This window comes from Diuraphis noxia, unplaced genomic scaffold (assembly GCF_037042655.1).
Source record: "Diuraphis noxia isolate RWA-SAM2 unplaced genomic scaffold, SU_Dnox_SAM2 contig0004, whole genome shotgun sequence".
NCBI lineage: Eukaryota > Metazoa > Arthropoda > Insecta > Hemiptera > Aphididae > Diuraphis > Diuraphis noxia.
Genome location: NW_028301714.1, coordinates 4,674,699 through 5,828,131, shown reverse-complemented (window position 1 = coordinate 5,828,131; position 1,153,433 = coordinate 4,674,699). Strand labels below are relative to the sequence as shown.

The 1,153,433-nt window shown below is 28.8% G+C and overlaps 31 protein-coding genes, 1 long non-coding RNA gene and 3 pseudogenes across 69 annotated transcripts; 18 read left to right on the top strand and 17 right to left on the bottom strand.

Annotated features, from left to right (window-relative positions):
* Positions 1–7,120: 7,120 nt before the first annotated feature.
* Positions 7,121–10,159, bottom strand: LOC149055550 (uncharacterized). The gene is made up of 6 exons (XM_089227347.1): positions 10,019–10,159; positions 9,845–9,947; positions 8,007–8,170; positions 7,594–7,781; positions 7,334–7,490; positions 7,121–7,252 (listed from the first exon to the last, which is right to left on the bottom strand). The coding sequence occupies exons 1-6, from the start codon at positions 10,157–10,159 to the stop codon at positions 7,121–7,123; spliced, it is 885 nt and encodes a 294-aa protein (XP_089083473.1).
* Positions 10,160–11,419: 1,260 nt separating this feature from the next.
* Positions 11,420–14,384, bottom strand: LOC107167896 (uncharacterized). The gene is made up of 9 exons (XM_089225733.1): positions 14,317–14,384; positions 13,612–13,783; positions 13,291–13,467; positions 13,098–13,223; positions 12,892–13,017; positions 12,656–12,790; positions 12,434–12,568; positions 12,232–12,366; positions 11,420–11,479 (listed from the first exon to the last, which is right to left on the bottom strand). Exons 1-9 carry the CDS (start codon positions 14,382–14,384, stop codon positions 11,420–11,422), a joined length of 1,134 nt encoding a protein of 377 aa, XP_089081859.1.
* Positions 14,385–15,972: 1,588 nt separating this feature from the next.
* Positions 15,973–16,437, top strand: LOC107171161 (uncharacterized). The gene has a single exon (XM_015521396.1). The coding sequence runs from the start codon at positions 15,973–15,975 to the stop codon at positions 16,435–16,437; it is 465 nt and encodes a 154-aa protein (XP_015376882.1).
* Positions 16,438–18,496: 2,059 nt separating this feature from the next.
* Positions 18,497–19,190, top strand: LOC149055549 (histone H1-like). The gene has a single exon (XM_089227348.1). The coding sequence runs from the start codon at positions 18,535–18,537 to the stop codon at positions 19,150–19,152; it is 618 nt and encodes a 205-aa protein (XP_089083474.1). The 5' UTR covers positions 18,497–18,534; the 3' UTR covers positions 19,153–19,190.
* A 7,178-nt stretch (positions 19,191–26,368) lies between these two features.
* On the top strand, positions 26,369–26,785 carry LOC107167895 (histone H2B-like; annotated as a pseudogene).
* Positions 26,786–29,043: 2,258 nt separating this feature from the next.
* On the bottom strand, positions 29,044–29,727 carry LOC107171162 (histone H4-like). The gene has a single exon (XM_089227382.1). It carries the CDS (start codon positions 29,446–29,448, stop codon positions 29,137–29,139), a length of 312 nt encoding a protein of 103 aa, XP_089083508.1. The 5' UTR covers positions 29,449–29,727; the 3' UTR covers positions 29,044–29,136.
* LOC107171163 (histone H3-like) lies at positions 29,665–30,390 on the top strand. The gene has a single exon (XM_015521398.2). It carries the CDS (start codon positions 29,726–29,728, stop codon positions 30,134–30,136), a length of 411 nt encoding a protein of 136 aa, XP_015376884.1. The 5' UTR covers positions 29,665–29,725; the 3' UTR covers positions 30,137–30,390.
* Positions 30,391–39,043: 8,653 nt separating this feature from the next.
* Positions 39,044–48,478, top strand: LOC107167903 (uncharacterized). Of its 4 annotated transcripts, none has more exons than XM_089225370.1 (8): positions 39,044–39,148; positions 40,249–40,370; positions 42,073–42,151; positions 42,243–42,298; positions 42,442–42,477; positions 45,159–45,273; positions 45,634–45,701; positions 48,265–48,478. In XM_089225370.1, exons 1-8 carry the CDS (start codon positions 39,118–39,120, stop codon positions 48,286–48,288), a joined length of 531 nt encoding a protein of 176 aa, XP_089081496.1. In that variant the 5' UTR covers positions 39,044–39,117; the 3' UTR covers positions 48,289–48,478. The 4 variants fall into 4 exon arrangements, with proteins under 4 accessions (XP_089081496.1, XP_089081497.1, XP_015372601.1 ...); XM_089225371.1 differs by lacking the exon at positions 40,249–40,370 and adding an exon at positions 40,764–40,888 and having other exon boundaries at positions 39,058–39,148; XM_015517115.2 differs by lacking the exon at positions 39,044–39,148 and having other exon boundaries at positions 40,249–40,374.
* A 218-nt stretch (positions 48,479–48,696) lies between these two features.
* On the top strand, positions 48,697–63,963 carry LOC107172047 (uncharacterized). The gene is made up of 7 exons (XM_089225373.1): positions 48,697–48,899; positions 51,042–51,099; positions 60,639–60,691; positions 61,761–61,796; positions 61,888–62,002; positions 63,188–63,290; positions 63,592–63,963. The coding sequence occupies exons 1-6, from the start codon at positions 48,834–48,836 to the stop codon at positions 63,283–63,285; spliced, it is 426 nt and encodes a 141-aa protein (XP_089081499.1). The 5' UTR covers positions 48,697–48,833; the 3' UTR covers positions 63,286–63,290; positions 63,592–63,963.
* A 135-nt stretch (positions 63,964–64,098) lies between these two features.
* On the top strand, positions 64,099–70,027 carry LOC107167904 (general odorant-binding protein 28a-like). The gene is made up of 7 exons (XM_089225372.1): positions 64,099–64,371; positions 65,411–65,492; positions 67,609–67,661; positions 67,751–67,786; positions 67,901–68,018; positions 69,065–69,135; positions 69,812–70,027. Exons 1-7 carry the CDS (start codon positions 64,321–64,323, stop codon positions 69,884–69,886), a joined length of 486 nt encoding a protein of 161 aa, XP_089081498.1. The 5' UTR covers positions 64,099–64,320; the 3' UTR covers positions 69,887–70,027.
* A 20,678-nt stretch (positions 70,028–90,705) lies between these two features.
* pdgy (acyl-CoA synthetase family member pudgy) lies at positions 90,706–149,109 on the bottom strand. 2 transcript variants are annotated; one of them, XM_015517112.2, is made up of 9 exons: positions 148,753–149,109; positions 108,971–109,245; positions 105,350–105,557; positions 100,658–101,023; positions 94,526–94,680; positions 94,279–94,456; positions 93,017–93,195; positions 92,747–92,902; positions 90,706–91,408 (listed from the first exon to the last, which is right to left on the bottom strand). In XM_015517112.2, the coding sequence occupies exons 2-9, from the start codon at positions 109,190–109,192 to the stop codon at positions 91,109–91,111; spliced, it is 1,764 nt and encodes a 587-aa protein (XP_015372598.1). In that variant the 5' UTR covers positions 109,193–109,245; positions 148,753–149,109; the 3' UTR covers positions 90,706–91,108. The 2 variants fall into 2 exon arrangements, with proteins under 2 accessions (XP_015372598.1, XP_089082009.1); XM_089225883.1 differs by lacking the exon at positions 148,753–149,109 and adding an exon at positions 114,093–114,318.
* LOC149055548 (zinc finger MYM-type protein 1-like) lies at positions 124,590–126,813 on the top strand. Its single transcript, XM_089225730.1, has 3 exons — positions 124,590–125,352; positions 125,432–126,080; positions 126,210–126,813. Exons 1-3 carry the CDS (start codon positions 124,590–124,592, stop codon positions 126,811–126,813), a joined length of 2,016 nt encoding a protein of 671 aa, XP_089081856.1.
* Positions 149,110–198,996: 49,887 nt separating the features above from the next.
* eag (potassium voltage-gated channel protein ether a go-go) lies at positions 198,997–426,020 on the top strand. 8 transcript variants are annotated; one of them, XM_089227726.1, is made up of 17 exons: positions 198,997–199,506; positions 217,986–218,031; positions 258,874–258,932; positions 299,814–299,911; positions 336,886–338,176; positions 368,201–368,298; positions 368,545–368,677; positions 379,986–379,997; positions 383,331–383,462; positions 392,781–392,920; positions 402,698–403,093; positions 415,838–416,006; positions 417,026–417,280; positions 418,641–418,840; positions 420,171–420,423; positions 420,519–420,715; positions 420,806–426,020. In XM_089227726.1, the coding sequence occupies exons 5-17, from the start codon at positions 338,098–338,100 to the stop codon at positions 422,000–422,002; spliced, it is 3,261 nt and encodes a 1,086-aa protein (XP_089083852.1). In that variant the 5' UTR covers positions 198,997–199,506; positions 217,986–218,031; positions 258,874–258,932; positions 299,814–299,911; positions 336,886–338,097; the 3' UTR covers positions 422,003–426,020. The 8 variants fall into 8 exon arrangements, with proteins under 8 accessions (XP_089083852.1, XP_089083857.1, XP_089083854.1 ...); XM_089227731.1 differs by having other exon boundaries at positions 198,998–199,506; positions 368,198–368,298; positions 392,796–392,920; positions 402,731–403,093; XM_089227728.1 differs by having other exon boundaries at positions 198,998–199,506; positions 368,198–368,298; positions 392,796–392,920.
* LOC149055547 (uncharacterized) lies at positions 212,391–215,206 on the top strand. The gene is made up of 2 exons (XM_089227732.1): positions 212,391–212,530; positions 214,317–215,206. The coding sequence occupies exon 2, from the start codon at positions 214,442–214,444 to the stop codon at positions 215,081–215,083; it is 642 nt and encodes a 213-aa protein (XP_089083858.1). The 5' UTR covers positions 212,391–212,530; positions 214,317–214,441; the 3' UTR covers positions 215,084–215,206.
* On the bottom strand, positions 293,956–300,105 carry LOC107170400 (uncharacterized). The gene is made up of 2 exons (XM_015520503.2): positions 299,969–300,105; positions 293,956–296,692 (listed from the first exon to the last, which is right to left on the bottom strand). The coding sequence occupies exons 1-2, from the start codon at positions 299,981–299,983 to the stop codon at positions 294,080–294,082; spliced, it is 2,628 nt and encodes an 875-aa protein (XP_015375989.2). The 5' UTR covers positions 299,984–300,105; the 3' UTR covers positions 293,956–294,079.
* Positions 426,021–436,330: 10,310 nt separating the features above from the next.
* On the top strand, positions 436,331–911,895 carry LOC107165232 (limbic system-associated membrane protein-like). Of its 10 annotated transcripts, none has more exons than XM_089227115.1 (11): positions 436,331–436,864; positions 508,579–508,609; positions 515,313–515,402; positions 574,658–574,708; positions 621,517–621,633; positions 759,080–759,201; positions 802,974–803,158; positions 835,935–836,148; positions 846,935–847,118; positions 852,045–852,184; positions 908,690–911,895. In XM_089227115.1, the coding sequence occupies exons 6-11, from the start codon at positions 759,117–759,119 to the stop codon at positions 908,791–908,793; spliced, it is 912 nt and encodes a 303-aa protein (XP_089083241.1). In that variant the 5' UTR covers positions 436,331–436,864; positions 508,579–508,609; positions 515,313–515,402; positions 574,658–574,708; positions 621,517–621,633; positions 759,080–759,116; the 3' UTR covers positions 908,794–911,895. The 10 variants fall into 10 exon arrangements, with proteins under 10 accessions (XP_089083241.1, XP_089083242.1, XP_089083237.1 ...); XM_089227116.1 differs by lacking the exon at positions 621,517–621,633 and adding an exon at positions 459,745–459,815; XM_089227111.1 differs by lacking the exon at positions 515,313–515,402.
* LOC149055546 (uncharacterized) lies at positions 701,748–703,476 on the bottom strand. Its single transcript, XM_089225728.1, has 2 exons — positions 703,404–703,476; positions 701,748–702,417 (listed from the first exon to the last, which is right to left on the bottom strand). The coding sequence occupies exon 2, from the start codon at positions 702,339–702,341 to the stop codon at positions 701,748–701,750; it is 594 nt and encodes a 197-aa protein (XP_089081854.1). The 5' UTR covers positions 702,342–702,417; positions 703,404–703,476.
* On the bottom strand, positions 824,538–827,310 carry LOC149055545 (KRAB domain-containing protein 2-like). The gene is made up of 4 exons (XM_089226500.1): positions 825,994–827,310; positions 825,466–825,705; positions 825,178–825,399; positions 824,538–825,080 (listed from the first exon to the last, which is right to left on the bottom strand). Exons 1-4 carry the CDS (start codon positions 826,907–826,909, stop codon positions 824,800–824,802), a joined length of 1,659 nt encoding a protein of 552 aa, XP_089082626.1. The 5' UTR covers positions 826,910–827,310; the 3' UTR covers positions 824,538–824,799.
* A 3,601-nt stretch (positions 911,896–915,496) lies between the features above and the next one.
* On the bottom strand, positions 915,497–921,683 carry U2af38 (U2 small nuclear riboprotein auxiliary factor 38). 2 transcript variants are annotated; one of them, XM_015513390.2, is made up of 8 exons: positions 921,476–921,683; positions 921,250–921,337; positions 920,266–920,332; positions 917,673–917,755; positions 916,705–916,776; positions 916,408–916,541; positions 915,930–916,164; positions 915,497–915,649 (listed from the first exon to the last, which is right to left on the bottom strand). In XM_015513390.2, the coding sequence occupies exons 1-7, from the start codon at positions 921,517–921,519 to the stop codon at positions 915,930–915,932; spliced, it is 723 nt and encodes a 240-aa protein (XP_015368876.1). In that variant the 5' UTR covers positions 921,520–921,683; the 3' UTR covers positions 915,497–915,649. The 2 variants fall into 2 exon arrangements, with proteins under 2 accessions (XP_015368876.1, XP_015368875.1); XM_015513389.2 differs by lacking the exon at positions 915,497–915,649 and having other exon boundaries at positions 915,846–916,164.
* Positions 921,684–921,871: 188 nt separating this feature from the next.
* Positions 921,872–931,390, top strand: mRNA-cap (RNA guanylyltransferase and 5'-phosphatase mRNA capping enzyme). Its single transcript, XM_089225862.1, has 14 exons — positions 921,872–922,147; positions 922,246–922,457; positions 923,356–923,548; positions 923,612–923,723; positions 924,522–924,622; positions 924,715–924,817; positions 925,524–925,664; positions 926,217–926,318; positions 929,078–929,213; positions 929,299–929,424; positions 930,414–930,596; positions 930,673–930,773; positions 930,839–931,029; positions 931,092–931,390. Exons 1-14 carry the CDS (start codon positions 922,141–922,143, stop codon positions 931,166–931,168), a joined length of 1,785 nt encoding a protein of 594 aa, XP_089081988.1. The 5' UTR covers positions 921,872–922,140; the 3' UTR covers positions 931,169–931,390.
* Positions 931,391–936,145: 4,755 nt separating this feature from the next.
* On the top strand, positions 936,146–938,076 carry mRpL41 (mitochondrial ribosomal protein L41). The gene is made up of 4 exons (XM_015513385.2): positions 936,146–936,312; positions 936,408–936,578; positions 937,593–937,693; positions 937,771–938,076. Exons 2-4 carry the CDS (start codon positions 936,422–936,424, stop codon positions 937,999–938,001), a joined length of 489 nt encoding a protein of 162 aa, XP_015368871.1. The 5' UTR covers positions 936,146–936,312; positions 936,408–936,421; the 3' UTR covers positions 938,002–938,076.
* Positions 938,077–941,018: 2,942 nt separating this feature from the next.
* On the bottom strand, positions 941,019–977,498 carry LOC107165233 (uncharacterized). 2 transcript variants are annotated; one of them, XM_015513387.2, is made up of 10 exons: positions 976,969–977,497; positions 963,979–964,095; positions 961,912–961,975; positions 953,373–953,488; positions 953,135–953,305; positions 952,786–952,909; positions 950,992–951,194; positions 948,534–950,243; positions 943,571–943,720; positions 941,019–941,287 (listed from the first exon to the last, which is right to left on the bottom strand). In XM_015513387.2, the coding sequence occupies exons 1-9, from the start codon at positions 977,074–977,076 to the stop codon at positions 943,586–943,588; spliced, it is 2,748 nt and encodes a 915-aa protein (XP_015368873.2). In that variant the 5' UTR covers positions 977,077–977,497; the 3' UTR covers positions 941,019–941,287; positions 943,571–943,585. The 2 variants fall into 2 exon arrangements, with proteins under 2 accessions (XP_015368873.2, XP_089083414.1); XM_089227288.1 differs by lacking the exons at positions 952,786–952,909; positions 953,135–953,305; positions 953,373–953,488 and having other exon boundaries at positions 976,969–977,498.
* Positions 977,499–985,794: 8,296 nt separating this feature from the next.
* On the bottom strand, positions 985,795–1,009,393 carry LOC107165228 (uncharacterized). 5 transcript variants are annotated; one of them, XM_089227283.1, is made up of 9 exons: positions 1,008,934–1,009,393; positions 1,007,625–1,007,747; positions 996,663–997,160; positions 993,892–993,982; positions 992,467–992,670; positions 988,956–988,993; positions 988,189–988,257; positions 987,000–988,122; positions 985,795–986,522 (listed from the first exon to the last, which is right to left on the bottom strand). In XM_089227283.1, exons 1-9 carry the CDS (start codon positions 1,009,042–1,009,044, stop codon positions 986,431–986,433), a joined length of 2,349 nt encoding a protein of 782 aa, XP_089083409.1. In that variant the 5' UTR covers positions 1,009,045–1,009,393; the 3' UTR covers positions 985,795–986,430. The 5 variants fall into 5 exon arrangements, with proteins under 5 accessions (XP_089083409.1, XP_089083410.1, XP_089083411.1 ...); XM_089227284.1 differs by having other exon boundaries at positions 996,663–997,148; positions 1,008,934–1,009,391; XM_089227285.1 differs by lacking the exon at positions 1,008,934–1,009,393 and adding an exon at positions 1,008,102–1,008,260.
* A 133-nt stretch (positions 1,009,394–1,009,526) lies between these two features.
* Positions 1,009,527–1,010,634, top strand: LOC149055544 (uncharacterized). Its single transcript, XR_016191637.1, has 2 exons — positions 1,009,527–1,010,261; positions 1,010,359–1,010,634. It is a non-coding gene; the product is annotated as an uncharacterized LOC149055544 (long non-coding RNA).
* A 10,142-nt stretch (positions 1,010,635–1,020,776) lies between these two features.
* Positions 1,020,777–1,025,063, bottom strand: Miro (mitochondrial Rho GTPase). Of its 3 annotated transcripts, none has more exons than XM_015513381.2 (14): positions 1,024,178–1,025,063; positions 1,023,839–1,024,049; positions 1,023,548–1,023,759; positions 1,023,406–1,023,456; positions 1,023,238–1,023,339; positions 1,023,129–1,023,170; positions 1,022,899–1,023,067; positions 1,022,567–1,022,687; positions 1,022,316–1,022,505; positions 1,022,115–1,022,247; positions 1,021,897–1,022,030; positions 1,021,635–1,021,835; positions 1,021,386–1,021,579; positions 1,020,777–1,021,281 (listed from the first exon to the last, which is right to left on the bottom strand). In XM_015513381.2, exons 2-14 carry the CDS (start codon positions 1,024,041–1,024,043, stop codon positions 1,021,125–1,021,127), a joined length of 1,911 nt encoding a protein of 636 aa, XP_015368867.2. In that variant the 5' UTR covers positions 1,024,044–1,024,049; positions 1,024,178–1,025,063; the 3' UTR covers positions 1,020,777–1,021,124. The 3 variants fall into 3 exon arrangements, with proteins under 3 accessions (XP_015368867.2, XP_015368869.2, XP_015368870.2); XM_015513383.2 differs by having other exon boundaries at positions 1,023,839–1,024,033; positions 1,024,093–1,025,062; XM_015513384.2 differs by having other exon boundaries at positions 1,023,839–1,024,033; positions 1,024,178–1,025,062.
* A 1,350-nt stretch (positions 1,025,064–1,026,413) lies between these two features.
* LOC149055543 (uncharacterized) lies at positions 1,026,414–1,028,390 on the bottom strand. Of its 2 annotated transcripts, none has more exons than XM_089226317.1 (2): positions 1,027,544–1,028,384; positions 1,026,414–1,026,819 (listed from the first exon to the last, which is right to left on the bottom strand). In XM_089226317.1, exons 1-2 carry the CDS (start codon positions 1,027,817–1,027,819, stop codon positions 1,026,442–1,026,444), a joined length of 654 nt encoding a protein of 217 aa, XP_089082443.1. In that variant the 5' UTR covers positions 1,027,820–1,028,384; the 3' UTR covers positions 1,026,414–1,026,441. The 2 variants fall into 2 exon arrangements, with proteins under 2 accessions (XP_089082443.1, XP_089082444.1); XM_089226318.1 differs by having other exon boundaries at positions 1,026,676–1,027,337; positions 1,027,544–1,028,390.
* A 3,858-nt stretch (positions 1,028,391–1,032,248) lies between these two features.
* LOC149055542 (uncharacterized) lies at positions 1,032,249–1,033,001 on the top strand (annotated as a pseudogene).
* A 3,858-nt stretch (positions 1,033,002–1,036,859) lies between these two features.
* HPS4 (Hermansky-Pudlak syndrome 4 protein) lies at positions 1,036,860–1,043,707 on the bottom strand. 2 transcript variants are annotated; one of them, XM_089226487.1, is made up of 12 exons: positions 1,043,270–1,043,707; positions 1,040,964–1,041,198; positions 1,040,566–1,040,781; positions 1,040,404–1,040,498; positions 1,040,271–1,040,340; positions 1,039,501–1,039,659; positions 1,039,186–1,039,454; positions 1,038,917–1,039,125; positions 1,038,779–1,038,844; positions 1,038,472–1,038,716; positions 1,038,177–1,038,418; positions 1,036,860–1,038,117 (listed from the first exon to the last, which is right to left on the bottom strand). In XM_089226487.1, the coding sequence occupies exons 1-12, from the start codon at positions 1,043,275–1,043,277 to the stop codon at positions 1,037,949–1,037,951; spliced, it is 1,983 nt and encodes a 660-aa protein (XP_089082613.1). In that variant the 5' UTR covers positions 1,043,278–1,043,707; the 3' UTR covers positions 1,036,860–1,037,948. The 2 variants fall into 2 exon arrangements, with proteins under 2 accessions (XP_089082613.1, XP_089082614.1); XM_089226488.1 differs by having other exon boundaries at positions 1,039,186–1,039,430; positions 1,043,270–1,043,706.
* Positions 1,043,708–1,049,712: 6,005 nt separating this feature from the next.
* Positions 1,049,713–1,050,763, bottom strand: LOC107171933 (uncharacterized). Its single transcript, XM_089226109.1, has 4 exons — positions 1,050,583–1,050,763; positions 1,050,343–1,050,505; positions 1,050,213–1,050,278; positions 1,049,713–1,050,151 (listed from the first exon to the last, which is right to left on the bottom strand). The coding sequence occupies exons 1-4, from the start codon at positions 1,050,761–1,050,763 to the stop codon at positions 1,049,893–1,049,895; spliced, it is 669 nt and encodes a 222-aa protein (XP_089082235.1). The 3' UTR covers positions 1,049,713–1,049,892.
* A 13,162-nt stretch (positions 1,050,764–1,063,925) lies between these two features.
* Positions 1,063,926–1,098,330, top strand: sdk (sidekick cell adhesion molecule). 4 transcript variants are annotated; one of them, XM_015519484.2, is made up of 33 exons: positions 1,063,926–1,064,704; positions 1,064,787–1,064,882; positions 1,076,217–1,076,396; positions 1,080,387–1,080,606; positions 1,080,856–1,081,244; positions 1,081,321–1,081,465; positions 1,081,548–1,081,675; positions 1,084,581–1,084,661; positions 1,085,422–1,085,541; positions 1,085,611–1,085,763; positions 1,085,930–1,086,056; positions 1,086,119–1,086,399; positions 1,086,472–1,086,663; positions 1,086,725–1,086,903; positions 1,087,027–1,087,153; positions 1,087,313–1,087,444; positions 1,087,571–1,087,750; positions 1,088,008–1,088,414; positions 1,088,496–1,088,750; positions 1,088,822–1,089,050; positions 1,089,119–1,089,234; positions 1,089,317–1,089,509; positions 1,089,597–1,089,777; positions 1,089,897–1,090,309; positions 1,090,389–1,090,825; positions 1,090,893–1,091,084; positions 1,091,166–1,091,307; positions 1,091,386–1,091,664; positions 1,091,787–1,091,807; positions 1,094,308–1,094,465; positions 1,094,541–1,094,703; positions 1,094,774–1,095,087; positions 1,095,158–1,098,330. In XM_015519484.2, exons 1-33 carry the CDS (start codon positions 1,064,599–1,064,601, stop codon positions 1,095,398–1,095,400), a joined length of 6,579 nt encoding a protein of 2,192 aa, XP_015374970.2. In that variant the 5' UTR covers positions 1,063,926–1,064,598; the 3' UTR covers positions 1,095,401–1,098,330. The 4 variants fall into 4 exon arrangements, with proteins under 4 accessions (XP_015374970.2, XP_015374972.2, XP_015374971.2 ...); XM_015519486.2 differs by lacking the exon at positions 1,084,581–1,084,661 and having other exon boundaries at positions 1,063,927–1,064,704; XM_015519485.2 differs by lacking the exon at positions 1,091,787–1,091,807 and having other exon boundaries at positions 1,063,928–1,064,704.
* Positions 1,098,331–1,099,903: 1,573 nt separating this feature from the next.
* On the bottom strand, positions 1,099,904–1,102,456 carry AIMP2 (aaRS-interacting multifunctional protein 2). Of its 2 annotated transcripts, none has more exons than XM_015519483.2 (4): positions 1,102,169–1,102,456; positions 1,101,140–1,101,292; positions 1,100,333–1,100,546; positions 1,099,904–1,100,271 (listed from the first exon to the last, which is right to left on the bottom strand). In XM_015519483.2, the coding sequence occupies exons 1-4, from the start codon at positions 1,102,292–1,102,294 to the stop codon at positions 1,099,943–1,099,945; spliced, it is 822 nt and encodes a 273-aa protein (XP_015374969.1). In that variant the 5' UTR covers positions 1,102,295–1,102,456; the 3' UTR covers positions 1,099,904–1,099,942. The 2 variants fall into 2 exon arrangements, with proteins under 2 accessions (XP_015374969.1, XP_015374968.1); XM_015519482.2 differs by having other exon boundaries at positions 1,101,047–1,101,292; positions 1,102,169–1,102,452.
* Positions 1,102,457–1,103,069: 613 nt separating this feature from the next.
* Positions 1,103,070–1,117,963, top strand: E(bx) (nucleosome-remodeling factor subunit NURF301 E(bx)). 4 transcript variants are annotated; one of them, XM_015519480.2, is made up of 36 exons: positions 1,103,070–1,104,346; positions 1,104,417–1,104,798; positions 1,104,865–1,105,150; positions 1,105,224–1,105,435; positions 1,106,644–1,106,808; positions 1,106,883–1,106,963; positions 1,107,034–1,107,378; positions 1,107,439–1,107,660; positions 1,107,744–1,107,895; positions 1,107,955–1,108,099; positions 1,108,258–1,108,395; positions 1,108,456–1,108,676; positions 1,110,326–1,110,629; positions 1,110,691–1,110,946; positions 1,110,986–1,111,115; positions 1,111,200–1,111,394; positions 1,111,454–1,111,763; positions 1,111,820–1,111,955; positions 1,112,029–1,112,336; positions 1,112,598–1,112,741; positions 1,112,825–1,112,938; positions 1,113,015–1,113,092; positions 1,113,156–1,113,292; positions 1,113,416–1,113,478; positions 1,113,637–1,113,766; positions 1,114,219–1,114,352; positions 1,114,411–1,114,645; positions 1,114,712–1,114,929; positions 1,114,991–1,115,087; positions 1,115,144–1,115,351; positions 1,115,482–1,115,575; positions 1,115,906–1,116,270; positions 1,116,333–1,116,500; positions 1,116,587–1,116,782; positions 1,116,855–1,116,939; positions 1,117,017–1,117,963. In XM_015519480.2, exons 1-36 carry the CDS (start codon positions 1,103,675–1,103,677, stop codon positions 1,117,226–1,117,228), a joined length of 7,338 nt encoding a protein of 2,445 aa, XP_015374966.1. In that variant the 5' UTR covers positions 1,103,070–1,103,674; the 3' UTR covers positions 1,117,229–1,117,963. The 4 variants fall into 4 exon arrangements, with proteins under 4 accessions (XP_015374966.1, XP_015374964.1, XP_089081236.1 ...); XM_015519478.2 differs by having other exon boundaries at positions 1,115,482–1,115,665; XM_015519479.2 differs by having other exon boundaries at positions 1,103,097–1,104,346; positions 1,111,004–1,111,115; positions 1,115,482–1,115,665.
* Positions 1,117,964–1,123,067: 5,104 nt separating this feature from the next.
* Positions 1,123,068–1,123,551, bottom strand: LOC149055541 (52 kDa repressor of the inhibitor of the protein kinase-like; annotated as a pseudogene).
* A 955-nt stretch (positions 1,123,552–1,124,506) lies between these two features.
* Positions 1,124,507–1,151,785, top strand: Gabat (4-aminobutyrate aminotransferase). Its single transcript, XM_015519488.2, has 10 exons — positions 1,124,507–1,124,681; positions 1,124,878–1,124,976; positions 1,129,625–1,129,734; positions 1,130,784–1,130,951; positions 1,132,329–1,132,409; positions 1,135,490–1,135,861; positions 1,148,575–1,148,712; positions 1,149,543–1,149,700; positions 1,149,792–1,150,060; positions 1,151,264–1,151,785. Exons 2-10 carry the CDS (start codon positions 1,124,910–1,124,912, stop codon positions 1,151,383–1,151,385), a joined length of 1,485 nt encoding a protein of 494 aa, XP_015374974.1. The 5' UTR covers positions 1,124,507–1,124,681; positions 1,124,878–1,124,909; the 3' UTR covers positions 1,151,386–1,151,785.
* On the bottom strand, positions 1,143,280–1,144,419 carry LOC149055540 (uncharacterized). The gene has a single exon (XM_089227965.1). The coding sequence runs from the start codon at positions 1,144,402–1,144,404 to the stop codon at positions 1,143,280–1,143,282; it is 1,125 nt and encodes a 374-aa protein (XP_089084091.1). The 5' UTR covers positions 1,144,405–1,144,419.
* Positions 1,151,786–1,153,433: the final 1,648 nt, after the last annotated feature.

Here is a 1,153,433-nt window from a genome sequence, read left to right as displayed (position 1 = left end):
ATTATAAGAAGTGGAAAAGCCAAAAAGTGGATGTGTGGAGTCGAAGAGAGTAGTAAAAGAAAATTACAAAGAGAGAATATAACCACTATTACTAAAAATTAAATACAGAGCAATTAAGTATATGCCACATTCCGAATAATGAAAACATTTGTTTCAAGGTTGTTAGTAAGGCTTTATACAGTCGAGTTGCGATAACTCGAAAAACTTGACAACTTGATTTTTTTTTTATTCCCCTAGAACCTCGTTTACCCTTAATTCGGGATGTTAAATCAGTTGCAAGTCGCAAGTGTACGAATAACGATTGTAAAGCCGCGTACACACTTGTAACATTTTCTGTTACGCTGTAACGCCGTAACACCGTTCCACAAGTTGTCGGTAAATTGAGTCGCATCAAAGGATGTTACGCGCTAATGTTACAAGTTGTCTTCCCAATAATGGATGATATTTTTTTGAATGGAAAATAGGTTTAATTTAATTAAAAATAGTATTTTGATTTAAATACGAGTATAATTTTTTTCCGTGCAAAATATTTAAGGCCAATACATTTTTTGTTTCTTAAATTATTGGTAGCTATACTTTATTTCTCCGTGTGACTTTTTAATATTATATTTATGGTGCTACCCAAACCCAACCATTTGTTATGACTTTTGATAGTCATATTTTCATGTATTAGATCATTTAAAGAAAGAAAAAAATCAGTCCCTCCTGAAGTACTATTTAAAATTTTTCAGTGCACACGCATATTACGCTAACTCCCGTGTCGCGTAGAACAAGTTTCAAATCCTAACGGATTTTCTCCGTGTTTCTATCTACTCACACAAAATCGCAGTTACAAAAATGACGACTGAATCGTAGCTGCTGCCACTGTCAAACTTTTGCTTATTACCGTCGCTACGGTGACCTTTGGACTCTAATTAATTAACAAACTTAAATGAACCATGCTCAGACCACTCCCCCGTTCTGCTGACAATTGACACGTTACTCCCCACTAAACCTCTCCCTCCGTCCCTCACGAATGGCCATATGGATTGGGAAAACTTCCAACTTACTCTAGATAAACAAATAAATCTAAAAACTCGTCTTAAATCTCCATCTGATATTGATGATGCAATTCACTCGTTTACCACTTCCATCCAAACAGCCGCCTGGTCGTCGTCTACTCCAACCCTTGCAAAATCCACAAATCAAAACCTTCCTACCTACGTTAGACTTAATTGCTATCAAGCGTCGTGCCAGAGCTATATGGCAAAGAACTCAGTATCCCTCTGACAAACGCCACTATAATAATCTAACGCAAAAACTAAAACGCACCCTCTCTGAAATCCGAACAGAGAGTTTTAATAAACATCTCTCCTCTCTTACTACATAAGACAACTCGATATGGAAAGCTACGAAAAATATATTAAGAACCCCACAACAAATTTATGTCCTTAAAAATCCAGACGGTACCTGGAAAACAAGCGATGAAGAGAAGGCAGAAATTTTCCGCGAACATCTTTCATCGACTTTTAAACCACACTACGCATTACTCAGCCCCATCAAAGTTGATGAAATAAACACATCCCTTGACTCTCCTTTGCCTATGACAATGCCACCCAAACATATATCTCCTCATGAAGTTGCATACCAAGTTAATAAATCACAGAAACACAAATCTCCTGGGTACGATTTAATCACATCTGAAGTTGCAATTAATCTCCCAAAAAAAGCGTTACTGTTCCTCACTTTTATTTACAATTCTATGATAAGGCTCACCTACTTTCCTTTACTCTGGAAATATTCAATAATAATAATGATCCATAAGCCAGGAAAACCAGCAGAAATGCCTCAATCGTTCAGACCAATCAGCCTCCTACCCTACTTCTTAAAAATTTTCGAAAAACTGATTCTTAAACGCCTCCTACCAGTTATAGAAAAAAAACCTTCCCAATACTCAATTCGGGTTTAGGCATAATCATTCCACAATACATCAGATCCACCGTCTTGTAGATAAGATCTCATTTTCTCTTGAAGAAAAGCTCATATGCACAGGAGTGTTCCTGGACGTTGAACAGGCATTCGATCGTGTTTGACACCAAGGGCTCCTCCACAAAATTAAAGAATTTTTCCCTGTATACTTGTATTTACTTATTAAGTCATATCTTAGCGATCGCCACTTCTCTGTGCGCTCTGGAACAATTCTTTCAAATATTTCTAAAATAGAAGCTGGTGTCCCGCAAGGTGCAGTTATTGCACCACTCCTTTTTAACATCTACACCGCGGATCAACCCACTACTCAAAACACAATAGTAGCCGACTTTGCGGACGATAAAGTACTACTTGCATGCCACTCTGACCCAGACATAGCAACTTCCTTTATGCAAACCCATCTTGATCTACTAGCCTCGTGGTATACAGAATGGGGCCTAAAATTAAACCAAACAAAATCGCTTCACTCTACCTTTACACTACGCCCCAGAGAATGTCCACAACTATTCCTCAATAATCAACCTTTACCCTACTCTCAAAACGTCAAATATCTTGGACTAACCCTAGACCGCCGGCTCACATGGGCTCCTCATATACGCTCCAAACGGTTAACGCTCAATGATCGTAGCCGCCAACTAAGATACCTACTGACCTCCAAACATATTCATCTGAATAACAAGCTCCTTATTTACAAAATGCTATACTTAAACCAATATGGGTCTATGGTATACAGCTCTGGGGATCAGCAAAACCTACCAACATCAATAGAATTCAAACATATCAATCCAAAACTCTAAGACAAATCACTAAAGCACCATACTACGTTTCCAATCACACACTCCATCACGATCTTTCCATACCCTTTGTAGCAGACGTGGCTAAAACACACTACAAAAGATTCCATAACCGTCTTTTAAATCATAGAAACCCACTCATGCACGACATCTCTTCCTTGACTATCCCAGGTAATCCTCCCAAACGGCTAAAACGCAAATGGTGTAGAAACCTACTGAATAATTAAATTTTAATACTAATGTCTTTTTTTTTCTTTTTTTGATAATGTAGTACCTCCACTGGGAGGCTTCTACGCTCTGTTATATACTTATATCTAGATTGTTATTTTATTTTTTTTCTTCTACTTTCCAATTTCATCAATTGTTCTTATTGTTCTTTTTGTAACAGATTGAATAAAACATTTATAAAAAAAAAAAAAAAATAGTATAAGTTTATATCTTGTCTATATAAATTAGATATAAAACCTAGTTTTTAAATTCACTTTTTTTTCATTATTAAATTATCAAAATGAAACAATAGAACATGTTAGTTTATTGTACCAGCTAATTGTATGTATTTATAATTTGTTTTATGAGATTTTATTATTTTTATTAGCTATTTTAATTATAATGCATATTCAAATACCTACAAAGATATTCAAATTTTTAGCGGTGTAATAATTGATTATCGATAGATTATATTATTACCTGTTCTTGTTTAATTGAAATTTAATGTACACGTTTAATTAATATATTCTTTTGATAGTTATTAAATAAACCAAACTATTAACAAATAATGTAAAAATATGTAAGACTGCAATTATAATTATATTATATTTTTGTATTTAGTATTGTTTATGCACAAATTAAGAAATATGTCATCATAGGGTTAAATTTTAAAGGTATATAGTACATTAATAGAAGGCTGCTTATATATAATAACAAATCAGTTTTAAATTATGATTACTTTTAAATTTTATTTTAATTCAGATTGTTGAAATAATATCTGTATATATATATATAACAGTAAGCTGACTGATTATGATAATAATAAAATTGTAACTAATAAGTAACTAAATAATAAAAATAAATAACTAAATAAACTAATAAACTAGTAAACTAATAAATAACTAATAATTATCAAACTAATAACTAAATAAGTTACTAATTAATATGTATAAAATATTATATTTCAACAATCAGCTAGTTTTATACATATTAATTTAGTTTTTAAGATAATAACGATCATCATAACCTATTCTATAAGTTATAGCTTTTGGCGGCCGTAGCTTTGTTCACGATAAATTTTAGCAGTGAAGGTTCAAAATAAAATATGTTTTACTAATAGTTTTTCAAAATGTAGTCTACAAAACTTCTTTGTAGACAATGCTTTTCGCTGATCTATTAGTAGGCGACAAAATCACCAAGCTACTGGGTGAGCTTATGCGTGAGCAAGCTACGTAGAACTGCCCATGTGAAAAACAATTTTCTCGAAAATCTATTCCTGCAAATTTGAGAGTTTGGGCTTGAGACTTGTTTATAGTCATTGCAAAACAGACTTTGAAGGGAAACTTTAATCGTTTAAATTCGAACGGAAGATCATTCGGAATTAAAGGGATTCGTGGTACAAACACAGTTTCCTCTTTCGCACATCCAGTTAAAATTGTGGCTTCTACTGTTCTACTATATTGCGATGTAAGGCTTTGACTTTAAGCCTGGTCCCGTTGCACAGTTTAGGTGGTTTCAAATTTCGTAACAACATAATAGGTGTGCCCACACGCAGAATAAGCTTATGATATGGCATACCGGTGGTTTCAATGAATTTAAAAATTCAACCGAATAATAATTAGTTGCATCGTCTATGTTGACCACCGTATCTATTGAAGTATATACTTTTTCTTCCCCTTCAAAAGACATCAGCAGTGTATCATTGATAGCCGCCGCTTGGTTATTTTTTGGAGTGAGTATAGCACGTTCACACAACCATTCCATAGGCTTATCATGAATATGAGCAATATCTGGATACATTTTTGATATTAAATCCTGTAGTTACAACTGTGCTCAAACTTTCTGGGATAGTTATCATTTAATCAAACGATGGATAATCACCATTGCCAATTTCAAGTAAAAGATCTGCAAATCTACCAGCAAATTTTTCCTCTCCCAAGTATATCCTCATATTTTTTGACAGTTTGAGTATATTAATCTATCTGATGCCATAAAGTAGATCTTTTAAGACATGACTTGATTTCATCAGTTCTGGTCCCTTTTGGTACTACTGGTAGAGTCTGTCTAAAGTATCCAGCCAGTAAAACCGTTACACCACCCATTAACCTATTATTTTTTAGATGGAAACCCTCTGGCCGCTGTGCCGTACCGTATTTCCCGTAATCGGTCAAATGCTATTTTTATTATTATATGAATATAGATATACAAATTACATGTAAAAATTTTTTTTACCAATTTAAACCCTTTAAATTCAAAATTTTGAAAAATCCTTTCTTAGCGGATGCCTACGCCATAATAGCTATTTGTATGCCAAATTTCAGTCCAATCCGTCCATTGGTATGAGCTGTGCGTTGATAGCAGTCAATCAGCTTACTGTTTTATATATACAGATAATTCAATTTTATCATAAAATAGAAATAATAATAAAATGATTATGATTAAAAATCAAGTATAAAATACATAATATTATAATATTATAATATTAAATTCAAAACATGTTATTGCTAAAAGTCAAAATGTTCACAAATGAAGCATATTAACTAGATCATGTTTACGACGCGTCTTAAATTAAAAACACTTAATATTATTCTAAACAGCTTATAGAAAACGCTTGAAAACAAAATGTTTGTCTAAGTACTTTTTATACTTACTTTATACAGTTTCTAAAAAATAAATAATTTGAAATTAACATTAACATATTAATTATTTATACACAATATTCTCAATGATGATAATAAGAGGCATACATTGACATGCAAAATTGTTGCTACCCATGCTTGTAAAATTCACTTCTTTGTACCAGTTACGCTACATTACGTTGAGGAAAATTGGTTGATGGTAACTATAGTACATGATTTAAATGTCGAAACAATCGATGAAGGCAACTCGTTCCATCCCATCACTCGCCTTCCTGCACTCACTAATAACAACTCACCCGACTGTTCAAAAAAAGATGTTAATTCCCTAAACACTTCATATACTTGGATTTGAACTTTTATAGTATTTTTTACACTTGAAAACTAAATTAGATATTTTAATAAAAATTCACAAATACTAATTTTCTCGAAAACAATTTTTTCACATTCTGTACATAATGTTATATATTCCATGATTTTAGGTTTTTAAAAACAAAAATATAATTATATTGAAAAATAGATGTTTTTAAATATAATTTATAGGAAAATAAATATTTCAAAACCTTAAATCATGGAATATATGTATAACATTATATACAGAATATAAAAAAATTGTTTTCGAGAAAATTAGTATTTGTGAATTTTTATAAAAATATCTAAATTAGTTTTCAAGTGTAAAAAATACTATACAAGTTCAAATCCAACTATATGAAATGTGTGGGGAATTAACATATTTTTTGAACAGTTGGGGGGGGGGGTTGTTATTAGTGAGTGCAGTAAGGTGAGTGATGGGATGGAACGAGTTGCCTTCATCAACTGTTTCGACATTTAAATCATGTACTATAGTTGTTACCATTAACCAATTTTCCTCAACGTAATGTAGCGTAACTAGCACAAAGAAGTGAATTTCACAAGCATGGACAGCAACAATTTTGCATTATTATCATCATTGAGAATATTATGTATTAATTAATATGTTAGTGTTGATTTCAAATTATTTATTTTTTAGAAGCTGTATAAAGTGAGTATAAAAAGTACTTAGACAAACATTTTGTTTTCAAGTGTTTTTTATAAGCTGTTTAGAATAATATTAAGTGTTTTTAATTTAAGACGTGTCATAAAAATGATCTAGTTATGCATCATTTGTGATTATTTTGACTTTTAGCAATAACATGTTTTGAATTAAATATTATAATATTATGTATTTTATACTTGATTTTTAATCATAATCATTTTATGATAAAATTGAATTATTTAAATAAAATGTAAAATTAAATAAAATAAGTCAATTAATATTTGGTAAATAAAAAAAAAATTTTAAATACTATTACATCTTTTTTTGGAGAAGTTTAAATTAATAATTTATTAAAGATTATTTTTTAAATAGCTCATACATAAATAGATAAAATATCACTGTTTTATAATTTTGTTAAAATATTTATAAAACCAATTATTTTACCACCATTAGACCTACTACATTACAGGTAGTCTGCTTTGATAAAATCTTACTTGTACCTAAATACTTTTACCTTTATACTTTTGATTCTTTGTCAGATTTGATTCATTCAATTTAGTACGACATTTTATAATAGAATTAACTAATACATCGTTTACTTTCTTGTTCTTATTCATTTCAGGACATACCATCTGTAACATAATATAGGATTAGTATTAAATTTAAATCAAAGAATAGATATTTTTTTTCCATTTTAAATATGTATTATTGACCTCGAGCACTCTTGTGCTTAAAACACGGTGCGCCGTTTTATTGTTTAATTTTGATAAATTATTTTGCATGTATTTCAATCTGTTTTCATGATCTTTCGTTTTAGATTTTATTAAATTATTTTCTTCCTTCAATTTCTCCAAAATATTGTCTTTTATCCTATAAATTAATTTAAAATTAATTATTGATATATTATTCTATTATATATTATACTAATTATAGTTTATAGGTTTATTAATTATTATTAAATATGTATAAATACATTAATTCTTTAGGTAAACATTTCAGCCTCCGGATTTCACTTAGTGCGTCGTTTAAATTTTTTACGTTTGCTTTATGATTTATCTCATTTTGATCTTTTAAATTTTTAAATTGAGTTAAGAGATCAGAGTACTTTGATTTTTCCACATTGAGCTGATCTTGCAATCTATAGTTTTTTTTCTGCAACGACTAAAATTAAAGTATAAATACAAATTATACATTTTTTACCAAATACACTTTCAATAATAATAACAATAGGAACATCATATATTAGAAGAAATAGTAGTTGTACATTTTTTTTTTTTTTTGATACTGAATACCTACTACGTTTGTAATGTACTTACGTATAGGTATTATGAAGTTAATCATTGTTTGGTTAGTAAATAATGGTTTCATTTAAGAATATTGTCTTACTTCTTCGATGGAATATGCCCTTGGTTGTTTATAATTGCTCTTTACTATCGTTTTATTTATCATTTCGAAATTTTCTACACTTTTCTTTAAATTCTGGTTTTCGTGTGTAAATCTTGTAACAGTTGATTTTAATTTATTTATTTCTTGTCTTGATTCAATTGATTCTGGAACAATGAAAATTAATTATTGTACACAGAAAAAACAATTTAGTAATAGTAAATAGTTAAATATTTTATATTTTAACTATTTTATATGACTATGTACCGTAATTAGTAGTTTCGTTGCTACCACTACAATTTATAGCTGTGTGTACTTGTTATGAATAGTTGAATAATGCTAGTAAAATTAACTAAATGTTACAGTTATGTATAAATTTAACTATTCAGTTTGGTTTGTACAACTATTATTTATAGTATAATATTGTCCAACCATGGGTTAATTCTGCTGTATAAATAGGTAAATAGGTTGTATTTTAATCATATTATTGAGTTGGATTAAAAATAATGGGATTTCCTATTAATTCGTTGTGGTATATCATAGTTATAATATAAAATAATTAAAGTCCCCTCCATGATTAATACGTATTGTTGGCTGCGTGGTGAGACAATAATGACAATACCGACTACAAAATATCGGAAACTTGTGTCGTATATTGTCGTGTCTCAGTCATTCCTCTGTATTTTATACTAAAACTAAACAGTATAGTATCAAATCCTACAAATGATAATACAAGAAAGTTAATGGTAATCAGCAGGACATACGGAGCCCTCAGTTGTACTGTTTTTGCCTATATCCTAGGCATAATTCATATAATAAATAGGTACATCCAAAATGTTAAGTGGCTGTAAACAAAAATGGCTATTTTTTCGTATAAAGATCAATATTTGTTTTGTATAATATAAAAACTTATGAAAAATAAAAATATGTTCTAAAAAGTCATGGTTAACAAAATATTGTTACAATACAGGGAAATTAAATTCAAATTTAGCTTTTCATAGATTTCCATCTAATGAAGAATTATTGTAAGTTTTTTTTTTGTAAACGAAACCCGCGGCAACATAAACCATTGGGATGGTAGGGTAGGGGTTATTTTTTTGTGTATTTTTTGTTTGTAGTTTTTTAAATTGGGTAGGGTTGTAACACGTGTTTGTGTATGTGTGGCAAGGATATGTTGCTAAAAAATACCAGGTGATCACCCATCCAAGAGCTAGCCACTGCGGCCGGTACGTACGCTCAGTGCGTTTCCGCAGATTGAGCATACGATTGCGTCTCATCAAGCCATGCAGGTACTTATATACTTGCTTCTACCTACATTTTCTACATAGGTATCTCCTAATATTATCAATTTATTTAGTTCAACTACCTACCTATAATTTTCCTACACAGATTATACAAATACAATGGATGAATATACTGTGTTAAAATTGAAAGAATGTGATCTGCATACATTGTATGATGTTTTTGAAGGTACCTAAATGATTTAAGTATTAATGTGTAGTCAACACTAGTCAAGTATTGGGTAAGATAATAATTGGAAAGTTATAAAATTACGTCCCTCGTTACATTAAACCTTATATTAAATATTTTAATTTAAATCATATTGGCATTACCAGACAATATTTTTATCACATAACATTACATTTTCATTCAAAATTAAGGACTTTACAAGCTTACAAATAATGTTACCTTCAAGTCTATGACGGCTAATAAGTAGATATCTATAGATACCTACCTAACATTGTATGTTAGAGTCTAACATATTTTAAAAATAGTAAAGAACAATAAAGTTAGACATAATATGTAATATGTTAATAAAATATTTAAAATATATAATATACCTCTTTTATTTGCTTCCATTATATTTTGTAAATATTTAACTTTATTGCCAAAAACTGTGGATTGTATTCCAAGTTCATTTTTATCATTGTTATTGATTATTGTCTATAAGAAAAAACATTAAATTATTTTATCATAAGGCTTTTTATTATATTGTAACTGTTTTATGTTCTTACACTTTGTATTCGAAGTTGCTTGTCTAAAGTCGAAATCGTTGCATCTCTATTAGCTAGTTGAATTTTAAATGGATTGGTTACTTTTTTTAATTCTTTAATTGTTGCTTCAGCCTTTTTACGATCGTACGAACACTGATTCATAGCTCTCTGGTATTGTAATCTATCTTTATTTTTTAAAGCCTCTATTTGTTCATATAATCTATTAAACATAAAGATTTAGCATGTTATAAGGGTTACTTGTAATTTATGGCGTATCTAGTAATAAAATGTGTAGGTACGTTTTTATCTTGAGTTCTAAAACATGTATTCTACTTATATAATGTTTTTCATTCAATACATCTGTAAAAATAATTTTTAAAACACGTTCAGTTCAAAAATCACGATATTTATTTATTAAGTCTCAATAACAGTACAGAAAGAGATATAGTTAACAATACCAGAATATATAATAATGGTGATGAGTTTAAATTATAATTATAAAGTATCAATTAAATTAAATAAAAATAAATGGTATTGCTTATGGAAAAGATAATTACAGCATATTAAGCGAGGAGGCTTAGCATTATTAACTAAACTTACGATGTCATAACAATTGGTAATTTATAGTATATATAGAGCATGGGTTGGTTTCAAATAATATTGTGAAACACTTTAAAATTACAAGTTGGTAACATTTTGTGAATTTGTTCTTTACAAAATATACAATGCCTCATTTTAGTTTTTAAATTAGTGTGCCAAAATTGAAAACAAAACAATTTTTCTTCGTTATAGTACCTATATACTCTATATACATGTATTTTGTGTACATACGTTTAGCACATGCATGATGGTTGAAAGTTTATAATATTAAAATATACCCATTTTGATGAGTTCAAAATTTAAAGCTGGATGTTGGATAATATAGACTTTGTCATGCAGCCCATGTAGGTTAGGTATACCAATAATATACATATACAATATACATAGATGGATATATAATAAATAATAATTATCTATACGGATTTTGATTTTGATTATATTATATTTTAACATTATATTGTTTACATTAGTCATACACTATCAGCCCGTTTGGAAATTGTATAGCAACTATAGAAGGCCAATAAGACTAAAAAAAAAATTGGTACCTAAGTACACCTTGAAAAATCTATCGCTCAAATGGGACCTTTTTTTATCCATAGTATGAATATTAAAAAAAATTTAAAAAACCTATAACAAGAGTATTAGTATTTAATAACTAAATCAAAGAAAAACAATTTAAAAAAATAAGAGAAATTAAATTTATGTGATGAAAATATGAAATATAATGTTATTACAGGTAATCATAATATAAAATATGTTTGTACAGATCCCATTCTTAATGATCTAAGTATAATGGTATATAGAGTTAAGTTAAAAATGAGGTTAACATTTACCGCATATTGACTCATTGGGTACGTCGTTTTTACCGTATTTTGATTGAAACTGCGAAGTAAAATAAATAATAATATTTGCATTAGTAAACATAAATATATAACATTTTAATATTATATAACTTGTACATTTATAAAATTAACTAACTTTAAAAAAAATTTTAACTGTCACTGAAATATGGGTGTAGAATATAAAATATGTATCTATTATACATAAATTCTATCATTAATTATTTATCTGCTTATTATAAATTTCTTGCAATATGTTGGATCTAATTGGTACATTTTGTGGGCGTAGAGTGAAAACAAGATGAAAACTAAGCGGGGGATGACATTTTAGAGCTAATTATACAAAGAATATTTAAATTATTTAATCCTAATAAAAACAACTACTAATACAGGCGATCGCATTTGACGGGTTGTGTGATACACTGAAATTAAAACTTTTGAAATCGGTCACCGAACATTCTTTACTTAGGTATATTATCATTTAAAACATTAATTTTAAATAAAACGTATCAATCGTATTATGGATTCGACATATTATTAATTAATTTTTACGTTTTAATAATATTTAATAATAATAATACAATTTTAAGTAGAAACAACTGATAGGTATAGTGGTGCCAAGGGAGTTTGAGGATAGAGCTTGTAGGTGATTGATTCTACATAATTAAGGTACTCTGAACTTAAAGCTAGAAGTCTTCACTTATAATGTTATACTTTATTATTATGTATGTTATTTTATTTATTAATATTTATTGTAATTTAAAAATGTATATTTATAACAATAATGCAGCTTACGAAAGGACAATCAAGATTATCAAATTGTAACCTCAAATCTGTATATTTATCCTTCCATTGTTGTATTTCTTTTTTATATTCAGTAATGTCTTTCCCGGTATAAATATATCTAACTTTTAGTCTCTCAACTTCTGCCTAAAATACAAAAATGTTTAATAAGATATAATATGAAATCAACTTCAGTTATTCATATTTTAGTTACAATTTTGTTTTGTTGGCTTAGAATTTGTAATTCTTGTCTTCGCACCAAAGATTCCACTTTTCTTAATTGTCTTATAGTATTCCGATGTCTCGATTTCAATGATTGAATTTCTTCTATAAATGCTGTGTTTGTCACCTATAAAAAATATCATCCAGTTTTTAATATCTTAACACAATAGGTACCTAAAAATTATTAATGTAATAAAATAAAAAAAAAACGCACAATCTCTCCTTTTAGACGCAAGTTTTCTTTCTGTAGGCCTGCATATTCATTTATCGATTTTCGACATTTTCTTTGAGTATCAAAATATTTTTTATTGGTAACAGCAACATATTTTTGATGTTTCTTATTTTCCTCCTTTTAATCAGTACACAGTAATAATAAGTATGTTTAATTTATTTTTCAAACATTATAGTAGGTATATTAATATTAGGTATGACATGTAATAAATTATTCACCAGATATTGTTTGATATTAGTATCTTTTATTTTATTATCCAAAATTAGTCTACTACAAATTATATCTTTGGCTTGTAACTGTTCATTATGCAATGATATTTGTGACTTGTACGCTAAGATTTCGATCTAAAATAAATTATGTATTATATTTTATATATTAGGTTGTATTATTATTAATTTTTAATACTAAATTGCTTTAAAATCACTTTGAGATCGTTAATTATAGCCTTTGTCTTTTCATTTTCCGATTTTAAAATATCTTTATCCTTAATATTTTTCAATTTTCCATCTTCACAAGCTTTTTTTTCTTGTAACAATTTTTTGTTGTTCATCTAAAATAATTTAATTTGTATACTCATTATCATTGACATTCAATTAACTTTTTTTCTGTAAAATTACCCTTAAAGTAAAATTTTCATGTATAGCGTCTTTTAGTTGTTGATCAACTCCATTACGTTTTGATTTATAGTTATCTATGTTCATTTCTAGTTCTTTTTTTTCCGATTTTAATTCTTTGTTCATTTTATTCAATTCTACGATTTTTAGTCTATAGTTGGGTATTTGTGCAGTATTTTTCTAAAATTAAAAATAATCATTAAGCTTAGTTATGGTAACAATTATAAAATATAATATATTATTAAGAAATTCTTAAGCAATTCCTTAGGTTATTTTTGCTCAGAATCGACACATCCGTTTGTTTTATAACTAACTCCAACTTACTTCACATAAAGTTTCTAATTTTAACTTCTCCTCTTTCATTGCTTTTAACTCAGTTTCCATCGATTCACAATAATTTTTAAGCTCCAAGTGCTCATAATTTAATTCATTATATTTTTTTTTAATACTTTCTAACTTCTTCTCGAGTTCTATTGTTGGAGAGTACGAATCGTTACTGTAAAATTATAATTATAATATAGATAAATTATTGGTATTTCTATATCACACTTATGTTAAAATAATGTATTGATCATTCGGTCAAAAATAACAATAAGTATGTATTATATTTGGTGCTTAGATAGAACGCGTTCGTGAATGATCGTTTATTGCGTTCACGAGATGAGATATTGGGATGGTAAATTAGGAGAGTTAATTTTTTCATTGAGTACATTTTGATGAAACATTTTGTTAGTTACATTTTACATGTCTACTACTGGTCAGCTATAGAAAGTAAGTTTAAATGTACCATAAAAGGAAAGAAATCATAAAGTTAGATTCCTCAAACTTTTATCAATGTTTAAGAGGTAGCTAGCGAACCTCAATATATCCAATGAACCTTTTCCAAATGACAAGACTGGTATTATGATATCAAAACCAGATATCAAAATTGTACTCAACAATAGGTTTAATGCACAGTATAATGTCTTCAGTGGTGTTAACAATTGGACTAACTGATTAAATTATTATGTAGCTGTAAAAAGTACTTACTCGTCTATCCATACAGGTTTTAAATTTGGGTAAGACTTAGTATCTTCATTGGAAATATCTGAATTCATCATATTTGATATTTAATATAAAACAGATTAAAATACGATAAAATAAATAATTATAAAACAAATTGAAGTATGGTAAAATAATTAATTATAAAACAAATTAACATTTGATAAAATATTACTTTATAACCGAAAATAGTTTAGTAATAGAAATGACTTATTTCCTGATGATTTCAACAACACTCGTTTCTAGGGAAATGTGTAGTTACATAACAACTACAGTTTGTATATAAACAAACAAATATTATTAATAAACTAATGTCACTATCTAATATCTATTATAGTTTAAATTTTATTTTAGTTAAATTCAGAAAACTTATGAGGAATCTTATATTATTGTTACAAGTTGGTTGACCGTAGCCTCGTACTTGTAGAGTTTGAATTTAAGTTAGATACTTTTAAATAAATAAACAAGCTCTAATAAGTATCAGTAGTTTGTATTAATTGGACATATACAATGTACACGTTCCATTCCTGCAACTACCTTCCATTATCATAATTCTTCCTTATATCTACAACAAATAGGACAATCCCTCCTATATAAAAAAGTGCTTTACCGCAGTTTCAGAATAGTACTTTTTTTATACTAATTTACAATACCTAACTAATTTCTTACCTAATACTAAATGTTTTACAATGACTATATTTCACAGTTGTTGTTTAATAACTACAACATCCGTTCCTATTACAAATGTTATTAATACTTAATCATAACATTATATTTTAAAGGTTTTTGACTAAGCAAAAACATTAATTATCGACAATAATTGTAAAATAACTCTGACACATTGAAATTTTTTCATAGCAATAGGTACATAGTTCATAATAAGGGTCAAAACATTTTTACAATAATCATGACGTACATAAAACCATTTGTTGGAATATCAATGTATCTACAGTTATTGAACTTTTGATTTAGACCAGCAAAACTTAATCGATTTCGTTAAAAATTGATTTTACAACATAACTGATTTTTTCGTTTTACTCAACACAATTGAAAATATGAAATTAGAAATTTTAGAGACCTCACAAATGCATCTCTTATATTTCCCCATTTTTGAATAATTAATTCACCTTCAAATATAATTTTAAAATTTAATTAAATAATTTTAATTCTTTCATAATTAATATTATTATATATTAAAATATATTAGATACATCATAATATTATAAATTAATAAATTATATTACATTAATGTTATAGGTATATATTAATATACCTACTATATTATTATTTATTATATACAATTATAACATTGTTTTAAAATATTTTTTGCAGATATTTAGCAACTGGTAATACATTTACAGAACGTTATTATTACTATCGACTAGGTATTTCAACAATACGAAAAATTGTGAAAGATGTTTGCTCTCAATTGCCTATGAAGGATATTTAAAGAAGAATATTTACCAAAGCCTTGTGAAAGAAAATGGAGAGAAATAGCAAATGAATTTGAAAAGTCAGCACATTTTCCTCGCTGTCTCGGAGCAGTAGACGGTAAACATATTATAGGTACGTGTAAAAAAATGTTCTAATAGTGGATCTATGAATCCTAATTATTATTATAAACATTATTTTTCTATCGTTCTCATGGCTGTAGTAGATTCTAACTATCAATTTATTTACGTAGACATATTAGGTGTATTTGGTAAAGATTGTGATTCATCTGTTTTTAAAGAAACTGTTTTTTGGAAATTGTTAAACGAACAAAACTTAAATATTCCAACATCAGAACCATTAAATAATTTTTTTAATGAAAATTTACCTTATGTGTTAGTTGGCGATGAAGCTTTTGCACTTTCTAATAATCTATTAAGACCATATGGAAGGCATCAATTAAATATAACTAAACTTATTTTTAATTATCGTTTGACACGTACCCGCAGATATGAAAAATGTACTTTTGTAATCCTTTCAAACAAATGGCAGATTTTACATAAGACTTTAAATGTTTCTAAACCATTCGCCAAAGATATTGTTAAAGCGTGTGTAATTTTACACAATGTGGTACGCAAGAAAGATGTTATTAATTGGGCGAGCAAATTGAAAATTTAGATATTCCTTCAAATGGATTTACAAGTATTCAACGTGTTCCTACAAATAGAGGTGGACGAACTGCTAATGAAATTAGAGATTATTTTGCTAACTATTTTATAAGTCCTAGTTCTCTACCATGGCAAATGTCAAGCATTTAATTACGTATTTTTCAAATATTGATATCGTTCATTTTTTTTTATTAATTATACTATTATAATACTATGACGTGTAATGTGAACCAACTTTTATAATGTATTTTTTTAAATAGTTATGTAATTTGAATTATTTTACCTAATAATAATTGACAATATTGTATACTGATACCTACTATACATAGTTACAAATATTATTATTACTATAATTTTTCACATAGCAATTGTGTACTTCGTAATAAACTAATAAACTATTATTTGAACTATAAACATACCAATTTTATGTTGATCTTCATTACTCATTTCTCCAAAATGATTTTATAGAAATGAAAATACTTCTCTCCGCTCATGTTTTTTTAAAATTCTATCTTTATAATCATCAGTGAACTTATCCCACAATGTTGGAGGTTGCTCTACTAGTTCGATCAATGTTATAATGTCGTACTTAAATGCCATGTTAAATAAATTATGTGAGTTAAAATCTGGTTGAAATATAGGTAAGTAATAATGACACACCTGGAAACGTACTTATCAAAAGTTTCTAAGTGACTACAGTATATAATATTTTAAAATATAAATCGACAACGATTTCATCGTTGTGTGGAAAACCATCCACCCTAAATCAATCAGTAAAATCCAAAGAAATGATTTTAGGTGAATAGTATTATACTTTTTAATTATATCTACGTAGTCTTTGTGGGAGAAAACAATATTAAGTGTTGCATTGAAATTGTTTTAAATTATAACATTGCAATTTAAGTTAAAACTACTTGGGAATTGAAGTTATGGAATTTATCAATTGTTAGATACTATCATCAAGATCTAAGGGGGATTGTAAATTTCACTGATATTCATTTAGTCGATTTTAGATTTGGATTTATAACATGTAAACTTCACAAGTAAGTTTATTTATTAACTTGAAAAAAATGTGAATTCCACTGGTATGTTTTATAATGAAATAAAATTAAAAGTACGACAAAAAAAATTAATGTTGTTTTTATTTATTTAGCAGAATTGGTATTAACAAATAAATAAAAATATATAATATAATAATATACAATGATACATAAAAATATTTATAATGATCAATAATAATAGGTTTATCTACATATTATAGTTAGATATTTATATATTTTTCACATTTATTTATACATAGGGTTGGACCCCTACCAGAACCCCCCATCAACGGTCTTGACCTAGAATATATGTTAGTTATACATAAAAATCAATTCAACAGAAATTAAATATAAAATAAAAGATCGAAATTTTTTTCAGTCACGAAACAAAATAGACGATGCAAAATAGAGTTATGCCTATTTTGTTCATTTAAAATTGAGTTCCGGCTAAAACCCTTGAATAATATATTTTTTAAATTATTTTTCAAAATAATTATGTTAAACACGATTAACATTAGGTTTATTGGTAAAGTTAGGTTCGTAAAAATGACAGTGGTAAAAACGTCGTTGACACTGAGCCACACCAGAAACCCAAAATCGTCATTTTCGGAAAGCCATTATTCATCGGGAAATTGGCCAATCGACAATCTGTAAATTCTACGGTCTTGGGAAACTCGTGTAGAATGTGTGGAGAACTATTTTGTTAATTTTTAACAGGTTTTAGTCATACGACCACCCTTTGAACACGGTTTACAAAATCGCGATGAAAAGTACAGGAATAACGACTCGTGGTTGATTTGTTATACCGATAGGCATCATATTAATCATTGATAATCGTTTAGAATTTAGTTGACTTTCCAAAAAGTTTAAAACCAGATTCGTACTACTATTTACTGCTAATAAATCGTAAAAAACGTTTGTACAATCATGACTCGGAGGACGACGTGAATTACAATAGTTTACTAGTCGGTACGGCGCACTGTATATAGTTGGTCATTTTGTGACCGCCCGGCATCGTCGCAGTCAACGTTGAAGTATTTTTCGTTACAAGCAATTTCGATTCCAACATGACAGACACAGTTGTCACAACCCCGACTCCAGTCGTGGCATCGCCGACCTCGAAGAAATCTCCTGCAAAAAAGAAGACTGCTGCTTCTAAAGCATCGAAGTCTACTGCACTGCATCCGAGTACGGCCGTGATGGTCACCAAAGCCATCAAAGAACTCAATGAGAAAAAAGGTTCGTCGTTGCCGGCCATCAAAAAATACTTGGCTGCCAACTACAAAGTTGACCCCGCCAAGTTGGCTCCGTTCATCAGAAAATTTCTGAAAGCGGCCGTAGCCAACGGTTCCGTGGTGCAGACCAAAGGCACTGGTGCATCGGGACATTTCAAGTTACCCGTAGTGGAGGCAAAACCGAAGAAGGTCGCAGCGAAAAAGAAGAAATCGCTTGTCAAGAAAGTGAAAGCCGTTGGAACTCCGAAGAAGAAGTTACCGGCTACGAAGAAACCCACGACCGGCGAACCAGCAGCCAAAAAAGCAAAGAAAGCTGTTGTTGCGCCCAAAAAAACAAAGACTGCGGTAAAACCGAAGAAGTCTCCGGCCAAAACTAAAAAGCCTGCTGTTGTCAAACCGAAGTCGAAAAAGTCTCCGACTAAAAAAACCACTGCCCCCAAGAAGAAGTAAAATTTAAGTTTATTCCCTTTAAAACGGTCCTTTTCAGGACCACCAATTTATATTTTATATTGCGAAACCTCCCCTCCTCATGGATTATATGTAATTTTTGTTGAATAAATAGGTACATCATAGTCAATTATAGATGTATGCTGTTAGATTGTATAATAATTGTATTTAGCTGTATAAATGTATAATTAATATTTATAACACCAACAAATCTATTTTATTATCTACCATTAAAGTATAAAATGCGAAATATTAAGTTTTCGAAATGTTGGCTATTAAAGAAAACGACGTGATATTGCTTAGTATGGTGTGCACGTGAAAATTTGTTTCAAAATATACACTCTATTTGGGGACATCCGATAAATATGTGTAATGTGTAATGTTTTATAGTTGAGTATATCGAGACCCAAATAAATTCAAGGATTAAAGTATTTTTTATAATTTAGAATTAATAGTCATAAATTACCAAAAATGACTCATAATATACTTGGGCCAAATATATAAACTTCAGGATTGCTGTACCAGTAGAATAAAGAATTTTAATTACATTTCAAAACTAAATTTATTATTAGAGAAAGCGATTACTATATCATATCGCTATCGTACAGTTGGTTTTGGTTACTGTAGTCTGTAATGGATGGTATTAAATTTAAATTATATATCATTGTATACAAAAAACATTACTGAATGGAGACGGTTTGACAGTTTAGGGTATGTTAATTAAGTCACTTGTAAATTTTCAATTTTATAAATTTTGTCAAACTTTAACTTAAAACATTAATAAAAAAGAATCGTGTTAATGTATTTTTAATATCTTCCAATTTTTATATATCATATCGAAATAAATTTAGGAACCGTATGTTAAATGGTTCCAGCTTTTGGACAAAACGAATAAATAATTAATAAATAAATAAAATATTTCATTGACATTTATAGAATAAAAACTCGAAGAATATTGAAGACTGAGTGTCAATAAATAACTTTATAAGATTTGAAATACTTATGCAGCAAATGCTAATAAATACATTTGTTAAAATTTCATGATCATTAAGTTTCATTAATTTGTTTTAGAGTTCACCAAAATTCAAAATCGAATTTACGCACATGTTCCAGTTTTTCCTACATTTACGTTTGCGTTTATATCCTCTTAAATTTGATAGCCAGTGTGAAGCTCCCTATAATTTAATATTATTACATTTTATATTTCGAGATCTCGAATTGCCTCTTTTTTAAAATTGTAATAGTGCAGGTGCTAATCGACATATCACTGATTATTACCATTTGAAATGATAGCAAATCACCACTTGTTTTACATTATTCAGTTATTGTGAATTTTATAATCCGTTAATAACCTATCCGTGTGTTGTGTGTGTGCAATTATTACCATTTATCAGATGGTGGATCAGCTGGCCAGACTGGGCTCCACTATAATATTATATTATTCATGTTCATCATATTGTTAGGTTATATTCATCAATGTGGGAACTGACGGTGATAATAATAATAATCAATTCCTTAAATTATGAATTGATAATACGCAGGTGCCTAATTATAACTAACTATATCTACATAATATTATGTAGATATAGTTTAAAAACCGTTATTTTTGTGTCAGGGATAGGTTATTTAATTTTATAATGACGAACTATTATTCGAAAGAAAGACAATTTCAATAACTTTTATATTGTAAATCTAATTAAATTTAGATTATTTATATTTATTCATTTCATTTATTTTAAATTGTTTTCATAATTCTTTAGCTCCGTCAATTAAATTACATTTAAGACCTCTTAAAATTCTAAGGATATTTGTCAACATGTATAACCTTTAATTTGACATTAAAAATTATTAAATAATTCATCTTAAACAAGAAGCAAAATTTCAAAACACAATTTCAACATAAAAAAAAAAAGCGGGTAAGTCGTGTATGTCGCTCTGCTGTACAGTGGGTTACTGTAATGGATGGAATTAAATTTGAATCCAATGATATTATATCATTGTATACAAAAAACGATTCTGAGCGAAGACGGTTTATCTGTCTAGGATATATTATAGATTATTAAAAATTTTCAAATCTTAGATTTAAAAAGAAAAATTTTTATGAATTTCTAGTTTGAAATAATTTGCGAATTTTCGTGATTTTCACATATGTTGTCAAAATTCAAACTTTGAATGCTCGTAAAAAAAAAATTGTGACTACGCATTTCTTTTATTTTTCAATTTTTATTGTAAAAATATGTTAGGAGCCTTGTATTAAATTTTCAAATATTAGAATTAAAAAGGAAAACTTTTATGAATTTCTATCTAAGATAATTTGAACATTGCCGTAATTTTTACGTATTTAGTCAAAATTTGAACTTTAAATGCTTATAAAAAAAAATTGCGACTATATATTTATTTTATTTTTCAATAGCTTTTGTAAAAATAAATAATGAGCCTTGTATTAAATTTTCAAATCTTAGATATAAAAGGAAACATTTTTATGAATTTCTAGCATAAAATAATTTACGAATTTTCGTGATCTTTACATAATATGTTGTAAAAATTCAAACTTTGAATGCTTATAAAAAAAATTGTGACTATGTATTTCTTTTATTTTTCAACTTCTATTGTAAAAATATGTTAGGAGCCTTGTATTAAATTTTCAAATCTTAGAATTAAAAAGAAAACTTTTATGAATTTCTATCTAAGATAATTTGAACATTGCAGTAATTTTTACGTATTTAGTCAAAATTTGAACTTTAAATGCTTATAAAAAAAAATCGTGCCTACGAATTTTTAATATTTTTTAACTTCTATTGTTATAATGTGTTAGTAGCCTTGTATTAAATTTTCAAGCTTTTCTACCTAACAAATAAATTTTTATCGATATTTATAGAAAAAAAAACTAAAAAAGTTGAAAAATTAAAATGTCAGTAAACAGCTCAAAACAAATCTAAATATTTTGAAAATTTTATCAAATATATAAAACGCCTATATAAACATTCAGTCAAAATATCAAGTATCTGCGGTAATTTGTTTTAGAGTTACACCAAAATAAGGAAATCGCTAAAAGTGAAAATCCAATGTTGTAAAAATTTAAATTTCAAATGCTCATAAAAATTTAATTTGAATTTCCGGTGGAATTTTTATTTGTGATAAAGATTGAAAAACTTGTAAGGAATCTTGTATTAAATTTTTAAATCTTAGATTTAAAAAGAAATTTTTTTATGAATTTCTAGCTTAAAATAATTTGTGAATTTTCGTGATTTTTACGTATTTTGTCAAAATTCAAACTTTGAATGCTTATAAAAAAAAATTGTGACTATGAATTTCTTTTATTTTTCAACTGCTATTGTAACAATATGTTAAGAGCCTTGTATTAAATTTTCAAGCTTTTCTGCCTAACAAATAAATTTTTATCGATATTAATTAAAAAAAAACTAATAATGATCAAAAATTTGAAATGCCTATGAATAGTTCAACTTAAGTCGAAATTTTTTGAAAATTGCATGGTGGATAGAATATACTTATATAAACATTAGATGAAAATTTCATGTATCTATGGTCATTTGTTTTAAAGTTACATCAAAAACCAAAATCGATTTTATCGAAAAATGAGTGTGCGTAAAATTTCCCATTTTTCCCTTAATTTTTAGTTTGTTTTTCTCAATTATTTAGAAAAGCATTAAGAATTTTTTACTTTTGACCCCCCCAAGTACCAACTAGATTTACTTTCTGATCGAACGAGGTACTGAAGTCAAAAATCGAAGCATTTTTACTGCCCCAAAACGTGATGACAGACACAAAAAAAAAAAAAAAAAAAAAAAAAAAACACACATCATGGTAAAATCAATACATTCATCGTTCAGAATCTGATAGATTAATTAAAATTCTTAATAAAGATGATTTTTTTTTTTAAGCATTTTAATGTTTTAATGTTTAATTTATTAATTAGTTTAAAATAAAAAATATTTTTGTTTAATATTTTGATAAAGAAAATACAAACAACTTTTTTAAATATAATAATAATAAAAAAAATACAAATAATTATTTTTTTAAAGAAAATATGACATCTTCGTCTCAAAAAGTTTATGTTCGATAATTTAAAAATCATTTAATTATCATTACAATCATTCTATAATAAGCAATTCATTTAAAAATTTCGAGTTTATCTTTTTAGATTAAATCTACTGTTTATATAAATTTATTAATCAATAAAGTATAAATACAAATTATACCATAACTCCATAAAGGTTTTTTTTTGTTACGAGTTCTCACAAAAATAAATATTGAATGAAAATTAGTAGAGATGTGTAGTTCATGAGCTATTCGATTCAACGAGTTGACTCTGAAATTAAATATTACATAGTAGGTAGTTAGTACCACATTACTTAGAGTTACCAGGTTAATAACTTTATTTATAACATAAATAGATTAATCGCCCCTTTTCAGGGCCACCATATATGTTATATATTTCATTTTTATATACATCCAAACATTAATCTTCAAGATAATGATATGAAAACCATATTATTTTATGAATCCTGAATAGTTGTAACTTATTAAGTAAATGTTTAATCATTGTATATACTTTTATATATTTTTACTCATAGACATATATAAACAACTAGATAGCCGACTATCCCTAAACACTGTACAGAAAGTATTCCATGACAGCGGCCAAATACACGGGTGCTCCAGCTCCGACACGTTCAGCGTAATTTCCTTTTCTTAGTAGACGATGGATACGACCGACCGGGAATTGGAGTCCGGCACGGGACGACCTGGTCTTGGATTTGCCTCATTTTGCTTTTCCTGCTTTACCGCGTCCGCTCATGATTGAATTGATTTAACTTACTGTTGCAAAACTTTGCTTGGGGGGGTGGCTATGCCGTTAACTATTCCAGGGTTATGCCTCTACTAGTGGGTGGAAGTTTAGTTTCTTTTATTGATTTACCCAGGTGAATGGGTAGGGTTTGATTATGCGTTTGGTAGTTGGAGAAGTGTGAGTTTTGCTTAGAAGTCAGATGTGCTTGAGGAAGAGTTTTTGTAGAACATTGAATTGGTTTGGGAACGAATAGAATTTTGAATAGATTTGAAATGAGTGGATTTTAGAAGAACCGAGTTTTTAACGAAGGAAGGCAAACCCGTTATAGTACGTATGCCGATGTTTTGGACGGATTCAATGCGTTTCCATTGTGAAATGTGAGGGACCTATGAAGGGAGCCCACGAAGAGTCAGCGTGCGTTAGGATTGGAGTGACGTAAAGTTTAAGAATAGTTAGTTTTGTTGTCCTTGGGACGGGGCTAGTGCGGTTTAGTATTGGGTAAAGCATACCTCGGGTGCGGGTGGCCTTTTTAGTGTTGTTAAGGATGAGTTTGCCGAAGGTGAGTCTGTGCCCTATGGTAACGCCGTGATATTTCGCTTGGTTGGACCAGCTAATGGCCCCATTACTAATGGGGTGGTTGTCGAGTAGTAATGGTGGTACATGTGTGGTATTTGAACGTCCGAAAATGATACCTACAGTTTTGGTTGCGTTTATTTTAATTCGCCACCTGTGAAAACCAAGTGACACCAAGTGGGGTGACAACTTTGCTTTGCTTTGAGGGGGGTGGCTATGCCGTTAACTATACCAGTCTTATGTGGGGTGACAACTTTACTTACTTACTTACTTGGTAGCACGGCTTTCGCCTATATACTATTCCAGGCTTTTTTGCCTTTGCTAGTAGCTGAAGTTGGAGATGGATTTTTTTTTTTTTAAATTTTACTTTAACAACTTGTTGCCCAACGCCTTATTCTCGGACGCTGTTTATGTCGATTGTGTGCAGAAGCACCGAGTTCCTTACAAAGGTCGGCTGACCTAAAATAATCCTGATGCCTGTAGTCTGAACCGCCTCAATTTTCTTCCAAGTGGATGAGCTGACAAAGGGCGCCCATGCTTCTCCGGCGTAAGTTAGGATAGGGATGATGTACATTTGGAACAGGTGTAGGGGGTGACAACTCACTGTTCCATTTATTATATAGTCGAATACAAGACAATTATTCTATGATTGGTTAAAAAAAATACGTTACGACGGACAAAAATGACATCGTTTAGTTAACAATACTGAATAAATCATGCTATTTTCAATCAACATTATCATAAAATATAGGTGTTGAAATAATACTGTACTCAATTATTATGAACCGATAAACAATCATATTTATACTGTCATCATCACCGTATTTTCACCAATATTTAAACGGCATATCGCAACCTAATTCACCGTACAATAAAATCTGTGGTAAATCCATCCCCCAAAGCAAATTTGTGGTAATTTTGTGCCCCTTTCATCTGTCCCTCATATTTGAAATGTATCGAATCCGTCCAAAACATCGGTATGCATATAATGACCGGTATGCCCACTATCGTCAAAAATTTGATTTTGTTTCTGCAAACTTCAAATCCACCTAAACGTACCTATATTACTCTATTCAGTACTGATCTAAATCAATATTCTATAAAAGCTCCTTCTCAGATATGAGATAGATGATGACCACATCCGACTTTGAAGTGAAAATCATACTCCAGTACTCCACCAACTACCAAAAAAAAACAAAAAAAAAAAAAAAACAGCCCAAACCTTACTCATTTGCATGGCTTAACCGATAAACAAGCTTAACCATCTTCAGACTTCCATCCAATAGTATAGGCGCAAGCCTAGAATAGTTAACGGTAAAGCCAACCAACAACGCAAAGCAAACACTTTTTTTTTTTAAGAGGACGCCAAACCCGCATGTGTTGTCTCCGTCGTACAAGTGCGTAGCATAGCAAATTTTACGCTCAGCAGATCACGTTTATCTCCGTTATTTTAAAATTTAGAGTGAATTGACCTATTATAAAAATTAAAGGCAAGATTATTACCGAGTGCATATCATAGGCTTTTTATTATATTTTAATTTTAAGCCGATTTATGAGTATTTTTAGATATAAAAATTATTTACAATTTTAAAATACTCATTACTCGCTTTAAAATTAAAATATAATAAAAAGCCTATGAGATGCACTCGGTAATATTCTTGCCTTTAATTTTTATAATAGGTCAATTCACTCGTAAATTTTAAAATAACGGAGATAAACGTGATCTGCTGAGCGTAAAATTTTCTATGCTACGCACTTGTACGACGAAGACAACACATGCGGGTGTGGCGTCCTCTTAACATTCAATCGTCCACTAGTGAACATATATTATTCAAAATGGCTTCAGGAGGAAAATCCGCGGTAAAGCATTGAAGAAGTCGTCCGGCAAGGCGCAAAAGAATATCGTCAAGTCCGACAAAAAGCCCAAGCTCAAGATTAAAGAGTCGTACGCCATCTACATTATTTTATAAAGTGTTGAAACAAGTACATCCCGATATCTGTGCTTCGTTCAAGGCCATGAGCATCATTCGTCAACGATTTGTTCGAACGCATCGCCACCAAGTCAATTCGTTTTGCCCACTGCAACAAAGTTTGACCATAACCATTCGGGAAATCCAAACCACCGTCCGACTCTTATTGCCCGGTGAGTTGGCCAAACACTTTATCAGTGAAGGGACAAAAGCTGTCACCAATATTAGTACATCAGCTTCAAAAATAGATCAATCCTCGTTATTCTCTGTCGACGAATCATAAACCTTAAACGGCCTTTTCCAGGGCCAACAATCACGATATAAATTCTGTTATAATTTCTTATTTTTTTTTTTTTAACTTTTATGAAGTCACTCGTAAAACACTTTCCACACCTAAAATGAATACTGAATTGAAAATAATTTTATTATTTACACAGATTGCTGTCACAAACGATTTATTTATTAAAATTGTATTGAATGAATACTAACGGCAGAACAATGAGTTTACTCGTGTGCGGGACAAGGAGTTCTTAGGTGCAATATATTATTTACAGTGTATACTTTTTATTACATTTAATTTTGAATTAATATTATAGTATGATGTTATGAAATATTTCATAAAAATGAGAAACATTGAAATTTTTTTCTAATACAGATATTAATGATGAATATTTTATAATATAAATAACCTAACCAAAAATTATTATCATTATACAATAGACAATTATATTTAAAAATACATATGTAAATTATAGAACTGAAATGTTTCACAATAATAAATTTCTTAACATTTTCAAACCCAAATTATATATTATGACAAACACTTGATTAAAGTATATTATTTTATGATATAAATTACACAACAAAAATACATTTAAATAAGATGAACAAGAAAAGTCAAATAAGTACACTAGAACGAGAATTGAATTTTGATATATACATATTATACAACTGAAAAATAGAAGCGAATTGCAATCATTAATGCATATTATATTATATTTTATAAAGTTTAACAATTTATAATTTCTTTACTGTATTATTTTAATTTAATAACCTCGGTGAAATTATATTGGTAAATAATTCAAGTAAGAGATTTATAATAACGTCTGGTAACCCAATAAAGAGGAGCACAGAATAATTTATATTTAATGATAAAATATATTTATTGCAAATAATTATAGCGACAAATATTAATTGATCAACGCTTGTGGTTGATGACTTTAGCGCCTTCTACACCAGACGTCGTTTTTAACTCCACAATTATTATTTTAATTCAGTCAGTCAGAACATTCAGAACCACTGCTCAATTCTTCACTAGATGACGTTGCTGTATACGATTTTTGTTATTTATTTAATTTAATATTTAGATACGGATTATAACACAACGACTCCTATATGGACATTAAAAACAATATGACAGTATAGTCTTGATTGCATTTTTGAATATATGAATATTAATATCTATTATTAATTTTATTTTATTATTAAAATTTAATTTATATTTATATATTTTTTATACCTACCAACTTATTTTGTGGCAAAATTGAAACTAAAAATAATTAATGAATAATAATGGATGAAATAAGCATTAATAGTTCGACTAATATAGTATCTACTTATGGGATTGCAGTATTTTTTTTTTTTTTTTTGGGGGGGGGGAGAGATGTTCAGTTATGTACGGTGCCCATATAAAGCTAGTTATCTTCTTATTATATAGATATATTGATTGCTCCAATATATTATTATAACTACTGATATTAACTACTAGTATTGTATTCAAGGCCGTAGTCAGGGCCCCTGCTGACTCAGGGGAGGGTGTTATGGACTGAACCCTAAACCAAAATCAAGAGAAAACGATTTACTCTGTTACCTAGAATGCTTGATATTGTAAAATTTGTTAATGTTACCTAGTATTCGGAAGTTGAATATCATAGAACAATAAATCTATTTTGAATAGATCGGTATTCATGGTTAACTTACCCAGATTTGTTAAAATAAATGGCATTTTGTGCAATCACTGTGTAGTTTTCGCTAAAGAATTTAAATGGAGATAAAACCACATAAATGTTAGGGAATCTAGCCTTTAGTCAGTTTTTCAAAATAAAAAAATGCGCTGGAAATTTTTCAATTACATTCAATTAATTTGTACCCCCAAAAATCCGTAGAATCGACTGAACGCTTTTTATTCGTACAAAGAGGTATTGCAAACAAATTTTTTCAACAATTTAATGTAAGTTTAAACAATCCAAATAAAAAATAAATAAATTTCAACCAATAGTTAATTGATTAATTGAATAATGATGTGTAGGCGAGAAATGCCATCTCGGGTACCTCGGGTTTTGGACTATTAAAGCAAAAATATATTGAACCTATCATGAATGAATAACATTTTTGTGTATTTTTAAATTTTTACGAATACGCGTTAAATTTGGAGAGATTCAAATTTAAATAATAATATTGAAACTGCTCTATGTAGTATGCAATGTACTTTATACTAGCCTAATAGCCCGGAAAATATACAAAATTATAGGTTTTATTGGATTTACTGGCCCTGAAAAGGACCATTTTAATGAACAAATTGTTTTTAAACAGTTAAATAATTGTAATGAAGTAAATTATTAATCGATCGTTGGTTTATCCACCAAATCCGTAGAGTGTGCGGCCTTGACGTTTGAGAGCGTAGACGACATCCATAGCTGTGACGGTCTTCCTCTTTGCGTGTTCGGTATAAGTGACGGCGTCACGGATCACGTTTTCAAGAAAAACCTTCAACACTCCACGTGTCTCTTCGTAGATTAATCCGGAAATCCGTTTCACTCCTCCTCGCCGAGCCAAACGACGGATGGCAGGCTTAGTACTTCCTTGAATGTTGTCCCTGAGCACTTTGCGATGCCGTTTTGCACCTCCTTTTCCCAAACCTTTTCCTCCTTTGCCACGTCCGGTCATGATGACTTATTGCTGAAAATTGTGCTTGTGATCTAGACGAGATGAATGATAACTTATCGGTTGGTGACGTGGTATTTATGTCGTCGATCCCACAGACCGTTCACCGAGGGGTGCACGAGGCCACACCCCTCTGGCCCAATGAAACGTCTGCTCGCCCTCAGAAAACCATATAAGTAAGGGACGTTCGACTCTGCAGATATCATTGTGTGTCGATCTCATCAACAAATAAGACGTATTCAAAATCCTTTTCGTTTCAACATAATATAGTATAGACAATATGGCTCGTACAAATCAAACTGCCCGCAAGTCTACTGGAGGAAAGGCGCCCAGGAAGCAGCTGGCCACCAAAGCCGCACGTAAGAGCGCACCTGCCACCGGTGGAGTTAAGAAGCCACATCGTTACCGTCCGGGAACCGTTGCTCTCCGTGAAATCCGTCGATACCAAAAGAGCACTGAACTGTTGATCCGCAAACTGCCATTCCAACGCCTGGTACGTGAGATCGCTCAAGACTTTAAGACCGACTTACGTTTCCAGAGCTCCGCCGTCATGGCCCTACAGGAAGCCAGCGAAGCATACTTGGTTGGTCTCTTTGAAGACACCAACTTATGCGCCATTCATGCTAAACGTGTGACCATCATGCCCAAGGATATCCAATTGGCCCGCCGTATCCGTGGAGAACGTGCTTAAATCTATAAACATAACGATTCTATCTTTCTTAAAATGGCTCTTTTCAGGGCCTCCAATTAATTATTATTAAACTAAACTGTCAACGAATACCTAACAAACGTATGCATAAGAATAATTTTATTTCAAATCAATATAAATAATGCATAGTTCATATTGTATAGATTTTAAATGAATAAATCCAAAATTGCTTCAGGTAAATTGGTACCTCTTAATTATTATTATTTTTAAATATTAGTCATTGTAATTAAAAGATTTTGGTGTTATAATAGGTAGTTGGGGCTATGCGTTTTTTTTTTCAATAAAATCCATAGAATGATTAAATGATCACTTCCAGACTACAATTTTGTTTCAACGGACAACCTAATAAATAGATATTATACCACTGCAGGCGAAAAAGGTGCATTGGGAATATAATCACATCACTTGTGAAATAATAGGGCCTTCGATTTTATGGATATAAAATTGTGATAAATGGAATACCATATAAAGTGTAGACTAGGAGTGGCTAACTTGCGGTTCTTGTCATAGTTGTATACGGCTCGTGTCTTATTTAAAAAAACCAATATTTACTTATCAACGATAAAATTATAAAATGTATTTATCAACATTTTGGTTCTTGATATCATTGTTTTCATCCATATGCCAACCTTAGTACAGACTATAGGTAGGTACCGTATAATGAGTAATGAACTAATGACTGAATTTATATTCAAAAGATTATTTAATTCATTGATGCTGAAGGTATTAAAAATATAATATAATATTATGTTGGACAGCTAAAAATGTAATAAATTACAATAACATTGTGATAAAGACATTTGTATAATATACCATAAAAAGTGATAAGTCTATTTTTGTCAGAGCTTAACGACAACCGACACTGACAACGATTCAAAATATTATGTTATTTTTATATTTATATATATATATATTTTTCTTAAATTTCAAAGTGATCGTGATTTTTGTTGTTTATCGTTGATTCTATTATAACTTATAACTTAATTTATACATTGTACGTCGATGGTCTCTTTGATTATGGATCTAATACAGCTGTATTATTTCAAAATACCTATTATAGTTTCATTTTTTATTTAATTACATGCTTTCGATTATTAACGTAATGAGATAGGTACTTTTTACGTTTTGATAAGTAAACAACTACACAATATACCGGAAAACATGTGAATAAATCAGAGATGTTGCATGGGTAATTATATTTTGTTACACAAGGACAAATTAAAATTTTTTTTAAATATTATTTCATTAATTTAAACATTTACATTTTAATATACTTAGCAGGAATCGGATAATAATTAGGTATAGAAGTTACCTATGGTGGAAATATAAAGCATTGTCAGCCGTAATAATATATTTAGGTATCTAACTATAATATAGGCACTTAATAACTGGGTAGTATACTACATAACCTAGTATATACCTATAGGTATTATTTTATAAAATTATGTAGGTACCAAAAAAAACTTGTAACCAACATCATACTATAAGTATTATGTAAGTAGGTATTTATTTTCATTTTTTTGTACTAACGCGATTAACCAAAACTGCATAATAAATATTTGATGTCTCTGAAAAGACCATTTTTAAGTGTGAACCTATCTAAATAGATTACCTATATAGAATAAACGTATTTTTCATTTGAGCTAGTTTATCTGGCCTTTGTGCCTTCGCTGACTGCGTGCTTGGCCAATTCACCGGACAATATAAATTTAAAATGAGCGGCCGTTTGGATTTCCCGACTGGTGATGGTCGAACACTTGTTATTGTAGTGCACCGTGCATCGCTCGAAAAGGCCGTTGACGAAACTGTTAGTTGTTGAGGCTCATTGGCTTTGAATCAGTTTTGTAAATGATATTCGTCAAAAGTATTCAATAGATATAGATACAGATACAATAATACCCAGTGGCGTATTTTGGGGGGATGTCCTCCATGTCTTGATACCCCCCGAAATTTAAAAAAAAGTCCTAATATATTGGACATTAGTGTTGTCACTTATTTTATAGTATACTATTTTTATCAAATGTAAAACTTCTTGTCAATTCCTAACATATTAATTTGTTAAAAAATTAATTTAATGTATTTTTACATTAGTAAATAACACTAAAAATTTTGTTTTTGAGGTTCAATAAATGTTGACACCCCCCGAGAAATCAACCAAAATACGCCACTGATAATACCTCTCTATAACGGACCTCCTATTAAACGGAATCCTCCTTATAACGGAAAATTTCAATAATCCCAGTGCAAAAAATATATGCAATTTCTTCCTTTCTATGATGGAAAATTCTTTATAACGGAAAAATGTTTGGTCCCGTGCGATTCTATTACAGAGAGGTTTCACTGTACTTATTTTTAAAATAATTAAAAACACGCATTTGAATACTTAAGAAAAACAGTATTTGAGTACGAATACGCAAATGCTTAAAAAAAGATTTTCAATTTTTTTTATAAATATATTTTTTAACCTTATAGTTAATAATTATAAGTTGATTTTTATGTGTTGTGTTTTGATTTTATAGAGCATTTTGGTCATTTTGCATCATATTATCATTTGGTGTAGTGTAACTATCAAAATATACACATCTGATTTGTAATGAAGTATTAGGATTTTCAGGTAATATAACTAGCAGTAAAAAAAAAAATTAATATTATTTGTCTTTTTTTTGTTTTGATACATATAATCATTTTGTAATGGATTTGCTTTAATTATTTTATAATAAAATTAAAAAAAAAAATTTATATATATTTATTTATTTTATTTTTTCATGTGATTAAAATTAAAATTAAAATTAAAATAGAAAATATATTATAAGAAAATAAATGTTTGACATATATTAATATTTTTTAAGAAATTATTTAAAATACTTTCTTCAAGTACCTTTTTAAAAAGTATTTATAATACGTATTTGAGTACCTAAAAAATATTCGAATAATTTTACTAAGTACTTTATAAGAATGCTTCAAAGAGATATCGATCTCGGAATTATGGGCTTACTAATTGAGAGAGGCAAATGGTGTCCGTGTCTTCCATAAATTCACTGAGATTATTAACCTCTCTTACTAATTAAATGTTATATTTCTATCAAACACATGTATGTTTTTAGTTGGTAAAAAATAATGCCATTATTTTGAGATAGAAAAATATATGAGTTATAACTTAAAATTATGCATAATTTAAACTTTTTGTTTGTGCCGATGTGTATGCGTGTTATTATTTCTCTGCACATTTTGAAATAAAAATGATAGAATATTAAACAAATTTACTTTAATATTTATAATTTATGAATTATTTTAATCATTACAATGTAATCCAATGTAAACACAGTTATTTGCATAATTCGTATAAACATTATAACAGAGCTCAACATATTTCGTTATTGGTTTTTAAATAATTGATATTGTTTATTGAATAAATCATAAGCTGAATATGATAAAACTAATAACTTGTTAGGTTGCTCGTCTATCCTAAGGTTAGATAAGGTAAAATTTGCTTATCCTATAATCCTCTAAGGAAGAAAAGAAGGGGTAATTAAAGTAAATATTTTTAATTCTAAATAGTAGATTCATTATGTACCTACTTTAGTGTTTTAATCTAAGATACTGTATTCAAGAAATAAGATTACTCGCTGATATTGTAAATTCTAATTTCACTAACATTCTTAATATATTGCGTTAGTAAAACGCGTAAAAAAATATAAAAACTCGTTATAGATGTGGAACGCAGCAGCAAATTAAGTACAGCGTTGTATAGCTTATGAGTACAGCGTCAGTATAGACTCACCGACCCACCGTGTTTGGTTTGTGATTTTTTAAATAAATAAAATAATATTAAATTAATTGTTTATTCTTCAAATGTAGAACAAGGTGATATCCGGGTATATTTTTAGTCACAGATGGATTGCTAATTTTTGTCGAATTAATTATCAAAGCGAGATACACCTATGTAGATTTTCCCGTGAAATGTAGAGTTATCTAGTTGGTAGTTTGGTTCACTATAAAAATGAGATGCAGTGATATAGGTAGTGCAGTATTTTATGTTCCATTATTATTTTCCTGGTAAAGTCAGGTTAGTAAAAATAGTACCAGCAACCAGATAACAATTATATTTAAGTTAGAAAAAATGAAACAATAACATATTTTTTCAAAAAATCAAAACGCTATGTAAAACTGAAATCGATTTTCATAGATACATAATATATCATAATCTCGTAATTATCCAACAATCAATAAAATGGTACCGACATGGAATAATATGGAACATTTTATATTAAGTTACTAACAACAAAATAAAATTATACATACATAATGATAACGAAACTAAAATTACAATTTATGACGATTAAAATTTAATTTTCCTTATCTGCATTAAATTGTCCTATATCAAACTCCTTAAGCAGGGTTTGGTCATCTTAAATCTTAAGTATAGGCTTTAGTAATAATATTAAGATGATGTCTAATCTGCATGACGCATTATCTCCGCAAATCACAAACGTTTATACCATAGAAAATTTGAGCTCGTCAAAACCAATTCTCTGTCAGTTTTAATATTAGCTGAGTGAATAAAATTGATATATCATCAAACATAAAAATTTAGAACTAAGAATAATATACTTATTTGTGTTTATATTATATTGTAATTTTATAATATTTCAATTTTTAAACGAGATACGATTAATAATTAATAATATTTAAATTTATAAACTGTGATTCTCATAACTTAGTAACTTACTCATTAATCCTCCAATATCTTCTTAAGCTCTCTATTATTTTTGTTAAATCATACAATATTATATAGGTATGTTATGATTTTTTCCTCTGAAAATAATTTTAACCTACGACGTCAACTGAAATCGCATGTCACTGGCCGTTTAAGTTATTCACATTTTAAACAAAAACTGACCTTAGTAATATAATAATATGTAATGTAGATGTTAAGCTGTATTTCTGCTAGTTAATAGATTATAATATATTATTAAAACGGATCTTTTCAAGATACCACCTTTGCCAAAAACACAAACTAATTTTACTCACGATAAATGAAGTTTAGTTAGATAATATCTTATAATTAATGATTCACCGAGTACTATATTGTTGCTTTCGTGTAAATTAATTTACACTAAATTAACTTTTTTGAACCTTTCTATGTATATAGAAATAAAGACATTTAGCTTATAATGATTTATTAAGATTTAGGAAGAAAAAGAAAACTTTTATTTAAATTGTTTACATAAATTATTATATTATAGTATTAGTATTTAGTGTATACATTCATTTTTTTATACATATAGTTATTTTCTAGACAAGATTTTTTATAAGTAGGGCATGGATTAAATGTATATTTGTGTATAATTTTGGATTGTCTAACAGGATAGGTATCAACATTTTTTATCATTTAAAATGTAAATAAACCATAATTTAAATTTATATTTTGCGTTTTCGTATTACATATTCTACACTTTAAGTCGACATAACTAATGTATTAACAATAAACTTGGATTATTTTTTATTTTATTATTTTTTATTAATAGGTAACTTTCACGATAAATAATAATAATTTAATAATGAATTATTAATAAAAAAAAAGCAGTATAATATTGTGTTGTCTGTTTCTCATAGTTTATAAAGTGTAGTCACGCAGATCAACAATACTGAATGTAAATTATGCGTGTAATAATTTTTATTGTCGCGAAAGGGGGGTGGCCGGGTAAAATATTAAATACCTCATTTTAAAATAGTTATTGATAATGTCCAAATTGACATATTACGGAAGCTCGGTGGCTCTTCACGGGACTGTTATACTATAATACTCTAACCTCACATATTAACAACTACGGCATTAGCCTTATGTTTTTCAGCGGGAAATATGCTAGTCCAGTATGGGGTAGGTAATCATATACTAAAAATGTCGACTCATAACCGGCTGCCTAAAAAATACACTGGTTGAACAACTATACATATTTTCGGGTGTAGTTTCTCCACCAATAAGAAGGTCCACGCAACTGAGAAAAAACGGAAATAACATCAGATCCACGACATCCTATATACGGTATAACTCCACGACTCCTTCGTCTCGAGTCCAGGGAGAGTTTTATGAACTATACAAAAACCATCTCGTCAACACATCCCGAAGCAGGAAGGACGACCAGACGGAGAAATGATAAAAGCAGTACCTACCATCAGCTGAGTGCCGAACGAGTCACTCGAACCTGTTCATAATGAAACATGGCCGGTTTGGCGAGCACTCAGGTTAGATCTCAGGAATCAGGACATGAATAGGACGAACGAAAGAAAATCTAATAAAATGGAGATTGCTAGATAGCGCTGACACCTTGTGCATGTGCGGAGAAGAACAGACCAGGCCTGTATACACATCATCGCATGCACTGCAGCTTGCTCCCAAACCTGCACCCAAGAAGACATCCAAAAAGACACAAGCCGAGGAATTAACGAGACCCGCATTTGGGCCAAAACAATTTAAATCCACCAATAACACGCTGAACCACTCAACAATATTACCATACCTATTACATTAAACATTCATATCTTATTTTTTATTTATTTTTATTTGTGTTACTTTATTACTTATTGAAATTCGATTTTACCTTATTTACTATTATTATGTAATGTTTTATTTGTTTTATTTATGTTATACTATTAATATCATCATTATTATTAGTTATTAGTTATTACTGTTATATTATGCGCCTGACATGAAAAAAAAATTCAAAATGGTATTAAATAGTCGATAAGTTATATTTTAAATCGTGCTGAATATTTGAACTATAATCTATATTGAAAACATACTATATTGTAATCAAAAGTAAATACCTATATTATATGTTTAGCAGAAAACTCTAGGGAGGGAGTAAATATCCCGTAGCCCATCTATAAATACGGCACTGGTTTCAAGTATATATACCTACTAATTAAAAGCATTTTTTCAGTTTTTATTTTTTTTTATTTACACTTTTCTAAGTGTATGATAAAAAAATCGCTTTATAGTTATAAAAATGTTGTTTTTTTTGTACCATAGAATGTCATGAAGTAATGTGGATTTAAAAAATACGTATAGACCGTATAGTACTTATTATAATAATGACTGAATGTAATTTTCTACATTCACGCCGATAGATATTTTTATAAAAAATTATTTAATACATTTTGTCAAACAATACTTTATTATAATAATAAAATATCAAAAATAATTAAAACATTATAATTTTTAGTCCAATTTTTGAAGTTTTTCAGTCCTACATTTTTTTTAAAGTGATTTTTAAATTTGTTGACTTACAAATTAAAGTCTTATATTTAGCTTAATATGCTATTTAAACTATGTAATATTATGTTTGTTATATGGGCAAGATCCTTTGTTTAATTGATTTCAAAATGAATTTCTTAGTGAATCTGTTGTTAATTTTCTTCATATCTACTATTATTATTATATGATTTTGAGTTGCTTCAAATTCACTTCAACTATGAAATTTAGCATAAAATATTTAAGCACTTACCTTCCATTTGCTATTTTGCTCCAACAAATTAACATATAGGATAACTTAAACTATGAAACTATTATAGGTACGAACCATGATAGCTGTGGATATTCGAGTGCCAATTATTTTATTAACTATTGTTCAATAGACAATTATATAATAATAATAGGTACATAATTGTCTAAATTATATAATAAATATTATATAATGTGAACCGTTTAATACAAATATTTATGACTAATCTAAGTACTGCATTTTCTGTCAGCAATTTGAGTTGTTACAATATAAAATTATACCTATTATGAGGCTATAACATATTACGTAAGTTTAATGCTTATAAGACGTCACGTATACATTTTATTTTAAATGGGTTAAAATTCCTCCAGTTTAAATATTTAGAACCCAATGAATGATATTCTTTTTCCCAAATAAATACATTTTTTTTTATAAAATAATTTAATAAATGTATCTATTATCATTATTGATTTAATAGAATTGTGAGATAATCTTTTAACTTTATAACAATAGTAAATAATTGGTAATTATAACACTGATACAACTAATATTTTACAATTTATACATAATATTATGCTGATTGCTAGAAAGAGTTAACCAAACTATAAATCTCATGTTTTAATATAGCATTAAGCGAAAAAAGTACCATAATATTTAATAACTTTAGTAAACTAATATTTGAAAAAGTCCTTTACTACAAACAGCATATAAATTTATTTGATTTTTAACAGACTTACAAAACCTTATAGGTATATTTAATACATTTTTTTTTTGCTAACTCGTAATAGATGTATATATGTACTTGGTCAATATATATTCAATTATTTGTTGCAAAAAGTTAAGTTTTTATGTTTAAAATTCCAAATTTGTTTAATGTTTCGACACTTTTTATTTCATCGTTAGTATTACAATTGCAAATAAGTATGACCTGAAATAAAGAGTACCTAGACATTGTTACTACTAGAATAATATAACAATTTTCATCCCTTTATCGAGTATGATAACATTGTCAAAGTTCAAATATTAAGCATTCCAAATTTGGATCGTGTTGGATCCTAATTGTATTCTTGATATTATTAATCAATATTGACTGATGTGTTTCATGTGTTTGTTTTTTATACTACTTTTTATTTATTATATTATATTATATATCATAGTTAAAAAAAATGTTAAACATTTATTTAAGAATCAAATGTTGTCGCTGAAATATAATATTATTTATCATACGTTTATAAAAATGTGTTTCAATGAACAACATTTAAGAATATAGAAACACGATTAAACGATTATCACTGAACGTAACATATAAATTAAAATGCATTCAAGATAACGATTTTTAAATAATGAGCATCTTCATTAATAGCATTATTGATTTTTTTTTCAGTTATACACGATCAACACAAACGTATTGTCGAACTCAGTTTTGTTCTCAATCATCTAACGAGTTGAATTAAAAATATGTCGGTGATCTGTTTCAATAAACAATTTGGTAAGACAATTATTGCTATATTATAGTCAGAATAGTAATATTAATTATATAGGTACGAATGTAGGTATTCAAGGTATGTACGTTACATCATAAAATTATATAATATACTTAATTACTATTAAATATGTTGTCCAATTGATCCACAATACTAAATATATTATTTTATAAGAATAAAAAAAAGATATATATATATGAAAAGTTATTCTGCTGTATGGCTATTATAATTTATAGATGTCGAGTGTACCTTGCTATTGAGTAAGTCAATGAACGGATTGTTAAATATTGTAATTAATTAATTAATCATTTTAAACGATGTATAAAAACGATTCTGAGCAGAAACTTTTTGTCTGCTTATTAAATTTCTAACGATATTGTATTGCATTATATTATTTAAATCAAAATATTATTACTATTATAGTTAAAACATATTAGGCATAGATTAACGAGTTTATTGAAAAACATAATTTATTTTACCAAAACATATTTCACGTTCATCGGCGAGAATTTTGATAGTAAACGCTTTTAATAAAATTAATCGTACATTAATCTTTAAAAAATTATAATTTAATTGATATTAATTATATTATGAACATAATGGGCAACAAAAATGATATTTTTTTTTAATATAAATGGAAAAATAATTTTAAAAAAAAATCAAAACTAAAATGTCTATAGACTTGAATAATTAATTTTAAATGATCATAACATTTTTAAAATAATTTCATTGATAGTTTAAATATTTGTTGAAAACATCAAGCTTCTACGGTTTTGTTTTTTTAAATATAACAACAAAAAACAATTTAGATTTTGTTGAAAACTGGTGTTATATAAATATTCCAGTTTTCACATTGTTTCTTGATAGTTTACCCATTATAGAGATACTAAACTTGAGTTAGATAGGTATTTAATTTTTTTTTTTATTATAAGACGTATGTACTTAAATTTGTTTGTTATTTAAATTGAAAGATAAACTAGGGGATATAGTTTAGTTCACGGTTTTGCGTGAATAATGATGTGTAATAGGCAAATAACGTCAGATCAGGATGTTGGTATGACCTATCGTTATACTATTAATCTGACTGTATAATTAATATTCACAGATAAATGTATCGAATCCAAGACACATCTTATTGGTGCGCTTGGCTCATATTTTACGTCAGCATCAAAAATGATACCGACGCGTTTTTCGAGCGTATCTATCGATTATGTGACCAGCTATGCAGTTAGTAGGTATATTATTATAATATTAGGTAGTTATATTAATGCATGTTAATATGCCTTACAATGTAAGGCGGGAACTTACCAATAATTATATGCGTATCGTACGGTTGAGTGACAATCAAACCATCTGACATAAAATCACGTGTCACACAACTCGTCATTATATTCGGGTGCTCTGTATAATGTAGTCATTGTTATCGCGCAGTGTATAATATCATTTATTAGTTATTAATAACACAGTACATAGCTCGTAATTTTTGTAATTTTTGTAATAATTGTGTTAGTATTATTAAAATACATTATTTTGTACGAACCGGCGTCGTTGTCTGAAGGTCACGACTATCGAGTATTACTTATAAAGTTCCAATAAACCTCAATAATAGTTTACACGCAGATGAAGTGCAAATAGAAAAGGAACTCAGCTGAAGTATGCAGGATCAGAAAAAAATGAATATGTTACCAACGACGTTGGTTTTGCTCACCATAATAGCGGCGACCATTTTGAATGATTGCGACGCTGTGAGTATTGTTATTTTCACTTTTAAATTTATGTCACTTAGGTAAACTATTTCCACGGAATTTTTAAAAATATTCAAATAGAATACAGATATAATCGTTGAAAAAAAAATACATTGTCGTATATATTATAATCTTCATACGAATTTTAATATTATAATATGCGTTTTTGAAACGTTCCGTTGCACATTTCTGCTCCGTTTATAATAATTACCCTCTGTCAATCCAAGATTTAATAATATATATTATTATAAGATAATATTCAGTATCATATTTTATTTATTTAGATTTGATCTTGGCAACATATTTTACGATGGGCCCTTGATAGTAATTTAACGAAGCTATTATTGCAAAGCGAATGGCTGAAACGTTATTTGATTTCACCGAAAAATATTATGTTTGATAGGACGTGTACCATAGCTTTTGGATCTTTATTTTACTGTTTGACATAGGTAATCAATAAGTGTGGTTTTTAATTCTTATTAAAAAATAATTATATAATAATTCTAGAGTCTAACCAAAAAATTATTATCTTTAACTTCTGAATAAATTAGCAATGATTTAGTATAACATTCGTCATTTAAACTGTACGATGATTCAAAGAAATAAACGTTAACAATACGAATGTTATGGCCACAGGAAAAAAACAATTTCATATTTTGTGTATTGGTTAAAATAATAATACCTATCGTAGGAACAAAATATAATATGGTCGCTCTACCCTATGCACCTGATTATTATTATAGTTCAAGGAACAGGCGTAAGATTGTCAACTAAAAGATAGATATTTAAATTTACCAGGGGTCACCAAATGGCGGCCCGCGGACCAATTTTATCTGGTCCACAGGGCACAGACAAGAATAAAAAGTAAAAATCGATAATATTATACGTTCTGGTGTTATAGTTTATCATTTTTGTTCATTGATTTTTACCAACGTCTTTAATAATGATGGTCCACAAACAATTTTTCAAGATTCCTTATTTGGCCCTTCAAAGATGGTAAATGGTGAGTGGTGACCACATGTATACTATACAGAGTCTTATAATTATATTGTACATTTTTACACCAAAAAATATCATATTATGAGTATAAATCATTACAAATCCTTAAGTTTAAGTATAATACAACTGAATTTATTATTAACAATATTGTACCAATATTATTTTCAACATTTTAACTCTTATAGTACTTGAGTGAAGCAGCCATTAAAAAAACACAACAGATGTTGAAATCCGTATGCTCCAAGAAATATGCAGTTGAAGAGGGTAAAGAATTTATACATAATATTTTTTAAAACGAGCATTTTAATTTATCCATACTGATCTTATGTTACATATGATGGTTAATAAATCACAGACGTATTTTCCAACATCAAGAAAGGAATATTTCCGGAGGACAACAACAACATAAAAGTAACAGCATTTTTAATTTCTCTGACAATTATTAAACGTGCATATTACAAAATGACTCATAATTCGTTATTTTAAAATTTAAATGTATTTCAAATAGTTTTAATTGTAATAATTATATTATATAATGATGATTGTTGTTTTAGTGTTACTTTTCCTGTAATTTCAAAACTATGCAATTGGTAAGTACTTATTTATTATAATATTATGTATTATGCGTACCTATAATATAAGTATATCTAAATAATAAATCGGTATATTGTAATAGGTAACTATTATTATTATTATAATAGCCATTTTCTACTCAAAAAGTATTAAGTATAATGTTTTAGTGTCATATAGTAAGATATAATCGCACATAATATACAACGCATAAATTGGTACAAACTTTTAAGAGCATGCCAGTGATAATATTTTTAAGGGGCTATTAACTACATTAAGGAAACGTATAGATTCATAAGTCATAATGTATAAAACCTATGTGTATATTTATTATATTTTGCATGTGTAAACATTATTTATAAGTATTTTTCATGATTTCTCTGTAGGTACTATACGAAATCTTACAGTCAGTATAAACTTACACATTCACATTGGTCGAATAACGATTCATAATGAATTCAGACTATAAAATTCCCAATGAATAATAAAATTATTGAGTTATCCATTAGCAATATTTCGAGTAGTTGACACATTATTATCAATTTTTTTTATAAATTTAAACAACAAACATTTAAAAAGATTGAATATTATGAAAATAGGATAATATAACATGATGTTATTGATAAAGTTATGCAAGTACCTACTTCAATTTTCGTAATAGCTAATTTTAATATCACATACATGTTCATTTAAAACAATAAAATGATTTTTTGATATTCTGTTTTGATGTACACAAATAATTTAAATTTAACTGACATGCCATTTTATAATATTACTGTAATTATTAATTTATTTTAATTGAATTATGCTACAAATACAACGGATTATTATAAGTTCAATTAGGACAATGTTTGCCTACCTATTTTGCTCATAATATTTTACCCTAAGTACGTTGTAATCTATGAAAACTGTTAACACTGAATAACTTTGTGTGGATTTTGTATAAACATATTTCATTATATAAATAAATATCATTAGATAGGTGAACAATCATCAAATAAACCATATTTTTTTTTTGTTTTTTATTATGCCCTCTTACTTTTCAATACAGATTAGAATAATTTTAATTTCAATGACATTACCTATATTATTATTATCTCATATAAATAACTACTATGTATTAATATACTTTTTTAATATAGATTCACAAATAGCTATGGACCGTGGGCAGTTTTTTTATTGTTTGTTTGATTTCGTCTTGTTGTTATCAAATGTTCTATGTATATATATATATATATAATTCTATAAATAAGAAATTCTTAATCATATTAGATTAGAAAACTTTATATTGTTCGTCCTGTTATGACAATAATATATTTACCTTCCAATAACTGAGTACTTATATTAATAACAAAAAACATAATATAAATTATCATATGTTATTAAAATACTTTATGCAGTAAACTTTCGTAAATTCGAAGTTATTAACTAATACGTAATATAATATCATCTATAGTATTAATATTATTATTATGATAAAATTAAATGTAAGTTATGATGATTAATTAAAACTGTTAATTGGGTAATTTTATTTTTTTAAATATTTTTCCCCTGTTTCCAGTCAAGTGCCACTCATGACGTGTGCTTCTTATTCGAAATTTGCATTTAATTTTTATTCTATTAATAACACATATTATATTTATGATATTTGAAAGTGATGATGATAATATAACAAGACACGAATAACAGTTTAAAAAATTAACCTGTGGTTACATTTTCCCCTCGAATTTTCGCCTATTTATTCTAAACATAATAATATTATTAGATTGTTAAACAGAACAATATTAATATTTAATTTATAATATATAATATATTTAATATAGCATTTGGTCGTTATATTGTTCCAAATAGGAAAAAGAATCAACTTTGTCGTTGTAGTTTTAATTAGTTTATTTTGTATTATATGTATGATGTGCACTTTATTGAGAGTCGCTATCTGCAATAAGAATTAAATAATATAACATCCTCTTGCTTGTGTTTTGAATTCGCAGACTAAGAAAATTCTATAACAATAAAATAAGACAGAGTGATTCACCAATTTTGTTCTGTTAATAATAAATTAATTCAAATCCAAAATATTGAATTTTGTGAATATACTCAAGGATTATGTTATTTAAAAATTGTTTCATACCATCAATGATTTAAAAACTTACAATCATTTTAAAACTCTGAAATATCTATTTAAAATTTTTCTCTGTAGGTAAATTTGTTTTTAAATTTAAAATATAACTAGATTAAATATTTCTGTTTTCTATTTTTGTAAAATATTGCCAGGGACTATACTATCCTTAATATATTTATTTCAATAACTCGTAAACTAGATAAAATTTGAATTTTGATTTAAGTACCTATTTACCTCAACATTTTCAAAAAAAAAAAAAATATATATATATATTTAACAATTTACACGATAAAGGATAATAAGAGATGATTTTCATTTAAAATGAAAATTAGGTATCGCATAAAATACCTACTCCTTAAATTGTATACAAAATCAAATAAATATTCGAAAATATGGATCTTAAATTATATAATTGAAAACTGCAAAACCAGTACATTGCTGAATCATTCCGTGTACAAATTATTAGTTTAACTAAATAATATGGTATTGTATTTTGTTAAATGTGTCAAAAACGTTGATACTCTAATACATAGCTACAATAAAAATAATAACAATAACACCATGTGTAAATACATTTAGATCAATCAAAAAGGATCTCTTGATAAAAAAATATTCAAAGACAAAATGTCAATGATGGCTCCACCGAATGTGTACAGCATTTTTTTACCAGTTATTGAGCAGTGTATCGGAAAAGGTAATCGTATATTATAACAACTCGGCTGTACAATGTCAAAACACAATAAAACCAACATTCATATCAAAAATAACTTTTATACATAATCATTTTTAACAATTCGTTGTGAATCTTTCTGTCCAAATCATCTTTGGAATCACACAATTATTTAAAAAGTGTTCACACTAAGAAAACACAGCAATTACAAAGTCGTTAAGCCTGAAATACTTTATGAAAACAATTATTTTGCAAAATATTAAGAAAAATAGAGATAGGTAGGTACTATTATGGCATTGTACAGCTGAACTGTTTACCTACCTACTTATATTATTATTTCGCTTGATTGACGTTTTGTTTTTATATAAATTTGCTTGGTTTTAGATAATGGTGAAGAACTCTGTCAGGCTTCATATAACTTCATAAAGTGCGCGCATCACGTTGATCCTAAAGTGAGTAAATAACAATTATATAATTGATTTACAAACAATAAATTTGTTTGCTAATGGCACACTATTATATAATATTATTTTGTTTCAATACCTTATCGTTAACTAATAATATGTTTATTGAAAACTCAACTTGATAATGTATTGCCCATAAACATAATATGATAAAGTAACTCAAAAATATCATATAGTTTATTAGTAATATAATATAGAAACAGTGAATAAAATTGTGAAAATTTAAAATTTATTGGCCTCAATATACTTTTAGATGAATAAAATGATTTTATTTATGATCTTTCAGTTTTGAAGTTGGTGATGTTTTCAACCAATCTCCATAATATTTTATTTTTGTGATCAATTACGTATCAATTTTTTATTACAAAAGTCAAAAAACATTCCAATTAAGTGTTTTAATATTACTGCGAATTAAAAATCAAAAACGAAAACTGATATTAAATATTTGATTAATCGTAAATGTATTCTATTTTAAATTCAAATAATGTCTGATTGAAATCAATACTACTAAATTTTACTAATAACATTGATAAGTTATACTTTAAAACAATTAACCAGACGGGTTTAAAGTTCAAATGTTTTCAACATTTCTGTAAAACTGACCGAATCTTACTGGAAAAATTTGATCTTTAATTTGTTAATTTTTCGGATAAACTTTTACCGTTTTACCATTACCATTTTTATGGGTAGAAAAGCAGCTGTGAGGATCGAACATCAAGTCTAAAAATGTTTGTTATAGCTTTTTGGTGAGATAATTTTTAGTTTTCACAATCTGTTGTTATACATTGATAGGCACTGATGGTGGATAATTTAATGAACGAATTAACTTGAATTAAGAAAAAAAATTAATTAAAAAAAATATAAATTTCATTCAGTTAAAAATAGTTCATTATTTTTTGTTTTCAATTATAACTAATTAATGTTTCAGGAAGTTACACGTTTGTTAAATGATTGAAAAAATACCTAATAATTTAGATTTGTTATTTTAACTATTGACGGGCCTTTGATTATGCTACCAGACATAACAATAACGGTTGCTGATAAATCATATGCTTCGTTCATGATCGTATTTTGAACGATGATGATAAATAATATATTCGATTATGAAAACAATTTACGGTTAGGTACTGTGAGTTAAGAAAAAAACGCCCATAATTATTATTAATTACAGTTAAATGTGCGTTATGGTTAATTCTACTTAATTGACACTGACAATTTCGAAATACCTAGTTGATAACTGTTTTTAGGTAGTTAATATTGTAAATCTTGGTAATTTTAGGATAAATTAGTCACGGAAATATAGTTTTCAATGCATTATGATGAAATAATTTAATCACTGGGACAGTTGTATGATTAAAAATCAATTATCGTTTGATTGTTCTTCACAAACGTTCGTTATTATTACCACGAATTATTATAAACGTGTGACCAAGTATTTTAAATGCTCAATATTTTTTTTTAGAATCAAATACTAATGGAATCGGTTTAACAGTACTATTATCGAGTTATAATAGTTAATAGTTTAACGGCGTCCGAAGCCGTAAAATGTTACACTTATAAGATTTTCATTGAAATTATAACGACCGTTTATATTTATAATTACGACTATAATCTGTTGCACGTGTGATTTCGATATCATTTAAATTAATAATTATAATGTATATTGTAGGCATCGTGAATTGTAATAAACCGATACGACGGACGGGGGATTTGCACACGCTTAGTAATATTTATGTAAACCTTATCGATTGCGTTCCACCCATTTATCGCTAAATCGAATTATGATTATTTTGGTATTTTTATTTATACTTAAAAAACATATTTTCAGTTATTAAAATGTTTTTATGTAATTTAATGAATATCCAGGTAAAACTTGTGTTTGGGTTTAAAAAAAAAAAGAGTCCAAAATCAAATTCGGAATTTGAGGTTTGTTTGACTAGATGTTGAGTTATTAAACTTAATAACTTAATGGACTAATGAAAGTAGTAATCCTTAATAATTGTTTTACATAAAATATAAAATATAATACCTACGCAATATTTATTAGTTTTTACTTGTAACATTCGGAAATTTTTACAATCATTATAATCTGCTAATAAATGGGTACCTAGTTATAAAAATACTAATTACTGGCATAATTTTAAATCATCATATCTTTGGATCATTTATCAAGGACCATAATTCATACCATAGTATATAAAATTTACAAGTTTAAAAACAACTCGTACAAATTTTTAATTGTATATATCAACAACTTAAAAAAAATCTACTTAACAGTTTACGATGGTTATTTCCGAAATAATACATTTTTAAGGACACTCTTTGAATGGGATAACATATTTGATATATAATTTTAAGGTTGTTATAAAGTTCTAAAAGTCCAAATTTTATTATATTCGTCATTAAAGAAATTTATGGGAGTCAGCATAGTTAGTGAATTACACTGTTTTAACAAGATTCTCTATGCATTCAATCTACTCAGTTTACCTTCCTCCGCCGTATATATATCATTATTAAAGTGTTAACATAAATATGTTTTATTTGTTTTCAGAGTTTAGAGTATCTACCACTATAGACATCGTCACCTTCAATCAGCAGCTGATAGATCTCGAGCACAAAGGAACATTAGTTTTATAGTCTGAAGTGTTTTTTTTTTTTAATAATGATAATAATATGTGATTTGTATAATAATTGTAGAACATATTGTGTGTAGGTATTAAAAATTCAAATGCACGTTACAATAAATTATCATGTTTTTTTTTTCATTTACAACAATTTATTATTAACAGACGGTACATCGTACATTTTTTTTCGTTCCTTCCAATACCTATATAATATAACAATTGTAATGTATTTTATTTGGTCAGCACACACAGACGAAATTAATGACCCGTAGATAGCTTATTATTAACCTTTGTATGCTATACACGACTCACACAATCGCAAACTCCAAAGTCTGTCTGGACGGTTGTTCAATTTGTACTTATAATATAATGCATACTATTATGATATTGTAATGAAACATCGCGTACAGTTTCTTCCCGACGGGGTGTCACGACAGTGTGGTAATAACGACAATAATTCTCCGTCTCGCACAAACGCAACCAACGTGATTTCAAAATGATTTCGTCGACATTTTACATAACGTTGCTGTTTGGTATTGCGATGATTATTTCAAGCGGCTACGTAAGTATTTATTATTATTTGCAATCATTAAGCCCCGAGTGTAAAAATATTCTTACGATCATAGACTAGAGGGTTTATGGTGCATTCAGCAAAGGACTGTATAGGACGCACTATTCGAAAAAAAAATTTGCCCAAATTTTAGTGTTTGAATAAAATATTTTTTTTTTATTGATAGATTTAAGTTCCACCTCCCTTAAAATGTATTAAAAGTAGGTATATCTATAAACATCAAATTAGGAAATTTTTCTCTTTATCAATCCACGGCTAAAAATGTTTGTTAGGCAATTGCATTTTAAAACGAAAAACTATACTTAGTACGTTTTAAGAAGTAAGAATTTGATACTACATGAGTGCATCATTTAGTTTAATTATTATAATATGTAATAGCCATAACTCATAAACTAACTTGAATATTTTTATTTTTTATTTAGATATTAATATAAAAATATAGATAATTTTGTTAGTTAATAAATAAAAAATGTGAATTTATATTTTCGATATTTTTAACTAATGTAAGAGCAATTTATTTGGAGCCATGCATTAAATCTTCTAAATTGTTGACATATAATAATATAGATTGAAAATTACCCTTCAAGTAGGTAATCACTGTTGTACAGTATAGGTGTCAAGTCTTATGTGCCCAACAAACTTGTCATTGAGTTGGTAAATATAATAGATGTATTTAATTTGAATTGAACGATAAAATATCATTGTTTACAATAAAAAACGATTTTAAGAGGAGAAAGATAACTTTTTGGTTACCATAGTCACCAAAGCACATACTAACCGATTTTCTACCAGAAACTACTTTCTAAATTGATGGCATTTTCTCTACTAGAAAAATGTCTTCAGACACAAAAAAATAAATGAAAAACATATAAGTACATCAGTATATCAATATATTAAATTACATTCTAATTGTAAAATTAATTATCAATACATTAATTGCTCAGCTTATCTAAGGGTAAAATATTTAAATTGTCTATGAAAAGCTAAACAAGTTATAAAATTTTTAGAAATGCTAATACAATTATTTTACGAAAATATAAAGTATAATATTATATGATTAGGATTTGAATTTCCAAAAAAAAAAAATCAATTTGTCTGCTGCTTAAATATTTCAGTTACTAAGGACACATGATTGGTATAAAAGGTTAAATAACTAGTCAACATTTTTATTTAGATGGGTTAACATTTTCAAAATGAGCATTTGATTAAAAATTATTTGTAGTTGAAAGGGATTATCCCCATTTAAATCATTGAATAATATGATGATTTTTAGTACGTTTACTCCAAGAGTATTCTCAAAAATTCTAAGTACCAGAATTTGAATTATAACATTCTTGAAAGATAAATGAGTATCGTCGGAAACCGCCCGGAATTTAATAATGTGTTACATTATATTATAAGAACACTGATACTATTTACAAATTAAATAGTATTTTTGTTGAATTGAATTACTTACTCGATATAATTGTTACGTTGTATCCGTCACATCAACCTGTAGATACATCTTGGATACTCACCTTTGATTATTTTTTTGTAATAGGTACACTCGCCAATTTAGGGCTGTCCCAAGTTTTTTCGCAACCAACCGCAAATTAATGTGGGGGTGGGCTTACAACCACCATACATCGATATGATAAACAAAATAGGTACTCAATGTATTACTTATTCAATAACTGCTTAGGGATGAATTTCCAAATACGAGTAAACTAAAAATACAATTTTTCCATATTTGATAATTATAAATGTTCATACTCACACATACTCTCTCACTACTCATACATATAAAAATATCGTCTGCACCGTTGCCTACTATACCAAATCGAGCTTTGTTATCGCAATCGAGCCGCAATAATATAACATACCTACATTACCTATAAGAGTAGTAGATAAAACACGGTGAACGCTCTTCATTTTTAATTATTATTATATATTTAGACTTTAAGGCAGCCACCTTTTAAATTTTCTGAAAATGGGGCCCGAGACATAATGGTTCCGTGGCCCTTCCCTACCCCTCCCGATCGGCCCAGTGGCGAGGTTTGTTTTAAATTATATTTTTAATAGCATAAATACCTAATATTTTTTCGTTATTGTTGTTATTAATATTTTGTAATGTGTGTATGTTTGTGTATACAGGGGCGATTTACGACAGATCAAATCGATTATTACGGAAAAGCGTGCAATGCCAGCGAAGGTAAAAACCGTTTCGTCGTTGACATTGTTATATTCGATTACTTACGTTCCCGAATGCATTTCCTGTGAGGGAAACAAATCATAATTATATAAGAAAAATAACCTCATATACAAAATCCGAAAATCGGATCCATTTGTCGTTTACGACAATACGATGTTATTATCGTTATTGTAATATAAAATATTTTTATAGATACTTGTGGGTAGTGGGTAATTAGCATATTATTTATTGTATATTATAGTATTATATAGCTGTCTCTGGTCGGCGTTATAAAATCGACCAAACGTCCGGTTAGTCAACTAACGCCAAGACAATATTATACTATGGTGATACACGACACTTACGCGTTGATATCGTAGATATCGGACGTCTTCAGCGGCGTTAATAATAATAATATGCAGGACGTTCATAATAGATATCACTCATCGTCGCGAATCACTATTGATCACTGTGGTTGAGCATGTCTGTGTACAAAGTGGTTTTTTCTTATCAAACATTCATTATCTCGACTCTTGTGCACAATTTAATTTACGTTAGGTAAATCGAAACGATATTGTTAGGTTTGAGTGGTTTGATCTACTGATGTGGTATTTAATGAGAGTCTTGAAGAATAACTAGGTAACACCGAAATTGCTTGTTGAATTCAGGTTATTATTAATCACGATTATAGATTGACAATATTTCCTCGTAATTTTTAACAACCCAGAACAAATGTATACAACGATACTATGAGATTTCAAAAAAATATTTATATTTATGATTCATTATGATGATCTTAGACTCTGATCTTTATAGCATAAGAAAATGTATTTTACATAATATGACAAACGACTGTACAATATATTTTTGGTAACACATTTTATTGATAGTATAATAGACAGACTTTTAAAAGTTCCTTTCGCGAAAAGTGATATGTGACTGCAGCGCTTCCAGTGATTATGATGTATGTTAAGTTATTAAAACAATATTAACATACTTCGTGGACTTATTGACTTATTTTTTAAATACCATCTGTGTCATGATATTTGTAGTAGGAAAAATAAAACTACATGCAAAATACTTGCATTTTACCATTATAAAAATAAATCCTTTCTTTAGTAACAGTTATCGAAAAAATGAGAACCACTGCTTACAGGCGAATAAACTACTGAAAGCTCTGCAGTCACGCACCAATTCTTGTGAACACTACTACTATACAGTGTGATCCATTTAATTGGGTGCATTAATTATCTCGAAAAGCATTAACTTTTTTAAAATTTTTTTCTTAACTTTTAGGTTTATGTTTTTCTAAAATTTTATGATATTTTAATTTTTTCACCCTTATATTTATCGGTGAAACCACTATAAACTTTTGATTTTAAAATGGTAACATAATATAATTAAAATATAATAAATTAATAAAACTATTTTTTTTTCATGAATTTATGTGTTAACATTTTTACTTTTTGTTGATTGGCTTGTGAGATACAGCTCGTTAAAGTATTGGTGGTTCTTAATTTTTTCCAATAATTGTTAAGATCAGGAACTAATGATAAATTCGATATCGATAAATCTTAGGTAACAAAATAAATAATAATTAATTAAAGATTACTGTTGTACTTTGAACACTAATCATTTATTAACTTATCGACTAATTGGACTAATTATATTTATTTTGTTACCTCGTATTTAGTAATATCGAATTTATCACTAGCTCCTGGTCTTTAAAATTATTGGAAAAATATTAAAAACCACCAATACTTTGAGGAGCTATATCTCACAATCTCACAAACCAATCAACAACAAATAAAAATGTTTACACGTAAATTCATGAAAAAATGATTTTATTAATTCATGATTTTTTAAATATATTTTACCATTTTGTATCAACAAAAGTTGATAGTGGTTTCACCAATAAATATAAGGGTAAAAAATTTAAAATTTAATTATACGTTTTTAGAAAAAGATAAATTTAAAAGTTAATGCTTTTCGAAATAATTAATATACTACAATTTTTAAATCCTTGTGGTCCTAGTTAGGTTGTAGCTCGCGAACGAAAATATCTGGCTAAAAAACAAGATATTAATTGTATTATTATTATTATGTATGGACAATTGAATGAGGTTTCATTTTATTTTGTTTCTAATTTTTTTATATTAAGTGAAGATGACGTAATACTACCTACATTGAATTTTGAAAGCCACTGAAAATTTCATGAATTCCTTAATGGCTCTAAATAAATATTAATTGCGTTCCCTGGATTATAATAATACGATATTATCATTATTTAAGCCCATTGCTTTCCGAAGAGTTATTATTCCTTTTGTACCTAACAAATGTTATAATTCGTGTAAACGTAACACAAGGTGAGTCAGTTGATTTGACTATATCGTACCTATATACAATTTGAATTGTAAAAAAATGATTATAAACGTCCATAAAAACTTAAACTATAACATTACATTGACTACATGATGATAGTTCAGACAACTTATGTAATTCATTGGCAATTTTATTTATACCACAGTTTTGAAACTCCCTAGTTCAACAGGTAATTTATGTAGTTACTTCCCAAATTATTATCATTGACAATAACATATTATGTATAAATCGAATTCGGATCATCCATTTAACATAACGTAAGACACTCGTTTTTCAAAAATGATTAAAATAAATAGCCAATATTTAAACTCCATCTTCAAACCTACTCATTGTACAAACAATATGTATACCTAGATTGTAGCTTTATTTCAATAAAATAAAAATAAAATATCCACACGTTAAATAATTTTAACTATTAAACTGGTCGTCAAAAAATTATGAAAATAAAAATAATAATTTTATTCCAATGTTGTTTTGTAACGACTTAAAGTTATGTAGGTAAAAGTAATATTGTCAAAAACGTTAGTGTTTACAGCGTTCAGAACTATAGTAGTAATGAGTATCATATGTTAAACATATAACTCGTAGGTATATTATTATTTATTATTTATTATGTAACATATTATTATATTATATCTATCACATATACCTAGTTTGGATTATTAATGTGTTCATGGAATAAATTCCAAATTTTTTTTTTAAGTTTTCCTAGTGTAGTGCCCTGTTGTTATGTGTATCGGTATATTATTATTTTTATTTATTATCATGCGATTATAATTTATAATAGAAAAATTGTTGCACGCAGTTTAGCGAATTATGTAGCACCATCGAGAAGAGATAAAAAAATGGACCTCACTCGTTAAATAAATACAATAATCATAATAATAATAAAAAAATATATATATTAATTAACAACAACTGACGTCATTTTAATGGTCAGATAATAGATATTATACACGTTTCCGCTCTAGTCACGAGGCGTAGATCAAAGCGATTTTTCCGTGCAATAGAAGGTCCGGTTTTTTTTTGTCATCATGCAATAATTCATTTAGGATGTAGGTAAATATATGAAAAACAAGGTTTTAAAAAAAAAAACTGTTTAACGATCAAAGACGTTTTGAAAAATCTTCATTGAAACGTATATTTCATGGATATAGATGATCTTTATCGGCTGAAATTTAGTGTCCATTATAATAGCTATTATAGACATTTATTTAGATTACGTCTGTGATTATTGTGCAGGGACAACTTCTTCAGAATTTATACAATTACGAGTCATGTTGGTATTTTTGTAAATTATAATTTCTTCTTTCCAACCTTCCAATGGGTCAAAAAAAAAAAAGTTACACGAACGTAACAACAAAAAACGTGAACAGTAAATAAATAAAATTAAGATAAAAATTAGGGGTAACTATTCGCAACTAACAATTTGGCTGTTTAATACAGTCTATCAAATTGTCGCCGATATTATGCAATTTTCAAATAATTATATCACTTAATACTCAGATATAGGTACTTATATTTTAGTTATTTGGTTTTTGCTTCAAGTCGGGGTAATTTAATGATAATTTATAACTCAGTTAAGTTGAATTTAAATATTTAAAAAATGTTTAAATCAATAGTTATTCTATTTTTTTTTCAATTCAGTTGAGTTAAAAGTTGTATGTGGAATCTTACAATTAATTTGTAACCTTAAGTTAAGTTCTTTATTTTTTTTTTTATACATAAATAGCCTGCAGTAATACAATTTAAAATAATAAAACGTAAATGCTTATACAATATGCAACATCAATAACCATAGTATTATATTAATAATTTAATTAGTTTTAAATTAACGGAACTTGGATTTCATTAAAAGTAATTCGTTATTTATGAAATTTATGTAAATAAAATCATTTAAGCTAAAAATTAAAATCAACTTAACTTTGTAGGTAGGTACTTAACTTCAACTTTTTAACTCGCTTATGCCCAGGCTTGCTTTGTTGAATATTCTAGATAAAATTTTTTTGAAATTATTTGTATTTATGGCGTTAAACTGATCAAAATCTATTATAATTTACACTAATCTAAGTAAATGTACATTTCTACTGTTGATTTATTACATTTTACTATTTAGGTTTAAAAAAAATGTACTTGTCACGTGTCGATTTTCTACGAGTGATCAAAACATCGGCGAGATAAAAGTGTGTGTTTACAAATAATACGATTATAAGATTAATTGCCCTAAATAGATATAATAATATGATAACGTGAATATGAGATCGTCGAATAAACCAAGAATAATTTGTAATGCGCTATTTAATTACGGTCTTGAAAACTTTAAACTTTGTTAAAAAAAAATGCATTAACTGCAGTTAGTTTTTTGTTGTAATTAATATAAATATAATATAATATGCGTTGATAATTACCGTTATAATATCGAATTACGTTTATGAGAGAGAAATTTGCAGGTAATAATAATATATTCGATCGTTATTCATAATGACCTTATTCCGATTTATATATTATCTAAATAACTAAACACATTATAATATTATTATGCCTATATCCACAACATTATTATCGATGTAGATAAAATTTTCAACTTTTCAAGTGTTCCTACGTTCTATCGACAGCCAATTATATGGTACGATGTTATATAATATTTTTTTAATGTCGACTGTGTTGTAAAACTCAAATTCAAATTTGTTAAAAATAATTTTCTTTTTGTAACATTTGTATTTTTCGTGGCACTCGCCGTTGGGGTGAATTTTCATACATTTTATTATTTTTTTTGGCCGAGGATTTAAGTTATATTAAGTATTTTAAGTTTAGGCAAGTGGAGTAGTGGACAAACATTTTGCGGGGTAACCCCGTACCACTCCACTCTGCCATTCTAAACTTTAAATACTTATAACTCATAAACTACTCGTTCTAAATTCGATTTTTATGAATCAAAATACTTAAAAAAATATTATGCTTTGGAATATGAAATTAAAACTCTATGTTGCCATTCAAAAAAGTAAAAAACTTAAAAAATGATAAGGATAAAAAATATTTAAAAATATAATTTTTTAATAAAAACGTTGGGTTTTTAACAACTTGAAACTATGTAAAAAAATATTTTGAAAAAAGTCAATACTTTTTAAAATAATGAGTGTTATTTGATAAATCAATCACCTTGTACATAATTCTCTTTCATCACATTTTCTATGAAAAAAGCTACGAAAATGTGTTATATAAATTATTTTTCAATATTTGTTGTTTTCAGTATCAAAATTGAAGAAAAAAATTATATTTACTCTGTACTTGCTACTTGTTTTATTTTTTATTTTTCAAGGGTGTTGAGAGTTCTTATAGAATATTAGTATGATATATATTTATATGGATTCGGGCAAACAATACCTAAAAATTACATATAATTTTGAATGAAATTATTCACAATTATGACTGTCTATGGTGTGCAAAGTACTGTGTTCTAATTAGTTATCTAGGAAGGAATTTTATTTTGAGCACCTGAGTGATGAGGTTCGGCCTTTTAATCTGTTAGTAATTAAAAGCATGCTTATAACGACTTTACAATGTTATAAAAATTACAATATCAAATATTTTTTCAAAGATGTGGACAGCGGCGTAGCCAGGATTTTTTTTCGGGGGGGGGGGAGGGGGCTGATCAATTTTTACACAGCGGTGCAATTAATACCTATTAGCACGGCCAAAGCTATAGAAAACTAACAAAATAAAGATGACAATTTAAAATTAGTAAAATACAATTTAAGACTTTTTGAGTGAATATTGTAGACCATTGAAATAATTTTTAAATTTTATTAACATTTCGGGGGGGGGGGACTGCAGCCGTCTCAGCCCTCCCCCTGGCTACGCCACTGGATGTGGATTAATATTTGGCATTTACACTTATAATATGATCTATATGGCTGTATAAATTATCGAGTGCGAGTTTTTTTCGTATTCATTAATCGTATAATCGATTATCACTTTAAACCATATACCTACGTTTAACTTAATGATATCGATAATATTATAATACATGGTATTTACGACTCGTTCATACCGAACGTGGATTCAAAATATTTTTGTGAGAACAATTTAACGATTTATATTAAATATCGTTTCCAAAACTGTGGTCCGTAGACTTCAAGGAGTCTGCATATATATAGCAAAGTGGATCCGAAAATTATTATTATTTATTATTGTTAGGTTTGGTCATTTTTATTATTGAGTCCACAATAGTTTTTTATATACTTCAAGGGGTTCGGCAAAAGAGAAAGTTTTGAGGAACGCTGTTATAAAAGATTATAATATTATTATTATGGGTAAGATATTTTTGATTATGATTAAATGCACTAAAAAATTGCAAAAAAATCTTTAAATTATAAGAATATTGCTTATAAATGTATTTTTTAGAAGTAGAGCAGTGATAATATACTAAGTAATCACGTGTTATACCATGGTGATATTTTTTCAGGAGACGATTTGAAATCTAATGATACCTCAGTTAGTATATAATATAATAAAAATATATATGAAAATATTTCTAATATTTCCTCTTTATTTTTATTTTTTTTTTTAATGAAAACGGAGGTCACTGTATAATAATAATGAGTGTATACGTACCTACTTTTATAGTCACTATGTGTTTTGACACTGTATAGTGCAAGTACCTAGAATATGGTGGATTTTATTAAAAAAATAAATGATGTTCTAAAAACTTTAAAACATTGAAAAATTGCCTTTAAGTTTAATACCTTGAGAAATTCAAAATAAAAATTGGCACCTAGCTATCCATAAAATAATCAGGATCACAAAAAAACGCATTTTAATCTTTCGTAGCTACGTTGTATAACAACAGTAAAAAAAAATACTGACTTTTCATCTAAATCCCACTCCTACTTAAGACTTAAACAACTCTAAAAAATGTATATGAATAATATCAAAGTATGCCGAAAACAATTTTAAATATGACACATTGTAATTATTAGTTGAATGTAATTATATTATTCATTATCCATTCAAAATATATTTGATTATATTAGATAAATAGTTATATGACTTACAGCTTTTACAATATAAAAATGATCTGCTTTGTATAAAAAAAACTATAGCTAAAAACGACAACAAAAAATTTAAAAAACCTAAAATAAAATGTGATGTACCTGATTCTACGTCAACGGATCTATGATTTGTTCTGCAATGTGCACGATTAAAATTTATTAAAAAAATAAATAAAATGTAAAAGTCATAAAAATTCTAATATTGTAATTATTATTACGATTAAGATAAGTCTGTTTTGGCGCTCATGCGTTATCCGAAGCAAATATAATCATAGTATTATAATCTTCGGTTTGTCTGTTATTCGATCTGTACAATTATAATATGTTCTCGTCAACAATCGATAAACCACCGACTACCATTCGTTAGTAAGATTTACATGTATAAGCGTTGATTGCTATTATTTATGATTGTGTCGCGTGAGCCATGCATGTGTGATAAGATTATACTATTATACTTAGGTGCATTATTAATTTAATCTTATTTAGGCATGTTAAATTAGATAACGTATAGTTTTAAGTAATCTAAGTAATCTATCTGCAAGTCACTCTCTTGATTATCATTCAATAGGTACTCGTATCGTGGGAAATTGTTTAAGCAACATTATATTTGAATAATATTTAGTTTTGCCATTTAGTTGTGACTTACCGAAGCATAATAACCTAATATTATCGCAATATATTAGGTACGTACAAAATCAATTAGTAGTACTATACATATAGTAAACGTTCTAAATTTCGTTGAACAATATCGAAAGTAACGAGTTCGAAAAAAAGAACACACTGGAGCTGCCTTCCTTGACATAGCTAAAGCGTTCGATAAGTTTTGGCATGGCAGACTGCTTTATAAATTAAAATGCCTAAACACACCCACTGTTATCTTTAACATCATCAAATCTTTTCTCTACTCTCGTAGTTTCACCGTTCAAATAGATGGAACTAACTCGGACGTCAAACAAATTAATACAAGGGGTACCGCAAGACTCAAAAACATCTAAAATACTTTTTGACCTTCGCATATCAGATTTTCCTACATCGACGAACATGGAAATAGCCTTATATATCCGGATGATAGTGTCATTTACTCTAGTTCCGTTAAAATCAAAAATGTAACAGAAAACATCCAAACTCGTCTTGACGAAAATGGGCGCAAAAATGGAAAATCATTCTCAATCCGACTAAAAGCACAGAAGTTATTTTCATACTCCGTAGACCCACTAATTTTAATTCCTTAAAAATCAACGGACAAAATATACCATGGTCTCATAACATAAAATATCTCGGAGTTATTTTGGACAAAAAACTTACCTGGAACCCACATATTATATCCTCCAAAATACAACAAAGATACCAACGATTAAAAATTGTTTACCCATTAATAAATTGGCAAATATCATTGAGCTGGAAGTGTTCATTACTACTATACAATAACAAATAATTCGTTTTTTATTACTATGCGCTGTCCCTGTTTGGGATCAATGTGCTTCAACCCACACGAATAAAATCTAAGTACTTCAATCCAAAGTCATCCGTTTGATTTCAAATGCCCCATGGTTTAGGTTAGTTTATTTGAAACTATGCGCTGCACGCCGACTTCAATTTACTAACAATTAAGAACTACATAAAGAATCTATCGGCAAGCTTCTTCATCAGCTGTCATCTACGCAAAGCAAGTGGTCCACAACATTTCGGGTTAATGTCAGCTCTATCAATCGAAGACTAAAACGTGGTCGTCCTCATGAAGATTATCTTCAAGAAAATACTATTGTAGATCTTTCATTGCTTGTAACACTATCTTAAATCTATTAATGCATATCGCTAATTTGTTAACCTAGTTATTTGTTACATATTATGTTAATTTCGTTTTTATAAATAGCTAAAGATTTTGTACATTATACCTAAGTTTAGATGACTTTGTCAGGAAAACTTTATAAATAAAAAAAATATCGAAATTGTATAATAATTTATTGCAGGTATAATACATTCGGCGAAAAACATTATTCGTTGTGATATTAATGATAATATTATTGTTGGAATTTTATCAAAAAAAAAAAACTACATAATACGTTTAGATGCCTTTTTAATGCCGGAAAACTAATCTAAATCATATTTTTATTATTTATTCATCAGATGACCTCGTCGTAGTCAAATCCTACAAGGTACCGTCTACAGAAACTGGAAAGGTAATAATATTGTGAATATTCATCCACTATTAATTGACTATATTAGATAACAGAAGCTCAGACCTGGTATAGTGTTATTAATATTACGTACTTCTGTAAAAACAAGATTGATTTCAATATTTTGTGTAACGTTTCCCGAAGTCAATTATAATATAACATACATTTGTTCGCGAAATAAAACTGCTGTAAAGTTATTAATGTTATTATAAATAAAATTATGTCCCAAACAGAACGAATACAATTTATTATTATACGGTACATATTAATTAAATATAGGTCATAGCTATTAGTTTTAATTCTTATTGAGAGGCTGTAGGTATATACCCATGGAATTCACCAACCTAAATGATTTTATAGATTTTGATTTTGGTTCGTCAGAATTGAAATTTTTTTAATTTTTAATCTAGAAATTTGTACAGTCTGTAAAATAACAATTTACGATGTAGAATTGAAAATTAATGTTAAATTTCTAACAAAATATATTTATGAATAAGAAGCAACCTATACAAATTTGTTTTGAATTTAATATTTTTTAAACTTAATTTAAACATGTTATTAAATGATCATATATGTAGATCATTTTATATAATTATTAATAATCTATATATTATTTAAAAATTCCAAAAATCATATTTGTAATAACTCAATCATTATTGAAGATTAAATAGGTTGTTAGTAATGCTTCGTAATTCACTGTGTATATAAAACAATACCTACAATGACGCTGAGTGCATAGAATTATCTTACAAAAAAAAAAAAAAAAACGATAGTAAATGAAAACGTAAAAAACAACTTAATAAAAACTAATAATAATTAGTATATAGGTACTTACAATTAATTATAAGAAGTTTTACAAATGTAATTTATAATAATATACTATATACCAATTAGTTTCGATCCTGGGTAAGATTCGAAAATCTTTCAATTCAAAACTCGATTTCTGATTAAAAAAAAGTGTTCTGGTTCTATAACGCCATGTTTTCTCTACCACACGAACGTCTAAAAAACAATCTCTTATAATTTTTTATTTTATTTATTTTTTTTTAAATTTATTTTATTTCTTTTTCAGTGTCTGATGAAATGCATGATCACCAAACTAGGACTGGTAATAACTTACGCGTTTAGTGATTCTCTTAAACGTTTACTCTGACTTGACAAAAATTAAAATGTTACTTATATATAATATGTTGTTTCAGTTGAACGACGATGGTTCATATAACAAAACTGGCATGGAAATAGGGTTGAAGAAATACTGGTCGGAATGGTCTACGGAGAAGATCGAGGCTATAAATAACAAGTGTTATGAAGAAGGTGATACTCCCATACTTCGATATCATTTTTTTATACAAAAATAATTGTATATAAGTCGGTGGGATGGACGGGAAAATGTGAAAATGAAACTATATAGGTCTGTGTCTAAGCATCGATGATCTGTGTCGAAAATATAAATAAAAATACCTAATGAGCGTGACCAAAGGTCAGGAAAATCATTTGAACGATCACAAAAGGTATTCTTCTATTTATTTTTTTGGTTAACCTCAAAAGTACTTATGGAAAAAAGCTCACACTAAATGTACATAAACATTAAACATGTTTTCGTTTAGTGATGTTAACTAATTATTTTTTCTTATTCACACAGTATACAATGAATTATTTTAATTTAATGCATTTTTTTAATCTATTGAAAAATAAATTAATAAATATCCAAACACAAAGTTTTATTGTTTAAACTAAACCGTTACAGCTAGTGTGCAATTCATAGAAAAGTTAGTAGGTATCCGCATTTTATTAAATTATTTATTTGATTATACATGCAAGTTGCACAATCACCACATAATATAAGATTAAAAAATAATGAATGAACTTATTTTTAAAACAGTTTAGCTAATATTTTTTTTCTTATCACATTTAACTTTGATAGTACTGTAATTAATATATTGTTTGAAAATTACTAATGTTCTTAACAAAGTTTTTTCCTAACTCGAGTTCATTTTTTCCACGATCACTTTTATGAGTAACTCGTCCATCCAAAAGTTGAAAGTTAACACAAAATATAATAGTTACTTCCAAACCCAAGCCTGGCTTTCAAAATAATAAACGCACAGCTTCTGTCAACGCGCTACACGATAAAACCATACACCATAATGTTACCAATTACCATAATATTATAATAATACACTATAATACGAGTATTATATATCTGCTTGGTTTGCAATGGACGAATAAGTACGGTTTCATAATATTCTCAGTTGCAAACAACTGCACAGAGTTTTTATTTTTCACGCATTTTACTCTTATAATAAAATAGCAGGTAGTTCAATTGAATGGAAAACTACAGATATTGTAAGCGTACCTACACTCGAAAATTCTGTTTACTATCGCCAATATATTATTGTTCTAATAAATAATAACAAACAGAAAATCGTATAACTATTAAAGTTTATCTGCCTGTGACATTTTAATAGATATGTTTAGAATTTATTATATTGTTTACAGCCTTACTTGTGTCGAAGGAAGTTGTAGCGACGTGCAATTACTCGTACACTGTGATGGCATGTTTGAACAAGCAGTTGGATCTCGACAAGTTAACTTGAAACTCGTAAGTGTCATTTTATAAAGTGCCCACCATTACATTATTGCATATTATATTGTTACACTAAAGTTTAATATTTGTATTATACACTTAATATAGTAATAGTGTTGTCAAATTTCAGATATTTCTAAAAGGAGATTTCCAAGAAGATTCGATAAGTTTAATATAATTTCAATACAAAACCTAAACATGTCCATTTTCTACAGAATTTCTCTTGGAAATTTCCCTATAGTACTAACATCACTACCTAGGTATATTATAACATATAAACGGCATATTATTTTAATATTGTTTCCTCTGTTTCCAGTTGAGCATATTGAAGAGTTAACCGAGTGGACCGAAACCAGAGTCAAACGTACCTCCTACATATTATTTTTTCATCTTAAAATCATATTATTTATATTTTAATGATAACTCTAACACTTAAGCACTATTTAATAATATTATACAATAATATAGTATATTGTTTGACATAACAAACATACATAATATTTTATATTAGTTTTTGGTTGTCACACTTTAGGATTTAAATGACATTTTCCGGTTTCCTTGATCCGATGGCGATCACCTTGACACGTTTATGTATCGAATCAAATTGTAAAATAAAACATCGGAAAAACAATAATAATTATATTACATTATTAACGTTTTAATAAAATGCTATAATTCAATTGGTTAATGACGATGACGTGGCGTTTTATTTTGTCGCTAAAACAATTATTGTTCTTGGAAACAATATAATATAGTTATAAAATTATGTATATTCATAATGCCGATATCCGCTTGGAAGTGGAAATTCCGTATATTTAATTGTTATTACTACCTTTTCTCCTTTTTCCTATTTATCATTACTATTTTATTTCGATTTAGCGGTATATAAACACCGAACTAGAGTAAAACGAATTATTCTGTCGTCAAACTCTATACAACTTACTGCGGTCTATGACAAATCGTACCTGTAAAATATTACCACCATAATAATACATCGTTAATTCGTACAACATCGTACCTATACACTTCAATATTAAACGCAAAAATGTTCGCTCTTAAAGTGGCGTGTCTGTGCTTATCCGTCGCCGTCGTTTTCGTAAGTTCAACATTATACCTTTATTATACAACCTTTGTTTATAAAGCATCTGTGTTGTACCTACATACATATTATTATTATTCGGTATTGCATTATTGAACAATAAGTCACACATTATTGCTGGTCGTTGGACTACGCATATTAAAGTATGCCTAATTGTACATAATAAAGTAATATAAAAACAATATTCTCAGAGCTCAGTTTAAATGTATTTGAATCGTTTATTCGAGTCGCCTGAAACGATGAATTCTAAGCCATAAGTATCTATCAGGTGCCATACCAATTAATATACCATTATATTGACGATTTCTGTTGTATTTTTTTTTTCATTTTTGATGTGATTTTTTTAAATCTATTTCTAAGACTAACTTTTACAAAAAATAAACTTATATATCATTATGAGTATAAAAATTAAAAATATTTATTTTTTCTATATTTGTGTGTTAATATCATGTCGTATTCTGGTTTTAAAATAAAATGTCTCGAATTAATCATTGAGAGAACGATCAGTGGTCGATTACATAAAAAAATAAAAAAATGTGTCAACACATTTCTTAAATTAATTAAAAATTTTTATTGAATTCTAAAAAATAGTTAAGTATATACACATAATATTTTTGTTTATGTGAAAAATTTGAAGTTTATAAGACATCAATAATATTTTTTTTAAGGAGATTTTTCATAGAACTGAAATTTAAACACTATAATTATAACAAGACAACTTGAGTAATATTACAGTTTTAGTTGATAAATTAATTGTTACTACGAAATTTGTGTTTGGTTTAAATAATATTTGTTTTTCACATTTTTTTTTCTTATATAAATAATGTTAATGAAATATAAATGATGTATTGGAATCAAACATAAAAACATTAAACGTAATTCATTAGGCACATATTATAATATAAGATGTGAATAGTAGTAGATTATATTCAACACGAGTGCAATAATAATATTATTGAAAACGTAACATGATAATTGTACAATTGGATCGCAATATTATGGTGAATGCAATTGAACAACTTTGGTATGATTTTAGGGTGAAAACAATCAACAAAACTCAAATGATCGGTCTGCCACCATATTCCAGAGTTGCATAGCAGAAACAAAACTGTCCGGCGGTAATGTTAATTAGATAATCATATTTTTAACAATATTATTACAATTAAATATTAATATTTAGTAGCACGAATCACTCTGTCGCCACACTCATTCACGTAAAAAGTGAGCCCACTAATATAAAATAGGGTACAACATAATTTACTTACCATGCTCATTCCTATGTCATTCTAAGATGACTTTTTTAAAATTATAATTTTTGGAATTTTAAAGTACATATATTATACTGTAAAACTATATTTCAAATATTTAGATTTTTAAATAAATTAAGAAATGTCTTGTAGTGTTTTGCAATATCAACTCTTTTTCAAATGAAAATCACGTTTATAATTTTATTTTTAAGAAATATTTTCTTTAATAGTAACTACCTACATACATTTTAATAATGGCAGAACTATTGATTCTATTTTTGATTTAGGTACATCAACGTTTTCAAAATAAAAACATCTTATTTGTAAATTATTATTTAATTAAATACCTGATAGCTGGTTTTCATTTGAAAACAAGTTTGTTTTACCATAATAATAATTACGACATTTCAAAAAATTGAAAATTAGGATTTCAAGGCCATTTTGATTAAAACTTCCAAAAATCTAAATTCGAATAAATCCATTATTAAGGAAAAGACATTTGGGCATACTTATTGAATCACTCTGTATTATTACATAATGATAATTTAATTCAGCTCAATTGAACATCTCGATGCCTGGTGAGTTGACTATGAAAATGTGCTCAGATCTTTTAACTCAGGTGTTTTGGAGTGGGTCCTATTTAGCTAGTTTTTTTTCGATGCCTATTTCAATTTTGCAATCAAATAATAATAAATGAGCATAAAATATTACATTAAATTCAAAAATATATTAAAAGTGTAGGTACCTATACGCTAGGTATGTGTTGTAATTGATATTTAATGCGCACGCTTCACAATTATAGTTATTTCGTAAAAGTAAAATAGTTGATTAATAGGCTTTACATTTGTATGGTGTTTTGTACATTAATAAATAATAATATACAATAATTGATACCGAACAGTGCGTATAATATACATTATGTTTTATGCTTGTAATATTATCCATACAAATCAATCATAGAAATAAATACCGTGCAATTTATTTTCTCAAAAAACTACAGTCCGTATAATAGTAATTATAACACTATTAGAAACTTTTGACTTTTCCCTCCCTGCCTAACCGAATTTTTACTTCTGGGGGTGCACTTGATTTTAGCTAGTATTTGAAGTATGAAATATTTCTTTTTGAAATATTCCTTTACGTGATGAAATATTTCGCAAAAACGTGAAACATTGAAATTTTTCTAATACAATTAATATTGATGATGATAATAATAACCTATAACCAAAGAAAACCATCACTAATAAGTAGTTAGTGATTGTTTTTCTTAATAATATGAAATTTTTAGGGTAATTTATGATAATTATACGTAAAAATAAAACTTATATATATTATATTATTGAAATGTTTCACAATTTTGAAGCTCATGAAATTTTCAGACATTAATAATAGTAGCACGTAAAACTATTATAGAAATATTCTTACTTATGCACGGATGATTCTGCAGTGTATAATTTATTTTATGATATGTATTGTAGAACCACTATATTTGAATATTGTTTTTCTGCATTTATGTTGCTATTTTGCCGGTTTTTACATTTTATTTGTATAATTCATAATTTTTCTCTACCTGTAGCTTGCCAAAATCAGGGTTCTGTTAATCTGTAAAAATATATACCAATCTTATCTAAAGCAGGTACCTAGCTTCTTGTGATTTTTAAAAATCGTCATGAAATATGCAGACATAATTTGGAACACATTCGGAAGTTCTTTCTTTTATGCATATATGTAAACGTAAGTTACTGTCCCCTTAGATAAAAATTCTCAGCGAGAAATAAGCACCCGATTTTCTTTGAATTTTTCATTATTTTATAATTTGAGCATCAACTATTGTATTATGATTTTTGTTACTGATACGAACATATTAATTATAACATCAATGTATTTTAATGATTTCTACTGTTTGAAATCTATATGAAAAAACATAATATAATAATCATATAATACCTAAATCTGCCTAATGTGTTTTGATAATATTGACTTTCAGACGCACTCAAAGGGTTCCGGTCGATGAGTATACCGAAAACACAACCCGAAAAAGTACGTACCTATATAATATTATTATTATTTAACATCGTGAATAATTTAATAAGGTCAGTTGTAATTATTTTTAATTTTGTCCGTTACAGTGTATGATGGGTTGTCTGATGAGAAAAGTCAACGTGGTAAGTGCCTACATAATAATACTGTTAAAAAACAATATTTTTCGTATACGAACAAACGAAAAGCCTCCATAACAACACAACGTAGGTAACGTGAAATTAATTATTTGTGTTAAGATTAACAACGGCAAGTTTTCGGTTGAAGAGGCGACCAAGGTTGCACAAAAATATTACGGGACGAACGAAACGATGATGAAAAAGGCAAAGGACCTCATCGACGTTTGCGCGAAGAAAGGTATGGCTACGAAGCTACGATAATATCATAATAATCGTACTCGAAATATTTTTGTCGAATAATTCATATAAACAGCAGAAATACGCGTATACGACTTCAAAATAAATTAAAAATTAAACATTTAGCATAACAGAACGTCATTATAAATTCCGACCCCTTTTACGGTTAGATTAATAATTATTATTTTTATAATAGTTATAAACATTGAAGTCTAAAGTTTGAATACATAATAATATATAAAATATTTAACGTTTAAATTTAAAACATGCGTATTATGCGTAATGTAAGATGTTTCGGAATTCTAAGTTGGTGGGAAAAAAATAGGTCTGGCTACTTTAATTCGTTTAATTTTGGAGATGCCATTTATAAACTGTGATCATATTAAAATATGTAAATTAAATACACATCTTTGCTTTAGGGTTAATATGATTATGACCTTAAAATCTCTAGAAAATGCATACAAATTTGCATAAAAAATATCAAAGTATGTCCTTAAAACAATCAAATTAGGTACATTATAAAATACATTTAAAAATTATATTATTCGTTATCATTTTTAATAGACTATTAATAGTAACTACGCGTTTCATATTCGAGTGAGCTTTGACGTCTCTAGTTAAATAAACTTAACACGATTTTATTGCGTTAAAGAACACATCAACATAATAATAATATGAACATGGTAAATAAAATAATAAAAATATATACTTTTTTAAAATGTTCTTCGAAATCTGAACTTTAAGAAAAATGACCCACATATTTACATAAAGGACATGTGAAAAATTTCATAGAAAACCGAAAATAAGCATCTTAAAGATAAAATTAAAACATAGAAAGTAATCTGAATACGATTTAAAACAACCTACTGTTTCTACATAATATTACCAATTGAATTTTTTATTAATTTGGTCAAAACCAAAAAAATTCAATACTATTGCATGTAAATAACCAAACCTTTTCCATTATAAATGATAGGTATTATTTTATTTTATTTTCCGACAATAATTTTAATATGTATATTTGTTTTTTTTTGCCTGCAATTTCAGCTCAATCGACGACTGAAGAATGCGCGTTGGCCGGAATCGTGACAACTTGTATCGTGGAGGAAGCTCAAAAAGTAAGTCCGTACAGATATGTTTTGTGATTTAAATATCACCAACAATGACATTGTCAAATGCTCAAACTCACATATTACCAATATGTCGTGTTATGTCACGTCGTAAAAATGGCTAGGATGAAATGTTATTTGGATCTTGAGTGGGCCCATCTGTCAATCTATCTATATAATATTATCATGAAATCAAAGTACCGTTGTTTTATATTTTGAAACGCGCAAGCGAAACGTTTTCCCATAGTCATCATATCAGAAATAATTCAAATAAAATATTAATATTATAGTAAAGATAAAATACCAACCTCTATTATTACCATGTTTAGCTAAGTGGTGATTTCCAATAATTATCCAACATGCCGTGTTCATAACTATTTTATATCTTTAATTTATTTAATTCTTTTTATTATTATGGGTCATATAATTTTTTGAAATATTTACTAATTTGAAAGAATGGGACTCTAAGAATTATGGGATCCCGTGCCCCTTTGATCAACCTTAGTTAGTTAGTTCTGAATCAGTCTGATACAATTTCGTGAATGTGTGTAGGTACCGCGTGCGATTAGTCTGTAAATCGATAAAACGACAGATAAACGGTTCATCGACAACAAAAACGTATTGTTTAGTTAATGACGATTATCATGTTGTAATATTTTGATTAATGTTTTAATTTTTGTTACAGGCGGGCTTAAGTGGTGGACCTGGCGGCCGCCCCAAACGAACCGTTTCACCGAAATTCAGACGCAACGTCATGTAAACTATTCACGTCGTTCCTACGATCATTTAAACGCTGTTCGCCTATTATAACTATAAACTATTATACTAATTAATTTTATACCAAATATCCTTGTACATCGTGTTTACATGGCCGTCAATAAACATTTTATTTAAACCACAACCATTATCCTACATGTCTTGCGTTCGTTGTAGAAACTCATCCCTGCGCACTTACAATAGTTACAATATCACTATTATGTCCTGGTGAGAAGTTATACATGGCATTATATTCCAACTAAAGACGCATATCTATAGTGTCGATCATAGGGAATAGGAGTATGGAGGTGCTATACATATTATATGAAATGTCACGAGCAACTGAGCATTTCAAAAGTTGGACATTGAAAAGGACATTTATTTCATTGAAATTTATTTAAATATTTGTTTAATAATTAGTGAGTAACTGATACCACTTACCAACTTATTTGATGATTATTAGTGTAAAAATACAAATGAAATAGAAAATTCAAATATTTCAAATATTTCAAATAAAAAATAATAAAAAAACTGCTAAGAAATATATTATTTGCATGTTAAATTTTCGTAATAATTAATTCAAATAATTCACATAATATCATCAGTGACCATAAGAGATAATTTTTAATTTGAATTATAACTTTGATATTAGTAAGATCAACTAAAAAATGTACCAGTATACAACAAAATCGTTTTTTATCGATAATTATCGTTTGAAATTAACATTGTAATAATAATAATATAATTATTTTGTGCAGTGAGTTGTAACTTTGTGAGTAACTAAATCTTTTTTATCGTATTTACATAAAGTAAAAATATAATAATAATAATAATAATATGATAATTCGAACACCTATCTATTTCTATATAGGTACATATAGGAAACCACCCCTATTCACTCACTAAATCGCTGGGTCTAGAGACTTGAAGTGTACAGAGGTTCCTTAAGCAATGTAGACATACTAAGAAAAGATTTTTCAAAATTTAACCTCTACTTGGGTTAAAAGAGTTATACAGTATAAGGAAGAAAAACTGTTGGTTATTTGATCGATTTAATCTCTGGAACTATTTAACTGATTTTAGTAAATTAATATTGATTTCTATAATTTTCTAATAAACAAAATACTCTCTACATTTCCCAAACCCATTATTCTTAAAACACAAAGTTGAATAAATCAAAACCTACTATCTACTGAATTCGATTTCGATTCATATACATTGAAATTTAAAACAAGTCATCCATTTAAAAATAATCAGGAAATTAGGGCGATTTTCATTTGAAAACAAAGTTGGTATCGCCACAAAACACTCCTAAAATGGATTTTAAAGCCCAAGTAATTAAAAATATTGTCTTATCTCTCAAGTAAACTTAATAACTGTTTATTGTTCCAGTTTAAATATACCTAACATATTATTAACAGATTTACAAAATTAATAATGTTATTTACGACAATTAATAGCGTTAAAAGGGTACAACATATTGTTTAAATAGTAAAACGTTTTATTTGTTTTATTCTTATAATATGTTAAATTATGATGAATGATTATTTGATTTATATTTTTTAGTGGATATTCTCGAAAAACTGAACCAATTAAACATATCATTACAGGGAAAAAAATAATTTAATAATTGACTCATTTAATCACATCAATGCATTACAGTAGAAATTATTGTTATTTGAATTTCAATCGAACAATAATAACGTTCACAGACAGTTGTGAGAGCTTTTGGATCGATTTACACAATATGTGAATCGTTTTTAGATTCTGAACGAAGTGATGAATGTATTGATTTTACAATGATGTGTGTGTACAGCATAACTAGTCGAAATAATGCTTCAATTTCAAACTTTGGGGTGGTTTCCGATGTAAAATTGAAGATCCTTGGTGCATTATAGAGGCCAAAAGTAAACATTTTCCAACAGTTTTCAAAAAAATCGAGAAAAACAAAAAAAAAAATGACAGAAAAACTGGAATTTTTACGCAAAACCAGTTTTCGACCAAATCGATTTTTTATATGGTTGTAATTCAAAAACTAATCACTGTAAATACTTGAAATTTTCACCAAATGTTTATGTTAATGTTATCTATTTACGGTTTAATTTTGAAAAATTGTTGACTTTTTTGAGTTCTTTATGGACCACTGAAATTTTCGATTTTTATGAGAATTTTATTTAAATGTCGGTAAAAAAATGTTGGATGACCAAAAAACCTTGAAAATTTAGGTCATTCATAAGGTTCATTATGAGTTGTTCTTATTGTAGCTAAAAAAAATTAAAAATCGTAACGCGCAATGCACTACAAAACTACTGAATTGATTTTGATAAGACTCTAATAAATGTTGTCATTGGGTCAACATTAAAAATATAAAATACTTGACATTTTGATAAGTAAAAAGATTAATTTTTGATTTTGATTTATTGAACACTTAAGAAATATTTTTTTGAAATTTATGATAGAAATAAAAAATATTTGCATTTATAGTTACTGCTCATAGATTTTAGTAATATGATAGTATGAGGTATTTGAATCGGTAATATTGCAGAAAGTTTAGGAAAATAATCACGCTCGAAATTCTAATGTTGCTGGCCGATAAGAACGATTACCTATCGTACTCGCTGGCTAGTAACAAACGTTTTCGTCTAGGAGATTTTTAAATTTAAAAGTCTCTGTGTTGAAAGAGACGTTTTTAGTTCATTTGCAATTCTCAATTCGACCAGCGACTACGTACATTCGTATACACACACGCACATTTAAAAAATGGCTGCTTACCATCGCGAAATACAAGACATTCAAGTCCAATTACTCCTGATACTGCATGAAATAGTTGCAGGTATCACAGATGGTTATTATGAGAAAACCGACGATATGCACAACTGGATCATAGCTCTTCTGCTTGCTATCGCTCAAGATACCATGTCAAGAAATGTCGATCTGTCTCAAGAATCGGAACCCATGGATGTTGATGAGGTCTCCGATGACAGAATGTTCGACACAGAAGGTGCCAAAGATACAGACGAACAGTTGTCATTTTCTGTAGCCAGTAGTGCATGGTCGAGTGGCGACGCGCCGTTCTTCGAGTCGGGGCCCGTCGAAACCACTCCGATTCCGAATGACGGACCACTCGACGATGCAGAGAAGACGTGTGAAGCTGAAAACGGAATTGAGCCGGCTCAGGGCATTGAAGAGCCAGACAACGGTGAGGTCGTAGGTAGGCTGGACCCGCCAGCAACAACCGGAAAATCCGACCAGCCACGAAGGTATAAGACCTCGTGCTGGAAAGGCGTCAGGCGGATTTTCCGACGTCTGTGTTGCTGGCGAAGAGAAACCGTCCGCGACCCACGTTAGTCTGGCGGTCCCCTAAGGGCCGATGATGTCGTCAGGAAGACGGCGACGAATAGGAGGGGAGGATACCGGAAAGAGCCCGGAAGGTGCACGGCGGTAAGTCACCCGAACGCGTTTCCCGACCACCCACGTAGCGACGGGTTCACGAGCGTAGCGCGCTCGGTCGTAGTTGACGCGCGAGACCCTCTGGCGGCTCGGCGAGCGCCCGGCAGTTACAGTCGCGTGGATCGATGGACGACGATGTCGACGGCACGGTGGTTAGTTGAGGTAACGGCGTGGGCAACGATTCCGCCCCGACCGTACCTACGATGATGACGACGGCGATGGCGACTCGTTACGATGGCAGTGGCGGACCCTTTGGCTCGAGGTAAGTGGTATAGAGATTTATGTGTTAGGAACACGGATGTCAGCGGCAACGAACCCGAGGAAACTATGAATGTTTCAGGGTCCGGTGGCCTGCGACTTCGTGGTGACGGTCATTGCAGGACAAAGACGCGGCTGAAGGGTCAACGCCAGGGCGAAAATTACCGATTGTCAAGGATCGCGGTACGTCGTTCGTGCGGCGGTCCGATGGCTCTCGCCTTTTCGTCCCGCGGTAAACCCACATCGGCCGGGTCGCTTGTCCGTATAGCGATCACCGTCCATTCTGCGGCATGCACCAAATCTCGATTCTCTCGCTTCGTGTCCAACGGTATCCGCTGCAAGTCTGTCGCTAGAGTCGTCTCACCGTCGACCATCAAAGCGCTAACATCGCGCACTAGCCGCCGTTGCTTGTCGCCGTCAACCATCGATCCCGCGGCCGTCTCGGTCTGGCCTCGTCGGCTGGGCAAGGTCGTCACGCGTCCGAGCAAACTCGCCCGTGACACTCGTCTACCCGTGGGACCAGTCGTGGAACGTTGTGGAGGTGACCAGTGGCCAAAACTGTTACAAATCCGCACCCAATCGCCATCCCGTATCCTCCCCTCCTTGTTTTTGTGTCTCCTGACTGACGTATTTTTTTTTTTAATTTTATAACTTTTTTTTGTGTATATATTGTTCTTTTTTATCTCTTTCTTTAATGTTGTTTGTCTCCCCCCCTTTTTGGCTAAATCTTGTACTGGCAACATTTAAATTATAGTACATTTTTTAATGTTCTCATTTATTTTTAAAAATGTTTCCCCTTTTTGTATTTAAACCATGTGTTTCCCCAAACCCCTTTTTTGACTTTGAAAATCTTTTACTTGTAAAAATGTAATAATTTAGCCATTTTGTGCTAATTATACATATTATTATATCTTCAAAATTGTTTTCCTTATGATAATTGCAACTTTGCTCTATTTTTTTGCCACTTATAAAATATTTTTTCAAAACTTTATGTTCATTTTTTTGATTTGAAACATGTACCTATATAAATGTATACATTTGTAACTGTTCGTTAAATTGTTATAATATGTGAATTTTCAATTTTGTGATTGATTATAAATTTGTTAAAATAATAAAAGATAATTTTTGTATACACAAGCAATTTTAGTTTCTTCTTTTTTCTTATTGTTAAGTGTGTAAATCAAATGTTAATGACTAAAAAATCATTAAAAGGTATATTTTCCACAGAAACCTTGTTTGTTATTTATACAGAGTTTAGAGTTTATAAATCTGTCGAAATTCAGTATAACAGACTAAGGTTATCATTAGTACTCTTTTAAGAGTACATGTACTCAGTGCCGCAACTTGGTACATATTGGTGGGTATGCGACCAAATATATAGGGCCCATGTACAGTGGCGCAGTGAAGAGTGCGGTGAAAAGCATTGAACATATATAATTGGTGAAGACTGAGGAGCAAAGTGGTAGCAGCACATAAAACCATTCATTTTCTTTTTTTTCCCAATTTAAATGCAATAAACATTTAAATTGGGAATCAGCCATCACAACATGACAAAAATAAAAAATTCGAAAATTCGAAAATACTCATGTAGTCACGAGTACGCGATTAAGATTCGTGTAACTGTGGATTCAGGATAACCTATCCTAAGTACCTATAATATAAAATATGTCATTCAGCTTCAGTACTGTAGTAGTCTCCAGAGTTTCAATTATTTCCAGACAAGCTTACTGCATTATAAATTTATAACTATCCTACAGCTGACGTTTCTTCATAACATTAATTTATTATTCGAATACGTATTATAAAATAAACACACACGACACACCTTAAATCATTAAAACGACGATTTTTGTGATTTTCAATCTATCACTTCCGTATGCATCTTTACCATCGTTATTTTAATAATAATTATTATCATTGTATATTATATCTGCTGCTGTATTAATATGTATAAACTACTATGATACTATAACATTTTATGTCAATATTGACACAAGTTTAAACGATGCACTAGAAAAATTATTATAAAACAACTACAATACTGTCAATACTGACATATTATACGATAAATTACAACATCATTATATTAGTTTTCAATTAAAAAAATATATTATATATACAGAAAATTAACGCTGTGCATCAGTCAGAATGTATATAAATTAAATTCACTATGAAAATAAACGTCCATCGATTGGGTTTCGTTTAGGTATTTAATTAAAACTAATCTGTTTGATAACGAATCAATGAACCATGAATCAAAATAATTATTTTATATCAAAAAGAAATCTAAACACGGACCGACCGTGACTAAATATTGAACATCAGACAACTTTAAATTTTATTCTGGTTATATTATTATTTCAATATTGTTTTGAAACAAATACGATATTAGTTCTTATACTATTGTAGGAATAAATCATTTAACACTCATTAGTGCGTATTTTTTTTTAAATTTTAAATTTATTTTAATAAATCGAAAGATAAAAAACGGCCGACGGCAATATTAAAAAAGCGGAAAAGTGGATATCGCTCTGCTGTGCAGTAGGTTACAACTTACAAGTGAGTTACTGTAATGGATGGAATTAAATTTGAATCCAACGATATTATATAATTGTATACGAAAAACGATTCTGAGCGGAGGCGGTTGGTGGACATTTATTTTTATTTTTGATAAAGGTAGACAAACTTATAAGAAATCTTGAATTAAATTTTCAAATCTTTGATTTAAAAATAAAAATTTTTATGAATTTCTATCTAAGATAATTTGAACATTACCGTATTTTTACGTATTCAGTCAAAATTTGAACTTTAAATGCTTATAAAAAAAAATCGTGCCTATATATTTTTAACATTTTCAACTGCTATTGTAACAATGTGTTGGAAGCTTTATATTACATTTTGAAGTTTTTTGATCCAACCACTAAAATGTTATTGGCATTAATAGGAAAAAAAACTAAAAAGTTGAATAATTAAAATGTCAGTAAACAGCTAAAAAAAAATCAAAATATTTTGAAAATCTTATCAAATAAAGAAAAAGCCTATATAAATATTCAGTGAAAATTTCAAGTATCTGCGGTAATTTGTTTTAGAGTTACACCAAAATAAGGAAATCGCTAAAAGTGAAAATCCAATGTTGTAAAAATTTAAATTTCAAACGCTCATAAAAACCTAATTTGACTTTCTGGTGGATATTTATTTTATGATAAAGGTTGAAAAACTTGTAGGAAATATTGTATTAAATTTTGAAATCTTAGATTTAAAAAGAAATTTTTCTATGAATTTCTAGCTTAAAATAATTTGTGAATTTTCGTGATTATTACGTATTTTGTCAAAATCTAAACTTTTAATGCTTATAGAAAAAAAATTGTGACTATGAATTTATTTTATTTTTCAACTGTTATTGTAACAATATGTTAGAAGCCTTGTGTTAAATTCTCAAGCTTTTCAAACCAACAAAAACATTTTTATCGAAATTTAATTTTAAAAAGCTAATAATGATCGAAAATTGCATATGCCTATAAAATATAGTTCAACTTAAGTCGAAATTTCAAATTTTTACCACGAATAGAATATACTTATATAAACATTCGGTGAAAATGTCATGTATCTATTTTTATTTGTTTTAAAGTTACATCAAAAACCAAAATCGATTTTGTCGAACACTGATTTTGCTTAAAATTTCCCATTTTTTCCCTTAATTTTTAGTTTGTTTATCCCATAGACCATAAGTATAGTATAGTATAAGGTATTTTTACTTTTGACGCCTCAAAGTACCAACTAGATTAACTTTCTTATCTAACAAGGTACTAAAGTCGAAAATCGAAGTATTTTTACTGCCCCAAAATGTGATGAAAGACACACAAAAAATGAAATAAAAAACACACACATCATGGTAAAATCAATACATTCCTCACTCCGCTCAGAATCTAAAATGTAAATGAAAATATAAAACAAATTTAAAGGTAATAATAATATGCGAAATTTAATTCATAGAGTTTCATATGACAGACGTTTCGACTTACAAAGCGTTTGTTTTATGTTCGATTTATATAATAATATATCATGCAATCATATTAAATGAGTACATTATTAGTTTTAAATGTATTGTTCGAAATTCAAACCATCTGCACAAGCAGTGCCACGAGTGTATAAAAAATGTTGAATTAAAATCAATTTATCAAAAGATAACCAACAATAATAATAAACTACCTATTATTCCTTTAATAATATTTGTATTTTTTTTTTCATCATAAAATTTAATTTATAATCTTTCGGATACAATTTGTATAAGTTTCCAGAAATATTCCCAACATCAGGAATTTTCTAAGAATATAACACTCTTAAAATATATTGTTCATACTATGTTGTAATGTTTAATTAAACTTATGGTTTGTAAATGATCCAAATGACAAATATTTTACACTTAAAATATTACAAGATAATAGGAAGACTTTTGAAAATCCCAAAAACTTGTCTTATCTGAATTAGATATAAAACTTGATTATGTTATACACTTTGAATTCATTTATTCCCTTTGTCAGTGTTAATAAGTAATGTTTAAATTATAGGTAATAACCTATATCTGTATATCTGTTTAAATTAAATTAATTCTTATCCTAGATAAATAAAATAAAATATAAACCAGATAGTAAATGTTTAAACTTGAATGTACCACACTAACACACTTACAGTAATACAAACATACATTATGGAACTGTGAGTGCTATAGGTATAGGGGCTGTCATTCCAAATTATGGATTTTTCTGGTTTATGAATTCTATGGAATGATAACAATACAAAAAAAAAACCTTAAAATCAAAAACAAATCAAGGACAACTTACTATTGAATAAGACAGGGTTTTCTAACCTTTTTTTTTAATGACGATGCCGCACACATTTACTGCTTTTAGGTCACACAACCCACCCACAATCATGCTAAAAAAAAAAAATGTGATTATGATAATATGATAGCATTATCACTAATCATTTTTACTATTAAATATTGTGTCATTGAATTTTAATATATTACAATAGGTACTGAATAATAAATACATAATGCAGTTAAATATTAAGATTAGTTTAAATTAAAACAATTTAATTATAAATAAATATTGATATCCATTGAAAAATGTATATTGTTCTTTATTATTATATTCTATCATACTAGTTGGACTGAACATTTGACGTATCAAATAAAATATAATTTATAAATTGATGGATACAATAATAAATTCTGTTAAAATTCATAAAGATTTTCAGTTGAACAATTGTATACCAATAGATGGCACTACATGTACCGATTCTGCTAATCAATTATCCAGTAGTTCAGTAAGTTGATCGAAAAAAATTCAAATTCATTAGTACAATTTTAAGACTATAATAGTAGTTTAAATTATATTTAAGAGAGGAATGTATAATCATCAGATCTTAGACAATATATAATTAGTCCTTTTTTTTCAGAACAAATTTGTTATTTACAATCTATATTTACAATGTTATACAATATTAGGAAAATCGGACGAGTTTGAATGACGGGAAGGGGAAGTCACCCACTACTTACACCCTGACACCTGGTAGCGTCAACGTTTTAGGGATAGAGTAGGTCCCAAAACCAGTTCCTTTTAAAGCGTCTCGTCTGGGTGGGTTTCCTGGGATTTGTTTGGATGAAAGGCGAGTGATTACCTATATGATTTGTGTGAGTATTGAAAGTTGTGTGTGTTTTTGTAGGCGAGCGTTGTAAGATTATTTAAAGTTGGAATGCAAACGAGTAGCCCTACATGAATAATTCTGAGCGTTAAACCAAAATAATTGGTATCTAGGGGTGAAACACAATTGCGGACACTCTACCTTTTTTGCAACACGACTGCAGACGACCACTGTATGACAAAAGGTTTTATATTGCACCCAAAAAATGACACGACTCCGGACGAAATTTATTGAAACGTTGCCAAGTTGTGCAACGCAGTCTAACGAGCCCAACGATTATCAATTTAATGATAGGCTTATCGACTATCGTTTGAATGGCTAGTGAGCACCGACTACAACGCGGTTTAAGATATTAGATAATAATTTATATATTATAAATTTTACAAAACCATCATTTCGCTGTCGTCTAAATCGATATTTATTTGTTTTGTGTAGAATTAACTCTTTACCACGTTCTGATAAAATATTTTGACAGTTTTCCATAGTTTGATAAAAACACTATATAATAGAACACTATAACTACGGTCTACGAGTGTGCAGCTATTACTGCAGTACCTATTTAACAGAAATGACTTGTAACTGCAAACTACATTTAATATTTTAATACGCTCAGAATTCCCATATTCCCACATTATCGAAGTATTATTTATAAATTTGGCAACATGTGTCCGCAATCGTGTCATTTTTGGGTGTCCATCATTAAAGTATAATCGTCCGCAATCGTGTTAATATAAAGGTAGCCCTGATAAGATCCGTCCGCAGTCGTGTATCACCGGTATCTAGACGTATCACTGGACGAAACTGCAGGCCTGACCACATCATCACCCTAGCTATAGTGAGGTAGTGAGGATGGTTTAATTTTCATTTTTTCACATCACGTGAGTTATAATCGAATTGATTTTTAATATTCAGAAACTTTTTGATGTTGAACTAAAAAATCAATTTATAATTTTACCATTATTTATAATTTCATTAGTGTTTTATAATTGGATAGACAAAATATATTGAGAATATTGTAAACTTGCAATAGTCAACTGAAATCTGTATTCAAAATTGAAATACATTTCTTGTTTTATTTTTTAAATTTTCCACATAGGTGGAGTAATTTCACATCAAATGTTTATCTATGATAATATATATAATAATACTAATATCTTAGGTATGTTTTTCGTTCATCCTATTTCTGTTTGCAATTTATCTATATAAGCACAACAGTGTTAATCGTAGCTACTTAAACACAATGTCAATAATATAATTAAAATATTTTAATTTAATATTTATCATTTAAGTGTTTATATTTTATGCGGTGACGGGGACTTGGGAAATTTTGGATATTTTACTCTACTGTAATAATATGGTAAAATCAGAGTTAGCATAAAAATGTGTTCGAATTATAAGTATAATTAGTGATGTATAAGTAGGAGCTTTCAAAGAAAAAAATGTTACTATTTGTTTTTATTTACATAAATTGTTGTGTGATAAAACTATAAAAGCAATACTGAAAAATATGTTATACTATCGCGCAAATATATTACATTTTATTATTACCTTTGTTCCTATTAATTACGTATGCTTAAAAACAAAATATTTAAATTAATAACATGTGTACAGTTTATTTTTAATGTTATGAAATATATTTGAAAATTCTATGATTATTTATAATTTTTACACGCCTCAAGTAAAAAGTATGCTTTATTAAAAATATACAGAATTGAGTTTTTAAATAATATAAGGAATTACAAAAATTAGCAAAAATGTCTTGAATATTATATTTCTAGAATTTTACATCACTAAGTACAGTGTTATTAATTCCTGTTTTTATAAACAATGCATGAAATCCATAACGTAGATATGACGTATAATTTACATAATCTATATAATCTACCTATATAGATATTTATATAACCTATATATGATATATATAATCTATATCTTCATCATGGTCGATGTTACAATCGTTACTGTGTGTCTGTGTATTAGCACACGAGTTTTTTTTAATCATACTCCATATATATTTATTTTTTTTTGGATTGTCATTAGTCATTAGTCCGCATACCAACAATTATCTATAATTATAATGTTATATAAACATTAACAAAAAAATCGCAAAAATTTAATTTTTTTATTCAATTTTAAATAATACATTTGATTATACAATATACCTACACATTTATAATATTAAAATAAACACAAATTTTGGTGATTGGTGATAAACAGGAGAGACTGACACAATAATTATTACGATACCTACTATATAGATATATGTTTGTATTTTGTTTTAATATGTATTTATTATAAAATTATTATAATTATATATGGCCTTTCTAAAAAAAGCGGACTTATATGATAATAAAAAAAAAAAAAAAAAAAAACACAGTTGTATGATATAACTTACCTCTCACACTTAACATAATATGTATCTCAATTTTTTCTCCCGTTATTAGTAAGACAAGATGACTATTAATAATATGATGTATACCTATTTATTATGTACAATGCTAAATTATCAAATATCTAATAACCTTTTGTTATTTAAGTTCAATAAAAAACTAAAAAAAATATATATATATTCAGTGCTCGAATTGGGAAAATTAAGTACAGGAGTTGAATCCAACGATTAAAAATGTGCGTTCCAACTTCCAAGTGCACAATTACTTGACACAGATCCATGAAGGCTTTGCTCACACTTCTTGACCCTCACCAATCTTACTTATAGTTTGAATACCACTTTTTGGCTATACAGAATTTAAATTATAATATATTTTGATCACGTATTAGTCCACAGATAATATCTTTACATATTATGTATACAATAAATTATAGGAAAATAATAGTGTGATATTATAATTAAATGATAAGCAAACTATAAAAATAAAAATATAGGACCATAGAGATAATAATAAATTAATAAACTATTATCAAAAATAATTTTGCTTTTAAAAATTATAAAATTTGTTATCGTTATAAAATTAACGGATATTGAAATCCACAGATTAATAAAAATTGTTTTGGACATAAGTTTGTACCATCCTTCTTGTAAAAGAAAATAGAGTTGGGTACGCACAAAAAAAATAGTAACGAAACTCTACCCCCAACGCACCCCCCCCCCCCACCACCGTCACCACAACTAATTCAATCACTGAATATATTTTTATCATAATAATGCTAGTGGAAGACGTGACGATTTCGTACCAATGTCGGCTTAGTTCTTACAAACAATAGATGTGGTAATGGAATGCCACGTCCGGTTTTTATAGAAGTCGCTGACAATAACAACTATACGTTTCCTGCCGATGGACATTTAATAAGGATCTGGTGACGAAGCCATTAGACACTTTTAAGTTTGGTTTAAACATAATATAGTTTTTATTATGTACGGTAACTCACCTCGGGTAGGTATTCCGTAACATAAAACGATTGACTTAACAATGTTGCTTTAAAGGTTTTTACATATTATTTGCGCTGCGGCCTCAAAATAGGTAGGAGGCGTAGCTACCTCATTTTGTGTATGCTAATAAACGGTTAATGTGTAATCTTTTAAATAATAATAATAATAATAATAATAAAAACAAAATAACAATAAAGTTAACCTCGTTTACCGACGCAGCGCTCGCACGTCTAACACAACAATGAGAAAATGCTCGGCCCTCGCTCCTGCCAATTTTCACTACTTGCGCTAAGCACATTTCGTGCAGTGTATAACATAATAATATATAATATACACCGTCGACCTTTGTGGCGGTCTGTTAAAATATTAAGCCGAATGACCCGGAATGGTCTTGACGGAGGTCACGGAAAAAATAAGGGTTTCTTCGTGTTATGCAAGACACGCGATTTTTCGTTTTTAACGCAGTTATAGTATTAAGCAGCACCGCCACCGTAGAGGCACAGAGAGTGAACAGCGCGGTTGGGCAGAATCCCGCGGTCGTTAAAATATTTAGGTGAAATTAGTTCAACAAAATATGATTCATATTGAAACACATATAGTAATAAACATTCGAATTACTTTACCTAATATTTTTGTGTTTTAAGGTTTGGAAAACTATTTAAAACCTGTTTGAACAGTTTTTATTAATTATTTAAAAAAAAAATGATAACATATTTAAGTGGCTATAGTGTAGAAGTATTATTGTTAATTAGGTTCCGTTAAAGTATTATGCACGTGGCATCGACATTCTAAAGACAAATTTTAACATCATGTGTCCTCTCAGACTATTCTTATTATTATTATTATTATGCTGTGCAACGCAGCATTGAATTTTGCACGTAATACCTACGCATTTCAAAACATTTAAATCTCAACGCTTTTTTTGTTGTTGTTGATGCTTTAAATGGCTTTTTGTCCTCGTTTAAGGGTCAACACTATCTAAATGCTAACAAGGGATATAATTAGTCGGTTGAATATACTTGAGAGTCATAAATTTATGAAGATAAACACGCCATATTTTTTTCGTAAATGATGAGTATAATTCAGTATAAGATAACACCATTCTAACAAGTTTTTATAGACCTACAAATCCAATATTTTAGTTATAAATGCTCAGATAATATATGTGAATTAATATAATATATTACATGTCATATAAGAACAAAATATGGAACGTTTTAATACCTCGTGGTATCCGCACAGACCAATTTATGATATCGTCATACAGAAATTTGCTTTATTTTTTTTATAATAATTTTTTGCATTTCAAGAAAATAATACCGTAGAATTTAGTGATCATAATATTATGTCGTCCGCCCATGTCAAACGACAATATATAATAATTTATACTCAAATGCTCAATGTTTATTCTGAGAAAATAAACATGGGATAAGTAATTAGACAATAAGTATACCATCGAAATACCAAATTTATATCAGATGAATAAGGTTTCTATATTTTATTTTACTTAAGCTAAGACAAACATTTTTTTTTGTGTCATTTTATGGAAAAAATCTTACTTCTATTCCTTATGTTCCGTATCACAGTTTCATGGAAACTTGGACGGCAAGCGGCAGACGGGCACTGGATAACTACGTCATATTCCTGCTCCTAGAAATCCTAGGGCATCCTGGACATCAGGAAATCCTGTGAATACGCGCCTCTGGTGATAATATCATCTACTTATGTGATAATACGTATTCGTGTTATATCCCATTGTTGTAATAATTTTAGTGCACCTTTACAATGTTATTTTATTAAAATTCAAAACCGTTTTAGTTAACCGGTATCGTTGTCATAAAATATGACGCACGTACATTATTCAATATTCATAACAATAAGTAACAATAATATAGGTATAGGTAGAATACCTATAACTGCACAACCGAGCGTTATAATGTTTATAACATTATTATATTATATAGTATACGGTGATTGACAGTTGTGATTTTTTTTTGGCTTTAATCAAATTATAATAATTATTAGACTTTCCATTAACGATATACCCACGCTCGCACAATATTACATAATATAATTATGACAATATCTGTAGAAACGAAGCGACGCTGTGATTGACAACTTCGCGAGACGGAACGAAAGCAAAGCGTGTTCGGTTCGGTTGTTTCACACTGTAATGTACAATGGTTGACTCAAGTCGATGCGAATTTAAATAATAACGAAAATTTTCCGTATGCGTCATACCAACATGCCATAATAGGTGTACATATTATGTTAATATTAATAACACGAGCAAAGACATAATAATATTATATTTTAATTATTATAATTTTCGTAATAATGGCATAATGCGCACGTGTCAAGAAACACAATAATAATATTACCCATATATTTTATGCTGAGTTTTAGTTTGTTAAGTTCTTTGTGTTTTTTCTCTTACTTTAATATTACGATTTCCTCATAATTTTTTAAACAATAATATTATTTACTTTTTTTCCAACACATAATATGCTGAGGCGTTGTGTGAAAGGGTTGACGCTTATTATTGTTTGAATAGTTATGTTTTTAACGTATCGAAGGGTCATGGTCCACGATAAAAATGTCCGGAAAAAAATTTCCGTGGTAAAATTGTCCAAAAACAAAAATGTCCATGTTAAAATTGTCCAAAAACAAAAATATACATGGTAAAATTGTCCAAAACTTGTCAAAAAAAATCAGATAATTTATACAAACACATATCATCAAATTAAAATGTATAAACGTCAATGATAAACATTTTAAAGAGTTGTCAATCCTTTTTTCATTATTGTTGTACTCCTTACATACTTTTTTAAATTTTAATCAAAAATAGGATAAAATATGTACAGATAAAATATAATATTATACACAGTATGCCTACATAATGATAGAACTAAATGCGTATTTACAACATTGACTATAATAATATTAAAAAAAAATTTGTTTTCGTTATTGCTGAATATTTAAAAATGCCAAAAAAAAAAATCAAATAATTTACACAAACATAATATTATGTTAACTACGTATAATACGTAGTACCTAACAAAATTGTCTCGATAATCTTATCGTAATAACCGTTACATGATGTCAATCACAAATTAGGTAGGTAGTTATAAAATATCTTAAGGTATTCACAGTCATAATATAGAAAATATACAACCATACAGGGTGGTTTTTTTGACATGGATAACTAATGTGATACAAGGTGTTCCCATTTTAAATTCTTGGTTAGGGACATTTTAACCTCGGACATTTTTACCAAGAACATTCTCGGTTTCAGACATTTTCACCGTGGACATTTTTTCCTCGGATAATTTTGTATAATACCAACCTGTCAGGATTGGTTAAAAAATAAAATAAATAATTTAAATGATTTGAAATTTTAAAGGCATATGATAAATTGATGATATTATATTCACTGGCCTAAGGGTGCTTCAGAAAAGTCAAAAACTCCGAGCTAGTCTATCATATATAATATAATATTATTATTATAATTATGGTGTATCTTTGATATTTTTAATAGCTATTATAACAACTTGTAAAATGCTTCAATTAAACTTACGAGCTTTTTGCTTGAGTAAAAACAGTTTTTATCGATGCGTATAATGTATAGTTTCAGAAAATAAAAACCAATATTTGATATTGTTAAATGTCTATAAATATCTCAAAAAGAGACGAAATATTTTTCAACTCTACCATGTATGAAAAATGCTCATGCAAACATATGGTGAGAATATCAAAATAGGCGTTCGTTGATGAATTACATCATACAGAAAATCGATTTTTCAAAAACATTTTCGTAAAAATTCTTGTTTTATTTTTCCTAATTCTTTAGAAAAAGTGTTGGAATTTTTCACTTTTCACCCTTTAATGTACCGACTAGATAGATTCAGTTTCTTACCAGTAAAGTTGCTGAAGTTGAAACATTTCAACTGCTCCAATGGTTGATAAAATATTATGAAATAAAAACATTTTTATATTCTTAAATGTTTCTTAAGACAAAAATAAGATAACACAATGTCACAATATCATTGCAAAATATATTTAGTATAATATTATACATTCTTCATCTCTCCTCTCAAAATCTAAAATATTAAAACTGTTATTACGATTACAATTTTGTGTTCGTTCTACATAATTTTATGGATTATAACACAATTGTATTACATTGTTGTTTATTCTACTGCGTTATTCATTTGCCGTCTGATAGACAGAGACGAAGAAGAGATGCCTCTTCGACTTCTGACTGTTGAATATCTGTTTAATGTCTTTAACGGTAAGCCATTGTGTTCTTTGCAGTGAACCAAGCAAACGACAAGACTTAAAACCATTTATCGCAGTATTATTTCACTCACCCCGAGCACAATATTCAAAGGTTAATGTTCCGAAACAGAGCCCACGCGTATGGGGCCATTACGGTGTATTCGACTGTTGCTGCAGTGATGAGACAGTTATAAATTAATATACTAAATTATTCATCCGTGATGACCGTCTGAACGCATAAAAAGAATTTGATGCGATTATTTTATAATCGTATATAACTGTGTAATATCGTATGTTAGGTATCTAATTATTCGAGTTGCTCAATTTTAAAATAATTCGTAAAGAATAATAATTATCTACGTGCTGCTTCGACGCAGTGGATTTTTTCTCTGTACGACCATGGCGATTATAGTCTTGACGTCGATATTATAAAGTCCGTACTTGGGCACAATACCTCTGCTCATTAGATAGGTCCACAGTAATTTTCAGTCGGGAGAAGTTAATTATCGTTTGCTTAAGTTTGCTTAGAGTGTCTCCTGGGACGAAATTATTACGTGGAATTTTGTGTCCATCGTACTACATTCCACCTTTTGTCATTTTAACTGCATTAATACCACATCGTTTATTCTTCTCGTAATAATTATTGCTCGTTTTACCTTTATCAACAACTAATGTTTACTTATATTTTCTACTAGTAATGATTGTCCACTAACTTTCTTCTGAACTCAAATAACTATGATCAAAATAGAACGTCGAACGAACATTAAAATATAGCAGCAATCTTATAGGGTACAGCTTTTGATCACTATGGTTTAAAATAAAAATTTAAAATCAAAGTCCAATGCAACCTATAACAATTAGTGTTCTGTTTCCTAAAAAAAAAACGGATCACACGACGAGACGTGAGAGTTTTTCCTTTAAAATATGTTTTTTAGCAAAAAATAGGTCACGTAAATTAGCCCTTTAAAACGATTTTTAGTTTCCAAGCTAGGTGCAGTCTCAATTAATGAGGACAATCGAGGTACTACTGTAGTTCTATTGATGAAAAATCATGGAAAAGAACATTGACAGACTGATAATGACTGACTTTATAGATCACTTATATCGACTTTACACACATTTATACGTGTTCCGTGTATTCAGTTTAGAATATCCAGTAGATTCACCAAGTTTTCTAATCCTCATTTTTTCACTATGAAAAATCTTGGCGAATGATCCTGTTTAACTGATTAATTTAAAGCTGAAAAATTGGACTCATAATATAATAATATTTAGTGGTATTATTGGCACCGTGCAAAACATCGTTTACCTCACAACATAGCACTCGTATTTTATATAATAATTTTTGTACTCACAAAACGTATCGATAGATTTTGGCATAATATTATTAAGTGCGGCTACGACACCGAATGCCTAAATCAAAACGTACATAATTTACATATATTTTACATCTCTATATAGTATAATATTATAATATAACCACTTAAATCACGTACATTTTTTATTGATCCGATGAAAAAAAACAGCAACCGATATCAAACCGACTGAGTATAAAAATATATAAAATACGGCTTGCGCACACAAAAAATCGTGTTGTTAATGGCAATTATTCCGTGTTAGTGACTTCACGCACGGAAAATTATCGTCGTCGTTGTTTGTGTTATTTTATCAAAGTGTTTTCCGTTTATTTTTCACCATTAAACTTACTCATTTTTGCATTAATTCGGGTCTTATGTATACCGACACGCAAACGTAAAACTTATTATTGTTTACGGTTTTCTGTGTCTACGTACGACATATTACTTCTATAGCCATGCAGTCTGATGACCTCACTGTAAACTTTTCGTTAAAAACATTTTATTATTTCAGTGCGGTTTCCCGGTAGAAATCGTCGTGCGTTCGGCACAAGCCGATCAATACGTGCCTGTGAATATTTCATATGACCAGCGTTTATATTACGCCACACTATATAATATTGAGTATATTATTGTACATAAGTGTATATGTGATAGTAAAGTATAACATATATGTATATTTTTTGAGGTGATACATTTTTTTTTTCGGAGGGGGTGTATGGGATTTTTTACTATACTTAGACCACGTTTATATGGCAGTAAATACATATCTAATATATTACGGTTGGTTTATCATACCGAAGGAGTGCAATAAATATAGTTATAAGTTATAATATTATTGAACTATGTCAACGACATACATAATGCATGATGAGTGCACTGCAGGTGATCTGTTTACACGTGATCAGCGCACCCGCATCAATTTCGACCCCTATCGCATTTGGGACGAAGATGAAATTCGTTTTGGATATTATTTTTAGAACAGTAGCGTGATATTGACGCGTCGACGAGCGAATCCAAGTTTTATTTTGTTCAGATGATTTTGGGATTTGTCTGCAATAGCTGTGACTGTAATATTATCAAAATTTTAACGAGATCTCGAGCGCAAAGTTCGAAATATCAAACTCCTCGATGTAAGAGCTTACGCAACAACCACCACACGTGTTTTATCCAACATTATATATATAGATGACATAAAAAATCGTATTCACTCAGCAGAATTAATTTTACGTTGTAACTTGTGAGGTTAATTACATTATATTATACAAATTTTACTTTTATTAAACTTAATGGTAATAGAACATTGTCCATTGGTTTTTTAGGATAATCTAATTTTTAGGCAAATTATGAGCATTTTTAGAATGAAATATTTTAGATTCCCATAATTCGCTAAAAAATTGAAATACTATTATCTTACATAAATAATACACACAGACCTCTAAGAATTTATTCCATAAGAAGATTATTATTGAATTCAGTAAAATAGATAGGTAACCACTAAAATGATATTACGATATCAAAATGTCAACATAATAATGACATTATTTTAGAGTTGTTTTTAAATTATAAGAGTACATTGAAGCCTCTAAATATCGAAGACATCCTGTCGTCAAAATTTCGTCCACTATTTTGATGTGTCCGAGATTAAGAGATGTCCGTTGTGTATTATAGTAGAAGGTACATACATTACGTTTGGTAATGTTGTTTGAGATTTGAATCTTTATAAAAATGAAAAATAACAATATAGTCTTATCACTTATTTTTGCTTTTACCTGTATTTCAGTATTACACCTAACCGATAAAACGGCGTATTGAATAGGCAATTCAAACTATGGCATAATATTATTATAATACTGTAATCGATTTGAACGAAATCTGTTTAGTTAATATTAAGGATAATTGAAGTAATATTGATCGGCTAAATAAATTGATACATTTTAATTTCACTATGTAATACACATTTCCAGATGATGCGATTCTGTTATTAAAAACAAAATGAAATATTTTAATGTGTTTAGTTATTTTGATTCAGTGAACAACTTTAACTATAATTTATTTATCAAAAAAAGCGTGATATTATCTAATGAATAATATTTTACTACAAAAGGTATAACGATATTATTGTCGCATGATCTATAACAGACAAGACGAGTAATCTGAACCTGTCTTATCCCACAACCAGATAGATCTGTTGGAATAACCGTTTTATTAGGAAAATCGGTCGGTTTTGAATCCTTGTGATAATATATCAAATAAATAAAACATCTGCAGGTATGCATTTCGGTTGAAAAACAAATTGAGTTTCGACTGCGTCACGATAGGTAGTTTAAATATTGAACTTTCATACTTATAATTACTCATACAAATATATAAAATAAATAATCATCATTACTTTAAAATAATAAAATATATTAATGCGAAAATATAATATATGATAATAATAATAATATGTGGCGGTAAATAATTATGTTTTAACGGTTGATAAGATGTGTACACAAAAACAACAAGAACAACAGACTACCACTTGTCGGATACTTTTGTCATAAATTCGTACTATAACGATTATAATAACAGTTAAAGTATAATAAGTTATTATTAATTTTAGAAATTCGTAAACCGTACCACTATCGATATGAGTTGGGTACGATAGTTGAGCCAAAGAATTTACGAGTTTCTCTGTCGTCTTTAACCTAACCGTACTCGATTATACCTCGATGACGGTCATATTTTATTTTATAAGCTCGTCGTTACTCTAATCGTTGAAATCATGCGACCGCTCGACTTCCGGCGATCACTTGGTGGCTCCCGTTTTCAGGTACTCGTCCTTGAGCACGCGCCGCAAGATTTTTCCGGCCGCGCTCTTCGGAAGCGATTCGATGAACCGCACGCCAGCTGAGATCTGCTTGTACGGCGCCACCCGTTCCGCCACGAACGCCTTCACGTCTGCCTCGCTGGCAGCTGGCCTGTCCGAGTCGAGCACGACGTACGCCAGCGGTGCCTCGCCTGTCCTGTCATCCGGCACGCCGATGACAGCCGCATCCAGCACGGCCGGGTGGGTCCTCAGAATTCCTTCCAGCTCAGCCGGCGGAACCTGCAGGAAAATCGTGGAAAATCGTTTAAAATCGAACATATATTCCGTACACTAGATGTCGTGAAAATGTGTGGCTTTGATAATGCAAAGTTTACCTTGACGATTTTCATATTATATCTCAACATATCGATGGCAACATTTTAATAGCAGCCTGCAATGGCTATTATTAGAGTCTCCTAACGATTTAATTATACGTATTGTAATCATCGTAACTTAGTTTTGGTTTAAAAATTATGTATAATAAAATCCTTGTGTAAGTCTCTAATAAGTCTGTTTTGATAATTTAATATTTGAAAGACATCTTTTGGCCAACAATTGATTTAAGCAATGAATTAGAAAAGATTTGAGACTTATGAAAGATACGTACAAAATATATTATTTCAAATAAATAAAAGATGATCGGTAGACTTTTGGATGTAACATATTGATGCATTGTGATAAAATAATGAGATGGTCCGAGAGTGTGTGTCTCATCATTATTTATAACGATCTACTGCTGTTCGATTCGTTCATTATTTGGAACAACGTTTTTATTATTACTGTTTTTTTTTTTTTGGGGGGGGGGGGGGATATGGGCAATGAAATACCTCTAGCATTCAGTCGATTATTATCGGCCAGTGTTGTATACATCGATTATTTTCGACATTAAGCGACTTCTCATCGCGGAATATAATATATATGTATATACGTTCGTTTTTCGAAAGATAAAATGTTAAGAGGTTCTTTAGAACTATTATACCTGAATATTTTCTGTTGAAATATTTCATGAAAACAACCTAATGTCTTATACCGAGAACAATAAATTACTAGTGACTAGGTAGTGTACAAAATACTGCCAAATAAAATTTAACTGTAAAAATGTAAAAATTAACGTTTTTGTAATAATAACGTGTCATTGAGTTTAAACTATTTTTCCAAACAGAAGTTTTATATTCTAGGAAACAAATAATTAGCACTAGCATGCTTGTTTGACAGGTATTTGTATTTAAAAATAAATTTAAAGAGATAAAAGTTACAACGAAAGCAAATGTCAAGAAAAAGTCAAAATTCGTCCTGCACAGACTGCTGTGATTGCGCTTTCCTTTAACACTGCAAAGCTAAAAAACGACAATTCACTTTTTGTAGTTGAATAAAATATTATATTAAATTCGTCTAACGAATTAATCTCGTGCAATTTTAAACGATACCTTCTATTTTTGTTTGGTAATAAAAAAGTATTTTCATCACCGATCGGGGGATGTCCTGAGACTACGGTTTGGATAAAATTCACGATCCCTTTACCCCCTCCCCCTCCCATCCACCCATAAATGGTGTTTGAAAAGGTGTTGTTGAATTAACCTGGTATCCTTGGACTTTTATCAACTCCTTAATGCGATCGACTATGAAGAATTCTTTTTGATCGTTATAGTAACCAATGTCACCGGTGCTCAGCCATCCGTCCGGACTTACAGTGTTGGCCGTGGCTTCGGGGTTGTTGTGGTAACCGATCATCACCTATAAAACATATTACACACACAAACTGATTAAGTTTGTTATAAACGATACCAATGTTTATCAGGTCCATAGTTGTTTGTTGAGCCGTTGTTAATGATTGTTATTATCACTCACCTGTGGGCCGTTGACCTGGATTTCTCCGATTTCACCCGGACCGTATTCGACTGTGTTGTCCGTGGGGTCGACGACTTTGGCCATAGTGTTGGATATGGGAGGACCGACGGTTAAATAATCTGCAAATGAGGAATTCCTGGATACGAACACGGCTGGCGATGATTCTGTCATTCCGTACGCTGAGCATGTGCACAAACAATGATTTTTTTTAGTGAATATTTTTTTTTTAATGATAGAAATTTTTCAATTTAAAATTTAATTTTTGATGATATTTGATACAATGATGATTTTAATTCATCGTTAACGGTTGACTTGATATATTACTCATATGTACTCCTATAATCTTTATTTTGTTTTTAATCATACAAAACTAATAGCGAAAGTACTTAAATCTTCAAATAAATGATAAAAAGTGTATAAAATGTTTATATTTTTTTATTACAGATTGTTAATTTTTTTTTATAGTCAATAGAAGTTTGTTAGAAATCTCGACATTATTAATAGCGTTTTAAATTTGGTTTTCGCTTATATTTTATGCTAAATTGATACTTATTAGTTATTTTATTATGTCGTTATTTTTCAATTTGTTGTTTTCATTTTAATATAATTATCAATTTAAGACTTAATACATATTGCATATAAATTATAATAAACATGATATGTTTATATTCTTATAAAATATCTAAGACGCTTAAACTGTTTTACAATACAATATTATATACACCTTGAAAGGATGTCTTATTTCAAATAAATAAATACCTAAGTAGATTTGATCACAATTAAAATGTTTTACCATGGTAACCTAGGTTAGGTTAGGTTAAATTTTGTACCTACGCATATTATAATTCATTTCCAACATAATAATACATATATATTATCTATACAACTATAATGCTAGTACATGATTAAATACATATCATTCTAATTGAGTGGGTATATAATATTTAATGGATGGAAGTCTTTGAAGTTAGATTGAAGTTTTGGTAGCTAAGTAGAACTCTTAGAAGTTTAGGTAGTGTGCAAGAAATCTTGGAAGTTAATTAATTGAAATTTGGGTGTACATCAGACCTTATATAATTTTTTTTTATTGCTTTCTAATATTGATAAAGATCTTTATAATTTTATTATAATGGTTATGTATAATAAACTTTGATGTAAAAAATAAATGTTACTAATACACTTTTTAAAATAACTGTTTAATTACGGTTAACTTGCATGATAAGCATTAAAATTTCATTTTATGAAAAATAAAATTACGTTACCTTGACAAAAACGCACATTTTTGTTTTGGGTTCTGGCCAGTACTTTTTCGGCATCTGCTTCTTTCACGGGACCAGCGCCATTACAAATAGTTTTCAAACTTTGAAAGTGTTCATGTGTGACGTTTTTGTTTTGACCCAACAACAGCACTATTGGTGGTACTACGTATAATACAGTTGCCTAAAATACAATATCATAAAAATAAATTAAAAATGTTCCCGTCACGTACTCGACACAACAAAATCACACCTGTTGGTTTTTAAGTATGTTCAAAAAAAGGTCCGATTCGAGTTTGGGCAATGTTACCAATTTACATCCATAACTCAGCCCTTTCAGAAGAATCATTGTTAGACCGTAAATATGGTAAAAGGGTAAAATAGCCGGCAAAACTTCTTGAAAATTTGCTACAAAAAATAAATAAATAACATTAATAAATATTACTTGGGATTTACAATAATATACAAGAATTCTTGACGTAATCGTCTTTGTAGTGTTAAGCAATTTATTATCCATCACAATTTCTATAATGATGGATGTTTAAAGAATGTTTTTTATAAATTTATTTCAAATGCATTAAATTGGTAGCTTTGTGTTTTGGGTCTGTGACACAACTAGAAATGCACTCGGCGTGCATATAAGTACAACAGACGATTAATCAGTTATGCCGAGTTACACTTTAGCCATTAAAAGTACCGTAATAGAGGTGACCGGTTGTTTTAAACGATTTAAACTTATAGCTTGTCTACGAAACAAATTTTTTTCTGAAAAAATTCTGGGTGAAAACAAACCAGGGCCTGCAAAACAATAATATTAATTTCCCAAATCGTGGGAAATTTCGAAAGTCTTTGCACTCTCGATCCCTCTACGTTTGCTAGTTTTTCTTCAACTCATTCCATCTAGTATTGTTCACGACAATGGCATTTCATCAATGTTATTGTTACTAGTTCTCGACTGCCTCTCCAAAATAATTGAACGGTTGTTATTTTATTTTTATTTTGAACTTCACAAGTCTTTTGATTTCGCGGTAATGTTTATAATCTTTTCGGACCTATAGAGGTATGGAATTTTTTGTTTTACGCTGAAGTTCTAACCATACGAATCAAGTGAACGTATAAACCCGATTTTTGAATTTTAGTGTGATAAGAAAACTATACATGGAATAGTGATCGGTAATAATAAACTATTCATTCACATACCAACACAGCCCGGGTAGGTCTGATTTTCGTGATCGGTTATTATCATTTAATAATAATATTCTATACTATAGGATCTAAAGTGTAAAGGATTGTAATTTATAGGTAGGTAACGAGAAAAATTGAATAGTTTTCTAAAAAAAGTAAAAGTAATATAAAATCATTAATACATTTTTTTAGGTATTTGATTCCATCAGGTTCCAACTATCACTGCAGTATTCATGTGCATGTATAATAATATATTTAAAGTATATATAAATAATCCAACAATTTTAAAATAGGTATAGCAACAGCGATGTTTTTAGGTCGACGATTTAAATATTTTATGGTCTACAAATGTTTAAATATAAAGTGGGTTTTTATTTTTATAAGCAAACATTAGTAGAAAATATGTTTGCATATTATAATATTTATGATAAATTCATGGTTAGTAAAATGATGTAAAAAACCAATAATATTTTCCCTGATATCAAAATAAATTGATAGTTTTTCGTTTTTAAAAAACGTCATTCTGAGAAAATGTTAAAAAAGACATCAACACAATTTCGGGTTCGCTTAAACAGGCTGTACAAATGATACAACACTGAGTCATGAATCATATTATTGTAATACCATTAATATATTATTTCTTAGAATTATAATTATTAAAACATACATTTTTGATTCAACCAATATTGTGTACCAACATTTTCTACCAAATTTGATTTCGTATCGTAAATTGAGAACCATTTTTAAATTAATTTGATACCGTAATCAAAATATTATGTACACTACACCTAACCTACTATTGAAAATAAAAAATAATTATCTCTATTATTTGTGGACATTCTATATTTTACAGTATTTGTGCATGTAAAAATAATTATATGATATACGACGCAATACATTATTATTTGAACAACAATTTCGATATTTTTAATTATTTTTTAATTGATTACCGAAAATCCGAGTGAATTTGTATTTGACATATTATTATATCTTTGATTGATGCGGTCACAAATTGTTCATTCCGAGATTTCCAACATAAAAAAATACATATATAATTTAAATAATATAATAATTGCACGAACCAACATGGGGATGTTCTTATTATTTTTCTATTCATATAATATTATTATATAATGCAGTCGTCGAGTCGAGGTCTCATGGAAAAATGTCAATAACTGTGAAAATGGACGTTAAAATAAAATAATATTGCAGTCAGCATCTTATACATAAAATAACCCAAAAATTACAATATTGTACTAAAATATTATATTTATATGGTCAAATATTAAAATAGTTGCCGGAGCAATTTACGTGTGCAGTACGCACAAACTTGACAAATATTTTATTTCAGATTTGCTTTGATTGCATAATATCTACTCGGAATGCCGATCGTGATCTTAAATGTACACAATTATCGGTTCGTTTACAAATCAAAACACCTAAACATTATGAAATATTTGAAATCGAACAAACGATATTATTACTATATTTTATAAGACATTACTTCACGGATTATAATATTACATGATTAAAATTGTAAGCTGTAGTTGGTCTGTGTAAAAATCGATAGGTTTGAATATGTTTATAAAAATATAGATGAATTGAAATCAGGGCACATAAGTTAAAAAAAATTAAATTATTTGAACTAACTTACAATTATAATAATTGCAATAATTACAAAATATTAATATAGGTAATCATTACAAATATATTGAATATGGAATGACTGATTTTTTTTTAGAAAATAATAATCTAATTAACTTATAAAAATTAAAAATGTATAGGTAGGTACGCTGACCCCGGAACATAATATATCGTTTTAAACTATTACATTGAAATATGGAAAAAATGAAATTTGATTTGAATATTGGTATTTCTGATTTCAGGTGACAGGTTGATAGATATATCAACGATTGTATAGTTATTTCAAATAATTTTTCAGTTTAAGTCAGTAATAAAATGCGATAAATAAAGGAATGTCAACAAAGATGGCATCAAAAGTGGACATCTTATTACGCAAAATTAAACCACATAAAACATAACACTGACAATTGGATATTTCCCTTCGAAATCCATAGAAAATTCGAAGTAATAATAACCAGACTGAGAATAGGACACACAAAAATCTCCCACAGTTTTCTAATGTCCAGGGAAGAACCTCCAATATTCACAAGCTGCGGTGTTCAAGTAACCATTAAATACATCCTCACCGATTGCCGAACATATCTCAGTACCCGTACAAGCTTCAACCTACCCGAATCATCACTTTCAGAAATATTGAACAACAATCCTCAATCCATTACCAACATCATACAATTCATCACAGCCGCCAATCTTCTAACCAAAATTTAGTTTAATTTAGACATAGATACAATTCATGTAATTTTTTTTCTCTTTATATATATTTCTCACTTTAAACCCAATGGCCCATGTTGCCGAGGGTATCATTAATAAAAAAAAAAAAAAAATGCGATAAAAATTGTCTCCAAAAGCCTATGCTAATGGGGGTAGGAAAACAGTTGTTCATATTGTTTTTTAATATTAAATAAACTTGAGTACTTTGTTCTTAATTACAAATATAAAACAAGTGATAACAATGTAGTTCACAAGTCAAATTTAAAAATATAAATAAACTTTTAATAAGGTATTATACGTCATATTTGTAGAGATTATAAGTTATCAATAATAATTAAAACATCATATTATATTATACACACAATGCCTATATATTTATTCACTATTAAATTTATTGCACACAGTATACATTAATCAGTACACCTGCACTACTCAAACAAAATATAAAAATATGTTCATATTATTAATTTTGTTTGTTTAGCGTGAAATTGTGTAAACATCACATAATCTCTATTCCCTACACTAATTGCATTATTATCCTATTATTTGAATTATTGTAATGATTTTTTAATGTACATATTATTATATTTTTGAGCATTATAAAAATTTTTTATAAGTCAAATATTTAAAATTCAAAGGAAGGTTGGGTTAGCACGCAAACAAAATATAATAAAGCATAACAATTATTATTCGTGCAACATAAATACTTAGGTTAGGTTAGGTTGTGTATACAAAAAAGAAAATACAATTAACATGGTTTAAAAATAGCTCTTAAATTTAAAATTGCAAAATAATAAAAAAAAATGTATAAACAAATTACACTGCAAAAGACCTGTGTAATATGAAATAAATTGATTTATTCCATTTTACACAAAGGTAGTTTTTATTTATTGATAATGACTTATTAATTTTCACCCGTATATTACTATATTGAAAACTACTACCAAGACACAAATTTCATTTTCACAGTTAATTTGGACGTATCTGAGTTCCGTCCCAAGAACCTTTTTTTATACCAATTCCGTCCCTGTTAAAAAAAAAGGTATAATATACCAATTCTGTCCCAGTTAAAAAAAGGTATATACTTATTCCGTCCTTAATAATTTTTATAATTTAGTCATAACAATTTGTATAGGTAGTTAAATGCATTAAAAAAGATACCTATAAGCTATAAGTTTTCATATTATTTACATTTTAATAAGTTAATTGTAATAATATATATGTTTAATAAAAAAAAATTCAGTATATACTAAATATAATAAATAATATGTATAAATATAGTCATCATAAAATGCATTCAAAAAATATAAGTCAAACTTTCATATTATTAATAGTCAAAAAACATAAATATTTACAAATTTGTAATTGGATTGAATTTATAGGATATTTTTTTTACAAATTCCAATCGTAATATTTGACCGGAACTGTATCCATACATGTTTTCATTGGTAAAATCTTCTTTTGTTATATAGTACTTCTTAGTTTGATGTAGGAATCTTGTTGAACATAGTTATATCAGTTAGAACTAATATGATATTGATATTTATTCGATTTGACACGGGACGAAATTGGTATATCTATTTAAAAAACCCGGAACGGAACTAGTATATCTTTAAATTATATTTTTATATTTGGGACGGAACTCGAATGCAGATGTTAATTTATAATAAAAAAAATACTTCAAAATAATTTTTATTTAGTAACTATATAGGCAAATATTTTTACCTATTTTTTTTTTTTTTATATATATGTGTTATAAATAAGATTAACATAATACGGATGTAAAATTATTTAATTAAAATGTATTATAACTGTATACGTAAAAATATTCAAAAGGTAACCAATAATAAATAATTATAAATGGTTTTATGTGTTTAATAATGACTTGTAAAAAATGTGTATTTATATACCACTAGCTTGTAAAAAAATTCGATTTATTCCAAAATAACGTGACCGAGAAATTAAGTTTTCCCCAAACTGGTGAACACACGGTATATAATATAACATATTATTAACTAATTAATTGTTTATTTATATAGTTATATAATATAAGTACCTACCTAAGGTGCCTTGGCATGGGACGATGATTATAATGAATAACGAAACGCGATCTGAGGGTAAAAATTAAGCACCGTCTGATGCCACTAGTTCCCAGATGGGTGACCACCCGGGTTCTTAACAGCAATTTCTTACCACATCTACAAACGTGTCCCAAAACCCAACCGTAAATTCCCACAGGATGATGTATTTCCTAAAAACCTTCTAAAGTAGCTAATATGGTAATAGTTTCCCCGCATAAGTTCAATAAAAAAAATATATACGAGTAAGTATAATTGGAGTAATAGATCCGTTGCGATCGCAGCATAAGCGATTCGTAGTGAAATGGTAAAATTCTACTATTATACAACACATGACCGCCTCCCCAAAACAATTATAATTAATATTTTTTATTGTTTTGTCGCTTATAAAATCAAAAAATTATAGTATTATGTGCTGTGTCACATTTATCAGTGTATCAGTTATTTTTTACTTTTACCCCTACCCCTAACCATATTTCTGCTGGAGCCCTTGCGAACAGTATTCAAAAATACGGTTTCATGAAAGTAATAGAATGATGTGATACAATTATTCAAACATGAATACCGTTCGATTACTTTCAAGAACAAACATCCCAGGCATTTTATCGCATTTGAAATATTTACATTACCAGAACGAAAATAATTTTCATATTCGAATTATAATATTTGAATGTTACTGCATGTTTTTTTTTGTGTTACAAACAAAATAATAATCAAACCCTAGCTATTATATTAATAATATTTAAAAACTCAATAATTCATCATACCCGTCGTGTCCGAAAAGTGATTGACTTCCGGATGGTTTGTCTGCGTGATGTTGGCCACCAAGTTCCGGTGCGACAGCGAAACGCCTTTGGACAGACCGGTCGTGCCGCTCGAGTACGGCATGAACGCCACGTCGCTGTTCGATCGGCTCTTTTTCAGAACAGAAGTGTCCACCATCGGATCGAGCATCTCGTCAAAGTCCCAAGCGCCACTGTGTCTCGGGCCATTGCCGTTCACAGATATGACATACAGAGGTCTCACACCAGGTCCGTCCATCAGCTTTTGTGCTTCGAAAACTTTGGGCAACAACTCGGGAATCGTCACCACCCCGACTGCACCGGCGTCTTTAAACTGGTGAGCGATTTCGACTGAAAAAATAAATAAATAACGGTTGCTTTAGCACAAACTTAATATTATGTGACTTGCGGAAATTTCGAATTTAGAAAAACGCCACATTCAACAATATTATTATAGTCACGTTCCATGAGACTTATGATATTTCTTCTTACCGATTTTCCAAATATACAAACGATATTATTGCTACAATTCTGTAGTAAAATCCTAACCTAGCAATAATCAAAGTTATATAACATTAATTGTACGAAACATTTATCAACATTTTAAATTTTATTTAAACAAAGGTTTTATAGCAAACCTGAATATTTTATTACAGTTCTAATCAAATCATTTTTTTTTTTTTAAATTTCCGTACGACGGCATGTCTAAATATAATACTATAAGTAAGTATTTTGTTGAATACGAATTTATTTTATTGATTAAAATATAATACCCCGTAACCAGTTTCTTCTAATTTAAAAGTCAAAAAATGTTACCTGATCGCGTAAATATTATTATATCGCCTATTATTTTTATCATCGTTTGCACCACATAACATATTATATTATCACGTTCCACATAACTTGTGTGGGTCAATATCGACATATTCTACGCATCCAAAATTTCAGATATTTTGTATGCATTTATGTTTACCGTTCGTTAAATTCCGGTCGACTACCGATGTCGTTATACTACCACCGGTTGACTCGCATGTGGTTCGTAATGGTTTTTTGATTACATACCTGAGAGCGATTTCCTTCCCCTCTATATTTTTTTCCAACCACTGTTGTATAATAATTATTTTGCAATCGATTTTGCCGTTTCGGTATTTTGGGGATTTAAATATACCTACACAACTTTTGTTTTTTTTTTCACATCTAGTAGAGTGGTTTTTCAAAATGCTGAAATAAATAATAAAACTGTTGGATGAACACTAACGCCCAAAAAAATGTAAGAAAACGTGAACAATTTCAAACCTAAGACGTATCATCCTCTCGGGAAATATCTATTTATACTCTATATACTTGGGTTTTGGTTTTTTTTTTTTCAGAAAGTATCGATAGTCGATACTAATATCGTGAGGTAACTGTGGCCTTTGAGATTGTCCCTATAACTTTTTAACCAAATAAACCAATCCTGGATCAGTAAATCTTCAAAAATCATAGAAATTTATACACGCTACAAAGATAACCTTTCAGGTAAATCAACTGAAATAAAATTCACTGGAACAAAATATAATGAGCCACGTGAAATAAAACTACCACAAATATAATAATCAGTGTCTGAAGAACGTCTAGATTGCAATATAGTATATAACATAGTGTCATTCTATGTACATTAAATCACGAAATTAGTGATAACTTTGTAAAAACTTCACGGAATCAACTACTATTATTTTAAATATAGCGAGTTAGTTATAGCTTATACATTTACGTACCTACCATATATTATGTTGTATTATTATTTTTGTGTCTTACAAGACTTACTTATCATTATTTATTACATGGAATCGTAGACATTCGCTTTCCCGCTGAGTAGAGAATCTCATCCATCGAACGCACTCCTAAATCAATATTTAACAAAAATCTACCCAAAAGAATTCAATTTATTGTATATTGGACCACCCACTATTCCGAAACCACTTGAAATTGCCCTCATACATAATCAAACGCTTAATTCCACCTTAACCAACCTACGTATACTCAGATGCAACTTTTGTTTGTTCTCTACATAGCGTTTTTACCTACTATTGTAGAATCATTTTCTCCAATATCTCACGAGACTTTCTTTTACTACAAGTTTCAATAATAAAATTTCGATAACACGGCGTATTGAATAGGTAATTTCGTTGCACGTCCCTCGATGGTTCGGTTTTCCTATGTTTTATGTAGGAATATTTTACGAGCGACTGCAATCTGCCAACACATTTCTTAATAATAACAAAACAAACAAAATAGACCAACAAAAATGCAAAAGGCTACGGACAGTATGAGTATCATGACGTTACATTTTAAGTGTGTCACAGCTAACGACTTTATCCATGTTATCAATGCAGTTATTTGCGTATTAATGTAATGTACAAGAAAACCAGTACAATTTTTAATTTTACAATATAATATTGTGTGATTGTTTAAACTGGCGAACAGAACTATCGAAAATATTAATTCATTATATTATTTATCTATCTTGAAAATTGTACGTTCATAATATGGCGTTGAAAGATCTTTTCTCTAACCATTAGTCTAACCAAAACACTAAATTATATATAACCTACATAATTTCATAAAAGAACAACATGAATCAATAAAAAATGTTTATAGTGCTGATGAAATTCACTTGTAATTTGTAAGCTCCTTCCTAACAATAAGTGTATTTTTATTAATTTAATTGTAGATTTTTAAGTTAATACATTTTTCTACGAAGTCAATTCATAAACTCAATAAAGTTAGGCGAACTCTTGAATTGAAATACTTAAAATCTAAATTATAAGGCAATCAAGAAGTAAAAAAAGGCACAAATCACAAATCAAAGTACATATACTCTGTAAACAGAATTGAACAGTAAATACATTTAAGTTGTTGACGATTATTAAAGGTTGTAGGTTTATAATCTAATGAGTAATGAGGTTCACCTCTATCAAGAGAATCGATCTATACACGTATAATAAAATTAATTATCGTTAAAAATATCCTGCTGTATTTAAATATCTGATTCAAAAAAGCAATGGGTACAACGAAAATCCAATTAAAAGATATAGAAAAAATAGAAAAAATAGCCTGTTTTAAGAATAAATACATAATAATTAAGTTATTTGAGTATGATTTCTTTATATATAAAATAATATATTAATATTACAAAAAATAAAAAACTATTTTGGACTTCACTATATTATTATAATTTAATGATTTATTATTGGCACTTGATAATCATTTATAAATGAAATATTTTTTTTATATGTTTTAAACTTGAATAATTTAATTGGTTTTTCATAATTTATAAAAAACTAGCTATCCAACTATGGATGTTACCCGTACCAAATATTTGTATTTTAAATAAATTTATTTATAAGGAAAATGTATTTGCCATATTTTTTCTAACTATTATAGTAATGTAATAAGTTAATATTAAATCACCAATAAAACCAACCATTTATAACAACAAAAAATTTTTTTTTTTATCATAAGTTGAAAACAATTATTGGTGAGCAACTCTTTAGCTACCTACCGAATTGATCAAGTATACTATAAGCACCCTCCAAGTCTCTGGGCTTAATTCACCAAACATGCTCACCTTTTTTTTTTCTTTAATAAAACAGTTATTCAAAATCAGATTTTTGAAGTCCTTAAGTATATTCGAAGACCATATTTCAAATTTTTGAGATTTTTGGTGCCTTTTAAGGAGTGTCCTGTGGCGATACAAAATTTGGTTTTTCAAATGAGAACCCTCCTTTTTTATTTTTTTGAGAATTTTAATGTATTGAAATCAAATTTCTAATGAGTAGTTTTTGAGTTATTTAACTTTGTATTCCAAGTATAAAAGGTCCCTGGTTTAAGTTTAGAAGATATGTGGTTTATGATGGATTTGAAAATATTGGTCATCGATATTAATCTATCAACATTCAATATAAATAATTTTTAAAAACGACTTAAATATCATAAATACTATTTCCCAATAGTAAGTGTATTTACACTTTTTTTTTTTATACTTTCTTAAAATGATTTTTAAGGAATATTATCCTTAGTAAAAACAATTTAATAACTAAGAAGCTACTTATTCAAATTTTTGAGATACATCAAAATTTAAAAAAAAAAAAATTATCTACTAAATAAATTCGGTTTAACCGTTTAAAAAGTGTTAATTTGGGTACAGACGTAAAGAAGAATTTTATTTATATTTCATGTAATATATCATTATTGATATTTAATCGTAATATTAAAATTAATATACAGTAAAACCTCTCTATAACGACTCTATTAAACGGAACCCTCCTCATAACGGAAAATGTCAATAGTCCTGTTGCAAATAATATATGAAATTTCTACTTCTCTGTGACGGAAAACTGTTCATAACGGAAAAACGTTTGTTCCTAAGCTATTCAGTTATGGAGAAGTTTTACTGTATATTATATTACATAAAATATTATCAGACAATTTAAAATTTAGAGAATTTGACTTACGCGTGTTGGGATTTTTTTACCATGTAATTTTTAGCCGTGGGATATTTTAGTACAGCATATATTTTTGTCATTCCATAAATTTCTCCCTATACCGATAACATTATTTATTTTCCGTCTACATAGATGGTTTTTTTTAAAGGTATATAATATTATATTATGTAATTAAGAAACCGTTGCGCACATGGTGTATAGACAGGATTCATCGTGGTTACGACCAGACCGGCTTCAATGGCACCCAACGCGGCCACAGCAAACTCAGGAACGTTTGGCAACAGTAAGGCCAACACTTGGCCCGTCGTTGAGCCTCTCTTCTTTAGGTTGGCCGCAAACCTCTTGCACGCCAATCTCGTCTCGTGGTAAGTCAATTTTCTGTTGGTCATACCGCAAACCTATGTTTCGGACAAAAACAACAACAGTCAAATTAAACGGACGAGAAAAATATGTTAGGTCAACGAGGGGAAAAAAATAATAAGTTAAACGTGTGCACAAAATATAAGGTCTCTCCGAAATTTCGAAATGTTTTTCCTTCAATAATAATATTGTATTATATTATTATCCGCGTAGTTTTATGATAAAATTACACGTCAACGCTCGCATAATGATATGCGTAAAATGAATATGTTAATTATAAATAAATCGAATTTCACCAGTTATTTGTTTATAAAAAAAAACTGCATTTAAATGCGAAGGAAAAAAATATCAGTTCAGTACACACAATTTTAATTAAAAAAGTATGTACTAAAATAACAAGGCTTTCCAAATAATTGCTCCAACAATTGCAAAAAAACATTTAAATTATACCTACCCATAGTTTTAATGAAACATATGTATATAGCAATAAATCCAAGTGCCACTGTAAGTCCTCTTGATAAAAAAAATTTTAAAACAAGCTACAATATTTCTACCGTCTAACAATAATTATTAACAACTAGGTAGGTAACTTAATATAATTTTATGATGATATTTTGAATATTTGAAAAAATAACTAAATTATAGGTAACGATTAATGTTTTTTTAAATTTTAAATTTTCACGAAAAAAAAATTTATACTTGACGTTTCAGCTGTCAGATTTTTTTCTTATCGTTACGATTCAATACTCGCAAGTACTATTATTACTATTACTACTACAGTACTACCATAGTATTATCATGTGTGGTGAAACATTTGGCAATCTCAATTAAACTAGAAAAATATTATATTGTATTTAATTCCATTTTATTAAAATTATTTAGTCAAACATTTGTTTGATCATTTGATTTGTAGGTATTTAAATTAGTTCAAATTAAAAATAAGTTGACATCAACCACGCGTGTTTCACGAATATATAATTTTTCAGTATATTATTGTATATTTTGCATCTTTGCTATGATATATTATTCAGTTATTGTTAAAAAAAAATATGCTTACAACTCGTTGAACATATATTATCGAATTAAAAACCAATGGTTAAATTTATTCACAATTTTAAATTTAACTTGAAAAAAATTTGTACCTGGTATTCGTTCATCCAGAATAATGTTGGAATGTTTATAAACATTTCACATCACAATAGATACATTTTTGCGTATCTGCTCTTGTATGATTCTATTTCCTTGATGAATTGGCGAATGCGTTTTCAACAACTCATTTCAAAAGCTTAATTTTTAATTTTTAGTTTTTACAAATAGTTACCTGCCCTTTTCACATTTCCTCGTTATCAACGCTTAGTGTTGGCTTTAGTCGGCGTAAAATATAATATTATAATAATCGTATTAATTCGTACACACAATAATAATTACAAAATAAAAACATTTTTAACAAGGTCGGAAAAATATGCACACGCGATATTTAAGAGGCTGTCATATTAAAAAAAATATATATACATATTATAATAATAATATTAACTTTAATATAGAATATATTTTAATGATATACTCACTGCACTTGCCTACATATTTTCACATCGGTTGTTTTATTTAAGCGAAATGAGGACATTTCGTTCGTTTGATAAAAAGTAGTTTGTAATTATTATGTAGGTACACGCGAGTGTGTAATCGTGCATACACTGCTGCACTGACGTGCATAATACAGTATAATATTATAACATGTACGAGTAACTTCACTGATCCATTTTAGTTAAGTTTTTGCATATTGTTTAGACGTCCGTACGATGTACCCTCACAATTAATATTCATATACACATCCATACGATATCATTAAAAAATCATCAAGATCATTTTAATGGGGGGGGGGGTTGAGTTCCTAATCCTAGAAGTTTTTTAGTTAATGCATTTCATTTATGAAACTTAATTATTTATAATAATATACGGTAAGTACAAATTATATTGTGTTAGTATTTTTATATACTTTAATACCTTAAACATATGAAAATAATATCGTGAGATTACAAGTTTTGTTGACATTTGATATGTACCGTAAATATGTCACGAACGGTTTACATCGACTTATAACCTCTTCCAAATATTTGGTCCAGCTACGGCTTTGTAAATAATAAAAGATTTTTTTACTAAACTATTGAAGTGCAAACATGCTCATATCACAATTTAACTGTTTAACCAGTTCGATAGTCTCGGAAAAAAAATATTATGTACGACAATGAGTCACTAAAAATTTGCGATAAAGTATAGGTGTGAGAAATTCAATTAATGTTTTTTCCGAAATGTGTATTTTACGCACATGCGTGAGTAACACTGGTTTGGAAAAAAATAATGACAGTAAATAATTAATTCTATTTTCTAATAAAATGTTGCGACTAGTGTAGCTGCATGTTTTTGAAAATTATATACTTGTATACCTAAGTTTTTCATATATTTGCGATGCTTACACGTTTCACTTGATATTTCACAATTCTCTCTCTCTCTCTCTCTGTATTGCGTAAATTATCACATATTATCCTCCAAAACAAAGTACAAATCAAAGGAAAATAATAATCTATTACGTGAACATTTTTTAAGAATAACCTACATAAAATATGTGAGAATTTATTGAAATTCATACTCTCAAAAAATATATTCAAAAATCATACATGTTTCAAAATGTACATTCACAAACATTATGGGACTGTACATTTCGATTAATCTTCAAAATTGATCAACTGAAAAATGCGTAATGCGTTATAGTTTCGAGATTCAGTATTCGAGCCGGTATAATAATATGATGGCAGTGTAGTAGTGTGTTTAAGGAATACATAAAACGAAAAAAGTTATTTATCGAAAAATCGTGGTCCTTGTACCTTCAGTCATAACGTTATAATAAAATAAAAAAATTTGTATTTTAATACCGTAGGAAAATTCAGGTTTGACAAAAAACAAATTGAAGTATTTAATGTTTTGTTTAACATAGAAATAGATATTGTGGCGCGGTGTGGTACCGTATCTTCAGTCACAAAAGCATTCTGAACCAGCGCTATAATTCCCGGATGGGTGAACACTCGAGGGATTTTAGTGACAAAATATTGTCTCACACATACGTGTTCCAAACAGTCCGTACAAATAACTATACAAATAGATACGTAACAGTTAAATATATTATACTATACGAGTATCAGAGACCCAAAAAAGAAAATGTCGTCTATAATAGGTAAATATATTTTTAAAAACGACATTCGGTCATGTATATCTATATGTCCGGTTAAGTCGTTCTCTGACGTTTTATATTCCTCTTTATATCTACCGTAATCGTATCTGCTGAATTCAAAAATCACAGCACAGTTCCGATGTCTGACATTAAACTATATACAGTATTATTGAATCGTCGTTGGGTGACATCAATCGCGATCAAACGATCAAACGATCCACTCACCAGTGCGTCTTTGTCCGGCCATCTCTCCAGGCCGTTCCACACGTATTCGTCTACCAAATGTTCCGGAATTTGGACGTCTGAAAACGGGGAACGGACCACTTTGGACTCGGTGCGATGTCGGACCGGATGACTAGCGACGTTGCAGCTGATTAACGGGAAGCACATCCGCCGCAAGTGGCCACGGCCCAAAATTCGGCTCCACTGCAGTCTTACCGGCATCATGGCGTGACGAGAATATTAAAAACAAGTCGGTGGCGTCGGGCGGAGGTCTTCACCTGAAACAATAACAACAAAAACAATTAGTAAACCGACATAATAACATAAACTATTAAAATTGAAATAATTAAAAATATATACCAATGAGCAACACTACACAAGATTACACTAACGACAGCAGGACCTAAGTAATTTTCAAAAAACGTTTTTTTTTTTTTAGAATATCAGAGTAGATGAGTGTTTAGATCGATAGTGAAAAAATTGAGTAACTTCTATGCTGTACAGTTATATTATTATGAATGGCGAGTGTATATCTCGTAATTGAATTGTGGCTCACTAATACATGACGTATTAAATTCGATTTCAATGACATTACATTATCGAATTATGTATGAAAAACGACGCTGAGCGGAGACCCTCTGTCGTTCTATATTACTATTGTAAGTAGACACATTTCATACAATTCAATTTTTTTTAAATTGCTATTGTACTAATACACACTTATCCGGTAATATGGTGTACACTATTATACACTATTATAGGCAATATCTTAAAATCATTCAATATAATAATCAAATAACTAAAACCGTAATTTTAGATTCTGGTCGGAGCGAGAAATGCATTGGTTTTAGAATAATGATGTTTTTTTCTTTTTCTTTTTTATTATGTATACACTTTTTTCCCCTCTAAACTTGCTCAAAAGTATCAAGTGTAGCATCTTTTCTGAAAGTTAATGTTCTTGAGCAGGTACTTTAGAGAGGTCATTTTTTTTTTCGAAATAAAAACGGTATAAGTTGAAAAAACGTACGATTTCACGATTTTATAATATTAAATAATTACGGACGACATTTTCTACCAGAAATATTGCTTCAAACGAAAAATGACAAGAGATTTTTTTTGTATTTTGGGTTTTGTTCCTTACGGTTTAATGTTCGGAAAATTGTAGTCATTTTTGAGATATTTATAGGCATTTTAATATTGGGAGTTTATTTATTGTAGTTTGGTTAAAATTTTTAACTTATTTTTACTTAACTTAAATTTTTATATTTTAACTTAAAAACATTCGTAAAAATTGAAATTTGGGTTGTTTACTCATATTATTCTTACCTAGACTTGGTAAAATTTTCAGAACATTTGAGCGACTTTTGAGCTTTTTCATTTCTTTTATATTTTTTTTTTCATTTTTACGATATTTCCTAACTATAATTATATAAATTACCTATTTATATAAATCGTTCTTAAGCTGTTATTATAACCCTTTGATTTCACTATAGAAACAAACAGAATTAAATAAAAAAGATTCCCTCGTCCACTCAGAATCGTTTTTTATCGAGTGCAATCATTGCATTCAAATAGAATACAGTAAAATTACACTATCCTGGTTGAGGGCCGAAGAGACGATGGACAAACATCCACCACCGAAATGCTGACCTACTTTTTTGTTTGATATCCAATTTCATAAAAAATGTAGTTTTAAATTTCAATAATGAAAATGTATTTAAACATTTTTAAGATTTTTAGATTTCAGTAAAAATCTTGTATTACATTTTCAAGCATTATTAGGAATACAAATTGAATATTTTATAATTTCCTAACTACATTTTAATTTGGAAATTTTTTCGATTTAAAAAAAGTTATTTATAAAAGTTCCTATAATATGTTAAATATTATCAAAAAAACTTTAAACTATTTGTAGGTATAATACTAATTCATAATATATAATGATTAATGATTAATGATATAATAATAATAATATATACTAATACATACACTATGTATTGTAAGTCATTAAAAATTCTTATACATTTTTACACAATGAAAAAGTTGAATGAATTCAGTTGATGAAAACTGAATTTAGGTAAATATAAAATTTCCCATTTTTATTGTTTTTTCCTTGTATTTTCGGTTATCAGTACTGACAATTTTTCATTATGGAACCCTCAAAGAACAAAATATATCCGATTCACTACCAGAATCCAACCTAAAAGTCGAAAAAACGAATGAAAAAACACATATACACATATACATCATTGTTGTAAAATCAATACATTCTACATTCATTTAAAGACAATCAGAATCTAAAAACATTGAAATATTCTAAAATCGTACATTTTTCAAAAAGTTTATTCGTTTGATGGACGCTTATAAATATATAAATCATTTTATCGTTTACAAATGTATTGATATTTGATATAAGATGATAGTATAATAGTGTACATGATCCAAGCTGGAAATTAAATTAAACTAATGTATAATAAGTGTATACCTACGTCGACGTTACAGTTCCAGCGATTAAATTACATTGAAATGTAATTATGGAGTTAAAAATAATAATAATAATAAAAACTACTGTGATGATGGAAACCCGGCTAATGGGCTTTCAAGTGCACACTCTTTCATGCTTTATCTCGGTCGTCTTACAGAGTTGTTGAATTTTTAAGTTTTAAATAATTAATACCCGCCTCGATTTTAGATTAATTATGAAAAATATATAATTGCCTTTCGGGCTGCGATGTCGTTTCACTTTCTTGCAGTTTTACGGAATTTAATACGAAATAAACAGTGTTGTCGTTTTTGTTAACAATATAATGCAATAACGATGATTTTTTTTTAAATCAATAAAAACTTTATTAAAACTTTTTTCTTTACTAAGCAACTAAAATATTTTATTTTTTTAAATGAGTATGCAAGTTATACATTTTTTGATGTTACAGGATTTACCTACATTGTCGTAATAGTTATTAACATTGGCTTATAAGATAAAATATATCGTCTCCATATATGTCATGTATTTCAATAAAATTTTGAAAATATAATTAATGTATTGAATACAAGAGAATAATAAATATATACAGGGTGATTCATCACACATAATCACTTAAATAATTCAGAATTCAGTGTAAGGAATTATTAAATAAACTTCAAGGCCATATTTTAAATTTTTTGTATTAGGTACATAAAAATGTTTTGTGTCATTACAAACTTCTTTTTTCTTAATGAGGACCCACATAGGTAGCTACTATAAATTATATAGCCTAAAATTTTCCTTAAAATGCTGACGTATATCAATCCTTAATTATTTATTTATTACACTATTAGTACCTAATTCTATCAATGTTTTTAAATTATTTAAATTTATTATTATTTCATATTTCGTAAAATTGATCAGTTTCGTAGTATAAAGTATAATCCCTATAGGACACTAGGTATATAGGTAGTACCTACCTAATGTATATATTTATTAACTGAAAAACAACTTATTCGAATGTAAAATTCAGAACCTACATCAACATGTTCAAAAAGTCATCCACTAAATAATATTCAGTTAAAAAAGGGGAAAGTGAAAAACTTGAAAAACAGAAGCTTGTATAGTAACGGGACGCTCCTTAAGTAGGTAGGCAGTGGAGTTGAGAAGAATTGCATCTAGTTGATTATTCGAAATTTATATATTTATAACTAAATTTCAAAGACAGATATTCGAATAATTTTCGGATATTTTATTTGAGTTGTAAAGTTGATAATCGAATAATTTTTCATAATTATTCGAATAATTTATTTCAAAACTTTCAAAACATAATACTCATACAAATTATCTACTATACTAAAATAATATATAGGTACTTATAATGATTATATTCTTTCAAGTGCAATAGTATTTAGTACGTACTGTCAGTAGTAATTCTGTATCATTATTGAAGACGTTATTTATTTTATAATATTTTTGCATTTATTCCGAATTAAATGAGATTCACAATCATGGAATGCCAGTTATTGTTTTTAATATATATATATATATTTAATTATCAACCATGTTTACTCAAATGAAATAACCAAAATTTTTCAAATAACTCTTTTCTTAATTATCTTTGAAATTTAATCAAGTAATGTAAGAAGTATGATTGTAAATAAATCATCCAAATAAAATACAATCTAAATATTCATCTAGATAAAATTTGATTCAAATGTCGTCCTACTCTGGTAGGTAAAACAAACGATCTCAACAAATTACAACAATTTATTAAAATTTAAAATTTAAAAAATCGACATTTGAGTATACATTTATTTTATTGAACAATGCGGTGAGCATGTTCAATGAATCATTCTGTATATAATTGCTAAATTACACGAACCAATCGTATTATGTAATTTCTTAAGCACTTTGCAGTTAATAGGGAACCTGGATGAAGCAATTGGTATTTGATTGTAATATATTTATATACTATACAAGATTGTAGGCATTTAAATAATAATTAGGACATTGGATATTAGTATATTTACAAAAATAGTATGCAAATCCAGTACAAAATATTATTAAAATAATTTAACTTGGTGTTTCACCTTTTGCTCATTGATAAATAAATGTATAAAGACATTTAAACATGACGTTTGATACATTTAACTATTTTTATATACAAAGTAACAACTAAAACAGAAAAGTTAAGTTCTTCGGTATCAAATATATTTAGTGAAGTTAAAACTGTAAACACTAACGTTTGATTGCTAAATTTCATATTAATAACATAGCTTCAATTATCTACCGGTATAATATATATATTATAAAGTGTTATACGCGTATCATACAGAATGATTAATAATTAAAATATATTTTTGCATTATAACCGTAATTATAATTGGAAATGATAATACCAGATTATAATATTACGTTTGATTGTACTGTAAATAACGCAACGCAATGTAAACACTACTCGAATTAATACCAAGAAGTTTTTATTATTATTATCAGTATTAAAAACAAATTAATAAAAAAACGTATAACAAAAATATTATGTAGTTAAGTAAAAGTTATTTAAAAAATAAATAAATAAATAAATAAGTAAGTAAATAATAATCATAATAATTACAATAATGCAACTTCTAAGTGATTAATCTAAATTATTTCACTTACCCGAATGTGTTAAGTTTCCTCTTATTATACGAGGTCACAAATCATCTTACTTTTATAAGTAGTAAACTATAAAATGTGTACCCCTATATTAGTTCAGTGCACACTAGTTTCATAACTAATTTTTGAAATATTCCTAACATAACTTTGGTAATTTAATAAAAACCGGAGTTCTGCATTAATCAATAGTATTCATTCCCTTGACGATTTTGTCAACACCGACGTCGAAGTGTCGAACAAATACTGAAACGTTTCAGCCCATACAAAATATCATTTTTGTATAGCATTATTTTATGACGTCATTATCAGACACGCGATTGTCATAATATATTGGTTGATTATCACTTAGCTGTGAGTGATACCTTATATCACTTATCGCTGGATGGCACGACATTTAAACAAACATTTATTTATTGGTCGTAATATTCAAACGTTAATTTTTATCTTTCGTTGGACCATTTTTGAATATGGTTAAACAACCCGTAATATTTTGCTTCGTGTTGTATTTTATATAACAGTTTTTCTTTAACAACTAAGACTTGTGATAATAATAATATTGATTGTTAATATTATTAAACACTTATACCTCTTTTATTTTATTAGAAAATTATCCAATTTAATTAAATTAACTGATGTGTAAATTATTTGTAGATTTTCGAGTTTTTATTTGATTCAGTACATATAATATATGTATTATGTCTTCACTAGATTTAATAAAGTAACATTTATTTTAAAAACTTATCAATCAACAAAGTATATTTAATTAATGTATCAAAACTAAACGAATAAATAATAATATACTAAAATAGAGTAACAGCAATATTAGGTAACAATATTAATTACCTAATACCTTAAATAATTTATTGATTGATTTTTACAGTATTATTACATTATATTATAGTTAAAATAATAAAGATAAATATGGTATAAAAGTGACATCATCACTTTTCGTTAACATGATTATATCAGAGCAAATACAATAAATTCAATTGGAACGTTTACATAGCTTAAACAAGAAAATAAATTAAATAAAGTAAGTTATGTACACCTAGCTATAACTAAGTTAGCCAGTAAACCATAAATTTATAATTTGCAGATAAAAGTTTTGACGACCTCTAGAATATTGATAACTAAGCATTTTTACATTTATATAGCTTAAACATAGCAAGTGGTTATACAGATGTTTTTAATATTTTAATCACATTAGGAATTTATATTTAAAATAGTTTTTTGCGTAATAAAATTAGTTGTTCCTATAATTGGCCTTACACTAATAAGTAAATATTTGGCTGGTTTTAAGGTATGAGTATTTATAAATATACGTCAACATTTAGACGTTATTCATTCTCGAAGCTCTAGACCAGCATCAAATACGAAGTGGGGTAGAGGAGGAACCCGTAATCACAAAATCACTGTCCGTAGATTAAAATAAAAAGTGTGTTTGTGTCCAAATAACCTTAGCTCTATATACTGTATTATACAGTATTATATAGAGAAGACTGAAGTCTTCGTATGGTTGTTCTATTGCAAACCTTGTTATTAACTGTTCAATTAATTTCTATTTTCTTGTATCAACTCTTTCTCGATGGACACTTAACATACATAGGCCATTTAATCGGTCTTCGCCCGTCGTAGACCGAAGCCAAGTTTTAACCCTTCGTAAAGTGCTAAATGATCTTACGGCTGCACAACTTGTAGCTGGCAAAGACAGAAAAATTTCTAATGCAATTGTAATGCCAGGGAAAAATATTTTGCTATGTTCTAGTAAATCTATTATGTCCATACTTTGGCAGTCTTTTTTTTGCCATAAACTATACCAACTTTCACTTTCAGCTAACAGATTTTCAATTTTATAAAAATTATAAATATTAGTTATGCTGTCAGTGTACTCTTGTTTTTTCATTTTTATAAATAATGCTGGATGAAGGTGTTGTAGTGAAAAAGCAACACCATTACTTTTTTCACATCTTTCTTTAATACACTGAATTATTGAATCTAGATAAGGTATAAAAATTGATACTCGATAATAGTCTTTGGGAGATTCATAAGAATAATTGTTTCTGTTTGATTGTTTTCCAGTTATTCTGGGACAAGTAATAGTGATTTCAAAATCATCTGCTATAGATTTGGCATCAGTAAACAATAAATCAAAGATTTCATTTGCATTTGTTCTATTGTCTTCTAACATTTTTAACAATTCCTCTACATGTTCCCGAACTTTATAAAGCTCCATTGATACACCTTGTAAAATATTTGTAACCGGTTCTAGGATAGCGCTGTATTTTGCGATTATTTTCATAATAATTATAAATGAAAAATTTGAGGTTGAAGAGTATAGATATAGTGCACGTTGTCTTGTATTTGAATTGATAAGACCATTAATAGACAAAGATTGAAGGCTTTGAATTATAGTAATAAAATTTTCAGAAAATAGCCTAATACTCTTATACTTTGAAGACCAGCGTGTTTCGCAAAAAAGTGGTATATTAGGTATAAGATTTCTTCGAAGGGTACTTTCACGATAAAATTTTATAATTTCTTTTATTGTGCCAATAGTATTACGAATAACCATAATTTTGTTTAGATCGTTAATTACTAAATTTAATCGGTGACTAGCACAATGGAAATATAAAGCTTTATTATATCGGTCACGAATTAATTTAGCAACGCCGCCTACTTTGCCAGCCATTGTAGCACAACCGTCATAACCTTGTCCACAAAATTTACTTAAATTAAGGTCACTATCTTCCATAAATGATAAAATTTTAGTAGCAACTGATTCTGCGTCTAATTTATCTATAATGGTAAAAAGCCAAGGAATTCTTCTCGAATCTTTGACTGTTTGTCTAAAAATCTAATTACAATTGTTAGCTGCTCAACACCAGAAATATCTGCTGATTCGTCAAAATAAAAGTTAACGTTCAATATTCTATTTGAATTCCAAGGGGGGGCAAATGCCCCGTCTTGCCCCCCCCCTCCGGGCGCCCATGACTGTATATTATTTAAATATTATTGTATAATTGTTGAGCTATAATTGTATGTACAAAAAGCTAATAATAAAATAAAAACCTAAGCTTACTCGATATTGTGATTCTAATAGGTCATTTTTTAATTGTTTTAAGACCATCAACTTCCAAGCCCTAGTGATATGTAATATCTGATTCGAAACGGTTTGGAAGTACACACTCGCCACATTTATCATGACGTGTCATGGCGAGTTGCAACAACAGTATTGGTATAGTTATAGACTAAAGAGTCGTCCTTCAAGCAAATCAAAGCATTTCTGTACAAGAATATTATAATATATTGTGAATAACCCAATATTGACGTATACGTGCGTGTCATATTATAATGGTATATGCGTGCAAGGTGCAGTGGTACTATTATGTAACGACTGTACAGAGTATTGTAGTCTGTGTGTATTGACAATTTGCTGAACCTTAAAACTTTAACAGCACACGTTATTGGGAAAATAAAATAACGTGCATGTCAATAATATTATGTTGTTCGGAAAAATATGAACCTATACCAGGTAAAATGTTCGATACATTGTTAAAGTTCAATTTTTTTTGGTCAACTTATAATGGTATTGAAGGTTGTAAAATAATAAATAGGTTAATATACAACATTTTCTTAATCGCTTACCTCAACTGAATATCCAAGGGAATATCCTGTATCACGTTTATTCGTTTTTTGTAATAATATGTATATAGGTAGTAAATACCAAACATCATTGTGTACCATTAAGAGTAAAATTCGTTTTTCATTATAAATGCAGTAATTGATTACGATAAATTTATAGCTAATAACAAATTATATTAATATATACAGCAATATAACCCGACTATGTCTGGGAAGTCCACAATTGACGTACATTTGGCCAGCCCCCCTCCCCCAAAAGAAAATCTATAAACAAACTATACAGATATTTAGCTAAGTTTAATTTAATAATAAATTTCTATCAATATGTATTCTAATAGTTTTTCTATAAATGGATCGACAAACTCTCCTTATTTTAACATAACATCTTATACAGCAAGGTTGTCGCGGGCATATATTTTAATTTTTATGGTTTGAGGATATCAAAGTGGTTGATTGGGTTTTATAGTGTTTTATTTTATACATTAGGATATTTTAAACAACATTTTGATAAGTTAAAATAACTTTCATCGAATATAAATTTGATATTATTTTTTAGTATACAATTATTTATATTGATTGAAGACATGTATTACTGTCTTGTAGATTATAATTTACATGTTATTATGTTATATACGATTGATTTTTATATTTAACATATAATATACTATTAGACATTTTTTTTTTTTTTTTAATTCGTTAAAACAACTTCCATTTAAATGTAACTTGTTTTATATTTTATATAATAAAATATAGGTAATTTTATCTCTTAAATACTTCATGATAACTTTTATGAAGCATTGTAAAATTCAACACTGATATTAATGTAAATTATTATTACCAAATTAAATTAAATTAATTTAAATTTAAAATACATGTTCTTAAATATTCTCGAACTTAGATCGAAATGAGAAGAAAACCAAAGGTGACAGGCTCAATATATTAATAAGGAGATAATAGAATACAAAAATGAAATGATCGATGAAAATAACCAAAGTAAGTACCTACACTTTTTTTGCTTGAATGAGACTTATTTTGTTATAGCTTAAAAATAGTATTAATACTGAATGTTACTAATACAGAAAGAAATACCAACATTAATTTATATTGATTTATAAATAGTTGGCATACATTCGAATATTTGGAAAAAAATTGCATCTGATGTAAGTTTATATCTGCTAGAAAAAGTTACTCCAGCATCCATACCTATCCATGTTGCTCAAAATAAAAGGAATCTCTTACATACATTAGGTATGATGCCGTTAGGCAAACCATGCAGTGAAAAACGACAAAATGATGAACTAGAATTTTTAAATAATATAAATTTTATTGAAAAAATCAATTTAGATTAAAACTGGCGAGTATGAAAAATATATAAATGTAGTTAAAATTATTTTTGCCGGATTTAGATGGTTTAAAAAAAGTTTATATTAGGATTACAAATGTGTACAAATGAAATAACAATCGTTGGTATCATTTTGGAGTCTAAAAGTCAATTGTACAAAAAGTGGGGTGCTGGTTTAACGTTACATTAGCACCACTGCGGATTTTCGGTTTTTTGGGTGATTTTAAGAAGTGTTCAAATGTTTATATTAAGATTACAAATATATACACATGAAATAACAATCGTTGGTATAAATTTTTTTGGATTTTCGAATATGGTGGTGCTGATGTAACGGCTCGAACACTATTTCGTTACTATTTTACATAGATATATTTTCCACCAATGAAATTCAAATCATATTATTATCTATTCCAAAATATGTCAACCATTATAACCTATTGTCATATACAAACATTTAAATAGGTTATGGGTATGTTAATAGGTATGCAATATGTATAATATTAATTCACATAATGCACAAATATGTAAACCTATATTTTACCTACGCGTTTGATTACAAGTACGTACGAGGAAGACTCTTGAACATCAAACGCAAAGCGTTTCAATAACCCTCGATATTATAGTTCTTCAAACTTCAAACTTCAAAGTGATATTTACTCATACACAAACCTTATATTGTATACATTTCATTTCAACAATAGAATATACGTTGTAATCCGTTATTGTTTCCTACCCAGGTATTCGACCTATTTTGACAGAACTATCACTTTAATAATATAATGTATATCATAATATAATTATTTGTACTTATACGGTAAATAGTTTATCAATAATATGCACAACGTAACAATAAACATTAAAAATATATTCATTAATAGAAAGGGCATAAGATTATTTTGTACAAAAAATATATATCTGTCCTATTAAATAACAACAACTGATTATCCAGTACCATTATGAACACGCATGGTAAAAGTATAACGAATGTATATTTTTTATAATTCTATATTCAGTTCTTGGAAATAACTTTCAAGCTAAAAAAAAGATAGGAGAAAGTGAATAATAAAATCATTCGAATTATTAATAAAAATAAGAATTTTTAATGCAATAACAAACCAAATTTTTTGAAGGCTTGAAATAATAATTTTAAGGTCACTTTTCATTTATCAAAAAAAAATGTTTATGGGTGTTTAATCGTATTTTTAAGCCATTTTTCTTTTTCTTTAAATCCGTTCCTTAACAACAACATATTATGTATATTCTGTATTATTTTGTCTTATCAAACAAACTAGAAATAAATACAATTTATAACATTTTGCATTTTATGTTTTTGTATATTAATTTCGTGCCATTTCCATACATTGAGTATAAGAGGTAAATATGCCTAGTGGATTTTGCAGCGTGAATATCACTCGTCTAAAAGTTAAATAGATACCTACCTAGGTAGAGATAAAAATGTATGTCTTATTAATTATTAAAATATTAAAAATAAAATAAACGTGACCTAATAAATGTTTATAATAATACGACACATGTAAGGCATTGAAAACAGTATTCATACTTTAATTATAATCGTTAATATTATAATATACATAATAAGCAGTCCAAGCGTTACTCAACTATAGAAACACTGAACTTTTAATCAGATTTCCTTTGAACTAACTTGAGTAGAAAAAGCTTAAGAAACACGTAAATTCCAAAATTATTCTTTGTTAATTGCACACTGGGCAATATAAAATTGTAATTGAATTCAGTAGTGCAGAAAAATGTATTTCGGAAGCAACATTATTTTTGTCCTCGCGAAACAAAATTATACGTTAAGAAATTACATCTTTTTCGAAATGAAATATTAATTTTAATCGTATCTTATGTCTTTTGAAGCACAATTCGAAGTATAAATAAAAGGTTTTGCAGGTTAGACCATAGAAAATTCACGAGCTGAACATAATTACTTACCAAAATACATAAAACTGCGAAGTAAATAACAATTTGTTCTTATAGAATTTAAAAGAACACACTAATTACGTTTTTATGCCCGTAACTAGGTCAAAACAACCAAAATTTATAAGAATTATATACAGTATACAACCAAGGTATCTTGGGTATAAACTTTAATTTACATAATTACAAACTCAATACATCTGCAGCGGACGTATACCGCGGTATACAATATAATGATGATATATTTATATAATATATATTAGAAGTTTCCGCTTCTATAGATGATAATAATAATTTTTAATTTTTCTAAATTGTAATAAGTATGTCTGTTGCTTGTTGTTTATTCGGGATTTACAGCTCGGTAAATACGAAATGCGGTCCGCGTTTCTCAGAAATTCAAACAAACGGAACAGCAATTAATCGAATATTTCGAAATTATTAAAAAATTATCAAATACATATCCAACAAACTATAATTTTTATTATAATCATTTCTATAGTCGATGAAGATTTTCCCTAACTCAACTCAAGACTCAAAGATAAATAATATTGCATAGTGCCAAAGGCAATACAATTTAGCGTAAAAATATGTTTTACAAACAATAATTTGATCAGAGGAGGATTAGTAGTAAAATCGTTTTCTATGACTCGTGAAAAATTACAAAATGTGGATAAACCTTGTTATTGCACCGGACCATACAATATTGTCTGTTACATAATATTTTATTATTTTAAATACAAACAGTTCGCTAAGACATAATGTTATCACATACGACTCTTATCATAACGTCTCGATTAAAAAGTGCGGCCGATTATTGTGTCATGACTTTAGAGTGATACTAGCACAATTAATACAGCATTAATAGTATACATATAGGGTCATGCGATCAGGTCATCATTTCTAAGCAACTATGTAATTTTTAGTACATTAAACTATTATCAGGTACTCATTATTGTATAATTACACGACTATTGTAGAATATATACATTCATAAATACGAAAATGGTCTCGTATCACACCTTAAATATTATTATTGTTTCAAAATTATTATTATTACTATTTAAGTGTTGGCCACATCATACACACACACACACACACACACACACGCATTAGCGCCAAACGCAAACTTCAGGTAATTCGATTGAACTGCCTTAAAAATTGAGTGGATGATGGGTTAAATAACAGAGTTACCTCCTATAATATTGCTATTTTTATTAAACACAGGAATGTCGTTAACTATATGTAGGTATATGTATATAAATATTTAAACCTACATCTCAGTCGTTTGAAGTGATGGGTGGGTCAATCGAACTATTTGAACTGCCTGCAGTTTCGATTTCATTCGGCGCCACTATACACACTCACACACACACGCGATCACGTACATATTATGACAACGATATCATGGAATACGTTGTAAATTTATTTGAATCGCGATCAATATTGTGATGAAAGAGTCACATTTTCGAACTAGTGGTCAGTGAAAAATAACTGAAAGTAGAAAAACATCTTTGAGAATCGACGAAATCGTGCGTGATTAATTTTCGGCTATGATTAATTAATATCATAAACGTTTGTTGTACGATATTGTGGATATTATTGCATTGTTCGTCTGCGTTTTATCACTTATCGCACTGATTTATTATAGGAACTTTGTGACCCCGTAATATTGTAGAGGCCGAATGATACGAAGTGAAATTTCGTCTATTACCATTTACTATATTATATATATATATACGTCATATATTCTAGTAATATTTTCGTTTACATTTAAACATGTAGGATGACACATTCAGTACATTGTGTACGAAAAAGTGCGGTACGCCTAAATATTATAATCCAAAACCAACCGCTGAGGGCTAATAAACGTTTCTGGGCTAACACAGCTGATTTATGTGAAGCACATGCGTTGCCAGAGATGAGTGGAAAAAATAGAATTAAAAAAAAAATATATACCAAACAAATAAAAAAAAAAACCCCACCACAACGACTACAATTTACATAACACAAATACGCATATTATTATTACCTACATGATGAATTGTATGCAACGTTGTTGAAAAGATTTTGTCAACCATTTATTTTACACACAAGCACACGTCATGTTCGAAAGATTTTGAACCATTAATAAATGTTAATCGTTTTGAATTGGTTAGGACTAGCAAAGTCGTTCTAAAATAATATCCGTATAATATAGAGTATTTATAAATGAGTTGTTAACATAGGCGTGCGCACGAGGGGGGCAGGGTGGGCAGCTGCCCCTCCTGCGGGCTAAATTTTATCTCCCAAATATAGTTTTAAAAAAAAACATTATAATTTAATTTTATATTACAATGAATACATTTTAAGCATTTATGGTGCACGATAATTTTGTGTTGTCAAAAGTCCAACTTTGTTAAAACCACAAGCGATACCGCGTTGATAATGTGTGTTAATAGATACGCGGTAATCACGGTCATGTTTATACCGTGGTGGTCAAGGTTTATAGATAATATTATCTATAAACCTTGCCGAAATCACGCCAATATATTCTATTATCAATTTTAATGTTCATTTGTTTTTAATTACGATAACGTGACTTTTTGATAGTATTAATCCAAGACCGTTGTATTAATATTTGATGTTTGATGAATTGGTGTTTGTCAAATTGTGAAACATGGACATTAGAAAATTTTTAGTTAGTAAGTATATAAATTATTTATTATTATTGAATGGCTTTTATGTCAGCTAATAGTAATTAGTAACATTGTAAAATATACATAGGTAATGCTATAATATGGTATATTATAAATACCTACTTAATACAAATTATATTATATAATAATATAGTTTTGTAAATTATTAAGTTTTAATTTGTTACAAGAACACTCATTAGTTTTTTATGTAAGTTCTGGATAGGTACAATAGGTACATACAATTTTACATTAGCCATTACTCATTAGATCCTTACTAAATTACATTTATTTATGCTTGTATCAGACAAAGCTGTTCCAAATCCAGATGATCTACCAGTTCCATTACATGAGGACAATATATCAAAACATTCAGAATACCCAATGCCTGAGGGAATTTCATCACTGATGAAAAATTCCAATGATTCATTAGGTATTTGTTTTATATTTTAAAATTGTGTGGTTATTTAAATAAATGTGTTGTGTTAACTGATTGGGTTTAATTTTTTATGTTATTTATTTTATTACATTATAAGCAATGTGTCTTACTAATATATAATATAGAAATGTTCACTATATACTTTTTGATTAAACATTCCTAAAAACTTAGGTAAGTATAGAATTTTATAAATATTTCAAATATGTAAGTAAAGTTAATGGACAATGGTGCTTGTAATAAGCTAGCATTTTTTTTTTGTTATGTAGTTAATAGTTATATGTTTTTTTTTGTTTAGTTGCTTAATAGATATTTTTTGTTAGCTTTGTCGTGTTGTCAGATAATCAATATTAAATGTTTAGTTTTGTAAATTTTTTGTTTATTGTTATTATTTATTTATTACATATTAGTACAATTTTTTAAAGATAAAATCTCATTTATACCTATTGCCCATAGGTCATAATAAAATGGTCCCTGATATACATCCTGAAGATCCTAAAAATTCTATTCCTAAAAATCAGATTGAATTTAGACAAAGACTTTTAAAAGGCCCATTTCAACCTGTATTGGACATTTTTCCGAGAACCAGTTTTAGTGGCGTAAAACGTAGTTTTCAGAAGTCATGGTACCAACAGTTTACTTGGTTAGAGTATAGCCCAAAGGATGATTTAGCGTTTTGCTTCCCTTGTCGGATGTTTAGCGGATCAACGGGACTTAATATTGGACAATCAGAATTGGTATATTCAAAAATCGGATTTAAAAATTGGAAAGCCTCTACCTCCAAATTTAGTGCACATGAAAAATCCAAAAATCATTTAAATAGTTCAACATCACTGACAAATTTTTTAAATTCAAAGCCTATTGATGAAGTTATAGATGACCAGAGAAAAAATATTAACAGTGTGAAGGAATTAACTCGACAAAAAAATAGAGAGATTATGAGACGATTAATTGATATCACTGTTTGTTTAGGTATTGGTGGTAAGCCATTCCGAGGACATACAGAAAGTAAAAATGATGTTCATAAAGGTTTATTCTTAGATATAGTATGTCTCTTGCGTAAATATGATCCAATTTTTAATGAACATTTTTTATCAGGACCAAAAAATGCAATATATACAAGCAATCATATACAGAACGATCTAATTTCATCTATTAACCAGGTTATCAAAAGGCAATTAAAAGATGCAATACTTAATGAAAAAGTATCTTTAATAGCAGACGAGACGAGTGACATAGGCCACCACGAGCAATTGTCTATTGTGATTTGTGATACGTTATTTTAACAAACATACAAACTGTACTGTAGAACAATTTATTTGTTTAAAACGAATAACATCAGTAGATGCACAAAGTATTTTTAGTTCATTACATGATATTATTCAAGAATATAGTATTAAATGGGAAAATATAGTTTCCGTTTGTTTCGATGGAGCGTCAACTATGTCAGGGTGTACTAACGGAGTACAAGCAAAATTCAAAGAGAAAAACTCAAACACATTTTTTGTTCATTGCTATGGGCATTGCTTGAACCTCGTTCTAGTCGATTCTGTTGGGAGAAATAATCGAACAACGTTTGATTTTTTTGGAAATATCCAGCTCATTTATAATTTTATTGAAGGCAGCTGCGTTAGACATGCAGTATTGGAGAAAATTGCCAATTCAGTTAACATAAAATTAAAAACGTTGAAGTCAGTTTCTACAACACGATGGGCTTGTCGCTACGAAGCCGTTAGTGCGGTCAAAGTAAATTACTCAGCTCTACTTATTGCCATTAATGAAATTTCAGAATCCACTAGACAAGCTGATATTCGTGCTAAAGGTTTGGGGATTATTTACCAAATGAAAACTTTCGAGTTTGTTTTTGCGTTGGAAATGCTGGAGCCTATATTATGTTCAATATTAAAAGTGAGTTCATATTTGCAAAAATCTGATATTAATTTATTAACAGCAGTTCAGTTAGTTGAATCATTGAAAAAGACACTGAAAACTATGAGAAATACTGAATCTAATTTCAATAATATTTACAAAAAAGTATTTAAATTATGTGAAGAAAATCAAATTGTAATACCACCAGTTAAAAAAAGAAAAGTTTCGAGTAAAGTTGATTGTTTTTCTAATACCCAACATTTCATGGATACTAAAGAGGAAGAAATGAAGATTACAGTTTATAATGCAACATTAGACCAAATGATTAATGGTATTAATTTGAGATTTAGCCAGGAAACTTTGAATATGATAAAGAGTATTTCCAATGTACTAGAATTAAATGTTGACGACAACGATATCACCATTTTAACTGATGCCTTTGGTTTGGAAGCAGAAATGTTAAAAAGTGAAATAAGTCTACTTAAACATACAGATAATGTACCCAAAAATAATATAAAAAATTGTGACACGTGGATAAAATGGTTAACAGAGTTTGGCAGTGGAAGGGAAACTATATTCAATAATATATTAAAAATGCTAAAAATATTTGTTACTATTCCTGTGACTAGTTGTTCTTGTGAAAGGGCATTCTCAAAATTAAGCTTAATTAAAACAAAATTACGTAGTACCATGCATCAAGATCGACTAGATGGACTACTCACCATGTCAATTGAACAGGAATTAGCCTATAATATTAACATTGACGAAGTAATAGAACAATTTAAAATATTAATTCCTTCTGAAAGAAGAATGGTACTCTAAAGAAATAAAGAGGTAAGACTTACTTATTTATATTTCATATTAAATTTGTATACTAATACATTAAAAATAAACTTTGAAGTGTCAATTATTTTATTAAATTTGTAAATAATTAATGATATATAAAATAAAATACTGCCATTTCTAATATTGATTGAACTACCTAACTAATAACCAAAATAATATTCAATTATATATTATATAGTATATAACATACTATATAATTTATTATAGTATAATATTCACTACTGTATAATATAATAATATATAATAATGTGTAATATATTATACATTCTGCCCCCCCTGCCAGCAAGGTCTGCGCACGCCTATGGTTGTTAAGTCACCGACCTAACGGTTTCTTCGCGGCCGATGTGTAAGTTACATTAGGTATTTCAATTAATATATGTACCGAGTGCTGTGCAGAAATGTACAACTAGTAAATCTATACAAAAACCAAAAATAATATTATATTATGAATTATATCATAGCCAATGGTAATTGGTAGGTATCAGTGGCGTATTCAGGGGGTTAGAGCGGCTTGGGCCCCGGGTGGTACATTTTTAGAGACGCTACATTTTGGAGAGCATTTTTAAATAATACGGTACTTAGGTCATTTGGGTGATAAAAACAATTAATGACACTCAGATACTAATAAACTATCGTGTTTTTTTTTTACAATTAACCTATTTCTAAAGAAATTTAGGTTGGAAGGGGTGTTTTTTTTTTACTTGAGGTGAAAAATTCCTAAATACTTCTCTGGTAGTTAGTCGTATACATATTCCATAATTAAGAGACTAATTCGTCTTAAAATTTGGATACATATTTACAACATAAAATAGGTCGTACCAATATCAATTCACTACCGTAAAATAATATTTTTCGTATTCTAATGCGTGAATGGAAAAATAACTCGTTCGCATATTAGTGTGTTGTGTAGGTAAATAGGTACATATTGATTTCCTTAAATTCAAATGTATATAGAACATAAAAAGTCTGTTACTCATTTCTTAAAATATGAGATTTAAATCTATTATATAGCATAATATGCATAATGTTTCAAAATTAAATATGAACATTTTGATTAGATAAAAATTTAAAAAATAATTCAAAAGAGAAAGACGTTACTGTGGGATGGTCATCTCAAATATTAAATTTTATTTTTTCTGTACTTCCAAAAAATAATCGTGATTCAATTATTATAAAATGGTGCTTACTCAAATTTATTTACCAGTCGTTTTTGTACATTTGTATTTACCATTCTTCGATTCTCCCGCGACGACTACTATAGAAATGTGATACCTACTATAAGTACAATGGGTGTCAAGTTTCGAGTCTAAAAAGATGTTGCTGCTTCGTGAGACGGTTGACCCTTTTTTTAGTTCCCGAAAAAGTGTCGGTTGGAAAAGTACAAAAAAAAAAAACATTTTAAACCCATCAAAATATGCATTTAGCCAAATATTCGGTATACAAAATTCGGAAAATTTGTCTGCTGTATAAGTACCTACATATTGTAATATCACGTGAAATACTCGACGAGTATGATCAGATAAATCATTGTTCTATAATTCACGTATCAGAAAAACTGTTCAGCTGTTGGGACAATTCTATTTGTTTTTAACAATTTGCAATATATTTTTAATTACAGTGAAAAATCAAATTGTTTTGCTTAAAATTAATCTCGCAATTATATTACATCGTATAGGTAATATGTGCCTTGTTTATAAAAATACCGTTAGGAAAATATGCTTCGGATAAAAATGACCTCAGTTCAGTGAATCGTTTTATAAGTGTTACGATTTGTCATCGTTGTAAAATTTAAAACGACAATATTATGATAGTTGATAGTTGATATATGATAGTTGTCGAGGTGACCGGCTACCGAAGCACAGGTAACTCGTTTTTGACTCTTTTAACATGTAACTATATTTTTTTAAACAATTTGATATACATCTAAATAATAATCTATAATCTCATTCAGAACTATAAAAGAACACCGTGTCTCAATGCGGACTACATAAAATAGTTGCCAAAAACTTAACAGTTTATCTTCAACAAGACGTATGTTTATAAAAATGTCTACGAACTCAAATAACTTTACACGAACCTTATTATAATATTGGGTATTATTTTTTTTGTTTTATCCGTTTGTTTATGGAGACCTAGCTTTTAAATACCCGACATTTCATACGAAAATAATCAAATAATATTTTTATATTAAGTGTACCTTATTCCCTTTCCTGTATCATAATTTGAGCAATTCTACAAATTACAATGATAAAATATTTTATTGTAAACGTCGTCGGATATAGGTATTAGATAGAAATAAATAACATAAATCAAATTAAACAGGATAACGTGATGTAGTATTTTTGAGTTATTTATTACGAATAAAATTTCATCAATTATTTACTATAGTCTAAGCCACTGATAACCAAACTAATATAGAATTATTCACTGAAATCAATGTAATTTATAATATTGTATTGAATATGTTTTATGATCAATAATTAATATAATAAAATTGGATTAAGTGTATCGTTCTAAATTTAATATTTAAACAAGCTTGCGATACCGTATGTTAGAATAATCAGACCTTCACGCAATCGTTAAAAATTATAATTAATCATGTCGATCAATAGACTGATGAATAAAAATAAAATATATATAAATAAAATATATGAGTACCTATGTACCTACTACGGATGCTATAATAATATTATACAAACTATCATATAATTATGAAAAAAAAAAACTTATCGAGTCGGTTCAGCTACAAACATTGTGCTTCTAGTTATCATTATAATTTTTTAATAGTAAAAACCATAAAAACATTTCATATAAAATTATTTTATACGACGAAGGACACCGCAGATTAAACAACTAAAACCATGTAAGTATTACAAATGATAGATATTGGTACTTTTATTTTATATAAAATTTAGATTTGCAAGGTATTCGAATATTGTATTATGTAATATGTATTATATAATACAATAATATCTATTAAAAAAAACATTTTATTGAAATTTTATTTTAAGTATTTTTTTAAAATTATTATTCTAATGAATAAAATAAATACTTTTTCAATTTGAAAAATAGTTTATGTTATTATAAAAATGAATTTTTCAATTAAAAATCGGACACATTATAAGTTGTGAAGATTGGTTTTTCTCGTTTAATGAAATATTATTCACCTGCGTTAATTACCAACCATTCCTCAAAACTGACAAATATTAGCTAAAAACAAAATCCTCGACAAAATCTAATAGTATTCGAACGAATAACAATATATTCAGAGTATATATTTTTTAATGTATTCGAATACGTATTCCGAGTACAAAATAAAAGTATTCCTCACAAGACTGAATATTATGTACATTTTCAATTGGAACACAGCTATTTATTAAGATAAAATGTCTTTACTCAATATACGTGGAAATAAGGAATTTAATACCATCATGTTCTAAAATTAATAATAATAAACTATGTTTTGAAAAACATGGTGAACTCTGTAACTTAGATATATATATTGTTAAATAGTTGCAAAAAGTTTCAGGCATGTCTTATCAAGAAGTTATTTAACTTGGTGGATAGCCTTCAACGGTTTCACAACGTCATCTAATTCCTGTTATTATTCCTTTCAATAAATAATATTATACATTTAATGTATTTACTACAATCTTTTTTCATTTTCTTTTTATTTAAATATATATATATTTAAATTTGTTTAGTTTTATATATATATAAATATATATAAAATATATGCATATATACATTGTTTTTTCCCTACTAAAACTGTATTTATTTTAAATTTATAATAATCGATCTACCTATCTATCAATAGAAAAATTAAAATTATGAAAAAAAAGAAATCGTAGAATTAACCATTTATCAGTGACATATTTAGGCTCCTCCTTCCCGAAATATCAAAGTTAAGATACCCGGTAATAGTTAATACCCTAGCCCTAGCAGTAAGATATTGAAGCTCTCTCGCCAAAAAATAAATCCAGGCTTCGGTACTATTATTCATTCTTATTTATTGTTATAATTACATACATAGATTATTTATTATTCAAAGATAGTACTTACTTTAGAAATAAGATAATATTGATAAAAATATCATAAATAGTTATAGAGTAATCGACTTAAAATTTTTTTTTTCTATTACTACTGAGTAAATTATACTAAGATACTATTGAAAACAATAAAAGTGTTTTATCTGTACCAACAATAGAAAAATTTAGATATGTATATATTTAATGGCTATTTGAAAATTGCGAAACTGTTTTAACGGAAGTTACATTCGTTATCACCTATAGGTAATACAGCGTCGATCAGAATTTAAAACATCGTAAGTCATAAAATTTTTTTATTCTTTCAATACCAACCTATAATTCTCATTCGAACACTGTACAAAAAAAAAATTCAATACTCTCCTATAATTGGCTATTTAATGGGTTTTCATTCGACTTACTAATATCATAGGTGTTGTATACATTTTGGAACGTTACTGAAGTCGACAGTCGACCCCCAAATCAGCCGTAGAAAATAGCGATGAATATTCGCCGTAAGATATTATTCTCTCGTCTTTATTATCATATTAGGAAATCTAAAATTCAAATGAGCGTAACAGTTTTGTTGTCAAACAAATCTATAATAATTTATACAAAAACATCTAAACAACATTATAATAAAGCTTTCCTGTGGTCAGGTGTCTGGTCTTGTCTTCAATTACAGAACGTGTTCTGAGTCCAAGCACAGGCCGGTGTCACTAGTTCCCGGATGGGTGACCACCCGGGTTTTTAAATGCAAATCTTCGCCATATACGTACACGAGTTCAAACCAACCGACCCTCTCACAAATCGACGACAAATCGCGTACCTATTTTTTTGTCACTGATATTTGTTCCAATAAGATTTTATAAGCAGTCCGCTTTCTTGGGTCCTATATTTATTATTCGTATACATAATATTGTCGGTAATATTTTCCTCGAATTTTCGTTGAACCGCGAGTGCGAACGACCAACATTTATCTGAAAACAATTGTATGTACACAATGTAATATTGTTGTTTGGTCTGTGATTTACTCGAAATTATTATTACAAAGATATGGGTAGGTAGTTGCATACCTGCCTAGTAATTAAACGCTTGTTATAATATTATTATAAAATAATATTAAATGCTCATAGACAAGATCAGAGATCAGGCGTGCGTTATTGTATAATAACCGTATACAATGTTATAATATTATGATGATAATAATTAATAATATAATTAAGTACCTACTTTATAGATAATACGAAACACGCACTGTCTGCAGACCGCATCGTCGGTAACCTATGAAGAAAATTATTAATAATATTCTCGTTCGGCGATAAGTCGGCACGGTTTATAATGTACATGATATCCAAACATACAGTACGCTTTTAGATAGGTATATTATGTTATTTTTTTGTCCAGTTAATAGATAAAATAATATTATCATCGGGATTGTAAAATGCCAATAAAAAAGAAGATTACATGGACCGGAAATGCTCTTATATAGTTATATTTCTATGTTATAATAATATTATACGGTTTTGATTTTTCTTCTCAGGCTAAGAATTATATTATGATGTTATTTAACACGGCCGGGAAGAGCAGCTGTACTTACGAGACAGTGTAAAAGTGTAATAATACCATAGAATATTATAACACGGTTTACTTCGGGCCAAATGTCTACCACCACCACAGTATTCTAATACGTAAATACATTTTAAGGAATGTACCGGCTTTACCATTATATAGTATACAATGGATGATGTACAACGATGAGTCTTCCGAAGTTTCTGACAAATCATAAAACTTTCATGATAATTTCAAGTCAAAAAGTTTACTCGCCATTTTGATATCGCAAAAACTCATGAGCTTCGCCCTCACTATGCACTAACTTGTTGAATTTTTAAGTACCTGCAGAGCTCCCATAACAAGCAATCAGTTCGTTAACAATATATATTTTTAAATTTTTCTTTAATGATGAATTTTAGCGTAAGATTTTGTTTTTTTTTTTTTTTATCAATGTAACATAACTGAGGTCAATAAATTATTATTTTATTATAAATTATTATCGAACAATTTTTCTAGTCCTTAATATTATTAATACCTATAGTATAATAATGACTGATAAAATAATAAATAAAATAAAATTATTTTCTGAATTTATGATGGTAAAAAATAGATTCATAGTGGCGGCATCTTTGATTTTCTTCTAAACTGCATGTTATAGATTAATGATTAACAGATAATAAAAAGTATAAAATTCAGTTTAGATATTTATAACTTTATCAATATATATTCAATTACTCAATTAGCATTTTATATTTCGTAGTATCCAATTTTTAGATCAAAATATTTTAATTCCATTGCTATAGTGGTGCCCACATTGGACTAAACACAACATCACGAGTGAATGCCAATGGAATAAGACAAAGCTTTAACGATGTGAAAAAAAAATAATAATATGAAAGTTCCTTTTTACCTTATGTTTGAAAATATTTAATGAACTACGAGTTACGAATAAAATAAAAAAAAAATCCTAAATGTTATCAATGACAAAAAATAACTACAATATCATGATAGTTACTTATCAGTGCCATCACAAAACACGAAAACTGTAATAAAAAGTTGAAGAATATCAAACGCACTACATCGATAAACTCGTATAGATAATTTGCTTATAATCTGAATGAATTACAAGTAATACAAAACTGCAATAAAACATAATAAAATTGATCAATTTGAAATATACTTTTGATTTTAATTTACTATAAGTCTTAGTCTTAAAATCACTTTTAATTAAAATATTATGCTGTACGCAAGTACCTACATCAACGTATTTGTATGTGAATTTGAATTTTGAAACTTGTTTGATTAAGTTTTATAAAATACATCATTTAAAGATTTCAAATTCAATAATTATAATGAAAATAAGACATTTTCAAAGTATCGAAATATTTCACGATTGTTTGCTATAAATTCAAAAATGTATTCTTTACCCAGTCTTCGGGATATTTTATTTAAAAAAAAAAAAAAAAAAAAAAAAACGATGTAGGTACTGCTGCAGGTACATGTCTTCCCGATCACGGATGGAAAATTGTCAATATTGTTATCCACTTGTAAAAATGTTGGCACCCATCGATGCGTTTCAACTGCTTTGAGTTAAATCAAATATATATAAGGTGTAACAGGACTATTTAACGAATTTCCATTACATATATTACTATATTTGTCAAATAGTACTGTTACACCCTGTACATAGGACTGCAATATTGTATAAACGCGCGAAGGGTGAGAAACACTGATCATAATTTATATCGTGAGCAAACGATTTTTCTTAAACACGTACACCTATTATCATGGTTGAAAAATCTCACAGATTTTTTTTCAACCACACACACACACACATACATCATTGCCAATGTAATTTATGGAACCTTTCTTTCGAAATCTTGGAATAAATCCAAACGATCTTAACGCCAATGTACAATACAAACGCGTATTATAGGTACCTAGTGATGATAGCGTCGTAGTAAGTAATCGTCTAAATTTTCGTCGACAAATTTCGATTAAGCTGGTGCCTATATGACAGAGATTACGAATAAATGGCAAGCGTGTCTTTTTTTAGTGACACGCGCAATAATTGTTCAAAAAGATCATAAAAAAAATAAAAAAACAATGATTAGCTTTAATGACATATAAATAACATGGTATATATTTATCATACTTATGTGTCATTTATAGATATCTTTACCGTTAAATTATATTTTTAGTTCATATATTTCGTATGAATGTGCAAAACAAATTGTTTGAAACACATGGCAAATAAAACCTAATCAAAATTGCACATAAATCAGTAGCAGATCCAGAAATTTAATAATCATCAGTAAAAAATTCTTCTTGATGTTTACCCTCTTCCCCGAGCAATTAAAATGTATCCACTATCAATAAAATAAAAACGGGTAAGTCGTGGATGTCGCTCTGCTTTACAATAGGTTACATGTGGGTTACTGTAATGGATGGAATTAAATTTGAATCTAATAATATTATAGCATTGTATACGAAAAACGATTCTGAGCGGAGACGGTTTATTTGTCTAGGATATTATAGATTATTAAAAATTTTCAAATCTTAGATTTAAAAAGAAAAACTTTTATGAATTTCTATCTAAGATGATTTGAACATTGTAATAATTTTTACGCATGTAGTCAAAATTTGAACTTTAAATGCTTATAAAAAAAAAAATCATGCCTATGTATATTTTTAATATTTTTCAATTGCTATTGTAATAATGTGTTAGGTACCTTTAATTACATTTTCAAGCTTTTCTACCCTACAAATAAATTTTAATCCATATTTATTGAAAAAAAAAAACTAAAAAAGTTGAAAAATTAAAAAGCCAGTAGACAGCTCAAAACAAATCAAAATATTTTGAAAATTTTATCAAAAATAGAAAACGTCTATATAAACATTCATGTGTCTGCGGTCATTTGTTTTAGAGTTACGCCAAAAAAAAAAAATCGTTAAATGAGAAATCTAGTGAAAATCCAATGTCGTAGAAATTTATATTTCAAACACTCATAAAAATTTAATTTGAATTTCTGGTGGACATTTTATTTATGATAAAGATTGACAAACTTGTAAGGAATATTGTATTAAATTTTTTTAATTAGATTTTTTCGTATTTTGTCATAATTCAAACATTGAATGTTTATAAACATTTGTCAATAATAAACAATTGTGACTAAGAATTTATTTTATTTTTCAACTGCTATTGTAACAATATGACAGGAGACTTGTATTAAATTTTCATGCTTTTCTACCCTACAAATAAATTTTTATCGACATCAATTTAAAAAAAATTAATAATGACTGAAAGTTGCATATGCCAATTAAATAGTTCAACTAAGTCGAAATTTTGGTGGATAGAATATACTTATATAAACATTCGGTTAAAATTGTATGTATTTATGGTCGTTTGTTTTAAAGTTACATCAAAAACCAAAATCGATTTTGTCGAAAACTGGTTGTGCGTAAAATTTCCTTTAATTTTTAGTTTGTTTATTCCTATTGTTGAGAAGAATATTGAGAATTTTCTCAAGAATTTTACCAATTTGGATTCACTTTCTGATCTAACAAGGTACTGAAGTCGAAAATTGAAACATTTTTACTGTCCCAAAATGTGATGACAGACACACAAAAAAAACATACACATCATAAAAATAAATACATTCCTCGCTCCGCTCCTGAATCTAAAACTATATAAATCTAATAATACGATTTGTGATAATGATCTCGACCCACTCAAAAAGGGTTTTTACTCGCACTGACTTGCTAGACTGCTAGGTACACACTTAGGTAAAAAAATATTTGTCATACCTGCAATATAATATTATATTTACGAATAATCTGATTTTCCATCAATAATTTATCATTACACTTATATAGTTTTACCTAACACAAACGTTTAAAAATTTACCCAAAAATCATTATAATAGTTAAGAGTTTAGTTTATTTTTGTCATAACAAATTAACATAGATTAAAATAATAGGTATACTATAAAGTATACACTAATAAAATTTGACACCCCCTCCCCTCACAAAAATCAGAGCTTGTTCTTGGGGTGGGTGAGTATTATTTAAATACACAATTAATATTGTACTAATGATCATAGAAATTCAGTTTAAGACAATAAAAAACCTGCGCATTAAATGTGGGCGATCTAGTCACAAATTTCTACCTATATTTTCTATATTAGGTTGATACTTAATCATATATAATAATAATACCTAACTATTAACTATTAACTTCCAATTGACAACGACTATGAGCCACGTAATTTATAATGCCTTATATGTATATTATGGGAAGACTAGACATTAACGAGTTTAAGTTAATAATTAACTTAGAAGTTAAGTTAATTTCAATTTATTGACTTTAACTTAACTCATTCGCATCATGTTATTTGCCAATAGTTAACTAAATATTAACTTATAATTAATTTAATATTCCAAAATTAAGCTGGTTTTGAATTTTCGTGGTATTATTTATCCAGTCAAATATTTTGTCATAATTGCCATTCATAGAATTTGGAAAATATTATACATAAAAAAAAGATGATAAAATATTCACGAAGCATTTTATATATTTTATATTATTATTTATGGACGAAAAATAATTTATCACATTTATTAGTCGTAAAATGAGGGAAACATTAGCCACTTGTATAAAAGATTTATTTATATTTTTATATTCTTTAAACGTGATATATCTATATAAAATATAAGAAAGATAATGTACTACATTAGTTTTAATAAGAGCATAAGAACAAATAAAACTAATCATTTATACTTCTACCAGTTCTCAAAGTTTTGCATTAATTACAACGAACACACAAATTCATACTACCTATTTCTAATTATGTATTAATACAGTTATCGTGAATTTTGGCCGTTAATCAATTTATAACCCTTTAATCATAACATTACTAATATTGGTTATTGAAACTCATACATTTTATAGTTTTTTTTTCATTCCTCACTCATTGCGCTCTAGCAGTATTATTTAGTATTTATTTTCACTATCTACTAAGATACTTGTCAGTTGCACGATCGGTTGCTTATAAACTTCTATTTTTTCATTATTATATTTTATTATATTATATTTATATTTATATTATTTTTATTTATTACATTATGCAAATTGGTATACAGTACTTCCGTCTCATTTGATATAAACACGTATAATATGGTCATCCAAATTTGCCGTGTATTTTTTTTTTTTTAATGAATTTAACTTGTTCATAGATATCAGGAGAAGTTGGAAGTATTTTGAATTTCATTTAATTTTAAACCTAATTTAGTTGATTTTTAACTTACTTGAAAAAAAAATAGTAAACTTTACCGAATTGAGAAACAAAACTTGCATTTGTTTTCCCGGCATTGTAACAAGTAACTACATCGTTATAACTTAAAAAATAAATCGCCATTCGACAAATTTTACCATCACCGTAATGATAAATAATATAAAAGTTGTTACCTATACTTATAGTCAAAGCTGTGAATTGTATGAACTAAAAAGGTGTAAAACTTTGATTTCGTATTCGATCTATAGATAGGTACCACAAGCAAAATTTGACCAATCAGTTGTCTTATACAGTGTGGCGAAAAAAACATAAAAATGAATTAATTAAATCATATTCCTAAATAACATCACCTAATTGACTTGTATCAATGAATTAAAGTATTAATCGACAGCGAAGAAGTTTGCATTTGTGTTTTTCACGAAAACCCTCGAGATTAATAAATGTGACCCACAATTCTTTGAAAAAAATAATATAAGCCACGAACGTTCTTATAAACGTGTAAGCTTTATATGACGATACAACGCTATAGGTAATAGACATTGACGCAGAAGTGTTAAAAATATTCTTTGACATCGGTTCATCGAGTGGCCCTCACCCCATTTTTAGATGCAAATCAAAAGATTTACATAACGCAATATTTAACCATTCGTTTAACATTTAAACGTATAAATTATGACTCACAAAGGGATTCATGCAGCAACCTACAAGCCCCCACCCTCATCAGCATTTAAAAATTATACTGTACGACATATCGTGCCATAGATAAATTAGGCGATCAGCGCAACTCTAGATGATAAGTACCTATTTGATATATATTTTATTTATATTCTATACTCACATTCCTATACCGATCATGTCATTATTATTACAAGCATCAAAAGGTATTAATTTTTTTATAGAAATATAATATTTTTTAGTATATTTTTACAACCAAGTTGAATATTTAGATTTTGTTGGCACACGAGAAAAACCTCGATTGGCGCACCTTTGACGAATAGTATTATACTGAAATTGTACAGGCAGATAACTATATTAAACGTGCGGTATACGCAGCGACAAATCAAAGTCGTCAGTCTGCACGCGGCGAACGTGATTTTAGTGATAGCACGAACTACAAAGGAGTTTTGATTTCGCATGAAAGTAATTTCATGAATATATTATAATAATACATCATACGGAGGATTTATAGTAGTCATAGGCATATTGCGTGTAAGGGTCACGTATTATACCTAATAATTAACATTAAACCGCAGCTATAATATTATATAGTCTCTTAGAGTCGCTAGCATTATTACGGCATGGCGCTCGAGAGGACAATACAATATAGTTCACAAAACTATGACAATACGCAGTATTTATACATCAAAATATATTATTGATTGAATACAAACACAATATTGGGAATTAAAAAAAAGTATAAAACATTATAATTTTTATATATTGTGTGTAACATCATATTTGACGTACATAAAGCATGCCAGAGGTCGGTAGAGATCGATGTAAAGTTCTTAAATAATAAATTATCGGTGAGAATATAAGAAGTTGCAGTATTGTAGTGTTTCAATGTTAGTGGATGCTATAATAATGTTTATAAAGCCATTGTTTTTTTTTTTTTTTTTTTTTTTTTTTTTATGCGTCTATATTATAATTAGTGCTACAGTGTACCAATTTTAATGCATTTTTGAAATTTTTAATTAATATTTTGCATACCAGAATAATTGCTTTGTTTTTTTCAAGTCCATTATTATAATGATAGTAGAAGTATATTGTAGTACAACACCTGATTGGTGTATTCAAAACTATAATAGTACTCTGCCTTGAATGTATTTGAATTGAGAGAATAATGATAAAAGAAGTAGAAATACTATAATAATGATATGTTGTGAGGGGAGGTATATCTTATAATATATTAAATATATTATTATTATTATTATTTTTTTTTTATCATTATTGAAGGTATATAGTTGCAGATGCATCGCGTTAAAATCAGTTGGACATTGGTCCTAAATTCAAAAACTCATTACCTATGTATTCTTTTTCTTATGCGACTTACATACATATATCATGTACGCTATATTTTCCCGTTTGTTTTCTTGCATTTGGCATTAATTTTTCTAGTTTTTAAACAATTACCTAACAGAGAATTTATTGCTGTATGGATACCTAATCTGCTGTATTACATTGTCATCACGGTCAATTCCAAAACAAAAAAAACAAAAAAATATATTAGAAAATTGACTTTAGTATTATATAGTGCTTTAGATACAATACAGAGTGTTTTTAGTCGATAAGAGTTAGTTCAATTTGATTTGTACGTACGATACGACGTGTATATGATTTTGTATACAATATGGTTATAATTATATCCACGACTTACTATCCCGAATAATGTGTTTCATGATTTCATTTAATGTAATAAAGGTTATAAAGGCTTTAGATAGGGACAGTTTGAAAGGAGTTTGTTTTGCAGTCACAAGCTTCGATGCCTCAAAAGCTGGAAGCAGAAGAAAAAGAAGAATATTGTATAGGTTTGGAAAATCCGAGTAAAATAGTCGTGGTGCAGCATACACGCCACATTATGGCCTTTTTGACACCTTATTAGTGGTTATAGTTTAGGTACAGTATATATGACGTGTTAGTCACGTTAATTAACAAACGATAAAGAAAACGCGCCGAAATATTGTAGAATGGGTATGCAGTAGCAGCATACGCACATGATTAATATAATTTATTATACGCCGGTAAATAATATTACGAACAACATACCTACTACGTGGTAGCTGGTTATAGATACATAAGTACCTACCACTAATGTGAGGATCGCGAGTCTCGTCTCGTCGTAAATCATTAGCTCCATAACGTATTAATTATGAATAACACAATTAACACGAGTATACAACATCGCAGCATACTATTATTATTACGTACAATGGTGCGTAATGGTATAACGAATAAATGCATAAAAAGAATTTCAAAAAAAAGGATCGATTAAGTTCCGATGTCTTTATATTTTATTGCTATGTAACTGATATACACGTGTGTAAAAGTATAATACTCAACAATCAGAGTAAATGACTATTATAATACATTGATGTACATAATATAATAAGCGTACAAAATATTATAATAGGTATTATATAAGATCGTGAAGATAACTCTCGGTGCACTCGGTTCAAGGGAAGTAATGCTAATAGCAGTCCCTCTTCCGTTCTCGATACGATGGAAAAAAATTTGACTCGTCGCAGGCAACAACTATTTAGTAACGCATTACCTTAAATATTTCATTAAATTTGAACATTATTTTTTGATTTTAAATTTTAAATTCATAACATAATATAAACTCATACTATATTATTATGTACATTTAAGAAACAACAGACCACTCGTATAATACTATTCATAGGTCTAAGACTTGTTATAAAATAATACGTTCAACTTTCGAGTGAGTTTTATTGATTTATCTCGATAATAATATTATCATCATTATTCATGGCTTTATGATTATATATATATCTGACGTATATTATTAATAATTAATAAATAAATAAATCATCGAACGAATTATAAAAACTTGCCAATCTCCAACAGGATTTTGTCAGGATTTTTTTTTAATATCTAGGTATATATAGTAAACACGCTTAGTGCAGCTAACCTTTTCAAGGACCAGTCCACCTCTGATAACACACTCGCAGTCATGTTATTGTCAAATATAAGTCAAATTTTATTATTGGTAATAGAATGACCTTTTATTGTTCAAACGTTTAATACTAACTAGTTTTAGTATTTTCTCCACTGTATTTAATATTCCTGCTTATGGCACTAATATTTACTGTAGATTATTATTAATACTATACATCTATAATACACTAATGATGCAATTTACGCCTCAAAAAAAAAAATAAATAAAAAAAAAATTATAATATTATAAAATATTAAAATATTTATAATCGATTGTGTCACTGATATTGAATCAGAAAACTGAACTGTTATTTTCAAGGCTTTTAGACTAGAATAATATATAATAATATTAAGGTAACAGGAAATAGCGTCGTCTGCGTCCTAAACGTTTCGTTTTTTTGCGATAAAAACTGTGCGTTATCCATACAGGACATAAATCACAATATTATATAAATTATATCGGTTTTAATGTAGGTACAACATGCAACCGATTCGAATCATCGGTATTCCGTACGAGCAAGCAAAACGCCGAGCTCTAGGACCGAAGATAATGTATTATCAATGCGTAATTTTTTTTATGACTCAAGTCTTTATATTACATACATATTGACCTATACGGGACGAAAAATGTGTGTGCGGTTTTTTTTTTTTATGAGTGATGGGATATCACGATGTTTTTTTTTGTTGATTTTTTTACACTTTACGTCTTGCCAAAAACAGTGACGTTTACGTAAGATAAATGCATCGCTATATACTGCTGCAGCGAAAAACGTCATCGCCGTCTGCTCTTCGGTAGCCGATGGCCATTAAGAATACATTATAATAACAAAAATAATATTATATAGAACAACGCAAAACGCTTGCGACGACAGTCTCTTTGAAACGGCAGTGACAACAACAGCGGGACGAATGAAAAAAGGAAAGATTATAATAGATATTAGATATATACATATTGAAATGTCCTTTTTAATATACGTATTGTACGACATATAAGACAGCTCAAGGCATTTTCTGTTGTGGGCGTTTCGACGGCGAACGGTCTGAAATTGTTATGCGGTATACTATATTATCATGCACTCACGCGGAGTGTCTTATTTTATATAAAACACATAATATACCATGCGTAGTGTGACGACACAATAAGATTGCGAGTATGCACATTATATATATATATATATATATATATATATATATATATATATATATATTATGATATTCAATTATATTATAGGTATGTATAACGTATACTTATGGCTCAGAAAACGACCGGATAGACGTGTAGTATAGGGTACTATTCAGTACTTAAGAGGACCCATGTGTTGTCTCCGTCGTAGAAGTACGTAGCATAGTAAATTTTAAGTTCAGCAGATCACGTTTACCTAGGTTAGTTTAAAATTTAGATGAATTGACCTATCATAAAAATTAAAGGCAAGATTATTATCTCGGGAATCTCATGGGATTTTTTATTGTATTTTAATTTTAAAGAGATATATAAATATTTTAAAATTGTAAATTTTTTGTATGTTTAAAAATACTCATAACTCACTTTAAAAATAAAATATAATAAAAAACCCAAGAGACGCCCTAGATAATAACCATGCCTTTAATTTTTATAATAGGTAAATTCACTCTACGTTTTAAACTAACCGAGATAAACGTGATCTGCTGAGCGAAAAATTGTCTATGCTACGCACTTGTACGACGAAGACAACACATGCGGGTGTGGCGTCCTCTTAACATTATTTATATAACACAGTCTAATATGTGTGCTCTGTACGTTCTAACGTATAATACGTGATATAGATTTTGAATTTTTTTTTTTTTTTTGATTCGATATTCATACGAATATTAAAGGGTTCGAAAAATAAATTGACAAAACTCATTCGTAAGGCGAGTGAAATAAATCAAAAACCATAGGAGTTCAAAAAAAAAACAAAGAGATGAGTACTAAATATAATGTGATAAAACATCATGCATTGTGCATTATGCAGGAATTTCCAATTCAAAGCCTAATAAGGATTTGACCAATTTTATCGATTTTGAAATTAATCGATTTGTTCATAATATAGTGGCCCGAGTTCTACATAATATTATCAATACCTACGTCGATTTTTTTTTTATATATGTAGAAACTAATCATTTGAAATTAAATCGTTTGATAATTAGGTTCCTATACTGTATGTGACACATAGGTTTTATTATTGAAAAGCAGATTAATGATATATTTTACATCATAAACGTAAAAAAAAACAATTATTTTTTAACCTGGATTTTTCTGCTTTCTGATTGGTACTCGTATACTTTGCCATTAAATCTAAATAAAATAATTTATAGGTATTGTATTATATTTATGTGTACACAAAAAAGTTTCCGAATCTCATTAAAGTATTTATGACTTTTGCTTATTGTTTTGTTTTAGTATGAAATTACATCGTATTTTAATTATTGAACGTTGCTGTACTGCGTATACCTACAGTAAGTCAGTAAAGCAAGTACAGCAATGGTTTTTTATTATTTTTAAACCAATACCGATTAAATAGCTGAAGAAAATTCGATGTTTTCTAGAAAAATTAAATTCATTCCTATATACGTCATGTAATAAAAATAGTAACTTCTAAATAAAGTTGCGAAGGCGGGTGTAAATTCAAAATTAAAATACACTAAAATGATAGATTTAATTATATGCGACACAATAATATTATAATATCTGAAACGATCGAATGATGAGTGCTGCTCTCAAAAATATAGTTTTAAAATGTTATTTTATTTATCATCGCATCGTGTTCGGTGTTTGTGTCGTGACACGTGGACTATTCTATACTACACCAGACTTAGGTACCTACTCCAATAACAGCTGTGAAAACTTAACACGTACATACTACAGCATGACTGATATTTATAAATACTACTCGTAATTTGTATTTGACTGCACGGCCATGTGATAATAGTGTTATGTCACAATTATTTTTATTTATCATGACAAAAATAATATGTAAGAGCTAGTAAATTCATTCGCTGATTACAACGACTCTGTATACGCTATTATACAGACAGTCAAAAAAAAAAAAAAATATAAGAATTTATTATTCATAATATAATGTCCTTATTTCGAATTCATTAACCGCTATTACTTATAAATTATCGATGAACTTCAATGGCGATGTGCTAACATTACAATACATTGTAACAATAACAATGCATATGATTACGATTATCAACATTTTCTAATATTTATGATTTTATAACTAGTATTTTGTTTTCCTTTTAAAACACTCTAAATCATAAATTATAATTGTATAATTAATTATTATGTAAGTTACTATGGAGTTATTATACATGATGAATGAAATCAGTAACCTGCAGTAACCTTATTCAAATTATGTAAGCAGAATAACCGTTTGTCTAAATCAACAACCATCAATAATCGTCGAGTGGCTTGGTGAGACGCAGTCGTACGCTCAATCTGCGAAAACGCACTGAGCGTACGTACTGGCCGCAGTTGCTAGCTCCCGGATGGGTGATCATCCGGGATTTTTAGCAACATATTCTTAGCACACATACACTAACACGTGTTATAACCCTATCCACTTAAACTCTACCAACAGATACACAAAAATAACCCCTGCCATACCACCACCGCACACCCAATGGCCATGTTGTCATGGGTTCCTCCTAAAAAAAAAAAAAAATAGTCGTCGAATAACATAATCATAGTACCTACCCATTAGAATCCAAGAGAAACTACTATAATATGTGAATGTAAAAATTACAAATATTCGAAATATTTTGAAATCGGTGGTCTTGAGTCGGCCATGTACTGTGTCGGTTTCAAAATTAGGTCGTCGAACGTCGTTCGCAAGAAATAACTTTCAATATTATGAGATATAAGTAATTTTATTTATAATTTCCAAGGAAGGAAATTTTAACATAATTTCTTGTGTGTAATAAAAACAACATAATTGTAAAAATATGTGATAAATATCGTGACTAAAATAACGGCGCTTTTGTTTCGCTACACAGTTTCGACACACAGTTTGAATAATATTGACGAAATGAATGAATCATGAATGGGAGATTTATGAATGAAAATTCTGTTTCAAATATACGTACTACAAATTACAATCTGCGTTCGATGGGTGACATTGCGATTTTCAGACTTGATATTATGATATAAGGCTACTCGTAAATATAATTACTACACCAGTATAATGAATATTCCGTAATAAAAATATTTCAATATGTTTCATCGTCGAAATTCAACCATTTTTACGTATTCATAAAACTTTGATTTTGATCAGTCACTATAACTATATTAATTTAATATAATTCTTAATTTATATTATCTTTTTTTTTATTATTATTCAATAATAAATTTAAAAATTTTTTTCTGTGACATTACCTATACATATATTTTATATTTATTAGGTAACTGCATTGACATATATTTTTATTTAATATTTAGTTTTCTTAATTAAGTCGAGAACATTAAATAAACTTGAAAGAAACGGATGATTTGAAATAATATTGAAGTGAATCATTCAGTTTTCATGTTTTTTGTCTGTAAGAGCAGTAGCGTAAGCAGGATTTTAGTTCGGTTAGGGTTTTACATGAGTAAATAATTTACAATATTTTTTGTTAAATGGTTTTTATATAATTAGGTATGGAATTAGTTACAAGTGTTAAAACAAATTATAATTAATAACAAAATTAACAATTTATTTTATATCTATTAAAAATTACCAACACATGATCGACTAAAATTGTGGTAAATAAGATTTTTTTGTAAAAGAAAGCTATTTCAAAGGGGAGAGAATCAAAACCCTACTCCTGCGTACACCACTGTAGGTATACATCTAAGCACCTTTTTATTTTTTACAAATACGCACGTGACAGCTAGTGTAGCTGTATAAATCGGTCTTGTCGGCGCTGTATTTTGCGGTATAAACAATATTAAGGTATGAGATTTGGTCTACGCAAACGTCACTCCATTACCCATATTATCGTATTGTCATTAAATTATGTTAACTATACGCTACGGTACGTCACGCACTTACCGGAATTTCTGACCATCAAAAAGTTCCCATCATGTCATGTCGTTTATTTATTACCTCAGTCTATTGACCAACTCATTCAAGTAATCAGGTGTGCTTACTGCTTACTTTTATCAAATTAAAATTTTAAAGAATTTATCGGAATGATGGGACACGGCCAAAAACACGGTGTAAAATACTAAAGTGCACCGCATCTTGGTAGGTACCTACATTAATGGTGGTGTTCATAACACCCCGCGTACGTTACGCCTGTTGCCATTTTAGGGAACGTATATTTTGATGTTGGGATAAAATCTTCACCCTACCAAAATAATAATATATTTTATTATTAGTATGCCTACTCGTCGGTTTACGTACCTATATGCATAATATTATTAATATTACTGGCGATTTCGTCTTACAACATTATATAGTCACCGTAAAACCGGTTCAAATAATAATTTTAACATAACTGGTACAATACACGCGATACCCCTACAGTATAGTTTCACAAAACACAATCCACACTCACACACACACACACACACACACACACATAATATTATAATAATATTGTTTGTATAGAACGGTTGTTCGCTCGACGGTTCTAATTTATAATATTATACAGACACACGGGCATACACTCGCGAGTTATTATCGCTGCACGGCTGCACATTACTCATATACATCACAATATCACATTGGTCGTAAGATAAAACGTACAACGTTTCATTTTTATTCTCGCACGTGTTTGCGGGACGAACAAATAATAATATTATTATGTAAAGACTGAACGCGACCGTTTTCAAGGTCGGAATGATATAATATTAAGAATCGTATAAAAGCCAAAAAAATAAAAAGGAATGAAGTGTGAACAGTATCGAAAGCTAGACATTTTTTTGAAGATATAGAACACTTTGGTTGATCGTGAATTTATTGTAATCACTAATCAATGATAATGTGTATTGTTATTAGTAAGTTATGAAACAATAGGAATAATATAATAGACATCAATTCATTGTGCACTATATTTTACTGTACATTTCATTGCAGATGGAAATTATGATTTATTCTGATCGGAGCGATATTTGTATTGTTTTTAAAGTAATGTTTTTCTTTGTGTGTGTATAGCCTACACGATAAGTAGAAAAAAAAATGATCAGTTATCAATAACGCTAGGAAAAAAAATTAAGAAAAACCAGAAGTTTTTACCTCAAAATTGGTTGTGGTTTTTGGTGGAAAAAATAACCGTGGACACATACGATTTTCACTGAATGTTTATCATACTAGCATTTTCTATACACCAAATAATTGTTTTAATATCGTGAATCATATCGAGCTATTTATAGGCATAAGAAATTTCCATTTTTTTTCTTTTAACTAATGGAGGTAAAAATAAAATACACTCGATCAATAATCTAATTTTTGTGTAGGCTACGTCAATCGCGGTTTTGTGAATTTAATGTTTTTGGATTTTGAATTTGTCCACATATACCTATATAATATTACATAACCAGGGTCATGTTAGTGTACTTATAAAATATGATTAGTGTTAGGCCGGATGACGATGACCAATTTAATGTAAATTGATTGCTAGCAGGTCATTCAACCGTCACATTTATGACATACGCACTGGGTGATTATTATTGTTACGACTATAATTTAGAAAATAAAAAAATCAGAACGAAGGTATATAGTTGTTATGTGCCGAGTTCGTGAAATTACCAATTTGCGGACTAAAACTACTGTCATTATAGGACAAAACAAGAGATTTAGTGTTGTATTTATATCGCAGACGGACGCCGTCCAAATAATTAAAACGCGATTTTAAGGTCGTCCGTCGCACCATTTGGCCAAAAGATTGCTGCAGACTCTTCCGTTTTACATTTTTTCTATTTTATTACAACCCATCTTATTTTTATTATTATTACTGACATTATATTGTATACGATTTCGCCTGCAGAGTCTTCCGCACGAAACGGCTCGGAGACGTGAAAATAATTCGTATACTTAGCGTCGTCGTTCGTCGGTTGACGTTTTTTTTTTTTTTTAACGCTGTCGCGTTCTTGACACATATTTTTACGTTCTATTATCCGATCGTCGGGCAGCGCTTTTCGTTTACATTTCGACAAAGCGGGTCTTGTGTCCGACTTATAGCCAACATCATCGGCCATCGCTGTTATACTTTTAGACATACAGTGCCAAACGACGACGACGACGACGAACTATTGTACCTATGACTTTTAGTTGGGAGAGCGCGTTTCTCGTAAAACTGATGTTAAAATACAGTGCGGGTCACCTATACCTATAATAAATTATAGTATTGTTACGTACACGAGGAGTCCTCTTCAGGCGGTTTTGATTCGGTGAAATTCCACAAATTGGCAGTTCGTCACTCCTTACGGATATTCTCTGGACCACCAACAACTACTATATAATGTGATGATAATAATAATAATAGTGTAAATATATCGCGTTTCGAACAGTAAACAAAAAAAAAACAAAAAACGAAAAATATGAAATCGTTCGTTCGCAGGTTACGACGACCACCACCCGCGCACTTGCAGCGAGAGAATACAAAATGTTATTTTACTTGTATTATTATAATATTATGTTGTAGGTACGTATATATTATTATTTACGATAATTTATTTTATTTCAAATAGTTGTAAGTCGTATTGGACCGAATGCGGCACACCAATTAATGCGCCGGCGCTCGGCAGCCAACAGGTCAATCTCTGCCATAATAATAAATAGTGCCATGACTGCATTGCCGCCTCCTCCTACTTCTCATCCATCCGATCGTTTGAAAAAAAAAAAACAGTCGACAGGGCGGACAACGGAGGTACGTGAAATATCCCGCAGTTTTTGTTTCTCGTTTCCCGTGAACCGATTTAATATGTTAACCCAAGTACACGCCGCCGTCGCGTAACAGTGACACACATTGAGGGCCAAGGGGTTGTGACTTATGGAGGGAGTGCCATACGCCAAAATCGTGAACCCTGTGGCAGCGAAACAACAGTGAATAGTGATAAATGATAATAATATTATGTGGTCTATTAATGAACACCTCCGTGGTTCGGACACAAATAATAATTATGACGGTGTTATTCATAGTCGTTGTCAAAAACGAAATCGGTTTTCCACGTTTGTTAACTGCTCGAGGTGAAAAGTCACGAATTTTGTGTACGACATACCTATACAATGAGCGTTCAGCTTTCGAAAATCGATATTTTTTGCGAAATTCATAATTGGCAAGTTTTTTATATGGATTTTTATGAATAAAGTATATTTTCCGTCATCTAAAATGCAAATCTCTTAAATTCCTCACGAGTTTAACATGTTGTTGTTGTACATTAGCCATATACATATTTTTTCGTGAAGTATAAAACGGTTCACAAGTTTATAAATCATAAATAAATAAAATTAATTAATAATAAGATAACAGTAATTTTTATAATAAATAGGTTTAAAGCTAGTGTATGCCTATAGTTTATAAATCGGAGGTTTATCGTTGAACTCAGTATATGGTCTGAATAAAGTTTATCGTCTATGAATACCAAAAAAATAAAAATAAATTAAATAAATAATTGTTAAACCCGGTCCAAATTGACTATGAATAACACTATTGGTGTTCAAACAACGATTTAAAATTAATAAAAACGTTATTAGGACTGATTGACAATATATTCATAATGACTTCGATTTTATCTATAAACAATAACATTGTTCATAATAAATTATGTCTATGAATCTGACCCCTCATCACTTCAATGAACCATTAGAGTTGTGTGTGCTTAGTGTTTGTTACCGATTAGTATAATATCCATTTCACCGATGCACGAGGAATCTAGGTCAGCCAAAGTCGGTTAACCCGACAAGGCTTTTGAACAAATTAAGAATTATTGTATGCTGTGAGGCATAATAATTATGCTAAGAATTACACCAGCCAGATTTCTGGAGGCTGCACAAAATATACACTAGCCAAGTCACAAGAGTAGTATTAGGATAGTATTAAAATGCAGTCTCTGGTGTTTAGTGGATCGATGTGCTGTATAATAATTGGTTTTTTTGCTCCAATGACTAAAATACTGCATAGGGGCATATCTTACGAAACTTGTATACCCCTATATGACAGCTACGCAATGGAAAACGCACGTTTCATAATATTCATTATGTCAAAACTAATTGCATAATATTACCTATATTGTTTCGTGTTTTTGTTATCAATTTAAAATTTTTTCAAAATACCAAAGAACTATTATTTAAAAAAATGTATCTGTTAGTTTTTTAAAATTCATGAAAATTCAAAACACGTATTTGTGTTTCCCATTTAATATATAGGTACCTATACCTAACAATTTTATTTAATCGACATGTATTTCAATTATTGAAATATTGTAAGGTAAGTTGGTTAATAGAACAAGTAACCTATAAAAGTGCCTATGTTTTTCAACGTCCAAGAGTGTTTCTTTTACTTGAAAAAAAAAAATTTTAATACAAAAATAGTAATTTTGCTTATGTATACTAGTGTACGTTATAGATTTTGAGAAGAACAAGAAATAACCATGTTGTTATTCTCTATTGTGCTTCTGTCAGATTTGGATCAGAAACTTTTGCTGCAATCATCAAATTTTAAGAAGATTTCTAAAAATGTTAATTACTTAGTTGGTATTTTGGTCTTTTGGGTAGCAAAAAGTTGGAAAATTCTTTGTTAATTTCTTAATAATTTGGAAATACGTATCTGTAGACATGAGTATTTACGTAACATCAATTCTCAACATAATAGTTTTGTTGTAATTCAATAAAGATAAAAAATTAAGTGTAAAGACTTTACATTTTCATTAAATATTTATGTCAAATCGATATAATTTTAAAAATATCTCAGCTTATTTTCAGCTATTTTTGACATGCTTTGGTATTTTATTTTTTATATTATTTTAGTTTTTTATTTATTCATGTTAATTTAAATACATTTTCTTGGTCAAAAAGTTTTTCGATTTTCCAAGAAGTAGTAGGATAAAATGTCTAACCAAATTTGTATGTTAAACATAATTCCGCTTACCTGGACGTCGACTTCTGTTATTTAGTCACTATTATAGTCTTCAAAGTCACTGATTGCCAACACATTTGTCCACCAGTAGTTTTTGCATTTCTTCGGCCAACGGTACATTTTATACGTCCAAAACGGGCCATAACTGTTATATACGGTACGAATACGCAGTCAATAGCATCAGCTAACCTAGGATGATAGAATCCTGTGAAATATAATAATAGTATGGAAGACATAAAACCTTTACGCGACGATAAAGTTATCTCTGAATGTCTAATTCGGTAAATTATTATTTTTTATTAACCTCAATCTATTCAGAAACCTTGTTTTTCGACTGACAGAATGGCATAAGTAATAATAGGCAACCGTCTCATACTTATACTAACATATTATATAGCCAATCAGCTCCCATAGAAAAAATAGTAAACTCGATGGGGAAAAATTATTCTTCAAAGTTCAAGTTGTATAATATAGGTCAACTAATATTGAAAAATGAAATTGATCCGTTGTCCGAAAGATCTGCTGTAGTGCTGTCTGCGCATAATATAATGGCCTACTTAAAGTGTTATATATTGTTTTAATTAAAGCGTTCAATTCCTGATTTTTAGAATCGTGACTTATATTACTTATTCTTCATAAAGAATATTATGTTCATTATGTATCGTCTTACAAGACAATTCCATCAAAGTCTCGTTTCGCATCGCATTACAATATTTACATGAATTCTCACTTATATTGAGTTATATACAGTATTAATTATAATAAATATTTATTTGAAATTTGTACAAAAACGTATGAAATAAGTCTAAAGGCGCAGTTTACTGACTCGTACAATAAAAGGAATATTTTACTTAAATACGCAAATATTTTATATTTTATTTTTTGTTATTAAATTTAGACACTTATCATATTATGCCATTCCAGTTAAATGAATTTTACTGAAGTTATTACAATAGAGATTAAACCAAAACTGAAAATTATGTTTCAAGGACTGAAGTCATAAATAACAATTAATGAAACATGATTTAGGCCTAACGATATTTCTTGGATTTTAATGACCGACACCTGCAGACTTGACTTTCCAATATCTATAATTTTAGCTATTCAACAGACGCTGAGTTTAACGACCGCCGCAGCGCCGCACTCAGATCAATGACTATAAATGGAATATAAAGAAATACGAGATTAAGGACAACGCTATTTCCATAACCTGTGTATACTATTATTCTGGAAAGTGTCCGGTTCCTGTTATAGCAACCTTATCGAAAAATGAAATTCCAATCTCTTCACAAATAGCTCCACGCGTTTAGTCACAGTAAATCTCTAGCTTGAATTCGGTTATGTGCTTATCACTTGATACCGAACCGCCGAACTTACAGTCATACAATTACATTCAAGACAGTCGTCGTTTTAATAGGTGGAAATCCTTCCGAATTCTCTGATTTTGGAGTGACAAACGGGAGACAATCCGTCCAGATGAGCACCGGTCGTTGGTCGATCTCTTCGCAGAATATAGTATTATAATATATCACAGATCTGTAAAAGTCATCGAATAAAATCTAGTAAAAATAAAAATAAATATATACACTACTGCAGTAATTACTAATTTCACACCTCCGAACCACTGACCGTGAACAAAAAATACGACCATTCTGTGCTTAATGCAAATACTGAAAATTGCATATAGGCAAAATCATAAAATTATAATAAGATCGTAAATTATTCAAAACTCTGCCAATGCTCCACACTTATGTCCCCAGCTGACATAATTTTGTATCGTTTTGAGTGGTTTTAAACCAGCTAGTGATCACACACATGGGTTAGGTTTAATGTCATACGCACTGACAAGTCTGCACCGAAATAACATTATATCAATTTGCTTTTATTTTTCATGGTTTACTATTGCAGGGAAACATTCTGTGGAAATTCAAGCCAAACGTTGGCAGTACAACGAATAATTTGACGCGTCATACCATGTAATATGACGAACCGGTTAATTTGACGTTATAGTTAGCAGCCCCCGAATAATTAATATCAGATTACGACGGATTTCGTTATTCTTGGATTTATAATTAAATTTAGAGACAACCAGAACGTGTTATTATTATTATTTATAACAACAAAAAGGATGTCAATTAATTTTTAAAAGTTCATGGATTTAAGCATTTTTTTTTTTAAACATTACATGACGTCTACATATTTATTTTAAATTCATATATTGCAAGTCTTAGAACGTTACGTGTTTTTTTACAGATTATGCACAAATCATTTTTTATGAAAAAAATCGTTTAGTTTTTAGTTTATATAAATATTTTATTCAATACAATATTATTATTGTTGAAATACGACGTGTGTATATGAACATGACGTATGAACATTCTATTTCATAATGTAATGATAATTTTTGACAAATTTGTAAAGTATAATAAATAAATTAAATTACAGAGCTTATTAGATTTTTCAATGTATTTTGTATTGTATTAAAACATGTAAGAGAAAAAGGGAAATAATATTTTCTTGTCTGCATGGTAGGTATCATAATAATATGAACGATACAAGCAAAATCATTAATTTTAAACTAATAAATGAACATGGAAAGAATAATATATTATACCAATAACTAAAAAGTTTACGACGAATTTTGTTATTATAATTTATATGTTTTTTTTTTTTACAATTCATTTTCGATAAGCGAAATCAAATGTTATTAAATTTTCAAAACTGATTCAAAAGCCTAAATTATAATTATGTTTACGTTAAAAAGAATATGTACAACGTGTAATTGGTAAAGGATTATATTCTGAGAATGAATAAGAGAGAGATAAATAAAGGCAAACAAATTAATCTTTTGTAAATATATAATGATACTGAACACACGTGGGTGTGGATTAACCTGCAGAACAAATAATATCATCTGTGTGCTTTATTAAAAAATAAATACAAAAATATAAATTTGACAATAAAATATCACCACCTCTTGATAAAAGTATAAAACTTATTAAAATATTGCATACAAAATATATTAATGTTCGTACATCAGAGTGAAAACGTGTCACCTAATCACCTTCAGTGTAGACTTATTAAGTATACCAACTTCAGTGGCCAGTGCATATAAAAAATTTTTTTTTATTTGCAGTATATTAATATTACATGTTTCAATCGATTTTGTTGGGAAATTATCGTATGATGTTTTTCGGTGAATTTACAATTAATTTTTTGATTTTTAAATGAAAAAACATATATATTATGTTGCCAATTTTATGTTGATATCATACCCTAAAAGCAAAATAAAATTTGAGGTTAGACTCTGGATTAAAAATGTATGATTATCTGTCGTTGTATTATAATATGGTCTAGAACAGGGGTGTCCAACCCGCGGACCATTATAGATTTTGATGCGGCCCTCACTTTAATTTAAAAACCATGAATTAATTGTGTATAATATATTAATATTACGAGAACAAATTTATTTTAATTATATATTGTTATATTTATATAATAATATAATATAATGTTAATTATATTAATAATTGTATTGTTGTATTATAGAATATAATTTAATCATTAAATTTAAATGTATTATTATTGAAAAAGAGTATGTGGCCCACAACGACTTTTACCTATATGATGCAGTCCTGTCTTCACAAAAGGTTGGACACCCCTGGTCTAGAACCTCCACTAAAAACATTGAAATTATTTATTTTTTTATCCTACTAACTTATTTATAAATAGCAAATACCTTGTAAATAATGATAAACGTATGTTTTATACTGTGTTGTTATTGTCGAAATATTAAAACGTCTTAATTTTACCTCCCCCCCACTAATCTTAAAAAAATATTAATGAATGTTGTACTGCTTGACATTGTATGATATACACACATTTCAAACATTTTCCGTTTTATTCACTTTACAGTGTACACCGTTACAATTTTCTAGTATGGTGTTCGTTACTCACTATATCCCCTTAATGAAGACAAATCCCCCTCAAGTCTCTTTTTCGGCGTCGTTTCAACCCGTAAAACTGTCAACGTTTTCGAGTTGTATGCAAACTACTCTATAGCACACAAACGATCCAATTATTGTTTCCGCCTTAGGGGAGCGAGTATTATTCCGTGTATACACTTCCAGACACTATTTTAGGAACGAAAACTGTCTCCGCTGTTTATTTCGAACGATACACCACCGTCGTAATACAATATAAATCTGCCGAGAAAAAATATCAACGCTTTTTTTTCACTCGGATATTATAGTTTAATTTAATTAATGGAACGCGAAATAGGAGATGATCTCAACCTGCGTTAAGTTAATCAGGAAAATTGAATCCTCCACCATCTACCCTCAAAATTAACATCATGTATCTATACACTGCTACTAGCTAGTACACACACTCAGACATGTATTTATCGTCCATTTACAAAAACACTCATTTTATTAACCGAAGATGGTGTTTTTGAGTAAATTTACTCACAACATTATTTTTAAAGGATTATTATTTTTTATAGTATCGATCAAAAAGATCAATCCTCGTAGGATAGGTCGAATAAATACAAATGGACTTAGCCGTTGGGACGAAAGGACAAAAAAAAAGACTAAAAAAATATATAAATTAAATAAATAATATAATTATTATTAGAGATCATGAAAATATATTTTTAAAAATGAAAAATAATAGTAAACATGTGAAACTAGAAGAAATATATAAGTTTTTTCTCGACATTGAACAAAATATTTTTCTGTATTAATATAAAATGTTGATAATATTTTAAATATTATAACTCAAGATATAATATAATTTCCCAATATAAATAACTAGTTTTGACACTGAAAATTCTTAGATATTTTATAATATTTTATACTATGGACATATTATATTAGTAGTATATTACATTCAACAACTTATTGGATATTTTATATAGATTTTTAACGTATCATAATAAATATAAATAACTTATTAATTTTATTTACTGATTTATATATACATATACAGGGTGTCCCAAAGAGATCTGACATTCTTACAAATGAAATAACTTTTGTTCTAATCAATATTTTTTAAAAATTTCTTTTAAATATAATCCATAGACACTTGCGCTACATTTTTAGAATATATTTTTGATTTTTTAATACTGAAAATAAAAAACTTAAAAATTGATAAAAAGGCTGATTTTTTAAAATTTTTTTAAATATCAATATTTTCATTAGGTAAATAATAGTAATTTATAGTTTATACATCACATATTATTAAAATAAATATAATAAAAAAATAATTAGATTTTAACATGCACTTATTTAAAAATGTTCTTATAAAATATTTTGAAAAAACTTTATTATTATTTAAAATTACAAGGTTTCTAACATAAACTAGATCGTAATTTACTTAACGAAAATATTGATATTTAAAAAAATTGTAAAAAATCAGCCATTTGACTTAGATAAGTGTTTTTACCATATAAATTTTTCTAAAAATCAGATTTACAAATTGGCTATATTGAATATATCGAAAAATTTTTTTATCAATTTTTAAGTTTTTTATTTTCAGTATTAAAAAATAAAAAATGTATTCTAAAAATGTAGCGCAAGTGTCTATGAATTATATTTAAAAGAAACTTTTTAAAAATATTGATTAGACAAAAGTTATTTTATTTGTCAGAATGTCAGATCTCTGTGGGACACTCTGTATGTATATACCTATATATATATTTATTTTTTTGATGGCCACGTTTAAACAGCTACGTCTTCATTTGTTCTAGATCATAGATTTTAACGTACTATAACTATCACAATATTAGTCACAAATATAAAACGCATTTAACCTACAAATATGCTACAAATTTGCACGAACATTTTTTTTTAATTGGTCATAGGGAAAAAATTTAAAAATGTATACAACTAAATCGTATATGTTTTTAATGATTAAAAATGTATTAATAAATTGGGTAAAAAAATAATTTTAATGACTTAATTAGGTAAGTAATTGATGCCAATTTTTTTTTTCATTTGAGTTGCATTGCGAACTTTTGAAAGAAAAAGTACCAGGGCCGGATTGGTTAGGTGAGCTACCGAGAAAATCTCGGTGGGCCGCTTAAAGTTAGGGCCGGTAGTGTCAGAGTGTGGGTGAAAATAAATACATGTTAGGATAAGTAAATAAGTTCGTAACGATTTTAGACGTAATAAACCAATAAAAAATAATAGAGACCCAAATTTTGGACCAGTGAATATGTAAATGGACCGCTTAGAAGTGAAAATCTCGATGGGCTGATATATACCAATCCGGCCCTGAAAAGTACAGTTCCTGGTAAAAACGATAAAATCGATAAAAGTCTATGAAACAATGATAATATGTTTGTAGATTCGTATTTGAAACGATTAACTATCGAAATGTCCTAACTGGCATAATATTATTCTATAACTTATTAGATTGTTAAAACAGTATATATTTTAATTTTACTTTGATAATATGCAACAATTATTATAATAATATTATATTGTATGTATAAATATGCAAACGAAATTTCTGACATTTACCTTTAAACTATTACAACTGCTCGTAAATATTACTGACAAAAGTTCAAAAATGTAATATAAGAACGATAAAAGCATACAATTTCATGAAAATTCGTGATCTACTCATAAATAATAACAAACTTGCAGCAGCTCTTTCATCTTATTGAAATGCGGTTTTAATTAAACATGATAAATTATAACAGTAACGCATGTTGAACATTGGAGTAGGTACGTTCTATATTACAAACATATCACTGTATGCTTGCTGTATTATCAGCACATCGTTATAATGACGTTGAAAATGAATGGTTCGTTTAAGTTTGTCGACACATCAGTCACAGTTATTTAGTACATATCATATATAGCTCTAAATATTATGCATTTTTTTTATCATAATTTATTATTAAGTACTAAAAATATAAAACCGTTACATTTGTATTAAAATTCAATAAAAAAATAAATTATTTAAATGTGTTGAATAAATGTGTATTATTAGTGTAGTACTAATAAAAAAAAATATGTTAGAATAAATAAGTATTTCCTAGCTTTACAATGAAATAGCTCATTTAGTAAATCGGATGGTAAGTGTTCTTGACACAATTGTTTTTCAATATAAAGCATTACCTGTGAATTTAAACGGAAAGAACTTACTTATATTGAAGACTTCCTATATAGGGTATTCCGGGAGTTTATCAATTACGCTTAAAAAGACTTTTTGATATATCAATTACGCTCATTAAAATTATTAATAATATTTGTAGATTATTCATCTGTACCTAATAATACATTAATACACATACATAATATATGATCAAAATGTAATAAATTACTATCATAATATTATTCTACATTTCACCTATTATATACTTTTATAAAATGTGTATTAATAAAAATATGTCCTAAAATGTAAGCAGCGCAATCGGTATATTGACCTAAAATACAAATTTTGTCTTAGGCACAAAACTGGTCCATGCCCGATATTCCTATTGCATACTAAATTACTAAAATTAATAAAAACAAACTCACCATATGGCCTAATGGTTAATTTGGCACTATCAGTACCCATAATATATATCATACTCTCACGCAGATGGTATGTTGTATACCGGATGAAATATGAATATTAAATAAAAATCAAGAAGGATGTAAAACTGTTAATAAAATATACATAAGATGCACTAATGGCAATTTATTATTAAATATAATCGCACATATCATATAAGCATTGAATTACATTTCACAATTTTCTTTGCCTATGGAGTCTTAATATCAAATATTTTAGCAGTGAGCTTTTTAACTAAAGCTAGCCTATATTTAAGTAGGCATAACCACGCCCCCTGATCCCTATAATTATTTAAATATTTGAGTTTACTGTTTTATTTATCATAATTATTACTTAATGTTCAATAACCATTATTTTAACATAAACATATTAATTATGGCATTCAACTAACCTAACCGAATTCAATAAGTTAAATTAAATATTTGTCTATAATAATATATAAGTTGGCTCACATATATGTACCTGAGAAAGATAAAAGTAGCAAGGTCTGGTGTTATTATAAGGCAGACTAAAACCACCGGCCAGTATTTCCCTGAGGAAAATTATTATATTTTTAAGTCAGTTCCATGACAGTGTCTCACAATATGTAGTATAATTGATTGTTTCACCTTTATATCAGAGCTCTATGCATGAATAGCACTTAACTATATCACTTTCAAAAGATTGTTTGAACATTTTGAAACTGATGTAACGACTGTCTTTTGGATCAAGTGGCGTACACACAATAGTTATTGTATTCTGGCCATAATTGAATCAAACAATGAGGTGATATTCACTAATCCAGTGATGAGAACATACGAAATGTTAAGGTGTGAATGATTTTAGTATCCATCTTGCATTCAACTTTCAGTATCCCAAACTAAAACTTTTCCCTAACGATTTCACCCATACGACTCCAAAAGATGTTGGGCATAAGTCCGTCAGGATTACGATTAAGTACTTGAGGTAACCACTTGTAAACGAGGCTAAATTATAATTTCACAAACCATTTTGATAAAGAGAACCAATATAACAATATGTTCTAGTTATATTTTTCAGTTACTTATTATGACTAATAAATGTATTTCATTTGTGCAGCCAAATCCAGTGAGCGTACTATACACGACGTTACGGTAATCTTTCATAATAAATTTGTAATTATTAATTTTTTTTTTTTAATTTTAAAATTTGATATACACAATCTGTACAACGTAGTACAATAAGTATATATGTGATATTATAATAGTAACATGAATATTTTGAATTAAGAATTCACTCATTGGTGACACTTGGATGGGAATTAACGATATCTAGAATCTATAGAACTTCGTTGCGTTTTTTTTTTTAAATATACATTTATAATAATAATAAAAAATAAATGTATATTATAATATATTATTTTAGATTCACATACGTACATAAATAATAGTTTCATAATATTATAATTTTTTTTTTGTTTCAAACTTAATAAGTTCAAAATTTAATGTATATAGAAACGTCTCTGAAGTGTTGTGCGTGAAATGCAATCAAAACGTATAGTAAATCTGTTTAAGCACGTGTACTTAATTTAGTGCAACAATAATTAATTAAAATCTTATAAACTTGAACTTAAACAGAATAACGTTGCGGCGTAGACACCATTACATAAGACTATACGGGCTTAAATATTCGCAGCGTGTTCAAAACGATGCCGAGCCACCGCGTAACAAACCAAATTATTAGGCATAATATGTCAGGACACTATAACAGCTGTGCAATGTGTTGTAATATTATAGTTAACATTTAAATAATGTAAATAAATATATGTAGCTGTAATTTACTAGTGCACAATGCACGTAGGTAAGCGTAAATTACTCACTTAATTTAAAATATCGTATAGTGTCAGTATAGCGTTAAATGACGGAAATAAAAAAAAAAATCCTCGTATAATGAATTAATAATATAATATAACAGGTAAGTGTACGTTTTGGAGCTGTGTCAAAAATCGTAAATACTCCGTGCCGCGTCAAAATGTAATTTTTAATGCGCAAAAAGAAAAGCGAACTTTGTATGATTGTAGGTTTATACATCAAATCGAATGAGATAAAACTTATTATTAATTTATGGTATTCACTTTGTGGTTTCGACTGATTTACTGTCGATTATTATTGTATAACGCAAAAAAGCGAACGTGGTTTAACACAATAATTATATAATTTTGCAGTACCCAGGATGAAGTGCTTTTGAACTATACTCGAGGTTTTATTGAATATTTTCAAACTCACCATTCATTTCATGTAGTCGGGGATTCGAAATAATATAATAAAACGTTTAAATATTATATAGTAAATGTTCGTGCGTTCACTTATGAGTACTCATGACTGCAGCTGCAGTCTATAAAATATAACGAGAAGTCACGTTTTTTCGTTTCGTTTTTAATTTCGATTAAAAGTTTTGATTAAAATCCAACAATGATAAATCCTGTACACAATTAGCAACTAGTAAATATCGTTCTGATAAAAAAAAAATATGCTGAATTTCAAAGTTTTTGCGTTTCTTAAAACAACGACTGCTATAGTCTGGATATAACGCGCGAGGCCACAGAATTGATATACCTACTCATTCACAGCTGAGCGTTCATTATTTAGTACGGTAACGAACAGCAACGTGTGCGCTTGTCTAGCACAAAGACAAATTTGAGAAATCATTGTGAGTTGATGTTTGAAAGTCGCAAGTGAATGAATAAAATTTCGAAACTGAGAAACTAATATATTTTAATATAATATGATGTAGGTAGGTACCTATTCTATGTAATTGGGATCCCGGGTTTCGCGAAAAACGCGCCACTATCGTCAAAAATCATTTGTTTTCTGTGACAGAAATTTCATTTTTATGTTTTACATTTTTTAACACATAGTATAGAAAAAAAATATTGTGTAAACATTGAATCGGTACAAAATTGATGATTAAAACAGTATATTTTATTCCATAAAATACAAGGAACACGAGGGATTTTTATTTTTGGTTTCCTTATTCGTAAGTGTAATCGATATGTCAAAACAAAAATGCATCATGAAATTTTATTTAAATTAAATAATTATTAAGTATTCAGATATACATATAATTATGAATTGTGTTATTTTTATTTCATCGCACTGTTTGGTAGTTTTTTTTTTCTCACGGTGATGCAACTAGATAAGTGTTAATGGGTTGTGCATTTGAAAAAAAAAATAATTTTCTCGACAGGCATTTGATGATGATGGTTTATTATTAAAATCTATGTCCAGTGTACCTGATAGACCGTACACGAATTACTCGGCGTCATTTAAAGTACAAATGTGTCTTCAGAAATGTCAATAGAAGTTGTGCATGGTAAACTATACCTATGTATATCACGTATAATTCGTGAACAGACCCCAAGCCGACCACAAGTCGCAGAACTGTTATCGTATCATATAAGTAAATATAGCTAAATATTATACATATCTCAAAGCCGACCCAGCATGAGGCACAAATTAATCACGGTTTATATAGACAACAAATACCAGCATGACATAGTTTGTGAACGACCAAACCTTAAGAATATTAACAAAACTCAAATTCACCCAAAACCAAATCATAAAAGCATCAATAAACCTTTTCACCAAAGTGCATAATTCTATAGACACCGGCATCTCCGAAGTCTCTCGGGTTAGCCTTAGTCTCTCGGATAAGCTGAGGCCAAAGCTGAGGAATATTATAAAACCCATCTAAAAATATCCAGTTAATACTTTCTATTCCAAGGAACAGGTCGTACTCAATACTTGAAAAAATAGAAATCTTATCCTGTCATACTATGCAATGGGTATTCTGAAAAATGTGTCTTTATAGAGTTCACTGTTTTGCGTCTTTGGGAGTGTTTTGGAAAAACAACATCACGATTTTCCGGGATTCACTTGTTTTTAAGTAATTTCACCTTTTTCAAAAAGGTTTATGCTTGTAGATATCCGAACTAGTATTAAAAACATTAATTTTAGTTATTTTGTGGTCTCTTAACAAATTCAATGAATGTGACCGTGTACATATTATTATATTATATTCTGACTTAAGAAAACGTCACTCCCGCATTTGTTGTCTCCGTCTTATAATACACGTACTATATAGCAAATTTTTGTTCACTAGTTTCAATAGTGTGCTGTTAGTTTTGATATTAGAGTGAATTTACCCATCATCAAACTTTTAGGTAAGAATATTATCTGTGTTCTCTCGTTGGTTTTTTATGAAATTTAAATTTTTAAATAATTTATGTGCATTTTCAAATATTTATCCTTTACATACTCGTAATCCATTTAAAAATTAAAATTTCGTAAAAACCAAACTGAAACTAGTGAACGAAAATTTGCTATGTAGTAGGTACGTGTCACGTGTGTTATAAGACGGAGACAACAAATTCGAGCGAGACTTCCTCTTAAACGCATAAGGTAAAACTTAAATATAATTTACTAACAGCATAATAATCACAATATTTACGGCTGCAGATATTATGGTGTTTTATCGAACTATTGTTTTTCCCGTGGTAAAATAGATGACAGATCATTACAGTTTTTCGACACGCATCCTCCGCTCTCTACTTCACCAATTTCGTAGTTCTCCAATTCTTATTGGCTGTTAATCATACGCATGATACATAACATAATATATCATACAAAAAAAAAAAAATCGACCAAACAATATTGGATGACTACGAAATTGGCCGGCGCTGAAGGAGATGCGCACACTGAAAAATACTATCTAAGCAGCTTTGATGATACCTATCTATTTGCTCACGGTTTTTCCTACAACATTAAATGCATGATATTATCATGTATCACTTATATAAGAAAAGACAGTTTTTTTTTTACAATTTCTTTGACTCGTATCGCATTTGATTTGATGGTAATATAATACTAATATTATATTTAACTTTGACTTGAATCATTTAATTCTTCGAACATTAAACTAGGTAGATTTTCTAATTTGCATGTATTCAAACTTGGTGATAAAAAGTTTTGAAAAAAAATACACACTAACTATCCGATTTATTACCTCTTTAAGCATTCATAATAGTTCATAATTAGGCACAGAGAGTTTACAAATTTTACACTAAAAATGGGACTAGATTAATAATCTTCACGTCAAGGTTGAACATTGAAACTTGCGATACGATAATCGGAGGGGAGTAACAGTTTGTTTCAATATTTAAATCGATCGAAACATTTATTTTAAACGCGAGATTAAAATTTTATTCACAAATAGTTTATAATACTACGGGCATCGGAATATCCGTTATTAATATTTGGTATTTAATCGTACGCATACAACTACACTAGAGGAATATCGCAATTAGTGAACGCTCGTCGGCTCTCGCGGTATACTTAAGTACGTTGAACGGCGATTACAGGATAACTGCACCGTACCTAAACCGTTCTGCATGTTATTATAATTTATACTTTATAAATATTACTTAACGCGTATATTATGCGCCAATGAAAGATGGACTTTTATAGCGATAACAATACTGCAGTGCAATGCAGAGTTAAATGGATTATTCAGAACGTGAATTTTGCTTGATATATATTATTGTTGTGCGTCTGTACAAGACAATAATGGAAAAATACGGATATAAAGTCATATCAACGATAAAAAATTTCAACTTACTCAATAACTCTATATTATGAACATTCTTTTTTGTCCGTAGTGATATTTTGATTTTATAAAAAACTTACTGTTTTATTATTCTTTAAAGATGTTACCTATAATAACATACCTAAATTTCTCGCATCACTAAAAATGTTGATTAGCATTTTCATACACCGTACTAATCACAGCAAGATATTATGATAAATAAATAAATATCAAATTTAGACCTTCTCAATCCGTTGTTAGATGTATTGGTGTCTGCCTATCGACTAAAAATAAATATGTAAGCCGTTTAAATTATCAAAAAATCGTTAATGATGTTTTAGGTATAAAATTACGAATAATGATTCTCAAAAAAACAATATATTTGAAAAGTTATCGTCAAAACATAATAATAATAATAATAATAATATACACGGTAATTTTTTTTAAGCATGATCGCCTTATTTTTATGATTAAATTATTCATGTATTATTACAATTATAGTTTTTAGATTTTTTAAATACACTTGAACACCATATTATTTTCGAACCCTGGAAATTGTTTTTATCACTTAAGGATGATCCCGTGAGAATACAAAATTAATTTTCTAACAGGAGTCCTCTTTTTTAATTAGTTCATTATTAAACAGATGCTAATTGTTGAAAACTTTTATGTATCTTGATCAAAATTCAAGCGAGTAGTTTTGATTTAAGTATATACCTCGTTGGTTTAAGGATACTATGTGAATTATTCCAATGGGTTAAGTAGATATTAGTTAGAGTGCTTAGACGATTTAAAAAGTTAGTAATTACTATTGATTTATAAATATAAATAATTTGTAAAAATGATTCATGTATGATCAATATTACATATTGTTTATATTTGTATAAAACCATTTTTAAGGATTATTATTTAATACCTTTAGATAGGTATTACCATTTTAATAACTTAAAAACTAATCATTAAAATTATCCACTATATAATTTTCAGTAAAACGAGAACCCCCTTTTGATTTTAATTTGAAAAGTAGAAGTTATCACCATCGAATACTCCTTAAGTAGTTCCTACAAAAATATTAGAAATTTAAAAATATGGTCTTTAGGTATACTAAAAATTTGAAGAACAGAATTTGAATGTATGTACTATTAAATAGAAAAATAAGGGCGATCACGCTTAAAAAATCACACTGTATAGATTACTCGGTAGTACGATAATTATTTTATGTAAGCCTTAACATACACATTTTTGTTAGTGAATTACACATTTAAATATACGAATTTATATTTCAAAATATTATATCATACTCTACATTTACAACCGAATTCATCTATATCAAGTCATGAAAGCAATGAGGTTTTGTAATTTTTTTCTTTTGTGAATGTTGTGGTACAAAAAATTGGGAACCTTTCTTCGCAAAGAGATTTACGTATAGGTATAAAGACGACGCCCTGTAATATCGATATGGGAATATACCTACTCAGCTCTACTCTCTTTTGTATTATTATTCTGGCCGTCTCTTTGCGTTCGTCGAAAATATTTTCTATAGCACTGATTTCAACGAATTTATTGTTATTCAGAAAAAGTTTCTTTTGTGCTTATCGTAAAATTTAGGTTTGAGCAAAGATTTTTCAACGGTTTAATAAAATAACGATTACAATATTTAAGTATTCCCATTTGTTCACTCTTTTGTTCACTTCTTATAGTATTTCGTCGGTTGAATGTTAATATAATTTAAAAGAAAAAAAAACTTTATTATTAATAAACCGATTTATTTAGTACATTATGATACAATATAATAGGTGTAATATTAAAATATGACCTGCAGATACAAAAAGTTAGGACAGTTTGTTTCAATTATTAAAAAAAAAAAAAATAAGATGTACTAATTAAAACCAAACAGAACTGAAAAAAAATTTTACCTACTTAGAATTAATTTGCGAAATTTACATTTTAGTTATTAAGGGATGGACTGTTGTTAAGGAATTCGATTGATGCAATTTTAAAATTATTCTCATTTATATGTACTTTTTTAATTTTTTGCATACCGCCGATCGACTTAATAATGTGACTATATAATAGAAAAGTGATTTGAATTCGTTATAAAATCTACTTGAGGGCAGTCTGTAAACAATTTTAGATTTCTGTTTTAAATTCCACAATTTGGAAATTCAAACTAATTTTTTTGGAAGAAGACGAAATCGGAAAAAGTGGACTGTCCGTTCTCAAGTAGAAATGTAACGAATTTAATTCAATTTTAATAAGTATTATCGGATTATTAAGTCAAGCAGTATGACAGTATTATCTACAAAAGATTGGTATACATATTTTGTATGAAATAACTGTCCTTCCTCCATTGATTCCCTAAAAACCTTAATAAACAGCTAGGTTCTAGTGATAAGACGTATCAGTCGTGTCATTTTTAAAATAAATCTGGTTGTTATTCATTTGGTATCAGTCCTAATCTCCGAACTGTGTCTAAAATAAGTCAATAACACTATTATTAACAGTTAATAATTTTTCTTGAAAAAAAAAAGTGATATACCTATAATATCACTTGACAATATTGTAGCTGTAGGTTAATGAATGAATTTTGATTCAACAAGAATATTTTCAGCGATCTGCATTTTTACTGAACCGACATTTGATATATTAAACTAATGTGTGTGTTATCATCGGAAATCGATTATAAAATATGATAATCAATTGTGTTGTATTATGGTAGACAAATAAAATATATATTTACAGTTTTTGCTTTCATAGATATTTTATTTTGAATGACATAATAATTATTATTATATTAAACATTGATTGGGGGAAAAAAAATATACTTGATAATAAATCACGATCTGTCAAGTCAATGTCCCACTTGTTTTTTCAACTGACATAATACTTTCATATAAGTTGTTTGAAAACAGTCACAAGACCATTATATTGGCCAAGTCTACATTAGCCTAATAGTGGCCATAATATATTGTAACATAATAGTCTTATGCATGTGCGCGTACGCAAGTGTTGAATTGGCACGTGCTCCGATTAAAAATAAACAATTCGTTCTACCTGGTGGCGATACGATTTTCAGACTAATGTCACACATTAATAGCTTTTAATATTTCATTGCATGTCATCGAAGTATCGTTGTATTGATCTTGCCTACATTTTTCTCCTTAAAACACGACAAGTACGCTTAAAAAAAAAAAATCGAAGCGAATCTTATTGGATGAGTCTGTACAGGACTAAATATATAAACGTATTTCCGATGGAAAAAAATAAAAATGGCCGTACAATATAGGTTGGTATTTATATGTATCGGCGCGGCGTGGATGCATAATGCATAGCAGTGGACCATAATTTTCCACACGTGTGATTATTAAACAATGTCATACTACTACACTATAATACTACTCCGTCCGTATTATGTATATAACTATAATATAATAATTATCATATGGACAAACACGTATGAAAATAGAACAGGATTGGTAAGCTGTAACCATATAAGGAATTGAAGCTCACCACAAACCATTATTATAAAAATGCGTAAACTATCATTTATATAATATACTACTATACTCATGCTTAACGTAGGTATGTTTTTCAAATCCATTCATAATAAACAAATACTGACAATATACGAGTATTATTTTTGTTCATAAAACATAATGTTAAGCTGTATTGTTACAACATCGAAATGATATTTATCGGTCGATAAAAGTCCATGGGCGACGGTATTTTTTGTTCTTTTTAACCTTTAAAAGAAGAAAAATTAACAAAAATAATTTTTTTATCAAAGCTGTGTATTTAAGGTATAAGTCAAGCTATGCTTTTAGCGAAGATGAATTAAGACGTTATAGATATAATTATTAGTAAATACATAGGTTTATAAGATTAAATCTAACTCAAAAATAAGGAAAATATATTTTTTTTTTTATTATACATCCAGTGTGTTTATCCGAAGAACATTTTAAAACTTATTTAAAATTAAAAACGCCATAGAAATTGCCTTTAGGTTAAAAATTGTACTCACAAATTGTACGTGATAGGTTATTATTACGTACCACCTGTCTTTTTACATAATTTTGTGTATTATACGTAAACGAGACATTAGCAATTTTTTTTCTGAGATCTATGTTACAAAAATTTAAATATGGGACAAGTAGATAATTAGCCATGACTCAAAAGCATAACATAGGTAATTTAATTATGACATAATATAAGTATTTAAAGTTTGAATGAGCTGGGTGAATTGCATCGAAAAGGTGAAAGTTATTGGTCTATTATTCTCCACTCGTAAATACCAATTGCTAATATTTAAATGAACATTTGAAGTATTATACTGTTAAAATGTATTAAAACTCTTAGAGAAATATGCTCGCTTGGAGTATCGAGTTCAAAAAGTAAAAATTTTAAATTTTATGATCATATTGTAGTATTTAAATAAATATAAATATATATATATATTTTAAATCATGTTTTGTAATAAATTTGAATTATGCAAAAAATATGCAAAAAATATGTTTCCAAAAACGTTAAGACTTTATGAGGTCATCATTATAACATATTAAAACAATAATTGTGTGTACTTAAGTACATATTACAATATATCAACATGTTATTATATCCTATAATCACTTGGGTTGTTTTAAAAATATTTTTGCTGTTTCCTTAATTTTTTTTACAAAATGTGTACTTCGTTATTCACTTGTGTAACAATTATAATTGTATTTATGTTATATTTTACCTATGTATATGTTACTGGCCGATACAATAATTGTAACAAACACACACACGCACACACATACACACAATTTTAAAGCCTATGGACAAGACACACAATTAATGTTTAAGTAAGTTAGTCCACTATGTACCTTAGTTAACAATATATCTACTGTCACTACTGCACTCCGTAGAACTACGATACATTGTCACTATGGTACTTACCTATTTTTAAGTAATATCATAATTTATTAACACAATAAAGCTAAATTATAGTTGAAATAGAATCCTAGTTATTTAAATATATTTAAGATCCTGATATCTGCCCCTCCCCAACTACGGTAAATATATCTATACAGCACTACCACTCTCACTGGATATCTTATATTTAAATGGTCGTTCCCCGACCTGCACAGTGCACGCTAAACCTGTTTTTAAGTTTTCATTTTTGTAGGTTGATTTATTCTGGAAACTAATGCAAATTCATCAAATATTTCAGTAATTGAGAATTAAACACAAAAGGGGTGATACATAATGGACCTGTCCAATTAATTTAGATGTATATAGGTAGGTGGCAGTATTGTGCTAAATAGTTCCCGGTTTCAAGAAGGAAAAAAAAAAGATGTATATAGGTAAAAATATATAACAAATTATAATATTATCGATATTTACAGTGTACAATTTCAAAAGGATGCATATTAAAAACATTAGGTTGATACAAAATATGTCAATTTAAATTGTAAAGGTACTAAAATAGTATAATTAATTATAGCAACAATAACATTGACATCAAATTATGTCTTATATGTCTTACATACCATCATATAATAAGATAATACATGCAATACATGCAAATTAAAACCATAGTTTTGAATATTAGCATGATATCGAGACATGGTATTATTATGAGCAATCTGAAAACGAAATTTTGCTTTTCATTATAATATTATGTTATACATTTTTTTTTCTGATATATAATTTACATAATATTTTAAAATTCGTAATGTCCATTTCTCGCATTTCGAGTGCATTGCATAAATGCTTGCATATTTCATGTTTTTATTAGTGTAATGATTTAATAGTCATCATGGTTATAATATATATAATGAGTGTTAAAGGTCGGCATAATTATTTAGGTACTCGCGAACGAATGATTTATCACCGCAACTCCGAGTTCGGTATTGGCGCAATGATTACTGTTAATAATGAATAGACTATAATACATGGCAGAGTGTATATATATATATATAGGTATATATATATTATGTTATAATTTTAACGAGATCGTGGTGGCCGTTTGTATACAACACACACGTCTCAGCTAGGTACTCGGGTTGCGTCGGGAGTTTATCAATTGCGCTCAAAACATTTTAGGGTCGATATACTAAGTATGTTCTAAAAATGTAAGGGTCGAAATACCAATTGCGCTTTAAAATTTTTAGGGTCGATAGATCAATTATTGAGCTCTATACATTTTACATTACCTGAGGAAAAATTATTAGTTAATCCTAACCGATTTTTTTGCGAGTATTAATGCATAGTACATTGTGAGATTTCTAGTATTTTTCTACCTTTGCACTAGTTACCACCCATGAATCAAGAAGCACTTAACTCATGACCTATAAGCTGCATGTTGACCCTAAGCCCAAGTCGGTGGAACTTATAGCCATTATACAGTTTAATTAATGAAACTAAAATCAAATAATATTAATAATAGTAAGAGAATAGGTGGTTTAATCATAAAGTAATACGATTTTGAGTTTAAGAGGACGTCGCATCCGCATGTGTTGTCTCCGTCTTACACACGTACGACATAGGAAATGTTCGTTCGTCTCTCGTTGGTTTTTTACGATATTTTAATTTTTAAGTGAGTTATGGGTATGTAAATTATGAATATTTTAAAATGTTCATAACTCACTTAAAAATTAAAATATCGTAAAAAACCAACGAGATAACACAGTTAATGTTGCTACCTAAAAGTTTAATTATAGGTGGATTCACTCTAATATCAAAACTAAACTGACAATACCCTATTGAAACTAGCAAACGATAATTTGCTAGGTCGTACGTGTGTAAGACGGAGACGACACATGCGGGTTAGACGTCCTCTTAAGATAATCATAATGTTTGTATTTTGTATGTCTTAATAATAATAATAATTTTTTAAATATTAATTTGATCATGGCATTATAATTTAAAATAATATAATTTGGTTAGTTTACAGAATAATATATTTGTTCTTCACCACGAGGAAAGGAGAATATAATCATAAGTATAACACGGCAATTACAATAAAATAAATAATTTGGTCACCATCACGAGGTATAATAATAACATAGGTATGCTGATTCAAAAAAAATATAATAAAAATAAATGAATAGGGACACTAACCGGTCCCAAGTTTGATCGTCAATTATTCAAAATTAAATTGTAATTTTACTATAAATATAAATAATATAAAATAAATGAATAGGCACACTAATAACCAGTCACATGTCTGATCGTAAATTATTCAAAATTAAATCGTAATAATTATAAACATAACAAAAATATATATAAAGATATAAATGATTTTTCGGGAGTACTTATAGGTACATAATAATATAATTATAATTCATATTTAAACATTTTTACAATAATAATAAAACACAATCTTCAAAAATTCTTTTCTGCTAATTTCGCCAGATTTGTAATTCATGATATAAAAATTGATTGTTAATTTTTTTGTTAAATATGTTCTATTTGAAATATATTAAGTAAAATATAAATAGCGTAATTGGTACACTAACCGTAAAATATAAGAGGCGCCATTAGTATATTGACCCTAAAATACAAATTTTGTTTTAGGCGCAATTGGTCCATGTCCGTGTATTCATTCAATGGGCCGATCCCCAACTTTGATACCGTCGTCCGTCATTTAGGATCAAGCTTATACCTATGTAGTTGTTGTATTGAAGAGAGGAAGTATTTACCACCCACCCCGATCGATCGTTAATTAAATAACATATAATTAAATCCATTAAATAATAATAATACCTATTATACGTGGACGAGCATCGTATTCAGGTTAAAAAATGTGAAGTTTTTATGGTATATTATTATCATTATTATTTTCATGGAAAACGTGGCCCAAAAAACTAAATAAATAAATAGTAAGAAAACAAATAATCAACGTTTTTGTTCGTGACATACATCATAGCGCTATGACACAGTGTTGCAAGTTGGTGGACTCAAACAACTGATCCTAAAAACGATACTATTCTTGACGGTTACTATTATTATTATTTTATATTTCATCGTATACAAAGTGAACTGTTTCACTGGTATGTTTTTCTTTTCTTTTTTCGCATTACAATACACTTATGCAAATGAATCCAACTGTTTACTATATTTTTATCGTTGAGTAAAATTATTAAAGACGTATAGTTATCATATAGATATATCGTTATAGATAGTTGGACCATCACTAAGTTTATTTCAACTCTAAATGTGTTAACAATTAAAAAAAAAATAAAGATATATTTATTCAGCAAAATGCTGTGCATTTTGATTTTTAAAGAGTATTATATTATACCACTGTTGACTATATAAAAATAAAATAAATATATTGCCACGATCAATGACAATTAAAAACCTATGCTAAAAAAAAGATTTATTGTGAAAAATATGTACCTTCTGATTATAATAATTATAATATACACTTCAAATTTTAAATTTTGAAAAACACGACCAAAATTGAGCGTGAGGTGTTTGAAATAATCACCCCTTATACACATTGAGCATAAATATTTAATGTGTTATATAGTACGATAAAATATATTCTAATATACTTTAGTACAAGGTACATACTACATAGTTTTAATATTATTATATATAAGACACGCAACGTTTACGCGTGATTTACGATTATGGAGAGCACTTTTATTGCCAAGAACTTGTTGGGTTTTTTTTTGCTGATATTTCGGCTTTTGTACAAAAAATAAAAAAAACTACCATCGAGTAGGAGGGTGCAGCGTTATGTGTATATTGACTGTAAAAAAAAAAATCATCTCGCGACAGCACTATAATGCGTACACCGTGGTATACGAAGGGACGCGACCGAAGACGAATGCCAACGGTTGTGCTACACTATACCTACCTACCTACCTACTTTTTTTTAAAATTTTTTTTTATTAACGTCATTATCATTGTCATCATTATCATTGTATTTGTCACCATCGTCATCGTTATTCCTGCGCCGCCCTTCGCTCGTCGCATCATGTGGTACCTGCCCTATACATATATTGTGTTATACCCATCTCTTGATCCGGGTCGTTCGCCTATTGTTCTGGTCTCTGTATAAACACGTGCAAACACTACAATATGCGCACGATATATTATGTATATATCATATTGTTATACTCTCTCCGTACATTCAAATTAAGCTCGTGACCGTCGAGCCAAAGTTCCACCCACCCCCCTCTCGATCACCAGCATCAGGACGGCTTGACAATCACTCCGGTCGCGCTTTCCCACACGTCAATGTATGCCGTACCGACCCTAACGTACAATGTTATATTATACTTATACACGCCACCCGCCGAATATACGTTTGGCCATATTTTAGAATTTAGTGAGGTCATTTCTTCTATATCCTCCATCCTTCTGATTTTTTTTTTTGTTAGTTTCCAACCTGCTCCCCAGGACATCGACGTCGGTATCTGATATATTTTTGTTTGTCCGTCGACTCGACGGCTAGTAGGTGAACAATATTCAACAGTTTTCGTATGGTGCTCTCGACAGTCCATCGCTGACGTATAAGGAAGTGGTATTGGTGGTTTGATGTTCGTCCTGCGAGATAAAAAAAACCAGACAAAAATATTCTTGAGTTTTTTTTTTCATTTTTCACGCAATCGAGATTCGAGAACGACACAACTTACACGTAATACCTAATTTGATAACTCAATGTATTTCATTTGTTGTTACTGCAAAATTACTACATCATTCATAACACTATCAATTTTATTTAATTGTATTGCCAGACGAAATTACAAGAAGTACAATATAAACGAAAATGATATTTGCAATAAAAACAATAAAATAAACGTCGTATTATCATAACCGTCATTAGATATTTCCGTTTCGACCGTATTTAAATGATAATAATCTTAATAATATAATGTAAATTAAAAAACATAACCTTTCAAATTCCGTTATAAATCTATGCTGATTTAATTTCAATACAATATGTTATTATAAAATAGACCAGTGTATCTCAAACTTTTTTCCATCATCGTGGCACATTATTATTAGTTATTATAAGTCACATGAGGATACTTTGAATAAACATTATCTAAATATTGATAAAATAATTTTATATTATTTTTTTAATAAAAAAAAAAGTTCAAGTTGTCCTGAAACACATTTTGGGAAACACTGATATAAACGATACCCAAACACGGTACACATTTATTATAGAATCCACGAGAAAAGTAGGGATGATAATACATTATGTTCAAATCATTTTGAGTGGAGGTAGGCTGCTTTTGCTGCATCTGTTAGCATACGAAAACCACAATAAAATCGGATAAATCCATAAACGTTCTTATTTATTTAAATAGACTTTTGAGTTTTATTCCGATCTGCATATAAAACTAAGCGGTTTAAAGTTTCCTATGTACAATGTACGGCTAACAACCTAATGGCTTAGCCTTTCAGAGCTGTAGAAATATTAATATCCACTTGAGAGTAATTGAGAGTTTGATATTGATGATAATTCAACAGTTATTCAGAATTCTATCACAAAACACGATTTATTGATTAATTACTTTGTCAATAATAAATAAATAAATATCAAAACAAACCCACACATCTATAATATATATATATTTCATATATCGTGTCAAAAATGCAAGGCTGGGCATTAACGCGTTAATAAGTTAAAGTTAAGTTAATTTAACTTTTTAACTTAATAAGTTATTTTTTATATTTATTAACTTAATTAATAACTTTAGGAGCTTTTGAATTAAATTTTAATTACCTAACTTGAGTTAATTTTACATTTAAACAAGTCAAGTTAATTTAATTTAATTTTGTGAACTATTGTAGGAATACAAATTGCTGGTAGGTACACATTTTATAAGGTTATAAGTATGCTAACAAACTGTGTACTGTTAGCTTTTGCACACATAAAATAGTAATAGTTCTTTGGTCTAATAACATAAACAATTTTAGATACCAATTATTTTAATTTTACCTATAAGAAAACAAGAAATTTTTTTTAACTTAACTTGAGTTAAAAAGTTAATATAAAATTTACTTAATAATAAACTTACGGAGTATAAAAATTAGAAATATTCATTAAATTTCGAAGTATATTCCATTAAAAATTAGATGGACATATTTTATTAATTATAATATTTAGTTTATTTAATCATAATTATTAATATATTATACAGAGGTAATTTATCAATTTTTAATATTTGCGTGCCAAATAGCATTCGTAGTACTGCTATTTTGTCACAACAAAATTAATCTAAATAAAAAAAAATGTTTTGATTACATCACTTAGAGAAAAACTTAAATTTAGTGATTTGCTTCGATAGGGAACTGTTTATAGTTATTAGTTGTTGACGATATTTTTCTTGTTGTGTTGCGTCTCATAAAATACGAGTACTTAATAAGTGGTTGGGAGGAGTGAGAATTAAATTCCTAATTTGGGGATATTTGAACTCACTGTTTAATGGTTATAACATTTTCAAATATATTCTGCATACATTGAGTGCTGTTTTAACGTAAACTAAAAGATGAAAAACAGGTGCCTATAATACTGCCGTTAGACAGTTGTGTGCAAGTAAATAAGCACATAATTTTTGTTTATTTTAACAAACAAAATGCGATATAATGACTATTGAATTAAATTTAAATAAATAAATAAAATTCAATAGGTAATATAGTCCCAATAGTTGTTATAATACGTACTCGTATCTACTAAAACGGTATAAGTCAACAAAGTTTATTAGATCGAGTCTATATTAGATAGAAATAACGGAACAAACCTATTAATTGCCTATTAATAATTGTGATCAATATTATTGTTCATAGTACCTATATACCTAACCTATTATTTTAATATTTTTTTAGATGCACCGCGATATATGTCATCAGCTTTTCAATATCAATAAAACACTATTGGTATTGAAAATATAATAATTATACTATTCACAAAATATAATGCGATAGACACCCTTACAGGGATCTAGTGACGTTATTAAAATGATATATATATATATATATATATATATATATATAAATAAAATATAATTCGTTATCAACTCATGAATCAAAACACTTTTATTCACTATTCTACACTCTCACTCTCTGGCACGAGTTATCTCTTTCATTCTTGCCGCCTCTTGCTCGTTCTTCCCAAATCGATTTCATAATATTTCACCAGGTGTTTCGGCGAACAACTTACGGGCCATGACCTGTGTGCATTTTATCCTTTGGAGCGTAAACAATGGGCGTTTTCCGTATAATATATAGTTTTGCGATTAACGGCAGACATGATTCAACGAACTTTGTCCAAACTTGTCTGTTAATGCGCTCTTATATATAATGATAATAATAATAATAATAATAATAACCAACGGGAAACAACGACAATGTATGGGACCGGAGGCTTAGAAACCGATTTATTTTTTTATGTTTCTTGTGCGATCGCCAGGATAAAGGTTTGGATTTATGGCAGTCACTACAATACCACGATGTATGGTTTATACCGAGTAAAGATAACTGAAAGATGTTACCGATTATACCACGCGATTTATATGCATCATATATTTATATCGATACCACGAAGTAAGATGCAATCCACAAGAAAAAAAAATATAGCACTTCCAACATATAATAACGATTCAACGACATTATTTACTTACTATATAATTCAATTTCACCTTGGAAAGAATGAACCGATATAATATATCTATATATATTTTATAATTATTTAAAAAGAGTTTGCGACATAAATAGTCATTGGATGAACATTATTTTTAGTAATTAAACAAAATGTTACTATTAATTACATGGGTTATACACAACACAAATTTAATTGATATAAAATAAATTATCAAGTACCTATATTATTAGATTTTGTTGAGCAGTTTAGGGAATAGGGAGTTATCTATCCTGTCAATGTCTACATGTTTTCTTGTAGTGATTTTGAAAAATTGTCGTACAAAGTATCTTTGAAAGTTAAAAAATATTTGTTTCAGGCATTGAAGGTATACCCATTAGATGTATATGTGTATACGAGTAGAAAGTTCTGTTTATTGGTAAGAAATATTTTAAATTAAAATCCATTTGAATGAATAATCAATGATCCCGGAAGTTTACCTTTGTGATTTATTTACATTTGTATTCCTCGCCTCATTATATTATTATGTTAATATTTTTCAAAATTTATCCCTGATTTTAAATAATTTATTTGGGATGTGGGGGTTTAGCAATGCCTTTAAGCACGTCAAGTATTTTTTAATTTGGTAAGAATGAGTAAATATTAGAAATAATTATTCTTTTTTCTGAGTTAATTAGTCTACAAAGTTTTATTTTTGGTTTGTTTATTATAATTGTTTTAGTTTTTTCCATTAAAGCATCTATAGTGTTTTTTGTTTGACAAGAATATGCAAAAATGATTATCGGAGATTTTGAACTTTTATATACGTTTTTTTGTTACCTTTAAAAAGAATCTCAGAAATTATATAAATCGGTTACCTATGTAGCTATAGTTTTTGTGTATATAAACCACAAACACATTCATTTATATACATTTATATTATATAATATGTATAAAAGTCTCTTTATTTCTGTATACAACGGTAACCCTATATAAACATAGGGGCGCATGTAAACTCCCCTAAAATTTCGTAAATTCCCCTAAAAACATTTTGCTACCGTATTACACTCACGTAAACTCCCCTAAAAACCTTTTGCTACTGTATTACACTAATGTAAATTCCCCTTAAAATATTTTAATAGAACCATTTAGCGTAACCCAGAGGACACCACGTGGAGGCGGTTCTATTAATCCTCCAAAAATATTTGTGTTTTGTATTGCATTTATATTATTTTATTCAATTTTATTTTGAAAAATTATTTTTCATTGTCATACTAGATACTATATGTCTAGGTTTATTTAAACTATAATTATTTTTTAAAAGTACAATCTAGATTCTAGATAATATACTGTATTTTCCCATAAACTCACTCTTATCTATCTAATGTATAAATGTATATAAAATAAAATGTAATACGCCTTTGATGCCGTGGATAGTTTATTTAATTTAAAAAAAAAAAAAAAAATAATAATAAATTTGTTATTTAGGGGAGTTTACATAAGTGTAATACAGTAGCAAAATGTTTTTAGGGGAGTTTACATAAGTGTAATACAGTAGCAAAATATTTTTAGAGGAGTTTACGTAAGTGTAATACGGTAGCAAAATGTTTTAGGGGAGTTTACATTTGCCCAAACATAGACCTATAAACAAAAAAATATTAAATTTTTGTGAGTAAACCGAATTCCTTGTGTGAGCCGCCCTATACCAACCTAAATGGGTTGAAAAGCGAAGCTATAAAATAAACTGTTCGAGTGTCAAGGTATATGTGTGTACTAAATTAGTAGTCAATTTGTTCAGTAGATTCCAAGTACATAAGCCCCATCCAAACTTATATTAATTTATATAATAGTTATGTATTTATATCAATAATTTACAATATTTATGTATGTTTAGGCGATACCAAAGCCAAATAAATTGTACTCGTGATTCTGAAATTTGATACTTAGGTAACCGCATATGATGATGTACATCTCAATGCATAATTCTTAAGTTATATAATTTAAAGAAGAGCTCAAGTTGGAATATATTGGCTCACGAAAAAAGAACATTTTTTTTGTTTTGTTTGTGTATAGAGTTGGGAAATTGTTTACAAAAACAAAATAGTTGTTATAATCGTATATTATACTTTTATATTATATCATTTGGTCAAAACCTTCTAAACGATTGAAATAGAAAATATATTTTTAAATTATATTAAATTAAAAACATATGTAACTTACATTTAACGGATTATAATAAGACAGGCCAATAGATTTATTTAATTCGTCACACGCAACGTCATACAGGATCAACTATAAAATAAATATATCAACTTTATACATCTAAGACGTAAAAACGGATGACCCTTATTCATTTGTTTCGTACTGCAGTTTTGGTCGACATATCTATATAGATATCACTACAGCGTTAAGGGTTAATTTTTTTACTTATGTTTATTCTTTTCAACTCATAAACGCAGTCGATTTTCCAACAAACTACAAATTTTTTATTTACATATTGTAACCATTTATCACAGAAAACGAAAATATAGTTTTTATGATTGGATATAATTATTTCAAACCTATATTTTATAATTTGGTCAAAATAACGCTAATGGCACTAATCTTTGTACTTTACATTTAATGGAGTCCAATAAGTGGTCAATCTAAATTGGTGATAGTTAGATTGGAAAATTTTGCATAGACAACGCGGTGCATTGAAAACAGTGTTGAATACAGACAATTTTTCTGGGGAGGCTCACTTTTTTTTGTCATTGGTGAATGGTGATACGTCATTTTAGTATTATGAATTACATCTATTAATAGGTAGTTATTCTTATTACAATTTATAATTTAGACATTTCAAATTTATATAAAACTACAAAACAAATTATTTTTTTTTTTTTTAAATCAATCTAGGTTGTCACATATTATAAATAGTATTACCTATTATTATTATTTATTGCAATTCAGAAATTATAAATATTTAAAAAGTTATAAAACAAATTATTAATTTTTTAATTTTTAAATCAATCTAAGGTCGTCACATATTATAAATTGTATTATTATAATTTATTACAATTCAGAAATTATAAATATTGAAAAATTACAAAATACATATATTAGAAAACCTATTAATTATTTATATTTAAATTAGTATTGTGCATTTAATAAATAAGTACATTTTGTTGAAAGTCAGAAAGTTGTATTCTTCAGGGGGCGAAAGAAATTTCAGGGGAGGCGTTCGCCCCCCCCTGAAGTATACTTGAATTCAAAACTGATTGAAAATAAAACAAAATAAAATCACGATGAAAAAATATTTTACTTAGCACATAATATCATTTATTTACTTTGTATTCAATAATATTCTAAAGGGTAGGTAACTAATTTTACTTAAAATTATACAAAAAATTAAAATGAATATCCCTTTAAATATTAATCGTCGAATTGCCGCATTGGAGTTATTGCAGTCGAGGTGAAAATATAGGTTATATAGGTATTGAAAAGTATTTTCGAACGTTTAACCATATTATATACCTAACATAAAAAGGTTTAATGTAAAAATTATTTTCATGTTATTATTATAATGAATATAAAAAATGTCATCTGAATACATAAGTTGTTGATATTTTGCAAAATATTATAATTATAAGCTGTACCAAGTATACTTATACTACCAAGTCAACCAAGTCAAATGCGTTATTAAAGGTACTTAACTTTTTATCCATAATTTTAATTTGTTACCAAAATCTGTTGCGTATTTGTATGTTGGGTGACTTTTCATCCCATTAATAAACTAGTTAATTTTTTTTGTTATTCATATATCAATTTATAAAAAAAAATTGTAAAAACCACACATTAGACAAAATAATTTGTATTATCGAGCCATTAATGCTGTAGGTAATTTTTAAATATAAATTTTATGTAATTTTAACCGTACTTAATGTATCTATAGTGCAGAGGTGGTTCTTGACAAGTGTGGTTAGGGCAGGGCCTGTGAAAATTATAGGGCTGAGGTATAGATATATGAGAAGTAATTTTATGTGCAATAAATGTTATACCTAATTTAAATATTTAAAATATAATTTTTTTATGTTTTAATGGTTATACTATCTCTGTAATTAGTAAAACAATGTATTTACATATTTAAACAGTAAAATTGGAGGGGATGACCCCCTCTAATCGTACTTAAATATTCGACTCTACTTATTTAGACTTTAAACTTTATATAATTTTAACTTATAAAGAACTCGTTCAGAATTGTCCGATAAAAATAACTGCCGAATTCAGAATATTAAATGTAAATCTTGTTAAAAAAAGTAAAACTTAAAAACTTATCACGATAAATAGTAGAAAAGTATTGTTTAAAACTGTTCTGCCATAAAAAAAAAAAAAAATATGAGATTGATTAAATCATGTTATTTATAGTTTACTACATAACTGTTATTCATACGAAGTCAACAAATAAATTTGTTTTACCTTGGTCGATTTTTTACTCGCATTATTTTATTTTTAAAACTATTCTAGAAATTGTAGGTGTTATCAAGAAAATTGAAACCGTATAACTTCAATAATTTTAATTGCATAAAAAAAAAACTGAACATATGGCATTCAATTGAAAATTCTATATTTAGGTATTACTATGAAAAGAAACTAAATTTAAATATATCGATTTGCCACAAAAGTGATAAAGGGTTTTTGAGGCATACGCTAAACTTCGTAAAAATATCATTTAGAAAATAATGGAATTTCCTAGGTAAAAATGACGTTCAATTCTATTATAATTTTTTTAAAAACTCTTATCGTACAATATTATGTTGTATTACTTATTTAGAATAATAATATAGTCTACGTGTACTTAGCTGTTCATTAATTATTTCTGATCTTACATTTTGGCACTTTACCGTTATTTACTCCGACCCTTCGTTTAATTATATATAGCTGGGCTTAGTAACTCGTTCGGTTTTAGTGAATAAACATATTAAGTCGAGGGGACTTAGCAAATCCCGTGGACTCAAATGTGTACTGCGATATTCAGGACCGGAATGTCGCTACCTTGTAATAAACACATTCAATCGATGACCAACCCTATTTTCTAAACAATATAACTACTGCACATAGTGAATTAAGCTAACCTGTTAAATTGTAAATAACCCTTTCTGGGAAAATCTAATGTTCATCAGCCCGAGTAGAAACTACTATATTTTAAATGTCTTTAGACTTTCGTTCACCTCAAATTATCGCCAAGTCTCAAACAACTACGAACTATTTAATTAGCCAAGTTTGATTGATATTATAAACGATTGTATGTAGGTACCTGATCGTTTTGTAATTAAAGATCTTCAGAATTTGACATTTTTCATTTAAATTCGAAAAATTAAGTTCAATAGGCTATGGGTGTTACATTGAGATATTTTTTTTTTTAAGTGTATTTTAATAATAATTTTAAATCATCATTACTATCAAACGTTCATGATATATTATTTTATATTTACGTAATTATATTTCATTATTTTCAATATGATTATGACGTATATATACGTCTTTATGTTTTATGTTTGTATTATATTTTATTATACATTACACCAAACCAATAAAAATAATATTATAATAATACATAATATATATTCATATTTATATGATATTTTTAGTTACAATATAATTAAAGTCTAGGGTTTGTCCTTTTAACCTTATTTTAAGTATTATACCTTTTTGCACAACGGCTGAGTACAATGTTTTATAGGACTATAAAAAAAAAAACCCCCATAAGAAATATAGATATACAATTTTAAATTACTGTTTTTCTTAGTCATAATTTATGTGCGAACATGCAATCATGCCATTAGGTCATTTATCAAATATATGAATTAAAAAATAACGAAAAAATAAACCTATGATTTCACTGTCAAAAATAATAGAAAATTGTCTGCACTTTCGATTCTAGTTTTTTGGAATTTAAATGCATACTTATTGTTATATAGGTGGATGAAAATAATTTTGATAGGATAATGGACCGCGTGGTATCTACCTATACTAATTCTAAACACATGTAATATTATGTAACACGTGTTACGAGTACATATTGTTATATGAATAGATACAATACACTTATTATAATATTGTATACCTATACACGTACAATTCGGTTTTTGAACAATAAAAGATAATATAAAAGATAGCTATCAATAAAAATATGTTGCCAAATAAAAAAGTTCAAAATATTATGCAAACCGATTTACGCAGAATGTATATTGTACGCTTACAATACAGGTACTATATTACGGCTGAACGTTACGGCTGAGGTGGCTGAGAAGTGGTTTGTATTTGTTTTTATAATACAGCCGAAAATATATAGACGAGTATACCTATCTACGTTATCTATAGACAATTTATCCCCTCCATCAATTATGCCCTATATAAGTAAGAACAAGGTGAAATTTACGAAAGTTGTTTTCATTTCGCCGGAGAATATATACGAATAATATGAGTTTAGGTAATAAAACGAAAACGGAAAATATGGTAGCGATAACACCGGCTCCCAGAAGGTTAAAAACTTCACTTCACATCTGCTAACCTTATTCAGTTTTTGGAAGAGCAAAAAAAGAAATTTAAAATTTTTATAACTGATTTGTTAATCAAATAATTTATGCGTATTGGTGAACGATAATCTAATTATTAAATTATAACCGGTGTCGAGAAAAAATAAAACGAAATTCTAACTACGTTCCTTAAGTCGTGGAATACAAATTTCAGTCGAAATATCGTCAATAATATTATCGTAAGAAAATAAATTCTTGTACAAATATTGCTTATAATCTTCGTATGGTTATTGATCGGCTTGAAATTATGTGAAATTTGTGCACAGACAACCAACGTGTAAAGAACACCAAATTAAAATTATTTTATTGGTTAGATTGTATAACTGAATAAATCAATTCATATTTTCTGCACGCCAAAAATTCTAGTCCAAGAAGAAAACTAAAAATATTTTATAATTAACATTCAAAATATTTGTTTACCGAAATCTGTGTTTTTTTTTTTGTGAATTAATGCCGAATGAAAAAATATAAAAATAAAATAAAACTGTTTGGAATAAATAAAGTAATGTTTCGTCATTTGTATATGTACAATATAATAATAATAATATATTCAGCAGATGTGTTCTATGACCTTTATGAAGTCAACGGTCGTACTACCTATTGCAAACCACAACGACGACATCGCAAAAAATACGTAAAATATAAATATATATTACTATTAGATATTATACATATTTTGTATTTGGTCCATAATAGAAATATTTTAAATTGGTTTTATTTTTTGGCTTGAATTTAAAATGTAATATTTGAATAGGTATTTACGAATAAATTTCAAAAATATTAATAATTTGTATCTTTGATATTATGTTCTTAATCAAAATCACCACCGTCCATAATATTATTATAGTTCTACATTTTGTTTTGTAAAATTTCAAATTTGATTTCTTCTAACAGGAAAAAAAACTATCGAGTATAATATTACGCAGTGGCATAATCGAAAAAGAAAATCCGGGGAAGGGAGCAAAAAAAATGCATATAATATTCCATGTTTATTAATCATTACCATTTTTTTCTTCCGATAAAACCATTTGTTTTTTTAAAATTAATTAGAGAAAACTAGGGAAATTAATATATAATGCATAATATTATGTGTATTATGGTAAAAAAATGCTGGTTCTTTTAAACGAAATATACAAAATGTATATGATAAATTCATTTCGTTGACAATTTACTGTCAGGAATATTACGAAGAGTATTATACTGTCAATAATCTTATATTCTAACTGTAAAGTAACATAATAATATTATTGCTCGTAAAACGATAAATATGATAAAAACATTAAACATTAATGTAATATTATTATTTATAATTAAAATATGTCTGTGGGACAATATAGTTCAATGAAAACAAACGATAAATAATAATTACCCATCCCATTTTAAACGTTGGATTTTTCTTTGTCAGCCTAAACGATAACGCTACTTATTTTGTGCGTACACAAAATAATATAATTTTAATATTCTGCTCACAATATTCTACTGTTTACAAAATAGTATACAATTTCGGTTTGCTTGACATACTATGTGATATTTACATAATGTCAAACTATTTGTAGACTGTTTTTGACCTATCAAGCCTATCCGATGTTGTTTATTACTCGACGGACATTTGAGAACTATTACATTGACACAATGTTTGCAGCCAAAATACGATTCGAACTTTATAAAGTATATATAATATACAAGTAAAAAACGACGATAACACATTATATTTTAATACATATTTTTATATGACAACGCAGATACATTCAGAGTCCACAGGTAGTTTTTTCCACGTTCGTCTTTCGATCGGTTTTTTTTTTGGCCTCCATAGTAAGTTCAAACCTATCGTTAAACTTTTCCGACAGTTATGCTCAACTCTTTCCACATAAAAGTGTACATAGTAGTATTATTTTAAAGATATAATTATCAAGCCTGATTGGTATTATTGTCATAGAATATCGTCGTGGTGTAAATTTACCGTGTTTTATTTATAAATTTTTTTTTATGAACTTCTATTAATACACATTGAAAACTTAGAACGCTCATTAACTGTTCATTGTTCAATGTTAAACGCTTTTTATTATAATCTAGTGTAATCAGTATATTGATTGAGGAAAATTATTCTTCGGGCTCTGACGTGATAAAAAATTTTTCATGTGCTAGCGAAACTACCAACAACGGTTTTTACGCGCGAAAGAATTAAACGTTGACCCGACTTGAGTATAAACCGGATACTGTACGGGTTTTCTGGACATCTTCCGTTAATTCATTACCATCACTTTCTTTTTTTTTTTTTGATTTTTGTGGTTTTTTTTTTGATTATTATATTACTTTGATTCTGAGGGCATAAAGTGTACAATATATTGCAGTATTGTTTCAAATCAATTATTAGGACCGTAACGCTTACGCAACATGTACTCGACCAAGTAACTATTTAGCATTGGTTGGTAGGTAGTTGTAGGTACCCCGCTACTTTTTTATTTTGAAATTTTATTTTGCCCCATGAACATTCAATAGTATTAATGTGAGCCAAAGTATTAGGATCTGCAAAATTAATGGAATGATTCACGGAAATGTGTTGAAAAGTTAGATAAAGCCTTCGGCAAGAACGTCACTCGTCAGTAATTAGTTTCGTGTCTGTAGCAACATGTTGAATAATAATTGGCAACAGTGTACGTGCTGATCTGTCGGGAACAGGAACTAGAAAAGTTTCTTTCCTTTTCCTACAAATACCACCTAAAACCCAATGATTAGGTAACAATCTTCCTCTATTATATTTACGTTTACTGAAACAGCTTTCATCGATCTCCACAGTTGTATTGACACCACCTATTTTAGCACTATTGCTTGTTAAAGTGTATTCACAGACTTCACGCATATACATGTTCCAGTCCACTGTTGTGCTGTGGTTCATGTTTAGTTCGTCCTCACAAAAATTGATTGAAGTATATATAACAATAAATAAACATAACTATTGTTTTTTCGTCGAGACGAGAACCAGCCAGAAAAATATCCGCACGCAATGGCGAGTATTGCCGACACTCACGTTTTGAACAACAGCAACGATCTTGTTGGAAAGTGAGTTGCAAAACCATTTCATGTTTATTTTTACATAATCTCGGATTATGCAAAATGCCATGGGTTTGTGAAAAACTCACTGCAATATTCTTTGTGTCGCATTCACTAGCTAGAGTAAGCAAGTTCGTGGTTACCTACGCAAATCCAACCATTGAATAACCGCTAAATGCGCTGTCCCCCCGTACGTTCTTTCAAAGCGATAAGATAAGGCGATAACATAAGATACAGTTTTAGAATAAACGAAAAACCAAAAAAAATAAAAAAATGGTAGTGATTTAACGGAAAACGTCAGATTTTCTTTTTTGTAGTCATGCGTATTATGACGTACAATAATTACTACAGTAATATCGGATGAAAAATATCACAGGCCATGGTTAAGTATGATTTTATTATTTTTTTGTAGATTATAGTCAAACTTGCCTTTTAAAACTGTACAGACACATTTACACTGCTCATATCGTTGTAGTTCTAATTATCAACTTTTTAAATGAATTTTGATTTATAAAAATCATTTTGGGTGATAGATAATTATTGTACTATGACCCATATTTTTTTATTATATAATTCTTTTAGATATTTTTAATTTTATTAAATGAGTTATAACATAATCAAAACATTTCATTATGTTTAAATATGTAATTTAATCACATTTATAAGGTTCGTGATTTTGCAAGAATAAAATGAAATGGTTAAAATAATTAACTATTTATGCAATATTTTAAAACACGCGATACGTTTATTACACTTTTTTTAATGGAATTAAGTTCAAACTTCAAAGTTTATATGCTTTAAGAAATAACAAAAAATATTTATCAAAGTAAAAATTCGTTTGGTATCAAATGCCAAAAGCCAATTACGATATAGTCATAACTCATAAGTGAATCATCGAAATTAAAAAAAAAAAAATAGAGATGGATGGATACCGGAATAAGTTGTCCTCAGGTTAATTCTTAGAGACAACCATGATTCACATGTTACACATAGATTAATAGTTATACACTTTGGTATTTTACTGAGATATAGATAAACGATATTTTTTACAATAATAATATTTTAAATTTTGTTATATTTTGATTTCAGCTTTTAAGATCTTATTTCGATTTTAATAGGATGTCATGTAAGATAGGTAAATTTAATTTTATTACAAATATACATGTTCAAAACAATTATTTATACAATCATATCAAACTTTAATTTACACTAATATATATATTATATACTTACATGATAAAAAAAATATATATCCGGCGAGTACTAATTTTGAATAATTAGTAAAAAAAAAAAAATAGAAACAAAATTATTGTTGATATCTTTAACGATTAACTTTCCCATAAAATTAATTAATTTATAACTTATACAGTTGCAAACCCATAAAATATTAAAACACCAAATTTATACCTTCGAGCCTAGGGCTTATAGAAAAGGTTTCATACTATATTATACTTTATGTGAATGTAATATTTATGCGGAAACAAAGTCACGCTATAACATTATAAGGGCATTGTACATTATTAGTAATCCTTGCAGGGATTAGTCACTCATTATTTATAAACCACGAAGACTTTTCTAAATTAATAATTTCCTACTTGTAAATCGTTAAAGCATTTACTGAAATTTTACGCGTTACAAACGACGGTCATTTGGTCGAATAACTAGATGTATAGAGTAGATTATTAAATCGCAGTTTTAATATTTTTTAATAAAATTACGTTAGAAGCCAAAAACCAACTAAAATATATATATTAAAATTTATAACATTTTGTAAAAATGTATATAGAAATATATTTTTCAGAAAAAATAAATATGTTATCTTGTATGTACTTTAAATGGTTGTAAATAATACATTTTTCATTTTTACTTGCGGGTTGGATGACGTTTTGAGTGCTTCTCGCACATTTATAAGATTGTAATTCAGTACTCTGCAAGTCAGTTTCATCTTGGAGATAAAAACAAGAAAATAATTATTTCATATCGCTCTAAACTTGCTTGTCTTAGAACAAAAGAAAAGTGTCATAATATTTTATGCAAAAATTTGTTAAAAAGAAAAAAAACATTTAAAATTAAACGGTCCGCTGATGTGTGTGTATTTTTGTTCACCTGTCACACAGTAGAAAATGTGCAACATGCGACTGATAATATTATTGAATATTAAATTATTATGAAATGATGCAATAGTGGTCACCACAAATCTTTTCTTTCTAAAATTTTAATTATTGTAGCTGCGTGCTCAGTTCTGACGTCGTCTAACCCTAACGTATCAACTATTTGAAAATGAAACAAAACCATCTAAGTACTTACGTTATTTTAAAACTCTAAGTCACAAAAAAACAGAATTTTTTTAAGTATTTTTCTTACTTTAAAAAAAATAATACATTTCATTTTGAATATACTCGTATATATTACGAACGCATTCCAATTAATTTACTACCTTCTATTTAATTGTATTATAAAATATTAACTCATCCTTATTCAAATGCAGACTTGGCATACGTTTGACGAACGAAGCAAGAAGAAACAGGCTTCATATTTATTTAATTATAATTTAATATTAAGTAAGGACACAATTATCAGTTAACTATAAATATTTGAAAGAATACATTAATTATTTAAAGACACAAAATATTATACTAGATCAGAGGTGATCAACTTACGGCTCGAGTCTAATAAAAAAAAATAATATTTTCTTAATAACGACAAAATTATAAAATGTATTAATAAACATTTTGTCTCTTGATATTATTGTATTTACCCAATGGCTTTGTGGACGTATTCATGTTGGCCAATCCTTTACTAGATATATATTACATATCATCACACATGATTGCCACATCCGTAGGCATACGACGGAAGAGTGATGTTTCCCCGATCTGGCTGAAGGTTGGTGGTTGTCGTCCCAACCTACGGGACAGTTTATTCAATAAATACAAGACAATATAAAACCACAAAAAATGTCTATATTATAATGTAATTATCTGTGCGACTGACTATACAGTATGAATAGCTTGATATTATATATATTTGAATATTTATATATATAATATAATAAGGAGTTTGACGATGGGATTATTGATAACCAATTAACTGATTGAAATCATGAAGAATGTCTATCATTAAACTGGATTAAAGTATTGTGATGTGTAAAAATTTACTACTGTCGTTTGAACGGTTAGTTAATCAGGCATAATTTATATACAAGTGTTTTAGTATTTGTGTAGTAAACATCACCCGTTAAAGCATTGAATACTTATAACTAATAACTTATAAATAGTTAAATACTCGTATAAAATTCCAATGTACCTATGTTAATTTTTAGAAAATGTTTTTTTTTAAATTTTTTTTTTATGGTTAAGCATCAACAACTATGGTTATTAGCTTATATAAATATTATTTAAACAAAAATAAATACATAGAATTCACTAGATTGAGTTATAGATGTCAATATGTTTGAGATATTAAATTATTCTATAGCTGATGTCGTCAATGGAACACAGAACTTCGAAAAAGGAGCGATATCCTAACACTCATACTTTCGAAATCATGAATTGTAATCACGCGTATTATGTACTTTATTTTGTACAATTTTATACAAATCAGATAAAATTTCGTACAACACTCAACCCCCTCCCCCCAAAAAAAATCCAAATTTAAAGGTACAGTCTAGAACATCTATGTTAATACTTTTTTTAAAACTTTTTTCTTTTTATTTTCTCTTGAATGTCATTCTCTACCTAAACACAGAACTCTTTATTTTATTTTTTTTTATTTTGATTATTGCTCTCCAGATAACCAATATTTTCTCGATTTCCGTTTAACCTCTTATGCCATTAACACAATTGTCAATTTTAATCTAGTTCTATATTTTTGATATCAAATTGCTGTGCTACAATATTTTAAGTAGGTAATGAAGTTAAAAAAAAATCAACTTTATGTTATGTATATTAAAAATTCTACATCTTGTTTATTTCCATAGAGGTTTGTAGCTGTTTCTTTAAGGTCATCATACACTTCCTACCGATCATTGTCTCGATATACCATTGGCTTATATAATGTCCAGTGGATACTCTTAGATCAGAGCGATCTCCACTTACAAACACGATTGCTCTTCTTAAATAGTATTCTTTTATTGTAATAGAATTAAAAATTAATCATTAATAACTATTCCTACCTACAAGGTTGTGCAGTATCATAGATAGAATATTGATACAAGATAATCGATAGCACCTGTAAGATTAAATTGGACTTTTGGGGGTTTGAATTTTTTAACAAAATTTAATTATAAGTGGTTCTCCATTGGTTTGACATAGTGTTGGTACATTTGCAAAAGATGTCTTTTTTTGACTTATGTATCATTCAAAAAAGTGAAAATTAACTTGAGAGATTGACAACAATGGAGGTCAAAATGGAATGCAAACATATTTTCAAAAACGTTGATGCTTATAATTTATTATCATTATACAAATGTTACCTTACTGTCAACATATAATAACTACCTACACTGGTATCGCTACACTGTGTATGACTGATAAATTAACCGGTTTAGTATTTTATGCAGAATTTATTATACTATAAGTCTATTAGCTTCAATTACCAAATATAACGAGTCTAATAATGTAGAACGATGTTTATCAACGATTAACCGTAATACACCTATAGATAATAATTTGAAGTAATAATAAAACCGATTTTATTATATTAACTGTGGTTGTCAAATATACCAAAAATATAAATAACTAAATTTACTTACAATTTTTAATTAGAGCGTAATAACAATTATAATATTTCTTTTTGTATGTTATTTGAAATTCATAATCAAGATATCAAAGCAAAACACGATAAAAAAATTGGTTAATCGAAATCATAGATAATCGCACAGAATAATCTAATTTTATTTATCTATAGATGTGATAAAGACAAAAAATCATAGAAACAATACTATATCCACTCGTATTAAATAATATTGTACGTATATCGTCGTTTGGAAAAACAAGAATAGGTTTTTCATCCGCAGGTGAAGATGGAAAAAAAAAATGGATCGAAAAGAGTCAAAAAGGAGACAATGGTTTATTAAGTAGTAGGTAACGTAATAAAAACAAAAAAATAAATTAAAAAATAACATCCACTGTTGTATGTATGTGGCACTCGTATTCTGAGGACGTGTCTAATGACGAAAACGTACCTAGACGCGTAACATAATATAGAACAAAAATATATACAATGTACACGATTATATTATAATGGGCTCGAAGCGATTTGGTTTTCTCCTGCGTTTCCATAGACAGCATCATACGACAAGTCCTCGAAAAAACTTGGTGGCGTAAAAAAACACACAAACACTCGACTTGAAATATCCTTTCACGTTGCCGTCGTACTACAACACGTCATAATATTATTTTAATACAATAACTCGTTAGACGATGATGATGACAACGACGACGAAAATGATGATGAGAATAATATTAATAATAATAATACGGTGTAACTTCCATTTAACAAAATTGACTGTTTAACAAAATATTGTTTAGAACCACACTAAATTTGTTCACTTCTATTAAATTAATTGATCTATAATACGAATAGCTTTGTTGTTGCCCACGAGACATTTTAATGATTTAGAAGTTTAACTGTAATAATATCATATAGTAATAATAATACTGCTTACATTCCAAGGTGATATTATGAAGTCATGGATAGTCTTCCGAGTTTTGAATATTTAGTCAAAATAGTATACTACCGTATAAAAATGTTATTTTAGATAAATTGAACTCAAAGACGATAAGACTTTGCAAATTGTACAATAAAATAAACGTTTAATGATTGTTTTTTAGTCTAAATTCATATTTAGTTTCGTTTTTTTTTTCGTGATGGGAGATTCGAGAGGCGATAACTTACCCGGCCACACCTCGACTGAACGCAGTCCGAAAATTGATGACCCCTATCTGTAATACCATAATAATATTTAATTATTAATTTTAGTCATAGGTGGAATGCACATTATTATATGAATCGTTTAAAATTGTGATTGATGGCGTGTAGTATCATTAGGTGTGGCATAGACTTTAAATTCACCCATACCCGATTTAATAATGTATCAGCTATTATTGTTGTTATTATTTAACATAATTTTAAATGCCCTCTGGGAATTCGGCATGATATGAGATAAAGTTCATACACCTGATTTTATTGGTATAGTTTGAAGTAGAAACAGCTGTGTTATACTAAATGATTATACAAATGGTAAATTAAAATTACAATAAATAAAACAAACAATTCCGAAATAAATTATTGTTTTGAAATAGATGTCTTAAGTCTCCAAGCTGTTTTTATGATTTTTAATATCTAAAATAGTTCAGTATTAAAAAATTATAAGTTCATATTAATATATTATTATTTGGTCAAAAACAACGAAATCATGGAGTAGTATATTCCAGTAGTGGCTAGTTTGTAGCTTGCGTCATAGTCGTATGCGGCTATTCCGTCTTATTAAAAAAAAAAAAAAAACTAATATTTACTCATTAACGATAAAATTATAAAAATCATAAAATGTATTCATAATCATTTTGGCTCTTGACATCATAGTATTTATCCATGTGGCTCGTGGACGTATTCATGTTAGCCATCTCTCGACTGTATTCAGTATTGTACAATAGAGTACAATATAACATTGTAATATAATAAACATGATATTTTGACAGTGTTAAGCAAATATTTATCTAGTTAACGATCAAAGGTAATTTTTTTATAATTTATCTAAATACGGATAAAAGATTAACACTATTTATTTGAATAAAAAAAAAAGTTTAACATTATAATTTTTAATAACTGAATTATACTTGTTATCTAAACTATACTTTATTTTTTAATTATAGTTATTATTTAGAATATTATATTGTTTTATTCAAATTTTAAGATTGCATTTTATTGTTGTAATTATTTCACATGCGTTTTTATGTTTGTCTTCAAATTGTACAACTCTGAATATTATTTTTGAAGTAAAGTTTACAGTTTATAGATGTTAGAATCATATAACAAGGATCTATTTATTTGATAAATAATTTAAATGTTATTAACAATAAATCATTATTCTATACATTTATATATTATGTTTATATTTATAAGCTCCATTATCACAAGCCATAATCACAATGTTGTCTGATGCTTTTCATATTATAAAGATTATTGATATTAATTATTTACTACTTTAGTGGAATAAGTATTATTTATAAAAAATTATTAACAGTTAAAAATTAGTATGTTTATACCTACGTCAATATATATCACCGTTTGTGTATACCTCATATTTTATTAAAGTTTATTATACATGGGACATATTATTAATATATTGAATATACGTCATCGTGTATACAACTATATATGTACAAGTAGCTAACCGTTTTGGGAAATCAATAAACCCATACATTTCTATTTATGTTAATTATATTAAGAATTTAAAGAATAACATTAATAGACTATGTGAGCCAATCGAATTGTTGTGCGAGCGTGTGTGTGTGTGAATGGTCTATATAACATCATAAATCACAACCTATTTCGATGGGATGTAAATATAGTTACCTGTAAATATTGAATTATTAGAAATTACGTAAATAAAAAAAACTGAAACTTGTATTTTTTTTTTTTTGAGCTTAAGCCCGGCGACTATGGTCATTAGCTGTTGGGGTTATGAACTGTAGTAGGGGTAAGGTTTTGGTACGGTAGGTTGTTTTTACGGTTGTTATGGTTGTTACAGTAGGTAGCAAACACGTGTATGTGTGGCAAGGTTTTCAACTACTATGATCCTGGGTGATCACCCATCCAGGAGCTAGTAGCTGTGGCCGTTATTTACTCTCAGTCGCATCCCGGCGATTGGTAGCAGCCAATTCGTCACGCCAAGCCACAATTTGTATTTTTATTTTAAATTTAATGGCTTATTTTTCTGAAATAAAAATATACCATACTTTAGTTTCTGAAGCTCTAATAAACAAAAACAAAATGTGTGCAGAACTAACTAGATAAAGCTTAACACGGTATTTTGATGACCAAAACTAATAAACAATAATAATGTGATATTTGTGCAGTTTGATAAATGTTAATTTTTCATATTTAAAATTAAAAATAAAACATTTGCAATCTAATACAATATTGTGTAATATTAACCATTCTCGGCTACCTAAAAAATATAAACTCAATAATTAGGCAGCGGTGTACCTAAATAGCCTAACCATATCGCCGTGTGATAATATTTTTTATAGTTTTAATGTGTTAAAAAATATAGTTCATAATTTTATTATAAAATGTTCAAATATGTCTTAGCTTTCACTAATTTTATAATATACATTTTTATAAGTTTTTAATTCGAATACAACATAATGTGTCTAAATTCAGGTTCTTATAGACTATTATTATAAAATATATTTATTTCAAATACATATATTTTTTTTAACTTTATGTACTAGTGAAACATTTACTACCTACTCTCAGTTTTAACAAGAACAAATTCACGATACGTGTCTTATAATTATTTTATATCAAAATGAAAGAACAATAATTTGTTTGGACAATTACGTCTATTCATGCATAAATAATCATAAAAGTAATTGTATTTTTTTATATTTGTTTTATATAGATTGGAGTATAATCATTGTATTATAATTGTTAAAAATGTTGGTCGTTTACTATTAAATATGGATGAAATAATAATCAGAGAAAGGTAAACGATGATTACACACAAATCTCAAAGTTTTTTCTTTATCCATTGCGAACGAGTTTTTGCCGCATGGAATTACGTGGAATTATAGCATACTTTTAAGGTTATGGAAATTTGACTTATAAAAATACAAAATTGTGGCTTAGGTAGTAACTACTGAGGTGGTGGTTTAACGTCCAACTTTACCCCAAATATTAATAAATATTAATTACAAATTATTAATAATAAGTAATAACTCATTAATCACAAATTATAACTAACTCCTAATTTGTTTATTATGTTTTGGTTATGTCGCATAAAAATGAATAATCAATTCATCAATAAATCAATATTAGAGTGCAGAGAGTCAGCTAGAGTGATGTTATATAACAATAGCTTAACTATGTGTCTAATTATCGTACAAAAAAATGAATTTATTTCGATTTACATAACCTACTTTAAAAATCATAAAGTTAATTATTATAAAATAAACCATGCAATTCCAAAATTCAAAATGTTTTGAACTCATATACACGAACATGATAATATAATATAATACTGTTATATATAAGTAGATTATTATACTATATTGTAAAAGCAGATGTAGACATTTTTATTAAATATATTTATTTTATTTTTTTTGAACATATTTTATTTCAGCAGCAAAGGGGCTATTAGTCACACTGAGTATACACAATTTTTTTTTCGATTTTATTATACAGATTGTTTTTTTTTTTTTAAGAATTTGAGAGTCCGTACGATGGTGGTAGCGTCCTGTCTAAGAGCTTCGTCCAACGTGATGGGTACGTTTGAATTTGTTCGTTCATTCGTATATTGGTGGCATTCCGTGATTATGTGGCAAACTGTTAGTTCGATTTAACAAGAAATGCACAGTGGATTTTCTTCATTTTTAATGAGGTATCCATGTGTAAGACGTGTGGCCAATGCAGAGTCTATTTATAATTGTCTTATCCCTTCTATTCGGGGGGAAATTAGGCCAGCTGAAGATTGTGTTTTTTGTTCTTCTTAGTTTAGTGTTTTGATTAAGTTATTAAGATGGCCATTTTAAGAAGTATGCGTTTTTTGATTTGGTCTTTTAAATCTGCATATGTTGTAATATTTAGTTTTTGAACGTCTGAGGATTTTGTTGCTTTCATGGAGTTTTTGTCTGCATTTTAGTTACCTTCAATATTACTGTGACCAAGGATTTAGATGAGGAATATGTTTGAACCTCTGAGTTTCGCTTGAATTATTTTTTCTTGGATGGACTTTGCTATGTGTGATCTGTTTGTTTTATTTTTTAGGCATTGTTTTTAGGTATTTTTTAAAGAATCCGAAAGTATTGTATAGTTTTTCAAGGAAGTTTCCGTGATCGAGTACGAGTTCCACTGATTTTAGGATTTCTATGGCTTCTGCGGTGTAGATTGAACAGCTTTCTGGATATTCAAAAGTCGAGGTGAGGTTTTCGTTTATAATTGTTATTCTTACTCTTTCTTCTGATTTGGAGGTGTCTTAAGGTGTCTGTATAATAAAGGTTGTCGTTTTGGTGTTTTTGTAGAATTTCGTTTAGATGGCTTTTATATATTATTGGTAGAATAGTTTCTTTCTTGAATTTCGTTTGTTTGAGATTGATGTCAAAGTTGGTGTTCCATGGAGGGAAAGTGTATGGTAGGACTTTGATAAGTGAATTTAGATCTATTTTATATTCTTTGAGATACTCTGTGAAATCTCCTATGTGCTTGATTGCTGGGTTGTCTGGGTTTCTCGTAATGATTTTTCTATTTTTCTAAGTTCCAGGGGTGGTTCGGATGCTTCCAATGGGGTTTGAACGAAGGGCTCATAAGGCAAGTCCGATGGTTAAATTGTAGGCAGCGTCTACTTTTTTTTGGGTGATTTGGTTTGGATGAATGGTAGATTGTTGCGCCGTAATTCATTTTAGCTCTAAAGAGATGTCTGTGTATTTTTATGAGAGTGGCTTCGTCAACTCCCCATGTGGTGTGGCTTAGCATTTTCATGATATTGAAATTATTTTATTGTCAATGATATATTTAGGTTTTTAGACGGCGTATCCAGTAATTTTTTGTAAAAATAAACTCCTAATATTTTTATTGTGTTTTTTGTTTGGTATAAGTTTGTCATTTAGTTGGACTTTGATGTGATTTAGGCCTTTTTTGTTGGTGAATATTATGCATTGAGATTTTTGGCTAGAAATTTTAAAACCCATTTGTGTTGGCCATTTTGCTACGATAAAATTGTTTTTAATATTAAATTTAACATATTTAAGATTAATGTGCTTTATCTATGTTTGTATGTTAGTTTATTACGATGTCTTATTTCTAAGCGAGTTATGAGCAATTTTTTAGTTATTTTAAGTTTAAAAACTCATAACCCAAATAAAAGATGAATATCTAAAAAATCAAAATAAAGACTGTATAGATTATGTTCTTGCGTTTAAGTTTTATAAGGTTAATACACTACAATGTCAATTTTCTTAATATAAGAAAATAAAATTAGTTTTGATGTATGTGAATTCGTTTCGTTAAACTTTTAAAGGCGAAGACAATATTATTATGTACGTCATACAACATATTATGTGGGTGTAGTCGTGTAGTGGCTGCTTTACCATAGAAAACTACTTGGAGTATAAGTTACAAATTTATAGAATATTCGTATTTTAGTTTTCATAATTTTCTCAATTAGATCCTTAGTGCCTATCTATTTTTTATTACTTCATTTAGTTATTTATTGGATTTTTATGCTATATTTATATTCCGAGACCACTCAGTTTATTATCATTTGATGTCACATTTGTTTGATTATTGCCCTATAATAATATGTATATATTATTTTATTAATAATATGGTCGAGCTACAATACATGTTCGAGTTGAAAGCAAAATAATAATAAAAAGTGGATAGGTGTATTATTAAATAAAGGTTTAATTTAAATATAAATAGGTTTGTATTATAAGTAGATATGTCGAACTTGACGGTGTGGAGGTGGTGGTTGAGCATTTCACGTTATTTTTTCTTTCGGTTTTTGGATCCAATTTTTCGCGTCTGTTGCGCTCACGCTCTTCCGCCGCCGTCCCACCATCCAACCATCCTCACCACGGAACACCGCAGACGTCGTCGACTCGTCGTGGAGTCGATGGTGGTGAGAGTTCGGTGTGCGGGTGGGTAGAAGAAGTCGCCATCGTTGCAGGCGCTGGCCACGAAGAATTGGTAGGTGGCCATGGGTTGTGCAGGGACCGCATACCGCGGAGTTACGCAGCGGTGCTTGGGTAGGAGGTAACGGACGGGTGACGGGGTGGCCGAGCGGCTGTCGGGCGCACGCGTACGAACTGCTCGCGCATGTCGCCGCCGCCGGCACCGCAACGCAAGGGCCCAGCGCCGTAGCGCACACATGACCGGCGTCCGCGCGCACACAAGTATATCGCGGCGCTGTCGTTATCGGCCGGTATAGGAGGAGGTACCAGAGTCGTACTTACGTAGGTTACCGCAGTCGTGTAGTCGCGCACCACCGCGTTCGTCGCTGTCGCCGTACCGCTCATACCGCGGTCGCAGTCGCAGTCGTCGCAGTCGCCGTCGCGGTCGTCCGGAAGTCCGTGCGAAATCGCTAGTGACCGTGCGAGGTTTTTTTTTCTCGCGCTGCGCCGCGTGTCCACACGGAAATAATTTTATTATTACGCATAAATAAATTACGCGACCAGTGACCATATCTTAATATCGTCGTTGTTGTTAAAATAATATTTTAATTATCCCTGTGCGTTTCTTCGATCGTTCGCGCGGGTTCGTTTCGTCATTTCCTACGGCCCCGTCGTTTTAGTGATCTATAGCAAAGAGCTCTGATCGACATCGCACCAAGAACGCGCAAATATACAATTGCATTGCAGTCGATCTCCTCTCACCTGTTCCGGTGGATACCGGAAAAACCAGCAGACCCGTAACAGGGTTAAGCTAAACCGGTAAGTGTCTATCTATAACGACTATGTCTACGTAATGTTTACGGTAATAACGTTTTAAAGCGGAAATGGTCCATTACCGCCGTGTGGTGCTGTAAACTATAATAATATGATTCATGTAAAGGATTTTATTTTTATTTTCTAAATTACATTAAATCGATTAGATAGAACCGAATTATCGACCCATCGATAACAACATTTAATAACCAATTCTCGTGTACGTGCATAAAAACCCTTTTCGGCGATTGATTGGTATTTACGGTAAGCTTGTGGCACACCAGTGTGCTAATATTTCCTTACCACATGTTAAACCATGTTACCGTGTCGTTGGATCTATAGTTCCGTGTACATAATCGGATATGTTTAAAATCATAATATAGTATATAACCATATTATAATAATAATGATAATAATCCCGAACCAGTATCAGTTTTAATCAATATGAAATGACGTGCATTTTAAGCTAACTTGAATATTCATCATACACAGCACGCGTAAACATGGACGTGCATAATAGGAACGCACCTTAATATATTTTCAACTACTTAGTATATATTATGTTAACTTCAGGTTAATCAGTAATCACTAACCACGTGATTTATGTGAAACACTATAGCAGTAGAGAAACTCCACTTTAATGCCGAGCTTACATGGTGTCGAGTTGAATATTTTGCAAATTTAAATACGAAAACAAAAAAATGCGGGCAACACATTATCTACTAGTTCAATTTATTCAACTTTACAAGACATGATAATAATAATAGTTTGCCATTATACCATTTACCACAATATTATAGTGGTCAATGGGCTAGGTTAGGTTATGGTGACAATATTTTCGAAACAAACTTGGTTGAAAACATTAAGTCAGACAGATAGCCATGCACTTCGTGACTTTTATAACTATAACTTGTGTTATACGGTGTCGTTTATAAAAAAATAATATTAATGCTTATGTAGCTAGTAACTTAAGCGTGCAATTATGAATCTGTGATATTATAATATAATATCAAAACAACAAAATATATTATTGAGGAATAAATTAGGGTATAATGCCATTATTACAAACATTCTAAAAAATAAAAATGATTTTGGGTGGTACACAAATCGTTTCAATAGTCATTTAAGTAGATTTCAATGAGATGACGGCGAGAAACTTTCGATGGAGAGACTTGATTAGGTAAACTAAAATATGTAAACGATGTATACGAATTGAGCCCTGATAAAACCTATATTGGAACGAATTGAGTCCTAAGTCTTTTTAAGTGTATTTATACTACATATTATTTGAGCCTTGAAAAATTAAAAAGAAGAAAATATTTATTAAGTCTATGTTTGAATATTTAGGACTAAGTAAATTTCTGGTTAAACCTTAGACTTTGTAAAGAGAATTCGACAGGTATTTGGTTAAGAATATTCGTTTTTTTTTTTTTTTTTGTAAATATTAGATGAATTTAATAAATATCTATCTTTAATACACTGAATATAATATTACAAAATCGTTTAAAATAATAAATAAATTAAATATCTTGTAAAAATGTAGTGATAATTTTTCTTGTATTCAAATCTTGATATTTATTTTGTTTAAAAACCATTCAAATTGTTTTCTTTAATTCTGTTATATTTTTTGTGATTAGGTTTAGTTAATATACCAATTCAGTAATCAAAAGTCTTAGTAGGTATTCCTACTATTTCAATTACAACTATAGATATGAACATTATGACTAAACAAAAATACTTACAAAGTCAATTGATAGATTTTACTTTTCCCAAGACATGTTGATTCAATTAATATATTTTTCGTTTCTCTATGATTTCGGAATAATTTTTTTCTTTTATACTGGGACTCAATAATTTGTATATTATTCTTTCTTCATTCAGATGTTGCCGTATTGGACATCACATTTAGTACCTACACACTGGTATATTGTATACACATTCATGTTGGGTTATTTAATGTTAACTGGATAATTTCTCGTGAAATATAACATACCTAAACCAACGTTTAAGATCAGATACTGATAATCGTAGAACAAAATAAAATGAAACGTACATGTTTAACATACATGTTAAAAAAAATACATATATTTAAAAATGTCTCGAGTTTCTTACGATATTGACTAGATCGCGATAAAATAATCACCCTGTATGTACATTATTTAGTATTCGTATGTTAGAGTGTGTTTATGATATTTATATATACGTATATAGGCACGATCGACCGACGGCGAAAACTTTTCCTTCCGCCACGCAAGAAGCCCCTATGTGCTCCGCGGGGGCGACACTCGACGTGAAAGTGCATATATTATTATAATGTACGTTTCAAAGAAGACCCATGGAAACGCCGCCACGGCCGCCGACTTTTTCATGATATTTTGTCTGCGACGATTTCAGTACATCATTGCTCATTGTCAATATATTATTGCTATTACTATTGTTATTTTTGAGTTGATATATAAAACTTTCCGATACCTATCCTTCCTGTTACTCTGGAAAAAAATGTTTTTGATTGATCCGTTTGAATTGGACGTTCGTTGCACTCAATATATTATCACGTCGTTCCTCAACAGATTTAATAGTTTACTCATATATGGAACGTAATATATGCAAATATTAATATTATATTATAAATACAATATTATTTTAAAGTAGAAGTAACTAAAACGCGGTAATAGATTTTAATACATTATTCATTTAAACGGCGTCCCATTTTCAATATACACTCGTTATGATTTTTAGCTTTTGTGACGGTTGTTTAAATACAATAATATTTTATAAACGCTTATATATTTATAAATTATAGATTCAGTATAAAAATCCACTTAAGCAAAGACGCGTATTTATAATTTATAAATTAACTAGAATGCATTACTAATTTTTTGTTTGATAAAAACGATATTTTATCAAAAATAGAGTGGGACGATTTGTTTTATTATTTTTTTTGTGTGTTAATTTAACTAAGTAAACGAAAGTCGGGAAGTCGGGTCATTTTTTTAGTGTAACAATAAACTCAACAGTTTACTTTAGTCGCACTTTTGTCAACGGTTAAAAAAAAAAGAACTAATTGTTTTTTCAGACCCTCGATATACTGAGCAGTTGTTTTTAATGCAGACTAAACTCGTACATATTATTATGTATAATTTTACACGTGCGTGTCACACTTATAATATTTATTAAACTCGGTGATTTCTCTCCACAATGAAAATAAAATGTTACTAGGCTCCTTTCAAAAATGTCGGTTTACATTTAATCTTTTACAAAATGCACTTTTTGGTTTTTTTCTAGTTGTATTTTTGTATACAGTCAACTGAAAATAAATACAATCAGAAAATTTCGCTTTTTTTTTTAGTTTTGAAGTTATAATAAAATTCAAGTTAGTCTATGGTTTGTATTATGGCTACGCTAATATTTATAAGTTAGGATAACGATACAATTAAGGATTTTTTCGGGATGGTTTCTGTGTAAGATATAAAATATCATAACAAAGTCATTTTAGCGGAGCAAAGAATGTATTGACTTTACCATGATGTGTTTTGTTTTGTGTCTGTCTGTTATCACGTTTTGGAGCAGTAAAGGTACTTCGATTTTCGACTTCAGTACCTCGTTCGATCAGAAAGTAAATCTAGTTGGTACTTTGGAGGGTCAAAAGTAAAAAATTCTTAATATTTTTCTAAATAATCGGGATAAACAAACTAAAATTTAAGGGAAAAAACGGGAAATTTCACGCACAATTAGTTTTCGACAAAATCAATTTTGGTTTTTGACGAATGTTTATATAAGTATATTCTATCCACCATGCAATTTTAAAAAGTTTTCGACTTAAGTTGAACTATTCATAGGTATTTGCAATTTTCGATAATTATTATTTTTTTTAAAATAAATATCGATAAAAATGTTTTTTTTTTGGGTAGAGAAGCTTGAAATTTTAATACAAGGCTCTTAATATATTGTTACAATAGAAGTTGAAAAAAGAAAGAAATTCATAATCACAATTTTTTTTATAAGCATTCAAATTTGAATTTTGACAAAATACGTAAAAATCACAAAAATTCCCGAATTATTTTAAGCTAGAAATTCATAAAAAAATTTCTTTTTGAATCTAAGATTTGAGAATTTTTAATAATCTATAATATATCCTAACCTGGCCGTCTCCGTTCAGAATCGTTTTTCGTATACAATGATATAATATCATTGGATTCAAATTTAATTCCATCCATTACAGTAACCCACTTGTAACCTACTGTACAGCAGAGCTACATCCATGACTTATCCGTTTTTTTTTTGTGATCGTTAAGAATTGAATTGGACGGATAAGTTGAAAAATAAAAGTAATTTACAAAATACTACTGATAATAGCTATAGACTTCGTTTCTGTTCCATATTATATGAGATACATGAAATAAATCGTTTTCATTATAATAATTGTTAAAATAATTTTTTATGTTTTATATATTATATGTAGTTCTTATGAAACAAAATTTGTCGATCTAAGTGCAATTATTGTTTGTTCATGTCTTATCTTTAAAATGTGTTTTATTATCAACCTTACATTTTCCTCGATTTATACATAATATTATTCTGTAGTTTTTATAAGCAATTGTGAACCAGTGGTAAATAAGTTCCCAGTAAGTATTTTTAACTCTCACACTTTTTATTTTTTTTACGCGTTTGAAAAAAAATAAATATACATTAACTTTATAAAGTCATCTAAAATCGATTTAGATGGCTGTTGTCGTATTGCAATTTAAAAAGTATATTCAATCACGCAATACGTCATTGTTATACAGCATGGTAAATTTTCACCCTGCATTGCATGCAACTTACTGAGCCATTTTACAAAAGTATGACCGAATAACACATATAGTCGATATTAGATGAAAACATTGTCTGCTCGTAAAATATGAGTGTTGTTAATAATTGTAATATAGTTACTTAGAGTCAATGACGTCCACATTTGAATTCCATTCACTGATGTACATTATATATGTTTACGAATTATATAAAATTATCTTATGCTAATGTCGATTTTTAAACTTAAAAAAGCGGTAAGTCGTGGATGTCGCTCTGCTGTACAGTAAGTTACAAGTGGGTTACTGTAGTGGATGGAATTAAATTTGAATCCAATGATATTATATCATTGTATACGAAAAACGATTCTGAGTGGAAACGGTTTATCTGTAAAAAAAAATTGTGACCATGAATTTCTTTGATTTTTCAACTTCTATTGTAAAAATATGTTAAGAGCCTTGTATTAAAATTTCAAGCTTTTCTACCCAACAAATACATTTTTATCGATATTTATTTAAAAAAAATTAATAATAATCGAAAATTGCAAATACCTATGAATAGTTCAACTTACGTCGAAAACTTTTGAAAATTACACGATGTATAGAATGTACTTATATAAACATTCGGTGAAAAATTCGTGTATCTATGGTCATTTTTTAAAGTTAAATCAAAAACAAAAATCGATTTTGTCGAAAACTGATTGTGCGTAAAATTTCCCGTTTTTTCCTTAATTTTAGTTTGTGTATCCCTATTATTTAGCAAAATATTGAGAATTTTTTACTTTGACTCCCCTAAGTACCAACAAGATTTACTTTCTGATCGAACGAGGTACTGAAGTAAAAAATCTAAGCATTTTTTTTACCCCAAAACATGATGACAGACACAAAAAAAAATAAAATAAAAACACACATCATGGTAAAATCAATATACGCTCCGCTCAGAATCTAAAATATATTGATATAACAAATAACAACTAGTATTGAACTATCGATTATTTTCTTCTGTTTTTATCGTTATTTTCTTGTTATGAAACAATTTTAGTTTATTTTCAATGTACCATGTATAGGTCTCACCTGTAGATTACACTAATTGTATTGGGCAACGATGAAAATAACGCATTTTGAAAGTCGATAGAACGTTAAGTCTCACACGTTAACTCTTGTAAACTAAATAAATATAATATATTTTATGTATTGTACACTATTATACTATATACGTATGATTTATAATATGTTACCTACCTAAATGCTCAAATATAGAATACCAATAAATTTCTAATCAAATAAACCAAATTTTTATGTGTTATTTAAAAGTTATAATAGTAATATTGTGTATAAGATATTGTGGGTACCTTTATGTAAAAATTGAGATACATTTTATGACGAAATGGCATTGAGTTCAGAATAGATTTAAAAGTAATGGTGAATATACCTTTAAATATTAAAGTAATTTTTACCGACACTGTCTTAGGTTTAACGAAATTTTGTTATTATAACAACTATTTAATTTAATTTTGTTTTGAGTATGTTATACATTATACAACTTATTTTCTATATATTATTCTCTCATTTCACCCAGTCAACGTTTAGTTGATACTTTTCTGCCTCGTATCATAGGCTTTGCATGTCTTGTATAAGATATTTCTCGGGCGACAAGTGAATCTAAGTCTATTTCAAACATTTATTTGAACTTCACTCACTGCAATCACGCATACATCTCCAAATGTGGTTCTATAACTATCTTACGTTTTCCAAATACTTAATGTTCTCGCACTAGTCAATAATAATAATTATACAGCAGTTTATTGAGTATGCTTATGAACGTAACAAAAATAAATACACTTTCCGTTTGTTTTGTTAATTCGTTTCGAAAGTGATATCGCTAATTTGCTTGGATTGTCAACCAATAAATAAATAGGTATGATTTAATTTAATTATTATTATATATTTTTTTCATTTTAACGTCCAAAGTTTTATTGAATGAATTTCTGCATAGTATTATTGTTATTTCTTCCAACTACTGTTATTTATTTTTAAAAATGTTCACAATTTCCTATGAACGCTTCAAGGCTTAACGTCTGCTGTAAACGACTCAATAAAGTGATGAGGGTTACGCGGCGAGCGGTCTTCCATATTGGATATTGATTGATCCAAATGAGACTATTCTGGTTCAATGGATATAGTGTGATGCCTCCGAAATTGAAGTATAAAAATATTATCCCTCTATTCAATATTGATGCCTGATAGTCCATTTGTAAAACAATGTTGAAATTAATGAACAATAGGGTAGGTAGTCTTAACATGATTTTTTTTATTTGAAAACGTATTTCTCATATTATATAGATGTATTTTATACAAAATTTCGTTTACGAAAAATTTAGTAATGCAGAAGTGTAATATTTATTTATCTATTGTTTTATAAAATTTTGATTTTTAAATTATTGTCTTATTAATGTACAAATACAAAGTAATAATAAAAATCATATTTTTAAGAAATATTAAAAATAAACTATAATACGATATTTTTTTTAATTCGTTGGTAAAATCCAAGATTACACTTGGTCACTTAAGAAACTAGAAAAATCCGATGTTTTCGTCCCTTAAAAGTGAATGGCAATAATTAATAGATGTGTTGTCCTATACTTAACCCAAATGGCAGGCACATACTTTTTTACACCCTCGTACTTTTACATAACATACGATCTTTCAAGGATGCACAATCCAAATGTACATAAATTAATACTGCTCATATACCTAGGTACATCGATGGCACGATGGCAGTACTTATCTAAACGTATTGTGTAATATGATAACTTGTATATTATATTATTATAATACGTTTGATATAAAATAAAATATAAAATGTTTATATTATATATATATATATATTTTTTTTTTTTTTGGCAGTCCCCTTGTATTTATATGTGTGTAAATTTGTCAACCAACTACAAAAGGTTGAACCAACCTGTCACTCAGAATTGATATTAAATATTTTAGGGTCTACAATGAAATATCGATTATTATTTTAATACATACTAGATTTAACAATTCAACACTGCAAATTAATTAATTTGTTGAACAGTATTTTCTCAAGTTTTATTTAAAGAACATTTAATAATCAATGATAAAACGGTATTTGGTATCATCGAGATTTAATGTTATTCTATCTCATTATTATGTTGTTTTTAATTAAAACCTTTTATTAAAATTGTAAGTATATATTTTGTATGTGACCTATCATATTTTGTTGGTTTATCTCAATATTCATTTAGAAATTATAATTCAACAAATCGCAACATAAATAAAACACATTTTTGGAACAAATTATGCAAATTTTGTTAATTTTTATTTTAAACAAAATGCCATTTCTTCAATATGTATATTTTATACATATTAATATGTCATAGTAATATTCTCAAATGAAAATTACATTGAACTGTATTATATTATTATAACTTTACTAAAGATTAAAAAAAAAATAATCATACACATTATTAAAACTTTGTAGATAGTACGATTAGTACGAATAATACAAAACTTAACTAGTTTAATAATATCATAGATATATGATATATAGATATATATTGAAATGTGAGGTAAAAAAAACAATTTGATATTAATATTATCTTTGAGTTTGAACACGAAATATCATAAAATATGTGATATCTGAACGTTAATACTCTAATATTCAACTTATTTACCTATCTTTTGAGCATTGCACTTAAGCTGTTAAATTCTAATTTATAGAAATTACAATTTTTTTTAAAAGTATTATTGTTTTTAAAACTATTTTTGCATTGGGTTATCTCCTGTACTTATAATAAATAATATGGCGTAATTTTAGTATTTGATTGCATGTAGGATCTGGTCATATAATATTTTTTTTTTAAATGTATTCAATAAGATCAATATTTCCGTTATTAATGGACAATGGTTGAAGGTATTGTTTAGTTTACATTTTAACTAAGTATACAAGATTTTGATTTCTGATAAAACAAATAGTCATGTTTACTATTAGTACGTAATTCATTAATTTATATTGTTTCGAATAGATTCAATTTACTGATAATATGAATCTATTATTCCTATTCATATACATTATACATGGTACGGATATACTTAGCATTTTGTTATGTAAACGACCTCAAGTAAGGTTGATTATTTAAAACTTTTAAATTTTAGCAGGTTCCTACTTATAAATTGACTTTATTTGTTTATGTTAAGGATTGTTTATAATATTTAGTTTATGTTATGAGTGGTAGACAATTTTAATAATTTTAATAATAATTAATCTTGGGTATAGTAGTTATTATGTCCATCATACGAAATATTAAGCTAAATTAATATATTGTAAGAATTCTCATATTGTCATTTCGATTATCAATTAAATTCTAACTGTATAATATTAAAAATGTGTTGGTGTATTCACTTATGGTGAATTTATTCATAATCAAATTATTGTTCATATTATACACCTTATATATACAACAATTGAATTTCAATATATAAAATTATCTAATTGTTACCTAACCTAAACGTTATAAACTATGGATTTATATCAAAGAAAAAATAGAAGTTTTTCAACTTCAGATCAATTGAGTTTGTCAGTAGAATTCTTATCTTAAGAAACCATAAGGTTCAACAATATATATATATATATATTTATTCATGGCATATAAATAAAATATCAGTGTAATCATGATAACACTCGTCAAAAATACACTACCAATAATTTATAGCCTGTGATAATACATAATAAACATTATTTCAGTATCATAATCTAAAGACTATAGATATTTCTTACCTATATTTTTCTGTTCAGATTTTTTTCATAATTATTTCCACCAAAAATATTTTTAAGTTTTTCTAGTTATTAATAGTTAATAGTTATGAATCATATTTTATTCAATTTTCGAAATTATACTGTAATTATTGAACTGTTTACTTCTTGTTCAAAAATGATAGTTAATAATTTTACCTAGTGTATTAATTAAGGGTTTATGTTTATCAGATACATGTTGCTATTATACAAAATTGTTAAGTGGGTGTAGCTAAAAAATCAAGGAAATTAACATGTTATTATGTTTCATGACAAAACTCACCCATGCTTACCTATAATATTTTGCTATATTATCATCTTTATCCGAACAATAGAGAATAATAGAATATCTCTTGTATACAAAAATAAGAAACATATTGAATTATTTTGGATTTTATACTCATCAATAAACTGTAAATTATTTGCATTTTATCAATAGCCACAAAACCCTTTTTAGTCAAACAAGTTCCTTTAATGTGCTGACGTTCATTCAACATTTTTAATTATTCATTTATTCTATGCTATATATGTTAGATTTGTGCAACATGGATTATTTTATATGAACAGTTTTAATGAAAACATAGAAGTCAGGCTAAAATATTATATATGCACATGTTCTTTAATTAATTAACAATTCATTTTCGGATAAAATCCATATAAGTTTTTATCATATGTATATAAAACAATACCATTTAAGTATTTTTTTAAATAAATTGAATATATGTTTGCATTAATTTAAAACACGAATAAAAAATTATTATTCAAAAACATAAATAAAACATTTAGATATTATTAATCTACCTGTATACTGGATAATAACTCAGAAAAAACTTTCATTTTTTTTTTTAGTTTATAGTTATATAGTATTTATAATAATATAATTTTAACAGAATATTATAAAAGCTAATTAAAATGTGTTTTATTATAAATAATTTTATTTCAAATACAAGTGTGATGTGGCCCAGTTAGGATTTGCATTTTCATACATTAAATTAATTTGGTTATATTAAAATCTGTATAATAATGTACTATAATAGAATTTAAACTAATGTTTATAAATTAATAGTTAATAATTCATTAGTAAATATTTTAAGACATTGAATTTTTTGATTTTATCTTTCAATAAACGATATTAATCTTTATAAAATAATGTAGGTTAATTTCTGATAATTTTGAATTTTAAAAATGAACCTTCAATTGTGAAAGTTTAGGGAATGAAACAGCGTCAATCCCATATAAATAATGATTTTAAACTTAGAAGGATACAAATAGTAATTTTTACATGCATTGCTGATATTGAAAATAAATTTATAAAAAATATGAAAAAAATCATCATTGAATGTCATAATACATATCATTTAAAAACGGTAATAATTTACAATATTACTTTCCTAGTGTATAACCTTAATGACCTTGGTTAAATATTTGAAATATATATTATTTTTGTTGTTCAGAAGTATGTTTTCAATTGATTTTGGTTACGAAATTTATAGAATGGTACAAGTAAATAAAATACCTAGTAAAATAATAATACTAATTAATCAAAGTAAAATTCAACTTTTGTCTTTCATCTGATCTAATGAACTAATGACATGAACTATTTATAATAATTATTAATAATGAATCATATAATTATCGATCATGCGATTAGGTTAGGTTTTTTTTTAAATTTATTAATATAAATGTTTCAATATACCAAGTATTTTTACAATGCTAGGTTAGGTTACATTTGTCTATAAATCTTAGCTTATAGATGATTCACTTGAAAAATTGTTTTTAATTTGTGTGATACAATTCGTTTATTAATTTATTATGAATTGTTGATAAATTTAATGGTATGCCTTTTAACCGCTCTTGTACAGCAAAAACATAGCATTAACTGCATAATCCTACTATGTACTACGCTATACAAAGATCATTCATGTCCATCGCTTTAATTTAATTTATATGTATTTCAAATACCCAGAAACTTAATTTTATTCAACATAACTCAATTAATTCAACTTTGCTTTTTAATACGGAGTTGGTTCGATATGTCTTAAATAAATTGGATGTAACAATCTGCAGAGTACTTTTTACATTATCCGATATTAGACAATATTATTAACCATGAAGAAAATAAATGAATCATGCTCATGCTTTTCTGATTTTTTACTTATAATCTTTCATTCACTTCATGGTAATAATTCTAGTCATTCAAGTGCTTTGTATACGTTTGCAAGAAACGGGATGTAATATTATTTGAATATACGTTTTATAAAAAGTTTACTTGAAAGAATAACAGTAAAACAAAAAAAAGTATATCAAGTTTATATCCAGATCTCTTACATAGAAAAATGCAACGAATTTCACATGAACCTGCCTAGAAATATAATTTTACACAAAATAGTCAAAATACCATTTATTTAGGTAATACGTGATTGTCATTGATTATTTTTTCAATAATACCTGATTTTTTGTTTGAAGTTTCCTGTTTGCTATCTCATAATTATAATTATTGTAATATACTATTTATTTATTTATTTATGTACTGAAAAATGTTTCAATCACAAAAACAGTCATACATTATAATTGTAACACTATTTGTAAATAAAGTAACAATACGTTAAATATACTATATAAAATAAGCTCAATAAATATATAATTTATTAATGTATACATATCTTATTTGTCGATTCACACAAGATTTTAATTTAAATAAAATAAAATAATATTTTAATAAAAAACAAAATCATGATTAAATCAGAGACATGGATCTACGTTAGGCCGGCCGCACACCAAAAGAGCAAAACTGCTTAAAGCAGACTGAAGCAGCTTTATTATGACTAATTAAAAATAGAACACATGTAATTCAGTGAAACCCGCACACTGATAAGTCATAGTCAAAACAAAACATTTTTGCTCTTCAGTCAATTCTAGTCATGACTAATCGTGTTTTATCGAAATAGAACATGCTCTATTTCGTCAGTCAAAACAAAACAATTTTTATTAGTCAAACCGCCAGTTTGACCGTTATCAGATGGTTAATTATAGTTAGATACCACAGACGTTGCAGAACGATCGTTCATTAATATAATTAATTACAATTCATAATTAATAATAATATATGATTACTGTTTTTATATATTAGGTAATATATAAATTTTAAAATTTTTTTATACGTTATACATTTTGTATACCTATATAAAGGTAATTATAAACATATTCCACATATTAAATAATATATTAACAAATAATAAACATGTGACGTTTTAAATTTTCTACTCAGTCTTAACTATGACCACTGAAAATATAGACCTGGAAACACTCATAACACTTGTTCAACAAAGATCTACCATCTATAATTATAAAGACAAACAACATAGCAACCGAGATGTTCAGGAAAAATTATGGACAGAAATCTCCAGAATACTAAAAGCTCCAGGTACCTCTAATATTTTATAATAATATAATTCTAGGTTTGCAGCTGAGCGCCTTCCTGCTCAAGCCCTTATGTTATTTTGAACTATTTTATGTTTTTATATGAAATCAAAATTTTAACTTATTATTGTACAAAATAATGCGACACGGCCTGCGCATGCATATACTATATTTTATAGTAAGTATACGCCGCTGAGCCGAATATATTATCAAGTATTTTTAGATTTTTTTTTTTTACATTTAATAATTAACTTTTTCAATTTCCATTTTAATGGTATAAAATATGTCTCATACACACTACATAATTAAACAAATAATTTAGTAAAGTAAATAGGACAAAATAAAATTGATCATTGGTCAATATATTTTTATAGAAATAATTAGTAAATTATATTGAATAGTTATAAAATAAAAGTATAGAAAAAATAAAATAAAGCACTTCAAATGTACTAAATAAAACAATATTAAACAATTACATTATATTTTAAAAGTTAGAACTAAAATTATTTTTTTAAACTAAATATCTGTCTTGCCAAGGAACTGAACCATTTTCTGAATTGAAAAAATCCATAAACTTATTACGTTGTTCGATAGCTGCTATAGACGATCTGTTATGATGAACAATATTTGCTTCGTCTCTTAATTCAATTTGATTATGATGATTTTCAATTTCATTATGAATTTCTGTAAGGTTTACTTCCCTTGTCATAATTAAATTATGAAGTACACATATCGCCCGAGTTATTTTAGTAGCTTTCTCGGGACCAACTAACATCTTATTTTCCAATACATTAAATCGTTTTACCATAATTCCAAATGCACACTCTACTATTCTTCTTGCACGGGATAAACGATAATTATAAATACGTTTTTCATTTGTTAACTGCCTGCGAGGGAATGGCCTCATTAGGTTTGGTAAAAGTGGGTAAGCTTCGTCCCCAACAAATACAAAAGGGAAGTCTTCGTTTATATTATGGTCAATTTTTTTTGGTGCAGGCAAATTTAATTTATTATTAATTAATTTTTTACCAAATAAAGATTCTTTGAAAATCCCACTATCACTAGATCGACCATAATCACCAACGTCTATTACAACAAACTTTGCGTGAGCATTGACTACCGCTTGTAGTACAATTGAATGATAGCCCTTATAATTGTAATACTCCGAACCGGCACCTGGAGGACAAATAATAGAAATATGTTTACCATCAATTGCACCAACACAATTTGGAAAATTCCATATTTCATTAAAATCGTTTGCTATTTTTATCCAGTCTTCTTTTTTCGGTGATGGCAAATATATAGGAGATAGTAATTTCCATATCGCGGAGCATACAGAATCAACAATTATTCCAATGGTTGTAGCTCCCAAACGAAAATGGTAGTGCAATCGTTGAAAACGTTCACCAGACGCTAAATAACTGTAACATTATTTACAACATAAATTATGAGGAATAAATTAAAATAAAATAATAATGGATCATTTTTTATACAAATACAAAAGTCTGGAAAAGTGACACACTTGTGCACACTCAACAATATTGTTTTTATTTTTATATACATTTTATTCATAGAAAAATTTGTTTTTTGACATAATTTTCTAATATTACGCAGTAATTTTTTTTTTAAATTAAATTCATTACATTTTTAGTCATTTTGAATTAATATAAAACATGTTTTCTAATTTTTAAACTTACCCATATTGTGTAACTTTTTTATTCATTAAGTACATATTAATGTATTATAGATAAAACATACTATAAGGTCTTCAACTTTTTTTTTCTTTATAGTTTCAGAATGTAAAACCAAATGGACGACTTTACGCAATTCGTTTTCTAGACAATTACGTGAGGAAAAGAAATTTACATCTGGGTCCGGTGCAACGAAAAAAAGAAAATGGTATTTATACGATAACATGGCGTTTTTAAAAGATTATATGTTGCAACATAAAACTATGACAAGTAACCTTACTGCGGATGATTTGGACGAAACAACCTATAAAAATGTTGAAGAATCTGAGGTTACAAATTTTGAGGAAGAACCTGATATAACACTTCAGTTGAACCCAGATGTAAATGTGGATGAAGAAATAGATAGTGAACAAAGTTCAAGTACACACGAGTTTAAGAAACCAAAAAAAATTAAAAAAGTTCTGACAAGTGAGATGATTGCAGAACCAATGATCAGCTATTTAAAATCAAAAACTACTCCAAAAGTCAATCCAATTGAAGATCCACCAGAATTATTATTTTTAAAAAGTTTAGTACCAGATTTTAAAAAGCTCAATAACAAAAACCAGCGTAGATTTAAAAACGCTGTTTTAAGTACATTGGATCAACTTCTTGATGAACAAGAAACTTCATCTTCTGCAACATCGATATATACAAGTAACTTTTCGACATTATATTCAAACAATGTACAGCCAAATCAACAGAATACTATTCAGCCTCAACCAGTAAATCAAAACTCGCCTCAAACTACGCAGTTTCTCTTTTCTCAAAGTCCAGAATTATTGTCTTCTTCAGAAAGTTCAAACTCATATCAAGAACTCATATAAATAATTTTTAAGTGATGTATAAATAATAATTTAAAAATAAAAAAGTTAAATATATTTCATAAGTAATTATATAAAATTATAATTTAGATTATTACATTAAAATAAAGGTGTTATAGGTACCTATATACTATAGTCTACAAAAAAATTCTTTTTCCTCTAAAGCTTGAATTTGATACTAATTAAATTAAATTCTACTTACCACAAAGTGACTAATAATTGTTCATCCGGTTTGATACTCTTTCTGAAGTTAGTATCAGCTTTTTGAATTTCTTCAGAAATTATATTCAAAATGTAATCAAATGTTTCAGGACTTACTCTCGTAAAATTTTTAAATTTTAAATCATCATTACGTAATTCACGTAAAAAACATTTGATTAAATTATTTGTTGTACGTTTTTTATTTAGAGGATGAACCCACATTCTTTTTTGTTTTTCATTCTCTTCGATATTTAACAACAAAGACCACAAAATAGGAACAATAACTTCTTCTTCGTCGGAAGACATGTTGGTGACTGAAATACTATACTACAATTTTACGACTAACTATGAATTACACAGTTTTGCTCTTTTGGTGTGCGACCGACGAAAACAAATTGTTTTTAGTTGTCTTTAGACAAAAATGACTAGCGATGACTAAAACAGTTTTGCTCTTTTGGTGTGCGGCCGGCCTTAGCTACACATTATTAGAGACCCAGTAAAATATTCCGTAGCTCTAGGCCGGGTGACATGTGTAAGGCACCTATCGAATCGCACGGGGTACTTTTGAAAATACTTTTGTTCGATTTAAATTAGGTTTTTCTCGACTTAGTTGTTTTCAAAGTTTATCTATATATAATATATAAGCGTGCATCAGAACACGTATTATCCATGACAAAGCTCAGCAAAAGTTACACACCAGCTATAGACAGTGTAGGCGGTGACTGAACTACCTCGTCATAACGTTTACCGTTGACTGTAAGTCAGCGGGGCGAAACGAAGTTTATCATACATTTTTTATAAAACTATACCACAGCATTTCATAGTACCTGTACTGTGCTCGTATATACATTAAGTATATTTCAAGTATAGTCTTTGACATTGGCTTGTGAAGTATTGTCTGCAGGATTGGGTTGGGGGAAAAGCATGAAATAATAATAAAAAAAAATAATAAATAATGATTGTATAATAAAAAAAAATAAGAATAGGACAAAAAATAAATTCCTCAAAATAAAACTCCGATGGTATGGTGTGTGGAAAAAAAAACGTGCCAGCTACAAAAAAAAAATGAAAAAATATAGGTTATGGATGGCTTTTGGTTGAAATTAATGGTGACTATATTTTTATTAGTTAATACACTGTGCCTTGCGGAGAGAGTGAGAAAGAAAAAACAAAACGAGATTGTGTTTATTTTTCAGTTGATTTCGGAGACAATGCAGCACTGGCATTTAATCCTTAAAAAACTTACTTGAAATCCTGCAGGTTTAATATAACATTATATATATATATATATATATATATATATATATATATATCTATATTGTTTTTTAATACCATTTATATACTTAATTAAGTTACCATGCATCAAGCATTCAAGACCACATAATTTATCAAAATTTACTAGTTTTTATTTTCGAGTTTTGAAATTATACTTATAGAGGATATTATTTTAAACGCTTGGATTTTCATTCAATTTAAGATGATTTTTTTTTTGAAAATATTGTTATATCTATCTAAATAAAAATTTAAAATTTGAAATTTGAATTACTAATTTGTGAGTCCGTGAATTTATTGTAAATGAAACTGGTTGGTTTAAATTTTAAGATAGTGATATAGACTGGGGGGATATAATGATTTAAAAATTGTTGTTTTTAATCTATAGTTTTCAATAATTTTTTTAAATAGTAAGCCCATTGACGTATACAGATATTTTTGATTAGAAACGTTGACAAACTATATAATTATGTATAGATCGAAATATTGTTTTAATTGTATTTATTTTTATATAAATATGTACGTAAAGTAAATAAAAATACCAAGGAGTAAGTTGAACACTCAATTTCCTCTACATCGTATGCCATTGTATATGTGCTTATTATTCTAAGTATTATATCTTTTTTTATTTTATGCAGTACCTTTGCCCTAGTATTTGGGGTTAAGCATCTGCTTGGTGAATCACCCAGTGTACACAAATTTACTGTCATATACACGAGTACTATATTACGCTGACGGAAATCGAGATTTATTACGCGTCGTTATGTCGTGTATGAGCACGTATATATTATATCGGCTAAGCACGCGCAATTTACTTATTGCCATATTGTGAATTCTCTCTCGCTGGAACGCGGCCAATATTCATATTATAATTTTACTCTAGTTAATTATTTACATTATATTCTAAACTTTATTGTGGAAGAGGCGTAGCGTGTCGTATCGTTTGTGTAAATGTAAATATGTAATCGCAATATCGTTTATGTTGGAGTGTATATAAATTATAGATCGACTACAACAACGCTAAGCGTCATGACGTTTAGACGTCAGCAGCAGCTGCACTCATTATTATATCTGTTTATCTTTTAAAATGTAACATTTTGACAAAGTAGTTAAAAAATAAAATAAAACGGGTTAAAATTACACCAAAAACGCTATATTATTATACATTTAAAACTATTGTTACCTAAATGTCACTGCTTCTCAGAAGTCACGACATGTTTTGAGGGATCTTTACAATTTTCAGAACGTAACAGACACGATGTTGAGTGCCAAACACTCAAATACACGTTACACATCAGACAAATTATTATTAAAATTGTTGCTATTATAAAATCTTATTTCCAAGAAAAATTTTAACACGAATAAGTATCTATTAAGCATATAATTTCAATAATTCAGAAATCGTCTAATGTACTTACTAATTTCATTTTAGATTGCATTAAGAACAACAGACTAAATCAAGAAATAAACGAATTTTGGTAAGTCTGAATTATGATAATAATCATTATAATACCTACCTAAAAGCTATTTTTATTTAGACATAATACATTTTAACATTAATCACAGCATTATACATATTTATTTTCATGGATAAATTTTTTTTGTTTATTCCTAATTAATTTCATTATAATATTGTATAATTTGTAAAATCACTGAAATTCAAACATATTAGTGAGAGTGGCAAGGTAAATGTCTATTTCATATATTCCGTATTATTAATAATAATAATAACAACAATAATTGTGGCTTGGCGTGACGCAGTTGCTGCAATCATTCATGCAATGTGATTCAGTGCACGCACCGCTCATTGACACTAATTCCCGGATGGGTGATCACCGGAGTTCTTAGAGGAAATATACCCATACACTTATTCCAAACCAACCGTACCCACTCTCACAGTTAAAAAAAAACCTATTAAAAATAACCACCCAATGTCCTATGTTGTCAATTGTCAAGGGATAATTAATAAAAAAAAAAAAAATAACAATATAATTATTATAATGGATAATGGGAATTATAAATTTTCTTCTTGTTGTTATTTTTTTTAATGTTAAACTTAAATAGTACGAATTATAAATATTTTAACTATTGCTTTTAAATTATGTTAATAACATAAATAATTGACATTAGCCCTATGGCTAAAAAATATTATTATTATTATTATTATGAGCTCTCTGTGACATGCTAGTACTATTTACTAATTTACCTACTTTTAAATAATTATTCAACTATTTAATGCATAGTAATTTTTTTTTCTTTTTCTTTTTATGATATTCTATTAATTTTAAAATAATAAAGAAGTTAATGAACAATATTGTCATGACATGGGTCTTGACGTATTTTGTATAGATGATCAAGTGATTTTGAGTTGTTTATTTTTAGAACATTAGACAAAGCTCTCCACTAAAATGAATGTCATAACAATGTATACTGTTGTTGTTCGCAATAACGTCTGAACGTCAGGCATGTTTTTTTAATTATTGTGAAAATAATATAAGCTTCAAATTAGGAAATGTAGACAGCTGTCTCCTGGACGTATCGTGTTTTGGTTTCTTGATAGATAACTGCTGTAAAGTGTAAATTTAAAGTTTTGAGGATAGCGTATTAATTGAATGCATTGTAACCTCCTCGAGATTTAGGAGTCCGAACGAGCAAAGAATACATTGATTTTTTTCTACTCGACAAACAACTGTAGTAAATTCACGGTTGTTATTAATTTTCCTTGTAAAACACTATTTTCCCATTCGTTGTTTACGACCGTAAAGCTCTAGGGAGCCCAAAATTTGCAAGTCGGGTTCTCTAGTGATTTGTTATATCCATAATATCATAAAATCATTTTATCTCATTATGTTTTTACTTCAAACAGATACAGTACGTAACGGCAACCAGTACAAAGTTCAGGTACAATGGCGACTTGTTTACGACTAGCTTAATGGTTCACATATTATTGTCTTTTTTTTTTTTTTTTTTTTTTTATTAATTAGCTTTCAGTAAAAACTATTATAGCTCGACAATTATATAAGTACAAGATATAGATAAATGACAGTGTGGTGTTACAATAGTATATAATTACAATGGTATAGATAAGAATAGAAAGAAAGAAAAAAAAAATTATATAATTATACATTGAGAAGAGTCTTGATAATTTATATAATATTAATTAATGATATAAAGTAATGAAATAGTATCGTAAATTATAATGAGTGCGTAGTTAATTTGATAAAGATAATATATAGCGAGTTGATTGAGGGAAAAAGAAATTGGATTATGGTGTAAATTGTTTTTGTAGAATAGTGGTGAGGAGGGAAATGAGTGGATTTATAAGAGCGGAGAGTTCTGTGATAAACTTAGCTAACGAATTATCATTTGGGAAATTATTATGTGATAAACTGTTATTGGAATTAGTGATAGAGGCATAGGAAGCTACGGGAAGAAGAGGAGGAATTTGGAGAGGGGGGAGCGTAGGAGCAGTATTCGGATTTAAGTAATTTGATTTTTGTTGATTCGGCTGAGAACGTTTCTTATGTTTGAGAAGTTCATTATATTTTGTTGCTTTGAGGTTGGCTTGGTTTTTAATGATATTTTTGTACACGGGACAGCCCTTGTAGGAGGCTGTGTGTGGACCTGAGCATAATGCACATTTCGCGGGAGTGGTAGGTGGTTTTGAGCATTCGGCGGAGAGGTGATTATCTCCGCATTTGACGCACCGAGGGTTATGGTGACAAAAGTTACTTGTATGAAAGTAAGCCTGGCATGACTTGCATTGAGGAGGAGCACGTTTTTTTTTTGGAAGTTCAATTTTGATTTTGGTGTGTAACAGCGAGTCCAGATTAAGAATGTCGCTATTATTGGTTGCAGGTTTTAGATCGATACGAAAAAGAGGCAGTGCATTTTTGTTGATACGGTGTAAAATGTTGGTGACCTGAATAACTTCATGGCCTTTATCCGTGATAAAGTTTTGTATGTCTTCCACGGGCGTAGACGGGTGGAGGTGTCTGATAAATACACTATACGGTTTTAATGGCTTGGGCAAGTGAGTATGGAATTTGAACTGCTCGTTATCGGCTAGGTATTTAAAAATAGTGTTCCAGGCAACTACGGTGCCAGCGTGGATAATCAAATATTTGGGAGTTGATTTAAATAGAATGTTCGACGATTCAGTTATATCAAATAGAGCGTTTTTGAGCGTGGAAATTTCGTATCCTTCACTTACGTAAAAGGGAGGTGTCTGAACTTTAGTAGGAGAGGATGACTCCATGTTGGCCGGCGGCATATTGAGCTGATCCTGAGATGACAATTTGACGGGTGGAGGGCTGAACACCTCCGGAGGAGAATCAGCATCTTCGGAGAGAGAGGCGTATCTGTTGGGAGTAACAAATATTTTGCTTTTTTGTTCGCTGTCTTTGGTAGACGATGATGATAGATTACGTTTTGGGGTATTACGGGACATATTTTAACTGGGAATAGAACGCCATTAGCGAATAGCGATAACGGACGGTGGTCGTGCACGTCTGCTCACGATAAGCGTTTACGATCGACTGATATTATTGTCTTATGCACAACATCGCCGTTGTATTATGTGTTGACAACCAAAAAATCATACAACCGAAGTCACATTGTCGGTCATTACTATTATTAATTATTCTCAATAAAGGTCGTAATTCTTAATAAGAGAAACCTAACCTAACCTGCATGTAGTGTATTATTCGTATCATCTACCAGCTCACCAAATTACATGTTATCGATCGGACTACCACCGATTCATAGTACCACCGTAGTCGTGTCGAAACACAATCTAATTTTCTATAACTTCTCTGCAACTCGTTCATAATACTATGTCTCACTGATCGTTAATGTTAAATAATATTAAAAACTATTTCAGGCTTTACTCGTTACTCTTGTTTGGTAATATAATATTCATGTTACTTACCTGAAATCTCTAATATAAAATTGTTTGATGAATTATTAATATTACAATACATATTCAATTCTATTTAACTTAGTCCTTCTAGTATAATATTTAACATTATATTATTTCTATTAATAACCAACCTAATTGTGTTCTTAACATATTATTATATTGAAATCCTATTTCTGTTATTACTTAAAATGAATATGTAATATATGTATACTGTAGGATGTGATTAGCTTACATGAGTATTTGTTGATTCCATATAGTTGAAATTGCAAACAAATAAATTTTTTATGTTACATTTTTTCTGTCTTAGAAACTTTTCAGTTCAATGCTAAACATTGATTTTCCATTATTAATTCTATAGGAACTAAATTTCAGATAAGTGAATCGTCAACCTTCCTTAACCTTATTTACTACAATGCCTAATTGTCATCACTCTGAATATATTTTTCCTCGAAACGAATTTTCATTTTTTATTTATCAAAGATATTTATTTTTTATCTTTCACCATTCTCTCCTTGCGTTGCTTAACCTAACCAGTAACAATGTTTTCTTCCTCACCTTTACATGTCCTTAATACTACATATATTTTATATCCAATTTCGTTTAGAATGTATTTTCATATTATTACAAAAAGGAAATAACGAACATTTTACTTGTTTAAATTGGTTTGAATTCTGTCAGATTGGTTCCAATAATTTGGTGTTCACTCTTGCACACGCGGAGTTTTCGCATTCACGCTGTTTGCATAATTCTTCATCGGAGCTTTGTTTTAATAACAATCGTTGTTATTCTGGTCACATTTTTTTTGCTTTAGGCACTGGTAGAATTTGTGTCATTATATAATATGTTCACATATATGTGGCGAAAATGTCATAAGTGACAAATGTACCAAAAATAAAGGTATATACGTTATATTGGTGCTCCATTGAAAAGCATTATTCATTAACAAATCCGCCGCAGATGAACACAACAGCCTTGTGAAAAAAATGCATTATAATTTTACATAATATTATGTATGATAGGCATTCATATGATATGTATGTAAACAAAAACTCCTCGGTTAAGAATATTTATCATTTTATATTGTATGTATAATATTCCTATAAATAAAAATATCTTAAAGCGTCATTTAAATTTTTTTATATTTTAATATACGTACATATGGTACTTAATCACATCGTTATATACTACGAATATAATATCATAGGTACTGTTATTTTTGATGGTTGTAATCAGAATTATGACTTATTTGTTATTATATACTTTTTTTTTGTCCATTTGGTTGTATACCCGTCTAAAATAACTTTATTAATCTATTTGCAGAATGTTTTATAATATAATATAATATACATATATGTACTATTGATAAAGTAGTTAAATAAAAAATAAATAATAGTTAATAGTTGTTTTGTAGCGTCTTTTTTGGCCGTTTTATATTGTTTGATTGAATACTACAGCAATAGATCATTCATCGTTGGCATTTTCGATATTGACGAGTTTCTGGAAATATACCTGCAGCTCTTTTTTTTTTCTTTTGACTAGTCATGATGTTTTACAATAAACATTTAATAACTGCTAACTTGTTAATATCAACTTGATATTTTTATCTGCCAAAAGCCTAGTGTGTGGAAAATCATCTTCAGTGGATTCACTTAATAGTTAATAACGGACGCCATTATGGCACTAAATAGACCCCATATTTAAATATTCTTTATCCGAGCAAGTCAAATACAAAAACATTTCTCTAAATCTAATTTTCCATTATAAAATTGTATTTTGTAGTTTCTAAGATCATAGTTATTTATAATATTTAATACTTACTATAGGTATATAGACAAAGCACACACAATCCTATTTTTTCGCCTGATTTCAATTCAACAAATTAAAAACGTTATACGTTATACCTTTGATGTTTCATTAAGGTCTTATGGAAATTGTAGAATATGTGTTTAATTTAATTTTATCATAAAGAGTATTTTCTTAAAATGTATGTAATATTATAATGTATATCAAATATGTAAATTGTATATACTATCAAAAATTAATTATTCAAAAAAAAACCCACTTACATTTATCACCCATAATGTTTTGTACAACTTTATAGCATGCAATATAGAATATAGAATGTGTACGTAATTTAGTTAACAAGATATTCAGTTTTTCTCTTCTAAAGAATTTCTGAAAAACTTTTACATCATCATTAAGTTATATAGATATCAATAAAAATAGTATGTGATATTTTTATTGACTTGTTTTTTTTGTTTCATTTTTATTTTACAATTTTGGTTCATAATATATACCCAAACAATATCAAACTAATTTGAGTTTTTTTTTCAAGAACTGTAAGAGTCTCTTCCTTCTAGATTTGAAACGATATTGGTACGGGGAAAATATAATTTTTCATGGCTCTGAATCACAGGATGAAATTTTGATCGTTTTACTGTAGAAAATATAATTTTTCAGTTACATGTAGTGGTGGGCATATCCGGATTTCAAAAATCCGAATTATTCATGTCATTATAATTTAGATTTTTCAATTACAATTGCATGGAATTAAAAAAAAAAATAGTTATAATTATTGCTTATAATATTTTTCAAAAATATTTTTTGTTTGTTTTATCGTGGAATTGGAAATAACACGAGTACGAACGAAAGTCTTTCTAAGTTAAAATAATGTATAAAATAACTGGTTGTTAATTAATTTTATATAAAAAATATTATAAATATAACGCATTATTTAGGATGTATACTTACATTGCAATTTCACACAATTGCGTATAGGTAATTTTATAGATAGGTACTTCAAGTATTTTTTTTTTTATTCAGATTTAAAATTTTAATACATATATTCATCACGTGTGTGTTCTACCGTCCACATGTCATTCTATAGTTGAATGTTTGTCTGTAGGATAGGGTTACTAAATCTACTAGGAGTGAAATTCTAGTTGGACATGGATTGACAGAGAGTGTGTTCAATTCAAAATGTCAACATAAATTCCATTGCTACAAACACAGTTGATGTTAATCTATATTATTTTTTGTTATGATAGCGTTGTACTCGTAAGCGTCTTATTCTTTTTAAACACTAAGATAATCGTTAAGTGTTCTCTTCACTCATCTTTCTTCATAAACGTTTATTTATTAAAATAACCTATGCTCTGCGTTTTTTTCTTAATAAATTTATTGAAAAATTCTTCACATATTTTTTTTTTCCTGAACTTTGTCGAGATAATGGTTCGTTATAATATCCCCTACATACCTTTTTAAATTAAAAACTAAAATTGTTGTCTACTTATCGTTGTAACATTTTTATCGTTGTTGTATCACAAAAAAATCAACACGTATAATATTATAATGTACAACGATTGGCCAAAATAAACTTGATAATATAGTCTTTAATATAAATAATAACTTATACCTTTGTTTTTTTATTAAGTCATGTTTTTATTGATTTAACTTTTGTAGGTATGTGCAATTTTTGTTACTGCATTAAAAACTTAAATTGTTCGTGCATTAAGTTTAGAGTTATAACATAAATATTGTTCAACGATTCAAACAAGAATTATATTAACATTTTTTTTTTTAAATTCCATAAAAAATACCTTATACTGGCACCTTGCCCTAATAACAAAGCGCAAATGGGTAAACGCCAAATTGGTAACGAAATTTGTCTTCAGGGAATTTTGGACCCTTGGAATTACCTTATAATACCATCCAAAGGTCAATAGTAACACAAACGTGTAACCATTTATTTTAACACCTAGTTGTTATTTCTTAAATACATAATATTTAAAAGTCTAAATAATTAGTGAGCCGTATATCAGATATTATAAAAAAAGACGGTTAGTTATTGGATATTTGTTTCTCAATTAATTCTAATGGATGCTATGGAATTATATATAGTTATGCATAAGAATAAACAAATTTAAAAAGTAATTATGCCACTAAACAAAATTATAACTACAGTTAATTTAATTATGCAAGTGTTTTAATTTCAATCGTTAAACTTTATTTTTAATAGAAAGACCTAACTGGACTAGTTAAACATGGTTCAAAACAAACTTAGAGATAATTGTATTATTTTAAAATAATTTTTATGATCATCGTTTATAGATTGACTTCATTATTAATTAATAACTTTGACATACCTACCGCTAAGGTCCCTATTTAAAGTTTTTTAATTATCAATAATGATTATGTTATGATTAATCACATAAATTATATCGCATTTAATCTTAGATTTAAAATGATACCTAGGAATGATGGGTAGTACTTAGGTAAATTAATTTTGAATGCCTTTATAATAAACCTTTTATACTAACCTTAGTTATATCGTTTATTCTTTGCATGGTTATGTTGGACGTTTTGAATGAGTAATATCACTAATATTCTTAAAATGTAATTTTGTATTATTTTGTATTATATATTGCCCAAAATATACAATTAAATTTAATATCTTACCGTAGTTCAAAAATTAAGAAAATTACATCTTAAATACCTTTTGAAAAGTTCAATTTTATTATTTGGTCCAATGTAATTATGTTAAATATCTTAGTTAATTTTTATGGGTACAATAAAAGCATAGGTATGTATTAAACTAATTCAATACCTATAATTGCTTGGTTTTTGGTAATTTTAATAGAATTGTAAAAGTGTTCAGTTAAATAAATTTAATTTATGAGTAGGTTAGTACCTACGAGTATCATATGACCTGCATTTTTAAATATTTTTTGTCAGAAGCAATGACATATAACCATGCAATGCAAGAAATACTTGGTTAAAACCAACCTTTCTTTTGGAATTTTCCAATAAAATAATATTATGACTTAATTATTCGACTACACTTCACTCATCACTCTCCAACATCATCAGATGTTTGCCATGGTTCACGTTTACAGTGTAAATATTTTTTGAAGTAAATTACACGGGAGGTCAGTCAACACACAAACTGACCTATCGTCGTTGTTGATTTGTTTTCTATGTGTTGTTCACATACAGTTTAACCCTTTCACTGACATAAATTGATACATTCCTACAGATTTACATGATCACCAATTATATCCTATTTGGCTTGCCTCAATCTCAAAAGTCTGGAATATGTCACAGTTAATTAAATATCGGAAATTTAAACTTTTATATGCCTTCTGTAATAACTATTTAATTGTATTAAACGAGAGCGAATAAATAGCTTAAAGGGTTGTTTTAATATTTATAGATGTGTATATCATGTAATATTATTTTCAGTTTATTAAACCTAAACATTTTAGACCCTTTTGAAATCAGAAAAAATATAACGGTGTATATTATATTATCCGTTATAACATTATGAGCAATAAACGCTTGAACCACGGTAGGTGTATATAATTAATATTATTATATTAGTAGCGATGAGGAGGTACTTTGAAATTTTATTTTATATACGATCTCAAATTAATTTTATACGTCACATATATCAGTGTATACACGATTTGACTAAATTATTATTCTCAACCTTTTTACTGATAATTTTGTGTGAAATTATTATTTACGTAATTGTTTTTAAATATTCTAAATTCTAATGCTTTCCATCCATTGATTTTACTTGAATGTTAATTTGCCATAATATATTATATAAGTTGATATAGTTGATATACTATGAACACTATTATCATCATACATACAATGCTATATTTATACTATATTATCACTGATATCAAAGTAACAAAATTATCGATCAGCTTAATTATATATTGTTGGAAAACTCATAAAATCGGCAACAGCTTACATTGCTGCGTTCATATTAATTTTCGTGTTCAGAAAAATGTTGGTATACGTAGACAGTGGAGTTTGAATACTTTATAACTCTTCGGAATACCATTTTAGGTTTTTGTTTTGGAGTTTTTATTAATACTCATTCGATATTATTTTTATACCCAGAAACTAAAATAAAAAATACTTTAGCTTTGATGAATGTATGTTAAACAAATATTTCCAATTTAAAATCATAAATTTCGTTATTTTGAATACAAATAAAAACATAACAATGATTGCACAAATTTGAAACATTTTACTAGGTATTAATTAAACTATTATTATATATACATGATTTATTTTAAATATTTAGACCGATTTTGAGCTATTTATTCCATGAAACTATTCACACCGCTGTATAATAATGGTACGTCGGTAATGATTTATCAATGCATCACAATAATATAACATTATATCATGTTACAACGACAATTATTATAGAATATATCCGATGTTTTTTGAAAAAAATAGTTCAGATTTCAGTATTAGAATAGAAAAATAAGTTACTTGTAAGTTGTAGTTACATTAATTAAGTATAAAAATATTTATATGGAAACAGAAGCTGTTACACCATCGCATTTCTCCATCACTTTTAGCATACTGTAATAAGTTATAATTATATTAAAATTTAACACAATATCCATTATTCAATTATAAAAATTATGCAATATACTATCATCGGAGCGGAGCATCTTTCTTGATTTTTTTCATTGAAATATTTTATTACGAAGATATTTTAATATTTGTCTACCATAAAATTGTTGTACACAAATAAAAAATTAATTTAAATAAGTTATGTGAAACTGTTATGTGTATTAAAATAAATTTATATTTTGAGTTTTTTAATGTAAGAAAGTAAAAATGTAATGAAAATAATAAACGAAAAATAACATGAGTATGAAGTTCAACCACAATAGATTACAATTCAATTACAATTTTAATTACAAAGATAGTAATAATCAACATTATTTTTCATAATTATTCACTTAAGTTATATAATATTGGAGCTATATAATATTATAGTTTTGAAAAGGGAGTATATGCAAAATCAATTTAAATATTTGGTTTAGCTATATTTTTTGTTAATCTTTAATAAAGAGTAAAATGTTAAAATTAAATTCCAAATAATTTCATCTTGGAAAAAATAGGAATTTTATGGAATGTATAGAGCGAATATTATTTTATATAATTTGCGAACATTTTCATATACAATATTTCTTAGTTCATTTAATTAAAATAATTAAATTAAATTTTTTTATTAACTACAATTGCTAATAGGTACTTACAAAGCTAACAAATTTTTGAATACATATTATTTGAACATCATTACGTATCTATAAATTATGATTTGATTAAAAAAATAAGTTTTTTAACGTATAAAAATATCTGAATCTTTAAAAGTGTACTGTTATGAAGAATAAATAATAATAATAATAATTTACATTTGAACATTATGGCACATGGTAGCTATTTTTTTTTTTTTTTCTAAATAAATTAAAACTATTTTTATACTGTATTTAAATATTTTTTTACTTAATTATAGCATTGAAACCACTTTGAAATACTTACAATATTTTATACAATATTTAAGTTATATAAAACTAAATTGTTATAAAAACAAAATGTTACGCCCATTACTATAAGAAGTATAAATAGTAAATTGAAGATTCTACTATCTGGACTATGACAGTCTGAGCACAGATTATATAATATAATTTTTATATAATATGTGGTCTGAGTAAGACCTCGAGAGATATTAATTAACTATACTGGGTAACTAATAATAATATATTGATAGACCATCATACCGAATGTGTAAATATTTGAATAATTTATTTAGTTGTCATATGTCATGTAAGATGCAATATTTAATAAGTAATTAGCTTTTTTTGTAATATTTCTATATTTATTGATTGACGTTTTCTAAAGCAATGGTCTTTAATATATTTACCTCGGAACATAATTTATAGTAATTACATTCTGAATGTAATAAAATAAAAATATTTGATATTAATTTGTTTCAACACATTTATCTTGTATAATGTTGAATATAAATTTGTATGCAAAGATTTAAATTTAAAAAAATGTAGTGTAGTGTTCAAAAAGTATGATTGTAGATGATTTTGAGTAGGTAGCGACCGTAAATTAATTTCTATACCATGGTAACGAGTATTTATACTATATTATATAAATGTAATAGCATATTACAGATTAATTAATTTAATAATATAGACATATTATACAAATAATTTCAAGTAAATCCAATTATAGATTTAATGAAAGTTTGAATGAATGTTTTTGCTCGTGAATTTAAAATATCAAATATTGATCAGATCAATATTACGGTACAATTTTTTTTTTTTATTGAAAAATGTGATAGGTACTGCTCTTGATTGAATCAATATAATATTTCAGTTTTTATTTATTTGTAATTGGTTAGTTATATCAAAATAGAATGGTTTAACTTAAATAGATTATTCACAGACGGATCTGTTAACCTCTTTCAGCCGGCTTCGGTTTTGTTATTCCGGAATTTCATATTTCTTTCACTTATAATCTTTTTCCCGCAACATCGTCCTATATCGCCGAATGCTATGCAATAATTTAATCTCTGCTTCTCAACTCCACACTAACCACTAACAAATTTCTAATCATAACTAACTCTCTTTCATGTTTACAAGCTCTTGTCTCAAATACTCTCAAAACACCCAACTCCCCACTCATTATTACAATCAGATACCTTTTTCACACGCTCACAGAATTAGACTTTGACGTACAGTTTCTCTGGGTCCTTGGCCATACGGGGATCTCCGGTAACGAGACTGCAGACTCACCGGCTAAATCAACAGCCTCCTTATACTGTCCCCTAACCACCAAAATATCCTGGTCTGACTTTTGCCCAATGATAAAAAATAACGTTGATAAATTATGGCTCAGATACTGGGAAGGTCTTTCCACTCATTTTTCCACTTGGTACAGAGATATTGCGCCATCCATTTCTCGTCTCCCTTGGTTTGATAAATCTAAACTATCTCACAGGAATATTTCCTCTTTCTCTTGCATCCGCTTCGGACACACCTTACTACCTTCGCACTCATTTAAGCTCGGCCTAAATGATTCTTTCCCACATACGTCCCCAATACATCCCCGCCACTTACAATATCACTCACATCATTTTTAACTGGCCATATAACTTCTCTAAACGCATAAGCTTTCTATCCTTAATTAATTCCCTAAATATTCTAGCCAATACTCAATATATTCTTTCCTGCAATTCTCAATCTGTTATTTTATCCACACTTAATTTTTTCAACCAGGCTGGTTTCATAATTTAAATAATAAAAAAAATAATATTTTTCTAATTTATTAGATATTATCTCAGATATTCATATGTTAATTGTAATTGTTGAAACTAATGATTCTCACCAAGTTTCTTAAATAAAAAAAAAAAAAAAAACTTAAATAGATAATTCATAATGTATCTTTCTAGTAATTTCTTTACTTGACAAAAAGTCAAAAACCGTTTATTCTCTTATATTTTTTATTCTCTGCATACCATAATAATTATTATTTCGTTAAATCTAGGTACAATAAATTAAATCATTTTATACTAACTTTAATATAATATTTTGTGTTTATGTCCTAAATTACAGTTATAAATAGTATTTACACCGTTAATAATGAATGTTTATAATGTCATATAATATTATTTAGATATGGTAAAGTAAGAGGTTTTATTATATGTATAGTGTTTACGCATACTTAGTTATCTCCTCTCCACAATAAATATGACTTCCTGGTAGTAAAAAGTAATGTTCATTTTATGTTATTATGTCAATATGCTAAGATTTATATGATTTGAATTCAGCATTATCGAAAACATGAAAAGAATGTAGAATTCCAGAATTTATAGACGTTAATAGAGCTTATTTTTTATATCATTTATTTTTCTAATCCGTATTTTTAACACGAACGCGCACGTTAACAACAGAGTGAATTTGATAGATCAAAAAAATATGTCGTTAACTTCTTGCGACCAACTTAACTGACTGTGATTTCACAGAGTATTGATTCTACGTGCGTACAACTATAAATCAGTGTAATAATAATGACATTAGCCGCTTTTTAGTTAGAACATCAATAAGTCTCTGTTTTTATATTTCTTATACCGCTTCCGTGTACTAAATTATAAATATTTTGTATTGCTAGAAAAATGTTTAAAAGACGACGTAACTTTGTTTTTGATTCATCTCAAATAAAAAGAAGAAAAGAATGACGGCATAGTGAAAAAAAAAAAACTATTTGTTATCTCACGTGAAATAACAAGGTGGTAAAGGAAAACCTCATTGGCTCAGAAAAATATTTTATTTCCACTAACGTCTAAACGTGCTTTTATTAGAATGAAAATTTGTAACAGTAATTTTTTCGTTGCCTGCAAACTTTCAATTTATATTTTTGATGTATTTATAATATATTATGACAATATATAATATAATATAATATTATATTATATTATATAAATTATTGATATAATATAACTTATATGCGTATTTTGATATTATTATGAATAGTATATTGAAAAATATTTGTCAACAATTTAGATTGATCTGAAGATTTATTTTTTATTTTTATTTTTGTTTATTATATTTTCGATAATCATTGAATATAATATTTAAATATTTTCACTTAAAATTGTATTTTTTTTTTTTTTTTTACTCATACTATTTTACGTGAACAAAAATCATTGACCTCCTAATTTCCCCAATCAACATTTTTATTACTGAATTACCTTTAAAAAAAACAATCCTAGGTATTATTAATTAAGTATATTATTATATATAAATAAATATTAAATATGCGAAAAAAATTGTATATATATATTATATAATTCTGTAAACCTCAAAAGCTAATGGCCTATATGTTGCTGAAGCTATAATGTTCATTATATATAAAAAAAAATCTATATTAAAATAAATAATAAGTTAATAATTAATAATTATTAACTTATTATTACTTAATAATTATTTTTTATGATACATGTATTAATAATTAAGTAATATTGTGCATTGCCAGTAAAAGTTTGTTAATAATTTATTAATTTATGCATATAATAGGTATATAATTTGATTGCGAAGGTACTTAGTTAGAAGTTTAAATGAAATGAGTATCAGTATCGTTTGAACCAATTTACACTATGCATATAATAATCTTTGTATCTAATATACTATATGATGTGTGTGCGTTAATTATGATAATATATTATTAGTATCGCAGTATTATAATTATCTATTTTATTATTATTAATATTATTATATAAATTTTTATTTTATTTTTGAGGTATGTTTCATGGCATATTTTGGAGGTGTTTATTTTTCTAAGCTTACGTTTATAGGATATATTTTACTTTATTTTATTTCCATATTATTTTAGTTATTTTGTACCTTATTTTTATTATCTGTGAAAACAGATAGATAATTTTACAAAATATAAAATTTATTGATATACTTGTAACTAGTATCTTCCTAGATCAAATTTGAATGCATTGCATGTCCTATCGATAAGTATATTATGTATAACTGTTTATTGTAGGAATTCACTAAACATTTTTTGCATAATAATCGAAACCAACTGTAAATATAGATCCATAATTTGAAACTTTCCCACAAAATTTATCGAGTACCTAGACGTCCTTGGCTGCGAACAAGTCTATCGGACCCTGCATGGCTAGTGGTTTTTTTTTTTTTTTTGGTTTGCTCATCCCTCCAGCAGAACAAGATACGATATACTGGCCGCAAAACGAGTAATCATTAATATAGCAGCGACCGGATCACCTGGCCATGCAGGTTTCATTTGTCATGAGCCCGCCGTTGACAGATATACGTATAACGTGTGTGGGGCCGTTCATCTTGCGTGTCTGTCACTTTTGTCAGCTAAACAACCGATTCTTAAACTTTTTATTTATCGTTATTAAATCACAGCAGAAACTATTTTTTATATATATTTAAATATTGCAATAGGTTATATTATTAATATTATTATGTTTAGTATATATTCATTAGGTACCTATATAGTATTATGGGTATACCTAAGTACAGTTATTTTTTTCACATCGGTTTTTCGTTTACTATAGTTTTTTTTCACGTGAAACCGGTAAAATGGCAATATTCAAAAATATTAATAGTCAAGCAAATTTACTACAATATCATGCAGTGAATAGTATTCAATCTTAGATAATGGTGGATCGTGGTAATTGTAAGTGCATAATAAATGCTGGCATTGATATTTTAGTTTTTCGTTGTCACGATTCAGGGGAGTAATTTATAAACGATACGTATTATATTTCCGTAGCTCCTAAGTTGACGTGAGATGATAACGTGACGTTATTATCGTGCGTCATTTTCATCTTCCATATCGTAAATGAGACGAAACAGTTTATGAAAGCACGGGACGGTTGTTGGCCCATCGCGGTCATAACGGGTATTCTCGGTTAAATTTCCATTAAATTCATTGCCAAGATGTTGAATAATTAACGAGAAAGCATATTTTGTATTCAAGCATAATCGGTTGCTGAAAATTAATTTGCGGTGGATATTGATAACCTAATTAAAATGACTACTATTTTAAAAACTGAATTCCATGCTTGATTTTCATTGAATGCAAATGAAATTATCTGCAAATCTTGTATTCATAGGTATGCTGTAATCTAAGTACGTATAAGTTGGAGCTATAAATTAATTTATATACAGATGATAAGATTTATCTTCATTGTGGTTAGAGCTAACTAATGTATTGTAATTTATAATTATTGTGTTGTTGAAGTGGCCACAAGAGGGAACCAAATAATAAATAGATAGCACAGGTCGCATAGTTAAGTTTATCATACATTCATACCCCCCAATATAAATAATTTTATTGGGAAATATATTACATTTTTACAGTAGGTACTCATATATTTGAACTCAACTAACCTTTGAACTGAAAAATCGAATTTGCACTAAATTTGTGTCAAGCTAATACAAGATTGGGTTAAAAAAAATGTTTTAAATTGTTGTATGGGGACTCGTTCAAAAACAATAACAACCGACGGTCATTTGACGTTGCCGCAACCGTTTTTGCTAATTTCGGAAAACTTGGTTTTACACAAAATGCACCATTTGGAGTTATTATGTATTGAATAAACAACGTACCCAAACTTGTTTTGACAGGTCGTGAAAGCCAATTAAAAGCGCGGTAGGAATATTCTGTCAGACGTTTATAATATCATAATGGCATATTGTCTCCGAAGCGTTCGATTGTTCTTTATTATGGTATTATGCTATTGTTTCGTTCGGACGCCGAACGAAGTGAGGAATGTGTATTAATTGTTATTACAATAGTTTGGTTTGAGTTTTGTGTGTATCCGTTTTAGAAGGAAGAGTGTTCTAAAGTTATCTTTTGATTGAACACTAGATGTGGTGGTTTTTATTTAACGTTTTGAATCATCTTGAAGTTTTTGGTAAAGGAAATATTGCAAGTCTATTACGTGATAGAGTTTTGAAAATACCCAAACTTATAGAAACAAGATATTTGATAGAATCAATTTTTGTACTTGATGATTAATTATTGAATTAAAATACAGAATAATATAATATAAGCTTATTCGTGATAAAGTTATTGATAAAGGAATAATATAGATAATATAATATGTGATCGTAATTTGTATATAGTCTTGATTTTGTGGCTAGTTCGTGTTTAAAGATTGGAAATTATTTCATAGACCTTTTTTCAATCAATAATTTTTTTCTGTAAAAAGTAAAAAAGATTATGTGTATTATAAATTATAATATATATTATTATAATAATATGTAATTTCTGATTTCATTTAACCTATAATATTATTTATATATATTTTTTCAATTCAACAAACTTTAAAAAATAATATAATTGGTATTTAAATTTAACAACTCCATATAATTAGGTAAACTTTTCAATTTAATATTTTATTTCCGGTAGTCTAACCAAAAAAGCTTCATTTGTTAAAAAAAAATATATATATTTTCATTAACTTTTAAATATATCTTATGATTAATGCTCATCTGTTTACACTTCTCTAGCCTATGAATAGTTAAAATATCACATTCCCTTTCATTGATACTTAAAACAATACTAGAATTAAAAAAAAACATTTTATAATATTATGAAACTATATGAATAACACTCTCATTGTTAGTTGTTTATTATTCTACTCGTATACAAATATACAATTATTGAGTGTACAAAATATAAAAAGACAGCAAGGATAGGGAGATGACTGAGGCATGAACCATTGGCCTCATTCTAAGATCATCGATAATCTATATAGTTTCTTAAATATCAAAGGAAAATTATGTAGGTAGGTACTTCTATAAGTTTGTTATATTTATTTAAGCTTATTTAAACAAATTTTATTTAGATCGCATCAATTAATTATATTTTGTTTGGACAGCGCGTTTAATAGGGTTTTATTAATAATGTTACGTGGAGTCTAACATAGGTTTATTTTGAATTATGTACATTTGCTTTGCACATCTATACCACTGTAAATTAATCGAAACGAGGAACGTTAAACTTCCTATTGGAAAGTCATTAGACAAAAATTCCATTTATACGTCTGGCAAAGCGGATAGGTACGTTGTTGTTTTAATCGGATGAAACGGAAATACGCGTATTTATTGACCGGACATCCACCCAACATCGTGCTCGACGTCTGTTCAAACAAACTAAATATAATAATATTATATATATTTCAATCCCGTTTCCACCATGTTATATTTGTAGGTATACGTTCAATACATAATAATATTTAAAAAATATATACTCGTATACGTCTATAGAATAATATAAACTCCGTATTCGTGGCTGCAACATACGGATCGTTATATGATTATGAATTATGAATATTATGATGTTTTTTGAACGGTAAAACACCATAAAATTATGTTATAATTCTGTGTTCGAGTAAATTCGCCATGCCATGCAAAGTAGCATAACAGCATATTATTGTATACTTAATTTTATTACTGGGACAATTTAATCGAACGAAAAAATAACCATTTTTCTTCGTAGTTTAGTCTAGCAAATTAAACAAAATCAATAAATCATTGTTTTTTAGCTACGTTATCAAAAACAATAAGTGGGTAGATACGAGGAACGATTTTCTTTGTTCAGAGAAGTAAAAAGAATGTTGTGACGCAACGCGAATTTCACTTCGGTAATTGCCAATAAAAATTATTATCACTATTATTTTTTTATTCGAATACTTTTTTCACTTAACCAGGGTAAAAAAACTAAAAAGTTCCACATTAATATTTGTCTGCTGTTAACCAATGAAAAGTATAAAAGTTCGATGAAAAGAAAATCAATAGTTTGCTTCTAAAATTGGAAGTTGAAATATGTTTTTGACAAACTATAAGCTGATTCGAAAACTGGTATTAAAAGAATAAATAGGTATTATAGTCTTGAAATCATAAGAGTAAAGAAGTATTTTGAAAAATTAGGTGCTTATAATTTATGGAAATAAGTATTAAATTCATAGATAAATATTTTACATAGTTTAGAAACCGTATAGTAAACTGTACGGGACATGGATGAAGTAAACATTACATTAACACATCTACTGGGAGACATTTTCACTCCTAAGTTATCCAAACTTTTTTTCATAGTTTTTCAGTTTTTGGACAGAGATGAATCGGAGTATTTCTGTATTTTTTTAAGTTGCAACTTTTTCAAGTTTAATTGATCAGAAAAAGTAATATTTGTAATACTTGCGTAGTATTTGGATATAGTTTTGTTACAAAGTTTTTTTTTTTTGTAATTTCCTTTGCCTAAAACATCACTGAGTGCCAACGTTCTTCAAAACTTGAATGACCCTATTGAAATATCATAGTTTTTTTTTACGCTTTGAGGTTTTAGATATTGGTAGTGAAATCGTTTTCGAGACAAATTAAAATACACTAAGTGAAACAGATACTTGCTGATGTATATACCCTTTAAAAGTTCGAGGGCAGAAAAACAGCAAAGTGTTTTTAAACTGCGTTCGATATTTGAAGTTTATTAAAAATGATTGGCCTTTTAAAAACGGACAAAACCACGAACGCATAAAGAAAGGCGATGCACATTGTGTCATGTTTTTTTACAGAGTTTTTGATGTATAATTAAATACAGAATACAGCTGTCATATAGCTCTGTTCGAAAATGTCGAAAAACTCAAATCGTTAGGTTTAGAGCATGATGATCGACGATCACCGGATCCATTATATGGTCATGTATAGCTGGTATTATAGTTACGTACATATGATTTTGTAACACTATTGCAGCATAACATTATAAAATAGGTATCTATAAGTGAAATAATTTCCGATCAGGCGTCGATATTATATATCTCTCCACGTTGTTGTCGGCGTATACCGCTATAGTGTAATATACATGTATGGAAAGATCTCACCATCAATCATTCGTTCACCCACGACGATAACTATTCGACCACCCCACATCGATGACCCGGTCAACCGATGGATATCCGTTTTCAAGGGTAGAACAACCCCGATCGAACACGTTCGGGTGGACGGACGGGAAACCTTGCATTTCCATACAACGCGCACATCACATAATATATTACTACACCTCACGGCTCACTGAAATATTATCATATTATCATCGTGTACATGCGTCTGAATATTGTCCACGTTAGAGCCGATCTCTATAACCACCGGCCACAAAGTGTGTGACTAGCTAATAAAACTAACGTTACAGTATACTACATCGTATATAGGGTGTGCATACGCTCGGCGTTACAGCAGTCGTAATAATAATATTAAATTACTATAGACTTATTTTCACTTTAACGCTGCACGTGATTACAATTTTTTTTATAGGCGTGCAGGGTCAGAGACGGACACTTTAAATTTTTCCCGGTTCAGGCTCTTGTTCTACTCCTAGTTAAAACTGGATATCTATTGTATTGTTGACACATACGCCTCCATTAAATAATAATGTAAATCAATGTATATTACATGATATGGTACGCCTGATACCTGTATCAAAATAAAATATAAATATAACAAAATATTTAAATCTTGAGGCAGTACTCTTTTCTGCTAGAAAACAATAATTATTACAAAGCCGAATTCGAACAAAATTAATCATTTTTATAATTTATTATAAATACGGAGATGATACAGGTTTTTCATTTAAAAATAAAATACGTTCCAATTATTTGAAAATAATAAATTTGTTGCCAGTAATTTCATATATAAAATATACATATTCGGTCACTCTACGGCCTACGCAACGTTTTAAAATTAAATATAGTAGTGCAGTTCAGAGGAGTTTTCTTTTGTTGGACGACACCGGTTAGTATTTCACGCACACCGACAGTGACACGGATTTTTATTTTATTTTGATTAATAATTTTACTAATTAATTTTTAATATCAAATAAAAAAATACGAATAGGTGTTGATTTTTCCTGGTCGCATACGCAAGCTTCCCATTAAATTCCGGAAGAAACAAAAATATTTTTATTTATCTAATAATCATAACGAATATTATTATAATCCAATAAATATTAGGGACCGGAATTATGCGTGACCTACTTATATTATATTTTCCGGATCGGAAACAAACGTTCGAAAAATTAATCGACTTTGGCCGAGAAAATATTTCATAAAAATGTATACATAATAATATTAGGGAGGTACCTATAATAAAAGTATAATATGTATAATATTGTGGGGATGGGAATAAAAATCCAAATATCTGAATTTTACAGATACCCACGGATTTGATGGAGTTACCGGATTATCCGGGTTAACGTGTTATTTATTCTATTACCCTCCCACCAACGCTAAAAATGAATAACAATACCGACATTTTTATATTATTGTATAGTATCTATCTATGAAATATCGTTTTGTTTATTTATTATTATTATAATAACGTTTTTAGAATTTACTCATATCAAAATGAATTTCCTTACTTTTTTTAAAATGTCGGTGAAAATTGGACATTTTGCATCATTCATTTGTTCCAAACCTAATGATGTTTGATTGTCCCACATTAATCAAATTCTTAAATTTCTAAACTAATTTTTTTTTTTTTTTAATTATAATTAAAATTATTTGATAATTATTCGGACTCATTTATAACATCATTGTCAATAATAATAATATATTTCATACATTAAAACAAAAGTGTTATAAAAAATAAGTATAAAATATGCTTTGAACAATAAAAATTATTATCTTCAAAATTGTATGTGACACAAACTTTTTATAGTAAAATATTAAATAGGTATCGTATTAATTTATATTACAATTATGGCCGAATTTATACTAATTTTTTACCAAATATTCAATAAATAAATGTTGTAGTGGTAGTTTGATTTACCCCCGTCGAATAAAAAGAAACTGGTCCTTTAGACCTTCTAAATTAGGAAATAAAATAAAAATAATAAGAAGTTTTCTAAGGGTTCTGTTAATGAATATGGTATCCTCTCGTGTGATTTATTTTTTTTGCGTATTATATTATGTTGTCATCCTTATTTCTTATTATTTTTTATTGTGAACAGATTTAATATATTTATATTCAATAAAAAGTGTGTTTTTACATGCACCTTAAGTTTAAACATTATGCAATATTAAAATATATGTTACATTTGATATGGTATTGGAATTACCTATACAGTGTTTTTGATGGAATTTGTATTTTGTATACATATTTTTTTATAATATAAGAATTTTTAATTCATTGGTACGCGAAATCAGTAAGTTCACAGCTTTGCAGATTATTATAAACAAATACTTATCATATCGGTTATTTATATACTAGAGCTTAAGCTATCTCTTGTCCGCTACCGTTAACCGTGACGGTAAGCGCTTCGCCAAGTTCGACAACTTACGTTTAAAACCGTCCTCGACCGTGTGACGCCGTGTCCGTAACATATCGACAGGCAAATTCGTGCTATAGATATAATAATAGTCCCGTCTGTGTTTTTGGCTCGGTTCCAACTGTCGTTGGCGTCTCGCGCGACGAGCCTAAACAACGACCGGTGAAAAAAACCAAAATATTTTTTAGGTGCGGATTTCTTCCTCGTCCGGTGAACTGGTGTATGTTTTCCGGACTATTATACAGAGTGCGATGTAAATAATCGATACATTATTTGATTGACTAACTATATTATATATAACGCTATTTTTTTTTTTTTTTAAATAAAGAATCAGTAGTTACGATCAATCATAACAATAATAATTTCGAATTAAATTTAAAAACAAAATTATATTAGAATAAATAAGCCTGTTAAAAAAATTAATCTATTGTTAATTATAATATATCGATTAATATACTCTATATTATAATATAATTTCAACCTATTTGGCTAATTGCTACTTAAGAAGATAACTACACATACATTTATTTAACAATAGGATGGTGATATGAAATATAAACTGAAAGAAAAAGTATTGTAAACAAAAGTGGTGTATATTGTTGAAATAATAAATTATCCTTTTTTAAAATGAACTGTTTTTGTGAAATAAAATGTAATTCTATACATTAGTTGACTTAAAAGTTTAGTGATGTAAGCGAATTATATCATGTATATCAAAAATGTATTTAATTAGAGTTCATAGAAATAATTGACTTCGACATTTCATATTTTGTAAGGGATTTAAAAATGTAATTAATTTTAAATTAAACTTGTCATAGTTTAATATGATATCGTGTTAATTGAATACGATTCGCATATATTTAATCCGTCTTTGATATCATAGATGTACATACAAAAAGTTGTCAAATTGGTTACTTTTAATACTATTTTTATAGTATATACTGTATGGTTTTAATTCTCACGATTTATGGTTCGAGTGACTGTTTGAAAACAAGTCATCACTACTTTATCAGTGCATCTGCGTTGGTAAATTGAATTAATTGTATCATTTTGTGCACCTTATGAATTGAACATAACACAATAAGGTTAAGCTAAAAAAGTATGTACAACTATTTGAATATCTTCAAAAAGTATCCAAATTGTGTTGACTGTTTTTTATTTTTACTAAAACGTTAATAATTTCATAATGCATTCCAATGCACATATGAATATTTTTAATAATCGGTTCTGTAGATGTCCATTATTGAATATACGTATAACAAGTATCTTTTATATCACCCCTTATAGGCACCTCTTTCCCATTGGGAACTTTGGGCACATACCCGCGGCCCCGAGATCAGTGGGGCCCCTAGCTCCTGCCAAATCACCAACCAATAATCGATATTTATTAGCGATAAATAAACTTATTTCGAGAAAAATCAAAGGATAATTGCTAATTGCTACTCATAGTAATAATAATAATAATAATAATAATAATAATACAATAGGCTCGGCCGTCCATTGTAGTGGCCCTATTATAATATCACTACCCACGGCCTCAAAAAGGTTAAAGACGGCACTGATATCACCGGATACATATTATATAAGTACTAATATACTATATATTGTAGATACCTATACACGATAAAATTATTTATTTACTGGTAAAGAGTTCGGTATATAATATGACTTTATCACCAGAAAAAAAAAAAAAAAAACTAGGACGGAGTCAAAACTATTCATCACAGCAATACTGCTGCCACCCGGGCCCGTAACGTTTATTCACCAAATTGAATGATATTACGTAGGTATAATACGCGCCTATAAGTGGGAGTTTCTAACCACCCGGAAAAGCTGGCCTTCGGCCCACAGAATTACGTGGCATAATAATATTACGAATATACCTATATCGGATCTTGCTCGTGCAATTTTTTTTTTCGCGCCCAGAACACCCGCGTGCTGTAGTTTAAATTACGCGATCAGAATTTCATTAAAACCCGCACACGCGATGCCCATTTATTGCGGCGTCGCGTGCAAATTTACGGTCGAATTTTTGCGTTAGTACCTACCTATAATAGTACATTGTACGGTTCTCTTGCTGCACGCGACCGACAACCAACGGATTCTGGTGCGTGCGCGAGTTGGATTTTCGTATATTTATTATTTCTGTGTTGCCGATTGCGCCGGAAGTGCGACCTCCGTTCGTTTCCCGTCCAAGCCCGGGTCATTTGTTGCACGCCCGACATATTACATAGTTATCGCAAAATCTAAAGAAAAAATTAAAGTCCATGTGGTTCGTTTTTTTTTTTTTTTTTGATTATGTCGATGTTTTAGCTAGGTACGCGTTTAAAATTGAAACTTGAACAACGAGTAGTTTCAGAATTATTATGGCGTGGCTAGGTATAAGGTAATTATAATGTAGCCCATTATAATATTGCCAATAGGGCTGCTAATCATATTATTATTATGGACTATGGGTAATATGAACATTTTGACGTTTTGGTAGGTACCTAATGATAATTAATGTATGCGAATTTTATACTGGCGACATTTTTCCGAGCATAATTTATAACACTAGAATATAAATTATAAATTAATATTTTATATTTAATGTACATTTTATTTATTTGAAATATTATCCTTAATATAATAATATCATATATTCTAATATGGTATTAATTATTTGGACACTACTTTTTTCAAATTTTTGTTTGAATGCATCAACGTTTTCATCAAAATAACTAGGTACCAGCTATTATGGTACCATATCATTAGGTATTAGCTTACTGTTTACAAAAATAAATTGTAAGTAAGTATTGTTTGATAATCAATACTAATTTTGTCACAGAATATTAAATACAAGTACTCATTTTATAGTATTATGTTCTTAATTTATTCCAAAAATTGAAATTTTAATATGATTAAGAATAAAAAGTTGGTGAGCATGAATGATGAATCAACTTTTATAGTATATGTATTGCATTTGAAGCGGGTCTGTTATTTTACTGATAATTTTTTGGGCGTTGGACAAAACAAACCATTCATGAATGTCTAAAGTTTATAAGAATTAAATTATATATAAAACAAAACCAATACATTTCAATATTTTATAATGCACAGTAATTTGGTATGATAATAATTTAAAATTAACAAGAACAAAGCATATACCAGAGCGTAGTAAGTATTATGACATGATTTAAAAATTATAATTTATGTTAGGTAAGATAATTTTCTTTATTCTAAATGATACAATATGAACAAGATCACTAATTTTTGTGACGTCAATCACCCACCAAGGGAATTAATTTCGAAATCTAAAATTTACAAAAACATAAAAACATAATCAACATTCCGAGATCCATTATTTTGGCTTGGCTAATACTATTTTAACGAGTGATTGCGTATGCTTAATGCTTATGTTATGCTTTCTCTATTAACTTTTATTCGTTGGGAACTCATACTTTATAGTGATTTGTTTCTAACTTACGCTGTGCAGGACACTACACACATTTTCACAGCATAATATTATTTGATTATTTGATGACGTCACGTGTTTCTTAGTCATGTTATAGTCGATACAGTGGTTGAGAAGATAGGTAATTAACGAACGCTGATACATGTACTTTATAAAATAATTGCAACACTTTTATGCATACAATTAAATCTAATCAAATGGTAGATTTAGTTAATTAATTTAATCAAAAAATAAGCAAAATGATCAAAAACATAAAATAAAACAAAATTTTTATTATTGTAGGCGGCAAACCGAATTCATCACCATCACACGTTATTACCTACGTGGTATCGACGCAGTTATCATGATTTTTATTTTATTTTTTACCGAAAATTCGTTTCCAATTATTATTATTGTGTTCGCGTAATTTTTTTTTCGTCAACAAACAATGAAAAATAATATTTTGAATCTGCCGATTGAAATTGTACGTTTTAAATGCAACCGTTATGTTTACCGATCGTAATAATTGTTTGAACTTAAATCGTTGAGCATTGATAGTGCATATACTATACTTGAATAAAACCGATTTAAATACGGATTGGCCTAAATTAATATTTAGACTTTAGACTGATGGCACAAACGCATGTGGGTTCTGAATAATCGGTCGTTAGTTGTTGTTTGTCCACAAAATATGTAATAAATTAAAATAACTCAAAAAATAAATACGTGAAATGTTATTGGATATCACTGTAATATTGTTATAGAATGACATAGTGACTCGGGCTTGGGACCAACGACAAATAATTTCCGTTCTGCAGTAAATAATAATAATATTATACAAACTTATTATTATGTTGATATATGGGTATTGTGTCTGTAGTTTTTTGTGAAATTAAACGAACTCAGAGATATTGTATTTGGTTTTCTACACATTATTTAAAACAAACAACAAATGCATAAACATCTAAATACTTTAATAATAATGTTATAATATACTTTGTTTCGACGGTACAATAACGTTTCAAAAAATAAATGTATTTCATTGTTAAAAGAAAAAATTGAAAAAACAATGAAAACGTAAAAGTAAAATATTTCGGGTTAAAAACTATGTGCTCAAGATGGATGTATAATAATTTTATTATTGCGAACAACCAGATTATAAGAATGTGCTCTGTAAACAAAAAAAGGTTATAATTAGTTTTTTTCATTACATAAATATTCGGAAATTACATCGACCTATAATATCAGTCCCTGCAGGAGTGAGACTTAGTTTTAAATTTATCTAGACATATAAAACAATAAGTAAACAATTAATAATTTTTAAAGTTTCCGTAGACTTTGACTCGTTAATGAAACTATCTGAGGAGATAAACTGTCCAAATAAAAATGTTAATGATAAAATACGTCATTCATCACTTCGTTCAGAATCTAAAATAACCGCGTGATATAAGGTGTATGATTTTCATGAAATATGACCTGATATTTCTAAAAATACAATTCATAGACATTTCATAACGATAATAATACATTTTTCTATTAGATATATTTCGTGTTTGGGAATAAATTAAAGATGCCATATTTACCAAAAAAAATTGATAAATCTTTTTCAATATATGAGATTTTAGGTACCAAGTTAGTGTGAAATAATTTTTGTAGCATTATAAAATGCAGTCATGTTATACATTTTTTCGTGGCAAAAAAAATAATTTCATTACTTATAGCTAAAGTAAAATTCTGAATAAATTAGTTTAAAAATTTAAAATAATATGGAAGTGTATCACCTTGATATACACGTGAAAATTACAATAATTCAATTGGAACAAGACTGAAGGATCTATAAATAAATTTCGCCCAATACAATGTATTAATACCTTCTTAGCCTTCTTAGGTCTTAAACTAAAATAACAATAAGTAATATATGAACGTAAAAACCATTATTCAACCTCACATTATATTTCATCTACAAAAAAAAATGTATTAGATATACTTGTTGACCAAACATTATTCAAATACTTAATTTATTAATCATTTACTATAATGACGTGTAAACATGACAAATCTATAATAATTTTTCATTTTAAATCTCACAAAATACTTTGTAAATCATATTATTATGCGCTATGCACTCTTAGCGTATCAAAACCCGTCAAATAACTTTCAATACGTTTATTCGCTCTACTATCAATTCTTATTAGGTACTATTACTTATTGCCATATACTACGATAATATATTTTTATTTTATTTTTCCATATAGGTATTAAAAATATTATTAAGGCAAAATATTAGCGTTTGTTTCATCGAAATGATTTCACACCTGTCTTGACATAATTATTATGGTTAATATTTACGTCCGATGAGTAAAATTATTATAATATAATATTATACGGACTGCCATGCTGCAGATAATATTATTATGTTAAAATGTTTTGTCATATTTTATCCATCAGTGGTCTGTTGCTAATTTTTAATGTGACTTTCGCCAAAATTTTGGAGAGGACATCCTGTTAAATAGTGATTTGTCACTTACCTTTGATAATGTTCCCGTTGTCATTATTAATTTATGATTTTTATAACGATGACTTTGATACAAAATAAAATAAGCAGAGCTGTGAATTTAATGCGGGTAAACCCCATGAAATATGTACGTACTTATAAATAGGGAAATATGCCATAAGAACTCTGAAATAGGTGCAATTTTGCAAAATAAACTTCCAACGCCTAAACATTTGCTTAGTTATGTGATTTTAAAGCAGTTATATTTGTTAAATAAAACAAATATAAATAAATGGCACCTAACAGTTATAATACGCAATAACGTCTGAAATAATATGCAAAATACTATTTTGTATTTGGAATACGGTAGGTAACGCATTATTGAATCAAATTTGTGTCTCACTTATTTTGAATTCAGAATGGAATTCATCGATATGCAAAGTCGCTGAATTCGCTGCCCCGATAATAAGCGTATATCTGCGTGTTTTGTATTTCTTCCATTGAATTTATAACGCGATTATTGAATGTAAAATGTGATTAAAATCAACATCGCAAATGAATCTGTATAAATAAAATACACGACATAGCGGTATTCTGGTCACGTCGTTGAAATATATAAGAGTGAATTTTTTGGTCAACTATATAATAAATAAAACGTAAGAACGGGATATATTAATAATAATAATAATAATAATAATAACGACATTTTGATTTTTGACCATCTGAGATGCATATTATTGAATGTTCATTTGGGCATGGCTAATATGCTTCGCAATTGAAATCTTGGAGACCTAACCCTTTGACCAAAGTATTTAGTATCGACAAAAACAGTTTCGTGAATGTATCCGAATCTATGTTATTGTATTAAGTAGATTATTCCTAGGTTAGATACATGGTATTCTAAATAATTATTGGAAGAAAAAATATTCTCGATTGCTATTTTCAGAAATGGAAAAAAAATCTTCTTCCTATCTAAATTGAAGGTAAATATTGCTTACGACTTTCGACTTTTTAAAATGTTTGTTACACTTGTGTTTATCTCCACATCTTACCATTTAAATATAGTATGTTGATTATTGGTCTTCTGTAATCAAACACATTTAGTTATTTTGTTAGTCATCATAATAGTTGTGAGTATTCCGCTGATAATAATTATTATAAAATGTTTATTCTTTATCATAAAAACAATTTTAGACAATGATAATCGTCTATAATGTCTGGATTATGTAACTGCACTGTGCTGTAAAGGGTGAGTCACTCTGAGTGACCATAATATAATATATGTTGTATTATAAAAATTAAAATTTGCCAAACAATTTTAGCATAGAATTACCAAAAACAAAAGTTTGAAAAAGTACGCTATTTGTTATAATGCATAAGTATTTTGAGAACAAATTCCCGGTACACGTCATTGAGCCTGTTTGATGAGATTAGTTCATAATATTACACTGTGTTATAATCCGTCATATTTATGGTTAAATCCACATTGATCGGCAACGATCCTATTAAATTGTTTATAATTTATAACTTGATGAAAATATAAAATTGTAAAAATGTTTTTTTTTTTGTATTCGTTTCGGGTACAGGTATTATTTAGCACCTCTATAACAAGACTGCCATAACTCAAAAACTATAGTTTTGAAAAAGTGATTTGAAATTTAAAACTTATAAAACTATTTTGAATTGTTATTTACCGATACATTAGACATTTAAATGTAAATATATATAAATATACATATATATATATATATAATATTTTATATTATAAAATAGCCCCTTAAACCAAAAAGGTTTGACTTACGGCATTTTATAATAATTTTTGTGTGAATGCAAGACAATCATATTTTGAAACCAATTGTTTAATAAATTTAGGTAGCTATATAATCAGCTCAATATATTATACGAGATTTTTTTTTTTACTTGAAAATAGCACAAATCGAAAAAGGTAGTGTTGAATTTTGATTTCTGTGATAAATTGGTTAAATTAAATATCACATTATAATACATTCATATAATAACTATGTTTTTTAAAAATTATATCAATTTTAATAATTCAATAGGTACTGGTATATATTTTCGGTGGAAAAATAAAAATTATATTAAATGTGGCTTTTTTGTTTTGGAGGTGTGAATTGAATTATACGTACATATTTTTGTAATAAAATGAGACTTAAATTTGTTCCAAGTATAAATAATATATGGTTCCTGTTGACTTCGTACCGATAAAATTTTGTCAGGATAACAAAGAAAGATGAAAAAGGTCGATTTCGAAGGGACATGGGTATGTCACGATCACCCTGCAAATTTTTGAACTCACGTCATTGATTTGTATGTCTCTCGTTCTACGTGCCGAAGTTTTTTAATTTTATTATTACTTGTATCCCAAACTTCTTTGATATAACCAAGCTGCATTAAGTTTAATATTTTAAAATGTATTTTAATATACTGCGTTTAAGATACCTAGCCAAAACTTTTGGTCGTGATTAATAACTTCGCCAATTTTGACGATATTAAAATATCACAAAGTTCGCTAATAGTTTTGTCAGGATATGATTTTGCAACTTTGCGTTTATTGACGGGATAATTTCGGAATAACTAGACAACAGTCAGTATGACGGAGATTTTTGACGTTTAACTATATCCTAATATGTGAATATCATTATATTTAAATTATGCATATCAATCGACATTTTGTTATTAGTATATAATAGTATTATTGAGACGGGTTTCAGTATCCTAATTGTACCTGTTAACATTTGTTTATTGTATAATGTATTTGGCATCTTTTGCATCATATACATACTTTTTCCTTAACTGTATCTTGTATCTTTGTTTGTAAGACCCAAATATATAATACATGTAAATATATTAAATAAACAAAATTAATCAGTCATTTATTTAAATACGTTTATACTATTTCCAAATTGATTGATGGAATCATAAAACTAATCGTAAAATAATTTTTAACTGTCTTAATGTTATGGCATTCAATACAAATAACGTATAATAAATTTGCTCGCAAAATTACCATTATATCATCATTTAATGTAAATGATTGTTGTTTTTAGGCTGTTTAAGGTCAGACAATCTCAAAATTAAAACAACTGACCCACGACGGTATTCAAACTAAACTATAAGTATAACAAAACAATCTAATTTTTGCATCTTTATATTTTTGAGAGGAATCGTTAAGTTATTTTAAGATTCACAATGCTAAACCAAGCATTTCTAACCAAAAACTGTGCTTTAGGCTTCTTGCTTTTTTTCCTTTTAAATCTCTGACGACCTTGATGTGTCAAAAACATAAAAAACTTCTTAATTAAGCGTCTAACCTAACGATCTTATTGAACACAATCATCGTTTCACCAAAACTGTATATTATATAACTGCTGTAGGGAAAAAAAAACTCCAGAAAACCTCGACGAAAAAGTCGTCTTATTATTATGAACGACGTCACGGTGGAAAACATACTCTCACGCGTAGATATATGCGATCTAATAATATTGTACACTCGTAGGTACCTAGCTACTTATATCATACATATATATATGTGTGTGTGTATATATATATATAATAACAAGTAATGATCCAACAATATGGGGGTCTGGTTGCTTTGGGGTGGTATGGCGTACGGTGAGGTGATGGTGGCGGATGGCGAGAGGACAGCGGAACTCGTGCCGCTGTCCTTGATGAGGACGCTAGAAAAGCGCATAAACCTACCTGTATAAGCGGCTTAACCGAGTATAATATACCAGATATATATAGGTAACGCCGTAACGTATATAAACATAAGCCCGTTTTGGCGGCGTGTCCACGACCTTTAACGTATATAGGTACCTACTGCAGCAGCGTTCGAATTTATTTCGTTTTATTTCGTCCGGACGGGTCACATATACAATTATGTATACATTTATATTATATTATATTGCGTATAAAAATTTGATTAATGCACAGAATATGGGTGGGGGGAGAGAGAATTCTCCCGATTTGTGAGTAGGTAGTTAATATATTATTGTAGTAAGCTATTTCGTGAATTACATGAGTGTTTATATCTATTTAACTATAAAATAGGATATATTTATACTATAATAATAGTGTACATGGTAATTTTTCAACATTCTCAACTCACCTCTCCCATTTTCCCTTTAATAGTACATATTTTATTTAAATTCTGATTTTTAAAGTTTTTAAGAAGACTAATTAGTCTATTTTTTCAAATTTCTGATATTTTTTTACTACTTGAGGGATATCCAGTGTCGATTCCAACTATTGTTTTTTAAATGGGAACTCCTATTTTTTATCTTTAATTATTTAGTGGATAATTTATTGTTTTGAGAAGTTTAATGTTTCTAAATCAAAATTCTAACGGGTAGATTCTGCAGAGTTAGTTAAGTGTTTATTCTAAAGACAATAATTTAAAAAAATGATTTTATAAAAAAAACTTTATGTAATCTTAGATGTAGTATTTAAATTACTTAGTAAAAATTATATAAAACAATAAAATATGTAAAAATATAAAATTTTATTTGTTTAGGTATCGAAGGTGTAATACTGTTATGTATAGCATATTATAATTTACAAGTCAAAAAATTAATTTTAAAATTTGCCAGAACGATTACTTAAAAACATATTACGTTTCAAACTCTGAAGTAAAGGTGATTGTAATAATATGGACGAACGAATACTTTAGCTTGTATTTAATATAGACACTTGAAAGTCTCGTATACATTTTGTTTTGTGACATTCAAGTATCAGGAATTGAATTATTTTCGTTTGTTTTAGTAAAATAACGATGTTGTTTATATTATTATATAGAATAATTTTTACTTGTGTTCACATTTTCCATTATATACAAACAAAGTTTCTAATAATATTATTATAATATAAAAATTGACTTTTTAGTAAATGTATCAAATCGATCGGGCAGTACCTATATGTTCGATTTGTCCCGTTTTTTATCGTTTCCATTTAAGTTCTGGCTCTACTACACAAAAGATCGTGCGTATATTATAAGACGTATTTGGTAACCACAATTTGATGCGTAACCTAACCATACACATACCACGTGTGTGTGATACGCGAGTGTTAGTTGGTGCGATAAATCTTTCCGGCAAATATACTCGTGTCTGAGCGTGCGCGTGCGCAAAACAACGGTCGGTCGTGAAATGATATTAGGTGGCGACCGAAGGACTTGGCAGGTGCACGGTAAACATGGTATTTTAGCCACCGCTGACCTACTACTACCACTACTATACCACCACTAAATGTAGTGTGTCGATATGTAAAAAAATATAAACGAAATGAAAAAAAACTACACACCGTCGCCACCGCCACCAGTCCCACCGTATTTATTTATAATAATAGTTCCGTTGAAATACGATTCATGTCTGCAGTATTGTGCGCGTGGCGTCATATTAAATAGATAGCTACCTACCTGACGTCAGCGGCGGTGGACGCGAGACCATAAGTGATTAGTCCGGATAACAACATTTTTATCCAGAAAATAAAATAAAGTTAATTTTCTCACTGATCATCTAGAAAGATGCAGTTAGAGAAAATAGTTACGGTTTGCTAGCAATAATTAATACTAAAAAATAAAGAGTGCATTTTTATATTATATTAAAACTAAAAAAATATTATGCATGATATTATTATACTGTACACGATAAAAATCAATGGACGTTATAAATAAGCTAATTATTCCTGTTTATTAATTAATCGATTAATGTGCATTTGATTTCAAATCATATAATAATTATTAATAATGTTTTTGTACTCAAATATATATATACTGTAATATATATATAATTTTTTTAAATATTATTTTATCTAAACGTCAGTATATCACATAATGCTATTCATAATATTGTTTACATAACTCTAATACCTAACGTGATCACTAGTCACCTACAGTTAATCAGATATCAAAGTCAATAAATAAAAATCAAACTGATCATTTCCTATATTGTCTATAGTTTCTGAATCGATTAGACGTCGGACTTAACCGTCTTGGTTTTTTTCGCCTGTCTGAAATAATTGTGAGTCATCCCTAGGCCTGAGATACTGTGAATCGATTGGCTGAATCGAAAGACTGCACAGTATTTAACCATAGATTAAGTGTGTCTAACCTAACATAACCTAATCATGACTATATAGCTGCACTATGTCTTGAACTCAGGAGTGGAATTTCTCAATTCCAGAGCCCAATAATTTTGGACTGATTATCGATGATCATAAAATCTGGAAATAAGTATATTTTTTTAAATTTATCGTCAATACAGTATCGTAATAAAATAATGATCAGGTGCATTAGCAACGTGTTAACTTTCCTCTCGTTCAAACGGAAAATGTCACGCTTTACAGCATAATATAATAACGTTTTGGGGTGGGTATAATGTGTTTAAAAATTATTTCTCTCAAGCCTCAACTGAAATTCATCGTAAACTCAAATGTTGACTACTCGGCAGCTTAGGGCGGATGGTTGCCCACACCACCCACATACTCCCTTTTATTCATCAACGTACAACGACTGTATATAGTATGACACAATTGAAACATCGCTATACAATCATAATACAGTTGACAGAGTACCCGAGAACAATAAAATAATAATTAAATAACACAGCTAGCGCTCTCGAATATTATTGCACCGCAATAGCGGTACTATCCGCGGTTTTAATATTATCATAGTCGTTTAAAACGTTAACGGCCCGGCAAGCGATAATCAATACGTATAGTAGACCGGCAGAAACGGACGAGTAGGACATATTGTGTCGAAGATATTATCATCGTACCGAGATAAAATATTATAATAGTCACAGTGGTAACTTGGGGGTGGGGAGAGTTTGAAGTCGCTCACCCCCAAATATTGTTTGGATAAATGTGTATATTATTTTATCATTAAGATTTCGAAATACGTTTTAGCCAATGTTGCTCCTATACGGTTATAAAAATATCAAATATGTTACAAAAAAAAACTTTTGCAATCCATATTTTATAAGTTATAATATTAGTTCCATAATTTTTTAAGAAAATATATTATATTTAGCTTAGTATAAAACAGATTTCTCGGTACAATAAGGTACCATATCTAAATCATTTCGAGACCTTTTTGATTTGTCGTTTCCCTTTTACATCATTTTTTCTCTGCATTTTAAAAAATGTCTTTCAATCATATCTTTTCACGCATTATATGCATTTTTATTTGATTTTCTTCGTATATCTATATTTCTATAATATAATTGAAATAATAGTTTAAAATGCTTATATTTTCTTTTCAGTCTACTTTTGTAGATTTTTTTACTTAAGCTTAGATTTTTTAGTTAATTTGTTTAGGATTTAAATTTTATTTTATATTGCTCTTTTAAGATTTTTAATGTATCTATTAGGTTTTTATGAATGAATCCATCACTTTATTAGAATGATCCGACTCAAATCTCTATTTTTTATAAAAAATTTTAGGAGTTTCGAATCGCCTATTCTTATAATAATCACACAGTTATATTTTTGATATTAATTTAAAGACTATAATATATGTGCTTCATATTATTATTGTAATGAACCAACAACAGATGGAAATTTCTTATTATGTAATCAACACGCACCATTTTCTACCACGATTTTAACTGGATCGGGAGTGGATCTGCACAGGTTATATAATATTTAGTAGGTCATAATAATAAAATGTATAAGTTTTTCGAATTTTTTCATTCTGCTCACGCAGTTCGGTTATGAAGTATTCTCCGCCGCGATGAATTTCTCTGAATTTAATACACTATGAAATACCTAGAAATATGCTAGCAATATTGCACTAAAACAATATTGAGAATCATCAAATGTGTATAAAAATTAATTCCAACATATTATATTAACAAAATATAATATACAATTATGTTTCAAGTCTCAAAAAGTACATACGTGATATTTGGAAGGTAGTAAATATTAATTGATGTACTGCAATTATTTTTCTACAAATGTATAATGTAATGAAAATGTATAAAATGTAAAATATTTATCATAAAAAAACAACATATTTATGTGAACATTGCATACATCTATGTTCACCTATTCGTGTTTGAACTAAAATAACAGAACATTTTTTTTTCGACAGTTGGGTCTATAGTTAATATTTGAGTTTTCTCTATTTTTTTCTCGTATAATTAAAAAAAAACGTACTAATAAATTTTCAAATATGTACACTGAGTACTAAAGATTCACTTTCTCAATAGAAAAGATATTGAAGTTGCAGAATGCAACATTTTTATTTCTTCAAGAGAACGTACACATCATTGTAAAATCAACAATAACAATATTATATATTCATCGTTCCAATCAGAACATAAAATAAATTCATAAACAAAAGTTTCTAACTGTAATTTTTCTTCCTTTAACTACAATTGTATATAATATATTATTGATTTTGATAAACAATACTTTTAATGTTATATAAATGCATATATAAGAGTTTAATGGTATCGACTATATATAATTAAGCGCCTTTATTAGGTTCTACTTAGTATTTTTGATCAATATTAGTAACAAATTAGACATTTAGTTCTTAATAATTCTTTGAATGAGCTCGAATTATAATGCATTACTCTGTAACAAATCTATAAGTATAAAAAGTTGATTTAAAAAAAAAAAAATTATCAGTAATTTTCGGTTTTAAACTTCTTTATTTATTCTTTGTAACTTTTTTTATTTTAACTGTTTTTAAACTTTAATATGTAATATAGTTTCAATTTTCTCGTTTAAAACCACAAATTGTTACAACGTCTGACCACTCAGAATTCTGAACTCAAATTGTTGTAAATTTTAGCAATTATAATATAATAATAATAAAAAATAATTTCAAGTATTCAAAATACCTTAGTTATTTATAGACATTTAAAAATTATCAACATCCCAAATTCTATAACACATCATTATTATTATTCAGTATTATTATAGCATTGTGCAGTTGTGGTTACGGTTGTTGCATGTAACATGATATGCGTAGGTACTTATACATAATTTAATTTATGAGAGATGACAAACGGGCAAAACACCTATACGAATTTTACAAAGAAAAAAGTTTTATTCTACTAGCACGAGTGTTGTCCGCCGTTAAGGTTAAATAATATAATATTTTTATAATATATAATATAATATTATCGTTGCTCTTAGTATTCGGGCGTTTTCGGAAATAAAGTCATATTAAAATGTTGTTTGAACAATATTATTACATTTCACCTCCAACAAGAAAAAGAACCTCTACTCGGTCCAATTTATTCTGTTTTTTTTTTCTATGTAAACTACGTAAGAAATATTAGTTTTTGTAAACCGAAAATAATATGACGTATTGATTTCATATTTTTTAGTTAGGTTAAACGTTTTAAACGAAATTGTATTTTTTGTAAATATTACATAGTTGCTGATAATGAGAAAACGAGGATAAATTAACTGAAAAAAAAACGCATAATGTATGGAATTGAGCATATAAAATAGTTATTGAAATCATGAAGAAGTGCACCATGTTTCCTGAAAAAAGAGGCCGAGAAAAGAAAAAAGAATACGTTGATGTGAATACAATTATGGATGATGGGACGTAGAGATAACATTGTGTCTATAGGATTGGACCAAGAGAACCTAGAACTGCCTAGACGTATATATCCTTTCCTGGAAATTTTTGGAGGACAATCAATGTGTGCTCACGAGAAAAATTATGAAAAAAAAGAAATAAGGATCTGTGTACTACAGGATCGTGACATTTAAATGTGAATTATTGGTACACAGACAAAAATATATAATTTCTTTGAGTACATTAACGTTGTAGGTAGGTACAACGTGCCTAAATGAAAACTGGATACACTCTAGACAGGACTCGCACATCATATTTTTGGCCCTGGCACAGAAATAAATCCGGGCCCTTCTTAAATAACAATCATTAATGTTCAAACATTTTTCTAATATATATAATATTTGAGCAATTATTTGCAAGTTCGGGCCCCAGTACTTACGTGTCCTTCAACCCCCCCCCCCCTTGTAGGAGTCCTGACTCTAGAACTCGGTTACATACATTAATCAATATCCTATACAAGAATTCTGTCTGTACGGTTGGACCGAATACATCATTGTTGTATAGTTATGCCTTACGAACAATTATTTACAGTTTTCTTAAATAATTATCTACAGAATTCGCATATAATAACGATAAAATGATATCGCATTAATACAATTTTATCTTCGACTCAGCCACGGATAACGAGGGGTTACTGTACCTAGTCTGGTTTTATGTTCTAAAAATAGAACTCAAATTTGTATGTTACAACGTTTTTGGATGAGAAAAATCTAAAACTTTTACAAAAACTGTTCACACATAGAAAGGTATATAAGTAAATAAAATTTCATTCGACAATTTGACTATGCAGTAGACGAAAATTTCGGTTATCAATCGACAATTTTCGTTTGTTTTGAAAATCAAGAGGGTCATCAATCAATTTTTTTCTGTTTTTGTAAGTGGATCATGACGTGGTCTGTGGGGATTTGAAACCGGATTGGATTGGTATTATATATGAGAAACGAACTGATATAAAGTAATATCATAAAACGAAACGTTTCATCGACCGCGTATCTGAATTCGCATGAGTACAATTATTATATCCGTCATATTACTACCGTGAGGAAAATAAATATTTATAATATATTATTATCATATAACAGTGATGTAGTCTTCGATCACCCGTTGCTCGCGAGGTATTTTCGTCTCGCTTCCACCTATCGTCCGAATGGTTCTCGATCGATTTAGTATGATTATAATTTCATGGGAGAAAGTCTTCCCTTTGCTGACTACTGTTTCACGCGATGGAAATAATATCGCTATTATTATTATTATTGTTATACTCGTAACGGTCGTAATATTATTATTAAGCGTTCGTCGCGTAATGGTATATATATTATTGTGGTATCTGGTTCACCGTTTAATTTAAAAGCGGCTGCTGTCGCGTTGTTAAATTGAAAACGAGTCGAGCGAAATGTCGGGGGACGTTTGGAAAGGTGCAGGGTTAGTGGCACGATGGTGGTGGGTCTGGGGTGGTCGAAAAACATCCCTCTCACAGCCCCCCCCCCCACCGGAGCCACGCCGTCTACGGTTAAACTGTTGGAAGTGGCAGTGGAGGTGGTTAGTTGATGGGGCGGTGGTGGTTGGTTGACGGGGCGGAGAAGTGGCCGTCGAGGCGGCTTCGGTTATTTTTTTCGATTACAGTTTTATTGCACCCATCGTATAATATAATAATGTATATGTATAGGAACGGAGGTACTACGCAGTGGAGGTGGTAGTGCTGCAGGTGGAAGCGGTCGCACAGAATGTACGATAAAATTTTGTTATTTTCCAAAAACGAATTATATATTACATTATTATTATTATTATTATTATTATTATTATTATGGTTGTGTTGTATTTTTTTGCAACTTAAATTCCGGTGCTATACTACGGGGCACGCACATAAATTATTATTCCAATCCAACCGGTGGCATCGATCTCGACCCCGCCGCCATCGTGTATTATTGTGATGGAGCTGCAGGTAGGTATTGGTATTCACATCGACCGTGGTATGCGACCGACTGACCGGACGTTTTGAAGTGTAAATTGAAAGCATGACGTATAATATGAGTATAATATTATATTATATGAGGTGTGTTGTGGCGAACGGATATACGTCTTAACGTCCCGATGTTCATTTATAATCACGTAGTGATCAGTGTGATAGAATTTTGCCTTATTCGGATCCCAAATTTAGAAATCTTTACTAAAGTCATCGTATCAAGATCGTCGATATAGAGATAGATGCGGCTTAAACTATATACGGAGAGTATTTGTTGAGTGATCACAGATCAACGAACCTAACCTAAAAAAGTTGCTCGAAATTGATCACGGTTAACGTCTTGTCTAACATTTAACTAGTCCAGGCTATAATATGAAAAATACCGAATTGGTACTACGATCACCTTGTAATTGACATAATCACAGCATAAGTTTGTGAGGTACAATACGATTTTTTGAAAAGCTCCAAGTCCTTTCATCCTATTATCGGTATACATTATCAATTTTCAACAAATATGGCCACTACTACTAATAATTATACGTCACCGAGCACCCTCTATACACGTATAAATACCACAATGTTATTTAATATTTTATATTATTTCATCGATAAAAAGCTAAATCGCCATTTTATTGAGATTATTAATTGTTTACGAAAATAGGTTACTCACTCTGTCATCAATCAGCATTATACTTAATACAGCACGCAATTTAATTTCGTTATATATGTATAATAGGTATAATTATATTATCTACCTATAATAATTAAAAATACAGCAAATGCATTCATGTAAATGTGTATAGGAATAGGTTAAATAGGTTTTTTTTTTTTAAATAAATTGAATAATCTTAATGAATAACGATATACACATAAGTAAATATTCTATGTGATAATAATATTAAGCGTACATTGATTTTTAATGAAAAATAATTATTTTTGAATTTCTTTTCGTCCTATCATTTTTGAAAAACTAATCGATAAGAATCTTTAGGTCGGAACCGATTCTGAACACTACACTTCAAGCATTTAGTTGAATCAGAAAATGTATAATTAAATAAAATATTTCCAATACTACGCTTTCAACACATTTTTTTTTTTTTCAATAAAATACAACGAGTGAAGGCAGTCACTATTTTTAATAAATTGTTATTTTTGTCATAATATTATTTTGATTAAGTACATTGTTTTCTTTTTTTTCAGAAAGTGAGGATGCTACGTCTTGATCTACTGCCGTAACTGAATAAAAAAAATAAGTACAGGTACGTGAGTTTATCAAAAATAAAAAATAAAAATAAAATAAAATAATGTGACATTTGTAGTAGGTATCTATTTTCTCAATATTTAGTAGATTTATAATATTACTACTTGAATTATAAAATGTACAATGAAATTGAATTTTCGGACGATATCGATTTTAATAAAATAAGAAGTTAATGATATTTAGAGTACCTACCTACCTAGAACGTATAGCTACTTACACAAATATATACATAAGTATGTTATATATACGAAGTATTTTTTTTTTTTTTTTTTACTATGAACGCGATGTTGTAAATTATTGTTATTGAAGGAAATATTGTAGTCGTGAAAAAATTTGTTTTGATCACCGTCTTTTACATAGTCTCTTTTCCAACCTATGAGGATAATAATATATTGTCTACATCTTAAATAGATTAAAATATGAACTTCCTTAATATTGCATTAATCGTAATAAATAATAATAAATCGTTCTAAGATTTTGGCGTTCCCTATCTAACTATAACTGTACCTTATATTTGATATTATTGACGTTTTTGAGCAGAACAAGCGCACTCGATATTATACATAATATTTTAGATATTATAGAACCTGTAATTACAGTTTCTAATAGTTTGATATTGATAGATAATGTATCATCATTCATGTAGCTATATGCGCTTTCATACACTATGGTACATACTACATACAGGGTGTCCCGTGAGGATTTTACCCATTGCGATATCTCCCGAAATAATGGTGATATCGAAATTCTGGTTTTGTAATAAGACTCACAGGGATAAGAACTATAATTATTTCATATTTTAATTTATTAGCGGCAAATAAATGTTACTTTGGACTAGTACCACTACTCAAGTCAAAACTTCTATCATGGAAAACGAAAATAACGTTGTACAAAGTTCTGATTAGACCTGTAGCACTATACGCCTGCGGTGCATGGGCAACAACAATGATGGACGAAAATAGACTAGGTAGCTACGTTTGAACGGAAGGTTCTTAGAAGGATATTTTGACCAAAAAGAAATGCTCTGGGGGACTTCGAATTAAGAACAAACCGAGAAGTAGAAGAACTATATGGTGAAACAAATATAATTGGAGTCCTTAAGAGTAGTAGACTGGGATGGGCTGGTCATGTATGGAGATCCGGAGGCCCCATATGATTGGCCACAGACTGGAAGCCGGACAAAAGCAGGCCGAGAGGACGACCCAGACAGCGGTGGAAAGACAGGATTGCAAAAGATGCATCGAGACTGGGAGTGATTGACGGAAAAGAACTAGCTCAAGATAGAGATAGATGGAGGCAAGTGGTTGTTGCGGCAATGGACCTAAATGGCCCGTAAAAGCAAAAAAAAAAAAATTATTTTAATATTTTGGTGAAAAAGTTAGGAAATATATTTTTTTATTTAATTATTTCCTAAAAAATTAAAGATAGCCATTTTGTAGAGTTTATTTTTCTGAAAATATTAACGTTTCAAAATTTTATTTTCATTAATCTCTCCTGATTTTTAATATTTTTTTTAATATCGAGAAAAATTACGAATTATTTAACACCGTAATGTTATCAAACATGTTACCCACCGCGCCGCACGCATTCCCATACGGCTGGCCGAATACTTCCCGTGTTCTTAATAGTTATACATTTATAATTATAATATTTTATTTCTTCAAAACTAGAAAAAGCGTCAACTAGATTCATTTTCCAACCGGAAAAGCTACTGAAGTTTAAAATTGAAGCATTATTTCGACAACTTATCGTGCACTTAAACACACACAAAAAAAAAAAAAAAAATGATAACACTCAATATTGTAAAATCAATATATTCATTTCTCGCTCAGAATCTGAAATGGAAATAAACATCTTTCTTCTTCCCCCTCCACCATTGATAAAATATAATAGCAGATTTAGCCTTTTGCACTAACAAATCGCTATCAGTACCTGTCGCTTCTTTTACACTATATATTCAAATATCATACTTATATACAATGGTACAATGGGGTATAATCTAAAATAATGGTATTTACGTGTTTTGAGGAATTTACTGTAAGGAACAAGATATTATACGTTTAAAAAATCAAACACAGTAAAAAATAAAAAATGAATCTTGTTTCAAATAATATTCCATATGAGAGGGCACTTCCAATAATATAAATATAGGTAATAATCTAACTTATTCGCGCAAAGGTATAATGTAAAGTGGTTGTGTAAAAATGGGTTGAAAATAATTTTTTAAAATAAAAAGTTGTCGTTTGCACGACGGGGGGTGGGAGTTGTATACAAACTCGATTTGAGTAACAATTGAATTAATTTAAAAACAAGAGTCTTATTATAGTTAAAAAAAAAAATACCAAATATGTTAATAATAAACTCCTTGTGTAAAAAAATGGTGAAATTAACTTAACCTAAACTTTGTTTGTTAATTCTTTGGAATCTCAGGGAATAATTATAGTTTTATGTGTTTGTTAAAAGTTTTTCAACAACAAAAAGTATATTATATTTTACATGGCCAAAAATTATAGTGCTGTGATGCGGGTGACAAAAAAAAAAAAAATTGTAAACGCCTAACTTCAATACTGCAGTAGTATAATATTTTGAATTATGACAAACGGGTTGACTTTTTAGACAAATTTAGTTTTCTTCAGACATTATTCTATTCCACACTATCTATAGTAGGTACATATTTTGATTTTCAATGGACCTTTTTAAATTCTATTAAAAATATTGTTTCATTAAAATCATTAAAATTATATTCTACATTGATTTGTAGATCCAATTTATTTATGTGCAGCAGAAGATCAACTCATAGAGTTAGAGGTTAAAATTCCTGTGAATAAACATTTAATGATTTCAGAACTAGAAATTAAAATAGTTAGAAAATATAATTTATAGTGTCTGCTATTAATATATATATATATATATTGTGTGTGAGATAGAGCTTTAACGTGTACGAAAATAACGAAATGAGAATTTGATTTTATAAAATGTATATTACTATAAGTTTTTCAACACTTATACCACGTAATATTTTTTTATAATATTGTATACAAAGCTAGCTAGGAACACGCGAAAAAGTTTTCCGAGAAAACGTGTGACACGGAAAAGTTACCTTGTGCATAGCATAATATACACTATATGTATGGTATAGCGCATAATATCACGTGTACGCCTTAACATTATTATAATATAATAATTATATGTATAAAATGTATATTATAATTATATGCAGGGCCAAACGATAACAACTCGGCGGCCTTATCGTTGGCTGGCGATCGGTGGGCGTCATCGTCGACCGATTATTATAATATTTCACGCAAATTGCTTTGCTCCGAAATCGTCGAAATAATAGTTTATGTTGTATACAGGTAGGTAAGTGAAGAATGTCTACGCTTTTTTATGTACACGATGGTAAATTTTTCCAAGCCACTCAAAACGAAGTATTATAATAATATAGTTTAAATGTTATTGGCTGATAAAACTTTAGGATTTGGGAAGATTTTAGTTTTAGTATTTTTAATATTTATTTTTACAACAAACAATATTATTGACTAATGTAAAATAGTAAATTTCTAATATTCGGATTTTTGTTTTAATCTTTGAATTGTATAAAAAAAAATAGTAAACATGATTACGGTAGTAATATAGGAAACTTATTAATGATTGAAAGTCTATCTAACCAATACTGTTGTGTTTCATCAGACGATTAATTATGAGTTTTTCTTATTCTATGACTGCAGTACCCTTAAACAATTTTAAATTTTTTTTTATGGTTTTACATCAATTACTTTTATTTTTTATTTAGTTGGAAGTTAATTTTAAAAAAAAAAATAATAATAATTCGAGTCAAGCGAGTGTTTGTACACTCCGTTTCCCTGAGTGATCAGTGTTATAATGTACGGCCGTACGGGTGACAAAATATGTGTTTACGGCGTTATTTTGATACATTTATAAAACTTGCACATTAACCGATTGAATTTATGCAACTGTATTGATCGAAAATTTCAGTTGTAACTAGTTGCTTATTGAATTATAAGATTTATAAAATTAGGTTAAATTACAAGTAATAGCTTCTTTGAAAAAAAAAAAAAACCAAACATTAGTCGACTAAAAAACTTAAAATAAAATTAACATTAAATTTTACCTACCTATTATTTATAATATAATATATTTTTTTATTTTTACGCTTCCTCTGCACTGCATTTGACATTTTATCGGTAAATAAAAATTTAGCAATTCAAATAACAACCCTTTAGAGATATAGTTTTTTACACTAGGGTTTTGTTTTATACATAATTTATTATACAATATTATACATTATATTATCGTTATTATACTTTATTTGATATTTTTTCATCTAAAAAACTACAAAAGTTTCGAGCAACCAATGACCATTATTTTATTATAGCTATCGATTTGCAATCGAGTCAATATAATATTGTACGTATATGCTATAATGTTTTGTATATAATAGTCATCACGTGGTACACTTTAATACAACCATTTTTCCCAGAATTATGGTTTCCCAAGCGCGTCCGAGTGAAAACTATATAACTTTTTAATGACCTCAAATAGGAATCGTTTTCATCCTTAATGTCAATGGACTATGGTCTATAATAATCATCTATATCGTCACATTCCCTTTTACGACGAGACGATTTACTCGCCACAGTTTCCAACTCAAAGTAACCTGAGTGTCGAACATTATATCGAAACCCATAAACTGAGTAATGTCAGTGTATTTTCAAATATTTTTAATTTTTAACAAATAAATATTAAATTATATTTTTAAAAAAACCCTTTTTAATTTCGGAAGGGTTCAGAAAAGTACTTGAAAAATGGTAGATCACTATCATGGGATCATAAAATAATTGCATTGATTCTTGTATAGTGATACGTGGTCTTAACGTATTAATTTCTTGAACATAATAGGTACCTACAACATGTGAAATAATGATTTTTACGTCCGTTAAAAATAAATTCCCTGTATTTGAACAGATTTCCTTGTCACCCAATACTGTGCGTGTCTGTTCTTTGCCTCCTGAGGTCTAGTCGTAGGTATATAATTATTATCTAGTGCAGCGCTCTTACAACAGATAGCTTCTCCCCCTCCCACACACACACACAAATATAAATGTTCACACAAATACATACGGTCGGGTGCTCGTGAAATCGGAAATTTATTACCGGACTCTGTGAATTTCCGGACGGACGGATGTATTTGTACGCGGACAGAGGTACATAATAATATACGGACGCCTTTTCTGGTTCGAAGGACTATCCGTGGCCAATGGCCATCGATCGATCTAATGCGAAGAAGATTTATTATCGTTACGGCAGCGCACCTTTACCGCGAAGATGTATCGTCTGCGTGGCGTCTGCGATCTCGGTGCCTATCCATCTCAGTCTACCCAGGATCCCGTTCTTCACGCACCTACCTGCGTGCAGTATTTTATAACATACGCTTGCGGAATGTTTGGACGATTAAGCATTTGAATAGGTTTTGTGGTGGCAGCGGAAACGTCGGGTGATTATAAGATGGCTATCGAAGGGATTGGTGCAAGTTTATGGAAAAAAGTTAACTCGAGTCTAACGCTTGAGTTATGTCTACAACGTTAAACGAACGTTAAAGTTATAATATCAAACTAATTACAATAGTATAATATTATTCAACAGTCAAAGTTTTAAAGTTAATACCTAGGTATCAGAGAGAAAAATAATAACAGCACAAGGTCTGCAGCACTGTTCAAATTAAATTAATTATTATTTTTTAATTATTATAATCACTTATAAAATAATAACTAAATATTTTGTTCAAAATATATCCAGTTAACCATAACGTCTTTTTCGTACTATTTCAACACGGTCACAGATCAAACAGTAGATTTTTCATTCGTTTTGCATCATACTATATTGAAGTAATGAGTCTGCGGCGGGCGTAATCCTTCCAAAATGAATGATATTAAATATAATAAGTTATAAATATATTAATTATAGTTACACACGCCTTATTCATTTCTGGTTGTAATAAAATATAATTAGCATATTAGCAGTCTATAGAGTATAATCATGTTGGCACATTTATTTATTTTTTTATTAGTATCTGAACGTAAAGAACAACGAATATCCCGTTAAATGCTTTTATATATAAAGAGCGAGTGGTATCTTATTATTATTACCCCGCAAAGTTTAAATTAAATCGAACTTGTGCGTATCCTTGTCACTCTTCTTCTTCTACCCTTCTCTGTACCTCGCTGTCGCTGTCCTCCTCGTTATAATGTTATTTTGAAAACATGTACCCTTTTAGTTAAACGAGCTATAGAAAATTAAAAATTAAATCCATTGCTCCACCGTTACTTGTATTACTTGTAATCATATTATCTTTTTTTTATATATATACATAAATAATATTATATATTATGTGAATAAATAACAAAAAAAACCCATTCCGATTATTGTTTTATAAAATGGCTGTCGCTGCTGTCTATTTCACGTTTATTATATTTACTAGAGAACCACGCAACAATACCATACAGCATAGGTAAATACATTATTACTCCAGTTATTTTGGTTTAGACCGTAATTTATTGCTTATTTCATAAGACCGTCGCTATATACGTGCATTGCGTGGTATCGTGTATTGTACAACAATATAATAACAGGTAGAATATTTCGTGTTTTTCTAATAATATCGTTCATGTGTTACTGCACGCGGTTTCGCGGTTCTGGAAACACTGCACACATCGTCATGGGGATTTAGTAAGATTTAGTTTATTGTCTGCGAACAGTATACAGTATTATATGCCATGTAATATGTATTATAATGGTTGTGGAGGGAGAAATCGTCTTAAAACCAAATTGCCGCCCGTCACAGCGTTCACCGCATCGTACATTATACCTACCTTACCTACCATATAACACGTCAGGTTTTAGCTGGTATACACACCAGCGCCATTTATGTACCAATAAAATAATGTTACTCTTAAAGTTCTCTCGAATTTTTACGTTTATGCACACTTGTATAATCACGTTAAAACATGAAGTTGATAATACAAAAATCGTTTGTATTATCAGATGTGTATAACACAATGCATAACTACTATGTACCTATAGCGATAAATTGCGGTTTTATGTTTATCGGAATGACTTTGCTGGCGTCGATGTAAAACGAAAAACATCAATATGAACAGTGTGAGCCATTTAACTAGTATGTACACTAATGTTGTTTGAGCCAATCGTTGTGTGTCATGTTTTCAAAAAAAAATTATACCGTTTCATTTGTATTATTTTTAAATAGATTATGAATATATTGAAATGGCAAAGGTTAACCCAATATATAATAATATGTGGTAGGCTTCTCGCCGAGCGGAAAGTTCATCTGTGAACTGAAAAAATTGATTCGTTAATAAAATGAAAATTAGTTATTCGATATTCAATAGTCATACCTACTATATAATATATAACATTGAAACCTCAACAATTTTGAAAAAAATATTTTGATAATGAAATAAAAAATTTAACTCTTCATTAGAAAAATAAAACTTCGCTATGATGTACAAAGTATTTATATTTTTTAGATGAAATTGTAGTTATAAAAAGAAATATTACCTATAAAAAAAAAAAACCTTCTACGAAAAATTGACTTTGGATCGTCGAGGCTAGTTTTTAAATTGATCACTCCGTAAAAAGTTTACGAGCAACGGTCAGAATCCTGAGGGTGGTGGGGGAAGTCCGTTCCCCAAACGATTTCCGAGAGTTCCGTCCGTCGCGGAAGATCTCACACCGAGCTCGGTCACGAACTCACGACGCGACGTACTGTGCGGGCACTCTTATGGGTACTTATAAGTTATATTATATTATTACTATTATTATTATACGTTTAAACTCTATACGAATGACGTAAACTCGACGCCACACTGGACCCAATCGCTTCGTATAATGCTAGTCTAGAGATTTTTATCGGCCATAATATTACTCTCGGGACGGGTCCGGTTCATCTCGCGTTAAATAGTCCGTGAAATGACGCCATACGTTTTCCAGAAAGATAACATTATTATGTCACACTATTGTATCGGGTCGAGCACATGCGCTTATCTCGCGCATACATAATATAGGCAATTTTGGATTTTTATCACAAGCCCGTCGTGACTCAAATGCAAGTCTTGCTAAACCCGATTTAATCTCTGTTCAAGATTAGAGATGACAAGATGAGATTAAAAAAATTTTGAAATGTTTATCATAAGTATCTAGGTACGTTTATTTGTTTGTTTATCTTTTATTGGTTCAGGAAATTTTGTCGACATATTTTGTGAAATGCATTAGTGCAGCGCATTTGCATCTTTCAGAATATCTTTGCATATTACAGATTTGTTATTAATATGAACGTTTTTTCATGACAAATAATAGGTACAATTTTTATAGTTTTGAGAATATTGAATAAGTCTCTCAGGTAAACTTGAGAAGGAGCTAAGCAATGAGAATGGAGCTAAGCAATGTGAAATGGAGCTAAGCAATGTGCAAAGGAGCTAAGCAATGTGAAAATGGAGCTAAGCAATGTGAAAAGGAGCTAAGCAATGTGAAAATTGGAGCTAAGCAATGTGAAAACAGTTCGGCTCCCATGTAGTGATTCATAATACGAAAAAAAAAAGGTAAACTTGAGAATTTGATTTAATTCAATTCTTCTTAGCTATAAATTTGTTTATTGCATATTTTAATTCTTTGAATATTAATAACTATATTTAATTAATTAATTAATTAATTTAGTTTTGCTTTATCATTTAAAATTAAAAAAATATATATTAATCATGTTTGCATTATGCATGTCAATATTAGGTTATACCTACGCCCCACTAGTTTTTATTAGTGAAAAACTATAATTTATAAATTATTAACATTTCGCCATGCTTATTAATAATTTGAAAATATGAAAATATATCTAATTTGGTAGCTGTTTTGAATATATTTAACTATTAGTAAATGTTTTTGCATTATATGTACCACTGGGGATATTAAATAACCGTCCAAGTTTAGACGATATTTACACGAACACATGTGATAGGCATTGAAATGGGGTAAACGACCCAGTAATCCCAAGGTCCCTCAGGGTTTTTTTTTTAATTACTTTGATTTTATTCACGCCATACCTGCTCTTTTTGAATATGTAACATACAGTAGCACCAATAGATGCATTGATCTCCTGAAAATCATTAAAAGACATCTAAAACAATACACATAGGATAAACTGATGTGTATAGCAAACTAAATTTTTTTTTTTAGTTTTCAAACAGAATTATTTTATACTTACGAAAAAATCAGGAGACTGAACTCTTCTGAGAATGATGTAAATTTGTATTATATTATAATATATTTACAAATTATACCTCTGAAGACATGGCCAATTTGTATTCTACTGGATAATTATGTGTTGGAACTTTTTTTGGCATTAACGATCTCTATGCCATCATACATATTGCCTTGCGTCCCTCCCAATCAGTTACTCGTGCCTTCAAATCTGTTCCTTCTCTTAGAACTACATAATTCCCCTCTAAATCTTATACATATTTCATACTCGGTATTGCAATGGGTCTTTTTCTTGTTGTATATTTTTTTCAAGTGTTATATTGAGAAATGAGTCTTGGTTTCTCCACGCTTACCTCGGCCATTTTTGCATTTTGTTTTTGATTTTCTCAACGATATTCGTTATTTGTATAGTTATTCAAATTCCCTATTTTCCTAATTTAACATTGATTAGCTACACTGCCCTTTCCAGGTTTGAATAATTCTTATCAGGATACTCCTCTCAAAAACAAAGAGTTTGATCTCGACAGTTTTTCGTGTTTTCCAAATCTCTGTTTCACATGAAACGATTGGTCTCATTAAAGAAGTTTGTTTTTTTAATCTCTTGATAAGGATCTAGCTCTTAACAGATTAGCTAGCCCTTAAAAGAATTTATCATGGCTTGGATTTTCGCTTCTTCTTCTTTCATTGCCGCTCCATAACAGCTGAAAGAATGGTTCCAAAGTACTTTAACTAATCCACCCTACCTAAATCATGTATACATTATACTTAAAAGATGTAATTAATCTTACATCGTTCTGTTTTCGTCGAACCATAAATTTTGTTTTCTCCTCATTGATACGTAAATATATTTTTGCAGATGACTTTTCTAGTTGATTGAATAAATACGTTAGTTCATTAAAGTTAATGTAAAATTACTTAAATTCCATAGGTGTCTAATTGATGGTCTTATAGATTCCCTAGAAATATTAACTCAAATTAATATTAAAATATCATTCGTTAATACCCGTCACATTTATCCATTTTCGTTGCCAACTTTTACCCAAACTATGCAACAAATAAACCATCATACCGAATCCAAGAAAGACCCATCAACTATACCTAAATATGTTGTTCAAACAATATTTATTATATTTATAAATATTGTATCAAATTGGTCACGTCCCGTACTGTTGCGTAATTAAATAAATAAATTAAGGGGTTTTTTCAACACCATACCAGGTCATCTCTTATGTCAATATTTCTAAAGTTTTCCCATATATTAACTCCTTAATATAAGAGTGAAATGATCCTCTATCGAATATTTTTTTTTAAGTTTTCTATGTCTTACGTTTATTTTCTATATTACTTTCAATTGATGATCATTTTGTATGCGATGTTTGTCAATTTATAATTCGTATATTATTTTTGCGGTGAGTAACTACATTATTTTCTAAATGTGGTTTGTATTAAAAGAAAAAAAATGGTGGATTCCAATTTTTTAAATTACCCATATTGTATTTATCTACAATGCTCACGATCACGCTTGTAATCATAAAATTGTATTTATGTGGTTTTTCATATTTTTACCTAGGAGAAATGACTGGTACTTCATTATTCCCTATAATCGTTTGAATGACAAATATATATTTATTTAAATTAATTAAATCTGCAGATTAGAACTATAGGAATTGACAAAACAGCCTAACGATTGACGGCAGTCGCGAATGTCATTTGATGTTAAAAAATTGTTAGCCAAACTACTAACCACTAATTAAAAATTTTCTTGGCATGTTAGAGCTAAAAAACTGGATACTACCCAATTCGCCATCAAGTACCAACAAGTATAGTATTTTGATACGAAACTGACGAAACAAATTAAATGATTATAAAATATATAGTGATATAATTTAATTTGAAACTTAAATTATTCTTACTGGTAGACAAAAAGTTAAACTGAAACTCATAAGCATATTTTATAAATATCATTTTAAATTTATGAATTCATTGAATTTTCTTTAAACAATATTAATTGACAATATAAAGTACAGAATATACATTAGTAGCATTTTTTATAAGCATCTGAAGTTCAAACATTTAAAATTATTTTGTATAATTTCACAACCACTATACTGTAATATTTATAAAAAACACTTATACAAGCAATCCATAACCCATAATATAATTATAATATATTTTTCATACAACGTATTCAATATATTCTTTATCGGAAAATGCAGTAGATATTTTTATAAAACGATAAACAGGTTTTATTATTTTTTTTAATCTGAAAAGGTACTGGCAAAAAATAATAATGCATGGCCTAAATAAATATATAAAAACATATAAAAATAAAATGAGAAAGTGTATACGATTTTGCATTCTGAAGAATATGCATTTGACTACATTTATATCTAGTTCAACGAAAAATATAAAAATAAAATTCTCTGATAACTACAAATGGATGTATTTTTTTAAAACTTTATCTAACTCAAACCACTGATAATAATTTTATGTGTTGTACCGAAGTAACAATATTATAAATTAATATGGACTGAGCTTCCAGTATATATGACTGCACCTGATTAAAGCCATTCCAGTCATATTTACGTATTTTAATTGAAGCTTCGAAACTTCGAAAGTTTGAGTATTAATGTAACTTTCCTGAAGGAATTGTCTTACTACTAATTCTCTCTTTATCACCATTCGAAAAAAAAAGTAATTTACCGGGATCGAGTACCGATTATCTGTATGCATATAAAAAGGCGCTTAGGTATATCATGCATAAAGTGATTTATTTCACACCCACACAATGTAATAATAATATAAGTCAGAGCAGACCGCTACTAGACACCTACATTTATCTCACTGGAATATATGTATAATGATTATTTTATCGTTACGTAATATTATGAAATACGAGAAGTTTTAAAATCTTTTTTTATTCAAATTTCTATGAGCTTTTACTCTTCAGATGATTCGTTAACCCTCTAAAAGTGCATGATATTATATCTGACGAATCAGTGGCCTTTCTCCGGGAAGAAACTAATTCCACCAACAAGGTCAACTACTAGTTCCGCAGGAATAACACTAGTTTTTATAGGAGAACTCTAAGAAATAACTTTCCTGTTACCAAACGGTGATCATATAGTACATTTTTCGGCTACCACCCTGTTGTAATAACGGGAATATTTTTAATTTTTTTTAAATTTTCGATAATTTTCTGACACTGAGATAGGTACTTGATATTTTTCCAAAAAAAAATGTAAGCCCCCCATTACAAATTTATAGATTCACACCTGTATAACTTCAACACAAGCAATAGCAGCTTTGAGCTATGAAAAAAAAAAAAATTAAAAAGTAAAACCAATATGTCTATAAAGTATAAATAAATGAATACTCTTGACATACATACGAGATTTCGATTCTTTTCCACTCTCTGGGTTAGCTATTCATCTATACCAGCTCCCTTTTTACGGGCAAGGGACGAATATAAAGTACGAAACACTAGACCGCAATAGATTTCCAGGGTCAAGTCAATTTATAAGTGTGTGAATTGCGTGTAATGGGTACCTACGTTGTTTCAGCATCAGAATTGTATTGAATAATTTGTACGTTATGTACCACGGTACCTATATACAGTGTGGCCAAAAGAATACAAATTTTAAACAGAAAACTCCACATGGAAATCAATACAATAATAAGGGGTGATATCAAGCCATTATTACCGATTAAAAAAAAAAAAAAATCCATTGCTGATTCAATGTAGCAGCTGACGGTGTCACTAGGATACCTACCAGTGGATTTATGGAAGGAGGACTGAGGGGCTGCAGAATTCGGTATAATTATATTAGATAGTCTCGAGGAATACAGATTCTCTATAATTATAGAGCTAATTAGCGGCACGGAGAGTGATATGTATATTACGGACAAAACATTATTTTTATTCAAAACTAATGGGTAAATCGATAAAAAAAAACCAGTACTCTTCAGTAACTGTATGCACAACATTATATTTGATACTATAACGTTATGACGATAACGCATAGTGAACAACCCAGTATAGTTTTAATCTGATAATGTGAAGTCACCAACAAAAACGAATCCAAGAGTTATAGCCCAGCCATATATGTTTTTATTGTCATTTCGTGCACAATACGATAATTTTGTTCCGTTGTCCACTTTAGCGGACAAACAGACAACTAAAAGTTTCTCTCCACAAAAGTAGTATCTATTCACTTTCGGTTTTCGATCGATCCGCCGTATTTGTTTCCACACATATTACAGTTAAAATATTTAGAGCCGAATAGACGAAATAATACATACTCATAATTATAGTACTATTAATCATACCGTTGTATTTTATATCTAATTATGGCTGTCATCATAAAAATATTGTGTAATTTTTCATGCGTTTTTTACGTACTTCTTTTAAAATCTTATTTCACCTTTGTGTTTAGAAATTATTTTAAATTATTGTATCGCTGGTGTACTAGGTCGACAGAATTTTTATCATACAAAGACGTTCTTTAGTAAAATAAGGATTTAAAAAAAAAAAAAATGAACTCTTGTATAATAAACTAATTGGAAAACGTATAATTTCTATTAAATTGTATACTATTATAATTACCACCGCTAATAATTTTTTCCTTCACTTATACAACCTAGTTGGAATATTATTCATTAACAATCGTCCCGAGGCGAACGTCGTGGTGTGCATATATAATTCTTATGACGGTGTACAGCAAGATGATAATAATAATAATAATAATAATAATAATAATAATAATCATAATAATATGAACAACGGAAGACGATAAAAGCTGAATGCGATGGCAGGTGAATGGAGAATGGTCTGATGTCGGCTGAAAATGGCAGCGCGTCGACTTTCGTATACCTATTATTGTTAACCAGCAATATAAAAATATTATAAATATTGTCAACGAGGTCGGCAACGGATTTAACAATGATGAGTGGTGATTCGGTGACTGGTGCTGTGACGCCATCGCGACAGCTGCAGTTAAACGCCGTAAAGCGGAAAACTTCGTGGCACAAAATAAAGTTAAACAATATAAAATCCATGAAAAAAAATCACTTTCATTTTATTATTTGACTAATAATTAATATGGATGTGAATTGCACAAAGAAATAAGCCAAAATCGAATATCCAGACATGCGAAAAATTCAAAATAAAGGTTTCACCGTTAAAGCACCTTTTTCATGAAACAAATTACGTTTCAGAAAGCATTGTCCTTGATCAACCCCAAAAATATGAACATTGCATTGAAATTAAGGCCTTAATTTTAACTTCGACTTTATATTCGTTGGTATATTAGACAAAGAATCTGTAGACGCATTTTTGTTGATATTATTTAATATGTACGTTTGAATTGGTAATTTGGAGACATTTCTGCGGAGGCTGAATACCAAATTGTTTTGCACCTATGCCAAACCCAAACGCTTTGCTCGCCAACTACTTCATTTCCAAAATCACGCTTGGTATCGTATGGGTACTTATATTTTGTATTGCGCACAAAATACAATATTTAAATATTTCCTTCCAAGTTAAAATGACGTGTATGACTGGGCAGTTTTGTTACATCAAAAATGTGTTTAATTTATTATTGATGAAGTACTTATTAGCAATTTTGAGTTATACTATTATTAACGTGTTTAAGTATAAACAATTTTAAATATAATTTTTATCAGATATTTTTTAAGAAAACATTTTCCAATTAAATTTAAGAGGACATTACGTCATCTTCATGTATTTTTCCGTCTTAAAAAAGTATAACGAAAACTGTTTTGCATGGTATAGAACCTCTCAGGGTTTTAGTCTCTGCTAAACAACCGAATTCTTGCACTATAAAGATTAAAATGTATTTTACAAACTAACATCGTTTTTTTTTTGATAAAAATTGAAAAAATAAAAACGAACTTTACACTAAAGCCTAATTCTATCCCATGAAAAAACAGTTTTTTTTCTATGTTGTACCTTCGTTGGTAAGACTGACGGGTGTGGTTTTCGCTTAACTATATGTACCTATAGGCTAAAATATGTAGCATGTTAACTATTTGAATAATCTAACAGCAAATAATATTAAGTTAATAGTAAGTATAAATTAATGTTATTTTCGTATATTGATTTCGTGTCAAGCTCACTCTAAAAACTATTTTGTAGATTCTAATATTAATAATACGTCATAATAATTTATTATAAATCAGAATTTTTACTGAAAGACTATTCTATGTAAAATAAGTTAGATTCTAAGTAATGCTTGTCAGAGAAAGACCATTGTAATTTATTCCTAGTTACTTGCACACGTTATATCTTAACGTAATATTGTATACACAGTCAGTTCTGTATTTCCTCATAATCACTGTGTATAAACACATGATGAATACAGCAGAGATTTTTTATTGGTGGATATAATATTGTCTAATCCGCCTGTGTGACTAATATAATTTGGTTAGGTATAATATATTATTATAATAACATTTTTCAGTTTGTATTGAAAAAGAAATGTTTAGGGAAAATCTAAGTAAAAACATTCCATATTGTATTTTTTATTTTTTTTTTCAATAATAATAATATAAAAGTGTTAAAAAAGGATCATCCAATGGATGTTTTTTTTCAGTAGTTCCAGTGGCACAATGGATAAACCCATTACTGGGATATTGGCATGATAATATTAGGTGATTCCATTTTCCTCCTAAAACGAGATACCGTTTTCCTTCACATTATTTTCGTTTAAAATTATGTCTATTTTCCTTTAATATTTTAGCCAGTATATAGTAAGGCTAGAATCACATTTTGTGCTTATCGGTTGATAGCAGTTACAAAAAGTAACGTAATTATTCATATTATGTCTATTTTTTTCTTTTCTTTAAACATGTATCCATTTGTTCCTGAAATATCATATAATCATAAAAAATTATAATTTAATAATCAATTTATTTTCTTGGCTATTTATAAATTATTTATACTAATTTTTTTTAATATTCCGTTTATCATTTATTGGAGGAAAACGGCCAAGAATTATTTATATTTTTTAAGGAAAACTGTATTTCGTTGTTGGAGGAAAATGACCAACAGTCATAATATTAACAGGTTGGAATGATGCGTGTTTTTCAAATACACGATATGCATTTCCTAATATGCGACGTAGGTCGTAATAACCGTATAAGGTTTGTTTTAATCACTACGACCAGGTATAAAATAATATTACGTCATAATACTTGAAGCGTTTCGCCGTGTCTCTTTGGAAAACGTAAACGAGGCGCATAATCCCCGTTATCGACGGCATAATACCATAATATCATGGTTTTTGGAGGTGTCACCGAGTGTAATAATTACGCTGTACATTATGCGCAGCGTTCCTCACGCCCGCCCACCCCCCCCCCCCACTTCCCACTAGATGAAATCTGCCGTGATTAATATATATTTTCTGTTCCGAGAAATCCAAATCTTTTGCCGGCGAGGGGATCACTCGCGCCGTGGCGATAACACGCGCTACGATTAACGTCGAGCCATCGTCGTTATATTATACAATCATGCCGATAACGCTGAACACAGCTGCAGCTGGCACGCATTAAATTAATCGTCAATCCGATTAAATTATACGCAATTTTATATAGTGTCACTGTCGTATAATATCGTCGTTAGCTAATGATTTTCCGTATTACAGCGAATTTTTCAGTGTGTATACCTAGCTATACCTGCCAATTGGCACTTCCAATAAGTCCATATAACGTTAATATATATTATTTTAACGAATAAAATGCAACTCTGTTACACGTATTTGCTGGCGTCACGAAAAATGCATTGATAAATGTTTCGTTGAAAACGTATCAGCTCGATTTTTACTGCAGCTGAAAGCGCAATGAAATATTCTCTTTTGATAGTGTTGTCCTCAAGTGCTGCGCTTCCTGACATTTTCGATAATAATATGCTGGCCAATATTAGACCCATTTTTCGACAGTCGATCCATAAAAAAAAAAAAAAAAAAAACGAATCCTATTTGTACCATAAACTTATAAACTCGTGTAATTTAATCTTTTAATATTATAAAATGTTTGCGACTTGGTGCTATTCTAATTTCGTAAAACAGGTAAAGCATCGCATACAATAATTTCATTATATATAATTTACTTGGAATAGGTACTGTTTTTTTTGCAAAATTATTGAAAAGAGATTTTTGCGTATGATTATAGAATATAAATTATATATATTTATGTTATAATATGTCATCGATAATGACCCATATATTTTACAGATATTTTGGTAATTATATTTTGTTAAGCATTATCCTTCTAGAATATTCATTAGATACTTAACATTTGTTTTATTTTGATGATTTTATTTGGCTGTCAAGTTGAAAACACTGTACATATCCTTAGGCCACAAGGTGTGGACAATAAAATATATAAGTCAAACATGTACAAAAAAAAACTACAGACCCGTCCAATGACTAATTCTTCGAAATTGTGTAACATTTCATTATCATAAAATATGTGTGGATGGTTATTAGTAATAACTTATTACAATAAAATAAATTACATCGTAATAGAGAACTCGTGTCAAAATTTCCAATCTATTTGAAGAATTAAGTTTTAAAATGTATTGGTTTTGGCAACCTATGGTTTATCTCTTTTATTTTTATTTCATTTTCAATTATTAACTAGCAAAATAGAATTATTTTATTGGTATCGGTTAAATAACGTTCTCTTCTACAATTCAGTCCATGCATACTATAGAGTAGAAATTTTTTTTGACAAATTTAACCCATAAACAGACCGATTTGTCAATAAAAAGTGAAAGAATTCAACATCAGTAAGAAGAATTTTGACTGTTCGACTACTGGGATTCAAATGTTTTGATCGAGATTTGATACTGAAATTTTGGCAATCTACTGATGCTCATAAAAATCTATCGATAACTGGAATAGGCAATAACGTCGAATTGACTTGACCGGATAATAATATGACCAACAGTATAATAATCTTACACAGATAATCAGATTTATAATGTAATATGACTTATTTTCATGTATTTTACTACATAATTTCTTGTTTCGTTAACATGTCCTTAATTCTAGATTCTTTGAACCTAATAATGTGTAAGGTTGGGTCAGGAGGCTAAGACACCACGGTGACATTTGTAGTCCTCACAAAATATTAACTTTCATTTAAAATATTTTATCTGAAATTATAGTTTTTTTTTTTTGTAATTTTCCTTGAAATTCATCAAAGCTTCAAGTATTATAGCAATGTAATGTTTATTGACAATTATTATCGAGCATAATAATAATATATTAATTTATTTCTATCGTAAATATGTTTCTTTATTATGTTTCTGTATCAATAATTGCACTTTTTATTTTTTACGTATTTTATAATGAAGTGGACAGTTAAAAAAGAGTTAAATATAAATTATTTTTTCTTGAAAATCTTTCCCTTCCCTTTAATTCAAGTTAAACATAAGGAGTTTTGGAATTCATTTTTCTAGTCCTATTATACATATAGCCCCCACAGATAATCAATCCAAACTATTCCCATGCTTAAATACTTATACATGCATACGTACAATTTTAATTTACGCACATTTCAGACCGTAATCAATGGGTATTAATATTGATTCGTGAAATTATCCGTATAGGAGCAAGAAAGCGAATGTATTAAACTATTTTAAAAATATTTCAATTTGGTAATACCATCGATAAGAATATTGTGGGGCGTTAAAATTAAATATAGAAAGTTATGCCATGAAGGAGAGTTTTTTTAAAATCATAATGTCAGGACGTCTGCAAAACACCCCATTAAGCACTTATTTTTGCTGTCCATTATGTAATGTTTAAATGTCAACTTTTGTGTCTCTGACACACTCCAGCTAAACACATGTGTTTTATAAGTGTTTCGATTTTACTTGGCGTTGGGGTACTTAACGACTGTCGGAAGCTGTGTCAAGTTTAACGAGAACAATGCGCTTATATTCAAACTTATTTAAATTACGTCTCTATTATCTTGTCACCATACAACATCGGATTAAAAATACCACACAACAGAAAGTTCATATGAAAATGTTTCTTGAATTTTATAGCTTTTGAGTGTACTATACCTGGAACTCTCCATACATCTTGCAATCCTTTACTATTACTTCTTGCATGAGTCCCGAATCCTTACCTAGAGAAATACAGAATCAGACTTGAATTAAATTTTGTTATAAAAATGGCTTAATTGATCACCCTAACTTTTTGAATCGTAAAATACTCCAAGTTTCCTCAACTCATCTCTAATCAACGTGCATTCCTATTTTCTATCTCAGAATTCCATAATTATTAACTAAACCTATGTTAAAAACTGTGAATGATGTTGATCCGATTTGTTTTCATTCATTAAAAATCATTTTACAAGTTATATAGTTTTACGTACTATATTTGATATAGGTACCTAAAATCTTATTAATTTTCGTTACTTAATCGATTATTTGTATTGAGGTTAAATAAAATATTATATGAATGTTATGTATTTAAATTTGCTCAGGTATAGTATTATTATATTATTTAACCACTTAATAATAAAATAATTCAATAAATAATAACATTTTGTTATTTCATAATCCTCCAATATTAATATTAAGTAAAAACTTATTTTTTTGTAACATATTTATTATTGATACAATGTATAATGCATATAATTTGAGTTCGATCTTTGATTTAAACTCTTTTTAATGCACCATATAATATTATGATATATTAACTTGGTAAAGAACGAAGTAATTTTTTATTGAAATGAAGTAAAGTTTGGCAAGCAATTCTATCAATAATTGAAACCATTAATTAATATATCGTTTTTTTTAGAACGACCACTGCCCTTTATAACAAATAAATTACCCTTAGGTAATTAAAAATATTCTGATCTGAAGTCAAGTTTTTTTTTTTTAATCAACTGATAACCATACCACCGATTCTAACTGAACTAGGTATTTATTTAAAAATAAAAACCTAACTTTTAAACTCATTTTCTTGTAAATATATTCAATAGAGTCAAACATTATACTTTAAGTTAGTGTATTTATGTTTTTATTGTTATCAAATAATAAATTGACCAAGTTTAAATAAATTATTCATTAACTTACTGTATACTTTAATGAATTTTAGTTTCAAAGACCGTTCGTCGAAAAAAAATGTAAATTTATGTATTTAATATTATATATTATATTTTTTTTCCCCACAGTAAATTGTGAACGCTGACAGGCCATTGATAATATATTATACTTAGCTGTTCGTTTTATGTCACTCTAGTATTGTCCTATTTTGACGCACTTATAATGAGTAGATAAAAGTCAACCATAAGCTTTGACTCTTTAGCAAAGTTTCCACAGAAGAAAATTCAAACTTAGCGATGAACGTATTTCTATTTTCTATTTTTATTTTTAAAAACTTAATATATTATCATGCTATATCGGACGGATTAGTTACAACCACAGGCACTTTTTGAAACTAAAGTTTTCGGTCAGAGCAATTAGTATAGTCTAAGTAAAGTTTCTATGAGTTTCAAATGTGACTTAAGTGAGTTGGCCATACTTTATAAATCAGATAATGTAGAAGTTTATAACGGCTCCGTTTATTTTTATAATAATAATAATAATAATAATGATAACTGTTCGGCAGTCGCTAAAACGGAATACAATTGTTTACAGTCATCAGACACATATTATTGTTAAATTCAATGCACCAGAAACCCATTAAATACGCATACACGCATGCATTCAAAATAAGAAAATATAAACTGAAAGTTGTAAAATATTTTTTACATTTTAGAAACTTAATATGACAACAAAAACAAACTCACATTGCATGAATCATTTGTTTGGAATTCGTGCATGGTAAGTACGAACTCCGCTGGAGATGTATATTATGATAAATTGTTAATTTAGTATGGCAATAAAGATAATATGGATGAACGTAAAAAAAAAAAAAAAATTTCGTTTTTGAAAGAAATTATGTAAATCAAACTATTGTCATATTTAAATATCACAATGTAGATAGGTATAGAAATGCGACGATTTATACAGAAAAGCGTCAACAAAAATATGCAAAATAAAATATTACACCAAGAATAGTTATTGTGCTTTGAATACAATATTTGTATTTCACTGGTTTGGAATTCCGAACGAAATTCATCCATGTGCAAAGTGGTATCAAATTCATTAGTCATAATATTTTACTTTTGACGACCGCGTCGATAAATGTGTGACCAGCTTATACCTATTACCATCACACATACCATGTCTGTAATCGTAATTAAATGTATAAATTGTGATATGATCACAGTCAACTGCGGATTTTTGATTGGGATTTTTTTTTTTATATGTTATTAATTCTGTAGTAGCAGCATACTCGCAGCGCTGTTACGTACATTATGGGAATGTTTGTAGTTGGTGTTTAAAATGCGGTTGCCGATACACGACTGAGTAATCAAAAGGGTTATATTTAAACACGGATAATATTATTACGCTGTTCGTAAATGACCATCGTCTGGAAAGTTCTGCGTCCAGACTATGTGTACATTACGATTATTATTATTATTATTATTATTATTATATATATTTATATGTTTTACAACTGCATCTGGTACACGCACGACACTAATGTCAACGACTATAGAAATATTTAAATTGTCACCGCATCGTCGTTCTAAACTGTCGTTAATATTGTTATACGTTCCGATCGCATGATTTCTGTATGTTTCGGGAAATTAGTAGAATTCCATATCATAATTAATTTAAGTCTCGCTCACCTCACAACTACTATTACGTGACATTGCTTCATAATTATATTATTTATCACATAATATCTTACATAAATGCGACGGATTCTTACGTCAATTTTAACAATACCAGTAGATCAATTCACTTGTCCTGGTATGATATCACATATTATTAGTGATAATAACGTAATAATTATTATTATGATGTGGCGTCAATGATCAAAATGTCTATTTCAACATTTTGCACGATGTATATCTATATAACCATGGATGTTCCTACCAATAATCACTATTCGTCCATACCATAAATCACGACACTGTGTATTAAAATAAAAATATGAATATCGTTGTATTGTTTAATTTATAGCTTAATAAAACAAAAAAAAATAAGCAATTGAAGACAACAAAATTATGCGTATATGGTGTATACCATTTACAAAACCAACCAATTCAAAATAATATACAAATCCTGAAAAAATATTTTATATAGTGCGAGTTATTGTTATTTTTTAAATTAAAAAAAAAAAAAATATATACCTAAAATAAAAACAGCAAATTGAATTATATAGTTTAAAGTATAGCTAAATGATAAAACACATGACAATATTTCCATTCAAATAAATATACAATTGCTTTGTTTATTATTTATAAAACTCGATTGTTTAACGCTTCATTATTTTAATTTTATTTGATCAAATTTGATGTTTGAAGGTTTATTTACATCCATTTTTTATAATTCAAATAATGATTAGTCTCTATTCAATTGAGGTCTTTTGAGTACATATTATCATAAAAATTATTGATTTTATTTATGGTTAATCGTTATGGATGTCTAGTAAAATTTGTACAAAAAATACATTCTACAATATCAAATTAATATTTTATTGAAATTCCATTGAATACAGATGGCAGTATAATATCTAAACTCATTGGGAACGCCTTAAAAAATATGTTTGTAAGACGGCGTTTTGTATAGGCAATTATGGTACGTATCATAGTCCTCAATTACGTATTAAAACGTTTGAATAGCAGTCACTAGCGGGTAGGCATTTTACTTTTCACTGCAAGCGACACCATTATAATTTGATATTCATTCGAGTGAAGATCAATTTATTGTTCATTCGATTTCTATAGCATATTATGATCTTTTCACCGGCTTCGTTGTTTCCGGGACAAATAATTGGTGATAAAGTTTGGAAATCGTTCGTCACCGTGAATAATAATTATAATACTTACCTAATATTGGTTTGAAGACTTAAGAGAACGTTATACTGGTATGTGTTGTCTCCGTCTTACGAGTGCGTAACATCGCAATTTTCATCCGAACACGTGTAGCTCTGTTAGTCTAAAATTTAGAGTGAATTTACCTGTTATAAAAATTAAAGGCAACATTATTATAGAGAGCTTCTCGTAGTCTTTTTAATATATTTTATTTTTGAAGTGAGTAATGAATATTTTAAGATATAAAAACAATTTACAATTTTAAAATAATCATAACTCGCTTCAAAATTAAAATATAATAAAAAAAACCTATGGGAAGCCCTCGATAATAATGTTACCTTTAATTTTCTTTTACAGGTCAACTTTCTCTCTAAATTTTAAACTAACAGAGCTACACGTGTTCTGATGAGCGTAAAAATTGCAATGCTACGCACTTTTAAGACGGAGACAAGACATGCGGGTATAACGTCTTCTTAATACAACATATTATTTCATAGCGTGTTTTTCTCACATTAAATTGAAAGTCTTACGATTTTGCTTTCGGTGTAATTATAATATTGTTATGATTAAAAGTTAAAATAACGATTGATTTTAGTTCTAGTTGAATTCAAATCGCATCCATTACATTTACCAACTGTTTAATTCTGAACCACCACAATCAATATACATACTATACACCATACCAGAATACTTTGTGTGATATTAGTGTATTTCATTTATGGTCCCGTAGGCCATCATAACATTATATTGTATTATTATTGTTCTCGAGTTGGTTTAAGTTGTCTGCAGACATTTACTGCACTAAAAAATATCGCAAAGATTTGTATTAGATGTGCATGCAGCAGCTGACAACGCTAGGTATACCTATCTCATTTCCACGTGATTTCCCGCCACCGCTTAATACCGTTTGCGTATATTTACGTGGGTTTCGAACGCCGATAAAGTGATGACGCTGAATAAAGCCAGTCAAGCAGTTGGGAAAATTCGTTAGGTCGTTTAAACGTTCCAAACCGCTGGTACATATTATATTAAACGGTTAATATTTCATATTGCTATTAACGTAGTTACGACCGTCGATGATTAAATTTTAAATATCAATACACTCAAAAAAAAAAAATTAACAAATAATCTAATAAAACTGCATCAAAATGATTGGATACAAAAAATTATTCTTCAAACGTTTTGGTTTTTCATAAGTTTAATTTAATTTTCGTTATATTCATAATATTATGTTACATCTCACTTAGAATTACCAATTTCCAACCCCATTAGGTAACCAAGCCGAAACCATTTCAATTGTCAATATAGTGAATTAAATTTGTGTACAAATCAAAGTATAGAAAACAAATATTGATCTATGAAATCAAGGTTAAGTGATAGAACTAGATTCCATGTATAGAGTAATTATAAAACGATAATGAAGTCACAAATAATGATATAATCAATAATGATTCATAAAAATAGTTCGTTTAGGTGTATACTATTGTTAATTACAATTTTACTGTACTGTGAATTTTTTGACAAACCAAATGTTATATCTGAAATTCGTTTAGGAAAAGTTGAAAAAAAATTATTTGATAAATTTATTGATATGAGTCATGGGATTAGTTCTTACTCGTTATTAATTTAAGTTTTATAAAAACACGAAAAATACATAAACATATTTTTCCTACAGTTATTATGTCAGCTATTATAGGACCTCAGGGTTGGAATTCCAACATAATTCTTAAATAAAGTTTTATATTTTTTCCAGCTACAAATATAGTATATTATATGTGAAATGTGTTTTCAAGGGTCTTATATAAATATTAAAAATATTTCAGTCGGATGAATGCACACAGCCCACCAACACAATAATGGCATACTTTTTTATACCGTCTTATGTCGTGTACAGTGTATTACAAAGACTTTAATATACTTCAATATATTACATGAATAATATAATGCCATAATCATCTAAACATAATCAAAGTATTTACAATTTAATAAACATTTCTAAGAAAAATTATTGTCATGATTTTTTTTTTTTAAATTTAAAACTCTGTTGCTATCAGATAGTGGCTGTCTTTTCATTGACTATGATAACCACGAAGACTCTAATGCATGAATGATAATATAAAGTGTAATTGATTGATTTATCATTTAATGGCTCATTAATTTGTTAAAATTGTCAGAACTTTCTATAATAGCAATAGATGCTGATATCGCAATTAAAAAAAAAAAAAAAAAAAAAAACATTATGGTTATGTATGCCGTCTGATGATCTTGTAAGTATTTATTATTTGATAACTCAAGAACTGTTTATACCAATTTCGATTTTGACATATAATATACATCGTACGTTGACATTTAAAAACGATGAATTTAGTATACAGTAAGAAAATGGTGGTAAGTTTATAACACTCCTAAAACGGTGTCACAGCGATGTAGTTTAATATTCGAAAACGGGAAGGCGCACTCGAAAATATTCCAAAAACATCAAAATTCAAAAAAATAAAAAATAAACGCCCCGCTTTAAAATAGGACTGATAAGCTGTGAGCTTGGCCAAATCGGTTTGTGCGTATACATATATAATATATTATAATAATGTTATGATGGGTCTTTTGATATTGTGTAACGTGGGAGGAGTGGCATTTTACGGAAGAACAAGCAAAATATTAATAATAATAATATATTTTGCGCGTACACGTAACTGACGGTGGATAAAGGTCGCGTCGTCTCCCGAAATGACGTCTGCGGCGGCGATTGTAACGTCGTCTGTTAACCGTACATCAGTTGTTCAGCCACCGGTGGCATTGTGATAATAATAATAATAACAATATACAATAGGAAAATATCTTTCCGGACCTTTTATTCTCCGACTATAAATGTAGGTTATTGCGCGTAGGTATAGTATTCATTTTTTGTTTTTGAAATTATTAATTTCTCAGTTACCACCGTTTTCGTTGTTGTTGTGCCTAACTATTATTGCTGTTCCATACATTATTTCTCTAGCAGAGCAGTGCCGTTAATCGATTGAACAAACGTCTTCTAACTATATCCTCAATATAGGTATAGGCTACAGCATACGATGACATATCAGAGTAGACGCTTGAATTTGTAATTTCCAAAACGGAATAAGGTTAAAAAAAAAAAATTTGAACCAATATTATGTTGTTTAGTATTTTGCGATCATATATTGTACAGGTCAGCAAACCGGACAGTGATGATAGCCATTATTATAGGATTTAATTTATTTTTGCATACGAGCTTCCAGCGATCCAGATGATAGTGGTTTTTGTTTAATAATGGTTGATAGAAAATTGTTAACAATGAACAAACAATGTTAGTTTATTTCTAGAAAATTAAGTATAATTTATAAAATGTTGTTACAATAAGAGTTGATATGAGTGGCGTGAAGGTGCTAAAGTGTTAATGACTATGTGTACACTCTGTCTCTGCTTTCCTCTGAGATTCCTAATAAATCATGTCGAACACTTTGATTTAGACGAGTTGCATGTGTTGTGCATTTCCTTACGAGTTATGAATACTAATATTTGATTTTTGTCAAGCTAATTTGTGACCTGGTTTGAAACAGTTCCATTGCATACAAATCTGTATGATTACAATTTATGAGTTGTGTGAGGTCTAAGCTGTTATGTGATATATTATTCTATTATTCGTTATGATCGATTGTACTAATTCTATGAATTAGTATATAACAAATATTAATATTCTATTTTATTTTATTTTTTGTTACGATCGCTGGATATTAATTCGTAGAGTTCATTGCCTACGACATTATTCTTAAACATGGGATGTTTTTTTTTTTTGTGTTTTGTACCCAAATCTTATACATCACTATTGGTTAGGTTTCGTTCCTAAATTATTATTCTGAAAATTTGTAAGAGATTGCCCAAAAATTTAACACTACTATTATTATTTTTTTGTCGCAGAGTTGGATACCGTTTGACTATTATAATATTTAAAGCGGTTTCATACATCTGTGGTTGAAGGTAGACAATTTCAAGCTTCGGATCTTTCAAAATTATCAATTCCGCGCACTACAACATAGATAAATAAAGCTTGAAAAACTAAACACATTTTGTGTAGGTATATGTGTTATCATAAATAAATCATCGTACACTCCTCTTGTTCAATCTGAAATTTCTGTACAATATGTATTATTTTGTTACATTTGCGTTGCTATTTAATTCTTTTACGTATTTTTGAAATAGTGACTACAATCATTTCTCTATAATTCTGTCATACAATGAAACCAGATGAATTAACACGCATTAAAAAATCGATTGTCAACCTTGTCAACCAAATCATTTTTTTTGATGTAAAACTGCGATTAAAGACTCAATAAGCGGGTCGGGGTGGTTGCATTTGTGTATTAAATTCTGTGAAAGTAAATTGCGTTACACTACGACTCTGTACCGTTCTACTAAAACATAATGATGTATAAATATAGTATGTGTTGCGCTTTAAACGTTTATAAATAATGACGCTAAAATGACAGAGAACGTTTTTTTTTTCTTTTTTAGAAAACCTTTGTGAGTGTGAAAAAGAAGTGCACCACTTGTCTTAATAACAAAATGTTCTAACCAGAAAATGTCGATATTAATAATGTATAATGTATAATTTAATTGTTTTCCGTTCAACAAAACCGAATCGATTGATTGATAATATGTATGTGCATATATGTACCATAATGTTCGGTATATTTATATTACATAGGGTTAAATTACTAAAGCATACAAGACAATTATACAATAACCAAATATTTGAAGAAAATGGCTTTATTTTATTGTTAGATATCGTTTATAAGTATTTTACTTATTGAATACTGTAGGTATACATTTATAGTTTCATATACCAAAACAGAGTATTTTTAGAAAGATATTGTATCGCATAAAATTGTAAGAAACATATTTTTTTCTTTCAAAAACGTTGTTCTGTCGTGACTTTACATCATGTAAAAAAATATATTATGTTTAAACGTTAGTAGGTTTTCGAGAAAGTGTATAGGTACATTAAATAGTCTTAAGTAAACAATAAAATATGTTAATAGACAAAATTTCATGATAACATTATGTTTCTTAACCAAAATAATCATCCCTGTGAATAATATTTTTTTTAGTGGCTCGGTGCAAGTGTAAAGCGGTGTTTGGCTTCAGTTATAGACGTGCTCTAAGTGCCAGCACCGGCCAATGTCTCAAGTACCCAGATAAGTGACCACTCGGACTCTTAATGACAAATCATTGCCACATATACACGTGTATCGAACCAAGCGTTCCCTACCCACAGCAAACATCTGCTAATAACCATATACAATCGATGCCATAAATTAAAAAAAAAAATTTTAATATTATCTAATAAAATTACGACAATCGAACAATGTGCGTTTGACTTAAATAAATGCTTTGCTCTAACAAAATATTTTTCTTCCGTTAAACACGAAACGTGCGTAATAATTATTTTGTGTTTAGCTCGTCAAAGGAATGGCCCGTAAAATGTATGTCGCTGAGTCTTCGTTGTTATTTTAATGATAATTTACGTCTCAGTAGTTAAACGTAAAAAACATAAGCTTAAAATAATAGTAATAAAAGCTAAAATTACTCGTTATAACCCGTTTGACACGAATGCGAAATTAATGTGTTTTTTTTTTCATAGGTCATATCATATTATGTAGGTATTTAAACAATTCCTTTGAAGGTTCATTCTTGACTTGACTTCCCAGACACGTCTGGCAGACAAACGATGTTGCAACCTTACCCGTGGTGGTGATGTAGGTGGGTGGGCTCTTATTATTTTTATAATATAATCGCATACCGTGAATAGAAGCGAGCGATATCGATGACAATATAATAATATGGAGTATCGCGTGTGATCAATACACGTCAAGATGAAAAAGAAAATTCGATATTTTGTACTGTTGTGCTTCGTTCGAAATCCATTCATTCGTCCTTTGTAATTTATCGTACAATTATTATTGAATGGAGTTCATAAAAAAATCATTTCCGATATCGTATAACAACGAACTATTTTTTTTTTCTATTTCAAGATTGACCGGACATAAGCTCGAACAGTGAATGCGGACGATACGACCTTAGGGTATAAATTGCCGAAAAAAAGTATAGAATTCTAAATAAAAGATCTGACGTCAAATGCATCGATTCAAATTAAATATTTTCTCTTTATTGGTCCAGACTTAAATTTTTTTCTACTAGATATGAGAATTTGAAAATACGAGTATACTTCGTAAATTGTAACTTCCTTTACGGTCATTATAATGATAATAATATTATACATTTATTTTTCAAGTTATTATAATTTATATATAGCTAAAATAAGTTAAGACTATAATTTACCTCATCAGTACCATAATATCAGCGTGTTGTTTAAATAACAATTAACTTTAGATTTTTCTATAGATTTAGCTACTCATGTAAATAGAATAAGCGAGAATCGCGATCGAAGATTGGTATCATTGAAATCGATTTCGAAAAAAAGTATTGGAAATAAAAAGAAATAAACTTATTGCAAAATTAATAAAAATACATATTTTATATTAGGTATGCATAATTTAAGTTGCCTATCGTTATGTTTGTATTTATTTGGATGCGACACCGAAATCTTACATAGCATAATATTTTTAACTTATACAATTATTTATATTCTGAACATTTATTTGGAGAACTATTAGTCTGGTTAAAACATTCGCTGTCAAATTTTCATACAAATAATTAGAACACGATAACGATAGAACTATGTACAAATATAATTCGTATTTAAACATTTCGTTTTGTAACAGTGCACAGGTGTAATGAAAATATATTTTCGAAAACGTTAGTGTTTACCGAAGTAAAGACAGTGTCTTGTGTTGGAGTGTTAGACGAATCGTTCCGTATTTTCGGCTGGCTGTTTGTACGTTAGCTATTCGGACCCATTCACATTATGATATTAAAAAAGTACATAATACCTATTGTAACGATGTGTTCCATCAACCGACGTGTGCACGCTCGTTTGTGGGTTTGCGTGTTTCACGTGGGTTTTGATTTAGAAAAAAAAAAACGAGTGTACTTAAAATATGATGTGTCGTGAGTGTTTGGGATTTAAGAATGTAATAGTACTATATCATTGTGCAAACAAACGCCGTCGCTTGTGTATACGTTGGGTGAGTTTTGTTTGGTGCACGTGCTCGGCGAAAAGTTTATCGCACATAGTTATTTGTTTGAACGTTATCTATGTGTAAAAAAGTTTTCGTGGCTAAAACAACAGTGATAAACATCAACAAGAAATACACACACGCGATGAGGACGGTCTCGGTCGGAGCATATTAGTATTATTATTTGCACGTGCTTGTGTTGGCAGTTTATTTTTATTCATAATTATTACTAACATAGTTGTTGTTGACTTGGTCATTGCTTTATTATTAAAAAAAAAAAACCACAAAAACAAAAACAATAATTACTAACTATATAATTATACGTCTAGCAGTATTGCATACGTCATCAAAAGTTGCAATGTCTGTTCTTATAAGTCGTGAAACTCATTGGGAAATCAAAAAGTTTTCCAGTCTTTTTCAGACAATCGTTGGCGCCGACGACGGTATTATCACAATATAGTTACAGTTTAATATATTCAATTTATCCATCGGGATTCAAAAGCGGTTAAACATTACGATAAATCATTTTGTAAACGCGCTATTCCACATCCGTATGCGTTTTTCCCGCACAAACATCACGGATTCCTAGATTTAAATTAAAATATCGGAAAAAAAAACTGAAACCAAATTGTCACAGGCTACACAGGCTAACATCAAAATTGACTGAACCAAATTGTGTAAGTCTGAGCAAAAATTTGCTACGCCACAGTTATTTGTTTGGACGTCTATGTGGCGAAAAAGTGTTTTGGATTAAGACAAAACAACGATAAACATCAATAAGAAATACACATATACACGATGATAATTATGGTTTGAGGTGGAGCATTGTTATTTTTTATTATCCACACGTGCCGTCGTTGTTTTATTTTCATTCATAATAATTATTATCGTTACTGTTATTGTTTTCGTCATTGATGCTGTTTTTGAAAACTCTTTAACAATTAACTACAATACACTGAGAAAAGTATAATATACGTCCCATAATCAAAAAAAAAAAAAAAAAAATGTGATTTCTGTTTGGCTGTTTGGAAATGGTGGGATACTCAAAAAGTTTTTCAGTCTTCTCCGGACGATCATTGGCTCCGATGCCAACGACGGTATTACAATAATGTAATGTCAACAATCTATAAACTGTTAGACATATATGTCTATGATATGTTTATTAGTCTAATAGTCTATATTGAACGTTCGATCTGTACACTGTACTCAAAATCGGTTTACTATTACGATAAACCATCTTGTAAACGCCGTTCCTTAAGAAATTAACGCATCGCTTTAAATAGAAATATCGAGAAAAAAGTAAAAACTTCATCACAGAACAATTTTGAAATTAATGGTACTAAACGTGTGAAAATCTGGCGATCTTGTAAAATTAAGATATCAATATGAATGCGGTCATTATGTTCTTTAAATTAAATAATAAACTCAAGTGTCCAAGTATATTGGAAAACAACCTAAAAATGTCTAAAGGAAACCGTACTAGAACGTCTTTCGAGTGAATTTCCAAACGAAAACTTAAAGGTGCTTAAATGATAGAGGTAGCTTAACGTTAAATTGTGTTTTCGTAACCATTGTACACCCTGCAATGAAGATTAGGTTAGGTTATATATATAGGTTACGCTTATAGCTGGTAATATTTGATCCTCCGTCGGATATAGTTTGAGAAATGATAATACGTATTTAAAATATTTTGGAAGTTTGATTAGATTAATCAATTAGCTCCTTATAGTATCGATAATAAACGGCTTCGCGATTACAATAGTAATAAATATCATACCGAGGTAGTTAAATATAAATGTGCAACTTGCAACTGCAACAAGAATGCATCAGGGATTGAAAAAATATGCAGGATGGAGTTTAGTGAGTAAGTGTATCATCATGTTCTAAGTAATATAATATATTATAATCGAACAACAAAATTCATATCAATATGAATAATATATTATAACGCTTAGAGTTAGACAAAAACAACCGAAAAGCAATCTCTACGTTGCGCGTCATCCAGGTTCTAATTATATACTGATTGTTCTCGATTCGATCCTGATCGTATTGTTGTTAAAATATTATTCAATCGCTTTAGTATTATTATTATCATTGTTGTTTTTGCGTTGTTATTAATATTATTATTATGTATGTATTATTATTTATAACGTTAGTAGAACACGAAAACATTGTGAATATACAACAGGGATGAATAATGCATACGACTTTAATTCAGTATAGCGAGGGCGGTTGTTCACGCAGATGTTGTGTTTGTGGGTACGTATAATAATAATAATATTATGATGGAGCGACGACAACGATGGTGGAGGTGTGTCGATTAGGAAGATAATGTGAAGGTGATGGTGTATAACTTTGTGGCATCCCAAAGGCCGCGAAAACACCGTGGGATGGGTAGCTACAATATGAGACGAGTAAAAAAATCAAAGATACTTCTCATGCTCGGTGCCATACCCTTCGGAAATCGACTACAGAGTACTGCGTCTCATTGTAATACATAATATACACTATACAGTATACTACAGGATTTAGTGGGATGTTTCGTGCAAAAACAATCATCCGTCTAAAATCGTATTTTTTATTATGTGCAGGCATATCAAAATGTGGAGATCAATGTTGTCCGCGTCCAAAGAGAAGGATAACAATAACACTCGTGCTTGTATTTCAATAATGTTAATTGCATGTATCGCCCAACACTTGGCGGAGAGAACATAACACATCTCGTTGAAAGTTCCTTTAAAATATAAAATTGTTTTTTTGAGCATAAACTTAAACTAAGTTCACAAACTCATTAGTACTTTTTGTTTTCGGTGGTTCGAGTTCTTTGCTTTGAGTTTATTAAATCGACTTAAAAGTTGCTTTAATTTTTAAAACATGTACTAGCTTTTCATCGACGAAACGATTGTGTATTAGATATCTTTACTTTTATGCGACACTAACGACAGTAGTTTTTAAAACAAGGGACTACCGTATGTCCATGACCGTATGTTACTTTAAATCAATATATTCTATATCACACTTTTTTATTCTATTTTGGAAAACACTATATACTCACGATTAAATACAGTGTTGTTATGGCCAAGCGTTTAATGAGATTTAAGATAAATTTACATTTTGGATATAAATTATAAGTGATTATTTCATATAATATTTCCGGGAAATCACTTTAGTGTATGTTTTTTATTCTGATATTTATTCTATAATACCTATAGAAATTAAGTATATTACAAGGATTTTAGGTATATTATAGGACCAGATGATGAGATTGTAATATTACCTATACATAACGATTTATAATGTGTGATATATATATGTTTACAATGTATAACATTAATTTTTAACGGACGTCCGTACGGAGAAGCAGTCAGTAAAACAATATTTTTACCATTCCACTGCATAATTCATCACATGTCATTATAAGATACAACGTTCCGAAAATGCCAAACATTGTCTCGGGGGTACTCAATCCTTGTTTTCTTTTAAAAATAATTTATTTTTATACCAGCCGAGAAACGGAAAGAACGTTACATTTATTAGTATATAATATATATATATATACATACATGTAAGCATCGGGGTGGTTAAGAGAGGGACGTATGGGTCAATGTATTATCGAAGAGGTTGCTTGAAATATAAATGATTGCGGAAAACTTCGACCCTCGTCTAACGGATGGAAAGTCAAAATGATCGTAAAATTTAAATTCAGATATTGGTGTATTACCATGATTTTCACTGCGATCCAAACGTCCGCTGCCTCTGCTACCATATCACAAATTCCTCATACATTTAAAATCTATCCGCCGGGATGTATAGGTAGGGGATATTTATTTTCCAGGAAACTAAGATGTTATTACATTCATTTTTTTCTGAAAGAAAAATTTAAATATTACTCACTCGAGTAAAATATTAGTATAATATTAATATAGGTATGTATTATTATTTCACTCGGTTTCGGCAGTGGTACCAAGCAAGAGGTAAAAATATATAACCATATAATATGACGTACACTCTACCAACACGAATCAGAGTCGAATGTTCTACGTTGAGGAAAGTGCGCGCAACGAGTACCGAGACGAAAAAAAGTCTCAACCATAGTCGTTGTCAGTTTATTGATGCCTATTATTCACACCCGAAATTGAATTATTCTAGTCTGAACGATCTGGGTCACAGACATTAGTATACTTAGAAGTTATAATTGTTAGATCACGCAATGTTGTTCAGTTACTACCCTACACCATGATGTCATATCAATTGGACATGTTCTGTTTTCCATGAGACAATATTGTCAATATAACAATTTTTATTTTTTTTTAGCATTTTGAATTCATTACGTTTATCTCTTTGATATGAAAAACAATTTTTACTCTTCTCGATACGTGGTAACAGCCTATTTTATTCTCAAAACATACACATACTGTTGTAAAAGTAATTGCCACAGTAAATACACTTCCGTTTGCATTTCTGTTCACACTAGTATATACCACAAAAAAACAAACACCTTAAAAATTGGTTTCCACGGATCGACGTTGGGGGAGGGGATTATTGACTCGTTATTTTGATGTTTTTTTTTAGACATGTACAACATGATCATCGTATAAATAAACCACTAAATAATTGTATGTTTAAAATATATTATACAGGTAACGTGTTTTATTATAATAATACAACATAATATAAAGTATAGCTTTTATGAAAAGTAAATATAACTTAATCATGTTGAAAAAAATTCAAATATCTATTTTTTGCCAACATCGAGATTTTCGGTCTGCTGGGAATCAGCGGTGGAAGACCCTCCAGCGGAATCAACTTGTTGATTTACTGAATCAAATTTGTATGATTCGTACTGAGGTGAAGACGAAGATTTTGTGTATCCAGTATTCGAAGACGAAACAGGAGTTCTGGATCCGTAAAATGACTGCTGGCCAAAACTGTACGAGCCACTATTCTGGGTTTGGCCTGATTCGGCATTGTTAGATCTTATGTAGTCAGATTCAGCTTTATCAGATGAAGTTTTCCGTGACCCTCCAATGGAAACAACTTGTTCGTTTGATGAATCGATTTTGGATGAATCGAATTGAGGTGAAGACGACGATTCTGTGTATCCAGATTTTGAAGACGGAACAGGAATTTTGGATCCAAAGAACGACTGTTGTCCGAAACTGTAAGAGCCACTATCCTGGGTTAAGCCCAATCCAGCGTAATCTGATCCAGCCTGTCCAGACCCTGCAATGGAAGCGACTTGTTGGGCTATCGAATCAAATTCGGATGATTCATATTGGGGTAAAGACGAAGATGCTGTGTATTCAGCTGTCGTAGATGGAACGGGAGTTGTTGATCCATAGAACGATTGCTGATCGAAACCGTATGATCCGCTATCCTGGATTAAGCCCGATCCGGCGTAATTAGATTTCGTGTAATCAGATCCAGCCTGCCCTGACCCTGAAATGGAAGCAACTTGTTGGGCTATCGAATCAAAGTTGGAAGATTCATATTGGGGTGAAGTCGAGGATACTGTGTATTCAGCTGTCGTAGATGGGACGGGAGTTGAAGACCCGTAGAACGACTTTTGGCCAAAACCATACAATCCATTCTCTTGGACTGCGCCAAAATCAGCGTAGTTAGATTTTGTGTAACCAGATACAGCCTGTCCAGATCCAGACACTAACGAAGAAACAAGGTTATTGTCGGTTGCCGGAGTTGCGGTTGATCCGGAAGTGTATGACTTAAACGATTCTTGTTGCACGACTATTGGTGACTGCTGATAGTAATGGACGGTGGCGAAACGCTGAGCTGGTGTTTGGACGGGTACAGGAACCTTGACCTCATATGGCACAGCGACGGGGTACGGGACCTGCTTTTCAACCGGATACGGGACTGGCCTGTCGACGTTCACGGGCACCTTAACCTGAACAGGAACCGGCACTTTGACTGGCACCTCATACTTGACTGGATACGGAATACGCTTTTCGACTGGATATGGCACTGGCTTTTCGACAGGGTATGGCACAGGCTTCTCGACAGCGTACGGCACCTGGCGTTCGACGGCAACAGGGTAAGGCACAGGCTTCTCTACTGGATACGGACGATCGACATTGACACGTACTGGATAAGGCACCGGTTTTTCAACTGCGTATGGCACTGGTTTCTCATATGGGACGCTCACTGGGTATGGTCGATCGACAGGCACACGAACTTCATACGGCACAGGCTTATCGACTGGATATGGGACACGTTTCTCTACCTCTACCGGATACGGACTCGGAACGGGCACAGCGCGGTCGACGTGCACGCGAACCGCGTATGGAACGTGTTTCTCGACAGTTACCTGGTATGGATGCGGGACATGCACCAGCACTGGATACGGAATGCGCTTCTCGATTTGAACATAATATGGCACTGGTATTTCTCGGTTAATGGTGATCTCGTGAGCTGGAGACGGTGCAGATTGGCTTCCGTACTGGGCGAATGCGCTTCCCTGTGAGTACGAGTATGCGGCAGGGATGGGAAGGGATCCAAATGTGTTAACAGATTTTGCTGAAACCACTGCAGCTTGGCCAGACAATCCATTAAATTCTAACGGTGCTGCTGTGGAATGTGATTCGGCTGCAAATGGAGTAGAAGTAGATTGGGAGTATGATGTGACAATAGACTTGAATGAGTCTTCTGGTGCAAAGGATTGTCCGCTGTATGTTAACGGGGCAGGAGTAGTTTGAAGTATGGAAGATGATGTGCTATATTCGAACGGCGCAGGAGTGGAGGACGAAGTGCTGTATTCAAATGGGGCAGGGGTGTTCTGGGATCCAAACGAACCGTGAGACTTCACTGAAACCACTGCTGAAGATGTTGAATCGCTAAACTCTAATGGTGCAGGAGGGGACTGGGATTCGATTCCAAATGTTGCAGGAGTTGACTGTGAGTAAAACGCAGCAATTGACTTGAATGAGTCCTCTGGTGCAGACGATGGCCCGCTGTATGTTAATGGGGCAGGTGTAGACTGACGTGAATTGAACAGGAACGGTGCTGGAGTGGGTTGAGTACCGTACGAGAACGAACCTGGTGCAGAGGTGAACTGCAATGATTTGAACACGAACGGAGCAGGCGTTGGTTGGGTGCCGTACACAAATGGAGCTGGGGTAGATGAAATACCGAAAGATTTATCGCCGAACGATAACGGGGGTGGATGCGAATAAGCAACGTTTGCATTATATCCAGTTGCGGCCGGAAGGCCGCCATAGTCATTTGGATTTTGAGTTTCTGTTTTATGATGGCATTTTTTGACGTTCTTGAGGTGTACGACATCTGCAAATGCGCCGGATGCAACAAAAAGCCCAAGGACGACTGCTTGAAACTGAAAAAAAAATTAGGTTGGCTTAGTTTAAACAATGAATTAGGCTAACGAGTATAAAGCATATTATTTAATTTATAATAATATGAAAATTTTCAATTTTTACTAATGAATTTTACTAAACAAGTCTAAACTATAAATTAATGTAGGTTTTCAGACTATTTTTTGTAGATTTTTTTTCAAATTCTATGAATCTATACAATTTTAGGAATATTATAAACAATTAAACAACTATAATTTACTAATTAAGATAAAAATAATATGAATTTTATAACTATCAGAATATTTATAACTAGGCACGTTTATTATGTTTGTTTTTATTATGTTTGAATTAAAAAAAAATAAAATACTGTCTTCAAATAGGTATTACCTACCTGCTTTTTCTTAATTATTATTATTCTAAATTCTAATCCTAAATTTATATACTTACAAAATTAAACGCATAAAGTTTATTTAAAACAAATTCAGTATTATTATCATAATGGAGATGAGAAAATTCTGAGATATAATTCTTGAAACAAGTTTTTTTTATACATTTATCATAATAACAAAATTTTCATCAAACTTATAATTTCAAAATTAATAGAATCTCGATATTTTATACATTTTTGACAGAATTAAAAAAAAAACAAAACAAAAATTATTATTAGTTATTTTAGATGCGTATAGAATAGAAATTAATAAATAGTCACATAAAGCGAGTCAATATTAACTAGCTAAATAAAATCAAAGATAAATTAAACATAATAATAGATTCCTTGTTCATATTTTACACTTATATTTTATTCATCGAAAAAAAACTAAAATGTTTACGAAAAAATGAGTTTTGGTAAATTGTCCACATAGATTTTACTTAAGGGTTAAGTTATTTTATTTAATTTAAATGTTTTTTTATATTAAAAAACACCTAAACATATAACTATATAAAAAATTTAATGTCCTAGAAAAACACCAAAAAACTTTTCATATACAATAAACTTAAAATAATGTACTTGTAAAATAATTTGAATTTATTTTATTTTAAGGAAGTTTAGAAGTTTAGAACCAAAAAATATTTTTATTCAATTTAAAAAAAAATATACTAGGCACGTGATTTCAAGTTAAAATGTAGAAATGTAAAATTACATCTGAAAAAACAATTTTAGATTCTCAGTAGATCAAGAAATGTATTGATTTTACCATGATGTGTGTTTTTTAATTTTTATTTATGTGTCTGTCACCACGTTTTTGGGCAGTAAAAGTGCTTCGATTTTCGACTTCAGTACCTCATTCGATCAGAAAGTAAATTTAGTGGGTACATTGTATGGGGGGGGGGGGGGGTCAAAAGTAAAAATATTATCAATAATATTCTAAATTATCGGAATAAACCTATTAAAAATTTAGGGTAAAACTGGAAATTTTACATACAATCAGTTTTCGACAAAATCAATTTTAGTTTTTGATGTAACTTTAAAACAAATGACCATCGATACATGAAATTTTCACAATATTTATATTATCCATTATTATTATTATCCACCATGCAACCATTCAATTTTTAAAAAGTTTCGAATTAAGTTTAACTATTTATAGGCATATACAATTTTCGATCATTATTAGTTTTTTTTAAATTACTATCGATAAAAATGTATTTGTTGGGTAGAAAAACTTGAAAATGTAATAAAAGGCTCCTAACATATTGTTACAATAGCAGTTGAAAAAAAAAATAAATTCATAACCATAATTTCATAGTTAAGTTAGGTTCAAAGTTTGAATTTTGACAAAACGCGTAAAAATCACAAAAATTCGAAAATTATTTTAAGCTAGAAATTCATAAAAAAATTTCTTTTTAAATCTAAGATTTGAAAATTTAATACAAGATTCCTTATAAGCTGCCAATTTTTGTCATAGAAAAAATTTTCATGAGGCTTTGAAATTTAAATTTTTGCAACATTGGATTTTCACCAGATTTCTCATTTAGCGATTTTGTTATTATGGCATAACTCTAAAACAAATGACCGCAGATACTTGAAATTTTCAATGAATTTTTATATAAGTATTTTATATATTTGATAAAATGTTAAAAATATTTTGATTTATTTTGAACTGTTGACTGACATTTTAATTTTTCAACTTTTTAATTTTTTTTTTCTATAAATACGGATTAAAATTTATTTGTAGGGTAGAAAAGCTTGAACGTTTTTTTAAAGACACCTAACATACATTGTTACAATAGAAGTTGAATAATATTAAAAATATAATTTTTTCTTTTTAGATCTAAGATTTTAAAATTTAATACAAGGCTCCTAACATATTTTTACAATAGCAGTTGAAGAATAAAAGAAATACTTAGTCACAATTTTTTTTACAAGTATTCAAATTTTAATTTAAACAACATACGTAAAAATCACGATAATTCGCAAATTATTTTAAGCTAGAAATTCATAAAAATTTTACTTTTTAAATCTAAGATTTCAAAATTTTTAATAATCTATAATATATCCTAGACAGATAAACCGTTCAGAATCGTATTTCGTATACAATGATATTATATCATTGTATTCAAATTAAATTCCATCGATTACAGTACCAACCCACTTGTAACCTATATACTGTACAGCAGAGCGACATCCACGACTAACCCACTTTTTTCTACTTTAATTTTCCGTAGAAACTCATAATCTCTAATTTACATCATTTGGTTTTGTTCGAAAAATTATGATTGATAGTAATAGTAATAGTAATGTTTGATTTGATGTAAGTATTATTAGTGCGTAAAAAAAAAATTTTAAGGATAAATCGTTAAACAAGATTTGATGAAAACTGAAGTTAGGCTTTAGATGCCCTAAAAACACATTAAATAGCTCTGAAATAAAATTAAAATGAAATGAAATGTAAACATTTTTTTTTTAAATACTCTTAACACGTCATTGTTCATTGCGTAGATTAGGAAGACAATGCCAAATGCATCGAAATCTTAGTGCTGTATAATATTACTATTCATATTATTGTGATTAAAAGTAATTCTTTTTTTTTTTTTCAGGAAATATAATTAAAATATACCATAGTATTACATATTATATTCATTTATAAATAATTGTATTTCACACGTTTAATGTAATTTTTTTAATTGTTTTCTTTTCAGATAGAGACGAAACGAGATAGTTTTCGGTCGTTGCCGTTAAATAGTCAGTTTTGTTCACCAGTTTTTGGCGTCGAGTAAAGCGTCAGATTATCAAATTGGTAAATATCACAACCAAAATTATTATAAGCATAATATTATTATGATGTAGTTCTTACCATAATGGTAGCCATCGTGCACTTGGCTGTCACCGTGTTCGTTGGCCGGTTGAGTCGTTGCAATTAACAGCTGCAGCTGTTGCTGGACGATAGTGCACTGTACTCTGTCGATTGTCACATTTTACTGTATATATATAATATATCTACGATGACACCAGCGCATCTTTTCGGATCTTCTCCCGAAAACCAGTAATTCAAGATGATGGGAGAATGTAAATTTTTTTCTTAATTTTCTACAAATCTCGTTGTAGGTTATATTAACACGTTGAGTGCCGCGGTCGACGGGTAGTCGACAACAGTGGCGTTGCCTCTGAGGCCGCTGTCGACGGGTAGTCGACAATTTGTATAGGCATCTTTATGGTCTTATAATTTACTCGGTTATCAGAGCAATTCTTCTATTTTAATACGTGGTTATTCAGTGAAATGTCTACTTTTAAACGGTGTATTCGGTTTTTATTTTGGTTTATTTTTAGAAAAGTAATGTTTATTTTTTTCCAGGAAATTGTCGATGACGGCGACCACGACAATAATTATACATTAATTTATTGTTTTCATCATATACAGACATACATTTGTATAGACTGTATTCTAATTAAATTTTCGTTTATTTTTATAAAAGTAATGTTTATTTTTCGCAGGAAATTGTCGATGACGACCACGACAATTATACATATATTTATTGTTTTTGTGATACACAGCTGTGTTGTTATTTTTATTATATATAATATTCGTATTTCCAAACTTGTTTTATTTTTCTTATAATATCCATATAAATATATATATATATTATAATTTTTAAACGAAAATAATTCTAGGATTTTACATCATTCATTAAATAATAATAGGTAGGTATTGCTCTGGGGGCCGACGTCGACACGTAGTCGACCGACGTAATTGCGCGACCGATTTCGCGCGGGTTCTGGTGCAACGCGCCCCAGTTGATACGAGGCACTCAACGTGTTAATAATAATAACATTACGTAGGTGTATAACTACTATACATATAATAGGTAGGTAATCTTTTATCACCACTTGTTTTCTCAGTGAATTTATTTTTGATTTTGAAAAAATATTTTTTTGTTATATACATTTTTATCAACAAATTACTACAAACGGAGTGTTTCTAAAAGTTATATTTTCAATACGTTATATTGTGTTTATTCCGATGAATAACAATTGAATATATTATAATATATAGTATATATGTGGATTACGTAACAATTAGTTAAAACTGTTAAAAGTGTAATAATAAAAGTATATTTTAATGTTAATCAATCAGAGTAGATAGGTAATAAAGTAAGTTGCGGTGAGGTTGCCCCGCGAAATGTAAATTTAAGTATTTACATAAAACAATATTATTATAACTAATTACTAATTAAATATTGGAAATCTAGTTTTAATATCCAAAACTAATTCAACAAAAAAATTAGGTATCAAATATATTTTTCATAAATGGTTTTTTTCAATAATATTTTGAAATACCAGTGTAAAATAAAAAATGCTTTCAAAAACACATACATTTGCCAAAAATATTCAATAATGAAGATATTCAATCTGTATAGCCACATGTTACCTATGCAATACGTATCATAATTAATACGACAGCACAATCTTATTTCCGTTTGAGAAGGAGAGAGGACGACGACAATGACAAAAAATACAAATGCGGTCGATCCGTTTGTTGTTTGTTCTACATAAATTATTACGATTTTTTTCTCTCAATTTATGTAATTCGTGTTTGTCATTTAAACATTTCGCCGTTCGAGCGATGCGTTTCCGAAAACCGGTTATTCGCACCAAATTATTTTAATTCAGTTACGTCGGGAGTTGTTGCATCGCAACGAAAGTATCTCGTCGACCTTTCGTGGCACCCCGACGTTGTACGACCGTAATATTACAATTATTATTCCACGAATAGTATAACTCGTTATTATTATTACTATACCGATTCAATGATATTAGTAATTATTCGTTTATGCATGTTTAATAATTATACGCTAACGTTGTTATCGTCGTCCTGGCGATTATACTCCACTCGCATCACCTACGCAACGAGTTGCGACAGACAGGAACGAACTTCACATTCCATCCTTCTTATAAACATGATTGATAAAAACGGTAATTTGCGTGAGAATAGGTTTAGATGGCTAGGACATGTTTAAAGAAGAGAAAAAACTGAGACAGTTTCAGTGACAAAGATCACGAGTGTGGATGGAAAAAAAAGGAAGATGATGGCCGAAAAAGAGATTGTTTGAAGTTATTGAGTGTGATATGAGAATGACTATGGTGTTTGTGAAGATGATGCTATGGATCGTATTAAGTAGAAATTGATGACCAGGGTGTTCGACCCCAAATAGTTGGGAGAAAAGGCGAAGGAAAAGAAGGAAAAGAAGAAGAAGAAGATAAAAACGGTAGTCAACGCCCATATTGCGTTATTGCTATAAATGCTGTGTTTAGTGATGGAAGTAGAAAGTTTCCATTTATAAATTTTTGTCTCACAGAAATTGTCAAAAAAAAATGATGAAATAGCGATATTGTGAATGCTATACTACCGCGAAAATATTAAATATTATCATTACCTGTATTATACTATGTTAATTATGATTAAAATCGAAATATTGAAATTAATAAAATTGGTATGGTATGTTTTTGATTTTGTAAAAATATACTTCGAAACTCAATGAATATTTCTACTGTTTGCACTTTTAAGTAAATAAGAGATCTCTATTTAAAATATAATTATCGAATTTCAGATATTCATTGAATAATACATTTCTGAAATTTCACTTCACCATAGTTCTGTTTATTAAATAGGAACGTTTTGTTGTAATTAATATTTATGATAAATTATTCAACTAATTTGGTATGTGCGATTGTGGTCATCCTCCGGTAATGTTTGGTTAGTACTGTGTTTTCCGATACTTATTTTCACCGTTATCGTAAATAGGTCATAATATTTTATTCGCGTTTTGATATCATATTTTTTGTATTATATATTATTTACTATTCCACAAACAAAAATATTGCTTTATTTTGTATAAATACTCGAAGAAATTAAAAAAAACGATATTATTGTTAATAAATTGTTGTTTCTTTAACTTTTTTATTTAATTTTTTCTTATTCTTTTGGGAGAGTCGTGCACTTTATATTTTTGTACGTCGATTACAAAAATTTTTTTTCTCGAAATTTTCAAAAATTCGACACGATGAAATAAAAATAATAACCATATTATATATCTCTTTACAATATTATTATAATATTATCCATATAACAATGTTCTGTTTGACGTCATAATATACACATTGCGCCTATACCATCGATCGTGTGTCTTGCGGTTTTCGCATATTATTCGTTTGTTGCTGTGTCGCAATCCGAATGTGGACGCGCATTTCAACAAAAGATTTTTATCTTTGACTTTTAGAACTCGACTATTTGTGTACCCGCTGCATCACAATATTATGAGTGCACTGTGGAAATTTCGAGATTTTTTAACACTCACTTCATTTTCATATCAATATTTATTATACCGAAAACGTCGCGATTGTATATAGGTATATATATATATATATATATAATTATACATCATGTCGTCTTCTTTTCGACGTGAAACGAGTGACAGTGCCGAACACTGCGTTTTTCACATGATGCGCAAATCACGTGAATGAAAATAAACGTCGTATAAAGAGCCCCCGACGTAGGTTTATAGTCAAAAACTACTTACGTAATATACCAACCTTACGTATCAAACGCCCAAGTTTTTTTTTGTTTTGAAAAAAAGAAAATGCAAACTCTCCGTAACGTGTACGATATATGAGTGACGGAGCGATGCGTATTTCAATTTCGGTTTTTGATTTTGAATATATGCCGGCCATAAATTCGTGGCTTACAAATTCAAAGATTTATAATGTTTGTCAACGTAAAATAATATTTGGTCATCTAAAAATACGTTTAACAATGTTTTTCGGTCGTTTTTTCATGTAAACATTGTAGAGAATCCTTACGCGATATTATACAGCGTGGTAGTTATTGGAAAACGAATAATATTTATTGCCACATACTGCAGTTGATGTAATATTATAGTCAGAGTATTGCTAGTCAGTTTGAACAAAAAATAAAACTTTTTTTACGAAATCGCAGAATATATATTGTTCGCATGTGTAAGTCAGAGATAATAAAGGGACATAAAGTATCCTGTATATTTACCAGTGGCACACAACCAGTAGTAATATTTCATTATTTGTGGGAGAGGGACAATCGATAATCATTTAATTCGCTCACATTTTTTTTTAAACTTTTATTTTCATCATCAACAAATATTTTAAATTACAATTTTTTTTTATGATAAAATTAAGTTCTTTATGCTGAACAACGATTATGAGTATTCCGCCCTTTTCGGCGTGTCACTGACGTTCCACACTATTAAATCGTTTACGAGTAACACAACGATAATAATATAGTAGTCTATAAAGTGTTACTCGGAATCTATAGACACGCGAGGCCTCTTAAAAAGCAATCCTCTCGTGTGATCTGTAAAAATAAAAATGCGATAGATATCCGATCGGTGCGCTACACTCACAGTCCTTTTTTTTTATAATAATAATATACTATTGTCACTGACAGAACTCGATATTATGTATTATTGTACGTCGTTTTTGATTTATTCAGACGCTTTGTGTATTACTTTTATTATTATTATTATAACAGTTTAGTCGAAGTCAGCAAACAATACGAGCGTGGATGAAATACATTTTCCCGGTAAAATGTGCTACATTGCCGGATTTCTTTCCAAGATTACCTTACAACTTTTTAAGTTCTACATTGTTGTCGTACATAACGCAACTCATGTTTTTTTTCATACTAATACGACTAGTGTCGTCCTAGTTTTTTAAAAAAAAACTTAAAAATTTATTACATAATAATATTATACATATTTCTGTGTTGTTACTATTATTATTATTGTCATAGTGGTTAAGAGAACGAAAAAATATAATATTTAAATCGATCATAAAAATTCTTTAAACAGCAGTACCTATTGCGTTTTTTTTTTTTTTTAATGAATGAGAATTATTATGAAAATAATAATAAAATCCAATCATAAATTCCCTAAATAGTTCATTCTTACGCCACCCATGGCATTTGATCATAAGCAATTTTATTCAACATGTAATATTTTAACGATATATAAAATGTTGTAAATCTTTTATATTATCAAAGCCCTAATGGTGGTCAAACTTATTAAATACAATTTTAACTAGGTTTGTATATTCATCTCGCTTCTCAGCTATTTTTTTGTTCAATACCTTTTAAATTTTTGTAATATTTTACATTAATAAACATGTTCCGTCATTTGGTCAGCATTCGAAGTCATCTGTTTTCTGAATTAACAGTGATTATCTAAAACAATTTAATAGACAATGATTTGTAATCATTCAAGGTATCATTTTCGTATTGGAATGCTATATATGTATATTATATAATATATATTATTGAATTGTATAACAATATGCAATTTATTTCAATTTTCCAAATTTTAATGTGAACAGAATAAAAATTTAAGTAATTTCAATTAATGTTATGATTTGTCATTCAGTTCATATCAGTGAAGTTGTCTGGTCGTCAATCGATGTCGGTTTTCTAAAAAAAAATATTTAAGACATAAGATCCATATTATGGTTATCTTCTATCACAATAACATAGTAAAAATATATGTTTATATAATAATAATGTAACATCACTATTATTTTGTTAATCATAATTTCAAATAGTTAGTATAATACACTATTTCCAATGGTTCATGTAGGTATATACATATTAATATTTTTTACGTTATTATTATATTGTTGTCCAATTAGTGTTTTAAGTTTATCAACATATGAAGTCTGAGTATTATTTTTCGTTTTGATTGAAGGTGTATACTAATAAAACTATAGTATAATTTTGGGTGTTAAAAAACTAAGGTATCATTTTCTTCATTAATTCGTTTGTTAGACGACATAATAATTTAACGAACAAGATTATGTCATCTTCAGAATTAAATTTTAAATCATTGGAATTTATTTTTTTATAAATATGTTTTTTTCTGAGTATTTGAAAAACTATCGATATTCTTAACTAGGTCACTCCATATCTTACAGACTATTGTATTTTGATACCCTCATACAAGAACGCACTCTGAGATTGAACCATTCTGCTGTTAAATTTACAATAGTTTTGTGGCAATTGAGGTACTCTAAGGTATGATCGGTGGTGTTTAGCACGTTGTTTTCATTTAATTTCGTGGGAGTTCTTCGTATCATATGTGAACTTATCATTATATTATTTTATTAAATTTATGATTTATACCAAACAATATAATATAATAATTGCTCATGCCTACACAAATAATTCCAAATTATAATAGTTTTATAATTTCGTGGTGATTTTCAGTCAGTAAACCAGTGATTATTAGTGAATCTCAACACTATGTACCTCAAACGATGAGCACACGATAGTCATCATAATATAAATATTATACTATTCGAGTCCATTAGCTAAATCGATATTGGATTTCAATTTTAGATGGCTCATAAATATGCGTGTATTATAGATAATATAAAAATATATAGGTACGTAGTTATGGCATTTAAATTATATAACTAAATAATAATATTTGGTATATTTTCTTAGTTAAAAATCAATTAATTAGTAAACAATCAATGTTTTAGTTTTAAAAATGTTAAGAATTATATTATACCGAAGTAACAGCGATGGAATAGTTTAATAATAGTGTGTAATCATGGATAAAATAAAAAATAAATAAACATTTTTTTTAGCAAAGAAAAATTCAATATTTTAATATTACTTGATTCAATGACGACTATTGTATTTCTCTTTCGACCCAATCAATATAAGTTATTATAGAATATATTATTGTTATATAAGATATGACGAATAAATAACGTTTACATAGAAGTTTCTATACCTATGGCCTAGCTGTATATGTATTTATATTATACAAATTATAATATTTACAAAGCCATATTTCTTGTGTCGATCACGTCTTTTTGGTTATTCGGGACGATCCATTAACATTTAGAAACCAATTATTTTATGTTAATTAATATCATACCATTTCACATAATTATTATTATTATTGCTTCGACGAATTTCTGATAATTTCATTATAAATCATTGTTAAACTATAGTTGGAAAATAAATAAATATTATTATTATTATTATAGACGATTCATTGTCAATAGTAGAAACGAAGAATTTGTTCGCAAGTCGCTTTTTAATTTTCAGTCAAGTAGATTTTTAAACAGTTACGTATTACCACATAATACATAATCTGGTTTCTTGATATCATCGTACACGTTTTAAACACATTTTAAACCTATATATTTATATATATATAGTGACGTAATAACGAATTTAAATCATTATTATTATTGTTTTTATTTTACAACAATGCAGTACAGGTTATTACCTATACACGTCATCTTAGCATCTTGGATCAATTATGACAACTAAGTATTTTACATAATACGTCGAATTATATACATTTAATTTCACGTAGGTTTAAACGCAGGTATATGTCATGATATTAATTGTTCCGATATTCTGACTTATAATACTTATATAGTTACATAACAGTCATATTACGGTCTGCTTCAGTGTCTAGACATTTTTACGTGGTATAGTGACGTTGCCAAATTAAATTATTAACTAACGAAATATAGCTGTTCATCTTATCGTTTATTAGTAATAATGAACATAATTTTTTATCATTTCAACGATAACGGTGATTAAAAAAAAAAAAAAAAAAAACTATGATTTACCAAATAGATTAACCTTATCCTAAAATAGTATTTCCATACATGTGACAATATTCAAATTTCTTAAATAGCTTACTGCGTGTATTTTTCGCGTTTTGGAACTGACATTATTCAATTGAATTCAGGTTAATAATATCGATAATATTAATACAAAAACTTGAAAATAAATTATCTGCCGATTTTGGCATTGGTCATTTTATTACGTACGTTAAAAATCGTGACCAAAAAAAAAAAAAAAATGTTTTTGTAATCATCATTTTAACCATAAAAAACTAGATAATTACCAACTTGGTTCTCATAAACCATAATCATTGTATTCAAGCCAAAAACGTCAAAACAAGACTAAGGTCTTACAATATATACACAGCTGTGTGTTTTGTGCAGAATGAGAACGATTGATATCTATGTGAAGGGTGGGGGGGTGGTGGTGACTTTCGGGGACGACGACAGGACAGATAGTCCGATGGTCGACGACAGAATTATAAGGGTCGGAGTTGTTGAAGTGATAATGTATATAATAACCTGAAATGATTACTATTATAGTATAACCTGTCTGTGGCCTAATGTCGTTAATAAAATGTCATTGTATCCGTCGCGTCCACTTTTAACGGACTGTATTTAGGAAAATGATGAATGCACTTCGACAAAAGTTTCCCGAGTTCGTTTCAAATAAGGTAAGTGTAGGTATTTCCAAAGAAAAAGTTATTTTTTTTTTTACGCACCTAGCCCGATTGCGTCCCAATTTATTCATATATAACATTAAGGTGTGCCCGAGGTTCAAAATAAGTAGATGATATGGATTACCTTCACAATTCAAATATTTTGGATTTGGGTAAGTGGAACTATTTTTTAATAAAATGCTTATCCTTGTAAATCATAAATTTTACTTATTTTAAAGTGAGTGGATATCTAAAATATAATATTCTAGTCAGGTACCTATTCTTTTTGAAAAATCCTAGGAACAAGGTTAAAAAATTTCAAGAACTTCATACATACCGTTCCTCAGTCTTATGAATATTTATGTAAAAAATATACGATATTTCGTTGTATTATGTGTACAAAAATACGAATTCTAATACATTATTTTGAATGGAGGGTCGAGTGTGTGGTTGCCACTGCAGCTATGGCAACGGGTAAACACATCGAGTAAAATTAAGCGTAGGTATTTAGAAGTAGAAAATTGCTGAAAAGAAAATATCTTATTTTGTATAGACAGTGTCCTACAATGTATGATATGACTCTCATGGCTGAAATTTATACCGACGTATTGATGTGTTGATTTTATTTAACTTTAATTTTTTTTTTTTAACGAAAGGCGTTTTGAAATAAATAGATTTTAAATTTCTTTTTTTTATTTTAAATGTTTGGCGTATCGAGTCGATTAATCGGTTTTAAAATCATTTTTTTTATTATTTGATGAAGTTTTTTTTTTTTTAAATCACAAAAACATTTAGCTTATTTGTTTGTGGTTATAGCTAGCTGTTCAGACGCAAATAATTCTTAAACTCTATTATATTACTCGGATGTGACGAAGATATGGCCGCATAGGTTGCAGTTAATATATACATACATTATTATGGAACCGTAATAGTCATGTATCTATTCTATGCTAGTGTGAAGATCATAAATATTGTTGTTATTAAGTCTTATTGTTATTATTCAGACTTGGCGCCCGATAATTCAATACAAAAAAAAAAAAAAAAAAAAAAAAAAAAAAACAAAACAAATAAATATAGGATTTCCGCTTGGCTCGAGAAACGGAAGTGTAGTCCGTAGTTCAACCAACATTGATATTTTTCAATATTATATTATTGTACTGTTTGAACGACAAAAAAAAATATTATGAAACATGTTTTTACATAGAAAAAATCAACAAAAATTACAGTGGGCAGAGCAGTCGTGTGTTGCAAGATTTGTTTTATATACCTAATATTATATGTGCAATATTATGATAATTGTTTTTGAACATGATTGAAAATCATAAATTTCACTGTGACCCTGATGATCAATAGATAGTTTTTTTTTTTTTTTAACAAGATGAAATTAAGATGTTGTATTAATTAATCTATACTATTATTATGAAAAAGTAAAGTTTGCGAGTGTATGAGGTTGTAGTGGGTAAACTCTGGATCTATACTGAACTGATTTAAAAAATGCGTATACCAATAGAAAGCCATAGAATTATTTGTGAGTGTCATAACTCATAGGCTTTATAATATTAACTTTTAAAAATGAAAAGACTTTTTCGTGGTAGTCGGATTTAAACAGTAAATTGGAGAAAAAACTGTCGAACGAAAACGTTTCTTACGAAAGTTGTTTTAACGATGAGAGTTATGTGATTGAATTTTTGAGAAAAGTTCTAAAGTATGATAATGCTCACAAAAAGTCAGCGACAGCATATGTCTAACTTTTATATTTAAGTCACAAAAAGTAGTTTTAAAATACAATTTTTTTTCCCTAAACTCATCTTACGGCCAAACGCTGAAAATTTAAGTGGCACTACTAAAATATATAAATTTTAAATAGTTTATTATTACCTATTATTGTTAGATAGCTTAATGGTACGAACAGATTTTATTTACTCAACTCGAATTCATATATATATATATATATATATATATAAACATTAACAGCATAATAATGGTAATAAAAACGATATGAACAAAAAAGTACTGTTCTTTTTCCGTATATTTTTGTATAATATACCTTATACGTCGTTCCGGTTCCGTTCATTTATGAAACTTTCCTGGGGAAAAAAAAAATTTCTGCTCGTACAATTTGTGAATATACACTTTATCAAACTCGCGTTATTTTTGAGCAGCGTTGCTCACAAGAAATTATCACAAAATGAGAAAATCCGATTTTTTTCTCTTCTCTACGATTTTAGTAGGCACAGCATAAGACGACATAACAGTAATATAATAACTTAATATAATATAATACTATGACGTGAGTGCTATTTTTTTCGCCTTCTTTGTTGTGAAGGAATTCACGTGCCCGCGGGAGATATAATAATATATACATATTTATATATATATACAATACATATACGACCAAGTCGAGTAGGAAAACCAATGAAAAACAGACTTTCCATGCCGAAAACGGAGCCGTCTCGTCGTCGTTGGATCACGGCGCGCGGCGCCGGGTCAGCCAGCTATAGCGCGGTACTCGCTTTCGATCTTGGGCGGACTGACCGGCGCCAAAAACTTCATCCTCCACCCCCATCATCCGTAATACTAACCAACAATCGGTCTGTCACCCGCAGTGGAGAATCGGACCCGAACCGGACGTTAATAATACGTCTTATTAATATAATAATACGACGTGATTGATTTATGAAAAAATGTATCATAACTTATTTTATTTAAATATAATTATATCAACTTTAGAAAAAAAAAAAAAAAAATGTTAAAATGTTTAATTTATATTATACCTTAACTCATTATAGATTCGTACAACGATTTTCACATTTGGGTAATAATTTTAAAACTCAATAATTAACATTTCACTTGGACGTTAGAATGTTGAATATATTGAGTTTTTGTTTATCCAAAATTATTATTAAGGTTACACTCATCATCATGGCAATATAATAATATCGTACGATAATGGTGGTTCATCGATTCAAAATTTTTTTTAATTGATTTAAATAAATTGTAAAATGTATTACGGTTATACGTCTTCTTAATCGTATCAATACACAGCATAAGATATATATGCTACATGGGTAACACAATACGATCGTATATTCTTATTTAAAAAAAAAACTTAAAAAAACTTTTTACACGCTGAATAGTGTCTTATCAATCTAGGTCAAAATGTCCTGTACTGAATTATTCAATTAAGAGTATCCAATCCAAAATAATAACTAATAGATTAAAATTCGATCTTTAGAAAAGCCACCAGATAAGACAAAAAATCCAAAAAATGTATATGAATACTAATCGCCTATAAAAAAAATAGTAAAAATTCGATTTTTAGTATTATTTTCAATTTAATTTTATTAAAAATAAATACTAATGCCTTATTATGTACAATATCACTTCAAATTCGTCGTTATTTGTACTAAGAAATTTTATTGATCGTTTACAAAATTAAATATTTATTTAATACCTAATTTTAAACATAAATTACTTTTTTATAATTATTTATAAAATGTCATTAATACTATCATCGTTAATTTATTTTTTAAAATTCTGATTTGGATTATTTTGATCCTTCTTGATGAATTAAAAAGGTAGCCGAAAAATAGTGTAAAATATCGTTTTCACACTCTTTTAGACTTTTGATGTTTGAAGAAATTCTAAAATTAAAACCGATTTAGCTGGAAAACCCATAAAATTATATTGCTAACAAAAGAGTTGGGACAACGTTTGGCATCTTAGCCGTCGATGTGACATCGAGGAAAAGTAACGTCTCACGGACGACTCTATGTGAATCGTGTTTACGTTGTTCAAACTATATACTGTCTCGCCATCGTATGGCGTCTCTTCGACGGCCACGATTTAGAGATATCTTTTGTTGTAATATAATAATTGTATTATAGGTAATAGCTAGGAATATATTTGATTGTTATTTCGTCAAATCTTAAGAACACGCAGGAGGTTTGTTCGAGGACGACCGCTGCGCCGGACCAAAACCCCATCCCGTGTCAGTCCTGCAGGATTCGGCGCCACGAGAGTGTTCGCGTGTACACAATAACAATACTGTTTTATTATTATTATATTATAATAATGTCGTCGATCGCTACTGTACAATATAACGACGTAAAATCGTTAAGAGTACACGATATGGGCCTTTATTGTATTATAGTTTAAGTAGTATAGCTATATTATGATATAAAAGGTCTAACAGATAAAACTGACTTTTCGGCTAACTTTTTTTCAAATTAATATATTTTTTTCCTGTTCATTAAATGGACCTAGAGCATTACATGTATAATACATTTTTTTATGTTTTTTTTTAGTACTGAAAATAAAAAAAAATTAATTTAGTTTAAAAAATGTTGGATAAATTCAAAATAGCCTATTTGTAATTCTGATTATAAAAACAATTTTAATGGTTAAAAGATTCATCTAAGTCAAGTAGTTTATTTTTTAGAATTCAATATTTTCTTGGTTAAATTAATTTGGAACGTAATAACTTTTAAAAAAATATGATTTTTGAGAATTTTCTGACACGAGCATATTTCTTAAATTATTTATTTATCATATAATATTTTAGTCATACGATGAATTGGTATAATTTTTTTTTTGTCAGGTCTTTCTATTGCATCCTGTATATATATATATATTGCACTTCACGTGTACTGGCACTATATAGAAGTCATTGACGATATCGTATAGATTTATGCTATAATAATATAATAATAACGCAGTAATCCGTCATTCGTCGACACGTAATATTATTATGATAGTCCCCTACCGAGTGCCATCGTCTATTTACAAATATACATAATAGTATAACAATAACAACACAGATGAGTGCGGCTGTTATCGTATTATTATTTTATCGGGTATTGAGATACTATAATAATAAGCGTGGCCGTTATAATAGTATAATTATTTAAGCGCGTACATGGATTTCGCAAAGGAGTAGTCGTCTACGCCAGTTTTGTTTGTTTGACGATTTTTCCCTCCACAAAATTTCCAAGTGCATTTTTTAAGACTCAATCATATCATTTCGTGCACTGAGTCGTATATTTTTAGCTAATTTTCTTGTTTTTTAACAGCATTTAAATCCACGTCCTGTAATCACAAATCAAAGAACTAGTTGTTAGTTAGTATTAGGTCTCAAATGACTTACCGAAACGACTTGGTCGATGAACTTTTAGCTAAAAACATGTTTAAATGCATTTAAATGTATTTATTTATTTTGATGTGTTTTCTACGAATCGAGAGAAAATTTAAAAAAAAAAAACAAATTTTATATACTCTTTTTTTTTTTTATCTTGAACTCTATTCGTATAGTTAAATAAGGCATTTTGTAACACAATTTTTTTCGGGACATTTGTGTGGTTATTTTGGCGGTTATAAACAATCGGACCTCAGACTTATTTAAGAATAAAAATAGAATATAATATTTAATATTACTGCGTTGATCATAAACGATACATATATTTCATTTGTCTGACATAATTTAATATGGTGTTGTAAATGCGTAAGGAAGTATTATAGTATTTTCACATTATTTATAATTATTACACACCTACAGAACAGGCCTGATAATTTATTAACTACCTACGCTTCTATACATAATAGCTATTTCGTAGAATAACGTAGTTACTCGATATTCCAAATGAAACGTACAATACAATTTAACGCACATATTAACCGAAGTGGTACGTTATCGACCCCTCAGGCTCACTATAACTTCGAACCGAAGAGTATAATATTATACCCCGTCTAGTTTCATTTAGAACATCCAGACGGGTTGACTTGACCGGCCGTTATTGTAAGAACCGACGTGCAATTATCTCGACGGTTGCGGATTACTTTTACAGCTCGGTCTCTCTCTCTCTCTCCGGCCATCTCTTTCTGCGGTTTTCCGAATGATTACGCGTTGTTGGAGTTGCAATTTTGACATCGTCCGACGTGCAGTACAATGATAATAAGCACATATACCGACCTCGTGTTATACGTCTGAGCTGAGCATTATAATAAACCCAGGTCGATCGTACTCGCCGGTCCCGACCTCCAGTGTGGCGTGAAAATAAATAATTCTCCGTAATAATATATCCGCAGCTCAGCCCACGGTTGAGGCACGACGTCTCTGCAGCGGTGGCATACTCGTATATTTACGACGCTCTCTCCGGGGGCGACAGCCAAAAAAGTATAAATCTCTCTTTCCTCTGCAATTTGGAACCTATCTGGAACCGCTGCCTTTTTCTAGGATTTCATATTCCATACTGAAAGAGCGAGATCTTATTGCAAGTCTATCGAGTAAAATATATACTTCTATAAAAACCTCTTGAAAACTCCTGTTAAAAAAAAAAAAATTACAGATGTACTCCGTTTATATCGGTAAGTGCATCATAACAATCGTTATGGATATTAAATATATTTTTTTTATCATCTCATTATGTCACCTAAATATATATTTCATTATCAATTATTGCATCCAAAAATTGAATTTTAATATCCTTATTATTTTTTTTTTCATCTAAGTAAAATTAAAAAATATTCAAAATTTTTTTAGGATTTGGATAAAACACAAGGAAGACTTATATTTTCTCGTCGTTATTAGGCCTATCATATTGATTATAATAACTATGAATCAGTTGATACTCAACTTGGGTTGGTTTCGCTGGATGAGCGTAGACGGATCTCGGGCATTGAGTTCCTGAATAGTTTGATACAAGGTAATATTGAGTTTCCCGTTTGGCTTTCCTCAATTTGTTTTAATTGTCCTCAACTTTATTTCCGATCTGTTACTCCTTGTTCCTTACGCTTTTAATTACTTAAAAAATTAAACTATTACACTTGTCTTGTGATGTAAAAAGTCTATATAGTTTACTGTCTAGCTATTAATTTTATTATTAAATCATTAATTGTACAATTAATGTATAACTATATCATAATATGTAAAATGTGTATATATGGTAAAAGGGTTTGTCCCGTGTATTAAATAAAATAATTGTGTTTTAATCGCAGGAAATTGAATAAAAATAAGAGATACATTTTTTTCACCGTATCTTTTTATAGAAGTGTTTGCGAGTTAAGTCATCTACCTATGTGTTCTTGACAACATATTGATAACTTTCGTATAATTACACAGAGAGTATAAAGATTTGTAACACTACTTTCAAATTCAAATAATCCCTGGACGAAACAAGTTTATAACTTTCGACTATTCATAATAATATAATATATTATATTATATTTAAAGAAAAAAAACATTCAATAATGCAGATAATCTGCAGACGGTCGCAAAACCTCGCAACCGATGAAATACCACCAAAACGAGTTTTCAAACAAATCTCGCTGCGATTACGCAACAATATCTAAAGTGGTATACTAACATCGTTTCCATTTTATGTTGTTATGGATTGAATATTTTAATAGCAATCGTTTCAAATTATCATTTCACTTGCGACACCTCGTTTAAATTGGCTATTTTAATACATGCGGATTAAGAACTACGAGTTTTGACCACTAAAAAAAAAATCCAGAAATCGTGTGTTTCGTTCTAGCTGTCGCTAATACGCCCGCCGAGCGAATTACTACAAATTTTTACCGATTTAAGTATAATTTTAAGATATTATACCTGCGCTTAGACTGTGAAATCATTAAAATTTAATTATACTCATATTATGCAAATCAGGGCTGGGAAAATTAGTTTTCGTTTTTAAATCCTTAATTGCATTCTTTTATTGAATTCCTTCGCTTTTCGTTATGCGAAATATACGTGATACAATGGTTTGTGGGCGATTCAAACAAAGTGTATGATAATTAATTTCTGTGAAATGCAGTATGAATAAGCGAGTATAGTTGAGTAAATTGAGTATTATAATATTATGGAGTGCAGCAATAATATTTTTTAATTTTATTATATTAAAAAAATGGGTGGATGGTTGGATAACTTTATTTGGCTACATGCAGTGCTCTCAAAAACATCTGTGTGCCACTAAACATTATATAACATAAAATAAAATGCACACTACAACGTGTACCTATTAAAAGTCTTATGACCTGTCAGTATAAAATATTTTCATGCATATTATATATTTAAATATTTTGTAAAATATGTGTATTACATTTATGCAATCGGAGAAGTGTAGACTAATTGGATACTACAATAATTAGTGTTCGATTAAATTTTAAATATATAACAAATACTTTGAAATACTATATAATATATGCATAGACCACCAATAGTTGCTACAGTAGGTAGGTATCTATTTTATATTCGCATTTCATCGTACAAGCATATAATATATCTACTTGAAATTATTGTTTAGTAGTAACTTGAGCATACTATAAGATAAGCATAGTATAATATGACAAAAAAAGAATTCGAATAAATTTTTCAAAATGTGATAAATCAACGAACGATGGTTAGAATAAGCCTAAACAACCACGATTTTGTGTTAGATACTACGACGTGTTGTGAAGTCACGAGACTGTGAATGAGACTCGGCTTGAGTCGAAACCATAATATAATAATATATTATCGTATTTTTGTCACTGCTGTAGTGTATAAATTATAATGACGTGCGAATTGTAAGTCACTTTATTTTAATAATAAAATAACTATAATGTTCATCGTGCGAACAATACAGTTTTCTGCGGGTACAGTTTTCAAACATTGTTGTTTAGACAATAATATATTATATAATATTATTATTATTATTCGTCTTGTAATATGATATATAATGTGTGTGTGTGTGTGTGTGCCACGATGATTATGTTATTATAAATGGCGTCCGTTTGGCCGCTTAGTGATAAATGGTCTGGTCGCGACGCTAATTGAGATTGTAACACGCGCATGCAGTATCCAGTTATATTATATTATCATTATTATTATTATCATTTACGACGAAGATCCGTCCGTCTTTTGAATTTATAATAAAATTAAGTTAATTATAGACATAGGTACGGTCTTAACACTCGTATAATATATTAATATGTCGCGTGATAATCGCACGTCAACTGCTCGTCGTGACCGATTTAAAAACAAACATCGAAAACTCATATAATAATATTAAAACAATTCGTATCTGAAACAATAATAGTAAAATTAATATGAATAAAATGTCTTTGGAATTTAAAAATGAATAGTTTTCCTTCAGAAATATCTAGAAAAAAACTCGTTAATCCTTCTTATAATACTTATAGGTACATAATGGTTTTTAACATTTTTAGAGCCTATATTGACGTAGTCCAAAAGATACCAAATGGAAATTGGTTCTTTTTAGTCTCCCGAAAATGTTTTATCTAAATTCACTAAAATGTTAGTCGCAGCTTACATTTTCCCACGTCGGGTTTTAAAAACATAGAAAAATCTGTTCACGTCCATAATATTACGAAGAATAAAAATATAATCTTTCCGATTGTAAATCCAAATAGGAACTGAACATTTATTCAAAGATAGTTTGTTTTTCCCGATAATCTATTGCGATTGGCAGTTAGCGTGTGCACCATCAAAATTGTTACGTGTTTATGCACCAAAAATGTGTTATTCATTAATATATTGTGTACAAATAATGTTATGTACCTAAATATGCTGTGCCCACATATAATGCACAAGCCTACAATGGACGTGCACTGAATTTTGTTTCACCCGATCATTTTTTGAATTATTATTGGCTACCTACAGTGTTGTTGTTATTTTTTTTCGTCCAACTGTATATGACTTGTCAAAATTTTTTCCAAACAATAAATATGGATTGACAATTGTCATACGTGATTATATGGTGCGTCTCGTTGGTTCTGAAACGTATCCTGACTCAGAAAGTCTGAGGTCAAGCCGACTTTGGTATAGTTCCTGGATGGGTGACCACTACCCGAGTTTTTGGTGACGAATCCTCGACACGCATATACGCGTGTTCCTCAACAAACCGTAACCCTAAAAAAATACAAATGGCCAAATAATTTCAGATGATTTTAAGATCAATAGAATATATAATATATATATATATATATATTGTACTTTACCTAGGTAATGTTATTACGGTGACCTGAAATAAATATTACCACGTGGATGGACATTCGTGGTGGTTAACGCTCGATCGATTAAAAGTATCATTAAAAGAACCTTTTCGACTGCGAAACATCGATGCTGGTATGATGGTCACGTTGTGAAGAAGTAGTGAGAGGATTTAGAAAAAGTTTGACGATATCCAACGAAGGATTATGTTTGTTTGTTTGAATGTAAGTATGAAATAGACAAATACCTGGCGCTCGTGATCAGAAAGTATTTTTGATTCAGTCAAAACAATAATAATAATACTAGAACAACTGTAGTAATATATAGGTATATTGTTCTAAGTTTTGTCCTAGTGTGCAGGGAGACGATAGAAGGTAAGACAATTTGGAATCATTCTTATCCGACAATGTTAAACTTGATTTTATTTTTAAGCTTGGTAGTTTAATCTTGCACGTCCATACTCGTCTAAAATCAAATAATAACAGTAAAATAATTATTCCCACTTAAATTCCGTAAAACAAAATAATCATGCCAAGTGATGGTGTGACGTGCACTACTAATATGTCGCAAATCGCCGTCGCACGATCTATAAAACATTTAAATAATATTATGTTTTTTTTTTTGTTATTATTTATTTCGAGAATTATTTCGAAATCACTCTGGATCCTAAATATATGGTAAATAATATTACTGTTGCAAAACGATTATGTGGTGTCGTCCAAGTCAAAAGATTATTATTATAACGGTCGATATATCGTAATGCGATGGTTGTGTCATATTAAATAGAGGTAAACAAGTCCATAGTGTAGCCATCACCACATCATGTGTTTATGTAATATAATTATTTATAACCGTTTTGAAAAGTTATATGTATTTTGTATAATACATAATATGTTTACTTAGAGAGTTTTATGTGGTTTATGTAGCGCATTTCACACTGCAACGCGAAAGTTCGACCGAATTTTTTTTTTTATTTACAGAATTAAAACAATACTAAATTGGTATTCGTCAATAGCAACAAACACATTATAAATTGTACATTAAATCACTCTCGTGCAAATCCCTTCTATAATCATTGATGACCTTTTTTTTTCCTGTTCAAAAACCAGGGACGCGTGAGAACTGTTCATCACAATACTGCCACCCGTTTCTGTAGGTGACCTATGACTTACAATATTACAGGAAAATGACAAAATCTCTAGCCTGGTTTAAATACAATAATTTCAAATCATTATCCTAGAAACAATTATAATATCATGTCATTCATATCTAATCACTCACTTCAGTCTGATTCGTTATAAAAAAAAAAAGAAACAGTTGAAGCCATTTAAGGTGATTTGAACTATAATATTATAGTCTGTAAGATAACCAATATTTTTCTTTAACATCGCTGTGACCCAGTGACGTCAAACTCAATTTATTACTAGCGGAAAAAATATATTTTTTCGTTGGTAAACATTTTCGTTGAACTTTTTTTTGATTTTTACTTATTTCTATGAATTATAATGAAAATACAACAAAATAAATAATATTACTAAAGTTATCTTATATTATACTACTAAAGGTATTACAAACAAATATAATATACTGTAACTGCTATAGTTTGGGAACCACTGTTATAACGTGTACAGCATTTACATAAATTCATGATTCATGATGAATTAAATCATAAAATGTACATTACATTACACAAACTCAAAATTTCGAATGGCAAATAATTTTATATTAACAATTATTATTGATTTTTAAATAAATACTAGACTTTATAATAATAAAAAAATTTAATTTAATAATACTAATAAATACTCAAAATGTATGAAAAATTACGAGCCAAATTGATAGGGTGCTCGTCTTATGTGTTTGAGAACACTGCAATAACCAATTGATCCAAAGATTATCAAAAATTAAATTCCTAGTTATTTATACTATTTATATAATTAATAAGTAATATAAGTTTTCCTAGATAAACAGAATAGAATATTTTATAGGTATCTAGATAGAGATACAATCAATTTAAACTTTGTTTAATACGCGTTATACCTACTGTTGATAAAAAAAAATCTCACAACTTTAAAAATTTAAATATTCTATATAAATAGCATTTAATGTAAAGAGTTACTTGGTGAAAAATGCGTTGCTTTCGATTTTAATCCGACTAAAAAGTCCTCTATGAAACAGTAAATATCATGGTTTACTGTTTAACGTAATTTTTGATTAAACTCGAAAAAAGAGGATCGGTTATCGTGCATAGAAATATAATTCATTATATTATAACAACTTCGTGATCACTAATAATTAATAATGCACATGTTTAATATAATATTAAGTTATTGTACGCTATACGAAATAATAGGTATGTAATTTATTTTATACTAATTATAACGTAATAATATTATGTAGTACGATTATGTACAACATATTATATAACGTACCTATTATAGATTAAATTAACATAGGTACGTACACTCTGATTACTAAAAAATAAATAAATAAATAGTTACTCATTTTCTTGAAATGTATTGACGTTTTTGAAAACAATTATTTCTATTATCGGTAATATTATGTTTTAAGTCATATCGCTATTTTGAATGTTTTCATTGGTAGTTAATGATTTAGACCAGACTAAATTATCCTTTAGGAAGGAGGAGAGTTACAATCGGGGGATCCAGATCATAGAATGTATTTAAAACATTACCAGCATGGTCTTATAATTATTGTTTATCCCTTCTTAAAATGTAAGTGACCATCAATTATACAGTCGTCTACAGTTACTACACTTCATAGCGATCCGAGAGGTCGAGACTGGTAAATCTTTTAATATTATTCAGGGCTATAACAAAACTGAACTTATTCTTATATTAATTTATATTCATTATTCATATAAACGTATAAGAAAACAAGTGACGGAATCTCATTATCTTTTGATGTGATTGCAACTTTAGTTTGGAAAGCGAAAATTATATTTTAACGATATTGCAATAACTGCAGTATGAAGTAAAAAACAATTTTTTTTTTCGATATTTAAAGGAGACAGTACGCAATAATATATTGTACGAAATTTATGCATCTGATATTAAAATATGTTTATTATTATACTATAATAGTGAATAACAGTATTTGTAGCTATACATGCATGACGTATTCTATTGTGCTCATGCGTATACAAAGTAATTTATTGTATTACCATGTTATCATATATATATATATATATATATATGATAACCTATTATATATATTATAATATTATAATAGGACGAGAGATGTTTTAAAATTTAATTTTCAACCTCTGGGCCTTAACCGGACCGACGACGACGACGGCTCTCCGTAGCGTGAGCGCGCTTATTTACATTTCGCCGTCGAGCCGCAAGATAAAGCAATAATGTTATGACTCTAGAGGCCACGGCGGTGGGAGCTGTCGCACGGATTGGCGAACGAAGAATGGATGGGGGGAGGGAGGTAAATAACAATAAAATATTCAAAGTCGCGCGCTTTGCGGGAATCGCGTGCCACTTTCCGGCCCTCGGAAATTTCGCACCGGAAATAACCGGAGGTTAGGCTCACTCGCCGTCATCATGTTCTGATGCTGCTGACGCCACCACCAAAGTCTCACGTCTTAACTATATTATTATTATTATTATTATTATATTTTATATTACATTTTATATTATTATAATTTACATAGAATTCTAAAGGGCGGTCCATTGAACTTACTTGGTCGATATTTGTGATTTTGAGTCAAAAGTTATTTCTGAACGACAATGATGGCCAATGGTAAATTATTTGATCTCTTACACATACATTTTTTCATATTTATTTTAAAAATGAAGGTGTGTCTAGATTGTTTTTTTCTTTGTAAAGTCAGAAACTCATATTTTCAGTTGGATTTTCTTAAACAGAATATGGCTATAATTGATATCTGGAGTGTATGACTTTGCGAGGTATGAATAATTGTAAACGTCATTAAATCTTGAAATCTTTTTAAACATATAAAATTGACTTATTTCACATACATTTTTATAACAATATCGACTATATGGGTCATAAAATTATGAATTGTGTTGTTTCGCATAAAAAATTATCAATTTAACGACAAATTAATTTTCATACAATATTATATATTTTTTGGTTTTTTTGTATATATTTTATTCTATTATTCTACTCAAAAAAAAAAAACAAATATGATTTAGTTGTACTTACGAGCTCAAACTGAATATAAAAAAAACTTATATTATCACACAATTATATTCATAAATGTTTTCTGAATACATTCGAATAAAATTGTGTACCTATATCAAAATAATAACCAACTTTCAAAACTTATGCGTATTATACTGTTTTACATTACACATTTTTTTTTTATATTTTTGTTGAGCACATATATGAACAACAGTCTAAACGTTATTATTTTTAGAAAAACAAAATAAACACACAATTATGAGTGCATATTTCATTAGTAAACAATGGTCGTCTCTGTAAATTATTATTATTAGTAATTTAAAAATATAGATATAATGTTGTCACTTATCGTTGGTACTAAAAATCTTCTTAGTGCAAAATTTCGCAATGGTGTCATTTTGGTGCCTCTGAATTCGGAAAAAAAATAAGATCTTATTATGATAGTATCTCCTAGGTATGTGATTAAAAATGTTGTAATAATATATAAGTAATATTTGATCTCATGAAATATTGGGTCCAGGCACATAGGATGATGTATTGTGGCGACGGCGATATTATATAAAGTTTAGCGTTTTTACATATTATTATTATTTAATTTTATAAACATATTTTTAAAATATTATATAGTACAATTTTGAACGACCATTAACTTTTATTTCAACACTGTTTTGAAAAATAATATTTTAGCAGGTTTTAACAACATTTGTAATTGTTCTTTAATAATTTTCATACTTTTTTATCAAAAGCTGAATATTTTTTAAAATGTAAAAAAAAAGTAAAATTATACGTTTTTGCTTTTAATGAAAATGTATACTTTTAGTGTGAACTACTTAACCTTAGGCTCTTACTATTTTACCATAAACTCAAATTATAATAAATTCGAAAATATTTATGTAATATGACAGGTACGTGGTACAAAATAATATGCGCTTTTTTTTTGCATCTTAATGTAATTTGCAGACACATATTTACGTGGAATATTCCACGGATGCTTGTATCTAAAACACCAAAGTCGAAGGATTTTCAAAGACATTTACTGTAGTCCTATATTCTATTCTATTTCACACCAAGTAGAACATTATTTGAATTATTTTTATTTTTCGTTTGATTGTTTAACGATTGTTCAATTTATTGCATTGGACGTTATAGTGTGAATACTATACATTATAACACATTGGTTTTAGTATAAATTTTCTAGATCTAAAAATATAATAAAAGATAAAAGTTTGAATTAAAATATCAACCCATGAGAGACAATCGCATCACAACTATGTATGCTACATTCGCAGAGATTTTTATTATTATATTAATTTGGACGATTGACTGCATTGAACCATATTGTTAGTTTTCATAACGCCTATATTATTGTGGTACGTGCTAAGGAAATGTCATGTTATAATATTATGTCTAAATGATGATGGAATTTTAGTTAAAATTTTCTATGCATGCTATTGTGTACACTAAGTTATTGAGTTTTCGAATTTCAGAGACTACGAGAATCACGCAGGGCTTCTAAATTTATAAATTTTAGACAATGATAATTTTAGAAAAGTGTTATGGCAAAACGTTTGACTTTTATCGATTAACTACAAATAGTCCAGTTGACTATTATTTAGAGGATTATCTATTTAAAAAAAAAAAAAAAAAACGATAATCTACATTGCATTACCAAGAAAGTCATATAAAAGTTATAGCATATTATTATATTATTTGAACATCACATTGTATACCTATTATAATATTATCGTGAAAAACGGCTGTCGCGCAATTAAAATTCGCATGTATAGAGTATAATTGTAAATTTAAAATGTCTTACCTTCATTTTTTACTTTTTTTCAGGAATGGTGATTTACATAAAAAAACATATAACAAACTTTTGGCGAGAGTATCGTGATCAATAAATTAATTATGTGTCAGAAACAAAAGTAGAATCTAGTCAGTTTTGCAAACTAGAATGTAAATTTAAAGTACGAAACGGCCTTTGATATTAATTAAATAACGAACTACTATAAATAAAAAATTTAGTTTTAATTTTCGTGCACAAAAATGCGTACTAATCTTGTGCACTATATTGTACGCCTTCCTTGTTTGACAGATAAGTGACCTTTTTTCTTTGAAAAAATTGTTTTTATATTCAAAATGATTATAATTTATTTCATTTATACATAGTAATTATATTCAACAAGAATGTGTGGAAATTTTGACTGTTTATTTTATATTTTAAACCACTTAAAATTGAAAAAAAAATGGTATGTTAAGATGTGGAGAGGATTGATAATGTGATTACACAGAATTGATTAATGAGCAATATGAGTCTTCTACATAAATATAGCATAATGAAATCATAGAGGTTTTATTTTTGAGGCCAAGGGACCTTCTCTAAATCTAACAACACTCTAATATAAATTGTAATTAAGCTAAATATGTCAAAGCGTTATCAATGGATAGCGTTTTCATTCTGTTCTATCGCCATCTACTATGTAACAGATTGTTGATTTATCTAAAGTAATAATAATAATAATAAAAATATATTTTAGTTTTTTATTCCCGTACTTGGCGTAGGTACATATTTGTGTTTTCGGTATCTTTCATGGGCTATCGAAATATTTATTATTATTTCTTAAAATTTTATGGGAGGGGTGGGATAGGGTTGACTACAGCTCACCAGTACTCCTTGGCTACACCACTGACTCATATATTTTGACAGTTAGTACAGTTTAGTGTCTGAAGAATTTTTTTTCCCAAAAAGTGAGAAAAACATAAAGTTATACAAATAATATTTTAATTTTGTATTTAAAAAAAGTAATCACAAATAAATATTATTTTTATTTTTTTCTGAAATATATATATTTATTTTTGGGTCAGTAATATTTTGATTATGTTTATTGGCCCAAAAATTATCTTATTCCATGCTTAGTCAGCCACTTTCGATGATACTCGATCAGGTTTTTCGAATAATACCAAAACGATTTTAATATTAAATAATATTAGCTACCTACGATAACGGAATATTTAGCGACCCCTGATGATATTTATGAACGTGGAAACTTTTATTGAATATTTCAATTTGAATCAAATTTGCTCTCACTCGATAAAGTTAAAAATTCTAAATATGTATTAAATTTCATGCAATTGTCAATTTACGGCCCTAGGATGGAAAGTTCACAGAAAATTAGACAAAACGTGACACTGCCATCGTGTAGTTGGTTCCTTTACAATATTAATGCATTAACTTCGCGTGTGTTCAAAATTAATTTGAACACGTCGATAACATTACTATAGTGCCAAAAGTGTTTCGATATGATATTAAAATGTTTAACTATATTATATTTTGTCTATAATATAGATTCTATATCATCGTATGAATAATTTACCTTTTTTTTGTCGTAGGATAGCCACTGATGATTCATGGTTTGAATCTAATATGTTCAAATGCATGGTTAATATTATGTTCAACGTGGTTAAATTCACATAAAGTAACAATTGAACTGAACTGGTTTAATAAACAGAGTGATTTGCATTAATGGTGATTACTCTTGTTTTTTTCCTTGAGTTATAATAAATTATTTAAATTCTGAGTTTTGGAATTTTTAAGTATACTTAAGGTCCATCATTTAAATATTTTATACCGTATAAAAAGTATCATAATAAAGTGATGAAAAATATTATTTTTTATCCAAATGACAATGACACTTATTTAAAGAGACGACTTTTTTTGAAAACGTCAATGTATATGACCTCCATTGAAAGTTGAATGAAAAAATACGTTTTTTATAATTACGAATTTATTAACTCAGTACAATTTGTAAAAATGACCAAAAATAATAATTATTACCTACTAAAACTATACTTATATTATCATATAATATATTTGACGGAAGAACATCAGGAACTACTCGTAAAAAATTTAATTGGATAAAACGTATAAAAGCGTTTAACAAAATATATCTGCTTAATATTTTATAAAAAAAAAGCATTCTCATTTGAAGATTCAATAAGTTTATCGTACAACATATAATACTCGTTAATATCATAAACAAATTATATTTAAACGTTTTATGTTTAATTAAATATATAATAAATTATTATATGTACCTACTTAAAAATCGAAAAAGTCAGAATTTGAAAACGTGATTAAACTTGGTGAATCAACCCGCTGTGTTCTGTTTATTATTTTATCGTCGACGGACCATCATGTAATAATATTATACGAAAATGGTATTTTTTTATATATATATATATACGACTGCTGCAGACGTTGGTTATTAGTTCCTACTATTATTGTTGGAGTAAAAAGACGAACGGAATTTGAAAAGATCCTTTTCATTCTTTTCCCACCGATGTTAAATGAGTTGAAAATTCAGTTTTAAATCAGAACAAAAACTCTGTCATTTTTCTCGTACTCATACATTTTGTGCGTTATTGTAGCACGCGTTGCGATTTTAAGATGTTTATGCGAAAAAAAAAAACGAAAAAGAAACAATTATAATTTAAACGTAGACATTTTGTATATATATTTATGCATTATAAAATTATTTGTGTAAAAAAAAAAATATTGTATGTAATTTTCGACTGTTTGATCGATCGGGTTTTTAACGTGACTCAACTACAACCACTGACGAACGAATTTCCCTAATAATAATATTATGTTATATAAATAATAATCATATTATTACATTATATAAGCGAATCGCTTATTTCGATCGGTTGTCAATAACAGAATAATGTTTCGTTCGATTTATGACTTTTTTGGATGTTAAATTAAATTCATTCAGCGGATTATAAAATATAATTTGTTGACATTTCTAAATTTTGCTCTAAAAAAAAATCAATTATAATATAAGAAAGTATATGAAATCAAAAATCTCGTCTCACGGGCGAATAAAATCCTTTCTTTTACGAAATTATGTTCAAATTGATGCGAATCGGCTAAAATGAGGGACTACCATATAGTCTCTTACCGGAAAACTAGTAATTTTTTCTCACATTGGCCGATGTAATATTTATTTTAGTTATTCCTAAATAAATACAATTTCAGTGCGACGAGTGTCTTGACGTTTTTGAGGAGAATTAATGAAATCTCTGTCAAAAAATAATAAAACAAATATCATTTTAACGCCTTTCTCGTCTTGCAGTGGACCCAAAATATTTTTTTTCTCGTTTTTATTATGTTATCAATAACATTATGTAGGTAACATACGATCTGTAGCTGTGATGACGTTCATTCGCTATGATGGACTACGATGACTTCTATCATTCGGACTGTATTTTATACGTTTTTATATCACTGAACGGTGACAGACGTTTCGTTGATTTCTAAGTATATGTTTTAGTGGGAAAATATTTATTATTTTATCTTGTGAAATTTTTAGTATAAGTATAGTAAAATAATGACAGTAATAATGTTATAAATGATACGATGAACCATGATCAATATTATACAATTTTATCCTACCAGAATATCATTCATCGTTTAACATAAATAAAAAGGTAATATGATTATTAGATATTAATGTTTCCTCTAAGAATATAATGCAGAATATAATGTTTTCTAAATTTTTGTTTGGAGTTAGATAAGCATTAGTTATATTTTGGTACGTATCGTGTATAATTAAATCGAAATAGGCCGATACAAAAATTTGATTTGATTATCATTTGAGAGAATATGATAGTTTTTCATTACAATTGCACCCACAAGATTTCATTTTAAATTTCATGGTATTTCGTTAAGCTCTATACTTAAATTGTATGCAATTTATTAACATTTCCATTTGATTTTGGAATCGTATTTACTACAATGTTCAGTATTAAAATGTTTGATTTTTGGATTTTATTCCTATTGAAAATTTGATAACTCGATCTGTTCCTACTTATTTAACCATTCACCGCTCATCCAATATACATAAGTACTATATTGTTAGGAATGCCAAAAAATCGATGAGATACTATATTATTAGTAGGGCAGGGATTTCGATGCACTTTGCATTGTTTTTCAAAGCTTACTGTGCAATGCTCGTCTTGTCACAAATTTGTTTTATGTACATTTGAATGAGAATAAGAAAGTTTATTTTGCATTTTTTTTAATTTTTTAGTTTTTAGGTCATTTTCTTAATTTTTTAGGGCGTTTTAGAGTTTTTGGAGCATTTTTTGAGTTTTTGGAAACCAAGTGTATGAATTTGAAATTTTATTTTAAGATTTTAAGATTTTTACACCAACATGGTTTTTAAATAAACATAACAGATTATAAGTAGGTACCTACTCCTAATTCGTATTATATTATCGGACAAAGTTTGAGTAACTTTTTATTGTAATTTATACTAAAATTATTAAAAATAAAAGAATTTGTAGATTTATTACCCTTTTTTTAGAGCATTTTTCGGAGTTTTTTAGGGCATTATTTAGAGTTTTTAGGTCATAAAAGCATTTTTTTTAGGACATTTTCGGGGTTTTTGAGGGCATTAAATTCCCAGCCCTAATTATTAGTATTATCGACACCTATAAAGGCGGCACTTGCCAATAAAATAATGGAATCGTTTTGCGCACTCTGCCGTAAGTCTACGAATATCACCTCAATACGTAACCACAACTCACCCTCTGTACTAGTGTCGGTAATTATTTGGCGTCGACCACGCAACAGATCGGTTGCCAACGTGGTTACGGTCGCGACCACGGTTCCGAACTTCTGTGATTGTCTGGATAATATTATAATAACACGATTTAGGGTGCAGTGTAACGCCGAACGTGAAACGACACGTACTTAAAAATCTGTGAGATCAAAATGAGTTTTATGAATACCAATCATAATGAACATTGTTTGTTTTTTTTAATCCGTTGTTTTCTCTTTGGTATCAAAACTATATTTTGACATAAAATTATGTTTTAAAACAGTATGTACATTAGTTTATCACTTTGACTTGGTGGTATCGGTGATTATTGAGATATTTTATGTTTTGAAATATTTACATTTAAATAATTCATTCTTGTATATTGTATTATTACGATGACAAAATATACTATCAATCAGAATTATTGAAAACCTGACACTATTATTGGCTCTAAATCCAAACGTATAATGATAAGTTGTATAATATAAGCTATGTAATCGATATTTATGTAATACTTCTGTGGTCGTACATAAAAAAATTACAAAATTTTTAATAATTTTAACATTATCACCAAGAGTTTCAAGTTGTGCGATAAACAGTCGTTGTTTCTGGATGAAAATAATTATCGAGTACATTCTGAGAATAACCTAACCTCCTAAGTCCCGTCGATATTTTCATTGACTACAGAAAGGTCTCTCGACGTGTGGTACACGATAAGCTCATGGGTGGTACGCTAAGGAAATCTATCTTCTTTATAAAACAAAGTGATCCGTTGCCGGATTTCTGGTAGATGTGAAAAATAAAAATTATGTTTTTCTATAGAATATATGCTTGTAGATTGATGGGAAGGTTCGTTAAAAGAAATAAAGGATGGAATAATCAAAAACAAAAATTTTAGATTTTTTTTAAATAAAAATTATCCTCTATTTTAAAGGTGTACTAGATGTTTCGCGATTTTCGTCACGCCAACAGCCAAATTCATACGTTACATTAGGTGTTTCACATGAAAAAAAAAAATAGAATGGATTATTCATAGTAACTATTAATAATTTTTTTTATTTGATATTAGGTATTAATAATGTATTTATTTATTTATTTGGTGTAATTGTGCATGCAATTTTATTTAATTTCTGTATGCTTAATTTAATATCTTTTTGTAGTTCCCAATAAAATTAGATTCAATATACATGTAAAATAACGAAAACTTTTTTTTTAAATAAAAAAAAGTTATTTGGTAATGTGGTTCATAACAATTTTTCAAACTGTGTTGTAGATGGTACGTGGATATAGAAAGTTTGAAAATTACTTTACTAGTCATAAGTTATTAAGATAATCACGTGAAATCCCTTCCTGTAATGCAACACTGCCAACTGCACGTACTTTAGCAGGTACATACCTACCGTACTCTCGTAGTTGACAATTAAACTTTATACTTACTTTTTAAATTACATCTACCTATGCAATTCTTAGGTTTTTTTTCATCGCAGTTTTCTAATATTGTGTAAGTTAAAATGATAATATATTTACAAAAACATTATTTTAATTTTCAAAATAGCCAATTTTCTGACCGTTTCAAATTTAGCTGAACAATCTTTATGTGAATCGATAGTTTTCATTTATTCGAATTTTCGAATTTAAACTAATAACTAGACGGGTGATGAGAGAAAAAAATGTAGATATTGCAGAAAATAAATCGTGTGCAATGCTCTAGTCCAATGGAACTCGGTATCAGATGTCGAATCAACGAGTCGATCGACTAATGTCGGATCCATCAGTACAGCTTTAAATATTCGTTCTCGATATTGCGCACCAGAGTTTATCCGCTCATCAAAGTTATCTCTAAACAGAAAATTTCGAAGAATCTGGTTTCGCTTAACAACGTTATCCTGTCAGGGATAAATGTTTCTGGGAATTTCATGTCGAACATGAAGAAAACAAATTCCAGGTTAATTATACCCCACACGCGTGTGTCCTCGGGCGATTTACCAAGTCGACGGACGGCGATGCTTAAACATTACATTTGTGGTGATGGAGAGGGGGAGGGGTCTACGTTGCTAGCTGCTTGGATAAATGTAGTGGGTATGTTCGAAGGGTACGTATAATGTACAGCTGATATCGCCTGTTACACCGCAGGCGATGCGCGAACGATTCCCATGTCGTCCCGTAGTTAGCGAGCAGAAAAATTACAAGGACGGTGTTACGAGACTCAACGACGACAGAAATAATAATGATAAAAATAATAATAATAATAATAACATATATTATATTATTATTGCGATATTGTGCGCGCGTTTCGTTGGCATTGAGAGTGCGCGGTTATACCGCGCGAGCTAATCAATAATTTAATATGAATGGTAGGTACATATGTATGTTGTTGTGCTATACGCATCAAAATTATTTGTATGCATTCTCGTTCGACAAAATTGTTGTTTTGTTTCATCGGGGAACTCTAAATGTTACACTTGACAATAAACCTATGTTGTATTTTAGGTAATAAGTAATAATATTAAGTTCTACCCGAGTTGTGTTCAGAAAATTATTTATCTTTCCTTTTTATTTTTTTGGTTTTACGTGACGTGCAGAGTACACCCACGAGGTCGTTCCGGTGCGTGATTAGAGTATTTTACGATATTTTTAAATTACAAAAGTGATTTCTTGAATTATTGTTGTTAAACAATGACCATTAATTCAACGAGGATACTCCAACTGGGGCACAAAAACTTAGAATAGAGATGCTGAAAAATGATTTTGATTATGTAAAACATACATGGATAATATTGTTTTTTTTTTTTAATTTAAAAAATTTTCATAATTCTAGTTTTAAAAGTAGTTGAAAATAATGCATATTGAACAAATTATGTCTGGTATATTACTCTGCATGGTTTTTTTTACATTTTTACTGATTTAATAAACTATTTTTTTTAAAGATTTTAAATAAAATATTAACTGTTTAAAATATGAGAAAATATCATCCTAACATCTCTAAAAAGATTATTATAATTTTCAATATCATAATAAACGTTATATAAATAACAATATTTACGTTATTGGAAATAAAAACTTCTTTAAGATTGAATCTTAAATGGTTCTTCGAAGGATAAATATGAGTAAGTAATCTTTAGTAATACTCAAATGTCCCATTAGTCTTATTGATTTTTATTTTACGGACACTTTTACTTTTTACGAAGAGTAAAGGACATTCATTTTGAATTAAAAAAAAAAAATCGGTTTATAATAAAAAAAAAAAATACAATTTATTAATAAAATATATTGTCATAAGAATGTTCTGTTTATTAGAAACTGTTCTGTAAGAAAATTAAAATTGAAAATATCAATCCAATATTTAATTAAGTAAAAGCATATACATACATACAATATACATATATATTATGTTATATAGCCAAGTAAAAAAAAATTAAATCGTTTTAAATTAAATACTCGTAAGACAACAAAAATTTGTTCATGCGTTATGAACCATTCTGAATAAATTTAAATTATGGCTTTTATTTCTTTACTCAGTAGGGTTAAAGTTTGAGGATGTTCTTGTGTAAATCTCTGTCCCTTTTTCGGATTTTCCTGACTATATTATCTGCCTGCTGTACGTGCAGTGATGTACAATGTCGAGAACCTACCTAATATAATAATAAAATAATAATTGTATACACCACTTTGTAAGCGCTTCATACACCATTCGTAGTCTTGCGCTGAACGTACAATATTATCATCCGGAAGTTCCGAGGGTATAATATTTTGAGTGGTTTTGCGAGTGGAATTCCATTCGGGATCACTGCCACGTTTACGGCGTTTTGAAGGTATTGAGTTTCGATGTAATAATACGTCTTACTCGTATATTATACATTGTATATTTTGTATATTTTGTATATTATATTATATTTTTATTGTATTAGAATCGTACGTGGTTCTCTCGTCGGAAATTTAACGAACGGTTCGTATAAGTACCTACACAGTATTTTTGTTGTTGTTATTATTTTTATATACACCTGCACCGGATATAATAATATTGTTATATCGGTCTACAGAGAAATAGCTTCGTTTTGTTTCTATCTACTAGGTTTCAGGTATACCTTACTTTAAGGTTTGGTGTAGTACTCAATTTCGTATATTATATGGGATTGGCTTTTAGGTGATTTTCTCCCATGCCATAAGACGTGAGCTACGTGGAATGTGTTAAATAAATTTATTTCCATTCTATTTCAAAACGAAATAACAATGCGCTAGTCTTTTGACCAGTTATCGTTTAGCAACCTAACCTAACCATGCAGGTGTGAGTTTCAAAAGGTTCGTTGGGTGTGTGACGTAAGTAGGGAAAGTCTAAGCAGGTCGGCACCATTAGTATTTTCAGTAATACTACGTGAAAATTGGGTGTTTTATTTTGTATAAATGATTTGTTTATTATGTATTTCATTCCGAATGGAAATTATTTATTATTATGCAATTTCATACCTGCGTAGGAGTCCTCCTATACTTGTATGGACTGTAATGAATCTACAAATTTCTCACCTCGCATGTCCATGTTTTTAGACACACCACGACCAGATATGTATTGTCTAATATAGTTACCTGCACTCAACATTGAGTAAATTTTAGAATCAAAAAGAAAAACTGGTCAAGCTACGTAGAACGGAAATGTAATTTCAAATTATAAAAGAATCAAAGTATTTTATCTTATATAATATTATTTACATCACAGTAATGCAATTGTGAGATCTTTTTAAATAGATTTATTTAATAATTATTATCGTTTGTAGTTGAGCAAAACATGCATTCGTAAACCATAGTATAGCCGTCAATTAAATAAGTATGGGTAAAATCATTTAACTGTAGAAAGTGATTTAATTAAAACAATGAAAGTATATTTTATTAGGTGACCACCATTTTTACATCTCACACATTTTCATACGTGTGACATATTATTTTTTATTTTCTCTCTACAGTTGCATGATATTTTTTTTATATCAGTATATTAGTTTTTAATATGCGTTCAAACTCACTAATGCAGTCACCAAAACCGATAACTTCGATCGAAAAATTACATGTTTATTGTTTTCCTATTTGTTATAAGTCAACTAATCAACAAAAATAATTGAATACGTTTCAAGAATGAAAATTATTAAGCGTAGAATTTAAAATAATAATACCCTCATAAAATTTCGGTGCAAAATATGACGGAAGGAGGTATAGAACCATGAAGCCCGTCGCCTAAAACTTGCAGCTGCAGGTTGGTTCACTGTGATCGAAATAATAAGAATAATAATTACGTATAGAAAGTTCAACAGCCGTTCATCCACCTTATAACGGCTGCTTGAAGACATTTTCCGCTATCAGTAGAACGCGGAGACTCGGGTAAACGCATATTATTATACCTACACGTAATGTTTTTCTCGCCACGAATTGGGCTTACACACATTAGGTAATGATATTATGTGCATGCGCATTTATATTGGTAACTTTTATCAGCGTTGAGCACACTCACCTCCGCACTCTTCGCGCACCCCACTCTTATAAATGCGGGTGAACTGCACTACCCAACTGGCTTGGTATAGTAAATACATATTATTATTATTAAGCGTCAAGTGTGTGTTCCATTTCATTTATCCCAAAAAGTGAAATGCACACACACACACGCGCGCGCGCGCGATCGCATGCACGGTGTTTTGTCGTTGACTCAAAAATGATTATATGTATAGGTAACCTTTTTTATGTGTTATAAACTATGCTGGTTTTGATAATAATAATAATAATACGCTAGAATGATAACCGATTAGATTTAATATCTTGCACTAAAATGGTATTTTGGTATTTTATTCACACGTGAACGCGTTATAAATGAACTTCACGAGTCCGATGATACACTATAATATCATTAGGACGTCATCATTTAAAAGAGAAATTTATTATACACAATTTTCACTTACATTAGTTTGAAACAAATTTTAATAACATTTACCAAGAATCCAACAATATCTCCAAAGATATAAATAATCAAGTGATGCACAAACATTAATACCTAGGTATATAAAAGAAAACAGTTCACTTCAATATTGAGTACAAAATTTACAATCATCGTTGTCATAATATATTAAACGAGTAGATGTATATAGAGAGTATACAGGGTGATTTTTTTATCGAAGAACACTCATACTCATACACTCATACTTTTTTAAATAATGAGTGTTCTTCGATAAAAAAAATCACCCTGTATATATAAAGGACTAAAAATCGATAATAAACAATTTGATTCATTAAATTAGAAATAATATAAGTATGAGTTTTTTTTTTTTATTATCAGCTTCTAAATAATTTTTAAACGTTTGGCACTTTCGAAAAAAAAATTTGAATTATCAAACATATAATGTTTAAAAACAAATATTTTGATCTAATTTTATACAATGAGTACTTTTTATTTTATTTTTGCACCGTATTGGCCATCATATAAACTACAACCATATTATTATATAATATAATATAATATAATATCCACGTTGATCTGAATAAAATTAAAATATGAAATAATTCTTAAACATGCAATTCAAATTATGTGGTAATCAGGCATGCCAAAAAAAAAACTGAGAAGCGGACGTAAATGTATGAATTGGTCATATTAAATAAATTCATTTCTCTAGTTAACTAAAAATTTTTAAATACAAATATTGTATCATTATTATAATTTATTTTTATTTTTTGGAATATTTTAATAATTTACATTTTTAATTGATTAATTTATCGTTTTCCAAGTGCAGACGGTTTTATCACCTCGCCATTTCAAATTTCTAGCTCTGCTACCACATAATTTTATTATCATGGTGTTGTACATATTTTAGGAGTTTGTATATTGTATTCACGCAGCGTAACATGTCCATCGTTATTTTAACGTGGGAGGGGTATGGGTGTGACCCCCTTTCAATTTTTACGATCGACGAGAAAGCACGTACAACTACGCACTGAAATTAAAAAAAAAAAAAAAAAAACAAATTAAAAGGGTGTTGTTTGAGTGTAGAAAACCATATAAAGGCTATGCGTGTAAACCACATACGTATATACTATTATTATGCGTGTATATGATATGGTGACGACCATCCTTCATTTATCGTTCAACGGTCCAAATTGGAGATAATAATCTGTGTGATATCGTGACAAAAAAGTTTGTCTAAATATTTTAGTCAATATTTTTTTCGTTTATTTTTTTTTCATAATACCTTTAGGTAGGTACCTATCTACAATCGTTTTACAATTTTTTGGTATCACTATTTATTATTATCACGACTGTTTCGTTTGTCGTGTTTTAATTATAAGTCGTTATCAAGTTGTAAATCAAAGGTATTATTCAAATCTTATGTTTATTTATACTTCTTGAAGTATGCAATCACATTTGAAACGACTCTATAGTAAAATACGAAAACTTACTTTGGGCGTGAAATGCGTTTTGTTTAGTTTTCTTTTCACTTACTACTTTTACATAAAATTACTAGTGTAAGAGCATTGATTATTCCTTCGTAAAATCAATGTCAAACCAGCAACATGGTATATTATATTGTTGATCTAGGTATTTATATTCTCTCGTGATTGATCGATCGGTACGTTTACCTATTCTGTGTTGTTTTTATTTTTTCATCTCCAGAGGCTAATCAGATGGGTTTTTTGTTTTTTTTTCCAGGAACTCCTGAGTCAAGAACCCTCGCCCAAATAAGGCTCCTGACCACCCCCCGAGTCCATGCTGTCCGCCATCGCCGCCGTAGTTTTTGCTGCGACCGTCGACGACAACTGTGGACCTCGCGAGGAACTAGACGACACTGTCCGTCGTCAACGCCGTCGCGGGCACTCATCTACCGCCACCCCCTGCCAGTGCTGTCGCCCGACGACGATCCGACCGGACCTGGTAGCCGGGCTCAGATGAAACCGTCATCTGCACCGTTGCAATCGTCGTCTCCACCGTCGCCATCGACAGCCGTCTCCGGCTCAATCGTCGACCGCGACCGGCTCGGGAAACACCTCGTCCAAAAACACAAGGAGTCGTCGCCGTCCTAGTTCACGTCGACCAATCGACGGGGGGGTGGAGGGCTTTCCGATGTACGTGCGATCCACCGATACCGCAGCAGCTGCAGTCGCCGCCTCCAACGCCATCACCACCGACCGCACTGACGACCGGCGTCGATTATGAAGAAACACAAACGCGAACACTTGGATTGCGGCTGACGACGATAACTGAACTGCGGTCCCGAGGACACACACATACACACACAAGATCGCTCGCCAAACACACAAACAAACAAACACACACACACACACACATACACATACCCAGACACACACACACACACACACACCCGACCTATTCACACACCCACACAAACACTAACTTCATATACACCCATGCCACGAGCCCACACACCCGTTACACCAGACGCCATAATCGCTACTACATAGCTGCAGCAGCTGTACGGTACACACAATACGACGATATTGTTATTGTACGACAAGAATCACACGTCATCGCGCCTCTCGCCCCTCGTCCACTCCGATAGTTCGTCGTTCGAAGTGCTCACGCCATCGCGTGTTATCGATACGGAATTGTCTAGATAATATTATATTGTAATATTGTTATAATATACGGTCGATGTGATACTATTATTATTATTATTATTATTATTAGTATTATTATTATTATTGTTTTCGTTCGAGACCGCGACGCGAATATAATTCGTTATCATCCGATACACGGCGATACCGCGGTCACCGTCGTTGTCGTGACAATCGTCCGCGTCGTCGTGCGCCAGTTTCAAATTTTTGTCTGCCAATATGGCCGAAACGACACACTCGAGCAAACATAGCTAACAGCCTACTCCTGGGTAACAAAGGTGCACCCATTATGCCAGGGGGCCGACGAGGTCTGGTCGCCCCTCAAAACACGTTCTTGGAAAACATCATCCGGAGATCGAGCTCCCAACGTAAGTACCTATACACACGTCGTTGGTTTAATTACTAATCTTATCTTATTTTAATAAAATTATATCATAAGTTACGCGTATTGGTAGAAATTTTATAAAAAGTTCGTTAGATAATAATATTACTATCAATCATGCGCACGTTATGATCACAATGTGAATCGTTGTGAATTTCAGTGATTGGTAGGTTAATGAATACAATTTTTTTTAGCTAGATAAATTGATTAACTTATGACTTCTAATAGCTATAGCCAACAATCGATATATTTTAGTCTAAAACATTAAAGTATAGGGTAAAAGGGTAATAAATTAACTCGAATCGGTCAAAAAAAGTTTATTATTATTATTATTATTATTATTATTATTATTATTATTATTATAATCACCTGGGTCATACACGTCATATTATAGTGATTGTGTGGTATTCAAATATTCAATACAACAACTAAACTTTTTAATAAAAAATGCTATTCATATTATTATTTGTACATATCAAATGATTAATTTTATGTTAAGCCGATCAATCCTTTTTGTCATTGTGACTAAGAAATAATCATTAGTTTATTTATGTTAAGATATATAGTTAAACAAGATCACATTAGAAATAAAAACGACAAAATATAAATATAAGTATAAATTAAAAAATTGAAATTTATTTAGATATAAGCACCTACATATTATAAACATGATTTTATGTCATCATTTACGACATCATAATTGTAAAAAGTGAAATTCTTACAATGTATCTAGGTAATTGAGTTAAGAAAGACAATGTCTATTCAACTATTCGTTGCCAATTACTGATAACAAAATTTAGATAATCATGGTACTAACTTGCAATTGATTTAACGATATCGTCGAAAACGATCAATGTTTTTATTCAATTACAATAGTTTCGGTCTATGATATACCTAATACCTATGCATTATAATTTAATGTAGGTATTATAATAATAAATTGAAAACTTAGGGTTAGAAAACATCTCGGGAAGGAAAAAAAATATTTATGTTCCTTTATCACCAAAAACTCAGTCGCTGTATTGCAAAAGCTTTCGATTGAATTGACGTGCGTGTGTTTACTCATAGGCGTTTTCGTGAAGATTTGTATCCGGAAAACGTTTCGATCGCCCGCCCAAAAAAATGATATCATAATATTAACGAATATATACGAAATTCTGACAATTACACTTGACATATCTGTAATTGATGGTGTTAAAAGACTGTTTAATATAGCTTGCGATTATTTTTAACGTTATCCACCATTATATAAGACGTGTTGAGATTTATCTAGACAAATAAATGTTATCCGAGATAAGCATTATCATAGATGACTAGTTATAAAAGTTAAAAAATAATTTAGTTTAAAAATAAAAATATTTAATTAAAAATAAGTTACCTAAATTTGGGCCATACCATGATAAAATTAGTAGTTAATAATAGAAAATAAATAAATTATATAATAAAATAATAATAATGAAGAATAAAAAAATTTGATCAAAAATATTAATTTTTTATAACTTTCAGATGTCGATAAAATCAGCAATAAGTATTGTAATATTATGGTGTATGAGCTGTATACACTTTATAATTTATTCTTTTTAAATGTACTTACATATAATATTACATGAATTAAATTCGAGTAATTTAACATAATATTATAACGAAAACTATAGTTCTGCATGCCACCATGTTATAAGTCTAAAATTATGTTGTAAAATTAACTCATTTATTCGAATACTGCCTAGGTAATAATATAAATAAACAAGAAATTAATAACTAGAACATCGTAAATTGTCTTAAAATGCATGAATATTTGGTGAATACGAATTAGTTTATTACATTTTAATATTATAAAAATATTGTTATTTCCATTAAATAATAATACTTTTGAAAATTAGGAAGAAAAATAGATAATTAAATGTCATAGACTCGTAGATAGTACCGTACCATAATAATTGTATTAAAGTATTGCAGACTAGCATACAATTTCTTTGCGATATCACACAAATTTTAATATTATATTTACTCAGAGTGTTGGGTGTATTTTCTGTTTTTAATTAATTCTGACTGCACCGATATTATGAACATTTTTATAAATTGGGTCAAATGGAAATAAAATGAGGCTCAATTTTTTTTTTCTTAAATAAAAGTCCTAATTTTTTTTAACGTGTTTTTCCTTAAGTGTAATTTTAAAAAAAATGAAGCTCATTTGACACATTTTATGCTTATAATATGTTATTTTTATTAATTGGCTACTTCAATTATTATCTATACTTATCACGTAAACACTGACTAAATTTATGCTTTGTGATATTACATTATCATTAAATAAAATGGCTCGTAATATATGTAGGTAAACTTAATAGACCAATTTCAATTCAATTTCTAGTGAAATAAAAGTATGAGTAATCTGATTGTATTTAATATAATATTATTTATGTATATTTTTTAATTATATATTGAATTTAAACTGCTACATCGGGAGAAAAAAAATTTAAAAAACAGAAGGTACAATTTATTACTGGTCCATTTATCTGCATTACGACACCGTCTACCACAACGCTGCCTTACAGTTTAACAATATTTTGATGGACGACCTGATAAACCGCATAATGATAATAATTCTATAATTATTATACGTTAATATTAGCAGAAAATACTGCAATTTTATACTGTCATGTCGTATCATTTTTATTCGTATAATACAATTTTATTATTTTATTGCGACCAAAACTTGCGTCTCATACCTTCCCCCCTCCCCCCCAAAAAAAAAAAGATAATCTGCTTATGACGGTACAAAGTTAGTATTATTTTATAGTGAAATCATTTGGAACATAAAACTTATTAACAACTAGGTAAAAGCTGTAAACAGTGATTTTCTATACCTAACTTCGTGTTATGGTTTTTATGTTCATTTATTTAGTAAAATTGATACATATCTTACTCTTCAATTGTCATTCAATATTGGTATGTAAACAAATTAACAACCAATAACTGTGAATAAATTAAATTAATGTTTAAAGCATTTGGGATAATAGTATATCACATTTAATAGTTTCTAAGAATGGCGTGTTTGTAGGGAATTTTAAAATATGGTTAGGAATTGTTTATTTAATATTATATTAAATAAATGGTTATTATCTCTCTCGTGGTGAGCTTATGAAATAAAAGCAGCGACTTTACGTGTTTGACTACAAAATGCTTGAAACTTGGGTTTCTGAACCTTAGAAAAATTAGCATTTGGGTTAGGCCCTCGAAAATTAGACGAAGACCACACAAATAATTTTTAATATAAAATTATTTTTTTTATAGGAAACTGGATAACTTAATCGGAAATGAACGTTTTTTTTTTATTCTTAGAAACTTAGGAATATTCCTTATAGCGGTAAAACAGCTGTTAGTTACGTTGTTCATCATGTACTCAGTGTTGGGTATTTTTTTATTTTTTTTTTGGGTGGAGGTAGCTATAGGTGATTTAGCAGTAGTATTAATTTATCTTAATATATTTTATTTATTGTGAAGGTTGTTAAAAAGAATTTAAATAAATTGAAGGATTCGGAACGGTTTCAAAATTTGACACGATTAATCCTAGGGCTGCGCGTGCTGATATTCTAACGGAAACTTTTGTCTCTGTCGAACCTTATCTGTTTTCACGTCTTTGGATTCCTCGTATTCGTCACTCCATGAACATTTGAGTGGCTGTTTGTTTTTTCTCCGTGAGTCCGATAAAAAATTAGCTCCGAGCCCATGTTCTTTCTGTTTTTGAATTCTTAAATATTTAATGTATCTGTATATTGTCCATGTAGTTCCAGTTGGATTGGAATAAGTAGGTACGTAAACGAATCATTGTTGTATGTAAATTTTTAAAAATATAATATAGATATTTCTACATCTCTATCATCATCCACCACTTCGTGAGAGAATAATGTATCAACTACGTTTCATATACAGTAAATACTTACCAATTGTAATAATTTATAAATAAATTAGAACCAATATTTAACACATTCGTTTCGTTTGAATATTGTTTTATATTAATTGCAAAATCGAACGATTATTATTTAATTTTCGAATTGTATAGATAAAAACGATAATATAAATTTATTTTAAAAAACGAGTACGTTACTGTTAAGGGAAAACGAATTTCATCTATTTTTACTAACATCGTATGAGACATTTACCAGAATTATATAATATTTTTATAATTTACAAATTAATAACAATTAATAAAATGTACAATCGATTCAATGAGGAGACATCATCGATATGTTGTTTTATAATATCTAATAATAAAAGGCAATTACCACAAACAATTTTTAAAATAAACATTTATAAAAGCATTAGGAATTTATTTATGTCAGAAAAGGTACAATAAAATAATTTTTTTGGATAGCAATGAAAATTGATTTGATTTTTTTTGCTTAAAAAATCTAAAATATTCGATAAAAATTGACAAAATTCTAAATAATATGCCACACATATTATGCGGAATACACATTAAAAAATAATTGAAACAATATCGGTTTTACTATCTAGTTAATTTCTTGTTCAACCAATAAAAATAATGCGAAAATAATAAATTGCACGTCGTAAATAATATCATAACCACTTGACGAACTCACTTTTAGGCCCAGCATAATAATTCAGTACATAACACAGTTAAATATTGGTCATAAACGCACCTGATGGGTTTAATTTTTGCTAAGGACCAGCGGATGGTTTTAATTAAACCTAGAGTGCGGTCCTGTTTGTACGGTTACCTATATAATATAGTAATATACCACAATAATTATGAGGATGATGGTGATGACTATGGTATCGATATGATGTTGGTATTTACGATTGAAAGAATCCAGAAGAGCGCGGTGACGTAGACCTCGAAATTACACTCCATTTACGATGATAATAGTAGTAATGATAAAAAATAACAATTGCAATTACAACGGTGACGACAAGGGGTGGTGAAACTAACCAAAAATGTTTGTACAGAACCACAATGCGTCTAGTATATTATTTAATTTCAATGAAGACCGCAAGTCCTCGCTCGCAAGTGAACTGGACTTCAAACATGTTTGTGTTTTACTGTACATTATACACGATACAATCCGATACGATCTGATACAAATGATTTATATTATTGATATTATTAGTTAAAAATCCGCAAAGGTTTTCAATATTTTTCTTAGTATAATACTTGAAACTATAAAATATAATCTTCAAAGACATTCGTACTATTAAAATATAACCTTATAAACTTAAATGCTTATTTTTTTAATAATTATTATTTCAAACATTTTTTTTCTTGCATCAAATAAATAATTAAATAATAATACACGCGTTTTTAAGTAGAACTATATTTTTCCTTATATTTCCAACATAAAATTTATTATATTGTTTATTTCATATTTTTACAGAATATAATTCTTTGAATTTCATTAAATAATAATATTTCAAAAAATTACGGTTGTTATTTATATTTAAACTTCAGATGTGTGGAACCTTGTTTCACCTTAGCTATAATTATTATGAGTATGAGTAGTCACTAGTCACTTATTTTGCAAGCACTTCCGTATGTTTTCACAAATCGTACTACCTATGAGATATTGGATAAAAAGCCGACACAGCAGGTGTGTAGCTAAATTGCCTATCTGAAGCGCCGTGTTACCAATGATATTAATTTCAGTGATTGGAATATAGGTATTGAAATAATAACAGTAATAATAAATAATTATTATTGTGACGAGACTGATATTGTTTTGTGTTCTTATTATTTTTTAGTGTGTAGTGTGCAAGTCAAGCATGCCTCATGATAATTATATTATGTGTGGTACGATAAGCACACACAAAAAAAATAAAGTATTACATTTTTTTAAACAAAATGTCTGATAGTTAGTAGTATATCATTAAATTGGTCTTCATTATTAAAACGCATAGATATATTATATAACGAGTATATAATTCAGTATATAACGAAAGTACGTTTGGATAACTAAAAGAAAACAAACCTAATCAAAATGATGTTATATAATATAATAAAGCAGTGTTCATAATATAATAATAGCAACTAACTACCCGATAAGTAACATTAAAATGCAGTTTTATGAGCCGACGTCAAATAATAATATAAAACTGAAGCATCGCGTCATAGTTAAATATAATTATTTTACTAAAACAATTAATGAAAACAATTGTTTTCAAAAAGTCTGTAAATACAATTTGAACAACGCGGTTAATTACTTAATGTAAAATAAATATAATAGTTTTATATTATTAATTTAATACTAGTATTGTGTAACTATATTATTTTATAACTGATAACTATTTACAGTATTTAAAGTATTTTATTTTTTATTTTTACTCAATTTCGTTGTACGAGTTTGTTGGGTGGATCAGAGTTGATGCTATCGTTCTGAAAATAATTATAATTCCAGTCTGCAACTGATCTTGTTTTGTTTTTTTTTCAAATAGCACTTTTTTCTTAAATCAAATTTTTAACGAAAATTTATAGATTTTTACTATAAAAATTATACACTTCAAAAATAAAAATTAATTGATCGTCCACCATAAATCAATGGCAACAAGATATTATTTAATGTAAATTTAACGAATGCAACTATTCTTACGGGCCTAATGTAAAATATATTCACAGACATTCTGGTGATAGTGCCATTACGAGTTTTTCGGAAGGATTCTATGTTATGTTAGTTCATAAAGTGAAATATCGACATCGACGAGATCATTTTTATTTTAAAAGGCTTTGTAGCTCTACATAAAGGAAATATATCGCAGATAGTAGAACTTCGAATAAATTCAACTATTTTTCGTGTACTGAAAATTCGATAAACAAGGAATTTTATTCTAAAACAAGTTCTGCGGAGAATGGTTCGTTTTCTATGATCTTACAATAGGTGTTTTTTTTTTTTTTTTTGAAAAACTTTTGGGAATTGTTTTAAAAATTATTGTGAACCAATAAAAAAGGACAAATTTTAAAACTAAATTAAATTTTCAACTATTTTAAAGCTCTTGGTTATTTCTAATCATATTATACATTTTTAAGTGGAATTCTAAGTTTAACTTTTAAAATATAAAAATCCAATATCAAGCGTAAAGTTTATTTTTATAAGTATTTTAAGTTTAGTAGTTTTTATTAGTTTAGTAGTTTAAATTAGTGGAATATATAGACACAAGAAACAAGTCTTTTGATAATATTACGTATATAATCTCTTCTGTTCAGAAAGGGGTATTAGGGCCTTTTTTTTTATGTCTTTTAATTTAATTTAGTTGAGTCAGTGTGTTTGTTATTTTATTTGGATGAATTATTTATTTATTTTTTTTTTTTTTGTGAAAGTGTAAGTTGTATATTAAGTTTTGATATATCTGTGGGTTTTACTACTTTCTTGACATCTCGATCTTTCTGTTCTCTTAAATACATGGTATTCAAGAACTCAGATTAGATCTTATTACTTTATTAAAAAATTTAAGCACCCGTTGACGTTTTTACGATTTATTTTGACAGAAAAACAAAATAAAAGCTATTTCTAACTTACCTCCAATGGTTTTAATAATTATCGATGATGAGAATTCGTATTAATAAGTACAATATATTCTAAACTTTACCTATTTTGTGAAATCTTCATGTGATAAAATGTTATGCTGTAAAGTTACTTAAGTTACATTCATTTATACTATTAATATTATATGCATATTACATGCACAAAATAAAAAATATTACACTACATACCTACGACTTATAATAAGTTATTTTGAGTTTGTATGAAAAATAAACATATAGTTTTTATCAGAAGTCATCAAGATAAATAAAAAATAATAATAATGTTTTCTTTAATTAAATACTAAACCCTAGTTTTCATTAATATATTAATACAATATTATTATTCCAATCATTTTTTTGTTTATATATATTTTTTTCAACGTATATTAATAATATTATTATAATAAATTGTAGTATAATCTTTGATCATAATATCGTTTTTAATTATCTGAACGTCCATTTCGTGCTTATATACATTCATGATGATTTTCCGCTATCTCTTATTGGACAAGTGCTTTAAGCATCTTTCATAAGCATCATAACTTGAAACCTTTTACAAAAGATAAGTGTATGCCATCAATTGAGATTCAAACGAGAGCTATTATTATTATGTACCTTTGAAAACAACATTTATAAGTGTAGATATGATAATATAATACTGTTGTGGTAGATTAATAAAAAATCATTGTTTACCGCTGGTACGAGCTTATTTGCCATTGTCGAGATCTTATTAATCTTGTTTGAATGTCGATTTGGATTGATTACATAAATATTGTTACACGTGTTACATTAATCACACTCATAATAAAATAAAACACGTTTTTTATAAAATTCTATTATATAATATTATAGCCCGTGTTTCTTTATCGAATTACATCTAAGTTTTTTTTTTCAATACCTACTATTGTATTTTTATGATTCATTGTTAACAATTTTAATTTAATGGAATGTGATTATTTAAAAACAAATTAGAATTTCAAAACTCCGTATTTTATCTTGTATTAATAATAATTAGAAAAAAAAAATAGAATGGAAACATGTATTTACTGTTCAATTGTTAGTATTAAAATGTAATCAAATGTATTAGACACTATTCTGAGAAATAATGACATTATTAATAATGAATATATTATAAATATCGATTTTTTTTCCATTCAATTTTTCAGTGTCAATTGTATAATATATTCTTCTTCTTTGAATATTATTCGTCATAATATGATATCGCATTATTCTATACGTTACACAAAAAAGTATTAAGCACGTGGCCAAAAAATATTTGAATAAATATTTTTTCTAAAATGTGTTTGTTTCGTTTATAGCTACCAAAATCAATTTAAATGTAACATGTGAATGAGGTATTTATAGTTTCACAAAATATTATACTATAAAAATGGACACATAATATTACTCTAACGTTGGTTATCATATGAAATTATGACGTAGTATGATAATAGTGTGTATTATTATCAATGTATTTACAGCACGCATCGTGTTATTGTATTTGCGTTTTGTTAGCGCAATGGTATCAAACTATTATAATTATTTAAGCGTGCAAGAGCACAAAACACACACACACGATATAATATTATTATAGTTTATAAATATTTTTTGCACTCGCGCTTCTTATCTACGAATCAGAGAATTTAATTACGGTTTGACGTGAATGCGTTTTCGCCCGACGATAATTTAGTCGCTTAATGTGGTAACATGCTCGTGTAGCGCTCTCGGGGACCACCGAGATTTTATCGATAGATTCTAACGTTTACGCGAATTATATAATATGTACACAACACGAATTTAGGTTATGTGCGATCGAGTTTAGAGGAGACGAGCGCAGTCGAACGGATAGGCAAAATATGGACGAATATGATTTAAATATAATATTGTAATAAAACATCAGGTCTCCGGCGAATAAAGTTTCCGAAGTGAAAACGAAAAACGAAATTTACTTCTTTCACTTTTAAAAAGGATAATCAGCTCCCGGTGACCGTTGTTGGAGGTGTAAATGGAGTTTAGCTACCCTGTACACTCGACGACCTCGTCGCCGGTGGTCATGGCGATCATATAGGTATATAATACATGATATATAATATATATAGGTCAAGACTGAATTATTACGCGTTTACCACGCGCACGCACTTAAGCGCACCACTGACGTACGCGCACGCATACATCATCGGTGTTACCGTTTTCACGTGAAAGTGAAAGTCACCTCCGGGACCATGTCCCGTTCACCACGTTTCGACCCCACTCTTATGTCGTGTGCGTGCAGCCCACCACGTTTTCGAAACGGTGCTTTTCCAGCAGACTTGTCGTGAGAAATGTCGCCGAGACAGAGTGTGCAGAGAGAAAAACGTGTGTAGAAGGAATCCGGTGAATACAGTTATTGTGAAATGTAAAGGGCCCGGGAGGCGGCGATGTATTCAGAATGGTCATTTCATCGCAAAAAACAGACAACGTCTAGGGAATTTTTTTTTAAAACGCATCGTCTACTCGTATTTGGTGTTCTATTTAGTCAAAATATTGAACATAATAAAATAAGCTAAATCAGTGGTTCCCAAAACTTTTTTTCCCTCGTTGCCATTCTGTGAATACTATTGATGAATAGAAAAAAAATACTCATTAATAACTATTCATTTTTATATATATAAATATATGTAAATAGTTAATAATTGTTGAAAACAAATTCCTTGCATTTATACTTAGACCGCGACGCTCTTAGAATATGCTCGGGATGTCCCTAATGCTCCGCTGTGCAAATTTTAGGAGCCACTGGGCTAAAAAAAATATTAATTACCATTCAGTCGTACACATACCTACCGATCCGATGATGCTATTTAGTTTTAGTTCATATCTCGTGAACTTATAAATGTACGTACATTTTTTTTTATATAATCGTTAAGACATAAAATTTGTATTGGCCGTGTAGTTTCAAATTTGTTTAAAATTTATTTGTATAGGATCATCTTTTGAACGCAGTACGAGAAGCCTTAAGAGGGAGGACGCACGCTTCACCCGCATGTGTTTTATCCGTCTTACGCACGTACGACTAACACGTTTACTCAGTCTCAGTAGGACACACTAAATTTTGGTGCTTGAGTAAAAATACCTATTACAAAATTAAATTGTGATAATATTTTCAAAGACAAGACGGGGGGGGGGGGGTTATTCCTTGATTTCCAATATATTGTTCATTACTTATATCGTTTAATAATAGTGAAAATTTCAAAAATTTTAAATGATTTTTAACTTTTCAAAATTTTAATATTTTTAAAAACACCCCGCTTTGACTGCGGAAATATTATCACAAATCACAATTAACAATTTGGCTGTAGGTATTTTTACACTAGAATCGAAATTGAGAGAGTCTTACTCATACTTCGTAAACGCGTTTAGTGTATGTCGTAAGTGTGTAAGACGGAGAGTGCGGGTGAGGCAACTAGTAACTTTTAAAACCTTTATTGCTCATAATAACTTCAAATCGTCAGATCGATTGTTGAAATCAAAATAGGTCTTTTAAGCAAAGAAAAAACATACCATTTTGAATTCTGCTGCGCTCTCAAACGCTTAATACGAAAATTCGTAGTGTTCCCCACGTAGACATATCAATGTGTCTATGGTTTCCCAAGCAGGCAAACAAAATATCACTTTGTATAAACTCTATTCAAATGCGACCACCAGATCGATCTCGTGCGTTTTGTCGCGTAATGCGTAGTTAAAGAAATTTGTTATTATTTCTCGTGGCGTCTACGGTGTTATACGCAAGGCTGGGCATTAACGAGTTAAAAAGTTAAAGTTAAGTTAAAAAGTTAAGTTACTTTTAACTAAGTTATTTAACGAGTTACTTTTATTTTCAAAAGTAACTTCCAGCTTAACGAGTTTCTTTTTTTTTTAAACAACTTCTAACTTAACGAGTTAATTTATTAATTTGTCCCTAATATAAATTTCATATATTTAAAATTATATTTTGATTTTTATGACTTATTGATATTATATATATAAAAGTAATAATTGTGGGAATAACCAAATACTTTACGATATGAATGTGAGTGTTTTGCATTATTTCTATATTTGAAATTTCAATAGATATTAGAATAACGTGTATAAGTACAACTATCTACCTATATAAAATTTGGGAAACGATTTACGAGTAATAATAATAATATTTTATTTTATTCTGCTTATTCGCAGAAAATATGTATATAATATATTATTATAAAACAAAAATGTTATAGGACCATAATAGGGGTAATCATTATTTTGAGAAAAGAAAAACAAATTATTTAACTTCCTTGTATACAGAGATAATATACTCTTACTAATTTAATAGTTGTTATATTTAATTTCACATAAATTACAAGTACATGGATAACTTGGCCTGCAGAGCAAATAATTAAATTTAAACCCAATGGTCTAATGTATTTAGATACTATAAATAAATGAACAAACTAGCCACATAGTAGGTCGATTATTATTAATATTATTTTATATTTATAAATTGGTAATGATTAATAGTCTACCTGTTAGTACCCATTTATATCCTACAGGCCGTAATAGGTGGAATTCCCAGAATGATTTAAACATATTAACTATTAAGCAACTAATTTGTCGTGTCTTCAAAAATTATTATTTGTTCACAACATTTTGTTAGTATTGCTTCCTGTGACCTGTGGTGCGCATAGTTTAACATGTGCTAATTTTATTATATTTTTACATATAATATTATATCTATTATTGAATCTTTGAGTAAAAATGATTTGTCACATCAAAATGCAACTGACTCGGAGGATGATGATTTTTTGCTTTTTGAAGATGACCTGCATGAATCTCAGAATATTAATGATTCACAAAAAATAGTATCTGATTATTTATTAAGCCCTAACATAATATCTCCGAATGATTTCCCAGCATCATTAAAATCACTATACATTGAGTACAATACTGCAGTACCGTCATCGGCTCACGTTGAACGCCTATTTAGTGCGGGTGGACAGCTTTATAGTAGGAGAAGGGGTTCTATGTCTGATAAGAATTTTGAAATGGCATTATTGTTAAAGTTCAATAACTATTTTATTGAATAATGATAATTATTAATTAACATTATAAATTTATTTGTATCCAATATATATGTGTGATTTATTTAATTAAATCCTAATAACAAATTTAATAGTTACAATTTACAAATTTAATGGGTATTAACAAGAAAAAAAAGTTTTAAGTTAAGCCATCATTTTGGAAAACGTGTAGGTAAAAAAAATACATTGAAATAATTTATTTGTTTTGTTAGATTTTATAATTGATTGAAATATGTAAGTAGTACTTACTAAGTACCTACTGCAATTAATACAATTACATATGTTTATTGAAAATAGTTAGACTTCCATAGTTCCATTATATTGTGTTATTTTTTAAGCTTTGATAAAAATGTATGATAATTTATTGTACATGAAAAAAGAAAATTAACTTATTTTTAACTAAGTAAAGTTACTTTTTTCAAATTAACTCTTAACTTTTAACGAGTTAAATAAATAAGAAAACTAACTTTTAACTTTTAACTTAACTTACATTTTTCTGTATAAACTTAACTTAACGAGTTAAAATAATTAGTTAACTTGCTCAGCCTTGGTTATACGCATTATATTATTATTGTTGTAATATTATTCACGTTTTACCATCACAGTGTAATTAGACGAGTGTATTTGTCAAAAATCACCCGGCCACATCAGATTACGTCACGGTTTTAGTTTCACGGCCGAGCGAACGATTGTAATACGATCGGGCGGTATTAGATATACAGACGACGATTAATCGACATAGGTACGTGAGGTCTGTTCGAACGAAATATGTGATTTATATAATTTGCGATCCGATGGCCAACGGCGTGTTGGGTGATTGGTCGGGCAAATTGTGTTAAATCCTCCAGACGTAGTTGACATCGTGATGTACAATGTTATTTACGTTTGTCTCTTACAGAACTGCAGTATACATTTCAATTGAATTTCAATAGCGTAATAAATTCTTGTCAAAACAATTATATCATTTCCGAAAATGTCAGAAAAAGTGTTTTTTTTGTTACGTTAAAAATAAATTTTACCTGCTAATATTTTAGTACCATAGTACCTATGAAATAAATTATTTCCAAATGTCTTAAATCTTAATATACGTAACAAATTTACAATATTAACTTTTAATTTAACTTGGACCAAATCCAATAACAATAACATACCTATAGTATTATGTGCTATATAGTGTTTGTGATTTAAATTTTGACATTAGCAGTTCAATTGAAAAATATATAATTAAAATCTTCAAGTTTTATCAAAGTAGGTATATGTTTTCAGCATTCGATGGTCATATTATATTTTCTACAAGCGAATAATGATAATATATCGTTGCACACATATTGCGATTATAATTATCTTAAATATAAATTGTACACTATATTTTACTAACTACATAGAAATAGATTTTCGGGAAAATGTTTCAAATATTAAACCATCACGATAATAATACTATTAACAAATATTCAATTTTATAATAATCAAGTTTGTGCGCAAAATAAACGATTTTAAAGTGTGTACAATAAAATATTCTTATTTATCGTATTTTTTTTTTTTTATCACCATAAATAATTATAATTATTTTCGTCACACATTATTTTGTACAGTATAATATTATGTAATTCAGAAACGACCATACAGATAAAATAAAATCTAAAAACCTAATGATCGTGCGATAACGTTTTCCTCAGTGTTTGGCCCTTACCTGACAATGCGCTACCTCCGTCGTTCGTTTCTCGTGTTGAAATAATGTATGCTACATTTTATTATTATAGTACCTATCGTTCTAGATGGTCATTTTTCTTTTCTCACGATAACGGCACCATTCACTTTCACCCAGTCTCTGCCCGAGTCACGTGCTTTTCATTAAACGCCTTTGACGAGATTATAAAAGTTTCACGGATATTTTGCCCATAATCGCATTACTTTAATTTAACTTTTGATTAATTCCATTTAATTAAAAACAATACGTTTGGCGGTCGTGTCGTACAAATACCGTTTACATAAACATTTTTCCTTTTAATGATTAATAGAAGCGGGGAGAAAAGCGAAACGAAACAACAACGACCAGAATCCGTAATTATTGCACGTTTCACAAATCAAATCAATAGAAAATGAAAAGCAATTATAATAATTATGCACCGCGATCTCACCGATTACAATAATATATATACATACACCACAGTGGTTCGATATATCGTCTTATTCGAGCAGTACAAAAATTCTAATTATTGCCTTTCGATCTACCTCGGGGCTTTCGAATTATAATCATTTAACGTTGTACTCGCCTTCACCTTTGCGGTTACAATATTATTTTTCCAGACTTTTGAGATCTGCATTGCATGCTTTGACATTTTACGATCCATTTATTATTCTATTACTATGATTATATCGTTTAAGCAATTTAGTATTTGGATATTATTTTTAGAAAGACCAAATATTTATTTATATGCTATAAATATTTATTTTATTTTCAAACGTTTTAAACCATTAACGCGTGTTGTGTGTAATATTTTAACAATATAATTTAATACATAAAACATTATGCTCTCGTGTATAATAGGTACTTATTATTTATTGTATATTATTACAAACACCTATATACAAACGATTTCACAAAATTGTACGGTTGTATTTCGATCATATTAAATCGTTTTTGTGATATTTATCATTTTTATTTTTAGAAAACGATTAAACATATTTCTATAGACTATTTAGTGTATAACTGTGTAAGCTATTTAAAAAAAAATGAGACAGTAATTTCTTTTCAACCTTTGGCTAAATTTAAGAATTTTAATTTATCATACAATGAAACTAATGGAAATATTGAGTTAGACTGTTCCAGTAAATAATTATGTTATTCATTTGTTTTTGTTTCATAATATTATCTATGTCATGGTTTGTTAAATTATTATTAGTGAATGTGTCAACGCGCTGGCGTTCTATGAGTTTATGTGATTTTTGGAAATTTTGATTAAATTGCATGGACGACTTGGAGGTATATATCGTACGACATACGAATATAGATCGTATACTAAAAAATATTGACATTTTCGCATGAAATTCCAATTCTTTCGTTGGAAAAACTTATCGTATGTACGATTGACTTTTGTAAGTTTATTTTTCGTATGGATCAACCGAACGAAACGAACATATCTTGTCATTTTATTCGTACGGTGAAATTCTTAGTGTAAACGAGTGGTTATAATAATAACTGTGACGTATATGATAGGTACTATAAGCCATAAGGTTGGGATGGAAGTCAGTTTTCGTATAACCTACTATAAAATAAATAACATGGCAATTCCGTTTATAGCTGAGTAATCATTTGTATGACTGCTATTTTTCAAAAACATTGTTATTGTACATTCAGAAATGGGTGATTTTGACTAGTTTGAAAATATTGCTAGCAAGAGACATAAGAAAAAATTCAAAGAAGAACATGTTGCAAAAATATTAGCCTGCAGTGAAAACGAATATACGCTGATGAAACTTTTTTGGAATTAAATTTATAAAATAATACATGTCTTACTTTAAACAGCGATGAAGTAAATATTTTTAAAATAATTCTAGGTATAAATATTTAATTTAATGTTTTAAAAACCATATCATAGAATTTTCAAATAAAATTTTTAATTATTTTAATGAAACATAATTAATATTTTTTAATAAAACACTTTATGAAACGGGTGATTATATAATATTTATTTTCATTCAAATCAGCATGACTTAATTATTACTTAAAAAAAAAAAAAAAAATGTACGCTATGATCGCAGTAATAATTGTGCTGCACTACGTTTTCACTCTAAAAAAATAAAAACAACATTAATTTATTTATGCAACAAGTTGAAATTCCATAGTTTGCTGCATAAAATCATATTTTATGCTTCGTTGAATTTGTTACTTTATATATTTAACCAGGTAGCAATAGCATAAAAAAAGTCTAGGTAACTTTCTATTAATTATATACAACAAGAACTAAATAGTGTATAGGTCTATGTGCATTGTTGTGTAATATTAGATTCAATTTATTTTTACCCTAGCCGGGCTATTTGCCCTAAATATTGGAAAAATAACTTGAGAAAAATTGAGAAAATAACTTCATGAGTAAACTTGTTTGTTCTATTTAACGCAAATATTTTATACTCTACCCATATTATTGTGAGTGGCAACATTTCCACTTGCATTGGCCGCAACAATTTTAAAATTACGCGAAAAACAAAATTTAATAACAATACAATATTTGGTTTTGGTTTTATGTCTGATCATGAGCATAATATCTATTGATATGATTTACGGTAGTTTCGCACTTTTTCGTCGTAGTATAAACAGACTTTTGACACAAATATAATATCACATCTAATCACAAGTTAAACTCAAAAAATATTGAATCGTTGTGGTCGTATTTTAGCAGGACGATAAAATATCGAACAAATATTATACAGTCAATATGGATCCGTTTTCAACGTATAATTTAATGCACCGAAGACTGTACACGACGTGGTCACGAGTGTACGGTCACTTGTGATTATTACTATAGTTATACAATGCAACCGCACTGTTAATATTATAACTAGTGGCATAATATAATAAATTCGTGGAAACCACAGACTGAAATACGTTACAGTAATACTTCGTACGTGTAAGTGTTCACGAGGGCTTTGAACGTGCTGTATTTGTATATTATCATACACAATTGAAAATATCATAATAGGTATGTATGATACGCGTAGGGCTCAACATTTTTTTTTGCACTAGAGGGTTTTTTTTCAACAATTTGTTTGGTTTTTGGTTCATTAGGCTTTATGCTAAGCAATATGACTATATAAATTAGTTCTGTGACTTTACAAAATGTTCGATATCAATACATGTTTTTGCATATTATTTGACGTTTAATACGGACTGCAATATATTATGTAGTTGAATATAGTAATAATATGTTAGAATGAATACATTTTTTATAAGATATTAAACAAAAAACAATATTTGTCACAAACTATAGAGACCAAAGGAGTAGGTCTCTAGTAATATAAAGGTCTCTGTGGAGGTTTTTGTTGGTAACGTATTAAGGGACAGCGGTTATTAGGCGTAGACATATGGATTTGAATGTTTGCAAGGTTTTAATGTTAGATGGTTTTGCTGGCCCTCATAGTTGGATGCCATCAAGCCAAGCCGGACGAATTATTGATTTGTATATTGGAAGTTTGTTGGCTAGAGAAAGTTTTGATATTAATAGAGGTCTCAGAAGAAGCAGTCTAGAGTTCACTAATTTACGTTTTTGTTTAAGATGCTAGCTCCAGTTAAGGCGTTTGTCGAATATTAACCCTAGGTACTTTACTTCGTCTGACGAGGGAATTACTTTGTTGTTAAAAGTGACAGGAGGGCAAACAGATTTATGCATTGTAAAAGTTACATGAGTAGACTTATTTTCATTTATTTTTATTTTCCACCGCTTTGTCCATAGTTTGATCATATTAAGGGTGACTTTTGATCATTCAACAAGCAGTAGCGGAATCCTTGTGTGACGCTGAAATTAGTGTGTTATCGGCATATGTACTAAGGAAAGTGTAGGTCTCGGGACTTATCGGAAATATAGAACGAACATAAACATCTCTATTCGGAAAAATCAAGTCATGTCTAGTTCGGTTCCATTTCAAATATATTAATTAATGAATACGTATTTTTTTAAATTTTTTTTTGTTACATTATGTACTATCAGATTGCCCAGTGGTAAACGATTACAATAATATAATAAAAAAACGTATTTTAAAATAATACAAAGAAAGAAATAAAACACATAAAATAATTCAGTAGGTAGTCACAATATTAAAAATAACATAAAAGAGGTTCTACGTTATTCATTTGCATTATTCTTAGTCTAGATCCTAATAAGAGTTCATTAGTGTCATAGTTAATGGTGTGCACAGAAAAAAATACGTATCCGGTGAATAAAAATAGAATTTTGAAATCTTTAAAAAAAAAAAGAGAGAGACGGATAACCTATTGTACTTGATATATTTTAATAGAGACTAGCAGGCAATACTAAACCCAAAATAAGCTTGAAGTCTCTTTTGAACTAGTAAAGGAAATTGTTTAACTTTTAAGACATAAAAGAACAAGACAATATTCATGAAATAATAGTGATATATATTTGATAGTATATACTTAGAAAAAGACAGTTTACAGCTAACATAACGTATACGGAATTTTCTCAGTACTCTGTTCTATAAAATAATTTTAATTAAAACTATTATGATACCGCAATACACAGACGTATACTACCAAACGTATTTCCTGAATGTTTCGCCTGAGGTTCTACTGATGTCGTATAAAAAAATAGCCATAAAAAATTAGTGATCTAAAGTGTGACATAGAACTGCAATTAAATACATAATGTATAAAAATTGTTTCAATAATATGATACAAGATATTATCTTGGGGTGCGTGTTGATAATCTGTTTGTTTTCGATTTGAAGTCAACCTACTTTTAACGTCACACATCGAAAAGATTACCAGATACAAAGCGGAAAACAAACAAGTACAAAAATATATGCGAGTACAAATATCAACAACAACATAAACAACAAAAAATAAGAAATGAAAATCGTGTGTTTCAAACGAAAATTTTCGACAGGCGATGGTGTACGATTTCCTATAGTATTATAGTTTTGCGCTCACATTCGCGTATTATATAATGTTATACAATCCATGCGATGCGAATATAATTTATTGTTTATGCGATAGTCGTTTAACATAAAACACACATTATCATAGGTCATTTAAGAATATATACGTCATTAGGTTGGGTGAAACTGTCGTTATACGACTGCACTATGACGTCATTGATATGTCTTTGCTCATATTATTACAACGACTTGATCTATAACGCTTATACTGAGAGGTTAGACATTTAGAAATCAAGAAATTAATGATTTGAATCGTATTTGGTATCTTCGAGCAGTGTGCTCGGTATAGAAAATAATGGGGTTGGCCCATTACAAAGCAAATACAGAACGTCAGAGAGTTGAATAACCACATTTTCCGTTGATATCTTCGATATTTTCATTACACATACTTAATCGCAAATCATTATTTATTAGATAATAATATGGTAATCGTGACGTTATAGCTACAACGAATGGTCCTAATCAATATTATTTTCAAACATTTCCCCGTTGCATAATACACCCACTATAGAATCACTTGTGTTGCACATAATGAGTCAACTATACCTTTGTTGTATTGATCTGAAAAAAAAAATGCTTTGGCGGTAATAACGATGATTAATGATGATATCGCCGAAGGACCGCGTAATCTAGAAACCGACGCATCTTTATTGAGCCACTAGAGTCTATCGTTGTATTAATAATATTATGATATTATGGCGACACTTGTATCTGATGAGGCGGGAAACTCTCTGAAATGAATAATAATATATAAACACCGTAGAGTGTGTGGTAAACAACACAATACATCAGCCACATAATATAATAGTATTATTATAATGTCGTATGATAATTTTCGAACAGAATAACAATATAAAATCAGCGACGTTTGGCTGAAAACGGTTTTGCGACGTCCACGACTGTATTCCCGTAAGAGCTCTCAGTCAGTCTTGGCACATTTACACGGTCATGGATAAAACAATAATAATAATAATAATAATGTTAGATTTATTATTGTGATATAAATATTATTATACTGATCGTGGCGGCGTTACTCCACGCATTCGTGCACCTGAATTGCCTACACGTTGCGCCGTGTTACGAGAATCTAATGTGGAATTTATTATTTAATTTCAGTGGTAATTATTATTGTATACCAAATAGAATTAAATATTTTTGAAAATAGTTTTAAAACTAACTTAGCTTGTATAAAGTTTTGAATATTATAACAATTTATTATTTTTTTGACGTTTTCACCATGAAATATGCACTCGTAAGTGGTGGTCCATATTGTAATATACTTGAAACTTTAATCCTCTTGTACAATTTCTGAGTGGTTTTGAAAAATCGTAATATGGTATTATATATAATATATTATCATATATTACATTTTTTAGCACTATCTAAAGACTTGTGTGTTGACATAATATGTGTTTATGAAGTATTGTATTCAAAATATTGCAATCATATTGTATAATAATAAATTAAGTATATTTTAATATTTTTTATTTACACATTAAATTATAAACAATTAGCAGCAAAAAATGTATTGTTTTTTTCGGCCGTAATCCCACTAATAATTCATTACTTAGTCAACCATGTAACAGTTTAAGTGATATCAGTGCGACCATGATAATTAATGATAATAGTATTATGTTGTATAATAATATACGATAACCGTAAGTACGTTATTGGTCATAAATTTCAGTTAGACTAACCGATCTTGTCGTACTAACCGATATTAGGTACGATAAACCAGAGTTTGGTTTCTATATAATAATATGTAGATTTTAGATAGGTACGTGTGAACATAATAACAATATTGTAATTTGTAAACAATGGATGTCTATACGTGTACAGCAATAACATTTGTGGGTACTGCAAAACAACCAAACAATCCCGGGGAAGTACGGCGGCAGTAAATGCCTCCAAAATAATTATAAGAATGATTGATCACGACGGATTTCGGAATATGGAAATGATATCCTCTTCATTTACTACCAAAGCACACAATGGAGAAGTATGATAATAATAATAGATCGGTTGCAGAGCACAATATTATTCCTTGTCCACCGACGTCACTGAAATAAATAATGATAAGGATCTATTGGTAAACGTAAAAAAATCGACGTCATGTAGGTTGTATAACTTAAAAAATACAAAAATTTTTTGTACAAATCATATTGCCTCAGCTAAATTACGTCTTTGACTCTAAAAATAATATTAAAAATTATAGTAAGTTTTAAATAAAAATTCAACTGGACTTCTTTCATATGTAATATTATAATTTAATTGTAATAGCTATACGAACGTTTTCACAGTGAAGTAAACATTTTATCAGAAATTTTGATGGATTTGCTTCATCCACCTCCTACATATTTTTAAATTATTATATGCTATAAATTTTCACTGGAACACATTACCAGAAGTAGTATCTTTTCTGCGAAAAACAATATTCTGTGATAGCAAGGCGCGTATCGACTGAGTAAATAACGACCATATTATGGCAAGACTTTCTATGCAGAAATGGAAAAAATATATGTGTCAACTGTAGTATGATAATAATAATAAATATGCCACAGAGGGCAATATTATGCCTTAGCTGACACCGTCACTGAAGTAAATAATGATAAGAATCGATTTGGCGTACGTATGGAAGTCCACAGCATGTAAAATTCTCACCTTACAAAACATAACAGTTTTTATACAAATCCTATTGTCTGATTTAAATCACGCCATTAGCTTTTAATTTATTATATAGTACATTTGTACTTATTAATTATCTATTTGTAATAGTTCAATATATTCGAGCTTTTTTTTTAAACAAAATAAATATCTACTATTAATGATTTTACTATTAGTCGTTCTTATTCGTGCTGTAAAAATTATTTTATGCAACGAATCATTAATGTATGACATGACGAAAAGACGTTTTTCTTCGATGAAAAACAATGTTATGTGATAGAAAGGCTCGTATCGACCGAATTGTTAACGGACATAACGTGAGACTCTCCAATACTACAGAAAAGAAAAAAAAGTTGGCGAGCGTCACCTGTAACCCACCTGGAATTGATTAATCCACTTAAGTGGCGGAGAATCGTAACTGCAGGCTAACGACCGATAAACTTTTATACGGTACTTAGAAATAACAATTGTTGTTGGAGCTTGTCGCTAGAAGAAAAAAAAGGCATGTTGGAAAATAAGTTGCAGCTTCAATGTTATTATGTATAAGTACCTATAGAAAGTGGCTGCGAAATGAAAAATAATTATTCAGGAAACCATAGCAATGCTCGTCAATCATTATGACGAACTTTAATCCAAAACGGATACAAAATGATTGACAGTTTTTAGAAGTAGATTTTTAATTACCATAAGTTCTTATTTTGGTGTTTTTATTATTTCTCGGTATCATTAAAATAAGATAATTCTCACGATCAGAAATTCGGTATCACATAAAGTAACTATTCTGTGTTATAGATCAAAAATAAATCGGCTTTATTCGTCACATTTATTATTATTATTTCATGTGCACGTAATTTCTACGAACATTTTACTACAGAAAAGAATTGGTCACAATAATATTGTAATATTTCGATAATGAGAAATATTTTGTTTCAAATTAATTGAGACGACTACATCGTGAGTCTTCTAGCGGGTAAAGTTTGTAGATTCTAAAAACGTTTTCGAAACATGTCTGTTCAGCAACAACCAATAATTCGTTAACAATTATTATTAGTTAGTGGAAATGTATTAATTCTTAATCGAACGCAACTATTTTGCTTAAAATGAACAGAATTAAAATTTTAATTTTCGATACAATACTATAATATTATTGTGTTTCAGACATAATAATAGAAACACTTGCGCAAGATATAATTAACACGAGCTTGTGTACATATTTCACCGTTGAATAAATATTTGATGTAAGTTTGAATAATTCATTTTTGCGGTTATAATAAATTCTACGTACTAACAACTGGCGTATTAATAAAAATTCAAACAAACAGACTCGTCGACAAACGGAACTCATCATAATGGGTGGGCTACCGATTACATTAGTGTAAATAATACGCGGTGTTGTTGTCGTTAACGAAAACGCCACAACAATAAATTGTTTTCCGATTAGCGAAAAGAAAAGTTTCTTCTGGGCTCATAATAATATTATAATTAATTGATAATATTCTAATCATATGAATTTTGTGTTTACGGGTCACCGATCACGTCATAACGAGCAGGTACTATGAAATGTTGATGGGAGGTGTAATAATGTAATATTTTACTAATAAAACAATATCATTAACTGTAGAATACTTATGATATTACTATACAGACTGAAGTCAATGTGTACACAGCACACTGTTTTATTTACATTGGTTTCAATTTGTTTACCGACAACCGTTTAATTACTCATATGGCACAATTAATATTCTATGAGTAACAAATTACTATTGAAAAGTCATAATCCAATGCAAATTATAACCACAAAAATCAATAGTAAAATCAGTAATAATTTACTCAATATTTTACTACCTATATGAAGTGGATGTCACGAGAAGTCAAATCGATTTGACAGCAACGATCGTGTTTAAATGATAATCGAAAACAAAATAATATTATTATATATAGTTACTCATAATAATATATCACCACGTAGATAATCTTATGTGCATCAAAAAAAAAAGAATATCATATTTTTAAAAAGATTTTCTGAAAGTATTCTTTTGAAATGATCAAGTTCGGACAAATCGATTCAAGACGTTTAACGATTATAAAAGAATAATGAGACTATGTCATGATACCTACCTTTATATAATGCTACCTTTCGATAGTTTAATTTAAGCGTTTTCCCGCTGACACTGTGCAGACTGAACCATATCGTAATAATAATATCGTCATGACCGACTTAACCGGTTGCATTTGACGGGGGGAAAAAAACATATAAAACGATTAAAAATGACTTATCTTGCTTTCGGTGGGTGGTTGCCGCGGTAATACGCATCACTACGCGGTTCTCAAACCAGGTTAACCCCCCTCTTTTCCACCAACCAAAACGTTTTTTCCACCCCAGCCGTGGCTAAGCCCGGGCATGAGTATGTACCACAGCAGCTGCACGCATCGCGATCATAATATACGCGTCATATACAATATGGATCGACGTCGTCCTCCCATAATAGTAATAATAATAATATATCATGCACCTCAACGGACGGCCACCTGTGTCACGCATACTAGAAAACGCTATACATAATAAATACGATTATCCGTTGGATTTCACGGTGCCAACGATATTACCACCCACCCAGCCATTCATATATATGCATATTATGTAACATAGATCGCGATTGTGAAATATTATTTTGTCGCGGCACTCAGTTTAATACGCACTCGACGGTTCGGGGTCAAAGACTATACAAAAATGAATATTTAATAATAAATTCCCTTTCTCGTGACCAAAACTATATATATTATTATTATCATTGTGCCGTGACGCCGTCGAGGTTTTCCCATTCATGCGTTTTCCGTGAAAATTGATCTGCTGGCACATATATTTAATATACATACAGAACACGCACTGTCACTTACTGCCGCCGCCGCCGCCGCATCGCTGCCGAATCGTAGTCTCAACACGCCGTTCGTTTGAAACAACCTATTAAGTGGTGGCAGCAGGACGTTAAGGGGCGATATTTGAGGGGGTGGTGGTGGTGGCGGCGAAGGGGTGAGTGGGTTTCACGCAGATCAATAGCGCCCGTTACACTCGTGGAGGGGTTGTTACGAGAATGGGGTGGGTGGGGGTGGGCAACACTCGGCCGGGGCGGTGAGAGAGTTTCCGTAAAGTCGTTTAATCCGTCCCGCAGAGTGCGCGCACACGCACCGGAATTTTTCGCGCTCGTACATAGTATATACGTACGAGTATATATATATATATATATGTATATGCGAGTCCTTTGCGGGCACTGTTCACGTGCTTTTCGCCGCGGAGACGGAATTTTTTTTTTTCATTTATCTCGTTCCGTCCAAAAGCGTTTTTCTACGATTATTTTTTTTTCTTTCCTCAAATTTCCCGTTCTTTCGTTTCGTTTCACCGGAGGTCGCGCCACTGCCGTGACCTTTGTAAATAGGAGCGGCGCTCGCTCACCAGTGTGTGCGGCGGCGGCAGCGGCGGTCCACGACGACGGTTATTGACCCACGCGCGTGCCTCCGTGTGACGTCATTCGGATTCTATACGACGTCACGGATCGTACACACGCCTCCACCACCGAGTTCACCCCCCCCCCGCCCCACCTCCACCATTTACTACGCCCGGATCGCTCGCGCAACCCCCTCTCCCGCCCACCACATACTCGCATACAACCCTGTCGCCGCCTCCACCGGTTGTATACGGGGTATGCCCAAAGTCTGTCGCGCCTAGAATCCCGGACCCCCCGGTATTATAGCCACCACTCACGACCGCCCGATGTATATAACGAACATATTATTACGCCGAGTTCCACTGGTGTGGTAGTGCGGTGTAAAACACCCGACCGGAGACGACGATTTCGATTTTTAGCCGAAATTCAACCTCCACCCCCACCCTCCCACACACACACACACACGCACATACACCCATTAACATCGCTCACGATCGCGACCAACGGTTTCTACACGCGCATAGGCCCGAGATCGAGATGCCGACCATCCGCAGTCTTACTTGTGACCCACACACCATCGCCACTGAAACCATCTTGTCGAGTATCGTCGTGCGTGTGTGAATTACCTACTTACTGTTATCTGGTGGCGTTCGTTGAGATAATATTCCACTGTTGACCCCAATTACTTGTCTATTTGTATGTCCAACACACACACACACACACACACACACACCGCTTTGCTGTTCTTTCGGTCCATCGATCGGCGACAAGAGCAGTGCATATATATATAGTAATGAAAACAAATACTCGACGACGCGCTCCTATGCCACTCCGGAAGAGATTATCATATTATTAATATATTATACTCGGCACTGGGCTCAATGTGAACACAATATGGGCACCACATTATATTATATTTTCATAATATCATTTGAAGGAGTTAATTTTATTTATTTTCGTTCTTTAATAATATAATATTGCGAATATGGCCGTGGATCGCGTGAACGAATATCGTTATCGTATTATTTTTTTCTCTGTACGTTTTTCAGATACCATCCATCGACCGTCCATTATAATTAATAATATTATTACGTGTATCAGTAACATCGCGTTTCGGTAGGATCGCGTTTTCAATGGTTATTATTGCAATCGACGAGACTGATTTTAATTAAAATCTGAAATTTTAGTGAGCGAACGATTTCTTTTTTTGTTACAAAATATTAATTTTGTCCTTCATAACAAAAATAATAATTGTTTTAATGTTGACTTTTACCTAGTATATTATATTTTACTTAAATTGTATTTACAAATTTGAAATATTTAGTTTTATTTATAAACACCCAATATTATATTTTAAGAATATTATGTAGAAAAAAATAAATTTAAAAATTCGGTATAACTACCTTTCTCGATTTTATTTCATACAAAATTTAAATATTATGTTTATAAATTTGTTATCACGTTATATTATTTTTACTACGATGGACCACATCATGTGTGCAACTATACTCGCACGTTCGCACGATGCGCACGAACAGACTTCGAAAATATTAATTTTCATATTGAATTCCTTAACAACACGATTGGTATCCAATCACTTTGAGATACTTATTCATATTTATATCATCCGTTGGCTTGTGTGCGTCGCGAAGGAAATTTCCATACTTGATCCAAAAACTGCAGTAGATGGAGAAATAGGTATTTATTATTTAACTAGGGTACGTAATATTATTGTTGTATTGAATCTCCTTAAACCCCGAAACGAGACTTAAATCAAAATTACGAAATCATAGGAGCATTAAGTCTGACTATTAATAATGTAGTATAGTGATTAGTGGTGTGCGATTTCCATCCCTTTCGACAACCACGTCATATTACTGTTTGAAAAATGATAATAATATTATGTATACACGGCATTTTATAATGTCGACAATACACTTATATCGTGTGAAACATTGTTTGCGTGTCTCTCGTTCTGATGTTATAGTAGATACACGCGAACTTGATACAAAATATATACCACATGAGAGATATGTGCCTGTGAATTTCACTTGTTGTGATTACTTTAGAGCGTTAAGTTTTGTACAAGCACCGCGATGATGGTAGATATTAATGATTTACCTAGGTAGTAAATGTGCCAACAGTTCCCACCCGTCCATAGTTTTTGAACTGGAAAAAAAGGTAGTATTATACCTGTATCAACATAATATTCTCTGCATCTTATATTATAATATTAAAAACATGCTCTCAAAATGCTACGATTATAACTGCACACTATAATGTCGTAATAATGTTTATTACACCGAATTATCCTTAAAATCATTATTTGTTGCCTACACGTGTAGACGAAATTGAAGACTGAAAAAAAACGAACTAGAAGAGAATTATATATTTTTCATTTTTAATTTTATTTTTCATTTCAAAAATATTGTTTTTTTATGAACGTTAAACTACATATTAGTGACAACGAAACTAAAAAACTCTAAAAGGAAATTATTTAGCTACCAACATTTCAACATTCAAATATATATTATGCACATATCAAAAATAGTTCTATTATATAATTCTTGTAATAATAGCTATACAGTTGTGTTCATAATCACAATAAATGACATGACATGCATTTATATTAATTTACGGAACACAATGCACTCATTAATATTTAAACATAAAATAAATAAATATGTAACTACTTGAATCATATAATAATGTGGATGCATTTAACTCGAGTATCCAAACAAATAATGCGTATTGAATGTCTACAAACATCATAAATTCATTGTATAAAATTAAAATAATATCATTCGAAGTACAAAACAATGCGTTTCCTACACATACCAACCTAAATGATTAGATATTTATGATTATGAGAACAATAATTTTGTTAAGTATTCGTTGTTTATATTTTATAGTATGACAATAACAATTTTCTTGTTATTTATCTGCTGATGAATTTAAATTAATAAATTTTAAAATTTAAAATTTGTGATGTATCTAATAAATAGGGCTGGGATTTGTATGTAAATACAAATTTTTAGTAAAACATCATAAATTAATTATTGCAAGTGATAAATTCGTTTCACGTGATTTGCAATAAAATAAGACATATTTTATTTTACATATTTCGCCATAAATACATATTTTTACATACTTAGTAAAATTCTCGATTTTTTTTTACATATTTTGTAAATTTTGACAATTTCGGTGATTTAGTAAAGTTTTACATTAATTATATTTCAATAATGGTACTCGGAAAATTATAAGTGTATAATAATAATGTATATAGGAAATAAGTAAGTTAAAATAAATATGAATAACTTGATTTTAGTTTATCTTATCTGTTTCTGTTCGATAACCATACCTTAATGATCTTAGATTATTATTTATTATTTATTTAATTATGTGACAAAATATATTTACGAATTTACATAAGTACCTTATCAGACTACCAGTCTTTGTGTTCACGTGGTTATGAAAACATCTTCACCTACCTACATTTAATTTTGAAAATTTAAAATAATATATAGTTTGTCATTGTTTCACTTTAAATTGATTAAACATCAATTGTATTTCAATTTAACAACATATTTTTTACCACAAATTATTATATTTTTTAAATTAAATTAATTAGACATAAAAAACAATAAATTGTAATTATTCCAAAATTATTTAGAATCGTATTTTAATTTTAAATTTTAACATATTTTTAAAAATTTTCTTAGTAGGTACATATTTTTTATTTTATACTACATATTTTGGCAATTTTAATTACATATATATGTACATATTTTTGGTTTTTTATTACATATAAATCCCAGCCTACTAATAAATATTAAGTTAATTTATTAAGTCAATACCATCAGCTACGTATGAATAGAGTTAACGTAATTTTTGAAAATTTAAAAATTCCTAAATTCTATTCGAAAACTATGATTTATATAATTATATATTATTAGTTCAATATTAAAAATACCAAAATAAGGTTTTTTGAGAAAAAAAAAGTTAAGACGCGCACAATGCGATTTGACATAATTTTGTCTCATATTTGTTATGTATAAATTTCCGGTGATATTTGTCAGTCAGTACATTTTTAGACTGTTATATTATGTGCACTTACACACCCATAGTTATACAAGTTTTTTTTGAAATTCTATGGAGTTTTTTTTATATACATATATAGATAACTATCACTAAATTTAATATTATGCATTTTCAAATTAATTTTTTGTTTGACACCTCAAAAAAAATAACCTATCTAATTAGGTACCATGCACGCTATATTACGTCCAAAATTGCGGAATTAATTAATTAATTAATTATTATTATTATTATTATTATTATTATTACGTCGTTATAATGTTGAATAATTTCAGATTCTTCCATAGTTTTCTCAAAATAACTTTCAAATATCACAATATAATATATTCTACGACCTATTATAATATTTTATTTTTACGACCGAAAAAAAAATATAAAAGTGAATTACTAGTATGCTTAGTACGAAGGTTTAATGTTGAAAATAAAAATAAAACACAAAAAGCATCTTATAAAATAATATAATATTATCAATTCAAAATGTATATAGGTAATGTTTTTAATTATTTTTTTTTGGCTTACAGCAGATAGCAGTTTCCTTTTGGCCAACGCTCAGATTGTTGATTTTCCGATCGTCTACTGCAACGAGTCGTTCTGCAAGATTTCCGGATATAATCGGGCGGAGGTGAGTATAACGATATTATACCTTACACACTATAATTATTCACTCTCGTCGACTGCAGGTGACGATCTAATAATAATTTCAATGGAAGTGGAATTTTCCACGAATCGTACCAATATTATATTCACTTACGATGATGCATACCCACCCACATTGATAAATAATATTTTATTTTTCCTCCTCAAAATAATATACTAACCAATCGATTGGATGGGTTTTGTTTTTTTTCCCACATTGCCACACACATAGGTGATGCAAAAGTCATGCCGATGCTCATTTATGTATGGCGATCTCACGGACAAGGAGACGATATGCAGAATAGACGAAGTGTTGGAGAGCCACTACAACGACCAATTCGAAATCTTACTCTACAAAAAGAACAGTGAGTATCTGCTCCGGCGTGTACCGTTTTTATAGTCTACTTCGGATGCAACCGGCTCGGATCGGTATACCTAACCTTAAACAATGTTCATAATAAAATTATCATAATGTGACACGGCACTACGTCGTTTCTCCGCGATTACCATCCATACCCGCGACCACGACCACTGCGACCGGATTTAAATAAAACTACCGTCGATCGGCGGCTACTGGAAAGATGAAAAAAAATAATAATAAAATGTTTGCGTCATTTAAACGACGGGATGTTAATAATTATATTGGCCGGTGAATTTTCAAAACGCACGTTTTCGATCGTTGACGTTTCACGATATATCATTATGAAACGCGCGTAGTCGGTGATGGTCCGTGGTGATCGCCTTGGTGTGTTTGTTTTGCGATGCCATATTATTATTATTTATTGTACTTTTGGCGTGCAAAATTCAACACAGGCTGATTAATATTATATATATTATATAGGTACAACGTATACACGCATATTATTTTACATAAACACAAAAAATAAATTACATTATTATTCAGAATATTGGTGTAGGCACACGGTGGCGGTCGAAAACGCACCAGCGCTGTTTACGAAGCGCGTTTGTTGGTCGTCGCGACCATTTTTTTCTCCCTCAACACCAACAATATAGCACTGAACTTCGGCTCAAATTACCCACCTCGTTTGGAATACGTAATAACAACAGCGGTACGTAATAGGTACACAATATTGTGTATAATAATATAATATGACATTATTATCTATCGGAAACTACGGCGATATTGTAGTTTTAACACAACGGGTGGTGTAGGTAGGTACAATTATTAACGGTATGAATTTATGCACATTATTAATCACTTTTCGTGCAAGTCAATGGTTTTCGCCATCGTCTGTGCGTAGGTATGATTGATAGGTAAGATTTTCGATTCCGTCACATCTCTATATGTCTGCGTACTACAGGTTTCCCGATGTTTTATATGCATCAATCACTAACTACATATTATTTATACAGAGTGATTCAAATATCACGATTATACACCATCCACCCAATCATTATTTTTTTCCCTTTAATCTTGTATTATTTTCAAATTTTCGATTTTTGAATTCGTATTTTCACTATTATAGGTAGCTATACTTAAATACCATGATATTATTTTCTACCACTTAGGTTTTTTATACCAATTTAACGATAATACTTGCTTCGTTTTTTTCAAAAAATAACCTTATTTTTAAATAGGTAAATTACCTAAGTTAAATTTTAATTATAAGACTTTTGAACATTTTCATGCATACAATATATCTTTAAATCGAATTTTTAAGAAATATTTTCGTAGATATTATATTTTATGTTGTAATAGGATAATAGTTCACCATCATTGGTTAGGTTAGGTTAGGGTATAAATAGGGACTCATTATACTCAAATATTTTTAAATTTAAAAAAATGAATATACATTAATTTAAGTCTGTCATAGACTTATATAGGTAGGTATTTTATATTAGCTTTAACTATTATGATATCCTATTTAATATTTGAGGCGTTGAAATTTTCAAAAACATTATCTTGTACCTAATAGAGTTACAATAAAAAATGTTCTTATTTAGAAAAAAAAAGAAGTTTTTAATCATAAGTTATGACCTAATTATAAGTTGTTTAATTTATTTAAAACTTTTTTAACACTTCATCAATTTATAAGCTAATAATAAACAATAACCTGAAAAAAGATTGTTCATGTTTTACCATTAAACCCAATTAAAAATATTTTCGCTTTTAAAATTTGTAAAGTCTTTCACGATTTTGACTGCATATTATATTTTGATACTTTTTAGTGCATATTATATTTTGATACTTTTTAGTGCATATGAATCCACGTTTTAATCATAACAAAAAATGTATTTTATGACACCACAAATGTATGAGTTTAAGATAATTTTGATATTTGATAGTATGAAAATATTTTATCATTTTATACATTTAAAAATCAAAATTAAAATAAGTTCACCATTTAACGAAAAACGTTGGGTTGAGCGTGATTGGTGAATCACTGAACCACTCAGTAGATTATTATTCAGTGACCATTAATTTAAAATAATTGTTTCATAACAAAGATTAAACATTTTATATAAAATCATCGTTTCATATTCTAATATCTTTACGGAAATCAAATTAAAGCTTAATAATATTATCATAATCGTTGTCGTCAAAAATATAGAGAAGTTTAAATGAATAATAATTTTTATGTTTCATACAAAAAATTAAAATATTCCGTTTTTCAGTAACGTCACTAGTAACAAAACGAATAAATTGTATTACTTATAATTTATATATAGTAATATTATTATCGTGTATGAAACCTCGAGTACTCGCAAACTGCAGTGTTGTCCTAGTGCACCTACTTCGAGTGGTCTAACGTCATATTTATTTTATTTTTTTATTGAAATGCACTCAAACCGTACACGAAATCAACCGTAGTTATTATTGAGACGTTATGATATTCATAACCAAGTATTAATGATTCGTGTGTAACCTTTTGTTTTATGTCCCTTTGATGTGTGCACACAGTCGAGTTTGCTTCAGTCTGTATTGTTGATTTAACTGAGTCAATGCGTCCAATTCATACTATGACTGCTGTATCGATGTAAATTTTGACACAAATTAACACACATTCCTACCGATAGACAACATAATCATATAATATATTGTTTACGTGACCAAACACTTTACAAAGTCTTGAGATTTCGGTTTGACATTTTTTTGTCCGAGGATGTTTACAGCCGTCGACAATACAGTGTTATCAACAACGAATTATTCATTTAAATATTAACAGTTTTATGATTATTGTGTGGTTGCACAATAATAATTATTATCTAACATAAAAAGACGGTTTTGTGATAAATTTATAATAATTGTCCACACACAAACAATATATTTTTTTTATTATTATTCTACATAAAATAAAGCATATAAGATACACAACAAATATATTTTAATACAGTTAATGATTTTCATAGCCAGTGAGATTTATTTTCTCCGCCATTTTAAAAGTATATGTATACATATATATTTTGTATAAACTAACTGTATTCGTGCTTTCAAACTGTCGGAGAATTTTCCGAAAACGCTATAATATAAGTTCGGTATATATTTATATATAATATATGTCTACTCCGTTAACAACTAATATTGTTACGTCTGCTACACAAAAATGTATTTTCATACCAATTCCCAACGGGACCGACTTTCTGCACTGATGAACCGTAAATCAACGAAAATTTAATATCTTGCCAAAACCCTAAAACAAGGTCATCACCGCGTAATAATATGAAATATAAACATTTTTCATCTTATCGCTACGTTTAGTGTCGTATAATTCGTGTTACCTTGAAATAATGTGTATTGTATATTATTATATTGTGTTCGTGTTTCATATACGCTAATAGTCCAATAAAATGAAAAAAAAAAATGAAAACTATTACGACGTGCATAATACCTTCGGTGGTTTAAATATAGTTGTTTTTATCGTTTTAATTCTTGTACATGGAGCGAGGACGACGAAAGACAAATAACATTAATTTTTTACATTCGCGTGTTCATGGCGTACATAACGAACATTATACGTATATATTATTTGAAAAATATTGTTGTACACGCAATACATACTGCTATAACCACCGGCGTACCTATTAACTTTTTTTCGGTTTTATTATCCAGTAAGACAACGGGTTTTACATCGTCTCAGCCAATAAAAAAAAATAAATAAATATCATTCTTTTTTCGAAAATCTCGTCCACATGGTAGAAAAAAAAATAATCACGATTTTAGAGTGTTTATACAATAAAACGAAAATTACGTTATTATATTCGGCAACATATTGCACGGTTGGCCAGCAAAATGTGCGAGTGTTATGCTTTTTGACACAAAGTGCCGAGACTACATAGTAATGATTTGAATAATTTAACAATATATACTAGGTGAGTAATTGAGATACAGTTAGTGGAACGATGACGTTGAGATTAGTTACAGAATATGATAGTAACCATCCATCTAAAACACCTATGACTTTTATGACACCTTTCCGCGGGACTTGAGGAGTCTCGCTACGACCCTTAATATTTGATGGGTGACATTTAGGAAACTTCTGATCTCGTCTTAACTCGGGATCTATGTTAATGATTGATTGTTGGTGTGAGTGTAATATTCAATGCAAGTACCACTCTCGTACGCACATGCTCTTTTCAATAACTATATAACAACATAAAATCCATTGTACGAATTTAACGACAATTTATCTATTGTTTTGAGGTAACTACTGATTTATTGTGAAAAAAATAAATAATTGAATTATTAAGTTTTTACAACATTTTTCATGGCAAATCATGAATATTTCCATATTACAGTATGATACTCATGAAAACAATGCATTATTTTGTTGATACTGCGCTCCCAATTTCTTGCCTAGAAATCAGTACTGGCCTTTTGGTTGTTTCCAAAACTGTAGACGTTTGCAACTATTGTTGACATTAATATGTCCACAAAAGCTCTCAACTTTATCAGTGTAAACAGTTAATAGTGATTGGGGTTTTTGGCGTTGAGGGTGCCGCACCAAAAGAGGTCGGAGAAGTGGCAGGGCCGAAGCAGGTGATGGAATAACTGAGTTAAGTTTTCACCAAAGGGTTTGGTACAAGTCACTTAACCAAATTGAAAAGTTTCTAAACTTATTCGGTGACGAGGACGTTGACTACAGGATAGTGCATGCGCGTGTATATGTGTGTGTGAAAGTTGTGCGTACATACTACATATATATTTTTCGTGAACACCGTCGCTGTCGTTGTCAAGTGGACCTCTTTGTGACGATGCCAAAAATAAATAAATACATATATAAAAGGAAAAGGAGACGATTTTGAAAAGATTCGATTCTTAAATCACACCTCGGTGACCCTATTCGTTCGCACTCCACGGACCTAATTTCTCGGACACACAATGCGAGCGGCGACCTATTGTCGAAACGGATATTATCCTCTTCCGGTCACGGTATCTCGGCATTATCGCCTATGCCCGAATTTAGCGAAAAATAAATATCATCGCCATCAAAACGGGGTTTTTCTTTTTGTTCATGCACTGTTATCTATATCTCTTGTGTGTCGATATTAATTAATTTCGTTGAAGGTTCCAAAATTCCACGATACGTTTGTGAATTTTTCGTGTGAAAAGTTAAATTAACAATAGTAATTGACCGGCAAACATTTTTTATGCGTTATAGAGAGAGAACAATATTGCAGGACTGGTTGCTTATAGTAATACAGTATGATTTTGACCCACTTCCTCATTGGTTGTAAAAAAAAATTCAAAGATAAACAACTAATATTATGTAGTACAAGGCACTACATAGTAACAAGTGAACAATAATGAAATCTATAAAAAAAAAAATGACATTATCAAGTGTGACTTAATAATGGTAATCTTAAATCGTAAATTATATTGATAGTATATAAAAGTGACCATATAGTATAATATACAACAGTGTCAATATTCATTCCCTCCCCCCCCCCCCAAAAAAAAAAAATTAACACACATTATTCTTTCATTGTGTACAATGTATATCAAGAAATTCGTCAATACAAATCAGAGAGAAATAAAATACACCAAAATGTCATATCATTGCTTTGTGGTGTATTTAAGTCATCAAAAAATCATTAAAAATTTAACAGTGCACATTATTATTATTATGACGCTCTATCCCGACGTTATAGGTGCATTTTAATATTCTCTTGAACTTTGCATGTAGCTTTTTGAACAACTGTAAGACATATTATAAACGCTCCGACGCCCGTACATTATAATATTATATTTATAAACAGAGTAATAATTTTCCGAGACGTGTCCTAACCCCCTCTATAATATCATATATCACATTTATAAAAATTCCGCTTTTTGGAATTTTTAAGTAACCAGGTTTGAAAAGTTTGTTTTTCAAACACTTGGATATTTGTTGGCTTATATAAAAATTGAGTGTCCTCTTAGAAAATTTATTATTTGACATGTGGGCTATATTATTCAATATAATAAAATTATGAAGCTTTTTTTATAATACTCACTATTGTGTTATCAGTTTTCATGGTCATATTATCATTCGTTTTTCATCACTATAATAAAAATGATTATTAGGCTAAAAATACATTTTCTAATACACCGTAACCTATAAGACATCTTTAATATCTTATTGCCAAGGTACCAATCATATACCTAGGTTTATGTTTTTTCAATCAAAAAAGCCTTTTTTAAAAATATTTACAGCTACCTTAATCTGAATATGAACGATTAGTTTCATTGTATTGTTATTAAAATTTAAATGTACTTAAATTGATATGCACGTAATTACTTAGGAAAATTAAAAAAAAATAAAATGATTTGAAAATATTATTAAAATAAAATTTCATTTATTGTAGATGTTTTTTTTTTTTATTGTTTAAGTCATTTCAACTTCATAAAATACTAAACTTATTGTGTGTTATAGGTATGTATTTGTGGATAGGTGCCTTTCAAATGTCGTGAAAAAACTTTTATGAAAAAATAAGGTTTATAACCATTTATAAAATTTCAAAAGCCTTTAATTAAATAATTTCAAAGAATGAAATGAGTCTGAGCTTGCTTGGATATTATGGTACCCCTTTACATAAATCATAAATACATAAATAAATGTGCCTAAATAACTATGCGTGTGGTTGAAGTGTATGTACTTATTTGTACAGATGGCAAAAAAACGATTTAGACAAAATACTTATTGTTCTAGACGCAACTATACACGATATTTATATTTGAGATAAATATTTAAATCCCCAATATAAAATATTATTTAATAACATAATATTGTGTACAATAATTTGAGTGGACTTTAATTATTTCACATTGTAATTATCTAACGTTCGTCCGCTGTAAAACACATTAATGCTTCACCGATTTCAGAAATATGCAATCTCTCGATCATTTTCCGATGAAAACTTCGTTTCTGATTTTTGGCAGGCTTTCATAGTGAATTCGAGCCAACAGACATCCTCTATAAGACCATATATTATAATTACTTTGAAGTTGCACAACACAATAGTTTACTCAAACTTTAAGCAACTTTAAATAGCTTTCAAAATCGTTTTTATAGTTTCTTGAGTGACATAAATACTCTGAAAATAATAACACTTGCAAATTTATGGATGCGTTTTGAACAAAAAAATCAAAAAAAAAATCTTTTAAACGAATAAATGTTAGTTCTAACTTAAAAACTATAATAATATCTGGGCTTTTTATATTCTAGACATTAATAATATTTCAGTCTTCACAAATCATTTGCCTAACAAAGTAGTTATTCATGAATTAATCAATAGATTGAATATTTAACTTATTTAAATCATATTATGTTGAAATCGTTAATTTAACTTTGATAAAATGTGTACATATGTTAAAGTTTAGAATTATTTTAAAGCAACTTATATTCCCTTTTCTTCGTCAAATGTCTCTAACGTCAGACTTACCGATTATACTATATTAGTATATTTTGTAAATATATTTTAATTTTTGCAAAATATGTTCTTTCTTTGTAAATTTTTTTAGATCTTATACATAATATTATATATGTGCGGTATTGAGTGTGTTTAAAAATTTGATATTTTCTAAAGCTATCGAGAATTAATATTTTTTAATTTCTGAAAATAATAATAAATGCAATAGTTAGAATAATATATAATTACCAAAGTTTAAGTTTTGACATAATTCATTCTTTTTTTAAATAGATAAAAGTTTCACAAACAAATAGTAATAATTATATTACGTCCTTGCATTAATTATCAATTACTATCTGCATAGTTTGTTTAATTTAAAGCTCGTATTGATGGTATTTAGTTTTTGAGAAATTTCTTAAAAAGTTTTTAAATATGATTATACTGCCCTTAGCATTAACTGGTCGTTTTTTATATGATTTTGAATATTTCAAATTAAAATAATTTTCAATAATTATTAAATACATTTTAAATTTAAATTTTTGTGCTCAAAAACGGATAAAAATTATAGCTTCTCAATTATTGGATTAATAATTATTTTTATATGTAATAATAATAATAATAATACAAATATTTCGACTATATCGTTTGGCAAAAAATCATTCGTATGCATATTACGCACAACACTGCGCTTTAGAGTTAAATATTTATGTAGGCTTATTATTATAACAATAATAATATGTAAATCCAAGCTCGCGTTCGTACTGTTATTTAGTCAGTTTTCAACGGTTTTAATCGTAAAAATATTAAAATATGTACGAGTGCAGCACGCGCGTTTCAGTTTCGGTTGTAATAATTATTTTGTCCAAACGGTCCTCCAGCAAACAAATAGACATAAACGACGCACTATTCCGCTCCCTCTCTCCTGCCATCAAAGCCTGCGTGCGTGTGTGCGTGTGCAAAAGGATTTCAAACAAATTCCGTGCCTTTCTCGTACCAGGACTTTTGCATTATTACCTAGCCGACTCCATCCCTTCGTTTTCACCTCCAAACATTGTATTTTATCTACCGTCAGACAATTATTAAAGCCCATACCGTGTACGTTAATGTATACGCGTTTTCCGCGATCAACGTTTTCTTCGTACACCGAAACTTCTATTATAGTGTACATCAATACGGAGTATGCGTAAGCCACACGCTCGGCACTTATCTAGTGGGTGGTCGGTCGAACCCACTTGAACCTCGGGCTTTGAAAAATTCGATAAAAATTACCAAAATCCAAACTACTCGGACCGCAATCTTGCAAGCAACTCCGTAATGTTCAAACTTACGGCGATAACGACAGTAGATTCGTATCTAAAGACACCCAATGGCGATGGAGACTGTAGTAGAGCGATAACTTCAATTTTTACCGTACCCAAACATTTTATTTTTAATTTAAAAAGTTTGCTCTCGATCTATAATTGTTTCATATGTAACCACAGATTCGTTAATGCCTTTGAATTTATATAGAAAACAAAAATGGATTTCATTACGGTTCGAGGGAACAATAATTATGTTCGAGTTCGGTAAGATTATTGTAGTGTTCGACTACGTGATATCGCAAAAACTTTTAAATTTTAGTTTTTAACTTGATAAACGTTTTGCTCGATCAAAATCAATTTTTCGATCTTCGTAATGCATTATAGGTGTGAAGACACCACATATACACTCATGTGATTTATCGTTTATAAAAATCACGTAGGTATCTTCATTATGATGCAACATGTTTTTCCAGAGACGAAATCTCAGAGAATGGCTGTGAGAGGGACCTCATCTCTAGATAATGGATCCGTGATACTTCATCCCTTAGTTTTTTTTTACATATAACCTACATACTCTCATGGTAATAATATAATTTTTTATAAGTAAATATATAAGGGAATCAACTTCGTACAGTTCGTCTTAATATTTTGTGACCAATATTATGTTTTTATATAAAATTCGAACGCGGAGAGTGTAATAAGTCACACGTGTTCGATGTTTAGAATATATATATATTATCATACCGTTGCTGCGTCATATCTATGTTGTAATTATCCAGACACATTATACCCCGTACGTTGGAAAATTATTAAGGTCCATTATCGAACTCGAACACATAATAATAATAATATCATGTAAATAAATGTATTATTATTATTATATTGCAGGGTTGTATCCCGGCCAGAGTCTACATCCGTGCTTAGTTTCGTATAGAAATTTTTTCCATCGCGCCCCAAATCAATATTCACTACATATCGCGTACCCATCTACCTATATGAAATATATTATTATTATTATTGCACTATATATCATGCATTATAATATTATGTGTGTTTGCCCCTCGTTCGTTATTCGTTTCACGACGACCCGGGACCCTTGCCAGCATCGAATATACTATCAGGTGAAACCACTCTGAGAAGAGTATTTATACCACTCGAGTTTTACTCGACCTCTGAGTAATAATTATTGCTATTACCAATCGCCGATAAGAATATCATTATTCGTACTTGATGTACACTTAAGATATTATCGTTATACGCTTTATGCGTGCAGAGAAAAATTGTTCTACCTGAATCACATAATATTGTGTATTTTTATTTTGTCTTAGAAAACAAAAAAAAAATATAAAGTTGCATCCGGATTATTCGAATATGAAATTTGTTGTAAAAACTCGCGTTGTACATTTATTATAATCTATTCATCGCATCAAAATACAAAATAAAATGTAAGATTTGGTTGATAAATGTACCAGAAACTTTTTTTTTTCAAAAACCACTCATCGTGCACCTATATTATCCATAATGCAACAAAAATTCTACTAACACAGTTAAAAAACTAAAATTTTTTTTGTAATCTTCTAGAACGTTAAATAATTACTATCGTGTCTTTTTGATTTTTTATCCACTAGAAGACAATAACTGTATAATAACACGAAATAATTTTATATAATAACATAATCATGTTAAAATGTTGTAAAAAAAATCACGAAATCATTAAAACAATACGTAGGAAATCGCATCATGCAAATATACTATGAAAAAATTTACCCGCACACAATTTTACTTGTCAACTGTGATTCAATAATTTATAGTTTGTCTCCATCATGCAATTGCCCGTTGAAGATATGTCGCGATAAATATCCAATTATTGTGGATGGCGCCAAACACATTATGTATTATTTCATGTTCGCCTATTGTTTTAACGCAAAAAATATTAACTCCTCTTCTTATTATATTAATATAAGTACATATTTGGTGCGTAAAAATTGCGTATTACAGCCGAATTACGTTTTACTACTCGCTGGCCATTTCAAAAATCCCAAATACGCCACCGGTATGCAGCGCGTATAATATTATGTATGGTTGGTTGCAGAATTTTCGTCGGATTCCCCGCAGTCTAGCATTTTTATTATTTTTTTTTTAATGAAATATTTTATGATTTATAAATATTATAATACTGTTCTATACCTGTACGTCGAAATGGAACAATAATAATAATAATATTTCGTAGTTTTCTCAAATCGTAAACACACGATAGTGTTACATAGAATTAAACATAATAATATCGAATATATCATACGCGCTGTTTAATGTGTTATATAATTATATATGTGTGTGTTACGTTTTGTATCTATATCATAGCGTTATAATAATATTATTATATATTATATTGTTTTTTTTTTTTGTGTCATTGTCGTTGCATTATATTATTATATATTATGATATGAAACGCAACGATTTTCTAGTAACTGCTAAAAAATTAACAGAAGTTATTATTTGTTTTAAATATGTACCAACACAGATCTGCCAGAAGGTATGTTGGCTTAAAGACCAAGCAGGTACCGTAGAATGAACGGTTTAATCATTTCTTTTATTTATTTATTTTGTTTAATTTGATTTTAATTTATTGTTATTATTATTTTAATGTATATACAATATTCCTATACATAATATTTTCTTGCTCAGTATTTGCGATAAGTCCCAGGCGTAATTAATTTAGCCATTTGCCATTATATGTATGGATATATTTATATATATGTATGCACCCACACATATTATATATGTATATAGGTACATATAATATATATTTTTATAGAAACCCGTGAGAATAAAATATTTATTCGCTTTTAATTTAAAAACACTCTCAGAAGCCACAGGCGGACGCCATTTTGAATTACACCTCGTAGTCGATTGTTTTTCTTTACAAAATTGTATGCACGATGACAATATAATGTACATAATATATTCCATATTATTTTTGTTTATTACTATTATTTTTTTTTATTTTAATATCGTATAAAATAATACACAGCGTGATAATTTTATTCAGTGAACTTGAATTTTTTGCCTGGATTAGGTTAGATAACAATGTAATGAAGATTTACACGTTTATGAGGACGTATTTTTATTATTTACTCTCCCAAATTTCGGGTGCACATTTGTTATGTTATATATTTTAAACATCAATATATTCTAATTTCTAAAAAATATATTTTGAGTTGGTCATTTTTATTTAATTTAATTTTAAATTCACAATGAGTAAACGTTCAATCATAAACCTTTTTATAAATTGAAAAAATCATTATATATCATATATTATATAAACGCATTTATAATTAGTTTTTAAAATTATTTTATTCAGTTGGTTTTGCTTTTAGTGCCACGCTAATTTTTGAAATGAAAATTGACTTGAAAATATTGTGATACCTTCTATCGATATGATTAAAAATACAAGTCTTATTGCACATGCTTGTTCTGAGAGAGTTCAATATTTTACATGTCCCTACGTATAAACGTGTATTATATTCTCTAGATTTTATAAGAACCTATTTTCCGATCAAACATAAAATTTGTGCGTCTGACTGAGAAATTCGATATTTCCTGTAAAATTATCACACATCAATATCTAGTATATAATATAATATTTTATGTCATCGTTATATGGCTTACATATTATATTGTCATTAAATTGTTATATAATTATTATTATTTTTTTTTGTTTTTTTGTTTTTTTGTTTTTATTATTTTCGTTCATGTGTACCTGTAAAGCCAAGCACGCCGACAAATGTAATGACAACGTACAATGCGGTCAAACCACGCAATTGTACATAAAAATGTAAATTGTATAACTATTATACGTAGGTCCGTATATACGTTCAAAAAGCTATAGTAGCCTAGGGTCTAAGATCGTATATTAATATTATTATTTTGATTAGGTGGATATTTAAACCATAATTATATATACATACAGAGTAATTCATAAGGCATATCTACCCCATTTTTCATTTTAATAACTAATTTATTCAAATACTGATTTTATGAATTTTTAGTTTACATTAAATGCTAAAATCATATTTTAAAATATTTACATATTTAATTCCATTCAAAAAGTGATATGTGGCTATATTTTTATTATTTTTTTTATTTCTGATTAACAATAATAATACATTCTCAGTAAAAAAAATCGTTATTTACGTTTATAAAAAAAAATTAAAATTCAAAAAATACTCAACAAATGGCATAAATATAAAAATAATTTAAAAAAATTGCTTTAAGCACATTTTATATTCTAAAAATTACAATTTAAAATCATGGATAAAGAATAAAATATGGGGATGATCATGTTTGTTCAAAAAAATTACTCTGTATATATCTTAAAGTGTATATTGCATATCTTTATTATTTATATTGTTATAATTCTGAATTTATTATTTTTTTTTCTGTTATATATTTAGAAAATTTAACAACTAACTGCTTGTATTTGAATGAGTGCGCCGCCGCCAATGGCCGGACGTACGAATTTCGACAATAATAATATTAAAATATTTAATAATAGCTTGACGGTATCTCTTATTATTTTTGATATTATAATCGTTATTATTATTTTCGTTATTGTTATTATTATTATTATTATTACTATTATTATCATTGTTCTTGATTAAAAACCATCACCGTTATAAATTATCGCTTGGTGAGTGGATTATATTATCTCACGTGAAGACCGTAGTTATTCCATTTTAATTATTATTATTATTATATACGAAACAGAATACTTACCTTATAGAGCTTTTAAACCGCTTCTTACACCTCGACAGTTATATATATTAAGTACAAGTGTATGGAGTAACATAATATTATATTATATTAGAAACGCTTTTACGTATGTATAATTATCATTACGTGAGAGTCGTTTGAAAAGTTTCCTCGGATTTGTCAGAGATGACGACGAAAATATTGGAAAACGGTTTCGATCGTTTTTTCTCGCGTATACGATTCACAAGGTGCGACTGAAGTGATGTCGTCTTATTTAATACGACCTAACCTGAAAAACGTAAACCACACTGCGATAATCGATCATGTTGGATACGATTTATTTGCGATATCGATGACAAAGTGACAAATTCGTGGAGATTTTTCAGACACGTGTGTAATGTTGTTATAAATATTATTAATTAACGCGTAACGGTTGGCCGTTATATGAAACAGCCTTCAGACGGCCTAATTTAGGCTGGGTATAATTAGATATATAAGTTGAAATATAAACAATATTATAATAATTAACTTTGCCAATAAGTAGACACTTATTTTACGTCGGTCGGTTACGCACCGTATCCGACATTTTTTCGGTAGTTGTTACCTGTTGAAAATACGTCTTGTTACAATATCAAAAAAATATTGTTGTATAAAGAAAGCAAAAAAAAAAACACGTACGTCGACGCGGCCAAAAGTACTGTTGTTCGTCATTCCGATTTCGAGTTTCGACTGTTGGTCGTACGTACATTACCCCCCCCCCCCACCCCACACACCCTCCACCAATCAGAATTTCGCAATTTTTTTGCATCAATAATTATTAGTATTCCTGATTCCTGTGAATTCCTGATCAGATTTGTACAATTCCTGCTCTGATTGGGGCTGGGGTAATGTACGTGTTGATGACATGGCAATACGCCGTAACGTAGTCTTAAAATGGACAACGACGGTTTGGTAATGACGCAAATCGCAAATCGCAATGCATATATTGCGTTATTACCAAATGCTATACATTTTTGTCGTGGTAGACGTCAAACACGCCGCTTTTGGCCGCACCGAACGTCACCACCGTCTCGACTGCGACCACATATAACCGTTTTTAAATGATATTTGTTAGAGACACCGCTATGGCTGCTGATGCAAATAGCTCCGATCAAGAACGAGAGGGATCTCGTCGTGTTGTTCCTGCTCACGTTCAGGGACATCACGGCACTGAAGCAACCCATCGAGTCGGAGGACTCCAAAGGCGGTAAGTTTCAAAAAAAAAAAAAATAATAATAATAATAATAAAAAAAAAAATAATTATTTTCGTTCGATCGACGACAATACGACACACACACACACACACACACACACACACACACACACACACACACACACACACACACACACACACACACACACACACACACCTCATATCGTCATGAATCATGATATTACAAATATAACACGTTCTCTATTACACTCGACGGCCAAACGAGCGGAACGGACGCGCGAGGTCGGCAAAACACACAAACGTTTGTGCATTTATTTGTATGCGTGGGCGCACCGAGTGTGTAATGTGTATCAAGGGGTGTGCAAAACAATAATAATAATAATAATTATATAATAATATAGTGAAATGTCGGTCGGGTGACAATCAATGCGCATACGCGCGAACCGTTCGCCTGTAATTTAACCGGACGGGATTAAATTACCGACGTTATTGACTTTGCGCCGTGGCTATAGGTTTAGTAAGGTGGTGGAGGTGCCGGGGGTTTGCTTAGGATCAATCATAAAAAATAAAAATAAAACCGAAACGACGACAGCGGGGCAACGAAGAATTCAGTGACGATTCCAAGAGATAGTGGTAATGGTGGTGGTGAAGGTTAGCTGCTCGAAAGGTGAAAAGTTCTAGCCGACTTGATTAAACGTCATTATAACCTCCACCACACACACACACACACACGGTCACCATCAAACCCACCCTCACTCACTTGTCTCTCACAATTAACTGATGGGTGATCTCCACCCCCCTCCCCACTCCTTCCACGGAAAACATCGGACAGGCCAGACGATAATATTATTTTACTACAACGAATACACGATTTGTACATCGATGTCACGCGCGGCTATATACATTCGGTTCGCGATAACCTCCGATCACTCAAAAAACATTACGAGAATCTCGAGTCTGACTTTTTTTATATTCCCTTAGAAATCAATTTTTGATAAATTCGAGTTGCTAAGATATCTCGAAACGTTAATTTTTATGCCCCTCCAATTTCCGAGGCATTGCGAGTAAACTGCTGTGTTGTACAATAATGTGGGCCATATGCGTACCCTAATTAATAATCATTGCAGACCGACCGGCGCAGGCGAGACGCTCGTTTGTGTATTACGCATATGCATAGGTACACGTCCGTACACATGTTACCGCCCATAACAGCACACTATTTTGTTCTTTAATCACTTAAACTTATTCATTTCCGCGTGTTTTACTTGTATTATTTTATTGTTATCTCACTACTATACCGGCTGATCGCCGTCGGAAGGTTTATCGAAAAACCCGTGTAGGCCCTTCCGACCACTCCCTATACACCAATCATATACAGACGTCACTTAATGTACAATATTATTTTTATTACTATTTTAATATGACTTGATGTGTAACACGCAGTACTTCTCTCATCACTCACCCTGGCCCACAGAGTCGTGTGGTTCGTTTCAGTCAAAAACGGAAAGTTTGACTTCAGCGAACCAAACGGATGACACCCTCTATTTTTTTTTCTTTTTTTTTTAATTATTTATTTATCGTATTATTACCCTCATAGTCATTATTGTTATTATACATACATACATTTTTGATAAACAATACAACTATAATACAGTGTGTGTTACGTATGTCGTAGAGTAATGATCATCACACATTATTATTGTAATAATTGTTTAACCTTTTCGATGGACTTATTATATTCAGTACGACAATACTAATATAATAATTATTGATTTGTGCAAGTTGTTTGTATGTTTTATGTGTGTTTGAGTTGCATGGACAATTATAATATTATATTACCTATATACATAACGATATTATTATATGTCGTACATTTTATAACAGTATAGACTTAAGTACCATTATTTACAAACACAGTGTGTTCAACTAATAATAATAATTCTACCTATATATAGTGTAACAGAAAGAAAATACATTTGTATTTTATTAGGTCTAATATTCTTATCTATACTTACTACATTTTTTTTTTTTTTCATAGCGATGAGTTGTACATCACAACTTATTAAACATATTTAAAAAAAAAAAGAAACAAAACATCAATCACAACAAAACTCAGTTACATATTATGCTTAGGTAGTGGATCGATTACATTTGCCGTTTCTTTCTATTGACACTCATAATATCTGTCTGTGTCCATAGGTAGTCGAGTACTTAACTATACCTACCCATCTATCTACCTGGCTGCCTGTACTTTGCCCCCTTTTCGGCCAAAACTTACCGTTCCTTTTTCAGACACTGTCCCTTTTCAGTCAATAGTTTTTTTATTAGATAACATTATTAGCTTTACAACTATGTGAAAAGATAATAAAATAAAACAATTGGTAATAATTTGTTATAACATAACATATTACATTAATCGAATAAAAATTAATATAGTACAATACCTATAAATTTATTGAAAGTTAAGTAATCACGGCACTTTTTTTCATTTACATTGTCAGTACAGAGTCTGACATAAAATCATTGACAAAAATTTCTGATACCATACTAAACTGATTTGTTTCTTGTTTTACATTATATTATATTATCAAACAACTATTAAGGAATAATACTGCTTTAACTATGAACGAAATTACACTTGCATTTAATAGTGTAAACTACAAAAAAAGTAAAATTGTTTCTAAGAAACTAATTGTTAATTTATGCGACTGAGCTAATAATAATATATAATATGTAAAACTGTAGATACTGGCCGAAAATCGACAGCGTCCGAGAAGGGAAGGATAATTTTTGGACGAAAACGGTGACGTCCAACAATACTGTACCTCATACAATATCTTAGTAGATACTGAAACATTATTGCACAAGGGCCGCGAAAAACTAACTACCTGCCCAATAATATAAAGTTATAATATTATTTTAACTAGCGATATTATACCAACTTCTATTTAGATTGATTACTATATACATATATATATATATATCCTATATTTGTACGCAAACAGTACATCTGTAAAATACCTATGCACAAAAAGTTTTAAAAATATCCGAAAAACATACATCACCGATATCGTTGTATAACATTGCATTTTGTTTTATTTATATATACGTACAAATGATATAATACCTACGGATTAAAGTTTTTTGAAAATGTTATATAATATCGTAAGTTATTTTAATTGTTTTTCATGGATTCGTTGTTGAATAATTTCGATTGCAAATTGATAAAAGAAAAAAAAATAAGAGTAGGTATTAAATAATCAGAAAATAATACTTTTATATTCAGCTGATTGCTCGGGTACCTGCTTATTATGACAATTAAGGATATTGAATCAAACATTGAGTTGAATTTAAGTTATATAGCTTATAGTTATATAAAATATACAACTTCCATTCAATTTAAAACTCATATAAATTTTCACTCGGGCGTACGCATATATTAATAATAAATGATAACAGTATCTATGCATGTGTCAAAATATTTTTTAATTTTAATGGTTATAGTCTGTAATAATATTATGATTCATTTACGTAAAAATCTATATTATCTGGATCGATTGATTTTATCGGGCAATATTGATAGGACAATTATAATTTTCCATTCAGGTATTCTGTGTAATACAGGTTACATTGTCCCTTCGAAAAAAAAAATCCTGCAGTAAATAAAATAAAAAAATAAATTAAAAATACTTCAAAAGTCCAATGTGTTTTAAATTATCCTTTATAATTCATTAATTTCTATTAATTCCTTTTAATCCTTGGTTTACTATAAAACGGAAATAATGATAAATCGTTCATTATATTTATAATATGAAACTTAAAATTGTTTTGCTTTTTCACTAGAAAAAAAGATTGTTTATCGACTGTTATAAAATCAAATAATTATCGGTTAGATGTAAATACCTTATAGTTTGGTAGATAATATGTCCATAATTTTAATTTGGTTAACCTTATAATCATTAATTCGATTATGTTCTGTAAATATAATTAGTTAGTGGTTAGTAACAGATTAGCTGGAACTTGAGAATAATTAATGAATGAAATGTTTATTAGCATAGGAAAATGTTTTGTTTTTTAAATATTGTGTGTGTGTGTTGTATATAATGTTGAAAATTGTTTTATTTTTTATTTTTTTAAAGAGAAGGAATTTGCATTTAAAATTTTAAGTACTTTAGACTACACAGTTATTAAATATATACAGAAAGAGCTGGTGTTTTTTTCGACAAATTGGTATCGATATTTTTCTACCTCTGCAAAACCTCCATTATAGTAATTACGAAGGATAAATCTCTTAAAGAATAACTGTATACATTATAATATCCTATAATAATATATTTGTGGTTGTTGTGGTTGTTGTTGATGCACACGCGGGCGTAAATAATAATATATGACTAACATAACTAATTTTTTTAAGGCAAAAAAAATATGACGAATTTCTTGTGTTTCTTTTTTAATGACCATTAGGGAACGGATTTAAGTGATCTAAAAAACAAGAAAAATAACTTGAAAAATATGTTTTAATAAACTCATAACAGAAATTTCACACTAAAAAGAACTACAAAAATACTCTTAAAATAACATCGAACGAATTTTTTTTGTTATTATATGCATTAAATAATAATTATTAATATGATTTTATTATTTGTCTTTTTCTAGCTTATTTTTACCCTGAAAATTGTTTTGGCTAAATAATAAATATAGAATGTACGTCGAGACAAAACAAATAATATTCTATTTCATTCCACTTAGAATTAATTTTAACTATATCTTTATCAAATTGTATCCATTATCATATAAAAGTTACTTAATAACATAAAAGTTCACTAAATATCCATGTCAACAAATAAAAATTAAATTTTTAAAATTTTTTGAAGTATGAAATGAATTTTGTGCTTGGACAGTAATGTTTTCGGTCATAAAGGAAAAAATGCAATTAGCTTTCAAATCCACTCCCTATTAATTATCACACATAAAAAAGTATAAAAATCAAAATATTTTGATAGGTAATAAGAAAAACTATAATATGTAGGCATATTATGCAGTTTTTTTTTCTCTACAAGATACCTTTAATGTAGCGTAGGTAACAATCGGTAAAAGCTGCCAAAAATGCGCTGTCATCTCGGTCCATATCGTATTCTCGTCGTTTCGTCATCGTCAACCTACCGAAATCCCGAGCCCAACACCCTCTAAAATAATATGTCTAGATTTATTCCCCGAGTGGTGCCGCCGTGTTCTCGACTAAGAGGCCAAACGTGACAACTATTATAGTACTATTATCTTATTATTATTAAGCGCCCTGAACACAGTTTCTTCCGATTAGAGATTAGGTTTGGCGTGGTTTTTATTTCACGGGGTGTCCGTCATCCCCTTTTCGGCTCTTCACGCTCGCGTGTTATATTAGTATATTATATACGCATGTTATGCGACCCCTTCTCACATCATACGCGATTATAACAAAATAATAATAAAATTATTACAATATAATTAATGTCGTCGTCGTCGTTGTTGTTACAGCTCGTTGTAAATATTAAAGTGGTCGACCCTTTCCGTGTTTCATGTTCTTGACACTCTGCATGCCGTCCCCTCACCATCATCCGGCTCTGATCGTTTAGAGAGAATCTCCCCGTCACTCGCAGGTGCTATTGTATACGGCCACATAAATGAACGCGTAATTTTTTTTTCAGTTCTGCGTTTATTATTGTCTCGTTTGGTAGTTATATGTACTGGACCCGTTGGTGTTTTAATTCGTAAGCGTGAAATATTTTTTAAACGTTAAAACCTGCACCGTCGCACTCAACTAGGTTATGAACCGGACAAACGTGCATGCGTCCGTGTGACGGGTCTCTGATATAACGCCATGGGGAAGACGACAAAAAAATAACCGCAAGGGACTGAAAAACAATGAATGCCTTTTGTTTTTACGACGTTTTCGAGTTTAGGGTGTCCGCAAACCCTGTTGTCGTGCCTCGCATTAAAATACCAAAATGGATTCACGGTGACAACAAAAACATAATGTTCGGTGCAGTAGGTCACGATTTCGGCTGGGGGCTTAAGGCTATGCTCATCTGAGTGGATTTTTGTCGTGAACGCCTCGCAGACGTTCATCGTTTTGTAATAATAATAATAAAAATAATAATAATAGAGCCACTCATAATATTTTTCGCACTAACATCGAAGCGGACAATAATACGAGTATTAAAATAACAACAGCGCGTCCATAGCTTATAAAATGTTTAAAAATCTGCACGTGTTTTGGAATTTTTTTTAATCTCAAAAATCATTCTGCTGTTTTATAAAATTCCGTTGGGCGATATAATATACCTATCTAGTATCTACCTACTTATCTATTTCTAAGTGGTAAATCGTGTATGGCTCTTAAGTTCTATTCAAATAATAAGCGTTCACTACAACTTTCAACGACGCTTGTTCTCTGTCATTTTTTGACATCACTTTTCATTCAATTGTACTGCTACATAATTCAAAGTCAAAGGTTTAAAAACTATAATTTCAAATTTCAGTACTCGAAACCCACTTACTTTAAGGAAAATATAACAAAATATAAAGTAAATATCGATTGTTCAAAATATAAATTAAATATCAACTTAGAAGTTATCTTCAAAAACTTCTAACTGTAACTGTAGCTATAATTATCTTGATGGGCAATTCCTCAAAATTAGTGCCAATTTATAAATGAAAGCGTGACGCCACGTGAAAAATTTCAAAATTAGTTGTGACACAATTCAAATCTCGTTTTGGAGGAGGAGACAAAAATTCACGTGACGTTGTAAATTTTACAATTCCACTCGCTCGAACGAAATCATTATTTTCAAAGTTTGTGTGGGAAACCCAATGACACCTTGTATATACTATAATATACAATACTACGTATGTGAACTTTGTGGTTATAACCACCGCAGTAACCGGTACGCACCGATTGAACAGTTTCCGTGTTGTTTCACCCATATTGCGAGTGGGAACGTATTATACTATACGTATAAATGATTGTACATAAACTCGATGGTACACCGTCGTAACTTATACTGTGAGGTGAGGGAAAAACCACCAACGACCTCGTCGACGATGACGGTCCACACAAAAACGGTCTTCGTCGACAATTCGATCCCTATAAAAATAACACACGTCATGTGCGTACGTGTGTGTCAGAACTTCTAATTCGATACGGCCCAAATTATCATCATCTCACGTACGTTCGATATCCATCGTCGGTAACGTAGTAATTCGCGTACGATGCGATGTTAAAACTGTTTCACTACGATGCGTCCATATCCATCCAAAATTGCTCAACGATGTATGATTCGCAGCACTCCATTGGAAAGAACCGATAAGTTGACTCAACACGCCCACGTTTTTTTCTTTTGATAAAAAAACATAATCGACAACTAACGAACGAATTCAGAAAATAATAATATGATATTATAATCAAGTGGATTCACTCAAAAGTTGTTTTTTTTTTTACGGGCTTAATGCGAATTAATTTGAAAAAACTGATGATGACGAGAGTGCATTAATGATGATTTGTTGACTTGTTGTCCTTAAATTTAATAACGGCAGATCAGTAATAACATAACTACAATCATAGTTTCAACATAACACCACGTTTTGGCCACTGTCAAGTTTGAAAAAGAGACATGGCGTGCGAAAAACCCGTAACCCGGTGTAGAATATCGTTGTGTTTGGTTACATTGTATAGTTCGTGAAGGCGGTGACATAAGCCACATAACATTCTTCACGTCCGATGTTTCCAGACTCTGTCGAATTAGCGTCTGTTTTGTCACATCGATATAAGTAATATTCTAAAAAACTACTGTTTCCATTAAATCTGATATTGTATTCTCTCGCAGTGGTGTAGAATCGATAGATACGTCAATAACATTATTTCAGTGTTCCAGCTCTGTAGTCGTTTCGGGACAGGTGTCGGTGGGGCGTTTTGAAATGTTCGTTTTTGGTCGGATGTGAATCGACTGAAAAAAAATTAAAAAAAAAAAAAGACGTGTTCTGTATTATATACATTTAACTGGAATATCGATTCCGAAACAGCGTCAAAATGTTAGATGTCATGTCAAAATAAACATTTGCGCGGAAGGCGTATTCCGGTTGAAAATATTCATTTCAGGCGATTCACAGCGAATGTCCGCACAAACGAAACGAAAACCGAAAATACAACATTTACACGCTTGTATCATATAGACATTGTTTTGTTTTCCACATAGGCGAAAATTCTGTATATATTTGGCTATAATATTAATACACTGTGCACGTCATGACCATATCGATATTGTCTGCTCGTATCAAATAATACCCCGTGCAACAAAGGTGTTAGAAATGGGTTCAAAGTTCAAATTGAATAACGTAACTGTAAATAATACCGAATCATCTCGATACAGAAATAATATATTTCGATCCAAAACAGACATTTTCGGACCATGGAGATATTTTAATTATAACGTTAATTTGGATATTCGTATAGGGTCACTTTCCTCCAGAATTCCCGTGTTGTGATGACAACGACGACGGTTTTAGAATCGAGAATCGGAGAATCTCTTATTTTAGGAATCACCTTAAAACCAGTACGTCATAATAATTAGCACAGAAACATAAGCCAAGGAAGGGAACAGTAAAAATCTCTGATGATACAGCACATATTTGTTTCTCTTTTTTTACGAGTGAAAAACGATTAACTGAATTAACCTATTAACTGAAAACATATCCTCTCAGTTCCCTTGCGTGTGCTCTTGATTATAAATTATTTGTTTCCTAGCGTTTATAAACTGAGTTCCGTCCGTCAAAACAATTTCAATAAACAATAATAATAACTATAATATTAAATATTCCAATAAAAATATGTTTTGAGTACTACTGTAAGTAGAAATTTTATATAAATAATTGCATCTATAATTCGTTATTAATTTAGAATAAAGATTATTATTTCTATCGTACAATTATTAAATTCACTATACTTTGGCTAATTTATATTTTTTAGGGGGGCGCAATTATTATGTTCTTCAAACTCTATGATACTTGTAAAACCTAGACATAAGGATTCTGTGTTTTTTTTAAACAAATTATCATACGACTCACTACTACTATGATTATTATCATTAATAATACCAAAACCTATTTCGTTACTTTATATCATTATTTTGATTCTTATAACCATGCCATATCATTATTATTATCACTATTATAGGTATTATGTGTTATTTGATGTCTTGCTTATGGTTTTTCGTTTATGTTTTTTTCTTCGTTTACATTTTTTATATTTTTGACGTGCATGTTGAGTGTGTCTTTTTCCGTTTGTTTTCGTTTTTCCATTGCCTTGCCCAACACCAGGAGATCTGTTAGCAGGCCTGAGCAAGTTCGCCAAGCTGGCCCGATCCGTGACCAGGAGCAAGACGCTGGTGTCGCAGTTCTCGTCGCATCCCGTTTCTATCAAGGACTCTACCAGGCATGTCCAGTCTCATTTAGCGCACGTGAGTACCACGGGATTTAACCGTTTATTTAATCGTCTGATATAATATTATACCTATGTATTATCATCGACGTTGTCGTACGTTGATATATTTTAAACTCAGGGACTGGAACCGAGTCGAAAAGAAGCCCAAAAAACCTTTAATAATTTCAGAACTATATGAACGAAAATAAATATTTTGAAATAACCACCCTTGTCTTAACCCTTGATTTGTATTTTTGAACACTAGAACTACGACCAGAACTTCGTAATGAAATTAATTAGTACTGGAACTGAAATAAAAAAAAACATGAGGTACCAGTTCTTGATTTTTATATATAAATCAGTGGTGATGGAGGTGTGTAACAGGGTGGTTTTAACGTCCAATCGTGTAGGATATGCATCTGCTATCCCCTAGCTTTTCTCTCATACCACCCTGACACATACATATATGATGTGCCACTGATATTATTAAGACTAAGTACGTATATAGTCTAATTTAGTCCAAACTCAAACGAAATGTCGTTTTTGTGTTGGACGAGGAAGGTTGGTGGGGTAAACACAACGCGCGATGGAGGAGATGACTGCTACGACGCGCGTAGGTATTTTCCGTCAAGACCATCATGTCATGGACCAGATTAATATACATTTCACATGGCTTACACAGAGTGTGACAAAAACAAATGACAAATATGATTGCACATCTACGCAATAATAACTTTTGTTTTTAGACTTAATTATTTTCAAAACAAAATCTCGAAAACCCATATGCTACGGCATAATTATTTGACATTTGAATATCAATCTAGACAAATGCTGTTTCATTGTTAGTTATCTAAATAAGTTTATTAGATCTTTCTGTTACAAATATTATTATCTTTGTGACCTTGCCATTAGAATTCATTCATAACCCTTTCGAAAAACTTTGAAAATTACTCTTGTAGCACACATTCTCATACTTAGACAATTTAAAAAAAATTCTAGCAAGTTACAAAGTTATCATCGTCTTGACTAACGATTACATCATACATCTATAAAGTTAATCTGTATAATATAAAAGTAATAATATATAAATTATAATATATTATTTAGTCTATTTAGAGACTTTTGTATTAAAAATAGTAATTGTAATATGATACAATGCTTCAAAAACGACCTTCGTCACAAATATCGAATTGTGTTATAGTTAATTCCAGATGGAAGCTTAATATTAAATATACTTTATTATCATTTCTACAAAATCATTTATTCAATTACAAAATATATATATACAAGTATATATAACAATAACAATATCAGAAAACACATTTTTAATAACGTGACAGGTTTTGATATTAAATTTTGTTTTGCATCATATTATAATGTTAAATAAAGAGAAGCGTAGGAAAGTTCATCAAATATCAACAAAGCAACTATGTGTATTCCACAGTAGTGTATTAAGTTTTGAATAACAATACTATGTAAACTCCGACAAAGATAAGCTTTCTAAAACAAAGAAATGAAAGAAGTTAATAACGATATTATATTATTAATAAGGTAGGTATTGCACTTTTGAGTTGGTTTTTTTATGTGTCGGACGTGATTAAAAACAATAATAATTGTCAACTTAATGGAAAAACCCATAAATCATAAACGAGATATTTCTCGCATAATATTTTGAAATCTTATCATCGGTGTAAAAACAAATCAGAAAGACACAATAGAATTTAAGGATAATTATTGCTGAGATACCAAAAAAGATCCCCTTAAAAATGAAATTAAAAATCGTGTTTTTTTCTCATTTTCGTTTTGCATCAGAACAATTTTCAAACCTTGCAAAATACGGTTCATCATTGTAATCAGCGTTTTAGATTTGATTAAAAATGAACGCGTCTAATTAGAAATCTGAAGATAACTTTTTTTTCTACTCTGTTATATAAACGACGACAAAAAAACCTTATTCACTCACGTTAAATAAATTATAGTCAGCAGCGTTATCAACATAATTTTTATATCATATTTTCTATGTTTTCTTTAAGGATTTAAATTTTATTTTTTTTCATCAATAATTTAAAATAATTATTAGAGTCTTGAATATCTCAAAAATGTAAAATACATCATTCTTGAAGTTTATCTCACTTCATTGTTATGTCTTGATCATACTCGCGTGAGATTTTTATTTTAGCGCACAAATAATATCACTTTTTAGGTATACACCCACTCTCAATGATTTCGCCGATGTTAAATCATTATACTGTACCAGACGTATCGTCAAAATATCGATTTTTAAATCATTATTGGATTAGATACACAAATTAAATAACAGAATCCTTATATAACCATTCCTAACAATGTTTTAAATATGATGTTTAGAGTACTACAGATTGTTAACTACATTTTAATTATTGATAAAAAATAAAAAATAACATTTTAAATGTTATTTTTGAGATGTAAAAATATGTCCAATTTATTATGAATTTGAATGATATAAATATTTAACACTCGTTGTCCACCGTTTTCAATGCATTTTGAAAAAGTTGTACATCATGATTATATTGTAAAAAAACTAATAACTGTTCTCTATTCCCCTGTTTCCACAGCTGAGCGAAACTTGGTTTGAACCGATCATATTTGATTACATTTTATCTGTATAAAAAGATCACATTCTATGGGTTTTTATTTCGTAAATAATATTACTTTTATTTGCTGTGGTAGTTTTTTTAACGATGAAATATATTACGATGACGTTGTGTAGGCACACCAACTGTTATGATATCACGTTGAGACGTAATTTCAAATTGACTTTCAATATATTAACGGAAATCAACGTCAAAACTCTAAAGTTGTGCACTTGGAATGCCTTTGAATTTTTGAATTTTTCCATGGTCACGTTGGATCAATCTATTTTTTCGCATAGACCTCGATAAACGTCTCGCCGTGATCATTATTGCTCTTTGGTGTGTATCGTATATACTCGTATGTGTTTTGCAGAGAGGTGTTCCCGCAACTGGATGATCATTAATTACTCGATCGTCCATTGTTAAACCACCACACCGTGACCTCCGGAAACGAAAACCTCTATGCATTATATCCAGACGGTGGTTGAAGTAGATTGAATGTATATATATATATATATATATATATATATATATATAGTAACTAGGGAAATTCTCTACAAATAAAACGGAATAGGACACACTGTATGGGTATCGTACTATTTCCGAATTTGTTTCTGTCGATTTTTAAAAATTGGCTCATTAAGAATTATATGTTAGATAGGTACTAAATAATAATTATAATGATAGTAATAATAGTTGGTGGAAATTCTGATTGCTCTAAATATTTATGTAGGTATCCAATTTTTTTTTTTGAACGGTAGGTCAAATGTGAAGTTAAAATCGTTTGAAAGAACACGCGTCGAAAATGGCATGTAAACCTCCCGTTACGTTATACTCGTGGCATAGGAAGTTTAATTAATTTTGTCTTATCGTTCTCTCACGTTTCGAAGGCATTGTTATTGAAACTGCCCGTAAAATAATTTTGCATAATTAATAAAATGCTGTTCAATTGTTTTCGGGGGAGTAACGCAAACGACCGTGTTATACTTGATTAATTAAACCAAAAACTCATGTTTAGACCTAAACGATTGACAAAACTGTAGAATTTTACAGGTTAGACACATTTTAATTTCTTATACAGTGTTCTATTCATTACAAGTTCACTGTGTTTTTACCGAAGTCAAAACTGTTTGCTTTGATATAATAGTCTATAGATATTATATGGCTGCGGAATTTCCAATTTGCTAATTAAAGCTCCCTTTTAAAGAGAAAAATAACCGTCGATAAAATTATATTTTCGAAAATTGTAAGAAAATGAACATTATTCCGTGTGTGTATGGATGTGTGTGCGTATACTCGTATTTGTGAGTATAATTTAGAAGACCAATCTCTACTAAGTGTATGCTTTTTAATCGGTAGCACACTTATTTCCGTGATGGAAATATGGCACATGTTACGTGTCAATACGTATATTACGATCTCAATGTATTCAAGACACTCAAAACGATTAAAAACAGATGTTGGCTTGTTATGTGCGTTGGAAATTGTGCACAAAAGTTTTTTGAAATTGAAAACAGATTTTAATTAATTACAAAGATTAAGTCTAATAATATCTTATAACTACGAAAGCAGATGACTTGTGGTAATAAAAAGTCACCAGTTATGATTTAAACACCCAAATTATGCATTTATTTGCTAAATGAAAAATAATATGTGTGTGTATATTTAAAAAAAATCCAGAATATTTTTCCTTTAACTGATTTAAACGTTCACTGAAAGTAAAAAAATACTATATTATATTTAAAAAATTTAAAGTTAATATATGTTTTGGTTCCATTATATAAAATAACAATTTCAATGGAGAAGATATCGATAAAATTGTTTATTTATTAAATTTACCTTGTAAAGTATAAAATTAAAGAAATATGACCTAATAACAAAAAAATGTCAATATATATATACCTATATAATATATATTTATGTTATATACAAAATAACATTTTAAACTAGATAGTAAATGCATCAAAGGTATTTGTTTCGATTTTCTGATATTTTTTATGATTGTACTGCACAAATATCTGAGTGCTAAAATGTATCTATCTTGCCAAAGCTAATTTTTAATCAATTTTTTACAACTTACTGTAATTATAGCAAACTTAAAAATGGCATTAATAGTATTCTTGTGATATTATGACTAGTTTAAGTTCCGGTTATAACCGGATAAAGCACATGTTTACGAATCAAAATGTATTTCCAAAATGAAAATATGCCAAATCAATATCCTGTTTTATGTAGTTTTGTCAGGTCTAAATACCACTTTTTGTTTAACAAATTTACGGCACCCTTTAACGTATAACACGATGCGGCTTATTAATTAAGAAATATGACGTACATTACCCGTCCAACGGACAACGTGAATATTATAAATTATAATAATACTACCTTTTTACTATAACAATATCGATTTAATGTGTTTTCGTGTAATTCCGTTATCCTAATATAATAATAACATAATAATTTTGTAAATAGGGTTCACATTTTAAGCAAAAATATTATAAAGCTAATATTATACCCTTAAAAACCCTTACAAATTTGTATATTATAAATGAGAAAAATATGCAAAAATAATCAATAAACATCAAAATGTGCAAATTAAGAGGAAAAAAAAGAGGAAATAGCTGTGTATAAGATGTCGTGTAACTCGTCGTTGAATAGATCACTGTAATGGACGTGTTACATTTAATCTCAATGATTAATCATTGTATAAAAATACCCTTTCCTAACATAGACGGTCAGTCAGCGAAATGTTCCGAAATAGTATTTGTGAAAAATAATTTACATGTTTTGTGATTTTTTCAAATTTTTAAAACATTGTTTCTTAGCTAGTAAAGAATGACTATATACAAAAAATCAAACTTTATATGTTCAATATTTTTAATTATGATCCAATCCTGATAATATTAGGTATTTTGTATAATATTATGCATAACTAATAAAAAATAGATAAAACGTGTTTTAAGTATCTACTTATATTATAATTACTATTATAAATATTGAAAATAATTTTGTAAATTACTGATAAAAACTTCAATTAGCTACTGATTAATTTTTAAATTAAAATTAACGACATTATAAAATCGAATATGTAAAAACTAATTTTAGATACAATTATTCCCAAAATTTCAACACTGAATTTGTTGAAAAATGTAAATTTCCCTTTCTAAAATACTAACTATATTTAATTTTCAACTTAAGTTCAATTTCTATCCACAATATTTAATGTAATATTATACTGGAAGCGATATAAAGAAATTATATTTTAAAATATCTCAGTTATAAAAAAAAATATGATAAATGATCATAATGATAATGATAATAATTGCAAATTTAAATAAATAATTTTTTTCTCGTAGTCTAAAATATATATACTAAGATATTCTAACGAAACCAATTGATCTCTAACCCATTACACATAATATATAAATAATTCTCAAGTATGCAAAAGATATTTTTTGTTTTTATTCTTCATTTTCACCAAATTTCATACGATCAATGAATATAATTGGTACGTGAAAACATAAAATCTGAACTCTGTCAAACACAATTTAATTTAGGACGTTGGATTTCCACCTCCACTTTCAATGATTCAAAACTGTTTCAATGTCATTATAAGTCAACTGATTTGCATGTTTAAATCACTACTATCACCTCAGGACTTCTCTTTTAATTATATTTAATTGAAAAGCGCTCGTAGGAAAATAAAACAAAAATAAATTGGGTGGACGGGAAGTGAACAATACCTATATACATAATATCATAACATCTATTATGTCGACGAATAAATGTTTTTTTTTTTTTTTATGTTTAAAAATAATCTATGAAACAGAATCATTGGGCAGTTTCTATGAAAATACAATATTTCCTAAACATACAGTTGTACCAATAATATTATTAAATGTATATATATAACTATTATGGCAGGTATTTTGTTCGAATGTATTTTGATTTTTTTTTTTTTTGTATTGTCTAGTGGTATATCATTTTTGGTAAAGACTTTATTAACCATGATCTAGAAAATCTTAGATCGGGAGATATTTCCTATTATTATAATATATAGATCATTGTTAATTTTCTTTCAATGTAGTTATATGGCACACTATTAAAAAACAAAAATCTGATCAATCACACGCACACACACACATCACACAAAACAAATCCATTCGTTTTTACAATAAGCTCCTATTTAAATAGATTTTAATTTTAACTATTAATGAATTTATTTTTTTTGTGTGTCAATTCATCTAGTATTTTTACAATGTTATAAATTTACAATTTTGATTATATGTTTACATAGTATTTACAATTTTTAAGTGAACATTTTTAAACTGTAGCGTTATCCATGCAGAAATGTATGGTAGGCCCGTATCATTGTGGAGTTGTTTGTTTCTCATGAATCATGGGACCAAATATTTTTCTAAACATAATAAAATAAAGCATTAAAAATATTCATGATTCGGCCATCGAATTGTTCAGTAAAATATTATCAACAGCATGATTATATTGAAGAAAATAAACCATTATCAACGTTCAATGTTATTGAGTTGATCCACATCCATTAAAAAACAAAAAAAAAAAAAAAAACATTTGCACACGTCCTAAAGACCCGAGTAGATTATCTTGCATCGTGTTTATGAATTTGAAAAAAAAAAAACAAAATCTTTTGTGAATCGCAATAAACGTAAATTCGAATAAACCATTATATATATTGCATTTTATTGTATACGTTTCATTTGTTGCTGAACTGTACGTTTCGATATCAATTCGGTATTAAACTTATTCTCGTGACGATTTCTTTAAATCCTTTTTCGCGCAAAAAAAATATAACAGTTTATATATAGTATCGTCTTCGCTAATCGAACTGTATTAGTCGTTATTGTCCATAATATACAGTGTTCGATTCGGTCCTCTTCCTTTTCACCGGAGCACGTTCGTTGAACACATATGAGACATTTTTGTATAGAAATATATGTATTATGAAAACGTGACCATCACGATGAAAGGCCTTTGAAAGACGACCTTTTTGAAACTCTACGTTGCGGAACGATGGATCGAAAACTAATGTATTATTTTTAAAACGTTGTGTGTCGAAATTACGTCAACGTCACGAATCATAGCGAGCTGATTAGCTAAAAAACGAGCCAAGTAAAAAAAAAGCAAAAAAAAATCGTTCCGTGTTTGTGTATGAAAATCAATCAAATCTAACTTGTTCGTACACGTAATTCACTGCATGCTTATCGTATCGCGTTTTTATTCATTTGTTCATATCTATTGTTTTAGATCTTATCTAGGGTTTTAAAGTTTCATGAAATTAATTGTTTTGAAATATTTTATGAACAATAATAAAAAGTCATTTTAAATAAATCTGGAGCATAAATTTTATTGAAATATTTTTTACTTACCTAGTACATTATACAAATTACATAAAATTCATATAAACATACTTAAACAAGTTTCAAAACACACAAATTATATATTTAAATTTCATAATTCATTTTTATTTAATATTATATAATTATTTGTTAGATATAGTTATAATCAGAGTCTCTATTATAATAATCTATGAGTTAAAACTTAAAACCATATATATTATTCCTATTTGAATTCAAATAAAATACAAATTTTATATTTATTAAATCCTTAGTATAATCATATCATTATAATTTGTAAACATCAAACAAAAACATAATCGTGAACCGATAATCACTTATTAGCTATGAAATCAGTGTGACTATCTATAAATGGTTTTTTCAAACGTACAAAAATCAAAAAATTCAAAAATTATATTTTTCAATATTTTATTGAAATACTTCAAAGTGAAAAGTTCATGTGAATATTTCATATTCATAACCCTATATAATCTTATCATTACAAAATAAAGATAGCGATGATTTAAATTCGTCGAAACGACGTTTTATACGTGACAAAACCGTATTGAGTGAGAACAGATTTTTATTTACCTTATATAAATTTATATATATGTATATTATATTGAATATCAAGAGGTATTACGTCTATACGTATTAAACGTATCCTAGTGACGGACAGTGTGTCTTAACATTTTTCTTACCTACCTTTAATGCGTCCATAATATTATCACTAATGATTATTTAAAATTTTTAACCATCGTTTTCCTTGAGTACATAAAAGTCTTAAACCAAATAAGTAATATAAAAGTGAAATGATTTAATGTCAGAAAAGTGTTATTATAATTCGAATCTTGACATTTATTTTATTTTTTAAATAGTTGTGTTAACTTTTCGTAATCACATAATATCTCATTCGAGACTGTCTACACTACAGAAAAATAATAAAATAGGAATACATATAGGTAGCGGGTAAAAATAATATTATTTACAAACAAATTAGTTTTTCTTCTACTGGTGAAATATAATGAAAAACGATTGTGAAATTTAAATCTTGGTACTTGATAAAAAAAAAAACAAAAACATTTCAATAAAAGTATTTATTATTAAAATAATTACCTAATTATATGAAAAACATTTTATTTTTAAATACAAGACAATAGTTTGAATATTAGGAAATTTAATTTTTTTTTTTATATACATACAAATTCATTTTCTACATTATACAAATAACACTACTACCTATAATACTAGTGTCGGTTGCATTGTGATTCTGGGGCTGTTATCCAATCTTTTATGAAATTTTATGAAAATAAAAAATATATCTTAATAGTCTATTAAATGTATTGAGAATACAAATTGGAATAGGCGTACAGGAATCAATGATATTTATGATAAAATTCGCTAATACTATATCTATGTTAAACTTATGGGAGACTACAGTTGACCGAACTCTGTGTAAACATGTCAAAATAAAAATAAAATAAAAATCTGGCAACGCTAAGTATAGTATTTAAGTTTGCATTGCATAAACATAATAAAATCTATTGCTATGTTATAATGCCTCTATAACTTATACGATACAACTTCAACACCACTGTCAATAAATTACCTATACAATTATATCATAACGGAAACTTGACATTTGATTATTTTCCTAATAACGATTCAGTTATCGGAAAGAAGAATTTATTGTAAATCGACATTTTACGTGGTTAGTGCTGAAGGACGGTAGGTAAAAAAAAAATCGGTGGTCATCTCCTCCCGGACACACGCGGCCCTTAACGGAGCCGACGGTGTGTCTGTGCGTGCGTGTGTGTATACTTTGGTCTTGTGCAGATGATGAGCCTGAACGCGGACGTAATGCCCCAGTACAGGCAAGAGGCGCCGAAGACGCCGCCACACATCCTGCTGCACTACTGCGCGTTCAAGGCCATTTGGGACTGGGTCATACTGTGCCTGACCTTTTACACGGCCATCATGGTGCCGTACAACGTGGCGTTCAAGAACAAGACCAGCGAGGACGTGTCCCTGCTGGTGGTCGACTCCATCGTCGACGTGATATTCTTCATCGACATCGTGCTCAACTTCCACACTACGTTCGTCGGGCCCGGCGGCGAGGTCGTGTCTGACCCGAAGGTTATCAGGATGAACTACCTCCGGTCGTGGTTCGTCATCGATCTGCTGTCCTGCCTGCCGTACGATGTGTTCAACGCATTCGACCACGACGAAGAGGTGAGTGCTGTTGTTCTTACCTATAATAACGATATCACATACTGTCGAATATTTTAGTTTTCTATATTATGTACATAGTACTATAATATTTAATATCAGGACTCGGACAGTATAATGAGAAACACTATGAATAACCAATCATATAAGCTCCAGTAAAATGAGTGCATTTAACTTGTAAAATAGTACTCATATGATATTATAATAATTTCAAGTGTAAATTAATATCAATCAAAATATTTTTTTTAGTAAACATATAATACCAAATTTTTAGTGAACGGGTTTTCCATTTACATGCGTGCGTAATATTATGATTAATGCATACAATTTTCTTATCAAATAAAAAATTGTCAATTATATCCATACATTAATATAAAACTGTTTTAAAAGTTATATAACATTAAGAAATATCTAATATGCATAATTCAATTACCAACTTGTAACGTTTAAATTGTCTACACATTTCGATATGAATAATTTTGCATCGTGTTAGACATAATTGGAAAGCCCTAATTATGATGTAAGTTATCTGTGAATTAACCTATATTCTTTATTTAATTAATTTTCGAATATAGGAGTTTGAGCACTTTTGAAATAGTTTTATTATTTTTATTTTATCAATAAGAAAATATGTTTTGTCTACAAATCTAAAATTATAATATATTTGTATTGAGTGATTTAATGTCCATTAGAGTATGGTTATAATAAACTGAATATTTGAGTTTATTCCTGTTGTTGGTGGAATGTTGAACTAGTTGCTGTATTATGTAATTGTAGTAATAAATAATGATTTTCAATTTTGTATATTTTATAAGACAGTTGTCTATAATATGGCACGTGTTTCAAATATCACACAAAGCAAATTTACCTTGTTTATTTGGCACTGATGGTTTCATTCAAACATATTCGTTTTTACTATTTATGAGTTAGAAATTTAGAATATTCAGTTGGTTAAGATACCAAAATTATTATCAAGTAGCAGAGTAAGAATAAAATATATGGAATAATTGTGAAAAAATGAGTATCATTTGCATAAAATTATTTTAATTGTTGTCTTATATTAGCAAAATGTAATGTTTAATTTGGTCTTCGCAATACCATTGACCATCCAAGATTAAATAAAAAAAAAAATAAAAAATAAAATTTTATTATGCATTACTACACGTTTCTCTACATACATCTAGTTTATAGTTATATTGAGGTAACGTCAGATCCTCACTTGCAGTCACCTTCAATTTCATTTCAAAGTCAGAGAAGTTCAAAAAAAAAAATATATAAAAACTTTACAAATATGTAAACTAGTCCATAGCCTTAATAACTTTACAAATAAGTACTCGATGGAAACAAAAATCTTTCTATCCCAATGGCTCTGTCACCGGGGGTAAATTTTTGTTAATAATTAAAAAAATTATATTGATGTTTTATACCACAAATAAACTATTTCATGACATGATCAGTAATATCGATTAAAAGCCAAAATTATACATATTATATCTATTATCTCAATAGAATTTTTAAATATTGGTTGTTTGTAAATTTGTTTAATAATAAGGAGAATCCATAATTTTTAAAGTAAAAACTGTACATTTTGACAAGATTTGATTTATTGAAGTATTTCCGGTTGAAATTTTCAAAACTAATGATAAAAAACTTAACTGTGTTAATAGCGATCGAATTATTTATAAAACAATTTAATTCTTTACAGAATTTGTGTTTTGTGTAATTAAATACATACATTAAATAAAACCTTGTCCTAGTTAAAATGACCTAAATGCATATAAAGTAGTTAATAATGTACATAAGTTCGTACCACATAATATTATAATAAAACCGAACGATTGGTGTGAACTTCATAAATTTTCATAAATGCTTCAACTCATTGTTCATCATCGAAAACAAAGAGATATATTTTAATAGGGTATCTTTAGAGCAGCCTTGGAGATGTTTATAACTTCAAACTTATTTGACAGTAGTAAATTTGGCTAATCTCTGTCACTCCTTGGAAATCAAAAAGCACACTTAGCCCACTTCGCTAAACGAGCAAATTAAAAAAGTTGTTCGAGATCACACTCGAGATGGCGTGAAAATTTCTTTCAAACACGTCTGTCAAGTATTTTATTGATAGGTATTTAAATATTTTAATAACGTTAAGATTATATTATAATAAACTACTACCTGTAGGTGAGTACCAACTCAAACTGTGATGTATTTATCAAGTCTTCAACCCTCTAGAGAATCGATCGAAAACTCCACAATGAACAAAAAAAGAAAGTTCTTTAGACATTTTGAATAAACTTTTAAAAAGTGTCAGTGTTAAATAAGGTAAATACGTTTGCCGATTAATATATATATATATATATATACGTTATCTTCTTCCAAAAGTTCCAAACACGATATTGTTGACATTGATGGTACGAAATTCCAGCCACAGACCACATCGAAATGTTCTATATAGTATATACACGTTATAGGCGTGATAATCGTGATCGATTATATTTCAAACATTGTTTGCCACCCGTAATCGGTGTTCCCCTCAATACGACGCCCACCATAAGGGACATAATAATAATACGATATAGTGGTTACTACCAGTGGTAAATATATTGCTTCACAGAGTCTCACCATTTTTTAACCCAAGACAGTGGTGGACTGTGGTGTAGTCATGGTAAAAATCGAATTCGAGTTTCAAGTCCGAATAAAGATCTTTGACGGTATTTCAAATGTAATGCAAAAGAAACCGGCATACAATTCTCGCACACTGACCTGGTAACCGAGACAAATATGTATAGAAAATAATGTCATAAGTCTAATTACTATTACTTACCTATTATTAAAAAAATATAAAAATAAAAATATGCTCAATAAATCTATGTACTCTACGTACAATATAATATACGAGTATATACATATATATTATAATCAATAAATAACGATATCGAAAAAATCACATTATCAGTAGGTACTGGAGAAGCTAATTGGTTTTAATTTAATACATTTAAAATATCCAATTATTTTCTGAATTTATACTTTATGTAATTTTATATCAAACCGGAATTTATCAGCATCAAGGTAGAATTATTTACAGTTTATAAATACTTTCATTGGTATGACGATAAAATATTTTTCTTAAATATGTATTAGGTTGAACAATGTCAATTGGCCGACAGATGCATTACCACATAATTTTGCTTAACGGCGTATACTTGGAAATCTTTGTTGAGCATTTTTTTTTTTAAATAAAACTAAAATAAAACTATTTAAAACACTTATTTTTAAAGCATATTTGAAATGAGAAAAAAATTGCACCTTGTCGATTTTTAATATTAGAAATATTTTTTTGTTATGCATATTATACAAGATACAGGAATTTTTACTTAGAACTTTCAACGAAATATTCACAAAGACACGTCGTTATACAAAATATGTGCTTTGTAACGTGTTTATTATTTGTATGTTTATATATATTGATGGATGTATAAAGTGTTAAAAAAAAAAAGAATAAAATTATAAAATGTAGTCATACAGAGGATCCGATTCGTAGCGTTTTCAGTGACAATATTCAGTACGGCTATGAAATGACGGAACGCAGTCATCTATCACTCGAAAATCCGAGTTTATATTAATATAAATGAGTGTATTATTTACGGTGAGGGTCTCGTAGTGGGTAACAACACACACATTATATAACACAAGTTTAGTATAAAACTATTTATGATATAATGAGTATCTTAACTTTTACGAGACATTATAAAATAAAAATTATATTTGTTTGTTTTTGTTAACCACGAATTTCACGGTCAAAGTTTTCGATCAAATGTAATTTATAATTTTTATGGACAATATCCACAAGTTTCAGAAATCATATATAAATCATAAGAATTTTTTCGGTATTTTTAATACATATTGTATATTAGGATATACATATATTATAGGAACTGTAAATTAAAACCAACGAAAGTAAGTCACTAAAAAATACTTAAAAATATCTGGTTATTATATTTCAGAATGATCACCCCCATTTGCAAGTATACGATCGAGCACATCGTTGGCATATTTTCGACACGTCACATTTAATTTAATTAAAAAAAAAAAAAAAAAAAAAAATGTTTTTCATTAAAATTTTGGTGAATATTTTAATCAATTATATTAAATTGATTGTTTATAGGTAATATAAATGTTCGCATAAGAAAAACAATATAAGCAAACGTTAATCACGCCAACTGTCAAACAAATTTTGGTATTCCCTCGTCCAAAGTTTAAATGGAAGTGGGTACGAAATTAGTTTTGCGCATTTATTTTGAAGAAGATGAAATATTTCAATTTTAACTCTGTGTTAGCAACAAACGGTTATGTATATTTATAACATGTCTCGCGAATAAGCTTACAATTTCCAATTATTTTACACTGCATTGCAGATATCATTTAACTTTTTATTATCAAACGTGATATTACTTATTGTAATAATATCATTATAAACATATCCCTAACTTCGTTAAATTTTGAAATCAACAAATATCTCTGAAATCTAATGATTTTAAAAATAAAAGTTATATTTTTTTTAGTACAGAACTTATTACAATTTCTTGAATTTAAAAATATATAATTGGAACAGCATACACCTCGTATATGGTGCAAATGATGTACCTATATGTATGTATACATACAACTGAGTAACCATTATACATACATGGTATATTAAAATTAATTTCAATATTTTAGAAATCCGTTTGATTTTTTTCTCTCTGAGAAAATGGAAATTTCCCTGTTAGCATCACTTCTTACGTATCCAACGAGACTCTGCATATCAATCTAAACATCGAAACAGTTAGCCAACTAGTTTCTAACTACTACTCTAGATATTCCATTCTAGATTATCTAAATATCCAAACCCGAAAATTTCACCACTCTTAGGCAAAGCTCTTCTTGGGATCCCAATACGTCGTTTGAAATGAAAATGGTGTAGAGACCTATTCAAATAAATCTTTGATGAAATAATATCACGTTGGGTTCTAACGATTGATGATCTACTTTATCATATAATAAAAAATGTCTCACCGGTATATTTTTACATCATATTTAATTGCTGTGATTCACTAGCATAGGTTTTTTATTTCCAATAATAAAAATAATAACCTTTCTACATTATGGCACACACGCCATATTATCTGTTGCTGTAGACGGTGTGAATAGCGAAGTTATTAACGTCATGTGGAGTGTGTATAATTAATAATTTTGTGTACACACTTGTTGTGTCATACCATACATATATTATTATTATAATGAATTATATATTATGCCCGTCCGCACACGGGTGATTGCGGTGCGTTATATGAAAAGGAAAACTGATGACGGTGCGGACAATCCGATGCGAAAACACGAGACATTTTCTCGTTACCGCAAATATACGCCACAAAAGAAGGTATTGTTTTTAATAAGAGTTCTTGTTTACGTATACTTATTATTTACTAAGTAGTTTCGTTATTCTTAAAACAAATTAATTTAATGATTGCTCCTTTAAAATGTAACGCGCGAAGTGTAAATACACTATTTTATAACCTACCTATTTATACTCCTAGTTTTTTTGTCTAATTTTTCGTCGACAAAGAAACCACATTATCAACATGGTATAACTGATGCTTAAAAATATGTCTTGTAACCTTTGTGATACACCTCTTATCTTCGAGTGTGCACATCAATCGTCACATGTTTTTTTTCGCCGTTCGATCGTTTGTTTCTGTTTGAAAACAGATGAACTTGAGTAAAAAATACTATTCAATCCACTTAAACGTTTGACCGGGATTGTTTAGTATGGGTTTAGAACAACCGTAATATCGTTTCTTCAGTAAATAGTTACCCTTGGGGGAAACATTGTCAAGTTAAATCATCTTCTCGGAACGACCATCTGCTACGGTTATCACAAAACGCCGGGTCGTCAGAAATATAACCACTGTGGGTTTCGGTGATTAATCTGGAAATGCCGCTAGCTGACTACACAATATGGGTTAATCCAATATCATCAGAACGGGTATTTAACCGGTCAATTTCTCCACCCAAAGGGTAGTGTGTGTGACACCAAATTCTAAGACGACAAACGGTATTACTAATATTGCAATATAACACTGACGTGCAGGAGTGTGAAAATGTTTTTCTATTCGAGAGGAATACGAGAATATTTATTTTGGTTATCAAAGGATATTGACGAATAAAAATAATTATTAATAAATTATCAAGGAAATTCAAATGGTTTATTCGGTTTATGAACAATAAAAGATAACAAACCGTATTTACAATATTTTTGCAGTCTTCTACAAATGTTACGTTTCCGGAAATGTCATCGGTTTGATAATCACCGTTGATTCCGGTGATTAATCTAGAAATGCTGCTAGCCGATTACTCAATATGATTTTATCTGATATTATCAGAACGGGTATTCCACCGGTCCATCCCTCCAACCGAAGTGTGGTGCGTGTGACACCAAATTCTAAGACGACAGTAAAACGTATAATGATATTAATATTATTACAATGTTACATTGACGTGCAGAAGAGTGTGGAAAAATTTTTCTTTTCAAGAAAAATTCAAGCATTTTTTTTTTTTCTTATCAAAGGTTAGGTTAGGACAAAGAAAATTTATTGCCAAAAGAATTCGAATCAGTTTGTTCGGTCTATGAGCAACGAAATAAAGCAATCCATGTTTGCAATGTCATTGTAGTCTCCTACAAACATCTCGTTTTGGAAATATCAACGGTTTAATAATCATTGTGGGTTCCGGCGATTAATCTGAAAATTTCTCCAATTGAAGCTGCACATGGATTAATCCAATATTATCAGAACGGGTATTCGGCCGGTAAATCCCGAACAATAGTGTAAGGCTGCCAGGTCTCGGGGGAAATCATACTTTACGATTTAATATATTATTATCATACATACAAATAGTACGGCGTCCTAGTATATTTTGGTATTGTTATAATGTTGGTGAAGCTTTTCGCTTAAAATCGACGTATATCCTCCAAGTCACTAGACTAATAAGTGTTTCACGCGCTTTTTCTCTATTTTTGTTGCTCTCGTCATTGTATATTATATACGTATAATAATAGCCACATAGCATAGTGAGCTCGGACTAGAGTGCTATTTTTCAAAATGTTGAGCAGAAAAATTTGGTGTCTAATCAGCGTCCAAGACGATGACGATTATAATAATAATATTATAAATGATAATTACCTCAAAGACTAGAAGAAGCTTATGGAATGCGTTCAATCAAAACCTAATCAAATGAACTCTGTGCATTGTGATCCAAATTCGGGAGGAAATTAAGCCCGCGTTCATTGTTGGTTAAGTTGGATGACATTTATTTTTTCTCGACCCGGTAAGGCTACTAAATGGCTTTTTGCATATTATACGCCTATAGGAGCATAATAAAATATTATAATGTACGACGCTATCAACAAACGGATGGATTGGGGTGGATGAGAAGGGCTAGGAAGATGGTCCTGTTTCCGTTGTGTTGGTAGTTTGGTACTCGGTAGACAAAATGTAGTTTTATTTGTCATTATTTGTACAAAACACACTGTTCGTTTGCAGAAGAGGAATTTTTCAAAAATCAGAAATAATATCAATGTGACATATCGCATGAGATTACTTCACGAATATTGTGAAACAACAGAAAATGCCTTACCAATTAGTATATCCGTCGATATGACAACCTTAAGGATGATGATGCATCCCATACATAAACTACATTTGTTACAGAATATTGAAAATACAATACAAATTTAGTTAAACATATTTTAAGTTTTGAAATAAATTGGTTTTTTTATGGCACATAACTGATAATAAAAGTACCATACGTAGTTAATTACTTATAGGTACGATATCGTTGTCGTGAATTAAATAAGTTTTTTATAGGTTTTATTTATTTATTTCATCTTTACATTATTATTGTCAGGTGTTCCTGCAGTCCCACGTGCAATTTTCTTGCCAAAGCGACATTTGTCAAAATACTTTTTTGCACCACAACACGAACCTGTAACATACGGAATTAATGTCATTAGAACGATAACGTGTCTTGTTAATTAAATTCGCCAAACTTTTTTATGAACGTATGTATTATACGCCGAAACTACAGCCCACGGGTTAATTAATTTCCCACCTGACGTGTGGTACGTGTGACACAAAATTCTAAAACGACAGTAACGTATATTATAACAATTTTAGTAATACCTGTATTGTATTATGTTACTTTGACGTGCAGGAGCGTGTAGGAAAAAAAACTTTCTTCTTTTAAGAAGAATATGAGAAAAAAATGTTTTTTTTTTTTATCAAAGGACATGGACGGACAAAAAAAAGTTCATTGCCGAGAAAATTCGAATTAGTTTGCTCGGTCTATGATCAATGAAAGACAACAAACCGTATTTACTCGGCTGTAGCAATATTATTGTCGTCTCCGAAATCCTTTTTTCTTTTTATTTCCCTTTTTTTTTTTTATTATTGTTGTTGCCGTCGTACAATTTATTTTATTAACGTTTCGCGTTCGTGCTGTTTGTCTGCAGATTCATTTGGAACCCGCAGACACGGGACAAGCAAGGGGAACTCTGTTGCGGACGGGGCGCGTAGTGAAAATAATTGGATCTGGTTTCCTTCATTATGCAATGCTCTTTTATGTATGCCGTATTATTTCCTTATTATAAAAATAGAATAAAAATAAATGATGGAATCCTATAGTAATCGTTTCTGGGCACGAAACACAAGGTACGACCTTTGAGTTCCTAGGAAAATCGTGTCGGAGACACGTTAAAAGTGCTGAAGTTCGGAAGATAACGTGAAGAAAATGAGAGAAAAATAACGTGCAGTTAAAAAAAAATAGTTTCACTTGTCACACTACAAGCTTGTCGGTGTTTGTGCATTTCGGATTTTTTTCTATTTTCGTTAATTTTTGAGATCACTCGATCGCTATGATCGATTTATGCAACAACTACATGAAGGAACAACCACGGCGGTAGTCGGAAGGTCATGGCCTGTTGGGTCGAGATCTATATTTCGATAAGTACCAAAATTAAAATAATCGTACATACATATTTATAATAACTAACTAAATGAATCACAATTTTTTTTTCGAGTTATCATTGACTCTTAGTGTACGATTAAATTTTAAAACAAATATTATAAATACATACGGTACCTATATTACAATACAACGTTCTACAATCAATCTTTTATATTAGTCAAAATAAACCTAAAAAAAATATATACATATATATATATATATAATTGATTAACTTTTTTTTTGACAATTTCAATTATTATAATATGAACTGCACTGCGGTATATATATTACAATAAATAATCATTATCTTACTTCAATAAATTGTAATGTTGATGTTGTGTTCTCTACGTTGGTCTTATAAAAAATCGCATTTTAGTTTTTGCGTGGTGCAAAAACATATTTATTTTATTTTTTTGGTCTTATGTCTATATTTTTAATATTTCACTACGACGACTTGTTAATATGACAGGCACGCATTACCAGACGTGTTGTACTTCATAACGTTATTATAATTCGTCGCGTTCGTAGGACTTGATGCGCAATATGCGATACGTCGACAGATTACGAGTTACGACCGACAATAGTCGCAGACAGGATGGAATAATATACGAAGGATAAAGGATTTCACGCATCGCGCACATAATGTTTTCCAGAGTTATATTATTATGACAGCGCACGACGATATTATAATAAATCGTAATATCACGTATTTCGCGAAATACGTTTATCCTTCTTATATTTTTTGATTTGACGAGTCCTGATGCTTCAGTACTTGTGAGAGGATAAGCCGCAAATCCTGCTTGCACTCGTGGAATTATCATTGTTATCCATGCCGTTCTACTTGCTGCTTTGGTCTTTGATGACGTCGCGTCGTACGTATGATTATAAAGCCACGATATTTTTGATTAAAAAAATAATGTTTTGAAACGCAAACAATAAAAAATCAGCAACGTAGAACGACCCACTTGACTTCATCGTTTATAATCTCGAGGTTTTTTCAATATTTTTTTTTTTTTTTTTGTTATTTTAACTGACTTGAATAATAGTTCAACATACCTATAGTCCCCTTGTAGAAATTTCTACGTTCCCGACATTTTATAGTTAAATAAAAAAATATTGTATTTATTCTGAATATTATTTTATTTTTTTCACATAAATAACTGTCAAATCGCGATCAAAGTATTATCAATAATTATAATATAATATGGATTGCACGTCGAATGGTCATAATATGATATGATGAAAGTTTGTTAATATTCGAATCTCCTGAAAATATCAATCGTTTTTTATGCATTATTATAATAAACACTGAAAGTACTTCATAATTTTCTTAAAACACTGTTTTAGTACAATTGACTATACAAACACATTTCATCCATGTGGTACTCACTGAAATCGCTGAGTCTGAGTGCTATTTCATTTCAGAAATTCAGACATTGACTTATATTATCGAATTCACTGAATCAATATTACAGTTTGATCAAATAAAAACGAATATTCAAAATATTTATTCAGAAGAGTAATAACTACGAATAGTGTGATTATAGATAATGTTATGTACGGAAAAAATTATAATTAAAATTGATGAGGCACGACAACTGCGAAATTCTACTTGTAATCACTTTTTTTGTGATGCGGAAATTGTCAGTTCTCGTTCATAAAAATATTTTGACAATCCAATTTCTGAAAGATGTCTCTCTCAAATTCTGTACCAATGTGGAGTTAAGATAAAATAATACGCACAAAATATAATCTTTTTGTACCCGATATTATACACGTGTTTATTATTTTACTACATGCGTGGTGATAGGAGTACCTATCAATATAACTATAGGTATAAACAATATAAATATAATTATTATTATTGTTGCACGTTAATGTCGAATGCATTATATGGCAACAATTATATGTACTTACTGGGAACTCTATACACCTCTGAATTACGTTTGTGCCACTGCGAGATGTATTCATGTACTATACTCGAATAGTGAAAATCGAGTAGAACTGAGAAAATTAATTTCTATAATGTATTTTATTTAGACGTTTGGCTATACATAATATAGCATTATATATTATATTACTATTTCCACCGGATGAATGCAAAAGCAATGCCTTTAAATTCAGTTTCAGTGTGATATAATATTAAATAAAATCTTTATATTTACTTCTTCAAAATAATGTACATGACCGTGGAGAAAAAATCTGTTAATAATTCATCAAGCATTAAAACTTATTGTGATTGAGTATAAGACAAGGGAAGTTTATTATTATTTCACTTTTTCATGATGTAGCTCAAACAGCCATGATATCACTAATTGGCGGAGCATATTATAATAAAGGAGAGCAGGTGGTTGGATAGTATCAGCGGAAACTTTATGCACGCCAAAACCAATTTTTTTTTACTACGAGTGTTACTCTTTTCATAGTTATTGGTATTATGAACAATGCCAAGAATATTAATTTGGGTGTGAAGCATCTTAAAATTTTAAAATAGCATATTGAGGGACAAATTGATATTTTTTATACATATTGTTGATTCGACTTTGTTGGTACATTAGTTAATAAATCCATTATAATTTAATGATGTAGATTTTAAATTTGTTTGTTCAGAGTTTCGTTCAAATTCTTTTTTTTTGAAGAAACTGATGTTAACAAATTGAAATAATTCTCAGAATATTATGACTTGACGTTTATTAATTTCAATACTTTGATTACAACGAATCACAGCTTATAAAAATATTTATGCAACTATATTATTATGTTAACTAAAAATGGATGATTATTGTCTATATCAGATGATTTTGTAAATAAAAAAAAAATATTCAACATTTTTCAAAAGGACGATAAGAAATTTATTTATATACGTATATTCTATTTATTGATGAGTTTAATTCATAGCTATCATATTTGGAATCGTAATAAACTTTCAAAATATTATTTATTTTGTGTACTATTAATGATATGAATGAATTATTATATTCGTTAAACAAAAAATACACAAATAATTGTATATACATTTAAAATCTATTCAAAATAATTGTATTAAATAATATTAATAATAATAAATATAGTTGACAATGGCACAGAAAATTTCAGACATAAAATAATCTAAAATTTGCAGAAAATATTCAAGTAAATTTTATACAGATCAACACAAAGAGCTTACTATTTCTACTCAGTATTTATTTTCAAATGCATGCAATTTTTATGTTTAAAAATTATGTTTAAGTAAAAAATTAAGTTAAATTTTGGTACATTTTGCCTGTTATCAATAAATGTTTATGACACGTGTGCTCTAGGTATTGGTTTCTATTTCAAACGATGTATTCAAACTTAATACTTATACTAGTTGACTTCTTACCATCTTAAACATCTTATGATATAGGTACATATGCCAGGTCTAGTCTAGTCATTGTAATATTAATAGATAATAATGTTATTATTGACACATTTTCAACGTCAAGTAAATGATATATTGTAAGAATCATAAAGATAATGAATCGATAAAAAAATTACTATTTAAATAAATCCTTCATTTAATCATTTTTTTAATTAAATAATATTATTACTTGTCTACCGAGAGAAAAAAAAAATGATGCATTATTTCGCTATACTTATGAAAGAGTGTTAAAATAACAATATGTTTTTTTTAGTAATACGTATAAACTCATTATTTGTTTAAATGAAAGAATTTTAATTTCACAGGGTATCGGAAGCTTGTTCAGTGCTTTGAAAGTTGTCCGGTTATTGAGACTGGGCAGAGTTGTTCGAAAACTAGACAGGTACTTGGAATACGGTGCTGCAATGTTGATACTACTGCTGTGCTTTTATATGCTAGTGGCGCATTGGTTGGCCTGCATTTGGTATTCCATAGGTAAGCAATCAAATACGACTTGTATAATAATTTATTATGTTTCGATACCTAATTTTTTTCAGTCGAAATAACGATTTACTTTAGATAATGATATTATGCAGTTTTAAAACAAGGCTAAGAATTTAGTTGAAAAAAAAAAACAGAATGTATTTATATTACACTGAAACCTCTATTAATGGACACCTCTTAATAGTGGACGTAGACAATAAAAACTGATACCAAAATTAATAATTACCTCTCATAAATGGACATACATGCACATATCATTGCATAGAGTAGAAAAAATTTACACAAAAAAGGTTAAGTTGTTTTTAATAGTACATAAATATTATGCATTTTTATAAACATTTCTATGTCTACTTTTAAATACATACATACATATTATTGTGTGTACGATAAACAGTAAATTAATATGTACCAAATTCAATGGCTGTATTTGTATATGTACAATCAATTTTTTATAGCGTCTCCCTATAATGGACATTTAGTAATTTCTCGCAAATGTCAACTATATAGAGGTTTTCTCATAATGGACAACACTCTATTGTGGATATTTTTTAATGCCTCATGGCTATCCACTATATAGAGGTTTCACTGTACATTAATTAATTTATAATAGTATCATTAAACAATATTGTATTGAATTTTGTAGGTCTTCATAGATCATCTAATTCCGAGTTTAAAATAATTAAAATATCAACCAAAAACTAAAAAAAAAAAAATTATAAACCAACTTGACTAATAATTAAAGCTGACCATGGTATTGTTATAATTTGTTCATTTTTTATACGATATTGTGTATTTGTGAGTATAATATATTAATTTTAATTCATATGTAATATTAAAATGGGCATACAATTTTATAATAGTTACTAAAAAAAAAAACTACTAAATCGGATATCATCCTTAGCAGTTTACATTTTTAAAAATCATACAATAATTTTTTCACTATATTTCTCACTCTCTCTCACACACACACATACACATCGATATAACTCTTGATTATAATATGTTATCAGGACGGTCCGACGCCGAGAACGGATATCAATACTCGTGGCTGTGGAAGTTGGCAAACATCACGCAGTATCCGTACTCTTACATAATGTCGGAACACGCCAACTCCACGGAACTAGTTCACGGTCCTCCACGAAAGACCATGTACGTGACTGCACTGTACTTCACCATGTCGTGCATGACGAGCGTCGGTTTTGGAAACGTCGCCTCGGAAACCGACAACGAAAAGATTTTCACCATTTGCATGATGGTCATTGCGTGTAAGTGCCTATTAATTAGTGCATGTTGTGATAAGACGAATATCAAATATTTTTGTTAAATACTTTTATACAAAACTCTTTTGAATACTTCAAAAATATGTTCGATACATTTTTTTTACAATACAATATTGTGATAACATATTATGATGTTTGATGGAATGTACGTGACGATAGAGCTGTTTTGTTTCTAATTAAACCTCACCTTCCTATATGTTTTTACTCTTCTTAAGCAATTTTACAGCAGTGACCAATTTTCAAAATTTATTTTTTACAAATATCATTCAATATTTTTTTGCTTGATCAAAAACTTTGAAATTGCGTAATACGACAGAGTTGTATAAGATTATAATTATTTAATAAAAACAAACTAGTTGACTGTAGAACCATAATAAATTTAATTTGAATTTTAGACAGGAGTCATAAAAATCCTGAAATTTTTTCAGCTATAAATACATAAAAAAAACTTTTCGCAGTTCGCATTAGAAGTTTTAACGGGACATTCCCCACAAGTTTTTCCACCTATAACAGAAAAAAAAAGTATAATATAAAGTAACATTCATTATTTATGGGCATTTGAATTTGAAATGTTTACTTGATATGCAGTAGTTAATATTTATTCCCCTTAGATAATCGATTTTTGATATTTTGTTATAATTCAAAAAGCAATAACCGTGAAATAACACTTCAAATTTTCACCCGATGTTTATATTAGAATTTTTTTATACATGATAAAATATTCAAAATATTTTTTCTCGTTTCGGGCTATTTCGTATTTTTTTTTAAACTTCTGTCGATAAAAAAAAATCGACAATGTAATGCAAAGTGTAGAGTAGCTTTTTGGTAACTTCAAAAATATTAAAGAAACTTACCATAATTATTTTTTGACATGCATATTTTTTTAATTATTATGAGTTCAAATCTATAACGCATTTATTACAATTATATGCTCGAAAACTACTCTGTACTGCAGAGTGCTACTCACTTGTCCGCCTTTTTAAACATTATTCCTGCGCTATATTAAAAAAAAAAAAAAAACATATAGTATACATATGTTATTGGTACAACGTTGTTCGTTCATATTTTCTATAGTACCTAGACAATCATAATTATTTAAAATACGCACTACGTCTTGTCTGTCAAATGCATGTTACTTTTCAATTTTAAAATCATGAACTAAATTTGGCAAGAACTAAAAAATGTGTTTGTATTCGAATACTACCTTATACTGGATAGTATTTTTGTCAGTAAAACATAGCACGATATTAATGTTAGCCAATCACAATGAGGCTAAAATAACTTATAATATAGTATAGAATAATATAATAATAATGAACTTAATAAATTAATATTATTCTTGCAGCACTATTGTACGCTACGATTTTCGGTCACGTCACCACAATCATACAGCAAATGACTTCGGCAACGGCTAAGTACCATGACATGTTAAACAATGTCAGAGAATTCATGAAGCTGCACGAAGTGCCGAAAGCGCTGTCCGAGAGGGTCATGGACTATGTGGTGTCCACATGGGCAATGACCCGCGGCTTGGACACGGATAAAGTACGGCTTACGTAAATTATTACTTATGCGCGTTCCCTTTAGGGTAATGGACGGAACCATACTTTGTTTGTGGATACTCAAAGGATTAAATAGAATTAATTACCTACCCTAGTTAAATCACTCCAGAGCAGTAAACGGAATTGATAATATATGATAATAATATTATGATCGCCAGATATTGTATCGGCCGCAACCAGAAATTTTAATATTAAAACATTTAACTAGGTACATAATAATAATATATTTTAGGACTATCTGCGGGCCATATAATATTATCAGCATACCACACTAACATCGAATTATGATTGTATTTGAAAAAATGATTTTCATCAGTCATTAATTTAACTTCTAAAGTGCACTAGTTTATAAGTGTACATTTTACTGAATAATTGAATATGAGAAATTTTTTAATCATGATTTTTTGGAATCCACTTTAGAGAAAATTATAAGTAGATAATTTTAAATATGGTGATTTAGATTTCGATAATTTTATACAACTCTCTATTTTATCTAATTTTTTGTTTGTATTAGTTGCTATGATGCCATAAGTCATTATTGTTATGTGTGGTAAACTAATAAATTATAAGTTATGTAATTTTTTACAATTTTACGTTACCAAAGTACAAAATAATTAAATAAAAACCATTATAGCTTTGAGTATTTTGTTAATACTAAAATAATTTTTGATGAAACATCTGAGGGGGTTGATAATATCTCGGAGTGACGACGTTTATAACGTTTGAGGACGACGCCTCTTAGTATATTATAATCATAATCCTTTCTTAGCATTCATTATAGGTACATACCAAATGTATTTCCCACCAATGGGACATTTTATTTTGACACGCTTCAATATCAATAAATAATTTTAAAACCAAAATTGTTCATTTCAAGCTTTTCATGAAATACTGTATAATAATTGCTTACAAAACTGATACATTTAAATTCGTTCAGGTTGGAATTTTTTATGACATAATTCCTGATTTCAAGTAAAATTATGGTTTCGCTAATATAATTTGAAAATGAACCACTAAACAAACATCAAATATACCTGCTGGTAGTTAGGATATATATTCGCATTGTGGCCGAACAAAGTGGACAGTACCTATTATCGTGGTATTTTATTACCGACGTGGAATGGAGTCCAAGTGGCCCGACGCCCAGATAATTTGGCACCCGAATGACACCGTGGTCGTTTTGTCCCAAGATACCAAATAACAGTGATAAATGATATATTATTATAAACATAATCAATGAAAACAAATCTTGTTCATGGTATTATTATTATTATTATTTTCATGAGTATAACATTTTTGTTGTTTTCTTCAAGGTGTTGAATTATTGTCCGAAAGACATGAAAGCGGACATATGTGTTCATCTAAACCGAAAAGTGTTCAACGAGCATCCGGCGTTCCGGTTGGCCAGCGACGGGTGCTTACGCGCCCTGGCCATGCATTTCACGATGAGTCACTCGGCACCCGGTGACCTGCTCTTCCACACCGGCGAGTCTATCGACTCACTGTGCTTCATCGTCACCGGTTCTCTAGAAGTCATCCAAGACGATGAAGTGGTCGCCATTTTAGGTTAGCTTCACAATAACCATTTTACTATTTTATTAGAAAAAAAAATTAAACAAGACGTATAACTATAATATACATTTAACTATCCTTGGGTTAAGGTAAGGGCGACGTGTTTGGTGATTCGTTTTGGAAGGACACGGCACTAGGTCAATCCGCAGCCAACGTCCGCGCACTGACCTACTGCGACCTACATACCATAAAGCGTGACCGGTTGCTCGAAGTTTTGGATTTCTATCAAGCGTTTGCAAACTCATTTTCAAGAAACCTGATACTGACTTACAACCTCAGGCATAGGGTGCGTATTGGTTTTTTAAGCGAAGCCTCCTACATCGCTGTTGACCATCGATTTCAAATATTTATTACCTATTTGTTTGTGCGATTTCAGTTAATTTTCCGAAAAGTGGCGGATGTTCGCCGGGAAAAGGAGCTGGCCGAGAAGCGGAAAAACGAACCGCAACTAGATGAACAGCGGGACCAACTGGTCAGGAAGATATTCACCAAGTTCCGGAAGGATCGAGCTCCCAGTACGGTCCTCGGGATGCAACAGGGTGCAGGGGCCGCATCGGGAGCAGCTGCAGCGGCGGTGGGTACCGACGAGAGCAAGTCTGAGGTTGGCACCGGTGACGCTTCGGATAGTGTCAGTGGTGCTCGCCCCAAAGTCTTGCCACTCGTACTCAGGCAACAGAGTGAAGACCCACAACAGGCGTCTTGTTCGTCGACGGGCCTGAGAACAGCGGCGGCACCCAAAAAAGTGTCAAAATGGGGTAAAGTTTTGGGTGGTGGTGGGAGTTCCGACTCGGCGGACGTGTCGGTGGTAAGTGCGCAAAGCGCGCCTGCCAAGATCCGCGACTCGCCGAGCCGGTCTGTCGGAAACGGTCATAAAGTGTTTCCGAAATTGCAAAAAGTGCCGACCACCGCTTCCGAGCCGTTTGCCGGCGTAGGCGGAAACCAGCGACAGGAAACGATCGAAGAGACGGACGAACGAACCGGTGTCGGTGGCAGTGGAAGCGGCGGTAGTGGCGGCGATGTCGTCGGTAGTGGAGAACCTGTACAGGAAGAAGAACTTCCGACTCCAGCACCGCCTCACCAGTACCAGGTGACAACGGCGGATGCGCCTTCACCGCCGCCACCACCGTGTCCTACGATGGTCCTGCCACCGCCACCTGACCTCGACGTATTGGCCAAGATCGAGGATCTCCGGTCCGATCTCCGCGACGAGGTGCGGTCCATCAACCAGCGACTGACAGCCATCGAGGACATGATGGTTCGGATCGTCGGCAAGCTGGACGCGCTGACCGTCGCCTCTCCCGCCCCATCGCCGTTGTTGCGGCCACCAGACACACCGGAAGCAGGACGCCGGCCGGGGTGCAGAACGAAGAGCACGGACGACCTGAGCTCGCCGGTCACCCCTAAACTCCCACCGATGGTCCGGCGACGGCGCAGCAAGTCCCGAACGCGGTCCTCGTCGTCCGCCCTGCCGCCTATGCGCCCGTTCAGCCCAAGAGACACGTCACCGCCACCATTTCCCCGGACTGATTCGCTCAAAAAGTCGTGCCCACCCCGACCCAACGACTTCCTGTAAGCACGCTGCACTGTCGAGACACTACCGATCACAGCAAAAATACTATTATCGCCATCACAATAATAATTATTATTATTAGGTATACTATTGTGCGATTAAGATATTATTACTATTAAGACAAATCGATTACGTATGTACAATGATTATAAGAATATAAATATATATAAATATACATAATATTATATATATATATATTATTGCATTATAGTGTTTCAAAATCTTGTACAACGTTAAGTGTTTTTTTTTTTTTTGTAATTGTTATGCGTGTGTTATTTTTTTATTATATATATTTTTCTTGTTTTTTTTTTTTTTTTTTGTATCGTAATATTTTACGAAAAAGTATAACTGGTTAATCATAAAATACGATAATAACAATACGAAAACGAATATTCTCGGGGGAGAGAACTGGGTACCGAGAGTCTCGACAGGAAGCGGAGGATTGACAATTACTCTAAATAGTATATAATCGCCAAAAAGGCGGACAAATTTTGTACGATCGAATAATATTTTATGGTCCATGTCATATCACCGATACGCATAGTCTATCATGTTTTCGTTTCGGTTGGACGGCCTCAACTATATATTATTATTATTATTATTATTATTATTATTATTGTTAGTAATATCGAGCGTACCTTTTCGAATGTCTCGTTTTTTATATCTTCACCATATAAGAATATACTACCGTAACCGTTATCTCTCCTCCCTGAAGTCCCCTATGATGTCACAGCAGCTCTAGTCCTTGTTAAATAAAATTCGAATAAACTAAAATAAAAACAAAAAAACGACCATTTACGATATCGTGACATTTTAATCATACACGTGTTCACTTAATTTTCTAAATGACCATCAACATATTATTGTACTAAAAATAACTAGATAAAAATATAATTTAACATTTTTTATTTTTTTTTACTTTGACCACAGTTCCCATAACGATTTGGGCAATTATTATTTCCTTAGGCTTGATTGGAGTTTCTTTGTGATAACATATATTTTCCAACAATCTTAAGAATATTACAATCAATAACGATAATATTTTCATTAATTGTGAATCTCGACTTATCTCGGACTAGAGCGGTTAGGGAATTTCGTTTTTGAATGTGATGCATTACAATTATTTTATTTTACCTATTTTTATTATGATAATAAAATATTGTAACCCTATACCAAAAGTCTACTACCATTTAATTTAATTTAACGACTTTTATCTTAATCTAGTGCCTTCTTCAGTATAAGATCAGAGAATATTAAACAAATATTTTATAAGTTATTTGATAAACTTCTGAACTTAATGTGTCGTAATGTTGGTAATATAATATAACGATATAAATAATTACTTTAATTGTGTGTAGTTAAAATTTTCAAATTCAAAAGTAAAAGTCATACCAAGTTTGTTATATTTTCAATGATATTGAAAAGGTATATGTTATTTATAAATTTCACATCAAAAATAAACCAAACCAAAAACCAACTTTAAATATTTACATCATAATTATGTAGAATGTTGTAGTAGAAGTTTTGCATCAAAACTCTCTACAGTGCACAATGTTTAAAAATCGAAAATAAATGTTCTTAATAAAATAATATTCTACAGCAACAAACATGATAACCAATTTGCAATTTGCTCGCAATGTCTTTCTGTTTTCTCGACAAGCATGAAATCGGCGTAAACAATATTTCAAATGCATATGATTTTTTTTTTTGTGCTCTGACTATCTAACGTTAGGTAACGGTGTTTTTTTTTGTGTCGTACAAATTAAAAACGAACGACAATTCACAGTTAGTATTTCACACCGACCGAATGCCGATCGTTCGTAAATCAAAAACGAAAACGAAAAAAAAAATAACACAGCAATATTATATTTCTAACTACAGTCAATATTTATGGACTGAGAGTGGTGATGGACTACGTACTCAGGCAGATAGCTTATGAATTATATTTTTATTGATCATTAAATTGTGGGCTGTGCAAATTTTGGTATGTTATATAAGCACCGAATTTTTAGAGGTTAAATAACATTAATTCACAGAATCAAACTATCGTGTAGGGATAATTTGAAAAAGTGCCTTCCGCAGTTGAAAATGAAACAAACAATAAAATAACATATTCTAATTTATACCTAGTAGGCGGAGTATAATAATAATAATAATAATAACGATAAATTAATTTTAGAAGTACAAAAAAAAAATGTTTTCATTAAGACTTTTGTGACTTGCATACCTTACAATTTTGTAGGGTTTTAATAATATTTTAATAATTTATATTTTGAACGTAATTTTCTATCAATTTTTGGCACAAAAAATTCTTTCGTCTGTAAAATGTGACATTTTATTATTAATACAACAATAATAATTGTAAACAATTTTCTTATAGGTAAATTCAACGCACGTGTAACATTTTAATAATGCACTTTTATTTTAGTAAAAAATATTTAAAAAAAATTAAAAAAAAAAATTACAAATCATAAATTTACAAATGTTTTTAAAATTTTGTTTGAACATTGCCTTTTGTTGTTGTTGTTATTGTTGTTTTGACTTCTTTCTTTCTTTTTTTTTTATATAAGCAATAAATTAATTTTAATTATATCAACACGTAATTTAATAACATTTTGTTCTTCTCGATTCATATTGTTTATTTTGCGTATATATTATTATAATAATTGTTTTGTTTACCGATTGTCACTTGTAAGAGTAATACTGTGAAGTTCACGTAATTCATATGTATATAATAATATAGTACCATCAGATTTATAGTTTTTTTTTTACTTTTATTATTTAGTTGTCTTCAACCAAAATTAAATAAAATGAATAATAGTACACAACTACATAATATTATAATAATATAGCTCAAAATAAAATATTTATTGTTCTTTGTTAAATTTAATTATTAATACGGTCACTATATTATATAATTATATTTTATACACATAGTTTTTTTTTTTTTTTTTTTACATTCCTGCACCACGTCGTGCTCAAGATTAGATGATTAATTTCTATTCCAAATCGAATATCGCTGCCTTTTACTGGAGTGTTTTGTTATATTATTATTGTGATATTTATAACGATAATTAAAATGTAGACTGTTTTTTCTTCTTGTTTATGTTTAAAAAGATATTTTGTGACTTCCACATGATGTATGATATTATTATATAGTAATATTATGTTTTTATTAGTAAGTAAGTCGTTGATTTTGTTTTGTTTTATTGCGTTCGTTTCGTTTTTTAATTGTAGCATTGTAGCAAGTGATTTATTCTATTTGATTATATTTATTTTCTATACGATTTTATTTCACTTTGTAAATAATAGGCACGGATTAGCAAAGAAAAAATCAAATGTATTGTAAATTTAGTGCTCGTGTATAAAATGTGATTCAAATTTTCGCTGTGCAAATCAAATCAATTGACATTGTTTCTGAAAAAAAAAAATGTGTACTGGTTTTTACATGTACCCCATCTAATTTTTTTCTTAGAAATTCATAAACCAACACCTACGGATGGCAGTAAAATATAATAGGTTAATACAATAAGAAGTGAATTAGGTTTTAATTAATTACCTACTACAATAAAAGCATTTTCCCCGCAATTATCGACAACCTATAATGTTTACCGAGGTAACTTTTAACCTATTATGATACAAGTGAATCAATAAGCATTTTAATGTAAAATATAAAATTATTGCGTAATGATAATCAAAAACAATTTTAATGTCGATAAAATATTTTTTTGGTTTGTAAAAACACTGAAAACGTAACTTAAAATCAAAATCTAGAAAGTAGTTAACCACTCTGCGGTAGGAGTCAAGAGTACCTCGATATTGACAGTAAGTCACTGTTATTTCACTATGATAAATCATTAAACATAAAAAAAAAAAAACGATTTTGTGTAAATTAAGTCTGTTTATATCATATTATCACAACGTATCTATAATTTACGATAGGTATAATACCTATTTATATTATATATCTATTAAAATATTGTATTTTTTAATTAGTAAAACGGTATGTTGAATTCAGTTATACAGGTTGTACTTTAAAATGACACCGTGTGCGTAATATTATAACAATAACATAGTATTTTAAAAGTTAAAGGTGCTCACATATAATATTTTATGATTAGAACAAAATAACTTGATTTTGTTCGTTTAAATATCTAATTTCGTCCAAATTATTTATAAAAAAAAAAAAAAAGGTGTGTAAGTCGTGGATGTCGCTCTGTTGTACAGTAGGTTACAAGTGGGTTACTGTAATGGATGGAATTAAATTTGAATCCAATGATATTATATCATTGTTTACGAAAAACGATTCTGAGCGAAGACGGTTTATCTGTCTAGGATATATTATAGATTATTAAAAATTTTCAAATTTTAGATTTAAAAAGAAATTTTTTTTATAAATTTCTAGTATGAAATAATTTGCGAATTTTCGTGATTTTCGTGATTTTTACATATGTTTTCAAGATTCAAACTTTGAATGATTGTAAAAAAAATTGTGACTACACATTTCTTTTATTTTTCAATTGCTATTGTAAAAATGTATTAGAAGCCTTGTATTAAATTTTCAAGCTTTTCTACCGAACAAACAATTTTTTATCGATATTTAAAGAAAAAAAAACTAAAAAATTTGAAAACTTAAAATGTCAGTAAACAGCTCAAAACAATCTATAACATTCAGTCAAAATTTCAAGTATCTGCGGTCATTTGTTTTAGAGTTACACCAAAATAAGAAAATCGCTAAAAGTGAAAATCAAATGTTGTAAAAATTTAAATTTCAAGTGCTCATAAAAATTTAATTTGAATTTCCAGTGGACTTTTTATGTGTGATCAAATATTGAAAAACTTGTAAGGAATCTTGTATTAAATTTTTAAATCTAAGATTTAAGATGAAATTTTTTTATGAATTTCTAGCTTAAAATGATTTGTGAATTTTCGTGATTTTTACGTATTTTGTCAAAATTTAAACTTTGAATGCTTATAAAAAAGAATTGTGACTATGAATTTATTTTATTTTTCAACTTCTATTGTAACAATATGCCTTGTATTAAATTTTCAAGCTTTTCTGCCTAACAAATAAATTTTTATCAATATTAATTTAAAAAAAACTAATTATGATCAAAAATTTAAATGAATAGTTCAACTTAAATCGAAAAGTTTTAAAACTACATGGTAGATATAATATACTTATATAAACATTCGGTGAAAATTTCATGTATCTATGGTCATTTGTTTTAAAATTACATCAAAAACCAAAATCAATTTTGTCGAAAAATGAGTGTGCGTAAAATTTCCCGTTTTTCCCTTAGTTTTTAGTTTATTTTTCTCGATTATTTAGAAAAGTGTTAAGAATTTTTCACTTTTGACCCACCAAAACGAGGTACTGAAGTCAAAAATTTAAGCACTTTTACTGCCCCATAACGTGATGACAGACAAAAAAAAAAAAACACTCATCATGGTAAAATTAATACATTCATCGCTCCGCTCAGAATCTAAAAAATAAATGTGATTATATGTTTTTAGATTTTTTTGATCATAATGCGATGTAAACTTGTACAGATCTGTGTATCAAATGATCAATGTTCTTTACAATATGAAAAAATATTTCAATGACATTGACAGCAAAAAATAATTAAAAAATTTAAATATTATTGATAGGGAAGACAACGTAATATATTATTCAAAATTATATTATGTATTGAAGATGCCTATAACATATTATAATCATTAACTTAAAATTGAAAGTAACTATAATAGTATATATTTATTAATACAAAAAAAAATAAATAAACTATGTGAAAAAATGGATGGTATTGCTTAACAATTTGCTTTTTTCCTAATTATTTTATAAATGTAAATTTTCAATTTTGACCAATTAAAAGTAGGAACAATCTGGATCCAAATATCTAAGAGAAACAACCATAAAATTTGAAGGTTACAAAATAGCAATCGGGGGAAATACGTTTGGGCGCATTTACCCAAAACAGAACTCTTAGGGCGTAAATCCATAACACGTTTGGGCGTAATATTTCCCTTTATAAAAGTACGTTTGGGCGTAATATTTCCCTTTATAAAAGTACGTTTGGGCGCATTTATTTCTTTTCATATATTAACATATTTTACTAAATCTGAGCCTATTAGCGTTACCCAGAAGACACCGCGAGGAGGTTGGCTCAATAGTCTTCCAAAAATTAAAAAAACGGCATCCTCGGTATCTGTACTCGTAGATAAATATCTATAGCTTTATTTGATGTGGTATTTTCCAATAGTTTTATGGTCTACAAATCAAACGATTAAGTACTTATTAGATTAGATTAATTTTTAATAGACTTTCGATTACTAGTTGCAATAACCATAGGCGTGCAGGTGGTGCATTCCTGTTTTACAATTTATCACTATACAGTATTCACTACTATTTTTGCCACCATACCAATAAGGCAATAACATACTTGAATAAAAAAATAGTTTTCAAGTTTTCGCAGGTGGGGCATAGGCTGCACCACCCGTGCGCACGACTATGGCAATACCTATTATGCCCAAAGGTGTTTTCATTATATGCGCCCAAACGTGTTAACAATTTTCAGGTAAATTATTTATACTGCGCCAAAACGGGTTCTCCCCATAGCAATCATAGTAATCTCATTTATTTAAATTAAAATAAAAATTACAAAAATAAAATAGTGCATTACTACGATGTAAAAATCCGCCACGACTTTGAATAATATGTTTTTTACCGATACAAAGAGACAGCAAAAAATAATAATAAAGATCACATTTAAATAGAGAAAATATCTATACGATCAGTAATTTTCAAATTTTCAGGAAAATATATTTTTGATTAAATTAATATATTTTGGAATTATTGTTCAGACGACTGTTATTTTTCGAAAAAGTTCGAAATATAAAACAGTAATAATTTGGAATCGTAATATTGTAAAAAAATAGTAAGTACACCTATCATTTTTCGTTTAGTAATTAATTTATTCAAGTTCTGATTTAAATATAATAAAATATCATATTTGTGGATTCTTAAATTTTTTGTGCTACTCAAGGAGTGTCCTGTAGTGATGATACAAACTTCTGTTTTTCAAATAAGAACATAATTTTTTTAATGTAAATTATTTTTTAGTTACTTTTTTAAAATGTTTATGTATCTTATTCAAAATTGTAACGAGTAGTTTCTTAACTGTTTAAATATTTATACTAAGGATATTAGTCCTTAAAAATGGTTTTATAATGATCGTTACATTTTTCATATAAATTATCCACTGAATTATTTTACAATGAAAAAATACCCCCACTATTAATTTCAGGTAGATCGCCTCTCGGTTTCATTTATATGTATTCAGTCCTCAGGCCATTCTGGGTTATATGCAGATAGTTATATTTATTGTATTATTATAATTGTGTAATAATCAATGAAGCCAGATATTCATTATTTGTGATATGATAATATTATAATTTACAATATATAGATAACTAATGTTTTTATATAGCTTAGGTACCTATATAGGAATATTAATATATTATCTTATGAATTATTGACATATTTTTATAGTGTTTTATGAAAGTTTTTTTGGCTTTTTAAAAATATTTTCGATAGGTGGTGGTGATTGCTATGAATAGATACGCTCTCTTGTGGATTATATTGCAACAAATCTAATGAGGTAAACTTTGGTAAATGCGGTGCGTTTGCGATATAAACAGGTTTCCTTCACGACAACTACGATAAATTACATAATCCTTGTCTGGCTGACTTTACGTCAGAAGCGACGGCCACTTCGTGTTCTGATCAGAACAACGTACCCACTCGAACTTAAAGGTTGAAACTTGTCTTTTTTCGATAAACTGTTTATTAAAAAGAAATAAAATAATATTAAATAGAAACATAAACTAATCCATTTACATGAATATCTTTGACCGGTACCCTTAATTTACTAAAAATTCACACAAAAAAATATTGTTATCATTGTATTTTTGTACATAATGTTCTTTGTTTTCATTTTCTTTTTTTATCTCAATTTATTTATTTTTATTATAAAATTTATAATTTATAATTTATATTAAGAAAATATGATGGAAGAATAGCACAGTCCAATCATCATTAAAATAAAATATTTATTGGTTCATTGTTAAGTTATAATATTTTGTTCATAGTTTTCTCTCAACTTTAATACTGTTAAATAATTCCTTGATAATTTTGTAATTGAACTGAAATTCCTGCTGTAGCTAATGGTCCATACAATTGAGACAGTTTACAAAAAAAAAAAAAAAACAATATAGTATTATATTACAGAAACAAAAGCGTACGATTATCAAGTCGAAAACCGATCCTTAGAGATTGCAATGGATTCGAATTGACTTCGGATTGCAAGTTTTGGTACGTTCATATAGAGCGCGGTAGGTAATTTGAACGAGATTCGTCGGTGTCGCGTGAAGGTAAGCCATATCAGTAAAATTAATCTAAAAAATCTCAAAAGTCAAAAACTGTGGAATGCAACTAACGACTAATAATATCTATAATAGTTATTAGCCGTATATCTATTATAATATCTATTGTTTACGTTTTCTTTACATTGAAATATTATCAATTTATTGATTATATTAACATTGATCTATTATTTGTTTGGAATTTAAACCTCAACCATACAGTTTGCCTTTAATTTATAATATCTATGATTCAATTTTAGTATAATTATAATAATAATATTGCTAAATTTTAAAATTTTAAAATTCAATAATAAAAATACCTTTTGATTTTTAATTTAAATAAATAAAAAAAAAAATATTTACGTGAGGAAAAACAAAACATTTAGATTATGTGGCTACCCAACCAGGTGGTGCTGCTGAATGCCTACTCATAAATATTAAATTCTCATGTCATTTACCATTAATTATAAAATTTGCTCATTGTACATTATATGCTGTATATATTGTAAATTGTTTAAGATATAATAATAATAATAAAAATAATTAATGTTGGTTACGCAGCTTTTACAACAATAATAATATATTAATTGAAAAAATAAGGTTTAAACATTCATCGAGTCTCAAGAAATATTATATTAGTAAAATGTATATTATTATATAAAATATATAGCAAAGAAAACAGCTTTTTTTCTCATAATAATTATTACAATTTTTTTTTATCTATTTCAATAAGGAAAAATATGAATGTAAGATAAATTTTCTAAGGTTCTTTTACTTAGTCTCCTCTTAATGGTTCCTGTTTTTATTTTTTATATTCTTTTATTATTATCTTTTTACTTATTGTTTTTATATTGTAAGCTTTATAATATATTGAAAGAAAAAATATATATAAATTTCATGAATATGAATCAATTTTTGCAAAATAAATATGAGAATAATGTACACACACTTTATGCTAATAATCATTGTTAATGAAGCGATCTAATCAATAATAATAAAAAAAAAAAAATATGAGTATTAACACGATTATAAATAATTATTTATTTTAGATATCGTTTTAATAAGCATACTAATATTTTGTTTTAATGTGCAGAAGGTAATGTATTTTAAATCATTTAAATGTTATTAGGTACATAGAACATAAAATTGTTATTTTATTAATTGCTCATAACTTTAAATTTTTGAAAATATTTAAAAGCAATAACTATCAAAAACAAAATTAATTGACAGACACCAAATTACTACTACACGCTAATCATTTCTCATATATATTACAAATAATAATAGGTACGTTTTTAAATTAAGACCAATAAAATAATTCGGAACTGAAAATATTATTAAAAAGATTTTCTTTTAACAAGATCACAGATCTAAGGACACAGTGAATTCGTTTTTATCATTCATGATTGGTGCATAAAGATAACTAAAACTAAAAAATCCTCAACCTACAAAATTAATTAGGTACATGAAAACAATAAAATATGTGTCCATATAAAAAATTTCCAACTAGAGGAATCGCCTCCCATGTATGCACAGAACTCCTTATACACACTCGACGAACTTTCATGCCAAATTTGGAATTTAATTAGATTCTGATTTTTAATTTTTTTATTGTTTGTTAAGTCTTGAGATTTCTCAAATACCTTCAGTCCTTCAAGTATTTAATACCTAATGAAACATCTGTTTAGGTAATATATATTAGTGGACTTGCTGTAGATGATGAGAAATACTGTCATGACGGTAAACAGGTAAAATGGTTTGACTTGAAATCGTCGAGAACTTACAAATTTCGGTGGTTCTAGAAATAATGCAACCACAGATCGTTTTATTTCAAAAACGTCACAAACGGAACACATTCGGAGAGCAGTGGCGATAAATAGTATTCACCGGATTTCTGTAGGCAGGTAACAGCAATATTACAGGATTTGTCATTCGTAGGTTACAGGTCATTCGTTGAAATAACTGTTGTAACATATATGTTAGAATTATTATTCGTACCCACTATCGATGGACATTGTTCTCTACAACCGTTGAGCATTTAGTTATCGGACACAACTTCACGCATCGTCATCAGCCGGAATCGCGTATTTATCATAATACAGTGAAACCTTCTTTAACACCTTAGACACCTCTCAATAGTGGATACCTCCAAATAGCGGATGAAATTTAAGCAACCGAGAGTGTCCGGTATTTAGAGGTTTCACTGTATAATGATTTAAAACTGTTACGAAGTTTCAGCGGAACGTTTATCATTATCACGTATTTTATTCGAGCATCATTATTTCAGGTCCAACAAAATGTGTAGGTACAACCCACGCCTAACCCATTTATCGATGGGTTTTCAAACTCAGGACGATGCGCGTCAAGGTTGCTGACTGATAGCATAACGTTCATACCTATATTATATTATTATTCAAAGGTATTCATTGCAGTAATGGCTGACCATAGGATTCCACACGCTTATAGATGCAGTTATTTGGAATTAATCGTTTCTAAATAATAATAATAACCTAAGCATGTGTGTATTTTAGGTATGTAAATGTGTAGATTAAAAGTTAAACGTTTATGAAAATAGTTTTGTCATTCACTGTCCACGTTTACCTTATAAAACGAATTCAATTACAGCGTTTATATATTAAAATCTAACTTGGTGTGTGTAGAGTTCAGCTGATGTTAATAATTAAACAGTTTTGATCTCGATGGTAAGTTTTTTTTTTTTGATAATCAGTTCGTTTTTGGACATCTATTTATCGAATTGAATAATAATGCCACTCAGTGGCGTACCCAGGATTTTCGAATGGGGGGGGCTAAATCTATATCGGTATTCGGTACCATAATAAACACAACGTTTATGCTTTGCTTATACTAGGTCATTGTTACTAAAGATAATACGTTGTATTCAATACCGTTTTTTAGAAATATCATGGTTTGTACTTTGTCTTTTTTAATATAAAATGTATTCCAAAACATGGCCAATGGGAGGGGCTGAAGCCCCCTAAGCCCCCCCCTGGGTACGCCACTGATGCCACTGCTTGCTTTGAGTTTGTAAAAGTGTAAGATTCAATAATCAGTAATCACACTTTTGATTTAGATCTAACGTAAAAAAAATGTTCAAGCACTTAACAATGACGATGTATTCATGAAATCGAAGATTGTGTATAAGATATTAGCTCTGACGTTTGACCAATTTTTATAATACTAATGATTAGAAGACTGATTTTGATCAATTTATGAACATTCTTACTGTAGCGATAAATGTTTTTATCTTAAAATAATGTGTGTCTAATAACACTTTTATTAGTTATAGACAAAATGCTCTGATTATCGTTTTTGACAGTGGTTCCTGAAAAAATTTAGACATAATTGGTATAGCTATAGTTACTTTGCTAGTATAAAGTTGATAATCCTTATAGTAATTTTCAAAATAATCGAGAAAAACAAAAAAATTGTGTTAGTGGGTATTCGCTCTGTTGTGCGGGTCACTGTTGTAATTGATGTGTTATATTTGAATACAATGACATTAAATAATTTAATGGTACAAAAAACGATAGAAAATGGTCGTTTGTCTATAATATTACCTAGTAAGTAGGTATATTGTAAGTATATTGTCTTTGATTTAATTTAGTTTTTTTTCTATAAATTATGATAAAAAAAATATTCGTTTACTAAATAAGCTTAGAAATTTAATACAATAAGGTTCCAAATAAATTCCATTTAATAAAATTGAAGTAGAATAATTTTTTTAAATGCATATTAAATTTAAATTTTGTCAGAATCACAAACTATTTTTTAGTTAAAAAAAAAAAAATGTCCAATTGTTGTATCTTAACCTTGTCAGTTTAATAAAAAATTCCTCATTAGTGGCTCATAATTTAACCCAATAATTACTGATAATCTAAACATAATATGCAAGTACCTACTTGTTAAAATTTAAGGTGACAATATTAAAAGAAAACAAAATATCCAAGTACCTACTATTGTATCATATTGCAAACTCCACTCAGAATCGTTTTTCGTATAGAATGATATTTTGATAGATATATTAAGTAGTTATTAAATATAACACAGATGTCTTAACTTAATAATTACGTGAATTTTTTATTTTTGTATAATTTTTTCAATGATATTTATAATAACATGTTCATAGTGAAAATCTTATATATAACTCATACCTACATTATTTTTTCGGTTTTTTTGTTTTGTTTTAATATTATCATTATTTTAATATTTTAAATATTCGCGTGACAATCACATAATTAAATAATAAACTGCAGTACATATTATGCTATACTGATTTTCTACGGTTTTCGTTCCACAGATAAAACATTAACTGTAGTAGAAATTTCACCATGTCATACTTAATGAGTTTTACGCCACAGTTAACGATTTATATTCAAACTCGCAGTAATAGTTTTAACAGTGTGAAAAAACAAACAAAAAAAAAACATTAGTCTTACGCTGTGGTTTGGATATTAATTATTTCTACAGCAATATAATACGTATGTTCACTGTGGGGTTAAAAATTCTGTCCGGATAGAAAATTATCACGAAAAGTTTTTAACGCAATTAAATTTTCAACACGACTACGGTTTTGTCCTCGTTTATTAACGACCTCGTCGAACGAGTTCTACATTAAGTATGATATGATGTTGCAATGTAATAGTCACTAGCACGAAAATACAAATAACCGTTTTAGCTTGTATAGACATCGGTCAGATAAGTAGAGTGATCGAATCACTTGTCTCCCACACATATCAAAAATATTTCGTAAAACATTAAACTACGCATGGGCTTAAGATTTCTGACGGTTTTTCTTGATTTCTGCTAAATTTGAAAATTATATTTAATGACGAAATCTGTACTCAATCTCCACTTGATTTTTATGTGTGAATGAGACATACTAACAACTAGAACACCAATACGTGTCTTAACTATTGACCGGGGCTGATGTTACGATTAGTTAATGGATTTCTGGTTTGACACTGGATCGCCATAACACTAAAGTCTATGAAAAGTGACTTGAGTAAAAGTGAGAATCATATTTGCAGTTTTGAAGATTGTACTGTAAAATCAGATATAATTATATTATAATAATATCTCGATATTTTAACCAATCGACGTTTAAATTGTCGACGTCCCACACCAAACCCAGTTGAAACATATTATCTAACCTTAGTCGATCAGAACAAATATAAATATAATAAAGTGAGGGGGGGAGTTGCGAAAAATATTGCATCAGAAAATATAAACGTTAATTATTTTAATAGTCCATCATATTATACCATGTTTTCCCACATTCGAACCCAATTTTTCAAATCTCGATTCGCCCGCAGATAGTATTATACATTATGAGCAGATTTGGACATCATTCGAGTACAAAATTATTCTTCACTGATTCATTCTTAATATTATAGTCATAGGCAGTTTAAAAAAAGTATGTATTATGAGTATTTGTTCAACAATGTAATTACGTTCAATCAACCGTTGCAGATAAAGTATTGCATAAAATATCCGATATCAGCCGTTTTTTGATGACTTGGTACGTAGATATACGATTCAGTGATAGCGCCGATTTAATTTTTCTGATCATCACTTCGAGAAAAAACGTGATGCGATCACAATCCAGTGTTATACTATATACCTACTTCGTCCAGCCGACACGCACTTAAACGCGTTTAATTCGCAGTGAGGTAGGTCATACCGGCCCACCCAGTCCCTTACACAACAATATTATATCATATATATACATATATATATAGGCCAGTCGAAAATCCACGGCGGCGGCGACTCTCGAAACCACGTTCAGATTTCGTTAAGCTCGTCGCGACGCTCTGCCGTCGCCCGACGCCGACGCCGACGACGACGACTACCGCTCCGCCGCCAGCGGTACATCAGTTTCATCGGGACCGTACGCAACTCGGTCGTGCTCGTCGCCGTCACGTTCCTCCTCTTTCTCACCCTAACTCGATCTCAATTGTCTACGATAGTAACAATAATATTATATTCTCTCGCGATCTCTTCCGTCGTCGTGGTCGTCGTCTCTTCATCACTCGACTCGTTTCTCCGAAGTCTGTCGTGTCTGCGGATCACTCGCTCCCCTCCCCCGAGGGTCCCGTCCCCCCGATCTGTACCCGGAAGTATTCGTCGTCAACTCCACTTCCGAAAACTACGCTAGAAATATATGCACTCGTACCCATCACATGGGATCCGTGTCGAGTTGTACGAAAAACATTGGTCCGCGTTGAAATCTCCACGCCGTGAATTCAGAATCCTCTCGTCGGCTTGCCACCTATTAATCCGGCCGTCTTTCCCGTCCCCCCACCAACAATTAAACTATTAATCGGACTCACAAATAGCACATCATTCCCACCGCCGTTGGTCTTGTATAGTGTTGACGAGTGTACCCCGTGTTCCGCGTCATCTGTTTATCCGTACCATCCAGTAAGTATCTATAATAACGACATGTGCAATAAATAATACTATTATTATATGAACGTGTTTCGTTTAATATTATTTTCGATGGTGCAGAATATTATAATTTTATGACCGTCACAGTGATGCTTATCCCGTTTTAAATTTTTGACAAGATAACATATAGACTCGCTCACAGTTCCAATTATAATTATTATTAGGTATTTACCTATAATTATGAGAGAACGGCTGCTTGTCCTTCGAAAAGCGAATGATATAAACCGGAAATCGTTTTGTTGCATTTTTTTTTTAGCATACAATTACTATTATTATTATTCATTTCGTCGATAGTTTCGACATGGGTCGTCGAAGCGATCGACAAGAAACAATGTACTGGACATTACGAAAAATATGTATGCATAAAATACTAAAACATATTTTAAACTGCTAAACGAAATAGGGTCTTCGGGTTACCTATTGAATTTCATCGTGAATAACGTAATGGTATTGTTTTGTACTGTTATCGACAGTATTATAATATCATAAACGAGACCATCAGAATGAATTCAAGAGGTATAATGGATGTTCTTATGGTGTTCGAAAAATCTTCGTCGGTCACTTAAGTTTGGTATCACACCGTGTGGTATATGGTTCTTGTGAAAAAACTATTCAAATAATAAGTTAATTTAATTCGACCAGCTTATATGATGTTTTAAGGGCTACATAAAAAATTTCTTTCCCTAAAACTCGTGTCGCAATAATAATTATAAATGTAAAAAATATATATTTTGTACAACATCAATGACACCATGACAAACAGAAAATTCTAATTTATTTTCATAGAAGCCAGGTTTGGTTATTATGTTTCAACTTCCAATTAAATATAACGTTTTAATATTTTATATGATAAAATATATGATTGGAACTCGTTGTACGCATTGATCAAACAAAATTTCATTAGTTTTGGTGGAGAAAAAATAATACTTTATGAGTTATAGCTATTAAGCTGAACCTTTAAATATTGCTGAAAGTTAAAACTGTATGATATTATGTTTTATTAAGCCCGATAATCTTTTTTGAAAGATAAACATTTTGTTTTAGGTCAGTACTAACTTGATTGCTTAATCTTTTAAACGATTTCATCACTCATTCAGTTTATTGTTGTATTTTATTATGCACAAATCATAGATTTGAAAAAAAAATTAAAACGCTTTAAAAAGTAAAAAAAATAAATGTCCAACATTTCATACATACTAGTATAATATAGTACCTATACCATCGAACAAAATAAAATATTTTGAGAATAAAATATGTAAATAATTATACTAATAATTGTAAATTGCGTTCAAGTTATCGATAGTTGAAAAAAAACGTCGAAATAATTTTTTTTTCATTTAAACGATTTTGTATAATTATATTTGAGTGTTACTCGGTTTTTGAGTACACTAAACATTTTAACAACGGAATTAATTTTTGTTATTATTGTGATTAATAAAATTTCAAAATTTCAAAATTTTATTAAACATGTAGAATAAAGAATTTCACAAAATTATTTAAATTTCCAACGGTTATAATTTTAAATGCGACTTATATCGTGATTTATTCATTAGTTTGATTTTTTTTTTTTTTAAAACGTTGTATATGCACTATGGGCATTGGTTTTTCCGTTCACCTGTGTGGAGGGTGATTTATATACCATGTTATGTGCTCACCTCCATTTGTTCCTTTAATTCTTTATTGAACACCGTTCCGATCGTACTATACACACAGCTGTAACAATTATACGACAACTCGTAACACAAACATTCGATTTTATTAGCTACTACGACCGAGAACAATGTGAGTTATGAATTACGTTCGTATATTGTATACATATATATAGACATGGCCGACTAGTTCAAAATGCTGAGGATACCATTCATCAACGATTATTATTGTTTTCGAAGCGCTAAATCTGAAACTATTATTTCATTAAATTCGCAACGGTTTGGTTTCCGTGAAAACGTTATAGAAGCGTGCGTAGTAATTGTAATTGATAATGATATTTGTAATTGTTATTTTTTTATTATAATCATTATTATTATTATTTCATAAAATGAACGGAGTAGCTAGTATAAATTGTTGCACGCAAAAATTCTGGGCAATCTAACCTAACTTAACGTTTTTTAGAATCATTTCGCAACTAAAATAAAAAAAATATCAGAACTATTAAAACAGTATCACTAATATAATCATCAAGAACTCGTTTAGCGAAATGAGTTAATGGAACTTTTGATGTTCCGATCGTTCGAAAATTTACAAAATTCAATATGTATTTCATGGAAGTTGTCTGTTATTTATGAAAAAATCAAAACGGTTTTCATGATATTGTCGATGATGAATAGACAAAACAAATCGATCAACTACATGCGAGTATAATTTAAATTCATAATAATTAATGGATTATGCATTTCCATTACATTTTGAATTACTTCCAGATTAGCAATATCGTTTTATGAATACGTCCCGATGGTGATTAAATATTTCAAATTGTCCACGCCATTTTAAAACGTCACTATTGGTATGTCACAGTTTACTCGTTCGACTGTAGATTAATAATTATTGTTAAAGGTGACACTAAGTCAGACACGAACAACCGCAGACAGACAGGTTTTAATTTCATAAACGGTCAGTATATACAGTCAAAATGTTATCTTGTGATATATTATCCGCACATATCTCATCGCTATATTATTATATTTCGTTAATTTTCCCGTACGCATTTTTTCGAGTCGAAGATGCGTGCATTGACAGTCAACGCGTTTCTTTGTGGTAGGTAAGTTGGAAAAGGTGTTTTTTACTAGGTTGTTTAAATGGGTTCAATAAACACAAAGAAAAACCACCGTAAACAGTCAAGACAAATGATGAAGGAAAATGTCCGTAATCTCGGCTTTAACAGAATTTCGCTCATAATTGTTTTTTAAGTCCACGTATACCTATCCCATCCGGATTTGATTTTTTTTAGCGTTTTTAAAAGTAAAACGGATAACACATTCTCATTTATTTTATTTCTATTATTATTTCCGAAACTTTTATATGTGCAGTCTTGTAAAATGACTACGATCGCAAGGAATTGTGTTCTCGTTAAAATCGTGATTAAAAAAAAATTAATATAAATTGCGAAAGGTGATTGTGATAAGCAATATAATATATGATATTTTTCAAATTTTCCAAGTAATCTTTTTATTCCATCTACATGCGTTATAACAGTATAATTTATTTAAATCGTCATGATGACCTATTCATTGTCAATCGTAATTTCCCAGACTCAAATGATGTTAAATTTGTGAATACTCAGCTGCCTCCGTGTACGCCTTTTTTTTCTGTACAGCTGACATTTCAACACTGCATAATCATGCATTCTACTATGTCAGTATTAAATTTATGGTAATCCCAAACAGTAACTGAATTATTATTTATTATTTCTATTATTAGGTATTAATAAAACACGACCAAAATATTATCATAACCCGTATAGCTCATCTATCGGGTTCGTTACAAAATGACATGTTCAACCTGTCCTTTTTTTCAGCATGATGATTGCATCAGATGATTTCTGATTAAAAGGTTGACGATTTCCCTTGTTTAAATGATGGCACGCGCATAACGATGGAAGTACCAAGAAATAAACATTGAATCGAATGGTTTACAATTCTTTTTGAACTCTAAAAAAATCAAAACGATAATATTAATAAATTATACACGAAAGATCATTATAACTACTCGCTGTATAGTCGCTGAGTCACCAAGACTTTCATTACGTTATTATAACGATGGATATTCGTGATATCCGTTCATTGATCGAATGGAATATTTTCGTTTGCATATACGGTACAAGATACATAAGTACATTGTATTATATTAAAATTGTATGTCTCAAAAAAAGTTGATTGGATACATCCGCACAAGACTTTTAAAATCGATCCTATAAAAAAAAAAAACTGTGCTTATAAGAGGAAGCCAGATTATTGCTAGCTTATTTTCCAACACCGGTGCAGTCGTGAGATTTTATTGATAACGAATAACATAATATTTTACTTGCAGTCGTGATACTGCCGAGAATAACATCAATCATGGCTTACTTAACCAGGTAATGACGAATAACTAAACTATATAATATCATTGGATAGTTAATAATTATAAAATTTGTAATTACATATATATTTTTTTTTTTTAACGTCGTAATATTGTGATATTCAACAGACTGTTATTTGAAGACTTGACTACGGGTACTTGAATAAAATCAATTTAATATTATTGCAATGAGTCAAAACACGCTAATTGTGCATAATAGCAAGGCATTTAGTTAATCGATGTGAAAAATCGTTCACTACTAATTTCGCATAGAGTTTATTATCAAAATATTAAACAATTTTCATCTGCAGATATAAAAAAAAAGTTTTTTTAGAACCCCACACAAAGCCAATATATATAAAAAAAAATGAATGATAATAATGAACCATTAATAAAATTGTACAAAAACTAAAAAAAAAATAATTAATGCTTTGAACCACCATCACCTCATGTGGAATATAAAAACGAAATTTTTTTTATAGTTTTAAAATTGAATTTTAATTTGTAAAATATCATTCGTAACAGTGGCATTTTAAGAATTTGTCAATATATTTTTTTTTGTGATAAGGGGTCAAATAAATGTTCTTACACTTTCGCCGTGGACTTCATTACCACCATAAGTTATATAACAATGAGGTGCTTATAAGAAAACACCCCTAAAATATTTTTAACAAATAAACCATATTTGATAGAAGATCACTAAAAACTTTTTCTTCAATGATGCGAAAAATAACTTATAACAAATATATTGCATAAAATAGTTATTTTGAATATTTTAAGAGATGATATCAATTAACTAAAAAATGTATTAAAATATAATCACATTTTAATAGGTATGTACCATTGTAAGTATTAATGTAAATTAATGTATTTTATTTTAAGCTACTTACTAATATATAAACTGATTAGAGGGGCGCAGAGAGAAGTTTTACACAGATTAACAAAGAAACAATTTGACCACTACAGTAGGCCATCGTGAGAACCAAAATGGTCACACACTCATTTTCCCCTGAGTCAACACAACTGAGCGTTTATATGCAAGCCTCCATACACACTACGTACATACATGTATACATAATATATATATGTACACACATACATACTTGCCTACATACACACTCACCCATATACAACACAGTAACTTTCCCAAAAAAAAAAAAAACTAAACAAAAAAAAAGTTTTTTATAGTTAAAATAACTTTACAACCTCTAAAAAATTACCATAATAGGAATAGAAATTGATATTATCAAACATTATCGGGGTTTTTTAAATTTGGATACTTATAAACTAGTAAACGAAAAATGTTTACAATATTCATCGTATATTTTGTTATATATTTTAAAAAGCAACTTGACGAAATGTTTATCTCTATCACCACTGTAAATTTTATTTTTTTTGTATTATCTTTCTAAAATGCATGCAAAAATACATTATGATTGTAAATTATTATTAATTGTGGTAACCATGTATATTCTATAATTATTATACAAACATATTTTATTTTATTTTTTTGATCATATACAAGCCAACATTTTGGTTATATAACTGGAGTCAATAGATAAAATCCCGGATCCAAGTAAGTATATACCTCTGACTAGCAACAACAAAGAATTATAGTTACGTAGGTATCATATAATAATACGTAAAACAACAAGTGAACAATTTTGGTAAATATTAAAATGAAAACGATAAAAGTTTTGACCTCTCAGTTCTCAATGACTTTTGACTTTTGACTTTCGCACGTCTTTTAATGGTTTTAATACACGTAAAAACAATATAATAGACATACTTACCAATTGTATTTAAATATAATACCGTTCGGATTATTGAGATTATTATTCCAATTGAGTTGATTATTGACCAATTAATTTCACACCAGACTATGGCAATAAAATAGACATTACCTATTGTTTGCAAACAAAGGTGTGTTTAGATCTCTAACTCCCTAACTACTTTATCCCACAACCTTCAAATATACATAAAGCCTAGTTTATATCTAGCCTATACCCAGTATGTAGACATAGTAGAACCATACTGGGTCTTATCATCACTCATAACTCCCCAAACGGTTACAGCATCCCATTGGTTTGATTTCAACAAGACCTCCATCGCTTTATGAGCCAAAACATACTCCATTCACGTATAGTCACGCCCGCAGATTAAAATCCCGATAAATTTTTAGCATAAAAACATAAGCTAAACTTATGACCATATCTACGTAACCTAAGATATTCAATAAAGTCAACTGCGTTTCCAACATACAGAAAATTCACATATGAAGTAATCCCAACAAGTGATTCAGCCATTAAATTGCTGCAACATTTTTATTTTTCACTATTCTGTTTTTACGCTAGTGTAACTTATGATCCGTGTAATTTTATGTCACTTTCATATAAACGATTTGTTTAACTTCTATGGACGAAAGCCGATACGCAGATTGTGAAATAATAATGTCATCATAATTTTTTTCAAAAATGTTCGGAACGAATAAATGAAATTCCACACGCCGCCATAGGCAATAGTAATAGTCTATATATTCCGTCTCAAACAGCCCACACAGGCTTAATTAGTCATCACTACCCAAAGAAGCAATCGTATCATTAGACATACAGCCATAATACAAATTATGTACTATATTACAAATAATAATTATGTGAAATGAATAAAAAGTTATGTAGGTACCATCACGTTCATATTATGGCAAGTGAATTGTGAAGAACTATCAAATGCAATAAAAAACTCGAGGAAATAAAAACGAATAAAAATAAATGGCGTTATACTAGCTACCACTAATATATTATCTTGTCGAGAAAACATTATTACCACTGGGGTATGAATTGAGGTCATAAGCCTTAGGTACATGTATCTACGTATTGAAACACGTAAAAAATGCCAACTGCAGAAAATTCAACGAACAATAAAACTGTGTTAGTTTTAGATTCTAAACAGAGCGATGGATGCATATTGCTTTTACAGTGATGTGTGGTTTTTTTTTTGAATATTTATTTTTTTGCTTGTGTATCTTGCGACGCATTTTAATTTTTATAGTTTAAAAAATACTTCGATATTCAGCTTTGGGAGAGGTTTAAATTGAATCTATTTACTTTGAAATTCAAAAAGCAGAAATATCTCGGTGTACCTTTTTTAAAAAAATATTATGAAAAATTAAAAAAAAACGAAAAAGTGGGAATATGATTTTACGTTTTTTAAAAAAAAAATTATATTACCATATACCCAATTTAAATTCATCTTTTTTTTTGTATACGAGACTAAAAAACCATATACGCCTAGATAGTTTTTCTCTGCATTCAATAATTATTTACTCATCATCTAATTTAAACTCAACACATCTATTACAGTGACTTACTTAAACTGAGTGATGAGATAATGTATGTACACCAGACATGTCAACCATGTGGCCAGTGTATTTACGTGTGGCTCTCAGCTCATATTTTTTTTATCACCCATGGATGGCAATATTAATGAACAATTATTTAAAAGGAAAAAAATATTATAAAAAAATTATAGACACAATTTTTCATTCGCGTCACTGCTACTTACGTTGGTGATAGGTTACTGTGATTAACATAATTACAGTATCTTCTGCGTCTTATCTTCGAAAATATTATATTTGAAAATGTATTGTAAGTAATAAACCAAATTAAAAATTTGTAAAAAATGTTTTATTTTTTGTATAATATGCGGCATATTAACTATTTAATATATTTGGCACATTTAATACTTTGAGTTTGACAAGTCTAATATATATATATACTATACCTTCTATACGGTTTATATTGTGTTAAGTATAATTGTATTATTATTATTACTAGTATCTTCAAAATTACTATTAATCATTTTCAGTTTTGTATCATTGTGTGGGTTGATTTCGACATAATAATTATTACTATCAAACGAGATACACCTGGCCAGTGGGTGTTTCAACTATTATATTATTCAGTTACCCGTCTACGATTATCAAAAACATACATATTGCGAATATTTATAACAAAAAAATCAGCATAGCATATTATTATTTGTAAAATATTTTTTTATAATTATTTAAGCCGTTAAAGCTTTTCGTGTTTTTTTTTTTTATATATGTAGGTTAGTTTTTTTAATTATTTTGGTAATAATCATTCAATGTTATTAATTAGCATGTCGTATTATTCTACGTTACTTGAGCTTCCTTCAATGAATAAGTCCTATCAGTGATTATAATATGAGTGCATTGAGACGATGTACTGTAATCGAATACGTAATAGTGTAAAAAAACTTTAAAAAAAATCACAGTAACTCTAATATACTGCACCCCTACTTCCGGAAAGAGCTATAAAATTATGACACTTAAGGAAGTCCGGTTGTCAGTTTCCTCGTGCCACATGCTTATATTATATATATATATATATATTCAAGCATTTAAGAATATGAACCACTTTCGTTCGATCATTGAGCTGTCACGATATTATTATCCTCACAATAGCCGACAAGTACCGATGAGATGCTTTACATCAGCTGCCACGAGTGAAAACCGCATGAGAACAAAAAATAAATAATGATCACAACAAAACAAAATAAATACTTGTCACATCGAAAACATTGGCTTAGCAGCAGACATTACGCAACGTCGAGAGCTTATGTGTCTTATCTCGTTGTTGAATATTCTGACCACAATTTTTTATTTCTTTTGGACATTTGGAGTCGAAAAAAATCGTATTTTTAGTATATAATTTTTACTTCAAGCGTTTTTTCGTCGACTTAATACGAAATTAAATCTTCATAATTTAATTTAATCGATTTTTTAATATCTAAAATTAAACGTACCTTTGAGGGCATGGAATTTATTCTTAGCCTTTTCTCCACTACATTATCATTGTAGAAGTATAATTTTAATCTATAACAATATCTATATTAATTATATTAATTATATTAATTATTATACAACGTCAAAACAAATCATAATGAATGGTAAATATAAATTAATGTTTAGGGTTCTAAAATTGTTCGGATTAAGATTATTATAGCAATATGAAATAATAAAAATCGTTTTTGCACGGAATGATAAAGAATGTAGGGATTAATGACATTAAATACATTTTTTATGTTCATGGTTTATTTTTGTTTTTTGTTTTATGTCATAGAAATAATATTTCAGAAAAAAATGTGTGTTTTCATCAATCGTGTTACATTGTGTATCTAAATTGAATAATAAAATATGTGAATATGATGATATCACAAGAAAGAGAGAAAAAGAGATATGATTCACAGAATCAAGAATCATCCCTTTTTCGGTGAACTCATAGACACTTTTAATAATAAATACAAATATTTTCCTTTTATATAGAACCAAAAAGTATTTGTCTAAGCAAATAGGTCACCTTTTGTTTAAAAAAACTCAAAGGTCTTGGGTATGATCGTTATACACATTGGGATCGTGTGGTTTAATCAATTTGATACTATGATGGTTGATAAGAGGAAAATAAAAATGCAATTATAATGTATTTTTTACTCTAGAATGAAATACTCGTATGCATTTTACGTTTGCATTCCAAAGAAATAATTTAAAAAATTAAACTTATAAAAACTAATCATTGCATTGAAACGATAATAATCTCAATTATTTAAGCCTGGAAAATACTTGTATAACATTATAATAAATGGTCATCTGAAGTCATATAGTGGATGACATGCACGTAAAAATCTATACTATATAAAACAGTTTATTGTTAATTACATTTATAAATAAACATTGTACGTTTAAATATGTACCGTTCGTCAAAAACGATTTCGATCACGATTCGATTATTTTGTACCGTACCTATTTTCCTCCCCACATACATATGCCTACATATCCATTCAATTTTTCTCCTAGGCAATACAAAGTTATAATTTCTGTCTATGGACTCTGATTATACCTACAGCGTTCAAAAACTGCATACAATTGTGTGTGATGCACAAGGCCAAAGCCATGGGGGATTCAGAGCCAAGAACTATCCCCTCCATGAAATTAACAAATTAAGTATATTTTAAATTCTTAAGTTTCCTAGTTAAAATCATATTTATACCCTTACCCACTCTTAAGAAAAAAAAAAAATAATATTTTGCTGTCTACGACTTTCCTTGGTGGCGCAGAATGTGTTAAAACCACTGTGCACTACCACTTGGGATAGAAAAATCGAATACTAAAAAAAAAATCCAACAATCTTTACCGCAATTATGTTATGCTCAAATCACGAACATTATGTTATATCCGAACAACCACCACGACCATATTACCCTGACGCGGTGCTATACCAGTGGTGGGAGAGAGAGAACTTTGTGTCGAATGCACACAAGAATGTGTATAGGGTTAGGCCAATCATTTATCATTTGCTGGGAATAATACACGAGACTGAGTCCTTTGATTATATAGCTGTGCGACTGAAATACGCGTGTGTGACGCGTGTGTGTGTGTCGACTACTATTTACGAATTTAAAACAAATTATATGCACTTATACTGAACACCGTGCAAGATATATTATATAAGTTCGTATTTATTTAAAATACTTTAGTTAAAGCTGGTACATACTTTCCATCAAACAATATAATCAAATACCACTATTAATTAAAAATCAACTTACTGTTTCTCGTCAACCGATAGTTTATTATTACATAAAAAGGCCGTTGGTTGCATATAGAATATTTTGAAAACATGAATAGTGATTTGTGTTTAAATTCAAGCGTAACTATACAATACAATTTTATGATATTGGTAATTCTATACAGTCCGGAAACTATATACTTATTCTGTTAGTTATATGTTTGATCTGGGCAATTACTTCTTATCTATGAAATAAGCGATTCGTATTTGAATTTAGAACTATCTTACATTTAGAAATTGATCATATTTATGTATGATATATATTAGATATTTCATAAAGAATCGATATACAGTGAAACTTCCATATAACGAAGTCGAATAAGCAGCAAAAAAAATTCGTTATATAGAGGAATTCGTTAAATAGAATTACGTATATTTTTTCAACTTTTTTTTATTATATTATATATATGTAATTTAATTTTTAACCTTATATATAATTTGTAGTATTTATGTAATTTAAAAGAAATAATCTATTAGTTTTTTTATGTTTAACTGTATATGTTTATTAGTCTGTTATTTTTGTATTTTTGTAGTAGTGTTAAAATAAATTCTATGATAAATAGTTCTAGTATCAATAATTGGATTAAGTTGGTTCATTGAGTTATCAAAAGTAAGAGAGTTCACAAAACACTTTATTAATAATCGAAAAATATTAAGAAAAGGTATGAAAACTGGAATATCATTTTACACAACTCCAATAATTGAAAAAATCAATTTTCTTTTTGTAATATTCATAAACGGATAATTGTAGAGAGTGAAATTTTAAAATGTTTCCGATATTTTGGAGAGATTTATAGATATTTTAAAAATTATTGTTTATCAATATTTTATTCTATACATTTTGATAAAAATTAAACAGCAAAAAAACTTGACAATTTAATACACTTCATAAATATTGATATTAATTTACCTACTAAAATATCAAAAACAAATGTACAACATTTTTATGAATGTTTAAAGTTTTAATTTTGACGAACATATATCACATTTTTATTTAAAAACTTAAGGGTTAGAAATATTGTATATAATAGTTACCATAAGTTGTCCTCACTATAAGTCACACTTATTTTTATACGAATTTTAAGATTCAATTATAGTTATAAGTAATATAGTTGTTTGTGTAACAACATTTCATAATCTAAACTATTTTTATTAATTCATCAGTAGTAATTTATAATCATTCTTATCCTTAGGATGGTCGGAAATGTTTTTTTTTTATATGCAAATGTATAAAATAAAGTTATATTATCTGGACTAAAGAATTATATTGCTCAAGTTATTAAAATATAGACATATTTTCAAGTCATTCATTAAAAATGATAATGACAATAATTGGTGAAATAAATACATAAATATTGAGAAGTGATGTAATGATTCCTTTAAATTTTTAATTATATTACGACATAAATTAGAACATTTAAGATTTATTGATCAATTAAAATTAATTGTAGTTTTGGAACGTTTATAATATTTATGGAACTGGACATAAAATTATTATATATATACTGTTTAAAATGTGATTAACAATTGTACAATATTTTAATTTCGATTTTTAAGTATGTTAAATATTTATTTGAACAGTGATAAATCAAAGTTAAGTTATTAAAGTGGTAAAAAATAAGGTAAAATACCCAACAGACGTTATTACTTTAAAATTATATTAAGGTCACATTAATTTTAATTAATCACAAGATCTCAGCATTGTGATATTTAACGTCATTCCAACTTGAATCAAATTCTATGCACATAGTAGATTTAATATAATTCGTTTGTTGAACTGTCGTAAATATAACTATAATTTAGGCATATATATTATATATTATGTAAGTACGTCACCACCACAGGTACACAATAATAATTTTTGTTTTAGCTATCATTGTGAAATCATTCTAGTCTCTCAGCAAGACATTGCAATGAAAAGCGTACTTTACATTCAAATACTAAACGACCTTCAAAGGAACTTAAAAGTAATTTTTTTTTTAATAATAATAACTCTTTGTTACGCAAAATTGTTGGAAAATTCGTATTCAGAGAACAAACGTTCTGAATAAATCCCATCTACAATGCAACCAGCGAGCGTAAATCGAATTATCTGATAAATATGAGAGTGACATTTTGACATTGAATGATTAGGTAGGTACATAGATCTACATAAAAATTTACCTATCCTTTAGTTTATATAATAGAATTCGAATCCACGACAATTCAATATTATAGAATAAAGAAATTATATTTGTATAAAACATTTTACAGAGCTGGAAATATAAAAATACTGTATCTCCAATCCTTCGACAGATATCTTCTTGGGAAGTTGCATACTGAGAATTTAGTGTACTAAATGTCTAGAATCAACTTTTTGCTAATGTTCATTATGGATCGTAGATCTTCAACCGATGTATAAGTATATTCTATTGAGATGTGTTACATAAAACGTATGATAGTTTTCCGTGTAGAGTACAATATCATTTAAACATTTACTAACGTTTACGTAATTTTGTTCTTTGGCGAGTCGAAATAAAAAAATTTATTTCATAATAAAATTCTATCTAAACAAAAATAACTGTACAATATAATTTATATCATTGGTTTTAATATTTTTTTGTTTTGTTTTCCTAGCCAAATAATGTGGTGTACAAGAGAAATTCGTTATTATATCGTCAAAAAACCTGAGTAGAACGATAATTTTCGGTTGATTATATTATTATACAACAATACGATGAGGTGTATTATCGAATTATTAAGACGCATATATTAGTATATGGTTGTGCATCACGAAATAGCTTCGAATTTGCATTGAAATGTTGTTCGCGAATTCCGACGTATGTATGTATGTATGTATGTATGTAATAATAATATTATGTACCGGAACCGTAGTTGGGATATGTGTGCGTCTCGTGCACCACACACATATTTAGGTATACTACCAATGATGCATGGGTTACGAATTATGCTGGACAATTCAATTTTTTAAATGGACCGGAATATGTAAACGCCCGGCGCTATACGCCATACACGCGCGCACGGTTTGAAGCGACCATTACTCGGGAACGTGAGGGATGGCATAAAATCGGGGTAACAGCTTTTACGGTAAAATCATTTATGAAGAACCCGTCGCTGAGAGTATTATAATGGAGGCGTTTACGGACAATAAAAGTCGTGTATAGACCTTTTTGGTTGTGCGTGGTCCGACTAAAACGTAAAAATGGACGAGATATCTCCCACAGTTTCGAGGACATTTCACGATGTTACTTACCGCCCAATATAAATTCCATAACCTTGCAGGTCAATGATCAGTAGTGAAATTCTATAAATGGATAAAAAAAAAGACTCGTAAAAATGAGTGTTCTGGTATTGTCGTTTCGTACACTCGCGTGTGCTTCAGACGATGTATTACAAAAAAAAAAAATCCACCACTAAGTAAAAGTCTCATAATGGTATCACGGAACATCGAATAATGTTTTAGTATAGGTGATATATTTATCTCCTAAAAACTAAATAAAAACCTATTTCAATCACGTATTTATAATAAAATATTATTATATTTATATTACCAATAATAACGACGATCCAAAATAAATAGTATAATATAATGTTTGGTTAACAATAATAGTGGCTGTGATGTGTAACTGTAATGCAATGCATATTATATGTATATTTTCAAATAAACTTCCAACGTCGTGTTTCAATTTCACTGTTTAACCAAGCTATGGCTGAAAATCTATAACAATTCTTGCACTAATACTTTAAATTGTTTAACCGTGCAAACAGTTGAATTCGATTTAGATCTCTGGCAGATACAATCCGTAGATATTAACAGAACACTAGCTGACGTTAATAGAAAGTGAATCACCTAATTCAATTCCATTTTATAAGTCTGATTCACATACAATTGTATCTATAGCTTTGTGATTGCTCTTTTTATATTTTTTAATGGATAATTAAAAAGAAATATCGTATGCAGGCAGGTACATAATTGCATTACACTAACGAATAGTATTGTAAATATTATAAAATTACATCAGCTTACATATCTACACCTATAATTAATCAAAATTATAATACCAAATCATAATTTCACAACCTGACAACCATATAAATTGTTTTTTGGTAAAACAATAGTTATAATAAAATTATTTATGTTTTGCATTTTCTGGTTAAAAGCTAAAAAGCTGAAAAAACAATTTCAACTCATCCTTAGACAAATCTTAAATGCACAGACTTTCTTTCAAAAATATTTTTTTTAATTCCAAAGAAGACACAAATTGATTTTATTATACGATTAAAAATTTGAAAACAATTTAACTTCATTATATTTTTAGGTCTCAAATAAATTTTAATAAATTTGGAATCCTGTTATAAAATTTTTTTTTTAATTTTACCGTGTATTAACATACAAATATTTAATAGTAAATATAAAGTATACTCTAATAAATAATGGACATTATAGTTTAAGATCTATGAGATGAATAAATAAAAACGTTGGCTGTAGGATCAAACGTTATTATATTACATTATATTATATTAATACGTTATAATTTGTTATCTATTTAAAAATTACATCAATCTATTAATACGAAAATCATTTAGTATGGTACCTATAATGGAAATTGATCAATTTGTCCTGAATAATAAAATATATTCATATATATATATATATATATATATATATATATATATATATATAATATAATATATGTATTAATTTATTTATATATAAATATTTAAAAAAATATTATGCAGCATAAAATCTATTCTAAGTATGGCCTAGTGTACAGAACACCTTTCTAGTGCTTTGTTACGAACACTCTCGACATAATATTCTAAATAATATAATTATGTAGTCGAAGATATTATTTTGTTCTTCGAAACCAGGCAGTATACATAATGATGTCTTGAAATAACATAATTTATTGTCATAAGGTTTCACCTGTTTATTATTTTTATATAATAATATATTGTTGATGACACCAATTGCAATTATAAAATCTATCATGAGTGATTGTCGGCCTGTTCCACGTGGTGGTAGACAGGAATATGAATAAAATGTATTATGTGACTGTAATAATGACTTTGAAACAACTCTTTTTTTTTTTAATTTTAATATTATTTAATTGCAAGACCACTGACGACACTACCGTTTCATAACGCTCTTTACGTAAAAATTTAATAAAACCAACGCACAGGTTAAAATTGTTTTAATTTATATTTCATGTCATTGTTTTTTTTTTTTTTTTTTTTTAATTAGGAATTTTTCTATCTATTCTGTAAGTTTATAATATTTTTAATACAATTCAAATACTGCGGGTAAGTAAAAATAAATAATATAAAGTAAAATGCAATTCAAAATATTATTATTAAAATAATAATGTGGGTTATAAGCATAATTTTATCCGACTCGAGATGACCGCTTATACGATCGAAAATATTGAGTGAACAGAATGAAACGAGTGGTTTTTGTTTTTATTTAAAATATTTGTTAGTTTATTTGTTACACATATTTATGGTTATGAATAGAGAAACTTATATTGTATAAAATGAAAAATGTTAAAAAAGAAATATTTATTTTCTACGGAAACCCGTCCGCTGAGCATCGAAAAATTATATGAATTTTTTGTTTTAGTTTTTGCAAGTGCAGGACATTTTATTTTATAATGATGTGTTTTTATGTATCTGTTATCTATTTTCCGGGTAGATGCAAAATTAGATATAGGTCTTTTGATAAAATATGATGACGAAGCAAAAACTATTGAAAAAAGTTACAACATACGACGCATATTCGTTTTAAAAACAAGAAATTGTTCGATGATGAGTGTCATGCCTTTTATGTTCGGTATTTTATGTGATACCCCTCTATTTGTCTTCTGTAGGCACAGAACTTCATATTTTTACTTTCTCAATTTCCGATATTAGTTGTTCATTCTCCGGTGTGAGTCCACTCTATATTAAGGAACACTAAAGTCAAACATGGCCCTGATAAGAGTCATTTTGGTTGACTTTGGATAGTAAGATTGAACAGAGTTTGATTCATTATTAACCTTATTTGTATCCTTAAAGACATCAATGATGTAAAATATAACAACAATATAAGTTAATTATTGTTTCTTCTATAATCATTTGATGTGATCATTGTGATCGTGTATAAGTTAAATTTAAAATGCAATATTAAAAAAAAAGAAACATCTTTTGTCATAACCTACCAATACAACAAATATTTAGATGCTTAAATAGTTAAAGTTCGTATGATCTACCGTCGTTGTTGGAACACTTATTTATACTTTATGGTTGTATCTACTACAGAAAAAGTGCTGCTTGCCGTCGGAACTACTATAATATAATAATGTCACTGTTATATTTAATATAATCGAATTAAAACTCAGCGAATGTACAATTATTGAATAACAGATTGTTGATAAAATAAATTCTAGTTGATTAAGAACCGATAGTGAAGAATTGACACCAATTCGCACCAGAAAACAACTAGGTACGTTTAAACCAGGGACATGTTATATAGTTGTTTATAACTTATATATTATAAGTTTGATAACTGTAATGGGTCGAATGTTGTCGCTCTAACAAATGCTTTGTTTCACTTACATTATCCCGCTAAAACTATTTTCGAATTGCTATTGATATAAATTAAATTAAAATTGAAAGTTTTCATGTGATATAAGCGGCTCTAAATATATATGAAAAAACATTAGTATTATAACAGATACAAAGCTGAATTAATGCTCTCTACGTTATATTGTCGGCTTATAAATAATAAATTACGGTATCAACGGACAAATTGAATGCACAGAAGCGAATTCAAAAATTGCCTTTTCAATTAAAGCTGTACCTATATTATTATTATTCCGTTTATAATTAATGCGCAAAAATATTCGATGAGCTCTATTACTGATTTTATACTCATTATAGTGTTTGGAAGTTATAGGGGCGAAAAAGGCAAAATATGCATGCAATATGCATAAAAAATGTGAAATATACAAAAAAAAATTATTTATTTATTTAAAGTGTATCACTTATTTATTAATATACATAAAAAAAATTATAAAAATATATATTTAAAAAAATTGTATAATTTAAAATTCTTATACATAAAAAAAATTAAAAATTTAGCGTGTCACCGGTTGGTGTTTGAGATTTCATTGAACTGAAAAAATGCAACATTATTTAAAATAAATTGGTTAAGAATGAAAAAAAATTAATTTTTGTAGAAAATATTAAATATGCGAAAATCAATAAAAATTGATGAAATATGCACTTTTTCTCTAAAATTATCAAAATTTTCAATTTTTAAACTCAACATTGTACAGCTCGGATTTCTAACTTGGTTTGATATAATTCAACTGCATACAGAACAATATGCTACTCCTATAACTTTCTGAACCCTACTCATATAGAATATGTGTGAATATATGTTGCATGTTATATCTTCGTTACGATACATCAGTTATTCTATTTTACACTCTCTGAATCTCTTTGAAATTATATACATCTAAGAAATTAGATAGATTAACGAAATGTTGGCTTACACATTGTAACAATTAAACGTCTTCCAGATGGGTCGTGGATCACGTTGTTTAGTGTACTAATCTTCTCAATCCCATTATATCAGCATAATACTATCATAAAACTTGATTTATAAATTTTTTTTTTTAGAAGAATATATTATACAATATTTATTAGAAATAATAAGTAAAATATGTGGGTTAAGAAAACAATATAATACGAGTAATATAATTTTAGGAATGAAGTCACACAGTGATGACACTATCAGTTTGATTTAGGTCTTGTGTATTTTTATTTTTCGCACTTGAAAATTAAGAATAATAAAAAAAAAACTCAGAAAGTAAAACACATGATGGCACAATGAAAGTTACCTACGCATTATCGTTCGATCATCATCATTGAAAGGTGGAAGTAATCACTAAGAATCACTACGAAAATGGAAGTAACAAAATAATTATAATATTATTATATAGATACGTCATGATGTAACCAACAACAGTCTCTAGTAAGTACGAGCAAAGTTGTTTTAATCTTTCGAGTTTCTCATACAGGAGAGTAAAGTTTGGGTAAATTTTTAGCTTATTTTAAGTAGGTACGTCTTACAACATGACTGAAATTTCATATATTTTTCGAGAAAATTCAAACACCTATAACTTATATAATTGGGTAAAAAACTATGTTTGAAAATAAAAAGATAATTAAGTGTATGAAACCATTAATGACAAATGTCGTATTTTATATTATATACTAATGATTTTATTGTACATAATATACTATATCTAGGGTTATGGTCAGAGCCGGACCAAGGTATTTTGACGCCGCGTACAATTTTTTGAAAGGCACCCTTAATCAAATGCTCCATAATACATTTAACATTTTTTATACTTACCTACATATTTTGTTTAAAAATTTTATATTTATGGATAGGTAAAAGATTGGAAAACTTATTTGGATACAATTTATAGACGTATCGGCTGTAGCCTGTAATACATACTTTTTTGGTTTTCCCGAGTTAATGATTATATTATATCATTGTATATTATTTTGTAATTATTTGTAATATAATAATAAAAACTGGAAAGTGGAGTAAAATCTATGAAAAAAAAATATATATATATATTACAGAATATTCTGTCATAGTTAATTTAGTCATTTAGCTATATTATTGTCAATTTGAATAAATATTACGCTAAAATGTATAAAACATTCGTATATTAAAAGCGCCCCTAAAAAAGTAGCGCCCCAGGTAACCACCCGGTTCACCCGTATCTTGGGCTGGCACTGGTTATGACTGTTGTTGATGAATTATTTTGTTGTGATAAAATAGCAACACTGCGAATGATTTACTACCACACAGACAATTATTAATATTGTCGCTACCTCTGTACTTATTACTAAAATTATTTAAAAAAATATATATTACAATTATTACAATTTCTGAACAGCGTTTTATGTCATGAATTAATATACACTTCAAAACTTAATGGCTAGGTATTTCTGATTTTTACACGCCTTAAATAAAACAACCAGTTTTATTAATAAATAAAATGTAATTTTTAAATTTCAGAATTGTCCGAAAATTCTCCTTAGAAATTTCTCGGTTATTAAATTTCTGAAATTATACATCACTTGTCAAATTGCTTTGTAGCATACATTATTATTATAAGTAATGTTATTTTAACGTTAATTCGTGAGAAAGTTTGAGAGAACGACACACGGCCATTTGCTGTCTCCGTCTTTTAAACGTACGTAGTAAGTTTTACATTCACATCAATACGTTTTGCTCTGTAATTTCTAAAATTAGAGTGAATTCACCTTTTATAAAATGTTAAGGAAACAAAAATATTATCAATGGCGTCTTGGAATATTTTATTGATATTATTATTTTTAAGTAAGTTATGTTCGCTTTAAAATGTACAAAAAAAAAAAATTTTAAAAATGTATTGTCATGACTCACTTAAGAATAATACTATCAATAAAATCTTCCGAGATGCCTTAGATAGTAATATTCTTGCTTAAAACTTTATTGGAGGTAAATTCTCTCTAATTTTAGAAAATACAGATCTAAACGTGTTGATGTGAACGTAAGATTTTCCGTGTTGTACTTACGTTTGTAACGAAAACAATGGTTATGACGACAGGCATGTAAAATATAATCCGTTGCAGCGAGAAAAATATGGTTTTACTTGGGTAATGGTTTTTATTTCGCATGCGCGTATGATTTATATTTCATAATACACCGACGCGTAATTAAGTTATAGAGTTCTATACGAAAAGTTTATAGGTAGTATGTCTAATAAAAACTTGGTTTGAAGTAAATTACAGGATTTGTTTGGCGTGTGCGTTTAAACGATACATGCGTCGCAGTGTCAACACGGCGCTATGCTTTTTCCACGTATATCGTTTGTGCGATGCGAGAAACTGAGCCATACGCTCGGATTAATTTATTTAAAAATTGGTAATTATATTAAAATATTCAATCAGACAGTCTTGTGTTATATTAGAAGTATAACGAAGCATTTTCATCGAAAGCTTGTGGTCTGAACACGTCCTTTATCATTGTTATTCGGGTAAATATTATCGTTCGACGATTTTATTCATAATGTTCATATTTTATTAATCAACGTAACAATAATTATTGTGTTTAAGGGTTTGAATTTCTACAAATCATCTCATTCATATGCGTTTAGGTGCACTTAAAACAATATTATTTTCTGCAACTAAACGATAATATTCTATGTAAGTAAATAAAATATGCGTTCCGATGAAAGTTAGACCGCATCGCCCGTAATTAATTTAACTGTAGGTAATTTAACAAATTTAACAACATTTATATCTATAGTGTTATTGTTGTTCAATGCATTCATGAAACCATCAAAGTAAATCGTTCCAGGGTCGCTTCACAGAAAATAAAAGGATATTATAAGTATTAAGTAAGTAGTGGAAATAGGCTCCCAGAGACGAAATTATATTATTATATATTTGAAAATTTCAATCTGAAAATCCTGAGTTCAGAACAAATCAAGGTTTTTTTTTTTAAATTATATCTTTTTGCAATTTCTTCTAAAATATTTTCCAAAACCAACTCGTCGTAGAACCCATTACGTTATAGGTACTTTCTAAACGTTCCTAACTGTATGTGTAATTAATGATTGTTAAAACGATGTTGCGATGATGACCGAATGACTGATGTCTTCATTTCTACAAACGTTTAGGTTACGTGGGTTGTGGTCGAAATAACTTTTACAAAACTTCACAATGTTTTCGATTCAAGATAAATATATAAATAAATATATATATATATATATATATATAAACAGTGTATCTTACTTTCCGTTAGGGTGTATATTATAGTGGGTGTGAGTTCGCTTTCAATTAATGCACGAAATCACCCACAAAAATGATTCGATAGGTACCGCATGCATTTAACTCACAACAATATTCGTTAAAGTCAATAGCACATCAACATGTACAAGTAAATTATTTTTAATAATATCAATGTAAATATTAATTTTTTCAATAATCATAAATAATTTAAACGATGTCTATCAAACATTTATAACTTAACAAAAATCAAAAATATTTATCACCGCAACCACTGAATGTCTCGATCTTCGGTGTAATTTTTTCAAAAAAGCATAATCATAATCGTGTTACGTAGGTATACATATTAGATTTCTTACAATATTGAATACGTTTAAAATAATTTAACGTCACATGCTAATATCTTGAATGTTATAATAATTATAAAATATAATTCAATAACGTTTATTTGTTTCGAATGTGCGAGAAAAGTAGTGCGCATGGTACTTAGGCTATCGGTTTGATATAGAAATTTGTTCTACTGTTTTGTCACTTGGATATTTTTCAATAAGTCGTCGTCGACCGTGTGTAGCATTATCATTATTAATATTTTCGTTTTTTTATTTTATTGTTTTTTATTGGCGGTGATGTGTAATATCTCCAATATTTGCAAGGTGTTCAGCCATTTTAACGGAAAAAATCATAGTATCTATACACGTTGAATTCCTTTTTACCTCTCAAGCAAAACGCAAAGTTCCATTCACCTTTAAATTATGCCCCTGTTGAATCAGCAGTAGCAGCAGCACACAACAAAAACGTAATATGTGTCCTGAATTTAAGTTTAACGTTACCTATAATATTATTATGATATGATGCACGAGGTTTATTTTATCAAGATTGGTAGGTAGGTATACATAATAAAATATAATAATATAATGATATTATTTTACGTCGGGCCACCTTATTCGTGCAGTCGAACAATGTTATTTTTTATCATTATTATTCTGTTGTATTTTTCAATAGTAATTTGTTTGATGTCACTACGGGCCGTACAGATTTATCTATCTAGGCGTGCGTATAGGTTGCAGACACTTGCGTGAGTAAATAAAAAGAATAATACGAAGCGGTCCGACAGAACGAGAAGGATCGTGTACAACTTACTGAAAGAAAGGAAAGGCCTCCGGAACCGGGTACCGTTTTAAAATATTCAGAAAAATCTTTTGGCACGGCGCCAACGGCACTAATGAATCGAAAAAATAAAGGTTTTTTTTTGACAATAGACGAACAACCCGTAACGTAAATAAATTACCTGGACCTGAGAACGTTTCTTTACTTATCTAGATTGGTGACTTTTCAACGGAGGACGAGAAAAAAACAAAGTGGAAGCAGCGAGGAAAGAAAAATTGAAAAAGGTAAAACGATTTTATATTTCCTTTACTCCGCCACCGCTTCATCAGGAGAACGAGTGATGCGCGACGATCGCCACTGCTGGCCAAATTCGCAGGAAAATAAACCTAGTCACGCATATTTTGGCAACTTTTAATTTTAATATTTTTTGTAGATAGACAGTGTTAAATTGTTACAAGGTCGATCGTCGTCTGAGATAGCGGTTTCGAGTACGAGGTGTATGAACAGACGACGTTATTTTATGAGATCATGAAAAACGTAAACGCTTACGCATTAGTACATTACTCAATTAACGTGTCTTATCATATTTCATGGGAGCTCAATTTCTCGGACGCTAAACTGTCATAAAAAAAATAAACAGTTATTCAAATAATAAAAAATGTAAATACAGTAGGTACTTGCAACACAGATGTTGTTTTCAAAGTAGATAATAATCCTCTTCATCGTTTGGAATCAGGAATTTATTGATGAAAAATAAATATTATATTCTGTATAAATCGTACCTTACAGTGGAAAAACGCTGTTGACATAGGTAATAATTTTATGAATAATGATTACGAAATATAATCAAAAAATATTATAGTATGGTGAGTGAGACAATATTTTGCTGACTGCTTAGAAACATAAGATAAGAACTAAAACTAATTTTCACGACAACTAACTAATGATAAATATCTCCAAATGGTAACTCAGTGAAAAAATTAGCTCTTTTAAAATGTATTAACATTCATAACTAAATGTAAAAAAAACCATTATAAGATGACAGATAATATGGTTAACGCTAAAATTTTAAATTTAATTTAGTGAATAATATTAACTTAACCCATTAAAAGAAAAAATTTGTGATTTTTTTCGATTACGTACCACCTGTGTATGACACTCACACACCAAATACGAGAGTGTCTTTGCTTCGTATTTTCATGATTCAAACAAATTTTTTTTTATAAACGAAATTTTAAATATAAAACACCAATCGTTCGATCATAAGTTAGGTAGTTCATTGAAATATCCGTTGAAAACTAAATAATAGAATTTTCTAGGATAAAAATATTGACTAAATTTTAGTCGATCAATCAAAATCTATGTGGTCTAAATCTTACAGTTTCGCTATACCTGCAACTTCATTTTTTATATTTTTTTAGTTTCTTGCTTTCTGAAGTGATCGTTATGCATTTTTATCTGCTCGTGTATGAGTTTAATGTTGTGATGTCATCTTCCACTGCTGTTGAAAAATGAACAGTTAATTTGATCAGGTAGTTATGATCACTGTCTTCTTACAGATACGTTCAAAATGTAGATATATTGTTATGTTTATCTGTGGCACACCGATAACTGACTAGTCATCAAAATATCGTCACATCTTAGCCTATGATATTTTTCTCCTTGATATGTGCAGGCCAAAAGTGCTGCTCTCTTGACAATAATATATCTAAGTGTTTGTGGGAATGAGAGAAGAAAAAACATTAAATTTTCTGTGTAAACAGTACTTTACAATATTACATTTAGAAGGCTATTTATACCTATACTGTTATACCGGACAAGCGGTATATGGATCATAATATGCATCAAAAACATTTCGTGGGTAAAACGTATAAATTTCACAACATCCTATGTGCTTTACCTACGTTTCACTTTATATATATTTATTTCATACACCTTATTTATTTTCATCTTAAGTCCTGCAGCAGTGATAGTGCAGTTAAGAATAAATAAATAAAACCAAGAACTGGTATTTATCATTTCGTATCCGAAATTTTTTCCAAACAAACGAGTCGTCGCTGTAGCCGTCGTAATAATATGAGACATGTATTTCCGAGTCTTTTTCAATTCCAGACACGGAAAGATAAATTTATGTGTTCAAATCCACATGAACGTACAAAGCTTGATCATCGCATTGTCAAAATTGTAACTAGATTTGATGTGAAATCAATAATATTCGGAAATTCTTAGAAATATTAACTCCACATTGTCAGCAATGAAAATAAAAAGTAACGATGACAGCGTTGGAGCGCTCGTAGCTACCGAAAATACAATTTAAAGACAATGCTATTATATCATATTATTTTCTTTTTGTACGTTTGGCCATCATAAACGGAGTATTTATAGATTTTCCCACACTGTCAATAGAAAAGCACTGATACGATATAACATTATTCAATGCGTTACCCTGTAGAATGTAGCTAGACCGTATATAGTTATATCGCACCACCTGGCACCGGCGTATAGAATGCATTAGGATGTGAAAGCCATTCAATAATTGATATTATTATGCCATGGTAAAACCCTAACACCTCGACTTTGGAATTAAATTACATATTATATAAATTTTTGCAATTTAAACATTTAAAGAAGTCATTTTTCAAACTATCAAAATACCTATCCGCTTTTTATTTGTTCAATCATACAATTGTTGAATCTGCGTAACATTTTTGAAATTAGTGATTTTAAAATGTTTTTAACATTTTTCTAATGAGGGTTATTTTCTTGATTAAAAAAAAAAAATTGTTTAATACATAATATATATTTCAGCAAATAGGCAGTATAGAATATTGAATTAATATATTTATATTTTTTATATAAATATTTGAAATTTATTTACGAGTCTTTTAACTCCTGCACTCATCTAAACTTACATAATACCTGCGCATTCAACATTTTTTCTATTAATATGTTTTAATAGTTTTTCTGTTTCTGCTTATGAAATTCAGCATGATATATTATGTTAGGTATTTTAACAGATGTACAATAAGTAACTATGATAAAACATAATATAACAATTTTATTTATTTATTTATTTTATTTAATGTCATGTTATATACATATGAATACTGGGCCCCACTGAGATGACTCGTGTATATATGCATTTTTTTTTTCAAAACTAAAAATATGGTTATAGCTAATTAATGTATGCAATTAAATTGAATAGTCAACATACGATATTGTATATAAGACCCTCGTGATGTATAAGTTACATAAATTGTAAACTTAAAGTTCACTCTCGCTGTACGGTCGACATGTTTGGTAACAAATAATTCATCTATTTTAAACCTAACTATAATTGTTAACTGTGCGTTATTATTATGTGGTGCTTATTGTATGATAATATTATACTTCACTTAAAATTCGTAGAACGTCGTAATATGTGAAACTATATATAATAATTATTAATATACCTTAGTACCTATCACAAATGTTTCCTATCAGTACTAATTAACTAATTAATATTATTCACATTCAAAAATTGGGACACCCATAAGTATTAACTTTTATCAAACAAACAAAATAATTGTAAGAAAAATTTGCACACAAGAGAAAAGTTATAAAGTTATATACAGGTGACAGTAAGCATAGGTTCAGATTATTAAAGAAAAAAATGGGAGCTGTGGTTGGGAGAAAAAAATAAATTATCAACATTTATATTTTATGATTATAGGGCCGGTGCCATACAATAAAATATAACAGTTATTTGCACCGTAAATGTATGTATTTTTAATCAACCATTTAAAAAGTCAGGTGACGTTGAAAGGAACATTGCATGTTTAAGTAAATAATAAAATCAATTAATATTATTAAACCAGAATTCAGAATAGGAGTGTCATATTAAAAACATATGATCGATTTTGTTTAATGTAAATTAAATAAAAAATGTTAAACATTTAACGATAGATTAAATATTATTTAGTATTGTTACATATAACAGAACGAATTTTTTATTTTTATTTTAAAAATTCCACGAGATTATTCAAGATAAAACATTTAACGATGATTTCGAAAACTATAGAAAAATCTACAAAACAACATAATATTATCATCGAGAACTCAGTAAGCGTGAATTAAGTGAATTTTTTCAGTCTGTACTGTAATAAAAATATAATATATTTTATCTATATTTATTGTGGTATTTCTGAAAAATCGTTTAGTTTTTATGAGAATAGTCCAATAGTTTACGAAGTCATTAAATCAATCTCAACTCAAGACATAAACGGGTAAAATTGGAAATTTATTGATCATTTTTGAAATCATGGTTATGAATGACGTATGACTAACCTAATCTGTAACTATAAAGTGGTAAAAATTGAGAAACTTTTAATAAATCTAGTATATCTATAGAGCTTTAATAATTAATATTATACTGCTATTTTTTATCTTCTATAAATGTTTGCTGTCAGGTTTTTTAAATAACAATAATATTATGTTAGATTGTACTACAATATTATTTTTATGAATCGCTATAGACGGTGTCTAATTTATATGGAATTAACTGAACATTGCTGTTTGTTAGATAACGTTTCTAAATTTAATTCACATTAAGTCAAATCTTTCACGCAGTACTCTTTATCAGCTATTACAACGCATTTTTTGCATTTCATATGATATATTTGTATCTTCATTGATAAGACTCGGAAGGAAAAAATATACTAACGGAATTATGATAAACAGAGTGTTTGCACGTTAAGCGTACAACAATGCTCAAACAAATTTCAATTATATTAAATTGTCCTCTAGGCGAAAAGAATAAAGTTTGCGAGTTTTTTTCGCGGTTTATCTTAATACAGATATAGTGGAGGGACACAACAAATTTCTTTTGATATTATTACACTGGAGTTGTAAAATTATTACATAAAAATACTGTAAAATGTCAAACTGGGGATTTTGCAATAAGACGAGAAAAAAATTATTCGTGGAAAAACTTTTAGACTTATTGCGACTAATTTTTCAGTGGAAAACGCATATAGATACATCTGACTGATCACCTAACATAAAAACGGGCGTTTGAGATGATGTCACGTGCGTTAAGAAAGTATAACTTTTTTTTGGAAATACGTCAACACAATTGTGAATAGATCCTACATGGATATATCCTGTTCGTTCAGATGTTACCAGAAAATCGATTTCGAACACCTTTTGACTGACAAGTGAATTGGAAATAAATAATATTGTTTTTGGCTTGGAACATTCAAAAAATCTTTGAACTGTAGTTTACAACCAAATCAAAACCTTAAGTTGGGTCTCTAACCGAATAGCTTAAAATAAAACGATTTAAAGAATAGAGTGAATACCTGATATTATCTTAAAAAAATTTTATGTCCTATTTTAAATAAGATAATAACCGTTACCGACGATATATTATGTTCCAGGAGTATAGACTTTTTTGTGTTTTATGAATTAAATAATTTTTATAATTATTAATTTATTCTCTGGACATTTTAATATCAATAATTATGACTATCAGCGTTATTTATCAGCATGACTAGTCGTAAATTGGGTCATATTTTCCAAAAATATATTTTAGTAACCAAATTATCAATAACGTTCAATTTTGTGATTATGAAATATATATAAACGCACATAGATGTATACATTAAATATTTTTAATAATAATAATATATAAAAAAAATATTAACACTAACATATTCTTCGTTTATGACCGGCTTTATTGATTTTTATGAGTATCGATAGTTTAGAGAGATAAAACAAATTTTACTCTATTAATGTGCATCACGTTTTACCAAAAATACTTGCATCAAATGCCAAATGGAATGCAACGACTTTACGTTTAAAAATGTTCTCTGGAGCAGTTGAGAATAAAATTACACCTGAAATAAAAAGAAAAAAGAAAAGAAAACTGTTTAATTTTTATAGCCGAAATATCGTAAAAAACCGATTTATTAAAACATCCACCATTATAGGTATAGGTATCATAGTTAAATAGTTCAACCCTGAATGGATTTTTTGAACGACCCGATTTCGAGTTTTTGCTGTATATATACACCCTAAGTGTACAAAAGTTTGTTGGATGAGTGAACACCACTGCAATTCCGAAAGTATTCCAAAAACCCCAATCGATCGAATCGAATTTAAATTCCTAGGGTTGGGTGATGGTTTATATTTTCTCCTCCAACGAAAACTACAGTTTAAGTCGAAGACGACGACGTACATACTCTGTTGAAGAAGTTGGTTCGTATTAACATGTGTAAAAAAAATCATAGGCAGGACCATAAATTCATTATTAAATGTAACAAAAGCGGGTAAGTGGGTATCGCTCTGATGTACATTGGGGGTGGGGTGGACCTCTGACTAGGGTAGGTTAAATTTGAATGCAATTATAGATATCATTGTATACTAAAAACGATTCTGAACCAAGACGGTTTATCTGTCTAGGATATATTATAGATTATTAAAATTTTTCAAATCTTAGATTTAAAAAGAACATTTTTTATGAATTTCTAGCTTAAAATAATTTACGAATTTTCATGATTTTTACGTATGTTGTCAAAATCTAAATTCAAATGCTTATAAAAAAAAATTGTGACTATATATTTTTAATATTTTTCAACTGTTAAATTACAATGCGTTAAGGGCCTTGTATTTAGTTTTCAAATCTTAGATCTAAAAAGAAAAACTTTTATGAATTCCTATCTAAGATAATTTGAAAATTGCCGTAAATTTTTACGTATGAAGTCAATATTTGAACTTCAAATGCTAATAAAAAAAAAAATTGTGCCTATGTATTCTTATAATTTTTCAATCACTAAAAGAATAACTTATGAGAAACTTTGTATTAAATTTTCAAGTATTTTGATTGGGCCAAACAAATTTTACCGACACTTCAAAAAAAAATTTTCAGTTGTCTATAAATACCTCAAAAAAGTCGAAATATTTTGAAAATTAAATCATGTAAATAAAATGTCAATCTAAATAACTGGTAAAATTTTTATGTATCTACGACTTATACTTCTTGAATAATAACAAATGTTTAAAATCGTTTGAGGATAAATCGTTATCGTTACGCTATTTCGTAAAAATTAAAAATATTATAATATAATTAAATTATATATTATAGATTACACTAACATAAACATTTGGTGAAAATTTCAAGTATTTACAGTGATTAGTTTTTGAATTACAACCATATAAAACATCGATTTGGTCGAAAACTGGTTTGGCGTAAAAATTCCCGTTTTTCTATCATTTTTTTTTTTTGTTTTTCTCGATTTTTTTGAAACTATTGGAAAATGTTTACTTTTGACCTCTATAATGCACACAGGATATTCACTTTAACATCGGAAACCACCCCCAAAGTATTGAAGAATTATTTCGACTAGTTATGCTGTACACAGACACAACAACAAACAAACAAAAAACACACATTATTGTAAAATCAATACATTCATCACTTCGTTCAGAATCTAAAAAAAAAAAATAAATACACATCCAACAATATTTCATTACGATGTTCTAAGATTATTTTTCTTAATATCCAAAATTATTTTATGTGAATGATAGTCACCTCTATACCAAGAACTTCCACACTGCACTGTTAATCTTTTTCAAAGTTATATAACTGACCTAGAAAATTATATTTTGCACTGCCTAATACGGAAAATTGTCTTTTGGTAGAGAAGTTACACGTAAAATACATGAAAAATGTTTACATTTGTTTTCGTTTTGATTTTGAACATTTTATAATCTCTAAAACTTTAAGACTTTTTTAGAAAGGTCGCAAGTAGATTGCATTAACAGTTCAAGTATATCAATGAATGTATTTGTTTTTAAAAGTTTTATAAACGTCTTCAATAGACGCTTACATTAATTTGTTTGCACATATTATACGTATACTTTTGATAGTTCAAGTTCATAAAGTGTTCAAATAATATGTTAAAATATCGAATTTTCGAGATTTTTTCATTTTATATATTAAGACAAATAGCATATTAATTTTTAAACTATTTTGATAATTTTTTTTTTTTTTTTAAATAAATTTACAATCTATACCTTAGGCACAATGAGTAAATGTGAAATAGAATATATTATATAAGGTATCAAAACAATTAATATTAATAATAAAAAGAGTTTACAATAAATTATATAGGTAGTACATGTTACATTTGATGAGAGCAGTCACCCATTAATGACACTCTCGCATTTTGATAATTAAAAATATAAATTGATGTGGAAAATATTATATTTTTTAAGAATAAAAATCGGCACCCGCCAAAATTGTCGCACTTGGGAAATATATTGTCTACCGTTCACGTAGGAACGACATCATTTCCAAACCTTAAAAATGACCACTAAATCATAATATTATTATAGTATTATTGTTGTTGTGGTCTAATATCATAACAAAAAATGAATTAAACAATCAATTACTGCATTGGAAAAAAAAAGTCCACAAAAACAAAAGTGATATCGCCAAATCAGTCCTAACTAAATAACTCTGTTGTTGTGGAGAACGACTGTCATTGTGTCGCAAAACGAGAGAAAAAAAATGGAAATAAAATTATGTAGGTATGTTATTATTTTTGCGTTTTTGTTTTGCGGACAGTTAATTTCGTAAAATAACTTCACTGCCTTAGCTGCAGGAGCGTTTATATATTATTGTAATGTGGATTTTATTCACGCTAATGTGGTGCACGCGTATCGCATGGACTTTGACGTTACGGGTTCTCATTTATCATTTCGTGTACTTTGACCGCAGCTTACATTATAGTCGCGAATGTAAAAAAGCGGGTAAGTGGATGTCGCTCTGCTGTACATTAGGTGGTGGGGTGGAACTCTGATTAGGGTAGGTTATATTTGAATGCAATGATAGGTATCATTTTATACGAAAAACGATTCTGAACGGAGATGATTTGTCAGTCTAGGATATATTATATTTAAATATTGTCATATATTCTATTTTGAAACAAATATTTTATTTTTCAATTAAGACGCATTTTGCATAAGACATGGTTAATCAATTAGTGTAGTTATCATGCAGTTATTATAATTCATAATACCCTATATTATCATAGATATACATATAACTGGTTTGAGGATAAATCGTTATCGTTACGCGATTTCATAAAAATATAAAACTCAAACCCTCAAAATATTTTTCCTATAATGACGTTTCAAATTTTCTCTATAGCTATTTGAAGCAAAACTTATGGAAAACTTAGTGTTGAATTTTATAACCTTTAGATATAAATACAAACAATATTATGAATTTTGAACTACAAAATAATTTGCAAATATTCATGGTTTTGACGAATTTTTGTCAAAATTTCAGTGGTCTATAAATATCTCAAAAAAAGTCAAAACATTTTGAAAATTAAACTGTATATAGATAACACTAACATAAACATTTGGTGAACATTTCAAGTATTTACAGTGATTAGTTTTTGAATTATAATCATATAAAAAAATCGATTTTTTTGAAAACTGTTGGAAAATTTTAACTTTTGACCTCTATTATGTACCAAGGATATTCATTTTTACATCGAAAACCACCCCCAAAGTTTGAAATTGAAGCATTATTTTGACTAGTTATGCTGTAAACAGACACAAAAAAAAAACAAGCAATCCCTACCACCGCATACTATTATAATACCGGTATATAATTCGTCGTATGATTATTTGAATCCGTAATAATAAACTAAACGATTTGACCCCCACTGTCCGGAAAAAATCATAATAGTTTTTTTTTCATCAGTATACAATGCAGTGACTTGACCATACAAGATTGTAAGAATATAACATATTATTATTTAATATGATAATCGAAGTTATCCTTTTGATATAGGTGAATTATTAATGTGCCGCCTTGATCGCAAAATTCGTTGGATACTTATTTGCTAAATGCATTTCTTAAACGTCATGTGCATATACGCGCAGTGTGTATGCTCATATCGGATAGGTCGATTTTCGATTTCTTCAATGGGTTTTACTAGTAAAGCAAGCTATTGATGTGCAAAAATGCGAGTGATTGAATATCTCGTAACCTGGGTTCCGTTCAAAACCGGAATTTGAATGCAATGATAATATTATGTATCGCTGCTTTCAAATTGAATATACGACGACCACAATAATAATGCCTGGCCACTATATGTATTGACCTACTGCGTGTGAGAACAGCATCTGACCGACCATCTTTGTGTCGTGATTTTTATTTTATATCCTTTAAATTTTCATTTTGTATTTTTACAGCCACGTGTATCGAACCAGATCGAGAACCATTTAAAATATTTACTGCGAATACATTTTATGATTTATTTTAAACTTTGAATTAATCTAAGTGTATTTATTTACTATGTAAAATATTCATATTTGTATATTATTAAACGTTTTGGACACATTAAAAATTACAAAAATTATTGATAAATAATGATGACAATTTAAACGGAAGATTTTATTAAAAAGTGTGTCTGATTTTATTCAAAACAATAAAAATTTCAGTATGAAGTGATCGTATTAAATAATTTAGATTTTAGTGTCATATCAGTTGAGTCAAAATTACTTTAAAAAAATTAAGACTGCCTAAGTATTGGGTAACCTAATTAAAAGTACTTATACCAAATCTAAATAAACGTAAATAGTTTCCAGAGAGAGTTTCTAAAAACTAATGTTCACGATTGGTAAAACAGTTGTGTTGTGCTCTCAAACTTTTTAAAAAACCATAAAAATGAAATCTAAATCAAACACTAATATTTCGAGGTGAAATTAAGTCTTTTCAATGCTTACGATATATACAATTCTAAAGAGTTATATGTTCATACCGATTCAATTTAATGTAATAACATCAAGCAATATACATTATCTAAGGTAACGATATAATGTACGCTATCCCGATTTAAAAATATTGCTACATTAAATGTAGCTTTTATATTATGTATGTTATAGGTAAATTATAAAACCTTCATTGAACCATATATTGAAGATTTATTGTTATGGTTTCAGCAGAAAATAGTAAAATGATGGATTCCAAACGGCACGTATAATATTATACATAAAATATAACATAGTGTGTTTCGACTTATTTTACAGTAACTTTATTTACGGTTGAATAAGTTAAAAATATTGTGGTAAAATAATAAACCAGTCATATCATATTATTATTATGAGATAAAAATGAAAAAAAAAACAAAACGTATTATACCAATCGCCATAAATTTCAATAATAAACCTATAACAGTTATAATCTATAATGGTTATAATAACATTATTGTGGATGTTTGAAAGTTCGCTGGAGGCACACTGAATCGCATAAAAAAAAAAAAAAATCTAAAAAAGGAAACCTGATATACAACATGTAAAGGAAACCCTCAAATTGGTAACGAAATTATTGTGAATAGCTTTCGTCTTGTGCACTGCAGTTGGTTATGATAAAATGTCGATTTGCAAAAAAACGTTAGACGAAACATAAACTTCATAATTCGTATGGATTTAATCGCTTAATTTACTGAGTTTAGTACAAAACGTATTAACTTCAGACCACGTACGACGCACCCACACATACCTACCTGTCTTGTTGTTGATAGCTGGCGTTAATCTTTGATAGTTTGTATACAGTCTACCCGGGAATTCAAAGGGTGTCATAAACACAATATTTTGAGCCATTACATTCTGTAAACGCTCCAGTGCCAAGTTATAAGCAAAAGGCTGTCGGTGGGGTATCAACTGTGATGTTTGTGACTACTATTGTGATACAATATTATATCATGCGTTTGTCTTACTGCTCTATAGACAGCCGTCGATATGATATTATTTAATTGATCATAATATTCAATAGGTACAGGTGAAAATTTTTTCAACAAATAATTACCATTAAAATAAGTTATACCAGCGGAGCGAGATGTGCTGAGAGTGTGAATATAATTTTGCAATATATCACTGCAGGCGCAGTGAGTCTGTTGTCTTCCAGAAAATCTGTGTAAACGGTACGGAAATCGTTGGTGAAACTCGACGATCATAGTACGAGCAAAATGTTTTTTATTATTGATTAATTCAATTATTCATTATTATGGACGTAATTCTTATGAACTGACAAAGCATTTTATTTGGTCAACCTGGTCTAGTCAACATCTAAATCGATCGTTAAAATTAACTCGGATCTCAGCGAGCCTTGTTAGCTCAGTTGGTAGATTACGAGACTCTTGATCTCCAGAATCGTAAGCCTAAGAAGCGAGATGTGATCAAAATACAGGTTCAGAGAGTCCACTGTCTTCGAGATAATCGGAGAAAATTTTAGGTACGGTGGGCTATATTTTACGAGAGAAGCGACGATCATGGCATTGCTATGGTCCTAGAGATTTTGATTTGGTGATCATATTCTTTTATGATTGTTTCATACCTGAACAATAGTGTTTTTGTCCCGAAAATTGTGTTTGAATATTATTTCAAGTATCTTAGCTACTTTCTTACCTTTTAAACAGGAATGCCGCTATACTAGCCATTATACTAATGTACGTATGACTTAGCTACAGACAATGCAGTGAATTAAAACCGAATAGCGATACGGTAATATTGATAGTCATTTCGATTTTTAAAGTACAGACGTGGGATGGAAAAACACGTAGCCACAATCGTACTTCACCAAAGCCAACAGTGTTAACTTGAATGGTTCTAGAAAGAATCTTTAGCTCAGAGTGTATGAAGGCAGCGTTTAGTATATAACATGTTGTACTGCATTTCACTCTATATGGGTTATATACCACAAAGTGGCACCCAACCTGAGCGTCAAACCAACGATGTATGGTTCAGAACCCTTCCCCACAAATTAACAAATTACATTTATAATTTTAAAATTTGTTGTTCAAGAAATCTATAATATAGGTTAGGATAATATATAAACTGTAACCAATCCTCTCCCCCTAACAAGAAAAAAAAATAAAAATATTTTGCTGGCTAGGAGCTACGGTCTTACCTATGACCTAGAGATCAAGAGTCTCAAGCTCCACCAACTGACCGACCCGGGCTAGATGAGGTTTATAATCATTTGCTATTACAGCTGAATCAGGTTGAGAAAAAAAAGTCCATATGATTGTCAGTTTAAAAGGATTACATCTATAATATTTAAAACTCATACATTTCATACATTTTTTGAATTTTGTACTACCCTTAGAGCATACCAGCAAGGTATATGGGTTGGTCAAATTAAATTTTGATTCGATACAGTTTTTTTTTAGGTTTCGTATATTAATAACATTATATATTGAACAAATGCAATAAGTGTAAAATGTGTGGATGATTCGTTAACATAGAGTTAACAATTTTTTAATATTTAAATCAGGGCTTGGGGATAGTTAGTTTTTCGAGCATACCTACCTAACATTATCATCTTGGAATATTTGGCAAATAATTGTGAGACGATGATACATAAATATATATATACAAATATTTAGTTATTAGAATTTTCAATTATTATTTTAATTTTGAGATCTTCTCTTCCTTTACGCATACATTTCTTTTTTATCATTTACCAATAAAATAATAATAATTTGACTATATGGATCAATGAATTTGTATACTATTTTTTTTTTTTTAAATTTATATTGATATTGATATTCTAATTGTTTGTAACTTTTAAAGATAAAGTATCTTTTTGTCAAAAAAAAGATTGCATAATTATTTTATTGTTCGTTGATTATTTATGAATAAAGCTATATTTTTTCATTTCTTAAGAGAACATTAGTGAAATATTTCAACTTTTTTTCAAACTTATAAGCTTCTGACCCTAATTATAATTAAAAATATATTGTATAGCTAATAAAAATAAAGCTCGATAAGTAAAATTTATCACGGATAATGAGTAAAAATTGAGTGATTTTGACCTGTAGATATCAAACCAAATGAACTGCGTTGATTTTGCGTTTCGCACTCAGATAGGTAGATATTCTTAGTCAAAACTTAAACCTATGCCAACGAAATATGCCTTGAACGAAACTACACATGTATGAGATTTTCGTCGTGCTGACTAACGTTAAATATATTAAGATGTATCTACGACGTTAAAGAAATTATGTGATTTTTCGGGAACCCGAATTAAGGTTAAAAAAAATTAATGTGTTATCTCACCTTCTGTGGTACCAATTTTAGTGTTGGCTGAATGATTTTATTGAAAATCACAATATGTTTGTTCATGTTATATTTTACGTCTTTACAGATGCATATGAGATATGATCGTAATCTCAGTGGTAGACGTCGCATTACTGTAGCGAGACGGTCAAGGGGTTTATTAGTGTTATGTGTGGTTGGTGTTTTAAACAAGATGAAGACAGAAATCCAATATTGTAAATACGCGCAGCTATAGATAAATACACTTTAATACACGATGGCGGTGTGATATAATTTTATTTACTGCAAGAATTGGTACCAGTAATACGAACCAAAAATGGAACAAGGTATTAAAATGTTTTTCCCCTTTATTGTTGTATCCACGGTCTGTACTTCGAAGGTACAATAAGAGTATTAGGTAGCTAAAATATTTTTTTTCTTTATTTGAAAAAAACAAATTTACCTTAGGGACACAATAGTCTTATGTCAGCTATAATATAAGCTAAAAGCATGAATCAATTTGATTAAAAAATGATTGTAATTTATTTTATGTGAAAACAAAATATATGTTTTGATGGTTTTTCCTCTATTTTTAATATTATACACCAGTTTGAAATAGAAACATTTAATTCATTGGGCTCTGCCCAATTCATAGAAATTATATTATAATTATTTAAATTATATTTTAGACGAATCTAGGTAAAAACGTTCGTGCTAAAATTTTCACTCACTTTCAACAGTTCGCAATATTCTTACGGATAACGTATACTTAATGATAACGATAATTTTGATGATAACGATAACGATGATATTAGTAATGATACGACTTCGCACTCTACGAAAACCTTTAGTCTCCTTCCTTAGCGTCGTTCTCGTCGACGACGTTGGCCACACGCCAGTCTGTGAAAATAAGAACGAAAACCGTGGCGCCAGTCGCCCTCACGCCCACACGTCCTCTGACCGCCATTGTCCTGGCGGCATGCGTTTTTATTGTTTCAATTATATGTAATGGAAATTCATTACGGACGGCGCCCCCGAGCTCTGCGCGTATATTTTGTAGTACGATGACCATGCTGCATGATAACCAGACATACGCGGTATATGGTATGGTACAGGAACAGGCGATGGGGATGAGTCAACACGATAATATACGCTTCAGTGACCGCTAAATTTTAAGAACGACTTTTTCGGGGGAAAAAAACAAAATATTCAAAACAGTTCGTCTTGCAGGATTGTTACTATAATATATTATACCGTTATATAAGTGTACCTAATAATGTATAATATGGTTCTCAGAAAGTATTTTAGTCATCTGGCAACCGAGAAAGTTCACTGTTTTTCCATAATCATCTTCCACGACTTAAACACTGTTAAGGTCTTAAGGACATTATTTTTTTAAATTAATATAGCAGATCATAGTAATATACTAACTTCCGTGAATAATTAGAACTTATAATTTATTGTATTTTTTAAAGTTTTCATATTGAATATCATCATAAAATCTGTGTCATACCTTCGTGATATTGAGAATAGTGGATTTCTCGAACATTACCAATATCGGACAAAAATTTACTGAATTAACAAAACTAGTTTGATGGAGGTGGTTTTCAAACAATGCTCTGCCGGTTTTTCTCGACTATTAATAGTCAAGATATTTTGGAAAATGTGATCACATCGCGTCTTAAAACGAGTTTTGATTATATTTTGGAGATTAGACTGAGTACCACTCGATAGTTTTAATAACAGTTAAAGTCGTGTATAATATTGTAAAGTTTATAGTTCAGAAATTTACTTCTTAAATAAAACATGATATCTAAAACTAGGTCATGTTAAATTTTTAACGTGGAAAAACAACAATTGTTCTGTCAGAAACGAACAATTTAAAATAGGTCACAATATAATAGAGTGACGATATTATTATCTAAAACCAAAGAGTGTTCTTCTGTCCAAGTATCGGAGACATTATGCGATTGATTGGCCGAAGAAACGAGTGGATTAATAACCATAGATCGTTAGAATCGTGAAATTTCGTTTGCGATAATCGTTGCGTTATAATTTGTGAACTATAAAAAACCCTATGTAACTATATTATATTATCCTAACCAGAGAGGAACGATGCAGTGTGATCGAGACGAGTCCATCATGTTCTTTGGTGTGTAATTTGCAAATTTTCAGTAGGAAATATATTTTCCTGTTTTCCAATTTTTATGATATTATAATAATCTAAATTTATTTCAGTCAAATCAATTCACTATTACTACAATAAATTATATTAACAATATCAGATACGCCATCTAACTAAGCATAAGCTCGTATCTGGTATGCGAAATATAGTTATTCTGGTGCAAGAATAATTGTAACCATGTACTAGGTGTCTCGAAATTTTGATGTTGGCCTAGGTAAAATCAATCAATATTACGTCAAGATTTAATTGCAGCTAAGAAGTTATTTTTTATTTGAATTATATTTTAAAAAGTCATAACATCTCCATAGGTTACAGTTACAGTATTATACGTAGCTTTATTATTTTTATAAAAATTATTTAATAAGGTCAAAAGGTTGTACATTATGAATCGAATCGTAAAACGTTTGTACACTTGGAAACATAATGTTTTTCCCAGTATAGATTATTCTCTTAACTCTATACAAACAATATCTAAATAGACACATAAATCAAAAAAAAACTTTTCAGCTTTATAACATTAAACGTCTATACCATTATTGTTACGTAAGTCGTACACATTTTCAATACAAATGATTGTGTAGCAATGTCAAATAGATATACAACTCTTTTTTTTTTCGGCGCATCAAGTCTTATTATTCTTATACGATGAGACTCGATGTTATGGAGAATTTATCATCCAAAATTATTAATATTATTTATTAAATGTGATAGGTATAACAGCGAATAAATTGCTAATAAAATTAGTATTAAATACTTAATAATATTCTAATAGTAATGGCTTCATAAATAAATTATAGATAATTTTATAGCTATCGTTATGGGCCATGAAATATACGTACTTGTCTGCCTCAATATTATTATTTTATAAATTTTATATTTTGTAAACTAAAAGCGGAAACTGAAGAACATTGCGAACTATAATATCGACCACATACGATCAAAAATATGCTGTCGTCGGTTTTTTTACGATAACGACCATCAAGTTTTTAATAATATTATATTGGAATTATGTTATATTTTTGGTTGATTAGATTATGAGATAGTAGCAAACCAATTAGGATCAAGACACAATAATTCCGGTCATAAAATTAATATGTGATTTTAAATATCAGCGAAGAATCATCTATCTAGAATATGTCATTTTCGCCAGAGATAAGGCGCTTAACTACAGAAGTAAAATATTTTTGACGATGACTATCTATTCTATGGTGGGTTCTTAATAGGTACCTACATATATAATGTATAAAATTGAATGTCTTGAGTTTGGGCACACGAAAATTCCGCGTCGAAGGATTGGAAAAATAATTCCAACAATTCGAAATCAATGGTGAGAGAACGCGTTTAAATTGAAAACCGCCAGTTGTTGATTGCCTCACTTTGATTTTAGGTTGTGTGTGTGTGTGTGTATTTTGTTCGGGTAGCATGCACACGGTATTGTCGTTAATGAAAACGTTACCGAGAGAATATAATGGCCATCGATCGCCGAAAATTCCAATAAACGTTTCCAAACATTTTCCTTTCAGTCGCAAAAATAAATGTATCGAAAAAGGTAATTGTGTTCTATGGGTGTTTTTCCCCTCGCTTTACCCAAAAACAAGCGCATATACGAGCACACCTCTTACATTTGTCACGGTAAACGGGGTAGGTATTTTTGGCAAAAATGACTTTGGTGGAGCGCGTGTCATTAGAACGGAACGCGAGTTTCTACCGATATGTGTATAATGCCGATTTTTCTGAATATTTTACGCTCGAAGATTCTCAATATTGTGCAATTTGTATAATATAGACAAAGTCACGATACAAGTTTTTTGCAAGTCTACAAAATAGGACAAGTTATGTGTTTATATATATATATAAACTCCATGGTAGGTACTTAAACTTTTTTTGACGTCATGTTCGTTATTATAATGCACGAATAGCCTCCGTTTGTTATGGCTGATTGAAGAATTTCCATCTCAAGAAGGGCAAAGACTTGATGATTTGAGACGAGGATGCAATAATATACCGACTTTAACTCACTTGTACGTTCATATAGTGTTCCTCGAGAAAGGTAGAGACATAAATAAGTAACACTAAAATATTAATAAACGACGCTTAGATTTAGTATCGATTAAACATATTATAATTTATTGAGTGTCACGTCTATTACATTACGATGAAACATTCGTGTGATATAAATACGTTTTGAACAATAATTGGTTCTTCTCAGTTCTCACCAAATTTTACACACTCATTGCGTTTTTTTTCTTAAACTATAAGTACCGGCTATAAATCTGTTTTAGACAACTAATATTTAAATAAATGCATAATATGTAATTGTAAAACCACCGTTAGATGAGAAATATCGACCTAATCACGTATACCACTACTACACCTCATGACGTGTACGACGTAAAATTTAATTTAAATAATTCAATTATTATTATTATTTATCAATCAATATAATTATGACAAATAATGATTATTTATCCAACGAATCGAAAAATTATAATTTGCGTTACGTGTACGATTCAACTGAAACGACGACATGATGGCTATTTTTCCAGCTCAAGTAATCATAAATGCTGTTTTCTATCTAATCGTTCTGCAGTATGATTCCGACTGGACGTACTATTATAATATTATTATCCATCCACTCAGCCACTCTAACTATACCACACCCGCATTCGAGGTTCCTTACTCGTATATAATCGATACTTCAATCTCTTCGTCCGCAAATTACGCGGTCGTGTAATAAAGGAGAAAAAAACGGTGTACGTCGTTTACGACAATTCGAGTTTATTAAATTTTCGATATTTTCGTCTAGTTGTATTATATAGTATGTAACCGACGTTTCGCTGTCGAAATCAATACCCAACGAGAAAACAAAGCTCAAATATTTATATTAATAATATATTTGACTTTATAGTACGTCATATTATGGCGGTGTATTATAAAAAACATAATATAATAAAGTCATAATATTTTTACAACGAACAAAAAAAATCAAACGGTATATTATTATTATTATTATTATTATTGTACTCGTAATAATATAACGGACCGTTTACGTTTGTAAATTTATTTTATTCATAACTTGTTGTACTCGAATGCAAATTTATTATAGGCAAATACCTACAGCCACCAGGTATAATATGATTTGCATATTATTACGTACGGTGGCCTAGTATAATATTAAATATTTTAAAATAAAAATTACAAGTAACCACGACGAGGGACGAAAAAAAATAAAAATCGATATATGGTGGCTTTTTTATTTGTAGTATTTGTATAGGGTTAGGATACTTCTATGTACCGAAGTATAATGTGCCTATGTTTTTCTTTTAAAAATCCAACGAATCTATATAGACAGTATTTTATACAACGTCATCTATTCAGCATAACAAGACAAATATGGCGAGTTGAAGTTTTTGTTATCAGAAAGAATATAAGTGATAAGTCGTTAGTTTACATTTCCAATACTAACATTGTACCTATTGTATTATTATAACTTAATTGTTTAAGAAGTTATCGTCGATTTTTTTTTTCTAATTTACAAATGACGATTCGTTTCCGTTGCGAAGTGATTAATGATGCATTTAACTGTTTGCAATAAATTTAATTCGGTAACGTATTAAGTTTATAAGCTGAATAATTAAGTTACATTTTAGAAGTTCAAAAGTTCTACAAAAGTTATTTAAAATTAAAACCTACATTTAGGTTAATCTAAAATTAACCCAATTTTTAAATTTAAATAACTATAAAAATGTACCTACATACTTAATTTTAAAACATATTATATCTAATATAACGAAATGCACCGCAATATAATGCAATATCTAAATCAAAATCTAAATATCGTATAACAATGCTAATTAATCGTCAAATTTAATAAAAATGCGTAGGTAGGTACTTCCAAAAGAAAATACAGACAGCCGTCTTGAAACGAAACGATACTAAAAAAACTTCCACAAATACTGTTGGGAAACATTAAACTCCATGTATAATATTATTATTATTCTATGACATGTGCGATACAAAAAGCGACAGTGTTTCTGCATCTACGCCACACTTATACATACTGCTTTTTTTGGTAGGAAACAGATACCGTGGTTAAATAATAAATGTTTAATGTCATACTCCGAGAGCTCATTAACCGAATAGACTATTAAAAAAAACAATAAATGATTATTATAGTAGGGGATTTCTCCTCTAAGTAGGACTTTATATCATATACGCAACAAGGAGACTTTCATTATACAGGACAACTGTTTTTTTTTTCCAATGTGTAGTACGTTATACTTTTCGTTTCCTTTGTCATCGGTTTGGTCGATTTTGAGTTATTTTTTTCCACACAATTCGGTGCTCTAATTCTTAATACGTTTATTATAAATATAATTGAATTTTTTTTTTTTTAATCAGTCTTTTTGTGCACAATATTATATACTATTCTTCGAAAAACAGTGTCGTTGATTTGAATGTATTATTGAGAAAAACGTTTTTTTTTTTATTGAAATCTCAATTTAATATCATCTAATATTGAACGTTCTACTGTATATTTTATTTATAAGCATTTAAAGTTTCGATAAAAGAGTAAGATTTCGATTCTTCGGTACTTCTAAACTTTAAATGATTTTAAATAATACATTATTTGTTTTATTTCATATCTATATATTTAACTGAGTGCCTACTTAAAATTATGTAAAAACACTTTTTAGTATTATTATTATTCAGAAACTCATTAATTAACTGATAAAATAAGTGTCGTTTCGCATGAAAAAAAAATTTAAAAATTTAAAAATTATAACGAACTCATCTTTATACTTATGCAAATAGGCGCACGCGACGCTTTTATAAAATAAAGCAACGGTGTAATGATTTACGCGCATAATCAGTAGAAATGTTATAATGCGTTGATGAGACCTTATTCGATCTGCATAAGTTGATTTAATTGGGCTGAGCGTGGAATGGTAGAGATAAACATTGTTTGCTCTCTCATAAAATCACTTTCAAACACAAAACTACTTATTTTACCATCAAGCATCATTTTTTGTTATTTTATCTTTGCGTTAGTCTTAAGAGGTTTGTTTATTTGACCAGCGAATTAAACATATTCACTGATTTTTATTGAAACCCCACGGCGTGTAGATCAAGTTGCTAATTAACTTAACATAATATCGAGAAATTGCGTTTTAAAATCGAAAATGTGTCTACGATCACAGCCGTCACCTACGCAATCGCACGTCAAAAGTATCCAACAATTTACGGAAAGAACTTTATTATATATTGAAAGGCCGAGGATGTGGTATTAAGTTAAAAACCCTGACCATCAATGGTTACATTACTCGTATAAATAATTGTTTAGACCTCGGTGTTATATTATTGTAATATATGAGTTATCCAGAGAGATAAATACTTTTCAGGATTGACAATTTACCCACTATTTGCCTACGATCGAATCCCAAAATTTGCTGAACAAACTTAAAATATTAAAAGGCAAGGTTATATGGTATTAAATTAAACACCCTGACCATCAATGAGATGGTCGATCTACACACTCTTTGCTACTATCATATCCAACAATTCATCAAAAACCCTTCAAATATTTAAAGGCCAAGGATACGGTATTAAATTAAATACTCTGACCATCAATGATTATGTTACCCATATAAATGATTGTTTAGACATCGGTGATATAACATTGTATAATATATGAGCGATCTAGTGAAAAACATATTTTTCGGGATAGAAGATCTACGATCGACACTGTTTGCTACATTCATATTATACAATTTACTACTTAGAATCAAGGCTGGGCATTAACGAGTTAAAAAGTTATAGTTAAGTTAAAAAGTTAAGTTACTTTTAACTAACTTCTTTAACGAGTTACTTTTATTTTCAAAAGTAACTTCCAGCTTAACGAGTTTCTTTTTTTTTTTAAACAACTTCTAACTTAATGAGTTAATTTATTAATTTCTCCTAATATAAACTTCATATACCTATCTAAAATTATATTTTGATTTTTATAACTTATTGATATTATATATACATATATGTATATTATATATATATAAATAATAATTGTGGGAATAACCAAATACTTTAAGATATGAATGTGAGTGTTTTGCATTATTTCTATATTTGAAATTTCAATAGATATTAGAATAACGTGTATAAGTACAACTATCTACCTATATAAAATTTGGGAAACGATTTACGAGTAATAATAATAGTATTAGATAACAATATTTTATTTTATTCTGCTTATTCGCAGAAAATATGTATATATATAATATATTATTATAAAACAAAAATGTTATATATGTGTAATTTGTATAATTAAATCCTAATAACAAATTTAATAATTACAATTTATAAATTTAATGGGTATCGACAAGAAAAAAAATTTTTAAGTTAAGCCATCATTTTGGAAAACGTGTAGGTAAAAAAAATACATTGAAATAATTTATTTGTTTTGTTAGATTTTATAATTGATTGAAGTATGTAAGTAGTACTTACTAAGTACCTACTGTAATTAATACAATTACATATGTTTATTGAAAATAGTTAGACTTCCATTATATTGTGTTATTTGTTAAGCTTTGATAAAAATGTATGATAATTTATTGTACATGAAAAAAGAAAATTAACTTATTTTTAACTAAGTTAAGTTACTTTTTTTTCAAATTAACTTTTAACTTTTAACGAGTTAAATAAATAAGAAAACTAATTTTTAACTTTAAACTTAACTTACATTTTTCTGTATTAACTTAACTTAACGAGTTAAAATAATTAGTTAACTTGCCCAGCCTTGCTTAGAATATCAAAAGATAAACGGATGTAGTATTAAATTAATTACACCCTAGCCATCAGTGGTTACGTCACCCGCATATAACTGATTGTCTAGACAATATAGGTTTTATCTATTTTAATATATGAGTGATAATAATATATAAATAAATAAATACTTTTCCGTGATCTACACACTCTTTGCTCGTATCGTCTATGTGCCACGTCACCACTATGACAATATGCATAATATATATAGAGTATGACATGGAGTCCATTAGCCACGTTACATAATAATATGTGGAAAACGCGTGTTCTGCATGTGTGTTTTGGGTGCCGTTCTTTTTGCTCCGAACAAGACGCGCACCAATATAGCGACTACGTACCGTGTAAAGTTTACACATAAAATGTCAAAATTATTTAATTATGTAATACGCGGATATAAAGCTACACTGTTGCCGTATCAAGACGTTATTGCGATAAAAAATTTAACTAAAATGGCTACGAAAATATAGCTGATGTGGTCGCATCACGCTTTTTGTATTTTTCCAACTCAATAATTGTGCATGGTCTCCGAATTCATTTTTTTCTCACTCATTTAAGTGTGTGGTTCGGACGACTGCAGATAAAATATGCGAACATAACAAAAACTATTTAAAACTATTGTATTGAATGTAAATGTTCTTTAATTGTTTGAAGTTTGCAGGTCATTTATAAACTACAACAGATATCATAAAACGAATTTGAACAATGTATAGTGCCAATATTTTGAAATATATAATTACTTTGTTGACGGTAAGGTAAATTGATGAAACAATTCCATCTCATCAGATATCAAAAATTAATTACAACATTTCAATTAATATTTTTTTCAATATTATTTCTTATAAGTGAACAATCACAAAATACTTATTATAGCGTGTTACAAAAGTATCACGATTAAATAATAATGACTATTTTTTAATTTTTTTTTCTATGAATATTATGCTTTACAACGTTACAATTGAACTACCAGAGTAACCTTAAACCAATGCAATTCAGGTACATCAATCAAAGGCAAAATTCGTTCACTGTGAAACGAAATGGTTGCGATTGAAAAACGCTGCAATCGATGATTTAAATGTGTAAAATAGACATGATCAATGCTATATGTATTCACTATAATATGTGAATTTGACTGGTTGTTGTACCAAATTGTGCTTTTTTTTGTTGATAGAATGTGCAATAAAAACCAAATTTTTTACCAAAACATGGACATTTCTTGTTGTTATTCCATAGCCTTTATTTTACACCTAAACAAATAAACAAATAATAATACAATATTGATAAATATATTAGTTGAAATGTGTCACAATTGATACAAAACGCAAAACATTTTTTTTATTTTTTATTTGAAAATCTAAAATTACATAGTATTATATTAAAATACACCTAATGGAATTTTTAACAGCAATCTACCTTAGTGTATGTATTGTAACGGATATTTAGTTTTGGTGTTTCCGAAAAAAATTAAATATGATATTGTAATGATTATCACTCACATAATACCATTGTAATAAATAAACTTAAACATAATAAATAACATACAAGTAATGTCCATTTGTCGAGCACAGGTCATCCCAAAAATAAAATATGTACAGCAATGACGTAATTCGTATTCATGTTACAATATTATTATAATTTATAGGTAACTTTCAGTTTATATCTGTAAATCCGTTTGAATCTAAACCATATATGACACTAAATGCGATAGTTATAAATTATAATTTTTTTATTGTTTCAGAGGTGGTTAACCATGTTTATCGAGTTTTTTAATCGTGCAGATATACCTAACCAAGAGATATTCCAGCATCAACCTAACGAGTGCGGGTCATAAAATATTCATTAAAAAAGTTGTTGGTTTTTAGTATACATTCTGACAATTTCCATACTTGCTCATGTTTATAGAATCTAAACTCCATGAGAAATAAAACCATCATAAGTTCTAGAACTATAGTTCCTACTTTATTTTTTTCTAAAAAAACTGAAAGTATACTATTGTCAAACAAATTTCCACCTTGTAGTTTTGTATATTTTATATTTAAAACAGATTTTCACCTACTTAATATGACCTAGATTTTTCTATTCTATACATTATTGTTTAAAATCTAACGAATTATTTAGATTATTAAAATATATTGTACAAAAAAATGAATGTTTGAAAATAATAAATAATACAGAATAATGTACTAATATTTGAAAAACATTATTCTATAAATAAATATGCTTTTAACTTAGATACCTATTCATACGCCAGTACGATATGATTTACATATTTAATTGCTTCATAAAATAATTTCTGTTTATCAATTATGCACCAAAGTATAATAATATGTTACGAAAATCGCTTAATATTTTTCATATCATAACGGTATGTGTAATGTAAAAATGACTTAGATATCAAAAAGTGATGTTATTTTTTTTAAATTTATATTCATAAAAACTAAGCTTTCATGTGATATTGTTTGCACATATTGATAATGTAATTTGTGCATAAAATTCGATTTTTTCGTTATAAAAACTAAAATATTATTAATAGGGACTATATGTAGGACTCGATGAGATACCAAATAAAAAATTGAACTATGAATAACAATTCATTCACAAAACTTTATCATTTTCTAAACGTTTCGAGACCACGTGCAGAGTGCAATTGGAAGTAATCACAAAGTTTTGGATTCACTTGTTCTAAAACTTTTTTTGAAATATTCTTTATCTCTCTACGTTTCTTACTTTTGTACAGTATTTTTTCGTCCAACAAATAATTCGGTTTGTATACTGCTTTTATTTTGAAGTTTAAACGTTTAAGATTCGTGGAACCATCGTATAGCGTATACATTCTTCGATCTTTGGGAAATTTGAAATCCAAAACACAGAAGTTTGGATTTAGCATCACTAATTCTGAGATAATGACGTATTATTATGATCATATATTTCGTTATCGAAAAATGACAATGTATTATCAAAATATTTATTTTATAATACCAATCTGTAATATTTTTCATTAAATTTATGTATATTTATTGAAAATATATTATACATATAATATGTATATTATTTTAATCAACATGAATTTAAAATTTTGAATTTTATGATCTAAAAAATTATATTTTTGCAAATGTATACAAAACTATTTATCATTGATTTAGTGATAAGCATCGTGTAAGCATTTTTTATTTTAGCGATTGTTATTAGTCAAGTGGAAACTTTGTATTTTAAAAGATTAATTAAATAGTAAAAATAAATTGTCTCGATTATTTAATTTTTTTCTTCAAATACTTTACACTAGGTAACTAAACTCTAAACTGGTGTTAATAAAATATATTAATATAACATAGTCTATCTAATTATTTATATTGAAATATTGCAAAAATTAAACTTATTAAATATACGAATCCAAAGATAAATTATTTAAACATCGATAAATTATACTTTTAAATAATTGAGACAAATAAATTTTAAGGATATTAACATTTTCAAAATCGTTAAATCCTAGTCCTTAAAATTTACAATACTATTTGAAAAATGGAATCAATAAATTTGGTTCACTCATCCCCTCGATATATCGCTAATATTTTTAAATTTTAACTTAGAATATAAATTAGCATTGGCGTTTAGATATTTATCTGTTTGAATTCTAAATTAGAATTAGTAGCTTTGAATTAAAAATATAAATATCGCAGTTCTTCTTTAAATAAATTACAGATTTTCTTATGTTTACAATGATTAAATTAAATGTGTATAAGATGACAATGCCTGACATAATTCGGTGTGTTTATCGGTATGTATGATGTGATTATCTATAATATTATATACGTAACGTTAAGTGTTTGGAACACCTGACAATTAATTTATCTCAAAATAAAATGAAAATAGTATACAAATACAAATATAATTATTGAAAATAATCAAGTTAATAAATTTTGTATCTATGTAATAATAATAATAAAATATATTATCTACCTTTACATGTTTTATTTTAAATAATTTTAATGTACCCCCAAAATATAATTTTTTTAAGACAAAATGTTGTATTAGATATATATATATATATATATATATATTTTTTTTTTATTGATCAAAATACATCTACAACTAGTCCATTAGTAAAAGAAATATTTTTTTAGGTTACATTTTTAGTATTTTAAGTATTTAAATTGTCTACATTAAATTAAATTGTACAATTCTGTTTTTTTTTAAAGAATAAAATTAAGTTTTTTACATCCTGTGGGTTGGGTCCAAGTGCTTGACAGATTTGTTCGGAGATGTGAAATTGATTTCGATACTGGTTGTATTTTTGACATTTAGTGATGATGTTGTTGACGGTTAAAAGTACGCTGCATGACTCACATAGTGGAGGATCGTCTTTACTCATCAAGTAGCTGTGTGTTAAGTGTGTGTGACCAATTCGGAGGCGGTTTATTATGGTTCCATTATATATATTTTTATAATGATATATTTCATCAAAATTTCAATTCCAATTTGCACTTAACAATACTAAAAATAATTTTAACAAACTGTCCAATACTTTATAATTATAGCGTTTGACCATTATACAAATTGTCTAGATATGTCTAAATACTGGTAACGATATAGGTACGTAATATTATACTATTATTATGTTGTTTTCATTTGATAACATTAGTGTTAATTAGACACGAATAAGTGTCATTACAAACTTTGAAAAACATTGACGTTACATCATAAAAATAAAGTTTTATGTTTACTCAAAGTTTTTTCTCCAAACACTCATTTCGTTTATATAAGTAGTTGTATAACGTACAGTGTGATTCACAAATTACGACCATCCCCATCGGTCTCCTTGAGAATAATGGAGTTGTCAAAATTCTGGATTCTTGGAATTTTTAAGTATATTTAATAACCATCATATATCTCCATATACTAAGATTCCTATACAATTTTGGGTGGACAAAATTAGTTTTTATCTAATAAGAATCACTATTACTTTTATTTAATACTTAAGAACTACGTTGACTGGCTATTGAAGTTAATATTAAATGTTCGTATAAGTAAGAATAATATAGTAACATTCGATCATCCATCAACAAAATGATAACAGCCAATTTATAGTATTTCTAAAGCTAAATCAAAATACTGAGAAAAAAACATAGGTAGTTTGATAATTTCCATAGACGTGAAATAAGTCATGCATTTTGATAATTTATTTTATATAGGTACCTACAATACCAAAATGTTTTTTATCAGTTGCTTTCATCATGGTATTGCGTAGTTCGTTATAAGAACAGAATTATTTTTCATATAATTATTATAGTTATATTCCTTTCCAAATGCCGAGAAACCCTGACTGTACATTTAAAAAGTCCTTAAAATTAATTAGCAAATTAATTTTTATTTTTATCACAAATCAATATTTATTTTTCTTGGGGATTCGTTGAATAGGTTGAAAAAAATTTTAAAACAAATGACTTGGTATGGTAACATTTATTATAAATTGAAAGTGCTATTGACAATGAAAATTTCAAAAAATATATTTTTTAAATGGCCTGTAAATATAATAAGTGTTATACTGAATACATTTCACATATGTTTTCAACACTCGCTGTGTGAGTATTGAGTATGACAATTGTTAAAAAATTTAACTATCCTGAGTAATAATTTGATAGTCAAAATAGAAATTAGATGCATCAATTTATTTTAAAAAAACCTTTGACAACGATTTACAGTAAAAAGGATTTTTTTAGAACTTTAGAATATTTCTTAAATTTAATATTGTATAAATAAGCACAGTATTTGAAAATGCGGTTTCCAATTAAACGTAAAAATATCAAACACTATAATTGAAATAAATGCATTATTACAGAATAAAAGGGGGTCGGACATGTTTGGCGAATCACTTGTAAATCTATACCATTAATAACGAGTATTATATAAAACTGTCCGTCTATAGTGTGATATAATTTGCTCTTGTTTCTGATTTATATTTAAAAAGTAATTAGGTGAAAATGATTAAGCTTTTTTTTTCTCTTCACAGCGCCAACTGTTAAAAATATATTTTTTGAACAATTTTGTTTATGGTTTTTTTTTCCAATTATTAATTCGATAGTTTCTGTAAATGAAAAATGTGTTGGTAATATATACAACTCATGAATAAAGGCAATGCCGATATATTTTACATTTTTTTTTTTAACACCCACTGTCATTATTAACATAATTAATAGGTTATATTTCGCACGAAGGGTCAAACCGAATTGCGCAAATTTTCTGGTAGGTCCCGAACAAGTGGCAATTAATAAAATTCGTGAAAACCACCCACCATAGATAAGGGCATTTTTTATTATTATTATTTTTATTATTTTTATTATTTTTATTATAATCACTATTTTAAACGTCCAGATGAGAAAATTTAATTTTAATGTCCCCACGAAAACGCGGCCACGAACTGGAACTCTTATAATATTATTATTATACCTGCGATGAGCAAAATATATTATAATACTACTTATTATTATTGTGGAGTGTCGTGATCATAAAATATGTCAGCATTAATTGTTATACTGGAACCCTATGCTAGTCCGCAATAATTCGCTGGTTGCCAGCATCCAGGTCAAGCGTCCATCTATGCAATTCATTTTTCCCCCGCTGAGTTATACAATTTTATGATAGTACACGTAATAATAATACCCAGCACCTAATCTACCACGTTTTATGAACTAATCGTATAAAAATACTACTGAGATGTGTCAACGGTGAATTATTAAAAAGGATGATAAAAAGTAAATAAGTAACCTTAAATCAATTTTTTGACAACTTAAATGATTTGAAAAATTTAAACATTAACAGCTCTTCGAATTCAATCATTCAAATAAAAACAAATTTAAATTTTGTTTTTATTGATTCCATTTAAATAGTTTGCAAGTATTCACAATTTACGAGCTGGCAAACATTTCTAAATTCAAACAAGAAAAACTTACTCAATAAATTATTATATCCTACTTCCCTCTGGAGATAAAATTATAAATATATAAGTTAATATTAAATAAGGTTATTTTTAATTTCTTAGTACACACTTATCATATTATATTTATATTATAGTGCTGAGGTCAAATAAAACTGTACAAATTACGTTTGAAATTCTACTTTTGTCAAACTTCACTATAATATTTTTTTAGTGAGAAACGAATTTAAAATATAAAAAAAAAATTAAATATGAGTACATGGCATCAAAATCATGAATAAGTAATAATAAAAAATAATTCGAAAAAATGTCAAGTATAGGTAACAGAATTATTACAAACTCATACATTAATGGAAAAAGTGTTTCATCCTTGAGAAAATCCAACCGGAGTCTGGTGGCGTTTCTATAATATTATATTGACATTTACAGTTAAGTCCAATAAAAAGAGCTTTATAATATAAAAACTACACGTGTCCAGTTTTAAATCAGTAAAGATGATAAAAAAAAATACTTACGTACCTATATACCTGTTATACTAAAAGAACTGTTGGTAGGTATACAAAAAAATAAATATCATATCGTTATGATTTCTCAAAGTTGAGATTCGAAAGGAAATATTCAAACGAGATAACTATATTATGACGATTGGTTTTATAAATGTATAACGATTGTAAGTGTAGATTGAAATGAATTATACATATAACATTTACCCATACAAACTTGTCAGTTGCTGAACATTTACGGAAAAATAAGTTAACATTATAAATATAATATCAAGTTTTGTAAAAACCAAAAACTAATGTAATATTATGTAGTTAGGTATGCGAATTATCGAATCACTCCAAAAAGTTTGAACGTGAGGGTTGGTGGACATTTCTCATTTTGTGTTTCAGTACATTCGATTTTTTTTTCTGATAGTAAATTGTTTAGTTGATCCAGTAATAATGCTTCCAGATTGTTTTTTTTTTATCATCCACTTGCTGAAATTAAAAATTCTCATTTCCTCATTAAACAATGCTAAGGCAAAACTGAAGGATTTATTTGAATTAAACATTTAACAGTTCAACATCGTACATTTATTATTAATAATTTCCAGCCATCGTAGTATTATAACAATACTTGAGTGTATAGATAGGAATGTCAGCTGTGTTGTTATCGACCGCAGAGACACTGATGGTTTTTACCTGTATTTCGTTCTCGAGAGTAATCTCACTGCCCGTCGGTGCTACTGGAGAAAATTATTTTGCGTGCATATATTAAGAAATATTTCCGTTTAATGCGTTGAAATTATTTTTTTATTTTCCTTGAAGTTAACGAATTTTCATAATTTAACATTTGATTTATTAATGAATTTTTACGTTTTCACATTTCTTCATAACGACTTAAATATCGTACAAATGCATTGTTGGAGATTTTTAAGCCAACTAGGTTCACAAAAAGCTTACTTCATACCTCTTCTAAAAATCTGATTACACAATGTTAAATTAATTTGTACATTAAAAAAAAAAAAAAGATCCGAGAAAGAAATTTGGTTTGCTTTAAGTTGATGAAACTTTGTACATTTTTATTTGAAAAAATAATATGTCACCAGCAGAATAATTTTCAACAGAAATATTATTAATAATTATATTTTATAACTATACTGACATATGCCAAAATGTCAGTATCTCTATATATAAAAATGAATCCCGATTTCGCTCAATCTTTTTTTGTTGGGTTCGTAATTATTGCCAAGGATCTTATGGACGAAACAATTGATAATGTTATCGGGTTAGAGAAATATGACGTAGTGGTGATGAAATTAAAGTGGCGACATCTGTCCAAAAAAAAGTTAACTAAATAATAATAATATTTTTTGGTGATCAATGACAACCATTTAAATAAACAAAACACAAAATAAATCATTTATTCAATGTGATTTAGTAAGGTTATTTTTAAAAATGCCAGCAATATTAGACGTACAAACTTAAGTCATGGAACTAGATAAGCTATAATACAAAGACATACAAGAGCATATAAGATTAACAATCAGTAGTAAAAACAAACAAGTAAAGAATAACTAAAGGTGTTCTAAAAGTAAATTAATAAGTCACAAGAGTTAATATTTTTAATGTACAATTAATATGAAAATAAAAATAAATATAAATGGATTTCTGTTTGTTTATTATTTATGTTTTCCAATTTAAATTGGTGGACCAATTGCGACGAAATTTATTATAATTATAATTGCAGTATTTATCCAAACCGGTGCAAACTATTTGCGCCAATCACACTTTTTTTATAACCCACATGCGCCCGAAATTATAACCCATTTGCGCCCAAAATATTTTTAATAAAATTGTGTTAAACCCGTCCGACGTTGCCAAACTGTATTCTGGAATACAAGCAATACTACTTATTACCTTAGTTAAAACTATTGTATATATTATATTTCCCATTTTAACTATTTTTAATTTTTACGTTACACTCTTATCGATATTATCGAATTTTTTATTATGACGTGCGAAAAAAACAACAGTATTAATTTTTATAATAATTGTATGTACTTAACCATATTATATTGTATTTTATATCATTTTATGTGTGATGAATTATGACTACAGTAAATCAAACTTAGTATGAATTAATTAAGTGTTGTTTAACTTAGAATTCTTAAATTTAATCTTAGTTATTGTTATATTAACTATTTTTTTAAGCTAAAAATGTTGAAAAAATTATAAAATTTAAATTATATTATTAAAGACAATTATAATTATTAAAGTACTAATAATTGTCTAAATAATAGATTATAATATAATCTACTAATTTGCTTAATTTAAGTATTTATCAAGATAAATATTATAATCTATAATAATAAGAATCACAACGGCAACGTTGCATACGAAATGGACGCATATGATTGTTATAAATCGGCAGGTAGTACCTTATCTTTCGGGCGCATTTGTCCATATCCCTCGGTGCTCAAATGTACTACTCTGGGGCGCAAATAGGCTGTAGCCATCCAAACATGATTATTGAAAATATATATAAATCAAGCATATATTGTACGTACAGCATTAAAATAAAGGATACACAGACATCATAGATAGGTATATAGATTTAGTTATATAGATAGATAGCTATAAATGTTATAGCTATAGCTATATATATATATATATATATATCTGTTTGTCCTATATAAATTCCTAAACGGCTGGACCAATTGCGGATGGAATTTAGTACAGAGTTTTATTAGACCTAGGGGCAGAAGATGGGAAGAAGTTAGAAAGTGATATGGCTAAATATCATTCAATTGAATATTTGAATTGTCAGAATTATATTGATAAAACGAAGAAGATTACATAATGATATACGAAATGGAATATCATTGTAAGATTATAATATATTTTAACCACTATTTATCTTTATGTATAAAAATATACTGCTAGCATCATCACATGAAACATATTTAACACACAGCATGAAGCATATTAGAGGCAGGATTTTTAATGAGCTACGAAGTGCACAGGTTCAGCTAGTAATAAGATAATAATATATTTACAATTAAGTATTAACACTAATGACTAAAACTTAAAACTAATTAATTTACAATTTTTAAAGACGCTAATTAACTTTTGATCAACCCACATAGTGAATTGTTTTGAAACAGTTAAATCTTTTTTTTAAAGTATATTATGCTAAAAAATATAAAGGTTAAAATAATAAATTAAAAACTACTTTGTAAGTACGACTAAAAAGTATAATATCTTAATAACTTAAAATTAATATATTTAACGTATAAACAATACATTTCACAACGTTGGGTCGATATGTAGATTTGCCATCCTACCCAATTAAATCATATTGTAATTAATAATATCTTTTTGAATTTATTTTTATGACTATTCTATTGTAGCTTTGAGGTTTTACTATCAAATCAATTTACCAGTCCGTAAATATATATGAATATAACAAAATGATTCATACTATCTCGAATGATATTATAAATAAATGGTTAAAAACGAGTAAAGTGAAAAAAGCTATTAATAACTAATAAACTAAATACCATTTAGCCATGGTATATAATGATTTTGTATTGCTTCTTGAAATCGGTACCTGGATACACTATAAAATATAAATATTTAAAAACTTATATTATATATTATCTTTAACAACATTTAAAGGATTTATGCTGTTTTAAATGTGTTTATACATCGTATGGACTGTGTCGGATGAACTGAGATTGTTTAAATTCCATGTAGGCAGATAATCTGAAAAATTGGGAAACGGATAGGAGAAATAATAATCTCACAAAAAAGTCAAACATAATATTACAAAAGTTGTGGTTTTAATTCAATATTTTCGCACCAGTAGGTTATGACGTCTTTTTCTGACCATTCGTTCTCTAAATACTGACCTCTAAAATAGCTGAGGTTTTACGCTAAATATATTATATTAATTTGTAATAAAAAAAACTTAAACGGAAAGCTAAGTGATTTCAAATATTGTGACGGCTGTCGGAAAATAAATAAACTCTACCGTTTTAATTTAGATTATTTATTGTAATTTTTCTTTGATAAGCGGTCTCGGTTAGGTTAGGTTTGTGTGTTTATTATTAATGAGAAGGGTTTTAAGCATGCGTATCCGGGAATTCAGCTGCAACCATTTGGTTTTTAATATAAGGTGTGCCAAAGTGAGACGGCGATCGAGTGTTAATTCGAAATATTTAACCGTAGAGTTCGAGGGAATTTGGAGATCATAGAGAGTTAGAGCCGGACTTGGGATTGTTTGAAGATGAAAGTTGTATGAATTGATTTGGTTTGGTTGACTTAAACCACCATGTTCTATACAAATCCTCCATTTGAGAGAGATGATTTTGAATATAAGTGGAAGCTAACACAGGATCTGCTCTAGTTGGTATTATTTCTTTTGTCGTCTGTATAGTCCGCCACTAAGGTATTAGCCATATTAGGTTGGTCTGAGGTATAAATACTGAACATAATTGGGGAGAAAATTCCTCCTTGTATAATGCCAGCTATGATACTTGCTATACTAGAATATGCCGATCCAGAAAAAAAAAATTATTGTTAAAAAAAATATATCTCGTACTATAATAATATAATATAGGTACAGATTTAATTGCGTGTAATATCTGTACATTTTTGTTCCGTTATGCGGCCTAGCGGCCTACACTTAGCTATTTACTTCAACTGAGTTCTTTATAATGAAAACATTTACTCATCGTTTTATCAGACACGCAACTTAATGGAATCTAAGTCATCGAATTTTAATGTGTATAATTTAAGGGGTAAAAATTTCATTAATGCCTGTTGAGAATTTATAAAACTACATAGTTTGGTCATTTGAGTGAGGAGATCTCGAACACCACTTGATTAGGTATAAAGTAGACGCACCGTTTAGTCTTATTTAATATCCCTGTTTCAAAATTTTTTCATAGGCATTCAAACACTTAAAATAATGTTCTTTTTCAAGCTTTCAGCCGAGTTTAGTTTTTTACTCTTGTTTTACATTATTTTAATATACTATAACACTCTTCATTATTTTGAACTTTGGTACTGATATTATTATTCTTTTTTTTTTACTTGGTAATAAATTTCAGACTTGTAGAAATTGAACTTTCATTTTTTTCATTTTGAATAATATTTCGATAAAAGTATCCGAATAAAGCACCCGAAATAAAAAAATATATATACATGAATATTACCATGGATTGAGTGTTCTTTGTACTAGGTAGGGCATACTATTAAAATTCACCAGTTTTTAATAATTTAGGCACTTACACATAACTAATGAATCTTGTCGTCGCAGCTCAAGACCAAATAAAAATAAATTTACAAAATAATAAAAACATAATTTACCTATTTTATTCTAATGTCCAGCAATAAAAAGGTTAACTAACAAAAGATAACTTTATTACGTCTTAAATTTAAATTCCACAATCGGTTCGATTTTTGTTTTCCTACAATGTATGATATATTTTTTTAAATAATATTTTAGAATATGAGGGGTTGTTATGAAAACGACGGATTGAAAATATCAATTCATTGGAGAATTTAAAATTGTCTCTCAATGGTTCCACAAGTGACCATTTTACATTGATACTATCCATTTTCATGATATAAACCAAATAAGAATCATTAGACTCTTTTTTATATCACATTTGTTGTGTTTGTGCCTTATGGCTACGATGACCAGGTTCCTGGTAACCTACGGGTTATGGTCGAGCACGGCCTCTTACAATTTATTAATGTCAGCTACGTTCACAATTTAATCGTCGTACACGTCGCACTACAATACCAACCCTAATACACCGTATTATACACGCGTGTGTATATATATATATATATATATATATCATAGTTAGAGAAGAAAAACGCATTACGATTTGGGTCCGAAAATTATGATAATAATAATAATAGTAATAATAATAACCGTATACTACAATGAAATCGGGACTCGGGCGTACCCAGTCGCTTTCAAGCCCATTAAACAAACGCACATGATTTCGTTTGGTACACCAACGAAAGTAGTTGAAATAGTAAGTAAAAATGTAGTACACATGCTCTTTATTGTGTGCTTTCTGGTCACACATGCGCATACTACCACCATCGAATGGTAATAATAATAATAATAATATTATATACAAATCGAGATAATAATAATAATAAAAAAAAAACATTAGCATTAGTCTTAGACAGTATTTCGTATTATGTAAATAATTAAATCATCCTTTAACCCGATGGCCCGTGTTTCCAAAGGTTTTTCACCAATAAAAATTTATTATTTATGTATTTTTTTTTCAAATATAATTTATTTCGCTTGGTAGAATTGCGTATTTTACTAAACCACTGACTCTACGTGCATGTGAATAGGGGGAGAGGCTATTATTGTAATTTTTTTTTTTTTAACTGGCATATAATAATAATACAGCCACTTATAAGTATACATAGTTTGTTTTTAACCAACTTCTCGATGGCTATTATGGATAGACAAATTGTTCGTGATTGTACAACAATTGATTACATTTTTCGTTAGCAACACTAATAATAATATGACATGGCGAAACAATGATAAAGGGTGTACAATATATTTTATCACCAAGCAGAGTTAGCGGCAAAGCTAAAACGTAAGGACCCGAAAATCGCGTCGACAAGACGTCCCGTAGTAAAATAATAATAATAATAATAATAATAATAAATAATAATAATATCATTATTATTATATACACGTTTACTATTATTTTTTTCTTTTCTTTTTCATTTTTATGCGGACGTACGAAAACCGACATTGATTAATGGGTTTAACGTTGATTCGAAATTAATTGAATTCACATTTGCCAAAGTTCCAAAACGATGTGTTTCCGCTCGTAATTCAATCTTGGTAAATTAGCCATCATATTGTTGTTATTTTCAAAAATAAAATAGTCTCGTGTCTCTCCTGAAAAATATCAATTAAAATGAAACCCGTTTTATAAAACCACTGCAAAGAAAAATGGACGTTTATTGTTTTCGCGTATTATTATGTGATTTTTACATCAGCTGCAACGAATGTGTTTCAAACGGTAAGGATTGTATTGCTCTATTGTAGCATTAATTAGGAAACACATTTTATTTCAATTGCATGGTAAATAACAAATGGCAATACATGTCGATTATTTCAACAGTGAATACACGTCGTTATCCCAAAGCTTATTATTGTACTCGAGTTGCGTTTATATTATGCAGTTCTCTATATTTTTTTTTTATCGCAAGTTAGTTATCAGAATCGCCGATTTCATCGCATGGAAATATTATAAGAAATCATATCTTCTAATATCAATGGATGAATGAATTCCCGCCGATCCGGTATTCCACAACGATGTCACGAAAGGACCGCAACGTGAATGATAAATTGATAACCTTGAGGTGACCTTGGTGTTAGATTTTCTGGCACAACCCCACAAATATATTATGCTATCATACTCGTACGTCCAAATCGTATCGATGATAGCTAGATACATATTACAGGATGAGCCGTTTGTTTGCCATATTTCGTATGGAATATCAAACGACTAGCCGGTAAAACTAGCGAATTTTTACATAAAATATATTAGAAAATATGAAAATTAAATGTTCATGGTAGGTAAAAAAAAATAAAAAAATAACAGTATACATATTATTATTGTATTAAACAATGTTTCAGGCACCGTTATATTTTCTAAATTTTTACTTTTTTGAATTAAAACATATATTTGTAATTCCCAAACAGAATATTTGTTTGAAAAGTTTATAATTTAACGTCAAGTTTCGAATGAATTGTTTTCAAATGTTAAATAGCTACGATTATACTTCAATTGTTTGACAAGCTGAAAAAGTGAACATAAATTTACAGTATAAGTAATCCACTCCGATAATATTAACTTTGTATGCAATTGCAACTAATTAATAACTAATTTTGAATTCCAAAACTTGTGTGTTGACATTCATATAAAAAAATTAATAATTTTTCGATTGACAATTAATATTACTTTAAGCAAATTTTTGAGGTGTTTAATTTAAATAGTTATATCATAAATTCATAAACATCAAATGTCATTATATTATCTAAATACCGAGTGCCAATATGTTATCTACTGTTAAAGTAATGCACCAATCTGCTCACGCTATTGTATTTATTGATCAGGTATATATAATCTCTAATTATTTAGAATTTATAAACTATTAAAGACAATATTAAAAAAAAAAAAACTTATAGTACGATCGCTGTAAGCAATTCGGTAATTTCATTAAAAACTATTTCAATTTAGATGATTCATATAAAATATATAAAAAATAGAGATTGCGTATTGTGTGACCATTTATAATATTATATTATACTTTGTGATAAGGCTGATAGATATTTTTTGAATGCAATAATCTATAAATTATAACAATGATGAGTTACGTTTTATGATTACCTCCTTGTCCACTTTTTTATATTTAATTGTTAAAATGAATATTATTACGATTAAAATTACAATAGAATTATTATTTATTATATTACAATAATTATATCACTATTTATAATATTTATACTGTTAATAAATTTTTCAAACAATATTTTGGTTTCATTGATGATCTGAGCATAACACGTTGATAATGAACAACTTAAATGCACTGAAAATAATTACGCGTCGTTTTTAAGAGCATATAATAAAATACAGCAATTCGCACTAACTAAAATATATTAAAATCGAAGTGAATGAATATAATTTCTTATAAAAAACCAACACTGCAAAATGTAATGGTGAACAATTTCCAAGAACATAAATATCAGTCCAAAAATACTGTTCATATCTCATATTAATTAATTTCCGTCTGATATTAGAATTCAGTTTTATATTTTACGTTGTTCGTAAATACTGAATAAAAAAAAATAAAAATAGAAAAATGATTTGCACACAGAAAATTCTAGTCACGTTTACGTCGATGTCCCTTGCACTTAACTACATCGTTTCTTCTGTGTATAATAATGAAAATATGAAAAAATAAAATTAAAGTCCAACCGAATGACTAATGTCCTAACTACGTGCTTCAAACTGATGATTATCATTTTATTTAATTTAATTTAATTTAATTAAAAAAACTGTATTCACTTAAATTGCATACCGTTTTCTTTGAGTCGGCAATATTAGTTTTTTCGCTGTGTAGCTGAAATGTAGGTTAAGAATTTCGTGTAGGTCTTCATAATTGAGTGTTATAACTTACGTTTTAATCATTAAGCTCACTAAACGCGTACTGTAATTCGAATGGCAATTTGATTACTCACACGTTTTATTATTGTATGATATATTGGTATAACCAGCATAGTATAATATTATTAAGTACCTATGCAGATATTTGAATTATAAATTAACAAACAAAACGCACTTTAATGGCATGTTTAACGATATCAAAATTAAGTGCATTACCTACAAAATACTAATTAGAGTTCTTAGTAATGGTTATTATGGAAATTGGATTTTGAAAAACGAAAACTTTATATTAAATAGGTAAAGCATTTTTTGAATTTTTTTTACACGGATTAACTTTTCGACAGTTTTACATTTATATATGATGTATAAAAGATAGCTTAAAAATGAAAGTTTACCAAGTGTGTACACATTTCCGTTGAAAGAAGTTTTCGAGGGTATTGGATATTTTGAAAGCGTTATATTGCATAACAATTATTATAGCTGATTGGCTGATAAACTTTAAGTAAAATGTAAACATTTTAATATTAAAGGCTTTTAATCCTTTTTCCGTGTTTAATAAGATTTATAGGTTATCGCATTTCGTTATACCCTCACCACGGAATAATAAATCGTTTAAACTGCAAACCTACACCAAAAATATAATATAATATAATATTTCAGTGATTATTAATCCACAATTAAGGAATACCGAATCGAAAGAAATACTCAACGTCCGTCAGTTCCATTTCGTTTCTGCGCTATATAGTTGTCCCACGGAGATCTGACATTCTGACAAATGAAATAACTTTTGTTCTAATCAATATTTAAAAAAAAAAATTTAATATAATTCATCGACACTTGCGCTGCATTTTTAATAAACATTCTTTTTTTTTAATACTGAAAATAAAAAACTTAATAATTGATAACCAAAATTCCCGAAACATTCAATTAAGCCAATTTGTAAATCTTAGTCTGAAATAAATTTACAAGGTTAAAAAATGTATTAAGTCAGATAGCTGATTTTAACAATTTTTTTTAAATATCAATATTCCCAATATAAGCAAATCTTTATGTCAAAAACATTATTATTTAAAAAAATATTTTACATTAACCTTTTTAAATACCATATACACCTAGGTAAATTGATATTTTTTGAAATTATAATGTTTCTTACATAAACAGTTTGAGGATGTGGGGTTTTTTACGACGCCACAAACCACCCACGGTTCCACGGGGCATTGAAACCGTGACCTGCCAGCCGTACCACGAGGTAAGTCGTGAGACTTACGTCGGTAGAACTGGCAGGTTTTTATACACGCGATGACAAACGAATGTCAAAGATTTATAATATAATATGATATAGGTTACCTTGAATAAAATAATTTAGCATATAGCGTTTGAATTAGTGTAATAAAGAATAATATATTTTAACGTAACACAATGTGAACAATAAAGAGTTTTTTTTTTTAAAACGACAATAAACATTTTGGCAATAATATAGTAAATAATAATTCGTGACAAATAATAATAATTACACAATAATAATATAAGTCGATTTTACCAATAATACAGTTTAACAGTGATGATTTTGGCAATCGTATAATATAATATATGGAACACATGGCGTGTAAAGGTGTGGAACAATAATGATATAATGGTCGGATCAACGAAAAAACAATATTCGCAGTGACGCTAAGCTATAATGTGTCAGGATGTGTCTTTCGATCACATCCGACTAATAATAAAATAATAATATTGACGCAAACTCCTGACATGTTCGCATCAAAGCAAGATGGTCTTGGAACAGGCCATGCCGTCTAAACATGATAATAATTTAATGTGGAGCGCAGATAAGATAAGGTTTTTTATTTAAATAATATTAAGCTTTTTTCAATAATAATTTTATAATAATATGCGTTTGTGACTATTGTTAGTTAGGGAGATGCGAGGGACATGGGGGATAAATAATAAAATACAATACGAGGCCACATGGTCATCATACAGCAGTACGCAAGCCGGTGTCTTCGGCCACTGGGCCCATGGCGGCGTCCTAGCCCATCATGGCGGTTGGAATGCTAAGTTTAATAATATGCAGTCGATCGACGTTGGCGAGTGGTTTAATAATACGAAGTTGATCGACGTGGGCGAGTGGTTGAGTTTGGTCTTTGTAGTGGATAAACACAAGTTCGGTCCTCCGTAGTTGGAAAAAAACAGCGACTTTGGTCTTTCGTGGTTTTGAAAAGACAAACGTCCGAACTGCATCGGCGGCGATCGGCTGTCGGCTCTTGCTGACCAGTGTGAGGGAAGGGGGACTTTTGTTACAATATATAGTTATCGGGTAACAGGTTGTTACTGTCTTTGCTGCTAGCGGCACGGCTGTCTCGACCGACAGTGCAAACCCGGTCACAGCTGTTGTTGCGGGGGACTGAGCCTTGCGGAGTGGAAGAGGTACGGTGTACAGGTGACATAACATTGTAGTCCAGCAGGTTATTTTCGCGCGCGGTGGGCATAATATAATATAATAAATAACAGAGAAAAATGCTGTGACGTTGCTCTAGATTGTAATTTACTTAACGAAAAAAATTATACATTTTGACTTAAATCATTTTTTTGAAAAATGAAAAAAATGAAAAACGTCTAATAAAAATGTAGCACAAGTGTCTATGCATTATATTTAAAAGAAATTTTTTTTTAAATGTTGATTAGAACAAAAGTTATTTCATTTGTCAAATTGTCATCAGATCTCCGTGGGACACTCAGTATATTATGTATATTATATTATTCTGGTCTGTTATTAATATTAATTTGAGCTCTACGATTTAATATGTTGAATTGACAACAACTATTTTAAAATGAATTTGAATACTATGGATCTTATACTGACCTATAACTTATATTAATTTAATTTAGTCAATTTTGATTGCGAAATTTTTTTGAAAATTGAAATAAATTATTCTATGTGATTCGCTTGTTTCACTTTCAAACACTCAATCCATTATGTAAAAATTTCAAATACGTAGAATACTTTCAATATCCTTAAAATCGTATATATATTATCTAAAATATCTAAGGTATATATCGATACCTAAATTATGTTTGGGCTTGAGACGCTCAAACAGTAATTTTGTCGGATGGGGGCGAGAGAGGGAAGAATATAACTATACACAAAGGAAATTTAGGGATCTTAATTATACCCATAGGACACCTGGTGGTTATGAATTAGAAATTTAGATTAATTAGACACTTTTTTTACCTACCAACACTGTCATGGAAACCCTCAAGTGACCGTAATATTATTGTGATGGTTGTGATGGCATCTACAACAGTAAAAACTCAAACAAATTATTGAATTAAAAACGTAATTTATCATTAGTTAAAAATAAAATTAAAACAAATGTTACTCAATAAATATAATTAATAATTTTGGTTTGTCCTACAAATTACTTATGAAGTTATAACATAATTTTAGACTAACCAAATCATTGGATTATTTATTGGATTCTATAATGTAATGCAAATATTAGACAGTACCTATTTTCAATAGTTGAATTTTATATTATGCTATGATATAAATGTTACAGAAAAGCCTTAAGAAGATTTTCAATATGATTATTATATGATAAATATCTGATTACAATAAAGTTCAAATGAACGCGATCAAAAACTTGTAGTGATAAATTGCTAAACCATCACGACAAAAATAATAAACTTATGAAAGCTGATTTTATATAAATCATAAAAATTACTATGATATATATAATATTGTAATATACCTATAATCGTCTCAATATTTCAAGGTTAAAAAAAATAAACTATAATTTTTTTTTTTTTATTAGAGAATATACAATCTATACACAAAGGCATAATAATAATATGTGCCACAATATATTATTAGAAAAACATGAATAGGATGAAGGAAGAAACCATACAATGATCGCACTTCCTTTTGCTTAAATATTTTTGATATATATTTTTTTTTAATTATTATTTATATTTTTTTCGTAAATTGTTAAGAAGATCTCCACACCAATTTATTTTTAGACACCGTAGGGGATTTCCAGGAATCGTATGAGTGACTAGGCTTGTTATTAGAGTGTGAGGGTGGGAATGGAGTATGTTGAAAAAACGTTTATAGTACAAACTATAATATTGTACTAAAAAGCGTTGTTTATTTGGTCGTTTTAAACAATTTATTTATTTTATACTAGCTTGTGAAATTGTTTAGGTTCTTAAATTTTTAGCAATGGAAATAAGATTTTATTTTTTAACATAATCAATGGTTCTCAGACCTCCTGTATAATTGATTATATTGATTATGAAATTATATTTGCAGAGTTCAGTGCAAGCCCTAAAGGAATTTTTAACATTTCAGAATTCAGAAAGTTAAAACGACTATTTTGGTATTGTTTTACAAGGTGTACCTTTTTAATTATTAAAACTTACCTGGATATCCAAGACAATATATAGTTACGAGGCTCAAAATATGTCTAGATGAATTTGAAACGACTGCGTATAAATTATTAATTTGTTGTAAAATTTTGGTAATTTCATTATTATAATTAATATAATTAATATAAATTATATATTTTTCCCTGTTCCGTTAATCTGTAATAATATTTAAAATTTCTGTGCATATTTATTAAAATAATTAGCAATGCACATGTTGTAATCTAATTTTTATGCATTATTATGGAAAAAAAAAATACCTCGTAAACTTTTCCGCATTGTCAATATTTTGTTTTTGATCATTGATTATTGTTTTATATTCAATAGACTGTAAAAGAAATACATTCATCTTTCATAGATATTATATTGTTTCTTTTTCGTAATATTTTATTATTAAAAAAAAAAAAAAAACAAAACAAAACACGTAGAATAAAAAAATATTTCGTGTTAAAAGGTTTTCATTGCGAAAAAAAAATAATATTTATGTATAATATATTGTTATAATATGAATATTATTTCAGTGAGACAAAATAATAACTACTACGTATTAACAACACAAATGACAAACTCTATGAAATTTTAGTTAAAATTGCTTTATATATATACATCGAATTTAATACCTTTTTTTTGACATTTTAGAGCTAGATAAGAGTATAAGACTCTTCGTCTCATATTATTTATAATACAACGTCTATGTATTCGATATTTAACCAATTCATATTTGTTCATGCAACACAATCTCGTTGATTAGATGATATTCTTGTGTTGCAGGACTAAGTTTGAAAACTAAGATTTTGATTAATATGGAATAGACATTTAGACATTTCTGAGATAAAAAAAAAATAAAATAAAATAAAATACCGTCCGTATTTGAAGGTTGTGAAAAATATTCAAAATGTTTCAATCCGTCCAATTTACTTATTTTGTGGTTGAATAGGAAGATATATTTTTTATGTGCTTAAAACAGCAATTTGTTTAAACTGTGTTTTGGTTTTAAAGATAATAATAATTATGAAAATGGCTAAAAACGTTTAAAAAAAAAAAAACAGAAACAGAAACAAAAACTGAATCTTATTTTTTAATATTATCACCAGGGTTGGGATTTTATAGCACTTAATGTTACATAAATATGAGCAATAATATTACCTTAAATATCGCTATATTATATGCGCTAAACATATATAAATAAATAAAAAATGTATTAATTAAATATTTTTTAATTACTAACATTTGACTATACAATGCATTCAACGATCGTTCGTTAATAATCAGCGATTAATAATCACAATAGAAAAAAAAAAATGTGTTATATTAGCAGATAACTTAAATTAGAACCAAGTACCTAATATGAAATTATGGTAATATTATATTATACCTATAATATATTATCAATGTAATTGTACGGCATTGCATCGGCGTAATCGGTCTATTCACTTAATGTATATATTTACAATTTATGGCAGTTCGATTGACAAAACTAAAAAATCACAAAATATGCAAAAAATAGCAAAATTAAAATTGAATTCTCTATATCATGAGATACAACATTTAGTTAATAATAACTGACTAACAGCTGTTTAATATTAAAAGTCATTAGTAGGTATCTAATTGGAGGACTCATAGAATAAATGAAAATATAATTTCTTGACCAATGTCCCAATATTTTTCAGCGGGTTAAAAGTCTGATAGCCTTCACCATGGGCCGTGTGAGTTCCATCGATCATCAATCGAGGACATATGCCTATCATCTTGTCACATACTTATATGAATCGTGTTAGAACGATTGTCATCTTAGTTGACTCGGATTTTTGTACCTAATCAAAAAATACTTTCATTGTGAGATTATAATAAAAAATTCACCAGGAATCAGGATGATTGTCAAATTGTCAAGCATCTGTTTTGGGTAATCTCGTGAGGTAGTGAATTACTATTGTCTGCAGAACTGATTAATATTGGACTGACCTAATTGAAAGTAAAATTTTTGAATTTCTTAGTACATCGAATTACAGCTTTAGCGGACTACACATTTGGAGCGTTATATTTATTCCCGTGCTGACCCGTTTCTAAATATTGTAAAAATATAAATCTTGGATTTTGATTAGTGCGAATTCGGCGATATCGTGAAAAAAATAGAATGATAAAATGTTATAATATAAGCTGAAGGACATTTTGTTGGTAAGATAAAAATAGATACAAAATCTATGTGTAATAAATTAATTTATTAGATGCTGATCGAACTTGGTGCGTTCCTCATCATTTATGGACAAATTTAATGATTTTTACTATGTGTTAGTAATAGACTGACACTTTTCATGAACTTTTTTTTTATGCTTCCACCTAAAATACAGTATAATAGTCCTTTGTAAATACAATATAACCTTTTTATTTTTATGTTTGAGTGTGTGTTTTTTATGGCTTAGTATTTTATAGTTGCCTCTAAATAATTGAAGTGGTATTACAGCGAAATAATATAGTATCTTTCATTTTAGATTCTGAACGAAGTGATGAATGTATTGATTTTATAATGATGTGTGTGTGTTTTTTTTTGTGTGTCTGTGTACAGCATAACTAGTTGAAATAATGCTTCAATTTAAAACTTTGGGGGTGGTTTCCAATATAAAAGTTAATATCCTTGGTGCGTTATATAGGTCAAAAGTACACATTTTTCAACAGTTTTCAAAAAAAAATCGAGAAAACAAAAAAAATATGACAAAAAATGGGCATTTTTACGCAAAACCAGTTTTCGACCAAATCGATTTTTTTATATGGTTGTAATTCAAAAACTAATCACTGCAAATACTTGAAATTTTCACCAAATGTTTATGTTAGTGTTATCTATATAGAGTTTAATTTTAAAAATGTTTTGACTTTTTTGAGATATTTATAGATCACTGAAATTTTCGATTTTTAGGAGAATTTTTTTTTTGAAGTGTCGGTAAAAAAAATTTAGATGATCAAAAAACTTGAAAATTTAATACAAGGTTCCTTATGAGTTTTTCTTATTGTAGCTAAAAAAAATTAAAAATTTTAAGTCACAATTTTTTTTATAAGCGTTTATAGTTCAAATTTTTACGAAATCTGTCAAAAACGCGAAAATTTGCAAGTAATTTTGAAGTTGAAAAATAATAAAAATTTTTGTGTTTATAACTAAGGATTAAAAATACAACACTAAGTTTTCCATAAGTTTTTCTTCAAGTAGCTATAGAGAAAACTCGAAGCGTCATTATAGGAAAAATGTTTTGAGTGTTTGAGTTTTAAATTTTTATGAATTCAGGTATTATAATAACTACATGCAATGTTTTTGGAAAAATTGATTGGTTAATCAACCATGCCTTATGTGAAATGCGTCCTAATTATAATAAATCCTAGACTGACAAATCATCTCCGTTCAGAATCGTTTTTCGTATACAATGATACCTATAATTGCATTCAAATCTAACCTACCCTAGTCAGAGGTCCATCCCACCTTCTAATGTACAGCAGAGCGACATCCACTTATCCGCTCTTTTTTTTATTCATTTTTTTTTCTAAAATATATCTATCTATACTGTATAAATATAAAATTATGATATTGTAAATTTTTACGAATACCTATATTATATTATTTCATATTTATTTTTCTATTACAACACATTTTGGTACCTACCTAAATTTGACAAACAACAGTATGTCTACTAACAAACAAATTTATTTTTCTGGACAGCCTTCATATTATAATATATAATTTTTGGTGTTTTCATATGTATCATACTTCATGTTTATTAGGGTACTTATATTCGATGATATTTTAAGATTTTTTTTATTATGATGAAATAGTTTTTTGGTATTGTAAGGTATATCTGCAGGAGCGTTTCAATTTGGAATTCGGGTAAAGAGGGATGATGCTCAAATTATACTAAAAATATTTGATTATTGTAAATTATCTTCCTAATTTGTTCATACCACGAGGCTATGCTGATGAAAGGGTCCATTATAATGTAATTGTTGATTGTATCATCCCCACTAAAACATTTAGAGCAAAACAAAAATAGTGTATACATATGTTTACGAAAAAGCGCAAACATTGATGTTCGATGAAACAAAAACAAAACAAAAAAAAAAGAAACATTGTTTTAAGAATGTTTGTTTTGCACTGTTTGTTTATAAATTACGTTAAAATTAACTGTCGTTTCACAGTCAACTCGTTTTTCCATTGATCTGATTATGCATCGATAGCAGTGTTATTTTTTAAACAATCGTTTAAATGTTTTTTTTATAGATAGTTAAAGATCCACCCTACATTTGCAGATCAATCCTGCTGGTAAAATTTAATTAATTTATAACGAATTAATGCTGTTAAACTGCATTATGTGTTGTTCGATTAGTTGAAGAATACTAAATAATTAAATAATATTAAAATTATTATTATATCACACCCATACAAGCCATATCATTCTCTTTCTAATTTTCTAATTTTAAAATTTCCAAATATATTTTGTGTATCGTTAAATTATTTAATTCATAACATTTAAAACTCTAAAAGTAATAAATGTATGCGATTTAATATTACAATACTTTTATAATTAATAATTAAAAAGCATTTTTTCCAAACAAAAACCATGAAATATAGCATAATTCACGTGATTTTGAATTATAAACCCAAACATCAATGAATATTAATTGTACTATGGTACAATATATTCAGTTTTATTCAGAAGTTTAAATGAGTTCAGTTGATAAAACATTGAAAATTTAAAGTTTAACTCATTTAACATTTTAACAATTTGTATATTTTACTATTCAAGTGTATGGTTATTGTCAATCAATCGTTGTCATTTATAAACTTTGTACATCATGGAACGTGCAATTAAATAATTTATTGAATATTATGGTTTTATTTTTTAGGGCAATTGAGATGTGAATTCAACACTAGAATGTGAGTATCTAGTTGATTTATAAATATATATATTTTTTTTTATTCATCTTTAAATTTACAATATTTTAAATAAATAAATTTCTGCTTGGACAACACAGGCCACTAGCGTTAAATTTTTAGTAAAATACAATTATATAATAATAAATGTAGTATGTATCTTAAATAATTTTAAAATATTTTAATTGTGACTTACAGTAGGCTTATTATTATTATTATGACGTACGTTATATCAATCACAATCTTCGCATCCGAACTAGAGATGAAACACTATAATAACATATAAGTATAGTGTATGGTTTGTATACGAATCGTGTTTACATCGTAAATAATATTATTTAGTCCTGAGACGTCATGCAGGCGGGTTTTCAGATTTTTTCGTTTGCCATAAATCCTGGCCCCGAAAGCGCAAACTCCATCGTCCGCCACGAGCGTGTCCTCTCGAATCGTCCTGCGAGATCCTGCAACGACGCATAACGCACACATCTGAGATCAATTCGAAAGGAGATCAATCGGAACGAATCAATGCCGATCGAGTTCGCTGTTATCATTTGTTTTACATCTGCCGAAATTTGCTCTACCGAATTCTCCGTCTTCTCCCCCCCCCCCCCCCCCCACCCCATAAACCGTGGTGGTGCACAATGTATATAATATAATATATATAATATATATATATATATACGAGTGTACATAAAAAATACCTCAATCGTAAATCGTTTCCCATTACTGTAGTCCCCGAGTCCCCAGCCCATCCGCTCTATTACGTCATGTACCACTGCTGTAGTAGTACAACTACAATGTCGTTACTGCATAAAACGGACAAAATATATGTTTTGTGACTCCGATACGACAAGCCGTCGTTGAAATGTAAGCTACTGCTATCAGACGTCGAAATCCTATTCATATAAATTATTATTAGTAACTCTGGTTCCGTTTTGAACGACACACGTGCACCACCCCGGCGATAAAACTATGGAAGGATTTTTTTTTTCGTCGTCGTATTTTTACAAAACTGTTTTAGTCGACTGTCTTCCACGAAACACGTGATTGGATTTTACTTTCAACGCGTTTCCAATAATCTTTTTTTTTCGTGGTTTTTGTGGTTATCGTAGATATACATTATTCCTGTCTCAAAAGCGATAACATTGCAGTACGTTATCCCTCGTCAGTTTTTTTTTTCAATATTTTATTTTTAAATCCATAATAATAGTATTTCTGAATATTATAACGATATGTATTGACTTTATAAAAAAACACATAGCGGTTGGTATTTCAATGTGTTGAATTTTTTTTTTTATATTGTTAAAAAAAAAAAACAATAATAATATGCTCTGTTGGTTTTAACTATGTAAAATGTTCGTTTTAGTTTTAATAGAATGAAAAAAAAATACTCGAGTGGTTCAGTTTTGTTTGAAAAGTTCCAGTTTAGTTCATAGTTACTGTCCTATTGAAGAAAATATTTATTTTTTTAGTATGCCACTTTGAGTATACATTATAGGTACCTAGGTACATATAATTTAGTACAGTGTAATTTGGCCTTTAAATTAATAACCAACATGTCGAGTTTCAAGTTTAAAGACGGAGTTTTTTTTATATAATTATTCTAAGTTTGTTTTCATTATCGTGGTGTACACAATGATAATAATATTATGAAAATATGAACACACCGATCGCTAATTATTATAAGTTCACGACCCGTATTAACAATGCAGTAATGTTTTTTTTTTTGCAAAATTAATCACTTAGATTTTTTTAGTAACTAACGTAATTACAGAATATTATGTACAATTATTCAACTCGTACCTACGTAATACAAATTGTATTCATATTGTAATATATTAATTCTGCACATGATTAATCATAATAAAAATTTACTGCATAATATGTACATTATTATTATTATTATTATTATTATGATACAATTCAAAAACATGTTGTCAGTTTACGCGTAGGTATTTAATAATAATTTACGGAGGCAAACTGAACATCTGTCAACTTGTGTTTCAACTCGCTCAAAAACATTTCATTAGTCGTTAACAGAGAATGTATCGTGCCATTTGAATAACATAAACTTGCTGAATTGTGTTGAAAATAACCTTAGAGTCCAACAACGATTCGGTTTCAAAAAAAATAATGTCAAACAAAGTTACATCCTCCGAAATATGTAGTTTGGGTTATAACCGCTGTCAGAAAATACACTTATTGTGCCTACAGTATTATGAAACTGACCACTTCAAGTGAAGCGTATGATAAATCCTTCTTAAATGATGAATGTCTATGAAATAATTCGTTTAATTAATTGCTGATGACTTCATTTAGACAAGACAATGGAAACTCTTATTGTGTTAAATTGAATCTCCGAAATGTAAATATTATTATTCAAACGATATGAAACTGTTTTTGTAATAACCAATAATAGCAATAAAATGTTTACATTTAAATTTAATCATTCGATATTATTTGTCAAATGTTGCTTTTAAGAGAAAATGTTAAAGCATAAAATAAATAAATAGGCACTTGCGAAAACCAACAGAACACTATCAATTGATCTTTTTACTTTCAAAAAAAAAAAAAAATTTACCGTATAGATATGTGCTAAATAAACATGCAGTTGTATGTACTTAAAAAGTTAAATTAATATTTTTTTAAATTATGTACATAATAATATTTATAATTTTTATTTATTTATATTTTTAATTTGCTTTTTTTTTCAAGTAGACAGTTTGCACTGTGTTCACGAATAGACTGATTGTAGAACTACTTATTTTAGCCGAATGACTTTGCATTTAAATGGGATTTTCAGGGAGTAATAAAGAATACCTATATACAATTTTTTAGGCAAATTTAAAGTTTGTAACTCTTTCACTACGCTCTTGAGACATACAACTTACTTTTTTTATAGCAATTCTGATTTTTCTACGGATTCTGGTAGAATATATTTTCCAAACTATTTTAGTACAAAAAATGTTTTACAATAATTTAAGTATTGGAAAAGTTACATTTTGATAACATTTAATATTTATAAATAATTTTCTTTTAATGACATTACAAATGGACAATTATTTCAATCAAAATGTACTAACCTTTTGTCAATCATACCAATGGACTTGATAACGCAACACGATTTCTGAAAACTTTTTTGAATTCTTTGATATGTCCACTTGAGATCGATCAATCCACTTTTTTTTTACAATTTCTTCTTTAACTCCAATTCATTTTATTTGAATATCTATAATTTACGAAAATGTAAATTTGAATTATCTTAAAATTAAACTAAATATCTTAAAATTTTACCTGATCGATCTCAAGTAGACGTAAATAATCAGTTTTCATAAATCTTATCACGTTATGAGGTTGTAATATGAAATTAACCTAAAATAAAATTTCGTTAAAAACAAACTATTTGTTCACATTAAATTTTATCACATTGTAACTATACCAATCTAATAATTAAAAAAATATCCTCTAAAAAAAATATATATATATAATAAATTCATAATATATATTATTATCAAACCATTTATAACAATTAGTATAGTAAATGTAAATTATATACGTAAAAAAAAATATAGATCATAATATATTATTATAGTAAGTATGGTTGTAAATAATGGTGGTAAAGGTAAAGGTTTTATAATTCTTTTGGGGTGAAGAATATATTTTCAATGTTGAAGGGGAGGATTAATAAATATAAAAAGGGTCAATTAATTACTTTGATGTGATGATAATTTTAAACAATTAAATATGAGATTGGAAACATCTCAAACCACGGTGTTGTAACTTGGGCAAGGTTTATAGAAATGAGATGTAAATAAGATGTCAGGAAAAATAAGGCAATATATTTTTCATTATGATAGGTATTCGTTTTAAATTATAATATAAAACATTAATATGGTTTTATCATCTTCAAAATTAAAAAAAAGTACCTCATAAATATGAATTATAATACGATAAAATAAATTCAGCTTTTTTTTAGTATAGCTATTCTCATATTAAATTAATAAATACATTCAATTATCAATTCAATATATCTTTATATTTATTTAACGTACGTTTCTAATTTACACATAACATTTTATTACTGAATAGTTCCAATAATCACCAAATATTATGCAACGTAAGTTACAAAATCGATAAAATGCGTAAGATTAAAACTATTCAAGTAACTTTTACATTCAAATTAAGTGTCTAGATAGGAACCTACTCAGAGAAATCCAGTTAAAGTTTAAAGTATTTTAATAAATCATAAAATAAATTTCCCTACCAATAATTCTTGTAATCTGAAAATAACTGTATACCTGTAACACAGTTTGACTCCTACAGTTATAGACGATATTATGATATATTTTATTTATATATCATTGTGTTTGACTCAGCCAACCACCGCCGTAGTAATAAAATTAAAGTTTGAAATGAAATATTTCGGGAAGATGAGTTTTATTATTGACGAGGGGGGACCTAACCCAACTATTGGTTCCATAAACCACAAAATTCAATTGGAAAAAATCGTTTTAGATATTGTATGGTACAATTGATAGAAATGGGCTAGTTCCAGTTCTCTGTTCTTTAGTTCCATGGGAATAACTATAACTTCCAGCCTGATTATTTATCGTGTTACCGGTTCTTATTTTTGTTTGTATGGTCATAGCGCAGTATCACAATCGTTTGAATAATATATATATGTATATTATCAACAGATCACTAATAAGTAATAACCATTAAGTTTATAGCACGGTTACAATGGATCGAGTCACTGTTTGATGTATATATGTATATTAAGAAATTACTGACGAATGGCATCTACTTATGTACCTATGCTCAAGTCACAGTAGTAGCGTTTTATTTTTTACGACCATATGCTAATATTATTAGATTAAATTTTTGTAGTTTTATCTTTAAATTATAAGTAGTTAAAATAATTTAAGTACCTATAAAAGTTAAATCTATTTGATAATGTACGTAAACTGCAGTAAAAAACGTTTACTCAAAAACTAAAAGAATCATAATAATAATATTATAGTACCTTTACAGATATTTTTTTCAAGAACCGGCCTATTATCAATATTATAAAAAAGTATATAATATTAATAATTGGAATGTATAAAAATATTATAGTCATACAATTTTAAGATGGCTCGGTGCTGATCGGCTAATATTTATTATATTACTAATAATACGCTTATATTTTATTCTTCGTGTCCGTAAAGTGAATGGTGTGGTATGAAATATCATGTAAACGTATTCATTTATTTGAACTCGCTCTTCGGTTTACACGGAATCGATTAGTCCATTATTTTCCATTTTGTCCTCTCATTCAATGAGCTTTTAAAATATAAAAATTGAATACTATACGATTTTAAACCGTGGTTTTAAGTATTTATGGAAAACAATTATCATTAATAATCAAATATTGAAGGGCAGACAATCGATCTCAGGTAATTATTCTCCCACGAAGATCTCTTATCACATTACTCGTTTTTTTTTTGCATGATGGATGTGGGTTTTCGTGAAAAACATTTTTGTCGATAGCATACTACAATATAGTGACATGTGCATGTACGTGCGACAGCACGCCTCCCCTGAATTTGTCTCTCTCTCACACACACATACAAACACATCAACACCTACTATAATGATCACTAAACTATACGCACACACACACGAAACACTCACGCGCTCACTTTGGAAATTACAATAATTATATTATTGCAGACCGTCAAACGGGGCACAGGCATTTAAATATAATAATAGTAATAACCTGACGTTCTACTAGATTATAACATATATTATAATAATATGTAATGGCACGATGAAATGACGAGTGTCGCGCACGGTAGTGTGTTGTGCCCACACTATATACCTCTCCCGTTTCGACTAGGTTCTAAACGTTTTGACAATTACTAAGAGCTTGTTAGCGTGTGTGCAGGTGATCTCTACAATACGCTGCACAGTCGTCCTAGCTGCAGTTGCCCTCTCAAGCGTACACATAGGATACACCAAACACGTATAAATCATATGATGGGAATGATCCATTTAACTGGAAACGCTAAATTATCTAATCAATTTTTGAGTATTCGAGAAGACAAAAAAAAATATGCTTCTGCATGGTCCAAAGTATTTAGAATGCCAACGATAAGTTTTTTTTTTTACCTCTGTGGATTTTTATATGGACTATCTATTAAGAAAATTTTATTTTTAGTATTTTTGTTTCTTAGTAGAGCGATTAATTTATTGATTGTACTAGGTAGGAAGTGAGTGTTATTATTTTGGATTTCATTACTTTTTTTGATTCATGGACACTTCCCCGTCTGCCATTTCCTCGTCACGTGTTTCCCCGTACGACATATCCCCGTTTATTATAAGTATACTCATAAATATAAAATATAAGTAATAAAAATACAAAAAATTTCCATAAAATATTTTAATGTTGTAGTTCTAAATTATGAACGATTCCAATAATTATTAAGTACTCATTTAGATCACGTTCATCATAATATGTAGACACAATATTTTCTATACGTCAACATTTCGCTATTTTATTGTTATATGTTTTCGACTAATATTTTTTGATATCGGTGTAAAATCCAAATGATTCGTCGATAAACTAATATAAATAAACTAAATTTGATAAATTAATGTCTCAACAGTTTTTTCAACTGTTTTTTCAATGAAGAGTTATTAATCCATTTATTTTATTATTTTGAAGAGACTTGGATTGGGAGACCAACCCCGAAGAAATATACGGCGACCTCCAATATTTGATTTGACATTGTGGAACCAATATGATGCTACACAAGTAGGTTTACCAAAAACAAACAATAATATTGAAGGTCGGCATAGAGCATTCTCAACTTATTGAGGTTCTTAAAAAAGAACAACATTTAACTGAAGTAAAAATTAATCAATTTATTGCTGGACAGGAACCTTCAGCAAAAAAGAAAAAATATCAAGATATTGCTAGGCGTATAGAAAATATTACATATGATAAATGTGATCTAGATGAGTTAATTGGAATCGCTCATAATAATTTAGAACTACAACATTAAAATATTTTATGATAATTTTTTTGTATTTTTATTACTTATATTTTATTAATTATATTACACATATTATTATATTTACACGATCTCGGTATAGTTTGAATATTTCAGAAATAAATACAATATGGACGGGGAAATGTCGTACAGGGAAACGTATTGGACGGGGAAATGTCGTACGGGGAAACGTATTGGACGGGAAATATCTTACGGGGAAATGTCAGACGAGGAAGTGACCAGATACCACTTTTTTAGCGTTAAAAACGCTTTGATTTTCAACACTGATGGAAATTTTTTGTTGAAAATCGGGACTAGTCGGTGCTTCGAAAGGTGGTTTCGGCGCTTTTAAAAAACATTTATTTTGTTATAATTCAAAAGAATTATTCTTGAAGACTTAATACTCTTACATAATATTATCATTCTATTTTATACACAAACCATAGAATTTTAAATACATTTAGATTGATTTTAAATAATTGCCATTTATGCGATGAATGTTTCAACATCATTCAATTGGGTTTTTAATCGGTATTAATATTTTAATATTATAATAATATATGATACAAATATGAATGGCATATAAATACTATTAAAACGGTTAAATGTTAATGATGTAATAAGTACGATGTATTGGGAAAAAAGTTTATATTCGAAGAACCGTATTACTTATATTAAAATAAAATAACTTCAATAACAACGTAAATATATATATATATATTATAATACCATAATATCATAATATATATAAATATATACAGTAATGATATAAACTGACAGATCACCATCGCTCAAAATCATCTTTTGTATGTAACGACTTATCATTGAATGGAAATTTAACATTTCCATTAAAGCTACTTATAGTAGTTTTAGTGTTTCAATGACGAGGTAAACACCTTATTCTATTATTAACTCTAACTGCAGATTTTTTTTTTTTATCTTCACCAACGTTTTATACAACAGTTGGAATAAAATATGTAAAAACAAATTATTTGAGTTATAATCATCATACATTTGAACTTTGAAATAATAAATATGGTCCGTGGTTAAAAGTTCTGTAATAATCAAATATAGGTCAGAACGACTATAATATTATTACAGAATAGTACATTTTCGGCTCTACAGTTTTAATCGTTTGTCGGTTCATTTTTATTGTACGTATAATAAGTTATTCGAAATGTTCTTATTTCCTATACTATAAATGACATATAATATTGATATACAGTTCTGGTCAACGAAACATGAAAACCATTTGGGGAAATCGATTCCAAATAATTCTATTTTACAATGAAAACAAGTCATATCTACTTGTACGATCTAAAACCAAACCGAAAATTTATATTTTATTAGTAAGTGTTGTTCTTTTAGCCAGAATATTATATATAATACAGAATATAATATTATTATTATTATCGATGATGATTTTTAGATGAAAATATGTTAGAATTTAAATGAAGGATACATATTATGTATAATATTTCAGAAATATTAAGTCAGTTGTGCTAGTATTATTAGACATTTAGCAAAAAAGAGTTGATACATTATTATCACATCTTATGATATTTTTATGTTTAGAATGTTCGGGAGCAACTTTATTGAGGCATGTCAAAGACAATGCCTCAATACACATTAGAATTCAAATTACAGTCTTTACATGTTTGTAATAACCAAGCCTCTGCAAATCAAAGATAATTTTTAATTGAGCTTATAGTTAAATTGAAAAAAATCATTTAAAAAAGTTTAATATTAAGAGTTATATAATAGATATAATATAAGTTATTAACTCAGATTAGTTAAAAGTTAAGATATGGAAACTTACAGTTAACTTAACTTATCACCCTTAAGTTAAATGTTTTTTTTTTTTTTTTTAATATAACGTAAAATAACATAAAATTAACTTTTTAACAAACTAATATGCTCAGGTAATTATAGCATAAATAATACTATTCTATAAAACTAATTCGATTCAATATAACAATAGCGTAATAATATTATTACGCAAATGTTTTTTGAAATGAAAAAACCTTACATTCAAAAAAGTCTTATTGGATATCAACTTAAAATTAGTGAATGATATACCACACACGACATCATCACTATAATCCATAATATAATCTAACGAAATTTAATATGAAGGTAACTCGTATAATATTGAGTAATATGTAATATTATCGTGTTTAATTCAAATTTTTTAAGACCTGATGAATCAATAATAATAAAATTTGAGTGAAAACTTTCGTATATTATTTTTACGATCTTGACGTGTATATTAAACAAACGGCAGCCGATGTACCAGCTGAATAGCAGTCACAGCAGCATTATACAGCAGTAATTTGATTATCTCGTCATCGTACGCGTGTTTTCTTGGATGACGTTTTTGACGAAAAGAACGTGTCAGGTTGTCTTTAGAGCTTTGTTATATTATTACGTATGTTCATTTTATTCATATGTTATTATTATATCTGTCTGAACATTAAACAGAAATAATAGTTATTTTCAAATCGATGAAAATACAAATAATATTATTGTGATTATTTTTTGTTTTCGGTTATTTTTATGACTGCCGTTATTATTTCCAATACATTACACATCTGCCGCAGACGGACAATGAAAGTATATAAAAAAAAATAATAATAATAAATGTCAAATTCGCAGAAGTTTTACTTCAGCATGTAGCTGTAAATAGTTAACCAACGGTGAACTTGTTTATTTTTAAGGATTCTTTCTGAATGGCGCGTAGTTGTGGTATAAAAATGTAGCCACGAAACGTCTGTGATATCAGATACATATAGCATGCCGATGTTGAAAAACGAATTTATCTTGTTTGTATTTTCATCCTGATGAGTTTATTGAAAATACCTGATAATATTTTCGGTTTAACAAATATTTCAGTAATTGTTTCCAGTTATACTGTTCATCGAGTTTTCTTTTTAAAATGTGAATATATAAAAACAATTTTTTTTTTTAAATTCAATTATTCTAATTTAAGAATATTTGAAAAAAATAGAGGATATGCCTTAGTCGAAGGTTGAAACAAAATAAATTATAAATTGGTTCGAAAGCATAACATATTTTGCAGGTTGCAACTTTTAGCATTAATATTTTTAGCCGATTTTTGGGAGACGTTAATGTTGTTGAGGTAACTGTACGCACACAATATTACAATATTATTCAACTGCAGATGTTATTAAGTCTGAGCGAGTTTTGCTGTTGTTGGTAGAACTATTCTAAATGTGCTATAATATATTATTATAACGACGCGCCTGAGCTACAATATACACTATACCTGTACGTTTTATATAATATATTTTGTGCATCGTAGTTTGGTGTTTAATTGGATGTCACGTGCGAAGTTTTATCGTCAGCCACAGTATACCGTCCAAAGCTGACTATTATTACAGTCCTAGCGAGGGACCTTGGCGAGAACGAAAACCAAAAGGAAACCTTAGAGAAAAAAAAATGTATTGGAAAATTTTCACGACGTCCGACTCCTGCAGAAACCGTACATCGTAATAATAGCGCAATAATAATAAGTATATAATATATCGATATTATATAGTAATGGATGCATTTCCGGGACCGGATGGCTTACACAAATCTCCAATATTACTACACGTCCACACCACCAATCGACTTCAAAACCAGTGGAGAGCGAGTGTTAAGAGGATAGTATTTGTGGTATTCTGCAAAAACCACTTGGTGGAGCTAAATGCGTTATCACCGTGAGCTAAGGCCGAGCTCGTGACGACGTGAACGGTGAAAAATGAGATAATTAACTACAGCAGATAACAACAACAGCAGTAGCAACGTCAACGACACCGATCACAACAACAATAACGGTCTCCTCCGCCTTGGTGTTTTTTATTATAATTTATAAAAAGACATATTTTATTCAACTCCATATTATTTTGTAGCAGCGTAAAAACTTTGGCCGATAAGTTATGTTATTATTACATTATAATTTCGGGACACCAACAGGACAAAAAAAAACTCCAAACATTATTAAAATTCGTCGGCTAATGATATGTTTTCCGAATGACGTAAAGTATAACAAAGCTCGAAACTTTACTCTGGTCGAGTATAAAAATATGAATTGACCGTATTTTATCATCACGACAGTTGGAAAAAATAAAATAAAATGTTACAAGTACCTCGAATTTGGTACGCTTCGTTTTACGTTTTAATTTTCACCTAGTTTACGTAATGTTTTCACTACAGTTGTAGTATTGTTGAACCGATCTGTTTCTTTATCAAATTTTTAGATTAAAAAAAATTCCAGACACACAATAGGTATTTCATGAGATTTCTAAAAAGAATTTAAAATAGAAAATGTATACCGTTAAATAATAATATTTACAAGTGCATGCTAAAATGCTAGCTTAATATCATGATCGGTAATAAATATAACGACAAATGTATTTCTTAGAAAGAAAATTCCCAAAAATCAATTTATTGTCTTTTATCAATAAAATTACATGGTTTATATTTATATTAGTTTAAATTCTGGGAAAATTATTATGCGTGTGTGTGTGTGTGTTTTTTTTTTTTGCCAGAAGTGTGTATTATCGATTAATTGTGGAAAAAAATGCTTCAATTTTAAATTCAAGAGTTTATAACTGGATCTAGTTGGTGTCTTCAACAGTACTTTTAATCAATTATTACATATTTATTATTTTTTTTTTGCAACTAGGAAATGAATATGTTTAGAGACTTACTCAATGAAGAGATGTACTCGACAGTTGACATCTACTAGTGTACAACAGAGTTGTGATATCTGCTTATGCCTTATTTTTTGTTGTCAAATTATTTAAATAAATAAGAACTTCCCATACATGTACGAGATCTAACCCGCAATCCCATTGCATTTGTTTTTAAGATATAGTCCTAGCAATATTCTAGTAGTTAAGTTATATATTATGTAAATATTGAATCTAAGCGCGTTGTTTAAATATAAATATATATTTTATATATCAAATTGTTAATCTGCTAAACTTTTCATGGCCCCTATCCGTGAAAACGCGACGTACAACAATCAGACGAGTTGTGTACCTTTAGCGTTACAGTAGCTTGGAGATTATAAAACCTAACGCACATTTGCAGCCAGGATGGGTGATAGTTCGTTGTTATAAACTTTTGTCTCGGTGTGTAAACTGTATCGACCACAACAATAACGATTGTTTTAATAATGATAACTAAAACTATAATTATTTGAATAGTGTCGCTGTACACGATGATTAAACGATATGTAATGATATAACATATTATTATTATTATATTTATTGCAATCATTTCGGCGTGTTACCATTATTTGCGGCACCCAAAAACTTATAGCCAACGCTGCTAATTGAAATCGTACATTATTATTGTTATTTATCTCATACGTAACGTTTATCGTGGTTTGAACCACGCATCACGTTATGGTAGGTACGGTTAAGCATTGGTATACCACTCATAAATACGCGTCACCTATATATTAAACTAATGAAGAATGTGAATAACTACGTGTACGTAGGCCGTAGAGTTGCAGCAGTGGTAAGGTGATATACATTAAACTTTGTTCACGTTAATACCAGCTTGTGGCCCACGTTTTAGTCCCAAGTGAGAAAAAAAATTGCTGTTCTCAAATTGTTAGCGAGTTTTACGTATTTCGCGTATCAGTCGGCGGCGGGGCGGACGTCCGGACTCTGACGGATCGGACTAATGACCGGCAAGCCAACGCACCGCACCCGTCAGACGAGGTTTTTGCTCTTTTTGAACCGGAGAAAGTGACTCGCAAATCGCTGCACGTCGCCCCGGAAACAATTCCGGTCCCTCGGGGTTGACAAATAGCCCCCCTCCGAGATCCAAGGTCCCCGGGGACCACTTCAGACTTCTGGTGCTCGAAACCTAATTAAAAAGTTTCACGGCTACGCATATTACATGCTGTACACCACCGACCGACAGTGTTTCCCGTCATCCTACAACACCACCTCCAACCCGGACAGACTCTAGTCAATTAAGTATTATATAAAAAAACATTGATAATAGTATTGCATATGTAATAGGTACGAGTATATCCGAACTAACCAGAGATTGATATCAAAATAAAAAATGTTGATTTTAATATAGATTAAAATAATATAATATAAATATTATAGTTCTATGATTTTTATTTTGTTACACGCAATATTGATTTAGTTGTATTATGATTTTTTGATTAGATTTTGTACATAATATTTTTTCTTCTTTTCCATTTAAAATGTTTTACTATGAGAAACCTGTCATCGTTCCCACGGTTGTATAACATAATGTCTAAGAATACGAAATATTTGTTATTTAACACTACCTACACATGCACAGAATTATAGGCCTATCTCTTTCTGTTGAATTGTATATTTAAATAGTTTTTTTTTTTTTTTTGTAAATTTTAAATCGATTTAAATATAATGATAAAACATTTAAAACAATTATTATTTTAGTATGAATTAATGAATTCGATGTTTTTCGGTTTCGATATAAAATTTAAATGTCATTAAAAAAAATATTTGATTTTTATATCACTTGATTTCTTGGATGCATTTTGGAACGATTTTTATAAATATTTAAAATCGATCTAAAGCCCTAGCACTTACACAAATTAATATACACTGCAGTTTTACTATTATCAAAAAACACATTTACAAATATTATATATATATTTATTTTAAACCTAATAATAAGAATAATGATAGTATATTACTACAATAAATTATAGCGATAATAATATTATATATAATAGCCGTATGACTTTAGGTTTTGTATAGTATAGTATGTATTGTTGTTGCCAGTTTACTTCAATTTGCATAAAAAGTCAGAGAAACTTGAATCAATATCTCGCGTGGGTTAGTATATGTTTTTACATTTATCGATGAATTAAAAATTTAAAACTACAATATTTTTTCCTTAGTTAAAATCTCAGATTATACGATTTTTGTAACACGGCGTCTTGAGTAGGCAAAACAGGTACACTGGCGAATTTAACGTTACGCCGGGTATATTAGAATAATGTTAGTAACAGATTTTTTTCTTATTATTTCATTATATGATATTATAATATTATATATGTATATGTTTATTATTGATCAGAACAGAATTCATTACTTAATTGGTACATTTAACTCGTCCATTTTTTCTGTTTCAATTCATTTTATTAACTCGAAATTCATTTACTTTTTTTTGGCATTGTGGCATTGCACCGAGTCGGTCGGAACTAACCGTTCGACGTCGACCACAATCGTAAGACTATAACTGTTTGGGCCAGAGCCATATTATATATTATTATTATTATTATTATATCATGCTATGTACCACATAAACCAACCGTCACCACAGGAAATAAACATTTTTTTCTACGGAAGTATATCAATTAAACCGCCGGAATATGGGGAAATTATTATTATTATTATAATCATTGTGACAAAAAAAAAAAAACTGTGTACCCACGCCCTAAGACCATGAGAGTATGACGTTTGTTTTGAGTTTAATAATAATTAGTGAGAGGAAATGAACAGTTTAGTTGGTATATTTTTAATACAATATTATGAAAATTAATATTAACGATTGCACCAAAATAATTTCCAAGATTTGGAATTTTGTAATGTATGATATTGTTTTCTAAGAATTACCCAATGTATTAACAGCATTCTAAGATATTATTCTCAATATTAATCACTGTACAAAAATTATAGTATTATTATGGTATCATTACCATATTATATTATTTACTAATCCTCAAAAAGTGTATGTTGATTAATAAAACGCATCCAATATTATCATGATGATCTACTCGACATTTTAGTGTTATGACTTTGTATCTTATTTTTTCTCAGGTAATAGCTTGAGTATAAAATATTCTAATGTTATGATATGGACGAGAACTATGTTTATATCAATTTTTTTTTACGATATGACTTATAATAGTTTTTAGTATTTATGATGGTATATTGAACAGACCCTCGATATTTTAATGGAGGCGTTTAAAGTGTTTCGATCCTTGAGTAGTTTTTATGTTTTGAGTACTTAACAGAAATAGTGTTATTTCACGCACTTATATATAATGATATTATGTATTATATTGTAAAAATAATAAAATAAAAATATTTTGTGTATATTCGTAGACTGAATTAAAAATAAAACACTTTAATAATGGATAGCTAAACTGTTCCAAAACTGATGTACGTTCTCTTTTTTCTGTTGAAAAGTTTCGCAAGTAAAGAGCGAAAATATGGAATTAAATTATGTTTAAGAACTTACTAAGACTGGAGTTTATTCTGTGACCTAAATGAAAACAATTCAGAAATTATTTGTATTTTTTAAGTGATTTTCGGTGTTTGTGCAATATATTATATTATTATTTAATTTATTTACAACCAAAATTTACATGCATAACGTTTTCGGACGTTTAGGCAAATAACAGATACATCACCACCCATTACACTGCACTTTAATTCGAACAAATAACAAGTTAGTTTTTCGACTACGTCACGGGCCATATTACTCACATTTCTTATATTGTTGTACGCTTCAGTCATAAAATATTAAATTATAACCAAAGTGTATATAGTCCCACATTAGTTCATAATATATAATATTATTATGTAATACCAAAAATCAATTATACAGAATAAAATGATTGGAGTGTTATGATATCATACTAATCGTTTAGTTTTAAAATTTGTATACTTATATATAATATTATAAATGCAAATACTTATAAACTTGTGCGATCTGAAGTTTTGAAATTACGACTATAATTCACTGCAAATTGTGATTTCACTTGATTATCGATAGAGTTGAAAACTTGTAAGTGGCGTATTTGAGGATTTGAGGAGAGGATGAGATGATCACCCTCCCCCACCCCCATCCATGACTAGAGTAATTATTGGTTTTTACGGAGGAAAAGTACAAGCAAGTTTAAAAATTCTACCCAAAATCTCTTTGAAATCAAATATTTATCATAATGTCTGCTGGAAAAACGTTATCAGACACATAAATAAAAATATTTAATAGTAACATAAAATGGCTAAAATTTAAGCTTGTATAATATGATAATTTTAGGTTCACCACAACCAAGTAAAATACGCCACTGTAACTTATCAGGATATTCTATGAACTTGTTGGATATTACAAATAGAATATTCACGTTTTAAACTCTGATATGGAAAAGCTAAAATCACATGACATTCTCCAAGTCCCAAGTTTTTAAATCAAAAGTGGTTCCAATGTCATACGCATTCATTTCACAAGCAGTCGTCTCTGTAACTTTTCAAAAATTGGACGTGGTAAAAGCCTACCTAATATAAACGTATTGAAAACATTCCACCTGCAAAATCAGAATGGAAATGAATCAAGAAGTTTTGCGTGACTACAATTTTTTTTTTGAAATGTTTGTTTTTTTTTTTTTTGTGATATCGCCATATCGGTCTCAACAAGAATACCGCTAGAGGGAAAACGGGGGATCAGCGCTCCAAAATGGTGTTTTGTCATCTTTATAACAATACTATACTCATAAAAGAGATATTATTATATAACTATTTTTTATGACACAAAGTTTGATATTTAATAAATAAACTATATAGACTACTTTGTTGGTCTACAGAATAAACGACTGTGTCAATATTATTCGCACAAAATGATTCGATCATACGGAACGGTTCGTTTCTGTTTGGTTAAATACGAAATTAGTTCTGTAGATATCGTAACTTTTTAGGAGCATTTTTTGTCCTACGATATCATATGAATCACATTATCACCAATTAAAAACCAAATTAACGTGACTTATATTTTGACAAATATTTAAAAAAAAAATTAGAAACATTTATTTTTTACAAAATTACAAAACGATCGTTATAATTAATACATTGTAAGCGTGTAGTATATTAAAATAATCATTGGACGAAGTTCAGCTACTAAGTGTATAAAATACACATATATAGTGAGTATATGGATACAAAAAGGGTGTGTAGTTTTTGTTTTAGCAAAAAAAATTTGCTGGAAAATAATGCATTTACTGTAAAAATAAAAAGTAATATTTTTAACCGTTAAATTTACACAGTAATTTATCCAAAAAATAATAAAATACGCTGAAATTTGTATATCTACGCTGATAGGTATTTGTTTTAAGTAAAAAAAAAAAAAAAAAGGTTTATACTGTTAAACGATTATAAATTATCGTCAAACCTAAAACTACCTAGTTGACTTAGAAAAAAATAAAAGCGAAAGAATATACGATAACGAATAATAGCATACTGAACCGAAACGAACATTCAATTAATTTTATGAGCTTTAATAAATAATAATATTATCTGGTAGGTATGATAATAATATTTTATTAATTGTAATATTATGTAGAATTGTTCAATTGTTTATATTAATAATGAATATTAAAATGATGGCAGTAGAAATATGTATTAAATTTAAAAATAAAACATTTGAAGCACTCGATGAAACGATTTTAAAATTGAGAAGCGTTATTTTTTTTTAGATTTTATAAGGATGAAAAATATAAGCTCAAAATCGTTTCTCATCCTGCAGGAACAATTCCGTCCTTAATTTCCTGTTTGTATTTAGTATAATGCGTGTTAAGATATCATTGAAATTTACATGCAAATTCAATTCAACGTTGTTATCAGTAAAAAATACGTAAAATACCGTCCGTTCAGTAATTTATTTCGATGGCTGAAATTACTCCATATCAATCAAGATATCAGTCTTTTGTACGAATGTAGAAAAACAATTGTTTCGAAATGAAAATCCAATTTTTTAGTATTGAATAGATAAAACATTATGTAGGTTTGATAATATTTTACTAGAGCTCACAAGTAACTGGTGTACTCAAACCAAAAAAAAAAAAAAAAGAATCAAACTATTTTTAAAATGATATGCAGGTACCACGAATAAAAAGATATTAATTTATAAAAATTTGTTTGTTTTTTTTTTTTTAATTTAAATTAATTGTGTTATTCATATTTTTAATTTATTCGTTTATAAATTGAAATGATAATATTATTATATACAATTTGACTTCATCAAACACTTTTGAAAAGGAAAATATCATGTATTATTCAGAGTACAGGCGTACATTTTTTTCTTTCTAAGCAATATAATGGTATAATAACATAGTTTTGTACGTATCAGGTAATGATTGTTAGAAAGATTGTTGAAGTGAGTATAATATCCTAAAATAAATGTATAATGACAAGTGCTATGCATGCTGTATAGGTCATAATCTTAGAATATCCCTTTAAACATATAAATTTTAATGATATTACTAAGTTTAAATAGATTTTTAGCCAACAAAATATGAGCAATACAAATAAAACAATATTGTTTGGTAAAAAAAAAATCATAAATCTTAAATATGTTTGTTGCTGATTGATTGTTTACATAAATACATTTAAAAGAAAATAATTGTAACACGTAAGCATAATTTTATTGATCTTAAATCACTCGTTTTCACATTTATTTCAAATTAACGAGCAGTACCGGATCTAGGGGGGGGGAGGCGATCCGCGGCCCATGCCCCGGGCGCTTATCATAGAGGGGCGCAAATTTCAAATTTTAAACTCATCATTTTTATGATTTGGTGACTTTTAGGGGCGCTAATATTATGTTGTGCCCCGGGTTGCATAATTTGTAGATCCGGTACTGTTAACGAGTTAATTATTGAAGATCTTTATTAACGATCTATTTAAGGGATCTTCTTTGATTGATACAAATAATACAAACATAAATTAAATACAAATAGTAAAAATTATCCAAATGATTGCATTTTAAAGAAGAAATGAAATAATCGAAAACAGCGTTTATATTTTAATTTAGTCTTTTATATTAATTAAATGGATTTTGTAAGGTACCTATAATATTTTTTTTAGGAATTAGTACCACAAAATGTGATTTTATCAAAACCCTGGTTGTGATGGGTGATGGTTAATGGTGGAAGGGATAAATTATACAGGGTGATTCTTTTATCAAACAACACTTATATGGTGTTCGTGTGTAATACCATCTAACATACAGCTAACACACAAACACCACCCAAAACCATCCAACTTTGGGAGGCTATATCTCGTAAACAAATTAACGAAAATTTAAAATTTAAACGTGAAAATTCATTGAAAAAATAGCCTTTTTAGTTTATGAAATTTTAAGTATAGGTTTTCATTCGAAAATCAAAAGTTGATAATGGTTTACCTTATAAATATAAGGGTGAACATATTTAAAAAAATATATAGTTCTAAAACAAGATGGATTTAAAATTTTGAAAAAAAAAAAAATTGAAAAAAGTCAATAGTTTTTGAAATAATGAGTGTTGTTTGATAAAAGAATCACCCTGTATTCTATGTGGCATCCCTCTAACACATTCCTTGCGGAGTGTGCTTGGCGTGTGTTATAATGGAGCGCTGCGTCTGCGTATAATATAGGTAACGATCATAATAATAATATATAAAATAATTTTGTTTTCTAGTTTTGTAGCGTTTACGAGTATTATATGGTACACATTAAAATATATATCATTGCAACTCGTGCGACCCGCGATATCACCCGTACACCATATAGTTAGGTACCTAGATAAAACAACTGCTCACATATATCATATATAATACTCCTCGTATATTTTATTATACGGTAAGTACTAAGTGTGTCGCCAAATAACTAAGTTTGGCCCGCTTAAGTGTGTGAAATCGTCAGTACACACACACGCGCTCGTGTGCACACACACGCTCTTTCATAATACCTACGTATATCATATTTGTATGTTCCTACCTTAGACTTAAGACTCTTTGATTTTGGCGTTTTACTGAGCTACTTGCAGAATGTCAACACATTCTACATACGTCCTAAGCTCCGTCTCTCTATCTCTTTCTTTCCTTGAAGCAAGCGAGTACAGACACACATACACACATAAAAGATAAAAGATCATGTTGAGAAATGGTTTATACCGTATAATATGTACACGCCACAATAAACAGAGTCATTCACCATGCATGCTCATTTCCGTTTATTTTTATACCACCAATACCCTCCATACCTTATTCACTGTTTACCACAGACCTTTTAATATTAGAAAACAAAATAAAATAACTCTAAAGAAACTCGTACAATATTTGATTCTAATACGTCTTTAATTAATAATTCGATTTGAAAATATGTTTCATGAGCAGGGCCGGATTAAGATTTTTTGCGCCCCGGGGCAAACCTACCTAAAATTAAGAACTACTTTTTAATAATACATAAAAATAACATTGTTTTACTATAATTTGGCATTTATTATATAATATTAGAAATATATTAAAATTATATGAAAACAATCTTTTTAATATTACTATATACCTAAACAATGTAAATACATTTATTAAAATAACAATTTTGTAAACATGATTTAATATTTATTTAATTATTAATTATTATTATGGCGCGGACTCTGTGACTGTAGTTATTATTTGTAATTCAGATATCGGTAAATTCGTGAAAACGTGTATGTGAGTTTGCGCGCCGTGTACACTGTCGTAATCGCTAATAGTTTTTTCACTCTAAATGGTACCCACAATATTTCAAAACTTTGCGCCTTTAAAATCTTGCGCCCGGAGGCAGATGCCCCCTCTTCCCCCCCTTTAATCCGGCCCTGTTCATGAGTATATTTATAAATTTAAAGAATTGGATTTTCAACAACTTTGTTGATGACGAAAAAAAAGAGTGACAAAAGATTTTAAACTGTATGTTTATAAAATGTATTATATTCTCAAAGTATCAAATAAAATATTATAAATTTAAATAAAGCATATTATCTATAATAACGTGATATTATCATTGATCTGACTGATGGTCGTTCAGGCACGCAAAACATAATGATAAAAAAATGTCATGTTATTTGATTGTAAAAGTCATAAATAGTTTTCTATAGTCATAATAGTCATTTTTTATCATTTATAATGTATTTAAAAAAAAAAAAAGCTTACTCGAAATAGTTTTTCTATAATTAATCGTTAATAGGTACTTATGAATTTTTAGTAATATGACAATGTTTTACTGCATAGTTATTAAATAGTTTTAGTGAATTAATATTTAGTTATAGCCAAACTTTAAAACCATTCCAATGATTCACACTGAATAACAAGAATTAACTAGGAAGTAGGTACCTTTTATGTAAACACATACTTGGTTGCTTTCCAAAATCTATGAGGTCACCATTATGTTTAGGGATAAATATGTATAAGACCTGATATTGGATAATATCTTCAATAATAAAAGCCACTTCTATAATATTTTGATTGAAAATCTATATTGTCATTCATTAACTATCGTTTCTTGTAATTATCCGAATTTTCAAGAGTGGTTGCTGGTTTGTTTTCTACTAATTTACATTTTTAAATAAAATATATTAGCGTTCTTCATAGCGTGCTGTCTACATAAGAATAATGTTCATGTCCTTATAACTGAGGTATCATCATATTTGAAACTTTTTGTCTGATCGTTATGTTCTTAATTATGTGTTAGCTGAAAAATATTATGAATAAAATTAGAAGAATAAAAAAGGTCATTGTAAAACTAATACACTCCTGGCTGTACGTAGCAGAATCTAAAACTGAGAAAATAATTGTCCCAAAAAGTATACTTAATTTTAAGTCGATGACGGCCAAGATTTCGTGAATAAAAGCATTTTCTGCTTCACTGCAAAATATTAACAAAATATTCTTACGATAATAGCAAGATAATAATTTGGAACTTCGTAAATATATTGACGTCACTGATGTGAATATCCATTATCGAATGCATTAAATATTCGTAGAGCAAAAAATTATTGCTAGTAACAATTTTCCAATACTAATATTTTCGCATTTCCATTACATCGTTCCGGTACCATAATAATGCTAATAATTGTTTCACAGTAAATATAATTTTAATTCAGAATCACTTTAATGACTAATTAGAGTTAATCAGATTTGATTTTAAATTTTCATTCATCCAGCTTGTCCCGAATAAATTTGATTAGGCCAACATATCATTTTTTTTTTAAATTCCAATATATCTATGAATACATTTTTCAGTAACAGGAATATCGTTAAGGATAAAAAAAAAACTCATTTAACCATTGCACAAAAAATATTCATTCGAACTAAGCAAATAATATAAATAGACAGTGTGGAGCTGTTTTTATTAATATTCATCATTTATTAATAAATAATTTTTTTTTTTTTCATTATAACGAACATTAATAATAAATTTACACCAAAATGCATTTATACATATTTGTTAACCTTTGAGTAAATAACAGTACATAATTTCAAAACTGAAAATAAATTTCAAACCAATTAAAATTAATTATTACCATTCGTGATTATAAAATAATGTTATCCAGAGAAATTCATTAGAGTTCATTTAAAATATTTTAAACTTACTGTAGATTATGATATGTTTTCGCGATAAAAATGAATTATTAAAACGGTATTGTAAAGAAACACTTAATCATGTAAGTGAAATGTTTGTAAAATATTAATTCATAAATTGATTTATACTATAGAATACACAATATGACTATAGAAATATTGAAAGGCGAATATAAATGAATATTTTTAAAAAAATCACAATATATTAATAAATTATGTATACCTACGGAATTCCAAAATGGCCATTTGCAAATAATAAATATTACGAATTTCAATTATTCTGATCCACAAAAGTGATGTATAATACCAAAATAATAAACCCTCCATATCATTCCACCGTACGTACCTATCATTAGTGATGTAAGTTGGAAATTTCCATTTTAGAAATTTGAGAAATTTCAAATAAAAATATTTTATTATTATTATTATTTTTTTTTTTTCATAATAATTTCCATTGTAGTAAAATGTTTATACTATGAATGCTATTATACTCTACGTAAATATTAACTATTATCATTACCTTTGTATTTATTAATTTTGTTTTAAAATAAAATATTTAAATTAATACAATTTCTATACTTAATTTTTAATTTTATGAAATATAAATCAAATTTCAATCTTAATATATTCACGCTTATGTAAAAAATTAAGTTTGAAAATAATGTTTATTTCAGAAATTTCTTCAAAATCGAATATCAGAAATTGTACATAAATATCTATTGTAATGTACCTACTTACGTGTTTTTAAATAACAGCTGTCCATGGGTTGCACCCGAATATTTTAAAAACATATTGGCTTTTAGATTTTCGACGATGAAACGGATTTTTATGTGCAGGTGCTTAGGGAACGACAACAGTGGTTGATGCTCGTTTAGAATTCCGCTTGAAAAAAGTGTACGGGATTCGGCGTGGCAAAAATTAATCGTAGGAAAACCCTTTCAGAGCACTTATCACAATGGTTTATCGGTGCAAGTGTGCTTGAAAATATGGCTCGACGTGGGCAGAAAATATTTACAGGTAAGTCCTTTTCAGCCATTCTCCGCCCACCACTGCTCCCGGAAAATCGAGTGCCGGCGCCGCCGTGTCCGTCCATCGTTATACGAGAGTGGTCTCCTTTTGCGTATACAAACGCATTTATCTTGGTCGGCCGAAAACGGGCTTTTATGTGGCGCAGACAGGGCTTCAGGCCTCCTCCGGTTATTAAATTGAACGTGAAAACTCATCGGAATTTCTCAATTTTTTGGATTATTATACTATACACGAGAGAAGAAAAACGATTTTAGCGCCACGTGCGTATTACTATCGTACGACCTATCGACATCGCTCAGTAGGTATAACACCATAAATGCATTATTCAAAATATGTTTGTATTAAAAATTAACCAAACTGGCTTTTTACGTTTTTTTTCCACCAGTCCGTAATATTACGAACGATTGCATAAACTGTCATAAAGGTCAAAAAATAATTTTTAATACATTTGCAACATTCCACCTACATGCCAGCTAAATTTTCTAAGACCGACAATCGATTGTGTCCAAGACTTAGATAAACGACGTTTTTAGGAAAAAAAATAGATTCCCTAACTTTTTGAAAATCTGTATGTTCTTATTATCATAAACAATGATTTTAACATTTTTACGTATATTTTGTATTTGTAACTTATATCATTATTATTATTATTATTATTATTATTATTAACTATTTTTTAAAGAAACTTAAATGTATATTAGATTTTTTAAAATTTTATTTTTTATTGTATTTTCAAGTTTGACTATAATATTATAGCTCATAGCATCTAAAGACATTAATTTATATTGTTATTATACATGATCGGCTATTTTTAAACGCAACTTAAATGTATATTAAATTTATTTTATGATTATTACTAGACCTGGGAGAGTGTACAGGAATAAACCCGGTAGAGTTTACACGTTTCCGTCAGGTAGTACTGGAGTAGACCCGGGAGAGTTTACCATCAGGAGAGTTTACAATCACACGTTGCTGAAAGTAAAATAGGTAGTTATTATAATTGGATATAATTTTATACATGTATTTTGTATTTGATCAAAACCACCTAACCAACTGTTTTAAAAATATGTGTAGTTTATATTTAACGAAGATTAAAACAGGGTTAATCCACTGGCATAAGTTAATTTGTCACAGATAATGCCGTGTAGGATAAACTTTAATTAATAAATATATCTATTAAATAAAACCAAACGCATAAAACGGATATCTTCTATGCAAATCCACAGTTTGTTTTCGGCCGACTATCATAAAATGTTAGACTTGGCATAAAAATATTTGTTACGATTGGAGATATAATTATAAACCTATGATTTATACTCAATTAACATATATTCATAAAAACTATTTTAAATATCTGCGTAACTTACATTTTATGGAGATTAAGAAGGGGTAAATCCTCGAGGATTTAATTTTTAACAAGTAACACCGCGCAAGGTCAGAGGTCCGTTACCCTAGTACCACCAAAGTAAATATCTAAGTAAAAAAATATCCAATCGATTTTTATTTTATTTTTAACGATTTATAGTCCTAATTTCAACATTTATGCACATTCTGAAATTAGAAAAATCAATGATGTTTTTACGTAACCGTCACACCGTTATTTTTTTTTATACTTATAGAATCGAGTTTTCGATTAGTTCTATAAACAATCACCTAATGATTCTTTCAAGTTCAAAGAACTAAAAATTAAATTAATTATAAAAATTAAATTTTTAATATTTTAGAAAAAATTACAACGAATTGTATGTTTTAAATAGACATACTTGGTACTCGTTTCAAGTAAGAGTCAAAAACTTGTAATGGTTACACCAGTACAGTCATAAAGAAATTCATTTTCCCATATTTAGTTACACATTTTATGATGAGATCAGTATTACAAATCGTTACAAATGAAACATCAATCGATAGGATATTAACTGTCCTTTTATATAGCATCAGACCTCAGTTAAATAGAATAAAAATACAATAGCTTTTATTAGTTTTTCTGAATTCAATTATTTTAATTTTATTGTTATTATAACATTACGAGTAAGCTTTTAAAACAAGTTATGTGGAACGATTTAATACGAATATCGGATTCCTTTGATTAGAAGATTTTTTAAAACCTACTATATATTACATTACAATTGTATGGTTTTTTTGCCTCCTAAGAAGGGGGTAAATAATGTCATTTGAAAGCTAAAAAAAAATCAAGTCCAAAATCCATGTCACATTTTAAAAGGCCTGCATGACTACCATATACGATGGTTGAAGTACATCATTATATTTTTTACTTTATATAATCATTAATTTTTTTTACTATGTAAAATTTCATACTAAAATGCATAAAAAATAAAATATATTTAATTTAAAAAAAAAAATCGAACTGTATTGAACCTGTGACTAAATTAACTTATTAACAATCCAAATTACAAATTCATTTTTTAGTTATGAAAAAGACAATTATTGGACAATTATTTATATTTTGGAAAATTATTCGAATAGATCGTAAAGAAGGGTATTGTGTAGACGTCGAAAAATCATCACAGCAGTTCTGTTATGGCTTTGTGGTGATTCTAATAACACTTTCCCAACTCACGTGTCAAAGCTTAAGTCCTTGAAAAAACTGCGCGAAAACAACTGGTGTTTATTTAAATCAATGTGTTAGTCAACGATCCAAAACATAACGCTTGGTTGGCTAGGAGCGAACAAAATCAGATCTTTTCGAAGATAATATTATAATCTAATAACATAATAATATTCAATAATATTAAAATTCACGTGGCATCAATTCCGTGAATCGCGTGCAAAACGCAAACCACAAATGCTTGAACATTTGACTGAGAAACTGTTTTCGAACATAACTCCATGTACACGGATTGCGCAGTGTATAAAATTATTGCCAAACTTTTAAATCACTTTCCAAACTTAAATAGGTATTTGTAATATATGTATAACCAAAATCTCTCGACGGTGTTTCAACTCGTATGGTCTTTCATAAGAGTGTTTCCGGTTGAGCATTTGTTTTGGGCTTATATAAAAAAAAATTAACTGCTTCACGGTAACCGAAAACACCTATTATGACTGCTGGTCACATAACATTAAAATAATAAACCAACCATTATGTAATTTTATGACGTGTGTTATCATAATAGCAAATGAAATTCCTTTTCTTCGGTATATAGTCAAGACCGAAGTCAATCGCTCGTGATTGCCACATTATTGTGTATAAACATAAAGTCTGCGAAATGATGTGAAATCGAAGCTTTAATAACAGTACGTTTCACTCAAGCAGTTCATAGTTTTGTAAAATACATACACTCGGCAAAATCGATAATAAGTAATGTTTTTAATCAACGTAGAAGCGTAGGTATACCATTAAAACATTCAGTTATGAATAAACCACGATAACATCAAACGGCAAAAGTTTGTCTGAAACGACGACTTGCATACGATGTTTTCCAAAAAACAATATTATCTAGTGGCAGCTGTCCCCGACGGAAGTTTGTTCAGTTTTTGCTATTTGTATTTGAACGGTAAAGTCTGGTCATATTTCGTATATTACCTTATTAATAATCACGGTAAAAGCTCCTCTAGTACGTACTCTTCTATGTATTAGAGACCGAGAGTATTCGGTTTTTAGAGGTTTCACTATACTTACATTGTACTCGAACTAACGATCTCTATAACATTCCAATCCTAGCCTTTGACCAAAAATATCAAATCAAAATCAAATTGATACTATCAATTGACTTCTATATTTCAGATGTTTAAATTGGGTATAATATTTATATTCATAACATTAGTATACACGAATAATATACTGAAGAAAGGTTAATTTTTAAGTTGAAACTTATAAAAATCACTGTCCAAAACCTATTAATTAATTAAGACAACTTAAAAAAAAATAAATATTACTCAACATTCAATGATAAAAAAATAATTTCGTAACAATGTGTGTTTTAATATTTCATTATATTACATACATATCTTTTTGGTAACAATTTAATTTAAAAAATAAATAAAATCATAAAAGCCAGATTTAAATATAATTTTTAAAGTTATTCATGATAATTAATTACTAGGCACGAAAAGAGTAGGTACTTTTGTATTATTAACAAATAACATTTTATGCGTACAAACTCGATCTCATTTAGATTTTATTTTTATTAATAATAAATATGCAAATATAAAAAAAATAAAAGTTTAACATGTTACGGAACAATTTTATTTGTTTATTTACTTATTTATTTATTTTTTTTTTGTGAAAGTTTACGCTTTTAAACAGGCTAGCGATGTCTGTATGTGCTTAAATTATTTATGTTTTAATGTTTTTTATGATTCATAAGAGGGACTCTTTGATTTTATTGGCACACGAGCCTAAGCCAATTAAATTATTATGTTAATGGTATAGTGGTACTTTAAGTGAGTATCCAAAAAAATTATTACCAAAAACTCGTTGTTTATAAATGTTTACAATAACTGACTCTGTAGCGATCGATTTGTCTTTTCAACAGTTTAGCTAGATGACAATATCACAATGGCTGCATCCGAATTGCGTGCGGAAAAAAAGAACTATGTTTGACAACAACCGAATTGCGTGCGCGGTTTCTTCATGACAGAGCTGAATTGCGTGCGCATATTTTATTTAAAGACAACCGGTATCGTAATATCTGTATCTGATATGATAGCTATACTCGTATATGGGTATTATCATATGGTATTATGTACTATGCAGGGAATGGGATTTTTCGGCAATAAGATATAAGCTGATAATTTGATAAATAATATTAAACGATCTATATTCTATATGCATCAATTTCAAAATAAAATGTTAACTCGTTTGGAATTTATTGAAATTTTTTGCTACTCATATAAAATATTTCAATATAATCGTTTTTACGAGATACCTAATAATTTTATTGTATTATCACTTGAATTAATATTGTTTTAATAATTTGTATTCGAAGAATAAATGTATTCTTTAATTATTTAGTGTAAATAAATCTGGCACACTGTGCGGCATCAACACTGTATCTCGCACGCAACTCGGCTCTGTCACAGAAAAACCGCGCACGCAACTCAACCCTGTTATGAAAAAACCACGCACGCAATTCGACCCAGAAAACGATTTTCGCACGCAACTCGGAACCGCCGATCACAATATTATTATTAGTTATTATATTTACGATATTATGGTGTTATGTACATATTAGGCGTTTTCACTGTCATGAAATTGTTTTCGAGGGATAACATAAAACACAAAGATCAGTAAATCGGAGGCATAATAATTTGGCATTATTTTGACGCGAAATTTACAACACGCGCTGGACTGGATACCAAAACAGTCGGAAGCTTACCACGATAGTACACGGTCCGTACTAGATTTGAATGATTAACGGTATTGTAATTATTATTATGTTAACAAAATATTACGCTTTAAAATATTATCCTAAAACTACTATTTATCTTCAATATAATTTGGTTATTTTAACTGTCGTTATACAATATTATCATCGCATAAATAATATAAATTATTTTACTACATCATATTAATTTATTTAATATTTGATTAAAAAAATCTAGCAATATTTTAAATATATTAACACATAATAAATAAATCGAATTACATAAACGAAGAAAAATAATGCAATATAATATTACCAAACATTGAAATTAAAATCAAAATTATAATTTCGTACTGCATAGTATTATCTCTTGGTTGGAAATATATATTAAAATTATTGTTATTAATATTATTATTATTTTTGTTATCGTCATCATGTTTGATTAAAAATTGAATTACGATAAACGACAGTTTCTTTGGCGTTTAACTAATGGTAAATGGTTGGTGGTTTTGTGGTACATGAGTGAGAAACGTAGACAATTGAACGATAATAATATTTTATAACATAGTTAAAGTGAAAATTTTATTTTTATTTTTTTATTTTTAATCTAGAAATTATACAATCTGTACATAAAAAAAAAGTACAATAAGCATAAATTATGGTTTTTTTTTTTTTTTTAATTATAATTAATGAGCTTGAATATCTTGAGGGAAGAACCAACCAGCGAAGGCACTTAGGCGTGAATTTACAATTTATTTATGATTTTATGATTTTATGATTAATAATTTTAATTTATAAGATCTCGAGGCCATTGTCGCTTGAGTCTTCTTGGAGGATTTCCAGGGATGGAGATGGATAGTAATTTTTTAATATGAGGGTTTGTGTGGTTATGGAGGCGGTTTCTGAATTTGGAGTAAAATAACTTGGCTGTTTCAGTGACTTTAGGAATATGGAGATCTGTGTGTAGGGTGTGATTTGAGATATAAGGAGGACAATTGGTAATAAGTCTGAGGATTTTGGATTGGAATACTTGGATTTTTTGAATGTTTGATTTTTTGGCAGTGCCCCAGACCTGTATACCATATAACCATATTGGTTTAAGGAGGAGATTATATATGTGAATTTTGTTCGGAGGGATAGTTTTGAGAATTTACCAAGGATGGGTCTGAGAGCGTAGAGTCGTTTGTTTAATTTAATTTTTGTCGCATGAATGTGTTTAGCCCACGTTAGACGTTTATCGAAAATTAAACCTAGACATTTAGCTATATCGGAGTTTGGTATTGGTTTGTTGTTTATTTGCACTGGAGGAGGTTGGCTAAAGTGAAAATTTAATTGGAAATTATCAAAATGTGCTGCAAAAGTTCAAATATTTTTATTTATTTTATTGTGCACTAACACACGCGTAATTTATGCATTAAATTCATAGACCTTATGCGTATAAGGTCTATGGCAATAATATAAACTGTCACCACGGTGAAGTATAATTTATTGCAAAATACATTAATATAATTTTGATCTTTATAATTTTTCAAGTGTTTTTTTTTTTTTTTTTTTAATGCCCTTTTTAATTTCACGCACATTTTCAGTATAATTCTGTGTGAATCGTTGTATAGATATTAGAATGGAATTCCAAACGAGTATAAACTTAGTTTATTATAGTTATTATAAGTATTTAAAGTTTTGGACTAACAGTTTGTTGAGTGACTTCGCTCCTGTGCCATTCCAAACCACTCATCTAAAATCATAAACTTATTACTGATTATAACTGCCCATTCAAAAATTTGATTTTATATTTCATAATTGCTATAAAAATATTCCGTGAGGTAAAGTGAGGTAAAGTAAATAAATATATATACATTTTTATCAGCGCAAAAACTTTTTAAAAATATTATGTTTTAAGTGTTTGGTTAGACTTTAAGATCATACTGTGTGGAAATTCACAGGTGATTTCATATTTAATATTAAAATCAATATGTGCAGCTGTTTGTTCTTTTTCGAACAACAATAAAATATTATTGTTGACCGATATCGGTAGTTATGTAGTCATCGACTGTGTTCGTGTAAAATGAAAAAAACACGTTTTCTGGCCGAAATATAATGAATTTCCAGTCTTAATAAGATACTAAAAAATATAAATTATTGCGACTTGGTGCGTCACGATCGTACGCTCAACTGCGGAAACGCTCTGAGTGTACGTTCTGGCCGTTGTTGTTAGCTCCCAAATGGGCGACCACCCGGATTTTTAAAAATAAATCCTTGCCAAAAATACAAAACGTGTTCAAACCAACCACTCAACTGTACACAGTACGAGGCTAATGGACTTCATAGGTAGTTGAAGCATTAATTCTAATAATAAATAAATTATTGAAGTTTGATCTTAACAACGAAGTGACATATTAGACTGCACGCAGCATCCGTTTGATGCTAATTTTTTTTTTATAAATGTATGAAAAATCTCATTTAAATATTTAATATTATCTTAGAAAATCATATTATTATTTGATGAATTTGCGAAATAATAAAATACATTGACTCGTAATAAATATATATTTTTTAAACAGAATCAGCTATAATGTTTATACATTTTTTTTAGTTTAAATTATATGTAATTGTTTACAACAACGAATGCAACCATCATATTTTATAATTATGATACACATTAAAGTTATCAAAGAATTGTTTTTTTTCTAATGATGCCTCCCGAAAAAAAAAGTTTTAATAATATAATCTATCTAAAGAAAAACATTACCTACATACCTACAATAAGATATTTTATTTTAATTAAAATTCTTACTACAAATATTAATTTTTATAACTATTTATTTGTTTAATATTATACAAAAGATTAAAACGTGCCATAATTAAAAAAGCTAATAATATCAGTAGTTATTTCATGGTCAAAATATTATTCGAATGCACACACTCGTACTTGAGAAAAATAATATTTTTCAAATAGGTGCATCCAAAATAATAATAATAAACGGTTTCTCATATTGTATTCAGTTTTTTATCTTTTTAACAAGACAGCTGAAAGAATGAATGATCTATACATTCTCGTGCCATTGTACTTAACGAAATGTCAACGGAAATTAGTTTTTTCAATCCAACTAAAAAGTGGACTATTCAAATGTTTTAAAAAAAATATTACAGAGATCTGTGTAAATTTAATTTTTTTTTCATCTTGTGTTTTTGTAAAGTAAAGTAAATTAAAAATAGTAATATCAAATGAAAAATTCAAATTTACCGGTAGAATGTAATTTATAAATATATTTTTGAGAGTATAATTTTTTTTAAATTATATAAGAGTGTACTCTTCTTCATTTTACACGTAGTGCTATATTGTTATAATTACAATTATTATTATAATTATTTTTAGTATTACAATCATAAGTATAATTGTATATTTCCATACATATTATTATTACGGTCATTGAATCCTACGCTTAGAAGGCAAATTTATCAAATTAATAGTAACTATTTTTATATTGTAAACTGTAGTCGTAAGTATTACGAAAGCCGTCATAAACATAGTTTCTAGGCAAATGTATCGATTTTGTTCCATTACTCTGAAATGTAAAAATACGGTAGGTAGGTAGGTACTATACACAACATCTAACGGAAAAAACTATACAAACATTTTAACCTGTATTTTAACGTAAAGTCACCCTCTCTCCACTTCTATTGGACTTAGGTATAGTTTATACTTACTGATTTAAACATACGAAAAAAAATTTTATTTTTCACTTAGGTAAAGAAAACTTGTAAAATTAAAATGAATTTGCTTGTTTGCAAGTCGAGGTCGTTCTTATGCAACTCACCTCGTAATTTTGAACTCTCTTAATTTTTTAACTGATTCTGGTCTTTTGGTACTTATAGTGTCAATTCACACAAATGTGTATGTGTGAGTACTTTTATGATGTACAACTTTAAAGGTCCTTGAAGAATAAGTGTTTAAGATAATTATTGCCTGAGTCTCTTCACTGTTATTCTCCTTACTGTTATTCTACACAGATTCTAAACCACACAATCTATTATCATGCTTTACAAATCTGTATTACTAAATAAAAATCCAATTAAAATTGTCTATTTTTTTGACAGTTAAGTTCTTATTTTTAAATTTCATACTATGTATACACTAGATATGCAGATTCTTTAAAACTCATCAACCGATTTTCTTGCTCTAATCGTTTAAGAGACAAGTTATAAAATAGAGTTTGTTAAAGGCTTAACGAGGCGATGTTTTTGGGCGTATTTTCAAATTATTGTACCACTTAGGCATTATTGCATTAATATATTATTTTGTATGCTAACTTTATATTACTCATTTAATCATTATTGTGGAGTATCATTTTTATTATTTTTATATTTGCTATAAATTATTTAAGCTATTTAATTTCAGATTTTTTTTCATTTCAATTACTATACAGCTTTGATCTCAAAGAAGTAAATTATTTATTTTCAAAATATCTGTCTTTTTATAAAATTTATTGGACAGAGTATATTGTGACAGATGTGATACATGTGTAAATATTTTGCTCAGCCAAAATGGTTTTGAGTTGATTATAATTTAATGATATACATTCAAAAGTTTCAAACTCTAAAAACTAATATCAATTATTTTAAATAAATTCCCCCCAAAAAATTAAAAAATTTCCGTTTTCAAGGACGAATTATCGTTCCCTACTATATCATACACCCTATACAGACCACGATCTACCACTATACCACTATCTACCACTGCTTGGAGGTAAATTTTTTTTTTTAACAAACGTGTATATTACAAAAACAAACTATGAACCAAAGTAAAAAAAAAAATTAGTCTACAGATCAATTGGCATTGGCAAGTGTTTCAATAACACGTTAAGCCAAAATCATCGAAATGTAACTGTTTCCAGACAAAAAATAAAAGACAACGATAGTAAAATATTAAAGTCATCGTGTTCTGAATTTAAATTTTTAAATGTTCTTGGTTGTTTATATTTATTATACTTTGTTGTATTTTTTAAAGAGTTTTTATTTTCAATATATTAGACACCAACATGCTTGCGCTTTGATATGTAATAATGGTTATTACATATTTCATAATCAGTTTTCCTAACCGTTTGATATAAACCTTAGTAGACTTAACTCATATCCACGCTATAAAGCATTATATAAAAGATATATTATATTAATTTATTTCTAATTTTATTTTTTTTAAACAACTTTTAAACTTTTTGACATCAAAAACTTTAAAATAAATAATGTATAGTACAATAATATAGTATACCTAGTTGGTTATATTAAGAATAACTATCACAATATAATTAAGTTTAAAAACTATTTTACCAAAGAAAATATGTTATACCTAATTTGTTGGTCTACTTTTTAAGGTAATTATTGAGAAACTTAGCCAAATATCGTACTACTAACCCTGATCGCTATTATTTTAAAATATTTAAACTTAACTTTTGCTGTAAAACTGTTGGTTAATTTGGACATAATTATATACGTGTTCGTTGTACGCGGGGAAAGCAAAAATTTAATCGGTTGCAGTTATTTATTCAAAACTATTATTTGGCCATTTTCCAACCAAATATAGGTAATTTCTGAAATTATTACAATACTTATCCGCGGTAAACTACGTTCACGAAAGCCTGGTTGCTCTCTGGTTGGCAACGTTTTGCATAATACACTTGTTTATGTGTTGGACGAGATCCAAAATTTCATTCATGTTTTAAAATTTTAAATTACTGCAAACAGAAATACACTTGTAAATAAAACACACATCAACTACAACAATAATAATATTATGTAATGTGTAGTAATACATTTTCGTTTCGATTAAATTTAGGTAAAAAGCTGTAATAATTTGATTTACAACTAGTTTGAGCTAGAGGTTCTTAAAAATGTTTTTTTTTTTTTAACTAAGAATTACTTTTTTAGTATTATTGCGAGCGTACGCACTTTTTTATTTTTATGACATATATTTAGCTTTATAGTATATAAAATTTCAATCCAAATAAATAATATCAAAATAGTAAACACAGGCAAACTTGCAAATAAATTACCATACGATTGAGTATGGTTGTTTGATTCTAATTTTAATTTTAGGAAAATAATATATATAAAGCAATCGTTAAATTAATTATTTATTAATGAATAATATATTTGTATTTTATTTATTTTTTAAATCGTAAACAAGTTAAATCAAAAGTACTTATTACGGTTGATACCGGTTTCACACTAAACCGCTACAAAAGTGGTATTTTGTATAATATTAAATAACCTAAAACGTCCCTAAATGATCCTAAATGATCCTAAACACATAAAAATTTCGCATATTCTACGTAACCCTATAGAACTGCACGTATGACATATGTTATACACACAGCATAAATAAATAAAATAGTATGATTGTCAATTTATATATTCACACAGACACCACATGACCATGTAAAATGGAAAAATACTATTTGATCACAACATCAAGCCATGACGTTTTAGGGCATTCTAGACCAGGGATGGTGAACCTTTTGATAACTGCGTGTTAAATCAAAATGTTTGGTTTGATTTTATTTTATTTGCTTCACGGGTCAGAAACGTTGCAGACCTTTTTTTTTATTAAAAAATAATTAATTAAACATTTACGTTTTATTATTTCATTTTTATTAGTAAAATTTTGAAACAAAATGTTAGACGCCTTTAAAAAAACTTATTTTAAGTATTCTCCGTCAGAAAGTGGCTTACCATGCTGCACAATGCAATACGACACAGAAAAACTAGCGGCTAATAAATTATTATTTTGTTTGAACGCCACTTTAAATTTGTTTGATTGACTTCTAAAAAATTTTACTTTCTGATAAATCAATTCTAATTTTTCTTCAGCCGATAGAGATTACATGTTATTATGAACTGTCTCGAAATGTCTTTTAACATTGAAACTACGGCTTACAACTATTTCGTTACATAAACAACATACAGTACCTAATTATTGTTTCGAATAGGTCGTGACATAGGTTCGCCATCCCTGCTCTAGACGATCAATAGTGAGTTGGACCTATATAGGCACCTAAAATATTTTCTTCTTGTTTGAAAACGACGACGACCACCACTGACTATCAATCGGCGATGGCATAACAGTAAGTTATTGTTGTACATGACCACCGAACAAGACCATTTCCCATGCGCAGGGCCACTCGACGGTTTAATATTCCACCGGAAAATCTTCGGACGAAACGTTTTCTATTTCCTCTACCTCTATTTTTCTTTTTCATATATGGCCTCGCGCAACAGACACTGTGCATTGTGTACTCTCTCGGGTGTGTGCCGTGCGTACAGTGAATTACTTTTTCGACAACGAGTGGCGTCCGAATTCGAACGGACGTCTTGTGTAATAAATAACTCGGGATCGCGGACACACGCTGTAATTCAGCCGGTCCGATCCGCCAAGTCTGCTTAACCCTGCTATTCTCAACTTTCCCCTCCACAACCAAAAAAAAAAAAGAGCGGATTCACACGTGTATAGACACACAAGATGAGCGACTCGGTCGTCGAGACCGGAACATGCCCTCGTGACACCGTCAGCCACCCTTTGGTTTCAGTCACCCTTCATTCGCCCACAACACCAAGATTGGGGGGAAACGACAACAAACGAACATAATATTATATAATATGGTTAGTTCTCGAGGCCCAAAGTCACCGACGTTATACCCGATTCGAAAGGGATACAATTTATGAAATATATGTATTTCAGAGTGGGTACAACGATGCATATAAACAAAAATCAAAAAGTAACTTTTTTGTGGATATAAATATTTATATTTCAATGTGATATTTAATTGATATTTTATAATTACATACAAACGTTCGACACTGAAATAAAATGAAAAATGAAAATTTAATTTGACTAACATTTGGTAATCTTACTTACTTTTTATGCAGGTTATAACCAGATAATACCAGGTATTTAAAAATAAAAATGTCATAAATAACTTTAATAAGATTGATCACCTATGTACTCTTTTAAATCGAGCTTAACCATCACTTCACCTTGATAAGGTATTTTCGAAGACAGTTGTCCAAGTACACTCAATGAAACATACTTACATTTTTATTGTTGTAGATACATATATATTTTTTTTTTTTTATAAAATACAATATCTGTATAAAATGCATAAAATAAGTAGTAAAAATAAATAATATATAAAATGATCTGAGTTAAGAGGGTTCATTGATATAATTTAAAACATTTTTATAGTTTATTTTATTTACATGTAAAGAAATTAAGGGTTTATTTAATAATAAGGTCTCTCGGATATTTATTCAAATTATATAGATCAACAAAGATAAATGAAGAAGAATGGTTGATTATAATAATTGGATTATATTCGTTATTATGAAACTGTTGTAGCTTATAGTATTTGGTCTTGCACTCGAAATATTTCAATTGTTAGATTGGTATGAAAGGATAGTTTTCTTACTAAAGAGCTTTGATGGTGAGATTACTCAGTCATATTTCAATCGATAATATTTAAAAATAATGATATTTCATAATTTACTTATAATCTATAACTTAATACAGTAGGTCGTAATAATTATAAGGATTAGGTATTTATAATGAAAGATATTTTCAGATAGGTACATATATAGACTATTTCGATTTGTGAAGTGACTCACAAAAATAATTTGATTTTAATGTTATTTTTTAAGTTACTATATACAATATATATATACAATATCTGTATTCATATTCAGCTAAGTAATATATGTACATGGTTAAAAATTACCATTGTATATATTATGGTAGCTTTTGGCTCGTGTTATACATATTATTTTAAGATTTTAATCGGATTACTTTTGGACTTGCCAGAATTAAAATAGAAAATAACATGGAATATTTATTATTTTGAGAGAAAACTTCAAGAAATATGGTGTAAACAGTTTGGTTTTATGACATCAAATTTTGTTGTTTTAATTAATTACCTATCATAGTTTTTTCACTTATAACCCGCGAACTAAACTTTTTTTTTTTGCGAAATTAAGCGTACAACTCTTAGATAAATATATATTATATAGGTGCTTATGTGGTATAAACTTGTAAATATAGTTCATTTAAGCATATATAGTGTTACAACGAAAATACATTTACGCGTGGCGTGTACTTTTCGGAATCCCAAATCGCTGTGGTTAACTCATCCTAATATAATAAGTACGTTTTGAACTTTACCCTGTTTAGCAATTGACCAAATTCATTCAGGTGCACTGTACCTGCTCTCCCCGCTTAAATTTAAATTGTTCAACACTCGATGTGTAGGTTGTTTAATGAAAAAACTTCGTTTTAGAGGACATTATTTTACTTGTAATATGGGTGGGCGCAGTGCGTATAGGTTTGATTATTTACTATTTCACACGCGATTTGTTATCGCATACAGTCGACACTACACTTATATTAAAAATAGTCGTCACTGCACTTATTACCTACAAAGAAATGGTAAAATTTCACTAGCATTAAAAAAAAATTAATATGGTCGAATTGCACTCGGGTAAAAAAAAGAGTTAAAATGGAAAAAAGAGGAAAACCTGTTACGATTCGAATAAATCATTTTTATCAACACATTCAAAAATATTTGTATTTATTGATGTCTTAACACAATTACAAATCAATACATATATTTTAACGCAGAACACTGACACAAAAATACTTTTTTGAGCCCAAGTGGTTTTCGACCATTATCTTCTTTAATTCAAAATGCAATTCGGCCATACTCCTTATATTTACCATGATATTCCGGATAAACAGTTCAATCGCTTACCACAACTGTGCATTTGTTAAATAGTTAAAATACAGAGCAAAATCATAAAAAACAATATCTTAATACCAAATTTTATCGTTCTTATTATGCATGTATACTCCAGTTATCTCGACGGATTGTCAATCCAACATTTTTTGACCGTCCAAGCACGTCGAAAATAATTGAAATTAAAAATCCTAGATACCTCAGGTTTAATGCGAACACGTTGTGATCTTAAAATTTAAATACACATATTTTATTGTCATGTGTATTCGTGAGTCACGACTAAATTATATCGTTGTGATACAATAGTGAATCGTATTGTTATATTATTGGAGAAATAATTCTTCATTACACGCGCATTGTGTATATCAAACAGAGACGACGATATAATGTTAATACAATAATATTATATACGATTGTTTTCAAAAGAATATTAACATAAAATTTTTTTTTGAAAATATTTTATACTCGTTTCGAAATAGCTATCCAATGTTGCACAATATTCTGACAAAATTATGTGACTACAAAAGCAATTATCTCATAATTTTCTTTATTACATTCTTAATTCATTACTTCAAGAGATTTTTAAAACTTTACACCCATATATTCCTAAATATTACGTTGTAACATTATATTTTCTCATGAAGTTTTGTTAATACATTTTTAAAACATTCACATAAAGTTTTATCTAAGACAATTATTGGGCTAAAGAAAACCAGAGACCTTCTGTACCCTTCTTGTTGGTCGTCAATTTATTAAATCTATATCCTCTGAAACCAATGAGCTGATTTAAATGAAATTTGAAATATAAAATCGTGATAGTCTGATGAACTGCATGGATTCAATAATAAATAAAGACTTTTCTTAGCCATTTATTATAATTATAATAATTATTTTTTTTTAGTCCACTAATACAACAATATTTATGAATAGAAACAAACAATTCATTAATATTTTAAATGAAAACAATATTCAATACATACTATAATATTATGTAGGTAGGTGTAGGTTTTTTTTTAATCTTAATCAATTTGGAGTATTAGTGTACAATAGTTCTATTTTGAATTAGACATGACTTAAATAAAACAAAGAAGATTTCGGTATAAGTATTCAAGCCTATAGTTAATCAAAAATATTATGAACAAAATCGACAACAACAAATTGTAATTAATCAGACAGCTTATGACGATCTGGTTGAAAACAATCATGATTTATAAGAAAACAACTAATATTATAATATTTAATTATAATCAATGGGGAAAAATTGGGATTCCGCAACAATTAAAAACTCAGTAGACTATTTTAAATTCTACATGAGTATAAAATATTCAAGGGAAATCAAAGTGATTAATTGTTTTGATTTGCGTAAATATTAATGGACAAACACTTAAGTATAAACTTACTACAACAACTAGAACCAATATATAGGTTGTATCTATTGGCCATTGTAATTTTATTTATATTGCACAACATTTAATCGAAAAAATTCAGCTGGTTGTGCGTATATACAGAGTGAAATCAGTAAGTATCTAATACATTATGTCTACAAACGAAAAAATGTCATTATTCAAAACATAAGTGAAATGGTTAAAACGTTTACTCGCTCAATCGGCTCTTAGTACAACAATAGTTGTCGTAGCACTGTCAATTGTAAAGAGTATACGTATATAGGATATTGCTAAAGTTGTTGGCTTGATCAATTTTTAAAATTAACTGAATTACTGCTATGGCCATGTGACGAATTCAGATGCAACGTTTTTCAAAGCAATTATACTTTTATCATAACTCGTAATCAATATAATAATGATTTGACATTAATTAACAACAAACAAAAATAATACATTTTAGTTAGTTAACAATTCAAAATTATTCATAATATTACTACCGTGCTCTTCCCCTCTTTTGTGCATATAACTACTATGACAATATAACTTAAGTGTTTTATAAGTTTTTACTAATTTTTGTAGTATGAAATCATTTACTTTTTATTAAAATAATAGTTATTATTATTTTGAAGTTAACCACTGACTATAGCAATATCTATTTTTCAAATAATTTTAAGGCAGAAATATTCAACTTTCTTCTGTAGTTTATATTTTTTTCTAAATTCTTATTATTTTATCAAACTATAGGATGCGTGTTATTAAATAATTGGAATTATCTTATACAGAAGGGTATTTTGAAGTCTGAGTCGAGGATGTTATTTAAAATGTAGAATGAAGCTTTTGAGATAATGTGGAGGACTAAGAAGATGGTTGGTATGATGAATAATTTTGGATGACCCCCATAACTGATGCCGTAGGACCAAACGAGTCTTAGCATAAGATACTATATATACGTCATGTTATAGCAACCATCTTATATTTTTTGATGTATGTAACAAGTGAAGAAGACGAAGACGGTCATTGAGTGATCGTATAATATTTTTTATGTGAGATGATAAAATAATTCTTCGATCGATGTCGACTCCGGTTTCCGAGGTAACATAAGAATCGGGCACTGGCGTGGGTTTGATTATTGAGGAGAAAGTTCAAAATAATTATTTTCTGAGTGATAATGTACAATGAATGAATTTAATGTCGTTTGTTTTTACTCCCCATTATCTATACCAAGCTTGAAGGAGGTGTAGATGACTTTGAAAAAATAGAAAATATCAGTAGAAACGGCGATATGGGTTAAGACAGTTGTGTCTATAGCAAAGTCACAATCATGAGAATGAATAATCATATATTATATAGCTATACATTTACAAATAGGAGGGCTGTGATTTTAAATTGTGGTACGCGTTCTTGTTAGAATAGAAGCCGTGTACCGAGAGCAGCTGGTCTCTGAGATAGAGTTAAAGATTAATGACTAAGTAGGAATAGCTTTAGTTTGTACAAGACTCTTTCGATGGCCAAGGAGATACCTAGAAAAGTTTCAGTATAATAGAGTTTTCCCCCTAAAATAAAGTGAAGATGTCTACTAATTTGTGCACCTGATGTATATTGTAGTATGATATTATTATATTAACTATCAGTTTTCAAACAATAATGTAATATGTATTTGGTTAAAAAAAAAACTTAACCACACTGACATTTTTCAGATAGATTTGACAAACATCAGATTTAAATATACGCTAGTTGAAAATGTACGCGGTAAAAATCATAACCTAATAATATAATACCCAATACGTTTATTTGCTTTAGGTACTTAAACTTTATTTACGGTTTAAAATTATCGAGTTAACCATCACGACTTGCCTACCCATACCTACTTAACTCTTCAGTTTTTAGGGATTTAATCAGTTATAAAATGTGCCGACATAGTACACCCATGTATTAACTTCACTATCTATAATTTATAATATACATTTCTCTTCAAAACTTCAAAATAAACTTTACATATCAACCATTTTAATACAGATATTGCTATTACTGCGCAACACAAAAGCATATTTCATTTTAGTTTTTTTCTTTTTAATCTATATTAGCATCAGTTCTAAAAATATACGAAATGAAATTTTGTTTTTAAACTTTTTTATCAGATTTTTTATATTAAATAAAATGTTACCTAGTATACAACATACGCATATATAATATAAAAGTACTATTATTATTCATTTTTTTTTTTTTTTTATGCACTTAGTACCTTCTAATTCGCTTTTTGGTAGTCAGGTAAATTACTTATTTTACAGTTGAAAGTCTGTAATATTGAAAACATTATAATTCAAAAAAATGTTATTCCAAAAATATTAAAATCAAATTTTCCATAATATTATATTTACGAGTTTAAATTAACAGCCAGAGCATAATCTTAATACATCTAGGTATCTAGGTATATGATAAATTATTATGTACCTAAACGTGAGCACTTTTCCTAAGAAAAAAAAAATTACTTAAAATAATTTTATAATTTTGTAAACGCATTTAGAAAATTATTGAAATTATAATATGCGTTAAATTATAAGAATTGAAAAAAAAAACACCAAAGAATCATAAATGTATAAATTATAGATATATTTATTTTACTAAACACCAATTTTTGAAAAGGTCTGTAAGGTTTGTAAATCATATAACTTTGACCACTATTCAAAATTAATATGCATTTATCGACTGTATCCATGTGAATTTAATGATAATTGTTAGTAAAAACTAATAAAATTTTTATATATTTTGATTATTTAGATTTAAATTATTGTACGCACATTCTTAATACTGTAATTATAATATCAACACTTTTTTTGTTTTGATTAATTTTTTTCTTTAGTTAATGTAAATTCATTAAAACGAATAGAAGTCTTAATACAATATTATGTTACATTAGGCACCTACAACCATTTATAAAATGGTAAATTGTAGATACATATTTAATACCGGTGTAAGTATAGTGAAGTATAATAAGTTGGTGCAAATCAGTGAATTATGGGAAATCGCTTATTCAACACAATGTAAACTGAAATCCTATTATTTGTTTTCAAACTACTTTTGGTAATTTTGGTGGCTATTTAAAAAAAAAATCCAAGTTTGTTGACTTGAAGTAATACGTGGTTCTTACGATATATGTATACTCATGCCTACACAATATTTTTTCGTGTTATGCAGCATTTATACCGTATAAACACAAAGTTTTTAAATCAAAATGTTCTCTCTGAACAAAATCAAATTTTCTAAGATTTTGTTTTCCACTCCGGTGCATCTTTTGCGGGAACTATTATAATAATAATATAGTTTCGAATACTTTTATTGAAAATTTTGGCAACTATTCATACATGTTACCTTCTTTATGCACATTATAAATACACATACTTTTCAATTTATTTTGCGTTATATTTTTATCAAATACGATCTATAAAAGTTTAAACGCAGCTCGAAGTGTTCATTGACATCATATATAATTCAATAACTTCCACTATAAAAGTTTAAGGTAACCATATTATGATTATTACATTTTATCAAACACAACTAATCATAAAAATTAACATGAAATCATATCCAGACAGGAATTAGTGTCCGTATTTCCGACTGACACTTTTAGTTCAACATTTTCACTTAAATGTACGAATGTCATAAATAAAATAATTGAAATTTGATGTCAAAAGAACACACTATATGTGTAATAATAAATAAGTTGTTTTCACATTAATGAATATAATATTTATAGAAAAACCAAGAATAATACGATAATATTAAGTAAATATTCTTATATTTTACATTTTACATTTACCTAACCTAACCATCAGGTAGTCGTAAATTAAAAATGTGTTTGATGTTCGAGGAAACAATAATGAAACTACTGTTAGTATGACACTCTTGTCTATTTCAGATTATTGGGTAGGTACATTCTCCAGCCCCCCAGATTTCGAATTTTGAATTTTTTTTTGCACCATACGTTTGTAGCCGGTTTGTAATCACATTTTTTTCGTTTGTAGAGGTTTAATTTTTTTTTTAACCAACATTTAGGTGAGGGGGCTGGGGAAATGCGCTAATTTCGAATTTTGAATAATTGTTATTTAGTTGTAGCCAATTATTAGACACTGTTGTTTCACATATTTAACTTCCCTGATATCTCATGTGATATTATATAATTAATCTTTTTTTAAATAAAATATTAGTCAAATTAAATAATAAAAACGTACTATTACTTTGATTTTACCCTTATCAATGATAGAAAATCACCACAGTGTCGTATACGTCGATCACTGGCGTACACAAATAAACGAACAAATTAATTATAAGCACTTTTATTGAACACTTTGACGTCCAGTGGCGATCGAGTCACACGATCACCACCTGGCTCTGACACTGGTGGTCAGTGGTAATCGAGTCACACGACTACCGCCAACTGACCCCTTTTCTGTCATCACATATTCCTTAAATATAAATTTTACAATCGAAACACAACCGGTAATATCGATATTTAATTTAACCTAGTTACATTATACTTACTGACTAAGCTTAAAATTATACTAATTGTTATTGAATTACGCCATTACTTAATTGTTTTGGTATACCAGTTACATATGATTGTTTACTTAACCTAGTTAATAGTTCTAATTGTAAAATTTCTTATATATTATATTATTATGCATGATACAACAACAGGTTTAACTTATATGAGAATTGATAACTTTTAATTTTTTTAATGAATATTATTATTAATGTATATGCAAATTAACGTAGTATTATAATAATTTCTAATATACTTTTGTTTCACACAAACAATTTTTTTTTAAAATGAATGTTCATAGTTTGTATCAAATATGGCTATAAAAACAATATATACATATATGTTTATATGTATATAATCCTACAGTTTAATATTTTTAAAATTCATATTACTTTTTAAATAAAAATTCCAAATTTCATATCAATTACATTTTTTTCAATAAAATAATAAGAACCTAGAACTGTAACATAAAAAAAAAAAATAGAAAAAAATCCATGATATCCATGAATATCCATAATTACTAAAAATTTAAAATTAAATTTTGGTGCATTAGTATCTTCAATTATGGATTCTTAATTATTACATTAAATGAATATACAATCTGTTCAATTTAATATTTTTATATCACTTTTAAATAAATACAATGTTTCAAAATTCAGATATTTAATAAATAAATTATTATAGGGTCAAATGAGGACGAACCGTGAGCATAATATTTGAAAAAAGCGGGTAAGTCGTGTATGTCGCTCTGCTGTACAGTAGGTTACAAGTGGGTTACTGAAATGGATGGAATTAAATTTGAATCCAATGATATTATATCATTGTATACAAAAAACGATTCTGAGCGAAGACGGTTTATCTGTCTAGGATATATTATAAATTATTAAAAATTTTCAAATCTTAGATTTAAAAAGAAAAATTTTTATGAGTTCCTAGTTTGAAATAATTTGCGAATTTTCGTGATTTTTACATATGTTGTCAAAATTCAAACTTTTAATGCTTGTAAAAAAAAAATTGTGACTACGCATTTCTTTTATTTTTCAATTTTTATTGTAAAAATATATTATGAGCCTTGTATTAAATTTTCAAATCTTAGATATAAAAAGAAAATTTTTTATGAATTTCTAGCTTAAAATAATTTCTGTATTTTCGTGTTTTTTACATAATATGTTGTAAAAATTCAAAATAAATTTTTATGGATATTTATAGAAAAAAAAAAACTAAAAAAGTTGAAAAATTAAAATGTCAGTAAACAGCTCAAAACAAATCTAAATATTATTTTGAAAATTTTATCAAATATATAAAATGCCTATATAGTCATTCAGTCAAAATTTCAAGTATCTGCGGTAATTTGTTTTAGAGTTACACCAAAATAAGGAAATCGCTAAAAGTGAAAATCCAATGTTGTAAAAATTTAAATTTCAAATGCTCATAAAAATTTAGTTTGAATTTCCGGTGGAATTTTTATTTGTGATAAAGATTGAAAAACTTGTAAGGAATCTTGTATTACATTTTTAAATCTTAGATTTAAAAAGAAAATTTTTTATGAATTTCTAGCTTAAAATAATTTGTGAATTTTCGTGATTTTTACGTATTTTGTCAAAATTCAAACTTTGAATGCTTATAAAAAAAAATTGTGACAATGAATTTCTTTTATTTTTCAACTGCTATAGTAACAATATGTTAAGAGCCTTGTATTAAATTTTCAAACTTTTCTGCCTAATAAATACATTTTTATCGATATTAATTAAAAAAAAACTAATAATGATCGAAAATTTGAAATGCCTATGAATAGTTCAACTTAAGTCGAAATTTTTTGAAAATTGCATGGTGGATAGAATATACTTATATAAACATTAGGTGAAAATTGCATGTATCTATGGTCATTTGTTTTAAAGTTACATCAAAAACCAAAATCGATTTTGTCGAAAAATGAGTGTGCGTAAATTTTCCCGTTTTTCCCTTAATTTTTAGTTTGTTTTTCTCAATTATATAGAAAAGTATTAAGAATTTTTTACTTTTGACCCCCCAAAGTACCAACTAGATTCACTTTCTGATCGAACGAGGTACTGAAGTCAAAAATCGAAGCATTTTTACTGCCCCAAAACGTGATGACAGACAAAAAAAAAAAAAAACACACAATATCATGGTAAAATCAATACATTCATCGCTCCGCTCAGAATCTAAAATCACTCTGTATATAGCTATAGAGGTTAGGTTAGGTTCATACAATATGAAAATCTAAATTGATAAGCAAAAACATTTTGCATTAAAAATTTAAAAATAAAAAATAAATTTAATATATGATATTGTATATATAATAGAAACATGTCACATAATAATTTATTTATTAAATATCTGAATTTTGAAACATTGTATTTACTTAAAAGTGATATAAAAAATTAAAAATATTAAATTGAACAAATTGTATATTTATTTAATGTATTAGACGTTACGTAGCGGTGTGGACCATAGAAGTAACAATACAAGTACTTACCTGTAGACTGCCGCAAAGTTTTCACAGTGTTTTCGCACGATCTCTGACGACAGTTCTTAACGTGGAGGTCTCTTATTATTGTTTTATTTACTAAATGATTGTGTTTTGTATTTTCGAACCATTAAACTCGATCACTTCGATCGTTACGACTCTATATTGTGTAGCGGTGGGTAGCATTACGAGGTTATTCGATCTGTGGATAAGTGAAAAATAAAAACCTTAAAAGCAGTCAACAGCAGACGTATAGATACATACAACTACAACACGCCAATTACGTATAATACAGTAATAAGTATTTTGTACTCTACGAGTGAACCGATCAATATCTGGGCCTAAGTGAGACTAGATCGGTTGTTCGTACTCCGTGGAACACGATATCGAAAAATTCGGACGGATTTCACTACTATCCATATGTACTGTTGAATATATGACCAATAAAAGAACGCATATTATACGATTTTATAATATGCCTATCATTATGCCGAGTCATCAAAATTTCAATGGCTACTTAAGACGACGGTTACCACGAGAAAGGGGCTTTCGATGTTGGGCAAGGAACCGTGTTTATTCGAAGTGTGTATTGTTTTTAATTTTGGTTTTTTAATATATTTTCCTTTTATTGTAATTATACTTACTGGTTATTGTGTTACTTGTTTTTACTTCTAAATTAATTTGTTTCGAGTGTTCGTACAGAGACGTTTGCGGTAAGAAATATAATACTGTCAAGTAGACTGCAAGACACTGTTATACTTACTTTTTCACCCGTTACTCGTTATCGCGGTCAGTTGATAAATAGTAAAACTTTGTCCATGTAAAAGAGATTTCACATTCAAACATCCAGTACTCGTTATCGTGGTCACTAAAAAGGAGAAATTAAATAAGTTAAACCGCCAATTTACTCGTTCGATGGTTTGAGAATTGGATACAGAAAACATAGGTATCTGTTATATACGCCAATCCTCTGCGTGTAGTATACGACAATATACAATGTGTATGCGTCCCGAGTTTATCAGATTTCATCTTCGAACTTTTGGCACACCAAAATTGGATCACTCCGCAGCCGGCACGATAATATTTTATACGTATACATATATTATTTAGTATCCCTTCGAGGATACGCCACTTTTGTAGTCATTCGGTAGACCGAAATAAGTTAATGCCGATAATGGCCAACCACAGTAATCCGAAAATGGATGGTGCACGGTCGTATTCAAAGACGAAACATCTCGTCGGAATTTCGCCCATCTCCCACCGGGGACGCGTGTGTGCGTATTTTAGTATAATATGATATCCTACTGTCGGCGACGTTTGTTGCCAGCTTTTTGGCGGTCATGAAGGATTTTCACATCCCGTTTTATCTCGATTTTGATTTCCTGCAACACTTACAAGACACCTGCAACGTTCAACCATATGCTCGTTTTTTTTTTCAACATACATTTTTGATTTTTCGCAAGCTGTTTAGAGAAAAAGACAAATACTTAGATAAGTATACGTAACTATATTATAATAGTATAATTTATCGTGAAAAACAAAGGAAGTTGAACGGCTATTTAAAATACGATTTTAAGCGTAGTATAAAATGCATATTTTTAAGATGTAAACAAAGTCTCAATAGCAGAATAATATAAAGTAACTGATTTGAGGGTAAATTACCCAATTACAATTACTTTTCCAATGAATGTGTAATACACATCAGTAACAAACTGTTTTTGATCACCTTATTGAAATGGCACAATATGGGTATGATGTCTCTTGGCATAACTGTAGTAGGACTTAAGAGAAATGGGTTTTTTGCTTTGAAAGCAGATTTTGATTCAAAATTAAAATAACTGTATTTCATTACTTTTTTTTTTAACATAGACATCAATGAATGTAAAAATGTAAAAATTATAAATGTATGTTATCTATTTCTATTAAAACATGAAAAGTTAATTTAACTTTAAATATTAAAAACTGTAGTATCTAAAAACTTTGAAAGCTTGCTAATCGTCTTAAAATCATAATCTATCCAACAAAGTACCAAGAGTCTTATCAATTAATTAATTTAACTGATATTTGTAGAACATTAATCAAATGTTTAAATGTCTATAAACAACTCGAAAAGTCCAAAAATTATAATTGAAAATGTTAGTATGTTTTACGTAAAAATCCCAATATTTCCTTTGTTTTTCTAAATATTTTGAAAAAAAATTCAATTTACACCTCTCAAAAGTACTGACTTATTCAATATTCTATCAGAAACCACCCTCATATTATTTTAAGATTAATACATTTTTAGCTTCGTTAGAATTCTAAAAGCCTGGTAATCAATTACCTGTTTCAGGAAAAATAATAGAACGTTTTTATTTCTACATATTATATTAATTAGATCCATGTATTATAAAATACATTATAGTATATTTTATTTTATTTTAAGTATGTGGAGAAATTCAATATTTCAATTGTATTTTAAATTTGTATTTAAATACGTAAATTTTAAATAATAGTTGTAATCCTCATAACTTGAATCGTCTACAAGTCGTTTTGCTTGACTTAGTTTCCAGTTAAAAACTTGAGCTCTACATCATTAGTGTCACAATGATGGTTTTTTTTTTAAATTTAAATCGAGCGAGACCACCGTTCGATATTATACATCTATCTCACGCACAAAGAGGCAACTCTAGAGCAGCTGGTGAAGAGCGTACATCGTCTCGGTGGATCTATGGTGACGGTGCCGAGGACGTAAATAAAAACGAGACTTCTCGAACGCATAATAAAAGGTGGTCATGAAAAGAAGACAGGGGAGAAAAAAATACTCTAAAAATAACGAGCAAACGACTGCAATAGCAGCAACAGCAGCAGCGTCAAGAGAGAAACAGATACAGAGAAATAAAGTGAGAGCTGACCATAAATCGAACGACTGTCGTCCGAGCTACGGCAAACCACATATGTATATACATTTTTACATGCATTTTGTATTGGTATACGTGGTCATATATATATATATATAATATAATATATAGTGGCTGGTGTATATGTGCGATATAATGGTTGTTGTAGTTCGATAAAATCGGCGTGTCTCATCTCTCCAAGTATGTATAGATCGTCTCCGCGGATCACGTCTTCGCCTTACCCACCCTCTCGCTTGTAATAAAATCAGCACGTACACACCCACACACATACACACACACATACGCATATATCATATAGTATATACATTGTAGGTATATGCAGTAACCACACCGTACAAATAACAATGTATTCGTACGCATCGCCATACTTTTAAAAGTCTCCGGTCTATAATTAATAGGTACACCTAGGCTTATAGATAAATATTTATATATTTTATACTTATTTTGTAACCGTTGAGAAGAATACGTAGGGAGGTGTGGTTCAAAAGTCTTTATGAATACCTTCAGTCGTGGGGATTGTTATTGGTGATTGTTGAAGAATTGTAGTGGGGGGGGGGGGGGTATTTGGGGTTTTGGACGGGTGCCAGGGGGCAGCGCGAGCACGCGGATTTCGCAGCCAAAAGTCCAATTTCATAATCGGATGACTGACTTCCCTAAAGTTTCACGTTATATGTACCTACAGTGCTACGGATATATAACACCTGCAGAGATACACCGATACGAGGACTCGTTATTATCTCTATGTAGATGATATAACCATCTAAAGCTGGAAAAGGTTCACATCTTTTTTCGAATTCAAGTATCAAATAAAAATATTGATTCATTCATTTTGGTCGATTTTGAAACGGTATAATCAAAAATTAAAAAAAAAAAATATTCAACAAAAAAATGATTTCTAAAATGTATACGGCTATAGTCTCACAAAGCAGGTTCTTGCAGTATCTTTTCACTATTAATTTAGACATAAATCTCTCTACCGTAATGCTAAATATTTATATTTCATTGTGGACGAATGAAATAAAAAGCAAAGATCCGTCAATTAAACAAGGAAGTATTGAAAAATTTTATAACTCGTCAAACAATTACCATGGCAAGAAATATTCAATTTTCCTTTGTAAATTGAAAGATAAACGGATAGAGGCGGTTTCAGACAAAGCGTTTCGAATAATTTAAACATCGGAGATATGACAGAAAAATGTAAATATTATAATTCGTATTATTTTATCCAATAAAAATTAAAACGGGATAAATACAAGCATTTGTAGTTATCATTGAAAACTTAAGCTCCCCGAAACATGATGCGTATCCGCAATATAATTTTTTGTGTTTGTGAAAAGTTTTATTGAACGGTAGTAGTTAAATTAATATTAATTTTAGATAAAAATCAGCTTTAACAATTATTTATCTTCACTCGCTTATATTTATGTTCATAATGCTAATAAAAATTGGAATGACGATATTTCGTCTACGGTAATAATTTATGAAATGGCCAAGAGCTATCCGACTTAGGGCTTAGAATCTGAAATCCCAAAATGTGATTTAATTTATATTTAGATGCGATTGAGTGGCTATGACGGATTGTTATGAAATAGCAAAACGCAAAATATTGAATCAAAATCCATAATACGCAGTCCAATTCAATAATTTCTATGACAAGGAATCAGTCCTGATAAGGACAAAGTTTTGAAAAAGAAGTAGTATTATAATTATTATTTGTTGCATGTAAAAAGAATATCGTTAGGTACCAAAAAAAAAAAAAACACGCATCGCATTTCGGGTAGAATAAGACATATTTTATATATCAAGATATTAATAATCTCCTTACGTAAAAATTGCTTATTACCATGCTTGTGATAGAGTAATTAATATTAGTTTCCTGTCATAAGTAATTTCAGTCGAAGCACGAACTGTAAATTCACCACCGCAAATGACACGCATTTGATACATTTTACTGGATTGAAGTTGATCATATATTCATATTATTCAACCATGGTTACACATTTTATTTGGACCTAATGGTAGGTTTGAACCATTGTATTTGGGTTAAAATGTGATTGAGTCTATAACATTGGACCTAACTTCCAAAAACCACGTGTGAACACACCGGATAGGTACCATTAAAAAGTTTTTACTATTCATCACATTGCAATAATCACATATATCAAAACTGACTTTGATTAAATGAATTTGAACTTTATACTTTCATCATGCATATTCGTTATTGACGATATCGAAATGTCATCTACAACGAGCTAAAGGAAATCTCTGAAATTAATTCCCTCCGGGATTACCAGGTCAGAGCGTTTCGCCGAAAATGGACTTCGAGTTTGAAGAACCGACGATAACAATAGTTTCTTACGAAAGCGCAATTTTTCTTTAAGCAAAAATCTGAAAACATCGATCCCAAGCTGTACATTGTTTTTTACAATTATTATTATTATTATATAAAATATAAATGTATTATAATAAATTGCGATCCGAAAATATGGTTTTAGTTGGAGTACCTACATTATTCCTTATGATGGTCATATTATTATATAACAATCGTTTTCGAATACTTACGCAAGACGTACAGCAGATGAATCATAAATACCTACTGAATATAAGCGTCTTTTGTTTAATTTAGGTATATAAAACAAATTAATTCTAACAATGTAATTTTTGTTATCCATTTGTATGATGGTAAATTATTAATCCCGTTAAAGTTACGAGCAGCGGTCGGACGATATTATATTTAGAGAAAAAAATTAACTTCTATAATAGGTAGGTACCGAAAAGTACCATAAAAAAATCTAACCCTATTAAGTTTTTTTTTTTTAATACGGCGCATTCCGTCCATATACATCATATATAAATAGTGGGTTGAATAATATTTTTATTTTTTTACCTCTCTTTCACATGAAAGTTTATCAATTTAAATTTGAAATCGACGTGCATAAACTATAGCACACATCTATAATGTACGTTTTGGTGACATTCCAGACCATTTTTATTTATTTATTCTTCACTATTCTTAGAAACCAATATTTTTTTCCGTGAATAAAGGATAAAAGCAATAAAATGATGTAGGAAAAAAATCATCCGTTTTTTTAGAATTATAATATTGATTTTAATAAAATGTTATGGTAATTATTATTCTCATTACAATATAATATGTTTTAAAATATTGGAAAAAAAATTAAGTAATAAAATATATGCTTTATATTAACTAGTAACTTTCTAAAAACTTTAATTTTGAGACGTGTTTTAATCTCAAATTTCAAATTTTTAATTAATTTTAAAAACGTATTATACGTAATATACCGTTGATAGAAAGGCCAACTGAGGTAACCCTTAATAACCAAATTTTACTAGTGACTTTGTTCCAATTTAATCTTTTTGTGTTATATATACTTATACTATAAGTCTCTATATTTTTTAATTCTATGTATGAAATTAATTTAAAAAAGCGGGTAAGTCGTGGATGTCGCTCTGCTGTACAGTAGGTTACTGTAATGGATGGGATTAAATTTGAATGCGATGATAGGTATCATTGTATACGAAAAACGATTCTGAACGGAGATGATTTGTCAGTCTAGGATATATTATATTTAAATATTGTCATATATTCTATTTTGAAACAAATATTTTATTTTTCAATTAAGACGCATTTTGCATATGGCATGGTTAATCAATTTTTCCAAAAACATTGCATGTAGTTATCATAATTCATAATACCTTATATTATCATAGTCTATGATTCATAGACATACCTGGTTTGAGGATAAATCGTTATGATTACGCGATTTCATAAAAATTTAAAACTCAAACGCTCGAAACATTTTTCCTATAATGACGCTTCAAATTTTCTCAATAGATATTTGAATCAAAACTTTTAAAAAGAAAATTTTTTATGAATTTCTAGCTTATAATAATTTGCGAATTTTCGTGATTTTTACGTATGTTGTCAAAATTTAAATTTAAATGCTTGTAAAAAAAAAAAATGTGACTATACATTTCTTGTATTTTTCAACTGCTATTGTAAAAATATTTTAGGAGCCTTGTATCAAATTTTCAAATCATAGAGATAAAAGGAAAGTTTTTTATGAATTTCTAGAATAAAATAATTTACGAATTTTGTGATTTTTACGTATGTTGTCAAAATTAAAATTTGAATGCTTATAAAAGAAATGTGTGACTATACATTTATTTTATTTTTCAACTGTTATTGTAAAAATATATTATGAGACTTGAATTTAATTCTAAAATCTTAGAATTAAAAAGAAAAACTTTTATGAATTTCGATCTAAGATAATTTGAAAATTGCCATAATTTTTACGTATAAGGTCAATATTTGAACTTCAAATGCTAATAAAAATAAATTGTGCCTATGTATTCTTATAATTTTTTAATCACTATAAGAATAACTTATGAGGAAATTTGTATTAAATTTTCAAGTATTTTGATAGGCCCAAAAAATTTTTATTGACACATCAAAAAAAATTTTTCAGACAAATTGAAAATTTCAGTCGCCCATAAATATCTCAAAAAAAGTCAAAATATTTTGAAAATAAATCATGTAAATAACTGAAAAAATTTTCAAGTATCTACGACTTATACTTTTTGAATAATAACAAATATTTAAAATCGTTTCAGGATAAATCGTTATCGTTACACTATTTCGTAAAAATTTAAAACTCAAACGCACTTAAAAATTTTCCTATAATAATGCTTCGAGTTTTTTCTATAGCTACTTGAAGGAAAACTTATGGAAAACTTAGTGTTGTAGTTTTAATCTTTAGTTCTAAACGCAAAAAATTTTATGATTATTCAACTTCAAAATTACTTGCAAATTTTCGCGTTTTTGACAGATTTCGTAAAATTTTTAACTGTAAACGCTTATTAAAAAAAATTGTGACTTACGATTTTTATTTTTTTTTAGCTACAATAAGAACAACTCATAAGGAACCGTGTATTAAATTTTCAAGTTTTTTTGGTCGTCCAACATTTTTTTACCGACACTTCAAAAAAAAATTCTCAAAACAATTGAGAATTGCAGTTGTCTATAAATAACTCAAAAGGTCAAACAATTTTGAAAATTAAACCGTAAATAGATAACAATAGCAAAAACATTTGGATAAAATTTCAAGTATTTACAGTGATTAGTTCTTGAATTAAAACCATATAAAAAAATCAATTTGGTCGAAAACTGATTTTGCGTAAAAATTCCCGTTTTTCTGTCATTTTTTTTTTTGTTTTTCTCCTTTTTTTTGAAAACTGTTGGAAAATGTTTACTTTTGACCTCATTGATGCACCATAGATATTCAATTTTCCATCGGAAACCACCCCCAAAGTTTGAAATCGAAGCATTATTTCGACTATTTATGCTGTACACAGACACAAAAAAAAAACACACATCATTGTATAATCAATACATTCATCAGTCCGTTCAGAATCTAAAACTACCTATATTTAATGAAATCAATTTTATTATTATTTATTATTTTATAAATCATCATATATTATGTGTTAATATAATATGTGTTTTCATTAAGATAGTGTTTAATATATTTTGATTACTAAGACTTTTCACAAAGTGGTATCTTACTATCTTATTATTTTATCAAAAAATAGAAACTAATGAATACCTTAGAATAATAATAATTATTATTTATTATAATATAAAGCAAAGTCCTAAAACCTAACCAAAATCATATCAAAATAATGAAAATAATAATTTCGAATGACAGGGGGAAGAATTATATCATATTTTCGAATTTTCAAATTTTTTATTTTTGTCATGTTGTGACGGCTGATTCCCAATTTAAATGTTTATTGCATTTAAATTGAGAAAAAAAAAGAAAATGAATGGTTTTATGTGCTGCTACCACTTTGCTCCTCAGTTCTCACCTATTATATATGTTCAATGCTCTTCACCTATCTGTAAGTAGTATAGCAGTGTATATTTTATTAACTACATAACATAATGTATATAGCTAAAAACAACAAGCAATATATTGTATTTAATGACCTATTGGTACATAAACATGGTCTCAACTAGGGTTAAATTTCTGGGGGGGGGGCTGTATAGCACACCTAACAAAACTATTAATTTAAAATAACTTATAAGTGGCTTATATCTAAATAAGGAATATTTTTTGAAGGGGTTTGAATCTTATTCCCGGGAGATTTGCCCCCACCTCCGCCATCCCACATTGTTGCGCCACTGTACATGGGCCCTATATATTTGGTCGCACACCCACCAATATGTACCAAGTTGCAGCACTGAGTACATGTACTCATAAAAGAGTACTAATGGTAACCTTAGTTATACTGAATGTTGAAGGATTTATAAACTCTAAACTCTGTATAAATAACAAACAAGGTTTCTGTTGAAAATATACCTTTTAATGATTTTTTAGTCATTAACATTTGATTTACACACTTAACAATACGAAAAAAGAAGAAACTAAAACTGCTTGTGTATACCAAAATTATCTTTTATTAATTTAACAAATTTATAATCAATTACAAAATTGAAAATTCACATATTATAACAATTGAACGAACAGTTACAAATATATACATTTATATAGGTACATGTTTCAAATAAAAAAATGAACATACAGTTTTGAAAAAAATATTTTACAACTGGCAAAAAGTAGAGCAAAGTTGCAATTATCATAAGGAAAACATTTTTGAAGATATAATAATATGTAAAATTTTTTATGAATTAGCACAAAATGGCTAAATTATTACATTTTTACAAGTAAAAGATTTTCAAAGTCAAAAAAGGGGAAACATTTAAAAAAAAAATGAGAACATTAAAAAAAATTACTATAATTTAAATGTTGCAAATACAAGATTTAGCCAAAAAGGGGGGGGGGGAGACAAACAACATTAAAGAAGGAGATAAACAACAACAATATATACACAAAAAAAAAGTTATAAAATTAAAAAAAAAAAATACGTCAGTCAGGAGACACAAAAACAAGGAGGGGAGGATACGAGATGGCGATTGGGTGCGGATTTGTAACAGTTTTGGCCACTGGTCACCTCCACAACGTTCCACGACTAGTCCCACGGGTAGACGAGTGTCACGGGCGAGTTTGCTCGGACGCGTGACGACCTTGCCCAGCCGGCGAGGCCAGACCGAGACGGCCGCGGGATCGATGGTCGACGGCGACAAGCAACGGCGGCTAGTGCGCGATGTTAGCGCTTTGATGGTCGACGGTGAGACGACTCTAGCGACAGACTTGCAGCGGATACCGTTGGACACGAAGCGAGAGAATCGAGATTTGGTGCATGCCGCAGAATGGACGGTGATCGCTATATACGGACAAGCGACCCGGCCGATGTGGGTTTACCGCGGGACGAAAAGGCGAGAGCCATCGGACCGCCGCACGAACGACGTACCGCGATCCTTGACAATCGGTAATTTTCGCCTTGGCGTTGACCCTTCAGCCGCGTCTTTGTCCTGCAATGACCGTCACCACGAAGTCGCACGCCACCGGACCCTGAAACATTCATAGTTTCCTCGGGTTCGTTGCCGCTGACATCCGTGTTCCTAACACATAAATCTCTATACCACTTACCTCGAGCCAAAGTGTCCACCACTGCCATCGTAACGAGTCGCCATCGCCGTCGTCATCATCGTAGGTACGGTCGGGGCGGAATCGTTGCCCACGCCGTTACCTCAACTAACCACCGTGCCGTCGACATCGTAGTCCATAGATCCACGCGACTGTAACTGCCGGGCGCTCGCCGAGCCGCCAGAGGGTCTCGCGCGTCAACTACGACCGAGCGCGCTACGCTCGTGAACCCGTCGCTACGTGGGTGGTCGGGAAACGCGTTCGGGTGACTTACCGCCGTGCACCTTCCGGGCTCTTTCCCGTATCCTCCCCTCCTATTCGTCGCCGTCTTCCTGACGACATCATCGGCCCTTAGGGGACCGCCAGACTAACGTGGGTCGCGGACGGTTTCTCTTCGCCAGCAACACAGACGTCGGAAAATCCGCCTGACGCCTTTCCAGCACGAGGTCTTATACCTTCGTGGCTGGTCGGATTTTCCGGTTGTTGCTGGCGGGTCCAGCCTACCTACGACCTCACCGTTGTCTGGCTCTTCAATGCCCTGAGCCGGCTCAATTCCGTTTTCAGCTTCACACGTCTTCTCTGCATCGTCGAGTGGGCCGTCATTCGGAATCGGAGTGGTTTCGACGGGCCCCGACTCGAAGAACGGCGCGTCGCCACTCGACCATGCACTACTGGCTACAGAAAATGATAACTGGTCGTCTGTATTTTTTGCACCTTCTGTGTCGAACATTCTGTCATCGGAGACCTCATCCACATCCATGGGTTCCGATTCTTGAGACAGATCGACATTTCTTGACATGGTATCTTGAGCGATAGCAAGCAGAAGAGCTATGATCCAGTTGTGCATATCTTCGTTTTTCTCATAATAACCATCCGTGATACCTGCAACTATTTCATGCAGTATCAGGAGTAATTGGACTTGAATGTCTTGTATTTCGCGATGGTAAGCAGCCATATTTTAAATGTGCGTGTGTGTATGTAGTCGCTGGTCGAATTGAGAATTGCAAATGAACTAAAAACGTCTCTTTCAACACAGAGACTTTTAAATTTAAAAATCTCCTAGACGAAAACGTTTGTTACTAGCCAGCGAGTACGATAGGTAATCGTTCTTACTAGCAACATTAGAATTTCGAGCTCGTTTATTTTCCTAAACTTTCTGCAATATTACCGATTCAAATACCTCATACTATCTCATATTAAAATAATCTATGAGCAGTAACTATAAATTCAAATATTTTTTATTTCTATCATAAATTTCAAAAAAATATTTCTTAAATGTTCATTAATCAAAATCAAAAATTAATCTTTTTACTTATCAAAATGTCAAATATTTTATATTTTTAATGTTGAACCCAATGACAACATTTATTAGAGTCTTATCAAAATCAATTCAGTAGTTTTGTAGTGCATTGCACGTTACGATTTTTAATTTTTTTAGCTACAATAAGAACAACTCATAATGAACCTTATGAATGACCTAAATTTTCAAGGTTTTTTGGTCATCCAACATTTTTTTACCGACATTTAAAAAAAATTCTCATAAAAATCGAAAATTTCAGTGGTCTATAAATAACTAAAAAAAGTCAAAATATTTTGAAAATAAATCATGTAAAGAAAATGCCAATCTAAATAACTGACAAAATTTTCAAGTATCTACGACTTATACTTTTTGAATAATAACAAATATTTAAAATCGTTTCAGGATAAATCGTTATCGTTACACTATTTCGTAAAAATTTAAAATTCAAACGCACTTAAAATTTTTCCTATATGATGCATCGAGTTTTCTCTATAGCTACTTGAAGGAAAATTTATGGAAAACTTAGTGTTGTATTTTTAATCCTTAGTTATAAACGCAAAAAATGTTATGATTTTTCAACTTTAAAATTACTTGCAAATTTTTGCATTTTCGACAGATTTCGTAAATTTTTGAACTATAAACGCTTATTAAAAAAAATTGTGACTTACGATTTTTATTTTTATTTAGCTACAATAAGAACAACTCATAAGGAACCTTGTATAAAATTTTCAAGTTTTTTCGGTCGTTCAACATTTTTTTACCGACACTTCAAAAAAAATTCTCAAAAAAATCGAAAATTTTAGTGGTCTATAAATAACTCAAAAAAAGAGAAAATTAAACTGTATTTAAATAACACTAACATTAACATTTGGTGAAAATTTCAAGTATTTACAGTGATCAGTTTTTGAATGACAACCATATAAAAAAATCGATTTGGTCAAAAACTGATTTTGCGTAAAAATTCCCGTTTTTCTGTCATTTTTTTTTTTTGTTTTTCTCGATTTTTTTGAAAACTGTTGGAAAATGTTTACTTTTGACCTATAATGCACCAAGGATCTTTAATTTTACATCGGAAACCACCCCCAAAGTTTGAAATCGAAGCATTATTTCGACTAGTTATGCTGTACAGACGTACAGTGTACACAAACACAAAAAAAAAAACACACATCATTGTAAAATCAATTCATTCATCACTTCGTTCAGAATCTAAAATGCATAGTGTTTAAAGTATGTTTATAATTGAGTTATTTTTAATTACATCATATTATAGTTGTATAACCACAATAATTACCAGGATTTTTCAAAACATGTATATATTATTATTTTAACGTTATGGGACGTAAATTAAAATTCAGAGTTAGAACAAATTAATAAAATAGAAAGTGTGCGATTTCATCATGAGTATTTTGAAAACATAAAAATTATTTTTTTCTTAATATCAATTTTAAAACAGACTAAAAAATGCATTACAAGATTCTTCATAAAAACAAGAAGTACCACGTGTACACCAAAAAATCTAAAATAGCACAATCACCTTTTATTAATAAAAAAAAAAATGTATATATTAAGTTGAGCCAAAAAAATTAGTCATGTTTTATCGAACCTGCGTGGCTGCGTGTTCTTTAATTTTAATCTGGGTCAAAATTAATTCACATATTATTATTACCTATTACACTGTGGGGCAATACTAAAACCTCAAATCTTAAAAAAATCTATACGGTTCAGAATATTACTTAAAGAAAAATGCGTTTTCATGATCGTCTCAAATCCCACATAAATCCATTAATCAATTAGCATCAAACGAAACTCCTGGTAATTTTAACCGACGATTAAAAAAAAAAAAATGGTGTAGAGAGTAGAGATCTCCTAAACAACTAAAAAATGAATGGTTAAAAAGTAGTTAAAAATTAAAAAAAAAAGTCAAAAGAAGTGTCACTACCGGGTGGCTTCTTCCAACAACTCATGACAATTCATGACACTGTAATATGTGTCGTATAAGCCGATCACTGACGTACACAAATTAATTATAAGCACTTTTATTGAACACTTTGACGTCCAGTAGTGGCGATCGAGTCACACGATCACCACCTGGCTCTGAAACTGTTATTTCTTTATTGAATTATTGTATTAATGGCCATGGTATGAATGTCGTCTTAAATACATAAACAATACACATTAGTCGTTAAATTAAATTTGATTAAATCACCCGATCTCGATTTTTATACACCGATAACAATAATTGATAGGCGTACATAAATTATTGAAAGACACGAACAAAGACTGACAGAAATATATAATTATAAATAATTACCTACATTGTTTTCTATAATGTATGATAATAATATATTATAAAATTTATTTTCGTCATCATTTGTTTTGTGTCACACGAATTAAAAGGGTAAGTACCTACCCACCTCATAATAATTTAAAACAATAAATTACTCAATCTCAACCGGTCTAAATAACTAAAAGTACCTACGCGAATACCTATTTGATTTTGCGCTCACGCGCCGATCGCGATGTCTCTACCGCTTTAGTTACCTATACCATATTTTGTTATGAACAATAAATAATTCAGAAAATATCTTGGTTTGTACAAATCATATAGATCTAATGTACATGATTGAATTAATCGCATACGAACTAAAGAAACACGCTTCATTGTTTTTTGTCTCGGTTAAAATTCACTAACCTATTATTAAACGCAATAAAACTGACGTTAACGGTGCCCAATAAATTAACATGCGAGAAATAGTATAGCAGTTTTATTGTGTTTTCTATATGCTGATGGTAAAACTTTAAAGAAAATTAACTGCTCGAGCAAAGATAATAATAATAATAATATGTTTGTATGATACCGTTGTACAGTTTGAATATTACGTGACAATGATAATTTCATAGTATTATATTTAATAAATTAATAAACACGTTTACAGCGTTGAAACGGTTAATGACAGTTACATTTCAATAGATTACTTTTATAAGTACTATTGAGATCCCCAAAAACGAGAGTAATGTAACGAAGTAAAAACTGTTTTCTAATTATTAATACGTCATTATCACGTCACGGTTATACGATAATTTATTATTGCTCGCTTAATTATTTTACAAAGCTATTAAATTGTTTAGTTCAGAGCATAAATAAATTGAAAAAAAACTGTTCGATTTAAAATATCACTTTTGCGATTTTAATTTTAATTCTACCTTTGAAAAACCTGTCGTAAAACGCCCGTTAAAATGATCATGAGGAAATTAAATGTTGCTTATAACTTGTTAGTTATTACCTCCCAATGAACAATTATTATTATACATCTGCTGGATATATTGTATTGTTAAATTTTGAACTTAATTAATTAGACTTAAGGAAATTCGTTTATAAAAGTTCTAAATTGAATATTGTATTGATAACAATAATAATTATCGACATTCGTTTTGTTTTTGATTTCAATATAAATTTAGAATAATTTAGATTATGTATAAAAACAAATTTGACTTTAATACAAATTTTGATTTCTGGGTAGAAACAATATTTCGGAACCATGATTAACACTTGTTCATACATTTAATCACATTTTTATGAAACGGTAGCGGTTGAACTTTTAAATAACATTACGGTTTTTGGAAAGTCAAATTCTAAAGGGAATCTTTGGAATACATTTTTATGTGATGACGCGTACCTTATTATAAAATAATAATTTTGAAGTAACTCGCAAAAATATAAAACGATTGGACTGCGTCGAACTCGATAAACCTTTGAAATAAATTTGAGCTGTACATATAGATTGTATTAATTTTTAAATGTGTAAAATATCATTATCATACCAATTGGACCCTTTTCAAGTCACCTACGATATTTTAAATGCCATGCCATGCACTAATTCTAAAGTGAAAAATAAAAAAATTAATGATTTTTAAGTGTTTTATATATTTTTTTTCTTTGAAGAAATACAATATAAATTGTGAGTTGGATCGTTCCACGACAAAGTTTACTGTATACACACATTTAGCTTTAAATTAATAAACGAAAAGTTATTCTTAATTATTTATATGTGTGTGTGTTGGGGGGGGGGGGGTAAGTAAATGTACCCACTACTTTGAACAATGGCCATCTATGCGAACGGTACTACAATTTGCGTTTTCGTTTTAAGAGAACGTGATAGAAGATAATATTTTTGTCTCGTAGCGTTTTTATTTGTTTGATATCTTTAATAAAAAAAAATTTTAATACTTTTAAAAATCTGATATTTTTAAGTTTTTCAAACTTCAATAACTGTTGATATATTGGTCTTATCGAAAAAATAAAAACAATGTGACAGTTAAAATTCTCTTTTTTCATGGTGAAAATTTGGTTTCTTAGTTATAACTTATTGGTTCATTCCCACGCGAAACAGTTTTTGCTATGTTACACACTTGTAAGACGGAGACAACACATGTGGGTATCACATCCTCTTAATCGTGTTTGTATAATAGTAAGTTAGTTAGTGCTGTTGTTATTGTTATTATTATTGTTATTTTAGCGAGCTTTCCTTTTTTAGAGTTGATAGTTATCTTTACAATACGTGCAGGTAGGTAAAGACATTTATTTTGCATATTTTTTATAATTTGCATAATATTATTTTACGAAATAATATAAAATGTAGCCGATGTAACATATTAATTTTTTGTATCTCGGTTGACGCATTAATAATCTAATCTAACATATATATACTATACATGATTGTCATCAGGAAAACAATAATTATTGTTTATGTGAAAAAAAATGTATTCAAAATATATTTATATTTAAATCTTAAAGGACGAGACAGTTATCGAATTAACTGGTGATTCACAGCATGGAGGATGTTCAATAATATTCACGTCTGATGCTCTTAATAGTAATATTGTACTGATAATATAACACTCAATTATCCAATTTGAATAAATCAACATTGTCTGTAATATACGACTCCCTCTAATATTAAAACCGACGAAGCTAAACGTGATCCGTTCATCGTAAATTTGTTGTAAATATGTTACGCACTTTTGAAACGATGGGTGTCTTTTTTAGGGTTACTCAAGACTATTCATTGTCCAATATTCAGCGGTCTGTGAATCGCAAAAGTTGTAACTTCATTTTTTTCGATTTTTAAATTATTTGTGATTGAAATTGAGAAGAAAAAAATGCATAGTTCTTTTATTGTCCGATCCATTAAGTTATTTTGGACAAATTTGGAATTCAAACTTTTTACGATACAGAAACGAATTGATCTTATATTCAACAATATTATGGTCGTATAATATACTGTTATTATCATTTGTATGAAAACCTGGTTGAATAAACTCAAAAGATTAATTTTCTCGCTATGGCCAAACGTAGGTTGAAGAAAACTTAGACCATTGTTATCACGTCTATCCGGTAGCAGGTATTGCATCGGTTTCTGACTTTAAAATGTGTTTTTATCGTTATTTCTCCATAGTAATGTTTAGTACACGATTCTGTTTATATTTTTTCGTTTAAATTGGCTCATACAATGTTTTGGTATTGTTTTTATTATTATTTTGCGCGTGCATTCATCCATACAAGAAATAATTGAATGATATAAAGTGAAATTAAATTCGAAACGCATTAAATTAAATATTTTTCACATTTTATTTTAAAGATACGCAAAGAAAATTAAAAATGACAATACCAATACTCATTACGTAGATAGTGTACGGGTTCATATTTTGTTATTATTGATCAAATACTGACAGCGCATAATATATATATATATATTATTCACGTTATGTGTGATGTTTTAACAATACTATAATGGATCGTTTGTCTGATACCCGTCAACAAAGGCGCGTATTATCGTACAATATTCGAATTGCATAAAGGTAAAGATTTCACTAGGCGATTGTTCTACTCATATGGTCCGTGTACACTACAATAACAGAACATGCCAATTCGTACACCGGTCTATTGCATTTTATGAACGAGATGATAATAACGAGTTAGTAATTATTATTTCCCGGAATTTATAATAATATGTACTATTGTATAATATAACTGTGCATGTACGTTTAATCACCAATTACGTTTGTGATATAGGGTAATAATCATTTTAAACATCAAATTTTCAACAAAAGTTCTTTTTGGAAACATTGAGTATTTGATTTTAAAAGAATTCTAATTAAAACTAAATAAAACTGTTTAAAAATATTTGCTGAAGTTTAAAGAAGAATTATTTATATTATATTTCCAAATAAATTTAATAAATAACTATAATATGTTATATACTATCAAAATAGAAATAATTCCATAAGAAACATAATAAGATTGATATCTACCTATTGTTTAATAATATTTCTATTTATTATCATTTGATTTGAACTTGAAAAAGGTAATTAATGGCATGATTTTGCTTTAGATTAATATAATATAGATATATGTTTTGCTGGTAAGTTTTATCAACAAATGATTACCAGTTATCCAAGTCAAGCACGAGAAAAAATAATTCTTATTATTACAATCTAATTTGATAAATACTTTTATTCGGTGAACACTATAAAATACGGAAATATTTGTATAAAAAAATCCTTATCAGTTTTCAAAAAATAACTATTATATACATGAATAACATTGACAAGATATATATATATATAATATAATTATTATAATATTAATATGCTTGATAAAAAAAAACAACGTGAAAATCACAATGTTTTCGCACAATAATAATATATTATTTGGATTTAAATTCGTTGCTGAACTATGTCCTATATATACTAATATGCGAACGCATAAAATACCAATCCCTATAAATCATAATTAAAGCATTTAACAACTATTGCCTTTTGTCTTCGCCTAAACCGCAATCTCAAGGACGACGATCCTATGTACACGGTATGAAATTAATTTATTGTTTTGACTGTAGTATAATTTCTATGGTGCAATTTATTATAAATTATTATTATTATTTGATATTGGACACGTTTGGCGTTAAAAGGGCAAATTCAGTTCAACTTCAAACGTAAACAAACGTTTAAGCATATACGATATATATTGTTTTTCGTGGAAAAAATAGTTTTATTTTAATAAAATTGAGTGAATAAAAGCATTAGATTTTCAAAAAAAAAAAAAAAAAAATACAAAAATACAAAAAATACAAAAAACGTCAACTTTAATTTCCAGTTAATTTGTTCACTTGTTCACTGAGTGCAGAGTATGTGTGTGTGTGTGTGTGTGTATACCTATGTATTGAACCAACTTACTGTCTATATAAAATATATATTATATATCGTGTTTGACGTTTGTTCCATTGTATTTCAGAATGAACAATTAAGCACAGAACAATAGAAAACTCAATAACGACTGAAAAAGGTAATTGTAGTTTTTTATAATAATATTACTGAAATATAAAAATATATATTTGTTCCATTGTAGCACACAATCAACAACATAATACGTATCAATAACATAACGTGTTATATATAATATGATATCCTATATTGCAAAAAAAAAATACTATAATAACACGTATAATCAAATTTATTTATATTTATAACCAAAGTAATTACATAAGGGTAACTTTTAAACGTCAAAGTTTGTAATGAATGTACTGAAAATATATATTGCACCTACAACATTTGTTAAAGTAAAACGCGATCAATTATCACTTAATTTTACCTATAGGTACTTATTTTAGGTATCTGCAAATGCATTTGACGTTAACAATTATTATTGTGCGCACTGAACTGTGTTTGCCTTAACGTAGATATTACTATTGTTATTGTTCAATCGTTTAATTTATTGTCAAATTTCTATCCGTAGAAGTGATAATAGGTATGTGCTGTGCAAATTCGTGTCATTGTACGTATAATGATATGTACATATTTTTATAGTCATTACGTGTGTACATTTTTCGTGCCACCAATAATATGATTTCGATGTTCTCTGTAATATTATAATTATTATTATTATTGGAGCCGAATTTGCAGAATACCATCACTGACCATATTGTCGACGTATTGATCATAATATTGTATACTCTGTTGTGTATCTATTATAATATTGAGACTGGCAGATGCTATGCACGACCATTTCCCCGGAGGACTGGTCTTTGGAGTTATGCCACCATCACCCACAACCCCCGACCACCAAAGTGGGCGTTCTTGGTTTACGGAGCCCTACCGAGGGTTGTACCATTAAAATAATAACAACAACAACAACAACAATAATAATAACAACCACTCGTTCGCCAAAGTATGTTAAATATGTCTTATATAATATCGAAAAGCTATTTTGAATTTCAGTGGACCTAATACTTACTATTAAATTTATACAAATATACTATAAGCATTACCTAACTACTTTTAAAAGTTCATTTCTTTGAGACTTAAAAACTTCTTCACTATACAGTTTAAATGACCCATTAATGGAGCAATCAAGCGTTTTCCCCGTTGAAATTAAAAATAATATAAAAATCTATATGTATTCGATAAGCGTGATTAAAATAAAAAAACTAATCTAATATTATTTTTTTATAACCAAGCTATCAATACCACTCGGTATATTATATTATAATTATATCACTATAATAATATGCATAATTATTTTAAATAAAATAAATCATTACAAATCATTTCACGGTTTGATTGCATAATTATTAATGTGTAATTGTCGTATAAACTTAAAAATCATGTGTTCAAACATTTAGATTCTTTGTTTAAAATTGAATAGTGACATGAAATGACTAAAAAAATTGTTTTCATTTCAAAACGTTTTTTATTTTAAAATGCAATAATTTAAAAACATATAATGTTTTGCTGTTTTTTTTTTTTTTTACAAAATGATACCTTTAAATTTAAATTCGATGAAGTAACGATTTACAAAGATATTAATTGAAAATAATACACTCTGAATTCTAAAATGTATGGACTAAAGGTAATAATCCTTAATAATGGTTCAACATAATATTTATAATGCATGTGACATATATAGTCTTTAGCATAATAAGCAGAAAATGTTTACATGTTATATGATAATATGCTAATATATGAATATTAATAACTATCATTTTCATATAGTTATAGTTTTTAAAATTATTAAACCTCAGTAAGCGACATTAAAAAAGGTAGATAAAGTTTAATAACTTATAAACTATATTTTTTTGGATTTGTATTTGTAATTTACATTAAAAAATGAAGAAAAATAAATAGATTGTCGTTAATATAGAATACTCTTTAAATTATATAAAAATATAAAACGTTTGAAATTATAGTATTACATGGTAGGTAAACTGAAAATTCTTAAAATTCGAACTCCAATAGATTCATTATTAGAATAATGAGTGCTTTATATCTTCACTTTAGTGCATTGTAGTCTGTCCGTCTACCAACGAAAATTTAATATTATGATTCAAGCATGATAAAATATTTATATAGATCACGGTTATCGAATGATCTTCGCCCAATTCATATATAATATGATCGGTACAAAGACATGATAATAATTATATTATGTTTTTGTTTAAATGTCACTATATATTCACTAGTCGCACGATTATCAGGACAATATATAATAATGTTATTATTATTGTTATTATTATTATTATATCGCTACTACGTTTTCATCAGTATTTGTACCTCGATATTTCATATTATTATTAGAAATTCAACGCTGCCGGATTCAAACCACCTCTAGCTATAGTGCCTATAATGTGTTGTTCAGGCGGTCGTGCTAATCCAGATTGGATTGTCTTATTAGCAGTAATGACGGTATACATCGGGCTTGCCGAACAGTTCATTAGGTATGCATAATATCTGCGTTTATATTCGTTAAAACAATTTTCCCGAATTTACGATTATACAATACAATGTCACGATTTACGACTCGTCGGCGTCGTTCGAGTGGCAGTCTCGAGTCACGTGTAGCTGGTATTATTTGTCGAGACATCTCAGTCATCTACTATAGAAAGCGTACCAAAACGTCGTTAATAATTAATTGTATCTACACATGGGGTAATTTTTTAAGCGCAATCTGCCTATTTCTTAAGGTTAAATTATGCATACTTCAAAATTCAGATTTTTGGAATTTTTAAATACACTTGACGACGATTTTTCGAATAATTTACATTTATTGTACCATTTTAAAATGATACCGTGGCATTAAAAACTTCTGTTTTTCAAATAGGAATATTCCTTTTTTATTTTTTATTAATAAGCAGATATTTTGTTCGAGAATTTTGATGTATCTAAATCAAAAGTCATGCTAGTAGTTTTCGAGTTACTTACGTGACTTCGTGTTTTAAAGATAATATGCCTAGTATGCTCATTGAGTAGAGAGTTAAGAGTTAAGAGTTAACAATTACAATTGATTTATCAATTTAAATAAATTATAAAAATGGTCCAAGTATAATAAATACTAATTTTAAGGATTATTATCCTTAGTATAAACATTTTACTAACTCAGAAACTATTCATTATAATTTTGATTTAGATACATCAACATTTAAAAGAAAAAATATCCGCCAAATATTTTTTAGTAAGAAAAGGGTTAGGTTTAGTAAGAAAAGGTTCTCATTTGAAAAATAGAAGTTGGTATCGCAACGGGATATTCCTAAAATAATACAAAAAATATCATAAATTTGAAAATATTATATTTATTTCTCATTAAAAATTCTAAAAATTAGAATTTTAATAAATGCACTGTGGGAGGGAAAAAAGGGGGAGGGTGAGCATGTTATTATTTTTAAATATAATTCATAAACATTTGCGTTACATTTCACATTTTTTTTTTTTTATTTATTAATACTGAAAATAACAACATTAAAATTGAAAAAAAAATTACGAAACATTCAATATAACTAATTTGTAAATCTTATTTTGAGAAAAATGTATATTGTAAAAAAATGTATTTAAGTCAAATAGTTGATTTCATACAATTTTGTTGAATATCAATATTCCCGTTAAGTAAATTATGATCAAGTTTATATTAGACATATTATAATTTTAAAAAATATAAATTTATCTAGGTGCATAATATGGTAATCAAAAATATTTAAAAAAAAAATTTTGTAATTCTTTAAAATAATAATGTTTCTAACATAAATGATCATAATTTACTTATAACGAGAATATTAATATTTAAATTTTTTTTTTTTTAAACAGCTTTTTGACTTAAATACATTTTTTACCATATATATTTTTCTCAAAACAATACTTAAAAATTGGCTATATTGAATGTTTCAGAATTTTTTTTTATCAATTTTTATGTTTTTATTTTCAGTATTAAAAAATAAAAATAAAAAATGTATACCAAAAATGTAGCGCAAATGTTTATGAATTATATTTAAAAAAAATTTCTTTAAGTATGATTTCAACAAAATTTATTTCATTTGTCAGAATGTCAGATCTCCGTGGGATACCCTGCTTATAGTAATAACACGCCGTATGAAGAAACCCCGAAAACGGAGTTCGGTTGTTCTCATCACAGTTGTTATCGCTGCACGACATGCGTCGGTTTTATTACCTTACAACTCCTATTTTTAATTATAATATAAATTTACTCTGACTAGCGTGATAAGCGGTGGTTAGTTCAATAGCAGAAAATAATATACCTCTTTAATTCCTCACTCCCCACCTGACACATGAAACGTGCCGGGCGTAAACAATAATATAGATGGCGTTCAGACAGGATGCGATGTTTGGTATATATCAATTAAACATTCGAATGTCTCGAATGTCTTGTACAACGTATCCAATAGGTCACGCAGTCCTGTGGGACGCCCTAAAGTCCGTCATAATAACGAGGTATGTTGGATCGAATTGTCAAAAGCCAAGGAATCCGATAACCTGCATGATATAATATTATGTGTTAGGTATGAGAACTAGAGACAAAGATTTAAGAGCTCAAAGAAAGTCGATGGAAAACCATCCTATAAAAAGAGGCAGGTGAATGATAAATATTATATAATTTTAATATCGGCCAACCTTTTTTTTTTCTTTCTTCGTAATATCGACGACGCTGACGAAACTGCTTACGTATTATATATTATATAAATATAAGATATGTTAAGTAATGCGAATATTACAATAAACGGAGTATCGGTCAACCTGGATATCGTAGTTAGGTATTTCATAAAGCTCAAAATCATTAAATATTTCACTAGAACAATATTTTTCCAATAACCATCAGCTTTGATCTATCAAAATTTAATTTAAACAAATAATTCAAGTATATATAATAAAAAATAGTATGATTATTTAATAAAATAAATAAATTAATTAACGGACTTTTTTTATTTACTATAAGTTAAGATTACATATAGCGAATCTCTTGAATTTCCAGGCAATGCCTAATATTTATAGTCCGAAGTATTAGGTAAACGATTTTCTTCAAAATTTAAATCATTTTATTTTGATACGGATTAAGTCTGTCTCATTTGGAATATAAATATTGCACAAGCTAATTGTATTGCGCATTAAGTATGATGAAGCTACAGTTTTGAAATTAGTTACAATTGGAATTTCATTAATATTTTGGAATGTCAGTGTCAGATACGAGAATTTTAAATTTACAGTTGGTTGTTGTTTCCATAATGCATGATTTCATGTAAGTTGATTAAAAATAAATAATATTTTCATTATTAATTTAGTCATCGGTAAAGAATATTCAAAATTGATATCCATTTGAATTAATTATTTTCAGTGATCCTAAAAATGTAGGTATTGTTTGTCTCCGAATGTTCAGATTATAGAAAATAAAGACAATTTACAACAAACATTGTCATCTTCGGTATAAAATAAAAATATGTAATATAATTATACCTATCAGTTTGGTTATCATTAAAGAATTAATTTTCTTTTTATTATTACTTTTTTTTAAATTTATAAATTGTTTATATATAATATTTTTTTTTTTGTTCTATTAGATGATTCTAAGAACACTTTCGCCCAATACAATTTTCGCATGAGGAAATTAAATATGTTGGTTATTATAATATGTTATCATTTTTTTTAAAATCATCTTCATGATATAGATAATTACGGATTCACAAATTATATTTATTCAAACGGAACTAAGGCGTGTCGGGGTATCGGGGTAAAAAGGTACTGATTTTTGAATTTATTTACATCCAAGACTTAAGCAGTCGACTTGGTGAAAACAATGGTATCGCAATTACTTGAAAATAAATTGTAAATTTGTTACCGTTCGGAAGATTTTTCTTTTGAAATGATAATAGTCGTACCTACTCTCCTTGAGTCTATATTATTATTATGTGTCGTATGTGAAATTTCAATTATGCGTATTATACTCGCAAATAATGCGATGTGTACTATATTAAAATACTTAAAAACGTAAAACTGGTGTATAGAATAAAGTATTAGAATAAAATTAATAACATATTCCTGAAAGTCTTATAAAATTGTTCACACTGGGAATTCTTTGAGAGTTCTAGAAGTAAATAACAGCGACGCACTGTACTTTGTTTATTTCATATTAAATTTCATATTTTGTCGTCTTGGTAGTTATCCGTTATAGCTAGGTCTAGAGGTAAAAACTCACAGTTCACTTTAATACTTCGTTTGAGGTTCCGAGAAAAACAATTAGTTTTAAAACATCACATTTCGTATTATTGTGGAAGCGCTGAATAATAATAATTTAGAACGGACTAACCTGAGTAAGAATGCATTCCGAGTGCAAAACCGTATAATTAATTGCGATCTGTATTCGTCGAAACGATTTCTTATAGTTTGTCAGTTTGATACTTTTTCCCGCAATCATTTTTTTTTTATTTCTGGAATAAAAGGTTTGTCGAAAAATAATAACGTAAATTCGCTTACATTATTCTAAACGTTTTATACCTAAAAAAAAAAAATGAAAATAAAATAAATTGGTTTTTGATAAGATTTTTTCAAAAAAAAAAAAACATAGGTACAATAATTAAAGAGACACGTCTACATAATGGCACTTGTAGAGTTATGGTTTCACGTATAGTAAAAAATCTATAATAATTTTTATTTTTTGTATTATTATTATATTAATCTTAAGTAGTTCGGAAATCATAGCCATTAACATTTATGTACCTATGCGTATGGCGATGGTTTGTCACTAAAGCTTGGGTGGTCACCCATTCGAGAACTTATAGTGGCATCTATACCAATGCTTGCAATTTTACGACTGAGGACAACCATTTAACCCACCCGGTCACAATCAATATTTTTCGCTGGAAACTTGATGAACGGTATTTTGAGTATTTCGTTGCTCACTCGTTTTACATACTGTAAATAACAATATCTATGTTTCTATATTATGTTACGTTATTTTGTTATAATTATAAGACAAACGGTTTACGTGATGTTTCTACAATATTTGGTGAAACAACACAATTTCGTTGATAATCGAAAAAATATAAACAACAAAAACAAAAACCACGTAATATTTCAACAATGTGCAGGCACATCCGTTGCGTTATAACCACACGATGGAAGAAATGAGATTTTTCGTTAAAATCGGCTCACCAACAAAACTTCTAAGCGAGAGTCGTGAAAAACTATAAACAAATCATCTCAAATATTCATCCTCTGAATACCGGTGCAACTACTTTTCGTGACATATCGTGTTTCCTACGTAATCTCATCAGTAGGTTAAGTCAGTTTTTACATTAAAAAAGAAGCGGTCCATTAGCCACCCCTTAAATTTTAACCATAAAAACAATAACTGTGACAATCACATTACAATAGTTACACATTTTTCATGATATTTCCTTACCACCTACTGCAGTCAACCACATTATTTGTATTATTTTAAAATTTTTACTTACGTCGAATCTACGTCTCTCGCATATCACATATTGTTCTTTCGACTTGACGAGTGGAAACTCAAAGATCTGACAGCCGGATTGACTCAGAGTTTTGCGATGGTTGTAAAATATTAATAGTAATCGTCAGTTTTTGGACCGAATGAAATAAACATAAAAATAAAATTCTAAAAATGAAGTTACAATAATTCTCGAATATTATATTAGAATAACAAATTGATTTGAGAGAAGCAGTGGCGGAACTAAAGGGGATTAGAGGACTTAGCTCACTACAGTCCAATGTGGCAATGTTGATTTAAATGTAGGCTCCCTATGGGTTATCTTAAGTTAATACTTTAATAGTTTTGTTAGAAAGGCTTTAGCCTATTGGAATTTTCACCCTATTTGCGCTTATGTGGAGGAGTCTAACTACCGAAAAGAAATCTCAATTACAAGATGGAGTTATAAAATACATTAAACATTTTGTTAAATAAAAGTAAATCACTAAAACTTTCGTAATGAACTAACAAATATAGTGGCATAAATATTTTGATGTTGAAGAGGGGATCATTTTGAACACGTTTTGCGTCCTTTGTTTTAGAATTTCGATAATACACCGATTTATAATCCGGGACCGATTTATTTGAAAACAAATTAATTGGTACACGCCCATTTTTGTTGACAATTGAAACAGCTAATACTTATAATAATTAATAAATCATATCCACGTCGCTTAAAAAAATTAAAATCAAAATAAATACAATTTTAAAATCAATAATAATTATAGTGTTTTCATTTATAAATCCTGTTTTCTAAATATTGTATGTCACATAATAAAGCATTATATCTACTGAAAAACACTTAACAAAGAACGTATCACTTGTAACAATTGTTTTCCTCTTCATCACCCCATTATATTGTATTGGCCTTACTTGAAATTTAATCATACTATATTATACTATATTAACCACTGAAAAACTTCACTCATACCGCGGAATTCAATGCATATAATATGGTTGCGATGTTTTCAACCTTTCGGTATGGTGAAATCGATATTTTACTGAAATAGATATTTTTTGTTTTTGGTTAAGGAACACTATTTCGTACAATATAGTATTGTGACAAGAAGTCTATTTTTAAGTTCTGGTTTTCGGACTGTAACTACCGTGTTTTACGTGTTCACGAATTGGAAACACAATATAGGTTTGATGTTTTCACGAGCTAAATGCTTTTACGCGAAATAGATATTTAAAATTTTTAAAGCGTATTGTGCAACGCGTTTAGATGTGCATATAATATAGTATACTTTAGAGAGATAAAATTAAATGTGGTCGATCAAAGCAAAAATAACTAGTACATACACTATGAAATTGCATAAAATACATAAAATAAATTTTCTTATCAGTTTAAAATTTAAATTGATTGGTTTAAATATAGAATCTGGCGTATTATAATACATTGCACTATTCAGATTGATTCATTTGGTCGGAAAAATCATAGGTAACTAAGGTCAGACATGGTTACACATATCTATAACTTATGTATTTCAAATTTAAATTGAATTGGTTATTTTTATTTAATTCCACAGTATTATAGAAGTATTTAAATATTTCTTGATTTAATACTTTATTAGATCCGAGCTGGCTGGTATTTTTAGGAGGGAGTGGTTGCAATAGGGCTATACCTATTCGATACCATACAGATGTCTTATACTTTTCACACCGCCGACAAATTTCCCAAAACAAATATTTTTAACAAAATCACTTTATTCAAACCTACATTTTGTTATGACAAATTTAATGAAACATGTATCATTTATTACTACTTTAAGACAATCATTATTTTTTTAGTGAAATATTTATTATTTTATTAGTAGTATACTAATAAAATTATACCTAACCCTTTTTGATAGTATGTTAGTCATAGATGCCTCCAGGTTTTTTAAGTAGCTAGATATGCATATTACGTCAATAATATTCTATGATTCCAGTACCTATATTATCTAAATATCTGATTTTAAAGTTTAAAGTAAAACGTTATTCAATATAATTATAGATTTTGGGATAAAATTTAAATATCATACTTTGATGATTAGAAAAACTAACTTATATTATTATTAGGGTTCATGAAAAACATTTGAGAAGGTTAAGCCAACGCTCTTCCCCCTATACTCTCTATTTATGTTACAATAGTAACAATGACTATTTAAAAAAAAAATTCACCTAAAAATTTCTAATGTGAAAATTTTACTCATTGTCTTCTTCTCACCGCCTAATTTCAATTATTACATTCACATTTACTTGTTTTACTATTTATCGTATAGATTGTAAATTATCATAAATGAACGAAATTTTTATGAAATAAAATAAGAATTAGAATTACATATATTGAAATGTACTATAACACGATTATAAATCAGTATAAAGCATTCAACACATTTCACTTAATAGAGACACTAAAGAAAATAATTAAGACAGCAGCTTAATCAGTACTAATTAATACGAAGAATATGTACCACGCTAAAGCATCAACTACTATATTGAAGTATCATAGGTATATCGCTTTTTTCTACATCCACCTCTCTACTCTTCACCGACGTGTTTGATTAGTCCTGGGTTTAATTTGATAATATATTAAACTATAACAAAATATTTAATTTTTAATCTCGTAATATTTGTTCAAGCTTCAAGCCCACTGTTAATCTGAGTTATCGTGTTTTCGTAAGACAAAATTACGCCAAGTAAGATTGTTAATAATGTAAAGGTTTTACCTTAAGATATAGTTATTGTTGAGATTTTAAGAGATTGAATCGGATACCGATTCCTAAGTCCACAGACCACACTGCAAAGATCCATGATGGGCCAACCGCTAAGTATTGTCATCACGATTGTTTTAAATATTGTACCTACATAAATATCATCCGAGTGGTGAGTGGATGAAAGATATCAATTGCCATTAACAAGCATTATTATAAAATAAATCTACAATTCAATCAAAATGTTACATAAAATATAAACATATTCTAATTTTACATTTAATTATTATAATTATTTATTATTATATACCTGTAAATTATGTAATACTATCCAATCAAATAACGATAAGAGGTTTTTTTTTTAATTTTCTTCATACATAACAATTAGGTACGATTCAGTGTCAATTCTACGACGAATTGTGCCAAATACTCATATTAAATTATAATCATAGTATACATATATACCATTGAACACACATTTTTTTTCACTCTTCTTGTGTACTCCATTTAGGGAATTTGTTTCATTTCACTTTATTGTAGATGCACTACAGCAATCGATTAATAACTGCACTCGAACTACTTGGAGTGCCCTAGAGCCTATACCATTACGAGTATAAATATTTTTTTAACGCAAATGGTCAAGTAAAATATCATTTGAGAACTATCCACCACATCCGTAACCACCATAGGGCAATCTTTGTGAACCTGATATGTGTAAGTCGTATTCATTTATGTGTAAGTGGTTATAAACAGTTCCCCACCCCCGATTTTCAAATTGATCGTACCGTTATCATTAAAGAGATTAAATTTGAGAAAAAGGTTGCAAATTCTGTACTTGATTCACGTCTTGCGTATTGAATTTACAATTCCTTATTATTATTTTTTGATCGGATAATTCGTGTAGTTCTGCCATGTTCTGGCCTGAAGTCAATGTCATCATAATCTGTACGCGACATGCAATAATGACACGTCCGGCGCTGTTCTGTTTCAACGCGTATCAGACCGTTATTAGCGCCAAACTATTGTAAAAAGTTGAAAAACGAGACGGATACGTCGTAGTGATCGACTACAACTAACTGCCGAGAGTGATATTTTCATATATTATTTTATATTGCATAGTATAGGTACTCATCGGAGACGAGAATAAGACTGGCGGACGCGTGCATTAGCCGGTATTATTGTACAAAATTCTGTGGGCCGATCTATGCAAATATAGGTAGTATACAGGTGGGATTGAATCCATGCACAAAATATATAATAATAATATTATAATCTCTGCGTTACACGTAGTTACGACCGGTCGAGGTCGAACAAATTACGTTTGCATACAATATCCATAATACTTATATATGTATACCTACGGCGCACGCGGTGTCTCGATACCGCTTTTGCTACTGTTCGTGAGCCTATAGTTCCAGGTGAATAATGTTATGTTGTTGTGGTATTATAATATACAGAACGATTCATTCGCCAAATGTTTCCTTTATTCATGAATTTATTTTGACCCTGATTTTTAAACTTTGAAGTATTCTCTCACTTCTACGACCATCTTTTTAAATACTTGGAATTTTAAACTAACTATGTAAGAAATTTTTTTTTATGTAAATAAAAAAATAGTAAGACTTATGAATCATTGTTTTGATTTCATTTTGTTTATTTTATATTTGGATGAGATGGATATAATAGTAAGAAAATATAACATAACCATATAATATGTAGAGCAAATTCGTTGACGCGTTCACATGAGTTTAACTTTTTCTTACATATTATTATTAATGTTATTGTTATAACATATAATAATTGTTACTGTGATTGTGATTTTAGTTTGAAAACAGTAGGTACTTAAATGTTTTTAATATTTACGATTAAAGACAAGAATAGGGGTTGGTATAATCCTTTAATTTATTTAAGTTTCTTAATGTTACGAACCTCCATTACTTAGATTTTTTTCGATAATATAGGTCCATAATTATTGATTATTATTTTATTCTCATCTAATTAGTAATGTTTTGTGCATCAGTTTCTTATAGTTCAGAGCCACGAGTGACATTTTATTGGAATCTCTGCAGCAGATGATGGTGAATTAGTGTTCATCGAATCAGTATCTGTAAAAGTAAATTAACCAGCGCATGACATAACACAATATATATTATGTTAGTAACACATTAGTATTTGTTCTCTATTTGTTACTCTTTCAAGATATTTAAAACGTAATTTTTGCTCATTCACTCGTGAAAGTCGTTGAGTATATTCGTGGTTTAAGTAAGTTGCGGGTTGTGCACATACGTCGCGCAGTAACGCGTTGGATTAAGGGATATATGAGGTGACACAAGATACAACTATACAGCGTAAGTGGTGAGAAGAAAACAATAATAATTTTGAGCTGCTTTTAGTATGAGAGCTCAAGAGCACTGAAGAATAGGGGTTGATGTAAATCTGATAAAGAATAATATGTACATATAAGTAGGGTTCGGGTCGTTTGGGAGTTATTGCACACAAATTGGAGAAAATATCCATGCACGTCATATACTCATTTGAACATAAATACCTGAAATAATATGCTGAAAAATATGCAACGAAATATTTTTTTTTAATGGCAATTAAAAAATTTGATTTATTAATTTTAATTTAGACATTTTAATTTAATTTTTAATTTTTGATACAATAAACATTTATTTTACTGTGTATGTTTAGTTTCCCTACATACCCTATCTTGATTCATTCTATGATTAGATATATGGAACGTAGCATGAAAGTTAAAAAAAAAAAAATTATACTTAAAAATACATTTAATTAATAATTAATATAATAAAAATCTTATATGATATAATAGTGTAATGTGTAAGCATAATTTATTATACTAAATTCTCAAATGTAAAATTCATGAGACGAAATAATGTTCCACCTCACTCAAAAACACACACTATTATTATATCTATCGATAAACATTAAAAACAAAGACGAACCCACTATTGGAATGGTTAATTGTGAGTAGCGAACGTCCTATCACAAAATATTATGTTTAATTTGTTATTATAATATAGGTACTTTTTGCGATTTGTTATGTGCAATAAATATGATGTCCAACTCAAATGCATAATATTTTAATGATAGCTACGTTATCGAACATCGAGCTGTAGTTATCTCGCGTAATACCATTGGGAGTGTGCGCACAGGTACAACTAATATACTACGATCACACGTATATTTTGCTGTATTATAAGACATTAGGTAGGTACACTTGCGCACACTATCCCTAGTTTTGACAGGACTTAGGTTTTAATCACTAGATTGTTTGGTAACTACTTAATTATAACATAATCGATCTTTCGTGTTGTGCGTCGAACCTCTGAGGCAATGGATCATTTCAAACTCAAATGGATATCAGCCAGTCTTATCCGCACACAAGTAAGCTAGAAAATAACTGTGTCCATAATAAAAGTGTTAACGTCGTAAATACCTAACTGACACTTTATCGTCAGGTGATAATAACGATTCGGGATGTTTATGGAAATAGAAATTAGAAATTCACTAAAAACTATTAATTCAATACTGATGATAGTTTGATTTCCACGAAAAAATATATAATATATCTCGTTTGTCGTATACTGATAAAACAAGTGGGCAGTGCGATATTAAGTCTGAAAAAGTATTTTTTTCGTTATGAAATTTCACTTAGATACCTAAACTGACTGTCTCACGCTTTCAAATTGATCTCATCATCGGTTCTTTTGAAATTTAATTATGCATGCATTATTTAAAAATGATCAAACGTAACTTTAAAAAAAAATCAAATTAGTGAGATGATAGTTAATATTGAAATTCTAAACTTAATACCTGACGAATTCGCATATTTTTTCATTTTTTTTGATGAATTTTACTCTCGATACGATGGACACGACTCATCAATATAATGGTTTTAGTGAATAATAATTTATTACTCATCAAACACAGATTATTGACATGTTGAGCGTGTGTGTGCTACTTGGCATACATTTTCCCAACATTTGAACTCATTCACATAGATGAAAGTTAATATCGAACTAAATAACTGATATCGACCATCTTAAGCTATATGTACCTAATCGTTTTGAGATTATATAAATAAATTATGTGTCTTATAAATTATAAGTAGTTTCGAAATAATGATGGTACCTATATATAGTATATGTATAACTATATGGAAAATTATGCGATGTGAATCAATATTAAAATTTTTTTCTAGAGAAAATGAGTATGACGAGACTTGAATTTATTTGATGCCATTTTCTGGTTCATGAAAAAGGAGGCTCGCCTAATATTTAGAATTGTATTATCCTGACTTAACATACTTGTCAAAAACGAACAACCCATGTTTTTTTTGTTATAATATTCTTGCTTGAAATAAAACATAGTATTATATAAATTTCAGAATGATATTATACTAGTTTTCCATTTGTACTTTATAATAAAATACGTCCACCAAAAACTATTTTTCAATATGTGGTGTGTTGTAATTAAAAAAAAAAAATAAAAAAAAAAATGTTTTCAGGTTCACAATATATTTACTAACCGAAAACTTATTGTCATATTATTATTATATTATGATAACTAGTAACGCTTTGCAGTATTTTCAATATTTATTAAATTTTTATAACTTTTATCGCCCGAACCGTTTTATCTCATTTTTTTTTTATCTTCTTTAATAAAATAGTATTGTAATAATATTGTGTTATGTTTTTTTTTCTTTGATTTTGAGTATGATTTGTCTTATTCGTTCTACTTCACCAACAATTTGGTTATGATATTCGTTTCAACCGACGTTCATAATTACGTTTAATGCACTTTTAATAATGGTGTAGTTATCCCTCATTAATGCCTATATTTTGAGTTGGATGACGTTGGATGACGATCAGGTTTTTCAAAGGAGACGTTTACAGGTTTTATTAATTACACAACACTAAAAGTTATTATTAAATGTTTATTAAGTTATTAATAAAATTATGTATAAATATGAGGACAGAACGCAAAGTATCTGCCCGAGAAGTTAATAATCTATTCACTAAAATAAATGGGAGGAACTTAGTTTGACGGCTATGTGGAGTGCGCGGACTCTACGACCAGATAAGTTCTACATATGAGGGAGATTGAACTAATTCTAATACTGCTATGGACGAAAACCTGTATTTATGCAGAATTTTCGTGGCTAAAATGATACACGTAAGAGACTAGGAGGTGAATCAAAAGGTACCGACGTTATCGTTGTTATTGCCAAATGTAGTTGAAAGTCGTTCCTATTCACGTATAAATTATAAATTCTAGGAATTGTAATGAGTTGCTTTTACAAGGCTGGGTATACGAGTTGAAGTATTGGTGATTTATTAGTAATTGGTTTTTGATTTTTGATTACTATTGTATAGGTACGATGGATGATTTATATATCGCTAAATTGTAATCATATAATAATATAATATTAAATAATATTAAAATAGTAAATTGACTCTGTTGGTTTACTATAATGGCCTATTTTAGGTAGGTATTAAAGTTACTTGGACAATCCTGGAATATCTCGAGTGTGAGTACAGAAAGCTTTTGTAGACCCAATAACGTCCACGAAAATTAGTTTTTTTGACCGTTTGATGTTTCCCGGTGAAATTTATAATGTTTTAGAGGAAATATTCTATAATGACGTACTGCAGTTGATCCGCATTGCAATCACAGCACCTAAAACGAAAACGGATTGTAAAAAAAAAGAACAAAATGTATTTTGAGAGACTTGTACACAACTCGAACTACACTTAATGATTGGTTTAGTTGGTGTACTACACACACACATAGAATGTACATAGGTATGAGAGAATGGGAAACTGAAGGTCCTTAAATCGGACAATAAAAAAAGACGAGAAAAAAATCCCGAGCCTTTTATTTCGGAAAGTAAACTCAAATAATCTCTTAAGAGTCGTGGAAATGAAAATCGAAAAAAGTTGGCTTCAGGCCCGATGTGAAATAAATGTAATTTCGGTAGACTAAGACGAACGTCTAAACGTTTATCATATATATATATATATATATAATTAATCGATATTTTTTTATTTTTTGGTTGGTAAGGTTCGCTTAGGGCATCATTCGCTAGTACAGATTATTATTTCAGATATTGTTTTTAAATCCACATTTCACCATAAAAAATACGATTATAAACTACGGAATCATGACGATCACAATCATATAACTATGAATAGAATAGAGTTTAATACAATATTGAAAATTAATTTGACATTCCATGGATGATTACATTTTTTGAATAAAATTAGAAATGAGAATATTCTTGCTGACAACGAGTTTACTTTTAAACTTTGTGTCCGTTTAAATAACTTATTATATAATTGTACATTAGTTCAGTAGGATCCAGTACGTTGATCAATGCAGGTTAATTGTTTTAAGTGTCAGTTTTGGCAATAATTACATTCAATCATATTGTTTCGGAAAACTCAGTTCATAATCCATCAATGAAATACGTACCAATCTATTGCCATTATTATATCATTCGACGTTTTTGCTGTAAAGTTTCCAATGTTTTCACTAGGTCACCAAATTTAAAACTATATACCATACACGTCTATAACTTTTGATTTTTCCTTTGTAAATTAAATTATATTTGCGGAACATAACGGTATATACTAAGTGTCCATCTTGTTGATTTCATTATATCATCATAAGCCACGTTTAAGGTTCTGAGAAATTAATTTAACTCTGATATTTTTAATAATAACTAAACTAATATACAATTCAATAAAATGTATTATCTAGGATACCTCTAATGATAATTTTAGTTTTTAAGTAATTTATGAGTACTAACTAAGATAAATATAATATTTCAATATCATACCTTTTTGTATATTTCAATATTAATTTACTATTGCGTTTTTCCATTTTAATTGTTAAGACAAAATAATGTATGTAACTTATAATACATATATAGTTATTATAATAACCATTTCTAACTATGATTACCATGTACAGTTATGTATAAAATAATGTGAATATCAATAAAACGTATCTTATTAAATCAGTTAACCATTAAGTCACGTTCCATACGTCATGTTCAGTGATGTATGACTTAGACTTTTAGGATCATTTTTCAAACAATGTTTATTTTGGAATGATATAGGTCAACATTTCACTGGACTCAGTATACGCTATTAACTCCTTACATAGACATTAAAATATAAATCGTTATCTAAACTCTGTGTACGATGAGCTGACGAAAAACCTTTGGTTTTTTTTTGTTTACATAAAAAACGTATTCACATAACACCTTATGTTACCTATATAGTTACGAAGAGATATTTTTCATTCGATAAATTTTCAATCCAATCAACTGTAGACAATGAAACAACCGTAACCACTCACTAACCGCTACTCATTCTCATTTTTATTTAGAATGATGTATTTCTCCAATGTTTAATTTGCACAATTTTCAAATTAAAATTGAAAAACAATACTTACATTTTTTGTACATGTTAAAAACTCACAATAATTTTATTCAATTATGATTAACCTAAAAGATTGACCCATCCTAGAAAATCTTTGAATTTAAATGTGTATGTTTTATGCAACATGTCTCACAATAGATATATTATGGCAGAATGAATAATACACCAATATTTTTAAAATATTGTTACATGTACTAGAAGTTTCATCAATTTTTTTTTTAAATTTTATAGCTAAGCTTAAAAAACGATAGCCGCTAGCTTTAAAATTATCCATAGAGTATCGATTAACAAAACTACCCACAAATGTGCAAGCATTTTCACTTCGCGATAACCGTTTGTCTTTTTACCGAGATTTGTATCTCAATATTTGTTCAAAGTACCCGAGTTACACAATATAATTAATTTAAAATAATGAACAGAATTCCAAGCTCTGATTGGCCAATGGATGGACATCATGAATGTCACCTCATATAATTATACAAATTATGTGTTAATAATGTTTGCAGAAAATATACTTGTATCAACATTATTATAGTAAATAGTAATAGGTGATAATGATACTACCTGCATGTGCGTGGTCTATAGTCATAAATAACTATGAAAATTAAATCTATTAAAAAATGCAACTTTGACCTAGTCAAAGTTTGAAAATGTAACATATTGTTATTTCTAATAATTATACTCATTTTTAATTTTCCACAAATTTTAAATTAAATTTTCTCTTCCACAAGATTCGGTCTGTCTACAGCCCTGCATTATATGAATGGTGTTAATATTATTATTGTTGTTAACAAGTAGAGTGGTGGTGTTTCTGAAACGCTCTTTGAACGACCAATGGATTAAATAAAAGTTATAAGTTGTATATGTATATATAAGCTGCTTCGTAAATAATATATTTTATCACAACGATTAATCAAACGGGCCACCGACACGACGACTTTCGACACTATTTCTGTGTGGCGGAACATATTATTATAGTTATTATTATTGCTATTATAGCTAGTGTACATTATATTCGTTGTCATTCACCAAGACACGGAGGAGGTATATAATTATTATCATCAGTATTATTATTGCTGTTATTATTAGTATTATATCAATTTAAAAATAACAACATAATTATAACGATAATACGAATAAGCTTAGCTTGTTTTTACAGATAATGATATTTAAATTAAATTGTACAAATCAATATATTTCAAAAATAAAATTATATTTTGGATGGATTCTTCGTCAGAGCCCAGTGCGTCATGAAGGTGGTCCGGTATGTTGAATTTTTGTCTTGCCTCTTTTGTGTCTCTGCATTCGGTAAAAATGTGTTTGATTGTAGTTGTAATTCCACATGTAACGCACATTTTTTGTGTCTATTTTTTCATAAGGTGGCCATGAGTGTGATGCGTATGGCCTATTCTGAGGCGATTAAGTATGACTTCCTCTCTTCTTTTGAGCGACATTGGGTTTTTCCATTTTTCGATAGTTCTTTTTATCTCATTTGATTTGTTATTCATTTTAAATGATTTGAAGTAGAGTATAACAAAATAATTTTTATCCTGAAAAAAAAATATTATTCTGTACCATTGTAGTTTTACATAATATTTGAATCACAAAATGTATACCTACCTATTTTAATTTCATCATTTTGAAAAGATAGAAGTTTTTTATCAGGTTTTTAATAATTTTAATTTATGTAAAAAAATATTTTAAAATGTTTGTTTGAAATAATGATTGCCTTAAATTGATTTAAGTAGTACTATATACTGTTATATTCTTCTATTTATATAGGCACATTTATTTCGTTTGGTCCTCTAAAATCGTACCGTAAAAACGATGTGTTGAACAATTACTGAATTCTTAGCAAATTTGAAAACGTACATCCAGTCGTTAACGAAGAATAAAATAAAAATTATAACCCTTTATAGTACACATCCTATCATATTATCTAAGTTTCTGATGAAATTGTTTGACGGAACAACACAGCTATAAAGACGCACAGGGAATCGTAAAGCTTGGTACGTTAATTCCGTTGTTTGGGATTTATTGCAATAAATTAACTACAGACGCGTTTCATTACACCGACAATAAATTTGAGTAAATTTTTTTTTCCATCCCTGCAAAAATCCAGTTTAAAGGTTGTATTTTTTGCACGTTCGGTGCATTTAATACTTTTTTTTACAACTATATATAGATGAAGTTAAATGAAATAAATGTACTATTATATATTTTAAAAAATGTATGAAAAACATTATTTATATTATTTAATTTGTTCGATTCGACATTTAATCGATAAAATGGTAGGTACATGTTATCTCAAAATGGATGATTTGTTTTCCAATTCCTCGAGCTGTATTCGAAGTAGAGATTACAATTCCGGCCCTATTTTACGATCCTGGGATTTCGGGATATTTAGTTATTGATCCTAGGATCCCGGGGTTATCCCGAAATGTAAAAAAAAAAAAGAATTATGCAAAAATGTTATTTTAATTATTTTATATAAATAAAATATACATAATATTAATACATTATAATAAATTATAAAATAAAAAATATTATTATTATTTTTTATAATATTCTATTTATTTTGAAAATTTTATCTCAGGAATAATAGAGCGTCTAGACTTTCATCTCTTAGTCTACTTCTCAGCTTATTTCCTATATAGGCTGTTGCTGAAAATGCACGTTCTGATTCAATGCTGGTAGGAGGAATAGACATTAAATATTTAAACGCTAGCTATAAATGATGTCCACGTGTTCCTCTATTTTTAAATAAATTTAATAAATATAATTCTTTTATTATTATTTTAACCAAATTTGTTTCTATATGTGTTTTCGGATCGATGGTTCTATTACTTTTGCTTATTTCAAATTCCAATTTTTCTTGTAATTTCAATTGATTGAGTGTAATAGATTGTTGTTGTTGTTCATTATGAGTCCTTTAAATTAATTTTATTATTTGCTTTTTAATAAAATCATTTTTGAGGAGTGAAAATAAATCTTTTAAATATATTATTTGATCGTAGTCATCATGAGGATTCTAAAAATAATTTAATACACCAGATAATTCTGGACGTTGTTGCGTTTTTATATGATCAATCAAGCATGTACTCATTTTATTGGCAATTATTGAATTTTTTTCAAACAATTCCTTGAAAAGAAATTAAAAAGCAGCATTAGTAGTACACAAATAAATTGGCATCACGACGACCGATTGCTTCCACTGTCAATTTAACGGGTGCAAGTACATCAGTTGACTCAGTAATTAAGTTATTATCGGAATCATCTAAACGGACTGGGTGCAGGTTGAGATCTATAAGAGATTTTTGAATGTTAGTTTTTAAAAGAATAAAACGTTCTAACATAGCAAGAAGACTATTCTATCTTGTTTTACATTCTAGGAGTAGTTTTATTTCTTTTCCATATCCTGCTTTAACATATTTTTGTAGTATAGAGTCATTTTTTGTCGAAGATCTTCTAAAATACATTACAATTTTGTGTATTTTTTGTATTACCACAATAATATTATATTTATTTGCTAAATCTGGTATATCTTAAATAAAATCATTTTGCGGAAGTATAATTAAACCTGAAACCAAAAAGTCCAATTCTTCATCGTCATCTTCATCGTTATCTTCATCTCTATTTATATTATTTGGAGTTGATTCATCTCGGACATTTTTTTTCTTATAAAGTACATCACAAACAAATAAATGAATACTATGAGCGAAACATAGCTGGTGTTCAGTGTTAACAAGTTTTCCTACTTTTAACATAACATTTGGTCCATCGGTTACAATCGCGACAATATCATTTCTAATGAAATATAAAATTTAATTAGTAGTTCTTTCAATACATAAATACAGTTTTCAGCTGTCATTGAACCATTAACTCGAATAAGACCTATTATTATAATATTTTTTTTTTGCGAATGGACGTTAAACTTTCAAAAGTTAAACTAAATCTCTCTCCTATACTTTTAATAGTTTCAATTCGTCAATTATTTTATTTCTGATTGTAAAACTAATATTTACTACACTATTTCGAAGTGTTACAGATGATTTTTGGTACATTAGAGTAACCTTTGGATATTAATAACTGTCTTAAATCATTAGATGTTATAAAAACAATAAATGATAAACCATCTAAAGCTGTCATTCGAGCCAAAACATGATCTAGTGTATTACTTTTAATAAAATAATCGACTAACTTTCGTTTAGCTGGTGGCGGTGTTGAATTTTCTACTACTCGCTCTCCGTGGCTTAATGAACAGTGGCCTCCAGAATCCGATACAACTTTTTAATTATGTTTTTATGACAAATTCGTGTGTAAACCTTTTGTTGATCCTCCCAACGTCTTCAATACGGCTAAACATCGTTTACATTGTGCATTTTCCCTATCGTTTGCGATTAGGAAATGACTCCACGCCGACGATGTATCTGTGTCTCTTTTGTGTTTAGTAAAAACAGTATCACGTGACATTTTATTATAAAAGTATGAATACAGTTAAATATTTAAAAAAAGATCTGTGAGATGTTACCGTACATTATGTGTTGAATGTATCACCGAACAGCTACTTATTAGTTACCTAGTACGTAAACCTATCTTTTATAATACTTGTAAATATAATGTCAAAAAAAAAAATATAATTTCAAATAATTATATTATATTATCTTACAAAGACGTTTATCGCCATCGATTAAATTATTGAATCGTTGTTATGGAAATCCCGGTATTTTATAAGACAGGTCCCGGTATTTTCGGTACCAAAAAGTAGTCGGAATCCTGGAATTGTAATCATCAAAAAAAGTTTCTAATCGACTATGACTAAGTTGTGATATTATAATAACATCTTGAATGTTTTCATTTATTTTGATTGGAATTTTCTAAGCCATTTTTGATTGTGTTATAACTTAATAAGTAGGTCTATATTTATTATTATTATACACACTTACTCTAATATTGTAGCATTTTGATATCTGTGTAAACGATAGTCGTAAAGATATTCTCTAACCGTAGGTTCTTAAATAAAATAGCAAAAACAATTATAACCGTATAGTATCTATAGTATTATATCGTCGTTATAACGCCAAGATGAATCGATTGTACCAAGCAGTATGTTGTCAAGTAAATTTCCAGGTACCTTATCGCCTGAAAAACTCTTTCATTATTTTAACGACTATCCTGCACGACGACTAGCCTCCAAGCTAATCCTTTTCAGTTTTCTAGTCCATAGGAGACGCGCACTAATATCAAGTCCGAACAAAATAGTACATCAGTTATCAGCGAAAACGCAAGCCTTTTATTTGATTTATCTTAGTTGGCAACGCGACTATAAATTAGAGACTTAAGTTTAAATAAAATATTCCATTAAATTTTGATTATTTAAATATGTTAAATTTTTTGTTGTTTTTTTTTGGAGGGGGGAGGGTTTAACGATATCTATAGAAAAAAAAGTAAAACAATCAAATATTACCATTGTTTTTATCGCATTATAATTTATAACTATATATTTTAAACTTTCAAACTGTGTAGAAAATTATAATACTATAGTGCAGTGAAAAATATATTCTAATAGCATGCTAAACTTTGTTAGGGGTTTAATGATTAAAGATTATTATAGACCAGGGTTTTTTTTAGTGTGCAGTGAGACACATTTTGTGCAGTGAAAAAAGTAATAATTGTGCAGTGAAAATTGTTACTTTGTGCAGTAACCAGTAGTTACAAAAAATAATTTTAGGGTGATATATTTTATTGTATATTATATTATAAAACAATAATTGAGTTAACTTCATAATAAACAAAAAATGTTTCTATTAAAATTAAAAATTGATTATATTATCCAGTATTATACTATCTTTAAAAAAAAAATTTTTTTTTAAACAAAAAATAAATATCTACCTCTTTTAAGCACATGCTTGTAGTGGTGTTAGAGAGTTATACAATATAATATAAACAATTTAATTATAAATAAGAAAAGCTGACAAGAACTGAATCTATACAATTAGTATACCTACTAATTATAACTAATATTAAATTACAATACATTTTCTTTGTAAAAGCTGTAGTGGTCTAGACGTATTTTGATTCAATAAAAATTATCATTTTGACTATTATTTCATGTAAAAGTATAGTACAACAATTATAAAGACATTGGGTACCTAGTCAATTGATTGTTTTTATTTTTATAAACAATTATTATTATTACAAATTACCTATTTCAAGTAAATATTTCTTAGTAAGTATTATTACTTATATTTACAAACAAAGTTTTAAAATTATTATTTAATTTAATTAGGTATTAAAAATAGTGCATTAGTATAAAATGATTTTTTTGGTATACCATGAGAGAGTCGGGATTTCTATGTTTTTACATATCGTTTCTGAGTACCTGATGCAGTCTTATGAAAGTAAAACATGAAGATAGTATAGCATACAGTAGACAGTATAGGTTAGTAGGTAGTATAGCCAGCACAGTTGACAGGGCCGGCTCCAGAGACATGATTAGGATTTAGGGGGTGATAATTTTCAGAAAATGTTGATGATTTTTTTGGTAATTATTTTGTTTTTAACAGTATAAAATTGTTTGAAAATACAAATTTGGGGGGGGGGGGTGGCTGGAACCACCTCTGACAGTTCAACGGATAACGGTCTGTAGGGTTTGGTCTGCGCAGACAAATTCCATACTATAACGCAAGAGTGGGAATAATTTTGTGCAGTCAGAAAAAATCATTAAAAAAAACTCTGTTATAGACTGATTATTAGGTTTTTAAACATAATATTATTTTGATAAGAACAGTAATTATATCTCCATCGTGTCTGTTCGTCTGTTAGTTATAGAACATAGTTACGATTATTTATTTATTTATTTTCTTAATTCATTCCATTTTATTAAAACTGGGAACTGAGCACCCCCGCAGATGAGCGAGCTCAATAAGATAAGCGTTTCCAAATATTGATTCAAAATAGAATTTTTGACCAATCCAAAAATATAGTTTTATAATATTTACTATCAAAAAATTATATATGCCATTGTAAAACCAATATTACATTCATCACGAAGCTCAAAATTTAAAATATTACTAATAATATAATCATCATTTATATATGAGTAAACATAAATATTTACATTCTACAGTAATTATTATTGATAATTATAATGTCTTAATTTTTTGTAACTTTAGTCTATTAGCTAATACAATAATTGAAACAGTGCCTCGAACTCTATACCTTGATTATAATTCAGAAAAAAAGGTAAAAATACTCTTCAAGGCATGTGCTCGAAGGAATATAAATGAGAAAATTCTTAATTTTTTTTTTCTTCGAATTTTTATAAACACGTCTTGAAAATTTAAAAACTATACTTGTATTCAACTAAACATAATTTTAATAACGTGCACAGGTCGATGCCATCTTAATAATATTAAGAATCCGTATTTCAATGTATTTATAGTTTAATATAATATATCTAAAATAAAATTTTAAAAAAAATGGTTGTGATTCGTGACGTGCGGTCGAAAATAGAATAATTATTAGTTATGTAGTGAAAAAAATATATGTTTTTGGTCACAGAAACATAATTTTTTGTTGACGTGTGAATGTGAGTGCGTTATAGGTATTCATTAATCATCATAAAATACATAATATATTACCAAGTGATCACTGACACAATAATGTGGCCGTCCACTTATGTATAATAAATAAGGTTGCTTATATAAAAGTTACTTATAGAATCTATCATTAACGAGTCTCATTGCAGTAACTAAATGTATAAATTAAAAAAAAAAAATCTCATAAAAAAATAATAAATAGAAATATTTCGTGAAAAGGGTTTTCGCTGAAATATTTCACCTTTTTATATTGCCTTATATTTATTGAACGTTAGTCGAGCATGGCTTCGTATAGTATATAAGTACTTAGAATTTTTTCGAGCACTCCGGATTAATGCGGTAACTCAAGAACCTTACGACGATTCGAAAAAAAAAGAAATCAAACATTCAGAGTGTTTGCTCGGAGGGGAATTTTACTTTCTGCACATCCAGAGCTAAACATATTTAGTTGACTCTTTATAGTAGAGCCAGTTCGCAAAAGCCCCAAATCCGTGTTCCAAACGGAATATTTTGCAACGTAGAATTCGGACCCAAAAATTAGACGTTCAAAACAATATTTGTATAGCAACCCAATCTGTACCTACTCAATTTGTTGAGATCTCAGATTAGGTACCTATTTCAAAAATCGTTATTCCAAACAACATCCACGATTTAGCTATGATTAATAATTAAATAATGATAATAGCCAAAGTATACTCAATCCATTGTTCTTGACCGATAAGCATGTATTATAATAATATGCATTGATAAATGCATTTTGTTGATTTTATCGTTTCAAAAACAATAAAAAAATATTGTGAACCTTGAATTCTTATGCTGGTTACAACACCCAAGAGTTATACTTAATCATAATCACACCCATAACAAAAATAATAAAATGATCCAAAGTCTTTCATAGTATTATAAACAAAACTATATGCATGATACAAGATGCATAGTACATTTTTATCAATCGTATTATTTTAAGTTTATTCGTATTATTTCCGATTGGTCTGTGTTTATAATTTTATTATAAGCGTTGTCTTATTTTCAAATTTTTATATTACTTATAACTATTTAATATATATATATATATATATATATATAGGTATTGAATTTTACCAAATATATCATTTTTCTATGAAATGGCTCTTATAACTAATATTTTATAGCCTTACTGGTTTCGTAACATTCAAAATCGTTAGAAATTTGATTATAACACACTCGTTCCAATAAAGTTAGTGTACACACGCCAAGGTTCATTTTATTTTTAAACTTTTAAGCTATACGTGAAGCCAAATGCAGTTTAAACTTTTGCAAAAGTTTTTATAGAGAGTTAATTAATAGTGGTCCTTGTGTTTCGTTTGAAACGGTACACACACATAAAGACCTTCTCAGAGTCATCTACAAGCAAATACGTCTGAAAGTTTTACTAACAAAATCATCATATTCACAGTAACGTATGCAGTCGATGTACAAAAAAAACCACGAGTATCATTAAACGTATCCAAAGCGGTCTGTTAGCATAAAAAACTGGTGCTTGAAGACATCAATCCCAACCATCACTATACTTGGCAACACAAATTCTTCTTTATGCAAAGCTACACATTTTACTGATGTGTTTTACAAGTCCGACCAAATTGATGAAGAAATATTGATTCTGTGCAATGTATATTTCAGATGACAACATACAATACTCCATACAATGGGTCTAACTTAGTAAGTTACCAGAATTATATTATGATCATGAATCAACCAAAGATCACTAAATGATGATGGCTCTATTTGAGTTTGAACCTCATAATCTGATTGATTCGATAAGCTCTAGGTGACCCGTCTATTACCACCACACGTTTACCTTCCTGAAAACCAAACATTCTGCCGAGTTTTTATAAAAAGCATACTGACTACGTCCCAAAATATGAAATTAAAAACGAACTTTGTCAAATCGACGAAGAAAAAACTTCTAAATCCTTGACGATTGACCTCGTATCACAACCCCAGAACGACATCCTCGACAGGAATAAATGAGCTACTTTTGTTCATATGACTTAATACAATCAATCATTAAAAGTATAAACCCCAAGATGTACGCGGAATTACTCGTATCAGTGCTACGAGTCGTTGAATTACGACTTCTGTGTAAAATTGAGCGGCTCACACTCCTCTAAGGACCACCAATAAACCTCAAAATAAGCGCCATTACGCTATAGGTCAGTAGTCTCAAAACTTTTTTATTCAAAGGTCACAAACAATATCAAATGCTCTTAGCGGGTTAAAGTTTATTAACACATATATTTTTTAATTTTATATCTATATTTTATTTACCGTCCTATGGGTGCTGCAGGCTGGTTTAAACTTGTTCGCGGGCCGTAGTTAGGTGACCCCGGCTATAGGTAACTACGATGAAGCTCAAACCGCCAATTTCGGTGACTGCCCATATTGCTTTTATTTAAATTAAATAAAAAAAACCCATTGAACTCAAAGAGCATCCACTCCGAAACACTCACAACAGTATATCCAGACATCAATCAAATGCGGTGTAGAATTAATGCCATCAAAACCACTAAAAACTCAGTACATAAGCAGTTATGAAAATAAAATTAACATCTCAAGAGTTATAAACTTTCTACAAATCCTGTTACGTGGTTTTTCTTCAAACAAATCCGTTAAATCAATCACGTCACATACAATGAATCTCTTTATCAACATTTTTTCTCATAAACACGACATAAACACATCACTGCATAAATATCTTATAAAATTTAAACGTAAAAATGAGGAGTGAATGTACTTGCGGAGTTACCAGTTAAACAATCAGAATTCTGATTTCAAGTAATTTACGAGGTAAGAACGTATCACTGAGAAGAACGTTTTTTACGTTTTACCTATACCGTCTAGTAAGATAGGATCAAATTTACATTCCTAGCCAATAATTAATTGTATGGCATTATAATATAATACGTCAATAAATCAAAACATCATCAAATTAAATTACATTTAACATAAATGATTTACCAGTGCTATCGATGTGTATAGTTAATTATCGTGTGCTTAGGTCAGAGAACCAACCTACTCTTCTTTGAACCATAATGGGATTCATCTTCACATTGGACGGTAATCGTTTGAACGCCACACCAATCAGATAATCTAAATACTGTAAAAACCATTCAAATTGTCTTTTTTGGCCACACGGATTTTTAAATTGAATTTTCGTCCGGACTATAGGTGCCTGGATGTTTTTCAGCTCCATGGTTTGTATCCATTACATGAATGTCTTCTCATTATAAAGTTTTAGGAAAACTTAACTGTGTTATAACAATTTTGAATATCAAATATATACAGGGATATGCATCTTAGGTACAAAATATGATAAAAAATAGATTCATCATAGTATAAGGATTCAAAAACTTTGAATACTATTGTGACATATACCTGTTGATGTTTTTCTTTAACGTGCTTCATTATAATGTAATTAGTTTGATAAAACAAACTTAATACATATGCATTTCTTAGGAATATTACAAATCTAAAACTTAAAAATTGATAAATTGATCTAACATTTTCTCAGATTTCACTTAGTGTTTCGTGATCTTAGATTAAAAAAAAAAAAAAATAGCACCAAATATTTTGAGACAGGTATTATTAGAAATACCTTTAGCAAGCTTTAGCCGAAAAACATGGTGTATCATTATTATTATTATTTTTTTTTTTTTCATTAAAAACTCCAATATTTACTTTTCAACAAAGAAGCGTTGATTCATCGACCATTTTATGTACCGACTGAGACTCTTTTCCGAAATGGACGAGATAGTAAATTTGTTACTTACTTATTTGTTCGTTATTTTTGGATTAATATATGCTTAGACCAGATGATACTTTGGTATCTAAATTATGTACTTACATTTTTATCGAAATTTGGATTACCTGTTTATGCATTGGCATTTTAAATATAATCGTATCTCGAAATCAATTCAAATTGTTTTCAACAATACCTACAATTAAAATTTAATAACCATTTGGATATGAATACTGTTTACTTATAACTTTAATATATTTTATTAATACTATAAATGTCAATTTCATTATTTCTCAACGCAAGTATAACTAAAAATATAAATATAAAAAAAAGGTTAGGTTAGGTATCTCGGATAATTGATAACGGTCACATAAATGGAAATAAATTATATCTAATAAGACAGTCCACTCACTTTACGTGGCTCATTATTATAATATGTGAGCTGTTGTTAAATAAACACATAATATCATAGTTGCCTCAGAAAAATCAACATGATGAAATGTAAAACAAAATATATTTAGTTTTTTTTTTTTTTTTAACATATAGGGACAACCTATATACAATCGTTTTTTAAATTAAAAATCAATGGATTCGTTGGTCTAATGAGGTTCGAAAGCACTCAGAAACACTAGTTCTTATACGTACTGTTACTTAACCACCAAAATTAGCCATTAAAACGATCCATATTGTCTTTATTTAACAGTTTAAAAGTACATCTAAAGTGTAATGGAATTTAGTTAATTTTTCCATTTTTATAGTTACTCCATTAAAAAATACTATAATTTATTAATATATTTAACAATTAGAGTTGCAAATGTTTAACACAATAAATAATCGAAAAAAAATTTGAAATCACTACAAAGCACAGTCGTTTCGAATACTTACACATACGATATCCACTTTGAATATTCCATTCATGAACAATACTTTAAATTATTTCAAATTTAAGAAAAAAAATAGAATAATACGATAAAATATCGTTTTCTGTGATTTTGAATACAATGCTCAACTAATTTCATTCTTAATATTTAGCTACCTTCTTTATGTCTTCAGACATATATATATATATATATTTTTTTTTTTTTTTTGACTTATGTACAAAGTTGCATCTGAGATTATAGTATACATTTTACTTTATGCTACCTCTTGTGCGTATAATATAATAACAACATAAGCCTCTTTTTATATTATAATGGAATAGAAAATTATTAAGCTCAAAACTATTTCATAAAATATAATATAATAATTTATATTTTATACCATAAAGACTGTACAACACAGAGTACAATATCTAAAAATTTATTTTTCTATGGTTAAAATAAATAATATTCCTTTAAGTTTTAATAAATTAATATATAAAAATTGTAAAATGTTTTTACATTTGATTTTCGTCTTAATTAAATTGCAAATGTATATATTGTCATATTAAATAATTTTTTATAGAAGTTTCGTGTTACTTATTTAAAATAATATTTATTAAATTAGACATTTATATTAAAATTAGTTTGAATTACAAAATCATTAAGAAATAAAATGTACCAATATTTCATTTCATTTCAATGTAAATACACATATAATACGTTTATATTAAAACAATTTCGTTCAAAGCATCTATTTCAGCTGAAAAAAAATATATTGCATATTCAATTTTCAAAGTATATTATTATTATTATTGAAATCGTAAAAATTCAAATAACATCTTTGATGAAACATTACATATTTTTATTTTATACGCTGTCTTCGTAGTTGATTAGGATATAACTTTTTTTATCGTTTGTTTTTAATTGCTTTTAATCTTAAAAGAAACACTAAATACATTTTGTCTGAGCTCTGATAGAGTTTAATTCCCATGGATGCCGATAATTTAAGAAAGTTAACATTTACTTTTTTTTCAGGGTTCATTAATGATACAAACAAGTATATCGCTAAGAACCGAGTTGTATGTTTTAAGAATTTTTTATTACGGCCTATTTGACCGTAATAATTATATACAATTCTAAAAATTTTAAATGGTTCGAAAACTTTTTTTCCTTAAACAGTATAATCATAATATTATAATGTACATTCGATTGCATTGAATAAAAAAATCAATATAAATCACCATGCATTTAGTTGTATTCAACGGTTATAAAAGTATGTTGATTTTATCCCTCCCTCAAAAATAATACTTATAATAGCTTTAATTAATTTTAAGTAAGTATCAGCTGTTTGTAACTATTCACCAATAAAGAATTCGAGTTTATATTACGTCATAATCGTGTACCGATATAGAACTTAATTAACACGATGTTTCTATATCGAACATGTGCTGACCACTGTGGCACGAATGAGGCATTTAGAAAAATGATTATTATTGTTTCAATATTGTGGCAGAGTTACAGTTTTTTTTTTTCGAGCAGTTACTTTTTCGTATCGCTTTAAAAATGTACGAGAGCATTTTTCTTAATATTGATTGTGATTAAACATTACTATTCAACTGATTTAACTTATTCAGATGAATGTCGATATCATAGTTACTACATTGTTGAAAAAAAATCTTAATAGCAAATGATTTAAAATATTAAACTAATAAGAATAAAGATGTTTAAATAAATACAATAATCACGCATTGGAAAAATGAATGACATTAAATATACTCCGCGGTAAATAAAATAAGTAATAATTCAATAATTATTATTCATGATTCTATTTGTTTAGGTCTATTTTTATAAGTCATAAAACGTACGATTTTAAAACATAAAAATTATATTATTTTGGCTTGCTAAGGTAGTGACGGATTCGATAAATGTACTTATAATTCGCATAAAAATATATTCAACGAAATTGATCTTCGAAGTTTTTGGCACACAATTCAGTTGTACTATAACAGATAGTTACCGTTATCCAACAACTAATTAATAATAATCACAACATGCTCTGGTAAAACGTTAAAACAAATCTCATACAGTCATACCGTACCTCTATTATTTATTTATTCGAGGCTGTGTTTTTTCGGATAATTTTAAAGTATTTGACGCTGGAGGATCCCGTGATTCGATCCAATCCTATCGCCGATGATGATCAGTGTGAATAATGAGCTAAATACAATCGTTTTGAACACCTCACATATTATAAAACAAATACTTTATGCTCACACGATTAACTAGCTGAACTAGGTTGATTCGCAGACCAATGTCATGGAACCGAACATATTGAATACAATTTACTAGATAAACACGTGCCCATAGCTATTTTGCTTTTCAAAAGTTTCTGGACGTGCTTGATAAAACTGTATCGTGGACGAAAATAATATATTATGCAATATTTCTAAATAAAATAAGAAACTCGTTTAAAAATCTTCAAAGTTAATCAAACAATTTTAAAGAAACTGAATTTCATAACAATGAATTCAAACATAATTTATTAATATACATAAAAATATTTATTACATGAGACAAAAAAAATAATATTAGGATTCAGAATCAAAGCATTTAATAAGTTTACATACTATTACATTTTTAGTTATTAACCGATGTGATTAATATAAAGAAAACGCAATCATATAATATTTAGCGATCAAAATAAATTAAATTGTATTTTAAACATTTTTTTATTCATTTAAGTTTTTAACTTTTAGCCACAGAGTGACTTAGCAATATTATTACAAACATAAAACTTGACATTGTGATACCAAGAATCATAAAAAATAAATTCCATATTTGTATAGCGTTTTTAAGGATCTGTGGAATAAATTCTATACTGTCCGTTAGATACATTATTTGAAGTTGAGGTAAAAATAATAATCCAAAAAAAATAATCTATATTAAGGATGCGTTCGAATTCCAATGCCTTCGGGTACGTCGTTTTGTACTGAAATTTTATGATGGTGCGATTGTTTTATCGTTGAAAAAAAAAACAAAACGTGTCAAATATTTCAGCGCTTTTTGTTTATTTTATGACTAATAAATTCCATCAGTTAAAATATATTTGTTTAATTTGAATCCGGCGAATATTTAATTAGTTACATATTTTAAGTTTAATGTTCGAGAAGAATGAAATATAAATTGGATTTTATATCATGCCTGCTGAGAAATGCTTTTAACCAAGTATTATTCAATATATTTTTTTCTCAACATCTATTGCAACTTGATTTTATATTTCCTACTGTCTCAAAATAACTAAGTTATTTATATATAAATATATCTATGTCAAAATAACTTTACAAGATATCTCCGTCTATCAACCGATTGGTTCGCTTTAACTGTGGAATCACCAAGAAACTAAAAATTACAAAATTACTGTAACGGAAGATGTCAGTGAATAGGTTCGTTACAAAATTTCACGAAACGGCTGCTGCAGTATAATGTAATAATAATAAACTCCCATCAGTTAGGAATGTTAAGAAAACAATGTTATTAGAAAAGAACGATTCGATGCATATGGCTTGGCGGTGTTGATGACGCCTAACGTCGATAACAGGTACAATTTTCATATAGCCCGAGTTAACATATTTCTTATAATCCGATACTAAAACCCTCCACTATTGGAAAATCGGTGGAATTTATGTAACAACCAGACAGGTTCAATTATGGATATTATACTATATTATACATACAATATTCCGTTATGTGTATAAATAATTACCGTATCGATTTTGTCAGTATTAACATATTAATTATATATTATACTTTCGAGGGTTTTCGACCCTTTTTAGAATATTATAAAAGTGTTACCTAAATACTGATACATCGTTTCAAGTATCAAAAATCCAAAAATATAAATAACTTTTTTTTGCACGCATTTTTTTTTTAAATTCAGTAATATTTAATTATTTAACATAACAAATAACAATAAATAAATTTATTATTCATAACAAAATTGGCACAAAACTAAATAATCTAATATCATCACCTCCATAGTTAAGACTAAAGTGAATGAGTTGAGTTAAAAATGTTTAAATTATGTGCAATACAAATAAATATGACAACGAGTTACAGTTTGCTAAACTAATGGCTCTATGGATATAACGAGAAACGGTTCGTTCCGTTTTCTTGCTGCTCGGGTTGTGTGCTTGTGTATGTATGTAAAATCATATACAACAGTTTTAGTGAAGGTATTGTTATGATGACATAGGGATTTATTCAAAAAATGACAGAAAATTGATTACGTATTCTCAACAGTTATCCAATTTGAGGCACAGTCACCCAGAATTGGGAAGATTCCATAATAGTTGGCTAAATTGTATAAGACAAGTGTTGTTACTATAATATTCTGAGTTATATAATACTAATAATAATAGTTATGCAGTTTTTAAATAATAGTATATAATATTATAATCTGTCAGATTTGGACAAAAATATGCCTCAAAATAGTAAAGTTGGTCATCGATGATACGCTCGTTCAGTAAGAGTTGAATACGTGTGATCGATGACGAGCCCCGGACAGTTCAGAAAGAATAGACATCGCAACATAAGGTGTACATTGTACTATAATAAATCAATGTTATTAATTATAAGTTTATAAATAAAGAAGTACGCCTAATAAATATTAGTCTCCAAGGACCAGTTAATATAAAAGGTTTATGACTCGAGTGCTTTAAACATCATCACTATTTTAAGTGTTAAGAGGTTAAGGGTGGAGATTACACAGCTGTTTGTAGGAGGTAAATAAATATAATAATCGCAGGACCGTTTGTGCGTTAGTAATATTTATTTAAGAAATTTATAATTTCATAAATCGGTCGTATTTTCTTTTATTGGTACACAACCATGAACATATTTAAGGTGGGGGCACATGGGACACGTCGCCCATTTACCGTATTTTATACTTTTTTTATTACTAAGAGTATTAACCATTCACTTACTTATTTGATGTTATTTTTCTTTCAAACACATGCATTTAAGTTATGGCATTATTTGAAAATGGAAAACGTGAACAATAATTTACAACTATATTGTATAATTTAAATTTTTTGTTTGTGTCCCTTAAGATATTGCAAAATGCGCCCCTTGATACATCCACTATAATAAGTGTTAAGAATCGAGTAAATCCGTTCTGAAAAAAAAAAAGAATGACTTGGTTTCGATTATGTTGACATTGTCTGAGGAAACACAGAGGTATATTATTTGTTTTGACGATACTTCGATGCCTATTCAATAATAATAATAATAATAAATAAAAACACGCACCATAACGACGTAATGGAATATTTATTAATGACAAAATAAACCACACTGGTTACCGTGGTATACGAACAAAGACATTAAATTGGTTGTTTTACTGTTGTTTGGGTATCCGGTGCCTATGTGTATACATTTATGTGCTCGCGTATTTGAAAGCCAATAATTCCGCGGCATATTACCTGGGGAAAATTTCTGAACGATAATCTACCGACGATGGAAACAAAATCCCATAATATGCACAAAAATGTGATACTGGAGCGTTCCGTTCTAATGACTCCCCCATTATACACATAAGCCCTTCAATCGAAATCCAATGCAAACCCGTAAGCCCATCGTGTTTGTGGCCCAGGTAATTCAATAAAATTTCTTTCAGAAATTCTCCGCATGCCATTGATTTTGTGTTTGGATGGGAAGTAGTGACGTATCTATACAAGCATAAAGTGCTGTTGCGAATCGTCGCAGTAGGTAGGATGATACATTAATTTGAACTCTTCAGCTGGTTAAAGTTCACGACTACTTTGTGGGCGGGAGTACGCGATACGAGTTTTTATATATTTTGAAAATAGGTTCCAAAAACGTGCACGAAATACGCATTTATCTAAGCGCTTAAAAACAAAATGAAAGAATGAACTTTTTCGTCATTGTTGAATTCATGTAGCTTGTTATTTTAATTTTAAATCTTTTAATTTACGTGTTTCTTTAAAAAAAAATAAAAATATAGCAAATATATATTTTATTATAAATAGTTAACAATCACTATATAATAATGATAATTTACTTTTTATTCACATTCACTACAATTTATTTTTACAATAATGTGTTAAAAAATAAATACTAGTTTTGAAATATAAAATACGCCACTGTCCAGTGTTTTCGATTTCACTACTTAACCGCAAAATCTAAACCTAAAAAAAAATTCCCTTGATTTTTTAATTTACAATATTTTTAATACGCATATATTATTAATATTTACCAGTAAACTATACGTTATTATTAATTATGCATTATGTGATTACAAATCAAAGATCACACATCCTATAAATATGAAAAAAAATATCTAATAGTTATGCAATTTCAGTCCTGAAGTAATTATTATTTCTATGAAACAAAAAAAGAATTTTTAATACAAATAAAACCACGCCAATGCAGCAAGTATTGAGCCTTATAATATTATGTTTTTTTTACCTGTAAGTTTAATTAATTATTAATTATTATACACACGAAAAAATAATATAATTTATCACGTGACTAAAAAATAATATTTGCTTATTTATCAGTTAATAAATGGGTACTATGAGACGTTCCGTTAGTCATGTTTTATCTCATTCGATACTTGAAAAATCTTATGGAATTAATTGAATTTTCGATTTAACACTCAATTCGATTTATATAATCTTCAGTTGTTATTTCGAAATAACTTTTGATATAAAAATGGACAAGGACAGCGTTCAGAATTACACAAGTTCAATCTTATATTTTCTCGGACTTCTCAATACTGTTCATTGGTTTCTAAGTTGAATGGTAAAAGTTAAAACCACAAAAAAAAAATACAGAAAAACATATGAAATTAATGAACTTCAAACATTTCTTATATCACATTTGAAAACTTTTTTAATATAACAAACTAAGTATCTATTTTTCGACATTTCTTGGGGTTTTCCTATATTTATATTAATATTCGATGACATAGATACATCATTTTTGACACAATTCATACACGTGTGATATCTTAACTTTAATAATAATATTATATTGACAATTATTGTTGTCTTTGTTGTTAGTCTCATAATATCATAATAATATTTTTTATGTTTACTACCATATGCAATGTAGTTAAATCGAGTTCCATTTTTTCCTATCGCAAATTAAAGTGCTCGTGTGGATCACCATTTAATTATATAATAATTATATTACTGAAAAACAAGTGCACGTAAACTCAACTTGTACCTAAATTATTTTTGTGGTATAATACGGTTATGAATGTTATTGAACTCCAAATATTATTGTCAAATCAATAATACTACATAGTTAACTCTCATGTCAGCCCCATCAATCGAAGACTAAAACGTGGTCGTCCCCATGATGTCCTAAAGTAGCTTATCTTCAACCTAGTTAATTATTAAATTATATTATGTTAATACCTTTTTTATAAATAGCAAAAAAAAAAAAAAATTTTACTTTATATAACTAAGTTTAGATGATTTTGTCAGGAAAACTGTATAATTAATAAAAAAAAAAAAAACATAGTTAACTCTCACATAATAACAATTATTTAAAAAAAAATAATAATATTGTGAACACGATAAATGGATGTGTCCAATTTCAATATAATATAATATATACTGCAGATAACGATGCAAATGTAAAAATAGGTTCTACGACATTTGAGTGAAAGAAATCGAGCGAACGTGAATGAGCGAATGAAAAAGAACGAATATAAAATGAGTGATTAAAAATATGAGCGAAAACATATAGAGCCAAAAAAATAATATTATATACAAGTTTTCGAAATAATGAGCGTTGTTTGATAAAAGGATCACCCTTTATATATTATTATATACGTTATATCTATTTTCGTCTTTAAAAATTGTATACGAATACTAGCCCTCCGTGCTAGTACGAATATTATAACGATTCAATAAGATAATGTTTACGATCATTTGTCTTATATGAGTCACTATCTTCGTAGTGTAGTACACTCGTACCTAGGTTGAATTTGTCATTTTAGTCGTCCGTCAGAGTTCTTATATTAATGTTGTATTTAACGTGTATAACAATGCAGTATATTCAGTAACAACAAGGAAAACTTCTTCTAAGTTAAATAATTTCTTATATCGGAAAGAAAAAATACATAAAGACGTCTAATATTGGCGATGAATAGATAGACTATAGACAAACTATGTACAGTTGTTTGAATTTAAAATACAAAAAAATTTTTAAAGGCCTTTCCGATCATAATCACGTTGCCAATATAATTATAAAAATCAAGCAAAAGTAGTAGTCGAAAATATTAAAAAGCGTGCCGTTGAAACTCAAGATAATCCTGGAGTTATAATAAGTGAGTCGTAATCTTCTGTAGTTCCAATTATTGTTTTTAGTGCACTTCCATAGATTGCATACTTGAAACGTACAATTCAAAGAACGAGACAAAAAAATTACTTTGCTCCACCTAATCCCCAAATTCTCGATAATTTACACCAATTGCCAATTGAATATAAATTGTCCACTCACTTATTTTAATTATATTATAATATTATATTTTTTTCGTTCTTTTTCTTTCACTCAATTGTCGGGATACCGTAAAAATAATATCATAATATATACAGAGTATTTGGGGTATGAAATATTTCTCTACGTGATGAAATATTTGACGAAAACATGAAACTTTGAATTTTTTTTTAATATAAATAATAATGATGATTATTTATCAATAATCTAACCCAAGAAAACCATCACTAATGAGTGGTTAGTAATTATTAGAGACCGGATTCTCGAATTTATAATTACTAATTATAAACCTAAGTTATGAAAATTATACGTAAAAATAAAACTTATTAAAAATATATATATATATATATATTATAATACTAAAATATTTTACATTTTTAAATTTCATGAAATTTTCAAATAGGTAATATATTACATGCATATTATAGTGTGTAGAAGAGAAACAATTATCTTTAAATTCCGTGTACGTATCACTATTTTGAACGTGATTTCTATCTCAAATTTGCACGAACATTAAAAAAAATCTGTATTAAGAACTAAATTAATATTTTGTAATAATAATATTATTATGCATCTTCTCACAGAGGGATCTAAACGCAGAAATGAGACGTCTACAATCAGTGCAACCACACAACCGGATGGTCGTCAAGTGAATTTTTGTTTAGCCATGAGACTACATAATATTTTTATTATAAAGAGTGATTATCTATTATGCAACTTTTAACTCAGTCTTAATTTTTCATATGTTTGAATTTTTAATGCAATTTAAGAAGTATTCCGTACCATTACGAATTTCTTTTTTTCCAAAAAATCACACTTTTTGATTGTAAATTTCTAAGAAGAAGATTTTTTTTTAACGTTAATATCATATTATATAAATAAATTTGAGGAAATTAATTCTGAAAAATTACTTACGGTTATACGTATGTTTCAAAAAAAAAAAACAAATTATACGATGATAACTGTATAGTGTATATTGAAAATTTATTAAAATTCCATTTTCTATACAGTTAGAATATAAATACCAGACTAAATATTACATATAATTATAGTTTATATCGTATCGTATATAAAATTTCACCGTTTTATTCATTAAACATTTTTTTTTTTTTTTAGGTGTTACAAAGCTAGCACTATAAGTACGAGTTGATAACTCCCTAGTCGGTTATTTTTCCAAACTTTAACGTGTACTTCAACACATTTTTGTTCGAGATATAAATCCAATATATTGTTATACTTTAATATACACGTCAGTGTAATAATATTATTTTGTATAAAATACTACGTGAGAATCGATATCGATCCGGACAAACCAACTCACGAGGCACCGTCAAGAATATTCGTTAATTGGTAATTTTAGAAAATCTAAATGATTTTTTTATTCGGTACTCGTGCTCTTATAAGTTACGCATGTTGTAGAAGTTTCATGTGTGTGTGTGTGTTGTGGAACAAACGACTTGTCATTTCCCAGCCGATATTTTGGTTGAAAATAAAAACAAATGAACGGTAAATTGAAAGTGATATAATACGCCGGAAACGTCAATGTAATACGTAACGTGGTTCAGTGTGCGATAACGACTCCATTGTTTGGACGTATACGGGAGAAAAATGTTTTTTTCACAATCAGAAAATTGAACGAAAAAATAAAATAGAAATATTAAAGACTAATGTGGAAATTGATTGAGTCTGCCTCTTGACGTTTCTACCGGTTAAGTAGAATTGTTTCAAATGTGCTTGCATTGGTAAACCACATTCGAAAAATACCCAAATCAGTATTATTTTATAAATCTATGATACCGACGTTGTTGTTCTCAAGCGATAAAATGTTGACAAACATAACATACTTACTGAGGTTTTAGGATTTTTTGAGATTAAAATCTCCAAAAAATTTTCAAAACTTATGCTTATATTATAGTATGATTATATATATTAATTTGAATCCTAAGTAGAAGCTAATCATTGACAAATTGTAATTTTACTAAACACAATAAATAATAATACCAAACTATTAGTTGATAAAATATTTTAATTTGAAACTATATAGATATTTTATTCGATTTATAAATATAACTATCGGTTTAAAATTGAACAATATAAATAAATCTAAATAATATAAATGGCTTACTTTTTTTAATTTCATATTGAATCAACTCTAAGATTTATAAGGAATAGCATAGGACGTTTAATACGGGGCATACAATTTTTTTTTTTTTAAATTATTGCAAGGATTCCACTCGTACATTAGCTACTAAAAAATACAGTACAGTAACAGTATGTCCGAGTATACTTATACTTAGATACAATTTTTCAAAGAATTCCGATCGTAAATGAAACACAATATTTGCGATACGTCTTTAACACGGTATAATATATAACATAGTTTCATGTGCATAATCATATCGTACTATTTAATTACAAATAAATCCAAAATTGTATTATGAGTTATGGCTATAATAGGTTAGGTAAAACATATACTTTTAAAGAAATATACTAATATAGGGCGAAAGTAATATCCCACACGAAAAAAAATTATACCGAATACAAAGTTCCTTCCCACTTTATTCAGACTTAGGACTGACAACTTAAACGTAGTTGGTGTGGTTAAAATTTGTTTGTTTTTATGTTGCAAAAAAAAAAGTTCAATCAATTTCTAATTGAATCAAGTCTTACTATAAAATGAAAATTAATAATATAATGTGTAGGTATGGTCCACATATTATTTGTGTATAGGTATAAAATAATAAAATATGTGATAGTAGCATTGTTTTTAAAATCAATGATAATAGTAGTAGAAAAAAATTAAATTTTATTTTGCTTATTGCGAAAGCTCAAATACTTTACATAGCTAGTTCTGATACAAGTCTTACTATAAACGCTTGCGAAAATACAAATAATATCTGGGCCATATATCTACACATTATATAATTAATTTTTATTATATATTTTGACAAGATTCAAAAAATTTATTGTACTTTACAAAAGACTTTACTCATACAAAAACAATCAAATTTTAACTACGTTTAAATTGTTAGTCCTAAGCCTAAATTATTTTAATTTTCATGTGGGAACTTACTAAACCCCCTAATATACTCGTAGCAATAATAGAGAGGTCCGGGAACCAACATTTTTAGAAAAAATATTACTCGTTAGTGGTACTAGTGGTACTACTTAGTCCATCTATAACACTAACTTTTATATTACACTTAGATAAGGAACCCGTGTGAACAAATAAAATGTCATGTGTCACCAATTTTTTGTTTTGTTGTCTAATTATTGACATCATGAATGTCAAAATAATGTCTATATGTATATACTATGTTTGGAAAGTATTTCGATAATATATCACCGAAATAGTTTTCAGTATATATATATATTATAATTCACCCACGTTTCAGTTTTTTTTTCTTTTATTATTTTGAATTTATAATTGGTATAACATAGTAATCCATAGCCGTTTATGCAAAGATATGGAGAGACAGAGAGAAGTGAAAAAACAATAAAAAATATTGGAAGTGTATTGAAAACTGCGGAGCTCGTGTAATAATTTCAGATTAAATTTTACATAAATATAACTAATTAGAATGTAATTTTTAATCTTAAGTTTACTTAAAAGATTTACTTAAAAAATAAATTCGGCGAGATGGAACTGCGAAAAAATAAATTCGGCGAAATGGGAGCTGACCTCCTTCTTGTGGTCCTTTCATATTATGCATAGGTATTGGTTACCTGTCCCTAACAATGTTATATTTGTACTGCGAAACCTTTATCAGGATATATGGTCGATTTACCCAATTTACCTTAACGCCCTAATTAACTCCGAGACAAATAAATTACATAATTATATTATCTAAATGTGTATTTTTTTTTTTTTAAATATGAATCCATAATATAAGAAATTACTGCTATACAATTGAAATTTCATACAAAAATTCTATATTAAACATCATTAGGATAGTCATTATGTATTTATTAAGGTTATAACTATTTTAGGATAATATGTTTATTAATAAACACTTTTAAGAAAACTTTGAATTGTGTATTTATAAACCCAATAGAAACATTTTTATTCAATAAACCAAAACTTTAGGCGACAAACACTCAATGTTATGGATAATAAATATACAATTTTCAACATAAAATCAAATTAGTTTTTAGTACAAACAATACTACGTATGACGTTTTCTTTACATATAGTCATTTTAATAGATTGAAAAATACTCTACTAACAATACTTAACTTTTACAAAAAAAATTTTTCTTGAGAATCAAATACTAATTTTGTATTTATATACTTTTAAACTAACTATACAATTAATGAATATAATTTTAATTTATTTCAATTGATAAATAAATGCATTATATAGCCATTTATATCTATGCGTTTGTGTCTTGATTCTAATAATTTTTATCGTCGCTACTTCATTCACGTGTGTCTCATGTCATAATATATATATATACAGAGTGATTGATTTATCATAAAATACTCATTATTTCAAAAAGTAGGTATTGACTTTTTTCAAAATATTTTTTTACATGATTTCAAATTGTTAAAAATCCAACGTTTTTATTAAAAAATTATATTTTAAATATTTTTTAACCTTATCATTTTTTAAGTTTTTTACTTTTTTGAATGACAACATAGAGTTTTAATTTCATATTCCAAAGCAGAATATTTTTCTAAGTATTTTGATACATAGAAATCGAATTTGGGGCTAGTAGTTTATGAGTTATAAGTATTTAAAGTTTAAACAAGCGGAGTAGTTTTTAAAAAGTATTCAAGTACAGATACAGACACTTATTTTCAAAAGTATTTAAAATACGTATTTGAATACTTAGAAAAAAAGTATTCAAGTACAAATTTGAATACTTTTAAAAAGTATTTAAAGATACTTTCAAATACTTTTGTTTTATTGTTTTTTACTTTAACCTTATAAATCATTAGTAAGCTGAATTAATTTTTTATTTTAGCACTATCTAGTTTTACTTAAATTAATTAGAATAAAAATGCAGCACTTTTGGTCCTTGGTGGATGTTGTAAGTACCATCAAATAAGGCCTATAGCTTGGACAAAAATTCCTTTTATACATTATACACTAAGCATTCAGTACTAATTTTATAGATGTGGCAAATTAGTTATTGTTATTTAACCCTTTATAGGTTAGTGGAATAAATAATAACCACTTTGATTTGTATGGTAGATGTGCACAATTACTTTTATGATGAAAATTATAATCTAGACTATGGCATGTGTGGAGGCCAATGTTTACCTATTTTGGGGCACAACTTAGACTTAACTATCGTACTTACAGATTTTTCTTCTTATTATTATTATAACAAATACCTTGGCAGCTATGGGCCATTGGCTACAAAAAAAATAAAATTACATAGTATTTATATACACAATAGATAAGTTACATTAAATATGGTAGGTACATTATATTTATAATATATATTAAATTTCCTATGAAGTTCTGTATCCCTTAGGAATTTGAGAACGTTGGTTGTATCGATGTTGAGGTTTTCAGCAAGATGGTGAGTTAGATTGAATTTTTGACGTTGTAATTTCTTACTTTCTGCAGTCGGTGAGGATGTGTTTAACTACATACTGAATTTATTTGAAAAGTGTATTATAGTTTACGCTACCTAGTGTACAAAAATCCCAATTGCTGCGGCCGCAGTACTGACATGGTATAACACATTTATACACAAACACCACCCCAAAACCATCCAACTTTGGGAACTATAATATATCGTCAACGGATTAACGAAAAATGAAAATTTAAACGTGAAAATTCATTAAAAAAATATCCTTATCAATTTATGATATTTTTAATAAAGGTTGCCATTTAAAAATCAAAAGTCGATAGTGGTTTACCTAATAAATATAAGGGTGAAAAATATTAAAAAATTATATAGTTTTAGAACAGCATAGATTTAAAATTTTGAAAAAAGTAAATAGTTTTTATAAATTGTGAGTGCTTTACGCCTCATGAAACACCATGTATATTACCAATCATCATTCGTTGTTTTATTTTTATATGTACATAATTCGACTAAAGGTATTTCCAATTTTATTAGGAAATCAACGGACTGTATACATAATAAATGTATACATAATATATAGTTTATGCCTCTATAAATATTACAATATAACAATACACAACGGTGATGAACAATATATAAATAAATATGTTGTACAATTTGTATTATTTTTTTTAAATTTGGCGTCCCTGTATGGCTGTACAAAAAGTAAAACCACAGATTTTATGAAAATATTTTATTTTATATTTTCATATACTCTGTGGTAAAACAAAAAAAGTATTTAAAAATAGTATTTGATTTTAAATACAGATACCTACTTTAAAAAATGTATTCAAATACCGTGTCCAAGTACTATTTTCAAATGTATTTAGAATACGTATGTGAGTACTTAAAAAGTATTTGAATACCTTTACTAAAGTACTTTACAAGACTACTAGTGGACAAACATTTTGCGGGGTAATCCCGTTCCACTCCACTCTGCCAATATAAACTTTAAATACTTATAACTCATAAACCACTAGCCCCAAATTCGATTTTTATGTATCAAAATACTTAGAAAAATATTCTGCTTTGGAATATGAAATTAAAACTCTATGTTGTCATTCAAAAAAGTAAAAAACATAAAAAATAATAAGGATAAAAAATATTTAAAAATATAATTTTTTAATAAAAACTTTGGTTTTTTAACAACTTGAAACCATGTAAAAAAATATTTTGAAAAAGTCAATACTTTTTGAAATAATGAGTGTTGTTTGATAAATTAATCACTCTGTATATGCATACAAACTTATTTTATTAATTGAATTACAGATTATTTATTTAAAAAAAAAAGTTTATGTATAGAAAATGTATTTTACGTACCTTAAGGGGGTATAATAAGAATATGAGATAATTTACTGTGAAATTGAAATACTTGTTAGAAGAAGCCATCAAGTAACAATTATGTTTTATCGATTTTATGATTAATGTACGATTTAACCGAATAATTGTTGACATAACTACGTGAAAAATATTTAACAAATTAAGTGTGACTTCCAACAAACTATCAACAATTTTAACCATACCATACTGTTACCATACGTAACATACTTATAGATGGACCAAAAAAAATTACGCAAATGAACGAATTTCTTTACTCTAGATTTATGAATGAGGATAAAAGCACTATTATCATACCGATGCTACTTCAGGTCAGAGACCTTTAATGTCAAACGATATACCTAATTTTTCATTTTAGGTATAGCTGTTTTCAAAAGATTGTTCACCGGGAGAAAAGGTTTTTATTTGTTTTTGTTTTGTTTTATTTTTATTTTTAGTTATTTGCCTTTTTCTCGAAATAGCTCAACCACGTTTTTTAAACTCAAATATTGCAACGGCGAGTGAACAATAAATTAAGTAAACTAGAATGAGTATTGGTTTTCTTTTTTTTCAACGTTTGTGTGCCGATCGAACACTTAATTATGAAATACGAGGTTAGTGCTATGTACAGTATTCTGCAATAGTTTAATAAACAATTGTTTCGTTTTACCATGGTGGTTTTCAAATAGCTCTGTTTCACGTTATGATGTATGCACTGTACGTATTGCATGTAACACGCATAATATATTGACTGTAACTTACTCACCCACTAGTATTGAAACATTCTGAATAAATATAATAGAAATAATAATCATGAAAAAATAACCGAGAAGTCGCTTTACTGTGTAGTGAACTTCAATTTTACTTCTCCATCGAACAGGTCATTGTACGTAAATTATTATTGTACTCTGTCCATTGATAACTTATATGTATATATATATATTAATAATAAGCTATACGTTTAAATTTTTATTTTCTTACGACGTAGTCTGTTCATAAAAATAATTAAAATTTCCTATAACAACCTACGATTTCTTAAATTTTTAATGATAAAAAGTGATTTTAATAGAAATCAAAAATAATAAATAAACTCATTAAATGTATATCCTCTAAAACTATCGTCAAAGTTGCTTACATTGTCAAATGTCGAAATAGTTTTAGTGTAAACGTCGATCTGTGTAATCTTAACATTTCAAGTGAAGACATTCACACGATCGACATGATTTAAAACAAAAACTCACCGTGAATGTCCCACGGGGCCTGTAAGTCAACGAGTATACATTTTCAACTCGAAAAAAAAACATACACACCCAAATAACAAAGTTACTTTTACAACCATTTCCACCACTCAGTGTAATTTTAAACAACGCTAAAATCCGCGTTCATTAATCACCGACCTCTTTTTAAAGTTTTAGTAAATTTGCCAAACTTAAATGAAACGTGAAATTGATGTTCACCAAATATTAACTAATTATTTTAATTTTTTGATTTTAGCTTGTCGAACAAAACAATTTCAAACAGTATTTAAGGATAATATATCAGACCATCGTTTATGTACGGCTAATGCAATATTATTTGTATGAACTATTTATGGAACATAAAAGATTGCAGGTTAACATACATTTATTATTATTATTTTTTTTTTTTACATAATATATAGTTAAATATAAGTGCAGCTTTACTAATCGAAAATAATTTGTCTATATACTGTGACAGTTAACAAAATCAAAGTAAAATAACTCGTCAACGGTCGAAGCAAGCGTAGATCAGGTTAAACTGTGCAGGCGGAGGTGTGGTTTAGCGAATTAAATAGTTATCGACGGAATTAGGAAAGTATATTTTCATTGTTTATAAATCGTTATTAAGAATTTAAGGAGGAGCGGATTATTTAACGACAACAGCAATAGGTAAGTTTTCCCAATAACTCCGTCCCGGCTGTTCCATGGAATCGGATTAAATGTGTCGAGTTTTGAAGTACAAGACACTCGAATTTAAATGCATATTATCATATTGTTATATCGATCAAAATAATTCAGGGTTTGTGGGTTCTGTATGTCTGGAGATATTCTCTCGACTAGCTGCCGACTGCGAGTGAACGAGACACAAATAATAGACGAATCGCTTTTAGTACCATATGTGTCGTTTGCAGTCTGATTTTCCTGTCTACGTGCAGTTGTATTTGGACAGGCGTAAGTATCATAGATAGGGTGTCATAAACTTAACTATAAGTGCACCACGTGTTCGCAAATACGCATTACACCTTGGTCACATTATTGGGGTAGGTGGTGACTGTCGTGACAAGTCCACACTCGACACTCACCTGTGGTCAAATAAAACCAATTCATATTACTGTAAAGATGCTCGTCAACTGATATCGTGTTTGTATTGGTGGATGTATAGAGTACCTCTCGAATAACGAATGGTACGCAGTAAAATGGTCAAACACTGGAATTCGAAGAAATATTATCCAAACGATGGATGATTATATATTATTATATATAACATATTATATACAAAATCATGTCCTGGGAAGTCTGATCAAACAAACCAGGTGATTTGATGACATCGCTTGTACCTTTTCTGCACTTAAATGGCACTGCAGGTTTTCAAATTATGATTTTTGGAATTTTTAAGTATGCCGGAAGACCACATGTGTTCTCAAATACTTACGACTTTTATGATATTTGAAACGGTATTTTGTTTTTCGAATACATTTTTTTTTATTTACTAAATGATTTTTGTTTAAATTTGGTATATAAATAAAGTTTTTTTTTTTTAAACCACTATAATATTAGAGTTTCTATTAGAGTTTCTAAACTTTAAATACTAAAAAGAATACTATTGAATTAACCAGAAAATATTTTATGCCTATAACATTATGATGATTTTATAATTTGTAAATCTCTAAATAATAATCAATTGACTAAGTACCATATCGATGTTATGTACCACGTAAGATTATCAATTAAGGTACCTTACCTATACTCGTATAAGTATATATTACAAACTTAAATGTATTGTATTTAAATATTCAGTAAACTAAATAATCCTTAAAATATATTATTAAATATTAATAATTGTTCAATCAATAAACACCGATATTTTCAAAAAAAATCATCTGCTTGCCAATTTTTGTTAAAAATGCATTATATTTCGAAAAATAAAAATTTATGTCAGCACATTCCAGTCAATATAATATTATGACATAAATATTCTAAACATTTCATTTGGTAGGTGCGCTTAAGAATTTCTAAAATCATAATAATTTGAAGAGATTAATGATTTTAGGTAACGAAGTTTAACCTAATATATCCATGTAGTTTACCACGGTATTTCACTTAGATTAATAAATAAATATTTTATGTAATAATAAACTATTAAAACGGTTTGGGTAGGTCAAATGATTATAACATCATTTGACGAAGGCCCAGGTTCATACAACTGCAACGTAAAGTTAACATTTATGAACTAAAAACTATTATGATGCAAGAGCTATTAACGGAAATACATTTGCTTTTTTAAATTAGCGCAATGTAAAATAATTCTAATTTTTCATATTATTTTTTGTGACAGTTTATTTTTATACGACCAGACTACTTCATTAATTTTGAATTAGTTTTCAACTTATACATCATAAATAATAATATATTCAATATTACAATAATAAAAAACTACACGCTTTTTAATTTGTATCACATAATACGGAACTAATTTCAGTTTTGTTGGCTTTTGAATAAAATATTTATTTTTTGAATTGCAAACATATACTATATTAGTATGAGGTGTTAATGGTGTCATCTGGAATAAAACAGTTAACTTGTTCAAAGACGAATAATAAGTTTGTTGAATTATTTAGATATTTGTTAAAATATATAAAAAAAAAACACAATATTTAAAAATAAAAAATGTATCAAGTCACAACTGTGACGGATCAATTTTACTAAATAAACATTATTCAATTTTTGTAAACACCACATACATGTACTTATATAACGTATACAAACATTTTAAAATCAACCAAAAAATACATTAATAATACGTAGTGTGTAGGTACTTAAAAAAATATTTGAAAAAGTGTTATAACGCTATATAATAATATATTGGCACTTAAGTTTTTTTTTTTTTCAAGACTCATCATCAACCTAAAAACACTATTTTATCCTTTTATTTTACGCTCTTATAATAATATGTATTTTAGTCAAATGTAAATATTTTATTTTATTTATTACTATGAATAAAATATAACACGCGAAAAAAATTGCCTACATATTTATAAAGTATAAACACAGAGTATTATAAAAATATGGATTAGTATCGATAAATCATTATCTGTAAACCTCACATTTTTCCACCACCTTGGGTGAAATAAACATGACTCACGAAGAAAATATACTATTATAAATAATATTTTCGTAATAGGTATTAAAATAATTAATAGTGGACAACCGTTAGCTATGATCCCATTAATAGCAAATTGAATATTACGATATCATTGACACAATTCTATGATACTATCAAAAAAATGTTTAACCCTTTACGTTAATAGCTCTATATTTAAGTATTTATAGTCACACGATGTACCTACCAAATTATGTGACTGAAAATATAGAAGAAACAATTACGTACCACTATTATTTATACTCCTTATCAGTGAGTTATCACTTTGGTTAAAAACCATTCCATCTTAGCACTATAATTTGTAAATATATTATAAATTATTATTAGGATGGTGATGAATGCAGAATGCTTGATAACAATATGACGAATAATGATAAAATATTGCATGTATTTTTTTACAGACAGCATTACTTCGATTGAAACTCGTGGTTGCTAAATCAATGATATTTAATTTAGAAAACAAGCACAATTGTATTAACACTAGCTTGGTTTGTATTAGGTTTTTAATTTTAACGATTTCGGGAATAGAAGGTATTGATGAAGTTATTCAGTTACTTGATTTTTTTTCAAACTATATTTTTCAAATTTAAATTAATTATAACTAAACTTATTTTTCCGAATAACATATAGGGTAACAAAAAATAATTAGTACATTATCCTATGCATTTGTTTACAACAATAGTGTTATTATATACAAAATTAATTTCTTCGTCTAGTTTTTGACTAATAATTAATTAATCAGTATTGATAATTATAAAAATTATAGTGAGCTTTATCTTTTGTTTTTTCGTATTATTACAAACTATGCATAAGTATATTAAAAATGATATATTGCATTTTAAATTATCTATTTTTCTTTAATTAGATGTTTTATTACTAATTAGTTAAATACAAATATTAATTCAATATATTAATAAAAATCCTATATTGATCAAACATTTAAAATAATTCACCAACCAAATGATCATTAAAAAATGACAATATTTGGTAAGAAAGATTTTTTTAGGATTAAGTAATAAAGCAGCTGCATACCAACATTTTAATTAAAAACTTTGATTGTTATTGGTGTATTGTATTTATATAAGTCTTGAATACAAAACAATATTTATTTTTTTATTTTTTCGAGGAAGATTGACAAAAAACCAAAATGTTTATTTATTTATAATTTTGTTTAGAAAATTATATTTTAGCTTTAAACGATAGAATGTATGAATATGTTACGGAAAAAGTCAAAATTTGTCAAACTTCAGAAATGCCAGGGCAAAACGCAAACTGACTACGTTACTGAAACGTTATTGAAACGCTAGTACTGAAATATTTGGTTTCTGACATATAGTGATGACAAAATTCCATTTTTGGTTCCTATTGTATAGAATCCATCGTCAGTAATACTTAATATAACACCTAACACATTATTTGCATTGACTTTTCTTCTATCAACAAAAGTCACTGGAATTTTCACTGTCGTTCCGACTGTTAGAGGTGGAAATTAATTTTCACTCATTGATTTCATTTTTTTTCGCTTTTACCACTAATCCATCAGCAGTCTTTTCCCGTTCCTTTTTTAAAATTTTGTTTTTGTTCAGATTGATTGACTAAAATTTTTTCATTGTAATTTACAACCTCGATTTCATTTTCTATTTCTACAAATTGTAGTTAATTATTTTTGTCATTTACATTGTTCATTACATCGTCGGGTAAAAATGATATTTTTAATCCAAGACTAACTTTTTTTCCAAACATAGCTTCGTATGGGGGTTGTTTGATACCAGCATGATGAGCACTATTTTCAGTAAATTCACAAAATCTCAATCCTTCACTACACATTCTAGACTGATATTCTGCCTTTCAAGCATAAATAAACTTTTATGAGTTCGTTGTATCTTGTATCACATATTAGAGTACTACATACATGTTTTGTAATTTTTTTTTTAAATTCATTTTTAAAAACAGACTCACACATTTTGTTAGCCATTTCTAAATACATACACTCACAAAAATACGAACTACAGTACAATATTGTAACATTTAGATAAGGTGTATTTTGTGTACCTTTAATATAACCAATTGATAAACTACGATAACAACGATAAATTAACAATAAGACACGTGTGATCATTTATAATCGTGATAAAATCTTACGATAAAAATCACTATTTGTATTTAATATTAGCGAACGTATAAAGACACTACAGTTTTTTGCTCTTACGATAAAATTTAGCATATGGTTTTGACCAAATGAGATTGGTTATAACTAGGTTTGCCGGTCAAAATCCAAAATATGACATTTTGCCCAAGGATTGTGGGAAATTCACGTTTTGCCCGGCCATGTCTGAGGTTTGTCCGATCTTGATTTTTGCCCGTTACATATACCATATACAATATGTTGACTTGTTTATTGTTTTGAAACATAGACTGGACCGAAATGGGGAATTACCCGTTTCCGCCAAAATTTGAAATCAGCGATTCCGCCATTGCCCGTTTCCGCCAATTTAAAAAAGATTAGATTCCCGTTTCCGCCAATCTATCTGCTATGGAATAATAATAATTATTATTATTCATAGTTCATAAATTTTAAATGTTTTGGTTCATCGTGGATCGTAAAAATGTTTTAGTTAATTTCAGTTCACTAAAACTACGTACACATGTTGCGGTAGTACATAAGGAAATACTAGATACAATTAATGAGCGATAAGCGATAATTGTACAGATTAATCTATGATAGTCTCAATTTTAAATGCACACATACATACAATATAAATTAGGTATTCATACATGCTGTATTATTATTACTTAAATATGGAATCATCGTATATAAATCGATAAGATTGAAACTACAGTACAGATAAGAATATTTTTTACTCCATAAAACTACTGTATCTATTTATGAATAAGTAACTTTTACTTTATTATTTTACTTATTAAAACTATGACAAAATATTATGTATTTATTATTTATAAATATATTTTCCACTATTTAATGTTATCATATTATATACCACATGCAATTACGTCAAGTTAAAAAAAATACGAATAATACTGCAATTAATACAGAATATTAAAATATAATAAGTATATTATATTAATATATTATTATAATATATATAATTATAATAATTTTAACATAGCAGGTTTATTGGCGGAAACGCGAATCGAACCTTTTTTAAATTGGTGGAAACGGGCGATGGCGGAATCGGTCACTTCAAATTTTGGCGGAAACGGTACATGCCCCCGAAATGCTTTTCGATTGACTTAACCGTCGGCCTTTCACACAAAATGAAATTTTCGTTAAATTTTTACACATAGAAAGGATAAAAAAAAAGATCAGAACAAAATTTAGGTTTAAGAATAACAATTAATGTTGTTAATAATGTCGAAAGCTACTAAGTCGGCGGTGATTCGATTGTTCACAAATTGTATTTTAATTAATGCGCCATCTGTTGACCATATCACAAATAAAATTAAAATATTTTCGATGAATTAAATATTTTAATTCAACAAAATTATACACAATAACAAAATCGATTGGCCTGGAGAATATTTAAAAATGAAGGGTCAAATTTTTATGTTTAAGTGCTTATATACTCAAAAATTTTATCACGTATAATTTTAATGTTTTATTTACTTTACAGAAACATACATTTTGATTATACTCGTATAATATATTATGGTTATTTTAAAAGTTAAATGTATAAATATAAAATTCTTTAACATTTACAAAATACAATTTTCTATGGGAACTTTTGATGATTTAAGACTTTATTTTATTCGTACATGGACTACAGATAGTTGTTTCAAACTTGAAATTAGGTTAATTATTTAGGTTATATCATTACCATAATATCGTATAACCAATTAATAATTATCTGCAAAAGTAAAAACCTCTGAAACACACAAACATCAGCTCTCTATCTTTAAAACTAACCATGGTAAAAGATGGTAAATATTAACATATTTTATTCCGGTATCGCGGTATAGTTTTTAAAAGAAAAAAACTCAAACTACACACTGCAGATATTCAGTCGACTGAAAATTCGCGTTTATCTCTTGTGGTGGAACGTCAAACTCGTTCAGTGAATATTATAATATATTATGTTCTTAAATAATTTCAAAACTTTCGCAATTTGTACGGGAGAATCATCTACACCTTTGTTATAACAATAATAACTATAAGTAAATAATAAAACTAATTAAACTAGACTACACCTTCTAATACATTATCTCTTCGTTTATTGTACAGTAAAATAATATTATATTCTTCTATTTGAAACCCGCAGACGTATTTTAAAAAAGAAAATTATTTTCTTTCCGATTAGGCACCTACCCAAATATGATTAATGTTATTAATCAGAATTATTTGAGGGGACTCAGATAATTCGGGCACGACTCCGTCATGACTTTTTGATTTGTAAGCTTCGGATCCAGGGCGAAAATACCTACCCATATTTTTTTTTAGTGAAATGATAATTTAAATTATGTTTGATAAGTATCTCTGATGTCCAAATACCCGTAAATTCTCGTACGAATAATAATTGTCGTCGCTACAACAGGCGGACAAGTTCTCACGGTAGCATTCACTGTATAGAAATATTAACCAGTAAATCCTTTTTAGCTTAAATACTTGAAATGCTTTCGACGCTTAGAGTTCCTAATATTAAAACACGTCATGTAAAACATTATTCGACGAATTTTTATAAATCGGATTCAATTTAATTTGTGGTTTTTATAAGACTTGCAACATCAAATAAAAGGATGAATTGAGTTCAAACAAATGTCAATTATGAATATTAAACGTATTATTTTTTTTTTTTTTGTCAAAGTAAACGATGTAATGTTTGTATTATTAAAAAATGTTGGAAATTAAAAGCGTTCTGAAATTATTTTAATTTATAAAGCAGGGTAAATGAAATAATAAATTCAGAAAAACGAGCACAACCGTATAAATGCAAATCGTTCATTACTTAAAATTAAATGAAACATATAATTATTATTATTAGTATACCATTATTATTTACTAAAATTAATACGGGTAAAGGTATACTATACAGTGTTTCTGTTTAAAGGTAACACTAAATAATTCTGTCCAGTGATATTGGATTAAGATGGGGTTTTTTTAAAATAGTTAGGGACTATTGAAATACACATTTTTCTCAAATTTTCAACCTTTTTACTGTGCGCATGCACAATACAACTTGCATTTTTTTTAAATGGAAACACCTACTTTCAACAACAGATTTAGATAGACCGAATTTTTTTAAGTCAATTTGATCCTCTTTATCTTAGCTCTAAAATCAAATTTAACTAAACTATAACGAGTTAAAGTTTCGATTAAAATTATAGAATTTTTTTTTTTGTTGGTAAATTAACCAACATTTACGTCTAATTGAGGTTAATTAGTTCCGGAAAATTAAATTCAAATTATTTAATTATGTCTGTAAACCTACGGATACAAAAAAAAAAAACTTGAAATTCCATGATAATTCCTGAGATTCTAGGATGATTGTTGAGAAATTCAATCATTTTAATCGAAACTTTAACTCGTTATAGTCGTAACACAACGATATGAATGATCTCCGTTCAGACATATTTTGCCGAATGAACCTTTTTTATGTTAGCAAAAAATAAAGACACGTCTTTTTATTGAAAATATGCACCTCCAATATCAATAATTCTTACAGTCATAAACGACTATTATTGACTAAAATCATGATTAATATCGATTTTCTAATCGAGACAGATACATAAGTAGAATGTCGTTGATATATTTTTTTTTAATGTTTCGGATAACGGGTGGTCAATCGACGAGAACAACTTGCAGGCAGTAGAAAACTATATTTAAAAGAAATAAAGTCTTCAACATCTTAGAAGTTAGGTTATTAACCTGACATTAAGACAAGTATTACATGCTATTATTTTTTTTTCTTAAAATTAGATGTTACTTACATACAAGTTTTAAAAGTTACAATTTTTTAACAGTATTTATAGTACTTAAAAATACAATCATTTTCGGTATTTGATTTTCGTCGAGCGCTTCTTCTGTGATTTGGAGAATATTGTGAGCAATTTTCTACTATGTGTTTGATGGCCATTGCAGTATGGCAAGATTCACATATTAATTGGAGTTCTTTACTAATTAAATATGAGTTGGTTAGGTTAGGTTAGGTCTGATTCTGGTGTAGGTAATTGTGACGTCTTGGCATCGGTTGAAATTAGAAGTAGTATTCCATTTGTTGATTGTTTAAAAAAAAATGTTTTTTAATTTGTTAGACGATGGTATTGAGTTCCAGTAAATTTGCCAAGATGAAAGAATTTTTAACAACTATATTGTTACCACAAATCTCCAAAGATCCGAACACGCAAATACCCGAATCTGGACGTGTTGTCGACGAAAATTATTTCCGTCAGGCAGAACGACATAAAGACCATATTATCATTTCTAATAATATTGGCTACATTACAGAAGATTATGTCTTGGCCGTATTATTATTATTGTTTTATGGCCCATGGCCACTCTATGTATTTGATAAAACAGTCGGATGTCGTTCTGAGTAGGTTGTCCGGTAGTGGGTAACGAGCAATCGAGTTAAAAGGGATGTCGGGAATGCGTAAAAACAGAAGATTTTCTCTAAAGCGGTGTAATCTAGTTAAGTCGGCAGATAATGGCAGGTCCATATAATGCTGCCGTCGATCCGCTGCTGCAGCCGTTCCGACGCTCCTACAAAAGGTCAGCTGATGATTCCGTGGGTTGTGTTTGGTTAAAATATTACACATTTTTAATCTTTATTAATTTCGGAATTCATTACACACCCGAAAACTTAACGGACGACTTAACAAACAAAGTCCATCGTTGAAACAGCGCCACTTATTTTAACGCTTTTAAAACGCCGTGTGCGTATGAAACGGTATCTACACATTATTATATCTGATATTACTCCGCGAGTTCGTTATTCAGTACACCTTTAATTGATAATTAGTGTGTACAGACAACAATATTGGTATTGTTTTATTACGGGTATTATTAATACTCCGTTGATAAATAATAATTGAGAAAATCTGTTTACAACATAATTGTTCGCAGATGGATAAATTGTAGTGGTAGTTAATATTTATATAATATACAATATACGTAATGTACAGTTTACTGGATGCATCGCAAGAATTATACTCATCCTATCTATTATCTACCATCAAAATAGTAATAATAATAATGGTTACGTCATAATATTTTATCCAAATTAACTGTTTTTTTTCTTGTATCGAAACGAGTATATATATATATATATATATATATTATATATATATATAATTAGAGCCGAATAACTGACTGATGTTACTTTTTTTTTTCAAATGCATAGCTAAAAATTAAAGGGATAAAATTAAGTAAAACAAATAATTATCATTGACATTTGAATTAAGAAAACTTTTGAACAATGATTTTGATGCATTGGACTAAATTTAGTACACGGCGGGTTATCAATGAATTATAAAGTATGAGTCATTCTTGAAATTTTAAAATTTTTTGCAATTTATAATAACCTTAAATATTATTCCAAATGATATTATAATATTAAACGCGTATTACAATATTTTTGAATAATGATTCAGTGACTCTCTCAAACTTTGTCATCAAACTAAATTGAATTTACGCTGAACTCACTATATGTTATTTGTGTCAATAAAATATATTTATTGATATAACGTCAATATGAAAGTTAAATATGCGTAGGTATTAGGTAATAATATTATTTTTGTAATTTATTATGAAATTAATTAAATATGAGCTACTTTAAAGGTATAAAAAGTGGCAAAAGTGTATTTAAATTCATGTAATATCAGCTGCAGGTTATACATTTATTAACAACATAATGATATCTCATTTTTTTTTCTCTGTTAAAGTAACCGTAGGATAATGGCCTAGTTGTTGGAGCCTTATTCTCAATAAAAAAAATAATAATAATAATATCTCAAATATAAAAATATATTACGAATATTATAAAACCAGCTTGTACAAATGTTATAAAATTTCTTCCAAGATTGTTCGCTAGTCGGAATAAAAAAAAACTAGATCGAATACTTGTTATGTTGAAGTAATATTTTGAATATTCGTATTCAGGATGGGTTAGGTTTAATGATTTATAATTAGTAGGTAATATATCTATGACATAAAACAATATATACAAATATATTTAAAGATAATATCATGCATATTATCCTAAAATAAATTGTGTTGTAATGAATACAATTACAAGAGGGTCGAATACAAAAGTGGTATGTGGTGGTCAATTCCCCCCATAGGTCTTTTTATAATTTTATATAACGGTGTTTTCAGTGTTAGGACGTTACAATGAAACATAATAAAAAATGGCTTTAACTTTATTTTTTATATAATATACATAAAATTATGAAATTAATATAAATATTTCACTGATCGGCCGTTGCCACCGCCACCGATAACAACGCCGCGAGAACTATTTCCGCGCTGCTAATAATACATTTTCTTACATAAGAAAACAATCTTGAGGAATAATAATACAATAGATTGAGCGCATTGTATATCTATAAAATACATTAATAATATTCCTGATAATTATTATTATAGTTTTTAAATACAATTTATTAGATCTGTATGTTTTATTAATTATGATTTTTATGATATTTTTTTTCGATTTTTAAGTTTAAGTTATTTTCTAACCTCCATCTCCACCCATAAAAATTATGTGTACACTTCCAAGTTCTAAAAATGATTTCTTTTATGATTTTCTTTCATTGTTCAGGGCCTATGTTTTTACATTAATATTTCATAAAGACAAGTATAGAAAATTATCGATATTGGATTTACGCGAGATTTTAGCCATTCATTGAATCCATTTCCAATTATCCAATTGTTTGTGCTAACATCAAAAATATATCGATAATAATTGTGACAACAAAAAAAATATAGATATGAAAAACTTTTAGAATTTGTGTGGATGTGCTAATATCTAGGGGTGGGGCCTTGGCATTTTTGCGTGTGACTGTGCATATCGGCAGAAATCTTGCTGTTTTATTTTATTTTTTTACCCTCCGCGAACAGCCAACATGCGCATAGACCGAATGGCCAAGCAACAATAGGCATTGTTCTCGGAACAACAATAGTATTATAACAAAAATATCGTCTGCCGCCGTCCAATATAATACATGATAGTTGTTAATACTCGTCGTTACGGTCTAATAACACCGGAAGCCACAGCGGAGTAAAAAAATATGGCAAAAAAAATGCTCACACGTATCTCGCACAGTATCTTGGACTTGTCATCGATTACAGGCTGTACCCCCAATTGGCCTAGAATAACTTCCCGTTTGAGCACGCTCACGCATTTTGATACTGTATAGTCTCGGTTTCGAGCTGCGGCTATTTCGAATTTCGTAAAAGAAATCCCAAGTTTAATAAAGTAATTAAATCGCAGCAGTTACCCTCGTTCTGTGTCGTATAATATCACGTAATATGTGTTCATGTGTTTTATTCACAACAATATAAGGCGTATTATCTCTAATAATATTTATTTTTTCCGTCGACAAAGTTTTCTCGGACTCAAAAGTTAATTATTCGCATTCCCGTTCACCGCTTACCTCCGTTTTTCACCATATATTATATTATTTATAGCACATACACACACTGACATAATTAAATATAAAATGCATAGCATCAAACTATTAGAGAGCCGTTTTTAGGTACTAAAAATATGTCAAGTGTACGACACAAAGGTCCTAGTTTCTTATATTCTAAATTACGCATCTCAAGATTGTTTTATTTTTAAGGAGAGTTCGAAATTATCTAGATGACATCACCACAAATTCTCATTATATTTCAAGAAATGTTTTATTTTTGTCGTCTCATTAAATGTTTTTAGAAATAAATATTCTTAATAGCATTATTTGTTTTATTATAATTTAAATATAAGTAAAAATTACTTGATAATTAATTTGTTTGTTTTTAGATATCAGACCATGATTTTAGATTTCTAAAATATATTCAATAAATTCATGTTTTATTTTTTAATGTTGTTTACTACGTGTATAGCTTGACACAGGTCATGTTTACTGCATATATGTATATAGTTTTATTTACAAACATGATCATGGTTGAATCGATCTTTTTTGATGTTGTAAAATTCACATTTTCACTTTCTAAATGTATTTGTTTTATTCTAACAAAATATTTTGATTAAGTACGTATTATTGTATTAAAATAATGTATATATGCACAGAAATTTGTAACAATACATTAGGTACTTATAAATCTATGAGTTTACGAACCAGTATGTAACAACTTATAAAAATTACTTACGAAATTAAATAATAATCATGACTATAAAACAAATAAAACAGTAATTTTTCATTCAGTCAACAACATTATTGTCTTTAAGGATTAAAACTAGACATAAATTGATTTCACTTTAGAATATACAGATGACTTTCTCCAGAAAAAAATTCGTTGATTGATATAATATAATATAAATTATAGATCATGCACAATTCCCCCTTACTTTATTAAGATTCGAATTAATTAACTATTTTATGGACTTGAATTAACTCATAATATGTTATTAATACAATATTAACTAATCTCAGGAAATTCAGTTTAAGTGAATCTTATCGTTTCGTTAGAAATACGACCATTAGTTGTAATTACACATAGGCAGCTATATTATTTTGAGTGCCTTATTATGTTGAGTGTCTTGTAAGATTGTAATCACTATAATAATAATTACCTAAATTATTTAGTATACCTGTAATATAGTGTTTTAGGTACACTGTTGATTACTCACGTGAAAATTGTACCTATGTACAATAATAATAATAATAATATGTGGTGGGAACTTAATTCATAACCGTACTACATCAAAAAATCAATAAATACCAACACATAATATCAGTACAGTTTAGGAGTTGGTGATAAGGAATCTGTAGTTTCTAATTATAAATATTTTAGAAGTTATAGTAGCTATGGATACACCATCTTTACACTTTATATTAAATTATTAAAGTGATGTTTGGCACTTGTATGCACTCGATCGAAATAATAAAACTCTATTCGCGGCTGCTAAAATAATACCCGCCAGATTCGTAAATCTTACTTTATTTTTATTTAAAATAATTAATTTTGACCAACATCGATCTATCTTTAACTCGTTTTTTAGAAAATATCGATAGTCTTCCGTTTACTAGGTACCTATTTTATTGCATGATACAATATGTTAATATTTCGAGTTTTGGAATCAAAGAACAACGAAATCTACCTTGGATAGATGCCTTCCAACAACAACAACAACAACAATAACGATACAATTTACAGTTATATTTCATCACTTTATAATTATTTCGAATTTCATACATATACCTACATTGAGTGGACAAATTATTTTCATTTTTCTTTTGTTTATTAGGATTTGCAACTATAAGTACTTAAATCATAATAAAAACACTTCAAAATCTCGAAAATTATTGAGCTCTCACAATAAAATTTATAGAAGTTTGCAAATTAAAGTAATTACCATGCATTTTACAGAAAAAACAAAATACCAAGAAATCAGTGACTTGTGAATTCGTTTTGAGTTTATTATTTAAGCAGTTTCAAATCGTATTCCACTCGGTGATTGTTTTTTTAAATAACAATATGTTAATGCTTTGAATTATTGTACTTCTCTGCAACAATTTTCTAACTTTTGATACCAATAAATTTGTTTTAATTAAAATAGTTCACTCGTGTTTGTTCCCTTTTTTCGCGTTCGATCATAAATTTATATGGATGTAATTTATTTTGTTGCGCGTACTCGAGAAACGCTCAAACATAATAAATACTATAATACACATAACGTTTATTATAACGACTTTGATCTTTTTTTTTATATATATTTATAAGCTGCCGAAGGCTTATAAGACAATATTTGAGTTCAGATTTGAGTTTGAATTTTTTTTTTATCTGTATATTATGCCAAACAGAGCTGTGCACTTTAGAGAACGCCACACCCAAATGTGTTGTTTCTGTCTTACAAATGTGTAACATACCAAATTTCACGCTCAGCAGATCAAATTTTCGAATTTAGTTCCATTAGTTTAAAATTTAGAGTGAATTGACTTTTTATAAAAATCAAAGATTACATTATCACCTAGGTTATCATGGCTTTTTATTATATTTTAATTTTAAAACGAGTTATGAGTATTTACAAAAAATGTAAATTGCTTGTATACCTATATTAAAATACTCATAACTTTGTTTAAAATTAAAATATAATAAAAAACTTATGTGATAAAATATTCGCTTTGTACGCACTTGTAAGATGGAGACAACACATGCGGGTGTGTGACAATATGGATCTCCTGCAACTAAAATGTCAACCTCCATTACATAATTTAATTTAATTTTAGTATTAAAATCGTGTGACAATATTTTAATCGGCACCTTTTGATGTAAATTGTAATCTTACTAATCTTAGTAAGTAAAAAAATAATTAACAGGCAAAACGAAATTATTTATCAGAATTATTAATGCGTTCCTGCATAGAATAAACCAAAATCGAAGTTTGATTTTTAGCTGGACAAATTAATATTTTTTTTTTTTTACTTTTATGATGATATTTTTATGTTGTTAATAAATTTTTAAAAGAAAAAATATGTTTCACATAATGTTTGAAATAATTGAAAAGTTTGTATTATTTGTTTTTATATCATAAACCTAATATCATATTACTAACTGTCATCGAATTTTAATTTTTTTTTTAACTATAATAATACTTTCTTAAAAATCACAGTAACGGCCAATATTTATTAAAATAACAAAACAATCGAGAACTTGATGAGAACAATATTCTGAATACCTTTTTAGGATTCTAGACCTTTATTTATTTTTATTTTTTAAACTTTTTTAGTTGTATAGTATATCGATCTATACATGATCCTATTATTACCTATATGGTACTATAATATCATTGCATATACTAGTTATGTCGTAGTCGTAGATACCTACCTTATAGTCGCTAATACATCACGTCTTGGGCTATGGCCGCACCCAGTAGGTAAATAATTTTCTAAAATTCGAGTCCTTTCGTCTATTATCGCGTACGATAATAATCATAATATATTGTTGTCATCAAAATATGACGGTGGTGTGCGACCAAGATAAAACAATATCTTTCCACAACGTTACATAGAATTTATGCACGGCTCGTGATGGACGCGTCTACATTGTCCGCTGAAGCGTGTCCGCTATAAAAGGTTGTATATTAAAGGTATAGATCGTCTAAAGTCTGCCGCCGCCTTGCCGATGCATTATTGAGTAGGCACCTACCTACCCATTTATTATACCTATACGTATATTATACAAAACAAAACCGTCCTAACCTAACCCAAACCGTCAGCTCACTCACTCCGGCGGTGTCGGTGCTGTCGTCGTCGTCGATGCGCCGAAAAGCGGCGGCGGAGCTTTATTTCGGGGTCAGTGATCTGCTAAATGGTTTGTACATTATTTAACCCGTGTGTGGGTGGTGGGGACTGCGGCGGAGGGGATTCGACTTTAACGCATCGCCGCCGAAATCACTGTCGACAGAGATCGCGCGCGCCATGTCTCTGCAGGTCGGACGACGGATTCGCGTTAGGGGATGGGTTCAGATTAATTTGCGACCCTTCATGGTGGTTCATTCTATCCGCTCGAATATTGACTTAATATTTTTTATTCTTCGATTGATAGATCGATTGGCTGTCTATCGGAATAAATCGTGTCACCGCAAAGTTATTGTGTTGATGCATCATGTAATCGATCGAGTGTGATAAAATACGTTCACTTTTTGTATAATATGTAAACCACTAAATGAAAATGCAGTAAAAATAATAGGTTTATACATGAACATCATATATTTTAATAACGAATTTTACGAAACTGAAAATACTTTAATTAAGATGCCCATCCTCACGTGAACTTTAACTACCTACCTACACTCAAAACAAAAAGTCAATTAAGTTTAAATTTAATTTAATTTTTAAATAAATTGTCTTAAATTTAATTTTCATTGACTAAATTTTTAAATCAACTGATTTTTATTAATATAAACTTAATAAACAACAAGGTATTTTTAATCAAATACAACTTATGTTATTTTATAAATTATTAAATAATATAATTATTATTGAATACAATATAAATTATTTATAAATTAGGTACCATCCTAACCCACTTATTCTCGCCATCAACTCCGCAAACATTCCAGGTTATCCACTGAGAAGATTAAAGAGACGCTAGTGTCGTGATTTAGTTAGCTAAATTTGTTACTTACTTCAATAATCAAATAATAACAAGAAAAAAACACATACTTACCTATGTAAAATGTACATAATATAAAATAACCTTAAATATCATGTCGAGTGTTACTGCTGGGTTGCTACTTACCTCACGCACTCATAATCATTGTAATTTCAGCTTATATGCTTATTGTAAATATTATTACATTTTCTAATAAATGTTAAAAAAAAAAAAAAATATAAATTATTGCATACCATATAAACATAATATTTTATTTTTATAATTTTAAATCATATTACTTTTTATATAAATTTAAAAAAAAACACTTTAATTTAAGTTAATTGTTGTAGTTTCCATAATTTAACTTTTAACTTAAACGAGTTAAAAAAAATAAAATAATGGATCGATATTTTTTTTAAATGTTTTCTATCATCTTAACTGAACTCTATTCAAAATATGGGTATAGGTATATTTTACGTTGTAAATGTTGTAAACGTCCCTCCTGTGGCCTCTGTTTTTTCCCTTAATATTTACATAGATTTGTGACATCTAGCATATTATACTAGATTATTTTTAATATATTTGCATTTTAATTAAATAAATAGGCACTAATAATAATTAAGTACTTTATAACATTTTTAATTCAATATTTAACTAAATCAACTGGTATTAATTAGGACAAAGATCTTTAGTAATTGGTTCAGACCTTTTAACGTGCTTCTCCCCCTTACTAACGCTTATGATTATGATGTCAACAACTGTTTATTCGAATGTGTTCCAAGATGACTGTAATCTTCCTCATTATCAATACTTATATTTTCACTTAAAGGACTCAATCGATCCACTACGTAAGCCACGCTATATGTTCTTTGAAAAAAAATATTATTTTTTATTATTTTGTCGTTAAAATTTATACCATGCAAATTAAAAAGTAAAAACTCTTGGAACAGTCATAGCAGCGTTATATTTAATTAATATAAACACAATCACAATTCACCCGCACTTCGGGGATGTAGTAATAATAGTAATAATGATAATAATATATTTACTAGTTATTTTCTCGTTATTATATTATTGTTTTTTCCCCTAGTCTCGCAGCAGTTGTTCAACGTTTATTGCGATCCAACGCTCCATCGAAATTGAATATCGGACAAATTATTTGCTTTTCTTCGGACTTTCTTTTTTCACCTGTACAATAATACCTATATATATATATATATATTCAGAAAACTCTCTCGTCCGGTTGCGACCCTATATCGCTGAAGCACGAAATATAAACTTTTTGCCGTCTGCTGTTTTTTTTTTTTTTTTAATAAAGTTACACACGCCTCTCCGAGTGGCGTCACAGTTGGGCAAGGTTGATAGAAAAACTACCAGCTGGGAACTCGAAGCGTTATTTGAAATTATAACCTGAGCCTGAGGGATGCGGTTGGAAAAAAATGCATGTCATCGAGTCTAAAAGCATTTTCTGCTACGGGTCTTCTCTTCGGGACGTGTTTTTTTTTTCTATCCACCAAAACCCACACCTCCGCTTCTTTCCATAATTTTTTTTCCACCTCACCTTTTTACTCTATCCATCCATCTTTCTACAACTCTCATTCTCGCCAAGTTTTCACCCACGCTGACATTATTATATTAATAACATTTTTAGGGACACTCCAGAAGTTTCTTCGATATTAAACGAGCTTTTTAAATATTCACCAGACCGATTTAATTGGTAATTTTTGTATCTCCGCGTCATATTGTTTATTTTATTATTATAAGTCACGGGGCCGGTCGGCTTATATATAATCACAACTTACTGTTCCGATATCGTTCCCACCGTTTCCGGCACGTCTATCTATTTTATCCGGTAGCTTCGTCGACCAAAGGCCGAAAATTTATCCGCCCGCTCCGATTATCATGGTGAAAACGCACAAGATATTAATATATCTTATGATAAACTTTTTTATTGTTATATATATCATAACCATCACCGCGGCAGACCACTATAAACTTATTACTCAATATTATATATATTTATTTATTTATTTACGTCTCAATTATTATTGTTTTTTAACTCTGGTTTTCTTGCACGTTTTATACGATAAACTTATAATTTCTTGCACGAATAGTTACGGAAATGTAATCAGTCTAAGCTATACACTTTGAATTTTTCAGAAATTATTTCATACTTGTACGACGCTCTTTTGCTAGGGCCTTAAATGTATTTACGATAAATTATCTTCGTCTATATATTAGGCCAAACGACCTTTAATGGCAGATACAAACTATCTGTGCGAAATTCACCACCAAAAACATGTATATATATATTATAAATAATATACAAAACTATAGATCATGACACTTATATTGTTACAAAGAATAAGTCGATAAAATGTTATTGCCTTTATGATCCAGATACGATTGTATCCCGTTCGCGTCATTTAATATGTCTTGGGTTGTCATATAAGTAAAATATATTGTTGGTAAAAAATATTAAGTGCTCTTCTATCTTCGAAACTACTCCAACCATAGACACAAAATAAAAATGGGATGATTTTTATTTTTTATAATAAAAATATGCAAATAATCAAAACACCTAACTACTCATCTAAATTATTATTATTACCATAATATTATGGTTTATATATTATGTCTGTTGATAATTATATTTGAATTCTTAATACAATCTATTTTCGTTCGATGTCAACATTTCTCAAATCTATAATGCTTATAATTAATAATTCGGTAAACATTTTTAATTAAAATTTCTAATTATTGTAATTTAGTATTCAATCAACATGGTGACGATAATATGATAATATTTTTATAAACAAATAAATAATTGAATACGGTGTTTTAATATATAACTACATTAAACGCTATACAATAATTATTATTAGAATCCAAATATATAACAGTTAGTTTTTTTTTTCTTCAAAACTATGTACAGTAGAAACTCAATTAACCATCAATGTCGGTATTAGGACAATGACGGCTAACAGACATTTTTTAATAAACGTGCATATTTTAAACCGTAATTTGCATACAAAAATAATAATAAATAATGAATAATATACTATAATAGTAATATTAAAAATAAAACCATACTCAAAAATACTAAACGAAATAATCCGTTATCTTCTTCTTCTGGTTTTTTTTTTTTTTTTTTTGAGACACAAGCTTTTAAAGTGGCCATGTTTCGTATTTTACGAATAAGTAAAACAAAACCTCCGTTGCATCTGCATTCTCTTGAACTTCTCAACCCAATTATTGTATTTTCATTAAATTACTTCTGCTTGCTGTACCTACCTACTTAAAAAAAAAAAACTCCAATTATTTTGACCGATATTACAATATTTAAACTGCATTCAAATGCATAATTAATTTGTTCACATTGTTATTACGACTAAATTTAAATTGTGATCTGAAAAAATATGGTAGGACACTAGAACACAACAACAACTGTTCTAGGTAAAAACACTTGAAATAATAAATATAGAGCCAAATTTCCATAATATTAAATCAAATTCTAATTTTATATGGTAATCACGTGTGTTTTGAAAATGTGTTACGAAATTTACGTTGGCCAGACTTCTAAAATATCCTAAACTAGATACGTTTAAGCGTCTTAGCAGTAGAAAAACATTATGGGTACTCGTAAATCCTATCAATCATCAAATCCGGACTCGAATTAAAGCTAGTAATTGCATAAATATGAGCTACACTTTTCCTCGGGATCAGCAAACTTAATTTGCTTCAATCAATAATGTATTGATTTAAATTCATCATTTGTTAACCCAAAATGATTTGTTTTAAATTGTATTTTTAATAAGAATTTATCATTTTACATCAATTATTTAGGAACGATGGTAACGGCTAAATCAAGTTATTTTAATATTATAATATTGATCGGAAATTGCTATGGTTATGTAATCGCCACAGGTATGTTAGTATTTTTAGCATGACCTCATATTAATCAATCAGATATCATGAATTCGTTCTTTGTCTTTTAGTGTGATTTAACTGTATTTTAAATGGCAATCAAATTAATGAAATAAAATTACATAAGTGATAATAGATCTTAGACTGCGTGGTTTTATGGTAGTTGTCAATTATTTCGCATATACAAATTTAAGATCTATGATTATCTATATATTTATTGAGAAATCTACACACATGAGTGGTGAAAAACCGTTAACGACAAAACCTCAGAAACCGAGTACATTTTGTAGTTAGATAAACATAATAGCCAGAACTATTCTAATACCCTCTGAAGAGTGTTCTAATAATGCGGTAGAACAGCACAATAATATTAGCGAACCGGACTTAATTTCATACATTTGAATTGTCGCAAAATAGTAGTTATTTGTTTTTTTTTCACCGGTCTTGCGTCGAATTTCCACGAAATCGACACAATAACCCTTAATTAGACATACGTAATTTGATCACTAATTTTCGCGCCTTCGCAGCACAAACGGTCGTCCAAAAGGGTTCGAAAAAGTCCTCAACCCCCGCCGAAAAGAAAACCATTCGGGTACGTGGGCACAGAACACATAATCCGGATCCACGGTACCATAAAATGTAATAATATCGCCGCGGCGATCCTCCTGCAAACGTGCCAAGAGCGTAAATTACGGTAAAACTTTTTGAATCCACGCCGACAAGACTATAAATTCACAATAGCGTACACCTTTATTAAACGAAACACAATAATTGGCAGAAATTAATTCTCCGTTAAAAAGTTAAATGTTTGTATAAACTTTAATCGTAATATATAGGTGACGCTATATTTTCCGGTTTGTATCCTGCGATAATATCATATGATTAATTCGAGGGTTGATATCAAACCGAAAAAAAACCTAATAATATTGGTGTCAAAACTTACCCACAAAAATAATTATTTAATTATTGGTAGATATCTATACCTTCAAAATCATTTCCTGTCCACGAATTTATTAATTTCAGAACACTTATATTATGTATCAAGCAGGTACTCATTAGTGTATTAAAACAATAAAATTATGTAGGTACTTGCTTTTTTACTATTTAATAGTTACGAGAACAATTTTATATATATATATATATATATTACAACATTATATTATTATTATATTACCAAAACAATATTACAATAATTATGTTTCAAAAATATATTTTTAATAATATTATAAATACACAATTAATAATATTATATTTATATAATATTTTAAAATTATATTTATCATAATGTTATGATATAAATGTTAAAATTATGAAATTGTAATGTTTTTAAAATAATATTTTTATTGACATGGAATAATAATACATTAATAACATTATGATTACGGAAATGCTATCTGGGATATTGCACGTACCTAAGTATTTTTATAAATTTATAGATATGGAATTACTCAATTTTATATACAGATAATAGAGAAAAATATGTGTAATATTATGTCTTTCAATTTTAACTACCTTACTGACTACGATTATGTGGTTGATAAATTTGAATTTAAACGTCGAATTTTTGGAATTTTAAGTATACCTACCTACCTACCTATAATTAAACGCTATGTTATTTTTCCAAAAATTAGATTTTAATGGTATTTAAAAGTTTTCATGTATTAGTACAAACTTATTTTATTTATGATAAGCACCATATATTATTTTTTTTTTTACTATATATTATTAAGCATATTATTTTGTTTATTAAAATCGATGTTTATAAACTGAAATTTGAATAATAAAGTTTTTGAATTATTAAAATTTATGTACTAATCCCGTGATAATAGATTTAATGACATGACTAGATTATGAAAAATTGAAAACTATATATTCATTATTTATTAATGTTGATATATTATAGGTATTTCATGCTAGTTAATTAAATTGTTCGAGTATAAATACATTAAATACTAGACTGCATTCTCTGTGGCTAAGGTCTTAATTTATAACATTGTATGCCTTATTAAATATTGCGATTTAATTATGTTATTAAATTTATTTAGAAGAAACGAGAAATCATGTAAATATAATATCTCATACGTTATACTCGTTGAAGTTTTCATATCCATATTTTGTACCTATATAAGTAATAGTAATAGTAATGATATAGGTACTAGTTATAAAATAAACATAACTTAAATACTTAAATATTCACTAGATTTTGGTTATGAACTTATGGGCATTTAGAAACTGTTATTTCAATCAATAATAATATGCAATTTCAGAACTTTAAAAAATATTTTTGTTTTATTGAATTAAATTTATTTTATTATTGCATTCCACTATTCAATATAACAAAAACAATGTGTAAACATATGTCTTGATATTATAAAAGATATTTTTAATTTTTCAAGGAATTTAAAATTGTAAACAAATGGCATATTTATTGTAAAAATATTATAAACATAACCTATTTATTGTATTAATTTTGATATTTCCTGTAACTTTTAAGATTAAGTATTATATAAATGAAATAAACCTGTTAAACTACCAGACGAACTTCACCTTATTAAGAATAATTTCCATTATTTTGAACATTTCTGAACATTTTGTTATCATGTTAACATTGTAAGAACTTCAATTATTACGGAAGATGTTTCAATCAGTAATTTTTTTTTTTAATAATATGTGGTATTCTCAAAAATTTGAATTAAAAAAAAAAATATTTATATATGTATATATTTTTTAATTATCTACTTATTTATAATGATTTTATCATTTGTGATTGTTAAATATCCACATAAATAGTATATCAATGTTATGACACAAATAGCATAAAAGCATTATTTTGATTTTAAAGAGATGTTTATATTCTTTTTTAAATTTTATATTATTTTAAACCATATCAAATGTTTCACATCTATCAATTTATTTAAAAATATAAATATTTGGCTAATCAAAAAAAAAATATAATTTTTAGTGAGTCAAACTTTTTTGATTTGTTTTTGGTGGTACCTTTGTTAAGTTTTCATTTTAATTAAAATATAATAAGAGCGAAAAAAATTGTGTAATGTAATTTTGATAAGAAATCTAAAAAAATACTATTCAATTGGCATTAACATGGTTTAGATTCTGAATTGAATGATGAATGTATCGATTTTATAATGATGTGTGTTTGTCACCACCTATTGGGGCAGTTAATTCTTAGATTTTCAACTTTAATTTATTTTTTTTCTGTAAAGTAAATTTAGTTTGAACTTTGCCGAGGCAAAAGTAAAAATCACCAGTACTTTTATTAATAATAAACTTAGGGAAAATCAAAAAATTATTACAAATAAACCAGTTTTTGAACAGATTGATTTTATATTGTAATCTTACTTATATGTACTTAAGTTAAAAAAAAAAAATGTATTTTTCACACAAATTGTTTACAAAATAAATTTTGAAGGAATAATAAATTATAGCATAACTTCATAAGAATAATATGATAAATAAATATAAAAATATCACGATGATGGAAAATTGACAACCAATGCGAAAACTTAGACAAACATATAACATATAGCATTTATAAAATTATTACTGTGAAAAATAAATTGTCTGCATGTCGTATACAATGTTCATGAGTTTGAATTTTTTTCTGATTGTTTACATAGATTTAAAGCACTCCGGTGGCTCTATCAATAACCTATAAGTGTCAGCAACAATTTATGTTGAAAAGTATATCTACATATACATTTACTCATGTTGTTTACATAATTTAATAGTATTCCGACGAAATAAAAATGTGATACCTTTATGAATTAAATCATAGATCGATATTCATAAATTTTAATTTATTATAAATAATTGTTATAACACAATATTGATGATAGGTATATGCATGTTTATTTTTATCAATGCTTTCAACAAAGATTTAATTGGTTGTACGATTTTATTTTTTCGTGATTGGTAATAATAATGTTGATTTTAATATAATAATATTTTTGATATTAGGAACATAGGAGGCATTACCGTTTATGTGAAAGTTTCAATACCGACAAATAAAACTAAAAGTATTAAATGCTAGTTGTTGACAGAATTAAACACATTTCCTATTGTTGTATATATGTATGCATAATATAATATATATACAAACATTATTAATATTAAAACTATTTACTAGATTAAGTAAACAATCATATGTAACTTTCAAGGCCAAGCTAGGAATTTTCTATGGAGAGGCCCCATACCTCATTCATTCTGCCTCTTAAAATAATTTTTTGGTAACCACATAGTAAAATGCATTTAATGATTGAAATTAATTTGTCTCTATATTGTTTTATTGTTAAAATTCTTAATTCTTATCAATTATTATAATGCACTACAGGCACTATCAATACATCTTAGGCACTAATTTATGCGAGAAAAATTATGTAGATGTAGAGTAGTCTATTATAACTAGGTACTGGGAATTAGAAAGAAATTTCAAATCATTTTAATTAAATAAATATGTTATAACTTATAACTGTTTATTTGAATAGAGTAGCGTGCGAATTTTATTTTTATAATTAGTATGTACATTTTCACGTGAATCCACTTTAAAAATGAAAATTATTATTTCTATTTGTCATTTTATATCTGTCATACTTTACTAGTTTAAGTATTTTACTTGATTCAATAACCGCGAGGTCTGAAACAGTGTAACATCCAGAGTAATCACAAACGCATTAAGCATACTGTACGCGTAATTTATGCTTATAGGTATACTATAAATTTACTATAATATTACATTAAGTATTTAGTAAGTTAAAACAAAAAATGATTTAAAAAATAAACATTTTTAATTTTAGAATATACTATAGTACATGTTCACATTTTCCGATTTGATAAATTGTTAAAGAAGGGAGGGTTTGAACCCCCTAAACCTTCTCCGTATCTACGACCCTGGTAACAATAGTAAAATTCCTAAATAAATTATACAATATTCAATAAGTTAACAGCAACAACGTAGAGACATACATTCCATCAATTTAAGTTAAGGTAACAATTAATACAATTTGACGCATAGCCAAAAAGTACAATATTAAAGTAGATTAAACTTAACATCGTCATTATCGATAATGTTTTGATATACAAATAGATATAGAATGAACGTCTCAATCAATCAGGTACATTATTCGGGCAATTTACTGATATTATTTGAAGTCAGTGTGATTAAAACGTATACCTATTATATTTTTGTGCGTTTGATTATGTTGTATAGAATTTTCAGAAGTTTCAAAAAAAAATTTTTTTGACTTAGTGAAATGTAAAATGTATTTCATTTTAGTGATTAAAAAATAATTGTTGTGCAATATTTTTCATATATAATCAATAGTAATTTCTCCATAATAATTTATTACATACATAATTAATAATATTATAATATGGTAATTATGTTTTTAAAAATAAAATTAGAACTAAAAATTATGGGCCATGATATTTTACGCAGTACTTTTCTTTGTGCAAACATCGATGATAATGTGACTTCTGTAGTCGTAATCGATTCTCCCAAAGAAATTCAGTGTGTCTCTAGTCAACACATTAACAGAAATATTTCCGTTGTTAATCCGAACACAAATTATGTACCGCAGTTTATACGTAGTGTTATTACGAGGGCTTTTTACCATGTTGGTTTTTTTTCATCATTAAGCCCAACATTCACTGTAAAAGACATACGAATAATAATAATCAAACTATACTTTATTGAATTATTAGCAATTTTAAATAATACCGTAAAGTATATTATAAAAAATTGTTAATATATACAATGTTTGTACTCGATGATAATAATATATCATTAATCACAATATCAATAATAATATTGTAATGTTATACACACGCTTAGTATGAGATCAGTGGTTTATACATTAAAACTAGGTACGTTCTTTTTGGAATAATTGTGTCTTTAGTGTTTTTATTTCAAGTTTATTAGACACCGCTAACATTGTTTGGCATTAATTTGAAAATTAATGGTATTAACACAATATAATTAGTATTAATTAGGTTACTTTCAATTGTGTATTCGCCATTATACTTTTTACGACAGATAGAAAACAACGGAAATTGATAAAATATGCTTCACCGATTTTATAACCAAATAAATTTAAATAAGTATTTACAAAGCAAGTAATTTTTTCCTTAACTAATTCATTTTTGGAACTTTTAAGAATCTATTCTGATTATATACATAAAAAACATATTTTTAAATATTTAAGATTGTTTATACAATTTAAAGAGTGTCCTGTAGTATTTATTTTTATCAAATAAGTTTTTATCGAATCGTTCTTTTTTCTGTAATATATAATCAAATGTCCCATTTTTAAATGTTTATGCTTAATCGAAATTAGCACGAATAGTTTATGAGATATATTTTAACATTAATTATTTAGGGTAATAGGCCCCATAGCAATATGTTTGAAAGGTCTGATAGCTATTATAAAGACTGGTAATTAGCGAGTGAAAGAGTTAAACTTAAGTTCAAATCAAGTTCAACCAACAGTTTTTAACTAACTTCCGTAAAGAGTTACTTTTTTCCTAATGACTTTTAACTTGATCAATTAAATAAGTTAAATTTCTATAATTAGATCTTAAGAGTAGCCATGAATGTATTGATTTAAAAATGTTATGTGTTTTGTTTTTTTTTTTGTGCGTCTGTGTACACGTTTTATAGAGAAAAAAATGATTCTGATCTTCAAAAAATATTGAGAATATATTCTGATAGAAAATTTGATTAAATATGTGAGGAGTTCAAGTTGAAAATTCTTAATAATTTTCAAAATTATCTGTAAAATCAAAAAGAAAAATTATTAAAACGAGAATTTTCTTCACTCGAAACTCAAAAGGGAACAATTATTATTTTTACCATCAACACTTTCAAAATACGCTAAAAGGCTGTAGATACATTTTAATCATATTATAATTTAAGTTGTATTATATATCACCACATTTTCACAATATTTTCGTAACAGTAGGTAGTGTCATTTGTCTAATACCTACTAAAAACAAGTAAATTAAAATTAATCGTAACATTGTTCTGTGATCGTAACTAACTTTTGTTATTGCAGATAATGATAATATCAAACCAACATTACCTTTAGGAATTTTTGTTTTCAACATGCAAATTCCTAGTATTGTGTCATAATTCAATTTTTATTGGCTATTTTCACATTACAATTTCAGAATGACAAATGGTTTATTTACAATATTATAATTAAATAATGTAAAATATTATCTTATACTTCAACACAACAATTTGCTTTTTACGTTTGTATTTTCTGTTAAACAAAAATATTTACATTCTTAAAGAAAACAAGAAAATGTAATTTTAACCATTAGCTATTATATACAGTAGAATTTCGGTAATCCATCCGTTCTATAATCCGATACGTTTAGTAATTTAGCTGTATTAACCTATACGTACAAACATGTATTCATATTATATAAATGTACCATCGTAAAGATAAACCGTTACATAAAACTAAGTAATAACAGATTAAATCCAAATAAACCTATTTGATCTTTTGTTTTTATTCAATTAACGTTGAGTTTAATGGAGTAGATGCATGTGATATTTTAGTACTTAAACGACTACACGAAAAATTATTAAAGGCGTCATTTCAGACAAAAAAGTTAATATTTTTTGAAAACTGTCCAATCGTAAAAATATTAATTGCACAGCATGTATGTGTTATTTATATGTTATAATAATAAAATACAATAAGGCTATTACTTTTTTAATATGAGTAAAAATGTAATATTCAATAATTAAAAATGCGTTTTGATGTGTGTGTCCCACTAATTCGGATTTTCCGTTAATCAAGCACTGTAGCGCGGTCAGATATGTCAGATTAACGAGATTCCACTGCATAAAGATTTCTATACATATTTAGATAGGCACACGGTACATATTATATACGAGACTGGTCAGGTTAACTAATTTTAGTTAGATTGCTCGTTAAGTTCAGTTTATATGGGAAAATGTTAGTAATTTTTAGTAAAGTCTAATGTTAAAAGTTAGTGTTACAAGTTAAAAAAGTCACTCAAATTAATTAAGAATCAGTCACGTACCTATTATTAATACCTATGACTATTAACGAATAATAAGTCTAAATTCGTGTATACGGTAGGCACTTAGTAAATAAGTTATACTTTTCTCTTCTCAATAATTGTCACTCATCTAACTGTTATGTTTAATATACATGATCTATAAACTATTAAATTATACTCTGTATAAAACATAAACTATCATAAGCGATATAATATACATTATTTAGTATTTAATAAACTAATAACGTGAATAATACTTTTTAATACACTTGTTAGGTATTTGGTTCATTATGTTGTAATATTGAGTCCAAAAATAGTGTGAATTACTAAAACATTTCTACAATTTAATAGGTTACTATTTCCATTTAAAATACACATATTAGTATTATAATTAAAATTATTATAATAAATATCTCCATTTGATAATTTAAATTTTTATAAAAAAAAATGTATATATATTTTTATTATGCGTGGCTTACAACATTAATCAACTCATAAGTCATCTTATAACATGGGATGACACTTAACTTGTTAAGTAAAAAATTAATTCTAAAAAAAAGCGACTCGTCATATTACATAGTCACAAGTAACTTAACATCAACTTTTTAGCTAATTGTTAATGCCCAGCATTGCTTATATACAATAAGAGCTCGTGCTATTGCTCGTGCAGTATAATGGGTGTTGGGTTGATTGTGAACGAGTGAGAGGCATTGAAAGTACATTTGGTATGGTTAGTTAAATAACTTAAAATTATAATTAAATGCGGTCCGTATAAAAGAGGTATTCAAATTTTTTTGTTCAAAATATTGCATTTAATTTTCACTTATTAAAATGAATATATTGTACAGGTTTAAATTGTCGGCCTAAAATACAGTAAGACATAAGTCCAAAATGGTATTTCAAATGTCTACATTAATAAATATAACATTTAATTACAATATTTTAATAAATATAAAATAATTAAAGCAATCACAATATTTCATTTAAAAAAATAGATAAAAATAACTTATTGTTTCACAAATTTTTAGATCAATTACATTTTTTATAGGGTAGTAGGGTACCTATCTACTTTATATAACAAACATATTATTAGGATTGAATGAATAAACAAAAGAACAACAAATAAAATTTAATGTAATATTTTTAAACCCTAACAATATTATTATTATATTAATTGTGTTATAAATAATTTTGGTAATATCTGTTCATAGTATGGGTAAATATATAACTTCTAAGTAAATATTTTGACATAAAACAACTATTAAAAATATTAACTAAGTCATAGGTATAATCATGAGGTGTTAGGCGACGATGACGTAGTCACCACCTTCCCCTACCCCCCACCACAAAAAAAATCATGAATAACTCCACGATAATTTTTTAGAAATATGTTAACGACTCAAAATACTACTTATCTTAAATTTGATTTTAAAACTTAAACCATTAAACATTTTGGGTGATTATGAGCGTCATCATTCAATCGAGCGCATATAAAACATTATTTAAGAGATAATTGAGAACTTTGTTTGTTGCTGCATCAAAGAGGGTATAGACTTTAAAAAATCAACTTTCTTGATAAAGCATATAATTTTTGCATAAATATTTTGTGATTTTTGCCATTTATTTTGCTAAACAATTCTAAACTATTTAAAATACTAAAAAACATTTTCATTTAAACATCGAAATAATACAAGTGTGGTATATTTATTCGAGTAACACAATTTTATGGCCATATGCATTTAGATTGTTAAATTTTTATGCCTTGGTTTATGTTCCCAATTGTATAATAGTGATGATTCAGTATTTTTAGACTTTGAATATTGATTGAAAGCTTTTATAATCAATTCGTTTTCTTTTTCTTTTTTATTATTTAGTTGCTTGTAATTGTATGAATTTATGCTCAATTAATTTAGGTTTATTCAGAGTTCTTTTTCAAAATTTCACCTTGAATATGGTAACGTAGTATAAAATACACTATTGCTCAATTGTATTGCTAAAAAGCCAAAAACACATAACGGTGGTACTAGTTGCGTCCTTCGTAATATCTCCCAACTTGTGACCTATTTTTTAATTTTTTTTTTATTAATTAAAAATAATTAATAATATAATATATTATGAAAATTCATTTTTTTCCTATTTTTATACATACTGTCTGTAACATTATTACCTAAAGGTTAAAAATATTGTTTCACCTTTTTTTTTTTTTTTTTTTTAATCACAAAACTATAGTTCTTATAAAAGCAATTTTTAGGTATTTATTCATAATTGCTTCTTTGTTACTGTCGTTGTTAAACAGTCAATGATAATATAATGACACATGATAAAATATATGTTATACAATTATGGACAATAATTTATTAATATAATAATAAAGTAATAAACCTGTATTATGGTCGAATGTCGTCAGTCATTTTTACCAGATTACTGCGATAATATTATAAATACGAATGATGGGTACATCTATCAATATGGTAAATTTCATATTAATCGAGTCACGACTCAGATATATTTTTTTTTTAAACTTGGACCACGATCGGACATAACATACAAAAACCAAGACCAGTATTTGGATTAGACTTTTTGTGGTATGGGTACCTACTGATCTTATATTTGAGACATAATTATAGTAATGTGGCCAAAATGTCACTTTTAAAACTCACTTGATATACTTTATTTTCATAATCATCTGTTTAATGCAAATTGTTAAACTGTAAAATGTTTAACGAAATTTACAGAAAAAATCAAATTCATATTTGGAATAGTACCTATACATTGAACTTAAATCAACAAAATCTCTTATTTCCCTAAATATACCACTCCGAAATGAAATACTTTTCGCTTTTTGAAAAATTGTATTATAATACCTATACATATGATATGGACTTAAACTAAAAATAAATTTTTAAATTTACAATTAAATACAAGTATTTTTAATCCAACATCAATAAGTTGGTAGTTAGTTATATTGACCCTTTGTTGACGCGTAGCAGTGCATACACTTAAATAAGTAGGTATGTTTTCACATATTCCGTATTAGAAAAATAATTATTTTTATACATAATAATAACATTTCCTATTTGAAAATACATCTAGATATTATTTATTTAAGCATCTGATGGTACAATATTTTAGTAAAGTCTTTATGAATGAACTATTTTATATTTTTTGATAATATTTATAGATTTTATAACGTTTTTGGAAGTTTTCTAAAGTACCTACTTAAAGTTTATATATAATCTTTAAGCTCGATTTTTCCCTCTTATTGTTCTTAAATTTAAACAACTTTTGATTTTTCACCACCTCCTCAACTTTATTTCTTAGCTTTTTCCACCTTATTTAATATTTATTATTTTTCCTCGTGTATACTAAATAATATGTGTTGTGAAACGCAGTGAGAATTTAAATAGACAAATGCTTTGTCACTTAGCCTATTTTAATTTTATTTGCAATTCATATTGTATTTATACCAATTTAAAAACTATATAAACAATTTATTATTCTTTTAAACAACTAATAAATTCGGAAAAACAAAACAATCAACAACCCACACTTGTTTCTGTTGTCATTAGCATGTCATTCAATACCACACTATTTGTCCTTATATTATTCCTTACACAGTTTTCAAACACTATACTTCCAAGTAGATTGATTGTTAATGGGAAACACAATTTTTTACGATCACACATTAACTCGGTCGAATAGTGATTTACGAGAAAACTTATTGACAGTTCGAATATTTCTGCTGTTAGAAGATATGGATATCCGAACTTAAGTTTCAGAATACATCTATAGAAGTTCGATTGACCTGGCTTGGTGCTAAACGAAAATAATGATAATAAATATTAATATTAATATTAATTGACAATAACGACACCTATGATAGTAATATTAATAAAATCAATGTTTTATCACTCCGGAACGATAAAAATTGAACAGTTTACAATTTTTTACTTGCGTATTTTTCGTATAAATGCTATTTGAATTTAAAAGAATATTTAAAAAATATTACCTTTAGTAAAATTTAATAAAAACATGTAATTGCATAGTTATTTATATGATTCATTTAATAATTTAATATATTATTCAGTAAATTTTGGGTTTGTAATTGCATGGTTGTAGTTAATCAATATGTTACTTTTTAAAAGTAACTTGTATGCAATAAACTTAAATACAATCAATTAAATTATAAAGAAAAGCTGGAAATTGGATTTCGCTCTGATGTACAGTAGGTTACAAGTGTGTTACTGTAATGGATGGAATTAAATTTGAATCCAATGATATTATATAATTGTATACGAAAAAAGATTCTGAGCGATGAAGGTTTATCTGTCTAGGATATATTATAGATTATTAAAAATTTTCAAATCTTAGATTTAAAATAAATTTTTTTTATGAATTTCTAGCTTAAAATAATTTACAAATTTTCATAATTTTTACGTATGTTGTCAAAATTCAAACTTTGAATGCTTATAAAAAAAAAAAATGTGGCTATATATTTCTCTTGTTGTAAAACTTCTATTGTAAAAATATGTTAGGAGCATTGTATTTAATTTTCAAATCTTAGATTTAAAAAGAAAATTTTTTATAAATTTCTATATAAGATAATTTGAAGATTGCAGTAATTTTTACGTATTTAGTCAAAATTTGAAGAACTTTAAATGCTTATAAAAAAATCGTGTATATGCATTTCTAAGATTTTTCAACTGCTATTGTTACAATGTGTTAGAAGCCTTGTATTAAATTTTCAAGCTTTTCTACCCAACAGATATATTTTTATCGATATTTATAGAAAAAAAAACCAAAAAAGTTGAAAAATTAAAATGTCAGTAAACAGCTTAAAACAAATATAAATATTTTGAAAATCATATCAAATATATAAAATACCTATATAAACATTCATTGAAAATTTCAAGAATCTGCGGTCATTTGTTTTAGAGTTACACCAAAATAAGAAAATCGCTAAATGTGAAAATCAAATATTGTAAAAATTTAAATTTCAAATGCTCCTAAAAATTTAATTTGAATTTACGGTGCACATTTTTTTTTTTTTTTTTTGTAAGATTGGAAAACTTGTAAGGAATCTTATATTAAATTTTCAGATTTTAGATTTAAAAAGAAAATTTTTTATGAATTTCTAGCTTAAAATAATTTGCGAATTTTTGTGATTTTACGTATTTTGTCAAAATTCAAACTTTGAATGCTTATAAAAAAGAATCGTGACTATGAATTTATTTTATTTTTCAACTGCTATTGTAACAATATGTTAAGAGTATTGTATTAAATTTTCAAGCTTTTCTACCCCACAAATAAATTTTTATCGATATTTATTTAAAAAAAGTTAATAATGATTGAATATTGCAAATACCTATGAATAGTTCAACTTAAGTCGAAAATTATTGAAAATTGCATAGAGGATAGAATATACCTACTTTATAAACATTCGGTGAAAATTTCATGTACCTATGGTCATTTGCTGTAAAGTTACATCAAAAACCAAAACCGATTTTGTCGAAAACTGATTGTGCGTAAAATTTTCCGTTTTTCCCTTAATTTTTAGTTTGTTTTTCTCGATTATTTAGCAAAGTATTAAGAATTTAATTTAGAAACCTTCGACTATTGAGTAAATTACCGAACAGATTTTATTGAACTAGGGCAATTAGCCATAATATAATTGCATTTTAGCATACATTTTTTGCATACTTTCAGTCACAACTATATTGATGTTGAAAACTAGTTTGCTGTCAAAGCATTTCTTTTATTTATAAAATAAAATGTAATTTTAAGATAATTAAAATTGGTTTGTTTCTATAAAATATAGATTCAATAATTCTATCTAATGTTAATTAAAAATGAAAAAAAATAACAGGTAAGTAGTGAATACTCTGCAGTACATTAGGGAGTCACTGTATATTAACGGTTGTGCTAAGCTTTTATTCAATAATAAAATTTCATTTTGTGTACTTATAAAGTCTCTAAAAGTTCCAAGTACCCACGGTTAAAATTTTAAAATTACAATTATTACACCATTATTCTTGGTTTAATATGTAATTTCGTAAAAATTGGAACTGACAATTATAAGAAAATTACAATGTTTATATTGCTATACATTTTGTATGGGCAATTTATGAGAATTCTTTTTTTAAATTTTCAAGCTTTTTGACTCTAATAAAACATCTGTGTCTCTCGACATAAACTCTCTTGTGGCTTACGTCTAACTATAAGACGCAAAATTATATTATGACATTTTAGAATTTACTTTTAATAAAACAAAACTATATATAGTTTAATTGAATTTTTTACACTGAAATAGATAATTTCTTACACAATTAATCAGGTACGGTATAATTATGTGAAATTTATTTTCATATTTTATGGTTGTTGAGAACATTTTTTATTTTCATTTTGCTCTTGGCTCTTACATATTTCTAATTTTATTGAGTAGTTTTTAAGTCTCTCCTTGATGAGTCCCCCACACCTCTTGTAATAAATTTAATTTACGGAGAAACTTTTGTGTGTACAGAGTCCGCAGAACAAACTAAAAATAAATATTATTGACATCTAGAGACGACTATTAATTTGAATTCCACGATAATTAAAATTTAATTTAATTGGAATATTAATTTCAAATAATTGGTTGCATTTACTAATTAATATAATATGTCTATGCATGTAATGAATACCTACCAATATTATTGGATTAAAACATTTAAAACAGAAATTTAAAATTACATTTTGACCTGTTTATCTGGAGAACCTTAACTAAACCTTAATATTAAAATACATTATCAGGTTAATTATTTTAACCATAAATGCTTAACATCTGAAAAACAGTTTTAACTTGTTTAAAAAATAATATTCAACAAAATAAATGAACACAACAGTTGTGTATATCCAAAAATATTATTTTTAATTTCTACAAACTTTATCGTGATATTATTTTTTAAATATTTTACTTTTTTATGACTCTATAAATAATAATAGTATGTATATTAATACTATACTAAAGCAGAATATTGTTTTCTTTTTGGGCGTTTTGATATACAATAATCTAACATCGAACAAGCATTCAAAGTTTCAGCGATGTGAGGTGAATATCATATTGTATAGTATGGCACTATAGTGGTGCAATGCAAAATTTTGTTCTGCGATTCCGATCATCTAATAAACATCAAAAACTTATAACTCATTAACTTTACTCGTTCAATATTCAACTGTTCCCTACTATCAACATCGATCTGTCGTAGGCACATAGTCAAATCAGGTATTTTACTAAAATAAATGCTTATTTCAAGTCAAACAAACAATAAAAATGAAACATTTTGTTCAAAAATATTTAAATGTTCCAGCAAATGCCACCAAAAAATAACATTTAACAATAAGAAATGACTAAAAATTGGCAAAAATTTGTTTATCATAATCAAATGTTTTATTTATTTATTTATACTGGTACCAATGGACACAAAATTAAAAATATTTCATATAAACGCCTACATATATTATATATAATCATAGATAATACAATTTTTTTAAATAAAATCCCAATAAATAATAATGAATAGAAAATGTAGGTAACTAGTTAAATTTTAAAAATTTTAAGACTTTAAGTTGACTAGGCATTTCACTAAACGTCTAGGTGGATAAGTGCAATTGCATAACAGTTAAATTCTTTGAATATTAACCTAGAAATTTAGTAAAATACCTGATTTGACTATGTGCTTACAATGGATCTATTTATTAATGAATTACGTTTCCTTCATTAAAATCTTTTGATATTATAGATATGTCATGTACATAATAAATTTATATAAATTCCTATGCCCGTGTTCTTCTAAAACATAAAAACTCTTTCAACCGTTATTGTATGCTAAATAATGCAACCAGTTTTTTCCAAATTAAAATAGTTGAAAAAACCGTGATTGGTACAAACAACACGGGGACATAATATGTTCAACGACGATACGACGAAAGAAAGTTTTTCTATCAATCCGAAAACTTTTTTACTCCCTCTTTGTAGATTAACACTTAGATTTTTTATATCCATTGGTAACACATATCAAGTAGGGGTTAAAGAAGAATTAACGTTGAAGGTGAAAAAAGTAAGAGGATATCACGAAAACGCTGAATATTGATTATATATACCATAAATATTCTTAAATCTAATATACTAGTTTGTTTTGTAATAATTTCGAAAAATCTAAAATAAAATGAACCGTTTTTCTTTATATTATAATTTATTCAGAAATTAGATAAAAATGGAATTAATCGTTATACCGTTCAATACCTACTGTATATCATTTTCAACAAACGAAAACTAGTTTATTATAGGTACTAAATCAATAGCGTGTTGCATATACAATTGTAGAACATGATAATGAATCAATAGTAAGGCAATGGTCCCATGTTTGTTCTATTGCATTTTAGTGGACCATTAAATTAATACATTATTTTATGTAGCTAGGAATACGTGTTTACCAATATTAATTAGTTTATTTTGACAAGTTATATTTTTATTGCTTTTAACTAATTATTTTGTTCAGAGAATTTGATAACGATGGATTTATAAAACTGCAGACGGTGTTAAATTTATATTATTACACTTTAAAGCTACATTACAAACTTTGAAGTAATAATTTTAATATTAATATAATTTTAAATCGTAGTTTTGTAATACGATAGTATAGTATAATTGAAACTATACTTGTATGGTTTTTTTTTTTCGAAAATTATTTATTTTTACAAACTACAATGCAATAACTTTATACATGGCATCTAGTAACATGTAAATTAATTTAATAGTGACAATAATAATACTATTGTTACAAATGTGTCATTAACTAGCTGCCATTTAAGTGTAAAATCATGAAATTGATTGCCAAATTAATCGATTAACTAACGAGGAAATGCGTGTATGTCCTCATACATTTAATAAAGTTGGTGTATTATATTTGTTTTCGTACAAATATATTATGCAATACACAAAATATTTTACTATTGTAACGTTGTTTAAAAAAAAAAAAAATTGAATTTTTTAATTATTTTATACGCTGATATAGTTTTATATTATTATAAATGAAATTAATAAAAGTTATAATATCAATACAATTTATAAAATAATTTTTTTTACTGATTTTTTTCAGGTAAGAATTTGTATAAGATTCATTAAAGTTCAAAAGAATACATCAAATACCTATAGGTAAATATTACATTTTTTAATCAAGGTGCATTCATATTCTTGTGACAGGGCATTGAACTTTTTCTTTTATGAAAAGTCCATTACCATTATATTATACCAACACACCTAATATTAATTATTTATTATAATAAAAAAAATTACAAATGTATAAAATTGATCAGGAAATATAATTTTTAGGAATTTTAAATTCGTATATGATTCGAAATATAAGATTAAGGTTACTTTTCTTCTCATCAGTCCTGATCAGTGACTCTAACCATTAACAAAATATGTCCTATACTGAGAGGACTTGCTCTTACAATCAGGTTTGGGCAAAACGGCTACATAAGCTATTTTAAATGTTAAATTAAAAATAGATTGAAAAAAGTTTTGAAAAAATAAATATGTATATTTATCCATACTATATTACTCACCCTCATTTTTGATGAATTAATTTAACTATTTTAACCCTGATTTTTGAAATTATTTTCTTTTATACTACTCAACAAATGTCCTGAAGACAAATTTATGTTTATAATGTAAATTATATAATATATATTATTTAATAATTCCGAAAATGTTGACATACCAAAATTAAAATTTTAACGAGTAATTTTAGAATTGTTATTTTTATAAGTTTACTAGTTTTACTAAATACAGAGACTGTCAGAGAGTAATCCATTTAGGCAAGTATTCAATATTCAAAGTTCCTACTTTTTTGGTTTTTATGACTTTTTTGTTACATAATATTATGATGTAATTTCAAAATAACATATTTTCTGAAAAAAAAAAAATGATAATTTTTATTTTTTATGTTATTATATTATTTTAAGTATATAAGTAAAGTAGAGTGGGAGAGGAGTAGGTACCCCGCAAAATGTTGTCCACTACTAATTGCGCTCATCAAAACTTTAAATGCTTGTAACTAACTAACAACTTGTCCGAAATTTAATCTTAATAGATTGAAATACTGCGAATAATATTCTATGTGGGATGATAAATCAAAATTCAATGGAAAGAAAGGAAAAAAGTAAATAAATATATAAGTAAATTTTTTATTTTTCAGAAATTTAAAATTGTACTCAGAACACATATACTTATTATGAAAACAGGTATAGATTGTATATTTTCAAATAAAGAAAAAAAAATTTCAAAAATGTTGTTTTAAAATAACAATGAATTATAATATAAAAGTAATATTTTTTAAAATCAAAGCTTTTCAAAATAATGAGTTTAGACGTCGTTAGACTATCGGTTTACCTGGTAAACTCTACGATATAGTTACACGAATATTATATATTCAATAAATTAATCATGATCAAGTTGGGTGATTTGTTCGTGATTATTCATATTTATGACAAGAGTAAAAAACCAATATTTTTTTATTTTTTGTTCATAAACGATTCTTTTTGAATTCAAGCACGTATCGTTTGAAGTAGGAAAAGTACGACCATTTAAAGGGAAAAATCCAATTGTTCGAAACAAGCTCCAAAAAAATAAAATCTAATTTAAAAATATCGTCACGAATTTTTTTATTTTTTCAAGTGTTTAATGAAGTATCATACTCACGTTCGTTTCAAAACAAAAATTGGATGTGAAATATGGTTATTTCAAAATAGTTGTGTATTTTATGTCCGTATTTTATTTTGCTGATTCGTTGAAATATCTAACGGAAGAAAAAAATAATACGAAATCACTGTACGCATTTAGTACATTTGCGAACATTAAGGTCCAAAACTGTGTTACATAAAATACCTCACTTAAACCCATTTGTTATAATAATTCATTTTCGTATTCAGAAACAAACAAAACATCTTGACAGAGATTATTTACAATACACTTTATACATTTATAATATTACTCTAGGTACTGGTACAATTATTTCGTACAGAAGGAATGAATACTTTACATTTGTAACACTCTGAAACAACAGTTCAACGTGTTTTATTTTTAAATAAATATCGTTAGAAAAGCCGACCATGATCACAACAATATTTAAAAATGTTAATTGACCTTTGGTTTCCGTAGTATTTTTAAAATATTCACCGTGCTGCAGTTTTTGTTTTTTATCAAATATTATGCATGTGCAACTCATACCAAGTACAAAAATGGATTAAGGAAGACGGAAATATTGTCAATTCATCATAATTTTTTTTTTCGACGACCAAATTTATCATCGTAGATACACTTAATGGTTAGTACCAGAAAATGGAATATTTTACTTTAATAAGCATAACTGAAAAAAAAAAAACAATTGGAAATATTAAAATTACAAATACAAACGTCCAATGGTACATAAGTCAAAACTATTTACAATCAAATTTTAAACAGACCTAACGGTATATAATATGTGCAATAATGTGAAAAATGCATTTTGGCATAAGCGACACTTGGTTCCAATTGTTGGGGAGGCAAAAATCAATTACAATCTACTGACCCATTTATAATTTTAAGAATGGTCTCTCATTATTTTTTTCTGGAGGAAGAGAGCAATTGCCTTTAGTGATCTCTCCCTCCGTAACAAAAAAAAATCACACCTTTGTGCGTAATTAGTATTATCTAATAATAGTAATAATTATTTAAGTATACCTAAAATCACCAATAATTAATGCATTTACTTAATTTTAGAGTTGTATTATAGTTTTGTCGTCTTATGACGTTAAAATAATATGTTACATTTTCGTCTAAATACCGATACAATATTTACACTAAAATACAGGTCTCAAAATCCAAACCTCTAATATTTATCTTTACAATAATACGATCGTATTAAAATGACAAATAATTAATATTAAATATTCGTCTAAATATTATTCCTAAAACGTTTGTATTAGTTACTAAAAATCCAATCAAAAACAGTTGTGTTTCGATTGTTCACCGACCTGTGGGCAGCACATAATAATCTGTAACATCATAATGGAGCTAGTCCTTTGGTTCAGCACGGGAAGATGAATAATGACAAATGTCTCACATGCAACACCAGTTATATAGTTGTACAGTGTATTAGGAACACGAACAATAAGTTTTCATAATTTTTACACACGCAAACAATTAATGCACAAAATGTCGAAAACTATGGTTTTTTTTCCGTGAAAAGATTTAACATCCGTTATTATATTATATTAATATTATTATGTTATTATACGACGCTAAACCGTTGTTGAAGTCTGAGAGTTTTCTCGTAATTTTCAACTTCGAAGAAGTTATTTTTACTCTAGTCATATTCGTCGCCGCTCATCCGCTTCCGTTTGGTGTGATCGTAAATTTAGACGACCCGTCCTCGACAACGGTTTAACGATAATTAATGTGCTCGGACGTTGGACACGCATTAACAGATGGGTTCGCCCCACGACGTCGATTATTATTGTCTCGGCGTTTGAACTTTTCCGTTGACGTCGAATTAATACGTACTATCGTTAAAACTACACCTTTTCGCGGTCGTCTTCTTCTATGTTTTACACTTTTTTTTTTTTTTAATTACACTCTAATAGCGACACGCGTCGCGCCGACCCAAATACGCACTTAAAAATCGTACTGATTGCTTTCATCCTCGTCGATGGTAAATGGTCGAAATGCGGTTTCGTATGATCTATGAGCGGATTCGATAAAGAACGTGTTTTTTTTATTTAAAGTAAAACATATTACACTTATAAGTCGTACCTACGATAAAATAACATGGCCGCCGACCACAAATTTTTGACACGTGTGCGTTTGTCCGCGGGAATATCTGTTATCTATTTTGCACTTTAATGTCCACCACTTTCTGCAGGTTTCCCAAGAAACAAGTCGCTTAAAATAAAAAGTCGTATTTATAAAAGGAGATCGTTGAAAACGTAAAAAAAAAAAACCATCGAAGTTGCTACTGCGAGACGTTCATTATACTTACACAGTATTACGACTGCTCATCGGATACGACTTAATGTCAATAACTATTATTTTATCTAGTTACCCGAAATGGCAATATTTAACAGATGGGTTCCTGACATTTCACACCATCTGATGGGCAGTTAATGCTCTAGTTTGTGCGCTTCTATAGGTATACATATTATACACCACATAATATACAAATGACACGATTTTAAACTTTGTATTAATAAATAATAAGACTATTGTATATTTTCTTGAAATGCTGCGCATACCTAAATCGTAGCTCTGGTATAGAGAGTCAATGCGGAATACAATTTCCTGAAAGTTTAATTTTATTATTCGATAAAATAGCGAATAGACTACGTCCTGTTAAACTTCAAATCCTCAAAAGGGAGTCGTTTCATAGGTAATCTCACTGAGTGAGTCGCGCATACTCGATTTATAAACAAAATAAAAAAAGCTAAGCCATAATAGTCGAACGCGTTTTGCAAGAACATAATTGAATTAGATTTTTTCGGAAAAACATTAAGCCAACAAAATTTCTTCTTCGCACACCTGATTTCTAAGAAGTATTATTATTAGATTTTAACGCAATTTAAGAAATATTTATATATTTATATATGCATTATAAATGCTTAAAATTATATAAATAAAAAATATTGCTTTTAAAATACCATTGTACGCAAACAAACAAATCATTGAACAATATTTAAAACCATTATTCGATATATCTTAAGAACTAACAGTTTGTAGATATACAAAAATTCTAGATCGTTTTACGAGTGAATGTTTTCATTTTTTCAATAATTCTAGTTAGGTAATACTTTCATAACATTATTCTAAACATTTTAATTAAAAGTTAACAATTATTAACAAATTTGTTGTTTAAAATTCGATGACTTAATATATTATAATATCATGGTGTTATGATATTTACACAACAAAAACAGTAGTTAAACAACTAAGGTGTTTTTCTCTGAAGTTTATGATGGTCATTCGGTTATATATAACGTGCCGTGTGGTGTTAGTTCGCACACATTGGATTCTTACACAAGAATTACGCTTAGATATAAGCACTAGTATACAACACACAATTCAAGTAGGTATTCTCTTTTATGGTTTTTTTTTTATACTTTCAAGTTTGCATCAAACCCTATTTTGGTAAAATACTTATATTCATATTTATATTGTGTATGTGATTATATAGGCTTAGATTAATAATTGATGGTTAAAATTAATAAATATTTATAATTATAATTATGCACGTTCGATATTATTTATCAAATGTTATCAAACATGTTATACACAATTATTATCAGTAAAAAGCTTCGGTTGTAATAGTATTATTCTATGGAGGCACGTTTTATTTTATTTGTTTCATGGCACTGAGGTTTAAAATTAAATAGATATTATTGTATTATTTATTTGATATTTGTTTGATTCAATCAAATTTGTATATAATATATAAGTTCAATGACTTATCATCGATAAACCATTGTGCTTTTAGATTTTATATTATTTAAAATTACGTCGAACTCGAATGTTATTTCTATCTTACTCTAACGTAAAAACCAACCAAATTTTACGCATATAAAAGTTCTAATTGTGTGCAGTTACTTTTAATATTAGAGTTCATTGAACTTTTATGAAATTTTAAAAACATTATCCATATTCTCTCTTTAGTTTCTTGCAATATTGTATTATGTTAAGCAAGCCATAAGTATGTCAAATATTAAAATTTAAAAATACTTATAACTTGCTTCAACATTAAAACATTGTAAGCATGTTAATTCAAATTGTCAAATAATTGGTCTTTCGTTTATGTATGAAAATAAGTCAATTCACTTTAATATTAAGCCAACAACACACAATTGGGGTACTTCGAAATGTAAATTTGCTTTGCTGTTTATTAATTGTAAGAATAAGACATTACAACCGGGTGTGACGCGTCCTCTTAAATAGTAATTTCAATATTACCCTAGGTTAATAAATCAATAGCCTGACATAATGGTATAAAACAGAACCTTAGCAATTAAAATGGCAAAAACCAACATATTTTTGAAGGAACTAATTACTTTTATGTGTAGTTATTTTTTTTATATGCAAAGAGAGTATGATTAATTGACCAAACAGAAAATTTGGGTTATTTTAAGGATTTATGAATGTAATTATAATGTATATGCTCGTTAATATATTATGTTTTCATATGACCAACTACAATACCGTAATAAAAATATTAAACATTTATTATGTATATACCTATACATAATATGTACCTGTGGTATCCACCTACCTACATTGTTTACGTATGGTTTTCATTTTATTTTAACGCTATGATTAGAGGTAATTTTATAATACACGCCTGGAAAAAAAAATTATCTATTTTATCATTAAGTATGTGAATTTCACATTATATACCAAGCATTATATTTATAATAATCTATTATGCTATTAACATATAGGTATATAATATTTGTATGATGATGTTTTTCAACTTAGCTGATTTTGGCCATTCTATAAATCTCGAACCAGTTACAATTAATGCATTGTAAAATAATTTGAGGAATAAAATTGTTGCTTATAAAAAAATAAATAAATAAAATACAATTTATAAATTTCAATTTTTGGTATCCATCATACGAGTTTTTTCAAAATTAGTGTTTATCCAGAATTATTGTATAATTCAATAATAGTCTGCACGTGTAGTATTGTATAATAATAAAACTATAACTAAGAACATTTTCTTTATAGGTACACACAAAAATGACAATAAAAATATAATAATATTATTATCGTATTATTGCACTTCTAACTTACAATACACAAATATTTTTAAACCATTAATACAGAGTGAGTGAAATATTTGTTAACTCTAAACAATTTATATAAATTGGATAAAAGTACACCCACTTAACATTAGAAGATATTTATTTATTTTTGTCAATGAAAAACTACAAAATAGCAGCTTTATACGAATTTATTTTACTCCATGCAACTAAGTGACTATATTATTAATTATTATATTATACATTACTAACTACAAATTTCATTTATTTATGCTATCATAGCTATGTTTTTAAATTGTATCTACAACAAGATATTTTTAAATGATGAGAATCCATTATCTTATCGTAATGAAATATTATGTTTCATACGTTGGGAGTTATAATATTTTAAGAGAATTAGGACTTTTAGATATCTCTCAAGTGATGAATATTATGTAGCTTGTATAGAATTATATTACAAAATAAATCGCGTAAAAATATATATTCAGTTTATTTAATAACGTTTCTTAGTAAAAATTCGATGGATACGTTTAAGTAGCTACAGTCAAAAAAAAAAAAAAAATAATAAATAATTTTAGAAAATTAAATATTACTCGAGTTTCCAGGATAAAAATAGTAGTATATTACTCTTAATAAAATCAGTGACTGGATCAGGTACCATCATTACGGGCAGAGGTAACACCATAAATCTAACTGTAGAGTGAATTACAGAAGGTGGTTCAGACAACAATATAATAATATTTTCTAGACAATAATTCTTTCATGTTCCCGCTGATACACTGCAAACATATAAACTGATGAACCAAAGAAAACTTCAGTGTACTATAAAAATATATAGTTTGTGACTGGTATAATAGTAAGTACTGAAGTAGGTACAGATAAATCATATTATTATTAATTTATAGATTGCGGGAACAGTTGAAATACGCATGTGCTTCGATAATTTGATATGCAAATTTTATCTTTCTTAGATTGTAAAACTATAAACTATTGTTTATTATAACTTGTTATTTAAAATAAAAAATAAAAATACGTAACGTTCATTATGGATTTCTTAAAACTTTGTTATGAATATAATTATATGAACATATTGTTATATTCGTTTTTATAAATCCTTCTTCAATTTTATATAATATTCAAAAATGTACATATTTGATTAATATTGCGCAATATGATTTTCTTGGTAGAAAAATCAACAAATCTTGTTTAAATATCTAGAAGTCAGTATTCTATGACTTTTATTAAAAATGAAATAATCAATAATATCATCGAAAATAAATATTATCTAACAATTGATAGAGAATGTGTGTTTTTGGCTTATTTGCCAAACATGTTATTATATTGACCGATTTATATTAATTCGCTGATAGTAAAAATTATTTAAATCATTTTTCTCTTAGTTCATAACTCAATTCAACTTATTTGTATAATGATATGACATGACATTTTGTACATTTAGCATACATTATTTTATAATATTGATAATTATTTTAAATAAATTATAACATGTTGACGGTATTAAATCAATGTTCCATTTTTATTTTATTTTTTGAATAAATTTACAAATCTCCTGCTTTAAGGGTACATATTACGCTTGTATTCTGCGCAGCATTTCAAAAAAGATATTTACATATGTATAATTTGCTGATTGTTCACTTTAATAATTCTATTTACTCAAAAAGTTAACTTTTATACGCTTATAATAATTTAAAATAGTGCATACTCTTGTATAATAATATTTAGGTAAATCAATTTAAAATTTAAAATATTAATGATACTTTTTTTTAAATATTATCTATAAAAAAATTAAACACCAGACTTTAAAATAAAATATGTTAAATAAATTATTACAAATGTTTTGAATTTGTGAAGTGTGAATATTACACAATGCTAACGTTAAAACGGAAGATCATTAGAATAGTTTTTTTTTTTTTTGCTATTTAAAAAAGATTAATGAAAACCTTATATAATATTATAAACATTTTGTCATATAGTATTATGTGAAATAAATTTAGTTATTGTGTAATTACATACCCTATGTGTTATAATTTGAGGTACTAAGATTGTGTAAAAATGTACTTTTAAAAATAATTTTGAAATTTTAACCACATGTTCACATTTAGAGTATGATAATATATTGTAATAAAAAAAAATCGATTAAAATTAAAATTCACTTACAATTGATATATCTTAATGTTTATATTCTACTTAACAACTTAATAACAAATATATCAAAATAGTAAAATATTATACAATCTCACTATATGTATCGTATTAGAAAAATAAATAAAAACAATAAATGTATTATATCTTATTGATTGATTGATACCTCTTTTTGTAGTTGTTTTGGATAATTTGTTTTATAATCCTTGACACTCCTAATAAAAATAGTGTTTAAATTTTCTTTTTCGTTGGTAATTTGTTCTCTCATATTAATTTGACACATCTCTCAGCAGCATAATTTATGACCGATAACTTTGTTACACATTAATTCTTCTGAAATTTTTTTTTTTTTTTCTTCGAAAAATCAAAAAGTTAATTGAAATTCTGAAACACGAAAATATATATTAAGTTTTCTCGAGTGACGTAAAATCTTTATTTTTGTTTTATAAATGATTTTTTGCAGTTGTAAACGTTTTAATGTATTTTTAACATTTATACTATCAATACCTACGAGTATACTACTGAGATGTTGTTGCGATTGAAAATACTATTTTTCTAATATCAATTGTTATTCAAAAATATATGCAGTAATAATATTAATTTACCGTATTTGCAAGTGCAACTTTAAATTGTACTGTTGCTAAATAACTTAAATATGTCAATTATTGAAACACACGACATGACAAACATTTAAATAAATAATACATTACTTATGTTTAATTTCAAAGAAAATTCTAAATGATATTCCGACATATGAGTTTACGTCCGAGTAGGTATATAGTCTAGCAATTATTTTAAAATATATCGCTCCGAAAATGTATGAAGTGAGATGTATTGATTACTAGAACATCAAAAGTATATAGGTAAATTTCGTACCATTATTTCGTGGATAGTATAATAATTGACTATTTTTATCAAAAATATAATAGTGAATTGCTTAAACTCCTATGAGTATAGTCATTTCTTTGTGTTGAATTACAAAAAGTGTGGGAACAGAATTATTTGAAATCAGTTTGATTTTACAGCGATTATTTGCAAAATATAATACCTACCTGCCCTTTATTGAATTTAGTTGAAACACAATACGTCGGAAATACGTAATATGACGCAGGTACTAAGTATCCAATTGTTGAACAACAAAGTAGTATTTGATTTAAATTTTTCAACTAACACAATAAGTTCATCTCAATTCTAAACACTAGTTTCAAAATTATCGCTGAAAATAGGAAAACATAATAGATTACATATTATGAAGTTGCGTATGTCTCGTAATGGTTACACCACGGATTCATTTCAACTATCACACACACACACTTGAAATTCTGGTGTATTTACCCACAGAAATATTGTCAAGATTCGGCGTTCGGAACGATTTCGCTATTCTCCTGGTGAATTATTGCTGGTGGTGAACGACCTACCATCACTTTTTTACGTAACGTATGTATTTTATAGGAGTTTATCTTTTCTATGTTGACACTCCGTCGACATAGTATAAGGAACCATTTTCTAACAAATTCAAATACCGTTTAAGTTTAGCTCTTGTGTGAAATAGCAATTTCCTACACGACACATAACAGTTAAAATGATACATAGCTCTTACAACAGTTATAAGTAAGAGATATAGTTCGTACAAGACATTAAAATTGAAAACGCCAGTTCCTCACAAAATGAGACACAATTCCTTCCCACCTGATTCAAACTCAGAACTGCACAATAAAATCACATGATAGTGATTATATATTTATTTAACCCAATTTACTTGAAAATCTCTTGATCGTACGTTGCGTAGTTTTTGAATTGAAGTGATCAGTGAATTGGCACTATGATTTTTTATAGAAAATATAGAAAATAATTAATAGTTAAAGTTTACAATAAAAGTACGATATGTACAACACAGTCGTTACATTTCATGAACAGACATAAAAGTAGGGGAGGGATCGCAATTGGTGCGAGACATTAACCACCTAATAGTCCCATTCCTCATGTAGTTGGAGGTAGAATTTAGAATTAAGAATGCTACTTTTATCTTAATATTTCGCTGAGGAACTTTAAAACAAAGCAAAGATATAATGACTGACGATACCACTTTATTATTCAGGAGACCTTTTTAATTTATATCTGTTAAACGCCACTATTCTCAATAATCAATGATAATATTACTAATAGAGCAAATCAGAAACGAAAGAATAATCATTTGATTCACATGAGATCTGCAATAAAATACTAGAAAATTTCAAAAAATCTTACTTGTTCCCTTTCAAGCTGCATCGAGCAATTTGCAGAATGAAGATCCCATACAATCTATATACTAATGAAATATTATGTATACATCATTTACCCAATATTGTCTATTCTTATGTTAGAAATTGTTATTTTATGCTCGATTATTATTATCTGTATAATAAATTATAAATAAAATTAATTTAAACATATTAATGCGTTTTCATAGACATATGAATAACTATATAAAAAAAAAAAAAAAAAAACAATAATAACGTAGAATAAAGTGAATGAAATGTTGCATAAGTTTTGGTATTTGTCTGACCGCAGACCTGCAATATAAAAGTTTATATGTGTTTCCATTTCAGCTTTATCAATAATAATTAATGACCTAGTGAGGCAATTCAAATTCTAAAATTAATTCGAATTTTTCAGAAAATTGTGTTTGGAATATGATTATTTTTGGAATATTGAATTTATAAAAAATTATTTGAATTACAATATTTTTATGACTAAAATTTAAATTAATTCGAAAATTAATCTCAACCATAGACTAGACATGGCAAACAATTAAATTCTGTTTTTAGAATCCTTATTTTTTTACTAAAACAAATAGTACATCGGAATTAAAACAAGTCAAAACTCATAATATGATCTCGTTTGTGTAAGAGAAAGATGAAAAATGAAAAATTTTAATTCATCGTTTAATTATAATATTGTATACTACCTACCTAATTATTGTTCTCTAGACAGGGTCCGAGGTCTTGACTCATAGTTATTATTAAATTCGTATACGTCATTTTATCACAAGTTTAAGTTATTTCGTATTCATTTTTTTATTTTTTAGTTAAATTTAATTTCGGTCGTACTACAACATTCAAAAGTGACGATGACAAATGGTTTAAGAACAACAAAATATTTTATTATGTAGTGGATAAATTCATCGCCTTCCAAGACTTTTTTTTCGTTGAATTTTAAAATGAAGTTTCTCATTTTTTAATCATTACATTTTTTGTGTAATTTATAAAAGTTTAAAAATATTAAATTGTTATTGGTAATAAACAATAATCAATAATAACCAAAAAGAAAATAATCGAAAAAAAGTAAATATAATATTAATTTTTTGCGATAAAATAAATACTATTATCTGTAAATGTTATGAATTCATATTGTATATTATTACAGAAAGCAATAGAATAAAAAACAAATAACTGATTAAGAGTTATATATTATTTCATTCCATTAGAATAATTAATTTGTAATCAATTATTATCAGTAAAACAATAGTTTATATAATTATAATGTGATCTTAAAAATAATTTACACGCAACGCTAATTTTAGTTGGCCTGGTCAACAACTGGAAGTCGATATTTAATTAAACATATTATACAAGAAAATGATCAAAATAGAGTCTTATGAAGACTAGAGACTTAGAGACTTAAAGGAACTGAATAATTTCCATTAATCTACCTTTAAAGCTTCCGAAAACATTTTCTAGGCTTTCAAAATTCAGTTTTAAAATATTTTTGTCCTGGGAGACCTTTGAAATTCTCTCAGTAGTATACTAAAAAAACACAGCAATGTGGTCAACTTATTCCACTTCACCACTGACAAGTAAATCCTCGCCAAATGTTGCTGCATCTTGGGTAGACGATCGCATGGGATTTTTAGAAACCAGACTTACCTTCCTTCCCGTCAACGTAATCTTTGTTTAGTAGTGCTGCCATATCATAATATACCATTTATGTGTGTATATATATATATATTAAAAATGGGTATACCGAAATAAAAAAAATCGGACGAGATAATATTATGGTTGGGTTTTGTAGTCAAGTACTGGGAAGAGGTGGATACATGGAAGCTATGTCTCTTAAATTCTACATCGAACAAAAAATTGCCACCACTAATTGGGTTTTTAAATAATTGTTATTTTAATATTATTTGATGAAAATGCAGTAATATCTAACATTAGTTCAAAATCACTCAAGCATTATATAAATACTTTATAACATAAGATTTTATATAAAACAATAATCTAAACGTTTTGTGAATCTTTATAATGTTAATTATAATAATTAGGTAAATTCCTCACCTTACTGAATATAAACGACTAAAGAATTTTACTGACAAAATCTTCACGAAAATCCTATATTTTTTTGTTATCCATTTTTTTGGTTTGTTTCTTTATCAAAACTAAAATTTAAAAAACGATTTTTAGAGTGAACCGACCCTGGTCTGAAAAACGTTCCATGAAGTTGTATTGATTCGGTATTATGGACTATTTTAAGCCATAACATAGTCATAATAAATTGATAATTGCATAAAAAAAAAAACTTTCTCACGTTAATTTCCTTTTGAGGTTATTTTGGTTATATATATATGGTGGTCGCCGCTTACTGTACTCACTTTGGGACCTGCTCATTTGATTCCATAAACTGAATGAGTGAATAAGGCGAATGACCCAAAACACATTTTAAAAATGCTTAAATTTAAAAACTTATTTGCTTTAAAAGTGTGTATTGAGATTCGAGGTATTTATGAAAATAAAAATCTAGCTATACGCAATTAAAAATAAAATATAAAGTAGATGTGCAAAATCTAATTGATGTTTTGAAAAAAATCGATTTAGGGTTGATATAATTTTCCCTTCTTTGAGTCGGTCAACTTCATAATAATATCTTCGTAGGATTTATGTTGCTCGAATACGTCAAAATCGCTTCGTTGATGCTCTACGTAGAATTCTAAGTGCTTCTAGTATTTGTTTAGTTGATGGTGGTTTCTCATCAGGTTCCTCTTCGTCACTATCACCAGCCACATTCTGTTTTATCAGTTTTAAATGTATTTTCACCATAATGTACATATTTTCTTTATTTATCTAATTTTCAAATGACTCTGTTAACCGGTGTGTGAGTTGAATAATGAATAGACGATTTTTTTTACTCTGTGTTAGTAAATGTGCAAACGGGACCAGCCGTTTTGATTCTAATAGGTGAATAAGTCAACCGTGAGTCCAATAAGTGACAATGACCACTGTATAAATATATATATATATATATATTATATATGTACAGTAATCCCTCATTATCCGCGGAGGTTAGGTTCCAGCAAAGTTGCAAAGCGGATAACGAGACCATAAAGCAATGTAAAACGGGAAATTAGGTCTTATTTACATACAATTTTTAATTTTTATTATTTTGTACATATTTTGTATTTAATTTTAAAAATCACAAAAAGGTTAATATGTTTTACAATTATTTGATTATTTATTTTTTTAATATAATTTATTAATTATTTATACATACATAATATATTAGGAAGGATGAAAAAAATTTGTAATTCATGTTTGTTAACTGAACAATTTTAAGATATAACAAATTAACCGTACATATTAAGGTATATACTTTATGTAGCTTATCTGTTATAAGTATGGGTATAATAAAGATACAATTTCATCGTATGTATTAATAAAATGTTATCGCCGACCCAACCACGGATAATCGAAACCACGGATCAAAAATCCACGGGTAACGAGGGATTACTGTACATATTTTATTAAAACATCGTTATTTATTGTCCAAAGTGTTATAGGCAACTGGATCTAATTTTAATTGTTGACAGTTTTTCCATTGCTACAGCTCTTGCAGGATTTTCGTCGCTTTTTAATAATATAATTTTTGACATTTGAGAATTATTACAACAAGTATAGTGAGAAAATCATGTTTTATTTTCTGTTGAATTATAATATAGTATAGCTTCATACCTATTATATTTATATTACATTCTTATTGTCTTGATCTGGTTAAATCACAGCAATTTATCCATTTAGACGGATCGTATTTGTATCATTGATTTTAACGTCATTATCACGAAATGTTAGTCAATTTTTTATCGTAATTGTGTTTTAAATGTTATATGATTATGTTAATAACAATGTGATTAACGTCCCGTCATTATGGACACAGATTTCGTTTGTCATGTCGTTGAAAACAACTGCAGTTAACGACCACTAGCAGCGCAACTACATTTGGTGGGATGAGGGTAATGGGCATATTTTTCTATTATTGATTTTGTTTATTTTTGTGGAAATGAAATTGGCAATTCAAGTAGGTACGTTTATGGTTCGTTTATGGCGGATAATTGTAATTGCATTACAACTTTTATTAATTTTCTGCAGTTACCTAGTTTATGCATTTTTAAATTCCTGTTCGGCCGTATTTATCGTGTGGTACCCCTAATCCAAATATAATGACCCATCCAACGTTACCGTTTCTAAAGAACTGCCAAATACTTTTTGATTGGCATACTTGGCCTTCTGATGAAAATATAACCATTTGGTGATTAGTCGGAGCAGAAATGTATTTCAAATTGAGGAATTTCGATAATCGACCATCATAACAGTTAAGTTGTTAATCAAAACTGTTGACGTATTTCAAAATATAAAGCAGTGATATAATTGTATTCGTTGTTTATGTATAAAATCGAAATATTAAGACGTCATCACAATAATATAGTCATTTTACGTATTTCTTTTTAAATATTATTTACTGTTTTGACACCGTCGGGCTCCTACGGAAACGGCAATCAGCCTAGCGATTCGGGGAACGGGAACATAGAGAATATTGCATAACACCATTAAATCCGATTCTTCATCTATATATAATATATAGACAACGGAAATCGGTTGTGATCAGGTGCCTATGGCACAATAATATATTATCACGTATTAGGTACAAGCTAACGAACAGCTAAAGAACCGGCAGAGACGTACTTCCGTTACGGCGTATAAAAAAAGATTATAATAACAAACGTTCACATGAACTTGATAGAACTATTAATGATAATGGGTCATAGGCGGAAATCTATAGACATTTCTGGGGAGCTAAATTAACTAAAAAAACTATATTTAAATAAAATCACATTTCACATGAAACCTGAGAAAATTTTGTGGGAGATATTACAATACTTGGGGGGCTAAGCCTCCGCCATTTCCTCTTATGACATGGGTAATAAATAGTAATAGTGGCGAACAATACCCGTGACGACGACGGTGGCTGTGCAGAGTGAAGTGCAGGCATCGGCGGCGGTGGCGGCGGCTGCGGTGTCCGTAGAATTGTCAGTGGGAGGCGAGTGACGACAACGACCTTGACCTTGACCTATACCTATTCGATTTGTTCGAGTTGTTCCGGCGGCACGCTATAATGGTCAACAAATCGTGTGACAACAAATGGCACTTTAAGGCAGTACGCGAGTAAGGTCCACACCGACCCGAGTTGAAGCCCATGGCCATATATACACACGTACTCGTCAGTCACCCAACAGTTTGCGAGCGAACATGCCAAAGCGAATGCTGGACAGCACGAAGGCGATACACACTAAAGTTGCGAGCTTGGTCGCTCAATCCACGAAGAACTATACGCGACGGACCGGTTGCGCGTACGAGTAGCTTATTTTAACGGCGGCTAGGTTGTTATTGGCATTTATGCGCCGACGATGCGCTCACCCGGTGTGGCCGTGCACTGGGCCTGCACATAAAGGCACTAAGTTTCGAACATTTACAGTTAATAGTTTTTAGTGACTAATTCTTAAACAATTTTATGTCACAGCTTCATCCAATGTTTAGTTTCCAATAACGGTTGAAGCGTTGGAAAGTGAGCTTCTTCAATCCAGCCGGTGGTGAAGTAGGAATCCCCATAGCGCCGGATGACACAAAAGTACTTGGCGTCTCCCCTGCACAACCAGAAACTGAATTCGAACCACGGTCCTCACAAAAAATAAACTGTTGGTTTCCTTTTATATTCATATTGTAACCTACGGAGGTTAGCCTTGCACGACCACGACTTTCATAAAGTCTAAAAATACTGAAAATTCTGATCCTAGATCAGAAATTAACCAGTGAGTTTTTATTAAAAGGCAGTGGTTTTTTTTCAGTTATTTTTTCCTGGTATTTTCTGGAAATCCTTTGGGAAATGACAAATATAAACTGTATATGTCCTATCATTTCTAATTCTCAAAAACAAAAAAAAAAAACACCATTAGTGTTTTGCTCATAATTGTATATACCTACATTCCGAGTCAAGTGAAAAAAAGACCAAGTTTTTACAAACCTACCTACAAAAGTTTCAAATGCATTATCTAGCTAAACTAAACAATTATTACTTTTAATTAATATTTATAAGGTACATATTATTATTAAAAAGGAAACCGACTTTTTTTGTGACAAATGTAAATTTTTTAACACTCGATAGTATTTGTCATCGATCGTTGACGCTTTGGTACCTACTCCTTATGTTTTGATAAAAATAATTATGTAATTTATTATTATGAGTTATACATTTATTGTTTTTATAAAGAATTGTTGAGTTAATTTACCATAATATCTCCAAAGACCTCCGCATAATTATCACAGTAGTTGTGTTAAAGTCATTCCCTTCATTAAAAATATAATAATTAAATGTTAACATAAAATTCTGGTTTAGTGTGCAGGATAGCTTTTTCTTAAATTCGTTCGGAAAAATGGTCTATTATAGGAATTTCTCCGGACTGCGCATGCCGTATACGCGTAGTTTATTCTATTGTATATACGTTTCCCGACCGGAACCTTATATCCCCTATTAAAAACGGTTCTTTGTTCCACCAGCAGTGCCCCTTTAGTTTGTTTAGTAAAGTCCAGCGAGGGCCAGAGCCTTATCAAATGATAAAACCCTACACTACTTCAGATCGGCTTTATGCCAAACAATATATTATAATAACATATAACATGCATTATAAAGCTATAAATCATTTGTTTGGGAAACAGCATCTATACAATGATGTTGGTATGTAATACGAATTAAACAAAATAATAATAATGTGTACCTAGTTCATATTATTATTAGATAGAATTTCGAAAAAAAATTGTTTATAACTCAGACCACCCGCACAGCCGCGAGACCACCCGCAAGACGAAACTTTGATTTTTTTTTTTTAATAAATGCTGTTTATATAATATTTATTATTTGCACAAAATAATTAACCCAATTGTCGGTTACACGAATCATGATATTATCATCTTTATGCAAATGTGTTTTCGATTCGAGGGGAGTCTAGACAGAAAACTTCATGAGACAAATATTATACGAGATGAATATAAGATTATATTATTATTATACATGAACGTAGTGCATTATAATATTATTATCCGTAAAGTAATATGTTGGTTTTTGCAAAAACAAAAAATAAAAATACTGCGTAGGTATATAAAATACATTTATATAATAAATATATAATATATTGTTTATTGTCCCAAACTCATGTCACGTTATAATCGAATAGGGAACGAAACAATTGTAGGACGTCGTCGAGCGTGTACTGTGTGAACACACTTTTTTACTCTAAAAAGAAATGCATATATGAACGCACTACCAACAATAATTGCTATACAATATAATATATTGTGTATTATCCTCTTGTTTATTATACACATACACGGTAATATGATTTATTTGCTGTCTCGCCAAGTAACTTTTTTTCAATCGATTTTTGTAACTGGCATCCGTTATAGACGCCTATTTCCACATTGATTATGAATTAAGATAATATCATTAATCAACATGTTATTATCTAACTCTGCACGTTAGTTAATTTGATGTTTTACTTTCTTTGTACATTTTTTAACGCTAAAAGAAATCATGAAATGAATGAAGAAAATTTTCTAGGTTTTTCAAAATAATGAGTATATTATGAAATACATATTCACATGGATAATTTGTGGCGTTTTAACACCTGCAAGATGATTAGAAATATTTATGTAGCTGAATTTTAGAGGCACTGAATGTTAATCTGTTTGAATTAACGTCATAATATAGTATCTACAAACTAGAACGATGATAAGTGTTTTGGATAGATTTTTCCTGCATGAAATGATAAGCTAAATAAAAGTCATATCTAGGTCAGGACCTATTATATCATTTTTGCTTTTGACAATAATAGCAGCGAGAAAATGTATTTACTCAGACATTCAACCGACAATTTAATATAATTTTGTACCATGTAATCGGTTTGAAACTTAATAGTGCAGTTTCTAATTGATCTATAATCCAATAAAAAAAAATGAAAAATCACCAAATTGTCTAAGGTATAACGATAAAAATAAATTAAGTACATAAATTAGGCACCTATATACCTATTTTAAATAATAACAAATTTTAATGCATTTAATATTGCTTAAAGTTTATGCACCAAAAAATATTATTCAAAGATGGATACTGAGTAAAACCAGTGAATTATGTATATATATTATGTTATTAAAAAATAATGAGAATTAATATCGATTAAATACAAAATTTTTCTTAAGTTTTTTTTTACATTAGTTAAATAAAATCATAAATGCAATATAATTTTCATAATTTTCTTTTTTATTAGCATTTTTACAAAATTAATCAATATCGCGAAAACGTAAAATTATTTTGAAGCTAAAAAATTACATCCTTTTAGTGTAATACTTAAGACTTGATATAAAATGTTTTTATTACTAAACCATATAAAATGTATCATCATTTCATGGGATGAATAACCCCGTTGTCTGTTATACTCGGATATCTTTTATAAAAACTTAAAATTAAAAGTAAATATGTAATAATAATTTATTGTTAACAATATTAATAGTTACAAAGTTAATAACAGACATTTAATAATTATATTTAAATAAATACAAAAACAAATACGACAGTTTTGTGTTTTTAACAATTTTATTTTTTATTTTAAAAATGATTTGTGTTTGTGTTAAAATATTTTATATAAATAAACAATCAAATAAAATAAATTCCATAACAATAATTTAAAATTAGTTTCAGATAACTACTAAAAATCACTTGAAATTGTAGACAGTAAATTTAGACCTATACAGTAAAGCATCAAGCTGACAACATAATTATATGATTATAATACGACCATACTAAGTATTTTTTCAAATACATAAAAAAGTAATTACTATTTTTCATGAATATATTACATAAAAAAGCTACTTAAACGTACCTAACATTACGAGTTGCGGTGAAATATCTAACTTGACTGTGGAATTTTTAGATTAAGAACAGCAGACGTCATTTCATCTGGTAGAAGAATGATACATTGCGGAGATATTATCAGAAATATATTAGACACAGTTTCATACATAGTATGTAATTTTTCGATGATAATAATGATGAATTTGTATCACATATATTTGATTTGTTAATTTACCATAGTATTATGCTCACTTTTAATTAGTATGTAATGGCACCGAAACACACAAAACTATTCAAAATGTATAACATTATAATTCATAGAATAAAATATACGACTAATATTTTTATTAGATTTCTGAAAAGCGTGGTCAACGGTCGCACATCTCGAGACACTTCGCTGATGTTTTAGGTTTTATGTTTTGTTTTTTTTTTTCATATTCCGCTGTCTCAGCTTATTTCATCATTGATCCATTCTCTATAGTCTTTATATTATATGCACATTGTCAAATTGACACTGCTACTGCGATATATAAGAAATAATAATCAAATAACATAAAATATTTTCTTTGTTTTACTTTGCGCATTCCATTAAATAAAATATGACTCGATCGCCAACCCTTTGGAATTTAAAAATACCTTTCAGAATTATATTTGTCGAACTAAAGATATCGTTCAGGTTGATCTTCAATAATTTTTAAATGTTGAAATTTATTTCTGAAAACTTATTTGTTCAATAACTATCAAATTTTTTGTTAACTTTAATTTATCATCCAAATCTTTACATTTTTATTCAATGTTTGTAGTTTTTTTTTGTTTTCAAAAAATTGCACGTCATATTAATCAAATATCGCAGATACATCGTATAATGAAATTATAAGTATTATCTCAATAACTATCGCTTTGACGATATATCGTTTGTAAATTTAAAATATAAAATTAGGTATGTGTTTCATATAATAATATTATACAATATGTCATGATCAGTGCTAATTTATTGTTATGGAGTTATAATATTATTTATAGTTATAGAAATGTTCAATATCGGCTCATAGTTATTGGCTTTAATCTATCGGTGACAGTTTTCAGTTTATCAGCAAAAAGTCATATCGAATCATATTATAATATAAATAATAAATATAATAGTATAGTATAACATGTGGAACTGAAGCATTTGAAATTTTTGCATATCATCAACAGTATCTATCTATAAAATAGTGTCTACGTTATAATTTTATTTGAGATAAACGTACATTAATGATAACAGCCTTAAAACAATAATAATATCTGATCTTTCAGTTTTTCAACTTCATTATTATATTATTATAATACAAATTATGCATTTTTATTTTCAAAGGGAAGTTTATTTATTCAAATCGTAATAATATATTTTTTTGCGAGTGTCGTTTTTGTAAACCCTTCTTATTATAGTTCCTCGTCCTACTCGTGGTGTTCACCCCCTACAAACTGAGTTCCGCGAAAAACTATACTACGGTCCCGAGAGCTTTACAGTTGCGTTTTCGAGGGTGGCGGATTTAATACGATTTTACAATCAAATACGGCCACGGCGAGGCGAGTTGCGGTTGAAGTGATTTAATTAGTCTGTGGCCTGACCGGGCCAGCGTCTGTTGTTAAACTAAAAATCTATGAGTTAAAAATAACACTATTGCCCATTCAATTAAATATCTTAGGAGACAGCCGCCTCCTTGACCCCTCCCGGACTACACCTCTGATAACACTGTTATCGTTCCAAAAAAGTGTCAGTGATTTTCCGCCCTTTCATTCCGCTGCGGACGATCAGCTAAGGCGGGGTGGGTGACTTGGCGTCGATCATAAACCTACGATAATACATCGTACCTATAGGTTATAGTGGTGAGTATAGGGTATCCAAATTTCGATCTAGGTCACGAACGTTCGAATCCGTATGAATGTGCGGAAAACGTTCGTTGCTGTTCTTTTCCTCAGATGTGTATACGTATAGATGCGTGTGTATGTACACATGATATTATGTAAAAAAGAAAAATGACAAACAACAGCGCAACGCCACGCCAACTGTACAAATCATATAATATAGTAGTCGACACGTAGATCGGGTGGGGGCGGGAGTACATATAGTATATTTTATCAGCATAACAAATTGTTGTCAGTCTTTCCTCTGTTTTTTATTTTTTTTCGGCGCTGTAGCTTTTATATCTTGCACGCGCACACACACACCAAATATAGATGTACATTCACCATATTTGCAGCGCCTGGGGGTTATAGAAAACGAATGATATTTCGAGAGGACATGGTTAGAATATTATTTTTAAAAAAAAACTACAGTAGAGGACAGTCTTGACCGGCTCGTGTACGTATATATGCAAAGTGGTGGCGGGAAATTTAAACAAAAGCTCCTCGACTAGGAAAAAAATAGAGTATTTATGTGAGATATACAATGTTATATAATATCGTAAAGACCATCATCCGAAAACCCGCAAAAAACGTAGGTACCATACCGCACCGTAGCGGCCCGAGTGGATTTTCGTCGAAACATTGTTTAGTCATCTTAGAGGAAAAACTCTGCCCCACTAAATATTGCGTTTATTGCGCGGAGGTTAAGTCCGGTAGCACCGGGTGATCTACCCCCCTCCCCCCACACCGGTCACGGATGTGATGCCCACGTGCCCACGCTATATTGTTGTTATAATATACATGAAGGTACAATACGTATATCGGATATCCGTATCCGGCCGGCATACAAATGCACTGGGAATCATCCCAGCGTGTGTGTGTTATGTATAATATTATGTCCGACCCACGTGTGGGTTTTAGTGAAGTTCGCGATGTTTCAGACAATAAATGACGCGATTTACGACGGTCGTAAAAACGACTGCTGCTACTCCGCGTTATATTATTATTGTTATTATTACACGTACAGGCAGGCGGCGGAGCGGATTGAATTCCGTCCAAGATATATAATATAAAGCCCGGTGGCACGCTTTGCGCATCCATCACGGGTGGGCTCGGATTTGAGATCAAACACGACAAGCGTGTGCGAAACTTTTGGAATTCGAGGCCGATTTGCCAGTACCGATAGGTAACTTTTTCGTCCGTGACAAATTAAACACGTTTTGGGTATAATTATCTTTCTGCACACGGCGTCCTACCCTAATAATGATGTCATACCCAGCTCGTATGATGGTTAGGTTTGGTTAGGTTACTTAACCTAACCTATCTATGTGGCAAGCCCTGTTGTATTGTATAATACCGTATGCGCACGACTCATCTGTTTGTATTTTACGATTGTTTTACTATCCGCATATACCGCAGCGAGACGGGAATGTCGTTTTTTCGTCGACTTGACACAACGAAATCGCCAAAACATCGAAAAATATTTCGTGCAAAAACAACAACAAAAAAGAAAATTTAATTTACAGCTTTAATAAAATATTTTAATTTTGAAGGTTATCTGGGCATGGTACAACGGTATAGATTTCATTCTTATGTGATATGATTTTATTTCTCTGTTAGGTACTGAAATCTAAGCGTGTTAAATCGATTCTTCGTTTTAATTCACGTGTGTATTATGATGTTAAGTTAAAAATAATATATACATATTAAGATGTAGGATATTTACTATAATCATATTATTATATTAAGTGGCTGATTGAAGTCTAAACATTATTTTAAGACCTAATTTGTTTGGATTCGTTTTTTCATACACTATTTACTATGATTTGATATAATTGAATTTAAATTTAATAGATATATTATTACTACCGTGGCCCTTTATCTACACCTCTACTATTGTAGTGGTAACGGTTTTATAAGTGTTTTATTTTAATGTTTTTTATTATTACAAAATATTACGCTTTAAAATAAAGATAAATAGATAGACTATCACTAGTTGAACTTATAAAATGTAACATTAATGTATTACTAAATTATTAACACAAACAATTATAAGAGTTATCTTGTTGTATAATAAAATTGGAGTAAATAATAAATATTATAAATCGCATAATAGTACACCGTATATATATATATATATATTTAACAATTAAAAGAATTTTAACTTTTTTGTAAATCATCATCAACAAAACACCGTTGTGGCGTACCAACATAACAATTATGTTATTTTATTATATGACTATAATAACACCTTTAAGTACAAAACAGTATTGTTTTTAATATATTACTTTTTACGCATTATACTAATGGACGAGAGATTAAAATAGATTGCTTTCTAACTTTGTTGAGTATCAAAGTAGTGAGTAGTAAGTATTTTCAGTGTAATAAATTTTCTGTTGTACAATTAAAATAACACTATTTTTAATTATTCTTAGGTAGATATATTATTATTATTATTTTTATTACCCACCTCAAAACAACAAATGTTCTATAAAATTGTATTTCAGACTACACTTTATTATTCACGGTGTGTACTGTATACTATAAATAACTACTTCTTCATACATTTAATGATATTCGTTGATAAACATGGTGAAGGGATGTCCTGTCACACCTGAAAAATATTATTATTTTATTGCAAAAGCCAGAAAGTATTACTAAGCAAATCGCGAACACACGTCTTTTAAAAATGGGTTATCCTCTCTAAAAAAAAAAATGAATATTTTAACTTAATATCCCAAAGAATACGGACAACTTATAAATAAATACAAATTATTTTACGATGAGTTATGTGTATATTTTTATATTAATCATAAAAAATTGATTTAACATTGTTATAAAAAAATGTTTGGGCGTAACAATAAGTTCTTGTTTTATTATATCTTCTCACAAGTCTACACTGACTTTAATATTATTATTAAACTTAAATTTGAAATTAATAGCTTGGCATCAATAATGGATTGAGAGTAGCATGTAAAACATATTATTGTTATAAACGTTTATAAGTATAATAGTGTACCTACCATTATAAATTAACGCTTTAACCCCAACAAAAATAGTTTGACGTTGGTATAATGTCAAATGGAAGATATTATTTAACCGGGAATTCCAGTGGGATCACGGTGAGAGATATAAGAAAAAAAACATAATAATATAATATTACGCGGTACATAATAATGCGCTATAAAAGCAAGCTGCAGGAAAAACTGTAAATTGTTTATTCAGTGAAAATAAATGGAATACCTACGATAAATCTCAAAGAACTTCTCATCAAAAACCGTTGCGGGTCGCATTAGCCTTCCAATGCGGTATGTCTAGGCACTGCAGTTTTAAACGTTTATCACATAAACCCGCTAAATGCATTGTTCGTTCGTTAAGTCTATCCATTGCCTTATTTTACTTGTTGTCGAATGTGGTTTACATAGTGTGGTTGTTTACGATGCTTGTTTGGAAGAGGAGTGGTGGGGTTGTGGACTGTCCTCCGGCTTATGGAGCTTATCTGAATGGTCCGGAGCGAGTGATGGACTCTTAACGAGCATAATCCTCCCCTTCGTTTTACGTGACAAGGTGTTAAAGGGGATTTGCCTCAATATCATTAACCTCGCTGTACACAACATCCGCGTTCAGGCACCTAATCAATTGATTGTGTCATCGTGATCACAAGTATATTATTATCTCCTATGAATCTGTTTGTAATACCGATCGATTGTATAAATGTATAACAAATAGAGTAATTATTACTATTATTATATACATTTTTGTTGTAAGTTTGAATTCGTGTTATGTTGATAAGATATTCGATATTTCACTCTAGCCAGTGTTTATATAGAATTCTATACGATATATCTGACAGATTTATTTTCACTCCAAAAATTCAATTTACGTTAAAAATAATTGTTGAATATTTTTTTTTTTACTACCTTTAAGTAATAAAATAACTACTATTTTTTTAAATTAAAATCCTCTTTTACAATGTAAACTATTATTCAAACACTTAATCAATAAAAATAAATAATAAATCATCAGCAAAACAGAGTATTTACTGTAAAAAATATACTCCTAAAATAAGTTTGTATCGTTAAAATCACTAATAAAATGTCAAAAAATCTAATTATTTAACAATATGTTTTTAAATTAGAACCTATGCTATAAAATTATAAAAATCATAACTGAAATTAAAATGGGAATGGAATAATGCATAGTTAAACATCCTCAATAATCCATATCCGTAATTTAACTTTACGTATTTGAATTATATTAGAACTGTCGAATTAGTTGATAATTTAAATTATGTGATAAAGACTGAAAGGAAATATAATCAGAGTATCAAAAATGTTCCATGTTTAGGTATAATGTCCTAAATAAATCCAATTATATAGGTATAGCTGCGTGCATCGTATATTATATTGAGAGTTACATTTATATTTAATGAACATCAAATGTGCTAATATGTATTTTAGCATTAGTAAATCTGAATCCTAGACACGACCGACGAGTAAGTCGAATTATGTTCTTTCAAGCAGGACAAGCAGGAATATAATCCCATGGGAAATCTCCACAAAAATATCTGAAAAACATTCAGCGGATTGAAAACCAGCGTAGCTAAAACGAAATCAAATATGACAAAGTGGGTAAATTGACAGAGGTCAGACAATGTCAAAGGATATAATGTTACAGTGGACTACTAAACGACAACGACGAACCAGCTCTATTGTTGATGATAAAGTTATTTACGTATTTTAATATTTTCTCAAACTCTAACATCAAAAAACAAAATATATATATATTGATTAAATAATTTTTAATTTCGGCAATGCCATAATTTGAGAATTTGTATCATAGTAAATTATCATAGTTTTTAATTAACAAGCAAAAAAGTATTGAAAATAAAATATTTTAAAATATCTATTAATGATATAAAATTAGCCAAATAATCTTGAAAATTGAACCGTTCCTAGTGAATGTTTATGAAATAATTGTTGCAATTGTCAATATAATATATCTATAATTATAATTTTTAAGTGACACAAACAAAATAAAAATTATCAGTTTTATAAAATTCTAGATTTGCGTAGGTTCCCGTTTTTTTCCTGGTGGAAGGGGGTGAAGAGTTTTCCTGTGATTTAGAAAAGTATAGTGAATTTTTTTCTTTCAATCCCTAAAAATGTGAGTATAATATCTGATTAGTTTCAGCAAAAACTCTTAAGTACTTGAAGTTCTTTTACTGCTCCGAAAGGCGATTACAGAGTCAATAAAAAATATTCATCGATTTAATGTCATTAGTTGATACATTTTAATAACTTCGTTTGTACTGTAGAGTTTAAAATGTCTAATATGCAGATAACAATGTTTAAATATTGAACAACCCTGATTCTTTTAATAGATAGGTATATAAGTTATAAAGAATAACATATTTTAGCAACATTTTTTTTAATTTACTTTCTTTTGTGTCTGTCATTACATTTTGGGGCTTCGATTTTTGACTTCAATATTTCGTTCGATCAGAAACTGAATCTTGTTGGTACTTTGGGAGGTCAACAGTAAAAAATTTCCAATATTTTTCTTAACAACTGGGTTAAACAAACTAAAATTTAATGGAAAACGAGAATTTTTACGCACAATCAATTTTTGACAAAATCGATTTTGGTTTTTAATGTCACTTTAAAACAAAGACCATCGACACATGAAATTTTCATTGTATATTAATAAAAGTATTGTCTATCCACCATAAAATTTTCAAATAATTTGGATTTAAGTTTAAATATTTATAGTCATATGAAATTTTCGATTATAATTAGTTTTTATTTAAATTAATATCGATAAAAATTTATTTGTAAAATAAGAAAAGCTTGACAATTTAATACAAGGCTCCGAACATACTGTTACAATAGAAATTGAAAAATAATAGAAATATATAGTCACATTTTTTTTTATAAGCATTCAAATTTTTGACAAATTACGTAAAAATCATAAAAATTCGCAAATGATTTTAAGCTAGAAATTCATAAAAAAAATTCGTATACAATGATATAATATCATTGGATTCAAATTTAATTCCATCCATTACAGTAACCCACTACAGAGCGATATCCACTTTCCTGCTATTTTTTTTTTTTTATTGAATGATAATTAATAATTTTTGTCATTCAATAATTGAACCATGGCCCCAGCGCTTCAAGTATTAAAAATTACGATTTCTCCAGGCCAGTAAATCTCTTATTTTCAGTGGCGTTTTGCCAAAGGAGTCTTTGAAACTGTGAATTTATTTCAGTAGAAAAAAAGGAATAAATAATTATATTAAATATTAAAAGCAAAACAAAGTTTTCTTATATTTTTAGGCACGCATTAATCAAATTTCATAACAGTGTATATTTTTTTTAAATAACCAAACAATTATTTTTATCTCTTAATTATTATCCGACGAAAATTAAAATGTTTTTATAGTTGTTTTAGTTTCTGAGAGTTAAGAAAAAGTTATTTTACACTTTGTGTTGGTTATAACTTTTTACTCAATAATATTTTTGTGTTTTAATAAATTTAAATTTATTTATTTTGCCCGTATTATAGTATCTCAATTTAAGCGTGAGACCAACTTGAAGAGAGTTTTACTATTAAAAAGAAACGACGCATGAGTGCGATGTACAAATAAATTATTGAATATTATTATATGGCCATTAGGCCTGGTGTATCGTGGTGGATTTTCTCAATCACAATACGTATCTGGGCGCAAGCACTGGCTGGTGGTGACAACAGACCTAGATGGGTAACCGATTGTGTTTTTAGTGACAATTTCTCGTCGATTATTACACGTGGTCGAACCAATTGTACCCTCCCAATGGAAAAAGAACCAACTTGAAATAACCTTCACCATGTTTCCATTGGTTGATTGATGAAAAAGAAATTACAATTTAGCCATTCAGGTATATTTTTAAGCGTGTAACTTGTTAGGTTTTCATTTGAAAATGCATTTATATCTCTTCATGTAATTCTATGAATTACATAAGACTTTTTGCATCTAAAAATATGATGATATCTTTATGTTAATGGTACACTCATAGGTTTGAAAAATCAGAATATTAGAATAATTGCATAGACTTAAAATAAGTGATTATGGTTGGTGAATCACCCTAAATATCGAATAATTGATGACTGATGACAGTCTGTATGACTGATGATCAGTACAAGAGTACAAATGTTATATTGTGTTTATTGTGAAATACGATTATCAATAATGATGAACGGTTTTATGGATAATTTATATCTTAATACGTGTATATTTCTGATCATGTAATAATATATAATATTTAAATTCAGCTTGTAGAATGTACATAGTAATAATATCTTGCTTTTATTTACTTCCATGCCCACGTCATCAATTTATTGAAAATCTCGTTCTATTCGTTAGCACTGGAATGTACAATGGAGCCAGGAGAAAAATAAATAGAAAACCCGACGACCAATTCACGCATCGACCAAATATATCGAAATATGCCAAATTCACTGCAATATACATCAATAATACCTCATGTGGTGGTTGGCTAGGGATCTGTTAGGACATTAATATAGATATTTTCTTTTTATCAATCAGTGGCAATATATACCTAGGTTATTGGGTGGTTATTTTTGGTAGGTTTTTAATTGTGGGAAAGGATTCTGTTGGTTATATACGTGTTTGTTTGTGGTGTGGTTAACAATCTAGAAACTAGTGCCACCAACTGATGCTTGACTTCAGACCACGTTTTTATGACTGGAGACACTACCACGTCATATCAGGTAACAATAATATTATAATAATATGTTACCCTAATGTTAGGACATCATAACTAACGACATTGACGATAAGACTCCAGCAAGGAGATGATTTGTATGATGTGCTATTTAATTTGGTAGTTGAGAAAGTAATTCGAGAGATGCACGTTTCGAAATGAGTCACTTTAGGCCAGATCACAATAGGAAATTTAACATATGTGGTTGATATTGCTCTCTTTGGAAAGGATATAGATACGAATATACGATAAAAATCATAGGAATTAAACTTATAAATATGACAAAAAAGTGGGCCTTAGCATACTAAAAATAAATACCTAATGGTTAGCCGAAGAAATAAGAACAAGAACAAAAAATGTTCTTAAAAAATGGGTTTTTATACTTTTTCCTCGTTGAAATAAAAGAACATAGCTTCAAAAGAGTCTCACGATTTAAATGTTTGGAGTCGATTGTAACACAAGATTACGAAATTAAGACAGCTGATATTTCGTCCAGAATACATTAAGCAAAAAAGAATTTATTAGGGTTATAAAAAGTTTTGAAATGTAGGAGTGTAGGAGTGTAGAACCTCCCTAAAAAGTTAAAAATAAGAATGTAAATTGCATTAGTAAGTCCTATTATCAAATATGACGCTAAAACACGATGACTGAGAAAAAATAGAATACTGAGACAAGCCATATTCGAAAGATAAGTTCTACTGGTCTTCGATATCCAAACCAATAAAGAACGAAGAAAACTGATTAAGAGGACGTAATGCTGGCATTTATTGTCTCCGTCTTACGAGTGCGTAACATGGCAAACGTACGCTCAGCAGATCACATTTAGCTTCCTTGGCTTATAAAATATCAAAGTGAATCGATCTCTTATGAAACTTGATGGTTAAGTTTATCTGTGTTTGTATACGGATTTTTCTACGATGGTTCTGTTTTAAAGTGAATTTTTATATCATTTAATATATGCACAACTTTCCAAGAAATTGTTCGAATATTATCGTAAAACATTCACATACAAACACAAATAATGTTCTTACCACCATGTTTCATTATGGATCGATTCACTCTAATTTTTACACTAACGAAGCTACACGTGATCTGCTAAACGTAAATTTGGTATGTTACGCATTTGTAAAACGGAAACAAGAAATGCCCATATTATATCCTCTTAATTATGAACTCTTAAGACTTTTCCAGAAATCCAATATAGTTAAAGAAATTTCGAAGAGAAAATCCTTATGAGCAGAACATGCATGGCATAAATAAGGTTAATAGTCAAGAGGATGATTAAAGAATTACCAGTGGAAAGAAGACCTTTATGGAGACCAATGTTTAGATGAAAAGACTATGTGATGAAGGAATTTAAAAAGATAAAACCAAACACTTAGATAGAGAAGCAGTGGAGACGGGTAAGGGTCATACTTAACGGTACAAAGGCCGAGCAAATTCAAGTTACGCGTATCCCGATGATATTGTCATATTTTTGCAAGATGTATATATTTTTTTAGTTTATTTTATTACAAATTGGACAGTACGTACTGAACTTTGACAGCGGTGGCCGATTATTCGATTTTTCTCGGTTCACATGTCAGAGTGATTTATCACCCTTATATCCTTTAATAATGCATTTAACCGAATTATGATGTATTAAAATATTTTACTGAGGCTTGATAATAATAATAATATTCGTAATATGAACATTATAATTTAAAATTTTTCAGCATTTTAAAACAACAATAATATACGTAATATTCTAGTGTTGTGCGTTATATGTTTGTGAGCGGTAATTGACCTATTTATGTAATGCATTTTTGTTTTATTTATTATTTTCTTACAAGTGTACACAATTGTGTACGATACAAAAGTATCTGAAAAAGGGCGACATGCGTTTTGATTATTCAGAACACGTATTTTTCATAGGTCTAATTTAATTATGGTACCTATAAGGTAAGTACTACTGCAGGTTGGATTTTGGACTGTCATGAGTCAAGACTTTTATTTTTATTTTAAATTCCGATCGTACTAAGGAGTGTGTTTAATATTATTATTATTATCACATATTTTTATTTTTGAAAAACTTCGTAAATCAAATATTTTCTCTTGAGCATATTATTTTTGATTATTATTCCTTACATTTGTATCTATACGAAAAGCTGTACTTTTTTGATTATAAAAATAATTTTTTTGAGCTGGATACGATTTTATTCTCTAATTGAGCTTCAAGAGGCTGATTTTCGTAACATTTTGTTTATTACATAGAAGCACAGATCAACAATAAATAAAAACTTAAAATTTATATTAACTATACAATTTCTAACAAATATAGTACCTACCATGCTACTAAATATTTTCCGCTGTAATTTACTCAAAAACAAATCTATGGTTCCTCAATTTTCTTTAAAATGAAATATATCTAGTAGCATACTTCTTACAATAAATAAGAATGACATTTTTTTCTCATCAACTTTATAGTCCATATAGCGGTCAATACCAACTTGGTACTAATCTCGGGTAATTGCTATTTCGGGATCAGATTGCCAGACCGGACCTGAAGTGTCATAAGTCACATAAAACTTATTATTTTGAATTTGACACACACCATTTGATATTATATTAATATTACGCATAAAATATAAATATAATTTATTTTACAACTTTCTGATTAATGAATTAGTATGCACATTATGTTTATCCCATGTGTTACAATACATATATGCTTAACCATCAAGAAGAGAGACTTTGTATTTAATTTATTTCTTAATCAATTACTCTGTGTCGTCTTTGTCTATCGCCTATCATCAAATATTATAAAGCAATGAACTAAATCTAATAAAATAGATTTAATTATTATCAATAATAATATATAAAATGCAATAAAGTATTCGCAATTAAAACCAAATGTTTTATAAATTATTCTATACATGTAATAGTTAAATGTCATTTTCAAATTATTAGTGTGACTCATTTTTTTTTTTTTTTTTTGTTTCATAAAAAAAAGCATATTTGGCCGCAGGATAAGTATGGTTAGTCTTCTGCAACGATTAAGTACATTTTTGAGGCTTTATAAACAGAAAGTGTTAACTGTATGTGCTGGTATTATATTATTGCTGCGTATATCTTATGGTTTCGAGGTTTTATCGATATATTTATATATATATATCATATAAAATACTGTACAAACGTATTTTGAATTTTCCCGAAACTGCTCTAAAGCATCAACTACGGCTAGCTATACGTGTTGACATAGTGACTGATTGAGGTTTTTTAAACCTATTGATTGATACCATGATCATTTAAAATTCGTAGAAGCTATTGAACATGTCTGCAGTATAAACTAAACACTAAGAATTTTCGTCAGAAGTATCACACACGCACAAGTGGTAAAATTAAATAAATAACAAATACATTAAATAAACAAATGAGTAAATAATATTGTTTGTTTTATTATTTATTTAGAAGTAAGCGTATGCAGATATTTCACATACTTCCAAAAGCAAATTTCATTTCCCGATGATGAATACCTAGAAATCTAGTTTTAATTATAATTTATGTAAAATCACCATTGCCGAAATATTAATTAATCTATAAAGTTTATTAAACTCTAGTTTTTCTAAAGTGATTCAATACTGACTGTTATTGATCGAAAGCGCAATGAAAATTCTGAAACGCATTATATTGTTTTTAAATATTTGACTTAAAAATATAGAGATGAAGAATTTTCAAGCAGTGACTTTATGAAAAAATTGGAAAAGCCGAGATGGGTATATATCAAAAAACTGTCACTGGTCAAAAGTAAACTTCATAACGAATTTAAATATATTTTTCAGATATCTTATTACGGAATTAAGGACTTGATTTGTCAGTACATTGTACTAAACATTTTAAATGCCTCATAGAGACATTTTACCATCCAACGTACTCAATGATCGCAGATTAAGTGAGATGTACGAATCATACACAGCAGTTAAATGATCACACTTACTAAGTTCTGTATCAAATCCACTGAAAAAATATATAAATGGTTTTTTTTTTTTTTTTTGGCACAATTGTCAACATCGTTTCCGACTTTCTAATTCGACGAATTTTAGCGATGTCGGTCATTTACTGTATCAGCAGATCGTAGCGGTATTGTAACAATAATTTCGACTTTGATTTCAACTAACTGCAGAAGAACATGACGATAAAAAAAATCTGAAAACAGACACTTATATCAGAACATTAAAAAATAAACATAATTTCAACATTTTTTTAACGCGTTTTACATATTATATTTATAATACATACAGGGTGTAACGGAAAGAACTGACTTGTGCAATAATAATACGAGTATTACTTGTGTTATAATCAATATTCATTTTTTTTTTCTTATCGAATTTCTAAACACTTGTGCTCTATTCGAGCCCGTATTTACAAAAATTACCACCAGAGGCAACATAAAATTTGCCGCCTCCCCCCCCCCCCCCCACCCAAAAAATTAAAATAAAATAAAATTTTTACTTTATTGATATTACACAATTATAGTAGTAAATAGGTACATTAATATAAAATAAAACTCAGTAATAACCAATATACTATTTAAAACATTCTTTAAAATAATAAAACAACTTAAAAAATAAAAATATTCAATTATAAATTCATAACTTTACTTAAACCTTTCTGTGAGATTGTTTTGATGCAAATGATTTAATAATATCATCGCAATCAATCATTTTGGTTATAGATGACTCTATATTTAATAACGAATTATACAAACTAACTACAGTGCTTATATCAATATCAACAGATTGTAATAGAAGACTAGTTTTGTTAAATGTGTGTGAAATATCACTCCAAAATACAGTCATGTATGCTGTTTCTAATTTATTCATTTGTCTAATTACACCTCTGGCTTCAGACCGTACAAATGGTTTTTCATAATCATAATTTATTAGTTCTTCTAATACTTGTTTTATAGAACTCCAGTTTTTTTAAAACTTTAGCTAGCGTCTTCTATTGCTGACCATCGCGTGGTGGATAAACTTTTTACAGTTGAAATAGAATATTGACTTAATTTATGCTTTCGATGTGTGGATGAAGAAAAAAATACAAATACATTTTGAATAAAAAGAAAAAAAATCATTTGCTTCTTTACAGCAATTTGTAGCACACGATCCAACTAAGTTTAAAGAATGTGCCGAACATGGTACAAAATCAGCTAATGGTGAAACTTGCTTTATTCTTGCTTGAACTCCTGAATAAATAGCAGACATGTTTTTAGCAATGTCATAAGATTGACCTCTCAAATAACAAATATCTAAATTATATTTTTCTTAAACTGATAAAACTGATTCTGCTAGATTTTCTAATTTATGTCCAACATTTTCAAAAAAACAATAAATATTTCAATTGGCTCACCAATATAGCCTATATTTAGAATTCATTTTGATTTTCTCAAATTAATTATAACAATTTTATAATTTTAATTTATTTATTTTTTGGAAAATTTAAGCATAGGTAGTCAATTTTTAAATCTATTTTTAAGAACAATTTTTACGAAAAAAACATTTACCCAAGTGGAGTAGTTTGTTTTTTATCATTTTTCTTAAATATCAATATTTTTTATGAAGTAAATTAATGGAATAAACAATGACTTTTTGCAAAATATTACTTTTGGAAATTTCCTGACACGAGTAGGTACATCTCTTGAATTATTTATTATATCCACATCATTTTCTCAATTTTTGTCATACATTTTTAACTAGCACCAATTTTTTTTTCAGATCTTTCTGTTTCACCCTGTATACCTTAAACCCCCATTACGTGAGCAGCTTTTTGACGAGCACTTTTCGCGGTCCACCTGTGAGTGGCTGTGATAATAATAATAATAATAATATATAATATTGTTATAATATACGACACTTGCGTGCACTCACGCAAGTGTATTGTTATAATATTATTGTACTTGCTGTATAGTTAATAGGTGTGAGTGTGGGGTGGATGCCTAAGCCTTTTGTCGGTCGATGAAAGTAAAATTCCCACACCACTTGTGTATATGGGGAGGGGGGGAAGTGCGTTTAGAGGACAAGTGAAACATCCCTGCAGGTCCCGAATCCGGGATTTTCCGGTCCGTTGAATCGACGAACGGTTTGTGCTGAAATTGTCGTGTATAGGTACGTATATAGTAATAATATATCGTGTAAACTCGTTTTTGGCCAACGAATTTTGTTTGTTTTAATTTATTTTCTCCACGACTATAATATATTTCATCCAGATTTTTGACTGGACGCAATGTAAGCATGACAATGATATATTATTATATTGTTCCTATTTACATATTCTCTATATCTGCTATCTACGCATGCGAATAATTAGACATTATGTGGAATGTATAATTACAATTTTTTTACTAAATATTATTAAGTACATAAAATATTATGTAAATTGGTAAATTTAAGTTTATAACAAATTTATGATATTATGCGTATAACCATATCATGGATTAAAACCATAATATATTATTATTACTTTTATAAAAATTAACCTGCTAGTAGAAACATTTAAAATAAAAAAATCACTCTATATATTGGTTTAAACAAACCTCAAAAAAAATAATATAATATTATGTAAGAAGTAAAATATGTAATCATATTAAATCACTCAGAAAAAATACTTTCAGAAATTTCAACACTTTTTGAGATAATATTGTTATGTTAACTATTAATAACACAACCCATCAGTACAACCAATTGAACGTCGTGATTGGTAGGCGCAGAGAGTGTGGTCTCTTAATTATTTGTGTTTACTTTTTATTTAATTAACAATTTTCGTTCCCCAATATTATGAATAATTTTATATTATACGAATAATATAATCATTAAACACCATTTATTTATGAGATTCGTACAAGCCAATTATTGCTGTTTTACCATACCTCCAAAGAGTCTGAATGTGAGCATCAAAAAAAAAAAAATTGTGTTTTTATAATAAACCATATTAAATTATTATTATTAACATTGATATTTGGGAAAAATTATATTTGTACCTATTAAATTAGATAATATACAATTAGTAATCAGAAAGTGTTATTTTCGTACACAAACATAAATTCTTAACCAGAAACTGGCCAAAATAGTCACAATCACTATCAGTAGTGTGACATGGCCAACATATTTTGAAAAGCACCATAAAATGGTACAAAATGAACTCATACTATATTATTATTGGTAACCAACAATATTACCAGAGGTCTCGTGTTCTGTCACATTCAACGTGTTTCGAAAAGAATTCGATTACTAGGAAATTTCATTTATAAAATTTACCTAGCAAAATCGAAATTTTGAGTTTAAGACACATTATTTAGGCAGACCTTATTAAAACTACAATACAAATAGAAACACATGAACAAAAACTGCAAAGATCAAATATAATTTCATCGCAGATCAAAGAATTTTCATTTTATAGTTAGTTGGTGGCAACCGTCGAGGAATAACTCTCGCCCCTAAAATACCATTTTTTAATTTTTTTTCCTTTTATATACATTTTATTTAAAAAAAAATTTAATACTTTATAGTATTTAAAAGTGCCTAAAATACATTGTGAGTTTATAGTTTATCACTTTTTAGAGCTCAGAGTATTTAATTTACATTTTTAAGATTTATTTAATCAAGGGCATCACACATTGTGTCTAATTATTTAACTACCTTTCATCATTCATAACTTCTTCTCTGATTGACTCAATTTAATGGAAATATAATCATTTTTTAAATTTATGAACTCGTTTATAAAATAATTAACCAATTTTGTCGCTGCATCAATAATTAAATAATAAATTGTAAACTAAATTATTTAATTCACTTTACAGAGTTCACTATAGACCTAAACATTTAACAAAATATTTATTTAAATAATTATGTTATGATATTGTTATCAGTATAATATGTGGCTATTATAATATGTTTTTCGAGGTTTTAACTTCCTATATCTAACTTAATGTTACCTAATTAATTATGTTGAATTTAATCATAATAAAAATATAAACGAGAAACGTTTATGAATATTATGAATATAAAATCCGATTTTTTTTATTTTTAAAACCATAAACCTTATCATTTTCCACTTTTTAAATATCACACTCCTACAGAAAAGTTTCTGTTATAAATAAAAAAATATATCGTTGTTCCGATAGTTTTAATACCACTTTAGTATATTATTATGATCATGATTGACGGTATTATAACCAACATAAAAATGATTGCCACAAACAATATAACTCAAATATATTTGATTACTGAGTGTTGATTGGAAAATTACCCGTTTGGATAACCGCGCGGACAAATATAAATATTGAATATTCGATATAAAATTAAATAAACTAAACTGAATCTAATAATAATAACAAAAGTAATAACAATTATTAACTTAATGTCGCGGAAATAAAATCAAAATACATAAAATTTTCATTGATCGTTAAGTTAATAATATTTTACTGATTTCTATACTTTGCAAACGGTGTGGCTTAGGATCCTAAAAAAACTTTACAGTAAATAACGAGTGTCACTGTGAAATTACTTTTGAATTAATCGCGTGCCGACGACGACAAACAGAATTATAATGCAATAAATGCAATTTCGAATCGTCTAAACGTATCGTTATTCTATTTTAATATTATAACGGAATGTTTTAGAATTTTTCCCTCGGTAATTTAATTTTACACGCGAACGCAGATTAGAATTGTAAACACGAAACATGTCGCGCCGCGTTAAAAAGAGTACAACGTGCCTAGTGGTGATCAATGTGACAGTGTGGGTGATTCGGTGATATGATAACATTTAATCATACTATTATAACATTTCACAGTCGAAACGCGATCATAAAAGTATTATTCAACAACCGATCGAGCGTAATATTATAATACACGCAGACGACAAAATTATGTGCTTAAAATTTTTGTTATTGGCCATAGTATAATCAAACAATATTATGTAATAATAAAAACGAGTATTAGTCTAAAATTCATACAATCGATGATTCTGGTGAAACTGCTCTCGTATACGAACTTTGATGCTTTGAGTCACTGATACAATCGATAAGCTGTTTGAATTTCTTGGACTGACATATTGTGCGAATCGTACACATTCGATAGAAAAGTCTTAATACCTACATAATTTTAATATTGTAGCCGTGACGTACCGATTGCCTGACACCCCATTTTAATAACCCCAATTTTCTGCCAAATTATATTTTTTATGAATCATACTTACTGCTGACTAATTATACTGTATCACTTTTTTATTGTTTTTAAATAGGTATTTGTATTAACCACGAACATTATTCAAGTCAACTATTAATACTATAACTTAACCTCATACGCCTTCGTTTTTTCTAAATTAAAATGAAAAATTTTTGCATTCAAGTATTCAAAAATATAAATCGTACCATTTTTTTAATCTAAAATTATAATTTAAAACGTTTGGAAAAAATCTATTATAATCCTATTATAACTCTTTGATTAAAATAAAAATGTTTGGCTTTGGTCTACCAACAGCTTTATTTAATATGCAACCTGTTTGCCATTCTTCAAGGTGAGTTCTTGCTCAATCTGTATTAAAATGATTCTGTATATTTCAATGAAATAGACAAATACTACAAATTATAACATAATATACTTTAATACTATAGTTACTAAAATAAAAATAAATGTTTTTGTAAAACAACTAAAATGAAATATGAATGTATTTATTAGGTATTTAAAATAATATTGTAACCAGTGATTCGATATTTAAAATATTAGTTCATGAGGCAAATCAAAATCAAAATAAATTATTGATAAACTGATAAATATAATATATGATTTATTGAAGTTCAAAGTAAATACTAAATTTCTCAAATTTCTGCGGATGACCTATCGAATGCCACAAGGTTGATTGGAATTGTCGATGATAATAAAAACAGCAGTTTCCGATATTTACTGTGCAATACATATCAGTGTATCGGATGTTGTTGCATTTGCAATTTTTTTCTACTGTTCGGATTCATTGCTAAGTTATAAATTTATTTCAAACGAGTACCAATTAATATATAAAAATTTTAAGTGCAAATTTTTGCAATTTTTGACCTTTTTTCGATTTTATTGCAATTTTGTTGGTTGTCGTCATTTTCAATACAATTTTATATATTTTTTTTGTTAGATTATACAGTGCGATAATTTTTAAGGTAAGGTAAGGTTTTTTTTTTTAAACAAATCAAAAATAGTTTAAATAAAAAGTTTTAAATTTTGATAAAATTATTTGTAGATTTTTAAAAAAATAAGAAGACCACACAATTTACCAGATTTTTAATGACAATCTTTTTTATTATCTACTCGTTTAAAACCTATCTAATAAAACTTTATAATATTACTTAATAAGATGACTTAATTTGTTTCATTAAATAATTTTCCAATATATTTTTTTTAAATTTTTTTGGTACAAAATATTTTTTTATTGCAATTTTTAAGTGCAATTTTGGGTTTTTTTCACAGCAATAATGCAATCAATTTTATAACATTTTTAGTGCAACAACATCCGAGCCCTACATATCAGTAATTAATTATTAATTTAACTTTATATCGTAATTTCATCAAACCACGTTTACTGTAGATAATGAAACGGATAATTTGTTAATGCAGAGACGCAGAGTTTTAGAATTATAATTAATGGATAATTAAATTTACACTTAAACTATTATAATATACATTTTTGGCTTACTCTAGATAAAACCTATACTTACAGTTACGAAGAACCAGATATTATACTGTGATTCCACATTCTTGTCTTGGCGTCGGATAGTTCGAGTGTATACCTGCCAAGTTTGATATTACTTTTTAAAAATCATAAAAAGTTATTCTTATATTCTTATATTTTTTTTTTACCGAACTTAATCTCAACAAAATATATGCGTACATTATCTATTTGTGGTGAGGGGCAATATTTTCCACTCACAATCCGAACAGGTAACGATGTTTATTTTCACCGTCAAATATTCTGAAATTTGTTATCAAGTTGTATTTCATTTAAATTTTATGTTTTTGGTTTATTTGACACTCATTATAGCGATGAAATACATCGATGAGATCGAAAAATTTTCTCTTTAAGCCATACTGATTAGATGAGAAATTACAATGTGGAAGCCACGGTGTACATAAATATTTTGTATTTTACTGTATGTTAAGCAAACGAATAATTTATAGAAAAATATTATCCTCACATAAAATCAATAACCATTATTATGCTTTCCAACCGATCAGGTTTTAAAATTACATCTTATTAATATTTCAAGTCATTATAATATTATAATAATATATTTTTATTTCTAATAATAGTTATGGTTGTAATTATTTAATAAATATAATATACTAATTTAATGAACCACTATTGATTATAATAATTACTATCATAAAAATTAATTCGATTTATATTAATTTGATACACAAATACTATACCTCAGATTACTTAGAAATAAAAAAAATATTTATATGGTTTTTCTAGCTTGCGTGTTAGAAACTTTCAGATGTTATACATAATATATTAGATGTCAAATGAACTATTAAATATTCATCGTACTTATAAACAAACAAAATATTATCTATGCACACATAAAGTTTCTCAAATATTTGTTTAGAGTTGATTGTTATTAAGATTAAAAAGACAAAGACAAACCGTATGTTTACTGAGTTTATTATACGATAAAATCTCTATCGTTTTGTTTAACTGAAAAAAATTGTTGAATAGATTTCACATTAACTGAAGAAGCAATAGAATCGTAAATAATAGCCCAGTCGATTTCCACATTTTACCTGGACAGTATTCCGGAGTTAATGGAATTTTTACAGATTATCTAGGGGTACTCTAGGATGTCTATCCCATGTTTTCGACCTTTAGGACCGTGTGCTAACTTAGGGGGGTGCAAAAATCTCAAAACTAACAGATTTTTCGGTTTTTTTTGCTTATATCTAGTAAACTAACCATATTTTGTGATCCATAAAGCATAACAAAGTTGTAGACCACTAAATTTGCTAAAATTTGGTAAGTTAGACAATTTATTTCGTAAAAAATTAACTGAGATACAGCTGATCAAAGTTATACATAGTTTCTCAAAACATAAAAAAAACAGCTGAAAAATGAAGGTTTTGATTCTATAACTATATTTAATACCATAATTTCCATGTTAATTGTGTCAATCACTCATCAATATCAACATCTAATTTAAAATAATATTTAATACATTAGTGCATCAGGCAATTTGTAAAAATTTTGAATGCATTTTTGGTGATATTCTGCGTTTACTGCTACTAAATCAGTGTTCATACCCTCTAAAATGTCAACACGATCTCCGATTTTTTCCCCCCACTCGTCTTCGCACTGCCTAGCGCACGACGAAACGGCAATTTCTACCACAGGTAGCGTCACTTTGACCATTGGATCGCGCCTTCCAACTGGTAACTTGTTCTGTCTTTGCCTGTACTCTTCAGTAACCGAATCTTCGCAAAAAAAGCACTTGTTATTGAAATCAAATGATAATGAGACTGTACTTGAGCGAGTCGGCTTGGGGCGAAGTGCACGAGTTTCACTTTCACGACGCAAAGTAGCCACAATTAATTTCTCGTTGTTGTATTTTTTTTGGCAAGCTGTGTGGATTGTAATTTCACTCACTCCTTCCAATAAACGTCGATGTTCGCGTTGTCTTCGTTTTCCAGCAGAAGCAAGAAGTGTAACAATTCCTCTCTTTTTTACTACAGACACTTCACCATCTTCTAAACTTTCCTCATAAATAAAACACCGAACCGTCTCTGAAGTCGAAGTAGATGTCATGTCAAATTATAAGTTGTGTACTCAACGGAAAATACTCTATAGCCACAATTGCTCGATATTCTGATTATTCGATTTCCTATGTAAAATAATCGAAATATGAAAGTAATTTGAGTACAATACAATAAAAAAAAACATTGTTCATAATTAAGTTGGGAATTATCTAGATATAATTTATTTAGTTATTTTAACTACATAAAAATAAGTACATTTTCTTATTATCTCTTCTAGATAAATGCAATGGTCATGTATGTTCATTTATTACAAATATTATAATAAAAATAGTAATATTTATGTTTTGAAATACTGTAATAGGTAATAATATATTGAGTACCGACATAATTAATATTGTCATTAATTATTATTATTAGTTAAATTGTAATTATTAATTCATAACCAATGATTTCAATTTTTATTTTTATTTTTTACAATCAGAATATTAAAATGATAATATTATTATACTAGGTATGAGTTTGCTTATCCGTGTACAGGCTGCATTATTATAATGCATATTACAACGAGTAATACTCATATTAATAATTAGTTTTGACTTGACTTAGTGACCAAACTTAAACTAAATTTTTGTATGAATTGGTAATGAAAATATAATATTTATTGAATTTATTTATATTTCTTTTATATTTACTAAATAAATATTGCTATACTGCTATCTTATTCAGATAGTTTTTGCATAATATCACATAATATGACCACGCTTAATGTGGTTGGCGACCAACACGCATTAGTTGTAACACACCCACCTGGCTTATTATATATGTATATAAAAAAAAAAATGGAAAATTATTATGACCACTTAGGTATAATAAATTCGCTAAAAACACGTCTTATTATTTTATTTTGTCACCAATTATATTGAGGTCAAGACAATTTACAAAATGATGCATATTTTTTTATCTCCTCTACGAAATATTTTATATATTAATTTTAATAATTAATACAATAATAAATAAACATAGATTATATATTAGAGTATATTATATAATGCATATAAGTAAAAATAACATGAAAAATACATTCAATATAATATGATAAAATATTACTTACCCAAAAAAGCGATTTCTAAGTTGGATGTTATATTATGAACAGCGTCAAAAGTACAAATAAAACGGTACAATATCTCACAATAGCTGAGAGCTGACTATAACATTATTTATTAAATATCAATATAATGGTATTTGGTTATACACGTGTTATTCTTAATCTTTTATTTTATTTACATTAATATACACCAATCGGATTTTATAACAATATTGATAAAAGTATTTAAAAATAAAATATAGCTACACAAATCGTCGCTATCGCGATAAGTGTAATATTTAATTCACCAGAAATTCCTAAAAATAGATCTATTGACTATCTTCGTTTCTAAATGACAACGCACAATGCTAATAAGTTATAATGGAAATTATGGTACCCAATACTTTATTATAATATATCAATATTTAGTTATAGGGTCGAAACCTTCGTGTATGTTAATAATTTTAAATTATTTCTACGTATGTACATTGTACATAACAACTGCAATTATCTTAATTTTGCTTTTTGGAAATAAATTGATTTACCAACCAAATTTTGGCAAATTTGATGGTCTACAACTTTGTATCACTCTATGGAACACAAAATATGATTAGTTAACTAGATATAAGCAAAAAACTGAAAAAAGACTGAAAGTTTTAAGCTTTTTGCACCCCCTCCCCCCTAAGTTACCACAAGGTCCTCGAGGTCGAAAACTTAGGATAGTCATCCTAGAGTATCCCTAGACAACCAGTAAAAATTCCATTAACTTCGGAATACTTTCCAGCTACCCCCCCCCCCCTATTTTCATTATATCTACTGGACTTTAAGATAAAAACGTTATCACCAAGCCTCTTTCTACGACCAATATAAATTAAAAGTTGTAAGAAAATTTTCTCATACAGATATAATAATATAGTATATTAATGTTTATATTATAAGAGTGAATATTAATAAACTTAAAGCACAGTGATAGATCAATATAGTATTATTATATAATTTTACTATATATGTTTACTTTGTAATATTACACAATACGTATCGATAAGAAAATTTTAAATAAAAAAAAAAAAAAAAAATTAGTGAAACAAATTGTTAGTACTTGAGAATATGGGTTGTTAGAGCAGAAGTGTAGTTTTAAATTTTAAATTTGATTAATTCTGATCAAAATGAACCAATGAATAAATTATTACCAATGTTAAAAAAGTTATTATAGTCTGCACTCTGCATCCAAAACAAAATTAACCCTGGTTCTCAAAATCAATACTTAGCATAAATAAATTTAATTCGACAGCCAATGAAAATAATTATAAGTCTCAATTAAAATAATCAAGGGATAGTAGGTAACCGCACTTTACTAGCTACTGTATATGTGTCGAATAGTTGCTCGTCATTAAGACATCACTCCGATAATATATCATATTATTATATTTAATCAAAATTTAATGATAAATCATTGCAGACGCAAAACTATTATGAACGGAGCCATTTTGCAAGCAAACACATCCATTTATAATTATAATCATCAAAAATCGTCAAAGGTCAAAAATCGGTCAAAAAGTCACTCTCTTTTATTATAGTACTACAATAATATTTTGAGTGTTCCTTGTTATCGACTAATTCTCTGCTGTAATATTATATGTATATTAAATTTATAATCGATCGTTTTTCATGCAATGTATTATCGTTGAATGAAACCTTGAAACTTCCGTTAAAGCGATGACTTGCTGAATGAATTTTTTTATTATTTAAAATATATATGCTATTGTATAAATAATGAGTGATCGCTAAAAAATAAAATACATTAGAAAAATCCACACCTGTTTCGTAGTGAACGACATTATGCTTAAGGTTCCTTTAGTGAATACAATTTTTATAGTCGATATATATGTATATGTATATTTAATATTTTAATAATAAAATTGTATTTATTATTTTTATTATTTAGTTCAATTTAATCTTATATGTGCTGTTGGCCTACGCTTCGTTCGAAAATTTGGTGCTCCAGTTATAAAATGGACCACGTGCCATTTTCGAAATACAATTCAAACCAAAACTATAATTTTCATCCAAATGTCGTTAGAAATTTAGTACAAATATTTTTTGAACGATCTTCTTATATCACGTATCATATTTTATAAATAATTTGTGTACGTCATGTGATCATTTATATGTGAATTCGTTGTTCAAATTTCACCGTGATAAACAATTAATTTCCTCTTCCTAATCAACACCAGGTAATTCACCAACCATGATCATCCCCGTTTTATCTGTTTATAATTGGTTTTAAATGCGTTGAATTAAAGTCATAATTTATATTGGAGATCTTTAAAATATTATAGGTTATTTTTTTCAAATAAGACACGTCCTTTTTGAATAAACATTCTGAAGCAGAGGATTTATTTTTTAATCATGTCAGTGAATTAAACCGAAATTATTATTTAAAAAAGTAGTTTTTGAGTTATAGAAACTTATATTGTACTAAGGATTATAAAAGCCCTATAATAAATTGTTTTACATTAAATATAATTTATAAAATATAAAATGTAATACTGAGTCAAGAGTAATAGGTCGAAATATATCCTAAAAAATAACTTTGTTTGAAATATTTCAGTAAATGTATTCCATGTAAACAAATCCCTAGATAATAATATTATTGTTTATAAAAAATAGCTCTATTCAATATACATCCTTAAATAAAAATCTTAACTTCAAAATAAATTTCATCAAAAATATTTATCTATTTTTTACTATTTCAAAAAAAAAAAATGAGTATACCTACAAAATATATTATTTTATTTTGATAAAGGCGAGTGGTTGATTAAGGTTGGTTTAACAAGTGTAACATTCTATGGCGAGGCTGGTTATAGTCATCCGAGGTGAGATGGGTAGGAATAGAGAAAAGTGAATGGTGTCTCGTAGAATGGGAAGGAACGCGAAATGAAACAGTGGCTACTGAGTCGGGAGAGTCGATAGTACCGTAGAGTAGTGAGTGATGAACATGAGGTCAGCGTGATTACGGCGTGAGTCCAGGATTGAGATATTAAGAGTGGAGCGGATAATGGTAAAGTCGTCAGGTGTGTTCAATTTTCAATAAAAATGTTCAATTAAATTAAAATGTATTGTTATTACATAGATAAAAAAAAATAAATCGGTTACTTACTTATAATCTAGCGAAATATACAAGACATAAATATCATCAAGTGAATATTATGATGTGATAAATCTACTGAAATATTATATTTATAGACATTAACAATATTTTTTATAAGAGATCTTTTAACCGGCCACTGAGTCAACTGTCGAGTACTTATCTTCCTTAGACAATTTATACAAATTTTAAAAATATAATGTTTTCAAATTCAATAATATAATGTCAATTATTAGGTAATAATGTAATATAGTCTTTAAAAGTATCTTACAGCCTCTATTTATTCCAAGCCTATTAACTTGGACCTATTAATTTTAGTCACTAATATTATACTATTCTTTCAAATTTCTAAGTAGATTCATAGCAATTTTCAAAAAAAAATAGTAAAACCTTTAACTGTACACAATAACAAAACAAATAAGTTTCTACCACCAAAATACGCAGTTTAGGAATTTATTTTTATTATACTTACAAATTTCAAAAATTAAATTTCGAACAAATTTACAGTAAAAAAAAAAAGCTGGTAAGCTATGGTTAGGTTAAGAACAGATTCTGTTGTCTGCACGCGCACCCGTGATGCTTATTTTTAATTTAATAACTTATTAATACTTCGTCCCGATTACGTCGATGACGACGATGACGGTGATGATGATGATAATAATAATAATAATAATAATAGAACAGCGTGTCCAAAAATTTAATAACGGGCTTGCACGTATAAATTATTCGTTGACAATATTTTCGGCAAAGCACGTGTGGTTGGACGCGTAAAAATGTTGTGCCCGGTCCTGCGGTGCAGTGATGGTGGCGTTATTTTATTAATTACACTCGGAAGATGCATGATAAATCGTTTTCGGCTCGAGTGTGAGCCTCCGGACCCGGGAATTGATATGGCGGTCGGGGATGCGCGAGGATCGATTAAAAAATAATTAATTAGCATTATTATAATATATATATATATATATATATATATGTGTGTGTGTGTGTATATACGTACCACACTCGTATAGTACCTACACGTAAACGGTATATGTATATTGTGTTATTTATTTATTAAAAGAACGTCACGCTTATAATATATTTTTATTATTATAATACTGAGAGTTTTACCTCGGCGATGGTCAGATCATAACACACACGCACACCATAATGTGTGATACACGTACAACTTTTAATTATCGCCTTTAAAATTTTACCAGTTTAACATTTATTTATTTTTTGAGATTATTGAATGAAATATAAAAAAAAGTGAATATTATACATGATAATATACTCAGCCTGCAACAGGGTTTGTAGGACTACCGAATGCACTTTCGATGAAAACCGCATGACTTTAGGGAGCTCGCGACAAGTGCAAGTGCATAATATTCAGGATGATTGACTGATGTAAAATGAATTTAAAAAAGTGATGTGTTTCCAAATTTACAATCTAGGGCCTATTATTACTCAAAAAATGGTACCACCATGACAATAAATCGAATCACGGCTTTTAGACGTTTTGATCGAGAATCGCGTACTTAACCCGAAAAAAACTGATTACCTGCAGATCATTATCAATAGGTAGTCGCCGCCTTAGACGTTTAGTTTATTTCTCTTCGAAAAACTATACCTTAGTTATATATATAACGTGAACGTAACCTATAACATAATCCCTCCATTGCATCCAATGACCTACATACATCGCGCAGTATCAGATTCGGTCACGTCGGTCGTAGTACACCTTGTATCTCTTACAGCCACAGAATCGGAAATTGCACTTCCGATAAAAGCTCACGCGCCTAACACACACGTGCCGGTAATAATTTCATTTCATTAGAAAATTTTATATAACATTGTATGAAAAACAAACGAACCGGAAACAATAATGATCACGAGTCGCGTTTAAGACTGCAACGCAACTCTATAATATTATTATTATACCCTATCGATGCCAATCGGCAGACACGGTGGCGCGCGTAATGGTGTCGAACCAGTAGCCTCGTATATTATTATACTATTATTAGGTGCTATACTATTTCACTGTACCTACTCGACCCTCCGCGGTCGTTGGACGTAAAAGACGTGAGTGGAAATGCTTGTTACACAAGACCGGCTGCGAACAACCACCCGCGGTATATACCCAACCTCGGGTTATAGTACATCCTGCTGAGGTCGTGCGTGCGGCGTGACGACAAGAACTCAATCATTCATCATTCATCAAACATATATGCTGAAAACACGTATATCTATAATATACACTAGCTGTAGTTTAATGCACATAATATAATAATACCTACGAGACTTTTCGATGTTTTTACCGATATATCATTTTGTTGTAAAGAACTGCTATCCAGTGCCCTCGATTATGCTCCAAAAAATTGTGTGTGTGTGTGTGTGTGTGTGTGTGTGTGTGTGTGTGTGTGTGTGTGTGTGTGTGTGTGTGTGTGTGTGTGTGTGTGTGTGTGTGTGTGTGTGTGTGTGTGTGTGTGTGTGTGTGTGTGTGTGTGTGTGTGTGTGTGTGTGTGTGTGTGTGTGTGTGTGTGTATTGAGAGGATTTAATATAAAAATGTTTAGAGTAAATTATATCTGAAACTTATATAATATATAACTTATATAAACTCTATATAATATAGACACAACTAATAATGAGATGACAAATCTCAACTATTATTTTAATTCGTTATAATGCGGCTATCTAAATTCTCACTGTTATTATTTTCCACTATAGTTTTATTTTAAAATTTAAATATCAAAACGGTTAAAAATAAATACGATATGTTAGACCAACTCGTGTTTTTTAGTGAAAAACATATTTCGTCGACAACAGATTGGTAACACGTGCACTCGCCAATCTATTTTGCACTATATATTTGCACACACATATCTTCATATATGTCAAACAAATAAACATTAGGGAAATAGCTTGTACTGAGCTTTTTAAAAACGGTCATTTTTGAATTTGTTTGATATTGCAACGCATCGATTTAAACAAGATTTCAATCATTAAACGAAAAATGGTATTAACATCTGATAGATTGGCAAAAAAAAAAATATATATATACAGTAAAAGCGTGTCTCTGAAGTAACATAATAATTGTGTGCATTAGGATATGAATGAAGCGGTTTTTAATATCCCAAAAACTGTTTATCATATAAATTAAAATAAAATATTTAAAGAAAAATGATTTTATTTTAGTTCATCGATGTTTCAGTTGAAAAAATAAATACTGAAATTCGTTTAGATAAATATATCATTAACTATTATGGAAACTTGTTGATATTAAAATCCGTCAAGCCCTTGCAATCCCAAATTTCTGTTACTATTGTCATCGTATACTTTCATATTGTTTCGAGAAGCTTGAACAAAGTAGCCATCATAACATGCATTGACTAGTGGTCGTACGTCAGATGTGTATTTCTAATTTCATCGATTAAAAATAAACTGTTAATTTGAAAAGGGCGGCGATAATTTTCACTTAATACTTTGAATCGCGTACAACGGTGATATTTATTAGGTAGCTATGTAACTTGTCAGTTATCACACAAGTTACTAAAATACCATAATATCGATTCTCCTACATTATTAACCTTAAAACACGGTTAAACTACCATACTACCAGATAACTCGGACTGACGCTGGACAAAGTCCCGCTTGAATATTATTTTAATTTCGACGGTCCAGCAATCTTTATGGTCCGCATAACGTTATAATATATTCAACCACGTGATTCACACGGCGTCCGTGTTTTTTCAATCACGACAATGTGTCATTATATTAAGATTTTGAGTTAGTCCACATTTGCTGATGACACGTCTCGGGTCGCTGATCAGACAGATGTCTTGTAACTTGTAAGGTCTCCAGGATCATATAAATATTGCTTCGTACCAATTTGCATCCCAAGTGTTTAAGCTGCAAAAACCAATAAAAAGCTACCGTGCTCATCACATGTTCACGTGGTCTCAGGTACGAAAAAAACAGTCCGGGGGGAGGGGGCCGAGGGGGGGGGGTGGTGTGATCCATACACTCTGTCGTCCCATGCGAAGAAAGTAACGTCGATTCTTGCAAAGTCATAACCGTCTTACGGCAATCCTCATTATTCAATCAAATAAGTGATTGTTAAAACCATTCTGGACAACGTGCAGCACTGCAGCGGAACTATAATAGAGATGTGTTTTTATTCCGTCGCCAGGTCCTCTTTTTATCACAAATTTTTGGGAAAATATAACTATTTTTCTATGTACACCTGTTTGAATTCTCGGACCCAGCCATATCTTACAATTATTGATGTTGAATATTTTTTTTTTTTTATTTTTTTTTTAATTCACTCACTAACCCAAATAGGCGTGTGTTTTGCGTATTCTTCGCATGATATAAACGAAATGTCACCCCTGTTTCAGCTTATATTCTGCTTCCTAGTTCCGGAGCATATAAATTATTATCAAATCAGTAAATCACTCTTTTGAAAAAAATAAATTATATTTATATTTATTATCCGCATCGTATAAATAGTCCGGAAACAAAATAGTAGCTCTCTTATCGGTACATATTTTGTTATGGGTATATTTTTCAGTTTAGTGTATGAACTACCATATATATATATATTATTGCCTTTTTGTGGAACGTCATGTTTTTAACATATTATTGTAAACTAAATAAAAATATATAAATATAGTAGGTAAATCTGTTTTAGTACAAATCAATAATTATTTTAAATTTTACTAATACTATATTATAAACTATAGAAACATTAATTGGATATTTTTGTATAGTTCAAGACATAAACGAGTGTAGATTGACATGGAAAGCCATGATATTCACCACAAATATTGAAAACAACATTTTTTACCGAGCGCAATAAAAAATCTCACAAATACGATTTTTATTTTGTACACGTAATCTTTTTAATACAAAATAAATTAGCTAACTCTGTAAAAAAAAATATATACATAAAAGAATGTACAAAATACATTTTAATCTTTTGACATGGATATACGTACATAACATTACGTATTATCATATACATATATATATTTACAATCAATAATATTATGCATATAAAAATATTAAATCATTTTCCACTCTATATAGCTAACACTTGCATTGATCGAATATTGTTTTGAAACTTTCTAATAAACTGTTCAGTTTTAAAAGTTTAACAAAATATATATTACTATTTTAAATTACAAAAGTATACACGCTTCGACTTGAAACCAATACATTACTTCAATTTCACAATTTTCCTGAAGTTTCTGGACTCTAAATTATTATTACTTTATCATGCTTTTTCATTTATGATGTATTATCTCTTTATTTTTCACATGAAATCATATTTACCCGAGGCAATCGAAATACTCATCGTTTACTCCACCTGGATTTATGTCGTAAAACGCAATTTTTACTTTCTTTTGAAAAAGACGAAATAACGTAAAAAAATTATAACGAAAGGCGTTACTAGGCTGTTTACAATTACTTCATTAAGTACAACTAAAAAATAAATTGTGGAAAGTTTTCAATAGCTACTGAATTCTATAACCTATTTCCTAATAGTAAGCCACTCATTCAGAAAAACGAAAAAACATTGTTTTTTTTCTACCTACGTCGTACATATTATCACAGTGGTGTCACATTATTGTGTTGACAAATATTCTCTATATTCATCTAACTGGCTAATTTCTGCTGTAAATAAAAAGTATAGTGTTTAATAATGTTTATTATATTATCATAAATCATAATACATTTTTACTATAGATATAAAATTTTTACATTATCTCCTTCTCTTGTTGATAAAAACAGTATCTTAAGTTTTATTTTTTTCAGTTCGGTTCCGAATATCGTAATGTGCACAAGTCTGCTCATTAGCAGTATGCTCGCTGCTCTCTTTATCTAATCGTAACCCTCCTTCACTGCTTCGTTATAATAATAATTAAGTTATTGTGTCTCCTCAACCTAGCGTGGTTTCTTCCAAAAATACAAACAAAAGAAATTTCTCTGCTTCTTCCCTCCCACCAAAGTTAGAAGAAAAGAAAACTAAATTATTCAAAAGTCCAAATCGGTTCTCCGTTTCTCTCTAAGTGCGACGACGCCGACGTGAACACATTGAACACATCTACAATCAATGTCCAAATCCGCAACAGCGACGAAAAAATAAAGGTACCGCCTGTTTATATTAAAAATGTGGATAACATATCCGCCTTCATCTCTAGTCTTTTGACCAAACTTGACTCTACAGATTTTATTTGTAAATCCACGCCCTCCTATCTTATCGTCCGCACTAATTTTGTTGAGCATTACAATCAGTTATTAACGCATTTAGAGGAGAATGATTATAGTTATCATTTATATCGGCCACATTCTATGCGCTTGCTACGCGTAGTTATTTGAAATCTCCACCCAACTACTGCACTCGAAGACATCATCGTCGACCTTTCAGAATTGGGCTACCACATCACCAACCTACACAACATTAAGCGATTTTCGGACAAAACGCCCTTGCCACTTTAATTTATTAATATCCAAAAAACCATCAACAATTCGGATGTATTCAAGATTGAGTTTCTTTTTAACTCAAAAATTATTGTTGAAAAATCGCATCCACCAAAAAAACTCTCCACAGTGCTATGCATGACGGTCTTACGGTCATACTCGAAAATATTGTTATCATGATCCACGTTATGTAAAATGTAGAGAAAACTACGACTCGGGTTCCTGTAACAAGCTACGTGACTCTCCAGCCAGATGTGCCTTATGCAATGGCAGCCACATTTCCTACTACAAAGGTTGCCCCGATTACAAAATACATAAACGTGTTACTCCTCCAATTAGGCGTGATCCTCCCATACCTACTCCTTCACCAAAAAACAATACTACCAAACTGCTTTTACTACCAATCAGCATTCTTATGCTCAAGCCACCTACTCGTGTAAAAATTATTCTAAGCTTCCTTCAAGTATTGAAACTTTATTATCCTACTTCACCTTCGAAATTCCTAATATCATTAAACCCCTCCTCTCCCTCCTTATTTCATTTCTAAATAAGTCTCAATTATCAACAATTTAAATATATCAAATCGTGTTAATCACGTTACACCTCTTTGCTTACTATCTGATCATTACCTGTATTTTAAATAACTATCAATTTAATGTTTGTTGTGCTATTTAATACTCTATCTTTGTTTTATTTTCGGCTATAATTGTATTTTATAGTCGTTATATAATTGGTATTGTTGTATAATTGTTGAGCTATAAAAGTTATTCTAGAAGCGTAAAAAAAAAATCTTTAAATCTTTTGTTTTTAATCAAACTCCCATTATTTTAGTTTTAATCGGTTTAACAGCGTTTTACTTTTTTTATAAACAATTATTCTCATTATTTTAATATTGAACATAAAAGTTGATTTTAAATTACTCTCATCGTTCAAAGGCTAGATTGAGAAAAAAAGATTTTTTTTTCCAAAACATTACGTTGATTTTATTCATCAAATTTATTTGTTGAGTTTCATATAATTTACAACTAAATTGACATCCATAAGTAACTTTCACTAGACCAATTTTATTGTATCATTTACATTTAATAAAAATACATGAGTTTATTTCACTTGATATATAGATTAAAAACAATATTATTTATCATAATTTAGATGACCCACTACATACTAATGAGTAATGGCTGTTTCGATCTTGATGTCTCATTGATAGTCAGTCATTTTTGATATAACTTTTAGTGTGACGCCGTTATGATTGTGACACGTCACTCAGTCAGTGAAACATTAATAATATTCGTGAATAATAATAAAACAATATTCAATAACCAGATGAAAACAAATTTGCATTTATACCAAGTTAATAAAAAATGTGTATTACATGTAATGTAACTGAAGTTACTAGGAAAATATTGTATTATAAATTATAATAATAAACTCATATTTAATACATAAAATATAAAATATTATAGAATATTTTCTTTTTTTTTCAGTAAGTGTCCCACTAAGTAATCTAATGCTTAATTATATGCTATATTATAAAAAAAATATATTTCAAAACTTTTTACGACTTACTATTAGATCATTATTGTCCCAAATACCTTGGGAATCATCTCTTAACATCTCTTATTGACCTCCTAACCTGATTCATTAAAACTGATTCATCCTAACCGCTTTTTTGCTAATAACACAAGACCCTTTTATAACAGTTTCTCATTATTAGTTTGTCTGTGACCGACTAAGGATTATATTGTGAAAAATGATTGTATAATATTTTTAATAGTTTGCAAATAACTATGACGTAATAATGAATTTTATTGTATTATAAAATAAAAGCTGATTACAATATTATATGAAAATATGTCACACGTGCCTTCATTTAAATTTGATACCATAGGTAGTTATGTGTAATGAGTTGGTCATTATAATTTAACACAACAACTAGTTTGTTTTAGTAGGAATTAATTATTTTATATCAAAAAACAACCTATTCTTAGTAAAATATACGAGTATAGAATTTATACTATTTATAGTTGAGTTAAATACGGATATAGCTAACCATCAACGACACACACTTTATGCACGATTTTCATAATACTCGATAATCCGAGATTCCCAATCCATGTTTCATTTTGACTGTCTGTTGGAGAGTCAGTTGAATTAATTGTATTTAAACAATAATACTACACTGTGAAGTGGTATTGGTTATTATGTATATAAAACATAATAAATCGCATTCGCCCTAATCAACTATTGCGAGACGTCGTGTTTTTTTCAAATATTGTTTTTATTTTATTTTTAATATTACAAACCCAATGCATTTTAAGTCAGATTACATAATTTGGAATTGCATGAAAAATAACATGCAAGATTTATAACTCGCTTTGCTGACGTGAATTATTCATTTGAGTGAAATATCTGTCCAACTAAAGCAGAATATGCCCAGTGCGCGTTTTGGACGACGTTATTATTATAATTTGATATTTTTTTCATTTTTTTTTAGTTTATTGAAACACTAAAATATAACTAAAATGTTATAATATTTCTTCGTCGACCTGTCTTTGATCAGTATCAAAATTAATTAATTATTTATTTGCATTATATTTTGTTTATATTATACATTTATTATTGTATTATTAAACAAGTTATAGGAAAGCACACTTTGCAAGACGGGTTAGACGAGGTTTCCAAACGTATTTAGTAAAAAATAATAAACTGTAATAATTCCAAATAAAAATATTTAAAAAAAAAATAATTTGATATAGTATATTTTAAATATTATGATTCTAAAATTAAATACTTATACACTAAATATCATCTTAATATCAACAATCGTAGTACAATATCTTAATACGAACAATCGTTACTATTTAGATGAACTACGTACAGTAGGTAAACTCAATAATATCATAATTATTGTAACTATATTATCTACTGATAATATTAACTAACGGATGGAGACTAGAGAATATAAGATGATGCTAACTTATGTTTAGAAACTTGCGATGACATAATGTAAAATGATGGAAAAAGAAATGGTTGTAAAATTAAATCTATTGTTCTTTGATTAAAAAGTCATTTAAAAAAAAAAAATCATTATTGCTCATATAGGTAATAATAATACAATCATATTTATCATATCGTCATAATCTAAACCCAACCTAACCTCGTACATACATACATATATATATATATATATATACAAAATACAAACGGTGAAAATTATGAAATATTTATTTTTGGAGATTTTTGAGACTTAGGCTGGAGCTATAGGTACAAGAAATATCTGTTGAGAGCATTCCGCCAAAACACAATCTGGTTTGCCGCTGCGGATTAAAACGAGACGTATTATATCCGTCGTGTACCTTTATAACAACTACTTCAATATAAAACAATGAGCTTTGAATTCAACGGAAAATGCCGTGTACAGTCTCAGTCTTAATGCTGTTCAATAAGATCAATCATTGTGTACGCATAATAGCCAAATCGAGAGGTTTCTAAACTCCCCTCGAAACGTACGCTTAATAGAAAAATAATGCGAGATAATAGTTAAAACAAAATTAAAGAAATGAATGGGTGGGTGGGTTTGTGCAAATACTTGAAATACTAAGATAATTGACTCCACGGTGTGTGCTCTATCACTCTATCAGTACAGCTGTAACATGTATCGAAATATAGGTACAATTCTCACACAAGTGGTGACTATAGTCTAGAATATCAAAACGTCGCACATCTGACAGTATACTAAACTCACCAACTTACGATAATAATCCTTATTGTTGAGTCCAAACTATATCAACCTCAATGCCCGACTTTGTGTTATTTCAGACCGTTTTTAATATTATTATGCTGAAATAAACGTATGAAAAAAATTTTTAATATTATATGATAATTAAATAATTTAAGAAATATACTCGTGTCAACAAATTCTCAAAAATCGTATTTTTTTAAAAGTTATTATGTTCCATTAATTTAATCACAAAAATATTGAATTTGAAAAAAAAACAAACTGCTTGACTTGAATGAATATACATTCTTAAAATCAAAATTGTTCTTAGATTCAGATTTACAAATAGGCTTTTTTGAATTTATTCAAAACAATTTTTCTCAATTTTTAAGTTTTTTTTTTTCAGTATTAAAAATAAAAACAAAAACATTATTTTAAAAATGTAGCACTAATGTCTATGAATTATATAGAGAAAAAAATTAATATTGAGTACAACAAAAGTTATTCTATATGTCAGATCTTCGTGAAACACTCTGTATATATATATATCATTATACCTAGTCAAATTAAGCGATTTTGTTTCGAGAAAACGGAATTGCGTATTTCCTAATACACACACATATATTTATATATATATCGACTATAAATATTTCATTAATCCAATTAGTAAATAACGTATCAGACCCCCGTTCAACGAGATATATATTTTAAATAGGTCAGCGGATGAGGAAAGGGGGGGAGATTGGCCACGAACGGTCCACGCGTGCTTTCCCGAATAGGTATACCTACACGTCGAGATCCAGTATATGTGGTTTATACAGTAGTTTATTGTTTTAACCAGCCACAACAATATTACTGTATTAGTCTTGTCTAGTGGGGGTTTAAAAGATAACTAGGTATATTGTATGTACTTTGTCTACCTATACCCTGCGGTATACGTTTACTTAAAACAATTCGCGCGGATGATTTAATAAGTCGATTAATGTTTACGCATTTTACCTTCGTTTAACACACGTTTTCGATTTACCAATTTACGCGGTTGTACCGTTATAATAATAGTAATAATACTATGTTATTGTTAAATAAACGCATACGGCTATAATATAAATATAGGTACTCACCCGATATTGTAATATCTTGTCGTGTTGTTCACGCAGCGAATTCCGTTCCTACGTACAACATAATAATAATTAAACGTTTAGAATAGAAAACGACGAAAAAAAAAATCTAATCAAATTTCGTGTAGATAGTTGTTTCGAGCACGTTGAATAATATATTTCACATATCATACATATTATATACATTAACCACGTAAAATCACTGTTGCCGGATCGGCGTGAGATTACCCATGTGACAGCAGGTGGTAAAACACTGAACGCGTGTGATTTATCAAAACATTTCGCTTGCGATGAACGCGTGGAATAACGATCAAGCACCTGAATTGATGTTTCGACTAATAATTTCCACGTTGTCTCGAGAGAGATATAGAATCGTGGAAGAACGCGTTGTGCCCCAAAACACCCTGGGATCCCACAGACACAATGTAAAGATCGATAAAAAAAAAAATTAACGAAAAATTATACAAGAATACATTTGTAAATTTTAAAATTGATTAATCGAATTTGTATAAAAAAATTATTCCTTAAATTTAAAACTGCTAGCAGAAAAAAATTAATGTCCATAAATAATTTCTGCAGTTTCTGAAACATAATTCGACCTTTTCGGACATTTATATTATATGTATAATACTAATATACGGGTTTTTTTTTTTTAATTTATTGATATTAATATATCAAAACAACTGTAAATATTCTAATAGTAAACTTCCCTTAAATAGTTACTTTAGGTATGCTAATGACACTGCTAAAAATCCAATACTTAATTGCCCGAGGCCTTTTATAAAAAGGAAATGGTGAAGAGAACCCCCTTGTAGGCATTTCCATTAAGTATTAATTTATTGGTCAAAAGTTAAGTAATAAATAAGATAAATTTGTACTTTTTAACGGAAAGATTGTATTTTATTTCATACAAATTTTCGATTTTGAAAAAATAACCAAGATGATGTAACTTTAATGTTTAAGACAACAAAAATTAATCAAACTCGGACGTATTTTTCAATATTATTTTTGTTTGCGATGAAAACAAATATACCTAATAATAATAACAATATTAAACAAATAATACTGATGGTTGAGTAAACACGTACTATACATAGACATTATAGCTTCATATTTCTCAAAATGATGAACCCAAACAGCGAAATGTACTTTTTAAACTCACGGAATATGAACGTGAACAAATGGATTTTTCAGAATAAACTTTTTGAGAAATGCGTAAGACAATGGTTGGTCGACTTAGCAATCCGACTGATATTTTCGTCGTTGTCATAATATTATAATATCGTCGTTGAGAGAGATGGCGTTTGTGTGTGTGTGTGTGGGTGTGAATGCCACGGAAATGCTCTAAGTCCTAATGAATGCTCTCGGACTCAGCTGCAAGTATTACGGAGAAAGAGAGAGAAAGAGAGAGAGAAAGTTTTATAATGTATATAAGTTTTGCAACACGATGGCAACAAAAACAATTACACTCGGACCATAATACTTTAACCAGACAACAACGCGCGTGCTGCACACATAATAGTAATTATAATCATAATAATAATAATAACAATATATTTATATTAATAGAATAATAATTGTCGTCGCGGCGAGTGTGTGTAATTAATATCGGCGGGAGGAGTAGCGGACGCGGATGCCGATCCTACACTCGTATCATATAATATAATTTGTGTTATTATTATTATTATTCTTTTAATTATGAAGTATAAACTGCCTGGACCTGCGTGGCTGGTGGCTGCCACCGTATATCCGGGTCTTTTGCAGAGGGTAAAGACTACCTATATACATATAAAGGCTTATATTATTTTATTATTATATTGTTATGTGCGTACGACCAGGGATGGGATGAAGCGCGAGCGTTTCGAAAAGGACGCCCCGCGGAATTATCCACACACCAATCCGTACAATAATATATAATATATATATGTTTGTGTGTGTGTGTGTGTGTGTGCGCGCGATCGGGTCATTATGCACGGCAAATTACGACGCGTTGCACACACCCCCTCTGCGATAACTGTAACCCCGGTAGTGGTACATAATAATAATAATATTATGTACGTTGCCCCATCAGTACTGACTGCACTCCATCGTGGTATATGTGCTCGCGATATATTATAATAATGTTATATTATTTTATTATGTACCTATAGTCGTGTTATATATGGTAATAAGATTAATATACGCATGGCTTTATGCGTTATTATATTAATATTATTATTATTACGTATAATATTACGTGTTATTAGCATTAGTACTATAATATATATATATATTATATATATATATATATATAGGTATCGTCAGTATTGCGCGAGTTGAACCCTCTCCCCCGCGGCGTGGGAGCGAGAATCGTCGGCGGGGGTGTACCCACTCAAACACCTTACAGTGGTCTCTCCGGAACAGAAATCTCCAAAGTTGTTTCGGGATTATAAACACTCTGCTTGCGACCGATATGCGAGCCCAGGTCCAACTTCGGATACCGAAAATATGCGTGTTCGCTGTATATATAGATACTTTCTCACCTAGCATCCCCCACCCCCTCTCATTGCCAAACCAGGGCGCAGCTGAATCCGTAATGAGCTGCTTCCAGACGGATAGAAACTATTAAAACTAAAATCGTTTATGCGCCGTATCCGACCGCTCAATATAATATTTTGTTATAGGATATTATTCTGCCCCCCTCCCCCCACTCGCTCATCGCAGTCACTCGTTCGTTTGGAACGGCCACCAGTTTGTAGGAGCTTGTATAGTACCCAAGTTATTTCTTATATAGATGTAATCACAGCTCAAAACTGCAATGCGTAATATTCCAAGTCTACTTTTATAATAAACCATAATATACAGGGTTTCCCAGAAAGATCCGACAAAACAAATATTTTAATATGCAGAACAAAATGCACAAGTAGTACCTATGCAGTACGCAATACAACAAGTCGTTGGTCGTTGGATTTAATCGTTTGTTTAGCGTCAACGTGGCGAAAACATTCCGAACACATCGCCACGAGTTGGCTCTTAAAAATAAAACACAATTGCTAATTTAAATAAAAAGTGCTGTTTTTTTGGCTATATACTTTTTTTTTTAAATAGCTATGTAATACTTATTATAAATAATAACGTTAACATTGAATTATCTAGATATTAAATTTGAAAAAATATTTAATTTTAAATTGCCTATATATCGTGTCATGATTGTAATTTATAAAATATATCTCATATTATATTGATTTTAATAAAGTAAATTTCTATTTCTATCAAATAGGTAATTGAAAAAAGAGTCGACATTTTGAAAATTGTATCACGTTATGAAAATACATGCATTTTAATATTTATCATCATATTTCTGCTATTATTCCTTTCTTGCATTATAGCAAAATCAATTTTTTTTTGTTAATAATTCTGTTTTCTCTCTGTTTTTCCCAAGATTTTACTAACCACGAATAAAATACTGGGAATTTCTAACTTTTGATTTCCCGAAGAATCAACCAGATCATAATATTGTCTTTCACAAATCACCTTCGATGCACAGATTTGTGCACACTTTCTACTCCAAAAATTCACGATGTTACACAAAAAAAATTAATTTAAAAAACCACAACTATATTAATCCAGTAGGTAGATTCCTCGCTTAGCATAGTATTAATATAAGCAATCATTATCGATATTATTTGAAATTTTAATAAATAATTAAAAATTAAATTCGTTATTAATTAATAAATATCTACTTAGTAGGAACATAATTGTCAATATATTTTGAAAACACTATTGGATTTTAAATAATATAAAACCCAATTATTATTTCAAATAATATTAGATTTTGAGAGTTTTTATTATTCTATATCTAATGTTATATTGTATAGAAATCCTAAATATGTTTTGAAATATTGAATTCGAAAAAATAAGACTTTACTTGTTTTTTTTTTTTTTTTTTTTTTTTTATTTTAGAACCATCAGCTTAAACTATTACAGTTCGACAATTACATAGTACTTAAATTGACATTAACAAGAATAAAAATAACAATAGAGTTGTATATAATATGACAAAGATAATGATAGAATACGTATCGGTAAAAGTTAAGGTACTGATACCGTGACCGGTTGTAAACGATTAAGAACAGAGGACTTTACTTGTTAAGTTTGTTTCTTTTTTATGTTATTAATAACGGCATATTGTATAATTTCGATATCTATGGGTTACTCCTTGTATTGGTATATTTTTATATCGATGAAATTATATCACACTGTCATATCGGTATTTATTCACATAAAAATAAAATACTTTATTGAAATTATGGTAATTTCCAAACGAAATTCAGATAACGATCAAAGCCGTCAAACGGCTGATTGAAATCAATTTCGTAATATATTTTATATTATTCAATCGAATATACTTATTATTTTTCGAATAATTGTACATCAAAAATATAGAACACTTTGTATCTCCAAAGAGCGATGAGTGTCATTCAAACTTAAAAAAAAAAAAAACGATCTTAGAATTATTAAAATAGACATTTATTGCCGAGAAATGAAATTTCTTTTGAAATTATTACAATGTGGTACGACTGAACTCTATAGTATACTTTTGATAAGAGTTAAGTAGGCAGCACTTTATTCTAGTTACTTATCAACCGTTATCTCCGAGCTTGTTCTGTTAGACAAATTATACATTTATGCTTTAATAGATACAAAACTTTAACAGAAAAAAAAACTGCTATTCCAAAATCATTATGTTAACAACTTGAAAATATACACGAGTCTTATAAGTTCAAAATTGACATTTAACGTTATATTTTATTTGTACTAACACAAGTTCTACTGTACACAATGTGTATTCGGTTTCTAAGGGATTGGTAAATTGGTTCCCAAATGACCATAACTCGGGAAATTGAGTCTCGGTAAAAAACAGGTACCTAGTAAGTAGTAGGTAAGTTGAGTCTCAAAAAAAAAGGTGGTAAGTTTCGCCACCCCGGCTACTAATTAAAAAAATGAAAATAAATTGTATTATTATTATATAAATATTATGTACTATATAAAAATAAATTCCTTTATTTTATATTTTTTATATACCTCATTTATATTGATTAAAAATATTACAAATACAAATTAATAATGAATATTAATTTCATTATTATTATTATTATTATTAATATATAGCGGAGCAAATGACCAAATACACCAGTGATGTTACAACCCAGATTCAGTTTATTAAATCAATATTAATTAAGTTTTTACCGAGTACATAATATATTTATATATGACATTTATTTTTTATTAATTTGTACTTGTAATATTTTTAATTAATATAAATTAGGTATAATAGGTACTATAATCTTATGAAATTTGGTTTTTAGTTTTTTAATTAGTAGCTGGAACTTAGAATCATTTTTTTTTTCACGAGACCCAACATACACACTACCGGTTTCATCGCAGGACTTAATTTACTACCTTAAAAATGTATCAAACTTATCTCAAACCCAATTTACCTAGACCTTCCTTAACGGTGAATATTATTATAATTATAGCTGATACCGATTATTAAGTACCTATGACACGTGGTTTTATAATATATGAGTGTGTAATGATAATAATTATTATGAATCGCATGCAGATCTGTTTTTGGAAATTATTTAAATGTTGACTGTTTTAAATTTTTTTTATGCATGATGCAATTAAATATATTTTAGCAAAAAAAATAAATAAATGTGGCAAAAAAAAACAAAAACATAATTTTTATACCATGAGTTAATTGCATAAGTTGTGATGACGAAATAATTCTATTGCAACTATTCTCAGGATTTGTTTTTATAGTAAGTACTTCCAGGTGGATTATATACACTATAGTATTATTGAGTTAATTGAAGTTCTTCATATAACAATCATTCAAGTCACAACATTTCTGAAATTTACTTTTCCATGAAATCGTTTTCAAATATAAACTTGTCTGTTCGTTGCAGTGAGCCTTTAAATTACTCACAGTTGACAGCGTAATTCAATTTAACACACCTCCACCTACACTGTTGATTGGTGATATTATATTGACTAACATGTCAACCTATTTTCAAAATTTCTAGAATAGTATAATATTATAATTTTCCCCAGCAAAATAATATGTTATTCAATAATGTTATAAAACTAATTTTTTATGTAAAGATTTATCGCATTTAATTATAATATTATGCATACAAGTGATCTACCATCCCCAGAAAATTTATCAGATTTCAGGAAACATCTTTAAAATATGCGTAAACGTTTGTCACTTTACTGTCCTGTCCAAAAACCTCGGTGGTTCATAACCTTATCTAAAACACTAGCTATTTAAATTGTAAAGTATTTCCACTGATTCATTCTCCACATAAACAAAAATATATCTTGATAATTATTTGATATTTTAAAAATGATTAAGTTCTCAGACAGTTCTTATATTAGATGACCAATATGTAGAAAATCCAAACTGGCACAGATATCTATATAGAAATGATGTGAATCGAATATTGCATGTATATCTTCACATTACAATTCAATTAAATGTTTTAATTGAAAATGTCGATGTGCCATTTTTTTTTGATTTTAAATCAATTATAATATCATTAACAAGGTGAAATCTTCTTGTTATAATTATTGTTGAAATCCAAAAGAAAAGGATAATATGCGTATCCATGAGTTTGCATTTTGGAACGCACGATTTAAATAAAAACTTTCTACTAATATTATAAATTCGGTAAAAAGATATATTTAAATTGAAATAATTTATATTTTAACCATAAACCCCAAGTCATCGAATAATTCACATTATTTAAATATTATTTTTGGGTTGTTTCAAAAAAAAAAAATACCAGAGTGACCTGGAGTCCATACACAACCACCTAAGAACCCACAGCCTAATCATTTATGCTGTTTTGTCAAATTTAATACAATTCATGCAAAATCAAACTTTATATCAAAAAAATAAAGAACCAAAAAAAAAAAACTAACAAAACTGACAAATCCTCATCTGTATAACCATCATTCTGTTTTTAAACTTTACCTATGTCATTAGTTGAATGGATTATCACTTTAAAATTATATATATATATATATATATATATATATATATATAATATAATATATGATTTAATACATATTATATATTAAATAGGTCATATACACAAATTATTCTTCACATAATATGTTTTTATTTAAACAATTCTGTTAAAAATTGGTTCAATAAATAACAGATTAGTCGTATTCAGGTAAAACCATAAGAGCCGTTAAACACATAAATTATTGAGAATATATATAAATCAAAACATGGTAATAGGAAATCAAATATCTAAGCACATATCTGATTAGTGAATGTTCATTTTCCTGTAATTATTAATGCTGATGGATTACACAAATTATATTTGATTTATGTAACATAACTCAAACTTGATATATATTTACAATAGTATACCTAATTAATATTAATTTCATTTTCAAAACACTACGATTTACATGGAAAATATAATCATGAATATAGCACAAACATAAAATATATTAGTGTTTTTAGTACTTTATCTATAACTTAAGGATTTTATAAATAACTGTAACTACCTAATGGTCTTTGTCGCCAATGTTTATAAGAACAATAAAAAAAAATGTACGATATTTTAAAGTTTATATAATATTATAAACCGTATAACCTATCGAGTAACGTAAAGATTGAAATATCTTTGATGAATGCAATAGAATAAAATATGTTATATTTATTGATAACTGTTTATTGGCGTAGGTATAAAATTAAATTATTATGAAGCTGTCAATAGAAAAAAAATCCATAAATAATTTTTTTTAAATGCAACGATTTTTATAATTAAAGTTATTTATGTTTATTGGTCAATTATTAAAATCTGTTTCATCTTTATGGTGAACTAGAAAAAGTGGAAATACTTATAATATTATAGGTCAGTATTTTTCGTGGAACTCATATTTTTAAAAAGGTTAAAAATTAGTATAAGCTACAATAACATAGTACCAACAACTTGTAAAACTTTCCTTGCTGTACCAAACACCATATTGACATGAAAAATAAACAAACGTGTCTTTTTTTCCTGATTCCCTGGTTTGCATTAGAGATTAACACGAGGCACTTAAGACAATAATATACGAGTTTTAATAAAAAATATTATCATAATATTTTCCCACAAAAATGTACTGCGCTTATTTCGATTAAGTCAGTAATTATAATATAATGTAATATGTTTGTATAGAATTACATTGACCCAGTCATTAGAAGTTTAAAATAATTTAATATTTAGATATATTATCTTCATGACTTTAAGAACATGACTTGAATTATATCTATGTGACTAAAGCTGTGTGAACAGTTGTCCTTCCGTGATAAACCAAATTATGAACAGTTAAGATCAGTGATTCCCGACATGGACCCCCTCGTGGGCTGTTTTAGTTTTGAGTGGGGCGTTTTGATAAGGGGTACGATTCTACTGTGGCTTAGGTAAAGATTTAGCGTGGTTCAATAACTTCTGATGAAATAATGAAATCGATTGGTCATATCTGAAAAAGGTGAGTTAAAACTGGTACTGAAATCCATTTATCAAGGTATCATTTTATTAGCGGGAAAATCATCAAACTCAATGTAGTCTTTATTCCAAAGGAAATTTTTCTGTAGAAATTTAATAGCCATCTTATGTTGTAGATATACAGTTAATATTTCTATTAGATTTATGAATTTAGTATAAAAAAATAAAAATTGTTTAGAGACATCGATATTCGTATAGAGTTCTTAATCGTATATTTTCTGAGTGAAGGATTATTATTGATTTTGAGAAATATTGTATTGATTATAAAGAATATATACTATACATGGTGTAACAGATAGAACTAACTTTTGCAATAGTTTTTGTTCAAATTAATATTTTTTTGAAGTAAAACTTCTTTCTTGAGGTATGGATGGAGAAAAAAATCGTCACGAAAAATTAAACGTCCCAAAAAAATGAAACGGTGTATGAATGCGTGTGTATGACTCCAACAGAAATCGCTTGAATGGTTAAATGTTATATGTCCGAGTGTGATAGCGCGTTTTCGTACTGATTTTTTTCACTCCTTCCCTATCTCACTTATGATTAAACGGACCCAATACTTATGAAAGAAGTTTTACTTCCCCAGAGTGTATTTTCTTTCATTAAGACACCCTAGCGCTACATGTATAATTAATTTCATTATGTTTAAAATTATTTTAGATAAATTCAAAATAGTCTATTTTTGAATAGGGCTATAAGAAAAATTTTGATGGTTAAAAAATGTATGTAAGTCAAATAGTTTATTTTTTAGAATATTTTAATATTCAATATTTTTTTGGTTGAATTAATTTAGAACGTAATAACTATTTTTAAAAATATGATTTTTGAGAATTTGCTAAGATGGGCATATTATTTCATAATTATTTATTTATCATAAAAAAGTAAAAATTTTAATAACATATTTTTTTTTCTGTCGGGTCTTTCTGTTACACACTGTATATAAGGTTTCGTCAAAAAGTTCCAGCTGAATGTGCTGGAATACTCCACGTAGTCGCTAAATTATTTTATTATTATTCTTTATTGACGGAGAGAACTTCATTTACAAAACAATCCGTGTACAAAGGCATTGTGTTGTATAAAAATTAACTTTTAATAAAAAATAACAGAAACAAACAAAAACTGAACTATAGATAGCGATAGTAATAATAATAGTTAAATTATGTTATAATATAACATTTGTGTGGCTTATAATATTCCGATTCCCTCAATATAATATACGTAGTTTGAAAAACGGAAACACGACCGACCGCGACATCCGCAGAAACATTTATAAGTATCGTCAACAACCATATTATAGTTTCAACCAATGAATCAAACGCGTATTTCTTATTCCTATTTGATTTATCGTCGTTTTCAAATATTTAACATCCAAACACAGTTACAACAGCAATTTGCGCATGTGCAGACGTGTGCGCTGTGCAATGAAAATCAATCAAACACTCATGGTTATATGAATCGTTTCTGGAATTTTTTAAGTGAAACTTCTCTAGACGTGTGATCAGACATTGCGACCAAAAAGCGTTACTTTCGTGGCTTACTCGACACTAAGGTTTCTATAGTTATAAATAATAACACATTTATTGTATCTTTGTATAGTAATAATAATGATAATAAATCAATAGACGCAGCACTCGGAACCGACGCAGACATCACCGCAATAAGTTTTTGAAAAACATCAAATTGTACAACCAAATATAGCAACAAAATAATTAACGAATGGCTATCATTGCCGTAGATGTTTATAATAAAGAATAATAATTTAAAAAAAAAAACTAATTAATGAATTTCGATTGTAAATTGAATTTATTTATTTTTAAAATACAAACATTAATCGTTGACCGATAAACATTTTTTATACACTCAATAAAGCCACTTCATCCGACAACACAAGCACACTTTTGTTACTGAAGTTCTACGTGAAATATAAAATATATTGATAGTTAATTAGGATTCATTTTTTTTTTTTTTTTGCTTTTTTCCAATGCCCGTATCCATTTTTTTTATATTGAGAAATGCATATATTTTCAACCGAAAATAGAATGATATTTTAAGAACATTTAGTCGTAGTGTCTATACATTAAAGTATTTCAATAATTATCATCAAAACAATTATGTATTATATTTTCTTATAATATTGATCGTATACAAAATCGTTAGTTCTCGTTCTTTATGTATAGTGTAACGTCTTACATTCAATAATGATAATGGCACTATGGAATAATGTCTCGTTGCAATTAACCTAAAAGCTTGTACGTATACCGAGACATTGCGACATTTGGCTAGTTCCCACGAAAATATACTGAGGATATTTCTATCGAAAAAATGTTTACCAACCAACCATCCGCATAAGTCGTGAGGAGTGAGATACGTACCTACTATTATTTCTCACGATAAATACTCATATTAAGAGGTATGATTTCAACGCTCTAAAAAATTCAAAAAATATTTTTAAAAAACTCAATAAATGCATTAAAATTATATTTATTATAACTTAAAAATTGGAAAGAAAATTAAAATGATACTACAGTTGTTATTGTGTATTTTTTGTTTTTATAGTACCGTACGTTGTTACTTGTTTTGTTCTGTTGTACTTCTGTTTTCTTAACCACTCATTCAATATATAATAAAAATTTTATATTTTAAATTGTTTTTGCTAGTTATTATAACTAGCCTGTAGCCTAGCTATGATAAAATTGCTATCGACGATAACTTTGCTAGTTATATTATTTACTATTTGTACCGCCTGCAGTTTGTGAAAGTATCTTGTTAATCGCAACAACTTTGGTTCATTTTATGAACAAATTGTGAAAATTGCTCTAAAAACTAAGAAAATACACTAAAATCTTTAAAAAATGTATTTAAGGTTTATTTTTTCAAAAAATGCAAAGTAAAAATGTCTTTAATATATAATCAGTATCAACCTAAACAAATTTTATAGCTATTTACGGAACGACGTTTCAAAGCAATAGAAAAAAAAATTACTTTGCATCAAAATCCCGACCCTACTCATAATATTATTTTAACAATATTTACTTACAGACTACAGTATTACACCGTACGCGCTTTCGTGCGGTGACGTGTACGGAAAGTCCGTTGGTCGTTATATTGTTATCGGACGATGGTGTCTGCTGCGTGGAGGTCGTCATCGTCGTCAAAACACCACCCAAGACGTGAAGACGTGGTAATAATTGTAAGCGCGTCGTAAAAGCACAAACGTGGATCGTGACGTGGAGGGTAGTTGACGGTACGGTGGCGGTGGAGGTCATGGTTGTGGTGGCTCCTAGATGATTAATAACGTCCGACCGAAAACGTCATGTGATGTACTCTCGGAGGTATGGCGGTGGAGTCTCGGCAGTGGCGTTAGTGGCAGTGGAGGTGGGTGGGCAGGCGGGCAGTGAAAGTGTGAGGTTGTTATCAATCAAACAGCGCTTTGCGTTGTTTTCCGGACTCCCGGTGCAACTGCAAAAGGGTGAGGGGTGGGTTTTTCATGGAGCATTATTCACGTCGATTGAAATCACTGCGGTTCGCCTCTAATCTACATTTCACCCCCCCCCCCCCCTCCCAACCGGAGGGATTCTGCGTTGGGAACGGCTCGATTATCGTTTTAAAACCAATTATAAAATAAAATACGTTTAACATATTATTATTATTATTATTATTGTTATCGTATAATATCGCTTTAGAAAAAAATAACAATAACAGTAATACGCGGAACACGGATGAACGTTTTGATGACCGCATAAACTTAATTTGTTGTTTTTTTTTTTATATATATATAAATATTTTATTGAAATCGTATTGTACAATATAAAAATAATAATGTACGTCGTTTGTACTCGAATGGTTGTCGAGATAAGATTGAATTATTAGTTTTTTTTTTTAATACTCAGTGTCCAATATTTTTGGCACGGAATACGATACTGCGCTGTGTGTGAAAATGTATGCATATTAATATCGGGGTTTTTTATTTTGCCCTTGGAACTGCGGTCGGCTCAAAATAATAAATTATATATCATAATATTATAATGTAACGCACGTGTATAGTAGAAAAGATATAAATTATGCGAAGTTTGACGCGCGCTTCATGACCTAATCTAACGCTGTACAATATATTATTATATAATATTATTATTATTTAATATTTTACACAATGTATGTACAAAATGTGTATTATTATTATGATAAACCTTTTATGAGCATATTATTAAGAAGATTTTTACGCTCCGAATTAAATTTTTATTAGTGCATTCATTGTGTATTTTAAAAAACGAATAATTTTAAAATTGTTTTCGTTGCTGTTTCATCACTATAGTTCTAAACAATAAAAATCAAATGGTATCAAACATTTTAAGTACCTACCTAGATCATGAATAATTATGTATATAATTTCTGTAGTTAACATATAATAACAATTTAAAGCTGTAGAAGACCTTCAAATCCAAAGTTCACAATATTGATATCTTATTTTCGACAGAACCAGCAAGAGAATCGGATAAAAACATTCGAGTCACCTCAGCACACCCTCCTCCCTACACAGTGGGTCCCAGTCATTGTAGTTCAGTATTTCGTAAGTTGGACAACTATAATCATTATAAATCAATATTGAATCAAAAATGTAACGTCCATTTGAGTATTAAATATACAATTTTATGTTTTTGCGATCGTATTGAACGAAAAGTTACGTACTAATATACGTTAATCTATAACCTAACCTAACCTAAGCTGGTACCTACTTCCAACGATTCTGATACGGTATTGGTATCTAAATATGGTATGTATACAACAATTACAGCTGTTGTCTTTATCCAACTTAACCAAGTCTAACGCATTTAATACAATAATAAACATACTTAACCAGAAAAATCGATTGTGTCTACGGTTATCAAACGCTTGTAGAATAACTTGTAAGACACGTGTTCATATCGAGTCTTACAAAATAATAAAATCAACAACATATTATATTCAAACCATCTTATCGTCTTTTTCGAGAGCCAGTCGTGACCAATTTATTATGATTAAAATATAAATTCGGTTGGGCGCTTTTTGATAATTTTCTGCGGACGTCTTTGAAATTTAATAATATAGTGTTCAAACGATAAACTAAAAATATAAAATAAATGACGATGGCAACCTTATGTGTTACTACTTCGATGAATCAAAATAACTACACATCAATTTTACCGTGAAGCATAATAATAATATGCTAGATCGACAAGGACGTAATACACTGAATTCTGGTATAGACAAGTTGATTGGACTTAATTAAGCATAAAATAATTCATTTTATGGCCGATAATAATTTCAATAAACATTTATGTGTAAATTCTTGTAATATTTCATCGCAAAAATATCCTTAATCAATAATTTACATTTTCGTCTGCTTGGACATGCCTCATTCAATAACCATTCGCTTACCTTGAAACAATATTACTTTCATACGTTATCCATCAAATGAAATATAAATATTTGTAATTTATCCATCGGTGCACATTGTGTATGTTTGAACCTCTAAGTCTATGACAATTTTGTGGTAAAAATAAGCTCTTAAAATAATTTTAGAGGGTCGCTGAAAATACACATATGTATATACTAATCAATATTAAAACGTTCTTTTGTTCTTAGTTTTTTGTGTTTCCTGTGAATTAATTGGTTTTCATATCGAGTCTTGGTGAAGTTTTAGTTGCCATGGTATATTTCCATTTGTTTTTCTATAGGATGAATCACAGAAATTGTTTTAAAAATATTACCAACTAGGTATGATAACTGTTGAATTATTAGTTTTTAATTGTTCAGATGTTCATTAATGATGTGTGTTATATTCAGTAATAGCTAATCAAAAATGTAAAACATGTTCAATGACAAACAATTTATATAATATATTCGTATTCGGTGTTTATAATTAATTTAAAAGGATGCAACTTTAATAATATTATAACCGTTACCTATCGAAAATATTCTTAATATTTTTAGGCAATTTTTATAATGTAAGATATATATCTGATATCTTTGATAATAATCAATATCATATATATATATATATGTATATAATCATATGAACTAGTAATAAACATTAAGCACCTATATTATTTGGATAAGCTCGTCCACGAATTTATTCATTACGTAAAATTGAAAACTTCTGTTATAATTTAAAAAAATGCAGTTAATACTTTTATAATGAAACAATACGTTAGTCATAATATTAATTAACAAAATATAATGTTTAATAATTTACTTTATTTTCGTAAAAAATTAAAGATAATTTTCTTTTAGTTTAATAGCGAAACACAACGACAAAAAATTCTATACGAAAGTAAATAAAAAACTCGTATTTTTTTCTGTTTAAAAATTATTGTTTAATATATCTCAAACTATTTATAAAAAAATGTCACGTTTTCTCCACTAATGGTTATAGTTTTAATTTTTACAAGTGACTGTACAAAGCTGTTTTTTTACGCTCGAGAATAATCTTATAACGCTGTTTTATGGTAAGTATGTAGTGTTTTTGGAACATAACAAATATTTTCTGAGCTCCAAGCTTCCTATTATTTCATATTTTTTGGATAATTTTCATTTACTTCGGATACATAGCCAGAGAAGCCGGGGTTTTTTAACAATGTAATATCATTAACGAACGAAAATTAAAAAACGAATGAAAAACACGTCATATAAAAGCAAATTAACGATATTACAATACCTACGTATATTACGTTATTATATCAGTAATTTAATAACTCTTGAGGTAGTTACAGCGTATGAACTTTATTCGTGGGTCTTCCTATTAACTCAATAAGACAACTCGTCTTTGACTTTGCCATAGATCAGTGTAAGTAGAAAATAATATCGTGCCATGAGTAGCAGTACCACACTGATAAACCGATTTGCATTATGCAGGTATATATAATATATTTTTATTATTATTATTATTATTATTATTTTGTGGGCCATTAGCAGTTATTGGTTCAACTGAGCCTATGTACCAGTCATAAACGATCATCCGGTAACATGCGAGTTTTCTTTCGACAGTAAACGTCTAAATATATTGAATAAAACATTAAAAATCCATTAGTAATTCATATGCATGCAAATTAAGACAAGAAACTATAATATTATCTACACGGCAACTACAAGATAACTTGCTGTAATGTATGCATATAGTTGGCTTGAATATACTTTGATAGACTCCAAAACGGCAAAACTTATTTCGAGATAACTAATATACTCGGAGTGAGTGATATTTACGTTGTGTATATACGTTATGCCGTTTATGGAATATCAGCTGTACATTTTTCAAATCCACTGCACACAGACATTTCCGATGGTTCATAATATTGTTTCTACAGCACTAACTAATTCCATTAAAATTACAAACCAATCGTGTGATATTGATAATTATATCTCTATTTTCCGTCCACTTGTTTCAATCAATTCTGAAATTTATGCTATAGAGATAAACGAGGATTTCGAAAATCAAATTTCTTTCAAATCATACTTTATATTAGGACCAAGTATAATTAATGTTTTCTCTGCATGAAAATAAACAAGTTTATAGGTATCCACGATGAGTGTTATTTTCAAGAATAAAAGCGAGAAAACTTAAGACCTACAGAATTCCAAGAAAATGAAATCAGGTAGTTTTTAGATGAATTTCTGGTTAAATGGCTAATGTCTACGCACCACGGTCGACTAAACAAAGATAAACATTATATTTTATTTACATTCACAAATAACAAGTAATAGGTATACGACGTAAGTTCGTAAAAAAACGATACCCTGAGAAAAATTAATTTTAATTTTTCTAATTTTTCAAATCATTGAGACTTGTCCGGCTATACGTGCAATGGGCTTATAATTCGAATATAATATTTAAATTATAACACCCCAATGATCGATGAAAAAATCAAATTATTTAGTCTCTCAGATGACTAAAAAATGTATTGTGCAACAAACATAATATTATCACTATTGAAGATCATATGTTTTAGGCGATATTTATTTATATCATGTAAAATAGTGACCACATCTGAACGGCCTACGAATATTTTGTCATTAATATTATTAAAAAAACACATACACACACAATCGCTTTATTCAAACAATAATTACTTAAAGTTAAGAAACAAATGACATTCTCAAAAACACAAAACTAATAAAAGTATTTTCATTGCATATTTTATTTAACACTATTAAATTTTTTACACAAAATATATAGTTTATCGACAATATTATTATAAACTGATGAGGATCCAATTTAGATCATTACATTTTCCGTGACCAAAATTTTTTTTTTTTACACAAGAATACATTCTTTAAGAAAAGTTTCAATAGTGTTGTTTGATTGATCTGTCCGTTTGCTTAATTTTTCGAAAATTGCAGATTTTTGTATTTTGTTTATTTTTTATTTTTTGTTTTCGGTTCTTTTTAACAACCTCTATATTCATAAAATTATCAACTCCGATAATTACGATATAACATAATAATATCATATCAAATACAATGTTTACAACTTTTGAAACTTATTATATAGATATATGTATATAAATACAATATCCTCACACCGCTACTCAGAGTCAGGCACGAGTAACATACAAACAATATACTTTTATGATGTTATATTGTTCAAGAAACTTAGTTTTCTGTTACTTCTGCATCACATGTTATTCATTGTAGTACTACCGGAACGTCATCAAGACGTTCTGTCTGGCAACGACGGTCACGGCGTATAAGTCCGCGCTTCTTTCGTTGGATCACAAACAACAACTGGCTCACGCATAATATTATAATAAAAATAATAAAAAATATAATATAATTGTTGTTGTTATTCGTGGGCTATACGGTGGCGGCGGCCGGTGGAAGTGACGTTGAACGCTCGTAATTCAAATCACAAAGACAAAGCGCCCGGCACTCGCTTATGAATATTATCGCCGGTTCAAGATGTTTTCAGCGAAAACATAATGCCAAGGCAAACGGTTTTCCGTCTTTTGTTTTTTCGTGGCCCCAGTCGAAAAACGATAGGGGTGTGTGGGGTACGAAAGTGTAGTCGTCGTCGTCCTCATCGTCGCTAAAACCACGTCCCATGACTTAATGGTTTGGAAAATAAAATAAAGACCGCTGCACCGGAATTTGTCGAAAACATATACACGGCTCTCTCTGCCCCCCCCCCCCATTTCACTCTCACTTTCTCGTCCTTTCTCTTTTATTCAAACTCTATCTTTTGCTCTCTCCAGCTCTATCTGTGTATGTACATAATTTAATATGAGGGTGTATTCATAACATATAGGGACGGAACACAAAAGTCCCCAAACAAAAACAACTGCTGTGAAGTCTACTACTATACATATAATTTATAAATACTATACACGCACTATCTTTGTCATCGTGAAGTACTGCTGTTTGTGCTCTTCGCGATGTGAACAGGAGATTTTCTGTGGTGAGAAAGTAATAGGACGAGAAAGAATAGAGTGAATTCTATGCACGGCGAGAGATTTTGCTGCTAAATAGTGATGTGATGTGATGGTGGTGGTGGTGGCAGAAGTGAATAGCGTGAACAGAAGAATTATTATCGTAATCTCCATTTCCTCAAACATACCAAATGCGACAAGTGTTTTTATGATGATAATTATTATTTTTATATTTTATACTTACATTTCATTACTATTGTTTGAACGTTTTAAATAGAGATATATCCTATACAACATATGACTCGTACCTATTTGTGGTTGTAATGATCGTTTGCATTACGTATTTCCTTTTATTTGGTTGAATCTCTAACGAATAGTTAGAATGCAATATTCCTTCAGTAGTCATTACGTAAAATTCAATGATGATTAATTTTTCACGCGATGAGCTTTATAAAGTTATTGAATGAGGCCTGTTAAACTATGATATACCTGGGTTGGATTATGATGGATTTCTAGAAATGTGTTTCGTTTGCTATTCTGTGTATTTTGTATAAAATTCTATAATATTTTAATGCCGAAACAACGAATATGAAATAATAATATGTTAATTCACGCCGTAGAAGGACAATGAAAACGACGAGGTGATAAAATGCAATAATCACATTATATAATATACATTCAACTACGCCATAAGCGTTTAGGTAAATTTTATTATTATTTTCTACCACGTTTCTAATAAATTGTATGAATTTCGTGGTTGCAGTATTGTTAGAACAAAAGTGTTAATGCATACATGATACGTAACCGCAATAATTGAAAAACACAATAATATAAGAGAAAGCATTAATCAAACCGCGTGAGAGTATTAAAAGTCATAATTCATTTTCATTTTAATATATTTACAACGTGTGGGTATCAAAACAAAACCTTTTCGCACTTTAGTTTCTACGTAGCATTCGAAATCGATTTAAAATCACACAAACTAAAGCGAATACCCGTTATTTTATATACAGGATGATTCACGAAGCATTGGAAATTACTCTTTGGAATTTTGATTTTGTTACATCAACGTTTTCCGTAAAATATCCACTAAAAATGTATGGTAAAAAAGGGAGTTGTCATTTAAATATCAATAGATTAGGAAAATACGGGATAATTCTCAAATAGTTAAAAATCAAGAATTTAATCATATTTTGGACTTTTGGCATATTTAAAAAATCCAAATATCAGATTTTCAATTACTGTAATTATTGAAGAAGAGAAAAATGGGATGAGTAATTTGGTGAAACACTCTGTATAATATATTATATGCTTAATCTGTTGGTGTATAATATATAAATACACACCATGATACGTTTTAAAACAATTCATTGGGCTCGGTACATAGGCTTGCACAATGCACATAATATATAGTTATATAAACGGAAATTATAAATTCCATTATGTTTTACGCTATATCCGCCTTAAATTTATACTTTAAATTCGAATCTTGATTTTTGGTATTATCCCTGTGGAGCAATTCCTAGTATAACGTTATCGTAATATATAAACCATAAAAAGATTTCAAAACTCCTTGTAACACCCAAACTTCAATTTCAAAAGTATATTAACATATTTTTTTTTTTTTTTTTTTTTAACGAACGCAGTTTGATATTTATTTTTTTCCCCTTCACATTCCGAAAGTATCTCATGACCTACGTGTGTTTCATAACATTAAAAAAAAAAATCAAATGTCTTACAAAAGGTATTTTACCTAACTACGTAGTCCTATAACAACTCTTAACTAATAGTAAACATTAAACATACATCCATGTTATTAATTAAACGTGGTGTAGGTAGGTAAGTAGGTATATTTACATAAATTAATATATTATTAACAATTATTATTACCATCATGCAACGACGTCAAACACTCAAAATTTATAATATTAATATCTTAAGCACTGTAGTTATATACTTCCGTTTTAAATAATTATAATTTTTACAAGATTTTTTTTTAAAATTCATATTGCCTACAGCATTTATTTATTTGTTATTGTACCCACTATAATCACTAAATATAAAAATCAAAAATTTTAATTTAATTCGCAATACAAATCAAGATTCTATACAGGATTTACTCAAGTATTTGTCATCAAAACGTCTATTTATACTATACAATCAAAACAATACAAACAGTGGCTTGTATATTTTATAAAATAGGTACTCATTACAAATAAATAAATATCTGACCTGTCATCACTCGAATCGATTGGCGTGGAGTGCGTATACATGTAAAAGTGTTTTGTTATTTTCTGTGTATTTTGTTTTATAAATTTAAAGTCTAAACTTGAGAAAATTGAATTAAAAATGTATGCAATCGTTCAAATAAATTAAAAACTTAAAAATTAGAACCAAAAAATATAGTAAAAAACGTATTTTTCAATGAAATTGTTTTAATAAATTTAAATTGTTAAAAAAAATCATACTACCACCTTAATCATAAAAAACTTTTTCATATAATTATTCTTAACTAGATAAGTATGTTTATTAAGTGTACGTAATTTCAGTACGTGATTAACTCCTACGTCATCGGTATAACGGCAGCGATGATATGACTTAACAGACACGAATGTTGATGGGTGATTTTTTGCTGGCCTGTAAACGACCGTTAAACCGATTCCTGTCCATCGATCTAATAAACATCAGGAGTATTTGATAAAATAGGTTTTAACTAAAAAATAGGTGCGCTTATTAGATACGCTCAATTATTTAAGTGCGGGATCGACACCTATGTCGTCGGTGATCGGCAAATTTTCGATGGCCGCCCGTATACGATCGTTAAATCGATCTCTGCCCATCAGTTTTTTGAATTTCATTGTGACTACGAGCTTTACAATAAATTAATAATGTGTAATAATAGTATAGTATGGTTATCGGGCGAAGTTGGAAAACGTTCAACGACACATAATGCAGTCTTAATTAAACAACAATATACGACAAACCTACTGAAACGTACCTATTATAAAAGACTTCTGCCTCTAATTAATATGTTTTAGCAACAGTGTTATAATATTGCATGATTGCGCCACCACCGTAGTCTATGTATTAATTTTAAAATAATATTATTATCGATAATACTGTTAATTATTAGTTATAGATTATGTTTCCAACCCGAGCGTTGTCTGTCGCTCCTACGCACCGATGTAGCGATATTGCCTACACGATGCGCCGTCCTAACGCAAATATTTATAAATTATAACAATAATATTATTGTTCTAATAATATTATGTTATTATAATATTCTGAAACTCACTGCAGCAGCAGCAGTTAACCGTTAGCATTTTACAATGTATCATAGTTATTTATTACTATTACTGTTATTGGTTATTGTAAATACTGTATTCAGCGTAGTAATATTATGACACAAAATTTGTGCACAAACACTACCGCCGTATCGACGTGAATAATATTTTAAAATCATTCAATAAACCTAATGTAAATTTCAACTAAGGTTCTATTATACCATATAGGTACTCGTTTATGATTATTTAACAACATATTTTTTAACGTCTTTCAGTAGTTTCAGTACTGGTAATGATGAATATATATTATATATTATGCTATATTATTCTTTAAGTTAATATCATTTTTTATTTCTTTATGGTGGCATAATATTTAATATACTTACGCGTATCCTGAGTTCTCGAATATGAATTCGTTTTACATACGCTAGTGTTTGTTTTTTTTTTTTTTTTTAATTTCTTCACTTTCTTTGAGGCAACGACACGCGAAAATTACATTTTTATTCATTTTATATTTTTATTGTAATATATTGTGTATGGAAAATACAAAATGGATTCTATTAAAAAATGTGTAAAAGTATAGTTAGTTGAAAATTTACTTTTTAAGCATACTAAATAAAACGAGATTTATCAATAACCACAGGCTTTATGCAATACAATGCCAAACACGATTTACGTTTATACTTTTAGTTCTCAACTTGAATGGTGATGTGGTCTTTAAAGTTACTCACGTTTCTGAATTCAAAACGAAAATCATCTGTGTATATACCTAGTAAATTTGTGGCTTGATTGAAATCCATTGGAAACTATTCGATTTTTAATTACAACATTGTTTTAGAACAAGACAGTGATTAATTCCAATAGATTACAGTTTTGATGCACCAGACCATGACCTATTGAGATTTATTTATAGTTATTATATGCATTGTATTTCGACTTCTTGCGTATAACAATAATAACTAATATAATTAATGTAATTTTTGTTTCTATTATAATACCATGTTATATAATATTATATTCGTAATACAATAAAATTAGCTTTCGAGTATTAATATTACTGATAACAAAAATAACGTGTTGGTATTTTATACACTCAAACGTTGGTTTTTGTAATTTATTACTCAAATTAAAAATATTTAAATTTATTCTATTTTTAAAACATTTAAAAAAAATTGCAATGCTGCACGGCCAACTGAAATTTCCAGTTTATTTATAAAATATATTTGTATTTCTGTTGTATTTTATCTTATACCGTTTTAACGAAATAACAATAACAATAAAGTATCCATTGCATATTACCAGCAAAGAGAGTATTAAATTTTCAATAATATTTTTATTTTTAGCATTATTATTAGCTTTATTTATAATCAGTTTTTTGTATATTGAACGAGTTCTCAAAAACTTCCAAATGTATTCTTTGTAATTTATATATTTTCCGATGAGAAATCAAGACAAGTCTATTCTGTATGTGTGATTTTAATCATAATATTATTGTTATAATATATTCGTTGGACATTATCTTACATTATCGTATAGGAAACTATAATTAATACACATATATTTACGCAGTACTTACAGGAAACAATTTGATGGGTATAGAATTATCGGCTTCGGTAATAACAATAAATGTGAAAATAATTTTTAATATTTTTCTTGACATTCTGTTGAATTTATCATTAAAATTTAAATAGTATGTGTGACTGATTATATCATTATAATATACCGTTAGTGCGGTATAATTGTAATTCGCTCTGAACTAATATCAATTATTAATATACATAATATGGAATAATTAACATTTTTAATGGACAGACATTCAGAACACACATTTATACCTTAAGCGCACAATAACACTTTTTTTTATAATATACTGAAATTATTAAATGCCCTGTTGAAAATAAATTTTTCCCGACTTGTATACGCACCTTTGTACTTAACTGTTAACGAAGTTGAGTTTATAACATACACACGTGTGTATGTGTGCATATTTGCGTGAATATATATATATTATGCATATAATATATGAGCGTCAAGGGTAAACAATAATAATAATAATAATAACAAAAAAATATATAATTACGTAACGCATTTTTTAAACCTTTATTATACGACGGCTTGTTCTGAACGTTCGAAATTGATTATTCTCACAATTATGTTTTTAGACTCTATATATGGTGAAGCCATAATTTTCGTAAAACGTGATGTCTCTTGACCCGTTATCATCCGTTGTAAATCATTTTTGGTTTATATAAATTATACACTATACAATATACATATTATATGACTATATACCTACACTTAAAGCTTTTTCAGAGCACAAATAAAACAATATTTTAATTTCAAAAATATAATTTTGGTTATAACAAATACACACATATGACATATAGTTAATTTTTATTTGGTCCATATATTACCCACTTTTTCTACTTTACAAATAATTTATTTTGTTCTTAAAAAATATACTACTCGTATATTACAAGCGCTTTTATTAATTAATTATTTACCAATTAATGAATATTATAGAGTTTTAAGCAAATAAATATAAATAGTTCTATAGTAAAATACTTAGTTTATATTACAATATTGATATATCTGCTTGAAATTCATAAATGTTCAATGATCCATTATAACAAATCTTACTGTAAAAACAGAAAACTGAACATTTTATTTAAAATTTTATGACCATTTAACATTGTTTTTATTTTATTTTTGGCAGTTGTGGATGATACTAATTCGACAGCAATTACTGATATAAAGTCGTTTAAAGTAATAAAGCTTATCAGGTTAAATATTTTTTTTTACATATTTTAATAGGGTAAACTATTACAATAAAATAGTCTAATACAAAATTGCTCTTATTGAATATTTTAATGTTGTTCAAAAAATTTCGTGTCGTGTAATAATATCGTGTTATTCATAATTGCAATTTAAATATATTGCTTGGCGCGCGATTAACTAGAATATTATAAACGAACACGATATTTTAGTATAGTAATAATGATAATAGTAATACTTGTAAAATACAACCATGGAAATTTAATCTTAACGAGTATATAAATACGATCAAGTCGTCGTAGATTTTCCTATCATGCGTATGGTAGTACCGCAGCGTCCGTGGCGCCAGTTACTGATAATTGGCGGCTCAGCGGCGGTCTGCAAGAAATTAATGTGTGTTGGCCGTGCAAACGGATTTATTTATTTTTCCGTGAGGTTTTCGTGCTATGGAAAGGTCACGTTTGAAAAATGAAAATAAAAATATCACATTTAAATTATACCATCGACTATGAAACAATCGGTATGAGATGCATATTATTATGATCATATAATGATCTAAGCTGCAGATTAATGATATTATATAGTAATGTCATATTTTTGAAATTTATAAATATAATACAAAAAAACAGTTGGCAAATTGAATGATGTATAATTCTAAGTTCTAACAGATTGATATATCTGTTTATTCATATACATATTCATATTGTACTATTGCTGAACTATAACCATCACGTTTCGATATGGTAATTTGTACGTCCGGAAATCAAGACAAACCGCAACAAAATCTTGTGGTGCAGTGTTTCCGACGAAATCCCAGTTGATATATTATATCATAATAGTTTGAAGGATTTGTGCAGGCTAAGTTTCATCCAAAAACGGTTCGTGGCAGCAGCTATCCCGGTGATCAATCGGTGGTAATCGCGTTTGAGTTTTATCGCGACCCCACGTCTCTCTGAAAAAACTAATCGATTCTTCTTATTATTATTATTTTACGTAGGTACTAACATAATCGCATTAACCGACCGACGGGAAATTAAATTAAAAATTTTCAACACATTGAAAATTTTCGCCACACCTTTTGACGATACAACCCTGCAGTTTATGCGCGACAGAGTCTCATATAATCCTCAAACAAAGTTTACATTAGTTTCCCGCATCACCCCGTATAACGTTAGTGCATTGATAAAATATACAATGTTCGAAGAAGCATCAAAAACCTGATTATTGTTTATACGTAGGTAATATAGACTCTGCGACAGTAATTTATACCGTCCGAACGTGGTAAAAAAATGTACGTCGAGATATATTTGAAGGACGAACAAAGAGTGAATGTAAGTGTTACAATTAATAGCATTAACTAATTTAATCGACAAAATATATTAATTGTTAAATTGATGCAACAGAATTACGTAATGTATAATGATTGTAAATATTAAGACATTTTTTTAAACTATAAATGCTGCCAAGTTGTATTTAAGGTCAATAAAAAATTGTGTGACGACGTAATAATTACCAACGGAGATGTACATAATATAACAATGTATCTCGCGGGAAACGTTTCGCGAAAGTGTGGCGTTAAAAGGGCTTCCTTGGTGGGGGCCATGCTTTACGGAGAGAGAAGTATAGACTTTAAATCGAATAGTTTCGAGATTTTACAAGAAATGAAAATAAGACAACAATGATGTGGTTTTGCGAAAGCGTACGATGGAGGAAAACTGCGAAAAATTAAGTGGCTCGCAAATAGCAGTGCCACACGCGATACCCATAATTTCTGACGATCCGAACGATCAGTACAGGAAACGATGGCCCACGCTCTCTCGGTGAATATATGTATATATACAGTACCTACACGTATATATAAATATATTTCCCAAAAACTTGGACCGCCTCCGGAAACGAATTTCGAGACCGCAGAAACACGACGAGACATTAAGCCGTACTAGTACGTACATTTCGTTTTCGAGAGAAAATCGCAAATCGCTCACAAAAATCTCTCTCTTCACAGTTCGTATAATATTATATTGTATGGTACATAATAATATTATATTAATATTATACTATACAACGTGATTTTTAAACCACTTTATCGACACGTATAAGAAAAGTTCAGCAGAACAAGATTTTTGAAAAATTTAAAATTAAGTGAAACAAACTTTGAAAAAAAATACAAAAATTAAAAAAATAAAAAAAATATATGGATTGAAAAAATAAAAAAGTCTAAGAACATTTATTATTTTTAAGAGAAAAATGGCTGCAGTTTAAATTAATTTAATAGACCTGTATACAATATTTATAATTTATATGATAATATATTGTGTAAATATTTTATAAATTATACGTCACACTATCGATATCGTTTTTACAAGATAAAATGTGTGATTATGAATCTTACAGAAACTTTACTCGACTTTATGATAATGTCTACGTCTAATATTATAATAATAAGAATTGGTACCAGTTAAAAATTATAAATAACTTTTGAATTATTTGAAGATCGATTTCGGTTAAATTAAGAAATTAAGACGATTGTGATTTTGGAATAATTAAATATATTATATTAAACGTCAAAACTATCTAAGTTTTATTATTTCTAAACATTTCATAGCACCCCCCCCCCCCCCGACAAACACATTGATTATTATATTTTATTATTATCTCTCATATTTATAATAAATAAACACTATATTTACCTAGTATTTGAACCTTCTTCAACTAGAAGATGAATAATTCATAAAACATAATATTATAAGTTGACTGTATTAATATAATTCGATAATCATAGTATGTATTATATGATTATATGTTAATTAAAAGTTACGGTCAAGACTACACTAAATTAATAATAAATTTAATTTTTAGAATAAAGAAAAAAAATTTGCTAATTAACAACTAGTAATATTAATTTTAAAATATTGTTCACCCGTTATTCCTGTATTTTTTAAATCAATGTTCGTTTTTTAAATTAGTTTGAAATGATTTAACTTTTCATCTTATTACCATCTACGCATATTGCTTCTACTGAATTTAGTAGAATTAACAAAAATAAATTCTTTTTTTTCCACGTAAAAAAAAAATTATTTCAAACTATTTTCATACTTTTTATAACTTCTATTATATACGCTTAATTTTGTAGTATTAGCCCTTTAAAAATTAGATACTGTAGTTTCTTAGTACGGTACAAATATATAAAATATATAACTTAAACCATCAACATTATACATCACTTACATAGTATTTTTTTTATCGTAATATTTAACTTTTAATGTAAAGAATGTACACTTTTTTTTTAGTTGCATCGAGTAAACATAATATTTTTTATCGAAATCAGGATGGGGGAAAATCGTTTTTAATTATACGATCTAATCAATATGATACGAAACTTAAACTTATTATATTAAAAACAATTTAATTTAATTAATATAGATATAACTACAATGAAATAAAATTCTTTTCATATACCTACATATTATAAACGACACGTCAGGTTTTCTGAATGTATAAAACATCTGTGAACAAGTTATTCCAAAATAAAATAAGTTTTTTTTTGTCATTGCTTATCAATAAATATTAATATACCTTCTTTTGATAGATATTCCAAAATATATTTCCACTTTTGTACAGAAAAATTGTATGTAGGTATATTGGTTTTAGATTTTTTTTTAAAATAATATAATATCTATATCTATCTATATCTATATATCTATATATCATATGAAACTGAAATCAAGCAAAAGAGTAAATCTTTGTTACGGTTTGGCTTCGAAACTTCTTATTGAATCGTCTTGCAATTTTTTTTAAATTAAAGAGGACATCACAGAGAAGGTTTTGGGCATGAAAAATTTGAAAGAGTTACCGGGTTAGAGGAATTCGACGAGGTGATGATGAAATGACAGTTTCGCCATCTGTCCAGCAAAAAATGAGCAAAAAAAAAATACATATAAATATTGTTTACAAAGAAGTATTATAACCTTAATAGAAATATGTACAGAGATAATATACAAATTAAGAAATAAAAAAGGTACAATAAAGAAAATAGTAGTTTTTTCATCCTCATTTTTTTTATATTAAATAGTTGAATACCTCCTGGGCTATTTTTTCCCTGGACAACGCCGGGTAAATCAGCTATCTATTTATATGTATAAAAGTATACTGCTAGCACAATCAAGGATTTTTTACTAATTGATTATATTAATTCACCGTTAGTGGAATTAAGTAAAAACGGAAACTTGGTATAACTTTAATACTTTAGAGTTAAATCATACACTTACGTACAAACAGCACCAAGTCCGCGATCTACCGCAGATAAATTGCCTACCTGATAATATTATACTTCTGCAAATCAAAATTTTTATTCCAGGTAACTGAAAAGTTAAGATAAGTTTTGAAATCCATACACCGATTATTAAATAACGAATTAAACAAAGTTTGAGTCATATAAATTTAGTACATTTAACGGGCAACGAAGTGCACGGGACCAGCTAGTAATATATATATAGTCGATGCAGCCGGTGATATACATATTTAATATTGTATTCATATTTATAATATTTTGTGGTATATACACAAAATATAATATCATTCGAATAGAAACTTGTTATTTATAACCATTTCAAAGTTAAAAGTTTTAAACAGAAGTGAACATTTTTATTCCACGTCACTTGTCTCTCTGAAAATTTCAAATCATTTGTAATAAATAAATAATTGATCGTTAAAAATGTGTTGGCTTAAATATCTTTCATTATTTTTAATAATTTCTATATGAATAAAATAATAAACTAGACATCTCATGAAGAACCAACCACCGTCAGAATGCACCACATGCGGAGTAACCCGCCCAGTAAAACACTTGATGACAGAATGCCGATCAAATGAAGAAGAAAGAGAAAAACTAAATATACCAACCAACTTATACGAATCAATCGGTCCCGACTGTCAACCCGAAAAAATCATGTCATTCCTCAGGACAACCAAAATAGATAAATACATTTAACTATAATAGATATAGTCGACAGCCCTTATTATTGTAATTAAATTGTCACCTAAAACATGTAAATTTTAAGTAATAGTATAATGTAAGTTATGAATAAAGCTAATGGCCCATGTCGCCGAAGCTATAAAGATCAATAAAAAAAAAAATAATAATAATAAACAAATGGTTACTTTAATATTGTATCTATAAATTAAAATAGTTCGGTGATCGTGGTTTAATTTTTTAAATAAAAATAAATACATACGACTCAAGAGAGCAATATCACAAATTGACTCAAAGAAAACCAATGAAATTCTGTTAATACTGACTTACTTACATAACAAAAATAGAAAGCGGCGTTGAATTTTTATTTTAAATTTATTTTGATAGAATAATAATGATAATATTGCAAATTTAGAAAAACTTTATTCGTACCTGAACCGTTCAGCTACGATTAATGATTTTTAGAGCTAATTCCAGAGTCTTTCGTCAAATTAGTTTGGTTTACGCTTAAACACCGTAAACATTCATCTCCTAAAAAAGGAAGAAATGTGATGAGTGATCTAACGTTGATGGATATATTTACTAAGAGAGAAATGTAAAATTCATAGTGTTTAAAAATATTATCACATGCCCAAACCAGCTGGTATCCGAACTATTCGTCAAAAGCGACAATTTGTCAAAAAGAACATTGATAAAAAAGTTTTAGGTAAAATCCATAATTTATAAAAAATACAGATGCCTGGTTAAATATTGAATACATAAGTTCTTTTGGTTTGTTTGGAATTTCACGTTTCGTGTTCACATTCAGTAATAGATAATAATAGAAAATTGTTCCCTATTATCTTCCAACATACTATAAAAATGTATAAGTTGCACGTCATCGTTGTTGTTTTATATAAGAATAAACATTTTGCTAACTACTGTTTTGTATAATATAGTATTATGGTATAAATTTAAAAACATAATTTTTACTTTATTTAAATAAGTGGCTTGACATGTTTGATCATAGAAAACCATTATTGAACTATATAGATTTAAATTTATCATTGTACCTATATAAAAGTTTTGTAAGTCGTTAATTTATATTTAAAGCAATGTTAATCAATCTAAATGTATATATGTATCTATATATATTGTTAGATACTCATACAAACATATTTTAATTTTAATACAATAAATAGGTAAAACATTTTATTCGAAATTAAGTCTACAAAATATTTATATTATTATTGATGAAAAGTACTTTATGAAAAATGTTTTTTTTTTGCCAACTGTCCTAGATCTATAATATCAACTTTGTGTTTTGGATCTTTCCATATTAGAAAATCATTAAAAAAAAATGTGTATACATTTAGGGTTCTTGGAAACGCGAGCACAATACATCTTATAAGATAGCTTCCACGACTAGGAATGTAGCCGTAATATATTACACGAACAAAAACAGTGATCGAAAATCGTTCGAAGGTCACGGGATCGAACCTGTCAGCAATGCCGTCGTCGATCACTGACGCACTGGCAGAACTTCTTCCAGGAAAAACGAACCATCCAACACCATATTGAAGCAGTAGTTTAGGATAGTAAAGATATACGCTTTGAAAATAATATACATAATATACTGTTACAATAATATTGGAGTCGAAGTTTAGTAAAATTCCAAAATAAATCGTTGTCGTCTCGTTCACTTGCGGCACAAACCCGACGACAGAAATCTAAAAAAAAAAAATTAATAATAATAATATTTCAGATTTCTTCTTCACGTAATATGTTCAGTTATCTAGAATGGAGAAGAAATCTGTAGAAAAAAACAGTTCGTTCGTAGGGACATGCGACACAATAATTAACTATACCCGTTAAATACGCAAGACAAGGAAGTCGTGGTAATAAAGTTAAAGAGCACAGTCATGGTTTTAAAACAAAACATATTTTGCAATAATTGCAATCGGATTCAAAAAATAATCATGTCGGCCATTCTGATAATGGTGATTGTGAGGATACAACGGGAACCTTTATGGCTCACACAGACATACTGTCGCGAATCGGAACACAGAGGACGGGTGAACGGTATAACTATTAGGAAGAAAAAAAAATAATTAGACGAACCACGCCTCACCATACTTTATGATCGTACTAGTGTACAACGCTCGTTAATATATTTCTAGTACATATTGTATCGAAACGTCGCGCGTCGTAGCGATTTAATGTTTGTGGGGCGTGCTACGCGTGTGTGCTTTTATTTATTTTCGTGTGTTTTTTTATGATTTCCGTAGTTGTGGTTTTCTGCACTAGATACAGAAATTCACGCGCAACGCTTTACAGCCAACCCCCCCCCCCACAGCAACGATCGTGGGCACGTCTTCCCCGATGTTTATCCCGTTGTTTAAACGATTGTCTTCACGTACATTGTTATCAAGAGAATAATAACCGTTATAATTTTTCGAGTTATAATAATTAATTCGTCCGTATGCGTAGTTAAAATAATCTTAGTGTAAAAATTGCCAGTGACTAGAAAATTTTATCTTTCCAAGGAATTGTAGTTATAAATATAGGTTACTTTAAAAAACCTCCGCGATGGTTATCTACGTGATTACGAGATTACGTTAAAATCCGACCGAAAATAGGTGGTCGTATGAACTACAATAGCCGTTTGTAGACATACCTATTAATTATTGTTCTGAGGTATGTATGTGAAATAAAATTATTTTTTGGCTAAAAAATTATACGTGATATAATTGCAAAAGAGTAACAAAATATATACGCTTTAGTTCACATTCAAGAAGACTCGTTTAGTCAACAATGAACAAATTAGAACAAATCGATATCTCTCGATAAACTGTCGGTATGTTTAATTTTAGAGTCTTTATAACGATAACACAGCAACAGAAAAATAACGAAATATAACAATAGAATCGCTAGTAATTTATCTTTTGTTATACGTAGGTACAAAATTAAATTAATTTCAAGTGGCATGCCTGCGTGCCTTGGAATGTAATCTAATAGCGGCGTGTACATATTATTATTATTATGATATCTGCTAAATAATCGAGTTCAAGTCACGGTACATTGGGTGCGGTTTCGTTTTGATGTGTCGATCGAAAGTCAATCAGTAAACCCGAGAGATGATAACTGTCAGCTGACTTACAGACGAAACTTCTGACAACAAAAACCATTGTCTATCACAATGGTTCATTAGCCGACACAGGGTTAACACGGACGGCATGGCGATGGTTCGTAAGAAATGCGTACCATTGTTTATGCGAGGCCCTATTGATATTATTACGAGTGGTGAATAGGATAGGTCGCCTGTGAGAAACCCCGCAGAAGAAGTTTCGAATAATTAAGAATAAGTGGAGTGGAAAATTATGTAGTGTTTGTCTGAATTCGGGAGGTGAGTGATTGGATTTACGATCTTTTGTGGGACCTTTGATGACACTTTTGCGTCACCTTTACGACTATTCTACAACATTATCCATGCTGAACGAACAAGATCAATAATATATTATGGTCGAAATCGGCCTGTTCGACGATGCGAAATAATTGATTGGTATTCGATTGATTTAGTACACTCGAGATTTCTGTATAGTCGGTCCCGATCGTAAAATCCACTAATTTTTATTTACGAAAAACGTCCAATCTTAGTTGTTACTGGAAAAATCCATTTTGAGATATTTTAAACACGCGTTTCAAAAATAAAATAAAAACATATAATATGAAAATACTGACAATTGTATTGATGCGTAAAATAGCTGATAGTATTATGGTCATTTTAACGTCTAATTATATTGGGATAAAAAACAAGTGAAAAAATTTTAACGTTTGAAGTTTAAAAATGCTTTACAGAAACCTTGAGTTTCACGAGTCTGATTCTAGTGCATGATCTAATAGATAATGAGGAGAAATGAAAGTCCATAAATATTTATTTAAAATAAAATTGTATATTATTTGTGACAAAAAAATGTTTTTTTTTGATTTCACAGAGAAATTAACTTCAATGTACATTTTGTTATGACGTTAGATACATTTTTAAGTTGATTTCTTTAAGAAACTCACTGGCGATTGGTTTTATTTATTTTTTCTATTGATCTCCAATAGAACGTTATTTTTATTTTTCGTTTGATTCATATCGATTTTTTTTCCGTATTTCACGGTCACTCACTAGTATTTTAAAATAAATCGAAGTCACTAGCAGGTGCAAGATCTGAACGAACGTATACAGTAGGTTTGACATAATTTCAAACATCAGAATGACAAATGGTGGTGTGAAAGCGTAGGTTAGTGGAGTACGATACCACGTATACCAAACATCTGAAAATTAATTACACTGTCCTAATGATACGTTCTTGCGGATAAATATTATATTATTTCTTTATATTTATCGTGGTAAATTATTTATTTTCACCATGGTGATGTCATTTCGGTAATTATTCTCAAACCAAATTTGCTGGTTCCCATACTGAAAAGTGAGGATTATTTAGAGTATAGTAAAGACTTTGTTTCCATGACTTAATGTTATTATTTCTAAATTGAAACAAAAAATGTAATCACTAATTTTATTAAATAATGCTTAACTCTTAACTTGGCCAAATCGATAATTTCACATATCTACTACTTTCTTCTCTTATCATAAAAAATAAAAATAAAACACACACACACACACATCACTCAACTTTATAGTGCATTTAGTCATACTCATCGCAAATTTAAAATGTGTCTCATAATTTGGTTTATTTCACATCTGTTAATATAATTACTATGTTATATCTCATATAATTAACTTGAGTTATAATAATATTATCATTGACAATTAAATATAAGACCATTCCAAATAGGTGGTTCTTAGTTGTTACAAGAATTTAAAAATATTGAAAATACGAAGGAATATTTTTTTAGATACAAGTGTAGAAAAATTTAAAAACACTTTTTTTTTGTAAATAGTTACATTAAAAATTAAAATCACAATTTTCATTATTTTTAAGAATTGAATTTTTTTTTCTATTTTTATCTCCATTGTTCTCATCAACAAAAATATGTGAACTTTTATATAATAATGGTATAATTCATGATTATCTCTGAAAATATTTTTTTGTCACGCCTGCACCGAAAGTTTGGTTTTCGACAACGGTTGAAGCGTTCGAAAGCGTCCTTTTTCCGTCCAGTGGGCGGTAAAGTGGAAATCCCCAAAGTGCCGGGCGGAAAAGAGGAAATCCCCAAAAGTGCCGGGTGGAAAAGAGGAAATCCCCAAAAGTGCCGGGCGGAAAAGAGGAAATCCCCAAAAGTGCCGGGCGGAAAAGAAGAAATCCCCAAAAGTGCCGACCGCCGTGCGCGTATCCCCTGCACAACCAGAAATTAAAATGTATACCTACCACGGTTCTTACAAAACATAAACTTTTGGTTACATCTTAAATGTATAGTATAACCTCCTTGCATGACGCATAAACATTTAAACATATTTAATTTGCACTGTTCCTAGATAAGTGCGTCGAACGATGCGTTAGTAAATGTCTTCCATGAAATTGTTTTTGTAGAATAGTCTATAATTGTTGCATAGATCCCTGCATAACGTTTTCCATGAACGCAGGGGCGTGACAAAAAATAGTATGTGTGGCTCACTTCCCGCCCTTGCCACACAATATACTATATTTTTAATAGATTTTTTATTTAATTTATCACCTATACTAACCACATCAATTTTCTTAACGATATAAATAAATAATAATAACAACTTTAATATAATAACCTGTTACATCAAATGTGATTATTTCAAATAGGTAAGTAACAGAATACCTAACTAGGTTAGGCAAATGTTATGCTAATATAATATTTAAAATCCATTCAAGTGAAATAATTTGTTATTTCCTATATAATTGTTCTTCTTTTAAAAAAAATTAAGTCTAATCAGAAATCATTTTTTCTCGCAATTTTTGTTCCCTAATTGTAAAGTAAAACTCCAAATTCTAGTTTTATCAAAAACTGACAAAAGTGAAATTTTTTAACATTTTTTATACTTACCAATTTTAATTGGTTTATATTTTCTTACTCGAGAGAGTACTTTCAGTGTTTAACTTTTGGGTATAAACTTCTCAAACATTTTACGTATACAATTGTGGTTGTATTTACATTCAACCCAATACGATATTAAAATCTTGAAACAATAAATCATTATGGGTATTATTACCATTAGTTTTACGAGCTTTGGAGTTGAACACAAATATTAATTTATTTGAATAATACGCATGAGTATAAACAATATCAATATAAGTATACTTAATGTACATGAATTCAAACGATTTGTCGTAATAACACATAATAAAATTAAATTCCGTCGTAATGATTTCAACAATTCAACTGTAATACATAACCTCACTACAATTATTATACATTATAATAGTATAGTCTGCCATGATCACAAAACTAGCATAATTTATGAAATATTATACCGATATAAAAGTATAGTAATATATGAGTTATAAAATAAGCTTATTTTCTACTATATGTCTGATTTTTTTTTTATAAATATTTAAAATTTAATTTCAAAAACAATTATATCACAATCACCACCTTCGAATTTAGATCACTTGGTGCAGTTTTTGAAAAGACTACGATCGATATTGTATAATATGATTATTCACCAAGAATGCTCAACTACAATTTTTTTCTTTAATTATAAAAACACATTCAAATTATATATTTTTTAAATTTAAGTATCTAACATATTTTTCAAATACATATAAATTGGTTAAATTTAAAAACTGATGTTATTAGTGCATAAAGTAGAATAGGTACTTACCTCGAAACTGCAACTCGTTTTGATTGTGGTACGTCAACATTTTCAAAAAACAACATCATTTATTTAACGTTACTAGTTTTAATTTTCAAATATAGTATATCATTATTTGTACGTGATCAAACCACTGGCCGTGAGCTTTCCGTGAATGAGTTTGCCACAATTTCCTGAACTTCCCAGAACAACCTTTCCTCGGGACTTGTGTATTGATGGCTATATAATCGTGACTGTCAGATACGTAACACTTTTGTGAAGTTTTGTGGTATCTGGTTTTAATAATAATATTATAGTTACATAATTTGAATACGTATTTTATAAATCAAATTAGTGTACTTTTATAATAAACCACGATTGATCGAAACCAGAGAATCGCGTGTATTATACGTTGCACGATAGTAAATATTTTTATAATAATTACAAAACGGACATGGATTCATAACAAAGAGTATAAGTCACAACTACAGTGAGTTTTCGATTACAAAAGTTTTTTCTTTGTTTTAATGATCATTATTATGAGACCGTTAGAGCATCAAAAATCCGACCGCGAAATCACTGTGTCTTCTGAAAATGCTCAAGTTTCTTTATTGAACACCATATTTTCCAAAGAATAATTTTGAATTTTTTTTCTAAAATATAGTGAATTATGAACGTAATACACTTGTAAACATAATCTATATAAGTCATATATTTCAAGATATTAGATGCTAATCAATAGTTTTTTGTAAGACTTTTTTTTTCTTTGGCAAAAAAATGTTTTATGTTTCCATGATCAATGAACCCTAAGTTCTTTGAAAGTATAAAAGTACATTTTCGAAACAGGCAATCATGATGTTACGGATTTCTGATAGTGTATTCATGTGTCATTCAGTCAAAAAATAATAATAAAACTACTGAATATTTTCGTTGATACCGTTTGAAGTTAAAATACAATTTATACTATTTTTTCGATGATGATATCCATATATATATTATATATATAATATTGTAATGTATTACACAATCATCATAATGAAATTCGTGACGGATCAAATACGTATATTATGTTGGATTGTTTTTATCTCGATTTTTTTTTTTTGTTTTTGCTAAGTCACCCAATAAAATATTATTACTTCTATTTTTATTCTGGCATGCTTTGAAGGCATATTATACTAAATCAATTTGTTGAAATATTAAGCCCCAAATAATCGTGACCATACATAAATTTCTAACAAAAATTAAATTTGATTAATTTTCAACAGTAAATTATGTTGCGATGGATATGAAAACAGTATCACTAGGGTTCGTAAGTTATAGGAGTTAGTTCTGTATGCTGTTGAATTAAGACCAAGCTAGAAATCCGAGCAATGGAATGTTGAGTTTAAAAATTGAAAATTAAAAATGCATATTTTGCATATTTCGATAATTTTAGAAAAAAGTGTATATTTCGTCAAAATTCATTGATTTTCGCATACTTGTATGCACATTTAATATTTTCTACATATTTTTTTTTTTTCATTCTTAACCAATTTATTTTAAATAATGTTACATTTTTTCAGTTCAATAAAATCTCAAACGTCGACCGGTAACACGCATATATTTTTCATTTTTTTTTTTATATATAAGAATTTTAAATAATACAATTTTTTTAAATATACAGGGTGATTCTTTTATTAAACAACAATCATAATATGGTGTTTGTGTGTTGATACCACCTAACATACACCTATAACACACAAACACCACTCAAAATCACCCAACTTTGGATGGCTATATCTTGTGAACGGATTAACAAAAAATGAAAATTTAAACGTGAAAATTCATTGAAAAAACAGCCTTTTTAGTTTATGAAATTTTAAGTATAGGTTGTCATTTTAAAACCAAAAATTGATAATGGTTTACCTGATAATTATAAGGGTGAACATATTTTTTTTAAAAGCGGGTAAGTGGATGTCGCTCTGCTGTACATAGGGGGTGGGGGGGGTTGGACCTATGACTAGGGTAAATTAAATTTGAATGCAATGATAGGTATCATTGTATACGAAAAGCGATTCTGAACTGAGATGATTTTTCAGTCTAGGATAATATATTATATTTAAATATTGTCATACATTCTATTTTGAAACAAATATTTTATTTTTCAATTAGGACGCATTTTGCATAAGGCATGGTTAATCAATTTTTCCAAAAACATTGCATGTAGTTATCATAATTCATAATAACTTATATTATCATAGATTATCATATACTTGGTTTGAAAATTACCTTGGTGAATTATTACACGATTTCATAAAAATTTAAAACTCAAATGCTCGAAAAAATTTTCCTATAATGACGCTTCAAATTTCCTCTATAGCTATTTGAAGCAAAACTTATGGAAAACTTAGTGTTGAATTTTATAACCTTAGATATAAACACAAACAGCTAGTATTATGAATTTTGAACTACAAAATAATTTGTAAATATTCATGGTGTTGACAAATTTTTGTCAATATTTGAAATTCAAATGCTAATAAAAATTTAATTTTAATTTCCGGTGGACATTTTTTTTGTGATAAAGATTGACAAATTTGTAAGGAATCTTGTATTAAATTTTCAAATCTTAGATTTAAAAAGAACATTTTTCATGAATTTTTAGTTTAAAACAATTTGCGAATTTTTGTGATTTTTACGTATTTTGTCAAAATTCAAATTTTGAATGCTTATAAAAAAAAATTGTATTAAAGAATTTCTTTTATTATTAAACTGCTATTGTAACAATATGTTGAGAGCCTTGTATTAAATTTTCAAGATTTTCTACTCAAAAAATAAATTTTTATCGATTTTAATTTTTTAAAAAAAACTAATAATTATCGAAAATTTCATATACCTATGAATAGTTCAACTTAAATCAAAAATTTTTGATAACTTCATGGTAGATAGAATATACTTATATAAACATTCGGTGAAAATTTCATGTATCAAAATTGATTTTGTCAAAAACTGATTGTACGTAAAATTTCCTGTTTTCCCTTAACTTTTAGTTTGTTTATCCCGATTATATAGAAAAATATTAAGACTTTCTGATCGAACGAGGTACTCAAAGTCAAAAATCTAAGCACTTTTACTGCCCCAAAACGTGATGACAGACACAAAAAAAATATTCATGGTTTTGACGAATTTTTGTCAATATTTGAGCTTCAAATAATAATTTAAAAAAATTGTATCTATGTATTCTTATAATTTTTAATCATTATAAGAATAACTTATGAGGAACTGTGTATTAAATTTTCAAGTTTTTTAATAGGGCCAAAACAATTTTATCGACACTTCAAAAAAAAATTTCAAGAAAAATTGAAAACTTCAGTTGTCATTAAATATCTAAAAAAATATTTCGGAATTTAATCATGTAAAGAAAATGCCAATCTAAATAACTGGTAAAATTTTCATGTATCTACGACTTATACTTTTTGAATAATAACAAATATTTAAAATCGTTTGAGGATAAATCGTTATCATTACGCTATTTCGTAAAAATTTGAAATTCAAATGCACTTAGAATTTTTCCTATAAGGATGCTTCGAGTTTTCTCCATAGCTACTTGAAGGAAAACTAATGGAAAACTTAGTGTTGTATTTTTAATCCTTAGTTATTAACACAAAAAATTTTATGATTTTTCAACTTTAAAATTACTTGCAAATTTTCGCGTTTTCGACAGATTTCGTAAAAATTTGAAATATAACCGCTTATAAAAAAAAATTGTGCCTATATATTCTTATAATTTTTTAATCACTATAAGACTAACTTATGACAAACTCTGTATTAAATTTTCAAGTATTTTGATAGGGCCAAAAATTTTTTTTCGATACTTCAAAAAAAAAATTTCAGTTGTCTATAAATATCTCAAAAAAAAGTCGAAATATTTTGAAAATTAAACTGTATATAGATATTACTAACATTAACATTTGGTGAAAATTTCAAGTATATAGTTTATAGTGATCAGCTTTTGAATTACAACAATATAAAAAAATCGATTTGGTCGAAAACTGGTTTTGCGTAAAAACTCCCGTTTTTCTGTCATTTTTTTTTTGTTTTTCTAGATTTTTTTGAAAACTGTTGGAAAATGTTTACTTTTGACCTGTATAATGCATCAAAGATATTCACTCTTACATCGGAAACCACCCCCAAAGTTTGAAATTGAAGCATTATTTCGACTAGTTATGCTATACAAGGACACAAAAAAAAAAAAAAAACACACACATCATTTTAAAATCAATACATTCATCACTTCGTTCAGAATCTAAAAATATTATATAGTTCTAGAACAAAATAGATCTAAAATTTTGAAAAAAAAATTCGAAAAAAGTCAATAGTTTTTGAAATAATGAGTATTGTCTGATAAAAGAATCACCCTGTATATTTTATAATTTTTTCTTGCATATTTGCATGCATATTTTGCGTTTTTTTGCTCCTATTACTTCCGAACCCTAGTTAACACTTATTCTTGAAAACAATAATTATATACATTTTTAGTTTTATTCTTTTTTATCTTACGACATTATTATCTTTTCCCCATTGCACGTAAAAGTATTACCGTTTACGATCGAAATCTGTCAAAATATGTACCGAATAACAATTTTGTTCGGTTTCCAAGTAGACTATACTATATTAATATTTAACAATCAAAAAGAGCTCAATACTAATATCTTCATAACATGGTAAACAATGTGTAATTTTTACAGACACAGTGCTCTACATAATAATATTTTATTGAATCTGACATTATTTTAACCCTGCCATTATAGCAGTATGTGGTTTTTATCAATTTATTTAAAAATATTTTATTATATATACACATATATTATATATCTTGATGTTCTTACTGAAATTATGTTATTTCTTTGCAAAACTAAATACAATTTATCATCAGAGTTCAATGAATTTGGATTTTAACAAATGTCTTAGTATTATACATTATTATAATCTGCATTCAGTCATTCTCTATAATATCACTCAATGCATATATTTCATATTATATTTCAATACACTTTTCAAGTTCCGAGATATAAAATCTCGTTTGTTTTTGAATTTCAAAATTTCAAATCATATTAAAGTTCCAAACTTCACTTGGTTAACTGATTAACGGTTATACTAACTAATATGTGTGCACATGGTCATCGCGATACGTTAGCGTTGAAATGTACAGTGTGGGTCGAGGGAATAGGGCCAAAAACGTTTAGTCATATAACACTAATTTCAGCCTTATTCCCGTAACCCACTCTGTATACATTATATACACACGTATTCGTTAAATGTATTCTGTAATATAACACAACGATTATGTTAAATACTTACGTTAAAGTATATAATATATATACACAACATTGCACGCGAACCGTAATCACATTTTGTCCACAGCCATATTATAATAACGTTGTTTTTCTCCAGCCGTGGCCGCCTTGAGCTCTAGCCGCGTGTAATGCAATGCAATCGTTCTAACTTTCGTTTGACGGAGTGAATTGTTTTGTTTCAGGAAAATGACGGGGCCCAAACAAAACTGAAATTGAGGGATGGAAAAAGCGCACTGCACGGTGCACCGTCAGGCGCTATGGATCTTGTGTTTCCACGTCGTTTGCAGTTTGACTTCCGTTGCGGGTATGTATTTAACATCATTTTTGTTTTACATAATCAAATGTCATTATAGTGTATGCGTTACAATATCGTCTACGAAGTAATAAATCACGTTACATTTTTTTCTCGAAAAAACATGCCTAAATCCGTATAGAATTATGTATACATAATATATTATATATACATTATATACATGATGCACGTGTATGCATATATTTTAGCGAGCAGAGACCGGCTTATAACTTAAGTTAACTGACATTGTGTAGTCCACGCAACAATATATTGCACAAGAAACGTCATGTTTATCGGCGTACAGTAAAGACGCATATTACAATAATTTACAAATAATAATAAACTGTAAGAATACTGTCACGGTTACGTCATTATATGTTATAATATTGCAATGTTTAGATTCAAGAGCACTATAAATTATAATTTATTATACATATATATACATTTTTTTTATTGAGTATGGGTTTCAATATTTGAGGTCATTAGCCCGAGTTATTTTTGTAGTAGGTTGATTTCTGTGATTAGAATACGTGTATATGTGGCAAGGACTTGTCACTAAAATCCGGGTGATTACCCATCCGGTACTAATGGCATCGACCTATGCTTGACTTCAGAACACGATAGTGACTTAGGTACCCACCATAAATCTACAATCAATTATTGATTTTTCCTGTATTATGTGTGGCGGTACTAACACAATTGTATCCAAAGTGAGACCAAAAATTATAATATATTCAACACGGTTAAGCTAATCATATAATACCTTAAGAATTCTGGTTTGATTAATTTTCTTCTGTTATGAAAACTAAACTTATTTTTATGATAAGAAGATGAACTGGGTTTGAAGTCACCATACAGAGATACAATCTAGGCTTACTAGAATACTTTTAAAGCAACTAGGTCGTTGTAGTAATTGTATTCCGTCGAATTTATGTGTAAAAGTATTTTGAAGAAATAACTGATTAGATTAGGTAAGTTTTTTAAATTAACGTTTCACATTTAAGTATACTGAAAAGAGAGTCCAGTGGTAAACCATTGTTAGAAATTATTCTATGAGATATGTGATTTCTTATTTTAACTTACAAAAGAACTTAAAATTATCATTGGAAAAAACTTTGTTAAAATCGTATAACTTTGTGACGTCGCTAAATATTATGGAGTCCAAGGGGCAAGGCTTATTTTAAATCATTGTTTTTATAACGATAACGTTTTTTTTCAAATTGTAGTTTCAATAATTTTAATATGACAATTCATTGTTAAGTGATTTATCCTTAAGCTATGTTGACAATGTTGAGATTGTAATGATTAATATTTTTTTCAAAAGCCTTCCTATTCAGCCTATTATATATTATTACATTCTGACATTCACTGAAAATGTACACATGCAGCTTTAATGAACCAACATTGGAAATTAGTATCCTTAAAGGCTTATAAATTTCTTGACTTTTTTTAATGTCTTAATTATGGCTTATTTTTATTTTGGTTGGCGTGGTACTCAAATTCCAAATAAGGCTGAAGATAATTAGTAAAATAAGTTCGCCATTTGAGGGTAGTTTAAAAAAAAATATAAAAAGAATTTTGTGATTTTATTTTATTTGACCTCGGAGGGGTCAAATATAACGTAATTAAATAAAGTAATAGGTTCGGTTAGAATATTATTTAACTATTTATCTTGAAAATTCTAAATTCTGCATATTGAATAATTTACATAATATCATGGCTGAGTATAAACAAAACTCTTATCATCTATAAACAATAAGGAATAGAAAGCTCATTGTTGTCTATCCTTGTTTTACATATAACTGAAAAAATTCCCACATTTCGGGAACTATGAATGAAACAGTTTGGTCATTTTCAGACGCAAACATATTAAACACTTAATAAAAAAAATTTTGAAAAAAAAGCGGGATGTCGTGGATGTCGCTTTGCTGTACAATAGGTTACAAGTGGGTTATTGTAATGGATAGAATTAAATTTGAATCCAATGATATTATATCATTGAATAGGTACAAAAAACGATTCTGAGCGGAGACGGTTTATCTGTCGAGGATATATTATAGATTATTAAAAAATTTCAAATCTTAGATTTAAAAAAGAAAAATTTTTATGAATTTCTAGAATAAAATAATTTATGAATTGTTGTGATTTTTACGTATTTTATCAAAATTTGAATGCTTGTAAAAAAATTTTCAACTTTTTCTTCCTAATAAATACATTTTTTATCGATATTAATTTTAAAAAAACTAATAATGATCGAAAATTGCATATGCCTATAAATAATTCAACTTAAGTCGAAATTTTTCGAAAATTGCATGGTGGATGGAATATACTTATATAAACATTCAGTGAAAATTTATGTATCCATGATCATTTGTTTTAAAGTTACGTAACAAACCAAAATCGATTTTGTCGAAAACTAATTGTGAGTAAAATTTCCCATCTTTCCCTTAAGTTTTAGTTTGTTTTTCCCGATTATTTAGAAAAATATTAAGACTTTCTGATCGAACGAGGTACTGAAGTCTAAAATCGAAGCAATTTTACTGCCCCAAAACGTGATGACAGGCACAACAAAAAAATTAATAACGAAATAAATAAAAAAATAAAAACACACATCATGCTAAAATATATATATATATTATAGCAAGCAAATGTAAAACCAAAAACTAAAACAGACTACATGTATAACAATTATTTTCATAGTATAGTTATTTAAATCTTATCGCTTTAAAATATACACAGAATCATTCGTCAATGATTCCATAATATAATTACAAATTCGCATAGACAGTAAAATTTTAATCTTATAGTTACTAAATTTATAAATTAGGAAAATATTTCTTAGTATAAATCAAATATATTATATATTTTATCATTTATTACTTCATTAGAATTTTTACATTATAATATTATTATTTTCTGATAGAAACTTTATTTTTATATGCATTATATTTACGTATATACTCGTATATATTATGCGTATATTTTAAATTTGTTTACCTATCTCAAACAAAGTTTAACAAAGTTTTTTTTTTATAATACCAATAATATCATTCGACATAATATTTGTTGTATATCAACACTTTTATTTTTATTTAAATGTTCTTGTAATAATTAATATAGTCACAAAAGTCGTGTTTTACAAAAAACAAATAAGCCTAAATCTAATTATGCATTCTAAAATTGAACATGTTGTATGACCAAAGCGAAGAAAAAAAAAATTGAATTGTATTTTTTGTTTTGTTGACGGTTGTTTTCCTGAAAACAGTACAGCTGTATAAATTAGGTTTTCGTTTTTTTTTTTTTTAGATTCCGATATGCACAGAGGTCCATTTTTATGTCACATAATTTAACACTAATAATAATTAACGCATCGTATACCTAAATATATTTATACGATAAAATGACCAGTTTGGTTCTATAATAAAACCACTAACTATATATGAACAAATTATATTTTTAGTGTTTTGTATAATTCATTAATCTCAAACATGTAATAATAATATACGTATATTATATATTTTAAAGTAATTTTTGAAAAATCTCGTAACTTTTAAGAGGTTTCTAAAGTATTTTTACTCGAAAGATAATATTATACCTTCAATGTAACTCAGACAATACAATAATAGTAATTTATTTGTGTAATGGTTTAATAATTATAGTTCACTGTCGAAAAAAGTAAACAATTCGTCTTGATATCGATAGTTTGAAAAGTTGAACCACGAAGCATAAGTCATCTAAAATAGTAACGAATTACTTAACTTTCCGTTCAGTTACTAAGAGACTTTTACACTCGTTCTGATAATAATCGATCTTACTATCTTGACCGTGTACCTAACCGAAGACCATCAGTTATCGTTACCCAACGTCGTCTTGTAGCAAATAGAAACAAAATACAAATGCAATGGTGTGTAATTTATAAGCAATCTCTTAAATATATATATATAAGTAGGTCGATTTCCTTAGCTCCGCTGTATCGGAGTTTTCGACATTTTAATATGACGTGACCGGCCACGGTTAAGTAATAAAGGTTCTATACGAATTTTTCATGAAATATAAATAACAAAAAGTTAAGCTCAATTTCATAAAATAATATTTTAATGAGCATTTTATCAAAATAAAGAGTAAATAACCAAACGATTTTTTATATATTGTATTGTTGACTGTTGTAGTTATAAATATAAAGTTCAATATTTTATTTAAAATTTATGTCATGCAAAAATAATTTTTTTTTTAGAAAAAAAAAGTAGTATGACGAATACGAAACGTATTAAAAACGATAGTGAATATCGTAAATCTACGAATTTTAAAAAGTTTAATAATAAAAAGAGCATACATAAGAAATTATTTATGATATAAAATGTATTATAAAATAATAATTTGTTATTTTCCTGTGTCTTAAAATTAAATCTATGTTCCAGCACAGTCCATTTAACATGCCCCCAGAGTTCAAAATATTATGTTTTACTTGTACTACCGATACAATATGCTCATATTTTTTATGGTTGGTAATTTATACCAATAATCAATATTCAAATAACACGGTGTTTGAACACAAACTATCTCACTATTCAATGTCTACCTTTTTGCAGGAAAAAAATTTAGAGATGCTAAGAACCATAATATTTAAGGTCGAACCGAACCCGAACCGAACTTTTCTTTAAATTAACGAACTCGAACAGATCCGAACCTACGCACTTTTAATCGAACCTGAACCGAACCGAACTCTTCAAATATTTTATCGAACTCGAACCGAACATTAAAAGTTAAATTTGATATTATTTTATTTAATATTTAATATTTATTTATTTATTTATTTATCATTTAGCCACCATACCTCAGAATTATTGAATAAAGATTTTACTATTATTTACTTAAATACTTTAAATGCTTTAATAGTTAATAATTATGCATGAGATTTTTAATTTTTAATTATTAATATGATGATAACTGATGAGAAAAAGCGAAAAACATCAATATTTAAAACAAGCAAACATTAAACAACTAATAACAATCTATTTTTGTATCGAGGGTTTTCATAACGAGGCCCCCCTTGGCCCTTTCCCACCGCACGGAGTATCTATTATCTAGACAATCTCGGATAATGCGCTGAATGGGCATTGGCTATGGGTGGTAGGAAAGGTGTGCGGCGGCCGGTTGAAACACGCAATTAACAATAACAATAGTAATAACTTATAAATAATAAATATTAATTATTAATTATTTAATTATAATTTATAATCTTAGCCGTTACTCCATCGACTTTTATTTTTATTTCTCTGGTTCAATTATCGAACCGAACTATTAGATATTTGATTCGGTTCGAAAATCGAACAGTTCGTAACATCTCTAGAAAATATGCTCATGCCTTAAGTAAACTTCATAGAAAATTTAAATTTATTTTTATACTTCTCATCGTATTACTAGTATTACTACCTGCCGAACCGATGAATAAAAATATGTACATGCATTTAAGTAGACAATATTATTTGCTGAATAAAAATTGGTGACATGTGCATGTGGTTGTACTCTACTCGTACAATTTAAAATTCTAAACACACACACACATACACACTATAACGATAGGTAACTTATTAATAATAAGTGTGCATATTAAGTTATTATGCACACACGTTCATAAAACATGCATGCTAACATTTTTATAGTAAATTGCCTACGTCAAACTCTATTACAAATCGGTCGATAATAATTTCTTAGTCACATATAATAATTACAAAATATCAGTGTTCTCCATCGTACAATTTTAAATACGCAGGAAATCATATATAATATTTTAAATTAATACTAATTTTTTTTTTTTATATTATAATATAACCTTAAGTATTTTCATTAACTTGTGTACAACTTTTTTTTTGTGTTACCATTCAGTTCCCTATACCCTCAAGATATAAATAATTTATCAAATAGACTATCAACGTAAATCTTGACAGTGATGTTGTTTGCAGAAACCCTACGGTTTTACATTATGTTCTATACATAAGAAGATACTGCGTGTAAGTAAAACGTATGAATATATTAAATTTGACTAAAAACACATGTACACAATTAATCATAAATAACGCCGTAATGATTTATCGCCGAAATTTCGTATATTATACGCAACTATTATATATGTAGAACAACTGTTAGAAGATATGGTTAGGTCTATCAACAAAACATAGGGCCCTTTAAATCGAAATAATTTATTTTTGACGAGTGAAAAAAAATTAACCAAAAAACCACTGATCAGTGTGAAGAAAACAAAATAGCGTCTCAACTCGGAATGTGCCTATGCATCGGCGTCAATTATACGTTGAAAATGATAATAATATTAGTTTCTAGTTTTTATTTTAAAATTTGTACTCCGGTAATACCTAATTTCATCTAAACCAGGCACGGCTAAAACATGTTCTGAATAACTATGATGCGTCTCAACAACAATCCACACGACGCACAATCCGAGAAACTTTCCGAAGGGTGGTTGTAACCAGAATAGTATCATCATCTTCGCAAAACTTCAATGAGTTCACTGAATAGTAAATATCTATTTTACATAAAACTGCACCTAACTAAAACTAAATAACATCACGTGATACAGCTTATATAGAAGATTATTATATTAAATGGCTGTGGGTTCCCACTATAGGCTGAAACATTTTCAAAATAATGATATGACCCTTATTTTACCTCTAATTTACTTATACGATTAGTGTTGGTAATTTTAAACTGATAAATCATTTTTCTTCTATTTATATGACAATTTACAAAATAAATTGTACATTTATGCAATATTATTGAATTATTATTGAATATCATAATATTAATAATATCCAACAATTGTAAACTAATTTTCAGCCGAGCGTTGTACAGTTTAATTAAATAATATTTTTACATGAATATTCTTGTGGTAAGAACATCTATTTGAAATGCAAATTTTGATAAATCGTTTCATGATGGACCTTTACATGGTGATAGAACTATAAGGTCTTTGTAATTTACTGTAATTTACTGTATATATTGTAATTAATTTACGCTTAACTACTTAATGATGTTAAAAATTCTTTATTATATCAATAAATTCGATGACCTTGTATGTCAGAAACACTTTAATTTAATAATAAAAAAAAAAAAAGAACTATAAGGTAGGTACCATAACAATTTCTATTTTCTAGCTATCCTAGTTTAGGCTCTACTTTTATCAGTCAATCAACTTGATCATCAGGACACGTTTGAATATAATATATAAATAGATAAAATCACAACAATTATCAAACACATTATAGTACACAATCGAATTAGTAATGCAAATTAAATGTTGTTTAAAAATAATTGAAAATTTCCTTTAAACAAAATATATATGTTTTTAATTATAATTTCAGAAATGAGTTTAAATTTTTAAATGTTTAATAGATATTTGTATTTGTATTGTTATTTTTTATTTTTTTCCTTTAGTAATTGCGTTCAAGATGTTACTAAAAACACTTTTAATGATAAAACTCTTATTTTGCTTATTGTATACTTCACCATTTACTTTTACGTTGGATTTTAATTGAAATTTTTGTTTAAATAAATATATTCAGAATTGGTTATTTTCGTCGAATACTTTGAATTTCGATCTTCGTACCTATTTGTAGTTTTATTTTGAATATTTTAGAAGTATTAAATTGGTATGTCAAATTATTATTAATGAACCAACATAAAACTAATCTGATTTTATATTTTATTATATATTGCATTCAGATTGTATATTTTGGGAGTATTTCAAATATTTTGAAATGTCTAATCAATGATTATATAATAATATGTTCATCAAATTCAAACGAGAAAGTATCTTTAACGGTGATTAGCGAGTAAATTATTTATTATTTATATAGAATTTTTATTTTTATTTAAAAGAAAATATGTTAGCATACTTCTATATGAATAGTTGTTTAAAAATTTAATTTAGAAAATAATATAAATACTATATTCTGGACATCTATTAAGTGCTGATTAAAAAGTTTTACAAAAATATCGAAGCTATAATAATTTTAGTTAAGTATTTTTCAGTCAAATGCATAACATAATTCAATATTATATTGTTCTGACCTACCTGTAATTTTAATGATTTATATTTTTCGAAGTCTTATGGTTCAATTTATATCAACTCGAACTAGATGTTTTTTATCTCTAATGATTGTTTGACGCAGACTGTCAATGTAGGAACTCGAATATTATAATTTGTATGATTATATTATATGATTTGTGTATAATAATGTAAATATTATTATCTAAGATTTTTTGGAAGATTATTGACTACAACACTATTTAAAAAGTAATAGGTAATAGCATAAAACTAATTACCTATTCAAGTTTAGTATTAGAAAATACACTTTCTTTAATATAAAATATGGCACACCTGAGACGAATTTAACGTGTAAAGTAAACAACATTGCTATCCGGGCTCTTATACAAACATCTATATTTTATAAACATTGTTTAACATATTTTCAGATCTAACTATTATTTTTGTTCATTTAAAAGAAAATTCTACTTTTCACGTCATATTATAATGAAATTAATACTATTGTGTAGTAAACGTGTTATATGCTTTAATAATTTTATTTTTAACAATCCATTTTATTTCGAAAATTCCAAAAAATGTTTTTTCAACACATACACACCATCAGTAATTTGTCGGTTATTTTTATGAGGCAAATATTGAAAAAAAATGTTTTTCTATATTTTGGAGTTCGTAAAAAAATCGTTAAAAACGTATTTGATACTAACTAATTATTATATGAATATGTTACCGAACACATTAAATCCATCATTACGGGTACCTATACAAAAAAGTTATTAGTTATTATCCAAGCAATGTTGTCAGATTACATTTTTATTCTTACTCGCCTGAGTAATACTCAGATTTAAACTCAATCTATGCTAATTTTCACATGAAACCAATATCACATGCATCGTATTTGGTAGGTTATTGCATAACAGTAACACCAACACCAATAAAATCTAATGATATATTTTAAAAGTCGAGACCATCGTTTTGAAAACTTTACTAGGTATTGAAAGTTCTGATACTCATACTGCGCATTTAAACATTTTTTTTTTTTAAATAATATTCCACTCTAAATATCACAATAATATTAATTGATACGTAATATTTCACAAGTTGTTCATATAGGTGAATTCTTGTTTATAACTTATTTTACTCAAATTATTGTCATATAATATATAATACACGAAGGTTTCAATCACTGCATGGTTATAGCAAATGAACGCATGAAACGTTATTAAACTCTTTTATCAAAAAGTATTTTGTACATTTTGTTATTAAATATGGTACAGCACAACACAGATTTCTATACTAACTAGATAAGATACTCTTATTATATTATTTACATTGTTAACAGTGAAGCTCGCACGGGGACAACCGACATTTTGTTGGTTGGTAAAGCATTTGTTGGCATATACAAAATGTATAAGGAATAAATGAAATTATGCATTTTTTTAAAGGTGAAATATAATAATAATGACAACATGATCTGTATAAAATATTTTTTTTTTTGTTACAAACAACAAGTCTAGAAATAATAAAACACAATACAACATCAATTAATATTTAGCGTAAATACACATATGATATAGCATAATACTTGTCAACCAAGAAAATAGCGTAACCCGGCTTCATATTATAATTCCCAGAGTTACTTATCTAATTAATATAGAAATCTGTACAGCACAATTTTATTATGTAAATATAATAATAATATTTAAAAATGGCTGGAATTTGTAATATCAAAAACAAAATAAATCTCTCGAGCAATGGTTTTTTCTTCTAATAAGTATAATATTAAATCATTGTATCTCTCTCGTTCGACCTTCGACATGATGCACGTGATCTCCTCCCGTAATACAATACTCGTGTAATATTAATATAAGTTTTGAAACTAACATCACCGTGGAGTACACGGAAGATCAGCGAGTAGTTTATAATATACAAGGTGAACAAATAGAACTGACTTTTGGAATAACTTTTGTTCAAATTAATATTTTTTTTTTTATTAAGTGACCCTGGCGCTATACAATATTATGTATAATAATTTTTTATATGTTTATTTTTTAATATTGAAAATAAAAAACTTTAATAAAAAAAATGTTTTGATTAATTCAAAATAGCTTATTTGTGAATCTGATTGTAAAAACGATTTGATGGTAAAAATATTTATCTAAAGTCAAGTAGCTTATTTTTTAGAATCTTTTTAAAATTTAATATTTGTTTGATTAAATTAATTTGGAATGTAATAACTTTTCAAAAATATGATTTTCGAGAATTTGTCAGTATATTTCTTAATATTTTTACTTATTAGTTATAGTATCATTTTTTCTCTCTCAGGTCTTTCTGTTACACCCTGTATATTGTATACAAAATAGATATTATGGTGATAATAATAATATGATATACCTTTGGTGTTGCTTTCCGCGGTGGTGGTTCGATGATAAGAAGTGCCCTCTGGGTGTGTATGCGGTGTGCCAAAAAAGCCATAGACACTCTCCACGGTGTTCTATTGCCGGAATGATCTATTATGTTCCCACGCAGACGTACTGGGCGACTAATTGTGGTATAACAGACAAGAAAAGCTCCCGGTGTATGTATACCTACAGAAGCTGTGGCCGGGAAGAAGCTATATATGTGTGTGTATATACTATATACTATATATATATATATATACTTACCTAAGCGCGTCTCGCGTTGACCGATAAAAGCGGCAGGGCTTGGGTGTAATAAATTAATGATGAGAGTGCTGTTTCGGCCGTGTATAGCTCTAATGGAAAGAATGAGGGGCATCGCGACGTCCGCCGCCGTTGAAAAATCGTTTATCCGACACTTATCTGAGTCCGTGCCAACGACGTGTTGTCATTATTTGCCGGCCGATGCTGTAAGGATAATTTCCAAAAATTGACAGATATATTCCGCCAAAATATATATTTTTCAGTCCGATAAAAATGAAAAATCCGTTTCGACGATGTTTAAACAATTTATATAACACGCGATTATCGTCCCGATCGAATTATTATCCTCGTCATGATTACAAGATGATTATTACGTGTATTATGTTCATTGTAAGCATATGTAAGACTGTATATAGGTGAAAATCTGGTACAATATTAGTTATTATTTTTTGTCTTGGGGTTAAAGATAAAACCTTAAAATGTGATGAGAAAATATTATATTACAGCTTAAAAAAAAAAAAAAAAAAAAAAAACGCTGTTTCGAATTCATATAATAGATTAGGTCCAAAGTGTTTTATTTATAATTATTATTATTTATAGAAGCCTATTTGAAAATATAAAAATGTGTAAATTATTAAAAGCCACACTAGTATTTTTACTAGAATTAATAATTTAAGTTAAACCAAAAATTAACAAATTTTAATAATTTACTGTAATTTGGAAAATATTAATTAGGCATAGATACTGTAGTCGCTATTACTTATACCTTCGTTTTTATCTAATTTTATTGAGATAACTACTATAATTCTATAATATAGTAATTTTCTGGTCATTGTGGGCAATGTTTAAAAATATAATTATTAAATTTTCATTAATTTTAAGTAGTGGAGTACTTTTCCTCCTTTACTTATGATTAGGGGCCGGATTTATATTCACAAAAAATTCTCAAAATATGCTTCTAAAAATGTTGTAATATGCTATAAAATATATGTATATATTTTAAAATATGTACTTGAATATGCACTTAAAATTGTGTTTAAAATTATGTAAAATTATGTAAAAATAAGTATTAAATAATAAAAAAAGTATAAAAAGCTTTTTTAAAGTATTTTGTCGTCTTCGTCGCCATTTAACATTCTTTATCTTCAATCTATAAAGTATTAGTTCACATTAATAAAAACTGAAAACAACAATTGAATTCATATTTTACCTTATTGCATTGGATGATCAGAAATTCTTTAATGTGTTTAAACGTTAAATTCCTCCGATTATCTGTAAGTACATTTTTATACATTGGAAAACTTCGCTCGACCTCAGCAGTATTTATAGGAGCATACTTCATAAATGCAATATCACTTACATATTGCATTTAAATTTTTAGGTAGTTCATTGTTGCCGTTTATTTCTGCTTCCAAAATCTTAGAAATTGTCTTTATTATTTTATATCCAGGGTTTTTTTTTAGCACAGTTATAAGTTTGGCATTTGTAATGCCACCTGCAACTTTGTGTTTTGATTTTTTTAATGTGGTTTTTGCGTTTTTAATTTTTTTCATGGCTTCTGATAGCAAGTAATCTTTTTATTCTAACATCATTGGAATTATTTCAAAATTTGATTTAATGTAAATTAAATTAGCTTTAAAATTAGGATCTTTTATCAAATCTTGCGATTTTTTAATTTAAATAAAGTCTTCACTGTTCAATTGAAGAACTATTTCTTTAATAATTTCCAAGTTTTCACAATAATAAAAAGCTGCGTTTAGCCATGCACCCCAACGCGTTAATATAGGTTGTGGTGAACGTGCGAGATTAGGGGAAATATTTTGGAAACGTATTGTACGCGATGGTGCTTTTAAAAAAACTTTTTTTATATTAGAAATGAGTTCATCAACTTGAGGGAATTTATTTCTTATATCTTCGGTAACCCTATGTAATCCATGTGCTACCCATTTAATACGAACGACTTTTGGATAATACGTTATTGGCTTTACGTATGTCTGTAAACGACTCCTATTTAATGTTTTTACTTTAGGCACTTTAAAATTCCGAATTAAAATTATATCAAAAATCACTAGATGAGCTCGAACAAAATTTTAAACATAAAACGCACGACATGGACTGTAACCGAATACTTGAATTCCATTATATAAACAACGAATTTATTTATCTATCTATCTATCTATATATATATATATATAGATGTTGCATATGAGATATAAGTATGCAATTTTATCTTTGGAAATAACGATCGGTCGAAATTTTATCGATATTATGTGACTGTGAACATGAAAATCCGACAAAAGACCAATATATGAGCTATAAATAATAATATACACTATAAAACTACAAATATGCATTGAATATGTATTTAATAGGTAAAAACGTTAAAATATGCAAAATAGAATTAGTGTTATTTTAATAAGAATGAACTGAATCGGAGACAATTCTCATTAGATTTCAAAAAGCTTATTCCAATACATATATGCATTTGCAATAAATCCGGTCCCTAATAATTATGATGCATTACGTGCATTGTACCTTCACGATTATATACACATTTTAATTCACTATAAATATTAATTCACTGAATTTCATTGCAATATAACGTCTAATGAGTTATTTTTTAACCATTAATTAATAATTTCAACTCATCGTTTTTTTTTTGCATAAACCACAAGTTTAGTAGTTAATCCAATATTATTATCATAATAGTTAAATTAATAAACAACACAAATATGATTTGTGCGTGGCTACCTGTGGCTATGTATAGAGTTCTTAAGTTAAGAGAGAATACCTCTTTATCGAAAAAAAACTTTTTTAGTTAATTGGTGAGCCGTGAAAAAAATTAACGACTTTTGAAAGTTCCACTTTAAGACGATTACAGACTACATAATAGGCACTATTAACGGCTTATTATAATACGCTATCAGTGTAGATAAACTTTAATATACAAGGGTAAATATTTTTCCACTTAAATGGATTACTCTTATTAGTCTTATTGTATGAACTCTTGAAAATCTTTACTCTGACTGTAATACACAGCCTGGTTCAACAAAGTCGTATTCATCATACAGAGATTCAGCATCCATGATCGACCCTTTAATTTAAAATGATCATATTTCTAAGTCGATTATACTTGGATTTTTTTATGATTTTAGAAGTTTATCCTTTTGTCAAACAAACTTCTTTTTTTCTTCAAATAATCATAATCATATATTATAATTTTATTCTTTTGAAAATTTTACGAAATTGAATTCTTAACGATAATATTATGATTAGTATGATATATTAAACCTAATGAACTAGGGATAGAAGTGTATGCAAAGATACTAAATCTATATCATCAAAACGATGAAAATGTCAAAATATAAATCACGTATGATTTAATTTCAGATTTTGAAAATCCATTTCTGTCTGATAAAAAAGAGATTAAAGAACAGTTTAAATTGAACTTATTGATTTAAAAACAAATAATCATTTAAAAGATTTATATAAAGAGATCACAAATAAAACCACAGTTTAAATACATTTTTATAAGACCTTCGTAGAAGAATTTCCAAAAATAAAAAAATTATCAATAAGTATTATATTCACATTACTTGGTTCTACTTATATTTTCGTACAAACGTTTTAATGCATGAACTACGCGAAAAGTTCATAAAGATCTCGTTTGACTGAAAAATACTTTCTTATGAAGAATTGATATTATACATTTCACTTAGAGTATTGAAAGATTGGTTTTAGAAAAACAAGCACAAATTTCACACAAATGTATTTCTATTAATATTTTAAAATTCAACACATGTTTTTTTTTTTTTTGTTAAATTTGAAAGATATTTTATATTTCTTAAAAGTTTATTAAAATAAAATGTTATATACATTATTATTTTGTAGGAACCTCATCCTAAAAATTATGTTTTGTTCTTATTTTTTACACCTAAACAAATTTAAAATGTTTATAACATGGTCACGAACCAATTGGAATACTTACACGTCTCGAGGATTGGGAATGCCTGATATAGGGTCATAAAAAAATATTAATAAATTTAATCAGATGTTGGTTAATAATATTATGCTCACACAAATTTAATAAATCATAATAATATTATAATAATAGACTAACAATGATTAGCGATTACTTTTAGTTTAAAATCATCATAATAAAAAATAAATACATCGTATACAATATATATATTTATTTTCATTACGTACATAAATAAATAATATTCATATAAAAAATATTTTTTGGTCTTTAAGAATACTAAAAAATTAATAAAATTGTATCTACTAAATAAAGGCATGCTTAGGTAATATCACAGAGTAAAATAAATGTAAGTAATACTTATATCACGCATTATAGTTGTTTCATTAAATTAATTAATAACGAAATTAGCTTGTGCTGTGTATTACCTTCAATCATTCAATACCATATAGTTATAGGGTACTTATACAATCGTGTGGCAACCATCAAAGGAATCGGATTGTTAGAATATGTCATGAATTTCGAATTAATTACGTTATCCATTGTAATTAGCACATTCGGTCGTACTCTAGTAAATTATTTTATAATGATGATGTAATTAATAACAGAGAGTAAATAGCTTGTAGATTAAAAAACAAATAAAACAAATTGCATATTAAAGTTTTGGATGAGTTAATAATATTACTAATATAATATTTGCTTTAGAGTTTTAAGGTAATCATGAAAAAAATCGAATCGGTGTGAGAGTTGAGAACTGAAGATATTTAGTCAGGAAAGTTGCATTTTTAAGGCTTGATTTCGTCTATTTTATGGTGGAAACCGAAGATTGATATTTTTGTTTTCCCACACAATCCCTCTAGAGTGGGAGTAGATACTAGTTTTGAAACTTCGTTATGTTGGAATCGGACGTGACGCGGTGGTAAGAAAAATTGGTTGGTGGAAGTTGAGAATCCTCAGTAGTTTTAAAGCGATGATCTTATGATAATGATTTACTAACAATCATACTGATATCATTCAAACAAAGTTGTTATAATATAATCGATATAAATATTTCCGTTAACGGATAATTTTTGAGATCTTTAATAGTACTTTATTATTAATAGTTATACATTTAAAAAATGTTCGTGAACAACAAAAAGATGATTAGGACAGAAATACCCATCATTTAAGATCACAACCAACAATCTAAGAAATGTTGGACTATACATATTGTCAAATCTTATTCAGTAAAATCCTGACCTGTGTAAATTATTAGTTGGATAACTATTAGCTATATTATTTAGTTTGAATTAACATGGCTATAGTGGTAACAAGCGACTTGTAAATGAATTTATTATACGTATATTAGGTATTAGGTATGTCCAGAGGTGCCATTTAAATATTATCCAAGATAGAGCACAATAGTGACTGGCCCAATAAGTTAAACAGTAACTATTAAGTACATGTTATACATGTTAGAAAAGCTGCTTGCTTGGCTCACTACGTCCCTTAACTACCATTATACTACATTATATCAATACGCACTCAAAGCGTTATATTATTTGTGATTCTTCCTGTGTTGAACAGCTGATTTTTGACGATAAAATGTGCACACATGGCTCTAGAGACCAATAAATTGAGTAGGGTTGTTCGATACTGTTAGTATTATCGCACCACGGTCGATTACCAGGATCCAAGTAGTCACCGCCATACAATCGACCGTGATATCGATAATCCCACCACCAATCACCTGCGCTATTGCACCACCGGCCGCCCATGTGTGTTGTTAACATAAACCTTATACCAGGTACTAGACAATGTGAAGTGTTAAACAACTTCAACCTGCGTTACGGACGGTAGTAAAATAATATCATCTTGCAGTGATGTAGCCCGTTTTGGACGACAAGCGTGCATATTTACGATAATTATTGTGGAGTTTAGTTTCAGATGACTAAACGCATATCGTACGTGTACCTAACCTACAAAATTAGTATGGACAATAAAAATAGACCTATGTTTACGGACGGTACCGTATTACTGCAGTGCTTGCGATTAATCGGAATCACTTTCTTTGTTTTGCTATTTTTCATAAACTCATCACGTCTTGTCCACCATAACTATGGTTTTTGACAATGGTCACGACGCGCGACGGTCACGTCACGTCGCCTTACTGTCGTTCTTCCGCCATTTTTGATACACATATACGGATAACAGATTTTTATTAACAAACCGCGAGTGTAATTGCTTAGTGTCTTTTTAGTCTCCTTGTCGTGTATTTTGCTTTACATAATGATCGGTAGAGTTTTGAAACGTTTGATCACGGCCATTGTTTTTACCACGTCGTAACGAAGAGATTTGGCGGTGTATATATATATATATATATCAGCTGCAGCCGACGTGGATAATTCGGTCGAATCAATTGGTCACCAAGGCTGGATTCGGACGGCGAACGGAAAGGTTTCGGGCCAGGTCAGATTTATCCATTTGTATTTTGTATAGTAATATTATATGTATAAAATATCACATTAGTTAATAAGTTAGTGTATGATATTCTGTTAGAGTCGATCCAATAAGATTTTTACACATAGGATGTTATTTTCCTGCTTCTGATGATATCTTAAATTATGATACTATAAAGTAACAATATTTTCAATATTATAATATAGTGTATTGTTTGTCTCAACGCGCTTTGTAAGATTATACTCGTCTTACTGTAAATTACTGATCAATTATTTTAGATTTATGTACCTATATTTTATTACGGCCCTATGAGAGTAATGATGCTGACACTGGCTGCCAGTAATGCCACAGTATGGCCTCTGTTGTGAACTTCAAATTTAAGATATTGACTTTAAGACCGGCCCATTTGGACCCGGGAAATAACACAAATCTATTTTTAAATCTATAGTTAGGCAAATGCACTCATGACCTCTACAAAAAAATTACGTCCGTGGCGTGCGTCGTTATCACGTTATCGCGTCGACTACACTTCTTAATATTATTTTAATATCAAATATCAAGTTATTTATAATTTTCGAGTACAATGTAAAATCATAGCGATATTGTTAAAATAATTTTAAATTGCTTCGTTCCAGAACACGTTTTTCGCATCGCATCGCTTTAAAAATAAAAATGATTTTTTCGGTCGAGTATCTCATGAGGGGAGACTTCTGCAGTAGTTACGCATATATTAAATTATATGTAATATTATGTAAAAAATGAATCATGTACAATATAATCATAGTTTTAATACTTAAACAAAATAAGTTCAAAGAACAGTTTAAAGGGAAATTATTTTCGTAATAAATATATAATTCAAAAACTCATTAGACCATCATTGGGTGTCCATGCAGTGTCCCAATTACGAAAAAAAAGTTTAAGAACTTTTCAAAAGTATACACGAAAGTATGCATGCCTTATATATACGACTGTACACTTACCGTTTAAAAGTGAGATGTAAATGTCCTCATTCTCAAAAATTTAATCATCAATAGCACGACCAAAATAATATGCTAAGTAAAACAAAACTACCTACGTGATCAGCATTTTACGTTATCAGCCTACACGTAATTCAACAAATAATTATAGCAATTTTTATTCACACGATGCTTTTGCGCCTAAATTTCACCGGATTAGGTCGTAAAATAAATTAGCAAACAAAATAATCCTTTAAACTATTAATGTCATTCCCAAGTGATATTTATGTTATGCTTATATTTTTATAATTATTATACCCTACATATTTATATAATATTAAATTGCTCACGTATCTTACGTCTGTGGACTTAACTAACAATATACAGACCCGATTATTAAAATATTACTACCGACGTAAATTCCTGTTTTCGGGAAATAATGTTCACGATTGTTATTATTAATACATTATGCGTCGATATATTTTACGATGTAAAAAATAAACTAACTTTTATTTTGAAGAGGTTAACAACGTGTGGTACAATTCTGTCGGTAAATAATAAATATGATATTCATAATATACATTCTATTTTACACTTACTGCTCAAGCGTGTAATACCTTATGTGTCGTGGGACACTGGAGTTTACTAAATACAATGACACTACAACTATATTCCAAAATTATGACGTAAATAATTCTTTAATTTACTAATCGTTTTGTATGGGTTTGTCTTATAAAATCTAAAATTTCGAGCATCATTTTATGTAATATCCAGATGATATATACATGGAGCAACGTGCTTGCTTGACAACACCCATTAACGAACTGGACGTCACTTTCTTTGACAGGAAGCAGAAAAAAAATTTTTTAGTATACATTATACACGGCTTGGCAATTTGACGTACTTTGATGAAGCACGACGTGAAAAAAAATAATCTATATTGTGGTTTATTGTATATTTTTTTTTCTATAATACTATTGTAATAGTCTAATCTAGATGATTGTATTTTAAAATTATATTGTGATATTGACGGAATACGTTCATTGTCTTTCGTAATAAATACATCGTGGTAGATACAGGATACCAACAGACTTAGACAGCGGTTTAAGATTTTATTTGATAATATTACGCCTACAATTTATATACACTTAAGAGAAAAAATGTTTTTCACCTACTTATTTGCAAATAAATTCTGCTCCCTTTGTTTACTTATGCTCGTCTCATTTGCGGCAAATGTGTACTTACTCACTTAAGAAAACTCCAAATATTCTAAAACAAGACCTTAAGGACAGTAACAAATGCTTTATAATTTATAAGAGACCAATAAACATATTCACAAAGACTTCAAAATTTCAATACTCCAAACCACATTAAAAATTTTCTGTAACTTGTTTATGGCTATTTAAAAGTCAACAGGATCAATACACTACCCACTCAACATAGGACTACTGCTCCAATGCCACCTTAGACGTAAACATCTTTCAACCTAATTGTTTAAATTAACGCTTATACTTAAGCCACCAAAATAACTTTGTGTGTAACTTTTACAACTCCATTATAATTACGATAAATTTCATTTATCGCTCTTAGCAAAACTAAATATGTACATATTGATATCAGTAGATATAGATAACGCAAGGTACGGATATATTATTATAGTATTGAAAAAAAAATTAAGAAAAAATCAAATTTAGTGGAATTACCTACTACAAACACACTAAACGTGATTATTTTCTTTCTTTTTAAGTGTCTGTAACAATTTATTTTTAGCTTCCTTGAAGGATATTATGGTATATTTCTATAAGTTGACGGTTAAACGGATTTGAAAAACTTGCAAGGTAGAAGTAATAGAGTTTAACAGTAGAAATCGCTACTTCAACACTGTTTAACTCATAATTATTCCTACTCTAGAGTAAGTTAGGTTTAGTTGCGAGAAAAGGTATATTTATATAGTCATATTCGTAAATAAGATATTTATTTATAATTATACTTAATGAAATGTTTGAAAAATTTTCGAGATTAATGTATCTCATCATATTAAATATTTATAAAAATTTTGTACCTATCTGATTAATGAAACCAATCAATTAAATTAAAGCAAAAATGGTTTCCAAACTTCTAGTTCTATAATTTACGTCCCAAAAATATTTCTCAATATATATAAGTTTTAAGCGTGAGCGCATTAATTACTGGCAATGGATAATGATATGATGTTTTATTCTTATATTAAACAAAAAAAAGTGCATTAAGAATTAAGATGTAAATTTTAATAGCACGATCAAATTATGTTCTTTATTATGATAACTCAATAAATCTTTTAAAATTTGTACATTTAATTGAAGATGATAGTATTTTTTTTTTTTTGAAATTCAATAATTTGATAAATATTTGAGTGTTCCAACAAAAATTCCAATTTTTGTTATCAGTGAATAACGTAAAGGAAAGTTAAAACGGACATTACTGAAGAACATATTATGAAAATATAAAAATATTAGTCTTTATTATTACAGATATTTTTTGACTTGCTTTTAATAATACACTTTTATTATATTAAAAGTCTAAAAGTTAATTGAGATTTTTTGATGGTCTATAGTTATAACTTCTCAGTGACTTTGGTATTCTATAAACTTGAAAAACAAGATATTCCTCTGTATCCCAATCAGCTGAACCATGCCCCAATCAATAATTGACTGTGAAAAGAAAAAATATCATTCCGATATCTTGGTCCACGTTCACCTCTATACACACATAATTACTATAATACAATCTACACTTAGTAATAGTACATGAAATTTTATTGTTCAAGGTTTGTTTAAAATGTATAGTTTCGTTATAGTTTGTGTACAACTAACTATAGCTAATTGAGATTCATTACAAACTACACCTCTCTTGTTTTTTCGCTAGTTGATTTACGCATAAATTATTGTAGTTCAGTTTACAAGGCTACTATAATATTTCAAACTTCTAATAATTATTTTTGTCATCTAACATTATTTTAACACTAAAATGTGGTGTGTAACCGTTCGTTTAAAATGTATATAGTTTTCCGTTAAATGAGCAATACGTATGATTATTTTATTATTTATTTATTATTTTATTATTAATTATTTATTTTATTATATATATATATATCATTATTTTATTATCATACTTTATTGAGCTTTTTTCAGACATTAGTTTTAAGAGTGCGCAGTTAAATGAAATAATACTATGACGAATGATTGATGGAAACAAATCAAATTCCATTTTTATTATTCTTGTAATATTATTTCATCATTTTTTTCTCATAAAACTCACGCACACAATTTTATTTCGATTCCCATCAACCACATAATATAGCATATTATAATATTGTAGAACGGTTAGTCGGTGGTTGGTCCAACGCAAATGTTTCATTTCACCACTGCCTTTTTTACATATTTGTTAATTGTTTTGCACTCCAGTGACCCATTGATCTAACACCTTCTGTAGTGATTTTTAATTTTAAATTTTGTGCTGAGCAACGAATGTATTAATGTTCTAATGATAGTGTTTTTTTTTTTTTTTTTTTTTTGTACACAGAGAAACTGTTCATGGTAAAAAAAAATCCTTTTGTAAGTTCGATAAGATAGAAATTTTAATTTATGATTAATTTAGTTGGTAATTTGAGGGTCAGCAGTAAGAAAATTCAGTGTACTCTCCTAAATAATTAATAAAACAAAAATTTGGTAAACGGAAATTTTTACTGTAAAGTAGTTATGGATATTATTTATTATACTGTTGTAATTCAAAAGCGAATAACCAAAAAAATGATATTTCATATTTTAAATATAATATTTTGACTCTTTTGAGCTAACTTTAGATATTTGAAATTTGTATATTTTTCCATAAATCAAGATAAAAAATTTTCCCCCAATCAAAAAGTATGAAAATGTAACACGAAATACTTCAAAGCTATCACTACTTTAATTTAAAAATAAAAAAAGTAAAACTTAGTATGATATAAATATTTTTTATAAGATCAGATAGTTTGAAATTTACATTGTTTTGATTTATTAATTTTTTACATAATATATTGATACATTTTAAATGTTTGACTTTGGCCAAACAGCTTCAAAATGCAATAATACACACAGTATCAAATATTCTTTAAGAATTTAAAAGTATTCAATGTATATTCAAGCAATTTTTTATTACAGCTTTAAAAGTTTAAATTTTGAAAAATCACGAACATTTGATAGTTATCGTATGATTAAAAATGTATAAAATAATCAGTCCTTATAATCATTTTGATTCCACCTCTCTGTCCTCTCCGAGAAAATTTTACCAGAATCTCTACTGATATAGATACACAGAGTGTATTTACCTGATGATGAACTAAAAATTATATTATTCTGACAATAAGTCTTATACATAGTAATATAATATGTTGTTATGTAAAATTGAATTAAATTTTTTAATAGATTTTTCTTAAAATCAGAAATATTCAATTATTTTTTGAAAATAAGTATTTGAAATTTCATACTTACATTACTAATCGTATATGATACGTATATCCTCGTGCATATGGCACATAATGTAATATTTTGTATTGAAGACGAAATCAACACATTAGGCCTACCGCCTGCAGATATTGTCACGACTCACGAACTTCACTCGGTTTGCGCGCCGGTGACAGGGGCTCACTCTGAAACTGGCTCACCTGCTTAGAATGATCGTAGGCTTCGAATGTTTTCTGTACACGTAGTTCGTTGTTAAAATTTAAATGATTACATCAGAATATTCCACCAAAAACGTGCCAATAGTGTAATAAACATCTCCACTAACCTGAGACCAGTTGATTATTACAATCTCCCCAACTTTAAAAAATAAATTCACATTCATTTAAATCTGCATCATCTACATTTAGGTATATAGATAAGTCAAGTTCAGATACCTTAATATTTTATAATAAAATAATAAGAATGTGAAATTAGGTATGTAAACAATAAACATTAAACAATATAATATGGTAAATAAGGATTTTATATTCTGTAAATATGAATTTAGTTGTGCAATTGAATATCCGTGTATCAGTGTGCGTTTCGTATGTAATCATAGAACACAGTTGTCTATAGCATTGTAATAAGTGTATTATACGTAAGAGTGGTAAGACGTATCATCTGTATTTGGATCATAATTTCAGATACTTATTTTAATATCCACCTGAATTCCTTTTTCTGGTACTTCCGGATCATTGATGTGATGAAGTATGTTCCAAATTTTCGGATTATTTGAACATAAAAAGTAGGGGTATATTTATTTAAATCTTTAATGCATATCGAAATCCGGGATCACTTGTTCTATAGGTATAGTACTCTGGATTTAGATGATAAATAACAATCATACCATAATATGATAATAATGTGATAGTGGGTAAAAGAGAGTTAGGTTAGGATCGAGGTAAGCTTAATTTTGTGGGTTGCATACTCAAATATTATCATCAGTCACCGCGATGGTAGTGGCACTTTAAATAGTGCAGTCACAAGAAGGCGATTGCGCTCGTGTCTGGACGTGCATTCACAACTGTCCAAGTAATTGCACATCCTTCCGGTGTCCCGGTGTCCACTTCAAGTTTTCAAAATTTATTAGAAAGCTGGTTATCAACTATTTGCTTCATAAACCACCATGTCTTTGTGTGGGAATAGTATGATTATTTTAACATATATTATTCATATTATACGGAAAACTACCTCTACGGCCATTTTTTTCTTTACGGCAACTTAATAATTATACGTAAGGTACCAAAACGTAAAATTCTCTTTTACTCGTATGTTTGCCGTGAGACAACTGACAAACTTTCCTGTTTTTTAAAGTTGGTATTTATAAATATATACAACCTGAATTAAAATATTTTACATATTAATGTCATAGATTTTTGTATAAATAACATTTATTAATATTTTTTCTTGGGTTTCATATCATGCAACAGTTAAAAATTTACTTAAAATGTATATCACGTAAAAATATATTATTACGAACAATTATGATTTTATCGTATTGTCAATTATAAAACCTTGTCATCAACTCATGAATATGCTGAAATAAATGAAACACATTATATTATTATATGTTTTACATTGAAACAAAATACATTTTTTTTCGGGAGATCATTCGGCTAATTATAAAGGATGACTGACCTAGTACCTTCAAACTGTTCACCTCTACAAGACGACCAAATTAGTAATGAAACCACTGAAGAAAACACAATCTAATTAAACTAAAGTTTCCTTTGAAACTTGAAATCTAATCCTTCTTTGAAGAAAAACTATACGTCAACATTATGGGTATATTCTGAAAGTGAATTGAAATTTCACCTCACCTACTATTTTTGTTCTTTATAACAAAAAAGGTGTCCTAAATTGTTTTCCTATTATCTTAATAACAGAAATATTATATATTATCTTTTCTTTTCTATCCTTATTTAAGGAATTGAATATTTTGTAAATTAAATAATGAGCTGAATAGACATAATAAAATTCTGCCGAAATTATACTTTTACATTTTAAATTAAGACTAACAATTTTAGTTGAGTTTTGTCATTTAAAAAACATTATTAGTAGGTAATTGAAATATTTTAAGTTTATTTTTATACTTTATACACACAATGAAATTTTTGAATGCTGTATTTTTGGTAATAATTAATTAAATTTATTCTTTAAAAGTAAAATAAATTACTTCAATAGTATAAAATCATAAAATAAATATAGTAATATAGAACAACCAGACCGTCTTCGTTCAGAATAGTTTATAGTTTTTCATATATAATTGTTTATCATAAAATTCAAAAACACGTTCAGTGACCCACTTGACACCTACTATACAGTAAAATAATTTTTTAATTTTTTAAATTATAATTTTATAGTACCTATAACATAATTATAATTTTAAACATCTGGGTATGAAGTATGCTATTACTATACTTATGTCATGTTAACTGCTTAGTTACTCCCAAGTGTAAACTACACTATATATATATATTGTAATATATTATACTATATGTATATTCTTTTCATTCGGAATAAACCACCCTTTTGTTGTAATCCAGTATTTGATTGTTGTACACATGCAAATAACCGGATATAAAATATCGATACAAAGGGAATATAAAGTAACTAAGTTAATAAAATGAATGATCATAATTTATGGCTAGATTTTATAAGAAGGTATACGATCATGGAGAAGATTTATCTCAAACAATGTTGAAAAAATAAAGTTTAAAAAGTACATTACCATATTATTAAGTAAATAATTTACACGTCTAAATGAGTAATTTATTATTAAAGTTGGTATAAGTACTAAATAGATATCAGGTGACAGTTATACAATACACATACTTTATCATTTAATTTGAATTCCAATAAGACGAATAGAGGCAATAATATAATTACCTGAACAATTTCGTTATATTTTAGATAGTGGCAATAATTTATAACTTACCGTGAAGTCGTCTTATGTTATAATTAGATAATATTTTTATTATAGATACTATTAAACTCGAAATGTATAATATGAATTGTAGTCCGTAAATTTAACGCTGCTGGGCTTTTTATTCTTTCTTGAAGATCCAATATCTAAGACAAAGCAATATATACTAAGAGTCGTGATTTTTTAATTGTCTTTCTTTCAGCTGATTCATGGTACACGACAAAGTTAAAAACGAGGTTAAAAATGTACAATTTGGCCCAACACCAAAGAAGTTTTCACGTACTTAGTTCCTTATACTTTAACATTTCGAATAGGAATTCCAATAACCAATCCAAATTCAAGTACTCGATATACCGATCACAATCGAAAAGTTTAAGATATTTGGACTTGACCCAGTAGAAATTACGGGACAACAATAACAATTTTGTATTGGAGTATTTACAAACAAGATACTTGGAAGTCTATAAATGTAGTCATATCAAAAAGTTTGAACTCACGTTAAATGTGAGAGATCGCATAATATTGTTGTAACGAATATTTAAATTGTAAATGTGTTTTGTTTTTGAATAGATTATTTTCCATCATAATGCTTGACATCATTGATTTCAAAATTTAAACTAAAACCATAGAAAAAATATGATTAGAAGTTGCTGATGTAAAATTGTCAACTACAAATAAAAAAAATTCGTTGGAAATGTACTCAATATGAATTAGAAATTATTGAAATATGTATAAATATTGTGTATACAGTATATATTTACTGATTCCACGATTATATCATCGAAATTTTATGTCGGTTAATGTAACCGTTAATGTAACAAAAAATGATTAATCTTTGAATAGTTAAATTGGGATAGTCATATTATATGTTTAAAAATATAAGAAAAAAATTGAAATTTTTATTTGATAATTATACTCAACCTTGTTCCCGAAATCGTTAAAGCTTTAATTATCTTTCCTCTTCTATTAATTCTGCAAGACAGTGACATTGATTTTATAATTTACATTTCGGAGAGCACGCCATAAACATGTCAATTTTAATCCCTTATTCCTTTGTCATATTTTATATTAGGACTTAGCGCATATAAAAATGATTGAAAATCGCAAATACAATAGTATTATTATTGCACATGTAAATGAATAAAATCGTGTAATATTCATAAATAATGGTGATTTATCGGTTTAAGGTCCCATAAATTAATAGACATAAAATACAATAAATTATTTGAATATGCTTTTATGAATTAGATAAATTATTTATTATAATAATATTATATATTGATAGGTACTCATGATTTTGTTTTTAAAGCGGGCTCTCTCTTTTTCTCTATCTAAACTATTCACGTTTTTCCTCTGGACCATTGTTGCATATTGGATTATTGGTATACGGTTAAAAACTTTTGACATTCATTCGAATCATGAGGTACCTTTAGTGTTATATTTTATTTTATTAGAATACACGGGCTAAGCCCTTTTATACATAGATAAAACAGGTAATATGGCTTACAAAGCGAGAGAAAAAAAAAATATAAATAATAGTAATAATAGTAATAATAATATATATAGGTATGCAATTAAAGATATAGATACATGAAGATGTTAAAGTGAACAGTAGTTATTAAGTAGCAATGGGATAATACAGTTTATGGGCATTTCAAAAATAATAGATATGACAGAGCTAACTGAAAGAGAAAGTGGGGTCCAAATTGGCATTATGCATCATACGCCTCATAGGCTCATTTAGTAAGTAGTTGGTGGAACAAAAAGGGACATGAAATGTAGTAATGGAGCGGGTGGAGCGTTGGGATACTTTAAAATTAATTAAGGATAGTAAAGTCGGGGAATCAACACTACCATCTAACAGTCCATTCAAGAACTTGGTATCCATAATGCGCCTGCGTTCTGCTAGTGAGGCTAGATTAAGTTGAATAGCAACTGGTGAATAATCATGCGGTGGACATTTGATGCCTAAAAGGAAGCTGGTAAATCCCAAGAACCTACGCTGTACCCTTTCCACCTGGCAAGCGTTGTCGGCCGTGTGGGGATTCCAAATAATGGCACCATATTCAATAATTGGCCGGACTAACGAACAGTATACAACTTTCAATTACGAAGTTAGGTTAAGGTCCTTTGACAATCTCATTATTACACCCAACATTCTTACAGCTTTGCAACAAGCCATTTCAATGTGAAGACCCGGGCCAAGGTTACTTGAGAGTTTGAACCCAAGATCCATCGTAAATTCATCATAGCGAGAAATTATTGGATCATGAATATGGTAGGAGAACGGTAACGGAGAGCGGGTTCTAGTAAACGTCATGACTTTACATTTACCTAGATTCAGTGACAAACCTAATTTAATAAATATTCTGTAGTATTTTAATTCATTTAACCTGTGGCTGCTATTTGAGTTTATAATAATTATTACCCTGCTTCTATTTATATAATACAAACAATAATACAAAAATGAGCAATACTTCGCATTATTTTGACTTATCTTTATATTATGTAGATACAGCTAAATATTTTAAATATCTATATCTTATCTATATCTATATCTTTGCGTAAACATCTAAATATATGAATGTAATAACAACATTATATTATTTTAAATGCGAAAAAACACCTTTTGATCATGTCAATACATCATATCGAAGTATATTTTACTGTGTTTAGTTATCGAACCTAATATTTAATTTAATAGGTCTATTTTACTTTTTTCATATCCATTGTGTAGGTATTTTTTATTTTATTTTTTTATGTAATCACTTGGAACAAACGTGTCAGAAGTATTGCATAGAAACAGGAAATTCTGAAAACACAATTGAGTTATAAATAACATGAAGCATAATAATATCAATGTATGCGCCATTCAGTTTATTCAATTTAACGTATTTTTGTAGTCACTACGAGCGCATTCCGTTCGGTATTCCGAGGGGTGGTGAAAGACTAGTTTGAATTGTCAAGTGCTTACGACTCGAAGTCAAAGGATCTCTGGAATATATTATTATTATTACGTAAGCCCTCGCTTTCTGGTAAGTCTGCTGTAGGGTTGATCTTTCATTCGTTTGATGACCGCACGCATCACTGCTTGGCAGATACAATAATAACGATAATAATGCTAATGCTGATAACACTGATAATAATCATCTTTATTGTCAGCGTTTCGGATGGAAAGCCATTTTATACGTGATGTACGGCTCAACATGTTCTGTTAATTAAACGGCGAGAAGAGACGGTGGCTACGATTCAATAATATTATAACCATTACAACAGTCGATGTTCGCAAAGAAAAACTAGTTCAAATCAATACTGCTTGTACGGTGTTTTGTTTGTTTTTCGTTGACGTATTGAAATTATTTTGGGCAGCGATATTACTTTTTACGAAAATAAGTACAGGACGAAGCTTAATGCGTTTATCTTTGGTGTTTTGTTGAACCAGCTATACTTATATCCATTTCTGTTTATCACATCGAAAAGTTAATTCATTTTTAAAAGTTTAAAGGCATTTAAGTTTATAGAATATATATTTATTGCTTCTAAAAGTGCTTGATTAGTACTTTAAATAGTTTTTCGTACGACCAGTTTATTCCTTCTTTTTTTTCTAAATACCTATTTTGAGTTTTAGAGCAGTAGTATTACCATAATGTTAAATATTGTTTGATCTCCATAGTTTAAGAACAATAAATTAATTTTGTTTATTTTTCTTTAAATCATCATAATGTGAAGAGACCTAGCTCTTAAGTGGTACAATAATAAAAAATAAAATAAAATACTAAATTATCTAATAGCCTCGTTAAAATAACACACTATCATAAGACATTTTAATATATGAATGCAGAGTGTATCTGATATTTGAATGTAGCTCCAGTGTACAATTGTGAATTCGTCAAATACGCTGCCTAAAACATAATATCTGTCGGAGAACTGCACCAACTGAAACGAATCAACAAGTGAATTTTTTTCTTTTCGAAAACGTGAGTTTTTTCTGCTATACAACGCTGTATTTATAACTACGATTTTTGTGACTAGATTCCATAGACGAAATAAAAAACATATTTACTAGAAATATACCGAAGGATAGTGTGCGCAACCGTATTACACGAAAAAGCACGTAAAATCAAATAAATTCCGTTATGTGAGCATCCGAAATATAGAAAATGTGACTCTGTACCTTTCAAAAGAACTATACGCCTTCTATGTATTGAAATATATATTATTCACCATTCGGCGAATGATCCGATGCTGCTGAGTGAAAATTTCCCGGATGACTGCGATCGAAGTGCGTATACAGTGCGTATTCAAACAAGTCGATCGTGAGTCGAAAACGGTTTACTAACACATCCGAATACGCTTTGACAAAAATGTTTATTATTCGAAGTAGAAGTAAGACTTAAAATGCTTTTGAAATAAAAAAAAAAGTGAAAAATATTCAGAATTTGCTCGACAGATCTCGCGGGGAATATTTAACGCGTTTCGTTCAAAATACAAATAGAACTCTTGGGGACAATATACGTTATTTTGGAGAGCGCAATACAGTTTAAAGTTTGATATATTTTGGTTACTCATGAATCAAAATCAAAATTGTACAAAAACCATAGGTACTTATAATGTACACATTTTAACCTGCATTTTATGATCTTGATAAAAACAATATTTAAACGTAGATATACTTTGTAAACATAGAAAAATAAAATAAAAATTTAATTTGCAGTATTTTTATCGATATTTATCGATTGATCTATATCAGTTATTCTTTTCAGTTAAAAGAAACAATTTGTTTTGACGTGGCAAAAAAAACGAAAATAAAACACAAACACTAGACACTCGCGAATACAAAATCGAAATTATTTCTGTCTGTTTTTTCCGAAAAGACTTCGTAACGGACTCACGAAATTCATCCACGTATATAATATTAATAATAATGATGACTGTAGTAAATCATTTTTATAGTAAGCCACTAAAATCTCAAAAATACTTTTTAGATTTATGAGGTCTTGAGGGGGTATAAGACATTTTTAGACCCCTCTACCCACCCATCTGCTATTAGCCAGCATTGTGGCTTGGTGTAAAGCTTATTCTTTTGTTTTAAATTAACTGGATAATGACATAAAGCTGATAGTTAGAAGGAAGGCTATCGAAATGGACGGAGTGTAATCTGGTTTGTATTAAAACGAGGCCCACCAGTATAACGAGTACACATCAATTAGAAATAATACAATATGTATCACAATGTGTTACTCGAGTAGGAATAATTTACGTAATTACGTTCAATAAAGATATGAAACCTCACCAGCCGACGTTCTAATGCAATTACATATTATTTCCTTTTCTAAAATAAAAATCGTTCACTTTTTGAACAGCTGTAATGGTACTGTAATGTCATACATATTATTACTATGTTTGTGTAGGTGCCAGCCAGTGTGTTGAGCGAATAATAACTCAACGATTAACCAATGTCTTAAAAGTTTATAACTTGTGAACATAATACATTTATATTTTGAAACTTTAAATCGCCTTAATTTCTGATCAAAATATACCGTAGATATTTATTTTAACATCAATAATACGTAATCGTCTAAATTCTTTAGTATTTACTGTCATTTATTATAATACCTAAAATACAGTGACAAGCCAGGGGGTGCTGGTGAGTACCCCTCTCCCAAAATTTTAAAAAAATGCAAAAAAATTTCTATAGACTATTACAAATATTTTTGCAAATACAAATTTGTATTTATCCGTACAAGAACTGAAACTCAAAATAAAACTTCAGCATCAGTTTGTTCAATTTATAAACGACCCTAGTTTGAGCGAATCTGTGTAAACATATTATCAACCCTCCCCCCCCCCCCAACAAAGAAAAATCCTGACTACACCAATGCTATGTTAGGTAAATGCATATTTTATTGAAAATCATCAGTTTAAAATGTTCTAGACGTTATCTTTATAAAGTATCACCGTTGGTTAATCAAAGAATGTTTTTTCCTAACACTAGTAGGTACATATTATAACCACTGAGTATACTTTTACGTTATTACCTATATAATCATTAATCAATGATGGGTTAGGTATGTATCATATTATATTCATCTATATTTAGTTTTGTACATAATACAATGTAGCATCTCATCAATTTGTTAATTTGAACAATAGTATAATGATTTAGCATAATAACCTGAAATCTCCATGATGAGCTGTATATTATTTACATTAGCTCTATTAAATAAATTAAAATTATTAATATGTTCAACTTCTCTACAGTATTTACTAATGCTATCATATTCCTGAGTGGTTATAACTTATAACCTCTTGACATTTGTGTAATATATTGCATCGTTAAAAACTGTTTTATCTGTTTACTAAACGGTGTTATTCTTTTAGGGGTAAACACTTATTTATTTAGCTACTCAAAGAATTTCAACGTTTTTGTATTTTTTTTTTTCTTAGATAAATTTAGTTTATTATAAAAACAATATTTTTGTAAAAATATTATTTATCTTACCTTAATCATTTTTACTATTTTGAATAAGGACGTATACATTTTTTATTATAATATTATGCAGTGGATTATTTATCTGGTTATTAAAATATACCCACCTATACAAATATTATTTTTAATCAGTTCAATTAATTATGATTATTTAAACACTTTAAGTTTAGATTAGCGTATTGGAAGAATGATACTCCACAAAATATTGGTCCAGTGTTCCAATCATCTGAACATAAAATACTGCTGTTATTAATTAAATTATTTTCAAAATTTCAAAGTTGATATTTATTCATTGAAATTGTCAGGTAGGTAAACATTCCACCTCGAAGTAAGAGATAAAAAAAAGGAATTTAGTAGTTTAAGACAGTTATAAGATTTTAAAAATTATGGCAACATTCAACATTTAAACTTTTTGAAAAAAAGGGAGTTAATTATTTTTAAAATAATCACCTGCTTGTATTTTATAAAATCGACGCCAACGTGTGGTAAATTTCGTATGTACAATATCTCGTATATATTATATATATATATCATATCTAAATACGTTATATATCTAGGAACAACGATTTGGTGGCTCATGGGAGTCAACTTAAACTTAATTTCAAAACCATGATATGATATTATATTATCCCGATATTACTTTAACTTAGGGTGACAATATATATGTTTTGAAAGATAATTATCTCTATTAAGCATTATTATATCTTTCCCCGGAAAACTTACAACGGGGCTCTTTTTGTACAGTTTTTAGAAAATGGTGGTCACGTATTACTGATATAATCATATTATTATGTGTACGTAAAAGCGAAAAAAAACCACACACGAAACTAACGAAACAATACTTTTATTCAGTCTTATATTGAAACCATAACAATATTTATATAACTATTTTCGTGGGACACACGTTGAGTATTATGATCATTGACCAATTGTCAAGTGTGTTGAATTTATGGGGGGGAAACAGTGGTAATTCCCAATCCCCTTGACCCCTAATAAGGCACTTTTTTTCTTTTGCTTAATACATATTTATTTTAGATTCTGAGCGGAGCGGAACGATGAATGTATCAATTTTACAATGATGTGTTTTTTTGTTTAATAATTTATTTTTGTGTTTGTTATTATCATTTGGAGCACTAAAAATACTTCGATTTTCTTCAATAGTATCTCTTCTAATAGAAAAGTGAATCTATTTGGTACTTTGGAGGGTTCATAATTAAAAATAGTGTAGAAAAATCCAATAGTTTTCAAAATCAGCAGAAAAACAAATAAAACATTTTTTAAAACAAATTTTGACTTAAAAAAATTCCTCAAAATCATGAAAACTGGCAAATTATTCTGAGTTTTAATTCGTAAAAATGTTTCTATTTCTATTTAAGCTTTACAAATTTAATACCAGATTTCACTCAAGTTTTCTCCTACATCCAACAAATAATTAAAAAATGTTTACTGAAAACTCAAATTATTTTTTTATGTGCATTTGAATAACGATATTGAATATTGGCACATAAATTAACATATCCTTATACAATGATTTTCTTATTTTATTGTTAACCTTAATAAGTATTAAACCATAGGTACTTGAAATTTAAATTTTAAATATTTATGGATACATGTATTCTATAATAATATCAATATAATTTTATTTGTTGGATCAAGACACTTGAAAATTAAATACAAGATTTGTAAATTGTTGATATAACAACTGATGAAAAATATTAAACATACAAATGCGTGACTTTTTTTCAAAATATGTATAAGCATTTTAGTTGACATTTTTATCACTTACAAATTACAACCTACTATACAGCAAACCGTTACCTAACCTTATGATGAGTACGAGAAAACATATTGTCCAGTTTTTTTTAAATATAAACCGGCATGTGTCTCCCGACCCCCATTAACCACTCCAACAATACTCCTCGTATAGGACACACGACATCACAAAGTAAATAACTTTAAAATATAAAAACTATTAAAATAATTTGGTGGTTTTTTCACGTAGAGTTTATCTGTATTAATATACACTGTTTTAGATTCGCTAAAAATGTGTTTCTATATCAATATCATAAAATCGTAATCTAACATAACCCAACCTACAGATATACAGGTATGTCATCGTGGTTATAATAGTTTAAATTACATGTAAGAAGGCCAGGAGGAGCCCATGACTTTCATAGCACGTGGAAACTGGCATCGACATAATCGAAAACGGCCAAGGTTTAGTAGTTGCGTGCTCAACAAGTTCAGAACAATCAACACAAATTATAAATTAGCGAGTATCCAAACTTTAGCGTTGTTTGTCGTCGTCAGTTTCGTCTCATATGCCATAATATACGATCGCGTTCAGTTAAACTTTATCATCTGATACATTTATATGCACGTGTTTCACGTGATACGTTCTATAACAAAATTCAATATATTATTGTTATCCCGTGTTTAGTTATCTATACCTATGAACGAATTATAAGTTTGTTGTATTATTTTACTATTTACGAATTATATGTAGTACACGAATTTACTATTTCTAACTAAAATATTATATTGCCAAAATATTTTGCACTGTCAACGCAATTTTCATTAAAACGTTTTTCATATTTTAAGAAAAAAATAATTTTTATATTTCATCATCGTCACATTTATATTTATGAACCATTCAATTTTCATAATGTATTGTGTTTTCTCAATATTATGATAATTTGTTTTGAATAATACAAATGTGAATTATATTCCTTACAACCGTTTCTCTAGTAAATTATAGTATGAGAACATTTTTTTCTCCAAGATATTTTTGAAAATATTTGCCTTACCATTTACTAATAAATATACTTAAGTCACGAGTCAACACTAGGTGCGATGTGAGTGGAATGACCAAAATGTTTAGCTCAGATAGTTTTATAGTCCTGTTCATTAAGTGTGAGTCTTAAGATTGACTTTTGTTCAAAACTCATATAATAGGATAAATTTAGATTTAAGACTAAAATTTATTTATTTATAAAACATCCCAAAATATTTTTGATTAAAAATAAATCTTTAATAACATATTGTTAGTCACCATAACTTCAGCACTGTCGAATGCAATCGAAGTATACATATAAGTAGGTTGGAAGTTTATGAGAAACAATAAATTGCTAAAATATTTTACATAAATCTTGATAAAAGTTGCGTTCATGGGAATCATTAATGGGCTCTTTCGGAGACTTTTCAAAAGTTAGTTACCATAATAATTCTCCAAACAGCAGCCATGCTAAATTCGAGTGCCTATCCACTTGTTATTTTAAATATAAATTAAGGTAAATTATTTCGATTTAAAATGCCTATATAGTTTATTATCAAAAAACAGATAGATCAGATATTAGTTATCACAATGCTATCATTTTTGGTAAATGATTTCAGTATTGTATATCTGCGGAATACGAGTATAAAATTTAATATAAATAAAATACTTAAATCAGTGATATTTAAATACCTAAATCAAAAACACGGTAGTTAATGTTAATAATAGTTTATTTTAAATCAACTTGACGATATTATAAGTTTATCTTTTTCCTCCTCTAAATGTTTTAATTATTCGTGTATTCAAAAATTGAGTAAACAGAAAAAATATAAAAATAACAATGAATATAAAACCAATATTTACTCATTTATATTAATGATATACCTTCACTTGATCAAAAAAATATATATTATATATATATAATATAAATCGACATAAAAAAAAAACCTTAGAGCACAAAATTCGATTGTTTAATTGATAATCTAAAACAGTGATTCCCAACATGGGCGCTACCGCCCCCTTGTGGGCATTTTTTATTTTGAAGGGGGCGCTCATCTATCATTTAAATTTTTTTTTAAATCTAAAAGGGGCGTTGAGTAAACAAAGGTTGGGAAACACTGATCTAAAATGTCCATATTGTTATTGGAAATTGTGCAGTTGACATGAACGTTATTTTCGATATTCACGATACTATTATAGCTGATCACAATGACGTATCTACATAAAGTATACCTGCCGTAAAATTTATTACGAATTATTAATTATTATAAAACCTTTATCTGATGTATGCGGGCGTGTGTGTGTGACAACGGAAATTTGTCTTGAAATCTTGTTTTCACCGAATAAAAAAATAACAGTTAAACAGGTGAGTGGATGTGCCTTCTGTCCAAAAACCTTAAGGCAATTAATGTACTAAATATTACTATTATAATTTCACAGCGAAACTTTGACGAAAATCGCTGAATTTTTTTCCGGTGTGTCGAGTCTTATTGCCATCAAATAAATATTTTGCGTACATCACAAACATATTTATCGCATTTCTCAAATAGCCCTAAAAATACAGCCATCGTTAGTTAAATTTGCTAACCTAGTCTATCATTTCATAATAATAACTACTAAAAGCCGAATAGAAAATAAGAAAACCATACGTATTGATAATAATATTAAATTTTATCTAAACGTATTGTATACGGTCTTAATAATTTTTTCTTGCTAAAAAGTGTCCGTCTATATATTTTGATTCAAGCTGTTGTTCTAAAACATTGATAGTTTTGATTTTAATTAAAGTACCTATTTTATAAATGTTAAAAAAAACTTTTCAGAAGAAACTTCAAGTTGAGTAAATAATTGTTGAACGATGGAAGGTATTTTTTCTTTTTTTTTACATTGTTTTAAGTGCTTAAATTATGGCTAGAAAAATTGAATAGTCTGTAAAAGTAATAATAATATAATATTTAAGTAGCTATAATTCAATGCAAATTTTTAATTTAAATCGAATTTGTTTTGTCTAAATTCGACTTTTTTGTAACCAGCCGAGTTATAAGGCAAAAATAGTTAACCCAAACTAACCTATATTTTTGATTAGTAAGATATTGTAGCTAAATATTAAAGCCACTTAAAATATATATATTGGTTTAATCGTCCTTAGATATACGTAGTAAATCCAGTATAGTGTCTATACTTTGATCATAATTCATAGATTAACAATTATGCGATAACAACGGATATTTATTATCAATGAATTATACTACATCTGATAGAATATTACGTCAAATCTTTTAAACATTTTTTAAGCTTTTGGGCATCGAGACAAAAATTAGTAAAGTAAAGTGGGTAAATGACACAATTTGAGAATCACTGTGGGTCAGTTTATACGAAGGTCGGAATATATACGCTGCACATATAAAAGTAAATATTATATACATTTTGCGCTTGGAAGATGAAAATAATTTTCTAGAAAAGAATGTGTACCGTAGTTTTCCGTCAATTCCTACGCTACAGTGCTGCACAATCAAATTTAGTTAAAAACTACAGCCATTATTCACCTATTCGTTGAGCAATAAATGTTCTGTAAATATCGTTACGGTGCCAAGTATAATTAATAACATTAAGATAATATCATGTAATTTTATATTTTATTTCCCTAAAGAACTTAAGGTTTTCATTTGAGATTCTGAGCGGAGCGAAAGGTTTTACAATACTGTATTTATGGTTTTTTTTTTCTGTAGACTTTTTAGAGTGCAAAAAGTGCTTTGGTCTTTGACTGATTTCTCGTAGAAAATAAAATTTAATTGGCATATAAAAATATTCCATTAACGATCTCTGTAATTTTTAATATTATCGTATAGAAAAAAAGCTAAAAAAACAGGGATAAACTGTAAATTGTTATGAATAATTATTTTTAATATAATTTAATATTAATATAATTTTTAATAATTTTTTTTTATAGTTCAAATTTAGCTGTTATAGAGACTTAAAGGTTAATAACACTAATACATTATGTTATAAATATAAAATGTTATATTAGGTAATAATATAATCAATTCGATGATTTTATTTATCCTGTCGTACCTATTACTGTAAATAATTTAAGTATAATAAATTACTAGTACTTATCCACCGATAAGTATTTTATTAAATTGTTATACGATTTTGATCATATATGAAATATCTGATACGTAGTTAAATCAAACATTCCCTATAATCGTTCCAATACATAATATTATTATTACTAGTAAGTACTCATTAGTCATCGAACACTATAATGCCTACCCAGTGTCAAGAGTGTGTGTAATATTTGTTTAAAACTGTAACTCGTTTCTGAGCCCAATACCTATGCATAATCGTATAAATTAATGTTAAATATATTTTGAGTGAAAATTATTGCATGCGCTGTAATCAATTTTATCCATACAAATCGTTAAATATACAGTTATCATTTCTTTGTATATTAATCATACGATATTTTTATACACTATACATATAATATTAAAAACTAATAATTTTCTATATATTAAATTTTTATTTTTTAAACCATCACTATTATTTATAATCCCAATTATGAACAACTTCGTTAAAACACAATATTTTGATCAGAAAAAAAAATGTAATTATTATGTTTTTAGTTAATAACATCATAGCATATTATTTTTTATTTTTTCGCTAGTTTTAGGTATTATTATAAATTAATAGAATAAAAATTGCATAAAAGCAAAATTATATTAAAGGATTAAATATTAATAGGTTACTCTACCACTTTCTGACTTGTGCCAAAATTTAGTTCTAGGTACGAAATTTGAAAAACACTTAAACTATATTGAATAAAATTAATTGGAAGCAAATAAGTTAATTTTTATTTTTTTTATTGATATTGAGACTGGAACTATTGCTATTAGCTATTTTAGGGGTAACGGAAGGGGCTAGTACGGTTGGTAGAGTAGGTTGGAAACACGTATATGTGTGGCAAGGTTTTTGTCACTGAGAACCCGGGTGGTCACCCATCCGGGAACAATTGGCAGTGGGTGGTGCGTAATTTCAATCACGTTTTGTAACTGATTGCAGAAACTACGCCATGCCAAACCAAATAGGTTAGTTATTAATTAGCTCGAAGACATATCATACTAAATCTCATTGTTTGAAACATAAATGTAAATATTAAAAAGTGTTAGTATAAAGTTATTTCGGTAACACCTAGTTAATTATTATTATTGATAAGATATCGTGATAATCTATAATTACCTCAGTTTTCAAAGTAATTATAACATACTATAATATACTTTGAAGTTTCGTTAATGTTAATCAAAGTGCCTGCATATATATGGTATAATTGAATTAAAATGATTCAACTATACCATATATATGCTAGCACTTTGATAACTATTGGTTTTTTGAATATGGTGATAGTGAATTTTGTTGTTTATGTTCACAAAGGAAAAACTGATAGATATTTCTAAACATTAAATAAAAAACACATACAAGGAATCGAACTTAAAAAATCACTCTATAAATCAAATTTCATAAAAAAATGTATCGAAACCAACCACAACATACATTTTATCATCGAAACAGATATCACAATATTTATAATCGACAGAATAATAAATAGGATACTATTAAAACCGTAACAAAATAACTACACATACACAAAAAAGAAAAAAACACTATTATTATTCAATACCTTAGTTAAATATTATATTTTGAATAATAATTAATATCATCATATCTTATCGATAACTAATTTCCTTACACAAAAAAAAAAAAAAAAAAAAAAAAAAAATAACTAACTTAATTTGAGTACTTTTTTTATGTACCTAATTGTATGTTTACACATCTTTATTTAACTTTTGTTCCACTATAATATTAAGCTTATTAATTTTAGTCTTCTCTCTTCTATTGTATTTACTAAATATATTATGTTTATTTTTAATTTTCATACTACATGAAGATATTGTATACATTTTAATATCTTACACAAATAGTTCGCCGTAGATGTTAATAGATTCCACAAGTTGGGGTAGGGTCTGACTAGTCGGCCAAGGTTATTTTTATGAAATCTCAGAAATTCTGATGGGGGAGAAGGTTTGAGGACGTTGGGGTAAGCATTTTTTTAAGCTTAAACCCCCTCCTTTTTTGTCTATATGACTTACATTCTACTGCGACTAATTTTTAGTTTTTTGATTCAGTCGTTGTCCCAACTATGAACTTTGGATTTTTTTTTTTTTCGTTTTTACAGTTTAGTATTTTGCTTATCACTGTGTACCGTTGTAGAGACGGGTGTATAAGCATGCAAAATGCATTCATGCGGACGATGAGCAAAACCACAATAGTCACTTACAATAATTTACAAATATAATATAAATATAATAATATACACAGAGTAGTGTAACGGTACTATTACACGTATCATCGTGGTAAATGCGTTGTAATAAATGTTTACTGAAATAATTTGCGCTAACGAATTTCCTGACCTAAATCATATATAATATTATAAATGAATAGCATTATGCAGTGGCCTATATAGAAATTAATTTCGGGGAGGGGGGGGGAATTAAAAAAAATTTATCTACCTAATCAATATTATAAACTAACTTTATTTTGATAATTATAGACATTAAATTAAATCATTAAATTGAATTGTAGGGGATGGCCACGATCGTCATCTGTTGTCAGAATGTTTTTTTACAAAAAATCAAATCAAATATTTTAAAAGCATAAATATTAAATATTATATTATAAAAATTCGCCTACGCGTCGGACTAGACGGGGGCTGAATAATAATATAATATCAAAAGTTATTCATCGGCATTGGCGTTGTGATCGACTCACGTCGACAACGATTCAGTATGAAACTATACATAGCATAATAATAAAAAATTATATATAAGCTTATTAAATAAGTGGTTGTCGTCGTGGTCGGCCCGACGCACGGCGAAAACGCAAACAGAGAATATGATACACGATATAATAATAATATGAAAATCACTACAGAATAAAACACATAGGTATATTAAATATTTATATAAGTTAAATTAAAGGACAAAATCTAATTTTCGAGGCAGATTTGCGAATTCATTTTTAACTTCTTGAGTGTCTATTGAAATACTTCGATGAATTGACACGAGGGATAATCCTGTTAGTCGATTTTCGCTTGTACTATTTCTCAAGTATGACTTCAATCTTTTTAACGTTGAAAAGGATCTTTCAGATGACGCTGTCGATACTGGTAAAGTGACTAATATTGACATCAAACACCATATATTTGGAAAAAAATCAACTGATACTTTATTTAAAGTATCAATAGCAGAATTTGGACACTGACTCTCTGGAACATTTTTCCATTTTTCTGTCCATACTTTCAATTCTGGTTCAAATGTATTATAACTGGGTAAAACATTTTTATAAAAGTCTATACATTTTTCAAAATCATTATAACTAGGTTTAAACTTGTTAAGTAAATTTGGAATCAACTTTTGTAAGACGGAAATTATTTCATTATGTTTGGAAAATCGTTCTATTAATTGATTTTTAAAATAATCGATAAATGGTATAAATATCGTTCGCTTATAATACTGTTCTGGTGATTCAGCTGGCACATTACTACGAGACGATTGACGACTAGTTTTCGAGGTATTTCAATACTTTCATTCAATAAACAAATTTTTTTTCGACTTCTAAAAACAAATTTTTAAATTCTTTATCAGCATTATTGCGAATAGAAGATACAACGTTTATACAATTTGCAACATTTTCACAACATTCAGATAAATCACAATACTTATTTTTTGTAATGCATTACATAATGGTAATGTAATTGAAAAAAGTTTTTCTATGACATATAATGCTATAATAAATTGAGACGAGCGATGAGTTTTAGATAACTGAAAAAGTGAAAAGCGAGTTGTGATGTTTCTAAATTATGATTACTTTCGAGATCATTTAATGCATATGCTATAACTTCGTATAAATCTTTAAATCTTAATACACTTTCATGACGGTCTACCCAATGTGTTTCACACATTTGTATAAGATTACTTTGTTGAGTACTTGGAGAATGTTTTTTTTATAAATTTTTTTAAAACCGCAGATCTCATTGGAGATTTTCGAAAGAAATTTATAACTGTGGAGACTAGTGAATACAATTTCGTATTTCAGGAATGGTGCAAGATTTTCCGATTACTAAATTAAGCGAATGAGCCGCGCAGTGAACATAAAGCGCGTGTGGTTTTTTATCTCTAATATGCTTTTGGACACCATATACAACCCACTCATTGCACTCGCCCCATCGTAACCCTGACCGATTAAATTTTCTATTTTAATTCCCAATTTTCCTATTTCTCGTATAATTGTACATGCCATACCTTTTCCACTAACATCATAAATAGGAATAAATGCTAAAAAGTCTTCTTTAAATTTTAATACAACCATTATCAATATATCTTAGGCACAAACACATTTGTTCGATACGAGATATATCACACGTTTCATCTGCCAAAATAGTAAAAAATTTTGCTTGGTTTATTTTAAACACAATTTCTTTTTGAATAATATTTTTATTATTTCATTTTGAATTATAGGACTAATATAAACTGATTTACCCGACGAATTCATTAAATGATTTTTTAGTGTTAAATCACCACTTAAAGCTCGGAATCTTAACAAAGATCGAAAGTTGCCATCATTGTTATCTTTTTCAAAGTTAAAAATTGGCCCACTATCGTCATGACCTCTCATGGCTAACTTTTGACGACCACAAAAAATTATTGTTTCAATTACCTATTGGAATTAATTTTAGACGATTTTCAATAACCTGAGCTTTTCTAAACGAATCTACTTGTGTAGCTACATCAAAAGTTTTATTTTTTATTATTTTAACAAAATCTTCCGCTCTTAACGTTGATAATTTATGAAAATCAGCATTTGAATGCGTTTTAAAATATTCAATTGCATTTTTCCATTTAATAAATGGCTTATTAACTAATAAACCAGCTTTTACAGAGCTACCTTTCTCAAATGTTTCGTTTGCAAGTACACACATTTTACAAAACGCACCTTCTAATTTTTTAGAATATACTAACCAGGAACAACGTGTGATCCAAGATAATATCAATTTCAATTTTCTTTTTGAAATTACCGGAAAGTTGTAGTACGTAAGAGGCTGCCATGGTTTTTTCAATAAACCATATTTCAACTTGTTGTCAGATATTCTTGTATTAATATATAAACCAATATCAAAAATTTCATTTAATTCAGTTAAATCAGTATTACTATCAATTTTGCTATTATTAATAGTATTGGATGAACAAGGATTATCATCAAGTTTCTCATGCTCTGTCACGGCTACCTTTTTATTAAAAAAATTTAATAATGAAGGTTGTGATGCCATATTTAATAATTAATATTTTGTTACACACGCGACACTTACCGAAACAACCGACGTCCGAAAACAAACTAAATTTTGTTTGTCCGGTTCTCCGGTTCTTCATAATAATTAACAACCAAATAATAAGAAATAATAATATCGAAAATTTCGTTTTTAGATTATCATCGTAATGTCGTATATTGAACACAGACTTCTATACTAACTACCTATTATATATATAGAGACCGTCGACGATTCGCAGCGGTCCGTCACGATGCGTTGTTATCTTGTAGTATTTCATAGAAATCCTGACAATATATAATAATAATAATAATAATAATAATAATAATAATATTATGATATAATATGATATAATATTATAAAAATCAAAATCAAGGCCAATACCAACCATACATTTGTGGGGGGGGTTGAACCCCTATCCCCCCTATATACGCCACTGACATTAGAATACAGTAGAATAGCCAATAATACAGCTGATATTAAAACGATATAGTGTTGTGTTCTATAATGTAATAATAGTGTGTAATTTTCTTATTGTTGAATAGCTAATATTATGTTACTGTATTAAACAGACAATTTTTTCTTCGTATTTTTCGCAGAAAACATTTCGACGACAGAAATTACGATGGACGTAAATTTGATCGAAGAAAATCATCATCAACACGAAGTTGGATCGAAATGGTCGCCGTTGTTCGAGGACGGACCCGGGCCCGTCAACGTCACCGCACGTATCGGGTCTACGGTCCAATTGAACTGTAAAATCCAACTACTCTACGATAAAACGGTATGTAAATCCCAAGCATAATTAATTTAACACTCTAATGATAGTCACGCGTAAGCTCTAAAACTATTAAATCATTTCAAGTAATATATCATAACTACTGGATCATATAGCAGGTATATGGATGACAAACATAACCGTTATTAAATCATTTTGGTTTATAATAATATGTTAAATTTCTTCGGCCAGCCAGAATGTTTATTAATTTAATTAATTCTTATTTTTTTTGTAATTTAATATTTAATGAATACCTTTTAGAGCAGTGAAAATGCATTAATTATAAACTTTGATGGTGGTTTTTGGAAAAAGCATGACATTTTTAATATTCATAGGTAACTCATATTTAAAAATATAATACAAGGATATAATTTACTAATAGTTAAATATTTTTATGAGCATCTGGAGTTTACATTTTGACGACATTGGTCATTGGCCATGATCTTGTAAACTAACGGTTTCTCATCAAACGAATTTTGGTATTAAATTTGGACGAAATCATATATTAGGTTAAAATTTATAAAAAAAAATGTATTTTAAAAATAATATATTATATTATAAACATAATAGTATATAATAATACACTATTATAATAATAATAAAATTATATTATAAGTATTGCTTAGTTTTGGTCAACAACTATTCAACATACCATATATTTTAAGTAGTAAAATAAATAATAAAAATCGCAAATATAAATATATATATCATAAAGTACAATTAGGAATATTAGCTAACAGACTAAATTCGCTTAGAGTTATTTTTTGTGTGTACTAATTTATTATTGAATAAAATTTTGCTCTTATGACATATTAATTTATTCAATAACAATAGTCCACACATTCAAAATATTTACTGTCTAGTGTCTATTCTCCCTCACTATATTTAATTTGCAAATAAATAATTAAATAACACACATGAATAAATCTGTAAGTTAAAAAAATATCAAAATTAGTACCAAATTACATTTCATATATTTTCTTGGCATTAAAAATATAAATATTACCTATATAAATAGAACTTGACCAAATTAAATTCTATAACCAGATAGTAATTTATACGCTGGAAGTTGAAGAAATTAAATTAAGTACCGTCTTGGGAATGTATTAGAAATCTCAAAAACTTATAGTATTTCACAATAGACAATAACCATTTATTTTACAGCTGAATTGATTGTTTAACTATTCTCATATTATTTTTCATACTCTCATTAAATATGAGGCTATGCTATTGCAAAACTACTTGACATTTGATTTGGACATAATATAGTGACAAAATATAGGGTTTTTCTAGACGCTGCAAAAAAGTTAAATAACAACAGTTGAAAGTTTTCCAAAGACAAAAACTTTATCAATCACAATGTTGGTGGATAGAACTTATTGTGCGTTCATTATTCGTTAAATACATACATCTATACTAGTCCAACACAAATTACACTGCATATTTTCTACCTGACTGTAATATATTGCCTCACTCAGTATTTAAAGTGATGATTGTAATAATAACTGTATAGTTTTTTTTTCAATTTTCACTCGCTTAATCCCTATTTTTTTTTTTTTATTGATCTTTATATATAACTCAGCAGAAAAGGCCATTAGTTAATCTCTTAAATACTAATCATAATTTTTACAATTTTTTGAGGTTTACATTATGTTACATTATCTTAGCAATTAAAATTAAAATTATATTTTATCTATAAGGTTGGTTAGTTTTAAAAAGGTTATAATTTTCGTGTGTTGATGTGGGTTAGGTCCGAGAATTTAATCTAGTGTTTCTGTCAAGTTTAGTTTTGTACGCTCCTGTTGGTTTATACGACAATTTGTGATGATTGTTTGACTATAATCTGTGTATTGCAGGTTTCACATATGGGGAGTTCGTCGTTTTACATAAGGAACTCGTGAGTTATTCTGTTGTGTCCAATTCTTAGGCGATTTATAGTTATTTTGTCTTTTCGATTTAGGTTAGGATTTTCCCATCTGAATATTGTGCTCTTGATCTGGTTTTTGATTTAGTGGTTTGGCTTTTCCATAGGATTTGCCATTTTTTTTTTAATGCTGGTTGTTCCGTACAGGAATTGTTTGAGTGGACTGTATTGATGCTGGTTCAGTTGTTTAGAGGATTGTTACGGAGTATCTGTACCGTGTGAGTGTTTTATACCGCGCAAGTCTGCCCGTGGTGGGTCTTGCTGCGGCGTAGATGTGTCGTGAGTGTTCTATACCGCGCAAGTCTGCCCGTGGTGGGTCTTGCTACGGCGTAGATGTGTCGTGTCAGAAGGTCCCGAACCGCGCAAGTCTGCCTGGGTAGGTCTTGCTACGGTGAGGTAGGACTGACTACTGACTGATTTTGTGCTCCGCACTCCCTTTTATAATCTTGGTCTCGCCTGCTGCGGCGCTGTGTACTAACATGAACCGCCCATGATTGTCTGTGGTTGGTTATTGCGTACGGTCACGTGACGGCGCTTGCCAATGCATTGGTTGTTGCCACCTTCGAAACCACGCCCACAGCAGTCCGATTATAATGCCGTTGTGTGTATAACGGTGTTGTTGCTGTAGTTGCCTAAATGGTGGTCTGTGGCTGGTTGTTGCTGTCGTAGCCACGCCTACCGTGATCTTGTGATTCGTTAAAGCGCTTGAAGATATGCAAACGCCGGCCTGTGATTCGCTAAGGCGCGCTGGCGCGTCCGTTCCGTTACAGAACACGGGACCGGCCGTTTTGCATGTTGTGGCACCGTAGCCGGCGTGAAGACCCGGGCTCCTGCAGAGCGCGCGGGCCACCGTACGCCCTTTGTTATGGCACCGTAGCCGGCGTGCAGACCCGGGCTCCTTTAGAGCGCGCGGGTTGCCGAACGCTTCGTCTTTGCTCACCGTGAGCCCTCATACTGTTACCAGTGGAATGAGCATTTATGACATTATACATAAATACTTTTCGCAGAATACACACGGGTCACCAAGAATAGTTCGATTGGGCAAGTTTGTAGCTATCGTGTACCTTGTTGCGACCGGTGCTCTGTGGACCAGTCTGACCCGTGCTCTACATAATACATAGATCCGGCCGGTACAGTCGGCGGGAGGTTGGTAGCTCATGTACGCCTCCCGACGTCAAACGTGCCCGCCGTTGCAGCGTTGATTCGCGACGATCGACAGTCAGAGTGCCGACCGACTGTATTCCGAATCTCATGCTATTATGCAATCGTATTTTGGCCCCAACGGCCCCGTACAAATAACATACATATATTTAATAAAAGAAACTATATTTGATAATATTACCTGGGGAACAACACGACCCCGCGTGGCGTGAACACTGGTTTTTGTGGAGTTTTTTAAGTCAACGTGTAGAAGAAGGTCTAGTGCGTTTGTGTCCGTGTCTGAGGCAGTTTTGGCGTATTCATCCGCGGTTTCATTGCCTATAATTCCGGTATGCCCTGGGATCCAAATGAGTGTGATCTGTTTTTTGTTGGTTTTAGCTTATCTAGTTTGTTTCGGACGAGGATTGCTATGTCACTTAAAATGTAAAATATTTAGGTATTACTGTTGATGCTAATCTTAATGGCGAAATCATATTATTAATACAACTAGAAAGATCAGACTTTTGTTCTATAAAATTCTTAGCAACATACTATCTACCCACCACAATGAGAATGGTTTTCATAACTATGGCTCAGTCAATTTATTCATATGGTATTGGGAGTTGAGGTGGTGCCTACAATATACATCTAAATTCACTATAGATTCTCTTATTAAAATATCTTTTAAAAAACCCTATGGGATGAGCACTGTATTGTTACATATATAAAGAATGTAATCTATTAAATTTAACTCAATTATATGCACGACATATATTATCGAATATGTTTTTCCTTGATATTCAAAAATTTAAATTTAAACATAACCATTCTACAAGAGCGAAACAAACCAATATGTATTTAATTCCTATGTGTAGAACGGAATTTGGAAAAGGAAACCCCTTGAATTCTGGAATTAAGATGGCAATGGAATTAAATATTGACGTTGGTTTGTTTAAAAAATTTAGACTATATAAGAAAATGGTAAATTAAAAAATTTAATTACTAACATAGATAATTTCTATTATATCTGTATTCCAGTCAAATTGTTATATTTATTCTGGAATTCTAAAATATTTTAAAATTTATATTTATGATAACCTTATAATCACTAAATCAACTACGATTGACTTATACGGTGTTATATTTAATTATAATAATTATTTTAGTAAATGTAAGAGATATTTTTAAGAACCTTGTCTTCACAACAAGCCTAGCTTATGGAGACAATTATTTATGTATAATGCATGCCATATTATAATAATATTAAGTATAAACATTCGTATTAATTTACGTGTATGTATACATTTCTATTTTCAAATGAAAAAAATAAATAAATAAAACAAATCCATGAGTATTGTCATTTCGCAGGGAAATTCTTACAAAATGCTTGGATGATTCTCCTTCAATCAGACTAAACTATATAACTACATAAGTACCTACTAATATTAGTGTCTTAAGATAGATATTTCATACTATTTACTAAAATAAAAATGAATTGAATATCTGTTATATTTTAAATTGTCCTAATACAGATAAACTTTGTCACCGAATAGCTGTTGTTGACTTTATTAATAGTAAATCGGATGGGTTAACAATTCATAAAATGTACTGTAATAGTATTGGATGCCATTCAATATAAAGGTTATTATTTTATTGATTGTAAATCTGGCAACTATGGCCATTAACTGTTTGTTTGTAGGTCTGTTATTGTGAGGAAGGTACTATTGGTTGGAATTCGTATACATATGTGACGATAATTTATCACTAAAAACTCAGGTGGTCACCTATCTGGGAACTAATGACACCAACCGATACTTACACAAAACACATCGTGACTGAATACAACCACCGCAGCATGCCATGGCCTGCACAATAAATAGTTTAAGTATCACTTCTATGGTATAGTATTTATGCACTCACGTCTTGTCTTACAAGAAAGTCGATAACTGATGGATGTTTGAATAATATTATAGTACTTGAACTTGTCACTATCGAGCAATAACATAAAACAAACATAAAATGAATAAAGAATTGTGAATAAAAAATAATTCGTAATTTTAAAACACGACCATCGTCGCTGGAAATATATTAACTTAAATGTCATGTGCCGATATTCGTACAAAACTATTTGATTGAATTGTTTTGTTTTGTTATTTTAATTACAATTCCGTTACGGTCCACTGGCATTTCTTAACACGTAACCGTAAAAGTGTTGAAAAATAGATTATACAGTGTATTATATTATAATCGTTATTACCAGCCATAACTGTTTTTTGGACGAAATTGTTACGATCGTGGTACGGCCAGTGGTTGGTATTAATGTCACAAGAGATTGGTAAACGAGCCATATCGAGATGAGGGATGAATAATGGTTCCTAACAATTCTGTCGAGGTGACACAAACCCGGTTGTGATAACGACCACGATGAAATTTTAAAAAAAACTTTTTTCGCACACCTAAACATTCCCAATTCTATTCTTAGCCGTTCGCCCACAGATTATACAATAGAAAGTGTACTCGCAACTTTGTGCTAGAACTTTTAACTTTTATTTCCTTTATTGTTTCCGCACAAAGCATCCCGGACGAATAATTGTTGTTTTTTTCACTCCCCACCCTTTATCCTCGGTTTTTTTTATTATTATTATTTTTTTTACTTCAACGTTATGCCTCGACCATTTTAGTCGGTAAAACAATTTTTTTCTCCCAACCCTCGTATTATACCAGACGATAAAAGCTCGTATCAAATTACGCGTGACCCGATAATCACCTTTGGAATGTAAGACGAGGATATTTTTTAATGACTCACGCGGTGTTATTCTATCGTTGTAGTTGTCATCGTATGACTTATTGTCGTAGTAAATATTTTTTTCAAATTTTCAATTTACCGTGGTTTATAATCTTACCTTAATTGAATAAAATGTTGAAACATTAATGCAGTAAGTACAATACAACCATATTGTACTTTGCCTAATAATATTATACTTATATATTATATTAGCTGATATTAATTCAATATTAGTTTCGCCGTAATGCACAGGGCCGGTGCAAGCAAATTTTTAAATGTAGGCAAAGATCAAAATTGCCGCCTCTTGTTTTATTATAACTTTTCTTATATACCGCCTCTATATAAATATTAATTTTGCCGCCGTAGGCTTATGCCTACGCGCCTACGCCTATAAACGGCCCTGGTAATGCATATTATCAGACTTAGCTGCGCTATACTATACATATTATTATTGTATTGATCGTATTATTAATTATAATACTAATATATTCTTATTAACCGAAAATATTATGTGAGTGTATTAATTCAATCCCAAATTAAGATATAAATAAAATATATAATATGATATATATATATATACCTATATATATTAATATAAAATTCAGGATCGCTATACATCAGTTAGTGTTTGATATTGAACCTTCTAAATATTTACTTTTTGTAGAAAAAATAAAAATTTTATCTAATTTTTATGTTTTAGGCGCCAATACATTAATGATTGTAAGGATACGAATAGAAATTGATGTAAAATCTAGCTAAGCATGGCGTACCTATTTGAATATATAATATATAAATATATTGTATCTACAGGAAAACGCATAATATACGACACGAGTTAAGTACTTAAATATAAAATGTAACAGAAATGACTGACAAATATATTTTACTTATGACTTTATTGTATTCTCATTAATAATATATAGCAAACAATACCTAATCATAATTTAATACTATACAATATTTACATTTAAAAAATGTATAAAGTTACCAGTTATTACATAATATAATATAGCTAGTTAAAATACATTTATCAGTTATTTCTATTGCACTCAATATTATGGTAATGTATGTATAGTAAAAATATTTTATTGAAACGTCAAGTTTTCAAGTATGAAAATAAAAATAATTACATTATACATTTGCGTGATGATATTTAAAATTTAACATACATTTTTTTAAATTACGTACACTATATAATTTTAAAAACTAATAAATAATTATTACTATTACCATTACTAACTTTATTTGACTAAAAGAAATAAAAAATGTTGGAGTAAGTTCTATTATAATACCAAGATCTACTCATACTAAACTGTTTTTTTTTTTTAATGTGATTATGCATTGGTGTTTTTAAAATGTAATACTACATTACAACCTTAGAAGCTAACCAAGGTTATTGCGTCGAAATGTTTAACACAATTATCTGATGTTTTTATTCTAATCTAAAATTTTATTTCGATTTTTAATAAAATATATAAGGTGTACAGTAAGTTATATAATATAAATATAAATATTATATTATTTACCTACAATAAAATTAATATATTCAATCTAACAGTCATAATGGTTGTCAAAATAATTTATTATTTTGCCATAGATTTTCTAATCAAAATGCTATGAATACTAAAACTGTTCAATTGATTTTAAGAATAAGATTAATTCAAAATTGTTTTGCTGTTCACCGGCTACGATTTCTTAGGTATGGGCATAGTGGCAATCAAAATATTTATGTTATTATTTCGAGTTTTGAACTATTTAGTGAATTTTAATCGAATTCCCATTGCGTCAAACGCGTGAAAAGTTGCAGCTGTAAAAATATCATATTGTACTCAAATCATTGAAATAATTATAACAATGCCTATTAGCTTTAACATTAAACACATCAATTGTTGTCGTTATTTGTATTTATTTATATTTATTTTTTCAATTGTTATTCCAATCAATCAAAAATTGTTACTTTATTAACGAGACAATTGGGTCAATATCGAAATGAATTTAAATTATAATAAAAATATTTAACCCGGACTTGGAACTCGATAATAAATTGTGAGTCAGGTCGTTTGCTTGTGTGATACTGTAATGTTTGAGTATGCGAGTATGGATCTATTAACCAAAAGAGTTTGTTTGAAAATATGTGCACAATGAACATGTGTAAATACAATGAGTTTCCGTTCGACATTCTATTTCACTGTACGCCATTTCAAAAGAGCGAAAATAAAACACATTAGGTGAACTAAAAACCCAGTTAGCGATTCACGACGAATAAATAATCGTTTGAAACCAAATTCCGACCAAGTCACAAAGACGATCCGTGAGATGTGCATCAATATGCAACAAACTGATACCCTACCGAATCAAATCTAAATGACATATACAGCAGGATTAAATGATTACCTATATTGTTTCTCTGTAACAATATTATTCATTGAAACCTATACAATAGAGAATAAATATATTTAAGAAAATATATTTAAATAAATAATTTATTAATAATATGTATTTAAGTACTTATATTTTTTATTCTTTCCCTCTTTTATTATAAATAAAAGCAAGGCTGAAGATACTCTGTAAAGTCACCATACAAATGCATGTAGAATAATTAGTTATGTTTTTAAAAAAAACCCTAATGTTTTAAGAAAATGGGCGATTAATGACAAAAGGATTATCCTGCACTTACCACACTCGTGTGCGTTCCTCACCGTTCGTTTTTCTTAAACGTCTTTTAGCGCATTCCTCAGGACCCGGTGAATCCGTGCGCACTTTGGTCCCTGGTGCAATTTAATCGGTACGAAATATAAATTCCACCCAGCCTAACCCAGCCCACTTGAAGGACGAAATCACATAAGTACTTTCAAAGTTTGGCTTGAAACTTTCCTACCCTTCTTTGTATGCCCCTCGCGCGCGATTAGTTTAATCTCCAAGTTCGAAATTATTATTACACACAACGATATTACAATATTATAATCGAATCGATGGCACACGTAAACGTTTTTCGTTTAAGTTTACTGTTGTTTTTTTTTCAATCTCTTTGACTATACAATACGATACAATGCAATATCTAACCTATCCAAATATCGTCGTGGTGCCACAGAGTCATTCACGTCAGATTACCTACACGTGTCGCTCGCGTTTTTCGTCGTGAGATTTCAAAGTGTAAAAACATTTTAATTCGCAAAACTGTTCAGTCGGTTTATAAGTATAGCGCTGCCACGGCAGTCGTGACTTCGCCGTTTCTAATGGAGACGTTTGCGTCTGATAACAATATAAGCTAATCGAATTCGCGTTAGGTATTCGATACAATAACCACAGCACGCTCATCTATTGTAATATTAAATTATTGTCTCGGGAAAAATAAAATATTGTTGGTATTGTTAAAACGACACACATTTTTATGGCGTAATCTAGAGACGTTATGGGTGACATGAACTCTATAATCCGAAAAACATAATAGTGTGTTTTATATTGTATTATTAGGTTAGGCTTCGTATGTTGGCTGGTAAAACAAACGTAGATAATATTTTATGATAAACGACTCGGTAGTTCGGTAAAAATCATAAAAATAAATCTAACGGTTTGAAGCATAAAATGTAATATCTTACGGTTTAAAAATATTGCTAATATCGTATTACAACTTTGTACTATAACTGTTATAGTTTCAACTTGAAATTAATTCTGTGCGGGCGGAGACATTTATATCACCAAAAAAGTCATAAAACATCGTGACGAGTAAATCTCATTAAAATTTCACAAATTTATTTATCCAAATGATTTTCATTTCCCGGAATCGCTACGATACCGACTCACGCGATACAATATTTGAATTAAAACTTATAAGTTCTTTTGTTCTTGGTAATGTAAAAATGTTTGAATAATTCCGAGTTATTCGTGTTTGCAGTAATATATTGCATCTCTACGTGTGTTTAAAATACTTAACTTATTCAAATATACCCGGAACTCGTTTTATATCCGCTATTAATTTATTAAATTCTGATTTTCGACTAATTAATAACAGAAAATTTAACTCGAAAGGTACTTTCACTGAATTTATATTTAAATATTTTAAATCAGTAAATAATGGCAAGAAGTATAAAATATATAATATTAACAATTCGATATGAAGTAATAAAAATCTAATAAATACTTTTTTTTATAATGCTTTCGAAGAAAAATAATTTTGAGTACTTGAACTTTGAAGTAATCTTAAAATTTGCATCACTAAAAACTCTAATAATTGTAATTATCATGTAGTACTAACGCACTAATTATACGATCGTAAAAATATAATTGTTTTACTTTACTATTTAATATTTCAAGATGAGCCAATAAACTATAAATATACTAGTCAACTAAATTTCTTAATTAAACGTATTTTTTTAGATAATTAATTTGACTATAGTACTTACAATTGTATAAAACGTGTTTACTCACACAGCATGAGTTTTTGTTTTTATTTATTGAAAAAAAAAAATTCTATTTTAATTTATATATTAATAAATTCCAAATAATGAATAAGTATATTATTATTTATTATAATCGTATCGGTGATAAATTTAAAAAATATATATATATATGAAAATAACGGTTGATATTAAATTTAAATATTTTATTGTAAAATAGTGTAGAATATTTGTCTCGTCTTAACTCAATAATTTGTACAAAAGATCCTTTTACGAGTGTTTTAACTTAATATATATAGTCGAGATTATTAACAATGAATATATATATATTTTTTTTTATAATACAGTTGTAAATAATTCATCTTTCATTATTAAACCAACATCACTTCGGAAGTTTGACAATATAATTATATTATAACGGTTTAGATTTGAATACATTAGCACGAAAACGGCATTCGAGCAACCGTGAGGAGGTGGTTCGTTCGCCCAACGAAATAAATGACACTCTTGTGCGGTGTTTGAATGTCGAAATTGGTTACCGAACCCGATTCAGTGGTTCTCTCATTAGTGATCTTTAATGAACGCTCGCCCACAATTCATTGTAACATAAACCACTTTACCGGCATTCTCTCAGATGTCAATTATACTCGTTCGGTGGTTTGCTCGTACCAGCTATCGTCTATACTCAAACTTTCCGGTATTTCTGTCCATTAGTCCAATAGTACCGATAGTTATCCGTTTGTTTCTGTGAAGACACACACAAAACGTTTATCGACATACATAGTATTATTATTGTTATTTTTTTCGAATTCAATCTACCTATGCCCACTACAAAAAATATAGTTTTTATAGGAGATTTTTTATAAGAGCATTTTTTAGAAATTGATCATTTATATTGATTGTATAAACTATAAACACTTTAAATGCTAAAATATTACGTTTGAGAAACGTACAGTTAAGCTTAAGAATTACATAAGTGATTTTAATAGCACGTGTGTTATTCCTAAAAATTTCTGAAAATAATAATTTTTATTGTTTTGAAACATTTAAAACAGTTATTTGTTGTATTATACATACTCGTATTGTTTTAATAACTGATTTTTTATAATACAACCAATATAATAACTAATATTAATAAAAAAATATTCATAATAGTAAATCAAATTATTTTCAAAAAAATAATATTTTAAAATGGCTATATTCCGATTTTTGTTGTCTCACGAGTTCAATAACTGAATTTATGTCAAAATTTACTAAAAAATACACTTTTTTGGTAGAATCGTTAAAAATTGTGAGAGACCTAAAATACTATTCGATTTAAAATAAGATGAAATCAGAGGAACCTAAATATTCATATTCAATATTTTTGAGTTTTGGCACCTTATTATACTGGCGATGTATAGTATTGTATATATAATATTATGTAAACGCGTTGAAGCTTACGAAAAATTCAAAACATAAACCCATTCGATAAAATAAACTTGCGAGAATATTATTAATACTATTCATATTGCATTGTGCTCTTAAAATTATTCAACATTATAGATATACCATATACTACACACAATGGATATGTTATTATATTTATATTGTTGTAAGATATTTACTTCATTGTTTTGTTAACTTTTTTAGATTTTACTATGTAAGGAGTATTGGACTTTAAATTGTAATTTTTGTATTATTAGCTACAGAATATCAATACAACGATATAATAATATAAAGTTAGAACTTAATTAAAATTATTGTTAATTTAATATACCCAAATGATTATTTATTTTTAATTGCCAACGTTTCCTTTTAAATGATAATCTATGGTACATAATTTTCTTCCGCAATATGCGTACCTACTAATGTTTAGTGTTCACATCGTTCAACTCAAATTGATGGTTAGACACATTCTAGCCTTGTCCAATTGATGCGAATGACCACTGCTCGAACGATATTTTCCTTGCTATTCATCACACTAGACTGACCTAAATTGACGTCTTTCGATGCACCTTATCGTACACAACTATTATAATGTGCATAATTTCACATTCCACGTATTTTATTAGATCGCGAATATTTTTCGTACTCGGACATCGCGAATTATGTATTATATAATATATCAGATTATATTATTTTTAATGATAGTAAAAACATAAATAATTTGACTAACCACTGTTTTGTTGTAGTGTTTGAAAATTTCTACACTCAATAAATTTCTGTTTTATTATTTTCTACAATCGACTATCTATAATAATAATTACAAGCCGATATGTATAAATACCAGCTATTAGTGTATTTTTGAAAATGTTAGTTTTTAAACTTCCTTTATTTGTTTTGTTTACCTTCTATGACTTTTTATAAACAAATTAGTGCACTTGCCACAATGTTCATTTTTAAATTAACAAGTTCTAAATTCTGCTTAAACACTGTGATATAACCACATAATATGTTTTAAATAGTACTCGTATTTCACTTGAAAATAGTCTATAACTACGTTAACTCATTACTAAATATTAAAATCATAATTTTTAAATTAAAAATCAAACATGATATCTTAATTAAATAATATGCTTCATCGCCGTTAAAAACCTAATTAAAATACATTTTTACTATTGGTTTCGTTGTTAAAATTTGAATAAAAATTATCATCTATATACATTATACAAGATGGACGAAGAAACAATAACTCAAACAAATTAGGTGCTAAATACACCACATTATCTCTACATTCTTGAATTAACAAAAATAATGAATGTTCATTCAACTTTATTCTATTATTCACAATAATAAATATAATAGAGACCGTGTGCCAAGTTATCATTAGGCCTTTCTAAAAACAAATTAGCTTTTGCATCGTTCAAAATCAGAGTAGTGCCCACTTATCTATATATTCGAATCAATAAGTACCTAGTACATCTTTTGAAATCACAGTAAAATATGTAAATACGTATATTTCTATATTTTTATACGTGTTTGATCCTTAAAAAAAAAATAATAATTGAAGTATGTTTATTATATATTACATGTATAGTTAATCTACAGTATGTTTGAAATATTGTACAGTTAAAAATCCCATAAAATTTACTGAACAATGCACATTATTATCTAGAGAAATATGTCATCACTCACCTCGTCAAAGTTAAAACTTAATTAAAATTACAGGTAATTTAATATACCCAAATGATTATTTATTTTTAATTTCCGAGTATTCCAACGTTTCCTTCTTAATGGTTATCTATATGGTACTAATTTTCTTCCGTCATATGTGTACCTACTAATGTTTAGTGTTCACATCGTTCAACTCAAATTTACGGTTAGACACTATCTAGCCTTGTCCAATTGATGCAAATGACCATAGCTCTAACGCTATTTTCTTTGCTATTCATTACACTAGACTGAAATTGACGTCTTTCGATGCACCTCATCGTACACAACTATTATTATGTGCATAATTTCACATTCCATATATACTTTCGTAGTTCGTGAATATTTTTCGTACATGGACATCGTGAATTATGATGGCAATTTTAAAAGCCTTTGGATCATTATAATAATAAATTTCCATTCTACTACATGTCTGCAAATATCACAATATTATAGCTCAGTTCTTGTTGTTTTTAAATCATTTTCTCTGTTTAAGCGTTGGTAAATATTTTTTTATTGGAAGGTTTCATTAGCCGACATTATAATATTTTGAAAAGCGTCAACTGTTTATGAATTTTATTCTTGTTAAGTTTTAAGATACATTCAATTCAATCATTTTTTATAACATAATAATATTTGTAAACTTTTAGATTTTGAGCGGAGCGATGAATGTATTGATTTTACCATGATGTGTGTTTTTTTTTTTTTTTTGTGTCTGTCATCACGTTTTGGGGCAGTAAAAATGCTTCGATTTTTGACTTCAGTACCTCGTTCGATCAGAAAGTGAATCTAGTAGGTAATTTGGGGGGGGGGGGGTGTCAAAAGTATAAAATTCTTAATACTTTTCTAAATAATTGAGAAAAACAAACTAAAAATTAAGGGAAAAACGGGAAATTTTACGCACACTCATTTTTCGACAAAATCGATTTTGGTTTTTGATGTAACTTTAAAACAAATGACCATAGATACAAAAAATTTCGACTTAAGTTGAACTATTCATAGGCATTTCAAATTTTCGATCATTATTAGTTTTTTTTAAATTAATATCGATAAAAATTTATTTGTTAGGCAGAAAAGCTTGAAAATTTAATACAAGGCTCTTAACATATTGTTACAATAGCAGTTGAAAAATAAAAGAAATTCATTGTCACAATTTTTTTTTATAAGCATTCAAAGTTTGAATTTTGACAAAATACGTAAAAATCACGAAAATTCACAAATTATTTTAAGCTAGAAATTCATAAAAAATTTTCTTTTGAAATCTAAGATTTGAAAATTTAATACAAGATTCCTTACAAGTTTTTCAATCTTTATCACAAATAAAAATTCCACCGGAAATTCAAATTAAATTTTTATGAGCATTTGAAATTTAAATTTTTACAACATTGGATTTTCACTTTTAGCGATTTCCTTATTTTGGTGTAACTCAAAAACAAATTACTGCAGATACTTGAAATTTTGACTGAATGTTTATATAGGCGTTTTGAGCTGTTTACTGACATTTTAATTTTTCAACTTTTTTAGTTTTTTATTCTATAAATATCGATAAAAATTTATTTGTTCGGTAGAAAAGCTTGAAAATTTAATACAAGGCTTCTAACACATTGTAACAATAGAAGTTAAAAAATATTAAAAATTCGTAGGCACGATTTTTTTTTATAAGCATTTAAAGTTCAAATTTTGACTAAATACGTAAAAATTACGGCAATGTTCAAATTATCTTAGATAGAAATTCATAAAAGTTTTTCTTTTTAATTCTAAGATTTGAAAATTTAATACAAGGCTCCTAACATATTTTTAAAATAGAAGTTGAAAAATAAAAGAAATACATAGTCACAATTTTTTTTTTTAAGCATTCAAAGTTTGAGTTTTGACAATATATGTAAAAATCACGAAAATTCGCAAATTATTTCAAACTAGAAATTCATAAAAATTTTTCTTTTTAAATCTAAGATTTGAAAATTTTTAATAATATATCCTAGACAGATAAACCGTCTTCGCTCAGAATCGTTTTTTGTATACAATGATATAATATCATTGGATTCAAATTTAATTCCATCCATTACAGTAACCTACTGTACAGCAGAGCGACATACACGACTTACCCGCTTTTTTTTTAGTTAACCCATTAGAATTTCGTGACGACGTAGAAATAATTTGATATTAAACGATTGATTAGTCTTAGACTTTGAACGTATTAGAAAATATATTGATTTTACAATGGTGTGTGTGTGTGTCTGTGTGTGTGTGTGATATCGTATCGCGACATCGGAAAAATAACGATATCGATATCGATTTAAATTTTTATATAATAACAACACGTTACATTTTCATATAATTTAGTTTATTAAAAGCATATTAAAAGTATATAATACATATTATATTATAATATTATGAGTGTAAATTAATTATCAATTATAAATTATATTGTACTAATTGAAAAGTATTTAATGAGTATTTATTTTAAATAAATTATATTTAAAATAATTACGAGGTCTCACCGCTAGTTAACATCCGGCACTGAATTTATAGTAAATTGTTCAGTCTTCAGTGTGGTGAACTATTTCTTTGAAATATATTGCAATATAATTTATTATCTAGTAGATAAAAGTAATAAAAGTGAATATCCGTCAACTTTATTGTTCCGAGTCAATACCGCGATATTTTCGATAATTATTTTTGATATCGATATCGAAATTATTCGGAAAATAACCACAATATCGATATCGTATCGAATCGTATCGTTGGTCAACACTAGTAATTACACAATTAGATATTGTCACATTAGCAGCTATTTTGCTAGAGCGAGTTTGTCAAAAAATTGTTTACCATCTTAACATCATACGAATTGTATGAATGACAGGAGCACATGAAAAATGTGAGAGAAATTGAGAGCATAGTGTCACATAATATGTTAAATTCGTTTTTACATTACCTGCAGTAAATTGGAAATTATTCTTAAAAATAGAGTTTGATACTTCGATTTACCCGTAATATTATCGTTTTAGTATACAGTTATTTCTATCTTTGAATTGAAATCGAATACATCCGAACTGTAACCTACACAATTACGAGGTGAGTTAAGTACCAGGTACATATACACTTAAAACGTAACATGATATACTGCAGCTGATGCGTGTTCTCAAGTTACACACTTAATGTTTTTTTCAATTCTTAATACACATAATTAACACTTTTAAATTTTTTTTTTAAATTCAAGTCGATACGCTTTTAGAAATTATGAGTGTGCAATATTAAATAATTAATTGATCCAAAATTAATGTTATCTTCAAATTTATTACAGTTTGTTATTAAATATTATTGATGAATAATACGCTAAACATATGTACCGATGATGTTTCGCTTTTATATTCTAATTATTAGGTATTGTAGCCGTTTTGTTTTTTTTATCAAAATAAAAAGTGCTGTTCAAAAGTCATTACCTACCTATTTAAATATTATTCTGACCCATATTATTGCTATTGTGGTATTATATTTTTATTTTTATTCTCTCCTCATGAAAATGACCTACGAAAATAATTACAAAATCTCATGCGATTTAATTGTTTCCTCTCAAAAAAATTTATAAAATAACCTTCTTATCTACACAAATGATTTTATAGTGGTATTAAAAATTGCTATTTCACTAAATATAATGCTTGCGGAACATGAAAACAAAATAACAAAATGATTTGAGAAAATTTAAATCTTGAATTATTATTTTTCATCATATTTTCGAACACTAAACTATAATATATGATCTCATAAAGAAATATTCAATCTAAGTTTCGTTAATTTGAAAACTTTTACGGTTTGTTTTCGAAATTCGGGTTTAACTAACATGTGAATTATATGTTATATTGTTACTGAAACGTTTAAAATTTAAAACTAAAAAGGTATTATTAATAAAAATAAATCTAATATTTAATATAGCTACCTAGCAGTTTATTCAACGAAACTTTATTTTTTACCGTGCACAATAATTTACACCATGCCGTAAAAATGGATAGAGCAAAAAAAAAATTAAATTCTTAACAAACTGAACGAACGTGATTTGTAAAAATCCTAAATTTAATTTCCCCTTTTTTATATTAATTGTTTAATAAACCTTTTCCCTTCTCTGCTATTTTTTTACTGGTCCTCTAAAAAAATTGTATCCAAAGAATAATCACTTTAATATAAACTTTATATAAATAAGAAACATATAACCGTAGAATGAAGTTAACGTATCAGGTCAATGGGCTCCTATAAAACGTCCAGTTAAATAATTTTTAATGTTATTAAAAACTTTATTGTATGTATTATGAAATTTAATTATTATTAGCCAAGTGTCTTAAGGTTATGCTGTTTTCCATTAAAATACTACTTACCATAATAAACACGTTTTAAAATAATATTTCAACCAATGTACCTCAATATTGTTTGTGGTCGATCGGTTTAAACAGTTGATATTAAAAAAATAGGTGTAAATAACTAGATCTTAAATTATTTATAGATATTAATTATTTTTCACTAATCAAGCTTTTAATTTCCTAATAATTTCAGTGTGAAGTAAACAATAAATAATCTGAAACAATTAATCACCCACTAAATATTAATTATCGATGAATTTTTCACATCGATTTCGTGTTTTAAATTTAAAAATAAAAAATGGCACCACTGATGTCTCATTAACATAATATTATGAGACATTTTCAGTTAAATGTACTAAAACGATTGGAATATTCACACGTATTTCACACAGTAGGCGTAATGAGTTTTGTATATCTCTAGACTCTAAGATATGTGTGTGCACACATACGGGTATGAAAATATGGTGAAGGCAGTGGAATTGTTTTTTCAAAAATTTCAGTTATTCGTATTACGAAATCTTTGATCCTGAGGGTTCAAAGTCTATATATATTTCTTCTAACGGGGGAGGAGATAACTTTTTACCATAACTGATTGAATACATCGATAATTCCTTTGAAAACTAACTGTACGCTTGTGAAATAAGTTGAACACAATTTCAAATCTCTTATCGTAAACCTGCTTTTTATAATTTATAAAAATCCAGGAAATGTATAAATAAATTATATTCATAAAGCTAATTAATATTAGCTATAAATAATGAATAGTGTACAGTAAGGCATTGATCTCATTTTCACGATCAATTATTTTTATGAATAAAAATATGACAATTAAAACCAAAACAAAAAATATTAGATAATGTAGATAAGGCTTGAATAAATTTATTACCGAAATAATTTATAATTTGATAGGATTAGTAATTATTTTTTAAAAAAGCAATTTGTTCTTAAACTACGCTTTTTAAAATACAGCGTTGATATAAAATCATACACAACGTTTTTTTTAATTTTTGTCAATAATATAGTTTACGTCATTGGTGAATGCTAAATTATATTTACATTAACATAAATAATTGACTATTATTCGATTTTGGCCATTGCAGCTTGTCGTTAGTTGTAATTAAAGTGTATTTGAAATAGATGTTTTTAATAATTGATGAACTTCATTACAAATTCACAAAAATAATAGAAATATTAAATAATTTTCAATCGATTTCGACAAACACATTTGAAAGTACTTTTGAAGGAAATTTATTAGTCCTGATGTATAATCAGCGGAAAGGAGAAACATGTCATTAATGGAATGAAAGACGAAAAGAGTGGTGTGACCTCTATTCTAGTAAATGACATTGAGTGACATTTAGATATATTGAATATAGCTAAACCGAGTTTATGGCCTCAATTGACAAATCTGTCCAATCGTTTTGGAAATGACCGTAATCACATAATGATTTGATTTTGTCAAATAGTTTCACGTCGTCTGAAAAACAAAGTAAGCTCGTAAACATATTGTAAAAATAAACAATATTGGAAATGTTGACATACCTAATATTAATAAAAATAATATTTATAATAGATTCGTATATATACTTTCGTTCTAGTATAAGTAGTTTCCGGATTATTCTGAATGATAAAATTATACCATACTAACCTAACCTAACTTCAAGCATTCTCACTTGACATTAGATAAATGTCTAACCTGAGTGGAAAACATTAAACAAATTGTACCCTGTTAAGCTCTAAAAGTAAGTCCTTTTAACGACTTTAGAAAGGAACTCCAAACTTAGTTTAAAAAACAAACTGCTGTACTATACAAAACCCTTCATTAAATGCCAACATGAACATATTATCATCTTATATTACACCAGCCAATTAGGAGTGCTCCAAAGAAATCTAATATTTTAAATAAAAAATAAACTTTCCAATCGATAAGCTAGTAGTTATAGTATAAGAAATTATATTTACTCACATGTAATATGCATGTTGGAAATTGATTAAGGATTATATGATTTTAAATTTATAATAAATGAATAAAAAAAATTATAAATATATTATTAATAATTCTATGCTTAAAGGAATAGGACACAGCATAATAGTATATGTATTACTATTTAATATATTATAATTATATTTTATTTTATAAGGCAGTAAGTCTGCTTAAAGTGGTTGAGTAATTTAATTAAATGAAATATAATGACAAAAAACAGGAGTCTCGCGTCATCGTCATGTGTTTCCATCTTGAAATCATACAAAACATTACAAATTTAAATTTCTCACAACCGATTTTTAGAATCTGAACGAAGTGATGAATGTATTGATTAAGTAAACATTTTCCAACAGTTTTCAAAAAAATCGAGAAAAACAAAAAAAAATGACAGAAAAACAAGAATTTTTACGCAAAACCATTTTTCGAGCAAATCGATTTTTTTATATGGTTATAATTCAAAAACTAATCACTATAAATACTCAAAATTTTCACCAAATGTTAATGTTAGTGTTATTTAAATACAGTTTAATTTTGACTTTTTTTGAGCTATTTATAGACAACTGAAATTTTCGATTTTTTTTTTTAAGTGGCGGTAAAATTTTTTTGGCCCAATGAAAATACTTGAAAATTTGATACAAAGTTCCTCATAAGTTATTCTTAGTGATTAAAACATTAAAAGAATACATAGGCACAATTTTTTTAGCATTTGAAGTTAAAATATTGACGAAAATTCGTCAAAACCATGAATATTTGCAAATTATTTTGTAGTTCAAAATTCATAATATTGTTTGTATTTATATCTTAGGTTATAAAATTCAACACTAAGTTTTCCATAAGTTTTGCTTCAAATAGCTATAGAGAAAATTTGAAGCGTCATTATAGGAAAAATGTTTTGAGGGTTTGAGTTTTATATTTTTATGAAAGCGCGTAACGATAACGATTTATCCTCAAACCAGATATATGTATATCTATGATAATATAAGGTATTATGAATTATAATAACTACATGCAATGCCTTATGCGAAATGCGTCCTAATTGAAAAATAATATATTTTTTTCAAAATAGAATATATGACAATATTTAAATATAATATTATATCCTAGACTGACAAAACATCCCCGTTCATAATAGTTGTTCGTATACAATGATACCTATTATTGCATTCAAATTTAACCTACCCTAGTCAGAGGTCCACCCCACTACCTAATGTACAGCAGAGCGACATCCACTTACCCGTTTTTTTTTTTTTTTATTTAATTTTAGAATTAATTAATGTAATATGGCCAAACTTAAAGGTAAATACATGTCATCTGTATTTTGAAACTGGTTAAAATTCCTTGAAAAATGAAACAAAAACATTAAAAACCCAATTTCAAATAATATTCTTATACCTATAAGCTAAATATTTTAGATAAAAAAATAAAATTGGGTCTGCTGAAGCTGAACGAAACTATCTTAAATTGTACTTTGAACACAGAGTATACATATGTAGATTAGGTAGCCTAACCTAACCTAAGTATGATGTTCGCTTCATTAATTCAAAGTAATTTAATATTATCATTCTGTACACTATAGAACTGTTTTATTTAAAAAAAAGGCCGCTAATTACAATATGTGCTTGCTTTTAACTATTGTACGTCATCGCATATTCGTATAGATGTTACCGGAAAAGATGACATTCAGTCAGTGTTGACAATGACTAGTCAATAACGATAAGGCCTGATTTAGTAAGGAATTAACGTCAATAACTAGTCATTTATGACAATTCCTAATGAAAGAAGGCATTGATGATAATATTAAAAATCGAATAATATATTATATTATTTATGAGCTATTTAGGATAAATCATAATCTTAAATTCTTAATCTTTATAATAATAATAATATATTATAAATTATAATACTTATTAGCTATTTATTATAAATCATAATCTTAATCTTTATTGTTACACGGTAGACTGTTATGACACTTAGAGTTACATAATCTAGTAGATGCACGACAAGCACATCTATTGGTCTTACACTGTGTTTTACAGTGGCATCTCGTAAAACCTTGGGATCCAGAAATGCTGTTAAAGGCAGCTGCTTCACGGAGAGTTATTTCTCCTCCCTCTTTCAATTTACTTACAACCGTTTCAAGATCTAGAAGCTTCTCCTTGCATGGGTTGATTTCTGTCCTGGTATACTTATGTTTCAGAAATCCATTTTCTGTACCTATAAAAATAATAATAATAAATAGTAAAAAAAAATAATATAATAAAATATTAAATTATATTAAGTTGTTTAAAATAATTATACAATTTATGCTTACATAATTTATATAAATTATCTTTCACATCAGTTATAACTGCCAATATATTTCGTGGAGAGCCACGAGCTCGGTCAACATCAGGAATAGAGATACGCACAGATGTTCCTACTTCAAGTTCAGGGTATTTTGAATTAGATGTTTTTACCATTTTTTTCGCTTGTTTCTCTAAACATTTAACAGATAATGCTCGTTCGTGTTGAATTTTCTGCTGTCGTTGATTAACTATAAAATTATTTATATTAAAATAAAATATACACTATAGTAGACATTAATTTTATTGTTTCATACTAAGTTCTGAGTTATTTTCAGTTCCTGGTTCATTTTCTTCAACTTGTGTAGTATGCCATTGTTCAGAGTCCAGTGAATCTGAACCAAGATGGTCATTCTGAGCTTCACAAACTTGTAAAATATTCTCAATATCTTCTTCAGATTGTAAGCAGTCTATTTCATCCATAGGTAAACCTATTGACGCTACGCCTAATCGAGCTGAACATCCAAACATTGCCTCATACGGTGATCTTCCAATACCTAAAAATGTTATCTTATTAAATGTATAAAGGTAATATTATGTTTTTTACGATTGCGCGTGAAATTAGATGCGAAGTTGCCAACTTTTTATTAAAATTTAAAAAAATTATTATCATTGAAAAAATTATAAAAAAATTTGTTATTAATTGTCGTATATGTTGTTATTTTATTTATTTCTAATAACATAATAGACGTGCGTTATACGAAAATTAATCAGTCAAAAATAGTACAAAAAGTTACAAATAGTACAAATATTATAAGAAATATAATTATTTAAATAATTCTTACCTGAATGAAAAGCGCGATTTTTTCGGAACTGTATAAATTTTAATCCAGATGGCCAATCACTACTTTTGTTCTCGGCCATCCATGTAGCCAACATATCCTCCACATCTCGATTGGCGCGTTCGACAGAGCCCTGGCTCTGACTATGTCGAGGTTTCCCATGAACAATTTTTACATCACCCCACATAGCATGAAGTTCGTTTATAGTATTATTAACAAACTCTCTTCCATTGTCTGAGTGCAGTATGGCTGGTGCTCCAAATGTTGTATAAATATCTAGTAAATTATGTGCAACTTCTTCCGCACGTTTTGTTTTTAATGGTTTAAGTACAACGAACTTTGTTAGATGGTCTTGGTAATTCATTATAAATCGGAAATCATTTACGCTCTGTGATTGCATATCTATTAAATCCAGTTGAGCACGTGAGTTGTATGCCGAATGTAAAATAGGTTTTGATACAAGCCCTCTTTTTGGATTTGAAGATTTTTTATGGCAATCAGAACATAGACTTAAATAAACCATTATTGTTTCCTTTGTCACATTCGCGTATTTTAATTTAAGTTCAGCCATCATTCGGTCTCGGCCTCCGTGACCGATTGCTGTATGTGTAGAATGAATTATATCAAACAACTCTTCATTTTTTACATAATAACGCACACCCTCTGACGCATTGGTTATAGTCTTAATAAGACGATCTTTACCGTTGATAATAAGAATATCGTACTTACGAACATTCCTATAGTCTTTCGTACACTTTTTTATTCCAGCCGTAGATAGTGTAATTTTAGATTTTTTTATTTCTTTGATTCGTTCACAATATTCTTCATTATTCAAAAAAAAATTGTTGTCGTTACGTTTCGATTCAATTAATAATAGAATTGCATTATCAAATTTTATGCGCATTTCATTTAAATCCATTTTTAAGGAGATTGTTGAAAAAAATAACAATGTTATTAGTTATTACACGTTACTATTCACTACTTCAATGCACAAACAGTATACTGTACAGTGTACAGTCACTTTGGGGATGTGACCATAACGATACCTACGATAGTTCTGTATAGTCAATTTTATTATAAGTTATAAGCAATAAAAACGATAACATAAAACAGGATAAGTAATAAGTAATAATATAGATAGCTATGTTCCATAATCAGATCGATTACCGATAAAGCGCGGTGTCGATATTTTTTTCTATTCGGATTTATAACATTGCCTAATATAATACGGAAATGTTGATAAAACTACGAAATATCCAACATTGTCTAATCTTTTCAGCCATTGTCAACAATGACTAGGATATGCCGACAATTCCTGAATTTTCATCTATTCCGGTAACATAGATAAACTAATTAACTTTTTATCTAATAAACTAATAAGCAGCTATTCGTTAGGCATACAATGTGACACAAAATGTGTTTTATACATGACCCTTTTTTTATATAACACTGTTATAGGCATTCTTATGCTGCAGCAGTTTAGTGGAACGTAAATATAACAAAGTTTTACATAAAAAATTATATTTTCAAATTTGGAAGTAGTTTTGAAGAATTTCACAAAACATAAAACTATCAGAAACTGTAAAAAAGTGTTTTAAAAATATCTTGACTATTTTCAGATATTTCAACTACCAATAAAATCTTTTCTTAATTTTTTATTTTTTTTTTTTGACGTTACAATAATCAATAAATAATATTTTCAAATTTAAATAAATTAAAAATAGTAAAATATATCACATGTTCACTGATTAGTTTAAGTAATTCAAGTCAACAGATCGAAAACTATAGTAATTCTAAATTATTATTTGAATAATTTAATAATTCTTTATTTAGAATAATAATAAACACTTTTGCTGTAATTTAGCTTAAAAATAAAAAAACGGTTTATAAATATATTTTATCATGAAAAAAGGTTAGTTTAAACTGACTAAAAATATAATTATACTAAATTATTAGCTGTTTTTTTCAGTATCCAGTATTTACTTACATTATTCCATTTTTTTCCATTAAATTCATTTATTTTTTGACACAGTATTTAATGAACAATATTCATTATGTTTTCTTAGCTAGAAAATAATAGTACACAGACCACAGTGGTTGATAATTTGTTACCTAGTTCAAATATGACACGTGATTTTCAATATGTTTAAAGTATTTCATTAATTTTATCGTAAAACATGTTTAATTCAAACCGGTTTTCTTAAACTAAAATTAAATTAAATGGTTCAGTGACAACTAGATTATGTGATTATTTTTAAATCTTTCCCTCAAAAACATGAATTAATTCATTTTAGTATATACTATACATAATACATATATGTATCTAGTTTATAACTCTTTTCCAATCACATCAACATGGTATGCGAACATAATACATTTTAAATTGTTCACTCCTTGCGATGTTCTTATCAATTCATCATTTTTCTCAGAGAAGTTAAGAAGCTTCGGTTATTAACGTTTTTAACCATTGAAATATAAATTTAGAAGCAATTAATTTGTTTTCCTAAATACAATTAGGTAGTAATAACAACTAGGTATAGTATTCAAGTGTATATCATATTTATACACAGTAGTACATTGTTTTTCAATTCTAAGTATTATTGGGTTTAATTACATATTTGTTTCTGCGTGAGAATAGTATTTATTTATTTTTAAGAGAATCTTCACAATACAACTTTTTTTTTATTTTTCGTCGAATGAAAATAACGTTTTAGTATTTTTTCAGAAACGGTCGCGTTCTCGTTAAATGTTAATTAACTAAATTTGTGCGAGAGGTGTATTTAGCAAATTTTACGACTGTAACCTTGATCTTAGGTATATGTTATTAATGTTATTACGATCAAAGAGCAGCGTTAGTATTTGACGACCCGAGGGGGCACTTTCTCTCGAAGAGGAGCAGAATGAGGAAAGGGAAAAGGGTGACAACAATGTTTTAGATTCGAAATTACTTGAAAAACACGCCCGTGGGGTTTTTCGGTTTCCTGATGGCCCTATTGTTTTCAGAGACGTCCCAAAACTACATTCCGATAGAAGCATTTCTTTGTATCCAGTTCAGCCGAGCGACAAGTCACTATCGACGTTTTATTGCTCGTAATAATAATTGTAAACGCATTAATAACCCATCATAACCGATACAACTGTATGTTACGGTTCGTATTACTATTTCAAAATTAGCACCAGTGGCTCGGCGGTGATATCATAAAATCAGCAGCGATTCACACAGTTTCTATTAAACCAATAAAAGTGTTTGTTAAAATTGAAACCAAATACGAGAATCGCATAACACCATTTTGTATTTTCACGTTCAACGCATTTAATAGATACGAATGATGGCTTTGAAAAGCAAAACAAAAAATTTATTTTAAAAACCAATACATTCGTTGCTCCTTCCAGAAGGTTTAAATCTAGAAAACCCCTTCTTTACAGTTATAAACTTGCAGTAGAGAGTTTGGCTTGGTACAGAATACTGAAAACAAAGTCCAGACTTCAGGTCTCCTCAGAATTTCAAACTAGTGACATAAATATTATATAACAATCCAAAAACCAAAAGGACACACGAAATGTATAGCAGCGACGACTGATGAAATATTAGAGGGAACATCGAACATCCCTTCTCCTGTGTTAAATCGATACCGACTCTGAGAGATATCCAACCAAGGATAAACCAGCATTGTCCGATAACGTGAAAAACCAATGAACAAACGTCCACGAAGTCGAAGACTCACCAAAACCATCACGATGCTATACTTGAACAATTCCACGTTGTGTCCAATTACAAGAAATCTAATGATAGAACACATAATAGCAGAGAAGTCAAACTGAACGATACCAAGCAAACCCAGTTGCCTATTCACCAACTCAAAGACGCTATAAACCATAACTATTATCCCTGACATCGATATGGACTACCCAACACACATGTCTCATGAATAATTTTTCTTAAGTCTCGTTCACCGAATTTTCGCAGCAGATTGATGCTACTAATCTATAATAAACATTCCCAAAGTTGTGAATGATGTTAGACCATCTCAGAATTATTTTAACCACATGATTGTCAGTATGATAATAACCAAAATAAAACGTACCACGAAGGCGCATTCAACATTAATTACAAAATACCAAAATGCACAGCGTGTGGCTAATAACCATTTACATGTATTTTTCACAAACCGTTTATCCATTTAGAAAACTATTCGTATATTAAACAAATAGGTATATTTTATATGTCTATAATGTGTATTATACTATTATTCATTTCAATTTCTATGAAAAATAAACGTTTTTGTAATGTTTTTTACCAAACATCCATATTCAAGTTTAGTTACTGTTTTCTATCTAGTTTAATCGACTCGTTAATGTTTTCATTTAATTTTTCCATACATTCTCATAAATATAAATTTTAAAAATATTTATATAAAACATATAATACAGTAATTACCATGTTCAGTAAAATTAAGCCTTAAACCAAAATTTAAAATTTATTCAATTACAAGACAATTTATTAGAATAAAAACGTTATGATTAATTTTTACAAAAATTGCAGCTTCATTTAGGTTCATACAACGTAGTTATTATCTTGAAACATTATATTATAGCGTTTAAGTGCATATTTAATATCGTCTTCTTTTAGTTTTATATTAAATATCCAAGTAGTTTTACGAATTGTTCAATTTTTAATTTTAAAGTTGATAATGCCCAAGAGCTAAGTTCCAAATTATAAAATAAGAATTAATTTTTATGACACAATAAAACTAAGAACGAAAATAAAATTAGTTTGTTTATTAACAATCGTATTAAGCACATTATGGAACCATATAGTTTGAATAAAACTTTCCATTTATTTTTTATTTTGTAAAAAAATCAACTATTGATCCTTTTGTTTGGAATCATTAATCAAACTAATAAAAACAATGTCGATCAACCCACTTCAGTACTAATACGATGATATTTTTAAACTATTTTGTATCGATAGTATGCATGTATGTAAGAATATAACTATATTCAGGAAACACATAAAAACCATATCGTAAAATTCTATATAGTTGATTGTTGTATTTCAAGAGAAAAACAATTTATTTTTCAAATTTTTTTTAGGTACCTATTCAAACCACTCTCCAGCATGTTTCAAATAAATATGCTATTCTTCCTTCGGCGATCGTGAAACTTCCTTATGCGTATTAATAATACAGTCTCTCATTGGACGTCCGAGGCCTATATAGTATTATTATGTATAATTATTTTTGATTTCAAATATTCTATTATTATATTATACAACAATATGACCATAGCGACATTCCCTCTTCCGGCTCACTTATTTTCAACATAATAAGCGAAACAACAACATGACAATATTATTATATGAAAAAAAAAAACAAAAAAAATGCCATTAAAATCCTCTCGTGGTCTCGTCCGCCTGTTTTATGTTCAACGTATACAATAGTGGTTTTTTTTCGCTGTTTCGTTTTTTGATGATATTATTTATTTGTTGCTATTTTAATTATACGAGTCGTCCTTTTCTCTTTTGCGCGTACGACTCGTGTGCGTGTCCACATTATTTGTAGCGCCCTGTCCCCCCCCCTGAACCCACGATTGCCACCACATGTCCCTTCCGTCTGAAAAGTGGTGTGCCCTCCTTCCCACAATCATGGTAGTCACGGGACGTGGTGCGGGGCGTTACTCGTAAAAACGGCCGAAATCTGGAAAATTGGTGAGCCGGGTTGGTCGGTCGGTCGGGTCGGTAGTCCACCACGATTTATGGCCGATTTGAGCATACATCACTCGCTCTCTGCATGACCATAACCGGGGCGTGCAGATGAGTATATACGTAACGTACAGTATATGTGTGTGTATGTGTGTGCGTCGCGTGGATTATTTTTCGAAAACGCCATCAATTCATCGGTGAACGGGTACACCCCCCGCCCCGACACATCCAGCAGAGTAACTGTGCGTGTGCCCCACCCCTCCGGTGGCATTTTGACGAGGCAGCGCAATTCATCAATCCGACAGCTCAGCGTGAGCCACCGCTGCAACAGCGTACTTGTATTTCATTTATGTACTTAATATATCATAATATTATATATTATAGTACAGTGAGGATGACACTCGTTTTCAGAGTCAAATTTTGCGATCTAAAAAAACAAACGTATGTACATATTTTAAAATTTTATGTTTCTGCTTACTCATGTAAATTTCGAATCCGGTATACAGTGCGATATCAAAAACCGATAAGTACCGAATGCGTAGGAGATCACCCGCCACCATATAGGTTCATTATTATGCGGGAGAGTATTCGCGGTGGTCAGCTCTACCACATTTACGTACAACACGCTGTCATTGCCAAATACGTGTAACTGGTGAAGGTCATCGGTGCATTGTTGCGAGCCAAAATCAATCTTTTTCCGTAATATCCGACCATCAATGACACCCCGACCACTAGACAAGTTCGACTCCATGACATCCGACCACCGCTGATAACAGCTACCTTCGTCGAATCACTATATAGTATTGTAAAGGACTATTAAAATAAAGTCATTAATATTAAAACCTACTCGACCGAATGGATTAGAGAAATTCATCGCGATGCCTTATTTCAGTTTTCCTCTACGACTCTCACTTCGTCCTATTCACCCCCACTCCAAAATCTAATGAAAACATTCTCAAATCTGTCTATAATACTATTATTGCGCACGTCATAAATCCACCTCGTTGGCCACTGATAATCATCCTCCAATCTAGATGACACAATGTAATAGATGATAATATTAAAGTGTTCCATTATCACGTACGTTATTCTTTGACTTACCGCTTGTGAAATAGATTTTGTCGGACCATCCGTCCGTGGACAAGTTCATTGAGAATTTATCAGACACTGTTTCACCGTCAGCAAAATGTTTCGACAAATTTATCGGAAAGGGTTAATCTAATGTGCATAACATATTTCACGCGTAAATAATATGATATTTAGTCATGATGGCCACGGTCATATTAAAGTTTTCGAAAGGTGTACCTAATACTATTACATTATGCATAACTTTTTGTGTAATTTATTATATTATGTTGCTTATTCTATATTATCCCAAAGCTGATGACATTTTATTCAAACTTTTATCAGAAACAAAATATAATTATTCTTCACATTGTATTAGATATTTTTATTCGACGTAGTCGGATGAGCTGCGAATTCCAAAACCATTTGCACGATGACTGGCATTAATCTCATAAACAGAACCATTTTTTCAACGTTTTAAATGAAATTTATTCAAAATTATTTAAACATCCGTTAGGATCCATGTATTTTATACCAACCGATTTTTAAAACGTCAACAGTAATACATGGATTTTGTCGTTTACAAAAAATATTTACTATCCTTACAGACGACCAGCTTTAATTTAACTAGTTTTGTAATTATGCTCCTCTGCGTTATTAAAGGTTATTAATTTCACACTTTGCACAACTCAAATTTATATAATATGTTTCAAATGAAATTATATCCGCTTCACCAGTAAGTTCATATTGTTTTGAAATTATACGATACTGTTGAAGTAAGTATAACAAGAACCATGAAAATAACCGTTTATGATCTATACAATATAAACGTGTTTACAAATAATTGTTAAAATATAACATTGATCAATAGCTTTATATTATTATTACATTTTTTGTACAATGATCGCGTAAATAAAAATTTAATTGTTTTCAATAAAATACATTTCAAGACCTGTTGTAACACACAATTTCTCAAAAACCATGTTATATAAATTATGTAAATCCTCATTATTTAATTAAATTTATGAACAGATTTAAACTCTGCAATATCATATATTATAATATTTGAGCATCATTTTCTATCTCGAAAATGTATTATTCCTTTCAAATACGCATATATTATGTTATATATAGTATACAATATACCACTACATACTTCACTGCACTGGCGAAAGTACTTATCTGCACTATGTGTTCAGATTTATTTATTTTCATATTTTTTAAAAATCATAACAAAGTGATAGAATAATCATTGTATGTCTTATTATAAAAATAATCACGAATTAACCAGGAAAACTACATATAAATAAGAAATTGTCTTTGTGGGTAAAAACACTCTCTGTACACCTAATTATGTATGAAATATTAAATTAGAAATTAATATGTTTTTCTAAAATTAAAATCAAAATCGTTATTCATGATACAAAAAAAATTGAGAATGTGAGATAAACAAAAAACATAAATTAGGTGATTCTTTGTACCTACCTATTACAATATAAATTATTACGCTGTTGGTAACATATACCAAACATTCAACGTTCAGGACATTGATAATTGTGTTATAGTTTATAATTTGTTGTATTGTTAAAAAAAGAATGTTGGTTAGTGCATTCAATAAATTCAATTAGTTCATTTTACAAAAACTAATAAAAAATAAAAATCTATATCATCATTGATACTGAGAACTATGCCGGTAGAAAATGTGTTTTGATAGATACTAATTTCAATATAATAATAATTTTAACTTCTATTATTACAATGTAATTTGACACTACCAATGATATAACATAACAGTACATTTAGTTGAAGACATTATCAATGGTTTTTTTTTTAAAAATATTTCGCTCTAAATCAAATGTTTCTTTTTCATTTTACATAAAATTATTCATAATTTATATTTATTGACCGGCGCAAAGTATAGGCAATTTTGGTATACCAGTGAATAGGTAGATTTTGGTTGGTATACAACTTTGTTTTCGATTTGAATAGAATGCATTCGTAAAAAAAAACAAATAATGGTATGCTATGACGAATAAAGATAAATATAGATAATAACTTCATTATAGATTCAATTCATATTTTGAAGATTGTTAATTATTTCTTATGTAAGTGTCGGGTACAAATGGTGATTGATATGTCTCTTCGCCAAAAAATAAAAATAAAACCATGAATCACTGATAATACAGAATATCATTTTTTTTATTAAAATGTATAAGCTTTTAAAATATGTTATTGCATACAATTTTTAGTTTAAAAATAGATTTAACTAACTTTTTATGTTTTTTTAAAATTAATGGGTGTCTATAATAATTTTACTTTACATTGGATAATTATATGATGATTAAGTATTAGTATATTTAATGTGTGTTTTTTTTATTTCTATACAAATTTTTCTCTTACAAAAATGGCAAGTGCAAGCCTGTGTAAACGTAAAACAAATTATTTGTTTAAAACAGTTTTCTCTTAAAAAGTAATATGAAGATTCTGAGCGAAGCGATGAATGTATTGATTTTTTTTTTCTGTGCGTCTAAAAACTCTTTTCAGTAAGAAAAATACTTAAATTTTGAACTTTGGAAGTGGTTTTTGGTAGTGAATTGGATCAATTTAGTACTTAGAAGAGTCAAAAATACAAAAGCATGGTATTTTTTTTTTTTAATATAGAAACGGAAAAACAAAAAGTTATTAATAGACTGGAATTTTCATACAAAAGCAGTTTATGATCAAATCGAATTTGTTTTATTGGTGTTACATAACAGTAATTTACTCAAAAACAAAGTACCTTAGTACTATAGGTAAAAAAGAGTGGTTACGAATTTTAATTTATTTTAATTTTTAAACCCTTAAATAGGTTACTTTCTACGGTCTCTTATAATTCAACCTTAAAAACATATAATATGACTATTGTTAGATTTTCAAATGAAGTCATTTTTATAGTCAAGTTAAATTAGATTTATCATAAATAATAATAAATTAATGTGATATATTAAACTTAATAATATTATTTTAGACAATATTAGAAAAAAACTAAAATCCTAAATTTTAGTGTTAGTGTAAATTAATTATTTAAACCTCAAAAGGTGGCTTAATTGTGTATTTATATTAAACTGCGGGATATATTGTTTTTATCTGAATTACATGTTTAACAATTTTCATATTATTGATAACTTGTTGGTAACAGGTGACATGGGTTCATAGAAAATCAGACGATATCCAATTGCTGACCGTTGGCCGACAGGTGCATAGCTCAGATCAGAGGATATCGTTGAGCTTCAGATATCCTAATAACTGGAGACTTCAAATTGTCTACATAACCGACAGGGACGATGGGGTGTACGAGTGTCAAGTAGCAACACACCCGCCGACCACCAAAAAAACGTACCTTAGAGTCGATGGTATGTCAATTTTAATAAAATAAAATATGTTAATTATATATGTTTACTTAAACTTAAATATGGATATGTGATTAGAAATTTTTTTAAAACGGCTATCATAGAAAACTATGAAAATTTGACGAAATGTATTATTATTTTAGTATGTAAGTCATAATATTATAACGGTTTCGTTAAAATATCTTTTTCTTTGAGCCGCAAAAACAGTATACGATGATAATACTTCAAGAAATTTAAAATGAATATCTGAAAAAAAAAATAAAAAAACTCTTTACACTTTACATTATTGTTTAATATCAGTATTTTTTCAAATTATGCTTCATATCATTTCTTCTAAATAATTTACTGTTTTATCTAACGAATACCTTATAAAGTGAAGCATTATTAAATACCTTTAGCAGTAGGTATGATCGTCGTATTCCCAAGAATTCAAAAATTTTATCCATATATCTACCATTAGAGTATTAATAATATTATTTTTAAATAAAAACGTAGGTCCCTATCAACGTTTAAAATAGTAAGTAATAAAAAAAACACAAAATTTGTACATTGACATACCAACATGTTTTTATAAATATAATTCACCTCATTATCCTATGCAACACTTCTGTTAAGTAAAATACTATTACTAAGTTATTCACAACGTTAAGTTGTAACAGGATCTAATAATTTTGTATATTATATTATCATAAAGGTTTAAAAATAATATTTACTACTTATACTTATACTATATACTACTTTAATTTATATTTTTTAAACTCATCATACAAATGGATAACTATTATATTATTACAACTAAATTACAAATTTACAAACAAATAATTCATTTAAAAATAATTTTACTACGTCCAATCATTTATGTTTTCCCATAATATATACCCTAATAATGTATCTTTTTTTCTCCTTATCCGATATATGATTACCTATGATTACCACATTCATTATTATATCATTATGCCTCGTTACCAAACTATTACTTTCTGCATCTATACAATTGTATTAATATTTTAACCGTTAAACTGTAAAAGTTTGTAAAGAAACTGGAAGTTCTAAAATAAAAATAATAATTTTTAAGAGAAAATATCAGATAGTTGTTTTATAGATATAAAATAAATATAAATATAAATATTATAAAAATACTAATTAAATTAATTTGAAAAGAGTATAATTTAATCATAACTGAATGCTTCAAGTAATAATATTAATTATAATTGTGATTGCTCACATAAATTTCGGTTTTATTATACCTTTTGAAACTGTAATATGTATATAAGTATAAAATATTACAAAAATGTATTTACAATTCTTTCAAATAACATGATTTAAAAAAATAAGATTTATTGATCTTACATTAACATCGGTAGCAACAGCACTATTAGTAAAGTTATTAAATCAATTACGGTTTTTTACTAATCAATAAAATTCCTTAAATTGTATTATTTAAATTAAATTTTAGAATTTAGATTTTTTTCAAAATATTTATACTTGCTTGGTAGTAACATGCGTCCGGTCCGAGTGCTGCGTCTAGAGTGTTACTTATTTTTTTTTTCTAACATAATATAAGTAAATTGTAAACATGTAGGTAGCTTAATATAAAATTTTAATGGAATTACTGTTCAATATAATGTTATCAAATTTTCTGATCATGATTCAAGTTAATTTATTTCTAAAAACAAAAATAGATTTATATTAAAAGTCTTAAAAAAATAATTGCCTTTGGTAAAAACCCGTTTTTTAAATTAAATTGATTTGATATTTATAATCAATTTAAACAAATATTTACTAAGTTTACTTGCAAATATTAATTACATTACGTACCTATTTAAGATGGTATTTAAGACTTTTAATACCTTCGTTCTATTTTTGTTATAATATTTGTTCAATAAATTAAAAATTTTAAAAATTTGATAATATTATAATGCATTGTATTATATATATAAAAACATAATGTCTTATTATGTATGATAATATTTTTAAACGTATTACAATTTTTAACTCTCTCTCTCTCTCTCTCTCTCTGTCTATGTCTATCTCTATGTATATGCATAATTTTACGAAACACATATAATAATGTTATATAATTATAAATCAAATTTTTAATAATTATAATTAAATATTTTTTTAAATGTACAGTTAAAAAAAGCGGGTAAGTAAGTGGATGTCGCTCTGCAGTACAACAGTAGGTTACAAGTAAGTTACTGTAATGGATGGTATGAAATTTTAATTCAATGATGTAATATCATTGTATACGAAAAACGATTCTGAGTGGAAACGGTTTATCAGTCTAGGATATGTTATACTATATTAACAGAGCCGCATTTAACGGGGGGCAAGGAGGGGCAACTGCCCAGGGGCGGAAAATTTTATGGTGTTTGATAGGGTGGAAAATTTTTAAGGATCAAAATAAAATAAAAAATTAAGGGTAGCATATTTCAATTTGCCCCGGGGCGGCAACATAGCTTAACGCAGCACTGTATATTAATTATATTGTTATGATTTCAAAAAAAAAAAAAAAACGACGTCCGTAATTATTTAATATTATAAAATCGTGAAATCGTACATTTTTCTCCTTTAACCGTTTTTATTTCGAGTACCGTTTCGAAAATCGAAAAATGACCTCTCTAAAGTACCAGCTCAAAAAAATTACCTTTCAGGAAAAATGCTACATTTGATACACTTTGAACATGTTTAGAAGGAGAAAAAGTGTATACAGAATAAAAAAGAAAAGGAAATAAACATCATTGTAAAACCAATACATTCCTCGCTCCGCTCAGAATCTAAAATTGTAGGTATAAAATATAATAAACATATTATTTTACTTGCTATATAGGTAGCGAATGAGCGGTTTCTCATAAAATAAATTTCTTATTAAAGGGCTCAAAACTAAATAGTTGAAAAATATATAAATAAATAAATTGCATATCTAATATGCAAATACATTAAGTATATTATTATAAATGAAACATAAAAATCGGTATCGACGGGAATGACACATTTTATTGACAGTTATTATTATGTTGAACGTGATGCGCATTTCATAGAAAAATAACGTTCAAGTGTACCAACAGGAAATTATACAGACATCTGTTTTTATGTATAATCTATATATATTGACAACCTTTTACTTGAAATTAAATTATGCTAAAGGTACTGTTCTTTTGTTTAAACAACATTTCTTTGTCATTTACATTCTCCCATTGAAAAAAAAAAAATGTATTTTATATTTCATATAATATATTATCGAGGTAGAAAGTTAAATTATAAATCCGAATTCGGTGTCTTAGAACTTGTGCACTTCAATTTCATATTTTAAAACTTTGGATTTACTACTTAGGGATTACTTTAAATCCTACGTAGGTATTTAATGAACGCCAAACTTTATTTCACCGTGTCCGCAATCATTACTATCATCGTCTACCTGTAAGTTCCGGCTAATAAACTCTATCAATTTCAATTACGTGAACCCCGACACCGACAAGGCGATAACAATAATGATTCATAGAAATCCGCTAATAAATTATCATTGCATGTTTTATCCGTTAATACCAGTAATACTAGATCATTTTTATGTTCGATTGGAAAGCAATGTTTTTAAATTTTTTTACACAAAAGATACTCGTTTGTTCGAAAGTTTCATGATATTATGTTTGCTCATGGTTGTCAAATTATTGATTATCTACATTTGTTTATAAGCAAAACAAACATTTATGGTCCACGAGAATATTCCATCGATTATTAAAGTCGCATTGGTACTGCGAGTCGATAAAGCGATATTATAGGCACGGGGGGTTAGGTAAATATATTTTTACATTCGGAATTCACAAATATTTTTTTCCAATATAATATGATATTCAAAAACAATAGGTAGATTTGTTTTGTTTGGTTAGCACAACTTAATATGAGTTAATAATTCAATATTTATTTCATTGTGATGAAAATATATATTATATTTTATTATGAATACATTGTACTGTGATTTTAACTATTTATCATACTACACGTGGAGCAAATAATTACCACAAAACCGTTTTTTATTGCAGTACCAATGACGTTGTCGTAAAAATATCTGCGTCATATGCCTTAGTAGGTAGGTATCTACCTATAGTTTATCGACATCAGTCAAATATTTCCAATATTATTTTTCCATTAGTGTGTCCGTGCAAAGCGGTCAAATCGTTTCAGGTCAGAGTCCCGCAATTATTTATCCCAATCCCATGCGCCTGTTTGTAGTCGTGTGCTGGCTTGATAAAATTCAACCTTGAATGCAGTCCAAGGAACAGCCACGATCTGTTATATTACTATATTAACTTTGTGGAATTGAAAAGGATATCAATTATAATTTATCATACACGAATTTCACCTTGTATTAAATATATACCTATTTATTTTTACGTAGAAAATACTAAACTTTTTGGAGATTATCGTTCGTACTAAAAAAAAAAAAATTAGAATTAAACTTAAAACCAATTAATTAGAATTTAAAAAAAAATCGGTGGTAAAAATTCTATCTTACGTCATCGTCAAGACCATTTTACCAGTTTATCGAATTTATGGGAGCTCGATTCGTGTTTAAAAAACGAACATTCACTAAAATATATTTATTTCACATCCCAAACTATAATAATATTTCTGTACCCAATAAAGCTTTATAGATTAATACGATTTATTTTTCTTAGTTTTAATTTAATTGTTATTTATAATGAAGTTATTTTTTTTATTTAAAAATAACTCTTCTTACGATATTATAAGGTTTTCCGATTCACCCACATGCACGATAGATATACATATATACACAGTCCATAAATTTACAGAAATAGGAAGCAAGTCGATCGTAAATTCGTAAAATAATACTGGATCTGTTCATTATTATTAAAAATACCAACGGTAGGAAATCGAAACGTATTTTATTTTCGGACCGTTATTAAATGTATCTAAAAACGAGAACAATAAACCATAAAAACGTATTATTATTTATTATGACACCGTGCGGTTATCAGCTATAAAATATTTATATTTATAGTATTTCGAGATTTTTTGAACGGAACTCGAACCTGTGATTACGACGCGTGTCGACCCGTCTCGTCGATAATACTATTTTATTATTATTTTAATATATTATATCAGATAATATGATAATAGTACCTACCTATTTCATAATATTAATATTATTAGCGGTCGCGCGTCCGTTTCCGAATTTGGTTAGTGTGATTAAATGTTATGACACCTATATAAAACCAGCCGTCGTGCATGTTCAAATATTTTGAATAATATATTCGGCTGACTGGAAAGCACGCAAAGTCATCGTGTTATCCTGCAATAATTATTGTTCCCGCAGTGGCAGTGTAATGGGCAATGGCTGATATTGTATGTATACACACTATACGAAGTACGAAGTGACCGAAAACCTCAATAATACAATTACTGTGTATATTATAGGGCCACTAAAACAGCCGTAAACAAAACGTCCCCCAATCCCTCGACAAAACGTTTACGGCTTTTTATCGTATTAACTACACTCAGCAGTTCGCGACGATCTTTGTCAGATTCAAATATTCTATGATGACACCTTTGAAAGCACATCGTGTTACATAATATCACGGATAATTAATGTGCCAAGGCCTTTCCGCCAAGTGTTTCACATCGGCCGCATTAATCAAAACGTAGGTACAGTATGCATGATGATGTTATGTAAATGTTGACGATTTTTGCACATGTGAAATCGCGTACAAACCATGATGATTATAGCTAACCATTTTTTTTTTCTCCATTACAGTATCTCGCTCTCGCTCTATATATCCATACCGGTTCACCAGAATATATACCACCTAACACCTGCTCCGCCCAATCGTTTTGTATAATAGGACCCCATTAATAATAATTTATTTTATTTTATTATATTATAATCGCACACAGTATGCATTAAATAACGCTCTGCGGCTCTTATATAATATTAATAATTATTATTATTGTTATTATTAATTACATGTGTACACATCGAGATCATTAAAATAACAGCAATAGAGAATAACAATTATACCTAACTGTTTATGTAAAGGTGCTTTAATAAAAATGTAATTTTTTTGTACTTCTTACCGAAAAAATATTTTTAAAAAAAATTGTATAGACCTTTTTTTCACAAGGGGTGCGAAATCTTGTGGCAACCACAAAATGTATATTTATTACATCAATATTTACCAATTGTTTTCCTTTTCTTGAACACGCAATACTCTGTACACGTATGGTTGAAATCTTGAATGTACCCTCTGTAGAAATTAGCGAACTAAAAAATAGTCACCAACGCTGATAGTGATGTATCGTATATGTGGCATTACTTATTTGTGTCTTTATAATAATATAATGACGAATTTCCGTTCATTTTTATAAATATTTTATACTTTGTAAACTACCTAACTAAATCAAAATAACATGCTCGCATTGTGACTGCTCCGGTTTGAGCATCAATGAAGTCAAAATTGTACAAAATTATACAATATCCAGTGCCCAGCTATACCGATCACGCTATCGTGATGTCTCAAGTTCTGAGGACGTTTATTTTCGACGCTAATGAATGCAAAAGTAATAGGCGCAGCGAGCCGGACAATCCGATTCCCATCACAATATGTTCATTGTTTCTCTGACTTACACAATTGAACATTCATAATTGTTATTATTATTATTATTACTAGCTTTACCTACCATTGTCATTCCGACGTTTTATTTTATCTTGTTGTGTTTACCCTGTTTTACTCGTTCTGTAAATACGTGGCGTAGTGACTGTGAATCGTTCACAATGATTTATAACTACCTATATGAAAACCCTATGCAAGCTTTTTATACTATAAAAATTGTATCTGCAACTGTAAGAATTGGTATTTTATACTTGTCAATTATTTTACTATGATATTATTTTTGTTATTATAAAATTATTTATTATTATTATTATTATTTTATACTCATCAATTATTTTACTATGGAATTATTGTAACTTGTAAGAGTGGACATACGTTTAATATAATCCTCCTGAAGAATCGCGATTCCCCTCAGATTTCGTCAACTAATTATTGAAGATCACCACTCGCTAACACTAAACTAAACTCATAAAACCTCAACGTGTAAACAAGAGAAATATTTTTATTTGTTGTTTTTGTTGGAAGATCGTCACTTATAAAGGTTGAGGATCACTGGTCCATACAAACAGATTCTCTCCATAAACTAGGTACAAGCCAAATTAAAATATTAAATAAGATAATATTTTAATATCAGATAGCAATTGTATATTATGAGTATTTTGTGTTATGAGTTAATTTATACTCGTAAAATTGTTTACTTACAACCCGAGTAATCCGTTCGTTCGTATTCGTACAATTCGCGTCAGGTTCTTGTAAGGGTTTTAAGTATTTCAACAATATAATATTATACTGCTGATAGTTTCTTTCAACATAATTTTAATTTTAATTGCCTCACAATACATGTCTATCCTGTTCTTTATACACCAATTGTAATAAATAATATTCGCATGATTTATTGTATTAAAAATGAATTATGCTATACAATATCGTAATTCACACTTTAGAAAAGTTAATTGAAACTCGTTTCGCATATTGTGATTTAAGTAACATATAATTCTATGTATATGCATTAATAATTATAAAAGTGTAGAGTTTTTGTTTGTTTCGTCAACGTTTAATACCAGCAAGTAATTAAAAAAAATCAAAACTAATAATATCTACACACAAGAAAATCAACGATTTTTATATGCCTATTTATGCTTATAAATAAATAAGTTCTTCTGAAATAATATATATATTACTTTTCTTGATAAAAGAAAGAAATCAACTGACTGTAAATAAATTGCACGAAATGTTTCTTATCAAGTATTATTTAACTTATATAATTTTGTTCAAAACGTTCATTGATGAATTATTCATATTGCACCGCTCCTCGTATATACTTTAGCCTTTACTCTCTGATTGACTAAATTGCATTATTATACCAAACTTCATGATTTCATTCTCCTTTAAGTCTATCAAATATGGTACTGTGTTTTAGTGTCGTTTATTTTACAAATATAAACTTTATAAACTTAATGATAAACACTATTTAAAAAAAAAAAAATTAAAACCACTTTTCACACATACAAGTAAAATCAATTAAAAATGCATACTATTACACGATAATATTCTTTTCATTATTAAAAACAACAACGTGATTAATATTTTATTAATATTTAATTTTCTGTTTACATTCGTATAATAAAATGGTGCGAAAAAAAAAGTCAAGTACTTTATATTAAATGTAGTGGGTATAATATTTTATATCCAACGTGAAATTATTTATAAATTATACCAACATAGGTAATAGATTTTCCTTTAAAATTTTAATAAAAAAAAAAAAAACTTAAATATTAAAATACAGTAACAGAAAAGATCTGGTTTGTTAGAAATTAATTATTCTATTTATTGGTAAAAAAAATTACCATTGTATATTTTTATATAAAACTTTTTGAATATCAAATTGTATTATTAAAAGAATGATTCACGAGCTGCTACCGTTTAAATTTTAATGTAAAGGTGTGGATGGTGAGTTAAACTGATGAAGAGTATTATTATTATTTTTACCTTTCGTTAAATTTTGAAAACTTTAAATATATTTATAATATACTGTTAGTTGCCTACTTAACATAATACGAATTATTCATAAAACTCAGTATAAACTATGAAAAATTAAATAGCTTTTTAAAAATTAAAATCTTGTAGATAAGTCAAATAGGTCTTAGAAAATATTTCAACGTGATAATATTTAATCTTTTAATGCCATCGACTGATATGTTTAATTTTTTTTCCTGTTTCAATAAAGAATAATGGAATAAATTATTTTAACCTCCATTAATAGATTTGTTTCATGGCACATAAGTAGATTTTTTTATTTCAACATATTTTTTTCTAGCCATAACTTTTGTAAAAGTAACTTAACATTCATTCTAATAAAATGTCGAATTTCGAATACACCCAATCTATAAATAAATATTAACTCATAAATATATATCAAATAACATTCTTCTCTAATTTTAATAATAACAATGAACTACATTTTTTTATTGAATAATTATATAAATATTTTTTTTAATTGTTGTGTATTTTATTTACATTTATATTATAATACATAACTAAAAATTAAGGCTGATTTTTTTTGTCGTGCTAGATATTATATATACTTCTAAATATCTATAAAAAAATTTTTTACAATTACATTATAAATATTTTAGTATGAAATTCTTTCTTGGTTTACCCTATAAAAAGATAAAACCAAGATATTAGCTTTAATAAAATCAAAAAAAAAATCTATACAGGCGCCTATAAAATTATCATTATTAAGTAATCTTATATGAACATTTTTATATTTATATATGTATATGTTTCCTTAGACTTATTTTTTTATAACTATAACAAATGTAATTATACATACATTTATCTATTTACGTGACATTATACTTATATACTAGTGAACTATATGATCCTCTACTTAACTCAATATCGGAAGCAACTAGTATGAAGATTTTTGGAAGAAACTTATTATATCATAATATTATGAACTACCTGTTCATGGGTTACAGATATTGTAGATATTCAACCATTTTGTATATGACAATAATGATAATTAAATTCGTATATATTTTTGGAGGCAACTATAATATATACCATTTTTTTTTACGTTTAATCAAATATCAATTTTTAAAATACTGTACAGATTGACTTGTTTAAAAGGAAAAAACATTAAATTATCAAGCAATATTTACTGTACATATTTACTCGGAAGTGTAAAATAATTAAGAAAAAATACATAAATATACATTTTAAAATATATCATTTCGTATTTTCAAGTTTATGAGAAAAAGTTTCTAAAACCGGAAATAATTTGTTTAAACATAATATTAATATTTTTGGGTCAGAAATATTTAATCCATTCATAAACAATTGAGAATTTAAAAAACAAACAGCGATGCAAGTGTTATATTCCATAAAATATCATAATGCACCTATACATTGTATACAGTACTTTGTTCACCAGCTAACCCTAACCTAACCTCATAGAGACATATGATTTGTTTTGTATTTTTTTGTTTTTAATTAAAACGTATTTCTTTATGTTCGGTATAGTTACAACGATGGTTACATATTTCAAGGTTATGACAAAAGGTTATGTTGCCTCCAATTGAAACAATATATATATATATATATATATATGTATATAATATATATACACATAATTCTAGAGGCGCGTATTAAATTCGGTCCTTTCGTTTCCCCTAGGGTCTCGTTTGTGCGAGAAACGAGTGACCTCCTATGATATTCCCAAACCAGTCGTTTGGAAACGGTCGCCGCCGCCTCCACCGAGATCCAATAAAAGCTTATTCTCTATACATATACCTATATGATATATACATATGCATAACGTCCACTCGGTATATACCTACCCTTTTCGGTTAACATATGCTGTGCGGACTTAAAGCGTTTCGTCAAACACGATTTTCAAGTTAAACCAGGGTCTCACTATATAGAGTTTACTTCGGATTACTTTTAGTGGCTTATTGACACCATGGTGAAGTACGTGCAAAAGTTACGCATACTTACGTGATTAAAACAACTACAAAAAACTACTGATATCGGTCATGTGTTCCCATCACCTGTCACCTATAATTTGTCTGTCCCACAACCTACGACAATATTACTACCCCTTTATCAGCAGCAGCTGTATTTCATATATTATTTTAAATTTTGTGTGTCCGCAGTGCCTACGGTACGCATGTCAGTAACCGGTACCGGCGATGTTACCGGAGGCGGTAGCGACGTTTTCTACAAGACCGGTAGCACTCTGGAGATCGTGTGCAAAGTTGTGCACGCCGGTAGCAACAACGGATCCAAAGTGTCGTGGTACAGAGGACGACAAACGATTTCAACCGGAATCACCGAGAGGTAAGCCAGTTTCGTAATCATTATTCACTATTTTCAATCTGTGCATGGCAGCTATAGTATTTGGTATGGCTGCGTCGTCAGATCCCAAACGGCTCCCGTCTATTGTTTGCTTATTTCCAAATGGCTCCCATCAAAAAAGGTTTTACGAACAGGTAAATTGTCAATAGGCTCCCGTCGAAAAAAAAAATGTACAAACAAATAAAAACATAAAAATTATATAATTTTATTCCACAATAATTATTGGACATTATGGCAGCTTATTTTTCAAAACAGCCTACATAATAACTGCGCGATGTTATTGTTATTACGCTTCTCGAGATTCTGTTGTTATACCTAGTATATATAGTTCCTGTGCATAATATTTTTAAATTTAAAATTTATTAGACGCAATATCAAAAATATAGGATATATTGATTATATTGAAATCCAATATACAATCTGGAACGCAAATTAAAGCTTGAAGTCATTTTACTACACCAAGATCGAAAAAAAAATAAAAGCTCGTTGAATAAATCATTTACGAGTTTTCATCAAATAAAATAGCACGCACATGGTGTACATAAAATGAGCGTATGTAATTTGCGCCAAATAAAATTAAATAAAAAGGAATTGTGTAATCTGTGCCCCAGAGTACCTACTAAAATTGTAATTTGTGCTTTTTTCCACCTTATTAAAATAGTAATTTGCGCCACTTATATTATAATAATATAAATAACTCAATGTATATTAAATATGTAAATTATCGTTAAGTAATAAAACATATTATAAAAATCAGTCTTATTAAACTCGTAATTATAAATAAATGTATATAAAAAATCAAACTCCATGCATATTAAACATCTAAATTGTCGTTAATTAATGAAACATATAAAAATCAGTCATAATTATAAATAATTCGACGATATTAAGACGATATGTGACACGCGTCGGACGCATCAGAACGTATTATTGTATATCCTATGCGATATCGCTAAATTATTTATCTGCTGGTAAATTCCAACTGCTATTAAAGTTGAAAGAGTGGCGCAAATTACATATTCCATTTTGTTTTCTTTAGTGGCGCAAAATACAAGTTATATTTTTATATTTTGGCGCAAATTACATACGTACTTATATGTACCTATTGGTGGTGCAAATTACAAGTAATAAAAGTGGCACAAAATACCATCTCCCCATAAAATAATTGCGCCTAACAAATTTTCTCGATATGTCTAATTTTTTTTGTATTTTTATGTATAAAAACATTTTTTTACATTTTTTTATATTTTTTCAACGTTAAAAATTTAAAATTTAAATATAAGCTTTTTTTATATTATAATTATAATAATTTACTTAAAGTACTACAAGATATTTTTAACTACACCTCTTTTAAGACAGTCCTAACTGTATAAAGTGAGAAGGAATTTGTGTTATAAAAATACTGGAGCCGTTTAGGAATTAACCTGTTCGTTAGACCATTTTTGAGGAAGCTGTTTGGAAATTGAGCTTTATGTAAAACGGGAGCCGAATCTACCACCGGCTGAGTACGAGTTGATTCCCGGGTGATTAAGAGGTACGAACGAGTTGATTCCCTGGTCATTATATATTTTTTTCAATGTTTAGTACAATATTTAGCCTATTAGCATAACTCAAGAAACACCATCACGAGGAGGTTGGCTCACAGTTTTCTCAAAATGTTGTTTTTTTTTAGTTTTTTCATATTTTGAAAATCATTCAATTTTTATTTATAAATTATTTTTTGTATTATATTATATTATATTTATTATTTATTAAAAAAATTAAGTAATTAGGTAAAAAATACAAAAAAATTCAGTAATTTAGTAAAAAAAATTAGTATTTTGGTAAAAATGTCTATCACATTGTTTTATAAATTGGTATTTACAGTTAATGAAATTATACAATAATAGTGAATCAACTCTTACCTACCTATTAATGACCCGAGAATCAACTCATACATACCTAATAATGACCCAGGAATCAACTACCTAATACATAAAATAGGTCTCGGGAATCAACTCACCTATCGCGTTTGATATTGGGCTCTACGAACCAAACCAAATAATTCGTATGTTGAATTACCTAAACTATATTATATGTGTAATTAATATTAGTTAAATAATTTTATCGTTTCTAAAAATTAATGAAACATGAATAAAGATCTATAATATTACCTCTCAAATCAGAAGTAAAATATGTTATGTTTAATGTATGTATTTAATGTATTTTAACTCTGTTTTGTAAGTATCTCATTGTTGTGACGTGACTATTTTTAAGCAAAATCATGTGTAATAAATAAAACCCCATCCATACCGAGCATTTTTTTAAAAAAAAATTACAGATTCCTTTTGTTTGTTTTAAGTTTTTTTATATAAAAGTTTAGCTTTTTTATTTATCGAATGAGGCTATACGAAGTCGAAAAAATCCCGATTTTCACCTGAGGTGACTTTTGTCCGGGCAACGCCGAGTGGGACAGCTAGTTAATAATATAATGAGCATATTTCATTTCCATTTTTATAATATAAATGTTATATTTTAAATGAAATATTTCTGATTTTCATAGACATTAAAGTAACTCCTAGATAAAAATACGTTCGTGAGAATGAAACCATTATTACAGATTTTAATATTTTACTTGTAATTTTTATTATTAGTTTTTTTTTATTCTTTATTGCATTTAAAATACAACCACTTTATGAAGTTTGTATAAATATATTTATTTTATTTTCAAATTAATCATTTTGTTATTAACATAAAATATGCATCAATTTTAAAGTTAAAAGTATTGTATATTTACAAAATATAAATTTTAATATTTAAATTACTGTACACCCAAGTGTGAGATAAATTCAGAACATCAGAATACAGTCGGCATTTATCTTTATAAAATTTTATTTTTAGTATTTTTTCAATTATTGTTGCATGAAATATATTTTATCACAATAACCGTAGACAAAGGCTTCGATATTTTTAAATAATAAATTAATAAATAACACTTTCATCGATGCACTCAAGTTGTGATCAAACTTATATTTAAGGTAAAATGCATATTATGAAACTTTAATTAATACTTAACACACTGTAGTACTGTACAATCATAAACACATGTTCTATAAATTTCAATAATTTAGGTAAGTGATAAATGATAATCAAAATGATTTAGAATTTCACGAAATCAATAAATGGCTGTATACTATTTGAACTGTTAGTTTAAGCGAAACAAGTGCAAAATAAATATTAATTTTAAAAAAAAATCGTTTAGTAAGAACAAATAATTTTATTATAACGTTGTAAAAAATATAATCGGTTCACAAATAAACGTATAGATTTGAATGCAAAGCAAACTTTAGGAACGTTGTTCAACATGCGTTTATTATTTGTGACAGGTTTGGACAGCACTTACTTCAAATTAAAACTTTAAAAATGTATTGTAACATTAGGTAATTAAAGTTACTGTTTGGATTTAATAGCAACTGGTTTTATTTATAAAGAAGTAGGTGCATTTAATTAAGTAGAAAGTCTAAATCATTATTTTTTTTTTTATTATTATTATTATTTACAAGATATTTACAATCAGCACAAAATAAAAAATTTAAAAAATGAATAAAAGAACAGTAAACGAATTTGATAATAGTAAAATATAACATGACAAGTATGACGGAAGAAGCCACCCAATGATGGCACTATCTATTTCGAGTACCTATTTATATAATAGGTTAGTTCATGCATCCAGTAGATAACGACATCAGTTTCTTTTAAGACGTCTAACAGGATTACCGGGAAAAGTAGGGTCTGCTAGATTTTTTATAAGTGGGTTAGGGTGATTGGTTAACTTAAATCATTAAATTTAAATTTGAATTTTCGATGGTCGTAAAAACAAAGCTCAAACTCGTTGACTGCTGGAACGGCGTTAATCAAACGCTTTATTATGAACGCCTACTATACTAACGACAAGATGAGTCAGTGCAAACGGCTGACTTCCGGTGAGACGTCCGTGTGAGATCTTACGGTTATTTCTGGTTTTTCTTTAATATATACATACGCATTATTTTTCTCTGTCTTTCTCTCTAAGCAATTTGAACGGGAAAAAAATAATACAACTAAGATAATACAAGAAAACCATCCACTTCCGGCAAATTCAATTTTCTAAATGGACCATTTCTTCCTCTTGGAACCACCTCTTTATATTCTTGTGTTCTATAATGAATACTAAAAAGCTGTTGATTTTTGTTTTTTTTTTTAACCTTTAATATAACTGAATAAATAATACATCAAAGATGAGTTTACTAAAATTCATAAATGTGTAATACATATATTGAATCCATATGGTTTCTAACATTACTTGCGTAATAAATTGATACTTCAATAACAATTGAAAATGTTATTATTATTAAGTCCATCAAATTCACCTTAAATAATTAACCATATATTAGCTACCTACTAAAAGAAATGTAATTTGTAATTATTAGGCATAATGCTAGGAAATTCCCTAAGTAGTTTACTATTTATGAATAACTCACTCTTCAATAATAATCGCAAACAATAAAAACCATTCGGATAACTGCTTAAAAAATAAATGATACTGTTCTTTTGTATTTTTTTTTTAATTTACATACTATACAATATAACACTATTATCAGTATTCAAAATAAAATTTATTATGAGAAAATCTCAAACTCATAATATTACGAACGCCTTTAGAAGCTTCAGCGCGCGTCACATTTCCACGTTCGTAATATATTATTATATAGAATATTATATCAATGAAATCATCCGGTCACAATAGTAATATTACATACTAGTGCATTTTATATCTACAATTTGAAATATTCTCTTACCCGCAGACGCTGTGGGTATCTATTTTTTTATTATTACCATTTCACTATGCATATTGTGTTTAATGTTGAGTTTTTTTCCTATCCCACGCAGCACCAGCAACGATTCTAGTTACACCACAATCGTGTCCACTCTGAAAATCAATCATGTACAGAAAACGCATTCGGGAAACTACACGTGCTTGGTTGGATCACCGTCAGCGTCAGCGGCCGTCACAATCCACATACTTAACGGTGAGCAACTTTATACTTAAATATTATTGTTTTCTGCACCGTCGCGCGTCGTCTGTTCATTTGTCATAACTATATTATTACTATTTTTTGTTTTATGCACTATGTAAAATTATTGAATTGAAAAATCTACCTTTACTCATATGACAGACATACCAGGATGAATGAAATATCTGAATTTCGAATTTTATATATTTTATCAGATGATCATCATGGCGTACTCGGAGATTCCCAATTTTTTTTATTATAGGGGTGAGTGGTAAACTGGTTAACTGAACTTTGGTGGTAATATTAAAGACACAAATAAAGAGATTTATGGAACAGTGGAGGAAGAGGGGATATAACCCCTAACCCACCCGTCCTGTAACGCCGCTGCATACAATCGTGATACTCTCTATGTATGTAGGTACCTAGTGTTAGTGTATATTAGTGCATACCTATAGAATTATAATACGTATCAACTCTGTTTTTTAACACATGTGACGTCCAACGCAAACTAACATTATTATAATTCATAATTGTACTAGCAGGTACCGTATGCGCGCGGCATGCGACCGCGAAATAGATAAGGCATACTATCCCGCGCGCCTCAGTCTCCGCCGATCCAATACTTCACCACTTTACCGGCAGTCGCACACACGCTCCCCTCCTAGTACCCACGGCTCAGAGTACCGGCCACTCATGTTAGCAGTAACGTATATGTGACCCCCTCCCTCACCTGTCGTTTTTCCGTGCCACCTAAGATCGCAAAGTACTGACCGACACCAGCAAAAGCCACCACTACCTTTTCTCCCGTCTCAGCTCCCGGTACCATGAGCGAGTAGCACGCGTTTTGCTGGTGCGCCGAAGGGCGGTACAGGACACACACTGGTTACTGGTACGTATTTTGGTACATCTTTTGTTATTATTCTCACCGTGGCCGGTACTGTTAGGGTATTATTATTTATTGCTATGCTATTATATTGTTGTTATTATACTTATGTATTATGATATATTATTGTTGTTCTCCCGCCGGTGAGCCGCTCCGTCGGAGCCGTGTGCTGAGTGGTGTTCATATTTCATTTTTTAAAATGCATTATTAGTTTTATACTTTATTTTGACCGAGTTTTATGCCTTCGGCTTTCTCGGCACCAACTTAAATACTAAATTTGGAAAATATAAATATATATATTTTTCCCCAAATTGAGGTGTTATTATTTCACCGTCGGTCACCTTTCCTATTACTGGTTCAAATGTACCTATTCCCGTTCTTATATATATTAAAAAAGAAAAAATCCACGGCACTCCGGCCTTCGGGTCTCGGTCCGTGGTTGGCGACCGTGAACGTTCTCGAGGCGGCCACATGACTCTCGAAAACATGACAAATATAATCGAGCAGTCACACACACCAAATACAGATTATATATAAATGATGAAAATATACTAAATTTCATAATACGCATTCTAACCATTGTTATCTATATTACTTAAATCAGTAGGTATCAATATTATCAACGTATTATAAGCCAACATTTGAATTCATTATAGTTTATAATAATAAAATAGGTACTTTATATTGTCATTGTGTGGTCCATGGCTTCAAATAATTTCAAGTATTTAATTACAAAAATATGTTAACACTCAAATAATTTGTATTTTAAATTTTTTGCGTGATACTAAAAAAAAATAAACAAATAGAAAATTTCAAATAGAAATACAAACATTAGTTATACTTTTATAAAATATTTTTATTTTTATTTTTATTTTATTTTTCTACGCTATTCTTACGCTTGTGATCACAATATGATGTATGTTACAATGTATAGAACACATCAAATTTATCGATCATCAGATTTGACATTTTTGATATTGATCGTATTTCGATCAAGCAGGATATTTTATTGTACTAATTACATCAAACAAATAAAGATATATAGACGGTTCCAAATACTATACAATTAAATTAAAACTAATTCAAAAACTTTTAGTTTATTTTTATTTTTTATACAATACCTATATATTTTAATTATAATTAAATCTATTAAATCAATTGCAGAATTCGAATATCTAGTACGTCAATAGAGTAGATTTTTCATTACAAAAAAAATCAATAAAAAGTTACAAAAAACATCGGAATCGAGCAAATTAAAAATCTTATTAAATCTTAAATGTAATATTTAGTATTATGATCTCAAGAAAATTAATATTATAATTTATCGATTTAAAATTATGTTAAATTTCAGTAAAATAGCTAATAATTTATGATTATTTATTATTATTTTTTAATTTATCTGTTTTTATAATTATCTCAAATACCTATTCAATTTTTGCATTTTTACTTAAAATTTTTTTCCATTCGATTCTTTGTGCCATAATTTTGTTGTTAGAATTTTCTATTTTATAAATATTATTATTGTGACTCAACAATTAGAACTTAAAAGTTATAAATAAAACAAATAAAAGGATAATAAAATAATACAACACAAATACAATACACAATGCATTTTTACAATAATTTATATTAATATAATATATAAAATACATTACGATCTGATATTAACACACAAAATATATAACTTGTATTAAAAGCATCGTTGGAACCGATGTTTTTTAGTATAAAAATATTTCTAGCAAGAAAAACTGTCACGTTCTGTATAGTAGTCAAATTTCGTTAACTCTTTTATTATTTAAAAGAAGTAAACATTTTTCAGATTGTACTTAACCCTGATTTTCAAAATTATGATTATTGATGCTAAAATATACATTTGAATAATGCACGATATTTGTTCTTTTTCAAACCTATTTCTTTAGAACGAAAATTTTCAAAACTCGATATATCAAAGAACTGAAATAGTTTTTCTTGTAAAGTTATTTTCGTTGTTAAAATACACCTGTCGGCTATCAACCGCCGCGCCGCCACTAAATAAAAATCGAGAAGTAGGTCAGTAAAAAAATATTTTAACTAAAGTAGTTATTAAAATATAAACTATAATTTTCAAATTTTATAGAATTGCAGTAAATTAGAATAATTGGCACAGATGCCCTTAATAAGGTTATAAATTCAACTGCAATATTAAGATATGTATTTCATTATACACTACTAATTATAATATTAAATAACTTAATGAAGTTCGATAAATAGAATGGTTGACTTATCAATTAGTGTGATAAAATGACAAGTATAAAGACGGTAGTTACCAATTAAAATATAAGACTTTGAAATTTATATTTATATTTAATTAATATCATTAATGCATACATATGAAAACACTTACGAATAAAAAGGTGTAAGATTGTCTCATTTAAAGTATGCCCAGGCCCGTCGTAAGACATTTTCCACCCTAAAGCGAATAAAAATAATAGTTAAATTTCTGTATTTTTTGGAAATTTAATGTTACAATTTGCCGCCTCAATTTTTTTAAATGTGATGCCGCCCTAAAGCAACGCATGGCTTGCTTGTACCCTAGCGACGGGCCTGAGTATCGGGTCGATCATTAGCAAGCCCTCATTATCTCAAAAATTATTAACGTTATGAAAATATTTATTTTCAACGATTAAAATTCATTGCAAAACACAAAAATTTTTTGACATATTTTTAAGGGTCTTACCCATGCATTTTCTTATTCTTAAGCTGTTTCTAATTGTTCAGGGCTTTTCTTTGTATAAAATGAAAACGATAATAATTATATTAATAATATTTTCAAACGAGTAATTAATTAATATAAGTAGGTATCTATGTAATATTTAGTTGATAAGAGTATAGTGGAACAGGACTACAGGAGTACTGGAGTAGGTACTCCAAAAACTTTCGGTCTATTACAATTCCACTCTACTGACATTTAAATACATATAAGTCTATCATATAAATAGTCATTTAAAATTTTATGTTTTTAAATCATGAAAATTTAATACTTCAACAATATTTTTTTTACCTACATTTTCTCCTGTAACTATATATATATAATATATATATATATATTTTTTTTTTTATTTATGACAGTTAAAATATTTCAACATACCTATAATTCATGCTATTACAAGTTTTAGATCACAATTTGTTTAATTACGATTAGTTAATATTTTTGGTTTATAACTATGTATGATATTATATTCTATCAACGTAAATCATGACTCAAAGCACGTAATATTTTTTCTGCAAACGCTATAACAACAGCAATAACAACGGCGGGATAATAATGATAATAATACGCATTATAATGATAACACCGAGCAGAACATGTCGGTTTCGTTGAAGGCTGGTGGCGGTGGTGATGTTTTAAAGAGTGTTTAAAGATGAAGAATACAACGTAAAGTGATGTATTTTATTTTTGGGATCATAGCCAAATTTTATAAGGAAAATGCGGGAAAAAGAGTGTGGTGGTAAAAAAAAATGTGGGCTCTTTTATATAATATACTACGAGCGGATATGCTTTTAAATATAAAACTTATCTGGTCTGCATATAGTCGAACGAGCGAGAGACCCAACTTTGCCACCAAAATTTATGTGCGGTGTGGGACCTAAGAGAAGAAAATGAAAAAAAAACTTCTCCGAACAGGAAGTATAACAATAATAAAACGAGAATAAAGATAAGCGAGTTATTGTCAGATAAGGAAAGTGTATATTAAAGCAAACTTCCAAAAAAAAAGACGTAATATAAGCTAACATCTCAAAATATTTCGATAGATTCAATAAACTCGCGCTTATAATAAATTATTATCAAATTTTTGTCCATAATACAATAAAGCATTTGATGAGGTAAACAATTTAGTTAATATTAATACGATTACTACTGCACTAAAAATAAATATATTAATGTTCTTGTTTAAACATGGATAGTTTAATAATAATTATTGAAATTCTTTCAGCCATCATTTTCTGAAATTTATGTTAAACATTAACCATCTTTCACATTATAATACCAAATACCATATTCATAAATAAATTCAATTATATTCAAATACTTCAAGTCTTTTATATTATTTTAGACTTAGAAGCGTTTTGTATTTAAATGTTTTTTAAAAACATTCTAAGCATAAAAGTAGATATTTTAGACGTCATATACTGGTTAATGTGCAAACATCTTAATATAAATAGACTTGTAATTGCAATCCTTATTCTTTAACGCTTATCCCGAAACTTTTCTAAGATACATCCACCTCGCGATAATACTATAGATATCAAATATCAATTTCATCTTTTTTTATTATTAAAATATAATAATTACAATCTATACACATATAATTAGCTACAATAAGTAATTTTGATTTAGGTTACAATACAAAAATAGCGAGATTGACAGATTGGCAGAGCACTTAGTAGTGCCACCTGTCAGATAAAATTAAAAGATCTCTAGGCCAGGTCAGTTTAAAACGTCTCTGGGGGTTATCGAGGATTGTAAAAGAAGATGGGCGTTTAATTAGTGGATTATTGTGGTGAATTAACTTGGAATGAAAAAAGTGAAATTTAGTCAATTTAGAGAGCGATGGAATATTTAGATCTTTGTGGAGTTTGTTATTCGTGATAAACGATGGAGCATAGACAATTCGTTGCAGACAAATTGGCTGGAATGCCCGAATTGTTTTCATATTGGAGAGTTTTTCAAAGCCTCGTATCTGGATTCCGTGGGACCAAACAGATCTGATAATGACTTAGTTTGTTAGAGATTAGTGATAACTGTCTTAGATCAAAGAAGAGGGAAAAACAAGTGGAGTTAACTGTTTTTCTTTTGTTTTTATAATGTTAGGCTAAGGTTAGGCGTCTGTCAAATGTCAAGCCAAGGTATTTTATCATCAGGGTTATGGGAATTAGGTTGTAATGGAGCGATACAGAAGGGTAGACTCTTAATCTTAGGGAGAACGTGATAAAGGATGATTTTGATTCGTTGATTTTTATCTTTCAAAGGTAAATTTATCTTAAAATACAAAGAACGCCGTGACCTCGAAATTCGATATCATTTTAGCTAAAGTGTTCACCAAAAATAAATTCAATCTTCATACCTGCGATTTAATAAAATTAATTATATGTGTCACTTATATTACGGTTTATATTATACTCGTATTTTATGGTTTTCTGAACGTTTGATAAATAAACGTTGACGAATACAAATATGAGTTTTTAAATTCTTAAAGTTTATTTATGCTAAACCAAAAATTCTCGGTGAACAAAGTTTTAGAAAAACGTAAATTGGCAATAAATAATTCACGAGACCTAGCGACAACACCTATCCTACTGCAATGTTTCATTCATATCACGTGCAATGTTTCAACTAAATTTTGTACATTCCGTCATTTTATATGTTTTACGTGGTCTGTCCCAAATAATATGAGGCCTATACTGAACGACTTTTTTTATCGAACCTAAGAATTACGTATAATGAAATTGGCCGTATAATATATCGTTACACGGCTTGACGGATATCACAGAGGATACACACTGTCTCTGAAATGTAAAAAGAGAAATCAATTTATAATAATATGAAAGCGGTTAGCGGTAATCGACGTGGTTTTGCGTTTGTAGGCGTAGATACTTATCTGAACAGTGTCGTGTTTAAGATTTTGTTGAGGGGGAGGGGATATAGGTACGTGAGCAAACATTCAATTTCTCTAAGGGCAGGAGATAGTTCACTTACTATAATATGCATCACAGTGTTATAAATAAGTAACAAATAAGAGACCAAGGATCTATATCGATCTATCCCCCATAAACCATCCATAAATACGCCACTATGTCTGAACATTTCGTATAATTAGTAAGTATATTATTTCAAGCTTAACACCAAATAAAGCCGTATGGTAATAACAAGTGTTTGCGGTTGTCGCATTTATCAGAGTTAGTGAATAATATCATCGACAAACGATGTAGTATACTTTTTATAGTTTTCCACCTAACGCGTGGGCAATTTCAACACACGAATCGATTTGTTGTCAGCGATCTATCATGAAACGCACCGCCATCGATGCTATAACAATGTTGCCGAGTACCTACTATAAAATTATAATAGTAATAATACTGTGATAGATTCACAGTGATGTTATTACTGCGCTATAATATGGAACGTATTAAATTGCATGATGAATCATGTGCGGTGCTGTACGTCAGCCACACAATAAATTCATACTGAACAAAAAAATATTACAATGAACCAGTGCATGTGTATATATTCCAAACAATATTGCATACGAAAATGCACTTAAGTTGACTGCAGTCACTCATGTCTTATAAAGAAAACTAAAGACAAACATCGGACTTGTCACCAATTATTACCAGAGTCTAGTCTGGTTAGTCTTATCAACACCCGGTCGAATGTGAATGATTTATTTTAGAATAATTGGCACGTCATAGTAATACACATGATTTTATTTGTGAAATGTTGATTTGAATATCTGGTAAATATTATTGTTATATACAAAACGCCCGATGTTGTGGTGACCGTACGGTTGGACTGTCTACAGCACAAATTGTGCACGTCTAGATTTGAACTTATTATATACCTACGTCCTACATACTACGTATTATTATTATTATTATTATTACATAGCAAGATGAAAAATCACTGCTGTGACAGAAAAACAGCAGAAAAATGTTCAGAGACAAATAGCCTGCAGTAGCTGAGAGCTTAATAAACAGATCGCCGAGTATACGCCTAATATATTTTGCTATCAAGTTATCGGTGTAGATTACAGCCTCGTCATGACAACGTAGTCAACGAGCTCATTGCTGACGAAATGGCGGTTTTCGCCGCACTATACGGCGTGTGCGCGATTTTCTTTCATATCCGGTCGAGCTTGCAGGTCCGGATTTAGCTCCGAGTCATTTCCCGCGAATTAAACTTCCGCCTCGCATAACGTCCTCGTAATTGAAACGCGCCACTTAACCAATAATACCGTTAAGATATCCATATATGATATCATAATACCTATGTGTGTGTGTGTGTTAATCACGTAGTGAAGTAAATGCTATTTATTTATTTTAGTATGTTAAATGTTGTTGTCGTAGACCTGACGAAAGTGTAAAGTAGGTAGGTAGATAGTATATTACATTATTGTGACGTCCTGGGTGGGCGTTGTTTGGGCATCAAAGTTTTTTTATAATACTTATTTATTCTGAACTTTTGTATGCTTGTTCCCCATTTTTTTTTTTTTTTTTTTTTTTTCGTTAACCTATAATAGACAAGTAAATAATTTAAATATACCTTATAGATTATGAGTTCGTGACAAACTAACGATCTTATACCATAAATCTAAAAGCACATATTTTTAATCAATTATTTGAGATGAGAAAGTCATATTATAACATCTTATAAGCGAATAATCGTAAAGCGAATCCCAACTGGCGTCCTAAAATGAAGTGTAAAGCATTACAATTTAAAATAAAAAAAACTAATTCTGATTCAAATTCTATTTTTCAAATACATTAATTTATTACATAATCTGTTTTTATTGACGTTTCGTGGTTACCTTCATAGACAAAGGACACATTATATATAAACTTTAATGATTTAATAAATATATTTTTGATTCACTGTGTAGGTGTATTCAGTAAAATCATTTAAAACAAAATAAAACCGTTTACCCGCGTCAGTAGGTATACGAAACTAAAATAACATTTCAATTTTACTTTCATCTCTGTATTCTGTTTACTCTATAAAAACCCTCGTGGTAGTAGCCTATAGATATTGATATGATTTTTTTCAAGTTACAGTGGAAGAACTGAATTACTATTTAATCACTTTATATTTTTATCAATTTACTTACATAATATATTATCTACAGTAATCGATCATATTATTATATTATTATGTCTAATTAAAAGCATATTATAAAATCGTATGTAAAATACGTAATTTCGTAATTTCCAACTCAATCCTTTCTGCGAGAAAAATAATGGCCTCTTGAGATTCCAAAATTCACGGCCTGAACTCCCTTTTCAAACTAGCACAAATATTTTTAAATTTATTTTCAAACTCAAATTCTTTCGCGCATAAATTAATCTACATATTTATAATGCTGATTAATTGTAGATACATTGCAGGTTAAAAATTTTTTCCAAAATTAAAACATCAACCGTCATTTATCCTACATTTTTGGTAAGTACCTAGGATATGGTCACGAGAGTTGCTCCTTTGTATTCTGTACGCGTACCTAAGGTATAATAATATGTAGTTATTATTGTTTCTTATTATGTAGCCGGTTTAGCGTAATAATTTTTTTTATTCCACTTACAACAATATAACCATTATTATACGTGCGTAATATTATGTGTAAATGGGTTTACTCGAAATGTATCGTCAGCATGGAACACTGCTCGGGATCTGTTGTGGTTTATGGTCGCCAATACTATATGTATAGCCGCTATACTATAGCGTATACAATATACATATATTATTATAATACAAAGACGAAAGAAGAAAACTTCATACGATGTTGAGTCTCTATCCTCTCGTCACCGACACTAACCACCACCCACCCTGTTACATTTCTTTCACCACACTGCTCCTTCGCATTTTGCATTCTACCTTTTTTAATATAACATCAAACGCATAAGTTTTAATCTCGTTCTAAATAATGTAAATATTTTTCTCTCCCCAGTAGTACACTATTTTGAGGTTTTTTTTTTTTAATATTATATTATACATACATAGGCGCAGACCACTTCCAATCATTAAACAACATATTACATTAAATCCGTGAGCACTTTAACTTATAAAAAAATTAAACAACTGTTAACGTATTATTGTCTTACCCAGAGGCGCAAACTAATTCAAATTATGGGGGGAGGGGGGGGGGGCAAAAAAAAAGTATTCAATACTACCTATAAAAAAAAATTTCACTGTGCTCACTTATATATAAATAATAATATTAAAATGTATCAAATAAAAATATAATGTAATTAAGTGTATTGATGTATGCTTATTGTAATGTCTGAAAATTGACCATCGAGTATCAATAAATTGACCACCTACCTACCAAATGAAGGGGGGCATTTACCCCCCCCCCCGCAACCCTAGATTTGTGCCACTGGTCTTACCACTAAAATACACGAATGCGATTTAAAATAAAATCGTAATCGATAGGTGTAAAATTCTTTTGCTCTATACCTAGTGAATAAATGTTCGGAGAAATAAAAACGAAACAGTTTGAAGTTAAGCTTCTAATGATACATAATTTATTAACTTGACAATATATGTATATATATATACATATAATATCGTTTACACATAAAATCAAACATTTGATTAAACTTATTTTTTATCGTAGATTCGAAAACCTAATGCAAACAGCATACGATCGTGGGGAAAAAATCATTTAGATGAAACGAAAAACCACTTAACCAGTTTCATTAATCCGATGACACCATAGTCATTATTATACGCACAACGAGTGATAATTTAATTATTTATTTCACATTTTTTTAAATATTTTTTTTAATAGGGTTTTGTTTTATTTGATTTAATTGCCTCGTTATTTTTACTATAAGCATAATGGTAAAAAAACCTTTTTTTCTGCTTTTAATATTACCGTTGTGGTGGTTTTAAAGATCGGATGGACAGCTGTAATATTTGAAAACACACTTGAAAGTTTAGGACGCATTTTTTTATTTAATTAAAAAAATTATAATAATATTAATTGGCCAGTCGTCGCTGTCATCGTCGAGGAAATGTCGAGATAGCCTTGAAGTGATTTAATTCATTACTTGTAATGTAATAAATAATTATATTGTAATTATAATCACTGAGTTGGAAGGCGAGCAGATTAAGTAAACGTAAATATTAGAAGTTATATACTAATTGAATGATACATATATACAATATATATAAATAAAAATATAAAAAACCTAAGATTATATTGAACAAATACAATTTAATAAATGAAAAAATAAATAGGAAAAACGTCGGTAAATTTCGAAAAACCCATTCTTTCCCAGAGCACTAGAAAATAGTATGATAGAAAATTTGAGAATATTAAAATAATACATTTCCAAAATAGTAAACAAAGTTTTGGGAAAATTAAAAATGTTTATTTTAGTCGTTACGATAAAAAAATTTAACCATAAAAAAGTCATGATTTAAAAATAAAATTAAAGAAAACTTTTTTTAAACAAAAACAGTTTTGCTATTTTTCTCTATGTGTGCCTAATTAATTAAGCAAAAAAAAATATGATATAATAGTGAGATTTTGGATCAACACGAAGCACGGATTAAAATTAAATTTTTGTTTTTCGTTAACGCTATCGAGAACCGGAGGAGGAACAATGGTGCCAGTACTTCTCCTCCAGCCACCATTGTTTATTGATAATAATTAATAACCAATTACACATTTACGTAGCTGCGACGGGCCAATCTCCGGTTCGATAGCTATTATAATAGGTAGTTGTGTACAATAATTCTCGAGAGCTTGCCTTCGGCTACATTTTTAAGAAACTTAACTACACAATCATTAGTTCGGTGAATCTGGAGGTCTTTCTGCGGCCCGACGACGTCGTTCTCCATCCTCCTTTGCAGTAAGGATTTTTTCCACCATTCAATAAAAAAGTTTAAAAACTTCTTCCACTTCTTTAAGAACCGCATGCTCCTCGGTTGAATCCGGCGGCAGAGTCTTTAACACTGGACCGCAGATCATGTCGGGCACGTCGATGGTGCTCGGACGACGACCTAGTCGGGAGGTTAGTGCTTCCCGGAATCCTTCCCAGTGGACACACTGGAATAACGTGTGTTCGGCGGTGTCCGAGTCATCTGCACACTGCCAGCGACGCGGATTTATGGCGGCCCTGCCCATATGATGGAGGTACAACTGGAAACAACCATGGCCCGTGAATGCCTGTGTCATGTGAAACGTCAGAGGCACCCAAGGGACGGTCGTTCCTAGCCATCTTCCCAAGTCAGGGATGACGCAGAGCGTCCATGCCGCTTTCGGGGTTGCTTGCCATCTAGTCTGCCATGCGCCGATCGCAGCGTTTCTCGCCTCACGTTTTGCGGTTGCTTTGGAAGGCCGTCGTTCGCCGGGCTCCAATACGGTGCGCAGTCGACACCTGATACCGACGCGGTATATCAGCGGAGAGACGCTCTCCAATCCGAGCAGATAGGCGGGTGGCATGCAGCCCAGAATCAGAGTGGTCTGGACCGGATCACCGTCATGGTGGCGATTAAAATAAAATCGATTTGGATTCGAAACTAAAGCTAAGCTATTTATATTATGATTGCACTTTTTCACCTTTCAACATAATAATACCCAATATAGAAAAAAAACATTTTTTTCAGCAAATTCAAATATCTATATATTACGGAAATTTTTTGAAATAAAACTGCAGGTTTCACAAAAAAATTGATCCCTAAAAATAAATCTGTCTGTATTGCATTCCATATAATTATACAACGATAGGTTTCCCCGAATCAAAAATGTTAACTAATTGTACTCATAGACATTTTCAAACGCGGATATTCATAACTCATAATGGGATGGGAAGTCTAAATTTTTTATTTGAACATAATTACGGTAACTAAATTGTACACCACCACCTGGTGATAACAATTTATCATCAAACAGTACCTACACTCACAAAGAAAAAGAATTCGTTGGTAAAAGGGTCCACAAAAGACGGTGCGTACATTTTCGGCTGTACCACTCTCAGGTTGACAGTAGATACTTACACGTATTACACCGAGTTCGGCGACACCCAAACAAAATTGTTAGTTATTTTGCTCCTAAATCGCGTTGTCTGGACTATAATTCAATGTAAATAATATATTATTTTCTTTCCAACAGGTATGTTTTTTTTTTCTTAAGAAATGTATTTTTCGAACAATCTCAACGACGGATTGCATTAAATCGACCTAATTGAATTATAAACAAACAATTTTTTTTTAGATAAAAACAACATGGACGAAAAAAAATAATAGAAAAATCGTTATTTGTTTGAACTCTGAAGTCTTAAAAAATGTAAGATATCTGCATTGCATCTCGCGATTTGATTAAAAATGTATAACATAGAATTGCCGATCAATGAGATTCTAAAAATCATGGCTTCGGTAAAATACTCTCGACAAAAAAAAAAAAAAACATAAGGTTTTCAGTTCGGTTTATATACGTAGGTACGCAATGTAGGTATGGAGAAAAAATCATAAACAATAGCATTAAATAAACATATTTGTTTATTTGAATGGGTGTATAGTGTATAGACTTACACATATACCTATATGTATTATATGTATATGGCATACTTTTAGGATTATTTTTCAACTCTGAAATAACCTTAAAACGACTTCTGGGAACGATATAAAACGAGTGTGTTTGTATGAAGTCGACATGGATCTCTGCGACGCGGGTGCGCTAAATCCAGTATTAATATTAATATCAAATAATATAATTATGTCAAATATAGTAATTTATTCTGAATTTTTTATGACTGTACTCAGATACGTATCATCGTTCGTTTGAAGTGCGTAATCCATGTAATATTACAATATTGGTGAGAATTGCAGGTTGTTTTTTTTTTAATATTCAGGACACGTTTGGTCGACAACGTAGTAGCAGTCGTCGACGAGAAGGACGAGGGGGTGTTAAGTACGTATATAAACGGACTCATACTCACATGCCCACACACATGCAATATATATAAGCGAATAATAAATACCAATATATGTAGTGTATAGAAAACTGTCATTATATCATTCGATTCACCCCGACAGTGGCCGTATATATAATGCGATATAAACGGCGAAACAACGACTTTCGGACTTCCGGCCTTCCATTGCCACGCTCCATATCTGCACGGTCGATTTGACCGCTCATATAGTCAGCTGATAAATCGGTCAGATTTTTCATCCCCCTCGCCCCTTTCCCACTTCCCATATGTCCACGTCGCGGCCGCCGCGCAATGATTTTACCGCACACGCGCGATGCGCTCGACGTTTATCTCGAACCAACCCCCGAAATCCCCAAACCAAAAAAAAACACAATTTCTACCGAAATTATCGGTGACGGGTTGACGACTACCGTAACTATGACTGTATAGGTACGTGGCAAAGGGTGGTGCGTGTTCCCTTTTTATTTTTTTTGGTGTTTACCCATATATAAAATCATATGATATTATTATTATTATTATTATATATGTATATATGTTACAGTTAAACTGTTGAAACAGTTACTTTATGAAATAACTAAAATGTGTAAGTAATGTATTTAATTTAATATACTTTAACTATTTTTTTAATAGTTTTTTTTATACATTTTCTGATATCATTTCGTTAATGTGTCAAGTCGTATACAAAATATTATGATATTGTTCAATATCTTTATTTCACTGTCATCATAGAAATGATAGTGTTACATTAAGAGTTGCAGAAACTGCGCAGTCACCGGGAATTGGTCAAGGTTTTTTTATGTGCACTTTTACCAAAAAATGTGATACAAAGCAGTGTCTTTAGAGAAAAAAAAAGTACTGTGCAACTTTAAATGTCAAAATAGCATTGCGTGCACAAATAAATAATTAATTCAATTTAAAATATAGATAAAATATAATATGTGATGATATATTTTTAATTTTGACGTATTTTATACTTAAACGTATATCTAACTAAAATTGCACAGAATAACTAGATAATCTATGAAATAACTATTTGAAGCATAATGTTCATGCATGATATCATACTTATACTAATTTTCGTAGGTAGGTAATTCATGAACTAACTCTAGTAATTTCATAAAATAACGGAATTCAACACTTTGACTGTACCAGACATTGTAGTATTGTACCAAACGTACCTATAATAGTATTTTTCAGAATAATTGAGGCGTTGACATGGAAAAGGTACTAAGTCATAAAAACCAAATTTTACAGAAGGAAAAAACTGATTTTAGCAAACCACCATGATTTACAACCAGTGCCATCTTGTGTTCAACGTAATTATTAATATTTAAAGAAATTTGAGTTAGTTCTTTTTCCAGGCCATTAGCATATGTATTTAGTACCTTTTCAACGAAAAAACGAAAAATTGATTTTTTTTGACTTAGTACCTTTTCCATGTCAACGCCTCAATTATTTCCACAGAGTGTAGAGGACCACATCACTATTATCAATGTATAGCTATAGCAGGGCCCACGTATTATAAGGTCCAGCTTATTTTATTATGTCATTCCCAAAAAGTTTTCTCGGTGAAAAATACAATACACAATATAAAGAATAATATTTTATGTACGTAATTATTATAATATAGGCGTACCTACGCATTTCACCTATGACCTATATTTTACTTCTGATGACTGGTCAGCCAATATTGCGCTCAATATACACGTCACCCATCGCATAACCAACAGCCATCTCCACCATCCTTCCCTCCTACTGTTTAGAAATAAAAGGGTTTTATTTGTGTGTGCAGTCGATTACATTTCCCGTTGTTCGAAAATGACTATGGATAAAACTACTTGCACATACCAATAGAGGCTCCGGTGATACATTTTGAATGAGGTGATCTATATTTATACAAATTTTACACTGCAATTCTTTTTTTGGGGGCTTTTTTTTAATAACTGCTCTTTCATAAATATATATTCGTATTTAGTGTAATGGAATGTGAACAGTATCTATTGAGCTTAAAAGTTTAAGGAATGATAACAGCCAGCAGTGGGTTTGCTGCCTTTGAGTTAAGCACTTCAGCTGCAGACCGAGATTAAGTTAAGTCGCTAATTTTACTATAATATACATCGACCGTACTACATAATAAATTATAATATTTTGTAATTCGTCTACTTTAGTTAGGTAAATTGTGTTATATGTCTTATGAGTGCGGTATCACTCACATATAGATAATATATTATGTATATATTAGATAATTATGCGGGTAATGTACATATTTATATATTATAATTATATGTATAGATATAAGCACTTTACCTATATGAACGACTTAACATGCTATTTGAAAATATTACATACTCACCTGTTATGAATATTTTTTTTTTTTTTTTAACGGATAAAAACTATCGTAGCACTAAAATAAACTAATAAATCAAAAATAGTTTAAATATTTTTACTGGCTTTAAAATTAATATAATATTTGATGTTTTATGTACAGAGTTTTAGGAATTTTTTTCACCTAATAATAAATACAAAATGTATTAATCTAAATATTTAATAACACGACCCTAATTATTATTTATATAAGCATGTTTCAGTATGACGTTAACAAGCTCCATAATATTATTAATGAATGCAATATTTGTATTGAAAATCGTACTATAACCTTTGTATACCAACTAGAAAAGTATCTAACACTTATTATGTTTTTAACTTGAACGTATGCTATAATTGCTATGCTGCATACATGTGTTGATTATTACAAAATATTTTTTGTTCAACGAATTTTAATCAACAATTTAATGTTTACAAACGCAAAACGAATATTATTATTTCAAAATATTATTTTTTTTTTCATTTTTCAATATTCCATGCCCAAAAGTTCTGGACGAAAATTTCGGCTTTAGAACTTAATCATCTATTAATATTTATTATATCGTTTAATCAGTTTATGATGAAAATATAATATTATATGTACATGACAAGTATGTATTTTTTTTTTACAAATTGTATGCATAACATAATTAAATCGTTAATATTAAAATCAAGTCATAACATAATTATTAGATAGACTAATATAATATATAATAGATAGGTATAGGTACCGACAGAACATTTAAATTCGGCTATATCTCTGAATCAATTTTACGACAAAAACTTGCCAAATTATTTATAGTACTAGGTAACTAATATTATAATATATTTACGGTGATAGCAAAGTGTCGGTAATTCGAATTCACACAATTTCGGTTTTATCATATTATATTATATTATGTATATAATACAAACACACTGTTTTACTCGCCTCTGGAATTGAACAAATCGCAGTATTGATACATAATATTGTAATAAACAGATAAGCTTGTTGAAACAAATCTAAGTCATTCCTCAGAATGAGCACCAACAGTGGGTGTACGACAACATTATTGAAATCAAATAATATTATTATTATATTAACCAAATTCCCGAAAACCAATCAAACCCTATAATACTATAGTACCTTCACCGGATAATGAAATAGCATTATCATTATTCTGAAACGTCTGATAAGTTTAGGTAAACGCTAATGCCTGATGATTATGAAATTCAATATTAATAATGTGTTCTCGTGTCTGTTTACAAAATACCGATGTCTGGTGTAAACGATTTATTATCATTAATCTACAATAGGTCCGCGAAAAGCAATTGTCTTGTGATGATCCGCACACGACGCATGTATATGCGGACGATTGGGAGTACTTTCCAGAGTAATAAGTCTCAAATTAAATGTAATCAAGAAAACCATCTGCGATAATTACACCATTGCTGCGCAGTGACATATTCAAGGTTGAATTCTAGATGAGGGGGAGGGTCTTCACAAAAAAAATACTTCGTATAGTGAGCAAAATAGAAAGAAATATAAACCTTGTTGAAAACCAACTAAGTCTGCGAACCAACGCCCATGTAGGTCATTGCGGCAGAGTAGGCCACTTTTGCTTAAAAATAAGTCATTTATTTTGAAATATTTTCTATATTATAATACATTGGTTTTATAGGAGTTTGCTGGTTTGTGAGACACTCTGTATCTGTGTTATCTATTTATTTATTTTTTTTAACGAAATAATCTAGTGCGAAAAATTACTCATACCACTCTAAACCTGCGTGAAAAGAGTATATAATAGAAATGGAGGACTATAAGTGAAAGTCGATCGATACGTGGATACCCGACAAATAATACTGATACGTGAGCCAGAAAATATATAGCTCACCATTGTTTAACGTGGTGGCGATTTATATTTCACGGGTAAATCGTCGAACATGTAATATTTTATATATATATATATATAGGTACGCAAACGAATAATAATATATATATTATGTTACCTGTTATGTGTGTACACGAACATGCGGAAAAAAAATATTTAAAAAAATAAATTTTGGTTTTTAGCTCTAATGCGTATGATGGAGTCATCCACATAATATAACAATATTTATATGTGCCATGCGTACGAATAACTCATCAGTCATCACGTCGTGCTGTCGCCCCGTAGAGCCATCGGTAATAAAATTTGGTTACCTAGTACCTACACTCTGTGCAACAACAATATTATGTTTTATGAGTGAACCTACAAATAAATAATAGAGACCATAAGTTCCCTGCATAGTAACGACAAAAACATAAAATTTATATGTAAAACATACACTATTATTTCGTGTAAGGATGTTATTTCAGTTTTTTTCTCAAATACTAGTCATACCGGAGTATAAGTAAAAAAAAAACTAAATTACATAAATTCAAAAAACTGCTTCTGTTTTTATTCCCAATACGACTTGTCAATATTTTACTTTCATGAGCAATTACATTATGTATATTATATTATTATTTAAACCAAGAATTTAAAACATTTCAAAATTTTTAATATTAAATATTAAAAAAATAATTTATATTTTTGATTTAATTATAGTTAAGACTCTGAGCGATGAACGTATCAATTTAAAAATGATAAGTGTTTATTAACCTTTGTGTATTTTTGTGTACACAAAAATTAACATAGAAAAATTCTTCGATTTTCAATTTTGAGCTTAGTATTTTAGATTTTTTTTTGGATCAAATTTAATTTTGAAAAGTTAAAATGAAAATTCTCAATATGTTTCAAAAACTTCAACAAAAAATAAGGGAAACTGGAACTTTTATGCAACACATGAAAATCCATTTTGAATTTTAGGGGTAACTCACAAACGTATAATTGTAGATACTTGAAATTTTTATCAAAAATTAATATAAATATTTTCTATAGATAGTATAGTTAAAAAATATTTCTTTCAGCTATTTATAGATTATTTAAAATGTTTTTTCTAAAAATACTGATAAATAATTTTTGATAAGTTGAATAATTTCAAAATATAATTCAAGGTTACTCATAAGTTTTTATAACAGCGCAGCAGTTTACATAGACACGATTTATTTTTATAAGCATTAAAATCAAAATCATGGAAATTCGAAAATTGTTTTATAGTTATAAAATTATATTATGTTCAATTTTTAATTTTTATAGGTAATGATTAAAAAATTAAAAACTAAGCTTATCATAAGTAGTACATATTGTATAAGTACTTATATAGTATTTGAATAAGTTTTTAGTAAGTATTGTGTACCAAAAAAAAAACAATTATTTACAAAAATAATAGACTAACGTTACAAAAATATAGTTTTTTCCCCATAAAAATCACGAAGGACGGACAGGCACATAAAGTACGTTCTATACGCATAGGTATATAAAGTGTTTAATGTTTGAAATATTTCATTCTTTCCATTAAAAGTGTGATATATCGGGTTTTCTTATTTTTTTTTTTTTTTTTGTGTTATAACTAATGAAAAGCCAAGGATCTCGTGTTCATATCTCTCAGACATAAACGAAAACGGCCCAAAACGTTTTGCCCGTATCGCTATATTATAAAAGTATAAAAATCGCAAAAACAAAAACTCGTGGACGGTTTATTAAATTAATCTTGGTTATTTTTTCGCTTTGGAGAAGTCAAAAGCTAGTGAAAAAAAAATGTATACATAAATAAAAATCAGTAAACAACACAGCAGTATTATTTCGAATTACTGCATTGTATGTAATATACCAGTTTCCACGCCCGTTGTTCCGCGACGAACACTCTCGCGACTAAAACACAGCAATTATTCCGGAGACTCCGTCGGAATTATTTCCTATTATAACATTATTATTATTTACTTTGTGCGGTGTTATCGTCGTACACGTCGTCGTTCCATCGCCATTGCTGCCTTATTAAAATAATGTACACTGCATGTACGTCGCACACAATTTATAATTCCGTGTGGAACTGAAATCCCATCGAACAACACAGGACAACAATAATTCATATTATCGTATAGAAGAGCATCACATATACACAGAACCAATCTCCAACCCTTGTTGGTGGGGAGGGGAGTGGAGAGGCATTGTAACGCATTTTTCGGCTCGCGCATTTAACAGTATACAGTATACATGATATGCATAACGAGCGTCTCGCAGGGTATTTTTGATAATTTTCACGCTGGAAAACACGAACATTATTGGTTTGATAAGAAGTGGCAAGGCACTACAGATTAGCTAACTGAAAATTCAAGCCAAAAACCAACATTTTTAAGTTGGTAGAATTGATTTTTAAAGTAAAACAGGAGATGGTGTTATAATATAGTATATTAAATATACTAATATAACGTATACCTAATTTATCTGATGGAAAATCAAAGTGATTAAATCTAAATTCAAACTCAGTTTGTTGAAAATCGATGAGAAATTATTTTGTTATTATTAATAATTGATAGAAAACATTTTTATAATAACATAATATTATTTACTATCAACTTTTTGAATTTTTAGAAAGTTAAGTAAAAGTTTAAGTTCAGAATAAAATTTTAATAGGTCAGTTCAGATTGGAGTAAAATAAAATAGTTCTAATTTTTGTTTGGTCCTGTGACCTATTTTTTTTATCACTTAAAATCGGCCAAGTAACACTGGCAGCTATAAAATATAAATGCTGATTCTTTTGATTGACCTATCACCTGTTTCCAATGACCTACTTATAATATAATATAATAATCTAATGATTTATAATAACCTGTAGTTGTGAATTTAATACTTTTATTATTCCGTTATCTCGTTTTTCGTTCACAGAAATTAAGTATGTAAAGACGTTTAATAATAATTGTCATGCAATAATATTTTCATTGTGTGTAAAATAATTTTAGTTGTGAAACTATTTGTATCTAGAAAACAAATTGAAGATTATTTTAGCTGCACTACCGACCGGAAACGTAGAAATACGTATCGGAAACGAGATAGACGTGTACTTAAAATAATTGCAATACACGGAATCACTTCCTGCGCCGACCTCCAGAAAAATTAAAAATCTCATGTCTCCGTCCTCTTAGCCATGCCCACCGTTGTCACAAAACAGAATTTAACGATCGCGGATATTATAATATAGATACTCTACATGGTGATTCTTTTATTAAGAGGACGCCATACCCACATGTGTTGTCTCCGTCTTACAAACGTATAACATAGCAAAATCTGTTTAGCGCGGGACAACCTTACTCCCTTTGTATTTATAATAGAATTACCAAAATTCCACAACGCATAGGTAAGAACTAGTATCATAGCGTCGTTATTTTTTTGATAACATAAATATAATTAAAGTTATAAGCTTAAGAAAATACATTTATTTTTATTTTTTCATTAAATTACTTAAAATTATTGGTTTGTGCTATCAAAAGAATAACGACGCTATGACACAGATAAAGTTCTTGCCTATGCATTGTGAAGTTTTGAAAATTCTATTATAAATATTGAGGGAGAAAAGTTGTCCCGCGCTAAACAGATTTTGCTACGTTATACGTTTGTAAGACGGAGACAACACATGCGGGTGTGGCATCCTCTTAAACAGCATTCATTATTTCAAAAACTATTGACTTTTTTTCGAAATTTCACATCCATGCTGTTCTATAACTACCTATACAATTTTAAAATATTTTCCACCCCTCATATTTATTAAGTAAACCACTATCAACTTGATTTTCAAATAACAACCTATACTTAAAATTTCATAAACTAAAAAGGCTATTTCTTAATGAATTTTCACGTTTAAATTTAAATTTTAAAATAAAAAGTTGATAGTGATTTACCCAATAAATATAAGGGTGAAAATATAAGAAAAAATTATATGGTTCTAGAGCAGCATGAATCTAAGCTGTTGAACAAAAAAAATGAAAAAGTCAACATAGTTTTTGAAATAATTAGTATTGTTAAATAAAAGAATCGCCCTGTATATCTGACGGAGCGCGAGCATTCTCCATACCGAACTTGGTTCAAAACTCGAAACCGTAGTAAATTGCTAGTATAGTGCTTCAGGTGGTTTTTCAGTTGATGAAAAGAGGCGTGGACACGGGTAAAATGATGGGTATTAATGTATTTCTATATCGTTTTGTTTATTTTAAGCAACCCCAAAAACTGCTGTATTTGTTCACGTACAAAGGGTCATATTTGTACAACACAGCATTCATAAAATCATAATATCATTACTTGCGTAGTCGATTTTTATAAAATTTTAAGTCAGTGCAGGTAAGTATACTATTATAGTATAATATAATACAACATGACAAGACTTTAAAAAAAATAATATTATATCTTCTTATTCAAGTTTTCATAATAAGATAAGTGCAGATGGGATATTTTTATGACCATCATTGTCATTCATATAAACTTCGAAATTGAACAAATTAGGTACCATAAGCAATAAAATAAAAAAGTTTCAAATATGAGATGAAATAAGTGATGTATCACAAAACGGTGGTGCTCATAAAAACTTTAGTATATTTGTTGTGAATTTAAAAAATACGTAGCTTAAGAATAATAGTTATTATGACTGTTTAAAATAAGGAAAACAATTGAATATTTTTCGAAATATAGTATATATAATAATATTATAATTAATATTACGATGTATTATTTCGAATTACATGATAAAAAAAACCAACATTAATTGAACATTTGACCAGATTAAACAAATAAAAATGACGAACGCGTGTTAAATTATCATCCTGTATAAGAAAATTATTATTATGCAATATGCATCATGCGGTTGATTAATAATGCATAATTAATCACAACCGCTGTTACCACATCAGCGTAGTAAAGCTTAGAAGGAGAGGGCAAAAAAACGTACATATATAGATATAATAACGCCACAGCTGGGGGTTAAAAAATTCTTAATTAAATGTTCTCGGTACGATTAACACCGGAAGTGGTCTTTCCGTCTGGCTAATTATTGCGTACACGTGTACGAATTGCAACAATACGGCAAAATACGTTATATCGCCAGAGGTTTTTTGCGAAAAGTTTCTAGTGTGCTATATTTTCTTTGTAGTGCCTTAAAAGCGTTTTTCGGTTCGTTTCAATTAGTTTGGTTTGGTTCTGTATACATATACCTATGATCCGAAATCGTCGAGACCACGTTATTTTTCCAATCCAGTACTCGCAGATCAAAGTTTTATTTTTGAACAACAATCTAATTTTTAACTTCAAACATATTTTGTGAGTGCGTAGCACGTATCCTCATAGGTAGATGTATAAACATAAGCTGACTGTTTTTTTTTTTCATTTTTTACAGTCTACCGTGGTACAATAATATAACCGTAAAATACATGTCTGAAAATTTTAGAAAATAGATTTATACGATATTACCTATATTTTATGTATTTTTTAATTTAATAAATCAATAACATTAAAAGAAATTTGTCTCTGCATTCGCAGCCTCGAAGAGTCGTGTTTTTTGTTATTAGTAATCTATATTACTATGCCACACTGAAGGTCAAACTTAACTTTTATTGATTATATAATTTAATCTTTTTGATACATTTTGCTTCAAGAAATTTAAATTTTCATATCAAATGATTGTTTGTAAGAAACATAACGTCACATAGTTTGGTTAAAGTCATAAATAATAAATTTAAAAACAAAATTATACGAAAATCAAAATAATATTTCCATCCAGTACATTTCCGTACTGTTCAAATATTTCAATACCACAAAATGATTATAATTCGATTGGACGTGTTCAAACAAAACCACATAATAAATTAGATAATTTTTTTTATAGATTTTCGGTTCTAACTTTCAAAGATAAACGTGTTCCATGATAAATTATCATCCGAGTTTTTTTCATATAAATATCTATAACCATGCGCTTGCAGGTATTTCTTTATAGCTTAAATATAGTCATATAGGTAAGTACTTACGTAGTCTTTAATATTATTATTTGCCTTACTCTTCGGAAGCGTCGTTTAGCGTCCTTCTCGCGTGACGTCCAGTCGTTAAAACCGGCAATTGGATTATTCAAGATACATCTTATCCCTCAGCTCACTACTACATAATTCACTATTTAGTTTTCCCCGAGCTCGTGGATTTCAGTTCAACCTGTTATTTCCACAAGCCAATGAAAAACACATTACGTTTTAATATTATAACAGGTAATAAGACTTCGTAATATCACAATCTAATATATGCAGTAAATACCAACTTTCGAATTAATTATTATTAAAAGATAGTCGTATTATTGCTATTCGTTCTCTGTCGATTGAATAATAATTAACATGTGTTTACAGAGTAAAATCTAAGCACCGAACAGCAATTGTCACTGCAGCAGTTGTATACTGCAGTATACGCCATTTTTTCAAAATGTACCTAATTATTTTCTGACCCACAATAAAAATAAAATGATTAATCAATAATCAATATTCGCTTAGGTATATATTATAATATATTATGTATTAATTAAATTACTTTGATTTATTTAATAGCGTAAATTTATTATTTAAATAACCATCATCTACCATTAAAATATATCAATAACTATAAAAACTAAGAATTAATAATTATGTAAGAGATTAAAAATATTTTATCGCGTTTCATTTCACTCGCGTTTAAATTATATGTATTCACTCAAATTGTCTACGTTCAAATAACTTTCCAACCTTAGCGCTCAATTAATACGATGTAAGTGTTTGCACTTATAAATTTCGTACCTACACACATCCTTATTGTTTGAGTTCAAAAACGTTTATTTTATTTTATGTTGATATTCGGTAGACATTATATTAACTCGAAACCGCGTTTTCGTTACACGATATACATAATTGCATTATTATGTTTTACTTGACAAAGAGTGTAATATTATCCGCTTTAAACACATCGAGAAGGTGTCATATTTCGGTTTTGAAAACTCTATGTTTAGAAAAAATCGTAAATTTATTGTTCGTTCTCCGAATTTGGTACATTTAATTTCAGATTGCGGTAACCAACAAGATTATGAATGTACGCGAAGCATGAACGCTTTCATCCTGGGCATTCGATTTATTTTAGATTGTTTTATTCAAAATTTTCCTTTTTCGTCTAAAAACTTCTGCACGCAAAACTGCGTATTATACGTGTTTAACCGATAATTGTACTTGGCTGTAAATCGCGTAGGTACCTATAATATAGAATATAGGAGTATTGAAATATTGTTGAAGAAATAAAATAAAATAAAAGTTTTTAAATTAATTTTTCGAACCGTCTCGAGTCGAGATATAGGGGAAGGTTTTGGGGATCAAGCCCCTCCCCCCCAAAATTCATGGTTGGTACGGGCGTTGATTGAATGGCTATAATTAGAATTTAAATCTGCCCTGAAAATTATATTTATGTGTTTTATTCGATTAATGTTTAATTTCTATAAATATTAAAATAAAGTTAGTTTGTAATATTAATGTTAATTTTTTTTACCTACCCCTGAAATTAATTTCTATATACGCCCCTGGTCTCTAATACATGGCTATACTACGTGGACGTTTACATAACTACTCATTAGTTATGTTTAATTTTTGTTCCTAGTCTATTTTTCGGAGATAACTAGCTTAAAGTCTTATGTAATATGTATATATATCAGTGATTAAATCCGCGACTCCATCTTTACGTCCTGTTTTTTTTTTCATTTGGCGTATATTGATGAAAAATAAAGCCTATTAATCATTAAATTAACATAAAATATAAATAATTTACACGAGCTAATGTAGATAAGAAGTGATATAAAAACAATTTACAAGGCACTAAGAAGTCTGAAAATAGCAAAAATAATGACAGTATATTATTATAATATATTTAAAGGCGAACGTGAGTCTTAGATTGTCAATCCATTGTTGCCTCAGTGAAGGCCCTCTATTCCTCTTTTGTATTTTTTATTTGACGACATCTCTCCACATTGTGCCTTATAGTTTGTGTCTATTCACAGTCACAATGAAATGAGTTCTTATTATTTTCCAATTAATGCGTAGAAGGTTGCACACATTTGCCCTGATCCATACGCGTATTCTGTTTAGATTGGTCCACACGACATAGACCCTGTATTATACTAGTCATGTGCAGCAGCGCCGATCACCCAAAATATATATGACATATTATGTCTTAGTAGATTTTTTAGATAAGGGGACTACCATAAGATACTGTCCTGTACTGCATCCAGAATATAGGTTTAAAATTAAAAATATACGATTAAACATTACATTACTTATTTATAGATGCTTTGCATTGCATCTGATGATTAAATTATAAAAATGGGGGGGGGATAATTGGGGCCCTTTGATGTACGATGTCATAGTACATTTTAAAGACTCCGGTGCCACTATACTCGTGTGTATAAAAATTCTATATTATACGGTCCGATTTCAAATTTGGATCGGTTTTCAGCGACTCAATACCCAAAACAAGTTTGGTTCAATTGACTACACATCGGAAAAGTTCAAAGGCGATTCTTCCGTACGGTTGCATACAAACTCAATATAGAAAATTTTCCGATTATGTTGAACATTGTTGCAGTATAATACATCATGCCTGGAATCTAGACACAGGGATATTGCTTGATCTTTACTTTGTGCATACTTGTAGGACAGAATCTTTCATGGCCGGTTCGGTTTAGGTCATATTATGTTCCAGGAACTATCACAACGAAACGACCCGCGCTGAACCGTCATTTTTGGCAGTACATTTAACTTATATTTATAATGTTTCCCATAATTCGAACAGAGAGTTTTGGTAATATAACAATAATGGTAAATATAGCCAACAACTGCATATTGTCTCTTTTCTCCATGACACAGGAGATTATTAATAATCTATTATTATTAATATACATTGGCAACAATCAGAGTCGTCCAGACTGTAGGTTGGCAAGCAGCTGCAACTGCATACGCTCTCGAGATGATGGGTAGGTAAGAATAATTACTGGTGTCACAGGAAATTTATAAATTTATAATAATATAAACTGCAGTCCATAATAATTAATTACATGAACTATACAGTGATTAATAAGTGAGTATAATTGGGTATAAATTTTGGACTGCATTAGGGGTATTTTTTTTAAATGCAAATAAATAGGGGGAGGGGGAGCTTTTTTTTAGCTGCATGTAATCTCAAAATACCCCTGTGCGCCACTGGTAACATTAATAACATCTTAACCCGGACGTGTCGCACAGAAATTATATTCACATAAAATATCGAATATATACGATGTGCCTACGACAATTCAAATGTTATCGAGCGTTTCTGCTCTTTTTATAATAATTTTGAGGGTCTTGGGCCCTTGGAGTTAGTGTTAAGTATTATTGTACGAAATAGTCGTTATCTCTTCCACGAAAGATCTAAGAATATATCTTAAACTATTAGTACTTAACATTTAGTATAAAGTGTAATTATACGCGTACTATTTACTTAATGTTTAACTCTCTTGTGCTTTCTTATTACCCGAAGGTCGTTTAAATTTATGCACAAAATAAATTGCTTTATTTTAAAACAACGATTAATAACCATAATCCATATTCTAGCCGAAACCTTTCTGTGGAAGTTATAATAACATTTCTTTCATACTTTTAACTAAGTACCTAACCTATAACAGATTTTCAGTGGCTTATGAAATATTTTGTTAAATATTGAATTAAAATATTATAAAATACGTCGTATAAAGTCTTTAAAAATAATTTTCTTCATTAACAAATAATATCTTCATTAAAATGCAAAACCTGCATAGTTATACCGAATAACGACAATATTATAGTTATCTCAATTTTTACTTTGAATTTTTATAAAATATCTTATTAAGATTAGTTATAATTAAAAAATAAACTCCCAGAACATTATATTGTTACTTTTAATTTTAAAAAAAATCGATACTATCATACAGTTATTGAACTCCCGATGATTAATTTTACACTCATCATTTTATGACAGACAAAATATTATAATACACCAATTACATACCGTATCAAATAGTTTTATCTATAATATGTATGAGGACAATAATATTGTCTCATCACTTTAGCAATAGTGACATTCACTTAATTTGGTTATTTTCAATTATTATAATGGACGTAGTGGCGTGGTAAATGATAATTTCAGAGTCAATTGACTCTGATATTTTTCTTAAATAGAAGGATGGGTGGTAAGTCCCGGGTCTATCCCCTAGTTTTAAATATAACTGTCTATATATATATGATATACTCAATAGGTTTTTATATTTTTTGAAAGCTAAACTTTTGCATCTACAGTGGTGGGTGGGTAACTTGGGATATTTTAAACTTACCTCTGAAAAATTTTCAATTCACTTCACCATTCCATTGATGATTTGTATACAACGATTTTTACCTTTTAAAAACAAGAAATAGTCTATTTATAATTTATCAAAGGCAAGCTAATTAAAAAAAAAACTAATTAATATTTATAATATTAAAGGAAAAATCAAAAGTGCTATTCATAACAAAAATTTATCAATATTTTATATTCGTTTTATTACATGCAATAATATAAATTTAGTAAACGACCAGACCATAAATTAGCTAAATTTACAAACAAAGTAGCTAATTCAAATGAATTTTCAAAAACTATAAGAAATTATAATTAAATGATTTATATAAAATGCATTTTCAATAACATAATTCACCCATTACGAAATTATATAAAAAAAACTAAATTAATAAATACAATAGAAAAAAACAAAATAAATTTACTAACCAATTTAAATAACATTATTAATTATTAAAACCATCTTGATATTTTTAGTATTGTATAAATTGTATTAATAATATTTATTTAATTTGTTGAACGATTTTTAAAACTTAAGAAACTTAAGTAGTATAATTTGATATTTTATTTTTCAATTGAAAAATAGTTCATATTGTTCATAATAATGACCTCAACTCGTAAAAAAATATGCGTTTATAATTTAAAAATGCTAATAATATTCCAAACCTCAAAGCTAAACCACATTTGCATAATACTTTTTAGGAAGTAATTTTTTTTTTTTTCATAGAAATTTAAAAGGTTAAGTATAATGTGATTTAGATCCATTTTTACAATAATAACTATTTATAAACATTTACTGATCCTTAAAAATAAATGTTTATTATTTAATGAAATACATTATTATACAATAGTATAAAGAAGTTAAAAAAAACGTAAATTTATCGATTTGGATTGACTTACCGTCGACTCGTGCAACCAACTAATAAAAAAATGGTCTCATGTGTAAAAAAACTTTCTTTTTTTGTTGTTGAATTTTCGAATCGGTGGTGAACTGAAAATCCGTTACTCAATTCAAACCGGTTAAAAACTATGGGTAACTACATATCATTCATATTAATATCAATAGGAAAAGACGAGCTCCGACGCTGCCATAAATCGACTCAACTCAACGGGATCGAAATGATGAGAATTGACAAGACACCACGAAAAAAAGAAATCCAAACCAAAATTATCCATGTAAGACAAGCACATGTGGTCCACGCCTATGCACACATATCTTGTACCTAACCTAACCTAACCTAATGACCTGATGATAATATATAATCTCTACCATTGCTTTAAAACTCCACGTCGTGACCTAGTCTCGGGTAGGATAGGAAACCTGGAAACCCGCTGTTGGAATGGAACATCTTAGATATAAAAGTGAATCCCTGTTTACCTGTAGGTAACTCACACACGTGAACGGCTGCACTGATTTAGCTAATTTTTTGTTTTTGTTTTATTTTTTATTGTCAGGAGAAGGATCTTATAAAAAAAAATTGAGAAAGTCTCGGGCTTAGAGGAATATGTTAGTTTAACATCAATTATAATTATATGATACTTGAAATTATTAATATATTATTGTATATAAATTATTTATTATAATATTCCAAAAATCTTGGGAGGATAGTGGGAACTGAAGCCTCTATTCCTCAACATCCATTTTCTTTAAAAGTAACTCTTTAGAGATTTGTGCTCTAGACAGTATAGGTAGTATTTATTGGTTCTATTCAAGTTTTTAACATTACAGGGAGATTTCAGGAGATTCCTCGCTTATATTGATTAGCATAATATATAAATCTGCAGTATAAACGCTTTAATATATACACACGTATTATAATAAAATGCTAGCTGTGTAGCCCGACTTCGTCCTGGAAAATATGAACAACATTTTTAAATAATATAGCGCTATACAGCTGGTCTTTATCAGTTTTAGTGTATCTCGCAGTCCACAGAAAAATCGTCGATGTAGATAATACTTCGCTTTGTGTATTTTTTGAGTACCTGTACGTACCTAAACTTCAAAAATACAATTTTTTTTTAAAGATATTATACAGTTACTTTAATCGAGGCCATGCAAAAATGCGTCGATTTTATACCATTTTTGTGAATATAATATATTTTATCGATTCGAATTCAGTACCATCAATTACAGTAACTCACTTTTAATGTATAAATTCAGATTCAGACTGAGACTACATTGCATAACTTAGACTACAACTGTACAACAATATATAGGTATAATACGCATTGCTCGTTGGTGTACAAAAAAAACGGCTGACGCGGTCGTATATAGATGACGACAATATTCCGAAGGAACTAAAACGATATGTAAACTACGTCAACAGAAGGTACACGTGGTGGGTCAAATTCAAATGCATCAACTTTGACGCATTCGTGTCGACTTTTCAAAGGGCTAATAATATTACCAACACGTGTAGGTACCTAGAGCATATAAATCTTGAAGACCATACTTTCATATTCTTTGAGAATTTTTATAACATTTAAGGAGTAGCCTTTGGTGCAGACGGAGTTTCTATGATTGGATGAGCTATGGCTATAAAATATAATATAACATAAATCATAGAATAATAATATATTGTAGGCCTGTACATGTATTTTTTATGAATTATAAAATGCTTATAAATTACCTTTTGGTTATAAATTACTATTATAATTTCCAAATCATTGAAGCTACTCTGGATCTGTATCCATTAAACGTGAACTTACGGTTTTCGCTAATCTAACATAAAGCCTATAACGATCGGAACCGCCAGTCCGACGAGTACACACATATATTATACCATTATATTATTATTATTATTATTATTATGCTAACTGCTAAAATTGGTTAAAAGTATAATCGTATAGTATTGTTACGTGACCGCTAGACATCAGTTTTAATCGTATACATAGCTATGTGTTATGTATATAACTTTATATTTATCGAATTATAATACTAAGTATAGGTACATATATACACATGCACAGACGATGACAGCATCTGATGCATTCCGTTGTGAACTTATCACTATATTTTTTATATATATTTTTTTTTTGTTTATCTTATATATATATATATATATATTTGACACGCGGGCGTCACATATTATCAGTATGCATTGAACAATAGTCGGAGAATTACTTTTACTACGCGAATGCCGAGAGGATTAATAATTATTGTGCGTACACAATGTAACTGTCAACCGCACCGGTTGAACAATTTGAAAATACGGCTTGTAAAGGGTTGTACGCGCGGCACGCAAATTGAGTACTTGAGTTGTTTCCGCCGCGTGTGTCCCCAAGTATACTTAATAAGTAGGATTATTTTAATCGGTAACCGAGAATATGAATAATAATAATAATAATAATAATAATAATAACGACAATAATAATAATGGAGTTTACGTACCCCACTAGGTATATGCGTCTTGTGCTCTACCGACGTGCGGCGTTGGGTGTATTATATTATTATTATTGTAGTCAGACGCAGACCGTATGGATGTGGATAAATAATATAGTCGTTTGCGAGTTGTATAATACCGCAGGGCGTAGGCAAATATACGCCTAAAGGATTATTAAACCAGGTGTGCGTTATAAATTTATTTAATCGTTATTTGTATATATGTATAAATAAAGTTATATTATTACCAAGACGTGATTTCGTATAGAGCGGTGCAAAAATCTGATTTGATATTAATTTACAAGTTTAGTTTTGGATTCAGTCGTTCGAAAATGGTCGAGAAATCACTTCGAATCTCTAAATCTCAACAACGTCATCGTGGGCGTGCGTAAATTTTTTTTTCATTCCTGATAATAATATGACCATTAGGTTAGTCCTCATTTTACGATATTGGATTTTTTCCGGTCTTACCCCGTTAATTGATTTCAACATGTATACAAATGAAATGTACAAAATTTCATGTTGTTCGTTTAAGTTTACCTACCCGTGCCTCCTCCCAAATTCTTAAAGTTCAAAAACCTGATATTGTCCAAATAACTGTGATTTTTAAAATTCTGCTACTGCTTCAAGTGCTAAATACCGCAAGTGCCCACATAGTTTTTTTTAAAATTTGATTGAGAAATGTTTATATGTATTTTTCATAATCAATGAGACATTTAAAACATTTTAAGTCTTGAAGTGGAGCTAAAGAGGCAATAGGAGCACAAATAAAAATATTTTATTATACAACCAAATTGTACGAATTGAGTCTTCTCGTAGTTTTAAATTGTTTAGGAAATATAAATATTATGGCCTCAGGCATTCAACTAGTGTGGTGCATCGAGATACCGAAAATACATGCCACGAGTAGGAATATACCACCAAGAAATATTACAGCTAATTCCAATAATTCTCTATAACCGACTGTGCCATTGACTTCTTCTAAATGTCATGGTATAAAATAATAATATATTTATTGCATTTAGAGAATACTCAGTTATACGGGTAATTTTTAATTATAAATTTATAAATTATTTTCCACTCCCTAAGATAATTGCGGAGGAGACAGTAGTTCTTATTTTTAAAGTGAGTTTATACATTTATAAGGTAATTACACTAATACATCCTTTATAAACTATAATTAATTAACGTTTAAACAAATACAAAAAAATAATAATAATTAATAAGGCAAAACAATGTTCGAGTACAGAACAATTCATAAATATGGGTCATTTGCACAAACAAATTTGTATCTTATGCTTAAACAATTTTTATAATGTTCATAATTAGGGCTCGGAAGTTTTAGGAGCTAAAAAAGGTAAAATATGCATGCAAATATGCACGAAAAAATTGCAAAATATGCATTAAAATGTTAAATATGCAAAAATATTATTCTGAATTCCAAAAATATACGCACTTCACCTACTAACAATACGACGTCTAAAACGAAACTGTCACTGTCAAACATCAATCGTGTACAATCGACAGTAACGATAAACGAAGAAACCATCATTATATTTATGATAACTTATCGACGATAAGATAGTACTACAAATAAGTATTTTAGCATACTAGCGTGATAGACTAAATGCGTATGGCATATCACATCAGTACATCACTGTTATTAACTCCGTAATTGACTATGGTGATGACAATAAATACCTTTCGTTGGTCATTTTGAGTTTTATATTCAATATTAGTTGAAATAAACAGGTTAAGAAAGAAAAAAATCAATTATTTTTAGAAAAATATGAAATATGCATAATATGTGTATAAAATTAATGAAATATGCACTTTTTAGCTAAAATTGGCAAAATATGCAACATATGTATTTTCAATTTTCAATTTTTTAACTCGCAATTGTATATTTCAAATTTCTAGCTAGGTCTGCTATAAATTGAGATCATACAGAACAATATGCAATTTCTACAACTTCCGAGCCCTAACCTAACCTGTAATAATTATGAATCATAATTATTACAAAATTATTTAATGGGAGTTTATTGATTTATTTATTGCTTAAATTAATGTATAGCTACATTAAACGGACTTTTTTTTATAAAATTCAGTGAATTGATCTCACTCATTCTATTAATATAATATTATATGCAACTGAACGGAAATTGTAAGCAGAAAAATGTTCCTCGTTGGAGTTGTACAATTTCGATTATCGTGCAAATAAATCCTTCCCAGATCCCAACGTATTAGAAGGGAAAAAAACCACAAAATACCGATTACGCATCATGACAAAAACGCAACACACTGAATTTTGGGTCCATAGATTTTTTTTACTGAAACAAGATGAGTACATAATATATTTAAAAAAAAAAGTAATTCAACCATTATTCCAACGCGACAACGACCCTATTCGTTTGTCTGCGGATGAATGTCATAGGAGACAACTATAGGGACTGAGTCTACTCAAATAAAGTTTTTTAAAAAAAAAACAGTAAAATTGTAAAATGAAAATTTTATGAAAAAAACCGATTTTATTTTGAAAGTTTTTGTATACTTTGTATACTATACAATTGGTAGTTGTATATATTGCGTAATTACTTTTCATTCGTTTAAAAAAATAAATAAATATTTTATTTAAATTTAAAAGAAATAATTGCATCGTACTACAGCTCCGCTATATGGTTTGTTATAGTATTAAACGATACCTACAACTGACTTTCACTATAATACCTGCTTTTTAAGATCCAGCAGTACCTAAATATCTGTATCAAAGCAAAGTGACGTCTTATTTATCAATATTTTTATCAATCGAATATCTTACTATGATGTCAATAAAAATGTTTAAGTAATTACAGGTCTTAAACAAGGAGATGCACTCTCTCCCTTGCTATTCAATATAGCATTAGAAAAGGTGATAAGAAGTGTACAGCACAATGGATATGGATTGGAGATCGGTGCATCGATGTTGGATGTGTTAGGGTTTGCTGACGACCTAAACCTAATTGGCAATAGCAAAGAAAATGTAGTGAACAATGCAACCACATTAATTGACAAAGCTACAACAGTGGGCTTAACAGTAAATAAAGAAAAAAACCAAAGTAATGGAACTATTGGGAAACGACCATGAAATATTTGCAGTGGAAGGATTGGTTTTTGAAAAAGTAAACCAGTTTAAATACCTTGGAGCTATCATCAAGAGTAATAATGACTGGAGCGTAGTAATAGTAAGCCGCATACACAGAGCGGAAAAGGCTTATTATGCACTATTAAAGTTTAAATCCAAACTATTCTCGAGAAGGACGAAATTAAGATTGTATATGGTTGTAGTTAGACCAACGCTGACGTATGGCTGCGAGGTGTGGACGACAACAGCGCAAATGGAGAAAAGGTTGCTCTCCTTCGAGAATAAGGTATTGAGAAGGATTTGTGGTGCGATATATGATGATGAATTGGGGTGCTGGCGAAGAAGGGCAATCGCTGAAATCCGAGAAATTACACAAAGCACGAAGGTAACCAACTACATAAAAGCACAACGACTGCAATGGTTCGGACACGCTATGCGAAGGGATGAATCGGAGGCTGTAAGGGCAGCCATAGAATACCAACCAAGTGGGAAAAGACCTAGGGGTAGACCAAGGAAGCGATGGTTTGACGGGGTAAGACAGGATTTAAGAATACTGGAAGTAGAAGATTGGAAGGATATAGTCCAGGATAGGGAGAGATGGAAGGCTTTGACGGTGGCGGTGAAGACTCTTGGAGAGTCATAAAGTCAAGAAGAAGATGTCAATTAAAAAGGTCTTAGTTATTTGTTTTGTTAAAGGTTAACCTAACCTTAGGATATTTTATGTTGTGGTGATACATTTTTTATTAGGAATTTTTACCCTTTCGATTCGTCCAAGCTTCGATACTAACCGGTACAGTATATCTCGGCCAAACGACTAGCCCGGGAATCACTTTACATTATATTATTGTATAATAATCCTGCGTGTTTTCATTTTTTTTTTTCTGCTTAAAACTTATGAATATTATGTATTGCCTAATTCACATTGGAAATTAATTAATTACTATACTATCCTTCGGCTTTGTACAAAGTATGCTTAGCTGTTGACACGCGTGGTTGGCTTATTTGTTATGTACTCGTTTCAAATTGTCTAGACAGCGTCCGAGTGTCTTAAACAATTTCGCATTTTCGTATAATACTTATATATATATATATAGGTGCCTAGGTATATACCGTGCAAACATTGTTAACTGAACTAACGAAAAATAAATAAATCGCCGTATTTCTATAACCCCAAGAGTACAGCAGCGTGTTTACGGCGTTTGATAATGATAATTTCGAAGCGGTTGCTGAAGTTGGAGGTCCGATGTCACTTAGTGGTGCGTGCGTAGTGCGTACGATATAATAATATAACAATACATTATATTTCCGTTAAACGTCTCGGAAACATCTGCTGGTCACCTAAGCCCACGTGGTCCTTTACCCCGTTCGAAGAACGTGTAGAATCCAACGATTATAATATAACTGCTGTGCATGGCGTCTCCAAGAAAAGGGGCAATACGGGACCGTTGTCCTCCCCTCTAGAATTTTAGATTTGTTTTTCAAAGCGAAAATTCTCGAATAGCGCGTAGTAGTTTAAAGTCCGCGTGGGACGACACCTTAATAGGCATAGATGATTACAGCCACTTTTGAGAGCGAATAAAATATGAATATAATGCATGCCGTCGACGACGGTATTATTACTATTATTAATGGCATCCCGAGTAAAACACAATCTGTGGCTTTGCGGCGCCGACAAATTATTCATCGTCGCGTCCGTGTGTATAATATAATATATTAAGTACATACGTGTTATATTTCCGCGAAACGTCTCCTAGACACCTGCAGATTACCAATGCCAACGTGGTCCTCCACCCCCCCCCCCCCGTTCTCGGAGGACGCGATACCAGTGGACTTTGCACACTGAAACTTTCGAAGATGAATGAAAATATGAATAATTCACGCCTCAGGGCTCAGACAGTATTATTATTATTATTATTATTATTATTATTAATTATTAGATTAGTAGAAGCTGCAAGAAGCCTAAATGGCCCATAAACCAAAAAAAATTAAAATATTATTATCATTTTTATCGCGAATAAAACACGACCTACGCCTCTGCGACCGACAAGTTATTCATCGTCGCGTCCGTATAATATGATATATGTATTATAATATGTACCTACGTGCGTATAGGTAAAACGGTCCGATTTGATTTGTTTTCCTCGTGTTAGGTTTAGTCGCATAGATATCTTCTGCTGTGTTGTACCACGCGAACACTGCGCTGTTAAATTCATGGGCGTGTGCGAAAGACATATATTATCACACCAATATATATATATATATATATGGACTAATATTATATATACGCACAAGGGGCGTTCCTACCTGACACTTGTAACCCCCACCCCAGTGAAGGGGTTGTTTGTAATGTATGCGCAATAATTTCATATATCCGTTGTTGTCGACCCTCGTCGAGTATATACCGATATGTATATATAATATATATATATTATATATTGTAATATAATTGGCGGTGTCTGATGACGATGCGCAACTCAAATATTTGTGTTGGACCGCTAACACGTCCGGGCCCAGGAACTACTGCAGCCTACAGGATGTGCGAACGGGACTTAAACTACACGCGTGTATATATATATATTTATTTATTTACTTATACACAGATAAGTGTATATGTTAATATTATATAAACAAACGTTAAACGTACCTATATATTTATATATGCATATTGTATGTGCGTGGTGAACAATGGCACGAGAACGAGAAGGAAAGCTGCAGATATAATACACATATATGATATATGATATAACTATTATTATTATATAAATTATAAATATATATTTACACATCACAGCCGCTTTTTTCCGGCATCGTACATTATTGTTGTGGTGAAAATCCGCGAGAGGCGAATGAAAGCGGTCGCGATTAAATGAGACAGGCCAGTGATAAAAGGATCACGAAGCCTATTATTTTAATTCACACATAATATAATACCTATATTATTAATTATGACACTATGAACCAGAGTCGTGGACTGTGTAGGTAAAAATATTAATAATGAAACCGAAATTTACTATTGTGCAGCCGCCTGACACGATAATAGTCTTATAATATTATGATACCCAACTATTACTTACGCCAAACGATGTAAGCCAATTTAGGCAAAGCCAATTTCTTGAAATTATGTTTGACGGACTCTTTGATACACTATGCTGTTCTGCGTTGTCAAGTCTATTACACTCATGGTTCAGAAAATTGGTACATGTAGGCATAATCATATTCCTTACACGTGGACCGTACTTTGAAGCTCAAATCTTAAAACTCACTTTATTTTTATTTAAACTTTGTTAACAGTTAATTTCGACAATTAGGTATTAGTGAGAAAAACTTCAAACTGAAAAAAAATAAATAGTAATAAGATAAGTTGTTTACAAAAAAAAAATAAGTACAATTTAAATTAAAGCATCTGTATTTGAAAAAAAAAATTATATATGAGCTATGATATTTTTTGTTGGTCTGAGAGGATATTTTTGGTGTTAAAAAGGATGTTGGAGGAAATTAAAAGGAATAATAGGTGGTCAAGTTGGGGTGATAGACTGAGATAGTCGTATAATGTCACTAAAGGTCATTGTGGAGTATACAGAGGGAGTACCATTCGATGAAAGTTTGAAGGAATGAAAAGAAAATAGGGTGTGACTAAATCGAAGATGGAAAAACGCTTCCATGCTTTGCCTGGAAAAATTTAGGTTGTAAAAACAGGGCAGTGATAAGATGGTTGAGGAAATATTTCAGTACTAAATGGTGAAATGAGGAGAAAGTGACCCTCATGTTTAAGCCATAGGTTGGTAGTGTAAATCTAAAGGTTGGGGATGAAGTTGGAACATGGAAATTTTGAGCTCAGAGGAAATTTGAGAAATTCCGTAAGAAAGTATAAAAATTTTCTAATAGAGATTATAAGAGAAGAAAGATGAGGATTAAAAGCGTTAGAAGAGAATGCTTAAAGGCAAAAATAAGGTGAGTAAGTGGCGATGAGAAATTATTTGGTTATTGGAAAGATATAATATTGATAGAGCTTCGATTATAGCGAAGCATTCGGCGGTAAATGACGATGTAATGGTAAGAAGGTTATTCGAGGAAAAGATGTAAAACTCCGGTATGGAAAATGAATACCCAGTTGAATGAGAAAGAAACGAAGCCATCCGTAAAAATTATGATGAAAAGCGGGAAGGGTAAATTATAAATCCGAGAAAAATATTATTGACATAATTAGGTGGTGCGGATATTAGAAAATTACGTATATGATTTTGGAAGTCTTTGTATGGGTGGATTGAGGGGAAAAGTAATAGATATTGAGAATTAATTTCATATACAGGAAGCTTATTTGTTTTAATAATATATAATTACACGTATTTGCAAGAGAATATTCTGTCAAGCTAATAATAATCAAATAGCAATTACAATATGAGGTATATAATAAAACCACAGAGGAACATCATCGATATCAAAACAGAAGTGAACTGTAAGCATCATGTATTATACTTTTTATTGCCTATGTATGATTATTTACGTACTCATACGATGGTTAACAGTGTATGTAATTCTGTGCCGTATATTATGTTAATAAACGAGTAATATGACTATTGTTGAATAGTTAATTGTTAATAGTTAATTGTCTCCAATTGTTTCGAAATTTTCATTATATTCCGCGTAGGTATAGATTATTGTTATTATGATTATGATTATATATTATATTATGTTATATAATACAGGTATGACTCTGAATATTTGTAATTTTACAGCAGCAACGTCGTCATTTTCGTTTCATGACAGACTTATATATTTTTCTTTTTTTTACCCTGGGGAGGGGAGACCTGAGAGGTAAAAATAAAATTAACTGCAAAACGTTGTAAGCTATTTTCGTGACTAGACACACGATGATAACAAGGCCATCGCGTTATTATTGTAGACAACTTTTCGGGTTACACTGCACATTGTACATAATATTATATTATACAGTGCGGGCGTCGAACGCATTTTGCTCTGTAAAAACCTAAGCTATAAGACGATCAATATTGTTATTAATGGAGGGATCATGTGCGTGACGCGTATTATACTATGTGCATTGTGCAATATTGTGCATACTATATTTTTTTATACCATTAAGTATATATATAATATCCTGTGGCAGTTATTTTATACAGTGCAACGGGGATTTTGAGAAAATCGTATATACCGCCGGTGCATTTCCGGTTATTGCACGGTGTCCGTTTCGACTGCGGAGTATATCTGCGTCAAATGCACCAATGATGGGAAAATTGCAACGCCGATTATCACAAATATTATTATTATTATTGAGCTCGTCAGCCATTATAATCGAACATGCCAAATCGGAAATACGTTATAAATGTATAATACGGTGTACCGGAAGGGATACCGATGACGGTGACGACCCGTCACAAATAATAGTCTCAGCAGGTCGGCCGACAAGCACCCGCAGGCCATAATAATATTATTACTGCAGTCGTCGGCAGAAAAAATGCCACCTCCGTCGGTTTTTAACCCAACAACATCCTTAAATGATACTTAAAATGTCCAAAAAATTGTTTGACTTCTTAAACGTCTATAGGTAAACCATATAAACGAAACAAATAAAATTACACATAACACATGTTTGCAGCGCTTAGCCGACGACGGTGTAAAATTAGAGATGGGTAAAATACTTCGATGTTTTTTTCCGATATAACGATACTCAACATCGATGTTTTTATGTTAATGTATCGACCAATACATCGATGTTTTGTCCCGATGTCCGATGTTTTTTTTTCTTCGAAAACATATTTTTTTTAAATATATTCTTAGATTAAAATTTTTTGTAATATGTAAAACATCGATGTTTTTCCTTTAAATATCGATTTTTTTCTTATAACCATACCAATTTAAAACCATCGATATTTTTACAATAATTATTGATGTTAAAAAACATCAACGTTCAAAATAATTTGCCCATTTCTAGACTAATAATGTGTGAAACGGTGGGTGGTATACAGGAAGGAATGTCTCCTGGGCTACAGATAATAATTAAATTTCAGATTTAACTAAACCATTTCATGTTTATTTCTTTATGTAGATATATCCATTATATTTTACATAACCATACTCCGTGGCCCTGCGTAGTTTTAAAGTCAAAGACTTATAGGTACCTACACTAGCTAAGCTGTTCATTTTTTGATAGTCAATAATATTAATTATTTAACTTATGATTTAAATCGTACCTATATAACCACACCTAAAAACTAGATAGGAGGTTCTTAAAACTTCATCTATTATGTCCTTGCGATATCTCTTTCAGTGCTTGCTACTTTACATTTTTCATCAAACCATTTTTTAGTTTTTCTTCTTACTTCAAATCCCAGGACTTCTGTGGCCACCATTCTAACTGCGTTTTCAATCTCATTCCACATCTTATCTACGCTGTTTGTTCCCTCCATGAGACGAAAGGTTTCTTTTAATTTATTCTTGAACTGTCTTTTGATCTCTTGATTTTCTAGGTCGTCTATGTTGAACCTTTTAATAGTTACGGCTTTCCTTCGCCATTTCACTGACAAACAAAGTTTGAGTTTCGCTCTTACAATAAAATGGTCCAACATTGCGCTGCTACCTCTCAAGCTCCGAAAATCCATGATGCATCTTTTAAATCGTCTATCAGCTATAACAAGTTCTACTTGGTTCTTTATTTGTCCTGATGGCGAAACCCAGGTTTGTTTATGCATATCTTTATGTGGAAATGTTGTGCTACTTACTACCATATTTCTAGTCATTGCAAAATATACTAGTCTTGTACCATTATAAATTGAGAGTTGAGACTCTATGTAAACACCTCCTTCCCAACTGTTGGTCTGTGTATTATTTCCTGTTCTATTTTCGCATTCCGCCAGTAGCATTTTCACTTTGTTGCTCGGTATCAAGTCACACACATTATTCAAGTCTTCAGAGTATATAATTATTATTCTTAACCTCCTTCTCTTTGTCTTCAGTTGGAGCGTACCCATTAATTAATACCACGTTAAACCACCTGCATTCTACTTCAATATAGATGAATCTGCCATTTACTCCCTTAAAATTCTTGACTCTAGGTAATATCTTGCCATTCACAATGAAATCAACACCCAGCTGGTGTTCAGTACCCGCGGTATGGATTAGCTCAGTTTAACAGGCTTAGGATAATTCTGATGCTTTTTTCTAGATTCATACGTTTATCTTCAAAGCGATTTTACATTACAATGTTCTAAGTTTGTTGTAAAATTCTCTTAAATTACTCTTCATGATTATGAGCGTTGGTTACTTTTATTATTTTGTTTAATTTATTAACAATAACAATCGCATGGTATTTTTTATTAGTATATCTAAAATTTGAATATCTACTCATTTAAAACACGATATTTACTTAAATTTATAATTACCGATATTTTACTGAATAACTGAATCATAACTACTGAAACTGTACTAAAAGTAGTTAGGTACGAAAAATCTAAAATGATATAATCTACACCATCGGTTATAAAATAATATTGTTATCAAATATTTGATAGTTTGTATTGTAGTCTGTTGCGATACATTTATACATGTAACATGTATGTGAATCTCTCGTTGTGCGCAAACGAGTGATCTGTTTCAGGTAAACGACAAATTTCGTTGTGCACAAGCGAGCTGTCGATTAGGTAAAAAATTTTGAATGTGCCCATACAAGTCGCAGCGTTATGAAATAATGTGTAAATTCCAGTTTTTAAATATCCTTCTTAAATTACAATAATATCCAGATGATATCGTTCAAGTTCCAACATTTAATATAGCTTTCATCAAAAGTCTAGTGTCCAGACCTGTAGGTATAACATACGCACATTCCAAGTTTCAATCGTAAAATCCTTTAGCTCCACATTTTCATTCTAGGCGTATTATTTAGTTGTTTCGAAACTAAGACTTTTGACACTGTAGGGTAGTTAACCCTACGAGAAAGGTAGAACACGAATTAATGGAGGGCCCAACGGTAATTTGGGACTACAGGTTCGTTAAGCCCTTTACTCTATTCAGAATACCCCTGCGGGGGGCATTCAGATTTAACTGGTACAAACGATGTACAAACGATGTACATAACGTATGAAATCTAGTTGATAATTGAAATCCTCGAATCTAATTACGAATTTCTGTCAAAAACAATAGGCATAATTGATTTTATGTTTAAAGCTAAAGACGATTTTATTTTCCTAGTAAATTAAAATTATACATTTCAAAACGAGTTTGATACGAAAACAATATTTTACCGTAATTAATATATATATTTATATGTCGTTTGTAGTGCGGCTTCAAATAAAACTAACAACACGTTATTAATCATAGTTAAATATAGAAATGTGAGACATGAAAATAAGCATACTCGTAATAATAATTATGAAGTTCAGTATACAAATCAATAATTTTCAGCTCTAAGCCAATCAAAACACACCGACAGTATGAGCAAAATTCAAAAATCAGTAATTAATTTAACTGCTCCACAATAATATATCACGATTTCCACACACATGCTATTTCCAATCACTAAAATTGTTATGCTATTATGACCTCCTAAGTCCTAAATAATACATGTATCACCTCCTGTCCCGTCCCCGTCTTAAAGTCTCGTATACCTAATTAATTATTATTTTTGGAAATTCGCCAAGTATCTATGTAGACTAAAATCTCGCGACGATGTCTCGCGAAGTCGTCTGTAGGTTTTCTTCGGTCAGGAAACGTTTTCCAATGACAATTTAAGAGGGGGTAAATGTTTGCAGTCATCGAATATTAGGTAGGTATTTGCCATTTGGAAGTTATCCATAAATTCTCAATTGTAACCGCAATGACGATATTACATAAAATAATAATATTATCATCGTAAAATGTAACAATCACAATGACAGTCGTTAACAACCAAATATAGAAAGTGGAACAATACCTCACTCGTTTCGGGGTAAATCATTTGATATTGAAAATACAATTGATTTTGCACGTAATAATGTCCACCTATTATAAATAAATATAAAATTATATAATTTATATCACTATAATAGTGCCTGACATGTCTGTGTTATCGAGATCAGAATCATTCCACGCATATTTTTAACACATATTTAAAACTTTAATTTCTGCAAATAGTCAAAACAATGTATTATACATTACTAGTACACCAAGTACAGGGTGGAACATTTCAGTTCATCCCCATAAGCCTGATACGATGGCCTACTCTGTACAGGGATGAACTGTATTTTGTTCTAGGACATTTTGGCTTAAAGCCATATCGACGTGGGTACACAAGCAATAAAATATAATATAATGTTGAAACAACTACACCAAATAAAACCCGGTCGTACCACTTTGTTCGATTTTATTTTCTACCGTACCACTATAATAGTTATCGAGAAACTCAAAAAATAAATTTATGATATTATGTACTCTCAGAAAGTACCTATGTATATACTATATGGTACATAAGTTATCATTTTCCGTATCATCAATTTTTAAAAATGACAAACATCTAAATTCACCAATTCACTTATAGATATTAGTATATAAATTATGTTGCATAAAATTAAAGTTTTAATTTAATGTTTTGATAATACTAATAGATTTGATAGCTAATATTAGCAGCTCTTAACTAGGGTTTAGTTACACCAAAAAAAAATTAAATTTTCAAAACTGATTTTGGATAAAAAATATTAAAAATTCCCGTTTTACTTAATTTTTATTTTTTTGTTATTCTACTATTTTTTACATCATTATTGTAAAATCAATACAGCTCCGCTCAGAATTTAAAAATGTTTTTGATAATAATAATAAAACTTTAATTTATCTTGAAAATGCTGTTTTGTATTAGACTCGTATTACTTATTTAAAACAAATATTTTCAAAACCATCTATAGCTTTCGATATAATGACTATTGACTGATAGAACAATAATCTGATACATAATTTTGAGTGGACTGTCGTGTACGTATAGACCGTTTGTCGCCAGGGGGCGTCTAGACTCTAGACACAACGATAGCTATAATAATATAATATTAATATATATTATGAACTACGTCGTCGAAACGCAACGAAATTTATTACACAACCGAAACGTGAAAAGTCTTCCGACTGTTTAGCTATATTATAATATTTTTATTTTTATACTACCATACCGTTTTTGCAGACCAGTCCAAAATAAAATATATAAAACGCATCCTGGATGTCGAACGTGGCAAAATCACGATGATACGATGTAATATCTTACGAGTTACGACCTTCAGTGTTCCGATCGTGAATTTTTTCTCGTAAATGTATTTATTTTTTTCACATTTTTCGCTTTTTTTCTTCGCCCTTAAACTCACAATAATATTGTAATATTATAATAGCTGGCAAGGATTTTCACATCATATTTTAACAACGAACCTCATCGCTACAGTATAATATATAATTATATTTATCTGCGTCCCCATCGACCAGTCCCGACTAAACCAATATGGCGACATGTCAATAAATTAGAATAATAAAATGGTTTCAATGCAGTTTATTTGCCATTTCTTCGGACGGCGACAATAATGCGACTAGACAGAATTTTTTTTACATACATGGAAAATCTGACAACAAGTTTAAACAAAACCTCTTTAATTATTGATTTTCTTTTTAAAAAAGCATATTACCGATAGGTATATTATGTATTTATGTATATTACATTTAATGGGAACATCACAATGCTCGGCGGATCGATATAGGTACCTACTAATTACTATTTTCGAATCAGGTCAATGTGAAAAAAAAAATCATTTCATTCCGTCAATATTCCACTCGAATATACTTCTATTATAAATTATAATAATAATATATCGGTTCGTTCTTTTCACGTGGCTGATTGATAACATATGCGTTTCGTTTTCAATCACGAGTCCAAGGTATGACGGAACTTTAATACAAATGATTTGGAATTAAAAATAACAATAACAGTGTATTGCAATAATGATTTTTTTCCAATCGACAATTTAGAATAACTCCCATTTTTTCATAATAATTATATACATTCGTATTTTTCTATTCTACCGTCAAAATTAATGAGATGTCATATTTTACTTTTCGTAATAATGTATAATAATATCCTAATTGTAAAGAACGTAATGCGTTTTCTTGGAATTCATTTTCTATCAGTATTTTTATTTTTTGAACGGAAAATGTCATCCAAATTAATGTAAATACCTTAACGAATAATCTTAAGTAATTTCAGTTTAAAAATGTTGCCTAAACCGTTTTTTTTTTAATTTTAAATTTAAAAAAAAAAATTTAATACAGAAAATAATGATAAATAAGAATGGTTCAATCATTATTGACAATAAAAAGCCATTAAGAGTTTGGCGATACCATTATACTCATACCATAAAACTTTACTACAGCACTACACAGTATTTAAATATATTTTCATCTTAAAGAAAAATACTATGCCGACATATTATTTGTGTATTTATTATACTTGCACAGTTACACTGACAATTGCTCCCAAAAAAAGTTGTATTTTATTTAAAAAGTCAAACGGTATTCGTAATTTACAGGTCACTACAAAACTTTGACTTACGCCTTAAATCTATAAGGTAAGAACAACGATGACAATAATAATATTCTGCGTTCATCAAATTTAATTCCTAAAAATGTAAAACAACCGTCTATAAACATGATTAAGTACACCTGAAATTGTGACATTTCGTTTTTGGGCTTAACAATGTATGACTCTATTTTAAACATTTGGTTTCGAGCTAATAAAGCACTTATCTGTGAATAGAGAAAAGCATGACGCCTTTTATTTCACGTTTTTGGAACCATTAACGTCTAATCCAAATAATCCAATACATTTTAACTGTTAATAACCAGTGTCAACTCGTCAATAGAAAATAAGACATATTTCAATAGTGATATAATATTCAATTCAGTCGCGATAACTCGAAGTTAAAAGATGATAATAATTCGATTCGAGATAATATCTAACTAATTAATAGAGGAAGAATTTTCTAGGGGAATGAAAAAAATTCAAGTTTTCATGTTTTTCGAATTATCACGACTCGATTGTATGTTCATAAATAGTCGTATTGTTACTATTATTACTATACTTGTCAGACCTAGGAATCTTACCGAACAACTTATGTTCGAAAAAACTCTTCTGTAATATTCTATTATGTAACCATGTCATGCGTATATAATTTAAATTATTTCATTACCTATACATATAGCTACTAGATGTTATACACCTCTCATCATAAACATATTTTATTGATATGTCTATGATTATATAGGTTAGGTTGATTCGGATATTTTTAATTTGATATTATTATTATTCTAACGCTTCGCACGTTCCTCAGCAACACACTAACACTGAAATGTCATCTCATGTAGGAAACAAAATTATTCTGCTAGAGATGCTATACATAGTATAATATGCCTCATATTATAATGATTTCTGAGAGCAAATTAATATCTATGGTTCTTGAAAAACTTCCAGCACTTAAGTATAGGGGCCTACATATTATCATTCCATCGATCGAGTAAACCGTACCTACTTATATTTTATTATTCACACAATATTTTCTAGAAACAATTATTTGAAAATAAATACGATGAACAACATTTAACAGAGTAATTTTATGCGATAGATTTACAAATTTTTAGCTCAACATAATTGATGTCAATAGTTCATACATAAATCATAACATTTATATATATATATATATATTTTTATGATAAAAATAAAATAATTTGATAATATTATATGTATTACGTATTAAAATAGTACAACATTTTAACGTCAGTGCTTAATATGGTATATTATAAAATTATATATTTTAAGAAAATGCATAAAAAAATTCTTGAATTATCATGTTTGTAAAAACTCTATATAATTTTATATAAGTGGGCAAAAAGTTTAAAACAAAACAAACAATACAAAATAAAAATATATTCCCGCGAGTTGAATCTTATTCAATTACACAGTAAAAATGTGTAAATGATTTTAATTAATTAATTATTTTAAAAGCTAATATTCTTTAAATCGTTTTTTTTTTTTTTAATGAAAACCAGAGTAATTTACTTCCACCTCGGTGATTCATTTTGTAATCAAATAAACTCCTTAAATGTGTGAAACATAATTAAAAGTTTAAACACTATACGTAAAACGCATATCCATCTATTAATTCAGAATCTGTTTTATTTTATATAATTATTTTTATAAATTCCTAGAGTTTTTAAATATAGTTATGTGTTATTTTTTGACAAGTACAGACAATTAATTTAAAATAATTTTGACGATAAATATTTATTCCAGACGCGTTGAACAGATCTATAAAGTTTAAACCATTGCATACGTTTATCCGATATGATCCTTTTTTATAAAAAAATTGTATATGTCCCTTACAGACAATTTGAATTCCATGACATTCAGTAAGTAGTGAGCAATAATAATATCAATTACCTGTACTGTTGATTGGTTCAATGAGCTATTGGTACATCATGCTTTTCTAAATATTATGATATTTATGAGTGCAATCTTGAACATATAGTATTATCCATATCTAAATCTATGACCAATAATCATATAAAATCATACGACTAAGTCCAATTTCCAGCAAATAACATTTTATTCCTTCAAAAATCATAAAAGTTGGTGTGTGTTTTTTTTTATGATATCACATAATAGTAAAACTAATAACTTATCGAATAGTTCAGAGTATAAATTTTAACCAGGTAACTAAATTACACTTCCTATTACATAAATATCGTTGAGTAACAACAAGCATATGTTTTTAATCAGAGTGATTATGACACAGTATTAGACTTAAATTAAACTATATATTAACGGTTAATCAATAATTAATTAAAATTACATTTAAGAATCGATTACTCCTATTAAGGGGGGGGGGGTACATTTTTTTTTTTTTGAACAAAATCAACATAGTCATTTCATGCGGAACAGTAACATAGTTAAAACAATGTATATATATATATAGACAAATATAACAATATAACAATATAACTTCCATATACCTAATGGCAAACGGAAAAATAAAACAAACAAACAAAGAAAATAGATGAACAAGTAAAATACAAAACAATGTATGAAATTGTATTACCAAACCATTAAGGCGGAGAACACAGGTGTCAGTCACGGTCAGGAACAATAATGCCGCATCACCTTGACACTGACTTTCATACATTGTTGCTATACAAGGTACTTAAGAGGATCAGGAATCATTAACAGGAAGGGGAACTACCTTATTCACTACAGGTCTAGTGACGAGGCCCTGAGTAGTCATAATTTTAACCACCCTTACCACCCCATCTGGACCTGGAAGGAGTTCATGAACTCGTCCCAGTTTCCAAACAAGTGGAGAAGAAGATGGGTCTTTGAGTATGACCAATTCTCCCAAATTGATGTTTTCCTGGTCAACTACCCAACGGCCCCGCATCTGTAAGGAGTGCAGATACTCATTAGGCCATCTGCGCCAATAAGCCTGGAATAGCTGATGGAGGAGCTTCCAACGCTGTCTAAGGTTAGTCGAACTGACTGGAACCTCAGCCTCAGGCACAGCGGTTGACCAATCAAATGCCCAGGTGTTAAACATTCCAGATCATTAGGATCACTAGACATAGTTGTAAGTGGCCTAGAATTTAAGGCTGACTCCACCCTACACAAAATTGTCACAAACTCCTCTAAGGTCAAAACCTGGTTACCTACTACCCGGACTAACAAGTGCTTGGTCGAGCGGACCGCGGCCTCCCAAAGACCCCTAAAATGAGGAGCACTAGGCGGGTTGAAGTGCCACGAACAAACCGATGATGAACTGATCTGTTCTCGGTTTTTCGGATCATTAACGAGGTTAGACAATTTTCTAGCTACCCCCACAAAGTTTGTCCCACAGTCTGAATACACAGAGGTGGGTAACCCTCTTCGTGAGACAAACCTGTCGAAAGCTGCTAAAAAGGCATCCGTGGTCAAATCAGTAACCACCTCAAGGTGAACTGCCTTGATGGTCATACATACAAATACAGCAATATAGATCTTATATTGCCGTGCTTTGCGTAGACTAGTTTCTGCCATGGTTAAGGGCCCGGCATAGTCGATTCCTACACAGCTAAAAGGTCGACTCTGTTGCACTCTAATGCAGGCAAATCAGACATGATCGGTTGAGGATTTCGAGCAGATAACTTGGTACATGTTATGCACTGCCATGCAGCATGGCGAATAACTTGGCGGTCCCCAATGATCCAGAATTGTCTGCATATCAGAGCTGACATGAGACGATAACCAGCATGACACGCATACAAATGCCAATGCCTAGCTATGAGCAACGATAAGTATGAATCCTTCGATAATAACATCGGGAACTTGCGTCGATCTGACAGCAGAGAGTGCCGAAGTCGCCCTCCTACACGAATGACACCTTCAGGATCTATGAATGGTGCTAATCGGACCAACAGCCGTGAGGAGGCTACCTGTCCTGATGACAACTCTCGATGCAGCTGCGGAAAAGAGTGCAACTGGCTTGACCGGACAACCATCACGAGAGCTGCGTGATATTGTGTGCTTGAAAAGAATTCTTCAACGGGTAACTTCAGACATCTTTTGATGAAGCGACGCATCCGCATGACTATTCGCAACAGACGGTGAAAGGATGAACACCTGGAAAACCACTCATTAGGCTCCCCCATGAGATCAACAACACAAGACACAACTTCCTTAACTTTCTGGAGCTGTTCCGGAGAAATCAGCGATACTTTAGATGACCAATTCTCACCGAACTGGTGGAGAAAGGAAGGACCTGTCCAATAGAGACTAAAGTGAGCTAATTCACGTGGAAGTAGACCCCGAGAACCACAGTCAGCTGGGTTATATATCTGAGCTAATATGAAACCAACGACATGAAGGGAGCAACTTGTGAATTTGAAAAAGTCGATTCGACACAACCACCTTGTATGCCACCTGAGGGGTGTTTAACCAAGACAGCACCACAGAAGAATCCGACCAAGCAAGGACATTATGGATCTGGATTTGAGCTGACAAGGTGTTGTAGATACGGTTCATCCAGCGAGCAAGCAAGCCTGCATCACACAGTTCCAGACGAGGAATTGTGGTGGATGTTGTAGGTGCTAACTTTGTCTTACAACCCAGTAAGTAGACTGTAACTTGGCGGGATGGGTCCGTGACTCGAAGATAGACAATCGCTGCAAAACCCTTGACGGATGCGTCACAGAAGCCACATAAGTCGAACTGACAACCTGACTGTACTCCTACAAACTGAGGGACACGTATCAAGGATAAATGCTGAAGGTCACTGACAAATTTGGCCCAACACCGCTCAATCTATGGAGGTAACTGATCGTCCCAAGATACACCGGTCTTCCACACACATTGCATCAGATGCTTGGCATAGAATATTACCGGAGCCAACAAACCAAGAGGATCGAAAATCCGAGCTATGGTTGACAACATGCTACGCTTGGATGAAACAAATTTGGCCAAACTGACATCATAGTTGAAGGTGTCTTCCCGAGGATCCCACTTCAACCCCAACACCAGAACCTGCAACGACGCATTATCATTAAAAGGGAGAGGGCCAACTGCCTGATCTTCTGTGGGAACGTTCTTAAAAAATTCAGGTGAGTTGCTGGACCATTTTTTTAACTCCAAGCCGAACTGGCTGAGGAGAGAAATGAGTTCATACTGTGGCGTTAAGGCATTATCAACAGTATCTGCTCCTGTGCAGATGTCATCTACATAGGTCTGCTGCAGGAGAGCTGCCTGGACTCGTGGAAATTGTTGGCCATATGTGAAATGTCGTTTAAAGATCGTGACACTCATAGCCAGAGCAAAAAAATAATTTATAATGTTTATAACTTTATTAAAATGCTGTTGGAGAAAAAAATTTGACACCAGACTTTTACAAAAGTAGCCAAAAAGTCGCTGCTGAAGCTTGTGGCGTTTCATATATAACGCTGAAGCGTATTTGTGTAGAAGCCAAAAAATCTACAGAGCAGAATGTTGAGGAAGGACCATCTTTTAAATCGCCACGAAAATTATATAAGCGTCAAAAGAAATGTTCGGAAATGGATGATTTTGATGCTGACGTAGTTCGTCGAACGGTACATTCGTTTTACGATAAAGGTGAATATCCAACTGCTTTATTAATCTTAAACGAACTTAAAAAAAAAAATGCCAAATTATGAGGGATCCGTTTGGTCAGTCAGAAGGCTTTTAAAAAACTTGAATTCTTCATTTAAAAAATGTAATGATGGTCGAAAAATGCTATTAGAACGAAATGATATTGTTGCTTTACGTTTTAAATTTTTACGTAACATTTGTACACTTCGACAAATGAAAGATTGTCGACCAATGATTTACCTAGATGAAACCTGGGTAAATCAGAATCATTCACGATCTCATATTTGGCAAAATAACGAAGGGACAGAAGGGTTAAAAGTACCAATCGGTAAAGGAGGTCGTCTAATTATTACACACGCTGGGTCATCTCGATACGGGTTCATTGAAGGGTCAAAATTAGTTTTAAAATGTCAAGCGAAAAATTCTACTGACTATCATTCGTCATGTTAAAGCTACTTCCCGAACCATGCGTTATTATTATGGATAACGCATCATATCATTCCACGTATATTAACAACTACCCAAAATGTAATGCACGGAAAGCTGATGTGCCGAATTGGCTGGAAAATCAAAGCATTAATTTTTCATCACTAGAAACATTACCTGAATTGCGTGAACGACTTAAATTGCTAATACCGTCGTTTAAAAGGTACGAGTTAGACGATATCGCGAGTTCGATGGACCATGAAGTAATTCGGCTACCACCGTATCACTGCCAGTATAACCCTATCGAACTCATATGGGCGCAAGTCAAAAGTGAAGTGGCAAAGAAAAATAACACTTTTAAAATGGTGGACGTCGAAAGACTTACAAACGAGGCGTTGGATTCGGTATCAAAAAGTGACTGGGAGAAATGTGTTGAACATGATGAGAAGATTCAAAATGAAGATTACGAAAAGGATATATTGAGAGACAATTTGACGGAGCCAATGATTTTAACATTTGCATCTGATGACAGTGATTTCAGTACTGACGGAGACAGCGAAAACGGCGTTGAAGAACTAGAATAAAAATTATTATTTCATTATTATATTATACTTGTATTTTATTTATTATTAACTGTTAAAAATATTGTACTTTTTTTTACATTATGTACATTATTTATTTGTTCGTATCTTATTAAAAAATGAATTATAACAAAATAACCATGTTATTAAATTCTGATAAATGTATGAAAATATTTCAAAAAAGGCGGGCTTTTAGTTTGCTAATTTGATAACCACTTTGGAAAAACAGCCGCTTGGCGCGTGACGGGCAGCGATCATTTTTCCTGCTGGAGCTTAGGACCGATGAAAATGGCTTCGTTTAACGAGATGTTGGATGACGGTCGATCTGACGCGTCAAACACCACACGCAATTTTATCTTGTCCCCATCCCTCTTGTGTACGGCATGGTGTGGTATGAAGTAGGTACCCGGAGTCTCAGCCACTGACGTATGTCCCAGTGCTTCATAGTCAACCATAAATTGCTTATAAGCCTCGTATAGTGGTTTGTCGCGTATGAGCTTACGCTCCAAACGTTCAAAGCGGGCCACTGCTAGTGGACGAGAGCCTGAAAAGGTATCTACAGTAGGTGGTATACGGAACGGAAGTGGAACAACAAAACGACCCGAACAGTCATGGTAAGATTCCATAGTAAATATCTCCTCACACTTGCCCTCCTCTGTAGCAGACAGTGGAACTTCCTCGGGTTCTTCGACCTGTCAGAATTTCTCAACCAATGACCCAAGAGATGTGGTAAGTAGAGAAGTTACTGATGATTGATGATGTTGGTTAGAGAGTAAATGATGATCAATTGGTCCGAGCAAGATCCATCCAAAAATTGTGTCAAATGCTGTCGGAAGTCCTGGGCCCAATTCTTCACGCTTACTGCGAAGCACCTGGGGAAAGACATCAGCACCCAACAACAGTTCGACCGGAGCGGGAGAATCAAACTGTGGATCGGCCAGAACTAGGTGGGAGCATTGATTCCTAACAGCGAGCGGCAAATAGACTGATGGCATAACACCAGTAATAGTGGGTAATTTCCAAGCATAGAGCTCCAAAATTTGATTTTTTTTAAGAGACTGGATGCCGAGCTGCACCCGGCCATAAATGGACTGGACTAACTGCCCTGCCAAACCAGCAACTGGAATTCTCCAGGGTTCCTGGCGAAGATCTAACCGTCTCACACATGAAATGGTAATGATGCTTATCTGGGAAGCTGGGTCTACCAAAGCCCGAACTGGCTGCAGGCATCCTGCCACATCCTTAACATTGACTGTAGCTGTACTCAAAACAACTGATCTGAAGCTTTGAGTACTGACTAGAGACACTGCAGGTGACTTAGGAGTTTTGGCATGAGAATTATCTCTATGTAACATATGGTTATGACGTCCATGACACATAGAACAAGACGCCTTACACTTGCTGGCCCAGTGGTTACTACGTAATGATACGGAGCTGCAAAGGCGATGATGTGGAGCTGCAACAGGCGTCGATATGGTGCTGAACTGCAAGCGTTGACGGTGATGGTGAGCTGCTACTTGTAGACGGAAGCCAGCAATAATGGTGCTCCCACGACGAGCTGTCAAATGGATTGCCAAGATCACACGTCGAACTCACGCGGAATACAGCCGGTATAGCTTGAGCTGCACGTAGTTGTTAATAAGAAAAACCGAACAAAATAAGAAAGACACCGAACATGTGCTTTTAAGCTGATCATAAAGACATAGTTTTTAATATCACAGAGGAACATGCATATCATGTGACATGTATTGGCAACGGTTATACGAAAAGAGAAATAGCAGCGTCTCTTCAAAACCAATGGAGTGTGATAAGAAATGTGATAAAGCTTATACCAAGGGGAATACCAGGTATCTATCAGTGACACCAACACGAAATAAGTTACGTCAGTGATGCCATGCTAGCGGCACTCGTCGCTACGCTCCTCGGCGCCGTCGCTCCGCTCCGCTGATCGAAAATATCCCTCGACTTGCTGTTCAAAACCACCTCAAGTTGGTCACATGGTAACCACAGGGTAACCGCCGCATAATAACTCTTATCACTCCGGGAGAACTGGGGTATCACCACGACGCCACTAGCGGCGGCGCAGACGACGGCAACAGCTCTGTCAGTGTCGCCAACATTCCGAGCTGGAAGTCGTGGCGAGCGATGGGGCGCGAACAGACATTATATAAATTGTAGTTTATTTTTTAGAGGTTTTTAAAATTAATTGCATGATCATGTAAAACCTTTTTTCTCTAAAATTAATTGGAAAACAAAATTAATTTTTTTAATCCATTTAAAAGAGGTGAAACTAATTTTTAACAATACGTTGATTTTGAATTAAAAACCATGAATATGAATACAATATAAATATATAATATACTGACATGTTTAATACTTACCTTATTGAGATGATGTTATTGTTATTGTTATTGTTATTTATGTGTACCTAATATAATAATATCCTGTGAAATATTATATAAATATGAACCTTAATTGGTAAGTACCTACTTATAACACGCTTTTCCAGATTAATCAAATACTAAAGATACTTGATAACAGAAAATCCAATATTCAATGCATGCATAAATATTTATTGTACTAGGCAAACATAATTTAACACTGTACCGATAATTAAATTGTAATTATTTGTGCATATTAAAATACATTAGGTACAGAAAATGAGTTTAAAAAAGAGAATTAAGAAGTGACTACTGCTCCCATCACTGAAAATAACGATCACGACACTATTAGGTATAAACGAGTTACTATATTGTTGACACCGTACGATATGAAACGGTCGTTTATTTCAAAATAAGTAATAGCAGTTACTTCCACGGCGTGAACTCGAGTCCAAAATTGTATACGATACATATAGGGATGACAATATAAGTACCATTCAAAAAACTATACACGTATCTACCGATAACGCATTTGATTTATAGAAAACATTTTTTTTTTTTACCGTTTCGACTCGAATTTAGTCGATAAAAGTGTATTTGTATATTTTCATGTGTATCTGCGCTTACAATATTATTAAAATTTCGTTTTTTTTTTTTTGTAAATAATTTTATACTTGCTACGTCGCTGTATATCAATTGTTGAACTGCTAAAAAAAAGTACTATAAACATCATTAATATAGATGAGTTTGTTAGTAAAATTTAAAATTAAAATTAAACATTAAACATTAAAATTATACAATGAAACAAAAACAAAATTGTTTTGATACTAAAGAATGGAGTTTATTAATTAAAACTACCTATAGGTATCTCCGTCCATCTAATAAACGGTATTGGAATATAAAAGTATACCAAATCGAAATTGTTAAATAGGTATCTAAGACCTAACTATAACTATTAGAGTATAAATCTCTGCCTCCAACAATCACAACATCGATGATGTACAATATAATACTATTATAACGCAATTATAATATTATATAATATTTGCTATCAATGGCGTGGCAAAGAGTAATTTCAGAGGCAATTGCCTCTGGGATTTTTCAAATATTGGGGGGTGGGTATCAAGGATTGTACTTTTTTACATGCAAATACATGTGGGGTGGGTCATCTATATGGGGGGTTGCCTCTGGAATATTTTTAGTTCACCACGCCACTGTTTGCTATTAGTGTTGTTTTTATTTTCGTTAACTTACGATTTCGTATGTGTTCGCAGGAGAACAACCGGCAGCGGTACACGACGGTAATTCAGGTCCTCTGGTGTGCTGTGTAGCCGGCTGGTGGCTGCTGACCCTTTGCTGTCTGGTGCTGTCCAGCTGATTTCCAGGGCTCGTGTAGACAATGACGGGTCATCGTCTGAAACAACTGCACTGAAGCGATCAAGTCGCATTATTTTTATGCACGTCGATATCCGAACATCAATCATTATCAATATCATATTAGACTGCATTGTGACGAAACGTTTCTGATGCCGATGTGCGACCGACAACTGCACCACCACCACTCGTTTTACAAAAATACGAAACTTTGAAATGTTTTAATATCGTTTTGTTGTGTACATCGTAATAGTACATAACATATATAAATATAAATATTTACGAGCATAATATACTGCAGTGGCGTAGCCAGAGGTAGGGGTGGGTGTTTAACATCCCCTACCCCTGATACCTACATTTATTATTTATACTACAAAATCTTATTATAATTTATACTAATTACCTCCCTCAATCTCATAACCTGGCTACGCCATTGGATATGTGTCAAGAGTGTCTCAATATATATCTGTGTGCAAGAAGTTATACTATATAGGTATTTATCTATATGACGTAGGTATGTTGGTTTGTGCATAATAATGGGGGATGGGAGTAAATTTTTTTTTCACGCCGTCGCACATTTTCGACGGCGACAACGATTACAGTTATTGTATAATATAATGTATATATATATATATATTGTAATAATGTAATATCAACCCCGCAGTCGTTCTGCAATATAGTCACAGTACACATACTCAACACCCTAAACGCCTTCGAGTGTTCGCGCATTGAAAAAAGAAATCAAAATGTAATACCTACACAATATACCTACATATACATACAAATATAATATTATGTATACAATGGTCGAACACAAAAAATTAGAACAACATATTATACGTGTCGACACTTATACACATGACGTGAATTGAAGGGTATTCGTTGGAGTATCGTATTTTATCTACATTTTACTCTAGTCCCCAAAAATATATCACACGTGAAAATTCTTACGACTTTATAATGGAATCTACTAAATATGACATATATATACGACCTATCTATAGTACACGTAAAAAACGCAACGATGATGATGTTTTATCGCCAAATTATCGATTTATCTCGACTCCGTAACTATAGCATAGAACAATAGACTATAGGTACCTATTAAAACTATTCACTCGCAGTTTATCGTTAATTTCAAAGCCTCGTTCTTACATTTGACAGTATAATCTATTATGAAGCTGATAAAGTGATAACATAATCCTCCTGATTCCAATTTGAAAATATTTTTTCTCATGTCATAAAATAGAGGGTTTACATTTTTGTTCTTAAAATAACGATTACAATTTTAAGATTAGGTGAATACTCAATGGTATCTACAAAGTAATCTAGTCATTATATGAAATAAGAATAATTTAGTTATATAATTTTACGTATCATATAGTTTTTAGATCGTTGGATGTCATAATTAAAAAAAATCCATGAAACCCATCGTTTCAACATTTAATAGGTAGGTACATAGATTGTCTACCGTTAGATAAGTACCTATACGAATAGTACAATGCAATAGGATGGTAACTCGTGTAATTTATGTGACCTACGTGATTTTGATATTTTCGTTTTAGGTCTACTTCACAAACAAACAGTGTATCCCATCCCTTTAATGTTGTCATTCTTTGTATCTAGACACACTCTGTATACTCTTTCAAGGGCGCCGCAAGGGGGTGCAATTGCAGCCCCCTGGCTTTAAAAAAAAAAAATGTTATGGTATTGAAAAGATTTTTTTTGCATAATTATCAAATAAAAACTTTGTATCCGATGAAAAAACAAAAATAACTTTAAAAAAAATAATTCTACGTATTTAACTAAAATAATTTAAACATTATATTTACACATCAAAGTATACTATGCATGATGCACAACCCCCCTGTCAAAATTCATGGCGGCGCTTACTCGTTTAATAATATTAGCTGAAGCACCGTATGCTGCAAAGTTTTACGGTACCTATCCCTTATTAGGATTATCAATTTCTGACAAGTAAATGCCTTTCCCGAAGGGTATACCCACTTAATACAAAATCCCAAAAAATATCCAATCACTACCTACCACTTTTTAAGATTCGATATGCTGGAAAAAAAAATTATAAACTAAGTATGAAACAAAAATCGTTTTGACGATTTGTCGTAATTATTATGTATTATATAATACCTAATTAACATTGTAAATACTATAATCGTATTAAAATTGTTTATGTTTATTATTATTTTTAATTATACAAAAATATTGAACACAATCGGCTGTAAAAATGTGCAAACATTATTATATCCTTTCAATTAAATGTGTAAATCTTACCCCATGTGGCCATGTACCTATATAATATATCGCTGTTTAATATTCGGAGTTTGTTTTAATTTACAACAATAATATAGGTATATCTTTAACATTATATTTTTATTACGGTTCTTTGTCAGTAAAATAACGTGTTCGAATAAACTAAAAATAATAATACCTACACTTTACAATTCATCAATACAAGTTAAGATTTACTTATTTATATATATATATATGTATATTTTTTTTACGTTAGTTTTATCAAATTATTCTGTACGAGTATAAATATAATTGAAAATGCCCTGTAGGGGACATTTACCATCGTTTTTTATTTTCCTCTTACATCAATATAAGTGCTATCCACTTGAATGTTAATAATCTTATTCATCTCTTTTGTGTATAAAAAACTAAAGTAGTTGGTTGAAACTAAGTAGAATAACGATATCAAAATATAGTACCCATACGATAGACAGAATATGTACAGACAGACACATGTCTGTCCAGTGTTCGTCCATACAGATACCTACAAAGAGAAAATGTATGCATGCCTACAGTTCATACAAAAATGTTATAACCTTATAAATAATGTATGTTTAATATTGATTTAATATACTATATTTCTAAATATTATTTGTGTAAATAAGCCAATTGTATTTGGTTATAAAGTTGTTATATTATCCTATTTTTTTTTTTTTTTTTTTACTTAAAAATTAATCAAACTTACTAAAACGGTAAAAACGTGGTGAGTTGTTATAAATATTATTACTTTGGAAAAAGAGTTGATTAAAATATTATTGTTATTTAAGTTAAAAAAAATATATATGTAAAATTATGATATTGTATTTAATTTTGTTTATCGAAAACATATTGCATGGTCCTACCTATATACCTAATAGTCCTAATTTACACCTTCCACATAATATTATGAATACAGATTTTTACAGGGCAAGTATATTATATAGTTATAATCTTATAATTTAACAAGCGCCATATTGTTGCTTCTATCATTAATTTTTTAAGTGCAATTTGCACTTAACCCTATTTGTTTAGTAAGTTAGGTATTCTATTATTATGCCATCTAAGCATTGTTCAATGCCAATATAAATTCCTTGTTTTTGAACAAGAATTTTTATCATGCAAATTTTTAAACCGGTTATTTTAGATTCTGAGCGGAGCGATGAATGTATTGATTTTATCATGATGTGTGTATTTTTTTTTTTTTGTATCTGTCATCACGTTTTGGGGCAGTAAAAGTGCTCCGATTTTTGACTTCAGTACCTCGTTCGATCAGAAAGTAAATCTATATAGTTGCTACTTTGGGAGGTCAAAAGTAAAAAATTCTTAATACTTTTCTAAATAATCGTGAAAAACCAACTAAAAATTAAGGGAAAAACGGGAAATTTTACGCACAATCAGTTTTCGACAAAATCGGTTTTGATTTTTGATGTAACTTTACAGCAAATGACCATAGATACATGAAATTTTCACCGAATGTTTATATAAGTAGGTTTATTCTATCCACCATGCAATTTTCGACTTAAGTTGAACTATTCATAGATATTTGCAATTTTCGATCATTATAAGTTTTTTTAAATTAATATCGATAAAAATGTATTTGATAGGCAGAAAAGCTTGAAAATTTAATACAGGGCTCTTAATATATTGTTACCATAGCAGTTGAAAAGTAAAAGAAATTCAGTCACAATTTTTTTTTTATAAGCATTCAAAATTTGAATTTTGACAAAATATGTAAAAAATCACAAAAATTAACTAATTATTTAATTTTTTTTTTATTTTTACAAGAAATAAACAATCTGTAGGTAACACAAATTATATCTAGACACAATAGGAATAATAGGATTATATGGTAAAAATTAACAGGACATGATATATTGTTGAAAGGAGCTACCCATTGATGGAACTTTCTGTTAGCTTGAATAGTTTATTAGTTTAATTTAATAACATAAGTTAATTTAATTTATAAATTTTTTTTTTTTTTAATTAATTTAATTTAATTTAAGAAATCACCACAAATTATTTTATGCTAGAAATTCATAAAAAATTAAATAATACAAGATTCCTTACAAGTTTTTCAATCTTTATCACAAATAAAAAGTCCACCGGAAATTCAAATTAAATTTTTATGAGCATTTGAAATTTAAATTTTTACATTGGATTTTCACTGGATTTCACATTTAGCGATTTTCTTATTTTGGTGTAACTCTAAAACAAATGACCGCAGATACTTGAAATTTTCACCGAATGTTTATATAGGCATTTTATATATTTTATAAAATTTTCAAAATATTTTGATTTGTTTTGAGCTGTTTGCTGACATTTTGATTTTTCAACTTTTTTAGTTTTTTATTCTATAAATATTGATAAAAATTTATTTGTTGGGTAGAAAAGCTTGAAAATTTAATAAAAGGCTTCAAACACATTTTAACAATAGCAGTTAAAAAATATTAAAAATACATAGGCACAATTTTTTTTTATAAGCATTTAAAGTTCAAATTTTGACTAAATACGTAAAAATTACGGCAATGTACAAATTATCTTAGATAGAAATTCATAAAAATGTTTCTTTTTAAATCTAAGATTTGAAAATTTAATACAAGGCTCCTAACATATTTTTACAATAGCAGTTGAAAAATAAAATAAATACATAGTCACATTTTTTTTTACAATCATTCAAATTTTAATTTTAACAACATACGTAAAAATCACGTAAATTCGCAAATTATTTTAAGCTAGAAATTCATAAAAAAAATTCATTTTAAATCTAAGATTTCAAAATTTAATAATATATCCTAGACAGATAAACCGTCTTCGCTCAGAATCGTTTTTCGTATACAATGATATAATATCATTGGATTTAAATTTAATTCCATCCATTACAGTAACCCACTTGTAACCTACTGTACCTACAGCAGAGCGACATCCACTTTCCCGCTTTTCTAATAATAATGATCCACTAGATAGTTACATTTAAAATGTAAACGGTGCATAAAATTGTCCCCGAATACAATAATACTAGGCAAGTTTTTTAAATATGCTTGATCAGTTGGTAATTTGGATTTTTATTCATTTTTATCCAGACATTGACATGGCTTTTACCGCAGGTCTAGATGTTCTACTAGCTGTATTGACGCCGTTAATAAGATTATCGACCAACCATTTGTTCTAAAAATAATAACTTACTTTATCTTCTAAAAAAGCAAAAACTTTTAAATAGCTAGTTGTAATTTGGGAACATTCAAAAATACATAATACCTTGAGTTATTATAACGGGTTCTGGATACTATAAGGTTTTTTTTTTTATATTGATCAAAGGACATCGGCGACAACAGCCATTAGTCGTAAACGTTACATTGATTACATTTTTATAAGAAGTTATAAATAATAATAAACAGCTATTTTCGGGAAAATACTAAAATAGTCATAATTGTTTTCTCCAATAAAAAAGGCGAATTCATTTTTTAGATTTCCTTATACTTCTCGTATTATGATTCCTTACTGGTGTCCACTCTGATTTTTTATCCTGAGATTATAATGGGTCACTTAATCAATAATCCGTTTCATAACCTGTTGAGTATGAGTAATTTGTAAATTATGATCTAAATGTTGCACTGAAGCTTTATAGCGATATTTTACACGGCAATCACAGAATACAGTCGGACGTAGGAGATGTTATTTTCAATCTACAGTCATATCCAGGGTGAAAAAGTCGAGCACAGTTGTGCAGCACCATCATGATCCAGTTAAACTACGTAAATATTTAAATATACCTATTCAGTGAAAAATTGTACATAGAAATAATTAATTTTACTAATATTTACAGTATGTACTTAAAATTATGGTTTACTCACAATATATAATGTATCTACATCATCATACTATTATAAAAATAATCAACAGATTATAAATTAAATTTAAAGATATTCTTGCAAGAATAGATACTTTAATATCATTAAATAATTTTCAAGATATTTTAACTTTCAAGCAATAGCTTAATGCTATTTTAATAATTTAATATTAATTAATATTATAAATGCAATATTTTTGACAATAGTTATATCAATGTACTATAAAATAATAAGTAATAATAAAATAAGTTGCTTTAAAAAAAATACCAAAAATCATGTGAACTATACTTGATATAAGCTCATCTCCACACAGAATCTTTTTACAATAGTAAATTATTGAATTCAAATGTAACACATTCATTGAAAGTGGCCAACAGTGGTACCCAAACCTAGTAATCTTTTTACTAATAAATATGTTTAGTTCAACTTTCAACACTGAAATTACAACTATTAAGGAGCACATTTATTTTAAAACAGTTGACTAAATTGTACTTGTATAAATACCATGTTTCATATATTAGTAGGATAAAATAAATACATTTATATTAGAAGCATTAATCTCAAATATAATTATAAGACTTTAAAGTGCATTTTTATTAAAACACAGATAATATATAATAACTTGGCATGTATATAAATATAATTAAAAATTTAGTTATAATATGGTTTTTCCTTATTGTCAGTATTAATGGTTTACAATTTGAATGGCAATTAATTACTTTTCTGAAAAAAAAAAAATATTAACCACAAGATGTATAAGACTAATCAGAATAAAACAAATTTTTTAGTAAAAACAGCAAGACAAATAACTTGATTTTAATTAATATTAAAATTAAAAGATAGAAATAAACAAACTATTTTAGTTATTCAGTTCTGATATTTTTTTAACTTTACCTTATCTATAAAATTACAACACAAATTACATGAAATTATCAAATTGTTTAATGGTAAATCATTAAACTTCAAGAAAAAAATTATTCGCCAGAATAAAAACTTATTGTACTTAATATCTACGATCTCTACGTCCTCCTCCTCCTCCAGCACCACCGCCTCCACCACCACCACGATGATGGCCATGTCTAGGAGAAGGTGATCTGGTTCTACGTGTTCCAACATGATCACGTGAACGACTACGTGAACGATGTCTGCGTGATCGACGACTATAAAGATATTTACGTAATTCTCGTGATATTGGTTTCAAGTGCATGAAATTACAAAACCCACTACGTGTACACTCTCTAGAAATCAAAAATTATTAATATTTTTTAACAGATATTACCAACATTTACAATAAATTTACAAATTGACATTTGACAATTTAATATAACAACAAAAGTTAAAAGTAAAAAGTCTTTACTTAACTTTTATTACAGTTCTAATAAATTCTAAAAAGTGATGAGTACTAATATATTTTTTGTGAGTTCTATTTGAACATCATCATAAATTAATATTATTATTTTATTTTTGATTTCTATTCTCACCCCATTTCATACTGACGACAACACGCTTCTCTGAAATCAGTTACAGGGCTCAATTCAGCATAAACTGGACGTCCACCAAACCATCTGTTATTTAAATCGTTAACAGCTGCTTCTGCATGTTCTTCTCGACGAAACTAGAATTTTTCAAAAATTAATATAAAATATTACTGAATAATAATAATAAATCATTAACAATGTATGAGTTTAATTTTGTTGTTGTGAAAAAAAAATTTATCGGGATCAAAGCTTAATATAAATAATGATTCTTAATAGGTACATAAGTACAATAAATTTTACCTTGATATAAACATTGCCAACAAGATGATCTCCCAAATTGTCACAAACATTCATTTCTTCAATTTCGCCATACTTAATAAGCAAATAATTAAATGTAATATGATTATTAAAAATAATTACAATAATGCATATTATATTAATACAAGAAGAAGAATTTAAACATATTAAAAAGAAGTACATTCATTTAAGTAAAAACTAGAAACATACAATATGAACATTAACAAGCTTATTATTTTTGGCAACCCTAACTCGAATCTATTATACATTTAATATCCTTAATTTGAGTTTAACTTCTTTAAGAATTTAAACATTTTTTTTTTTAAAGCTATATTTACATTCTATACATAAAGCACAATAACTAAATTGGATAATAATTAGGTAATAAAAAGATTAGTTGATTAGCTTGAGGGAGAAAACCATCTATCACCAGTACCTCCTGTTTGATTTGATTGGTTCATACATGGAAAGACCGTTTATTTAATTTATTTTCATTTTTTGTATTAGACAAATGTGTCTCTTAGCCATTTTCTTTTTCATCTCCTAAGAGGGTTGGTTGCTGGGGACGATTAAAGAGGACATACAAGAAATAAGATGGATTTGGTTCGAATGGAGTTTTTTGTAATGTATGTCTGAGACATATGGTTTCAAAGACTTCTATAGGTCTTATATTAGATGGTTTGGTTTGGCCTCAGATTTGGATAACATAAAACTAGAGAGGTAATAATTGTCTTGTATATTAATACTTTGCTTTTTTAACTCATTGAAGGAGACAGCAACGGACGAAAGAGGTGTAGGCGTGTGTTTGATTGTTTTCTTTTATGTTTAGTGTGTTGGGCCCATGTAAGTCTTTTGACCATATAAACTTCTAGATGTTTAGTTACATTTTGGATAGGAATTGGTACATTATTTGACATTGAGAACAATCGTTAATAAAATGAAACAATAAAAGTTAAAACTAAAATCTTTACCTTATCTTCACATTCTACGAAAACATCTTCAAAGAAATTATCATAATGCTCTTGCATTTCTTCATCAGTTACATTTGAAACCACTAAAAAAAAAAAAAATGAATATTAGTCATAAAATATATTATGTCACATGCATAAAGGCAGACATAAATAATAGTATATATTTTTAATTTAAAAAAGGGCAAATAATCTTCTATACTTCAAAATGTTTTTAATATTGTTTATAGCTTTTAATATTAAATAAAATATTTGGCGAATAATAGCTTAAAAATAACTACACGTTTTTGTTTAATAAGTACACTAAATTACTTATAACACGCTAAATAATTATTATCACTTGTTAGTTTCCAGTTGTCCAGTGAGTTATTATAAGAAATCTGTGATTAAACAATAACTATAATAAGTAAAACTGTTAACAACAAACACACAGAGGATGATGTTTTTATCCAAGTAGGAAAATAACCACCTAATATGGGTTATTCAAATTATATATTCAAAAACGGACAGCAGTCTTAAACCGCAAGCGTTTAATTTCCAAACCAGCAACTATTAAACTGTGTATTTTAAATTGATCTGTTCACATAAGGTGGTTTGATTTGAGATATTTCCAAAGATAAAAAATACCATTTAAATCACCACTGGTGCAAACTAGTAAGAGCTTGGAGGACTCGACTCAGTCTTTTCAATTTAAAATTTAGTACAAAGTAGTAAAGAAATATTATTGAAGAGGGCAGTTATTGTACCTATGGAAATCACTCTTTGAGTGTAAGAACATAAATATACACGGAGAATAAATCATTATTTCATATTTTAATTCATTACTATAAGCTTATAGAACACAATATTATTAAAATTTGAACTTCATTAGCTCGCAAAAAATTTAAATGCCTCCCAATAAATTTTAAATTAACTTAAATGTATTAGTTTCAGTATGAAATACTTATGGATGATCATTTATTAAATGTTCAAACCATAGATGTTAAAATTAAAAAGTGGGTAAATAGGTAACAGCTCTGTTGTACAGTGATAGTTGAATGTTCCTCATCAATGAATAGTAAGTTACTATAATGTAGGTCTTAAATTTACATTTAAGATAAATCATTGCTTATGAAAAACAACTCTTAGTATAAACTACCTTTCAGCTTTTAGTATATTAATTTATAATAAGTACATAAAATAAAATAAATTATTATCATTTATTTTACTATTAGTATTAGTATAGATTAAAAAAATATACAAATATATTTTATCCATGGTAATGCAATAAATAAGCAATAACTTATAAGTAATTAAATAATGAACAGAAATTAATATTAATATAAACATTAGTGAAAATTTCAAACAAATTTGAAAGGCCTGAGCATCATTAGAATTTGAGACCTTGAACTTACAATATTAAACACTAAAATGCTTGGAAATATTTTATTTACACGGTATATTATAATATAGACCCGAGGCCCTGGGCATGTGCCCCATTTACCTTGCCCTTGGGACGGCACTGCCTGAGTACCAAACAGGTTACATTTCCTACCACAAAATATATTGATAAAAATCTAAGCATTTTTGATCCAAAAGGTGATAGCAGACTCGAAAATTACAATATATATGATTCATGTTTTGGTATCATGACATCATAATTGAATATTAAAGCATTATTAATTATAGATTGAAATGATGATTTAAAAATTAAAAATATTTTATAGTAAAGATATGTTAAAGGTGATCAAATGTTGGGCAGATTCTAAATTGAACAAAAAATTTACCATATTATAACTCCATAGGTATTTAAAAAAATATATATATTATCTATCAAATATCTTGAAGGAGTACATTATATTTTGTTTATACTGGTCAAAATTCCATATTGATGCAAACATCCATATTCACTCCTATAACAGACAACCTGGTTTGATTTATTAAAATGCATACATTTTTTCTAATCTTATCTAAAATAAATAATGAACGAAAATAGCTATAAAAAAATTAATTTAAATTTTAAAAACACTGACGAGTCGTAGTCTTCAAGCTAGAGCAGAGTCTTCAAGCTACAAAGAGTACACTCTTTCAAGATATTTGACAACGACTGTAAACATAAAAGTAAAAAATTAAACCTAAAAATAACTTAGTATTTCTAGAAATAGTATTTAATATTAATTGAAAAGTTATTTATTGATATTTTTAAATATTTATAATAGAATGTTATGATTAAAATAACAATAAAAACCTTTTTCACTAGAGGATTTTTTAAATAAATAATTTTTGATAGTAAAATTATTTATAAGTATTAATATCATTTGTCCAGGGAAAAAGTTATAATTTAAACAAATTTATAAATAATCCTACCTAAATAAAAATAATATTTTTAAACCAAAATAATTTTGGAATACAACCATTCAATTTAAAAAATAATATAATATTCAATGATATATATTATAACAAAATTATATTACCGATTAAACAAATTTAAATTCAAAAAATATATATTTTTTTAAGATTGTTTAAAGAAAATACTACACAAATTTACTAAAAAAGCATTTTTATTTTTGCATTCTTACAAAGAAACTATTGCATTCAATTGATTATTATTACTCACAGTGTGATCCGTCAGCAGACTTTGCAGAATTCTGTGGGTTTACATAAAGATTTTGTAGTAGTACAGTCTAAAAAAAAAAAAATGAAATCTACATAAATTAATTATAATTTAAAAAAATGTTTAAAATGAAATCATAAGTTAGGTCTAATAAATAATCATAATAAAAATAAAGATACTTATGAATTTATGATCAAATAACTATATTATACTATATAACAAATAATTTTTTTTTAAACACCGGTTAATTTTTAGAAACACTTAAGCTGTATTACTTGAATTAACTAACCTATGAGTCTACAGGTATTCTAGATCTAATAGTTAGTTTTGCATTGTGCTCAAATAACTATAGATCTGATCCACTATAATATTGTTATATTAATAAAGCTCCTATCAAAAAGGATAACATTTATTTTTTAAATTAAGAAAAGGTGTTTGGTGATTTGTTATAAAACTTTATTAAATACTTATTAGTTTACAGTAAAATATCTGATATTTTTTTATGGGGACTTAACTTTGATGCTTGTAAAAAAACAATAATTTGTGAAATTTAAAATTACAACGCTCACATAAGTTATCCTTTAGGGGTTTAATTCCCATATTTTAAAGATACCTATAGTATACAATATTTTTGTTTAATTAAAATAGTAATATCATACTAATAGTTTATATAATGATCAATCATTTTTATTTTTAACCAACCAATTTGTTAAATTTGTTTGTATAAGTAGAGATATGCTTAATTAAGAAACTATAATGATCTGATTTTTGAGATGTTAACTAACATTTTTAAACAAAAATATGTTTTCATGAACTTATTATAAAACAATCCACATCATTAATTAAATAATTAGCTGACACATTTGTAATTTTAAATCAACACTTGATAACAACAATACACTTATCTTTTAATTTTAATGCTAAAGCAATTTATTTGTAAGATAATAATAATAAAAGAGTATAGAAAATATCTAAATGAAAACTTACCTGACTGAAAGTAGGCTTATTATGTATTCTTGAACAGCGATCGCCATGACGGCAGGCGCCGATTTTAAAATAAAATGAACAGTTGACCCTAGGGGGGAAAAAGGTGAGGATTATAACCATGCATAATGCGTGATTTAATTTTACAATAACAGCATCCAACAATTCACTTCAGATTAATTCTAACTACAACTGAACAAGCCAGTGTATATTTTAACTTAATGCTTACTTATCCTTCTCGGTACCAAATATAGATGCCAGATACTCGGCCATGTCGACGGTTTGATGTCCAAACTATAAAAATGTTTACAAAATAATCATAAGTCATAAATAATTGCATAAAACATTTCAAAACACATGCCTGGTGCCGTGTAACCGATGCCGAATTGCGAAAAATTTATTGAGATTTTTTAACTCAGAAGATTTTAGGAAGTTTGTTGGTACAGAAGTTAGAACCGAAAAACTTACCGTCATAGAAAAGAAGCCATCTTAGCCATCAGTACGTCAGTGCGTCATGGAACAGTAAACAAAACTGTTTGTATCTTCGGAAAAGTAAACAAATATCATAAACGTTATCAATTTATCATCATTGATACTTGATATAGGACAGGTAACGACTAACGAGTCAATAAAAAAACAACTTTTTTCATAAGTATAACTCTTTTTTTATGTGTTCTGACTGTGAAATGTTAAAATAATTTTTTCTTTTATATTATTACTAATTATTAACATAATGCATATCTATTATTATTATGCTCAATGACTACAATATGACTTTTTATATTATTTATTTATAAAATTAAATTATATCATATACCATGAACCTTGATCGAACACAAGTTTTGAATACAAGTTTTAAACTGACCACTAAGAACTGAAAAAAAATTAATAACTATGTCGGGTAACACAATCTGCATATGAAAATACTACATTAGTAGAATATCATACCAAAACATAATTGTTTGTAAACTAAATTTATTATAAGCAAACAATTTGCAGGATCAAAACGTTATGGATCTAGCTCATCATATTCAACACACAGTCCCCCTATTCCTGAACGTTGGATTAAATGCCCTCGTAAATCTTATACAACTATAACTGAAAAATTTGTGGCATTCAAAACACCACTGGATAGTAAATATGATGATCAAATACCTATCGAGAATAGGTTCAATGCAGAAATGTTGTTCTCATCTATGTCTAATATGAAGGTATTGCATTAAACAATATATAAAGTTAACAGTGATTTTTTTCTAATGAAAATAAAAATTGTTTATGTAAATCTTATTTCAGTCTTCAGGTTTTCTTCATTCTTTTTAAGAAAATGTATAAGAAACTCTGACTAAGATTAAATTATAAAGTGGCATTAATAATTATAAGAATTATTTCATTAGTTTGTATTTATTATAACCTACGGAATATAATATATTATTTCTATAGTAGTTATAAGTTTAATATTAATTTTAAATGTTTAAAAACAGCTGATATCTGTTTAATCTCTTTAGAAATAATATAATATATATTATATTCAGTATTATACTATTACTTTTAATTAGAAAAGAATAATTATAATATTCGTTGATCAAAGCTTGACAAGTACTCTTTATTTTCAAAATATTAAGGTATTAAAAAAGAGAATAATTTATGTTTAATTTAAAAATATCCATTACATGAGTCATTAACATTTTGGAACATATTTACTGTTCTGAATTTTCTGGTGAAATGCATACCTAACGTGACCACAATTTTTTTCCTTCAAAGTGGGACACCTGTACATTTTTATAAGAAAACTATATAATTTTGGGTAAAATAACAATTTTTTTTTATTGAATAAAAAACATTAATTGTTTATATGAAAAATGCGAATATTATATTACTCATAATAGTCTCCCAACAATTATGGATTTTAGGTTTTCACAGTTTATATATAATATGTAGGTATACAAGCATACCTATTAAATCAATAGTTCTTACATTCTGCTTAGAATCTAAACATTTTAACATTTTTCAAAATTAAAACTATTATTACCTTCCATAATTGATTAATTTAAATATATTTAAACTCATTAATCAAATTAATATAATATTAAATATTTAAAATTGTTTTAGGTAAGTATAGGTTTATGGATTGATCTGACAAAAACTAGCCGTTTCTATAATAAATCTGAAATCGAAGATTCAAATTGTACTTATGTAAAAATCCCCTGCGCTGGTCATGAACAACCTCCTACACGAGACCAAGCACAACTATTTGTAGATATTTGTACAAAATTTATTGCGAAAAATCCTCTGCTGTCCATTGGTTGGTTGTAATTAATATATTTATTTTACTTTTACAAATAATAATAATTTTTTTGTTATATAGGTGTTCATTGCACTCATGGTTTTAACCGAACAGGATTTATGATAGCTACTTATTTAATAGAAACATTAGATTTTGATGTAACTAGTGCCATAGCTCAATTTGCGGCAGCTAGGTAATAAATTATACTACTTTTTTCTGAAATTGTTGAATTAATTTTAGGCATGCAGGAAAATTCCTAGAAATACAAGAATGTTTTTGCCGCTTAAAAAAAAGTGGTATAATTCAATAACATGTTTGTTGCATTGAATGTATTAAACAATTTTAACATGTTATTGACTCGACATACATAGTATCTATATTTAGTATTTAAATCCATGTAAATGCTCTAATGTTTTTTAATGATATAAAAACTGAACATTGTATTATTACACACCATTCAAGAATATAAATTTTCTAATTTGAATTTATTACTTATCTGAGAAATTTAAATTTTTATCTATAAAATTTTATTTCATTTGTCTTTTTTATTAATTTCCGCTTTTTATGTTTTAAGTAAAATAATTAGGAACTTAATTTGAATAAAATTCATGAACCATGACATGTATTTCTAAATAAAAAGAATACTACATAGACCTATTAATAATATAATAAAATATATTGTATACAATTAAATAACAAAGTGACTCAATCCAAAAAATCAAAAATAGCATATCAATGTATATTTTTAGGTTCAAGCATTTTTTTAGATTTTTTAGAACCACTCTAATCCTATGTCATAAGTCATTACCAATTTGTATTAAACATATCATAACAATGAAGATAGTAAAATTAGTTGTAGAAGGTAGATAAAAGTTATGACTGTTATAAGTGAAAAAAGTCTTTATTTTATATACAAATTAAATAGTACCTAAGTATAACTAGTCATTCTTATATGTTGTTTTTGATCAATTTCAAATTCTATACATTTTAGACCTCCTGGAATTTATAAACAAGATTATATAGTTGAATTATTTCAACGATATTCAGATGAAGAACCTATACTAGCTCCAGAACTTCCAGATTGGTGTATAGGTGCATATTCCTAAACATATAGAATATTTAAATTGTATTAATTATATTTGTTCAATTTGTAAATTAATCAATGTAAATTTTTATAATTTCAGAATCAGAAGAAAATAACCATAATTCAAGTAAATATGAATCCTCTTCACGAAATAAACGTGACTTCAGAGATCAGGACTCTAAAGATAGAAGAGAGCATGAACCGTAATTATTTATTTCAATATTCATTTAATATAACTTAAAAATAGTTAAAATTAATAATTATGCTTTGTGATTCTTCAAGCATTTAGTTATTAAATATTGTTTAATTGCCATTACCACAGAATGTTTGAAATTATTGAAAATTATTCAAATTTATCTCTTAGAGCAGATTGTAATTTTATATAAATATCCTTATTTTTACACTGAAGCAGTGAAGTAAAGCATTATACAATAGAAATAATAGTATTTTCTATACTTTTGTCTAATATATAAATTTGATAAAAATCGTAAGGACAAGTATAAAATGTTCCATCCAATAAATATTTTTGGTATGTTTAGTTCTCATCAATGCACATTTGTGAAGAGAAAATTATAATTAGATTTTCAAAACATTCTATCTAAATAGTTGCCAGTGACGAAATGTCCGTGACTGGTTTTCTTGATGGAGACGAAATGGCAGATGCAAAATGTCCGTTAATCACCATTAAAATGATGTATATTTTTAATGAGGCCATTTTTTATCATTTATCAGACATATAAATTATCCTAATTTTGAGGAAGTTATAAAATTATTGTATTGTTTTACTTTTAAATTGAGATTTAAAAAATAATGATAACACAAAATAGTTTACGTTTCAGACCACTATAATGGTGGTGAGAATGCTTGGAGAATCAATCTGAATAACTATCATATTAATTTTTTTTGTAGTTCTAGTAAACGGTCTAGAAATGAAATAAACAATCGTAACCCAGTATTCATGGAAGGTGTATCTGGTGTTACTGCTATTTTTGATCAACCTAGATTAAGCAATATTCAAAGAAGAACTCAAGACTTATGTAATTGGAAAAGGTAAAAACGCATGTTAAAGATAATATTAAATATTACCAAGAGACAGAATTACATAATAATAAATAATAATTAATATAAATTATAAATAAGAAAATATTTCCTATTATACCTATTTGATTATACAGAGTGTAATAGTACTATTTTACAAATGTAGTAATGTTTGTAATGGAAATTTGTTAAACATTACACCTTATATTTAAACATGTAATAGTGATTAATTCATGTACAGTAGTTATTGATTTATAAGTAAGTTAAAACTTATGAAAAATGTAATTAAAAATACTGAATTCTTATGTTATAATTTTTTATTCGGTAATTAATTTTGACAAATTTAGAAAAAATTTTAATGTGGTCAATGTGGTATACAAATCTGAAATCATAATACAATACTTACATAATTTATTATATGTTGGACAAGCAATTTATCAACAATTTATTTGATAAAAAAGAAATAGGTACTTATATAATTATGTGTAATTCCAATTCTATTGTATAGGTTAATTTTTTTTATGTTGAACTCATTTTTTTTTTTTTTTTTTACAAATTTTATAGATCTGGATTTCCTGGATCTCAACCAGTGTCTATGGATATTCAAAATATGAAGTTATTACATACAAAACCTTACCGTGTTACGTGGAAAGCTGACGGTACTAGGTAATATAATATTTAAAAATATTTATATTTATTTTTTAAACACCTTATTAAATAAAAAGTGGATGTCGCTCTGCTGTACGGGTGGACCTCTGACTAGGGTAGGTTAGATTTGAATGCAATGATAGGTATCATTGTATACGAAAAACGATTCTGAACGGAGATGATTTGTCGGTCTAGGATATATTGTAGATAATTAAAAATTTTCAAATCTTTGATTTAAAACGAAAATTTTGTATAAATTTCTAGCTTAAAATAATTTGCGAATTTTCGTAATTTTTACGTATTTAGTCAATATTTGAACTTCAAATGCTAATAAAAAAAATTGTGCCTACGTATTTTTATAATTTTTTAATTCCTATAAGAATAACTTATGAGGAACTTTGTATTCAATTTTCAAGTATTTTGATTGGGCCGAAAAAATTTTATCAACCCTTCAAAAAAATTTTTCAGAAAAATTGAAAATTTCAGTTGTCAACAAATATCTCAAAAAAGTCAAAATATTTTGAAAAATAAATCATGTAAGGAAAATGCCAATCTAAATAACTGGTAAAATTTTCACGTATCTACGACTTATACTTTTTGAATAATAACAAATATTTAAAATCGTTTCAGGATAAATCGTTATCGTAACGCTAATTCGTAAAAATTTAAAATTTTTCCTATAACGACGCTTCGAGATTTCTCTATAGCTATTTGAAGCAAAACATATGAAAAACTTGGTATTAAATTTTACAACCTTAGACATTAATACAAACGATATTATAAATTTTGAACTACAAAATAATTTGCAAATATTCATGGTTTTGACGAATTTCTGTCAATATTTGAAATTCAAATGCTAATAAAAATTTAATTTGAATTTCTGGTTGAAATATTTTTTGTGATAAAATTTGTGCGTGTGATGGCAAATTTGTAAGGAATCTTGTATTGAATTTTCAAATCATAGATTTAAAAAGAAAATTTTTATGAATTTCTAGCTTATAATAATTTTCGAATTTTCGTGATTTTTACGTATGTTGTAAAATTTAAATTTAAACGCTTGTAAAAAAAAAAAATGTGATTATACATTTATTTTATTTTTCAACTGCTATTGTAAAAATATTTTAGGAGCCTTGTATTAAATTTTCAAATCTTAAGTATAAAAAGAAAATTTTTATGAATTTCTAGCTTATAATAATTTTCGAATTTTCGTGATTTTTACGTATGTTGTAAAATTTAAATTTAAACGTTTGTAAAAAAAAAAAAATGTGACTATACATTTATTTTATTTTTCAACTGCTATTGTAAAAATATTTTAGGAGCCTTGTATTAAATTTTCAAATCTTAGGTATAAAATTTATGAATTTCTAGGATAAAATAATTTATGAATTTTCGTGATTTTTAGGTATGTTAAACATTAAACATTGAAATTAAACATTGAATGCATGTAAAAAAAAATGTGGCTATGTATTTCTTTTATATTTCAACTGCTATTATAAAAATATATTATCAGCCTTGTATTAAATTCTCAAATCTTAGAATTAAAAAGAAAAACTTTTTATGAATTTCGATCTAAGATAATTTGAACATTGCCGTAATTTTTATGTATTTAGTCAAAATTTGAACTTCAAATGCTAATAAAAAAAAATCGTGCCAATGTATTTTTGTAATTTTTTAATCACCATATGAATAACTTATGAGGAACTTTGTATTAAATTTTCAAGTATTTTGATAGGGCCAAAAAAATTTTATCTACACTTCAAAAATAATTTTTCAGAAAAATTGAAAGTTTCAGTTGTCTATGAATACCTCAAAAAAGTCAAAATATTTTTTAAATTAAATCATGTAAATAAAATGCCAATCGCAATAACTTGTAAAATTTTCAAGTATCTACGACTTTTACTTTTTGAATAATTACAAATATTATAAATAGTTATCGTTATGCTATTTCGTAAAAATTTAAAATACAAACGCACCTCAAATTTTTCCTATAACGATGCTTCGAGATTTCTCTATAGCTACTTGAAAGAAAACTTATGGAAAACTTAGTGTTGTATTCTTAATCCTTAGTTATAAAAACAATATATTTTATGATTTTTCGACTTCAAAATTACTTGCAAATTTTCGCGTTTTCGACATATTTCGTAAAAATTTGAACTATAAACGCTTATAAAAAAAAATTGTGACTAACGATTTTTAATTTTTTTTAGCTACAATAAGAACAACTTATAAGGAGCCTCGTATTAAATTTTCAAGTTTTTTTGGTCGTCCAACATTTTTTTACCGACACTTCAAAAAAAAATTCTCAAAAAAATTGAAAATTTCAGTGGTCTATAAATAACTCAAAAAAAGTCAAAACTTTTTGAAAATTAACCTGTATATAGATATCACTAACATAAACATTTGGTGAAAATTTTAAGTATTTCCAGTGATTAGTTTTTGAATTACAACCATATAAAAAAATTGATTTGGTCAAAAACTGGTTTTGCGTAAAAATTCCCAGTTTTCTGTCATTTTTTTTTTTGTTTCTCTCGATTTTTAGAAAACTGTTGGAAAATGTTTACTTTTGACCTGTATAATACACCCAGGATCTTCAATTTTACATCGGAAACCACCCCCAAAGTTTGAAATCGAAGCATTATTTCGACTAGTTATGCTGTACACAGACACAAAAAAAAAAAAAAAACATCATTGTAAAATCAATACGTTCATCACTTCGTTCAGAATCTAAAATAAGATAAATTGTGTTATAATTGTTTTAAATGTATTATAATTTATAGGTACTTAATGTTTATCCAAGGTGAAAATGAGATATATTTTATTGATAGAGACAACAGTGTATTTGAAGTTGAGGGTTTGAAATTTTTACACAGAAAAAATCTAGATCATCATTTGAAAGACACATTATTAGATGGTGTAAATAAACTTTAATCAGAATATTAATTTAATAATTTAATAATATACATCATAAATCTACATCTCTTAAATCTTAATGTTTTAGGAAATGATTATTGATAAAGTTGATGGACAAAATATACCACGCTATTTAGTATATGATGTAGTTGCATTTGAAGGTTTTGATGTTGGTAAACAACCATTTTATCCAAATAGATGTATGCTAATTGAAGTAAGTATGAAATATGCAATTAAGTATCACAAAATATTATTAACCTTTAGTAACATTAAGGAATTTGAAAAATTGATCTAACTATAAACAGTTATAAGTTAATTAAATGTTCTATGAAGATATCATAAAACTAGACAACTTCAAACATTTTTATACGTAATTTTGCTAAAAACTTGGTTGAAATTTTAATTTAAAATTTACCAAAAAATAATATATTATATACTATATAGACATATCTATAATTCTAATAGAGACTTTTCAATCAACATTAATTCAAATTTACAAGTTGGGTAACTCTGGTCATGCAGTAGTTATGGTTTAAAAACGAATTCAGGTGTGTCTGGTGGCTCCAGACAACATTTTAGAATTTTTTAAATAAAAACATTATTTAATTTTTTTAAACTATTAAAACAAAATAAAAACTTAATTTCACCTTTTGAAACAAATAAAATTTAAGAAAAAATTGATATTTTATATTTTTGAATAGTATATTAAGTCAATTTTTTGAAATAAATTTAATGTTATCTACCGATTCTACATCTGTTACATTCAAATCAAAAATATATCTTTTTTAGTATGAACATCCACCTATTTATATATTTTTATTTTACTACTATCTAAAGTCCTATTTTTATTTTTTTGACTCTTAAAAATTGATTGAATATCCAAATAATTCCAATACAATATGACAAACAATTTTATTACAAAAAATGATAATTTGAGGATATATTCTGTAACGTATGCATGTTATAAATTAAGATATAATAAACTGACAAATTAACTGTAATAATATAAATGCAAGTATATACAATTTTATCAATGATAGAATTTTAAGGTTCATATTATTTCGTTTCTTAAACTATCAAAAAGAGTAAATTATGTTGTTTGCAACCATTTAAATGTGTTTCCAAAATGTCAAATTTTGTCCTAAGTGACCCAAATTTATGTTGTATATATTTTAATTTTGTTTTTGTGACATTTGTTTTTAGGTTGATATAATTAAACCCAGACATCAGGCTATCATGTGTGGTCGTTTAGATAAAACTCAAGAACCATTTAGTATTCGTTTGAAACAATTCTATGACATAAATGCTTCTGATAAATTGCTGGGAAATTTTAGTAAAAATTTATCCCATGAACCTGATGGTCTCATATTCCAACCATCAACTGATGTACTGTTATATTTATCACTATACAATTTGGTAGCGATTAATGGATTGCCAATAATTTATATTTAATTTTGCATAGCCTTATGTAGCTGGTACGTGTCCAGAAGTTTTGAAATGGAAACCATTGGAACTGAATTCTGTTGATTTTAAACTAAAAATTGTTACAGAAGGTGGAACTGGGTATAATATGTGCAACCTATAAAAACATAACTTAAAAACATACTAATAGATTATGTATGTTTTAGAATGTTGGAATCAAAAGTTGGGTATTTGTATGTAGGTGGTAAATCTGATCCTTTTGCCAGAATGAAATATACTAAAGAACTTAAAAATATGGATGGAAAAATAATTGAATGCAAATTTGAAAATGGAAATTGGAAATTTATGCGAGAGCGAACTGACAAATCATTTCCAAATGCTCTCAAAACTGCAATAGGTATGTACATTTCAACATAATTAATTCTTTTCAAGAAATTATTTACTTATATATTGTTATAGCCATTTGCCACAGCATCGAAACGCCTGTTACAAAAGAAATTCTCTTAAAGTATATACAACAAGCTCCACGTAGATGATGTATGTATAAATGACAACAAACATAATTGCTTAATATGTTTCATAACAACTTCATTATTTTGTTTTTTTATTTTGTATGGAAAACAATGAATAAGTTATTATAAGATTTTTATTAAGTTTATATTGATAAATATAAAAGCTGTCATAAATTTAAGTATGTGTTAAAAAACTTTTGTCCTTACAATGAATACAATATATTAAATCTATAATCAATTGTAAAATTGTTTTAATCTTTTAAAAGTAAACAACAATAATTAGCTGTGATAAGTTAAGTTAATTATATTAATTAATAAAGAAAAAAATGTATCTCTATAAGTTTAAAATTAATATAAATTTTTTTTTGTGAAGCTACATTCAAATCACAAAGTGCCCTATTATATTGATTTACACAAACTATTAAAAGATGTTTAACACTGTGCAAAATCAGATTATTATGATAAATTATAAGAAAAATCGAAAATAGACAAAGAAACAGTATTTCTGTTGGTTCCACATGATACATAAATAAAACTATGCACTATAATGATAATTAATTATAAAAATTAAAAAGTTAAGTTACGTCAGTAAAAGTGTGAACTGAATAATTTAAAATGTTAAAACAAAAATAATTTATTGACTATACTTAACTTTTTGACAAAGTAATGTCGTATATCTTGTACATCAAGTGACACAACTAGGAGAATTACTATAGTGTAACCTCTCCCTTTCTCACTTAATGTTATAATTCAGTCCATATGGTTTTAAATACTTTTAAAATAACTAAAATTATAGATATATATAGGGATAATATTAGATAATAGATAATAATATTCTTTCTTTAGATTTGATTCAATTTACACTAATATTAAAAATAATGGAGTAAGGCTGGTTCTTTCAATGTCTGTTAATGGTCGACCATCGGTAAGTGGAATTTTTATTGGCAGAATTCCGCTGGTTAAGTGTCTGTTAACTTCTTAAACGGGACATTGTAAGAACGGCCCTAAAATCAATAATTATTCTGAATCATGAATGTAAAATATTTTATGTTAGGTGTAACACAGGTCATATGATATTATGATCTTAAAATCGGTGGTGTTATTAAGAAGAATTTTAGGATATAACACTTGAGAATATGACATCCAATCTCTGAAGTGCCTAATTATAATACATCATAAAATCACATTTTTATATTTATTAAATTTAGGTATAAAGGCTCGAACACACAGAACGCAGTCTGTAGCAGCGATCAGCGAAAATTTCCAGCGGCGGTAAGGCGGTAAAGTTGTGTTACGTAATATCGCATTATTCCCGTCACACAGAAGGCGGTCTGTCGCGGCGGGACAATTCAGATCGCGACATCAGGCGACAAAGTTGTACAAAATTACAGATTACCGCGCGGGCAACTTGCGATCCGTTTTTAATTACCTATAGATAAAATTTATTTTACGGACGAAACTGAGATGCTGATTATTAGAACGATCTTCATGTGATTGGAGTTCAATACAAAGACGATGGTATTCGCCAAATGCTTTTCTTTTCGTCTTTATTTCATGCACCCAACATGGTCTTTTTCTTTTATTTTGAAGGGCAAGTAGAAGAAGAAGTTGCTCTTCGTCTGAATTTGACATATTGAATAAATAATAATATAATGAAAAAAACACTGAATAATATCGTTGATTTGTAACTAAATGACTACAACCGCAGGTGTATATCGCGACTGGCAAATATCATGTTTTTAGACGAGACCGCTTATGAAACAAACGCATGGTGTGTGGCGTCACCAGATCGCTGACCGCCGCGACAGACCGCGTTCTGTGTGCCCGAGCCTTAAGTCCTTGTTTTTCTTTTGTCGTGTTTTTTAAAGTAAATGTTATAAGAGTCTATCGGAAAAAATGAACAAGTAAATACACAATAGTAAAAAGCCCAAGTGAGGGATTTAGAAATATAAAATTCTACTATATAATGATATTATACTTTCCTAATGAAGAATATAGGCCAACGATTATAATGTTATCATGTTTTGGGAGTAGGATTTGTGTATTGTTAAAATTTAGTTAACATCAGTCAATTAACATCTTATATCTCAGGTGCTTCGTTGTACCTATCTATATTTATGGCTATAAAACATTTATAAGTATTAAGTATGTACCCATCATAGGCGCACATAGGGGGGTGCTTGGGGTTGCTTAGCACTCCCAGGTTTAAAATTAGCACCGCATAAACTATTTAAAATATTTATCACATAGTCATATCTTTTGAAATATTATTATATAATCTGTTTATGTATATCAGGATATTTTGAAAATATCAACAGTTAGTTTATCAGCAGAAATGATGGTTTTAATGAATAGTCTACCAGCCAGCTTTATATATGAAGGCATGAAAAATCAATGTTATAAAAGTTCGTTTCCAAATGTCTGTAAGCTATTGGGAATAACAATTCCAATTTCTTCGTCAACGTGTGAACGCTCCTTCTCAGCTATGCGTAGATTGAAAAACTGGTTACGCACCAATATGGGCCAAGAAAGATAGAAAGATTTACCAAGCTATCTACGCTTAGCATTGAGAGAGATCTTACCAATAAAATAGAGGGGGAAATTATAATGCAAACATTTGGAATATCAAACAGAAAATTAAATTTTGTCTAACATTAATAATTAATGATTACATATTATGTTATTATAACTTTTAATATAATTACAAAATATTTATTTTTATTTTTAATAAAATTTATAATTATTGCAATGCAATTATTATAGTATTAGGGTGGTGTAGTGGGGGGGCTTCGCTCCCCACGGGTCTGTGTACTATAAATTATTTCAGCACCCCCTAAATTCACACCCTATGTGCGCCTATGTATGTACCTATAATACCTATATCCATAAAAGTACTATAGTGGTATAGAACTAAAAATGAAAAAGATACCTACGTTATTCATTACAAATGTTGACTTATTTAGAATGTTAAGATAATATAATATACACACACCCACCATTTTATTGTAGGTATTACCTATAGTGGCTAGTTATTTGTATACCATATCTCATGAGTAAGGCTGGGATTTTAATGCTCTAAAAAACCCCCAAAAAATGCCCTTAAAAAATTAACTAGAGTAATAAAACGGTGTTTACGACGACAAAACTCGTACTGAACGTTGACCGATAATCATCGGACGTGGATTTTACCGATTTAAGATTATTTAATAGGAAATGTGGGTAGTGTTTACCTCAAACCTTGTCCGATAATATAATACGAATTACGAGTACCTACCAATAGATAATTCTATCTTCTATTATCTATGTACCTACCTACTTATAATCTGTTACATGTATATAAAAATCATGTTGGTGAAAAATCTTAAAATAAAATTTCAAATTCATACTTGGTTTCCAAAAACTCAAAAAATGCTCCAATAACTCTAAAATGCCCTAAGAAATTAAGAAAATGACCTTAAAACTAAAAAAAATCCCATAAAATGCAAAATAAACTTTCTTATTCTCATTCATAAATCATAAGTACATAAAACAAATTTGTGACCAGACAAGCATCACACAGTAAGCTTTGGAAAACAATACAAAGTGCATCGTAATCCCAGCCCTACTCATGATAAATTGCTAACTTATATTTTTTATTATTATTTTATTCCTGTATTTAATTTATTTCCTATTATTTATTAAGTGCTAGTATATTTGACCAATTGATACCTGATAAATTAGATTATTGATATAATTAATGTTTAACTAGAAAATTAAAACGTATGCCTAATTAAATTTGACATCAAATCAAATTCACAAATTGTTTTAAGCTAGAAATTCATAAAAAATTGTCTTTTTTAAATCTAAGATTTGAAAATTTAATACAAGATTCATTCCTTACAAATTTGTCAATCTTTATCACAAAAAAAAATGTCCACCGGAAATTCAAATTAATTTTTATTAGCATTTGAATTTCAAATATTGACAAAAATTCTTCAAAACCATGAATGTTCGCAAATTATTTTGTAGTTCAAAATTCATAATATTGTTTATATTTATATCTAAGGTTATAAAATTCAATACTAAGTTTTCCATAAGTTTTGCTTCAAATAGCTATAGAGGAAATTTGAAGCGTCATTATAGGAAAAATGTTTTGAGCATTTGAGTTTTAAAAATTTATGAAATCGTGTAATGATTCACCAAGGTAATTTCCAAACCAGGTATATGTATATCTATGATAATATAAGGTATTATGAATTATGATAACTATTAACTACATGCAATGTTTTTGGAAAAATTGATTAACCATGCCTTAGTCAAAATGCGTCCTAATTGAAAAATAAAATATTTGTTTCAAAATAGAATATATGACAATATTTAAATATAATATATTCTAGACTGACAAATCATATCCGTTCAGAATCATTTTTCGTATACAATGATACCTATCATTGCATTCAAATATAACCTACCCTAGTCAGAGTTCCACCTCACCACCAAATGTACAGCAGAGCGATACCCACTTTCCCGCTTTTTTTTCTTTTCTGGTTTCTTCGTTTTTTTTTTTTAGATTTTTATACATAAATTATATTATTTTGATTTTGGGTCATGAAGTGTGCCATATGTTGCAATTATTGTTGCCAATTATTATTGAACATGTTGCTCCAGGCACGACAATAATTGCTGATGAGTGGCGCTCCTACCAAACACTTGATCTAACCTATCAACACATTTCCGTGAATCATTCCATTAATATATAATATACCAATCATCTAAAAAAACCGGAAAAACTAAAAATTAAATTAAATAGTGGTGTAGTGAATGTGGTATGGCCGATATGGGTGGAAAAGGACCTTATATTTTTTTATTCAGTTATTATACCATCACACAAACTTTGCTTCTAACGGGTAGATAAGCCGAAATGTTCACAAAATACTTGACTGTGCACTTGTCTTGTATTTTAAATATTTTATCCTTTTCGATAAAATTTTCAAAAACATAATTTGTTTTATGTGGATAAGATAAGCCGGTACTTGATAGTGTCTACTGATAACAGCATAGTCCTATCACAGAATAGATTAAATTTATGATAATAAATAATAATATAATATTCAGTATAAATAAAAATTATTACAGAGCAGTCAGAAGTTCAAAATCAAAACACAGATCTACCTAGTTGTTTGTAATACGTAAGTACACTTCATTAGTTTTAGTTTTTACTTTTGTATTAAGAATTTCAAAATAGAAACAGTATAGCATGGTATAATAAACTTTCACTTTTCAGAAACGTTTCCCAAAATGTCGTTTCCGGCAAAAACCTTTTATAGATCATTTTCCACGTGCACTGTACAAAACGGAAAGAGAAATTTCAAAAACTTCATACTGTACAATCGAGGAACAAATCAGTTCAGAAAACAACAAGAAGAAAACCCTAATAAAGATTTTCAAATTACCAGTACTTAATACACATCTCGTTTACTTTTGAATTATAATAACTACTATAACTCAAGGCTGGGCATTAATGAGTTAAAAGTTAAAAAGTTAAGTTAATTAACTCGTTACTTTTTTTGTTGAGATTAACGTGTTAATTTTAAGTTAATTTTATTTGAAAGTATCTAAATTAAGTTAATTTTAGTGCAAACAATAATGCAAATTATTAATGAGGTTTTTATAGTATATTTATAATTTACTATTTTAATATGAATTTCCTGTAGACGAAAATAATATGAAAAATAACTTTTATAGTCATTATATGGGCTATATAATATCTACCTACACGTTTATCATTATAAATTTATTAAAGGTTTAACATTTGTGGTTTTATTTTTATTTAAACATATAGTACAAACTACAAAGTAGGTAATTATATTTTTACTGATAATAATTGTTCATGTTGTGCTGAGCCTAGTCTTTAAAACTACACGGTGGCTGCATTTTGTCTAATCAGTATAGAAAATATATTTGGGTGGTATAGGTACTGCCTGTTTGATTTTTAAGATTTATGTGAATCAATTGAAAATATTGGTATCTTAGCAGTTGGGAGAAAACTATTAAGGTGTTTTTTTTTTTTGTTTTTTTTTTGGATATACCACTTGGGTAAATTGATTTGAGTATGAGTTCAGGACTAAGATTTATTTTGGAAAAGTAGGTTTTTTGATAGCTAGTTAATACTTTTATGTATCATTTAAAAAAATGTCCCCAGTATTTTTCTCGAGTGTAAAAAAACCAATATTATGTGGGCAATTTTTTATTTTCGCAAAATAGAAAAGTTTAACTTTAAACTAAGTTAAGTTACTTTTTTTTCAAAGTTAACTTTTAACTTAACGAGTTAACGATAAAAATATGATTAACTTTTAATTTAACTTAACTTTATTATTTTAAAATAACTTAACGAGTTAAAAAAAATCGTTAACTTGCCCAGCCTTGCAGTATAACTCATAATTAATCATCATTATTCTTTAAAAATCAGATTATGGAATACGAGACACCACCGTCAGGGTTGGCCGCAAAGTCATAACTATCAAAGAAAAAATTCCAGATATCATCGTTCCGGATTTGGATAATTTTAATGTAAGTGTTTTATAGTGTTCATAAATTAATGTTGACGAGGTATAATATGTACTGTACTATTATGGCATTGCTTTCAGTTAAAGCCGTATGTTTCCTACAGAGTTCCTGAAATTACCCAATCTAAATTTACAGCTAAAGATTTATTCAACGCTGTTTATCGCAAAAAAATTGTAGATGATTTTAAGAACAACAAGCTGAAGGAAAATTTTGAACCGATAGAACCCAGTGAAGAAGAATCATTAACACCTGAACAAGCTAAACTAAAAGCGAGGCAAACAGGCAGCGATATGTTTTCACAAGGCTGTTAAATTCAAACGCAAAGTTTGATTGATAGATTTTTGTATACATGTTGTTTTCAATTTAATAAAAATGTAGTTTTAATATGGTTTTTGTTTTCATATACATATCATTAAATCATTTATTGTATGGATCTAAATGGTTTTATTAATATTTCAATAAATATGCTTTGTTTTATAGTGAAATTAAAAAGGAGCCTGATAACTTAACATAATAACATGAACTATGAAGCGTGTAATGTCTTTTAAAAATCGGTTTGTATTTTTAATAATTTCAATAAAATTTGTTATTTTAATAAATTAATGTGACTTATCATATTCTCTTAACATAAACATATCTGTTTTGTTTTGTATAATGAACATTAATCATAATGTATGGTTAGAAATCATTCATGGTTAGGTTTATGGCTTAATAGTGCATGATTATAAGCATAGGTACATATAAGTTAGTATATAAAGCACATATCGATATATATTTAATTATGATGCATCAAAATTGTGATTGTGTGGTGTCATAAAGAATTACCTACTGTGAATATTTTCTTACTATTTAAAAGACATTATTATTCTGGTGCATATTTCATTAGTATCACTCAGCTTAGCCTCTCAATAGGCCTTCAAAAAAATCGACTGGAAAAATAATTTAAGCAATTTGGATTTACAAATCTTGTCCATTGAAGATGGTGTTTTCTAATCTAAGTACCTAGATAGTTGAGCATAAAATAAAAGTAATTTAAATAAATACTATGATTGAAAAAAAAAAACTGTTCTAGTTTCATCGGACATTTTTGTAAACAAGAATCGTGACCACTCACTATACCTTAAAAAGTAAAAATCTGGTTAGTAAGTATAGGTAAATGACAATCGACTGTCGGTTACAGGTAGGTCACTGTAATGCAGCGTTTCTTAACTTGGGATTCAGCGGAAATCACTTCAAGGCTCCAGGTGGAACTCAAGCGGTTTTCACGAAATTTTCAAGAAAATTACTTAAGTTTAGTAGCACCTATTGAGGGAAAAATGATTGTAGTTTGTTTATTAAATAACCTAACCTATATTGTACTTATATGGTCGTGTACATTCATTTTGAATTAGAAGAGTGATATCATAGACCATTAATAAGGCATCGTTGTTTCTTTTTATCACATTATTAACGTATTATGATTTTAACTTTGAGCATAGAAAAATGACTGAAGCCCCATGGTAAGTACCTACCTACATCATGACCAACAATGCTCTACATAATGAGTAATGGCCTACAAATACCAACCATTACTGAAGTATAGCAATACGAAATCGCATAAAATGTCATTCGAAACTTGCTCAAACCCGAACCCACTATTTTTTTATTTTTTTATAATTACCCGGTACCTACCTATATGTTATCTGTCACCATTCCCAACAACTTACCAAAAAGTGGCGTCAGTCGTTTCCTCCAAAAATCTTGATTTTCGTTTTATAAAAATAAAAACTAGGTAGATATATTATGTTATATTGTACGTAGTATTTATTTTACTTGGATAATTTTTATAAACTATTTATATCTCGGCCTAACCCTAGATCGTCGACTCACCTGGGCCCATCATACGCGTGTAAAATGACTTCAACTAAACCTCCGTCTTCGTATGCTCAAAAATTTACTAGTGAATACTTCTAATGTATAAAAAACCCATATCAAACCCATTTGGACTTATGGTCTCCAACTCTGGGGAAATGCTAAAAAATCGAATATAAACCGAATCCAGGCTTTCCAAAACATTGCTTTAAGAAAACTAACAAACTCCTCCCCATATGTTTCAAATCATACCCTCCACACTGATTTGAAAATTAAATCTGTGAAAGAAGAAGCAATAATTTACTATAACAGATTCCACAATCGTCTATCCTCTCATTCCAATCCTCTTATTAAAGCTCTCTCAACAAATGCTATTCCTGGAAATCCTCCTAGACGCTTAAAACGCAAACGGTGTAGAGATCTTTTAACATAGAAATATTAATTCAAAACTAAAAGTGTCATCATTGGGTGGCTTCTTTCATCAAATTCTCATGTTACTAATTTAACTTATAGCAAATACTCTTATTGTACCTTTTAGGAACAGATTGTGTATATTTACATTATATACATTTATAACATGAGATATACATTAGTCAGTATAGTCTGTTATTAATTATAAAAAAAAGTTACTCGATTAAAAAATTATAATTTGAAATAGCATCACATGCGAAGGTTTTTTAAAGTCTGTAAGTTGTTTCACGCGCGGAATACAATGTCATATTATTATATATTTATAATATTTATTTAAATATTATTTTACGTACCTACATATTCATAATAATTTATTAAAACATCTATGATCTAAATCCCATATATGGCTATATATGACTATATATTTGACCAAATAAGTAAAGATACTTTTGAAAAAAAATTGAATTTCGTCTCGTGCACTTTTATTAGAAGTAGAACAACCAAAAGCACAGTATAAAACTGGCATCATGGATTTTCAAAATACCTATTTAAAAATTAAATATATTTATGAAAAAAATCGGTGTTTATAATATAATAATATTGTAGATGCATTTTCTAAAAATAGTGGCCTGACAAATTTCTGACTTGAATTTATCATCACAGTTGTCAGCTATCTAGGTAGTTTATTATCTATATCTGCGGCTGCGAATCTTCCAACAATTTGCTGGTGTTGCGTGGTCACGAGGTTCTCGACGCACCTGTAATCGTATCATTCACGATGCGCAAAAAATGTTTGTTCTCTTTTGAGACTGAGTAAATTTATATAATATAATGGAACTGTATTCAAAGGGTCCTTCGAGAAACAAACTGGGGGTGCTGGATATGTGTTGGCTCGAGACTTGAGAGTCCTCAAATCAAATCTGCAACACTACAGTCGTATCTTAAATACCTATCGTAATTCATAATAACTATATATATATATTTACCTACATTCTATAATTACACTGCACAGTCCACAGTGTCCACAACCAAGTTACCGCAATAAGTTACCTCAAAACGTCACGAATTTGATTAAAAACCATTTATTTCACAAATTGGATTGTTTCGATTACAATTTTACTCGTCGGTGAATATTCTAAGATGTACTTAAAACAAAAAACATAGTTATATAATATATATATAAAAAAAAAAAACAAATAATCAATACAAATATGTCTAGATATATCATAATAAAAACATGATGTCTCGACTAATGAATGTTGAGTACTTGAGTGTGTTGTATAAAATATACTTAAAATCTGCGTGATAATAATTTTTTGTTCGCGTGTCTGGGATCTAAAAAAAAAAAAGTCATAACATGAACATCAGTATCAAGTGTAGATATGTATCTGAAACACAAAGCTGATAAGAAAACGCAAAACACAAAGGTCATAGTAACATTCATAACACACAAAAGTATATAACTCATAATCGGCTACAGCCCATCATTGATCATTGCTACCCAGAGTAGGGATGTGAACAAATGCACTCGAAACATAACCTGTCACACTACTTGTCGATGTTTAGCCCATTTTCGGCTATTTTCTATATAATACAACGTTGTATAGTAGTTGTAAATTTGTGATTCATGAAATGGACTATTTATATTTTGATACTATTAGATTAAGTAGAATGACGCAGTACTTAAATAATAATTGGCTAAATACATAACTTAAATTTTATTTTTTTTGTCAAAATGTCGTGTTCAAATCTTCAGGAGTATCTGGTTCATGAATATGGCTGTCATTAATATCAGTTTGTGTTGATTTTGAATAATTCATTTTTACATCATATGTAGGGTGTCTCACGATGATCTGACGTATGGAATAACTTTTGTTTTATTCAATATTTTAAATTATTTTATTTTTGTCTATATAATTAATATACACTTACGCTACATTTTTAATATATTTTAGATTCTGAACGGAGTGATGAATGTATTGATTTTACAATGATGTGTTTTTTTATTTTTGTGTCTGTCATCACGTTTTGGGGCAGTAAAAGTGCTTCGATTTTTGACTTTAATACCTTGTTCGATCAGAAACAGAAAGTGAATCTAGTTAAAACTTTGGGGGATCAAAAGTAAAATTTTTACGCACAATCAGTTTTCAACAAAATCAATTTTGGTTTTTGATGTAACTTTAAAACAAATGACTATAGATACATGACATTTTTACCGATTGTTTATATAAGTATATTATAACCACCATGCAATTTTCAACAAATTTCGACTTAAGTTGAACTATTCATAGAAATATGCAATTTTCGATTATTATTATTTTTTTTTTAATTAATACCAATACAAATTTATTTATTGGGTAAAAAAGCTTTAAAATTTAATACAAGACTCCTTCCATATTTTTACAATAGAAGTTGAAATAAAATAAAAGAAATACATGGTCACAATTTTTTTTTACAAGCATTCAAAGTATGAATTTTGACAACATACGTAAAAATCACGAAAATTGGCAAATTATTTTAAGCTAGAAATTCCTAAAAAATTTCCTTTTCAAATCTTTGATTTGATAATTTTTAATAATCTATAATATATCTTAGACAGATCTCCGCTCAGAATCGTTTTTCATTATAATAGTATTTATAATATCATTGGATTCAAATGTAATTCCATCCATTACAGCAACCCACTTGTAACCTACTGTACGAGCGATATCCACGCTACCAGAGCGACTTACCCGCTTTATATTAATTAAATTAGTTTGGAATATAATAACATTTTTAAAAATATGATTTTTGAAAATTTGCTAATATGAGTACCTATTTCTAAAATTATTTACTTATCATATAATATTAAAAATGTTTGTCATACATTTAATTAGCATAATAATTGTTTTTCGGATTATTCTGAGACACCCTGTATGTTCCTATATAGGTACCTATACACTAAACATTTTTTTAATGCAACCCCAACTTATATTCCCCGAAACCGATTTTTACTGAAGTGAAAGTTACGAAAAATTAAACATCCATCATTTTCAGTAGTATTTGTTAATTTAAAATCCATTTTTAAAAACGCGCTACTCAAGTACAATGCTGGTTAAAGATTTGTACTTTGTGTAAGGTTGCACAACGCATGTGCATCAGAGAGAATTATTAGAGTCGTCATGAAGTGCAATTAAGATAAAATGCTTCGATATTCAATAATATTAATAAGCGTGAAACGTAAAAATTAAAGATAGTTAAAATTGGTAAACAATGTGTACAAAAGTAAAAGTTATAAGGTAATAAACTAATAAATCGTATTGTATTGTATTCCAGAGTACAAGTTTTCAACGTTGCACGGTGTTAACGAATTTTCATTAAAAATATTTCGGGCACAAATGGTTTGTATCGTCATAATCAAGTAAACAATAGTCAATAGTAGTTATATACATCAGCTAAATAGGCCCTATCGAATAATATACATACTATAATATTCATAGATAAAATCCTGAAAAGAGCTTAAAATATACAATATTTCATACTTTATCTCTAACCGTATACCGTAGGGTGTTGTTTACGATTGTCGATTCGATACATTTAACAGGAATGGCAAACATCAAAATATATCAATATACCTACCAAACTTGACTGAATTTAACCGGATTCCATTTGTTCTCCGAGTTCCGAAATAGTGTTTTCCGACAACGATTGCAGTCTTGGTGATGTCCACATCACGTCGTTGGCCGCCAACAAAGAACTGCCCATTGGCACGTTTACCGTACTACTGAGCTGTAATAACACATTGGAAATTATAAATTTTAACTCGTAACAACACCGCTACACTATTGTATTATTACGTATGGTATTGCAAATACCATCGTCCGTTAAACCGATACACTTGGTACAAAAACAGATTTTGTATTTACAACACTTTATATACGCCATCACAGTAATCATTTGTTTTATAAAATTCTTAATTTTTTAAGAAAGCATAAAGGGTAAAGGGACGTTTTACAATTACGTTAAAATCACATTGTAATAAAAACCTTAACTTTCGCCCAATGCTTTTAACCCTGAATTATAAAGAATTTGATTTTTATACAATGGGTAAAATAAATATTATAATATTGTGTGGGACATTCACAAGATCAGAAATAAAATTATGTTAGTTTTATGATATATAATTAATTATGAAATATATTTCATATGATATTACATATAATATTATTATTATTACATAATAATATTTAATTTTTATATAGGTAATATAACCAACCATAGAACACATTATACTTTTTTGTAGCTAGTGCATACGTGCAAATCGGGAGTCTTATATTTGAGTCTGATAAGCGAATGAATCAATTATTAAATCGAATAAGCGGTGACTACAGGTACTGTAGTACAGTAGCAGTAGGTACAACAAATTGTAAGAGAAATAAAAAAATGATATCAATAAAAAAAACCAAATTTTAAATTATCAATCATCTATTAATAGTAATATGGTATATATAAAGTTAGTAATAAATGTAATTCAGTATTATATTACCAGCTACACTACCATATTATACTAAGCAATTATCGATATTTTATAACATGACATAATACTGCAAAAGTTTTAACGTTATACGTATTCGTTTATTAATTATTATTATAATCGTAACATTGTGGTTATTTATTTGTTATTTGTTCTATAATACTTTACAATTAGTTTTTTGTCCGTTTGTTTGTAGATTGTGATTCTCATACCTAGCTATAATGAGCTAACTTGCATCAATTGTCATAATATACTATACTATAAATAGTAAAGTTATATTCTAATCTTATTTCCAAATTAGAGTCCAAACTGCAGTTTAACGAGAACGTGCTTGTCGTACCAATTTGATTATACAAAAAATGTAATCCCTCGTGATCTTCACTATTTGCACTAACAAAATATACCTCATCTATGTTTACAGTAATTTTCTAATATATAGTATAAATAATCTGGTTGAATTGAAAAAAGTTTACAGAACCTATTCAGTTTAAATCTAAAATATTAACTATACTCTATTATGTAATATCTATCTAGCTGCAGGTGATGTGCTAAAATAAATTGATATAATCTTTCAAGATTAGACAAGATATTGGACAATGGCCATTATTTCTGCAGAACTTGGGTAACATATAATACCTAATTTGATAAAAATAACTTAATTTTACCAAAACACTAAAAAAGTTTATGATAAAAGTCATTTCAGAGAATGAAATGAATTAACTTTGTTCATATTTTTATAAAGTATCATAATAATAATAATTAAAATGTGTTTTTATTTTTTACTTTTTCCGTCCACCAAATTAAGGGGACATAAGTCTATAAGTTTTTAAACATCAACCACACTTGTTTTTACCTACACGTTACGGTTTTCTAGAATATTAAACGACCTTGCTCAGTGCCCACGCTTGCACTCCATATGGTATACTTTGACCCTATAAATAACGAAGAAACAATTACGACAAAATATTCTCATAAATCATAACAGGTGCTATATACGATTTGCATGTAATTATTTTAACTAATTATAGTGAATAAATGTTATATGAAATATATTCAATTATTTTTTTTTATTTTTAATCTAAATTTACTTAATAGAAAGTATTACAAATAACTAATAAGTATAAACTTGTATATAATATACCTAACATAATATGCAAATAACAAGAAAATTCAAAAAATATGGTTTCTTCATATAAAATATAATAATTTATTGTTTTATGACGAATTTAACAGAATGAAATACATAAAAATACCAATGTATAATTTAGGTATATTAAATTACAAGCACCCATTGAGGCTTAAACTCATTATGGTATATTATATTAATATAATATAATATTAAACATTAATATATTACCCATAGATGGATATAATTAAATGAGCTTTCATGTAAAATTTTTATTGTATTGTTATTGCTATATGAAGAAATAAATAGAGTTAAAAATTAAGAGTTTTTTAAGTTTCTTATGACTATTTCAAGTTATAACTTTAATACATAAAAACTTCCACCAAATCAATAAATAGTTGTATCCCACCACAAAAACCCTGTGTAATTTGTATGTATATATATGTGAATAAAAACTAATCAATATTAAACATTTAATATCACTGTAAAATTATTATTTGTTTTTCAAAAGTATGTATTCTACTTTTAATAAAATATTATTGGAATAGTCAATTCTCATTACTCATAACGATGAGGTAGATATTTTTTTCAATTTAAATATTAAAAGGTTAATAAATTATTTTACATGAATTCAAATATTTCAAAGACAATAATAATAGAAGTATTCTTGATTTACTAACCTTGAATTCATTGTTCGCCTATCAATGTCCAATGTGTAAATTTAGACTTTAATGAAGAATACGTGTGTATGGAATTTTAAAATATTACTTTAGTAAAACTTGGGATTTATTTTAATAATAATTAATTGAAACATTGATCATTGTAAATGTTAACAATCAAGAATGGTCAAGTATTAACAATTTGTATCATTGTATGTTAATGCAATATTGTGTAATAACTTTATGTATAATTAAATGCTTAATTAGTTATACACGCAAACTTTGTGAATGCTGTTAATTAAAATATTTAAAAACAAATCCAACAAATACAAACATTTGACTAAGATGTAATTTTGGTACAGTCAGAACAAAATTTCGGTCAAGGTTCTAAAGTTTTAAATTATACATACATTTTTTAATAAACACAATTTTTAAAGAGGAATATAATATATAGATACAATTTCTATAAGAGTATTAATAGATAATATCATATTTAAAAAAAATATGACTAAATTTTTAGAAAAATTTTTCTAAATTTGTTAATGTAGATTAATAAGTTATAATGGTTATCGGCTAGTCATCGCACTTATCATGCACGAACTTAATATAACATAGTATGTGTCTTTAATTATTATTTTTTAAATATAATAAAAAGAAAATTTAACGAATCAATATAACATTATAACCACGTGAATAAAATTATGTATTTATTATCTGAGTTTACATGACATAGTCCGTTAACCTCTTAACTCCTATATTCAGTAAGTATTTACTACTTTGATCTATGTAGGTACCTACAATACAATATACCTATATAAATTTAATTTACTTTACGATATAGACAATTAGGAGCTTTCATATAAAACATAATCAAAAATGTATAGTCTATGCACACACTATACCTTGTAATATTTTTCAAAAGCTATTATTATTTTGCGTATAGTAGCTATGTATTACATAGGAGTATAGGAATAAATATTATGTAAATATATATACATCATAAACGCATGTGGAAGTTACTTATAAAAGTGCTATTTTATAAAATCGTATCAAACATTTTATATAAAATTTAAGAATATTGTAAAAAAATAACCTATTTTTAGGTTACTATTAAATTATATTTAAAAATATAAATCTCAGATACACTGCGCAGCTTCAAAATCTATTGTTTGAGAAGACAATAACATTTTCTGAATCAAATTCAGAAGACATAAGGTGAGTAAATAATGCATAACACTAATAAAACCCATATTATTACTTGAAATTGTCGACAATATAAAAGAATTCTATTGTTAATCCTACTGCACACGCGTCATGACCTCAGGAGCGTCAATGTAAAATATTTATCATAATATATCATTTAATGAAGAATGACCTGATTTTATTTCAGATAACTTCTTAAAAGCTAATACTACTAAAGTACCAACTAAACTAATATATTAGTGAGAAATGTAAATTTCAAACATTTAAAGCCTAATTAATCCACTCGAATGTTATCATGTAAAATGACTAATCAAATGGTTTGCGAGATCGTGTTATTATTGCAGGAACATTAATCATTATTAATCTGTGGCGTTTAATCTATTATGGTTCAAGTTTAAATAACGAATTACAATTATTCGTCGTGCGATTTGAATGACAATTGTTCACGGCAGAAAAACTAGAATTAAATGGTCAAGTTTTTTGAATGATATTAAACATAACATCGTACAAGGTATTTATAATTAGTTATATAAATAAGTTAGAGGTATGTAAATTGAGTCTTAGACACACGTTCTAGGATATAACGTACAAAGCCGTTACCTAGTTAAATATTTTGCAAACTATATTTTCAATCGATAGAAAATAAATACATAGATAGACATAATAATTATCAATTAAAATTAATAATTTGTGACCTGTTGTAGCAATAATAAAATAATAATAATATAATATCATAATTAAGTAGCCAGATAGGATGTGTCATAAGAGGGTGGTTTCTTTCATCAAAATAATGTAAGCCAGTCATATTTGTTACATTTAGCCTACATTCTTCTTGTATCAAATGATATAGATTGTAGATGTGTATATTGCTTGTAAAAACAAAAAATTATATTTTATCAATACCATATAAATGATTGACTCTCAAAAAAACCATTTGCCGGGAAAGTCTGGACGATAATACTTAAATCTTAATTAGTTAGCTAGACAATGGTTATAACCCAAGTCGAGACATTTTGTATTGTGTCATATTAATTATTATTATATTATAATTGTTATGATAAAAACTATGTAAACGGTCACCTGTGAATAATTCTTGGAGAAGTTGTACTGCTGCCCGGACGTACAGTACCAGTGGTGTTGCGGGTCGGGCACCGACAGCCAATTTGCCTGGCCGTCGAAGTCGTTTATCTGGCACGTGGCCATGGTGTGCGGCAACGATTGCCAGCTGCCGTCCGATTGGAATTGCGTCGCACCGTGGCCGTGGCTGTCACCGCCACCACCGCCGCCTGCACCGTGTTGGGGTGACGACAGTTGTACAGGCTTGTTGTTGTACTGCAACGGCGGCTGCCGGTGCCCGTGGTGCTGCCGCTTGTTGGCCGGCAATTCGGCTGCCGTCACGCCGCACTGACCGAATGCCGCCGTGGACGCCGCCGCGCCCTGCTTGTGCAACGCGGTCCGCTTGTGCTGGAGCATCCGCTGCTGGAACAGCTGCTGCTGGAGCCCGGACTTGTCCAGCGCGTAACCGTCCGTGTAGTTGAACCGTTTGGCCATGGCAGCCGACGGTGACCTGGGTGGCACGTCCTTGCCGCACCGGTAGTCGGCCGCAGCAGCCTGTTTCCGGTTCGACGCCAACTGTTCGTCGTTGGGCAAACAGCTCTGGTACAGCATTTTCAGCGTTTCGCGTTCTTTTTGCACACCGCATTCTTGCAGCTGGAACAGTTTTCCGTTGCCACTGGCGCCTACCGGCACGCGACCGTTGTACTGCTGGAATTGAGGCGACCTGGGCGACGACGACTGCACAGCGTTAGCCACAGCGACGACAGCCGCGGCCATGACAGCCGGGTCGATCTGGTTCATCAGTCCGTCGGACGCCCGTCTCCCCTCCCGGAAGCTGAGCGGCGACATGTTGTCGGCGCGCGGCCGGACGCCGTCGCCTGCGGAGCTGTGGTTGTGCGCCAGGAACGAGGCGCGCCTGTCCCACGACGATGGTGGACAGCCGTTGGCCGCCGCCGCAGCCGTGCAGTCCACACCGTACTTGATTTCGTTGGCGCACGATGGCAGGCTGGACACCTGTAGGTCTGACTCGAACTGTTGCAGGTTCACCGCGCACTGCAGATGATCCGCCAGGTTCTGGCTGTGGCTCTTGATCACCGGGCCGCCGCCGGCTGTGGGTGGGTACGCCGACCGGTGCGACTGTTGCGTGGGGCTGGACGAAGCAGCAGCGTCCTCTAGGTCCGTCTCGATGCCTTCATCGGTCGACGTAGAGTACTGTGGCGCCATCATGGTCATGTGATCCAACCGGTTGTGATAGCACATTTTCGGGCCTTCGTCGTGCGGCGCCTGAAGCACCATGTCGATCTTGTCCGGTTTGCAGCCCTTGAACTTGGGCAGCTGAGGTAGCTCTCTGAACGGCGGATGCTGTTGTTGCGGTGACTTGCAGAGGTCAGCCAGGTTGACAGAATGCTGTACGGCCCGGCCCTGGCTGTACGACCGCGGTCGGTTGGACGCCGTGTGGCCACTGTTCAAGTGCACGGCCGCACTGGTTTTGGGCTGTTTCCACAGGTCAGGCTGCATGTACTGGTGCCCGGCCGGACAGTCAATCGATGCTCGCTTGTTGGGGCTCGAGTGTCCTGTGAACAGCTGCGGCTGTTCGTACGAAAACAGTTTCTCCGACAGTCGCCGGTCCTGTAGATAGTGGCTGCTGTTCTCTTGCGCCTGTTGCTGCTTGAGTTTCTCCAACAACAGATAGTAAATGGCAGCGTAATGATCGTACGTCCGATTTCGCAGCGACTGAAATGTGTAGAAAATACGAGTGAGAGTCTATGTTGTTATAATTTCAATTGCCTTTCAAAAAATAGTCTTCAATCGTTGACGAGATGGAAAAGATAGTACCTAATTACACGCATCAGCTGAAAAACTATAAAAAAATAATACTGAATATGTTTAGGGGGGCATTCGAACATGTTTGAAATATTGTACAACAATACGTATATGTAAAGACATCCTTTTATAGGTGTAGTAGTACGCGTACTCTTGTCTTGCGATAAATTTAAATAAATTTAATAACTAATATTTATTATTATTATTATTATTTTATTCAACAAATAATACCTATGTATATAATTTAAATAGGATCGTGTCAAAACCGTCGCCAGCATACCTACATTGATCTTGAATTCAGAAAGTTACTGGCGAGTGATGTCATAAAATAATGTATAATTCATGAAAAAATTAAATATTCATAGGTATAGCTAAATGCTTCCATTAACACTTGAATTTTTAACGGAGAAAACTATTGCCAATTATTATGAAGAATCCGTAAATATACGTAACTAAAATTTTTGAATATAATTCTATTACATGCTTCTTGCTATTTCAATTTTTTTTTTTGCGTTATAGGTTTTTAACAAACACAGCAAATAAATATATCTAATATATTAATATTTATATCGGACAATGGATAAAAAAAAATGTCATTTAATATGACTTACAACGTTCCTTTATAATCTAGAACACTATTAGAACTAAAAAATCCAACCTGTCTAGTTCTCGTCGTATTTATATCCAAACTGCTCATGAACCGCAAAACTTGGTCGTTAGGCTCTGCGGGCATTTCAGCGATCGTACCCGGTAGAAGTCTCGGCGCTTCTTCCAACATCCAAGGATGTCTTTTGATCTGTTCCACGGTATACCTTTTATTCGGGTCCAATATGAGCATTTTACGTATCAATGATTCACAACCTGTAAAACGCAATAATATTTTAATACCATTGTTATGTATTCGCATTTCACGTATTGAAATATTTATTAGTGCTCGTTCTTATGCCGGCCAAGCGGCCCAGCCATTGTGTAAAATTGATCGTTCTGCCGTTGATGGCAGTGACGTCATCGCAAGTACGTCATACCACGCGGGCAGACCCGGCGCGGAGTGAAAATAAAACCTGGCGTAACCACTAGATTCTTGTGTTTGAAAATTTACGACGAACCGACTCGCAGTTACGTCATCGCAATCGTTTAATTTTATAACCGACAGTCCACTTTTAAGTATTCCTCTGAGGCCGTTGCCTTCAATTTTTCACGTCACCCACATTATAATTCAATTATTTAAACCTTTGAAAAAAAATCTAACACATTTACTACCTATGAAAATGTTCAACAGATGAGAATATTGATTCGGACAGATTATACGCGTGAATTGAAAAAACTTTCAAGAATTGTAAAAAATTGTAAATAAAAGTATAGGTTTATCTTGCAATGATTCTCTGTAAACACTATAACATGATATGATATATTACTATATTTATGTATAATGTATATATATTTTATATACTTGCATGTAAAAGCAAATAAACAAATATTTATAGAGGGCTTAGTGTGATTTTGTTGTATATTATTATGATATATTATTTGAGTTGTTTTCAAGCACGTTTCAATAGTTTTCATACAGTCTTATCAATTTATATATCAGAAATATCAATTAAATTTAGTATTAATCATCACTAAAAATGAATTCTTTATAAATATATAGATATAATACTAGTCACTAGATACTTAGGTGTTAAGTCTTTAAATATAATCGAAACAAATATAAAAACAAATTACCATCAACAAAAATAGTAAAATTAGGTAAAGTATGTTAAAATTTGAACTTATATTTGGCGTACGTCATATACATTTACTTCCACTTATGACTAATATAGGTGCGTATAGGTTCTATGTTTTGATATTGTTTATTAGTAACAATATAATGCCAAATTCAAACATTTTATGGTAAAACTATAACGGAAATTTCACTTACATTTGAAATATATTCTATGCTATTTGCTCTATGAGAATCAAATTATAAATAAAATAATAAATAGATAAATTACCTATTAATAATTACAAACTAAAAAGTAACGATATGAAATGCATGAAATCAATTTAAATTTTTATAGTTTGTATTGAATGGGTAGGTATACAGGTATACTAGCCACTAGGTATAGCAGTTATAATACGTACATACAATAAAATTATACTCCAAACTGTTAAACCGATAAGTGACGTTACAAGCATTTGAAAATTAGCCATGGGAAATTATGTAAGTAGATGTTTAGATGTTATGGACAGTATTTTGTGGATCAATTTTGATAATATCAAAGTATAATTTATTATATTTGCTCTATAGATTTCTTACTCTTGAATTTTTGAATCAACAGTGCCATATTAAAATGTTCGTCACGCCACAATTATTATAATCGTGAAGCGAATCTGAACGAAAAAAAAACAAAGATTTCTCCGGAACAAAATGACAAGATGTTACGTATCATTAGATAAACTTTATTTAACTAACCTGTACTCATAAAGTATGGTATACGAAATCGCCCAGACAATACCCTATCTCTGAGAGAATGCAACGTGCTTCCATCGAATGGCAGTGCTCCACAAACCAATACATACAAAACTACTCCCATACTCTGCAAAAAATTTTTTTTAAAACAAAATTATCAATATTGTAAACAAATCAAAGTAAATTCATAATTATCATCAATAGGTAAAAGGTAAAATGAATTGTATATTTGTTACATCTTCAGTTATAATAGTGTTGTTATCCATTTTTTATTAAAATCTACAGCATGAATCATACCTGCTAGCTACCTATGTTTAGTATAATATAACTGTAAATAATTCGAAACATTTACCCAAACATCAATCTCAGGACCATAATATTTTTTGCCTTCGAAAACTTCAGGAGCAGCGTAAGGGGGTGATCCACACCAAGTAGCCAACTGTTCACCGGGCGTAAAGTAATTACTAAATCCAAAATCAGCTATTTTTATATTCATATTAGCATCAAGTAGCAAATTTTCCGCCTAAACAAAAATGTATTTATCAATATTGTTCTAAAAATTATTTATTTTTTCATCAAACATTTCCTACTTTTAAGTCTCTGTGTACAACGTGTCTATTATGACAATACTCAACCGCCGAGAGTATTTGCCAAAACTTTTTTCTCGCAGCCGCTTCAGTCATTCGACCGTATTTGGCAATGTAATCTATATAAATACAAATATTATATATTACAGAAAAAATTTGATTAAATTCAAATTTATGTATAATACAACTATGAAAATGAAACATATTATAAGTATTAAAATTATCTAATATTAAATATTTATATTAATTTAATTCATAATTTAATGATTAAAAATATTATAGGACTTATATAATTATACTGCTACCTATAGGCTATAACTTCTATATGTGACAATTTATATTAGGAGTTTATTTAAGACAAATTTGATTTAAGGATGAATGTTTAGATGTTTCACTAAGATACCTAGTAAATTAATATCTTAAATGTTAATATAAATATTATTATATTAATAAGGTATTATGCTTTATATTCCTAAAACATTTTCACTTAATATTATCCATAAATTTATATAAATTGAAAAACAAAACACTATGTTTAGTTGTTCTTGTTAAAAATTTTATTACCATAAAATAATTACATTAAAATAGTTAGAAAATGTTATATTTTCAAACCTAACTAATAAGTAGGTATTATATAGATTTACTGTACACACTACACATTGTATAGGTAAAAAAAATATATATATTTGCTATTTACATAAAATAACAAAACCTTTTTTAGTTGATAATGTATAATATATTTATCATATTGATTGATCACGAAGGGGAGTTAACTAGATACTTTCACGAACAACATAATTTCTTTGTAGAATATGGCGGATAACTTTATTTATATTATTAAAAAAATACATTCAATATGAATAGGTGGTATTAAATTTTAAGTAAACGACTGTGATGGTATTTATATTCTAAATCGTTAAGATACCAACCCCAATATAATACATAATGTTTTTTATAACTATATACGTAATATGGTAACTTATAAGTTCAAGTTGGCATATTTAAATTACATATCACTTGATTCAGCTGATAACATTTTGCACCTATAAAATTATTTCTTTATTTACATTTTACAAATAAAATATCATTGTTAAAACCGCAATTATACATCAGAAAAGTCATAATAGAGATTAATTGATGAGTACCTATACCTAAATTTTCACATACAATTGCAATTTTAGTATGATAATAATAAGTACCCATTCCATTTAATGTAATATGAATATTTAAATATTATATTATCATTTATTTTGTAGTACTTTTATTAACAAATAATATAGACATAATATAGTTACAGTTGGTTATAGTTAATGTAACCATTTCGATTGTAAAATAGTAATAAATATATATTATTATATATTATAAATAAATAAATATTAATTTTTCATTAATTGATTATCAAAGAGTGGATAAGTAATAAGTATATGTTATGTTTTTTTCGTATAGCATGAGCGACTACGAAAGACTGACAGCTAATGACGAGATAAAAAGTTTTATCAACAATAATTGTCAATAATATTAAGCTTATAGAACTTATATTTCCGACCAATACGAAACATACATATATGTACATTGTACATATATATATATACAGATATAATATAATAGTATAATAGTATATAACAACTTTACTCACCTACACCCAATTATATTTATCTAAAGTTTTTGTTTTTGTGATAATAAATTAGAAAACAATATTATATTATCGTATTAAATATGATAACTTTCAAATACCAAGCTCTGTTTATTACAATTAAACTATGATTGAATATTTATAGAACTTTCAAAAAAAATGTATATATTTTAAGTTAACAGAAAAATATATGGTGATGTGTGTTAAGATCTTCATAATGCATTGAATAGTATTGTATTATACATTAGAATTCAGAACTCCAATAACTCGAATCAGTCGTGGGTAAAAAAAATGGTGTTATTATAGAAAAAATTGTAAGTAGGTACAAATTGAAATGCAGAAGCATATAGATATTCCTTCGATTTATCGAACATTTTACTGATAAATAGACGTTAGAGTTATCTTAGGTTCCATTGTATAATATGATAGTATAGGCCTGCAGTGGCGTATATTTATTTATTTGTTTTTTTTTTTTTTGGTGGAAGGGGGTGTCTTCCATGTCTGGACACTCCCTGACTTAAAAAAATTCTTAAATATTGGTATTATTATTAATTTTATAATTTACTATTTTTATCTTAGTATATACATATATGTAGATATATTCATTATATGTTGGACACTCCCCTAAAAATCGCCCAAAATACGCTACTGGTATAGCGGCTACCTATATATATTATGAATATATATAACATTGAATTAAAACAAATTACGCGTATTATAATTATATTTATTAACTACATATTAATATATTGCATAATAGAACTATGTATTTTCTTTAATGGCGGGATTAGATATTATATTAATATTTAAAGTCGTATAATAGTAATTTTATATTTTGGTTAAATCAACATTGTTTCTTTTATTAAAATATAACGCACCACACAAGTTTAAAAAAATTTAAGTACAAACTTTACCAACAAAAAACACAATACATTAAAAAAAATACTAACATTAAATTATTATTCATGCAGTCATGACCTAGACCTTATATTAACAATTCAGAACACTTTTTTCCCAGTAAAGAACTTCTTAAAATAATCTTTATTTAATATCATATAAATACGGTTATACATTAATGGTAAACAATATGATTCCTTGTTCCAGTCGTTCCACTAGTATAGATTCTACGAAATATTACGAATTTTGCACAATATAAAACGGGTAAAGAAATATTATTATTTTTTTATTCATTATAACAATACGAAATAAAAAATAACACAAATGAATAAATAGAAAAGTGCAATCTCGAACGCAATTTATTGACTATTGTAATATCAATATTATTTTACTTCTATAATAGTTCTATATAGCTCAAAACTTTATAGAGTTTGTTATATATTTTTTATTTCCAATAACAATATTGATCCAAAACGACCTAAAATAGGTAACTATAGGCATATTATATACGGTTGAACATATATTATATTGTACAACATAAATATGATTTTTACGACACTGTATGAGAAAACTGAGAAAGCTTGTAATATTGTACTATAGTTTTGTAATTCGATAGAAAAATGTAAAACTTACTATTGTACACAGTAACATACTTACATACCTAACGTTAATATTTTTAGTAATACCTCTTTTTGTAACAATTAACAAGAAAGGAACTTGAAAATAATTGGTACCTATTATACGATGTTCGAATTTTAACAACGAACCTATTGATGATTATATGATATACTTAGATGTTTTCTTGTTCATCGGCGGCCGCATAATAATTTTTTTCGTTCGGCTAATATTTCAAAAATAAAATTTAAAAAGTTTAGGTAACAAATTTTAAGTAACATATAACTGCATAAAATAAGCCTGGGAAATTATTATTATATTACTGCAGATTGTCACGTGTGTTTATTTAACTTAATAGGTATTCTCGTTTATCTACATTATGTCTCTCGCAACTAAGTATTTGAATACTGAATGAAAATGAGTAATTAAAGTTTTAAAATATTTACATAAATTATCTAACTCTTAAAAATTGTCGATCTCCGGTTTTTAAGAAAACAAACATTAAAAATGTTTTATTTTGAGTTATCCTAACCAAACACTATTGTAAAGTAAAATAGTTGTGGTTTCATATTACTATATAGAGTAGGAAATAATTATCCAAAATCAAATTTGAAATATATAGCTATTAGAAAAAACAAAGACGGTGATAATTGATAAACATCCTGAGACGATCTGTATGAATATTAAATATATGATAAATATGATATATATATTAATTTATATAGGTACCTGCTGTAATAATATAATAATATTATATACGTATTTAATTGAACGGCGTTGTCACTTAATTGGTACGGTGTGACACCATTTTCCGTCACCTACTTAGTGTTGTACTAGAGTATCAAAAATATTCTTCTATAGACTTGCTGCAGAAATGATGTCAAAAAAAAAAAATCGCTAAGCCGTGGAAAAAATCTTTATCCTTTCGACACATTCAGTCAGGGAAAGGGATGAAAGTCATGCTGTGATTTAGATTGTACGCGATATCTTCGTACGAAACATATATTAATATTCCATTTGATTATAGACAATGCAATATTATGTTCAATAATTTGAGCGAAGTTCATAGCATAATAAACGTTACTTATACAGTTATAAAGTAATACATCATAAATCTTAATATTCACTGTCGCTTGTCGAGGAAATAAAGGAGGGGAGTTGGGCACAATTCGAAATATATATATACCTATATAAGTCCCCATAGCTCTCCACCTCCATCTCTCTCAACCTGCAAGTGATATAGATATTACAGATTAAGTGCATAAAAAGCAATGATGCACGGATAAAAGTGTTACTATTAAAATATCACGTTTAAAAAAAAAAAGGTTAGCTGACAGTGCATTGAATAACTCGCAGTATATCATTATACTATTATGTATATATAGTGACTATTAAAAGTTCGTTTGGACAAAAGTCAAAAAGTAATTAAATAATGTATCAGGTTACTTGAAAACTCGTACGTCTTCGGGAGTGTCGAGTATATTATTATAGTGTACCTACCAATATAATCTCTATATATATATATGTATATATTATAATATACACATAATAGGTACAGTACTGATAATAATATATGTACTTTAATATGTATGTATAGATGATAACCTACAGAGGGCAGAGGCGTAGCCAGGGGGATTTGGCGTTTAACCCCCACCCCTCTTGACGTTTTTCCCTTTAATAAATGTATTATTCTTATTATACGAAAACTTGGTTTAATTTATATTTACCCCCCCCCCCCCTCTCACCACCCTATCACCTATTTCATTATCTTGACTACGCCACCGAGTCTGCTGCAGCATAATATAATATAATATGATGGTGTATAATCACGGCGGAGGCGGCGGCGCGCGGCGGTGCATTTTATACGTCGTATCAGCCGATGACAACACTGCAGCGCTGGACGGGAAAAACGCAACACACCCGCGGCGGCTGTTGTTGTATAGTAGTTGTAGGTACGTTACACTTTCGGGGGTCGACGCATTTCGTGCGACGGCGGCGGCAAGGGCGTACAGCGAGCAACCGGCGGAGGCGCGTTGAAGCCGGTCGGCCACCGCTCGCACACGATCAATAAGCTCTCTGTAGTACGCGCTCTATATATAATATAGCTGCTCTTTAGTCGCTGTTTCATACATAGGTATACAAATAATAACCGGGTGGGCGCTTGCGCGCGTAAATTATGTGTGTTTGTGTGTGTGTGCGATTGTCGCTATAGATCGCTCGATCGCTCGCTAGCTGGCTGGAAGCCCAACCCTTCGGGCACCGCCTCTCCCAACGACGGCGATGCGCGTACTGTAACCCACGTTATATCCGCGCGTATAACCAAAAGCTCTACCATTTTGCATACACCTCGTCATCATCACTGCCACCGACTGCGCATTTTACACTTTCACCATGCAATTTAATATTAGGTATATACATCACTGTGTTATTATACAGAGCGATTATTTTAACGAAACTACATTTTGTTTGGGCAGTAGGTTTTTTCAAAAAAAATTTTAATAGGTAGGTACCCCGTATAATATTATGTATATCATAATATGCGATAAAAGTAGGGGCGAGCACCAAAAGGTTATACTTCGAAATTGGTGGAACGCTCTATATACCTACCACTCTCGCATAGGCATAGCTGGTCTATAAACTTTAAATGTATTACATAAATATTATAAATATAAAAAATTTATTTACATATATTAGTGCCATTGACGTGTTTAATATATAGGTAACTGCCAAATAATATTCACCATCAGATAACAAAAATATAACAAACATATTTATGGGCCGTTATTAAAGAATATAATTTAAAAGCCTAAAGAATCGTGGTCATAGAAAAAATGAAAAAATGCGATTTTAGACTTTTTGACTGCTCTAAACTGCGAGGAAACATTTGGTTGAAAACATAAAATTTTGGCCGAAAAAAATTAAAGTAGTTCACTGTGAAAAGATCACTCTGTGTATATCCCTAAACCGTTAAACCACGCACAATGCGTTGTGTACTATATAGAAAGAATATAATCGAAGGTATATATACCTATAGGCATAGGCTATAGGTATATATTTATTTATCAATTGCTGTGCAAAACAGTCAAAACGAGTTAGTTATGAGAATTCTTTTCTATGTAAAAATATTTTATTTTTTTAGTTTATGCAATATTTCAAAACGATAAACCGTCGACTTTTGTGTTTTTTCGATAACGAATTTTATTGCAATATTGTATAATAATACATTTTATATAATATTAAATATCTATAATAGACGGCTATATAAAATGTAATACTATATTTTACAGTGTATATTGTATAATATAGTTTTTCCATTGGAATTCACGGGAAACTACAATATTGAATTCCTCAATAATAGCTTTAATAATTTATTTCAAATTTTGATATGCTTAAAGCCACAAAATCATATCATTGATTTTTTTTTATGGTATAGTATATTAGTGTAGACGTTTTATCATTTTTATTAACACATTTTTGGAACTGGGTTCGTATTCTAATACTCAAGAAATCAGAATACTGTGTTTATTAATTTTATTACGGACCTACTTGTTATGTACTCGTAACATTATTCAAAAACATACATCACACATGACACATATGTATTCAATGGCGGATTTAGGATTTTTTTGCAATATATGCTGTCATTAATAAAGCTTCTTTATAGGTACTTATAAATAGCATAAACAACTTCAGGGTAAAAATACAATTTTGTTGGTAGTAGGTATGTCTACCTCTACATTTTGAGATCTTCATACGTTTAACGTTTAGTTCTACACTTCTACGTGATAACTGATAACTAAGTAATTTCAAATAAAATAAAAAGTTCAATATGCGAAATTGTGAGTCTGTGAACGCTTCAGCTCCTAAAAAAACCTTCCCCTCCCTTCCTAAATCCACCACTGAACACATATAAATTTATATATTTTATAAGAATTTCTTTGAAATAAAAAAAAACCTTAAAAATAATACATATTTGAAGTAAGTGCTTAGTGCTTACTATATTATAGTCACATGTTTTCTTTTTTATCAACATTTTTTTTATTCGCTGTAAAAATGTTATAAGTTATTCATAATACATTATATTAAGTTACAATTGGAAATTTAGTTTAGTCAGGTAAATATATAAGAACCTACTTGAATTTTATATTAAATATGTAGAATTTTAAAACTGTATATTTGTTGGTATTAAATGGTTGAGAATTAATACGAAGTTAATCATTAAAAGTTTAATTAAACCTTATTTAAAAACCTAAACATAATAACTATGTACAATTTTGTTAGGTAGTAAATGTACTAAACTTAACTAAACAACTTACGCACTACATAATGTCTCAATATGTAGATATATGAGGTATATTACAAAAAAAAAGCATTACCTACATCTTACTGTCTACTCCAAACATAATTTTTTATCTTAAAATTCAAAAATTTCGTACAGTAAAGTACTAAAGTGCATATCAATGTTTATTGTTTGTGAAGTTGCAATATTGAATATGGATTGTACTTTAAATCTTTAATTATAGAAATTATATAATGCCACCGGGAATATCATATATTTTCAATCTCCCGGGGTTACCACTGTTGGTACAAGAAAATTTGAAAGTAATATTATGCATTTTAATATTTCCATAAAATAAAATCAACATTTTAAACTTGAATTAAATTTCAACAGAAATGTAACAGTTAACAATAATTAAATCATGGCACAATTACAATATAAATATAACAGACAATAGTCGTTGGATCCACGGTAAAGTATAGATACTATAGATAGCAGATATGATAAGAAATTAAATATAAGTCGACTTAATATTCAAGGTTTTGTTCAATATCAATGTATAGTTCTTATTTAACCTTTCGCCATTCGAAATAGTTTTTCAAATACTGACTAACAATAATAATTATGTTTTTTCATACATATTTGATACATAATAAGTTAACTATGATTTACTATAATGAATACTTGAGTCATAGAACAATAAAAATATAACACTCCAAAGTAGTTGACCTGTTGTTTATCAATGTGTACAATGTATATATAGCTAATTATCATTATCAATGGCATAGAAAGTATAATACGGACTTAGTAAAATTTCTATTATACTCATAAAAGACTTAAAATCTCTATACTTTAATCAGATTAAAAATAAACTATTTGTGAGATAATAATATTTGTAAAATAATATTAGTACTAATATTATATTTTAAAATGTTCAGATAAATATTAAATAATCAATATTGATTTAAATTCTTATACTCCGAAAAAAATTTAAAAAAATTATAAATAAATCATCATTATTATTCTTACAATTTGAAAACTAATAAATATTAATAAATTATTCGTAAAAAAAGTTTATGGATTCACTATCTTATTACGTCAAAATTATTGTTACTTACCAAATATTTCTCCTTGACTGGCATATTCCGAAATAATGTATATCATATCTTTTGATTCCATAACCTATTTTTAACAATAATTAATTCGATTTAATCGATATATTGATATATCATTCCTATTAATAAGTATTTGTTTAAGCCCGTTATAACTATCTTAATTATTCAACTAAACCGATAACTTTGTTTCGCAGAAATGCATAACCCTTTACAGTCTACATAATATATCATACATACATATATATAGGTACTAAATGTACTTAACTAAAGTTTAAAATTTTTCATTTAAATAACTATTTGATTACTGAATTAATTTTGAATAATAATTTTAATAAATTAAAATAAATACTAATTATGTATGAGTACCTATAATAATCTTTAATACTTATAAATTAAACCCAATCTAAATAATAACCAATCGAGTTTCAAACTATCTAATAATAATAATAATAATAATAATCCAAATATCAAATAATCCCAACGTCAAATATTATACGTTCAACCGCAATTACAACGGAGCTAAAACAATCCAACCTACTTATATCAAAAATCAGTAATAATTGTCATTTTCAGTTTTTACTGAAGACTTTTTGTTTTTTCAATCGTTGTGAATTTAATCGACCCACTTACATGTAAATAATTTTTTCTTAGTTCTAAGAAATAATAATTAAGTCACTACTCAAAGCTTTATTAAATTGTATAATCAACAATCATGATATACAAATGTAATATCTACTAAATACTCGTATAATATGTATACGTATATTAAGTTTTAGAGAGCTGTAAAAATAACACGTATCTCGTGTGATTTAAAATCATTAGATAGCTTATACTGTGTTTAATATCAACTAATGAATTTTTTGAAAGTTCCCTGGATATTTAGATAGAAAACACTAAAAGTATTCATTTTTATGTCAGTGTTTAGATAAGGTTATTTGGACATCATTACATCTGCAATTACTACAATCAATACATTGGTTATTAAGTAACGAATCTAACCCAAAGTTTGTCAGGTAACAAAGTACACGCGGCAGGTAACTTATATAAAAAGTGAATACATGTCCGATCGCAGTGCAAATTTGGGAAGATGTTGAGTGCACTGACTGCCAAAAAGGTTTCTGGCATATTATAATCTGAACTGGGTTACACCCAAAACCAAGATATACCAATATAACGTCGGATTTGTACTAATTTATAATTATTTTTCATGGGTAAAGTCAACAATAAATCAAAAACTACCAACTGGCCAATTATATTCAACCTACCTTAGATTGGATCAAGTAAAACCTCAAAGCGACAAACTTGGAATAGATTTGAAACTTTAGAGTAAGACTTTGTACTCTTGTACTCTAACATAAGTACCTATACCGGATAATTTATGGCTCGCATAATTACAAGCTAGTCTCGAGGACAACGACCTAGTCCGACGGGATTACCATGATATAATTTAATCAAACGTGTCCTGACTGTCTCACTAAATGATCAACGTAGAGCCTTAACAGTGATAACTTAAAACTCTAGACTCACAATTACTGAGACTTTCACGGTACCTTAGCACAATCAAGTACGCGTGCACTAAGAAAGCATTTTTGAAATTCAATTTTTAAAGCGGAGCTTGTACAAGTATTTTAAGATAAGATTAAAATGTTAAAGTTTTGAACACAATTACATCGAATATTAAAAACGAATTGAAGAAAATTGTAATAATGTAAAGTTTAAATTTTTAATGAGCAACTAAGTGCACGTAGTCAACTAGTATAATATAAGAGAATACTATTTACGGCTTAATAAAACATAATTTTTTTCGTAAAAAAGTAAAAATAAATAAATATTATTACTTTAACCCTTTAACGAAACTATAGGAAACATTTTTTTTTTTTTTGAACATAATGTATAACACTGAACATTAATATTGTTCAGTTACTTACTCTATAATAAAGTCTATAAAAGTATAAAATAAGTATGGTTTTTTAATAGTCAGATATCAATTTAAAAATAAAGACATTTATTTATTAGAAAATCCCACATTATTTTAAAAAAAAAAATAGATTTTTGTTTTATTTTACCCACTTGATATAGTTTAATGATATGAGGATGGTCCAGCTGTTTCATAATGTCTACTTCACGATGAACTTTTTCCAGATTAACTGCATCCAATTTCCTTTTATCGATCATTTTTATAGCAACCTGAAAAAACCAAATAAAATAAGTCATCAAAATATATATAGACCCAACACCCATTACCCACACATTTTTCAAACAAAATAACTATCAATTATCATGTACATAAATCATACAAATATATGCCAATCGACAAAAATATATTTATCAATCTTCATCTTAGACACATATATTTATTTTCAATAATGTAAGAATAATAATTAATTAACTAATGCACCTATAACTTTACTAATAACTGTAATGAGTAATAAGATACAAAGGTCAGATATATATGTATTTTAAATTAAATGTATGATGAATATTTAAATCAAATTATCATTATGTTTTTGTATCACATATTTTAATATTTTTTTTTTCCTATTGAACTATTAATATTTAATAAGTATTATTATTTAATGATATAGTTATTTAATTGTTTATAAAAAGTTACAACATTTTATTTACACTTTACTTAAATAAATAGAGGAAAGTCTTATACTAATACCTCACTGACCTTAGCGTACACAAGTACAATTATATAAATTGTATGTATATCCAAATATTTTTTTATATTTTTTTAATTTTTATACATTTATAGATATAGTTTAAAAATACCGAAAGGGTGATTGAATATACAACCCCCTCCGCGTGTACGTCATTGCGTTAACTGATAACAATGGAACCTCGATAACTTGAATGATCGGAGACAAAAAAATTTGAATTATAAACAATTTTTATTCGTGTACTTTTTTATTTTCCTTCGAACTATATAGGTAGATATAAAACATTAGAGTTATCGAGATTCCGCTGCAGTATAAGGATGCCAAAATATATATTACCTACTTTTTTTTTGTATTGATCTTGAAATTTACACAAATAAATTTCCGCTTCGACAACACTGGCCACTAGCGTTACATTTTTAGTAAGATACAATTATATCATAATAAATAGTAAATTATATATTATTGTAATATAGTTTATCTTTATCATTATTTATTTATTTATATTTACAGGAATAACTTTTAGGGGAAAAAAAATTAGATATATACAGATTTACAATTAAATTATAGTTACAATATCAAGAAAACAAAAATATATATTAATTATACAATTATACATATATTATAATATATACATAGGTGAGGTATAAGCATTAACAGAGGCGGTAAACATCAACATTGGCCAGATACATTAATCGTGTGATAGGTTCATTCGCTAATTAATTAGAGGTGTAAGGAGGAATATATAAAGGAATATGATTTCTAGAAATACACGTTGAGGTACCCTAAATTTAACATATTGGCATATTGCAATCTTAATATTTGTACAGTGTAACTTTTGAGCTGCAATGTACCATCTCATAATTGAATGCTTATGTTATATTATATTGCTATTAGCTATAAAATACCTATGTTATATAAAACCTAGTAGGTATCTATATTATGCTTAATTTATTTAACGGAAGAATTAAAGCAAATTCAAACTTAATCAGTTTTAAGTTGAATATTTACCTAAAAATCTGAATATCTCTACTTTCGGTGGTCAGACTGTATATAGAAGATACTAACAATAAAATAATAGATAATATTAGATTCAATGTAGTTCAAACCTCATAAATAAATACCTAGTGTGGGTTGAAATAATATCCCCGCATACCTATACATATAAATATATAACGCATTCTGGTCTCGGTTAGTGTATACGTCAACATTCCAAATAAATACTATGTTAAGATAACTCTGGCATCAATACTAAAATAAATAAAAATACTTACGTAAAAAATAAATGTATATTTTTAATTTTGAAAAATAAAAATGTTACTGTACGAACCGTGAGGATTAAATGACATGTAATTTAAGTAATATTCAATACATTTATAAGCGAATCGAAATCTAAAAATAAAATTATTAATTTATCGCCAAAATGTAGAATTGGCAACATTCTATTTTAGAATTTTATATTAAAAAAATAAATTGATACATACCTTACAGTAGTACAATTATAATTACAACGTTTACTATACGGTTATATAAATTCACAATAAATTATTGTCAATTTATATTCATAGTACCAACGTTTTACGTTTATAATAATTATTATTTTAGTCTTAAAACATTCACTCTGTTTAAAATATACTTGTTATAGACATTATTTTCTTTTTTATACTATAATGTTAAGAAAAACGAAAACTTAAAGAAATGAATCTTAATCGGTTCTATTTAAACAATATCTTACTCTTTAACAAGCCACAAGGACACATTATTACATTATATTACCTACATGTTACATTTTTCCAAACATTTTCACAAGTAATTTCAATAGTTATAACGATATACTTGACTGTCTCAAACATGCTAAAACCAGATTTTTAAATTCCCATTTTAATGTTTTTAAATTTGAGATGATATCGTCCTAACCCTATAAGCTCATCATGAAAAAAATATTATCTATTTCTAAATTTATTATAAGTTATGTACCTCGCCACTTGAGTGTACGTACACATAACGTTGTGAAATAATAGTTATAGTTTGGCAAATAGCTGGAAAAAGTTAAATATTATACAATAATATAGGTTATGTATACGCGTATTGACAAACTGAAAGCTTAAACAATTCAATGAAATTCTTCGTGCACACAACCCATAACTAAAAACCCCAAATACTCATATTCTGTGTAACGTGGAAGGCTTATACGACTTATACACATAACTTCTATACATTCAAACAAATAGTGGCGATTTGGCGATTCGCATAATGTTATTATATATTTAGAAATGTTTTTTTGCCGCACATACCCGAGCATACGTACGAAATCGTAGCTTTTACGTCACTACTCTAGTTTAAAACGTCTCACGTGCAAAACAACCAGTGACGTTTATTCGATTTATTGGTCAGTTGGTCACGCACGTTTTATAACGTAAAGAATTTTAAAATGTCATTGATTAAAAACAAATTTTAATAGACATTTTATTTCGCCAAATTACAATATGATCAAAAATTCCAACATATAATTTTAAAATAAAAGTCGTGTTTATCAAGTATCCAATTCACGTGCTTTTGTTTCAACCATTCTAACCCCCTTGACACACTATTCCTACTGCCCTGCCACTAAACTACATGTTTTTATCATTAAGTATTATTGTTTATTTTTATTCCTGATAATTAATACATTTTTAACAAATGTATAATTATTTTACTATTGCTGCAAATATTTAATAGAATTATCAATTATTAATTCAAACTATATTAGGTGTTATAATTTGAGTAAGTATAGGTATATACGTGCATATATACAGCAGAGGTTCCCAAACTGTGGGTTGCGACCCAAAAGTAGGCAGTGATTATATTTTTGGTGATTCACATTAGTAGTTTTAGAATATTTATAAAGTATTTTTATAATAGAAAATATTTAAAATTAAATTACTTTAGAATATATAAATACAAACAATATATATTATAGTATATTGTATAAATTTAAATGAATATAATTCACTATTTTCCATTTTCCTAACTAAATTTTACATTGATTTTCGAATTAACTTTTAACTTTTAACATTGACCATTATCCACGATGATTACAACTATGTGAGTGACGTGTAACCGTATTACGCAGTTAAACTATAAGTAATCGTAAAAAAGCGGGTAAGTCGAGGATGTCGCTCTGCTGTACAGTAGGTTACTGTAACGGATGGGATTAAATTTGAATGCAATGATAGGTATCATGGTATACGAAAAACGATTCTGGACGGAGATTATTTGTCAGTCTAGGATATATTATATTTAAATGTTGTCATATATTCTTTTTGAAACAAATATTTTATTTTTCAATTAAGCGCAATTTGCATAAGGCATGGTTAATCAATTAGTGTAGTTATCATGTAGTTATCATAATTCATGATACCTTATATTATCATAGATATACATATACCTGGTTTGAGGATAAATCGTTTTCATTACACGATTTCATAAAAATTTAAAACTCTAACGCTCAAAACATTTTTCCTATAATGACGCTTCAAATTTTATCTATAGCTAATTGAAGCAAAACTCATAGATAACTTAGTGTTGAATTTTATAACCTTAGATAAAAATACAACAATATTATGAATTTTGAACTACAAAATAACTCGCAAATATTCATGATTTTGACGAATTTTTGTCAATATTTGAAATTCAAATGCTTATAAAAATTTAATTTGCATTTCCGGTGGACATTTTTTTTGTGATAAAGATTGAAAAACTTGTAAGTAACCTTATATTAAATTTTTAAATCTTAGTTTAAAAAAGAAATTTTTTTATTAATTTATAGCTTAAAATAATTTGTGAATTTTTGTGATTTTTACGTATTTTGTCAAAATTCAAAATTTTAATGCTTATAAAAATTTTATAAAAAAAATTTGTGGATATGAATTTCTTTTAACTTTCAACTGCTATTTTAACAGTATGTTAAGAGCCTTGTGTTAAATTTTCAAGATTTTCTACCTAAAAAATAAATTTTTATCGATTTTAATTTTAAAAAAAACTAATAATGATTGAAAATTGCATATACCTATGAATAGTTCAACTTAAGTCAAATTTTTTTAAAAATTTCATGGTGGATAGAACATAGGTACTTATATAAACATTCGGTGAAAATTTCATGTATCAATGGTCATTCGTTTTAATGTTACATAAAAAATCAAAATCGATTTTGTCGAAAACTGATTGTACCTAAAATTTCCTGTTTTTCCGTTAATTTTTAGTTTGTTTATCCCGATTATTTAGAAAAATATTAAGAATTTTTTACTTTTGATCCTCCAAAGTATCAACAAGATTCACTTTCTGATTTAACAAGGTACTGAAGTTAAAAGTTGAAGCATTTTTACTGCCCCAAAACGTAATGACTAACACAAAAAAAATATATTCATGGTTTTGACGAATTTTTGTCAATATTTGAACTTCAAATACTAATAAAAAAAATTGTGCCTATGTATTCTTATAATTTTTTAATCACTATAAGAATAACTTATGAGGAACTTTGTATTCAATTTTCAAGTATTTTGATAGGGCCAAAAAATTTTTATCAACCCTTCAAAAAAATTTTTCAGAAAAATTGAAAATTTCAGTTATCTATTAATATCTAAAAAAAAGTCAAAATATTTTGAAAGTTAAAGCATGTAAAGAAAATGCCAATCTAAATAACTGATAAAATTTTCAAGTATCTACGACTTATACTTTTTGAAAATTAACAAATATTTAAAACCGTTTCAGGATAAATCGTTATCGTTACGCTATTTCGTAAAAATTTAAAATTCAAACGCACTTAAAATTTTTCCTATAATGATGCTTCGAGTTTTCTCTATAGCTACTTGAAGGAAAACTTAGATATCAGTAACATAAACATTTGGTGAAAATTTCAAGTATTTACAGTGATTAGTTTTTGAATTACAACCATATAAAAAAATTGATTTGGTCGAAAACTGGTTTTACGTAAAAATTCCCGTTTTTCTGTCATTTTTTTTTTTTTGTTTTTCTCGATTTTTGGAAAATGTTTACTTTTAACCTCTATAATAATGCACCAAGGATATTCAGTTTTACATCGGAAACCACCCCCAAAGTTGAAATCGAAGCATTATTTCGACTAGTTATGCTGTACACAGACACAAAAACAAACATAAAAAAAAAAACACACATCATTGCAAAATCAATACATTCATCACTTTGTTCAGAATCTAAATGCAGAAAAAAATTTTCGTTAGTAGGTGTTGTAGGTCACTAAAATTTCAACAATTTCCAAAATGTGATGTTGTACCGTGAAAAGTTTTGAGTACCTCTGTTATATAGTAATATACTTAGGTCCTAGTAAATAGGTATTACATTCAAATATTCAATAGGTACTAAATTTAAATAGAGGTATATTAATAATCTATGAATAGGTGCCTATACAGAAGCTATGACAATGTATTGAACAAATAATGGTATCAGTTAAAACATAAAATTAAATATAATTTTTTTTTCTTATTATTAAACAGAACTTGAATGTAATTTACCATTTCATCATTCAATTTCCATTTTTTTTTTCAATAGTTGCCTATTATGAAATTCTATTGTTAAATCTTTACTAGGTTTCTTTTAATTGGCATGTATTTGCCAATCTTTACTATAATAACTTCAAAAGCCAGAGTATTGAAAATTAATATTTGTTTTGTATTAAACTAGACATTTTTAATAATATACTATTCACATCATACATAAAAATATCTTTAGGTTTAAATGTATATTATATACTATTAAAACACTTCATATACTAAAAAATTGTACTTAATATTATAGACCTGCGCAAAAACAAATCATAGATTCATATAAATAGGTACGCCGACTATAGATCAAATATTATATAACAATGTTTAAATATATAATACTATGGTATGTTGGGCTATGTTGTTCATAAATAATTACAAATTAAATATAATTTTTACTAGAAATCCGGATTTATTTTTTTACTCAGACAGGTGATGAATAATAAAACTTTAATATATTTTTCCATGTTCAAATGTTTTGATTTGTCAAAGTCGAAAGTCTTAAAACTAAAAATCAAGTTCCATTATTTAGTTCAAAAGTATAAAAAAAGATAATTGTAAATTCCGTGCTCTATCTTTGTTTCATACTGTTGTTGATTAGGATTAGTGACATCAACGGCATTTTTTAATACTTATAACGCAGCGGGACAGGCGCGTAGCCAGGGGGGGGGGTGTTACAGGTGTGAAAACACCCCCCCCCCATCCCCACCCCACAGCCGTGGTATATCTATTTAATATTTTTTTATCAAGATAAAGATGCATTATCTTAAATCGTGATTTACACTTATTTATCAAAATGAAGTATATTAGTTTATATTACGATAACAATAATGTAAAGCACTTAAGCCGGGATCCGGCATTAATTACTATTTTAGACCATTCTGTGACGTTTTATCGATTATAACTATAATATATAAGTATATATTATAACTGTAACATTATTACTTACGCAGCGTGTAAGAAAACGTTGAAAACTTCTTAATTATTGATTATTTGATTATCATGATGAACTTTCAATCAATTTTGTGTTTATAATTTTTTCAATTAATTTTGAATAACACCCCCCCCCCTCAAGAAGTTTCTAGCTACGCGCCTGCATCGGGATGTTTACATATTACTGAAAGTATACATAAATGTAGTTTAAAGACGACATAAATCCACATCTCCTTCCCGCTCACTGAATACTTTTTTGATAATTTTGTTAATTTCTAAGTAAATATAAGTGCAATAAAAAAAAGGCGGGTAAGTCGTAGATGTCGCTCTGCTGTACAGTAGGTTACAAGTGGGTTACTGTAATGGATGGAATTTGAATCCAATGATATTTATATCATTGTATACGAAAAACGATTCTGAGCGAAGACGGTTTATCTGTCTAGAATATATTATAGATTATTAAAAATTTTCAAATCTTAGATTTAAAAAAAAAATTTTTTATGAATTTCTAGTTTAAAATAATTTGCAAATTTTCGTGATTTTCGTGATTTTTACACATGTTGTCAAAATTCAAACTTTGAATGCTTGTAAAAAAAAAAATTGTGCTAATATATTTCTTTTATTTTTCACCTGCTATTGTAAAAATATGTTAGGAGCCTTTTATAAAATTTTAAATTCTAAGATATAAAAGGAAAATGTTTAATGAATTTCTAGCATAAAATAATTTATGAATTTTCGTGATTTTTACGTATGTTGTCTAAAATTCAAACTTTGAATGCTTGTAAAACAAAATTGTGACTATGTATTTCTTTTATTTTGCAACTGCTATTGTAAAAATATGTTAGGAGTCTTGTATTTAATTTTCCAGTCTTAGAATGAAAAAGAAAAACTTTTATGAATTTCTATCAAAGATAATTTGAACATTGCCGTAATTTTTACGTATTTAGTCAAAATTTGAACTTTAAATGCTTATAAAAAAAAATCGTGCCTATGTATTTTCAATATTTTTCAAATGCTATTGCAACAATATGTTAGGTGCCTTGAATTAAATTTTCAAGCTTTTCTTCCCAACAAATACATTTTTATCGGTATTTATAGAAAAGAAAAACTAAAAGAGTTGAAAAATTAAAATGTCAGTAAACAGCTCAAAACAAATCAAAATATTTTTAAAATCTTATCCAATATAGAAAATACATATATAAAAATTCAGTGAAAATTTCAAGTATCTGCGGTTATTTGTTTTAGACTTTTAGAGTTACACCAAAATAAGAAAATCGCTAAATGTGAAATCCATTGAAAATCCAATGTTGTAAAAATTAAAATTTCAAATGCTCATAAAAATTTAATTTGAATTTCCGGTGGACTTTTTATTTGTGATAAAGATTGACAAACTTGTAAGGAATCTTGTATTCAATTTTAAAATCTTAGATTTAATAAGAAAATTTTTTATGAATTTCTAGCTTAAAATATTTTGTGAATGTTTGTGATTTTTACGTATTTTTTCAAAATTCAAACTTTGAGTGCTTATAAAAAAAAATTGTGACCATGAATTTCTTTTCTTTTTCAACTGCTATTGCAACAATATGTTAAGAGCCTTGTAATAAATTTTAAAGCTTTTCTGCCCAACAAATAAATTTTTATCGATATTAATTAAATAAAAACTAATAATGATCGAAAATTTCAAATGTCTATGAATAGTTTAACTTAAGTCGAAAATTTTTGAAAATTTCATGGTGGATAGAATATACTTATATTAATATTCGGTGAAAATTTCATCTATCTATGGTAATTTATTTTAATGTTACATCAAATTTTGTCGAAAAATGAGTGTGCGTAAAATTTCCCGTTTTTCCCTTAATTTTTAGTTTGTTTTTCTCGATTATTTAGAAAAGTATTAAGAATTTTTTACTTTTGACCCACTAAGTACCAACTAAATTCACTTTCTGATCGAATAAGGTTAGGAAGTCAAAAATCGAAGCACTTTTACTGCCCTAAAACGTGATAACAGACACAAAAAAAACACACATCATGGTAAAATCAATACATTCCTCACTCCGCTTAGAATCAAAAGCATTTTTAACAAAAATACCAAATACTATAACAATCGTCACGTGTTTAAAATAAAATAATACTTTGATAATTATTTCCCTTATCTTAAATTATTTAAACAAACTTGTGAGACTAAGTAAATATTATTTTAAAAATGTAAGCAAAAAAATTACTTCCACATTAAAACATGGAAATAACAATATAAATATACATATATGGCTAAAGTCTAAAATATGTTGATGAACAATTTATTATTATATTTACAGCAGTTTTATTAAGCTGAAATATTGAACTCAATATACCTACCTACAGTGCTTCTTTTTTAGCATGAACCAGAGAATATATCTTAGGAAATAAAAAGGTTTTTTTAAACATAACCTATTGGTATTTAGATCTTTTTTTTTAAATAATGTTTAATTATTTATTGTTGATGATAAAATAAAAAATAAGATTTTTTTTTATCAATATTAATAGTTCTTAACATTTAAAAATATATTATATAACATTGCCTGGTTCACGATAAAGAATCATAGACTGTATATTATATTTTAAATGTCTCTATATATACAATATAAAGCCATATAGGTAAGAACATTTACCTGTAAATAATAATTTAATAATTTTTAGAACAAAAAATAAATCTAACAATTATAAAAGTAAATAATTAAATTAAAAGCAGCTAGATTCTACGAGTACGCACAGTGGTAGCCTCAATAAAGCTTCTTTAATACACTTAAACTCATTTAATTTATACAATTGTAGTATTATACAAAAGTATGAACGGCGATAGTTATTATTTTATTCTATTGACAATTTTGTAATGTGACCGTAAAAGTGTGTTACGGATACTCTAACAAAAAAATTATTTATTATTTTTTTTATATGAGTAAATATTTGCGAGAATAGAATAGTAGTACACTAGTACCGTTATTAAAATTCGATCAATATTATTTTATGAAATTTAGTAGGTTTCAAAAATAAAAGCCCTATGTCATATAAAATACAAATTAATTATGTAAATTAAAAATTCACATTAACCATACAAATAAAATAAAATAAGTGATCTTAAAATATATTGTTAAGTTTGTAATGAAAAGAGGAGAAAACAATTTAATAATTGATATTTTAAGTTTTAAATAATTAAAATATTAAAAACTATTTATATGTGTAATACTATAGGTACCTATTCCAACTTCGATTCATTATAAGATACTCATAGAACCTACATACTTATACCTACCTACCCACGTAAATTCAAAAGAAAAATAAGTTCCATAATAATGCACTCCGTAATAATTAACTTCTACAAGAAAAGTCATATTCTATTATAAAATGCATAGATATTATATACTTTAAAGAGTTAAATTGAATAAAGTATGTTTTATAATTAAATTGGTACATACCTATTTAAAATTTATAATATAATAACCAAAGTAGATATTAATATAGGTAACCTATAAAAACGTTAAAAACACCTAAAGTTTTAATAACAAGTTTTATAAATTGATTCACTAAAAGTAATTTTTGAAATACGAATTTAATTAGGTGGTGTAATTTATATATTATTCAGTATATATCCATTATATGAAGGTTTTTATTACCCACCTTTTTTTTCTACTATAGTAACAACTAACAAACAAATTACATTATAGATAACTTATATGTGATGGCGAGTATAATTATTGGTCGTACAATACAATATATTGTTATTTCTAAACACATTTTTTAGTGTTTTAAAAATGTCATTATAAGTATGTAATATATTTATATCATAATAGTAAACTTTCTACAGAAAATATTGCGATAAATTTAAAAAAAATTATTTACATTTTAGTTAAAAATATTTAAGTTCCACAAGGGTACTATTTTAATTTTATTAGTATTGTTTGAAAACTGATAGTGAATTAAATAAAAAAAATCATTGTTTTGGGCTTTATTTTATGTAGAACACAATTTATACTTTTCTATTTGTAGGCGTGTAGCACTTAAAATCAAATAAACCTATTATATCTATAATGACTTATTTTGTAGATATTATAATGTATGAAAATAATAATAGACCTACATAAATACTAGACTGTTTATTTTTTTTTAATATCAAATTCTTTGTTTTAAAGATTAGGAAAAAAAAATTGATTTGTTAAGTCAAATAAAACATATTATTTATTCGTATGATTACCACCTCTTACTTTATTATTGATATTATTTAATATATTTTACTTTTATTCGTAATATATTATTATCATTAGTTCATTAGTATTATTTAAGTGTAAAATGTTTAGATTTAATTAGATTATATACATGCCAACCTATACACAAAAGTGTAGGTATAAATGTAAAATAGAAGTTTAAAGATTGAGCCATAAATAGACATACCTATATAAATATTATGTAGTTCTGGCTTTATTATAAAGCATCCTTTAGCAACCACCCACGCATTTATTATTTAAATTTCTTCCTACAATTGTGTAATATATACTCTATATGCCTATTCTATAACATTATAGTATAATATTCTATAGAGAATAAACTATAGATACACATGGCATACCTATATACCTTATAATCTGCGTGTTATGTGATAATAATGACGGAAGTGAAACGTTTAATCAGAACCGTGCCATGGGAGGGGGCTAGGGGGCATACACCCCGTGCGCGTCGTTTAAAGGAACGCCGAAAATTTTTTCGTAATATTTTAAACTTTTAGAGGGCGAATATTTTTTATTTTGTCCTGGACGCTAAATCTTAACAGCGGTTCTGCGTTTAATTACAGTAAAAAATAATAATATATCAAATAAAATAATAATAGTACTATCATCGTCCTCTCGCATATGCAGTTTATGTAACGTAAGTAACATATTGACCATCATTAGGCGGTGTGTTTCACCGTATTACACAGACTCAATTTTAATTTAAAATTTAGAGAACTGAAACATTAATAAGTATAACGGACTAGTGGATGCTAAGTGGCGTACTGAGACATTTTTTTTCTGGAGGTTATTGGATGTTATTATTATATATTGACCAAAAACATGCATCTCATAAAAAATTAATTCTTCCTGAAAAAACTCTAAATGGGGGGAGGGGGTATCCCAAAAATGACACTTCTCTCGTGGTTAGGTTAGGTTATGCTACTTTAAGTTACTACACATCCTTTCATAATTATTGCATGTTATAGTATATAATTACACACTTTATACATAAATAATTATACATATTACATGCATTCAACAACATTTTTCTCAGCACCAGATGTTGTTAACATTCAATTAGCACATACACTTGTTAGAGAGTAGCATATATTTTTTATACACATGTGACAAAAAAAATTTACGTTTAATTATCATTACCCATGTTATTGTTAATGACGTTTACGTGTTACCTATATCCGAGACCGGACGACTTTATTAGTAATGTCGGTGCAAAGTCCACTAATGTATAATGTTCTAGAAATATTTTTCTTTTAGTTTCTAAGCTTGGAGTGTTTAATTTGTATTCATAGACGTAAATAGTAAGTACTTAATAAGTATATCACGGTAAACACAACTGATTGAAGACTACTATAGAGACTTTTAATAATGCATAGGATTCTAATATGTCATTATTCGGTCCATATTTTTGGGTACAATGGAATAAAATTATGCTTTTATAAACACAAAGACCCTTACCTCCCCCCCCACCCCTCAAAAAAAAAAAAAAATTAACTTATATTGCGTCTTCATAATATATTTTGTGGCATGGATTACCATCGAAAGTTGTAATCGAGATATATTATTATTATTTATTATCTAAACGTCATCGCACTAATACGGAACTAGCGAATATAATAGTGTGACTATGTGCTTATATTTTCCACTTGCCTCGCTTCTGACCAGTCGGTGCGTGGCCAACCGGACCTCGGCGAAGTTGCCTTTGCCGATGCGCCGGTCGATAGTATAGAACCCGATAGTGTCCGGTTTGCAGTCCATCGTCGCGTGTCACCGGTAGTTGGTGGTGTGGTTCAGCAGTGCAGTTACGCCGCCCTGTTGCGGGGGACGGCAATTGAACGTCCTGTGGCCGCGGCAATACGCGACGCAGACGACGCGGCGCTGCTGCTACCGCCGATGCTACGGCGACAACCCGACGCAGTCCGCATGACGGCGGTTGTTATAATCATCCAATATTGCAATATTATTGTTATTGTCGATCCCGCGTGTTCACGAGTGTAATAATATTGTCCTAATGATGATGGTTATGACAATGTTGCCCGGCATGCGATACGGCATGAGCGGCCGATATAGCGTCTGCGGCGGCGGCAGCGGCGGGACCGGGACGAGACAGTAATAATATTAAGAATGCGCTGAGGCGCGGATCACCGGCAGTGCTCTGCGGTGGCCGGCTGACGCGCGCGCCGGTACCGCTTTCGCGTATGCCCGTCGTCATCCCCGCCGGCGCGAGTCCGTGACGTCAAAGCGTGTCGGCCAGGCGCCGTGCGGCGGAAAGCGCAACTATAAAACGCGGTCTTAGCGGCGGAGGCGCGAGGTGGTTAAGTAAACGGAACACCGTCTTCTCGGATACTCGGAAAATTGAATTATATAGACTATATAGACACCATTTAACAGCTATGTACCATACAATTTATATAACCACACCACTGAAACAGTATTATACCTATCAGCTGTCAGCAGGACTTCGAGTGAAAGACTTACCGTATTATGATAGGTGCAGCGTTTGTAGTGATCAACGCGAAAAAGTCAACAGATTTAATATAGGTAAATTTATTGCCAAATCGCATTTTCTATATCGAATACTGTTGTACCTACCACTTGCACGAGTAAAACCCGATCGTTTAAACTGTTTAAAGTATCCTAATGTTTTGGGTTATTTATATTTTATAAAGACACCCTTAAAATTAATTGATATACAATCAAGCACATAGGCCTATTGTGCCCCTAAGCCATAATAGTTTCTTCCTAATAAAAAAAAATATATTTAAATACCTATAATTAATTTTATTTATATTTTGTTCATAACGGATTTCTCTGTTTTATTCTAATTCATATATTATTATAGGTAACAATAAATTATCATAATACCTACGAAATTGTACAACATAAATCCCTCACTTAACAATCAGTCCGTTTTCAAAGATTTTCAAAATGTAAATTTTGGGCAATGGATGTATTATAGTTTTACAATTATGTGTTATTTTAATTTTATTTTTTTGTATGCCCATGAACGATACTTTTTATGGAGGTAATAATAATAAACACTTATAATAAACAACATATATTATTCTAACATGTGTATGTTCGATTTTCAACTTTTTAACGATTCACAACAGTTTATTTTTTGTTAGGGTCAGTATTGGTAATACGCATAAGACGAATAATCGGTGAGTTTAAATGGTAGTTTGAGGAAGATAATGGTTTATGGAATGGAACAGATGAACGAGTACGACGGGAGGGGACATTAAAAGAAATGCGAGATAGTGCGATTCTGGACTGTCAATTTTAGAGGAGAGTAGATTAGATAGAAATGATATGTTTGCCGAGTGACGGCGATCAGCGAGACTTTCTAAGGAAAAAATGCATTGGATTGCCGAGTAATCATGAGGTGGACAGAATATGTTTGATTTATAAGCAGTGTGACGGAGGAATTTTCTTTGAACCCTTTCAATCATACTAGCTACTCGCAGAGGCGGTAGATGGATATTAAAATATATTAATACATAATTAAATATTAATTAATAAAATAAATACAATATTTTCGATAAAAATTAGACCAATCTTCTATAATACTTATATTTAGCTAAATAAGTTACTTAAAAACCAATATCAAATAAACATACCATGAACCATAGATATTTGATATAGCTCAGAATCGTTTTACATATACAATGATAAACCATAGAATTAAAATTTAATCTATCATAATAGTGATCCATTCTACAACAACTTTATATCAGAACGGTACCCATTTACCAGTTCCCTGCCTTTTTAATATTTTCTATTTAATTTATATACCTCGTAATATTGAAGGTTGGAGATTTCTTTTTAACAATTTAAAATCAAGTGCCCCAAAAAATATTGACAAAACTGAAAACATAATACCAATTTTTATGACTTATGAAAACTATCTGCTGCAAATGAGTTAAATATCCTATTTCGCATGGATTCACAAAACGCATTCTGCATTTTAAATATAATTTAGTTGATTATTTTCTTTGACGTTCGTTTTAACAAAAATAAGTACCAAATGCAAAATTTAACACTTATACATCCTATTTTAATAGAAGCCAATTTTTCACGCGAAATTTATTAAACACTCTAAATTATGTAGGTACCTATACAGGGATGTGGAAGTGTGATAATGTATTAATTGAATGTACTAATTAAATTATTATCTTCCTCAACAAAACGTACAGATTTAGGTAAATAAATAAATTTAACTTGTAAGTTGGGCCGCCTTGTCTAGCATGATCCCGTCTCCCATTTCTTGCTAAAAATATTTTTTAATGCACATTAAAATTCAAAAAAATTCCGAGAAAAAATTTATAACACGAACAATTAATAACTATTTATTCATGCTAAATATAAATAGTATATAATACATTAATGTTTATAATAACAATAATACTATGATGAATTTTATAATAATTATTGAATATACCTAATGGGAAATGATGTGAACAAATAATATGTAATTCAATATAATAATAGCATAGTACATAAGTACATATTATAATGGCTATAATAACTGTGCAATCAACTACTGAATTATATTATATTTTATTTTATGAATTGTATTCAATAATTGATACTTTTTTTTTTTTTAGAGAGAGAGAATTATTAGACAATATTATTAATGGATACTTTAGTTATGATTCCATGTTACATGATTACAGAATTAATATTATTGGTATATCAGTTATCAGGTGTTATTGTGAGGTTATTATTTTCGAGGTTGGTGACAAAATTGTATATTATTGTCTAACACTTAAAATATAAATTGTCTATGAAATGGTTTTATAGCAACTATGATATATTATCTAGTGACTAGTTATACTTAGGTACCAATAATATCATAATTTAATTACTTAATTAATAATCGTGAATAGGTACCTACTAAATCTATAATATATATTTTATCCAATAAGTATAGGCACAAAAATGTTTTGCTAATTTCGTTAGTTATTTTACTGTAATAGGTATTTTTATCTTAAATGATCCATTTTTTTTTAAAATTACATAGGTAGGTAAATATAAAAAAAAGTGGACAAGTGGATTCCACTTTGCTGTTCAGTGGTTGTCGAACATGCATTGTATGAATGTGTTATATTTGAATATTCAGTCACAAACAATTACACACGAAAAACAATTCTGAGTGGAAACGTTGTTTCGTTCTAACATAGTAACATACTTGTGTAAATAATAAAATGTAATACTTAAAAAAAATTAATATTATAACTGAAAATAAATAGCGTAATCATTCGGTGTACTTTTTTTTTTAATACTAAAAAATACTTTTTTTAACCTAACCTAACCTTCACCTAGTCTTCTTCTAGTGAAAATTTCTGATATTATAATAGCTATGGCCTATGAAAAGAAAAACTTTTATGAATTTCTACCGAAAAATCTATAAACATAAAAATGGATTTCTGTCTGTCTTTCTGTTTGTCCTTTATGCATTACTAAATGGCTGAACCGATTGCGACGAAACTTGGTACAGAGATATTTTAGACCTATGGGTAGGTTAGACTAAAACTACTAACAATTTTAAATTTCATCGTATTAAAACAAATTTTATTAATACAAACTTCTTTCGGAAGATCAAATTGATTTTAGACAGGGTTTAGGATTAAGGCGCGTTTACACGGTGACAGTACAATCATGACAGCGCTGTCGTATAGTAACGCGACAACTACTGTCACATGAAGATAAGCGTTTACACGGTGACAATAATTGTCATAACAAATATTGTGTTTCGTGCGATACCTAATTAAAAGTGACTAACAGTGTCACTAGTTTATTTTATTATTTACTTTATTATAATTTAAAATTAACTTATTCTCTTATTGTTTTAATTTTGCTCATCGATAAATCATGTCCGAAGAAGACTTTTTGGGTAAATATTAAAGTTAATGGTTTAACGTACGCAATCGTGTTCTCAAAAAGATACATCGTACGCAATCGTGTGGTACCCTTTTAAAGTTGAAAAATCATAAAATAGTTTGTGTTTATAAAATTATAACTAAGGATTAAAAATACAACACTAAGTTTTCCATAAGTTTTCCTTCAAGTAGCTATAGAGAAAACTCGAAGCATCATTATAGGGAAAATTTTAAGTGCGTTTGAATTTCAAATTTTTACGAAATAGCGTAACGAAAACGATTTAACCTCAAACGATTTAAAATATTTGTTACTTTTCAAAAAGTATAAGTCGTAGATACATGAAAATTTTACCAGTTATTTAGATTGGCATTTTATTTACATGATTTAATTTTCAAAAGTTTTGACTTTTTTTGAGATATTTATAGACAACTGAAATTTTCAATATTTCTGAACATTTTTTTTGAAGTGTCGATAAAATTTTTTGGCCCAATCAAAATACTTGAAAATTTAATACAAAGTTCCTCATAATTTATTCTTATAATGATTAAAAATTATAATAATACAGAGGCACAATTTTTTTTTATTAGCATTTTAAGTTCAAATATTAACAAAAATTCGTTAAAACCACGAATATTTTTTTTTGTGTCTGTCATCACGTTTTGGGGCAGTAAAAGTGCTTCGATTTTTGACTTCAGTACCTTATTCGATCAGAAAGTGAATTTAGTTGGTACTTAGTGGGTCAAAAGTAAAAAATTCTTAATATTTTTTTAAATAATTGGGATAAACAATCTAAAAATTAAGGGTAAAACGGGAAATTTTACGCACACTCAGTTTTCGACAAAATCGATTTTGATTTTTGATGTAACTTTTAAACAAATGACCATTGATACATGAAATTTACACCGAATGTTTATATAAGTATATTCTATCCACCATGAAATTAAAAAAAAATTTCGACTTAAGTTGAACTATTCATATAGGCATATGAAATTTTCGATCATTATTAGTTTTTTTTAAATTAATATCGATAAAAATTTATTTTTTGGGTAGAAAATCTCGAAAATTTAATACAAGGCTTTTAACATACTGTTACAATAGCAGTTGAAAGTTAAAAGAAATTCATATCCACAAATTTTTTTTATAAAATTTTTATAAGCATTAAAATTTTGAATTTTGACAAAATACGTAAAAATCACAAATATTCGCAAATTGTTTTAAGCTAGAAATTCATAAAAAATGTTCTTTTTAAATCTATGATTAGAAAATTTAATACAAGATTCCTTACTAATTTGTCAATATTTTCACAAAAAAATTGTCCACCGGAAATTCAAATTAAATTTTTATTAGCATTTGAATTTCAAATATTGACAAAAATTCGTCAAAACCGTGAATGTTCGCAAATTATTTTGTAGTTCAAAATTCATAATATTGTTTATATTAATATCTAAGGTTATAAAATTCAACACTAAGTTTTCCATAAGTTTTGCTTCAAATAGCTATAGAGGAAATTTGAAGCATCATTATAGGAAAAATGTTTTGAGCATTTGAGTTTTAAATTTTTTATGAAATCGTGTAATGATTCAACAAGGTAATTTTCAAACCAGGTATATGTATATCTATGATAATATAAGGTATTATGAATTATGATAACTATTAACTACATGCAATGTTTTTGGAAAAATTGATTAACCATGCCTTAGTCAAAATGCGTCCTAATTGAAAAATAAAATATTTGTTTCAAAATAGAATATATGACAATATTTAAATATAATATATTCTAGATCTAGACTGACAAATCATATCCGTTCAGAATCGTTTTTCGTATACAATGATACCTATCATTGCATTCAAATCTAATCTACCCTAGTCAGAGGTCCACCCTACCACCTAATGTACAGCAGAGCGATACCCACTTTCCCGCTTTTTTTTCTTTTTTTCTGTTTTGTTTTGTTTTGTGTATGCTCTCATCAAATAAGCTTATTTTGCTAATATTGTACATATTTACATATAGACATGTTTATATCTAATAAAATTTAAAAATATATATATATTTAGATATAGGTAACCTTTATAACAATTCAAAACTTAAACAACTTCAAAATAAAAAAAGTATATAAAATGATTTTAATTTCAGCAATAAAACATACTTTATACTAATAACTTTGTCAGTTTTTGACTCAAATAATGTAGCGAGTAGCGACAGTAACTTCATAACTAATGCTCATTATAACAGTATGAAAGTAAATACGATTTTCTTGGATTTGGCCAAAGTGTTTGATACTGTCAAAATGTTAATTTTAATGTTAAACTATAGTATATAAAGAAGTGATTAATATTTTGCTTAATTCCAGCAGAATTTTTTACTAAATTTGTAAGCGTTAAGTATAGTTAGGTTAGGTTGTTAGGTAAGGATAGGTAAAGTTATAAGATGTTAGGTATATACGCAGAATGTTAAAAAGTTGAACCATTTTTAAATTGGCAAACATTCGCATAACGTAAATATTCCAATGACGTATGAAGGAAATAATTTCCCCTTTTCCCCAGAACATTGTCAATTTGTAAATGAACATACTTGTATAAGTCTACATAGTTGACAAAATAAAAGCGATAGATTATTATGGGCACCCATTGGGGGGAGGGCAAGACTGGGTATTTGCATTCCCCCCCCTGAAAAAATTATATGAACTTAAAATTTAATAAATATTATCATGATATTAACAGCTTAAGATAAAAAATTTGAGAATTTTTTTATAAACCTCTCTCCTGAGGAGTTACTAATGGGCGCCCAATGTCCATGTACATTATTATATTATTCTATCCATAGGCGTGCGCAAGCCTTTTTTTCGAGGTATGCAAAAGACTTCCACTGGCGTGCCCTGAAAGTTATTTTAAGCATGTAAAATTCTGATATACCTACACAGTACACAAATATTGAAAAGTCTTAGTTTAATTTAAAAAATAACGTAACAAATACCATGATAAAAAACAAAAAGTATATATTTCGCAAATACTTGGTAACTATAATAATTGGATGTTTCAATTTGCTAATAGCACCCGGTCATAGGCAATTTTATACGTCGGACGGTGGTTAATTTACATATAGCAATCACCTTATGATTTAATTCGTGAATCAAACGTTATCACTGCCGTTAATCTGACATAATTTCTCTTATTTTGAATCATTTGTTATCACAATAAATATATTAATATACGTTCTAATTATTTTTACTGCGCAAAAAAAGGTTTTTTCCTAGTATCGATTTTCGCCCCCCCTAAGAGCTTCAGAGTATGCAGTTGCATACCCCGCAAACGCCTATGATTCTATTTAAATTTTAATACTTACATGCAGGCTGGAACCGTGTTTTTGTAATCTGAATGGACCTTAGTAACCAACAGTTAGCCCCCCTTTCCGAAATCTTTTTAAAAGTGAATACCTTTATTTTTTATATGTATAACTTACTCCGAAAATAGATCTTAGTTGCGCCATTGGTAACATACAACGATGTTTCCCACCAACTGATAACTCTTATCAACATTCAATACATTCTGGACATGGATGCAGCATAAAAACGAATTTTTATCACAGGTTATAATGTTTTTTCTAAAATAATTCGTCAAGAATCTTAAGAAGACGCTATATAACCGCAAGTGTTGTCTCCGTCTTACACTCTTACGACATAGACTAAATGTATTTACGCCGTCTGAGCAGGACTCGCTTAATTTTGGTTCTAGAGTAAAAATACCTACACCCATTACAAAATTGAATTGCGATATTTCTTTGGACAGACTGTGCGTTTTTTCCATGATTCCAACATATCGTTCAGAAATTGTGAAAATGTCAACATTTTTGAATGACCTTCGACTTTTCAAAATCTAAATACCTATATATATATTTTTTTTTAAACGCACCCTCTTACCTTCAGAAATATGGTCATTTATCGCAATTCAATTTTGTAATAGGTATTTTTACTCTGGAACCAAAATTGAGCGAGTCCTACTCAGACTGGACATAAGACATGGCAAATATTCGTTCACTAGTTAATATAGTGTGCCGTTAGTTTTGATTCTAGAATGAATTGACCTATTATCAAAGTTTTAGGTAAGAACATTATCTGCTTTCTTTTGTTGGTCTTAAACGATATTATAATTTTCAAGTGAATTATAAGTACTTCCACTGGGAGGCTTCTAGCTTCTACACTCTGTTATCTCTATTTGTTTTGTTTCTTTTATTTATATCAATCACCTCGGTTGTTATTGTTCTTTATTCAACAGATTGAATAAAACATTCTATGAAAAAAAAAAAAACAAAAAATGTGTTATGAGTAAATTATACCTAAAAAATTAATAATTAATATTTAAAAATGTTCATAATTCACTTCAAAATTTTAATACTCAGAAATAATTTAACCCAACCGATGAATAAACTTTTTACAACAATATTTTTAATAATAGCGATAAAATATACCTTGCCATCTCTTATAAACACCCTAGCAAATTATTACAAAAATAAATATTGTATTAATATTTTGTCACTATTCACTTGGAGTATATTATAATGTAATAAAAACAATTAGGTTATATAATTTCCTGAAATTATCTGTTATCAAATCAGTTTATTACAGATGAGTTACACATAAATATAACTGAAACAAAAACCTAACACATGATGTACAAAATTATTCGTAAGGTAAACAAATACAATTTTTAAGTTTTGAAACAAATAAGTGTTGTAAGTACATCAAAAAAAAAAAAAAAAAATGTTAATATTGACGTGTTAACCACCAACAACTTGAATAACTCACAAATTTAACTTTGTGGCCTTTTAGTTGCCTTCAAAATATAATTATCAATTTTAAATAAGCGAAACAAACTTGAACGTACAAACTTAACAAAAGAAAAAATGTAATGACCTTTTTAAATTAACAATCATATACACAATATTTGCTGAAAAAGAAATATTTTAAGTGACACAGGTCATCATTTTAAATTAATGTTTTTTGTTTTTTTTTTCAAGAAGAGTAATTTTTAACACTGTTTCTTAATATGTATATATATATATACATACAAATTACATACATAAATAATTACTATGGTATATAAAAATGTATCGAAGAATATTAACGAATTCTGTAGAATTTTTTTCTATTTTTTTTTTCATCATTTATTACAAAATATGATTAGTTGTCGAACACAAATTATGTTTATTCATAACATTATTTGGCAAAAATTTCATATTTCTCCTAGAACACCACTGTTATCTCGTTTGTATTCCAAAATGTTGGATCTACCATTGATTTTCTCTTTTTCAACATCTTGCCAAGCTAGAAAAAAAAAAATTAACTTAATATTATATCATATTAAAACAGTTCATGTACAGTATAGGTACTGTTGTTTAGTATACTACGTATTATACCAAAACATGAATATTCAAACAAATTGAAAAAAAATAACATTTAATTTCTCATTAATTATTAGTTTTCAAATAATAAATTAATACACCATAACTCTTAGGGGAAAAAAACCATTATGTATTATTAAATTATATTACTTCAATTAAATCATATTTATTTCAGAACTAAAATAATTGAGCAAAAAATGAGGATTTCTGTTAATTGAAACTATTCATTTGAAGATTTAACAATAATGATAGTAATAATAAATATACAAGAAGCTAAAAAAAATAAAATATTTTCCAGTTTTATAATTAATTCTTACATTTTATATTTTAAAAATGTGGCTTATCATGTTTTATAGTATGTATTATTATAGATTAAAAATGCAATTTAATTTTTAATTACCTTGTTTGATAAACAATATCACTTCTTTATAGTTGTACTCTATAGGCATAGGAATTGGTGCTGGAGGTGAGTAATCATTAGCACTATCACACAGTAAATTTTGGTCAATTTCAAATCCAAAAGACAGGCTTGTATCCACCTCATACTTATTATACATAATTGGGCTTTGTTTTTTCTTTGACGGTACACGCACAGTCAGCGAGGCGCTCTGTGGGGGGACCGCTGCAGGAACTTTGTTTAAAACGGCAGTCTTTTTAGCGGTCTCAATATCCGCTTTTTGGGGTTCATGCACAATATATGTGACATGCACATCCCCATTGATACATTCATTATTGTAATTTATATTACTCGCTATGCTGTCAGTATTTCGTTGCGGAAGTGCAACAGTAACTGTTGGTATTGACTCTTCAGAAGTGGTAACTACACAGGCTGGTTTAGTCAAATCAGTTTTAGGAGCGTCTTTGTATGATGGCTGTTTAGAAGGTGTAGATGAGGCAGGCAGAGAGTGTACAGAATCTAGATCAGAGTTGTCTTCAGATTTGTCAGAATGAGGCATTGAAGATGTGGATTTCCTTCTTTTTTTATTTTTTACACTTTTAGGTTGTGTGTACTGTGACAATAAATATGAGTCATGAGGAGGAAAGTTACTAGTGGTTGTATTTAATTTATTTTGTGATTTCTGTTTTTTTCTTCTCTGTTTATTGGTAACCAACAAAAAATCAGCAGAATCTGTATCTTGTGACTCTGATGATAAAACATCAAGTCTCTGTTCAGTAGATGCAAACTTCTTAGAAGATTGATTTTGTTTTGGTACTTTTTTTTTACTTTTTTTACTTATTTTAATTGATTTAGACTCATCGTCTGAACTATCCATATGTTGAAAGACTGTGGTAGATACTTCTTCAACACTATTATACTTGGTCATTTTCATTTTACCATTTTTTGGCCTACCACAATCATCATCAGAACCTTTTCCATTTCGACTTTTTATTTTATTTTTAGTCTTACTACCTTTACTTTTTTTGCCATCACTACTTTTATCTCCAATGAACTTTAAGATTTCATCAATATTTTTATCCCCTCGATATCCTTGAATATCTTCAGAGCGAACAACTTCATCTCTCTAAAAATTAAATGTTTCAAACAAACAAAATTAAAATGCTTAAATATAATTAGTTATCAGACAAACCTTCTTTAATTCCTTCTTTTGCTTATTTCTTTTAATTGCAGTATTACTAGTATCTTCAGTATTATTTCTCTAAAAAAAATAAAACACCAAAAAGGATTAGATTTAATAGAAATATTGGCTTACTTATTAGTCATTACCATAACTTTATAATTATATAATATAATTTCTTGCAATTATATTTTTATTAAGAGTATGTAACAGTTGTATTTGTTGTCTCCGTCTTACCAGTGCGTAATATAGCAATTTTACGCTCAGCAGAACACTTGTAGCTCCTTTAGTTAAAAAATTACAGTGAATCGTCCTATTATAAAACTTGATGGTAAGAACATTATCTATTATCTGTGTTTATACGTTGGTTTATTTTCGATAATTCAATTTTTAAGTGAATTATGAGCATATAACATACAGTAAATTAAAAATGCTCATAACTCACCAAAAAATTGAATTATTGTAAAAAAAACCAACATACAAACACAGATAATGTTCTTACCATCAAGTTTTATAATAGGACGATTCACTGTAATTTTTCAACTAAAGGAGCTACAAGTGTTCTGCTGAGCGTAAAATTGCTATATTACGCACTGGTAAGACGGAGACAGCAAATACCACTGTTATGTACTCTTAAGAATAATTATTGTAAAATTAATTATATTCATAAATGTAAGCAAGTTTAATTATATACAGTTTTCCCGTATGGTATAACAATAATACTTTTTTTAAATATAAATCAAATTAAAAGTATGAAATTAAAAATAAATTAAACATACCCTATTATTATTATATGTAGTCTGTAATCCTAGGTTATCTGAAACATTGTAAAACAATACTTATCACTATTAAACAAAAATTGCAAATATGCAGCAAAAGAAAATTAAAAAATCTTTCCTAACTATTTAAAACTTAATCAATTCTTCATGATTAGTTATTAAAATATCACATCACTACAATTAATGAGGTCAAAAATAGAAAAAAAACTTATTATTTTTATGCATTAATTTATTGTATATTACTATTTAAAATAAAATAAAATAAATATTTAATATTTAATGAGATTTGATCTTTTTAAAATTAAATATTAATAAAAATAAGCAAGAGCTAAAAAAAATATTACCTATTTGTATTAAATTAAAAGGAAATCTAAGTATCATATTAGAAACAAATTCACATATTATTATATCATTTTTTAAGTAGGTAAATAAAATATTATTTATTACATCTACCTTATAAATAAGTTGAAATTATTTAATTATAATCCTTACCATACACCACAGCATAAGACCATTTACATATAAAAATACAACCAATTTGAATTTTTTGCATCTTATAGAAAAAACCAACAAAAACCACTTCAAGCAATTAAAATCAAAGCCAAAATTAAATAGTTTTAATTATTGAATAAGTGATTTGTTAATCCTACAAAAAATATTATGTGCATGGCAGTGTTGACATCAAGTCAGCTATAATGTATACTTTCCATAAATAAAATAATGTAATTTTTTAATACTTATTATTAACCACAAGATTGACTAAATCAATTTAATAAATTATAATTATTTACTTCAATTTGTATAGACCAAATGATAGCTTTTGTTTAATAGTTCAATAACTATTATATTGTGTATATAATAATAATTTAGTTAAGGTAAAAATATACTATGTATAAATAATATCCACTAAATACTGTTTATTATAAGTGAGAATCTGTCAATGATGTCAGTCGATTATAAAATGTGCTGTGTGACTTTGTAGTAATTCAAGTAAAAGTGTATTTAAATTTGTGTGCGTAGAAAACAGTACACTGTAACTTAGTACTTTTTGAATTTTTTTTTCAATTTAATATGTTGAATATGAAATTAGCTCACCGTCCATTTCTCTGAATTACCATTTTATTAGCTCATGCATGGCACACACCATACAAGTTTAATTTTTTTTTTTTAAAAGAACAATTATAGAATTATATATTTGAATGAATAAATAAATATAAATAAGTCATTTTATTGTATTAACTTATATTTCAAATCCAAAATTGACTAAAAGAGCTATTTAATCTACAGGGGTCACTGTAATAGGCATGTTAAATTAGAATTCAATATAAAATAATTGTATACAAAAAACCATTCTGTGCAAAGATGGACTATAAGCTCAAGGTATATTTTATGACATTATTGGTATTAAAATAATTTATGTTACTATTTAACATTAGTAAAACAGTAGATTAAATACTTTTTTCGGAAAAAATTGCATTTGAAGTCATTGAGAGTGAATATATACTTTAAGAGTTTCAACTTTTCAAGCGCCCACAAATATTGTTTTTAAATTACAACAAAACAAATTTGAAATTTCAAGTACCTAAGGTTATTACAATAAAATAAGAAAATTGTATTACATCAATTAAAAAAATTAAACTGAATTTTCGGTAAACTGTTTTTTATAAAGGTAGAAAAACTTATGAGAAATATTGTACTAAATGTTAAAATTTTAGATATAAAACATGCTTTATTTTTTTTTTTTTGAATTTGGTCAAAATAATTTGCAAATTTTCATGTATTTAACTAATTTTGTCAAAATTCTAATTACAGATGCTCGTAAAAGTTATTATGATATTACTCTCAATTTTTTTTATGATTTCCGCTACTAACAGCTTATGTTTATCCTTGTATTAAATTTTAACCAAGCAGAAAATATTTTCTTGACAACAAATTTTAAAAAAAACTAATAAAAGTTAAGACTGGTTATGTTTAAAAATCTAAGTTTTTCTTTAACTTTTTTTTTTTTTGATTTTTACTGACATTTAAAATTGAAACATAATTTTGATTATTTATTGTGTACACACAAAAAAAAAAATTAAAAATTCAGTTCATTTTAAAATCAATACATTCATTGTTCCTCTCAGTCTTAAATTGTAAGTCGGAGAAATTGATTGCTCAGGAATTAGTAGTCTAGTTTTGTATTCCAAAAACTGAATTAAATATTTAAAAAAATACTAAGTTAAGTTAAGGATAGAGTTTGAGGTAAAATTGTATTATCATGACAATGTTACTATGTTAAGAGGACACCACACCAGCATGTGTTGTTTCCATCTTATAAGAGCGTAACAAAGCAAATTTTACGCTCAGCAGTTCTAATTTAGCTCTGTTAGTTTAAAATTTGAGTGAATTGACCTCTTTTAAAAAATTAAAATTAACATATTATCCAGGTTATCACGTTTGCTTTATATTTTTATTTTAATGTGTGTTATAAGTATTTTTAAAATTGTAAATCTTTTATATCTTAAAATACTAATTTCTCACTTTAAAATTAAAATATAATAAAAAGACTAAGTTATAATATAGATAATAATGTTACCTTTAATTTTTATGAGAGGTCAATTCACTCTAAATTTTAAACCAACAGAGTTCAATTGGAACTGCTGAGAGTAAAATTTGCTATGTTACGCACTTATAAGACGGAAACAACACATGCAGATGTGAAAATTGTGTACAACTGCTTTTTACTGCTACCGCTATAGTCTGTAAGAGGTTTTATAGTTTTCTTGTTTCAGTTAAAAATGTCATAAGAAACTATTCAATGATACTACTGATATAAGATATTATAATCATTGATAATATAATATATGTACATATATTACATATACGGATATATCATTTGTGAGTTTGTTATTAACTAGTAAAATTTTAAGCATACAAAGTCGCAGGTTAAGTTGAAGTCTTTTTATACGCGTATGTTGGGTCCAGGTGAGTCTACAGTCTAAGATTAAGTCAAGATATTTTACTGTTGGAGTAAATGAAATTTGAGTATCTTAGAGAATGATTGCTGGACAGTGTCCTAGCTGAAGAGTAAAGGTTGTGTGATTTTATTTGGTTTAATTTACCTTAATCATCCAATTAAAAAATAGATTATTAAATATAAAATCTGATTTTCATTTTAATACTGATTAAATCCAACAAATATCTATTAAAATTTAAAACACCTATAATTCTAAAATCTCAATCAAACAAAATAGAAAGATTCCATAAAATATACTTTCAAAATTAAAATGGTTGAACAATAATAAATATTGAAATTTAATGTGTTAAGTTTTATCTATTTAATTTCATTACTGATTTAAACATATGATGGTGTTTTTAATTTTGAGTACTAAAAATATAAGCTTGATTCTAATTAACATTTTGAAAATATGCCTATCAACTACCTACAACAAATTTTACAGAAAAATAAATGAGTTTAGCAATATTAATATACTTAGAATGAATGTAATTATAGTAAATAACAAGTTACCATTTGGTGTTAAAAAATGCAAACTCATTGGTTGTGAAAATCCGTTATAAGGATTTTGATAGCAATTAATTTGGCCTCCAAATAAGTGTAACAAATGATGGTCTATCGTTTGTGCATCTTTATTAAAATCCGTTACCACTGTAGCTGGCTGATGTAAACCATTTTTCACGTCTTGATCGCCCTCACCTGAAGTCCGTGGCAGTACTTCCAAATAGAATATAAAAAGCATGCCAATTAAAAATGAAAAACAAAAACAAAACAAGAAATATTCTGCATTTTGAAAAAAGTTGGATAATTAAACAAAGAAAAACACCACACACTCCAATAAAATATCAAACAATTTATTTCTTAAAATGGAATCAATCGTTAGCAATATTTTTTTATAAGTGTTAACCACTCATATTCATATATGATTAATTAGTTGTAGATTAATTTAACTATAATTAATTGTGCCTCTGCCTTTGAAGTTAAATTAATATAATGTTTAGTATTTAAATAAAAGGTTAAAGTTAAGTTCTGTTAAGTTTCTAAAATATAATATTATTTATAGGTTTTAATAGCTGGATATACAAGTAAAATTAAAATAATTTGTTAATATTATAAAAGGTTTCTTCAGATTTAAGCAATCAAAGTTAATCAAAAATGTAATAATAAATAATAGCAAGCCTAAAAATTAAAAAAAAAAAAACTGAACAAATATTTTAAGTTTTTATTTAAGTAGATATTCTAGATTTCAATGTTAAAATATACTATTGTGTAATAATACTGCTGAAGTAATACTTTAAAATCAGATTCATTATTCAATTAATCATTGATTATTATTTAATTTCAATGTTCAAAATTTACTTTGAAAAATAAAATAAACGAAGCTTGTCAATATTATCAAGCTGCAAGAACAAAGCAAGTAATTAATTGAATCAATAATCACTTACCCAATCAGATGAAAACAAGTCTAAATAATTAATTTTAAATACATACTTCATGCGTTTTATATGAATAAAATTAATACACAATACAAATTATAAGAAGCATTGTACATATATTTTGTGTAGACAAAAAAATTGAGAAAAATAACAATATAAAATAAATATTTTATTAAATAGGTATAAGAGATTAAAGTTTCTTTATAATATATGGACTACTCGATAATAAATATTAAACTAATATATTAAAAAACCAATTACAAGTGTGTATTATTATTCTAGTCACAGACCACAAAAGAAAAGCACAATTAATTACATAGGTAATGAATAGAGAATGTGTATTTTTTTTATTGCCGTGGAAAATCTATTAAAACTTTTAAAAAGCTACTTAAGCATAAATGCAAGAACTATAATAATTTCCAGTTTGTACTTTTTAAAGCAAAATACATTTGTAGGTATAAAATATTTTATCCTTCAAAAAATTAAAAATATATATTATTACCTTTAGTCATTCCGTCTTTAGAATCTTTAGTGTATGGTGATGCATCTATTTCCATGTAGGAATCATGATCTTCATAATTTTGACTTGATTGCTGTAAAAAAACAAATAATTATAATTACAATAAAAATTACTAATAAATATTTTAGAAAAAATATGTGAATACAAAATTGTTTAATACATTAGTATCTATAGAAATTATAAATTAAGTTTTAAAAATCTAAATATACAAAAGCTACTTTTCAGCTAAAAAATGTAGCATATTTTTAGTCTGTAATAATTCATATTAAAAATAAATTATTTTTTATGTTTTTCATTTAAAAGAATATTTATTAATAATGGAAAAATTGAAATATAAAATACAATGAAAAATCAAATCAAAATTAAGTTTGTAGATATGTTAGTCATAGGATAGTTAATTAGAATAACTTGAAAACAGTATTTAAGCCACTTCACACCAATAAGATTTTATAAAAAATAAGGTATCGGATAATTGTCTTGTTTTTCTTAACTAATTTAAAAATAGAACAATGATTTCTGATTATTAGAAATATGAATCCAGTAATAAAATATTCTAAGCCTAACTTAGTTTACTACAATAACACATTTTTAAATGTTAAGTTCTGGATTATAAAAAATAAAACAGATGTTCAATTTGTTAATACATAAATATCTACATATCAATATCTCATAAATATATTTTGCAATTAGTTACTAGTGTTTCACATGTTTAATGAAAATATTCAAATTTGATTTTTTTTTACCAAACATAATCTAATAGTTTTTTATAAATGTATAATTATTGATATTGATTATAAATACTAGTATTTATAATCAATGGTATAATGTATGTGTGAAACTTTTTCATTACATGAAAAGGTGTTCAAATTAAATGCAATTTATTAAAACAAACTAAAATTTAATAAACACATTTTTACATTGTTTACAAAATTAATATTGAGTGTTCCTAGAATGTGATCTAATTATTTTTTCTATGGTCATCAAATTATATCATTTGATACAGTCAGGTGTTTAGTTTTTTTCAATTTATTATATTACTATAATTAATACTGTGAGAGCATTTCCATATACTTTGCTAATTAAAATTAAACATAAATTATAAATGCATAAAGTATAAACCAAAAAAAAAAACTAAAAAAAATATTTATTTATTTTCAATAAATGATAAGTATGCACTGATTTATATATATAATATATAATTATCTGTTCACAAACATTGTGTTTCAGTGTATTAGTAGTATAAAAGTAGTAGATACCGCCAAAAAATTTTCCATTAAAAATTAATTTTTAAAATACAAATGTTATAGAAGTTATAAATTACGACATTGATAAAATAGTACTATACCAATACCATAGTTGTAAGTTGTTTCTATATAAACTATTATGACAATTTAGATTATAAAAAATAACTTGGAATAACCAACTGGAATTTTATGTGGGTTTTATACATTTATTTAGATTATTAAAATTGGACTATCAAGCAGATTGTGGTATGTAACGAATTGCGGTGCACTATAATAAAGATAAATTGTTCTATCCATTAATTTTAGTAGAGTAATAATAAAATCATTACTCTTGTATTTGTCATGATAAAAATTTGTAGTACCTACTTTATATATGCATCAAAAAGTATTTAAAAAGTTCACAAATGTTAAGTTTTTATAATTTATAGATAAAATTAGTAACTAGCTTTTATTTTTTTTACAATATAAATTTGAATACATTTAAATATAAAATAATATGTTAAATTTATGAAATTCTATGAATTTAAAAAAATTAATTAATAAAACAGAACAATAAAACAATAAATGTTACAAATAATTCAGAAATACTAAAGAATGTATTATTGTTAGGTTTTGTATTCATAACAATTTTAAATAGACAACCATTGTAAAAACAAAAAAATTGTAGAAATAATTTACTTTAATTAATTAGTTAAAAATAGGTGGACAAACTATATTTTGAAATTTTACTGCAAGAATTTTGATTAACTGAAACAAACATTCACTGCAGTTAATAAACTGTAAGCCTTTCATTCCCATTTCATTTTTTATACTTTATTTCAACAAAATATTATGTTTATAGTTCTCAAAATAATTTTGGCTGAGATAAGAAACACTAGTCTGATAGCTTTAGTCTAATTAGCAATGTATACATAACTATATTTCTCTTGTCTTCTTATTAAATAGTTGATAATTCTAAACCTTATGTTCCTATACTATCAGAGCCTGGTTAAGGTTAATAAATACACCATAAATACACCCCTATAAACAATATTTACAAATAAAAATTATAAAAAGATTATAAAATTTTTTGATGAAAAACACAAATTAATATTGAATATACTTATAAATTATTTTTAAAATATTTCTTAGGTATTGAATTAAAAAAATTATTTATAAAAAACCATAGTAACATTTTATTTTTCAGGTAGCTGGTTTAAATATTTTGCTTCCTGGGCAAATGCTCCTTTTATCCCTGATTTAATAGGACCTATATATGGTTATTTAATAACATATTACAATGTAAACTAGAAAACATTGTGCACGTTATTGAGCAATACAAAATTACGATTAGATAGTATTAAAGAACAGACTATATACATATATATTGGTACCTAGTGACTAGAGATCAATCTTGACTTTTTCTTTAATATTAAATAAGAAATAAATCAACAGCACAGCTAATAGGATTAATTACAACACAGCTAATAGATGATTCAAGAAATTTTTTTAGAGTTAATATATATTTACCTTGCACAATAATGGTGTAGTAAATCGATCATCTATTTTAGTTTCATCTCTACCAGGACAGATTTCCAAACTTGCATGACTAGTATAATTTGACATATCTTTTACCTGAATTTCTTCATACCCAAAGTCTCCAAGATCAACCACTTTATCCACACTTTTAGCCATTTTTGATGATTCCGCGATTTTCTTACGAGTGTTTTGGGTATTTTTTTTATTTATCAATACAGATATAGCTTGTGCATGATTAACATGACTTGGCAATGAACCTCCCTCTAGTTGACGGGCGCTGACTTTGGTAGTGACACCAGAGAGCCTCTTTTTGAAGTCTGGTGCCAAATCAAAAGCTTCTAGAGAAGAATTTTCCTTGATGTGTTGGTCTTTAGATGATAACTTATCAAGATCAGTCTGACTGTCAACTAAACGTTGATTGTGCAATGGTCGTTTTACATCATCTTCTCCATTTTGAGTCACATCTTCCAGCAGATTCTGTAACATAAACTATGCAATAATTAATCCAATTTAAAAATGGTTTTGTAGTTACACCAAGGTGATGTAATATTATTATAAATGAAAATTAAAAGTAGATAAAACATTAAGAATAAAGCTTTTATTTTTTAATTTATAAGTAAATTGTATTTAGAATTATCTCTAATATCTTATAAATATTTAGCAATTTTAATTTCACTAAATATCAAACACCAAATTTAATTTCCGATAATAAAAGTCAAAATTTAATTATTATTTATCAATTTAAAGAATTGATTTACTTTTATAATAAATTATATATATTTACAATAGGTAGTTAGGTATACTTATCGTGGTTTATGATAGTATTGTATTAAAATTAAAATAATTGGCACATAGTCAAACAATTACTTTATTTTAAATCATTTTAAGTAGCATTAATTAGTGAATTATGTTAAATAGTAACAAAATTAAAAAAAAATGGATCATATTACATCATTTTATTACTTTAATTTTCAATGAAGTTAAAATGAATAAAACATAATTTACAAGGTTTATAGAGGTGTTAATTCAAATTTTAATTGTAAGATGTGGAAGAAAAGCCAGTGGATGAAGTCCGGGAGAGATAGAACTGCATTAAGATTAATATAAAGAACCATTAACATTAAACTTATTCATCCATGCATATGATCAATATTATAATTTATATTTCCAAAATCCCAACAATATTGATACTCAAGAAGTAAAAAATAACGTGACAGCCATTTTCCAAAAATATCATACAATCATTATCCATTTGATAAGAGTCTTTCTATTTATTGTTAATAGTTGGTTTATTCTTCAATAATTTTAAACAACATGATTTTGGAAAATACATTTACCAAAATACTATACTTTTAACACTAAAATATTAATTAAATACTAATAGTTGAATTGTTTATTAATTACAAACAATTAGATTAGTTTTATAGATTTTCCAATGACTTCAGAAAACACGAGACATTTTTTGATAATATAACTATGATATAATGAACTCAAAAAAAGCAGTTTATCAGTGAAATCGAATGTATGTATGTGCGGGGGGTTGTACTGGGCACCGAGAGCTTACATTGCCATCTGTATAAAACATGAACTAAGATACAAAATTGTACACTAAATAAAATCATCGTTAGCGCTGAAAACAATCAGTGTCCAATGCTCGAAACCTTTTAGTATTCGTCCCCTGATCACCGCTAACTATGACGTTTCCAGTCCATTACTCCATTAAACCTACAGGCCGTGGTCCAGCAGCCTATCATACTGTATGTGCTAATTCTTATCAGTGTCGGCATTGATCACAGAATACAGAATAACCAGAAGAAAAACTCACAAAAAAACCATGACTTAAAACTGGGTATCAACACAGTATCTGTATTGAAAGAATCTGATGACTTTGGCCTTGAAGACGGTCTCTAGGTGGGTGTGGCATACGTCAACACTTAAATAAATCATATCTATATTACCAGAGAACAATATATTATTATACAATTCTCATTGGCCATTGCGTTGTTTCTGTTTTAATAATTTCGTAACAAAGAAGGATTCACATCGATAACATTCTATAAGATTACAGATACGGTACTTAATACTACGTACTATAGGGATATAGAAACGCGATTAGCTAATCGAGTGTCTGTTCTATATTTTTCTGTAGCATTAAAGGAAAGCAATATAAATGGGGTAAAATGAAATACCTACGAAAATAATCTATAATTATAATTTCATGAAATAGTATATCAGGAAATGAAATTGAAATAATAAAGGAATAATATTTTAGGATCCTTGAAAGTATCATTCCTTTATAATACAACTTTTTTTAAATATATTTCTTCACAAGAAATCTAGTCCGAATAATTATTTTCCTGAAAGGTACGATTCCATCTTCCATATTAATATTTTCCTCATTTGTATGTGCTCCCGCTTAAAACAGTATGGTTACCCAACGAGCTATGATAAGACGACATAGGGCATGAACTGCAAGACCATTATGTAAGACTGGATACGACAAGGTTGGAGGGTTGTGGAGAAGTTGACCACGAAATGTTATAGAACAGGCGATGTGCAGGGGGTATTTTCCTTTGAACATTACTTGCGCTGTATTAGTGAACACTTTTACTACTGAACATTTTTAGCAAATATCTAGTTCCATAAAAATCCACTAAGACGGCGCTAGTAATGTTAATAGGAAAATACCCCTATTCTATAACATTTCGTAACCATAATAATTATCTCTTGTCCAGTCCTGTGTATCTTAGTTTGTGACATAGGGTATCAATCCGAATCATTGAGTAAATAATATCCGAATCTTAGATCATATATACGTATATGATCTAAGATCCGAATGCTGGTACTAGCGCTTCTAGTGGACTATTTCATTTATTCATTTTATTGTCTATTTACTGTTTAATAAATATTGTAAGCAAATAAAAAAATAAACAATAATTATAAATTAATATTTGAATAACTAATATTCTAACTAATTTTAATTTACTACCTATACTTCACCAGATCGCCAGACTTTTGGATTCAAATAGTATGTAGTGTTATAACATTATTCTAATGGCTCGTCGGGTAACCATACTATAATCCTGTTGAGAACTCAAAAATCAGCTAACCTTTAAGAAAATAAATAATTTCATTTATTCCTTAAACATTTTGTGTATGCCAACCAATGTTTAGCCAACTGACAAATTGACGCTTGTCTCCGGGCGAGCTTCGCTGATAACAATATTAATAAAATATGAGTTCCTTATCTATATAGTTATATAGTATATAACTATGTGGATAAGACGACACATAAGGTATCAATCCCGATGCCAAGCCAGCACTAGCGCTTCTAAAGGGCTATTTTATCAGGGGTATGACACTCTCACAATTCCTAATGTTATTTGAAAAAAAGTGGGGACATGTCCTTGAACTCCTGAGCACTGACATTTTGTTATTTTTGAGAATCAGCTGATGGCTCATATCATATATTTCAATAATTGATACCATTATGATATCACAGAAATGATAATAAATTATATTATAATTTAAAATTAAAATAATGTTAAAAAATAAAAATAAAATACTGTTCTATGATTTTATTAACGTGTCATTTATTCATCTAATATAATGTAGGTACATTAGAAAATACTATAAGTAAATAACAAAATAAACAATAATTATTAATAAATGTTTCATTTAATACAATTTTAACGAATTGATAGTGTGATAACAATTCTATTACGGATCGTTAGGCAATATTGCAATCTTAAATCGTGTTAGGAGCTCATGTTAAACCACGATTAAGAATTCATATAATACACTGGTTATGGAACGAGGCCGATCATAATGTAAAAAAAAAAAATGAAACTGAAAAGTGCTAAGACGATCAGCTGTTGTGTGTCAGGAACACCAGCACTATAGGTACAATAGGTACATAATAATTTAATTAGAACCATGATTATAAAAAAACGGGTAAGTCATGGATGTCGCTCTGCTATGTAGTAGGTTACAAGTGGGTTACTTGTAATGGATGTAATTAAATTAGAATCCAATGATATTATATCATTGTATACGAAAAACGATTCTGAGCTGAGACGGTTTATCTATATAAGATATATTATAGATTATTAAAAAATTTTCAAATCTTAGATTTAAAAAGAAAAACTTTTATGAATTTCTATCTAAGATAATTTTATAATTTAATTGCCGTAATTTTTACGTATTAGTCAAAAATTGATCTTTAAATGCTTATAAAAAAAAAGTGTGCCTAATTATTTTTAATATTATTCAAAAGAAAAGTGCATGGTGGATAGAATATACTTATATAAACATTCGGTGAAAATTTCATGTAACTATGGTCATTGGTCATCTGTTTTAAAATTACATCAAAAACCAAAATTGATTTGGTCGAAAACTGATTGTGCGTAAAATTTCCCATTTCCCTTAATCTTTAGTTTGTTTATCCCGATTATTTAGAAAAATATTGAGTATTTTTTACTATTGACCCCCCAAAGTACCAACTAAATTCACTTTCAGATCTAACGAGGTACTGATGTCGACAATTGAAGCACTTTTACTGCCATAAAACGTGATGACAGACACAAAAAAAAAAAAATTAATAAAAAAAAACACACATGGTAAAATCAATAGTGATAAATTAATTATATATCATTGTTAACCTACTATTACAACTTTAATACCTAAATATTGTATTATTTCTCCCCCCCCTCAATGTTATCATTGTTATGATGAATAATTTAATGATTTTTCTGAGGTAGAACTTATAGAAGGTACATAAATTAAAATAATTAAATACTATTATAGAGTTTAAGTAGTGCTATATGCTTTCCTTCCGTCCCGAAACCACGATTAAAGATAAACTATATTTGCTCATCGGACATGCGTCTAGGGACAGGGATACCGAATGGCTGCAAGATGACAGACTCTGTTATCATTATCACTTATCACAGATTTTACAATCACTATTCTAAAAATAATATATATATGATATAATTATAATACATATATATATTATATTATGTTGTTTAAAATTCCAAGTTTATTAATATTCTATAATTATCAAAAATTATGATATTCCAGTTAATTATTAATAAACTATAACCTTCATAATACATAGAAAAATTCATATATCCCGAGAGTGACACCCATAGGCCTCCATAACGTAATTAACGAAAACCATGAAAAAAAATAAAAATAAAATACGATTAAAACAGTATTCCAGGGTAGTACATCAAGAAAAGGGATGAACAAAACATTTAAAATTTTAAACTCATGTAGTAGTGTAAGTTTTCAAAATACCATACATTTAATTATACAAACAAGTTTTTTAACAAAAAGTAAAAATTCATTTTTGACAATCATTCGTTCAAACACAAATATTTGATGTACCGAGTTCATTTTACCTGCTGAATATTTAAAATAAGATAAAGTAATCCGATACTTTACTGTCACTATAGTATAATAAACTTGGAAATTTAAAAAAAATACACTACTTAGAATACAACTTGGGTAAGAATAAGGTAAGGGAAAGAAATATATTACTTTGAGAATGAAGTGATAGTAAAATCTGTGAAAAATTATAATGATAACGAAATTGTAACAATTCGGATTCCCTGTCACTGATAAAGCAGCCATGAAACAATTGGAAAAAATAACCAATAGCGCTCCAAGTGGCAGTTTCTCAATGAACCGATTATAGGTAAAAATAAGTTCTTAATGATGGCACATATTGCCGAGTAATGCAGATCGTACAACTGTATCAATAGGGTTGCAGTTTTGTACTTTTTTAAGTTGAAACCGAATCCGTAATCCGATAAAATGTTAGCAACGTATAATCCCCTTTGTTACAAAATTATAAAAAGAATACAATCCATTGACCACGAAAAATTGCCGTTTTATTTAGTCAAAGTGTTTCATGTATGGTATTCTTAGATTTAGTATTGTTTAAAAGATATTATGAATTATATCTTATGATATTGATGTAAAATATTGAATTTTTAATGTATACTTGCCCGCCCGCGACCGTGTTTAAGCCTTCGAGGCCACCCTTATCTACTTTTGCAAGTATTTAAGGTCTGATTTAGTGTTAGAATAAAGCGTTTTAGTCCCATAGACATATAAAACAACTAGACAGCCGACTATGAATTACATTCCCATAAGAACGTTGAAGTCGGGCCCCGCCATATGCCAACAGGGCAATGTTTATATATAACTCTATAAATAAGATACCTATATTGATAAATGATAGTAAATAATAATTCAAATAATGAAAAAACGAATTTCTTTTCATATTCTATAGTCAAAATGTCAACAAAAAATTAAATTACATAAAGTAGTAATAAGTACATAATATACTACAGTACAAATATTTATATTAATTTTGTTATCATTAATAAATATTCTTATAAACCATGCGATTTTGTAAACATTGTCCTGTTGGCATACGGCAGTTGACTTCAATATTATCCCGTAGTTGGCTATCTATTTGTTTTATATGTCTATGACATTGCCCTGTTGGCATATGACGGCTGACTTCAATATTATCCCGTAGTCGGCTATCTAGTTGTTTTATATGTCTATGTTTAGTCCACGACGCGCGACGTAAAAAGGGACCACTGACCGTCACGAACCTAGCGGCCGTTTTCTTTCAGTGGTCCCCAATACGCATGCCATGGCGACAGCTCATAGATAACAATACAATCTAGGTTTTAGTATTATCTATGGAACTATGGCAGCAGTTTCCAAATTATGCGTCGCAGTATGACACTCTCACAATTCCTAATGCTATATAAAAAAAGCGGGGACATGGCACAAACTCGTGGGCACTGCCATTTTGTTATTTATAAGAATCAGCTGACGGCTCATATCATATATTTCAATAATTGAAAGTTGATACCTGATACCATTATTATATAACAGAAATGATAATAAATTATATTATAATTACTAATAATAATTAAAATTAAAATAATTGTTGAACTAAGTTACAAGTTAACAGTTGTTACTTCATACTTGTTGTTAGATAGTTGCAAGCAGTAAAGGTTAGGTTATAACGTTAGGATACGATAGGATTAAAACGTAAACAAACAAACCGTTTATTGTAAAAAAAAATCGTTCGTAACAACACTCCTAAACTACCAAGTAATCATTTACAACTTCAACACTAAACCACCAAGCAGTGTCGCTTGTATACAACTTTACTGTTCTATGATCCCATTAATTCAAAATGTACAAATCAATAAATACCTAAATCACGGCTATCAACACAGGTTGGAGCTCGCGACCTTATTACGTGTCGAAGTGGAGAACAGAGGTACTAACAGCGCTAGGTGTTACTGGCCCGAAATTAACACGTCTCATATAGGATATTAGATGGTTTTTTGTTTCTATCTTCTAAATAACATAATTTAGCAATAATTAGTACATAACTAAAATTGTTGGTCACATTGTTTTCTATCGGGTGACCAAATCATATTGTTTTTATCATAGACCTATTAATAGGTCTATGGTTTTTATCACCAATATACGGACATTTATCGGCGTTATACAGTCGCGAGCTACACATTTTTTAATAACGGTTAAATGTTAAAATTATTAAACCTATACATAAATGCTTAAAAATTAAAAAAGGTTAGGTTAGATTAAAAAACTTAAAAATGGTAAAAATTTTTTAAGCAATATTAAAGACTCAAAAGTAATCATAATGACCCCTTTCCCTAATTACATTCCGATTAACAAATAATATTATTATATATACAGTTTTGTGAAGGAAAAGTTAAAAAACAAAACTATTAAATGTTATATCTGGAAATTGTATGTATGAATAAAAAATAAAATATAAATATATAGTTTATTATACATTATATATAATACAAAATATATTATAATAGTAAATATTACAATCAAGGTTAATTATTTATTGACAATGTAATTATTGCTAAATTATGTTATTTAGAAGATAGAAACAAAAAACCATTTAATATCCTATATGAGACGTGTTAATGTCGGGCCAGTAACACCTAGCGCTGTTAGTACTTCTGGTCGTTACTTCGACACGGCAGCTACACGTGCAGCATATCCGCAAGCTCCAACCTGAGTAGATAACCGTGACCTAAATCTTAATATAACCAATGTCTTATGACTTAAGTATAGTTGTAATTAAATAAATATTTTCATAATACCTATCATATTTTTTTCTGATTTTTATTTCTTTTTAGGGAGAGGCACCATGAATACACTATATTTCAAAAAAAGTAAACGCGAGGCAAAAAAATTTGGGAACCACTGATCTATGCAAACAGCCACGAGGTGTGCGATAATTAACGATATAAGCCAACACTATTGAATGCTATTGAAGTACCCAGGGAACCCTTTCATTTAGCTTATTTTAGCTGATTAGAGTTGTTATTTTTTCAACTATTTTAAGTAGTCACCATAGACATATAAAACAACTAGATAGCCGACTACGGGATAATATCAGGGTACAGACACTGTGTATAAGGGCAAAATCTGGTGACTGTGGCCTTGAACACGGCCTTTAGGAGGGAGTGGCATGCATTATCACTTAAATAAATCATATCATTATTATCACACAAAAAGAGACAGAACTGATAAAGTGTTTTGTAATGCGTTGTTTGGTTGTTTCCGTTTTTATAATTACGTAACTAAGAGGGATACACGTTGCTAACATTCTATCAGGTTACGGATACGGTACAATTTCCAATACTTCAACTGTAGCGATACAGTAACCCGATCAGCTGTTCGAGTGTCTATTCCATATTGTTCTGTGATAATATTGAAGTCAGCCTGCCGCCATATGCCAACAGGGCAATGTTTACAAAATCGAATGGTTTATAAGATTATTTATTAATGATAACAAAATGAATATAAATATTTGTACTGTAGTATATTATGTACTTATTACTACTTTATGTAATTTAATTTGTTGTTGACATTTTGACTATAGAATATGAAAAGAAATTCGTTTTTTCATTAATTGAATTATTATTTACTATCACTTATCAATATAGGTATCTTATCTATTGAGTTTTTATGTAAACATTGCCCAGTTGGCATATGGCGGCCCGACTTCAACGTTCTTATGGGAATGTAATTCACAGTCGGCTATCTAGTTGTTTAATATGACTACGGTAGTCACTTTGTAAATCATTTTAAAAGCTATTTATTAATTATTTTAGGGCGATAATATTATTTATATTATACATTTTTTTTTTTTTAATTTAGCTTTAATTTTAACTTGTATCATGGCAAAATAATTTGATGATGATCAAGTGACTGAACTATTATAAAGAATAATACAAGGCCTCAAAGAATGAACCTGGTGGATGATGATGAGATGATATTTTAAAACAATTACCAAATAATACACAAATTATTATTTCTGTATTTTCCATGTATCTATAATTTAATTGATTAGTATTATAACAATTTATAGGAATAATATTCAATACAAAATAATTTATTGAACGAGAACGAAGAAAACATAGAAAATCTTTATTTTTACTGAATGAAAACAGAATAGAAACAGAAATTGAAGGAGAAAACTTAAGAAATCTAGATGAATAAGGATTGATCCAAATTGGGAAAAGGAATGAATTTTTAAAAAACTTTTAGTCAAATGTTTAGATTTCAACATGTTAGCATGTTTTAAAGGATTTATTATATCAACTATTTAATTTGGTATAGATAATATTTGTATATTTGAAGATAAATTAAAATCTCACCTGTTATTTATTTTGAAATATTGAGTCTGATTTGGGGTCATAAATTCTCTAAATAATTTTAAATCTTGTAATTTAGAAGTTATGTTAGTCAACAAGAATGTTATTTTAATCCGCTAGTTCTCTAAGATAACTTTAAGCATCATGTCTATAAAACTTTGGTGTTTTTTAAAAATAATTAAAAAATTTAGTATATACCTTGAAACGGTAAAAGATTATTACCTGTCCATATTTAATTTTTGTATAATTTAAACTTATTTTATAATTTATAATATATTGGTAGCCTGAAATGATGGGTTTGATTTTTCTCAAAAATTCAATTTCATTATTAATCATTGAACTTCAATTTTTTAATTTTAAACAATATAATATAATGGACCATTTTATATAATGAATGCATTTGGATAAGTCAACCCATAAATACTATGTGTAACTTTATCTAAATAATCAATGGTGTTACATCTTCATTATTACCTTCTAAGTTGCATTTTACTTTATGAGGACTGTACCCATTTCACATGATAAGGTGTCAAAGACAGGTTCTTAGTTAACTAGATAAGTCCAATTACATAAGGGATGGGTTGATAATTTCTGGTAGGCTAGCTCCAGAGTCTTGATGCCACCACATACAAGATGACAGTATGACATGTGGCTACCTCGGAATCAAACCTGGGACCGTGCCCGCTAGAACATTAGTTCAGGCCCACTCGGCCATGGGTGACCTCTATGCTCTATAAACTTATCTTTTTAAATGTAAAACTTCAAAAACTATGAAAATGTAATTTGAAGTTTCTAATAAAAATATTAATATAAATATTTTATTTTATAAAAGCAATAATTTATTTCATTGGATTATAAAATAAAATGTTAAATGGTAAGAAGATTTTTTTTTTAGCCAATTACTTATTTTAGGTATTTTTTGTAGTTTTTTGTATATATAATATATATATCTCTTTCATAATTTTAAATGGAAACATTTATAATTTACTAATTGGTATCAACTAAATAGTATTTTTCTGATTATTTCTAAGTAGTTAATAAAGAATATTTAAATAATTTACTATGTTTTTTCATCATAACAAAAAATTACATATTCTATTTTAAACATATTATTAAAACCCCAGTTTAAGACCAAGATAAGTATACAAACAAATAGGAATGAACTTTGAAACAATAAGTCATCAAAATTGATATCTGTAATAATACATACGTTATATAATTCGCTTTTAGTCTGTTTAGCCGTATCATATGCGACCACTTCTTCTAATAAGGACTTAAAACTAGCAGTGTTCAAATTCGATAAATCCAGTGATAATGATTTGGACTTGTTGTTCTATAAAAAAAAAAAAAGATAAAATATAATAAATAATACACATAAACAACAAATAAATTAGAAAGGTACAATTCACAAATATCGTATTATAAGGTATTATTATTATACGTGGACGGACAGATGTATAGATAAGAAATGCATGACCTTATGATTTTTAAAAAAGGGCACTAAACAGGCCATATAACATGTAGGTACCTATACCTTATATTATTAAAACAGGTATACTAGCGTTGAGTAACAAAACCAATAAGTGTGCCCACACAAAGGCACTACTGAGTACTAAGGTACCTAGAACTTTCGATTTAAAGGGCAATTAATAAAAAAATAAAAATCAAAGGCAATGGAAAAACGTACCAGAGTAGAACACACGATGGACATACCTCAACAGTCGCCACTGTACACTCGCGCACTAACACGCATAAACGCACCGACGCACACACTGCAGTGCTTTTGATACAGAAAATTGATTACTCATTATTTCGTATATATATATATAAACATAAAGCTATATATATTATAATAGTCGGGTGGTGTTGAGGCTTTGCAGTAATATGCGTTAATATTATTATTATTATTATTATTATTATCATTTATCATTATCATTATCATCGCCACCGCCGTCGTCGTCATTATCATGATCGTCGCCCGTCGGACGCAAAAATCCGGAATAGGTTAAGTAGGAGTTCTCAATTCTGAAAATCTGAAAGTACCTATTGTGGCCTGTGGGTAGATACCTATTTTTGAATGTCAAGAAATAATGCGAAAGAAAAAAAAATTCACACGAATAAAAACGCTCAAACACACTACTCACGCAGACTGACCCGCACACGCGAACACAGACGATAACAATTATTACATATTATATTAAAATAATAATAATAATAATAATAATAATAATAATAATAATAATAATAATTACAATTATAACATACCTAACGATATCGCTTAATTCGGATAGAGGTACTAGGTGTATATAGATGGGAAAGTGAAAAACATCTCAAGAGGTGCGCGCCCTTCAGCTGTGTGCAATTGTTATTAATATTACGAATTAAGAGGCACAAATGATGACTTAGCAATATTGTGGACAACCACAGGTCCGTGTACTGTCCATTATGTACCGTATAATTTATGTACTACCGGTGACATGGTACGCCAAAGGTGTTGTTGGTGTGTTATTACTACTCACGTTCGAACAGTCGGCGGTCTCTTGGATTTTCTTTTGAACTTCGCACGCAGCCGCCGACGAGCTTTTGTCGGGGGCTTTGGGTTCGAACTTGGGTTGCGGCAACGATGCCATTAATATATTACGTCGACGACGACGACGACAACGACGACGGATGTCGGGCGACCGGCGAGGCGGCGGCTTTTACGCTACGGTGCGCGTCATCTCCACGGCGGCAAAGAACGGCGGATACGACGACAGCGGACGGTGGCGGGACGGTGACGTTTCGGAGGATGCGGTGGTGGTGAGTGGTGACGAACCGGTCATTCTAACGTCACACGCGCGGCCCGTCCGCGACCGGCAAAACTTAAGTTGCTAGTTGTTACGACGGCAATCGCGTAAAGTCGACCCGTCGGCGCACGGCGGGTAATACGCGATAACCGGTGGGCAAACCGATATAAGTATAATGTAACACTCGGTCTTCGGTGAGCACTGTGCACGTAGTAGTCGTAGTACGGACGACACTCCGCGCGCGCACCTCACACAATCACACACGTACCGCGCACACGCACACAGGCACACCACACTCGCGCCGGCGCACTCGGTTCTCACTCACGCACGCACGACCAGCGGTTCCGACGCGGGCGCACAAGCCACATGCGAGTCGCGACTCGCGACACGGCCACACTCGGACTCGGTAGTCGGCACTTCAGCAGCTGAACTGCTGAAGCCTCGAAGGCTCGAACTTAATAGTATGTCGAACGTGGAGCGTCTACTAACTGTGCAGTGTGCAGTGCAAAGCGAAATAGCGTATTAGCGGATTATCATTTATAATGTCCTTATCACTTTATCAGCCTATCAGGTAGTCGACGAAGTGGTTAATAATTGTGGAGTGTATAATTTTGTTAGGCATCTATTCTTTTCTATAAACAGTATGAACCGTACAACTTTAGTGTCGCAGTCGCCGCTGTTTTTTTGTAGAATTCTTTGATATGGTTACTGCGATGGTGGGATATCGCCATCTCGGGGTGGTCTATACCAACGGTCAAAACGGCTCCACCGCGATTTTGATGTGGGAGTGTGAGACTCATTGACCGATTTATCGTAAATCTGGATTTCTCAATTCTTCTTTCCACATCGAACCAAAGTTATAAGTGTTTCACACAGTCGTGCCGTGTTCTGTATAATATTTAATACGTTGGTGACAAAGTGTTACCATCTATGTAGCACGTGATTACTCAAAATTGTATTTAATTACACGCCATTGCATACGTTAAGTCATGCAACCAATTTGATGATATTTTTAAAAAATCCGTCCAACTTCTGGATGACGTCGATTTGTGTAGTAAAAAGTATAAATTTGAAGCTATAACTTAGTAGTATCTCGGCTAAAGCTCAAAAACTTAAATAAATTAGTATTAGCGTCATGAATTATTTTCTATTCTGTAGTCATAGATTCACGCAGTCACGCCTCAGTGCCTCACAGTAAGCGGGTAAGCCAGCTACAACGCCTGCAACTTACATGATCGAATCACAAGAAACAAACTCACAACGATAATCAATCATTTCTGATTCATGGAATACAATCAAATACATAATTTATGCCAAGAAATATTAACGTCACCATAAGGTCCTGAATCCTGATCAAAATAGAGTCTGTTTATATATTATGTTCGAATTATACAATTTCAAATTCTGAATTCAATATTGAATACTAAAAAGAAATTGAGTTATTGTTGTTGGATTTATTTTATCGATGTCTATCGCACTATTTTATGATTACTATTTTTATTTCATAATATATATTATTATTTATATTTCGAATTATAACATACCGAAAATCAAAATGTATATCTAGCAGTTCCGATTTTGTATTTTGTATTAATTAATTAATTATAAACAGTATAGTAAATGACATACAAACTTAAATCTAGTAATATACAAAAATTAAAATTTAATAGGTAGTTTAAGAAATATTCATAATAATATTTTTTAATTTAGCAAGAAAATTCAAAACAATAATTGATATTAGGTGTGTACCATGTTTCAAAAATCGAAATTCCGGACTATTAATTGCAATCAAGTTGCTAGAGTACCTACTGATGAACTAGAAAGGACAAAGGGTATGCATTTTTCTAGAAGCTGATACTCTAAAATTAATTGGTTGTAAGAAATCTGGGCATATTAACAGCCAATAAATTAATTTGTAAATAAAACCTACATCATTTTATAAACTTATAGAAAAGTTAATGGTTCTAAACCAAGTGTCCAAGTTCTTTAGCAATAACAGGCAAGCTCTAATGTTGTCAGTTTAAATATTAAGAGGGTCGTATTGTTGTCTCGGTTTTAAAAACGCGTAACATGGCTAATTTAATCTCAGCAGTTCACGTTTTACTCCGTTGGCTTAAGAATTAGAGTGAATAGAGATCAATAGACCTATCATGAAACTTGGTAGTAAGAACATTATCTGTGTTTTGTTGGAAGTATTTTTACGATAATTCAGTTTTTAAATGAGTTATGAGCATTTTTATTTTACGATTTATTATACACGCATAACTCACTTAAAAACTGAATTATCGTAAAAATACTTCCAACAAAACACAGATAATGTTCTTACTATCAAGTTTCATAATAGGTCGATTCACTCTAATATTTTTAAGTTAACGGAGTAAAACGCGAACTGCCGAGTGTAAATTTGTTATGTTACGCGTTTGTAAAACTGAGATAACAAATACGGATGTTACGCCCTCTTAAAACGATAAACTACTAGCCCCAAATTCGATTTATATGTATCAAAATACTTAGAAAAATATTCTGCTTTGGATTATGAAATTATAACTCTATGTTGTCTTTCAAAAAAGTAAAAACTTAAAAAATGATAAGGATAAAAAATATAATTTTTTAATAAAAACGTTGGTTTTTGAACAACTTGAAACCATGTAAAAAAATATTTTGAAAAAAGTCTATACTTTTCGAGATAATTAGTGTATATAAATTTTATCATTACAAGTTTTAATGTCATTAACGACTTAAACTATTATAATATTAGAAAACAAAGTATACTCTAGAAATTTAAGTACTCACGAATAATATTTTTAAATTACAACAATATGACTAAAATTGTTATTCTTGATAATTTAATATGTAATTTCAACAAAATTTGAACATAAAATAACTATATAACTACAAAAAACTGTTTGTTTTTAGTTATTAGATTGTTTTGCCGCATAATTAACTATACATAATTACTAGTTACCTATACTTGTGTTAAAAGTTACCTTGTTTAATAAACAACAACCATCTAATTATCACTCAATGTATTTATTAACAATCACTAACAGCTCGGGTCCTCACACACCGTGCAGACCTCCGCTTACTAGTACCAAGTCGTCGCATAAAACTACTAGTACTACTAAAAGCTAAAACTAACCTACAGTGGGAGAGCACACACACACTGTCATCGGTGACTCCCACCCATGCCCAGATGTTATCATCCGGTCGTCCTGACCTCTCTGTTGTCCTCAACAGCAGAATACATACTGAGGCATTACATTTGGCAACGTTCAACTACAATTACAAGATTCACAATCCTTAACTTACAATTAACAACATTTTAACAATTTTACATAATATTCAACAAATGTCTCAGTCTTAGACAACAAATTACATAATGATTAATAATAGTAAACTTAAAATTTCAATTCAACAAACGTATCAGTCTTAGACAACAAATTACATAATGATTAATAATAGTAAACTTAAAATTTCAATTCAACAAACGTATCAGTCTTAGACAACAAATTACATAATGATTAATAATAGTAAACTTAAAATTTCAATTCAACAAACGTATCAGTCTTAGAAAACAAATTACATAATGATTAATAATAGTAACTTAAAATTCCAATTAAACAATGTAGTCATCATGCCACACAGGTGGCCTTCTCACCCTGCCAGCCTTTCCTTGAACTGAGTCAGACGTCTCTTCAACTTCCTTCATCTGCTCATCTTCCTTGTATGTACGCCATGATTTTAACTGGGATACATGCGCCGTTGTCGCAAATCTACTGTTTTTTGTCTGGTTCAATTCTGCAACACGGTAGACATCTCCCGGTAGCACTTCAATGACAACTAGCGGTCCTCTGTAGCGGTCCTGTAACTTTGTAGACTCCCCAGTAACCGTGGGAACCCTTTTCATGACCACTACTTCTCCATCGTTATAATGGGTGTTGTCATGCCTGTGCCTATCATACCTGGCCTTGTCCTTATCCTTCTTCTTCTCTAGTTGTTCACGAACAGCTTCACGTACCTCTTCAGGAGGCTCCCAATTATCCGCAGTTTTCGACAATACCCTCAGAACACCCTGGCGGAACCGAGGACGATATCCGTGGAGCATCTCGAACGGTGTCCTCGTAGTGACTTTACTTTCGCTATTGTTGATGGAGTTCTGTACCTCAGTCAGAATCTCGTCCCAATCCTTGCCTTCTTCAGCGCACGTCATTAATGCAGCCATAAGTACACTATGGCTCCGCTCAACCTGTTCATTTGCCTGTGGGTGGCGCGTGGAAGTCAATATGTGGCTGATCCCTTGACCATCACAATATTCTTCAAATACTCGAGCAGTGAAGCACGTCCCTCTATCAGAAATTAACCTTCGAGGTAATCCATAAGCGTTCAAAAATTTCTTGACGCACTGTGGCGTCTCATCAGCGCTCGTACTAGCTACAGGGTAAAAATTTGCATATTTAGTAAAGTTGTCTACAAAAGTTACCACATACTTGAAACCGTTTGAAGTGGTAACCAACGGGCCCACGTGATCAAGGTGTACGGTGTCAAATGGTCTTTTCCCCACAGCAATAGGATGCAATAGACCTGGCTGTTTGCCTCTTGGTCCCTTCACCATCAAACATTCGAAGCACATCTTGATGTGAAATGCAACATACCTCCGCATCTTAACGAACCAAAAGTCCTCCAATATTTTAGCAACCGTACGGTCCACAGCAGGGTGCCCTTCCAGATTATGTGCAGCAACCACCAACCCTTTGCGCATAGCTCTTGGCATCACAAACAATAACTTCCCATTAACTCGTCTGTACAGCAGTCCGTTCTCCAGAGCAAAACTTTTGTCAACCAAGTTGTAGTCGACTGGATCAGCATTTAGTCTCTGAATAATAATCGACACCTCTTGATCAGCCGCTTGGCACATCCGCACCTTATCTTCAATGGTCAGTAATACACAGACGTCCCATCTATCCTCCAACTCCACGTCGAAGGGAAGTTCTTTATTACCGGTAGGGCTTACTGGAGCCCTAGACAAGGCATCTACATGACACATCCGAATTCCCAGGTCGATATTTGATTGTAAAATCGTATTCTTGCAACACATCGTGCCAGCGGGCTACTTGCACGTTTGTCGCCTTGAACGAGTTCAGATACACTAGCGCCTGGCAGTCCGTGTAAACCCCAAGAGGAATTGACGTAACTTACCCATTGCCCACACCACGCACATCAATTCCAATTTGCTGCAATGGTACTTGGATTCAGATTCACAGGTTTTCTTACTTATACAATAAACTAACTTAAGCGAATCGCCAGTCTTCTTGGACGCAACTTTATATTCCGGAACGAGGCACATTGGATCCGAAAATGACAATACAGTTGGAGAGGTATCGTTGCCCAGTTTTGCGATCGCTATGACCCGAGAAGAGATAGATCAGAGATACGATGAAGGAAGACGCAGACGAGAGGAGAGGGAGAGCGGGAAGTTTTCGACGCCCATCAAGTCGAAGATTTCTCTATCGGCTCCATCGTTTAGCTCGTGCAAAAGAACGGAGCCCACAAAAGATTGGAGGAAGAACGCTGATTTATCTGGTGCTAAAAGATACGAGAGTGAGAATTCAGAATCAATAGCGAACAAAATCTCGAATATGACAATAGACACGTCAAGCGACGGCTCTCACGACGAGGATGAAGTTGATGAAAAAGAATTAGAACGTCATAGGAAATTGATTAAAGATGCGTCCATCGAATGTTCATCCTTGTTCTGATTCCGCCTACGCAACGCGTCCCAACGATCAGACATGCGTACAGCGCGTATAAACGTCGCATTAAATTGTGTTCTGAAATCCTGCCAATTCTGAAACGTACGGCCTACGAACCAATCTCTGGCTGCACCTTGTACGTTTGCACTCACAAACTGTAATCGATATGCGAACGGCCAACAATTTAAATCAGCCACACCTTCGACTGATGTAAGCCAGTTGGCGGCCGCATGTGTCGATTCGCGACCGTTGAACACTCCTACCGTTTTGTCCAGGTCTGGTAAAACACGGAAATCCAACGCGGGTTGGCGCGTACTTAACTCTGATACCGATCGATTTTGTTCATGGTTATTCGTGTCCCCGTCGTCAGACTTGTTGGACAATAATCTCGCCTGCAATTTATCAATGAGCGCGATAAGTTCATCGTCGCCGTCGCTCGACATATCGAACGATAGCGTCTATCACGACTGTTATCACTAATCAATAACAACAACACGGCGCTTGATAGCGTCTCAGCGATGATCGTGTATCGACCGCGGTGAGTGTACTCACGAGTACCAATCGCTACTACCTACCGTCGCGCCTAACCTCTAATTTAGCTCACGAAATCGCAACAATAACCACGTTTTTCCGAACTCGAACAACTATCGACAAATACAATTATACAATACAGTCACCACCGACTTTATACAACACTATCGTACGACGTATCGACAACGCTTAACGAGGTCGTAGATTAACTATTTCGTAGTCGTAACCACGACTTAAGATAGAAAGGTTGCACATCGGGCTATACTACGCAATGTTAGAAGGCGGTATACGAGAGTTCTTATCTAACAAACGAAAAAGTGAACTACTACTAACGCTCTTGGTGGTTGTTAATTGGTACTACAGTATTAAAATATTCCCATTTCCCGCCATAATATTAAATTATTGCATTTTCAATAATAAATATAATATAATTGAGTTAATAAGTAACTCAATTATTATAATCACGATTCACTGATCTCATACTCTATCTATATAATAATTAAATGACAATGTTATGTTTATGTATTATCTTTTAAACGAAATCTCATCACTGTAGTCTGTGTTTGATAATTGGTTTTGTGAATATTCAATTACGTTTATTGCCTTTTTGGTCATTATGCCTAATTATTGTGCAATTCATGAGTCTCATTGTGCGTCCAAAACTCTTTTTGGCGTTCCTAAAGAGGACGAATTATAAAAACTTTGGGAGGATGGTCTAGGTATTAAATTAAAAAAAAGTTTTAGAGTGTGCGCCTCACATTTTAAAGAATGTGATATTATTAGCACATGGGAGTCTGGTGAAGGACTTAATAAGTACACCATAAGTTTACTTCTTTATTGAGCTACATACAATAAGAATTTGTTGTATTATGAATGATATGATATTATTCAATACACTATGTACCTATGTGTTAAAATATGTTGTAGTCTGTAGGTATTATTTTAATTTATCGATATGCTTAAAAAAATACAAATTAAGAAAGGGAGCAATTCCATTAAAATTGTGTGAACCAGAAACTTCAGAACCCGCAGTGGACCCAGTGGATATTGTAGTAAATAGCAATTACAATTTGCTGATAGATATTATATCTTTTACTAATATGTAAATTGTATAGAGGCTATTACACACATTGCTATTTACCAAATAGTAAATTTTAAATTAGTGTTTATTTGTTTTGGGATATAAAGTTTTATTACATATGTGAAGCCACTATAAGCACCTTATTATTATTGATGAAATAATTTTTATTTCATAATTTGATGAGTTTGAAACTTTAAAGGATTATCGGATTATCCATAAAATTTGTAAATTACTAATTAGTACTTTTTGAATACCACAATATAAAATAAGAATAGAATTTTGATGATGTATATGTAAGCAACTAGATAGCGGTGTAACGTAACTTTTAACAGATTTCTGATAAGAACAATTGGTGATCACAAAATAATGACTCGTTGTGCAACCATTCTATCTTAAGCCGTGGTCGTAACGCACTACGAACACGAACAACGGTTTACGGCGAACGACACGTCTACTCTTACGACGACCACGGTGGTTACAAACGCACACTACAACTGCGTTCTTCAATCCGAAATCCCACTTCTGATATGTTAAAAGTTACCTTGTTTAATAAACAACAACCATCTAATTATCACTCAATGTATTTATTAACAATCACTAACAGCTCGGATCCTCACACACCGTGCAGACCTCCGCTTACTAGTACCTAGTCGTCGCATAAAACTACTACTAAAAGCTAAAACTAACCTACAGTGGGAGAGCACACACACACTGTCATCGGTGACTCCCACCCATGCCCAGATGTTATCACTTGGAACCTTATTTAAATTTTTATTCCTCAGTTATAAGGTTATAACATTAAAACGTTTTATAAATTTTTAACAACTTATTTATTATATATTATTCTTAATTTTTTTTTCTGTTTTTCCCGATGCTTCTGAAATCTAGTGGTAATTACCTCCTCAATACACCAACTAGATTCACTTTCCAACCGGAAAAGCTACTAAAGTTGAAAATCGAAGCACTATTTCGACAACTTATCGTGTACACATAAAAAAAACCACACAGAATTGTAAAATCAATACATTCATCGCTCCGTTCAAAATCTAGAATTAAAAATTATTTACGAGTACAATTAATACAATAGTTTTTGTTCAATCTAATTATTTTTGAATATGCCTGTAACACATGTATTATAGTGATTATACCTATTTTATCACGGCCTTTTAGCCCTACTATACATATAAGGTACTTGCAGAAACGACGAACGAATTTTTTCACTTTGAGTGTTAATGGTATTAGTATATTTACTGCAGATAGGCAAATGACACTCCGATAGGGAGACGTAGAGGGTGCCTCGTCATTGAAGAATGCAAAAATGTAAATGTTAAATTTGAATTTAATGATGAATCATTGCATAGGTTAAAAAACGATTCTAAGCAATGAGGCCTATTTGGATAAATTATTTTTCTATTATAATTATTATGGGAGGTTGAATTAATTTTTCGCCAAAAACATTGCATTTGTTAATGTCATTATGTGTATAAACTCGAATAATATACATATACTTATATAGGTATGTTAAGAGATTCAAGTACCATCATCAGTGGCGTATTTTCGAATTTTTCTGGGGGGGGGGGGTCCTCAGTTTATAAATCGTAACTTGGAAAACGCCGTAAGAATAGCATCACTATAAATGTATAATTTATATACTTATTACTTAATAGTATGCTGTGTATATGTTTTAGCTGTTGTAACTAATTTTATACTATATTTTATATAGCATTTTTTTCATGGGAAAAAACTATGTCCGCGCGACCTCGCGTGCCTCCATAAATTAAGTTCTTCAAATATGTAAGAATTTTAGTTTTTTTTAAGAGGTTCTGGGGGGGGGGGGTCAGTACCCTTGACTCCCCCCCCCACACACACCTGTAAATCTGCCACTGACCACCATGCTATCAACAATATTTTTAAATCATGTACATAAAAAATGTATATAAAATCTGTATTCATCATTTTCATATCTAATTTAGGTAAAATTTGAGTTTAAAATGATGACTTTTAAAGAAATCAACCAGTACCAAAAAAACGTTTATACAGGGTGATTGATTTATCAAACAACACTCATTATTTCAAAAAGTATTGACTTTTCAAAATATTTTTTACATGGTTTCAAGTTGTTAAAAAACTAACGTTTTTATTAAAAAATTATATTTTTTAAATATTTTTTATCCTTATCATTTTTTATGTTTTTTACTTTTTTGAATGACAACATAGTTTTAATTTCATATTCCAAAGCAGAATATTTTTTTTAAGTATTTTGATACATAAAAATCGAATTTGGGGCTAGTAGTATGAGTTATAAGTATTTAAAGTTTAGTCAAGCGGAGTAGTGGACAAACATTTTGCGGGGTAACCCCGTACCACTCCACTCTGCCAATCAAAACTTTAAATACTTATAACTCATAAACTACTAGCCCCAAATTCGATTTCTATATTGTATCAAAATACTTAGAAAAATATTTTGCTTTGGAATATTAAATTAAAACTCTGTGTTGTCATTCAAAAAAGTAAAAAAATGGTAAGGATAAAAAATATTTAAAAATATAATTTTTTATTAAAAAAGTTGTTTTTTAACAATTTGAAATAATTTAAAAAATATTTTGAAAAAAGTCAATACTTTTTGAAATAATGAGTGTTTTATGATAAACCAATCACTTTGTATAGTTTCAGATTTTTTTATCCCCTGTATAAGTTTAAGCCAGAACCAATATACCTATTGATGAGGAACCTAAGAACCTTAATTACACTTTCAATCTTTTGACCTAGTGAAAAATAATTAAATAAATCAAATTGCATAAATCAATAAATTGTTTGAAAACGGTAAAATATTTAGAAAACTATACAATGTGTAAAGATTACTAATATCATAATCTTTTAGCAAAATATTAATTATTTAACTTTATTTGTTTTTATTGAAATACAAGGAAATTAAAAGATCAATTCACATTTGATATGAAATTGTTATTTTACGTGCGAATTTCTAATTTAGTCATAATATTGAAAATTCCAAACTTAATCGATTATAACAACAAATATTGTGACGTGTTTTTGAATTTTTTAATTGGCGTTTAAACAATTTATAAGGAACCTTGCATTAAATTTTCAAGTTTTTTTACCAAGTGAAAATTAATTATTGACATTTATAGAAAAAAAATTGCATATCTCCATAAACAGATAACTCATAAAAAGTAAAAATATTTCAGAAATATTATTGTTATGTGTAGAAGAATCTGGTATAAACATTTGATGAGAATTTTAAATAACAAATGTAAATTGATTTTGAGTACCTACCACAAAAAAATAATAAAAACAACCATTTTAGTTGAATACTATAGTTTTTATATTTTTAGTAATATTCCAGGTGTATATTTTTTCTGTTTTGTTGAATACTAGGTATTTTTATTTTTGACTTGATAGAATTCTCTACCAGAAACCATCATAAAAGTGGAAAATCAAAACATTTTCATTGTCCCAACAAGTGATGACGGACAGAAAAAAAATACTCATCATTATGAAATGTATGCACTTTTCACTCCACTAAGAATTTAGAAGGTTTGCACATTATATTATTATAGAAATAATATTTACTCAATACAAATTAAAAATGTATTAATTTTGAATCAACTCAAGTATTTTAGGATCATGAAAATTATGTAATATTTTTAATATTGATATATTAATATTAAAGGTCGTTCTTACACTGTCCGGTTAAAGTTAACGGACACACAAGTGGCAAAATTCTGCCGGTAAAAATCCCACTAACTGTTGGTTAACCGTTAACCAACACTTAACTGGACATGGTAAGAACGGCCCTTAAAGTGTGGAAAAATAGTTACTTGTAAAATAAAGTGATTAACAGATTATGGTAATACAGTAATCTAAACATAATAATGACCATAATCCATATTTCATAATACTCGTCCAGTAGTACTAAAAGAATAATATTGTATTGTTTTCATATGATTTGATAAAAACCAAGCTGTTATATGCTTAAAATTGCTACCTATATTATCATCAAAACAAATTTTGTTATATTTTCAATATATATATTTATTTATTTTATATATTTATCATCCTAGTTGATATAGTAGTAACTAGTAAAACATAATTTTAAATAATATTTATGTACATATTAAAATATTGCTATATAATAAAATAGATAAAAAGAGTTGGATAAGGAAATTAAGTAATACAATATTGTAAATACAAAATAAAATAAAGATAATAACATTATTATTATATTTTATTTAAAAACAATCAAAATCTACTTAATAAAAAAATAAGCTTATACAAGGTAATCACAATATTAGGTTAACGTTTCTACACATGGAAATATAAGCTTTTACATATTTATGCTGTCAAAACATTGGTATTCGATGTTATACGAATGTAAACATAAATATTTATCGATATTGGGTTCTCATGATAAATACAGTTGATAAAAATAAACACTATGTAGTAGTAATACGATAATTTAAAAAAAATAGAAGTTTAAGATATTAATGTTTGGAATAAAATAAATCTAAAAACAACAATATTATAGTACTATTCTGAATTTCTTAACTAAGCAGATCTTTCTTCGATTTCACTAGACATTTACCAACCAAAACGCCACACAGAGCTACCATAGCAACACCAATGCCCGTTTTCCAGATGAATAAAATTGATTCTCGTAAACTTGGTATAAGACTAGATTGATTTGGACTGTATTTATGTCTGAAAATAACAAAAATTTATTAACACTTCTATATCGATGGGCCTTCCAAAACTAGTGAAAATTCTATTCCAAAGGTATGATTATAACTTATAAGAATACTTACGGAAGGGAAGCCATTGTGGCTAAATTTGAGTATAGTTTTTTTCCTTCATTTGAATTAATAAACATATATGGGGCTGATAATCTGTTTTGTTTGCAAAATTGATCTGGTTGTAATATGTAGTCTTGTTTCATTAAGGGCCTACCTTTGTCATTTGCTACGATTAAAACTGGGATGTTTCTGCTCTGATAATATTTCTGCCGATAAAAACTTATGGTTAAATGACGAAACAAATATATTATTTATACTTACTAAATAAACATGTGCACTATATTCAAATGAACAACTCTGCGAAGAATCATATACTAGACATACCACATCACATATAATGTCTTTTTTAGTCAAATGATTTTCACTAATTGGCTTAATTTCTTTTAAAACCAAATATTTGTCTTGACCGTATACTTGAACGCGATTAACTGATGTTATATCCTCAGAATCTTCAGAGTCATTCTAAGACATTTAAAAAAAAAATCATATTATTGTGTCTACACCAAACAATATTTTTATTTACATCAATTTTTGCAGTTTTCACATGTCGTTTACATAATGTTGACTTGCCACTGCCTTTACTTCCGATCACATGGCAAATATATACAGAACGCTGAGACTGTTTCTTCTGTAAATCAATTTGCTTACTCCTAGTAACTGCAAATATACATATATATATATATATGTATAAACAATTAATTAATTTGGCTTTATGTTGTATTTTGTTTGTATTTATCTCACCTTGAATTGCTGAAAGTTGGTTTTCTGGTTTCATGCTATATCCTAACATAGCTAGATACGCTAATGTAGTGTCGGCTTCAACCAGAGTACAGTAAGACCAAAAAGACAGCCATCCTTGAGAAGTAATCCATCCCTAATGGTATTAAATAAAAATTAATTTAGCAAAAAATTAAATAGTTGAATTTAAAAAATGTTTATTACTTTATGATTTGTATTATATATGCATTTCCTTAAAAGTTGTGGGTCTTCTGTACACATGGAAAATAATGATTTCAACTCAACTGGGCTCAAGCAGTCATCTTTATCTTTGTCATGTGTCTCAAATAAGTGGGATAAAAAGTGTTCACCTTTATGAGATAACTCAATGGTACAATGTTTATCTATTTTTAAACTACAAAATAAACATGGTATTAACATAATTATGTGAAAGTGGATGGATATGTATAGCATACTTAGGATGAAGATAGCTGTATGAAAAATTTAAATCGTCATTGTATCCAAATTTTCTAATTACAGTCCAAGTAGTTTGTGCTTTTCCTTTTAGTATAAATAACATGTGCAGGAACAAAAAACCTAGTTTTTCAAAAATTAAATTATTGCATAGAATAAAGTTTAAATAAAATATCAGTATTATTCACTTAAATAATATCATGAAAACCAAACCTGTTCCATATTTTTAAATTTAGCTAATAATCAAATAAAATACTGTACTATAAAAATAAAAAGGTAATTAATTACCTATAATTGTATGTAGTATTTATTAATTATTATAATTATAAAATACCTTCAAGAGTAACACAGTTTGATGGTGATATTCCACGTTCACAATTCATGTTAATTATAGTTTTGATACCATTCAGTTGTTGTAAAGGCAGATGACAATCGAAACAATGGCGTTGAAAATTATTTAGTTCTTCATCGTTAAGCAATCCATCATTATCTACATCGCAGATCTATAACACATAAAATTAAACGAGGAATATTCAACAATTTTTTATGATATTTCTAGTTTACTTTGAATATACGACATAGAGCTCTTTTACACTTTTCAGTAAGCTGAAACAATAATAAATTATATTATAAATTTATAAATATTTATTTAATTAACAAATTAATAGCATACAATTTTATCCTCAACAGAATATAAAGGAGCTGTGGGATGTAGAATGGCTGTCTGTGCGTAACAAAACATTTCACTAATATTCATCAACATTTTTGCTGAACACTAAAATGCATATGAAGAATTCATTTAAATAAATGTAAAACATCTCATGCAACTTAAAATATTTACTTGAACATAGGTTTCTATTTCTGGATATTCATATAAAACATCTTCGATAAGCTTTAAAATACAAAAAAAATAATTATATAATAGGTAGTTAATATAATAACTAATAAAGTAGTATATTTTTTACAAATTATTGTAAACTTACATGCATTGAAATACTATTGACGAGATCGCTTTTATTTCCAACCAATATAACAGGGTGATAAATATCACAGTTCAATTGGCAGTCTCTCAATAATGGCATCCATTTATCTCTAATGTTTTGCCTGCTAGAATCATCTACCACAGAAAATACCAAGCAAATCACATCTGCATGCCGTATCTGATCGCATAACTCTTCATTATCTTGTTCGTTTTCTACAATTTTATAAATGCTCACAATATTAAACATAACACAGAATAGAATAATAAGTAATCTTTATAAATGATAACTTACCATGGTAATCGATAATATCTGTAGGTACCAATTCAGGGGTAACTTCAGCAGGAATTGTTATTGTTTCAGCCCTCCCAGGCACTTCATCTAAAAATTCTTCATTGACCAAGGACAATATGATCGAAGTCTTACCAACGTCCCTGTCGCCGACTAATAAAATACGCACCGATCGTCCGGCTTGTTTTGGTCCCATTTCTGAAGACATATTTCACTGAACATCGACCGTTGAAGTATTAAACAGTGTATTTACATACTTGCACAGTTTAATGATGAAATAATTCAATCGCTAATAAGTGGTATTAGCAAAATATTAAAAGTAATTGTTAGTAAGCAACTCACTCGAATATCTAGAATATTTTTTTTTCTCTGGCGATAGTGGTGTTTTTTTAACAATCAAATTTAAGAAACAATAATTAAGAACCAAAAAACAAATTCTGAACCTTTATTGCTACATAATTTATCTATCCTACAAGTCGTTTCGGTAATTTGGCGATGGAAATCGAAAAGATGAAAACGTAAAGTTAAAAGTAATGAATTAAGTAATATTTACTATTTAGTAATTCAGTATAACGTACTGATAACTAAACACTGATTAAACTCTTGTGAAAAACAGTATGACCGTTATAATCCATTCTATTCTATGGTATGGCCAATAAAAATGCGACAGATTCATATTGACGGATCATTAGGATAATATTATTTACCTATGTTAAAAGGATCATGATTCATGACCATAGATAAAAGATTGTTCATGACTATTTATTTAGTATTTTAGTCATGTTATGGATGTTACACAGGGGACAGAACATAGGTAGATATTTGGGTATATTATCTTTAATTAAGGTCTTTAATCGTTTTTTTCTAAAAACTGAACCATAGACTGAAATAAAAAAACGCATATTTGTGCAAGAGCCAAGCTCGCGTATATGAAATGTGATGTGAAACTTAGTTTTTAGTGAAATTTAGACTTTTTTGAAGATAAACAGTTCAATATTAGTTCTAATCATACTATAGTGTATACACTGAAATCGTTTCGATGTTTATAACATCAATTATTATAAAAATTAAAAATTATACTGTTTCTAAAGTCATATCTATGCCATCGCCAAAGTGTTTTTGTTTTTTTCCGTTTTTGGAGCAAAGTAACAACAAACAATGGTTCACGACTATAATATAATTATTAAATATTTAAATGAATACATGTTAAGTTAATAATTATAATAATATATAATATGTATATCAGTGGTGCAACCAGGGTGCAGGGTGGTGAAATCTGGGTGGAGCCCGACCCCCCTACTTGTCACGTATAATAGTATTGTTAGTAAAAACATAGCCCATAGATACTTTTTAAGATGGTTTATTTTGTCGTTTCGACCCCCCCCCCCCCCCCCCCCCCATCAATCTGTTTACGCCAATATCGCCAATGATGTTTAAATGTTACTGTAAATGAACCCTTTTTTTTTTTCCAGTTTGAATCGACGACGCCGCGGGAACTGCTTTCGCAATACTTCCGCGACGCCGCCATCGTTTATTGAAATAAAACAAATATTTATACATACTGGGGGTAGACGGGACAATCCCCGACTTACCCCTTAACGGCTTAGTTCATACAGTTAAACATTATACATATTTAGCTGCGTCCCTTCTCGAGCCGACCGCAGTCCGCCGCTCCACTGTAAATGACACCTTTTTTTTTCTTTTTTTTTTTTCCCGTTTTAACCGACGACGCCGCGGGATCTGCTTTCACATCGCTTCCGCAGCGCCGCCATCGTTTATTGACAGTATCAAATATTAATTACATTACAAGTTTTACTTGACTTCTTCCTGTCCTTCTCGGGCTGACCGGAGTCCGCCGCCCTTGAATTCGCGTGCCTGTCATCCGATTGCCGAGCCGACCGGAGTCCACCACTCTGGATGTTTCGTTCTCCATCAGGGCGGTCGCACGTTCCCCTGTGCCCTTCGCAATGCCTCTTCCTCGCGTTCATCCTTTTCCTTGGTCGACAAAATCATAACTACGCGTACCCATTCGAACTATTTTTTTTTTTTTTTAATTAAAGCTTACCTAAATATATGTACCAATATATAGATTGTAAAAACTGTAATATAATACATAGCTTAATTTGTAGTTATTGCACTATTATTCATTCAAATATAATACATACAGTAGAAAATAATTTAGTAGTACCTAAACATATTTTACGTTCAAGGTTCAACTGTTCAATATATTATGTTACTTTTTTAAACAAATATTTTTAATATGATAATAAGTAAAAACAAACATTTTTTTAATTATTAAATAATAATATACCTTTAATGTACCTTTAGTGTAGATACGATAATATAATGCTCCAATATATGTTTTTAGCTTTGGCATCCGTATTCTTAGGAGATTGGGGCTACCTTTGTCCTTTACTCATAGGCGGACATTTGGTTCAATTTTTAGGGGGGCTATAATAATCCAATGTAAAGTGGACCGCAGGGGCTTCGCCCCCGCACCCCCACATGCTATAAACATATAACTAATACAAATATTGATATTTTTAATTTGTATTAAAAAAAAAAAAAAAACACTAAATAAGGTAAATTTAAAAATAATTAATATTTTATTTTAATAACAAATATCTATTTTTATCGGCAAAAATATTCAAAATATCATTGCTATTTATATTTTTAGACATGTCTTTTTCAATATATAGTATAGAAAGATCGCTGAATCTATCCTGAAGCATCGATGTTCTTAACCATGTTTTTATTTTCCTCATTGCACTGAAACTTCTTTCGCAAGTAGCTGAACTAATTGGTATTGTTAATGCTATTATAAATAGTTTTTGCAAATTAGGGAATATGGTTTTGTTTTCTGACAAAACTCTTAAAACATCATCAATATTAAAATTCACATCATAACCAATATTTTGAAGTACAACATTTTTGGCCACTGTCATTTCTGAATTAAGACATTCTTTGGACACATCCACTAAAGACTAAACATAAAGTTATATTACTTATATACATAAGTTCATATAATTCCTATTCATTGCTACAAGCATACTGTGCTGTGAAGATATTTGAGTCAGAACACTTCCAGTAATTTCAGTTTTTTTATGTGAAGTCCATTTAGCCATGCAAGTGAGGTGATGTTTGGTTTCAGAATGAGCAAAAAGCTTACTTAATTTATTTCTCATAGCACCCCTTGAACCACTTAGCTATAGTAGAAGCAATGAAGCAAACAATTTACAATATTTTATATAAATATATATTAAAATAATACTATAATAGTTAGGCACATAACATTTTAAAAACAACTTGCCTTCTTCCAGTTTTTAAAACCAGCCTTAGTAAAACTATCTATGCAATTATCATTAGCACCACTGCTATAGTTACGGCAAGCAAAGCAATAAACTGCATCTTTAGAAATACTATATTCTAACCATTCATGCTGAATATAATATGAAGCATTAAAGCTTCGATTTTGTGTTCCAAATCTAGTCATAGGATATGACTAAAATAATGAAATATCATGTTATTATCATAACAATAAAATTATTAATAATAAAATATCAAACATAATATAAATAAATAATAATATATATAACACAAAATATCAAGCATGTTGACAAAAGCATATATTATTTTTAAATTCAAATTCAAATTTTATTGTTTCATGTTTCATAGTTTCATAGGTAGGAAACAAATAGCAGCACTTACCTTCAAAATTGGACGCACTGGTCCACTTAACAAGTTTCCTAAATCACTAGTTCCGTTATTAACTTTTTCTAACTCTAAGTCATCTAATTCGTCATGGTCAACTGGTCCATTTAACGTGTTTCTTAGATCACCAGTTTCGTTATTAACTTCTTCTAATTGTAAATCATCCAAGTCGTCATTGTAAACGAGGTTTGTTTCAATGTTGTTAACATTTTTTATTTTTTCTTTCTTTTTAAGATCTTTTTTCACATTAAAAATACTAAACAAATTTGCCATGTTCAAAAATCAAAACACTTAACGTCTACGTCACAACACTCAACCGAGTCAACCGAACTACCAATTAAACTATTATAGTATTATTATAGTTGTATACTCGTATTCAACAATATTAACCGTCAATGGCGTCAATACTCAATTGTCATAACCACAAAAACGTTGAAACCTAAACAATTTTTATACACACAGATATATAAAAATTTTTATATATCTGTGATTATACACTAATTAATAATAATAATTATTATTATCAGAATGTCAGCGCGGCACGTGAGAGACCGTTTCTATCATGAGTAACCTAACCGCCGCCTAGCATACCGATAAGACGTGATAACGCGTCGTCTATGGGATATCCGCGTGACCGCGTGTTCGTAAATTAAATGAATTCGGTCAGTTGTTGGTGGCGGTGGATTTGATTGTTTGATGGCTATATATTCTAAGATTTTTAATGATATTATATTAGCGTCATTTGTTGGTTAAATATTATTTTACGATTTTCAAATAAAACGAAAACATAATAATTAAATCAACGAATAACATTAATAATTAAATTTCGATTTTGAGGGGGCTATTAAAATATTTAGGGGGGCTAAGCCCCCCTAAGCCCCCCCCGATGTCCGCCTATGCGGCTTTACTGCCTCAAATTAACTAACTTAAGATATATAGTTGTAAATTATGTAACAAATGTAATATAAATCGTACCAAAAAATATACAAAAGTACACAAATATTTTAATTATTGCGATTTCGATGACCTAAAGGTATAAATGTATAATATTATTACTTTTCCATATTTTCTTTTTGATCAATAATGAATAGAATCTATAATGCCATGCCTATATAACTTATAAGAAAATAGTGAGTTTGTCGTTTGATGCATGCAATAAATGAGAGGTACCTACTCACCATTTATACATAGTTCTAGATGTATAAACCTACGTATATGCATAATTGTTAAATATTTAAATACTTTTTCTGTATTTTAAATACTTTTAGACAGAAGTATTTCAAGTTAATGCTTCGATTTCAACCTTTGGGGGTGGTTTCCGATGTAAAAATGAATATTCTTGGTGCATTATAGAGGTCAAAAGTAAACATTTTCCAACAGTTTTCAAAAAAATCGAGAAAAACAAAAAAAAATGACAGAAAAACGGGTTTTTACGCAAAACCAGTTTTCGACCAAATCGATTTTTTTTTTATACGGTTGTAATTCAAAAACTAATCACTGTAAATACTTGAAATTTTCACCAATGTTAATGTTAGTGATATATACATATATACAGTTTAATTTTCAAAAATTTTGAGTTATTTATAGACCACTGAAATTTTCGATTTTTTTGAGAATTTTTTTTTGAAGTGTCGGTAAAAAAATGTTGGACGACCAAAAAAATTAATAATTTAATACAAGGTTCCTTATAAGTTGTTCTTATTGTAGCTAAAAAAAATTAAAAATCGTAAGTCACAATTTTTTTTAATAAGCGTTTACAGTTCAAAATTTTACAAAATCTGTCGAAAACGCGAAAATTTGCAAGTAATTTTGAAGTTGAAAAATCATAAAAATTTTTGAGTTTATAACTAAGGATTAAAAATACAAAACTAAGTTTTCCATAAGTTTTCCTTCAAGTAGCTATAGAGAAAACTCGAATCATCATTATAGGAAAAATTTTAAGTGCGTTTGAATTTTAAATTTTTGCGAAATAGCGTAACAATAACGATTTATCCTCAAACGAATTTAAATATTTGTTATTATTCAAAAAGTATAAGTCGTAGATACTTGAAAATTTTATCAGTTATTTAGATTGGCATTTTCTTTACATGATTTAATTTTCAAAATACTTTGACTTTTTTTGAGATATTTATAGATGACTGAAATTTTCAGTGTCGATAAAATTTTTATGATATTGACTTAATACGTAAAAATTACGACAATTTTCAAATTATCTTTGATCGAAATTCATAAAAGTTTTTCTTTTTAATTCTAAGATTTGAGAATTTAATACAAGGCTCATAATATATTTTTACAATAGCAGTTGAAAAATAAAATAAATGTATAGCCACAATTTTTTTTTTACATGTATTCAAATTTTAATTTTGACAACATACGTAAAAATCACAAAAATTCGTAAATTATTTTATCCTAGAAATTCATAAAATATTTTCCTTTTATACCTAAGATTTGAAAATTTAATACAAGGCTCCTAAAATAGTTTTACAATAGCATTTGAAAAATAAAAGAAATATATAGTCACACATTTTTTTTATAAGCATTTATAGTTCAAATTTTGACTAAATACATAAAAATTACGGCAATGTTCAAATCATCTTAGATCGAAATTCATAAAAAATTTTCCTTTTATACCTAAGATTTGAAAATTTAATACAAGGCTCCTAAAATATTTTTACAATAACAGTTGAAAAATACAAGAAATGTATAGTCACATTTTTTTTTACAAGCATTTAAATTTTAATTTTGACAACATATACGTAAAAATCACGTAAATTCACAAATTATTATAAGCTAGAAATCCATAAAAAATTTTCTTTTTAAATGTAAGATTTGAAAATTTAATGAAAGATTCCTTACAAATTTTTCAATCTTTATCACAAAAAAAATGTCCACCGGAATTTCAAATTAAATTTTTATTAGCATTTGAATTTCAAATATTGACAAAAATTCGTCAAAACCATGAATATTTGCAAATTATTTTGTAGTTCAAAATTCATATAATATTATTTGTATTTATATCTAAGGTTATAAAATTTAACACCAAGTTTTCCACAAGTTTTGCTTCAAATAGCTAAAGAGAAAATTTGAAGCGTCATTATAGGAAAAATGTTTTAGCGTTCAAGTTTTAAATTTTTATGAAATCGCATAATGATAACGATTTATCTTCAAACCAGGTATTCGTATATATAAGGTATTATGAATTATGATAACTACATTAATTGATTAACCATGTCTTATGCAAAATGCGTCTTAATTGAAAAATAAAATATTTGTTTCAAAATAGAATATATGACAATATTTAAATATAATATATCCTTGACTGACAAATCATCTCCGTTCAGAATCGTTTTTCGTATACAATGATACCTATCATTGCATTCAAATTTAATCCCATCCATTACAGTAACCTACTGTACAGCAGAGCGACATCCATGACTTACCCGCTTTTTTTTTAATGAACTTAAAAACATCAACATCAATGGCAAATTAACAAATTGACACTTATCATTTTTAAAAATTCGTATGAAACTTTATCAGAACAATTTAATATGAGTGATCGTGAGGCGTAAAACACTCATTGTTTATAAAAATTATTTACTTTTTTCAAATTTTTTTTTTTTCAAAATTTTAGATACATGCTGTTCTAAAACTATATAAATTTTTAATATTTTTCACCCATATATTTATTAGGTAAACCACTATCAACTTTTGATTTTCTAATGGCAACTTATATTAAAAATATCATAAATTAATAAGGCTATTTTTTAAATAAATTTTCGTTTTTCGTTAATCCGTTGACGAGATATAGACGATATAATAGTCTCCCAAAGTTGGATGGTTTTGGGGTTGTGTTTGTCCTGTGTAAATATATTTTGGGGCACAACTTAAGCTTAACTATCGTACTTACTGAATTTATTTGAAAAGTGTACCTATTGGCTATTATATGTTTTAAGCTAGAGTACAAACATCCCAATTGCTGCGGCCGCGGTACTGGCATGGTATATAACACATTTATACGCTAACGCAGGGGTCGCCAACCTTTTCAAACAAGTGAGCTACATTTGAATTTTTTAGTCTCAGGCGATCGACATCCAGGAGAATTTAGGTTTTTAGGAAGAGATTTGTGTTATGAGCAAAAAAAAAGGTCTAAGCTCCAAAGAATAAATATTTATTGTTTCTTCATAATAATAATAATAATAATGTAATATTTTAAACACGAGAAAAAGTAAAAAAAAAATTTATATAAATCTGATATTGTTATTTAATTAATGTGTTTTTATTTTATTTTATTAATGTGATACCTGGCATTGGTTTTCTGCAAGTTTTGAGAATTGTGGTATCAGTGGCGCATTTAAGGGGGGGCAACTGGGGCAAGTGCCCCGGGCGCCAGATTCCCAAAGTGCTAGGGGGCGGAAATTTTTTTACAGTTTACCACTACATAGAATTGAAATATTTATATTTTGTTTGATATAATTATTACACAAAATAGAAATAAATATTATAAATTAAACATAGACATTTTACTCATAATTCATTAGGTCTATGATTATAAACGGTTTTCATACGGGTCACGGCTGAACGGGATTGCGACGATCATGGATATAAATATCTATGATTTATTTATATATATATATATCGGTATATCACCCGTGGCGGCAATTACAATTTATCAGTTAATACAAGTTAAAAATAACATAATATCCATAAATATTTTCCCTATCGCCGACTGCCGAACGTTGTCGATCACTTATTTTATTTTTGTCAAATTGATGATATTCGTACAGATAAGGATTATGAACATTTTAAAAGAAATGCTATTGAAAAATGTGGAATTATAAACTTTAGAAATACTGAAAAGCGACAAAAAAAAATTAAAAAATTTAGTGATGATCATTCAACGGAAAGTATTGTAACTAATTTTAAAGTAAATACCTATTTTGTTATTTTAGATCAATTAAAGTCGGAATTGTTAAGAAGAAAAATTGCATACGACCACCTTTTAAAAAATTATAATTTTTTTTTTAAACTTACTAAAATGACAGCAGCAGACATAAGGATATCTGCTGAGCTTTTAAGAAATGAATATAATACAGATTTGGGATCTTCATTTCCCAATGAATGTATTCATTTTAGCAGTTATTTGAAAACCATATCTATTCCTCCGAAAAGTATTCAAGATATGTTAGTGTTCATAAGAAAAAATAATTTGAAGGATATCTTTCCATATATAGATATTGCTTTAAGAATGTTACTATGCACTCCAGTTAGTAACTGCTCAACTGAGAGATCATTTTCCGCCCTAAAACGTATTAAATCATATTTAAGATCAAACATAGGCTAAGAAAGAATATCTGCGTTAGCAATTATGAATATAGAATCTGATATCACTACATCAATAAGCTACGATGATATTATTCAAGAATTCGCACAAGACCGTTCACGACGAAAACTATAAGTACTTTTTTTAAATATCGTTTGTTGTAATGTATTATTAATTATTTTAAATATATTTATATTTATTATCTACAAAAAATATATTTTTTTTTCATTTATTAATTATAATTGTTTCAACAAAATGTTTGTTTTTACAAATTTTTTTTTCAAACAAAAATATTATATGTATATTTCTTGGGGAGGGGGGGGGGCGCTTGTAAAATGTTACCCCAGGGCGCTTAACGTCTAAATGCGCCACTGTGTGGTATATAATTAGAAACAGCTGCTCTTAAACTTGAATCCAAATTAATGTCTGTAATTCTTGAACGATATTTGTTCTTTAAGTATTTCATACTCGAAAATGTTGACTCGCATAACCAAGTTGAACCAAAAAATGAAGTTATACGAAGGGCAATGCTTCGTAGATTTGGGTATTTTTGAGTACTCGCGTGTTTCCAAAACTCCGAGGTAATCTTAAGTATTGAATCATTTTGTAACGTTATTATTTCCATTTCCAAAACTGTTATATCAAGATTAAACAAATTTCCAATTTCATTCGCTTTTGTCTCATCATCCCCAGTAAATGGATTTGATATATACTGCGCAACACTGGCTCAAGTATTTTAAAGTCGTTGAATCTTCTTTTAAATTCGGAACGTAAATGTTGAATTATATTTATATGGTTTGTAGGCTCATAAAAATTTTCAGAATAATTAATTATTGTTTCTTGAAGAGTAGGGAAATACTGGAAATCACAATTTTTCATTTTATTTTCCCAATATGCTAATTTACTTGAAAACGCTTGAACATGTGATATCATATCAATAATTTGTTTTTCTTTTCCTTGTAACTCTAAATTTAGGAAATTAATTTTTTCAGTAAAATCAACTAAAAATGAAAAATCTTCAAGCCATTTTATATTTTCTAATTCTTCATAAACAATATCAATTTCTTGTAAAAAATTTTAATTTGTGGTAATAATTCTTTAAAACGATGTAGTACTTTACCTTTACTTAACCAACGAACGTTATACCGATCATTGATCAAACATCACAGTACGTATTTGTTTGCATTTCATACATCATATTATATCAATCATTATATTAATATTAATTTTTTTAAATATTATATCAATATATCGTCAAACATTTTTAATTATTATATCACTGTTTTATATTATTATTATTCAATTTTTTATTGTTATGTGAATAGCGGGGCGATAACAAACCAGTACCAAAAAAAAATTATAGGGAATGATATATTTTCAGCCTTGGTCTATGATTGGGCGTAATTTTAATATTTTCCCCGGGCGTAAAATATCTTAGTTCCGCCTCTGTATCCATACATACAGCATAAACGACCTATCTTGGGCCGGCACTGTGCATAGGCGTAAAAAGGGGCCTATTATAGCACCCCCGATTTAAAAATTAAAACCATCAAACTTTGAGGGCTTAAATAATGTTCATGTTTATGTATCAATAACTTCTTCTTACCAAAAAAAAATAAGAAAATAAGAAAATGCATAGCTTAAAACACCCTTAGTTATGTTTATTGAAGTTGCGCCTATATTGACATGTATAATACTAGTTACAAAAAAAATTAATATATATATAAATAATATATATTTACTTAGAATAAAGTTCTGATTAAATAAAATGTAACCTACCTGCTACCTGGGAGTTTTTTAAAAACGAGGTTGGGTAATTTCCAGAACATGGTTTTCAGCGCCACTGCGCAGTTGAATATGTAAAGGATGTAATCCTGGCAATCCTGCTATCTGAAATTTACTTATGTTTTTACATTTTGAACATTATAAATCCTGAATAAGTCAATGATATAATATATTAATAAGTGATTACCGATCAATTTTCGATAAATATTGCACATAATGTCCAATACCTTGCTAAACATTACTTACAGAATAATGTATAATCAATTCATATACTGAGTGGCGTGCTCAAGGGGGGGAGGTTAGGGGTTATATCCCCCCATTGGCTTTTTTTTTTTGTTAACTTCAACTTATTAGATATTACCATAGACATATATAAACATTTATATATGGATATGGATATTACTTTTAAAATTATCAGTAATAAGTTATTGCTTATAAATTATTTCCCATTGGCTATTATAAACATTCACTATACGGATTATACTGATTATAGATCAGTGATTATGTATTCATGTTCATGAGCAATAAATCCTCTAAGTAATAATTAATAATTAATTATGTTTATGGTAAGATATAAGATAGAATGATGGATCATGCTTGTCACGTAGACTAAAAGTATAAATGTAAATTTTCGTTTGGAATAACGAATAACTAAGTTGTTTTTAAGAATTATTTTTCTTTTGTATATTAATTATTTTAATGAAGGTTATAAATGTTTTTAGTTTAATGTTGTCATTTTATTTAAACAATAGTGTATAGTGTGTGGCTATTTAAATTAATTATAATTGTAGAATGATACTCAATATGCATGAATGTACATATGTTTAGCAATTTTTGTGTTTGGATAACCATGATTAATTTAAATGTACCTACTTTTACTAAAAAATGTATGACATATATCCCTCCCCATTGAAATTTCCTGGGCACGCCACTGCATATACTGATATATACACCGCAACTGTTAATTGCAATAATTTTACAATTAAAAAATGACTATTTTAATTGTTTTATAACTTTTGAGTCAATACAGATTTACCGTAGAATGGTATGAAGAGGTTTATGCGGTACCTATAAAAAGGTAATAACTTAGAATTAATTTAAATGCATTTATCTTATTGTTACGATAAAGTATTAGCCATTAGGTATGTATTATAAATACATATAAAACATAGTATACAGAAATGTCCTCACGAATAATATATATTTGAATTACAAAAATTGTTATTCTTAATATAAATATCTAATTTAATTCAAATGGTTACTAAAAAAATTGTTATAGCCAAAATAAAACTTACGGGGAACTTTGTATTATAATTTTAGAGTTTTTGATTAAGTCTTAACAATTTAACAGCTAAAAAAAATGAACATTTTAGATATCTATAGCTTAGTATTTCTAAATATTTTGAATTGCTGTAGAATATACAAAACGATGATTTAAGTAACAGTGGAATTTACCAATAGTTTTTTTAATTTATACTTTTTGAATTACAAAAAAAGAAAAAACTAAATTCAATAAAAATATAGTTAATTTACGCAGGAATATTCAATTACATCAAAATTCAAACTTTGTACTAACAATTTTTTTTTATAAATCGTGAATAAAAACCATATGCAGAACTTTGTTTAGATTATCAAACTTTTGCCATGTCTGTTAAAAAGCAGGTAAGTGGGAATCACTCTGCGGTACATTGGGGGTGGGATGGACCTCTGATTAGGGTAGGTTAAATTTGAATGCAATGATAGGTATCATTGTATACGAAAAACGATTCTGAACGGAGACGGTTTATCTGTCTAGGATATATTATAGATTATTAAAAATTTTCAAATCTTAGATTTAAAAAGAAATTTTTTTATGAATTTCTAGCTTAAAATAATTTGCGAAATTTCGTGATTTTTACGTATGTTGTCAAAATTAAAATTTGAATGCACGTAAAAAAAATTGTGGCTATATATTTCTTTTATTTTTCAACTGCTATGGTAAAAATATATTGAGCCCTGAATGATAAAAGAAGAAAAACAAATAACTCATAAATATAATATATTTTACTATTACATTAATATTTTGTGAAAAACATATATATACATATATTAAGTAGAAAATAATCATATGCATGTTGTTTAATATATGCAGTTACTTAATAATTAATATTGTAAACTCTCGACTTAATTTGTAGGCTAGCATGTAATATAATGAATTAAACATAATAATTATTGATTATTCAAACAGTTTTTATTTTGATCATAATTTTTACTGTAAAATATAAACATACCTATATTACACAGACAGATGAGAGGCCAACCAGCCATTATTATTAGTTTATTAACGCCAAACGGCAGTATAACATGGATACAAAAGAGTACAAAATATAGGGTATGGTAAATTATAAGAAATTATGGTAAGAATATAACTTAATTACTCTGCAATTTAGTAATCTGTAATAACATTTATTAGTATTAGTGTATTACATAGTATAATAAATTAAGTTAAAAGAACATGATCAAAATCAATGACATTATCTGTACAAGATGATATTAAAAATATTTTATTGTTTACCAATTCACTGTTCACATACATAGAATTACATGATACATTAATATAAATTATAATATACATACCTAATTCTTAAATTATTATATATAGTTAAAAAGTATATCTGTGCATACATTTAATTTGAGTTCATCTTGAAAATTTAATGTTTAATAGATAACATAGAGTTGAGAATCAACTAAATAAGTTAAATTTTTTAATATTAAATAGTAAAAAGCTATACGTAAATGAAAATTAAAAAAAAAAAAAAACATTACATTTTTTAACCATAATACTGTTTAAATAGTTTAATGGATTATGTTAAGAGGACGTTTCACCCGCATGTGTTGTCTCCGTCTTACAAGTGCATAACATTGCAAAAACTGTTTCGCGCGGGAAAGAACCGAGAAAGATACAGTTATAACTAAGAAACGAAATTTTCACCACATAAAGAGGAGAATTTCGTCTGTGCAATATCGTTTTTATTTTTTCGATATCAGAACTACTAAAACAGTTATTCATGCTTAAAAAACACAAAATTAATGTATTACAAAACAATAAGAATTTTTTTTTGTATAAGTGATATTGAAAAAATTAAAACGATATTGCAGACAAAATTTTCCTTTTTATGTGGTGAAAATTTCATTTCTTAGTTATAACTGTATCTTTCTTGGTTCTTTCCCGCACGAAACAGTTTTTGCAATGATACGCATTTATAAGACGGAGACAACACACGTGGGTGAAACGTCCTCTTAAGAATTATATTTGTTCTATAGAATAATAATACCGTGGTCTCTTTGAAGTCTTCGTTTAGCAGTAGTAGACACAACGCCCATTATATCTGATGGTGTTGGTAGACCACTTACAATATTACCACTTTGTTGATAATACAATTCTCGACTGCCACATTTGTTTCCATAGACAATATTATCATCATTCCTGTAACAATGAATTAATTTAGTTATAACAAAAAATATAATTAAGGTTCAATGGTCTACCTGATTAATATATCCATAACCGAAGGTTGTTTTTGGAAAGTATCGTGTATCGAAGTGGCTAAAATTGTTTGTGAACCCAACCAGTTACCATGCTTGTCAATCATACCAGCATTGGTCATATCCATTACTATGTAGCCATAAGTTTCATCAGTACTTTGAAAATTATATGCATCTGGGACATTTGTGATTGTATTATTTATGGAGTGTTCCAAGTCTCCAAGATTATTAAAACTTAAATTCCACTAAAAAAAAATATGATTATATAGCTGTAATTATTATAAATACTAATACTTACTAATAGATGAATAAGCTCAGCATCATTTTCAGCTTCTTTTTCTAATAACACCATTATTGAAGTATTTTGAAAGCCAGCAACAAATAACAACAGTTGTTGTTGGCCGGCAGTATTAATTTGTGGTTGAAAACTTGTAGGAGTTCTACATATATTCTCTGTAGGTGTGGCAAAATTATATGATTCTGCCATGCTAAGTTTAGCCATCAAAGGTGTCATTGTATCTTCTTTAATTGCAGGTTTTCTATCTAAATTATAATTTTGTATAAATATGTGTATTTAGTTTATAGATAATAAGATAAAAATTTACCAATAGCTTGTAAATTCAATGGTATGGAAGTGGGCCGAACTGGTTTTTTTGATTTTAATATTTTTTCTAAATAAATGAATATTATGTTTAACAAAATATAATTTAAAAAAAATATTTTAAAAAAAGATGAAATTGAACCTTTTTCATTTTGTACTTTAATATCAAGATCAGTATAATGTTGAGATAGTTGTTTGTCATATAGTGCTTTTGAAACAGCAAAGTCATCATCACGTAATAATGGGAAATATGGGTCACATAGTGTTCTATACTTATCACTATGTTTGGAATTGTCATAATTTATTGTTTTAGGCAACAACCTAAGACTCTGATACCTTGTTGTGTCTTTTCTAGAACAAAAAGTTTTATTTTTTTAAGTAAAAAAATATAATGAAAACTCAATGTTATACCTTAAAGTAACGAGTTTTGAGAAATTCGGCATTTTGTTCAAAGACGATTCTAGAGAAGAACATTTTTCAGCATTAAATTTGTCTAATCTCTTTTCTGCTTTGATAATAGATTCTTTCACGATATCTGGCATACTACAGATTGAACCACTGTTACTATCTGGAGTATCTTCTTCTTCAACCGTGAACATATTTTTATTTTCTGGAATTTTGTCATTTTTTGAACAGTCTTGTGACTTGTCAGCGACCTGCATTATTTGGTAGAAGATTTTCTTTAAATTTAAATAATTGATATCCAAAATTAAGTTATGTAAATACCTTATTTTTTTGCCGCCATTTTGATGCTTTTTTTACTGATTGTTTCAATGAGGTAGCTGTTTTTCTTATTTGTAATACTTGTTCTCTATCAATGAAAATATACAAGAGCTGAGTGCCTAATGGTAAATGAAAGCTTCCTTTAACATTTTTAGCTGGTATCTATAGTAAATGAGTTAATTTTAGTAAATTGTCATGTAACTAATAATAATAAAATATCTGATAAAGTTGTTAAGGCAGTTAAAAATAATGTACTAAAAATACAGTCAGTACCATCTCTAATAGCATCATTCATAACAATGTTAAATTCAATGTCCTGGCAAAATTTTGTTCATTTATAAGTATATTTAAATAACAACATATTTTTAACAATCCCTTTGCCTTTACAATATGATATTTTTTTTTTTTTTATTCGTGTCAGGCGCATAGTGTAACAGTAATAATAATAATGATATAAGTTGTATAGCATAAAATAAACAAATAAATAAATAAAATTAACTTTAAAATAAACATTCACAATATTAATAAATAAGGTAAAATAGAAAGGTACGTTAATGGTGGATTTATATTATTTCTGCTCAGATGCGGGCTACGTTAATTCCTTGGCTTGTGCCTTTGTGATGGGGGACAAGGAAGAAACCTCTACGCGGTGTCCCCTAGTAACGGTGTCCCCAAACACCGGCTAATTCTTCCAAACCCAGGCGCAACCTATCTCTCAGTATAATAACAATATGATATAATAAAAGTTAAATGATTCAGATTTAAGTTCCAACCTTATTGCAGAAAGGATTTGTCAATTGGATTAATTTGGTTAGTTCAAATCCAAATTGAGAAACGACTATTCTAAAAATAAAAATAAAATTAGACAAAATAAAATTTTGAAATGACAAATCATTAATTACATACTTATTTTGATGTAATAACATTCCACCTAAAACCTTGTTTTTTTCTTGCATACTTTCAAGTATTTGCATTGCTTCCAAAAGAATATTTCCTCCACTCTGAAAAATATAAAACGAATAAAGATATAAGAATCAAAATATTATTATTACAGTTTATAGATATTACCTTGGGAAATTTAAATACTGCCGTGGTCCCAAACATGTTTGAAGAAATTAATAGAAGTGAAAGATATGATGAAATGACTGTATTTAACTGTTCACTAAGGATTTTATGATCTGAGATTTCAGTTATATTATAGTGGAATGTAACTAAAATACTGTATAAAGTGTTAGCTCGGTTTTTCAGAACACTGTCGGGAATATTTCGATCTGTTCCAACACACTGTAACAGAAAAAGTCTTAGAACAAAAGCAATATAAATATATAATACATTTTAATCAGCATTACAAATAACTATAACCATTTTCATTTCAGTAAGTATTTATACTTGCATACCTATTGTACAAATATCTTAAGAAAAATAATACATAATTATTTATGGTTTAACAAGTAATCACAAATTACCAGTGTCAAAGAACCAAATTGCTGAATAGCAAACTTTCCTGAACGTAATGCTAATACTGAAGGAGATGAGAAAACTGAAGTTGAAAACTTGACAATTCCCATCAGTTGACCACTTAAAGCAAGCTTTTGCGAAGAGCTTACCCATGGGGGATGAAAGTATAAAATAGAATTTTGTGGATCATCAGCTTCGGTAGTACAGAATCGTGGGTCATAGACAAATACAATTAAAAGTTCTCTGTAACATATATTTAAATCACAACAATTACAACCAAAAATTAACAATATAAGTGTTCTATTTTAAAATGTTTTCGATACATAATAAATAAAATGTAAAATTATTAGACAATACATATTTCCTGTGTGCCATTGGGACTACATGTATCAGTGATGTATAAACAAGGGCGTAAAACATAAAAACCAGAATTTAAGTATTTCTAACGTTTGACTACATCTACAGCTAATGAATAGTTAAATAATTCAATTTAATTCTGTCTTCTTCCTAGCTGTTACAGTCCGTGTAGGGCCTTTGTTTCTTCAGCCACTCCTCTCCACCTATCTTCAATTTTTGTTCCTTGTGATGTTCCAGTAAGATCTGTCTTCACCTTACCTTCCCATCTTTGCTCGGTCAACCTTTAGGGATTTTTTCATTCAATCTAACCATAAGAATGTGTTTGCCATACCTTCTGATTTTCAAAATCAGCCCATTCTAATATTTTAATTTTTAAATATTATGCACTAGAAATGGGTTTATGAAATATTTTGATTTGTTAAAATTTTACAATCTCAATTTTTCAATTAAAATGTATTATGTTATAATAAATTTGGCAAAGTACTCTTGTTTCTGCAATTCGTCCTTGTCTCATAAAAATTAAATTACGGCCATACGCTTATAACCAGCCCACTGAGATTTTTTCAGTAGCTTGCTGGCCCAATCCGAGTCCATGCACAACCTACAATAACTACACTGTGTTGATAAAATATTTAAAAACCGTCTGTTGTAACTAAAGGTAAGTATAAAAGATTTTAAAAGCGTTTTTATCTGGGCTTTATCCATTAATTCAAGAATCATATAAAAATATATTTTTATTTTATATTATAATTCATCAAGAGCTGAGAGGTAAAACAACACTTAAGCTTTATAGACTATAAACCTTTGCTTGACTTATGCCTCCATGCATAATTAACAACTTATTCAGACAGTTTATTGCTGACAATTTTAGTTTGTGTACCTTGGTATTCACTGATGGGTCAGTCACACAATCAGGAGCGACTTTTGCTTATTTTTTCCCAGAATTACATATACAGTCATCCTCCAACCTGTCTGCTTTCGTCTCTTCATTCACGGCTGAATGCTGGATTATCCTAGAAGCTATCACATGCATAAGTTTCCTCCTCTGCGGAGATTTCCTTATTGTCTCTGATTCTCAAGCTAGCATTTTAGAAATTGTCAGCAACTCCTTCCTTTCTAAATGCTCCCCTATAATTCTAAAAATCTGTGCATAACTGCTATCCCTCCAAATCAAGTCATTCTCCATCTCCTTCCTATGGACTCCAGGGCATATAGGCATAAATGGTAATGAACAAGCTGATTCGTTAGCTGGCTCCACCGCCAAACAGTCTTACTCGGGCTCTCTGTGGTGTCCCTATACTGATTTAGTCAACATACATCGGATATCCATACAGGAGCTATGGAAGCTGGAATGGGATTCCCTACCAGAGTCTTATGCCTTTGGTTATAGGTCATTATTTAAAAAAATCCCTATTCAACCATGGTTTCAATCCCTAAAGATGAGCTGCGCTGCCATAACTAAATTCACTAGATTACGCATGGGCCACAGTCTACTACCAGACCACTCGTTTAAATTGGGACTCAACAGTAGCACATATTGTCCCCTACCCAACCGCGGTGGACAATACTGACTTCCAATACCTACTTACGAACTGTCCATCTCTCTCCATCCAAAGATCTCAGCTAAAGAATTTCTTTTCCATCTCTGGTATTAATTTTTCCCTCATTGATGCTCTTTCAACCGACAATGTTAACATAATAAAACATACGCTAAATTTTATTCTGCAATCAGGCCTCCGAATTTAAGAGTGTGAGCTTTACCAACTAATAACTATACTATTCCAGATTAATGTACATAATTGACGAGATATCATAATGTAATGTTAAAATCTCATTAAAAAAAAAAAAAAAACTTTGCTTGCTGTTTATGGACGATTGAAGATTGCACTAAAGAGGGTTCATGCTTCTATTTTACTAACAACATTTTTGTCATGCGGTGGTGCAACATTATGCTTACCTCGACATTGTGCCTGGTTTCAGACACTTATTGCAGGCAAACGATTTGGTAAGACACTAAAATTCAAAAGTAAACTTGGGGATTTAGTTGAAAAACTCAACACCGGTGTTACACTGGTCGCCGGATACCATGATCACGAGAACGACAACTGCAGCAATAATCATTAAAGAGTATCAATAGACGTTACGTAACTTGTGACGCCACTGGCGTCTAAGCAGGCTGAGAGTCATTCACAATCACAAGTTAGTCGCGCAGTCGCCTAAAACATAACGATGAGACGAGTGTCGAGTGAGAAACAAAGATGATAGAGGAGAACACTGATTAGTTTGATGGTATTTGAATGATAAATAAAAACAACAAAATAATATCATTATCCATTGGAAATTATAGTAAATTAAACAATCCTCAAAGTTTAAAAAATGACAATATTTAATATTTATAATTTATATTGTATAATATTATCAGTAGTAGATCACTGTTTTGAGATAAGAATTAAAAAAGCAATCACAGCTTTGGATTATTGATTGTACTTATCTTTGTATACTATAAGGGCGTTTTCGCTGGGGTACCAAGAGCGCAAGAGTAAACACACGGTCTTATATACAGGTCGGGCAACTAACCATAGACATAATAATATATGGACTGCGCTTTCCTCACCCACAGTCTATCATGTCAGGTCGTCGAAATTGTTTGAGAGAGTTGGCGATAGTTGGGGGCAGTCATGGAAGAAATACGTCTATATTTTATACACCATGAATATGTTTATTATTAATAAATGTGTAATAATAGTAAATATTATAATTATTATATAGGTATTATAATAGTTATAAATTACATAGACATAATAATTATGGACTGCGCTCAGAGAGAGAAAACCGGGACCGATATAAACTGAGAGAGATAGCGATTGTTGGGGGCAAGCATGGAAGAAACTATTGAATATTTTTATTTAAGCCATGAAATAATCATTATCTAGTTTCTAGTATCACCAATGTCCAAAACAACAGTCAAGTGTCAACAAGTATAAACTAAAAAGTAAGAACGGCAAGAACAAGTTTTCATTATTATTTTTAAAATATTGTTTAAAAAATAATAATAATTATTTTTTAAGTTAAATAACAGTAAATAACACTATAATAACACAATAAGTCGCTTGTTCGCATATATATATGGATTATATAATCGTCAGTCGATGTAAAAACATGGAATGACTATTATAATTTATAACTATTATAATACCTATATAATAATTATAATATTTACTATTATTACACATTTATTAATAATAAACATATTCATGGTGTATAAAATATAGACGTATTTCTTCCATGACTGCCCCCAACTATCGCCATCTCTCTCAAACAATTTCGACGACCTGACATGATAGACTGGGGGCGAGGAAAGCGCAGTCCATATATTATTATGTCTATGATAAATTATAATAGTCATTCCATGTTTTTACATCGACTGACGATTATATAATCCATATATATATGCGAACAAGCGACTTATTGTGTTATTATAGTGTTATTTACTGTTATTTAACTTAAAAAATAATTATTATTATTTTTTAAACAATATTTTAAAAATAATAATGAAAACTTGTTCTTGCCGTTCTTACTTTTTAGTTTATACTTGTTGACACTTGACTGTTGTTTTGGACATTGGTGATACTAGAAACTAGATAATGATTATTTCATGGCTTAAATAAAAATATTCAATAGTTTCTTCCATGCTTGCCCCCAACAATCGCTATCTCTCTCAGTTTATATCGGTCCCGGTTTTCTCTCTCTGAGCGCAGTCCATATATTATTATGTCTATGCAACTAACAAATGATTGTGGTTCGCTTAATGAGAACATTCGTAGTCAAAAAGACATAGAACATGGCAAGAACATAGAACATTTTTCTACCGGATTATTTTTACATAATCCTATTTATATTTTTCGTTCATAATGGAGTATTATACTATTATAGCACACTGCACACTAGTATACTAATATAAATATTTAAATAAGCACTTTTCTATGATATACGATGATCACTATATCGCTATATCTATGATATTGTAGCTAGTCGCTAGTGTGTACTTTGGTTTTTTGTTTTGTATTTATATAATATATTATAGACAAAAGACAATAATACCAAGGTCTTTAGCCTTATATATATTACAATGCCGATGAAAAAGTGTTTATTATACCAAAAATATTAATAGTGCTGATGTATATTCTGAAACGATCGAAGATATCTTACAAAATGAAGACTTGAATTTTCCATGTAATATTCATAAAGATGATATTTTTGCGTATACTATCGGAAAAAAAATCCCCGGAAAAAAATCCCCAAAGCAATATTTAAAAAATTACATAATTATAATAATATACCTAATTAGTATATTGGTAAAAAAAAAAAAATTGTAAATAATAATAATATAATATTAGTTAGTTAATCAATAAAAAAAAAAAAAATAGATATATAATTAGGTATAGTAAAATTATAGTCAGATTCGGTTCAGTCAGTTCGTTTTCGTATATTGTTAGACAATTTTAAATATAAATTTTGTAAATGTATTTTGGTCGGTAACAGTCATATTTATGTATTTATTTATACGTGTTCTTATTTATACATATACCGGGTGATTCTTTTATCATTTAACACTCATTATTTCAAAAAGTATCAATGTTTTTGAAAATATTTTTTTACAGAGTTTCATGTCGTTAAAAAAACAACATTTTTATTAAAAAATTATGTTTTTTAATATTTTTTATCCTTATAATTTTTTAATTTTTTTTACTTTTTTGAATGACAACATAGAGTTTTAATATCATATTCCAAAGCAGAATATTTTTCTAATTATTTTGATACGTAAAAATCGAATTTTGGACGAGTAGTTTATGAGTTATAAGTATTTAAAGTTTAGACAAGCGGAGTAGTGGACAAACATTTTGCGGGGTAACCCCGTACCACTCCACTCCGCCAATCTAAACTTTAAATACTTATAACTCATAAACTACTCGTCCAAAATTCGATTTTTACGTATCAAAATAATTAGAAAAATATTCTGCTTTGGAATATGATATTAAAACTCTATGTTGTCATTCAAAAAAGTAAAAAACTTAAAAAATGATAAGGATAAAAAATATTTAAAAATATAATTTTTTAATAAAAACATTGTTTTTTTAACAACTTGAAACTATGTAAAAAAAATATTTTGAAAAAAGTAAATACTGTTTTAAATAATGAGTGTTCAATGATAAAAGAATCACCCTGTATATAATTATTTATTTTTTTTTTCATACTTAGTACAACTGAATTTTTAAATATAAATTTTGTAAATGTATATTTGTTGCATATTTCAATGATATATTTATATTAATTAATAATATAGGTATAAAGATATAATATAAGATAATATTATTATTTTTACTATTATAATTTAAATACTAATTAGTTGCTTTGGGGATTTTTTATTATCATTATTATTTTTTTGCGGGGATTTTATTAACCGGGGATTTTTTTACGGGGATTTTTTTTCTGGGGATTTTTATTCCGGGATTCATACTATCAGATACTATATTAATATGTGAATGAGACAATATACAAGACAATTAAATAAAGAGAAATTAAAAGAAAATTCTAAAAAGAAAAAGGTTTCTAAATTTTGTCGTACTTAATAATAATTATATAATATAGTATGAATAAATATAAATGAAATTATTATTAAATAAAATAAATTATTAAATTATGATACTATTGTGTACTGTGATAATAGATAGCGTTGCAGATCATTTTGATTATTAAATAAAGGCGGGTTCACAACTTTACTGCCCGTGTCGTGTCGTGTGAATTGTGAATTCAATTCGTTCTTCGGGGTCGTTCCGAATCAGGACGATACCAATATGATAACCATAAATGGTACCGATACCACGGTTATCAAATTGTCGCGGGTATTTTTAAAATAATCAACTTCGTATTTATACATATACAATATTATAAAACTTAAAAAAAGGGTACTAAAGGGTACTAATATTTATAATAATTTAAAAATCACTATTATCATAATAAATAATCATTATGTCATTAATCAGTTGTTCTTTGTTGATAACTGTCAGTATTGTGTGCAGTGGCTGAGTAGTGAGTAGTGATAGATGTATTTTACGTATTTAGTCTGTAATATCTAATTTGTGGGTTTTTTTTCTTATTTTGAATACATTTTAAAATGAAACGAAAATACAATGAAGAAGAATATAAACGCAGTGAGTATGAATATAATATTGAAGTTTACAGGCGAAAAATTCTTATAGTTTCATATATGTATCTTATTGATTCTTATAAACTTTGTTTGTCTAGGTAATATTATATAATTTAGTTTTACATTTCATATTTTAAAAAAAAAACCTTAATAATCAGTGTCGGTCTGACCTGCCCCACGATTACCGAGGTCCTTCTTGAAATTTTTTGAAATATAAAATAACTTATATCTCTTAATATCTAGATTATGGGGTCATATCATTAGTGAGATCAATACTGGAAGTCTGGAAATAATTATCTCCACTTGTAATTATTTTGTTTAGTCTTAGAAGATGGCACGTGAGGCCCGTTTTTAAAGAACGTTGCATCTATAGTCATTACAACACATTAATAAAAGAACGACGTCTAGTTCACTCTTTGTTGTATTTTAATTTTACACGGATGTCTCCCACAACTTTTGAAGAACTTGCCCAATTGGTCGGTCCAAGATTGGTGCGTGAAAGTTTTATGCACGACGTTCTTTCTGTTGGTGAAATTTTAGGGGCTACATTAAGGTATATAATATTAATAAACAAGTTATATTAGTTATAATAATAATAAAATCAAATGTCAGTTAATACATAATAATATCTATGCATAAACAAACATTTTTATATTTTGAAAAAATAGAATAACTTACTTATGTGGAACTTTGTTTAAAATTTTCAATCATCATTAGAAATAAAAGTTGAACATTTTACATTATTCTTTTTATAGATATTTAGCTACAGGTGAAAGTATGACAGATATTACCTATGCTTTTCGAATGGGTAAATCGACAGTATCTAAAATAATTGTAGAATGTTGTATTGCTATATGGGACATATTAAAAGACAAAGTAATAATTTATTTATTTAAAAGAATAAAGATTTTTTAAAACTATTTATGAGTTTTTATTAAAGTACAAACTTTATTTTTGAATTAGGTGTTAATTGAACAAAACACAAATGGATAGATGAAAATTTCAAAAGAGTTTGAAAGCAAATGGCAAATGCCTCATTGTGTCGGTGCTCTAGATGGCAAACATGTTATACATCAAGTAGGTTTACTTAAGTTTAAGTAAAACTTATTCGATTAAAAATTAAATTACACCTTTATAATAATGCTTTTATTTTATAGGCATTTCCTAATAGTGGCTCAACCAATTATAATTATAAAGGAAGCCATAGCACCATACTTTTGGCATTATGTGATGCCAACTATAATTTTACTTATGTTAATATCGGCATGCCTGGTAGGTGCAGTGATGGTGGTGTTTTAAAATCCTGCGAATTAGGCAAACAAATTTTAAACAATGGTTTAGGATTTCCTGAACCTTCTCCTATAAGTGAGAGTTTAGGAATTATACCTTACTTTATAGTTGCTGATGAAGCATTCCCCCTACTTACATCAATGATGAGACCATATCCTGGTCGTGGAAAACAGAAATTACCAATTAACATAAAAATATTTAATTACAGGTAAAATGCTGTACTACAATAAATACCCCATATGAGTAGTTCTGATATATTAATGCCTTTTAGACTCAGCAGAGCTAGAATATGTATTGAAAATTGTTTTGGGATATTAGCATCAAGGTGGAGAATATATAGACAAGCTATAATTGCTAGCGAAGAGACTGTTAATGCCATAATTAAAGCTACAGTAGTACTTCATAACTTTATAAAAAATAAGGAGACAGACTATGGTACTTTAATTATACATATAATATTTATATATGTGAGTATTTATTTATTAACTTACATTTAATTCCAGGATTATTATCTCATAACAGTCATAACTATTCAGTTAATGATGAAGTTATTAGTCACCAAAGAAGAAGTCATGTTCCAGGTTTAATGCCTGTTTCACAAATGAGTTCCAATTTTTATGATAAGAATGCAAAAGATATTAGAAATAAATTAACTGAGTATTTTTCCAACGAAGGAGCCATACCGTTTCAATACAACTATGTATAATATTATTATTGATATTACTGATTTAAAAATATTATGTTTATAATGTAAATTGTAATAAGATTTAAGCAGAGAGTCTACTGCCCGAGTCTTATTTGTATGAAAATGTCTTGTTAATAATAGGTATAATGATTATAATATTGTCTAACAATAAAATAAAACATTTTCAACTTTACTACTTTAGGTATAACAAATAAAATATAATTAGGAACTCCCTTTAATTAATATCATAGGAAAACAAAAATACAAAATAAAATCACAATTACTTTTAGGTAGGTATTTTAAATTAAATAAAACAGTTTCAACTTTAGATATAAAAAACAAAATAAATAAGGAACTCCCTTAAACTAAATTTAAATCATAGTAAAACAAAATTAATTCACATAATTTTTTTTTTTGTTAGGCATTTTAAATTTTTTCTATTCAATTTGTTCAAAATTTCAAATACCATGTTAATGAATGTGTGTTGTAATCTGAGTTTAGCATTTCTTGGTAGACCTATCATAAGTCTTGTCAAATATGAATAAAAATCTCTATCTTCATTTATTTCTTCAGGTTTTGGGGGAGTTGGAGGAATTGGCCTGCTATCTTTTAACTCGTCAATTATCATTGACATGTGATCTTCCATTAATAATTTTAATTTATAAAATAAATGCAATTAATATAGATAATAATTTTTATAATACATACTATATACTTTTTTTCCGTTTTGGTGGTTCATCTGTATCAAACTCTTCGCAAGTACTAGGAATACTATCCGTAGTGCTATAAAATATATTATAAACAATTTAAACAAAATAATCATAAAGTTTTTTTAATTGACATTTACCCTTTTTTACATAATACTACATCATCTAAAAACTGTAAACTGCGTAAATGAGGCCATTCTTTTTTACTAGCTGCACTGCCAGAAGGTGGAATTTTTTTCTCTCTCATATACTTTTCTTTTAAATACTTCCAACTTTTTTGCAATGCAGAAATTGAATATTTTCCTAATAAAATAAGTTTATTATAATAATAATTGGTTTTCATAAATTATCTTTAGTATAATATCAGCTTTCATGTTTACCGTTAAAATGTACATATACACTATTCCATAAGTTAGCCTTGATAGCATCAGATCTTTCACCGAGGGATAATTTAAAGTTCCATAGAGGTGCACATGTTTCAATGATTTCAATAAGTTTTGACATATCTTGTTTAGCAACACCATCTTCTGACTTTTTACAGTTAACCTTTGAAGCTGACATATCATTAAAATCACCAAGACATATTGTTTGTATAGTAACTCATAGTTCATACTATTGTACTGTTATATACTACTCATTGCTAAAGAAACTGTATTATTTTGTAATTTCTTATTAACTGTTGGTAAATTGTTGTTTAACAATAAGGTTGGTTCATCATTCTTGGACTTGATCAATTTATACTTGTTTAATTCTACTTTAAAATACATAAATATTGTAAATGTTTATGTTAATTTATATCAATGTTGTTTCCTTAACAAGTTAAACAGGTGTGTCAACAACTTAATGATACACATTACCCTTGGAAATATAAGTGCACATGGCCAGTGCATACAAAAGAGTTGTCAAGTAGTACATGGGATAAATTAGGGGTAGACGGATTGATCCAAAACTTGTACCGTTGCTGACATACCAGTTTAATTTGTGTTGATCATATCAATTAATTTTAACCAACTAGTTACTATTATATTAAGCATACTTGGTGCAGGTGTATCTTCTGACGAATTATACGGGGAACTTTCTATTTCAAACTGATCGAGTAAAGAACTGCGACATTTATGTGAGCTATTTAGTAAAACAAATGTTTGACATCCATCACACAATCATCCCTAAATATATAAAATTTTAAATATCTGTAATACAGTATTTTATTGTTTAGTGTGAACATTAACTACTATCTTTTTATAGCACTCAAGCCTGTTTAACAGTACCTAAAGGCATCACTATACCTATAAATTTTATAGTTTTGTATCAATTTACATTTAATATATCATAGGTAGGTAATATGTATTAATACTTAATATATAAATACATAGGTGTGTGCGTTGTTCACAGGATATTAATACTTTTTGAAGTGTGCACAGGTCTATGGATCAATAAATATATAATATTCAATGAAGTAGACAGTACATTAGTGCAGCTTCACGATAGTATGCAATGTTTGTTAAAATTCTTAAAGTATATTTAAATTAAAAAATATATATTATTAGTCTATTTGAACTTTGGTAAGACAGACAGTTCATGATGTTCTCATATTATATACGTCAAAACAAACGTAGATAGATACAATATCTTACTTTTATATAGTTCATGTTGTTCCGTTCGTTTCAATAAGTATTATTATTAAAATTCAAAGTAGGTACGATCAACGGAACTGCAGAAGACGAATATTGAATATTTAAGTCTAAATGTCATTTTAATTCAAATTTCAAAATTTTTTCAATCAAAATATAATAGATAATAGATATTACAGTTAACAAAACTACCAAGTCGAGAACATTGTGACCAGCACGATCAAAAGTTGAATTAATTCAACTTCGCGGTAATAGCGGTATCGTGTTGGTCGACACAATCATATTTTATTATCAAATTTTGGTAAACCAATCAGAAAAAAGGATTTTACACGACACGGGCAGTTGTGAACCCGCCTTAAAGGTGGATTCACACCTCGTCGTGTCGTGTAGTGTCGTGTATATTTTCAGTGCTGTGATTGGCTTAACCACGCGGTTAGACTTGGTTGATTAACGGTATTCTGCCAGATTCAACTAGTGATACCATGACGTTCCCACATATACCGCGAAGTTGAATATATTCAACTTTTGATCGTGTGGTTAGTTATGGTTATTATTATTAATTATTTTATGATAGTAAAATGTTATCATTGAACAAAAACGAAAATAAATTATAATTTAAATTTCAAAATACAAAAAGTGAACTTCTCATTATTTTATTTTTGCTAGTTGCTCCGTGTTCGCGTTGCTACTTGACAGAATTTAACGAAATGGCGTTTGTTAAAGTAAGTTAATTTATAATTTTTACGGCTCTGTGTTGTCTTACAAGCGAGTAACATAGCAAATTTACGATCAGATCACGTTCAACTCCGATAGTTTAATTGGCTTACGCTTGGTTTCTTTTATAATTATTGTAAGCAAAACTTATGGACAATCTTGTATTATATTTTAAATTCTTAGCTTTAAATACATAATATTATATTACCTATTGCAGTTTCTTTCATTTTAATAAAGTTGTGAAGAACCACAGTAGCTTTAATTATACCATTTACAGTTGCTTCACTAGCAATGATCACTTTACTAAAAATTCTCCATCTTGCCACAAGAATACCAAAACAGTTTTCAATACAACGCCTTGCTCGGCTCAACCTAAAATATGAAAATCTATAGTAAGAATAGGTGCTGAGAAAGTAAAATAGGTCTTTTACCTATAATTAAAAATTGCCAATTTCAGAGGTAATTTTGATGTTCCTCGCCCTGGGTAAGGTCTCATTAATGAAGGAAGTAGTGGGAATGCTTCATCAGCTACAATATAAAAAGGAAAGTCTCCAGAGTTGGTGCTTATTGCTGTAGGTTTTGGAAATAATAGATCATTGTTAATAATTTTTTTCCCCATTTCACAAGCTTTAAAAACGCCTCCGTCACTACACCTGCCAGGCATTCCTATATTTACACAAGTAAAATTGTAATTTGCATCACACATTGCCATGAGAATTGTGCTGTGACTCCCTTTATAATTATAGTTTACTGAACCACTCTTCGGAAAAGCCTATAAGATAAACAAATTGAAGACACTTTTGTATTTATATTTATGAATTTCATACTTGGTGGACAACATGTTTCCCATCAAGAGCTCCTACACAGTGAGGCATTTGCCATTTACTTTGAAACTCATCAGCAATTTTAATCCACCCATCTTCATTAGGAGTGAACAATACCTGGAAACATATGCATCAATAGGAATTTGCTTTTCAAGATACCTAGTTATTTTGATACCTCCAAAAACTTCTAGTATTTTTTAATTGATTAACAATGATTATATGTAGAGAAAGCTTAACCATTATGTAAATAAATTTGTAAACTATAACCTAAACTACTAATAATATGTTTTACTTACATCATCTTTCAATACATCCCACAAAATATTACAACATTCCAATATAATTTTAGAGACTGTTGATTTCCCCACGCGAAAATCATACATAATGCTCGTCATGCTTTCCCCTGTAGCTAGATATCTTTTTTTTATTAAAATAAATAAATACATAGATATCAATGTTTTATTAAGTTAAATTTATGTAATACTAACCTCAGTGTCATTGCTAAAATTTCTCCTACATTTAGTACATCAATTCTAGTAACCTTCCGTTCAAGACTTGGGCCTATTAGCATTAAAAGTTCTTCAAAAGTTGATGATGACATTCTTGTGAAATTAAAAAAGAGGTCTGAATTTGAAAGTTGATGTTCACTTAACATTGTAGCATAATGACTATGGACTAAACGTTCACAAAGTAATGGACGTATCCGCCATCTAGATTATAAACAATTCACACATTACACATGCTAGAAAACTATATTGATAACTAGCTAGGCCATTTGGCTCAAACTTACATACATTATCTGTACCTACATTCATATATAATATAATTGTATACTATTTATTAATTATCAGATAAATATAGGTAATCACATTATAAATATTTTAAATCATTTAACTAGGTACAATAAATAAAAACCCATTGATACTTGTATCTCTTTTTATAATAATTATAACACACTGCACGTACAATAAATATATTAATATTATTAGACTTTAGTAAATAAATATTTACCTTCTATTAACATTTGATAAAACATCTTCAAGTGAAAACAATAAACATGAAATAACACAAACTTTTCTCCTTTGCACTTCGCAGTTGTACTCATAAACTGCTCTATTGTACAACTGTTGATCCATATTGCTAATTATAGACTAGTTAAAAAGCTTAATGAAGTTATGACAAAAAAGTAAAAGTGTAGTAACTGATTCTGTGGTTGTATCGTTATTTTTATCGTAAATATCAGAATTCAGTTTCAATATTCTGCAATCTGCATAGTAAATTAAAAAAGCCCGCGGAATATCAAATTGATAAATAAACATATTGGTTACGTCATGTATACACGACACGGTATAGTACGAGATGACACGACACTACACGACACGACGAGGTGTGAATCCACCCTAATAATTAATTATATTTGTATTTAGGTAATAAGTGATTTGGTTGTAATCTACCGTGATAACAACAGTCAATAAAATATATAAAATACATTAAAACCCGCTAATGAAGATTACTTTAAACTTTAAACTGTATTTCTGTTGAAGTTTAGATTATTCAAAATTGTGTTTTAAAGTCAAACAGTAAACGACAAATTTAATGTTCAACATTATTATTTGTTTGATAACAATTATTAGTAGATAGTGATAAGTCAAAATGGTTACCTGTTGGTTACTACTGGTAACAATGGTATAGATGGGGCACATACCGAAACTTCGGGAACGCAGCAGCTGCCCCATGGGTATTTAGTATAGGGATATAAATTGCCCTATCCATTATTTTATTATCTATGGTGGAAATATTGTGGTGATATGGTAATCGCTAGGGTTCGTAAATAAATCGGGTACCTACTAGTTCTCCCGGAGTGTGATAAGAAATATGATAAAGCTTATACCAAGGGGGATACCAGGTATCTAGCAGTGACACCAATACGAAATAAGTTACGTCAGTGATGCCATGCTAGCGGCACTCGTCGCTACGCTCGGGACGGGTACAGTTTTCCCGATTTTGATAACAACTGATAACATCGAACCTGATAAGAACGAAAAAAAAAGGCTCTTGCCAACCTATAAAAGTTAGCACAAATCCGAATTCCCGCATCGTTAACCAGCAATTATATAAAAAATAAAAATATCAGTTTAATACCAATAGTGATTTTTCGAAAAATTCATACCAAGAAATTTAGTCTTCTATAAAATAAAACCCTGTTTAGTTATATTTTAATCAGTGAAGTTAGACTTTAATCATTATGCATTTAAATTTTATTTTAATTCATTGATCAATGTCCAATTATCTTAAAATTATTTTAAACTTTATATTATGATTTAGATTCATTTTATAAGCAATTTGGCTTTTAAAATCGTACTAAAGGTTACCATTGTATTATAATATATTATATTATTATAATATTGTAATCTTTTGATTGAAGTGCAGCTAATATTAGAGAATGTATTTAAACTTACTGAGCTATAATAATTAAATTGTGTATGCAAATTTGAATATGCCAAACAAAACTAATTACTATTTAGTCATATTTATTAGAAATGTATATAATTTATTTTAATTTTTAAAAACATAATTAACTATGGTAGTGTAAAAATATTATTAAATTCTTCATAGGCTTAAATTATGGATTATATATTTTGTTAATCAGTGGTTGAATTGGAAAAATAAATAAAGGTGGGCTCTAAATGAAGTTTAACAATTAAGCTAATCAATTTAATAGTAACCCTATTCCTTGATGAATATAATAATGGGGTACGCTTTAATTTGAAGAAAAGATGAAGAGTAGCTCAGTCCCTCCCGCGTCCTCCCCCAATTCAACCACAGTTGTTAATTAAATAAAGGTAGCATAGCCAATTAGAAAAAATTTAGTAAAACAATATATTATAGTATTCATACATCCAGTAATTGAATTTTCATGAAATACATTTTATTTGTTTATTTGTAACTTTATAATAACATACATTTTTGTGTGATAAACTATTCTATTTATTTATTTATTTAATAGATATCAAACGTTAAAATAATTTTTGCTGTATTGATAAGTAACAATAAAATTGTTAGTAATTTCTTATATGTTAATAGTTTTTAAAATATTTTATAAACAAAATTATTTTTTGAGACAAGTATTTTTGTAGATAATAGGTATAATAACTATAATATAAATATAATTTAAATTATAAACTAAACTTGTAATAGGTGTTGTTTATATTATAACAAAATGGTAAATTGCTATGTGCTACAAGCAGTTTTTTTTACTTATTTATCAAATTTATAATAACTATAATATTTATGTACATATTCTTATTGTGTAAAATTGTTAACATAATATGAATTATAGGTATCATGCTTTTTTTAGTTGGTAAAAAAATGAAAAAAATGATATTTATTTTCTTTAAATTTTATATACTGAGTTATATTTTTAATTGTTATATAAATTATATAGGTATTGTATTTTCTTTATAATATTACCACAGTAATAATATTATTACATTGTAAGTAATTATTTTTATTGTTTTACGTAAAATCATATTTTGTTTTAAATACGAGTATTTAATATTTTCAAAGTGTTACATTTAATTACTTTTCTAATTGTTATCTAGTGTTATATATTTTATTTTCCTTGTACTATTCCCTAAAGCGATATTAGATATTAAGTATTTATTTTGATTTTTTGTAATAAATCATATTTGGGTTTTTTAACATTTTTAAATTATTACATTTAATTAATTATTATGTTGTGTTCCTGGTAATTTGTTTGCCTATACACTGTTACATAGGTGGTAACTATAATATAATACTGCATGTACAAAATCTATTAGCTTATACATTTTTCTAGTTTTTCAATATAACTAATTATCTTAACATTAATTACGAATGTTCAAATACCTACTGTGTTAAAACTAGGTTAAACTGTCCAATGACTGATGTTTTAAAACTGAACTTTGTGTTATTTTTAATGTGTATGATTCAGTATCCTTTCAAATGTGTTTATTATTATGTATTATCCATATATTTTGGAAAATAAATTAATAATACTGAATATTTTTGAACAAAATATTAAGTTCAACTAGTCCTTAATTGTAAATAACTGGAATAGTTATCCTAACTTGTTGTCTAACATGAATTTATAATATATAAGTACTTATAAAATAAGCATCTAATTATCTTAACATCAACAATTGTGTTTAAGAATCCCATTATAAAAATGTAACTATTTTAGATACTTAAAAAAAAAAATGTAATCTACAATGTAACGTTTACGACTCATGGCCATTGTAACCGATGTCTTTTGATCGATAAAAAAAAATGTAACTATAATGGATTGAAGAACACAACAGAAATAGAAGATATTCTAAACTAATATTTAGTATAATAAAATAATATACAACCTATACAGAGTGATTTTTTAAACATGCTCACCTAATTTGTATGCATTTATTCAAATTCTGATTTTTGAATTTTTAAATATGCTTGAAAACCATATCTCAAATTTGAGATTTTTGTACCACTTAAGAATGATCCTGTAACAGACAACAGTACAAACTTCTGTTTTTTCAAATATGAACTTTATTTGCTACTTATTATTCAGCAGACATTTATTGATGTACTTATCTAAATAAAAATTTAGTTGTTCTTATAAGTACCTACTATGTATTAATTGGATTAAGTAGCTACTAGTTATCAGTGTTAGATTAAATTAAGTTAACCAATAAGTAATAACCCTGTGTGGCTGTGTCCTGTGATCTATAATAAGTATATTATTATTGCTTTACAAATTAGAATTAAACACTAATTATATATTCTAATTACCATAATTCAACATTTCAATACCTAGTATAGCAGTTTGTGCATAAATAATAATTGTATTGTGGAATAATTTAATTACTATTCAGTATTCATTCTTTTTTCGTGGTTATATTTGGAACGCAAGTACGCAACTAGAATGCAACAAATATTTTACTTTTGAGTTTTTGATACCTACTCAGTTTATGTGTTTTATTAGGTACATATTAAACATTAAAATAAATTAATGTACCTATCGTACGTATAATAAAAAATAAAAATTCGTTATTAGAATTAAATTAGTAGGTACCTAGGTGGCTAGGTAGTAAGGTATGTAAAATAGACCTCAAACATAGACACTGAGAATAGAATGATCGAGAATCAACAAAACAAACTACAGTTACGTTGTTGGATTAAGATTAACATAGGTGCCTATCTACTGTTAAATACGTTTTATAATATTCAGGGAAGGTAATAGTTTTGTGATGTAATCGTGTAATAAACTAATAAATATAATAATATGTGAATATTAAAATGCAATTTCCACTAACTTTCAAAAATTATCATAGTGTGCAGTGGCACCGAACTAATTTTTTTTAGGTGTGGCAATGGACATTAATTTATATCCACCCACCTACCTCTATGCAGTATGAAACCTAAGCCATGGGGGGCAAAGCCACCACCACCCCAAAGACACTACAGATTTTTTAACTTGGAAAATATAATTTTCATAAATAAATACCTATATATTATTTACTGCATTTTTGCATTATTTCAGTAGGCTACCCCTTTATAAATGTACACACAAAAAGTGGGGGTAAAGTCTATGTACAGCATAACTAGTCGAAATAATCCTTCAATTTCAAACTTTGGGGGTGGTTTCCAATGTAAAAGTGAACATCCTTGGTGCATTATAATGGTCAAAAGTTAACATTTTCCAACAATTTTCAAAAAAATGGAGAAAAACAAAAAAAAAATGAGCAAAACCAGTTTTCGACCAAATCGGTTTACTTATATGGTTGCAATTCAAAAACTAACCACTTTAAATACTTGAAATTTTCACCAAATGTTTATGTTAGTATTATCTATATACAGTTTAATTTTCAAAATGCTTTGACTTTTTTTTGAGTTATTTATAGACCACTGAAATTTTCGATTTTTATGATAATTTTTTTTTTGAAGGGTCAGTAAAAAAATTTTGGATGACCAAAAAAACTTGAAAATTTAAAACAAGGTTCCTCATGAGTTATTCTTATTGTAGCTAAAAAAAATTAAAAATCATTAGAGACAATTTTTTTTTATAAGCGTTTATAGTTGAAATTTTTACGAAATCTGCGAAAATGCGAAAATTTGCAAGTAATTTTGAAGTTGAAAAATTATAAATTTTTTTGCGTTTATAACTAAGGATTAAAAATACAACACTAAGTTTTCTATAAGTTTTTCTTCAAGTAGCTATAGAGAAAACTCGAAGCATCATTAAATGAAAAATTTTAAGTGCTTTTGAATTTTAAATTTTTACGAAATAGCGTAACGATAACGATTTATCCTCAAACGATTTTAAATATTTGTTATTATTCAAAAAGTATAAGTCGTAGATACTTGAAAATTTCACCAGTTATTTAAATTGGCATTTTCTTTACATGATTTAATTTTCAAAATATTTTGAAGTTTTTTGAGATATTGATAGACGACTGAAATTTTCAATTTTTCTGAAAATTTTATTTTTGAAGTGTCGATAAAATTTTTTTGGCCCTATCAAAATATTTGAAAATTCAATACAAAGTTTCTCATAAGTTATTCTTATAGTGATTAAAAAATTATAAGAATACATAGGCACAATTTTTTTTTTAATAGCATTTGAAGTTCAAATATTGACAAAAATTCGTCAACCCATGAATATTTGCAAATTATTTTGTAGTTCAAAATTCATAAAATTGTTTGTATTTATATCTAAGGTTAAAAAATTCAACACTAAATTTTCCATAAGTTTTGCTTCAAATAGCTATAGAGAGAATTTGAAGTGCCGTTATAAGAAAAATGTTTTGAGCGTTTGAGTTTTAAATTTTTATGAAATCGCGTAACGATAACGATTTATCCTCAAACCAGGTATATGTTATATGTATATGTATGATATAAGGTATTATAAATTATGATAACTACATGCAATGTTTTTGGAAAAATTGATTAACCATGCCTTATGCAAAATGCGTCCTAAAATATTTGTTTCAAAATAGAATATATGACAATATGTAAATATAATATATCATAGATTGACAAATCATCTCCGTTCAGAATCGTTTTTCGTATACAATGATACCTATTATTGCATTCAAATTTAACCTACCCTAGTCAGAGGTCCACCCCACCCCCTAATGTACAGCAGAGCGACATCCACTTACCCGCTTTTTTCTAGTTACTAAAATATATTAATTTATAATTTTTTGGAGATGAGTGTTCAGTTTATGTGAATAATTTGGCCATTGGCTGAACGAGGGGGGTGTAGAAGTCCCCTGTCCAAGTTTAAAATGTGCACTCCCAAAAAGGGGGAAAGTGACTGGCCATCGTCATATGAAAGTATACCAAAAATGATGAAAAAATACCCTTTAAATAGTTGGTCTAACTTTTTTATTTTTAAATTATAGGCAATTAACTTTTTTTATCAAAACTAACCTATCGCTCATTTGTTTATATATCTTAAAAACTTTTCAACATTTTGACTTAATTTTGGTATTACAATAATGTTTTCTTTTTATCCTGTTAGAAAAATGTCTACCAGAAGTAGTGCTTCGATTTCCACATATTATATAGGTAGTATCTTTTTTTTAGCAAATTGGATCCAGGTGGTACTTAAAGAAAGTAATTTTTTGATTCTCTCTTATTTAACGCCACAGTAAAAAACCACTGAAAAATTACAAAAGATCTGGATTTCAATTTTGCTTTGCAAAAAATCTTTATTTATCACCATAGAAACGAATAATATTTAAATATCAAATAAAATAAAATATTCTTTCGTCCGCTCAGAATCGTTTTTTTATCGAATGTAATCATTGCATTCAAATCGAATACTGTAAGACTACACTATCCTGTCCGAGGACCGAAGGGACGATGGACAAACTTTCTACACCGCAATGCTGACCTACTCTTTTTAATTTTAAATCTATTTCAGTGTTATATAAACTACAATACTACATAGAACATACACGCAATTAAACAAGCAATGTGAAAATGATTATTATTAAATGGAAAAAAGTTATCATTTACTAATTAACTCGTAGTAAATATTAAATTATTTGGAGTACCTACCTAATCCTTTTAAAAATTCAAATGTTTGATAAAAAAAATGTTTACTTTTTCAAATTAATAAATCGGCAGGACCTAGGATCGACTGGAAGTTTTTTGAGGACATGGTGAAATGTGCGGATATATTTTATTATAATGGTTAATTTATTCGTGGATAAGTTATTCGTGGAGATCATGAAATTTTTATTTGAATTAAATTAAAAATAATTATATATACCAATTTTATTCATCTAATAAAAACATTGTCTACAATATTAACTGTAGACATAGCTACACAGTTTAACACATCCATGTAGTCTTGTGTAAACTACTTTTGAAAAGTGTTTGGAATAAATACTCGAATACTTATGAAAGATATATTTTATATTTTGATTTGTGTCACTCTATTCTTTCAAGGGCTACAACAAAGATTGTTACCAATTCATAAATATTAAATATTGAGCGATATATAACAAATAGTTTGAAAAGTGAACAAATTTCAAATAAATATAATTTTCATTCAAGCAAAATCATGTTAAAATATTTAGTTCTCATTTTGATCATTTAATTTTGTTAACCTATAAATTGTATTAGGTACCACTATAAAAACAAAGTATGTATGTTGTATATATTTTACATTAGCAGTTATTTTTTTTTTATAAATGTAATATGAAAACTAATGGGATGAATGGTGTGGTGGTGTGGGGGCTTTGCCCCTACGGGTCAGTGAGCTTTTCACTATTTGTGCACCCCAAAAAATATTGGTCTAGTTGCGCCAATGAATTTGGCATTAGACGTTCTTTTCATCACACATTATGGTAAAAATTAATTTAACATGATAAATGTTTATTCTAAAATGTTGTTGTGTGTTGAGGTATATGTTTCATTACTCATAAACTTAATGTTTATTTTAATCAAACTTAATTTTCAATAGCTTATGATTACATTCTATAATTCTCAAACACTGTACTAAGGGGTGGCGAGGGAAGGCTTTAGTCCTCTCTAAAAATGGTCCAACCCAAATAAACCAAATATAAAAAATATAACATAGCCCCACATGCTATTTTTATAATAGATAAATTATTATTTTTAAATACTTATAAAATATATTTTTTAATTTTTAAAAATTAACAAGTATTTTATTTATTTATTAGTTAGTTTATTAAGTAATTACTAAAAACAATAATTTAATTTATATTGATCAAACAAAAGTAAAAAGTACCTAGTTCAATAATTCAATCATAAAGGATCATCATGTTATAAAACTAAAATTAAATATACTTTAATTTGTGCATCATTTTTAAAGTTGTTATTTGAAGTCTGTATTTAAATATTTCCTTATTTACATAAAACAAAACAGCCTTTTAGCCATATAGGTAACATTATCAAAACATTGTACCTACAATGCATATATTATCTATTGAGAACTTAGAATTTAAAAAATTTGGTATAGTGTTATAAAATTTAAATGTGTGGTATATGTTAAAATAAATTAAATTATATAATTAAGTAATCTCTTTTGTTTTTTAAAAAAATAATGCATAAAATGTATCTGCTCAGCTCAGAATCCCTTGAAAAAAAAGTTTAGTGCCAATGTGTCATTATACTATTATAGTTAAGTACAGTATAGTGTAGGAATATTGCAAGAATTTGGATTTGTTTTTTAAATTAATGTATTATTTTGATTATTCTGTTTATTAAACACAAAAGAAATTCACTATATCAATTAATTATTTTATTATCATTGTAGCAAAATACAAACAAATCTAACAAATTTTATATACTTATACAATTAAAGCAATTATAATATTTAATATGCCTTATTATACCATTTATTTTGTAATTTGTTGTTAGTATATTGATAACCATTAGTTATAATTGATAAGCGGTAGTTAGGTTTTTAGATATTTTAAAGGCGAATAAAAAGGATTTTAGTATTTTTATGTTGGCAAAGTTGGTCGGGTAAAAAAAGCAATTTCTTATGCGGGAATTTTATTTTTTCAATGTTGGCTAAACTGATCTCCCGAATTTTGATTTTGATGATATCTGCTGTTATCAAAATCGGGAAATCTGTACCAGCCCCGCTACGCTCCTCGGTGCCGTCGCTCCGCTCCGCTGATCGAAAATATCCCTCGACTTGCTGTTCAACACCACCTCAAGTTGGTCACGTGGTAACCACAGGGTAACCGCCGCATAATAACTCTTATCATATCACTCCGGAAGATCTGAGGTATCACCAAAAAAATCCACCTTGACCCGGGTATATAATATTCTAGACATGGCGTTTTTTTAATATCTATAATCCTGGTTTTTACCACGTGACAGGTATTGGTACTGATAACCGTGGTTCATACCGACTAATAATGATTGCAATACAATAAAATTCAATGCAAGTATATCTACTTTCTAGAGTAGGGGTCTGACCTCATCGTGGTCGGTACTTGGTGGTTGAGTCGCGCCGCTGCGACTAACCGAACCGTACGTTGTTTCAAGTTACACCCGCGACCCGCCACGACCGTTTCGCGTTTCTGCGCTTGCGCGTGAACGTCGGTGTGCGTGTTTAGTATAACACAATAACACATTACGCTCTGGCGCTCTGCAGTTCAAACTGACTGCACCGAGCGTATACCGGAGAACCGCATTCTTTGGCCGACCGCAGGAACGTTATATATATATATATAAGAAATTATTTTATTACGTCCGCTGCGCCACCCGTGTCGTCACCGTCCCGTCATCTGTTGTTGTTGTACTGCAGACATTTTTATCGGCTCATTAGTGTTATTGTTATTATTATTATTATTAATATTTTTTTTTTATTTATTACACATTTATCGGTTTGTTTGATACAGACCCGTGCGTTCCAAGTGCGACCATCACCCGAAAACCGTTAGATCGCGCAAACGGCCGTTGCGCGCGAGATGGCTTTTGAAACGCCGCAACAGGTGTCCGCTGCTGCCAGCCTTTGTGGTGAGACATATCAAAACAACCGACTCGGGTGTCGCGATTCCGACAGTGGGTAGGACGTGAAAAGTGTTGTACTTACGTGTGCGTGGTCGTCGAATCTTTTAATTTCGTCCGTTGTTCGTCACGATTGTTACCTTTTAGTGTAAGTTCGGTTTTTCGTCGTCCGACTGATTCGATTTTCCCGTACGCCCGATCCGCAATGGAAGAAGAGGAAAGAAATGACCGTCTACCTTACAGGCATAGGACCTATGCGCTCGCCGCCATAGTTGTCTTAGTTCTGTCAACCATCTCTGGTTGTGAATGTCGTAAGTGTAATACGCATTGTTCTTCCTACATTGACTTCATAAAAATCAAGTGGTCAAAGTTCATGTTGTTTTTTGTTCACAGAATCCTATCAGGCTCCTCGGTTCATAACGCAGCCAACGTCAACTAAAAACGTGATTGGTGAAGGACAGACAAAAATAATTCAATGTCAAGCTCTTGGTTAGTCATTAAATATTTTTTTTAGCAATAACTAATATAACATTAAATTTAACTATCTATTATGATTTGGTCTGGTTTGTTAGTACTTAAAAGCTACAGTCTAAGTAATGGCTTTTATTATCATTGTAAATTAACTTTATAAGTAGAAGTTGATGCACCATTCCCTCATTCCCCTTTTGTAGCTATGAAAACTAAAGTACAAAGTAAAAACCAACAAATTACTATGTATAATTTAACATAATATTTTCAATAAAGATCTCTTGGGTAGTTTAGAATACCTACCCATAGAATTATCCTTAGAACGACGTTTATGGTATTGTTAAAATTACTTAGGTAGGTATTTTCATTTTTATTTTTTGCCAATATAATATTTTTCTAATAACAGGTTAAAATGTTCAAATAAGTGTTAGATAATTAATTTAATTTTATTTGCAAAAATTTTAATTTGTTGAACTTGATGACCAAAAAAAAGTATTTCGTAGCCCTAATTTAATGTTGTTATCCTAAAAATCATACTCACAGACTCGACATTGTTGCATAGTTGCAAACCGTTGCATAAGATAAACTTTCGCTATTATTATTCCTCACCAGTTGTACACTTATAACTTATACCTATAATATATACTTGCACATTTAAAAAATATAACTTTCATGCAATACTATGCTATGTACCTATATTTTTATACAGGGTGATTCGTTTATCAAACAACACTCATTATTTATAAAAGTATTGACTTTTTTCAAAATATTGTTTTACATAGTTTCAAGTTGTTAAAAACCCAACGCTTTTATTAAAAAATTATATTTTTAAATATTTTTTATCCTTATCATTTTTTAAGTTTTTTACTTTTTTGAATGGCAACATAGTTTTTTAATTTCATATTCCAAAGCAGAATATTTTTCTAAAAATTTTGATACATAAAAATCGAATTTAGGACTAGTAGTTTATGAGTTATAAGTATTTAAAGTTTAGACAAGCGGAGTAGTGGACAAACATTTTGCGGGGTAACCCCGTACCACTCCACTCTGCCAATCTAAACTTTAAATACCTATAACTCATAAACTACTAGCGCTAAATTCAAAATTTTAACGTAATAATTAATTAAAAAAATAGCTTTATTAAATTATGAAATTTGAAGTATAGGTTACCATTTGAAAATCAAAAGTTGATGGTGGTGTATATAATAAATATAAGGGTGAAAAATATAAAAATAATAAACAATTCAAGAAGAGTGTAAATCTACAATTTTGAAAAAAAAAAAAATTGAAAAAAGTTAATACTTTTTTAAATAATGAGTGTTGTTTGATAAAAGAATCACCCTGTATTGTTATTTAATATTATTGTTTGTTATTTCAAATGTTTAATTGGAATTATCTTTTTGGAAACCATACACTATCTATTGAATTAATTAAAATATTCAAATCATTACTATGATAATTTTTAATCATTAAATCACTAAATCAGGAATAATTACAATTTCCCAGAGTATTACCTACCTAACTCCTATAATATGTTATTTTAATATTATCTATAATATCCTATCGTATTAAAGTAAATGTCTAAAAAATCTGAGCAAGTGTGTACTGATCTGCTGTACATGAAGTGTCATGTGGGCTACTACTAAAATGAATGTATTAAATTTAAGATCAATGATACAAAATCATTATATACAAAAAACTGTTCTGAGCAAAAACAGACTTTTAGCCTATAAAAATATTACCAATCATATTTTTTGATAGGTATTGTACTATAATAGTACTACTATTATTTATTTTACTGGTATTAGTACGATGATAGGTTAATTTCATTTTTGCCAAAAAATTGCATTTTAAAATGTGACTGTGTGTATAAAATAAAATAATACCCTTTAAAAGTTTATAAATAAAAAAAATCGTGCCTATACATTTTTTATATTTATCATTTGCTATTATAACAACTTAAAAGAAACCTTTTATCAATTTTTCTTGGTCTTTGATATGACAAATAAAATAAAATTAAGGTAAGCTTTTTGTTATACGCAAAAAAAAATTTATGGCAGATCTTGATTAAAATTTTTTATTGTTAGATATACGAAGAATATTTTTTTATGAATTTCTAACTCAAATTCTATCCCAAAATAGTTTGTGTATTTTCTTGGTTTTGATGAATTTGGCAAAATTTTAACTTCAGACTCATATTGAGGATTTGCCCTAAATTTTTTTTTTAATTTCCATTAACAATTTATGAGGAACTGTACGATTTTTAAGTTTTTTGACTGATAACTGGGACATTCTTCTTTAACCTTCCTATAGTTCTTTAGAAGAGGACGTTACCATCCATGCTTTTGTTGTTTATGTTTTACTCACGTACAACGTAAAAAAATTTCGTTCACTATAGTTTCAATAGTATGCTGTAAGTTTTGATAGACTTGATAGAGTGAATTTATTTATCATTAAACTTTTTAAGTAAGAAAATTATCTGTGCTTTAATATTTTATTCGATATTTGAATATTTCACATACCTACTCATTTCTTGATTCAAAATTAAAACATCGAAATAATTCCCTACGATTAACCACGGATAATGTTATAAAATAAATTGTACTCTGCATCAACATTTTCCAAGTTGTATATAGGTAATGTTTGTAAAACGGGACCAAAAACACATGGGTATAGCGTCTTCTTTGGAGGACGTCGTACCACTTGTATCTGTTGAATATTATTGTCAACGTCTTTCACACACATATACACATACAATTTGACAAATTTCCGTTTACCAGTTTAAATAGTTGTCGTGTTTTGATATTAGAATAAATTGACCTTCTATCAAATTTTTAGGTAAGAGCTTTGTGTAATTACCTAGCTAATATATATTATTATTTGATATGATACTCAAGTTTTAAAATTAATTTCCACGTAAATAAATGGTAAACCTCGTTGTAAACATAATTTTGATTTAATTATAATATTATGTTTATTGAGTATTATAATTTTTTTTAAAGCTATTATTTCTTATATCAACTATAATATTCTATTCTACCTCTAAAGTATCAATTTATTTAATTTTTCGAGAATAATATTGTAATGAATTAATATTTGTAACAATATAAGCTACTACTTGCTATAGTTGTAATTCTAAGCTCATAAATAATAATTATACACCTATTACCTATCACAATATTACAAATTTGTACAGTATAATAATATGTAATTCAAACCGTATTATATCATTCTTCAATAATAATTAATAAGGTTTCCGGAGGAAGTATTTAGGGGAACTTTTGCAGTTCAATATTTTCTATCACTTGAATGGTTTGAAAGAAACAAGCTATATAATTTATGTTAGATCAATATTATTCGTTTTAAAAATATTTCTTTTAACTTTTGTTTGTGAACTTGTAAAATTGTGACTGGAATTCATAAAAATTTATGTGTACATTTTATAAATAAATTCAGTTTACTGGATTATATATATTTTAGATATTTAATGAGCTAGAGCCAATGTATACAATAAACAATATCTGGGGTCTACATGATCTAAGTATTTAAGTTTAAAATAATGTAAACCAGCCTAAAATTATACGGTTACTAGCAAATAATAATATAATATAATATTATACAATACAGGAACGTAATATTATTAGTTAATTAGTGATAATAATTATGAATATTTAATGCAGTAGTACCTTTTTGAATTAAAACTTAGATCTTTCATCAGTTTCTTAATATTGAGGTTTATTTTCATTTTTATTCAAATATCAATATATTGTAACTTAGAATGTTAGTCATTGACTTATGAATCATGATGTCTCTTTGGGTTTTAGGAAAATATTGACTCAATAATCACTAAGCTGCATCTAATTACTTCAACCAATATTGTCATTTCATCTAAGTAGCTGAATTGGCTCTAAATAGTCTAAATGATTACGTTATTTATAAAGTTTTGTCTAATAGGTTTAGGTTTTACGTCCATATAGACAGATTAACGAAAAATAATTTTACTGCGCTACATGATTATTCGTTATAATGGTATGGAGCGAATGAGCGATATAATCAAAATATTTTTAATATTTTTAATCGCAACGGAAATTCCATCGTAGATTATTGATGTACAGGGGTGTAAATGGTTGTTATACGGGGTAAATTCTCCCATTTTCACCTTCCACAAAGATCACCTTGTAGTTATGTTTACATTTGCCAATTCAATGATTTATTTTATCACGTATTTTGTTTTGTAGTACCTATCAACATTTGTTTTATTAAAAAATGTATCGGTTATGGAAATTCAACATAAACTTTTACTTTTTTTTAGATTAATTAATTCGTGGAAACATTTTAAGTAGGTTTTTTTAACTGTGAGGATGTGTACGGTTGGCTTGGAACACATGTGTATTGTGGCGAGGTTTTGGCCACTAAGAACCCGGTTGGTTACCCATCCGCGAACTAGTGGCAACGGGTGGTACATACACTCAATCACGTTGCGTAAATGGTTGCAGCAATCGCACACCAAAGTCACTATACGCTTTTATTATGTTGTATTTAATATGATAAATCTTTTAAATGTAAATGTAGTTTATGAGAAAACGAAATATTTTATTTATTTTAAACAGAATTATTAATTTATTATAAGCATAGGGTAAAAAAACTAAGGGTGCCAAATGCATATGCATATTCTCTTTTTTGTAGGAAGATTTTTTTTTTCCATAAACACGAAGTTATTTGAGGGTGCTAATACCCTCTAAGCCCTCCCTTATTTGATCCTATGAATATAATAAAAAATAATTTATTTGTTTTAAACCCTTGAATGTTTTTGGGACAGTTTGTTATGACTTAGGAGAATGATAATTTTTACAGATTTAGTTAAAATTAACTAATTCTACGCACAAAATGTAGTATGAGTTCTGGAATCAAAGCACTTGAGAGTTCTAAGTTTCACCAAATAACTACAATATATATATATATATTTAAATGTTTACCTTATCCTACATAAATATATATAGTAATTATGAGGTTAAGGTTAAGATCAAGCAGTGAGTAATACTTTTTATTACTATGAGTTTTTTTCTCGGAATATTAAGTTTGATTAGCGGAGATATGAGTGGTATGTTCTGTTGTCAGTCAATTCCTGTTTCGTTTTGCATTCAGAAAATAATGGGGTAAAAATTCAAGGTGTGGTATGCCCCCTACAAATGTGTCATCTGGTGTACCAAGAGGTGATATTTTATTCCCTATCTTCTACTACACTTTTTATTTATTAATATTGCTAAGTGGTAACCGTGAGTTTTACGTGATTATCAGCTTAATTTAACTCCCTCCGCATGAAAACACTAGTGGTAGCACATAAGTTGTGATTAGTTTCTTTAACTAACCGGAGTCACGATGCATCAAAAATATACTTAATGGAAAATTGATCCTATGTGATTTTTGCAAATTAGTTCAACACGTTTCATTAGAATTGTAAAAATACTAAATACTATAACTAATAACTATAACTAAAAAAAAACTATTAATCTCAATTAATTAATTTTTTCTCAATTTACTTAGGTATATTCATATTAATAATTTTATAACAATATTTTTCTTGACCCATTCAAAATTATATAAAATCCTATGGATGAAATCGCTGCTCCTCTTTTAAGCGATGTAAAAAGATCAATACAGAAAATGATAAATATTTTGTTCAATTTTTGTATTAATCTATTTATTCAATGAACTTATTTCATTATAAATTATATATTTTCCACTCTCTAAACATGAGTCTTTGAAAATAAATCCAAGTTGTGCTGCTGAATAGTTGAATATGTTATCATTGTATTGGGTATAGTATTATCATTGATTTTATAATATTATGTTATAATAATATTATTATAAAATCAATGGTATTATGTATTTTCATGGGTGTTTGTTATAATTTTTACTAGTAACTCGTATTATTCGTTTGTTCTATAATTCGTGAAGCGTATCGTAAATGTATACGTACAAATCGTACAATATTTGATTGGTTTATTAGGTTTTTAAGTACCTATAGCCGTATATATAGGTTAAATATTTTAAAACGGAATAAACATGACATTAAATCCTTTCTTATTTACATAAGTACATACATTTTATTTTTTACAGTTTACTGTCTATAGATAGATACTATTATTCGTCGGGTTTAATAATTCAATAATAATGTACGTATATAAACATATCATAGATTGATATCATTGTTAAAAGTTTAAAATGTTTATTACATAAATAGTTATAAGAAAAATTTGAAATTACATTTCGAATTCATATTTTCGAATAAAAGTTATTTATATATATATGATAAATTTATTTGACGATTTTTAATCTTTTGTTTAGATAAACAGATAGAATCTTGTTTATCATGTTTTCTTATGAGATAATTTTCGTATTGTACCTACACATTTTAAATTTCAGTTAGTACATAGTTGTCGAAAGATGTGTTATAATAATTTTTATATTATTACAATATTTTAAATATAGGCAAGTAATTAAAACCAAGTTTACCGGTCAAATAAAATCTGAACTCACAGGTACATTATATTTATTCTGTATTCATAAATATGATTATTAATATTTGTACATTCTGGTTTCAATAACAGATATTAAATTTTAGTGGTTTAATCCGGTCCTTTTAATTTTATGCGTGTGATATCTGGGGTTAAAAAATAGTAGATATAAGTTGTCTGACTATACAATTGGGCTCTTGATCACGATCGTTGACGATGTAAACCACGGGTAGAGGATTTTGCTTTCCTAAAACAATGGCGTCACATTGTAACTTAATATCCACAGGCCACTCCACTTATTTACTTAACAGGAAGAACCAAAGCCCCTCTTCAAAAATTTGTCAGCACGTCTTTTTTTTTTCCCACCCGGCTCTCGGTCGGTATTTCCTGCCCGCAGACCGCTTGTCTACTGGTTCAGTCTAACGTATAGTTTATCTTTCTTGTATTACCTATAAAAACACATTGCCACCGTCGATCGCGTTTCTCGGATATATTATGGAATAGTATTTTTCTTTGATAATTATTACGTTACTCACGTAGTCGTCCTGTGTCTATCATCTATCAAGGTATTTTTATACATACTCGTCTGCACTCAGCCGTTATAATATATGTTATACATCACACATTACACACTAACCGCTCTAACTAACAGCGAGGCGTACCATAGTAGAGATAATATGTACACTTTAATTATATATTATTAATAATTAGTAATTACCCTATTGGTGTTATGAACGAAATAAGTTTTGTACTGATAATTTAAAATATCCATGCTGATTTATTTTAAATCAATTTACATAAGTATAAAAATACATATTTCTATTGATTATCTATGAGCTTTATATTATATTATTGAAATAATTTCATTAATTGACAAAATTTTACAATCTGTTCTTAAAATGTTTATATCAACGTATCGTCAAGTACCTACCTATTGAAGAACATTTGAATACAACTAATATTATTACTCTTAAAAAGTCTTTAGTAGAAACAAACTATATGCAGGTATGTTATTGATTTCCCGATAGCCTTTAAATGTAGCATATTTTTTTATAACCTAATTAAATAAGTCAAATATCCTACGACTGGACGTAAATACTTATACTCAATTTAGTTTTTATAAATTGAACAAATTGCGTAAAATTAAATTTGAAATGTTGAATTACATATTACAGAACAGTTGGTTAGTTAAAACTCAAGACCCTTATAGGCACAAATGTATAAATCCTACAAAACAATTTATATCATCTGAAATGATTTTTTAATTCATGAATACCTACGTCCTACATGATACGTTTGTATACCACCGATCATTTGCGTGTTCGGTAAAGTGTTAAAAATAGTTTTTAACTATACAATTCTACATATTATTACTTGATTGTTTTTATGTGCTATTATATACGATTATCGCGGGCAGGTTAATTGCGAGGTTTTATTCTTAGCGTGGGATATACGAGTATCCTTGACAATTAAATTGAACTCTAAGCATGGGAAATTTTGTTCCTAACACATTAGGAAAAATACATCAGCTTCTACAGACAATGAACATTTTTTGAACAATAATAATAATAATTATACCAATGTAGTATTTTTTAAACATTAATAATTTTTTAATTTAATTTTTATGATATTTAGAAAAAATTCAATGTTCTTACACAATATGCTATTTATATGCAGTATTATTACGGTATTATTTTTCAATGTTCATGATTATTATAATATTATTAGGTATATCTGTAAACTGTAAACTATTTTATTTTGCTTTTATTTATTACTGACATTAGCTGGTATAGGGAGGTTAAACTACCTATACATATACCTATTGGGGGGACGTAAATATGAAAATTTTAATGCATATAGTCACCTCGCACCTACAATGGCTAACATTATTGGAATATATTGTCTTTTCGTTTAAATTTTTCTATATAGTAGCTATAGGTATTCAAATATCAAATGTAAAGCACTAAAGTCCTGTTAAAAAATTCTATATGGTTACTTACAAAGCTTTTATTAAGTACAAGGCAGTTAATTTTATTTTCTTAAAAATTGTATAGTGTTGTTATAAAAAGTAAGCATCATCTATTGTTTTTAAATATTGGATATACCTAACTTTATTAAGCGGAACAAAGAATTTATATACATTTTTCAGTTGGGTGTGTGTTATTTTTTATTTTAGCACACCATCACTTTAGTGGTACGAAGATTAGTATTTTTATGGATCAAATATTTTACGCAATGGGTGTATTTACTTGTGTTTAAGATAACTTTTCTGTTGCCAGTTGGTAAATGACTATGAATTAAATTAATAATTAAAATATTATTATAATATAATATATAGTATAATATACTATTATTATTTAACATTACGTTAATATTTATTGATAAATTAAAATTATAATGTAATTTCATACAAACATTTACGTTTAATATTATACATAATAGAATATGGTACATTTATATAGTTTTATGCAGTTTCGCGGTTCTTGAACCTTGGTCACATTATTTTCTCCCATAAAAATATCACATTATTTCATATAAATAATTGTTTTATTTTCAATTTTTTTAAAGCTATGTTTTATTATTCTCTTTCTAAAAAAATATCAAAAAGGTGTCTCTTAAATCTTAATAGATTATAGTACCTATATCGTTGAAATTTTAATTGATAAAATAATATTATTGATGTTTTTGAGAAATTCGTTTTTCATTTTGATTCGTCGTAAGTATGTACAATTGTATAATAAATTAATAACTATAGTATATTTCTTTAATATATAATATAACATCGATGATGAATGCATAAAAAAAGTGGCATCACTTGCAATGAAACTCGTCTCGTTGCATTCTAAGAAAGAAAAGGATGCCCACGTTATCCATCTCGTTTTACAGTGAACAACCCAGTTTATACATATTATGACGATGAAAAGTACTTTAACCTTGAACAATATTAGACTCACTTCAGGTTATTACTCCTTTTGATATCTAGCATTTTTAATACCATATACGTAATACACCCTACTACCTTGTTACCTGTTACGAATTAACGCATCAATTTAAAATAATTTTAAAATCTGTAACTACCTCTGTGGCTGTATTTCGTTTTTAGTATGGTTTTAACTAGTATTACTTCCATTTTATTAGTAGGTAACCTGGCCGTTATCCAATGATAAAACAAAACTATCATTTTTTTGTAACCCGAAATATCTGTTTTCGTGTTTTAAACGCAGTAATTTTTACGTGATTAATACTAGTTTAGTCAGAAAATAGATAGTAAGATTTAAGATACAAAATTTAAATCATCTGTTGATTATATTGACTTGTAAAGATAATATATTATATTCTTATATATCCATTTATACAAATATTATAATAATCACACAAAATAAAAAGAATTCTTTAAAAACTAAGTCTTGCATACAAAGTAATCAATATCCACCTCTAAAATAAAAAGTTTCTGATGTTCATTAGTAATACTATTTATGGATCTGTGATGGCTTTTCTCAAAATAATACGTGTTGTTCAGGATATTTCTGATTATTCACCTACTTACGATGGATGTAGAATGTACATATTTAGTTGAAAAAATAAATAATGAAGAAAACTCTACCCAATGCTATCCATAAGTACCTCAAAAATACAAATACATCGATACTTCACCAATATACAGTCTCACTTATGTTAGTTATAATTTGTTTATCATTTAAAAATAATATCGTCTGACAGTTTACACACTAGCAAAAATGGTTTCTTGTAGCAAATTTCATCTGTATAGTTTATATTCTGGCGGTCAAAAGTTAAAATTTTCCAGTACTTTTTAAATAATCAAGAAAACAATAAAATAATTTAGGAAAGCTAGAATATGTCTACACAAAAACAGTTTTTGACAAAATCAATTATTTTGTTTTATATTTTAAAAAGAATATTAAACCGTTTAGAAACTCGAAATATTCACATATGTTTTTACTGGATAAGAAATAATTAAAAAATATTTCACTTTTATCTGTGCTATTTACAGGTATTTTAAGTTTGATTTGTATTATGTTCACAGTAATTATTATATAATGACTCATTATAGTGCTACATTTTTAAACATGTTATACTATTTATACTATACACATGATAATTAATCATTGTATAGGTAGATAATAAATAATTATTAATCACCAATTATAATCCTCTTGGCATGGTCCATATGACCATATATAGGATAATCACCACTAAATTATGAATAATTGATAAAATTATTACGATTTAATTTTTTAAATAATTAAGGGTTTTTTATTGATTCTTAAGACGTTTTAGAGATAGAAATGTCCGATTTAATTAAATATATAATTCCTATGTAACAAAAAACAATTGTAGGGTCTAAGTACCTCTTTACATTTTTACTTTCTAGTTCCTTTTGGTTATAGGCTCGGTTATAGGCAGGTAATCCAAATTATTGGCTCTTGCATAAAATAAAACTGTCATGAGTCCAATGCCTAAAATAATAAATAATATTAAAGAATAACCTATGGATAGGTTATATTGGATATATAATATTAATATTGCGGATTTACTATGTACGAGCTTAGGTATATGTAAAAGAAGATTCAAAATATACATGTGTTCGACAAGCCAGTACCTATTGCAAGTTAAATGCAATCAATTATTTTTATTGTGAACATTAACAAATAGAAGCAACACACTGTCGTTAGTCTAACTTTAAATGTATGAGTACATTGTAGTTTTATCCATAAAATAACTGAGAATAAACAATTTTATTTTTATGACTAACCCGCTTGTTTACTTAAATTAAATAAACGAATGAAGGATATTCATGTCATTATTTGTTATGCAGGCTTCCCGGCTCCAGTTTACAAATGGTATAAAGATGGAAAAGAATTGGGAGATTTTTCATCTGAATATCAGTCGTTCCGTCTTTTAAATCTTAAACATGGCGATGGAGGAACTTATCAATGTATAGCAAAAAATGAAGTTGGATCGATACTGTCTCAAAAAATTGAAATAAACATTGCATGTAAGTTAAATCTGTTTAACATAACTTATATATAGTGCTAACCTACTGCTATTATTTTATTAAATTGTAGTGGTTTTATTTTGAAAGCACATTGAACAATTACAGTATGTCAGTATGTTTATATATAGTGGAAATTGTTTCAAGTGCATATGAGTATTGCTGAGAAAGTGTTACAATCTTAATTTATATTACTTACTAAATTAAATAACTTTGATCATTACCCATTAAAATATTTTATATATTTTTAAATGCAATTATTTAGAAAATTCGTTTCGAATTCACACTACTCTTATAAGGATAGGTAGTTAAAACAATACTGATCTTGTTATCTTTTGTGGATATTTTTTAATTTCTCTTTTAACTATGTATGAGAAACTGAGAACTAACTGAAGGAACTGATAATTAAAAAAGTGAACAATTGAAGACAACTTATTTGTTTTATATTTTATTTAGTAAACAAAGTTTATTTTTAGTCTTATAATTAATTACAGCTATCGTTTATAGGTTAGGCTAATAAGACAAGTGAGTATTACATTTTTAAATTGACACTATACACATAATATTATGTAATTTTTACGAAACTATTATAGATTTAATATATTTTGTATTTATCAATGGTTGTTATGTCTACGTATATATATGATATACGATATTGTTAATACTACAATACACCGAAACTTTTATTATTTCTGCTTGTCTGTTCAAAAGTAAGTAAACAGAAAACTGTTTATTTTATTTTCATATGACTAGAAAAATTATTGTGTATACCTCGTTTTGTATCTTTAAAATATTTAAAAATTATAACAAACGTTTTTTTTAAATCTTTTCCGTTAATAAATAATACACCGGAAAAAAGGTACATAATATGTAAAGTGATAGTTTACACGCAGTATTATATTACCAAATATTATGTATTTTATAAGTTATATGTATATTTTTAAAGTTTTTGCATTGATACAGTCATAATGTCATGGTTTTGCAAAAAATAGAACATCTATAATGTATTGGGTAGAATTAATATGTCAAAACAGTAATCATTAAATTATTGTTTGGAAAGTCGCTGGAGGAATGGCTATTTAGTATGGTGTTGAATGATTGAGAACGTTTAACCTTTTTGGCAACACGATTGAGAACGATTGTCGGCAGATTAAAGAAACAATTTTTTTACCTTAAAATCAAACGATTGAGAACGATTTTTCGAGCGACGTTGTCATTTATCTTAACTTTTAGTAATAATTTTTAGGGCTGGGATTTTGATCCAAGGCATATTTTTTATGGTGTTTTGAAACGTCGCTGATTAAAACTGATGTTTTGTGTTATTTTTTTTTTTGCATTTCTTGACAAAATTCACCTTAAATTTGTTTATAAAATGAACGACTTTGAAAAGTCTAATGATATAAATAATCAACCATTATAAAATATAATGGAATAAAAGATAATGAAAAGCACGTTTGCTTTTGGCACGTTTGCTTTTGATTTTGGATTTTTTTTAATTTTTAATCTTAAACTGACAAATAAAAATATAAATATGTTTTAAATAAATATTAATTTTTAAATTTTGATCTTAAAAAAATGCCTTGAGCTGACAAATAAGTGATAAATGTATTGATTTTACAATGATGTGTGTGTTTATTTTTTATTTATCAAATTTAATTCCCCGTAAATTTATTCTGTAACCAAAAACTCAAAGCAATATAGTAATCGATATCTATTATACCTATAATATATTGTATATTTTATATTTTTTATTAAAGTGGCAACGTTGCATAAAAGTTAGCAGATAATAACGTTCTCAATCGTGTTATTGGGCGGTTTGCGTTTGGGCAAATTGCCTTTTTACCCGTATAATTAAAGTAATGTGTTTGGGCGAGTTAACCGAGTTTCTTATTATAATGTGTTTGGACGAGACAATATATTTTTTTTATTCTTGAATTTTGTGATCGGAATTATCATTTTTCGTATTTTGTTTATCATTTATCTTTAGATTGGACATAATTAGTGAGCGAAGGTTCAACGTAGTACTGATGAGGATTCAATATTATTAAACAAGTGATTTACGTGCAGTGCGGACGCACGGACACAATATGAAAGATAAGATTGTAATGTTTATAAGATAAAACAAAAAACAAATATATTTTTTCAATTTCAATTATATTTTAACTTAATTTAAAAAAAATCTAAATCATTTTAATTTTTAATTACACGCGCGCACATATAAATAAACAAACCATTTTTAATCATACCCGTGGAATTCACGGACAGTCCCAAGTCTGTCAAAATAAGAGGGAAAATGGATTGATAAAATACAGCGTCCCAGGGGATTCAAAATAAATAATAAAAAAAATGGTCGCCCAAACGCATTACAATGTTTTAAAATCGCTTGCCCAAACGCATCATGCTAAATTGCCCAAACACATTGCAATTTTTAAAAATTCGCCCAAACGCGTGACGCCCGTGTTATTAAAAAAAGTACAGCCGATAAGGGCCGTTCTCAATCGTGTTCTACCCATTTAGTATTTATATTAATTGAGGTGTGTACCTATAAATTGGCGCCTACCAGTTCACAGTTGCCTCCCAAAATATACCAATTATTACCTTCCATCATTATTGTAAATAAAAAGGGTCGCACTTCCAATACTGTACTTCTATATTTTAACGCTATACCTTTATAAATAATCTACATTGTACTTACTATTCATAATGCTTTCTAGCACCTAATTTAATGTTTACATTGTACAATATGCCAATAACCTTATAGTTGTTGCGGCTTTAATAATAATAAAAAAAAAGGGTCGCCTCCGATGATCAGGTAGTTCGTTATTATACACAATAGTTGCCTCCCATGTAAAATTAAGTTATATAGTGGTTCATAAACTTCACTAAAACATGCAATGTACGTAAATAGATGCATTTATGTAAGGATAAATTATGTATTATATAATTATAATATAAATTAAGTTTATTATAAATTTATAACATATATTTAATAAACTATAAATTTATAGATATATTTTTATTTTTTCATACTAAACATCGTTGTTTTAAGTAGGTAACTTGGTATGTATCCTATATGTATCAAGATATAGGATGAACATTATACCAATACTTTAATTAAAATGTTCTTATTGAATATTTGATATAACATAAAGATTGGCCCGATGATCTCAATTTCGTCAAAATATGTCATTGGCCCTTTTTGCACCAACCCACAGTTATGTACATTTATATAAATAACAATACAAAATTATTAAAAATAATAATATTATAATAATAGGCCAATAAAATTACATTCGGCAGTAGAATTAATATTATGAATGTAAATATATTTATAAAATGTAATCGTAGGAATCACTTATTGATTTATTTATTGCAACTATAGGGAGGCAACTCGAATATAGTCGAGAGGAAATTTCTAAAAAATCATCGACCTTTTTTACTTTGAAAGGCAACTAGTATACGTCTGTATTTATTATTTTGTACACAAAAAAGAGGTTATTAGGATCTAAAAAATGTTAATAACAACAATTTTCTTTAGAATAAGAATATAATTAAAGTACCTATATCTATAGCTGCAAGGGTCAGAAATCTTTTCATAGAAAAGAGCCATTTTTTTTTAAAAGTTACTAAACCATGGTATCCAGAGAGTCGCACAGGTTGTTCGGTCCAGGATCAATTAACCTTTCCTTTTTTTGTAGTTATAGAATTTTGTCATTTTCTTAAAATTAAAATTATATTTTGTGATATATTGATGCTTTTTTCAAAGAGCCACATACATGTTAAAGAGCTGCAAGTTCCCGACTCCTGATCTATAGTCTATATTACACATAGTATAGTTAAGGATTATCATTTAATATATACCTACTTATGCAAAGTTAAAGGATTTTGTTTAATGCGTACCTATTTGGCTTTTTTTTTATTTTGTTACAATATGTTGCAAGTAAATTTTTAAGGTTAAAGTATTAAATTAATTTTATTACATTTTAATTTTAGTTATGGGAAATTTTATGGAAATTACCGATCCAATAGTCAGAGTTGAAAGAGGTCAAGCAGCAATTTTAGATTGTCCGCCAATTAAAAGCTACCCACCGCCTATGGTACAGTGGTTAACTGATGACGGCACTCAGCTATACGACATCAAATATGCCTCAGTAGCAGAGACCCATCAATTAGTCGTATTATCAGCCTCTGACAGTGACCAAAAAGCGTACAGGTCAATTTAATATACCATAAAATTATTTTTAAATATATATATATATTTCCTTCCTTAATAAAAATAATTTTAAATTTGTATAACAATGAAGTTAAACGAGAACTAATTAACTTTTTATAAGTCTGTACACCTTAATAATACACACTTTAATATGCTTTTTCATAATATAAGCTTTCATTTCTTTAACGATATACGTTTACCTATAGTTAGCTTTACTTATCGTTATTAACAATGCAAACATTTTTCTAGGGTGAGAGCAACAAATCCTTTGTTAGGAAAAGATGAATTTAGTCAGTATTTAAGAATCAACACCATTGGAGGCTCTCAGTCAGGAGAAATTGCTCCTTATTTCGTCGTTAAACCTAAAGGAAAACATATAATCAAAGGTCATAAAACTACCGAGCTTCAGTGTATAGCCAATGCAAGGCCTTTACACGAATTAGGAACCCTGTGGTTTAAAGACGACATACCGATAGAAAATACAAACGGCGTTGATTACATTTACAATGATCCGTGGAATAGAACTTTATCACTAATCAATGCCAAATTAACTTATACTGGTCGGTATACTTGTCAGATTCGATTTTTATCTGGTGGATATTCACCCATTTCTGCAGACGCTGATATTTTTGTCTTGGGTTTGTTAAAAAATTGATGAAAGTGTTTAATAAAATTATCTCATTTGAGTTTAAATAAAAAACACACTATTTACAGAACCTCCAACATTTGTTGGTAATTTGAGGATGGAAACTCTTGGCGAATACGGGTCTACTGTTAGAATAAGTTGTGACACTATTGGGGTGCCACAGCCAAAAATAACTTGGTATCGTAACGCAGAGACTATAAGTCAAAACAATAGGTAAATAATATATTCAAGGGAAAAAATCATCCTATACATCGTTTGAAATGTTGCAAAATAAATATTATGGTTGTTTTTATAGGTATACAGTTGAAGAAGATGGTACTTTGGTAATAAAGAAATTGAACATTGAAGATTCTGGTATGTTTCAATGTGAAGCAGAAAACGAAGCCGGGACAGATTCTATTAGTACGTGGTTGAAAGTCAAAAGTATGTATACGTATACTCATATAAATTCTGTCTTCGTTTTTTTATATTTTTTATTATTACTATAATATGGTTAATTTAAAAACATTTTTTCTTATCAAATATGGTATAAAATTATTAAAATTACTATATAAATTGAATAGAACAAAAATAAAATAAAGTTAACTCTCATGTGTAATTTGTATAGGTATATAATAGTACGTAATCAATACAGTGAATTTAATTTAGGTTATAATATTAGTATCTATAAAGCATATCGTATTTTTGTAGTATGTTTAGGTATAATAGAAATAATTATATTTTGATAATCCGTTCTAATTAATTTAAAAAAATTGATCTGTCCAGATTTCTCTTAACGGCTATTCCTTTAATGGATTGATTCGTTTCAGTTTTGTGGGAAAATGTTATGTTCGTTGACGTATTTAGACTGTAACAATAAAAAACAAAAATACTATAGTCATCAAAATTTTTGGTTATAAATCCAATGTAATTATCGTCGTTGGGGGAGCATGAAATCATGATTTGATTACCCAAGTTGAAAATAAAAGTACCTACCTATAAATTATATATTAATCGTTTTAACGTTGACGAATCTAAGAAAGTTCTAGATATTGTATTAAACAAAAAAGTGTCTATTTTATGCTATACAAATAAAAATCTGAGAAAAAAGTGACGAATCTAAACATTAAATATTGTGATTTGTTGTAGACATCTGATTTTTATAGTTTACAAAAGTCACAATTTTTTACGGATTTAGTGCATAGTATACAGGGTGATTTTTTTATCATGAACCACTCATTATTTCAAAAAGTATCAGTTTTTGAAAATATTTTTTTACAAAGTTTCATGTTGTTAAAAAAACAACGTTTTTATCAAAAAAATATGTTTTTTAATATTTTTTATCCTTATAATTATTTAAGTTTTTTACTTTTTTTGAATGACAACCTAGAGTTTTAATTTCATATTTCAAAGCAGAATATTTTTCTAAGTATTTTGATACGTAAAAATCGAATTTTGGACGAGTAGTTTATGAGTTATAACTGTTATAAGTAGGGCTAGGATTTATATGCATTTGCATGTTTTTTTCCTTTAGTCTAAATTGATTGGTTGTCAGATTTGTCCACGATTTGGCTTATTCTCGTTTAAATCGGACCAATTTTTTTTTGCATATTTTGGACTTAATGCATATAATTGCATATTCATAAATTTTTTTAGAATTCAATATTTTTTAACTAACATTTTTTAATTTTTATAAGTTTTTGTTAATTTTAAATGGTACTTCACGACAGTGACGTCATTTGGGGGGGGCAAGGTGGGCGCTCCCCCCACCTTGTCATTAGCGGGCTACTATCGGGCCGGTCGACTTGGCCGGCCCGGGCCGGGTATATGGTGCTAGTTTTGGGCCACAAGCCCGCAAAAATGATTCATAACATTCACGTCATTGCTAAATAGAATATAACCATGATTCGTGGCTCCTACTAACACGTAAATAATTATAAGGTATCTGACATCTGTATTCTGTATGTGCAGTGGTGGACTAGCATTTAAGCAACTTTTAAAAAACTTTTATTAATGATAAATATACAATAAAGTATTGTTAGTTTTATTTTATTCTTTGTTAATACCATTAACTCATATTTGGTGCAAATAAGACATAAATTGGGGTAAAATTCCCCTTAGAATATGTCATCATATAGTAGCTAATAGCATTGAGCATATATTAATTACTCAATGCTAAATACTAATAGGTAATATAGGGTATCCCTCTACATATTATATTTTATATACCTATATATTAATTAGTCATTGTTATCTTTTAAAAAAAATGTGTTATTTATGCCTAAAGTAACCACAGTTATCACAGATAACTAACTAGTATGTATATAATTGTGTAAGATGTAAGAAGACTGTACTGAGATAAAAATGTAATTCTTAGCGAGTGGTTTTTTTTTAAATTATGGCCTATGGGCTGGTCAAAATTTTTGCCCCCCCCCCCCTTTTAAAACCTGAAATGACGCCACTGCTTCACGAAACCGACAGTTTTTAGTTTATCCGTTGAATTTTTGTAAATATATAGCATAAATACTACCTATTTTATCTTAGGTCAGATAATATCCGTTTGTTACCTTATCGTTGGTCGGACGACCGGTAGAATTACTTACGCATTGTTATACAGTGAGATAGCACAGAAAAATTGCCGTGTGTTGCGTAAATGTGCGGACGTTTATACTTAATAATTTGAATGGTTTTAATAACAGTGTCCAGTATGCCGAAAGTTCAAAGTGAAAGTGCCAAGTTAAGTCTAATACAACTAATATTTAATGTAATAATATGAGCTAATAATAAGTAATAATAATAAATTATGAATTATAATAAATAATAATAACAATTTGTTTTTGCATATTTTTGTAAATAAAATGCATATTTTACAATTTTTTATTGCATGTAAATCCTAGCCCTAGTTATAAGTATTTAAAGTTTAGATTGGTAGAGTGGAGTGGTACGGGGTTACCCTACAAAATGTTTTTCCACTACTCCACTTCTCCAAACTTTAAATACTTATAAAGTTATAACTCATAAACTACTCGTCCAAAATTCGATTTTTACGTATCAAAATACTTAGAAAAATATTCTGCTTTGGAATATTAAATTAAAACTCTAGGTTGTTATTCAAAAAAGTAAAAACTTAAAAAATTATAAGTGTAAAAAATATTAAAAAAACATAATTTTTTAATAAAAACGTTGTTTTTTTAACAACACGAAACTTTGTAAAAAATATTTTCAAAAACATTGATACTTTTTGAAATAATGAGTGGCTCATGATAAAAAAATCACCCTGTGTATAATATCATTTATGTGTTGACTTTTGAACAATGTACGAAATGTAAATGCTTTATGGTTAATGTAGGACGTTCTAAACGTTGGACGAGAGCCTCTGTATACAGAATGATGCCATGGCAACACCCGAGTGCCCGACAGAATTTGCCTCGTAAGGTTTTGCTTAAAAACGCGTGGTTATTTGACCTAGCCACGTTAGAAATATTATTTTTTAGCACAGCACTTTGCACTATTATAGTTACGCATTACGCAAATAGACACAAAGTTAAACAGAATAATATGTACATTTTGGGAATGGTGAAGTGTTTAGGTATACAAACCATTCCATTGTCGTATTTTTTTTTTTTAGTGAAGCTGTATTTTATAGTTTTGTTTGCACCTTGTAAAAGTTGTAAAAGTGGCATAATCAAGATTTGGCTCTGAAGGGGGAGCTGATGATTTGCTTGTAGGGGAGGCTTTGTTTATAGGATCCCTTTTAATTTTAGTATAGTAAGGTCGTGGTTTTATAACATTTTAGATTTGCAACAGACTTTCTATTCATTACAATTTTAATACGTGTTTACTTCTTACATAATAATATGTTCACAGAAACCACTATTAAATTTCTTGGAATTTTGGAGAGTGGGCTGCAGCCTCCTGAGCCTCCCTCTCGGTTACGCCACTGTATTAACAATCAACTCTGACCTTTAGATTTTGAAATAAAAAAAATATTTATGCTTCAAACTTCAAACCCTAGTTACTAGTATTTCAAGTATATTATGTGTTTTAATAAACACTTGTAATGTAGTTTTCACATTAGAATAATTAAAAAACAAATTTTTTATGCGTCCAATCACAAATAACTATAAGTTTTGAACAATTATGTGCTTTATCTTCTTCACAATATTTTTATTATTCCCTTCATTTTACAGCTACTGGTCCAATTATTGAAAATGAACCACAAAATTCTACAGTTCTAGAAGGAAATGAAGTGATATTGTCTTGTAGAGTTATTGGGGCACCTAAACCTAATACAACTTGGACCTTTGGTGGTATGATTATATAATTTAAAAACATTTTAAATTAATTAAAATACAATTAATTTTCTTCTTTTTTTTTAGATTCATTTGTATCATTAAATGAGAGAGTTCGCATACTAGATACAGGAGATTTATTTATATCGTCGACAAAAGTCCAAGATACTGGAAAATATTCTTGCATAAGATCGAATGAAGCTGGCACTGTGGAAATGCATGCTTATATTAAAGTTTTAGGTATTAAGTTCTTTTGTTAATGAATAGGGGGTTAGAACAATTATCTAAAATTATAAACTAAGAAACAAATATAGGAATTTTAATTTTAATTTTAAATGAAATTTTATTAATTTTATACATTATTACTTCAACTATCAAATTTATTATAAATATATGTATATTTTAGGTAAAACAACAATTGTTGAACCTCCTATAGATACTAGAGTCTTATTAGGACAAAATTCTATCATGAAATGTAAAGTGTCTAGTGATCCCTCTGTGCTTTATCAAATTGATTGGTTTCACAATAACAAGTATGAGTGTAATTTTTAAAGTGTAGTGCCTCTTTTATTTTGGTTGTACTATAATTTATCAGGAGTCTTGGAGCTGGAAATTCAAGAATAAAAGTTTCAGCTGATGGTACATTAGAAATAGGAGTTGTACGTGCTAGTGATGCTGGTGTCTACACTTGTTCAGTTTCATCTCCTGGAGGCAACGAAAGAAGACATGCACATTTAAGTATACTTGAATTGCCTTATCCTCCAAATGTTGCTCAAGCTGAACGTGTTGGATCCAGATCTGTAAATGTTTCTTGGACTGTGGGTTTTGATGGAAATAGTCCTATATTAAAATATATTGTACAAAAACGACAAATTGGTAAGTATTGATAATTAATTAATAGCTGTATATTTAACGTTAATCATGCTATTATTCGAAACTAAATTACAGAAACCCAATCGTTATTGGATCCACTTGTTGATTGGGTTACTGAGCTTACCAATATATCTGCAAATTCTCGTTATGTGGTACTGGAAAATTTAAAAGCAGCTAATACATATCAATTCAGAATCAGTGCTATGAATGCGATTGGTGAAGGAACACCTTCACAACCAAGCAATTTTGTTACATTGCCACAACAAGGTTTGATCAATTAATTAGTTTAATAGCAGAACTATATTTTTTTAAATTGTTTATTTTTTAGCTCCATCTGGACCTCCTCTAGGGTTTGTTGGATCAGCTAGATCAAATTCTGAAATCATTACTCAATGGCAGCCTCCATTAGAAGAACATCATAACGGACAAATTCTTGGATATATTATAAGATATAGGTTACATGGTTATTTTAATAGTCCATGGACTGATCATAATATTACTAGTGGAGTAAGTCTTTTCAATTTTATTATTTAAAAATATACAATAGATCATGTATATGACTCATAGTTAGGTTATAAATATTCTACAGTTGCTAATTATATTTTCCAATTGTTTTACGGGTTTTTACAGGCTCAGCATTATTATTTAATTCAAGATCTAATTACATGGAAAGACTATGTTCTTCAAGTGGCTTCCTACAATAATAAAGGAGTTGGAGTTTATAGTGATAGTATAAGAATAAAGACTAAAGAAGGAGGTTTGTTTTTATTTCATTAAAGTTCATTTTTCTTATCATTTTGTGTATTATCTCTTTATTTTAAATTATGACCCATTTAAATTAGTTAACCATGAATGTAAACAATCTAATGATTTTTTTTTATGTTTATTTTATAAACAATCATAATTTTTATTACAGTTCCAGAAGCAGCTCCAATTGATGTGATTGCTAGACCAATAAATAGTACTTCGGTTCAAGTTTGGTGGAAACCTCCAGATCCACAAAAAATAAATGGAATTAATCAAGGTTACAAACTTCAAGCTTGGATTGGTAAGTTATAGTTTAAAATAATTATTGATTTAATAATTGAATTACATTTTTTTTCCTTTTACATAACCTTTTTTTTTTTTTTGTTGATAAAAAATGTATATCTCATTATTATTTAAATGTTCATAGGAGAAAGAGTAGAACATGAAATGACAGTTGCTCCTAGTTTATTTGATCCACTTGCTCAGCAGACCACAACATTTGTGAACCTTAAGAAATTTACAGCCTATAATGTCACAGTATTATGTTTCACTGACCCTGGAGATGGTCCAATCAGTAGTCCTTCATTAGTTGTTACACACGAAGATGGTAATAATTAAATAATAATTTAAGTAAAATGTATTTTAACATATTTTTATTCAAAAAATATACATAAATATTTGAAATAGTGAAACCAACTTTATCTTTAACAAAAATATTTTATTCAAATTCCTATTTATTATTTTATTTCAAATAACTTTATAATTCAGTATTTTATTGTATAGTACTATAGTTTATTTAATATTATTGTTATTATATCTACACAGGCGCACAGTAAAAAAAAAAACTAATAATTATTTTTTTAGCTCCTGATTTAGTTGGTAGTCTTCACTTTGAAGATGTATCAGATCGTTCTGTGAATGTTGTTTGGTCTTCACCATTGCATACAAATGGTCATTTGACTGGTTACACTGTATCTTATTCTATACGTGATCGACCAGAAACCACTCATTTAGTAAACGTTACCTCAGACATCACCAGTATTGTAATTGATCAATTACAAGCCACTACCCATTATAAATTTGAAGTATTTGCTTGGACAAAAGTTGGTCCCGGTCCTAGTAGGATAGCCACAATACAGTCTGGTATTGAACCGGTTTTGCCCAATCCACCAACCAAGTTGGCCATAACAAATATTGAGCCATTTTCAGTTGTGCTTCAATTTACACCAGGGTTTGATGGAAATTCTTCTATCACTAAATGGGTTGTAGAAGTATGTTCAATAACAATTAAATTTTATCATAACCATGAAATAATTCTTTTATTTTAAAATATTTTATATTTTATTAATTAGGCACAAACTGCAAGGAATACTTCATGGTTTACTGTGCATGAAGAAAGTAGTCCAGAAGCAACTACACTGAAAGTTCTTCAATTAGTTCCTTACACATTATACCGTTTAAGAATCACTGCATGGAATGTAGTTGGTGCATCAGAGCCATCAGACCCAACTAAGGATTTTCAAACTATTCAAGCACCACCAGCTCATCCTCCTTATAATGTCACTGTCCGCGCAATGTCTTCTACTGAACTTCGTGTCCGTTGGATTGTGAGTATTAGAAAGAATCTTTTGACTTTTAATTTTATAAAAAATGTTAATGACATTTTTATATTATTTAGCCTTTGCAACAAAGTGAATGGTTTGGAAATGGAAAAGGTTATAATATAACCTATAGATTATTTAATACTAGTGTTGTATATACGGTCACAATTGAAGACATTACCTCAAATTCATTTGTTTTGGATTCTTTACAAAAATTTACTCAGTATGATGTAACTATGAATGCGTTTAATGATGTTGGATCTTCTGGTCCTAGTCCACCAGCTTTTGAACGTACTAGAGAATCAGGTAATATCATTAAAAAAAAAAATTATAGGTACATGTGAATTAATTAATTAATTATTTGTAATTTATAGTGCCATCAATGGGACCTATAAATGTTGTTGCAAATGCAACATCTTCCACAACCATTGTGGTTAGTTGGGGTGATGTTCCTTCTGATCATCGAAATGGAATCATTGAAGGATTTAAAGTAAATTTAAATATTTTTAATTAACTTTCATATTTATAGAGTTAAGTACTTAATTTAAAAAAACAAAATTTTTTTTAAACAGGTTTACTACAAACCAGGTGGTCGTGCTGTGTATCCTGTACAAATTAAAGATATCCCTAAAAATTCTACTTTTACCACTACATTGACAGAGTTAAAGAAATTTGTTCAATATAGTATACAAGTTCTAGCTTACAGTAGGCTAGGTGATGGTGTGTTATCTACTCCAATCACTAGAGTTCAAACTTTTGAAGATGGTAAGTACAGTCTTACAAAAGAAACTAATGTTTATTTATAATTTATAACTACAATCGTAAAGTATATTATTTTGTAATTATTTACAGTACCTGGTGCCCCATCTAATGTATCTTTTCCTGATGTTACTTCAACCACTGCCAGAATTATTTGGGATGTCCCTGCTGATCCTAATGGTGAAATTCTTGCTTATCGCATAAATTACCAGTTACATAGTTCTGAGGGCTATAATTTTTCCAAAGAATTTTCTGCTTCAGACAGGACATTCAGGTAATATAATATTATGTTTTAATTAAGATAACAATTTAAAATATTAACTTAATACACTATAATGTTATTATACATATATGAATATATTTTATTTATGCCTTATGTTAATATTTTTACAGAGCTATTGATCTTACACCTGATCAGTACTACATGTTTTGGGTAACAGCCCAAACACGTTTGGGCTGGGGTAAAAGTCAGTCTGCACTTGTTTTTTCATCAAACAACCGTGAAATACCACAAGCTCCATCCTCGCCTCAAATAAGTCGTAGTCAGATTCAAGCCACACAAATCACATTCAGTTGGACTCCTGGACGAGATGGCTATGCACCATTAAGATATTATACGGTACAGAAGTCTGAAGAAATCGGTCCATGGACCACTATACCTGAACGAATTGATCCATCCATTACTTCTTACACAATCCAAGACCTTTTGCCTTTCACTTTGTATCGGTTTCGTATTCAAGCAACCAATGATATTGGCCCAAGTACTTATAGTCATGAATCCCCTCAAGTCAGAACATTACCTACATGTGAGTTTCATTACCAATTAAAATATCCAGGCAATTTTTTGCACCCAATTAATCTTGTGTTTATTTTAATTATTTTTAGCACCAAGTCGTATAGTTGGTAGGGTTCAAGTTGTACCCATTACAACAACAAGTGTACGAGTTACCTGGGAACCTATACCTCCACAGTATTGGAACGGTGATACCCAAACTGGAGGCTACAAAGTTTTGTACCAACCTGTTTCTGATATTCCTATGGCATTGCAAACAATACCTAGTCAAATGATTATGGGCACTACAGAAAAAACTCTCGTCATTGGAGATTTAGTTCGTGACCGAAATTATGATATCATTGTAGTGCCATTCAATTCTCAAGGAAATGGCCCACCTTCTACGCCTGTTCCTGTGTATGTTGGAGAAGCTGTCCCTACTGGTGAACCTCGAAGTGTATCAGCGTTTGCAATATCATCAACAGAAGTTCGATTGTCTTGGGAACATCCACAACAAAATCAACAAAATGGGGATTTACTGGGATACAAAGTAAGTTCTTTGTAAAAAAAATTAAGATTTTCTGAAATTATTTTGACAATTAATTTCTTTTTGATAGATATTTTACATTGTGACCGATTCACCAAATGAGCACCGCGTGGAAGAAGAAACAGAAGTGGTTCCTGCCACTTATATTAGCCATAGCTTAGTGTTTTTGGACAAGTATACTGAGTATAAAATCCAAATACTTGCATTTAATCCAGCTGGCGATGGACCAAGATCTGCACCTATTATTGTTAGAACTCATCAGGTACAACAATTAATAATGTTATTTTACTTATAAGTCCACTACACTTAACTGTTTTTTTTTTTTTTTTTTTTGTCTATTCAGGGAGTACCTGGTCCACCAACTGATCTTCAATTTTCCGAAATAACAATGAATAGTCTTAAAGTTTCATGGACATCTCCAAAACGAAAAAATGGCCAACTTATAGGTTATATAATTACGTATGAAACAGCTGAACAAAACGAACGTGAGTAACATAGTTACTATTGTATTATTAGTTGTCTTAATAGTGAATGTTGAATTTACTTAACTGTTAACATCATAGGTTTTAGTAAACAAGTAAAACAAAGAGTAAACCAAACGTGGCTTCTTGTTCAGCCTCTAGAAGAAGAAGTGACTTATACTTTCTCAGTCAGGGCTCAAACTATAGATTTGGGAGTCGCAATTAAAGGAAATGTGACCACTGGGCCACAACCAGGTTCACCAAAGAGTCCATCTGACCTGTCACTAGTAAAAACAGTTTCTAGTGTTGCACTTAAATGGACTAATGGGGCATCTGGAAAAGGACCAATCCTTGGATACTATATTCAGAGCAGGCGCAAAGGTAATAATTAGAAACACTAATACACGATGGCCTAAATTATTTCACTGGATTGTTAAAGAAATCCTGATTAATGCAATATTCAACTGTTTTTTTGTTTTTTTGATATTTTATTTACTATTCAGCTACTCAAGATTGGGAACATTGTAAGTTTGTTTAAAACGTTTTTGAAGTTAATGTTACTATGTATTGTGTGTGTTGCTTTTGTGTTTGATTTGGGGAGCAAATTTCAATGTGAATACATTTTTGTTAAATATGATTTTGGTTTGCAACAAAATCAAAAAACACTGTAATATGTTGAATGTTTAAGTTAATTTGACAGTATTTAAATTTTGAATAATTTAACATCTTTAATAAAAAAGGATTTGAAAAAACTATACACATATGGATCTGAATGTTGATTAATTAATTATGATACACTAATCAAAATAAAACAAAAAGTTGCGTAATCATTATTTTGTAGACTAAAACCTCTTGCTAACTGCTTTTAACAATATTCTGTTCAAAGAGATACATCAACTGATGAATATTAATTATGCTCCATTAATCAAACATAACTTAATTTTATTTAATATAAATTCTGAGTTCATCACAATATAATATATCAAATTAAACAATACATAAAGTAACCATACATATCTCGCTGTCTTAAAAGAACACAAAATGTCCCACATTAATAAAAACACAATCTGTAGAAATTCATTTTTTAATAAAACAGATTCGGATAAATACGTGTTGTATAATATTATTACATTTTAGATTCTGAACGAAGTGATGAATGTATTGATTTTACAATGATGTGTGTTTTTTTTTTTGTGTGTGTGTCTGTACAGCATAACTAGTCGAAATAATGCTCCGATTTCAAACTTTGTGGGTGGTTTCCGATGTAAAAGTGAATATCCTTGGTGCATTATACAGGTCAAAAGTAAACATTTTCCAACAATTTCCAAAAAAATCAAGAAAAACAAAAAAAAAATGACAGAAAAACTGGAATTTTTACGCAAAACCAGTTTTCGACCAAATTAATTTTTTTATATGGTTGTAATTCAAAAACTAATCACTTTAAATACTTGACTGAAATAATTTTCACCAAATGTTTATGTTAGTGTTATATATATACAGTTTAATTTTCAAAAAGTTTAGACTTTTTTTGAGTTATTTATAGACCACTGAAATTTTCGATTTTTTTTGAGAATATTTTTTTGAAGTGTCGGTAAAAAAGTGTTGGACGACCAAAAAAACTTGAAAATTTAATACAAGGTTCCTTATAAGTTGTTCTTATTGTAGCTAAAAAAAAATTAAAAATCGTAAGTCACAATTTTTTTTAATAAGCGTTTACAGTTCAAAATTTTACGAAATCTGTCGAAAACGCGAAAAGTATAAGTCGTAGATACTTGAAAATTTTACCAGTTATTTAGATTGGCATTTTCTTTACATGATTTAATTTTCAAAATATTTTGACTTTTTTTGAGATATTAATAGACAACTGAAATTTTCAATTTTTCTGAAAAATTTTTTTGAAGGGTTGATAAAATTTTTTCGACCCTATCAAAATACTTGAAAATTGAATACAAAGTTCCTCATTAGTTATTCTTATAGTAATTAAAAATTTATAAAAATACATAGGCACAATTTTATTTTATTAGTATTTGAAGTTCAAATATTGACTTAATACGTAAAATTACGGCAATGTTCAAATTATCTTAGATAGAAATTCATAAAATTTTTTTTTTTTAGATCTAAGATTTGAAAATTTTTAATTATCTATAATATATCCTAGACTGACAAATCATCTCCGTTCAGAATCGTTTTTCGTATACAATGATACCTATCATTGCATTCAAATCTAACCTACCCTAGTCAGAGGTCCACCCCACCACCTAATGTACAGCAGAGCGACATCCACTTACCCGCTTTTTGTATATGTATCTGTATGTATCCTCATTTTTAAAAATTATATTATAATAATTAAAATTTGCAGCTCCCTTTTTTGACTGCTTTCTAAATCATATTTACATTTATATAAAGATAAAATATAATCACTAAAAATTTAGTTGCTGAAAACTGTTTATTGGAAGTAATTATACACTTACGTGCAAATAATCTCTCACTCAAATGTTTGTATAATTATAGAGTACATGCACGCACCTATACCAGGCTATTAGTTATTTTACAACAAATTTCTTCATCTGAAAAATATAGAAAACCAGCTGACCACCAAACCACCCAAGATTAATTCTGTTTTTAATTTAAATTTTCTAGTTTTTAATAAATAAACATAAAATATCATTTCACTTATTTTGAATAATTTGTTTCATGTTTCTTGTAATTGCTATTATGTGAATAACATAAAAAAAAAATTTTAATTAATGTGTTTTATCTATTAAAATATACAATTTTCCTGTTCTAAAAGCAAAAATGTTATGGTCATGTTAATAATAATATATGAACTTTGAACACTATTGTTTGTAGATAAGGGTGTATAAACGCTTATGTTTTTAACACGGTTCTCAATGTATTGTGTTAATCACAAACATGTTAAAAGTATTTAAAAAATACTTAGAAAAGTCCATGTGTCTTATGCACCATGCTTAATATTATGTCAAATGATTTGATTGCTTATTTACTGATTTTTATTGTTTTCAGATGACACACGTTGGACAACAGTCACAAAAAGTAACAGTGGACCGTTGGATGAATTCTCTGTGTCCTATCAGAGTTTGCTGCCATCTACTTCATATTTGTTTAGAATTGTAGCTTACAATGAGTTTGGTATTAGTTATCCGGCCTATTCAGATGATGTGGTATGAATAGAATATATTTAAAAAAAATACTATCTATGACTAGTATGTATACCTAATAATCATTGAAAATTGCAGGTTTTAACTCCATCAAAACTGTACTTGGAGTATGGTTACTTACAAATGAAGCCGTTCTATAGACAAACATGGTTTATGGTTGCATTAGCTGCTGCATCTCTAGTTATACTTATTATGGTTATTGCTATACTATGTGTTAAAAGTAAAAGTTACAAGTATAAACGTAAGTTGATTTTTTCTATTAATCTATTATAAACCTTTAATTTTGATTGAAATTTTTATACTATAACTAGAAGAAGCACAGAAAACTTTGGAAGAATCCATGGTTATGGACATTGACGATCGACAGCAATTGGCCATGGAACTTCATAGAACCAGAATGTCAAACAATAATTCTCTTGGTAGGATGTCCATTCATAACACTTTACACCATTCACTTCACAGGCGCAAACCACCGATTGGAACTCTTGGAAAATCTCCACCAAGACCATCTCCAGCTAGTGTTCCTTACCATAGTGATGATGACAGTGTTAAAGGTTATGATGAAAATCCAGATGATAGTTCAGTAACTGAAAAGCCTTCAGAAATCAGTTCAACAGACTCTCAAGTATGATTTTTAATTTATAAATATTTTAAAGGTTATTGTTATTAATAATTGCTGTATATTTAACTTCTAGGGATCGGAAAGTGAGAATGAAAGTGTGCGATCAGATCCTCACTCATTTGTTAACCACTATGCGAATGTTAATGATTCTTTAAGACAGTCGTGGAAACGGCAAAAACCTGTTAGAAATTACTCTAGTTATACAGATTCAGAACCTGAAGGAAGTGCTGTCATGAGCCTCAATGGTGGCCAAATTATAATGAATAACATGGCCAGATCTCGTGCTCCACTGCCTGGATTCTCATCATTTGTTTAATTTCTTCTAGTGAGTGCCATCTTTACCAGTCCGTCCGTGATTTTGTTTACTTTAAAATTATTTGTGAATTACTTTATATATGTGTGCACTTTACTATGACTTATTTCATAAACTGGTCAACATTACTTTAAAATTGAAAAATGTTTAAGTGTCTTTTACAGACTGATAAATTGTATGTTTAATTTAGCTCTATAACAATTTGATCTCAATTCTATCTTAAAAAGGTTTTTACTTAAACTAAAAATCATCAATATTTTCAACCACATTTACTTATATTATTAAGATTTAAAGACTGATTGTCCTGAACCTAATAAATTACATTTCAGTATTATTTTTTAATTTCATTTACAATCATTTTCTGAGTATTTTAATTAAATTAATTGATTTTATATTGATTACACTATAAATTGAAATGTTATGCTATTGTATAAAATAATATTAAATTATTATAGATGATGGTAATGTTATTATGTGTTTCTAGTTTTAAATGCCATAAAATATTGATTATTTATGTCATATTTTGATTTTTTAAATTAATTTTTAGGGTTTTAATTTCTTTATTTTAATGAGTATCTTGACTGAATTATTATTTTTTATATTAAAAGAAAAAAACACATTTAATTGTATTCCTTTATGTGATTCGTATGCTGATCATGATTATTTTATACATCTTTATATTTAATGTAAATGTGGTTCGACAAATTTTATTGAATAGTAGTATTTGTGATGATTTGACACAAGTTTTGTTCATAATAACTTGAGTCCAAATATTAACATATATTAAATTAATTGAATATCAAATGCTTTTACTATTTGTCTTTTTAAGTTTTGTATATTATTGTAACTGATATTATGTACCCTAACAATTATTGGAACATTAACTAAGTAGTTTAAATCACAGTATAATACAAAAACTGGGAGATCAAGCAATAATTTTTTTTTATAGATAATACTTTAATCTAGTATTATTAGTAATTTAAAAAAGAAAATAATAATAATTTAGTCAATTTTAAACGAATTTATATTGTATGTATTTTTTATTAATGATAAATTATAAACATCTATTATTATTTTTTGTACAATTTCATTAGTTTAAAACCTTAAATAAGTAATCTTGGGTCAATTTAATACTGGTTTGAGATCGTTTGATTGACAAAACTTCAGAGAACATGTCAAAAAGCATTTGTAATTGTCAATTGCCCTTTATCAAACCAGTGTATACTGGTCTCAAGTTTGGAATGTTTTGCATATTTTCTTAGTCAGATCTAAATTATTCAAAATGTAACTACATTTAAATCTACTTAAAACTTAGAAAAAAATTTCCAATTACTTTATACTTTCTTATATAGTTCTTGTGAAATTCTTATCACATTGTATTTTTACTATTGTTTTTGTGCTTATTGTTTATCATAAATTTTTATATTTTCATTATAAAATGTATGATATAGAATTACAGTAATGACAGCGTATTACAATTAGTTTATGAACCTAATACTTTGTTTTACTTTACTATCATTATTACTATTGTTATAGATAATAACAATATTGCTACTTAGTACTTATTACACTCAAATTTTGACTGCATTGAAGTGTGACTAACTTAATTCCAAACATAGTTATAAGATATCTTATGATCTTAAGATATAAAATCACCTTTTCTAACTCTGATATAATATGATGAGCAGATATTAAAATCAGAATATCATGCATATCTTCAATTACAATTTCAAATTTAAATCATATTGTATGGCTTCTTTGAATTTATTCTCCTACTCGTGATTTCAGTAGATACTATTACATAAATTGTTGTTATGTATTAGGTTATTCTACTAACATGAATTGTCAATATTTTATAACCAATAAATAAACATCATAATTAAACCTATGTATTTTATTCATTGTTTCTCATAAAATATGCCAAATCATTGCAATATACTGTATATTATGTATATAATACAAAAAAACTGCTTTTTAAATTCTTGATTTCCTTTGATGGTTGAAAAATAAATATGTCAGTCACAACATTTGGTCATACCAAAGGTGATAATATTTTATATTTGTCCATTTTAACTGTATAATAATGACTCATAATTCATAAATGTTTTTCACAGTTTACTGTTAATGTATTGAATACATTTTTAAACTTCTAAAGTCTATAATATTTTAAGAAAACATTTCAATTACCTATTTAAATTTTATACTTACTGAAATTGTATAAGAGAAATGTGTCTTTAACAATTTCTTCTATATTTATTAAGATAATAAATTAAGTTGTTGTGCTCGAAACTAAACAGTTTTCCAATTTTTGATTTTTATTTAAAACTACATTTTTGGTAGATTAATTTTGGTATCTGTTGAGTTTTGACCATGTAACTTATTAATTGTAAACAATTGTTTTCCTCAATTTAGTAAAAATAAAAGAGTGCTCTTACTACTTAGTATATTTATTTATTTATTTTTTTTTAGTTTGAATTCTGTGTTATTGTTGTATAATAGATGTTTTGTGTTAAGTTATGTCACCAAGATAAAAACTTACTTATCTTCTTAAAATATTGATGTATTTTTTTTTTTAATGTTCAGTGCTTACTGTTTAAACTATTCAACTATTTTCCTATTTTTTGAATTCTTATTTTGGATGACCAATGTAGTATTAATTACAACTGTTAATTTAATGTCATATATTGTGTTCAGCAGTAGTAATTTACAATTATTGATAACAATTTTTTTTAAATATTGTTTGTAAATGTTTATATACATGTTTTTTTTATTTTTGAGTATTATGTTTTGTATAATAATTTAGTTTATAATTTTTGTACTATTTTTATTATTACTTTTGTCACTGTGAATTTACATTTCCATAGGTTATTGTGTATTATATACTATTTAATATATGTCATTTTAAATTGAAAAAATGTATTCATTTGATAAAAGACTTAATTTTTTGGTGTGATCCTTAGAATAATCCTACACTGCAACTTTTAAGAAATTTTAATGCTTGTATCAATGTTTTTACTTAATAGATATAGTTAACATGGGTGTGAATTTACATATTAGTATAAATTTATATAGGTAAGATTAGACAATATGCAAATTAATTCAATTTTTTAACGCTTTAATTTTTGTTAAATGGTTTTTTTTTTTAAACTAAATATTTGCAATCTATGCCAAAGCACAATTATTGAAATTGATAAAAGTATTTATACAAATACAACAATTTGTATTGAATAATAATTACACAATATTACAATTCATTATTAAATTCTTAACTTAAAGATAATTTAAAGGGCAATTTAATTTTCTTTAAGGGATCATGACTCTTCAAATGACAAACTAAGTTGTCTGATAATGTTGTTGTTAAGAGGTTTGAAATTTATGTGTTTGGGTTGGACTTTTGTCTTATTTAAGAATATTTTAAAGTTGTATTTTTATTATAGGAAGCCATTAATTTTTTAGTTCAGCTAATACCTTTCTCATAGAACACATTATGTCAAAATCAATGGTTTTCACTCTGAATCATAACATACATAACGTTAATTGTCCTCGGTGGGTATTTGTCTTCTGTCCTCGTCTTTTTATATGTATGCAGTGTTAAAAAAAAAAATTCCTCATGTTTTCAATGACAATGTTCCTTTGCTTCTGTATCCCTTGGCACTATTCTTCTTCAAGAGGACCTCAACACCAACCTATTGGATAGATTTCTGTATTCTCAAATGCAATTTTCATCGAATTTCCTAGTTCTCGTAGGTGATTTATTTGTTTTTATTTATATCTATTATCTACATTGAATCTACTGGTTAGTACATAATATATGATTTGGATATAAAGTTTGATCACCGACTTAAAATTGAATGCTCACTTGGCAAAAAATTAATTTTACTAAAGGAATCAAAATGTTTTTGGTTCTTGTTTTGAATTTTTATGAGTTTCAAGCTGTCTAGGTCCCTTTTGTTTGTTTGTGCGTTTCATACTTGAGTATGCATTATGAGTATGAGATTTAAATGCCATAACATTTTTTAAAAATGCACCTGACTTCAACACTCAAAAGAAAATAATAATAAATTTATTTTTTTTAAATATGTCCCACTAAAATAATGTTATCATATGACAAGAAAACTTATATAAGATCGGCTCTTTACATAACATCGGTCTAGTCATGGGCTAATTGGCATATGATATTAAGACGATTCACATTTAATTTAAAAACTTTAACATAATGTAAGTACAGTATATGTGTTTAGTGTTTCTATATAATTATATTTATTTTTGAGTATAACTAAGTTAAAAAATGATCATAATTGTCAATAGATGCACCTTATGTTTGTTTTTAGCATAGTGTATACTTACAACACATTAGTATCATGGAAGTATTCCTGTAAAATATAATATGCAAATGCATCTAGATCTGAACCCTACTAATAAATATTTGGTATAATCTAATATTATGTTAAAGCTCAATCATAGTTAGTATTTTAAATAAGGTTTAACGGTATAAACACATTAATGTTTACGCACATAAATATTATATTTATTATAAACAATTTTTTAGACAATTATAATTTTTGTAAAGTGTGATAGCCATTTTTTTATCTTTGGTGGGTGTTCACTTTTTTTGTACAACAGAGACCATATGATAATATTTGTAATGTCCAATTTTGTATTCGAATCCATGATCAGGTTGTAAAGTTCTGTAGTTCGATCATTTTCCGAAAAACCAATTTCATTTAACAAATCTAAAACCTTGTCAGATTTTAGTTGATCAGCAGCAGTCAGCAGTGGTTTAGTGGCTAGATATTGGTTAAATGTCCACAACAATGACACTTCACCAATTGATGAATCCGTAGGAGATCTGACCACTTTAGGACTAGGCTTAACTAAAGGAAAAATAATTTAAGATTAATTATGAATATTTAACTTATTTAATTATAAACTAACTATGTTGCCATATAACAAAGACTTTAACCATGCTCTTTGTGTCTTTACAAGCCACATTTTTGAATGCTTTAATGGTTTCAAATGTTTTCAAATCTTTCAATACAGACGAATGCACATGATAAGAAATATCCCATGCAACTGCTGACCATAAAATTGGTAAAGCTAATAGAGAATATGGTGGATCGTCTGGATCAGCAAATACTACTGTATCATTCTAAATAAAATGTACAGTTGTTATTATAAGTTACTATATAAATAATGATGGAAGAGAAAAAGTCTCGGGGAAAAGAAGTCTCAAAGGAAAAATGTCTCAGACAAAAAAAGTATGTTATAAAAAAGACAATAGCTATTAATTATGTAATGATATAGCAGTTAATAAATGATAAAGATATATTTAAAAAAATAAATAGATAGTAAAATAATTATTAGAAAAAAAATGTCATTGAAGCATAGTCAAAAATATTAATATTAAAAAATAATATATATTAATAATATATATATCATTAACTTGGATGAATTGTCAGAAATATTTTTTACAAAATAGAATAAAAAACATTATAGAATTATAAAAAAAACTTTTGTACAAATCATTGATTTTATAACTTAAAATTTTGGGTTATAGCTTTAAAAAAATCTTGGAGATAAAGTTTTATACATTTTTAACCCCAGAGACTTTTTTATCTGTTTATCCATAAATAACAATTAAAATCTTACTTTTATCAGATTTTCAATGTCATTATTGATTACAGGCTTAGAACTGCTTATGGGTTTTTTATTAACATTACACTGAATTGATTGTTCTCTTACTAGGATAGGTACGACATCCTTAGCATCAGGGAATTTTACATCTAATTTACTTAATCTGAGTTCAAGCTGTTGTAATGTTTTGAGAACTTCAGTTTGTTTCTCTATAAGTGCTTGGATTTCTTGATCGGACAATTCAGTATCATCACTTACATCCTGGAACAAAATCAAGAAAAAATTGTAAAAAGTGACAAGAATAATCCATTAAAATAGTTTATAGATAGAAAATTAGAAACTTAAAAAAAAATCTATAAATAGGTATTTACTATGCGCTGTGAACAAAATTATTGATAGAATAGGTCTTTCACCCGGTCTTTCACTACAAGAAGAGTATTATTTAAAACTATTTGTTTCTATTTAATTCTGTTGTTGGTCTAAAAAAAATTCTAATTTTTAAAAACCTACTCAGGCACTTTATATTCTGAAAAATGCTTGTCAGACTATCGCTCATGCATATAGACAAAATAATACGGGAATAACACAGTGCCAGTAATTGTAACTTGAAAAACGTTAACAATACTCGATTACTCGAGTGGTAAATGCTCTATAGTAAATACTAAATACTATCTATATGACGAGGAACACAGGTCACCGACCCATTATCATACACGTGCGTTTTGGAGATCAAGCACATAATTTTTTTTCTGTAGATCAAGTAACGTTGTTGGTATCTTCTAAGTATGATAAGAAATAATTATGTCAATACCTCAGAACAATCAATCTATATGATCATGATCATCATTCTTAATTAATTTAGTATTATAACGTCTAACAACGTCTATAAAAGTTGATTTGAAATCAAAAGGGTGTTTATTGCACACCATTATGACTCGGTTTAGCGAGTAAACGTTTTCATTCCAAAACCGCAGGATTATCGATATAGAGGTAAGTTCACGTTTTATTTTATCTATGAAACAGGCGTCAATCCCGAAAATGGAGAAGTTTATGGTTTCTAAACAAGTCTCGGAAGACTTGCGATTATTAGATTGTCAAAATATAGCAGATAAGTGGAAAATTGACGACGGCACTAACCTCATCAGACTTGTCGATCATCGGCATCCCGGAGAACGAAATCTGTTGTAAATCTTTGAGTTTGTACATGCGGCAAGTGCTTTCACCTAACGTAGGTACTGGGACCACCGGTTTTAGCTTGTACATGATTGTGGGAATCAGCGGACGAACAGGAAGAAAAACAAATGACGATCAAAAATAGAATTGTGCTACCGAAACCGAGTCACTAAAGAGTGTATGGTAGTTTGTGATAATCCTAAATTTGGAATTCCGACTTACGCAGTTACGCCGTTTAACGGGCCGCAAGCTCGCAGGCCGCAGCTGACGTAATCACGAACAGCAGCAGGCTGCAATCGTCGACGCGTTATCACGAACTGTTCATCGCTGTCGGTGATAAAGATAAACAGTGTGACCAACTGAACCTGGCCAACTGTTTTTTGAAGACGGGTCTTCGCTGTGGTGGCCGTCAGAGTTTGACGTTTATGGAGACGACAAGTCCACCAGACTGGCTATCTTGGTAAATTGGTGGCCACATTAAGTAGCCGGACAAACGGGACAGTGGTCGCACAATCACCATTAACGGCCGGAATGGAAAGCGCGAGGCGGCGGCTGGCCAATGGGAGCGGGAGAAGATTGCAGCTGCCGCGGCGGCGAGAGTTCATGGCAAAACGTGTTGAGTGGAGGAGGTCGCAGGACGCGTCGCATTTCACCCGCACGACCGTTTTCGTCTCTCACAGCAACACCGTCTCTAGGTGACGGGAGCGAGCGAGACAACACGACCGAAGAACAAACAACCAACACTACAACGACGTTATTGCAACGACTATTACTATTATTGTTATTTAATATTACGTGCCCGTTTTTTCTTTTATTTTCGTTTCGTTTTTTCTTCCCGTCGTGTCGTTTTGTTTTGTTTATGAACGGTTGCTTGACAGCGCGTGCCCGCCAGGAGACTGCCTTACCACGACAGCGACTTGCAAGCAAAGCGAACCGCCGCGACCGACCACACGACTGCAGTGTGTGATAATAGTGTTTTCGTTACGGCGGTACGTAACACGGTATTTTGCGATGCGAACGAGTGCGTCGAGTTCGGAGCCCCACGAAGGTCACCTGACCGCGACTCGACACCCGCCGTTGGCCCGTTAACGTCCGTTTTTTTTTCGCGCGCTCACCGACATCGTACACGCACTGCAGGCCTACCCGCGACTACGACAGCTGTGCGTGTGCGCGCGATTTTGTGTCCACGGATCGCGGGTATAACAATATCACAACATTGTCCACCTATCATTTCCATCGTTGTAGCCTGTTGGTAGTCGGTAATCGGTATAGTCCCGCCGCAAAACAACCGTAGTGATCTTTGCTGTACGATTCGTCCTCGGGGTGCCGTGTGTCGCGGCGGAGACTATCCCGGTCCATATTAATATTTTGGTTATTCGACAGTTCGGTTATCGTCAGTTTACATCCGCCGCCGAATAACGGTCGCCAGCAGCGGTTGTTGTTGTTGTTGTAGTGATAACGACGCTGACCATGTCCGGCAGGCCAAAGCGCAGGGGTCGTCCTCCTAAAACTCCGGGCTCAGACAAGCCCAAGTTTCAGATGCACTTGCTGAAAAAGCCGAAGTACCTGCAGAATCTTGAGACTGTGGATGTTGTTCAATCGCCTGTACCTGGACGATCTGTAGCTTCGAGACGCAGCGCTCCGGCGTCTGTTGGGGCTCGTACCTCAGAGGTTGTCGAAACGCCATCGCGCAACACACGTCGTTCCAACCAGAAACCTAAGACACCCAAGACGCCAGCTGTGCCAAAACCTAGAGCACCACGTCCATCGACTAGCAAGAAGAAGAAAACTAAAAAGTCTATTGTTGACAAAAGTCACGATTACCATTACGGTTCCGACTTTGATGAGTCTGAAAAGAGTGAAGACCCATCTGAGAGTGAACAGTCTGACACTAATGTTGAAGATGTTGTTGATGATGTAAGTGACAGTGATTTCTCCGTCTCAGGCTTTTCTGTTGCCAGTCGTGCACGTAAAAGCAATGTCTCCTACATTAGAAACCCTAGTCCTGAGCCGCTGTGGCTCAGGGGTGAAGAAATACCCAAATTGGAGTTACCTAAATCCTCAGAAGATCTCCTAGTGCCTACTGAACACATCATGCAAGCTTTAAGTGTGTACGAAGTGTTAAGACGGTTCAAAAGCCAGGTATATAACGTTTAGATACAATGTAGTTTTTTCCTCATTCCGAGTCATTTTTTAAATATTTTTGTTATAGGTGCGATTATCACCATTTCGTTTTGAAGATTTTTGCGCAGCTCTTGTTTACGAAGAGCAAAGCTACCTGTTGGCAGAGGTTCATATGATGTTGTTGAAAGCAATATTACGTGAAGAAGATTTACAACAGACTCATTATGGTGCTGTTGATCAAAAAGATAGTATCAATAGCATATTATATTTTATGGATACTATTACATGGCCTGAAGTATTACGAGAATATATTGAGTCTGATAAATCATTTGATCCACAAGTTCTTAAAGTATTTAATAGTGGTGATGAATATCCATTTACAAACATCAAAAATAGATTATCTGTCCTGCAGTTTTTAACTGATCAATTTTTAACCTCTACTCTTATTCGAGAAGATTTTATTCATGAAGGTATATATTTATATATAGATAAATTGTTAAAAACATATAAAATATAATCGTATATAAATTCTTTAGGCCACAGTTTCCAATATGATGATCATTGTCGAGTGTGTCATAAAATGGGAGACCTTTTATGTTGTGAGACGTGTCCGGCTGTGTTTCATTTAGAATGCGCTGAGCCTCCTTTACATGATGTTCCTACAGAAGATTGGCAGTGTAATTTGTGCAAAGAGCATAAAGTCATCGGAGTATCTGATTGTATACCTGACGATGAGAAATCGGGTTTATCATCTCGTCAGGACCATTTAGCTTATGATCGACATGGTCGTAAATATTGGTTTCTAGTTAGACGAATTTTCATGTGAGTATTTTAATATTACTAATATTACATTTATAATAACCTCGATACTAACATAATTTGTCATGTGATATAGTGAAAACGAAGAGACTGGAGAATGTTGGTATTATACAACAGAAGAGCAACTAGGTTTATTATTAGATTCTTTGGATCGTGAAATGGAATCAACTCTTTTCAGTGAAATAGAAAAAGTCAAAGAGGAAATTAATCGACAAATGAAAATAACTATGGACCTAACCTTACAGTATCGACCATCAAATAGAAAAACATTTTTGGATGTTGAAAACAGTAAGACATTAGAAGTTTGTTAATAATTAAAAAATAACTTGCATTATAGACGTAAAAATATGTACAAGATTCACTAAGGATTGCTTGAATTAGGAAAACTTTTGAATGGGGTTGCTAAAGTGTAGTATGTTATCTATCAGATAATATGACATACTCTTTTATAACATGCTATATTTTTATTTGATTTTATCATGATAAAGTTATTATTTAGTTAAACAACATATAGGGTGCCCCCTGAGGATTTACCCATTGCGATAACTCCTGAGATAATAATAAATACATCATAAATCTGTTTGTTTTTTATTAGACAAGCATAGGCGAAGGCTACATGCATTTTATTTTTTATTTCATTAAATTTTTTACTAAAAAAGTTTATAAAAAAACTGTTTCTTAATTTTTGACAAAAATAAAGATAACTTTTTTGTAGTTTATTTTGCTGAAAATTTTGAGCTTTCAACATTTTATTTTCATTAATCATAAGATTTTTTATAGTTGTTTTAGTTTATATATAAAATAACAAAAAATTGGTTTTTATCTGGGCAGCGAGTACCCCTCCACAACTAATGTTTACGGGACAGTTGGTATAATTTTTATTTAATATTATAATAGCTAAATATCCGTGACAATAATTGATAAAAATTCTCCAAGACCCACAATAACTTCATTTTAGATACTATTTTAGTTTCTTTTATATCCTTCCACCTTGCTGTGTTAAACAACATATTTGTTAAAACACCAACTAATAAAAGAATAGTGGTGGTCCATTACAACATAATACGAACATTTATTTAAAGTTTTCTGGTATGACATAAAATTGAAAAAGCAATTTAATTTATTAAAATGATTGATGATCATTAGAAATATATTAAGTAAATTTTAGTTAAATCAATTTTTATCAATTTATTAGTAAAATATTGTAAACAATCGTAAATTATTAGGTATATGACACATGTACCAAAACAAAAATGTACGTACTTGAATGTTTAAATGTCTTATTGATAAGAATACAATTAAGAAGGGGAACATATAAATATTTTTCTATAAATAGAGGGGTTGGAATTCAAGCATTGGGCTTAAAAGTAAATTCTTCAGGAAATCTTTTTTGCTAATGAAATTAATAAAATAATGTGATAATTTAATATACGCACAGAGAAAATATAAAAAAAAAACAATATAACTAACTGATAATTTACATTTCTATATTACAGGTTATATAATAGGCATGCGAGAAGAGATGCAAAAGAAAAAAGAAATGGAAATGAGTAAAACTGATAATAACTTTGAAGAAGGTACTGAAAATGTGAAGGCTGATAATGAGTCTAACAATGATGGTAAACAAGAACATTCAAATGATGTATCTGTAGACAAAAATGGTATGTACCATTTTTTTAATATTTAATGTTTGCATAATCAAATATTGGTTTATGCTTATAAAATTCATGTTTAGAAAATGAAGGAGGTAGTGGTGACTTGAAAAATGATGACAATTTGATGGATGTTGATGATAGCGAACATAATCATAGTTTAAGTATGTAGATATTAATTATTTTTAATTCAATTACAATAACTTAATTTACAAATATTGTTATTTTCTATAGGGAGCACTCGCAACAGATCATTACGCCTAAAACCGGCACAACGCCAAACGCCTGATCAGACAAAAAAACCACCTGTGATTGAAAAACCTTCTCCAGTTCACTCATACTTAGAGAGCTTGGGAGCTAGAGTAACTCGATTTAAAGCCCAACATATAGCAGCTGGTACCTATTTGTACAAACTTGGCATGGATAATAGTTTTAAGACATATGTAAATCAATACAGTTCAAATCCAACTGCGTTAAATAAGATTCAAAAAAATGAAGAACGTGACAAAAAGCGATATATGTCCCATAAGTTTTCACTTACAGGACCTGGTGAATATAAGTGGTGTGGACAAGTATTTGGTATGTATCAAATAAACAAAACATATTTGATTATTTTTATACATTTTATGTCATTTTCAGGAGCTCGATCAACTCTCATAAGTACCGTCAAACAAACTATTATTTCATTAGACAATTTGTTACCATCATCGTTAATGCATATCAATTGGTCAGTGTTGCGCAAACCTTGGCTAAATCAAGTTAACTCATGTTCTACTCCCAAGGATTTTGCAAGAGTTATGGTTGTTTTAATGTCTTGCATTAAACCAGTTGTTTATGCACCAGTTTGGCACGAACAACTTGGTAAACATATTTATTTATATATACTTATTTCTATTTTTAATTTTGGCTATATTGTACTCATCAATTTTATGTATCGGTTTTAGGACATGTTAAAATGTATCGTATCACTCATGCAGAACGGGAAGAAAAGAAAAAAACAGACAAAAAAGATAAAAAAGATAAAGACGCTGAAGAAGATGAGCGTAATAAATTAACTATTCATTTTGTCAAGTACACGCTAGGTTTAAAACATCAAGTGAGTATTAATCAAATAAATTTAATTTTGGACGTTATGCTAAGCACTTTGGTTATTAGGTTCACAAACAAAAAGGAGAAGAATATAGAATTCATGGTCAATGGGGATGGCAGTGGCTATCAAAAACTAGAGACTATAAATTGGCTGATTCCTCAAAACAGGGCTTGGCTGCTGGACCTGCCAAAAGAATTTTTCAAGGCAAAGGTAAATAACTAACATAATTAGAAACACTTGAATTCATAAAATGTCAACAAAAAACCTATGTTCCTATCACATACAGTTTTAAGGGATGAAAACCTATGTTATTCATTCTAGCTAAGCATTTAAATTCACTTCTGATAACTTAATTTATTTTTATGTAGATGATAAAGGAGTGAGAACATTTTCTATCGCTGAAACATTATATGACTCAATGATTTTAAAAGAATGTACATTTGACTCAGAAACGTCTAGTGAAATTCTTGATGACCAAAGTGTTATACATTTAGATAGTGTTTCAGGTAAGCATTCTTTTAAATAAAAACATAGAAGACATGTACAATAATCAAATTTTATTTCAGATATTGATTTTATAAATATGAAAATCCTTTCGCCCATTGACAAACTTGATAAAAACATCGATATTAGTAGTACTCTATGTTCTTCTAGTCGTATATTGTATCCTAAACTTGCCAAAAAATGTAAAACTGACATGATGTTGCCAAGGAGAATGCAATTAAAATTAGCTGAAGAAAGATCAATCATGACAAAAAATGCCAACACTCCTAAACCCATTCCAGAAGTAAATATATTAATTATCAATTAAATATTTTAATTAAAGAAAATATTGCATAAACAATTCATTTTTAGTTTGCTGCTATTATTTTTCACGTATTAAAAAATATTACTTAATACTTGTGTTTTAAAATTAGTTTATAATAGAGGCTTCTGTTCAACTTCACGTGACTCCGTGAATTTTGTTATGAAATCATACGTTTATTATTATATTTGAAATTTTATTTCCAATGCAATTATTTAGTATCTTCCAATAGCTTCCTAGTTTCTACATAGCGATGATCAGTGATCAATTATTTATTATGAACAGAATATCCACAGAAGACTAATATTTTAGATTGCAGTTTTTTTTACAAATGTTAATTACAAAATTTTTTTATATTTTACATATATTTAAAAATTTCTTCTTTTTTTCAGTAAATTCGACCCCTAGAACCATTCCGACATACATCCTTGCCTCCAATTTTCTCTATCCGCTGCCTGTATCCTCCTGTCTATCTCAGACGTGGTTTTTCCAGCGGTCTTTTCTCAGTAAGGTTTTCTTCTAAAATTATGTGTATGAGTGGGTTTTGGCTATGCCAAGCATGCACAGCCCATAGCAATCTTTTGTTCTTAATTGTTTCTAGTATATTGGGTTTATGGGAGAGCGTTTGTAATTCATCATTTTTTCTTATTCTCCACTCGCTGCTTAGCATATCTTTAATTGGTCCACTAATCTTTCGTGGTATCTTTCTTTCATCACTTTTCCTGAATGGCCATGTCTCAGCTCCATAGGTAATTACAGGTCATATTAATGTGATATATAATTGTATTTTTAAGTCTTTTGAATATGATCTTGATCCCAGTAATTTTGCAAGATCATAGAGGCATTTATTTCCTGATTGAATACTTGCTCCATAGGCGCACATAGGGGGGTGCTTAGCACTCCCAGGTTTAAAATTAGCACCGCATAAACTATTTAAAATATTTATTACATAGTCATATCTTTTGAAATATTATTATATAAATCTGTTTATGTATATCAGGATATTTTGAAAATATCAACAGTTAGTTGTTAAGCCCATCCCATCATTTTACTGGTATACTTCGTTCCACGAGATAGTGCTACTGGACGGAGACCAAAACGTGTTCATTTCTGCACATCCTGCTGTATACACAAAGCTTGACTCCACATGGTGGGAGAAATTTGGCCTCGGGCAGTCGGAGCTAAATCATTTTGATGCGCGTGGCAGTCACACTCTCTCTCGTGGAATGGAGTATAGTACTGTCTATGAAATATTTAGAATATTAGGCATACAATTTTTAGCTTTAAGTTTTTTTTTGCAAAAATTATTGGTATATCTATTTTAAATATTTTATTAAAATTAAATGAGTTAAGTAAATATCATATTTATCCATACGTTGATAAATATCAGTGAATTATGTAAATCTTAAGAAGGCATAGTTTCTAATATTTCCAATTTATTGATTGTAGTATCATTGGCAATTTTTATTTATGTTAATCCATTTAAGAGAGTTATTTAAACTAATAGTGTTCTAGTTCCATAATTCTCTTATGCTTTTCAAAAATTCCTGAAAAAAGCATTTTCAATTAGACTTTGTCCTTGGTTATTTAGTTTAAATTACTATTTTTACTTTAATGTTACTTATTTCTAGGCTATAACTTCTACGCCTCCAAGTGCTTCTCAGCAAGTTTTGACAGAAACTATTACCAAAATGAGAGAAAAGTCTTATATGTTAAATACTTTACAAAAAAGAGTAATTCAACTCAAACAGCATTATTTATCATTTAATACTATGTCAGAACACATGATATGCTATAATAGTAGCTGTCGAGCAGCTAACAAATCTAGTATGATTGCCTCATGTTATAGTCCACTTTGCATCAGACACGTGGACGTACGAAATGAACTTCTATCATTACTACGAAAAATGAACATTTTGAAATCCGAACTAACTGGTGTGTATTTAATATAGATAGTATTTAAATATGTCCTTGTTATACATATTTTCATTTACAGAACTAAAATCATCTATGCCTAAAGAACCAAGTTTATTAAATATAAAAACCGAAAAAATAGATAATACTCCAGTTGAACCTGTTCAAATTAAGACTGAGGTTAAAAAAGAAGAAAATGTTGTTCAAAATGAACAGGTAGTTCAAGTAAATGATGATGTAAAAACCGAGAGTCCCACCAAGCAAAAAGATATAAAAATAGAAAATGAAGATGAACAAAATGTGAAAATTGATGTCACCAGTTGCAGTCCTACTATCGGGTATTTTAATATTAAAATATAATACTTATAGGTGTTTAGTAATGAACTTGTTTTTAGGTTAAGTGTTTTGAAGCCAGCAAGAAAAAGAGGTGGTGCTAAACGAGAAGGTGTTTTAGTGGATTGTATTGATGACGGACGTGTTTATTCTACGGATGATACGCGCAAAAAGGTTAATTTAACCCGGGTTTAATTAGCCATTCAAAAATGTTACTCACTTTATTAATAACTTGATAATTAAATTTTTTCAATGCAGATCTATTTGAAAAAGCTCTTGAGTAATAATGTTCCTGTTAAAAAGAAAGCAGAAAAAATTAAGTATCCTCCTACTTCACGATTTTATACACGTAGTAATCGCTGCAGTTTATTAGTATTACCAAAACACGAGCTTCGAAAATTAGCTAGACACGGTGGACATGATATTGTTAATGGTTTCAATCCCAATAGCAAGGTATAATGCAATTTTTGTTTTTGGTTTTTTGTCATTCATTGCTCTTGTCCATTTTTCAGACCAACAATGCGATTTGGCCTTATCCTTGTCCAAGACCATATTTTAAAACATGTTGGCTTTACAGAACAATAATGTTTAACACCATATCAGCAGCTGCGTTACAATTAAGAATCTTATGGGCATGCTTGAAATGGGATGAATTAACTGCTAAGACAGCTCACTTGGCTAGTAAACGAGAAGTAACAACTGAAACTGAATTAGTTACTACAGAAACTTTAGAGTGCCGTACTTCAGGTCAATTTAATGAACATACTGAATATTTAATTCGTAAAGTTGTAATACCATTAGATATACCAAAACAAGTCAGGGGTAAGTGACTGCAGTCTAAAGTATTGAAATTTAATAAATAAAAAAAAAAATTCCAGAGGTGACACCTATACGAAGTGGCTTAAGAAAACGTAAAAGAGAGGAAGCCCCAAAGAATACTGCACCACAGGTATCTGAAGTGTGGGTTGATGAAAGTAAATTAGAGCTGGTAGAAATCAAACAGTTCCATGAAAGGTAAATCTTTTAATACTACCATTAAAACTATCATTTTTTTAGTTAACATAATAATTAATTAAAAATTTTACAGAGTGGAACGTGAAATGCAAATGCAACAAGCTATGAAAACACGTGCGTCTTCAGCCTTTGTCAATAAATTGTTGCATAATGATTCTTCTCATAATCGAAATATTAATGATAAACGTGTACAAAACTCTGATACTACAGACCACATTAAAGAGCAATTAGAACAGTCTCTCAAAGCCCAAAGAATTGCTTATAAAAGAACATCAGTTAACAATGATAACAACTCTTCAAATAAGAAACTGTGCATGGACGTATCCAATTCACAAAGTCCAGTGACTAGTAGTTCAACACAACGTATGAAACTTGTACCTGGTAAGTAATAATTCTTAAAGAGTCATGAAATATTATTTCATTTGTTATATATATTTACATATTAACATTTGTATGCATACTGATTCATTTTATTACCATAAATACCATGCTTAAAAATGTATCTTCTAATATAATTTAATTTATTATATCACATTTATAATGCATCAGTAACTATTATTTTCATGTACTGGTTGCTGGTCTTACACTAATTATCCCTTTTTAATTGATTAAAGTATATGTAAATTATCATTATTTGTAAAGGAGAAGGTGGAAGATTACGGCTGATGCCTAATAATAAACCTTTGGCTCAAAGTCCTACCTTACTTCAGTCATCTCCACGAGTTGCCGCCAAACCTTCTACTACTAATACCACTCCATCAACTCGTCGGATATTCATGACTAAATGTATGTATTATTTATTGTGTGTATTAATAAGTGAGTAAGTTCAAAATTTTACAATTTTTACAATTATACCATGTTTATTATAGGTCCAGACGGTAAAACTAGACTTGTGACTACACCAAAAACAATTATCACTGACACTAATGTGATAAATCAAAACTCAATAAAGATTCAGTCAACTAATTCTCAAATAGTCACTTGTAAGTTTGAATAAATATTTCTTTAAGATTTAAATAATTTTAATTGACCATTTTTTTTTTTAATTTGATTATGTAGCTAATAATGTAACCCAACAGAAACTGCAATGTATTAAAGGCGAAGACGGAAAATTACAATTCAAAGGTCTTCTACCAGGTGAATAATGAACAATACTTAAATAAAATTCAAATATTATAATTTTGTCGTTAAAAAATATAGGACAACAACTTATTCAATTACCCGATGGAAAATTGCATGTGACCAGTTATATAAATCCTAGTCCATCTCGAACTGTTCAAATTGGAAAAAATACAATATTGGCAAATAATAATAATTTTCAAAAAGCTGGCACTCAAGTAAGGTTTTAATGTGTGATATGTGTGTGTTGTATTTACATAAGTCTTATACATTTATTACATTGTAATATTGTATGTTTGTCTATGTTTTAATTTTTTTGTGTTATATCATGTTTTTTACAGACAATTATTTTGAACCGAGGATCCCAGCCAATTCAACAAGTTTTGAAACCTCAAACATCTCAAGTAATAATCTTAGTTTAAATATAAATAGCTAACAAAATAAATATATGTATATATTTATATATACTTAATTTATTATTGAAATATTAAAATATATTTTTCCATTTACATTTTGACATAAATAATATGGAATGAAAATTAATAATTTATGTATCTTATAGATGGTAGTTTCTGGTGGACAGTTAGTAAATGTTTCACAAGGTCAACAAATGATTGTGCAGCATATTAATCCAACTAAAGCCACTATAGCCACTATTAATGGCCAACAAGTTTTAATACGGCCCAATACTGGTGAGTTTATACATTAAGAGAACACCAGACTCACAAGTGTTATCTCTGTTTCAAAAACATTCTACTTAACAAGTTTTGTGTTCTATACTGTGTTTCCAATTTCATGTTTTTTTAATTATAAGAATGAATTAACCTATTTTTAAAATTGAATTAACATTACTTGTTTTCCTCTGTAATTTAATTTCAAAGCAAGATATGACTAAAATTTAATATTTATCATACTTGTATCTTGGTAAAAAATAAGATCTTATTAACTAATGTATTAACCAAATAAATTAATTTTGAAAGTATTCAATCAATTCTAATGCTAAAAACCAACATCAAAATTTGAACTAATAACCATAAATTTGTTTGTTAAACATTTGAACAACATAGCAACACATGCGACCATGCAGATCTACTTAATACTAACAGCTTAAAACATATATTCATAATGATTTTTGATTGATTAGGTACCTCTGCCAACATAATCAGTAGTAGTGGCCAGACAATTAAGTTTGTACGACCTCAGCAAACTGTACAAAAAATTCATCCATCTGTACCACCACTATCACCTCGTGTTACTCAAACAACTGGAGTTGTTCAAGTGAGTTTTAAATATATTTTCTATTTTCCCTTTAATATTAACTTATCACTGATTATAGGATCAACATAAGCCAGTACTTCCACAGGCTGTACCCGCGACATCAGTCGATGAACAAGAAAAAATACTATTAGCTAATCAGCCGCCTGGTACAGTAATTAAATGTATCACAGCTCAAGTAATTCAAAGTCAAACGCATGGTAATAAAATAGTGTTGCAAGGTTTGCAAGGCAACGATTTCACACCTCAACAATTGCAACTTGTACAGCAACAAGTCAAACAGCAACTCTTAAAAGGTTCTGTTTTAAATATATCAGCTATTAATTTGAATTATAGTTTAATGTGTTTAATTAATATTCCAGCTCAAGAATCCAGTGGTACTCTAGGAGTCTTGGGCCCTACAAAGATTTACCTAGCTGTCCAGCCACCAGATTCCCAGCCTCCTCCTGTAGAAAGTACTACAATTGTAGCGCCCGTCACAGCCCAACCTACGATTAACCCAATTGAACCTACCATTCAGCCACCAGTTCCTGTTTCAAACAATATTCCAGAAAGCTCAACTCAAATTAAAATTGAACCAGTAATTAAATAGTTGATTGAAGTAAACCTTATTATTGAAATGTAATAATATACCTTTTTAGCCATCAGAATCTCCTGTGAGTAAAATCCCAGCAATTAAAGAAGAACCAATTGATCCTCCAAATTCATTTGTAGTGACTCCAAATTATATTAGCCAATGTAAGTTATATTGAGTAATAGTTAAAAATTTTTTTTCAACTAATTTACTGTTGTAGCGATTAAAAATGTATTGAAAAATGAAGATTTGAATCCAGAAACACAAGAAAAACTGTTACAATTGCAAAAATACCAAGAACAACAGTTGCGTGATCCAGTGCCACAGACATCAGTACCTGCATCTCCTGCTAGAAAAAGACTTAATGAAGCTGATAATTTGTCAGAATTCAAACCACCCAAAAAGTCAACTGATAGTGATAATTCTGGGTAATTTTATTTTTAGTTATTAAGGCACTAAGAAATTTTATTTAATTTTTGTAGTTTCTATTATGTATACCTTTAAACCCTTTATTCTAGTTAAACTTGTGTTATTAACTATTTTGTATGTTACAAATAGGTCATTGGTATCTGCTGAACAATCAAAACTGTATCAAACATTAAAACAGGGCGATGATCATCGTAAAATGCAACAACTTAAATCAAAACTCCAGGTTAGCTTGTTCAAACAAAAAGAATTATTGAAAAAAGATATACTAAAAAAGAGGGCGCTTCTGGAAAAGGAATTGCAAATCGATATTCAGGTATGTATTTTAAATTCATGTTTTTCTCGAAATTCGGTTTTATCGAACTTCCTGACAAACATAATTTCCTGAGTTTCGATCCTCAGTTCCGATTCCAGAAATGTCGTTGCTCGATTTGATTGCAGTGTACAAAGTATCTTGGGTAGGAAGAAGGAATTTATTTGATGGTGTAATATGTCTGCCTACACAATAGTCTATTTAATCTTAAGTTATTTTTATTTGTGTGATATGTTTTTACAGAATGAAATAGCTGCTAATGTGACTGTTTCATCTGCTGATTCCACGACCACTTCCAATAATGTGACTGAAAAGCCTATTCCAGTTACACCTGTTACTGCTCAATTAACTCCTCCCCAAGGTAGCAGTAAGCGTAAACATGCTTCTGGTCCACCAACCACTATACAAACTACACCACATGCCAATAGTAATTCCAAAACTAATAATTCGGGACCTGGTAGACGACGGCCAATGAAGATTTCTCCTCCTGCGCCAAACCGAAATCATTCACGACCATCACCATTAACGCCTGCCAAGAAATCTAGCCCAAAAAAGAGTAAAAAAGAAAAAATTATGTGTCTATGTCGAACACCCTATGACAGTTCTAAGTAATTAATTACTATGATCTATGTTTGATGATTATGTATGTTGTAATTAAATTTGATCTTAGGTTTTACGTTGGATGTGATATGTGTCACAATTGGTTCCATGGTTCTTGTGTCGGCATCACTGTGCAAATGTCTAAAAGAATTTCAGAATGGTTTTGTCCTGAGTGCAAAAGGTCCAAGGATCCTGAAGTTCTTTATTGTATATGTAAAAAACCATATGATGATCAACAGTAAGTTTTATCTATTAATATAAATTTAATACAATACATGTTTTATAAAACATTTTTTATTGATTGACTATTCTTTTTTCTTTTAGATTTTATATTTGTTGTGATAAATGCCAGGACTGGTTCCACGGCAGCTGTGTTGGTGTATTGCAGTGTGAAGGCGATAAAATGGATGACTACAATTGCCCTAGGTGTATGTCCAACTCTGAAATCAATTTTGCCAATTTGAATCCATTGAACCAACAAGACAATGATGACTTATTGAAACTCATTAAACAAATACATGTAATTATTTACCATTAATCACTTAACAGTTAAACACTGTATACCTTCTATACAAAATGCTTTTATTTTTAGTCGCATAAAAGTGCATGGCCTTTCATGGAGCCAGTCGATCCTCATGAAGCTCCTGATTACTACAATGTTGTTAAGGAGCCTATGGGTTAGGAGACTTCTCTACTTAAATTTGATTATATTTATATATTTTAACTTTAGTAACCACTTCCTTGTTTTTAATAGACTTGAACTGTATTGGAAAGAATGTGACTGATAGAAAGTATAAGAATCTCACAGAGTTCATTCGTGACATGATCAAGGTATTCGACAACTGTAGGTATTATAATCCACGTGAATCGCAATTCTACAAGTGTGCTGAAATCTTAGAACAGTTCTTTGTGTCAAAATTGAAAAATTTAAGGGACAAATTTTGTGAACAATACATGGAAGTCTAAAAAACGGTTTTCTATTATTGTGATAATTTTCAAGGTGGTCATATCTAAATCTTACAATTTTTTATTTTTATTATTATTTATTAATAAACATTTTTGTTTTTTTTTTTATTACTATCTTACAGAAAAAAAAACATTGTAAATTTACTAAATAGTTTATTTTATTTATTAATTCATTATGTCATAACAGTTATTATTGATCTATAAGATAAAATCTATATTTTTAGCTAACTTATTGTTTGTTTTATTGACAAATTTCTACGGACAGTTCACTGCCTATTCAGTAATCTATATTTTGTTATTGATACAAACTGATTTACTGGTGTATCTATCATTTTTTTTATCAGTTTTATCCGGATAACTATTGTACTTGATAAGTTGTTAAAAAATTACTGGTGAACAATTGACGTTTGTTTAACTGCTCAGTAGCCCAAAACTCATTCCAAAAATTGTAATCAAAGTCTATATTTTTATCTGTATTACCTTTATTTGTAAAATATAATATAAAATTTATAATTAATAATTATAAATAAAAAGTTAGGTGATGATGTATTTATATTTGTCTCTCAAAACATGTTTTATACAATATGTTAGTATTTTTTTTTTTTTTTTAATATGTCAATACACTAAACCAAAAACCTGTATGATTTGTTTATTGAATTCATGTATATTACTATAATGTGTAGGGGTAGAGCCTACTTGTATTTTATTTTATAATAAAAAAATTATGTATGTTAATTATGATTATTAATGGTGATTATGTTTTCTTATATGCCTTTTAGTTTTCTTTTATTTGTTTGATTTAATTTTGAATTCTTCTTCTTATTATTATTATTAATATTATTTATGTTATGTCTAGTTTTTATGAACTTGTTTGATACTTACTATTAAAAAGTTTGAAAAAAAAACCGAAAAAAGGAAATTAAAACAGATATTATATTATTATTATTATTAGTAACTAGTGGTAGTAGTATGTACAGTGCTAAGTGAACCTGGTTGATTAGCAAATCGACCTCGTTGATTTTTTTCCCGACGCCAAATTGACGTGTTCCTGTGTGGTGTTCCCTATGGTCTAACATAGCGTTTCACACGCCTCAAGTGAGAGCTCCCTACACAAAATCTGTCATGCAAATTAGCTATTAATAATGTTAGCTGTGATGCAATTGATTATGAGTCGTGCCAGTATTACATTCCGTCGTATAAGTTATGGTGATTTTTATTATGATTACTATTATTGCGTACAAAATTCATAATTTGCCTTTTTGACAAACGACAGTCTCCGCTAGGTATTAAACGTGTGAAAAAATATTACAAATAATAATGATTATTATTTTGTTTGATGCATGATAAATTATAAATACACAGTACACACATTCCGAACGTACCTACAAATGTATATAATTCATGAACGGCACGTGGCAAATAGAAGTAATATAGGGTGTGGAAATTAAATCTTAAGAATTGGAATACCAACTGAAAAAAACTGGCATCGATAAATCAAAATTGCATTGGAATATTGGTAGGTAGGTAGGTTATAAGTAATATGTCGACTTATAATTAATTTTCATTTAAACATTTTGATTTTATTAATATTATGATCCATAGTAGTTTTAATAGATGTATAAGTAATTGTTTTAAATGTTGTAATTATGAATTGTTTGCTAATGACATAAGGATTTATGCTAATGTGTCTTCAATGAACGACTCTAGATCAATTCAAATTTCAAGATGATCTATATAGACTCGGTGATTGGTGCAACCTTTCTAATGGACAGATAAATGTTTTAAAATGTTATTTTTTCTTTCTTATAGTAAAATAAACTATTATAATTCTATATTCGGCGGCTGATCAACTTGTTGAAATTAATATATTTCTAGATCCGAGTATGGTACCAACCAATTCCATCCAAATTTTTTATTTTCCTCCAATATACCTATTATTGGTCATATTGAACATGTTTGCTCAAAAACACTTAGAAATCGTAGTTTCTTAATTCGTAATATTACAAAGCATCAACTAACGGAGCTTTGTACCTATATGCAGACAACTTAAACCGATGTACGAGTTCTATTCCGTTCTTTTAATTTTTTCTCTCATAAACCTGAAATCGATCATATTGAATCCCTCGAGCGTGTTTATAGGTTTTTACGTTTTAACGCCCAAAAAAGAAGATAACACGTAACACTTGAATTCAACAGCCACTAGTTCTTTCAGTTCTTTGTCTTAAATCCATGGCAGCCTTAATTTCTAAATACTCTTGCATGAGCTCAGGCGGAAATCTATGGATATTTGTTTCGTGATGAAATTATAAAGAGGCGATACATCATCCTGTCTACATAATATAATATTACGAAATGGTTTTGATTTCTTTCCCCGTCGCAGCAGAATAGCAGATACAAAAATAATCGCAGCTTCGCAGCTGTAGCCTACTAGCCTAGTAATATTTTGTTTTACGACTACCTACCCAAGCACGCTTGACGACCACGGCAAAAAAATAATAGATGAAGAAAAAACATTATAATTTAAATTCAGTCTTGGGTTAATTATACTAGGTAAGTAATAAAGTTACTTTACTCGTTACTTAGAGAGAAATGTACCTAATAAAGTTACTTTATTCGTTACTCTAATAAAATTGTAATGAAATTACTTAACTTTTCAAATTGAAAAGTAACTCATTACTTTCTCGTTAAAAAAAAATAATAATATTTTTTTATATTTCTTAACAATAATATTATCATTGTGCTTGGCAATAATGTTACTAGATATACATTACCTATTATAGTAAATAGATATAATTTGAAAAATAAATCAATATACTATAATCATTATAATACATTATTATTATTTTATATTTATTTATGTTTTAAATTACCTTTACACAATAGTGTATGTTCAAAGTTTTTGTCACTCATATGCGACCTTTTTTAGAACAAATGTCCCCTGAAACACTAAATAATCGCTCTACAGAAGCACTGGATGGTAAAGTTGTGCTGTATTTAACAAAAATATTCTTTACTAATGTCATTGAATTCAAAATTGTGAGATCAGCTGTTTAAGGAGCTTTAATAAATATATATAATATAGTATAGTACTATACTATAGATTGGTAAACATAATAATACCCGCATTATATGGAAATATTTTTTTTTCAATTCGCAAAAGGTTAAGGTACTTAATAATTTGAAACTATAACGCGTTATTCAATAGAAATTACTTATCAAAAGTAATTTCCATTACATTTTCGTTACTTGGAAATAATTCTAATGAAATTACGTAACGCTTTACAAGCAAAGTAACGCCGTTACAGTAACGCGTTACTTTCGTTACGTTACTACCAAACACTGTTTAAATTTGCTTAGCGTGTTTAAACGTAAAATACACTATAGTAATAAGAATAATTGTTTTTTGTTCTCTTTAATTTAACAGTTCAATTATTTATAACGATGAAAACAATTACCAAATGATGTCGTGGCCGACAAAGTGATGCTGTGGCCAAATGAAAAAGCCGCGGCTGACTAAGAGATCCATGATCAACAAAAAGATGCCGTGACCAACTAAAGAATAGATGTCGACGATGTCGTGATCAACAATGAGACATCGCGGACAACTTTACTGAAGAATAGTCGTGGCTGATAAATAGATGCCGTTGGCGACTAAAGATGCCGGCAGGCCGCGGCCAACTGGAAAAGCCGTGGCCCTCTAAAGATGCTGCGGCCCACAAATAGATGCCGTCGCCGACTAAACAAAGCCGCGGCTGACAAAACGATTCTTTTGAAAAAAAACCTTACTAACTTCTCAATGTCACATTGTAACGATATTACAAAAATAAATCAGTTAGTTTAATGTATTGTCTAAGATATTTGAAAAGCTAATAATTAAAACCATAATTTTAAACTAGGTATTAGGTATTATCTGCTTCACAATATAGTTTTAGAAAAGGATAGATACTTAATATGCCTTGGACAAATCTTACTAATGAAAAGCCTATGTAATAACTCGTACCAACATATTGGTTAACAAACACGAAGACCATTGGTCTATTTTCATTTTTTAGATATTTCACTAAATAGTTTAAAAATCATTTAGCAACACAAATTTTTAAATCATGCTTTGAACAACAGATTGCAATAAGTAACACAGTAATTGAAATAGGTCAAATTAATTTGAGTCTCCCATTGTACAGTTCTATGTTCTATCACCGATTTTAAAATTACTATAATATGTACCTAGATGCATTTAGAAATTTCAATATCAATGACGCGGCCATTATAAAATTCATAATCTCTGACTCTAAACTTTTTGGGATACAGCTTAAAATAAATGTAAAGATGAGAACACAGCTGCAATCTGTACATTTTTCCATAATATAAACACTAAATATCCATTGTAAATAATAAATAATAATAATGCTGTAAAATTCATACTAACTAAATTGTAATTTATACATATTATATTCGTTTTCTTGTTTAACATTTTGATTAAAGTAGGCTAAAAACCTGTGTTGTTGAAGCCTTAATAAACTATAAAAAAATAAGTAAATAAATGTGAGCTAAACTAAGACAATTAGCATAGGTACTTTTCCATCAAAGAAAAATAATAATAATAATTTAAAACTTTATTAAAATAACATATTTTTCATTGGGTCGGTTGTAATACCACTTTATAATATAACTATTGCCAGTTAGAATAAAGAATCTAATAAAATCATCTTAAACAAACAAAAAAACAATTGTGATATAATACTAAAATTTTAAGAGTATAGATATTTGATATTAACAATTTATTCCAAATCAAGTAATATAGTAAGTAGGTATGCTTTATTTACAAAAATAATTTAATTAATAATAAAAATCAAAAATATAAGAAATAACCTTCAGAAATAAAAATCTTGAAATACTAATCGTTAGCACAAAAAAAGCTTTAATGTCTCTCTTTAAGTTGGTATAAGGTCTCTAATTAAGGTGAAAATTCTCAAAAGAACTACTTATCTATTCACGCTTATAAGATAAATTTAAAAATTGCTTTAACAATATTACATTTTAATATAATATGGGTAGTAATAATTATTTCCAAATGTATAATTATTTTTAATAATTGTGTTATTCACTCTACACAGATAATATGACTTGTAAATTCCAACTATCTCTAAAATTGAGTCAAATCACTACAAAAAAATTCATAAAAATACTATTAATCATCCAAACCTTTTCATCTCTAACCTCTCCTCCCTCTCAATCACAGATAACTCAATCCGCCGACTCTAACGAAAATGTCCACGAGACCTACTAAATACCTAAAGGACAGTAAAATTAAAATACATTAATTTATTAATCAAAATTAAATATCTACTAGACACATCAAGTTAAGTTTGACGTAGGCACTTTTACCAATTTACGACATGAATTTTCACCCCAGTAACTTTTAGTAATAATAATTTTGTAAAATATGACGTAAATTATATATTTTTCGTATTAGAACTTAAAAAAGAAATAGGTAACAATTTACGATTCATATTAAAATAATTTTATGTTATACTTAATATACTACGGTATATATACCGCGATTCGGTAATTATTATTATCGTTATTACCAAATATCAGTGGCGTATTTACAAACTTGTTTTTTTTTTTTTTTTTTTTGGGGTGGGGTCATAATAGTGAAATAATTTTTTAAATTAGTATAAAATGCTCTTTAATCTTTTTTATACCTATTAGTGATTAGTCCTTGATGTTAAAGAAATAAAATACAGGTTAAAACTATTACTATTATTATTTATTAAAAAATTCCGGTAAAAAAAAATTACATAATAATATTATTATATTATATCTTTTTGTTAGGAGCCCGTGTCCCGATGCTCAAATATAGAGTAAATTGTGTTGTCACAATTTATATTATAAAGTCAATTTTTCTTTTTTTATTTGCCAATTCGTCAATAACTTCATCGGTCTGAAAATTTAAATCTCGATGAATCGATAACATGGCAAGGCCATTATGTCTTTTCTGAAACAAATGCACGTTTAATTAAGTATTATATTTTTTGAGTTATTGACAAATATTTACCTCAGACATTGAGTTCCTCTGGTATGTTTTAATTCTTTTTAACGTACAAAAAGATCTCATGGCTGTTGCAGTTGATACAGGTAATGTAGCCAGATTTTGTAAAAGCTTGTGAATATTTGGATACATATCAGTACATATTGAATATTGATAGAGCTTCCATTGCGTTTTTAGGTTTTGTAGGCAGTGAATCAATTTTTCTAATCCAAAGTTTAAACTCCGAAATTAGAACGTCTTTATTATGATCAATTAAATCAATATTGATGAGTTAATTTATAAAAGTCTTCAGTGCTGGAAGTAGTAATTTCTGAGAATAAACTACTAAAACCTGATAGTGTTGTTTTATGATCAATAAATCTACACTTTATTTCAGAAATAAATATGTCCAAAAAAGGTATAAAAATCGAAATTCCATAATAGTCTCCTGGTGTATGTGTTTGAATATTTATTCTATTTTGTTGATGTTTTGTAAGTCTTGGTAGAACTATCTGAACATCTAATTTTTTAGCTAATAATGACACATCTTGAAAAAATATTTTTAAATTTATTTTCAGTCCTATTTCTGAGCTGTTCTAGCTCTTTTAGTGTATCTTCTGCCAAAGTAACAGCCTTTCTTAAATTAATATTTATTTTTAAATAGGTTATTTTTTTCATTATGCTTTATAAAATAAACCAACTATTATATTATATTATACTAAATTATTATATTATTGATAATATGCTTAAAATTTGACATCTTAAATTTGGCCTTGGGGGAGGGTGGAGCCCCCATAAATACGCCACTGCCAAATATACCGTGCCACGGTAATTATCGAAAATACCTTATACATTTATAACTTATTCTTTATATACCTATTCATAATAATAATGATTAAAAATTATACATTTTAAAATAAAATGATTTAAATCTTTCCTGGGTAAGAGCATTTCGAAATTCATGAAAAATACCGATTGCTATTATAGGCAGGTACGGTGTTTTATGTTCCTATATTTACCAAACGTATGATGATGTATTCCAGAATTATTACCAAAAATACACCGTATGACCGGTATGACCAAAGATACCAGTATCGACGTTTGAAATACTGCCAGCCTGCAGCAAGCTGTATAAGTTACACGTACTATTATATTATATTATAATGGTATGTACCATATCGATCGGGCGACGTCGCGACTCGCGGCCGTCGTCGACATCTCCGCGGCGGCATCAGTTGTTCAGCGGGCACGCGGTAGAACTTTTCACCCGCACAGTCACACTCACGGCGACGGTCCATCAACACCAGCTGCGGTACTCCTGCCCACTGCCGATATACACCGGACGTTACCTACCCGTACCTACGTGTGATACCGCAATATTATCTTTGCGTGCCGCCGCCGGCTCATCGCGCAGATACGCACGTACGTAGGCGACGACAATACCTAACCTAATAATCGTATACTTCACACACGTCTAAGTCATAATAATAACATTACTGCACGGAAGCTAGCTAATAGCATACGTCTCGCTCACCGTCGCGCGTTTCACCGGAACATCAAACCCCGCGGGTGGTACACGAACGTCTCGTCATTACATTGATATTGTATTTTATTTTAGCATTGTAATACCGAAAACTACTTCACTCAGCTATGTACAGATTCCAAGACGTTGCCCGTCCAGCGGCAACGGCGGCCAAACATTTTGTCGGTGCACCACGTAAGTTGCACGTATCGACGTTGATAATATTATAATAATATACAATTTATAATATTATGTACATTTCACTGTAAGCTGGCGATTTATCTTTAATTGAATTAGTTTTATGGTGATTTTATCGGTGAATTCGTGTGTTTTCTTGATATTTGTATACGCGATTTGCGCGTGATCATCATTACAGAACTTTAATGTTATACAGAGGTACCTAGCAGGGGCGTCATTTGGGGGATGGCAGCGTGTGCGGTTGCACCCCTTACTTTTAGAATGTTACAATTGGCCTGCGCCTAGCTGAAGCCTAAAATAATGCACGAGCCACGAATGCACAATTATTTGTATGATGAAAACCAAATTGTAATAACAGGTCTATAATGTATGGAAATAATTGAATGCAGGATAATATACATAATATACGTATGTATATCTATTTTTATATGGCCTGGTGAAATTTCAAAATGGCCTGCTTGAAACTTCGCACACCCAAAAAAAAAACCCGGAAATGACGCCCCTGGTATACCTAGTATCAATGTGTTACACGTTATGTGTACCTATAATATAGTTGGATAATTCGGTAATCTATACTTGTAAAATATTATACATTGTCATTGAGTTGTAACCGCAGTAATACGTTTCCATCTTAATTTATTGTCATACCAGCAATAATAATAATAGGTATTCAATATATTTATTCGAGGACAACGTCATAATATATGTGCAGTTGTGATTGTCTAACATAGTAGGTACAAAAGATGTTGAAACCTCTACATAATTGCAAATAGTGCTCTAAGCAAGATAAAATTTTTCTACCCCTCAAATAATAGTATTATCACTGAAATTCATTGTCTTTAAATGCCGCTCCCTACTAAAGTTCCACCCTAGGCGTGGGCCTATGTCACCTACCCTTTTTGATCCAGTCCTGTTTGTGGATATACTTAAACCTAACTAAGATAGGTTATGTTTGCGTTCCTAATTTCCTAAAAATTATGCTCTCAGTTCTACTTATTAATGTGAACAACTTTAGACGTTGAAACGCACTAGTAAATAAATAAAAACAACAATAATCGGTTAAATAATTTTTGGTATTTATTATTTACTAATATTATTATTATATAGGTACCCATAATAATGATGTTTAAATATTGCAGTGTATAGCGTTAATATACTTAACGAAATGAGTGTGGCTAAAATATGTAACCATGCATTAATTCATGACTTCTGACATATATATTATATAGCCGTTCAGTGAGTAAACATGCTGCCAGTTGAAAACATAGACCAATAATAGTATCAATGTACATAGTTATTTATATTGATATAGGTAATGTGATTTATACAATTATATATTTAATGTTTAATCGAAGCATCTGGTCAACAGATAAATGTTATATTTTATAAAATTACTTGTGTGCATAGGATTCAACAGGTATGATGATATGTGGAAGTCCCGTCGAATTTTTGAAATATTTTCTAAGCAATTTTGCACACCATTTATCCCAGTAAACAGTATCCTTTTACCATATTATATTTGAATATTTTATGCCCCAAAAAGTAGGCATACAAATTATTATTATTTTGATCAAGTGTCTATTTTTCTCTCTCTGAATGATGTGGGTAGAGGGCGAACAGTGGACACAGTGATTCGTCAACATAATATTTTGTTATACAGTCGAGTCTCGATAATTCAAACCTTGATAATTTGAATTATTTTCTCACTCCTTGAAGTGTTTTTAAGTTGTGTTTGAAGTATATGAGTAATTAAAAAAATATACACTTCAAATTTATTTTATTCTCCTTGAAAATTGAGTTATTGAGACTCATTGACTATATAACTATACTTATACTGGCTATATTGTATGTCTTTATGCATTTTATATTTGTTACAATCGTTTTCAGCGATACGATTGTATTTTTCGAATTAAAAATGGATTTGTTGGTATATTTAAATTTCTAGTTCAGTTTGTGTATTACTGTATTAGCAAATAATAAATATTAATGTAAGCCAACAAAGGTCAAAAAAATATTAACATAAGCTGATGGTTGGGTTCCGGAGATTTGTGTCTATAAATGCATAACTCGATTGTATTGTGGTATATGATATACATATACCTACAACCTACTTGAAGCTATTATAACTTTTTTTCTTTAAACTCTTTATTTATTAACTAATAATCTGTAATTATATACCATGATGTATGATTTTTTCAAAACACTTGTTTTACGAGTATTAGATTATTGACTGAAATAAGGCAATAAAATATATAGGTATAACAGCCAATAACTAGGTAAGTATATTATATGTTCATATCGATAAGCGTTTGACTGTTTATTGACTAAAATAATTATTAGTTCATTCAAAAACATGATGTACAATGTACATATTATAATGATTTCCAATGTTAATAAGTAATAATCATGAACCACTAGTCTCTATACTAAATTCGTATATTGTAGATTATTCAAAATAATTTTCTAAATTCAGATAAGGTACCTATTATATTATTTTTCTATTGTTATGTTTTTTTAAATTGATTAACTGGTTCTAATTTATTATACACATGCATTATTCAGATACCTATTATATTATTGACACATTATGCCATACTATTATAAGCTATTAATTCATTCAATTTTACGTTTATTGTTATTGATGTTTTGCATTAACAATGTCAATGTCTATTGGTACCTATGTCTTAAGTGATATAAAAATATAGTATTCCATTTGACTCATAAAAATTTGAAACGTCAAAGAGTATGTCTTTGAAGTATTAATTCACTAGTTCAAAGTTATAATTGATAAGTATACTTTGCACCGGGGTATAAGCAAAAATTCATATAGGAGTCAGGTACAGCAAAATTATTGTTATACAGTTATACTAAATGGGTAAGGTGCCTTATTATACCTAGTTCCCGAAACTAGGTCTCAATTTTTTTTTCCTAGATTAACTATTAAGGTTTTAAGTTTTAGAATACCTATACTTAATTTCTAAATATTTTCCCCGATATTATCATTTACAAGGCACAAGGTTTGTACAAAAGTTTCTGAAACGTGTCAAGTGTTTTTAACTTATTAGATCGGAATGTTGTTTATTCTATATTTCCATGTCGTTAACGCTGTTAATTACATTAAATCTTGGGATTTAATTATTAATGTATGTTGTAACGTTACAATATTCACTACAAGAACCCACATTTTTTGGCAATTGCTTTCAAGAAAGTAATCGCTATTAAAACATTGAATTAACATTTATTGACAATTATCATTAGTCATTATATCATTCAATAACAATATAAGTCTATAATAAACATGACCTGCTTATGCGAACAATTTTTATAATATTGCATTTAAATTTTAAGATATAGGACAGCTAGGTAACATATATTCGTAAATATCAAAAACTTTTATTAACCAATTAAATAGGAATCAAGATACAACATAGCTCATTAATAATATTAATATAAATAATGAACTATAATGACTTGTGTTATATATCAGAGGTCGGCAAGTGATTTCTTGCGGAGTCCGGAAGATTATAATAATAAATAAATGAGGTTCAACGAAAATAATTTTTGTCAAATCTTTATATTTTTATGATAGTTATATGAAGGTAACAATATTTGAAGACATGTTGACGGTCTAGTTTTCTGCCATTCCGCCAGTTGCCGATCGTTATGACATATTGTCACAAACTGCATTAGGTATAAGACATGATAAAAATATCAAAACATATACTAAATATTAATATACGGATCATAGATCAAAATATACGTTTAAAAAAATCTTGTAATTACAACAATACATTATTAAAACCTAATATTATATTATGTATTAAATATCTATAAAACCCCTTCGTTGTACATCTTGTATAGGAACATGAAAACAGTACATACAGAAAACAGTGGCGTATATAAGGGGGGGGGGGTAGTGGGCTGCAGCTTCTCCCGAAATTACAGTCTTAACTGTTAACTATATTGTAGTCTCTAGGTCAGGGATCGGGAATCTTTTCGTAGGAAAGAGCCATTTCTTCAAAAAAATACAAAACTATGATATCCAGAGAGCCGCACTGCAGGTTTGAACAACCTTTTTTTAGTAGGCAATAAAAACATAATAATACGTCTTAAATTTAGAAACTATAGAAAAACTTTATTTCATTAATTCATTATTATTTATATTTATATATATTTATATTATTATTATTATTGTTTATACAAATATAATATTATTTAGTATAATATAATTTATATTTTACGGATATCGATGTATTGATAATTATCCAAAGAGCCACATGTTGCATGTTAAAGAGCCGCAGGTTCCCGACCCCTGCTCTAGGTGCAAGATAATTATTATTAGTCGATATATAATATTATAGCCCACCCCAAAAATTATTTATATACACGCTACTGATAGAAAATATTGTTTTAATTGAATTTTCGAGAATTATATGTAAGTAGGTACTCATACTTGAAGAATGAAAATCGTTTGTTTCGAATAGTAATAACTAATACATAATAACAGTTGGCACATCTTAAATTATTAGAAACACGAGGGCATAATATTACCGCATAATTATATTAGATATACATTTGACATCACGTGTAATAATTTGGTCCTCTATAAAATAATGTGTGATATTAGAATACTCCTGTGTTTCAGTGAGAATGGCATCATCAATTTGTCCCGGAGAATACGCTGCGCCGTCTGTCGAAACGTCGGTACCAGGACCAAAGTCAAAAAAACTTCTTGCCGAGCTTTCACAATTTCAGGTAAGACAATATTATTAGGAAACAATAACCATATATACCATTTGAGGGTTAACATAGTAAATTATTTTCCATATTATAATGATATTCGTCATCTGCTTATATTATAAAGCGCGGAGACAATAATGTATTTTGATTCATATTAATTTTATGACAGGAAGTAGTGTTGTTTAATTCAATAAATAAAATTAATTAATTAAATACCCAACAATGAGGGTCCATAAAAATATGTAGGTGATATTATCCTTTTATAATTTTACTAGCTGACCCGGCAAACGTTGTTTTGCCATATAAATTATTTCTAGGGAATTTATAGTGTAGAAAAAAAATAACTAACTAATTGTAAGTGTGTAAGGATGTGGTAAATGAGTGAAAGAGGCATGGAGCGTTGTGAACGACGAGGGAAGATAAAAATAACAAACACCAAACATTAATTTTTTTAATTTATTATAATTTATTCCTCAAAATTATATATTTCATTAATTAATTAGGTACGGCAGTAAAACTAACAAACAATATCAATTTCATAATGCTATAGCGTGAACAATATTTTTTGTTAGCCCATCTTTAGCTACCTAACACAAACAAACTGAATGGTCTACCCACTCGAGATCATGACAATTGCGTGATTATCGCTTTGCAATTTGTGTATGTGTAATTTGAATATTTTCAACAATTCATTGTGCTCATTCAATAGAGCGTCCAGCTCGCCGACGATGCGTCTGGCAAAAAAAGAATCAAGGTTATTGTAGTCACAACGTGCATTCACGCGATTGGTTGAAAGTGCGCTTTCAGAATCCCTGCTGCCCATAAAGTAGATCTGTTTTTAGTTACATTTAGATTCTATAGATTTCTTGGGAGTGAATTTACATCTCGTTTATATAGTTAAAAAAAAATAAAGTACTTTCAGGGATTATAAAAGTACAAAGCGTAGCTATTAGCTAATAGCTAACAGTTTCATACTTTATGATATACTGCAATTTCATGGAATTTTATTCAACTATTGTATAGAAGATAAGTTTCCTTAACTACAGTAATTTATGTGTTTTCAGCAATCCGGTTCGGTTCAGCTATTCGCTGATTATAATAAATCTCTTGGCAACTATTTGGTTGACATCGATGGTAATGTATTGTTGGATGTGTACACGCAAATATCGTCAATGCCGTTAGGTTACAACCATCCGGACATGTTAAAAGTGTTGGAAAGTGACGAAAACAAAGTATGTACATTATTTAATTCAAACTATATCCCCGAATTACCGATTTGTCTGGATTACTGAAGGGTTTTCAAAGAAACTAAAATTACCAATAAAGTTTGCTCCACCATCTTCGTTTATCAGTTCTGATAGAGATAAAGATACTTTCATAAAAAACGTTTATGGATATACATGAAATACTGAATAAATGGGCGTTACCGGTTTACGCCAAAAATGAGCTTTCCGTTTTCCGCCAATACCGTTTTCCGTCAAATTAAAAAAAACGTCATTCGTTTTTCCGCCAATTATAAATTTTAGGATTTTAAAGTTTGAGAACTCCTTTAAGTAAGTATTTAATAATATTCTTTTACCAATTAAAAAAATAACCAAGACAAAACATAATTAAAAATACAATATAATCAAACATTCTTAATATATAATTACCGAAAATCGAACAAATTGCAGTACCTTATCAGATTAGATATTCTCAACGTAGATAAAGACGTGGGTAAAAACGTATACTATAATATAAAATGTAAAATCTTTGCCCGTGACAATATCGCAACCGTGTTTTTTCCCGATAACTATATATAAATAATTGTATTACAATTACAATACCTAATTATAATTTCGGCACCGGTGGCCGCGATTTCGATACGTAGTTACCGGGCTGAATCTCGTTACGGCGATTTATTATTTATTAAAACTATTAGTAATTAGTATTGAGTAGTACAAAATTTCTTAAAATAGACTCATTTTGTTAATAATAATAATAATAAATAATAATATAATATGTTTTGTCTTGGTTATTTTTTTAATTGGTAAAAGAATATTATTAAATACTTACTTTAAGGGGTTCTCAAATTTTAAAATCCTATAATTTATAATTGGCGGAAAAAGGAATGACAATTTTTTTAATTTGGCGGAAAACGGAAAGCTCATTTTTGGCGGAAACCGGTAACACCCGAATAAATAGGTAGTACCTATATTTTGGAAGAATGGAGTTGTAATGGCATCACAACTTTTTTGTGATAGCCCATGCCATTTTACATATTTATCTCGCTACTTTAAGTTTTAAATAGATAACTTTTTATTAAGCATTCGATATTTAAACTTAATAGTTATTAGAAAAGTATTCACTTCTATTTTAAGTACTGTTAAAAAAAATCATTCAATAATTTATGATATTTTGTTGTTAAAAAATGCATTCTATAAGTACAACTATTGTTTTCAAAAACACAAACAATTACTTAGAAATTAGAATATTAGTGCAATAGCAGTGAAAGCTATCTAAATGTTAATAAATAATTGATCAATTTGTATACAAAACTATATCCATTGTGCTTGACTTATAATCTATTAATATGTTTTAATGTTGTTAATTTTTTTTCATCGTACCAGAAAGCCATCGTCAATCGTCCGGCGTTGGGTGTGTTTCCAGCTGCCGATTGGCCAGAGAAATTACGAAGCACGCTGATGAGTGTAAGTCTTTTTTATATTGACTTTGAAGGTAGACGTACTATAATAATATAACGGTATCAAGCCACTCATTGTATAAAATTAAAAGATTTGGACAACACATAATAATTTTAGAACATTTATTATTATACAGCTAGCAAATTATAAATCAAACAGAGAAAATAATTATAATTATATATTGAAATAAATATAAATAATTTATGTATAACAAAGATAATCTATCAAGGTATGGGCGGTGGTAAACTCTCCAGGGCCAACATTATGTTTACTCGAAGGAAATATATTTTTTATTATTTACTATAGTTTATATACTTGACTTTTTAAAATTTTCATAATATATTATACATTTAATGATATAAAATAATATACATTATACAATAATTATGAAGTACAAACGGACATTTCAGACTTGTGGGTGTACACGACTACATACAAATTGCGTTCCGGGTATTTTGAGGGGTCATGCAGTTGCATCCCGAATTTTATTTTTTAGCACCTACCAATAGCGTCTCGTATATTATACAAAATCTGAACAATATTTCCATTCCCATTTTTATACAGATTTAGGACTGTTTGTAATATTAATTACTACTACAAGTGGTTTAAAATATTGTTTTTGCTTTTTGTATTATTATTGTATTATTGCATTAATTGTCATTGTAACTATATAAAACATAATACTGTTATTGACTATTGGCAAATGTGTATAATGCATATTTTTCTGACCAATTGTAAATCATAATATGTAATTAACGTATCGTATATATACATAATGTGTAAATAATTCATGATTAATATTATTTTACTCGGTTTCTCACAAATATCTTCGAGAGTTTTTCGTTTTAATTAATTACTCACGATTTGATGGTTTAATATTTCGTTTTTTCATCATGATTATGATCAATAACATTTTTTACTACATCATTATCGGAATATAAGATGTAGGTCTAAGTTTTTTTATAACAACACCATCGTTTAATATTATTTTTCAAGCACTTGTACATAGATATCCTTTAGGTAGAACTGAAGTAGACCCGGAATAGAGTTTACCCATTGAGAGAATCTAAATTTACTTGATATAATAGTTATTATTTTTATTAGATTACTGAATGATAATATTGACTAATCGGTCTATTGATGCTATGATTTTAGTAATGATACTCTTATACTATATCTATGTGGATAATAGATTGATTTCAGATGGAACAATAAAGATTATTTTAAAGAGTATATTTCGGCTAATCTACATTATTATTTATTGTATTAATCCCATGCTGTTTTGTTTTGACTAAAATATCGTGAAGGAAAATCAATTCTTTTGTTATGAAATCGTATAAAAATTGATTTTTTTTTTAAAACTACAATAAGGTACTCATATTTCATTTCATATACTCGTAGCTCTAGACATTTAATAATAATATCACAGAAATTATAGTGAAGTATTTGCTTAGCAATTCATTTTTTTTTAAATTTCTTTAATCTTCTAAAAAAAAAAAATGTGTACGGATGTTAATCAGAGGCCTTTAAATTTAAGATAAGGTAGTTGTGCTTCTATTGATTGTGAATATTGTGTATTCAATTCATTAAATTAAAAGACCGCCAATTAGGTTAAAACTTAAAATATCAAATAAGTATCATAAACTATAATATTAGACCTGTATACATCAGGTATAAAATTAATAATTTTATAGAATTATATTTACGCCTATCAAATGATTTTATTGATTTAAATGAACCGAAAAATCTATTCGGATGCTGATGACACTGCAATCATAGTATCTAGTTCTTATTGGGAATCAACGTGGAAAAATACTGAATCTGATATTGCAGTAGCTACTCGATAGCTGGTTTTCTAATAATGATCTTAAAATAAATTTTGATAAATCAAAATGTATTGCATTTACTAATAATTTTAGAACTGCACTGAATGAAATAGAATTGATCATACATAAAGCTGATTGCAACACTATGTCATGTTCCTGCCCAAAATTATCTAGACACACATCCGTTAAATATCTCGGAATATTAATTGATCAAAATTTAAAATGGAATATTCACATAGTAAATCTAATAAATAAATTAAGACAATTAACTTAGGTACTTTTTCCTTACAGCTAAAAAAATACTAAACAAAAACTACCTAAGAATAACATATACTGTACAATGATTCAGTCTTTATTACAATACGGTACCTATAATCGCTTGGGTAGGTTGCAGCACTATATTAAAGCATATGTTATCAACTGCACAAAAAAATATAATAATAATTATCTTAAATAAACCAAAAAGTTTCCCTTCAAAATAACTATTTAAACTATTACGAGTACTTGAGTAATTGAAAATCTATATAAAAAGCTAGTATCACTAGCTATATTTATAAAAATAAAGCATTTAAAATTAAAAACAATCCTCATAATCTTAGAAAACAATATTTCGAAATTCCATTTACTAACACCAAGAAAGCTTCTAATATTTTCATGCAAGTTGGTTAACCTGACGAATCTTTTAGAGACGAACTGAGAAAGTTTTCAAATTATTCGCATTTTAAAATTTTAAATACAAACTAAAAAATTGGTTTTATGATAAATTGTAAAAGTATTGTAAAAAAAATTGTATAATTCAAAACTATTAATTATTTTATTTCTGATAATTATTATGCTTAAAAACTTATTATAGTAAACAGCCTAATTATTAATATGTATATTATATTCAATGTTTAATTACTTTATAAATCATGTTTGTTACCTACTAATCTTACTATACTCATAAGTCATAAGTTATACTGTATTCCTTAAATATCATATCAAATTGTGAATTTTATTTCTTTATTTTAAATTAAATTAAATTTTTTAATTACATCTCTATTAGTATTATTGCTCTACGACAAGAGGCGTATTACCTCAGTGTAGAACAAAGCTAGTAAATTCATATGTTAACCATACACTTTGTACACATTTGTCAACTACTAGCCATAATTAAATTTATCATTATTATTAAAAATGATATTTGATGTTAAATATGGTTCATGATCGTAATACGCAACATGCGTAAATTATATCATACATATTATATATAATATATAGGTCGCTCCCAAAGGCATGGACGCTCTGACGACCATGATGTGTGGATCTTGTTCCAACGAGAACGCATATAAGAATATGTTCATGAAGTACCAGCGGGACAAAAGAGGAGGCACTTCGGACTTCACAGACTTGGAAAAAGAGTCGTGCATGATTAACATGCCACCTGGCGCGCCTCAGCTATCTATACTGTCATTCAAGGGTTCGTTCCATGGCCGCACACTGGGCGTCTTATCCACCACGCATTCCAAGTACGTGCACAAGTTGGACGTACCAGCGTTTGACTGGCCAATAGCCAGATTCCCCGAGTACAAGTATCCATTACACGAAAACCTCAGGGAAAATGAACAAGAAGACGAACGTTGTTTGGCTGAAGTGAGTACAATCATACATATAAGGTGATTCATTACGTATGCTCACCACCATAGTCTTACTTAGAAATATTTATGCCCTAGCTGGGCTAATATTTTGGTGGAACCATTTAATTTAAATTATAAATTTAGTTTTTCTTTTTGCAATATTTTAGATTCTGAACGAAGTGATGAATGTATTGATTTTACAATGATGTGTGTGTGTGTTTTTTTTTTTTTGTGTCTGTGTACAGCATAACTAGTCGAAATAATGCTTCGAATTCAAACTTTGGGGGGTGGTTTCCGAAGTAAAATTGAAGATCCTTGGTGCATTATAGAGGTCAAAAGTAAACATTTTTCAAAAAAATCGAGAAAAACAAAAAAAAAAATGACAGAAAAACTGGAATTTTTAGGCAAAACCAGTTTTCGACCAAATTGATTTTTTTATATGGTTGTAATTCAAAAACTAATCACTGTAAATACTTGAAATTTTCACCAAATGTTTATGTTAGGGTTATATATATACAGTTTAATTTTCAAAAAATTATTTCGACTTTTTTTGAGTTATTTATAGACCACTGAAATTTTCGATTTTTTTGAGAATTTTTTTTTGAAGTGTCGGTAAAAAAATGTTGGACAACCAAAAAAACTTGAAAATTTAATACAAGGTTCCTTAAGTTGTTCTTATTGTAGCTAAAAAAAATTAAAAATCGTTAGTCACAATTTTTTTTTATAAGCGTGTGTAGTTCAAATTTTTACGAAATATGTCGAAAACACGAAAATTTGCAAGTAATTTTGAAGTTTAAAAATCATAAGATTTTTTCTGTTTATAACTATAAGGATTAAAAATATAACACTAAGTTTTCCATAAGTTTTCCTTCAAAAAGCTATAGAGAAAACTCGAAGCATCATTATAGGAAAAATTTTAAGTGCGTTTGAATTTTAAATTTTTTCGAAATAGCGTAACGATAACGATATATCTTGAAACGGTTATAACACGATTCCGCAAATTTTAATTCCGGCATTTTAGGGAATTATGGGCCATGCTATTGTTCAATGTTCTCATCTGTGACGGAAGAGAACTTAAGTTACCAATATGGTTACAAAACGTAGCACAGGTTACTGAATATTGGTATAATAGGCTTTATCAGTTTATCACCATAAATATTAAATAATAATGAATCATTATATACGATTGGATCATCGCAGGAAAAAATTTTTTGTGATCCATGGTGTCAAAAATGTCCACCAGAGTGAATCACGTCTATTTAGTCTACAACTCTATGGGTCTAATCCCCATCATCTTATCAGTTATCGTTGATAAAAATCACGATTCATGATAATATATAGCAGCATTGTGATTATGTGTTTTAAAGTTTTGAATTTTAATTATTTATTATAATATTTTATATTATTTTATTCAATAATCATTTTCAAAAACATTAATAATTTTTGAGATAATGAGTGTTTTACACTTAATGAATCACCCTGTAGATATGCATTTAAGATTTATAGATAAATATTTAAAAATATAATATAAAATGTAACAATATAATTAATATACGTAAAAAAACAAAAAATATAAAAAACAAGGGAAAAGAACTTATATTCATCGTTGTTTCAAATTTTCAATCCTTAGCTATAAAAATTGAACATTTTATAATTTATAACTGAGTCATAATATGGATGAAAAACCAATCACAGCCAAATCACAGGAAATGCTAACCAAATATAAATCACCTATAACATTTAAACAATATTAATACTGAACAAACATTTTATGAGGAACGATACTTCCCAGTAGTGACTAAACAATTTTGTAATAATAATACATACACGACCGTATAAACACCAAAAGTAAAAACAAATACTTTAAGTTAAATCACTGAGTACATAAGAAATAATAAGTTAGTAATAATAATTGTTAACAGATATATAATGTAATTATAAATTTATAAGTTTATATACCTTCTATAGAATTAAAATTTAACATTGTTGGCTCAATATTAATATTATAAGATTTTAAATGTACAATTAATCCTTTTAAAGATGGAAATGATTTTGTACAATTTGTGTATGAACATGACATATTACTATGGTGACTATATAAATGAGACTTTGTGTGTTTTATTATATTAGACTTCAAATCAAATGATGCATCGCAGTCGTTACAATAATATACATTTTTAATTTTCGGAGTATCTTTATGTTTTGTTCTTAAATGCTTATTTAAACCAGACACTGATATATATTTAGCATCACAAATTTGGCAACTAAACATGGTTCTGAATTAGGTGTAATTATATTTAATAATGATTATCGAATAAAATAATATAGAATATTATAATAAATAATCAAAATTCAAAAATTTAAAACACATAATCACAATACTGTTATATATTATCATGAATCGTGATTTTTATCAACGATAACTGATAAGATGATGGGGATTAGACCTATAGAGTTGTAGACTAAATAGACGTGATTCACTCTGGCGGACATTTTTGACACCATGGATCACAAAAATTTTTTTCCTGCGATGATCCAATTTGTCATTATATTACTATATTTGTTCGAACATCGGAACAACTTCACGTCGCGCCGATATTATCGGCGGGTGCTATCGTGCCGTCGGCGTCGAAGTTCACCGAGCACCCTACCCCTCCTACATCGGTAGACAACTCGTCGCGAGCTAAGACAGAGTCGCCGCCCGGTGTTGTCTGTTTTCCGCGGTTGAGACTGACGGACCATCTCCTCAGCTCCCGCCTGTTACGCCAGCGTGCCGAGTTTTTTTTGGCCAATGTGCTTTTTTATTATATTTGCTACCACGTGCCACCTGGTATTCTGGTCGCAGTATATTTTTTATATATATACAATATATTATACATATATACCAGAACGTTTTATTCTCTGCGGAGATCGTACGGTCGTGTACCGCGTGCGCTGTGCTGGAGCCACGGTCACTCAAACTCGTGTTCCGTCATCAGCCCTGGAGCTTCCTGTCCCGTGACCTGTCTTCCTGGAAAGTGTACCACCTGTTGCCGCCACCTATTGCCATTCAGTCCGGTTGTATAGATTATAGCTCGACGGAGTGGAGACGTGTGCGAATGCCGCTGTCAGGTCGTAACATTGATTGGTATTCAATCTTAATTTATTAATTTATTATATTATTGTAACTATATATTTATATTTTGTATGTTCGATCATATTGGTCTGAAATGGTATTATTATTATTTTGTATTATTCAGTATTCTTAAATCTATATATTGGGGCGCCCGCTAGGTAGAGTTTTTTTTATGTATTATATATAATCACGCAACGACGTTGATATATTATTATTATTATATTTGTTTGAGTGTACACACACATACGTTGTTAAGTGTATTTATTATATATTGTGTATTCATTGGGTGACCCGAATCCCTAACACCGCAAGTCGATTAGCGAACCGCCGAATTTGTAGGAGTTATATCGGCGACCAACAATATTCGTATCTTGTCTTGAATAGAGAAATCAAATAATTAAAGTTTTAACTCTTAAGTTATAATATTGTGAATTACAACTAAAAATGATGTACTAATTTGCATAAATTAAACATATATTTTAATAAAAAACGATTGCAGCGAAAACATATCCATTTTAGATACTCAAATATTTAGATATACGAATGTATCACGAATTAAAAAATGAAAATGATACCATAACAATTAGGTCTAAACACACAAAACTTGTTTTATTTCAAAACCAATAACTTGACACGGTGCGTCAAACTTTTGACGTACCATGTACGGAAATAATTTCATAATACATAGTTTTGTACAATTAAGAAATGTTTATTGAAATTTACAATAAATAAAATAATAAATAAGTAACATGATATATCCGGGCCGCAGGGCTAGCTTAAAGAAGCGGACCACAGCGGGCGGTATCAGGCCTGTAGAGGCGCGATATACTTTTACAGATTGGAAATCTGTTTACAAATAAAAAGTATATGATATTGAATGGGTAATATTGAATTATACACGGACTTTAATAAGTCGTGATTCAATATCAACCGGTAGTGAAACCTATGTAGGTGCACTATAATTGTTGATGGCTCTGAAAAGAGCCTTTTTAAGTGAGCCGACTATGAACAAACCCGCGTATGAAGCCGCTGGAATTTGTTCATAGAAGACTTATTGGCGTTGGCCAATCCGCAATTGCGCTGGATAATTGTAGCCTTGGGGCGAGTGCCTTCGCTGTCGACTGCCGCACGTAGAACGTAGAATCGTCGGTTGTCACCTCGTTTTGACGAGTAACTTCGCTGCCGTAAGTAGAATCGTCGGTGGCCGCTTCGTTTTGTCGAGTGTCTTCACTGCCGTCGGTATGATCGTCGATTGCCGCCTCGTTTTGACGAGTAGCTTCGCTGCCGCAGGTAGAATCGTCTGTGGCCGCCTCGTTTTGTCGAGTGTCTTCGCTGCCGTCGGTATGATCGTCGATTGCCGCCTCGTTTTGACGAGTGTCTTCGCTGCCGTCGGTAAGATCGTCGATTGCCGCCCCGTTTTGACGAGTGTCTTCGCTGCCGTTGGTAAGGTGTTGACGATAGTATTGTTGGCGGAAGAATGAATGTTGCTCTGCTACTGTGATCGGTATATATACTATTTCCCGTACCGACTCGTAAACCACCGGTGTGCCGCCGTGCGTAACTGTGTTTGCCGTCGGTACGGTTTGCCTCGCTATTTGGTCAATTTTGGAGTTTTAATTATTATGATGGTATATTTTATTTCGTCACGATCTCCTCTTTCTATAGCCATATTTGTTGGGAATGTACAACGCCTAGAAGGGTTTCAAATTCGCCCCTCAATCTTTGTGGCATTGTATTTTGTAAATTCTGTTTTGTGATTGGTGGTCCTGAAAAGGACCGTTTTATATGTTGGTAATATACTAGGCTCCGTTACAACTCCCCCCCCAGATTTGTCACCGGGGAATTGGAATGAACTGATGACAAATTTGTTGAACCGTGGATTATACGCCTACGGATTGAAGCCTTTGGTTTGTGAGATTTTGTTGATCCGCTTGATTGGTAATTAATGGGTTTACTTCTTTGGCAGCTGTCGCAATTCCTTACAATTAAGACTGCAATTTTGTGCATATTTTTGAATATGCATATTCCTTTTAATGCATGGTACGTTTTGTACCTTCCTGGATGACCCATAATTTCATGTGTTTCTTGTGTTAATCTGTTTGCTATTTGTCCTGGTATAACTACTCGCCAATTATTTTCAGTTTTGCCTTTTACAAATACTATGTTTTCATTTAGTTTCATATATTCGTTTTTTGCATTAATTATTCTTTTTAGTTTTATGTCAGACTGTTGCAACTTGGCTAAATTTTCAATCAATTTCCTTAACTCCACGCTGTATTCTGCTTTTTTGATTTTATTAATTGATATGCTTACTTCTTCTCGTTCTTCGGTAATCCTTGGATAACGAGTAAGTGTGTCTGCCACTATGTTGTCTTTTCCCGGGATGTACTGTATTTCCAGATCATATTCTTGCAGAGCTAGCGTCCATCTGGTCAGTCTTCCGTTAGTTAGTCTGCAACTCTTCATAAACTTAAGCGCATGATGATCTGTTTGTATAATAGTTTTATGGCCTACAATGTACTGTCGAAATTTGTTACAACAATATACCAAAGCTAACGCTTCAATTTCGGTTGTTGTATATCTTGTTTCAGGTGATTTTAGTGTTCTGCTTGCGTAACCTAATGTTGCCCTTTCATTGTTATCTAGTATTTGGTATAATTCTCCGCCTATGGCTACATTTGACGCATCTGTATTTATATATAAGGGTTTTGAGAAATCAGGAAACATTATTATCACGTCATTCAAAAATGCCTTTTTTGATTCTTCAAACGCTCGTTGGTGTTTTTCTTCCCATTTCCACTTCACGTTATTTCTTGTCAATTCAATTAATGGCTCGATTATGTGTGCGAACTTATTTACATATTTTCTGTAAACATTTAAAAATCCTAAATAACTTTGTATTTCTTTCTTTTTGCTTGGTGTTTTAAAATCTTGAATCGTTTTTATTTTGTCAGTGTCCATTTTTATTCCTTCCGTTGAAATTATGTGCCCTAAGAATGATACTTGTTTTCTGAAGAATTGATATTTGTCAATGTTGAAGGTAACATTGTATTTTTCAAATCTTTCGAGAACCATTTTTATGTGTTCGTAGTGACTACTCTCGTTTTCCGATGTAATTAATATGTCATCTACATAAATTGTTACAAAGGATTGTAATAACGGGCCTAATACAATGTCCATGCTTTTTTGAAACTCTGACCCACTTATACTGAGTCCAAATGGCAAACGTTTGAATGAATAATTTCTGCCATTTATGAGAAATGAACATGGATCCATGCTTTTTTCTGCAAGCTTTACTTGCCAATATCCGCTTCGGAGGTCCAACGTGCTAATGCATTTTATTTTTTCAAATTTCGAGAATATTGTTTCTATTGTCATAGGACATTCTCGGTCTGGAATAATTTGTTCATTAATTTTTCGGGCGTCCAAGCATAATCGTACGTCACCATTTTTTTTAAACACTGGCACAATTGGTACCGAATATGGTGATCTTGATCGTTTGATGATGCCCATATCCAACATTCGTTTAACTTCTTTTTCGACTGCTTCACGTTTCGTGATCGGAATAGGATATGGTCTTTGATTAACTGGTTTGTCGTCTTTTAATCTTATTACACATTCATACCCTTTTATTTCACCAGGGATATTCCGAAATACACTATGATATTGTTGTACTAATTTATCTAATTTCTCTTGAATGTGGTCAGGTAGTGTATTGCATTGTATTTGGTTTAATGGTTCCGTGATTGGCTGTGTGCATATTGCTCGTAAATGCATGGGTTGCTTTGTTTCTTTTTTCGAAAATGGTATATCATACATATTGTTGTTTATTTTTATTGTCAACTGTCTTTTTTCATAATCGATTAATGATTTATTTGTTTCCAGAAAATCACTGCCTATAATACCTTTTTCATTCAAATTGTTTATTACAATGAATGGTGTCTGTATTTGTTCATTTCCTATTTCTATTGGTAACAAAATTTGCTTAGTTACTTTTGTTGGTTTGTTGCCCATCGCATTATGTATACTAAGTCCAGTTAATGGTATTACTGGTATCTTTGAGTCATCTTTTATTATATTATTGTAGTATTCCTCCGATATTGCACATATTTCGGCTCCTGAATCGATTAACATGTCATACTCTCGATTGTTTATAGATGTTTTTATGTATGGACAACCCAATTGTTGTGTTTTGGTAAATGCCACGTCAAAGTCTTCATCTCTTGTTAAATCTTCTGATTTTAATAAATTTAATGACTTGTCTGGTGGGTGCTTTTTCTTCATTGTTGTCTTTGTAATGTCTTTTAGATCAAGGGTGTTTATGACTGAAGTTGATCCATTTCCACAGTCCCCTGTTCCCAGTTTTTTGTCCTATCAATATCTTCAATCGTCTCCTCCCTGTCGCTAATTATGTGGTCAGCATCGAGTTCTGGTTGATCCATGGTTAATTGTCTGATGTTGGGATTACGGTTACCTCCATAGTGCTGTACCGGTCTCTGCGTGTATGGTTTGTGTACATCTGAAGTATGTTTATAATTTTGGTTGTTTGTCGGGTATGTTGTTCTATTGTATGTGTTGTTTTGCCTGGTATTTATCTGTTTAGTTGGGTTTTCATTATATTTAACTGGTTCCTCTTCTTGCTTTATGTTATTTTCCAACTCACCTAATTTTTCCCAAATTGGTAAAAATTTTTTTTCCTTTGTCGTTTGTATGTACGCCTGAATGGCTATTGGAAAATGTTTCGTGATCAAATTAATTGCTTGTTCTTCATTCATTTTGGGTGAATCAAGGTGTTTCAATTCCGCCATCCAATGGTGAAAATGTTCTTGGAAGTCCTTTTTAATCGGTTTTTTTCCCGCTTCCGTGCATTTTATAAAGATATCCCATTGATGGTTTTCGGAAAAGAAATGCTTGAGGAACAATTCATTGAACGTTACTTCGTCTAGTGATGCGTCTTTGATCATTGTGTACCATTTTGCTGCTTTTCCACGAAGGTTATTTTCTATGACTATCATTTTTTCTTTTCTGATGGTGATTTGTTTGTGTTCTAAGTATGTATGTATTTCCTTCAGAAATTGTTTTGGATGTTCCGTCTTGCTCTCTCCACTAAAAGTTGGGGCTATAATATCCACCGTTGACCTATTGCTGGTGTTCATAAATACGCCATCATTTTTTGTAGTCTGCAGTGTGGTTACATTGGTCTGTAGATTCTGGATATCTTTTTCCTGTCGTGCTGTTGTTACTAATATTTTGGTATCCGTATCATTAATAAGTTGTCTTAATGCATCATACTGATTTTCCATAGTCTCTAGTTTTTTCTGCAGTTGTTGCACAGTATCTTCCAGTATTTCTATTTTCTCCTCTAATTTTTGCGTCTTTTCTAATATTTGTGTGTCTCCTCCAGACGTGCCCTGGTTACGTTTCTGTCTTTGGTTTGGACTCATTATGATGAATATTAACTATTTGTTGTATTCCTAATTTTACTGAGTGTTACCCGGTATATGTTTCCACCGTACCGATTAGTAAACTTGCTTCTTGAATAGTCGTTCTGGCAATTTATGGGTATATGTTTCAGCCGTACCGACTAGTAAACTTGCTTCTTGAATAGTCGTTCTGATTGGTGAAGATTTCGAGTCACGGGTTGGGCGCCAGCTGACACGGTGCGTCAAACTTTTGACGTACCATGTACGGAAATAATTTCATAATACATAGTTTTGTACAATTAAGAAATGTTTATTGAAATTTACAATAAATAAAATAATAAATAAGTAACATGATATATCCGGGCCGCAGGGCTAGCTTAAAGAAGCGGACCACAGCGGGCGGTATCAGGCCTGTAGAGGCGCGATATACTTTTACAGATTGGAAATCTGTTTACAAATAAAAAGTATATGATATTGAATGGGTAATATTGAATTATACACGGAGTTTAATAAGTCGTGATTCAATATCAACCGGTAGTGAAACCTATGTAGGTGCACTATAATTGTTGATGGCTCTGAAAAGAGCCTTTTTAAGTGAGCCGACTATGAACAAACCCGCGTATGAAGCCGCTGGAATTTGTTCATAGAAGACTTATTGGCGTTGGCCAATCCGCAATTGCGCTGGATAATTGTAGCCTTGGGGCGAGTGCCTTCGCTGTCGACTGCCGCACGTAGAACGTAGAATCGTCGGTTGTCACCTCGTTTTGACGAGTAACTTCGCTGCCGTAAGTAGAATCGTCGGTGGCCGCTTCGTTTTGTCGAGTGTCTTCACTGCCGTCGGTATGATCGTCGATTGCCGCCTCGTTTTGACGAGTAGCTTCGCTGCCGCAGGTAGAATCGTCTGTGGCCGCCTCGTTTTGTCGAGTGTCTTCGCTGCCGTCGGTATGATCGTCGATTGCCGCCTCGTTTTGACGAGTGTCTTCGCTGCCGTCGGTAAGATCGTCGATTGCCGCCCCGTTTTGACGAGTGTCTTCGCTGCCGTTGGTAAGGTGTTGACGATAGTATTGTTGGCGGAAGAATGAATGTTGCTCTGCTACTGTGATCGGTATATATACTATTTCCCGTACCGACTCGTAAACCACCGGTGTGCCGCCGTGCGTAACTGTGTTTGCCGTCGGTACGGTTTGCCTCGCTATTTGGTCAATTTTGGAGTTTTAATTATTATGATGGTATATTTTATTTCGTCACGATCTCCTCTTTCTATAGCCATATTTGTTGGGAATGTACAACGCCTAGAAGGGTTTCAAATTCGCCCCTCAATCTTTGTGGCATTGTATTTTGTAAATTCTGTTTTGTGATTGGTGGTCCTGAAAAGGACCGTTTTATATGTTGGTAATATACTAGGCTCCGTTACAAACTTTAATATGTTTTATGTGATTTTTAATTTTAATGCAACTAAACTTATTTATTAACCTATTATTTAACCTATTGTAACGTGGTCGTTAAACTATGTTTATACTTTATCATGACAAATAAATTAAATAAATTCTTATTTGTCATGTAATTTATTATTATCTATTGACAAAATGACAACATAGACCTCATGCTAGACTTAACCTAAGTTTATGATTGATAATAACAAAATCAAAAATATCATTATTTATCATTATTAATATTAGTTATATCATATTTATTTATCTATTGAATAGATTCTATTCTGTGATATTATTATACATTATATTATTATAAGTTTTTGACATAGTGCCCTAAAGCAGATCACCCATTTTATATTAATTTGTATTTATACCGAACAATTATTATTTTATTATAATATCAATATTATTGTCATAATTAAAAATTATTAATTATCTATGGTTTTATGCCCTATCTGATTGTTGATAGTCGAATGGTAATTAATGGGCTGACATATTTTAAAATTTCGCGCGCCGAGACGTCATGCTTTAAAATTTTGCTACCCGGCAACCACTATCCAACCACTGTCTAACCACTGTGGTAACATAAGTTCTCTTCGATCACAGAACGCTCCGTGTATAAGGTATAGGGATGGCCCATCCATTTCTTTATTATCTATGTGTGCAAAGTCATCTCCTCAGGTACGAAGGGTTTTTCTGGGTCAAGGCGGGTTAACCTAACCATTACTCGCCGTACTTCAGTAAATTAACCATACAGCATATAACAGAATAATGTTGTTGAAATAAAAAATAAAATAAAAAAGTTAACTGAAAAAAAGATAAGACTGTACTGCTCAAGCTGCAGATCCCCGTATAGCAACGGATTGTCCCAACGACGTCGCCGTAAAACCCCGTTTCCTCTGTGTGCTTCTGCAGTGATACAGCTCACGACTGTATTGTTCAAGCTGCAGAACCTCACACAGTAGCGAACGGTCGTCTGCATTTACGCTGCCGAGTATCATCGTCGGTACGCACCGTATTTTGCTACCAAACTCGCCGTCACGCGCGCTCGTATCACCGCCGCTGATCGTCGATTAAAAAATTAAAAATTAAATATTAAAAAAATCTTTTTTTTAAATAAAATAAATTTGTTTCATAAATATTTTTAAATTAAAAAACATTAAAAAAAAAATTATATTTAAAAAAATAATGAAAAATTTAAAAGTGTGTGGTGCTCTTACACTTGACATATACTCCCAGTCACTATCTTATAAGCAGGATTGAACAAAGAAGTGTATGTGAGACTTAGCTCGGGTTTAAATGTTTTGTATGATGCACCACGCACTTTTAAATTTTTCATTATTTTTTTAAATATAATTTTTTTTAAATATGTTTTTTTGGAAAAATGTGTTTTTTCCTTAATATAAACATTTTAACAACTGAAAAACTACTCGTCAGAATTTTTAATTAAATACATCAAAACTTTTTAAAACATTATCCAATAAATTATAGCAAGGGGGGTACATACAATTTCAATAACTTAAATACTCTGTCTTTATCTAATTATATTTAAAAATTCTAACCAGAATTTAAATAAAATCATTATTAAATGTAAAAATTAAGGTGTTTCACGCTATATTCTACATAGAAGGCAAATTATTTATTTAATATAACAATATTATAAAAAAGTGGCCAAGTGGGTTTCGCTCTGCTGTATATAGTAGAGATGGAGAGTTGGTCACTATAATACATGTGTTAAATTTGAATGCAACGACAGGTATCATTGTTTACGAAAAACAATTCTGAACGGAGATGATTTGTCAGTCTAGGATATATTATATTAGCTATATTTAAATTATAATATATTTTTATACGCTCGCCAAATATTTTCTATTATCGATTATGGAGTTTTTTTTTACCGTTATTAGAAAAAAAAGTTTTTTGGAGAACCTTGTTTTGGGTTTTCTAACTTTAGGTATAAATCACTACAATTATATGAATTTTCAAGTTCATAATTCCATGCAAATTTTCGCAATTTTCGCAATTTTCGCAATTTTGTCATATTTCATGATTTTTACACATTTGAACTTTAAATGCTTATAAACAAAAATTTTGACTAACGATTTTTAATTTTTTTTTTACTACGATAAGTAAGTACTACTTATAATTAACCTTTTATTAAATTTAAAAAAAATTTTGATATCCAAATTTTTTTTATAGGCATTTCAATAAAAAAAACTTAGAAAAATTGAAAATTTCAATTTTTTATAAATAGCTTAAAAAAATCAAAATATTTTTAACATTTGGTGAAAATTTCAAGTATTTAAAATGATTTGTTTTTGAGTTACAGCAAAATAAAAAAATTGATTTTATCGAAAACTAATTATGCGTAAAAATTTCCGTTTTTTCGTTACTTTTTTAGAGTTTTTCTGATGCTTTTGAAAACTACTGGAAGTTTTTTACTTTTGACCTCACTAAAGTACCAACAAGATGAATTTTCTTTTTTAAAGAGGGGTTGGAGTCAAAAATCAAAGCGTTATTTCTACTCCAATAAAGCATGATGTCAAACACTAAAAAAAACAACAACATAATATATCATTGTAAAACAATATATTCCTCACTTCGTTCAGAATCTAATAATTATAAATGTATGTATTGTGTATAGGCTATTGCTATTTACGCATTGAAAAAAAAAAAATAACTTTTATAATTAGTAGATTCTTGTAAACTAAATAAATATATATTTTAAGATTCGGTCGGTTTGAATTCATTTCCACAGGTGGAGGAACTGATAGAGAAGTGGGAAAAGAAGGGCAACCCCGTGGCGGGAATCGTCGTGGAACCCATCCAGTCGGAAGGTGGAGACAACCACGCATCGCCGTATTTCTTCCAGAAGCTTCAAAAGATTGCTAAAAAGGTTGGTTGATCGTACGCAGCCAGTGGCATAAATTGGGGGTCACAAAGGTATTGTATTGCGACCCCAGAAATTTCTGAAATATTACAATTATAAATTAAAAGATTTTTGATTTAATAATTAGTAACTATTTACAATTTAGTTTCAGTTAAAATTACTTAAGATAAACTCATATTTTGAGAACCCATCATAAGAACAGTATTTTACGTATTCGAATAATCAGATTTCACGCCATAGCCGGTATATTATTGTCTATTTTTAGTTATTCTCAATAATATTATTACGTTATGTATTTTGTTTTTTAAATTATTTATAATTTGAATAGTTTATTGCTGCAACTCTACAATATTCACTACTCCTTAGACCCTACATATCCTACCATGTAGATATGTTACAAAAAAGTTTTGTCCAGTTGATGCTTTTCTTGGATTTTTTAAAACAGATTATACAGATGGAAAAACACTTTCCGAGCTAATAAAAACCATTTTGGTTTCTCGTGGGCTCAAATTAGAGGTCGACGATTCAATCTTTGAATGTATTATTTATTGTAGTTCATAAATAAAATAAAATATACATTTTTTTTTTCAATATATTATATTTAATTAATTTAGGTTAATAGTCTGCAAATTGGTTTAAAAAATGTTGGTGGTTTTGCGGGAGGGAGGGGGGCAAAGCCTCTCACGGATCTAAGATATTTTGAAAACTTTTGCAACCCCCAAAATTTGACCCAACTTACGCAAATGTACGCAGCTATCGAAAGTTCTGAACAAAAAAATACAAATGGGTAAATCATAATTATTGGTATTGTATTCGTTATAATGGGTAAATTGCAGTATAACGCGGGATATCTAATCGATGAGGTACAAACAGGCGGTGGTCCCACCGGTAAGATGTGGTGTCACGAGCATTTCGATCTGGAAACTTCGCCCGACATCGTTACTTTTAGCAAAAAAATGCAAACCGGAGGATACTATTTGAAGACCGAATTCTTGTAATAATATAGTATAATTATTAAAAAAGATTATTATCACTGTAGGAATTAATAACATAACATGTTTTTGTTATTAACCTAATTTCTGCAGACCCGACTTGCCGTACCGTGTGTTCAACACTTGGATGGGAGATCCGACCAAAATCATATTGCTCGATGCTGTACTGAAGGTGATAAAGAGGGAAAATCTGTTGTCGGTGGTTGAAAAATCCGGCGATGTACTCATGTCTGGACTCAGAGATCTGGAAGCCGAGTTCCCGGCACTAATCAACGCCACAAGAGGCCGCGGTACATTCATAACGTTCGATGCTGCTGACGCAAAACTCCGAGACGACATTGTCAAAAGACTTTTAACCAAAGGTGTCTAAGTATTTTAATAATATTGTACCTACTCAGTTTACTGGTGTGTATTTTGTGTGTGTCTCCTGTCACCTTTCATATTATGGGTGTTTTATTTATCGTATTAAAATATTTGAAAATTCAAAAATTACCTACACAAGATTATAGTAAACACATACACACTAAATAAAGGTTTAGAAATATCAAACCCTTTTACCATGATTTGTATGAATTTAATAAATCTTAAGTTATACGAACTGTCGTTTATCATTAAATATACTATTAAATATATTATATTTATACGAATTTTGAATTTTCTTTTTTAATTTGTTCACGTTATCTATTCATTTATTTTTAAAATGATACAGGTATTTAAATAAATACATTTAAATAGGTGTTTATTTTGTTAATTTCGATTTAATAATCAGACTTCAGACATGAAAATTAAAGTGCTATTAAAATAAACATCACCCAATCATTAAATTGTGATAAATATCTTTACAAGATGATTTTTTTTTAATTTTTAACTGCTTTATAGGTATTGAATTTTAATTGTGTTAGTAAATAATAATTATTAGTACAAACTTATTGTAAATTAAATCTAAAATTAACATATTAAATGTATCAGACTTTTTTATTAGTTTAACTTTAATTTAGATATAATAATACTAATAGGTAAATAAGACAATTAATATGACTATTTACATCTACAATGGATATTTATTTATTTATTTACTATAATAGTAAACGGGACCAGCCCTTGACAGTTATATGACATTAATAATTAATAATAATAATACATTATTACATACATAATATTTAACAGATAATAATATAATAAAAAATAATAAGACACAAGAAGTCATAGAGATATTGGATGATGAATATTATAATCATTAATCACTGTATATTTACCTGAAATCTAAACTTTATTTTTGGAGATTTTCGTTGAATATAACTAAGGATTTAAGAACATCTGATATTAAACCATATGACGTAATGCCGTAATCATCCGATATCGGGCCATTTATAGATAACACTTTATTTTAAATATTTAAGAAGCATCTGTTATAAATTTAATCAATTAATACTTCTGTACAACTTCGCTACCTTCTTTCCTTTTGAATTTATTATTCATATTGTTTAAAGATAATTAATTATACCATTAATCGTATGGTACTGGTTGGTTTAACTGTAATTATTAAGGTGTTTTAATTTTTTCAGGAGTCCAATCTGGAGGCTGTGGAGTAGTGGGCATCAGAATGCGACCAGCGTTGATCTTTCAGCCACATCACGCTCATATGTTCATCGACAGACTTCGCCAGGTGTTGGCCGAAACTAAATAGGTCCCACGTAGCAATGTACAACTATTATAATACGGGTGCAGTAGTGTGAGCATTTATTTATAATATTGTGATATTATCGAAAAAAAGTTTTCCAATTTTAACATAAAGCTTTTTTTAAATTGATTGTAAACAAGTCTTCCAAAATACGTATTTTACACAATTTTTACAGATTTTGAATTGTATGTATGATTTATTAACTACAAAGTAGATATTTTATCGTATTATTTCATGTTACTGTCATTAATTAATGACTTATTATATGATACTTATTGAACTAATTTAATAATATTTATGATAATTTATATTGATATGCTAAGATAAAACGAGTGCTTCCGAATATTTTTAATGTTATATTTAATATTTATTATTTAATAATAGATTGCATATTGTGTTCCATTCACTTGAGTTCAAACATTATTATTTTTATGATTAAATACAATGTAATATAATATCTACGTAAAATAGACGTGGATGTCGCTCAGCTGTACAGTAGGTTACAAGTGGGTTATTAGTGTTATTACTGTAATGGATGGAATTAAATTTAAATCCAATGATATTATATCATTTTATACGAAAAACGATTCTGAGCGAAACGGATTATCTGTCTAGGATATATTATAGATTATTAAAATTATTCAAATCTTAGATTTAAAAAGAAAATTTTTTATGAATTGTAACAATATGTTTAAAACCTTGTATTCAATTTTCATGCTCTTCTACCCAAAACATAAATTTTTATCGATAGGTATTAATTTAAGAAAAAACTAATAATGATCGAAATTTGCTTATGTCTATGAATAGTTCAACTTAAGTCAAAAAGTTTTTAAAATTGCATGGTGGATAGAATATATTTATATAAATATTTGGTGAAAATTTCATGTATCTATGGTCATTTGTTTTAATGTTACATCAAAAACTGAGATTGATTTTGTCGAAAATTGATTGTCCGTAAAATTTCCCGTTTTTCCCTTAATTTTTAGTTTGTTTATCCCGATTATTTAGAAAAATATTAAGAGTTTTTCACTTTTGACCCCCCCAAAGTACCAACTAGATTCACTTTCTGATCGAACGAGGTACTGAAGTCGAAAATTGAAGCACTTTTACTGCCCCAAAACGTGATGACAGGCACAAAAAAAAAAACACATCATGGTAAAATCAACACATTCATCGCTCCGCTCAGAATCTAAAATTGTTAATTATATCTTCTTACAACCATTAAACTATTTATCATCATTTATAAATTTGCGTGTTCATATTAATATGACAATAATAATAATAATAATGATAATTATTAAGTAATAAACTAACTACTGGATTATTTGAAAATGCTGCGTGATACCTCGTTTAAATTCATAATAACGATAAACGCCAAATTCTAATAACGTTTACATTCTGAATAACAATAACTTTACGTTTTCTATAACATTTTACTGATAATATATAAGATATAAGAACTTCAAACTTTACAGTGGTTGTTATGTAGTTGTGCAGTGTAGTGTGGGGCGATTGTAAACTCCGCCAGAATACCGGTCAAGATAAAAAGCTAATAATAGGTCTATGGTAAACTCCGCCAGTTTTTTTTTGTTACCTGGTCAGAGCTCATATTGCCACGTGCCTTCTCACATTGTCAAAATTAGATCGATTCATTAATAATTTTATCTTGATATCATCTGAAATCAGGATTTCCAATGATGATATGGGCAGCAGGTAAGGAATACGTAAAGACGTATACTTTGACAAACATAATCATTCGTAGTCTGCGCGTCTCCGTGTATATTTTAGATATTTCCGATACTTCCGATATTTTTATATATCTGAACGAAATATTTTGCAAGAAAGTGATCATATCAAATTAATTACTGGTCAACGAGTCAATTTATTGATTGTATTTAAAAATTATAAGTTTAATAAAAATATAAAATACGCATCTGGTGAAATTAAATGGAGGTGCAATAACAAAAATTGTAATGCATTTATAAAAACTGTTGGAGCTGAGCAGCAAAATATTACTTTGACACATTTTGCAAATGATACTCACATTACTTCAT

Bases quoted from the DNA above. Each gene is read 5' to 3' on its own strand.
- pdgy (XM_015517112.2), bottom strand. From the start codon at position 109,192: ATGATGCCGGTAAGACTGCAGTGGAGCCGAATTTTGGGCCGTGGCCAC. The intron at 94,457-94,525 runs GTGTGATTTTGT...ATTGTATTTTAG, and splicing joins ACATACTTAAAAACCAACAG to GCAACTGTATTATACGTAGT. The intron at 92,903-93,016 runs GTGAGTGATAAT...TATGTTTTATAG, and splicing joins TCCAGGTCAACGGCCCACAG to GTGATGATCGGTTACCACAA.
- LOC107165233 (XM_015513387.2), bottom strand. From the start codon at position 977,076: ATGGACTGCAAACCGGACACTATCGGGTTCTATACTATCGACCGGCGC. The intron at 961,976-963,978 runs GTGGGTAAAATA...TGTTAAAAATAG, and splicing joins ATATCATTAAACTATATCAA to GTTATGGAATCAAAAGATAT. The intron at 953,306-953,372 runs GTAGGAAATGTT...ATTTTTGTTTAG, and splicing joins TTGTACACAGAGACTTAAAA to GCGGAAAATTTGCTACTTGA.
- mRNA-cap (XM_089225862.1), top strand. The intron at 925,665-926,216 runs GTAAAAACGCAT...CAAATTTTATAG, and splicing joins GACTTATGTAATTGGAAAAG to ATCTGGATTTCCTGGATCTC. The intron at 926,319-929,077 runs GTAATATAATAT...TATAATTTATAG, and splicing joins TGGAAAGCTGACGGTACTAG to GTACTTAATGTTTATCCAAG.
- LOC107171161 (XM_015521396.1), top strand. From the start codon at position 15,973: ATGGCTGTAGTAGATTCTAACTATCAATTTATTTACGTAGACATATTA.
- HPS4 (XM_089226487.1), bottom strand. The intron at 1,040,782-1,040,963 runs GTAATTTGTGAT...TTTCTGTTACAG, and splicing joins AATTTGGTTCTTTGACACTG to TGTGTTGGAACAGATCGAAA. The intron at 1,038,845-1,038,916 runs GTTCAATTTCAT...TCATTTATTTAG, and splicing joins TAAAGTACAAAATGAAAAAG to AAAAAATATTAAAATCAAAA.
- LOC149055545 (XM_089226500.1), bottom strand. From the start codon at position 826,909: ATGGATTTAAATGAAATGCGCATAAAATTTGATAATGCAATTCTATTA. The intron at 825,706-825,993 runs GTAAGAATTATT...TAACATTTTTAG, and splicing joins AAATCGCGCTTTTCATTCAG to GTATTGGAAGATCACCGTAT. The intron at 825,081-825,177 runs GTAAGCATAAAT...TTATTTTTATAG, and splicing joins AGATAATTTATATAAATTAT to GTACAGAAAATGGATTTCTG.
- LOC149055546 (XM_089225728.1), bottom strand. From the start codon at position 702,341: ATGACATCTACTTCGACTTCAGAGACGGTTCGGTGTTTTATTTATGAG.
- Gabat (XM_015519488.2), top strand. From the start codon at position 1,124,910: ATGTACAGATTCCAAGACGTTGCCCGTCCAGCGGCAACGGCGGCCAAA. The intron at 1,124,977-1,129,624 runs GTAAGTTGCACG...CCTGTGTTTCAG, and splicing joins ACATTTTGTCGGTGCACCAC to TGAGAATGGCATCATCAATT. The intron at 1,130,952-1,132,328 runs GTATGTACATTA...TCATCGTACCAG, and splicing joins TGGAAAGTGACGAAAACAAA to AAAGCCATCGTCAATCGTCC.
- LOC107171162 (XM_089227382.1), bottom strand. From the start codon at position 29,448: ATGACCGGACGTGGCAAAGGAGGAAAAGGTTTGGGAAAAGGAGGTGCA.
- LOC149055543 (XM_089226317.1), bottom strand. From the start codon at position 1,027,819: ATGGCAAATTTGTTTAGTATTTTTAATGTGAAAAAAGATCTTAAAAAG. The intron at 1,026,820-1,027,543 runs GTAAGTGCTGCT...CTTTATGTTTAG, and splicing joins CAGTGCGTCCAATTTTGAAG to TCTTTAGTGGATGTGTCCAA.
- LOC149055550 (XM_089227347.1), bottom strand. From the start codon at position 10,159: ATGAATCAGTGTTCGTACGATCGTAAAAAGGCTGAAGCAACAATTAAA. The intron at 8,171-9,844 runs GTATATTATATA...TCATTGTTCCAG, and splicing joins AATGGAAGCAAATAAAAGAG to AATCAATTGAATCAAGACAA. The intron at 7,782-8,006 runs GTAAGACAATAT...CTTTAATTTTAG, and splicing joins GGGCATATTCCATCGAAGAA to TCGTTGCAGAAAAAAAACTA.
- LOC149055549 (XM_089227348.1), top strand. From the start codon at position 18,535: ATGACAGACACAGTTGTCACAACCCCGACTCCAGTCGTGGCATCGCCG.
- LOC149055547 (XM_089227732.1), top strand. From the start codon at position 214,442: ATGGCGTTTTTAAAAGATTATATGTTGCAACATAAAACTATGACAAGT.
- LOC107165232 (XM_089227117.1), top strand. From the start codon at position 759,117: ATGGAAAAAGCGCACTGCACGGTGCACCGTCAGGCGCTATGGATCTTG. The intron at 759,202-802,973 runs GTATGTATTTAA...TATTTTTCGCAG, and splicing joins CAGTTTGACTTCCGTTGCGG to AAAACATTTCGACGACAGAA. The intron at 803,159-835,934 runs GTATGTAAATCC...TGTTGGTAACAG, and splicing joins AACTACTCTACGATAAAACG to GTGACATGGGTTCATAGAAA.
- LOC149055548 (XM_089225730.1), top strand. From the start codon at position 124,590: ATGGTCCCTGATATACATCCTGAAGATCCTAAAAATTCTATTCCTAAA. The intron at 125,353-125,431 runs GTGACATAGGCC...ACTGTACTGTAG, and splicing joins TTTAATAGCAGACGAGACGA to AACAATTTATTTGTTTAAAA. The intron at 126,081-126,209 runs GTTAGTTGAATC...AGTTAAAAAAAG, and splicing joins AATTTATTAACAGCAGTTCA to AAAAGTTTCGAGTAAAGTTG.
- LOC107167896 (XM_089225733.1), bottom strand. From the start codon at position 14,384: ATGAATTCAGATATTTCCAATGAAGATACTAAGTCTTACCCAAATTTA. The intron at 12,791-12,891 runs GTGAATAATTTA...ACTGATTAAAAG, and splicing joins CTAATATCAAACAATATCTG to GAGGAAAATAAGAAACATCA. The intron at 12,569-12,655 runs GTGCGTTTTTTT...TATTTTTTATAG, and splicing joins TGCGTCTAAAAGGAGAGATT to GTGACAAACACAGCATTTAT.
- sdk (XM_015519484.2), top strand. From the start codon at position 1,064,599: ATGGAAGAAGAGGAAAGAAATGACCGTCTACCTTACAGGCATAGGACC. The intron at 1,080,607-1,080,855 runs GTCAATTTAATA...ACATTTTTCTAG, and splicing joins AGTGACCAAAAAGCGTACAG to GGTGAGAGCAACAAATCCTT. The intron at 1,086,400-1,086,471 runs GTAAGTATTGAT...ACTAAATTACAG, and splicing joins TGTACAAAAACGACAAATTG to AAACCCAATCGTTATTGGAT.
- LOC107167904 (XM_089225372.1), top strand. From the start codon at position 64,321: ATGTTCGCTCTTAAAGTGGCGTGTCTGTGCTTATCCGTCGCCGTCGTT. The intron at 64,372-65,410 runs GTAAGTTCAACA...GTATGATTTTAG, and splicing joins TATCCGTCGCCGTCGTTTTC to GGTGAAAACAATCAACAAAA. The intron at 67,787-67,900 runs GTAAGTGCCTAC...ATTTGTGTTAAG, and splicing joins TGATGAGAAAAGTCAACGTG to ATTAACAACGGCAAGTTTTC.
- LOC107165228 (XM_089227283.1), bottom strand. From the start codon at position 1,009,044: ATGGCATCGTTGCCGCAACCCAAGTTCGAACCCAAAGCCCCCGACAAA. The intron at 993,983-996,662 runs GTAAATATATAT...GTTTTTTTACAG, and splicing joins CTACACCATTATTGTGCAAG to CAATCAAGTCAAAATTATGA. The intron at 988,123-988,188 runs GTTTGTCTGATA...TTTAATTTTTAG, and splicing joins AAAAGAAGGAATTAAAGAAG to AGAGATGAAGTTGTTCGCTC.
- LOC107172047 (XM_089225373.1), top strand. From the start codon at position 48,834: ATGATTTCGTCGACATTTTACATAACGTTGCTGTTTGGTATTGCGATG. The intron at 51,100-60,638 runs GTAAAAACCGTT...TTTATTCATCAG, and splicing joins AGCGTGCAATGCCAGCGAAG to ATGACCTCGTCGTAGTCAAA. The intron at 62,003-63,187 runs GTGATACTCCCA...TATTGTTTACAG, and splicing joins TAACAAGTGTTATGAAGAAG to CCTTACTTGTGTCGAAGGAA.
- LOC107171933 (XM_089226109.1), bottom strand. From the start codon at position 1,050,763: ATGTCAGCTTCAAAGGTTAACTGTAAAAAGTCAGAAGATGGTGTTGCT. The intron at 1,050,506-1,050,582 runs GTAAACATGAAA...TTATTTTATTAG, and splicing joins TGTATATGTACATTTTAACG to GAAAATATTCAATTTCTGCA. The intron at 1,050,279-1,050,342 runs GTAAATGTCAAT...TATATTTTATAG, and splicing joins GTAGTATTATGTAAAAAAGG to CACTACGGATAGTATTCCTA.
- Miro (XM_015513381.2), bottom strand. From the start codon at position 1,024,043: ATGTCTTCAGAAATGGGACCAAAACAAGCCGGACGATCGGTGCGTATT. The intron at 1,023,760-1,023,838 runs GTAAGTTATCAT...ATAAAATTGTAG, and splicing joins AGATATTATCGATTACCATG to AAAACGAACAAGATAATGAA. The intron at 1,023,457-1,023,547 runs GTAAGTTTACAA...TGTATTTTAAAG, and splicing joins TCAATAGTATTTCAATGCAT to CTTATCGAAGATGTTTTATA.
- LOC149055540 (XM_089227965.1), bottom strand. From the start codon at position 1,144,404: ATGAGTCCAAACCAAAGACAGAAACGTAACCAGGGCACGTCTGGAGGA.
- mRpL41 (XM_015513385.2), top strand. From the start codon at position 936,422: ATGTCGTTTCCGGCAAAAACCTTTTATAGATCATTTTCCACGTGCACT. The intron at 936,579-937,592 runs GTACTTAATACA...TTTAAAAATCAG, and splicing joins TAAAGATTTTCAAATTACCA to ATTATGGAATACGAGACACC. The intron at 937,694-937,770 runs GTAAGTGTTTTA...CATTGCTTTCAG, and splicing joins CGGATTTGGATAATTTTAAT to TTAAAGCCGTATGTTTCCTA.
- LOC107171163 (XM_015521398.2), top strand. From the start codon at position 29,726: ATGGCTCGTACAAATCAAACTGCCCGCAAGTCTACTGGAGGAAAGGCG.
- AIMP2 (XM_015519482.2), bottom strand. From the start codon at position 1,102,294: ATGTACAAGCTAAAACCGGTGGTCCCAGTACCTACGTTAGGTGAAAGC. The intron at 1,101,293-1,102,168 runs GTTAGTGCCGTC...ATTTTGTTCCAG, and splicing joins TGATCGACAAGTCTGATGAG to GATGTAAGTGATGATACTGA. The intron at 1,100,547-1,101,046 runs GTAAGATTTTAA...CATTTTATTTAG, and splicing joins ACATTGAAAATCTGATAAAA to AATGATACAGTAGTATTTGC.
- U2af38 (XM_015513390.2), bottom strand. From the start codon at position 921,519: ATGGCCGAGTATCTGGCATCTATATTTGGTACCGAGAAGGATAA. The intron at 917,756-920,265 runs GTGAGTAATAAT...TTTTTTTTTTAG, and splicing joins GTCTGCTGACGGATCACACT to TGGTTTCAAATGTAACTGAT. The intron at 916,165-916,407 runs GTGAGAATAGAA...TTTGATTTCTAG, and splicing joins TGTCGTCAGTATGAAATGGG to AGAGTGTACACGTAGTGGGT.
- LOC107167903 (XM_089225370.1), top strand. From the start codon at position 39,118: ATGTCGGTGATCTGTTTCAATAAACAATTTG. The intron at 42,299-42,441 runs GTAACAGCATTT...TTGTTGTTTTAG, and splicing joins AGGACAACAACAACATAAAA to TGTTACTTTTCCTGTAATTT. The intron at 42,478-45,158 runs GTAAGTACTTAT...AAATACATTTAG, and splicing joins ATTTCAAAACTATGCAATTG to ATCAATCAAAAAGGATCTCT.
- eag (XM_089227725.1), top strand. From the start codon at position 338,098: ATGCCAGGGGGCCGACGAGGTCTGGTCGCCCCTCAAAACACGTTCTTG. The intron at 368,299-368,544 runs GTGAGTATAACG...CCACACACATAG, and splicing joins CCGGATATAATCGGGCGGAG to GTGATGCAAAAGTCATGCCG. The intron at 417,281-418,640 runs GTAAGTGCCTAT...TTATTCTTGCAG, and splicing joins TTGCATGATGGTCATTGCGT to CACTATTGTACGCTACGATT.